The sequence below is a fragment of the Apteryx mantelli genome, chromosome 1, assembly GCF_036417845.1.
Source record: "Apteryx mantelli isolate bAptMan1 chromosome 1, bAptMan1.hap1, whole genome shotgun sequence".
NCBI lineage: Eukaryota > Metazoa > Chordata > Aves > Apterygiformes > Apterygidae > Apteryx > Apteryx mantelli.
In genome coordinates, this window is record NC_089978.1 from 57,384,316 (window position 1) to 58,407,181 (window position 1,022,866).

The 1,022,866-nt window shown below is 37.7% G+C and overlaps 4 protein-coding genes, 1 long non-coding RNA gene and 2 other non-coding genes across 13 annotated transcripts; 2 read left to right on the forward strand and 5 right to left on the reverse strand.

Moving 5' to 3' along the window:
- The first annotated feature begins 133,324 nt into the window (after positions 1 to 133,324).
- On the forward strand, positions 133,325 to 902,515 carry GPC6 (glypican 6). 2 transcript variants are annotated; one of them, XM_067293321.1, is made up of 9 exons: positions 133,325 to 133,646; positions 374,156 to 374,314; positions 567,723 to 568,114; positions 706,630 to 706,795; positions 833,890 to 834,020; positions 841,868 to 842,011; positions 891,669 to 891,805; positions 901,109 to 901,284; positions 901,738 to 902,515. In XM_067293321.1, exons 1-9 carry the CDS (start codon positions 133,325 to 133,327, stop codon positions 901,938 to 901,940), a joined length of 1,830 nt encoding a protein of 609 aa, XP_067149422.1. In that variant the 3' UTR covers positions 901,941 to 902,515. The 2 variants fall into 2 exon arrangements, with proteins under 2 accessions (XP_067149422.1, XP_013806791.1); XM_013951337.2 differs by lacking the exon at positions 133,325 to 133,646 and adding an exon at positions 316,527 to 316,602.
- On the reverse strand, positions 693,005 to 693,193 carry LOC136991182 (U2 spliceosomal RNA). Its single transcript, XR_010883226.1, has one exon. It is a non-coding gene; the product is annotated as a U2 spliceosomal RNA (small nuclear RNA).
- A 25,633-nt stretch (positions 902,516 to 928,148) lies between the features above and the next one.
- Positions 928,149 to 947,940, reverse strand: DCT (dopachrome tautomerase). Its single transcript, XM_013951287.2, has 8 exons — positions 947,640 to 947,940; positions 939,320 to 939,619; positions 936,936 to 937,036; positions 935,660 to 935,826; positions 933,918 to 934,097; positions 933,677 to 933,812; positions 931,061 to 931,262; positions 928,149 to 928,805 (listed from the first exon to the last, which is right to left on the reverse strand). Exons 1-8 carry the CDS (start codon positions 947,938 to 947,940, stop codon positions 928,624 to 928,626), a joined length of 1,569 nt encoding a protein of 522 aa, XP_013806741.2. The 3' UTR covers positions 928,149 to 928,623.
- Positions 947,941 to 948,917: 977 nt separating this feature from the next.
- On the reverse strand, positions 948,918 to 960,686 carry LOC106491654 (uncharacterized). Its single transcript, XR_010883154.1, has 3 exons — positions 960,557 to 960,686; positions 955,324 to 955,440; positions 948,918 to 950,781 (listed from the first exon to the last, which is right to left on the reverse strand). It is a non-coding gene; the product is annotated as an uncharacterized lncRNA (long non-coding RNA).
- A 2-nt stretch (positions 960,687 to 960,688) lies between these two features.
- TRNAF-GAA (transfer RNA phenylalanine (anticodon GAA)) lies at positions 960,689 to 960,761 on the reverse strand. The gene has a single exon. It is a non-coding gene; the product is annotated as a tRNA-Phe (tRNA).
- Positions 960,762 to 965,325: 4,564 nt separating this feature from the next.
- On the reverse strand, positions 965,326 to 978,605 carry TGDS (TDP-glucose 4,6-dehydratase). Its single transcript, XM_067293381.1, has 12 exons — positions 978,505 to 978,605; positions 977,214 to 977,280; positions 976,674 to 976,742; positions 975,072 to 975,162; positions 973,806 to 973,948; positions 972,136 to 972,234; positions 971,092 to 971,151; positions 970,170 to 970,213; positions 969,715 to 969,880; positions 969,137 to 969,195; positions 966,932 to 967,029; positions 965,326 to 966,523 (listed from the first exon to the last, which is right to left on the reverse strand). Exons 1-12 carry the CDS (start codon positions 978,579 to 978,581, stop codon positions 966,423 to 966,425), a joined length of 1,074 nt encoding a protein of 357 aa, XP_067149482.1. The 5' UTR covers positions 978,582 to 978,605; the 3' UTR covers positions 965,326 to 966,422.
- Positions 978,606 to 979,092: 487 nt separating this feature from the next.
- Positions 979,093 to 1,008,788, forward strand: GPR180 (G protein-coupled receptor 180). 6 transcript variants are annotated; one of them, XM_067293344.1, is made up of 9 exons: positions 979,093 to 979,322; positions 981,864 to 982,022; positions 985,216 to 985,410; positions 988,863 to 989,043; positions 989,241 to 989,290; positions 992,915 to 993,072; positions 999,636 to 999,861; positions 1,000,180 to 1,000,257; positions 1,008,406 to 1,008,788. In XM_067293344.1, exons 1-9 carry the CDS (start codon positions 979,187 to 979,189, stop codon positions 1,008,501 to 1,008,503), a joined length of 1,281 nt encoding a protein of 426 aa, XP_067149445.1. In that variant the 5' UTR covers positions 979,093 to 979,186; the 3' UTR covers positions 1,008,504 to 1,008,788. The 6 variants fall into 6 exon arrangements, with proteins under 6 accessions (XP_067149445.1, XP_067149459.1, XP_067149437.1 ...); XM_067293358.1 differs by having other exon boundaries at positions 999,636 to 999,827; XM_067293336.1 differs by lacking the exon at positions 1,008,406 to 1,008,788 and adding an exon at positions 1,001,903 to 1,005,240 and having other exon boundaries at positions 999,636 to 999,827.
- Positions 1,008,789 to 1,022,866: the final 14,078 nt, after the last annotated feature.

Below are 1,022,866 nucleotides of genomic sequence, written 5' to 3' on the forward strand. Positions count from 1 at the left end.
GGATATGGCTTGACTTTCAGATCCAGACAAAATTTGCATGTCTGGCAGTTGGAAATTGTATCTTTTACTTTATTTGGGAACTTGTAAATGTGAAATACCAGAGACAATATACCTGGTACCCCCTGAACCTGTTTTTTCCAGCTCACATTGAAGAGGAATAACATGCTGAGCTTCTGCAGTTGGGAGGACTTGGTCGATGCATTTCATCACTGCTGACAGCACACAGTGCTGGGCCAGGATCTCCTACTGTGCATGCCTAATTTAGGTGTCACATCTATTTCTCTCCAGGTTAGTCAGACAGCCCAAATCTATTGCTAGTCTCTTGAATTCAAGTCACATGAACATTTTTCTCAGAGGCAGTTTCTGGCTTCCCTGCTTTCCTCCGTGCCACCCACTCTCCTGCTTGTGTTGCTGGTGCAAGAGTACCAGCCGCATCAGGACCACTCAGTGAAATGGGTTGGGGTACTCCTGATGCAGAGGACTTCGGGGATCCAGTTCACCTTGCGTCTCTGCAAACAACAGCACTGGGAGAGCTGAGCAGGTGGCCACAGTGCTCATGGCAGTTCAGTCCCACGTTCAGTAGCAGGTGGGTGCAATGTTAGTTACAGCAAAACCTTTTAACAGCATAACCACACAGTGCAAAAAACTGCCTTCACAGTTGCACCTGTGCAAGGATTCATACATCAGCATCTAAAATATGACCATTAAAAAAATCAAAACAAAGTCTGATTTTATTTGTACCATTCAACTTAACATAGCAACACATATAATCCACACATAAAATACTATGACCGATCTTTTTTAGTCTCCTGGCAAAAGCATACTGCCCAATAAATATATTAGTATACTTTACCCTCAGCCATTTTCCCTTCTTTGTAGCCTAGAGCTATGTCTGTAGGGGACTGGTATTATATAGTAGGAGAAAGCACTTTCCTATTTACTTGTACAGTCTTTCATTTATTTCTACATGTAGCCAACACTTTTGTACTGGCTGTTAAAAATATTTTTCATGTCTGTTGCACATTCCTGCTTTTTGGCAGCCAGAAGTGTTTGTGAAATCCTTGTTGTTCACTTATTATTTTTAAAAGATCAGAAGTTTAGTTAAATAAAGCAAGATATTTGATACCAGTCCTTTGATAAAGGTAAAGAGCAACATGATTCTGAAGAATAAATGCTGCTTGCCATGTATATCTATATCTTTAGCAAGCTATAAAAAACACTGTATCTGTACTTTCAAAGCATCAGTAGGACTGATAATTAGTGCATGGGCGAGGTCCTTTTTTACATTTGTCATACTATTGAATTCCATGGATATAGATGAAAGCACAGCTTGGCTTTGTATTATCTACATGCAAAACTGAATTGATACATTTAATACAATAAGATTATTTTTAGATAGGTATCACAGCATTACAGATAATAACAATTTGTATTTCTCTGTTCTAAAATGGTTATATGTATACCATGACAAATAAAAACATAAAATTTATATTGTGAACTCTCACCTACATGACTCTTAGAGAAAGAAAGAAAAATTTATTTTTGTATTAAATATGCAACTTGGTGTAAAAATTTTCAGCATGTTAGTAATCCAAATAAATTTTGATGATGAATGGAAACATATGAAGGATAAGAGAAGAATACATCATTGTTCAAATTTGTTAGTAGATTTACATACTAATACTTAGTTAAAACAAATATTATGAAATAATGTCTTAATTTCCTTGATTTCCATCTTTTGCCCTGAAAATCCTATTTCTCTATAACAGTTTGTAAAACCACTAAGACCTAGCACACCTGCAGCCATTGGGACTTCTATGAGAAAGCTGAGGTATCCTCTTGATAGGCAAAAATGTTTCCATACTACATCAAATTAAGTTATGGTGTTCTATGAATAAAACACAAACAAGATCAGCTTTATGGAAGACTGTAAGTATCTATCAGATTTCAGATCCTAGGAGACACCACAAACATATGGATTAAAACAAATAATCTAAAATAAAAGTTGCTGTAGACCTATCTGGCACAGGGGAAAAGTCATCTGTTTTAACTTGTTCATCTAAACCTTAAATTCTGACTGATGGACCCTTTTCTGTATTCCAGACTCAGTCCAGTTGCTTAAACAGGTGACTAGTGCTATGCTCAAAATCTTGTTTATGGGCAAAGAGGAAACACACCTTATATATAAAACCAAATATGTGTTGTTAGTATAACTGAAATTCTAAGAGTCTAATTCAAAAATCCTTATTGCTCTATATCTAATTATTAAATAATATAGTTAGGACACTTCTAAAGTCTCAATAAGAGTAATAATACAATTAAAATTATAATACACACAGTTTCTAGCCCTTTTTCCTGGCTCACCCTTCCACTGCTCCGCTGGGTCTCAGCATCGGTAACTGCAGCCTGCTGGAGAGGGCATTTTGGTGAGCTGCCAGCCTCAGGATTCTGTCGTCAGGTGGAGTATGATGTTAGCGTTGCTGACTTCTTCTTCCTCAGTCCAGGATTCACTTTCGGTCATTTTTATATGTTTGCTAATATGCTTTACAACCTTTGCTCTTTCTTCATTGCTCTGCAGCTCCACACTACATTCGAATTTAGTATATATGGTGCTCTTTTTATGTATGTTAGATATTATGTCTTTGTCCTCTTTGTTATCCATGAAAACCAGTTTTGTCCAGCTCCAGGTCTGCATGTCTTTACTGACCATGGGTGAGTTGTTTACAGCAGTGGGCTCTCCAGGGCCAAGCCTGTGTCCCATCTCCTTACCATCCGAGGTCCATGCTGCAGTCCCTGTACCCACCTCTCAAGGCCTCTGCTGTCAGAGCAGGCCTGAGTTTCTATTTGCCTTACATCATTGTGGTATAGTCGTAAATATCTCATTCTACAGAGAATAACTGCTTGTTACTGCTACTTCTATGAAGCTATGGTTGTACCACAAAGATAAATGAAAATGAAGCAAATTTGCCACAGCCACCTGATCAATTAGAAAAATCGCTGTTACAGCTAAGCCAAGCAAAATAAAGCCACAGGCAGATCAAGAAAAGTTCAGACAGAACAAGCCAGACAAGCCTCAGTCCTGAGGCCTTGAAAACTCAGTGCAAAGCTTTTGGCCTGTTATTAGCAATGGCAATACCATATTCCAGGGCTACCTGGTTACACTAGGATCACCTGAGCTGCCTGCTCCCCTTCTGCCAGGGGTCTTTGCAGCACGTGTCCCATGTCGCTTCTGCCAGCTCTGGCTCCCTAATTCCTTCTGGCTTCTCTTTCTAGAAGAAAAATACCTTCTAACATATTTACCTCTTTTCATTGGCTGCACAGACAATTTAGATACTTTAGTAGGATCAGTCTGCTACATCACCTGAAATTTAGGCACAGTTAGTCAGTCTGGATCTTACTGCTTTATGCCTTCAAAATTGGTTTCACAAAAGATCATGTTATACAGTATACAACCCTAGACTATTATCTACTTAAATCAAATACAGATGAAAGAAATATGTCACCATATCTAACTCTGACATGAGTTAAATCTCACATTCTAACCTGAAAAGTGTGAATAGATGTTTGCATGCTTCTGCAACTCCTGATAGTGTGAAGAGTTCGGAAATTATCAGAATGAGGTGAGACTGTAGATGGGCAAATCATATGGTTTAAACCATTAGCAATTCCAATGTGCTTTTAGATATCCAGGGAAGGACTTTGTAGAAGTGTAAAATATTAACATAATTATTATTGATATTCCAAAGTTATTTTTCATTTTTCTCTTTTACCTTGGAGATTCTTAGAAATAGACATTAGCAAACACTAAGCCTGTCCAATTGCTTTTGTTTCACTGATTTACAGTAAGATATTTTATAACTTCCTATGAATTTTATGCATATCTGCACAATAACCCCATCTGAATATACTTCACAGGAAGTTGATGCAAATGCAAAAGATCATCTTTATTGGGAAGAACTGATTATAACTTCTGCTCAGGTCCCATTATCCTCAATTTTTTTCTTTGTTTTTCTCTCATCTCTCAAAAAGCATATGCCAGTAAAGGCTCTCTATATGTTATTACAAAGGCCTGAGGAAATAGATTAGCTGTTGGAATAAATAGATGCCCACTTCTTCCTCTCCTTTAAAATGTTATATTATTACTATAATCCTTTTCTTTCCTTAACTTGATTTTTGGTTTAGGTTATAAGTACTTCCTTAAAGCAGGACTGAATCTTTGGGGATTCACTAATTATTCTTATAGAAAATTCAGTTTTACTGTGCACACACTTAGTGGTCTGACCCTGAGGAGGAAGACGAGTCTTAGCTGGAGGACATGAGCCTCAGAGACAGGCTTTTTGGAAATCTTGGAGAAAAATTAACCGCCCCAAAGTGCTAAATAGGTAAGAAGAGACAGGTTTAATCAACTTTCATAGTTCATAATATTTGGGGAAATTGCTGTTTAGAACAAATAAGCTGTGAAGATGGAGAAATAACCTTTATAACCTATTGGGAAAAAAAGAGAAAGAAAAAAAAAAACACACAGAAAAACACACAGTAGCATGCAATATGCCAGAGATGAAGGGCCTCTTTACTAAAACTATGCAACTTATAGCCTTGAAGCTGAGGGAAAAGAGTTATGAGAGTTTTTATTTCTTTTTAATTTTTTTGTGAAAGCCATGGAGAAGCACCATTTTTTGTCAATAAAACATGTAAATCCATTAACCCTTCCTACCAGAACTGAAGCATGCAAGAGACTGAGTGAGCAGAGTGCAGCTAGAACAGAGTAGAAGACACTGTTGCAGGAGCAAGCAAAACTGAATGCATGCACAGACATGGCTAACTAAACATGGGGCCAGAGCAGAACTGAGTTCGGTGGAAAGACAGAATTCATTAAGTGAAAATAACTAATGGACACCCAACTCATGAAAGCAGCAAGTGAAAGCAACAAGGGGCAAACATGAGTAGGGAGAACAGCTAGCACTGATCATGCTAGCGAGAGAGGGCATGAACTCCTGGATGAGCAGTTCAGACAGTGACCACCCATGAGGGCTCCCTGCTCAGCAGGAAGACGGGCACTGTTTTAGCTGAAATTGGTAGGAGAGCCCTGTAAACTACCCCTTTCAGAGGTAATCCTTGGACTCCTTTGTTTGATGGATGGACTTTGCTGGGAGTTGGATCGATAAACTGTGAATAAGACATTACTGGCTGGAGAGACTAGTGGCTAGCTCCCTTAGTCACCACTCACTGCTGTTGGAGGAGAATTTAGTCAGGACTTTGCATGTTTACTTTGAAGAACAGCAACTTTGTCTTTTGAAGATTTCTCAGGTTTGCCAAACCGACAGGTTATTTACATTTTATTTCTACCTCAACCTTGTTAAAGTCCTATTTATGTGTAAACTATTTTATGTCACTTATTGCTTCCTAGCAGGGAAATATTGTTCACTGAGCACACAGACAGTATGATTGAATTTACCATTCTTCTGAGTGGGTTTTTAGACACACTTGTCTGTGAGTTTAATGAGGAGTACTAGAAATTGAATCTGGTCTTTGTTGCTTGGGATCTGTTTTTGGCACAAGAATTACATATTGCTTTAAGCAACATGAATGCTAAAATCAATTCCTCCTCTCTCACCACTAAATTTCATCTTTACTCCAGTTTTCTAAGTATCATCCTCAACTAGTTTCGGATTTTGATGACCAATGAAAGTCATATATGAGTTTCACAACTCCTGGTGTACAAATCACAGTTCAGTACTCACACAAAATGCTCTCTGATGTGTTTTTATAAGATGTTTTCCCTCCTTCCAGGAGTGATGGATCCCACACATACAAAGATAAAATACAGGTAATCCCAGGGATGTACTGTATCAAAAATGAAAATTTTCAGCCACCAGATACATGAAAGGAGGATGTACAAATGTTAACAACCCTATCAATAAGAAATGGAGAGCAAGAGAAAGCACGTCAGATCTTTTCATTCTCTTTTCAGCCCAAATTTTAAAATTAAGGTGAAGATAAGAAAAGTTACGAAAATAAACATATTATATGAAGCAAACTGTCATTTAGCTCTCCAAAATCTTTTGAATTTTTGAGAAAATTTGAGCAGGAAACCAAGGCTCCCCCAATAACAAATCTGCACAAGATATTTATGAAAAAGCTGTAAATCACACAAAAATCAGCTACTTCCATTTTTCTGGAAATGTTACTGGAAATTCACATGGTGTTATTTGGTGGTTTATAATCCCATAATTGGACCCATTTTCATGAACCTACTTGCTAATTTGAACAATGAATATTCCTGTTTCAAATTTAGATGGATTGTGTAAGAGTGAAGAAAATAAACCATGTCAAATTCTGTGGTTTATCAAGAAAAAGCAGATGAAATTTGTTTGTGTCTACTGAGATTTTCTTTTAATTTTTCAGTTAATTTAGCACCAAAACTTGAAGCCAAATTCACTGCTGCTCACTTGATGAAAGCAAAGCCAAAAAGAAAAAAGAGAAAAAAAAAGAGGGAGAACATGATGTTAGTCTTATAATTAGAAACCTGTGATGAAAGTCCTGGGAAATCTCATTGCTGTTCCCTAAATGGTTTGTGCATTTTATATGTGATTGTTCCTGGACTGACACAGTCCAGAGAGCAGACCATGAAATTTCAGACTGTCTGTGACTAAACCACATTGTGAGCTATGATGGGATAGCTGAAGCAGCTCATTATTATCTGCCTCTAAGAGAAGCTGTCCCCCGGAAGGTAGTGAGTTTGTCCCTGAGTTGCCTTTGCTTGCAACCTAGCAGTTTGCAGAAACACATTTGGATCTAAATTGCTGCAGCAAGGATAAACTCTTGTATCAGTACTGAAAAGGCAGCAATCTCCAGGAAATAACAGCCAGGACTGGCAGTACTTTCCCTGGTCCTAGCTGAAACTCACTGCTAATGGAAATCAAAATTCTGAGTGCTCAAATTCTAAGTACCGTTTTGGGCTGGAATCGGAAAACTGTTTTAACTTACATTAATATATATAAACATGTATATATATAAACAAACGTGCTAATATATCAGCTAAGGCTCACCAGCACCATCTTGCTTTTCTTTTTTTTCAGATGTGGAATTTCTTCTCTTTTAAATAACAACAGAATTTTGGATGAGCATCTTTCTATATTAAAAAAGTACAAAATACCACAGACTGAATTCTCAGGAAAGAAAGACTGCATAAGCATTCACTTTTCGCACTGTGCTCTCAGCTTCAAAAGAAATTTCCTAGCTTTCTCAAGCAATTGTCCAGATACCAATAGTCAATGAGAAACACTGATAACTCATGCACTGAAATATCTAGTTTCAAAGCACAGACATCATTTGACCCTGAAAAATCTGATTTCATTAATATCAGTTGTTCTTATTTTCCCAAGCTGAACGTAAACTACACTGGGCAAAAGTAGTAATTAGCATGTAAAACAACCTTACCATTAATGTTTACTAAATCACTACATAAATATAACTTCTGTCTAGTTCTCTGGCAATACAGGTAAAAGCACAGATGTGTAACCACTGACTAGTTCATCCCTGCAATCACATAATCTTTTTGGTGTCTCTCTCTTGTACATTTGCCTATCCCTCCTTTTGCATATTAATTTTATTTAGTATTTTGTGTATTTCTCAATTTTAGCACTTTATTTCAAATGAGGCTGTTGTTCTTTAGAGCTGATCTGTTTCTTTGTGTGTTTGTTCACGGCCTAATGAAGTAGAATCCCCTATTATTCAGGTCTGTAGACCCTCCTTCACTAATTACTTATAACTAACAAAATGATTAATATGAGGGAAAGCAAATCAAGACCTCAGGTACAGGATCTTATTGCTGGTAAGCAAATTCAGCTGTTGCTTCCAGAAGCATACTTTTCCTTTGGCATCTGCTGGTAATTTTAACAAACTTCAGACTGGAAATTAGAAGAATGTTCTTGATTCATAAAACGGTGAATTTCTTTGCTTTCCTGATGAGAATAGTGGGTAAAAAAATAAAAACTGAAACCCAAACTCCTTGCTTTTCAGATAGGCCTAGGTGAGTTTAGGAAAGTAATTATGTGAGTCCATTGCCTGAGCTAGTGGGTGACTATGTTTCATGAATCAAGAGATTTCCCCCAAACCTATGTTCTCAAGAGCTGTATCATCCCTGGCAGCTTCTAACTCCATGATGCAACATACATTTTGCAATTTCTATTCTTCTACAATACCTGTCACATATTTTATTTTATTACTCGTAAGTGGTAAAAAAACAAAAAGAAGTAGATATCAAACTCTGTGGCATAGATCAGGTGAGGCTGGGGAATTCCAATAAGTTCAGACACTTTTCAGTCTTGAAGGAAGACAGCATTTGTTTAACCACTTCTACATGGCCGCTAAGTAGGTTACACTGTGCTTATATCTGTCAAAAATATCTTTACAGGCAATAATGTTTGGTATTCCTATTTGTATATACTATCCTCTTCATCACAGTCCTCTCTTCTCTTTGCCCTCCTATTTATTAGGCTGATAAGACGTATATTATCAGAGAGCCTGCAGTCCAGAAGGAGTAATTTACCTGTATGGTATGCCAGCCTTTTCCAGGGACTCTAGCCTAATTATCACAGGAACTGGATAAGCCAAGGAACTGATACGGTGTTTATGAGATGTTTCAGTTCTAGGTTGTTTGTACAATTTTAACCAAATTAGTAACAGCATCATTACTTTATTTGCTAGACTTTTGCTGAACTATATTGAACAACACTGCAGTGCTAGGCATGTTGAAACTAGTATTTTGATTGGCAGTTTCAGCAAAGAGGCTGAGGTCTGGACAAGCAGAAGCTGAACTACACCAGCCTCTATCACTGATTATTCCATAATGGAGCTGAAGACAGTACTTTGACAGGGCAATGTCAGGAAGCCCACAGTGCTGCTGCGGGTGTTGTTTCTTCAGTGGCTAGATAAAAGTCATTAGACTCTTGCACTGTCGTTCTGACACATTTCACAAACCCTAAAATGGCTTATATAAAAGACCCATAAAGCTATCAAATGTTAAGGCAAAATTAAATCTAAATTTCATGAAGGTTAGTAATTATCATTTCTCAAACACTGCTAGCTGGTTTAAATAAAATGTTCTTGAGGATTTGTGATCTACAGTGCATTGTATTGAAATAGCTTTACATCAAAGTCTGACACTGGCTTTTTCACCAAATTACATCTTTGCTACATGATGTATGTGCACAGAGTGTCTCTCAAATTGTGAGGTTAAAAACAAAACTGTTGCTTGCTGACCTAGCTCTGCCCTTTATTTTTCTACCCTTCAGGGTGTATCATCTCATTTATTCCATACTACTACCAGAGCTTCAAATCAATGAGTCTCTGAATGAAATTGAAGTTTCCAAATCCAAGTATCCCATCTACATGTTGACCTACCCTTTATGACACAGCAAATATTTTACGAGATCTTATATTCTTTCTTTCATAGTAGGACTCAAATAACTTGAAGTGGAAAATCCATCGGCAATGTAAGCAATGGCCTGTTTCTTGCCAGAGAACATCTAGTAGATAAAACCTCCTGATAAGATGCCATCTTATTCCATCTAAGGGAAGGGCCTATCAGCAGTTCACTCTGTGATGCCATACAGGCGCATGCCTAGGTTTAGAAGAAGAAAAAGAGTTAACTGGAAAATTACTCCAATTAAGGGTCCAGAAGGCCACACAGAATATTATAGCAGATATTTTGTTCAAAGATTGAAAACAGTTGTGCCAATGACTTGCAACACCCTGTATTAGGACCTATTAATTTCAGGAAGTATGAAGTCACTGAAATCTTATGTGTGGGATCTAGGATTTTACTTAACTGGTTAAATTTTTATACATAAGCATGCAATACTTGGTGGTTCACCCCCTGGAAAGATTGAAAACATTTCATTTCTGCTTCCATGGGAAAGACCATATTTAATTGCATGTAGTCAGTACTCGGAATTTGTACCTTTTCTCCTGAACTGTTTTATATTTCATGTTCTAATTAAAACTTTGAAATTATTCGAAGGAGTCTCTCTACCTTCGTATAGTGATTTACATTTATGTTAGGACATTGTGAATAAGTGTCCGTTCCAGAATTTGAGAATATTCCCCTTCTCCCAGCTACAATTTAAAGTAAAAAAAAAAAACACCTTTATCCATTGCTTCCTTTGAAAATAAGTTTATAAATAACTTACAGTAATAGGATCAATGTCAAAAGTTTCTGGTTTTTAGGCCTATGTGCACTAAAACTTTCCAGATGTTATTATATCTAGACATCCTTAAAAGCACAGTGTGCAGCCCAGCTCATTCGGAACTTTCTCCCTATTCTATCACAAGTGTATAAAAACTATCCAATGTATATAAGCTTCCACCAGAGCACCTAAAGAATGAATGAATGAAAAGATCCAATGTATATAAGCTTCCACCAGAGCACCTAAAGAATGAATGAATGAAAAGATCCATAGTCACAAATAAGAAATGTCAAGCTAAATGATAGCTGGGGACTTCTTCTGACTTCTTTCTTTTTACTCAAAGAGAAAGAAAAGAAATACCACAGCACAAAATTCTTGCTAAAGTAAAGTTAAAAAGACTGTTAATTCTGGGCTCCTAGAATAAAAAGAAAGTATTTTCTCAGCCCCTAGGATTGAAGAAACCTTTCAATACAGAATAGTAATTTCAAAAAAAAAAAAAGAGAGAGGAAAAAATTTGGCAAGTGCTTTTAATGCTTCTGGATAATCTTTACATTCAAAAAAAGAAAATATCTACAAATGAAAGTGTATGTACCTCCAACTCCATGCAGTAGGAAATTTCTATGAACTTGAGCCTTTCACATTCACAAGCCAATCTCTGAGACTACACCAGAAGAGATCAGCATAGATCTAGACATTTTCCTAATGTGTTTTCTCCAGTCACTAAATCTTAATTTAAAAGATGTACTCTTAATTCAGCAGGAATTATCTAATGAATTTAAGAAACAAATCTGAGAGGTGCCAATATTCTACTATAAGCTTAAGGACTCACTTGTTGCACTTCGTAAGATGTTGACAGCTATAAATTCCCACATAAAGGAACAAATGATTTGCTCTGAATGACATTTCTTCTCCAAGACTGTACAGACAAAGTAGCATTATTCAAGATAAAATTATGTATTTTGTCATTAATTCCAGAAGCAACAGCAGTTTCTGCTTCCTTTGCTCATGAAGCTCTACCGTAGAGATACAAACCCTTGCCATCCATTCTCTCAAAGAAACATCTGCAAGAAAACAAACCTGACTAAATTGTATGAGGTTTTCATCCAAAAACTGAGTAGAATAATAAAGTCTATTAGCATCTTGGAGAGGGAGTGTGATTCACTGAACAAAAATTTTGAGCCATTGAATAAAAGCTTTGAGAAAGCAATTCAAAGGGGAAAGCCATAGCTCTTTTCTACTGAATATCAAGAAGACTGTTCTGGATTATTTTAGGACATGCATGCTCAAAGGAAGCAGACTGGTTCACAGAAAACTACCCCAAACTTTAAATTTTGAAACCCTTGAATGAATTTCTAGGCAAAGACAACAATATCTCCATAAATGTAAAACAAAGTAAGCCTGCAGACAGAAGAGGTAGAATTCATTTCACCAAAGCTCAGTCTTCTAAAAGAAAGGTGTTTTGTTCAAGCTTGTCATCCAGGTTCTCCCTCAGTCAGCTGTGAGAAATATGCAGTACATCTCATTTTAAGATAGCTTTCTATGACAGAGAAAATCAACTGCCTCTGGAGATGCATGTCTTCCTTGACTCACTGTAAAGAGAGTCTAGATGACTAAATTACTCTAGGTGCCAAAGTTTTTGAATAGCAAATAGTGAGATGCATCCCCACCCCAGATGTCCGGCAGGAATGAGAGAAGTAATGTCTTAATCATCTCTTTCCTTCAAGCAAAGGAATTAGAAATATAGTTATGATTATGAAAAACTTAGGAGAATGATTATTATCATGTAAGGAAATCAAGTTGATGTTAAAAAATTTGCTGCCTTTCCAGGGTCTAGGGACTAAGAATTTTTCATATTTGACAGCCAAGCACACCGCTTAAAGCAAAAGCACAGGCTTAGCTGAATCTATAAAAATAGGCATTTTTCTAATGTGTTTATCCCAACCAACCAATGCTGCAGCTAGATCAGCACTGCCACAAGAAAGAACTGGCAACAGGGTTTAAGACTGGTTATACTTATAGGGCCATGATTCAACCAGGCAAGGTCAAAATTGTCTTAGACAGCAGAAAGTATCATAACCTAGCCTTCCATCTAATAATTAGCATTGCTACAAACTCGATTTGACAGGAGCACTCATAAATTCCGCTTTCTGCTACTAGCTGTTAAACTTCAAAGACCACTAAGTCATTTCCAAGTGATATTGATGGAGATGGTCTGGACCTAAAAGGGAAAGTTGGTGCATTTCAGATCTTTGCTAATGAAATTAATGAACAAAGTCATCATATCTAATGGATTACATTACATTAACAATCCATTTCTAAAGGATTTATGAGTTCCTTGCTTATTTCAGATGGTATTTAAAACAGGTACATAAGACTGGCTAGCAATCTAAAGATCTGAACATCTACGATCCCAGTCTCTCTTTCTTTGCCTCTATTTACCAAAACACAATATAAGAAGCACCAAACGCACCACATACAACAAAACAATTGGCAAAAAGAAAAGGCTTTTGTTTGTAGAGCCCTCCTTGAAGGCAAGACCACAGAGTAGTGCTGCTTCAGGGTCTGACTCAATACCACAGATGAGCTATACATAGGCTAATAAGCCTGTTGCTACTACTGAAAACACTATTTGCCAGTGGCAAAACTAACAGTAAGTCTACATTACCACTAATTTGCTGGTTATTTTTCTTCATTCACTAGCTCAAGAACTCCAACAGTGTTGCTTCTAGGGAAATATCAATTGCTATGGAAAAGGCATGCAAATGTGTTATAATTCTAAGTATTTCTCTGACAGGATTATTAATATTTGCAATTCTTATGTGTCACTGAATATATGAAATATATTCTAAAATATAGAGACAAAGAAATGAACAGTAAAGAGGACTAAATAGCAATAAAAAATCTAACTGTAAGTGTAAGATCTTCAAGGGATTTCTAGTTTAATTGCTTGAGAGGAAGAACAGCTAATGTCTTGTCAACATGTAAACAACAATCTTCTTGCAAATACTGCTATACAAATATCCTCTAATAATACTCAAAAGGTAAATAAAATATTTATTTTTGTGGACCATGCTTTTGTCAACTATTATCTTTGCTGATGGAGGAGCCTTCTTAAAAAATACAAAAGTTAATGGCAGAAAGTTTTAACTCCATTGAACAATTCTTGTTTTGCTATGGCAGAGTAAAAGTGAGCAAAGTGTTTCTTGTAGTTGTTTGCATTAGCTTGTATTTTATCTCCCCAAAGTTTTTTTCTGAAAACAGTCAAGATCAGCTTGGATGACAAACATTATGTGAGTTTAAAATAACTCTCAGAAATAGCTTTTTACCAAAATGGCTTGTTTTAAGTCTAAATATAGGAAATCATAACTGCTAAAGAACACACTTGGGAATGTGTTTTCTTTCTTACCATAAAAGTTATCCTATCTCCAGGGAAATTTTTCTTTGTAACATGTATTAACAGCTGTTGACAAATGAAGCATTTATCCCTGGATGGTAGAAAACTTTAACTATGTTCACTTGTTTTCAGGTAAAATAAGAATTTCTGTTGAGTTCCCCAGTAGTTTAAACAACATGTGCTGTGCCTTTTTTCCATCTACTTGAATAATGGCTTTTAAAACCTTTGTAAATCCTTTTGTTTGGATTTCCTGCATGAAGTATTCTGATAAAAGCAAGCTGTGTTAGATAACATGATGAATCTTATAAATGCCCTCTATTTCTTGTAACCAAGATGTCTAGAGATTCCTCTAAACAGCAGGCTGAATGGAGATCACTGGTTTGATTGAAAGCATACTGGGGCAAAATGGACTACCTGGAAATGCATCACCAGTGACACTAGTGAAAAATTCTGCTGAAAGCACTTCTGTCCCTTGGGTGGCATCAATTTTTCCACCAGTGCTGGTCAGCATACTTCAGTACATTCATCCACAGTTCCGTGCTTCTTGGAAGAGCCAAGCCACCATATGGCATATTAAAGATCTTGCTTAATAAATCAAGCTAAGCAGACCTTTCCTTCAAGCTGTTTGTTTGTTTGCTTGCTTTATAACACAGTTTCCTGGTTGTTGCAAACATCTGGGTCTGACAATGAGGACACCGTACATTTTGCAAAGAGATTCTGATTCTCTGTTATCTGTGTCATTGACTTTCAGTGTTAGGAACTATATTTTTCTGCTGATATATATCTGTCTTTATAAGATCCTGAAAGATTAAAATGTAAAACAAGTTGTGGTATTGGCAAGCAATGAAGGTTTGTAGTGTTTGTTTGTTTTTCTTCCTTTTTGCTTTTTTTTTCTCTTTCAAGTGTCATTCAGAAGGCAAATTTGCATTCTGATTATAAAGTTAAAAGCAAGTGGCAAATTAAAAAGAAAAGGAGTATTAGACAGGATATACACTCAGACTTCCATCAAAAATAAACAGACATCATACTTAGGATTTCCAAGACAGCTGCCTTTTTATACAGCATCTGAAAAATCCATTTTTTAAATGACTTCCAATTTGTCATGTATTTAAATGATGTTATGCACCTGTTTCATAAAGACTAAGTAGCCTTTAGTGCAGTCATATCATGTTCATCTTATGCATAGAAATTAGGACCTTATAGATAGATTTCTTCTAAATATTGGTAACCTTTACTGCTACAAGTAAATATTTATTTGTTTGGGATTAAAAAAAACCCTCTATCATAGTATGATTGCCCAATGACCTATATGTGATTTTATGCTTTAGTAAAGATAAAAAACAAACAAACACAGTAACTCAAAATTGATTTTCAAATAATAATGAAAGAGAAAGGTCTTAGGTAGTCAGAGTTCATGGGTCTGGTACAAATGCCTGAAGAATGCACAGTGTCCCCATCTTAGAAGCTGTTATAGCTTGAAAATGAGGGTGATGAGGACACTCTCCTAGGTGAGAGATGCGAATTTGAAACTTCTTGGCCCGGAAAGGTAATGAACCTTGACTGACCACTTATTCTAACCTCTTCACTGTCACAGAAGAGTGAACAGGTCTGCCATCACCACAGTGTAGAAAGGATGTGCACAAAAGGCACCTATCATCTGTGGTTCGTGAGCCCAAGCACCTACAGCTCTCCAGGATAGCAGGATCTCTGATATATCTCTACCATTGCCCCTACCAGGCAGTTCCCTGCAGTGTGTGTGGGATTTGAGGTCTCCCTGTATATTGCACGGAGAAATTAGTTATTCAACAAAATCCGCTTTTTTAAATGTCAGGCCTTGTAGGGAACTTTGAAATCCTTAATTGACTATTTTACCCCCAGATTCAAGAGCTTGGTTTTATCTCTGACTCGTTACTTTCTATTATTCCTCATATCAGTTTCTTACTCTAATCAGATGCCATTTTCTTTCAGAGTTGCTTCAAAAACTAAACAACATATCGCAGCTGAAGCTCTCATTGATGCTCTAGCTTTTTTCTACTTTAAGAACTGTGATCTTCTCATCAGTATCTCTCTCTTGAGGTCTGACATGCTGCCACCAAAATTATCTTCTATTTTGTCAGTCTGAGCATGTTTCCCACCTTTCTGCAATCTGGTCACTGACTCCTCTAATATAATTTCACATTCATCCTCTTTAAAGCACTCCACTGCTCCACCTTCCCAGCTATCTCTCATTTTGTTTCTTTCTATTACCAGTAAAGAATCTTTCCGACTGAAACAGTCTACCATGCACTTTCTATCAAACAACCCTCTGTGCTTGCAAGAGCAAGCTGATAGTCATCTGCTATATGACCTTCTTCTTTGTCAAATTGCTCCCTCAACCCCACTTAGACTGTGAGAACTGTGCTCATTGCTAAGTACATTGTTATGGGTTTCCAGTGTCCATTATTTGTATTCATTGCAATGAATGTACCTAAATGTTGTATATAGCAGTACTGTAATGAACACATTTTTTGCATTTCTTGCCTCACTCCATGGTCACTGATATCAGTACATTTTTTCCCCCAGGGATTTAAATGCTTCAATGGGCTTTGAATTAGACTCCTATATTGAGCTTTCATGAACAGAGACTTTGTCTTTTGGGTATGACATTTGCACTTTATGTGCTTTTAAACATTGGGCATGTCACCAGTGTAATAGGTTTAGGTCATTTCAATAGGAGAGAAGGAAAATAAATGATTCTCTTCATATTTTGAATGAAACCCTGTTAAAGAAATGGCTGTACTTGCAGAAGGTTTGTAAGGGTCTTAAAATATGAAAAAGTGCTGTATGGTTGGTAAGAATGATTGATGATAAAATTTAAGATCAGACAAGTTAACAGCAGCCACTTTAGATGAGAACAATTTCTGTAATGGTTTAGCATCTTCTTGATATACCAGCCCAGTGCCGCTGAGTCTTGTCCACTGCTCATTGAATTGGTGGTATTATTTTAAGTGTTGGTACTGATGGTATTACTATAAGCACTACTGTTTGTTACCTTACACCATGAAAAAGAGAGGTGTTTGTGGAGCAAGATGAAAGGAGAGAAAACAGGAAGGGAAAAGAAGAGTTATTTAGTGAGAATATTAATAAATATTCAATAATTGAATAATCCATTTAATGAATAATTTTGTCATCACCATGACTTTTAGCTCTAACAATTTCTGCCTATATCATCTAAAATTGTCCACAAAATAGAGTTGTGCCTGTTACTTATTCCCAGCATTTGTCCTTCAATTTTTAATATTTACAAGCTATTTTAAAATGTATTTTGGGAAAAAGGTTTATCTTAATATTAGTTTTGTTTGTTTTCATACACACATTTTAACAAGGCTTGGATTGGCAGCTTGTAAACCTTTCTTCCTACAAACCTTTCTCCCTAGAATGAAAAATTTTATTTGATATTTTGTTGGAGTATAGTTTAAAGTAAGTTTCAAAGAAAACTGTACTTAACTTCAGAACACTTTAAGATCAAGCTTAAACATTAGGTCAGTACAGCAAGGCTGTTTATTGCTCTTTTACTACAGTAAACATTTATTTAAATTTAGTGTAACATAAAATTTCTCGTACTATGCATGCCCACACGCAATCTCTAGTGACTATGACTGTTTATCCAAGTCACTGTGATTTGCTTGTCCATTTATTTTCCATTATTTTGGAACACTGTAGTGGAACAGTTTTCTCGTAGAGAGATCTAGTTAACATTTTATGAGACAGACAAGCTTTTAGAATTCCTTTTGAGCTTTGCTAAATTGAACACGTGAAAATAAAGTTGTCAGGTGTAAGCAGTAGAGCATTTTGTGAGTCTGGCTTTGAGGATGAAATCACATAGTGCTGTCCTGGGAACAGTGATTTTAGTCACTGTGAAGTGCATCAATATTATTCAGTCTGATTGATCAAGGAAGTATTCATTTCATTTGGATCAAGCAAAGTCACCACCAAATGTCACTGCTTGATTACTCTGTACACGGTCAGGTGCATGCCATCTATCTAATCTAAGCCAATCTAATACACTTTTTCATTTTGTTATAAAGAGTAGACTGATTCCAGCAACTGAAAAGTAATAAGTGGATAATAAATAACTCAGTGGTTGTCAGGCTATATGAGCAGAAGAGAGTAAAATAATAAAAAAGAAAGACAAATTTTAAATCTTTCAAGTTACATGGAAGGAAGGACACATTTCAGGTGATTTTATTTGAAATAGTGTTGATATCAGAAAAATTAGATATACATTTTGCCAAACTGCTCACTCGGTTTTGGAAACAGATGGAATATTTTTATATTGTCAGACCCACTAGGTAAGAAATATTCTATAGTTTCTGGCTATTTGTAACAACTCTAATTCATTCTGTTATTTTAGTAGACAACTGTCAAGAGACCTAACATGTCATGTGATTCATTTTAGCATGTGAAGGGTAAATTTCTGAGCTCCTGGAACATTGAAACAAGATATAGATTAACTTGCTATGCAATTTTATTTTTTATAGACTTATTGGCAAGACTCTAGACTTATTGGCAAGAAAAATATGTATTCTGAGGTCTATCATGCTCTATCATGCTTCACAAGAAAGTCTAATTAAAGTCTAACAAGTTTAAAGTATGATGATGCCAGTGAGACTACACATGTTGCACCTGCACGTGCATTTTTCTGAACTTTTTAATTTTCAGAGTACCTAGTTTTAAGCTAAAAGGGTGGAAGGTAAATAAAATACTACTGTTTGCTACAAACTTATTCTGTCCTTAGCTGCATATGAAAGAGAGCACGATCCATGCTCTAAGCTTGCAATCAAAGAACTAAACTAGATCATGACCAGAGCCCTGTTCTGCAGAAAGAGAACAGCTCTACAGATCAATGTGAGATTTGAACCCCTACTTTCAGCCATCTACTGAAAGAGCAATAGTTGCACCATTTTATTGGATTATGCCATTTTTGCTTTTCTGCATCAGCAACAGATATTGCTACACAGTATATGGAAGAAGGAGCACAATCTCACTTCTTGCACCTCTTTAGGGTTCATCATGGATATTCACATACACAGACACTACTGTTCCCCAGCCAACGTTTTTCAGTTCTGCATTTGAAGACGGAGATTATAATATTGAAACATCTGGCAGGGTAATTGTTAAAATAGACTAATAGTGAATCCATTGTAGGCAAAATTCTACAGGAAAGTAATTATTCTGTTTTCAGAACAAGGTTGAACAGTAAGTAAATAAGGTATGGGACACACTTTGAACAACAGTGACAGTAAGATAAATTATCAAATGGTCATTGGTGTTTTGTGGAAAGTTTGTTGCTATTGTGGTTATACAATATTAGAATGACTCTGACAGCTAAGAGGAAATGCAAAGCAGGTTGAAACCTCTGTAGATACTTATCTACAGTGCCAGGATAAAAACCTTTGTAAAAATGAGATTCATAGCCTAATTCGTAGATTTTCTCTGAAAACACAGCCAGTGAAGAAAGATGAAGGGGTAATGGGCAAGTCAACTTTGATATATGATTGGAGAAGTCATTCAAGAAGCTTGAGGACATTACCCTGTCTCCCAAATTCTAGATTATTCCACATCATCTGCTGTTTCTGTTACTGAAGTCAAGCATAGTGCAGTTAGGAATGCAAGATTTAGTACAGAAGAAAATCCAGATCTAGAATGCAACTGATTCTCACCGAGTATCTTGGTCCTGCTACCGAGGCTGTTACATATTTTACAGTAGACAGTCATTGAATACAATACAGTTATAACCCAGAGGAAAAAAAATACATACCTCTATCTGCTATGCATGGTCAAGCCTAAGTGCAGTTTCCCAAATAATGTCATCATCTACTTCCTGAAGCTGAGGATTTGGGAATTTTTCATAGGATTTTGGATTTAAATTTAGATATTAAATTTCACTTGTAAATGCCTATATTTCACTTTAAGCACCTTTGTGAGCAGTAAATTTTCTGAATAACAAAATACTCCCTGTATGGTTGAGTTACTAACCTTTTAACCTCAGTATAGGTTTAGAAGAGAGCCAAATGATGATCAACAGGCAGTTTTAATTCTAAGAGTTCCTGTCTGCTTGAGTTCTTGGTTTTGTAACTTCAACATTCTTTTAACATAGTTTAAAATATGTATCTTTGAGTAGTAAATAAAATGGCTAGAATGAAAAAAAATTGCAAAGTGATTACAGAAACTAAATCCAAGAGGGACTTGTTTGATCATCCTTTTTATAAATAAAGTGGTTTTTTTTGTCTCTCCATCATATTATTAACTCTTTCACTAGATAAAAATATAAACCAGGAATTTTCCAGTCCCCTGCTATTGCAGGCAGTTTGTTAGCATGGTGGTTCAAGAGGAAATTTTCTAAAAATATTATTTCTTCACCAAGATTAAGGAAAGTGCATTCAATGAAGCAGAGAGATACAATGAACACTGGGAACAGAGAGAAGAAGGAAGGGATCTTTATATTATAAAAGTGCTTAAAATGAAAAAGTCTGGGAAATTTCTGATGCTCCATTATATTTATAGGTGAAATTAATAACATAAAAAACTTACATTTATAAAAGTATATATGAATAAATTCACATTTTCTTGTCTATAAAGGAAATTTAAGGTAAGAAAGGCTTATTTTTACTCCTCTGCTTGAATTGTAATATTGAGAAATGAGCTCCTCTGTTTCCGCTGTGAGCAGGATGATGTATCTCATACAGATTATCTTCCTCTTATTACAAAAACAAGTAAATAGTTGTAACTTAAAAAAAAAAAAAACAGCAAAAATAAGCAGGTTTGTATAGCCTATGCACAAATACCCTGAAATAATTAACTCTGCAAAAGCAAACCAGATAGAGACATTGTATAAAGATTGCCAATCTTTCCATATTTAACATTTCATTTAATTAAGACGAATACCTAAATGGCTTCTTGGACTATTTCAGTTTTCATGGCTTTCTGGTGTGATGTGACCATTGTTAGATATAGACCTTCTATTAAAGGACTTTTTCATCAGGTTTATCATTATGAATTTGCTGTGGGAACAGCTAGCACTACCAGTGAACAGCAAAAATGAGAATGATAGAGCTGATGATAGGTTTTACCCTTTATCAGCTTCACGCTAATATAATGCAAGACAGACTATTATTTGCATTTCTTCAAAAGTAAAAAGATGCTTCCTGTGGGATTACATCACTATTAGAGATTTCTTATTCCATTATGTTCGAGCCAACACAGTATTCAAAACAGGGATTGTGCAAACTTCATTTGTGATAATGAACTTAATGAGCAGCACTGAGAAATGTCTAAAGAGATGAATTATGATGACATAGTATTTGCCAGCTAGAGCTTTGTATTTTTTGTAACTTGTTTCATTAAAGACACACTAGATCTTTTGGCATGGAATTAAAAATGAAAATAGCAATGTGCATTTTAAACATCTGCCATGCTGGGCAATCACTGGAAGGGAAACAATCTCTAAAACAGATATAAGATGTAAAATTAGAACACTCATCCTTGGTCCTTATGAAAGGAGATGGTTATAGTGTTTTGTCATGTTTTATCTTGCCTAAGTAGTAAAATTCTATAGTTTTAGTGTGTATCACTGACAGGCAAAGGGAGGAGGGATTAATACACAAGACCTGTTTCATTAGGAAATGTAATCAGAATAAGTCTGTTTAGTATCAGAGGCAATGATTGAAAATGGTAGTACACTAGCCACAGTGAACAGCAACTAACTTGGTCAAATCATAGAAAAAACAAAGGAAAAGTCTTAAAAGGCCTACGGACTGGGTGTTGGATGGTATCCAGCAATCTTTATGGTTCCAAACCTGATGGAGATCATCTTCATTCATTAACTTCCATGTCTGAGAAATTTAGCATCTGAAAGGTGCAGTTCTGAAGAACTACTCTAAAAGAAACTTACACCAGTAAAGAAACACAACACAGCACAAACATAAAAATAAAACCAAAGACTTCCTAGGAAATAGCTTTGCCTGAATAAAAAATACATCACTTTTTGCCCTAAGGATTTCTGAGACTTCTGTATGAGACTAACAGTTATGACAGAAGAGACGCAGAAGACCCTTGGTCTTCAGAAGTAACGTTTAGGATCAAGGAGATACTCCTCAGAATATTATAATAAAAGGCACTAAACTCTTATGTGTAGATTCATACGAGTATCTGCAATTATGCAGATAATAGATGAGAAAAAAGACATAGAGAAAAACCATATTAATTCTGCTATGGACTACAGAAGTTTCTGTAATCTCTCTGGAAAATAATAAGGGATGTCAAGAACATGAGGGGAAATGAGGATAGGTATGCCCCATAATCTAGAATTCATACCGAAACTATCTTAAGTTCAAAATTTCAAAATATTTTTGCTTCTATTTTTCATAAATTGGAACATACTTTTTTTTCAAATCCATCAAATCTGTTTGGTTTGCTTACATACTTTTTTGTTTACCACATGTAACAGTCTTTCCTCTGTCATTTCTTTTTCTTTCTGGGTATTTGTCACCACACTTACAGTGTCCTCATCCTCTTATTCCCAGTTCCACCAGTTTACTCTACACACTTATAAGCACATCATCACATATTTACTCTGAGCGAAAGAGCCATCATGATTGTGCTGGTGGGCCTTGAGTATGTCAATAATTCATATTGCACAGCAAAGAGAATTTGAGAAATATATGTGATCTCTGTAAATCACCTTGAAAACTGATTATATCTAGAATCATAGAGATTGAAAGGAAGCACTAGATCTGGGACACAAAGGAAAGAAGACAAAGAAGACAAAGGAAAGAGTTCTAATAAGAAGGATAAATATTTATGGTTTTTCTTTTGTAAAAATGCTGATGCAATCTCATCTGGTATGATTTTTTTTCAATCACTCCTCATGGCCAATATTCTGCTACTACTAAAAGAAATCATCTAATAAAAAGATAGATAAATTAAAGGCAGTTTTGGACTGTATCATTCGCCTGGAAATGACCCAAAAGAGACTTTATTACTAGATTGGTACATCTTCATTTTCTCTATTTAAGTTAGATTTTCTCCCCAGGACTTGACAAGTCCATACATGATGAGTCAATGTTTTGTGTTTGATGCCATATGTTTCTGAAAACTATTTGTCTCTTTTCCTTCATTTTTAAATATGTTTAAGCAATCTGCTTTAGACAAATGGTCAATGTCATGTAGAATGCACTTGAAGAGAAAGAATGTTTCAGTTTCAGAAACTAGATGGAGTTTTGGAGTCTTGGTGAGCCATAGACAAGGTAGTCCTCTCCTACTGAAATATTGCAGAAGGCTGCAGGAGGTATTAGCTGGGAAAAACTCCCAAGGAACACAAGATATGAGTTGACAGAACTGTGACCTGTGTGAACTATAGTGAGATTCTAAAAGTGCCAGAAAGAATATGTGTTACTTCATAACACATAAAACTGACAATACTAATGGTAGTCTCAACAGGAAAGGCAAAGGCTGAACAGATATAGGAATGAAATGATGTGGGAGAATGGTTAAGCGAGAGAGGGCATGATCTCTTAGAAGTGAACAATCCTGCCTTCATGATGAAGGGAGGATCCCACGGCTATGTGAACTGTCCTTGAGCATTCCTAGACCATTACAGAAGGGGAAGACAAGTAATGGTAAACAAGTAAAGGAGGGGGCTGACAAGCCCCTCCACGTGAACAGCAACTTTGCACCAATCGTGTATTCGCTTTAGGCGCGTGAACAGACTGTAAACCAATCATACAGCTATTGCTAGCGCATGCTTATTGCTTGTCTATATATACTCTGTGTAAGCTCTAATAAAGGGAGAACAACCATACTCATATTGAGACTCATCGTTACTCTGGGTCCGTCCCCCCACTCCGACATCTGGTAGCAGAGGATGGTTTATTTCCGTGACTACCGACATCTGGTAGCAGAGGATGGTTTACTTCCGTGACTACCGACATCTGGTAGCAGAGGATGGTTGATTTCCGAGACTACCGATAAGAGGATGGTTGATTTCCGATGAGAGCTCCGAGCCTGCGGTAAGCAGCGAGAGGACAGGAGTGGGGATTGAACGGCTGAGAGGAGTGCTGGTTGTACGCCGCTAGCCAGTCAGACACTGAGGCCTCGGGGTCGCACCCCGCCTCTCAGGGAGCAGCATGGAAACTGATGCTGCCGCCACCTTGCTCGCCGGGATACTCTCTAAGAGAGGAATTGACGCCCCAGAAAAGCAGTTGCACCGATTGATTAAGCTAGGGCAAAGACGGGGACATTTCCCTGATACTCATATGCTATTTTCCATATCGGAATGGCGAGATTTCGGAGAGACAATGTGGCATAAGACCATCGAGGGTGGAGACAAGGACAAGAAGGAGGTTAAGGCGGTGCAAGCTCGACCGTCGGTCCCTCCGCCACCGCCCCCCCCGCAGCCCTTGCCTCCGTCCGCTCCTGAGGGAGCCGGCAGTGCGCCATGCCCAGGGCCCTCGTCGCCGCCCGTACCAGGGGAGGGCAGCACAGCCCCGCCAAGTTCATGGCGGGAGCCCCTGACGTTGTTATCTCCGGAGTCGTCAGGCACAGCCTCGCCTACCACCCCCATGGGGACAAAGCCGTCCACGGCTCAACTATTAAAAATGTTTGAGCAGCTGTCAGTAAAACTGGAAAAGCTGGAACTGAGGGACGGGAAAGTTGTTCGCGCACTTTGGAACACCGTACTAGAGACTTTAACGGCAATGAGCCGGTCTGTCAGGGAGGCACTGCAAAGGGTGCGGGAGAACTCCGAGGGGGAGGCATCGTCAGCGCCGTCACCCGCTGCGTCCCAGAAGGCGGAGGCTTCCCCAAAGCCGGCTGGTCCGAGCTCTGAGGCAAACGCGGAAGTGCACCCGGAGGAGGCTCAAAGAGGGGCGGTGGCCACGCCCCTCGCTGACCTCATAGACTCGGGCGGAAAGGAGGGCCGACCCCCTCCTAGTGCTCCTCCCCCGCCGCTGCCTAGCAACAGTCCCCTGCATCCACCGTTGCCGCTGTCTACGCCACCTCAGCGGCCGCCTCTACCCTCCTTCAACGAGACCACCCGCTCACGCCAGACTCCATCAGAGTACCCCCCACTGCTTTCGTCCAGCGAGTCTTCGGGGGACAACACGCCTGACACCAGAAATAAAGTACCGCCGTCACCAGAAGAAACCGTAAGAGCGCTACAGGAGCTATCGGAACGCCTGAAAAAAGTGGAGCGGCAGGCGCAAGAGAAAGAGGGAGGAGTACCTCCCTGCTTAATGAATCCCCTCGCCGGACTTCCAAGGGAGTCCTGCTGGAGTGGTATTATCAAGGACGCTATAATAGAAGAACAATGGAAGCCTGTTGCGGGGTCCGAGGGCCCCACAGCACTGGCATTCCCAGTGCTACAACAGAATGGTCAGGGGAAATGGGAACCACATGATTGGAAAATTTTACAACAAGCCGCCAAGGGTTGGGAGCCCTTGGAGCTGAGGCAAAAGGGGGGCACCCAATTTGGAACAATGGTACCAAAAAAAAAAAAAAGGAAAAAAAAAAAGGAAAAAAAGGCCTTGCCGCCAGACATCTTTTTGATATGTGGTGACAGGGCCTGGCAGGGAATTCCAAAAAACGTAATGGGTGGTCCATGTTATCTTGGCAAATTGACACTGCTGGCACCCGACAAAAATTGGTGGAGAAATATAACGGGGCGTAGGACTGCCACCCGTAGTAAACAGGCGGCCACAGGGCTCTCACCAAATTGTAATGATAAGGTTGCCCTACGCAGTCCTACTGAAAGAGTGTTTTTGTCCTTCTTGACATGCTATTCTGCAAAATAGGGCAGCAATTGATTTTTGTTATTAGCTTAAGGTCATGGTTGTGAGGATTTTGAAGGTATGTGCTGCATGAATTTGTCTGATCATGGTGAATCCATTCACAAACAATTGCAATGGTTGAAGGAGCACGCAAGTAAAATCCGTCAGAACCATGGGCCGTTAGACGAATGGCTAACTAACCTGTTTGGAAATCTACCATAGTGGCTAATAGGATTGCTTACTGAAGGCTTACGCATTCTACTAATCCTTGTAGTTGTATGTTTATGTTTATGTGTAGTATTAAGCTGTATTAAGAAAGCTCTGCTGAAAGTAGTGAACCAAGCCTGGATTGCTCATAAACAAGAAGGGGGAATTGTGGGAGAATGGTTAAGCGAGAGAGGGCATGATCTCTTAGAAGTGAGCAATCCTGCCTTCATGATGAAGGGAGGATCCCACGGCTATGTGAACTGTCCTTGAGCATTCCTAGACCATTACAGAAGGGGAAGACAAGTAGTGGTAAACAAGTAAAGGAGGGGGCTGACAAGCCCCTCCACGTGAACAGCACCAATCGTGTATTCGCTTTAGGCGCGTGAACAGACTGTAAACCAATCATACAGCTATTGCTAGCGCATGCTTATTGCTTGTCTATATATACTCTGTGTAAGCTCTAATAAAGGAAGAACGACCATACTCATATTGAGACTCATCGTTACTCCGGGTCCGTCCCCCCACTCCGACATCTGGTAGCAGAGGATGGTTTATTTCCATGACTACTGACATCTGGTAGCAGAGGATGGTTTACTTCCGTGACTACCGACAAAATGATATGGAAAGATTGCACTTTGATCCAAGGTTGAGATAGACTGGCAAATGTTCTTTGTAATTTGCATTATAAATACCTCTGTCCCTGTCACAGTGATAAAGGCCTTAAACTATAGTTTTTTAAGTTCTCTCATCCCCAAATTCTGGATACATCAAGAAGACACACACCATATTTACACTACTTGTAAGAGAGCTTTTCTGTGGTTCCTATGTCTTGGTGAATGCCCAAGCCATGTCCCAGCTGTGCATTAGGACAAGTCAGCGGTGTGCAATAGCCCTTTCCTGTACCCTCAGTTACACAAGAGTGGACCTTTGGAGCATGAGAGCCATCATGTTTCTTACAAGAGTATTGGTCTGGTTGTCTAGGACACCAGGCCCGGGAATGCATCGATAGCAAGCACAGAAACTAAAAACAAGGTGCGCTGCTGAAAAATCACAACATTTCTTTTTTTCAGGATTTCTACAGAGACTAGTAGAGTTTAGGGTCTGTTGTAAGACCAGGTGGGAGCTGGAGGTCTTCAGAACTCCAGACTTAATTAGCTTCAGAAAATTAATTACTTACTTAGTGTCAGAAAATAAACAAGGAATGGAAATAGCAGAATGTAGTCTAGTCTACAATGCAATCAACAACTGAGAGTCCAAGATTCTCTAGTTAATAATCAGATAGTATAGACAGACTTTGTCAAGAATTTCTTGTGGCATTTCTGCAGTGCAGATTTCTCTTGAGAAGGTCTCCTTGTTGCACGAAAGTGGAAAATATCCAGATGCTTTTTGTCAAGTAAGGAACCATTTCAAAGAGGACTCACTGTCATACCTATATCAGCAATTCTGCTGTAACATGATCACCTGAAAAAGAATAGTGTCCTAGTCCAAATTTGCCCTATTCAGTGAAGTGTATTAGTCATCATTTTTAACCTAATATTTATCAGCTGTTAACAAACAGAAACTGCCAAAACACTGCAGTTACTCTTTTACTCTCATATTTCCTGGGGTTTATAGTATTTATATAGAAAAAAATAGTAATCTCTCACCACTGCAGGAATCATGGAAGGAAATTTCTGCTTATGCCTAAATTATTTTAGATTAACATGTGACTCTCTTTTTTCCTTAAAAATAACCATGCTATTCCAAACACCATTGTACGGTAGTTAGTGATAAGCCCTCACTCTTTGGTAAAGACCATTATAATACTGCATTAGCAGAATACTATTTTAGCAATGTACACTGTGCTCAGGAACTGTTACTATAGTCTACCATGGGCTAAATAAATATTTCAGGCTATATACAACATGTTAACTCCCTAATCTACCTTCAAACCTGATATAGGAAAATGTTTACAGGAAAATATATTGCTCTGCAGCAATCCACAGAGCTGTTTCAAAAGACCTGTTGTCTGTTTTGATGCTGCACTGTGCTGCTAGGAGAGGTGAAAGAGGAAGATGAAAAACAAGCAAGTAGTTATAAATCATTTTTAATTGAGCCTAATCTTTGAAAATGGAATGTAATAAAGTTGCAAATGTAGAAAAATTTTAAATCATGTTTAAAAAACAAATAGGTGGTGAAAAAATTTAAAAGTGGAAAGTGGCAGTATAGTTTGATCTATTTTAAAAGCTTCTGTCAATACTCTTAACAAGTTAAGTGTTTGAAAGAACCTTACTGAGATGGTACAAGAAGCATCAAAACAGAAATTTATCCTTCAAATAACCATAATATCAGTCTTTTTATAAGAAGGGTCTTGCCCATCAAGACATATATTCTTATTTTTCTCTATGAATAGAGATCCTTCTAGCTGCTATACAACAGATAATCTGAGGTTTTTTAATATCATTAACACACATACAATATTTAGATAATCCTCACATGAGTTTTGCAGTAAACACTAATGAAGATGATTTTTTTTCATTCTTGGCTTTTGATGAAATAAAAATAATAATACTAATAAAAAAACCCCAACAATCTTACAAGTAAGTTGTTGCTTTCCAGCAATTCTCATCAACCCATTATTTGGCCCATGTAAGCGTATGAAAACTGAGCTACCCTGTCTTAGTATAATGCAATTCTGGGAAGTCATCCAAATCTGGGAATGTTGTTTTATGATCAGTATATCAAAACTGGACAGCTAACTCATCTAATACTTGACTAAGAAAAACATACAACCAAGGAGTTTGAAGCTGAGATTTTATACTTAATAAATACGATGCCTGATTCCTTACTAGGAGTGCCAGAGTTTGTACCCTTTGAAAAACTCTTTTCCATTTGCAGTTGTTCTATTAACAGGTAACAGAGTTCAAATACTAAGTCTTTTATGAAGCCAAGATTTCATCTATGCATATATTAAAGAGTGTGCAGACAGAACCACACCACAGCGTAGTGTTGTCTTCTGTTTAAAATCTGTCATAGCAAAGCTGCAATTAAATGTGGTCTCATTACTTGCAAAATCTTTACAGTCTAACACTCTTTTTGCTTCAGTGATTTACTAGTTTCCTCACCCTAAAATCTGAAGGTTATTTGAAAAGAAACAGACAGACAATTTGTCTTTACAGGAGGAGTAGATTAGGGAAACAGTTTAGAAAGGATGAACTCTGGAAGTAGCAGAGTTGAGTGTCTGAAACAATATTGAAAATTGCTTTCTAGTGCTGTTTACGTTCTCTGGCTTCAAGAACATGCGGTGTGGGATGATGAGTGTCAGCTAATAAACATGACAACTCCAAGAGGGAGTCATGAAGTGACAGCAAAAACACCTGGTAAGTACAGCAGGACCCAGAAATCCCAGAACTTCAAAATCATAGATTTGTAATGGCTGTGGAAGGCAGCAAGATATTAAATGTGCAGCCATTCCTTCACAGGTCTGTAGCAGGTTACTTGCCATGGGAAATAATAACTTACAATTCATTTTTTCTTGTAGTTGGGCTTTGTGCCTTTGTGATTTGGGGGCTTGTAGGATAGCCAGAACACAGTCACACATTTCAGGTTGCAATTACCATTTATGCAGCCTTTATCAATGAATCATCTTAAATAATATACTTAGTCTTAGATACAAGGCATATTGATTGTCAATAACACATCTGAAGTTCCTGTTCTCTTAAAAATCTTCTCTTTAACCTTTGCACTATTTCTTGCAGCAAAAAGGTTCAACAAAGATCATTATTGCATCAGATGGAAGAAAATACTCATTGTAATTCTCGGTGTAATTTTTCTCACTGTAGATCTTCCCAAATTCTGTTTAAAGACTGAAATGAGCCACATAGTCTTTACTATTTTTGCTGGAGATATTAAATCACAAGTGATTTAGAGTGAAAATCACAAGTCTTATATACCCTAACATTTTGGAATGATAGGAAAACGTATAATAAAAACACACACAAATAATCCATAGAAGAATAAAACCTCCAATAAAGATAAAATCTGAAGACTTTCTTTGGAGAAGTTTAATAATAGAAAAGAAAAGTACAAACAAGCTGGATGAACTAGTTTCAAAACATCCATCACTCTTTGTCTTGGTGTTTAAATTAAATTCCAATCAATTTCTGATTCATCTGCCCATCACATTCTGCACAGACATTTATAACCTAAGGCTAAACATGATGAAACCAATAATTTGTAGAACAACTTGCCTTGCCTTTAAGAAGGTAACATGCATATCAGAACCATAAAGAGGAATAGGGACAGGGTCAGAGGCAGACAGGAGAAAAGAGAGAGGAGGGCAAAAAAGTAGTGTACTTTGCTGTTCTTCAGGAATATTGTTTTTATATTTATATATATTAATTTCATCTGCAAGAAATAAATGCCTTTCAAAATATTGAAATGATGGACAGGTGATGAGAAACTGTTCCAGATGAAAAGGAGATGTTGACTAAAGAAGAAGAAAAAGAGGAGAGGGAGAGGGAGAGGGAGAGAGAAGGGAAGGGAAGGGAAGGGAAGGGAAGGGAAAAATCCTTTTCTGGATTCTGGGATTTCAAATCCTTTTCTGGGCCAGAACATTTATTACTTTCTAATTTCAATTCAATTCTGCACACAACGAGGTAGGTCTAATGAAGTCATTTCATGTACTATTTGAGACTATACAAGACACTCTGACCTCATTAGAGAGAAAAAAAACATGAATTAGACATCTGTATGGTGAATTACAAGGTTGAAGAAAACTGTGGCACATGCTATACAGCATAACACAGATGGAATATCATTTTAGGAATATAATTAAAACTGCAGATATTATGACAAAATGGGAATTTAAATATGTCAGTTAAAATTCCAAAGGGACAGAAAGAGGCTGAAACTGAAGAGTTTATTTGCAAATTAATTTTTGAATAGCTATCTAGACACTAAAAAGGGTGTGCAGGCATATATGATTTTGAATCCTGTGTTATGAATCATTGCATGTCCTGTTAAGCAAGGTGGTGTTGATGACTAACTGTATATAAATATATCTATATAATGTTTCTTGGTACAGACAGAGTAATAAAATACACATATTAGTAAAAATATAAGTTATTACGTGGAAGATATTAGTAAAGATAAATGACAATGGAAGAATTAAAATACAGAAGGAAAACATGACAAGGTATGTGTATATCAGGAATATACTGCAGAATGAAACGACAAGCAAGACAGCATGTGAACTGAATATGCTAATGGTAAATAATCCAAATAATGTCCACTTTACATCAACACTCTCTCTTCTCCAAACACTCATATGCACAATTTCGAGAGAAATTGAGAGAGGAGTTTCAAAGTTTTCTTCTGGAAAGAACTTCAAGATGGAATTAAAACAGACCAGACTCTCAATTTGTGTAAATCAGTCAAGGTTCCCAAAAATCAAAATAGTTTTGGTGATTAACAGTAGCTGAGGATCTGACCCACTATAGAAATTTCTGTATCATTTTGTTTTGCATTTCCTTGCAGTATGAAGAAGAAAGCATGGCAAGCAAATGAGTAGGAAAAAAATGTTGTATTACAAGTGATCCAGACTCCTGTTTTCTCCAGATGCTTTTCAAGAATGCAGAAGAAAAAGAATAGGAAGGGGGTTGTTAGCAATGAGGAAATAATTTACAAACAAAAGAACCAAAACTGCCGTTTCTATGCAACACTGCTGCAGAAGTTTGGCTTGGATACAAACTTCTGGATAATCTGAGATTGAACTGTAACTTCAAAAACACAAATAAACATCAAAGGATACTTGAGGCCATAGTGCTAATGGTGCTACCAGTCTCATTTATATTTGTCCTTTGAAAAACTTTAATGGGACTGAAGTTATTTTATAGTAAGAGAAGTGATTTAGGGAGTAGTTTCATAAGCAGCTGATCTTGCTAAAAATCACTACAAATATTTTTTTTTCTCTCTGAAAGCAGTCAGATTCAACGGAATAAACAGACTGTTCCCATGCCTTTCAAAGCTTTATAATAACTAGTACTAGCAGACAGAAGGAAATGTGGCTGCAGGCAGAAAAGAAGACAGGATCAATTTTCTCAGTGGCAGCACTGTCCTGGTTCATCACAAGCCAGTTGTGAAACAAAAACCATAGGACAAGTTGGGAGAACTATCTTCTGAAAGTGTTTAAATTCATTTATTGACTATGGAAGATGTTGGAATGTTGAGGTCAGAATGATCTAATTCAGGTTTTGCACGAATCTGAGCAAAATTTGGGTCTCAAGCTCAAAATCAAGGCCCAAAAAGCAAAATTCAGAAATGGATTGTATCTTTTCCCTTTTCTGTCCTGTTCATCTTCTCTTCCACCCCATGTTAGTGATCAACTTTGATAACAATTCTGACAGCATTCACAGCACTGCAAAAAGAAGGACTTAAGATATATCCTTCCCTTCAGTATTTCCTGTTAATTATATTGGTCTATATATTATAGCATTCTGGGTGCTGTGAATTGCAGTTCAGGGAATCGATTAAAAATACTGCTCATTTGCTCTTTCTACATATGAGAATGGGCTAAGGGTAGGAAAATTTAATTCAGTCTATTTTATGTTTCTAAGCTAGGTACAATCATATTTGAAAAGAATATGTTAGAGTGATTCATGATGATTCTGAAAAATCTAACTTAGATGCCTAGGTCCCCTAACTTTGGTTGTTGAGTGTCTGGGAGCCTAAGTACCTAATTTAGATTGCTCTGGTAGAGTGACCTGGGTAAACACCTCTCATAGACTAAAACTCAGAGATCATGAAGCTTATTAGAACCAAGAACCAAAAATGTGAATTTTGATAAAATGACTTGCTCACTTCTTCATGGTTAGAGAAGAGATTCTTTAATGTTACTTTGTTAGATACATCAGTGAGGGATGTGATGTGCCTTCACCAAAGGATTGCATCTTGTTCTCTTCCTGGCTCTAGAAGTTGTATTTTGGGATATACAGTTGTGCTGCTTCAATACATGGCACGTAAGGGATACTCTACTGATTTTGTTGCTCTACAGACTTCTAATCATGTCATCGCCTGAGATAACCTACATTTCTCCAGACGTGAGCACTTTTAAGAATGCACATCAGCAGCAAGAGAATTTTGAGGCAGACCAGGATATGTCTGAAGAGGAGAGAGCCTGTGTTGCTACCTAGGGCTGAACCCTCTACGTTTGATCTCAGTGCAGGCAGAATTAAATTGCCTGGATCTAGCCTGCTAGAATTCATCCATTTGATGCTGAAGCACTTGACAATTCAACATTCTTCTGCTGAAAGGGAGAGGGAGTCGCTCTGGACTACTTATAAAATCTTCAGCAATGTGTATGTAATCTAATTTGTATTATTTCTCTCTTGAGAAACTGGAGGAAAAAGAGTAGCTGATGCCATATTTTGGCCTGAGATTTCTGCAGCACCTTCTTTTCCTTACTTAACCAGTATAACAGAAAAGAAAATGAAATGAAAATCTTTTGTGTTTCCAAAAGATACTCCTTATACTGAAGATAGAGTAACAGAATCATATATGTTGGAAGAGACCTCCAGAGGTCTTCTAATCCAACTTCCTGAGCAAAGCAAGTCCAGTAGGTTGCTCAGGGCCATGTCTAGTTGATTTTTAAACATCTCCGAAGATGGAGATTCCACAACCTCTCTGGGCAACCTGTTACAGTGTTTGACCACCCTCATGGCATTCTTTTTCCTTATATAAGAGGACTTTATTTCCTTTCCTTATCATGTGTTCTAGGTTGTCCTAGTTACTTCTCGCTCTCCAGTGTGCACCTCTGAGAAGTTTGGGTTAGTCTTCCCTGCACCCTCCCATTAGGTAGTTGTAAGAAACATTAAGATCCCCCCTTAGCCTCTCTTCTCGAGGGTAAACAAGTCCTCATTCTTCAGCATTTTCTCACAGGGCATTTGGACCAGTCGCCTGAGTGTCTTGGTAGCCCTTTGCAGACCTCGTTCCAGTATGCCTTTCCTTATATCAACTCTATGAACAGAAAGTGGTGTGTATCATTGGCCCATTCTATGTGTGTACTGCAGTTATTTTTTTCTTAATCAAAGTAGAAAGAAAATCTTTGCTCCTTTCATTTACATCCTGGATTGTTTACCAGAGAGATACTCTGCTGTCCACTTTGTCTAACAGAACAGAGGTCACACTTGCTCAATTATTATAAGGTCAACAAATGTCATAGAAAACTCTTGCAACACTCACCTAGCAAAGTATTTTGAATAAATTGCAATGAATTAGCAACTTCTCTTCATTAGTTGACATGCTGTATATTTTTAATTCTTAAGCTGCTAGGTATGTGGGGTAGCATATGTTATTCTATACATACACATATGCACAACTTTAATTTGCATTTTCCTTTGTGTCCAGTGCAAGTAAGTTTGAAAAGCTCAGACTCCTTGGAGCCAGAGTTTAATGAAGGGGCTATAGCTTAGACTACTTTATTCATTAATTCTAAATTTAGTCCTGGTATTAAAGCTGAACACACGGCAGGAATGTTTTTTAAAAATATCACATCCTAACTCTCACAAAATAAATTATTTGTAATGGTCTCTTCAGAATACAAAACAGAGAACAACTGAAAAAAGCTCCTTTTTACAAGTCAGAATATATTTCAATGACTAGATTTCTTTAAATCAAGAATCTACTCCCATTTTGTGAGATTTCTGTATTGTGAATGCTTGGCATATTTCATGAGCACTATGAGGCTTCATAAACGTGTAAACGATTTCACAAGACAGCAACAGGCGTTATTCAAAGGAAGAAAACTCATAGGAAAAAAAGTTCAGCCAAAAAGATTCACCCATACAGATAGCAGAGTCATTTGTGGGATCATGATTTCAAATATCAAAACAGACAGTACGTCTAAAATGCTCTTTTATTTTAAATGGTAGATTGTTAATGAAAGGACAAAGATTGTATCAAGCTCAGGAGACCATGCTTAAATTTACTGTATCTCAATGTGTCTATAGAAACAATAAACTGATTAATTAATGAATTGAGAGGAAATGTTTTATAGTTCTTATTAAGGTCACAAGTTCTATAAAAATCCCACTAGGGATTCATGAGTGTTTTTTTTTTTTTTAAGAATATGATAAACTCATGTTAAAATGTAATCCTTACTTTGATAATTCAGGACTTGGCTTGCACAGAATATTGTATTTCCACTCTATTTGTTTTTCTGGGTTGGGTTCAGTTACTTAAACATAGGCACCTAATTTCTTTTGAGGTGCCACAGGTATCCAAGATATGTGTATAGGGCTGGCACCCAGGTTCCAAGACTTCATGTAGACTTTCACCTTCCTGGAACAGCAGCTGGACACCTGCTGTGGTACCTAAAAGCCCCTAAAATGGCACTAGATGTCGAGGTGACTGAAACCCATCTCCAGGCTTATTTCCACTTTCTTTCTCAAATCTTATATGTCTTCTCTGAATATATAAAGTAAATGAAATTGATTACCATAATTCATAGCAGTTTAAGTAATTCAGTAAATTGCATTAAAAGTGACTCAGATGTTTATTTTAACAAGTGCCAAGATGCTATAGGCTTCTAATTTAGTTACTTCAGTTAAAGAATCAAAAATAAATGCTACAAATTTGACTCCTGTGTTTCTATCTTCTGCACATCTATCTATTCACTTTTCTTTCTAGTATCTGTTCTTCCATGACAATTTAAGTGAACTACATATGTGCACGTGTGCGCACACGCACACACACACATACATCACTAAAGGAACAATCCTATCATATAGTCATCCTGTAGATTTTGTATAATTTTCCTATGCATTATATCCCAATTATCTTTGACTCAACATGCAGAAGGAAATTATGGTTTCCATAAAAGTTGTTCACTGCTGTTTTTTAAAACATATTGAGGCTTCAGACTCTCATATTTATATACTTTATTTTACTTCTGCTTTAAATTTTCTGTTAATGTTTTTATCTACTATCTATTCTGATCAATGTGTTACTGTCTCTAAAGTGATGCTTAAAATTTCTTCTGAATTTGCAAGTCTAGATGTTTATGTCTTGTTATTAACTGACTCTGCTTCTGTAATTGTTATCTGCATGAAAGTTAATAAAAAGAAACATTTTTTTTAAACCTTTAGTTTCCTTTCAGTGTAATTATACACTGTATCAGGCAATGAAGTAGCATCATCATCCCATGAGACTTTCATTGCAGTTCTGTATCTAACATGATCAACACGATCACTAGCTATAATGTAAACCTGTAAGTAGTGAGTATGAATTGAAAATTGTATTGATAATACTAAATACATCTTTATCATAACAGGAGAAGAGCTTCAAAGAATTCAGACAGCCATAGCAAGTCTAGGAGATTGATTTATATCTTAAGATTAGTGTGGGAGAGCGGGGTATCCTGTTTTACTCCTTAATAAGACAGAACACAAATGATGCATCAGCAAAATGAAATATTGGGGAAAAATAGTAATGCTGAAAACATTGTTTACAGACTATGAACAAAGAAGCTGCATCTTTCTACTTGGTCAAGCTTTGAATAATTAATAATGGCAGTATCTTTTTTTCCTATGTTATATTTTTCACTGGACAGAAACTTGAAGCATATACAGCCAAATAATAACTTCAGCATTGTATGCAAACAGAATATCATTTTAGTCTTTCTAGATGGCTAGGCTTGGATGCATCCCATCTAACTTTGGGCACATAATCAAGGTGCTGCCTCTTTAATTGATGACAGCTTTGCTCATGATCATAAATAAAGGGAGCACAAACCTGATGCTAATAGAAAATGTTAAAGCTTTCTTTAGCTCTTCACCAGTGGTCTGGATTGACAAGTGGAGCCCAAAACCCAAAACCCACAAGAATATGAATTATAAACAAGACTTGTCCAAGAGAGATTGAGAGAATTTAATTTCAAGGAAAGGAATTTAGAAAAAGAATATGAAACACAAAATCAAATGTAATAGAGGTTGTAATATTCACACTAGGGACCTGGCACAAAAGCTTGATAATTTTGGACATCACTGGACATCTCAATTCAACTTTTCTTCACAAAGATGTATCAAGATTATAGTTCATATAATAAAAACATACATCCTTGAATGTTCTACCTGCTCTTGAAGTCAAAATAAAAAATCTCTAATTCAGAGACAGAACTGGTATTTCATGAGACTGCAAAATGAAAAAAGCCATGATAATAAATGACAGAGTCATTTGGATACACAGCAGTTTCAAAGCAGTTATTCTCAGGCATAAGCCAGAAATCCCTCTGAGGAAAGCAGACCTTTCATTCTTTCTACCACCTGTTTCTTCATCTCAGATTTATAAAGGACAGATCATTAAGTAGAGAAAGAAGAGATTACATTGCAGCTACTCTGTAGAGATTACATTGCAGCTGCTCCCACTGGAGAATTACCTAAAGCTAGTTGCTCATTACTAAAGCCCAATTTTTAGTTTTTGAAGACCTTAGTAATTGAAGTCAATGACAACTCTGAATGCTCAGTGTAGTTGAATATTATGTTATTGAGTGGTGGTTTAGAACATATATTTAATTAAATGAATTTTGTGCACAATATATTATAACCATTAAAACTGATGATGACAAATATGGCTATGAATTCATTTAAATAATTAATATTCATATTGAAATGATCATTTTATATATCTAATTGCTGATAAAAAATGGCAAAAAAATCTAAATTAGACTGCTTCATTTATGAATTAAACTCTTTTGCCATTTTAGCTGTAGTTCTATTCTGGAGATTACATGGGATTTCAAGACTTTGGGGTTTTTGACAGATGTATTTGGGATACAGATGTTAAAAAATAAATAAAAGTATTTGAGATGACTAGCGTTTCATGCAAGGCTAATTTAATTTCATTTAATTATGTCTATTTTATTTTATTAATCAAACAAAATTTTCTCTATATTTGATTATTCTTTATTCTGGAGAAATTGCCCTCTTACTTCTGAGGGAAAACAAAAGTAAAGAAAGGTACTAGCACTTGGGAAGAAACTTGTAAAATCTGATAAAACAAATGAAGTATCTGGCTGTTATCACTGAAGTTCTTCCCCTTTCTGTTCCTAAAAATATTTATGTTTCTCAGAACTTTCTCTTTCTTGCACACTTACCTGCTCGCTCTTATTCTGCTTGGTTTTGCAGTGAAGTAATCTTCACTGAAAGTGAATTTCAGTAATTTTTGAAATCCTATATGTGGACTGGGTATTGCGAGACTTATTGTAGACTACAAACACTTATGTCAAAATCAGTTTTGTGGGAGGGACAAGAAGCTTTCCGTAGCTATCTTTTAAATACAGCATCTTCCCATTATTAGGATCTGTGCTGAGGCTCACTGAGCAAATAAGTGTTTCCTACCTGAATGCTGAAAACTTACAAAATAAATCTCTCCATAACTTAACATATTGCCCACACGAAGATCATAATTTTAAATTCAATTAATTCAAATTACTTCGAGGCTAATTTTTGTAAACAGATATTAGGCTGGACATTTCATTTAAACAGGCCTTTTTGAGAATTTGAGCTCTGATGACTAATTTTTGACTGGAGAGAGTGAAAAGAAATATTTATTTCTTCAAATGAACACAAGAAATTCATGTTGTATTGCTCTCCTTTGTCCATTGTAAGATCCTTATTCATCAGAGTTTATGCATGTGTACAGCTGTACATGCTGAGATTAGTTCTGTTGTTTGCAACATGATCTGACACTTACAGCACGTGACTTAAACACGAGTAAATATATGCAGAAACAAATCTTTTATGTATAAATTCATTTAAAAGTTTAATTCAAAAGTTTTCTTCCATAGAATTCTTCTACCTACAACTGTGTTCAAGAAATATATACACAGATGACTTGGAGGTTGCTGAAAAAGAGACAGGTCAATACAGAATGAGCAAGTTGATTCAATGATTAAAAAATGAATATATGCACTATGTTTTCCTGATGCATTTTCCCAGCTTTTATATTGCAAAATTTCAAGACATCTCATCATTCATTCCAATATTTTAGAACATTTTTACTGTATTACTGTACTCTCTTGTACATTTCAAACACTTTAATTATTGGTAGTGTTATACATTTTATAACAAGTGATGTTTGTTTAAATGAGTGATCTGAATTTGTAATCATAGTTCCCATTAGTTTTCTTACAAGATATTTTACTGAATCTATAGTAAGAGAATTATAATTTCATTACACATCTGTATTTTTTAAAGTCAAAAGCTTTAAAAATCTAAGACATTCAATACTAGGATCAATCAGATATTTTTAAGTTGGATGTCATATGTTTTCACATTATTATGGTTTCCGCGCAGGACCAACCAGATGAAAAGCAGAGGAAATGAGACAAAATATGTCAAATAACTTTGATAATTGGCTGAAGTAACAAGGAAATTATGAAAAATGTAAGACACTTTTAAAAGTAGGATGTATTTTAAATTGGTCCCTAATTTGCAATTCCATTTTCTAAAGAAGACATTTATAACTATCCAGATCTTGAGCTAAGAAATAAATTCAATAGACATCGTACAACTCTTCTTCAGCTAGGAAGCAAAGCTGATGTTAATATCCAAGTCAAAAAACAATATGTGCTTTAAAAAATTACAAAATATATTTGCAGAGGCCAACAAAAGTTACTAAATACCTTTATACAGAATAAAAGAATGTATTTTTATGCTCAATAAATATTTATTCTATCATTTATCATCTATTTCTATTTAATTATCATCATATTTCATCATTTTAATTGTATAGGCTATTACATGATTTATGCTATCATATTATTTAAACAGTTTAATTCCATATGAAAAATTAATGTTTTAGTCTCCATTCTTTTATAAAAACATTCCTTAAATAGTTTTAGAGAAAGGAAATATGTTCTCCCTCATAGGACTTTTTTTGCAAAAACAGTTCAGAGATACTGTTATTTGCATGAGGACAGTATGGCCACAGTGTTAGAATACTGAAGATATTTTAAGTGATGTTCAGCAAGACCAATAAAAGCAGATGTCTTAGCGCTGCAGATGTCCAAAGTCCTTCAGGATGAATCCTATCCAAAGAGTTGAACTCAGCTCTCTTAATCCATGAATGATGCTTTAAACAAATAGCCCTTTAATAAAAAGGAGGTATAACTGTTATTCTTGCTTTCTTGAACCATCTTATGTTAAGGGACTGGCGTTAACTGTCCCCCTCCAAAACAGAGTATGAAACTCCAAAAGGGAATTTTATATCTAGAGAATTTTACATCGTTCCTGCAGCCACAACATGTAGTCTCAGTCACTGAAGGGTAACTTCAGGCACTCCTGTGCCCTCAGAGTTTCCAGCTGGCTACCTTACACAGTTCTCTGATGATTTTTCTGAAGGCCTTTTTCCAACTTTTCCTAATATTTGTTCAAAAGGATCTCAATAGGCTTGAGAAATGGGCTGGTAGGATCTTCATGAAATTCATCAAAGGCAAATGCAAGTTCTGCAAGTGGAGTGGAATAACCCCATGCAACAGCCAAAATGGGACACCAACCGGGGAGAGAGCAGCAGGCCCAGGAGATCCTGTTGGACATGAGTCAGCAGTGTGCCTTTGTGATGATGAGGCTAACTGCAGACTAGATCAGGTTGCTCAGGGCCTTTACCAACCAAGTTTTGAAATTCTCCTGGGATACAGATTCCACAATCTCTCTTGACAATCTGTACCGGGGCTTACCTACTCTATGAAGAAATTTTTCCTTTTTGGAATTTCCTCTGTTGCAACTTGTGATCATTGCACCTTGTCCTTTCCCTGTGCATGACAGAAGAGTCTGGCTTCACCTTCTCTGCACCCTGTGTGCCCCAGCCACTTATCTAAGTGGCCACCGGCTGGATTTGCACCAGCATCTGTCTTGCACTGGGAAAGACGGAGGTGGACACAGCTCTCCAGATGTAGCCTCTAAGGTGCTGAATAAAGGGGAATAATCATTTCTCTTCACTTGCTGGTTGTGATTTTTCTAACGCAGGCCAGTCTGCAGGTAGCCTTCATCAATGCAAGAGCATAGTACTAACTCATGTTCGACTTTTTGTCCAACAGGACCTTCTAGATCATTTTCTGCAAAGCTGGTTTCTAGCCTGTAACCCCCCAGCTTGTGCTGTTGCATGGGGTTATTCCATCCCACATGCAAGACTTTGCATTTGTCTTTGTTGAACTTCAAGAGTTTCCTCTCAGCCCATTTCTCCTGGCTATTGACCTCCTTCTGAATAGCAGTCCTGTTCTCCCACACATCAACCACTTTCTCCCCCCCCGTCACACACAGTTTTTGCTATCATCTGCTAACTTGTTTAGGGTGCACTCTGTCCCACTGTCCAGGTCATAGAGATATGAAACAGCATTGGCCTTAGTATTGAACCTTCAGAGATGCCTCTCCTAACCAGCCACCAGCTGGACTTTATATTGCTGATCAGAGCTCTGAACTCAGTGGCCAAGCTAATTTTCTACTGCAATTATCCAGTCTATATCACTAATTTGATTATAAGGATACCACGGGAGCATGAGAGCATGTTGAACATTAAGCCACTTATCATAGAAAGCCACCAGGCTGGTGAGGCTGCCATGGTCTGAGTCCAAACTGACAGTGTGGAGACTTAATGGGCTCGGATGCCAGAGCACGTCTCGTCACAGATGTATGTAACATTAAGGAGGTAATGACATGTTAAGGTATGTAGTGACACAACGTCCCTGTCTGGGAGTGGGGAGGATGCTGGGGCCAGCATAGGGGTCCAAGGGCTGGTGCGCACCAGCCTGGGGCCAGCCATGGGTCCCCCTACCGTGAACCCTTAGGCACTGTGGCCACCTCCCTGGGGCCTCTGTTTCCAGGAGGATTTGACCCATAGCCTTCCCAGGGACAGAGGTGAGACTGTTGGCTTCCTTGCCTTTTTTTAAGATGTCTGCGATGTCTGCCTCTTTCCAGTCACCAGAAGACTCCCCCAGTTACCAGTTACTTTTGAAGATGATAGTTAGCAGCCTTGCAATGGCAGCCAGTTCCCTCAGCACCCTCAGATATATCCCATCCAGTCCCATGAACTTGCAAATGCAAATTCATTTTAATGGTCCCTAACTTGATCATCCTCCACTGTGAGCAATCACACTTAAAAATCTAATAACAGTATAGCTATGTCAGAACAAATCTTATTGTTTTGCAACATCATTTTTTGTGATTTATTCTGTGTCCTGTCTGCAACAATACCTGTTAGAAAGACAGAGCTATCACCAGAAAATTTGGAGTCTGCAATTCTACTTAAAGATCCTATGACTGGCAGTTAGGAAAACTGTGAACGTAAAAGCAGAACAAGGACAGCAAATATTTCTGGCTGAATAAGCAGTCTAGTCATTCAAATAGCTTACACTGAAGTAAAAAAGAAAATAGAAATTTGATTTGCAAGCTTATATTTCTGGTTCATAAGACCTAGTAACCGCAGAGGTCATATTTGAGTTATCCGGGGATGTGTATTAGAAGCCCTCAATGCCCTGTGTTGATTGCTGCTCTAATGTTATAAAATTCTCCTTTATTAAAACCTCCTAAAAGTTCAGAAACCATTTCAGATTCTGCAAGAACAAAGCACTCCCCAAAACTTCTTCCAAGTTAAAAACTAATAAAATAAAAAAGCCTGATTTCCCTCTCTTTTTCCTGTAGGGAATGGTAAAGGTGAAAGGAAAACCTCTCTTTTGTCTGTCTGATAGTATGTAATGAAGTCTTCTACAGTATGTTAGTCTTCATGAAAGCTTTCAAATTAGAGGCCTTTTCCCTTTATTCAGAAATGCCTTATGGAAAAGTGTGGAAAAGAAAACCCCTTTCCTCATCTTTCAAGATTAAACATGGGTTTGAACTAGAATTAAAAACGGAGGCATTTCATGACAATGAACGTCAGTAAATTCTTGATTTCAACATTCGACCCTGTGGTCTATCGATTTCAGAACAGCAGGCATTCCAGACACATTTTGTTTGATCTTCAGAGCTACTGCAAAAGCAAAAACAATGTTTCAGGAAATTCCACCTTTGTTCTGCGAATGAACCCTTCCAGGTAACTTAGGAAGACATGAACAGAACACAGCACAATTAAATTTTGTCCATTGTATGCCATGGCTATTAAAAAAAAAGAAAAAAAAATCTGATTGATAGGCAAAAAAGGCATTCTGGAGTGGAAAGATAGTCTTGTTATACAAGTTATTTTCTAATGGACTTTTAGGAAAAAAATATCAGTAACAATTGGAACATCTGCAGTTGTGTTAGCGACTTAGCATTAGGAAATTAGCATTTCCTTATTTCAAAGACCTCATTTCAAGGTCCTCATTTCAAAGACTTTCTCACCTCAAGAACAATACAAACCAACAGAAATGTCTATTTTACATTTTGGCTTTGGGAATACTTCAGAACAAGTATTCAAGGAGTTGTATTAAATTGTATTATACTTATGTAATTGTTTATTATATTTTATATAGAATCTGCAAAATGTATTAAAGGCAAATGAATTCTTACAAATCATATATAGCTCAGCAGTTTGTCAGCACTCTATTTATAGGGCTAATTTTTAATGAAGTGGCATTACATACATGCTGTATGCCTTCTAGCCATACACTTGATATTTAAAGCATTTACTTGTCCCGAGAATATTTGGCCTGATTGTGCATCTCAGTGTATTTCAGATATCAGAAAATTTAAGTCTCATAGTAACCCCACTGGTAGATTATGCATTGTGCATGTTTGTTAGCTTGGAAAATTACATGCTTTACTTCAGACTGATTGAAAAGATTGGACTTTGAAGGAAAATCAGTATTTAAGGGTTTAGTGCATCTCATAGCTTTCTGTGTGATATTTCCTAGCTTCAGACTGTTCTCTGTACACAGCCCTCTTTAAATCTGACACATTCTCCTCTGACACCTCTTGATACAGTTTTAAATCAGCAGCACACACTTATATGAACTGTTAGCTTTCTGATCAGTTTTAGAGATAAACCTGCATTGACTCGTCCACTTGTACTACTGGAATGTTTTTGCCCTGCAGTCTGCAATAGGTTAAAAAATCTAAGGACCTTACAAGTTGCCATATTTACTTCACGTATATCTCAGAACTTTTAAAAGGAGGAATAATTATCTAGTACTGAAGTCAAGAAATTGTTTCTCAGGACAACATTTAACGTTAACCCTTGTCTATTCTATAACCTGCAGATTCAGGCTCCCCTTGACCTATTCAAGGTCAAGGTAGAAGTTTCAATAAAACAAAATGCTCAGGTCCAAGTACACTTAGCAATGTTTTCAACTCCTGGTAGAGAGAAGTATCTAAGTGGCATGGAATAACAGGAACGTAAGTTAAAACAAAAGCATTAATATTTACCTGCAACATTGTAAAATAGATCATTCATGAGAGACATTGTTCAATGGTTTACCTCATTAATAAGGAAGAGGAAGTTAATCAGGTTTTTAAAATTTTGAGGCAAATTGCATCCCTAAATGGAACAGAATAGGTCCCAACTCCAGGATCCACTAAGCCAATGGGAATTACATCCCTAAATATGCTTAGTTTCTGGATGGAAGCATTTGGAAGCACTGTAACATGTAGACCTCTCTGAATAAAATTGTCTCCTCCATCAGTTAAGAGGCATTACCTTTCATCATATACAAGTTAATCTATGTCCTCAGACACATGGTTGTTGTGGTGCTAGTGGATATGTCACAAATCCAAAGCAGGATGATGAACAGGAACTAAATTGCAAGATAGACAACTCAGAAAATATTTTAGTTACATAGGCATTTGCATGCAAAGGCAGGAGGCAGCACTGGCTATGTACTGAACTCTTTCAAGTGTTAATTTAATGCTCCAGCATTCAATGCTATCCTGTAATTCTGCTAGCAGCAGAACCCCTTTGCAATGGAAAATATCTGTAATTGTACTGACCTGGATCATGAGAAAAATTTAGTCATTTTTCCAAAAGGTCTGATTCAGCAAAGCCTTGAATCACATGCATAACTGCAAATATTCACTGATTCCAATTCAAATAAAGAAGGGAGCTTGTTTTTCAAGTTTTCTCAAATCCAGCTTTTTCTTATTATAATACAACAAATTCCTTTTGAATAAAATTAATGCTATTCCCAGTCACAAAATATCAATCAGTTTACAACATGATAATTGAGCACAAGTTGGCTATATTTATAGATGCCTACTTGCAAAAGAAAGTAATGTGAAAAGGTTGGAGCTTCCTGAAAATGAGATTACCTAGAATGTATTGGGTTTTTTTGGCTACAGACCAAATTGACATAATTGGGTTTCTTTTTTCTTTTACCCTGTTTCATCTCTTTTTTGAACTCTGGATGAAGAGAGGATAAATGAGATTAAGAAGACAGGGAATAGAAAAGAGAAGGAAAGAAAAAAACAAAGAGGAAAAGACTTTGGAGTCTTTTCTTCTTCTTAAAAGACACTAATTACTGGTCAAAACTAAGAAAATAGAAAAAATAAACATCATCTTGATGCAAGAAGAAATTGAAAAAATAGAGTTTAACAGTAAGGTTCTTAATTTTGTTGTATGCAAAACCAAAATTTCACTGAATTATGTGGAATGAGAGCTCTACCTAGCTAATCTCAAGCCATATTTACTCTTATTGATTACTAATGTGAGTAGTTGCATCAGCATTAAGTGGATTATCCACAGCATGCATTATTCTCAGAGGCAAGTACTTATAAGTTCGGATTCTAGAATTTCAATTACAAATTCACTCATTGATGTGGCCTGCAGCCTCATTTTGGAAAGTACATTATGAACCAACTCTTAATTGTAATATTGGACATACAGACACTACAATAGCAGATGAACTAAAAATACAGTGGGGAGCAACAGTGTCAGTTCTGGATGAGACTGCCAAGTACTGTGATTAATAAACAGTGATGAGTATTTTCTCTCCCTGACACAACATATAGTGGAGGCAACTCATTGAAAATTCTCTATAGGATTTCTAAGATTCTCATCCCCAAGGAGTTTGAATTCTGAAGAATGTACAACAGATATACACTTTGCCATAAATCCTTTTTGCCTTGTCTGTTTCATTAAAACAGAAATAAAAACTCAATGAACTATATATATGGAGGCTAATGGGAAAAAGTCTCACCAGATACTTAAGTTCTTTATATCTTTATTACAGCATACTAGAAAGGTGAAATACTAAAGAATTATTCCCCAGTTCAAGGTCTAAACCAAGAAATCCTCTAAAATTTAACTGTTACACACTAAAAGGCAGTATATTTGAAAGCTCAAAACACTTATCTTATTTGACAAGTGCTATGGATAAACACCGATAAACACTGAAATACATTATTGTGCCATGATATGTAAGTTACTGTGTTTCTAAATTATTTATCTTCTTAAATCAAAGGCTGTCAATTTGAATTTCACCTCTGTGCATTATCAAACTACACTGTTTATATGTCAAACTCCCAACTGAACAAACACTAGAGAAGAAAATGGGAACTGTGTTTAATCTTAGTATAAACATTATGTCTGTTCGTATGCATTTTCACTTCTAATTCTTCACATTTGTGCCCTTTACAGGAAAAAAATTCAGCTCTGTTTCAGAATTTTCTGATATTTTTGGACAAAATGTCTCAATTTATTCAAATTAAAAATATTTTTTAAAAGGATCAGCTCTGAAATGTCTCTCCCACTTAAAGGCATCAAAATTCTGAAATCATCTCAGTTTTACTTTCTGACATTTTCTGTAATACAAATTTAATTCTATGATGAATCTTAATTTTTAATTTGAAAAATTACTTATCATAGGAGAAAAAAATTACAGATTAAAAAATCCTGATGACATAAAAGAATTATGGAGTCACTTTTTGGTTTGGAGGTTTATGAACAATTTGAGATTTTGACTTTTCTGTCCTTGATGTCAACCAGAAGAGTTTTGTGGTAACAGCAGTTGTCTGGTCAGAACAGAGATCTGAGCTGAATTAGAGGCTTAACTTTGAAAATGTGATTTATTCACCTAAACACAGATACCCAACTGATTCCAGCAAGTCTTGTACTTTCATACATCCCCATATTAGGTATTTCTGCAGGTAGCACACACCTACTCGGCATCAGGCTACAAAAACAGAAGCATAGAGCAATGTGAAACAGAGTTCTCATTATCTTGGGCATCTTGTAAAGGAATATTATTTACTGAAGAACCTGAAACTGAAGCTACTGCAAGCAAGGGGATTCCTTGGCCACCTGTGGGAATGTGGCAGGCTAGCAGCTTCGCAGAGAGTCACTCGAACACGACTGTTGGGGCTTGCTGAATCCAGCAGCTGTCAGATGCAGTTGCCGCAGCTCTGCGTCCCCAGCTCCAGCCAGTAGTGAGGCTGAGCACATCTTCCCAACAGGCACACATGGACACACACACACACACACACACACAAAACACACACATACATGGCTGGCCACCACAGACTGACACAGGCAGGAAACAGTGCCTTCACCACAGAATATAATTAAAAATATGATTTAATGAGAACATAGGATAAATTGAGTGCTCAAGCACAGGACTCAGTCAGACAAGTGTACTGACCAAGCAACCAGTTTACATTTTTATATTTTATCCCCTTTTCCCTCTGTTTTCCCAGATTTGTTCTTCCCCAATCTATGTTAATCCCTCCCTTTCCCTGCCTTTGGTCCTTTACCCAATCATCCCTAAACAGGTCTTGTACATTCTCACAATCCTCTTAAAACATCCCACAGTAAGTTTTAGACAGTCTGAAAATGCTCTTCCCCCTGCATTCTATAATGAGTCCTGTGCCCCTTTCAGCAAACCCCTTTCCTCTTTCTTTCCTTGGCTCATCTTGAGGGGTTTCACAGCAGGGCAATGGCTCATTGCTCTCCTTTGACAGCCCTGGGAGGAGAGGAGTCAGGGTGCTCCTTGCACCGGTGGGGTTCCTGGCACTCCTCAGCCTGTCATTGTTCCTCTGCTCCTCACCAGGCCTCAGTGGTTATGGTGATTTAGCCTTCAATTATCTAACATACCCTGAGCATTATTGTTCAAAATACTAAAAACTCAGCATTCGCTGGGTCACACGGGAAGCGGGGTGCTTACTGGGTGTGAGTAGCGTGCTTTGGAGGTTTGGGAGCAAGTAGACATGCACAGGCCTCTGCTTTACTGTGAGCTAGGGATTATTCCTGCAAAGAAATAGTTTGTTTTAAAGGGCTCAAAAAGGAAAAGAGTTGAAGCAAGGGACTCTGAACCAAATGGCTCAGGGAATGGGGATCACTCCCTGGGGCACCTCACAAAGGCAATGTGGACTGTCACAGCCATAGACTAGTACCACAGATCAGAAGGAGCCATTTAAATTCTCCTTGCCACAGGTCTCCATCTATAAAATGGCAATAATAACACTGCCCTGTCTTACAGGGTGGAAAAATGTATAATATCTGAGAGAGTATCAATAACGTGAGTATTATAACAAAAGGAGAAAGCATTTCTAATGGTGACCGTTGTTTCCTTATCCAGGCTGTAGAGGCTACTTAGGTCTTGTCAACTAAGTCATTCGAATTATTGTCTCCTTCTCCAGCTGCATATTTGGCTTCCATCTGAAGACCAGCACGGGACAGAGCACTCTCTGCACTGTTATCTCAACATACAGTTGGTATATGACTACTGACAATATCAAAGTATTTGGAACTGGGAAGCACTCCTAGCTCTGAGAATTTAGGATGTGCTCATCAGGAATGCAAAACTCTCTGTACACAGAGTAAGTAATCAAATGGCTCAGTCTCAAGATATTTTGAGGGGAGAGTGATATCAGTGGTAAGGCTGGGCTTCACTATTTACTATTTTCTTTTTCTGCTAGTAAAGGAGAAAGGAGAGCAAGCAAGATAATCTTTCTTTAAACCATTAGCTTTGAGACTTTCAAAGCCATGCTGAAAATTGTGGTGGTGTACTGTGAAGATATAGACTTATTTAAATGACTTGCATTTTGGCATGCTGAAAAAATTATTTCCCATCACAAAGATTAAACACCTTGATAGAGAATGACGGAGGACAAATATAACAAATTGCCTGGCAAAGCAGCATATCACGGAGTTCCTCTGCCCACAGTGGTTTACAACAGCACATCAGGAAAACAGGAAGCAAGCACCTGTTTGTATAAGCAGGACAAAAGAGTTTTCTTTAGATAATTAAATAATTAAATTAAGTAACAATAATTATGGCATTAGAAAAATACCATGTTAGCAGTATATAATTCACGCATATTACACTGACATTTATGAGAAGCAGCTGGTGCCCAGGTTAATATAGCATATGCCAACTTAGTGAGATAAAGTTTCTTCTTTGCACCTCATAGAAGTACTATGTAACATGACAGCTGAAAGCAACAAATGGAAATGGAATGGTCATAAAATTTCATGTGGAATTTTTCTATTTAAAAAGTCATGATTTATTGAAACAAACTTACTAAGAGAGTGTCACTGAATTTTCTGTGTAAAAAATAAATTTGTAATTGTCAAAGCTTTTATAGCTTTATAAAATCTATTTTCTGTTCTTCTGCAGAAGAAGACTTCTAATATTAAAATATAGATATATTTATAAAGCAAAGAACAAAAGTCAAAACTGAGGTGAAATGTTTTAGAAATTATTGCAGAAGAATATTTTGTTCAATCTTTATAGATGGTTTTCTTTCTTGGTTTTCATTAAAATGCTGTAAGGGTCCGGCAGGGGCGACGCCTGGACTCCCAGCAGGAACAGATACACAAACACAAGGCACACTAAGGTCGATGCTGAGCGTTTATTACCTCTGCGTCTGAGCGGGGGTTCCCCAGCGATTTCCCGATCGAGGCAATAAAGGAGCGGGAGAGTCCCTGGCACCGCTGAGCGTCGGTCCATGGCGAGGAATGGCGGGGGGGCACTGTACGTGGTTTTTGTGTGCTATACACATGCGCAGTGGGCACATTGAGCTCATCGCTAATCTGGAGTCAAAGCCCAGGTGCACACCACACTGGCATAGGCCCAGCTACATGGCTATGGGTCAGCATGCCCTGTTGATGCTCCTTTTCCCACGGAACGGTCTGGCTAGCTTCCATCGCCTATCTCCTCGACATTCTTCCGCGCTTTCCCATACAGATGCATTTCTCCTGTATTAAGTATTTCTTCCCAGCTCAGAAAGGAGTAATTCAGTTGCTGAAACACAGGCAGCTAAAGCCATCATAGATGTTCTAGTAGGTTTCAGATACTTTCATGGAGCTAGCAGGGCTGACGAAGGACCATGGCAGAGCAGGGGTGGCAGAAGGAATCCACGCAGGGCATCTCCAAGGCCCCTGATGGTCTAGGTTTAGGTAACTGAATCCTGTCTTTTGTGTCCTTGTTTCTTCAAGCTGGAATTATTCACTGATCATATGTCAACATACCTTCACATACAATTATGACAATTTTTGACTTTTGTTTCCTTCTTGCTAGAAACTGGGTGGAAAACTCCCCTCTCCTTATGTCAAATGCAAAATGAACACAGGAGTTTGCAAAAAGATGACTTACTGCTACTCTGGTTGCAAGAACAGTTGCAAGAACATTTCATCTGTTTGTTTGTTTTGAATAAATTTGCTTTATTGATCCCTGGTTTTGATGGGTGGAACTTGCAAATTGAAATTTTAATGTCTTGCTGTATTGTCATTTATAAAGTAACAATGCCAAACAGGAATTAAGGAGAAAAATATTACACAGAGAATGTATTTTATATATACATTATAAAGAAAGCAACAAAAAAAAAAACCTCTTCTGAAGAGGGTGCTGCCCTGATTTTGCTTTTCATGTCTATCCTTCATTCAATACTTTTAATACAGAATTTGAATGCATGAGGAAATCAGCTATTGGACCTTTCTTTGCTGCTTATAGGGAGGAAAAGTAGTAGAAATATTTGCACTGAATCAAATAAAAAAACAGTAGCTACCATTTTTGTGTTTAGCGATCAGTGTTGTGATTCTATAGTTCATAAACCTTATTTTCCTTATAAGTATCTGAAACTAAAATTTGGACATTTTAAAAAAACCTTGATTTTAGTCTTGCATTTATGCTTGCTGCTAATCAAGATTTCCTGGGACTAATCTTCATGTTTCAGCCATAGCAAAGTAGAACATAACATGAAAACAATATAAACTGTAGAAACTTCGTTTCAGTCTATCCTTAAAGCTACTTTGTTCCTAGCAGCACAAATTTTTAGATTTCATGTAAACCTAATTTAAATATATTCTTTCCTTCTTCTTGGAGATATATATATATATAAATAAATATATATATATATATATATATAGTCTCAAACATAAACACAGACACACATATGCTGCACCAATAAACATTTACAGACAGTACAATTAGAGTCACAACAGTATCTCCAGTGTATCTGGATTACTCAGGAGAGTAATGTAGTTGCAAAGTCCATCATTATAATGTCCTAGAGTTAAAGAAAGTCTAAATAGAACTGCCTGAGTATCTTACTTTGAGGTCTGAAAGGACTGTGTGGAGTGTAATCTAGATCCTGACATAGATAGCATCTCCCATTAAGCTACATTTGCTTGGGTATGTATACTTATGTTCTCACTGGTCTCTTTAAGCAGTTGACAAATGTACAAGAGAAAACCATGGACAAAATGGGAATAATTTGTTAATATCTTCTTTCTCACTCCTTGAAAAAAAATCCTAATTTTGTGAATGTGCATGCATTTTTTTCCTGAGCACTTTGAAGAGATCCAGTGAATTATGCACTAAAAAATTAACCACTCCCTCCAGTTTTATTTCATTCAAATTAATGATTACTCTGAACCAAAATCCCGGATCTGAATACTTTTATTCTGCACAGATTTGCAATTTGACTATATAGTTTTTAATCTCCATGATGGTCAGACCTATAGTGCTGTATCTCAGCTCTTTCCAAATCTGGACAAATGAGGACACAGTGCTGAAATTTGTAGCACCAACTATTTCTCTTTGCAAGCTTTAAAGTGGCAATATTTTCAGAGATCTCATTAGGTTTGAATTAACAATAAAAATAAACAAATATTTTCCAAAGAAATAGGCTTTGTTTCAAATATAGCTCCTTTCCCAGTCAGAAGCACATATTTTCAACCCTACTAGCATTTGTGGCAGGTGTTACATATTAATTCTAGCTTCATAATGAAAAATCTCGCCTGTGAACAATAAAAAGGTAAATGGATGACAACATGCATAGTTATGTTTGTAATGGCAAACAAATGCTCCTGAAAATGTATTTTAACTGAACTGACTTGTAGAAGGACTTGAAGGTCAGTTTGAGACAAGGGACTTTGTAAATGAAAGAAGTCACATTGTCCACAGAGTTGCTCTGTCATACAGAGTATTTGCTTTCAGAACTGACTCAAAGACACTTTCTTTCCAGCACAATGCATTCTTGATTTGTCAGGAATGTGACACACACTAATAAAAGTGGATACTGGTAAGTGTCTTCACACAGCAAGTTCTGCTGAGCAACCCGCAGAAGTGTCACTTTTTGTTAGGAGCTGCTACCCTGTCCTCTTGTGTGATTATGCGTGGACAACTATACTGGAGGATATCAGTTAGTGAAATTAATGCTTAAAGTGAAAGAAAACCCAAGATGGCTACATGACAGTGCCACAGTACATCTGCCTACCTTAAGACACGTTAGAAAATAAAGGTACAGCTCTCACTATTTCAGCTGGTTTCATTATATTATAATTGTTCTCGATGTGCTTGCAAATCATTTTAAACGGCTGTAGAAGGAATGTTTTACTTCAGTTTAATTTATGCAAACATGTCTAGCTTTACTATTCTCCTTTCCGTCTCCCTTACATTACTTGCATGTGTCTTCTTAACTTCCTCTTATGTCATGTTAAACAAGCATTTCTTCCACTGTTTGCCTTCCTTAACTTGGGTGTATGCTGGCTTGTGTAGTCTAATATGTGTTGGGACCCATAGGCACAATAAATAATAGATAACAACAGTTAGCAACAGAGTAAATATTGCAAAATAGAGGGATTAGTGAACCATCCTACATTTCCAGTGGCACTAACATTGTTCCACCTGTGTATTTTACATGACTCCTCTGGTGTTATTCGTTGTTGAAAGAAGGATCAGTCATTGGCACCAAACTTGCTGAGGCATCTGCTAGATCATATCTAAATTAGCATGCATGCTGTCTTTGGTAGGTAATGCCAGAGTGTTACTAGAGTTCCTGAACAAAGTAGCATTTGTCAGTAATAACTACACTGGGGAGTATCTAGGCAAGGTTGCGTCCTCCAGCATCTCTAATACAACAGCTGGATTCTGGAGGAGTGTGAGGGAGCCCACTGACTGCAGAAAGCGGCTTGGCTTGTGAGCTCTCCCCAAATTGCCGCTCCTACTGACCTCGCTGGAGACGAATGCTGAGCGAGAAGAACCCTTGGTTTGACCTGCGAAGGCATCTCTTGTGCACTCTTACGACAGGGCCAAACCCAAATTCCCCAGGTGGAGGGATCCCATTTCTCCAGTTCACCCTCTGTTTGGAAGGTTATAGGGGAAGGAAGAATGGAAAGACAGGCATTCAGAAGAGGTTTCTGTCGAAAACTGAGCACTCTACCACCAAGTAGAAGAGATTCTCAATATAAGAAGGAGCTTGACTTCACAGTCCAGTGCTCAAAACACTCCATCAGACTCTGCGGTCCTGGATTATGCTCCCTGTTTTACATTTTACATTAAAGAGTCACTGATTTAAAAACACTAATAGCAATATAAAGTACTGATTCACAGCTAATTTCCCTAGCCACTAGGGTGCTAAGTATTGCTTTAGGCTTTTAATTCTGAAGACGGACAATTAAGTAATCTGGGACTGTTGTTAAGTAATAATATAGATTCTTTAAGTTTTTAACTTGGGCCCTACATGGCTCAGTCCTACAGAGAGGATAATTTATGATAGTCATAATCTTTGTTATCATCATGCAATTCATTTTATTCCTCCTTAGCTCAGCGCTCATGATTATAACTTTTATAAAGTAATTTCAGTCAGTATTCTGCAGGACCTTAATTCACAAGGGCATACAGGGATCGGGAAGGGGATGTAATGTAGCACATGAAAAACTCCAGATATACTTGTCTTGATATTGCTTAGCTCACTTCCTTTTCTACTCACTTAGTCAAGATGTGAATTCTGCTGATTTTTTTTTTTCTCTTTGTGTCAGAGAAACCAGAAGGGAAGCTACCACACAGTGAACAACATATTTTCACCTATTGTTTCTCAGGTAATGAGTGAAGTTATGCGTATTTGGCATTTATTTATCTTGGTAGTTTGTTAGAGCTATATTTTCTGGAGCATATTATCTCCTTACACTCATGTAAATAAATCAGGGTTGGTGGGTATGGAAGTCTTTGGGAGAGACATAAAACCGTCTAAGAGTTGTTATCATCTGAACAGAGGTTATCATACAAATCTGAATTCTCTTGTAAAATAAATATGTAAAAATGGTGCAGATATAGAAGATGCTTCCTATAAAAGCTCTACATTGTGGAATTCAAAATATACAGCTTCCTGGATCCAGTTTTATTAACAGAAAGGTAATAGGAGATTTTCTGTTTCTGACACTATGGAAACACTACGCTATACTTCTTCCTACAGCAGTGCCTCCCAGCGACAGCCTTTTTTAATCACAAAACAACTTACCCTTCTAAAAATTTAAAGATTGCCTTGTGCAGTGTTGGCAGAATGGTTTTCATCTGCATACAACCTATTAAAAAACTAAACTAACCATGGAATGCTATTATTTTTGTATTTATATTATTTTTGTATTTTCCCATTCTGACAGTTTTCTTGCTTGTGTGTGAACATGTGTCATTTCATGAACCATTGACTGATATATTGCAGATCACCAGTAAACCAGAGATCGGCAGTTGAGAAACAGTCCCAGATCTGGCTGCTCCAAGAGCTTCTTTGATTAGTGCCTTCTACTCAGATGAAGCCTCATGAGTAACACTAGTTGCTGTAAGTTTTGGGGAGCTAATCTGTATTTTGCTAGAAACTGCCTGATAAAGCAAGGGTCCAAAATCAGCATCCTGTTACCATCCATCTTCACACATACACAAATGCACACACACATATGCACACAGATTTAACAATGTATTTTTCTTGAGGTTTAATGGAAGTGATTACATAACAAGGTGGCCTGATGGCAAGACGTTAAGGGTCTCTGTGAAGGTTCTAAGGGCTTGTGAGTTGTAAAAGGCATTTATATGGCTTAATACCTGATCCTGTGGTAAGTCCTGTTATAGAAATCTTTTTCTGCAGCCATGAAATTTGCGATTTTTCCCCATTGACTTCACTGTAAATCGTGTTGCAGCTTTATATTGTAGTAAACAGGGCTAGCAGAAAGACTGAAATTCGTGTAAATTCATAGAAGACTAAAAACTAATACTTATTTCATTCTGTACTCTTAATATATTATGAGATGGGGTTTTGCACTATTTTAACCAGTATGAGATAAATGACATGAGGAAAATATTCACTGCTAAAATCCCCCAAGGAACTCATTATAAAGATGAATTGATTACAATATTGAAAAAAAAGAATGAAAAATTAGCCTGAAAATAAAAGGGAATATCACATGGGTTTTGGCCTTATGTTGTAGGGTTTTTTTAATATGCCCTTGTTCCACTGCATTTTGACATTTTTGTTACTGGGCCATCATTGAAAATTTATTTATGATGCCAGAGAGGATTTGGAAGCCAGGAGAAAGGCTGAGAGAAGTGTAATAGCACTCAGAGAGTTGAACAGATATTTCAGAAAAAAATGAATTTTCTAGTTGCCCCCAGGAAAATTCTGGTTTGATAATTCTACAGATATGATCCTGAGTACAGACACAATGTTGAAATATAAGGCAAACACTGAGAAAGAAAAAGGAAATTCCTGAGTACCAAACTAATTCTCAGGTAATAAGAGTGAAGTATTTATAATTTTTTTTCCTGTTTAAAACCTTTGCCAGCTGTGACATAAGTCAGCAAACTACAGAATAAAATAGTTTTTTATTTTTCTTTAACTTAAATTAACTCTGAGAAAAATTCATGGGTGGAACTCATTTGCATCATTCATTTTATTTCTTTGGGAGGAAGCAAGTGCCTAGCATAGCTGAGCTTATTTTGAAGGTCAGCTTCTGAGAGATGGAGTTTGGTAGGGTACTAGCATGGTACATACACTCCAGCAGAGTAGTGAAGTGTTGTTCAGAGAAAAGATATGCCTTAGGACTGCAAGAAGCTCCCTGCCCCTTTCTCTTGCTCCCAACCCTTATACTGATTTTACATAAAGAGAGTCCGAAATTGCAGAAATGTAGGAGAGAAAATCAATCTTAGAATGCATCTATACGATCTTTGGAAGGCAAACATGACCTTCATCTGCCTTGCTCTGAACTGCTATCAGCTTACATAAGCCCAACCTATCCACACACTGTGATACTGTTGTTAATATAGTGATTTCTCAAGTTAAACCAATAGTGAATATTTATATTACTCAATCATTATGCTGTTACAGAATCAGCATTCACTCAACTTATGTAAAATAGTGAAAAGTATTTTGACTCAAAATTTTTTTTTTTTTCTTAACAGGAAGATTCATTTTGCAAATCAGGTATGGGATTTTTTCGCTTAAATTTAAAGGGTTTATTTTTTGCTAATAAAATTATATTTATTGTATCAAATTATAGCTACCTGGTTATAGATGAGGATTTTAGCCATGTCTAAGTGCTTTTTTTCTTTCTCTTTCCTACTAAAATTAATTTCCTATAATCACTAAGGAAAACAATGATAAATAAGACCAGTTCATACTAACACACTAAAAATGTATTCTGCTTAATTTAGAGGTGTATTATCTCTTATTCTATATCCAGGCATTGAAAGATCATTATGTTATTTACGTTGCGTCGGATTCAGTTGCCCAAACGTAGATCTCAAATTGCATTTGAGATGCGGTGGGGTATTCCTCCTGGTCTGCACATGCCTCTTTAAAAGAGCATTGGCTATCCATAGATAGCCCATCAACTAACCCTGTGAAGAGATCTGAAACACCCATGAGTGTCCAAAAAGGTACTTGGTGCCATGTGTGGGCACCTGAATCTTATCCCTAAGTTAGTATTCACATAAGTGCCCACATTCCCATTACAGTCGGATGAAAGCTGGTATCATTTTGACAGCTGCATCTCTCTGTAGACTTTATTGGCTACACATCAGTTGCTAAGACATTGATGAGTGGCACCGTCTGAGATGCCACAGGATGTTCCACTTACCTGTCACTGTTCCAGCAGGGCATGGGTCTTCCATAGGTCTTGTGTCAGATCTGCCAAGTGAGACATCAAGAGGCACCTTTGGGCGGGCACCTGAATCACGTCTAAAATCTCCCTCAGCTACAGTGTCATCTTGCGGATATCAGCTTACAAGCTGACACCTAAATGTAGGTACCTAAATCTGCATTGCAATTTGTCCACGTTGGTAATGGTCATGCTATCTTTATAAAGGATAATACATTTAATTTCCCTACAGTGCCTGGTGTTTGTGTTACTTTTTCTCAGTCATCAGCTAATAATACAATATGACTTGAAAACAAAGCCTCAGCTGACATTGAACAAAATAGGATAAAAGAAAAAAAAAGTATTAAAAAAGAAAAAATAGTCAAAATAGTTAATTGAAGTTTCTCTCTTGCAGAAGAAAATTGCCTTGTAAAGCAAAAACAATCTAAATTGAGATACTGTTGGTTACAGATCTGAGATTACAACAAGCATTAAAATTAGAGACCTTCTCAATTGCTTTGCATTAAACTCCATATTTGTAGCTCATGGCATTTCTGCTTAACAAAATCTTATATCTGTTGGATTAAAAGAAAAAATACCAGTTTCCTTTCTTATTAAAAAATCTTTTTCTCGAATACAAAATTTATCAATTCACATTTTAACTTTCTCATGTAATTGGGAGTAGATAGGAATCTATATTCTTTATTCATTCTGTTAGGCAATCACCACTTTATACGCACCACAAAAGTTTAAGTATAGTAAGTACCTGCAGCTGTTTTGCAGCAGATGGCTATAGTCAGTGGCTGATTTTTTTTTTACTATTATTTTTTAAGTGCATATCACTCAATTCAACAGCTCAATTAAAAAAATAAAAATAAAAACCCACTGACCATTTTAGAAGATATAATTTGTCTTTTTCCTCCCAGTGGCTTATAACTGCCATAGCTTCATCATTATAGCAATCACTATTTCCTCCGCTTGGTTAGGACTTTTGGGGGTTGGTATTTTTCAGTATTGACTCTTTCTTGATAGCTTTTGAATTAGAACTGCTTGTGCTCCCTGGAGACATTCTCTCCTCTGGAAGGACCTTCTGCTGATCAGCTTAAGACTTCTTTTCACAACTTCAAAAAAACTTACAAACAATTCAAAGCTGTTTGGAGTAGGGCTGGGACTCAGGAAGGTAATACTCATCTGAGATCTGCCGAAACACACTGCAATCTAAAAATTATCCACTTGGGCTGAAGTGCTAAAAATGAGACAAGTTAGTCTCAGCCACCTTAGACAACTTCTAGCCCATTCTTTTGAGGAGCGAAGAGGGACCCAGAGATGATCAAGGATTGCTCTTAAGAGGTTCTGTGGTCCTCTATTGATCAATAATGGCATTTAAAGCAGATCAGAAGAACAGTGTTGTCCTCATAATTATTTTTTCTTTTTTTTTCCACTGAAGTTAGATACAGAACTGCCTATAAAAGTGTATATGTATGAATATGTGCATTTATGCAAGTCATTAAGAATCTTCAGCTAAAAAATAAATACCTCCCAATCAAGTTCTACATAGGCAGAGCAAGAGGTGATCCTATGTTGCTTTTTATGGTTATATCTGGATTCAGTCCACTAGGATGCTGTCCACCTGTTGTGAACAAAGTGCGCACAGAAATGGGACGCTGGGCCTAAGGCCATGTGCACCTGCCAGGGCAGAGACCCTAAAGCTCTTGTAGGCCTCTCTCCACTGTCTATAAAGAAAGTCGTAATGAATAGTTTAAACTAGACACTTAACTTTCAGACAATTAATGTCAACAGAGCTCAGCCCTACCTAAGTCTTTTTGCTAGTCAGAAATACGCGGGTTTGTACTTCCTCCCCAGAGGAGTTACACAGAGGAAGAGAAACTGTCCCAGAATAAGAGCAGACATCATTTTGTTCAAATTCTGACACTATATGTGACAGAAAACATAGTGCATAGACAAAGCTGACCAAGTAACATAGTGAAAATTAAATAAATATAAGCAGAAGTTCCAGCTCACTGAAACAGAAGATAGTGGTAATCAGATGCCTGCTCAGCAAGATTTGACTTGTTGAAAAGAGTTCAGAGTCATACAGAGAAAGAATTTAAAAGAGAAAAAGAAGACATTTTACAAAGCTTTGTTGAGTTTCCTATGCATAAATACTGAACCGGGGAGAGTAAACTGGTTCCTGAGGAAGAAATGAATGCTCAAGGCTGTTTTCATTGTGCACAATGTCACAGCTTGACAGCTATTATATCTACTAATCAGGAGTTAAATGGGAAAAAGCCCTAGACAAAGATGAGCGCTTGTTTTTCTTGCTTAAGTAGAGAAAAGACTTTATTCATTTCTAGATTCCTAACAACCCTGATTTTTTTTTTATGCTAAAGCCATAGAAAAATGTCTTTTGCACTGCAGTTCCTTTACTGTTCTTTACACAGGTTTAGCAGGCTCTTTATGGAGATGGAAAACTGCTCAGGTCTGACACTTTGAATTTATGAAGCTTTGCTGAAGGTCAGTAATTTCTGCACTGCACTGAAGAAGGAACTGTTGGAGGGCTTTGCATTCAGGAGTTATATGAAGTACAGGAATGGATGAAGAACCACTTCTGCAAAGCTAAGCTCTGCCTCTGTAAATTTTAGGACCTTCATAAGACCAAAGTCAGTCTATCCCAAAGGGATATATTAGTAAAGTCTTCCTGGATCTCTGAATAATGTACAGTTACTGTTGTCTACATTCTAGAATAAGGCATTCTACAATAAATTGAGAATAATCTAAGAAGTGTCTAGAAGTATCTTAGAAATCACTCATACTTTGCAGGTTCATTGGCAAATATGTTATGCAGCCTCAGGTTTGCTCTTGCCAACCTTGCAAACTGTATTTTACCTTTCCCTTTTGCACTTTACAACTTCTTCTAATGGCATCTAAGCTAGTGTGAGTGTCATGGGAAAGGCCAATGAAGGAAACAACTCAAGATGAAAATGCTGTAGATGCTTTATTCTAGTCTGTAGCATACAGAAGTAAAGAGTCTGATAAATATGTAATTAAAAGTAGAAAAAAATCATAAAAGACAGAAGATCACAAGATCTATAAACTATACTGAATAAAATATCAGGTTAATTACTTGCTTCACCACCAGTTTTCCCATGCAGACTATTAAATAGAATAATATCTTGATAGCTGGGACTCAAGGTATCTTAATTCTATCTGTCTAGTTTCAACAACATCTTTTATAGTCATTTTAAAGTTGTTTGGAGAATTGAATTATTCTTATTCATCCCTCTCCTGCACAGCAGGTGGGCTAACCTAACATACAGAGAAATCAAGATCAAGACTCCATTACGAAAGTTGATGTACCATCATTAGGGAAGAGTTGCTGTACAAGGCTGTTGTACAATCACTTGGGAAAACTTGGCCCTGCTTTGAGTGTTTTTCGGACAAGATGACTTTCAGAGGTCCCTTCCAAGCAAAATTGTCCTATGATTCTGTGATTCTAAAGCCTGTTTTTCCTTTCAAGGAGTTTGTGGCTTAATTTAAGACAGTTCCTAGCAGCTCATCCTGAAAAGAAAGTAAGGATCAGAGGAAAACAAGAGAAACTACTAGACTCACCATAGCATGTGGCGGCCCTCACATATGAGTCACAAGAAATGGTTACAAGGAGAATGAGCTATAGGACTGATTTCTGCCACTGGAAAATTATGGCAGTAACTGTGCCCTGTACCTAATTCAGGGCTCACGTATAGCTGAAAGAAGTGCAGACTTCTGTGCAACATCTTTTGACAGGACTACTGAGAGCTGTCAGGCTTGTTATTTATGGCCAGCTGAAACACACTGATAAATCCATCTGAACACAGGACTACTGCTTCCAAAAGTGTAAATACCCTGTAGACATCAATGCACTGGCTGTCATTGCTACAGGTTTTTAGTATGTTATTTACAGTTGTGTGGGCTAGAAACTGAGCATGGTAAAGGGAGGTTTTCCTTTCTCTTCATACCTCCCTTTTGTCTTCTCTAATCAAAGCTAGACATATGATAAACTTTTCAGCCCCAAAAAGTAAGGCCTAAGCTTAGGTTTTAATCTCTCCTTGGTAATTCATAATGTGATGAATATAATAGAAATATTTTTTCTTTAAAGTACCTATCATAGTTATGCCATTCTAATGTAAAAGAAAATAGTTTACTATCTTGCATAACAGCACAAAACCACATTCAATATGCTTACATTGTATCTTCCCATCACTGTCTAGTTAGGAGCACATTCAATTATTTCGTTCTGTAGGAACAGACTGTTATTTGAATATGCTTCTCTGAAATTGCAATGGGTGCTTGAGTGATAACTGACTGGATGACCTACCTACACTCTGATAATGAACAGAATATAGAAACTAATACAGCACATTAAATTGAGGAAATAAATCTCTTTCTATTACTACTGTCTTCCACAACACTAATGGAAAGTTTATCTTTTTATGGCAGCTCAAATAAGAACTAGAAAGTGATGAAGCAGGCAGGATTAATTGAATGCCCAGGAAACATCACTGTTGCTGGTCTGCTTCCTCTCCCTTGCTCTCTTACACTTACCCTCCATGCATCCTCCGTTCTTATTGTGTATTTGTGGCAGATTGTTTGGGGGGATATTTTTTTGTTTGGTGATTTTAATTTTCTGCAAACCATAGGGGCCATTCTGTGTTGACTTTACATGTTTGTGCATAAAACTCAAAATCTCCACTTAGGCTGCTTGTGTGATCTGTAACTATGACAAATCAGTACTGTTAGACCAAAAAACTTGTTGCTAAAAAGAAAATGTTGCACTGGTGCTGTGTCCAGGACAAATGCGAGTCTCAGTCATTTCCCTTAACCACAGCTGCCTAAACTATATCTTCAAAATCAGTCACCACTTAAACAGAATACTGCTCATGAGTGCCTTAATATTCTTGGGTTTGCCCTGCATAAATAACACCTGATGTGTGTAAATACAAAAGTAACTCTTGGAAGAAAAATTCAACCTTCTCCTGTGAAGTTTAAAAGAAACAACTATATCTGATGTTGACAGTTTACCATCATATAAAAGCCTTCACAGTAATATGATTATTAATAAAAAACAAGAGTCACTGTAAATTGACATGGTTTTGTTTGAGAGTGAGTTTGGCTTTGATAATAAATTCTAACTTTAGAATAATTACAAAGGGGTCTTTTTTGTCATATTAAAATCTTTTGTTGTGGCGCATAGACTGTGGGGTTTAACATCCACAGTCAAAATAGAAGTTAATTACTACTCAGTACCTTTAGTTGCAAGCTATGGTTCAAATGCTTCAGGACAAGGTAAAGCAAATAACACTTGTCACCAATAATTATAGCCAGTTTTCACCACCCTGCCCTGAGGGGACTGAGCTGCTGCTTTCTTAAGGGGTCACAAAGGATGAATGAGTGAAAAGAAGATCACACTTCTAAAACATCTGAATAACACTTCAGTTTGAGAATTCTTGTTTTCTTTATCCTCAGATAGTTCTTGTTGTTCACCTTTAACACTATTTAGACCAAACAGGTCTCCGGAGTCTCCTTCTCTGGAGATATTCAAAACGCGCCTGGATGCAATCCTGTGCAACGTGCTCTAGGTGACCCTGCTTGAGCAGGGGGGTTGGACTAGATGATCTCCAGAGGTCCCTTCCAACCTCAGCGATTCTGTGATTCTGTGATTCTGTGAAACAGAATGTGTTTCTGTTCTTTCACTGTTAGTCACTCCAGGAAGTCTTTGTATCATTTACTTTTGCATACTGTATGATACACACAGGGTCACACATGGTCTGAGGTGAGGAGTGAGTTGGTGGTTGTGCTTTTTAATTTTTTTTTACAAATGCACAGAAAGGCCTACTCTCCACAACCTTGTAAGCAACATGTGTAAGAGAAAAATAAACAGAAAGCCACATAAAACTGAAATGATCAAAGGGAGATTGTGATTGCTTCAAATATTTACTGAAACCCTTTTTTCTCCTATGCAGCATGTGTGGAAAACATAAACAAGTAAATGAAAGAAGAAAATGTACATCAAGCTGTTTCTTAATTGAACTCTAATGGATCCCCTTTGAGACCCATCATAACAGAGAAATTCATATGTAGTCTGATTTGCATCTGTGCACAGAGCTGGCTCACAGGTGTTTACCTTTGCTATCTAGCAATAACAGCCAATTTTTAGGGCTGGCATGTGATCTAAATCCTCCTCTCATGTCTTCTAAGCAATATAGCCCAGAGGCTCAAAAATAAGCACGCTGCTAACGCTCAGTGAAACTGCATTTCCCTTAAATATTAGAACCCCTAAAGTACTATTTTTAACCTTTCCTCACAAACCTTCTACAAAGTATAAATGAGATGGATAGTTAGAGTAGAGGACTGACAGTATAAAAATAAGAAATGCCTCTGCTAAGTAGTCCCCACCATCACTACCATTTTTACCTGCTTTCTAGTGATTATAAATTGTCACCAATGGAAGTGAAATAAATAGTGTGGTTTCAAGACGGTTTTTAGTGAATTAAAATATACATCACAAAATTCCCATTTACAGTGCATTTGTAATTTTCATGCATACCTGGATGTGTGTGCATGTGCACACATGGTAATGGAAGTTGTTTTCTTAAATGGACTGATCTGGAAAATGTTTGGACTGTTCAGAGAGAAGAGATATTGCAAAGAGGTGGATAGAGCTTATACAGCCATTGAAGCTACTCTATGCCTGAAAAGAGGATTTTTGTTTAGAGTGCTGAGCTTCATTCTTGTATTGACCACAACCTGCATGAACTGTCTTGAATTACTGGCACCTTCCTATGAGGTGTTTCACTGACTTTACAGATTACTCAAGTAAATTACAGTATGCTCTAAACTGCTGTTGCGTGTAAAAGAATCCTAGCTTTTGGACTGATTAATGCTCATTTTCCTGGACCATTTCTTCCCAGAATTTTCATTGGCCCCTATTGATCAGCTGTATTCAGAAGAGGAGCTGCCAAGCAGTTCAGTCAGTGCTTGTTTTCCTCCTGACTGATCTCCAGGGACTAGTCTTCTGGAAGCCTGTCCGTAAATATTTGAGCAGCTAGTCTTCTACACTGCATACACTAGCATGTATGAGCATAAGAGGTGTTGCATGACGTATTAACAGATTCAGAATCAAAATATGCTGGGTTTTGTATGGGATCTTTTGTGTGCTTTTCTTCAAAGCTCAGCATCTAACTTTATTTTGAGATGGTTTAAGTACTTGAGATTTTTAAGTGTACAGTTAATACTTTGTTAGAAAGGAGCTCATTTCAGTCATTTTAATGATCCCTATAAACGTCTTCTTGACACAACTACAAGCAGAATATTCAGAAGAATTGCTATCCTCAAATTCATTTGATTGTGATGTAAATGTAGGACTGGATTTACAGTGATCTGGAGTTGTGGAGCTCATCACATTAAGAAAGATTATATATATATGGATGGATGTACATAATTTTGTATATATCTTATATGTATTTACTCCTGGTATTATCTCAGTTTCAGAGTGCTAGTCTAGCCTTCTAGTCCAAAAAAGAAAAGTCATGGAAGACTGTCCAGGGAGAAATGACCAAGGAAGAGTACACATGGGGTGGGGAGAAAAGGAATGACATGTGCAATCTGCCAATTTACCTTAACAGGCATTTCAGTTGTGTCATTTTGGGGAAGGTACAGGCAATCAGATGGTTACACATCAAGTGTGAAACATTCAACTGAATCAGTCTATTAAAACAATTGCCTTCAAATCAATTCATTTGAAAGGCAAATAATAATGTGTTTCAACTTCAATGGACAGTCAGCAATTGTATGTTTTCATATATGTCTGAAGAACAGAAGTACTGAATCCTGGGAATGATTTTCATTTAGATAAAAATTGAATACAGAAACTGAGATACAAGCCAGAATTTCTGGAAGAAAATAAGGTGACTGCGAAATTGTTTTTTTCTTTGGCATGGTTTCATCACAAATAAATGAAGGTGCTAACCCAAAACCTTGACAGTAATCAAAGCGCAATGTGTTTTAGATGCTACTGAGGATGTATTATAATGCCTCTGCCATTTCACTGTTTTAATAAAGACTATCGCATTCATTGTTTTCTAAGTGAGTAAATAGATTATATGAAAAGGCAACTTTCACATAAACAGATGTAACTAATTTAAAATGTACTGTGAACATGTTTTGGAGACCTAAAGGTACTTTGATTCTTCTCCATTTTCCTGACTTTTTGTATAGAGACAATTATGTGGAAGTTGCCAAGAACTGGACAAATATCAGATTAAAAGAAACAAGAAATCCTGGGAAAATAAAGGGATTTAAGATGGCAGTCTAGCTTGGCACTATGCCTTACTCCTCTTCTATCAGTTTCTACACCCTGTAAATTTCTGTACATCACTTAGCTGCGTGAGGCTCCTCAGCACCCCCAGCCAGGTAAAAAGCCCTTGGCAGGGCAGTGCATCAGGCCTGGGCAGACGACGAGGACAACAAGGGCTAGCATCGTTGGTGCTGTCCTACCTTTATCGGTACTGTCATGTCAAGGGCTTTGAAAGCAGAGCCCCTAGCGTATATACAGCATATGGCAGCAGAAAGTGCTTCTCTGCCAACATAGTTTCACTGTCTCTCTGAATGATAAAAACTAAGTTGACAAAGACTCTCCTCTATCAGCATAAATGTTCCTATGCAAGGGATTTTTCTGACATAACGGTGTCAGTACAGGGTGAGATTTTTTCACACCCTCAGCTATGAAAGCTCTACTGACAAAATCTTTGACTGTAATTTAGACTAAGGCTGCAAAGCTAAGAAATCAACATTAAAATCCCTAAGAACACTGTCTCCTTTGTGTCTGTGCTGAGGAAAAGCTGAGATGGCAAGAGCAGGATTTGTGAGCCACGGAAGAATAACATCGGGATGAGTTTGTTATGGGGCCGTAAAAGCAAGTGTTCACATCTCCCTTATTCAAGAATGATGCGAAGGAGTTTGGGGAGAACTAAGTAGTGTTTGGGGACTGTAGCCATATTAATGTGTGATACGGTTACCAAGATGCCACTGTCTCTATAGTAATATACTGGAAAGAAGTTTCTAGGAAATAGTCCATATAATAGAGGCTGTTTTCATTTCCTTTCAACAGGAAGCTACTGGGCCTGCTGCCATTGCTCTTAATCTAATGTCAGTGATGGTGCTCTGTAATATAAACTGAGCTTATTATGGATAATGTCATAAATTATAATGTTTCACACTTATTTTCTTTTCTCAGTTACTAGAAGTGTGCTACTCTAATGGGTACATAGCCATACAGGCAAATAATGTGCACTATATACCATGCATACGCATGCATGCATACATACCTCTAGTATATACTACAGTACTCTCTATATATTATATAGTATCTAATCTGTGCCTTGAGATGCACAGTTCTAGCTGACTGATTAGATTTATTTAGTGAAGCATGAAATCTGTTTGTACTAGAAAAGCCCTGATATTCCACTTCCTCTAATGACAGATTCTGAGGCCATTGGAAATTCGTTAAGATCTGGTCCACAAAGTCTGTGCATGTCACTTAGCGATACATTTGTTTGTCGCTACAGTTATACCATCATGCACTGATATACAGCCTTGTACTGGTATATTCAAGAGAGTAAAATTTCTTTATGAAAGCAAGGTCTGAGTTCAGGACAGCTTCTTCACAACTATTACACTTAATTTTAAATCTACTAAGTGTCCTTGGAAAAAATCTAGCAAAGTTCAGGAATTTTGCCCTCACTGTTTGCAATTACAGTTCATAATTAATAGTACTCTTCTAATACATTGCTTTCTTCATAGCATTCATTCCAATCTTTGATTGTCTCTAGTGTTTGCTTTTGAATTCAGGTGCCTCCTATTAACTATTTTTATTTATTTTATTTGACATAGCTGCTTTATCTGCAATCCATATACACTTTACTACTGCAACTAGGTAATTGAACTTATCATGAATTTGAACTTATCATGTGGCTTATAAGTTATAGAGTTTAATATTTTCTGGCTTGAATGTTTGTTTCCTTGAATGTTGTCTTCTAGACTGCGTATTTATTGCCAGAGTGTTTGTTATGTTCATTGCCATTCTGTTGTGTTTTCTGACACTACTGGTAGAGGTTCATTCAGATGCTGCTCTGGCTTCTGATTCTTGTTCATTAAAGTTCTCCTTACTTCATACAGTGTGCAGTTGTATGTAAATGTTGACAGCAGGAACCAGAACTCATTTTCACTAGCTCCGTTTGAATATCCCAGTCAAACCATATGATCAGGTCTTCTCTCCTCGCTTTCCTTCTGCCTGGTTACAGAGGGAAACACCTGTTTTCAAAAGTGGAAAAGGAAAGCTCTTTCTCCAGATTTTTCTGATACTTAGGGTACTGTTCTAGGAGGTGAAAGAAGAGTTTCAGGCTGAAGAGGAAACTGGACTCAGCCTCCTCTAAGGAAAGGTGTCATTCAAAAGGTAGGTACTTATAATCTTTGTAAAATATGTTTCAGACACTTATGTTTGTGATCTCCAGATCATGAATGGTGCTTCATAGACACCTCTGAATCCGGATCCTAAATCTGAGACAGCATTGAAACAAGCCTGTGCTCAGACAGATCTGTTTGCTAGGGGTGAGAGGTTCCTTCTTCAGCTCAAGAAGCTCTTACGCCACCCTTTGGAAGCTCCTTGCCTGTAGATGAGAGCCTATACACTGAACCTCTGCGGTCTGAGTCATCAAGTTAGTGACAGGTTCCTAATGCCTGGGTATCAGAAAAGTCTGGTCAGATGACTGAATCTCACCTTTGGCTGATAGAATATATTGTATAGTGTCATCTAATGAGGCTTAATAGTAGTATTAATCCAGTTAAATTAATAGATTATTGTCAAGATACTATTACCTTTCAAGGAAAATGTACAATATTGAAATACAGTATCTGGAAATGTTGGGTACAATTTTTATTTTACTGCAGCAACCATTCAATCTGTACATTGCCCTTACATTTTTTTTTCCTTTTGTATTCTTAGATTTAAAGACATGACTTATTTTCTTAGCTTTCATCTATCTTAATTTTAATTACTGTAGTTTAGCTAATATTACTTTTATTAATAATACATAACTATTTTAACAAAATGCTAATCAAAAATAATTATATTAGCAAAGACTCAGCACTCACACAGCTCAGATATTCTTCAGTGATGTATAGATGCCTGTCGCGGTCCGCGGGAGTGACGGGAATGAATCATACGCATTCACAGAATGCAGGTTCAATTCCATCTTTATTCAGCAATTTGCCCATTTTATAAGTACAAGTATTCGGCGCTCTGGCCCTTGATTGGTGGTTCATACAGATTATGTCACAGGTAGCCAATCATTGCACCGATCACGCACGCAGCGGTCATGCCTTGTACCTTGCTACTTGTTTAGCAAAGCTGTCTAGCCCTTAACCTTGGTTCCCACTGGCTTGTGCTAGCTTATCTGTACTTTCTCAGGATGTATCATTCCCAGCTGCACCAGTGTCCTTGGTAAAACTACTTCAAAGCACGTAGCAGTGGCTATAGCCTGAGGCCTAAGGCTTCAGCAAATTTAGCTACTAATGCTAAGCAGGTTGTGCTAAGCAATTAATCCTAAACAGTGTTAGTTCCATGCTCTATATCTCATATAGATTATTGTTCTGAAGCACCGCAAGGGCCCCAACAGATGCCTTCTTTTTATTAAGTTTATCAGTGATTTTTACATCAATCAAATTCAAGCTCACCAAGACTAACATTAGCTTGCTGTGGCCTGAATTCTAGCTAGTCTTGGCTAGTTGAGCTAGTCTTTTCAGAACCTGGGGATGGAAAGAATAGGGAAGGGCTCTCCTCAGATCAGAGGCTCCTGGTTTTTGAAGACTGTGGACACCACTGCTACTGGGCAGAGAGTACATATTACATATTGCTCATCCCCTGAACCAAAGTCAGACAGGAAGATCCAACTAAAGAGCTGCCCAGATGTGGAAATTCATAGGGTATTTGGACTGCACAGCATAGCACAAGCCATGGAGAGGCTGGGTCCCATGTAGCTCTGAAACTGGAGGCAGCATGCTCACATCATTATCATGCTGTGCCTGTACCTGCCGAGGGTTACAGTAACATGCTTGTGTTGCTTCCAAGGTCTAACGGAGCATAAATCTGCAATTGTAGTGCTGGACTGCACTGTGCAGCCATATTGCACCATTTAGAGCTAGCTCAGGTGTTTCTAACAGACTGATGTATTGCTTGTCATAAGCACGTCCTTAAAGCCCTAAGTGCCTGGACTGAAATCAATTCATCTGAGGTACTTGACACCTATATTGGCTACAATGACAATGTTATGCTATAGTGATTATGGTATTGCTGAAGGCAATTTCTTCTAGAAAGCAGAAATGGGAGTTCTGTGGATGGACATTGCTCTTCTTTCGTTCCCAGGGGAACAAGTGCTACATAAGGATGAATCTTCAAAATTAGGGGATGTCAGTGCAAGAGCAGTTTCATCACTGTGCAACAAGAATCTAAAAAGCAAAGCTCAGCTATTAGTTTCCCTATGACTAAAATCAGGCGCATTTTTGAATCCATTTGGGTAATTTATCCAGAATATGTAGATTGTCTCCTCTTTTTCACATGCCTACAGCTCTGAGACAATGTTATCCATTCTATCAATGTTTTCTATTTATCAAATTTTATAACTTTGTAAAACTTAGTTATCTACCTTGCCAGTTCTTGCCAGTTATAACCTCAGTATTTTAAGAGTATTTTTATTTGTTTCTTCTAATCACAGCTTTCTGGGTAGTATCCTTGTTCCCATCTCTATATATAAGACAGTCAGTATTTTCTTGAATTGCACCCATAAAATATGAAATAGTTCACTTTCACTGATCTCTCTCAAACAGCATTTCTCATTCATTACTTAATCAAATTTCATATTCAGTGTCCGGAGTCATTTGGGTTTTTTTATTTATTTTGCTCCTTGGTAACATAATGTTCTTGTTCCACTAGAATAAGAAGGATATTTCATATCTTTTAGCTCCAGTAACAGAAGCATCTACATCTTATCTGAGAATATGATACCAATTCTGTTTCAGGAATAGATTTTCATGGGTGTCATTTCAGATAATAAATAGTTAGCCACCCCTGAAACTTTTATAAAGTTCTGATTGTTTCTTACAATGCCTAAGTACCTCTTTTTTAAGTTAATGCTTTTTAGGCAACTGAATCTCTCTCATTATGTCTAACCATGGACAATTACAAAACGCCATTTGAGACACCATAAGGTATGTGAAACATTTGCACAGAGCTGGTGCACATAACAGAGGACCTATGGGAGACCTGTGCCAAAGACTCCTCTCTGGAGTGGCCACAAGAGGCCACACAGCATGCTCTAGGGTTAAAAAAAATGGCCCTAGACACTTTCAGGCACCTGAATCACTACCTAGATGAAGTTTGTCATACGTAAAGAATATTTGAATAACAACAGTTTCATAACAATATTTAAAACTTTCATTCTCACACAATCTCACCCATTCAAAAGCATCAGTGAAAGAAATTTTAAAGGCATTTTTTTATGTACCTAATACTTATTTTTCTTACTTTTTTTAAATCAAATATGTAGGCCATTTTGTAGAAGGATCTTGCATGAGTGTATGTATTAGTCACTTTATGGAAAAACACACACAGACTATTTCAGCCAAAAAAAAAAAAAAAAAGTACACTGCTGAAAGGACCCAGAATTGAGGTCCCTTTGAAAATGTAACCTTCAGAGATAAAAAACAATAGATCAAACTTAGTAACCGCTCAGGTCTGTGCAACTGTATTTCTGTAGAGACAACTGAGAATAAAGTCTTTCCTGTGAATAATAGTCAGAGGGTGATGTGATTCGTTATGGATTTAGTTATTATAATTATGTTTTTCCATCAATTACAAAGGAGCCTCCAGAACGAAGAAAATAGGTGGGGGTCTTTTTTGCCTATGCTGAAATAAAGGTACAGCTCTTTAGTTTCAACAAGAAGAAATCTCTTGCCACAATAAATTCAGTATTTGATCTTGTTGTTGCAATACTGCACTGATCTAGACTTATGAGTCGCTTAGCACTTCTGAAAGGAACAGCATTTATACCTGCAACAACCATCTGTAATTAAACTATTCAATGATCTCTATTATCTGCCTTACACAAAGGTTCAGGAGAGTAATTAACACCTTACTACAGCAAAAACAGTTATTAACTAACAGTTAAAATGAACACATGAAAACAATTGTAAATTAATGGGTTTGTAAATTAATAGGTTTGTAACGTGAAGAGATCAGCAAAGATTAGCAGCTATTTGAGAACTTACTGTAAAAACACTACAGCCTATTACGTTCCTAACTGCAAAGGGAAAATTTGTATATCTTGTGTTAGACAGATAAATAGTTCTGACCTAAAAATTTCAACACAGAGATGAACATAGGTTTGAATTTACCTTTTCATTTGCTACCACATCTTAGTTACTTTATTGTCTAATAGAGAGGATCAATTTTGATGTTTCTTATGCCTCTGAGTAGCCACATGGGATTTATAATCATTTTGAATCAACCTTCAGGTATAATTTTAAGTGTAATAAAGGAATCAGAGAGTTCAACTTCTGACCTGACATTTCTGATTTATGTTATAATGGCCAATTTTTCATGATTTTTTGGACAGAAGCATAGCAATTTTTATCTGAAGTAGGGATGAATATTGTTTTACTTCAAAGCTTTCACCTTTTACCAAAAAAACCCTCATTTTTTATATGGCGAAACAAAAAAGTATCTCTTTGGTGTTGTTCATTATTAAATACAGGTGGCTATCTGTTATGAGGGGGAGAAATTATCATCCAGTTTCCCCTTGGAGAAAACAAGCATTTAAAAATCTGTTTTTAAGCTGGAGATATTTTTTCCTTCAAATTTTTCTTCACTTTGGTGGGAGATTTCATAGAACTAGGGCCAAAAGAGACTTACTGGCCATTTCGACTGACGAAACTTACAGTTTCCTCCAGAAAGTGAATTCCAGTGTGCTGTTTTAGAGGATAGCTAGTCTTGCTCTAAGAATCCAGATGGCAGACGAGTCTATCCAAAGTGTAGAAAGGCACCGTGGAGCCTTTGGATCTTCCATTTTCCTCCCAGCTACCCACCTCACTCTTCCCACCATCACTGACCTGCAGCCCTTTATTCTTTGTAGAGACATCTAAGAGTTCAGACAAATTTGCTTCTAAGTGCCTTTCCTGCCCTTTGATGTTACCTTAAGTTATTGCCTCCTACAGAGATATGCTCCCTTGTTTTGACACCCATGCTGTTGAAAAAATGCCAAGGTTGCTGCCACAGCCCTCACCAACAGACTCTGCAGCCTCTCCTTTCTCCTTCCTTCTTTCTCCCTCTGTCCTAAGGGTTTGGCTGCCTGTGTTAAGGACAAGTGCTGATGTGCCACAGCTGTCTAGCCTTGCTTCAGACATCAGGGAGAACAGCTCAGTTGGGAGAAAGACCTGTCAGCCTTGTAGGCCTCTACTCCATTGCTCTGAAGGTGTGCTTATGTGCTGGCCCACAGCTCTGGCCTCTGCCTGAGCTATGTTGTAGGTATGCCCATGACCAGCCTTGCACCTTGCTGATCCCAGGCTGCTGACCTGACTTCTTGGCCTCACCTCAGACTGGCCTCGAGACTTGTACGGTGATTGCTGGACTCTTGGCTGATCTTGGTGACCATCACTGGTCGTGCTCTGCTCTTCTTGCTTGCATACTGTGGGACTGCACCCTCCCAACTTGGGGAGCTCACTGCTCTGTCCACCTTGCTGTCACTTTGGCTCTACTCAGGAGGAGTGGGAAACAGTGACATTGAGAGGAGAAGCCCTCCAGAGCTAAGCGGGAGCAACCACTGTTGCCGAGCTTCTTCAGGCAGTGTGAACCAGATTTGACCAGGACTCCTCTCCCTGAGGCAAGGTACTACTCAGCAGGCTTGATACAGGCGTAGCTGCAACATAGCACAGACAAAGAACAAGGGCATGGGCTTAAATGCAGCTCATGAGCAAAGAAATGGGGAGGCCCCAACAGTGTACCTGACAGGTAATTTATTCACTGTCCAAAACTGGGGTTCACCTTCTCTTGCCATAATGATTTACCAGAGCTGCAATTTTTTTTTTTTTTTTTTTTTTTTTTGTTAGCTTTTATTGAAGATCTTTGCTTGTTATCTCAGTTTGAGCTGAAGGAACCAATTATTCTTGATATGGTGTTGTCATCCACTGGCACACAAAAATCACTCCAAATTACAAGGTAAGTTTAAAAACAGCTCTGAATTCTTCTAATTTTCCTTTTGCCTTCAGTCTTCTAGTTTATGTATCCAAGCTTTTCTATCTAATCATGGAAGCTAAATATTTCATGTTTCTTTTCCGTATTTTAATTAGAAACTCATATTCTTAGGTAATGATACAGCAGCTGGGACATACCAAAAGAAAACATAATAATTTTGTGAGACCCAGTGACTTTGTGTGATGGTCTCCTGGACTGTCATCTGAATGAAAGCTGTTGATATAGTGAGTTAGGAAAATTCCTTTACTTGCCGTTACATAATGTTTGCCCATTTCCTCTCTCTTTATGTCATATTGCTAATATCATGAAAGAAAATCTGAGAAACCTTCCAAAATTTTCTTTGAAGTACTTGTCTCTCCTATGCACTGGTATTCAGCTTGAGCAGTAGTTAGTATAGCAAATGATCCCTTATGTCTCTGCAGTTCAATTTGAAGCCAAAATTAGTTGAGTAGCCTGCATTGATCTAGACCAGCTGATGATGTTGGTACAAGGGAAGTTATTTTTGCTTTCAACCTCGCACACATGGCAACAGCAGCTCTACCAGCCAATACAAATGTCTTGGAAAGGAGTATAAACTAGGCAGTTTTTACAACAAAAGTTGCCTTTAAAATGTCTTTCTGTAAGCACAAAAAGATACACACAGAAATGAGAGATGTTAAATAGCTTCTATTACATTTCTTTGAGTATACAATGTGTCAGTTTTACCTCCCTAGAGCAGTATAAAAAGAAAACATAAAACGGTTTTAAAATCCAAACACACACTGTAGATATAATTGCTAGACTTTGTGAATACTATTATTATCCATTATGAACATGTCATCCTGAACAAAGCTTTCCCTTCTTCTTTGTGTTTTTTACTTTATAGGTGTATATTTTACAAACATACAGTTTCATATTTTCCTAACTATATTTTTTTGAGCAAATAAGTAGTTAAACTTTTACTTGGTCATGAAGAACTAGGATAATTAATAGGGAAAATGGCATATCTTCAACAGCATCTTGTGAAGACTTCGTCTCTCATCCTAAAAATGCCGGAAGAAGGCAATAGGAACGTTGTTCACTCATATTTTATTTTTACCGGAAGCAGTAATCCATCATTCTGGACTGCTTTGAGAGAAGGGGGTTCAAATGTTAAAGGCACATAGGGGACTTAGAGGTCCACAGCAAGTCCACACAGAGCAGGGACAAGTTTCTAGAAAGCAGGGGAGTCTCCCTTTAGGATCAGTTGGTGCACCCCTGTTTTCTGTAATGCTTTTATGGCCTGTGGCTGCATGAACATTCTTCCATTTTCTCACCTCTGCATTTAGATCAAGGCTATATTTGTCTGGGTACTAGTTACTGGAATACCAGAAATTAAAGCCATATAGCTAGTCCCAAGGACCTATAATTGAGATTCTCTGCTGAAAGGGCATAAAAGTGTGCAGGAAAAAAAAACCCCAAAAAACAGTAACTGTAATCTTAAAAAAAAAAAAGATACATTTATCTTTGCATAATATAAGGATGTAAACTATCTGCCATAATTTAAAATAAAGTATTAAGGTGACTGTGTATTGTCTCCATGACTTTTGATCATTGCAGCTTCCTCCAGGCAATACTAAAGTTCCACACAGTGTTCCAGACTCTTGTATTTTCTGACTGGAAGGTTTTTTCTTTTTCTTTTTCTTTTTTTTTTCTTTTTTAGGATGAGAAATAGAAGTCTCCTAGCTGGCTATATATGTACCTTTTCCCAAGGTGCAAAAGATATTGCAGCAAAAGCAGGTTTGTCTTCTTTTTTAACCTTCTTGGGTTGTTCTTCTATTGGTCCAAAATAGCTGAATGCCAGGATTGCTTATGAAATAGTATCTTTTGTGTTTCTTTATATGAGAATGTTCCATTTTTCTAGAGGACTGCTTTATACTTATTGAGCAACTGTATTTATTTTTTGTTGAAACCACCCTAAAGGCAATGCAATACTAGTGTAGAAGAGCAATTGTGAAAGGACAAGCTTGTTTATTTCATATGATTATTGCAATTCTTGAACTTTTTTCCTTAATACAAGTAAAAAACAATGGTAAGACTCCAAATGACTGTCAGTGTGATTTAAATATGAGGTAGAAAGTTTCTATGTGACTTTTAAGAATATAATTTACATGACTAATATTCCTAGACTTCTTTGATCTCTTGAACTTATTTTTTTAACAAGGGAGGTTGACCTACTTTTTGTTATAATAAAAAGTTTAGGGATAACTTAATCATTTATTGTTACCTGTCAGTCATTAATGAATGACTTAGCTTATTTGCTTACAAATCAGTGGATGACAGGAGATACAAATTAACATCATTACTGTCTGTAAATACATGCTGAGTTGTACTGCATCCAGGGAGTATGTTACTTAAATATACTGGTCAAGACAAAATCTTTGAAAATGATTCTGGCTGCAGTTTGGATGTAATAAAATAAGAAGCAGCTGTCCCTTTTCAACAAGTTAACACTGAAGCTATATATTTCCAAAAAAACTTCATCTCTAAATTCATGTCTAAGCATCATATGATTTCAGTCTCTTTCCATTTTGCCCTAAAAATCCTGCTTATAGAAAAAGGATGGGAAAACAGAAAAAATAAATAACAACATACAGTAAAACATATGCACAGCAAATGCAATAATGCTTATAATTGCAAATAATCACCATTTGGATGGCTGTATTTTTTTTCAAATGGCAGTATTCATACTTCTATATTTCCTGACATACTATTTATATCAGATTAACAGGCCTGAACTTGACTAATTTGTTTTTTCCTTTACTTTCTTTTTTTTTTTCCTGTTTTTCAGGCATTTCTCTCTTAAATCTGTACACTTGTTTAAGATACCTGTTTCCAGATCTGGAATTTCCAGGGTCCTGTTATAGAAATGATCAAGTGTTTCTGACTTAAGACACTGAATCTCCAAGTTTTACTTTCCCTTCACATATGTCTCCAACCTCACATTGCTGTTATCTGTGGCCCACATGTTTTATACCACCTTCCCAAGAGAAAATGGAAGAGGACAGTCTATTGGCTTTGGCAGAGTGCTCTGCTAATGCAGTTAGACTGCTTCTGGTGTCTAAGGTAGTTCTTTGAATCTGTATTTTTTCCAGATACACAGGTATTTATAAAGCTAAAAAGGCTTTTGGTATTTGTTCTAATTTCTTTTGCAGGGGACTAATTCAGATTTACTTCAGGAAATTTATACCTGCACTCATGACTTTTCTTTCCTAGTGAGTATTTTCCTTCTTCTTCTCTCCAAGTTACTCCTGATAACCTTATAGCTAAGTTTACAGTCAGGGCAGCCCACATAGCCTTTCCACAACATTTTGCCAGGATGCTGGAAGATCTTTTGAATGTGAAGAAGTCTTGGAATTTCTGTGAATAAATTCCCTTAGCTCCTCAGTACAGCATCACTAATTCCCTTAGTTCATCAAAATCTGACCACTTGAAATCGAAAATATTTGTTACAGACCTACTTTCAGTTTAATTAATTTAAATTGAAGCAATTCATGATTCCAGATTATTTTCTATTAAGTCCTTACAAAAAATACAGATCAGGATAAACTTAGCACCATTTTTTGTTGATTCGTAATGACTTAGTAAAGAAATCTGTCAGCTGTCACCAGTCTGAATAGCAGAGGCTATTCAGTACTACTACCATTATTGCATTTGTTCTCCAGCACTGTATCTTGGAAGTTAAATAATTCCATAATGATACCATTCCCAGCTCACCATCTGTTGAACAATGATTGGTCTTTAAACAACTCTTACAGCAAAATTAATATTGAAGTCTTCTATGGTGATTATAAAATTACTGTTTCTTGAGACATCAGTTATACAGTTTCACAAATGTGTCTTCAGAAAGATGTGAGTGTAGGAAAACAGCCTAAAACCTTGAAGAAGATTGTAAACAAATTAAGGAGTAAAACAGGAATGTAAATTAGGATAGGCTGGTGAAAAGAGCTGAAAGATCCAGCCTAAAAAACAAGAAACTGAGTAGGAATAACTTGCCTCCAACACTTATACTTTATCCCAAAGCCCACTCACAAAAGAACTGGGAGTCACATTCTTATAAAAGGAAGTTGAAGACTCTAGCTTAAATATATTAGGAGGGAGAAGAGAGAAAGCCAGCCTCCTAAACTGGGTGAGAGGCATAGATGCATTTTAGGAAGTACCTGAACTTTAAGGGTGAGCTGAATTTATAGTTTCTTGCCCTAAGGTTTCTTTGGTAATGTTATGGTTAACATAATAATAATATCTTTGATTTTTAATCATAGTCAAGCACAGAGGAATCTCTGGGAGATCTGGAAAATAATGGTGATTGGATAAATATTGGATGGTGGCCACACACCTTGTGTGTGTGGCTGTTTCAACTACAAGTAGGATTCCAACAAGAGATTTACAGATAAAAGAAAAATAAATATTTAATAAAAGCATCAGTTGGAATGGGTGATAAAGAAGCATCCATATTTTCCAGAATTAAATCTTAGAAAATCAGAAATTCTTGCAACAAATTAATTATTATTTAAAAGGTGCATAAAACATGAGCCTGTATTTATTTCAGGAATCTACCTCTGTATCAGACGCAACATTCCTAACCTGCTGTGATAAAGCAATTACTTCAAGTTTTGAAAGAAGCCATAAGTGAAAATACTTAAGGATTCCATAGTCTGGTGGAGACATCTGGCTGGAAGACAGAAATTAGATCAATTTTATACCATTAAACAAAGCTACATTCAAGCCAAAAGTCTTAACAAAACATTTGAAGTGTCCTGTTGGTTGAAAATTGTTAAGATTGAAAGTATTTTTGTAGGGGGAAAAATGTTTGGAATGACACTGAAAGTTTAGGCTCTAAAAATATGTGAAAATATTCACATTTTGGAATTGTCTAAGTCATCTTAGTTTAGACAACAAAGCCATGAGACAAACTATTTAGTAGAATGTATTATTTTTTTCTTCAATTTTGATTTATCTTTCTTCTGTAACTAATTGGTTTTTTATTCATATTTGTTAAAAGCAGGAGACCAAATTCTATTCATAACGTAGGTGAAAATCCTCCTTAAATAATCAATGATTTTCATATCCTATAGGTAGGATACATCATTCTGGATGACCTCTCTCTTTGCATCAGTTATGAAGGTAACACGGACAATTAGCTTAAACTAAACACATTATTTTCAGAGGGCTACGGTTGAGTGAGATGGATTATACCCTTTCTGCTGAATTTGAAATTTGTAATTTTTTTCCTTTCACATTTTCAAACACATTTTCCAAAATACTTAAAACAATATATCTTGATTTCTTTCTTTCAAAGAAAATTAAGAATAAAATGGTTCCATCTATAAAAGGTAATTTTCAATTTAACCTGCTTATTAACCCTTACTTATTAAAAAATAAATTTCAAATTGTGTGGAGGCATTAAAAAAAAAAAAAAAGAAGAAGAAATAATCCCTGAAGAGCAAGCTTAATTTTCTTAACATAAAAAAGTGTTCATATGAGAAACTGAAAGATTTTCCTATCTTTATGGACAGAGAGATGAACCATTTTATCTGAACAGATGTATGGGAAAGATGAGATTAGCAGAAGTAACCTGTTATGGTTCCTCTTTACCTTCAGATTTTAAATCTTCTTCAGTCCTCTGCATAATATCAAAATTACACACTTTTAATATTCAATTTCCATGTATTTTTAACTTAATCCATTTTTTTTGCTATCATGAATGCCAAATAAAATAAATGTTACTATTTTTTTCCACTGAATTCTCTAACCTGTTTCCCTTCTGATGGTTGTAGTGACACTCAGTGATTGTGACAGGATTGTATTGGAGTCTTCAAACAGATTTTTTCCTTTGGGTAGTTACTTCTTCAAAAGTAAAATACCTAAATCTTTGCTTTCTAATTTAGTGATTAACATTAGGTTTTTAGATAGCAATTTTCTGAAAGATTAATTCAGAGTCCTGGAATTTTTTGTTTTCAGTCCATAATAATTTGTTCAGTCCTGCAGTTTTGGCCACTTTGAAGCAAAATTTGACTTGTTTGAGAATTACTCTCTCTTAAAGCAAAAAAAAAAAAAAAAGTGTGTATATAGATATATATAAAAAGTAAACATCATAACATTTGTAAAGTACTTGTTTAAAATTAATATTTGGTATGATATGCCAGCTCAGATGATATCAGTATATTATAAATATGGTTCTTTCTGATAACGAATCATTTAATGGACTTTCTCACTGGAAGTTTAGATCATCTATTTTTCTTCTGAGCTGCCTTTATCTAGACTTTGCTGGCACAGACAGCAAAGATGCTCAATTAGGTGTTCAGTTAGGGTCTCTCTGAACTTGCCACCTTGCTATCTTAACAAAACATATATGCTAGAATAATTTAAAAAAAACTATCTGAATTTTTTCATGCTGTTCATAATATTCATAGTACTAAGAGATCCTCACAAATACCTCAACAACTGTGAAAAAATCCCAGTTTTCAGAAATGGCTTTTTTGCACTGACGTTGAGGCAGTGGGCTTGATTTCTAAAGAGTGTTACAGACATCTAAAACATATTAACCAGTTCTGAAAATCTATGTCTTATTATAAACACAGCCTAACTCACCTCCTTTAAATTTAAACTTGTTCTTTAATCCTTTATTTTTTAAACTATGCAAGTATACTGAGGACTCTGTTATTGTAGGTGATTCAGATGCTACTGCCAGGCTGAAAAATACAAATAATTTAATATAAGATGACTTTTCAAAAGTAGCATTCATTTTTAGATTAAAAACAATTAGCTATTTTCATATATTGTAGAGGTAGCATGTTATAATTTCTGACCTTTTATAATAAAATTGTATTTTTCTGTTTATTGGGAAGCACAGAAAAAAAGAACAGTGGTAACATGCTTAGAGGCTAGCAAGTCAACATCTGGTTTAAATTAAAAACATAGTTTTTGGCCCCAACAATTTCTATTGTGAAACTGTATCTAATCACTCTGTATCAGCAGTGTGTTCCAGCATTTATATTTTCACTTTTCATGGCATCTAAATTTTGTGTACATCCTTTCACAACATAATTTTGTTTGTTTGCATTTCCCCAAAGTATGGAACAAATTAATAAAAGAAAACCCTTCCCTTAGATAACCTTTACATACAACAAAAGAGAAAGCAGAAAAAGAAGATGGAGATAAAAGTAAGGATGGTTTGGTAATATAAGCTCGCTTACATGATTAGCTGATCCTTTTGTATGAAAATGCAATTTCCTTTTGCCAATACAGGAGCAAATGGCATATGAGGGCTAATAGGGTTGAGTGAATTTCCCAGTGCACATTGATTCTTTTCTTCTTGAAATAATTTCCCCCTTTGATTTCCATACCTTTAAATGATATTCTCCAACAATGAAGAGCAGGCGCCTTTTTGTACCTAAAGAATGAATATGAACACTGATGACACAAACAACTCCATTACTCTCTATATAGAAATAGTACCTCACCGAATAAGAGGTGTGGTGGGATGCAGAGAAAAGCTTGACAGACACATAAAGACTGGCATCAGTTGAAGGTTTTGGGCAAGCTTCTTATGTGTTTTACTGAGTGCCAGCTTTTGTTAAATGGCAAGTCTTCAGGGAGCATTTCACCAGCACTAACAAAGTCCAAAGTCTCCTGTGTAATTGACTGAGAAAAAGACAGGCTCCTGCTTTGACTCAGCCTCTGAAGAACCTAACTTTATAGACTCTAAATTAGCAGCAGAGAAGCCTTTGTCTCTTTCCATTGACTATTAAAGACTCAAATGAAGATCAGCCTCTCTAAGCACAAATTAATCCTTAAGAAGACCTTTCTCTTAATTGAATCATGCCTCTCAATGATGTCACATTGCAGGACAGTTCTTCAATGGTTCCTTAATGTGGCCCTGTGTGATAGCTGGCTCTAGGGACTCAGCATGCGAAGGCAAAGGGAATAGTTAGCAAGCTGTACTACTGAAAAAAAAAAAAAGAAAAAAAAAAAAGAGGAAAGCCCAGGATATTTCTGAGAGGCAGGAGAACAACAGTGTTTCTTTGAACACAGGACTTAATTAGAAACACAGGAAATTTCTTGCTCTGAATTGTCAAGCCTTTCTGCAATTTTATTCCAGTTGTGGAAAGAGAAGTAGGACTGTGAGCACAGTTTTTTTCTAAACCAATCTTGCACTGAAGAAATACTCAGTTTCTATTTCCAATGGATCCAATGAAATATAAAGCAATTGCATAGACCTAATGTCAACATTTTCAAGGTGGCTGGTAATTTAAAGTTTTTCTTCAATAAAACATTACAATCCTTGGGCAGGGTGGGAGTAGGTTTTGTTTTATTACATCTCTGGAAAGTTTAAAAAGCTCTGTTTAGAAGGATATTTTCTTCTGAGAGAGCTGGAATCAGAAGCATTTCTGGTCAGTGATGTAGACATTTGGAAATTAACTGACCGTGCAATCAATTGCTCAGAGAGGTCAAAGTTGCTTTCAGCTGGAAGTCATTTCTCTCCAGCAGCACTCCATTCTGCATTCATATGAAAATACAGAGGTGAATGCTTGACGTCCATAAGCAGTCTCCTTAATCACCTGTGTCTCTGTGATACAAAAATTCTTATACATATTTTTCTCTATATGTATATCCTGTCAAGACACTTGCTAATGATTTACTTTCAGAAAATAATCATTCTACTAACTGCAAGGTCACTAGCATAGAATTGTCTGTAATTAGTTAATTAATGCTACTGCAAGTGAGCTTTAAAGTAACATATTCACCAAATCATCATGTCTCTGATTCACCAATCAAAATGTGCCATGGAACTGTATCATTATTGACAAAATGTGGAAAGTTTGGCGTGCCAAACAGATTTCCAGCCCTGCCAGGTTGTAGTCAAGTCTCCCATCAGATCATGCTATGGCTTCCAGCCAGCTCCTCTTGGAGGCAAAGCAAAATTCCAAGTATGCAGGCCCTGAGGATCCTGTTTCAGGCTTGTGGTTCTGTATCACCTGGGACTCCCAGCTACTCACAGGTGAACTTCTTTCTGGCTTGAAACAAAGCTGAATGCTGAAATCTTGAAGTTTTCTGATTTCTCTTTTCTGCTCAGCATTATTAACAAGCTGGTTTTGTGCCAAGAGAATAAACTCTCACAATGTAAGTTGCATTCATAACTATTTAAAAGATATTTTATATCAATTTTAACTCTTAATTGTAAAGAAGATTTATATACTATGAAATGATGCTTTATATACTTTTGATGTTAATTATCTCACAAAAGACTAAGTAAATCACACTTAAGTCTTAAAATGTGTAAGGGTTATAACTAATGATCCTAAAGCTTAATTACAATGATTTCAGTGCTGTGGGAGGTTTTTTTTATACCACACAGTTCTTTGTGCTCCTCAATACATTCCTGACTTGCTATAATAGGATGTTTGTATTTGCATCAATAGGAAGAGTGTTGTAGCAAACTAGAAAATTATGATTTTAAAATGACAGTTGTTGCTGGAATTCAAAAACAGATATCCTTTCCCAAACTGCTCTTCTAATTTTTTTCCTGGTTTATAGTTTGCTTTATTTTAGTCCTCCTCTAAGGATAAAATGATCATGATTAACTTATTAACTAAGATCAATCCATTGAAATTCAGCACAAAGACATTTTCTGAGTTTATTTATGGACACTGATTCTTTTATCTACTTCAAACATCTAATAACCATTCAGTCTGTAATTAATGACTTCCTTTTTTTCAAATACTATTTAATTTTAGACTATGAAAAGAAAAGAGTGGGCTAAATTTCCATTTCCCCAATATGGAAGGTATTCATTTAAATCTAGATATGTTTATGTTAGTGTGACGGGGGAAAAAAAAAAGACAAAATAGGGTTAGAAATTCAGTATGTAAAAAGGAGGGATATAATGTAATATTTGACTTCTTTGACATTATATCAGACATATCCAGAAATCAAAACAAGAGTTGTGACAATGACCATGTTAAATGTTGCAGTCTCCTATTTGCAAATTCATATGTTAATGTTCTTATTACAGAAATCACTTTATATCTAAATACTGAATATTTTTTACTATGTCTTTAACAAACTTTTTAAAAGAGTATAGAAAAAATTCTTTCTGGATTTCCTCTTTTCATAGCAGTCACAGGCTACTTTTTAAGAATTTATGAGCACAGAAAATAAAGATAATAAAAAATGAGCATAGCTCATTAGAAATGAATAAAAGATAAGCTAATGTAACAAACGGTAGAGTTTATAACATTGAAATAAGTACAAACTGAAATGGTTGTATACTGGAAACACATGGAAATCCCAAAGAGAAGTACTTGAATCATACTTTGTTCTCTATTGAATTACCTTTGATAATGGCATATATATTACCTTTGGCATTATTGTAGGGTATTCATTCTCATACAAATGAAGTCAGAATAATTAAGACTGTTACTGATGTGAAGATAAACCATCTGCAAATCTCATACACATCAAACAATGGTTTTCTTACAAGCAAAGGCACTAGTGGCATGAATGTAGCTGTTCACACCTGCTTTTAAGCCTTGCCTCATCCTGACACAGATATCAAAAACAGATCAAGTGAATTCATTCTAAAAGTGTCCAGCTTGGACTGAGACATCCAAAATTGGAAAGATATATCTCATCCTTTGTGACTTTGAAACTAGTACTGTTTAGGCTGTTCCTGCTGTTGAATATCTACCAACAAGAAAGCTTTTTTCAATGGCGAAATGTTTTCCCTGCATGGGTAGGATGCATCTCACTTACCTTAAGACAACTACAGTTGAACTAGTTTTCAATGCTTCCTTTAGAGTTAATAGAAATAAAAAGACATTTTAAATCAAACTCATTGTCTATGAAGACAGTTTGGAAAATGAGTCAAATGTAGACATCCTAATTCAGTTATCCTAATCTATATTGCTAATTCTAGATACAATGTTTTCAGTGACAACAAAACACCTCTATCTTTTTTGCCTCTTTCTCTCACTTCACAATTCTTATCCCTCAGTATATTATGAAGATACTTTGCAGCCCTATTAAAAGTAATTAAATACTGGTTTAAGTAGATAATCAATGTCTGTTAAGACAGATCACCTTACTAAAGAGAAATTTAATTTTAGCCATCTCCAAAAACTGGGGCATATTATGTAATAAAAACTCAGGGAGGTTCATCAAGGTCAGATTCTGAAAGAAATGTCTCAGATCAAGCAAGAGCAGAAGGAATGGCACAAAAACAGTCAAAGTACTGTAAAAGTAAAAATCACAGATGTAGGGATAACTTATCTCTCAACATAAGCAAAGCAGAACTGTTTTATGAATATCTTGCTTAACCTTAAATTACCTCCTGACTCTGCATTTAAATTAACTAGAAAGAAAGAACCTTTACTTCATTATCAAAAGTCAAAAGATATTTTTGACTGTTAAAGTTAAGGCCTTTAGTGAGGACTAATCGATTACTCCAATTGTCTGCTTAAATTACAAGTAGTTTCTTCTTTTTGAGTGATGGAGGCTCCAAATTTCCTTCTTTTTATGACTTTATATATACTTCTTTCATGATGCAAAATTCTTGGGATGTTTTGCCATCTCTGATGTACCTCTGATTGTACCTCTGATGTAAAGGTGCCTCCAGAATAAAACCTTCTAGTGAACCCTAATCTGTATTTGAAGAGCATACACCAAATGAGATGTTGGAATTGATCCATCTTCACAGTGAAACTGGACAAAATCTAAACTTTTCTTCTTTGCTTTCCATACATGTGGGCACTAATAATACTGCCAAGGGAGACCCTGGGCAGATCAAGGATGACTCTGGGGGCTAAGGTGGAAGTTATAGCTGCCCAGGTGGTATCCTCCTTAACGGTCAAAGGGAAAGACTTGGACAGGAGAAAGTCAACAACTGGCTGCAAAGCCAGGGTCACCGGCAGGTTTCTTTGGTTTCTATGACCACAGGACCCTCTTCAAAGGATGAGAATGTCTTTAGAGAGAAAAGACAAGATCCACTCAATGAAGGCAGTGGGCAAGGTCATCTTTGACAGCAGGATTGCTGACCTAGTGGGAAGGACTATGTTTGGTGGGGGGGTGGAGACCAAAACCCAAAGAGAAGTGGTGGAACAGGTATGAGGGGAAGTTCACTAGGGACAGTGCAATGGAGGAGACTCTCACACTTCCCTTGAGAGATCAGGGTGAGTGGGAACCCATCTCAAATGCCTGTAATCTATGAAATAAACAGTAGGAATTAGAAGTCTATACACAGCTGTTGAAATCTGATGTCACTGGGATCACAGAGACATGGCAGGATAGCTCCATTGCCTGGCATGCTGCAGTAAATGGATATGGGCCCTTTCAGGAAGATAGGCAGAAAAGACAAGGTGAATGTTGTACAGTATACAAAGGAACAGCTATGGAGCATGGATCTCTGCTATGGAGCAGGCCTGTTGAGAGCTTATGGTTCAGGATCAGAGAAGAGCCAAAAAGCAAGACACGATGGTGGGCATCTTGTACAGACCAGGCAAATCAAGAAGAAAAGGTGAGTAACATCTTCTTAAAACAACAGAAGAAAAGTGTCCAGTCACAGGCCCTGGTTCTCATGCAATATTTTAACACTCCCAGCATCTGATGGGAGGGCAACAGGGCAGGGCACAGGAATTCTAGATTTTTCTGGTGTGTGTGTCAAGGACGATCTTTGATGTGGGTGCTGGATGGGCTATCTAAAAGGGATAATCTGCAGGATCTGCTACCTACAAATGAGGAAGAGTTGTCTGGAGATGTGAGAGTCACTGGCAGCCTTGGCTGCAGTCACCATAAAATGAAGGAGTTTAAGATCCCAGGGAAAGTAAGGAAGTCAAGTAGCAGACTAAAGACCTTGGACTTCAGGAGAGCAGACTGGCTTGGTCAGAGAACTGGTAGGCAGCGGTAGCAAACGGAAGATGCCTTGAAGGGCAAAGGAGCCCAGGAGAGCTTGTCAGTCTTTAAGGACATCTTACTCAGAGCACAAGAAATGTTCATCCTCATTTGCAAGAAAAAAGAAAAGCATAGTAGGAATCCAGCTTGGCTGACTAGGGAGTTCCTCACTGCACTCAACTCAAAAAAAAAAAAAAAAAAAAAAAAAAAAAAAAAAAAAACAAAGAGGAGGGATGTGCTTTAGAGGCGGAAGATAAAAGCATCACCTCTCCCATTTTCTATACGTAATGGTGACAGTTATGCACAGAATTGGGTGAGCAAGTATGAGTGTAGATCAAAGAAATGGAGTACTTCCCATGTGTTCTTCTCATGTCTACAGTGTTGGGGTGCACATTCATGATTTAGCTCACAGCAAAATAATTTCTTTTGATTCAAAAAGCCATTACAGTTGTTCTTGTTGCACATTCAAAGCACACACACGTACCTCAGTGCGCAGATGCTCATTTCTGTCATGGTGAAATAAAGTCAGAAGTTACACATTTCAGTGCCATGTAGCTAGAGGTAGTGCTGACAAGGACACAACTTACAGGAAACATGACGTGGGTCGTGTCACTGCCAAGGTCCTTCAGCACTGTCTGGTGGCACATGCAGAAATGATTCTGGAAATTTCTACTGCTTTTGCTACTCTTCCATTGGACTTGAGGTTTTCAAAAGGCCAGAGAGATTTCAGTTTCCTCCACTGTTTTGACATTTTGAGTGAGACAAAGCCTTTTTTACACCTATCACAGGCATCTTCTCTGGGTCTATTTTTGGAACTGAATCATTACTGGGCATTCGGTACTGCCTAATTTTATTTCCTCAAATTCTGATCTGTGTACCTCAAAGCCTTCCAACTTCAACTTATTTAATTAGACAAGGCAGCAAATGAAGAAACAAAAGCAGGAGAGGTATCTCTGTGGTGCCACCTAGACACCATGTGAAACCCTCAAACCTGTAAACTTTTGCAGAGAATGAGCTAAGAAGTACGCAGGGGAAATGTGATAAATGAACACAACTTACATGGCCATTAGCCAAAAATGCTAAACAACTGACTGCTGCAGACTACCTGGAGACCAGTACTGGATAAAATTTAAAAAGATGAAGGCTATTTTTCTGAAGAGAAGAGATAGTATACATGACCAAAACATTTTAATTTGTATCTTTCCCACAGGTTTTGGTAAAGAGCTCCACAGCCTATGACACTCATAAATGAATCAAGGCAAAGTTATGCAAAAGTCACCTTTTTCCTCTCAGACTGTAGTATAATCAACATTCTCCCAGAAAACGGGTAAAAATTGTTTTAAAGCAGAGAGAGGTGAAAGAAAAGAGGCTCTTTGTACCTGGCTGCTGTACCTATAACTTATTTCTATAGGGAAATGTATCTTGCTTCTGTTTCTAGCTACTAACATCTTTTTTTAAATAGATTTCCATGATGAGAAGCTGTGTTAGCTGGTGAGCCCATTTCCTTTGAATCTCAGATACATCTGGGAAGTAAACTTTTCTTCCATAAGTTTAATGTTTGGAACATCAATATCTTAACTGAATCATATCAGATTCACAGAATGATGTGACCACACATGCACTAGAATACTAACAGCTCCTTTTCCTCCCTAATATCTCCCTAATTTCCCCCTTTATTTCTGTATATTTTAGGTTTGTTGTGACAAAACAGCTCTCTAGTTTTATAATGGAAGTATTTTTTTTAATAGGTGAAGGATGGGAGAGGCAGAAAAGGGACTCAATTTCTACAACGATCAGGCCTGCAGAATAATTTTTCATAAAGTTACCCAAAGGAAACACATTTTAGTATCACCTATGAGTAAAACCATGTTGAGCAATAGATGAGTGTGCTCTGTTGTCCCCCAAGTGAAGAAAATAAAGGTAGATGTCAATACATTAACTCTAACATGTCTCTATTTCAATGCATCCAGTGCCAACTGCACTCACTTGAACTTCCAAACATTAACTTCCTTCTGCTTCATTGCCACATGCCACCTAGTGACTTTCCACTGAATCACAGTTTAAAATGTATTAAGAATGACTGGAAATTACAGTCTCGGTTTTGAATGTTTAAGGATGTAAAACTGGCCATGGAAATAGCTAGAGGCACAACACAAAGCATGCCTTTACTTCTTTATTACACTATTGCAGACTTCCAAATACAGGCACACAAAACAAATCGCATGTATCTGAATTATCCAAATTGTGTCTTGCAGTATTTGTTCCCTGAAATTGAAATACTAAAAAAAGAGATCGGGTCATCGAGATGTTAAAATAAAAACAAAAATGAAAGACAATATGCTTGCTAAAATATCAAGCAATATATACAATTAATGTATAAAAATAGCATAATTTCCTTCTTCTGACCTAAACCTTTTCAACATTTTACTTAACCTTATTTATATTTGCATATTTTCAGCTTTTTAAACACTGTATTTTTATTAATTTGAGTTCTATTTTTTATATTTTGATTTTCTGACAGAATGCAGAAAGTGTTAGAGAGTTCCTCTTTTCTGAATGTGTACTATGGCCATATTACAGAAATATTGTGATATTTTGATTTTTGAACACGGTATCACATTTCTTACCCAGAATAGCTAGAATGTGATCTTTGTCTCACAGATCAGAGATCTGCAAAACATTGTTAACTGCTTTACCAGTAACAGCAGCCCTCAAAAACTCACTAATTGGTGTAAGCATAATAGCTTTAAAATCAAAACTTTTGTGCTTGAGTAGGCACTTCTCAGGAAAAAAAAGAGATGTGGTGGTCTCTGCGGATTCTTCCTGCTTAGGAAAAAACAAACAAAACAAAACTATGGGGTACTCATGATGCTTATCAAAATACTGCATCTGCTTTCTCTCAAGTGTGTTTTGATTGAACACTGTCTGAGAGGTTCTTCATTACATAGGCAGTCCAGGCATTAGACATGCAGCATGACTTTATGTAATGCAGATCAGAAAGCATTTGATGACAATTTAATATTTGAAATGTAATGAATAATTCACTGCACGGATCCAGAACATTATCCTCTAACTTGCCACATTAATAAAATTAAACTGTAAAGAAGTATCATCTCCAAACAAAACAGGATACCAGACCAAATCAAAATGACATTTATCATACAAGACTGTTAAAAGATCTTGTAAATGAATACTACAATGTATTCTCCTCTGCCGAAAGGCTACTGTGTGACTGGTAACATAATAATAATGCCATGTTTGCCTATAGTATTTTTTTACCTGATAACTCTTGACCTGTTTTCCCAGAAGAAACTTTCCCTAATCTGCATCTGGAGAAACTGAGGTCGAAAGAAGCAGGGGATCTGTTAAAGACTTATCTATTTACTTATTCACCTGCTACTGTGCAATATTTAAGATATCTGATGTCTTTCAATGAGCTTTAGAAATTCAAATCTGAAATATATTTTCCTGCTTTATGGAGTTTTTGAAGTTCATAACAGTGTGACTTAACAGTTTTAATGTTACAAGGTATTCCCTCGCCTGCAACTGAATGCTTACAGAGCTTTCCTGCTGCAAACGCTGAGGAGCAGTATCTATAATCCTAGCCTGCGTGAAGATCAAATGTAATGGCATTTGAGAATTTGATCACTTGGTCTGTTTGCACTGGACAGGACCTACCGAAATTTCTTTCTTGATAATATTTAAGTTCCTGCCTTCCTAATATATCAAGTCTGAGGCTGACAGACATCATTCAGACATTTAATTCTGAAAATTCCTCAAATAGGACATTTTTTCTCGAAAGAGATGTAGTGCTAATATTACATGAAACTAACCTGGATTGGCACTACAGATCTGGACTGGTGCTTTATCAGTGTTTGACAAAAGGCAGAGCAGGGGAAAGGGAATTTAGGGTAGTTTTATGGATTGACAGTAAACATTCAAATGCACTTTTTTTAATTCAGAAGCTAAATATTCTTCTACAACTCTGTTGATTCTACTTCAGCCTGTCATGCATATCAGCCTTGATATATGGGATGATGGGAGTGATTCATCCTTCCTAATGCTGTGCACTAGAGCTGACCTCAGTCTCTCTTGAGAGTTCCCAGACTCTGCTGAATTTATTGGTATAACCTACGGCTCATAACTAAAATTTTGAAATGCTTGTTTACTGCAGTTTAAATATATTATATATATGTATCTCAGTTAAGTGATATCTAAGAGGGTAATGCAGGCAGCATATACTGTGAGGCGATTCAGAGAATCTATCTTTGAAAGGCTAGCTATTCATCTGGTATTAAAAAACTGCTGTTTCACAGGGGAAGAAGGGAGCACGTAGTGTAATCTACCATCAACTGTCAGTGCTGTATTTTCCAGACAAGGACAACGGCAGTCAAATTTTGATGATAACCTATTCTGGGTAGAACAGCTTCCTTCAGCTTCTGTGCAGGAGTGTGGCAGTTTGGAGAAAATCTCTCAGGGCCCGAGAAAGTAACCAGGGTGTTAATACTCCTCCAGAAACCTCAGAGAGGAAGAGGAAGACACTTTTAGTTTTGATGACCAGCTACAGCGGGAGAGTAGGATCCTGATCTCCTTGAAGGATATTTGCCTAAAGACCAGAGCATTTTTCAGAATGGTAAAGAACTGTGGCAGGATGTCTTTTGCTTGGGATAGATTATTTTTTGCTCGTGACAGTAGCAATTTGCTCCCCTGAATCCACTGAGCATTCCCTGTGCATCATGTCTCACTTGTGCCCCCAAAGGGACAAATGGCAATCCCTGTGGTACTATTACATGTATGCTAAAGTTACTGAAGAGTCATCATCTTGGCCCAAGAGCTGAACTAGGTAGCAGACCTCCAGTGTTACAGATGGGTAGTAGATAAATAGCATGATTCAGGGCACCTGTAGTCTCTCCAAGTCCTAAAGTAGAATTGGTTGTTGAGCTGACGCCACAACATAAAAGGGGGTAGGGAGCCTGGGCCCCCCAGGTTAAACTCAAGCACTGGGCCCCTGATTATGCACACAACATAATTGTAGCTCAGTGTTAAACTGCTTCAACCAGTTTTTTCCAAGACTAAACCTGAGCAGGATGAGGGAGACAGTTAATTCCCAAAAGCATAAGGAAGAGACTATACCACGCTTGCTTTCTTCCACCAGCCACAGTCCTCCAACATGATTCAGAAAGACCCTGCAGTCTCAAACATATTTACAGACTCTAGCCCCACACCCAAGGCATGCAAAAGATCCCCTTAGCTTCATGCTGTAAAACACCTTTCTGGTGAGCTGCAACACAGCCCCACACTATTTCAGACACTCCTAATGGGAAAACAAAAAAACAAAATTCACACACATAAAATGATAATTCTGTTCTAAAGCTACAGGGACACCACATGCAGTTCAGAGATGGCCTCAGACAAAGTGTTTTGTTATGTGGATTTAGTCAATCTTCCCTAGATTATGTTATTCCTACGTAGTGTGTGTGTGAACCAGTGCACAGCAGTTGGCCTTGGGGCCAGGGACTGCTTTCAGGCCCTCTTATGGGGCAGCATAGACTGTATGAGTAGACTGTATGACTATATCTTATAGGACGGTTCAGTCTTCTCTTCTCTGTAACACTACTGTCTGGAGCACCTACAACCCACGATCATGCCCTAGTAGGAAAAGGGGTTTGTTTGAGCTGTTACAATTCACAGATAGAAGTGGAGGAGCCTAAACTGCTCTTTAATCTCTGGAAGGGTAAACCTGGCTGACTTAAAGTATTCTCGCGTGATGTCTAACGCAGAAAGGCAGTGCAAAGGGCCCGATAAACTCTGCCACTCACTGCATAAACAGGGTCAGAGAAGTGTGAAAAACGCATGTCCTAAAGATCTAAACTTTGTTCAAAGAGCAAACCTGGAGTTAAGGAATAATTCACTCTACCACTGACCTGCTATATATAACTTTTACAGGGAATGTTATCAGACTAAAGAGTATTAAATTAACTTCATCCAACCTGACTCTTGCTATTAATAATTAATGTTATATCACTACTGTGTATCATTCTACATACACATTAGTAATCTAATACTAAACAAAATCAATAGTATAAATCAGTTAAGAACTTTAAGTGAAATCAACATAACTCAGTCATGAGGTTTTCTTAAAATACAATAGTTTAATGCAGTTTAGCTGGAGGAAATTGAATAGTAAAAAAAAAAAGTGGAGAAACAGTTTATTAAGAACACATTTACAACCTAAGATGCTTACTATATCAAAATATAGCAGATTTCAAAGAGCAGACAAGGGCTCATGCAAATGAGCAAGTCACTGTGGTATAAAAACTTCACACACATCTGCTGATTTGTGATAACTGCCTGTATGCATGCTCTTAGTTTGTGGTAAGGTAATTTGAGTTAGCTGAGCCTTCTTTCATTAACTTCATACCCTGTGGGAACTTTTTGATGTGTTTAAGCTCTCAGACCAACACCTAACTTTCAAACTAATGCACAACATTGAAACAACCCAGCCAGATTGATATGAAAGCAGATTTGAAATCTAGATTTGGAAATTTGCAGGTCATTTTAAATTACACTGGTAGAAAGAAGACTTCACAGAATCATAGGGTTTTCTTTGTATTTGAAGGGCATAATCAAACCTTACTACTAAGTGAGACACCCAAAAGTTAGCAGTGGGGAGAAAGAAAAAAATTCAGATAAGTACGCTAAACATATTTTACCAAGCCAAGGGGTAGCTTAATAAAAGCAGCATTTTCTCTGTTCTGTTAAAACTGCTTCACCTTACGAAGCTGTTTTCAAGGACATATCAGCTCTTAATCATTGTCTGACTGATTGATACAGTCAGATCCCTTTCCTTCTGATCCTTTCATCACCTTTTGCTGAAAATGACTGAAAACAATAAAAAAATCAGGTTAAAAAAATAATCACCTAAAAATATTCTGAAACTTGGGAGTGAGGGGATATTTTTCCAGATGAACCCAAGACCCTTAGTTTTATTTCTATTAAATATTGTATAAATATTTCTATTTTTGGATACCCCTCAAAATAACATTTATTCCCTGTTCAATTTATCTCATTTTCAGAAACTAATTGCCTATTTTTGCAAGTTCTACTCCTTTTGTCTCATTTATGGAAGAATTAGAAATTGTCTCTTCTGAGTCCCATTGAAGTTTTTTAATCACAGTTCTGCTCTTCTGCACTTCATCATGCAACTAACTTTGAAAGGCTTGAAGGCAGAAATGTACTTAATGAGGGGAAATATCCCACTCTGAAGGATCAGATTAAGTGTGCAAGTATGTCTTTACTTTATGGATATGGGTGAGAGGGGTGGAGGGAGGGGTATTATTCTCACCTGATTATAGACATCCAAAATGTCATGTGATCATCATTTTTTATTGAAGATAAAGAGAAACAGAGTTTGAAAGAAAAAATTTTATCACCCTGAAATAGATATCTAAGACCAGATTAATCTGAAGGTACTTATTTACTTCCATCATCACCAAAAATAATTTAGTTCAGACTAGTTCAGACTTAGATATCTGACTTTTACACATCTAAACCATGTGAGAGATTCCCAGCTACACAGACAAATGATGCCATTAGAATTATGTAGTCTTACTGAATTGATTAATTTGGTGCTGCTGAGGATAATATGCGACCAAACAGGAATCACTCTCTTCTGTTATAATAAGCATACTCTAATGTACATGCTTACAGTACCCTTACTGCTCCATTGTTTTCATAACTTATTTAGACCAGTTGCCTAGTTATTTTTTAGTTTGATTTCTATAGCTTTCCCTTCTTGCGCCATGAATATCATAATGCAGTCTTTTTTTTCTACCAGATTATTACATCTGAAACAATTTTCTTTATATACCATCATCCCCTTTGCAACCCTCAATTAAAATACAATCTGTCTTCACATCATATTTGGAAAAGGTATTCTCTCTGCAATAATCTTAGCCTGGTATCTTTCAATTACCCAGTGAAATTTGGAAGATTTTTCCCATCATAGCTAAAATATTAAAAAACTTTTATTAGCACTAAGTTAACTATATTTTAAATACCTAATATTTTAATATTTTGTCTTATGATATCAAGTACTATTTTTCAAAGATAATAGTGCTTTGGAGTAATCTCTGTAGAATGCTTCTGTTGCTGTTCCTTTAAATAAAATGGACATCAACCAAATGAAAATATTTATGTGCAAGCAGGACCTCACAAAAATATGTTATATATGACTAGGAAAGGAAAAATGCACAGGGCTTGGAAGAATAACAGCAACAAGAGATATCACTATCAGAAATAAAATTAGATGTAGACAGGAACATCAAACAAGAATGTTGTATTATAAATAACCATGTCCCTAACTGAAACGATAAATCAGACTTTCCTTATCTTTAATCTCTCTCTTGAGCATTGCAGATGTAGCTTCAGCTGCCTAACTACAGCCCTGACTGGCATTTGATCCCTGGGACAGTCCACTTAGCCTTGAAGCAATGCATTCAGTCTCACATTAATCCATGCCCTGGACCAGACTTAGGCTTCATTTCTACTCTAAGCTATATCTCTTCCCAGGCTGCTTTTAAATGACTTCCCTGGTTCACCTCAAGGAAAATTTCAAGCCTATGCATTCTGCACGATTCCCTGGCAATTGTCATGCAGCCTGCGTAGTGCTCCCTGGCACAGGCCCATTAAGGCTTCAGTCTTGCCTCCAAGGTTCGCTCCTGCCTGCATTTCATCTCTCGCCTCCTACTTCAGCCCAACTATCTTTGCCAGTTCCATGAGCCTTGAAGGTCACTTGGTCAATAAAAAGATCAAAAGTGAATATTTTAAGACAAGTAAAAATCATGAAGTTTAAATGTTCAAAAAGGTAGCAGAAGAAAGCAATACAGTTGCAGTACTGGAAATTACTTCTCTTGCAAAAGTTTTGTCAGTTGATATAATATCGTTTATACTTAATAAATAAATGACTGACTTGCAGATTTTTTATGCATAACATCTCTAAGTTATGGCCTTTCCTATCCACCCACACAAGAAAACAAGCAAACAACTTGTTTCCATTTTCTTTATCTCTCACTTAGATTAATGATGTTCTCTTTTTTGCCTTGAAATTGCAAAATTGCCCTGGAAATATCAATTCAAAATTCTCTTGCAAAGATCATTTTTCTTTAGTGCTACTTGATCATGTTGCCTATCTCACTGAATCCCTTCTCTGACCACCCATTCTCTCTTGGCTCAGCTATAAACTATTTGTCTTTAAAAGAGTTAGATGTATACTCAACAATATATCGTGCTTCCTTGAATACCTACTCATCAATGTATTTTTGTGACCTAATGGAAACTTTTAAAGAGATTTCTGTTCATTTCTTAACTTTGTCTAGTTTTCAAACTGTCTGATTCCATAATTTCTTGTTACAATATTTAATTATTGTTGAAAACATCCAAAATCTGAAATCAATTTAAAAAATGAATAGCAAAAATAAAGTTGAATGGGAGGAGGAGAATTTAGAAGACAATAAATCTAAGAAAAAGTCAAATCCAGATATTTTAACTTGTATAGTGAACTATCTATTGTAAAAATGAACAACATCTGTATGAAAAGAACACAGGCTGCAGGACTCTCCGTACTAATGGCACCACAATTTCAATAGTAACATGACTATAAATAATCAGACTGAAAGTACACCAAAATAAATTAAAATACAAATATATAATTCTGATTTGTAAAGTTTCTAACTAGTGAACAACTATAAAGTAATAGACTAGAAATAGTGATAAGCAATAAATTAAGAATGAAGGATGTTAAAACTTAAAAGACAGGAAATCAAGATGAAAAAGGGATCAGAGATGTCTAGGCTTGTTAGATTTTAGTTTAAATTGATATATGTAATAGCCATAAGTTTAAAACAATAATTTTCCTCAGTGAAAACAAAATAGTCAGCAAAACATGACCATCCAGAGGCCAAAAGTATGTACTTTTCTCAGTCTCTCCTCTTTAGTGTCCTGGCTAATCTGAAACATTACAATGATGAATGAGTCAATAAGGGGTAATATAAAATCAAGGGTGGATGGAATATGTCTGAGCAGTAACAGCTTTTGAGGAGTGTTTTAAGCAGAAGTCATCTGAAGAGTGTGACGCATTGCAGGAAGAATTTGAGAAAAAAAGTAAAAAATAAGTGGCAGTATTCAGAATGTTAAAATCATGTGAAAGTTAAAATGTTAAAACAAGTTTCAAATATTATAGTATTGGAAGGTTGAAGGAAATAGAATATACAGCAGCACTTAAAATCTCTTAGTTTTGTCAAGCCAAGTAGTGCTAATGAGAAAAAAGCAAACCGTGATAGAAGCATACTTAAACTTTATGTATCAAGAAAGAAATCTTGCAGAAGAATTAGTATTTGATTTAGCATGTGCTATGAACTGTGGGGATTGCATTTAATTCCATTCCAAAGTCAAGTTAGCCATTTGCTTTCCTAAATAAAAATGTACCTGCATTGTGCATTTGTTCCAGGCAATAGGCAACAAAGAAGCACCTTCATTATTATTAATAACAAACACTTATTCAGTGATCAGTTTTCTGTAATTGTTACTAAAGCAACATAGTTGGAAAGACTGCCAGCAATTAAGGTGTTTCATCTTCAGTAGTTCTGAAATAAAAAGGTGAAGGAATAATACTTCCAGAGTCAAAGCTGCTGATAGAATGGAATGCCCCAGTTTTGAAACGTCATCTAAAAGTGTACTGCAAGAATTATTCCAGGAAACTAAGTGTCCATTAATAATACTTTAACAGCATATATGTGGACACTTGCTAAATATATAATTAAAATGAATCTTGTTGCCTGTTTTGTGGAGCAGATGATTTTGTGTTGAAAGACTGAAGATTATGCCAGTCAAAATAAAATGATTAGTCATCTGCCAGCTATATTCCTATCTTCTGCAAAAAGAGAGTTTTATTTTGATGCTGGTGTCAAGAACGGTGCTGCTACAAAGGATTTGGATAATTGCCCTAAAGTGGTTCCAAAAAAAGGGCTTTTCTGGTTGAAATATGTGCAAAAAAAACACACCACAAGTAGAAAAGTAATGTCTGTTCTGTAGTTCTGTTCTATTAGTGCAAAGTGTGGCATTGTTATTTGAGACAATAGACGTCAAGAATCTTTGAGTCAAACAAATTCCCAAGGCTACAAGTCAATTTAATCCCTTCATGGAAAAAGAGTACAAAGAAATAAAGAAATAACTGCACAAAGTTATCTGACGGGTGAACAGCAGTCAGCTCTTGAACTTGGGATTCTGACCTTATATGCTCTTGTCTGTGCCTTAACATCCATGACTAGTGAGTGCTCATTCAGTTCATGTCAGAAAAGTCAGGACAAGAGACTAATTCAGTTCTCTTACAAGCACTTTTGACAGTTGAATAGGTTTTACTCTAACAGAGACATTAAAATCAACTTGGAAAATTGAAAAAGAATGCTTTTGACTGTCATATAGACTGTTGTTCTCTGATGGCTCCAATTTTAATTTGCAAACATCCTTATGCAGACATTTAGTTTCTTTGCCATTTTATTTTGAAGATTTTGAAGATTAATCAACAAATGCATGTAACACCAGTTTTGTTTTTATGTGATTGTAGGTACCATCTTGGGCAAAACCAGACATATATTGTAAATGCTACAGAACAAAAGGGTAAGCACCTACTTAAAAACCAAAAAACAATTTCAGTGTGTCTGAATGAAGTTTTATAGACTCCACGTTTTGTTAATGTGATTATGAAATGAAATTCATATGAAATGAAATTAAGCTATGAATTGAAATTAACAGAAAAAGTTCATGGCAGCAATTTTGCTTACAAATAACCAGAAATCTTTTGGTTTTAGTTCTTGATTTTCATTAAAATACATGGCAGATTCTATCTACTCTATCTATAATTCCTCACCAATATTTCTTTAAACTATCCTTTGAAATCTTCAACAGTGAGATTCTTTAGTCCCCTCAATATTTAAATTTTTTATCAATTGACACATTTTCCAAATATTTAACCTAAATCTTCCCTTTCTGAAATTAAACCCCACATACACGTACAGCAAACATATGTGTACATACGTGTACAGCGAACATGGAAAATGTTTTTCTTCACATCTATCTACTGTTCAAAAATCCATATCTTACCATGTTTCCCACCACTCTTTCCTCAGTCCTGTTTTATAGATCTCTGAGCATTATCACTGCAACCTTCCAGACACTCTTTAGTTGGTGTGTATCCACCCCACTTTGCAGGTCAAAGCATTGCAGCCAAGACTTTACGAGGAGGAACTCTGCCAAGAAGGTCAAAAGGAGTACATCCTAAGTCTTTGAGACAGTACCGCTATTTATATAGCTTGGTATGATAATTACTTTTTTTGCAATTGCATGACATTGATCGCTCTTGTTTAGCTTCGATCCTGATCCTGCTTTGCACAATCGCTACCAAACCTGTCATTCTCACCTTATCTTTGTGTAGTGGTGCAGTAGTGAATTTGGTTGTAGAGAATTGCATCCTGTTTGGGTTGCTGTTTTTTTCCCAGATCATTCATCCGATTTATTAAGAGCATTTTGAATGTTAATCTTATCTAACAATGTGCTTGCAGTACCTCCCAGGTGATGAAGATTTTTTATTTTATTCCATCATCTGTTATCCATAGAGCATAGGATCCACTTGTTTCAAGGCATTAAAATTTAAACACTTTTATTGAGAACCTATTTTTCCAGGGTGAAATATTCAGAGAAGACTCTCAGTAGCAGCGAGAGAAATGATTTAGAAAGAACCTTTCTCAAGGGATGCAGGTGACTTATTTATTTCAACATGCAAAGAAGACAAACCAGCAAGCTCTGATTCATGGCCTTTGCTGTGACTGTTGGGTAGCCAGTGACATCCATCATCCTCTTCAGCTAGTTAATGGATCAGACCAGCTATCTGCACAAAGCATGTCTCTGTGAATTCTGACACCATGCATGACAAGCTACCCTATCGTATAGTATCATATGACAAATCATAATCAATAACTGGGTTATCAGCTGCCTTATGTCACTAATGTAGCTTTTTTGGAACACTGATCACATCAGCTTGTTCTCATTCATTATGTTTAGTTCTAGTAGTCATAGGGGTACTCTATTTTCCTCATCGGGACCATGGTGACCTAGGATTTTTCACCAGGCTTCCAAGATCCCAATCAGCACGTGTTAAAATCACACAATACGGTGAATTTATCAAGATAACCACTATAATTATGTTGATGAGATATGATTGAAACTACTCTTTAACTTCATAAGTGCAGGAAGGAAATAATAATGGTGGCATAGCACTCATGTAGAAGGACTGTTTAAAATCTCATATTTTATTAAATAGACTATATGCATTTTTTTTATCTAGTCGGATGCTTTTAGAGTATTTCGAACTTTTAGTGACTCTGAGATATTTAATTTAAGGATGTCATATAATGAACTAATGGATCATTGTGTTGATGTATGATCATTGTCAGTGCTAGATGGCATTTTTTTCAGAAATAATTAAATCATCAAGAAGTGACATTTTGGAGTGATCAAAATAATTTGAAATTTTAGTGAAGAGTTTAAACAAAAATGGCAAAAGATATTTGGAGAATCAGTTGTTTTGTCTTCAATATGAAAAATCATTCTCTCTGATATTTTTAAATTAAAATTTTTGATATGTTCTTTCATTTGGATATTTATCTGTATTAGAAACAGAAGGGGCTCAATAACTTGAAAATAAAACCAATAATTTCATATGACAAAAAGAAAGTTTTGACCTAAGTGAAATTTGTAGGGCTTTCATTTTTCAAAAAGAAATGGGAGGAGGAGTGTTAGTTTGACACACAAGAAGTGGATCTCACAACTCTTTGGTTTGCTCTTAAACCGAAAAAAATCTTTTTGGTCTATCCTATTCATATTAGATCATCTTTCATTATTTTATCAACTGGTTGTAATGTCATAGTGTTGAAATCAGAATATTTCATTTCACTTTTTTTAAATGCTGATATTTGTAAACTTAGTATTTTAGTAATTATTTATATACTTATGTTAATAGCACAGTGTCAGAAATTCTAAATAATATTTTAAATTGTACAGTTCGGTTCTAGAATCAAAGACTGAGCCAGATATGACTATGCCAGATATGACTATGAGATGATCCTTCATATTATTCTCTTCAGCTCTCCCAATAAATATTCAGCCACTGCAATTCCAGGATAAATGTCATTGTTAATCAAATAAATGTATAAGCAATTGTATTGGAATAAATTGAAAAAATATAATAAAATCAGCCCAGCGTGCAAACACTGAGGCACCTTTCCTGGCAAGTCTTATTTGATTATGGGCTGACTATTCAGCTCTGGACAGTGAAAAACAACAACCAATTCACCACAGTAGTAGTTAATTCCTTCTCATTAATTCCTTTCATTCCGTTTCCTCTGATTTGAGAACTTAACTGCCTGAACATCCAAGCAACTTTCTCTTCTCCTACTATTATTATTGCTAGAGCTGGAAGTACTCTTTCTGCTGACAAATGACAAGAATGCTTTTTCCTCGCTTAAGCTTGGTCCTGCCAGTGACCCAGACATGTAGGCTACATCCCAAGCATGAGACCTAGGAGTGTTTTCTAGGTCTTAGATCCAGCTACACACCACAGCTGTCTTCCGACTGTGCTTGGACAGGAGTTAAGCTCTGTCAGAGTCCCTGTTCCCTATCTCATGCCCTGATTGCCACTGGAGGACAATCTTTTGCAACTACGGTGCTAAAAAGAGACTTCAGTGTACTCTAATGGTTCTTTTGGAGGGACACCAGGAGTGCGAAATGAACTGTGGAGCTAGCCTACCAAACAGTTCAGAAGTAATCACAGGCTTCGGAGTTGGTGAATACATTCATTTGTGTATTTTAAGTTTCACCATTTCAAGACAGCATTTTGAAATTCTAGCCAAGTTCATCTTCATTTAATAGGTTTCAGATGTTTGTAAGATGACCATAGCATTTGTCTGGCGATACTAAAGAGACAAAGACTGTAAGAGCACTGGCCTGTACTACTGCTGTTGCTGAGAACTGAAAATGTACCAGCATTCATTTACAAGAACAGTTGTTTATGAAGATTTTAGGTGACAAGTCCTCACCCTAAGTGCTCATAAAGGCTTGGGCAAAAGCTTTCACTGTGACAGCACAGACTAAGACTCAACCTGAGACTACTAGAGCTACTGTATTATACTAATAGAGCCTAATAGAGCCTAATAGAGCTACTGTATTATAGATAGTAATATATGGCTATTCCCAAGAGGAGCAGTCAGTCATTTTGGAGACACACTGTACCAGTGTGCAGCAATAATTTATTCAGCTATTGTCTTCTCTGAATTAATATCCTGTTCTTTTGTGAGTTCTGCCGATACTGAGTGCTTTGGGTTTTTGTCAGAGAAAAGACAAAAGATCATTTACAGAGTTAACCAGTTGTGGAAATGACCATTGTGACATTGTGTAATTCATTACTGAATTCATATATTTCACTTCTCAGATTTGCAACAGCATCCTCCCTTGAAGCTACTATGAGCTATGCAAAAATTTGTAACTATCATAAGCAGATCTTGTTCTCATATAAAAGGCAGAACTGTCTTCCATTACGATTTCCTCCTGGAAATAGTCCCTGCAGGAAGATAGACATATGGTAAATGTGAAAAAGTTAATTGGCTATATATTGGCTGTAAAAGTTAATTAGCTGCATAGTGTTCCATATATTGGTATTTTAACAATTTACCTTCAGATATCAAAACTGGTCTTTTTGTTTCCTGGGTCTGTCACCTCAAACATTGGCTTTCAGCAAAGCTTGATCCAACAGACAGATCCTTCTGTCCAGAGACTGCGTGTATCTTACAGAGAAATAAGTTGTATATTCTTTTGTTAGTCATCACAGTGAAAATGAGAATTGCATCCTTGGAATTCTTGCCATCTGAATTTATGAGTGGCCAGTCAAAAGATAATCTAGCACAAATGTGTAAGTTTAGCCAAATCAGCTACCTGAATTGGTTCTTTGTCTGGTCACACAGTGCAAGGGCTCAGGAAAAGGGGTAGGAAGATAGTGCCAGACTTGATTTAGATGGGTTCAACCCGCCAAGAAACTGTGGTTTAATTCTTCCCATAGTTTTTTGCTATGATTAGTCTACTTTTCAACCTCATGTGCTCAAGCTTAAATTTGTCTCATATCATATAGGATTTAGGCTTTAAGCAAGCTCCAAAGCATGGTGTGTGAGGAATAAAGGGAACTTTGAGCTCACAACACCGCATAGTACATCAAGGACTTATTTGACATATAGAGACTCCTGGTTATGGTCATAGACAAACTGTCTATTTTTATATTTCTCATAGTGCCTACAGTAGCATACATGGCTAATTCCAGGAAGACAAATCAGCCAGACTTCATCAGAGGCCCAGCAGGGCAGACCAGAATTTTGAATTTTCAGGCAGCTGAAAATTCATATATTCAATATATTTTCATGCTCTGTCATGTTCCTTTTTTTTTGCTCCTACAGAGAGCTGCTTATGTAGAAAGATGTGGATTCTACTAAAGTTACCAGATACTTGAAAGCTGAAATACCTAACACTAGGCCTGTTATTGAGTTTGGGCACTAGCATACTCTGAAGTCTGAATTTTGCTAAAGGGCTTGCATTTCAAAGTTTGGTATTGCAGTGCTAAAAATCACATTGCTCTAATCCTGCTAACAAAAGGTGTTGAGATAGAACTCAAGAACTGCAACTCGATCATCTACAATGTTTATTTTTTCAGCTTATTCCTTCCTTTCTGTTATGGACTGCTCCAGCTACCTGTCTCCCAAGACAAACCCGCTATGGAAACGGCTAGAACCAAGCGTTGTGGAGGCAAGATGGTCTGTGTCACTTAGCTTTGGGGTCCTCTTTAATTATTATAATAATGTATTATAATAATATAATAATTACTTGTTCCTCTTCTAATTATTAGGTACTCTTGCTCTTACATAGTTTTACTATGACTTTTACAGAAATAGCTAGCAAAAACTGGACAGTCATGAGGAAGCCTGGTAAAACTAGATCTATGGAAAGGTTCTTTATATCTCTCTCTTTTGGGCAAAAGAAAAGCAGGAAGGAGGCTACCATTATTAAATCAAATTATTTTTGCTTTTACAGAGTTATTCATCCAAGAACTATACAGTGTTTATGGATTTCACTTACTCATGCAACTGCCTTGTGAGGATGTTTCATTTCTCCTGATGGTTAAGGGCTTAGAAGACAACTAGCTCATCAGTGGCAGAATATGTGACATCACCAAAGATGCACTCCCCAATGCCAGTTAGCACATTATTTCAGAAGGAAAAATACAAGATAGTACAAATTCTTAATTCTGACTGTAGTCTCAACTTTCATCAAAGTTGGAGATACACTTGCAATAAAATTTGCCATTTTCAACTGTTCTTCAACTTCACGTGTATGATTTCTGGTAATAATGATAGATGATTCTGTCATTGTTTTTCAGAAGTATATATACATATCATTCCATCCAAATCTGAACACTTGAAAACTTGGATTCTTTTACTTCTCATTAAATTTCTCACTTGTCCCATACCCATGAAAAATAAAGGACTACTAATAGTCCCATCTCTTCTCATCACTTCCTCTAGTCTGATTTATTTGGCTAGTAATTCCATGTTGAATACTTTTTCAGATTCTAATTCCCTCTTTCTATGCAGATTATTCCCAAAGAAACAGTAAATTTTCTAAAACATGCTAAATCTGGTTCTTTTTGAATATTTGAAATGATTTTCTTTGGATTTAATATACAGTTCCAACAAGCCTTTCAACCAGAAGTTACATAGCCCAGAATATCTGTTCCTCTCTACTGTTCCATTGACAAAACTAGAGTAATGTAAAATGATCTTGTGATGGTCAAACAAAGTGTTGACCTGTTTGTTCAACCTGCATTTATTTCTGACACAAAAACTATTTGAGCTGCTAGACTAGAAACAGCTGAGTGGAAAGGCAAATCTGGACCAGCTCCAGGAAAGATTTAGATTTCTTAAATCAGTAGAAGGTAAATTCTAAATGTCCAAGCGCAGAAGTGACAGTTGACTATCTCTGCCAGCATTTACAACTGGACACTTCATTGTATACCTCAAAGGGTTTTACTGTCAAGTCCATTTTTGAGCAGAGCAGCACTTAAGATCCCTGCAAGCCCGGTCCAGAAGGTGTGCTTTGAACAAATTTATTAAGAATAATTTATTTTCTTTTTAAAATACTGAGGATGAATTTATATGAATATACAACAGATGCAGGTGATCTAGATTCCTGTTTCTCCTCAGCCTAAGGAGCCTTAATTACACAACTTAGGGCTACCATTTCAGCATCAAGTTAGAAACAAGTTTCCCCTCTATGCAATGAGGCTGGGGCCATGTGTGTAAAATTGGAGGGGCCAGAAAACAAGAAAACCAAAGTGTCCATGGGGAGATGAGGATCTGATTTCTTTCAAGCTGGGTGGGGAACAGAATCCAGGATTTTTATTTTCTATTTTTATTTTACTTGGAATGCTTTACTAATTTGGTAAACAGGTTATGAAAAATGGAAAGCATGTGTCACTGCCACATCCTCCTGATCCTTCATCAGCTTATTAGAGTCTTTCACTGCATACCTGTAGATGTAGTTTCCAGGATTTGTATCCCAAGTGGTGAAGTTGTCTGTTTTTTCTATTAATTTCAGTTTCCTGAGAAAACAGAAATTCTAAAAGAACTGGGATTTTGAAAAGGATTCATGATTAGTATTTGCCATTGGCTACCTTTAGGCCTACCACTTCTTTGAATGTGTTTTTTTTTCGTTCTTTTTTGTAAGACTGGCTTTTCTTCTCCAGGCTTTATGAGGATTTCTCTTGAGTCCCACTCTGGCAGAGAGAAGAGCACAGGCCTTTTGTGCATGTATCTAGCATGTATCTCTGGGAATGGTAAGTTCAAGCAGTAACTCAGTAGTAATATGGTACCTGAAAGTATGACTAATATTCTTTCTGAAAAAAGAGAACTTCGCATTAGCCTGTCTCTCTCACTAATATATGTGTGAAAATCAGCAGGCTGCTGCAGGCACATCTGTCCCAATCTGCGAGATTTGGGATCTCTTCCTAGCGCATTCCAGCTGCACCCTGAGCTCAGCTCAGCTGTGCATGCTATCTGTCCCCTCCACGTCCTGTTTTTTACTGGAAGTAAGAGTTCCACTGCATTCAGGCGAGTCCCTGAATCACTAACACTAATCTGTTATTACAGAAGAATTAAACCTGTATTGTGCCCAGAGAGGACATCTGCCTCACTCTCCAGATATAGGCACAAAGTCTACCAACATCAAAGTTAGGACTTTTGTAAAAGTTAGGACTTTTACAAAATACTGATTAAAAAAAGAAAAAAAAATGAGCCCATATACCCTGCGAATGTATACAACACTGTATATAAACACAATTCCTAACTTTCCTCTGAGTATGGATTACCTACCGTACAGATCAGCAGAAGATTTTGTACTTCACTTTCTTGTGAATCACTCTTCTCACACTCCTACTTGGAGGAGTCTGCCAAGTGGTGAAAGCTGCCCATAATGTTTAGTTATACTATGTCTGCATGTGTCAACATTCTTCTGAAGAACTGGGGACTGCACTCTATCCTCTTGGTGACTGAACGTGAAAGATCTTGTGGGCTTGCCAAGTCAATCTCTCCTTCTTCAACACAAAGGAAAGCTGTATTTATTGAACCTGGATGAAGTACCTGGATATAGTTGTATGGATTTGTGACTGATGAAAGTTTTTGAATCCTCACAGTCCTTCCCAGACTTATCAATCTCTCTGCAGCTGGTATACGTTTACAGAGGTCAGTCGAGCCTCATTACCAAATCAGGCAGGCAAGGCAGGTAGCTTCAAGTCCAGCTAACAAGACAGCTACGAAGAATGACAAAGGCTGGTCAGTAAGAGATAGAAATGTAGATCAGAAATGTTGCCTGAAGAAGACAGAAGCTGTAGTAGGGGAGTTAATTAGTAGATTTTTGTATATTGTTTGTTTTCCCTGGACATATCTGAAACTAATGATGTTATGTACAATTGGACTAGTGCTTGGAGACTTTGAAATTGTTAGTTTCAGAAAGCTGCTAGTGGGCTCTGGAGGGCCCTAAAGGGCTGTTTTTTTGTTTGGCTCTGAGTATAATATAGCTATTGATCTTTGCTGGGTTTGCTTGTTATGGATAAGCGTGATCTTATTATAATCTGCAGAATGCTAGGTTCAGTTATCTTTGAAGAGTGGAAACTGATCTCTGCAGTTTAATATCCTTTGCTGTTTACACTTCTATATGTTGAGTGAATTGTATGATACTGCTACATATTATTTGAGTTATGGAGACTGTCTCAAGTCTTCTCTAGAGAAGGAAACTCCACAGCCTCTCTGGGCAACCTGCTCCAGTGCTCTGTTACTTGCATATTCTTACTTCTGAATATTTCTTAATTGCTTAAGTAACATTAGGTTGCAGCATTTTCTTTTGGACTCCTATTTGTTGGGTTTTAGTAGACAGTAGCTGAATGGTTAATAGCATAGATCTTCTGTTCCTAATGCTTACATTCCATCATTCATTCTAAAAAATGTATTTAGATGTAATTCCCTTCCTTACTGCTTGTTTACTCATCATCTCATCCAAAAGAGTTAGTCTTTCCTGAGACAAATGTAAATATAATGAAACTAAAAAAGTAGAATGCATATTAATGGATCCCTAGGAATTAAGTTTGTAAAACTACATATATTTTCCTAGTTTGATAAGATAGATAGCTTCACACTTAATGCAGGTGTCAACAATAATCCATGCAATAACGCTGCCTAAAAAAGGAGAAGGAAAGCATTTTGGAGTAAAGTGCTTATTTTCCTCATCAGATGCTTTAGGATGTTGACCTAAATTTAATAGAAGACATAGGTACATACAAGCAAAATACTTCAGTTCTTAATTTAAGCATCAAACCCTCCCATAGATTCTTGACCTTTCACACCAGTATGAATTGTGCCCCAGAGAGGTAGTCCAAAAAATGGGTTGAGCAGATCAGTCTTCAGTCTTCTTCAACTCCTCTTTGGAGCTTCTGCAAATTCTTCCACTTCATATCTGTGGCTTTCTTCCAGAGCTTTCTTCTGTAAAGACCAGTTCCTCCTGCCTCTCAGGAGAGTGACAGAAGCAAGAATCTCTGTGTGAGGTTGATGCAATAGCAGCCCCTCTCAACCCATTGTATTAGGCCCATATCATTGTGCACCAGAGTACCTGGGATTCATTCAAATGAGCAAGGAGTTTGATTAAAATACAAAGCTTGATTTGGTTGCATTGTGATTAGAGCACATGTCTGAGTAGTGACAATTTGGTTTTTCCAAGGAGATTGTATTAGATTTTACTGTGTAATGTCACAGGAAAACAAATCCCTCAGATATTGCAATCACAATAATCTGCTTGTGATCAGTCACAAATGCACAGCCACATTTGTCTTTGATAGCTTTCATAGACCTCTTTTTCATTACAACATGAAAACAAAATAACATTAACTTATTTGTTGTAATATCTGGCTTATTGGAATAGAAGGTCTAGGAACAGCCATTTATAGTTCAGGCTGTATGAAAGCTTGCTGAAAATACCCCTTCAAATACTGCATTCCAGGGAAAATGCTTCCTTTACCTCCCAAGATTAGATGTTTCAGGGTCTTTCCCCTTGCTAGTGCTCCAACATTTGGAGGATTTCAGCATCTGGTATAGAATTATCCTGTAAGACAGGATTTAGGCAGGAGTTTTCCCACCTAAATTCTTATTTAGCAGCAATTTTTACATGGGAGAATGCAGTATATAGTAGTACAGGAGATACATCAGTGTCACGTGTGGTAGGATATTGAATTTTGACTCAGTTGCTTCTCCCGTGATATTTTATGAAGAACTACTATTTTTTTCCTGTTTCTACTTACCTTACAATAGGTAAATCTTTTTATTACACAGTAATTTGCAGTCACTCTGTAATAGAAAGCGCATATTTAAATTTCCTGTTCAAGAAACTATATGGAAATAGGAATAAGATATAGAGGAAACAGTACCATGAAGCAACTTTGGAAGTTTCTTGAACAGGCTGGGTCTTTATTAAAACGCCTACTTCAGCCTGCTTTGATTGACAAATCTGGTTCTGACATAAGAATTTGGAGGCAGACATAAAACCTAGATTACTGGCCATTCAGACTTTCCAGTCTGGGAAAAAAAGGTGATTTTTAAGTTAATGTTTTCTTTTTTGTTGACACAAAATTTTTCATTCCCATATACAAAAACAACCCATCTATGATACGGTGACACTCCTCAATCCACCTAGCAGTACTTTATATTTTCCTTTTTAATGATATCATCAACTACTCTTGGGGACATGTTCAGTTCCTCCCCATTATTGTTGAACTCAGACATGCTGATTTGTAACATCAAGTAATTCTTCTTAGTTTGAAGATATTAAAGAACTCTTCAGAAGTGACTTATTTAATTGTAAGTAAACAACTATGAAAAACCCTTAGTTTGATTTGGGGGGAGATAGTCTGAGATATCCCCCCCCCCCATTTCAGGATGAAACAAATTGTGAAATATCAACACTTTGTGGCTGTCTAAATAAAACACTCTTATTCTAAAATAAGAATGTGCATATGCAGACTGCACAAAAAAACAAAAGAAAAACATGATTTCCATTCTCACTGGCAAAATAAGTCACTCTCAAGCTGAAATTGTTTATGTATTAGTTAGGGGTAAAATCAATGCAGAACTGTGAGTAGAAAAAAAAGTAGAATCTCAGAACCAATTTCTTTTCTACAGAGTTGAGGAAAATGGAAAACTGAAATAAGAGGTAGCTTATCACAGGCACAACTTGCTTTTAATTTTTTTTTTCTTTTACTGGGTTACACAACTCTTCCACTCAGTTTTAAACCTGCTGACCTCAGAGGTTTGCAGAATTATTACAGCAGATGTTTTAGACACGCTGTTTGAAGTTTCTTTTCGGACCACCACCAAGATGGTGTTTGAACACCATTATGGATCAAGTTGATACCTTTTCGAAGTTATTTGGGAAATAAACAGAAGGAAAACAAAGCTGGCAGATGTAAGACATGCAGCAACTTCATTGTTGGGATACCTGTTTATCCTTCCTTCTCTTTGTAGCCAAGTGAGAAATTCATTCTGCATGCTCATACAAAAATTAAAAAGGAAGTCCTATAGCACATCTGTAAGGCTACATAGCTAAGATGAACAGTACAAGATACAGCTTCATCCCCTTCTTTTTTCCCTTGTTTAAGGTTTTTAGTAGTCCATGGGGTGGGAACAACAGTTTTTCCAAAAACACACAACTGATAATGGAACTCAAAATGAAATTTGCCAGTAGTTGCAACAAACTGCTGTTCAAGTTTGGATAGCTTGCTGATTGATTGCTCACTGTATTACAGAACCTTTTTCGTGCTGATTTTCCTTTTTTTCCCCTCAACTCTTTCAAATCATGAGGCGATGTATTCCCTCCAGTATTTCATCTGCTTTTTTGGATAAATGGGGAATTTAAAATAGTTTAAATAATACATATGAGGGAGTAGGACAAGAAGTTCATTTCTGAAGGCCGATCTTGTGGTCATTTCAACTTTCGTTAACATTTCTTGATTTTGAGTTTTTGATCCTAATCTTTAAAGGAATGGTGTTTTGAAAATACTGATTCTGTGCTTTTTGAAGGGCAGTCTGCTCATGAGAAGTTCAACACTCAGCCACCAAAATCATGACTCTTCATAAAATTTAAACAGATATGCATAACAATTCATATTTGAGTAGATTATTATCTCTTAGTTTTTCTGAACTTCCAACTAAATGCAATACATGAATAAGCAAGCCTGACAAAGTTCTGTGAATATTTCCTACTATAGGAATAGTCACTTCCGTGAATATTCCCTGTTTGTTTTAAGCCAGGGAGTTAATGTAATATAGTTATTTTTTTCTTTTTTTTTTTTCTAGCAAGGAGGATATTGCTGCATACTGAACTCCAAATTCTGATGAATTCTAGCTCATCTGTAAATGTTTTTTTACTTTTTTTTCTTTTTTCTTTTTTAATTTATACAGCATACTATGCTCGTCCCTTTGGAAGACAAAGAACTTGCATTGATTTAAAATCAATTCTAAATGGGAGGAAAGTGAAGATTTAAGGTAATGTTAAGATTTATTTTCTAAATATAATGTTCCAGCACATTAGAAAAGAAAACAATAGACATTTTTCTTCATTTTTCTTTTTAATGTAGAGTCAGTGCTTTTAATTAGGATTTTTTTTTTTGCTTTTCTGGAGATAGACTCAGGATAATCATTTAGCTGAACTTTAATTTACAACTTGGTTATGTCCATTTTGCATATTTGAACACAATTTGCATAAACAACACAGTTACGCTTATCAACTTTTATCAAAAGATTATGAAGAGAAAATACTAATTAATCTAATCTACATGATGATGAAGTTAATTACTTGGGTTCAATTTCTATTGACTTTTTTTTCCCTTTTTTTACTGTAATAAATCATTATTGTTCTATGATTCACACCATACCCTTTTAGCACTGCATCTATCTATATATATTTGTTTGAAGTTTTCCATGATAAGACTCAGATCACTCAAAATGGATTATTACATGATTATGTTCCCTTGATATTAACTGATATCCTGCACCAGTTGAGCTGAAAATGAAATCTTGAATTCCTGAACATTCTCAGCACTACAAATAACTTTCTTTTTAGTCTAATTTTCTCACATGCATGTTCATAAACGGGGAATTTGTGGAATAGGATAACCCAACTGCTTTGTTTGCCTTTGAACGCTGAGTTCCTTTTTAAAAAACAAAAAACAAACCTTTGTGCCTCTGGATATTCATGTTTTCTTCTCCAAAAGGAAAATGTAAGACTATTTTAAAATTTGTGTGAGTGAAAAGCACTTGCTTAGTTGAGTGGTCTAGTGGGGTTCGACAGATTTAAATCCCTAGATGATTGGCAGGTACATTCTTAGCACTTGACATCACTGTAGTCAGTGAGCTGAAGGGTTTCACAGAGAGCAAAAACAAAGTTCATACCCTAAGAATTGCTTCTCCCAGTATCAGCAATAATAATCTAGAGTTTTATCCTTAGGTAACACATAAAAAAAAGACGTATAAATAGTTGTAAACTATCTATATATTAAAACAAACTTTTTGGGGGAGAGGTATGATGTGTCAATAAAATAATATGAAAGGGAAAAGCATTATACTTTGCTGTACTTTCCTATTGGCATCCAAATTGAAGGGAGGGCAGCAAGTACAGAATTTCTAAACATTGGCTATGTCTGGTTACTTGAGTTATCAACATAGGCATAAATTCATATAACTCAATTCTTCTGTTATCCAGCTTTTTCCATGTGGTACACAAAACTCATTGTCTTGCGGGCTTATAGAGGCTATCTCATCCCCTTTCTGGTATAACAGAACTACCAAGGGTGAATAAATAGTTTTTCCTGACTTTCTGCTATTGTTGTTTGTCATAGGTATGAAGCAATCATTATGTTTTATCCTAGTGTTGCGGTGGAACAGTTGCACAGGGGTAGCAGTGCGCTGCACCATTCGTGGTGCCACCGACTGCACCTCCCTTGGCATCAGGTTTCCTGCTTCTGCCCCCGAGGAGAAAAACCTCCTAATTCCATTACTTGTGGGTCAGACCCTGTGTACCATCTCTTGTACTGTATCCTTTGTGGTTACCTCAGCGGTCCTAGCCTGGCACCCGGGACTATGTGGGGATGCTGGCGCAGACAGATGGATCAGCTTTCCTAATGTCACCTGTAGGAACAATGTTTTCCTAAGGAGATGAAAAAGGGAGAAAGCTTAAAATGCCAAAGTGCATGGCTATCTTTTCTTTACTTTAGCATGAACTTATTTCTTTAGACAGAGGACTTGTTTGTTCAGACTAGTTCACGTGGTTTTGTGGGAAATTAAGGAGGAATCTATACAATCTTTGGCTTTTTTGCTGTCTTCAAATACATCAAATGCCTTTTGTTGTATGACTTTCTTTAAGTAACAGCTTACGCTTCCTGCTGTTTTCCTAAACTTTCTGTGGATTCACTCCAGTGGACTCACTCCATTTCAGTGTGCAGAGGCACGGCAGTTTAATCTAAGCTGGAGCTACAGAGATCCTGCTTTCTTCTACCTTCCTTCTTTCCCCTGCTCCTACATCTTTCCCAGCCTCCTCCTTTTCGCTGTCATTTTTTTGGAAGGATGGGTGGGGAAATTAGTTTTCAGCCAGCTCGGATCCCTGAATAGGTTTGCTGCATTATTTCAGAGACAGGTTCACAAAGAGGCTGGAAGGGATGGAAGAATGATTAGGTGTTGGCAATTATGTTGCAAATAAACTAGTTTTCTAGTTAATAGCTGTTTCACAAGGCATTGTGGAATAGCCCTGCGTATATCAAGAAACCATTCCCTTGTCTTCTCAGTAATACTTACTAATGATTTTTTCATTCAATTTAATGTTGAATTTGTTGAATGAAAACTTCTAAAATTACTTTGAGAATAAATATAGATTATTTTATTAGAATAAAGGTGGAACTTTATTTATAAGCAATGCCTTTTCATGCAGCAGATACGTTTTACTAGCTGTAAGTGTTGTGTGTTTGGACACACAATCTCTGAAATGTTATCTCAGCTTGCTTATTGCTCTGCCAGTGCTGTTTCTTGTTTTAAGTGCCTCTATGAAGTTTCAGCCTGGACTACATGAATAAGCTGCGGTACTTGAAGCCAAAACTTTCAGGAAAATATAAAGATGAAAACTATATTTTCAAATACTAATTGGACAGAATAAGATTCAGCTTCAATAGATTCATTTCTGCTAGTTTTTTAACCATAATTTTAGTTATGCTTTAATTGATTAGAAGTCTTAAATTTTGGTCCTTGCATACATTATGAGGTAAAATTCAAGAGCCAAATGAAAGAATTCTTTGGAGGGATTAGTTGGGTTTTTTCCCTTCCGCCCCCTTCCCTCCTCGCTAAACTACAATGCTTTAAAACTATAATGCTTTAAGGTAGTACTTTCTTTTCAGATAGAGCTTTGTCTTGTTTTGAGCCTTGAGCTTGCTCCCTGATGTGCTCACAGAGCAGCACATTAACCAAGGAAGGCCAGACCTTCAGTCTTTTCTCTAAAACTGTCTCTGACAATCCTGATGTTGTCAGACATTTCTGGGAACTTCTGAGCGGCCATGTCAGCTGGGGTGCAAAAGCTCTCAAGAATGCATATGCATTATGCTAACAAATTATGCTCTGCTTTTGAATGTGGACAGTATAGTCATGACTGCCCCTCAGCAGTAGTTACTAGGAAAATGGAGATGTGACTAAAGACTTTGAGATACTAAAGTTCCCAGGCACAGAACAGGAAAAATGTGGTCCGAGAGCTAGTAAGAATGCTTACAGTCCTTGAATGAGAGGCATGCTCAAAACTAATAAAGCAATAATGACAATGTTAATTTCATACTTTATATTGCCTTAATTTTCATTTCATTTATCTAAAAGAAGCAAAAAGAACAACAGAGAAAAGATCTGAAAATTTCACATTCAAATGAACTGTACAAAACTTGAGGACTGCTTAGGCCATAAGAATAAGGCATACATAGGCTTTTCAAAGGTGTCTAATAGATGTTCTTTTAAAATTGAAAGGCAAAATAAATACTGATCATGTTAAGAATATCTTCTAGACTTAAAAACAGAAGGTACCCATTAGTGTCTCATTTACCTATTCCAGTATGATAATTTCATACATGTGATATTAGACTTAAATAAACATTTGCATGCAAATTAGGCAGAAACCACAGAAAAGTTCTTTCCACGTCCTAAAATTCTACATTTCTTGCAACTTGGTATGTGCTGAGGCAGCTGGAAGTTTGGAAGCCACAGTGGACCTTGAACTTTGGAACAAATCATTGGATTGTTTGACTTACAGAGTTTGAGATGTTTTACTTGGTCTGATAAGATGATTTATTATAAATTAATAATATGTTTGCAATTATAAGCATGAAAAACATAACTCTGTGTTCCCAGACTTCTTACCTGTCCCTCTGAAAATCAAGTCCTTGGTATCACTTGCTATAGATTCTGTGTATTTTTACAGAATTTGCATTATGCAAGTAGGTCACTGCTAACCTCAAAGTTTCTGTGCTGTTTGAATGTTGTGTGAACGCTAAATGGAATTCCATTTGAAGATATGCAATCTGCTAAAGGGGTTTGGAGAAAATTATGAAATTATACTAGAGTACCGTGTCCTTTTTTTATCCTCTCTCTCCATTAGTGAAACAAACTTGAATGGTCAGTATGGTAAATCATCTGAATAAGCTAGTATAAAAATTTTGTTAATTAAACTAATTTATAACTTCACCTACTCATTTTTATCAAGGTCATCTAATATTTTTCCAGTGCTGTTTAATATTGTAGCTCCTCATCTATTAAATCAGCTCTGAGTTGTCAGTAAAAGGAAGTATTGCAGAGTAATCTGGTTATATCTTTTAAATCCTTCTAGCTTTTTAACTGAATCCACAATGTATTTTGTGTCAAAAAATGACAATCTTTACAAACTCACAATACAGTCAAGGATAACAAATTGCACAGATGTAAAGTAAATTGATTTGAAATATTGTTCTGTTACGCTAAGGATGAGTTACTGGTATTTCTCTCAAGGGTTTACCTCTGTATGCTGTCATTTGGTACTGATGTATTTTTACATTACATACTACCCAGTGAGTTGTTCTCTTCTCTGTTATCTTTTTATGGCTGACTGAAACATAGCAAGGGCTGCATTAAAATTTTATCATGTCAGACTAGTATAACTGATGGGCCAGATGAGTGAATAGTCTCTTTGTTTTTGTTGTTCTAGCCAAATGTTTGAACCTGAACTTGTAAGAAACAGGAAAAAAAGTCCCAGTCTCAAAGCACAGGGTCTGATCTCAAAAAGCAGAGAGTCTGAGGCTGACCTGCCAAACCAGATCATCTCCCCTCTGGAAAGAAAACAGAAGACTAGTATAGTATACAGACGACTAGTATAGAAGTATAATAAAGATGAGGCGTGGAAAGATGTACATCAAATTTTCTGATTTGGTGTTATTAATCACTGTAAAAAACTTTCCTATGAAGTTTTAATACATTGATTGTCATAATTCTCTTCAGCTACTGAATCTCAATAAAGCTATATTCCATGAGTTGATTAATCTGATAAAATCTGTTCTATGAAAGATTGATATTTGCTCTTTTTACCTATAATCTTTAACTCTGTAGATGTTAATATATTCAGACCTGATCAGTTATGGCAAGCTGAAACCACTCAGGTTGCAACAGGGACAGATGAACCTCTAGCAAGAAGGTTAGGGAGATGGGGCATCTTGTGGGGTTCCCCACATCGGGAGCATGCGCTCCTCGTTGGACCACACAGGGGAGAACAGGATAATGTGTCCAACAGAGCTTCAGATGTGAGAGAAATTATCCCCTCTCCCATTGGAAAGGCTATCATCTATCGTGTTTTTTCTTCTGCTTGGAATTTGGGTCACAAAAGGGGGCCTGGACCACTTGTGGGCTGTGTGTGAAATTCCAGTCTATGTAAATGACTTAATTTGTGCCTATATTAATTAGGATGCATCCGCTGGGTGTGTGTTTGCTCCCATATTGCCACCCAAAGTTTCCTGAACAGAAAGACAGGATGCACCTCCACCCTCTGCCAGCTCAGTAGCCCCCTTTTTCCTGCTCTTAAGTTGTTGGGTTGCCATCACTTCTTGTCCCAAAGCAAAGGCAAAGTTTGTCTGGCTCATTTTACATTTGGTTTGTGATGTTATGGAACCGGAGAAGAGCATCAGCGGGGAGCAGGGAGGACAAGGCGTGCTGGTGTCCTACGGAGTAGAAAGATGCTGAGAATAAACTGGGTGGAAGCAATGACAACTCCCTGAACTGGTTTGTTAATCTCTACTTTGAGGTAGAGCGAGTAATATAATTATATCCTCAGGCAGGATGGAAGAGAGAGACTTCAGAAAGATTTAAATATATGAAAAGCTTCATCTTGCAGGGTCTGTCCAAGCTCTCTCAAGTGCACACAATTTGATAAGAATATACAAAATTGCCTCTTCCAAAAGAAAATAGAAAATTGGACATCTCCCAGAATTAACCATGTTCTATCTCACAGGCAAAAGAATGAAAAAGGGGACATTAAAATGTATTTTGCATAACAATCACTTTGTATCATGATGGATTGAACAGGTACAAGGAAAACTTCTAGAACCTTCTGCCACATGCATCATGTTTACAGTCACTGGTGCTCATGCTTCCTTTCTGTGAACACATCAGAAGACCTCACTGCCACGTAGTAGATGTATTAGGGAGAGAGGGAGGGTGTACATTCAACTTGACAAATCACATATATATGATGAATTTAGTTTTCTGCATGTAAAGATGACTATTAGGCTGACTGACAGTTTCTGCCTCAGCTCAGTTATATGCAAATGAAATAGGATACACATTTAAACATCACCCCCGCCCCCCGGCTTAATCTCATAACTGCGTAAGAATCTAGTCTAGCAATCTTTGTATCAAATCTATAACTTCCGTTATATCATTCAAATATATTGTTCAGATATATACATATAACTGATTTAAAGATTTTCAGGTGAAAAGGAATTGACCACCTCCTATTGTAAGCTTCTAAGGATTAAACCCTCACAGGAAAAGAAAAATCTATGCCTTCCATTTTAAATTTCTCCAGCAACAGTTCCTTAGTATTGCACCTTGTAATGCCTTTGTCTCTTAGAACAATTTATCTGAAATCTTTTCCCCTATGGGTATAGGTAGACTGTAATCAAACGCTCTCTTAACTTTCTCTTGGGTAAACTGAAGAAATGGAGCTTCTTAAATTTATTATTATGAGAGGTCTTCCCCCCCTCCACCTTCTCTCCCAAACCTTTAATGATCCATAAGTTTCTTCTGATGGATAAATATCAAAACTGCAGACTGTAGTCCAGTGAGAGTTTCCCCAAAGCCATATACACAATACCATTTCCTTAGTCCTTCCTGATAATCCACCTGTTCTTCATCTAAGTCCTCTGACAGCCTATTGATTTATATTATACTGGGAGCTGATATTCAACCTGCTACTGCCCCAAATTCTAACTGTCTTCATATCTGAAAGCAGTACTCATTTCCTGGGTTTACTCCCAGAAATTTTACTCAAATACCGTGGAAAGGGAGTCATTTATTCCACATCTAATGAGCAAGTGCTGTGGCTTTCCTTTCCCCAGTATACGATCTGGAATATGAAATTCACCAAACAGAGCAGCCCTGTCCCCTTGGGTGCTCATGAGATGTTAAAACCATGAGATTTTAAAATCACACAATGCAGTGTGGTAGTTGAGCGAGCACATTGGATATTTAAGAATGAAAATCCACTGGTGGGAAGTCTGTCCTGGGAAGACGTATTGGTTTCCCCTGTTCTGCTTAAGGTCATTGTTCAAACGCAATCCTACTCATGAATATGAAAAAATCCCTATCAGGAAACCATCTAGCTCACTATTTTGGGATATCTCTTCATACCAGTGTCTTCAATACTCTGGCCTTGACTTCTGCAAGCTGACTGGGAACCAGGCTGTTATTTTACATGTCACTGCTGATAAGGTAAGAAAAGCAAATCTTTTCTTTAGCAAAGGAACTGACCAGGGAGCCATTTTCTCTATCTGGGAAGATTCAGTCCTGTATGGAAACCCAAACTGCTTTACCAAACGCTCTCTCAAGTCCTTCATAATTTCTTGTTGAGTACATGCATTTGCTGGGCTTTACTTCTGCCTTTTGTACAAGTACTTTGAGGAAGTTGTTGATAATAGCTGAAAATGGTGGAAGTTGCATTCAATAAGTAATGGAAGAAATAAATGCAGAAATCCTAACTGAATCCAAAGTCCTTTTAAAGCTCCAAAACATCTCCACCACCAGGTAAAATTTGGTAAGACTTGTTATCAGAGCTTCATTGTGTAAGACATGTTTTTAAATGACTGAATCAAGCACTGTAATAAATTACCCCACATGATCAGAAGACACAGAAGTTATTACCCGTGTTCTGTGGTAACACTGTGGTCTTGCAATTCTATTAAGGGCTATTCATTTTATTGAGAGGGGCCTTCAAACTTGCATTAACATATTTTGAGTATATTTCCATCTCTTTAAATGCATACAACCCTCACTCCCTCACCTTGGCCCCTTCTCCCCCCCAAATTAGGTCATTTTTCATATATATATATAAAAAAATGGGTGCAGGAGAGCAGATATAGCATAACAACTATATATTTTTTCTTTAAATGAAAGATAACAAATGATTTTCCTGGCAATAGGAGTGTTATTTTATGCTTTTGGAATCTTTTTCATTTTCTGTCCTCTGTTTTTCTCAGGGGCAACTTAGAAGAGCTTAGAATAATGGTGAAGGCAGAAAGAGTGATGTCACTATAATATTTACATACTTTATCTCCTGTATCAGAGAAATGGGATGTAATCTTTGAGATTTGTTCCCATGTTGGAATTCTAAATACTTTGGAAGATGGGATTTTCAAATTCAGTACATTAAGTCATCTCAGATAAGTAACAAATTTGAGATGATTAAATATTATGCAATTTTGTTGACTTCTTTAAATAGGTAAATATTTGTCAGTAAAACTCTCTCCTTCTCCAGCATCTGGAGAATTATGCTGTGACTCAAATGACATTATTCTACCTCCCACAGAATGTTTTTGCTTGGAGTACAGAGAGATTGAGATGATAAAAACATATTCTAGTAATGAATGTATTAAAGGAACTTTTTTATTGCAAGGATGCTGAATCGAGATTATCTACTTTAAGAAGTATTTCTTAAAGAAGATTATTTCCTTCACTGTTTTCTCTAAAACTCTATTAAAGAAAGGGATTTATTCCTCCTATTTAGCACTACTGTTGTGGAAGAAATATTCTTTGCCCCATTTTTCTCCTGTTTTGATCACTTTGCTGTGAATATTCATTCTATTTATTTTCAATTATAATATAAAAATAAATATCATTATTACTTTGTGAACACTTCATTCCATCAGCATTTTCTCTGGTGAGAAATGGTGTCTTGGGTGAATTGAAACCAGTTAGTTCTGTAAGGGTTTTTTCTTCCTAAAAAGAGCAGCTAGCTTTTTTTCTTTTTTCTCTTTAAGCTGATGTGGATGAAATTCATATAGTTGTGCTCTGTACTTTGTGCTTTGTGTCAGAGCAGTATTACTTGCATTCACGAAATATTGTATATGGGAAAATCAGAAAGGAGAAAACTCTGAGTTGAGAAAGGTAGCCCACAGGAGGGCTGTCAAGTCCACATATATTACATGCAGGTCCTCTCCTTCCCCAAGGTAACAGATAATGGGGGCTTTATAGGCTGAAAGAGTTTTCATTTTTATATTTTGTGGGAACGTTTGGCTGAAAATGGCTTCCCTCAGCAGGTAGTCACTAATATTCTGGATTTGCCCTTTCAGAGATCAAAATGTATTTAGTGGCTAAACAGATAAGGTAAAGCGGAAATATATGGGGTCACTGAATAGGTCACTAATGTTTTGTTAACAATCTTTTAAGCTGAGGTCACTGTCTTTCTACTGAGAGACGTTTTAAACATCTTCCTCCCCTGCTGAGCTTAAAAATTCCAGATCCATTAGAAAGTAAGTACCGTGTAAAATGCCCATGTGCTAGTACTTCCACCAGGACTTGCTCATTCCAGAACTTCTCACCTATCCCTAAATTAATACACCCATAAATATATCCATGGTACAGGTAGGATGGCTATTTTACATTTAGAGTGTATTTACAGTGATTACTGTCAGGTGGTGTAGAGTCTGATTAACACTGGTTACCTTTGCTAGCTGTATTTTTAATTGGGAACTCCAAGATAAATATAGAAACTTTGTAATAACTCTATGCAACAGATAAGTGTTATGACAAAATTTCATATATATTGAAGAAATGCAGGTGGGGATTAAAAGTCTATTGTTTCCCATCAAGACTTTAGACCATTATCTTGTTTACCTTTATCATAACCTGGCAGAACTGAATGGCCAGTTATTGATAAATGCTGCCAAGAAAAAAAACACTAGAGGAATTCCTCTCAGGTATTTTTCTTAAAACTTATTTTTATTTACTTGACAAATTTTTTCTATAAATATTTTTATGTTGACTACTGTGTGATTATTTGGTACACAAATCGTTTGTACACACTAATCTGAAGTTTCAATCATTCCTTGTTATCATTTCATAATCACAACCTTTCAGGTAACTACTAAATTAAAACATTTCTAGAAAGAGCTCTAATATTTTCACTTAGCAAAAGGATCACATGTTTGCTTTCCTTTCTAATTAATACATAGAATTCTTGTTATTTTGAATGGTTACAGTCTAACCTTTTTATAAACCCACAATCCAATTCACTTATGTCAAAGTCCTTAGGCCTAAGTTTTCTCATTTCTCCCCCTTATTTTTTGTAAAATCTTAAAAAAAAAAAATAAACACACACACACACATTAAACATGATAAATAAGATTTTCAGATACACCTCTGTTGTTTCTTTTTGCAGAAGTTACATACAACTGTCAAGGATTTGCAGGGAAATAAAAAGGGTATTTTGTCTTAACTTTGACTTCTTTATTAGCCATAAATTTAGTAATAAATTTCTCTGTGTAACTAATGCCTAAACTCAGGTCATAATCCAAAGTATACGTGTATCATATATAGAATATATGTTTCAAAACACTAAAACTGAAGCATCATTTTGAAGAAGTAAGCTTATAATTCAAATCTCCTTTCAAAGCAAGGAATGGCTTTTGATGGTCAGGGAACAGATCCAATATTTTCTTTGTGAATCTTTGACCAAATAGGATAAAGGATAAATAAATCTGCTATTCCATAAATTCATGATAAACTGCCATTCCCTTCCAAAAACAATTTATTGGTGATAAATTTAAGCTAGCAACTTGAGCATAAAATTCTTGAGGATGAACGTAGCTTCTATAGGCCCTTATATGCCTTATTTGCAGTATTAGTTTAATATCTTGTCTAATTATCTTTAAAATAATATCCTATTTTAATGTTCAACAACCATAAACTATCTCTGCAAGTGGTGATCAGACTTCTTTTTCATCTTTTCAGTACTCACTTCATATATACATTGAAAAATACGAAATAAATCATAGTTTTCAAATTCAGAAAACCTGTCACTTTTGTGCAAGCATGCTATGCAAGCACAGTATTTCTAGAAGCTTTGCACAGGTATGTCTGTGCTGAATTCAAGATGACTATGGAGCCAGTGAGTGAAAACTTTCTTTCCCACTGCAGCAGAAAATGTATACCTCATGGTAGTCGCACTGTCCTCTTTCACTCCATTATCACACTGTACTTCAAAATGCCAGTAAAACTTAATTACAACCTGACAAAAATGAGTGCCTCATATGATGCAAGATTGCATATGGGGTATAGAAATGTGCTCTTCAGCTCGCTATTTGCATGCGCCTTACATGTACCTTGCCTTAAGACTTAAATTGAGTCTCTTCTGCATTGCATCATCCTGCCTAATCCTTACACTTTTGCCAAAAGATGTGTATGGTTTAGTATTCAAGCCATGTTCAGACGTGTAGATGACAGATATGAAACAGTGAAGCTTGGAAGTGTTCTGACAAGATAAAAGTTTTTAGCTTGGATGCAGGTAACGTCCTTGAGTAGATACACAAAGGAACATTAGAACTTGGCCACGAGACCTTCGGGGACATTGCAAAGCTCTTGGGCTGTAGCACTGGGTTGGGTACTCAGGGCAGGTTTGTTCTTCCCTGCTAGAAACAAGGGCTACTTTTGGACAAGTTTACAATAGCAGTCTTAAGCAACCTAAAAGAGTGCCCAGACTCACTAGAAAGAGGATTGTTCAAATTCTAGCAATAGCATGGAATCTTTCTTTTCCTGTATTTTCTTCTTCATATATTTTATTCTTCTATGGTCTGATGAGATATCTGAGGGACATTGACCCATCCTGTATCTGCCAGTTGTTTCGCTTCTTCCTGTTTATTGCTTGCAATTTGTTTTTGTGTGTTATCAGTGACCCCAGCTGGTCTTCTAGCTATTTATCTGGAATTCTTCAATGGCAAGAGTCATGAAACACCAGGAAATCTAACCTGAAATCCAGAAAAAGAGACTGGGCACCTGGATAGACTGTGTGTGTCTACATGCCATCTATGACTAGATTGACTATGCAACATTTAGCATATGCATGCATTTAAACACACGCAATCTGCTCATGTCTAGTAATGTACAAGCAGGGATAGTATGTGTGAAGAAGTAAATTGCAATAGTTCAGACTAATAAGATTTTTTTTTCTTTTAACTCTCATGGGTTTGGAAGAGCTTTGCTTAGTGTTTTTGCAGTTAAAAATAAGCATATGATGTAGGAAAAGCCTCAACAGGCTGCTTCTGTAGTGCTAGTCCTTCCTTGGAGAAAAGGGAAACCAGATTTGCAAGAGGATCTGCACAGCCTATGTGCCAGGATACCAATGTTCACTTAAATTATTACAGTTATCTGTGGTTTCTAAGAAGATATCCAAAGGCACTCTAAGAATTCTAAGTTTTATCAGATGTATGTTTTGTAAATATTATTGTGACAGGATTTATACATGTTTTAGCTTGCAAATAAGCAGCAGGAAGCCATTTTAGCTAGGCAGTATAATGTGCTAATTAAAGAAACACAGAAAGAATATGAGCTAATACTTATTCTTGAGCTGAGAGGACCCCACTTACCACATATGCACAGAATGGCACCAGGAGCCAATTCAGATGTGCAGGAAGAGAAGAAAACAGGAGATGGCATTTCAGGGATAGACATCTCAGAGCTCCTGTTCTTGTAAGTAAGTCTAAGTTTCAGGACCCCCAAACTAGCTTCATTGTTCCATTTTGAAAAGCAGCAAGAAAGGAGTTGTTGCTGTTAACTGAATCATGCCTGTGTCTCCCACAGCTTTCCTAAGGATCCAAGAAGAGAAATGGAACTTCTGCACCAAGTTCATTTCAGAGATGATTTTTTTTTCTTGCTATAACTTTATTTCTCACTCCAAAATCAGCATATCACATGGAGGTCAGAGAATCATAGAATAATTTAGGTGAGAGAGGACCTCAGAAAGTCCTGCCACTGCTGAAAATAGCTATATTAAAATGTAGGAATTCCAAGTTTCTTGCTAGTAATCATGAAGAACAGTATGAAAAGACTTAAAAATGACCTTGTGCATATTCAGCAATCTTCGTATACAAAACTCCCATTGGAATTCACAGATAACAGAAAAAAAATCCTTTTATATTTCCTCTATTTATTCTAAAAGAATTGATATCCGACTTGATATTCTGACTGTGCAGAGAAACTTATCTTCAAAGATTTGAGGCTGAAAGTGCCTCCCCGGTCACAGTTTTCTGTGCTCGCTTTACTTCAGCCCCTTCTCTGTTCTAGGGGAGAACATACGCCTGCCATCTTTATGAAGAAGCCACCCCAAGACTTTATCAAATAATGAAAATGCTTTAGCCAATTATCTGCCGCTTGCCAGGTTAGGTAAACGGTCTTTCAAAGGTTGCCTGGAGGAAACTGGCCACCTGTCACACCGTGTTACATATGCCCATGAGGGCGTATGCCTGTATGGTTTCACCAGGGAAAAAAAATCATGCCGAAGGATCAGGTAGCCTGCTGGATCCTATACAAACACATACACCTTTATCTTTTGGTTCCCACAGTCTCGCTATTGTGATTTATCTGCTCTTAAACTGATTTATTTTTAAGAATAACAGTTTTGTAGTTGCTGCAGAGGAAACTGGAAAGAAGTACTTGCAGTGAAGAAAATGGCCTACTTTTCCTTCCTTTCTGCAAATGAATTTCTGTTCATTCCCACTCCTAACACTTTTTGATATCCTAACATTAAGATCCTGAATTTATAAAAAAAGAAAGGTAGTGACATGGTTATTTTAATGATAATTTTGCCTATAGAAAAAAAAAGTATCAAAGGAAGAGACACTGAAACATCTTGGTAAAGGGTTCATGTGGGGGTAATGGAAATAATCTGCAGAACTAAGAGGCATTTTCCCATCTGTGAGTTTGGAAATAAGAATGAAGCATCTGAGCTACTTACAAAATATTCATTTTATAATTAAAGTCAATTACTGTCTGAAGATTGGAGGGAGGCTGAATACAATGCCTAACTTTCACAGAAGAGTTAAAGGTAATGCTGGGAATTACATAGTGGTACTGAAGCCCAAGGCAGTACAGGAAAAGATAGCTGCCACTAAATTAGCCAGTGAGGAATTTAATAGAGACAGATCAATAACCACATCTGATTTTTCTGTATCAAAACTGTAAATCAACAGAATTCCTTAGACATTTATTATGGTTAAAAGAATACAGTCCTTTCTTTTGTAATAGCTACAAAATGTATCCTAAAGGATCTGGGGAAAGTATCTTATGGAAAACTTTTTTTTCCATAAACTTGGATTTGTAGTTTGCTGAACATGAATGTGAGGCTGTAGCAAAAAGGTATCTATCTGAACAATAGGAGAGAGGATATAGAAGAAGAGCGGTCCTGTGAGCTTTCCTTTCTTCAGGAGGACAGGTCTTTTTATTCAGTTAAACCAGTAGAATTTAGTATCCTGATGAAAACTGAGAGAATTCAGTAAAGAATTAAGAATTTTATACTGATTCTAATAAAATGGCAGTTATACCATTTCATGTATGTGAAGTTCACATGGATGTATATTACATTGAATCAAACTAGAAATTGTTTGCTAGGACCAAAAAAAAAAGAAGTTCTTCTCAAGTAATACCACTCAGTCATAAGTCAGGTGGACTTACTAGAAGGGAAGGAAGGGAGGGATTTTGTTTTCCTTTAAAGCAGAATATACTTTTAGAAGGATGACCACTGTATTTGACTGACCAGTGATCTTGCAAGCTATGATAATTCCTGTGAACTGCCCTGACTGTGGGAAGTCCAAAAAAGTCAGTTTTTGCCAGTCTTCATAACACTTGAAGAGTCTGGTTTGTAAACCAGAGGTTTAAATGAGGGATTTGCAAAGCATACAAGTTTATAGGAGGGGTCAGCACAGCTTTGTACTGGAGGTTTAAATTCACTGAATGCACTTTAGAAATTGGCATGTTTTTCCAGACCCAAAGAAATAAGCATGTTCCTTATATTTAGGTTATTTTTCTATTCTAGATACAAAAGAACAAAACCAAAGACTATAACATAACAAAAATGGCTATACTGGGTTTGAGCGAAGGGTAGATCTAGCAGGCTATTCTTTCTCTGACAGTGGCCCAAAGCAAGTGCCTACAGAAAAGGCAGAAAAAGGACAAGCCTATGGGCATACTCTCTCATCTGCCAGGGACTGGTGTCTCACATCACTCCTGAGCCAGAAGTTGGCTCCATGTATTTAGTAATCCTCAGCTGATTTCTTTTCCATTAACTTGTCTAGTCTCTCCTTGAACCCATATAAATCTGTACAGAACATCCATGGGGGGGGGGGGGGAAAGATCCATTCTTTCTTATTCTAGACAATATTCTGATTGTTAGCCAAGGCATTGCCCACCCTGCACCAAGAAGACAATGACATCTTTCTGTAAAAAGTACCAAGGAAATTAATGTTACAACTGTGCCAGGGGTGTATTTTCCTTTAATCCTCGTTAGAGCGTTCTTGCCTATTCTTACCTTGGAACTCGGCCTTTCTGTTCTTACAACCTTCTGTTAGATGTGTGTGTGCACAGCAGCGAATGCACCAACATAGTTTCCTCCTGTACTTCTCTGGCTAATATTCCTAAAAGATGGCTTGCTTCTGTAAAGAAGCCTAAAATACGCAAGAAAAACTGACAAGGTGAGCATGCCAAGAAAAGAAAAGAAAATCTACACACCAATAAAATCCCCAATATTATCATAATGCGTATTCCAAGTCAAGTCTAAGATGTCCCATATTTTTGCTGAATGTGTGAGCTTGTGTGTTTCATTAGGCTCCCATTCACTATGAAAATAGACCAGCAAATTACATCTTTTGTAAATGGAATCATTATAGCTGTAATTTACAAAATATATTAAGCCCTTTGATCTTTGTCAGAGAACATACCATGTACTTTTAGACACATTGCTTGGAAATTGTGATTTAAAAACTATAAGCCTTACATTCACAGCTTTAATGCATATTTTAGACTGTACTTTTCTACAAAAAATAACATTTATGTTTTGTCTGTTGTGTCATGTGGCTCACCTTTCAACTGAGCAGAAAAAATACAATAATGCAAAACAATAAGATAGGAATGCAAACTGTCATCAATGAATACCTTTCAACTTTTGCATTACTAAGGCCTATGATCTATATAACCTAGTCTTTTTAGCGATAATCTATAGCATATTGAATTTTTTCAGCTCTGTGTAATATTGCCATGATATTTGCCATAGTTTGATTTCTGATATATGTATGCATTTAAAAAAAAAGTTATATAATTTTTGTAATAAATATTAATCTATAGTCTAAATGTTCTTTGGGAATTAATATTTTTCTTTGACTTTTTCATCAAGTGCTTTTTTTTAATTGTTATTTTTGAATGATGGTAGGTGCAGGAAAACAAGGATAAAAAGATTCTTAGTAACTTTTAGGAATCTTTAAGGTAATCTTCTTGTACAGTTAAGAGTCAGAACAGACGTTGCATCTTATCTGTGGATTAACAGGGAGGAGCACAGTCATAAAAATATACATTTGAAAATGAACATGATTTTGTATATATTTGTTTTTAAGGAAGATGGCACTTGTTATCAAAAGGTCTAGCATAATGTCAAAATACTGCCTAAGCTGGATACCAGTCATCCAGAAGAAAAGCATCATATGAGAGAAAAAGAAGCAGTACATAATATTTAGAAGGTCTACTCCTGGTCTACTCCATGTAAAAGCTACATGAATGTAAAAATACTTGCATTTTGGAACTTTGCCAACATTTATTCAAGCTTTAAAAATGTGGAATTGAGCATAAGAACAGAATTTGCCTATATATGTATGCTGCTCTCTGGTTTCACTGATTTATTTAATGAAAATTTGTGATCTCAAAAATCATTTAATTTTCCCCTTTTTTTGGAACTGGCCTTTTCCAAAGAAAAACAACTTGTAGTCATTTTATTTAACAGCGAAGGCCACTATGGACCAATATTTTTATTAAAAATGGGCAGATTAAACTACACTAGCTTAAAAAAATAAATAATAGCAATAAATAAAATAAACCTGATTTTCTGTTAGGAACAACATCCGTGGATGATTTTTTGGAGTTGTCACCCCAAAGGAGCAATGGTTCTGTCCAGCCTTTGAGTACTGTTGCTGCAAAGCCCAGGCATTTCCACTTACCCATTCAGTTGCTATGATATTTGTAATTCAGAGTCATAAACTTCAAGAATTTTTTCACAAAAGGTTTCATAAAATGAACAGCTAAAATAAAATGCTGTTATTTGCCCAAAATAGCATAGCCTGCAGATTTCAAGATCAACCACTACTGCTTATAATTAATATGATATCGCTGTTTAACACTTATAAACCTTTTTTATGGGAGTCTAAGCCTCCTATATTATGCATAACTGAGCATATGGAATCTTAGATCATTTTTTTTACCTTCTGTCCCTGAAAATTTTCAGAGGAAAGAAAGCTAGTTGTGCTTGATTGTTTTGTAGATTTAGCAGGTCTGTTTTCTTGGCCATGAGTCCAAAACCTTTTCTAAGAGGACTTATCTAGCAGCTGTGTTGATAATTCTATTTTGAGTGCAACTTGAAGAGCAAGATGCCTTCTTCACACCTGTGTCTCTAGAGCTTACTTTTTGGAGGGAATTGGACTTTGCATTAATTTTGCAGGAAATGCCATATAGTACAAAGGAAAAAAAATGTTTCCCTTTCTGAGACAGAGTGATAAGAAAGATCAATTTGTCATGTGCAGAGGAAGTCTGGCTATACACACTCTGGACACAACATGAAAAACCAGCTACTAGGGATCATTTCATGCTGTCATGTGTGCCTTCACTGAACTGGTCTTTCAGAAGCTTTATTGAGATAAATTCATAACTCGAATTTATTCAAAGAATGTTATCCCATCACCATACGATTAATGATTCCTGGGGTTTTAAAACCCATGTCTTCTTGGGCCAGACACTACAGACCTTGAATAGAATATTTTCTTAATGTAATTTATTCAATTTGTACATAGAGTTTTACTGTAAAAGGAATGTATTCAGATTTCTCTGTTGATGCGATTGTGAGTAACCTAGATTGTGAGTAACTTGGCCCTCAAAATCAAGGATGGGTTTTGTACTCTAAAACATGCTTTGGAAACTGTTGTGGGGCTAGATATTCCCCTAAGACGAAGTCAGGATCCTGCCAGCCCATACGTGCAGAGCTGCAACTTCTGAAGCGCTTCAAGGCCTGGGAGGACAGATAGAGTCCAAGGGCACAGAAGCGATCCTCCTCCTGTAGAAATCAACTAAACCGTCAGAGACATGTTGCCAACAATAATTCTAATGGGCATCTAAGAATCTCACTGATTACAGCCTCAATTTACGAAACCTTTTTGCCAGAAATCCATTATGTGAAAGCTGCAAATCTAAGGAGCACATAGATTTAACAGTGAATCTGGACATCCACTTCTTTTTTTGTGAAGTTGAGTTGTAGAACATTCTGACATTTGCCAAAGCCTTATTGTCAAATTAGGTGACAGATGCTTTCGTCTTTCCAATCCCCTTAATACCCATGACTTTGATGAGGGTTTTCTGGTAACACCTGAAAATAAATCAGTGTATCTTTCAATGTAGCAATGTTTACTGTGTTTGTAAAGTGAAATTGCTCAAAAATCTGGAAAAAAAGGGCAACACTTCCTTGCACAACCTCAATTTCACTCCAACATACTATGCATTATACTGCTTAAAATTCATAATCATGTGGTTTTATGCTATGTCCTTGAGTCCCTCAGAGCTCAAGATGATGGCAGCTTGGCAAATACACAGCAATTCAATATTTATTTTTGTCCTTATTATTTACAGATTCCATAGCTCTGTTACTGCACACCATAAAACTGTCTTGGCCATGTGGGGCAGTGTTCTAGTGGTTGCAGAAATTAACGCTGGCTGCTGCTCTGCTCTGCATTGACAGTTTTATTATGATGTGGTGTGAATGATTACTTTCAATCCATTTGTTATAGAAGTATATGAAAGCAAAGGTTAAAAATCATTTGTCTTACACATTTTTGGCATAACTGTAGGAAAAAGTTTGCAAAAAATCAATCAGTAGAACTTGATATGAATGAACACCTCCTATTTGGAATAACTTGGGAAAAAAAAAAAAACACACTTGTAGTAAACTTGGCCTAATAGATGCATTGCAAAATCTTAATTCTCAGCAATCACATATGTTACTGCACAGAATGTGTTTAGTGGAGGGGGCTCTCCAGGAGGATAAATGATTGATTTTCAGTCTGGCTGTCAAGCAAGCAAAAATATTAAAATTAAATTGATTTTTTTAAGTGTTATTATTTCTTTCCACAGAAATGTAAAAGCAGCAAAAACATTCCTCAGTGATTAAAATGTTCCATCTAACTAAAATAAAATGTTTCATTTTGGTGCTTATGTAAGGCAAATGAATTGAATGAGTTGCTTCACAAAAATGATGGAGGAGAAGCCAGCCCTTTACCAAACACCTTAGAGGTTTGAGCAGTCACCCAATACGCAGGCAACTCAGAATCACTTCCATCTCTGCCTGAGAATGCTTTAACCTGTGAGACTTTAATCACCATGTCAAGGAGGAGGGAGGAGGACTTTACTCCACATTTTATATACATTAAATTGTTTCTAATTCAGCAACTGGTGGTCACTCATTCCTTCTTCGAAAATATCAAGTTAAAGAGGTATTTTCACTGGTTGCGAAGCACACGAGTTATGTGTTTTTTTATGAGATAGAACAGCTGCAACAGGATGGGTGTAGGGTGACCACCTCAAATAGCCTACCAGTGTAGAAAATGAAAAATGAGAGATTTTAGTTCATGTGCATCACTGGCCTGACGAAGGTGTCATGTTTCTACGGGAGTGCTACAGCCACTGGCTTAGAGAGCTTTCTGATTTGGGCTTTCTTTGGAGTTCTTCCACTTTGTACAAAAATTAATTTAATATGTACTGAGAACACACAATGATTCTCCTATGTGATGAGGATGGGAAATTAATTGAAGTGGTAGAAATATCTTTATTTTACATCTTTAAATGTAAGCATAAATTAGAGACACTGGGAGAATAAGGTGTTCCTTTAACATGTATGACTATGATGCAACCAGCGGTCTAGGCCATTTATGTCAGAGGCAAGATAGGGAGGGAAATAAACCTGTGTTTCCCATAGCTGCTTTCCCATACTACGTAAAAGTAAAACCATACTATCATCACCTTAGGTAAAAATACTATCATTTTTTGAGTTGAAAAAGGTATGAATTCAACTGGAATTTGTAAAAAATGTGGAGGTGAATAAGCACTTTTTTTTCTAGCAAATCTACAGTTTTCCAGAAAATAAATAAAATTTACTTAGATGCATTCCTGAATTAACCACAGAATCTCTTCCTATTTTATGATGATTTCTGCACTTCAAACAATTTTGCCCTGATTTTCTCATTTGCATCTCTGAGCTTGTGTCAAATAACTTTCCTGTGGGTTGAAGAAATGTTGAAGAAGATGATTGGATTGTGGGGGAGTCTGTCACGTTTGATACGTGGCAAGCTAATTCTCTACTTTGACCACAATGTAGAGGAAAGCTTGAGCAATCCAGAAGAAATGAGGTATGTGCAACATTTGTAACACCTCCTGGTCCTATCTTGGGGTGCACTGTGCACATCCCGATGTGTCAAAACTTTGTCATGTAGTAAAAATATGGATCTTGCCTAACTTTAGATTTAGATGGTGTCACGAATGCTTACTAACATTGTACTATTTGTAGTGGGCTGGTAGCACACAGAGTTCTCTATTTTGGGATTGTTCCATCCTGTCCACCATGGGATTAGGCTGGGCAACAGCCTTTGACACTATTACAATACCAATACATAAAAAAAAAAAAAAAAAAAAAAAAAAAAAAAAAAAAAAATCCTGGAGCTAGCAAGACTTGTGGTATAATGAAACCTTTCAAACTAGCAAATTGGTGGAGCTTTAAAGGGCTTGTGAGGAAGGAAATCTCTCTTTCCCTTCCTCACCACCTCCTTTGCTTTATTTGTCACTCTGACCTCCTGGGGGTCTGGCAACTGTCCCCTAGGGACATCTCACCTGAGCTTGTAGGGAAAGGTGATGCGATCCCTTTTTTCCAACTGTGTTGCGGGACTCTCTTCTAACAAAATCCACTACTCACCTACTCGTTGTCGGGCCCTGTTGGCCCTGCATGTGCAATACCTTTGCTAGGAAGAGGGAGGAAAAGGGGAGCACACACAACTTCTGCTTCCCTGCTGGGTACAGAACCAGCCAAAGAGCATCATCACCCACTTGCTGTGGAAAAGGGAGGAAAGAGTAAGAGATGACAATGTGGGAGAGGGAAAATGATAACAGAGGCTAGGAAAACACGCAGTGTCTGGTGGGGCCAGGCTGTGTACAGTGGTCCAGAGCCAAGAATAAATATTGCGGTCACTGTGACACTGCAGCAGTATTGGCACCTATTAATTCTGGTCTAATTTGAATGCATCTTGAATTATGATACCAGCATGGTATTGCTATATGGCCCCTCACCACTAAGTCAGCCTCTGAGCTGATGGTATTTTATCTCTTCTTTTGGCCCTCTTCACTTTATCCTGGGACTGGCATCTCTGTCTGTATACTTTTTACAAAATATCACACTTCTCTACAAATATCATAGCAAGCACTGCAATAAATTCTTTCAAACTGTAGCTTTGGATTTTACTATCAAATACTTCAGCACAGAATAATTTTCTTTCTCCCTTAGCAGAGACTGAATTCACCTTGCAGGAATTTTCTTCACTTGCCCATTCAGTTCTTTGCAGTTGCTCATTTGCTGGAGAGAATTTATGGTTTTGTCCCCTGTTCTCCTCTCGCAGGGTGGCACAAATTACTTGGGTCAAGGACTGCCTGCCTTGCTTCCTCCCCATTCTCCTCAGTCTGCTACCCTGGCACAGAAGCATCCTTCCCCCTCTCTCGTTCAGAGGATAGGCTTTTCCTCATCCTAGCTCTCCAGCTCGGGCATTCTGTGTGCAACAAATAATAATTAATGGGGAAAAAAAACTGTTTACGGAGCCACTCCAAACCTGACATTACCAAGAGCAATAGCACTGAAGAGTATCTTTTTTGACTTTTCGCTAGCGGGCAATTCGTAATTTGGGGGCTAGGAGCCGCTGGATTCGAGGTCAGGAGGAAGTTTTGGGAGGCGCGGGTGCTTTTCCTTCCTTCCGCCAGCAAACAGCAATCCACGCCAGGACTTGCTTTCTGCTCCCTTATTTCGGCGATGCAATGTGTAGCACGTTTCTGTGTGTGTGTGTGTGTGTGTGTGTGTGTGTGTGTGTGTGTGTGTGTCTCTCCGTGTGTGTGTGTCTCCGTGTGTGTGTGTCTCCGTGTGTGTGTGTGTCTCCCTCGCTGTGTCTGTCTCCCGGATTTCTCCCTGCCTGGATCAGGATGCTGCTCCGGCGCTGCGCGGAGCAGAGGTTTTCCCCTGGATCACCGTAAATACAGGCACACGCATCCAGTGCACCACACGCATGCATATGCACACACACACACACGCACACACACACACACACGAGCGCACAGGCACAGAGGCGCGCACGGAGCCGCTGTCCAGTCCATCCCCACGCCGGCTGCCTTTCCACCACCTCCACCGCGCGCAGGCGGCAGCAGCAGCTCCGCGGCGGATCGCGCTGCAGCCGCCTCGGCGCTCCGCTCCGCTCGCAGCAACGCGCCCGCGGTTTCAATCTGCACAACCTACAGCCAGATTTTTTTTTTTACCTTTTTCCCCCCCTCCTTTTTTTTTTTTCTTACTGAGGGGGGGCCGTTCCGTTTCGCCTCGGGGAAAGGCGCCGGGGGCGCCGAGGCTGCCGCCCTCCCGCCCGCGCATGTGTGCGTGTGCGCGCACCGCTCCCCGCGGCCTCGCAAAAGTTTGCCCGGGCGGCCGGGGGGCTCCCGCGCCGCCGCCCCCGCAGCCGGGGGACGCCGCGGCGGCGCGCCGGGCCATGCCGCCGGCGCGGGGGGCTGCGCGCCGGGGCCTGGCGGCGCAGCTGCCGCCGCTGTTGCTGCCGCTGCTGCTACCGCTGCTGCTGCCGCCGCCGCCCGCGGCCGCGGCCGCCGACGCCAAGGCGCGGAGCTGCGGCGAGGTGCGGCAGGCGTACAGCGCCAAGGGCTTCAGCCTGGCCAGCGTGCCCTACCAGGAGATCGCAGGTGAGTGAGGGGCCGCGGCGGTTGGGGGGGGATCCGCCGCAGGGCTGCGCGGGCTCTGCGCGGGCTCCCGCACCCCGCGGAAGTGGCGCCGGGGGCTGCCTCCTTGCGCGCGCGGCGCCGAAAGGCTCTGCTGGCCCGGCGGTGTGTGCGTGTAAATAAATGAATACAGAAGCAAGAAACTAAGGCATGGAGGGGGAAGCAGAAAAAAAAGGGGGGGGGGAGGTGAGCGAGCCTCGGCCGCGATTATTTTCGCCGTCGGAAACTTCTTGAGAGTTGCAGCCGGGTTGCTGGAGGCGGAAAGCGGTTCCGTAATGGCTCCTGCCGCCGCTCGCCGGTGTGTGCGGCCGCGGGGGGAATAACTCTGCCCTTTGCCAGCGGGCACAGGGCGCGAGGAGGCGGCTGGCTGGGGCCCCGCCGCCCCCGGGGCGCCCCACTCCCTCCCTCCGCCGCCCTCCGCCGCGGCGGGGCCGGAGCGGAGCGCGGCGCAGCGGGGCGCAGCGGGGCGCAGCGGAGCGGAGCGGGCGCCCCCGGGGCAGCCCGTCCCCGCGGGCACGGCCCGAGCGGGGCAGAGGCATCGGCTGCCGGGGAGCGGTGTGCTCCCCCACCCCCCGCCCGCCCCTCTCCGCAGCCGGGGAGAGCAGGCAGCCTCCCGCTTGCCTGTGCCTCCTGCTGAAACATGCTTACAACAGGTTTATCTCCCAGGCTGCCTGATAAAGCGCCCTTTTATTTATTTATTTATTTATTTTATTTTCCAGCTTTTCCCTCCAGCCTTATCCACATTGTGTCTTTGGGACTGAATGAATAAAAACGTGTCCAAGGCAGATAATCTTTAGCAATCAGAGAGCAGGACAAAAACAGAGAAATGATATGGGGAAAGCATGAGCTTGGGCTGCTCAAACTGGGCTGCTCGAGCCCTCAAGAAAGATCTCTGCTTTGCCGCTAACGCTTTGCCGTTAGGTTCTCCTGTTTGTACAGTGAATTAGATGCCCCTCAGTTTGCTTGCTTCCTTTTTAACGTTGGAAGCAGGAGATGTGGGTGAAATAAAGCTGCAGTTACTTACCGTGCAGTATTTAGCACTTTACATGAGGAATGACAAATGTGGAAAATCTCCGGGCAGCAAGGATGTAGTTCACAAAAATACTGGGAAGGTTGTTCCACGTTCCCAGTACATAACAGACCAGATTCTCTGCATGGCCACATTGCTTTCCTTGGACACATATATGTCTGACCCACTGACATGCTTTAGGACAAGGCAGGAGTGTAAAGGCCCCGTGCATGAAACTTCCACAGGCAACTATCCTTCTGGCTCACCGATTCTCTGGTCTTTCTGTGCTCTTTTTTTAATTTCTCCTCAAGTTGCTCATCAGTTACACGAAGTCTCTCTGGTGAGCCACAGACCCTTTTAATACACAGTCATGCTTTCTCTTGGCTTACTGTTATTCCAGCTGCTTTGAAATAGGTTGACAGGTTATACCCTATCCTAATAAAAAAAAAAAAAAAAATCCAGTGAATTTCAAACTTATAGTAACTTTGGGTAAACACTTGTTGCTTTCAGTTCACAAAGGAGTTTTATTGTCTTCTTTATTTTTTGAATATGCAGTGCAAAGTTGCCATGCACTTTTTAAGGAATCCTCATAGTTACTGGGAATTTGCAAGTTTCGGGTAACATATATCAGTACAGAAAGACTGACGGCAGTTATATTTAATATTTGTTAAATCCAAAATTATTCTTCAGCTTCCTCTTAAGATGCACTTCTCTACCGTGTTTGAGAAGAAATGATTTATGCAGACGAGTTATTTTTTCTGAGCTTCCTATTCAATGTTGTTGGTTTTCATTGTGAATTATCTGCCTTGTTGATGCATCAACTTTGAGCAGTTTGTGTGGATATACAGGGTACTCATTGGAAAAGTGTGATGCTCTTAAGGTGTGTTTCGCGATATGCTCTTTTTATGTGGTGCTGAGAGGTTCTGTAATAAGTGCTTGTGCAGCATGTGCTCTTGTTAATGGCAGGCTACCTATCTATTTGCAACCAGGTACAATGATGAAAGTGCTTAATTAAAGCAATCAACATACAGGTTCAGGTGAATTTTTTTCCACTCTGTCCTTTTTGATCGTACCGATCTGGTTAAGGAAGCAATTTATTACTGTTACAAAACAACTATAGTCTGTCAAAATGCTTCAGATATTAAAGATATCAGAGAGCTTTATTTAGATTCATATTTTTGAGCAAACATTGTGTTTTCCAAAGATCTTGCATCAATGACTTGATAATACAATGGAAAATAGTAATACACAGTATATACGCAGTATGGGTTATGTGTTTTGATTTAACAGTAGTCATACGTTCAGTGTCATTTATTTAAAAGCTGCTTTTCTAGCTTGGACTGTTGAAATGTGATAAACTGAAGTGGTCATGTGTATGTACTAGTGCAAAGAGTTGAGTAATCTGTTAAAAACAGAGGGGTTATGGACCCAGAGGGACCCCTCTGTTGAAATAAGTTGCAAAGCCAGACTTGTTTGATAACTATTTTTCTTCTGTTAGTAAAATTATTAGTACTTTCTTTAAAAGTTTGAATGGAAGAAGATAGAGGTTATGGATTTGTCAAGTTGTCTGTTTTTGCACTGTAATGCAAGGTTTTCATACAATATTTTGTGGCAACTGAAATGTGTTGAAGTTGGAAATAATATGATTATGATAGCTTATTTTTACTTTTATAACAGTGCTGAATTGTTCAATGCGGCTTGTGTAGCAGTTATTTGTAACTGGCCTTCTGCACTTACCGTGGTGTCCATTAGGGAATCGTGATCACTGAACTCGGGTGCTGTGACCTACTTCAGAGTACTGCACACACAGCTGGTTTCCAACATAGGTTGTCAAAGTAAAACCTCAGTGAAAGAACTTTGCCCGGGAATGCCTCGGGGGGCAGGGGGGAGATGAAAAATTGAAGTGTATGTAATATATTGCTGTGGACTTCCTTCTGTGCAAAACCTGCCTTGGTAACATGCAGGCTAGGTAGCAGTAGCTTGTGGCATACACTCGTGTGGTGTACAAGGCTATCCTTGTAAAATCTGTCCTCTCCTTGAACTCCCCCAAGTGTCCTGCATTTGAAGAAGTTACTGCGATACCGACGTATCAGTTTGCAAAAGTTGCAAACTGCATTAAAAATAAATAAACAGATAACGTATAATTGAAAGGATAGCTGAACTGTCAAAATTATGCTGCTGTGACCCAACACTGATGAGCGCTCAGTGGAGCTCCTAGGACGTTACAGAAAATGTTTCGCTGTGGGAAAATGTGTCACTTATTTGAAGAAGTCAATACAAAAGTGAAAAGTCACAGCGAATATCTCTTAGTGATACTTTTTTAACTCTAAGAGTGATCTCAACAGCTTTAAGCATCTTAGTGAAAGCAATGAAAATGAAACATCAAAGTTAAAGTTTAGAGCATGTCCTAGCCTCAAACAGTTCTGAATAAAAGTGAATGCCTGACTCTTCAAAAATGATGGATGTATCTGAGTTGTGCCTTTTCACTTTCAATTAGCTCTTTAGTTTTAGCAAAGATTTTCATTTCTATTCCCCTGTTTACCTGAAAAGTTAAATAGCAGCATTAAAATGTGCAGTATTTACCAGTGATGCTGAAAGGTGAAGGGTTGTTTCTGGAATAGATGCTGACTAACAGTGTATGTAAAAGAACGCTAGAAGCATTCTGGTGAAGCGTCCAACTGTAAAGATGTTGTATTAAGTTTGTTAAGTGTCTTAAGTTTGTGAGCTTTGTTCTCCTGTGCAGATGATGAACGAGGTGAGATTCAGGCAACATAGAGACACTACAGTGAAAGTAACTTAAATGAAAGCAGAAGCAAACTCTTCATTGTGAAGGTTAGGAGTCACCTGAAATTGTGCTTTGACAAGTGGGCTTCATACTGGCATAATACAGAGGTGTGGACTGAAGAGAGCAAACATAACACACTTGCTTTTAGCTTTAAAGTTGTAATAGTAATAATAAAAATAAACTGAATAGTCACTCACGTAACTGAGCTATTAGCCAATGTCAGATGATCCCAGCATGCTGTTTGTGAATATTTTGCTTTGCTTTAAATAGCACTAGGATAGACTGGCAGCAGAACAGTGAAAAATCCTCCTGGTCAAATCTGTATCAAAGCACTTTTTAATTAATTTCTTCTTTTACCATTTCTCTACTGATGTCACTGAGAATTGTGTGAACAAAGTGCCTGTAGAAGAGAAGACAAAAGGGCATTTGCAGAGATCTTTAGTTGTCTCAGGAGTATGGAATAGGAATAACTTTACTGAAATCAATGATGTAATCGATGCAAATTTATGAAATCTGAATTGAGCCATTAGAGATTAATTCATTCCTGAACTGAGTGATGAAAATGAAGATGGACATGGAATTTGATGTTATCTGTGCACTTTTCTGGTGTTAGCCCAGTGGCAGGAGTATCCTCTATATTGTATATAGCTGCTACTAATCTCTATCAGTGATTTCAGTAACTGTAGCATCAAGCGACTCCCTGGTCCCTCCCTTACAGCCTCCCTTGTTTTTCTGTTGCGGGTGCATGGTACATGCTAGTAAGCCTGTGCTAGGTTTTAGCTAGGAAAAAGTACAACTTTTCGTAAGATCTGGCTTTGCTGTCACTTTTGTGTGTACTTATTGGTATGTATGTCACTGGTTCCATTAAAGTGAATATGGCTTCTGTCTGTACATCTAAACCTACAGGTACTGTTTGTAAGACCAGGACCTTTGAGGAGAAATAATAACATGTTTTTTAAAGCTTATAAATAATTGATTTTTGACTGGGACTTCTAAATCTCAACATCTAGAGTTTCCCAACATGATTTTATAGTAGAGTATCTTGTAAAGAGGGCTTTAAAATAAAAATAGCAGTGCTTTAATAATTAGAGTAATTGTGAATTTCAGTGTATTGTCCTCTAATCATCCTTTTTCTTTCTGTTGACAGTTTGATTTATAATCAAAGAACATACCTAAAGCTATAATATTTTCTACTCTTCTAAGTGCTAATGTGTTAAACTGTTCTAATGCTATATTAGTACTTATTCCATCATATGGTATTGTGAAATACTCCTGAGATTAGGTGGTGTTCAGACACCAGAGAGGTCAAGCACTACATTAAAAGCTCAGGCCATTCTTTTTATATTACTGCAATAAAGAATATATTCATTTCATTTATGTTACCACTTGGCTCTCATAAAAGGTCAGTTTCAGCTGAATGTACAATTACTTGCAAATGGCAAATCTTATAACAAGTGATCAACAATAAAAGCTTTTCTGGGTAATTTGTCTTTAAAATTACCACCTGCCATTTCTTTTGAATGACTTGAAGATACTTGCAGCGATACTGCAAGATCTCTGTCTTATTCCACACGATATATGCTAGAAAACTATGCATACTAATCTTTCTTTCTGCTTAGTAAAGTAAAAATGTATAATTACATTAAAGTTTCCAGTTGAAATAACAAGCTTGGTGCTTAAAACTCCATTACAGTATCAAAGTATCAGCACTCACATTACTAGCAAAATGAAATTACATTTTCAGTGAACTATGACTTTATGCTACCCTTCATACCTGGTTAATGGGTGCTATCTCCCTGGGAAGGGAACCTTCATTCTGTGGTTTTGACTATTCATACTACCAGGCATAATTATTTTAGCAGTTTAAATATGTGTAAAAGAATTAACACTTCCCTACAAATTCCTAAGAACAGCATATAAAGGTTAGTGTTTAAAAGCAGAATAGTTATTATGCTAAACTGAGAGAATACATTACAAGATGCAGGAGGAATTCAAAATGTATTGCAGATTGCAGGAAAACATATGCCTGGTAAAATTCTTGACACTCAGTCCTTCTATATGCAAAAACAGCCTAAAATCTCCTGAAGCTAAGGCTTGCTTTCTTCACTGTTTATTGCTACAGAGCTCCTGTGCACATTCAGAAAATAAGCTCCCTTAAACTGAAGTTTTTTAGCTCTTGCTATAGGAGGCTATCACCAAGACCACCAGTAAGAGCTTCTTTCACTGACATGACCTTTCACTTGCAGCAAAGCGAAGCAATGGGACGTTATTTTGCTGAGTGGCTGCGAAATACTCTTACTTGGAAGAAACAGCACTGAAGGGCAATCGCTGCAGTTTAAGTGCAACAGAGGCCAGCATACTCCTGCTAACTACATGCAAAGCAGTAATTCAGCCCGTAGCATCGCACCGCGCAGAGCAAGGCTCCTGCGAGCAAAGTTGGGAGTTATTAATAGCACCTGGCCTGCGACTCGCTTTTCCGAAGCGTTGCCGGCGCGGCGGCTGTAGAAACGCCGTGTGCCCAGAAGGAGGCTCTACCGGGTAGCTCCAGGCCCGAGGTGGAATACCTCCAGCTACATTTTAGCCTAGTTATTGCGGAATTGATTTTCACGGCTCATGACAGAAGCTGTTTTCGGTCTGTGAAAAGGAAGTGGCGAGGGCTGATACTCCGAACACAAGCAGCAAATTGCAGTATGGCTTTCAGAGCCGGCGAGGTCTGTTACCTTAAGGTTCTAATGGCCTTTTAACAGTGTTTCCAGCTGAGCAGCAGATGTAAAGGATACCGAACACCGAGAGCTGTTTTTTCCTCCTGAAAGAAACATTTTTACAGCCACTGCGCTAACAATGGAGCCTCAGACCTGCTCGGTGACCTGGTGGGTTTAAAATAGCAGGACGAAGCGCCCGAAATAAATTGAAGTCTCGACTATTTTTAACAGGTACCTGATAGGGCTATTATGTTAAATTAGGTACGCCTGCAGAATAATACAGTCATATCGGTGGATATGTATGTGTGTAAAATCATGTTTTTTACCTGGAGTGGCCTCAAAGCCACATTCAAGGATTGAAAAAAAACAGACAAGCTGCACGTTACCAGGATAGTCATTTGTTAATCAGGTCGAAACTTTATTTTGTGGGCCCCATCTGAAAAACACATGGGCAAACACACATGAGCGCAAACATATGCACAGCAATAAAGTGGACAGAGCTCAGTTCATATATGTCAGAAAGATCAAAGGTTAAGTCAGCCATACTAATCCTACTGTTTGGGGAATCTAATTAGTTCAAACCTGATGCTTAGTGCGGCAGGTAATATATATCCTGCCCTCTAAGGCAGCAGTTCTGTTGCCAGAAACATTCCTCCCCAGTCACCGCAGCAGTAGCTTTTGCCATGAGTGTGCGGGTAGCCACAGATGTCTGGTAGTTTTGTCCACATCCCTCTGACGTACGTGTTGGGTTTCTAGTCTTGTGACTTCTCCTTTGGGAGCTTCTTGGAGACTGCTGAGGCTCTCATCTGGCTTTTGTCTGAGTTTCTTTTGGAAGGAAATCAGCACGCGGTGTGGGTTTGTTGCACATCCAGGTATCAGACTGTAATATGGGATAGTGGGAGGATGTACATGGCTGCTGCCATGGTTGTGAGAGCTGCGGAGGTACGTAGAAGTATCCTGCATCTGGCAAAATACAGTCTTTGAACACATCACTGCAGTTGTCATCTCTTACATCTGAGATTGGCTTTTGAAAGTATCCATTATGACCTTGGACCTTTCCGTTGAGAGCAGTAAGCAGTCATTAACACAGGAAACTACAACAGCTTTCTTAAACTGAGCTATTTTTTAGGAAATGAAGCATAGCATTAGGGAAAAGATCTTTAGGCTCAGTTATCCTAGCAAAAGTCTGATCATGTTGACTGATGCTCCTGGAAAGGGAGATCCCCATCAGAATCCTGTGTTCAGTTGCTCTAGGTTCTCCTTAGTTCAGGATACGGTTTTCTGTCTTCAGGAAATGTTTCTTTTTGAATTGTTTTTTTCTAAGTTACATTTTTCTGGTGATTCCAATCATGTGGTGGAGGTAACTTTTTGGGCAAAGCATTGGTATTTATGGTTGCAACATTTGAATCCAGAACAACCATTTTTCTTGTCCAGTAGATCCCAGATTTATCTTTTTGTTTGTTTGTTTGTTTTTGTTTTGGACAGTCTTTAGGAATGTAGCAATCTGTGGCTTTGGAGTCCAAGCAAGAATCCCAGAAATGCAGCTCTAGGTATAGGTAGTAAGACTAGGAGAAGGCTGACTTAGGGAATTAGGGAGATAATAGAGGGTAGAATGAATGGTAGGAGAAGGGTCTGTTACTAGAAGATAAATGAAATATGAGTGGGGATACTTCTTTCTCTCATTGTTTGAGTCACTTTGCATTCAGTATGTTAGGCATTAAGTCCTTTCTTGTAGGTTTAAACCCTGTCTAGGAACAAGGAAAAAGACCGTAAAAGTGCTTTCGTGCTGGTCAAAGTTCTGGATGAGTTGGGTGCAGAGAAGGAGGTAGGGAGAAGAATTGGTCCATTCCTTTTCTTTCATGCCCCACTTGGTCTTGTTCCATGCAGAGTCTCTAGGTTTCTCCTTTTTCTTATAATCTAGTAAAGCAGCTGTGACTCAGCCTGACTGATCATGCTCCAAAATGCAAAAAGTTCTAATCAAGATGTATTGGCATTTCTATTGTTAAACAGTTTTTTCAGAGCTTGTTGGTCTGCTAAGTGGGTAGTTTTCAATGATTCAAGCTTGGTGTGTAATATGTAATTGAAACAGGTCTCTTTGCAAAGAGGATAACGCAGCTTTTGCACAGTTCTGTCATAAGAATTATGCATAACTGTGCTCCATAACCTGAGAGAGCAGGCTGTGAGTTTCTAGGATATGCTTTCTTTAAACCTAAAAAGAAAAGTTATAAAGAGCTTGGATCCTGACTATCGTAGTGTGCTTTCATTTACACCTAACCCCATTGGATGGGAGTCTGCCATTAACTGAGGTAACCGTGTTCTCCATTCCAGCTTCTGGCTTTGTGTCCTCACTGCTTCCCTTGCATCAGGGCTAGCAATCTAACTCAGTGGCGCGGATCAGCAAGCTGATCTGATAGCTAACCACCAAAAAAAAAAATCCAGAAGTTACGCAGGAGAGTATGTAGGAACGTGTACCTGGGGGCATGTTGAGAAAGTGGGGCTCCAACTTTTGCTGGTGGCTTTCTGATAGGTGTCTTCAGATCACTGGGCAACTACAAGAGAAAGACTTTGTCCATCTTGTCTCACATGGCAGCAAAATGCAACGCGCAGTGTGCCAGGGCTGCAGTATCTTAGGGCATAATTGAGAAGAAACTACCAGCAGCTGATGAGTGTTCTTGGGTGCAATCTTCACTTTTGCATTTGACTTTCTACCTGCGTCACCAAGATTTGATGAGCTATACTATGAGAGTCACTTGTTCTCCAAAACTGAATGGTGGCATCTCCCTGGGATGAAGGATGATAGTGAGAGCCCATCACTAGCTTAGGGATGCTCTCGGCTTGTTATCATATTGATGTGTGGTAGTTAATGCGGTGAATTTAGTGGGTGTCTGCTTGTTTTTATTGCACATTGAAGTTTGGGGTTTATGAGGCAATGGCTTGTTAGACTGCAGGTGTGTGTACTGTTATTTATTTGTATTTTCATATTTAAAATCTTTTCTACACAAATTCAAAACTCTATGCAGTTTTGTCTTATAAAATAAAATTCCACATAGTACTGTTAAAACATAAATTGTTAAAAGCAGTGGCATATCTATTTTTGCATGTCATAAGTATCGAATCAGCAGTCAGCAGACTTCAGAAACTGTTGCAGAATTTTTAAATGTCTTTTATTTTGTGAGTGCCGTTGTTTTTAAATGTGTACCAGTCCCTAAAGCTTAACCAATGCAGTAAAAAATCAAAATAAAGGGATGATGTGCACCCAGTGTATAGTATCTGAACTTGAAGTGTCTTTTCCATCTTTTCTCTTAAACTGATAGCGTATTTCACAAAGAAAGATACTTTAAGTACAAACAGTGACTGTATCTTACTTAGATGCACAAAATTGATATAAACACAGAATATTAATATTTATTTCTCTAATACTAGCTTTTGGTTTTACAACTTCAACATCTCAGATGAAACTGTATATGAGCAATTTTGGATTCTTGGATGAAAAGAGCAATATATTGTTTTGTCCATCAGTATTATCTGCATTGTAGAGAAATACAAAAATACCTCTTGAACGGTTTCTGACTCAGGACATACTCTCTTTAACCAGTTAGAGCTGTGGCAATTTACGTTATTCTTATCTGGTCTAATGGTTACAGTATTCTTATCTGGTCTAAACTTTGCATAATATATATGTATCTAAAGCAGTATTGGAAATGTAAAAGAAAATGACAAAGTTGGCCCACATGAAAAACTTCCATAATAAAATCCTCTTTTCTCATTTGTAAAGCAGTCTATCCTCTGCTAGCGATACAGCTGCAAAAAAAAAGCAGGAAAGAAAGACCTTGCTAATCTAAGTTGCAAAGTAGGTTGTTGTGGCTCAACAGAGATTTAGGTGTTTCTGAACAGAAAATCAAAATCTAATTTAAAAATGAAGGTATTTAAAAGAACAGCACAAGGGAGCTTTATTTATTGGATTGGTGAAAAGCCAGGAGCAATATACTTTGACTGCTGCTGTTACAAGATAGTCTGTCATGCTGGCTATGAGCTAGCAATGAGCATTTGTTAATTGAATACCTGGAACATAACTAAAATACATTGATTAAATGCAAACACCTGTCTTTGCAATGCAGCATGGCTGATAAAGTGAAAGGACTCCCAGAAATGGTTTTCTGAGATTGAAAACTGAAACAGTGATTAGTTTGTTCTTAGAGCTGATCTTCAGAAGTCCAGTACCATTCTTTGAATGAGAACTCCAAAGCCTCTTTCTTCTTTAATTAATGAGACAGTAATTAAAAAACATGTATAAACTGACTGTAATCAGATTGGTTGTGGGGCACATAAGCACTTCGGTTATAATAATTCTATTAGTTAAAGACCCCCTGATTTCTACCTAACTCCATTGAATGCAGCTGATGGCAGAATTTGATTGAGAATTAATTGCATTTTTTTACAGAAAATAATCAGAAATAATTTTTACAGTAAATAATCAAAAGTGAAATTTAATTTTATGAAGCACTCAATAAATACAAAGAAAGGACAGTTCTTTCTACAAAGGGCTTATATTTTATATTTATGATAATATAGCCTCATGAGACTTACATGACTATAGTGTTATTTCATTACAAAATAGTGACGTACATATTGTTTAAGCATTTTTTTCTATTACATAAGTATCAAATGTAGTACAAGTAAATATGTTCCTTAATTTTTTAATTGTCCTTTTAAAGGACACCAGCTTCATATCCCACAGAGATTGCCACAATAATTGATGGATCCTTTGTGGAAGCATCTTTGTACCTTGTTAATTAGTAATTTAGAGTCTGAGTTTGCTTTTTAAAGCAGCTCCAGCTGGACACTGTAAATCATTGTCCAGAGCACAGTCTATGCTTAGTACAGAAACTAGCCAAACCGCAAATTCTTTACACCTTGTATACCAAAATCTGGTTGCTGGCAGATATTTAAACACATAAATAGAGATCATTGCTCAAGTGGAGCTTTTCCTTATCTGACAAATAGATTTAAATTGTTCCTCTCTACTGATTTGTGCACAAGAGACTAATGTCTTCTACTGAGAATAATGCACAGAAGTATTAGAATCTGTGGATCATAAGTAACCACAGTGTGTGGACATCCACCCATCCATGCATATATATATTCACATACATAAACACTTTACACTCAAATAGTCTGCTGAAATTGTATCATGTACCAGACAGCTTTTTTCCAAGATATAACACTTTGGTAACTTTTGGATTATAAGTGAGATATGATTCTCCTTTTAGTATTTAGACAGTTTTCCTTTGGTTGTTAATTTTTGCTCCTTCAAATATTCCAGAGCAATTTCCATTTTTGTGGTGGCGGGATGGGCGTTGACATTATCTTCATGCTTAATGGGCTTCTCAAGCTAAATCTGCTTGTGATAGAAGAAACTCTATAGAAATTGCCTATTCATTTTAGCTGAAACAATACCAACAAAATCAAACTCAAGATGAAAAAAATTATGGAGCTGAATAGCAGATCCATGCAGATGTTAGTCTGTAATGTTGAACAAATTAAATGTAGGTCTATAAACTGCAGTTAGGCTAAAGAATCATACATGTAGCTTTGGTATTGATTTATATACTTTTAGATTACCTTTTATAGTCCTTTCAACGTCATTATTACAGTTATTGTACAGCACAGACAATAAACCTTTCTAGAAAGACTAATGGAGTTGGCAAATTAGGATCATCATCACTTTAATGGCTGATACGTAAGTGCTCATCTTTTTCTTCCATTCTGTGGCTTGACTGATATTAGGGAGCTGATCAAACTGTTGAATGCAGCGACTGTTCAGATGAGTCATGCGGGAAGCACTGATACAGCAGAATAAAACTTCTCAAAACAGTACTGAGAGTTCCATATACCTTTGCATTAATTCAGTATAGAGATCCAGAGATCAAATTTTACATTAGTTTAAATCATTTCACATGAGATGTGCTATTCACATTTTTCAAGAGCCAGTGTGGATGTGCACAATAAGCGTTTTGGGAAGATGACAGTAATAGCTAGCAGCCACGTTTTGTGATTAATAGATATTTGTATCTATTAACATTGGATACTCTTGTATCAATATGAAAAACAAATTTATAAACATTACTGGTATTTATTCCACAAAATATGCATTTGCCTGATTTGTACATTTTTTTTTGTCTCTGGGATCTGCAAGCAAAGATATCTCCTAAGGTGTATTAGACATAGTAGGAACTTAACATTCAAACACATTTCTGTTTGAAAAAAACCTCCTGATCTAATTTTACAAGAGAGCTGCATGCATGTCTTTAAACAGTGAGAAATTCACTGCAACGGCAAGCTAAAGAATATATATTCTGAATAGCTTTTCAATTGCTTATGGAGGACTCTTCCCTTTAATTTCTAAACCATTCTTTTCTGTTCTTCCTAGAATGTTCCATTCTACATGGACAAATACATATTTCCATATTTCAAAAGAAGAAAACAGATAATTCAGTTTTTAACATTCCTCATGTTTGCTGGAATACTTAATGCTTCCTCAAAGGGTTAGGCCATTACCATATTCGCTGTTGTAACCCCTTATTTTAAGGTACCCTCCTGCCTTGCAGGATAAACGATTTTTGTTTAGGTGCATAGGCTACACAATATAACGCATGAGGAGAGTTAGTCAAAACCACCATCCAGGTGAGTAAGCCAGTAAACCAAGGGAAAAAAATCCTGCGAATGATGCTGTTGGTTGGGAGACTTGAATCCATACTTCTTACTCTTTGGGCGAGTATCTTCAAGGCTCTTCTGGAGGCATGTATACTATCTTTCCTTTTGAAGCAATTCCACTGTGCATGAATAATAGCATTTTCCTAGTGAAGATGTCTGTAGCTGCAGGTGTTTGTCAGCACGTAGCAGGATACTGTTTTGAAAGAGTTAATGCACTCTTTTAGGCTCTAGTCCAACAAATGCATAAATATTTTTATGCAAAGTAGCCACTGGAAAACAGGCTGAAAAGAGCATCCTGGGTCTAGAACCTCTTTGTGGAGTGAAAGCACTCAGCGCTGAGCTAGATAGTCTGCTCGCTCTGTTTCTGCCCAATAAATAATTACTGCATGTAAAGCAAAAGAGTTTCAATAGAAAAGACTGAGAGCAGCTTGCTGAAATTATTTTTATTTTCCATGGAGAACCTTTTCTATAATAAATCTATGTAAACATGAGGTAGCTGTGAAGTAGGCTAACATTGCTATTTGGTCCTGTTGCTTTTCTTAATAAAAAGCTTAATCAACTTGAAAATTGGTCAGCACAGAAAGTTTGTTCTGCTTTTCCCTTATTCCTCCCCTCCTGAGAAATGTTTAAACAATTTCTATTTTCTTCTTGTGCTGATAATGTTGTTTAAATTGTCGGTAATCAACTACTAGATTGCAAGCAGTCAGCAATGATCTAAAAGATAGTTGAGAAGTGTTTCAGTTTATGGGATGATCTTCCAAGGGATTTGATGGGAAACTCGATGCTTGGGTCATTTTATCCTTAGTTAAACAAAATACAATGAATTGCACATTGCTGTCACCTTCTTAGGATTTGTCAGTAGTGATAACAGGCCTTTTTTCTTAAACTACTTTAAAGAAACAAATCCCCAGCTTTAACTGTGAGGTTCTGTAGGGACCAGTTCCTAAAGTAGGTAGCTGCTGTCCAAAGGATAGTGGATTCGGAGGTGACCTAATCCCTTTTGATATATCAGTTTTGCTTAAAGGAAGCACACTTCCTCAGAAGATAGGTGTTGCCTGCTCCCGCTATGCGGAATCCTCAAAAACTGATGAAGAGTACATACAGGAGCCTAAGTAAAAAGATTTTCTGTTCTGCATAGGAATAAGTCATTTTTGAAAGTGGTAGGTATAACTACTACAAGTGCACATAAATACATAGCAGACATATGTCAAGAATAGTGTTAAAGGCATTGGTAAGCTTCAGGTAGTTCCAAAAAATGAGTTAATTTTTTCTCACACAAACACGTGCACTAAAAAGAGAAGGAACCACTTGGAAGCTGTTTTTGTTTTCCTGTTAGTGGGGGTAGGCAGCAGTGGGGTTTCCTCATAGACGCTGGCCAAAGGGTTTGATGTTCTTCATCCTATAATTATGTTTATTGAGAATAACACTACAAAAACAAATCTGCAGAGAATCGCTGACAGAAATCTCAGTGTTCTTCACTGAGGATGAACCCATTCCTCTCTTAAGTTGTTCCATGGTGTCGTGTCAGATAGGTCTTGAACATCTTGTGTGTTCTGTCTGTTTTCACTAGAAATTTTATTTGCTTTCTGAGCATAGATGCAAACTCTACAGTGGGAATAACAGCAGCTTTAATATTTTCTCATGGGGAAATCACTTGACTTCAGAAGCGCCTTAGAGGGTTGCAAAGGTATCACTGGCCAACAGGCACAAAATAATTTGATGTAAAACTGAGCTTTAAGTTGCTATTGGAAACCACCAGGATAATGAGTCAGTTTCAGAAGGAATAGGTTCATTATTTTTTAATTGGGCAGCTTTTCAAGAAATCCAAGGGCTGCTCATCAAAATGCAAGAGGTGTTCCAAATATCACAAAGTTTAAGGAAATTAAGTTCTAATGAATTTTACATATCTGACATGTGATGAATCTATCGCTTATACACTGCTGACCTTCACTAGTTAGCTTTCCTACCCCTTCTAATGTCTTCTCATGTGAAACACAATACAAACACCAATTTAAGCAGTATATGAACTGAACATATGAACTGAAAGTAAGTACATAAAATGAACCTTTAACATGACCAAAAACATTTTGGCAAGGTTATTTCAGGGAATAGTTAAGAAAAATGAATACTGCACTGCTTTCCTTTGTGATTAACACCATTATATTCTCATTTGGGATATTCATTTTCAGCAATTTTCAGAGAAGCTTTGTCACAACAAAATGAGAAGAGCAACAAATATGTTGCGACTACGAATATATTTGATTTTCAGAGAAAGCAGGATGCAGAGTGGGCTGAGAGGGGTGGGATATGTCTATATTGAAATTGATACAGAAATGTGATGTAGACAGATGTGGGAACTAAAGAAGCATTTCTCATGCAGTAACATAGATAACCATGACTGAGCAGATAGATATTTGGTGGAATGCAGATGGGTGAACATAAAAGGCTGAGATTAATTTTATTGCTTTCACTTCAGCTCTGAATTCCCCCCTTATTGCCATCAATCCAAAAATAAAGCTGGAATCAAACTTTCTTTAGGAAGAATTTTGTAGTCATTTGATAGAGGCTAATTTAATATGCATCTCAAAAATTAATGTAATGCAGTTTTCACATATCTTGGACTGTTTGTTGCTCAGTGACTAGTAATTCTATATCAGTCCTGTGTGATGTCTTTTGAAAGATGAGGGGGTCAGGTACATTGTTCAAATGAAAAGCATTATAGAGCAACATTATTATGCATTTTTTTTTATGATATATATTGGTATACACCAGCCATTCCAGTGGCTGGTACTTCAGACCTCTATTCCTACTCATTAGCTCATCCACCTTGAAGTTTTCTAGCATTTACGCACATAGATTCAGAACAGAGAGAAGACAGAATACAGTAACAAATAGCATCTAATAAGAACGTAGGATAGATTGATTGTGTTGATCAAGCACTGGGCTCAGTAATGGAATCACAGAGTCACAGAATCGCTGAGGTTGGAAGGGACCTCTGCAGATCATCTAGTCCAACACCCCTGATCAAGCAGGGTCACCTAGAGCACATTGCACAGGATTGCATCCAGGCGCGTTTTGAATATCTCCAGAGAAGGAGACTCCACAAGCTCTCTGGGCAACCTGTTCCAGTGCTCTGTCACCCTCACAGTGAAGAAGTTTTTCCTCATGTTCAGATGGAAGCGTCTGTGTTTCAGTTTGTGCCCATTGCCTCGCGTCCTGTCGCTGGGCACCACTGAAGAGTCTGGTCCCATCCTCTCGACACCCTCCCTTCAGATACTTGTACACGTTGATAAGATCCCCCCTCAGCCTTCTCTTCTCCAGGCTAAACAGGCCCAGCTCTCTCAGCCTTTCCTCATAAGAGAGATGCTCCAGTCCCCTAATCATCTTTGCAGCCCTTTGCTGGACTCTCTCCAGTAGTGCCACATCCCTCTTGTACTGGGGAGCCCAGAACTGGACGCAGTACTCCAGATGTGGCCTCACCAGGGCTGAGTAGAGGGGGAGAATCACCTCCCTCCACCTGCTGGCAACACTCTTCCTGATGCAGCCCAGGATACCGTTGGCCTTCTTGGCCACAAGGGCACATTGCTGCCTCCTGCTTAACTTGGTGTCCACCAGCACTCCCAGGTCCTTCTCCGCAGAGCTGCTTTCCAGCAGGTCAACCCCCAACCTGTCCTGGTGCATGGGGTTATTCCTCCCCAGGTGCAGGACCCTGCACTTGCCTTTGCACAGGCCTCCAACTAGACTCTGTGCTGCTGATCACAACCCTCCGAGCTCTGCCATTCAGCCAGTTCTCAGTCCACCTCACTGTCCACTCATCTAACCCACACTTCCTGAGCTTACCTATGAGGATGTTATGGGAGACAGTGTTGAAAGCCTTGCTGAAGTCTAGGTAGACAACATGCGCTGCTCTTCCCTCATCTACCCAGCCAGTCATTCCATCATAGAAGGCTATCGGATTGGTTAAGCATGATCTCCCCTTGCTGAATGCATGCTGACTACTCCTGATCACCTTCTTGTCCTCCACATGCTTGGAGATGGCCTCCAGGATGAGCTGCTCCATCCCGTTTCCAGGGATGGAGGTGAGACTGACTGGCCTGTATTTCCCTGGGTCCTCCTTCTTGCCCTTTTTGAAGACTGAAGTGACATTGGCTTTCTTCCAGTCTTCAGGCACCTCTCCTGTTCTCCATGACCTTTCAAAGATGATGGAGAGTGGCCTAGCAATGACATCTGCCAGCTCCCTCAGCACTCGTGGGTGCATCCCATCAGGGCCCATGGATTTGTGGGTGTCAAGTCTGCTTAAATGATCTCTAACCCAATCCTCCTCCACCAAGGGAAAGTCTTCCTTCCTCCAGACTTTCTCTCTTGCCTCCAGGATCTGGGGTTCCTGAGGGCTGGCCTGAGCAGGAAAGACTGAAGCAAAGAAGGCATTCAGTAACTCTGCCTTCTCTGCATCCTTCGTCACCAGGGCACCCACCCCATTCAGCAAAGGGCCCACATTTTCCCTAGTCTTCCTCTTGCTACTGATGTATTTGAAGAAGCCCTTCTTGTTGTCCTTGACATCCCTTGCCAGATCTAATTCCAAACGGGCCTTAGCCTTCCTTGTCATATCCCTGCATACTCTGACAACGTTCCTATATTCCTCCCAAGTGGCCTGTCCCCCTTTCCACTGTCTGTATACTTCCTTCTTCTGGTTAAGTTTTGCCAGGAGCTCCTTGCTCATCCATGCAGGTCTCCTGCCCCCTTTGCTTGACTTCTTACTCATAGGGGTGCACCGATCTTGAGCTTGGAGGAAGTGATGCTTGGATATTGGACAAGCTCTCTTGGACCCCTCTTCCTTCTAGGGCCCTAACCCATGGGATTCCTCCAAGTAGGTCCCTGAAGAGGCCAAAGTTTGCTCTCCTGAAGTCTAGGGTTGCGATCCTACTTATTGCCCTGCCTCCTCCTCGCAGGATCCTGAACTCCACCATCTCATGGTCCCTGCAGCCAAGGCTGCCCCCGACCTTCACATCTTCCACTAGTCCTTCTTTGTTTGTTAGTACGAAGTCCAGCAGCACACCTCTCCTTGTTGGCTCCTCCACCACCTGTGTCAAGAAGTTGTCACCAATGCTCTGCAGGAACCTCCTGGACTGTTTGTGCCTAGCTGTGCTGTCTTTCCAGCAGATATCGGGGTGGTTGAAGTCCCCCATGAGAACCAGGGCCTGGGATCGTGAGGCTACTTCCAGCTGTCTGTAGAAGGCCTCATCGACTTCCTCTTCCTGATCAGGTGGCCTGTAGTAAACACCCACAACAGTGTCACCCATGCTACCCTGCCCTTAATCTTTACCCTTAAGCTCTCGACTCGCTCTTCATCCACCTGTAGGCACAGCTCAATACATTCCAGTTGCTCTCTCACATAAAGAGCAACTCCACCACCTCGCTTTCCTGGCCTGTCTTTCCTAAAAAGCATGTAGCCATCCATGACAGCACTGCAGTCATGCGAGCTATCCCACCATGTCTCTGTAATGGCAATGAGATCGTGGCCCTGCGACCGCACACACATCTCTAGTTCTTCCTGTTTGTTCCCCATGCTGTGTGCATTGGTGTACAGGCATTTCAGAGAGGTGATCAAGCATGCAGGTTTCCCAGGAGGGGTAAAAGAGGATCCTCCATAGCCACATCCCATGCACACTTCCCCATCTGCATGCACCCACTGGAGGCATCCTGACTTGAGCCATGTTTTGCTGACTACCCTGTCTCTATAACTCCCCTCTTCCCCCATCTTTCCTAGTTTAAAGCCCTCCTTACCAGGCTGGGCAACCTGTTGGCAAAGACACGCGTGCTCCGCTTAGTGAGGTGGATTCCATCTCTCCCCATCAGTTGTCGATCTTCAAACAGGGTCCCATGGTCATAGAAACCAAAACCCTGTTGCCAACACCAGCAGCGCAGCCAGTTGTTAACTTGGAAAATCCGTCTGCTCCTCCCCCCATCCTTCCCTCTCACTGGCAGGATTGAGGAGGAAATGACCTGGGCTCCCAGACCCTTGACCACCATCCCCAGAGCTCTGAAATCCTGCTTGATGGTTTCCAATTTGCCCTTGGTATCATTAGTGCCCACATGGAAGAGCAGCAGCGGGTAATAGTCCGAAGCGTGGACAAGCCTTGGCAGTCTTTCCATGATGTCTCATACGCGAGCCCCAGGCAGGCAACAAACCTCTCTAGACATGAGGTCAGGTAGGCAGATAGGTGCCTCCATCCCCTGCAGCAGGGAGTCCCCCACAACAGTCACCTGCCGCTTCTTCTGGGTGTTCCCACAAGGCACAGGGTCTGTTGTCCGGGTTGCTTCCCTTGAAGCCATGCCCAAGTCCTTCTGAGCCTGGAGGGCACTATACCTGTTCCTTAATTGCAAGTCTTCAGGAGGAGTAAGAGCCTTTCTCCTCCTATGAGAAGTGACCAGTTTCCAGCCTTCTTCTACAGTGTTATGATGTACCGTTTTGCATGGCACAGAGCCCTCCGGCAACTCCATTGCTGTGGGGGGCTGGGACTCCTGGAGCTGTATGGTCTCTGAGAATACCCTGTGTATCTCTTGCTCATCTTCTTGGATGCTGTCGGACAAGCATACTGACCAACTGCCTGTTTCCATGTGACCCCTTTTTGTCCCATTTTCCCCTCTATTTTCCCATCCTTATTCTGTCTTAGTCACTCCCTTTCCCTGCCTTGGTCCTTTACTAAACCTGCCATAGTAAGTTTTCAACATCCTCACAGCCCCCTTAGCACATCTCCGAAAAAAATTGACACAATCCCAAAATATTCTTCCCTCTGCATCCCTTAATGAGTCCTATACCCCTGTAGACAATTGCCCTGTTTTATCTGCATGGCACTGTAGGGATAAAGTTTCTTTTCTTGGCTTATTTTGGTGAGTTTCATACTAGGTGCAACAATCTCACCAACTAATCATTCTCCTTGGATAGCCTTAGGAGTAGCTGATTCGGTATGCTCTAATTTCCATTGATTAGGTTACTAGAGTGCCTCTACCTGTCGTTATTCCCCGATCCTTGCCAGGCCTTTGTATTTAATTTGTGTAGCCTGTAGTAAGATAACCTGCCCATAAATATTCAGCAGCTTCACTCCACGCCACTTCTTTCAAGTTGCTCAGTCTTTTCCTAAAACGTCTTTCTTTTTCAAATTATCTTAGCATTCTGGTTCTCCATCTTCACTTTTATCTGCCAGTTAACACCAAAAGAAACACATTGAATGTCATCTTCTTGCATTCATGGTTTAGCCTCCTTTAGGTGCTTTTCTGTCAAGCTCTGTTGGGAATACTTTTCCACCTTGTCAGGCACAAGCTTGGTTTTATCTGTATTTCAGAAATCATCTCTGCCTCATGTGGTATGTCATTGCAGCTGTTCCTGACTGGGGATTGCTGGTTTTACCATGGCAAAGCTCCATTGCATTTTAGTAAGGCCAGGACTTCTTTCTTTGCCTAGAATTTTCTTTCCTGGGCTACTTTTGGGGGGAGATTTTAGTTATTTGCTCAATAAGTTAACCAGTATCTACTTCTACTATCTTTTGGGTTATGGGCAAGAGAAGGATAATCAACACTTTGTTCTTCTTAGCAAAAACACGAAGTGCAGAAGTTTGCATCTGCTGAGCTATGTGAAAGTAAGGGAACACCATCCAATAACAGCATAACTAAAGGTCATCTTTTATAACTTTAGCTTATGTGTTGCTTAGTAGTTTTGCTCAAATTTTTACAATAGCAGGGTCTTGTTTACAAACTCTGAATTTATGACCTCACTATAATTAGTCCCTGTGTTTTATTTTTGGACGGTAATGTTTAATACCAGTAAGTTCCCATTTCTTGTCAATGCACCAGAAAGTCCCTAGCCAGCCCTACATCCTCCCTTCGCAGTAGTGGTCGTAGAAGCTGCACGCTAAAATCTTCTTATGTCCAAGAGTCCCAGAGACAGCCTGTGCCTCTCAGTGAGCCCACAGGAAGGCAGCTCTACCAGCAGTCACAGGCAGCAGATGCCCCTTCTTAGTAGTCCCATCACTCTCTGCAAAAGGTGTCCTTGGCTATAATCAGCTTCCCTGGCTCTTCCATGTCTCCATTGCTCTGTCTAAAGCTCCAGTGCCAATAGAGACCACCCGCCAATGATGGGTTGTAGCCCAAGTGGGGATGTCCCATGTGAGCTGCAGCACAAGAGCTCCAGGTTGGCCACGCTGGCAAACATACATACGTAAGCGTCTTTCTGAACTTCACAGGATTTCAACCTGAAATCTTAAGAACTTCCTTAATGGCTCCTGTATAGAATAACTTTACTTACAACAAGTAGGATTTTTCTCCTTATGCAGTAATTTGACATTGTTTGGAGAATAATACTGCTTGGAGTAAAAGAGCATGTTGGAATCTGTCTCATTGTGCATAGGACATCAAAGAATATTTTAGGAATAAGTTTGTTATGTTTTTTCCCTCACATTTGAAGGAGAGAGAAGTATTAATGACAAGAAGAAATACATATATATTTATACACATCAGTCATTAGGACTTTGGAAAGAATATAGGCAAAAGGCAAAACAAGAAAAAAGCAGTTCCAAGACAGAGCTGGCAGTGATATGTTGAAAATACACAGTCTTTGCCATTCTCTATAGTCAGAAAAGTCAAAATCCACTTCAGAATATAATAAAAAAATGACATTATGCTAGACTGCAGCCTTACAAAATTGCTGTGAAAATAAGCTAGCTCCAAGCAAAATGCTACTCACCCACTTTTTACCATGCCGTTGACTTTAAGAAAAAAAGTATTATACTGTATTTGGGAGTGGAAAATTAAATTTATTCATTAGCATGGTAATTTTTAATGCCATTATTTCATAATTACTGCACCAACTTTGGAGCAGAGAAGTCTAGCATTGCCAATAGCTTTTTTGTCTTGTTGAATAACACTGAAAAATAATCAACATAATCAAATACAAATGTAAAAATTAATATGAAATCTGTAAAGCTTTTTTTTGTTATAAACATACTCATGAGCTTTGAAAAAAGCCTCATTTTTGTATTAAAAATTTGTGCAAATTCTCTCTTTCTCTTAAAAGAGAAAAGAAAATGAGTGCTGTTTTTGATCCAAAGCAGATGGTTTCAGATTGTGTGAAATAAGCTATTACTACTTAAAAGTGTGCAACACCAAAGGCAGATGCAACCTTAGTCTAAATTGGAGACCGTGCAAGTGCATAACATGTTGTAGAAGTATGTGGTACTACAGGGCTAACAGATCTGCTTACAGCTACTTTATCTTCCCTCCTGGCTTGCACATTGCCAACAGGCATAAACTTTATTTGTTAACATTTCTGATGTGTTAACAACTGCATTCTTGGTAACAGCAAATAAATCCAAATCTCAGGAGGGAACACCAGAACAGTGAAAAAGCATCTTTTAAAATGGTGTAAAGTAAATAAATAAAAAAAATCATGGTGGCATATTGTGATTATAGCCTGAACCTGAGTAATGTGAAAAGTATTGTGTCAGCAAAATTATTCCTATCCATTATTCTGGGATTAACGGTAAATCAGTACACCCCATCACCATGTTTCCCTGAGTCATTTGCCATTATAATCATGATATAAAAAATACTTGGTCAAGCTGCAGCTATTTTACTAATTCCAGGTAGATAAAGGATAGAGTGCTGCTTTTTGGCCTACTTTTGCTACTTATCTATAGAGAAAGGAAACAGTTTATTTAAAAATGAAAAATCCACTTACTCTTTGGAGAGAGTATAAATTCATAGCTGTTATTGGTTCAGATTCTGGGCACAAACAAACATATACACATACTGAACCAGAAACTGTGATCACTCTCTTGTATAAGAGCTATTACATATAGTTCAATTAATGAGTAGATACTAGGAAAACAGGTTTTAGTCTGAATAGAAACTGATCTGTAAAAAGAAAGGGAGGTCTGTGAATTGGACAGAGATGATATTTGAATTTGTGTTTATGGATGATGTTTGGGGCAAGAAGAGGAGGAGGGACCCAAAGAGAAAGATATTTGGAAGCTCTCTGAAAACTGGATCAAAAAGAAAGCAAATGGAAAAAAAAAAGGGGCAGGGAAGGAGAAGAAGAGGTATTCCATGATCAATGTACAACACACACAAAAGGAAACGGAGGTGAAGAAAGTTGCGTGGAGTAACTTTGCTTCAGTTGTGAGGCTTTAATTTATTTTTACTTGTTTTGCATATGAATTCTGTAGAGTTGTATTTGCTTTCAAAATCTCATCAGGCACAAGTGCTTGTTGGAATATTTCTGACAGTATTCCTAGTCTCTACAGTTCATAGTTGTGATTAGTTCCTTCAACAGATCTTTTATGCTGTTGCTTTGATTCTCAAAATTAATCACTCTCACTCAATCAAGCATGTTTTTCAAAGAAGAAATTGTTAAATGTAAGTTGTTCATAATCTCATAAAGAAAAGGCAATTTTAAATGTTTTGATTCCCAGCATAAGTTCCTGCTATGAAGAAAGCATGATCACCTGAGAAGGAATGAAGGCAAAGGATCACATTCCAAGATAATCTTTGTGTAAAGACAGGTTAGGGGATTTTTTGATAGCTTCCTAATATGTATAAAAAGATGTCAGTCAGTTACCAAACACTTGCAAAATTATGGAATTGATTTATTAAAGATAGAACCCTGTATCCCTATTTATGATGTGCATATATATATATATATTTATATGTATAGCTACAGATAGGTAGTTGAAGCAAAGCTGTTCATTTGTGTACATTTGTCAAGCAACATTTTTGCTATGCATCCTCCAGAGGAGGATCTCAGCATATGAAGTGCTGCGTGATACCAGCAAACAGAAAAACAAGCAAAAATGACAAGTGTTGTTTTACCTAGAAATGAAGGCTTGGAGCATAGGCAGTATTACAGTGCTTGGATTTCCAAATCCAAATCCTATAGTCCTCACAACAGGACTGTATTCAGACCTCCTGAATTGGACCTTAAAAGGACTTTATATGGAACTTAGATGCTATAATCTCAGAGAGCAGTTCAGGCAGCTTTTTCTCAAGAACCCCATCACCTCTGTAAAAACATAAACAAACAAAACATCAGACCAATTGTTTTCTCTGTTTTGAGGGCAAAAGTTCTTCAACTTTCTAACCATTAGGCTACTGAGTCAAAGGAGTGCTATTATCCTACCTATATTTATCATTTACCTTCAAAGAAGTGTTTGGCACTTCAAATCCCTGATGGATTTAGATGACTGCTTAACCAGGTTTATGTATGTTCTTGTGCCTTCTGTTTTGGCATATGGATATCTTGCATTTTCCTGTGGAAGTATATAGGTTTCTATAGTCTGTATGTTTTCTTTTTTATAGTATATAAAAAGAAAATGGTATATATATATATGTATTTTTTTATATATAATTCTTTATAGTCGGGATAGAATGGTAGACTTCTAATTAAGATCTTCTGACTCATTCTCTGGAATCATTCAGAAAATGCACCTAAATAACATTTTAGTATGAACTAGGAATGTGCTTTTGAAGTAAATCTCCCCATTGTGTCTACTTGCTGTGCTTGCATTCACATCACAGAGCAGTTTTGGAGAACACAGTGTGGACTTCTTTTGGATAACCAGAAGATGCACTCCAACCATTAACAGATACTCAAATCCACAGTTCCAGATTAGAGTAGGTCTGAAGCCTTTAATATGTGTAGTGTGGATATCAGGTCGTCATGATCAGTGTTTCAGCCTGAAGATTTGCTCCTATTTCACTCCACTCCTTGCTGATGTTAGGTACAGGCAGGGATTTTCTGGAAACTTTCTCTCTTTTAACTGCAGAGTGAATCTAGATCCTCAGTGTAGGCAGTCTGAATTACCCTGCTGCAGAAAGGTGCCTAAAGTTGAGTCACTGAAACATTCACATTAGCTGTCTAAAGTAGGTGATATAAATACAGTTCAGAGTGTTCCTATCATAAAATAGTGCTGTGTGTCACTTCTTATTTCAGTCCCCTTCAGCAAGTTATTGTCTGTGCTCATGTGGAGCCCACTGAACCATGCAGAGTGATACGCTGGATCAGGATCTTCCCAGATTTTTGCTAATCCAGTTCTCAACTGTTTTTTGTTTTAGAGAGATATTGATAATTTTACAAAAAACATGAATCCATAGAAAATAGGCAAAAAAAACCCTGTTTCTTTTGAGGCACACCCTTTCACTCTTGCATTCCTCTATTTCTAACCACTTGGCTAGAGTGAAGCAAATAATTTGATCTTCTCTTAGGACTATTAAATAAAACATCTAAATTATTACTGCTGTTAACTCCTGTTTACTAGCTTCTTCTCTCAAAAGCTATTACGTAAATCTTGATTCACTGTCAGTTTAGAGATTGTTTCTCCCTCCCAGAAAACATAAAGCTCTCAATTCATTCAAAGAATATTTTACCAGTACATGTTTCTCATGCCATGCCAGTGGTAAATCAAATACAGAATGGTACAAGCTTTAGTGATATATCCTTCTATAACTTACTGATTTTCATAAGCATTTGTAGTATATATTTCTATTTAAAGACATTCAAAAATACTATGTTAGTTCATATTTGGAACCAAAATAGAGAAGACTGTATACTAGTGTATTAGTAGAAACTTAGAATTGCAAAGACAAACATTAAAAATTTAGATCATTAAGATTGTTGCAGGAACCTCGGTTTAGCTCCCTTGCATGTATGAATTAAGATAATTTTAATAGTATAATCGTGTACCAGTCCTTCTGCTTGACCTTTTGTCAGTGATCTTTATATAATGCATTGTTTTCTTTTGTATTTGCTAGATATTATTCAAATTCTGAAGACAAGTCTGTAAAATATTTTCATAGCCTTTTCTATTGTATTTGAAAAATTTTAAAAAGCCTTTATCTTCATAATACTCTCTAACATACTGTAATCTTTCATTTACACATGAGAAAGAAACGCATTTTAAAAGTTTCAGATGCTCAGCTTATGGTGTAAGAGCAGATAGTACTGTTTATTTTAAGAACATTACTACCACTGGTTTCATCTTGGTCTCTGAGCAGATCTGCATGTCAGGCTCTATTGTGTCAGGTTTTGGACACCAGAAAACAATGTAAATTGGCACTCATTTGTGAAAGCTTGGTTGGGCTGCAGGAAACTGCAGCAAAAGGAATGGTACAATGCAGTTCCCAGTGGAAATGCTCTTGCTGTCATACTCATGAGATTATCCTTGCTCTAGCTGCAACTCCCCATTCCATTCACTAAACATTTTGCAAGCTCTCCAAAAGAGACTTTTGTCCTACAAACCAAATAATACCACGTCTTGGGCATTCCAAAAACAGTTTAGTGCTGTGCAGTTCATCATTGAGAGTCATACACACAAGGGATCCAAGATGAGGTTTTATTGTATGAATGTTTAATTTCCTAACTTTCATAATGTTCTTTAAACGGGACTGTCTATATATATGCTAAACTTACAGTGAAGGTGCCTGAATTTCGACTTTCTTATTGCCATGCACTCTTTCCTTATAAAATTCACCTCAGATTTGTCTGCCTATGGTCTTTGTTCTGCCCAAGTCACATCTTTGTTTGTTGAAAGAAGAGTCCTTAACAGACCCTTTGTATTGTGATTAATTTCCATGATACAAGATTTTTCAGTAGCTTAGTGAGAATTGCGTTAAAATGGACAATGGATGCAATGTCATTAATTGAAAAATATTAGTTCAGATGCATGCCAAGTATTCTGTGACTTTGTAAGCAGTTGATAAAATTGGGAGATTTGCTTCAAATAATACTGACTATGGCACCACTAGACACACTAGGCTACTCTTCCCTTAGGTAAGTTAGGAGGAGCCTTAAGGGAAAAAAATGATTTACAGCTTTGTTCTTCTGATCATCTGCATGGGACTGAGGTTCATACACACATGAATAGGTTTTTCAGAATTTGACTCACGGGTTCTCTTCTTTATGAAGCTTATTCTACCCTAAGACAGTTTTGTTACTGGGAGACAAACAACTAATGAGAAGACAGATTTTGAAAGTGGAGCAGACCTGTCAGTGGATAGACTGGAATGGTACAGTTTAAGAACTAGAAATTTTGGGTTATGCCCCAGGTCTTATAGAGAGGGAAAAAAGCAGTTTCTTCAGATCAAGTGGCAGCTGCTGAAATATTGCTGTAAGTGTATTGAAGCATCAGGTTCATATGGAACTCAGACTTAAACATTTCATGAAAATGAGAACAATTCTTCAAAGCTGAAGGCTAAAGCATTCATTTATTTCAAATGTTTCTCTTAGAATGATTTACTTACAGTAGACTAGACTCTTCATTTACTATTGAGTAGTTTCTTATTGTTTCTGTTTTGTTTTGGGAGTTACTTTGGATATTGTGCCAGAAGGCTCAGGACCTCCCTAAAAAGTCCATGAAACATAGAAGACTTGCTTATCTTCTCCTCCCTTGTTGATAAGGTTATAGTTATGATAGAATTACATACAATGAACAAGTGACAAGGTTTAGGAGACATACTGTAATTTATGCCCTTCATGCAATATATTTCACTTGGCACAAACCACTTCCATGTCATCAAATTACCACTTTACCCATTTCACATAGCTGCTGTGGGAAGTTTATTTCTTATTATTTTCAGCATTGTGAAGATTTTATATTCATAGGTCTTGGGCACATTTTTCATTACGCTGAAGTTTGCAACCTATAATGCAGTTTATGGTCCATGACCTTGTACCAGCCAGCTGTATGGTGTCAATAAGATGTCACTCATTGGCAACAAAAATGCTCCACCTTCTTCATAGTTTACCTGTCTCCACAGCAACCGACAGCTTAACTGAGTTTCCCAGAAGCAGATCTTTTGTGATGAAAATTTCAAGGCTTAATTCAAATTTTAACTATAAAATGTATGTACTGTGTACGTCTAATTCCATCTGTGCCTTCTCTGCAGTCTGAAGAAAATTCATCTTCACTTGCCTCATCTCCTGTCTTCTGACATAATTGTAGTAGCTGGTGCCACGGCAGATTTCAAGGAGCATAGGCAAAGAAAAAACATATTTCTCCTTTTTAACTTCCATCCTCCATCCCTGCAGTTACCTATAACTGAATATAGGCAGAGTCTGCATGATCATCCTGAAAAAGCAGGAATAAAATCAGCCAGAACTAAATGGTCTACTCCAAAATAAGCATATATAAGACATCATTCCAAGATATTACATGTTAAACATATTAATGTTTTCCCATTCCTTCTATTGCTTTCTCAAATTAAAAATTTCCTAATCTATTTAATCTCTCCAGAGATTAAGTACAGAAACTTTTCCATACTTTGATTCATAACTGTCTTCCTTCTCTATACTTTTCATAATTTTACCATCCTTTTGAAATTGTTGTGCACATGATGTGCACTGTAAGGTTATAGAGTAAATCATCTTATATTTTGGTTTTGTTTCCTATTATGTAATAATTCCTAACATTCTATTTTATTTTTAACTGCTACTGGGCTTCAAGAAAAATAATCAAAGGGTTTAAATTGACTATTAATACTAATGAAAGAGTTAGGAGTCCATGATTATTCATCCACTGTTAAGGTTGTCCCTTCTTGCCTTGCATATGCATTACTTGCAAGTATCAACTTTGAATTTCATCTGTCATTTTATTGCCAGGTCATTCAGTATGGTGTGATCCTTCACCTCTTCAAAGTATCCTTAATTCTTACTATTCTGATTTTATATCATCAGACTTTTTCTTTACAATTCATCCTGTTTTCCCAGACATTAAAAAAAAAGAAGTTAAATAGCACAAGAACCTTAGGAACATTGTTGGCAATTCTTCCTTCCTCTGTTATGAATACTGACCGTTCATTTCTAATGTACGTTTCCTATCTTCTAACCTGTCACTGATCTGTAAGAGAGTCTTCCCTTTCCTTCCATGATAGTTTTGTCTCATTAAGAGACCCTTTGAAGGACATTATCAGATGGTTTTTGGAAATTCAAATAATCTATGTAAATCAGTTGAATCTTAAACACACTTTGTTGACTTTTTATTATAATGCATTTATAAATTTTCTATTCATTTGATTCCTTAGACAAGCTTCTATTAATACATCTGATACAGAGGTTAGACTTCCTGTTCTGATGTTTCTTAAATCCTCTTGGGAGTTAAAAAAAAAAATTGGTGTCCCAATTGCAGCCTTCCTCTGGCTCAGATTCTGATTTAACTGACAAAACCATGTATGTTACTTGCTTTCCTATGTTCTTAATTAGTTTGGAGTACAGTAAAAGTGATAGGACAGAGACAACCAGAGATGCCTTAGGAATTAAGAAACTGTTATTTTCCAATCTGAGCATTATCAGAGGTCGAATACTGCAAAAACAAATTCTTCATTCAGAGTGATCATTGTTCAAAGAATACTTCAACTCATCCTGACCAGGAGTCCTAGAAAGGTATAAATAATGCAGCTCCTTCAAGAAAAAACAGAACTGTGCGCTAATTGCCATAATAAATAAATAGAAACACAGTTTTTAGTAGACCATTAGGACCTTATTGTGGTCATGTAGATGAACACAAAAGCAAAAAGCAAGTTGCTGTAGTGTGTTATCAGAGTATTCAAAGAAAAGACTCTTTCCTACAAAATGTACAAAAGAACATTAACTTCTTTTTTATGGCTGCTTATTTTATTTCAGACCAAAAAGGTTAAGACCTTGGAATGTTATTTTTACAAATCCGTGAAGATCAGAGGAAGTGCATTTTCAAGAGAGAACACTGTAAGGAGGTTTATTTGACTAGATAAGTATAACCAATATTTTCAAGCAAACATGTTTTTTGAAGCTGGGGACATTTACAGATAAGATATAGGATTACATTATTAATTCAGACAAGTATTTCTTAAAACTCGCATAGCATTCATTTTCAAAATAAATCCATGTAGTATTCTTCCTCTGAGTTAAGCATCAGAGCATTTATAACAGCACTGAGGCAGAGAAGTCTATTTTGAGATCTATGAGGACGACTGCATGGCTATCAGGACATAAATTTACCATTTCTGTTATTGGTCATCCAAAGTAGAGGGAAATAGAAATTATATATAATATATAAACTTTGTTTTAATTTTCCATATTTAAAGAATGGGCTTGCTTTCCTAGCAAGATAGATCTTTCCAAGCTCATAACTCTGAAAAATTGCACAGTAGTAGATTTATGGACCTTAGTGTGATAAGAGATAGGAAAGTGTAACTATGCTTACCTGGAGGTTTCCTTTATTTAGCGATAAAAGTTCTCAGATCAGAATACCCTAGAGATGCTGAGTACAAATACAGAGATTTATGTCGTTATGGTAAATCCTCATGCTCTGCAGTATTAGAAACCTTTTTTTTTCAGCACATATACTTGAAATAGTCTCTTTAACTTAGGGATGTAACGTTGAATTAACTTGGTTGTGAAAGTTTGCTGCTATGGATTGAAACTTACGGGAATGAGATGGTCTATCACTTCTTTGATTATTTCCTTCCAGTTGCAAGGAGAAATCAGTGCTAGTGTTAACAGACTTGGGCTCCTTGTAAGAAATGGGAGTTTCAACAGGTTACTCTGACTTAAGGTCACAAGGATGGGGAACTATATTGTTTAATCTTTTTATTGAAAAACCTTGGCGATATATGAGGACCATTAAATAGGCATGGAATATGATTATTTTTAGTGGGTGAAGTGTTGGTACTAGAGGAGGTATAAACTGTTAAACAAACTTACATCTGCTTTCTGTGTTCTCATTTTCCCTACCTCCAAGCCCACCACTCAATTGAGGCATTTTATTACAATGTCCAATTATGGTGTGTTTTCTGATATGGTTTATATATATGGTATTTTCCCCTGAACTTTCACCTTCTATCCTCACCCCATAATATAATATGTTAAGCTGTGGGTTTTGTTAGAGAATATTAGTCTATGCTTTCAGTGTAATTTTGTGACCACATTTGAAGTGCCAATAAAAATTTATGGCTCCCACAAGATGAGGACATAAAAGATGCAAAATTCAATCCTCTACCTCATAGTCTTTTAACCACAACATTTTCTGAATCAAGGACACTATCATTATGTGCTGTAAAACACAGTAGGTTTTCAACAGTGTTTCCCAAAGTAATTCTGACGGAGAGGACAGGCAAAATCTTTCCAACTGGTTATCATCTACAAGAGTAGTTTTTTAAAGTCCTGTATATGTTGTAAGAAAATAGGATAACTCAGTAAGATTTATCGTGGAGAAGGCTAGTTGAAGCGGTTTAGAATAGAGTTAGGGAACAAGACACTAATTAAGCATTGTGGCCTTTCGTAGAAGCAGTGTCAAGCTCATTCCTTAGCCCTCTCTTGTTTAGCAATTTAAATGTTAAATCCCAGATATTTATAGAACTCTGTGAGGTGGGTTTGGTGGTCCTCACATCCTTTTCCAAAGAACCAGCACTAAAAAAATCTCTTCCTTCCTCAAAACTGTGTTAATGCTCTCTCTTTTTGCTCTGGTGACAATCAGCTGAGCGTGCTCTCCCACTATCTCTTCCTGCCCTGGGAGGAAATCAGTCTCCAGATTTGTTTTCTGTGGCCATTGATATTAACTCTTCCCATGCAGTCTCTTCTTCCTCAGGCTTCTTTTCTGGCCACCAGTAGATGTAACCTTGAGCAGGATCAAACCAGCTCATTTCCGAGGAGATTTTCCTCAGCTTAGTCTTCAGCAACTGAGTCTTTAACATTTCTTTAACACTTCTTTTTTGTTTTAACCCTTCTGTCATACAGAAGTTTTCAGAATTCAAGTCTTCAAGTAGGCTCTCTACTGCTATACAATATGACAGAGTTTTTTCTTGGTTATCACCAGGAAACCAATGGAAAATGATTCTTCCTTTCCTAACTTTCGTTAAGCTGATTCTTAAAATATACCATTCTATAGAAATATAGTTGTTATTCTCTGGATGCCCTAGAAATAGTCTGTTGGGAGCCTGGGCACTCTGAAGTATTTCAGTACCTGTATTTAAAGATTTGCCATGTCTTTTCATCAGGAATGTCTTCTTATCCGTCAGGTCATCCAATCAGTGTTACCTATTTAAGAACTAAATAGCGTGTCTTTAAAACATTGATTTGCAATAACAGGACCTAAATACAGAAAGATACAACAACAGAATTAAGACTATACTTAATAATAGCAGTCCTCCTTGGCTGCTCCAGCCTCTCAGACAGGTTTCATCTCTCTTGCTTTTCTGTCACGACAGACTCTCTATTAATTTAAGCTTATCTGCAGACCCTTTTGCCCTTTTTAGTTTGCTCATCCTGAAGAGAATGTCTCAGAGTAAAAGCTAACGCTTTCTTCCTCTGCCGTCCCCAAGCTATTCACTTGTTCTGTAAGAAAGGCTCTTTCCATGTTTCTTTTCATTGAGTACTCCTTGTGGTGACTACCCATGGCACTGAGGAAGAGGTGAAGGGATTACTTTACTTTCTCCCCAAGGTTCTTGAAGTAATGCTTCAGTGACTGCTTACTTCAAAGCAGCAAATAGAGCAATGCCTAATGGAGATGTGTGTTTAATTCATATGAGAACGAATTAAGAAGACTCAGAAGGATTTGTCTGGGATCAACAGACTTTATACTATGTCTCTGCTTTACTGAAAAGTGAATTTTGTGCCCTTTCTTTCGTATAAGAAATATGATGACTCAGCAGGTATTTCGATCTTCAGGCATAATCTATATTTTTTATATAGCTTTATATATAGCTTTATATATATATAGCTTTAGTTTTTATTGTATCTTAGACAACAAAATATTAAAGCAATTCAAAAATTTCAGAAACTGGAAAAATACAAGAGTAATGTAATATCAAAAAAAGTCTGAATTACAAAAGATGGAAAGATTTGTGCAATGCCCATGAATGCAGAATCAATTTTTACTCTTAGTACACTGTCAGTGAAGTAGGTGTTATAATTGCTGTTTTTCATATCTTATTGCTGCATATGGATAAATCATTTTAGCCATTGGGAGCTTGCACATTCAGCCATAGTTTTGTTCCTGTATGTTGCTTGGGAGTGATTCAGTAAATGGGGTCATAAAAATTCATCCTCCTTTATCCCTGGCAACTGTAAGAATCTCTTCATAAACAGTAAGTCTGCAAGCACAAGAACCAGTTTTTCTGTATATGTGAAAGAGTCCCTGATCATTGATCCTGCCAATTTAATTCATATCATGATAAACAATTTAGGAAACCCAGCTTGAATCCCCCTGCTATATATTTAGTTTAACAGATGCTGGTACGGTTGAGATTATCATAGTAGATGCACAAGAACTGCATGACTGCTGTAAAGGTTTTGATTTCAGCCAATGGGTCTCTAAATGGGAATATTGCCAGACAAGCAGTATTAAAAAAACAAAACTTCTTTTCCCACCAACAAAAACTGTCTGGGAACATACATTTCTCACAGAATGGGAATGATGATATAATGGTAGTTTGTAAAACAAGTCAGGAAATAAAACATACCCTAGAGGTATGTTTAGATTTAGTTTTCCTTTGAGAACCACCAAGAGAATATACGTAATTTCAATAGTGTTTTTTGCCATTACTTGCTGTGAATAGATTGCATTCTCTCTTCTTCAAAATAGGAAACAAATTCTGTCCCTTCATATGCATGCGCAATTCCCAGAGAAAGGGATGACACTGTATAAAGTGGTTTCTTGAGAAGGTTTCCAGCCATTAAGAGACTTAGAAAGGAATGGTTGATGTACCATCACTGGTGACCTAATAGCTATACTTTCAGGATAGGGGTTTTCAAAAGCTCTTACTGAGGATCTTCATAAAACTCATGAGAACAACCAAAGATAATTCTGTGCTGTTTTGAAAATCTACCGTAAATATGCCCCCTGCTCCCCAATGCTATATGAGAATGCAAATTGAGCTGTGCTGTCCCCAAGAAAAGCCCCTGTGAACAGTATAGATATGCCCTTAATCCATCATGGGGGCATTTCTGTATTCTGTGAGCAGTACAAAATGGGAGTTGCCATAGCTTCCACGGACTGTTATAAAATTAAAAACAAGCAATTGAATTCACATGGAACAAACTCCATTTTCCTTTATGTAGTTCAGTTGTCTGCTTCTGTCTAATGATAAAAAATGTGTTATTCCTTCATGAGAACATATTACCACTGTAATTCCTTTAATTAAATGGTACTAGACATGTACCGTTATAGGATAAAAACATTCAAGGGGCACAACGACATTCCAAAGAGCCCAGGGCAAAAGTTAAAATTGTTGTCTTTCCTAAATTGGGATTTATAATTAGTGTTATCACACAAAGCTCCTTTTACCTTCTTAAAATATTGCAGTCTGTCTTTCTTGCTTCCTGAGCCTCATCTCCTGGACAGCCCTGGGGTGTATTTATGAAATATTTCTTTAAGTGTCCTTTTTTTTTTCCTGTTAAACTTCTCGGTATCCTTTTTCAAACTTGAAGCACAATCATCTCTATAGAGACAGTGGAATAGATAGTGGAATGGTCACTTGTGGTTGGATTTAGTAATAACTGTGAGGACAATGTGAGGTCCATTTATGAATTATAATAGCTTGAAAGGCAGTGTATATAATAGCTTGGGAAATACAGCAAATGTATTGCCCAAGTTCAAGAGCAATTGATTAAAATACTATCAAGAGAGAAATCTTATGAGACCACAGTAACTCTGAGTCAGTGCTTAAATTCTGTTTTCCTGACTGTTGGATCTAACTGTTGTGTCTCATTTTCTATACAGATCATAAAGGCTGTGTGAATGTGGTACAGTTTCTTCCAGCCTGATGAAACCTTGTGCCCTGATCAGTGACACTAGGTTTTGTTAAAATACAAATAATAAATGTACTGCACAATGAAAGGAACAATCTGTAACTGATTGCATAAATTGCATAGAGGTGGTACCACTTTCTGTGAAGGTCAGCTCATTCCTTTCATAACTAGACTGTGCATTCTGGTTATCTTTTAATTCCTTCTCATACTACCTGAAGTCTTTTATATCCTGTGTAATATATTGGGGTTAAAATATGAAATTAATAAGTATTTAAATATTTTATAAAAATAAGAGCTTTATATTATTCCTACCGTTTCTGTTAGGTGACATATATTGTCAATTCTTTCTAGATCTGAAGACAGTCTTACTGTTAGGATTGGACACATGGGCTCCAATGCTCAAATGGGGTCCATAAAATACAAAGGAGGCCCCCGGCAACTTGGTAAACTCATTGCTTCATCACAAGGGAGAAAGTACTGGCTGCTGACTGCCCATCAGCACCTTTCACCTTTTGTTCCTTTCTAAGTAATGGCAAATTGACCATGCAGTGAGTTAAGTACAGTATCTTACAGACCTCCATGTCTTTAAAAACCCTGGCTGCAGATTCCTCTTTCAAATGCCATTGGCAATGTCACTGCTTTTATATCTGTACTACCTCTGCAAGAATAAATATATATCATTTCAAGCCTTCTATATTTCTCATGACTGCTAATTTTGTTTCTTATAATGTTGTTATGTCATCTGTTTCTTGGGATGGCCTTTTCAGGGAAGTTGAAAATAAAGTTGCCTCTGCAGTCACGAGAGGAATTCAAGACCAAAACTAATAAAAATAAGATTTAGCTATTGCAGTGCTGAGCATTGCCACTGACTAATCTTTAAATGCCAAGTTTGGAAATCATGTGTTAGGCATCTCAACTCTTTATCTATTCATGAGACCAGTGTAGGCTACTTGGGTGAGAAGTGTGAGATAACGTAATTGCTGCATGACAAATAGGGAGAATAGGGAGACTATGAGGTTTCAGAACCTGCCTACAGAGTGATCTAGTACCTTATATTAACTTGTTGCTGAATAAATTTCATAAACAGTTATCACAGAAGGAACTGCAGCCTAGTTCTTCTCTCTCACCTGATGGCTCTGCCTTCTAAGTGACAAAATCAGGCTCTTTGCTTTTGCTTTCTCCTCTTGACTGAGGAAAGCTGTAGGGTGCTCTTTCCCAGCCAGAATAACCCACTGGTGAAGACACTTTCCAAGAAAGTTGGATGTCAGGGATAAAGCTTCAGATCTCCCCCTTCACAAACAAGTGCTGTAACCAGTAGACAACTGTATATAGGGGAACTGGAAACATCAGCTGGATTTTACTGGTGCTGTCTAAAAGTAAAGAGTGATCCTAGGTATATTTTTGGAAGTAGGGGCTTCCTGTTTTTAGGGAAGATTTTCGCCTTGTGGATGTCTGTAGAGATCTAGAGAGGGATAGCACTGGAAGTACGTTTGGCTTCTCTGTGCTAATTACTGTCTAGCTCCAGGCTTGTTTCAGCACTCTGACTTTAATCGGACCTCTCTCAGCCTGGTTTGAGTGTCTGTTCTGTGATACTATAGTACAGTGCTGATACCTGATTTCTTATAGCCTGATGCTTTGCATGATCTGTAGGGTAGCGGCAGAAAAATAAGGCTTGAATTGCAGTAGGCAAAGAAAGGATCTGAACCATCATCTCTTGGAAACAACCTGAGTATATGCTTGACCTGCTAAGTCAAGAGTTTGAAAATTTTTTTTATACTTCTCCAGCTGAGATGTGTCCTTGTACTGTATAGCAAACGTAAGTCTACTGAGAATATGCTAGCTTTTCTTAGTTATCTTCTGTAGCTTACACTGAGATAGTCTATTGTAGTCTTAACATTTGCAGGCTATAAGTTTAGAATAGGTTAAGCTATGTTAAGCTATTGAAAAGTACAGAATGGGAGCACTACATCTTAGATTTTAAAAGTGTTGGTAAACGCTCAGCTTTGGAGGTGCTTGTTGTGGTGGAGTGTGTCGTAATAGCCTCTAATGAATTCAGCTGTTCACAGAAGGTAGGCAGGTTACTGACCTAATTTCTGCATTCTGTTTTGAGTTATCTAAATGCTGACTTCTCAGTACTCCCAAACGTGGAGCAAAGCTGTGTATGTACTAAAGTAAAATTTTAGAAACCTAGGAAATTTTCAACTTAAAAAAAAAAAAGGTCTTTTTGCTAACTTGCATCTGCGTTCAGGTCTTCAGGACTGCATTCTTTAATTTAGGCACCTGTGCTTTTCCTGAGTCTATTTTAAATGCCCGATTTCCTTCTTTTCTTCTTTTTCTTTTTCTTCTTCCTTCTTTTTCTTTTTTTTCTCCATCTCACCCAGTGTGGATTAACCTTAAACTGTGCTTACAAATGAGTGGGTTAATACTCAGCCTGTGCTGTTAATGGCATTGCATTTACTGCTGAACTAGGAAGGAGAATAGCAACCTTAGTGTCTGGCTGTCTGTGATCTGGCAGCAAGTTTAATTGGACAGCAGCAGCTCCTTGAATTAACAAGTCCTACTGGCAGCATCCACCTGATTCCCAGCATGAACAGAGGGGATGCAAGGGAAAAGATATTTGATACTATGAGAGAGGAAAAAAAAAAGAGAGAAGTTGCTCCAAAAATGAATGAAAGCAAAGCTCATCTTTTTCACTTTTTTCTTTTTTTTAGAATTAACAGGTAGGGTTCAAACATCACTTATATTTCAGGAACTGCTAGCTGAGAAATACTTTTTAGATTTTGCAGTCTTCCAGCTGAGCGTTTTTCTATCTTGAGAAGTCTTGAAACAGAACAGTCTTATTTACAGTAAATACTGGCAGAATATTGGGCATATAATGAAGATTTACTACTCCTTTGAGTAACAGATGACTTGTCATACCACTTCCCCTTGTCAATTCCTGCATTTCAACGAAGGATCAGTCTGTGTACTTGGGGGTATTTTAAAGTATTTTTGAAACAGGCAGGCAGAAAAATGGCTGGAAAATAGGTAATTATGGTGGACCATTTCAAATTAATCATCAGAGAACTGTAAGAATGGTTTGGAGAGGGAATCCTTGTAAGAACCATTATATTGCTATTTGGGTCTGGAAAATAGGAAATAGAGCATGATTTTCAGCTTTACCACATGTATCTGAACAAAAGTTAGGTCATTCAACACAAATTTAGTTGGTTGTGATAGAAAAAGTTTGTGATGCTCACAGTCTTCCCTGTGTGTGCATGTGTGCACACGGATTTAATTCTACTTTAATAGGTAATCTTAAAAGCTTTCTGTCCTGAATCCTTGTGCCATAGTAGCTGATCAACTTCTTAATCCACCTACATACTTTCTGGCTGCAATATGGATTCTGTATTATTTTGCTTTTTATTTAATCTGTTTCTCCTTTTTTTGTTTTATTTTTCCCTCACCAGCCTGGTATCTCGTTAAAACAACAAAGTGCTAAGAGAACCAGAACTAAAGACACCCAGTTTCTTATGGATCTTTTTAATAATTGAATTACAGAGTTTTTCTTCTTTTATCTCTGAATATGCATATATTCTGGTAATGATATTCAGACTGCCACATTTGACAGCAGAAATGGGCTGATAAGATTGTTAGCATCCCACATGTTAATGCAGACTCCTGGTCTCTCTAGAATCCAGCTGCTGCTTCCTACAAAATTTATAAAAACTTAACTGTCTTTGAGATTTCTTTCTTCTCAGTCACATTTGGTTGAAACTGGGCTAGTTAGTTCAAAAATTACAAGGAGAGGGGACACAGACTGTGTGATTGCACAGCCTTGTTTCCATAGAAAACCAGGCTAAAAACAACCTGCTAAAAGCCAGGTTTATCTTGTGAAAATAAATCCTTTCCCAATCCTTTGCTATAGATCCATAGCATAGTTGAGGATACTCTGAAGCAATTACTTTCAGGAAAAATAGAATACCTAAGTGCAAATTTAGAAATGCCAAATACCCGTCTTCTCTTAGAAAGAAGATTTTTATCTGAGCAAGTAGATATGAGTCATTCAACTTCTGAGAGTCTTCCCTGCCCAAACCTTCCCATGCTGTGTGGGAGGGATGAGAGCTGAAATCTTGTTCCATGCATCTGTGGGGAGGAAAAGTGGATGAAGGAAGGCAGAAGAGGACTACAGAGAGGGAATATACTGTCTTTTCCTTACCTGCTGTTGAAGATTCAAATAGACTGCCTGCACTCTGCCTCTGTTCAAATCTTCTCTGCTCTACAGGTGTGCAGGGAACATTATGAAGCTAATTGGAAGCAAATTATGATAGAAATTGGAGGTATGAACTTGAGTTGCGTATTGCATCAAGAAGAACCCTTGCTTGTGAAATTTAATTCAGTACATGGTAAAATGAGTGAAAGAATATTTGGATAAAGCATAAAAGCACTATCAAAAAGCAGCATCCTGTAGAGAGAAATCATTCAGAAAACAGAAACATTTAAGAGTAGTCTAACCTGAAAAGAATATTGTATTGAAGACACTATCGAGTCATTTAATAACATGACTTGTCAGGGAAAAAAGAAAGAAACGATAAAATAGTGATAAAAATAAAACTTAATTAAAAAGCAGTCAGAATCTTTTCAGCAAGTGCGACTAAATAAATTAGCACATCTGGATAAAAACTTGCACAATGCAAAATTTGAAGAATTTTGGCTTGGCCAGCTTGTCGCAAACTTGCCCGAGTGTTTGCTACTTTGTTCTGTATTCTAAAATACTCAACACATATCACAAGAGAACATATTTCTGCTCTCGACTATTCATGAATGATAGTCTTTGGTCTTACGAACTGGTCACTCAAATCACTCAAAAATAAAATACATTATATAACTAGTACCTGTAAAAGAAGGTTATACATATACCAGTTTGTTACCTTCACAAATATGCACAAACTAAAGCCTTAGTCAATAGAAAGCATCTGTACATTTAAAAAAATCTAAATAACAAGGTGATTATATAGTAATATGTTTGGAAATGTAAAGCTAGGGAAATGAACTAATACATGTAACTGAAACTTCTGCTTAGTTCAGTGCAGTCATAGATAACCCCCCTTATTTATACTAGATGCACAGAATGCATTAAGTTGTCTAAAGCATCAAGTCTGAGGTAGTTGCCTTAGCTTCCTCCATAGTCAGTGGAGAGAAAAGGTTATCTCCAGAGGATGGTTCATCACGTTCTAAGGTAAGTGTGAGTGTCATAAAAGTGAAAAAAAATGAAAAGAAATAGTCTCATTCTGAAGAAAAGGAATTTCTTAAATTCTCGTAGATCTTAATCAGAGCATGACTTTCCCCATCAGAGCAGCACTTCAGACCCATGCTGATTTTTTTGTTGCAACATTTGCAGCATGTGACATAGAAGCATGTTAAGACATGTTTAGACAGTGGCATAGTAACTGCCCAGTGAGGACTTTTTTCCCCCTCTCTACAGCATTTTGCAGGTGGACCAAGGTTTAGACAAGATCTGAGAAGGATATTTTTTTCTCTGCACTTTATTCAGAGATATTTTGATTAGATCATTGAGTTCTAAAAACCTTTTCCCTCTATTATTATTTAATCAGGCTTAGTAGTAGCAAATATATTCAATGGAAGTTTTACCAGCTGAGGAGCAGACACTGACTGCAGATTCGCAGAGTAATGTATCTAAGATATGATGTTATGACAACTGCTATTTTTATTTCATTGATTGAGGATAGTAATAATGAGGTCAAAATCATACGTCTAAAACCAGTTCATTTAAGCCTGTAATGAGCAGTGTGATACGAAAGCTTTTGTTCATGTGTGGTAGTACAGACACATACTGTGCAGTAGGAAAAAGTATGGAAAAGCAAAACTTCTTAAAGAAGTACTTAATTTCTGAAGGCTACAGAAATATCAAAAAGATCACATTGTAATATCATGCTTTGAATTTGATAATCATTTTAATAACAGAAATTAAATTATGGATGATTTTGGAATTGTGATGTGGTAACCTGATACTGCAATGCTGTGTTTGCTTGTGGCTAGAAATTTGTTGCCATCATCACCTGAGGAGGGTATTTACATTGAAATACCCACTTCTGAAGTTTGTTGCTGTCACTGTTCTTGGGTCACAGATTACTCTGTGAATAGATGATCTTTGCATGGTCAGATTTCCACTCTGTGAAGACCTATGGAAATGTGAATCAGGAGAGTGATGCTAATCAGAGTTGCAGTCTAATCTGAGATTTTAGAAGTAGGAAATACAGCAAGAGGGACAGCTGAGAGAAAGGGACTTCCAGGACTTGGAGAACAAAGTCATGGAAACCAGCTCTGTGCAAAATTATTATATGCAGACTTTTACTCAGTTAGTTATCAGTGTTCTTACGCCATTTTTAATTATTTTCAAAGTTTATTATAGCATCATAGGCACTTACTAGTTTGTATCAACAAGTACGTTCACATAGACAAGTGTGTTCACATACTATGTCTATACATACATGACTTTTCAGGTAAATCAGTTGTCTTTTATAAGACTGTTTTCCTTTGATTTGCGGTTTCTAACAGGCTTGAAGACTAGCTATTGATATTACATTTTTAGACTGTAGTAGTATGTAGTAGAACCTCAGATGTGTGTTACTGTCTTAACAGTTTATCTTAACACAACAGTTCCTGTGCTACCTTGCTTCAAACTGCCAAATCTATGGGGTGGAAAACAAAACTTATCACAGCTAGAAAGAGTTGCAATTCAGCTTTATTGTATAAGCTAAAAACAAGATTTTTTTTGAAGACAAAGATATCAGTTCATGTTTTTTTTTCATTTTGTGTTTGTTCGTGCAATACAATAGCCACTTGAAAAATCTCGTCCATTAGTCTCAACAAAGTGATGCTTTCATTCACATCTTCCAAATCCTATGAACGACAAGACCATAAATTATTTTTATTTAGTTGACAGCAGTTTTTGTTTCTCGTTGTCTTAAAAGCAAACGCTGAACTTAGTCTTAATAATTATAATAAGAATGATTAAAAAAAAAAGTCTTGACATTTCTCCAAATCATAACACTGTTAATGGCATATCAGCCCACATTTATCTACAACTGAAGTGAGGTCATGTGTTCTAAAAGTCATATTATATTCTTTATTGCCTTCTCTTCCTCTTACTGTTTCTTTCTCTGTCTTCTAGGGAGGTCACAATCTCCCTATCCAACATTTTTTCCATCATGTGGATCCAAAATTATTCTTTCTCAGTTATATCTTTTTAAATTTCTTTTTTTGGAATGTCTGCCAGGTGGATATTTTTTGTATATAATATTTTTCTCTCAAGTGCCAATCATAGTGTGGAGATCAAATTAAAAAAATATATTTAAATTAATTGATGTTGATAAATGAAAAACAACAGTTTCCCTTGCCTGTTTTCTTCAGGTAATATGCTCAAATACAGGTTTTGTTAACTGTTTCAGCACTGTGATTTAAGACAATTGCATTAAGTTCCTTTCCTGAAACCTGCTTTTTACTTAAAAAAAGAAAAAAAACCCAACCCATTAAGTCAACACTACATTCACTGGACTTAAATTCTGAAAGATATCTCCTGAAAAGCGGTCTTCCTATGGAAGGACAGATTTTGTCATTGTTGTTTATGTTTCATTTGGCTCTCACTGATTTTGTTGGGACACGTTAAGTTGCTGCCTGAGAGAAGATTTCTGTCCTTAGAGAACATATTGGGTGCCACAGGCTCATTCTATTTATTTCAGACCTGATGAGGAGAAAGCCTCTTTTAACAGTTTCTGCTACTCTAACAACTTTATCTGAATCAAAGCTACCAATCTGAACTGCCACAGGAGGCAAGTGGCAGTCTTCCCCTCTCCTCAGGAGATGCTGGATGCAGGGCAGCAGAGAAGGAAGCAACCAGCACCATTTTCATAAAAAGCTATTAGACCAGTATAAGCCTTGCAGTTCTGGTGGTGTTTCTCTTTTTCCCATTGCCCTTTTTTGGGAAATCTTATTACTATGTTAAGTTCATTCTCATCTCTACGCTTGGATCTCCATGCCTGAAAAGGGAGAACTTTTCCAGCCACCTGCCCACCATGACCTGACAAGAGGCACAGGATGGGAATGGATGAAGGCTTCTGGGATATGTTGAAGGAGCAGAGGTACTCAGAAGGTTCATCAGCTTCCAAATGTCAGGCTTGCCTACTTTCTTCCTCTCTTAGCTACTTGATGCCAAGCTCTCCTTCTCTACCTGATTTGTTTGGTACTCCTCCTGATCTTCCACCTCTTTTCCCCTGTCTTCCCACTCCTTCTCCTGCCTCTTAGGTGTAGTTTCCATGAATAAGCTATCCCTATTGGTCCCATACATGTTCCTTTCTCCAGTTCATCAGGTCATTATCTTCTTTCCAACAGACTTTCCCTTCAAATATACATTTAATTCCAACTTGAAAGCCAAATCCCCAGGACCAATATTTGAATCCCACTCATAGTGTCTGGGAGCAGCAACATTTCTGACATACTAAGCAGCTGTGAAGACTTACTATGGGGGGATGCTGTTCTTAACTGCAGTAGCCTTGAACCAGGGCATATTCAGGTACTGGTGGATTTCTCGGAGCATTTAGTTGCTGAATTCAGTTCCACAGAATACGTAAGGACAGAAGTCCTCCAGAGGTTTGAGTTTTGTTCAGATTCAGTACTCTTTTTATGGAACTACAAAAGGCAACTTTGCATACGCATTTCAAATTGCTGCTCCAAAGTGTGAAGTGATGAGTTATCTAATAAAATTGTAGAATGAATTAATAAGACTTTGGCAAAGCAAAGCATTTCCTCCCTTTCCCTGTCTCATTTCAGTCTGGAATGCTTGACAGTTCTTGCATGCTTTTAAAAAAAATTCACGTCAACCAGATAACAAGTGAAAAAAAAAATCAGTTGAAAAGTTACTGACAAAACTCTAATTTACTGGAAGCAGGGAATATAATGTAGAATTTTGAGCAATACAACTGCTGAAATGTCCTGTCTCTTGTAAATAGCTTCAAGGTTTTGCTTTTATCAATGTCTCCAGAAATAATGAGAAATAGCACAGATTAATGACAGTGCCATTATCATAATGCTGATTATAATTGGATACACACTATGACAACTTCAAACTGCGTTTAGCTGTTCAGATTAGGATTACTGTAGGTTCAGAGTTTTTGAATTTTCCAAAGGTTTACCAGGGTAGATAGTTGCTTTCTGTGATAGAATTTTTTATATCTTTACTATGATTTAACAAGGGGAAATGACTCAAAAAATGCTCTTCCTTCATTCAGACTACTGTTACTTGATATTCTGTTTATGCACTTATAATAATGTCAGAGTAGTAGTACAAGAAATATCTTTTATATCTTACATTTTAAAGACTTTTGTAAAATCATCGCATGCCAAATTGCTCTAATAACACTTTGTGCAAGGCATAGCAAGACTATTACAAGGCTACTGTTAATGCATAGTCCACCTTTCAGCTCCTTTGAACTTGCTTTTAACATGAGGGTATGCATACAAATAGATACCAGAAGAATCTTTCTTGATTTCTAAGAATTTCTGGAGAGAGAGAGAGAGACAGGCGAACAGACAGGTGGCTGTAATGTTGCACAGTTTGTGCAGTTTGTGTTTGATAGTAACATAACCCTCCAGCACAGATCTGGGATATAATTTTTTAATGTATTCAGCATAATACACAGTAGATGCTGTTTAATGCACATGGAAATGCTTTTTATGTCTTTTTCCTTAGATGTTTTCTTACAGAGTTTTAATTTAGTTATTCATAATCCCCTGAGTTCATTAGAGACAAGCATATTTTCAACTACCATTAATCTCTACCAGTTTCTCTTTAAATTCTTGTGTTTTTCAGTACACAGTTCCTCCTCTTTTCTTTAACAGGGAAGTCCAAAAGACAACATAAATTTCGAGTCACATATAAAATCTAATACTGTACAATGCAATTAATTTTTACATAGAGACATCTCCATAAAAGTGATACTTCATATGAAGAAGTATAATAAACTGGTAATTCTTTAGTGAGAAGGTATCATGATTCTTATGCATAAACACTTTTAAGCAAATACAGTGTGCTTTGGAGTTTTTGTTATTAATAGTTTGTTATAATTTAGAGGAATATAGGGAATGTATATAGGGAGTAAGCAGAATTTTAATTGTTTGCTAAAGAGTGTAAGACTAGATTATGTCTCCTGAATCAGCATGTCCAATATCTGTCACAGGCAGAATGCCTTGCAACTGCTTTTGTAAGCATACTCAACTGTATTTTAAAAATAATTAACACGTTTGGCCTACCATTGCCCTATTGCATAATGTCATTGCTTTAATGGTGAAAGCAGGCCTTCTAATTTCTAACTGTTCATGCTAATGCATTTCTGTGTCTATGTTACTCTTCAACTTACAAAGGTCTTCTCCAGCCTTATGAAATTTTGGAGAGCAAAGATATCTCTTTTCAATTTTTGTTTTGCTAGACTAAACAAGCCTTATGGTTTTATCCTTTTTGCTTAGGTGAGGTTACCCCATTCACTCATGTGTTGTTCCCTTTTCACTTCATCATGCTTGAGTATTGGGCGAATGTATTCCAGACATGGAGCATTACACAGTAGCACAGACCCTTCTCTATCTTTTCTGAATTTCTGCTCCATATACTTGATTTTTTTTTTTGGCTTTGTCATCTAATGTTGTGGGCTGGATTTCATAATGTATAATCTGAGTCACCTAAAAAGCAAGCATCCAGTCTAAATCAGATGTTTAAATTGAGAGCAAAAGATAGGCATCTAATGTGTGTGAGTCATCCCACCTTAGACATCAATTTTAGTTTGATATGAATTATGAGCTAAAGATACTCTCCACTAGCTGCAAAGAAATCCTCAAGGAGTAGTTTAGACCAGACATCTAGCTTTTAAATGTCTGAGTAGGATTAGTTGAATCTGATAGTCTGTGGTCAATTGTACACAAAACTCTTTTCTTGCTACCACCTCTAACGAGGAGGGTTCCCTTGTGCAAGAACGTAATAGATACACTTACATGAAGTATATGGCAAAGCAAAAAGCTGTGCACAGAGCCAGAGGATCACTTCCTTTATCCTTGCATCTCTTTTACCTTTTCACAGAGCCATGTGACACGACCTAAGCTGGGATTAAGTATAGAAGTAATTGTCAGCCCACTTAAAGCATAAATTACTGCCAGATTCTGAAGAAGCCCAGTAGTGCTCTAATGAAATGACTTTTTCTGTCTTCTGTACTTCTGTTGTTTCCCTCCAAAATGAGACTTGGGATAAAGTGATGGATACAAACCAAACTGACAGCTTGCAAAGAACTACATGGGAGGATAGAAGACTGACTATATATATGGTCACAGCAAAACTGAGATATCAGAGTTCTTACCGTAAGAGTTGTGAAGACATATCAGAAACAAGTTGTATTATTAAAGTGAAGTGAAGGTTAGAAACCTTCTCGGTATGCACTTAAAAAAAAAGAATTTGTTAAAAAATCTGCACCTAGCACTTTTCAGTGGTTTTCATGTTTTTCAAAATTTTACCCAAACTCAGACTTAGTGATACCTCAGGTTGCAGAAACATTGCTGCAGTGAAAGCTTGATTTTTTTTGATGCTTTATACAGAATTTCCTATCTCAAATGTTAGCCTTTTTAAGTTAAATAATTGTTAGAGTCTTTAAAAAGATTCTTAACATAGGTAAGTATCAAATGAGTTACTGTCCATTTTTCTTCGCATTCTTGGAGAGCTCATTCTTGTCTTTATGAGCTTGGCAAGAAATTGCTTAACCATTGCCAGATGATTAACTAATTCCCCAGTTAATATCAGCATTTGATGGTTAAATGGATTTCTACATTGATAATCAGTTTTAACATGAAATGACCTTGCAGTTTTGGTACACAAAACACATGACATTATAAAGGATTGCAATTAAAAGAGAAGATATTTAAGAATTTTTGGGAAAGGAACAGTTTTCACCTTAATATTTGAAACATTCATTAGCTGTAGTAAACGTTTTCTGTTGAATATTTCCCAGTCATAAATATTCTTCCTAATATTTCAAGTGGGAAGACTTCACATACTTTATAAAACATAAAAACAGGAATAACAAATGGCAAAGTTGAAGCCAATGCCTACTTTTGTGGTGCAGCATCTCTTATTACAAATAAAATCTAAGAACACTTGCAGATTCGAATATAGAATATCATTATATTCTGTTGTTCAATGTGATCTACAGGTTATCCAAAGGTTGTACTCATAAAAACAATCACATCTTAAATATCGGTAAATCTTAGAGAAGTTCATGATAACATAACTTTAAAGAAAGAAATTATTAGAATTCCAGTTTTTTGGAAATGTTTTCCATCATTATATCTGTCATCAGTTTCCACTTAAAAGGGTCAAGTTATTTCTTGCATAGCAATCAAAAAAGTCAAATTTATCTTGTAGTAGCAAGAGATGATTATGTGCTGATATTTCTCGTTTTGCAGGAAATCCACATTAAAACTCACTGTTATCTGTATTATTCTGAGTTTCTGCAGGGTCACAAATACTTTGCACACTTTTCAAACAAAACATAGTTATGATTCTTGGATCTTTTATGCTCAAATGACTGCAAGAGACCAAGACACCAAAGCTTCGTGAGTATTCCCTGTCAAATGAGCTATGAAGACTGTTGATGAATGTAACCTTAGCCATCCACAGTAAAATCTACTAGCTTAATCCAGGGGCACTCAACCTTTTTAGCTGGGTGGGCAATCCTTGTTATAGGGCCCTTGTGACTTCACTTAAGGAGCACCCATTAAAGTGAACAACATTGGCAGAAACTGGAACAAAACAAAGTTGAAATGTCTGGAGAAGTCATGACGTCTACAAGCCACGCTAAATTTTCTGGTAAACCAAAGTTTGCTTAAATTCTTTTTAAGGAGATGGTGTGAATTTTAGTTTTTAGGTTTGATACCTGAGTAACTTCATTTTTACTGCCTTCACAAGTGCTTCCAGGTTTGCAGCTGCTTCTGCTGTCAGATTCTGCTGTCAGACTTTTTTACCTGATGTCTTTTGCTGCTCACTCAGCAAGTAGTTTGGCTACAGTGCAAAGAGCCATACTAGCCTTAGTAACTAGCACAGGGAAGATGCGGTGGCATGAGTTTCAGCATGTGCTATGAGACTGATGGAATCCATACTCATGAACTGCATTTGCCTGCCAATGCTGCCGTCAGGGCTGCCATTTCTTCACTGCGAAATGTTAGTGTTACCTAGACTAAAGCTAGTGTGAAAATTCCTGTCCTGATTAAAAGTGCAACTTGGTATGCTGTGTACAAAATGCTCTATTCCTGGTAATGGGTCATCGGCTTGTCTTTCATAATACTATAATGGGGAGAATCATATTACTGCATGGATAGTTGATATTCATAGGATATGATAATAAACTGTTCTCCAGCTTCTGTATCAGAAATGATTCATTTAACTTTTATGCAAGATTAGCATTTTTCTGTTGTAACTGACCTTTGCCATGTGCAGTTAAGTTGTGTCTGTACCTAGGCTTGGGGTATTTTTTTTTCTTTTTGATGTCTTAATCCATTTTATTCTTAGAAGAAAGAAGTGGTATATTTTATGCACTGGTGATTTTTTTTTATTATTCTTATTTTCATTTTAGACCATGACTTCAGTGTTTCTTATTCAATATTGTTGTTTCACAGAAATGTGAAAATAGTCATACTTTGAGTAGTTAACTACTCAGTCATCATTCATATTACACACAGTAAAAGAATTTGATTCAGATGACTCTGCTGTTTCTTTCTTAATCCATCTGAGCCCTTAGATGAAGCTAAAACCTCGATAGAAATATATTCTATCTCTTTTTAGAAAGAAGCATCTTTAAGTTCTGTTTGGACTTCTTTTTTTAAGAGAGAAGAATTTAAATATAACCGTGCCAAGAGAACATGCATTTGTTTGCTTAAAAGGCTAAAGTGGAGGGTATTTTGGATCATCTAAGTAGTTACTCTGGTAGAGAGTATTCTCAGAAAATCTGTTTGAGACAGTTAAAAACTAACAAAGATAAAGATGAATACTGTGCTGATATAGAAAAATACAGAGTTAAACTTATAAAGGAGATAGAAACTTCTGGGCACAGTAGAGTAAATGCACATAATACTTGTTTGTGCTTTGCTACCAATGGATGAGCAAGCAAATTACTGGAAACTATAATAGAATAGAATAAAAAATATAGAATAAATAGAATAAATAATACAGAGTTGGTGGATGCATGAAGAAATATAATGTAGTGGGATTCATTCAAAATTACTTTTGTGGGAAGAAGTTATGTCTCACAGCTTGCTAAAAGTTTTCTGAAAGAAGTAAGGGAGCATATAGACCAAGACTGATATAGTTATTATACTCTGCCTGGATTTTCAAAAAGTTTTCAGCAGAATTCCTGAACAAATCTTCAATAAGAAATTAAGCTTCTGTGGAATAAGAATGATCTTCCCGTAGATTAGTAACTGACTGAAGAATAAGAAACAAAGAATAGGCATGAAATGAAATAATAATAATGGTCAGTAGTGTTGGTCAGTATTGGAATAATGGAATTCCACAACTGTTCATCTTAGTATATTCATAAAGGTGAGGTGGATAGTGAGATATCAAAGTTTTCTAGTGATACTGATTTATTCATGGTGGTATACTCGAAAGTGAACTCAAATCTTAAGATACTGAGAAGGTAAACAATAAAACAGTGGACGAAATTCAGATTTGATAAGTCCAAAGACAGGCCTGCTGGGGATGGTCTCTAAACTGGCTGTTACAACTGTGAAAGTATATTTTGGAGTTAGATAGGTCTATAAAACATCAGAGAGGGATGACAGGTTTGATCAAAGTTATGGAATGATGTCTGTGCAAGGAGTCCTGAATAGACTAACACCTGAGTAAGAAAAAAGAAGTGACTAAAGGTGGATAGGGTAGAAGCATATAAAATCATGACTGACAGGCTGGAGAGGAGTACAAAATGATTATTCACTTTTTCTCATAAGTACCATGGATCATTGAATAAAATTATCAGGTAGCAGGTATAAAATCGAGCAAATGGAAATATTTTTCATAAAGGGCATAATGAAATCATGGAGTTCATTTACATAGGAGGGTCTGGAGACCAAAAGTATGCAGAGATTCAAAGAGTGACTGAGTTCCTGCAAGAGAATTCCCACAAGGACTGTCAAACAGTAAGACACAAATGTAGTTTACAAAGTCCTGAAAACACAGATTGCTGGAAATGTGGAGCAGGTGTTGCGGAAGTGTTATTGTGTGATTGTGCTGCATTTAGTAGATTTTTAATCATGGTTATATTCATTAGACTGTGTCAGACGCATGATACAGGGCTTGAAGGATCTTGGTTTAGCACCAGTATTGCTACTCATGTAATCTTATAGTCTAATCTAATTGCTTGTACTCCAGGCTTTTAAAAAGTGTCATAACCCTTGGGGTACCAGGTCAGACCCAGGGTGCCCCAATCATGTGTCGATGTGTCAAATGATGGTCAGTAGGGAGTTCTTAGAAAATGCTACAAGATCTGCGTACAGGTCATAACATACTAACATACAGCGATACTTCCACTGGTATGTACTCTATCGCGGGCAGTCTGCGACATGGGGACTTCCTGAACTGGGCCTTGTATCTTTGTTTATAATAGATGTTGTTGGATTATCTTACCTAGATGCATCTGATTGTTTTTGAACTCACACTTTTGGCTTCTGTAGTATCCTGTTGCAATGAATTTCAGTGTTGCCTACATGCTATGTGGAGAAGTATCTCCTTTTGCTTTTTGTGGGCAAATGACCTGATAGTTTCATTTAATGTCCCTCTACTCAAGTAGAGGGTGCTTAGTTCTTACCTTGGTGCTTAGTCCTTTCAGGAGTTTCACCATTTCTGTGATGTTATTGAATTTACATTTTCATTGTCCAGCTGAAATGTCTTTATCTAATCTCCTCTCAAACTGAAGCTGCTTCATACCTTTGCTTAACTTTGCCATCTCTATCTTTGCTTTACATTTTCTAGTTCTTCTGTACCTATTGAGAGGCTAACTTTAGACAGATTTTCAGATGGGGACATATTAGACAAATTCTTGCAACTATATTAATGAACAGAGAAGAGTTTCACAGTGCATACTGTGCAACTTGCAGACACGTCTATGAACTTCAATTCATGCATGTTCTTGCAGAGCGAAGTAACTAAGTGAAGATATTAAGCAAGTAAAAATGCAGAGATATGTTTCCCCAGCCTGTGCAGAGATGCACTAATATGTATACGCTACTGTCATGCTGAGCTTTGCATAAACAGTAACAAAAAGGAATGTAGGGGTAGAATACAAATAGCTTAACAGCCTTCATGAAATTAGGAGTATTGTCAAAAGTTATAAATCAGAAGTCCCAAATCACAAAATTGTATTAAAAATGACTTTAATGTTTGCAGTGGGTCTTAGCTTTTTTTTAAATTTTTCCTTGTTTTTTCCTTGTTTTTTTCCTTTGTAGTAAGAATGGTTCTTTTTCAGATTAAAGTTGAGATTGTAGAATAGATATGTGTAAATGGGCGTCTAAAGAAAATACTAAATAATGTAAGACTTCTGATAACACTGTATAAGCTCATATCACTGATCATATTTCACAATCTGTTTGAAGCATCAAACGTATTTTACATTTGCAGCCTGCAAACATTATGTAACAGAATAAAAACACTGGATACGAGTGGAAGTTTATGGTTTGCAAACAATGATGGATGACTGTTCTCTCATTCAATATCTTTTTAATTTGGATATTCATAATAATTTAGATAGTGAAAAGTTATTCAGTCACCTGAACAAAAAAAAAAAAAAAAAGAGGAAGACTGAATTTTGTCTTGTGAGACCATTGGCTCTAGAACTGGTTTCCTGATTGACATACAATGTTGCCTGTGTGTTTTGGCCCTCAAGTGTTGGAATGCTTTTTAGTTTCATTTTTATCTTTTGAGCAGGAATGAGATTCTGGTAAGTAAGGTGCATTGAAAAAAGTAGGCATTTTGATCTGCATAGATAACAGTGAATCATTGTAGCTTCTGCACTATTACAGAAAGAGTTAAAGATCTGTTTGGACCAATGTTCAGAGTTTTCTTAAAGGCTCCTTTTTTCCATATGTATAAAACTATAGTGATAAACAAAATCATTTTAATATGGGAAGAAAAGAAGCCAAGATAAGACTTAAATCAGTTATTTCATGGCACATCAGCATCAATTTATTTCCAACAAATTACTGAGAATATTTTTACATAGGCATAGCATACTTGCTAAAAATGTACACTAATTATATGCTAGGATGGATTTGTTACGGTCTTTTGCATAAATAATACTACTTATGCAAAATGTATGAATATATTACTGTAAAAATGATCTTTTTTTCTTTTACATTTAATTTACTGCATTTACTCAAACTGACTAGGTACTTTAAATGTGTAATTAAGTAGTATTTTTTTTAATGTATGTAATTTTAAGCAAAAAACCCTGGAATGATTCCCAATTACATCTATCCTCTTAGGTAAATGTGTTCTCATGCTGTTTTCTAAAGCATAAATTACAACCCTGATAAACCAGGATGGCTTCTTGAATTTTCAGAACATTGTAAACCTGGTATTATATGGCTGATAGTGCTTTAAACAATGTTAACTGCAAAATGTAAACCACTAAACTTCAGGAAATCTAATGTCAAGACTGATGTGCTGTGTTTATATCTTTGTCATATTTTTTATTCAATAATGTGAAAGTGAACTTCTCACAGATCGTACTGATTTCCAGGAATTTAGATTGCATTCTTTAAGAACCAATTACTGTGAGAGTATCAACCCTTTGCATTGGTCTATCCATTACTGGCCCTTGTACTTATTTTGCCTCAGACTCAATTTGGCCCGAACAACACAAAACAGATTTTAGAATATGTTTAAGAAGAAATTACCTTTTGGGGGGGAATTATATTACCTGGAGTGATACCAAGATGAAGAAACAACCTGCTCATACTTTTTCCCTTTTTTTCTCCTATTAGCTTTTACTGCTTCCTGATCTGTATGTTACAGTTTCAAAGGGGGGGGGGGGGGGGAGAAAAGCCTGTAACTGCAAATTATCATGTACTACAATAACAGTAAGATAATGATTAATGTTATTAGGTAGTAGACAGTGATGTCCCAAAGTCATTGTTTGTTTTCTGCAAGGTTGCAAACAAATATTTGCATTTCAAATATTTGTATTTCAAATAACTGGAGAGATATGACAAAGTTTCTTAATTTCAGTCACCTATGAATTCTGCTGGAGGAATCGAACCTCCAAAAAAATCTCTCATCTGAATTGTGCTTAAAAAATTAATTTAGGTCTTCTAATTTTTGTGATTTGCTTAAACCTCTTTTGCGGGTTTTACTTTTGTCCAACATATGCACCATGAAGAGCTATTACTTGTTCAAATGGACTTTGGACTTTGTGCACTGGTTTTCAAACAGACATGCTTGGCCAAATGATGCGCAAAAACGCAAGGCCAAGTTTGCATCTATTCAGCTACTTTGCTAAGGTTGGGATGGCTTCTACCTATAGAAGATGCTTGAAGCCCACTAGAGGGCTCACGAACTGCTTAAAGCCACTCAGTTTTTCTGTGCTGCCTCCTTGTTCTTTCCTGCAAGGCCCGAAAGTGGTCCTGGAAGGGACCTGCTGGCATCTGGAATATAAGTGTAGTGAGTATAAGTAGAGAGCTCCCAAACTGTTATGAGCTACTATCCTGTGTAGCATCCCAGTGTTTTAGTGTATGTACTAAGCCTTTGTAGTACTGCTGTATAAGTGGTGCTCCATAAGACCCGGATTCTGCACATACGTGTTATTTATATCAGGAGCAGTTCCTTTCTACTCTGGCTCCCACCACATGAGTGAAAATTAAATAAAGACTGGATTCCTCTTCCAACTAGGCACCTAAGTGCAAGTATGTACTCCTAAGTGTGAACTAGGTGTCCAGGCAGTGTGAGCCTAGGCAAACTACTGGAGTGCTATTCAGCCCACATTAAAGTTAACACATTGAATATAGTTCATTTGGCTATGTGCAGGGATCTAGCCCCATCTGAGATGCTGACCTGGGTTGCAGATGCTACTTCTGTGTTATATCTGCTGGCCCTGCTGGGGTAGTTTGGATATGCTGCAGGATCTCAGATGGTGCAAGACACCTGGAGTAGTTTTGCTGTTGGTGGTGGTGGTTTGTTTTTTCTTTAACACTGGTTTCACCTAAGGTAGTTTACAAATTTCTCAACTATTATGATGAGCAAAATATCCATCTCAGTATGTATACAGATTTTAGCTAGAGTCAAGTTAGTTTAGAACAATTGATATCTGCCCCCTGTTGCTTTTGATAGAGAATAAATAACATGCATGGATAATACATACATATTTCTGGTCTAGTTCATTCTTTGTATATTTATCAAAATATCAATTACTGCTGGTAGGTGAGAGGGCTAGAACTCCTTATTCCTCCTGTGTTAGACCCTCTTCCGCAAGGGCCAGGATGAAATTTAGCAGCTTAGTGAAGAGAGCTTCCAATTTCATTTATGATGACTATTCATAATACAGATGAGGGCAATGGGCTGATCAGGACTGACAGGATCCCAGTACCTTTATGTTGCGTACCAGTATAGTATGACTCTCTTGTGAAAGAGAGAGCTTCTCTTTTAATCAGGAAAAACCTACATATCCTTTAAATCATGTTATTTTAAAAACAGCAGTACCAGAACACATCAAGGTCATGAATAATCCTCTGCTGCTATCTGAAAAATTAAACAGGAGTGTTAGAAAACCTATGAATGTTGATAAGCATCTAAACCTTGATTTATATATGTCTCATACAGCAAGATATGAATATCAGTGAGACACAATGAAGGACCATTAGTTTGTTCCATTTGATACTAATTATACTGTTTTCATTTTTGAAACAATTTTAAAAAGTGACTGTAGTGTACTTACAAGGAAACACAGTCTATCTTTTTAAAATATCTTCTGAACAATTTCCACTGGAGGAAGAAAATGATTTCCAGGCCGTGATAAAGCATTTTGAAGCACATAACTCAAACTAGAACGAAGTCAGGGTAATCCTCTGTCCTTTACTATACGGCGGGTCAGATTAGAGGATCACAGAGATTATTACAGCTTTATAATCCATGATTAACATATTAATTTTTTAACTCTCTGCTTTGGTCCATTCTTTACATGGAAGCATGCCCTTGTTTGGAGCAGGTAAAGCTGAAGCAAGGGGTTAAAGTTAGGCAAATGTTCAAGTGCTTTGCAGATTGGAGTTTTGGTTCTGATATCCTGAGTTCTTTTTGGCTTTCAGAATGTTTGCAATGAAATGTCTTTTTTGACATTGCGGTCTTTAGGCTTTCCACTTTATCTAAAAAAAAAAAAAAAGAGAGAATAAAACCATTAAGGTAAGAATACATTTTCTTTGCCTGAAGAGACAATTATATTAGTTAAGAAATGCATTAAAGAAAGTTTTATATGAAATAATGTGCTTTTCCCTAAGCGTCAGTTTTCAAATAAATTTTACATGTTGATGAATGTACAGATGAAATACATATATCATCTGTAGAAACATTTTAAAAGTTCATTTTTGCTTGTGGAGATACATTAAGATAATGTAAATGATGGATAATTAGCATTATCAACATGAAGTCTGTACTTCAGTGTCTAAATTAAATCCGTGAACAGTTATAATACAACTAAATAATATATTTTACATTTCTAATAACCTATTAAAATTAAAAAAATCAATAAAACTGATGCTATATTAGTCATATTAATATCATTCTGATATACTTTAATTAATTAAACATCAACAGTAACTCTGAGCTTAAATATATCGACCCCTGAGGAATGTATCTTTGACAGTAACATGAAGTAGCTGACTTATCAAGTGCGACTAATTCTCCAAATATGTATTGGGGTCGTTACTTCCATTATAAAGTGCCTGGTGCTAACTTAAATCAATAAATTCATAGTAGTGTGATATAGCTTGAAAAATATTGAGGAAAGAAATAATAAATATATATGCCTATAATAAAAAAGGACTTCTATCTTTCTGTAGGAAAGATTCATCTTTCCATCTCTCCTCCCTGCTCCCTCTGGTACTGTAGTTTTGGTCTCTCTGAATGCTTCTATTACGTGTAGAGCTGCAAACATAATTCATGGACAATAGTATGATCAACAAATTTATTTTGATTTGCAAAGTTGCTGTCAAGTTTCCCCATATTGATTTGTTATTCATTTACCCAGTACTTCCAATAGCGTTTTCACATGCTGTTGTCATCAGTCTTCAAGAATCTGTGTTCGGTTCTCCTCCTGCTTTGGTTCTCCTCCAGTTTTCACCTGCCATTCTCAGCCCTGCCAATTTTGTACCCAGATGCTACCAGTTTTGCTGGTAGTATGGCTTTATCTATTCCGTTTCACTTGTTTGTTTGCACTTCACAATGTGCTCATTCTCTTTCTGTCTGACTTTGTAATTTCTGCCATTTTATAAATTCCCAGTTTCTTCTCATAGTTCTTTCTTTCCTCTCCATTGCTCTCCCTTGTAATAGTGGTTTCCTGCCATGTCTTTTCCTTCTCCCATATTCATTTCCCTTCTTCCCTTCTGTCTGTACTTCCACTTTCCACATTCGTTTTCCTGAAACCTCATTTTTCTCCTTGCTTGTTGCATAGTTTCTCCTCTGTGCGGCATTCTGGTCTCTGCATAATTATTAAATGTAAAGTGTTTTGCCCAAGACAGTTGTAACTAGTGACCAATAAAAAACAAACAGATGAACAAAAAGAGAATGACCAGAATCCATGTAAAACTGCTAGTGATTCCAGATGGCTGATGTGGAAAAACATCTTAGAAGACCATTAAGGCCCCACGGTAATGAATAGTTTTTGAGGACCTGTTTCTCCTTGTATGACCAAGTTTTGTTTTTTTGTAGGCAAGCTGTATAGCTGTCCATTGAGACCTTATTTGGGACTAGGTGCAGGCAGCAATGGGAAAGAGAAAGCTGTAAGAGCAGTAAGGGAGTTTGTCCTGGTTTCTGCCTGTCTCTGCCTTTTGGCAAAGTTGCACTTTCATGGTCTGGTGGTAATGTTGATTTGCGATCCTTAGTTAAGTGTACATTAGCTGTCCAAAAGTCTACAGCTCAGTAAGGGTTGCCAAGAGCCCTTTCAGCTCTTGAGTTCAGTTATTTTCATACCTCATACAGTACAGTACATGTAGAACACCAGAAAATGATGAATTCATTTCAGTGAATTTCATTTCATTTGAATTCATTCAAATGATGAATACTAACTTCAAATTATGAAAAACATATGCTGGTATGCTACCAAATATTCTAATGCTGCCCTGTTGAATCACACAGTAGCTAGAGGGAACAGTGCTGTTATAATAATTACAGAGTAGTACACCTAAAAGAAAATGGAATTGTGTTGTATGTCAAGTATTTGAGCTCTCAGCGTATGCCTTATAGGTGCTCCATATTAAATACAAATGTACCACATAATGGGGAATTGATTGAAGGATGTTGTCAGTGTCATTGTGAATGCTGTAGTAAGGCCATAAGATCTTGGAAGTCTGGGGTTGGGATTTAGCACCAGTTGTTGTCACCTAAATATAAGTGTCTGCAAAGGAACTTGATGTGTAAGGGTGGGATTGGATTCAGTTGCCTAAACGTAGGTGCCTGATGCTATTTGAGATGCCCTGGCCTATCTGAGGCATGCACACAGTGCTAATGAATATGACACAGGACCAGATGAATATTGGAGCAGTGGAGCCAGATGGGATATTCTGCTGCGTCTACAAGAACGTCAGGGCAGATTTCATTTCCTTAAATGGGTCTAGTGCCATTTGAGATGGCCTAGTGCATCCCCCTGGTGTGCAACTAATACTAACAAAGATTGCAAGTTCTTTCCATAGAGCCTGTGCTGTATGTCATCTCCGTGAATGTGTCATGGGTACCCTGCAGCTTCTCAAATGGCTTTGGATGCCTGTATTTAAGCAACCAATTCTACACTTAAGTCTTTGTTTACAATAGTGGGAACTTGTTCATATTTAGACACCTACCTGTAAGTATCTGAATCAAGAACAAAGCATATCCCATTTTCAGTACTGAATTCTATATCACTAAGAAAAACAGAATGCCATTTTGTCATCGTGAAGGACAACGTAATAGTGATATGGATGACATGGATCAACACAGTAGTAATATGTAAGTAAAAGGAGTTTAAGAAGAATATTCTTGTACAAGGGAGAAGTGATGAAGTTTGCAAGCGGAGGCTGTTTGATAAGTAGTAGATTCAGAGACAGAGTGGAAACCATGCTTAAGTGATTTTCTGTTTGCTTGTGCTTAATGCACAATGTGTCTTGCTTTTCCGTAATGCTTGTTCTCTGTTCCTGTGCTGTTCTGTAACATCACTAGTAGAAATGTACTGTCGGCGTTAGTATAGAGGGCAGAGTTAAAGTTAACCTTGTTAAATCTTCTTCCTTTGATTTTTTAGAGGTTTTGGGTACTTCAGTTTAAATTTTGATGGTAGTGGGTGACCCTGACTATGCATGAGTTGGAAACAAACATTTTTTATTGTCCCCATGAAGGAGACATTGATTCTTTCTGTCCACTGCCTGTATTTTTGGGGGATAGGAATCTTTGCTGGCCAGAATTAATCCTTTATCTGCTTTTTTTTTATTCTCTTATTTCTCTCTACTTATTGTTTAGCCCTCCATCCTCAGCTCTTCTGAGGTGAGAACTGGTGTGAGTAAACAGTATTTGAGGAGCTAAACAAGAGAGGAGGATGAGAACAGTGGGTACGTATCATTGGAAAGAATGGATGGGAAAAGGACCATCACATGCATATTCCACATACATTGCTCTGCTTTCCTCTGTACCTTTTTATACTTTCCTGTGTTGTGCTAGCAGTACTTCTATCTCTAAAAGTGCTTTCATTAGCAGAGGCAGTTATGAAGAGAGGGAAATTGTGAGTTCTTTCCTCTAATCACAGAACAACCAAGGAGCCTCACGTGAGGTACTAAAGCAGATGTTGAAATAAAAAAGGAATTACTGAAAAATAGTACTTGTAAAGGAGTTTATTAGTTGATGATGCAAACAGTCAGTCTCCTTCTTCATATTTGTAGTTCTTCTCTGCCAGAATTCTCACAAAGTAAAGGTCACTTCAAACCTTTATCACTGGTGGCTCTTAGAAATGCAATATTTTTGAAAACCCACATTCCAAAAAAGATCCAATTAAAGCAATAATAATCATACCAGATTTTCAAGAGCATAATAAGGAATATCCCTAATGTAAGTACTCTTGAACCCTGGCTCACAGCATGAGGAGGAGTCACAACACAGGCTGGCATAATGAGAAGAGTATGCCGTTGCTTAATCAGTATTCTTACCCGTGTGACAATGCAAAATAATTATTAATGATCTCTTCTCAAAGAGCTTTGAAGTCTTTTTAACTTTTTTTAAAAAAGTGCTATTTTTCAAAATGTGGATACCAGAATTCTTTTAACATTTTAGTAATGGTGTAAATAGGTCTTAGTACATCTGAAAATGGTATTTGCTTTCTTAACTCCAGCATCACACTTGAAATAGATGTTCAGCTGGTAATTTAAACTTACTTTGAAGTCCTTCTCAACTTCACAGAATTCCAAACAAATTCTTCCATCTTGTGAGTGTAATCTGCATTCCCTGTTTTGAGATGCAACCTTGAACTCAAACCAATGAAATGCATAGTGTTCTAATGATCCCACTTTACCAAGGGATGCAAGTTTTCTATATAGTTGATCTATTTCTTCATTTTTTTATGTCCTTAAAAATTTTTGATTATTTAAAAATATTTCCTCCACTGATTTTGTAACTTGTGAGCCCTTGTTCTCATCCAGCAAGTACTGGGATAATTCCTGATACTCCACTGTCACGAATACCTAGAAAAATATCAATTTTGAAGGAAAACAAATAAATTATATTAAAGTAGAAATAAACAGTATTTTAAAGTATTTTGTCAGCTGCATCCTTTTTAAACAAACAGAATTTCTGTGTTTTTGAGGCATTATTTAGGTACATTTCTTTAAAAATGTTACCTTATTTGTACATCTTTGCTATGCAAGTGTTTTCCATTTATGTAGAAAAATAAAGTATTAGGAAAAAATATAAGAAATCCAAATTTGTTTTCCATAATGAGTCTTTTACAATAAAACTTGGAATTTCTGATATTTGAGTATGTATACAGCACTGTTAGTACTTGAATGGTTTGCGTTTTTAGTCCTCTTCATTACTGCATTAAGTTATGTTGCTGAGAACAACAGTATGTTCATGTACTTGTGGAAAAAAGGATGAAGAGCTTCAAATCAGAGCGAAAAACCCTGTGAGAACAGCTATTGCATTTTTGCTGGTTTTGTCTTAAAATATGTATTTCGGATTACATTTTTCACTAGAGTAATTCAGCATCAGTAAATTAGCTATTTGTCTTATCTCTGGGAGTATAGAGAAAATGCCAGCTATCACCTGTATCCTTAATCTGGTATAAATGGCTAACTTACTGATGCTGAATTACTCTAGTGAAAAATGTAAGTGGCTGAGACCTTCGGCCACCTACTTCTCACACAAGCAGGAGTTTCCCATCAGTAGCCTTACAAGGTCATCTCTTTATAATTCTTCCTCATGTTGTGAACATAATTTTGCTCTTAATGCTAATGTTGAATCTTAAAAAGATTGTCTTCATCTTTTGTTACAAGAGTGTTAAGTAGAGTAATAAAATCTAGCGATGTGGTCATTGTTATATACTAAAGCATAAGTTGGACAACTCCATCCAGAAATGAAATTGGAAGCATTACCAAAGATGATGTTTTGTAAGTTAATATGGGTTTAATTATGTTTTATAAGCACTGATGAGAAAGAAGTGTACTTGTTACATACCATTTCATCCCGTTTAAGCACTGCACGTTCTTCTGTTTACTATACACCTTTCACAAGAAGCTGTCTAAAGACAAAAGTTTGAAATTAATTGTTGGTTTAAGTTATTGTTATGATTTAGTCTGTGTTTTGCCTTTAGAAAAGAGTTGTTCAGAGAATCCCTAGAATTCATAAGGGCAATACTGGGAAGCCTTTTGATGCAAGGATGGTCTCAGGACACTGTAATAATACAGTTTGCTCCTTTCCTTGCTTACCAACCTTGTATAAAGAAGAGGATCCGTTAAACTATTCCTTAATCTACTTGCTGGTCCTTTTGAATTGTGGCCCAGTGGGGGTAATTCCTGTACTTTCTGTCAACAAAGAACAAATTTTTTTTTAAATTTGATTTTATGAAGTGATGATATTTTTCTTATTTCATTTTCCTTTTGCTGCTGAAAAGCCTAGGTACATCAGCTGCTGCTTGGGAAATACCCCTGTATACATTCTACATTGTAAGGCTTGCACCAAGAGGTATAAAATCCTCAGTTAGATAACGTGTAGCTTTATAATGGGGATAAAAATCCACTGGGGATGAACAGTAAATCCAGTCTGTTTTTGACTTTTTATAGCTTGATAAGTAAGTCAGTTTTTTAATTCTCTGTTCACAAAATATTCTCAATGTATTAGGATTTATATAATGCTCCTACTTCACAAGTGCGCTACCTTTGCCAGAAGCTTGCCTTGTATTGGCTAGTATGTGACAGAGAACCAGGGATACAAAAAGAGTTCTTCGCACTTCAGATGTCCACACTGTAGACAAATAAGGGAGTAACTTTAGGTGTCATTTAACAGAAAGAAAGAAATATTTCTCAAGCACTATTAATTTGATTAGTATTAGGAGGAGATTTCTCATTCCTAGGATGCCTACTTCTCTCCAATGACTAGAAAAAGCACCTAGGTATCTTAGAGGTATATCTCTGTATCTTAGAGATCTTTGGTATAAACATTGGGTCAGATGAGTTCCCACTCAGAACATCTGTCATTTTACACTGATGAAAACACAACACTTCATTAATGCTAAATGATAATTTACATAAGTAGAAGCAAATATATATACATTGCCTACATTTTTTGGCATCATCTAAGAAGATCTTTTTCTTCTAATTAAAAATTATATTTAAATGAGTGCTTTTGAATATCAGTTTTGAATAAGATCTGCTTGTTTATGGGAGAGTTGATTTGAGTTGAGCAGAGTCTGCATTTAATGACAAAATAACGTAAGTCTGTAATATTTTAATTCCATGTAAGCCGAGTTTGGTAAAATATTTTCAATATGATTGGAATGCATATTTAAGGAGGAGACTGTTAAATGAAATAAAAATGTTTTAGTGACACAGAAGTACCATTTAGTAAATGATTCAATGTACTTAGGGAACTAAACTAAGATCCAAGCTGTTATTCAGGATATGTAAAGTCTTACAGGCTCCTCACTTTCAAATGTTTATATATTAAGTTAAATACAGTGTGAATGTAAACAAATCAGCAAAATTTATAGGGACTTGCACTTCTGAAAACGTAGAGCCATGTATCAAATATATTCTAATACAGTGGCATATTTAACTTTGAAATTGAAAAGCTATATCAGCAGATTGTGAATTTATTTCTAATCACTTTTCTTTTGTCAATGCTTTTTTTGTGAGAAGGGTGTGTATTTGATTTGGAATACTTCTAAATTAAAAAGTTTCAGTCAAGTGCAACTAATTAAATTCCATGCTACTATCTGATACTTACTGAAGGTAGTAATAATATTGTTCAAGCACTGACTATGAACTGAAACAACATGTATTAGGACAGCTGTTACTCAGATTGATAAGGCTACTGATGTACAGATAATAAGATACCAAAGAGGTCAGGTTTTTAAAGTAAGTTTAGATTGATACATATGTCCAAAAATTTGCAATTTCTTCCATGAACTGTGCAGTTTAAATTTGTGTTCTCTGTAGACAATTTACAGCAACAGCAATTGTAAAAATGTCTCCTGGGTAAGCATGAAATTAGGGTAAAGCCTCATGTATCTCAGTAATCAAATGCTATCTTCCACATGTTGAAATAATAAAGAATAATCAGAACTCTTACTGCAGGAAAAAATGCATAGCTTCTATGAGGCCTTCCTGGCTGTCTAGAATAAACAGGGTATGAATCAAAGGCCGGTGAGGTAATTAGAAGGATTCCCATATACCTTGGCAGATCTGGGTATGGCTTGCTGCCCCTTGACTCTTTAGAATTAACTCTCTATATTAGTTAAGATTTGTTCAGCTATAAGAGGAGAAGAGAAAGTAATAACATACCTTCCTGTGGCTTAGGACTTGCTTTAGTATTTGAATTTTACTGAGCTATTCATCTTTGTAGAGCTATTTTCAAGCCAAGCAAAATGGTAATACTGTGGCAGTGCCAAAAAAGACATTGGTTTTATTGTCAGAATGTGACATGTCCCCATTTTTGGAGAAAGGGAATGGTGAGTGGGTCTTCATCCTCTTCTTCCTTTGGACCTTCCTTGAATTTCTGGTTGGCAGCTGACTAGGTTCTGGGTTGGAAAGGTATGTAGGTATCTAGTTCAAACTTGAAGTTGATGGTTTGTGTTTGATATTGTCTTTTTAATAGAATCCCACATTGCTCCACTTAATCTCTGTAGTCCTGGAATACTGATCCTTATTGAAAACACTGCTCCTTGTTGAAATTTTCCTGACACTTATTGAAAATATCTAGATTGCTTTCTAGGGGAGCCTTAAGGATCTTTTCTGTACCAGAATCTGGAAATGTGGCCCTCTGAAGCCTATGGTACCCAAGGTAGACCAACACAAGTTGGTAGCAGCGTACAACATTGCATAGCTGCACGTAGTGATACTTAGCTTGACTCTAAAGCCTTCGTTAGTAGAGTTTTGTGCCCCGGCTGATAAACCTTACTTTATCAAAATCAGTCTCAGCCAGGCAGATTGCCGCAGTTGCAGTACTGAGATAATAAATCTGTGCTATGTCTGGTCCTGGACCTTGCATACCTGCTTAGGCAGTTGGCTTGCACTGGCCGTCATGCTTTCTTTGATATAGTACTGGTATCTAACAGTTAGCGACCTCCTCATTTGCAGCATGTGGGGCTTTTTTTATAGATTTTGCCTTTAATTCTGGTGAATACATGTTCTTCTAAGCCACTGTTGCTTTCATTAACAATTATATACTATAAAATGACCATTACATAAATTATAACAAAACAATCATTATTTAAAGTGTAACTAACATGTTTTAGCTTCCTGTAAACAGCACTAGCAGATAAAAATATTCTTATCTAGTTTTGTATACAGAGAGCAGAAGGACAGAAAGATTAAGTGATTTGTCCAAGATGACACTGCAGGTCTTTGACAGACCTTTATGTGGGACCAGTTACCCCAGGACCCAGTTAAAATGTCTCCCAGATGAGTCTTCTGTTTAACTGAAAGGCCAGAGAAAAGCTAACCAATTTGAAATCTCTTCTTTTAACCAGATATAAAACTAAGGTACAGCTCACTATTCCTTTACAGCAGATGAACTTTGAAACAGGCAATAACCTAATATTCAAAATCAGAAAGCTGTACAAGAGAACACTGATTATTAAACTTATGTTTATAGTAGAAGTGTGTGATTATGATACAATAAGAGGAAACCTATAGAGTAAATAATGGTCTCTAAAAGTGTGGTTTCATACGATCAATGTGACATTTTCTGTTGTTTGTAATAACTCTATTTTCCTCTGTTTTTGTGTGTTGCAAAAGAATAAATTTACTCACATTCCAGAGTATAGTATATGTAGTATATAGTATGTATGCATACAATCCATATGTTTCAGTAAAATGGATTACAAAGTAATAACTAAAGGATTAAAAACATTGTGGTGACTCTAAATTGTGAATAAAATAAAGATCTAGAAAGTAGAAGTTATAAAAACTGTGCATTTACTGCACTGATTAAGTTGCAAATTGAACAATTATTTTAGATTATGAAAAATACAATAGTTTTTTTCAGTGTTGTTTACATAGAAATCATTGTGGTACAATGTCTGTTAAAGAGAAAGATCCTTAAATCCTTAGTAAAAATAAAAATACTCAGCAACAAAACTGCATGAAATGGTCCATGGGAGTTGAATAAAAAGGCTGGTGCTCTCTTATGAAGGAGAAACTGATAAAGTATTAAATATATGTTTACTTTTAATTTTCTTTCTTGATTTTTCCGTTACTGAAAAAGTACAAATCATATTTTCTTTATGTGGTCAGGGCTAGTGAACGAAAAATGTACCTACTTAGGGATTATTCTGACCCCTTCCCTCACACACCCATAAATGACCACGCAGGGTTTTGTAGATTTAGCATCATTTTAGTCAGATATACTTCCTGATAATTGTTTGATATACAGTGCTCATTTTCTCACTTCTTTTCATTCGTTTAAAGGTTTCTAATGTGGATTTTGTTAATCTGTTGCCTAACAATAAATTGTCTTAAAGAAGGGGCAGCTGATCCCATGGATAAAAGCTTGTTGGTTTTATTAACAGCTGGATACTTCAGCCGCTTTGGATGAACGCTGCCTTAATTCTCAAGCCATTTTGCTGAAACGAATAGGCTCTCCTCCTGAAAGACGATGACAAATATGTTAGAAGGCAGACCTTGGCTCGGCCTGATAAGATGAAAACATATAATTTGTTTTATACTTATTGCTCCAATTCTCCAAATGTTTTGTGAAATAGCAATAAACCATACATCTTTTAGCAGATTTTACTGGTGCGCATATATGCTTTGCATGTAAATTCCCGCAAGTAGCTGCTGGTGGCGGGCAGTAAAATGGCTCTTATGGCCCCTCTTTTTCCACATGGGAAAGAGTTGCAGAATTAAGCTAGAGGAAACGTGCACATGCACTGGCAGGAGAGTGTCATCTGTCCCAATTATCTCCCACTTCTCCGGAGAGCCTGTGGTGTGGGGCTGCGGGCGCCAGGCCGGCGAGGTGCTGGCGCGAGGAAAAGGCTAGCGTTGCTTCCCTTCGGAGCAGCGCTGGTGTGTGAGCTTGGGCGGGGGACGGCTTGCTTTCCTCCCACGATCGCGCATGGGAAGGAGAGCTGCAGTATTCTTGACCCTGAGTAACAGGGGAAGAGAAGCCAGTCGGGTTGATGCAAATCTCCAAAGGGACTAGAAAATGGGCTTTAAGGCCTGGGGAGCAGCGCGTCTCCACCTAGCCTCTACCCCTGCAGAAGCCTCTAGTTTTGTGGCACTTTTGAAGACACGCGCACTTCTTTTTTGATATTGACTTAGCCTATATTGTACAAGTCTAGGCCTTCAGAAGGTTTTACGCCTTTTCCTGAAATTGCTCCGCTCCCGCATGCCAAAACCAGAGTGCCTGTAATTTACACCACTAATGTCTAAAAACCTGTCAGCGGGCCTCACGCCACGGGACTCCAGTCTCACCCCCAGCTGCCACTAAATTCGGGGAGCAGTTTTGCTGCAAATCCCCCATCTTTCTTCTTAGAAGAGAGGAAATGCACCTGGAATAGAAAAGCGTGTGGTTTATATTTGATATTGTCTTTAACAGTTTCGCTATTCTCAGACAAAGTCCTGTTTAAAGACAACATATCACAGTAATTAACAGGTGAGAGACGGCACAATTTATGTGCAGCTCCTGCTTAGTTTGTAAACATGTGGGGTAATATTGTGTTGAATAATAAACTTGGTACTGGTTTTATTTTTTTAAATTATGAGTTGAACATTTGTGATGACAGTGCTCTTGGTGTTTATCAGCAGAAAACCTGCTTTGATGCATCCAAGCCAGACATAAGGTTGGAGGGTTCACAGGATTATAAATGGGATAAAAACATTAAGCACTGCATTCTAAATTCAGAAATATTGTGTTATTGGTACCTATTAATTGGTATCCTAGAATTTGTTGTTCCAGCTAATTTGCAGTAGAAGCTGCTTTTCATAAACAAATATTCATATTGCAGCTCGCAAGCCTGTCAGGCAGCCGAGATCATTAAATCCTGGAAATGTAAGGCTAGAATTGACTTGAAGAGATCATCTAATTCATCACCTATCCTAAAGCAGGATCGAGTAGGACCATATGTGACAGATGTTGGTGTATGTTCTGTTCTTAAAGTCAGAAAGCTTTTCCTGAGATCAGACATAAGTCTTCTTTACTGCAAATTAAGGTAATCTCTTAGCCCCTGTGGCCACAAGGAACTATTGATCACTGTGCCTCCTCTGCCAGCTTCGGTGTACCCAAGTTTCTCTCCCCTTACTCCTTCCCACTGCCACTTCCTCTCCGCTGCACCTCCAGGACTCCGTCCAACTTTTCTTCATTAAGATAACATTTTGGGGTCTTTTAGGATCTTGCTTTGGGCTCTCTGATTTGTCTATATTCAAATTGACCCAAAATATTGACAGTGTTCCAGCTGCGAGGTAGAACAGGGTCAGTACTTTCTGTCTCGTGTATGATATTCATGTTAACAAGTTTGAAGCAATACTAATCTTTTCCTGCAGCAGTACCATATGCATTAGTGCATATTAATGCATATGCATTAGTGATTACTCACGTATGTATAGGGATCCACTATAAACTCCCAGACCCTTTCTGACATACCACTGACTATCCAGGCTGTTTTCCTTTGGGTTTCATATTTGACTCCCCTTTTTAATAGCATATGTAGCACTTCTATAGTGTAGATTTATTATTATCTTATTTCTGTGGATTTCTTTGGCTTTCCAGCATCACCTAGAATTATGTTTATCTTCACAATTGTTTAAAACCTCTCCCAGAGTAATACCATGCATAAGAACCCTTGTAAGCATAATCTCTTCTGTAGTGTAATGCAAATATTGTATGAAACTGGGCCCAGGACAGACTTCTGTAGGATTACATTTGCAGTGTCCCACAGGTTGTTAAAGAAATGTCAGCAGCTTTTTGAGTGTTGTTTTTCAACGGGTTTTGCCCTACCTGGGGCTCAACCCACATGCCCTATGTAGATGTAAAATTCATTTGAGGTGTTTTCCCCCCTGACCCCCAGCTGCTTCATGTCCATCAGGATGGGGAGCTCCCAGAAGGTCTGTGTCCTACCTATGGGCCTCGTGTCAGGAGACTTACCATCTGGATACACATCTCCATTATTCCCTGCGGCTTTCAGGTGTCATCATAGCCTATTCTACCTTATGTCCTATTCTACCTTTTGCTTGTGACACTATTTCAAAAACAGATTTCTGGTGTTATCAGACTTTTGACTTCTCACAGTGTCAAAATATACGTAAATACATAAAATATTCCTGTAGGCTCTTACAGGACCAGACCTAATTAAAGCCTTCCTTATTGGTTTGGGAAACACTCAAGAAATGAGCATATTTTCTTAAGTCCCCCAGAAGTGGATAGAGAAAGAAGCTTTCCCTCCTGTATGCCTTTTATTAACACCCATCAGTCAAGATTTTCCAAAGACACCGTTCTATTAATCTTTTAGAGTTATTTTCATCCAAAATGAAAAAGATTTGGTCTAGCAAGTGAAATACCTATTTTATTTTAATCTCAGCTATAAAGTGAAATCAGTATGCCCAAAACATGACAGTAACCTAACCTGAATATAATTAACAAGCAACGTTAGTATGTACACAGATGTCACACATATATGAAGGATTGGAATCATTGATATTCTTGTAGAAAATTCTCTTCTTCTGATCTTAATCTGTCTTTACCTTTATGTGCATCAAGTGCACATAAAGTCAAGATCAAGTGCATTCAAAAGAGATCCTTTCAAACTACATATAAGTCCTGTGTAAACACAGTCATCAAAGCTGATTGGGACAATTTTAGAAATAAAGCTGAGTGGGTCAGTTCTTGCTCTGAGAGAGGTGTAACTTCAATAAATGAGAACATTTATATTTGGCTTCTGGGAAGAGTCATTTGATTTGGTTGAGGCAGTTGTTGCTGATCTGACAGTTTCATATTTTAATATAAATTGAAACATTTCCAGTAATGGTATATATGTTGATATTAAACCTTTCACCAGAGGTAGTAGTCATATTGATATAAATACATTGCACAAGGATAGCAACACTTGGAAGTAGCCTATTTTATATTAATCAAAAATGGGTAGCTAGAAATAAGCAGAAAGCCCTTCTTGAGGATCATTTTACAAAATTATTTGAAATAATGGGAATCATTTGAACCCATTTTATCAATACGCTTCCAGAATATACACATTTATTTTAGTTTCCTTTGAAGATGATTGGCACAGGAATTTAGTCTTTATTATTGCATTGGCCTTATGCAGCAGAATAAAGCTTAAAAGTCTAAAAAAGCAAAAATTAGTTTGCTTACATCTTTATGTTTTCTCTTGCATTTTTGGGGTTGATAGTCATTGGTTAACCTCTGGTTTGTTTACTTCCTTCTCACTTGGCAATGTATATAAATCATATCTGGGATTAGAGAAACTATAGATTCTATAACTATAGATTGGATAGATACTGCTGAGACTTAGAAGTTGGATATGGATCCTTTTAAACATTTAAATAAATTCATATTATTGAAGCTGAGAAATCTTTGAGAAACTTTAGGATTTGCTATTTGTCTACAGAAATTTTTAACTTTCCAAATAATTTTCTTTCCCAGTTAAGAGTAAAACCTGGGTAAATTAAAAAACACAACAACAAAAAAACCTAAGTCCAAGAAAGAGCAGAACATCTGAAGGAAGTGTTTGCTACTTAGTATGTTTTAAACGATGACTGAATTTTGTTTGCAGATCTTTATAGTTTCTGCTGAAAAATGAATGTTTACAGTCATTTTGAAGCCTCTGTACAAATACATCAACACATCTAGGGTTGTAGTAAATTACTGAATTCTGAGGCCTTCTCTATAACATTCTGGGGAAGCCTTCATGAAAAAGAAAACAAAAAGAGGGAGAACAAATGTAGTTCAAAGAAGACCTTTTAGCCACAGTGGCAGACTCGAATCCTGATTTGAGCTTTGTGAATTGCGGTTGAAAAGTGTGCTTTATGATTGATGAAAATGGATTAATGCTGCTGTACCTAGAGGTATCCAAAAATCAGTCATGTTGTCTGTGGAGATATTGGACTGCACAGACAGACAATTGCTACAGGCAGCTGGGTAGATAGCCTTTGGGATGTGCTTTATTCTGATGGAGTTAAGCTGCCTCACAGGCTGTCTTGAAGTTGTTCGTTTTTTTCTCCCAGTCATTTATACTTTGACTTGCATTATTTATTTATTTATTTATTTATTTCCAGTGGACAGCAAAATCCTTGCAAAATATCTAAAGCTGTAAATAGATGAGGAAAAGAGTTAGCTCACATAATGCTTCCTAAAAAGAAAGAAAAAAAAAATCTCTATCATGGCCTTATAGAGCCCTTATTCTGGCAGTAGTTCCAAAATGAGTATTCAGTTTCACATGGAAAATAAAGCAGTCTTTTTGTAGCAAAAATACTTATGCATTTTAGGTATGGGTGCCTCAGCTATATGTTTTCATATGAGAGTATGCCCTCAAGATTATTTTTTTAACAAAGATATTTCAACTATGAAGTCTGCTTTCTGGTCTTTTAGTGTTGGTTTAGATTTCAGATGAAAGTTGAAGAAAAAAGTTTCTGTTGGCTGTAACAAGAACATGTCCGTGATGAATCTTTTAAGATATTAGCCTCTGGCAGGTAATGCAGTTGCCTGGAGGAAATTCTAAAAGCTTTTTAAAGTGCAGAATTATCAGTAGATGGCTTGCAGGATCCAAATTTCCCTTTTAAGCCTGACTCAGAAATGTACAATGTTCAGTCATTATGCACCAGAATATGTGTTAGCTTACCTTTAAAGTAAAGAAGTTATTTGGAATGAGTTAAGCAAAAAATTCAAACCGACAGCTAGGAACTTTGTAGAAGTGTTTGAAATACAGAGGTAAATCCAGAAGAATGAAGAAAGAGAGATCTTCTCATAGTACAAACAAACTTGAGTAGTTTGAAACTAAGTTTTCTACAGTGAGTTACAAATAATTGTAACAAAAATATCAAGAGTATTAAATTTTAAAACCATTACCAATACATTGGAAATTATGAGTTGATGAAAGTGACCTCCCTGTCTGTGGAGGATGAGGATTTTTCCTCAACAACTATCAGAATCGTTCAAAGCATGGATTTGCAGCTAATGGCAAACATCTGCTAGGTAAGCAACACAGCAAGACATGGAAATGTTTGGAATAAAACAAGTCAGGCAACCTAGTGCTGTAGGACATGGAAGAGACTAAGGTATTCTGCACCTTTATTGGCCTGGATCTTTACTGGCAAGGCTCGATCTCGGGTCTCCCAGGTCTCCAGGTATAGGAGCAAAGCCTTAGGAAGAAAGGTAGTATCCACAATAGATAAGGATCAAGTTAAGGACTACTTAGGCAAGCTGGACAGGCACAAATCCATGGAAGGGAGCTGGCTGCAGGCAGAGGCTGGAACTGGTACTGTTCACCATCTTCATCAATAGCTGGATGATGGAATGGAGTTTGGAGGTGACACTGAAGTGGCGGGAAGGCAGCTAACATAGTGGAGGGCAGCACAGCCAGAGCGGTTGCAGGTGCAATGGGAATGGGCCCACAGGAACATCATGCGGTTAAAGACAAAGTCCTGCAGCTGCATCAGAGTAACCCCATGCAGTAATACAGGCAGGACTCACTGCTGTGTTGCAGCTCTGCAGAAAAGGACCTGGGGTCTGGGTCAATAACAAGCTGTGCATGAATCTGCAGTGCATCTTTGCGACGCTGAAGGCTAAGTGCCTACTGGGCGACATTAGAAAGTGCATAGGCAGCAGGTGAAAGGGACTGATTATTCCCTCTGCTTGATATCCGTGGAACCACATCTGGAAAACTCTGTCCAATTTTGGGCCTCACAGTCAGAAATGCTGACAAACTGGAGAGTGTCCAGTGGAGGGCCACCAAGATTGTTAGGAGGCTAGAGAAGGTTGTATGAAGAGAGGCTGAGAGAAATGGTTTGTTCATCCTGGAGAAAAGGAGGAGGCTGAGGTGGATCTAATTGCAGTTTGCCGCTGCATCAAGGATGTTACAGAGAAAATGAAGTCAGGCTGTTCTCAGAAGTGCATAGTGAAAGGACAAGAGGCAACTGTCACAAATTGCGACACAGAGTATTTCAATTCAATATAAGGAAAAAATTATTCAGAATGAAGGTAGTTTATCATGAGAGATGGCTGCCCAGCGAGGTGTTGGAATCTACTTCCTTGGAGATTTTCAAAAGTCCACTAGTGTGAAGCCCTGAGCAATCTGATCTAACTTTGAAATTAACCTTGCCTTGAGCAGAAGGTTGGACTAAATCCCCTTCAGAGGGCTTGTCCGACCTAAATTGCTCTGTGATTCTGTGAAGGTAGCTAGCAGGAAGTCAGTAAAAAAAAGGCAGTTGAAAATATAAAGAGGGTTTTACTCTAACCTTTAACCTGCTTAGTGAGGACATAAAATGATTTACCACATGTAGGAAAAGAAAGTGAAGTTCATAATAAAACCAATAAATTATAAGAACAAACTAGTAGGACTGGTGAGTAAGATCTCACTGCAAATAAATCTAAGGGAAGAACATTTATAAGCATTGGCAGTTCCCTCTAGAAATTATATTAAAGGGAGAAGCACAAACCATCTCAATACTAGGAAGTAGCCCCCTTACTCAAGCCCCCCTCGAGTTCTTCATCGGCCTCAGACCCAGGAAAAAAATCCTACAGAAAGTGGAAAGCAGGTCAGGTTACCAAAAAAGCATTAAAAAAGTAGCACCAGTGTGAAGGGATGACAAAATTGGAACGGCCAAAACACAAAATTATGTATGGTGTAAAAAAAGACATAAAAGGAAACTATTGTATGTATAGAAAAAAGCCATTTTATAAACACATTAATAATAAAAGCAAGATCAAGAAAAGTGTTGGTATGCTACCAAATAGGGAAGGAAAGAAATTGAAAGATGATACTAAAACTGCAAAAATGCTTAATGTCTTTTCCAGTTTTCCTTAATAAGGCCTACTGTGATTAGTTAACACAACCAATATGCGTCAGAAAGGGCTAAGATCTCAGATTGGAATGATAAAAGAACTTCTGAGAGAGCACAGGGAGAAATTAGATATTTTTAAATGAGCTGTGTTTAATGAAGTTTATTTTACAGTATTTAAATAACTAGATGAAGCATTCTCAAGATCTGTTAGCAATTCTCTTTTGTGGAGAATGGAGGAAGTTTCAGAAAACTCAGAAAGAGCTGACTCAGTGCCTGTCTTTATGAAGGAGAGGAAGGAAGAGCTGGGGAATTATAGACCATCAGCATAATTTCAATTTCTTAGGAAAAAAAAAAAAAAGAACCCCTGGAACAAATAATCAAATCAAATGAACTGTAAGCACCTGCAGAATAGCAGAGAGATGAGAAATAGCCAAAATGAATTTGTCAAAGAGAAATTGTGTAATACCAGTCTCATATCCCTTTTTGACAGGATAACAGTTCTTGAGAAGAGGGTGAACCAGGAGATGTCATGTGTCTTGACAAGTAAAGCTTCTGACATTATTTCACATGACATTTTCATAAGAAAGCATGGACTAAATTAAACTACTATTATGTGAGTGCATAATTAGTTGGGAAACTGTGGAGAGTGTATTGTTCCCTGTCAAGGTGTAATGTGTTCTGTAGGAATCTGTCCTGGACCTTGTACTAATGAACATTTTCAGTAATGACATGGCCAATGGCCAGTCTAATTAAATTGCAGCCACACTAGGGTGGGAAGGGAGGAAGAGCTAAATTAGCAGGCAGGATTAGAACTCTTAAATTGATGAGTGAAAAAGCAAACAAAATGCAATTCTGTGATGACAAAGGCAAGTTCTTATTTTAGGTGAAAATAATTCCGTATACCATAATAATACCATACCAATACTATAATAATTCTGTAAGGAGAAAAATGATTAGATGAATGAATTAAACTCTGGATGCCTGTTTTGGTCCTTTACAGTCATTCATATTATTTCCATGATTGCAATGGTAATTCTTGATCTCTTTTTTTTTTTTTTTGAAAAGTGTTTCAGCTAATGTAAACAGGGTACTTTTAAAGTACGTGCTTTATTATGAAAATAAATATGTGCAAATTTCATACAGGAGTTCCAATATCCTAAACTTTGACCTCTTTATCAAGTCATTGTTAGTAAGAAAGGTAGAGCTTATACTTCTGAACTTTAGGAAAATATATTTTGTCTCTTTCCAAATCTTAGAATCCAGTAAATCTTCCTTCTGCATTCATAACTTCTTGATTTCCAAAAAATAATGTTTTACATGCTGCTCTGGAACAATGGTTCCCAGTTTGTAGTCCATAGTCGAAAGTTTAGACTACAATGTCGAAGTAATATTTTTGGTAATGAATCCACAAAATCATACAGCTTTTATGATGTTATATAGGTGTACTTATTGTAAACTTTATTATTTGTATTTTTATTAACATTGCCTTAATTTTTCCATTTCTACACAGATTTTTTTTTGACATTTCCTTTTTCTAATTTTTGTATTATAACCATCTTCACCATAGGTTAACAAAGTATATTGCCAAAGGATCTCCTATATAAAAGGAAAAAAGAGAGTAAAAATTGCATATTAAATTTATCTGGACTGAAGAAGTTGCATCAAATAAAATGATAGATTTTACTGGTGCTCTTAAGTGTTATTAAAGCTAAGCTTATCTGTTTCTAAAGAACTGGCTTTTCATACCGAGCAGTCTGAGCTCTTTCCTTGTGTCAGTCACTTACTCTGCTCCAAAATAGGAAGGAGCTAATGATAAATTTAGAAAAGAGTCTTTGGTTCATATTTTTAATTAAATAACACTGTGTTCTTTAGGAGAAAAAAAAAAAGACACTCAGATTCTAAAAGCTTTATTTCAGATGCAGCATTTGGCTCTAAATGCTCCAGATTCAAAGCTGAAAAAAGCTGAATAGAGAATTTTCATTTTATATTCCAGAGCATATGTACACTCAGATAGTTTGACATTTGTAAAGCTTTGAACAGGATACATAGTGGTCAGGAAGGTCAGGTTCACATTTAACTCAATAAGATTTTTTCCAGATTAATGACATCCAGGTTAGACTCTGGGGCCTCTATTTACCTCACCTAATTAATTTAGACATCTAGGTATCACCTCATTCCAGCTAGACTGGGTCATTGTCGCTAGCATTTCCTTAAAGGATTGGGCTTCAGCTACTTCATCTGGATGAGATCCAGTTCCTAATACAGTAACTCTTCAGTCAGCACTATTCATATATCATGTATTGTATACTTTGTTTTATAGATTATTTCACTATATCACATTGCATACAAGCTAAAATGAGTCTCAGGTCAATCTGAGATGAGGTTTCAAAGACAGAGCATAGAAACCAGGCAAAAACCACACACATACATATGTAAGAGTAGTAGTAATGCTCTAAAATAACAACTTAATCATTACAAATTCCTTTGGAATTTGTGTTAATAACATTAATCATGAGATACTCATTTGGGATTAATGTAGATGAAGTACTTAAAGGATTTCAGTGTTAATTGACCATTATTTTGAAATGCTATTGTGTGAATTTTGAACTTAGGAGCTTCACACACCGAAGAGGAATCATTTGTAAGGCATCTAAAACTACAAAAGTGCATTCTGTATAAGCATATGGAAATGTGATTTGGGTCTAGGGATGGTTCGGCATCCTGATTGCACAAACTGAAACTGCATGTAGCATCTTTTGTGGTTTGCTTTGGGACTTCATTGCGGTTGCTGAATGAAGTAGTTTAAACCTATTTAAATTAGTGAGTATCCATGCATAAAAAGTTGGAGCATTAGAACTACATTCCTCAGATTTTGGTTAAATTATCAAATACTGCCTTTTGGACTTTGCTTCTTTTTTAATAACTTTATCTTGAAACTGAGTTGCATAACTTCAGTATAGTTTTGAACCATCAAATCTGTGGTTTTGGTTCAGGACCAGCTTCTTTCATATTGAGTATCTGTCACTGGGCAGTAGATTCAAGTTGTTTCAAAGTCAAATGGAACAACTGTGGTAGTAGCTGCAACTCATTATATTTATTACATTTTTGTATTAAATTTGTATTTTTGTTTTTATATTATGTAATTATTATATTTATAGTTGCAGACTAGTTTCATATCTACCTCCTTGTTTTTATTATCTCTTTCTTAAAACTTTCTGAAATTGCCATCTTTTGGCCTGCCCAAATTTATGTGTTTTCAAATGTGTTTTCAAATTTTGTTTTCAAATGTGTTTTCAAATTTTGTTTTGGGAAGTCTTCAGTGAAATTTGAGGTCTTCCTGTGAAGTGGAACCTTCCACTCAGAGATTATCATTCGTCTTCCTGTCTTTTACAGTCTCTACGGAATTGAGAAATGTATACTTTCTTTTGAATTCCAACCATTTTTAAAAGAATGGGTAAAGATTGGTCTACGTTCTGAAGCAGAATACGGAATAAAGATAGCTAACCTGAGGCTGACTTGCATCTACCATGTGTTAACACGCAGGACTCTGTAGAGGTACTAGCTTGTGTCCCAAAATGTCTGTTAACTAAAACAGTTAAAATAGTTGCCCCTTCCAACAGAGATACTGGAAAGAGGTATGAATTTACAAGTACTGGCATTGCTGAGAAAAACAAAAAGATTCACATCTAAAATTCATGTCTGGCAAGAGATTAAAGGGATTGCTGGAGGGTGAAAGAGAGAGCAAACAGAAGATTATGCGTTATCTGTTTGCATGGTCTGAAAGGAGATCTACAATTGTGTATGTGTGAGCAGGGATATGGATGGAATGCTATGTTTTGGGGCTGAAGTAATAGAATCTTGTTTTTTTTAAGTTAAAAAGGCAGAAAGCAGACTAAAAAACATAATGCATTAGCATTATTTTGTTTTACAGTCTCTTAGATTTAATCATATTCTGTGTGATTAACAACTGAGAAGAAACCTGAGCAAAATTCAGCACTTGCCACCTTATAACTAAAAACAAAATAAGAAGCTGAAGATTATACAATTACAGGCATACCTCGTTTTATTGCACTTTGCTTTATTGCGCTTCACAGATACTGCGTTTTTTACAAATTGAAGGTTTGTGGCAACCCTGCGTCAAGCAAGTCTATCAGTCAGCACCATTTTTCCAACGGCATGTGCTCACTTCGTGTCTCTGTGTCACATTTTGGTAATTCTCGCAATATTGCAAACTTTTTCATTATTATTATATCTGTTATGGTGATCTGTGATCAGTGATCTTTGATATTACTGTTGTAATTGTTTTGGGGCACCATGAACCATGCCCATATAAGACGGCGAACTTAATCGATCAATGTTGTGTGTGTTCTGACTGCTCCACCGACCGGCTGGTCCCCCGTCTCTCTCCCTCTCCTCGGGCCTCCCTATTCTGAGACACAACAATATTGAAATTAGGGTAATTAATAACCCTACAATGGCCTCTAAGTGTTCAAGTGAAAGGAAGAGTCGCACGTCTCTCACTTGAAATCAAAAGCTAGAAATGATGATAGTGAGGAAGGCATGTTGAAAGCCGAGACAGGCCGAAAGCTCGGCCTCTTGTGCCAAGCAGTTAACCAAGTTGTGAATGCAAAGGAAAAGTTCTTGAAGGAAATTCAAAGTGCTGCTTCAGTGAACACAGGAATGATAAGAAAGCAAAACAGCCTTCTTGCTGATATGGAGAAAGTTTTAGTGGTCTGGACAGAAGATCCAACCAGCCACAACATTCCCTTAAGCCAAAGCCTAATCCAGAGCAAGGCCCTAGCTCTCTTCAATTCAGTGAAGGCTGAGAGAGGTGAGGAAGCTGCAGAAGAAAAGTCTGAAGCTAGCAGAGGTTGGTTCATGAGGTTTAAGGAAAGAAGCCGTCTCCATAGTGCAAGGTGAAGCAGCAAGTGCTGATGTAGAAGCTGCAGCAAGTTATGCAGAAGATCTAGATAAGAGAATTGATGAAGGTGACTACACTAAACAACAGATTTTCAATGTAGACGAAACAGCCTTATGCTGGAAGAAGATGCCATCTAGGACTTTCATAGCTAGAGAGGAGAAGTCAATGCCTGGCTTCAAAGCTTCAAAGGACAGGCTGACAGCAAGGGAACTAGAACTGACAGCAAGAGAACTAGAATTAGAAGTGGAGCCTGAGGATGTGACTGAATTGCTGCAATCTCATGATAAAACTTTAATGGATGAGGAGTTGCTTCTTAGGGATGAGCAAAGAAAGTGGTTTCTTGAGATGCGTGGTGAAGATGCTGTGCACATTGTTGAAATGACAACAAAGGATTTAGAATATTACACAAACTTAGTTGATAAAGCAGCGGCAGGGTTTGAGAGGGTTGACTCCAATTTTGAAAGAAGTTCTATTGTGGGTAAAATGCTCTCAAACAGCATCACATGCTACAGAGAAATCCTTCGTGAAAGGAAGAGTCAGTTGATGTGGCAAAATTCACTGCTGTCTTATCTTAAGAAATTGCCACAGACACCCCAACCTTCAGCAACCACCACCCTGATCAGTCAGCAGCCCTCAACATCGAGGCAAGACCCTCCATCAGCAAAAAGATTATGACTTGCTGAAGGCTCAGGTGATGGTTAGCAATTTTTATCAATAAAGTCTTTTTTAATTAAGGTATGTACCTTGGGTTTTTAGACATAATGCTATTGCACTTAATAGACTACAGTATAGTGTAAACATAACTTTTATATGCACTGGGAAACCAAAAAATTTGTGTGACTCGCTTTATTGCAATAATTGCTTTATTGTAATGGTCTGGAACTGAACCCACAATATCTCCGAGGTGTGCTTGTACTCAAGTTTTTCTCAGTTGTCAAAGTCCATAGGCAGAGCAGACTGAGCTGGAAATGTTTAATATGCCATCTTTACTAATTTAATAATATTTTGGCTTGCTAGAAAAGGGATCCCAGTGATGTTGCTTGGAAGAGAGTACTTAAAAGGAAGCATTCATATGCTGTAACTTTAAAATTACATGGAATGGGCTTGTCTTGTGAGAAGCAAAGTTAAAAAAAAAGCCTTTTCTTGATTAGACTGCATTTCATAAAGAACAACTTTTTACTGTCTACTCTTTATAAAGAACAACTTTTTTACTGTCTACTCATTTGAGTTAATTTATAAATATTCTTTGTAATGAATTGAATTTGAAACTTAAAGATGAAGTAATCAAAATGAAGCAATCCAGTATGCATATGTAATACACGTTCTGATAACTTAAGGCAGAATTTTTATAAGTTTCTAAGCAAACTTTAAGGGTGTTGTGAGTCACATAGGCTGGGAGTCACATTTGTCCTACCCTAGGTATTTGAGAGTTAGACATTTGACCCTAGCTTCTTTTTTTCCTCAATGGACAAAAAGTATATATATAAATTTATTGAAGGGTGACTAACTCAAGTTTAGATGTTTTCGACACCTCATTTGGGGCAGATATGGTATCAAAAAAAGGTTTTCTTCTGTTGAAGTAGGAGACTTTGAATGCTGAGCAATGCCTTGATTATTCACTAGAGGACGAAAATATTATTTAGGAAAGCAGAGAGCATTATTTATTGTTTTGCAGAAACCCTACTTTATTCATTTTGCTAAACTCCTTCTTTACCGTAACGCAGAGCAGTAAATGTTGCTGGTTAGACTCTATGAAGAAATGAAGCGGTAAATTGCATTATGTTTTGTATTATCTCTGTCTACTACTAAACAATGCTGCTTCAAATTGAGCTCATATGTACAACAGCTTTTGCTAGAAAAAACATCAGTTTTGATAAACTCATTCTGTAAATAGCAAGTCTTTTCCCTGACTTAATATCAGGTTACAGGGGCAGAGGATGAAAATCTTTGTTTCTTCCGCGTTCTTTGAATTTGCTGCACAGGATGGGAACGCCCAAGTTCACCAATTTTTGCAAGCTGAAAGGCAGTTGGTCTAGTCTAGCGACCAGGGAGGTCCTGCTCCTGCCTGGGAACAGGAAGGGAGGATGGTGTGGTCCAGCCGAACTGGGCTGACCACACTGAGTTGTGGCACCCCGTGGATGCAGTGTTTCATACGGGCCCCTCCAGAGCCCATATATATTTTGGCTAGCACATGCTCTGTGCTACACAGGCTGTAGCTATGGTCACGTGTCTGGAAAGGGGCTATAGCCCATGATCCTCAGCTACAGCAAAAGAGATACCTGACTCTAAAGGTCAAACCAGCTGAACTGAGAGAAGGAATTTAAAATGCATAGTTGGTGAATATTAAGTTACTATATACATATTTTGGTAAATTAAGTGGTCTGTCTTCACAAGAAGCTGTTCTACGTCTGTGTGGTAGCACGCACACAACGTGCATTTAATACCTATTAAGGCTACACCTTTGGTCTATTAGCTTCATGTCCCATCTGGAACACATTTATTTGTGCTGTAAAGAAACAAGATAGAATATCAGACTACTGAATAATTTCTCCAATCCCTGCAAAGGTGAAAGCAACTGTAAGACCATCCTGTGGAGTTATTCCTTTATCTATCTCTGAACAAGTCAGTCTCTTCTGGAGTTAAACTACAGTGGTCACAATGATGGCAGCAAAACTTGAAAAGGATCATGTAGTTGTCTAAGCAAATAAGTAAACAGAAGTAGGAAGAATGAAATTCCTGACTGGGATATACTGTTTAATGCACACTCTGTGCACAGAGAGTCTCAAGTTAGAACTGACTGATTCCAGTGATCACAGAGTTTCTTATTCATCACTACCACCCATTTAAAGATTATTACAGTTGAAATTAAAAACACTTTTGGGAGCAGAGAGGGATGAGTGAAACTGAAAACCCATATGTTTTTACTTTCCCCTGCCATGAGTGTCACTTTTTAGTGCCCCCCATGCTCTTTTTCTTCCATTAAATGAATCATTTCTAAAAATTTGCTACTTCTTTCACCTCTAAAAATGAAGATGCAGTGCTCTGTGTCTTTCAGCCCACATAAAAGTACATTGAAAGCTTTTTATAGACAAAATCCTCTTCAGCCTGTGGGAGTAGAGGAAGATGAGTATGAGATGAAAATAAAAGGTCTGTGTCATTGGTCTTCTAAGAATTTGAAGGAAACTTATTTTCAGCTGTCTTTTTGCATTGTGTTTCATTTCCAGGACTTCTTTATGCGTGGTTTAGAAAATTCTCTGCTTTAACTGTAAGGACTTTGAAGCTGACTTACTTCCTTATTGTTGGCAAATAGTCCAAAAATTCTGAGTAAGGAAGACTTTCTGAGCAAAGAGATTGGCCAGTTGTTATACAGATATTATTAGAAATCAAATACAGGAATTTGGTAATAAAATCCCCATAGCTAAATAGTGCTCAAGAAGTTCCAGTACGTGGGTAAAAAATCTTTACTGATGCAAAATAGTTTAACTATAAAACATCCTTATGCTCTGATAGCTGAAAAAATTCCCATTTTAGTGTAATGGCTTATATTGTTGAAAAACTCTGCTACAGATGATGGAAAAAAAGGAGCAGTAAATGTTTTTTATTATAAAATATGATTAACTTTTCACATGATTGGGCCATATGAAAGAGATGGAAGAGGAAAAGGTAATTTAAAAAATAATTAAAATTGATATTTGCAAAAGGTTTATTACCTTGATTTTTATTAAGGCTTTCTGCTAGCTGCTCTACTCCCTGCTGCTCCAGATCTTTCTTCTAAACATCAATCATAGATTTTAACAGTAATTCGCCTGTCACCAGGAATTTTAATTGTCAGTGTGATCATTTATTAAAAACTAGAGGTTGATCTGCCCTCTGCTGTGCAGCATGTATTTCCATAGATTCAAATTAAAGCAATTGTGCAAGCATGTGTTATACAATAGAAATAACACTGTAGAAAGAAAAGCTGCTGTGTATAGGCAATTGTCTAGTGCTAATAATGCTGAAGGTGTACATTTAAGCTTCATTTAAGTTTATTACTGAGGGCTGTGATACACGCTAACTTGGAGGTACTTCTTTTGTATCACTAGGGATGTTTAAAAAGTCTTTTCACTAAAGGAGTTTGGGACTTCTGCACTGAGATAAAGAGACTTTTAAGAACTGCACCTCAGCATAGCTCTGCTCTAGCTGGCAATGGAGCAGGAGCTTGGTATGGAGCTCCATGTCCCGCTCCCTTGGAGGAACAGGACACTCTGGGTTGAAAATGAAAACACATGGTGCTGTCTGGAAGGCCACATGGCCAAATTTACATAGATCCTGGGCAATATAGAGGTCACTGGCAGATTACCTTCTGGATACAGAAAGTGACCCAAATAGCCAAAAATCATGCTGTGATATTTCAGTGTTCTTTTTTTTTTTTGGGGGGGGGGGGGGTTGTCTTTAATGATAAAGGCTGAAACTGAATTACTTTTGCAGTGAGGAAGAAAAAGAAAACCCTGAAAGAATAGTAAATTAAGAACTACATTTCAGGAATTATGGCTCCTAGTCTTGTTCTTTAATCATGGGAAAATACTGTTTCTTCTTTTTGTATATGCATTAATATTTTAAAATCTAGTTTTGGTACCAGATCTACATACGGAAGGAAGTATAAGCTCGTAGTTGTTGACAACACAGGCCAGACACCTCCTTAACTTTTCTCTAGGCCCTTCATGAGGCACTTAAGGTAGAAATGTAGTTGCCCTAAGATCCCTCTATCATCAGAGGAGAGCTATCTGAATTGCCCTTAGGAAGAGTGTGGGCACGTGTGTATATCTCTCTTCATTGACTCTAAAGGGAACTTCAGGTCATTAAACTTCCAACTTAGATATCTCAGATATCTCAGATTTCAGAACTTTTGGACATGGAAGCCATGTTTGGGCCACTGGACTCTCTGTGGCCCTATATTAAAACCTGGTCTTCTCAGATATTCCCCACCTCTTTTGCCAAAGCAGTTCTCCTGTGTAACGGCATGTAAAATTCAGGGAGTGAGGAAGAAAGAATACAAGAGTAGGTAGGTGGAGAGGAATCTTATTTACTGATTTCAAGACTATACATGTTTATACTCAATGATGACTTAATGAAAACTGTATAAATAGTCCAAAGTGCAAGGTGTCACCTCGCCAACCTGTGAATTTGGCATTTAAATCCAGCCAAATAAAGGCTGAAATTGACTTTGAAGCTTTTTAGTCTACTGAGATTCCTGGGCTCTCTTTCACATTCTTACAGCAGTTTTACGCTGCTCTGATTCTGTTCAAATAAAATGGAATTTGACTAATGTAAAACTGCAGCACCACAAATATGATCCAACATAGTCATTGGAAGTCATACAAAAGAACTTATTCAAACAGGTTGCTTTTTATTAAGCAAGCAAATAAACAGACGTCATAATTTAGTGGCCAAGAATATCTTGTCTTTTAACACCAGTTTCTGCATCTGTGGATGATGTAGCTTTCTCCAGAAAATGGTTTCCTTTCATTGTGGACTTGGTGAAGGCCTTTCTGTGGTAGAAGTTGGATATTGGGTGTACAATATGAAAGAACAAGATCTCAGAAATACATATCCCAAGGAGAAATAATCTAGACCAGAATTTATTGTATCCCTACCTTGTAATGTCTGGAAGGAGGAAATTATGGTGACAACACGATGCTAAGGCAGAAATCTCTTTCAGATCTGTTAGAGTCCTCTAGGTATGGGAGAGAGGAGAAGCAGCAGCCAAGTCATCAGCTGGCACAGTTGGCAGTTGAGGTCTGCCAACAGGCTCATCACAAAGGAGCTCGGTGAGGAACTCCTTTCAGGGGTCTACTTGCATCAGAGATCTCCCACCTCCAGCAGAGAGAATTATCGAGACACTGTAATTTAGCTGCTGTGTGAAACAGAATAAAACTCGTTCCTCTGTCCTGCATTTAGCACATCTCAGCTCGCAGGATATTTTAACTGAGGAGTTAAAAACATTCTTTCAACAGAGATTTATGTTTGAATGGCAACATTGATACCCAAATAAAAAATACTACTGTGCAGCATGATGGCTGCAGTCTGAAGAATCCAGAATGAGTTCAAAGAGCTGATGCTGGAATTTTCTGTTTTCCTCTGGACACTAACCAGCTTTACATTTCCCCCTCTGCTGGCGGGCACTCTTTTCTTTTCTTTTTTTTTTTCTTTTATGCCTCATTAAGGTTTTCTTGTAATATTTACTGAAGCCACGTTCCCATATGTTTGGATGCCTGCCCCAAGTTCAGAATTTCACTTAGCACCAAAAATTAATCTAGTTCTGATCAGGGAAAATGTTTTATTGATGAAAGTGATAGTCGGGTAAATTTTAAAAGGTAGTGTTTATTAAACCATCTCCTTTTTAAAGGCAGTTTTAAAATTAAAAACAATGGATTATATGTAATCTATTTTACTGTTTGTATGGACCATTGCTTCAGTTAAAATTAAAAGGAAAAGCTATTAAACTAAGCAGTATTCTAAGTCATTTTTATGTGACTCCCAGCTCTTAATAAAAACATAGCTATTTGTGTAACTCAGTATAACGCTGGATAGCAATAAAATGTCTTCCTCATTGCAATCAATACCTATGAATAGCAAAGACCTGCCGCGTGCCATGGCCTTTCTCAACAGGCAGCCTCACTTGGTGGTGAGGAAAATTGCTATCACCTTGTATGAAACCATTTTAGCATCACCCTGAGCTTAATAGAGCAGTCTTTCATTGCCTGTTAACAAGCTGAGCTATTGCCAGAAAGTGTTTAAACTGACAAATGTTGTCAACACGCTTTCCTTGCAAAGACTTTTTTTGGTGTGTTTAGTGTGTTAACATTCATTTTAATTATGTCAAAACATATGTTGATTATTTTGTTTAAGAAACTGATCAGTCCATTAATTCAGGATACAGAAAAGTCTCTATGTAACAATAGCTGAATTTCAACACACTTGTGATAAGTTTTATCAAGCAAGTTCACAGTTAATTTCACCGTGATTTCAGGTGGAGCAGATATGAAAGTTATGTACCCTATTGTGTAGCCTGTCCTTTTCCTCAGTAGTCAGTCATTGTCTCTATGCAATCTCCAAGACATTGCTGTTAAGTGACAACCCACATACACCAAATGTGATGGAATGACAGTTGTTTTGTAAGGGCAAGATGTGCTGACATTCTACAGACATTTATAGTCATATATGTACTTGCAGCTGCATATGATGCATATTGAAATTAGCATGCATAAAATATGATAAATGAAGGTGCACGATGTTTAGAAGTTTTGTGTAAGGTGAACTTTCATGTGAAGAAATCCAAGGAAAGGGTCATTCCATTGGTCTGTAGTATGGGAAGGAAAAGTTGAAATCTAAAATATATAAACTCTCCAAATTTGCTAACAGGAGAAAAATGAAACATGAAGGCTTTTTTGGAACATACATCAATTTTATGATCTCAGCAGTGTAATAAAGGGAGTGTAATAAAGATGCATTATTTGTGCTGCAGTGACTTTCAAATTACACAAATGGTCAAGCTGGCTTTGACCATCTGCCCTTCCTTTTTTATAAGGCTTTCATGGGCAGTTAGAGACAGGAAGAGGAAATAGGGCATGCTGAGGAAGGAGATAGCTGGTGTATGCTGCTGTAGACAGGTTCCTTCCTGCTTTATATTATTGCAACCCCAGGATTTTCATAATTTGCATTAGAACCCCCTTCATCCCTAATGGCACAAAGCTATAGTGTAGTGTCGTATTTATTCAGTTGCCCACTTTGCTGAGTGCACTTCAAGTAGATATGATGGATGATGCATCTTATTTTTGGAGTGTCAGAGAACTACTAGCAGTTTTGCTTGTAAGTCTTACTGTTAGCATTTTACTTTTCAGTAGGCCTGAAAAAGAGAAGTCAGAGTTCTTATTTTATTTAGGAATTGTACTCATTTTATTCTCTTTTCCTTCCCAGTAGCCTGTAACCTCACCAGATTTCCTAGATTAATTATGACTGGAATGGATGTGACAAGGGGAAGGAAGGCAGAATTGTTAGCCTGAACCCTCTAATTTCTTCTAGTTTTCAGGAAGTAATTGTCAAATTCATTCTGTCTCTGACTTGAGCTGGAATGAACAATGATGAGGCTCATTAGATAAAATCTTTTATTTTCATGCAGCGGGGAAGTGACCAAAAAAAACCCCCTGATGTAAATTATGGCTCTTTCATTGAGAGATACTTTTCAGTTCCCCTTTCTAATGTAAGCTAAGTTATAGCCTTTCTGTGACATGTGGTTAATGTGTGGGAAAGAGTAATTTTTTAACAATAATTGTTTTTTCTTTATGCTCTAAGAAATGGCTGGAATACTGTAGTGATTAAAAAAAGAAGAAAGAGAACTAGTTAAATACCGTTCTTATGCCAGCTGTGCATTCAGATCCATATTTCTTACTGCTCTTCTCAAGATACACAGACCTAGAAAGAAGGCTTCAGAGCAAGAAAACAAGCTAAAACATAAAGAGATATAGAATCTCACAAAGAGGGGAATTGTCTTCCTTTCGTACTTGAAAAATCACATGGAGCCAAAAGGAGGACACAACACTGCTATACAGTCCCCTGAGAAACAGTTCTCCTCTATATCCCAAGGAAGGAAGATCGTGCATCGAAATCAGGCTCACGCTGCAGCAAGCCTCAGTGCAAGCACTGTATTAGTTGAGACAAGGGGAAAAGGAAAGGAGGGAGCAATCAAAAAGAAAAGATTGAGGAAACTCCCACTTCATTTAAAACACTTGCAGTTTGATAAGTTCCTGAAATTATGTTTGGAGACAACTCTGAAATTTCATTCGTTGTAAGTACAGATAGCACAATAAGATGCAGTTTTTTTCAAGAATCTAATCTCCATTTTGCCCTTTGTGTGTCTGTGAAATGGCAGTGAAGTGTTGTGGTGGTTAAAGTAGCAGTGAAAACCACACACTTCCAAAGAGATTGGATCTAGCAGGGTGGTATAAGAACAAGTGGCTACACTGCAGATCACAGAATCCCAGAATCACAGAATCGCTGAGGTTGGAAGGGACCTCTGGAGATCATCAAGTCCGACCCCCCTGATCAAGCAGGGTCACCTAGAGCACATTGCACAGGATTGTGTCCAGGTGGGTTTTGAATATCTCCAGAGAAGGAGACTCCACAAGCTCTCTGGGCAACCTGTTCCAGTGCTCTGTCACCCTCACAGTGAAGAAGTTTCTTCTCATGTTCAGATGGAACTGTCTGTGTTTCAATTTGTGCCCGTTGCCTCGCATCTTGTCGCTCGGCACCACTGAAGAGTCTGGCTCCATCCTCCCGACACCCTCCCTTCAGATACTTGTACACGTTGATAAGATCTCCTCTCAGCCTTCTCTTCTCCAGGCTAAACAGGCCCAGCTCTCTCAGCCTTTCCTCATAAGAGAGATGCTCCAGTCCCCTAATCATCTTTGCAGCCCTTTGCTGGACTCTCTCCAGTAGTGCCACATCCCTCTTGTACTGGGGAGCCCAGAACTGGACGCAGTACTCCAGATGTGGCCTCACCAGGGCTGAGTAGAGGGGGAGAATCACCTCCCTCGACCTGCTGGCAACACTCTCCCTAATGCACCCCAGGACACCATTGGCCTTCTTGGCCACAAGGGCACATTGCTGCCTCATGCTTAACTTGGTGTCCACCAGCACTCCCAGGTCCTTCTCCGCAGAGCTGCTTTCCAGCAGGTCAACCCCCAACCTGTACTGGTGCATGGGGTTGTTCCTCCCCAGGTGCAGGACCCTGCACTTGCCTTTGTTGAACTTCATGAGGTTCCTCTCCGCCCACCTCTCCAGCCTGTCCAGGTCTCTCTGAATGGCAGCACAGCCCTCTGGTGTATCAGCCACTCCTCCCGGTTTTGTATCGTCAGCAAACTTGCTGAGGGTGCACTCTGTCCCTTCATCCAGGTCATTGATGAAGAAGTTGAACAAGACTGGACCCAGGACTGACCCCTGGGGGACACCGCTAGCTACAGGCCTCCAACTAGATCAGTTGCTAAAGACCATATAGATGGAGAATGAGTAAATGCCCGAACATATACAGCATGGGAGATTATGGCATGGTTGAATGTACAGCCCTCTGGATCGGGCGACCAAGTATGTTCATTGCTGTTCCTGTATAATAGGCGTGTTCTTCTTTGTAAAATATTTGTTATATTGGGACCAAGGGTTTCCTGTTTCCCTGAGCTATGGGATTCAGCACAGTTGTGTTTGTGAAGACAGAACTGCATGAAAACACCAATAATTTATACTAGCTGTGCTTCTGGTATCGTAGAAATACCATAAGTTTTAGCCTGCTACACTCTGTGCAGCCCACGTCTGAGAAAAATTTGGGCACATGATTTAATTTCTAGTTCTTCTTCCTAGGTAGTGTTTGAAAAACCCTTTCTAAAATTACAAACTGATGTGGTTTTTGGAAGTGAAATGCACTGTTGTTAATTTATTTATAAACTCTTACCTGAGATACTTCACTTTGAATGTGTAAACGAAATGGCCCAAACCAAAAGATCAAGAATACTGTAGTGTCTAGAGCTACATCAGACAGATAGAATGTAAAAAGTCAGTATACTGCAGTTAGTTTGCATACCACTAACTGCACTGGTACGTGGACCAGTGTTTTTTGCCATCTGGTCCTAGCAGCTATTTAAAAAAAGAATAATGCAGAAAACGTTCAGATACATTTAGATACTCCATTAAATAGAGTTTGGAAACAGAAACATTTTTCTTCATAATCACATAGTTGTACTTCTCTTCCAAAATATGTTTATTGTAGTTTTTTATAAGTTCTCATTTGGGCTTACAATCATTTACACTTACCTTTAATTTTTGGATAAGATTTTCAGTGCTAATCAGAAGCATTTTCATATAAGATTACATTTGTTCTTGTAAAGGAAGGGCTGAAGAATGTGAATATCAGTGAAGATGTTTGCACATTGGCAGTTTGTTTTCTAAATTTTTGTGAGGTTCACATTAAGTCTCTGAAACTTTTCTCACCTTCTCTTACTGCAACAATGCATTAAAGCTTTTCCAGAACAGCAGGGGTGCTTTCTTAGCAATTGTATTGTGTTCATAAAATTATCATTAGATTTTATTTGTTCAAGGAGATTTCACATGAACTTTCTGAGATGTTGGCTGTAAAAGGAAAGGAATTGCTGGAAATCTGAGGATGTCCCTAGCAAAAGAATAATGTTAGGAAGTCGGAGTCCAGATCAAATTATCATGTCAAAAGTGTGAGGGAGGGGGAAAAACATAGGAGCTCTGCCTTCTGCTCCTTATTACAGGCTGCCATGCTAATTCTTTAAGAAAGCCTTGTTAAATAGCTTTTGGTTGCATGCAGGTGAAATTTCATCATTTAAAAAACAAACAAAATGCCTGTTGCAATTTAAAGTACTTTGTGGTCACTCTGTGGTTTATGTTGTTTTATGCATTAAGCTATAAGCAGCGTGGTTGGCTGGAGAAAGGGATATGCAAAAAGTACTATGATTTGGAAGCAGATAACTGAAAACTACAATGTACTACAATTTATTTCCCTGCTTCAGTCATTCAGTCTGTTTTGGAGAAATAATTTAACAGTGCAATTACAAGAAAATGTATGCACAATTTAATATTAACCAAGATAATGCTGAGGTCTGTTGGGAAGGAAGAGGATTTATTTTGGAATGTGTTTGTGAAAATATGACTTAATTAATAAATATCTCAGCACTGTGTTTGGAATTTGGTTTCCTATTCTAACTCTCAGTTTCACAGGGGCTGTGATAGCTAAGAGTCTCTCAGAAATGCTGATGTTAAGTTTTAGGATTTAAATCCAATTTTGAGGGAAGCTTTTACTGTGGGGAGTTGAATTAGGGCCTATAAAGTATATGATGACTCACCAAAAAGATGCAATAGCTTTTTTAAATAAGTTTCTCCATTTTCAAATACTTGACATTTTTGGAACCTTTATAAATGCAGTCTCTTTTTTAATTGCTCTCTGAATTCTTGCTGCTCAGTGCAAATCTTGAATATTTCTTTCTCTTTATCTGGAAATATTCAATGGAAACAGAAGCTATAACTCACGTAACTCGTAGATAAATGTCCAGGCTTCGGAAGATGTTAGGAGAGAAGTTTGTGGGCCAGCCTTACACTGACATTTTGAAATTACTGCTGCTATGAAGCATGCTGTCTTCTTTTTACTGTATGTCTAGAACTGAGGTTGCACTAATAAGCAATAAGAAAACCTCTGCTCCTTTCCTGTTCATTTTTATGTAAGGTTTGTGTTTCACTGTTGTCTCAAAACCAGTAGTTTTTTGTTCACAAGCAAATATTTGCCTTCCATGTACACTGCAGTTTAGCTATAATAATAGAAATATAAACAATTAATATGGGCATGATTTTGAGCAATATATGAAGTCCCTACTGGAACTATGTGGCCACTGGGAATGTGCTCCTGAATTTGTTGCCTAAAAACACTGTCAGAAATTCACATCAAGTATCTTCAAGGTTAGACATTTGAAGCATTTATAGCGTTGTGTGTTTGATGAGGTATTGCAGTAGTAGTCTATAAGTGATCATTATTTAAGCAGTATTGACAGTCACTGGTAAGTTATTGGTTTGTTTTTGCTGTTTCTGCTATAAAACTTTGGCTTCTGCAGACTTCTTAACACGAAGGTAAAAAATTCTGTATAAAAACTCAGCTATCATCTAAGGAGCTGCTTGTAAAGATATTAAGTGAGGGTTAAATTGTGTCTGATTTATAAAATATGAAAAGGCAGCTTTTCTGTGTTGCAAGATTCATTTTTCTAGGGATCTGCAGAAATGACTTCACAATAATATCAAAGAGTTTGCTAAACATGCCAACAAATATATAATCTTATTTCAAACACAAAAAATAGGAAGTTCTTTACCTTGGAGAACTGCTCAGTCCAAAGCCTATTGAACTCAAGGGGAGTCTTTTTACTGTGTCTTAACAAAAATGGACGTAGTCTTCATACCTTTTCAGCTTTCCTCCCTAAGTTTTCTGCTTTCCAGGCACAGATTGCCCCATACCTACTTTAAATGCACTGCATGTGTCTAAGTGCTTGTCTTACATGTTTATGAACAGATGCACATACTACATAACAAAATATGCTCCATGCCTTTCCTTCTGCTTGTCATCCACCCTTCTTTCATTCATGGTATCTTCCCAAATTGCCCGTTTTCTGGCATTTTCCAGGCAGATCACATTAGTTCTGACAGATGTGTTGCATCTGTGCTAGAGGTTGGTGTGTTGAATCCTTAGATTGAGCATGTTTTTTCAAATGTAGATGATGTCAGGAGAATAAGCCAAGCAGAACTACTAGATAGGTTCACTAAAGCCATGATCTTAGAAATCCAGTAAGCAGATCACTTTCCATCTGTCAAGAAACAGATCTAAAACTAACTCCTCAGGAATACTTTGGATTCCCCAGTACAAAGGTGAGTTTTACAGTCACTGAAACACACATCTTCATCCCTTGACCCTGTCATTACTAGCTCTGAGCTTATCCAGGTATTTTTGAAGAAGAGAATGTTCTCTTACTCTTCGGATATTCTGGAAAATGTGCTGTGAAGATAGAGCACTTGTTAGCATGTTGCAATACCCACTTACAAATCAGGCAAACAGTCCTGGCTGAAAAATCTTGGCAATCACCCCTAACTCAAATATCTGCTGAATGAAAAATGCAAATAATGTTTGCTACCATGCTGTCTATGTCGCATGTTGTAAGTGTTTATTAAAGAGTGATCAATAAGTGAAAGAAAAAAAATGTTTTGTTTTCTTACATCAAGATTAAAACTGAAAGGTCTCTCTATGACTGTATCACTTACATAGAAGATTATATTTTCTACATGCTATTTACTTCAGGTTGCTTTTAGGAAGGAGAACTGCTTCTTGGCTGGATTCTAAGTTTTATAGCTAATCTCATCTCCTTGTTTGAATATGAGTAGGGTTTTGGATAGACTTGCTTGTTCTCCTTCAGTTCTTTCTGATCTATTTATTCTGCCTTATTTAGGACTTAGTTTTACAGTTCCTCCAACTGAAAGGAACATTATATTAGGGAAGCAAATCTAACTTTAATGAGTCAGGTACCATCTCCTGGATTTGACAGTCAGCTCCTTGAGTGAACGAGGTGTAGATCTCCCCTTCTATCTGGTGACTTGGTCTCTATCTACTGAACACCCACTTACATTTTGTATCAATCTATGTATTAGGAATACACTTGACAAACATAAACATGGAGTAATGCATGTCTTGACTGTTACTAGACATAGTGGCAGCCAACCACTTTGAGAGGACAGTGGGTTTATAGTGATCAATCTCCACCGTACTTTTTCTAAATATATCACTTCTGCGTACAATCATGCCAGTAATGGATCTAAAAGCTATGGGATTCGTAAGACTGAGATGTACTGGGTCAGCACAATGTACTGAGCTTTCCATACTGCTTATGTGAATAACCTTAATTTGCTCTGAAGGTGCCACAATTGTTTAGACATGAAACACAGCTATAGTTTCACTTAAACAATGTATGAAAAATTCTCTGTGAGAAGACAGATAAGGTAGAATAATGCTAAATGACAGCACAAAGTACAGTAAGATTCACTTTAACAGGTGGAACAGACTATAGCATCTTTTGTTTCTACTGTCCCTTCTTTATCTTTGCCCTCTTCTCTGCTAGTGAAGTAAAATGAGAGTCTGTGTCATTGTGCAGCCGTGTATTTCCCATCCAGTGCCCACCTACTCAGTATTGTAGCTGAGTAAATTCTGCAATATGCTATTGTTTTTCCATGATTTAATATATGGGAAATGCTGCATTCTAGCCATTAAGTCATAACTTTCTAATTACTGAATTTACTGTTTATATTAATGGAATGGCTCTCAGATTAATATTCTTTTCAGTAGGGTGAAAGTTTTACCAGTACAGAGTGAGATTTTTATATACCCTCTGACTCTGAAAGTGAAAAATACTTTTAAATAAAGTTTTTGAGAAGTTGACCCTTACATTTTTTAGGATTTTTTTTGAACTTTCCATCTGGTTCCTATCTTTTAAAAAAAATTTGGTGGTCAAGAGCCTATAATTAATGTCCTTATTTATGATTCTGAATATTTAAAACCAGCAGATGTTTACTGATACTTATGTCTGATAGTAAGTCAAGAATATTACAGTACACTGTTTAGGTATATCAGAGAGAAAGTTTTTGGAACAAAAGTCTACTTTAAACTGATAGCAATTTTCCTTTATGTACTGTAGAATCGTGTGATATTAGTTCAGGTCCATGTTCCATAATTATTCTATAATTTATATGAGTGTTAGACCCGCATTATTTCTCCAGTGTTCTTTGACTTTGGGATAATTTTTTTCAACTAAAAAGGTCTTTATTCTATAGTGTGCTCTATGCCTGGCAGTTACCATCTCTTTCCCCGTATTCTGACCTTTCCCTGCCAATACTACCTCTAACTTAATTAAAACAATTTCTGAAAACAAATATCTGTGTTGTATGGTTCCAAACTTTTCTTCTCAAAAATTTGCCTCTTAAATGTTGAGATACTTGGAAGTGCTACGAAGCAAAATTGAAACCACCCACAAGGATAATCTCCTATCTGTCCTAAGGTAATACAGTAATGTGTGCATGATCCAGAAGATTAACTTGATTCTTTCTTCATTATGCAGTAATGTTAACTGGAACATCGATAACAGTTTTGTCTATAATGCAGGAGCCAGTATGGAACCCAGAAATTCTATCCAGAGAAGAATGCATTACAGAGCGCCAGTAACATCTGAAAGCAAATATTTGTTTTCCAGAATCACTATAAATAATTATTTAGTAACATCTTTGACCACAACCAGATTTTCAAAATGCAAATATTTTACCTTCTGTTTTGGGAAAAACATACTATCTTTTTCTCTCTCTCATTTTTTTTCCACTCAGAGTTTAATAACCATGCTGAGGTAGATCTTATTTTCTTTTGTTACTGTTCCATGTACAAGAGGTGGAATTTCCCTGGCACATTCTGACATAGCATAAGAATGTCGATTGGTGTAAGGAAGGCAGATTGCTTCAGAGATGTTGAATAGAAGATACAGAAATGCTATATCATAATATAAGAATACAAAAAAGTAATAATTAATATAAGGATTAAGAGTAGAGCAGTGATAACTAGTTAGATGGAGTTTTTAGATGAATGTGATGCTCTATTGTTACAGGGCTCAATTGATAAAATTGGTGTGAAAGCACCGTTCTGTAAAAATACTGTCCCAACAAACTATGCAGCATCATTTTCCAGATACCATAGTGACACAATTGTATTGCTAAACAGTCAAGAGACCAAAGAATGTCTAAGAATGATATTCCAGTGACATTGAAAAAGAGATGGATAGTCAGCAAGGTGACTCAAGAAAGATGAGCCTTCCGCAGGCATCTGGAGAATGGAAAAATCTTACAGGATCTTACAGAAGCACAGGAGCTAGATACATGTATAGATTTTTTGGAAGAATGTCTATTCTGTTTGAAGAGTTGGGTTATAAATGAAACTACAGTTTTCTCAAGAAATGCTCTCATGTACCTGCTCCTGAGTAGCAGGTGTGAACTTAATTTGGACTTGCTGAGGACACTGTGGTTAGTATCTGTTGGGACTGTAGTCAAAGATCATGTCTGACTACAAGTTTCAGAAAATACCCTTTGTCCTTTGCTATGCTCTTACAACCTAGGAAGCCAGAAAATGATTGAGCTACCTCAGAGCTACTTGGAAACACGATTGCTTCAAATTTATACGTAAAAAGAGCAAGGAAAGAATAACACTTCTGGTGAGCTGCGGGGGAAAGGCTCACAAAATTCTTAAAGTTAGTTTGAATTCTCATGAATGCGATCAGCTGCCCAAGTTCTTAAATTGCATATTTTAGTAAGCCAGTCAATCACATTGCAGCAGTGCTTTCAATCTGTACTTTTCATTTCATGCTCTAAGAAGTGGAGGAATGAAGTTGTACTTAAAGGAACACTATAAACGTTTTGATTGCCTTTAACAGGAGTGAAAGATTTTATGCTGTAGGCCTTTTCAGAGAGTTTTCTTAGGGACCTTTCCTCTCCCCAGTATTTGAGGGTTTTATGGATTGGTTACTAAAGCTAAAAAAATATCTGTTTCAGGACCATTTTGCCTTGTCTTCCACTTCTGTCAAATTGAAGTATGCAGTTTAGTAAAAGGAACTTCTGAGGTATGTGAGAAAGGACTTTAAGTCATGTTCAGTGTTCAGACTCTTTCCATCTCCAGTGTAAGGTGCATACAATTATTTTAATATCTTCATTTATTATGGAGAAGGGAGTTCACTGAAACTGTCACAAGTCATGCTGCATAATTCTGAAATACCAGGGGTGCCGTAAATGGACTGCCTGTATATGACTTTCAGACATTTTAAAGGGAAATCAGAAAAGCAAACCTGTGAGCAAGAACATTTCCCAAGAATCTCAAATCTTATATAATCTAATGAATCAAAAACTCACTTGCTTCCTTACTGGAAACTATTACAGGTTTCATATGTTTGCTTCCATAATATTTATATCCTAAATCATGGAATAATAAACTCCAAGTAAAAAGATAATGGATGTCCTCACTTCTCCAAATTAGAACTAAATACACAACAAGAAATAACAGATAAATATAAACAGAGTAGAAATATAAAAGAATCAGGAGAGCTTTTCAGTATGGAAGACAGTAGTACTTAATCTTTCTCATGTTTTTAAAGACATCGTAGTAAAGGAGAGTTTGGAGGAGTGAGAATACATCTGGCTGTTTATGTGGACCTCCTCACAAATACATAGAACCACCTCAAAAAGTAAAAAGGTTGAACATTTTGATGTGTGGACAGTAGAACTTAGGATCATAACATTAATGAATGGAAGATGATAGTCACAGTGAGAATATTACATGCAGGGCATGGGAATGAAGACAAATAGCTTATATTGGCTGTGACAGTGATAATAAAGACAAAGAGTGACATGGTCAATAAAATAGGATGGAAACATTTTCACCGTAGAATTATTCTAAGTGAATGAGCAGTTGAAACTGCATTAATAAAGGACGGAGAAAAGAGTGCTGTGGCAATGAAGACGCACGTTTGGAATCTGATGAGTGTATAGGCTGTATATTTAGATATGAAAGGCTGTGTCTGTAAGAAGTTGCCCTGAAAGAATCTGTAAGGTGGAAGTATATCCTGAATATAAGGAACTAGAAGTTACCACTTGAGACAATTCTCAGGTTTTGTATCTGAGGAGGATGATGGTATTATTCACAATCATATATTAAAAAAAAGAGTAAAGATGCCAGACAATAAAATTAAGAATTCTCCTTTAGCTATTATGATCTCGAGCTAATAGTTAAGAACTTTTTGAAATACATACAGAAATTTGGAGGGTGGATGAGAAAGATCTTCTGACATATTAATTCAAAGCAAAATTAGAGAAGAAAAAAAAGTAGTCTCAGAGGCTGAAAGATGAGTATCGTTCAAGGGAAAACTCATGTCAGGAGTATTTGAAAAATCTAGGAGGGTGAAAATAAAGTCTTCATTCTGCTTTTAGCTAAGAAAAGGCATAGGGAACCCTTTGGGAAAGCTGCGTCCTTGGAATACAAAGGACAGAAGTCAAGCTGAAGCAGAGGAACTCCAGACACAAAGTATAATTAGGAAAACAAATGAACCCAGAGATAACTGTAAGAGAATATGTAAGACAGTGGGGGTCATGGAATTTAGATGGTTGGTTCTGACTTGTTTCCATCTTATTTTTTATAAAATGGAAGTGACTGAGGGTTTGGACAGATACGCTCTGCCTAACGAAATTACCATATCCATCTTTTGTTCTACTTCCATTTTAACTTTATAAAGAGAGCTAGAAAATAGCTCATGCAAGTCTTAGCTTTCATTATACTAATCACATAGCTCCAGGGTCTAGAATACTATTAAAAACACTAAGATTAAAAAAAATATTGATGCATAGTAAGAGTATGAGAATATGAGGGTGATGATTGTGCTAGATCAGTCCAAAGGGCTATCTAGTAGCCCTGTATCTAAGAGTCACCACTATCAGATGCTGGGGAGTGTAACATCAAGGAAAACATACAAGGATACCCCAGACTACTTGCCCCAACTCCAGCAATTTATAGCCCTCGAGTCTTTTTACTTAATAGTTCTCAGTTTAATTTTCTTCTATGATTTAGGCAACATTGCATTTGACATTACAGTAAAGCTGATGATGGGATGTACCCTGACATAATCCTTTCAATCACTTAAAGATACCTACAGGTAGAAGCTAAAAGCTTGTAATCCTACCTTACCCCTGTTGTGACATAATTGCAAGAACTTTCTCTTACAGAAGCTGGACTCAGTCCATTTTCTTTTCATGATTTGTTTGTATAAAGTACTGTTTTTTACTTATTATGATTTGCCAAGAATGCAAAGGGCAGGAAGGATAACAAGAGTTCAAGGGGTGACAAAAGACGAAAATTTTGTTGTATCTTTGTTTTGTGAGAGGTGAGAAAATAAGGGATGTTTCTTTTTGGAAAAGATTCATCACATGTTCAGTTTTTTATAGCTTTATAGCTTTGAACTTTAATAACTGTGTGGTTTCACAGCTGAATACCTCTCAGATTTCAAGGATTTGGTCTGAGAATCAATGTGTTAGCGTGCCAGACTTTTAAACCTATTTACCAAATCTCAGGTCTTAGAATGATTTCATGAATGAAATTCTTAACCTGTTGCATGACATTTTTTGAAGGCAAATCATGTTGCTCCAGTCTTGAAATGCTTTTTTTTTTTTTTTAATTTATGGTATTTTGAATGTGTCATTGTAGCTTTGTTTTAGCCAATGGTTTTATTTTTGAGAAATCTGTTAAAACTTAAGCTATAGCATTTACCAGGAGTGAGTTCTTTTTCATTTTACTTAACGCAAAGCCAGTTTCTTCTTTAACCAATTGGCTTTCCAAAAATTGGCTTTCTACTATATGGTGTGTCTAATGTGCCTTCTAGTCACATGGCTCTTGAGTATCATGTAACATCAAATTCTGGCCTCTCTCTTATTTTGGTGCAGCTCATCTTTTTTTGTCACAGCAAAATTCAATGTTGTTCACTGAAAGTATTGTGTGGTGAAGTCTAGGAGGGGTGAAGAGTAATCTCTGCTTTTGGAAGTCCCCCCATCACCTTTGCTTATCAGTACCCCAAAGCCAGGATTTACTGACAGTCTGACTTGGTATCTTCAGCATTGCTTAGTATCTTCAACATTTTGTCAGTGAAAGTTGCAGTGGGCTAAACTAAAAAGATGTAACTCCATAAAATGCCTAATCCCTTTTGAGCAAAATGTGATACAGAAACAGCATTAATCTATGTCATTGACAGCAGATATGCCTGTATTTGGGTAAAGAATTTTGATATTGATGTTGTGTCCTGGCAGGTGGGCTAAATACACTCTGATTCTGCCCCAGAGTCCCTGGCTTGACAGGGTTTTAGAGATGCATTTTATCCATTTCTATTGCTAAAGATTGTCTTTGAGCTGCTCAGAGCAGGTGCTGCGGTGACTAGGTCTGTCTCTAGTCCTAGGTAAGAGCATTTCCTTCCTTCCTCTTTGCTTGTCCCTTCATTTCCTTTGAGTGGCAAGGGGCGCTGTTGGTGACTAAGTCATTTTCTTCTCTCTTACTATTTTAATGTTTTCTTGTTAAGCATTTTAATATATATGTATATATATTTCATACAGACCTAAATACACACATGACACTTGATATATTTATATAAACATATATAAATATAAAACACACACCCACACATAAAAGCAGTATATATATATATATAAAACAATATTTATATATAAAAATCCTGGCCTCAGGCTTCCTTCCCCTGCAGTGATCATCTAAAGATAAAATAGATAAAGTTTGGTATGCCATGTCATGATGAATATTTAACATTCAAGCTAATTTCTTTGGCTTGCTGTGTCATGTTTAGTCTATACACAGCAGTCTGGGCACAGGGAAGGAAACAGTGAGGTATATAGTAAAAAGATACCCTTATCCACCCATATTTACTATTAGTTTAATTCTTTTAAGGGACCTTCTAGGGATGAGAGCAATCAGTGAGACTGAATGAAGACTGTGCTAATTATAAACTGAAGGATAAGAAATAGGACTGAATGGAATCTCCTTTAGTACCATATGTTCAGAATACTGTAATGAGAATATAGGACTTGAAGAGTTGTTCTCCTTTTTCTGGAATTCTTGGAAAACACCTCAAATTCTTGCTCTTAAGTAGAAGTATTTGGTATAAATCTTTTAGAATTCATCTCACCATAATCATGGATATCATAAGTAGCGTTCTATTTCTTTCAATTCATTAATGAATTTTAACTTCTGAAGTACAAAAAAATCTTCTAAATAGTGAGTTTAGTTACTTCTGTAAATTTGCTGAAAAGTGTAAAATCATATTACTGAAGAATCACAGAAGTGTTGGAAATTACTTATATTTCTGTCTGCATCATAAAATGGGAATTTTACTGTGAGAAAATTGTCCATGTTCTTATTGTTTCTGTTTTAAATTATAAGATGTAGTTTAAATGTATAGCATACCGAGGATGAAGCATTTCCAGCACTGAGAAACTTTAAACAGGGCTCTACAAGAAGCCAGAATTCCATTAGGGCTGCAGTTGTAAAATCCATCAAGTACTAATAAGGAAAATGATCTAAAAAAAATGAAGAAGTATAGGTAAGGGGCAGGAGACAAAGCTTTGAAATTTTCTTTTGATGTAACGTTGTTGAATTCTAACTACCATTAATAAAACTGAGCAGTTATTCCATTTCTGTGTATTCATGAGTTGGTAAATATGTTAGCATATTTTTCCCAGGGCCATGTGAGAATAGCCATAATTTGAAAAGCATTTTCTGCATATCCTCTTACATGATTGTTACATTTATTTATTTTTTTCTGGACCAGTATCTGTAATAAATCAGAACTCAAATTGAAAAGTAAAATAATTCTGCATTGGAAATTGTTGGGATTTATATGCTCTAATAAAAAGAATAGAAAGGAGAACTTATTTTATTCCACTCTGGCTGTGCTGAAATAAATACCCACTGTTACTTTGCCTGTATATATTCAAGTTTTCTGAATGTTAAAAGAAAAAATGATTTTTCTTGGCAGTGCGATAAAGTTTAGTTCAGTGGTACGAGGTGCCATTTAGAAATGGAAAGTATTGGTGTGAAAGCACTGACTTCAGAGCCAAGGGTAATCAGATTTCTAACATGGCTTCAAAACATTACAGTACCTACAGTTTATTTTCTTGTTTGTGGTGCTTTTGAGATTACTTTAGGAACATTGTTAGACATGTGCTTAAATTTTATTTCTCATAATGCTGTTTTCTTTGCTGTCATGTTCAACACAATCTTAAAAACACTATGAAGATACGTGTGGTTATAGTACTTTTAATACTATTGTTGTGCATACACTGCGAAGCAGATGATATTTTCAGTAAGTTACTCATGAAAGATATGCTTTGCATCACCACTTGAAAGAATTAAGTATCTTGTTTGCTAGTCAGATCCTGCTAAAATCTTTTTTCACCCTTTTGTTACTGGTATAAGTGTCCAGTGGGATAAATTTAATCTCCTCAACCATATGTGTTATACAGCATAGATATGATAATATGTTTTTTTTTTACTTGTTCAAAGTAACTTTAATGAACTGATTTATTCTTTATATAATTCGTGATTTTGCGAGCATATGGTAGTTTAAGTCCTACCGCTTTCCAGTTTGCCTAGTTTTAAAATTAATGTCATCCTTTTGATCATCAAAAATCTGATTGTAATTTCAGGAGATATTTTGAAATGCTTTATTTCCTACCAGTGTTTTAAAAGAATTAGTATGAATTAATTTCATATCTTTTAAGTATTTTATGCAAATGACCAATAAGAGAAAGCAAACTTTATTGCTAATCTTGATATGCGGCTTTCAGCAGAAACAGCAATGATCTGTCTCATGTGGACAGCAAAAATACTGAAGGCTGTAACAAGGCTATTTAAGAAAGCAGCACTAACTGGGAGGTTTAACGAACTATGAGCTTATTTCTGTACTCTAAAGAAACTCTTACAAGACTTGGTCAGTACCTTAGTCAAGTCGTCCTTTGTAGTGAAGTCGGTTATGTTCCCTCCCACTGTGTGGATGAACCTGCGTCCAACGCCGTTTGCTCCCATGAGCTGTATTAGCCTAAAGACCCCTGCCAAAAGTGGTTCCTAATGTGCAGGATCTATTGCCTGCAGCAATAGCCTCACGTAGTCGTTATCGTTATCAAGCAAAACTGGCATACCCCTTCCGGCTCTTTTATTTGGAATGACAGGTTTGAAGCTCAGTGCCATCGTCCCTAATTAGGAGGCCTTGAAGATCTCAGCCTAGAGGATTTTCAGGCAAAAGGTTGCTCCATTACCAACATATTTCATCTCCAGTAAAAGTGTGCTTTAGTTGTCTAACTGCAGATACTTATTATAGAGACATACGCCTTTAGCTTTGGGCAAACACCATGAGTAGCATTTGTATTCAAGACAATAGGCACTCATCAGTGTAAATTCCTGCCTACTATGCAAGGCGAATCTTTCGATCTTTCAGAAAGAACTGGAAAATTGGATGGTATTTGCTAAAGTCTTTCAGCTGAGAAATGTCAATAAAGTAATCACGTTGAGACCAGTACATGCAATTGACTTGTTGGAGGGGCCACAGGGATGGTTACAGGTGCAGGAATGAATTGTGTGTATCTGTTGATTACATAGAACGAAGCTCAGAGATGAGAAATTGTACGCAGGCTCAGCATATCTGGGCTGTACTGCAGGATCTCATTCGATGTGGCAAGTAGGAATGGAAAAATAGGGATGCAGTTTTTCACACTTTTTATGTATTGTCTATGTAAATGCTTTGCCTTCAGCACACTACTAAATACATAAAGGCAACAATGGCGTGTGATTGCACTGTTACACTTGGTGCATGGTAACAAATGGGAATAAATGCATAACAGAATTTCTTAGTGAAACTCTCTCGCAGTCTGTCCCCCTACACACACCCTTTCTTTGCAGATTTTTGCAACTCTTCAGTATTTAATGTGTCTCTCTGCAGGTCGCTCCTCTTCATCCACATTACTTCCATAAGTAAATAGAAATAATTATCAGGGGTTTAAAATGATTATTGTTCATCTATTGCATGTGTTTGTTGTTAATCCATTAACTTAAAAAGATTAGTGTTTTATTTCTTTTTAAAATAAATCTGGAAAAAGCAATCTAATGAATATATGTAAGTCTCCTTTCCTCCTTGGACATTGCTATTTTGAATGCAACATTCTTCAAAGGTTATTCTTTTAATAATCCTATAAAAATGTCAGGATGTTTATAAAGTACAAAGGCAAATGCTGTACTCAGTGCAACACTGCAGTATTGTCAGAGTAAGCTGATAGTTTGTTAAAAGGCTGATTTTAATATAGGATGGAAGTAATCAAAATGTGGAAATTAGAAGATAATCCAAATGGAAATACAGGGAAAGGAAAAAAAGGGTTTAAGGGAACATGTAATATCGGTACCTCCTTCCTAGGAAAAGGTGGGAGTAGTATCATATGTGAGAAGGTGAAAACAGTGATTTGGGGTGTCCACTGCTGACTCGTCAAATATAGGTCTTCCTGATGTCAAATGAAGATTTGTGTTTTTACTGATTGATGTGTGTCATCTTTGCTGCTCCTGGAGTAGCAAGCAGCATGGAGGAATTTAACAATTTTTATTTGAGCTGCGGAGGGCACTTCAGAATAATCTGTCTTCTCTGTTTGCATACCTTCACACAGTTTTCAGTAAAGCATTTCTCAGTGAAGGTTCCTCATTCAGTGTCACAGAGGGGAGAAGCTGGTGATGCTACAAAAGCTGCTGGAACCTTTATAAAAAGTTTGCAAGGAGTTCCATAGCTTAATTTTATGTTGTGTGAGACATGTTACATCTGTTTTTTTTCTTTTCTTTTTTTTTTTTTGGTAGTATTATAAACTTGTTGGTTCACTTAGTGTATCACAAAAGCAAATGAGAAATCTATATGCACCTTCTCCATACCACTGAGGATTTAATAGACCTCTATTTTATCTCCTCTATCTCTCACCCAGGATGAAGCATCCTTGGCTGCTTGGTAGTTCCATGTACAGAAAACCTATAAAGAAGCGTAATACCTTAAGTGCAGTTTAATAAACCATAAATGAAAAAAATATGTATTTTAAGCCTCTAAATAGAAGGAGTTCTCTCAGGATTTCTAGAGTTCTCACAAGCATAAGCTGATTAAACTTATTTGAAGTTTACTCAATGATTGACCTTTTTGCTCATTTAGGAAGTGTATATATCTTTGAGTCTATCATTTATAATTCTTCTTAGAAATGAAATTTTTATAATAAGAAAAAGCAAATCTAGATGATTCAAATGTGAACTCTTTGGTGACTTGAAATTCCAGAAAAGCAGAGACCATTAGCTGTGCCCTTTGACACGCACAAATCCAAATAGGGCAGAACCATTTTACAGATGTTGAATTTTATTAACTGACATGATATGCTATTAACAATGAAACTTTCAAGCTTGATGTTAGTGACTGAGATGTTTATTACTTAGTTTAATTGTTCAAATGATATGCACTGTTTCACCAGTGTGAAGGAGAACATTGAAGTTTCAGTGAAGTTAATTATTTGTAAAAATTACCAGAAGATGTTTTTTGTTCATTCAGCTACTTAAGATCCCTAGCTCAGTGTTCACACAGCTTCTCACAGGCACATTCTCGATTTTTGGAAACTTTTTCTGAGTTTGTGTGAAAATATAGGTGGAAATCAACTATGAGACTAGTAGGACTGAAAAAATAGACATTATTGGCTTTTAAGTGGTTTTTTTTACAAGAGAGTGTAAAGCAGGATTAGAGAGATTACATTTCTTGACAGATGTCATACAGGATTTGCCATTTCCCAACTCCTAGCTCTATGTTGAATCTTCTAAAATAAATATTGCTTAATTCTCAGTTTGCAATTTTGATCTGGATTTCAAATGAGTTGTTGCCAACTCTTTGTATGTATAATCTTACAATTTTATGGATTCCGTAGAAACCCAAATTTTGGGAAGGTAAGAAGTGAAGTTAGTCATTCTGCAGTTGCTGTCTTGCTATAATTCCTTAGAAAAACACACTGTTCTTGGGTCAGCAGTAGAAGAAATAGCACTGACTCCCTTCCCCAGCTGTTTTTGAGAGCTTAGCCAGATCCACACCTTGTTTCAATGGTGCTTCCCTAATGCTGAGCAAGTGTTGCACACATGACTATGGGCAGAGCATTTGTTAAAAAACAGACAAACAAAAACCTGTACGTGTTGTGACTTGGAATATGGTAATGCTTATTTTGGGAATTAAATCACTCAAACAGGAGAGTCGGTTGCTGTCTGGATGGAAATGGGATCTTGTATTGCAGTGTCCTTCCAGTGGCATCTTCAGCAGGACGGGATGAGACTCCCCAAACCACTCTTCTGCTGTCCTGTGGTCCCACTTGATGGCTCCAGCACATGCATGGTCTGTTGTTATAAGTTATGTAGAAAATACCTCCTAACTGTCTTAAGTGTATACAAAAGACTGTCCTGCATGACCACTTCTGCCTCTGGGGGAACAGCTTCTACTGGCTATTTTCGTGTGTCTTATCTCTATATCAGTTCCACAGCAGGCACTGCCTGGAGGTCTCTGGAACTGTATGAAGTTCCCACCTGGAGAGCTCCTGTAACATTCAGGCAAATAATTAATTGTGAAGGTGGCTCAGAGCTCAGTCAGTCTCCTGGTTTTAAGCCCGTCCATTCTCTCAAGCCAGTCCATTACCTCATCTCTGTAGATGACTTGCTGGGGAGCTCCTGAACCACCCAAGGAGTTAATTACTTAAGTGCACAGGGTGTGCACGCAGGCACAGCCCTGATACCCACCTACATCGCAGTTGTAACTAATGGGCAAGCTTGAGTTTCCTACTTATAACTCGCTTCTGCCTTATGTTTCATAGCTCTTGCCACTCAAGAATAACAGAGGAGGTATCTCAGCTGGAAGGAATGTCTGAAAGGAACGAGCATCCACTTTCCTCTTCCCCAGAATCTATAACCTCCTGCACACTTTTACCTAACACCTGCAACCAAATTGTCCCTCCATCCTCAAACTCCAAATATTCTGCCTTCTTGTACTGGCTAATGTGACTGTTTCTACTGTTAGAAGCTGTAAAAAGTCAAAATATCTCCCCAAAATTCACAACATCCCTGCAAAAGTCTTGTTTTAGGACCCTGCGATATAAGGAAAAATTCTAGATACCTAATTATATTTTTCACTTGCATTATTGGAGATCTGTCTTCAGGTTCAAGGGATTAATTAGATAATGGCCTCCTGTTCTTTCTGCTAAATTATGGGAGTTTTTTCATTTATAGTAGGCCTGGGCCTAATGGATATAGAAAACCCTAAGTATGAGAAACAGCAGTGAAGTGCTTTACTGGTATTATGTTGCTAAGAGAATACCTCTTGTTTTGTCTTTTTTAAAGGAAAATTTGGATTAAAAAGCTCACAGCAGCTGAAAGCAATCTTTATTTTAATTGTACTGAATTTGATAAACACTTCAAATCTACTTTACATACAGAAAAAGAAACCACTTGTGAGTGGTATGATTGGTTATTTAGATACAGTTTTAGGTTTTGATTATTTGGAACAGGAAGTAGTGTTTGATTATGTAAGTCATGTGACAACATTGTACAATTATTTTTTAGCTCATTAACCAGAAAGCAAACAACTTTCTGAATCTTTTGAGTCATGCTAGTTAGTAAATGGTCAAATGGTGCTGTTTCTTTTTGCTAATTGAAAAGAACTAGCATATGACTGCTCACACGCGTACTTGTAAAATATATTTTCCATGAATTTTGATTGATGTAAAAATTAATCAAGATATTTATGAAAAACAGATGCAGAATAATAATGTTAATTCATTAAGAATTTTCAATAAGTTTTTCACTTACTAGTGTCAGAAAAAATGGTTAAAAGCAGAATTTTAATGGAGATGATATCTTTTGCTGAGTTACTGGTGACTATGTACAGGGGACTATTTAGCCATTCAGAGTGTCATTCAGAAAACCTCATAGTATATCTCTCTTACTAGTGAGAGCTGCAAATGACATAGTTCTTTGGTCAATCACCAGTCTATCTGGTTTGCTTTCATAAATTTAAAATTCCCCAAAAGAGCCCTGGAACAGTTAGACCTACTCTTCTATGTCCCTTGTTTTAGTTGTGATACTTCAGACATTAGACAAAGCTTCATTTCGAATCATCTACCTAGACTGAGAGCGTGACATCTAAAAGGAAATGTTGTCCTATCAAAATGCATATTTAAAAACATATCATTCAGTTTGCTAATGTCATTATTTTAAAATTAAATTATAGGGACAGTACTGTTTCAGAGGGTTCTTTTTTGCTTTGACTTTTATTAGCCCAGATAGATTGACACTTAGATTGCCATTATTAGACTTGAGCAATGTCAATAGATGTTTTTCTTCCACCTCTCCTCTTCCCTCCCCAAATAATAAAAAAAAGTTCAGTTTGGGGAAGTGTTGCACTTTATTTTGTCTTTGTCTGCCAGTCTTTCAGGAATGCACAAAATATCAAAGTAACTCCTTTAAAATTCTTGAGGTGATGGTACACTTTAGAATATATTCTTCCAGACAATTATCTCTCTACTGAAATTTGAGCTCCTTTTTTATTTGTGATTTTGTTTAAAACCTCAGAATTTCCATTTCATCGAGGATGCTACATAAAATGACAGTTCTTCAAATGGTAGATTGGTGACAAGATACCCCAGGTGGAATATTTAGTATCTCAGAAAATATTCTGCAGGCCTTCTACCCCTCTGGGAACAGTGGCTCCCATTTACTATACTGAGCTTCAGAAGCAGTTAGTTAGTAAAATGCCACAGCTGAATTATCCTCAAACATAAATACTGGTTACGTGCATGCCTTGCTGTCAACAATTTTACTTGACACAGTAACTTTTTGTTTTTATCTGAGCAAAACTTAAATTTAACATAACCTGAAAAGTTGACCCCTTCCTAATTGGCAGATATGCTTGGGAAATGCTATAGCTTGTATGCCAAAGACAGGACACAAAGACTGTAAATGAATGTGTATATAAATTGATACGAACTACCCAACATTTGCTAAGATTAAGAGTCTGTCTGTGATCTATTTAAACGATTAACTATATCTCTCAGTTTTTGCAAAGGCCTTTAAAGATTTGTCCTTTTTGTTTTTTTTGTTTTGTTTTGTGTGGGCAGGCTCTTTTTTTTTTTCTTTTAATAGATGTTTCCAGTCTTGTTGCTGTGTCACTAATCGGTTTTCTTGCTGAAACAGCATGATCTAAACATAAAACGTTCTGTACTTGAAACAAGGACTCTCACATATGGCTTGCTTTTGTTGGGAGCTTGCTCTCTTATATTTTCTTTAAATCTGAACAAAGCTATACTCTAATGGTCAAAAACATTTGAATTAGTGCAAAATGTATCCACTGGTGTATAGGGCTTTTTCCATGGTAGATTTTTGCTTATATACTTTTAATACTAATATGTAGTAGAGTCTTGTAGTGTAGCGATATTAAATCTTGGTGTGCTCAGTTACAGAACCACAAAAGTTCTATAAAAAATGTTTCTAAGGAGTCTCACATTTCATAAATTTTCTCATAACTTTTCATAAATAGGTCAAGCTCTTTGCGCACAGCCAGAACTCCTTGCATTCATTCGCTCCCCTACTCCTTCATGTTATTGGGACCCTCATGTGTCATCCTTCTGACTCTCCCAGTTTTCTCCTGCTGAAGTGCAGCATTTCTGCCTTTCCTGCCCCTCACCCCTGCTTTAGTGTCTTTGATGCTTCACCAAGGCTGGTGGTCCCACATGTGCATCCCTCCCCGCAGTGCTTTTACTTCTACCTCCACTTCTATTTCCACCCTCCCCATCTCTTTTCAGGGGCTTCCTCTGCTCCCATATGGGGATCTCTGTAAAACTGGAGCATGCCTCCTGATTTCTGCTTTCCTTGACAAAGATTCCCAAGTCTCCCGCTTCCAGAACAACTGAACGTCTCCTCATTCCCACCTCCCTAGTGAGAGTGGCTGAGTCAGAGGAGGCAAGAGGAGATGTAGGAGGTATTCAAGGGCTAAGGAAAACACATGCCTGGGCCCAGAGAGAATGGTCATAGGGTATGACGTCGGTCATAAAGTGAGCACTGGCATGGAAAGGTTGAGAACCACTGCTGTAGGTAAGTGCTTGTCACTATGGTGTTGTGAAAAGAGCTTCACTCTCCCAATATTTCCCTCAGCCATTTGTAACTATTTTAAAACACAGAACCTGATCAAGAGAATTCAGGCCATTGATACGTAGAAATTTTGGAGTTGTTGTAAGGCAAATAAAAGGGAGAGTAACCATTACATTAATATGTATGGCCAGTGAGTGAATGGCTGTCCATAATGAAAAGAGATTTTATGTGTCTGGCCTTGAGTAAAATTTCCTGCATATAGGGAAGTAATCTGGAGTTTTTCATCTCACTTTAGGGGAATAAAATTTTAAGTTCTCATTTTCTGTAATGTGACAATGAATACTTTTAAAAACTGTAATACTATTAAGCATTAATGGTCATTCTTTAAAATTCAAATCTCTCTCACATCAGAAATCATTCTTTCCTTTTTAAGTAAGAAAATATTATTTCTCAAGATGTCATATCAGAGAGTTCATCCTGGTATGCCAGTACCATCATTTATAGACTTGTTTTTTAAGTATTCTATTTCTCTTTCCCTGAATTTTTCCCAAAGTAATATCTGTCTTCAATTTCTTTTGTGTTCAAGTATATTAAATACTTCTCTGTGCCCAACATGGATATGTTTTGGGCTCCAGACCAAAGCCTGGATGCTTATATTTTATGGGATTTGCAAAAGTTTGGTGAGAAAAGTAATGGGAAAAGAGACTTGAAACAAAATTATGAGTCTGGGGCCCTTAGAGTATTTTTTGACCTGCCCTCAATGGTGGCTGAGCTTCCATATATAAGCTCTTAATACTTAATATAACCCGAAGTTCAATGAATGAAAACTCTGTCCAAATTTTATATAAGAAGTCTACTATATCAGAGCTTCTCAGACTTCTAGCACAGCCATCAGTGTTGTTTACAAGAGTGGACATATCAGCATTGCTGTTTTAGTTTAGATCAGGGTTATGGTTTTAAAGCCAATCCTAGTGATTCTTACTTACCACATGTTGGCTCACACTGCAAGCAGTCTTGGAGCACATAAACTAGATTTATTTTGGACAAAGCTAAACTGTAATACCTGAGAAGGGTACCTAATGCACTGCAGCTGCCAATAGGTGTTCTTTCTATGTGACCAGGTTATTACTAGTCTTAATTAAACTCCCTTCCAATTAATATAGCGTGGATGTTGCTCCTCAGCAACAACAATTTTGCCCTACAGATCTGCTGCTGTTAGTCTATGCTACTTGCAAAGGTAGTCATAGACAGAGAGTGCTCTGATCATCATCAGCAATCGTTCCTGACTCTGTTCTGGGCCATTCATTTGTGCAGGAGAAATGCCTCCAACACCCTCATCTCACGCTGATCAAATGCAGAAAAGTTCTAGTCCTAATAATAGGCTACCTTTTCCCAGTCTTGGAAGCGGGGCACTGGGGTTGACCCCAGAAAAATGGTTGGTCAGTGCCAACTGCAGATTTGAAACCGTCATTTTCTCCTCGCCATCCCAATCTCAATAAAACCTCATCACTCAGCAGTTCTCCTGGCAAAGTCTATGTCTGTGGGTGCTCTAAAACAAGGGTCAGTACCAGCACCGACCCACACATAGGCAGGACAACTCCTGGCCATCTTCTCTGATGAAGTTGGGTAAGGCTGTTTGAGTCTGTTCAGAGTCACAGGTACTGATGGATTTCTGAATGTGTAACAGGGGAGGGCTGGTGGGATCTCAGGAAACCTAGCAGCTGGAAGTGGGTTGCTGTCAGTGCAGACACAGGGATAAAAAATCTTGGGCACCCTTTTTCTGGATGTGGAGAGGGTGGGAACATCCTCAGATGTGTCTTTGAGCTTGCACTTGAGGTGTGCGTGCAGGCTGTCAGATCCTGTGTGGGCTGCACAATGTTCCTCACTGGAACAGGGCTGCCTAGTGGCAAGCACCAGCCCAGACCTAGGCTGCAAGAAAAGCTGCTGGTTTCCTGTTGCCAGACCACATTAACTATTTCCAAGGGAACATGCAACACTAAACTATAGGGCCAGGAGGAAATGTTGTGCACCAAGGAGCAGCACAGCTAGGTCTTTGCGAGGCTGTGCAGGTGGTTGCTACGCTTGGCAGCAGCTTGCTTCTGCAGTTGGGGAAACCCCTGCTTTAGGAGTCACTATTACAGTACCCTTCCTGATCCCATAGCAATACTTGGGTCCTACAGCTCTTAAAAGCTTTAAAATCTGCAAGATTTTAAGTTTGCTGTGTCTGGGAACTCTTTCCCTTTCAAAGCTGATTCAGCAAAAGCAAAAAAAGGGTTTTTTTTGAATGACTCCTCCTTTCTATCAGTTTCCCACTTTCATCCATTGAGAAGGGGAGACCAAGGCCTGCATTAGTGCCTTACTTTTATTTTTTGGACACGGTTTTCCTTAACGAATAGCACTTTTTTTTCTCTCTCTCTCTCTCTAAGCAAAGACATTAACAAGGCTCTGCTGTTGACGAGTTGTGTCGTCAGGTAAGGGAGTTACGGGAGGAGGTCAGTAGGCTGCGCAGCATCCAGGAAGCGGAGCAAGAGATAGACAGGGTATTTTCAGAGACTGTGCAGCTTCGGGAGTCCCAACCCCCCGCAGCAGTGGAGTTGCCAGAGGGCTCTGTGCCGTGTGAAACGGTACATCATAACATCATAGAAGAAGACTGGAAACTGGTCACTGCTCGTGGGAGGAGAAAGGCTCCTACTCCTCCTGAAGACCTGAAGCTGAAGAACAGGTTTAGTGCCCTCCAGGATGAGGAGGAGATGGGCATGGCTGCCAGGGAAGTACCTGGGACAACAGACCCTGTGCCCTGCCGGAACGCCTGGAAAAAGCAGCGGGTGATTGTTGTGGGGGACTCCCTGCTGCAGGGGACGGAGGCATCCATCTGCCGACCTGACCTCATGTCTAGAGAGGTTTGTGGCCTGCCAGGGGCTCGTGTGAGAGATGTCATGCAAAGACTGCCTAGGCTTGTCCATGCTTTGGACTATTACCCACTGCTGCTCTTTCATGTGGGCGCCAATGACACCAAGGGCAAACTGGAGACCATCAAGCAGGATTTCAGAGCTCTGGGGATGGTGGTCAAGGGTCTGGGAGCCCAGGTCATCTTCTCCTCAATCCTGCCAGTGTGGGGATGGATGAGAGGAGGAGGAGACGGACTTTCCAGGTTAACGACTGGCTGCGCCGCTGGTGTTGGCAACAGGGTTTTGGTTTCTACGACCATGGGACCCTGTTTGAAGATCGACAACTGCTGGGGAGAGATGGGATCCACCTCACGAGGCGGGGCACGCGTGTCTTTGCCAACAGGTTGGCCAACCTGGTAAGGAGGGCTTTAAACTAGGAAAGATGGGGGAAGGGGAGAGTTATAGTGACAGGGTAGTTGGCAAAAGACTGCTCAAGTCAGGATGCCTCCAGCAGGTGAAAGCAGCCAGGGAAGTGCGCATGGGATGTGGCTATGGAGGACCCTCTTTTACCCCTCCTGGGAAACCTGCATGCTCGATCACCTCTCTGAAATGCCTGTACACCAATGCACGCAGCATGGGGAACAAACAGGAAGAACTAGAGATGTGTGTGCGGTCGCAGGGCCATGATCTCATTGCCATTACAGAGACATGGTGGGATAGCTCGCATGACTGGAGTGCTGTCATGGATGGCTACATGCTTTTTAGGAAAGACAGGCCAGGAAAGCGAGGTGGTGGAGTTGCTCTTTATGTGAGAGAGCAACTGGAATGTATTGAGCTGTGCCTGGGGGTGGATGAAGAGCGAGTCGAGAGCTTAAGGGTAAGGATTAAGGGCAGGGTAGCATGGGTGACACTGTTGTGGGTGTTTACTACAGGCCACCTGATCAGGAAGAGGAAGTCGATGAGGCCTTCTACAGACAGCTGGAAGTAGCCTCACGATCCCAGGCCCTGGTTCTCATGGGGGACTTCAACCACCCCGATATCTGCTGGAAAGACAACACCACAGCTAGGCACAAACAGTCCTGGAGGTTCCTGAAGAGCATTGGTGACAACTTCTTGACACAGGTGGTGGAGGAGCCAACAAGGAGAGGTGTGCTGCTGGACCTCGTACTAACAAACAAAGAAGGACTAGTGGAAGATGTGAAGGTCGGGGGCAGCCTTGGCTGCAGGGACCATGAGATGGTGGAGTTGAGGATCCTGCGAGGAGGAGGCAGGGCGCCAAGTAGGATTGCAACCCTGGACTTCAGGAGAGCAAACTTTGGCCTCTTCAGGGACCTACTTGGAGGAATCCCATGGGTTAGGGCCCTAGAAGGAAGGGGTGCCCAAGAGAGCTGGTTAATATTCAGACATCACCTCCTCCAAGCTCAAGAGCGGTGCATCCCTATGAGTAGGAAGTCAAGCAAAGGAGGCAGGAGACCTGCATGGATGAGCAAGGAGCTCCTGACAAAACTCAACCAGAAGAAGGAAGTATACAGAAAGTGGAAAGGGGGACAGGCCACTTGGGAGGAATATAGGAACGTTGTCAGAATATGCGGGGATATGACGAGGAAGGCTAAGGCCCGTTTGGAATTAAATCTGTTGAGAGATGTCAAGGACAGCAAGAAGGGCTTCTTCAAATACATCAGTAGCAAGAGGAAGACTAGGGAAAATGTGGGCCCTTTGCTGAATGGGGTGGGTGCCCTGGTGACGAAGGATGCAGAGAAGGCAGAGTTACTGAATGCCTTCTTTGCTTCAGTCTTTCCTGCTCAGGCCAGCCCTCAGGAACCCCAGACCCTGGAGGCAAGAGAGAAAGTCTGGAGGAAGGAAGACTTTCCCTTGGTGGAGGAGGATTGGGTTAGAGATCATTTAAGCAGACTTGACACCCACAAATCCATGGGCCCTGATGGGATGCACCCACGAGTGCTGAGGGAGCTGGCAGATGTCATTGCTAGGCCACTCTCCATCATCTTTGAAAGGTCATGGAGAACAGGAGAGGTGCCTGAAGACTGGAAGAAAGCCAATGTCACTTCAGTCTTCAAAAAGGGCAAGAAGGAGGACCCAGGGAAATACAGGCCAGTCAGTCTCACCTCCATCCCTGGAAAGGTGATGGAGCAGCTCATCCTGGAGGCCATCTCCAAGCATGTGGAGGACAAGAAGGTGATCAGGAGTAGTCAGCATGGCTTCACCAAGGGGAAATCATGCCTAACCAATCTGATCGCCTTCTATGATGGAATGACTGGCTGGGTAGATGAGGGGAGAGCAGTAGATGTTGTCTACCTAGACTTCAGCAAGGCTTTTGACACTGTCTCCCATAACATCCTCATAGGTAAGCTCAGGAAGTGTGGGCTAGATGAGTGGACAGTGAGGTGGATTGAGAACTGGCTGAATGGCAGAGCTCGGAGGGTTGTGATCAGCAGCACAGAGTCTAGTTGGAGGCCTGTAGCTAGCGGTGTCCCCCAGGGGTCAGTACTGGGTCCAGTCTTGCTCAATTTATTCATCAATGACCTGGATGAAGGGACAGAGTGCACCCTCAGCAAGTTTGCTGATGATACAAAACTGGGAGGAGTGGCTGATACACCAGAGAGCTGTGCTGCCATTCAGAGAGACCTGGACAGGCTGGAGAGGTGGGCGGAGAGGAACCTCATGAAGTTCAACAAAGGCAAGTGCAGGGTCCTGCACCTGGGGAGGAATAACCCCATGCACCAGTACAGGTTGGGGGTTGACCTGCTGGAAAGCAGCTCTGCCGAGAAGGACCTGGCAGTGCTGGTGGACACCAAGTTAAGCAGGAGGCAGTAATGTGCCCTTGTGGCCAAGAAGGCCAATGGTATCCTGGGCTGCATCAGGAAGAGTGTTGCCAGCAGGTCGAGGGAGGTGATTCGCCCCCTCTACTCAGCCCTGGTGAGGCCACATCTGGAGTACTGTGTCCAGTTCTGGGCTCCCCAGTACAAGAGGGATGTGGCACTACTGGAGCAAGTCCAGTGAAGGGCTACAAAGATGATTAGGGGACTGGAGCATCTCTCTTATGAGGAAAGGCTGAGAGAGCTTGGCCTGGTTAGCCTGGAGAAGAGAAGGCTGAGAGGGGATCTTATCAACGTGTACAAGTATCTGAAGGGAGGGTGTCGAGAGGATGGAGCCAGACTCTTTTCAGTGGTGCCGAGCGACAGGACACGAGGCAACGGGCACAAACTGAAACACAGACGCTTCCATCTGAACATGAGGAAAAACTTCTTCACTGTGAGGGTGACAGAGCACTGGAACAGGTTGCCCAGAGAGCTTGTGGAGTCTCCTTCTCTGGAGATATTCAAAACCCACCTGGACACAATCCTGTGCAATGTGCTCTAGGTGACCCTGCTTGAGCAGGGGGGTCGGACTAGATGATCTCCAGAGGTCCCTTCCAACCTCAGCGATTCTGTGATTCTGTGATTCTGTGAAGGCTCACATTATATATACAAAATTTAAAATATAACTGATTAATCTATACAGTAACTTCTTAAAAGTCATGAAAATATCAAAACTGGGGCAAAACTCAGGGCTTTATATCCTGCCTATGCATATTTTGGTTAAGCTGTTCTCACTGACTAGCATCATGTGAATAATAATATTCAAATGAAACTGCGGCTGTTTTTCATAAAGAAATGGTAGAAAGTCTCGTCTGGATTGAACAGGCAGAACAAGAGAGAGAGAGAAGATTAAAACTGTATGAAGTAGAAATCCATATAGGATGGTAGGAATTGATCAGACACTTATTACTAGAAGCATAAACAAGAAAATGCCTCCCACAAGCACATCTATACTAGCAAATATACCAAAGCAAATATGTCAGCATATAGCACAGAGTAAACTTTTTTTTTTAATTGGTGGAAGGGCAGTTGTTCAGAATACAGATTATCTTAAAGTGCAATAAAGACATTTTTCCAAGGCTAATCTAATCTTGCATTGACAGCACAGTTGGATTATATTGCATAATGGAAGCACTGCAAAAACTCTGAAGCTGGCAACATCTCACAGCAGCTCTGGAATCATGTAATGTAACTTAACAATTAAATAATTAAAAAGCAACAGAACTGCATTTATATGGTGCCATATCCAAGATGTATTCCTACTGAGGAACTTTCTGTCTTAGGTGTAATGTTGCATTTTTGTTAGGACGTCTGTATCATGCTGAGCTGCATTGTGCAGACACACCAGCTTGGGTCAGCGTTAGCTCAGGATCCCTGTGATCTGCAGTGTGGTAGAAGGATGCTCTGTGGAGCCTCTGCTTGCACATAGGAGTGTTTCTCTGCCTCTTCAAGAGTTGTCTTTATTGAGTGTGCCACTGAGAAGTCTGTGTGATAATGACTGCCCTTGACTTTCGTGATTGCAACAAATTATTAGTTATCAATATTCTCAACAGTTAATTGCTGTTAAAAATCTTGGAGTCATCTAAATCTACATAGAAGTTTATTTTCTCTGCTCCAGCAGAACATTCATTGTTGGTGAGACACATTTGGGCAAGACCTCTTGAAGCTGAAAATTGCAGTATTTTTTTTTTAATAGGACAGTGTCTCGCTGGGAGACGTTAGCAACAGAAATACTGTCCTGGGAGAAATTTAAAAGGTAACTGTTGCTCTTCATGTTGATATTATGGTTTGCATTTGTCTTTTCCTCCAATTCAAATTTCTGTGTCTGTCATCACTCATAAAATGTACAGAATTAATCCTGTAAAGCAACAAATTGGTATGTGAACAGAGTTGGGTGTGCAGAGAGGCAGTCTGTTGTGCTAGGAGAGCTGTTCCTGAAGGACACACCAAATTGTGCATTGTGCTTGGATATAATTCTGCCATGACTAGACAGATGGATGACTATAAATGAAGTATCTTCCTATTCCCTCCGAGACATAGGCAGTAATGTCCTTCCTTAGATGTTCTGTCATGGCAGTGCACACAATTAGCTACAGAATATTAGTTACTCTGCTGGATGCAAATCAACATCTTTCTGTAAGTATAGCAAAGGCACAAACGTATCAAATGGTATCAAGATACCAGATTTTCACATATGCTCAGTTGGTGTTAGTGATTTGGTTGCTCACCAGCGGAGTCAGGGGAGAGAGTATAATGACTGGACAGTCTTATGTTTATTTGTAATCAACCACAATGTAACGTTTTCATCTCCTTGTCTATTTAAATACAAAAGAGCACATTTCACTTTGTAATGAACCATATACACTGATGTACAACTTTACTGAAATATCAATTTCTTCCAAAGCTTCTCATCCAGATGTAATAGCTTCACAGTGGAGACTGTTTGACATTGTGGTTAAACACCAGTACGGATCTAAGTCAGAAGTAGAATCTTCTTTTATGTCCTTTATATTGAGAAAAGAGAAATACATCCAGGTGTTTAATTTCCTACCTTAAACACAGCAGGTATTTCAACTTGGAGGATTTGCCTGAAATTCTTTGTGATGTTAGCTACACCAACAGGTGTCTACTTATCTCTTATGATCTTGCTGGATAGATTGCTTTAATTAAGCAATAGGTGAATTTGATTAAACACCTTGATCTGATGTGTGCATAAAAAGAAAGACCTGACCTCTGCCAAGGATCATCAATAGATCAAGGATCTGTCTTTTTTTTTTCTTTGACAGGAAGTCTCTTTAACTTGTTTCTCCTGCAAAATACGGGTTTGAATTGGACAGTTGCTGAGCAGTGAATGCCCAGTGGATGTCTGCCACCCCAGAGAATCAGGCTGTAAACTGGGACCTGTAACCCCAGACAGTGACATAATTTTGGAGGCACAGAAGGCCTTTTCCAGCTTCTGTAAAATACTTACCTTTCTCAGTCACTGTGCAAATGTAGCAATTCTGCTCATGCTGCCTTTGCTATGAGCTATGTTGTGGAAAGATCTGTATCATTCTTATGTTGCGTCAGTTCTGTCTTGAGCAGTCAGTCATCTGACATTTCTTAAACACTCAGAATAAAATTAATAACCCTCTGGAGGAGCCTCTACTGATTATACGGTAGCATGGGTTTGACCAGCTAGACTTAGGTGTCTAAAAGCTTGTTATATAAATTAGTGTACAGTAAGCTTACCCTGAAATAGAGCAAAATCTTCTAACAATTGCATTTTGTGCCTTCATGATCTACTTTCTGTTAGCATTTCACTCAGCTAGTTGTTTTAAAGTTTGGGCATATTTTATGGAAGGGCTAAGTCACCAGCAATTTTTAAATAACAATACAAATTCATAACTTTATTTTTTTACATATCCTGCATCCAGACAGTACCCATACTGGAAAACAGAGCTTCCCCTCATTACTCCCAGATAACAGTACTCCCAGATAACAGTACTCCCAGATAACAGTATGCTTTATTTTAAGCTTTGTCTTGATGTGTGATCAAGCACCACAAATTTGCATCCCAATCTCACAATTTATTACACGTTCAGCCCTTAGAGAAGGCAGACAATATTACAGTTAACAATCCACTTTCCTGCTTTCCTATTTCCCTAAGAAGTAGTTGACAGGTCTTCCTCATGGTCCCGTAAAAGTAGGAGAGAGAAAATATATGCATAGTATTTAATTTGAAAAGGCCTTTGAGAAAATTAGTCTTCAGAATCATATGCCAGGAATGATCTTGAGTGTTGGCCCAATATTTCTAGAAAGCTGGAGACCTCATCTCCTTATCTAAGTCACATAGAGAGCTTTTGCAGCAAGGTGAGCCAATTTTAAGACACTTCAGGGAGTCTGAGAGTGGATTAAGCAGTTCATGTAGATATCCCTAGTATCCTCTCATGTCACAGTTGGAAACATTTGATTGTGTTAGCTGTAGACTGCAGAGTGACTGTTTTCCAAGCATTTTTTTCTATCATGTACTACCAAGTCTCTTGGAGTTTTTATTTCTTTTTCTTTCCTCTCCTACCTTTCTTACCTTTGCTGCACACTTACATTCATCTTGGAAGAATTTACTGTTCTGCGAGCTGTTAAAAGAGAAGTAGCTGTGTCTTCTGGACTACAGTTGTTCCATTTAAAAATGAATTACTTGTTCTGCTTCTTGTTCTACAGTGTTTATGGTTGTCCAGTTGAGGAACTATTGAAGGTTAAGGTTTTAGCATTACCCCACATGAGCTCAAGCCTGTGACATTATTGTGCATCACAACACTGCAAAATTTCTAACCATCTGGTAAGTTCCTCTGAGATACCTAAATCAAAAGAGTTCTTGAAAGGGGATATAGGTTATCCTGCCCCAAACTTTTTTCAACATAGATAACATTGAAAGCAATTTAGCAACTTAAGCATTGCCATCATCTTGTTTTGGGTTTTCTTCTCTGGAAAACAAACCAACACAAAGCAAAAAAAAAAAAAACAAAAACCAAAAAAACCTAAAACCCAGCTTTTTATTGTAAAGGTCTGTTGCCTTCTCATGTCCTTTTTTATTCCTGTGCTGCCTTCTCTAGTACATTTGTCCAGCTCTAGAGAGGTCTCAAATGCAGAAAGGCTAAGATAGAAGCACTTGAAAGAGTTCTGTTCAGGTATGGACTTTCTCTGCTGATAACAGAATTGGTTCTCACTCCATCTGTGCAGAAATTATTGTTATAATGGCAAACCCAAATATTTTCTAATAGGATTAGAATTCTGTAAAGCTCTTCATTTCTGTAAGGATCCATTGGGTCTATCCATTCTGTACAGCCTCAATGTTCATTTTATGGGTGGGAAGTCAACTTTGAAACAATTTATGTTTATTTTCATTCAGTTTAAAGACTGTTAAATAGTCCCACACAGTTTGTAAATATATTACTTCTAGTGTAACTAGCATGCATTAATATATCTAGGTGTAGTAACCGGGCTAAAAGTAGTAAGTCGTCCTGTAATTCTTTGTTTAATTCTTTAAATGCATATAGGCTAGCGGTGGGTATACCAAGCTGAATTTATCAGTACTGCCTTTCATTCAGTTCTCTCACTTGACAGCAGCTTCATTCTCTTGCTTGGGCTTTGGTCAGCCCAAATTAACTACTTACATTGAAGCATGCAGTACAAGGATTTTACCAGATTTGCATAGTATTGGCTAATTTTTGGAGTAAGCCCTGTACCCCAGAGGTCTAACATATCTGGAGTGACTGCTAAGAACCCTGCTTCCCTATCTCCTGCCTCCTGTCTCTGCTTCTCTCTCTCTTTTTCTAATAGCCACTATTCACTGTGGCTGTGATTCAAAGAGAACTCTTCTTCTTCAGAAAAAAAAAAAAAAAGATTTTTTTTCAGTTGATACAGCCTTAACTCTCTTCCTTTGAGCTTCAGTATTTTATGAATAGAGTAGAATATATAGAAAGATTAGAGCATGTATTCCTCATACAATCTATTCAGGTATTATGGCAAGCTCAATTTCATATCCAGAGGGCTGACTTATACCTGGTTTATGAAATGTGATTTCTGAGCTTTTAAGTTCAAGCTATAGGTCACTTCCTTTAGCAAATTCTGAAAAAGTTTGCCCAACATTGCCTGTTTCATGGACTTTTTAGATTATGGCAAGCAGGCCACTGGTCACTTATCAGTTCATCTGATGATTTTGTACTGAAGCCTTTGATAGCTGCTAATCCAACAAAGGTTTAATATTTTCTTTAAAGTTAGCTCCTCATTTTGCAGAAACCACCAGGTGCTGCTTTGATCCTGTTTTGCACCTCTTGTCTTTTAGTCTTATTTAAAATTACTGTGTCCATTTTGGAGTTACATATGCATTCTCACATCTGTTCTTTTGTGATTCATCAGAAAAACCTGCTCGCAATTTTATCTTCTTAAAAATAAACTCCATATCCGACACCAGCATTTCCCACTCCTGATGTGATGTTAGCAAGTGATTAGAGTCCCGAGGATCCTTTGTGATCCTCAACAATGAGGCGCATTCTTTGTAAAATAAATAGGGTTGTGTCAAAGTAGTATTCCTGAAGCACGGTATGGAAAGGGAATGGGCTTTCATTCACAGATTCAGTTCTTTCACCTGGCTTCTTTGTTGCCTCCTGTCTCTGCTTCTCTCTCTCTTTTTCTAATCACTCTGCCTCAGAGATATGCAAGCCTTTGTAGAACGGGAGCTGGTGAAACACGTGCCTGTGTCTCGCATATACCTCTGTGATAGGCAGTGACCTCTGTTTATTCGGTGCTGGAACTCGTTTCAGCAATCTCTTTCCATAAAGTTGTTAAAAACAGAGCATTGGCAACAGCCTCAAGTGTCATGGTCGTTTAACCAAATCACAACTTAGCCAAGATAACTGGAAATGCTTTACACGGTTTGTAATGATAGTTTGCCCTCAACTTCTGCTTAGTCTTAGATGATGTTTGTTTTAAAGTAAGAGGGATGGTAGGGCAGAATATAGTGAAGAACTGCATTCAGAACTGTGTCAGACAAACATTGTTGCTGTTTTTATTTTGTTGTTTACACTTGCTAATTAACAACCATGAAGAAAAAGATAATTTCATAAGCCTATATGAAATTCTTGTTTTGTGGTGAATCACTTGCTGAAATAGAAGAAGGAGGAAGTGGAAGAGCACATCTGAGAAACTGTGTAAGAAAACTCACTTGCTGAGCAGAAATTCCTGGATCAGAAACATGATGGCTCTCAGCTGTCTACATAGAAAATGGAAATAGATACACACCTCCAGACAGTGACCCACCAAAGATCTAATTGCTGTCTGAAAAACAGTCTTCCTCCTTGTTGACAATGGTGGAAGTTGTCCTGACTACCCTTTTACTAACACTTCGCCCAGGTTGTACGACTCTCCCTTGATCCCCAGGTATAGATATAGCTGTTGAAGTGGAATGGTTTCCATAAATTTGAAGAGATACTGTATTTTAAAACAGATGAGTATATGAAAGATTCTGGTTACACTCTAGAACTAAAGACCTGCAAGCTCTATTTGCATATTAATTTTTTTATTTTGATCTGATGACAAAATACACCCATTTCCTCTTTATAACTGAACTTTTATCTTTGCTGCTAGAGTATTTGTTTTCTTTTGGCTGTGTTCCCCATATTTTTGTGGAAACCACTTAAATTAAGAAATTGTTTTAATCAGTTTGAGTATTGGAACAAAATAAAATGCAATGACTAAAATCTAAACTATGCAATAAAAATAGATTCTATCTTTAATAGATAGATAACATAGGGTATAAATTTATATAGAGTTAGGATAAAAATTCACAGCATGAATTTCTGTCTCCTAGTACCCAAATCTGGATAATTTGGGAATAGAAAGGAGACTGTAAGTCATATAAATCTTTTTATATCTGTGGGCAATATATAGGTCTTGAAAGTAAAACAAGAAAGGAAGCAATTTTCTGACTCTTAAGATACTTCTGGTATTTCAGAGCTTCTGCCAGCACTATGCTGGAATAAAACCAGTATCTTTTAAAATGAACTAAAGAGAATAGAGTAGGAGTTGTAAGGTTGAATCAGGTAGAAGAGCAGCGTGAATCTCTCTCAAACATCGCATGTGAGTATTTTGACTACTTATTTATTGGATGTTGGAAGATGGGACTTGTATATATGTGCTTACTTTCGCAGAAGCTGACCAGAAATTTCATCATTGCTAGAATCAGCAACACATTTCTCTGGAAAGTTTTAGGTCTGCAAACCAAATGAGAAATGATTTTTTTCAGAAAATTCCAACTGCTTCAATCTGTAATAGTTTCCTTTGAAATACCAATCTAATTCATCATAAAAAAAGAAAAAGGATATCCAGGCTTTTATCTTCTGCTGCTTTAAGAGAAGCAAAAGGTGAAGAATTTTAAATATCAGTTTCACATATTTTGTAAAGAAACATGAAACAAAAGCTTCTTTTTCAAATTCCCTTTTGTAACCGCTTCTCAGTTTTTCCCTATGTTTTTAGTCAGTTGTTCTGTTTCCATGGAGCTGTACAAATTAGTAGACGTCTGGGTGGTAAAACAGAAAAAAAAAGCACAAAACTAGGGTACGTATCTTATCTGACATTTTCATAAAGAAAACACTGCATTTTCTTTCTCTATCAGGAATGTAAAAGTGGGCACATTTTAAGTGTTTTGAAAGTTTCAGTTACTCTTCAAGCAGAAGTATCATTACTGGAGCACTTCAGCAGAGGTCTTTTCTCACTGTTGAATTGTAAGTGCTCAGCAGATTATGGCAGCTGCAACAGGATTTAGATTTCATCCCTTCTGTTGTTGAGAGCAAAATAATTCCCTTTCGGTGAAAATAGCATTAGCAATACTTCTGTAAATCTGTGCGGCTTTTATCCATCTTATTGTGCCTGAGGTCACTGTTTGTAACACAAGATTCTCTGTGTTGTCCAGGCATACTGTGGCATGATCAGTGTACTTGCAAAATGGTTCATCAATCAATCAATCACTCTCTGTATACCTCTAAAATGACTCATCAGTTAATCAGTCTGCTAATTTAACTGCTGCTTGCCCTTTGCTAGGTCGGTAAAGATGCCATTGTGGTCCCCATAAATTAAAAATAGTACTGTGCTAATGTAATAGCAGTTGCAATTAATTATTCATAAATTCTTATTTATGTGATTATTCTTCTGACTGTGATGTAAATGATATTTAAACTCTAGGCTCTATTTTAGGAAAACTTAATGGCAAAGAAAGATCTGCCATTTAAACTGAGGTGAATTGAATCTCTAAAGAATAAAAGGAGAAAATAAAAGGAACTGTGATCCACATCCTATTCTTTTCTTCAGGTCCATGGTCCATTACCTAGTGAAAAGGTTAATAATTTGCCTCTAGAATAACAAGCTTCAGATTGTTCTGCTTTAAAAATGCATTTGTTATCTTCTCAAGCGCTAGAAACTACCTAGACGGCTTTTATGTCCTTATAATCCTCAAATAATACTGAGAACTATACAATTCATCAAGCAAAAAGGTGGGAGTTTTACCCATTAAAAATAATATAGGACAAAAATAGCTGACTAGGGTTGACAAAATAACATTTGCTGTCCACGTACTTCTATACTTAGCAGTAATTTTCTGCTGATTCTTGTAGAAGTCTCTCTTGCAGGAGGGTAGGTGAGGGGGTTCTCCCTGCTACCTTCCACACATCGATACATAGAGAGAAATTTTGGATATTCTGCAAAGAGAGTTTTGGATATTTCATTGCAAACACATAAGTAAGGAAGAGACATATTACCTCTGTGCAGTTCTGGGGTTTGGGGTAAGTACCATCTGGCACTCCAGAAGGTACCAGGGTTATTCAGGGTGAAAAACTGTTCAGGATCCTTCAGCTCTGTGGAAAGTGCCGATCATTTCTTGAACAGCATTAAGATTTACTGCAGGGCTTGTTCCTTGACCCTCAGTGCCCAAGCTGTTGTACAGCTCTGTCTTCCATTTCTCTTCTTCTCTTTTTCATGCTATTCCTCAAGGAAAAATGCCAGAATTTCTACCTAAAAATGTTAGGTGACAGCCGCTCAAAGTGGTGCATTATACTTGTAGGCACTTCTTTGGTCTCCCTGGTTTCTGAAGAATCGTATCAGAAATCCTGGTGGGCAGAAAGCACAAAGTGCTTCAGAAGAATTGTTGACATGATAGAAGTAACACAGAAAAGTGGCCACGAGATACAGTAGCCCTAAAGGCAGCTGAACAAAGGAAGGCTGTGAAAGATTTCCAGCTGCCGGGAAAGCTCGTAGGAAGCCGCTGTAATGGGGGCAGCACAGTATCTACGCAATCTTCAGCTAACTTTTGCAGTGCTTTGGAAAGTGTTTTCTTAGGAAAGGGAGGGATTCGGCTTCTAAGGCAGGAGTGGGCTGCCTCTATTCATTATTCATCCTGAGGTGTTAGTGCTGTTCCACAGCCAGGAGCAGTGTTTCTCAGCATAAGCGAAGGAGGCCGTTGAAATCAAGGAGCAGTCAAGTACATTGTGTGTATTGCCCATGCCAGAAAATCAGGCTGCTGCTGTTACTACCCCCACATTTTCAGGATCTAGGACAGGGGGAGGGAGAGCCAGCTACAGGTACAAAAAAGAGGAGAGGCAGCACATCTCAGAAGCAGCAGCCACCTCGCCAGGCAGGTGCAGCAGGTGAAGCAAGTGTGATTGCCCAGGCGTCCCCCCACAATGTCCGTGGCCCCAACAAAGCGGCCGCACATTCTCTGGGTAAGGAAATTTAGTTTTAGTTTTGCCAACTCCGTTAAGGTGACTCTATCCTCAGCATTTTCACTATATTCAGATCAATGAAGACTATATAATTTGAACCCAAGCTACATGATTTTTCTAAAAGCTGGCAAATATTCTAACTGACATAAAAATAGAGAATCTCTTCTTGGCAGAATCACCAGACCTAGATGGGTAAATGATTTTTGGGAGGAATCTGCAAAATCATATTTATTTCTGCTGCTTTGGGATGTCATGGTAAATATATACTGTTTGTGAAAGAAAATGAGTAATATAACTATATGATCGAAGAATAGGTTTTATCTTTTTGATTAAAAACAATACTTCATTTGTTCTGCACTGCCCTGAAGTGCAATTGCAGGCACTTTACACAGTCTTTTTTGGATCAGAAGCACTGCATCCCTTCCCACCAGCAACATGGGAACTGTGGGGTTTGGCGTTTTTTTCCTTATAACTGTTAAAAAGGAGATGAACTCTTTTCCCCAGCTGCAACTAAAGGGGAAAAAATGAGGGATATAATGTAATTACCAGCACTGGAATCTCACCAGGATGCTGGACCTTATTTCCCTGAATTTCTCAAAAAAGTGCCATGGGACCCTCTATAATTATAAGCAGTCAGAACCACAGTTCCATATCTGACATGAAACACTGCCTCCAGCAACTCAGAGCATCAGACTGTTTGTTCAGCACTGACTCAAAAAGGCCATCTAATGAGTCACAGTCATGTTTTCTGTCTTCCTTTAATTTTGCTATTTACCTATAGCTTGCTGCAATATCTTAATAACCAACATCTGTACATTTCACAGCACTTCTCCACAGACAGCAAAATAAGATCAGACAGTGTGTATAATCCAGTCTATATTCCTTAACACTATTTCATAAGAAAAGTGTGTGAAAAAATGTAGAACAATGTTTTTCTTTGTTGATGTGATCTTAAGTGATAGAAAGTAAGATGATAGTAGTATTTTAACTGCAGGAAGTTTTTGAAACTTTCATGTATGATTGATGAGTGAGTGACAATGATAAACATGAATTCAATAGCAAAGAACTGGAAATTAGAAAAATTAGAAAGGAGTGTCCCATCATACTATCTTGGCTATAATATATTGTCACAGACTCTTTTGCAGCTCACTGAGAAAAGGTATATCCAAGCACCTGTTTATGTAACAGACCTAATCAAGATTTACCAAAGAAATATAGGGCAATCAAAAATTGCTTAACATGGAATTTGATTTTCCTCATAATGTTCAGAAAATTAAACCCCGTTTCTCCTGTGCAAAAAGGAGTCACTGGTATTTTCCATGAAGAAAACAATAAACCTATAAAAAAATACAAGTGAAAAAGGAAGTTGATTGAGCTTGCTCATATAAAATTATTTCTACAACATATATCCAGTAGTTGAAAAAGATAGAATAAATGGGTTGTGGTTTGTGTGCCAGTTTAATGAGATAAATAAGTTTGTAAAGTTCTTGATGTGAGGAGCCAAGGTGGAAGGAAGAATATGTGTGTGAGAATGTTTCCACCCCAAATTATGATCAGCTCTAGTATTTTAGTGTCAGAAAGGAGAATTTGTAATAAAATAGTGAATGTATATAAAATGCCTATATTCACATGCTACCTAATTAGAAAAAATCAAGTTCTGAGATAGAACATGTATTTATTTTTTAATTTATCCCATTCTCATTTATTTGTCGAGGATGTGGTAAAATCAATGATCTGCACAGATTAATGAAATAAACATCAGCATGCTGATTTCATCAACATGAAATCAAAATCAACAGCAGCACGGGTTAATGAAATCACTTTGGAAATTACTTGGATCACTTGGAAATGATGTCTGATTTCTCAGGTTGTTTCCAGTTGTAGAAATCATGCTTCTTACTCATTCCTTTTCTAAAATTCCTGTCATGATGTTAACTTTATCAAAGAGAAAAATCCTAACTAGTGGATAGCTGGGGAGAGGGAGGTGGGCTCAAAATACATTGCAGAAAATGTTTGTGTTATCACTGTTTGAAGGAAGATTGTGTGTAAGGAGGTGTCTTTGTTCAAATGAGGAAGCTGTAATGTTTTTAAACCTCAATTTCTTCTACCTCATCTGCCACTGACTTTAGTTTAAGCCTGGCTTATCTTTGCTTTAGAAAAAGGCAGTTCCTAAACAATGTGAGACAGTAGCATTACAAGGTTGTATAAGAAGCATTTGATACAACAGTCACCCCGCTGTTGGTAAACTGGTTTAAGTCAGATGATGTAAGAATATTATCACACCTCATAAGACGGTCAGAGGCTGGATGGTTGCCTTGAAGAATTCATTTGTTTGTTTTTTTTTGACAATCAGTGTGATGAGAGCCCTTGTGAAGTGATCTTGAAGCTCAGTGGGCATTGGGATGCTTAAAAACTGGCCCCATAATCTTTGACTTCAGCATTTAGGAGGCTCAGGTCCCAGCTTGGTTACACTGAGAACACCAGGAAGCCCTTCCTAGCTTTAAAGAAGCTTGTATGTGTGAAAATGGGACAGAATAAGGCTTATGTTTCATCTGAACATAAGTTATTTTAGACAGAAATTCATCAGTAGCAATCCAGGCAATTTCTCATCTGTTTGTATCAAGTAAATTTAGATTATATTCCTCTTTGTGGAGATGTCAAGTTGAAAGCAGGTCAAGACAGATGTATTCACAGATGTAATTCTCAGATTTTCAGATTTATGTAGATGGCCTCCTATGAGGGAGACCAAACTTTAACAAGCTAATAACAGATGAACAGGAAAGGTGGCATTCGACAGAAATGCAATTAGGTATTGTGCAAAAATTTTAATAATCCGGAAAAAAACTGTACACGATGTTACAGAGAGAGAAGTGCTTTGGTATTCTTACTTGAACTAAGGATTATTATTACTACTTTATTCCATTGCTCAACTTTTAAACAAACAAACTGTAACCCAGCTCTAGAGCATTACCGTTGTTATGCTCTAGGGAATGATTTAAGTAAAATAACAATGTATTAGTCTGGTAATTGTTAGTGAGATACTACTTCACTGGACAAGCAAAAGAAAAGGGCAAGTAATGAAAGGCATGCTTTTACTGGGAGGACCCACCTCCTCATTTAGTCAGTCAAGTGTTGTTATCCTTTTATTACCCTGTAATTTGAGGGCAAGTTCAGTGAGTAACTGTGGAGGCCATTAGGAGCTGTCATGGAGAATTTATTTGCCTTTGAATGGAAGGTGGAAGCAGTACAGCAGAGGCTATGCTCCTTCAAAGTGGATAATTCTCCTTTTGCAAGCTTTTTAATACTATGCTTATTGTTTCCTAGTATGTCTCCCTAGACTGTTCTTTGTTGCCTTTGCTGCTCTTGTCAGGAATAAAATTTATAGAAGTATGGCCCAGGAGAACCAATCTTGTTTTGTGTAGTGACTATACTAATAGTCTACAGTGAGTCTTACTGAAAACTTGCAGAAAACATAGTAAAAATCCACACCCCTGCAGAAACTAAAGGTCTGGTGACATTTTTTCTTCACTGCTATAAAATGCAAGTAGTTATGGGAAAATGCTCTCTTATAGTGATGTAACTCCAGAGCAAATCTCATCAAAGTTTGTAAAAGCAAATGCCACTGAAGTCAATTAAATTGTTACAGATATATCATAGTTTAACAGTACAAGCATCTGGCTTCCTGTGAAAGTAGTTGTTATTCTTGTGTTCCCTAAAGTGTATTAGACATCTTGAACACAAGAGAAAAATCTGGTCTTTGCTTTAAATAATGTATTATCTGAATTTTAAAAGACATACGAAGATATGCTAATTTACAGAAGAGAAATAGAGTGACAGCAATAAGTTCATCCAGTTGCTCATGTACGACACATTTATCTTGGAAGAGCCTGTACTACTTAAGAAGTAGAAGACGAACAGTTCTGCCCCATCCTCATTTAGCAATGAGAAACTGTATTAAAGACTGTGTTTTGGGGGTAAGGATGGGTGAGTAGGAGACTGTTCTTTAACAAACACCTTACTCTGTATATTAGACATGGAAGACATTTGTAAGTAAAGAAAGAATTTTCAAAATTCATGTCACTAATACTTTATGTAATTCAGGTACCCTGTGTATGTGCAGTGTTACAGGAGAGCTGTATCAGGAATGTATTTTATTTGTTCTCATTGAAATTAATCCTTGGGTTTTGAGCCGCTTTATAGCTATGTGATTTCCTTAACAGGGTTCCTCTTGCAAATGTCTCAGAGGGAGAAAATAAAAATATATATGCATAAATTAATCTGAAAATATCTGAAAATATCTTTTTCAGATACAAAATCAGGTAGTGAATTCTGAGTCATTAACTTCATGGTCATCTAGGGCTAAGTTTGAATTCTGTGTATTTCTCTTCCCCAGTTAAGGTTACTGTGGTTTCCTGTCAGTGTTCAAAATTTATGGGATCTCATTGCATTGATACCTTTTATTCAAGTACATAGAAATTTGACAGTTGCAGTGCATACATGTAGGCTGATTTATACCAACTGGTTTACCCATTCTTGTTAATAGTTTATCAAAAGGGGGATTTTTAAATGGGTATCTATGCATTCACTATTAACTTATTCTCTGAAATTAAAGCCTGTTTTGTCTTCTTGAAAAGTACAGCGTTCTTGAAATATTAGTGAGTGAATCAAAATTCTCTAAAAACTGTAGCTAAATTATGTTCAGTCATTCATCTGAAAAAATACTTAGTTATACAAATAATGCCTGTTCACAGAAATATTTCCTGAACAGTAATTATAGCATGAACTCTTAATAATGTTTATATATCAAATCTTCCAGTCCAGACAGAAGAACACAGTTCCAAGTACATTATTAATTGGTCAGCTGCATCCAATCAATTACAAAGATTCTGGCACTAATTATTATTTCCTCCTAGTAACTTTATTAAGAAAAAAATGATGAGCGTGAACTTTTCAGTTGGATATTTCCATGAGGCATGGACTGCTTCCTTGTATAAATACCTAGACATTGTTTAAAATATAGCTTTCAACCAGTGGATTTTAGGGCATGCATTTCCTTTCTGCTTTCCTTTCCTTCCTTCTTTAAGCTGCAGGATTTTAAACAGTTTCTAGAGGCACTGGCAGAGGTTTCTTGTGATGTTATTGATAGTTTAAAGGACAGTTATTGTATAGTACAGCCTAGGAGAGGAAAAAGACTGGAACAAAGTTGAAGATACTAGATATTTCAAAATCAATATTAATGCTTTCAGAAGGACAAGCAATGGTCATTCAATAACCACCAGTTCTTAGTAGAAAGGTGTTTTTAAAATTCTACCCTAAATTCCTGTAGCAAACTGATGTGAAAATGTAGCAATGTAGCTGTTAGCCTCTGTGTTTAGTACTGGTGAACAGCGGTTCCTCAGTGTGCAATGCCCCTTGCCTAGTGGTAAACGATTTAATCAATAACGGGAGAAGAAGAGAAAAACCTCTAACCATGCAGACAAGCAGTGTCTGACACTCCCAAGTCATCATGAGTTTGAGGTTACCTTTTGCCTACTCATTTATTCAGCAGAGGTGTAGGTGTAGGCTATGTTTACAACGCTAAATGCACCCGTCCCAAGTGCTGCCTGACTCCTCAGCCAACTGATGGGGTACTGGGCTGTGTGGTGTCCTTAGAGCTTTGTCTAGCATCAGTGCGATCCTAAAATATTGCTCTTACTTGTATGTGTTACATGGCAACTCTTTTGTTCCCCATCCAGTTGTTCCCCGGGGCACATCCAGTTGCTCATGTATTGCCCAGTGTGCTATGGCAGGAGGGTCCTAAAATCCCTGCTAGAGCCACAGAGTTGCCTTCATGATTCATATGTTTTTAAACAAAAGATGTTAATTGCTGAGTTGCTGGATTAATAGTGGGAATAATTCCTAAATATCAGAAAGTATGGACAGTTTCTCAATGAATGGTATCTAGTCATTTCTGAAAGTGTCGGAGTAGTAAAGGTGTAATGTTTGTTGCTGTCCTTACTAAAAATTCATAAGCAATTCAGTATTGGACTTAAAGTACTTGTATTCACTTTTATACTTTCTGGTTTGGATGCTACTCCAAGGACAGTACTTTACATGTACTCACTCCCATCTCATGTGATTAAGAGCACCAGGGAAATGACACTTCCTCAGTAACGATATGAGCAATGTTACTTCCAGCTGCCAGCTGAAGCTCATTTACCAGCTGCCACAATCATCACAAGCACCATTCCCCCACACCTGGCCCTGTCCTAAGCTGTGCAACCCTCTGCTCCTACCTGCAAGGTTTACAGAACTGCTGGCACACCAAACATACATTTACTTATTCAACTAGTTCCTGCTAGCTTCAGTGAAAAAGAAGTCTTTGGGTGTGTTGACACTGTCAAATAAATCAGCTGCTTCTTTGTGAAGTGGTGGATGTGTTAGTTAATTCCCAGGGCTCTCAGGTGAAGCAAACCAGAATGTTTCCCCCCTCCAAGGTGAACTCAGCAGCACTTCAGGAGATGCTTCCTTCTGAGGACAAACAGCCCTCAGACAGGACCACGCTGGGTTTGGTTCCTTCTGCCCTACACAGTCCTCTGCACTATCCCAACAGGCCTTGTAGTTTCAGAAACACCATATGCTCTGATGCCGTATCCTTCATTCCCTTAGCAGCATGCGATGCACACACACCAGGCTGCTCTGACAGATTGCGTGGCAGCCTTTCTATTATTCCAGGTATTAGAACTGAAACAACTTAAAAATAAAATGATTTTCTCTAATGGCCTCAAATACATCATGTGAGGTAATGGGGCTGGTCTGTGGGGCACCAAATTGCCGGTCCCACCTAGAGGGAGTGAATTCACTACATGGCCTGGGGCCCAGGAATGATTACCAGTATAGACATAGCTTGGGCTGTCCTTAGCTGGCAGATGTGACTAATCTGTCTGCTGCAGGATATTTACTTACACAGCTTAGGTGGGTTAGCAGAATGATATGAATAAGCATATCGTGTCAGAGATGGAATAATATCATTTTACAGTGGCTTCTTTTCTCCAGCTCTCCACATTCCCGGGTAGATGGCTGGTATCAGAAAGTGAGACGTCTTGTTAGATCTCCTTACCTCCTTTATACCAGCGTGCAGAAGTAGGACTTGCAATCAAGCCCTAAGAGAATAGCTACTTTGAAGTCATGCTCAAACATTATGCCTTTTAATTGCCTGATTTTCACAGAATGGGTTGCTCTTGCATGTCCACAGGGCATACCAGTGTCACTTTATGGTGCATCATTGCTTCGTAGTACACACAGAGAGAAAACCACTCATTAAAAAGATGAACAGTGCCTGCTTTTCAGTGCCTATTACTATCAAGACATGTCTGAAATACGCAATGCACATTCTTAATGGGTACTGACAAAGTACTTTTAAGCACATTGATGTTTTAATTGTATATTTAGACTAATGAACAAGATGTAACTGAAGATTAACCTTTTGAGTCTATTAAATCAGTGTGAAAGTCTCCCCCACTCCTGGATCGACTGTTTTCTTTCTTTGTATTTTTGATCCTTTCAGTGATACTTTAAGAAGAAGTGAGGTTCCAGCTCTCCTTGAAGCATCCCTGATCATATAGTGAAACAGTGGTAATTCAGCAGGGTAAAAAACCTGCATAGGAATAACATGCAGGACAGAACACACTTAGGATTATTGAAAGTATAATTTTGACCTCAGCAGTGACTTTGCAAAAATGGCACTGTAGAGTTACATATTTAACGTGTCTCCCAGATTTTTCACCTAAAACTCTCTCAGTTGGAGAATGAAATGGTGTTGCTCTTCCTGACCTGCCATCCCTTCTGACTCTGCCTCCAGCAGAGCTCTGTCTGGCATGAGCAACCTTAGCAGCAAGGGTGCTTCTGCTGATCCCCAGCCATACACGTGTAACCTTCTTCCATGGGATTTTCTTCTGCAGTGCCTGTAAACGCCCACTGAAAGGCTACGGCCATGAGTTCGCTGCATTTGATGGGTGGGCATGAGAACAGCGGAGGTTAGTCACACCTTGCATAGTGCTAGCAGGCACAGTGAACGTGTAGATTCAAGGGCAGCCTCAAGGTGATGCTGATGGCAACATGTGAAGTGAGCAATCTGTCTGGGATTGTTTCCTTCTGTCTAGGTTAGACTGAGGGCACAATCTGGTCTGTCCTGGCATGCCATCCATATGCACCCGTTTAGACGGTAAAGGAAACAAAGCTTTGATTACTTGACAGTAGAAAGAGGAAGAGGTGGATATATTCCTGTTCGATATAAAGTACTGGCTGCTGTAGCAGTCTGTGCAAGAGCTGAGTTTAAACATAATTTTCTTATCTAAACCCGGTTTGGGGAAAGACTATTCTAGCTCTCTGATTTCTTTCCCCTGTTATTGAATGCTCAACTGTTTCTGCTAGTTGCTGTATCCCACCTTCTGATACAGTTTACGCTTTTCCTGACTGCTACGTGCAGATGGTATTTATAATGCATATCATGATGTGACTTCTAGGCAAGATGTTCTACATCGTAGGATCTATTGCTGTAAAGACAGGATCCCCCACTGACAGAAAACAAGGTGGGAGACTCCCTAGATTAAAAGTGGTATTGGAGTTCAAGATGCCTGGAGATAATCCTTGAAAAGATTTGACTTAGTTTACTTACCTTTCTACTCTATTTGCTGTCGTAGTAGCAATTTTCAGCACACCTAGGTTTAAGGAAGTACTTGATGCTCCTAAGCTAGCAGGTTATTTGCCCTAGGCTTCCTTAATAATAGCTGTGAGAGACAGGCATTTCCAGCAGACAGATGAGCCATCTAAGGTCTTCATGCTTAGAATGTAAACATTAAATCTTGTATTTTCTTTGTGATAGTGCAGAAAAGAATAAAGATTGATTTAGAATAGGAATATTGTAAAATGTGTTTCCCGAATACTTTAATATTAAGACTCACGGTGCTACGTCTTCTGTATATGCTTGAATTCTCAGAGAGATGGGAATTTGAGTCTGTTGACCTAGCTATATCCCTCCAAATATTAGTAAAATAATTCATTATATATGAATAGCTACTTAAACAGTGGATGTTTTTATATTTAATGAGATAATAAAAATAATTGTATGCACAAACTCACATATATCCATATATGTGAAGTTCTTATCCAGTCTTTTTAGCAAAGTATAGGTACAATAGGAGCTTAAGTAGCATTGTATGCACTAGATGTTTGCAACTTATATTTTGTAATATTAGTGTTTATTTTCAAAAAAGGCTCCCCCATCCATGCATTAATGAACAGCTTTCCTTTATATAAATGTAGTAAGAAGAAGCTGTCTATGCCTGCTGGTAATGTCTGGGTTTGCAAGCTTTCCAGATTTTAGCTGAATGTTTTGTTTGTGACAGCTTGATCTCCTAGGTGGGCCATTCTGCACAGATTGTTTCTCTGCACCTGAAACTATCTTGTTTTTCTCATACTGATTTTCTGCTTAGCTTACCGTTGCTCTTCGAAATACATATAGTTCCCTAAGAGTGTCCAAAAGACTAGGAGTAGGGGCAAGGATCTGCTTTTTGGTTGATGCGCAGTTGATAGTTTCCATATGACTGGCATGTGTCCTTCTGGCACATTCATTGCTTCAATTAAACCCCATGTGAATGTTTAATATAACCTTCATCTAAAGCACTTCGTTAAAAAAATGTGATTTTCTTTATAAAGTGCTGAAAAGAAAAAGGCTTAATTCTGATCCCATTTGCCATTACACTCTTTAGATAAGTAAGAACCGAAATAAGCTATTCTAAAGAGAAAAGGGCCACAGTGAACATACAAATTTCATTGCAATAGAATCCTGTTGTAAACAATATCCCTGAAAAACTCGTTAATAAGTTAAAACTTGGAAAGCAAGACAATATGAAACTTGTACCTTTCAGTTTCTTGTATAAAGCATTTCTGAAAAATTGTTGAAATCTGAAGTTCCACTGAAGAGATCTTGTTTTGCATGCTAAAAAATCATATTATACACAACTACCTTTTAATTCCACAAAATATGCCTCCATTTCTTTTGAGCTTATACTCATTGTTTACTAATATGCTTATTTGCAAGTCTAGATAAATGTCCTAAATCAAAGTAGAAGTCTTATGCATTTTTTACTGATGCAAATGGTCATTTATTTTACCAGAAATTGATGTTTCCCATTCAATCTCCTAACTCGTACAAATCTATGTGAAGTTATTTACAGCCTTCCGTACTTCATTAACTGAAATGATCACCTGCAGACTTCAACCATTTAGTCAACTTTCTCTTCCCAAACACTAATAGATATACTTAACACATTGATATTGACTGTCTGTCTTTCAGAAGAGCACTCTTTTATCATTTTTCTGGAGTTACTATACCACAGGACTTTTAATTTTATGTTTTTCTTTAATGAGTAAGCCTGTCACCTGCTTGTGATTTTTAGGATTTTTTTTTCCCTGTTAGGCCATATTTTTTCTGCATCTTTTTTAAAAAGGAATGCTCTATTATTGACTGTAGTCTACGCTACTCTATATCCTGGCTGCTGCTAAGGAAAAAGCATTTGATTTTTGCCCCTTGCTGAATACGCGGACAAAAAAGATTTTCAAGGAAACAGGTCAACTAATCTGTGATATTTGCACAAGTCAAGAACTGTTTTGTTTGTTTGTTTGTTTTTTTAACCATAAATAAGGACTTAACCTTACTGTAAGGACTGCTCTAATTTGGCCCTATGTCCTGCTTCAGGGAACTATGGGCAATTGTCCTTTATGGTGCTGTTTCTCTCATATTCTTTCCATGATTTGTAGCTTTATGGCATAACTGAATGTAGAGTGAATATCCTTTTATCAGAACTACCTAGGTATCTCATTTGTGCTCAGTGATTTGCTGCACTTCGGATTCTCCCTAGAGGTTTGAATTTCTAAGGAGCTGTTCCTGAAAAATGTCTTTATGATGGTTGCTCCTCTCTGTGTTTAAGACTGACAGGAGAAAAAAAAAACACTGTGCTTGTTAACCATCTTTTTTTGTTTCTTTACTTGGCTTGAACTTACTATATTTTCCTGAATATATTTCAAAAATATGTATTTTGCCATTAGTTGCCTTTTATTGTTTGCCTTATTAAATACAGTGATGTGTAATGTCCATTTTCTATTCTTTGTGTTGCTCTTGATGAAGCCATATGTCTGTACACTTTTACTTTCTCCTCTCACCTCTGGGCTCATTAAGAATTTCAGTTTGTGCAAGAAAGTTGAAGGTGAAGGGGATAGGAAGAGAGGCCAGTTGTGTCACTGTTCAATAGCAATCTCCTCATTAAGGCAAGAGCAGAGTAGGGCAAAAGCAAATATAGTGGTTGCTGTTGTCATACTTTCATCTGTTTTGCAGGTGTCAGTTGATTTGGAAAATAATTTCCTCATATTGAAATTGTACCTTCTCTTACAATGGAATAATCACTAAATGTGTACACATTTTGTGATTATTAACCTGCTAACCATCACTCAAACACCAGAAGTTTGAAATTATTGGAAATTACATGTCCATTGCACATACATTATGAAACAAATTCACACGTGCTTAATTTTACTCCTCTGCTTTTGAGTTTCCATGTTTCTATTTAATGTGTCCTAGCTGGGATGGAAGAAGGAGAGAAACTGTATGGAAAATTTTCAACGGTTTTATGACTTAAGCTGTTACTTCGTTCTCTACCTCACCCCGGTACATTGCTGATATGATCTGAGCCATGGCATTTGCATTTATCAAATTGACGGGAATATCTTAGGTTGCACTAGTGGTTCTCAGTGCCTCTGGGACAGCGGTTTTAAAACCTGCCTGGGATTACACAGGAATCTCAGTTATGTGTATATGGAAGAGGCATTGGTTCAGACCTTTTTTACCAGCTCTGATTAAGTCTCTTTTGGGACTTGAACTAGTCACTCATGTGCAAGGTGTCATGTGCAAGCAACTTGTGCTCTTGTAGCAGGTCTTTTGGCAGAGCTCGTGCTGCCAGCGGCCTTTGTTCTGCTGTCGCAGAGATTGAAGCGTGCCCATAAATGTGACAAATGTCTCCCAGGCATCATTCCCCTGGCTTCAATAGAGTTACACAAGGGATGATTTTGGACATTTTCAGCAGTACTTTGTGATTTTAGTACCTGTATGCATACAGTTTGGAGCACGTATTTAATCTGCACAAGCAATTTGATAGCTGTCCCAGAAAGATAAGTCACCCTTTGTCAGAATTATTGCTCTGTATATTCCACAGTTAAGAGACTATTAAATCATTTACTCTAAAAGCTTAACATTCTCCAACTTTCAGACTTTGCTTTCTTCCAGGAAATATAATGTCTAGTCCAGCATAATGTAAATTTTTTCCTGTTGTTTTTTAATAAATCCTGGCAGAACTGAATAATTAATAATGCTGCAGTCATTTTAAGACCTAAGCCAAATGCAGTTTATTAGGCCAAAGACAAGAAATGCAAAAACTCTTTTGTTCCCCCCCTTGGAATGGTGCATTGCCAGGATACTTTTTAGCGCACGGCCTGATATCCGCCAGTCTTGTGACTGAAACCAATTACTGTGTCGAGCCCCCTGGATGTGAACAGCACCATGAATGAGCTAACAATTAAGTAATTAAGTGGGTGATGAGAGATCCCATACTTGAGCTCTCTCTCCTTGCCCTCTTCTAGCTGGCAATATAGATATACTCAATTATTCAATCACAGAAGCTTTTAAGCTAATTGGATCTGGACAAGGTCTGCTTTCTAAGTCTATGAGACAAAATCTCAGGTTCAGAACTCTTTTCTGAGGCCCTTTCTAAGTACTATTGAATGCCAGTGTCTCAACTCTAAAAATTAATGTCTGATGCATCTTGGTACGCCTTGGGGCTGCAGCCTGGCTTTAGGCACCTGGCAAATCTGGTTTGAACCATTTAAAGATGATGGGCAGTAAAACAAGGAAGTCCTACTCACCAGGACGTTATCCGTGAAATATTAGACATTTACAGGTCTTTCGAAGTAGCCTATATACTTCTGATGTCAGTCCTTTGGGGACTCCAATATTTGGCGTTTGGGCAAAGCTGACTCATTCTACATCTCACTTTTATGCAAGTCTGTTGGGCAGCCTGCAATGTTTGGCTTCCCTTGGAGCCGAAACCTGCTGTTAGAGAAGATCCCCTTCTTTATGACTAGCAATTTTAAATTTGTGAAAGTTCCAAGCACTCCTATTCATAATCATCTCATTCCCCCATGCACCTGTGTAGCAGATGCTTTTTCTTCTTTTTTTCCCCTCGGGAAAGTTTTAATAGAGGAGGAACAACAGTAGTTTTTGAGCAGTAGACTTTCCATAAGCAACCAACAGCATTTCCAGGATAGAAAAAGTCACTGTAGGTGTCTTCAGGCTTTCCAGACTTGTACAGTCACAGTGCCATAACATTTCTAAACTCAGATCCAAAAGAGATTATAACTCAGTTGAGAGAGTCCATTCTATAACAGTTGTTTCTCTGCATATCAGTATTATAGCCTTCAAAACACTGTGAGCTGGTTGAAAAAGATACGTGCTTCATCAAGATAAGGGTTGTGATGACGAGTGGCAAAAATTCAATTTTTATTTTGATTTTAGTGATTTTTCCTTTAAAAACTGTAAAGGAATGGTCCCAGAAACATGTCATTGAGATAGCACTTACTGCACCAGATGCTTAAAAGAAGGTAAAGCTGCTCGAGCAGAGGTAACTATTTCTTTACACATTAAGCAGTATCAATGCTAACTATTCATTAGGATTCTCTGGCACACTAGTACACTGTATGAGAACAGTTTATTTTGTATTCTGGGTTTAATTACCATGTTAGACCTTAGACCTCCCAGCGAACAAAAACTTCCTGCCATTCTGACAGCTTATTTGACAGCAACGATTGTTAACCTTGAAGGCACCCCAAATGGCATTTGAATAGTGTTATGGATTTATACCACGCATTGCAGTTTTGCTCACTCTCCATTAAACCAAACAAGACACCTCCAGAAGGTTGTATTGATTCTTGACCAAAGATTCTGGCTCTGCAGGATACCAGTCTATTCTTCAGAAAGGTCATGCTCTCTCAGAAATCTTTTTTGCTGAAAACACATTGCATTGCAGCCAAGAGCTGTGCAGACAACCACATAACCTAATTTTGATGAGGTTCACTATTCTTCTGCTCCTACTACATCTATAGTACAATATCTTTCGTGATATATATGCATACGTAATTTTTAAAATTCATATTTATCAGTCTAACAAGTTGCACCACCCACTCAGACTCTTCCTAATGTATCATATTCAGTAGAAAGTTAGTTTCTCATTCCCACAAAAAGATTTGATTTTGAATCCCATTTAATTGCTGTGTTAATTCTCCAAACACTTTTGATAGACTTTCTGCCTTCTTGTATTCAAGTAATAATGTTTCAAAAGATAGGTTCCTTTTTGGCTTTCTAGGCTATGCTTTCCAGTCAAGAAGATGGTCTCATGACTTGCACAGTATAGATAGGTTCTGCTATGGGTGTAGCAGAATGCCATTTTCTAAATGATTTTATTTCCCATTGCAGTAAACCACCCTAACTGAGACCTTCTGTCAAACCCAAATGAATATAATTTTCAGAAGAATGTAACCTTTTCTTGAATCATTTGACAGTTTAAGTCAGTGGTTCCAGTTCATTCATATATATACCCCTGAAGCTGATCTGCAGTTGCTGGAATATTATATAGAGGACTGGAATTAGTAATTGTTATAGGAACGTGATAGTCTGGTAAGCTCCAAATGATTGGTGAGAAATGGTCTGACTTTTGGGGGCGACTCTGAGAAAAAAAGCCAGTAACTCTGCATCATTGCTTAAAATAGGATCAGAGGACCGGTAGCAGCATCTAGTTGGATCTTCAAAATGGCTGCTGGCTCTTGGCTTTTGTGAGGGCTTTTCACCAGGCGTCATCAGCATTTGTAGTTATGATGCTATTTAAAATACTAAGTTAATGATTTGTAAAGCACTATATTTTGTTCACTGAAGTACTAACATTTTTCACCTACTAAGAAACAGTGGGACACAAGCTGGTCTGTGATTTTTTTTTCGGAAAATTGTGGGTGGCCCTTTGCTGAAACAGTATCTTGAAAAAGCTATTCTATGAATGGTGAGGCTTGCTTAATGTGGCATTTTATAGCCACAAAGGGCATATGCATTTGCAGTTTTCTTCTAGTAGTCAATACTAGACCTCTGGGACTTTTCAGTTGTGTTTATTGAGCTAAGTCCTAAAGTTTTGGTGTAAAGTAGCTATTTTGAACAAAGGCAATGAACAGAAGTCTGTGGGTGTTGACACACAGAAAATAAGCTATCCGCTAAGAAAAAAAGAAACAGAAAAGAAGTTCTCTAGAACATGTTCGGATTAGTTTTCTTTTTTTGATGTTACAGTCAAGAGAAAAACTTAAAAAAAAAATACTTCAACCCTGAATGCACTACTTCATGAAGCTTGACAGAACAGAAAGAAAGAAACTAGAAACCCTGTAGGATTATTTCTTTTCGGAAAAGGTTTTCTAAAGCAATTATATTTTGGAATGCAATCTTTATCTTTTGCATCTGTTAACTATTTAAATAAGTGTTCCGTTGCTTTGATGTTAATGACATCATTTCCCAATTTATAATAATCTGACATGATAAGTCTAGCAAATAATGCACTTTATTTACCCCAGCTCTGGACTCCTTTGTATGTAAAGTGGAGCAGTTGCTGATATAAAAAGAATAATCAAAACTACTAATTTGAACATCAGGCCTGAATTAAGGCTATTAAGTAAAACAATGACATTAGAGGGATGAACTATAATTTACTTTAAATTAAATTAAATTAAATGGAAAATACTGGCATTATTATAGTGTGAGAAATTAAACAGTTCTACCTCCTAGACATGTGTAAATACCAGTGAACTTTCCTAGTTGTTTTTTATCATTATTATTTTACGAAAAATGTGGTGCAACATACATTTAATTTTTGACTCACTGAGCCTAAGGGTTTCATAAAGCAAATTTATAAGCAACTATCTTCCAAATAAATAACAATATTGCAAAAATGCGTATACAGGAAAATAAGGAGTAGTAAGAGGTTATAAATTGTTTAAATAACATATTCCTAAAGGAAAATATAGTTGACTGTGTTCTTTTCCACATAGTGCTACTAATTACTGCCTACAGGTAATCATAGATTGTAAGAAAATCCACTAATTTGAAAAAAAAGTCTGGAATTATCAAGAAATTTTGAGATTTAAAAATGAAAAAAATTAAGAGGTAGATAAATTGGTCACTCTCTGTGTTTTGGTAAATTAAAGTCTTTTCTTCCAATTTTAACATTTCCAATTTTAGAATGTAGAATGTGAAACAAAATAAAATTATTAAATAATTTTCCAATTTGAAATCAGGTATTTTCTTCTGAAAATATCAGAATACATTCATAATTCCTCTGCCAACTCTATATTGTCTAACAAAGAATGGCAGACGTTTTTGCAAACACATTTCTCAGAACTCTTCAGAAATTCTTGACATTTTTCATATTTCTAAGAAATTTGTCAAGTTTAATATTTTGGGAGAAAAGCATTTAATTTTAAATTTATTAGGTGACTATTTATAAAAGAAAAATACTTCCATGGATAATTCTGAATGAGCTATTTTAGCATCCCTTTCCACATTCTCCCAGTGATAGTGCCAGGGTAGCCAGCCATTTCCTCATCAGTTCAGCATTAAGAAAAATGAATGCAACTGCTGCGCCAAAAGGACGGATCCTTCTGCCTCAGAATTTGGCCATGCTGCAACATACTGTTTAGGAGAGTTGGTAACAAAATACATGTAGATTGTCTCAAGACAGAGGGACCATTCAATTGCTATCGCAGCCCACTTCTGCCCTCCTGCTGCTTTTCCCACTGACATATTTGTTTGTTTGAGGCATCCAGTGGTTTATAAAATTCTTCTGGTCTCTCCTTGGCTTTTCACAGCTCTTTCCAGATACGCATGCAAACTAGTTTATACATTGAAAAGATGTGTGAGAGCTGCAAAATGATATTCATTCAGAAATATCCATATTCTCATGAATAAAATTTTCATGAATAAATAGTAATTTCAGAAAAAACTCTGTTGAGGAAATCCATGGTAGCACACACAAAGCTCACCCATTGCTTGGATGAATGGCAAGTTAGATTTAAGACACATGTACAGCTGTTTCTTCTGTTATCTTGATTCCAGTTTACATAATGAACCTATTTCCAATGTTGCAGAAACAGCTAACATCACTGCATTAAAAGGTGCAGGTGATACTTAACTGGAAAAACTGCATATATATCATAAGTTTTGTGGTTATAGTCCAAAAGTAGATAAAGGCAATTTTACTGAGCAGACTGACAGCAGTTCATCATTAATAAATGCTTTGCAGGGTTGAATCTAAATAAGCATATTTGCTCCTTGGTGTGACAAAGGTGATGATAATAAGTAAAACAAATACTGACTTATAATATTTAAGCCACCATGTACTGGATATTATAAATAATAGATATAATAGGTAAAATGTTATAAGAAATAAGCAATAAGTACTAAGTAAAGGAATAAGTGATGGCAATAAGTAATAGAAGCGTTCTCCAATAATATTTAGACATCTAAGTGTTGACTACTATACTTCAGTATATAAATTGCTTCTCAGAAGAAACTGTATAGTTCTGACCAATTAGAAATCAACATTCCTGTTCTGGGGAAAAAAAAAAAAAAGTGGCTCAAGCAGTATTATTTCATTTATTTTATTTATTGGTTTGTTTATTACTTACTCTTTTAAAGGAAGGAAAGAAAGGAATCAGGTCCGTTTTCTGTACTGTCCAAGCTCTTGTTTCTTGTGCGGGGTTTGTGGCTCCGTCTTTTCTGGATGAGCAGCTGGAGGCCACCTAGGATTCCCTGGGGCATCTCGAATGGCACCAGACACATACAGTTGGGCAAGTAAATTGAGCCCTTGTTCAATACTGTATATAAAAAAAAAAAGCCCTGAGATCTGTGAACCCTGACCTCAGAGCTGGTCTTGAGCTGCGGCCTCCTGAAGTCCCCTCCAACCTGAATCACCTTAGGATCCTATGAAAAGAAGTTAAACTTTGCTTTTGCTTTGGTTTCTGATTACAACTCTTTCTAGGGCAGAGATGCTCCTACTGATTTGGATATTAGTGTTGAGTTCAAATTCCTGAAGAGATTGTCCTTCAGCCCAACTGTCTTATTTTAGTACTCATGCTTATGCATAAGTTAAATCAGTTACTCTGAGATTATGCACGGATTTGACATCACTCTCATCCCCTCTGCTGGGAAACCGCAATGGAGGTTTTGTACTTTGCTGCCGAGATCAGAATTATACGTTACAATCCTTCCTTTAAAGTCAAAACACACCCAGGCACAATAGGAAATGAGAGGAGGACCGACTGGACAGCCGCTATGACTTTCCTCCCACGGCTACAGAAAGTTATCGCAGATGAGCACCTTGCTAACTCAATTTCTTTTAAGTGTCTAGAGAAAGATTGCAGCCAAACAGCTGAAAAACTACTTTGAACTAAACTACCATAACCTGAATTGAACTGTGTTGCCATCATGAAAAACTGGCCAGTGTGAGCCGTCAAATATAGTTGGATAATTAATCTTCACTTGATAAATAGTGCCCTTCTGCACATTTCTTTTCAGTCGAGCAATAATTTGGTCAATGTAAATCTGATATTTGCAAACACATACCTGAATTTTATAAAGCCTATAATTGACTTGTGCCTAAAGTGCAAATTATTTCTGTAAAATATTTCACCTCAAGTAACTAGAAATAATTGAGCCAATAAAAGCAGTAAGAATGCGGCAACTGTAAAAAACTTAGAGTAGTACATTTTGCAAGAAACCTGTTTGTAGGCAATAAAAAGTCAGCAGAAACAAAGGCAGTATACTTAAGTATTTACAGAGTAGAGATATTTCACAATGCTCATAATTTGTGATGTCAGTGATTCAACCAAGATGTGCAAGGAAAAGCTTTATAATTATATCCATGCAAAAGTCTTGGGAGACTGAAAGGATGAGCTTAGGTCATTTTAATGGCGTGGTTCCTGTCTGCATTGGTTCCTTCTCATCTTTATGGAAGAGTAGATTATGAAATAAATAATTGTCATCACCATTAAAAACAAATTTTAAAACAATGATATGGAAAATTATGATTAGATTTTGTTTGTTTTTATAAGAGAATGTCAAAAAAGAAAGTGAACTATAAATCAGTGGTTGTTCTCTGTAAATCTGAGATTATATACCTTGATAATATTCTCATACCTTGCGAATGCAATTTAAACTAGATATTTAAATAAATAGATTATTTAAATTCTTACTTTTGCAGTAATTTAGAGCTGTAGATTCATTTTAATTGACAAATTTTATAGGAAATTTATTAAATATTTATATTTTCATGATGATGCCAGAGTTGCCTTTCCAAAATTATACTGGTTTACTACTGCATGCTAGGAGTTTAAGATACGTATGCAATACAATCCTTATATAATTTTGCTTTATTTACTACTCTAGAAAATTGCATACTATGGTATAAGAGAGAGATATTTATTAAGAGATTCCTGCATACCTAGCAGCTTTTTATTAAATGTTGACAACTCTTATTCATATTTTTTTGTTTATCAGACACTTATTTTGAATACATTTTATATTTTATTCTAACTAGTAAGCTTCTCATTACATTAGTGATAAGGATCTTTAGGGAGTGGAAAAAAAGCCAATCTAAGCTGTGTCTTTTTTGTGTTTGTAATAATTAATTGTTAGTATAGTCCTGTTCTCATGTTCTTCTGTTTTTTTGTCATACAATTAAAAAATATATATATTTAAATAGAAAAATACTTTAGGAAAGGTGAACAGTTATAATATCTGGAGCTAAGCTAAACCTGTTTGGATGATTAAATAATTTTTTGTAACATGCAATTTTGAGATGAATGAAAGGATTCATGAATTTGGGCCAAACTTGGTGAACAGTTCTGGCTAAAACAGAAGCAAAATCTGAAACTGAAGATAGAGCTGTCCCCATGCGGCAGTGATAATTAAACAATGCTTGTTTATTTTTTCGCCAGTGTTAGAATAGTGATCCTTAATAACATTGAGCTGTTACAAAGAATGTTCAATTAGCAGATCTCAAAGCATCTAAAGAAGATTTAATTGCAATTATATTAATTCCACCCAAGACCTTTACAAATAATCAAGTTTTAAAAATCTGAAAATACAAAAGAAATCAGGGTTTGATTGGGAATTGTCTAATGAGACATTAGGTCTGCTTCCTGAGGGAAATTTCTGCCTGTGATGAATTTCATGCAGAGCTTTCTCGGAACTCTGAAAAGGAAGACAGTATTATGTCTTTTAAAAACTTATTTTATCAGTGTCTTTAGGCAAAGGCATATACATCGGAAGATCAGTGACCAGCCACTTAGTCTTTAAGGCACTGATCAGAAGTTACATATGTAAGTTAATTAACTGCCTGCTTTGCACTGCAGAACTTTAAGTCATTCTCGATTCTTCTCTGCTGGAGATAGTACATTATTTACTTATTATGTGTGTAAATATAAACCATCATTCTTAGTACTTATCAATTATACTTGTAAATATAAACCATCATTCAAGTTCTTAGCACTAACATGGGAGCATGGTCTGCTTCACTGTGTGGTCTGTCCTGTCATGTTGGCAGAGGCAAGAGAGCAAAGTGGCTCCAAGAGTATAATGCATAGAAAATATTGCTACAGGGTTGAAGAAACATGTAGTTTGTGTTCCACAGAGAAAATAATTTGATAGAAGAAACTGTATTTCTGCTTGAAATGTTGTTTCTAAACATCGTCCATCCAACTTCCATATACAGATAAAAACAATTGAGTCATCTCCTCTGGTGTCATATCCTGGACTTTTGGTCATTTGTGAAGACTAAGGCATAGCATCTAATATACAGATTGATAGGGTATTCTAGCAGTCTTCTTCTCCTTGTTGTACAAATAGGTACAGTATCACTAGCCTAATTACACTACAGCTTTAGTGCTCGTGTTGGAGAATGCTGACACTTATTCATCTCGCAGATCCACTGTATTTATTATCTTGAACCTTAATAGCTCTGCATACCAGCTATGTGCAAATTATTGAAAGATTTCAGGACTGGAGGAATAGGAAAAGAAATTCAAAGTTCTCACAAGAGAACAAAACTGTAACTATAATAAAGGATTCAAGGTACTAAAAGCAGTCAGATATGTCTTCAGTTTAGGCCAGTCAAGAGGAAGAAGTGAAACACCTCTCAATATATTATCTTTTTTTTAATGATACATACATAGCATTAATTAGTCAAATCACATGTTGTCTGTACTGCCATTTAGTACAGCCTGTTAAAGGGTTATGTCAAACACTGTGTGACCAAAGTGTCTTTCAGGCGAAAAGCAAGCTAGGCAGTAACGTGAGCCTCTTTCTTCTTGGGATAGTCTCAGCACAAGAATGGACTAAGTTGTAGCCAGGGATATATAGATGGTAGAAATACAGTACCATGGTATAATTTCCTTGCATTGTTACAAAATTTCAGACTCTGGGCCCTCCAAATTCAGGGACTAATTAAGTGGCTTTTGCTATTTGATTGAGAGTTTTCACATTAATTTATGAAATAAACTAATACATGGTGTGTATTTCTGTCCTTCTGCTTAGCTTAACCTGTGCACAAAATAAGAACATCCTTACAAAATGCTGATTGCATGATGACAAACATTTGAAAAAACACATTATGGCATAGACATTTGAACAGGAATGCTGGAAGGGAAGAGAGTAAAAGAGTAGCAAGAAGAAACTGCTGATAAGAGCTGAAAAGGGAAAAGTGGGGTTACATATATACAAATCCTGTAAATGAGTGCTGAGGAAAGAGTCTGAGGTTGGCATAAGGAGTCATGAAGACTAGTGAGTCTAAACAGTGAGGAGAGTGGAAATGGGTTGAAAAATATGAAAAGTGAACATTTGAACTGGCTTAGCAGGAAACTTATGAACTGGGAGAAGGTTACAGGTAATAGTTGCTGGGCACAGCAACACTTCAAAGGATAAGTAATAAAAATAATTAGACTTGGAGTATATGACCTTGAGGGTACCCTGACACCTAGAATAGAAGAGCCAGGTCCTGCATCTCAACATTTTTCTCCTGCAAACAGCTATCAGTGAAACTCTCTGCCAGAATATTTAATCCTGTTAAGTGCTAGTTTGCATAAAAGGGGAGTTTACTGCTTCTGTGTGTATTCAGGTCCGAGGGCTGCGTCCCTGCCAGTTATCCATATGAATTGCAGTATGATGCAGCATGGTATCATTTCTGTGTTTTGTGCACTTATATACGAGGAGTGCTATTAGGACTGCTATGGCATGTGCTGAAAACTGGCGGGAAGCAGGTTTGCTTCATGGGCAGGAACAGTGTGGAACAGGCAATCTCCTCACATTTCCAGGATCCCTGCCTCGCGCAGCAGATGAAATGGAGGATACTTATTTTTCAGTACTTTATTTGCCCTTTATTGTTCACTGTGTAACCCCCCGAGTGGCTTACTGAACACCATTCAAACTCTCTCCAAACAGTTAATTTCTTCATAGCCCCTCCTGCTTAATGCATCCCTATAGTTTCTGACTGATTCACAAATACTTGTGCAAGTATTTTCACAGCATGTCTGCGAGGAAATGTTCGTGGGAATGAACAGAAAAATCAAAGCCCAAGTATTACATGGCACCAGCTATTGTCTGGCTCCTTCCAGCGTGCCTGTTCAACGGTCATGATCTGTCCAACTTGAACATACATAGTCTTCAAACATGTGCCAAATGGATTGATTTCAGTAGAACTGATCCTATGTTTAAAATCAAAGCAAAGTACATCTTTTTGAAATTGCAGTTATAGGATGGAAAAGGGAAAAAAATTTCCACGAAACCAATTTTAGAAATGTTTTGTTTTTATTATAAAATGAATCAAATATATCAGTTCTTTATAACTGCCTTTCAAATTACACATTGACCTGATACTGATATTAATAATGAGAAATGAGCAGGGGAAAAAAATGGGTAGATGTGCCCTGTCAGTCAGTTCAGAAAAAGTGTCATGAAATGTTGAAGACGGAGACAATTGCATAAGAAATGGACATATATGTAATGAATGTATAGGAAACAGCATGGTGTGAACAGATAGGACATCAGAGATAGTTGGGTAGAGGAAGATCAGAACTGTATGTTTTTCAAACAAGCTCAGTAAATGTAGGGAAGGTGAATTACATTAACTGGACTCCTTTGCAATCCCAGATATTCCACGCAGCATTCCAGAATAAGGTCTTTGTTACAGTGGATCATTTGCCAAATAAAGGTCGTGAGAAACATTCAGTTTGCAGTTCATTTTTCTTTCTCTTTTACACCACTTAGAGGCTAACTTATTTTCTTCTCAAATTATTTTCCTGGTCTGTGTCTTTGAGTAAATCCCACAGTGCAGTATTCAGTGATTCAGTATAAATGTTTGAGGTAATGTCATGCCAGTTAGTTAATTTGTTTCTTCATTTCACTACAAATAATAAAAAAAACCCTGAAAATCAAGATCTAGATAGGAATACTTTCAATAATGGAAATTCTTGGAGTATTAATACCAACAATATTTTTTGTATATGTTGGACAACATTGGCAACATTCAAATAACCTAATTTGGTGTTGCATTTGTTTTTTCTTTGTAATAATATCGTGGTGGTTTTGTTTTAATATAACCAGTTTTTAGCAACCTCTGAAATGAGGTTTATGTGATCACAGAGCCTTCTCACTTCTTTCTCAGTCAGAAACCCATTGGCTAAATTTCACCCAAGTTTAAAGGAAAGGAGAAGTCTCACAGATGACAAATTCACAAACTTGGACAAAAATTAGTGGCAGAGTATAGGAAAGAAACCAAGATTGTTTTTTCATACAGTGTTCAAGAGAATTCTGTTTGGCAGCATCTGGCCTTGTCATTCTGCGATAGCCAAGGCACTGCTCATCCCTCCAGTAGACATGCAGAAGGAGGTGAGGGAGAAAAGGACTAATATTCTTTAGTTCCCCACTGCTCACAAGCAATGTGTTGGTTTTCTGTTGCTCATTTTCGGTTGCATTGCAGAATTGGAGCTGGTGCCTGGCTCTAAGGTTTATATGGAGCGCATGTGCCAGGTTGTTCAGCATATGATGAGCATAGAGCAGTCCCAACTGAAGAATACAGTTTGCAGAAGTTTATTAGTTTAGGAGCAGGCAGTTCAGGAAGATCAATAGGTTCCTGACCATTACATTGATTATGGAACCAGCAAAACACTATGCTCAAATATTATTTTTATTATCATCTGCCAATTTTAACAGCATCTCTGGACAGTTGACTTAAGGCCTCTTTAAAAATAATATATAGGTTACATTCTGCAGGTCTTCCACAGGTGTGCACAAATTGAAATCAATAGTAAGGGTAGAAATACATTTTCTATTTTCTCCAAGAAAAAAGGCTAATGAAGAAACGGACAAGACAATAAATGGCTTTGTTTCATAATGATATTTTATACGTAATGGAAACAGTTCAGTGCTTTTGAAAGAACAACCTTCATCCATGAATATATCCATAATTGTTCTGATAGCTAGTTCATAATATTTAATGTGCTGGAGAGGTAAGAAAACAAAGAAAAAGGTGCCTGTGCCTATGTTGATTAGTGGAGAAATACCTATTGTGCTGTTCATAAAGCACGCATTATTGGTGAAGGAGGTAGTTATATATTAGGGAGCTCATAGCCTGAAGACCTGGTATAGAACTGTCATTAAAGTAAATACCAAATGAGGTTCATTCAGCTTAGTTCATATGTGATGCTGATGACTGATTTTCAGAGTCAGGCTAGTAGAACATTTTTCTTCAGTCTTTAGTGCAATTATGTTACTGTTACAATATTCTTCATTTTTTTCCCTGCTATTATGGTTTTAATAGATTTTTTGAGTCTCTTTGTTGCTGATAAAGTTAGATTTAATTGGATCTTGAAATCTCAATATTGAAAATTTCACCTTTTTATTCTCTAGAAGGAAAACTGCTTTTTTGTGTTCCCACCTCCCTCAACTGGCTGACCTCAAAAGGATAATCAATGCTCTTGTGGTGGCAGCTATTTCAAAAAGAAAATGCCTGTGTGGTTTAAACTTAGTCATATAACTCATCAATGGAAATGCTTCATGAAGAAAAAATTAGCATAATATCTCTCTGTTATTTTAAGTGAGGTTAGAAGTCTGCATGCTTATATTGCAGTTTATAATGAGAATGCATTTTTCCTGTTATTTAAATGAACCACAGACATTGAACAAATAAAGTTTGCTTTTAATAGTTTTCATGAAAAAGCTATTGTTTTAAATAGTGCAGATCAGACTTGTCCATAACAGAAAGTTACTAGAGTCCAAACAGAAATAATTTCAGTCTGGTGAAAAAATAAGCAGTGCATGTGATGTAGTTAGCTCTGAAAAATTGTACACATCAGAATGGGAAAAAAAAAGATAGGCTGACTGGTTAATCTTACTGTATCATACTGGTACATACAGGGTGCTGAATATGTACTCACACATCTATATACTGAAAAGGTGACAGAATAAATTCTGTTGTTACATCCCTGCTTCATATATTATTGTGTTCTTATTAAGAGTCAGTCAGTGCTGACAGCTCTTCATACTAAGTATTGGAAGCAAGAGTTCTCAAACTGGTGCATCGTAATTAATTCATTGAAATAATATTGAAATAGTATTTTGATTTTTTACTTACTTGCCTTTGAAGAATACTTTTAAGTAAAGTTGGAGGTGTGTGGCTTGATGCATAGGAATTATGAAGCTAAGCCAGATCTAAAGGCAAAATCTACTGTAATGTCATCAAAATCAAAACATAATAGTTTATAATCCATGAAAGCTATGAGAATGGTGAATGATAGGGGAATGTGGGTGTGAACTGAAGACAAACTCTTCAAAGTGAATATAGATTATGGACTCATTTTCTGTAGGAAGTAAGAATGATCATACAAGAAAGTATTTTCACATACTGATGCAGAAGAATGCATTTTTGGTTTCACACTATTGACACTGACAAAAATAAAAGGAAGGAGATAAAAACAAAAAAGAAGGATGCCTATTTTTACATGGCTACTTTTACAGTAGCTCAAAGTAACTCATTAATTTTGTGTTCAGATAGTTGTATAGAAGTGGATCCCAGAATGATAGTAAGAAGAAGCCACGTAAATACACTGGGAGATGGTTCGTATCATGTAAGTTATATGCATAGTGCAAAAGATTATTAAAAGACTCTTAAACAGCTGTACATTTGCCAAAAGAAGCATGGCCTTTTCAGAAAGTATTTGGGTTTGCTCCCCAGCTGCTAAATCTCACAAGACTTGCCTTCATGTATATTTACACATTATATTTGAAGGTGTTTCAAATTACAAGAAGGTCATTAGTTTGAAAAGTAATTAGGGCAAAGAAGTTTAATCTTTTAATGCAAAAAGTTGCATCTGCATGATGAAATTTCAGAAGGCTTAATGTGAATAAAAATATTAACAACAAAAAGTCAATTCATTTTTTTAGTGATTGCATGTAAGTCAAACTTACAGAATATTTGCATTCCTTGTCCAAAAATATCTGTCAGATGATGAGAGAGGACACAGATGTTCAACATGATAGGTAAAGGGGAAAGCCTATATTAGCTTTTTTTTATTTGTGTGTTCCTTTATAGCTACCTCTACGTTTCTAAAGGTGTCTACCCCAGGAAGTCATCTGTATTCTCTGGCCAAGTGGTACAGAGCATCTTTGGGTCCACCCTCAGTGTGGCTAGCTCTGCCTGAGAGGGACTGTGTTCCTGGTTCGCAAGGACTGGTGCACTTGGACTGGTGTCCTTAGGCATGGTGCATGTGTGCAGTGTGTGTGTTTCTCAAAGTGCCTGAAGTAAAGCGAGGGCTGTATTGCAGCCCAGCAAAGTGATATTTTCTTAGCCTGATTCTTAGTGCTGTCTCGCATATCCTGGGAGGTGGCTGAGAGTGGCCAGAGCAACTGAACGTTCAAAGTCTGACGATATAATGTCGAAGCACAGTGTAGAGCAATGGACCCAAATCTATACTTTGTTAGAGAGCTGGCAGTCTCAGTTAAGTGTACTAAGAGATTTGTCTGTGTTTTTTGTCTTGGAGGGGGTTAGCTGGTTCACTATAAAAGACAGATAATGTATTTAGTGTGAAATACCACATGATGAGAAGCCAAAAGTAAATAGAGGAGTGAAGTTATTTGACTCTAGGAGATCCTTAAAGTGATTACAAAAATGACATCACCATTTACCACAAAGTTATGTTTTCACAGATGATTTGTTGTAAAGAGTTCTAGCACTTGAATCTGTATCTCCTCTCTCTGTCTGTCTTACCTGCTGCCTGTGGAAACTTTCACCACAGAATAGTGTATCTGAGAGGAAGTTTTTCCTTTATGAGGGCTTGTTTTTCCAAAGTGATAAATTCTTTGGGGGATCCAGCAAAACTTCAAAGGATATTTTTAACCCTCAATATATGACATGTCATTACAGATTATGCTAATCCTCAATACAGATTCAGTGAGCTATAGACCATTAATACAAAATGCTATTGGAAATTCAGGCTAGTGATTCATTTTAAACTCAGGATGTTTTATATAAAATAATTATTTGGGGGAATCACTGATTGAGATCGAGTGCGTGCTTTTGAAATATATGATCAATAAATTTAAAAAAACTGAAAGAAAATGTATTTCATAGTGCAAACTCAGTTTTACAGTTAAGGACCATGCAAGATCAAAAGATAGTCTGATTTTTTTAAGGGCTTTGATAAATTTATAGCCAACAATGATATCCAAAATTATTCTGGTTTCTGAAAGATTAATAGAAGTTTAATTTTCAGCTTAAGAGTAATGTTCCACATAAGACTATTTTAAATCATAGTCATGTGCATCCCTATTTTTATCATTACATTGAATTATTGAACCCGGTGATGCTAGGGTGCTGTCACTTGACAATATAAAGGTTGGATTCACTTGAGCAAAATACTGTTACCAAGAGCATCCACTGGTTTACAGCAGAAGCAGGGTACTTGAGCTTGGCATACAGATCCCAGTCAATAGCTGGTGGAATAAAGAGGAGCCTCCTGGTCCTGGCTCCTGTCAGCAGTATATCTCTTCACGCTTGATGCCTGCTTACATATTTTTATGAGAATCAGTGTCACTGCTACCTCTGAGAACAGCTGATAGGCAATAGGTGCTGAGCTATTTGCAGTGAGGAGAAAAGCTGCTGGGCTGTAGCACCGTTGCTGCCTAACTGTTATTAAGGAAATTGGACCAGTCATGGGGCCCATTCTGATCTGATGCTGGAGAAGATCAAGAATAATTTTACCAGCTTATGTAATTGCACTAACTTAAAACAGGGGCAAGTACATCTGAGGCTTCTTTTTTACTTTTCTTAACAGTATTCTTGATATGCCTAGGCATGGACATTTGTGATAGCAACGTGAATAATCTAAAAGGAGAGAGCATTTTTATATGCAGGGAAAAAAAATAGCATTGCAAGAATGGTACGAGTTTTCAAGCAGTTGTGTTTTGTTTTTCATAGCATAAGAAGGATCACTCATTGTTTCGATGTCAGATATTTTATTACTCTTATGCCTACACACCTTTACAATATCATCCTCTCCCTTTTAGGTAAATATTAAATATAATAGTAAAACAACATTTGAACACTTGAGAAAAAAAAATCAGTCAGTAAAATGATTATTCCTTTTTATGTATGTACAGTTTTTCAACAATATGAAATGAGGTTCTCCTGACCTAAGAATGGACATCATAGACAACTCAGTTTGAGACTACTCTTTAAGAACACTTTTTAAAATAAATGAGCACACATCACATTTTGTAGAAAAAACTTGCCAGTATGTTGAAATTATGTAAGTGCTTGTAGGAAGCAAAACCAATCATGAAGTCAGACCAGAGCTACAAAGAAAATTCACATCTTAATTAAAAATGATCCAAACACCCACTGTTAAGAGCTTTTGTCAAAGGGAGCTCTGTGGAAGTTAGTGTCCTTGACATATGAGTTATCTCTCTTTAACTAGAATGAAGTACAATTTGCCATTTTTCACTTGTCAGTACTTTTTTGATTTTTTAGCAGGCTAATAATTCTGAGAATTAACATAAGAACTTTTGAGATCAGATTTTATTTCCATTACTGAATCTTTCCATGACCCAGTCTGTTTCTCAGTCTCTAAAATGGAGTTGGGATTTACAAAACAGGAGTAATAAAAATAAATTGACTTTTTTAAGCCTAATAAGAATAAAATACATTTGAATATGTAATCAGTGTTTTGAAGATTTTCTTACATTGCAGTAATATGCTCAGTTTCCTCTGAATAACTTCTTCAATATAATTTTAATGTCTTATAGGTAATTTTGGACAATCTGGGACATGTAAACGCTGATTACACCTGAACTGTTTTGCGTAAATGATTTGTGTCAATAAATGCCTGGAAGATGGATACCACAGGGTATGTTTTCTTCAGTGGGTTTATCTTCTTGATCCAAAAAGCCAAACCCAAACAAAAAAACAGAAGACTTAATGGCTGTACTTTCATCCTTCTTCAGTGAGCCCAAAGTCTTGTTTACTTGGCATCCAACATCCATTGCACCTCAGCTGTCTTTCATGTTGAAGACTTCAGTGTGTCTTGCGTACCCTGATTTTCTTCAGAAGTCTTTGTTGTGTAGGTGGAGAGGGGGCCACGCTGTGCCCCACTAAATCAGGGGTCAGCATCTTGCAAAGTGCGCGTGTCCTGAGGTGAGACTCAGTGAGCTGATGAGTGTGAAGACGAGGGGTTTGTGTTACAATGCGAGATGCTCTTGCCATCCCGTCTGGATGCAACCAGGGTGAATGAGTTAATCTTATGTAGCATCTTCATGAAGACAAACAGGCCTATAATTTTCATGTCAGATGGCTAATAAAATTAAGCCCTTGGCTTCTGTTGTTCTTTACCCTATCAAAAGTTTCTGGCAGAGGTGAACATGTTCTTCTTGAAATGTTACTTTCCTTTGGCCACTGTAACTCTTTCCTTTGACATTTACGTCCTGTTCTTACAAGGATCCCATTCATCCTTCCTCCAGGACTGGGGGAAGGGAAAGGGAGACCCCATGGACTTCATTACCATAGGCCATTGAGGATGCTAAAAACGTGCAGTTCAAGGGGCAATCCAAAAAGTTAATGAAGGAAATGTCTTCAAGTGTTACTAACATCAGAACTGTCACCACTGAATCAGGAAATCTGTGTGCTGCAGATACTTAACGAGCAGCTGAGTATTTTGGAGAAGTCTCTCTCTATTTGCTTGCTTTATTCCTATACTTTCTTCAGTAACAACTCCCGTAAGCCTTTAGCACCACATTAGTGAAAATCTGCTTTCTTGTGAGATAGTAAGCAAGTATTAATGAGAAGACAGTTTAAAGGACTGTAATTTTACAGACTATGAGACAAATAGCGATTTTATTCTTACTATTGCATTTCAGCAAAGTATGTCTCTTCATGTCTTTTGATTTTAAATCAAGTGTGTCAGTTGTTATCTGAGAAATGCAGGACATAATTTAACTCAAAATATTAGGTAATATAAACATATATTTTATATACAATCAGTTATAAATTTAAGTAGCACTTGAAAATGAAATTTACAATAACAAAAATTTTGTGACAACAGTAGACCTATATTTTTTAAGGAATCCAGAAAGAAACAGCAAGATTTAAAAAAAAAAAAAAGGCAAAGTCCTCCTATATATCCATGAATTCTCAAGTATCCTGAGTGATTATTATTTTTCTATAACACCATGGGAACATTATGAGTGTTCAGTACATCTGAAAATCAGGTGTCGTACTGAAGACATAATTATTTTGGACTTTTGCAACAATGACCATGTACAGTTAAAATTTTACTGAAAAGTCCTTTTTTAATCTGTCAGAACTCTCTTGAGGAATTCTGGCAAAATCATTTTGTTTGAAGCTTTCAGTACTGGTTATGCATTTAGATATGTTTTTATGGCTGCAATTCCTCAACAAGAGCGTGCCAAAGCCAATGGGAAGGAATCTTTCTGTTGTTGTAAAAGGGCATAGTTTTTTTCATAAGCAGCATAGTTCTGGAAAGTGTTGCTTTTCCAGTGCTCCTATGATTTTTCAATTTCTTCATTTGAAATGAAAATAGTAACAGGAGCTTTAAGAAAGTAATCATAACAGTTTTCCTGTGTAAAGTATTTTGAAGTACTCTGGGTGTTAAATCACAGCATACGTGTAAAGTAATCCATATGATCATGGTACTAGCATTTTAAAATGATTTTGATAACAATTGACATTTCATGTATCCACAGAGAAGAACTATGGTCTTGCTCTTGGAATGCCAGTTGTTCAAGCATTGCAGTCATGGGAGTTGTGCAAAAAATGAGGAAAAAGAGAAAAACCTTAAGAATATAATTCTATTTCAGTACATGCAATGAAGATTTCTGAGAAGGTTCTTCACTAGAAACCAGAGAGTAGAATATGATGGCAACAGGCAACAAGATGAATAGATACAATTAACCACAGATCTGAGAGACAATAAAGTGAATGTAGATATATGGTTTCCAAAACATAACAGTAAACAGTGAGGACACTGTCAGCAGGAGTACATTCTCTGGAAAACATGAACTGATAATGATGGGAACTAACTTCGATTTAGTGCCTCACAAAATAAGCTGCTTCTTTGCTTTTAATATTAAGAATATATAGTTATAGCTCATTTTAAGTAATGTAGATGTTCAGATGAGTTAATATAATCATATTGAATCCTTGCCAAACTGTTAAATTATAGTGCTTTTAAAGTAGCCATTTATTTGTGCATTTAACAGAAAACATGAGTGTATAAAGGGTAACAGATTATAATGTAATGTAAATTTAATAAAGCATATTTATTTAGGAGAAAACATATTTATTTTTTAAAGAAAGAGAAACTGGCTCCTGAGAGTATAGTTACAAGTCGAGGTCAGAAAGACTCTTTTCAAGCAGCTCTGCCAATCCCGTTAACCGAGTTCCAGACGTCAATTCTTTGCTAGGAGAAGCTATATTTTTTTTTAATATCTGTTTTTGTTCCAATATCAAAACTATGCATTTGAAAATAAAGAGATACACTGTGAAAGAAAGATCTACTGAGTCAGTGGGACACAGAACAAAAACTGGCTATGCACTCTCTCCTATGCTGTCAAGTTTATCTGTCCTTGGAAGCAATTTATTATAGGCTGTCTTCATGTTTCCATTTTATTTTATTTTGAATAATATCATTTAAAGTCCATCCAGCTAGTTTTTCCTCTGACATTGGAGGACAAAAGATTAGATAATAATTTCATTCAGAGCTTGATATCATAAATTATCAGCCTTAGTAAGGTCAAATAAACCCCTTGTGCTCAGACTCAGCTTCTGCACCCTCCTCCAAGGGCTGCAACTCAGACCACTTTGGAGAGTGCCTGCCTGAAGAGTAGATGCCAAGTGTTAGTGTTTATGAAACTCTGTTTTTTTTTCCTTTTCTTTTTATGATTACTGAGATTATTAATCATTGCGTCTTCGTGGCACTGTGTCCAAATCTCACATCATGTGGGACCCTCTGCAGCTGTCTCCCTCCCCAGGTGGAACCACTCCACCTGGTCCTGGAGGAAGGACGTCCTGTTGGGTTGCAAAAGATCTCACAGAGCCACTGCATTAAAATGTAAGCCTCTCCTTTTCCCTTCCAAGTTTACTTTGGAGCAGTTGTCTCTGTCCTCAAACCCTAGTAGTTCTGATACATTAGGTGGTATTGCTGGTCATTTAATGATTTCAAGTTAGTGAGTAGGGTTCCTTCTTTTGTTCAAGAAACATTCATTCAAATGTTTATTCAACATTTGTTTTCTTTATGGATACTATACTAGAAAAGGGGCAGCACTGCAGGACACAATATCAGGTTATTACAATTGAATTAGGTTGAGGGAGACAAAGATACTTTGACAAAGACCAGCCAAATTTCATAATCTAGGAGAACATTTTATAAAATCTGTATGAATTTTGGCACTTATATTCTATTTGAAATATCTAGCTCTTCTTTAAATGTTGGCTAACACAGTTCGTATCTTTGCATTGCAAACTGAGGACACAATTTTTACAAAATGGCTCTCATGATAGTTATAATTTTAAATAACAATATTTGTTTCTTTTTGAAAAATCAGTAACTTTTCAAGGTGATCATACAACCAAAAGGGATTAGTTCCAACAGAGGACTATGAATGTGTTAGTTCAGCGTTTTGAGCTACAATCTATGCAGAAAGCATAGAACCAAACGAGTCATGTGAATCCTTACAATTTGGCGCTTTGCTATTGGATTCAAAACACATGAACAGTTGTGAGCTAGAGAAGAAAAGGGGATGAACAATTTTGTTTTGAAATTGTTATTCACAGAAAAAGTCTAAGAAAGCTTTTCGCTTTCTTAAAATCTATTGGGAGGCTTCAACTTGTTCTCTAGTAATATTCAATATATGTAATTTATTATCTATGTTTGCATAGTATTTAATAGCATGAACTAAGCATCAGGATACTATTTTAATTGGTGCTGATGCTCATTTACAAACACAGATGAAAAAAGGAGGCCCCCAAAATAGGCAGAAGACAAAAACTACCAGATGGACAAATTAGAGATGAGGTAAACAAGGAATAAATTAGTTAATACAAATACATATTGTTGGCAGTGGTTTCAGTACACTTTTGGGTTAGACAGTGATTTCAGATGAAAGTTTGCTTCTAATCTAGAAATGCAGTTAGTTGGGTTTTGGCAAGTCTGTGGGTTAGACCAGTGAATCTGGATGTATTTTTACTGCTCAAATACTGTGCATATATACTGTTTTTAAATTTCTGCTTTCTAAGTTCCTGTTGTTTTTCTAATTGTTTAAATGGTTCCCTTGCTAAAGTTTTGTATTTGCATTTAATTTACCACATGGCAGGGATTAGCAGTAAATAGAAGAAAGGTGCAGCTTGCCTGAGTATTGTGAAGGCAAAATGAAGTAGAAAATTAAAGATATTTATCTTCATTATTCTTTTTTAAATTTGTTATTAACAAATCCAAAATACAAAGAAAATAATAGATTATTATTCATACTCGTACAGCAATATATACTTTAATGGGAAGAAAAATAGCCTGCTTCAAGCATATCATGCTCTTTTCTTTCTTTTCTGGAATAAATGAGGTGCAACTGTTACATGGACATGTCTGTATATTCCAAACATTTGTTATATTATGCAGTATGCTTCCGTGGTAATCTGTACCACTTGATGCTAGTAGAGATGTCAGGAATCAAGTGTATAACCAATGAGAAGAAGGTGTGAACCTTCAAGGTCAAACTATTAATGGCATTAAATTAACCCACGCATTATGAATTTTTAAATATTAGTAAATCTCTAATATATTTTAAAGAAAAAAGGCTGAGATATCTTAGAAATGACATTCCTGAATATGTGGTACCTTGTTTTTATAGATGGATATGCTTTTTGCATGCACTGTGTTCTACTTAACTCTGAAATTTGTAGCTTTAATGCACATTTCCGTTTACATGCCACTTTGGTCAGCATAACAGGAAAGTCCTTGTGATGCCTTCAGTCTCCTGAGGAAGTCGGAGGGAGTTTTGCATTATGAGGGAGTCTCCAGGACATGAAACCAGGCCCCAAATCTCCTTTCTCTTGCTTGCTGATTTCTATTATTGACTGCAGCAGGGTGGAGAATGTGAGGGAGGACTTGGTTCTCCAGTAATCCCAGGAGAAACATTTTCCCTTGAGGATTGTAGACATGCGGATTAGAGAAGCTTTAAGCTCACTGGGGCCAGGTAGCTCTTCAACTCATCTCTGTCTCGCTAGGTTGAACTCTACAGAAATAGAGAAATTTTGACCGCTGATACAAATAATTAGAAAGTAGTCCCACCTCTTACTAGCAGCTGTAGTACTCCTTTCTCTGAAAAAGGGAATTAGCAATGCCTGTGCTTAAAATAGACTGCTTTTTTGTCAATTCTATGGCTCAGGCAGTGTACATTTTTGAGTGTTCAATGCATCAACTGTCCAGCTGCAAACTGCAAATATTTTTGGTCAAAACAACTATAGGAGTAACCCCTAAAAATTGGTTCAGCTATATTTTTGCTTCTTAATTCACCAAATATTCTATTTTTAAACATACTTTGCTAACCCCAGTTGTACTGTTCTATATTAATACTTTAAAAATACTCTGAATAAATTGTCAGTCATCCAAGAACACTGGACTATCAAGTGATCCTAATGGATTACTGTGTTTGCTATAGGTGTAATGAAGTGTATTTTACCTGAAAAGGTTTTAATTAGGAAACATCAGGGATTTGTAGAAAGACCAAACTATTAATCTGAAGATGGAAGTATAGCAAAACCAGATGAACACACCTCATCAACTAAAAACAAATTTGGTATAATGATAGAAAATGACGTAGTCTGCTTAATACATAAATTGCAAGATAATGAAATTAGAGGTCATCTGTTTGAATAACAGTGATTGTTTCTGGAAAAGAAACATGCTGCAACATGTAATTGAGTGGAACAGGGGTTATGATAAAAGCTGGTGAAACAATCTTAGTTGATGATCAGAAGCTAAAAAAACCGTACATGGTTGTGAAGAATATTTACAGAAAGATGGACATTAAATGTGACCAATATTGAGTAATAAACTGTTGTACTCACAATATAATATATTTTAAAAGTTTTGGTAATTATAATACACAGAGGTATTAAAAGAAGTGTTAAAAATTTTCATGTTCTGTAATTTATTTCGTATTCTTTTTAAACTTCTTTCAATCATAAAATACATAATGGAAATACAAACAAATTCCTACCAGAAGGAGTGTCTCAGTGACAAAAGTTACACTGAAAGTAACTGGCTTTAAAAAGGGAAAGACTAAATGTATAAATGATAGCAACAGTTAAAAATGCATCTGTTCTGTAAACTCTGTATTGTTTACTTATTTAATGAAAACTGTGTCTGTGAATATCCAAGTAGATCACAAAATAGTTACCATTATGTATAACTGGGAGAGTTCAAAAGATCAGAGATGAATTGTAACTTTATATGATCACAGCTTAATTTGTTCATCAACTTTGTTTTGTCTTTTCCGTACGTCTTGTAGTGGTTTCAGAAAACTTGTTTTTGGGGGTTTTTTTGGCCTCTGGCATAGGTCTTTAAATTGTAAAAACATATTTAACCTTTTACTTGCGCCCATCCTAGGTAAGACAAATGATTCAGCTGGTGGCCTGATCCAACATTTTGGGTCAGCCAGTTAGACTTAGAGAAATTCTGAGGCAGACCCAGATTTTAGACCAGCATTTCCTTTTTACACTTTCCTAATGTTCAGTGTCCAAATCAGATGTTCAACATCTTTACTTTATACTGTTAACATAAGCAGACTTGTATTCTATTTTGGAGGACAAAAGTAGATATAGCATCTATTGCTGTGGACTAACTATTGTCAGTATTCCCTAAATTTGGCAAATCAAAGACCCTTGATAGTCTCTCACCGAGTTCATGACAATTAGCATTTGATGTTTGCCTGCTGTTTGGTGTATCGCCAGCTAAAATCCAGATAAATGATAAAAAATATGCAATATACCTGAGATCACTAAGCATGCAAAACTGATTAACAGAATTCTATAAAATTGTAACTCATAAAGTAATACTGTAACTAAATTATATGCAGTAAGCAAATCCCTGAAAAGAAAAAAAAAAAATGCCTTGAAAGGCTCCAGTCTGATTGGTGGATCACCTTCTGCAAGTACATGTTGTTCTTCAGAAGAAAAAAATATGATGTGATATCAGAATTCAACCTGCATTCACAAATTTTCCCCCTGTTTTTAAAATGAGAAAGAAATATATATATTTTTTTATCTAAAATTAAGAAGTACGATCCACTAAATGAAACGTGGCATGTTTTGTGAACAAAATTGACCAATCAGGTAAAATATAAGCATGAAATTTAAAAACATTAGGAAGTGTTCTAATCCATGCAATTTGATTTCACAGTGATCACAGCAGCTATGCAACCATAATTGCATTAATATATTTGGATACAAAAATGCCACCTCAACTATTAATATTACTTTATAAAGAAGAATTTTTGCTTTGTAATGTTGTTACAAGACTGCTGATGCAATATGTTCTTTGAAAATAACTTCCTTCAATATTTTGTAAGCCTCAGTGATTCACATGCCAAATGGAGGTAATCTGTGTCCCATGACGTAGCATCAAATATCCTGTTTGTGCAATTTTTTAGGAAATAATCAAAAATATGTCTCTTGAATTGCTAAAAATTTTGCTTTCCTCAGTCAATTGAAGCCAATCTGACTTATTTAATTTATATAAATGACTAATGGAGAGAAAGGCAAGTTAAAAACCTTTTATATGTATGTGTAGTCTGAATACTGTGGCTAATATTTCATGACATGCTATGGTTAGAAATATCTGTTCTCTGTTTTTCAAACAGGAAATCTCATATGCAAAACTTCCACCCTTTGAAATCTGACAGATGTTTCTTGCTGTTGACTTTATTGGACCCAGAATATTGTCCCAGATTTCTGTTGGTTTAATTAGATATTCCTATTTCTAAACTGAAAACAAACACTGATCAAGAACCAAGTACATTCTTCATGATGGATAGGAAAATAAAAACTTGTTTTGTTACATACCCCTTAAAAAGTGCTGTCTTTTTTTTTTAGATTTGCAGAAATATTTAGAATGGAATCTATGTCCGCCCCAATTAATTAGAAAAATCAATACAGAATTGGTTCTAAATTTAATCCTCTCACTGTAGAAATAAAATGAATGTGTCAAACAGCTTCAATAGTGACATAAGTGCTATGAAAGTCAGTATGTATCATTAAGATCTCATTGCCCTCTCTGTGATTTTGAGCCAAGGTTGTTCAGATAACATTACAAAAATTATATGTCTTAGTCTTTCTTTTTCAAAGTTAATGCGTTAGAAGAGTTTTTCATGAGGTTAAAAAGCTTAAGTAGCTTTTTTATTTCCAAATATTTTAATAGTAATAGATTTCAGGACAGAGATTAGTATGAAGAACCATGTTTTACAGATAGATAAGAGGAGACATGAGTCCCAGGTATAATAATTTTCATTCCGCAGGCCTGTGTCAGTAGTAAAGTCCTGGTCTCTTTAATCTTAATGTAGTTGTCTTTCTAAGTCACACTAATAATATTAGGTGAAACCAACATTCAGTTCAAACTAATATCATAGCTATACTATTATCATTATCCTTGGTATTGATATATCCATAATATATATCATGTACGTATCTAAACTTTGGCAGACAGATGGGATTACCACCCAGCAGACAGTAGCCCAGTTCCACTTAGACGCCCTGGAGCATCTCAGATGGCCTCCAGCTGCCAGGCCAGAAAGTCACAGTGCTCACCCAGCACCTCTGTCGTATCTGTCAGTCCTCTGTGTCTCTCTTGGGTACTCGAGGGTGTCCCAAATGGCCCTACACACCTATATTTAGGTAGATGAATGAAACACTAAGGTTTGCAAGCTGGAGCTGAATTCCACTCAAGATGATACTAATTTGACATGCATTGCATTAGTCCTTACCAGTAGCAAATTTCTGGTCAAGCTTTCTGCATCACTCAGAGATAGAATTTTACATTGTTTTTTATATAACAAAAAGGCATCTCTTCCCACAGTGATATGCATCGTACAAGAACATAAGCAGATAAGGAAAAGGAATATTCTTGGGAACACTAATAAGAAAATTGTAAGGCAGCTAATCTATAGACAGTTTTAAAAGACACAGCTGCTTTGAAAAGGCCTGTTGGGGTGTGTGTGTGTGTGTATGTGTGTGTTACTGTACACAGAAAACACTTGAATTATTTTAGGCTGCCTATTTTAGGCCTATCAGGATTCTACCTGTTTTACATTACTTCACTCTGATGCACTTTGATTTTGAACATGAAGAATAATATAATTTCTATTTAGATGTTACTGCAACATCTAAGAGGGGGAGATGTTTAGCCTCAACATGGTGAAGTGGGAGGACTTTTGGTTCCTCCAGTCATCAATGGAGAGATCAAGAAATGCAAAAGAACATGGAAAACTGATTCGGAATATCCACATGTGGCTACTCTCTCTTTTTTATCTACTTAGGGAAATCAGATGCCTTACACAGTGATCCACTTCTCCTGAGTACCAAAGAAGGGGCCAACTAAGGTCGCAGCAAAAAATGCTAACGTATTTTGGCTAGGATATGAGATAAAGTAATATTTAAATTATGTGACATTTTCTAAAAATATGTATTTTTTCTTTCTTATGATAAATGTGTTTCTTAGTAAATGTTATAAGAACTCCTGGATGTAGCGAGCTGCTTCTGAAGTTAAGCACGTGTGTGTTTGTCCCTAATGCCTTCTGGACAGTGTTAATCAAATGAACTGATTTTTACTGCTGTTTTATTTTTTTCTCATCTCACTTATCTAAGATGTCTACTGCTCACTTATGCAGTCTAGCAGCTCTAGGCTACTGACATGTTAGAGTCACTACAGAAATGTAATAAAACATATGGGTCCACTGAAACTGTGTACTCTGAATAGTATTAGACAAATGGATTTTATACTAAAATTTTTTCAGATCAGCCAGAGGATATTTATTTCATTATCTTTACTCAGAAGTTATGTAAACAGAGGTATTCTTAACATCAGCTCCCTAAATTGTTCTATCCTTTTGTTTTCCATTTTTATTTATTTTGCTTTATCCTAGACAGTAATGAGATAAGCTTTTTTAAAAAAAAAAAAATCTGCCCCGTGAGATGGTGATTCTGTGTCTTCTCATCTTTAGAGAAAAATATTATCTTCTATTGCTTTAGATTTCCAATGTTAAAGTTTCTATTAGAAACAGAATTTGAGGTTAATGTTAAAGAAGACTAGGCATCATGAACTCTTCTGAAAATGTTGTGTCGTCTTAATCTTGTCCATGGCAATGAAGAGCTTAGCACAGGCTGCAAAATTTGACTAAGAAGCAGGTAGATGCTTCATAATGAACTGTGCTTAATCTTGTGCTGTTATGGCTAGATTTGAATACCAATGCGAGTTACATCTTGGACTGTAAACCCTGAGGGAATATTTCTTTCCTGCTCCATTCAATTCCATTTTCAACCATCTGGAACTATGTGCAAATTCATTTCCATTATGAGCTAAAATCTGACAGAAAACATTAACTCCTTTATGAGAAAAGTTTTGTATGCCATGAGCTGTACCTCAATTAGCCTTCTGCACGCCAGTCTCCTTGGTTAATTTGTTAGGTTTTTGTGTGCATAAATGCCAGCTGCCGGTAAGGTCTCATTCTCCAACATTGTGCACTGGTCAACCCGTTGTGCATGCCCAGCCTCTCCTAGCTATCAAACCTGACATAATTCAAGCCTTCAGATTCCTAGGATTGAATGAATCCTAGCCAGTATGTATGTTTATACATACTCTTCCTACCATTAAGTTAGTCTGTCTTCACAACAGTAATTGAAAACATATCCCAGAAATAGCAGCTAAAAGAGCATATAATCAAATATCAACATTTTTTTCTCAAACCAAAATATTCTCATGTCTTTAATTTTCTCCAAATACCCTCCCCATGTTTTCCCTTCATGGCAGTTTATGGAAGAGGACCAGTCAGAGAAAAGAGAAAGGAAGCAGAAAAAGTGTACATTCAAAGTCTTCATTTTTAAACAATCTGTGAATCTACCTATGGAAAACTTCACAGCAAATCCAAAGGTTATACAATATCAAACCAGATAATAATTAATATAACTGTTTACAGATATTACAGAAAGTCAGGAATTTATGGTCCATATGAGGTCATTTTAGAATGCAGCTCTAATTACAGAGTAGCTATCAATCAAGAAAAATAGATGAAACTGCACAGTTCTTTAAAGAATTTAAAGTTACATAGTATACATCAAAATAGAATACTGCTCGTCATTTGAATTGTTGTATCCATGTATGTAGTTATAGCAGAAAAATGGAGTTTCTGTTTACAAAAAGATTATATTTCCTCTTATTTCAGTGGGTAAAAAATAAAAAATAAATTGAAAGGCTCAAAAATCCTTCTAACTTTAAAATCTGTCACCTCTTTACATAACAATGAAGCCTCAGAACTTTTGATTATGCCTGCTGTAGACTGTGATTTAATGTTAAATACACTAAAATTTCAAAATTAGGAATGCAATGTGAGGGGAAAAAAGCACTGAAGTTTTAGTATAATATTAGTAGTGAAATGAAATTATTCAGAATGATGAGACAAGAGTGCAATGTGTGAAAATTGTGTGCAGTCTGGTAGTCAAAACTGTGAGTGTCCATGAACTTGTTTTTATCTTTTCTCTGATGTTTCTTGTTCAGGAACAGTTCTAAGATGCCTCAAGTGTTATCAAGTGTAACTCACAGTATGTGGGAGGATCACCAGTTAATTTTATTTCTTGAAGCAACAGCAAAAGGTATAAATGCTGTTAGACTACAGTTATTTCACCATCCTGAAAGAATATTGTAAATTTAAAAGTAGTTGCCAACAAGAGCAGACCAACTGTAGTCATAATGGTGTTTCGCTGGCAAGGGAAGGTGTAAGGGCAAAGGTGTCATCAGCTGCACAGACTTGTCGTCTACTTCAGTCTCCTGGATGTCAGCAGTAAAAATCTCTTTTGCAATGTCTCAGGCCTTTCACACTGTTCCGAGTATTCCAGATGATTTGAAAAGATATTTGAATTTCCACACTGTAACAGAGAGAGGTATTTTTAATGATGTCTTTTACTAGCATCTGTCTTACTGAGGCTATTTGTCTACTCACCTGAGCCTGGAGATACTCTATCACTCATGAGACTTTATTCTGAAGGCATGATTAGATAGCTTCTAAAAATGAAACATGTAAGTAGCATCATAAATGACTACTGTCTCTCAAGACAGTCTCATTTTGCCAGAGGAGTAAAATACTGCAACTGGAGGAATGCAGCCACTTTCTGATTTCAACTGGGAGGCCTTACAAATATAGGGAATAGGTAAATATTCTGTGCCCGGAGGGCACATAAATATGACTTAGTTATAATAAGCAACAAATCTCATTCCCTACACCTCAAAAATACTGCTTTTCTGAATAAAAATTCATATTGAGATAACAAGTGGTAAACAGCCTTTAGCACACTTAAGGATGGTACAATATCTTCTGGTTTTCAGTTTTCTGGGTGTTCTAACAGAGGCTTCTAAAATTGCATATTTGCTATCTCCTTGGTCAAAATTATAGGCTTTATGGACTGTAAGTCCTGATAAGCCTATTTATTCATTAAATATATTAATTTCTTTTCTCAAAATTGTCACTTAAGTAGCATTGTACTTTGTGAGTAATCGCTAGAGATTAAGGGCCATCCTGGCCATCACAAAATTATGAGTGACTTCAGTGTACGTAGGATTTACATCAAGTCACTAAGTCTTTCTTTCTGTCAGAAGAAAAGGGCAGATGCAGAAGGAATTCATGGAACGCTACTACGTATTATAAAATGTTGTTGCTAGCAAAACTGTAATCCCGTTGAATGCACAAGAGGGAAAAAACAGCCAAACATTACATTTCTTCTGCATTATCGCCCAAGAAAGTTTAAGTATGGAGGGTGGATTTTTTTTATCTTTTTATCTTTTTTTTATCTTAGAGGTTTTCTGTTTTCAGTGTTTTTTCTGAATGTATTCAGTACATTTTCAAGATTTGGGGGGTTATATTTAAGCCAAAGATTGCGATTAGTCTGTCTGTTGTACTTAGCACTTAAGAGCAAGTAATTTTATTGCCATTCAAATAGAATAGCATCAGAAGCAAGGTTATCATTCTGTAATATTCCTAGAAAATCTATGACCTAACAGAAATACTGACATTAAACTTACTGTAGCAGATAGATCATGAAAACCTGCAGGAAAGATTGTTCTACAGACAGTTTTAAGAAAATTTCTTACTGATAGAAAATATGGGTAAGGGTAAGAACCAACTCAGCCTTAAACAGCAATAATTAAATTCTATAAAAAGGTTATTTTTACAGTTGATATTGTACTTTAATGATTCATATAAAAATCTCAGTTTGGTTTCCAGGAATATGGCTGAAAACATGAAGAGCAGAATTGCAGCTTCCCTAAGATTTCTGTAGTTTTTGTCAGTTTCATAATAAAAGCCAAGGCTATGAGGTTGAACACTGCGCTCCCAGGAAACATCGTATTTTCTGTTTTTATTGTTAAAGTTGTGGTTAGATTTAATACTTTTGAACCTGAGAAATTAATAAATAGCGTGGCCTTGAAATGGTCTGTACAAAGTTCCCCATCTGCCCTGCCGGTGCCCCCGTTACCACTCTTCTAAGGTGCTGTCATCAATGCAAAGACTGATTATGGGACTGGTCCGTGAAACTTGAGGCAGTCAAAGCACCATCAAATGCACTTTTACTTACTCCCTCAAGGTTTAAACTTTTTATCCAGATGCACAAATCCAGTATTCTGACTCTGTGGTTCTTAATTACAATGCCAGGAGACCATTTAGTGGAGGAGACTTGCCTTCCTCATGTCTGGATCCTTCTACAGAAGTTCAGGCTTTATACTGCTTTTTACACAGCCACAGAATTAAATAGCCAGACTGGCTTCCTACACTGAAGACTCTTACAGATGGGTAGATCAAAGAAGAGCTATTCATGCATGAGGAGAACCCTCACAGGACAGTTAAAGATACCAAAAGGTTCTTTTTTGCTGGAAAAAAAAAATAGTGCAAATCTCATATAATTGCATAAGATGAAGCAATCTAAAATGAGAGAAGCTGGTTAATACATACAAGAGGCAAATTATTCAGGACACTATCCACTCACAGAAATGAGCTTGGCTATTTATCCAGTCAAACCAAATATCGTTTTTTTTAACCAATAGCCTCCAAACCATCTCATGAACAGAATCACTCGGCAATGTTTTGGATTGGCACCTATTCTATTTTCCTTACTTTTCTTGTATTATTCTGTACTGAGAAGCAAAAGATAACTATGGAATGGTTACTCTTCGAGACACTTAGCAAGCTGTTTTTTGCTCCTTTTTCTGCTATATTGAGCACTGTACTGATATATAAATAAAAATATAATCCTAGCAAAGCCAGAATGTAAGAAAATGGTAGAAGAACTTATCTCAAATAGACTGTCAAAATGTCCTTTTGGTCTGTAGATTTCAATACTAGATCTTCTTTCTCGTCTTCTTTCTCTGTTCTCTGACATTTAGCTGTTATATTCAATAGCTATCATTAGGACAAAGGTACTATTTCTGAAGAAGAATGAGACTCTTGCTTTCCTATCACCTTAAGATATGGCATTGGCATTATTTATACTTTTATCCAATAAAGAGAAGCTAGCTAGGAAGTGATTCATGTTCTGTCTTTTTAAAGAATGCAGAGGCATATACTCCATTCAAAGAAAAAAAAAAGATTTTTAGGCCTTTTTTTATGTCATGTCTATCCTGTTTATATCATTTTAATGGTTCCTTCAGTTTTTATGGAATGGAGGCTTTACTGACTAGTCAGCCTAAAATACAGTGGTAAATATTATATATGAGCTAAATAACTTGATTGTTATTTTGCCAACTGGGTGTCTGAAAAATATGAAACTCCCCATTGTCATCATCTAAAGAGAAAGCTCATTTAGTCTCTGAAGAAACTAGAGTAGCGCTGCTTTTTGGATTTGTTTGCATTTATCGCCAGAAGAGAATTTAAGAAGTATAAAGAATTCACATCTGGGGAGAAAAAGCAATATTCTAGGAAAAATACTTTGTACTTTGACTGGAAATAGTAGTTCATTTCTTCCATTCTATAAACAGTTTTTTTTGAACTGTCCCCTAGTAATATATAATAAACACTGGGTTGCAGAAGTGGAAATCAGTTCTTAGTTAGAATATATCCCCCACAGTATAGCAGTAATTAATGCTGACTGTTTGTATGTTGTACTTTCTAATCCAAAAACCACTCCTTAAATTGACAAGCTACTTGCAGAGAATAAGGAAATAAAAGAAGCTTCCAAATGCCCATCAACAAGCTTCAGCTCTAATCTGGGAACTGCCATTTTCTAGTGTTTGGCAGCTGTAGCTGCCTGTAGAACAGCAAAGCAAGTAAAAGATTTTCCACCTAACTAAGAGAAGGAGAAGGATATTTGCAGATGCAAGTTAGGTTCAATATATGCAAGAGAACATGTTTTGAAGTCTTTGAAAGTCTCACTGTAAGAATTCATAGTTGTAGTTTCGCAGCATGGGTGAAACTGAACATTTGACATCTATCTACAGAATCAGAAGAATACCTGGCAAATAGTTAGATTTGTAATACGTTGGGCCATTTGCCTTTTTAGGTATCTAAAATTTACATTATGAAGTTTTGTTATAAACAGTGAGGTTGACTGATCTTTTCTTTAAAGAAAACTGCAGTGATTATGTAGTTGTCTTATTCCAGGTGTCCATGGTTCTAAGGAAAACATTAAGTATTACAAAATAAAACCACAGCAGTTTGCAAGACAGCAAATGTGCAGAAGGCTTGAGTTGCTTTGTTGCAAATAAGGAGTATCAGTTAAGCTCATTTCATGATCCAGAACATGCCTTGTGCTGCAGAAGTAAGTACATTTCTGTTGCCTTCACAGTCATGTGCAAGAAAATCAGGAAGAGAGAAAAAGAGAAATGTCTAGAGTTCACATAAATCATTATAGTTCCTTTAAGAAATGAATCACAGCTTTCAAACTGCTGTGTTCTTCAAGGTCATATGTACAAATAATAGTCAAAGTCATGCTATAATCCCTCCCATATGAGGAAAAAGGCAAATTCCAGTCACTTGCTCCTTCAAGCATCAAGTAACATCTTCACTAAGCTTTAATAAATGGACAGAGGTCGGGTGCCATTAACCAGCCGCTTGTTACTTGCAAAGCCAAAGAAACAGAGCGACTGGGGGAATGTTGGCTGGGAATGCTTCATGCCTGGGATGAGGCAAAGCAAAAATCATTGACTAATCTGATTGATTAGTTATCAAAGAAGGTGGGGCCCAATCTTAGAACCTGTGAAGCTATTTTAAACCATTTCAGTTTTCCTTTTGGAGCAGTACAGAGTTTTGGAATGAACTGTGAAAGGCGCAAGGATGGAGATTTTGAAGATTCATACTAAGGGAAAGGTTCCTAGCTTCTTGTATCTTTTAAGGGTTTTGAGATAAGTCAAGGTGAAAAATTACTCTGTGTGTGTGCATGCGTGTGTGTGCATGTCTTGGCAACAGGCATATCTATATTAGCATTTTATATAGGATGAGGAGTATGCTTTTGGAGCAAATGTCCTGATCATCTCCCCTTTCAGGGTTTTCATTTTAATTGTGGAGCAATTTTGTAGTGCACAGTGCAAAGGGTTTTTGGATGAAGCTGGACCAGGTGGGTTTCTGCAAATCCCATGTGCACCACAAGAATGAGCTAGAGTGAGTCTGTAGTAAAAACTCCCCAAAGTTCAGCACAGCTGTTTTGTTCTGCAGATTCTCTCCTGTTGTGATGCACTGCTTGCTAATGTGAACATAACCCATAATGCAGAAACGGAAAGGAACCCAGGAACTGAATTTCTTTGTCCCTCACATATAGAAAGGGACACCATTCCCACCTTTTTCCACCATTTTGAGGTGGAAAGCTGCATCTTTTGGGGGAGTGAAGGTAACAAAGTGATGGTTCATTCCTAGTAACAGATTCTTCGTAGCTGAAACCAGATGAAGTATGTAGATGAAGTCTGCAAGTCAGAGTTCAAGCCAACACAGGAGCTTCAGAACATCTGCGCAGATGCTTAATTTTCTTCAAGGTTGTCATTGTATGTATGGGGATATGATTTATTTTCTTTTCAAATACTGACATTGTTAAATTAATGATCTGAGCAAACTTACCATAATATGTTCTTGTGTGTGTGTGTGTGTACACACACACACACACACACACACACGAACGCACACCAAATGGACTATAGTGTTTGTTTGTAAAGGCCTGTACTGTAATTGCCTTCCTTCAAATGGGTTCTCACAGAAATCTTGCTGAAGGAACTTTTGTTGGTACACTTTTGAAAAAAAATCAATCACTCTTAAACAGCTGTTTCTATGTAAAATACATTAATGCAGTTAATTAGTATTGACCTTTTCCAGTATTCATCATGCCATTGCTTTATTATCCTGAAAGTTCACTTTAAAGGAGGTATAGCTGGTCCTGCAGGGAGAGGCTGAAAGAAATCTCAGTTGGGTTTTATTTTTATGCTAATGTTAGAAAACAGTAAATGGTTTCTGCTGGGCAGCCTTAATTTGCAACATCATTAGAGATATATTTATTTCATGTTATTATAAATTTTATTAGATTATATTATTCATCAGGTGATTACTTGGGTAGAATATGAAAGTTCTTTGTACTGAAATTGCTTAACAGTCATGCTTTAGCCTATTTTTTTGCAGAAAAAACATCTTTATCCAAATAAGCAAAGTAATAACTATCCTTCAGATACCATCACAGTCCATTGCAGGTTTATAATCAGGAATAGTATTAAGGATCTTTGAATGATTCCTTGTTCAAAAGTCTTTGACTAGCTTGCATAAATGGTCATAAGATTATTGTTCTTGCTTGCTAGGTTTCCATGTTTCCTGTTGACACTTTTCTGGAGACCCACAGATCTCCAGAACGCACAGACTTCATCTGCTGCTTTATGAAGAAACTCCAACTAATAATAAATTTAATAAAAGAAGAGCTGGTGTAAATCATAGAACAAACCATTCTCAGTTGATCATTTTTATACTCTTCCTTTTAGTCTTTCCAGATGAAGAAGAGATAGCAGTCTCCTGAGATGTAGTTTCTGTATCTATCTGTACTATCCAAGTTACAAACCTAGGCGCAGAGAAACAGACTTCTAATCAGCATGGCTTCTTATCAACACATTATTTGCTTTCACAGTACCCTGCTATGATTCCTGCTGCATTTGAGGCTTACACCTTGCAAAATCCTACTCCAGATTTCTACAGTTCAGAATTTCTTCCCAGTTCCTGCCCCTATCCTGGTGTTAGTCTGGTGCTTCTTGCTTATCTAGATGATAGCACTACTAGATTTTCCAGTTTAGAAGTTACTACAGTATCTTTCAAAGGCAGATTTAGGTTGCAGTCACTCCAACTCAGCTACCATCTCTGCAGGATTAATACAAATGTTTGATCTTCGTCTATGTGATCATGTAATGAGCTAAATATGTTTACCTCATTTTCATGTTAGTATTAGTACATTTATTTGATAATCTCCAGGTTACCATAAAAATACATCTGTTTTTATAGATGTAAATGGAGACACTGAAATTTCCCCTCTGAAATTTTCAGACAGACTCAAAAAGCAAGATAAGGTGTGCTATTATTTGTTGTGTCAAGTTTTTAATTGTCCAGTCAAGTGCAGGAGACAACACTGTTCTGCCACATCAGTGACTTACATCTCTATAGCAGCAGGACAAACTTTCTTTGAAAGGTAGGACTATCTAACTCATCTTCTGAATAAGACAAAGAGGTAAATAAATATGGGAAATGGGAAGAAATGAATGTATATATAACTCCTAGAGAGCACCAAGAGAAATAGTGTATAAAACCCAATATGTTTCAAAAGGAGCATTGTCACTAAGGAACGCAACCTGGAGCGTCAGCCTTGCAGGGCAGCAGAATTCCTTGAGGTGTCTCGGGGAGCATCTGCAGTAGGTCAGCTGAACACTTTTACAGTTGTCTAGCTTCACAACAGTTTTTTTTTCAGGCTTGAAGTAACTTTGTCTAGTCTGAAACTTGGCATCACAGAAGCCAAGAATGGGACTTTCCCATTCAGAGATAGTAGCATTTAGGAAAGCTCTTTAGCATGAAAGTAATAGTCTACATGAACTCCCAAAGTCCCAAAGGTGCTTACAGTTGTGTGTACTTAAATATAGAAAGAAGACAGACCATTACTAAGTGTATTTTCAAAACTCAACCAGAGTGGGGCCTGACTTTGTTTGGAGTCTGTACGCATTGTTGTTTTGCTGTATAAAACCATTTCTGTCAAAACACATAACAATGAAAGGGGGCAATTTAGGCAGTGGGCATGTAAATACAAAGAGGTATTGAGATGCCTAAGTTCCCCTGAATTATTCTTCCGTGTCTGGTTTAGATTCCAGGAGTAGGCATCCAATAAAGCATAATTAAAGCTCCTAATCTGATTTTGCCACTGCTGTTGTTCTGCTACTGCCATTCATACTGTCAAAGGACAATTACTCTCATTAACCAAACAAAAGTACTGTTTAGGGGAATGCAAATTCAACAGATCTTGCTCAGCACTTGGCCTGTCGTAAAGGTAAGCAATCTTTGACTGTTTGCTAAAACTTTACACTTCCCATGGGCAAGAAGCAGTGAATTTTTAACCAGTGTCATGCTTCTTTCTATACCCGATGATTAATGTGCTGGTAAAAACTTTATGCATGCTTAATCATTCATGGCCAAACATATCTGATTCTGTGCTGCTAAAAGCTTCAGCATTTATAATTAAATGACATCAGCAAAAAGAAACCAGCTAAATCTGGAAGTGGATAGTTTGAAAGCTTAATGATAATGTTTACATCTTCCTCCATATTGCACCATGGCATTTAAGAGGAATTCTTGGTGTTTCTATCATGACAGAAGGAGGGGAGGGATAACAGCAACTCCTTCACAGTGTTTTCTTGGATAGGAAGAAAAAATGTGGGACAATACAAGAGGAGCATAAATATTTTTTACGATAATATATATTGTAAAGTACATATGAAGCCATGGGCATGAATTTTCAGCATGCTAGTTCCACTAAAATACTCAGAAGATGAGTAGGTCTGTGAAGGTGGAAGAGTGGTGCTGGGAACAGTCTTGGGATTCTGTTTTGTCTTCTCAGAACTGTCTTTTATTAGGGTGCTCAACAGAAATAAATGAGAGCAAAAGACACAAGACACTCCTGTCCCTTACCTGCCTCCCTTTCTAAGAGAAGGAAATTGAGTTCTAGTCTCCCAAATCATGAGAGAGGGCTTGGACCTCGTAACTACTGGATAAAAGATGAGACCTAATGCCTCCTTGTTGGGTTTTGTTTTTAATGGCAAAGGCGGGGTATTGCATAGACAGATGGGTATGCATGCTCTTGAGTCACACCTGAACGTGAGCTCAACTCAGAAATAACAGTTAGTGAATTCTGACTAGGTTTAGATTGAACTGTCATTTCTTATAGTGTAAATTCAAGAATATGGCCTCGTAATTTTTCATATTTTTTCCTTTCTATACCTTTCATGATTTCTCATGACTCATCCAATTCAGCGTATCTGAGATTAAAAACAAGTATTTTCTAAAACACATACATGCATATTTAAGGCAAATTAGCTGTGTAACAGATACAAATTGTTTTCCATGAGTATTTGGAAATATACTTTTTGTATTTTTATATAATCCCCCACATAAATAAATAAGTAAATAAATCCACTTTAAAATCTATTTTTGTTTAAATGGTCGTCTTTTTACTTTTTTTTTTTTTTTTTTGATGTTGGGAAGATGTTAAGCAGTAGTTAGAGAATAAATTACAAGATGAAATGCTTCCATTCTGAAATTTTTCTTGTAGTCCTCCAAAGCGGGTGGTTGGTGATAGAATAATGTAATAGATGGATCAGTGGCCTAATTTATTAATTCCCTGAAGCTTGAAAAAGATATCTGAGGGCAAAAGAACATGGAAGCTATCTGAAGCAGTGCAGTATTCAATTATTTATTTGCTTCTCTCCTTAAAGACTGCTTTAGTTCCAGATTTTCCCATTTCTGCTATATAATTAATGGGAAGTATAAAGCATAGCTCAGAGAACCTTGGCCGGATTTGAAAGTATGTGTGCATGTCATTTCTTTGGTTCATCATAGAGGCTACATATGTATTCATATTCAAGCCAGTTTCTGCATGTTTGTTCAGCAAATACATAACATGTTATGTGTTTCACTACATCCCAAAGGTGAAGACACCTATCTTGCTAGACTGAAAACTTCTGAAAAGTAGTTAAAAACAGCTGTATTTGTAAGTGCTTTTTAAGGCCTAACTTTTTTTTTTTTTCACTTACGTAGCACATAGGTAGACCTTGGGAACCTACATATTCCTCTTTATTTACTCACAGAATTCTACAACAGGAACAGAAAACTTCATTCTAAATTACAGAAGTGATGAGGGCATGTTCTTGGAAAGTAAAAGATTTAGGTGCATTCTCATGTTGAGGTGAATATTGAATCCAGACCTTCCATTTAAAGGGTAGACTGTAAGGAGAACCACTACTACCTTTTTCTGCTGTTTACTTGTTTGCTCCTGTTTCCTGGAAAAATTTTAAAAAGTCAACCGATTGCCTAATTTCATGCCTAAAATTATTGTTTCATCATTCAAGTCATTGAGGGGATTCCAAGTTGTTCATCCTGGTGTTTCATAAATCCCTAGATAAATTCCAGATTCCCATCCCTCTTCTGCTGTTGTTACTGGTTAGCTTAGCGTAACCAAGCATTCAATGCATGCCTGAGTCCTAGGCACTCTCAGTTCTCCACCAAGGAAATGCAGAAACAGGAACAGATAGCTACAAGCTCACACTGCCCGTGCTCTCAACCAGTTTGACATCAAACTTTTGACAGTAAAGGTTTCAAAAATCCAGAGTTAGTGAATATGTGCCAAAGTGTATTTAAATGTCAGCCTTCACATAGTTTAGGAGCTTAAGTTTCACTTTTTCATAGCCTGTGAAACTTTGGCTCCTAAATACACAGGGGCTATTGAATGAATCCCTTGACTTGTGCATCCATTCATTTCAGTAGATTGTATTTAGTTGTTTGATTAGAATAAGAGTAAGTCTGAGTGCCAAGCATGATTTTCAAAGTACAGCAAATATTGATTTTCTTTTTTAACGTGATGTTTTGAGACAGATAAATTTGATAAAGAATATTTAGAGCATTATAATTAGATTCCTTCTTCCTATCGTGTATTATTAGCCATAGTGAAGAAATGTGTTTGTATGTGTATATATGAAATTCTAATTGATTTGTATACTCAGAATTCTTCAACAAATATCAAAAAGTAAGTGATATGTGTGAATACAGGCTATCCTTTGTATTTGGATTTCTTACATGGTTTCTAGGTAAGTAGAATCCAGTAAAGATACCCTTTCACTGATGGTGAAATCTTCAGCTGCTGGAAATCGTCTGTTTCCAGCAGCTGAAGACTGGCCGCTCTTGTATGTATTGTTTTCCACCACAAATACTTAAAAATGTAGTCCATATTTTTTGCTCCTGTCTAGAAACCTCTGATATAAAAAATTGTGTCTAAGGAGAAATGCATTTGCTTTCAGTACAGTCCTCTTCCAGGTTTGTTAGACTGATCTGCATAACTGACAAGATTCTCTGTAGGAGACAAATGCTCCATTATAGTTTTAAGCAAGCATTACTCTTTTCCTAAAATTCAAACCCTGTATTACTGTCTGATGTGCTGATTTGAGTCTTTCAACTGGAGAAAAAAATGCAAAATCATACTATTAAGTGTGATAAATATAACGATGTATAGGATTCAGCTCTTGCAAGGATTCTGTACAGAGATTAGCAGAATTATTTTTTTCTCTCTGTCTGGAGCTCATTTAGCACTAGAAACCCCAAAGTAAATACAATTTGCCCTTGAACAGTAGTATAATTTAGGAATGTCAGGCCATTGCTTTAATTTGAAAACTACATGAGCTGTGTGGATAACAGGTTTCTTAATTTGCACACATTATGTAGACCTTTCATGTTGTTTTAATGTTTAGTTTACAGTCAGGTCATGATGTGTGATGCTGGAAACAGGGTGAATGAAAGCACAACCTTCCCCTCCCATTTGTGAGAGAGGTGGAGTCTCCTTCTCTGGAGATATTCAAAATGTGCCTGGATGCAATCCTGTGCAATGTGCTCTAGGTGACCCTGCTTGAGCAGGGGGGTTGGACTAGATGATCTCCAGAGGTCCCTTCCAACCTCAGCGATTCTGTGATTCTGTGAAAAAGTGGGGAGGAGGAGAAGTGTCTTAACAGCTGTCATTGCCAAAGATTATTTAAAAGCTGTAAAAGCCTTCATTTGCCTTCAGGAGTTGTGACATATGGTCAGAAACAGTTTGAAGATTTATTGTCATCTTTGTTGGATGAGATTCAAAGTGTTCTTTAACAAGGATCTTGTTCCTCATCATCCTTGGAAAAATCCTTCAGAAACTGTAAAGCATACAGAAAGCAGACAGAGAATAATGAGCTTTTTTTTTTTTTTAAGAAAGGCAGTAAGTAGAGTTGCGAGATGAAATAAAAGAAATATTCATGGTAAAAGTGCACTTTACTTTTTACTTGCAATCTAATTTTTTACATGATACTATTTCATCATGTTTATCAACAAAAAAATTTTCTTACCCAGTTAATTCAGATTTCAGTTGCAAACTGTGCACACTACACTTCACAGAATGATTCAGGAGCAATTTGGAGGCATGAAGCTCCTCAGTCTGATTACAGCTATCCATTTTGTCTGGACCTCCCCCACCCCATCCTTTAAAAAATAAGGTAATAAGTATAGTTATCAGATGTGGATTTCACGGTTTGAAGGCATGATGGGACCTTTCCACCCCTAAAAGCCCATCAAAACTTATGAGGTCAAGAAAGCGACAGGAAGGTACTGAATGACAGGCTGCTTGATCAACCAAAGTAAAAGGCTTTAGAAAATGGAAGACAATTGCCTGAGCACAGAAATGTTTAAAATCAAAACCAGCCCCACCTGTGTGTCTTAAAATGGTAAAGGACAAATCTTCTCTGACTTCATTTTCCAGGTTGAATCTACATGGAAAAATACTGCGCTTATTCTCCCTCCCACTGACTGCTGCACCCATGGGAATTAAGAATAAAGCCCATCTCTATGAGTATTGAAAGACACATTGATCTCAAAGTATAGGAGGTATCAGTGAGATACGGCAAAGGGCACCTTTTTTACCCCTCTCTAAATTTTGCATGTCAGACTGATTTAAGCTTCAGCCGAATAAAACCCTCCAATTTTAGCAGACTTGACAAGAATTTATTGTGTTCCAGTAAGAAAATAACACAGAAACATACTCTAATCATATATTTAAAGGTAGCTTCACAGTATAAAGTTATGGCGCTTGAACTATGGAATTATAGTTACTTTCAGATTCAATGTCCTTGGTTGTTTCCTGAATAACAATAATATATCACAAAGCTGGGAAATTAATCATCAACATACGTAAAACTTCTCACTATCTCTTAGCTGGGATGAGAGCAGGACTGACACAAGCAGAAGGAGGGCAGGCAGAGGCCACCACGTTAACCTTGGAAACCCTCCTCTGCCTCACTGTGGGAGGAAGGAGAAAGGCACGGGACAAATTTGGGAAAGTTTCATGAATGCAGCATGAACCTCTGAATCGCTACCACTATAGCCTGTTGTGAAGATGATCCAGCAGGAGCGAAAGGCGGAGAAGTCACCTAGATGCACCTTTTCCCAGGCTTCAGAGTACAAGAAACCAAGTAGAAGCACTAAGTGGAAGACAGACTTGGCCAGGGAGCTTTATCACTACCTTAGCTTTATTGCTGTTGCTGCTGTTGTCACTGAAATTTGTTCCTACTTTTGGGAGGAGGAAGAGTACCTGAAAACTCTTTGCACTGTCCTTTTCCACATTTTCATGTTGAATGAAAATTCTACCAATATTAGGTAAAAATAAAACCACTTGTTCCAGCACCTGTCTACCATCAGAAATGAAACAAAACTTTACCTTTGAACAGAAACTATTTCGACAAATCTACTGGAAGATTCTGGCTACATATACGGTAGCAAATTAAACCTATCCAGAACTGTTTTCCAACGAGGCCAGCAGACCTGATCTATCCTATTAAATGATATTTACCTCCAGAGCAATATGACTGCATGCAACATGCCCATAGGAACGGTGGCTGCTATATGCTACTCCAAGCTTCATTTTTGCCACACATGCCACTGCAGGGAGGAAAAACAGGCCGTAATTCCTCTTCTGAAGGGTTCTTTTTCTGAACTTTCTACCTGTTTATTCTTGATTCAGTTGCCACAGAGCTTCATTGTTCCTGACAGGAGCTTTGTTTTCCTGGCCAGCAAGACCTTCCTAAGACTCAGACTGTATTTTTGAGTTTTGATTTGCATAAATTTGCATAACCCCACCAGTACTAGGCCTCGCTTCCATACTTGCGTTATCACTGTGTTACGAACAACACAAATGTACGAAACAGAACTCCCAAAATTGCCTGAGCAGCTCTGAACACCACCTAGCCTGGTGCAAAATGCCCTTTTCTGATTTTTCCAGGGGTTCCAACTGGCAAGTGCTATTCCTAGCATGGGAGTTCCCTGCAGTCTGTGAGGCACGGGTGTTTAAAATAACTAATTGAAAAAGTAACCACCATGTTCTGTGACCCGAGAGAGGGTTTGTTCCTAGCTCCTAGCTCCAAGTCAAGATTCAAATGTGGAAATAAGGAAGGAAAGCATAAAAATGGAGATGTCCACTTCAGAGTAGAAAGGTAGCCAACCTTGATAAGGAGAAAAAAAAAATCCTTTTCTGCCTGCATCTGCATCTTGAATAAGCAAGATGAGCTAACTATCCAAGAATATAGTGAACCAGCCTTGGCCTTTTATGAGAGATGAATAAATTTAGGCCCATATATGGTGCCTTAGAAATTCCTGCAACAGGATATACTTCACAGTATTATTCATCATTTCTGAGATGCCTAACTAAGCTGTAACAATTTTCTGAATCACTTGAGATTTGCTCCTTATTAATGCTAATTTAAATCTTCTTGAAGAGTTGATAGCAAATCTGTCACAAGCAGAAAGTCTCCCTTTCTATATATTTTTTCAAGGAAATTTTATTCTGGGAAGTAAATATTAGTCATTTTGGTTTGATATTTCTGTGATTCACTGAGGTACTGCTCCTTGACATAAATTAACCTTGTTGATACAGTTATACAGCAACTCTCCTGTGGCCTTCCTACTCTTTTTTCAAATACCTGTTTTTATGACTGCAGACCCAAGGCATATATAAAAAGGTACTAATATATTGCTATGAACCTCAAATATACTGGTCCATCGATAGTTATTGTCTCATTAAGTACCCTGTAAAAAGGAGTTTTAAGTATGCACATTAAATGATAGCTAGGAGACCTACATAATGAATGTATAAGTTTATCCTAATCAAATGCTGTTTTCCAGATAGAATTTCTTGATCCCTGGGCTAAGGAGAGCTCAGTGGGGGGTTGATTACAGTGGTACTACTAGTGGGAAAAATAGTTGCTCTCCCTTACGGGAAAGTTTCTGTAGACTTCTAGGTCAAGATAATGAAGCAGTGTTTGGCAGTCTGGGAGACTGCAAATAACAGCTGCTTTTCTTAGAAGTTGGTGTAGATGATTTTGCTGAAATTTGTGAAACATCTGTGAAGTAGTTGCCATTGCTTCTGAGAATTCCAGTAACTAGGACAAATCAAATGTACTTTATCTAAGATATTACATTACAAATGTCAGAATGCATGAGAATAAATAACATTTAATGCAGGCAAAGGAAGAACCATCCCTTCTAAAAGAAATCAGTATATAATAACCACTAATATCAAGCCTATATTCAATTTAATGGGGGACAAAATTTTCAAAGAGCGTACAATGTTATAGGTGCATTCACTTGGCACTCCTAGAACAGGTGCTACAACTAATCTTGCCATTGGTGTGTCATAATACATATTTGGCCCTTGCATTTTTGGGTTTACCCAGTGAGCTGTAACTCTGTAGATACAGAGAAAAGTGGAACTTCTGTATTTGCACAAAAATAGACATTAATTTTACTTGTGTGTGTGTGTTTCAGTGTCCAATACATAGTGTGCACACTTCATAAGAAGATACCATTTCTATTTCCTGATGAGCAGAATAACAGAATCTCTGGATCTTTGTCTTTCACACCAGGGTAATAAGCAAGTTGGAGAAACCTAAATTATACGGATTACAGAATACTAGGACAATCAAGCTTTTGGTTTAGGCCTTAACTGCTATACAGCTGCATAGTATGCTAATGCTTGGTATGTAGTGGGCTACATACCAAGGTCAGGGAAGAATTTATCATTCTCTTACTCCTTTTTCTGTAGCAAAAGTGTATACTTACGTGGTCTCAGATGAGGAAGAAGCAAGCAGATCTGTGTTTGCTTTCTTAGATACTGATTAAAATCTGTGAGGCTGGGTTCTGAAATTATTTTGTGTGTTTTTTGTTGCAAAGGTTTGGCCATTGTGTCTAGTCTATTTTAGCTTCTGTTTAGGGGTAACTTAATGTATTACTCTCAGTGAATCATTTGTTTCCCTTTAAACACTGCCAAAATTTGAAGAATATTTTGTAATGTTAATGAAAAATACTGGTATGCAGTTTTCTATCCTCAGCAAAACTATGGCGTCTACACTGTGGATGAATAAATGTTCATGGCCTATAATGGGATTAGTGCACATGGATCTTTCTAGCATCTTTTATATCAGAGCTCTAGCCTTATCTCTAAGTAATATAAGAAGTCAGTAAAAGTGTGCAGGAAAACAGCATTATGTTCCTAATGTGCAAAAGTGTCAGTGAATGATCTTTCTTACTATTGGTTTCGTTCTGATAGAATCACCCATACCTTTCTCTCATTTTTTATTGCATCATTTTTCATTAAGAACTATTTCTGAGACTTAGCTCTCTAACTTACCCTTTCTAACTGTTACAGCTGGTTTGAGAAGTTTTAACTTTCTTTTGTCTAACTGAATGTTGCAAAATTTGGCCTTTGAGATGTATGTTTCTCTCTTGTATTTCTAATCCTAGGTTTTAGAGAGAAAAAGGCTGATCAAATGAACCCTTCACAGTTATAATGAAGGGCTGCTTTTCAAAAAAGTAGACATAATCTGAAATGAGTAAGAAGAGAAAAAAATCCAGTGGGAAATCTCATAAATACGGTACAAAATATTTGGTTCTAATCCCAGAATTCCTAACTGACCTTTAGGATTGTCATGAATATTCATTTTTGCTTCTGTTTTCCAATCAATAAAAAATTTATAAAACTAAAGACAACAAACAAAAGCCTCAGAGAGGATTTATTTGTCTAAGTGTACATTCATAGTAACATATTTTATACTGTGATGGACTCACGGTCAATGAAGTAACTGAATTTAGAGATAAGAATAAAACAGGAAAAGGTTTGGACTTTGATTTAGTGTTCTTGAAAGTTTTCCTAACACTTCCCCACACATTTCTGAGGGTTTCTTTTCTGCAAAGTGTAGACCATAGGTAATTTTGAAAAATGATATGGCTCTCTCATCATTGGATTTAAATGCTGATAAAGCCAGTGGTAACTCCACATTTGATAGTCTAGCTTACCAAAATTTGAAGATAACCCATGTATATTTTTCTCCTTGGTGCCCAGGAATAACTGTGATGAGCTTTGGAGATACTGAGTTTTGAAGCAAACCCATCTCCTTTCAAAAGTTTGAAAAAAAACCTGATGTGCAGGTCTCTACAGTATATGCAAGGTATGAGTAACCCTGTCAGATTTACTCTTTCAGCATTCAGCAGACTACTTAAGGAAAGAGATATTAATTCATTTTTAATGTTAGGAAAATACAGTCATTAAAAAGCAGATAACATAAAATGCCAGAAATGCTTTTAACATTACATGAAGTGCACTACTTGCCTAAATAGCTTGCTACTTTTGGAGATCTAGATATGCTGAGGTATTAAATATTAAAATAGAGGTTGCTTTTTAAAATGCAGTGTTTCTTATCAGAAAAACAGTTTGAACAAGCAATGCTGTTGTATAATGCATGATGTTGCTAATCAGAGAGTCTTGGAAAATCATTTTTTACACTGTAAGAATGATTAGTGTTTTGAATAAGAAAGATGCTTTCTCTGTTCGTGTTCTCATATATAACATATATAACAGTGCTGTCAAGCTGCATGTGATTATAAATTTACAATACATTCTCAGTCACATGAGGTCCATTCTGGGCTTTTATCGTATTTTTGTATATTTACTGTTTATCAACTCTGTTAGCGGATTATACATAACCTTGACTGGAAAGTGATACTCAAAGGGCAGTTATCAATGTTTCAGTGTTGGTTTAGATAAATATATTGGAGGGGTTCTGCAGGGTCTGCTCTATGTCTGGTATTATTTAATATTCACAGTATTGATTTGGATGAGATAATAAGAACTATGCTTATTAAATTTTCAGATGACACTAAGCTGGTCACTGTTGTACCTGCAACATTAAAAGATAATATTAGAATTCTAATGATTCTGTTACGTTGGAGAAATCACCGGGAAAAAATAGGAATTAATTCAGTAAATATAAATGAAAAATTTTACATTTGGGAGAAAATGCAGGTTAGATACAGGCTGAGGAATGATTGATTAGACAACATGTTAAAGAAAAAATTTCTATTTACAATACATTAGAAATTAAGCATAAGTCATAAATCACATGCTAATGCCAAAAAGCAAAGTATATAATGGGATAGATAAACAGGAGTATTATCTGAAAGATATGTAAAGATACTCAGATACAGGAGTATTTTGTCCAGATTTGGGCACAACTGAGAAAGAGCAATTGTAGATGGTCCAGCCAGAGTAATAAGAATAAGCAGAGGATATAAACTCTGAGGAAAAGTGGAAGAAACTGAAGTTTTGCAGTTAATAAAACATCTTAAACCATGTAAAAGGTAACTATTAAAGAAAAAAAGAAACAGGAAATACTGTGTTCTCCATGTTTACGGCAAAAGAAATGGGTGTTAGACATAATGACAAAAATGTCTAGCATTAAGGCTAGCGAAGCACTAGAATGGATTGTCTAGGGAGAATTCAAGAGCAGGTTAGATAAAAATCTTTCAATAATGGAAAGGACACTGAGGACTGGTAGATGACCTAGAGCTCTGTATTTTATTCTGAGAGAGATTTCCTTGGAGCAAACAGCAGTACTTGTCCAGCCCGGATGCCAATTTTAATCCTGCAAAAAACAGTAAACCAGGTTCTTGCTTCAGGATGGAGCTGGGATTGATTAGAGCTCCCAAACCTAAGAGCTCAGAAATGAATAATATTTTAACTTTGATCTAATTTTTTCATGGTATAAATTACTTTTTGGTGAGAAATAAATGGTGCTGCTGTGGAGGCTTTGGCATGTGACTGTATTTTTATTCAGGTGGACAGAGTAGCACACCTTTTACCTATGTGAGTGTTTCTTTTAAGCAAATCTCCAAGATACTGGAAAATTTTCAGACCAAAAAAGTAGGCATGGGAAGCAGATGGGAATAACATACTTGTTCTTGAGTGCTTAAGGCTATTTGTGAAGGTCTGTTTCATGTTTGGTTGGTTGGTTTGGTTTGTGTCTTGGTGATAGAATGCAACAGTATGGCTTAAGAGCAAGGCCGATAACGTTTTCACTCAACATTACAATTGAAGTAGTCACTATTTTGGGAAAGTGAGAGGCTTCACATTATGCCATATGATAACATGAAGCTGAACAACTTAAGAGGAAGGGACATCAGACTGGAAGGACCTAGATTCAGTTTTTGCCCTTGCCCCTGACTCTAAGCAAATCACTTCATCTCTTTCTTCCTTCCCCCTTGCTCCCATTTGCCTCATGTAAATGAATTCTTTGGCAAGGAGTGCAAGGAATGTTGCTCACTGTGTATTTAATAAAATGGCCACCGCTGTTCCACTGGGGACTTCAAGGCACTATTATCATTTAATAATAACAATATAAGATGAAAAAGGGAAGGTTGTAAATAAGGTTCATATGCACATCACACATCTAGTCTGGTCAGATGCATCAGGCATTGCAGTGGCAGATTAGTACCATTGTAGCCAGAATCTGCTTTGCTGCTTATTCCTTTTGAAATATTAATATTTGTCACTTACTCTGTTATTCACAGCAGCAACAATAAAAGGGATTGAGTAAAAATTTTCGTAATAGTCACTCCAGTAGTCTGCTTATATTCCTTGCATCATCTCCATCCTGCTGTCTTTCATCTCTCCAGTATTATAAAACTCCTTTTCAATATGTATTTTTATTAGGAGACATACTTAATGCTATAAATGTTAACATTTTGTATTGCACATTGTGTGTGATAGCTTGAAGAAGATAGATGTATTATCCCCACACCATGTGCATGCAGGCTTATATTAACTCTACCTCTTGCATGTATTTTTGTTCTCTTTGAGGCAGAAGTTGACTTTAAAGTCTACAATTCATATTAAATGTAAAGTTACCAGTAATCCATTCTTTGCAAGCACAGGAACTGAAATTTTTGACTACCCATGAAAAGAATTAGGTTCCCTGAAACAATTTTTGGGTAACAGAGTTCCCTCAGTGTCAAGTAGAAGAGATCTGAATTATTTCAGCAGACTAATGCCTCCAACCTAATCAGTTTTGCTGATTTAAGTGGCCTATGCTGCAGCCTAATGTGAATCACAGCCAGGATTGTCAGATTCGCCAACATGTAAGACTTTGTGGGAATCAGAAGTACTTTGGATTCCAGTGTGTCCTTTACCAGGACTTTACATGGAAAGCATTAGAGAGAGTGGTGAATGAAGTATTCAAGAAGAAAATCAATGCTTATAAAACTATATGAACCTTTTAGGAAAAAAGGTCTAGTTAGTTGGATCTGAAGTATAGCATAGTATAGATCTGAAGTAAATAAATAGACATCTCTTAGCTTTTTGCACATGTAGTTTTGGGGGAGCTTTCTCCCCTCCCCAAAGAATAAATTCTGACTTCATTGTTGCTTGTAAATTATTCATTCTGTCTTCATTTGTTTAAGAATAGAAATGAGGAATCTTGGTACACGTGGTGGTAGTGACTGGAAAGCCTGAGATCTTCCCTAATGCTTGGTCCAGTGTTTCCTACTGCTAGTACATCAGCACCTGGAGATCGAAAATCTTTTCTAGGCCTAGTTTCTCCTGCAGTCTTCTGTCTGCTCATGATTTCTCATGAAGAAGCTACAGAAGATAGAGAGGTTCTTATGAAGTGAGACTTAGGCTGACTTTTCTGAGTTAAATGAAAAAAGCAATGACTGAAGAAAGCCAGATTTGGCCACGCTTGAGACACTGAGCAGTAGCATTTTCCCTAAATAGGCCCATTGACTCTGAATTCAATAGAAATGTTTCAATGTGGTAATGAATCAACATAGATCATAACCAGACTTCAGAAACTGGCCAGATTTCTTAGCAGGAAATATATTTTTATAATATTGTAATGTTAGTTTTAAGCTTAGGATGCTACTGATGTGAGATTTTTGTAGAATAGACTCACAAAATGCTTTAGTGATTGATAGTTTTAATTATTCTAAAACATTTGAATACATTATTCTTTTTCAGAAAGGTTTTTCAATTACATTTCTCAAGATTAGTGTTTATGTGCTGTGATAGCCATGCACTATAGACTGTTTCAGCTTACTGCTTTTACATTCAGTTCAAATGTCGGTTGTTTGAACGGCCTTTTGTATCTTGTGGTCAATGCTTTAGACTCTAATTTAAGTAACTGAATGTTCAGTGTCCAGGCTTGAGCTCCCAGATTCCCTTTATAGTCAATGAAGAGACACAGATATTTCCAGAGAGCAGTTCATTTCATCCTAAAATAGGTATGTACTTGGGTGAAGCAAATTTCCCTGTAGTGAAGTCTATATTTCTCTGTCATTGTAGGCCTCCTAATACTCAAATTCACACATCTAATTTTTAGACATCTGAAAGTAGGGGAGATATTAATCTCATCTCATTAGGCAATCAGTCTTACAAATATGAAAATATTTCTTTAAAAGTATTATGGGAATTTCAGATGTATTGCTTGATAAATTTCATAAATGGTTGGCTGAATTACCAATGAGATCTGTTTATCACATATCCTGAACTGAGAGCAGCCTGCAATGTTCAACAGCTGAGAAACATTTTGATTTCCTGCTTTAAAGTATCTCAAGTCACTTATTCCCAAGATGATATTGTATGCCTGTGTTGGTGAAAATGATACAGATATTCTTCATAGCCAATTTCAGGAGGTGAGAAATTTATACTTTTGTTTCTTATCAACAAAGGAAGTAGCATTTGATTTTCTGCTGTCTTGCAGCTGGTAGTTATTTACACGTGTGCCAAGAACAAAACTTTAGCAAGTCAAAATAGTTGGATCTATGTAATTCAGATCTGTCAGATCTTGCATACTGGACAGGAGGTCCTTCTCTTCTCTTCTTTGACTCCTATCTCATGCTTCCTTATTACAGCACCTGTATATTTGCCCTACAGTGCTGCAGCCTCTCTGCTGCATGAATCCCTGTGCAAGAAGTGCTGCCAGCTTGCTCTGATCTGTTGACCAATTGCATGTGTGATATGGGGTCAGGAAACAAGTCAAATACTGACAATGTGGTACTGCTGGCAGGGCAGTAGCCTGGTCTTGCTCCAAAGGACCCGATTAGAAGGCATTTTCCCTTTCTAAAGCCTTGTGTGCAGTAATGTAGCTGTCAAGTGATAACATGTAATATAACATTATAACGTGTAATCTGAAGTCTTTGTAACAGTAGAGGAGAAAGCTGAGAAATATGAACATTTGTCTTTATTTCAGAGATGCAAATGGCAACAGAAGCAGCAATAGTCTTGTGACTCAGATCCAACTGATTTTTTGAGGTTTCATAGTGATACTGATATCAAGTAAAACGGAAACAAAATTCATTGATTCTCCAGTAAATAGCACATTCCATGTATCCTGGCATATGTAAGTATCTGTAGGTGGCTAAAAGAGGCAATGTGAGGTATGACAACTGAAGAGAAAAAAAAAAAAAAGAGGAAAGAGAAATGATTACCCCTTAATCCAAAGCAAAACTACTGCCTTATCACTAAGACCTGAAAACAAACTATGAGAAAGACAAATCAGTGAGGCCACTGCCTAACCCTTTCAGGGAATGGAATCTACCAACAAGAAGCTTCTCTTTTCCTGTATGTATTCGGATCAGAAAAAGAAATAAATGGGACATTCAAATAATGGAAGAATCTGCATATTCATCATTTCTACGGAAATGAAATTTGCTATGCGAACATGATCAGAGTTGCATTTCAGTAGCATTGATAAATGAATGTCAAAGCATACATTTTTAGGAGACAATCTGGTTACTTTGGCAACTCAAGCATTATTAGTCACTTCTGATAAGGCATCCTTCTTTCATTACCACCTGTGGCCTTTGTCACTGTTTCCTAGTAACATCAAATTGTTTTGATAGAAAGTAATTAACATATTTAATTGTAACAAGACTATACATAAATTTGATTGTTCTTTATTGTTTTTCTCAAGGTAGCATAACAGAATTGAACAGAAAGCATTGTTTCCTTTTCTTTTCTTTATTCCTAGCCAAACCTGAGAGAATTACACTAAATTACTGAGGCATCTATATACCCGAGCCCATTAAAATAATATAATTAGGTTTAAAGAATGCCAGTTAGGATTGCTGCTTTAGATCAGGGGATATGTGATTAACAAGAGGAAAAAATAGCCTTGAGTTATAATAAGATATAAATGACTACTATGAGAGTGTAGGGAAAGCTGCAACAATTTAGAGATACAGAATTTATTAAAACCCTTCAAAATATTGTTGTGAATGGTTTCTGTTGTGAATTTCCTTGATTTATTTAATCAATTTTAAAGTCCTGATAGTCCTAAGTCAGTTAAAACACTGACTTTCTAAAAGTTTTGTACAAGAAATGTTTTTAGGTTTTATCAAGATGATTACCCATGTTAAGAAACATACACATTCATATGTACATATGTATGTATGTGCTACATATAGTATTTTTCAGGATACAAGATGCTTTTCTTGCTGCTGCTGCTGCACTTAGCATGGCAAAGGAGGCAAGGCAGGGAAGTTGTATTCCTGGTGGCAGCAGCAACTCCCTGAATTCAATTACTGATTACTTTAATATATTATGGAATTGCAGAATGGTCGAAGTCAGGGTACTGTTGGCCTTTTTTGCCATAAGGGCACATTGCTAGCTCATGTTCAACTTTTTGTCCACCAGGACCCCCAGGTTGTTGTCCTCTGAAAACCTGCTCTCCAGCCGGTCAGCCCCTAGCCTATATTGGTGCATGGGTTTATTCTTCCCCAGGTGCAGGACTTCACACTTCCTTTTGTTGAACTTCTTGAGGTTCCCATTGGCCCATTTCTCCAGCCTGTCTAGGCCCCTCCAAATGGCAGCTCAGCCATCTGGTGCACCAACCCCTTCTCCCAGTTTTGTGTCATCTTTAAACTTTCTGAGCATGCATTTGGTCCCATCATCCAGGTCATTAATGAAGATGTTAAACAACATTGACCCCTGGGGGACACTGCTACTGACTGGCCTCCACCTGGACTTGATGCTGCTGATCACAACCCTCTGAGTCTGGCAGTTCAGCCAAGTTTCAGTCCAACTCACTGTCCACTTATCTAGCCCATACTTCATCAGTTTGTCTACAGGGATGTTATGGAAGACAGTGTCAATGCCCTTACAGAAGTAGACACAACATCCGCTGCTCTCCCCTCATCCACCAAGTTAGTAATTTCTTAAATCTATTGGGTTGTTCAGGAATAATTTCCCCTTTGTAAATCCATGCTGGCTACTCCCAATCATCTTCTTGTCCTTCATATTTTTGGAAATGGTATCCAGGATGAGTTGCTTCATCACCTTCCCCGGGGTTGCAGTGAGGCTGACTGGCCTGCAGTTCCCTGGATCCTCCTTCTTGCCCTTTTTGAAGATTGGAGTGACATTTCCTTTCTTCCAGTCCTCAAGAACCTCTCCCAATCACCATGACCTTTCAAAGATGATCAACAATGGCCTCGCAGTGATATTGGCCAGCTCCCTCAGCACTCGTGGGTGCATCCCGTCTGGTCTCATGGACCTCTGTATGTCCACTTTGTTTAAATGTGCCCTAACATGATTCTCCTCCACTGAGAGTAAGTCCTCCTTGCTGTCAACTTTCCCACAGGTCTCAGGGACCTGGTATTGCTGTAGGCCGGTCTTACCAGTATAGTCCAAGGCAAAACAGGCATTGAGTTCTGTGGCCTTTTCCGTGTCCTTTGTCACCAAGTCCCCTGTCCAGTTCAGCAGCCAGCCCACATTTCCCTTCATCTTCCTTTTGCTGCTGATATATATAATATCCTAACATAATGTCATAACATGATATAAGGCCTGATAAGAAAAGGAAGCCCTGAAAATCACTGAGGATAGCAGAAATGGGCATTTTTCTAGCTGTTAGATGCTTGAGCTATGCACACAGCACTTGCCATTCTGTGTCCTTGGAATGTGACCTCATGGGCATCATAGAGGGAGTTGCTAGCCATTTAGACCAATGTTGTTGTTGGAAGCTTAGTGGTTTTGGCACCTATTGTATAACGTATTTTCCAGGTACGGGTGCAGATGTGCAAAATGACAGAAATTGTAATGCCATATATTCTGACAGTTGGTATGTAAGTAAAAGTTACCAAAAGAATTTTAAATTTAAATAGGCATAATTCAATTTGAAATAAGGAAACAGCAACTGACTGTGAGTAAATGCATCATAGAACATTGCATATTATACTCATGAAAAACACAAAATAGAAAGTATGTTTGTGTTTATGAATCTGAGTTTGCCTTCCTGACTAATGCTACCAACGTGTTTGAGTGTTGACTGTATCAATCCCATTGAAATCCCATCTAAGAGCACAAGCAAAAAGCAATTTACAGAGAGGTGAGAGGAATATTTTTTCGACAGCTATAATTGAAGGCAGAGAATTAGAGAAAGTTTTCTGTTGCATTTCAGACAGATTTATTAAATATTTTCAGTTCTTCAATTTTTTAGACAGTGGGAACTTCTGAATATTTTGTCTTGCATAATAAAACACACTATTACAATGCTGTCAAAATATTTACTGTTTTATGATGTTGCATAAATCTCTTTTTTAACAGTCACACTTTTTTTTGTAGAAGTATAGTTACCAGAAAGTCCTGCATAATGTGATCATGACATTTTCTGATTGAGCCTCCTTTTTTATTAACCCTTCGTAATTTTATTTAGTTGCCTAGAAATGTAACAGTAAGTTCATATGGAAGACTTGTATTTGCTGAATGTTGATACTGATTACACTGGCTATTTTTGGTGATGCAATCTAGTTCTCAAAGATTGCAGCAGATTAGAAAACTTCACCTTTGGGTACTTCTTTGAATATTCTACGTAAACTTTGATCCTCTATGCAGTTCTCTGTAAGACAATGGGACAGGGTAGAGTAAGAGCTGTTATAGAAATTGCCACTGAGTAGCATTCATTGCTAAGTAGCATCCATTGTTTCATTTCCATGATGAAATAGTTTCCCGAAGCCAGATTATGAATTTTGATAATGTTTTACCACTTTTTCAGTTTAGCAATGCAAACAGAACTCTCCATATTCTTCGGAAGTAATAGAGGGAAGCAGATCATTTTATATTACAGTGTAGGAATGAAGTGATTGTTTTCCATTATCAGCTTTATTTCCTATTTGTGACAACTAGGAATATATTACCAGCAGCATTTATAAAATTCACTTATTTATTTAAAAAAAATCGTGTAACTAGATATTTCTTGTATTAGACTATTGTTGCAACTGAACTGTAAGGAAAGTTAATGTGAATTGGGTACAAATGTTTCACAGTCTTTGCAGAAAACAAAAACACTGCAATTTTAATTTTTTTTCAACAATCATTCCCTTCACAAACAGAATATAATATATAATTCTAGCCAAAATTTGCCCAAACTGAAAATGTTATAATATCAAATAAGTCATAACTTATTCAGAGCAACAAAGAAAAATATATGAATTTTCTGTTGCTCAATCTTGATTGTTTCCTTTAAGAAGAACATGATGTCTTCATGACCAGAGAAAAGGACAAAATTCATCAAATAAATTATTCATAAAAAATGATTGCCCATCTGTAGTGACATCATGGAGAATAATAGTCTCCTCTTACATTATGACTGTTCAGGCCAAATCTAATCCAAAAGTGCATTAATATTTGAATTTGATATTCTGAAGTAATTGAGTCATCATTAGGAAGTTTAATGGAAACAACAATTTAAGATCTTGATCTTGCTATCTTGTCCGTAGAAATAGGCTCTTGTGCTGCTCATACTAGGTTCTTCCCAGTCTCATTCACTAAACAAAAAATTGGGGAATACTCAGTAATGTTGAAGCTTTAATCAACATGGAAGCAAGTTTCTCACAGCAGCAGAATCCAAAATTACTGTGTCATTTTACACAGAAAAAATCTTTGGTTCAAATATCAATGAGATCATCAAAAGTCCTAACTGTTTGTACTGATATTGAATTTGTTCCTAGCAGTGTTGGGAATGATTCAGTCATAAGCTAGCATGTGTTCAACAAGACATTTTTGCTCAGTTTAGCTAGGAGTGACCACTATGATTCATCTCATCTAATTTCTAAACCATTTAAAAATTAGTCATTTTGTCTAAGTTGTCAATTAGGATATATTTGTAGATAAGGGAGATGGTCAAGAATTTCTGGAAGGCGGTTAAAATACTTATCTCCTTTAATTACAAAGAAAAGGCATTGATCCATGCACATGCATGTACACAGGTACATCTGATAGAAGAGAAACAAGGATGTGATCGCGTGTGAATTGGAGAAATGGATACATATCTTTCAGTAATGTCAGGATCACATTCATCTTACCCCATATAGATGTCTCTACATCAGATGAATCCCACCCTAATGTCACATATTATCTCCACTGACTGTAAAAGTAGCATAGCTTAGGTGTAGGCTAGCCCAAATATAGACATCTGCAATGTACAGAGATATAAAGTTAGATTAAGTAAATCCTACCTTCTTTGACTATGAAATTAAACTATATTTACAAGAAAGGCCGTTGAGTATGTTGTGGTGAAGTGAGTCAGAATTTTGATACTGAGTTTCTTGACTGCTAGTAGAAGGTCATTGATGTGAAATGGCAAGGGACTTTGATTTTTAAAAAGACATCTGTGATTATATTCTAGAGAAATACCTGTTATTTTGTAAGCAAAAAGGCCCCAAATTAATTTTAGCCTCATTCCTAATCCTTTTGCAACTCTTTCACTTTTGCATAATGTAGAAAATGAGTTTCTTCACTATCTGCTAAAACAGTGCAGCTATGAGGAAAGGAAAAAGAACTATAAACTGTATCTGAACTTGCATGTATATTTCTACCAGAATCCTGATCTGGAAACCACATAACCAGATCCAAATCCTAAATACAAATTATATGTACTATAACTATGCTCCCATATGGGATCTGTTGAAATTAAAAGGCTGGAGGCATAGTGCACTTTGGGGGATACAATTATGGATCAGGACTTATCATTTGAAGCAAAAATAAATTTGTCAAGCTTAAACCAACCAATCTGAAATTTCAAAAGATGCTTCACAGGGAATTCCTTCTCTTTAGACTGAGAGTTATTTGAAAAAAAAAAAAACATTTGTCCAGCAAATAAACTTGTGTGACAATAAATTTGGGTACACTTTTAATCTGGAAAATAAGTTACTTGAATAAAGTAGTAACTGCAGTGTGTTCCTTTCCAAGAGAAGAAGACATGGGGACAGAGTTGAATGTTTATGTGTGAGGGGGAGGATCTTATCAATATTCTGTAATTTAATTTTGTTCTCTGTAACCTGAACCTGTTTCTGGAATTATGTCAAGATAAATAATTCTTGTCTTTAGTCATTTGAAAATAATACTTTCTACAGATGTACAGAGAGCTGATTAACTTACCCTGTATGTCTGTGAGTCTTATTACTTTAAAGGGAGTTCATTCAAACGGCAGTGTGTATTGAAGTGGAGATTTGATTTAAAAGCTACATCTACTAACTGTATGGGGGTTTTGGCACTAAAAACATGCCATCAAAAGAATATTACATTTTGAAATTAATGTTGTTTTCCTGTAACTGGAGTATATTTATTCTATTAATATATTTATCCAAGTCAGCCTTGTTTTTCATTTTTGTTTGAAACTTATTTAACCAAATAAATGTATTTCAGAGACAGTATTTCCATGAAACAGATGAAGACTGTGATGATATCAGCATCACAAGAAAATAGCAGTATAGTTAATGCACCAATATCACCTTGAGATTGGGAAGTTGTATTCAGGGGTCAGCAGGATATTAGGAAACATGATCTATGACTACAACAGTTGTTTAGAAAGAGTGAGGACTATGGTAGGAAAACAGATATTCAGCTTTACCCTCCTGTGTGCCTGGGAGTTGATGTAGTGGAACAGAGTACTCTGCTGGGATCGAGGAGAGATGGCATGGCCATCATCAGTAAGATGAGATGCAGCTGACTCAAGAAATTCCTTTTGCAAATAAATCAGACTTCCAGGCAAATAATAGGGAAAAGAATTTTGCTAATGGCACAGCACTGCAAGAACACAATGCACTTGTCTCATCTGTGGGAATGGTCAAACTTGTTGATGGGCAGTAAGTTTGTTTATTCCTCCTGACTTATACGTAGGCATTAGCCAATTTAGATAGAGGCCTAGTAAATGAAGAAGAGCAATGAAACAAGAAAGGAAAAGGTAAATAAACTTATGTTTAGCACTGTATATGTTATGTTTTTACGACTTCTTGTTTAGGTTCTGCTTTGGTGTATTCCTGTATGTGGTTTTGAAAAACAGTTTAGAGGGAAATGCAGTCAGAAGTGCTAGAACATATGCAATTGAGCAGTGACTTATTTAAAAAAAAAACTGAATGCAGGTAAAATGGAGCCCAGGCAGAAGACCAGCACAGGGCTAAGTGCCTCTCTATTTTACTGCATTTTACTGTTTCCTTTCTAGGGAAGGAGCCAAAAGGAACTACCTCAAATTTAAGTCAGTAAAAAGTATTGATTAAAAACAAATAGTAATTGTGTATCATGTTGCTTAAATGTCCTGTTTCACAGTAAGGGAAGATGGCAACTGCAAAATGGCTGTTTAAAAAGTGACCTAAAAAGATCCAGGGGATTTCAGACCTCTTAGTTTGACTTCTCCATGGGAAAAATTGTTAGGAAAGAAAAGAACTAGTGAACATATATATAATTATGATAGAGAAAAAATCAATCTGCCTTATACAGAAGATCACAGAAATGGGATTTACAAAAGTGTTGCATAATATCCTTGGATTATCAAGAAAAACTTTGCTATGTCCTTTTCAGGTTTTTTCTTGGGGTAGTAATTTTTTAAAGCATAGGAGTCTAAGGCTAGGAATAAATGGTTGGTTTTTAGGAAGGAGGAAGGTTCCACTAAGGGTGAGGTAAAACTTGTGCTCTTTAACCTATCTCTGAATGACTTAAAAAGGAGGGGAGGGGGAATGAATGAGGGGACAAAATTGAAGTGATAAAGTTGTTGATCATACCAAATTACTCAGGGCAATGAAATGAAAACTGTGACGAGCTGAAGAAAGACCTGGTGTTACTAACTGGGTGGTAATGAGGCAGTTGGAATCCAGTGTTAATAAATACAAAGTATCATACACGGGGAAAAAGTAAGCCTTTATTTTGTACATATAGTTATGCATAATAATAAGTATGTGTGTGCACAATGATTACCTGTAAATTAGGTATTACTTTTCAGGAAAGAGATCTTAGAGTCATGAGGACAATTACTGAATCTCAGTCCTCAACAGCTGTCAAAAAGGCACATAAAACTTCAGGAATCTTTAAGAAAGGCCAATGAAAAAGAAACATCATTATGCTAATGTACAAATAGATGTTCTGCCCTTATATTGCATTCATTCATTGCATTCAGTTCTGCCCACCTCTAATCAAAAAAGATTAGAGGAACTTAGATTGTGCAAAGGTAATCAGAAAGGGATGATCTGAAATATGGACTTGTACGTATCCATTAGAAAGAATATTAAATAGATTAAAAGTGTTCAGCCTTTAAAAGAGATGATTGATTGAGGTCAAAGGAGATGCTGGAGATCTCCATAACATATGGAGGAAAATGGCCAGGTAACGATTAGTCACCATGTTTTATTGTACAAGGAAAACTGACTGGCATTCAATTAAATTGTCGGGCAGTGAATTTAAAAGAAACATGAGTAAGCGCTTTTCTCACATGACCCATAATTGAAGCATGGAGCTCACAGGATCTTGCTGTGGCCCCAGATGTACATATGTATTCAAGGAGCAATTGGATGAGTTATTAGCACAAATTCTGTTAACTGTAGCGAAGGAGTAGCAAACACAGTTATATACAGGTTATTCTTATCAGGTTATCCTTAAACTACCAGCTGCTAAAATTTGGAAGCATGTCTACAGAAAGTATCACTCCTCCATTTCCTTTTTCTTATACTTCTTTTCTAGGTATCCACAATTTTCTCTAACTGTTATAACACTGAATGAAAGAGGTTCAGGGACTGTAGGGTCTGGAGTTCAGGTAGCTCGTAGACTGGCTTCTGTTCACTTTTGGATCAGCACCTCCAGAGCAGGCTGGCTAAATCTGTGCTACATAATGCTTAGTGCTGAATTTCTTCTCAGCCCCGTGTGGTACTCTTGTGGCCCAAGCACACAATTCTTATTTTTGTGCTTTTTTTATTATTATTATTTTTTGTGCCTGAAACAATGTGAAGGTTGTGTTGCAGCCTATCACAACAGGTTTTTATGGTATGAAATGGATGGTAGGTGTTGCATGCCAGCAGGCGAGGGAAAGTGATTATTCCCTCTGCTGAACATTCATGAGTCCACATTGGGAATATTGCATCCAGGTTTCCAATATATAGACATTGTCACATGTTGACATGTCATCTACCAGGAACCCCAGGTCCTTTTCTGCAGAGCTGCTACAGTTGCATGTTGTTGTTCCATTCCAGATGCAGGACTTTGCATTTCTCTTTGCTGAATTTCATGAGGTTCATGATGGTCCATTTCTCTACTTGTCAAAGTCTTTTTGAATAGCAGCTCTGATCTCAAGCATATTAGCTATTCCCTCCCTCCCGCCCCCAAATTTGGTTTCATTCTTTAACTTCCTGGAGGTGGATGCTGAACTATCATTCACATCTCCGATAGAGATTTTAGCCATCATTAGTTGCAGGATCAACTGTTGAGAAATGGCACCCCCAAATGGGTAAGACTTTGAACCATTAAATTCCACCTTTTATTCCCAATTGTGTAGCCAGTTTTTCACCCACCCTGTAATTCGCCCACCCAGTCCATCTTTCCCCAATTTGGCTACAAGGTTGCTATAGAAAACTTTGTCAAAGACTCTACTAAAATCAAAATAAATGACTTCTACTGCTCCCTCCCTCCTCCCGCCCAGCCAGCATCCACAGAGGCTTTTAACTCCTCATAAAAAGCAATCAGGTTGGTCAAGTACAATTTGCCTTGGTAAATCTGTGATGACTGTTCACAGTCATCTCTTGTCCTTAATGTGCCTGGAAATGGATTCCATGGGGACTTGGTCCATAAGCGTCACAAGGCTTTCATATTTTTAAGTTAAACAAACCAAAGTGAAAAAACAAGGTAAAAGCCTTCTTCTAAAAAATTCTTCTTTGCCCTCCTGATCATCCTGGTAGCGCTGCTTCAAACTTATTCCAGTTTGCATTCATATATTTTGATCACTGATGGGTTTGGCATAGAGAATTCTAGATAAAGTTTAATATTGTTTCTTGCAGCGTTGCGGTAATTCTTCCCTTCATTTCTGCAAATACACATAACATTTGCATTTTGCAGCCTTTATTATGCTGGTGTCTTTCAGTTATCCTCTGCTCAACAAATAAACCTAGTTCTGTCACATCTTTTGCTACTCCCTTTCCACTTAGTAACATTGTTCCCTAACTGTGTGCCCTTTTTTTCTAATTCTATTATTCCTGAAGATGCAAGTATTCCTATATGATATTCTTATCCTCCAGCCTTGTGTCATGAACAAATTTCATTATTGTAGTTTTGCTCTTTGTGCCAAAATCACTAATGAAAAGATCCTTAAGGAACTCCGTAAGTAACTTCCTTCCAGTGAAATATATTGCTTTCTCCCCTTTAACCAGTATTCTCTCCACCTCAATTAGTGTACTAATAAATGTTAACATTTTTATATTAAGTAATAACTTTTCAAGTGTCATGATATGTAATGTTTAGGGAAATCTAGAGAATTATATCCATCTTCACATTTTCTGAGTAGTTCATTTTCTAGATATAAGGTCAGTCTGGCAACTATATTTGGTATACATTTAGTATATATTTAGTATATTTTTCTTCATCTTCATTCTTGAAGAAAGCTAGAAAAAAATAAAAATATTTTTGTGTGGCTTCCTTTGCACTTTAGGCAAAATGCTACCTTACAACATTTATATTCAAACAGTGTTTGGATCACTGAAGTGGAAGTAAAAGTAACAGTAACAGGGTTGTGGGATTCTTTTGTAATTGTGTGAAAAGAGCAGTCACCTCACTTTATGAACAGCAAGTTCTTAGGTCAGGGAGCATTCAGAGACAAGCCATAAAATAAAGAATAATATAGTGTGGATATCAGTAAAATAGTAGAATCAGCACTTCTTAGTCTATTTAACTGAAAAAGGATGAGGCCTGCCTTGGGAACTAATGCTTCTTAACAGTGTTTGGGCAGAGAGCCAAAAGGAAAATGCATTTCAGAAAGAGAAAGGAGGACTGGTAGTCTGTAGGATAGGTAATCATGGCAAGCCACCCTAAAGCAGATAAATCCAGGGTTTTAAATTGAGCGTGAATGAGACTTTCAAGTCATGTGGATGAAACTAGAAATGAGCAGTGTATTTATAAGATTTCCAGTGAAATAGAAGCTTGCAGTTTAGACTTAGTGACATGTCCAGCCTTGGATACACCATGTAGAGTTCACAAAATCTAGTTTTTCAGTTTTAGTGCTTCGTTTTATTGTGTATCTTGTTTATGTGAAATATAAAAGGAAATCTGTTCTAATAGCTTAAGTGTTAATGAAAGTTACTGCCCCTACATCCTTTTCTTCCTCAGATTGTTTTCAATTTTAATCCAGGAGTATAAGTGCTTTAATAACAAGCAGTAAACATATCTCCTTAGGCACATACTAGGTTTTTTTTTTTTTTTCAAAAGTAATCACATTTTCAAGTTCAGATGAGTATGAAGAAATGTTGGAACAGTAGTGTGTGCCCATGCTAATGAAAATCTTACTATAGTAACAGTAGGTACTCTTACCATGATCTGTAAACCGCAAAGGTAAGACCTGAAAACTGCTGACATTAGGAAGAGTGATAATTAAGGTACAGATAGTATTAGAATATCTTTTTCCTTTTAAGAAATACTTGACATTGCTTTTAGTTTGACTCCTGAATAGTGTTGGGAATTAAGTCAAATATTTATATTAATCTTGGTTCTGGCTTGTTAGTCTTTTTTAATATAATGTGTCTATTTCTTTATGGTTATACATATGTCTACTAGCAGCATACAGAAGAAGAAATCTAAGGGTATCAAGTCTAAATCTGTCCTTATATTATAAAGGAAATGTTAACAACCTGCTGAACATGTTAACTTTCATGCCTTTCTGTAAACTAACAACAGCAACAAATCTGTTGCTCATTTCTCTTCAAAATCAGAGTTTTAATGAGATTTCAGAAGTATATGATTTAGCTGTTTTGATCCAAAATATTGGATTAAATATTTACCACCATTAAATAACTATGCATTTGTTTAAGATCTGGGGAGTTTTAGGCATTCAATTTGTACTCTGTTATCTTAAAAACACAGAATTATAGTTTTCTTCAGTGGCAGTCATAGCAGTCCACAAATGACCAAACAAAAAGACTGAGCAAATATCTGGAAATTTTGAAGTCAGGCACAGAGTTCTCCATAAAGATTCTCATGTGAAAGCAGGGAATTACAATGGAAACTTTGCCCCTCTGGCTTTACTAAAAAGATACTGTATATTTTCTAGAGAAATATTTGGAAGGATTGAAATAATTTTTAAGCAGATTATCCCAGTGTTTTCTTTTATTTGTCTCATGGCTTATAAAGACTAACAAGACATGAACGGTGCTTTGTTTTGGGAAAACTATCAAAAAGCTGTTAATCCAGATCTTAAATAAAGGTTTTAAGGGAAAAATATACTTAGCTCTCCTGATTTATATCACAAGTAGGCAGTAACCTTTCTGCTGAGAGCAGCTCTTCTACCGGTTCATCTTTCACACTCTTCCTAAGTAAACCAGTAATGAAGTAATTGATTACAAATGATTGTATAAACATAGCTAAATCTTGAACTTTCATACCACCACTTCAGATGAGCTGTGTGTGTTGTGCTACTAGAACAATACTGAAAAAAGAACAGGGTGTAACAACCTTTTTTTCCCACATTTTATCTAAGAGCAGTATTAAAATGATTCATGTGGCTTAATTGCTATTATTTCTTTTTCTGCTTTTAAATTATTTTAAAGGATTTTCAGTAGACACAGGAATAGCATGCAAAACTACAGTTACGTGTAAAACGCAGAACAGGTTTTCACAGCACTCTTTGTATCTATGCACCTGTGGCATAGATGAATAAAATAACTGCTTCATAGAGATAGGAGATAAAATTCAAAGTACTGCCCATGAACAGCTGTTTAAACTGAAACTCTAATTTTTTTTAATTCTCTAAATATTTTCAAATCAGTGGCCTTTTTCTTATAGGATTGCTTATGTATTATAAACATACAGTTGCTGATGCAACACAAAACCCTGCACTCTATTCTCAAATATAAAAGAAACAGAGTTTTCATTGAAATGGGAACTTGAATCTAGATCTTCCCACTCATATGCTAACTTCTCAACTATAGAGTTGTGCTTCCTGAATCTATCTTACATAAGATATGCAACATATCTAGCATATATTAAGCTGTTCCACAGAAACTGAACTGTTTCAGTTGGAGAGACTCAGAGAGAACCAACCTTCAGCATTAAATACCCTGGCTGGAGTTCGTCTCACAGGGTTTTAGGCGCTAATGCACTATAAAAGATTTTAGTCTGAAGAAGGAACTTAGTTGATAGAAAGAGTTAGATGATGGAAAAAAAAGAGAAAAGCCCTAAAGCTAAATGACCTCATCCAAAGACAGTCATCTAAAATAGCTGTAATGAATTGCCCTTGTAGGTACTGACACTGACAACAGGTAAATGTAGGTAAGATATATCCAGCCAGTCTAGAATGGGTAATTTGAGTGCCAGAGAAATTTGGATCAAGGTCCCTCAGAGGTGCAGAGCTGAATTTGGCTCTCTTTCACCTGCAGTGGATGCTCAATCTGCTGAATTACAGCTCTTGCTGTTCTGAATTGTCTGCGCCCTGGGTAACAGATGGCTCTGAAAGCACCTCCTGCTTGAGTTGCTTAAGGAAGCAGAGGAAAACTTAGTTTGTGAGTCTGGCTGTAGCTAGAGGTATGCAAGAAGCCTGCCTGTTTGCTCCTGTCAATAGGTTTGCAGTCTGAGCATAGTCTAAAATGGAGACTTTGGCATTAGGGAAACACTCTTGTAATCATTTATGTGCTTGAGGAAGTCAGTGTTAGGCAATAATACTGTGGGTTTTGAGGATCTTAATTTTTGATGTATTTACCTGAAAATGGCAACTGAATGCTTAAGTCTCTTTTGGGAATTTGGTGTAAACAAAATAAATCTGTTCAAGCTCTTTCCTAAGTCAAGTGGGAATCTTTGTTTTGCATATTATTTCTGATGTGTTTTGGAGGAGTTTTTGTCATACATTTTGGAAGACCTTATTATCTTCCCAAAGGAAAATAATCAAAAGCCATGTGCTTCAGTCCCTAGGAAAAAAATACAGCTTTATTTTAAAGGAAGCTTTTCCAGAGTCTACAGTTATATTTTAAAATTTCTTTTAAAAAAGCAACAGAAACGCTCTTTGCTCTGGGCACTGAAGGCAACAGCTGTGTTTTAGCCATTGACTTTGTGTTAGTATTCTTCATATACTGTATATTTTTATGTATTTTATGTACTTTCCTTTATGTCCTGAGATATAAGCGTCTCTGGTCATGGCACAGGAAACCTAAGCACCTAATTTCAAATGGTGCATTTTAGGTGGTCAATTTGGGTTAGTCACCTGAAAATAGGAACACATCATCTTAACATTTATTATTGCCTCTCTTATTCTTTAGTCCTCCGTGCTTGTTCATGAAGAAGAAAAGTTGGGACCAATTCTTTAATAGAGATTCTCTGCCTTCACATTTACAGAATTTCATAGCAGCCTCATTAATGATCCATACCTTTTCTTTCGCTTTTCACGTAAAACTGCTTCACACTAAGTATTTGGAAAGCTAGCAGTTCCCCAGCTGATTCCAATCTCTGACATTAATTTTGGCATCCTCTGCCTTGTCCCCTGTGTCTATTTTCCTTGGCTACATTTTCTTCAGTCCTAGACTCTAGTAGCCAATAATAATAATAACAACAAAGTAATGTATGGGAGGGTGAATGATAAAGAGCAAAGCAGCACACAGAGAACTAATATCTAGTGGAGCAGTTCAGATGTCAATATTTGATGCCATTATCTTCTCTCTCAGATCATTAAACAGCTGATGGTACTGAAATGGAGCAGTGAACTGCTTTGGCAGCCTTGTGTGTATAACTATTATGCTTCCCTTCTTATGCTAACTATTTGTAGAAGGATTGGCTGGAGTTCTCACTTGCCTCAAGGAAAACTTCCTTTACCATTTCATAAACAGCTGCTGAATTATATGCCCAGTAATTTTTAAACTTTCTAGATGTTTCTGGGCTGAGTTGTTGTACTCAAAGCTCTGCAAGTGTACAGACACTTGAATAAAGCACATCTAAGCCCCTGCTTTTTCTATCTTTTCTTCTAGAGAAGAGAGTGAATGGGAAGCAACACATAGACGTGCTTCTTAAAGCATGTCTAGTATAACATTAATCTCAGAAATGTGAAACAACACTAAAGCAAAGTAGTACCAAGGTAACAAGAAAGGGCAAACTATGCCCAGTGAAAGTAATAGCCCTATGACTAATAGAAATTCAGACTGTAAAACTGTGATCTAATAAATAGAAGGGAAAATGTTTTAAAATATCATGGAATTAAAAAAGAAAATTGAGATATCTAATTTAAAGAAGTTTAGCTACCACTTGTGTTCCAGAAGGAAGTTTATCTAGTTAGAAGAGGTACTCTGAAAGCAGAATTATTGAAACAATTTAAGTAAAGTGCCAGTGCATTTTGGGGGTGGATGTGGATACATGAATAATTGGAAAGCAGTGCAGGGAGCGGTTTTAGGTGTGCAGCAAAGTTTTAGAATATTTTATACGTGTGTGAGGTGAAAGGAGTATAAGACTCCTGCCATATAAATGTGGGGTTGTCATATACATTTCTCAAACTATCAGTGGACTGCAAGTGTTAAAATTCTCCTGTATCCTTCCCATTTTAAGTGAATAAGATCGATTGCATCAAATTCTGTTTATCTCTCTCTTTCCCATAAGATGCTTCAAAAATACCAGCTGCTTTGTTTCTAAAAGATCTTTTATCTTTATGCAAGCCACAGGTGATGCAGTAAACATTCTTATAGACAAAATTACTTCCTAAGACTGCATTTGTAGGCTTATGACTCTACCAAACTGATGCTATGAGCAAGAGGAAATATAAAATTGATGAAACAAAACCACCAGATAAAATATAGAGTGGAAAAGAAAATTCTTTCAAAAATCAAAACAGCAACTAATATTCTAAAAGTACAGATCCTTATTTTACAGCTTTTGGGCTGAAGAGAGAAAGATCAGAAGAGCTGGGGAAAAAAAAAAGTTACTAGAAGGACCTTAAAAGGTTCATGTTCCCCATTTTGGTTCAATACCGAATCCTTTGCCTGTAACATTGCTGATCTAACCTTTTACTAAGGATGAACATTGCACAATTTCCACAGACAACCCACTCCTGAATTTAATCAGCATTCCTATTAGAACTTTAGTTTCTTAACTAAAACTTCCTTTTTAGAATGTAAAGCCATTTCTTCTTATCTTATACACCATGGATGCGGAGAATGGCTTATTTCCATTCTCTTTGTAACTGCTTGCTGCTTAATATTCGAGACTTTATACTCCTACTTCAGTTATTTTTCTTCTATGAAAAACAAACCCAGCTGTTTCTATAGGTCATGATTACTAGACATCTGGTTGCTCCCCTTTAGAATCTCTCCAATTGACCCATTTTTCTTTGAATAGCAAAGCCCAAAACCAGGCTCAGTAGGCAGCTAGGGCTTTGCCAATCCCAAAGGAGTATTTTAAGTGGCTTGCAAAAAAATTCCTCTTTATACATCTTAGTATGATAGCTGTTTTTCCAGTCACATGCGTTGGTAGCTCACTATCAGCTGAGAGTTCAACATATGGCTTAGATTTGCGCTTCACAGCTGCCACTCTGCCTGTTGTTCCCCATCTAGTATTTTTGCAATTGTTTATTCTACCTAACAGAAGAACTTTTCTTTTTTCCGTAATGAATTGCATCCTGTTTCATTCAGACCACATCTTCATTTTGTTAGTCCTGTTTTCTAAACCATTTTAAATTCGTTGTCTGTGAATATATTCTCTGTTCAGTCACACAGGTGTCAGTGATGTTTGTCAATGAAATATGAAGTGTTGAGGTGTTGCTGGATCTACGTCTGTTGATCATCATATATCCTTTCAGCCTTACTATGAAGTATTGATAACTACTCTCTGAGTACAATTTTTAAACCAGTTCTGAACGTGTCTTAGAATGGTTTTGTCTATAACATAATTGCTTGCATATAAAAATATCTTGTGAGGCAATGTCAAAAGTATTTTTTAAGTGAGGATCTCTTCTGTTACTCTGTTACTCATAATGCCCTCTTCTTCTTAGAGGGTAATTAAATTGGATTTGTTCTTGACAGATCTGTGTTGGCTGTTATTCATCTTCATGTTATCTTTTAAGTTTCCAAAATTGTTAATTTCTTCCAGTATTGTTTCAGGAGTTGAACTTAAGCTGAGTAGTTTGTATTTCCTTTCCTCTTCCTTTTCCCACTTTTTAAACATAAAGGCTGTGTATGACCTTTTTAAATCTTCTGAAATGTCAGCATGCTCTCTGGAAGATAACCACTAATGCTTCTGACATTGTTTCAGTCAGTATTTCATGTACTCTAAGGTGAATTTCAGGAGACTCAGCTGATTTGACAACATCTAATTAATCCAGATAATCCCTCGTCAGTTCTTTCCCTATTCTTATCTGATATCTTACCTATCTTTTAAAAATGTTAGCTACCTGATACCTACCTGGTAAATGCAGTACCATCCTCTGATTTTTCTAGTACTAGTTAGATAGGCTTGCGCTTAAGAAGGCAATACAGAGTAGTGCTGAATATTCTTGTAACTAACTTAAACCAGATTTGATCCTCTGCTTCCAGGTACTTTTCAGGGTCAGACAAAGCCTATCTATTTCCAACCAGCCATCAGAGAATTTTCTGCAAGGTAGCCAGAGACTTGCTTGTGGTCCCTGATATGAAGGATCTTTTCTTTTTTACTGAAATAAATTTCACCACAGAGTTAGATCTATGTCTCTAAAATGTCGTTAAAGATAGGGTTCAGGTTGCAATTCAGACACCTCATTTTAGGGGCTCCAGCACACAGCCTAAACATAAGAGCTCAGACCTTTCTGAGACATGCTATGATGTCCAGGATGTCCTTGTAACATGGGACCAGTATGACAGGGCCTTCATCTGCCACTTCAGGTCAGGCTTCAGCTACTCACACACAGGCATTTGGTGCCATTTGAAATGTCCTGGAATATTCTGCTTGGCCTTCAGCTGCCAATTCAGAAGGTTACAGGTCTCCCGTAGGCCTTTGTTCGTAACCAATAGCTCATGCAGATAACCCAGGTAAACCAGAGGGTCCCAGAGTGTCTCCAATGGGTCTAGGCACCTGGGTTCACGCAACTGCGTTCCCCCAGCCATTGACATACGTAGACCAGCAAGTTAGGTGTCTCATTTACAACTTAAATCCCACTCCAGATTTCAGGATAATAAAATTATTACTGATTTGAAATAATGCTGCTTCTCATGAAAAATATTTGCATGCTCTTCTCTTCAGAAACAGTTCCATGTAAGTATATACTTAATTCTTTTCCTTTATTCTTTAGTACCAGGGGAACGTAAATAAGAACACCCCTCCCCCATGCTGTTTCAAAGAGTTAATTTTCTTGCTTCTCTTTTGTAAACTGAAGTCATAATCCTCTATTTCTGACACCAGAACTGATTGCTGTGGAAATAATTGCAATGTTACCAAACCTGGTTAAGAGTTCAGGTGGAGAAGCAGCTGGAGGAACAAACAAATCCTTAGAAACAAAGATTCTATGTTTATGTAACTATTCTTGCTAATGAATACGGTGTTAAAGCGAAATTGTTTCTAAATATTTTTTTTCCCAAAGTTCTCCAAGATGTATGACTATTTTTTCAGCTAGCAGTAAAATTCTTTTTTTCCATGTTCCTGCGTGAATAGCTTTAATAATGGAAAAAGAGAGAAACAAAATAGAGAATACCTGTGTTTTTCACTCATGTATGATAAACCTGAAGCCCCCCCCACAAATCTGAAACAAAGTAAAACTAGATCACTTTAGTGGAAAATGGCAATAAATAAAAAGAAGATTTCTTTAACAGCATCCCATAAAGAACTGCTTACTTTAGGGTAAAGTGAGTAATGTTGCCCATTTATCATCATATGTAAATAATATTGACGAGTCTATCTTTTGTATGCTGAGAGCACCACTAAACATTCAGTCACAGAGGTTTACACTAAAACATTTTGACAGCTTGCAGACATTTTAACCCAGAGACAAGTATCTTTGTGTGACCACTAATGATTCTGATGTATGAAAAACCAGTGGCTGAGATGAAACAGTAAGAGAAGGAGACAAAGCTACTAAATTAAATGTAACTATCAGATACTTGAAAGCATTGCTGATAGGTTATACAGTAGGTGTACATCCTAATTGTTAAGCCCTAGTTCCAGACTCCTAAGTGCATATGATTTATTTGTACTTAAAAACTAAATCATGTTGATGTTCAGTACATTACTTCAGCTAAATGGATAAGTCAAGAGGAGATAAAGTCTGAGGTTTCGTTTGATCAGATGTGCTTAGCAAACAAATGTTAGAGAATTAAAGCTGACAGTAACAATCTTCAATGCTTGGCTGAGCTGGCTGTTCAGCTGTAATTAATGTATCATAGGTGGAATACAGTTTTAAATATGCTTTATTCTCCAACTCTAAAACGATATTATATTTATTATTTGAGAGGTAACTAGATTCAGCACCCCACCAAACACTAAAGAGGAGTCTCTTCCATACACAAAGGAATTTACATTTAAGACGAGTTAATTCGTTCCTGTTTCTTTGTTCATTGCAGTTGTCAGTATCTTTGCTCCACTGGACCTCTGTTATTGTCTCCCACTTCTGTAACTGCAGCGTTCCAGCTACAGGAGATGTTTTGCAGACATGCACAAAGTGCACATCCTGGGAATCAAAGGATACAAAGAAAAAGCAAAATTTGAAGGCAGGAAAAAGAGACAGAATCTAAAAAATATGGAAGAAGGCTGTTATGAAAAGTGTCTACTTCATCTGTGCAAATTCATATTCTGGACAAGACATCAAAGACAAACTTCCTGAAATCACAGAGCCCCTTAAGCCGTGGGAGACTCCCTCCCCCATGCTGGCCACACAGGAAGCAGCCGGCTGCATTTCTAGGATCTACCTGCAACAAGAAGTTTGTGTAGTAGCACCTAATTACTTTACCAGTACATGCTTAAGCTCAAATTGGCTTAAGATACCTCTCCAAGTTCAAGTATAAATTATAAGTGTGTAGATTTATGGAATAGGAATGAACTTATTGCTGGCCAATGAATAAGGGAAAAAGATAATTTCTAATACTCATGAAGCAATAGTGACCAATCCCTCTCCCTCAAACTTTATAACATCACCATAAAAACCTGTCTAATGATATCATGGCAAAAATTCTATTTCTTTCATGAAATCTGTGTGCAATTGAGTAATGAAATTACAACATAGAGCAAATTTCAGCCTTTCATTTTCAGGCTTTCATTTTCATTGCATTTTCAGTCAATGGATATAATAGTGCCATGTGTACAAATTGCCACAAGTTTATTAGGAATATTGTTTTGACTGTGGAACATTTTCATATGAAAAGTGTGAAAACCTGAGTCCATAGTAGAACTCTTATTTCTCACTTCCTGGGATAGAAAACTAACATGAAATTACTAGGTCAAACTTTAATACATATTAAATAAAACTAAATTAACTTACACAAATGAATTTTAAAAGAATTTTAAGTTGTACTCAAAACTCAAGCTTAAGAAATGCTTGGTTATTGCAGCCAGCTTGTTCACACACACTTTAATTATTACCTTGGGATCCTGTGGTGTGTTTTAATTTGCTTTTGCTAGCCCTGACAATCAACAGTGCCTTTTAAATTTGTGACTTTTAGCATTGCCAAGAGAACATTTATGATTAACTTTCCTATCACTGCTTTCATTCTGAACCTTCTATTAGCTTCTCTTTTTTTTTTCTTTCATTTAATTTTATCAAAGTCAATCTGAAACTGAAACAAAACAGCTCCTCAGTGTTACTTGGTGAGGAAATAAGGGTTGTGGCTACATTAGCAAGGAGTACAGTCCAGTAAGAGTAGATGTAGAGTGAACGTTTCACTGTAGAGTGAAATAGCTGATGCTGAGGACCTGATGTCTACATTATATGCATATCAGGGTGTTTATTTTATTCTAGTTCTGATGATTCTGTGGACTGTATCTCTGTTAGAAGCTGGAATACCTTAGATACAGTCCTGAAGTGCATCTTTATCTGAAGTTGAATTTGAAAACAAACTAGTACATGCATGCCCCTTGAAACTGGTCCATGATGTGAACCAAAACACAGTAAGTGCAGACATTGGAAAATTCACTTCAAAAGCTTATTCTTCATTCAAACCAAAGTGCTAAAATAGACACAGCCAAGGATTAAGTGCATAAGGGACCACTATGAAGCAAAAACAGCTGGGGAAAAAAATTCTCAAGACAAAACGTCCTATGATTCTTGATTAAACTGTAGGGACTTCAAAATAGCCTGCCAGTATTCAAAGCGTTATTCGAACTTGTGTAAAGGTACACAACATTACTTAAGAAACTTACTTAAGTTGGTATTTGGTGGATGGTGTTTTGTTCTGCCTTGGAGATACTGGCAGAGAGGTTTGCTAGGCACCACCTGAAGACCATCCTGCAAGATACTGTTATTAAGCAAACCAAGCAGCTAGAGAACTCTGAATCTCTCTGAATCTATTGAATCTCAATTTGAGATACTCAGCTTGAGATGTAAAGTGGCTTTGTGTTGTGCTTGAGACGAAAGAGGCACAATAAAGTGACAAGCATAAGAGTTTCCTCTCTACTGCCTTGTTCTTCTAGCAGTCTGCATTGTGGGTACTTTCTGAGCTGTAAACATCTTTCTGTTTGTAAACATCTCTTCTTGCATTTGTCTAATAACTTCTGAGCCCTGTTATAATTTTAGCATCCTAAGCATAATATGTGGTAATGATCAAATACAGAATATCTACTTTTTTAAGCCATGACCTGATTTGGTGCCTTCTTGGGACATAGGATAGGCCCAAGAATCTGTCGAATGAAACAGTTGGTGCCGATGACCTGATATCCTACAATACACATTTGAGAGGGTTTTACTTCAAACTAGCTGTAGTCTGGTTCCATGAATGCTCGTTAATGACTGGATCATGTTAGGTGAATATCTGGAGTGCATCTTTCAGTTTATTTTCATTTGAAAGGAATCTATTTCATGGGCTCTCAAGTTGCTCTACAATGTGAAACGAAGTGGATACTTGCTTCAAAAATGTTGTCCAGATCCAAACAAAACACTAATATGTATTCACATTGCTAATAAGAGTTCCCTAGTCTTCTCTTCGCTATTCATCATCTCATGGATCTCCTTCACATTTTCTCAAGAATCTCTTTTTCTAGAGCCCTAGTATATCTAATTCCACCTTGTATGAAAGTATTCCATATTTTTGATCATCCATGTTGCCTTCTCAAGTTTATTATCTCCTTGGGAACTGAACTACAAAATTCAGATTCTTCACTGCTAACAGAGCTCTCTGACCATGCTGTAGTGATGCAAAACAAGGTAATTCTTTCACCCAGCTGGTCAGTCCCTGAAACTGGTAGGCACTTTTCTTCCCTAGGCTGGCACACTGTCATTCTGGAGGAGAAAACGGCCTCATTCAAATGTAGAGCAAAGTGGAGGAGAAGTGGAAGGAGGCAGTTAGGAAACGGGAAATGTGCAGCGCTAAAGGAATTTAAAAAATTGGCAAGGGAAATTGGAGGAAAAGATAAGGGAGATGGGAAGGACAGAGCGGGGAGATCTGCAGTCACACAGGTTTCCTTCAGAATGTGGGAGAAAACTCAGTATTCGCCTGCAAATACCTACCAAAAAGACTGGCAAAATAGCATCCCTCTTGAACAACTGGTTCCATTAGGTTATGTCTACACTAATGTTTTGCTTTAGAGCAGTGCTGAAAGTCTGAGAAGGGTCCCCAAGTCACCCCCACTTACTTTATGTCAGAGAGCTGGCTCACAGAGCTGTTTCAGTGTTTTCAACAGAAGCCAAGAAAACCTCCAAAAAAATCCCCCAAAATTCCACTTCAGGTGCAAGCTAAATACACTCCAACCCTTTTTGGAGGCTTAAGGGTCCTAACCAATGACTGGTCCTTTGGATCAGTTAGTTCCTGCATGTCTGGTGGGAACATTCAGTCCAGGGGACTAGATTCCCCCCCTACTTTGAGAGGAAACTCCTCTTCAACATAAAATATCATTTCAGGGTTCTCAGCACCATCTGCTTTGATCTGCTGATCCTCTTCTGTTGCTTCAAATTACTTGCTAATGTATACATAGGCTTAGAAACTAACTGATAATTAGCCTGAATATCCAGTGCATCTAACATTTAGTGCAGGGCTCATTATGGTTTCACAAAGCATTTGTGACATTTGCTTTGCTTTGTTTTTATAAGGCGAAAAAGTGACTTTTAAGAGAGTGATAGACCCACGTAAACAGGGTCTGGAAAGGCTGGAAAGCCACGTGCTCAAATGTTAGGTAATGTCATCATTAAGATTGCAGAGGTACCAAGCAGTTCATAACTGCAAATCAAGTCAATTAGAGCAGATCTTTGGATGTATGATATGAATTAAGTGTCTGCTACTATTAAAAGTCAGGTTCTGTGTGCCTTAAGTGAAAAATAATAATAATAAAAAAAAGTAGTTGTGATGTAGATGGCTTTCCCTTCTTTTTAACTAAGTGGTTATTACTGATATCACTCCAGGGTTAGTTCACAAACACTTAGTGCAGCTTTCAAAGCAACACTGCTGTCAGGGGCGTGTGTATATTATGTATATTGTATTTGTGATACAGAAACATACATATGAGGCAGGGAGACCATGAGGTCTCCCTTCTTTATCGCTGATAATATATACCAAATTGCAATCAGAGCTGTTATGAATTATAGCCAAACTATTGCAAGAGTGAGAATTAGTCCCAAATAGAAACAAAAATAACCAAGCTGTACTAGCTTCTGCTGCTGTGATCCTCTGCCATCCAAATGGAGTGGCTGAAACTCTTAACATTGCTTCTGTATCTCCAAAAGTTTTGCTATTCGTCTATAGCACTGGCCACAGAACTTTTCAGCACTTCCTATGCCAAGCCTGTAGCTTCTGTTTCAGTAAAAACATACCTTTTAGACAGACCCGCAAACTTTGTCCATTGCCACCTTATTTAAAAATGTGACCTTGCTTCCATATGTATTTGTCTAATTTCATACTCTAGCTGGCACAGAGGATGAGGGAAAGAGAGAAATGGGCAAGGATCTGATACGCTCAGATTATTCTCTTATGTCCTGATAATTGTCTCCAGCATGAGTATTAATTGAATTGACAGCATAAGTCTTGTCAGTTCTCCAATCTATGTTTTGAGGCATAAAGATAATAATATGGAATACCTCTTAATGTTGCTTAGCAGTAAGATTAAATCTGTGTAGGTGAGTCAGTAGTCCATAACGTTGCTATTTGCTGTAATGTTCCCATGACTGACTGTGCCATACTGTACACAAATTGAAAATATACCCACCCAAAATCAGCTAAGCACCTTTTTGGCTCTAATATTTTTGGGATGGTAAAATACAATGCAACTTAGGCTTTAAAATGTCTTTTAATGCATATTTTAACTGTTATAGAGAGAACATGTGCCTTTTCAGAGACACTTCTAAAAGGCATTTTACTTAGAGCTATTTAATAGTCATACCAGTCATCATAATAAATATCTTTCTCTAATTTTGGTAGTTATGGAAAAGAAATATAAATCAAATTATTCTGAATACTGAAAGACTAGTAAATGACATCTAAATTTTTTTATGTGTAAGGAGATGCTTTCAAATATTCATGAAATTTCTGCCATTCCACTTTAATTTGCCATAGTAAATTGTCCCCTTTGTTATTTGTTTTTGGTTTGTGTAATAGTTACTTCTGCTCAGTTTTCCTATTCTGAGGAGGTTTTGCAGATGATATAAGTGCATCGATTTCTTTAATGACATATAAATTGAATTCCTTTCATAAAAAGATAACATTGCGGTAAACACACTGATGCTAAAATATCAGATTTCTTTTGAAGATATGATAATCTTAATGATCCTGTCATTATGAATTTTCAAATATAAGCTTAAAAAAAATCATTTTTTTTTTTGGACGAAGGGGTTCTTCCCATTTTAATCCACTACAAGAACAATTTCAACAATCAGTATTGAAAGGAAATCAAATTCATATAAAAATGTGCATTACTTACATTGATATAAAAATACATAACCCAGATGTTAGACTGTATTGTAATGAGATATTGTGAAAAGTCACCTCTAATAGGAAATACTTGGCAAGTCAAAAATTGTACAGATATTCTTGAAAAACTGCTTTCTTTTTTGTTTTGAAAGCTTTATTTGCAAAAAATCTAGTTAAAATCTTCTGTAACATGAAATATCCACTGCAGCCTGCTTTGTTAATGTACATACTTTTCTTTATATTTCTCTGTTCTTTACATTCTCTTCCCCATTTGGCTTTCACATAAATCTCAAGCCATGCCATCCCAGTTTTATCAGTGATGCCAGACCTAATGCCCAGCTGCTCTTCTGTCACTTTTGTCTTATATTTGCATGCCTCTACAGTGCACTAAATATGTTCCCAGTGAAAGACATCAAGTGCAGCCATCTGCCTATGCTAACACAACAGGAAAACTTCTCTTGTCTTCTTGTCACTTGAATCAAATCTCCTACCAAATCACTGCTTCTTTGCTTGTACAAAAAGTGAATTGAAAAGGAACAAAATATCCCCAAGCTATCTTCTCCTAAATATTTTCCAAGATGGTCCGATCTTGATCCAAAGGTATCATGTTCCCAGTATGGATTGCCCTCATGTTGCAAGGGTCTACAATGCCTCTTGAATAGCAACTTATCACTACTCAAAGTGCTTCTTTATTTCATATAATTCTGAATCAGCCTCACCTCTTAATCATCACAACAGTTGTATATGCAGAAGTTTACTAACAAGCCCTGATATAGGTGATGTGTACCATCCAAGCCACATCTTAGTTTGTACATTTTATTTTCCCACAGTCTCAAAATCAGTAACAGACAAAGAAGCAATACAAATAAAGCAAGTCATGTTCTACTAGCGTGTATATGGAAAAAAACTGTATTTATGTTTTAAAGCTTCAGTAGTTCTCTGGTAAAGTTAAGTGAAGTACTGTTACTACCTGAGACTGACAATGTAGAAAAGTAGGACATCAAGTTGGGCCCCTGTAGGTAGCTTTTCGGGAAGACAGTGGTACTCCAGAGCTTAGGAAGAGGACCTCATGAATATATGTGGACTTTTCAGAAAGAAGGCTATGGAGCATCTGAAAAAAGTGCATGTGGCAGGGAGGGAGAAAATTTAGATTTGAGGGAGCAGTAGGTGTATGTCTTGGAAAAATTTAAGAAGGAATTACATTGGCCTGTGTGTATAACTAGTGATGCTTCAGAGCAGTTTCAAAGGGGTATCCCTAACCAACCTGCCCACACCTGTGCTTGCAGCCTGTATCAGCAGGTACGCCTCAAACCACCACAGGCAGAAATACTTGTTTTGTTCCTCCTGACGACTCTATTTCATACCGTGTTCACAGTGTCCATCTACATCTTGCTGCTGTATCGGTGAGAAAAATTTGCTGCAGCTGATTAGTGTTGATGAATGCTCCTTCTCTGTAATACTTCGCTGCACAGCCTTATAACATCTCCATCGTGGTGGCACAAGTAATCTTTTTTTATTAAAGAAAGTAAAGGAAATTATGATTTGGGTTAAAGTCCCCCTTTTTATAATACATGTAAGATCTGAAATATACAGGGTTGTAACTTGTAATGTGGGCGCAAGGGGAATCTGGAAGTTTGATGATAACCAGTGTCTATAAGATCTAATCAATAACTAAAAGAATTTCTCAAGCTGTGGTCCAAATGGCCCAAAGGTAGCTGCAATTAGTCTAATATTTTTAATTGTGACTGTAATTTACATCTGATGAAAAGCTTCATTTTATTTTTTCTACTTTATTGATGGCATGTTTCAGAAGAGTGGTACCTAGGTATCACTTTAAAGGAGTATTGCAGGACAAACTTCCGGGAACAGTCTCATTCCTTGCCTCTTTCAGAGAAAGTTAATCTGCTTGACATACTGTGCAAAGAGATAAATCCTCTCATTAAGGAAATTAAACCCAATCAGTATGTTCCTAGTACTCTATATACCAATTCAGACTTCTCATATGTAATGTGTGTTAGGAACAAGATATCTGGGGAAGAGTTAACGATAAGTTATGACCTGGAAATGAAGTGATTCTTGTTTTTTAATATGTGCTCACATCTATGAGATATATAAAAATGAGCTGCATCATACAAACATCAGAATATTAATGTGACAAGACATCTGTATTTCCCCTTTTCTGTGGTAAAGAATGATGAATGAAAGATTCACAAGTGTCAAACCTAGCCCAGTGAAACTGTGTTGGATAAAATTCTGTCCAAACCTAAATGATTTTTATTTACATATTTCTGTCAAATATTTACTTCTGTAAAAGTAGAGATGTAGGTCAGCCAAAACTGTATACCAGATCTGACCTAAACTGAGAACAATTTATGCTGAGGAAACAAACATAAACAAAAATAAAAGCAAAAACACAGCAATAAAATGAATGAGGGAAGAAAAAGAATTTTTTTTTTGGCTACCAAATCCAAAAATCGAATGTTCCACAGCAGCATGAAATCTTTGATATAGCTGATATTCTCTGGACACTCAACAGATGAAATACTAGTGGTAAACTCTGAGTAACTTACTCCATTTAAGTGGAACAAAGACTGGTAGGGAACCTGCGCAGCCGAGTTTCCTGGTTAAAATGCTGCTAATGAGAAGGGATGAGTGGATGGTCTGGCCTTTAACGTTTTCATAACATGTTTTATTCTTAGGAAAAAAACTATTTCCTTCAGTAGTGTCACAATGAAGGTTCAAAGAAATAGGAAGGAGAGAAAGTGAAAGCAAATTCTTTAAGAGAAAAAAAAAACTTAAAGAAAGTGTTCCAAGGAATTTGCTGGAGTTGTCAATCAAGGGCTATAAAACAAACCAATCATCTGCACTAATTATTTTCCACTGCTTGAAAAATACACTATTTGGCAAAACCACCACATTGCAATAATGAAAGGTATTTCCAGCAACTTGGGAAATCGTTTCCGCTGTAAAAAGTTAAAAAATGATGGACCCATTTTTTCAGTAATAAACACTTCTTTTGTTCTATTTTAGCTGAATCCCTTTTTTAAATTTAAAGGCATTGAATCTTAATGAATGGACAAACCGAAAGCTTTAATCAATTTCTTTAAAGGTGAGTCCTATTTAGTAGTATGGAACTTGCATTTCACTTAGTCTGACAAAGCGCACTGAGGATTACAGCTGATGAGTTAAAGAGCAAATATCATTTGAATTTTGCCTTTTAAGATGAGGACTAAAATGCTAACAGTACCCCATGATGAGAAGATTCCCAGAAAGTTATGTATGAACTTCTGCTTTAATTACAGACTACATATATACATGTGCACACAGACCCACAGACATAGATGCTCAAACATATGTACTTATAAATACACACACACCCCACAGCATGCACATATATCTGTGACCGAAGAGGAAAATATAAAGAATTTAAATTACATCTAAGATGTCATCATCAGTGAAAGTTGAAGATTATAATAAAAATTAATGCAAAGGAAATACTATCTACAGTATACATGGAAGACTGGATATTCATGAAAGCAAAATTCCCATTGTTCAGAGGAGCACTTGTTCTTACTATTGATGGGAAGAGTTAGCCTACTGTGCTAATATATTGTCTTCAGCATCCTTGAGGATGTTAGCTGCATATATAAAAATTCTCATGGAAAAGGTTGTAAATATAGACAAAACAATTTTCTCTGAATTTCTGAAATCCCTGAAATCCATATGAGGCACACAAAATTGAAATGTGCTGTACAGTTCAAAGATGACTGAAAGTTTGAACACCATTAGCTCAATATCTGCCAAACTTCCCAGAAGCTCAAAATTTATCTTATGCTTTTAAATAGCACTGAGATAATGATACTCTGTAAATAGAATGAACTAGTCTTTTGTAATAGGAAATGAATTCCACAGAACATTATTGGTGTTAACTAAATTTTAAAAAGCTTAAAATACCATGCAAACTCTATTTATAGATCAGTTCACAGTATGTATGGCGTGCAGGTTGAAAACTAGATGAGAATTTACTGGCTATAAATCAGAATAATAAATCAATTTTTATCAGTGGAGAATAATCACATCAGAAGTCGTGAACAATCCATGCAGAAATGCATCTGAGCCTGTCTGCACACTTCTTATGGCTCCTCTTTGAGCTCTGCTACCCACAAGTGAAGAGTTTTTCAAAAACAGCAATAACAACTGCAAAAACAAACCCTTGCAACTTCATGGATCTCTGAAAAGCAGAGATCAGAGTAAAGACTTTCAACTGAACTTCAAGAGTGCTGTTACTATAGAAATGCTGAAAGCATGAGCGAAGCATATTAGACAAGTATTAACCATTCACAGATCCAACAGATAAATAAGGAACTGTATCTTCTCTTTGAGAAGGGCACTGATTCTGTGATATCATTTTAAAGACATCAGCACTGTTAGTGATACCTTTGAAAATGCTACTGCTTCTCTGTTTTAGCTGCTGCTTCCCTGCCATTTGTAAAATCCTATTTTGTTTTTTGTCTTTTTTTCTGTTTATAACTATTACTATGCCCTGTGCAACAAAAAAATTACTAGATTCTCTGGATTGATTACTTATATCCTTCAACATAATGAAAACAAGACAGTACAGTTGCATACTTGAATAAAAAGGAAATACCACATTGTGAGGACAATATTAAATATGAAAGTTCCCAGCGTCTGTTTCTTGGAGAAGAACACTATTTTATTCCCCAAGGTAATAAGGAGTGTTGCCTGGATGACATTTGCAGTAACGGGGTAAAATCCCACTTTGTTATATTGCCTAAAATACTTTGTTTTTCTCATCTCATGGAAAGACGTTTGATCTTTTCTTTGACTCAGACACATCTGGGAAACTATATTTTTCTGTTCTTAAATCTCTCAATCTTTTTTCCTCTTTTAACACATTGCATTTCTTGATTTGTTTATAAATAACAGGTGGTAGCTCTATCTCAATAACATAAGTACTTTGCAATTAATACAATTTCAGTCTTTCTCTGCCTGCTCCTCTTGTGGGACACAGAGACACCTGTAAAACTGGCATCTAAACTATCAGAGAAAAAACACATGCTGGGTGTCAGCATTAATCTGCTTCTGGCAATATTTGTATTCTCACCTAGCACAGAACCCCAAACCTACGAGGCATCACAAAGGAATGACAACTCACTATTTTTTTCTATAGCCTATCATTCTAAACTTATGCAGATCTTGTTTGAGAACGTCCACACTATTTCAGTAGATTTAATAATATGCTTGTGTCATTGCTGGATTGTGATTGGTGCTCAAAATTTATCAGAAACACCTTCTTCCTTCACCTTTCAAGCAAATCAGTAATCAGGACCAACACTCTATGTTACAAAATACCTTTGGCAGTATTTTAGCTCTTGGCAAGCAGAGGAGGAGGTTTAGAAGCTCATTGACAGCTATATGAAAATAGTTTCATAATGTGTGTATGGTTTTTAATTTTAAAGATATTGTTGCAGTAACCTTGATATTTCACAGGCTTTTTGGTGGCTGGTCCTGTAAATATTCAGGAGACAACTTTACAGTTGGTCATAAATTTCTAAACATTTTCTCAAAACAACACATTCCTCCAGCATTTTCCAGAAAGTGTGGCTATGAAGCTTCAACCTCACCACTCAAATAGAAGTTCTAATCTACTATACCAGGTATCTATTGGCATAAGTTAGAATAGGGCAATGTTGTAAAATAAGAACATTTAAGTTTTGGTCAAGTACCACGTGCAGAGTGCTCTGTACTGACCTGATTTATACATCAGGAAATGTTATCTTATTTATAAGTTTAGGTAGTATTGCCAGTGAGAAGCACCAATGAACTATGAGTTAGCATTTAACGTCATCATACTATTTTAAGCCAAAGCTTTAAAAAAAATCTTACAAGGGGCTAACTTTTCTGTTTCGATTACTGTGAATAGACATTTACAAGTTACTGTTAAATGAGATTAAGTTGTTAAACTTTGAGTAAGGAATGAGATATTTCATTAAATAATATGACTATGTACTGAGGTATAACAAAAATGTAAGGAATTTCAAATGGTTCACAAATGTTGCTTTAATTTCGCCTGTAAGTCTGTACTGCCCCTGTTGGACTCAGGGGCAAAGTACCATTGATTTTAATAGGAGCAAGCTTGCCTTAACATCTGTAATTGAAATGCAAGTTAATCAGAATCAATAAAAGAATATGAATAACAGATCTGCCTCTGGAACCATGTTGTACAAAGCAGAAGGACTTTTTGTATAGAAGAAATTAAGGCAAATATACAGATTTTTTTGTTGATATAAAAACAGGGCGGGGGGCGGTAACCTTTGAAACTAGAGACTGGAATATCATCAGGAGTTACAAGGAGAGCAAAGAGAAAGATATAACATTTAATTCAGAAGCCTAGTTCTAATAGATTACTTTAAAAACTTTGGTGGCAGATCATAGTGCTGATCTTTTATAAATGCACAATAAGAAAATTGTCTTAATTTTTTCCCTCCGAAGCAATTTGAGTTGTGAAGGTTAGATTCATATTGAAAACTGCATAAGTATTTTTACTGATATATTCTTTATTGGTGATTACAGAGCGTGTATATTTAAGGATGGTGGTATGGAAAGTACTGATCTGGCAGTAACTATTTTACAGTTTGGCATTGTCTATAGTTTATGCTTGTAGGTACTATTGCAAGTGCATAGTGTGTCAGACTTTTGTTACTGACCTGGGAGAGAGTACAGTTATATATCTGCCAAACAGATCTTGTAATCTGTAACTAAAAACATATGTTAAAAAGATATATGAGGGTCCAAGCCCAGCAATGTGAAAGTGGTGAATTACACTGTTCACAGTTAAAGCTTTTCCTTCTGCTTTTTAACAATGGATAAAATATCATAAGGTTAAACAGATACACTGTAGAATAAACATAAGAAATACTGCTGGAAACAAACTATCTTAACTACCAGCAAGAAAACCGTTTTAAATTATTTATATTGTGATGCTTATAACAGATGAGTGAATGCAAAAAAAATCTTTCATTTTTTGTATCTGTCTCAATATAGTTTCACACAAGTCTCAAGAGGGTTTGTTTACATTTCCATTGGATTAGTGTACTCTAACTGGCGTCTGCCTTAAAATTATTTCTTTGGGAGGAATGATTTCTTAATATTTTTCCCATGTGTCTTAATTTCCTTTCAGCATTTTCATTTATACAATTTATCCTATATTGTCAAAACAGTGAGTACATCCTTCAGGACCAAAATATAAACATGTCAATACAGCGCTATTTATTGCCACAAATGTATTTCCCTTACGGTGTTGTCTCTTCCTTTTTATCGCCAACAGAATAAATGAATAAATAGATCCCTTTGGCCTTCACCGTTTCTTTCTGTGCCCTTAGATTATGAGCCAGCCATGCACAACTGTGCTTTGGAAATGTCAACAGTTTACCATGGATAGAGCTTTCTGTTCTTCAGAGAATATCCAGGTTTGCATGTAAATACTGATGAACTGAAAAAGGAGCATATGTAGGTTTCTCCCAGCTGCCAGTTCTTTGCATTTGTAGTGCAAATTCACCCACATTCAGCTCCGACATTTGTAATGCCGTCTTCTCACAGTGCCAATATAAACAAATACATGAATGATCACCTAATTTCTGAGACAGAACAGAATCTCACAAAATGAATTTTCTGATCTCTTCTGAATTCTAAGTCTCTAGTCTTCTGCTAGGCTTGTATCAAGATTAACATATTTAATTTACAGGGATAAATGAACAAAAGGGAGAATATCGGCTAACTTTGAGGGTTGTTATGGAACTAGTTGTCAAAATTACAACAAAAATGTATCTTTTCTCTGTAGTCGCAGCGACAAAATTTAGTAGCTTTACTAGCTGATGGTCTAGCAGGATTCCCAAACCAGGAAGGTTTGGGAACTTCCAGCGCTGTAAGAAGTTTCCTAAGGGCCTGGTATGTAGGGAGATATTCTTCTCTCTCTTCTTGTAACTAGGAGAAGTTGCTTCTGTACGTGTCTATGTTGAGAGTGGTTGATAGGAGACAACTGTAACTGAGCTTGTATAGGCCTCTAAGCCGTGCTGAAGAGAATTCATATCCTTCTAAAGCAGTACATATTTAATGTGCGCAATATATATTTCTTTCGAAATATGTTTTGAGTAGAATGAATGTCCCTCATTATCTTCTTTTCATCTCTAAGAACAGTTTTTGCTTTTCTTGTTGATAACGTTTTCTGGATATTTGAAATTTGAAAATATTTGGGGGCATGTTTTTTACCTCCACTCCTTCCCTCCTTGTTTATCTAACTCTTCCTGCCAACAAAAGATTTTTAAGGTTTATGAGGAAAAAAAACAGTATTATAGCTTTTAAGAAAAAAAAGAAATATAATGCAGTAAATACTTTATTATAATACATTTAACTGCCTGAAGAAAATTATTCTGAAAATTACATAATTTTTATTAAATATATTATATATAATTTTAAATACTCATTTTGTACGCTATGAACTGGAAATATCTTAGTCATTTTAAATTTTTTGAAAATTATGTTTTGGACTAGCATTAGCCTGCACTTCGTGGCATTTCTGTCCTTGGCATAAATGTTTTCACATGAATCTTTGCACTTTGCTCAGCAGAGGTATAAATCCTGGCAGGTATAAGCAGTTTCTAGTTACGACTTTGATTACAGCAAAGTGAATATTCCTTTGTATGCACATGGCTGAGGATTATCTAGCCAGTAAATTGAAATCATATAGATCATTTACTATGTAGTGAATATGACACTTTATGTAGATAATACCTGAAAACTTATTTCCAAGTACTATACACTTTCTTTTTTTCTTCCAAGGACAGTACAGTAACAGAAAAACAATAAATTTTCAACATCAAAACAGATTTCTGAATATTTATAAGAGATGTACCACAGTGGGGAGGTAAAAACCCTGTAGACTATCACAGTAATAGAGCTCATTTTAGTCAAATGTACAAAAGTTGAAAAAGAATTGAAAGTGGTCAGATCTTCCTATTATTTAAATGTGTTACTTGGACTGAATTAAAGACTTGCTGATCCCAAGTGGATATACAAACTATTGGCTGTTTTTTGAGAGACAGAAAAAAATAGAGCACCTAGGGAGTCAGAAAAGCAGCTTTTCCAGAGTATGTAATAAGAAGCAAAATGCATATGGAAAATATTTTGTGCAAAAAAGGTATCACAAAGTCTCAGATCTTGAAATTGGGAAGAAAAAAAAAGATTTCCAGTGTGATAAGTCATGCCAATCATTTTGTCTGTAGTCTGTGCTACAGAATATAATTGAACAGAAGATACAGACCACAAAACTCTGTGTTTGCATTGAACATTACACAGAATCACAGAATCACAGAATGGTTGAGGTTGGAAGGGACCTCTGGGGATCATCTAGTCCAACCCCCCTGCTCAAGCAGGGTCACCTAGAGCACATTGTACAGGATCGCCTCCAGGCGGCTTTTGAATATCTCCAGAGAAGGAGACTCCACAACCTCTCGGGGCAACCTGTTCCAGTGCTCTGTCACCCTCACAGTGAAGAAGTTTCTTCTCATGTTCAGATGGAACTGTCTGTGTTTCAGTTTGTGCCCGTTGCCTCGCATCTTGTCGCTGGGCACCACTGAAAAGAGTCTGGCTCCATCCTCTTGACACCCTCCCTTCAGATACTTGTACACGTTAATAAGATCTCCACTGAACAAAAAGTCAGTGTAGTGAGAAGAAAAGACCCTTTTTGCTCATCAGTAGATGATGAAACTGGAAAGGATCTTAATTTATTTTGTGAGTGAAGCATCTGAGGTAAATTTGTCCCCTGAAGGCATGTAAGCAACATAATACACCCAGCATGTAAATCTTTGCATCTCAATAAAAAACTTTAGCATAGTTTGACTATGAAAACTCTTGTCTTCATTTTAATTTCTTAAAACTGTAAGGTTATGATAATGGAAGAACATTTTTACCTTGCAGCAGTATTTAAGTGCATTTTAAAATACTGTATGAAGAACTGCAATGTTTTAACCCACAGCTGTTGTGATGCTTTGTACAATATGGAATTACATTCATCTTGCCCAATTCAGGACCCATGCGATTGCCTTAGCTTTAATTTAACAGTTTGGTTACTTGGGTTTTTTTGTTCTTTTTTTTTTTTAAGTTTCTTTTTAAAACACAACTTTCATTAATCTTTAAAAAGTTTCAGCCTGCTGCCTTCAGATCATTGATAACTTTACATGACTGATAGCCCTTGAACCCAGTGAGACTGAATACTCAGTTCGTAAGACTAAAAGCATATATGCGTAGGACCGTGTGAATAAGGAGACCATAGGTATGAAGACCACATACATGCCGTGTATCTAAAGTTGTATGTGTTTGTTTTTATTATTGTGGTACCCTGACAAATAGCAATATAGTTATGTATACAACTTTAAGGAAGAGTAAAGTAAAAAGATCTGAATGAGATTGCTTAAGCAAATCCTAGAAGTCTAGGATTTTGCTACAGATTTCGTCCAGAAAAATAGCACCATGTTTTTGACTTTTCAGTGTTTCAAAAAAAAAAAAAAAAAAAAAAAGGCTAAACTTCTTATGAGTTATCTGCTAGCTCTACTTCAATGATTTCACTCTACTTTTTCACACTCCATATGTTTGATTTGTCACCCTTATGCAGCTATACAAGCTACTCACTGTTATCCTCTTTTGGACAAGTTTTGGCATGAAAAAATAAGCTAATCAACATAACCTCCTCAAAGTTGCTGTGGAAACAAGGGTTCTGTGAAAAAATATCAAAGTATTGTGATCACAGCAAAGCTGTACAACATTGCACAAAATCTTGAAGGCAGAAATGAATTAGGAGCCACAGTGTCTGGTATAGAGTGGACGTTCAGAAAGGACGGCTGCCACTGTCTGGAGGTCAGGAAGTATATTGGCTCTCAGTTTTCCAAGGACCATGTCCAAATTTGAAAGATGTGGAAGACTTGGAGATGTTGCATGGTTGGGAGCCTGGCTTAACTGGAAAACTCATTGTGACCGTACAGCTGAAAAAAGGCAGTATGGTTAGATATGTAGCCCCGGAGCATGAGCATAGTCAAGCTCATACCCTCATTGCTCTGCCTCTTCTGGAGCAGAAGCTGACTAGCGGATCGTACACTACATAGTGCCTGGCCGTGATTCTTCTGTGGTCCCAAAATAGGGTAATGCTCTGGTATAATGGGTGTGTTTAATCAGTTCAAAGCGTGTGAAATAATGTGAGGTTTTGTTCAGCCTAAAGGATTAGTATGTTTTGCTTGTATGTTTTACTTCAGTTGAGAGCTTATGAAAATTCAGCTAGCAAAGGCGTGGCTCCTTCTGGACAAATGTTACATTATATATACCCTCAATTATTAATATTCTTTGTCCTTCTCTTTCTTTAGTTTCCCTTTCTTTCAGTTCCCCTTCCCTTCACTCATGTCATAAGCATGAGGCCTCTGTTTGACAATTTAATTATAGTATCTGAAATCAAACTGAAACTGTCTAAGGATGGTGGTCCAATTCAGCAAAAAAGGGCTGGGTCACAGTTGGGTCTCAGTTATGCAAAGTTATGCACTGAATGAGAGGATAAGTAAGGAAAATATGATATGACAGGTCTGACTGAATTTTCTTCTGAGGTTTGTGGGTTCATTCAAACTTGGAGAAGGCAAACAAAGATCTCAGATGCCAAAACAAATCAAAACTGAAAATGATATTAGCTTAACTCTGTATGAAACAAAACAGGTGAGGTTTGTGCAGTTCAGAGTAGCAGATTTAAAGTGCAGAAATGATCATGCAATGCTATGGGGGGAGCATTTAATAAAGTAAAATGTAAGCATTCAAGAGGCAATGTGTTTGCACTGTATTTCTTTGAGCAGTCACACATTCACCTGTGTGGACGATGCTCACTATCTCATCTCTACCTTTCATCTAATTAATCTGTTCTGATGTTCTAATGATACAGTCCCTTGCAAAGGCAATTCTGTAACATTCAGAAAGCTGATTTGCTAATAAAATAACTGACAAGGTTTCACTTTGATTATTTTGTACCTTGAATGCGTCTTGTCAAGCAAGTCTTAGGCAGTGTCTTGACTCTAAATGATGCATCAAATGAGCATTAAATAACTGCTTGCCGATTCCCTTTTCAAAGTCTGTATCATTCACAAACCTGCAGCTTGACATGAAGTATGCAGTATCTACCTATAAAAATGCAGGCAGCTCAGTTCACACTCCTGTATTCTAGAATTCATTTCTGAGGGGGACAGTTTGGCTAAAGCTTTGAATCTTTTTTTTGATTTTTTGTCACTATCACATATGCCTAAATCCTATTATTATATAATCACCTGAGTTTTAAACTTTTCAACAGATTTTTTTTTTTTTTGTTAATAGTAATAGTTATAATAGCTTCAAATTATTATAGGAACTTAAACTTTCCATTACTGAGATTTGCAGTTTCTTGCATCTAAGGATTTCATGCTACCACAGTGAGTATGATGCTAGTGCAGTCATGCTAAATAGTTTGAGCCTCTCCTTGCCTTTCAGTTATTTTTTTCAGATTAGTATAAATACTCATAGAATTTCTGTTAGCTAGTTGATACTTTAACCTTTTCAATCCCTAGAACAAGTGCACTTAATTACACTACCTTTAACACTAAAATAAGACAATATTTTGACATATAAAAAATGGGCAATTCAGGAGGAGGATTGCCAACTGTATTCTAAGAACCAGAATCCTTTAAACAAGGATTTGAGTCCTGTGAGTATTATTTCAATCCTAGTCTTAAAACATAATATTCCATTGTACTTTAATTTTAACCCTTATAGAAACTCTTGCCTTAAATACCACTGGGAAGAAGAGATCAGTGCAGGGGCTTAATTTAATGTTTTCTTAGATGTCTTAGATTTCAGTACATAGAGGTTGTCTCAGCTAAATTTATCACCTGATTATGTATATATGTAAGTAGTTATTTAAGTGTGACCAGACATTTATGGATTATAAAAAGGAAAGGTTAAAGCAAGGACTTTTGATAATGCGATACATGAATTACTCTGGTTATTCATATCCCAAATAAAACTTTACCTAAAAGTCAGTAGGTTTCATTAATTTTAGATCCTACTTGGCCAGACCTAAGGAGAACAGAGTCTGGGATTCTTGCATGGAGTTCATGAACCTCTTGGAGGCTGCCTGTAGTTGGAAAAATAAGGAAAAGGGAAATTAAGAAAAGTTCTGTAATCTAAATCTTGGTTCTGTCAGCACTTACGGATGAGTAACTTTATGTATGTAAGCAATCCCATAGAGCTTATTGGAACTTCTGAGTGCAGAAATAATTGCAGAATTACATTTATTTTGAACTCTGTGGATGGCTTTTTGTATCTTAGGAAGCAATGCTAAGCTGGGCTAGGTAGTTGCTTTAAATTATGAGTTGTCAGATAATAGTAAATTATTAAAATGACAGCATGGAGCAGTCAAGATTCACAGCTTGTTTTTAATAGTTTTTTATGTAAACACAACATAGAATTTTATCATGAGACTATGCAGTACTAATTTTGGATAACAACTCCCTTAAGATTCAATTTTAGATTTAGATACTTCATTTATAACCATATTAAAGTTGACTAAACCTACTTAACCCTGCTGTGTCGTTTTTAGAAGACATGGAAGTGGAAGGAGATTGAAGGTATTCCCAAAGTGCTGTTAAAAGAACACAAGTAGTAATCTGATTCTCCCCAGAGGACGTTAATCTTTCAACAGTAGTATCAACTAAAACTGGCATTGATAATTCAATCACTCAAGAAGTAAATTTGCATTTGGCAGAAGATGGTTGGAAACATCAGCAACAAGTGCTCGAAACTGCTGCTGTGTGGAATGGACATAGAAAATAGCCAAAAAGTTTCAGAGAATATTCATTACACACAATATTCATTAAACAAATTGGACTCATGGACTGCTGATATGAACTCCACCAAATTAACTGCACTGCTCAGAAGTCACCTCAAAATACAGACATTTTATTCTCAGAGAGCAGTACACAAGGAAAAAAACTAAAGAAAATGCTTTTGAATTTTCTATTTAATGGAAGATGTATGGGGTTCATACTTCTTTTTTTATGCCTAGTTTTTAGTGCACTTAATAGCACCTGCACTATAATATTCCTCATTATAAACCTATAAATCTCTTTCAAAAACATAAAGCACTGTGAGAGCTATTAACTAATAATATAGTGTTTAGTGGGATCATGAATCCCTAATTTGTAATTTAGAAAAGTGCCAAGTCAGTGAATAGGTTATTTACTGGCAGGTGTATATATTTTTGAATATGTCTTTTTCATAAACTATTCTGATTTTGTTTTGTTGTTGACTAAGCCATAGCTTTTACAGATGATTTACTGCCTTATCTCATAAATACATCTCATAAATACATCTCATAAATAACAGACTAATCTTGATGCTTCTTCTGACAGAAGCAGCCAAAATTGACTCTGAATTTTGCAAGAACGGTTTCACAAGAAGAAAGTATTTTTTTTTCATGTTGTGCATCTGATTATATACGTAATGCTGTGCAAGTGTGCATCATTTGTACATACTGTTGTTTTTAACAGTAACTTTCCAGCCCAACAGTTTAAACCACCACCCTAAAGCCAAGTTCCTGGCAGCTAATCAGCTTCATCCTAGAAACAGCAATGTCCTTCAGCAACTACAGTTAATCCACAGTCCACCCTGCAGAGTGTATGGAGCTTATTCCTATATTGCAAGCTTTTGGCACAGGTGGTCTTCTCACAGCAGCTCCACCAGTTCTGGTTCATGCTTTATTACATCTCCTGGTATCTCCTCGTTGCCTGTAGAGTCAAAATAGGAAAGAGAGACTAAGCAGACTGACATTCAAGAAATATAACACAGTTGTGCTGTAACTTAAACAAAATCATACAGAAATAAAGTACAGTTGCTGTGACAGCCTATATAACTGTCAGTGGAAATCTTCCTTTAGGTGCTTTGTAGAGTTTACTGGATAATTTAGCCTTTTCTTTTTTAATTACAGACATATCTTGTATTTGCCAAGAAAAAAAAGGTATCTTAGAGTAAGATACCCGGAAAAGACTATTTAAAGTTATCTGTTTACACATATATTTTACTAGATGTATCCCTTGTCAACTATTTTTTATAACTTTACTTGTGATATATAAGGAAAATAAAATATATATGGCTTCCTTTTGATAGACAATAAAGACAGGGATAAGTAAAAGCATAATGTGAGTTTTATTAAGGCATTTTATATAAAAATTATTTTTAATGACAGTAAAAGTCAATACTATTGACTGAAAGAATCAGCATTGCTAGGATTTATAATGGGAGAAGCTTTAGGGGTACTGCTGAGGGCTATTATTTCCCTTTTTGCAAGTTCTCTGTGAAGGTGATAAAAGAAAAACGTTCTAGTCAGAGCTTTTGGGCTTGCACTGGCCCAACACAGCCCTGAAAGTACTTTAATGTATTAACTACTTCTGCAGTTGGGCCCAAAGTGGAACTATTTATTTAACTCATCCAGCAAAAAGCAAACAAAAATAAGTCAGAAAACATTACTGAATGCACATAATTAATTATGTCCATCTTGACCCAGCTCTTATCTTACAGATTTATTGTTGCTATTTTCAGAGACTTCTTTAGGTAACCACTATCATTCTCTCCATTAAAGACATAAATGATCACCACTTTTCTTCAGAAAGCCCTCTGACATTGTGAAAGTGCACTGTGCACTGCACAGGCCCCCACTGGTGAGGACCACACTTAACTCCACAGAGTAAAGCCTTATAGGAGGAGGGGAGAAGGAAGTGAGGAAAAGAAGACAAATTCACACTGTTTAACTGGAGGCACCTGGTGAACACCTTTGTGAAAAGAGATAGGCACTTCCACAGCTGATTTGGGACCTTTAAATTAGGTCTTAAGAATTGCTCAACTTAGGTGCCCAAGATAAAGATTAGGCAAAAATAAAAGGAAAAAGAGCAAGACCTGGAAGCATTATAGCTGCATCTACAATGCAGACAGGTCTACCACTTGCACATTCCTATACATTGGTTTTAGGGGTAAGGTAGGCAGTCAGTTGAGATTTGTACAGACATACCCTAAGATTGCTATGAATTTCCATGTAGCATTAACGTGATGCATCCTCCCGTGGCCCCATCCATGCAGAAGAGTTCAGAAGGTGCCAAGGAGTGCCTTGTTCTGCATAGTTTCTGAACCAATAGAGAAATGTATTCAGGATGCTTTTAATTTGGAGAGGTGCTTTTCTTATACTAAAGAGAATAAGCACAAACAACCTATGCTATGACATAGTCCTTGCTTACTTTCTTCCTGGCTCCATCTGCTATACACCCACAGAGAGTTTCCTCCATAAACCAAGGCTTCTCTTTAGATGAAATCTGCCCATATTATGTCAGCTGAACTGCACAAAGTAAATAGCACTAAGGAGTGCCTTGTCATCTTTATAGGAAATAGCCTATTCAGCTGTAATGAAGAAGAATTACCAAGCTTCTTCAAGGAAAATACAGTGCCCAGCATGTGATGTTCTTTCACTAAAAAAAAAAAAAAAAAAAAAAAAAGTAGTGAATTTTTTTCCCAAAAGTAAGGGCTGCAAGGTAACTGGAGGTCACTGCTGTGAGCAGCCAGTCTAAAGTTTAACTGGACTGCTCAAACATGCCAAAAGTGCATATTAATAATGTTGTAATAGTAGTAATATAGAATAGTAATTCTCTGAGAGACTGATAGCACCTTTCTGGCCTATTACTGTGTTCTTCCAGATTTAAATGCTTTCTATTAAGTCTGTAAAGTGCACAGGAGCCTCTTTTTTGCAATCAAAAACGTCCACTCAAGAGTATGGTTATGTAAGAGAAGACTTCAGATATAGATGAGGATTTCCTTTCAAGCTGATCTTGAATCATAAAGGTCAAATCTTTAACATTAAAACACTTGAAGGGCAAGAAACTCTGTTACATTCAGTTATTGATTTTGAAGACCCTGAGCCTTGCCAAGTACCACAAACCATAGCGGGCATTGACAAAAGGACAGTAATAAAAAGAGCTAAAAAACTTGTTCAATCTTTTTTGGTGGCTAAATCCAATACAAAAAGCTATGTAGGACTAACAATAGAATCAAATCTCAAACACTATAGGAAACAGTGAAAATCTGCAATTGTTGTTTGTGGGCTAAGCTACTATCTTCTGCTCTAAAGACCTTTCATTTTCCTTTTGGCAGCTATTCCTGTGGCTGGCTGATATTACGGAAGCATAGTTTCTGTTAATTAGAGTGAGCTAAAAGTTTTCAGAGCAAACAGAGTTCTGTTAGAAAATATTGACTTACAGAAATACGATATTGCAAGCAGGTTTTCCTGGTAGACTGGAGGACTGCCTAAGCTCCCAAGCTTCCCGCATCTGCAGTGCAAGGTGTTCCTGCCATGTGGCCTCCTTCAGATGAGGAGACCTTCAAGGGCAATGTCTTGCCGGCTCTGCCACTCTCTTTGAATCCTGTGTCCAGAGTCCTTTGGCTTCTGAAAGACTCTATTCTAATCAAAGGACTCAGGATCTAAGACACATATATACCTTTTTTTTAAAAAAAAAAAAAAGCTAAGGAATGAGCTCAAGCATTGGTCCCAAGATCATCTGAACTAATGGCTAGCTCCCACCTTGGCTCTATTTTTGACAGGTTCAGCTGCTTTGCTTCCAAATTCATTACTTACAGAGGGAGTTAATCCTAAGAAATGTGGGCCTCACCACATGGCACGGGATCAATTGCCATGCCCTTTTCATGCAGGAGTATAGGTGTAGCCTTTGGATGCACAGGAAAGTATGCAGAAGCCTGACAAATTGATCTGAGCCAGATGCTGTCAGCACTTCTGATCTCCTATCACAGAAAACATGGAAGCCTCAGAGGTTTTCAGAACTCCCAAGCTCTCCGTTGTAAAGTCAGAAAGCCTTGGGACTGCAACAGGAAAGAAACCACAAAGCCTTCAAGGCTTCCCAGCCTCTGCGGAAGAGCGATGGCCCTGTGTATGAACTGCCTTAGGTCCAAATACCTCTGGGCTTCTAGATGCACAGACCAGCTGCCCTTGAATCAAGGAAAGCCCTTGAATCCAGCTCGCCCTTAAGACTGGTAGACCTGGACACCCCAGCCTGTAGCCCTGGCTCTAGGAGATCTGACAGCTGACATTGAAACTGATATTCTGATAGCAGCAATGAACAGAGGATTTCAAGAACATCAGTCTTCATTGCTGAATCCTGAGATTTCTAAGGAAATACCATGTATTGAAAATGTTTCAGAATTTCCTGTTTATTAATCAGTTTGCCTCTCCATAGCGTTAATAATAGAATTACTAGTCTCACACTATTGTTAGCAATATCTAACGAGAAGATTTAAATTCATATTGATAACTAGAAGCCTTGTAATTTATAATATTCTTACTTATACTCTAACACATATTTTTTCAGTTCAGTAAAGCTATATTTTGTCACACAGTGAATGAAAACAGCCTAAAAGTAATTGAATAAAGTCAGTAGGAAAAATCCTGCATAAGAGAACTTTCCACTGACACATTGCTAGTGGAAATCTATACCCATACTCCTTCCTCCTGGTCAGCTGGTATGCCCTGTCACTGAAGGAAAAAGAGTCATTTTAGCAGTGTCAGTTTTGGTAGGAGTGGACAGAAAAAGGTCTGAATTCCTAAACCGCATGAAGTTTACTCTGGGTAATTACAATACTTTCTATTGTACACTTTTAGGAAATAAATAAATGATTATTTCTGTTGTTCTGATGCCTTCTTACCCCAAAAAACTGTCATTGGCAAAGAACAACTTGCAGAAGAAAGAGGGCAAGAAGATACCTACTGAGGTATCTTTCCCCACTGGCCCATTAGGAGGAGCACCTGGGGAAGCTTTCCCACTAACCCCTGGGTGGGGGGACGTGTTCACTTTGGGTGAATTTTGGTCTGGGAGGCTCTGGGTCACGCTTGGTCAATTTTGATGTGTGCAAAGAGACTCCACAAGCAGGATATAAACAATTTAAGAGCACAAAGCAATGATTTTCTGGTTATTACACAGTAGCTATCTAGGACTAATGAGCTATGAAGCTAAGCGCTAGTATGACTGCCAGATGGGATGAGACACCCAATGAGTTGCTGCTGGCCAGGCAGTCACCAGGCAGGTGGGGAATGGGCTGATCCTCTGTACTGCTGGGTTGCCACGTTCCAATTCACTATTTTTTTTTTTTTCCTTAGGGTTTTATACCTTCCCATGTCAGTATTCTTCCTCTGGAATCCTTTAACTGCTACAAGCCTGTCCATAGTTTTGCTTTCTGTATCTTGCATGGATTTAGCTTGGACTTGCTCACAATGTAGCAGCAATTTGCTCTGTAAGACTGAGCCAAGGTCACACAACCACGCTGCACCAAACTTGGCTCACAGAGCACAGAACCCCTGTGTGGAGGGTAACAGGCCGTTAACTTTTGCATGTCTTTGGGCTCTTGCATTCACTGGTTTCTCTATCTATTCTGCTTGTGGCCATATTTCTAACATGCTTCTTTGGGAAAAAGAAAGATTCTTTTTTTCCCTGTAAACTCAAGCACACACAAACTTGATGATGTTTTGGTTTTTGCCTTACAACTAGTGTCACGATAAGGTAAATATTTAAGGAGCTGGGAGTGGCATTTTGTTCATTACAATGTTTGGTTCCAAAAACAAATGAAAAGCCAAAGACCATGGTTTCTCACCCTACAACTTCATGTGTAGACCTTGAGCCAGTACAATAACAGGACTATGAGGTCTTTATAAATTGAAGCCTCCCTTTTTGTACCCTCGTGTACCTAAGCAAGTAAGGAAATGGGAAATTCAGAGACTCTGTTGTATGAGTAGGCTGAAGAGTATCTCAGAAAAGAGCTTATGTCAGTAGGACCAAAGTCTTATCAGTGAAGTAGCTGATACAACCTCTGACTTAAATCCAACCTGACATATATCTTAGTTGCCTTTATGAACTGTTTCTGCGACTGATGTTGTAGGAAAATGTGTTATTATCAATCAGAAGACAGGGGTGGTAGATTCATCTGTTCAGTGTTGGTGTAAAAAGTTTTCCTTGGACTGACTGAAGCCATATGAAGAACAGAAGAGCACTGTGGCTAAGGACTCTTAAACACATGTTGTTAAGTTTCATATTTTAGAAACATGGATTTTATACATGGCGATACAGTGATCAGCAAGTGTTCTGCACAGCTTTAAAATACGCTTTACATTGCAGTCAGATGGTATAACTGTAGGTCATGTAACTTTAACTTTTCCTGCCTGCATATCAGTGTAACCTGTGTTACTCTCAGAAGGATTTGTTTTTGTTTCGGCAGTAAAGCATACCCAACTAACCTTGGGAAACTAACTCTGCTCTGCCTTGCTGTGGTTGTGCTTGAGCTAAGTGGTGTAAATCTGTCTCTGGTATATCGTGAGCTGCAATCACATCTTTGGATTTCAGTGCTCTGTGAAGAATGTTGATTAAAGCCTTCATAATTGCATGGTTGTGTACAATGTCATCCTGCTATCTTAATAATAACATTGTTCAGGGAGCAGCTGAAATAGAAAAACTGCTTGCACCGTATTTCATAAACATGGTAAAGCAATGTGCTGCTTGTGCTCTCACACTGCTGTTATATAAGATATTTCTGCTATTACAGTGGGGGACATAATAAATAGCAAAAATCAATTTGGGGGAGGGGAAGTTGGCTGCCATTCCCAGGAGGGAGCATGCTTTGAAATCAGAAAATTACAGCCGTGAAGCCAGTGAGATGATGAAACTGTACAATGCTGAATCACAGCCATACGGCTTGCTTTCCGCAACGCACCGAGGAAAATGTCAGTAATGCACCCCCCGAGAGGTAACTAAAGATTCTTCTTGCAAACTGTGCTATCAAAAACCAATTGTCTGACTCCTTAGGCTTGGAAAATAAAATGAACCTTAGTGTTGGAGTGGTGGTACTTCTTCTGGTAGTTTAGTAAGGAAGACTCTAGGGACTTTATCTCTTTCTTTAGCAGCTGTGTGGTCCTAGTCTGAACAGGTTTGCCTTGGCCTCAGCTCTGTAACTTATTACTGAGGGCTTCCCAAGGACAGCAGGGTCAGGGCTTCTTGTAAATGAATGTTCCCTGTGGGACTCATAATGAAGAGACTGTTAACTAATTATTGGTCTGTTTGGAAGGCATTCATTTTTTAATTGACCTCAAAGCACTCAAGGAACAAAAGGAATCTGAGGAAAGATGATTTGGGTCCAGGACAAACAAATGAGTCCTTTTCCTTCATGGGGTAGTTGCACTGGTTTATTAGAGTCCAGCAGACATAAAAGTTTTTCAAGTTTATTATTCTGGTCATTTAAATTAGGAGATTTATTTCTGATGTCATGGTCTGTATGTTACAGACAGCTTTCCTCCCCTTGATTCAGTTATTGTATTCTGTGCAAACATTGCTCCCATCAGCGCTTGTTACGACAACATTACAATAGAATTAATTTAAATCATAATCTGTTTCCTTTTAGTTTAAGTGGGAAAGTTCAATTCTGCAACTTGCGTGTCAGGTGCAATTTTATAGAGGCTGCTTGCAGGGCTGTTATATCCCACAGAGAAGATAATTACAAAGTCAGAAGGAGCCTTAGGACTCTTCATTAGGGAACAGGTTTTGTCCAGCAAAATGATATTTTAATTTTCACTATTTGAATATTGGCTGAAATGATGAAACTCATCTTTCTAATTTAGTTTTAACTGCTAAATAAGTGAATGCAGAAAACATGATACTTCTTTTTTTTCTTTTTTAAGATAAAGGTGATTGTAAATCAGATTATTCTACAGCACTATTTTATCTTTGCTTGTATGAGTGACAGAAGGTTATATGTGTGTTGGAGGGAAATAGTGTTCCATAATAGAAACTTAATAATGCGATCATAAAAAGTTCTCCCATTTTAGACACTTAGTCCTGATTTCACAGGTAGAGTACTTAACACATTACCAGCTTTGAAAAGCAAGTGTTCAAAAACATAATCACCAGTACAGAAAGAGAACCAAATCACAAAGCAGTGGGCAAGGTTATAGCTGAATGAGTATTTTTTTTTCTCTCTCTCTTTCTATTCATCATATTTAAAAATAAAAAATACAGAAAGTATAGAAATAAGTTGGAAAATGTTAATCCAGAAATAGAACTGTGGCAGCTCCAGCCCCTTGTAATTCTGAGAGGTATGAAGTTCTGAAGACTGTAATAATTTACACTGTCTTCTCCACCAAGGGCTGCATATGAGCTGGTCTCATGTTCAGTCTTCAAAGCAGATCCATAAAGACAGATATGTGTATTTTTAAAGAACGTGGTTAATGAGGAAGCCCAAAATTGCAATCACATTAACCTGATTCGCAGGATGAAGGAGGTGAAGCTATCCTCTCTTCCTTTAAATTTTGTCAATGCTGACAGGGAGACCAAGTCTGAAAGCACACATTGCATTTACTCTTTGTATTTATTGACATGTGTTCATTTTGGCTTTATGAAGCAGTGTGGTGATCATATGTTTCCATTATCACCAGTCATACAATTAGTCCTACCATTTTGTAGGCAGAACAATAGAGGTAAAAGTTTTTTTTTACTGTTTTTTAATTTATAATTTGGATAGAAACTGTAAAAAATTGACTACCTCATAAAGAACTGTTCCTGAAATTTCTAAACTTGCAACATGACCCATAAGAATTCTGGCTGACGTAAAATATTTTCTGTGAACATGCTTCCAGTTGTAATACTGTAACCAATGCTTGCATCAGGCGTTCATGAGATTTGGTGGTGAAAAGGGTAGTGTTATATTCCGTAGGGTTTATTACACCTTCAAATTGTATCATCTGGAAATAGTTACTGTGCTCAAATCAGGTGTGGCGTTTTGATACACAGTAGAAGCGTTTATTCGGTTTGAGAGCTGTAAGCTGCAATTTTTCAAAAATCTCTAGTGAGTTTCTGTAGTGTTTTGTGGCGATGCCAAACTGCCGTATATCTGAATATAAAACAAGTGCTTTATAAATTTTTTTATTACACTTCAAAGCAACATGCTAGCACAATTACCAAACTCCACTGCAAAAGTTGCCAGTTTGGAACATGTGAAGACAGGTGTGAGATTACAGCTGTAATAAAAGTGAAATTGAGTACTGGGCAGCTGAATTTATAGCAGGCAATTGATTTGATTTATATAACACAGGCCGCAAAAGGAGAGACATGTAGGTCAGCATCTTCAGTTGGAAACAGTGGTTGGAGGAGTCGTGGTAAGCTGCAGGGAACTGCTGAGTTAATACGTGTTTCATCTGGCATAATGCTGGTGCAGCGTAACTGCAGTCTGTCGAGCTTGTCTGTGGAGACACCATTTGTGACAGGGAGAAACTAGTCAGTTATATCCAATGCCACTTGTGCCATAAAATCTTTGCTAAAATTAGCATAAGAATGTAGACCATATGGAGTTTCCCAAGGCAAGAATTGGTACTTTAGCTGTGAGCACATTTTCAGCCTGCAGAATACTTGAGGTGTGTGTATACACAAATCAGTGATTAAACTCCTTTTGGGGTAATAGAATAATATATTACAAAACTCAAATGGTAAATGATCCTGTTCAGGGAAACAGAGGAAGCACAATCAAACAGAGTTGCACAGTTATTTCCAACCCAAGCAGCCTGTGGTACGACTGATTTGCACAGAACAAGCAGAAAATCCAAAACAACAAAAAAAAAGCCCTTGATTAAAAAAGACAACTTTTGTTTTGAGAAAATAATGACCACTTTTATTTTCTGGGGAATGAATGATCTGGATGTAATAACATAAATTGGGGGATTAATAAACATAAACACAAAATGGTAATCACTGCTTTAAAAAAGGAAATTAAGATCAAGCATACAAAAAGGACCATTTGTATGAGGAAGTTTCCATTTGCCATTTCCAGGAAATCTGCCCAAATTTTTGGCCAAGTTGTGAGCCCTTGGGAACTGAAGCCACTCATGGCCAGTGGAAACATGCTTATGTGCCACAATTTCTAAAGTCCTCATCTTTGCTGAGCATACTTGAACTTCTTAGGCTGATCAGCCTACAAACACTCCATTGCCACAGAGCAGAGGAAAATACTTTTGCTTGATTTATACTCTGGCCTGAACCTCCAGAGCAGGAAACAGGAGGAGGAAAAATACGATCTTGAAGCAGAACATGAAGAGTAACACCATATTTTTGTTATTATTGCTTTCCTAACAAAATGCAGGGAGTCCATGGGGGGAAGAAAGGAGAACTAGAAATGTTGTTTTAAAAAGCTGATTATAGTTTAGTGAAGTGTTTGTGGTGAAGGTAGATGGTTAGTATAGATGATACTGGAAGATACATTGTTAGGAGAGGAAAGGGAAGAGGTGGTGTATTGTTGTGAGTAGTGAGTTGTGAGTATTTCTGATAATAACGAGTTTCACATTTCAGCAGTTAAGAGCGTAATGAATGTATAAGGATCCAGTGAATTAAAAAGAAGAAACTTAATGAAAGTACATATGTAGGTATATGAAATAAGTACAGTATAAATCTGAATGAGGTCATAGTTGCTAAGGTGCATTTTAAAATAAATTGGGAAGCAGGCTTTGTAGCAAAGAGAAAGTAAGACCATAAATAAATAAGGGAGGGTAAAATTAATAATGCTACACAAATGACTGCAGTACTGAATTCAATATTCTTTAATGTGTTGTAATACTCAGAATAACATAATGTCTTAAAAACCTACACCTGTGGCCATTATTCACTAAGCTTTAATGATTAGTGTTAGTTCAGTTGATAGTCTGGCAGTTCTGGAAAGCAAATAAAGCCAGAGAGAAAAGAAGAAAAAATAATGTGAAATGAACAGAGGAAATAAAAATGAATTTTATAAAAATTCATGACTCCAGCGCTAAAGGGAGTTATTGTTATACAAAGCATAAGCTACCGCTATGGCTGGAAATGAGAGAGCATGTCTCCCCAGTGCTTTCCACTGAGCAAAACCCGCTGAGTTTATCTAGGAAGTGGGTTACCAATGTATGGAGAGGGTATTTATGTTTTATTTAATCAAAACTATACAACTGCTTGTAATGGCGCTGTTTCAGTTTTCCTTGTCTTTCTGACCTATAATAAGAACTCAGGACATGACTGTTACTCCAGGAAGGTTTATTCAGGCTTAATATGTTACCCCCTTAATTGCATGCAGCCTGTTGAATAGTTTCAGTTTAATGTGACAGCAATGTAGAGGTCTCTTAAATACTCAGTTCCTGTAAGATTCATGAACATCTGCAGCAGGCACAGAAGAGAAATGCCAAACTGCCCCCTCCCAGAGAGGAAAGCAAGCATCGTTTTGCTGTTATCATTTATGTTTGATAGCAGCTGGCTGATCAGTCCTTACATGTGTTGTTTCTGGCTTAGATGCCTGATTTGGAGAATGGGAAGGGATTAAGGTGATAGTGTTGGGAGGGCTTAGCAGACGTGGGAGACAATCCCTACATTGTTTTGATGGTAATGCAGCGTCTCTTTTTCCGTGTTCATACAGTGTTTAATGCAATGGTGGTTTGGTATGTGGCTAGGAATTGTAGGTAGAACAGTAACTGATAATAATGAAATGATCCTTCCTCAAGACGTATAGCTGTGAGTTTTTTAAAAGTTTTGGGACTGCTAAAAGAAATCTCATGGCTTTACAGGTGAACTCTTGCAGAAAAACAAATTAAGTCTGGGCTGATGGGTCAGGCCTGAGGAGTGACTAAACTTCAAATCAAAAGACTTCATTCAAAAACTAGTATAAAAACTGGAATATGGTCAGGGCAGACTCATGTGCAAGATGATGTTTATTCTAAGCATGTGCAAACCTCTTTTTGATGCTGTTTTCAAGATGATGCAGCAGCTAAATGTATGACACCCCTGGGAAGTATAAACCTCAGGGCCTGATTCTCCTCAATACATAATATGAATGGTGAAAAGTAGCCTTAAAGTAGGTATAAACTGCATTTAAATCTTCTTTATGGCTCAGCAGTGGTACAAAGGAGCCTTGATATAAATGAGAATCAGGTCCCCAGTATTTATTTAACCCTTGGGCTTTGTATATCATTTTATTTGCACCTTTAAGAGATTTGCAGAGGGATTTTTAATCAGGATTTGGTGTACAGAAAGCTAAATGTTTTCATTGCCTTACAAGTAACTTTAATCATAGAGGCAGATGATTCTTTTTATTTCTCGAGGGCATGGTAGAATTTCCTGCCTTCGTACAAACTGACCTAAATGTTTCTGACACCCATAGTACAGTGTCAATTGGAAATTCACATTTCATGTAATAACAGACCATTTTAATTTCATGAGCTAAAGAATTGGTTTCCACTTGCAAATTGTACTGAAGAATGCAATATTGTCAGAAGAACTGGCACAGTGCTTCAAGAGATAAATCTATTGAATTAAATAAGAGGCTTTCATTACCTTTTACATTGCATTTCCGTATAACATAAGCATTAATTAAACTCTTCATTGCTTTCTCCCGTTCAGTGGAGCATTTGCCGTGTCTGACAAGAAATGTTGTCCACGAAAACATGTGGCACCCAAACACAATCATTAAAATTCACTTACTCAAGCAAAAGGGAAAAAAGGGTAGAAGGGGAGAGTGTTTTGGTGCATTTGGGCAAGCACTGAGACAGAAGGAAATAATCACATTTCAAACCACCTTTTCTGCCCAACAGAGTAGGACCATGTTACAGAAACATGTAATTTCTGTTTTTCAGGTTTTGACAGCAAGAAATCCCTGGTGGCTTGTAACTGCTCATGTCACTAGGTATCTCTCAAGGCATTTTGGCTACAAACAGAAAGCAAGCAATTGTCATAGAATTTTTACGTTTTCCCCTGTTTTTGAGAAAGGCTTCCTCAGTTTAAGAATTATGTTAAGTCTGAAATAGTTTTGCCTTCTGAAGTATCAAAAAGCCTCAGCAAAACATATCTCCCCACCTGTGTGAGGAATGCCCAGCTGTGGCAAAGTCATTGATACAGATTCAAAATGTTTCCAGTGAAATGGTCAAGCCTTAAAGAGCTCCTTGTACAGCACACATTTCATGATTGATGGGATATCATATATGCATATAAAGTTCATGGAAAACTCTGCCATACATCTATTTAAATTTAAATATTTCTAATGCATTTTCTCTTGTGATTCCAGGGGAACATTTGAGAATCTGCCCTCAGGAATATACATGTTGCACCTCAGAAATGGAGGACAAGTTAAGCCAGCAGAGCAAACTGGAGTTTGAAAACTTAGTGGAGGAGACAAGTCACTTTGTACGCACCACTTTTGTGTCCCGGCACAAGAAGTTTGACGGTAGGCTGGATATAATTTACTTGTTTTCAAGGTTATGGGATTTAAGTCAGTTATCCAAGATGAATTCCAATGTTCTTTTCCCTACAATTTGATATCACATTTGCAGTTGTCAGTTTGGCTAAGATAAGGGTTAACTTACAGCTGGTTCCCTTATCAGCCTTGTGAGTATTGCCTTTAATTACAATAACATCAAGAATCGGACTGTTAAGCACCTGCAGGCTTGGCTAATGTTGAGAAACAAGATTAGATATGCATAGAGAGGCTTATAATTTTTGTATCCTAATTTCAAATGCAAAATTTAGATTTGCAATTATGTTCACTGTTGCAAGATGAACTATGGATCTCCCATGATTTTTGTTATTGCAGACCTATTTTTTGTGGTCTGCAGCCTGTAGCCTTAAGGCTCTAGTTTTTTCCCGAATGATTTTCTTAAAATGTACAGAGTCTCTCAGAGGGTCTTGGTTGCAGTCAGGCCTCAGCTGCACTTGGGAGGGATGTTAATGCAAACCACGCAGGCAGTATTAAATACAAATCTTTTCTATGTCGGAAAAGTCGATAAAGGCAGTTTTTGTTTTTTATTTGTTTGTCATTACTCTGATCTCTTCTGGCCCTCAGCCTTTGTAAGATCTGGGAGAGGAGTCAAGGGTCCATTGCCACAATTTGCTAAAAACTTTTCTTTAATAATAAACATTAAGCAATTTTTATGTCTGTATCCATATTTGCAAGTCACAGTTTATGAAGTTCTTCTCATAAACTGCAGATTAGCAAACATTAAAAGAGCTTCAGAATGATTGGTCATGCCTTTAGCTAAGTATGAAATCTGTATTTATGTTGACTGCTTCCCTCTGTGCATTTTTGTGTCTGAATAAACGTGGACACTGGAAACCATCAAAAGCAACTGCAGGGCTTTTCTCTTTTTCTAGAAGGAAACCGAGATGATCCCTGGTGTTTGGTGAGCAATGCAGTTTACTGAAAATGCCGGCCTGATTTACCACAATGTTCAGAGGCTACCTTTCTAATTATTTGGCAACCTGATGCCTTTTGGTATTGCAATGAACTTGAGCATATGATGGCTTTTTCAGTAACCCAAAATTCTGTAAATCAAGGCTGTATGTCTTTATTGATGGTAGGGAACACCTCAAAGTTATTGACCTGTTTTAAACATTACATTCTGGGATTCTTATGGATCTGCTCTGCAGGAAGTCAGATTAAAAGACTAGGTGGTTTCTTCTGGCTTATCATTGATTTTTTAAGGGAATTTGCAATGCAAAGTCTCAGTATCATCACTGAGCAACTGAACTTTATGTCACAGTATTTTAATACCATTCTAAAATTTTTCAGAAGTTGTTCATTTATATGGAAAACTGCTTAGTCTTTCTAGGAGGGCAATAAGTTTATGGAAAAATATATCCATCTAATAGTCTGTGTCCTTCAGTATAAAAACAGTTAGATTTTCTTGCAATTTAAAATAGGATGGCAGCTTTTGGCATAAAAACAAATATTGAATTGTTAGATGGCTTCAATGTTATAATTCTTGGTATCATCTTTTTTGTTTTAATTTCGTACTTTGATCATACAAGGAAGTTCTGATACATGACTCTGCCATTTGTTGCTGGTATATCACACAGAATGAAACAAATACAGCCAGTTGTAATCATTTCATGGAAGTTTTTATACAAGACCTGTGTTTATCAAGAGCAGCATATCTAAGCAACAACAGCATATGTGATCATTTAAGTAATGTTGAGACAGAGTATATTATCATTGCTCCTGTGAGGAATTAATTTGAACTAGTGTTGGTGCCAGCCTCTTTGTTCATGCAGACATTTATATAACTTTGCAAACTTTTGCAAAATAATATGGAAGTTTTTGCAGCATTTGCTTTTTTTTTTTTTTTTTTGGTGTACCAGGGATGCCTTAGGATGATGCTAGTTTTGACAACATATGACACTCTAAGGGAACTCTCTGTTGAATTATGATCTGACCTTCATATGTCTTACCCTTGTTATCTTAGAGTATTTTGGATTTTCTATCATGTCCTTTCTGTCCCAAATCCATATACTTAAGCACAGATTGAAAGATTTTCTGATTGCTTTTCTGAGAGCTAATTTGAAGACTGTTTTCCCTTTTAGGATTTTACCTCAGATCCCATTTATGATCTAATCTTTTACCAGGGAACTCAATCTGCTGTAACTGAAAGATTGTCTCTTTAGCCTCAGGTCAAACACACACTCTATATACGTTTTTACATCATTTCTATATCTATTTTTTATGTTTCATTTTTACCAGAACTGCAGTTCCTTCCAAATTTCTGTAATAACTAACTTCTGTAATATCTATAAGCCAGAGAAGCTAAATATGAAATTCTTAACAGAGAACTTTTAAAACTATTAAGTGCTTTGGAACCAGCTACAATCAGAAAAAAAGAAAAGAAGTCTTTGTTTAAACTGGCAATCAGTTCTTGCCTGTTAAAGCCCCATACAATGTTCTTCATTAGTCCTCCGCATTTCTAAGGACTTGTCACTGTGATGGGAATAGTAATTGCTTCATTCTTCTAGGTTCATTTTTTCTAATTGTTTTATTAGCGTATATAATTGTTATATTAACATAGTATGTGGGGTTCAGCGATCACTCAGAGCCAAAGCTCTAACAATAGTATTTTTCACTGGGTTTCTGTATTCTAGCTGGTAAGTGTGAATTAGCATGAGTCACTACACAGCATAATACCAGCTGCCAAATGTTTCTTGAATGTTCTTGAACCTTATGCATGGATTTGTACATCTGTATTGCCGACACCTGCATACTTGCTGTTACGTTGCCATCTGGATGGTCATTTGCAGAAATGTGAGGTTTGGAATTTCAGTTTGGGGTGCATAAGGATCCAGTGAATCCTTTCCTGGGAATCTTGCCTAAAGAAGAAAGCCTCAAAACGGCAAAGATTATGTTAAATACAGTAGGTGATCAGTTTTGCTAGCAAAGAAGAGAGCACCTGTTTCAGCAATGGCACTTCCCAAAGCTAGAGGGGGAAAAAAAAAAGAGCCAATAGGCTTTTAATGAGCTTCCAATAGGCAGGAAAGTCACATGAAGCAAAGAGTTCCAGCAGGCCTGGATTCTTCTTTTACTGCAATGTTTAGGGCAGGACTAATCCAAATAAGCAGACGTGTAACAATCAGCTGTTTCCTGTTCCTAGCACTAGAAGAGCCATCATGTTCGAATTCTTGGACCCCCACTGCATACCTCAGAGCAGCTTAAAATATACTGTGCTCCCAGTGTAGTTGTAATAGTATCATCTTATTATCACCAATTCCCTTGCATGGTGGCTTTGCTGAGCAGCTGTTTCACAGACAAGCCAATTTCTTTTAAGTATTGCTCCATCAGCAGCTGAAACCAACCCTACCGGAAGGTTTTGTCATGAATGTTAATGAGCAGACAAATATCTGCTCAGTGGCATTTCCTCACTAATCCTTTGAATAACTATAGGCAAATTATAGAAAATAATTTTATTTTAGCTAAATTGATCTGATCCTGATTAAAGAGACACTGTCTCCTCATTCTCATTAAAAAAAAAAGAGGAGAGAAGTATTCTTGGTAGTAGTGTTAAAAATGAAAGAGTGTCTAAGAATAGCTGTCATGAGCTTGAACAGATATGGATAGCCTTCAGCAGAAAGTGTAAGCCACGATGCCATTTAAGGAAAATAACCTAAATAGGATAAGAACCAATCTGCAGCTTCATTGATCTATCTTACAGGGTCATCATTCCCTATGGTCCTTTTTTTACAGTCTTGGAGAAGCATGATCCATACCCATTAGTGCTGCTTGTATTTCTTACAAACATTACCAGCAGGAGCAGTGTAAATTATAGGGCAGGAAAGAAAGTTTCAGAGATAATCCCCTAAAACAATACCTGCAAGAAGAGCTAGCATCCCAGAAACCTTGTAGCACCTTTTCTTTTTCTTTCTTTTTTTTTTTTTTCACTATTTGTGGAAAAACTTGGAGGAAAACAGTGTTTATGCATCTTTTCTTGATATTGGAGTTGGCAAACATGCATTTAGGCCTTTCAACAAAATAAGAACTCTTTAACTGGATGAACCCTCATAGCCAGGTGTAAGTGTCTCAGAGTAGACTTTGCAGAAAAAGCATGGAAAATAACTGTGAGTAAAATAAGGGAGCTGCTTGAAGATGGAATATGCTGAATTTCAGTTGCTTGGCCACTGTAAGTCCTCTGCACTTTCTCCTGCCTTTGCTGCCCAACCTGCCAGCCCAGCTAAAGCCCCAGGTCTGGCAGCTGAGCATACACAGGCCTTCTTCATGCCTGGAGCATCACTGATGCCAGGGACTTCTGCACAGCAGCATGAGTGCAACGGCTCAGCAGGCCTCTTGCAAGCTGCTCACTTGCTGTTGTCATAGTCGGCAGGTGAAGAAGGACTTAGGGCAGGATATCTTTTTCATGCTTTGCTTACTTTGACTGGGCTAGGGTGTGATTTCTTTGCTTTGTTTCTGTGGTTTTTGGAGGCAGGGAATCAGAAGGCTCTGCCTTTTCCACATGGCTGTTTGGAAGGGAGGAGGCTTTTAAGGAGTGCAGGAGAGTCAAACAGATAGAGTACAGTCCATGATCCTTCTGCAACTACTCATATTATCCTTCTGCAACTACTCATATTATTCTAGTCCCATGACATCCGTGATGGAATATAGGCCCCACTCTATGAATGCTGTGATATCAGGTATTTTGCTTTTTACTTCTGCCCAAGGTGATAGTGTTTTGTTTGTTTGCTTTGCTTGGTTTTGTTTTACAGGATTTCAGTGTTACTTTGAACTGTGTTTCCCATCAAATACAAAATCCATTGCAGGACAGGTGGATTTTTAAGACTCAACTGTTAGGCTGTTTCAATGCTAGCAGGTCATAATTTCCATATAACTCCTCCACTGTTTTAACAGACTGCATAACTTCTCCACTTCCCAAAATACAGGCCTTACAGCAGTTATAAGCTGTAAAAAATGGTAACATCTGCTGGCTTGTAGTAGGTAACTGCTGCAAGCCTTTGCTGGACATCTGGTGCAAGTCTCTAAACTTTACAGAGATGCCTGATAAAAGGTCCCATTACATTGTATTTGAAATGAAACATTAATTTGAAAACAAAGTATTCTAGACTTGAACCAAATACCATCAGAGCTGATAATAGCCTACAAGGAATCTCTATCACATACAAGAGATTTAGGGTCTAATCCTGTGAGATGTGTATTGAGGTTACTGCTTATCATCATTTCAAATATCATGTGAAAATTTGTTTGCAAATTACTTCAAATCACAGTAAATAATAATAATAATAAAAAAAGTTGAACAGGAGAGGAGGTGCTGCAAGCCTATGAAACTTGGAAAGGAAGGGTTTGCTGCATAGTAAGAACAGTTTCCTGCCAGGGGTGCAAATTCACATCACCTGTCAAGTCTGGTACTGACATGCAGTAATGTAGGCGCTGGCTTCTTCTGCGCACTCCCTGCAGCTAGAGCTGTACTTCATGCATTCACAATGACTTGTTCTCGCTCCTCTCCCACAGCCTCATTTTCTAAGTGCAGCTGGCCAGTGGACCATGTAATCTCCTAACCAGCTGCATCAGGTTTATGAAGCTACAAAGTGAAGGACAAGCTGCTGCACTGTGCTGCAACAGGGGGACGTGACCCACTCCCGGATGGATGTCACTAGAAAGTGTGTTGTCCGGGTATAGACAAATCTGTGCCACATTTATGTGTACTCTGATACACACGGTCTCATGTGTTGAAACACATGGACTCTGAGAGGGCAGGAATCCAGTCTTTTTCTTATTAAACTGAGAGCAGAATTCCTCTTGCTGATTTTTAGTGTCCTCAGGTGTCCTGTAGGTTTTCTCTATAGTGCACAGAAAATTATAGGTGCAGATCATGCTTGTCTAAAATATACACGGCAAATAGGTCAGAAAAGTCTCTTTCTGAAGTGCTTATTTCTCTATATTGATTAGAGAGGGCACTGAGTTCAGATATAGATGTCTATACTGTGGACATGTACATTTGTTCAAATAAACTCCATCCTGAGGAACGTAATATAGCAGTGAAACATCTAAAATACTTTTGAGACTCTCTGTGCTTTATTTTCCTCCTTTAAAAAAGTCATTTTCTACTTTTTTCTATAGTGTTCTGGGGAAAAATACATTAAAAATATTGAGCCAACTAGGCACTATGGTGGTGAGTTATTTATTAAGTATCTTATATTGGTTGAAAAAAGGCTTTCCTGTTAAATTCAAATAACATTTAATCTTGACTTAAGCTCTGAATAATACACTTTTTTAACATCTTATGATGGAAATTATTTTCTCAATTTAATGTCCAAGCCTTAAAAATACTAACCCATAAATAAAATTACTGATTTCTGAATACTGAAGCTCCTGTGATTAAAGATGTTTCATATGCATGTGCAGAAGAATAGGATTAATAACGGATTCTGCCTCAACTCTATAATACTGATGAAAGATATCAGTATTCTGAAAATGTCATCAGAGTCTCTGTTACCCATCCCTGATTCTTACCCTGACAGTAGGTGCACACCTGACACACAGCAAGGACAAAACCATGTTGTAAGAATGAAAAATAGGGACTGGATATCAAAACCAAGCTTCAAAACAGTGGGATTCATATGTATTATCAGCACCTCGGATAATAGGAATGGTGGTCTTACCATGTCTTGTTTGTTGTCTTCAGCCCTCATTAAATGGCCAAAAATTGTTTCAGAAATGAATTTCTCAACTATATTACACAAGCATTATTGTCTTTTTGCTGCCCTCCCCTATTTAATTCTTTTACCTGTGTGTCCAAACAACGGGAAATTAAAAGCAAACTTTAAAATAGTATATCAAGAAATGGGTTCTGGAATATTTGAAAAATGATTAAGTGAATCATTATTCACTACTGTCCCTATATTTCTACATATATAAAAAAGACCATCACTTTTTAGAGTTTATTTGAAATTAAAGTTTCCTCCTTTTACCTCTGCCCTGTGGTCTTCCAGAAAAATAGGGAAATGGCTCCTTCTCTGAGAGGAGTGTCATAGATATGTCACTTTTAGTGTTAAGATGGTTGCTTTAGGGATGGGAAAGGACTGTGTGCCTGTGTGCCATAATTATTAAAGTCTACTTGTGTTATACTTTGTGATAAATGTGAAAATTGCATGTATAATTGAGAGCTACCAGATCTTCAGACATGCCTTATTAAGAAAGGTATGGCACAAGGGTATTGTTTCTGGATTCTTCCCCCTTGCTATACAAGTGCTTTAATTCTATACCGGTAGCTGACAGGTAAAAACACATGTCCCCTGCTTAAACTCCCGTAGTGCAATCTAGCTGCTTGTCTATTTAGGTACCAACGGAAAGGAGGAGCCGCCAGTCTCCGTCTGCATGTGCAGCCCCACTCATCAGCACTGGGACTGGGAGGGCTGACAAGTGGTGTGTGCGCAAGCTGGTTAGCCTAACACCATGCTTACACAACAACTGTTGCTTGGTGTGACACTACCGTAATCAAAGCAGTTCCTGCTGGCCAGGCTGCTACACATAAAATAAAAGCAGATTACCAAGGTATAAGCCCTACTGGTTTATCTGTGTGGCATTATTTAGTGTGCAATTGTATTTGTATTTTTGTGCAATTGCTCAGGTATCATTTCTGTAACCTTGTGTCTTAAAAAAAAAAAGAAGTACTACTCAGTAGGTCATGGCAGCTAAATTATTGAAATATTCCAGTATTTCTAAATATATTGGAATACTACATTTCACTGATTCTCCATAAAATGTTTTATGAATCCTTTTTCTGAATATTATTGATACAGTTTCAACTCTTCCACTTCTTGGGATATTTGATTAAATTGGGATCCTTGTTTTCAGCTTTCCTGTTTTCCAAGTTGTACTGAAATGTCTGTGCTTGGTGTAATTATTGTATATGCATCACTTGTTCGGTTTATTCTGGTGCATGTATACATTCATTTATAAGCTTTATTAGAAATAAATTCTTTCACTTTTTTTGCGGTTGTTACCCTATAGTTGTGCTTTATGCATTCATAATCATGCATATGCATATGCATTCATATCACTGTAGCATTAGTTAAATGTTTCAACAATGTGCAGGCCAGTAACCTGTCATTAATAGCAGTGATATACATAAGGGTAACAGATATCACAGGATGGGATTAGCTGGGAATGGGGTAAAAGACACAGAAGTAGGACCCGAAGTATTGTGCTGTGAACTGATCTGTTATGACTATAAACCTGTAAAGGACAGTAGAGATCTTAAAAGAGCAACCTTAAATGAGAAATTTGATGCAGATTTGTCGAGGATAGTCTTCGCATTAGTGGAAAGACAGTGAACACCATCACTACTGGAAGCGTGCTTTGAAGCTATGCTGAGAATTAAAAAAAAACAAAAAACAACATAAGCCCTGAAATAAAGCTTATCTAATAATAGCGTTTTGGTTAGCTTTACAAACCAATCTCAAACACTTTCTAGAAAGCAGTGGGAAGAGAATTGTTTTTTTGATATCTACTGTTCTACATATCTCTGCAACTTTCCTGGAATTCCTACAAGTAAAATGCATATGAATTTAGGTTCTCATTAAACATAAACTTAAATACCTAACAGAGTGAGCTTATGTCACCTACTTTGGTGCCTCAGGAAGTTTCAGTATTGGCCATGGGCCTGAAGAAGCTTCTAGACTTGTGTTTGCCATCAGGAGTGGATCCCCGAGTCTCAGACATCTCAGCATCATTTTTGGACTCTACCCAAACCCAGCCAGCTTGGATCCACTGCATAGTAGTGAGACTGAGCTACAGCTATGAAATTAGTCAGTTTTTTAGTGAGATGCATGAAGAGCCATCCTTTTCCAATTTGTAGTCTATATTTGAGATTCAGCTTCCTATTTTGATACCAAAACAAACATGGTCAGATATTTTAAAAAGCTGCTGTGCATTTGCAAATATGGCTACTCAACTTCTTAAAATTAAGCATGTGTTTATATGGATTTTGAGTCTTAAGTAAAGGCATCCAGGCTTGAGCATTCTGGCCAATGCACATCGGGGAAGGGTGTTTTTTATTTTTATTCACTCGAAACCTGAACTACTGAAAATTCCATGTTTGGTAAGGTTCATTGCATTGCCACATTCTACTTGGTGTAGTTTTGCCACTTCAACCCAGAGTCCAGCCATTCTTAGAGTTTATTTTTTTAGACTGTCCTTCTAGCAGTGTAATCAATGGGAAGGGTGACATTTAAAACAGAGGCAAGATACTGCTAAATCAATATCCTTAACTGCTCCACAGCTATGAAATGCATCCTGCACGCACCAGAGAGCACACATGGCCTTATTCTGTGCCAATGTGCTGCTTGAAATGCCATCTCTGAAAAATCTCACTGGCGTGACAGCAGTTTAGAGAGAGAGCGGAAGAAATGGAAAGCTGAGTGATGCTATTAGCAACTGTCAGAATGGGTTAATGAGGAATACACAACCTCACATATTCCTGTCTCTAGGATGTTTCTTTGAATCTTCTCAAAATGTCATTAATACGCTGATATTCCCTTAACCACTTTTCAGTGTTTGGCATAGCTATCATTTTATCAATACCAATTATTAAGATACTTTATAGATTCAGTTTCATTCTGTTGGTTTACTTAAAGAGATTATTTTGTTGTACTACAGTGGCTGTACACAGTGGTACAACTGTGTTGACAGTCGTGCTACTTAAATATCAGTCAATTTAAGTCTATGTCAGACACTTTAAACTGTGCAGAGATATATTTCTAAATTCCAAGAAGTGGACTGAAACAAACAAACTAGTATTCTGTGGGAGGTTATGCCCAAGCTGAAGTTATTTTAGTTTGGCATATTTTTCAGCAGTCCCACCACCAGTTCTCAAGCAAGCTGCCTGGTCACATACTTAAAGTTAGGGGTATAATAAAGTTCCTTGCTGGACTAGATTAACTGTGAGTTTATAACAGCTTCTTTGTTAAATAAAAGTGAGATGTAAAGTATCAGGTGATCATTGAGTAAATTCATATGGGGCTTCTACTGCTCTTATACTGGAAATTACATAGCAACAGACTTTTTCTGCAGCTTGTACTCATGGTGTCCCAGTCCTTGAATATCTGCCTGCCTATCTATTTGTCTTCATTATTTGGTTAGTTCTAGTGTCATGCAGTCTATGTATAGATGTGATCATAGGACTAGGACCTTATTAAATCTGGCATACCCTTGTATAAATACTTCTTTTCATGCCTAACAAAATATCATGAAAACAGGAGACACTTTGGAAAGTAAATGAGAAACAAGACAAAATTTTCAAATGGATCTATAATAATGCTCCTTGTGGAAGGAAGATATTTTTAGCTACTTTAGCAGAGGAATCTGTGTGTACCTGATCTTAATTTTACAGAGTTCTTGAAAAGAAAAAACATTAGTATTGGTTCAAAGTAATAACTGATCAGTCCTAACAGCAAAGCCAGAGAGAGAATATTTTTCATGCCAAAATAATATCATGCTTAACTGTTCACTGGGTAGCCTAAAGGCCTAGGGTTTTTTTTGGATTTCTGGCATCTTACATTTCTACACTCTCTTCCTTAATGTGACTGTTTTTTTGTAGTGCTTTCTTCCATATGTGGTGAAATCCGTGACACTATATAAGACGAGAAAAAGCCCTGTTCAGTTCATCGTAGCCCATGGATAAGCCTGTGCTGGGACCTAACATACGCAGGCTTATCGCTAGACCTCTGCATGGGGATCAACTGCATTTTCAGCTGTTGCATATAATAAAATGCAGCAACCGACAGCAGTGGCATACCCACCACTTTTAAGGAAACACTCTGAAACCAAACTCCTTACCCTTACCTTCACCTCTTAAATGCTCTACTTACACATCAGTAGGTTGCTCATTAGGAGTTCATCGCGGCTGTAGTGGTGTGCCTGGGAGGAAAAATTTTTATTCAGCTGTTTCTAAAGAAATGCACTGAAGAAGAGTGACATGGAAGAGAAAGGGAAGATTAGAAGTGGGACAGGGACAGATAAGAACTGACTGTACTTTTGTGCTGGCCTTAGTCCCGTAAAAGGATGGAGAAGCATTGAAAGCCAGTGACCCGTGGAGGGCCAGCTGAGCAAGGGTATCTCTCTTGGAAGTCCTCAGGGGCTTATTGCTATTGCAGTCAATGGATTCATACATCAAGGACTGTGAGATCTGCTAAAATGTCTAAAAATATGAGTAAGGAAAGAAGGTTATTACCTGCGGGTTGTTTACAAGCAGATATGTAGTTATTATGAAATGCATAAATCTGCCCTCCTTCTGGCACCTGCTTTTCCTGTTGAACCCAAAGGAGAATTCGGAGAGCAAGAACTATCTGTAATGAAGCTTTCAAACATACAGCTTGAGAGGAAACAATTGTAGCATAGCATAAAAACAATAGCCATGTTTCCTGCTTTGACTAAAATCTCTAAATGTCTTAATCTCTTTATTTTGCTTTTCAAATGTTCATTTTTGCAAATTACTTAAATAGAAAACATATTACTATCCAGACTGAAAATGCCCTTATCAATACGATATATACATTTATTTTTCTTATTACTTGAGGCATATCCAGGAAAGCTATAATCTGTATCCGAGGTAGGACTGGTAGTGATATGACAGGCTTTTATATGTAATCTTTGGAATGCAAACAAATATAGCATTGGGGAAAAAAAGCACAGACCCAGTGGGCTGATTTGACCTGGCATCTATAGGGAAAGATTTATGTATCACTAATTCAGTGCTATAGGCCTGCAAAAAAAAAGGTATCCCTGAACTTTCTATTGATAGTTCTCAACCTGAGACTCCAATGGTAATATCGTTCATGAGTTTGTGCAATACTATTCATATGCATGTGAAATTAAAAAGTTAAAACTGTGACCACATGTTATTTATGGTTTGTTGCTTGCTCAGTATTTTTGCTTGTGACTTATAGACAAGGTTTCTTGATTTTTGTTTTTTTAAAAGAAGGAGATGAACTTCAATCTTGTATTTTAGGTGTTTTACCACTACTGGACATACTGGTAGCAAGATAATTTTTTGATGGCTACATTAGGGAAGGGTGCAGAGATAAAAGGGCAAAACAAAGCATCTTGTTCAACAAGAGTTTTTTTAGATCAAAATATTAAAAGAACACAATCCCAATAAAAAAGGAGGAATTTAATTGACTTCTGCTTACAAAGATTTAAAGGATTTTGTCAGAAGTTACTGTTGTTTGAATGTCACCTTGGTTTTCCTGATAATCTCATATACAGGACCCCAGTGTTCTTAGTTGTGGGTTTTCTTCTTTCTGTGTTTTCCAAAATCTCCTTCTGCTCCTAATGTTTAAGCTAGTTATGGTTAAACTCATATTTTTCAAGATTTTTAGATGTAATAGTTTAGAATCAATCACAAGGTCACCTTACTTTGATGTTCCTGCATACCATCAGCCAACTTTAAAGGAACTAAAATATTTTAGCTTGTTAAATACGCAAAAACTTCTATAGTTTCTTCTGACAAAAGAAAGGGGAGGAAGGGACACGGAGAGAGAGAGAGGTGAAAATTCAGCAATCAGGCCATGTAGTGTGGCAAGCAGCTCTTGGAGATAAGGACAAAATACTGTCAAGATAGTGACAAAATTAGGAGGAGGAAATTTTGAAAAGAAAGTAGTCGATAACCCAGTGCTTGAATGTGCTTAGCATGTCTGCTTATGTTTAGCTGCAACATAAAAATGTCAAAGTACCAATGCGGATTTCCAACTCTTAGTAAAGGGCCAGGCCCTGCTCCCACTAGTGCCTTTCCGCTTAGACTATTAAAAAGTCTTTATAAGACTACCCAGCAAAACTGCACACTATCAAATTTGCTAACAGACCATCTATGAACAAGTGTGGCAAGTTTTGCAACAGCTAAAAGGTTACTTCTCAGCTTTTGTTTGCAAAACATGTGTGAGCTAATGGAGTATCACATTTATATAGTGCTGGGGCATTGACCTGAAGTCTCTTCAGGAAATAGATCTAGGTTTTACCTAGCTGTGCTGTGCTTTACAGTGGAAACAGCCCACATTTTCTATAAGATGATAGTGTTATTTGTTCATTAAATATCAAAAGTGGATGACAACTTTTCTTTCCTTAAATCTTTATCATCTATACAGTACTGTGTTCTGTTCCTTCTTGGAAAGAAGTTATCTTCCCAAATTAAAGTCTCAATTCTTTCATTTGCCAGCTTAATTACTGAGTAAACTAGGGCAGCTCAAAGTTTACTATAAAGATCATGGTTTGTCTGGCTAGGAGAAAGTATTTCGTTTTGCTTCCACAGAGTTCAGTGATATTTGGGAGGAAATTTGGGGAATGATTTAGAAATAATCCAAGTACTTGTGCAGTCATATGGAGAAGAGCACCTTTAAGCCAGCCTGTCTTGTGAAAGCCAGATTCTGTAATTACAGGCACAGATAATTAACACAGAGAACTTTTTCTGATAATGGAGTCAATCAATCATGTTTTAACTGTTGACCATAGAATATGCTTATGGATTGTCAAGCTTATCCTGTTAATGATGACATCTCTTGTTGTATAGGATATGAGGAAAGGCTGAAAAAAGATTTAACAATGAAAATTTAGTAGATAAATGAGTATGGCCCCCTACCCCATCCACTACCAAAAAAGACAATTATGAATTGCATCTTAATTCTCAGAATGACAGGGCTCATTTTCTTGTCTTCATCTGCTGCTCTTTCTGCTTCTTCAAACATTTCTGAAATTGGACTCAAGACAATGCTAAATTTAAGAAAATTTGTAGTCAGATTTTGCATAGTACACTCACATTGTTCCTTTTAATGAAAAACATAATTCTCTCTAGCCACAAGGAAGGACTTTATGCATATTACTCACAGAGGGATGAATATGCAGAGGATCATTATATCTGACTTAAGGACATGAAAATCATAGATTTAAACGGGAATTTAAATCATGTAGCCCCAAACCTTTCAACCATAAGGATGCTATCTCAGGCATTCTTTTGAGTAGCTTATCAAACCCGGGTATGGAAAGCTCTTCTCTGTGTGAAAGAGTCTCAGGTATCTTTTGTTTTTCACCCTATGTATTTTTATTTTACTTTTTATGTTTTCGCCTAAACATTTTGAATAATCTAACTCAAGAGTGGCTAATTGAAATCTTGCAGCTTCTCTAGGAACTAAATAAGTATTCTTATAATGTTCTTATGCCTGTGAAGACAATGAAGAAACTGAGGCACATAGAAGTAATTTGACTTTTCTGAGTTCTCACAATTTGGGAGCAACAGAACTGTGAAAGGAACAAGGCTCAGACTCTTAAATATAGACTTATATATTATAGACTTATAGACTCTTAAATATACCCTCACCTTTCTTGATGTTAATGCCATAAAGTATTTGGACTAAGTTACAGTTTTTCTTAGCTGTCATTTATCCAAGCCTTCTCTGTAAGCAATAATTCTTTTAATTTTCTCTCATAAATTAATGTCCCTTTTTGCTCTGTTTTTGTAAATACCTTTCAGCTGAGTTTTTTAGTGCAGAAGTGTCCAGACCTGTACATAGCATTCAGTGAGTGTTTCATGTTGCAACAGAAGAAGCTTTTGTTGTAGAATGGGAGAGTTTTTTGCCTTATGAAAATGAAATTGATTTTTTTCCTTGCTACAATACTGTGTTACAGACTCACATTACATATATTACCCTCAGGTCATTTCCCCCCAGGTATTTGAAGCTTTTCCTAGTTACCTTACAGGCATTCACTTGCATTTTTTTAGATAGAACATACTTCAGTACTTGCTGCCAATTTTTATTTTCAGTCACTACAGGCTTTTTGTCTTATCTCTATATTAGTAGTTGCAGCACCTCCCATTTTGGAATCATCTACAAATTTAATTTATGTGCTGTTTACTCCTTTTTCCAGGTGATTAATAGATGATTCATCTGAAAAGAACACCCATCCTTTATCTGACACAAGCTCTTTGGGATATACTACTAACATAACTAATTAGACTGCTGAAATTCTGCCATAACCTCCTCTCATCATTGATCTTCCAAAACAACAGTGCTCTCTTTGTATCAAATTTCTGCTGTGCAGCTTCATGCTAGTTTCACACAGCTAAAGCGGATCATTGAACCCCAGTTATTTATCAAACAAAGCAAGCCTTTTGCTTCAGATCTGTTACCAAATTGCACTAAACTTGTGGCCTTCTTAGCTTTAGCGCTCATAAAAACATTTAAGGTTTGTTGGCACTAAAACTGTGTTTGCAAGTGCCATTACTGAATTGGCCACTCAGTCTTCTGTATCTCACTGGGTGTTATGCTGGTTAGTATACCTCTGAAACATTTGATTACTGCTCATCCTTGATTTGCTCAGGTTTTCTCCAAAATTAACAAATTGTTGCAGTAGGCCTGGCTGGGTTTTGATTTTAGCTAATAAATTCTGTCCAAGGCAGCATTCTCTGGTGACCTAGCTATAAATCACGAATATTAAACTTCAGTGTATTTTGCAGCACTTGATAGCAGTTAAGCAGAACCTGCTGACTATAGGCACTGTATGTAAGGACTTCAAAGATAGTTTCTCTATTACAAATTTTGTTTCAGTTGCCAGATACTCTATATTTACCATATTCCCACACAGAACTGGAAAACCAGTGTTATCCTCGTGTCATACCTAACCGTAAACAGCTGTTATGCTCAGTGATACCTGCTTATTCCTCCTCTTAAGAATATGTCTTATTCCTGAAAGCAGCAAGATACTGCCTTTTAGACTGGAGACAGATTGTATGCTGCTTTGTTCTGGCCTGTGCATGATTTCCAAGAGCAGGCTTTGCTCATAGCTTTCAGAAGAGGAAGAAGGGGATTGCTTAACAACGTATGCACTTAGTAAAGTGCAAATTCATTTTGTGGCAGCTTCTACCTTTTACTCTCTTTTTTCCTCCTCTTTAGCTATGCCATGCTATTTGTTCTCCAGGAAAGTGTTCTGATATCACAGGTACTCGAAGGTGTCAGCTGTTGCTAAATAATGGTGTTTGAATGATAAGTATACTCTCTGATAGAATGATTTAACTAGTACACTCTGTGTTTATTTATAATATAAATAGTTGTGACTGAATGCCCAGAATGTCTGCAGAATGTCTGTCTTTGTAAAAGCAAAAAAAAATAATATATATATATATATATATACAGGTAAAATATAATAGGACATGTTATACTAGCCATGTTGTCTTCCCAGAACCACAAATGAGAGCAGAACTGAAAGCACACACGTGTGTAGTGTAATCCTGTGGTTAGAAATACTGAGGAAGAAGAAATACAAACAGGAAGAAAGAGGCAGAAAAAGAGATGTATTTTAAGTCTTCAGCTGATGACAAGATGATAGGAAATTTGTTTTCAAATACTACAAATACACTTAAGTGTCCATGCCTTCAGCTGACAGCATATGATACATGTAATTAATTTGATGGCTGGCGTAGCACCTGCTTGTATAGTACTTAGCTGTGAGCTATCCAGTCTTAAGTCTCTGTTCTCAGAGGACTGATGGGAATCAGGATGTCATCTAGAGCCTTTTCTCTTGAAATATCTGTTCAGAGAATGACAAACTAAATGTTTTTATATTCGTTATACAGCTATTGCTTGAAGGTAGCTTTATTAGTGAAATGATTCATTTATGCTTTGCCCTTACTGTTCAGTAAGTGATCTGTTTGTCTTTGCCTCTGGAAGACAGAAGTGCAGGTCTTATAAAGTAGTACTACCACAGTTTCAAAACATGATATTTTAAATGGAAACAATGAAACCTGATACTTGAAAACTCTATGTGTGAAAGATATTATTAGGGATGATGGTATTAACAAAAATATTAACAGTAATTACTGTTAATCTACCTTAATATAACCTGGAAATGTATGTCTAAAATGTAGGTATATTGTGCATGCCTGTATGCCTTATACACTTGTAAACATGAATAGATTTTATCATTTATCCACCAGAGTTTATGGTAAGGAATGCTCTTAATCAGGTGCCTCATAATTTTTAGAGCATTTGAGTAACTGAAAACAATGTTTAGAGCATTTGAGTAACTCTGAAAACACTCAGTAATTTCAAGTGAATTTGTTTTAGTTTTAAGGTTTAATTTTAGAAATAAAAGACAGACCCAAAGAAAGAGATACAAAGGAATTTAGGAATTTAATTTTTCTATTATTGCTTGTTAATTTGTAAGTACATCCTACACAGTCTACTGCCATCTCTACAAACAGTCTTGTGAAAAACTAAGTACTGATCTATGGTGTCCTGGAGTGCAGCAGGTGCTGGCTTTGTCATTTTAACATCAGTTCGGGGTTCAACAGCCTTGCAGGACTGATACTGTCAGTTTGCAGGTGTTGGAATTAAAAGACTGTGAGACCAGATGCATTCAGGCACTGTGAGTGCTCACGGCAGGCATTCAAGGGCAAATCATGCTTGAACAACCTGATTGCCTTTACAACAAAATGACTGGCTATGTGGATGAGAGAAGAGCATAGGAGGTAATATACCTTGACTTTGTAAGGCTTTTGACACCGTCTCCCACAGCGTTCTCGTTTGGAAGCTGAGGAGATCTGGGCTGGATAATCTGGCTGTTATATGAGTATAAAATTGTCTAGACCGCCAGGCTCAAAGGATAGTGATCAATGGCTTGACGCCCAGCGGGCAGCCACTAAAGAGAGGATATCCAGTACACTAGAGATCAGTACTGGTGGACATATTGTTCACCATCTTCATCGGTGACCTGGATGGTGACACAGCAAAATTTTTGTGTGACACAGAGCTCAGGAAAGTGGCTGACACAAAGAACAGCAGAACTTCCAGAGGCTTATCAAGGCAAACCTTGATAAACTTGAGGACTGAGTCAACAGGAACCTCATGAAGCTCAGTAAGGAAAAGGCAAAACTTCTGGACCTAGGGCTGACAAGCCACATGCAGGCTGGAAAGCAACTGCCTAAGAGGTAGCCCTGCTGAAGGGACCACAGGTCCTGGTAGATGCCAGGCTGGATATGAACAGTGTGCATTTTGCCTTATTATGGCAAACCCAGGTACTGGGCTGTATTAGGAGCATAGCTAGTAGAGAGAAGTTATTCTTCTCCTCTGCTTGGTGCTGGTGGGGCTGCACCTAGAATGCTGCATCCAGTTTTAGGCTCCCATTTCGAAAGGGATGTGGAGAAACTGGAGAGGGTCCAGCAGAGGGTTACGAAATGGTCACTTGTTATATGAAGAAAACTTGAGAGGATTTGGTTTGTTTAGAATGGCAAAGAGGAGGAAAAGGAGAGCACCAATAGCTGCTTACAGTTCCTTAAAGGATATCTAGTTCCAAAGATAAGAGAACCAAACTCTTTTCAGTAGAGACAGAAAATATAACAAGGGACAATGGCCACAAATTGCAGCTTGAGAGCTTCAAGAAAAAAGAAACGTCTCTAGAAAGTAGTGCAGCATGGGTGCAGGTTGTCCAGGCAATCCCCATCCGTGGAGGTTTTCATGACATGGCTGGACAAGGCTCCAGCTGGCCCTGCTTTGAGGGGGGGGTTGGAGTAAATGACCTTCAGTTGTCCCTTCCAACCAACATTTGTAAGGTTCTCTGATTTGTCCCATGGCAACATCTGGAGTAGTCGGAACACAGAACATTCAGGAATCTTAAACAGGAGCCACAAGCAAATGGTATACGTATCAAAAAACAAGCAAGATATTCTTAAGCAGGTATGTGGTAGAGCTGCAAATGGATCCAGAAAATTCCCCAAAGAAGTTAGCGTTGTACAGAAAGCTGGGTTGAATTTTCCCTTTCTTTTCTGTGCTCTAACTTCAATGCTTTGTGCACATTTAACCTTTCTGTTGTTGCTTTCCTCAGGCTTAATAATTTCATTGATTCAGAGTGTTTTCCTCCCTGCCTTTGGCAATAAAAATCTCTTTGTGAACTTGTTCAGTTCTGAATTATGTTCCAGTGTCAATGTGTCTATACTTTTTTGCACCAGCATTTCAAACATTGGCTTCTCTTTTTTTATGAATTAAGATATTTATGTTAGTTGCCATTGATCAGGTTCCTGCTGATCTGCCTTGTTCTCTACGTAGGACCAAAATATTAAAGCTTAGTCCCTCTTCTGATAGTAGGCTATTTCCATTTAGCTTAGTTCCTTAGTATTCTTCACCTTTTGGCATATCTCTCCTCTCCCCTCTCCTCCTTCCTCTCTTCTCCCCTCTTCTCTCCATTTTGTGGACGAGGATGTCAGCCAAAATGTGGATGACTTCGTCTGAGCAAATTGTCTCAACTCCCTTGATAGTCACTGGAAAGAAATAGGAACTCTCAGGGTACAATGTATTTCCTACTTTAAAGTAGGTTAGATGAATACATCTTACATGTGGCTTTTCTCTACTGACTAGACCAGAAATGAAGAGTAACCCTCTCAGCTGTAAGTTACATGTGTCTAAAGTTAGGTTAGATGGTATTACCGTAATTCAGTGTGATCACAACCAGAAAGAACTATGTTGCATCTATCTCACAATATTAGGAGGTATTCCTTCATCATGTTTTACAAAGGACTTGACATTCCTTCCCTGTTCGTTTTCCTCTACCTAAATTTTCCGTGTTGACTTTTGTGTTTCTCCATATTTCTAAGCTTTCTATTTATGAACATAGTGTATAGAGACATTGCCCTGCTTCTTTTTGTGCAGCATATTGTGTGTGCATGTGTCAAAAGGTTTCGTGTACTGAAATCACTCTTCACACTCATTCATTAAAAGGATTAAAGGATCACAGTATTGGGCACCTCACTGTTTAAATCTGTAAACTCAGATTTCGCCCACCAGGAACAGAGCAGATTAAATACCTTTTTCTATTTATTTCCTTCCCATCTTCTACGTTTCAGTTAACTTGTTGGCCTCTGCTATGTTGAACACCATTAATGCTCCCCAGTCTGAGAAATATCATAATGTTACTGGCTGGTACAAAATGCTTCTGCTGTGTTTTAAGTATAGCAATATATAGCCAATGAGATTTTAATGGCTCTTTATCACAGCTGGACTGTAGTAATAAATGCATCAAGTCTTCAAACACATACATTCTCCTTATATATGACTGAGGACATCAAAGAATCCAAATTCAAGAAAAATATAATTCAAATATTTTGACTTACAATAAAGTAGCCAATATTTTCAGTTTCCTTGAAGTTCAACTTGGCTCACTTCAGATTTTAATGCACCAGAAAATCAATATTAGGATAATTTATAGACATAGCAATACACCTCCAAATTTTTGATTTCCAGATATTCATGAAGTCTCTGGGGACTCTTTCAAGATGAGCTCTTCCAATCACATGCAATAATAAAGCCATCTGCTTTGGAGGTGTAAGGTCATCAGACAGCAGATTTCCTGCTCTTTCAGGATTCATTTAAAACTATGATTTAGAAGAGGAAAGGTTGAGCTAAAATGCAGCTTTATCTGTAAATTCTGTGACCATCTTTTTTTCTCCTGTTTTCACCTGTTGATAATCATTCTTGTAGCACAAGGTATAGCCCATGCGTATGTGAGCATAAACACATGTATATTACTAAGTAGCATTAAAAAAATATGGACACATTTGTCTTTCACTTCTGTAGTATTGATGAGGTAAATTTGAAGCCATTCTCGGCCTGTAAGTTTTTGTGTGTTTCAGATCACTGAAATTACAATCACTTTCAGTGACAATATAAGCAGAGTAAACAAAAAGCAGCAACTTCTGGCTCTCTTCACACTGCATTCTTTAAAACAGTTTAATAAAAGCAGTTTTTTCTACCTATATGAATTTCTTGTGAGCAGCACAGTCAGAGACAATCGCAAGTCAGAGGCAATACAAGACAATCTCCAATAACAAAAATTCTCATCTTTTTTAGTACATAGTAATAGCTTTACCTCTGAGACAACATTTTTGGTGTTCTATTCCTGCTTATCTCACTGAGACCTTAGGTCTAAAGGGTCTGATGTTATTAAGCCTGCCACTAGTCTCCCTATTTTGCATTTGGTTGTTTGGGAGAAATATTTGACCGTTTGAATGTGATGGGAGAAAGGGGGAGAACAAACAGTTACCAGTGGGTAACTTCATGCTCTATACTGCTGTTCTAGCATAGTGTTGGATCAGTCATACTGGAAACTTTATCCCTGAGCCAAACGATCTGTTGTTTATGGCCAGCCCCCCTCAAGAACAATTTGGTCACATCCACATTTGCACTTGGGGTGATTCATGTTTTGATACCAACCCACAGGCCATTTCATCCGTTGGCTTTGCTTGCACAGGTGCACATGCCACACATAAGATGTCTGTTCCACACACTGGATGACTACATCCGTTTCCTCCATAGACTTTCATGTAGGTTTGCTCTTTGTTTTATTAACCTTAGGGTGGCATTGCTTAGGGCTGTGCTGAAACCTTCTGCACAGAGGTGTGCTGCTGTATCCTTGGGGGTAGTCAGATGGATTCATGCAGCCATGACTCACTATGGTGTGGGGCTAGCTCAAAATCCACAAGACTCCACATTTACTCTCAAGCATCTATGTGCCACCATTTGGCCCTGGGAGAGTGAAGAATTTTTTAAGGTTCTTCGGGAATTAATAACATGTTCAACAATAAAACGGCTCTCTAGCATTGTGCTTCGATTGAATGTGGTCAAGGGCATGTACCGACTGAAGAGAAATGCAGTGTGAGTGTGTGTGGGTGTGCAAGGCGTACTAGGACAGTGTTGAACAATGGTGCCATTTGGTGGGACAGGGAGCAGACCCAGTCCCATCCATAATCTGTCTCAGATTATGAGGGTCTCTCATTTGGGATCCCAGGAGCAATCTAGCATGTGTGTAGTGTGAAGGAGGGGACAACAGGACCATGGGTGGTGAAAGAAGGGGAAAACACTGAACAAGCTGATACATCAATGAATTTTGGCCTTGATATTGGGTAGCAGCATTCTTCTAGGCAGGTAAACCTAATTCTTGTCCTGCATTTCAGCCTTTTCAACCTTTCATACAGTCCCCATCTACAGCATGCATACATGAATGAGTGTCCATATCGCTTTTGCCTTGTAGTGTTGTCTAGATGAAACATTTCTGATACACTGTGATTTTTTTTTCAGTACAATCATTCATGTAAAATCCACAGAATAAGCCAGAATAATGCTGTTTTAACTTTCCTGCTTTCAGTAGAAAGTGATACCCCCAAGCAGCAGTGGTGGCAACCGGTGCAGAGTGAAAATGTTATTGTTGTGTTTCCTCCAGTCCCTCTGTCTAGGAAAGCTTCCTAGCTAGTTATAAAGTGCTGCACTGTGGAAGCAGCAGGACAATGCTGCACAAGCTTTTTTTTCCAGAACAAGCATTGAATATTTTGAGCAAATTAAATGGTGCTGAAGCTCACACTATAATAGGCAAAGTGATAATTGAGTATTTATAACAAAGATGTTCTAACTTGAGTTAATAGAGATGTTGTTCCTTAGCACTGCTTAAATAGCTGGATACTTTAAATGACTAACACCCCAGTTTGAAGCCCATTTTCCCTTCCCTTTCTGCCTATCATATATTGTTGTTGTAGGTAGTTTTAGTAGAGGTTATTATTTAGCCACAGCGAGGTGTTCCTTTGCAGCACACACAAGCAGAGGTTTGAGCATATTTTTGCAAATGGTACTTTTGTATTTTTCTATTTTACACTTGAAAAGCAGAATAAAAACTTCCTTGACCCTGGTCTCTTCAGGTACTCTTAGTACTTACTAGTTTGTTTTCAATAAATAAAAACTTAATTGAAAATAAATCACTTCATTGTTCCTGCTTTCAACCAAAATATATTTCCAGCATATACACTATGGGTGAAAAAGAGTTTGGTCCTTTCAATGCCAAAAATTTGTTATTAGATAGACAGACTAGACTTTATTGTGATCATATTCCAATAACATCTCGCTATGGTCAGTCTTAAACTGTTTTACATGTCATCATGGCATCACATGTGATTGCTCTCCTTCAAGAAGACTGATACGCTGATGAAGAATGAATTAGTGTTATAAGGAATCAAAGATAATATGTTTACATATATGTATATCTGTTGTTTATTCCCTTTTGATATTGGAGTTAGAGGAGTTTATTGATTATATTTCTTCCATTTGCCAGCTGTCACATAACCTTTTTTTGTCAAACTAAAATTAATGAAGAGGGTGCTATTTTAGCCCATTTGAACCTCAGAATCCTTCCTTTGTATCTAAAAATTATTATGAATACACTGGAATTATATTATTTGGCCTTACACCAAAATTCTTGTTTATTATGCAAATGTGGATTTAGGAACAATACATGCTAATTACATTGTCTGGTTCTCTGTTATGTTTTCTGTTCTTCTGAATGTTTCTCAAAGTTAATCAAATATGGTTAAATTATTTTGTTGAGAAAAAGGCTTATGTGGCTTTGCTTTGTTCTTTCAGACTCTCAGAGTGGTATTTCACCTCTAGATTGCACACATCTAATTGCAAGGGTGGGATCCAGTGGCCTAGATGTATTTGCAATTTGAGATGCTTCAAAGAACAAAAGAGGCTTGGCACAGGACTGACAGATAAGATACAGTGTCTGTGGGAGATCTCCTGGAGCGGCAGCTGAAAGCCAGAAGGACCCATCTTCCAGTGCTCAAAATAGTACTAGATCCTTACATTTCAGCAACTTAGTCACATGCTGAATATCTGCTAATGAGCAACACTTGCTCCTAAATGCCCCTAGTGCCATGTGAAATCACAGGATCACAGAACAGTTTGGGTTGGAAGGGACCTCTGGAGATCATCTGGTCTCACACTCCACAACCTCTGCAGGCAAACTTTTCCAGTGCTGAGTCACCCTCACAGTAAAGAAGCGTTTTCTTATGTTCAGACAGAACTTCCTGTGTTTCAGTTTGTGCCCGTTGCCTCTCCTCCTGTCACTGGGCACCACTGAGAAGAGTCTGGCCCTGACTTCTTTACAGCCTCCCATCAGGTATTTACAAAAATCAACAAGATCTCCCTCTTCTCTTTTCCAGGCTAAACAGTTCCAGCTCTCTCAGTCACTCCTGGTATGAGATATGTTCCAGTCACTTGATCGTCTTTGTGGCCCTTCGCTGGAATCACTCCAGCAGGTCTATGTCTTTCTTGCATGGGGGAGCCCAGAACTGGACTCAGCACTCCAGATGTGGCTGCGCCAGGGTTGAGTAGAGGGGAAGGATCAACTCTTTCGACCTGCCAGCAGCGCTGATCCTCATGTTGCCCTTCTTTGCCCTGAGGACACATTGCTGGCCGATGTTCAACTTTTTGTCCACCAGGACCCCCAGGTTGTTGTCCTTCTCTGCAAAGCTGCTCTCCAGCTGGTCAGCCCCCAGCCTGTACTGGTGCAAGGAGTTATTTCTCCCCAGATGCAGGACTTTGGACTTCCCTTTGTTGAACTTCATGAGATTCCTCTCTGCCCATTTCTCCAGCTTGCGAAGATCCCTCTAAATAGCAGCGCAACCATCTGGTGCATCAGTCACTCCTCCCAGTTTTGTGTCATCTGTGAATTTGCTGAGTGTGCATTTGGTCCCATCATCGAGGTCATTAATGAAGATCTGAAAAAGTATTGGCCCAGTATCAACCCCTGGGGGACACTGCTAGTGACTGTCCTTCAGCTGGACTTTGTGCTGCTGATCACAACCCTTTGAGCCCATCAGTTCAGCAAGTTTTCAGTCCAGCTCACTGTCTGTTTATCTAGTCCATATTTCATCAGCTGGTCTGTGAGGATATTATGGGAGATGGTGTCAAAAGCCTTATCAAAGTCAAAGCAAGCAATATCCACTGCTCTCCCCTCATCCTCCAAGCCAGTCATCTCATCATAGAAGGCTCTCAGGTTGTTTAAGCACAATTTCCCCTTTGTAAATCCATGCTGACTACTCCTGATCACTTCCCTGTCCTGCATGTGTCTGGAAATAGTATCCAGGATTAACTGCTTCATCACCTTCCCAGGGATCGAGGTGAAGCTAATGGGCTTGTAGTTCCTCGGATCCTCCTTCTTGCCCTTTTTAAAGGGTGAGATTTGCTTTCTTCCAGTCCTCAAGAACCTCTCCTGATCGCCATGACCTTTCAAAGATGATTGAGAGTGGCTTTGCAACAACATCAGCCAGCTCCCTCAGCACTTATGGGTGCATCCCATCAGGGCCCATGGACGTGTGTATGTTCAGTTTGCTTAAGTGATCCCTATACTGCTTGTCCTCCACCAAGGGAAAGTCTTCCTTGCTCCAGGCTTCCCCGCTGGTCTCAGGGTCTTGGGATTCCTGAAGGCCAGTCTTACCAGTAAACACTGAGGCAAAGCATTCAGTACCTCTGCTTTTTTGGTTTCCTTTGTCATCAGGGCCTCTGCCCCATTTGCCAATGAGTCCACATTTTCTTTAGCCTTCCTTTTGCTGCTGATGTACTTGTAGAAGCTCTTCTTGTTGCCTTTCACATCCCTTGCCAGCTAAAACTCCAAGCAGGCTTTAGGCTCTCTTAACCCCATCCCTGCATGCTAGGACAGTGAAATGCCCTAGGTTATCCTGCCCGGCCTTCAGCTGCCCCTCCAAAAGAGCATGGTTCACTCAGAAGTCCTGTGCTGGACATGGCAGCTCTGTGAGGACATCTTGGGTACCCTAAAACACCTTAAATGGCACCAGACACTTGTAGGTGTGTAACTGAACTGAGCCATCAGCTTTTTCAAACATAGAATAAGCCTAAGTCAAGAAGATGTGGACTGGCAACCTAGGAAACCTGGTTTTCTTTAAGAGAAATGGAAAAGGCAGGGTTTCTCTGATCAAATGGCAACAGAGAAGACATAGCAGTTAAAACACAGTACAAGAGTCTGTGAGGTTTGTCAAGTCACTTTACCAACGTGTGGCAGACACAGCACCATAGAAGTTGATTGACGTTTATATTTTGAATTGATGAGCATGAGAGGTGTGATAGTTTAGCTGTAGTCTGCAGAATAATTACACGAATAGTCAAGCAATGAGAATGTTACAGCGAATAAAAGCTGGAGTTGTCTGGGTTATGGTCAAGGGTTAGGACAGTTAGGGAGATTTGGCCTTCTGTTATATTGTGAAAGATGGCGAGGGAAAAATTAGAAACCACTTTTAAATATACAGAGAATAAAGTATGATCTCAAACTCACAAGCCTTAGAGGTCAAGAGGATATATTGCTCAGAGTAATAAGCAATAGTAATAAGGCAGAGGGAAAGTAATGAGAGGACAATATTTTTTTCCTTTCAATAAAAAAAAGCAAAAAAAAGAAATCCTCTTGGGAAGGTGGGGTTGCTCATCAGTAGGAAGCTAATTCGTGTTTGATTAGTGATGACATTTTTTTCTTTTGGAGACATTTCTTGAAGCAATGTTTATTTTCCTACTCTTATTTCAAAGAATGCATTTTCACTGAGGTAAAAGTCAGAATCTGCATATAAATGGAAATCCTTCAACACAATCACTGGAAAATTTCATTTTCTTGTGCAAGGATAATATTATTATATACACTTCTTAATACTGAAAGAAGTGTAAAACAGGATATTTTATTTAAATGTAAATTTTGAAAAATGAATGCAATGATGTCTCTGAGTTCATTCAGCATCAAAATGCTGGTATTGGGTAACACAAATAAACACCTGAACAAGCTATACTTCAGCTTCTCTCCTTTTATATTTTCTTTTTTAGTATAGAATTTGCTCTAAGAGCAGTGTCACTCAAGAGAGAAGTGATTTGTGGCATGTAGGGCATATGTCTGTTACTCTGTAATTTGCTTCTGTTTTGTGTTCTTATTAAAGCAAGGTAGTATAAAAGCATGTTAACATCCAGAGAGGTTAAGGAGAGAGAATTAGAGAAAAGAAAGCAAGAACTTTCACTGTCCTTCTCACATAAGCTATTTATGAAGCAAAAGGAGTGCTGGTGTGGCTGCCAGTGTGGTGCAAGGACTCTGCTTGTCTTAATCCCAGTTTCCCTCCAGTTAAATTTTACTACGTTCATTCCCTGTTCTAGACATCTGCTATTGGATATCAGCTGTTGGAGATGATATACTGAGCTAAACAAACCTTTTTTTGTTTTTCCTTGTGTTTCTATTTAAACAAAGAACTGCTCTGTCTTCTTGAATCCAAAAAGGATTTGCCCAGGAGCAGTGATGTGGTAATGTCCTTCTCTCTTTCTTCTTTTCTTCTGCCATAAAAAAGCAGATTCAGTAACAGTTTCTGGCTTCATGAAATTAAAGTAAGGTACTATTTTCAGGACTCTCTCTTCTCAGTTATGCTACACACTCTGTTTGACTTTCATAAGCTTGGCAGTTTCTATTTACTGTTTTTAAAATGAGGATAATATTTTGTAACAGTATTAAGCTCCTGATACGCTCTTGGCTAAAGAAGAGTGCTAAGCATTGCTGATATCTTGTGGCTGGCTTTTGTGATTCAGAAAACATACTTTTTGGTCACAGCTGAGAACAGAGTTGCTAAAATGTGACGTGTTTCATCTGTAAATAGTAATTAAACATCTGTGGATAATTGTATGTGAACAGGCTAGCACTGAAAATGAAAAATAGAATACTGTCTATTAAAACATGGACTGCAGCAATACAAAATTATAAAATTCATCACTGTTGTGAAATAACAATAACAAAAAGCAGCTGCCTTTCAGAGGGATCATTATAGCATTCTCACTTTCCGTATTTTGCAATGACCTATGACAGTCCACTCTCTTTAACGCTCCATCTATCTGCAGCACTGGAATCCATCATGTATCCAGAATGACTAAGGCAAATCCTTTTAATGTAAAACTAATGCATCACTATGTAAATCTCCCATCTCTGCAAGTAGAAACAGATATTATTTGGAAAACAGAGCCTTCGATAGATAGCTTTGAGAGCCTTAGAGTCTGCAAGTGTTCTCTGGTCCTTCCTTACTCTTAGAGTAGGGTGGGCAGCAGCTGGCTCCATTAGGTGTCTGAGATGGTCCATTCTCTAGAGAATCCTTATGCAAGAAAGATGAATAAGTGTCTCATTGGACCACAGAGGGAGGTTTTACAAAACCAGAAAAATAAACAGACAGAATGCCTGACAAGATGAATATTGTATGACAAACATTCATCTTTCTACAGGCAGTCTTTTGGAGAACTACAGTATTATATGGTTCCTTTTTTTTTCTTTTCTTCCTTTAAGAAATCTAAACCAATATCTGGGCCAAATAACAAATGAGTACATTTGAATAGCAGTTTTAAAGAATGAGGTAGTCTTGGCATATTACATTCCTCAAAAGCCTATTAGAACACAAAGAAAGAGCAGAAGTTAACCAGTATGAAAAAGCAGAACAGAACAAACAGGAAAAAAAAAAAAAAGCAGTGAAAATCATGTAAATTGACATTAATGGATCTGAGTTTCAGCAGTCTTTTTGCTGAGAACTCCAGTGCAATATTTTTATAGTCAGCAGGATTCTTTCCACTGGCTGCAGTGAGCTTTGATTCACTTCTTGTCATATGGGTGTGAAGAGACAATATTAAGAAAATCTATGTTTAGAAAGGGACCACTCATCTTAAATCCACAGATTTTACTTTCAGAGTATTAGGATAACACAGATTAACCTTTTAGCCAATTGTTAACTGCTCACAGCTTCCATGTTATCAGAAGTTCTGCAACTTATTCTTGAAAAACTCCAAGCTTTGTAAACTCTACCTAGTGAGCTCCTCTTTCCCTATTATAAATTACCAGCTCTAGTATTATTGCAAATCCAAATAAACTCCCTGGTGATTACAGATTGCAGTCACAAATCCAAAAGGTACAACACAATATACTTTTATTATCTAAATTAATTATTTCAGTTCTGGGCAACTCAATAGTAAGAATTGAACCACCAGCTGGCTAATATGTACAGTCAAAACATTTAGCAGCAGGTTTTTACATTACTAACAGCAAGAATCCATTTCACAGAAGACAACTGAGAAAAATGATTCTCATTTTAAGAGTCCTTAAGGCTAAAGTGCTTTATCCTCCTTAAATGTTCTGACTAACTAGCTCCACATGATGTCATCAAGATTAATTTTATGAAGGTAGTTTCTACTGCAGAAATACAGTAGAAATGTATACAAGTTATGGAAAGTGGATGAGACAAAGCAGAACAATTCGTGTAACACAAAGCTGTCCAATTTCATAAGCAGGCCTCAGAAGTCTTGCTTTAGAGTGTGAGGGAATGTCCTTTTTCCAATTGCTAGCATTACGATTGCCATTGCTAATATTATGTTCTCCTCCCATAAGTGTCTAGTGTCATTTGAGAAACACCCAAAATATCCAAAACATCTCAACCAGACTAGCAGATAAGACTTTTTAGAGCCATTGATAAGTCTCCTCGGTTTTGTGGTATTGTTTTTCATGAGAACTCTAATCCAGTTTTGTGTCAATCAACAGGAATTTCTCCATTAATTGCAATGGAAAGATATCACGCAGGACATTTTGGAGACCCACTCGTGTGACAGTTGGAGGCCAGGCAGATTACAGTAATGCATCTCAAGTGACACTAAATGCCTGTGTCTAAGCGCTTGAACTGAGCGCTTGCAATCTAGCCAATATAGTCAGTGGAAGCTGGCATTTCTTCAGCTAACTGGTAGGATAAGCTGAATAACTCTCTGGATCCACTGAGCTCATTCCATTGCCTGAACATAGTTGTCTAAACACACACATAAGCATTAGATAATTAGCTAGTTGCCTATGTCAAATTCTACATGAGTTAACATGCATTATCAAGATACTGGCACAAACCTGGCAGAAATGCCTCTGGGACCTATGGAAGTCCTATGCCTAACTGGGTCAGCAACCTGGAGGTGAGGTCATATATCCTGTCATCTCAATAGCATTAGATTCCTGGTTTTTAGCAACTAAATTGAGACCCATCAACTTCCCAGATCTCACCTGAATATAACAGGCTTTCCCATTTCCCAGTAGGTATCTCAGATAAGTTAGAATGTCTTGAATTAGACACAATATTAGACACTTGCTCTGTAGGCACCTGTGTTTAGATTTCTGTTGTCTGAAGCTGCAGTCTGAAGCTGATGCTTGATCTGGGCACTGAGAGATGTATTTGGTCACCTAACCTGGGAACTTAGTGCAGGACTTGATGCTCCACAGAATTCAACATAGTCAATGAGGAAAGAAAGATCTTCCAAAGGGAATTTCAGAACAGGAGCTTTAAACAGGTGTTTTGTCTCTCCATGTCATACAGGTAACCTAAAGCCAGGATGAGCAGAATTCAGTTATCTGTTTGGGCCATTTGAGATTCCCTGGTTTATCTGCCACTTCATTATGGGACTGGCAGATTTAACCCTAGATTCACTGGAAACCCAGAGCCTTCTGGCATGGCAGCTGGAAGCCAGGCACAATATTTTGAGGCATCTCAAGGTGCTCTAAACGCTGTGTCCAAGCATCTGAATTGTAACCCTCTTTCTCTTGTATGGGCAAATTTTATTGTGCGCAAAGAGACTGCAGAGCAGGATAAGCTCAAGAGTACAGAGCAATTATTTATTGGCTAATACACATATTATACACAAAGAGAGCTAAGACTAGTGAGCTACTAGGCTAAACATTAGTATGATCGCCATCTGCGATGAGACACCCAGTAAGTCTCTGCTGGCCAAGCAATCAACAGTCAGGTGGGGAAAAGGCTAACCCTTGATGTTGTTGGGTTTTGTCTCCTGTTCTCTGTTTTTTTTTCCTTTGCATTTTATACTTTTCCATGTCAGTATTTTTCTCTTTGAATCCTTGAGCTGCTAACAAATTGCTAAACAATTGCACACATCTGTGTTTTTATTTTCTTTATATTGCATGCTTTAGATGACAGACTTTCTCACACCTTCACAATCATTTTCTCCGTAAAATTGAGCCAGGGCCACACAGCTGTGCTGCACCAAACCGGACGTTGACCCACAGAGAGCAGACCACCCGGGCTGAGCATTAGAGAACTGAGCACAAGGTGTCCTTGCATTCTTCCAGAGAGATAGCGGGAGGCCAGGAAGGACACCACACTGCCTGAAATACTGCTGAGTTTGGGCAACTAAATCCTCCACAGGTCAATATTTCTCCAAATGCCAGCTCCGTAATAAATATAGTCCCAGTGAAGTCAGTGGAATTTTATCCAGCCTAAACCAAATTGAAAGTCTGTCAAATTGTGTCTAGGAATGCTAATTTAATAGCACATTAGTAAATTAATTGTGCAGTAGTGCCTAATGAAAATAGTTGAAGAATGAATGAAAGAAGATTTTTTGGAAGAACAGTACATATGTTTTAAAACTAAGAAATGTCACAGTGAGAAATAACCATGGAAAAGAAAATTGAGATATTTCTGAGGCACACAGACACACAGACATCTGGAATAATATATTAGAAGCACTGTATTTTCAATATATTACTTGCGTTTCAGATAACCCACATTCCTCTAACTGTCTGTGAAATATCTATTCAGACATTTTCCCATATAGGAGAGAACCATGCTTTGTCCACTGAAAGAAACAGCTGGAAGGATTCTGCCAAATGCCAGCATATCGGATTACATTCATGCTAGAAATAGCAAGAGCTAATATATTATCTCTTCACTTTTGATAAACTTCCCCTTGTATTACCTGCATATAAGCATAATTTTAATTTTCACCAAATTAAAAGTTTTCCCACAAGTAACCCACTGGCTATGAAATTATGATAAGTAAGTACATGTTGTATCGCTTTCTAACAGAATATTACAGAACTCTTTCAGAATGGAAATTATTGATTAAAATATTATTCTGGCGTATTTCTTTAACTCTTTGATGACCTTTTTTGTTTCCCTTCATCACAGGGAGAGCACATTTTTCTGCTCCATTCTTCTATGGACATGAATAGAAATCTCATATTTTACTGTGGTAGAAATTATTTGTAATATCTTCATAATGGTGATGATATTATAATGTTTCAAATATTTTTATCAGTAGATCTAGAATACTTTATGAAGACATCCAAATAACTTTTAGAGTTAGGGAATGGAGAATACTTAAAGATTTTTCAATTTTCTCGGGGTTGAAAAGATCTAGGAGAGAATGCAGCTGTGTTTGTTTCTTAAGCATGAGCTTTTATCTCACTGGAGTTAATGTGATATAGAAAGGTCATTAAAGTTAAAGAAATGCTTCCATGCTTTAAAGAAGAAAAATATAACTCTGGTCTTGTCCTGTCTTATCCTATTTAAATTTCTGATCTTCCTTTTATTTGAAAGTTGCTCATACAAATCAAAATGGGTAAGTAAGTGAAGGATATATCACCTGAATGCACAATATGTTTTCAGTAATTTTCAATGAACCTGAGAAATGGTAACTTTAGAATGAAACCTTCAATTCACATGAAACATTTTGTGGGGAATTTGGACATGTTTAAACATTTCAAGTGTCATTTTAGAGAAATGCCAAAGCAAAAAATAATCTTTAAATAAAAAAAAAAAATTTTGCCTTGTTTGAATTTTTTTTTCCAAGTGAACTCATCTAAGTTGCCTGAAATTCACCAAATGCTTTGGTTTAGGTAAAGCCTATATTTTTTCATAAAAGAAAGCTTAAACCAATGATTATAGCTTGCCTGTTTTCAGATAAGAGTATCAAGTAAGCACATGCTGAATTATTTTGCTGACTTGAATGGTCAGTGTCTCTAAGTGTCTAAGATATTGAATCTCAAGATCAGTTTTAAAGATATTTGGGCAATAAGACATCCTGAAGTAAATTCAAAGTTTCACTGGGAAAGAAAAAAGTGAAAATACAAGTGTTGTCATTTAATGTAAAATATTTCCAAAAATTGAAATAGCAGGCTGATGAACAATAGAACAAGTTGCTGCAGAAAAGCATAGTAGAAAGAAGTTCAAAGCAAGAGAATCAGAGTAATGGTATTAGTAATTTATTCTATCATCTGATATAGTTTATTTGGTATGACTTCCAATTACAGATAAATGAGCCATCAGAAATCCTGTTTTGAAAGAAAGAAAAAAAAAGTGAAGTATAATTCTAACAGCAAAAATGATAGTGTCAAATATAAGGAAATCTATTTATATGAAAATTAATATGGATATTGAAATAATGTAATGTAAATTCATCTTTTGGATATACCATCAGTAATAATATAGAAATAATTAAAGGTAATTACCTCTTCCAACAAAGATCATACTTAAGGAATTGTTTTCAGTTGTTTTGGGTAAGGCAACATCTTGCTTGATGTTTGAAAGAAACATGTGGAAGGACACCCTTCCTCCCCCAAAACCGGAATGAACCATGTTATTCTTTCAAAGTGAACTTACAGCCTTTAGCAGAGTGATAGATCAGAGCCATTATTACCTTTAACTACACCCACTGTTGCATGCAAAATTTCTTTATAGGCAAAAAAGGAACACACCTTTGCACAGAGCCAAGAATCTGTCTGCCTAGTTTAAATCTTACCAGTCCAGCCAAGAACTATTCTTAGGCCAGACCTAAGGATTACAGAAACGAACACAATCACAGAAAAAAGTCCCAATAAAAACACAATTAAAACTGTCATGCACACACTCCCACACTTTCTCTGCTCCACCGGGTCCTAACACCATCAGCACTAGTCTTCCTCAAGAAGATGGTGGTGAAGGGGGGTTACGGCAAGTTCTCAGCATCCCAGTTCTTTGCGAGCAGAAGGCCATCATTGATGGGGGGGGAGGGAGGGTTCTTCCTCCTTGCTCCTAGGTCTGCTTTGGATTATTTTTCTAAGTTTACTAACAAATCTGGTTACCTACATTCGTTTCCAAAGCAAAGTTAATACCTGAGGTTCTACATGTGTATGCTTGGTCTCTGCTCTGTTGCTCCTAAACCAAACCCAGCTTTACCCAGCTACCAGGACTGCATTTCTTTAGTGACCAGTAATTGACCGCTGGTGATGCGTAGCCCTGGGGCTTCTGGTACATCAGCACTTTCACAGACTTGTTCAACAGCCATAGATAGTTCATTCTGCACCATTTTTATTTTAGAGCCATAGACAGTTCGTGCTAGACAGAGTAACTGCTTGCTGTTACTATCCATTAGTTACATTTATTTATTTATATATATATATATATACACACACACACACATATATGTATAGATCAAAATAACTGTAACTGTTGATGTTACACCGCAGCATCTTACAAAGATGAGCAAAAGCTGGAACAAGTTAAGTTATGGCAACCTGGTTGTTAGACAACTGCTGTTAGAGGTAAACAAGCCAAAACAAGGTCCAGGCCAGGATGGCAACACCATATTGGCTGGAGCACAATGCTACAGCACAATGACTTTGCTATATGAAGAACCTTTATTTGTAATTGTAAGCTTACCTCAACCAATGCCCGCCTTGCAGATAAGCAAGGTAACAGACTGGTCCAATTTTGACTCCTCTGAGGAAGAATTTCTCTTACTTCTGTGTTTTTGGTATCAGTACAGTCAGGGGGGAAAGTAAAGAAAAAATATTTCACAGACAGAAATGTCAAATTAGCCAATGCTAAAGAGAGAACTAAGAGCAAATGTTGGAAAAATAGTTTTAGAGGAATACAGAAGTCTGTTTTCAAAGAAGGTCTTTACTGGATCAAGGTGGTGACATGAGAGCATGGAGTGCGATTCTCTAAGGAAGATTTGAAGCAGTATGTGAGTGTTTTGCCCATCATGTCTGGTAGAGTGGCCCACATCTCAGCTTATAGTAATATTGAAGGTTTATGGTATGGCTTCTCTCTCCTTAATGTCACTGGGCGCAAGTGTGTTACATTATGACTGTGTCTTTATCCCTGTCATATGACACTATCTGGCACAACAGCAAAATGCTGACACATCTTCATACAGAAAGTAAAATAAATAAATACATTTTGAGGTAGGGAAAGCAAAATGAAAATGGACAGGCTACCTTCTAAAAATGGTGCACAAGCTCATAGAGAAAAGATATTTTTTCTCTAAAGGCCAATTCAGTTTAAGACAAAATAGGCAAAGATCTGTGCTAGTTCAGAGAGCAAATGCTGGTTCTTTTCCTATTACCTAGCTTAAGTTTTTCATTATTTAGGTTCATCTTTAAAGAGTCTCACTTTTGGATGAAAGGAAAGCATGGATTTCATATTGAAGAAAATTTCACAGACATACAAATTTTACAAAGAGCAAATCCCTTAAGCTCTTTGAAAGGGTCATAGTACCTTAAGCCCCAGGAAGTTTAAGCTTTCTAATAGTTTTGACCTTTCAGTTGTATTTCTCCAGAATGTTATCCCAATGTAATTTGTTTTAGGAAGTATAAAGGAAAAAATCATGAGGTTCAAGAAAGTTCAGTGGTGCTTTAGTGTTGGTGATTTGTGTAACTGCCTAATAATTGAAGAATAATTGAGTGTTGTAGGTAAATCAGTATTTACTATCTGTCAGGGCTTTATGACAATCTGTGGAACAACTGCTGATTTTAAGTAGTGCTATCTGTCTCTTAATTTTGGGAGAGTAAAGTTCACAAGTTCTAAACCAAAATAGTCATGAACTAATAAATAACTATATAAAGGGGAACCCCTCCTTCCCACAAATAAAGCTCTGTTGTAATCACAGAACAATATGTCTTAAAGTAGATTCCCTTTAAATACTTTGTGAAGTTGTTGTGGGATTGTTATTATCGTAAATAATGTTAAATAAATTAATGAGTGATTTATTTTCTAATAGAGCAATAAATCTATGTGAAAAGCTGCTGCCTGACATTGCTGAAGTAGCCTGTTACGTCATTTGAGAAAGAGCAGTAAAATTTCTGAAGAATTTTCAAAGGCTTTGTATGAAGTCTTTGCCGACTATAGGCACCTATTTTAGAATAAAATCCCTACGTCCCAACAACAAACTGAAAGATATTTTGTGAGATAACTTTAAATATAAAATGCCTTAATCTCAATGACTGAAATCTTTTGCCAAGTGTTTGGTTTTGAAAGTATTATGTGACTGTGAAAGTATGTAAAAAATTACTGTAAGAGATGCAAAACTCGACATTGTAAAAAGCATTTAGTGCATAGATGGGAGGATGTAATCATCTAATGATCTTTCAGTACTTTAAAGACAGACCTTGAGTTTCGTCAGAATTTTTTATTTAGTCAAGCAACTTAAGAAAATGTAGTTGCGTGGCCATGCATTTTACTAGTATTTCATTTTACCACAAAGAAAATGTGTTAGCACTATTTTGTTATAAATTGCCATTTGGTACTGTTGTTCTTTTTTTTTTAATATAGCTGAGATCTTTGTCCCTTTAATTTGAGTGAAATAGCTATAACTGTATCAGAACAAGCAGAGTCAGATACTGAACTAGGTCCCTTCCATCCCACTGCAAAATACAACTATAAAACTATTCTCTTTCATCTAGTGATTTAAATTCCTGTGCGAAAAGTTCTATGGAAGTAAGAAGTAGTTGTAGTTCTACAGAAGTACCAATCAGGTACATTAAACTTTGAATGGCATGCAGCAAAAATGCTTTTCAGTGTGTCTTTCAATTTCTGCCAATTTGCATTAGAAAAGTGTCTAAGTAGTTAACATATTTAAATAAGAGCTTTGAAGAGGCTTTATATTCTACATAAAAGATAGGTATTCAACAGTGTTTACTGATTTTTTTGAAGCTTTGAGTGTTAAAGAGTATTTTTCAAGAAGAAAATATATTCCTTTGCATACACGTGTGAGGTTTGTTTTTTTTAATGTAGACACTCTCTATGCTATCTTAAATGCTTGAGTTTGAGTTGATAATTTACAGAGACAATCAAACAGTATAAAAGTAATTTTAAAAAGTCTGTGCAATTAAGCTTCTCAGATACAGCTTCAGTAGGGTTTGGGGTTTTATTTGTAGCTGTGTTTATTCATGGAAATGCTGCTGAGAAACCCCAAGTTTTATAGATTTTAAAATTAAGTTCTAATTCTTCTGAAAACTTGTTGAAAGAATATTTCTGAGACACCAACTTAAATTTCAAAAAGATAATTAGTAGCACTCCTCAAATGTATTCCAGGTATCTGTGTTACAGGATCCACTTCAAATCTAAATGCTGTTTTGAAGAAAAACTTGCACACCACTGTCACCGAAATCGGGAGAAAAACTCCTTAACACCAAGGTAGCATTAAGAAGCAGGCATTCTCTTTATTATGGCGCCGGGTACACGGGGGATAGCTCCACCCAACGTGCATACCATATTTTGCATTAGCCAAAGTTTATATTGCTCTATCATATACATATGCATTAAATTTTCAGGAATGATTATACATATTCATTCTATTTCCTAGAACTAATTACTACATTTACATAATCATTACGCATGCGGTCTGAGTCTCTAGGGGTCTTCTGTGGGGGTCTCTGGTGGTCTCTGGTGGTCCCTAGTGGTGTCAGAAGAGGTGTCACTCAGCGTCTTGCCATGAGCTTTGCTCTACTTTTCCATACATGGTCTCAACTTGGCTTGCTTCCTTGTTTGAGAAAAGCTGTCTTGGTCCTAATCTTGGCTCCAACTGGCTTCTGCTGGTTTATCTGTACTTTCTCAGGATGTATCAGTCCCAGTTGCACCTGTGTCCTTCGGTATGTTTGTCTGAGACTCCTTCTTGTCCAAGCTGGTAACAGTTCCCCCATTCCCCTCCCCTTTGAGACTCTTTCTTGTCTGGGGCCTTTTGGTAACACCACGAGTAGATGATACACATGTTTGCTTGTATCCTGTTGACCCCATTTTGATGGGACATTAACTTCCATTAGGCAGTTCAGTTGTATTTCACCTGATATGTCAGCCAGAGTCTATAGTAAAGACTCAAGGCTTTATAAAGCGCTCAGATAATGTAGCCAAGATTTGCTGGCAGATCAAGACCAAGTGTTTGCTCTGAAGCACATTGCAGAATGGTTTTAGTGTAAATAAAGTTGTGCAGGGAAGCATGAAATTGAGAGAGTTCTTGACGCCTCTGGGAATGGAGGGAGCTAGTGCTTCTGCTACGTTTGACACTCTTGGTTTGGTGATTTGTCTTAAGAATGGGGTGAAATGGGATAAGAAATCAAGAAGTGCCCATTATGCAGACCCTTTAACTTCTTAGAAGGTTATAATATTGGGGAGCCAGTAAAATGCATGGCCAAGGGAGAAACCATTCTAGCAAGAAAAGGTTATGGTGATGTGAAGTGAGTGTGTTGAATACCTTACTGCATTTTGAGTTTTAGCTCTACGTTTTTTTCTTTTTTTTTTTAATAGATTAACTGACATTACCAGCAAAAAGCTTCACTATATCAGTGCTGCCTTGCTTTATTTTTTTGAGGCAGTTCAAAAGTAATACTTATAAATTGTTTCACGGAACTTTGAATGGGTTCCTTGCCCACTAGGCATGTCATTTCAGCTCAGTCAAAGCATTCAAGAAAATTAATTAACCCCTTTTTTTCTGAAAGAAGTGATTTCAGAGTGTCTGAACAAAATGCATCTGTGTTGAGTGATATATAGGTAGAAGATGGGTGGGGTGAAACTTGGAGACAGCTCATCCAACTGTAGATTTGATTTCAATAGATGATTACATTGAAGTCCTAACATTTCATTCAGAATAGAAAACCAATGACTGTAGATCAATTAATACATAGCAAAGGGATTTTGAGGCTCTGTTTCTTGCATTTTAATAAACTGAGCTTATATTCTTGAAATAGTCTCATCTGAAAGTAAGACTGAGAGCATATTAATCTCTTTGTTCATCTTCTATAGGAACTTTCTTTTTGGAACCTTTTGCTTCTCAGCATTCAGCAGAATTTTTTCTTTTTTTTAAACTCAGACATCTATGTTTGTAGAAGGCTTAATTAAGGCTTAATGTTTGTAGAAGGCTTAATTAAGGTTCCAATATGTAGGCATCCAGTGCCATTTGAAACGCCACAGGACACTGCTCTTGACCTCCAGCTGTCACTGTGTCTAGCAGTATTTGAGATGTTTAGAAGACCCAGGACACCTTTGTTTAGGCAACTGAATTGACACCAAAGTTACTTTATTCTCTTGGAGAAGGATTCAGCTGCTTTAACATAGCTGCTTAAGTGCTATTCAAAGCGTAGGGTGCTACAGGGTATCTCAAAAGGCGCTGGAAGCTTACGTCTAGGCAACAGTATTCTTTGGGTGGGACTCAGTTTCAGACTAAGATGCTTAAATTTAGGTGTATACAATATAGGTGCTTATAAGTAAATTGAGGATCTACATCCCTATTATAGCCAATGGAGATCTAGTTGATAGACAGTGGAGTCTAATGGGATATTTACTGGTCTTAATTTAAATGTCCATGCTTGACATATCAGAAGCCAGTAGACACTGTTTAGGTAATTGAGCCAAGATCAGCAATTAGCTCTCAAGGACGCCCCAAAGGTGCTGGCCAAGGACACCTTTTTGTTGCCCGCATGTAGAATCATAGAATCACAGAATCGCTGAGATTGGAAGGAACCTCTGGAGATCATCTAGTCCAACGCCCCTGCTCAAGCAGGGTCACCTAGAGCACATTGCACAGGATTGCATCCAGGCAGGTTTTGAATAACTCCAGAGAAGGAGACTCCACAACCTCTCTGGGCAACCTGCTCCAGTGCTCTGTCACCCTCACAGTGAAGAAGTTTTTCCTCATGTTCAGATGGAAGTGTCTGTGTTTCAGTTTGTGCCCGTTGCCTCGCGTCCTGTTGCTGGGCACCACTGAAAAGAGTCTGGCTCCATCCTCTTGACACCCTCCCTTCAGATACTTGTACACATTGATAAGATCCCCCCTCAGCCTTCTCTTCTCCAGGCTGGACAGGCCAAGCTCTCTCAGTCTTTCCTCATAAGAGAGATGCTCCAGTCCCCTAATCATCTTTGTATCCCTTCACTGGACTTGCTCCAGTAGTGCCACATCCCTCTTGTACTGGGCAGCCCAGAACTGGACGCAGTACTCCAGATGTGGCCTCACCAGGACTGAGTAGAGGGGGAGAATCACCTCCCTCGACCTGCTGGCAACACTCTTCCTGATGCAGCCCAGGATACCATTGGCCTTCTTGGCCACAAAGGCACATTGCTGCCTCCTGCTTAACTTGGTGTCCACCAGCACTCCCAGGTCCTTCTCCGCAGAGCTGCTTTCCAGCAGGTCAACCCCCAGCCTGTACTGGTGCATGGGGTTATTCCTCCCCAGGTGCAGGACCCTGCACTTCCCTTTGTTGAATTTCATGAGGTTCCTCTCTGCCCACCTCTCCAGCCTGTCCAGGTCTCTCTGAACGGCAGCACAGCCCTCTGGTATATCGGCCTCTCCTCCCAGTTTTGTATCGTTGGCAAACTTGCTGGGGGTGCACTCTGTCCCTTCATCCAGGTCATTGATGAAGAAGTTGAACAAGACTGGACCCAGTACTGACCCCTGGGGGACACCGCTAGCTACAGGCCTCCAACTAGACTCTGCACCGCTGATCACAACCCTCCGAGCTCTGCCATTCAGCCAGGTCTCAATCCACCTCACTGTCCACTCATCTAGCCCACACTTCCTGAGCTTACCTATGAGGATGTTATGGGAGACAGTGTTGAAAGCCTTGCTGAAGTCTAGGTAGACAACATGCGCTGCTCTTCCCTCATCTACCCAGCCAGTCATTCCATCATAGAAGGCTATCGGATTGGTTAAGCATGATCTCCCCTTGCTGAATGCATGCTGACTACTCCTGATCACCTTCTTGTCCTCCACATGCTTGGAGATGGCCTCCAGGATGAGCTGCTCCATCACCTTTCCAGGGATGGAGGTGAGGCTGACTGGCCTGTAGTTCCCTGGGTCCTCCTTCTTGCCCTTTTTGAAGACTGGGGTGACATTGGCTTTCTTCCAGTCTTCAGGCACCTCTCCTGTTCTCCATGACCTTTCAAAGATGATGCAGAGTGGCTTAGCAATGACATCCGCCAGCTCCCTCAGCACTCGTGGGTGCATCCCATCAGGGCCCATGGATTTGTGGGTGTCAAGTCTGCTTAAATGATCTCTAACCCACTCCTCCTCCACCAAGGGAAAGTCTTCCTTCCTCCAGACTTTCTCTCTTGCCTCCAGGGTCTGGGGTTCCTGAGGGCTGGCCTGAGCAGGAAAGACTGAAGCAAAGAAGGCATTCAGTAACTCTGCCTTCTCTGCATCCTTTGTCACCAGGGCACCCACCCCATTCAGCAATGGGCCCACATTTTCCCTAGTCTTCCTCTTGCTACTGATGTATTTGAAGAAGCCCTTCTTGCTGTCCTTGACATCTCTCGACAGATTTAATTCCAAACGGGCCTTAGCCTTCCTCGTCGCATCCCTGCATACTCTGACAACGTTCCTATAGTCCTCCCAAGTGGCCTGTCCCCCTTTCCACTTTCTGTATACTTCCTTCTTCTGGTTGAGTTTTGCCAGGAGCTCCTTGCTCATCCATGCAGGTCTCCTACCTCCTTTGCTTGACTTCCTACTCATAGGGATGCACTGCTCTTGAGCCTGGAGGAGGTGATGTTTGAATATTAACCAGCCCTCTTGAACACCCCTTCCTTCTAGGGCCCTAACCCATGGGATTCCTCCAAGCAGGTCCCTGAAGAGGCCAAAGTTTGCTCTCCTGAAGTCCAGGGTTGCGATCCTACTCAGTGCCCTGCCTCCTCCTCGCAGGATCCTGAACTCCACCATCTCATGGTCCCTGCAGCCAAGGCTGCCCCCGACCTTCACATCTTCCACTAGTCCTTCTTTGTTTGTTAGTACGAGGTCCAGCAGCACACCTCTCCTTGTTGGCTCCTCCACCACCTGTGTCAAGAAGTTGTCACCAATGCTCTGCAGGAACCTCCAGGACTGTTTGTGCCTAGCTGTGGTGTTGTCTTTCCAGCAGATATCGGGGTGGTTGAAGTCCCCCATGAGAACCAGGGCCTGGGATCGTGAGGCTACTTCCAGCTGTCTGTAGAAGGCCTCATCGACTTCCTCTTCCTGATCAGGTGGCCTGTAGTAAACACCCACAACAGTGTCACCCATGCTACCCTGCCCTTAATCCTTACCCTTAAGCTCTCGACTCGCTCTTCATCCACCCCCAGGCACACCTCAATACATTCCAGTTGCTCTCTCACATAAAGAGCAACTCCACCACCTCGCTTTCCTGGCCTGTCTTTCCTAAAAAGCATGTAGCCATCCATGACAGCACTCCAGTCATGTGAGCTATCCCACCATGTCTCTGTAATGGCAATGAGATCATGGCCCTGCGACCGCACACACATCTCTAGTTCTTCCTGTTTGTTCCCCAAGCTGCGTGCATTGGTGTACAGGCATTTCAGAGAGGAGATCAAGCATGCAGGTTTCCCAGGAGGGGTACAAGAGGGTCCTCCATAGCCACATCCCATGCGCACTTCCCTGGCTGCATTCACCTGCTGGAGGCATATAGGTGCTTAGGGGCTACTTGAGCCACTGTGGTGTATCAAACATCTTTCCAGGGCTGGCAGGTATGACACAAACTTATGACACTTCTGGAGTAGCAACTGAAGGGCAGGCAGGATACCATAGAGAATTTCAAAAGGCACTAGACACTTATGTTCGGGCAACTGAATTAGGATTTGAATCCCCACTGATGATAGTGGGAGCCTATGCATATAAATTAATGTAGGTATCCTTGCCTGAGAGTTGAATCTCATCCTTCGTGTCTGGCTTATTGGAGCTTCACTAATATGCCTTAATGTATTTGTCTGGTGCCATTTGAGATGCCTGTGCTATTCTGCCTGTCTTCTAGCTGCCAGCCCAGAAGAGCATTAATCTCGTAGATACTAAGTCACATCTGCCAGGATCAGGCCAATATCTCAGACAAAGTAGGCAATGCCAAATGGCCCTGGACACTTGTGGTTAGGCAACTGAGTGAAGTCCTTAGTATATATAAGTAAGTCACTCAAGTGATAACATTTCAGGAGCTTCAGTACCTGAAAGTGACCCTGAATTGAGGTGTAATGACAAATGATTTATGAGTATGACTTCTGAGCTTTTGGAAACAGAAGAAAAAAATCCAAAAGGTTACTGAAATTGCTATGTCTCTGATAATTCAATCATACACAACTGTAAATTAAAAAAATATATATATGTTTTTAAAATTATCCTTTCAACAAATTAGTTAAGTCAGCTATCCACTAAGTAAGATTTAGTGGAAATTTTCACAATGAAAAGAAATAGGCATACCGTTTAATATATGTAATTGTTTACTCTGAGCCCAAGAGTTTATGTGATCTGAGAAACAATCAAATTGAAACATTAAGGACTCAAAAGGAAAGCAGCTGTTATTTATCACAGAAATGTTACTATTTTAAAAGATGAGTGATAATCTAGAATACTTGAGGAGGATACTTCTCACCTCAAGGTGGGGAACAGAAGGACACGTAATTGTTTTTCCACCACCTGAGGTGTGGAATGCCACCAGCTTCATGTGGGCTCTATTTGCTTTACCATGCTCAGTCAAATTACTTAAGCAAAGACTTGAATCTCCTCAAGGAACATATGTGAAATGGACTGTGACCTTCTTACTAAGGATTGAATCTAAAGAGCCTTGTTTATCGAGAAACATACTTTTCTCTATAGTTTTATGGAGAAAGGGAAAAAAATTGTGCCTGTATCACAGAATCACAGAATCACAGAAGGGTTGAGGTTGGAAGGGACCTCTGGAGATCATCTAGTCCAACCCCCCTGCTCAAGCAGGGTCACCTAGAGCACGTTGCACAGGATTGCGTCCAGGCAGGTTTTGAATATCTCCAGAGAAGGAGACTCCACAAGCTCTCTGGGCAACCTGTGCCAGTGCTCTGTCACCCTCACAGTGAAGAAGTTTTTCCTCATGTTCAGATGGAAGTGTCTGTGTTTCAGTTTGTGCCCATTGCCTCGCGTCCTGTTGCTGGGCACCACTGAAAAGAGTCTGGCTCCATCCTCTTGACACCCTCCCTTCAGATACTTGTATACACTGATAAGATCCCCCCTCAGCCTTCTCTTCTCCAGGCTGGACAGGCCCAGCTCTCTCAGTCTTTCCTCATAAGAGAGATGCTCCAGTCCCCTGTGCTAAATGTTGATGTGAATGCATATGTTTATAGCTAGCATGCTGCTTTTTCATGTGTTTCTTGTGATATAATTTAGCCCTTATAATAGTGTAATCAGTGGTCTGGTGTCAACTAACTGAGAATAACTTTCTTTTTAGCTACTTATAGAGGATAAACAAATTTTTAAGGAGGTATGTTAAGGAGTTAAGGAGGCTTTAAAAATTAAAGTATAGATAGAGTCTTTGTGAACAGAGAGAAAAAAAATCACATAATGATATGCAGAAGAGTAGTTTAGAGTATGAGGACATTGCTCTGTTATGGTTCAGAGGTCTCCTATTTCTTTTATTTTGCAAATATTTGCTACCATTAAGAACTCCAGGCAATGCTGCCAAGTCTTGGACCATGAATTTTATGCTAGGACACTGTTTTCTTTTTTTTTTACTTTGTGTAGTTCTTGAGCACAATCTGTTAAGCCCCAGTAACACAGACAGTCCTGTCCTATCACTAATCCCTGCTGCTGTTTGGAAGAGTCTATGATTTCATTACATTCTAGCATATAACTCCTAGAATGCTATTATACCCCATCCATTACTCATCATTTCAAATTGCTGCCTGTTTCACTGCCATTAACCTGGCACTAAGTGCCAGAGTCTCTTGCCTTTGCTATATTCATGGGCCTTGATTGATTTGCTAAGTGTTTTCCATAATCCCTTGTCTCTGTAGGCTTCGTTTCTTTGAGTCTGCTGTGTTCTTATGTACTGACTCTGTAGGAGCAATTTGGACTTTTTACCCTTGTGTCTGTCACTAGGTCTGACACTTGGCACTTACCAAGGGTTCAAAAGAAATACCAAATATTGGTTCATAACTGCAACTTTCTCCGTAATATAGATAGGATGCAGTTATACATAAGTGCTTATATATGATTTCAATCTGTGACTTACTGACATTCATAACCAATGGTAGACTGGAACAAAAAATGATCTGGTTTACAAACTAAACTTTAGTGTTTAGATAGAAGGAGGTGCCTCCAAGCTTTAAGATGCCAGTTTTATAATTAGACAACTCACATTTTCCTTTACAGATAGGAAGTTTTGAATGTAGAAATGAGGAAAAAGAAAAGCTTTATTTGACTACAGAGGGACTGAAATAAATCCACAGTTCTTGGCTCTGATCTGATCATTTTCTTTTTTTTTTCTGTTTTGTTTTGCTTTGTTTCTTTCCTCTAAATTGGCTCCATTTAATACTGAATTAATGTGCTGTCTCTCCCTTGGTCCTAATTTCTGCATCAGAAATTCTGCTTCTAATGCCACACATTACTGTGTTTCCAAACTGCTGCTGTTCTGGGTGATGTGATTTGATACCATGTGTGAAGGACTTAGATCAAAGCAGAATTTTAGTGATACAAAGCTGGGAAACTGAATCCAATGAGATTTGTAGGTTTATCTGTATATATTTACTTATAGGTAAATAATTATACTTTGATGCACATTCATTGATAACCTTCATTCTTAAGTGGAAATTTAGAAAAACATGCCTAGGCAACTTTGCAGTATGCACATTTTGTGCTTTTTCTTTTCTGTACTGTTTAGGGTCAGCCAGATATCTATGACAGCAGTATTATTGACTGGAGATTGCTGTTACATTGCTATGGAAATACTATGATTCCTCTGGCTGTTAGCTTTCTATTCCATGGATACTCGAGGAGTATAAACTTTGATTATCCTTCACCTTAAAGATCTCTTTTGTAGTAAGGAATGACTAAAGGAAAGCGTGTGCGAGCACCATGGAATTTCTAAAGCTTCTGACCCTCTCCGGCAAGTTTAGCTCTGTGATGCTACAACATAGATGTAACTAAAGGGGGACCGGGTAGCCCCTTGCGAGCGCTGTGTAGCCTCGTCGTTTCATAACTCACCTACAGTTGAACGCAACAGGTCCTACAATTATAGTTTGTGGAGATATTTATTGTAAGATGCAATGAACTTCAAAATGTCGTCTCTAATCTTTTGCAGTTGTTCTGCTTGGCTTTGTTTTGCTTTGCTTTGAATGGTATTTTTTTAAAGCGATGCATCCTGAATTGCTTGCAAGGTAGGGAGACACAGATGGTGGTGAACCGATCTTGTTAGAGTTTGTTAAAATAAAATGACAGATGTACCTTAGAAATTGAATACAGGTGCTGCAGAGAGAAAGTTATTACTTTGTATCTGAATTTGTCTGGAGACAGCTGGTGCTGCATGGTTTTTTTTGCTTTTTTTGATAATAGGGATTCAGGCATTTTACTTGTTCTCATATGAAATGTCATTTTCAGAACATAGTTAAATAGTTCTAAAGATGACTACCAACTGTAATAAATAAGGAACTCTCATTTTCAGAGTTTCCAAGCATTCTCAGCTCCCAGTAATTTTCCGCACAGTTTCTCGAATGGAGGCCCTCAATCAAAAAAATAAAATGGAAGCATTTTGTTTCAAACATTTTTCTGTATTTGCACCTGAGCCCAAGCTAATTCATTTAAATGTAGTTAGGTATAATGCCTATATATTTTGCAAAGGAGATGATTTTAAGTTCATCAAAATACCCCAAATTAGAAACTGTTGTGTTTAGTTTAGTTATGTCAATCAGTAAAGCAATCTGAGAGACAGGGGAAGCTGGCAGTTTCTCAAAAAGGGGGAATGTTAATAAAGGAGTGGTAGCAAGATCATTCTGCTGTATGGAAGTGACAGAAATGGGTAAGTGTATGCCCATGAAATGTTCAGGGGTAGTTGGCAGTGCATCACAGGAAAAAATGGAATGAGCAATATCTTTATTCAGTCCATAACTTTTACTGTCCAGTGTAATAATGTTTTTTAGTTTCCAGGCTCATCTGTTGAAGGTGTTTTATAGGTCTCACTTGTGGCTTAGGACAGAGAGAATGATGATAGAGAAGCTGCTCTGTGAAAAATGTTTTTCTCTGACAACTGGATGTTTCTGTCCCCTGCCAATTGGCTGTTCATTTTGAGATGCAGCGTTTATTTGATTTCAACTGCACGGCTTCTAAAGGGCATGCTGTGCAGTGACTCAAAGGTGGTACAGCCTGGGACAAGCATCTGTAGGGTACGCAGCTTTCGGTGACTCAGTTGTCCAAGCAATTAACTATGGTAACTTAAGACATGAATTGAAGTTATATGCTGGTTACTCTGGAATGGTCTCATTTCACTGATGAATGTTAATTTGAGGGAATTTAACATTCATCAGTGAAAAAAACACTTCCTTTGATGGTCTTAGGTGAGGTTAGAAGATTCTTTGGAGGCTGGGAAAAAGGGGGATGCCAGGATTTTTTTTTCCAAGACACCATTTTCTTTTCTGTGTAAATTGCAACAGTTTAATGACTTTGGTGGTGGTGGTGGTGGTGGTGGTATAGATTTCAGAGCAAGATGATATGTAACACTAAAAATGCTTGGTTAAACAAGACTGGAGGGGTCAGTTGTTGAATAAGGATAAATGGATTCACGTATAATTCATGTCTATTCTAAGGGGTTTTTTTTGCTGGAGCACTGAATGGAGGTCATTTTTTACATTATGAAGATAGTATTCTTCTCAAAGTGAAAGCACACTTATGTTTGAGAACCTAATTGTACATCACTGTTTCTTTGATTAGTCTGAGCAGTTATTGCTCCTGTGTGTGGATAGTGGTCTGAGAGAGGGTTACAGGCATTCAGCTGGGTGTTGAATCTGAGACATTTTCAAACATGCTAATAATGGTGAATGAAGACTCCATGACCCATACTCAACTTGAGGCACCTTAAAATGAAGGAGTCTTAAAATCATCAGCCCTCTTTGAAACATAGCAGTTTGGTCATAACTCATTTGCCGAAGTTTCTTTAGAAATAAATATATAGTAATGTAGCGTGAAATTCTTGTTTCATGGTTTAAATTCACTTACATATTACCCTTTAGTGGAAATCAACATCACTTATGTTAAAAATTGAGATACCCTTTGTGTTTGAGTGAAGTGCGAAAAGGATTTTAAATAAGTAGAAAACATTTAATCCAGTGTACTTCAGTATCCCTGATAATGATGTTGGCAGCTCTAGGCAAAATCATGTTTTGTGGACAATGCTGTGAGTCACTGGGTATTTTGATTAATAACTGGAATAAGTAGAGCTCTTTGAGGTCCCTGTAATGTAATGCCCATATTCGTAAAGGTCCCAGGAATTATCTTTGTTTTTCTATCTAAATCATATGTCAGTGGTACGGAGAAGCAAACTTCAGGATAGTAAGAGGCTTATCAGGTGGTTAAGAGTTTTTAAGTTCACAGTGTTGTATTGGTAGTATCCAAAGTGTGTATTTGTTAGGCATAAATATATGGCTTGTGATTTCTTCTTACTATTTAATTAAACAGTATTTTTTCATCCTGATTCATATTTTTCATGCTGTGGATAATATTTTCAAGTAGAACTATAGACAAAAGTCTGCCTTTAGACCTGTCACATTAGTCTCTCTAAATATTGTTGATTAGTTCTGCTTTTTGAAGTGATAGCATAAAATCCGCTTCCTGGAAGGAAAATAAATGAAAGGAGTGAAACAGATGAAACCATGATTTTTTTTTTCTTCAGTAGTTTCACATTATACTTAGTATGTGTCTGAATTACGTTTTTATTAGCAGCAGCTGATGACTTGCTCTGCTTCACACTTGCTCATGTTTCCCAGTGGTCACAATTGTTTTCAAGGATCTAAGGGAACCAGTAAGTCAGTACCAAAAACGTGAGAAGTAGTTTGATTATTAAAAAAACTAAAAACTCACAATTGAACCTTAAAATGACCAAAATTAATATTTCAGTATGACAAATCTATTTTAGTACAGGTGTTGGAAAGGAAAAGAGCCACTGAATGTTCAAAAGTAAACGAATGAATGGCAAGTTGCAAGGAGAGTTCTCAGAGGTTACAGTCAGATGTGTACTCAGTTACTAGTAACTAGGAAACTTCAAGCTCTAGGATTTCTGTAAATGATTAAAGCAATGATAAAGGGCTGATATAGGCCTTTGAAATGATAATGATGATAATCCTTTAAGTGAGGCACATAAATGACTAGGGAAGAGAAAGGACTGCATAAAAAGTATCTTGCATTTTTTGAATCTGTTCACTGCATTCTTATATAAGTCTGTGAAGGGTGGGCAAAACTCTCAGCAGTTGAATTGAAGGTCAACAGCACAGGTTTGCTTTTCTCTGGAGCGCATTCTTGTCCCCAGAAAACTTTGCTAATTGTACTGGTATAATACCTCTCCCCCATCCTTCTTATACTATTCTAGTGCGAGAGTGGGTTTTACTTGGTTTCACATAGCATTCTCATCTCATGAACTATATCAAAAAAGGGATTCCTATACTGGAATACAATTGTCCGTAGTGCTGAGATTACGCTGGTATAATTGTACTGATTTATACCCATATCTTGTTTTATATACGTGTAACTTTCCTAGCTAGGTAAGTCCCTCAAGTTCCTTGAGCACTCCTGAGAGTGTGACGTTAGGGCTTCCGAGAAGGCTAATCCATATGGCTTGATCCAAAGGCCTCTGGAGTTACTGGAAGCCCATTGACTGCAGTGGAGTTTTTTCATCTGGACTTGCATGCAGTTATGAGCATCTGTCTAATGAAATCAGACGAATCAGTTATCGATCATTTTTGCAAGTATAATGCCTGTTGGCATACTCAGCTTCATTTTAAGGAAACACTGCTTTTGTAGAGAGACATGAGAAAGCCAAATATGCTTACTCAAGTATTGGCAAGGGGGAAATGATCTTGAATGTTGTTCTTTTCCATCTTTAACTTGGCAAGAATCATTCATAATCTATTGCTCTGCCTTTCTAGAATATTATACAATGACCATAATGCCAAAATGCTGTTTGAATATAGTTCCAAACCTTGTCTGTTGGCAAATCTTACTTCCGTGGAATTCCAAGATTACTTTGGAGGAAAATATATGCTTGCGCATACTTCTCAAAGTGTGCAGGTTTTCTGTGTGTTTTGGGAATTTTTGTTCTGTTCTTGTTTTTTTTACCTTTCTCTTCCTTTGCTCTGTTATGCAGAGACAGATTTATTTTTATTTTATTTATTTTATTTTATTTTAATTTAATTTATTTAATTTTATTTTATTTTTTGCCACTTCATATTTCATTACTTGTGACAGAGTGTTCCTTGGGAGACTCTGCATCATTCCAGGTAATTTCATCAGTGTCAAAATGGATGTTAGCCAGTGGCCTTGACACTGCAAGTTAATCCTTTATGAAAGATTTAAACAGACAACAATAAGGCATAGGGTGGTATCTTTAGACTAGACCATGGAGAACTCAAACTTCAAAAGCATACAACATTGTCTTTAATATTTCTGAACTTACCTTGAAGGTTTTACATTTGCAACAAGACAGATAATTTGAAAAATCAAAGCAGCAGTGGTAATTTCCAACAAGTTGTCAAATTTACATTTCAGAATCTCTTTTTCTCTTCTTGTTCTGATGTAATAAAATGCCATAATGTCTGACAGTCATCCACACATAAGTTTCTATGAAATAAGACCATAAACTTTAAAGTGCTTTTAGCTCCTGCTAGTACTGTATAGTAATCATTCAAATACAGTATTTTATTTGTACAGTAAAAATGTTAACTTTAGTATAGGGACTATGGCAATACTGAAAACCATTTTGAGTCTTTAAAATATTTAAGCTGAGTAATATTTAGCAACATTTAAGTTTACCTAATTAGTACAGGGCATAAAAAGACTACTACAGCTGAGAGGCTCATGATTTGTATTGTTGGCATTTTGAGTTGTTTTCCCAGTCTGTAATAAGAATTAGAATAAAATGAGGCTTATTATATAACATTTCAGAACATGTTCAGTCATAATCTGATTTTTTTGCATGTGCTGATAACTGTCTGAATAAACAAATAAACAAATGAGTGATCTCAAGTTGTATAATACTATCAGAGAATTTCTCCTACACGTAAATAATTGTTCCATTTATAATGTTGTTTTTCATTATGTTTTCCACATGCTATTAATGCTATTAAAGTAAATGATCTGTATGCATGAATGAGGAATCATGCAAGCTGATCTGGTTACAGGCTGAAAATTCACTCTTTTATAGAAATTCACTGTAATAGGCTAGTTTGCCTCTTTTTAGGGATCAGTGAAAAAGGAGAATGCAGCCCTATCTGATTAACAGGTGCAGATGCAGAAAAGTTCAGGTAGGTCTGTTACACGATAAAATTATGTTTAAAGAAAAAGGCAGGTGTTTGGCCTCCAGACTAGATTCTGTTTTGCACAACTTAACATTATATCAAGGACTATGTTACATTTTAAAATAATAATTGTTATCTAACAAATAACAGAAAAGCAATCAAAACAAGCACAATATGTTACCAACACAACTGATTTTTGGGGAGACCTCAGAAGCTGAGACAGGACAGTGTCTGACTAGGAACTTGTATCATCTCCTGTATCTGCTTTTTTGCATTCTGTTTTGACAACCTGATATATTTATTTATAATGAAATTTCTTTTTATCAGATTTGATTATGAGCCCAACTTTATTTTAGGGTCCCTATTTTTGAAACGTTAATAATTCTCCATCTGTTACAACTATTAATGTTACATACGCTGGTTACCATGGAAAATTTGCTTACCTTGTGGCTAGGCCTACAGAACTGTGCGTGCCCATTCTTTTTCTGAACTGATCTCTTCTTTGCCTGCATTACCCGTATCACATCTGAAAGAATGCTTATATTTGGATCTTGGGTTTGGTTATTTATCCAGTAATTCTGTAGTCACCTGTTACACATATGTGTACAGTTATGATGTACTTGTATTATTCTTTTGTTAACAATCTTTAGACTAATTGTATTGCAGTCCTAAGTGTAGTGATGTCCAATGATCATCACCTCTTAAAAAAAAAAAAAAAAACCTTCTTTTTGTTTTTGGTGGACATGAACACAGTAGAAGAACTTTAAAACCTACCACATCTGTGTCAAAAAGCAAAAAATACTTCTAGTTAGTCCTTCCAACAACAGGACTCATACCAGAGTTGTGTAAGAACAGTGTCCAGAACAGGACGCTGGAGACTGAAACCCACGTGGCCCAAATAAGCAGAAAGCTGGATGAGACAAAAGATAGTCACAAATCCTCTTTCCTCCTTGGAATTATTTAATTTCTGATGCAGGCAGAGGCATATTACTTGCTAACATGTAATGCGCATCCCTTTCTAGGCTTTTAGGATTTTTTTTACTAATGAAATACATCTCAGTTAAATCCATCTCTCTGCAGGAGGGGGCATAACAATACCAAGCATATATTAAAATCATTAACAGATAATTAAAAATAAGGAAAATAAAAACTGAAACATTCCAGTATTGCTGACCACATGCAAACCATAAATGATTGTATATTCCAAAGAAAAATTCCATTTCTGTCAAAAAAACCGCTATCAGACATTTTATCTCTCCACTCCTCTAATTTCCTGATTTTTTCTCTTTTTTTTTTGTGCATCTCTTATATTGGATTCTTAAGATTTCATTAGTGTGGGTTATTCATTTGACATACGTGTGAAAATAGTGGTACTCTCCTCTTTCAGCTGTTGGAATTACATAATAGATTTACAGTTTGCATATATATTGTAATGATATCAGAAAAAAAGATGCACCAAAACACATTGAATTTAGAAGGAACAGGAACAGGCTTTCTGCTTGTTTTTAACCTCTCTAAGGCCATACAGGTTTCCATAGCAAACATGGAAGCGCTTCCTTACATTTTCAAACACAAACTCGGGGCGGAGGAGGACTTGAAAAGAGAGATTAATCTGCCAAGCCTTTAGACATCCAAAGCTTAGTTGTGTAAGTCTCAGCTAGTTTCCTAGCTTCTTGTAAAGTCAGCAGAGATTAGGATTCCAGAGAGTAATTAATCTTACTCTTAGATGACTTTCTCTAGAATGAGATCAAATTCCTTTCAGAGGTGTCGATTTCCTTTCATTGACTATGGAGAGAGCCTAGGATGACAAGCTCAGGCTTAAACACCTGATTTGGAGAAGCCTAAATCAGACCTAACTATCTGTCCCGTATTTTTAATAAGGTTAGAAGGCACTGTTAAACTGTTTAGTCTGAATTTCTGTATATCGCATTTCACCCAATTATACCTTGCAGAATCTGCAACTTCAGCTAAAGCTCAGCTTCAGGTCAGCTTCAGCTCATCTTTTGCTGAGGTTGTTATCATAATATACCAGTGTGAATCCCACAAACCTTACAGGAACATGCACCTCTGCTAGAAAGTGGGTGGGTGAACTCTCAGCCTTCTGTTTTTTCCCCTCTCTGGTGTCCAGCTACAGCAAAACCTCTGCCTCCTGTGAAAGTGAGCCAAGTTTTCTGATTGTAAATGATTAATGCAGAGAATAATTCTATTCCAACTAAGATCCTTTTTCATTCTAATTGAACATCTTGCCTGTATGTTGCCCTGTTCCAGACGTCAAATAAATGACGCAAATTTATTGCTCTGCTTCAAACTGAGTTTTTTGTTATTTCACATACACAAGGGAGGATAGGACCACTGTTCCCTCCCAAGCAATAATTTTCTGTATCCTCTCATAACACCATTTCTGGGCATTAGGTGTGGAAAAAAGTCCCTTTGAAAGCTATGCTTTCACATTTCTTTTTTGAGAAATTGGTGTTTGCTATATCTTAAGTTTCATTTTCCCACCTCCAAAATATTGCCATACTGAGATTCGGTTAATATGAAATGTAGCAGCTTAAATCCTCTCTGGTTCCAGTCTGTCTCATTATGTTACACCTGTGGAGAGAAAAAAAAGAAAAAGAAAAATCACTTTACTAACTTTCTGTAAAATTCCTGATAGACTTTAAAGTGTCTTTTTTCACTTACAAATGATTCCATAATAGTGGTCCAATATACAGTGACTCTCTGACTATCTTTTATTATATGTTTCTAGTTCTACAGCCAGGTGTGTATCAGACTGGTATTTGAAATGTCCTCATTATCAGCTTGGAACGCTGGGTTCAGTCTTCAGCGGCTCTTCCCCTGACTATAGAGTTATCCTATGATCCAAATGCAGCAAACTGGCGCTATCCTGTCTTTCAAGTCCACTTTTAAGGAACACAGGTTTGCAGAAGATTTTTAATGAGTTTCCAGGCTGTGAAATACTCTGTCTACTGTGAAGAGAGCCCTTGATGTCTGTGACTCAAAACATCTAGGAATTAATTAATGATGTAATAATTAGCATTTACTAGAGAAAATTACATGACGTGTTTTGGGTTGCTTCTTAAATATGCTCAATTTCAGTAAATCATTGGCTTTGCCTGGCTCCTGAGATGAGGGAGATTCAGGAAAGTTGACTAGTTGTCTCAGATTATTGCCCCAAAATGTAGGATTACTTACAATATACAGCAATTAAAATACATCTTGAAATATTTCTTAGCTAGAGGATTGACAGACGTCCTATGTCTGAAAGTTATCAGTTTTTTCTGATCATTCATCTTGTTTTCATACTGATCTGCAAGTGTTTCCCATCAAACTAACTTCAGCCAGCTTCAGACTCCACAAACCAGAATTTCAGCACCAGCATGCCTAAGGGATGTGTGCTGGTTGCAGACATCTAGGCGGATCTCAAACAATACACTCTTACTTTGTATAACTGGGATTTACATCCTCTTATTTATCCTCCTCCTCTTCTGGCTTGCTCACCTTTCATGGAGCAGCTTAATCTTTCCCAGCCTAATCAACAAATCACTATCATGTGTATACACAAGAATACAGTGGTGGTTACAACCCTTTCACCCCTGGTTGCTATCCCACTCAATAAATATCAGTAACTAAACACACTTGGAGCCTCAGGGTTCACCAGAGGTCAAAATTCTGCCAAACTGAACACTGCAGATGGTATTTTATGCGTGTTGCAGGACACAGAGGGGAAACATTTAATGAAAGAAATCCCCTCCTCTTCAGCCTTTGCCATACCTCAATGTGTAGTTATTGGGGGGTTTTCTTCCTCCTTCCCTTTTCCTCAAGCTCCAGTCTGTTTATTCTAGCAGAAAAAAAGAAGTACAATAGCTGCTAGGTGGTATCGTTAGCCGCCTGTGCCATGGTACCAGCGAAGATTTCCCGTGGCGTTTGGGAGGAGAGGGCTCTCGGCTTGGGCAGCAGTGCACCCTTCCCACCCAGCCATGACTTAGGCACCAGTGGGATGGTTAAATGTATGGCTATGGAGAAGACACAAGGGTCTGTGTGTGAGAAAAGGAGAAATAAAGAAGTCTGGATCTGCCAGGCCTGAGTACTCAGAAGAGAAGTCCAAGAAGTCCAAACAGCTCCATATATGACAGAATACCAAGTATGTCGAAGCAGAGGAAGGTGTGGGGGGAAGCAAATAAAGTACAAATTCAGGTGAGACTAGTAGGTAGCTGGCTGTCAGCTGGCTTCACTAGTTCCTATCTAGCAGGAATACATGCACCTGGTAGAAGCAGGAAGTTTGATCTTTTCTTTGAGAAAGCTGCTGCTTGTTTATACTAATCAGTGTACTTTGACTTTCTTTCTAGCTTCAACCTTTTGCTGTTCACATTAATATTCATTCAAAAGACATTATGCCTCATAATCATTCATTAATGTGAATGACAATACTAAAGTATTCTTTTAAAAAATACTTCCAGATGATTCAGTGAGATTTGATTATCACAGCTAGTCAATATAAATATGCAGGCTAAATGTGTGTTTAGGTGTGCATATACTTTCTACTATATATGTGGGGGTTTTGTGTAAATATAAAAATACTTTTTTAAAAAACTGTAGTAGGAGAACATCACTGAGTTTTCCAAATCAAATGTTTAGAAATAGGAAATGTCAAAAATAAGGTTGTCTGCACATGTGAATGATAATACAGTCTTCAGTTTTGTGATCACAAACTTCTTTTAATAGAAGCCTTGCCTTAGTGCCTGCTTCTCTGAAGCTGCATTGAGAGAAAATACTTCCTGTAGGATGCCTGATTCATTTGTTCCAGGTTTGAAGATGTGTAACAACTGAGATTGGACTGATGAAGGTGAAACAGGATGATACCATCGTTAATGCAGCCATGTTAGAAGTAGTATCTTTCATTAGATCAACTGATAAGTGGAAAAATGAGATCAGTTTTCAGGAGCATATTCCCTTTTTCCATTCTCAAACAGAAGTGGCAGATTTCAAAGCTGAGTACCAGTTGGGAACAATTGCTCAGATATCTATATCAGTTATACCATCTCTTAGGAGAAAGTAGCCTACAGAGCAGAAAGCAAGGAGAGTAAAAAGTGAGAGACGTGATAAACTAAGTAACTCCTATGGGAAAGCTGTAAAGCATGGTAAAGTCTGGAGGGAAGAGAAAGAAAATTCCTGGAACACACACCTGAATTTCAGAAATTTATTTTTCATTCAGTGTATAAAATACCCTTGTGGTAACTATGTTTCCTACTTTCTAGATACATCATGAAAAACTGGGGTCAGATTTGCAGAATAACTGGGTTTTCAATTGTAAATAAAATCAATTAGGACTGCTCTGAACTAGGACAATGTTGTATGCTATGAAGAAATCAGGTCTCTAGTGATCCAAACTAACCCAAATTAGTGGGCACCTCAATATCACTGTGATTAATTTTTCGAACTGAAAAATGAGAGTAATTAAATCACTTAAATCTCAGGAATTTGTGTTTGTCAAGCATTCATTTACTGTAGCAAAAACACCATGGAAACAGTGCTGAAGAAAATAATTTTAGATTCAACGCAAGGTTTGAATAATGTGTGCTAAAGAAGGTAGGGGGTCAAACACTGAATAAGGAAAACAAAAGAAAACCTTGAATAATAATCCATTTGCTAAATGCAACCAAAAGCTTTGGGGAAGAAATATAATGAGACTCATAACTAAAATATTATGATGGAAGTGTCAAAGAGGCCATAAAGTTGCATATGCATAGGCAGTATTTCTGACTAACTCCTGAGTGAGTACGTAACCATACCATCCTGCTCACAAAGGGGTGTGCGTACTTCAGATCAATAAAATGCTGCATATTTTTAGCTTATTAGAAAATGATCTACAACATGATCAGCTATAATCAAGTTGATAATGAATCAGGGTCATCAGCATTTTTTGGACCAATGTCACAAATTGCTGCAGCTTCAGACAGTGGTGTAACAAGTAGCAGGAGTAAACTGTTCATCCCTCTGTGTTCCAGCTGCTATGGATACTGTGACATGGGAATCCAAAGCATAAAAAGACCAAGGTCCTTTGGAGTTCTGTTACAATTTCTTTAAAGAAATGTACCTTACTGATTAGGGACATTTCTGCCCATTTAACACTGACTAATCTGGTCCTCTATTTTTATATACCTGCACACTTTTTTCTTCCTCTGTCACAACCCCTAGTTCTCACTTTTCTGCAGAATATTCAGGCTTTTCTGCAGAATATTCAGGCAGTGGTCTCATTTTTAGCTTTATGCCAGGGAAGGGTGTTTTGAGAGCATAGCCTCCTTGATTGTTCAACTTATTATGCTTGGTGCTGCAGTTGAGGAGACAAGATGAGGAGACAGCCCTGGAGACATCAGTAGTTATAGATGAGACCATGCACAGTGTGGACAAACATCAGATAATTTAGCTTCTGGATTCTAACAAGTCCTTTGTGTGGTTTGTGCAATATGAGATTATTAATGGGTTTATAATTTGACCAAAACTGAACAGATTTTCACTGACAGAGAGGGAGTGGGATTCAAGTCCAAATTCAAGCCATCTGAATCTAGGTGACAAATTGTAGGTGTCTATGTATAAGCTTTTCAATTAAGTATTTCAAAAATGTTATTGGTTTGTTCTAGCTTTTGTTTTAATTAATTTAGCTCTCAGAAATGGGTGAACTATCTTGCTGGAGTGTTCTAAAAAAGCATGAAGAAAACTACTCAGGGTCAGTTCCTGCCTGAATTAATGAATTTTACATAATTATAATAAATGAACCAAACACAACAGGAGAGCCTTGGACAAGCTTAACTGTAGGCAATTTTTCCCACTTGCTCCTATCATATATGCCCATTTAGCTATTACTTTCATCCTCTACTCTCCATTCTCTCTTCTTGCCATTTTATTTTAGATTAATAGGTGAGATCCTCAGAGCAGGGACTTTGTCCTCATGTATTCATGGCCTAACAGAGTGGAACTCAAATCATGGTTTGTTTTTTTTTATGTATCTCAGTGTGATCCATGAAATATTTATTGCTAATGCAAGTCTTTTTTTTCAGTTCAAGGCATAGCACTGTATTTAGTCAGGAAGGAAATTACAATTTTTACATGACAGTAATGACAGCAAATCAACACCTATTTGGTTCTGATGTCCTTGCTCTCAGCATGGCATCCTCTGTCATAGGGGAGAGAAGGGGGCTGTAGTAGTAGCATCTGAAAACACATAAGCTAAATTTGGTGCTGCTGATGAGTTAGATCCCACAGTTTAATTCCAAGTTGAGGTGTCTTGCATTCCTGTAAGCAAAAGTTTTATTGCTACAGAATAATTTTGCTACGGCATTGGTTATACTGCTGGTTAGGCTTTTGTGTTCTGAAACTATGTATGAAGGGCCATAGCATAATTTAGATTGGAAGGGACCTCCAGAAGTCTTTGAGCCCAATCCCTGTTCGAAGCAGAACCAGTTAGAGCAGGTTGCTCTGCCTTGTCCAGTTGAGTTTTGAATATGTCTAAGGATAGAGACTCAACTTCTCTGCACAACCTGTCCAGTATTTGACAATACCTCACCTCATGGTGAAAAGTCTTTCCTTCTCTGATCAAAATTTCCCATTTTACAACTTCTTTCTATTTCTGTCTCTGATATCCACCCAAAGCCTTCTTTTCTTAAGGCTGAACAAACCACCCAGCTTGCTCAGCCTCTCTTTGCATGTTACATGCTTCAGCCTCCTGATCATCATGGGGGGCCCTCCACTGGATTTGCCCCAGTAAGTCTGTGTCATTCTTGTAGTGGGGAGCCCAAAACTGGACATGGTGCCCCAGATGTGGTCTCACAAGTGTCAAACAAAGGAAAAGAATCACTTCCCTCAGCCTTCAGGCTATATGTTTTCTAATATGGTCCAATATACCTTTGACCTTCTTTGCTGCAAGGGCACACTGCTCTCGTGTTCAACTTTTTGTCCACCAGGAACCCCAGTTCCCTTTCTGCAAAGCTGCTTTCTAGCCAATCAGTCCCCAGCCTTTATTGGTGCACGAGTTATTCCATCCCAGATGCAGGACTTCGTATTTGTTTTTGTTGAACTTCAGAAAGCTCCTGTCAGTTCACTTCTGTGGCATGTCAAAAAGGGGTGGCACTGTTTTCCAGTGCATAACTGACCAGTTAAGCTAAAAGGATACTGTGGGAGACCATGCTGAAGTGCTTGCTAAAGTCAAGGTAAACAACATCCACTGCTCTCCCCTTGTCCACATGGAAAGGCATCTCATCATGGAAGGTAGTTGGGTTGTTCAGACACAGTTTACCCTTGGTAATCACATACTGTCTGTTCGCAATCCCTTTCTTGTCCTTCTTGTACTTGAAAATGGTTTCCATAACCTTTCCAGGTACTGAATGAGGTTGACCAGCCTGTAGTTTCCCGGATCCTCTTCATCTTTCTTGAAGTTAAGTATGGCGTTTCAACTTGTATTCCTTCTAGGTAGTGTGTCCCACTTCCACCTTCTCTATATTTCCTTTTTGCATTTGAACTTCTTCAGGAATTCCCTGTACACCCATGCTGGCATTCTGCCATGCTTGCTTGACTTTCTGCACACTGGAATAGACAGTTCTTGTGCTGTGAGGAGGTTGTCCCTGAAGATCAACCTGTGCCTCTTTGTCTAGGATACTGTCAAGCAGACCTCTGAGCAAGCCAAATTATTCTGAAGTCCAGTGTTGTAATTATTTGTCTTGGTTGCTTCTCCCAGGCTTTTAAACCCCACAGTCTCATGGTTACTGCAGTCAAGACTGCCCTTGACCCCCACATCTCCTACCAGTTCTTCTTTGTTTGTGAGTAGCAAGTCCAGTAGACCATCTCCCCCAGTCAGCTGATCCATCATCTGTGTCAAGCAGATGTCATCAGCACTCTTCAGGAATGTCCTGGATTTATTTACTGTGCCCAGCTATGTTGCCCTTCCAGCATACATGCGGGTTGTTAAGTACCACTTTCCTCCAGTTTTCTAACGAAAGCTTCCATCTACTTCCTCTTCTCAGTTAGGTGGTTTGTAGCAGAAGCATACCACAATGTGACCTGCACTGGCATCTCCTCTGACCCTTACGTCCAAGCTCATCACCTGTCCCAAGGCCAAGCTCCATGCATTCAATGATCTCCTTAGCACAAAATGCAACCTGGCCTCTTCACCTTCCCAGCCAGCCATGCAAGCTCTCCCAACACATCTCAGTAATTCTAATGAGATAATTTCAAGAGTAATTCCTATAAATAACACAAAGTTTTTTAGATGTCTTTTGTAACTCAGTGGCTATGAGGATAGCCATCAAATGCAATCATTCCCATTCTGAAATCCTTTAATGAAAAGGTTATAATACTCTAGGGAGTAAGCAGATGTTTTGGAAAGCTACAGAGTAATGAGGACCTCAGTTCAAGAATATAGGCTTAAAGATTTGAGCTTTCTTAAGAGCAACAATGCACTTAATGGTAATTGAAAGCCTCTTTCTAAATAAATAAAAATTCAGTCTCCACATTTACTTAAAAAATTCTCTAATGACTTAGCATATTACTAATGGGGCTGGAGATTCTAACTATAGGTATGGGACTTCTGAGGTGTTATAAAACACCAGCAAGGAAATTAACAGATATGTCATATTTCATTGTGTTAATCCTGCTTGAACCCCTGGTAGACTAATTTCTCACTCTAAAGCCCTGATCTTTGTCTCCTAATTATACATTATATTAGAATGTTTCTGTTACTATTTTATAAGTTTTGGAACACTGCACATTTTATTTTACATGATATTTGGCACTATCCAATCACTCTGTGCAATCTTTATTTCCTTTTGAATCGTAGAAACTGTGTCTCTCTCCCCTTAATGGAGAAGATCAATATAGGTTCATTAGCATTTTGTTTGGGCTGTTTCATTTTGTCTGGAAACATGGGAGGAGGAAGTAGTATTTCCATTAAGTCTCTTCCCACTCCCTTTGAATCCAATTTGTATTTGTTTTACTATAACTAAGCAGGGGATTTTAAATGTGTTTATTTATACTCCGTCCTATACTCCCTATGCCCCCTATATGTTGAACTGGAAGTGGCAATACAGTCAGACAGAAATTAATTCAGAAAACTATTAAATACATTAAGTTGTCTAAAGTAATTTTCAAATCTGTCATATTTGAGTTGCCTTTTCTTCAGTGATACACTTCTGATTCAAAGAATGTTATAAAAAAGTAAGTAACAGAAATGATATACCTGGAGCTTAGGTATATTTCCATCAGCTTAGGAAAGAAGTTTCACAAATCCCAAAAGTCACTGCAACTGTAAGGCAGGAGAGTTGTCTCAAATAAGGAGCAGAAATATGCTGCTAACAGCTGGCAGTGTAAATCTGAGTAAAAAGTAGTAGTAACTAGTTACAGTACCTGTCTATCTACTAAGGTGTCATAGCCAAGGTGACAACATAAAATATCCAATCTAGCCTTTATGTCTTAGTTTTGACAATGTCTTAGTTTTGAGTACACCTCAAGACCTCAACTGAAATGCAGATATACATATATAAAGCTATACCTTATGCCTATACAAGCCATTAGTTAGATAAAACCACTTCAGCCTTCAGTACACTAGGCAGCATGCTAGAGGTAGGAAACTGTGCAATGTCTAGAAGTGCAGCAAAGACAGAAGATTATGTAGATGAGATGTGCAAGATTTGAGCAAGTGCAACAAATCTTGCCTTTTGGAAGAGGAGATAAAAAAATTCCTTGCCTAAAGAGGGGGAAAAATTCCATCCAGACCCCAAATTAGCAATCACTGTGGTCTCGAGTAACTGTTTATATAAAGTGTTAAGCATCCTAATTGAGATCAGCCAGCAAGATGGTTTTAAAAAGCTATTCTTTGCTCAATTGTTTGTGACAGCAATCCACTATTTCCAAAAGGAGTGTGGGGACAGCCTCATGGTTCCCTCTCTGTATGCAGCACTAGGAGTAGATGGTAGCAAGATGTTCCTGAATGTTTTACTGGAATGGGATTTGCATGCATATATTAGATCTGCACATATATTCTTATCCTCACATGATGCACTCCAGTTAGTGTACCAACGTGTTCTACTGTATGAAGTTAGTCGTGTTTGGGACCATGATTACTCAGTATGAGAGCGAATTTTAGAGAAGAAGAGATTGCTGCTCCAGATTTAAAAGTATGAGTTCAGGGAACTTAGTGGTGGAGCATGTGTTTAAGCAAGAAGGCTACAAATGTGATCTAATACAGCTCTTCGCGACCTTTACAAACTAAATATGATTTGACAGCAGTGTGAAGGTTTTAGGGTGGGGATGGAGGTTTTGTGTTCCAGTTACTTTCCTGAAATTTTTCACCTTTTCATTTCAAAAGTCTGAAATTAGGTAAAGCTGGTGAGGCTTAAGGAAGGTTCCAAACCCCAAATATTTACTGCTATGGTCTCTGAATCCAGGTGTAAATGTGCTCGTGTATCTTGGCTTATCTGGGCTTTGGCAATGTTTGGGACTAACTCAGTGCATCCTCCTATGTGTATTCTGGCAACACTGGGTGCTGGCCAGCCATATGTTTCTTTATTAATTTTGGCAAGGCTAGCATTGCTTCAGTACACATTCCACAACACGTTCACAATGTAGAACCTTGTGTTGTCCCAGTGCTGTTGCTGATGGCATGACTTTGAAATCCTAAGGGTAAAGGAACAGTTTAAAATAATTGAAACTATTATTTTAGTTTTAAATGTTGCAAGTAAGCAGGGGAAAAATGTCACATATAAAAAATTCCATATTTCTGTAGGATATGAGAGCTCAAAAGCAAAGTTTTGGTTTTGCCTTTGTACATGAAACAGGTGATGAGTAAGTGCAGCTAGACCTTTGGATGCTAGACCTTGGGTGTCTGAGCCAGTTTTGGATAATATTAGTAAATTTCCTAGGTTTTAAGAGAAATTTGATTAAGTTATTCATTTTTGTTTCTAATAAAACTAAAACTCTTACTCTGCATAAACACCATTCAAAGGGAAATAGGTTTCTGTTCATGCATTTTTGTTAACTGGTTGGAATCAACTGTTCACAAAAAATAATGTTAATAAAATAAAAAAAAGTTTCATGGTTTAACAACTCAAAAAGGCATTTGGACAGTGCAGACAGATCAAAATTAAATTTTTGATTGATGAAAGGCTGGTATATCTGATTCAGAATGACTCTCCGTGAAATAATAGTTTTGATCCTTTTTGGTAAAATAATGATTGTTTATGAAAGCAAACCATATATCAGAGTGTGGATGAACATAATAGTAGACTTGAAAGTTCTTGCAGATTTCTACTTTCACTGAACAATGCCTCATAAAAACAAATTCAGATTGGCTGTGGGAACTGTGGTTTATGGTTTCTTGGTCTCTAGATGTTCATAAAAAGTGTTTTAAGAGAGCACTTTATTTTAGAGGCTGTTTCATTCTTAGCATTCTTCTCGTTCTCTTTGCAAGGTAATTTTTATTTAAATGAGAACTGTCCATTTTATTTTATTATACATGCAGTTAAGAAAAAGGTAGCATTTTAATGTTGTATGACAAATAATGCTACTGAAAAGCTGAACGTATACTTGAAAAGACAATAAAAACCTAGATACTCAAGCATAATCATTTTACCTATTGTCTTATTTTTTACTGGTCTGTGAAGAAACCCGCAGTTCATCTCAAAGCACTGTGGAGCAGTAAGGAACATTTCAGAAATTATTCTTTTCTACAGATTCCTACTCTTTGGCAATAATTAGATAACATTAATGTAAACATTTTCATGGCCATTGTAGTCACCTCCCTCTCTCTAACTCAAGTTACAGACTTTATAAGTAACAATCAATCTGATTAGTAGCATGACCACTATGGTTAAGAGTAGACCATAGAGAGAAATTTGTTGAAAAAACATATTCAGTTAGATGTTTTAGTATCTATAGCAGTGAATATTTAAAGAATTGTTGTGAAACTCCAGAAAAAAATCTACAGTACATTTTTTTTAATATTCGTTGTTTTTTTCTTCAATCAACACAAAACATCTGCTTTTAATTTATGAATAATACGATGGAAGGAAATTCACTCAGAAATCATCTTTTCAGGTCGATCCAAATTCTTTGATTCACAGAATGGTTTGGAGAGGAAAAGCTACTTAACATTTGTCTGTGCAAATTAATGCAAGTCATCTATTCTAGTGTGGTCAGATAAAATCCAGTTTCCATATATGCCTCATTAAACCAAGAGGAACATTATAACTGTAGTTTCAGAAGTATGTAAATAAATGTCAAAGCAAAAACATACATCCATTCAGAGGGGAAGAATATGAGTCCATCATTCATGAGAAATATCTGGGACAAGAATATTATATTAATTTTCCTTCTTCAGAATTTTGCATGAGACTTCCAGTTACAATTTCCTGTATTTTTATTAAAGTTCTTGCTGTTAAATAAATGTTGGCTTAAGCCCTTTAAGTTGGGGTAAGAACGAGAGGGTCATTGGATCTTTCATTTTAGGTGCAAGAGCTAGAGGCATACTGTTGTCTTGCTATACTTCTTCCAGTGCATAAGCCCACATCTTGTAGTTGATCATTTTTGTTTTTCAAGAAATATCGATGACATGAAATAATGAGAAATTCATTCAGCGATGCATACTAGACTGGATAAATATTTACGGAGAAAAGCTCTGGAACTACAGCTGGCTCAGTGCTTTCTTATTACACTTGAATTTTGATTTGTGTTATGAAGCAATTTTTGCCACTGAGCATTGAAAATGAGGATGCACAGAAAAATATTTGCTAAGATATATGTATGTTTTCAATGTAGTGTTGAAAGCAAAGAGAGGGTAAAACCAGTTCTCCGTGGCTGGATAGCACTGAGCAATCTGCATGGGCTATTAATTTAAAAGACAGTCATGACCCTGAAAGAGAAATGTACACTAACAAATAAGTCATCGTGGGTTCACTTCTCACTGAAAGTATATAAGAAAAGGAGAAAGCATAAAACCTGTTAGCGTAAGCCAAATGGAGTTCATCAACATCAAGAAAGACTCCACAGAATTTTGTGCCTTTAAAGGGTGGAAAGTCAAGGCATAGGTGAAATTTGCTTACTTGTGACATCGTAGATATTTTTTGGTAAACTAAATGAGAGCTGTACTGTGTTAATTGTGTTGAATGTGTATCTATTGTGTAGCTTGTGAAGATCAAAATATCCCATGATCAGGTTTCTCACAAATAATTAAAGACTGTTGTTGAATTGCCTCATTTCTAGATGTGAAGCAATTTATAAAGGAGTTTACTAAGTGAAGAATGCCCTTGACGTTTTCTTTCTCCTTGATGCTGTCCTTTCAACACTACTGTTGACATTCTTTCACATTTAGTTTACACCCTGCAATGATTTTGTAATTCTGTGAGAAATTAACAGAGAATAACAGATCCCCCCTCTAGTTTCATTCATAATTGTGTTTCCATTGGTGATGATAATCATTATTTGTATGAAGGAAGTTTATCTTGTTTCCTGCCCAGAAATACACTCCAGTTAAATGATGGAAGCCCAGTGGGATAAGCGAGTCTCATTCTCAAATGTTTATATTAATCCAGACAGGTAAATTTGCTTAACTGCAGAGAGACATCCAAATCTTTAAGTTAAGAAGACTTTGGACCTTTCTTTAATTAACAATAACCTTAAAAGTCTTTACCTTTAAAAATGGATTAAAGATAATGCACCACTATACTCAGTAGGACAGATTCTATTCATGAAAAAAGTAACTCAGAGCAAAAATGGGGGTGGTATATAATCAAATTTTGTTTAGATGATCTAGTAGTATTTAACATTTAACTTTCACAGTTTAATTGGAAGATCTGGGATAGGACAAGGCAACTTTATTTACTGAGGTTTGTCTGAATGGCAATACTATTCTTTGTTTTAGATTGTGTACATAATTATATAAGGGCTGACCTATGAATGTTTTTTGGTATGTTTGTTTGTTTTTTTACCTCCCTCTATTCAACTTTGACTATGGTTTCACCTTACTGAACACCAATCTTTGGAAGTCATAATTTTGTCTTCCAAACCTCAGCAGACATCATTTTCTGTTAAACATCATGTGTCTTTTTTTTTTTCCCAAAGCTGTCTTAGCCATATGAGTTTCTGGCCTTCTGAGGGCAGTGAAATACCTCATTTATTTATAGAGTAACTATTTTTAACAAGAAGCCCTGATATCTTCATATATGTGCTGTATAGATCATGGAAACAAAAGTAATTTTTTCTTCATTACTTCTCTGCAGTCCAGAAAAAAAAATCTAAGATAAACAAAACAAGAAACAAGTCTAAATAAGCGATGAAAATAAAATTTAAGTGCATTGGTACCTCATTATTATAATGCCTAGTAACCTCATTAGTGATTGAAAGAGAAAATGATGAATCAAAATTCTTAAAAAGCAAAGCCCTCCTGAAAATAAAATAATTTTCAAAGAAAAAAAAAACAATTTTCTGTGCTTGACATCTCATTTCTGTTCCCACTTATATAATATTTGGAAGCTATCACCATCCATTGGGAAAAGCTACTTGTTAGATATTGCTCTGCATATTGAACTTTACAGTTAAGTGCCATCTTTAGAAGGTAAAGATTCAGAATATACTTCTAAGGAATGTATGCTCATCAGTAATTACATCTTCCCTATCTGTAAATATTTTTTTTTAAGTTTAAAAGAATAGTCGTTAGCAGACCATTTATTGAAGATTTTATTTTCTATCAGTTTATGTATGGAAATCTTTACACGATAGAACATATGTACATTTTTCAAGTATATGAAAAAATACCATACTTCAAGCTAAGTTCTCAGAACTACTTCTGTTTTTGAATGTAACATATAGATCTAACAGTAGCATATGAAAAGAAATACAATAAAATTCTATGTTATTTCTGTTCAGTTTTCTTTATTTCTCAATACAAAAATGCATCAATGACAAGATGTGTTTTTCTCCAGTCACCCCCAAAAATATAGAAAATAATGCTCCTTTAGCATCATTTTCAAAAGAAGACAAGTTATTTGGAAGATCTATTGAGTATTTTTTTGAGATCTACCTTCCGGAAAGGTTCTGAGGCTATTCTAGGGTATTGAGGGTATTCTAGACACATGAAAGAGCTACAAAATACAGCGCTAAGCGTCTAAAGGAAACTCTCAGTGGCAGTGACCAGAAAGCCTTCTTTCAACTGCCTCCCTAGTCTGAAAATGTTTCACCTCCATAATTTGATGAGAGCCTTGAAGGAGTGTAGAGGTATAGCTTTATAGGTCCAGACCTGCTTCATATCTACCCAGATGTGCTCCACGAATGCTGTGCACTTCTACGTGTGATGCAGAAGTGAAATGTTTTTCACAGACTCCATATCCCTTGAACCTTTAGAAATTCTCAAAATTTGTCTCAAAAACAGTGATATGGTTGGCAATGTATTAAGTGTAGCACCTTTTTGTATAACATAGTGATGGTTACCCAGGAAGAAGAAATTAATTCATTGCTCTGTTAGAGGGAGTGCAGTACTGAAGAGAAAAAAAGCTGGTGAGAATGTAGGCTTGTCTTCATGGTAACTTTTCACTTCTTCTGATAAAGTACTTTAATTGTTTAAAATAAATTTTCAAGTGTTGTTAAGCCAAAGAAAGAATATAAAAGGAAACATGAATCCGTGACCTAGAAATTAAGCAATGCCACTATAAGAACGGATTTTTAGTGGTCCCTGCTGTAAGCATTAACTTTTGTACTTTACATAAAGCAGTCACAGGAGAAAATATAGAAAGGAATAACCTTTTCTGACTCATTTAAAAAAAAAAAGAAAGATCTGCTGTGAAATATCTGTCAAAGACATATTTGTAGGCTGGTGATTGCGAGGGAACAAGCTGTTTTGCCTAAAGCCCAGAGGATGGTATCTGAGTCCCATATGAGAAAGGGATGAGAGAGGATTGCAGACATGCACATTTGCACAGTGTTTCCTACTGGTTAGCTCTAGACAGGTTTATTGTCAGCATGGTTTGGGTTCACTTGGCTCTTAATACCACAGTATCAGAAATTAAAGCTCCTAAAATTGTATCCCACCCCTCTTTGGGAATTAAACACCATAGCAGCTAATTTATAGGTACCAAAAACTTTTGTTAGACTGTCAGTTCAACACTGCTTGATTTTCAGATAACTAATATCATCTAGAGCAGGCTTCATGTCTAAAAAGTTATGTCTACAGATGGTAAAATTGCTTGTTTAATTTTCTTTTGTGGAAGGAGCTGCTGGGTCTCCAAAAATCTAGAGATCAGAGGGTAACAAAAAAATCAAGAAAATAAAAAAATTAAGAAAGAAATAGTGGAACTGGACAGTCAGATTTAGCAGAATGCTGCAGTCAAATTTCATCGCTATGTAGATCCCCTCTACAAATACTGCTACACAGACAATGATTTGGTGTGGTACAACTGTCAAAGGTGCCATCATTTCTTTGAAGAAACAAAGTCACTTTTTAATTAGGCAAAGTGATAAGAGTACAGCAAAATAGGTCTGTTTAGTGCCATTGAAAATGACCATTGGAAAAACAGAGCAATAATACTGGGGGAAAAATATAAAATGAGATAGATGTAAAGTACCTGAAATGCTGCCCAGTTCTTTAAAAAATAGAAGTCAGATAGGGTGTCTATGGAGTATTGGCCCAAATTCCATAAGATATCAGACTGATATGTCAGTTGTGTTTTGACCAGATTAATTGCAGCCTAATGACTGTATTTAGTTATTTACATTTGTTTTGAATCTGATCATCATCTAATCCATTCTCTGTAGTACCTCTCAATTCACCAGGTAGGAAAAATATCTATTTATTTCCCTGAATGTGAGGTATTTCTATACTTGTCTTGCTCTGGTGTTTTTATCTGTGACATTTGAAAACTGATGAGGAACGCTTCGACTTTGCTGTCAAAGTGCCATTCCACCTTTATCTGTTCAGCAGGAAAGACTGAGGTTGCTGTGGCCTGTGGCTTCCTTCATGGGAGGAGAAGGTATTACAGCAATGGGAGGATTTTCAGGGTGAAGATTAATTTGGCAAACGAAAAGCACAGATGCAGAGCACTGACAAATTATTACCAAGCAGTGGTAAAGTAACAGGAGTCTATCGCTCCTTATAAAAAGGTAGTTTGTTTTAAAAAGCAACAAAATTTTTTATTTAACAAGATCTTGATTAAAAGTTAGGTGACTGGTAGGTTACAATAGTGTTGTGTTATACAACAAGGTATGTGTTTCTGACTCAATGTCGTTCAATAGCTTTTACTAACCTCAAAGAAAATTAAAAAGAATAAAAATTGAGGTAATACGAGAAAAGGAGAAAAAGCATAACCAGGGACTGGTCAGTTACCTTGGATGACTGAAAACTGCAATTTAATCTGAATGGTATGTGCTGTAGTACAGCCAGCTATAAGTGATATTTCTTGAAATAAACACTGCATGTTGCACCAGTTAGGTGTATCCTCAAGTGCAATGACACTGAAAAGGTCCTGGGGGTCAGGGTAGATAATCAACTGAACATGAGCTCCCAGTGTGGGGCTACAGAAAACAAACAGAGTGCAATTATTGGGAATGATTTCCAGTAACCAGGAAAATAAGTGGGACTAGAGAAAAAGTATTACTTAGTATGCAGCATCAGTGACATTGCTACTGAAATACTACAGTCAGCTCTGGTGATGATATTTTAAAAGCTGTTGTTGGGTTACTAGAGGACTAAAAGAATGGTTAAATTTGGATTAATCTCTCATATTGTGAGTTTAAAGTAGTTCTATATTTAGTTTAACAAGTAAAAAGCTAAAAGTGGCTCATTAAAAAGCTCCAGATGAAGAAATGACTTCTGACAGTAACCAACAGAAGAAGTAAAAATAATCTGTGCATGGAAACTGACACTATAAAAAAATCAGACTAGATTAAGGCGCTATATTTTTCTATGTAGTCACTGGGAAAATGTGTTCAGGTGTATGGCAGCTGCTCCATCAATATAAATGTACAATTCGAACTAGCATGTTTCTCTCAAACATATATGATAACCCTAAAAGAATTTAAGGTGTTGGTTCCTGAATTGTTGCATGACTTTTTATAGTCTGTGTTATGAAAAGAAGACAAGACCACTGTAAGACTTCCTTTGGCCTTTAAATCTAATCTGCTGTGAAGAGGCTACTGAAAAAAGAGACTCACTGAAATTGAAACTGACACTGGAGTCTAAACTTCATGAAATAAAGTGAATGAAATCTTGGTCCGCTGGAGAAGATAAACATTCCCCTGTATTCACTGATTTCATCACATATTCCTAAGCTTTTAAAATATAGTCCATATGTCATTCAAAATGCCTGTGAAGACTTTTTTTGCCGATTTTCAGAGTATAGGGGTCATAAGAATGGCATCTAATTAAATCAGTTTCTAGATGTGCCTTTATTACTTGTATTCATTAGAAGAAATACTTTTGTTGCCAGTGGACAGCAACATTTATTTTATTTTAGCTTTTTCCCCTAATTTGTTTTACTGATAGTTTCATACTTGTAGGGAAATACCATCACCCAAAATAGTAAATGTTAGATGTATTTTGTTATTAAGTCGAATTAGAGCATTTCTTGTTTAATATTTCTTAGAAAGATGAATTTGGATACTGGAAGTTTTTGTCAGGAAGCCCAGGCTGCCTGGTTAACTTCCACTTCTCAGATGTTTTTTCTGCGGTGTCTAAACATGGTTTATCTAGGAACAATAATCAGATGTTTTATAGTTATGTTGCTCGTGATCTATCCAAGTTGAAATGATGCTGTGAATTAACAGTATTAGTTTTTATCTGAAAACAAAGGAAAGGGCTGTAATGTTTATTCTGATATTTTTCATATATAACTGAACTACATGAATATTTAAAACATTATATTAGTCTTATGAAGATGAGCTATAGCTCTTCCTATCATAGTAGTATCATAAGTTCTGATGGAAACCAGGAAAGAGAGTCCCATTTTATGTTAATTAAAAATCACCTTGACAAATGAATAAATCCCTTTATAAATTTTCTAGAAGTCATTTACAAGTAATTAATGACAGTGTTATTTGAGAAGACCTAAATTATGCTCAAGAAAACATACAAGTGTTATTTACTGTTTTAAAGCATAGTATGAACTAGGAATTTTCTGCTAGTGACACAGCTTTCCAAAACTTCTTTGGTATGACCAAATGAAAACCAGTGGGATGTTTTTGCCAATAATCTTTTTAAAATGTTGTTAATTCATAGATATTTTCATTTCTGTGGACTTTTATCGTATTTAAGGACAGAACTGAATATTCAGGACCATCCTAAAGATCATCCTATTTGGATGACCACACTTTAAAAGAACAATTAAAACCATCATTTGTTTCCTCTAACAGGAATTACATTCTGTGTCGCTTGTTCACTTTCCACAAGCCCACAATCCACAAGATTGAAAAATCGATTAAGAGTCACATGTGAGTGAACCCACTAGCCTTTAATGTGAAAGCGCAATCATCAGTCATTTCTCTATCCCTTCTTTGTTCTAGTTTTCCTTACAGAGCAGGAATGAGTGCTGCAGGAGTATTTTTATACACAGCATTACCTGTTTCAGTGACTGAACTTGTTAAAGTGGATACTGTTGCACGAAAGCTGTGCAGTCCAACCGTTTTGCAGTTTTGCAGCTTTGCACATTCATGGTAATGTATCTCCATCCTAGCTTAATTATATGGGTGATAATCCAACACATTTTTATAAAGCCTAATTAATTTTAGTTACCCTTATGTTTTAAAATACACTGAGAATTAGTCTTTTGTTGTTCTGTAGATGCAGTACACGTTTCTTTATAAGCAAGACAGGATTTGATATCATAAAAATTTTGTAAGTCTAACTCATACACGTGTAATATCAATAAAGAAGTTGAATGAAGAAAATAGAGGTAAAGCTTGTGGGAGATAGCATAATTAAGGAACAGCTTTAATGTGTCAGAGCAGAGGTCCACCTTGCCCAGTAGTGGTCAACTGCGTATTTAAAAAAGAATATGAGTAGTCTTATATTCTTTTAGGTCAAGCCTTTAGAATATCTGTGATTGTTTTCCAATAATCCCGTGATCCATAATCAGGTCCTTCCTGAGCCAGGGGTGGTCTCTCTATGTTTAAATAGCCCTTGATGGATTTTCATTTCCATGAATAAGGCCTGGTTTTGGCCCTGTGTAAATACCATCTACACCTTTCATGATAGGAAGATAAGATGAGGGAAATGGGATATAAAGAAGAAAATGAACAACAATTAATGCAAATGAAGGAGAGGGATTTGCCAAGTGCATGAAGCAGAATTCAGAAGAAAAATATTAATCATATTTTTGCTGTATTTATATAGCACTTCTGTTTCTACTGAGCACTAATGAGCTTTCAAAGTAAACTAAATGAATAAATACAAAACCGAAATATAACAATTTATTGTATTGGAACTGACACGTGGCTCTTCCAGCAGCGCATGTCATCAGTACAAAAGGATTGACAGGAGCTGAACTGGATTAACACACTGAACTGAAACTGAGTGGATTTTTAGTTACCAAAGGATAAATTCTTGCATTTGTCTATGGTACAAAATTTGCAGCCTTTGAATGAAAACATTGAGGCTAGTTTTACTAACCAAGCTTGGCCATGACTTGGACTGTATTCCACCACTGAAATACAGTGTCCCCTGCATCACCGTTCGGATAGAGCTTTCTGCATCCAACAGGTGTTTTATCAAAAGGCAAGAGCGGCCGCAGCAGGTCAGCATAAAGGCCCAGAGTGTGTCTCTGACAGCTGCCAGTAATGGAGGATTGTAAGAGCAGGGCAGATAGTGATCAGTTGCTACTTCCTTGAGGTTTTTCACCGGCCACGTAAAATAGCAGTGCCGCAGAGCAACACACTGCATTTCCACATATTTTAAGCTTGTGCTTTCCGATATAAGAAACCGCAGGTATCACTTCAGCTGTTTTCTTGAGCAGTAGGAATGCTGACGGCAGCTGTACGACGAAACCCGATATAACCATTGTGGATTCCCTGTATTTGGTGAAACGCTAGCTGCTGGTATGCAGGGACTCCTCATTTCTATTTATTTTTAATTTGAACTATTTTTGTAAGTGGGCTAGGCTGTACACCGAGTGATTTTCCCCCCACAGCTTCTGGTGACGAATGCCAGCTGTCAACAGCAAGCGCAGTGATATGAGAACCATACAATGATTTTCAAGACAAGGTCAAATGACAGGTAGTTAAATAATGTAGAAAGGATAATTTTCTGAACTAGCAAAAATCTCAGGTTGGCTGAGTGTTTTTCACAAAATTTACAATCGGCAGATGGCAATACAGAGGTCAAGCTCCCAGATGGAATATATCATGTGCCTGAAAAAATAATTTGTGTATAAATGATACTCTACGAAAACTAATTTTTGCTATTGAGATACCTACCTGACCTACTATTAACACTCTTTAAATTGTTGTCTGAATTTCATTATGATGTAGTACTTGAAGTTATATGTTGCAACTATAATCATATTTATTTTATTATACACACATGTTTAAAGGGCTAATGATTCTGAAAGCCTGAAGTTTGCGTTTTCTGTGCTTCCTAAATGGCTGCATATCCTTAAAAAGTGTCTTACAACAGGAACATGACAGAAATCACATTTTTGAAAATTTGTGCCTGGACAGTCTAGAGCCTTTTCTGGCATATTTCTTTTTTCGCTTATATCAGACTTCCTATGTTTCATAGTGCCTCTTGAGAGCCGTTCCTTTACCTTCTTCAAAAAGCTACATTTAACTGACACAAAATTAGCGAAGTGTTTTATGGTACTTCTAAACCTTAATTTGAATCTTTCTTAAACAAGATGTTCTTTAAATTTCTTTAAATTTAGATCATTCCAGATATTTATTATGAAAAAGCTCAAATGCATTCAGTAGTTACCTTCTAACTACCTTTTTAAAACAAAAAACAAATGAATATGTTTTTCTGATGTGGGTCTTTTACGTACATTGAAAAAATGTAGTAAAACAATAGTCTAAAATCAGATTGTAACCAAAGAACTCACAGTGAGCTGTCACAGATGTAATAATATAATGCCAATGGAAGGGTTTTTTTGATGGAAATGTCAAACACAATTGTATTAATATGAAGTTAGCTCCCTATGACAATATAAGTACTATTTTGTTGTCAGTTGAGAGCTTAAAAGATTCCTTTTCCTTTTATATATTATATTTTAGTGAAGGAAAATAAAATATCAATCAAAATCTATGCTAAAATCATTTTAAAGGTTTTAAGGAACTAGGCAATGTAGGAAAATTTTCAGATAAGGCTGCCATAATATCCGGGGATTAAAAGCAGTGAAACAACCCTCAGGAATTTCTTGCCTTCCATGAATTCTCAGCTGATGATGAGCTGATAGCAAAGTGAAATATTTCTTCCCAGTGAACTGAAGGTGTAATATTGACTTCTGAAGGTGCAAAGATAACTTTATTAGACTGAATTTGTTCTGAATTTGCTTTCTAGTTTTAAAGAGACAATCTTCCTTTTAGTTCATGGAATGCTAGTACACAAAACTTCACACATTGTATCATAGTTTTAGCAAACTTACTTCTTAAAATTTCTTTTCAATTATTATGGGCATTCTCCAAAATTAGAGATGCATTTATGAGTCAGTGAAACTCCACTGATTTTAAAGATCACAAAATTGTCTTTGATCATAATGACTCAGAAGACAGTTCTGAAGATAGTATTTACAGCTCCCCCACTGACTGTTCTGAAAATAACCCCAGGACCTTGGTTTTGAAGAGGAAGTTGGTATGCAATATGAAAAAGGGAGGGGGGGCTTTTCCTCAGTTCCCAAGAAAATGTTGCTGCATTCTTACTTTCAACAGTCACTTTGTGCTAGTCCCATTTCTTAATTGAGCCAGAAAAGTCTAAATAAACTGTAGCATTCCTATCCAACAGACCAAGAAAAACCATTAATGACAACTTGAAGATTACAAAAATTATTGGCTCCAGAAGTCAAGTGTTTGTCCAGCTCTGTGACAATCCTGAAGAAACCTGTTGCTAAAATGGCATTATACTCCTATTCTGCAAAACTTTTTGCAGTACCACTATCATTTGCTATAATTTGTTCAAATGCAATTATTATTTTCATTTTTATATCGGTGAAATAAGAAGAGCAAGATACTAATCTCACCGAAATAATTAAGTTGTCCTACTGTATACACCAGCAGAAGTGTATAGGGTGTCACCAAGTGCTCATATGCTGTTGCTGGCATTTGAAGATGACCTCCAGTAGGTTAGCATATGATATTTTTATGAGCATTTTTAGCTGGAAGCGTGGAAAAAAATTAATATATGTCCCTCTCTGGCATAGCTGAGAAGGTTTTGGACTTGAATTGTTTGCTTATCTGTTTTTTATCCACACTTTTATGGTCTTTGAAGTTGTTCCACAATACTTACTTGCTGACATTTCAAATCTCCTAACAGTGCAATAATCATTTAATATTGGACATGCATTTCCATAGCTACCATCATGAATGAAAGCTGACATTTGAAGGATTTGGTTATTATCATTGGCTGGAAATTAAGGAAAAAAATGAAAACCACAGCTGTTATTATGAGAAGAAGATCTATCCTCTAGCAAAAAGCTTCAGTTACATGTTATTTCCCTCAGCATGTTTTACATTTCATGATGCAAAATTGCTAGCCAATACAACTTGTGTATTACTGATAAATCTAAGCTGGTAAGTGGAAACTGAGAAGTGAACAAAGGGGTTCAGATTGTGTATTCTGTATCTTGAGTTTCTGAATGGAAGGTAGTTTTTAACAACTGAATTTCCTACACTGTGATGTAAAATATGCTCAGATTGCATTTTAACTTGTATTAGATGAAAGGGTTCTTTATTTTTTTATCAGAGTCCTACGTCTTCAGATCTGTTCTCCTACTGAACTTGGCAATGGCTTTTGAAACAGAGGACTGGAGACCATGATGCAGTTGTTATATCAGAAGTGAATTCAATTACTGTGTGGGGTTTCTCCCCCCGACCTTTTACAGTTTTTGGTGAACCTAGTGCTCCTGAAAGCTTAACTGATAGTCCTAAAGAATGAAGTCTTCTATTTAACTGCAGAATAGTTGTAACATAGAAGCAACAGAACAGGTGGCACACAGAGATTGAAATGTCTTTAAATAATGGAAGCATGACTTTCTCTCCATTACAGTAGCTGCTAGGAGCAGTGAGAGAAAGCAGTAAGGAGGAGTGTTTGACAGCAACAGCATATTGTGCTTAGTGTTGCTAAGTATAATTACAGCCTGATGCAATGCATGCTTTTAAGAGTTGTTAGCTTTTGTAAAGCTTTCTTGTATAGAAAAGTGACTATGGGGACACTTATCAGCAATTTTACGGATTATGTTTTATTTGAGGAGTGCTTCGGTATCAGATTGTCATAGACGTTTAATCAAGAAACTCAGTGGGGAAAGATCAAGGAAAGATTGTGATCTAACACGTCAGGGAACTCTTCCAAACCCGCTGTCTTAAAAGTAAACATTAAATGTGGTTAAAGCTTTTCTGTTGCTCCAAAGCAGATTCTCTAATTTTGCCAATAGTGTAAAATGTAATGTAGATGTGGTATTATTGCATGGAACCATGGTTCTCCTGACACCCTTATCCTCCACTTTTGTCTATTCCACCAGAATTATATATTGGCCTATAGTCATTTTATGTGATTCACTCTGTGAAAATATTACATTTATATAATTTTGTGTTATAACAATTTATAACATTTTCTGTTTATCCATAAACATTACTATTTTTACACTGGATTAAACCTGATTAGAAGACAAGCCAATAGAAGTATTGTTGTACAATACTGAGGCTTTATTTGCCAAACATAACTCTAGACACTTCAATGTTGTGTCAAACTATGAGCACATTTGACCCTGTAGTTAACGCAGAGCAACACAAAATTCTGTAGGATTCATCCCCCCAACTCGATCATCTATTTTGTAATGCAAGCACTGTGAAGGCAAGCACCAGTTTTTCTCTATTGACTGAAAATGAAGCCTACATGATATCTTTGGGTCACTATTGCCAGTTATAGACCAAATATAATTAGCAGAGGCTAATCTGACCTTGTGGCATTAATCACAGTGCAACAATAGTTTAGTGGTTTCTTTGAAACTTGAGTCTCACATAGAAATGAAGTTTCTGTGAAAAGAGTGATTGTTATCAGTATAAGCATATCCATATATGAGCTCTTTAGTTAGTATATGTAGAACAGCATTCTACAATTCTGTTTCTAAAGGTAACTTAACTTTAGAGAAGATTTATATCCTGTCATTTGTGATAGTATTCATGTTTTAGTTCCACTGAGATTCTTTTCGGGTGTTTGGGTGGGTTTTTCAGTGGGGCTCTGGCTTTGTTTTACTTTCTCACAGAACTTCACATTTATTTTGGATGCAAAGGTTCAATATTGTGCAATATCACAGCAGCAGGAGCCTTCTGAATAAGCATTCTGAGATTTTATGTCTTGCAAAAAGTGAGAGCAAGAAAAATACGTTGTAATTGCATGTTGAGTTTCGTAGTTATTGTGAACTTCCAGCATGTTTGAAGAACATAAAATGGAAGTTGTGACTGCCTTCCCCACAATGAATGTATGAAGAGCTATGCAGTGTCCTATCTTATCAGTTCAGAAATAGATGTCAGGACAAACAGCTGTAAAATTAGATAACTGCTAAAAAAGGCTGCTTAAAAAGGCTAAGGGTAACCAAAATAAAAGTAGTAGTTTCACATTAGAAATGTCATGTGAATCATCAGCAGACAGGTGAAAAGAGATGGGTTTCTAGATTTTCTTATTCAAAAAAATATTTTGCAAAATGAAATGAAGTAAGGAAAAGACTTTTATGGTGTTCGTTTCTTCAGTCCATTTGGAAACCAAATCACGGTACCGTTCTGTAGTCTTGCAAAGTGGCAAAGATGAAGGAGCACAGTGGTATCATACAGAAGGAGAATGTTCTGTTCACTAGTACACTAAAATATGTTCGGAAGATTGTCAGAAAAAAAGACATTGGCCCTCAAGATAAACATTCTTTCCTTTTACCAGTTTCAAAATATGGCTCGAAATATGCTGGGGTTATGCTGATTTACAGGATAGAGGGTTTCAGGAACAGCAGTTCTGCCACAGTGATGTTTCAGCTGTCAGAAATGTTTGCACTGTGTGGTGGAAGGGATGTGGTCAAGGCTGCATAGAAATGTAATGATTAGGATCACAGTCTTTGTATTTTCCACTGAAGGAGCAAGTGTGCAGTCAAGCTAGAGTTTCCATCTTCATTTCCTTCTGTGGCAGAATCCTGAAGAAAATGTGACTAAAATTTTACATTATCTTTCACTCTATGAATGCCATCTGGGTTGTAGGAGATAGCATGGGAGGAATTGTATATAATTTGTGTTGGATATAGTTCTATATTTTGGGGTAGTCTATAGAGGAGGCAAGAAGGGATTCAAGGAAGAAGTCTCAACTCATTTCATACAAAAAGTTCTGTATTCAGTTTGCTTCTGAAGAAGAAAAAAGTTTGTATCTGCTCATGTACCTTTCGCTACAGTTAGTGGTTAAACATGCTAAAACTGTAACGTGCATGAGCTCACCTCTGACTGAATGCATTCTGTTCTGCAAGCTGCCTTCATATCCTTTACAGTCACATTTTGTCTATGCTTTTAGTATTCTCAGTTGAGCATGGAGAACATCTACATACAAAGATATCCTTAAAATGGATAATGTTCTCTTCTATTTTTATTTCTTTAAAACATTCTAAATATAAATACGTAAAAATTAGGAATAAAAAGGGACAAGGAGAAGAGAAATGGAGCTAAAAATACTTTAGTGGCAATGAAGATATTCAGTCAGCAAAGCAGAAGTTATACTTCTTTTTATACGTCACATTGACTCTTCGGGGAATATTCAGATGCTATAGTGACCATAATGATGGGCATTAGTATAAGAATATGAATATAAGTGAGTAAGGAACTATGGAATAACCTATGAGCAATTTTCAGGGGTGATAAGGAGGTAAGAGAAAAAGAGGAGAAAAACCTGTTTCTGTCAGTTAGGGAAATCCTGCTTGGAGTATTGTACCTGTTCTAGGAACCAGAGGAAAGATGCAGAGAAATAAGTTTTGTTCTCTTTGTCAGCATCCATTTGTAAATATGTTATTATGCAGTCCTTATATTACAGTTGATGGCGATATCCAAGTTATTAAAGAGTGTAACCATCAGAGAAATTTTCAGAGCCCAGGAGCTTACTGGTAAAAAAGTTAGAAGAAGCTCTTAGGACACACATCTATGACATGATAGAGGCAAAATGTATAAGGAAAGCATATAATCATAAGGATTCAAAATAAATTAATTACTATCACATATGTAAATTATATCTTCATGTGATTTTTATATGATCATATAGATTGGAATAAGTGAGATCCACTTAATGTTAAATGTTGGTTTGAAGGAATGTACTGATCTTAAATTGAGTCACTGCACCTGGTGCATTTGCACTTCACAAAGCAGCATTTTTAAGAAAAAATGCAAACTTTATCTAGGCCACTGTCAGGAAGTGATGAATGAGGTCAGCGGTGGCGTAACCCCAATTCTTATCCCTTGGGTGCTATTGGCTCCCCTGAAAGCATTTGCTAGCTGGTTTCAAAATATGCAAGATTTTCTATTGAATATCTGTGGAATCACAGCTTTTATTTAGTTTCTGAAGTATTTTGTCAATCAGGAGGGAACAGTGTATGCAGCAGAGTACTGTTTTCAACAGGCTATATAGTGCTATCCATCATAAATAGAGGTAGAAAGAGTTATTTGCTGAAGTATGAATTTGTACAGGTTCACAACTTCACCTATCAACTTTAAAAGCTAGCATTTGCATTAGAGTAAATCAGAAAGGCAACATTTGAATAACTGATTAAGCAGTCTGCTATACCACCTCTCACAACCTTTTGAAATACCACCTTTATGCTGGAATCAATGGAGTTATGGTAAAAATAACACAGAGTAACTGATATCGTTAATTTGCTGTAACATTACCCAATGTACATTTTTCTCGGCACTGTAAAGTAGGAATTAACTGGCCTGTTTTCTATTTGACTTGTGAATCCCCTTTTGTACCATATATATGCAAAGACATAAATAGACTATAGACTAAGTCCAAACTAAGGGTGAGTTTGCAGTTTGGCAATAATAAAATCAGAGTTTAAACAGAACAGATATGTGAGATTTCAGGACCTTAGATCTTGAATATAATGGTCCTTTGATGGTTTGATTTCAGATAAGTATAATTCTCTCATTGAAATGCGTGTTAATCTGCAGAACCGGAATGGTGGGTTCTCTGGCAAGTCCTATGCAGTCTGTTGTATTTCATGTTCATACAAATCACTTCCCCATAACATTTTAAAAAATGATCAATGGTATATATAAAGATAAGGGGAATATGTGACATCATAGATCTATGTTTTCATATAGAAAATAAATCTAAACTCTTGTGTTATTCAACTTTGTGTTTACTAATGAATACCAAAGCTTGATAACTGTGCCCTGCTGTTAGGAATGCTTTTATCTTTGCCAAAACCATAGCTTTACAAGAAGAATACAAGTCAGATGATAAAAATTTAATACATTCATTATAATGGCCTTTTTTTCCCCTCCTACTACATAGAAATCCAGCATCTGATAATAGTACTTAGACACAGAGGAAGAGGGAGAGAAAATGTAGTTTCACTGCACTAACCATTAGCAGCAGTTTTTAAATCAGCAGCAGCAGAAAGATGATGGTATACTTTAATTTCTTCCATGACTATGATCACGTAAGTTTACAGTGAAATCAATATTGCTGATAAAATGGTGATAATTTGCTTAAAGTTTTTAAAAAGGACCTATCCAAACCGTCCTCATTCCAAATAAGCAAAACCAAAACAGTACAGACAAAACGCAATCAAACAAAATATGGAAGCCAATAATGCTCCCCACAAAATAAGGATTTATTTTTAACAAGCTGCAAAAAGGCAACGGTAAACTGCTCTAAAGTTATACTGAAAAGGCACAGAGTGTCTTAGTCCACACCTCCTTGTGCTGTAAAATTTTTGCTTTGTAGAAAAGAATGAAAAAATAAGTAGGAGGAGAAAGAAGGCAGAGAAGGCTGATTAGATGCCTGGGCTAAGTACTATGTTTCTGAAGCCCTTCTGGCTGCTCCTGCTCAATGACATGCACTCTCCACCCAGATCACAGCTGATCTTTGGCAACTAACAAAATCAAATATTTGTGTGTAATTAAGGGTGCATATTGCTTTGTGTTTGGTACACTGCTGTTGGCTCATAAATAAAACATGCCACAAGCTACTATTTACAGGGGAAGAGAAGTCTTTAAAAAGGAACTTAATGGGAAAACGTATGAATCACATTTTATTCTTATGTACTTTTTCTTTTTCTTAGAGGAACTTGTTCTGTGAGATAATTTAACTCAAAATTAAAGGCAATGGGTTAGCATACTGAAAAAGTGCTGGTGAGTTTTTGTGTATCTGTCTGTGTGCAATTTGACCTCATAAATTTAAAAACTAAGTGACTTAAAGCAGTCACTTCTTCCAGTTCCTGCCACTTTGCCCTCACTCCAACTTGCATATGCCAGCATCCAAAATATTCTTCACATTTATTTCCATGTTCTCTTCAATTATGTGCAACTGTGAGCCTATATTTTCTCTTCCTGACCAAGAACAGCAGCAGACAGAAAGTGTGAAGTGTGTTGGTACGCAACAACTGGCTGACGAGGATACTCTTCAGACCGTCACTGCTCGCAATGAAGACGTAGTAATGTCAGCCTGCGCCATCGAGGGGCAGTTCAGTATCCTGAGAAGAAGGAGGTTTTGAGGTTTATGTAGGTTTTGAGGATTCTGTACAGGGCTGAGAACTGCTGTATCAAGAGGCCTAAACAGGAGAAGGAAGACACTTGGAGAATGACAATGCAAGTCCTTTTAGGTAGACACAGGTTGGCTCGAACCCCAGCACTAACTCCGCAACAGCATTTGCCTTACAGACAATGCAGAGTAGCAGGAATCTTTTCAGTGACAGAGAAATAGGAAAAAGCAAGTCTCCTGTGGTATCCCTGATATGTGGTATCCCTGAAATAGCTCTGAAATCCGCCTCTACTTTGATGGTTTAAATTGGCCGAGCTGGCTCAAGTCGAGCTGCTATTAGTACTATTAGTAGCAAGAGGCAGGCAATGGAGAGTGCTGGCCCATTCTGGCCCCCAGTAGAGGATTAGTCTGAGTGCAGTTTTGGTTTTTTTTTTAACATCAAATTCATTTATTTTAAATTCTTTCACCCTGACCTCAGTGCCAAAATGTTGATTTCACTGGTCCTTCTTTTGCTAATCATCTCTTCTTTTATTGCAGAATCATTAAGAAGTTCATTTTCCTGACTCACTTCCTCTCTGTAACATATTTAGCACCTGTTTTGCTTTGTAAGAGTTTCTGTAGTGCATCACATCATAGAGTAATAGGCAAAGAATAACAACTGCTGCATTTAGACAATGCACTCAAGTAGAGGGCAGAAGCAGCAAATATCTGAGCATAAATGAAGGTTAAACAGATGTGAAGTGTGGAAAGAATCAATTTAACCACTTTTACATTGAGAGAGGAAAAGAAGCACTCTTGTTAATACAAAGTCTGTTTGACAGTCATTGTTAATGGTAATAAGATGTATTTTTAGAAGAGTAGCACATATGAATCTAATGATAAATAGATCCACATAACACAAGGTGCTGCACAAACACAGGGTAGGAAGATAACGCAGCATCATTGACCCTATAATCGAAGAGTAACATAAAATATAACAGATAAGTGTAGTTGTTTAAAGAAGCAGCAATATGGTCAGCATCACAGGCAGCAGTCATAGTTCATCAACTGATACTAATGGTCAAGGTTTTTTTATCATGTCAGAATGATTTTTTTTGAATGGATTTGAAATGAGAGATTGTTTATCAAATGGTTGGAGAGAAGAAGAAAACATAAAGATGTATACTGAAATTCTTACAGGAGGACAAAGAGGGTTAGGTGAAGGTAAGTCAACTAAATGAGGAATGCCAGTTTTGACATAGTGCAGTTTATTATATCAGTGCAATGAATCAGTCAGTAGAAAATATAATGGGCAGAAGATAATAAAATCAAGAATCCACACTATTTTTTTTTCATATGCTTTGACAATAATGATGAGAAAACAGGAATGGACAACTTACTATTCGGTAGCTGAATTTTTTGCATGCAAAACTACACAGTTCAGTACTGACCGTCATTTTGAATAACTGTCACTTTTCTGCCTGTGGGCGTACTAGAGACTAGCACTTTGCAAAATGGAGTTTGGAAACTGGTCTTTACACTTCAAATCTTAAAAAAATGAAAAGCTAATATATTAATGGTATAGGTCAGTGCATGCTGTCAAGATTTGTAACAACCAGTACCATTTACAGATGTCTTGCTTCTGTCCTTGCATTGCTCTTTGCTATCACTCATACTCCTTATTGCCTGAAATATCAGAAAAACAAACATAGTAGAAAGCTCAGACTTTTGGCCACTGTTGAATGACTGAGTTATATTTGACTAGTAAGCAAGTTGAGCTCTAGCAGGGTATTCCTGCAGGATCCAAGAAAGATAAAAATTAATGTCCCTCTTGAAATAGAGTGGTACAGATGGTTCTATGTTATAGCTATCTTCAAACACCAAATGTCAAACTACTCTGAAACCAAGAAAAGACACTGCAAAAGTTTAAATATAATCTGCTCATGGAATACGTCAGATTACTAAATGTTTCCTGAAACTTTTACAACCCTTGTTGTTGAAATCACGCAAATAGTATACTGATGGAAATAATATGCCAAGAGCCTGAAGAATATTAGCATATATAAACAAATCCTCTCATCACAGAATCACAGAATCACAGAATGGTTGAGGTTGGAAGGGACCTCTGGAGATCATCTAGTCCAACACCCCTGCTCAAGCAGGGTCACCTAGAGCACGTTGCACAGGATTGCGTCCAGGCAGGTTTTGAATATCTCCAGAGAAGGAGACTCCACAACCTCTCTGGGCAACCTGTGCCAGTGCTCTGTCACCCTCACAGTGAAGAAGTTTTTCCTCATGTTCAGATGGAAGTGTCTGTGTTTCAGTTTGTGCCCGTTGCCTCGCGTCCTGTTGCTGGGCACCACTGAAAAGAGTCTGGCTCCATCCTCTTGACACCCTCCCTTCAGATACTTGTATACACTGATAAGATTCCCCCCTCAGCCTTCTCTTCTCCAGGCTGGACAGGCCAAGCTCTCTCAGTCTTTCCTCATAAGAGAGATGCTCCAGTCCCCTAATCATCTTTGTAGCCCTTCGCTGGACTTGCTCCAGTAGTGCCACATCCCTCTTGTACTGGGCAGCCCAGAACTGGACGCAGGACTCCAGATGTGGCCTCACCAGGGCTGAGGAGAGGGGGAGAATCACCTCGCTCCACCTGCTGGCAACACTCTTCCTGATGCAGCCCAGGATACCATTGGCCTTCTTGGCCACAAGGGCACATTGCTGCCTCATGCTTAACTTGGTGTCCACCAGCACTCCCAGGTCCTTCTCCGCAGAGCTGCTTTCCAGCAGGTCAACCCCCAGCCTGCACTGGTGCATGGGTTTATTCCTCCCCAGGTGCAGGACCCTGCACTTGCCTTTGTTGATCTTCATGAGGTTCCTCTCTGCCCACCTCTCCAGCCTGTCCAGGTCTCTCTGAATGGCAGCACAGCCCTCTGGTGTATCGGCCTCTCCTCCCAGTTTTGTATCGTTGGCAAACTTGCTGAGGGTGCACTCTGTCCCTTCATCCAGGTCATTGATGAAGAAGTTGAACAAGACTGGACCTAGTACTGACCCCTGGGGGACACCGCTAGCTACAGGCCTCCAACTAGACTCTGTGCCACTGATCACACCTCTCTGAGCTCTGCCATTCAGCCAGTTCTCAATCCACCTCACTGTCCACTCATCTAGCCCACACTTCCTGAGCTTACCTATGAGGATGTTATGGGAGACAGTGTCAAAAGCCTTGCTGAAGTCTAGGTAGACAACATGCGCTGCTCTTCCCTCATCTACCCAGCCAGTCATTCCATCATAGAAGGCTATCGGATTGGTTAAGCATGATCTCCCCTTGCTGAATGCATGCTGACTACCCCTGGTCACCTTCTTTTCCTCCACATGCTTAGAGATGGCATCATGTTCCAACATATTTGACTGTGATACAGGGTTGTGCTGGACAGTTGCTGAAGTAGACTAACTTGGCAAAAAAATGCTAGTTTTTGAAAGTATCTTCCATACTATGTTTATCCTTAACACTTGGAAACTCACAGAGGTGTTGGAAAAAATACATTTAAAATTTTATTTAGGTTAACTGAAAGGCTCTTTATTTGAAACAGAGAATAAATTAGTGCTGACTAATCAGTTATGACCTATGTATTTGGTATATGATTATTTTATATATGTAATCCTGTATTGTTTTATAATCTGTATCTTTAAATTGGTTAATTCAATTGATTGTATTGGATTAGTCTTTATTCTTCAACCATCTGATCCAATGCCCATAAAAGTGTAGAATGAGGCACTAAAAGAAAACAGGTTTGTTCCCCTAGGATTCAATTTATTTAAGCAGCATCTAACAAATGAAATTGGGCTTGTGCTTATTGCTTAAGGGAAAAAAAGTGCTTTGAAATTAAAAAAAAGTGAAGGTTTAATTTATGTCTTATTTGACCTCTTTGTTACAAAGGAGTTTAAAGATCCCTAACAATTCAAAGATTTCTTGACTTCATAGAGATATTGGAAACTGCTACTCTTCAGCAGTTTCATGAATTTTTCATGTTAAGTGATCACTGTGATAGCCTTTTCAGATGAGAAGTCCCCACTCTTTACATAACTATTTATCTAGTCTATATATCTGCCAACCATTCTATTCATTATGATCAGAGGCACCCTAGAACTTGAACTTCTGTTCTATTTTAAAGTAAGCTGTCATGCAGGTAATTTTATATTTGTCTTTTAATTCTTCCTATCTAATGCAACTGTTTCCCTGGCATAAGAATTCTGCCCAGGGTAACTAGGGAAACCTTGAAAACAGATTGTGCTGGCTAAAGACAATTATAAATCTATTAATTTATTTTACTTAAAAGAAGACCGACTTCAGGCTACAAATTATATTCATTCCTAGCAAAGGTGTGAAGAAAGAGCAGAAAGGTTTCTTATTGCAGAGGAATGGCTGCGTAAAGGAAGTCTAGCTTCACTGCAGCTAGTGGTAGATGAGAGGAAGGAGGAAAAGCAATTCTGGCAGCTTTATTCAGTGAGTTCCAATAGTGAATCATACGTTCCCTCACAAGCCATTTGGAAACATAAGAAATCCTGCCCTGATGTCTTCATAAAGCTGTAAAATGAAAACCAAATGAAAAGCTGGTCAACTTTCTGATGAAGTCACATTGAGAACCTTCTTCATATGGCTTATGGCATACCCACATGCCTCAGAGCCAGCGCATGATGAGTAGTATGCTAGTGGGAATTGACAAGGTGTGAGCCATCCTATATCACGCTGACCTGGAGAAGAGCTAGACTAGGCATTACAGACAGGCCTATACTGCTAAATAAAAGGGGACCACTTTTTGTCTCTGAGAGCAAGAGACATGGACTGCCTAACAGCTATACTGCTTAGGACTTTCCTACCTCCCACGTCATGTCTGACTTGCAAAAATCTGTTTGGAGCAATCCAAAATGGAATCAGAACTAACAACCAGGAGACCACCTCGTGTGTGATGCTTAGACTTGCCTGACCCTTTAGTTTTTTACTTAAACCTAGCCTCAAGGGCCTCTTTACGCAGCCCCTGCTGGCTCATCTTCCCAGGCTTACCCAGAATGTCCTCTTCCTCCCAGTGTAGTCTCTCTGCCAGTCACCTCATGCCACAGTGGACGTCCGTACCTTGCATGCCCTTCTACAGCTGCAGTTTGATTGCTCCTACCGCAATGGTTTCCACGCGAATAATGCAGAGTTCTTTGTAAAACCTAGAAAAGACATCATCAGATTAGAAAAACTAACTGTTTTTTAACCTATTAACTCTTTCCCATCTCTAAACTTGTAGTTACAAGTCCTGGTAGATAATGTTTCAGTTTCAATAAACTCAAATAAGTTATATCAGTCCCAAGAGCAGACGGTATCTGTTCCGCTGTTTGTCAACAATTTGAAAACCATAATTCTTCTTTTTGCAAAGTTGTATTTATCTAAGGCATAATATCTTGCAATGAAAATAAAGACCACTCAATAAGAAAACAAACCAGCGAAGCAGACCTGCTTATTTTATTTAAGGGAAAGAAAAAAGAAACTTGATCATTAAAAGGCAAAGTGAAATTTCTGCAGCAAAGTCTGACACTGGGAGTGTATGTATGCTTACTGTGAACTACCCTTTTCTTTGAAAATACTGTAAATTGTACAAAATTGCATATGTTACATAGTTCTTCTCAGTGGAAAATTAGTATTAATAACCTTTACTGAGTTGCATGTATTCAATCATATTCTATATGAGCATATTTTTATTCACTATAATAGTTATTTTCCTACATATATATAAAAATTTGATCTACACTATTTCAATATCTGACTGTGATATGTGTACTACAAGATAAATCTTGCAGACCATGTCTTCTCCCTTTTCTACACCTACAAGTTTCTGTTCTCCTTTGCTGAGAATGGGGACCTATATGAGCACCCTGCTTTGCCTCGCAAAAGTTTCTCAATCATCAATGGCAAAAATATTGCAGTAAAGAGTCAGGGACAAATCAAGTGTTTTCATCAGGGAGAAATCTAGTTGCGTGGATAAGTCTGCAAAAAGACCTTCTACAACTTCCATAGCAGCATTAGCCTTATTTTCTTACCTGCAGCTACATGGATATGGATAAAGGTTCCTTCCATCCCTATTAAATCCCTTCCTTGACTACAAGAGAGGAACCCCTAAGCTTTAAAGGTGGAGCATCTACATTCATCTTTACTCTTTCTTATTGCTGGCATGTACTCATTATAGCAGTGATTGTACTATGCTTGGAACAGCATGATGAATACCATATTACAGTATGCAGTGCAACATGAGCACTAATTATTTTTCTTGTATACAGGTAACATAGCTGTTCTTGAACTCTGCTTTGTAACTTGCAACATAAACGTTATGAGGCACCTGATTAATCTGTGGGGTTTAGAGCCTCTCCTACATGCAGCTTTGTAGCCTCCAGCCACGCTGAAAGCCCACTGAATTTGGCTGGATGAAACTTGGGTGGGGATAGTCACTCAGGAGACCGGCCAGCACTCTTCCTGCATATAAGGTGATAGTGAGGCACTGAGCGCTGGGTATGACTAGAGGCAGCCAGTTCTCAGAGTCTTCATCTACTACAGAGTTTCATGAGGATATCTGCAACTTAAGGCTTTAGAGGACCCTCTACATTACTCTTATGGGCACAGCAGCCAATTTGTATTGGGCCAGTAAATGAGAAAGCTGCCAACAATTCTCTCTTATCCCCACCCCTTTATTTTCCAGTGCTGAACTCATGTGTACCAGTAACACCTCTTACCCACCAAATCTGGGAAAGCACAGTTGTTCGCTTGCTTTTGTGTCTTCACAGAACTCAGTGAAAATATATTGAATGTTTTTAGGCACACATAATAATGAGTATATGTAGAAATTAATTAGATGATCTTTCTGAATAAGATACTAGCAGATTAAAATGTAATTATGAAGTCAAATATAATTTTCAGTATATAGATCAAATTTTAATTGCTAGACTAATTACAGAAAGACAAGAGACCTTTGAAATGATTTGATTGAACAATTTATCAAATGTAGGGTTTGTATGATTCCTCTACCTCTCCCCGCTCCTTGGCAAGTCATACTAGTCTTCACATAGTCATGTAATAAAAGCTTTTTATTTAGTCATTTAGAAATTTAAGTCCTTGGATAAGACCAATGAACCATTGCATTAATATGCTAACTGGTACTTTAAGGGGTCTAGAAATGATTAAAGCCTTAAAATATTTATTACTGTTTTGCTTTCAGCCAATGTGGGAAGTGAGCACACTGTCTAAATTTAAAGATTTGTTTGTGAAAAGATTCTAAAATAGAAAGGACTTTTAACAGTATTAAGGAAAATATTTCTAATTTGGATATTTCAGCCACTTGAATGTTTTTAACTGATATAAGAAACTCCCTGTTGGGCATAACTTCATTCGTTTGGGATATTTTTGCTAATTAAGTCAACTAAAAGGTGAGACAGTGTCATTCAGCACTATTCAGTCCTCAGACTATAAAAAAATACAGAATCTTAAGGAATGGCAAGGTCTATTCTAATGACAGACTATTCCATCACTTCAGAAATGACCATCTGCAGGGCTCTGCTCTGCTACAACACGTGAACATCATAGAATATCAACAGGAAGCATGCAGAAAGGTTTACAGTTTAATTACAGAGATAAGTTTGAACATGAAGTAATTTACAAGTAAACAAAAAGTAGCTGCCATATGAAAATCAGGATTAAATTGAGTTTAGGATTTCTTAAATGTGAAAGTCTGATTTCTCAATTTGATTTTTATTTCCTGGTATTATATTTTCAGTAATCTGTGATTTAACAGTATGTTTTCTAAAGCAGGAAGTAACTATTTAAAATATGCACTATAGGATTCATTTTTATTAAAAGGTATACTCTAAGGACAACTAATCTGGTTACATAAAACTCTCCCCACAAACTCACGTACTTTCTGAACCTGTTTGATATAGTACACATAATATACAATGAGTCTGTTGCAGCTCTTTCTGAATCTGAATCTACAGTGGGAGAGGGAGTCGTCTTTTTTTGGAGTGAGAAACAGGTGTGGTGATTTCCAGATTACAAAGAGGCAAATACAAGAGACAGATGTTGACTATGATAAGGAGATGCTGATGTATATATGATTAATGTATCACTATGTATGGTTTGGGACAGTTCCGTATGACCTCTTTACTCAGATTAAAAGCATGTGCTCTAAATAATGGTAGGCTTTTAATTTAATCAGCATTTGCCTTTATACTGCCAGGACTCAAGTGGAAATGTCATGGGCATTTAGGTTGATGAGACCTTGCAGCTACTATGTCATTCATGTTAAGGACAGTAAATGACTATATATTTGATCTTTGCTGTTATATCCAGTTACACTGTGGATTGAAAAATTATAGAAGCTGTAGAAAGTTGTCAATATGTGCTTTACTAATACAGATCAAATCCTGTTTTGTGGATATCCACTTCACTGTGATTCTTGAATGGTATCATTTGTTATTCACATAGAGTAATAGTCCACCCTACTTTCATGAGACTAAATTTAAACTTACATGAAATATATTGTTTAGCATAAAATACTGATCCTCAGTGAAGCCATATATTAGAGGTTTGACATCACAATACCATATTGTTCATAAAGTCGGCAGAATTTCCATGCCTTGAACACGTGCAAATTAAAGCCTTGAATGTTATTGAAATAGAACATAGAAATACAAGATAAACCCTTTCCATCAGACTGCACCTTACCACAAGATGCCTATAAGAGCAAGCTGTCTACAAATACATTTTGATTTTCTTTTCCATTTTGGGATGATCCAAAATTTATTTCAATAAATAGGAAAAGTCCCATCAGCCTTGTTGTATGTTCTGTGGGTTGTATCATGTGATACTGATGCATAATGAAAGCCATAAAACTACCTTTTCGAGACCAAATTTACTGACAGCTCTGTGATGTTCTGGTGGACTGCAGCTATGTATGCACCTCTATAAAAATGCTTTTAAAGCCTAAATTTAGGCATTTGCAGCCTGGCAATGAATTGCTGCCCTGGGCTAGATAGAGGTGTCTAAATGTAGGTGCAAAAATTTGAAGTAGGTGTCTAAGTTCCATCGTAGACAATGGAAATCTAAGGTCAATTCAGTTGCCTAAACATAAGATCCACATACTACATGCTCTAATAGCAATCTTCATGCCAGATAGCTCTCCATGAGTTTTTTTAATAGATCTTATGATATCTGCTAGTCCTGTGTCAAGTTTTTGGGTACCACAGGGCCTGTCATATGGCATTGGAAGCCTATATATTGCCTTTATAATCAAAGGAGTGACTCATCTGCTTGAAAATGGGATAAATTATCCTCTGGAGATGGTTCTAAAATCAATGGCAAGAGATGGGCAATCTAGATAAAAAACATACACCGCAGGCCTATATAAAATTAGGTAAGGTGAAGTCTACCCTTTTCATTCTATTTCTCTGTCTCAAACATTTTCAGAACAGTAGTCAATATGCCACTGACCTAATCACTTGTTTTCCACCAAAATTTATAGGAAATGATATTAATCTTGAAAGAATTTAATTGAGCTTAAGTGAAATCTATTTTGCAATGGAAGATTTTCTAATCCCTATTGAATTCCTTTGATAAATTAAAGAAAATGTGTTTATTCAAATCTCTTTCAGTTTGCAACTGCTCTGTGTGGGCTTGTATTTGTAACCCTGATGCAGCTAAATACTTTAAGAAATACTTCAATCATGATGTATTGGTCTGAAATTCCAATAAGAGAAAAAAGTCAAAGGAATTGTGTAGTTGGACCCAGGATAGAGCTACTAATACAAACAGAATGAACACAAAAAAGAGGAGGGGACAAATAAGTTTTCTGGTGAAACATAGTATTTTCAGAGCTAAGAACAGAGGGGAGGATTTCCCTTGCCTTTCCCCAAATAAAAATACCTCTTCATTTGGTAAAATATGCATTTTTAGCACTAAATCTATTTTTCAAAGATACATTCTCCTGGAAATCTTCTGGTATTCTTTTCCTCTTGAGATGATACACAAAGTTACTGTGGGTAAAGGGACTGTCCAATGACTCTATATCCAGTAAATTAAACTAAATGGTTTTACTATGGAGATATCTGAATAGATTTAATAAAGCTTACAAAAGAGACTAGAAAAATATGCTAGAAATAAGTGAAACCCTTAAACAGAGTTATAATGAAGCTCATGCAGGCCTTAATTATGCAATCCTTCGGTGAATATTTCCAAGCTAAATACCACTACAGTCATTTTATTGAATGTAATGACATTGAGAAGAAAAATCTCTTTAATAAAATATAAAAGCGTGACTTTATGAATTTCAATTCATTTCTACTTGTCAAAAATATTTTATGTTACTTATTCTGAGAAAACAGTCTTCCTAATTGCTCTGAGGTATAGACTTTCCAGTAGTTTTTGAGAGCACAGACCTCTCTGTAAATCTGCTTGTACAGCTTGCTCAGTTCAAATTAAATAAGAAATTGTGTGATATAGAGAAAACTTCAGTGGTATTGTCAAAGTAAAATAGACCAGATGCAAGTTAGGTATAGATCCACTGTAAATTCCTTAAAATATTCTTTAAAAAGACAAAAAATTCTATATAAGTCAGTATCAGCAGTTTGAATGGTAGGTATTCTTTTTAAAAAGTCTCATTACAGCATCTTTTGTTTCTTATTCTTTACAAAGTTTAGCCTTTGATTTAATGAGGGTCATTTCACAGTTTCCTCCTTCCTGTGCTTTTACGTTGTGATAGGCATGAGCATCAGTATGTCTCCTAGTGAGAAAAAGTGAGTATATGCATGAATAAGAGATAGGTCAGGCTTAGTGTAATAGTGGCTGGCTTGTGTGTATTGTATGTGTATAGGCATAGAGTGCATACATACGTGTATGCGTATCATGCCTGTAAACGAAGAAAATGAAGAGCAAAGCACAGAAAAAGTCATTCTCTTTCCCCTCACTCAAACTAGGCCCTTTCCCTCCTACTGTGGCACCTTCCCATCTGACCCTTTTCCATCCATCTGAATCTAAGCTTTCTACAGTTATACCATATTTATACCAGTTGATAGTTTCCTGAATAGAGGAATCCTTTTTTCTCCCTTTTGGATAATTTTCTTCAAACAGATTCTGACTCACAGCAATGTATATTTTCTAGCTGAAGAACTTCAGTTTGCAAATGTGTTCTCTCAGCCATTTCTAAAATTAAATAAATAGGGCAGGAATAAAAGAATAGGACTATAATGTACAAATTCTGACTTTAAGGCCATAGAAAGACTTGATGAACATAGACTATCTGTTGCTTCTTTTCAATGTAATGAGCTATTTCACTACAGTTATCAATATGCTTACTTATGCCATACAATTAAGTTTGGTGGAGGGAACTACAAAATAGGATTGACTAAACTAGCTTCAGAACTGGAAGCAATGTATCCTTGCTGGTAGAGATCCAAATCTGAACTCATCAAAACTGTTTCTAGGTACCAAAGTTAATTAGGTCCACATTAATGAATTTAAACTGCTTTGGGGGGTGGGTTTTTTTGTTTTGGTTTGGTTTTGGGGTTTTTTTTTTGGCTGGGTGCTGCACCAAGTTTACGTAAGCTGTCTCCTTTAGGGATAGTTTTCATGCTTCTATGCTATGCTCCATTGAAAAATATAGATATGCCAAAGAAAACTATAAATTGGGTGCTCAAAAGCCTATGTCACAAATTAGTATATCACTGTGTGATGAAATATTGCTTTAAGAAGTGTAACAGGGCTCTCTCTGTTCATTGAATAAGACCTGAAATGTTTTTGTCTGGTTTATACAATTCTCTAGAATAATATTGAGGTGTATAAAAGCATATGTGCACAGCTTATGAGTGAATTCATGTAACTAAACACAGTTATCTAAAATATAGACGTTCTCATGAGTTCATCATACTTGGTTCTACTTTTAATCAATGGAGAACAGTAGAGCTTCTAGAGTGTGACTCACTGCATCCTAAAAGAGACATCTAAATGTGACTATAGCATTAAAGTGCCTGTTTCTTCACATCAGCTATAGAGGGAGCCTATAGTGACTAGCATAAACTTCTGCATTGTAGATATCTCAGGCCAGAAATCCCATGCTAAATGATAAAATAAATTCTCTTGCAGCATATGTTATAAAGATCTGAATTTCCCTGGAAAGAGTATGATAATGAATAATCAATGTAAGCATTAAAAATGACTAATCAGCTCTAGAATGGTTACATCCCTACTGTGTATTCATCAAAGTGCTTATGAAAATTATATATTTTTAAAAAAATTTCTAAATATATACACTATGTTTTCTTTAAATCCTAATAAGAATTTTCAAAGCAAAATGACTGTAGGATGTTATATCAAATGTATTACTTTCAAACAATTCCAGTGGTTCATCTGAGTTGTATATGAGTTTCTGTAGTACTTACAATGCTATTATTAATACAAAAAAATGAAAAGCAATAATAGAAAAGAAAATAAGAGGACTTGTTATTCAGCTGTGTTGTAATGGACTGTGCAATTTTTCTATTTACCTACTAAGCAACTGGACCCACAGAAGGCTTCTCTATTAGTGAAAAGAGATTCCTGTCTATTCTGAAATGAGCTACCACTAAGTCATTTCCTAGTATTGAAGTACTTGAACAAGGGGCTCATCTTCATGAATAATGGCACATTTTTGTCAGAAGAGATTAAGGAAGATTCTTCCCAAATTACCTGATAGTATTTGTAGCTATGCTTTGGTCATTTTTCTACTATGCAGAATTATCTGGCTTGAAAGTATTGTTCCAAAGGAAAAAAAAAAGGAGTTCTACAGCCTCGGTGCCAAGCACATGTCTCTGGTCCTAAATACCATGGGCTTATATGTATACATACATACATACATACATATATAAATGTGTGTGTGTGTGTGTGTGTGTGTGTGTGTGTGTGTGTGTATACCTTTATAAATAGATATATAGTCCTGTAAAAATGTTGCTGCCTAAGGGTAGTAAAGTGCTAGGCAGCCACTGGGTGGGGAGTGTTTGAAGATACTGGTTATGCCAAATGATAGCAGTCATCTACCTTAACAGAGGTCTAAAAGTTTAATCTAAATTTGAGCTACTGACTGTAAGTTTTAACGTACACATCTCTAAAAGCCTTCCACCTCTTGGGCCATGATTTTAGGATAAAATTCATTGCCCTTTAGAACTATCTATTTGTCTTCAGAGGCTGCAAGGACACCTTAGGTTGCTAGCTCAGATTAAAATGGCATAGATGTCCCCAAATGCTGGAAATAGGTTCCCCACGGTGTAACTTAGGTGCCTACGGGCCATTGGAATCAGTCTAGTCCTGACTCACTGTCGGATATATGTATCACTTCTCTAAAACTAAGCTGGGCTACTACAAAAGTTATGCCAAGAGCAAAGGGATCAGAACTCGTAGCAATAAGGGTTATAAATTAGCCGGAACAGGGCATGGGCTACGCTTTGAAACTGTTGTTTATCAGAAAGTTTTATTCTGCCTTATGATGCAGGCTTTGTTCTTTCTTTTTCCTGTCCTGTGCCCTCTTCAAGCTTAAAATGATCTTCCTACCTCTTGCCAAGACCTACATTTCTTTTGCTGTGCTGAGTATAGTTATTATCATTCCCTGGCATCCTTTTCTATGGAGGACAACTGCATTGCTATGCAGTATACAGTCCAGTAGTTATTATGTACTCTTGAATTTAAAAATCTCAATAACTTATATTGCTGTCTGTTGTCAAAATTTTTCAGTAGATGAAGTATAAATGGAAATTTAAACATGGCTCAGCACATTGATGAAATCATTAACAGTGAAAATATAAACAGACTGTCTTTCAGCAAATGCAATCCTCAGGGGGCTGAATTAAAACTGTGATGTGTTGTCATATATTGCAAATAATTCATGCATAAAAGGGAAAGATGATAATATTGACAAATAAAAGAAGCATTTGGAATAAATGATAACTGAAGTGATCTTCATATTTGATGTCAAATATTCTATCAAACTCTTTTATTTTAATCCTCTTTTTTTCGTAAGGCCTGTAGACCAGACTGGTGCTGCAAGCTGGGAGCATTGTCTTTAAAAAAAATTCTTCCATTGTAACTGGTAATGTAATAAACATAGTGACAGATATTATCTCTTACTCCTGGCCAATCTCAAGATTTAATATTTATATTGCATAGTGCCCAAGCAATGGGCATGTCAGGTCAGTGAATCTTTAGCAGAAATCAATATCTACTTAAGTATACAGTGGTAAATATAAAGAGGTTACATATAAATAAACTGAGTACTAGAATAATGTGGTTGCTAGTTGCCATTTTTGTAGACAGAGCTGATACTGTTGCTATATATACAATTGTCTAAAGCTTTCTGTTACAATCCACATTTTTAGCAGATTCAGTAGCTGTGAGAATTCAAACGTTTGTCTGCTTTCTGCTAAAGGCAGATATTAGTATTTTTAAAGTTTTATTCAACCTCAGTTATAGCACTTTATAAACATCAAGTTCTTGAATTTGTAGTATTATTCTCCTTATAAGAACACTGGATTTTTTTTTCATTTTATATAGCAGCATAATCCAATAAGCGGGAAAATACTGTGTTAGACATATTTATCAAAATATATGCAGTTTATTATGCACTATCCTACTGAAATACCTAGATTTGCACTCTTGTTTTCATAATAGAGCAAATGTCAAAATGTCATTGTGCATAAAGGTGTAGCATCTGTATGTTTTGTGGTATTTTTTGGATTCCTTCATGAAGGTTTGTATAGTAACCTCATTAAGACATTGAAAGCAATGGGAAGGCCAACTGAGAAACTTTGTAGCCGGAGTCAAACCTATATAAGCAGGAACACTTACCCACATTCTTTACCTGACTACTTTTCTTAAATACTCTTAAAATTTTTGCTTCTCTTACTAAAACTATTCTTAACCCCTGCCTTGCCCCCTCTCTTCAAATGGTTGTTTAGTACGTATATTCCACAGCCTTACTTAGATTTCCTTGATTTATCAGGCTCTATCCTTGCAGCTTAAAAGGGTGACTTAAGTGCCATGCTGCATTGCTTCTACAACTCACAGCTTTGGCAAACTTCTCATATTATTCTACTATAGGGTTTTCATTATTTATTGTAGCTAATATATCACTGCATAAGGTTACAGTAATAGACATACACAAATAGGAAGATCTTTTAGCCTGGCAAGAGGTGGAAATATTGAAAGAAGTATAGCTTGCTCTTTACTGCTCCACAGAAACTCCTATAACTGTCATACATGGTAGCATCTGAAGTGTATGAAAACAGTTTGTCCAGATATGTTATCAAAGCGCATTGCTGATATTGTAGGTGAAAAGGGAGGGAAAATCACAGTGAAATCTTAGAAATGCTTTTTTTTTTTTCAGAAATACAAAATCAGCTTATTAATCTAAGGATATTTGTGGTCAACCTTGGAAAGAGAAAGAAATTAATGAATATCAACTTATTCTGTAAACTGAAATGTCCCAGAAATAAATACTTTCTTGTGGATAGCTCTCATTCTTTTAACATGAATGGGGAAACAGCTAATTCTGTGGCACAGAGATGCCTTTTCTGCCTAAATGGCCAATATATTGTGTCGTTCTTTTCATTAACTCTTACTATTATTCAGAAAGACTGCTTGCATAAGGCATAGAACATCCGGTAACCTATTTTCCAAGCTTTTTTTGTGTGTGTGTGTGTGTGTGATATCCTGCCTGATTTCAATAGTCGTAATCAATACGGACTTTATTTTAGGAAGTGAAGGAGAAATCAGACAAATAGATTATATTCTTACACCAACCACAAGCATGCTAGACTAAAATATGTAGTGGTTTATGGAGCACTAAATCGAAACCATCTTGGTTAAAATACAATCAAATGACCGTGCACAGGCATGCTTCATTTTAGCTCATTTCCAGCCTGTGAGCAAAAATTGGGGGTATCAGTCCTCCTCTCTGTTTGATTATTCTATTATCGGAAGAATGGGGAGTGCCAGAAACATACATGTTGATTTAGTGTTGCACTGATGAAACCATTCTGTTTGCGTGATGTGTCATTTTTCATCACTTTCTTATCAAGGTGTTTCAGCTGCACCCAAAACAGGTCTTGTAATTGCTTCAGTTGCTTGTGGCAAAGTTATGTCAATGCCAGTCACTAAATAGCTTTTGACTGCTTCTTGTTGGATCAGTTAGAAAAGAAAGCTAGTGTGGCGTGGACTTCTACACAGTGATGGGGTCTTAATTCTGATTGTAAAGAAGGCTTTCTACCAAAGAATGTGGCTGCTAGTAAATATATTAAATAAAATATTGCATAAATATAGTAAGTATAATATTGCATTAAAAAGACCTATAAAGCCATGAGGGGATCATGTGGTACTTTCATAAAGTATAAAGTAGAAATCTAAAGGCAAACCCTGCTATTCTTATTAGCGAAAGCTCCTGAATTTTAGCAAAGGGTATGTCCCCTGCTGAGACTCAATGAATGCACAGAGGTAGAGAAAATACCTGTTTGGGCACTGTCCACAACCTTTCTTGCATTTTGTTAGCCGTGCTGAAATGAGATTGCGGTGAGTTAGGGGAAAACCGTGTTTCAGTGGTAATTAGTAGTTACTGGAATGTGGAAGTTTCTTCCTCCTGCTGAGCAGACAGCTGCTGAAACAGATTCAGGAAGATACCACGATTTTTCCTGATGCCTGTTAGGTACTGGGAGCAAGGATTTCAGATTCTTGTATCAGCCCTATAAGATTTTAATGCCATATTTCAAAACAGAAATGGAATGGGTCTGAAAGCATAATGTACCATGTGTCAGACAAATCAGTGCATTATAATATTTCTCCTCAAAATAATTGTGCTAGCTGTTAAACTTATTACAACTACAGGGTCCTATGTGCACATGTAAAACATAGAAGAGGGAGGCACAACTGGTTATTTTGCTATGTTACAAATTCAGAAGAAAAAGGTTGCCCATCAGCACAATTTTCTAATTGCATTTTTGAGTGTAGTAATGTCAGAAAACCAACTGGAACATACTTCTAGAAATAACTTCTACCACTCTGAGCTTTTCATAATTATGACATTCACAAACTGCTGTAGCTCAGGCACAAACATGCTCAGATTCGAGTGGTTATGTTTAGGAACAAAGAAGCTCTGACAGAGCAGGAGTTGGGATCTCAAGCTGCCTTGTACACATGTATTGGAGCAGATAGGAGAAATTTTGGGGGAAAAGACAAAGGAAGGGGCAAAGGCAGACTGGGATCCATAGGATGGAATATTTGCCTTTACTTTGAAGATACTTTGGAAATACCTTGGGTGCCCTGAAATCAGAATAGCTTTCAAGACGGAAAGAGAAACAGATTTATTGGTGTGACCACCATTGGTATGACCACTTCATATCAATCACTGACATTTGCCTTTAACCAGCCAGACATCAGCCTTTCTAAATCATGGTTTCAGCAGACCTTAGGAATGAAAGCTCCTAAATCTTTGTTTCCAAACCTGAGGATTGTGAAAGATGAGTCACTGAGTTTCCAGGCTGATTGGAAGATAAGAATTATAAACAGATATTCATAGAATTCCTATTAGCATAGGATTTCTATGTGGCTTTGCACCCTTGCTTGAACAGGATCAGCCTCCTACGTGACTGGACCTGCAGAGCTTCCTGAGTTCCTCTCTTCCACGGGAAGGAACCCATCTGTGCCTTCATGTCCACTGAGAGATACTACATTTACAGAATAGCTCTGGTGTCCATATAACTGCTATGAACATTGCAACTGATTAAAGCAGTATGACTCACTGATACATGCAAGTGAAATCACTGCTAATATTCAAAGAAGACTATAAACTGCCTTCTATTACACACAGAGTGGACAACACAGTCTAGCAGAAGTGATATTTCTGAGTTCTGTTGCATTCTCTGGGGCTGAAATCACTACAGTCTTTCAGTTTTCCAGAATCTGGTCTTCAACTCAAAAATAATGTCTCCTATACACACACACACATGCACACATGGAGCTGGAATACAGTCTACCTCCTACTGCTTGCATCTCTCCATTGCTGAAGGAGGTGATTGAGAATATACTGTATCTACTCGAACAGGCTGTATAATCCATCCTTTGACCTGGATGAAGGGACAGAGTGCACCCTCAGCAAGTTTGCTGACGATACAAAACTGGGAGGAGTGGCCGATACACCAGAGGGCTGTGCTGCCATTCAGAGAGACCTGGACAGGCTGGAGAGGTGGGCGGAGAGGAACCTCATGAAGTTCAACAAAGGCAAGTGCAGGGTCCTGCACCTGGGGAGGAATAACCCCATGCACCAGTGCAGGCTGGGGGTTGACCTGCTGGAAAGCAGCTCTGCAGAGAAGGACCTGGGAGTGCTGGTGGACACCAAGTTAAGCAGGAGGCAGCAATGTGCCCTTGTGGCCAAGAAGGCCAATGGTATCCTGGGGTGCATCAGGAAGAGTGTTGCCAGCAGGTCGAGGGAGGTGATTCTCCCCCTCTACTCAGCCCTGGTGAGGCCACATCTGGAGTACTGCGTCCAGTTCTGGGCTGCCCAGTACAAGAGGGATGTGGCACTACTGGAGCAAGTCCAGCGAAGGGCTACAGAGATGATTAGGGGACTGGAGCATCTCTCTTATGAGGAAAGACTGAGAGAGCTTGGCCTGTTTAGCCTGGAGAAGAGAAGGCTGAGGGGGGATCTTATCAGTGTATACAAGTATCTGAAGGGAGGGTGTCAAGAGGATGGAGCCAGACTCTTTTCAGTGGTGCCCAGCAACAGGACGCGAGGCAACGGGCACAAACTGAAACACAGACACTTCCATCTGAACATGAGGAAAAACTTCTTCACTGTGAGGGTGACAGAGCACTGGCACAGGTTGCCCAGAGAGCTTGTGGAGTCTCCTTCTCTGGAGATATTCAAAACCTGCCTGGACGCAATCCTGTGCAACGTGCTCTAGGTGACCCTGCTTGAGCAGGGGGGTTGGACTAGATGATCTCCAGAGGTCCCTTCCAACCTCAACCATTCTGTGATTCTGTGATTCTTTCATGGTGGGCAGAAGAACTAACTAGTGGTGCTGCCTGGGGGAGAATAATCCCTTTTACACAGATTTTCTTTCACTCAAGTAAGGATCACTAAAGATACAAAAGGTAAATTCTTCAAGATACAGTACCTGTGAGAAGATGGCAGCGCACTCGGTTCATCCATGCCCTCTGTCAAAATGACTACATTGCATTGTGTATCTGTAACCAGCAGAGTTCTGCTGCACAGAGAGGACAAATGATCTGATTTCAGTTTCATGACCACACCAGATGCACTCTTCTGGATTTCTCAAAACAAATTAAGCATTTTCCAGAATCTGCTAGCTTTTCTGCCACTTCTTCTACTGTCCGTGTGAGTTGTTGCAAATTATTATTGCATACATACTATACTATCCCCTGAAGTAAAATCAGTAGAGCCACTGAAGGTACTAATATCAAGATTCTGATGGTATTCAAGATCCCTGAACAAGGATCCACTTTTGTGATCTTTAGAAACAAGGGAAACTTTCCAACTTCTCCACATTAGAACAACATTAGAAATAAAGTTGATGTACAATGTAGTGACCATTAACTACTTCGGTGATATATTTTCACCAAGTTTACGTGAAAAAGCCTAGAGAGGGCTAGAAAAGGCCTAGAGTTTCTGTTGGTAATTTATCAGAAAATTAATTTTTACTTCAAGCACAGGAAGACATTTTAAAAACCTTTCAAACTTTTTTTAATTGTTATGAATGATAGTTTTGTTATTTCATTCCAGATACGTGGTTTTAGAAAGGATATTCTTCAGGTTTTAACTGAATGGAAACAAGTATTTCAGGCCTTCTCCTTTGGCAGGATTTCATTTCTCCTTGTTCATTTGTCATTTCTTCTTAAGTCTTCAAAATAAGTCTGTCAGTTCTGATCCATGAGATGCATACAGAAACAAAGCAAGCTATGTCTTAGTTGAATCAAAGCAATACAGTATTTCTTTTTTAGTTTTCAAAGTTTTAGTTAAATAAGTATATTCCTGTAGTCCAAGAGTTTCATGATGACCCCACTGTTCATATTTTAGAGCATTTAACTTCCCATACATTAATAATCTTACTATGTTTCACTGACTTCCAGATTTTTTTTGTGTATGCTCTATTTTCTTATGATTGCCTTTGATGTTTTTAATATTCATTTACATCCAGTTAATTGCATTGATTTTTGTGTCACCATTTATGCCAATAAATTTAGAAGAATGCATTTTCAGTTCTTTGCCTGAATAAACTCTTGTTTCTGGTGGTTTTCAATGTTTCCTGTACTTTGATATACATAAATGTGTGCATGCTCCAAGATATTTATAAAGTTGCTGGAGATTCCAAGAGAGAACGGGGGATGTAAATATCTCTTTCTAATTCTGTATCTGTTTCTAAGTTAAAAAAGCTGTCAGGACAATTTAATTAAGCTTGCATTTTGTCTCTTAGATACATTTCACTGTGCAGTATCAATAGTTTACACACAGGCAGAGAAAACATTTCAACATTTCAAAAATGTTGAAAACTATTTCATTTTAGTTACCCATCTTTTACTTAATGTGCACTGCTCTGTTGCTCGGAATGGTTGGCGTGTATTTCTATAGCAGATGCCTGAATTCCTCTTTCCTCTTCATAGTTACTCCACAGTTCTATCTTCTCATTATAATGCTTCCAAGAGGGAAGCATTTAGAAAGGTGTAAAAACACTGACTGCTATGGACATTGATGTATCTTGAGTAACCTTAACTGAAAGAATACAGCCTTGTTAGAAGTGAAATATTAACACAGATATATGAGAGATAAATGTCAAATATTATTGTAACTATATTTATGGTTCCATATATTTTAAAAGAGAAAGAGTTAATTTTGAGATACTGTTTCTATGTCTTTAAATTCCATATAGGGAATTTAGGTTGCCTAGAGAGGTTGTGGAGTCTCCTTCTCTGGAGATATTCAAAACCCGCCTGGATGCAATCCTGTGCAATATGCTCTAGGTGACCCTGCTTGAGCAGGGGGCTTGGACTAGATGATCTCCAGAGGTCCCTTCCAACCTCAGCAATTCTGTGATTCTGTGATATGAGACAATCTTATAATTGCTATAAACAGCAAGTCAATTACAGTTAAATATATATATGTATGTAATGTATATACTAATAAAGTCTTCAGGAGAACTTTACGCCAATTTAATTATGATTAATTATGATTTAATTATGATTGGAAGCATTCATTACATCCTTCCTTCAAGCTAGACAGGAGTAATGAGAGGAGTCTGCCATGCCAGTGCTGTGGATTTATGCTGCCATCACAAAGGTTGCACCTCCACTGTCAATTTGAATCATTCCCTTTTTCATTCCAGAAACCTGTTCTCCCTGATTGTTCACATGTTATGCATGCAAAATCACTCCCTAGAAACCCTTTTGGAGTGGGATAACCGTGTCCTTCTGCAGTTCAGACTCAGGAGCGCTTCTGTGCAGAGGCTGGTCCAACGATTGCTCCAACAGGCAGGGAGGTTGCCCTATCTTTCGGCAGGCAGCGCATGCTTTCAGCTTCTTGCCACAGAAGCAAAAATTTGACAGGCTTCAAGGAAGCCATTTATCTTGTCCATTTCATACAGATATATTAATTTGTAAAGAACTGTAAAAGTGTTGCTACAATGTCTCATGCGCTAAAATGAAAGTGACCTCTGTGGAGCTCTGGACGAGAACCGGTGTCACATGGCAAGAGAAATGCTGTGTGCTGAGACTGGTGTCCTGGGTGTCTTGAAGAGGCTTGTGGAATACTTATTGCATCCAGGTTACATAGAGCCTGAAGGTGCATCCAGACTCACCTATAAAGAGCAGGATGGGCTTGGCTCATTCTGGACTCAATTAGTTAGAGTCATTCCCTAGAGCATATCACAAGGGCCAGATAGCCAAAATGTAATTACAGATAGACAGAATGATAAATTCTGGTTTTGAAAATCTTAAAATGTGGCCTCGTTTCAGTCACCAAGAAAGGGGGACTAGTTCTTTCTCTCTTAGTGAGAGTGAGGTGTCAGTTTTACAAATGTCTGTAAGGGTCAAAATAATGTAAGGCACTGGGCAAACTACCTTCTTAGGGGACTGCCAGTTATTTTCTTTCTTGCCTGTGACTAGGCTGCTAATAGTGCTCATTTACTTATCAAAGGTAACAGTGGAAGTTATAGCAAACTCATCAACTTAATTTATGATGACATGTTCACTTTATCTATGTAAGCTGGACCAGAAATGTTCCCTCTCCCCCCGAAATCTAGAGATAAAATCATCACTCTGAAAATGAAAACATCGGACTCGTTATTGGATGCAGAATGTTTTTTTATTGGCAACAGCTTAAAAAGTCAAATAAAAATATATCCTCCTTTGTTGCTATGTCAAACTAAAATAAGAGGTTAAATGACTCTTAGCAGACTATTAGTATCATTCTTTAAAAGACACTGCTAAGTATCAACACTGTTTATTGGCTCTTAGTAACCCAAAGATCTTTTAACTTTTTAGTATTAACAGTGGAAAATCATCATATAGAAACCTTGGAAACCAGAGTGACGACAATGAGGGAAAGAACAGTGCACAGACTGCTCCTTTATAGGGTGCCGAGGACAGTAGCTGCCTATCGCTGAATGCTGAAGCAATGTTATTTTCATCTGTCATTTTTGGGGGGTTTATCCATCTGTTAATGCACTTATACTCAGCTTAGTGTCCTGACTGAAATGACTTATTTGTTGCCGTTCTTCAAATGTCACTAGACAAAGCATGACCTCAGAAAATAAACCATCTTCTTAGCTGACTAATCACAATACTTTTTTTTCCTATTTTATAAATTTTTAAATCTTTCCTTTTTATTTCAAAAAAGATTTTTGTGATACAAGTTTGCAGTATTTAAAATATATGCACCTAGTGTTTTTTTTTCTCTCAGAACAGATTAGTAAAACTTATTTCAGTACAAGTCAAATAGTTAAAATGCAAATGAAGTATAAAATTATGAAAAAGATGAATGTTTTACTACAGAGTATCAGCACAGTGTCTGGAGAAAAACAAAATAAAACATTCTCTCATTTCATGTTTAAAGAACTTTAATAGATTGAAGCGGTTGATAAAGAGAAACTTGATGGCATAATCCATTTTCACTTTTAAGAAGACTCTGATGAAGTCCTTCACGAGTGGCTATTAACAGTGGAGTGTCAAGGACAAGATTCTGAAGCAAGTTCAGTGATGCCTGACTAGTAATGTAGAAAAAAATCCCCACATTTGAAGATGATACAAAATTATCTGGGTAATTCCAGGAAAAAAAAAAGATAGAACCTCCGAGAAATCCAGCCAGGCTAACAAAATGGGATCATGTTTTCAGATAAGTTCACTGTTGAGAAATGCTAGGAAATCTGCTTAAAGAATATGTGAGCTGATTAGCCTGCTCCAAGTTAATTGTATAGATTCAGGAGAATGAGGAGACAAAAAAGGCTTAATAATTTCTGTGAGGAAATCAGAGAGAATAACATAAAGGGCAAGAGCTGTTAAAAGCTGCGAGTAAAATGTGCGAATGAATAAGGATTCTTACTTGAGACATACATATAATAGAAAGGATTAAAACACTACAAAAGGAAGGGAGAGGAAGAATTGATAAAGACAGGCAGAATGTAGAAAGTTGGTTGGACACTGTGAACAAGATGCAATGACCTATCCTATTTAGAAGCTGCAGTCAATAAAATAGGAACATTTGGTACAGGAAAAAGTAAAGCTTATTCTAGCATATAAGCTACATAACTACATTTTCTTTCAAGTTCTCCCAAGGAATTTGATTTACAACTGTAAAAATGTGTTCAAAAACTCGCAGAAATCATCACATCAGAACTGGTTTACCTAAACTCTTCTCTCTGTCTCTTTTGGTAGCCAGTGCAGGAACTGAGGCAATAAAACCAAGTAGGCAGACAGAATTGCAGACATTTGTTGCATGCCACAGAGAAAAGTCCAGAATCCAATAGGTTGACATATATTTTTTCATAAATTTCTAAAAGCATGATACATATACATGCTTCAACTTAAAAGAAAGAATTCTATTTATAGAACGATGCAAAGAAAAAAAAGAATGATTTAATAAATTACATTTATTAAATAATTTACTCATTATAAATAATACGAGTGTTTAAACATGAAATAACCTTCCTAGTATGTATTCACTGAAATTGCACATGAACTGAAAATCTGTTTTTACATGAGTGGGAAATTGATAAGACTTTCTGCTTCACAATTATGTTTTTTATGACTATGGATTTACCATACTATTTTCCTCTTCTTCTGTTTTTCTCTTTTCATTTCCACAGTGGAGGAAAGGCTTGGACACATGACCTGCACATGTGGAATGTGGCAATCCTTTTCCTCATTATTTTAATTGTACTCAAAAAGAAAGCACCAAATTACGGTTGTTGGTTCTTTGAATAATTCCTGGCTTTTGGCTATCACTTCAAGGAAAACTTAATGTAAAGTGTATACAAGAACACAAGTAGGTGTATAAATATATAAAATCCATTATGAGGAGGTTTTCATAAGTCCATGTGTGACTCTATATGCATTGACTTATTTTTAAGTTTCCACAGGGACTTTCTCCTTCATCTTCTTCCTCTTCCTCTTCTTCTTCTTCTTCTTCTTCTTCTTCTTCTTCTTCTTCTTCTTCATCATCATCATCATCATCATCATCATCATCATCATAAAAGTTAGAGGGCCAAATCTCTAATTTTGCTTTTTCCCCCTACTTCAGTCTTGCCTGAGTTGTCCTGAGTTATTATTTCTGTTTTAGGAAGATGTTGCCAGTCTGTGGTTAGTAAAGGACAAAAAGCTTTATTTTTAAAGGTTCAGCTAAGGAGTTAGGTAAAAGTTGGTCTTTTCTTCCTGATGAGCAGAAAAAAAGTTTATAGCCATAAATGTCTTGGTCAAGTTATATTATGGCTTTTGGTTACCTTTTCTTTTAACATCTAATTATGAAAATCATTGCCACAATACCCTCATTCTTGCCATTGCCTTTCTCATTAGTCAAAACGTTATTACCTGTGGCAGCATTTGCACCCTGTGCTGGTGCCCGGAGTGTACTGCGCACGAGTACAGAGCCAGCAGCCAGAGCATGCACATCCACCCCACAGGTAGGACAGTGCCTACTGCAGGGCAGCAACCTTGATTTCCTTTGGGAGGGAAAACCCTTGAAAAACAGCAGTTTTGTGTACAAGCATGTGCAGCAAGACTGTGGACCAAATATAAACATGAGGGAAATTTTTACTTGAAAGAAACCCTTCCTATACCTTCTTTTAACCCCTAAAAATGCATTTCAGGGAGCAGACTCTAGCTATGAACTATAGTGCAATAGGTGATAATAATGCATCAGGGAAATTACAAAGTTTACTATTTATAATGTAATCTGATTGAAACAGAGCCTGTACTTTCTAGGTATGTATGCATAGTGCCCATCACTGTGCTGAGATTTCTGAATGAACACTCTGATAATGCAGAGGGACATGCAAAAGATACATTTTACATATAGAAATAGTCATTTTTAAAGATTACATATCGTAATGTCTCTCCAGACAGACTAGCTTTACTTAGGAAACATTAACTTTGCATTGTTTCACTGTGTTTTAGGAACTGTAAAACTGGATACAGGCTGAGAATTTCAGAAGAGTCTGAAGGACATGCGCATTCTATTAATTTTAATGAAAGATGTGTTTAATTTTGCGCGGTGTGGCTTTAAGTCAGTCTTTATAGACAGAAGGAATGTAAAGTGATATGGTTTCTGGAGATTTACATGTTTTGTTCTTTACATTCAGTTTGTAGAAATAACAGAAGACTTCATATCTCACTGCTTTATATTCAGCAAATTTACTTAATTCACACTCTCTGGGCGTTCTATTTGCTCCTCACTACAAGGCACAAAGTGGAGGAAAAGTAAGAAGAAGGTGGTAGAAAGACTACTGCAACCATCAAGAAGTTATAGGTATCACAGGCCAGATCCACACTAGAAGCAAAAGTGTTTATGGAGAGAGAAAGAAAATTTGTAGATAAAACTATGCAATATTTCTGTCAAGGGAAAAAATATGCTCAAGAATTGGTAGTTAAATTGGCATAAAATTGCTTTTATCACCATGGGCTTGTCTGAACCAAACTGGTGAGAGCTCAAACTGACAGGAACAGGTTGTCTTGCTGCTAGATGTGGAATATTTTCAGGTAAATCTGAACTAACAAATCAGTTTCTCATATAAACTCAGTAAAAAATTCCTTGGTGTTCCCTCCTTTTAGACATCAGAAGAGCTAAATATAATCAGAGTGGTTCACCAAATGTGGGAGAATGAGTTTTCATTATTGTTGTATATTATGATTCTCTTCAAAACTGGACAGAGTTTATTTTTCAAAAAAGAGAGATAATCTCTCATGCTTAGGTGACCCTATTTATTAAGTGTTTCAGTGTAATATTCTGAGTAGGTCAGTATGGTAATGATCTTGTTTACATTAAAATATATTCATACCTACTATATATTTTCAGGCTTTATACTCGAAACAGACTTGTTTGTGAATGACATTACCAGAATTGTATCTCATCAACAATTAAAAACCAAATACCTACCTTTTAAGAATTTATCTGTCAGATAGATAAATATTAATTTACTGAGTCCATCTGCTGCGTTTCAGTCTACAAAACACCACAATTAAAATTTGACTTAGATTCATTACACACAATTATTTTTCTTAATTCTGTAGTGCTTTCTTGAAATATTTTATTGAAGTAAAATAGGGCAAGTTTAGGAAAAAAGTTTTCTTGTTGTTCTTATTGAAATTTATATTCAAAACTGTTAATCTTATACAGTTAATATTCTAATAACTGAGGCTGAGATAATTTTGTATGTGAAAATGTATTCAAAACCGTGCAGCGGTATGCTGCTAGGCTTAAGGTAAAAGAGTTTCTGAACATTCAGTAATGAGACTGTAATCCAGGAAAATTATTCATTTTTAAGCACAGGTTCTTTAATATAGCTTTATAACCTTCTTAATATGGTGAGTGTACTTGAAAGGACAAAAATCATTATTTCCCAGAGATATAAATGTTTCTCTCACTGAGATTGGGAAAACTTTGAGTAATTGGGGATTAATGGAATATATGGGAAAGTAATAAACTGGTCTTTTATGCACAGCTTAACTTGCAGAATATGTTTATTAACTAGGTGGAATACTTTGTGGAAAGGACATATTTTAACAGCTTAGAAGTTTATATTAGCAGAGACCAAGAGCTTGAAACACAGTATTCATGAATATCCTGATTCAGTAAAATATTCCCACTGAGGAAAGCATATGCAAAGGTAACGTAAAGCTGACTCTGAAGTCCCGTTAGAAATAATCTAAATGGAAGCATATGAATAACTTCTTCCCCATTTTAGAGAAACACCTACACCTCTGCTTTAAACTCATATGCAATGAAGTTCTTTCCCAAATGGGAAATCAACCAAATAGGAAATGTGAGCCATCATGTGCCTAAACCAAGGACTTTGTCCATATAAACACCATTGTGTATGGATTTATAAATACATTTATTTTGCTGCTGTGTTTAAGGGACCAAAATCATGCACGGAAATGAATCAACATTCAACAATGTGTAAACCTTTCAGATGTTAACCTTCAATGTTGTAGCATTAAACTAAGTTCCAAACAATCTTATGGTATAAAAGGCCGTATCATGATTTAAGGAATGTTTCTCTTTTCCTTGACTAAACTTGTTCCATTTCCTTTTTCAATGCTTATACTTGCCAAATGTTTAGTGTTCAGTTAGGTAATCCTACAAAAAAGGAGTTAACATCTTATGAATTCTGGAAGAACATTTGCCTTTCATAAATTTTTATATGCACAAATACTTGTACTATTGCATTCCCAGATGAGTAGCTGTCCTGACTGTAAAATAATGACAGCCGTGAAAAAACATTGATAGATAAATAAATAATTATGGAAAAAGTAATCCGTGGTTAAATCAAATATAACAATTTTTCTTAGCCCAGCTCTGAATATTCCTAAATAAATAAATGGTTGAAAGGTGAAAGCTGTGCTTATCAAGATGGCAGGTTTAAAACGTGACATTTTCTATATCTGTAGCATGCCCACTGCCTTTCGATTCTGAACTTTGGATTGATTACCCCTCTGTATCTGAGTCAGTAAGAAGTGGCTTTGGGATGCTTCTAGGTCCATTCCTCCTTTATCAGTTCAACTCTGATTTGAATTTGACTGTGCATTATTTTGAAATGAGCAATCAGGACTTTAAGTATAATCATGGACATAGTAAAAGGTGATTGTTAACATTTAATAGAGTTTATTTAGTATCTCTGAAGCGCCACTAAAAAATCTTCTAAAAGTTGACCTACCCAGCATAATATTAGCACTATAAAACTAATAAATAAAAACAAAAATTAACTTATGATTGTAGAGAGCTGAGCAAATAATTTCTTTAGAGCCTCTGGAGGTGGAGAAATGACAGATAGATAGGTAGTGAGGTATATGCACACACATACATGCACATAGACAATATACGCATACACATACACATCCATGAATTTTGCTAGGCATTCATCTGTGCATTTCACTGTGGCAGTTTGTGCATGGCTCTCACATCTTCTCTAAGTGTCAGGATATTTTGAAGAAATGAACTCTATGGAGGCCACAGAAGTATGAGTATTCCCCATAAAAGCACAAGCTTTTAAGTTATTCTATTCTTGACAAATTGCACCTTACAATTTTTATTGAGACTTACATACAAAAGGGGCTGTAAGCTTGCCATACACAGATCTGTGACTGATGGTACTAGAGAAATAAAATGCTAAGAAAGCAGGTCAGCAATGCTTGAAGCTGAAAATAAAAATAATCCACAATTTATTATTTCTTCACAGATTTTGGCCTTTTAATATATTTAGGGTCTTGACTCATCATATTTGAAAATTTTCAGTTGGTTGTATTCTACCTGCAAGAGCCTCATTACTGTGTGAACGGGAAAAATACAAAACAAAACAAAACAAAACAAAATCCCTGGAGTCCCATCTTTTAATATATCCATTTATCCGAAAGGGGACGGGAGCCTATGATCTCAAATCTGTTTCCAAATTTTTTTCAGGGTGAGGAGCAATAAAATCATTGGTATCGGATATTTAACTAAGTAACCTTTTCAAATAATAAATCCTGAGGATAGGATAGCCACAGTATATAAAAGAAATAATAAGATCTGATCCAGACCATTACCTGCAAGTATTATAAATGCTAGTGATGGTGCACAGGCAGATCCCATTTATTTTCAAGTAAATGGCTTGGTTTCACCTGTCTTTATTATGTTTTCCACATATGTGAGACTATCATAGAAAGCATAAATTGATTTGGAGAGTCTGATTAATGTTGTGGGTTGATTTATTGGCTTTACTTATGTCTCTGCCTTTTTCATTTCACTCTTTGTCTTCATTCAGCCCATATTTATTTGTTTCTCACAAAAGTTCTAATTTGGGTTCTAGCTTCTTCCCGTATCTCTTTTTCATTGAGCCGTCAGATTTAGCCATAAGGCCATTTGGACTAAGTGAAGTCAATAGCTATCAAAAAGCCACCATCTTTTATGAAAAATGGAAAGCTAAGAGCCTGATTCTTGTCAGCACTACCAATATGCCAGTATTTTCCAGGCTGTGCCCAAACTATAAAGTTAGCATGAGTCCAAGCTCTTGGAGGTCTTTAAGCAGGATTCATTTCACTTCACATCAGGTATCTACTTTTGACCTAGTCACTGGCTATGTCTGTATTGTTTAATAAAACACAGCTGTGGAGCGGGCTTGAGAACTGGACTACTGATGTCCTTACTGCATGTTTCCTTGTATGATTTTGGCCCATGTCACCTAGTGCTTTCTTTGCAAGACCCCAAAATTGTCTGTGGAGCACACCTTGGGTGCCCTTCCCAGTATGGAATACAGAAGGGACTGCACAAGGCTTGGCTGTCTTTAATCTACACAGTTCCTGAGCAGTATTGCTACGCTAGTAATACCCCATATACACTGATGCTGTCTTCTGACACATGCAAAACAAACCCTCAATTTCATGCTATAAAAATACTACTCTAGTGGGCTGTACCGCAGTGTTACATCAAACATTCTGAAATGAAGAAAACTACAAATAATAGTAATATACCATGACCAGCAAGGTAACAAGGGGATTCAAAGGAAACCAGCAGCTAAGTACCAGGCAGTGTGAATGCAACCAACCTGTGCACTTGGCATGAGGGCCAGAGAATGCCCCATGACCCTGTTCAGGTTAGCAGTGTAGATACAGTCTCTTTATTGCCGATGGGGAAAAAATAGGCACTTCTTAAGTGGAATTAGTCTCAATCTACTGTAAAAATATAGTTCAGGTTAGCTGAACTGTGCTCTAGCAGAGCCTATTAGGTGAGATGAATCCCACCTTGAGTGTCTGTGAAGACTTCAGGAAGTCAATGAAGAATATTCATTCTAGGAAAGTATTTTGTGTTCACCTCAGACTGTGGTGATCTGTGTCATTGGATCAAGCTCCAGTTCTTTTTGCATTCACTTTTGTGTGTGTGGGTTTTTTTTTTTTTTTTTTTTTTTGTTAGGGGGTGGAGGGTGTTGTTTGTTTGGTTTTTGGAGTTTTTTTTACAATGGTAGCTGAATAGCCATTGCGTATTAGGAGATTTGTGCCAGTTCTGGAAGTGTTCCTTCAGAAAGCACATTATGTACTGGGAGTCCGCTGATAATTTTTCTGTTTCTGTGTTTGTTCAGGAGAAGAGAATTTGTCCTTGCTTGAAAACAAGAAATTCAAAAAGCAAATTTCAAGTTCCACCCTCACAGGTGTTGAATCTTATCTTATTGGAACAAACACAGATAAACCCCTACAGTGTGATCTCATGTTCAATAAACAGCTTAGTTATTAAGGTTAAACAGTGCTCCTGAGAGATATGCTAATGTCCACCTTATTTTTGACAAACGTGGTTTGAGCAGTTTTGCAGTCTGAAGGGACACTGGGCTGGAATGGCTCATGTGGGGCTGATTAACTATTGGAACTAGCACTTGAAAATAATAGCATATTTTGAGAAATTATTTTTAAAAAGGTTTATGAACACAGTATAAAAAATCCTTCAAAGTAAGCACAAATTGTTGAAAATTAACTGAATTTTATCAACTAAAATATCTTGTGTTTGTTTCTTAATCCAAATAAATACTGAAAAATGTACAGTTTCATTAGAAGTGGTTCTTTGCAAGGACTGCATTTCCAACCAAGGAAAAAGTCTTTTTTTCCTCTAGAATTGAAAATGTAACACAGTTAAACACTTGCATAACTGCAAGATATGAATTGAATTAACAGTTAATGTAGTTTAAATAATACATTGATTTAAAATTGAAAAGTTTTAAATACTGAATCTGTTGTAAAAAGTAAGTGGCTTCCTAATGCTTCTGTTATGTCAGTGGTGGCATCTAAATCTAGAGCAAAGCTACTGCAGCAGGTAAAATATAAGTATTTAAAAGCCTTCTAAATAACCTTATAATTTGTTTCACTATAGAAAACATAGCAACACTGTAACATATATTCAGAATTTTAATACCTAAGTAGTATTCCCTTGTACAGTAAATCTTTCTTTTAAATACTTTGACTTAAGTGAATGGTATGGCAGTTTTCGAATGATTAACATAACGTGTCAGTCTTCTGGCCAGAAGAAATGACAGTATAAATCACTTTAGAGAAAACAAATCTTCAATTTTGTAAAGAGTGGCTGTAAGTTGAAAAGTGACTTTATAAAAACAGTATGAAAGGTTCAGCAGTGCTACTGTGTTCCAGTTTTTCTAGACAATTGGGTCTTTTTGCATATAAATAGAGGTGGTTTTATAACTGTCAGACCTGCAGAGTAGCTCTGGACTCTGGTCATCCAGCTGAATTCTCATCCTGTCACACATCTGTTGCCAAAAGAAGGCAGAGTGGTTGCACGAGTTTCACCAAAGACGTGATACTGAAGACAAGTGTTGTACAGGCATCATTTAGCCTGAAAATTTTCTCCCACTGGGAAGACGGATGTGATGAAAACTATCACGTTTGGTTTGTCAGATCACATGGAAAAGTATGTATCAGGTAATTTTCATTTGTAAACTTGCAGTTTTGCTACAGAATGAGAAAACCCAATAGCAGTGAGCAAGAAAAAGACATTTTTGAAAAGTTCGTTTTGAGGCTAGAAACTCTGTGCAAGATTTGTGTGCCCAGAAACTATGATAAAAATTTGAATGCTTAGACCTAGGAACTTAATGAAGCTCGTTCTCAGTTGATATAAATCAAAGTAACTCTGTTGAACTCAGTAAGGTCACAAGCGTAAACATGCGATTATGCTGTTTTTCAGTTGATGATCAGCCTTAAGTATTCATTCATTGCAAAGTGCATTTTGACCTGAAGAATCAAGCAGAGACATTAATTCATTTGTTGTGATGATTGTATCATCAGACTGAGGATGCGAGAATGAACTGTAGCAGCCCTGTATCCTCATCTCGAAGTGACAGTGGCATCACGCTTAGGGGAGCAAGCATCCAATACACGCTCTGCATGGCTTTGGAACTGTTACAGCAATACAGCTGTAAATATTATAAATCATAGATCCTTCAGGTTATAATTCCATACAAAACTACAAAAAGGATTGGTCAGATAACTTGAATATTGTAAATCCTGGTGTTCTGTCTTTTTATCTGCTCTCATTGAGTGTATTGGTGTTACATATATGCCTGGGTATCTCACAGAGTTCAACCTGTTCAGGTTAGTTCTGTAGATCTCACCCTCTCATTCATTCTGTGAAGGCATGACATTGCAGTTGTGGAAATAAGAGAATATTTGCTGGGAGCAGAATTTTACTGTTCTGATTGTCAGGGTGAAATTTATAGCATGTATTTATTTCCAAAGCACTTGACTTGACTATATGAATATAACTAAGTAAATTAAAAGATATACTGAAGCAGCTTCTCTGTAAGTGATGTTTAACAGAAGTAATCAAAACAAAGTAAGTAAAGTGAGAATGATCCCAGTACAGATTTATATTTTGCTTATCTGAGGTTTCTTCATAAACCCATCAAAGTAATTTCTTTCTCCTCCTAGTGGAATGAAAACTGTAGATACATCTTTTTTACTCTTTATATGCAAACCACCATCGTCTCAGCACACATATTTTAGTCTTTTCTAGCAGCAATCAAAAAAGGACAAAGATGTGTGTGTACGTATGTATATTTGTGAATATAGGTGTAAAAGCAGTGATTGTGTGAATGCAGTTTCTTTTTTTAACATGAAAATCAGAGACACAGTGAATAAGATTAGACAGAAAATGCATAAGAATAGGCAGTGTTATATATTTTATGTTAGGGACAAAAATACCTATGCGCCCTTCCCTAAAATTAAAAAAAAGTCAGAATTCTTTTGTAAAATGCCATCATCATACACAAATGTAGAGAAAGCAGAATTTCTACTCCCTGTTGGAAATTTTTATTATGTTTTCATAATAAAGTCAACTGCTTTAATTTGGAATTTTTACAAGATAATTAGTAAATATTATTATGTACTAATGTATATATATTTACTATTAATGATCATTAGGAGAAATAAGAGTCCTCAATACTTAGAGTTTCCATTAAGTAGAACACTGAAGAAATTCAGAAGGGAGGAATAAAAAAGCATTTTTACTAAAATCTAAATAATTTCCTTTTCTTGCTCTGTAGACTGGCTTTGTAGGAATTCAAAATGTTCATCACTATCATCTGATATTTTATTTAATGCATGAGAGTTAAAAATATATTAAAAATATATATATATATACACCTATATCCCTGATGTACCAAAGTAAAAGAGGAGGACAACTAAAACAACCGTTTGCATGTTTGTGCTGTTCACAGGTTGTGTCCTGGTTGTGCTTGCAAACTCTGAATTTATCTAATTATCATTGATACCTATCAGTTATTTTCTGGAGAGTGGTATATGACAATCTATAGATCCTCTGGCATTTCACTTTAGAGCCTGACTAATCCTTGAGAAAGCCCTCTTAGCTGCCTAGATTATCCTTACGCTTGTTTCTGACAGTTCCAGAGGAATCAAAGTTTTACTGCAGACTTTGTCTGAGAGTTTGAAGTGATTTAATTACAACTGCCCAGACCATTTATCATTTTGAAGTTAAGAGCTGAGGCTTTAAACTTTATTTCATGTAGGAAGTGAAGAAGATAGGAGAGGTCTGTTTTATTGTTCTTGGGTCAATGGTTGTGCTGGAGAGATGACCTGTCACTTTTTTATGCTTGATGGATTTTCCCTACTGATGGAAGCTCCTGTCTACATAATTGGTGTTGCTGTAGTATAGTGGAGAGATGATGTAAGAACAATCAGATGATACAGGTCATCATCTACCAAGAATGGGATAGATTTGTGTAACCAGCGTAGAGAACATTATTCGTTCATTTATGAAATCTTCTTATTAATAAGCAGGAGTTTTCTTAAACTGTGGATCAAGTTAACCAGTTGTGGACATGTTTTTTAAAAGAAAGGTAACAATTCTACAATGAAATTTGTTTCCTCCATTTTTCCTTTGCACATTGCTCACAGTATGTATACCATTCTTTTCCTGATAACCTGATTTTTCATGAGAGCTTTTGTTAAATTAATTTAATCCTTGAACAATGGGGAGGAAGGGAGGGGAGAAAAAGCCTTTAAAGTGAAAAGTATGGTTTCTTCTTCCCTGAAGAAGTTAATAACTCTGATCTCACAAATTATTTATTTATGATGCTTAGCTCTGCATTGTAGCAAGCCATCCATTTTATTGGTACGCCTTTTAAGAATGCTTAAGAAGAGCTACAAAATATTTGCAGAAGGAGTACACAGGTTTCAAAATAGCAGATTAATGTTGTATACCTTTGGGTTGGGATGCTGAAAAGGACACCTGCGTGGTAAGAGCAGCTAGCTACTTCAGCATAGTAGCCATGTTTCCTCCCTGTTTATTCTACCAAAGGAGAACTCTCATGTAGGCAAAACTCATAAGAAACACTTGTAGAAGAGCTTAATGAAATAAATCAGTCAATAGCACTAATTGCAATTTAAAAGAATGAACAGATGGTCTTTATGTGGCTGAAAGTATCAGGATGAAATTTAGCACATGTGTTTGTTAAAACAGCTCTGCTCCAAAAAACCACACCTGTTTACTTTTCTAATAACAAAAGTATTATTAATACAGTTTTTACTTACAATTATCTTTGCAGTTAAAGTACACTGCAATCTTTTAGTCCCTTTTGTACCCAGACAGATAATCGGCTTTAAACTACTTAATATTATTCATATAAGTGTTTTTCCCCTGGGTACAATAATTGTTAATCATGACATCAAAACAGCAAGGTGATCTTTCCAGTTTCCTTAATCCTATTTACACCATATGGAAAACATGGTCCAACTAGAAATAGAACAAATATTTTGTCTTCACAGCTGGAAATCAGAGTTTTCAGCAAGCAATAACCAATCAAATTAAAGCACTCACTGGAACGTATTGGTAGTAGATCTCCAAACTGCTTATCTTTCTAAAAGCACTGGAACTGGAATGTATCTACAACTTCACCAAACCGTTCTTACGTTGCCTAAAACAGCTGCCCGCATTAAATATTTCTCCCTAACTCAGCAAAGTCATGGGAGTGGGACTGTGGCAAAAGGGCTCATGCTGTGTCATAGATTGTCACCATCTCACTGTCCCTTCCTAGTCAGTCACTGAAAAGTGTCCATCAAAAAAATATTTGCTGTGGTGACAGATCAAACTCATACTTGCAGTTCAGTGGGAAACAAGACCCAATTCCAAGGTTTCCTAAGCTCGGCTTGGGTTTCAGAAACCTAAAAGGTGCGACTGCAACGTGACTTTACTTGAATTCTGAGAAAACAGTGTGCCTTGCACGTTCAGATTGCCTAGTTCATTGAACAAGTCTACTAAAGTGAAAAAAAACCCTGTAAAACACCAATATCTAAGCATATAATTGCAAAGTTTGGAACACAATTGTAAAAGAGGAGAATAAAAAAGCCCAAACTTCTATGAGTTCATACCCATTGAAGTTCTTCCTTTGTTGCTTTAACATTTCTGATTACTTTGAGGGAACTGGCACCCAGTATTTTCTTTCCGAACTTGTTCAGGATCGAACCTCCTCTTCTATCTTTTGCCTTTTCAGAAATTTCTTCTAGTTCATCTTTATTCTATATTTCAATCAGAATTTATCATTACTAGAACATACCTTTTAAATAAGTAGAATTCAAAATTTTCCCCAACTCTGTTCTTGGTATTGATCTTTAAAAGGAAAAATACGAATGTATCATTCCCCTCTGACTTGGGGAACTTCCCTGAATTTATCTTTAATCGTATTACTTAATTAGCCTGTTTTTCCATGCTATGTGGTGCTTATACTACTCACTACATTTTCTATACCAGAATGACAATTTATAAATCATACATCTCCATGAATACTGTCTGTACATACATCATAATAAAATTAAATACTAGACACTAGCTCTTCAGATGGAAACAAGATCTCCCAGGCATAGAGATAACCAATTAGGCATGAGAGCATGCTTTCCATTTCCTTTCCTTCTTCCATCCCTTTTACTTGTTTTAGAGCTCCTGCCACATACAGTGTCTTTTAGTCCAGGTCATGTGACTGGATTTTTTTGGTATGCCTCCATTTGGCATAAACTACTCTGCCTTTTGGTAATATTCAATAAAAAAAGAAATACAAATGTAATATAGGGTAGTAATTGAGCTAAGGTGTATTTCTGCAGATGCCCATTTAGTCATTTTTTGACTTAAGTGTCATAAATTAAAGAATTATTATCTATTATCTGGAGTCTACTGTTTGACTTGATAATGATGAAGATTCATTAATCATTTGTAAGCTTTTTTTATGGTATGTCATAATTTTTAATAAAATACACTAAATTAAGCACAATACTTTTTAAAAGAAAAAGATGGTGATATACAGCTATTACTTTAGCCTTTAAATTTGTAATAGATTGAGTGCTGCAGAAAAACAACTGACACCAGTTCAGCATTCATAAAGATTCTCTGATTTGGGAATCTTTAAAGACACAGTTTGGACCAAAGCCAAAAATACCGTTATTATGATCCAAAACTCAATAGATAGCTGATAGTCTAAGTGTTAGGATTTGTACATAGATTTACACTAAGGACAATAGCCTACGCTGGCCTGGTAGTTGGCAATGATGAAAGGGAATGGTACTGAGGGAAAACAATACCTGGTAAACTGCAAGAAGCCTGTGAAAGAAAAATAGTAATGTTGCTAATAGACCTGATTGCTACTGAAAGTTCTTAAAGAATCTCTGGGTCTCTAAGGTTTTATATACTTGACTTATCAGCATTATCTTTAAACTCAATAATTCAATTGGTAGGATTGGTAGAATAAATAGTGATGTTCCAACATTTTCATGCACAGACTAGCTTTTTACTACAAAGACTATGGACCACACATCTATAGTCATTTTATCATATTTATGATTGCATAACAACTGTATGAAAATTTAAGTTAGTGGTTATATGAAAAAGTAATATTAAACTGGCATTCATATATTTTTAACTGCAATTTAACACTGAGAAATGAGAGAACAAAACCACTGTCTACGGGATACCCTGTAGACTAATTTTTTGAGAATCTAACAATGAATCATTATACACCTGTTCCAGGCAACTGGGATGAATTCTTGGTCCTAGTCTGAGCTTTTATATACATTGCAGTGAATAAAAGAAACTGAAATCCTAATATAAATGATTTTTGTTACATCATGTATATTATAAAAAAACTTAGGAAAACACAGTACTTTCCAGCTACTGAAAATTCTTCACCCAGAAAATATTTAAAGCTAACTTAAAATCAGATCAGTAACAGTTAACACAGTAAAACTTCATCGTTTCTTGAATACTTGGTCCCATTTCAGGTAAACAGTTCAGAAATCAGGTCAGAATCAAATTGAAAATACATGTCATGCCCTCGAGCCAAGTAGCAAGTTCACTATATCATTTACAAAACCTCATTAAGTTACTTACAAACCACGGGTGGCAAGTTACAGGGAAAAAAAGCTAGACTAGAACAAAAGTAATTAGAAGATAATTTAGCCCCACATATGCCCCACAGAGCTTAGCAGTTGGAGATCAGCCCACACTGTGACTGAATTTCATTTAATCTTCCTTATCTTGCTTTGCAAACTAGAGAGTGCCAAAAATATACCTTGTTATAAGCTATAATAGACATCAGACTACATTTCACCCCATTGAAAAGAAATTCTTATCGTGTGCTAAATCTTATTATCCATATGGTTGTCATTTAGGCCACAGCTACCTCACTTATCTTTTATTGTTCCTTAATTTTATCCATAAATAACAGAATTTCAGAAAACCTAATTCTTGCCATCTATCACTATATGTAACGAGCATTAAATTAACTAAAGAAAGCCATAGCTTTACACAGATGGCCAAGTGCTGTCTGATAATGGCTCATATGATGTCTTTCATCACCACCTTCCATCAATATGTATTGCTGCTAAAGTAAAAATATATATTCCTCTTGTCATTGCAATTCTCTCATCTTTCTGGCATGAAACCTGGTTCTAATGCCCAGATCGGCTTCTTCTTACTCTTCACCACAGCTCCAGCTCTACAAGGCACTTAAGCATGGGATAAAGTTAAGATGTAAATATTGTGCAACTCTGGGATTCCATGTGGGCTAGAGGCAAAATATATTCCAAATTAGAAGCTTTTCTTTGAGGCAGTTTAGATCATAATGTTAAAAATGCTCTCAGTATTTTGCTGAATCAGAGCAGCTAGGAAGAAGTTCAGAGGATGAAGAAGTGATTGACTTCATCTTCTAAATTTAATACAGTATCATTCTATTCTTTGCACCACTCTTAGTGATGGCTTACAAGAATTCTTGATAGATAGATAACCCATTCAGTCAATTACGTAGTTACCACCTCATCACTCTTTGTTGCACTTATGACTCTCATTTTAGAAAAAAAGAATTTTGTATTATCAGTCTCTTTAAATGCTTTTAGAAGTGCTCAAAAGATGTTCTTCAGCAAGTTCCCATGGGAGTAACTTGTGCTTTATGTATTATTGCCATGGTAACTTTAGAGAATAGGAACAGGATTGAATGCTGTGTTATATCCATCTTAATTTAGGACTTTTTTTTTCCCCCCAGGATCAGTTTAATTTAACAAAATATTTAATGGCCTGTAGAATAAAGATTGAAAAGGCAAATGTCCTTTAATATAATACTGCACTGAAGTCCTTTTTCACACTTCATTACTTTTTACCATCGAATCAAATATCAGTGATCTTTTTATTATTGTTATTTTTAGCAAAGCAGCAACTGAAATATGTTGTAAGTTGCTGTGACAGAACTAGAATACAGTCATGTGAAAATACAGTCAAGTGAAATTTATCGTGAATCACTTGGAAACTTGCTCCCTGACATTTCTCTGCATTTTTCCTGATTAATAAAAGTGCAAGTCATGGACAGAGGCAACGTTTTTCAAGTGACTCCAAGCAGCTGATTGGTTTTAGATATCCTCAGATGACATCCTAGGGAGCTTTTTTTCTTTTGTTTGCTACTTTTAAAATCGTAGTGTTCTTTGCTATCTGCTTCCTCAGCCTACACTTTCTGTAAGTATATTTTTTAATTTTTGTTCTCTCTATTCTTCTTGAACTATCAAATGTACTTTGACTGACTACATTATTTTTTATAAACTTTTGGTTCCTGATTCTGTAAATCTTTACTTAAAAATATATAAGACTCAGTGGAACTCCCTATTCAGCTAGTATTGTTACTTAGCATTATTGCATAAGTAATATAATTCTCTCCAGGGTCAGGCTTTTTATTGGTTCTTTCCATACTTATATCCTTTGGCCAAGTATGTATTCGTTTATAAGTAGATTACCTAAGAAGTACTGAGATAATGAAGGGCCTGTAAAAAATGATGTTATGAAAATGAAAACCACGGGAGGTACTACTGTTAGGAGTATTGGCATGCTAGCAAGAGAAGTTTATTAAAGATTAGGTTTTATTTCTCTGTTTGTGTGCATGTCCTAAATGTTAAGAAATGCTATGTAAGCCACTGTACAGCTTCATCACAAAGCTGTCAGGGTGCAAAAGTACGCTTTGCAGATCTTGAAATATACTGCATGGAAGACATTTTTACAAAATATCAATAGAAAATATACTTCAGGGAACGATTGTGTGTGTAGAGGCAGAATTACATTATAGTCATCTCCATTAAGGTGTCAGCACTCTCCGATTGATTCCATGAAGTCATTTCCTGTTTGCAGAGGAGGGACTAGCTATCGGTGATATAATGGAAACAATCGCATTTAATTATACCGAATGCTAACTTGCCAGCAATTTAATGACAACCGCTGTATCTCAAGCACATCTGTAGAATATCTGCATGTTTACTTCATGATGGTGGCCCTGTTGCACTGGAAAGTATTGGGATTTTTGTATAAGGTAACTTTTCATCTTGAATTTCTAATTAACTTAGACTAGAAATTTTCAAGAATAAAAAAGATGACAATCGAAGCAATGTTTCTACAGAACTTTTCAGAACAAATGTGTCCACTGAACACTTTCTGATTTGCCTAAATTGAGTGTGCATGGGGAGCCTGACTTGAATTTATTGATTTGTGTGTGTGTTGCGGGGGGGGGTGGGGGGGGGTGTCTGTCCTTGAAATGTTCCTACACATTTCTCGCCCGCTTCTGATTTGAGCACATGTTTAAAGTCCATGGAGGAAACTATGTGCAGTAGATTTCTTTCCTCATCTGAAGCAGTGAAACCCTGAGTTAGGATTTTGTAACAAGTGGTCTCTGTAAGTGATGCCTTCATATGTAAAGATGCCTTTGGCTCCCCTCAGCTCCCTTCTTCGCGCAGCCACCTCTGACTTCTTACGCCTGCTCCCCCTGTTTGCTCAGCCTGGTGCCGAGAAGGGAGCAATAGCAAGCCTTGGGCATATTTGTGCCCGCTTCATGCCCTTTATTCTGTTTCCTTTTCACACTGTATGTGGGATTAAAAAGAAGGCTAGAAAACTATTTCCTGGGGAAAATGATCCCTCATGAGTAATTTTGAGCTAGGTCATTGAAAGGTGAGTGATTGCATCTCTACTTTATAACTGTGATTTCAAAAAAAAAGAGAGAGACAATCAAAATAGTTGGTTATCAATGAAGATGCCAAAATCATATATTGTGTATATATTGTGAAACCCTCTGTCATGCTCTTCAAATACTTCTTTAAATTTTTTTTATACTTTGCAGTTGCCAGAACCCTGGTAATTGGTTACTGCCTGGAAAGAAGGTGACAATGACTCACTACAACATTTATAGATACCTTGAAATCCTTTTGGGTTTCAGAGTCCTCAGTAGGAAACCAGCATATCTCTTTAGGCAGTTTCCTGGTAAAATAAAGTTTAAGAATGCCCAGATGGAGAGAACTACTATTCTGTTTCTAATAGGCTTTAGAATGAGGTAAACTTTGGCAAATCAGCTCAGTTCTTGCTTTTTTTCCCCCTCAAAGCTTTAGAAAGGATCTCTAAAGCATCCCTGCCCCAGTCATGGAGCTAAGCAGGACCCATAAGGTTTGGACTGTAACAAAATCAAAATACTAATAACAAACACTTCATAAGAATCTCAAAGGCTGTGATAATTTTTCCTAAATCTTTGTGAATAATTTTGACTGCATATTCAGAAATAATGTCTGTATTCATTGAAACAAAACCTCAACATTAGACTGAATTTATCTCGTAGGTCATATTTTGTCCTTTTAAGCATAATGTTTGATGATAAACTAGCTGTTTTGACGTTTGAAATTTGCTTTGTGGCTCAAGTGGAAAGAGAGCTATGTACTGAGAATCTAAGCTAAATTCCCTCAGTTTTGTAAAACAACTCTTGTGTGTCTCGAGGTTTTTATGGGAGATTAGGAATCATTGTTAAGTAATAATTGTTAAATATTAATCAAGGTGGCATTAAACAAAACATAGAATCACATTTTGTTTTAACTTAATGCAAGCTAACTACTCACGTTCTCCTGAAGATCACACCTTTGTAATCATTTAATTTGACATAATCTTTTCCTTTCAGAAATACTGCCTCACTCTTTTCTTTCAAAATATGTTATCTCAGAAGAGGTTTCCCATCTCTTTTATCTTAATCTAGCATTTAGGATGCGTGCTGAAAAGTAGGAGACCTGGGTTCTGCTACCTGTTTATTCTATGGGGATTTAATTTTTTATTTCCCAGATCTGAGGTAAGCTTGTCTTGAAACTGGGTCCTTGTATGACCAGAAATGTAAGACTCATGGGACCACAAAGTGAACTCTAAGGAAGCCTGACCTAATAGCACTGTGAACAAGTACCAAGATCATATTTCACCCTGTGATTCTTTATAGAAAAGAGTAAATTACCCTGGGAATAGGTGTCAGAACATCGCACGGCCTTCCTCCATGGGACCTTCTCATTCCCATAGTTTATCTTTTTTCTGCATGGGAAAAATAGTATCATCACAGAATTTATTGTAATATATAGAGAGACAAATCTTAGCCAGCACATTACCGCACATCTTTGAGAAAATTAGGTAAGATCTCCAAACTCATTTCCACAGCCACCCTAAACTTCAGTTGTAGAAAGTCCTGATGAGCCCTGCATAGTAGCATGCTGTTACAGAGAAAAACTCTGGGGAGTTTAAAAGTTAAAATCTAAGCAGCTGCTGAATGTGTGAGAAACGTAATTTTTCAAAACTGTGTAATTTTGATTGAATTTGGGCAGTTCTAGACTGAGAGTGCTGTAAATCACTCACTGGCACAGAGGCTATGCAGATGATGCTCCATACTCTGCTTGCACTCAGTTGTGGGAGTGGGATCAGTCTCAAGCTTCAACTTTTTCTCTTAACTTTTGAAGTGATTTCTGCACTTTGATTTTTGTGTTCTAAATCAGTTTTTGGCATCATTCTTCCCTGCAGTACAATGACTGTCTGACAACTCTCTTTAAGGTTCATTTACTATCATTTGCACCAGTAAAACTAGGGCACAAATCCTCCTTTACAGTGTGACTTCATTGTAGATTGTGATGGTGCTGCTGCTGTTGCTGCCAATAGCAATGCTTTCCTTCTGAAGGTGACAAAATGCCTTGAAGATACTAATGAATTAGGAGTCTCAACACTCCTGCCAGATAATTAGGTAATGTTATCCTGTATTACAGATGGAAAAAATTCAGGTGCACAGAGGACTAATGATTTTCTCCAATGTGCATAATATTTTGATGCATAATGATTTATATGGCAAGAGTTAAACAAGGGCTTCTGTATAGCAGAAATTCACTCATATCATAAAACAATATTACAGATTTTCAGAGTGAGAATGCTTGCTTTTTGATTTTCCACTCACCCACAGCAAATTCTAGTGTTTTTCAAGATGGGGTTTTGAACTGTCCAAAAGTGAAGCCTACTTCCATAATTCTCCTGGGGTCTAACTTAAAGAAAATAGTTTATCTCTAAGTAAATAATGTAGGTAGCATCTCCATTCTTGTAGTTTTTCAAGACTAAAGCCTTTGAGCAACCTCATCTGACCTCAGAGCTGACCCTGCTTTGAGCAGGAGGACTAGAGACCTCCTGAGATCCTTTCCGACCTGAATTTTCCTATGATCCTATATTTTTGTGCTGTTTCCTGCTAGGAACTCCTTGCCTGTGACAATTGCAAGCATGCATCATTAGCATATTGCATGTAGGAATTGATTATTCAAAGTAAGATTCATGCAGATTAAATTCTATTTATTGTAATAAAATGTCATACTAGAACTTCTTATCATTAAAGGAATGATGGCACCTTGTAGAACCTCTTCTGCATTAAATAAACAGATGATGCAATTATAATTAAAATGCTACCCAACAGAAACAGATGATAGTCATGGAAGGTGGAACCAGAGTATACAAAAAGTAAATGGCTCAGAAAGCAGTCTGGGTGCCCTTAGTACACATTTTGAAATTGATTAAAATATTCTACAAATCTGAAATCAAACTATCATCTATTGCTTACATAATAATTGTCTGTAAAATAGATTTTTTTTATGCGAAGTTACAAGAATTCATGAATAACATTCATACAAAGAGTGTAAATGAATTTACAAAGAGTATGCATTTATCATTAACTTGCATCATCCAAATCCTAGAAGCCTAGGGACCGCAGCCTACATACCATATCTTTTCTGCATATTAATGTATTAATTGGCACAGAGTGTATGGAAGCTTGTTTATTTAATGAAGTTCATGATGGTCTCTGTGGGTGAATTCACATTAAAATATCATGAAGAGCTCCTAATCCTTTTTTTTTCCCCTTTAATTCCTGAAACTTATATGAATTAATTCTTGATTATTTTCAAGAATATTCAAATTTAAGGCAGAGGTAATCTGTAGTCAGGGATATGCAGGGAACCCCTGAAATCAGGGTTGTGCTCTCTGCCTCAGGCTCACTTGCACTGTGTAAATAGGGAACAAAGAAGAAACTACCATGAAGCTCTGTGGAGTCTGGGAAGAGCAGAATGCTGCCCTTTGTATCTGAAAGATCCTTTCACCTTGTAGGAAAGCAAGCTTAAAGGTGGACTGTCTGAGGGTGAGTAACTAGATCCAGGCTCTTTTTTAAGGTCCTTTCGCAGACAGGAAGACAAAGACCTAATGGCCCCATTTGAATGTGCAGTTCACAGTGCAAAAGCTAGTCTGCCAATCTAGTGAGAAAATTCTGCCAGTGAAGGCTGCTACAGAAATCAGTACAAAGAGACTGCAAGCCAGAAAGCAAGCATAAAGGAAAAGTTACAGAAACAAAAATGCTGTACCAGGACAGGCATTTGTTGCCAGCTGCTGTAGCACCTGTAAAACTCAATCCAGTGGTTGAACCCACTTAATGGTGACTATGGATAGGCAGTGTCAGGAAATGTCTTGTTCAGTGAATGACAGTAAACCACAGCTTCTAAAAGGTGTTAAAGGAAAAAAATGTCTGACTAAGATACTTTAACAAAGCATCTTCTATCCTCAGTTGTCCAAGTAAAATCAAAGAGCACGATCTGATTTTGTTTTCACCAAAGACTATATATTTGGCGGAGATAAAAGAACATAAGAGAATGCAAAGCAATAGCCTTTGATTTCACTTATATGAAATATTTATAACTTGCATTTGGTTTCTGCTTTCTCCTCATGTTGAAAGCATACAACTTAATACTTATGTGGGAAGCATACGTTTGTCATCCTGTGAAAGAAGCACAACAGCACTCTGAAACCTGACCTCCCGACTGTTGTCTGGCTACCTATGTAGTGTGTCCCACAATAGCTCCAATTAAGGAAAGATGTCTGGAGTAGTCTGCATGTTATGTCTATTTGTTTATTATAGTACTGGCATGACTGTAAATGCAGTGAGCACAGTCCAGCTAATGGCCATACAGGTATGGCCAGCAGGAAGCCCTTTTTCCCCAAAGGCAGACGTTTGGGTACAGATTAGGTCCCCCGATTAACGTGTGGTCAATGGCAGAGGAGATCCAGTAATACTGTGATTGCTTGGCTTGAATATCCTGTTTATTAGCTATTCTCCGAGTACATCTGGACAATATAGACATTAGTCCTACTAAGAGTATGTCATGTTTAACACTTGGCATGCTTTCAGGGTTGGATCCAACAAGCTTAAAACCGTGGCAGCAGCTAGCAAGATGCCTGTGCTGGGGCTTCCAGTACTGATAACAACAGTGGACTGGAACCAGTATCAGTGAAGACGGACAACTTTAAATAAATGGTCCTAAAGCAAATGTGACCTTGCTGCTACACAGCAGGAGTTCCCAAAATGTTTCTTTTGTTATTCTTTTAATAATATCTTCGCGTATGATCTATTTATAAGTGACAGTATACAGAATGGGCAAGTGGCATACATTTCCCTCCCTCCACACAAATGCCACCAGCTATGTTGGGGAAAAGACTAGCCCTCAGCAGAAAGGGGCCAGTAAGGCAGAAGCGATAACCAAATGGCAGTTGTCCATTTGACTTAAAAACTTTTCCAATAGGCTTTGTTGGTGCCTACAAAGAGAGAAAGAGAGCAGGAGTAAGGAAAGGAGAAGGGTTCTGTGATCATCGTGGATCATGAGTGCAGTCCGGAGCCGGGGCTGAATTTATGTGAGGTTCACAGTTCTGTAAGTGTGAAAACATGCACGATGTGGGTGAAGTAGGGGACATTTTGGCATGAGTTTAAAACCAGCCACAATTCACGTGGGGATGTCAGTAAAGCTAACTACTCACATCCTCCCAAAGATCACACCTTTGTAATCGTTTAATTTGACATAATCTTTTCCTTTCAAAAATGGCTGCCTCACTTTGTTCTGCTTTCCCCAATTTACCTCTTCTGCATTCCCCTGTGCATTGGTGAGATGGGTCAGACTGGGTGTCCCTTATTCCCAGTTCCTTCAGAAGCAGCACCCTTGAAACAGATGATGTAGCAGGGTTTAGTTCCTGAGAGCAATTACGGGGTTTGAATATGCAGTCTGAGGAGTGTCCTGAGCCCTGGTTGTTTGATAGGTCTTCTGGGAGCAGACAGGCTCTGACTGAAAGCTCCAGCTCTCAGACCCTAATCTTGGAGGGTATCTGGCCTCCACCCCAGTCTCGGTGGTTAGAGAATTTTGACAAGATAGCCAGGATTTTAAAAGTCCCTTCATGAGTTGGATGGAAAGGTTTTGCAAGCCACACATAGAGATTCAATGGTAGAGTGTGTGATTTTTTATTTACTTTTTCTGTAACAGCCAGCACTTTTCAATATAGATCAATACATTTCAATTAACTACAGAGGCTTAAAATAACCAGACTTAAAATCTGTAGAGCAGCTTTTAGCGCTTTCCTTTGCCATTTTTTATTAAAAAAAAAAAAAAGTTAGTGAAAGTGAGGTAGAAAGAAGGACGATATTAGTATCATGCAGCTAGATTAAAAAAATTTAGATATGGGTTCTTTTAGTATTTTTAATTGGTATACTTTTGATTTAATAAGACACAGTTCAGTCCCTGTAGAACAACAGCATACAACAAGCAAGCATATTCTTTGCAAACTGTTGGACTTGGTGTATGATTTTCTGTTCTCTATTTGGACTTAACTTGGGGTCAAACTACACATGGGCTAAGCTGATACTTCATAAACAATACTGTCAGACTTGTGCTATATCAAATAGAGCGATAGGGAAGTTTTATCAGGAAAGTTGTGTGTGTGTGTGTGTGTGTGTGTGTGTTGCTACAAAAAGATTTCTGGAGAAAGAGGAAATAAGCAATAACCCAAGCCAGACACTTACTGAGACCTAAACTGAAATCTTTTCCTCTCTGGTTATCAGGAGCTTGTATTTATATTCTCCTGTATCTTGGACCTACCCCTGACTTTATGGGCATTCTTATACATGACCCTCTCATTCTTCTTTTGGACATATCTATTAATTATGAAGTATTTCTTAAAACTGCTCCTTTTAGCTGAGCCTGCTGCTTTTTATAAGATTTCCCTAATCGCATGGATCTGTCTCTCCAGAAGCTTTCAAAGGACATAGGTTTCAACATTAGGAAGAAAAAGAACCTTTGGTGAAAAAAATGTGTTTTTTGTTATTTTCTTTTCTATAGGATAGTAAACCTTTCTTTATCAAGATCTGCCCTCAGTGGGACCTTTGTTGCTGGATATTCCATTTGAAATAGAATGGCAGAAGCTTAAATAATCTGAAGCAAAACTATCCCACACGTTTCGATCCCCTTTATCCTCTCTTGCATGTATTTCAAAGTTCATTTAAGATTACCATATATCTAAGTAAACTTTGCAATATAGACGACTGGGTCAGATCCTGATCCCTTCCGAGTTCTCATTACGGTCCTGTAAATTCAATGGGATACTTTGTCTTAAATGATTGGGGGGAAGAAAAAGAAAAAAGCAAGCAGAGAACAATTTGGCAACGTGCAAGAAATGCATTGTGCTAGTGAAACTTCTCATATTAGCTGGCATAATTGACATCAACAAGTGTCACATCCTTTCTGTTCTAAAGACAGGGTGGAGGAGGGAAATAAAGGTGATGTGATGTCACCTCCTACCCCCACCTGAAATCTATACATTTTACTTTGCATATTTTAGCTGGCTGGCTGTATCTGTTCATTTTTAGTGTTATTGTGCAGTTACAGTAACATTGGTTTTAATCTTTAATAACCCACAGTTAACTGAATCACCAGTCTGAGTTCTAATGCTACTTAATTTTCTTCAAAAATATACATACTGATATGTTGTTTCTAATACCCGCTAATATGTTGTTTCCAAGGTGCTTCAATTTGCCATGTTGTGAAAACAACCTCTGCCTCCCGTTTCAAAAAAACTCACATAAACGCACTGCCTCCAATGTGTGGGTAGATGGGCAGTGACCAAGCCAGACTATACATCAAGTTTGTGTCTCAGGAACTTTACCCCTAATAATTTTTACTGTCAACTTTTAATAGCAAAGAAGAAAGTACAGTAGAGTGTTTTAACACACTTCAGAACACTTTATTAAATAGCATAGCGGTATGCCATTGTAAATTGAGGTCAGGAGGAAGGGTAGCAGTACTTTACAGGCTTAGCAACTTGATACTACGGTATAGCACTGGGATAAGAGTCTCTTCTCTAAGACTGCTTGCAGCTGACAGTGCTATCAACAACTCCGGCTCATTAAGACAACAATAACAATAACAGGGTGAAAAAAAAGTAAGTATCAGAGATATATGTAAACCCAGTGATTTTGTTTATCTCGAGAAAAAAGACAACCAAAAGGGACCCTTGGGGTACCTGAGGGAAGAAACTCTAATGCTAATTGACATGATTTAAAAAGATGGCTCTGGTATTGCCAACAGTCTCATTTAGTCATTAGCTGCCCGATGCTGAGGCAATGAAATGAGTTGTTATAATTTTAGCAGATGGATAACAAAATATGCCTCAGTGTATGTATGTATATGCCGGCAGGTAGGTTAAAAAATGCAAAGAGGGCTTTCTAATAAATAAATAAATTTTGTATTTCTTTTTATGAAATACCAATCCTTAATGCTATTTGTCTGCTGAATGTGCGTCATTATATTTTGTGCAAATATGTAGTAATAATCTGTCATGAAGCCATAGAAAAACAGCAAAATCAAACAAAACTATCTGCATCTCCTTAATTTCACCATTTCTCAAATTAAAAGACTTACATTTTTACATAAAAATAAATATTTGTTAGAGGGGAAAGTGTTTTTTCCTCCCCATGCTGTATGCTTGCTTTGCAGAAAACGGCCTTACATTAAAGAACCCCAGGGTTCACCTGGAGGTTGCCAAAGCTGAAAGAATTAAAAAGTAGCTGCATTAAGATCCATTGGAGATGTAATTGGCTATCTTGCCTCAAAGGCTTGCTGCAATACTGCCCGTGTATCTGTTCCCTGAGCACACTTTTTAGTCTAAGAGTATCCTGGCAGTATCGTGTATTTCCACCAAATGATATGACAAGACCCTGTAATGTGCTATACCTGCAGTATGTCCCACTAATAGCTCTGACCAGCATCTTTGCTAAATTATATGTGGCTCAAACCGAGTGCAGAAAAAAAAAAGGGCAATACCTGTAGAAAAGAACCTGTTTCCAGACCTTTCTACTGCCCAGAAAAGCTCTCTGTGCCTGTCACATAAAATTGTTATGCTCTCTTGACTTTCCTCTCTCTTAAACTTGCTATAAACTTTCCCTTTTCCAGTAAGTTTGCTATAACTCAAAATGCCTATGCTTTTGAGAATAGGCATTGAGAGGAAAGAAAGCCTTTATTTTGAAGAGTCCTCTTTAGAGTGAACCCTGCTCACCTAGCAGTGGCATGCTGAAAGTAGCAGACACTTACTTTCCATTAAATAAGAGAGTTGGGAACTAGGAAAAGGTTTTTCTTCTTTGCAAGAGCTGCTCTTGGTCCATGTGACCCTTCTGCTGCATGCTTTGCATGAAATATATCTGCCACCTTCTTTTTCCCTGTCTCCTCTCTCTTTTCCAGTGGTTATCGACACAGTCCCATGCTCCTTTGTCAGGAAATGGGACAAATGCAGGTCCCATTACCCCTGGTCTCCTGCCACCCCAAAAGAGAACACTTTGTTATGCTTTATTTGTTTATTTGCCAAAAATGTTTATGCTTGGAAATCAAAGCTCAGTCTTGATAGCAGGATTGGTTCAGAGAAGATGCCCCAAAAGCCCCAAAGATAAGGTATTCTAACATGATGTGGAGGTTTGAGTCCCTGCTTTGAGTCAAGCAAGATATGAGCAAGAATCTGATTCCCACATCCTACAGGAGTAGAAGTGACTAGGTCACAGTCTCTGTGAATGTCCCTGTTTCTAAATTATTTAAATGTAAGTCTTTGAAAGGTCCATTTCAAAAATGTAAAAAAATCATTAAAAGCAGCAAAAAAAGGTTGCTGTTTGAAATTAAACATGTAACGCTGAGAGGTTATTTGTGCTTAAACTGCTGTGGAGGGAACAAGGTAAAATAGTAAAGATAAGCATTTGAAAAATCCCTATTTTGTTTAGTTGGTATCTGCCAGGTGTTCTAGCAAATTTTATAGAATTAATGCCCTTTCCGTGACATTACTGGACATTATCCCTAGATGTTATAAATGGGCCTTAGAAAATGACACTGCCAGGGATGGATTAAGAGAATTAACTTGCATAAGTCCTCAAATCTCTGACCTCTACTTTGATTCACCTCTCAGGAGTGCCACGATCTGCTAGGAGAAAGATGGAAGTGATAGCCTTTCCAGAGCAGAGGAGATGAGTGCTCCTGTATGTAGAAGGACTTTTGAGTAGTTGGATTGAATGCGGGTCAGTTCATTCACAATTTACAGCTGTCTACTGCTAGAACAATTTGCATAGGGGAGATTTTTATAAGGCTTGTTAAAACAAGCGCAACAGAATCATTGTCAGACAGGAGACTATGCAATGAGAATATTAACAACTCAGCAATCTGTCATTTGCTGTCTTTTTTTTTAAATAATATTTTCATGTATGATCTATTTATAAGTGACAGTATACAGAATGGGCAAGTGGCATATATTTCCCTCCTTACACACAAATGCCACCAGCTAAGTTGGGGAAAAGACTAGCCCTTAGCAAAAAGGGGCCAATAAGGCAGAAGCAGTAACCAAATGGCAGTTGACCACTTGACTTAAAAACTTTTCCAATAGGCTTTGTTGGTGCCTACAAAGAGAGAAAGAGAGCAGGAGTAAGGAAAGGAGAAGGGTTCTGTGATCATCGTGGATCATGAGTGCAGTCCGGAGCCGGGGCTGAATTTATGTGAGGTTCACAGTTCTGTAAGTGTGAAAACATGCACGATGTGGGTGAAGTAGGGGACATTTTGGCATGAGTTTAAAACCAGCCACAATTCACGTGGGGATGTCAGTAAAACATTTTTACCCTCTGATTTTAGTCTATTTTCTGAAGATGGCCTATGTGCCACGGAGAGCTGCAAACAATTAAATATATGCTTTCTGACATTTGAACCATGCAACGCTGTGCCTGATAAGGGAAACCTGTCTGAAACCACAGAGATCTGTGAAGATTTTTCTATTGGCTCTTGCATAGGGTTATAATGAATTACAATTTTATTCACTATTGAGAATTGATTGAGCTACAACTTGGACCTAAGCAGTTCTGATATTTGTAATTGTATATCATGACCACAGCTGAATTTAGACTCCAGGAAACAGTTTCTGGGTTTGAGAACAGAAATCTGTGCTGCTGAGGGGAAATGCATGTTCCCAGGCAAGGGAAGCCCTTGGTGGCGCTGCGAGCTATGTGATGAGCATGCTCGATGGCTCCTGAGCCTATCTACCTTGCTGTACAGCTCTTATGCGGTAAAACATGATTGCTTTGGTGAGCCCATTATTTTATTTTTCTAATCAGAACAGAGCAATCTCCACATGCTAGTGCCATCACTGCTCACCTGCACCATGACTGATGTTTCCAGTCCTAACCTCTGACTTATGAAATGCCTTTCTGTATCTGAGTAGCTGCACACAATTCTAAGCCTATCAAGTAACGTGTTATGAATTGCCACAATACAGAAACAATGCTGTTTCTACAAGCAGAATACTTCCCACAACCAAAGAAAGTTCTAAACTTCTCATTCAAAAGTAAACCATGGCTGCACAGAAACAATGACTACTAGTAGCTTTCTTTCACTTTATAGTTAGACCCAGAGATCACTTGATGATCACTTGGTGAAAAAGGAAGTACATGTGACCACATTGACTTGTAACCACAAACTGTTTACTGCAGTTTTTAGCTCTCTGGTGTGGGCTACACCCTTCTGGTACCCCATAAAGTATCAGGTGTGTCACCAAGTAACAGACTGTTCTGCACTGCTTAGCAGTTTGGACTTTTCCTGATTGCACTTTGGGATTTCAATATGATATACAAGCGTGGAGAATGAGTCACTCATTCACTTTTGAAAAGTGCTCTCCTCCAATATAGCCACCTTAATGAAATGCCAGATTCACCGATCCTATTGTTCTTAGTGAGTTAGGTGATTGTATGAGAATATGATCTTCTATAAACACCTGTCTAAATTACCTTCCTGTACTTTGTGTGGCATTACCTCTGATGAAAAAGGCAAAGGAGTGTTTTAGAGGCTTTTTTTTTTTAATCATAAAACTGCTTAATTGGGAAAGAATTTTCAGCTCATGCTTATGTTATTCTTTATTCAGTAAAGCCTGTCAGAGCATACTCATATGCTAGATGATAACTTGAATAAGAAAATTACCCTAAGATAGGACCTTAGGAAACAGGTTTTTTGTGACTGCCAATAAAGAAGAGAAATTCTTCTTTGATAATGAGGCATATATTAGCCATTACTAAGAAGACATCAGTGTTTAGTCTAATTTAGTCCTCAAAGTCTCCAGTAATTCATTTTTTAGCATTAACATTTGTATATTTGTATATAATGCTTTGAAAGTATGTGCTATATGGACAAGCAGTTATGATTCTGCCTTGAAAGTTCAAAATCTATCTGGATTCTAACAGATAAGGGAGATAGATAGTGATACAATGCACTCAAGGATTTTTTCTTTTTTTCATTGTAGAGTTACATTTATTTAAACAAACTTCAAAGATCTGTAACGTACCTTCTAAAATGATATGTCTTAGAGTACACAAGATTATTAATTTAATTGAAATCTTACAGTGAAAATATAGGACTCCTTCTGAAAGAAGTCTAGTTATGACAATGACCTACCCCTTAAATTACAGCTATTTCTTAGCTATTATTATTTCAGCTAACTCTATTTGTACAGTGACTAGAACAGTTGGGGCTTCTACTCTGTGGGGCTTTAAGCACTGCAATAAAATAACGTAATTAATAATAATTATAGAAGATGCATGCTTCTTAAGCACAGTGCAGCAATCACACAACATATGACAAGGAGACTTCCAGTGGTAAAACAGTAGGCAAACAAATGGGGCAACAGTCTTGTTTTAATGTACTACATTACGAGATGAGAAAGATAAGCGAGAGTGCAAGTAGATAAACAATCCAATACTCCAGTGGGATGTTGTGCATCAGAGACAGACTACGGTGCAGATTCTTTGAGATAAGAGTAGTCTGATTGTATTTCTTGACTCTCATCAGAAAACAAAGAGCAGCATATTTAAGCATGTGGATTGACATGCTGAAGTTTAGGAGCTGGGTTGACTGTCAGCAATAAATGGGCAAGGTAGAAATATGAAGGGAGGGAGAATATGACACTCACACAAAAGTTCTCTGACCCACATGTATTAAAACAGCAGAAAGTTTGACCCTATAGTGCAAATAACCACAGACCAACTACACAATTTTATTATGGTGTGTATAACTAAACTCTGTAATTATTACCTGAACTAGTTATTAAAATTTTAAAGTATTTTAGTTAAATAATGAATTGCAATACCATCTATGAGATGTATTTTAAAAAAATCTGCCGATTATACCTTGTTAGACCTTTGAGTTTTTATCTGAAATTTCTGCTAATCAGATAGAACTACAGGCTGTTCTTAATGGTTAGAGAGTGAAATGAAGAGCAAAGTGACAAAAAAAGTGATGACATTTCTTCACATTTTCCTTGCTATTTCCTCCATAAGAGGAAATTTGTGACCATTAGCTTTTAGAGTGGCCTGCATATCTTTTTACAATGTCCTCATATACATAGGACCTGATACTTATTGCCAGTAGGACATTGAAGATTATTCTCACATAAAAGGTTAATCACGTGCTTAAGTGTTTGCAAGAAGAAGCTATTAAAATGTGCACTGTATGCTCTAAAGAGTGAGGCAGACCTCAAAGAAAAAATGAGAGAGAAAAATTCCATTCTTTGGCATGTGCTGCTTATCCTGGCTATTTGTTAGCCTTCAACTCACACAGCCAAAGGCTGGAGTAACATCAAACAAAAGGAGAGAAAACTGCATTCTCATTACTTGGAATATTACATATGAAAGCTTATAAAACAGTCAAGAAGTAATCAGGACCAACATCTCAGTGGTAATAAAAGTGTTGACTCTTCAGAGCTGAATGCCTTTTACTGTCAGTGATAGCAGAAACAGGATACTGAATTACCTGCAATCGCTGTAAGTTTGGAGAACACATTTGAACAGTTGCTGTGCATCAGCTAATCTTCTCTAACACGCTTGCCTTCAGACGCTATTTTCAGCCCAACAGAATAAAGTAGTCACACTGTCCATTCTCACCTGGAACTAGCAATTCCTCCATCTTAATTTCCCTTCTAAAATATTTTTAGAATCTCCAAATTCACCTAGCAAAATATCCTTCATACTCTGTTTTGAAAATTCTTTTCCTACTTAAAGTACAGAGAGAAATTCAAAACCACATGCATAAGCATGAGCCACAAAAGCTGGGCATGGATTGTCTTTATTTCCAGTAGCTATAGTAGGATTTTATGTAATTATATAGGTATAGCAGGATTTTATGTAATTATAAAAATTTTCATGGCTGCTATCATGATTGAAGATCGTGATTGAAGACTAGATCTTCCCTCCTTCATTTCCATCCTTGGAAATTTCCACCCTCTCTTTTGAGGAAAGCCAGGATAGCAGAACACCATAGTGTGTCAGGCTAAAACGGTTGATTTCTTTGTTCCTATGAAAGATTTATCTCTCTTCGTACACTGTAGGCAACACATTTTAGCCTTGGTTTGTTTTCTGAACACCTCTGTGTCCTACTTTTATTTATTTATTCACTTTTAAGCCAGTCATAGCTTAGTTTGGAAAAATAATTCGTAAGACTCTCTCCACATCCATATGTGTCTCAGGAAGTTGAGCACATTAATTGGTTTATTTAATGAAATATCTGTGTAACACTGTGCAAGACTTTCAAAACACTTCCCTGTGAATCTGCATTTTCCAGACTCCGTTTGCCAGACCTGTCTGCTTTCCCTTGAGGTGCACTGCCGGAGCCACCACAAACACCAGATCCCAACCCTGAGTGTGCACTCCAGTCAGGAGATGAACAGGGCAACGCCGCAGGTTCTTGGCATAAAATGCCTACGTTCAGTGCAATCAGTGGGGATCTTTAGACTGAATTTGCAGGCCCCATCATGCTAATATACTGTAGGACACTGAACAGGAGTAGAGCCAGCACACTTGTTATGCAGAGAGCAGAAGTCCCCAGTACAAGGGGGAGTGCCATATACGCTGTGAAAGCAGGAATGGGCTCAGGCAGTCAAATGTTTTGGCACAACTGTTACCACACAGCTGAACAGCTACTTGTACTTCACTTTCAAATACTAAGACCCTAGTCTGTGTATTTATCTCCCACCACTGAAACCTCCTTTGCCCTTTCATTAAACATGCAAAAAAAGAAATACAAATTCTTAAATGGTTGAAAATGCAAAATGTTCTGTAAGTCTTATGATTGCAATGACCTCTAGAGTTTCAATTAAAAAAAAAATCCTTTTTGTTGTACAGTTTTTTTAAGTGGAAACGCAGATGGTCATTACTGTCGTTCTGGAGGAGAATTTTGTTGAGAAAGTCTGGAACTTTCACTGCTGGAGTTTTGTCTTGTTTCCTTAAAGATAAAATAAATCAAACACATGCAGAAGTGAGTGGAACAGACAGTCGAAACAGAAAATGCAGCATCAGTTACTAGGGCTGAATTGTGCAGCATCGCCTCTGAAAAAAGTCAGGTATTACGCACAATCTAATCAGCTGGTCTGACACTCAGAAAACTTGTGGCAGTGTCAAGCTGTTTAAGATATTATCATTAGCTGCCTTTCTAGGGATAAGCTTATTGAAATCGAACAGAAATAGATTGTTTTGAGCTGGTAAGACAAGCAGACTTGCAATGAAATGGATTAGAAGTAGTAATCCGTTAAACACGTCTGTTTTGACATTCCCTATTAACAAAGTACGAGCACTGATAGTGTAGCTGAGGTAGCTAAAAAAGAGGTATTGCCACCATTAGTAAGACACAGTAACTAATATTTTGAGCGGTTCTTTAGGTCAGTTTGTTCACTGCACTGTTTTTCATGTAGATATAAAACATGTTAGGGGCTTTGGTGAGGCTGTGTGACATTAAAGATTTGAAGAGAAGGAACACAAGGGAGATAAAAAGGACATCTGAAAGAAAGTGATGTCAGGAACATAAATGTCACATTTCAAGTAAACCTTGGGATGTGACTGAAGTCAGTGAAGGTGCTGATATCCTCTGCCTGCCTATTCAGGCTTGGCCTGATTAGGCCATTTCTAAGGATCAGGATGAGGCATGATGGAATTTGGTGGTGGAGGGAAGAAAGAGAGGAGACAAAATTCCAGGAAATGGTACAGTCAGTGGGTAATTCTCATTCTACGACTGTGGGACTATGGATACATAGCTTCCATAGTCACTAGGCTATAAAAATAGAAAATTTTGCTTTGAAATATGCTGGTTTCATGTTGTAATTTTTGACTGACTTTATAAAACACTTTATGCAAGTAGATGAGTTAGATTTTTGTTACCTTGGACACCTAAAATAATTTTCTACAATAAAAAGTACAGTCATTAGTTCTTCACTGTGACTTTCTCTACAGTTTCATTAGAATAAAGTCAGACTAGAAACCATTTCCTTCATAGTCTTTGAAAGGTCTGTGGGGAAGAATCCATCCAAACACAAGATAAAACTACTTGACAAAAAGTAATCTTAAGTTTAGCATTAAATAGGGTAATGTCAAATTAACAATACCCTGGGATGATGGCAGGCTATAGATGTTGACCTTGAGACGGAAAAGTCCAGCAATAGGAGAATGTTGAATGACAATAGAAAGGGGCAATGATGCCCAGAAGAGTACTTTGTTTGCACTAAGAGGCATCTAGACACCTCTGGAGGAAGGCTGATCTTTTCTACCTTGTTGCATTGACTGGTGAAGAAGCCAGGAAAAAATATCACCGTTAGAATTGCCTACAGAAAAGAGGCAGGACGTTCCCCTCAGAGAAGGTGAGAGAAGCCCCCATGCCCACTGGAGACAGAGGTACACTGCTGGAAAAAGTCTTTAGATATTTCGTATGATATCATTTCACATGATATTCCTCACTGGAGCCCTGAGTGAACAGGTCAGTGTTTGCTACCATGCCTGAACAGAGAAGTTGCTAAAATGTAGAAAAAGGACCCATTACTAACTCCGGGCGGGGGGGGGGGGGAATTGGGAGAGGTATAAAGAAACCATCAGATGGAGAACTGCAATTGTAGCATAGAAGAAGCAGGTTAATTGCTATTCCCATCCAACTAAGAGGCAATGAGGGGGACTGAAACTGAGCATCAACATCCTTGATTTTTCTTTAATTATTATGGCATTTTGAATTCTTGTTTCTATTACTTGTAAATGTTTTATGAAATGTGCCTTAGGTATGTATTATATTCCTAGCCATTATGTTAGTACATTTTGTATTAAAAAAAAAAGTCAGTGATTTCCAGACAGAAGGTATCATGGCCTTATTTATAACCTCTTAAGAATAAGAGTCTGCTGGGATTAAACCTGGCTTTTACCTCTTCCCCCAAACAGACCCCTATGCCTGTGTTATCTTTCCAACCCCAGTTGATCAAACTCCTCTGTATGGAAACCTAAGACTCACTTAGGAATATACTTGATCTTTTTGCTGTCCTTGGTACTGTCTCTCCAACTGCAAGCTGTATTAAATTCCCATGTGAAAATCAATAATGATAAAGGAAGCATGCAAAAGTATATTATCCAAGTTTCAATCCACTGAAGTGCCCTGTTTTTCTGCCTCTCTGTACATTGCTGCCTTAAATGTCAACAACTTGAAGTCTCCTGTCATTAAAGTATTTTACTCCTTCCTTTTTCCGCAGACAAATGAGATCTGTGAAAAAAAGACATGAGATCTCCAAGCAGAGATTTCTTCATGGCAAGGCCCAAGAAATCGTTCTGCTAGCAATGATAAATAGGGGTTCCAAAGTGTTAAAAGAGAATGAATTGATAAGATTTTGATGAAGAAAATTATCATCTTTATTCAAAAAATTAAAAGTCTGAGAGTCCCTAGAGTTGAAAGTTAAGGAGGTCAGGTCACAAAGAAGTAAAAGCAGTAAAATAAAAAATAATCCCAAGTTTTCCAGTTACTGATTAATGGATGAAATAATTGAATCCCTGTCTCTCTGCAGATTTTATTGCCCTAGTAAACAGACAGAAAGAGATTTGGGGAAAAAATGTAAAAATAAGTAAGAGCTTATTCCTATTCCTAGAAGAGCCACTGGAAAGTCTGTCAATTCCACATCCAGTGGTGGATATGGAATGTATAATTAATTTGCTCTTTTGCTTGGAAGTGATCATCTTGTTTTGTGACAGCCTTGATCAGAACAAACCATCAGACCTCTCCACTGCTGCCTACCCTGAATGATTAACACTCAGAGTTATAATAAAGCAAAAAAATCATTCAACGTGTGTTTTTTATAGCTGCAGCTAAGAACACTATCCCCAGCTTATTTCTTCTGTCATATTAAAGGGTATACTTTTGTATTTTTTGTGTCTCATAATGTGTTGGATGATGTGACAACTTAATACTGATGTTTTGCACATACCATGATACAGGATTATTCTATACTGGTATCTTTTGTATCCTTTATCTCTGTAATTCATTAAACTAGTTTTCAGATCTTAACAATTTTTTTTCTTTATTTTCCTATAAAATGGTTTCCACAGAACCATAACAACCATAACACATAATTTCCTCTGTATTGTCAATTTCAAACACTTTGCAGAGGTAACAAAGACTTATACTGGCTTCTTGTTCAATGTTAAAAATAGAAAGTAATGGAAAATGAACCTCAATATTTTTAATATTTCTTCTGTTTCTTGGAAACTTTGGTACTGTGCATGATTAGTGTTAAGCATGTTTCCAAAATCCCTTTACATTTCAATGTAAACGCGTAGTTACTCCCAGCTAATGTTATGCCTCTTTGTTTGTTTCTTTTTTTTTCTTTTTGAATGGTATTTTCTTCATTTTGACTTTATATCAGGAAAAACACAGCATTGTCCCAGACTGAAGTAATATAAACATTTAGAAAAAAGGTCCAGCTAAGAATATTAAAATTATATATAAAATGTAAGTATAAATATAATGTTCTAAATAAACCATACAGTGAAAACATTAATTGATATTTTTTTTCAAAATTTGTGTCCCTGACTAAAGCAATTCAAATAAATTTTGTAGTTCATGTATATATGTGCCAGTAATTTATGAACACCATGTATTTGTGCTTATGAAATTATTCCTAGCTTGGAGTTAACTTTATCAGGCCTGCGTTGTTTTGCTTCAGTTGAACATCTAGACCAGTGTGTACCTTCTTCTGTGTATTTCTCTGCATAATGTATGTGTAAGAACGAAATTAATAATATCTAGAACCCCGTTATCCATTTTTATGATTATGCTTCCTATACATTTTCTTTAACATAACACATTTTTTTCAGAATTTCAGTTAAACATTAAAATACTTTAATTATAAAAGAGCTTCAGTATAAAAAGTAGTGAACCATTTGGCACTGAAATAAAACAAGGCAAATAAATGTGTATTTAATGGAAACTGACTCCCAATAGAATCAATCCATATTGTTTCATTAATTCAATGAAGTATTAAGTGTTAAAAATGTAACTGATTTTGAAAGCTATCTCAAAATAGAAGGATTATATAAGAAATGGTGACATCAGTGTTTCAGATTTTATTTAATGTGTTTAATTTCCAGCGCCCAAAATCATTTAATTGAATTCATCTCAGCTACCCACACATACAAATTCAGTATTGGCTAAAGTGCTTCCTGGATCAGACCATTGTTTGGATTGAATTACATATCCAAATATTTGCCTTTTTTTTGCCAATCTGTTTTCCCATTTCATACCCAGATATAACCCTGGAAAACAGACTTTATTTACAGGCTTATTGCCATTTTTGTTCTTCCACATAAAGTATTATTTACCTAAGTTTAAAATATTTACATTTTTAATTGAATTATACCATATAATGTGGCTTCCTGGAACTGCAGGCAAAAAATAAAATTGTAATGCTCAAAGTTAAGATGACAAACATCAGGGTACCCATATGATTAGGCTTTATGTTTGCTCTTGAAGAGGAATAATGGTAATTCTGTTTTCTAACCTGTCTGTGAGTCACTGCTGTGACTATCAGTAGGGAGCTTGTCTAATTATTATCTGAATTGAAATGAGGTTTGGGTTTGCATTATACAGTTTGTGCAATTTCACTGTGCTACCATCATAAAATAGATGTGCTATTTCTAGTAATTAGTTTTAATCAGATGTTTATTCCCTAAACCACATATACCTGCTTCTTAAAATAAAGCATTCCAGTTGCTGCAAGACAGAATTTGGTTATCTTTTACTTGTTTACTTGTTATCATCACTTTGATTTTTGCAAATATTTGTGAATCAATGGATTCCTTTTTTTACAGGGTGTTTCCTATAGGACTTGAGTGCAAATCTTCTTATGATTCAGATCTTTTACAAATTATCACATTATAATAAGCATAAAGAATTGACTAATGTTCATTTGCAGTGTAGTCATCTTACATTCTATTAGACATGTATTAAAAATCTCACTTGGCACTCTTTGAGAAAATCAAGGCTGTAAGGTCACAGATTTCATGTTAAACGAACCTCACATTAGTCACAAAAGAGATGGGCTGTATCTGTGCAAGGTCTTGTTTTTTGTTTTTTGTTTTTTTTAAGGAGACCATCCACTAATATACAATAGTTGCATCTTAAAACGTCATTTTTGCAGTGATGTCTTATGGCTAATGTGTAGAAACTTGAGTTTGCTTCACCTAACTGATATTCTGTGAATGGCCTGACTTGCTGTGCTGAGGAATCCATAATCCAGGGGTTTCTTCATTCTGAGTCTTGAAGCTGTGAGAAAGTACCCATCAGTTTTGAAAAGGAATTTTAGATCATTGTTTCTCTTTTCTCAGGACCTGCAATAGTAAGTATAGGTTCCTCTCAACACTGTCAAGGACCATGACTTATAAGACCACTTACGGACTTGTTTGCAGTGACACAGTTATTGAAGTAATGTCACAGCATAACTGGGTACTGGATACTACTACTGAAGTTTGTGAATTAATGATCAAGTCAATTCAGCAAGTTGTAGTACATTTACTTGAGACTGGTCTTAATGTTAGAGATGGAATGGGTCCAGGAGTTGTTTTGTGCATATTAGATGTGGTCAAGAACTTTCTGACAACATTTTGGGTTTTTTTTTTTATTTTTGATGGAAAAGCCAATTAATTGAAACAGAATCTCATTACAGGTTTGTGCCAGTTTAACAAAGCTTTTGCTGGCAAAGCCTTATCAGCCCCATAATAGAATTCCTGGTCAAAACAAAAATAATGAGAACTAAAGTAAATGTGTAGGGTTGTGGTCTCCTGCATGAGAGGAGAGTACTGTGATGAGCAAGTTATTAACCTTTTGGATTAGTCTTTTTCAGGTTCTCCTGCTGGAGCTATTCCGCTTTGTGTGACATTACGTATTAATTGTTGCAACACTATCAGCAATGTCCCAAGTAACTGCCCTACCTACTGAATTTATCCTTAATAATTTCATCCAAAGCAGAAGTTCGTCAAAAAGAGGCAGACATAATGAATAAGATGAAAATCCAGTAAGACTTCACCAAACAGAGCATCAGTGAATAGGGCAACAAAAACAGACATAAAGCAACCATAGCCAAAAGGCCTCAGTATAATTCAGAGCATGTTGAAGGCTGGACATTATATGTCCTCCAATCATTAGAGCAGTGATGGCTGTAGGACCGAAGCAGAAAATTTATCTTCTTCTGAGTGGAGATAGTACTATATGACACCTGATATATCAAAGAACTAAACTCAACTTAATATTGTTGTCCTGGGCACTATTCAGACAAGTAAGGATCCTGGGCACTATTCCAGCTAGTAAGGATCCCAGGCACAATTCCAATAGCCCTTAGTGGTGACTCCACCATTGAGGATTTCGGGCACATATTATGCTTCCAGCTTTACTTTCCTTCCTTCCTTGATATTTTGGGGCATTTTTGTTGCCAATCTCTGATCAAGATTTTTACTCTGTTCTCATGCAATCAAATACAAGAGAACTTGAATTTCTGGGAACTATGGCTTGAGGTAATCCACTAAGTGGGTTTAGCAGAATGACTGCAGGATCCTGGCTGAGCTGCTTCCCTGGATAATGACTATAGATAAGGTGTCATAATAACAGCTGCCAACAAGCAGAGTGCGAAAGATTTTTTTGAAGTCACCATTACTCGACAACCTCTGTTCCCCTTACGTATCAGACGGGTGTTTGATGTGCCTTCTGTTGCCCTCCCACCTGGCAATACCACTGCTTTGGGCACCATACATGCCTGCTGCTGCTTGTAAGATGATTCATGCAGTTCAGCAAAACATATGCTGCAGCTGTGGAAAATGAATAAAAGTGACATCAGTATGCTGGCTATATAAGATGTACTTTAAACTAGTGTCTTTTCAGTTCTGAAGGAAACTATTTTCCTTTGCATTTGGAATTGGTGTTGGCAGGAGCTTGGAAGTGACTGTTCTTTGATAGCTTTTGCCTGTAATTGGCCTTTGCTATCCTGACATAGTTGATCTCGGTGGAAATAATTAATCTTTCACCCACTCAGGATATTGACTGGATAGATTGTGCTTAGAGAGATCAGCTAGAATTGTTCTGAGTCACCAGAAAATTGGCATGGGGAGAGGTGGGATGAGAAAGGATAGGGGTCCTATCCTTCATGAATATAAGAACATGTGGTGAAGGAAAATAGTACATTTCTTTGCTTTCCTTACAGAGTAGCTGAACAAAGTGTATTCTACATAGCAATCTAAATGTTAGATTACTGATTGAGATCTAATAGATGTGGAAAAAATATTATTTACAGTATTTAGAAAGTAGGTATCTAAAACAGAAAGGAGAAACATGATCCTGCTTCTTTAAAATTTGCAAAATAATTACCTAAAAGTAGGTCCCCTGTAAGATGATTTTTGAAAAAAAATATACAAAACCTGTTATAGCTCCAGTAACATATTATCTTGCTGTCTCTTCTCTCTGCATTTAAATTCCATCATTTCAAGTCTTTTAAATGGTATAATTCAAGAAATCCTGTATTCAGAGAATGCATAATGTGCATGAGGATATACATTTTGACAGTGCAATAAGCAAAATTGATTCAGCCAATTCTTCACAAAAAGCAAGTGCAGGACGAAAAGTCTCTCAAGTTTTGTTTCTTGTGCTCCTGTGTTCAGTTCTCAAGCGGGGGAAAGCCATTTGTGGATGTGGGAATTATTGTTTTGGACCCCCCTCACAACTCCTCAGAAGCTTTGAGAAGCCAGAGCAGCCTGAGAAGAGAAACAATGTTTCTTAAATTCGTGCACCTTTTGCTACTGCTGCGTCCCAGCAATCAGGTTACCTGCCCTCTCAAGGGACTCGCAGCGAGTAGCAGATCTTTTGCACTGCCTGAAAGTCCTAGGGAGGGGCTGGAAATCAGAGCTTCTCTCCTTTATCCTGGGTGGATGGGGATACACTGCACTGTTTAACTCTTCATAGGCATACCCCCATACGGATTCAAATTCAAGAGAGAAAATTCAGGAGATTGGTTTAGGAAGTATACATGATAGAAAAGTAATTGATTTAGTTCTTCTTTGTAGATGCTGCACTGTTCAGTTTTACTAGAGGCTGATGATGATCCTAAATTGTGACTTTTTCATTTTGAAACATTTTGAGTTTTCTTTTCCGAATGATGTTTATTTAATATTTCTTTTAATTTTGAAAAAGCTGAAAATTTGTTCTTGCTTTCAATGTGAAATGTCATTTTTTTCACTTGATCAAAAAATAAAAAAATCAGTCCAAATAGAGCAAAAGACACAAATATTGTCACGCTCCACTCACAAAATATTTATTGAATCATACAAAAATAGTACAACATACTTCTGAATGTGTTAATCTTTGTATTTGCATGCACACAGCTCCACAGCTTAAGTGCGTGTAAAATATTGTTATAAGGAATAGATAATTTTCTCTTTTGCTTTCCTCACTCAAATTTCATAATCTTGCTAGCTGTACTAATGCTAACAAATTACTAGACACTGATAGGGTTTGGTGGGGGGAGGAATTTGATTCACAGATCTCAGAAAACTACACATTTAAAATTTTATTTTATACAATTAAAAATTTGCTTCTAGTGGAAAGCCTAAATGATCCTGTTGGCTTTACTCTTTCAATTAGGCAAGTATGGAACATGTGTAAGCATAGCTGCCTAGTGGATCCATGTATTTTATACTTGCAAGCCTTACAAACATGTTCATAATGTAATAGATGATCATAAAATAACAGATAATCATGAAAAATCGACTAAAGCTGTCTTCCCACCTGATAAAAGAAAAGACGGTGGTATACAGATTTCAGTTGTTTGGATATACAGCATTTTCTTCTTTTTCTACTTTCCAAAGTTCTGATTGATATAGATTTTTTAAAAGACATTTGAACTCTGTCCTTTAACAAAGAAAAGAAGATCTGCTCAGAGTTCACAATTCAGCCAGGGTATCCAGGGTTCAGATGAAGCTCATGAAAGTGAAAGTTTACCTCAGCCATTTCTTTAGGTTTTAGCGATACAGTTTCTTTATCTTTTTGTCTAAGCTTCCTTGGAGATCTTGTTAAAGTTTCACAATTTGCTCCTTCATCCCTGCTGAGGTTTATTGTTTCTCCATGCATTTAAAAAATAAGGTTTAGAAACTTTGGGATTTGGGATTTCTCTAGGGTATAAATTAAACAATGCTCATTTCTTTCCAAAATTTTCTCAATGGACTTCCAACAACTTGTTGCTATTGCAATTTCATGTCTTCCTTTACTTTAAAAAGCCAAAGTTTCAGGTTTATAGTTGCAGACTATTAAGGTAAAGAATGTGTTGGAAGGTGAAAGTTAGAAACAAGATAAGCCCAATGGCCATGTCAAAAATGTTAAATCTCCTTCATAAAACTAATCTTTTGCTATTCTTGCCTGAAGCAATATACTGTGATCTCATTGTGTTTTATAAGCTAAGAAAGGTCAAGCCAGCCTCCTCCATCTCCGGATGAAAGAAATCCAAAGAACTCGTCTGTGCTTATGATGATGCTGATTAAGTTAGTGTAGAGACAAACAAGATCTAGCTAGAACAGTTTGAATTTACTTTCCACAGCTGTTTATTGCTGCTTGTCTAGCTAATCATTACAGCCCCCACAGCTGAGGCCCAATAACAGCTTGTGGGAGTCCTCCCACTCTGTTTCAGTGTAAATTAGCTGTATTAATTTAAGTCACTACTGAAGATGGTTCAGGCTAACCCAAACGGTGACTTATTATTGCAGCTCAGTATGGGATGCTAATGAACAACTAATACTAAGATCTAATGCTACTATCGCTATCTTTGAGTATTCTATGGTCCTCTAAGCTACACCTCTACTGAAAGGAGATGGCAGAAGGAAGTCCTAGAGCACCTCAGGCTGTTTCAGTTGATATGATTCTCCTTTCTGAGAGCTTTGGCCCTTTAAAGCCCCACAGTGAAGACTTTCTGTCTAATTAATGGTGTTAAATTCCAGAGCTGTTTGAATAGTTTCCTATTTTTATTTTTGTGTTAAAAAATTTCCATTAGTACAAAAATATTAGGAAAAATAAGTGTTATCATTTTACCGTTAAAAAAAGTTCTTGCATTTGTTTGTCCCTCTTTGTTTTTTGTTTATTTCCCTCTTTCTCTTCCCCATGCAGAGTGCTCTTCCTGCCACCTCTCACTGTACAGGAGGGGAATAAAATCAAATGAAAGGGAAAACGTTTTTCAAATCAAAATAAAACTTCTTAGCTCATATTAAATTGGACTGATTTTTTTGCATCTGTGCAAATGAAAAAGAATGTTTAATAAAAAGTTTGGAAAATATCTAACTTTGTACAAATAGGGAATATTATTTAATATTTCTGATCCCCATTACTATATACTGGTGATGAATGCTGTTAGATGTACCCTTCATGATCAAAGATATCTATGTTGCTAAATAAAAGAGAGACAGGAAATAAGCTTGAGTAGTCAGCCCTTGTTCATCCACACCATTTATTTTTTAAGTCAGTCTTTTGATCTGCTTTGGAGCTCTCTAGCTAGCTCTCTCTGATAGCCCTAAGCATTGTGGACACAAGCCTCATAAGCGAGAACTGATCTCTTTCTCTCTTCTTTTTGAACAGTGATATTTTAAGATAAATTAACTGACAAAACTTATGTAATCGCTTTATTAGACTATTTGGGCATCTGATTATTAAAGTTCATCTGTGGCCTGTCGTGCAATTTCTAATCATCTTTTTCCTGAAATTTAAGTTTTCCTACATGTAACTGTCATCAATTCCTCTAAGAGATAAGTTTATATTGAAATGATATTTAAAATGATCTCAGCATTCACTTATATGTGATTTTAAGTCCTCTGTTATCTCAATTATATGACAGTAAGCTCAGAAAAGTCCTTATTAACACCATTAATTAGACAAAAATATCCTGTGTATAGTTTGACATTCTTGATAATCTTTAGATCTTTGTAACAAATCTTCAAAATCAGCGTATTTCCATAAAACATGTGACTTGAGTAATTATGCAGTTTACGAAGGACAGCGGTTCATCTGAAAATGCGTAACTGGGTCTACTGATGAAACCTGCATATCTACTTTTCTTTATCCATTGCACATAAGCGTTCATGAAAAGTCATCATGCTCTAAACAGCAAAAACAATATTAATGCTGTTTGTAGTCACAGTAAAGAAAAAATCTGACCTCTTCAGCTTCAAATCAAAAACACTTTAGCATATTATTTGAACTTTAAGTCAAGGCAAGATCTAAAAAATATGCTGTATCACAAATGGAAGTTAGGGGCTTGAGGTGGTAATTTGGGGGTGGAATGTTACAATTCTGTTTTGTAAAAGATGAGATTAACACAAAGATCATAATGGTTTCTTTGGCTTGAAATCTATGAACTTTCAGACACTCCTTGCCTCTGCATATGAATTTCTTTTTTGCAAAGAACATAAAGGGGGAGTTGAAGTGTTTGCTTTGATAATTTGTATCGAATCAAGGAGAGATGACTGTTTCTTAACTCGCAGATGACTAAGTATATATAACCTTTTTAGTAATATTATTGCTTATTATTTATTATTAGAGCCTCTGGCAATCTGGGGACTGAATTGCTGCCAGCACTGTCTTTCCACTGGCCATTGCTGAGTGACACGCAGTATTCCCTCCTGGGCTATGTTTGCTGCTGCTCGCTGTGCCAGGACACTGGAACAAGATATAAGATCTCTTTCCTTTATATGATCTCAAAGAGCTCTACAACAAGACCATTGGAGAGATTCTTAATTCCAGTTATAATTACTGAATTGCAATTTTGGAATTAGTGAATGCTGTATATATATATATATGCATGTGTGTGTGTGTGTGTGTGTGTGTGTATACAAATATACTAAATACATGTGACTGACAAACAGCATTAATGTCAGGAAATGAAAGTTTTGTAATAGGTGCTGTCCTTTCTCCAACACAAATTTAAAATTAGCTATCAACAGTGACATCCAATTAACACTGCCATTTGATTAACACTGTAGTCTAGAGATTGGTTGCAACTAAAATTGCTGTGGGTTTTTCAATTCATCTTTATTTCTCAGAGTGGCAAGGGCCTGCGAAGTTCTGTGGATAATTTTGTTACTTTAGTTAGGAATGCTAATGAACAGCAGCTCAGTGATCTGTTTGTGTGGAAAGAGATCACACTAATTATGATTCATAAATATTATCCTCCGGTTGTGCTATTTTAGGGCAACACTCAATCTAGGTAATTATGGTCCACTGCCTGTGTTGCAAACAGACACTGTATAAATCCTGCAGCTGAGCCAGGCTTGACAGGTTGAGAATAATGTGCCGGTCCTCAAAAAGGATTTATACTCAAGATCCATTTGGTAGGTGTGTTTTCCAGTTTTTCATTTCTCAGTAACTGACAACAAACTAAACTAGTTGGTTATTCCCCTCTGATGCCGTTCTGGTGATAGGATGATACATTATCTGTGATTAATTTAGAGTCACTTGTATGTTATTACTGGGCAGTTTCGACAGCCTTACTTTAAATATTGATTTATTATAAAATTTACAAAAGAGAGGAATGCCAAATACAACGATGCATAGGAAGTTGCTGTTGTTTGCTTTCTTGTGGTTGACAACCCCCCCCCCCCACCAGGACAAGCCGCCCCGTATATCGAATCCCATAGCCTTACCCCTCCTAGTGAACAGTCTTTTTATTTCCTCTGTCTTTCATTTATGACGGATTTAAATTCAGTTAAAGAAAAAAAACCCTCTCAGTAGTGTATTAACAAGAGTCTGTCCCAGAAACATAATGTACCAGTCCCTTGTTACTGCGTGTATTCTGGTTTTACAAGGCCTTGCAGTCTCAAGGGCTGAGAGATCAAGGAGTGTTTTGCTTTGTTATCCATTCAAACAAAAGTCCTTTACTGTGAGCATAACTAAGGAAGAACATAATGCCGTTTGACAAAATGCATGCACGTTAAGTTCATATTCTAGATATGTAATGTTCTTTTTTCCTGGGAAAATATATGGTATTAAATTCAATTTGCTTTTCGAAAAGTGCAATTTCCATTGAAAGCTATTGCATTATTACAGCTGAGAAAAGGTATATTGGTGGTATATCAGAACTTATGGTTGGAACACATAGAAGTTAATCTGATGGGAATGAAAACAGTGAAAATTGTAGTGGAGAATCCAAGTTTTTTCCCCATCAAAACACCTTTTTGGATAGTACCTTATACTTGGAAACAGCAGACAAACAGTTTGGAAGGTTTTATGAGGGCTAAGGATAACAGCCTCAAATAGATGGAAAAATACTGAATCAGTTCTAGCAAGTAAATCTTCCTATCTGTTAACTGTGATAAATGACTGTTTTAACAGTTGTTTACTCTTCCCCGACATCCTCAAAACTGATTTGTGGTGAAAATGAAACTAATTCACATCGCTGTCTTACTACTGAAATTATCAAACTGTACAATATGCTAATCATTTTGCAAAAAGAATTCTCCCTTGGGAAATTAGCTAAAATATGTTTACTTAGTTATTCAATTTCATTTGAATAATGAAATTGTTTGCATGAAGCCAAAGCATAACAAAAATACCCTCATAACCTTATATGAAAAAAATGAGCAATTTAACTGAAGATTAAACAAATATGCTGCTGAAAATGTTAAAAAGAATGAGGTCATTTTCTCTTTTTGGATGGCAAACTCCCATGTGGGACACAGAAAAAGAACACAAAAATGAGCTATTTTTTTCCTCATCAGAAATTAAGCTGAATGTATTAGTACTTGTATTCTACTGTTTTGCTAATGTGTATAAAACTAGCTATATTCCATACAGGACTATACACAGTCTCACACAAACAGCAGATAAATATGCAGCTGTATATACAAGATGAAACAAGAATACAGTATCCAAAGCAATCCTGCAAACCCTGAGAGAATAGAGATGCATTTAATGTGATCTGTAGAGCTGACATGTTCAGCAGGGAAAGTGATACATTCTCAGCAAAGAATGCAGTATGCACAAAAATATCCTTCTCACATTGGCGATATCCAAGATTGTTTTTGAAGAATCTCAGCTTTGCCCACCCTTGGCCGAACTGAAGGTGTCAGCTACTCAACCAAGATTTGCCTTGGTGAGAAGGACTGCTGCCTGTTACAACAGGTCCCTCTGTCAGCAGCTAGTTGCAGGAAGGGGTGGTAAAAGAGTTTAAAATAAAATTTTGTGATTATGGCTCTCATGCATAGAGTAAATGTAGTTGTTTCCTAGGTGAGAACCTGCCCTCTGCTTTGACAAACATGTACCTCCAGAGTAATCAAGGCTGTACCTTGTATCTGTGCGGTACAAAGCAAGCATGAATCAGAGTATTCTCTTTCTTTAAAAATATTATGATGCATATTCTTGTGCTATAATGATATGTAAGGGCATGCATTACTCACATATTGCTGTTCATTATGTATGATATCAGTTCCAAAACTCTGATCCTGCCACCATTTACCATCTAACATGGTGATAACGTGAAGCATCACACCTAGATATTGATAACAATATGTAACATTTTCAAAGTGCTTCACTTAGGCTATAACTATTTTAGAAGAACTTTCTAGAAAGAATCCTCCTCCTCTTTTGTTGATGTGGTGAAGCCTGGGTTCTTTCCATGCAATTTAGTCATCTAATCAAAGTGTCTATCAGCATACATATTTACCCTAGATTGCCACAGAGTCAATGGCAAGAAAGAGATGATCTTCTAGAGATTCAGAATTTAAATTTCAATAGATCGTTAAAAAATTGTATTATACCACGAGTCTTCATTTATATTCCTAAAAGGAAGCAATGTGAACCTGGTACTAGTATACACCAATCTACTTTGAAGTCCCATACTTATGTCACCTGCAATAAGTGAAATAATCTGCAGGGATTAACCAAAGGGATTCTTATTTAGAATCACAGTTAATATGAGATTTGAAGACGCAAGCATATTTCTATATCCTGCAAATTATACTGTAGAAATAGAATTAAACTCTCTAATTAATTTAGATGTTTAATCAGTCAAATAATATATGGTAGCCTTGAACAAACAGAATCACTAACAGAGAGGTCAGCAAAAAAGTGTATGTCAATATTGTGGAAAAAGGATGAAACTGTCAAAGAAATTGTATTTTATGCTGAAGGGAGGTTCATGGAATTCGCTAAGGAATGAGGAACCTGGTTGTTGATTTACATCACAAACCTGATTTTTTTAAATTGGTATTTGTTACACAGACAATTTACCTTTGGCTTTTTTCACAGCCTGCTTCTGACGGTTAGATGGCTGGGCTAAGAGATTTGCACAGGCACAGAAAAGGAAGCTGAGGGCTACAATAGCAATGACAAAAACAGCATAAAAAAACTAAGCAGGGAATTCCATTATAGCATTAGATTATATTAATGACGTTTTATTGCTGTTTCACAATTTTTTTTTCTTAGTTATTCCTTCTCTTTTTCATCCTAAAGGGAAGCATGGGGTTCCATGTCTTTTTTTTTTTATTTTTTATTTTTTAGTGTAACAGAAAAAACAGAAAGGGAAATGTCAACATTTAAAAGGAAGACAGGAATGACAGAAAGGTTAAGGAGTACCTTATCTTCAGCATGGCTCCAGCAGTCAAGGCACTCATGGGTTAACAGATTTACCCAGGGTATGTAAGTGGAAGTCCATCTGACAGCTCTGTAATGAAATGACACGCAATATTCTATGACTGCCCTCAATTACCCTATGCAAAGCAAGAATTAATTACTAGCATTGAAAAAGTTCACCTTTGTCCCTCATTTCAGGCTCTCATTTATACTGAGTGTTTCTCAGGCGATATTAATAGAGGTCCAGAGTACTTGATAGCTGCTTTTTTTTTCCTTTTTTTTCCCTTGTAATGGGGCTGATCCTTTTACATGATAACTGTAGTCTAATCAATCAATGGTGGGAGTAAACATTAAGTTATATACAGAGCATTTTAAAAGTGCTGAACCCACCCATGTACTGTTTGGCACTTTGTTGTCCAGAACTGTAGTACATAGGATGGTTAATTTGATCCATTTGTTTTGCAACAAAAACTGCCACCACCAAGTTATTTTAATGTAATGCCATAAATCAACTTGAAGGCTGCATAAAAAAACAAATAAGCCAAATAAAAACAACCTGGAGATTCATCACATATTTTGTCTGTTTTTCCTTACTGAATCAAGAGATGTATTTCTAAAAGAAAAACAATTCTAGATCATCATTATCATAGGCTCCCTCTGATTCCCAAGTTGCTAATATATCCTTGTATTGGTAGAATGAACCAGTTGCTTGCATGTGCTTTAAAAATACATCATCTGTGTATATTTAGTGCAAGTCTAAATGTAAATGCAGAGCCAGAACCAGCAATTTAAACAGAAATTACTCAAAAAGAATTAAATTCTTAGAATAATTATAATTCCCCCATGTCATTATTTACTTTGTAGTAAGGTTGATCCTTTATTCAGGTCTAATTTAACAGGTAGAAGTGATGCTGTAGTAATAAAGGAAAGTGTAGTGATATAGGAGAATGAACACTAGCATCTTTATCCATTTGGTTCTAGACATTTTGTTGGAAATAAAAAAGACTTTTACTGTCTAAAGGCTTAGGAGATGTCTATCAAGGCAATTATGGATGATACTGAGATGCACTAAGATTTCTTGCATACACTGGTAAACCATTCGAGTGAGTACTAAGGCTGAAGACAAGTGCATGGAGAGGAAAAGTGGTGGATCAGAAATCAATTCCAGGGACTTAGTAAATCTGAAAATTTCCACTCCTTAGTGTCAACTGGGGAGAGCTGGTAGTGAACCGCTAGTGAAGTGAGAGCAGCTTCCTAAATCAGTTGTTCAAATTAGCCTGCTTGACTCTGCTGTGAAAGACACTGTAAATACTCCTTTACTCAGGAAAGAGTGGGAGGAAGTTTCAAAAACTCCTTCTCTCATCTTTTAGCAAAAGGAGGCCTCTCATCTCCGTAGACATCTATAATGTGTTGTCAGTATCTGAAGTGGTCAGTCAGACTTCTTCAATCAGAAGAATAGGCACCCCTGCAGTGCCACGTCCCTCATTTCTAAGGTAGAGATCTGGAATAGACCTATTTAATTGCTCCCTAGAAGTTCCTGCTCCTCACTACCAACAGAAAAAAAGGGGCTCCAGGAAACTAATTCCGTTGTAGGTGTCTACAGAGATCTAAAGTTGCATAAGACAAATCCCATCTCCAGTAAATGTTTTGCGAATGCTTCAGTCCCTCTTGGTGCAAAGTCAAACTGGTTATTTTGAGTGATAACTGAAGATTTAGGAAGTTGATCTGAACCATTTGCAGTAGTTAAAGGATCTCAGCTGAAAGTTGTTTAAAATAAGCTGTTTGACTTTGCGCTGAAGAGGACTAGAATATATCACGCACCAGCTGTAATCAAGAAATGCTTCAGAAAGCATCTCCCATCTAGAAAGCAGTACTTGAGTGCAACAGAGTGGATGGACATCCATGTCAGTTTGGCATATTAACTAGCATATTGTGAATGAGTTCAAGATAGACAGCCAAGTCACCTAATCATGTAGAAGTATTCTTAATTGCTTTGTAAATAAAATGTAGCAACACAGGTGCTTAGGCAACACATATTCAGGCACTAGTCACAATAAAGACTCTTTGAAGACTAGCTTCATTTGAGATACTGTATTTTGTGTCGTTTAGCATTTTTTAATTTGGTGTTAGCAAAAGATACCATAAAAGTTTTTGAAATTTTGTCTTTTCACATAACTCAAGAGATTTTCCTCAAAATCCATCCTCTTCACACTTTCTTACTTTCCAACTTAAATTACTTTTTTCAGGGAATTTTTCTGCTGAAAAGGAGATATTCTTTAGAAGAGTTGAAGTATATAAGAGCAATGGATTATAGAAGATAGGCAACAACTCTGGAGTTGAGGTTGCATTTTCATGGAAAGGAGGATTAAAATCCTTCTCTTTCACACATTTATAATTGAAGTAAGGTTTTAACTTAAACTGCAGCTTTCACAGAAACATGGTTCAGCTGAGGAGAGACAAACTCACAGTCTGTGCACTTTTTTTTTTTCTCCTCTTGTTTTCTACCCATTATTATGAAGGTAAATAGAGAAAATATATACCTGATATTGTGGGAATTGATTCTTTGAGCTGTGATCTTTGAAGAAGGTGATTTGCACCGCACTGACCACCTTCACAACTAGAGAAACTAGAAACTTTGCTGTTTTGTAACATTTTTAATGGAAGCACAGACTCAGAAAAATAAAAAAGATTAGCAGAAAGAACTTAAATCCTGAGATTGTCTGTGCTTGTGACTGAATATCCCCAACACAGTAAATTGAAGTTCTGTGTAAGAAAATCATAGGCCTATTTTTTTGTTCCTGATTTACTTTATTTAATAGAGAAAAGTTGTAATAGTGCAGCACTGGGCTAGGTGAGATAACCATGCTGACACACAGGCTGATGAAAGGATATAGTCTAAAACAGCACTAGCAGAAAGACTTCTGACAGGAAAATAGAACAGGTACCAGCAGATTATCATGTAAGAACGCTGATGCTGAATGAGGGGAAAACATAATGCTTTTCCTCTGGACAATACATAACGTTAAGATTTTTGGTAATTCTTAGAGTGGGGTGAGAGAAAGGAGTAAAAGGAGAGCAACTATATATATTCACAGAAACACACGGCTTCATGTGGCTCTTCACAGGCTGGGATATGTAACTCAGTGGGAAGCCTTTCAATTCTTCTCACCCCATTAAGGAATCCAGCAATGCTGAGATTTGCATAGACTTTCACAGAAAATCTGACAACATTAATATCTACATTATTCCTTTTCAGTGATTGTGTATACCATTAGAATAGTAGGAGGTTTTGCAGAATTCTAATGAATGGGAAATACCTGTTGGCAGATTTTTAGTTGTGACTTCATTGTGGTCTTCATGATCAGGAAAAAATTTGAAGCCTGATCCTTAAACTGTAAGCAATAAATATTGCTCACCGCCCTTCAGGATGATGCCAAGGTGAGACTTCAGTGAGGAATTAAATATACCATTAGAACATTGATAATATCTGACTATATTTCACCAGTAAATGAATGTGTTTCTATCTACAAAACTGGTAGAAATAGGACTTGTTGAGAGAATAGATTTGTTTACCATTGTTTTTCAGGAATCTTTATATGCAGTGAAACATCCCTAATGAATGTCCAATCTCAACATAAAACAGTTAAATGAGTAAAAGCTCAGAGCAGTAAATTGTGGGCTACATTGATTTTCTGACCTGCATACACAGTAAATTTTTCACATTGAGGCTACCCGCAAAGTCTTTTGTTTTCCACTTCTTAGATTTCAGTTTGAAATAATTGAGAGGAAGCTTTCAGAATCTCCTTTCGGTGACATCTTTTGGAGGTGACCTTTGACTTGGAAGGGACAGTTAAAACAGCTCTTCAAATATCACAAAACTGCATTATTTTCAGGGAACGTTAGCTGTCTGATTTAGAAGCTAAGATGATGGAATACAGTATTAAAAGCAAAATTAATCAGAAGTAATTAATTGTCCAGAAAATCAATAATTCCTTAATTCCTTGGATGAGGATTGAGGAAGAAATTAAAAATGCAAGTTTTTAGCTTTAGCTTTGACTGCCAAGCCTCTGTCTTCATCTTTCTGTTTCTTATTTCTTGACAGAGGTGCATCCATTGCTGTTTTAGTATTTTGAGCTCAGATTCTTTTTTGATGCTAATAATTTTAAAATCCTGCCATCTACCTTCTTACTGAAAAGTCAGGATCCCTTCAGAAAATACACTTGCATAGAGTGTTTGTCATTGACACAATGGTTCTGTACAGGCAGGCTTTGGTCAGGACACAGAGAAGATTGAAGCAAAGATAAAAATGGATGTCAAGGCAGAAAGCAAAATGTTGTATTAATGTTTAATTTTTTAAAAGAGACAATTTACATTCCTTCCAAGGTAGCAGTAGTGTTTCGGGGGGTTGGGGGAGGGATGGAGGGAATAATGCAAATATTGTGGATAAAAGGGAGTTAAAAAAAAGATTAAAGGGATTTCATCCTCTAAAGACATGTAAGTTTTGTGTTTGGTCTTGATACAGCAAATAACCACTCTCATTTCTCCTATTTCAGTTTGACTTTTGGGAAACTAGGCTGCAGTTTGTATCACTGACATAAGGTGTGAGTTGTAGCAAAATTACATGTCTTCATTATTTTTCAGTCTTTACTTTTTATTTTTTAGTCTTTTTATTGTAGGAAATTAGACTTCAGGAAATTATGAGGGAGGTGAGACAGGAAAAAATAGAACAGTGAATGCTTCATCTCCATGAGAAAACTCTTTCTTGCTCTGAAAGACTAGTGATTATTCAGACTCACAGCATATTTCCCACGCACAAACGCCGTAATTTGGTGGGAGAAGACACTTATGGTTGGCTGGTAAACAAATTCTTTCGAGTACAGATTATAAACACAATTTGTGGCTCCACTGCCAAAAGGTAGGCTGCTATCATGGAGTACTATCACATATTAGATGCAAAATGTGAAACTGAGCTAAAGACAAGGCACTGTTATTTTATTCTGAACTAAATTAAGTGAGAGCTTTAAGTGCCTAATAATTAAAAAGAACAGTAGCTCTATTAGGAATTCACAGTAAGTTAGCAAGGGATGAGATGTGAGTATTCCCATGGCAAGGGGAAAAAAAAACAACTTCTTTTCTTTAGAAGACAGGACTAGACCATAATGAAGATGATTTTACTATTGCTTTTTTTTCGTTAGTCAGGCTAAACCTACCCTGATGCTGATAGCATAGAACTTCAAGTTGTGGTTAATACCACATAATAGTTCCCACTATGCAAGTAAAATTTTCCACCAAAGTAAAATGAAAAATACCTCTTGCAGCTATACAAACGTTTACTGAAAGAATTCATCTTGTCACGTCATGGCCACATCCTAAGACAGGGACAAAAGCTTGAGGCCTGGAACGCAGTCCCCAACCTCCAATAAATAGCAATTTCAACACCAGCTAACAGGATTGCCCCTTCTCTTTACCACTTTCAGCTCTGATGGAAGACTCCTATAGACCCTAGCTGCCTGGCTGCATTTGCAATTAGCTGTGTTTTAGTTTTCAGATCTATTCATGGCTAGCTTATACTAGTTTTTGTGCCATTACAGACCTTTAGCTTAAATAGTTCTTTTCCATCCTGCTCTAAAAAGTTATTGAGAGCCAGAAAACTGTGAATATGTTACCTTTTACATACATATATATATGTATATAATATTTATATATAGTGTGAAACACACACAAAAAAAAGCATTTGAAAGTAGTGAACTACTTTTATATTTGAGATATCAATGATTTAAAACCTCCGCAGTACTGACATGTTTGCATGTGAATCACACCTAGGAATTAATCTGCAGCTAGGAATTAACTGTTAGGTAGTGAAACAGGTTATGCGGGAAATAATATTGACGGTACTTGGTGTCCATGGGTGGCACTTCAAAATTAGCTACTGTACAAAAACACAGTATTACTTCTGTCCTCTTCTGTCTTCAGACTCTTAAACACCTCTGACCTATTTGGACTAAGTCCAGCTAAAATATTTGCAATTTGCCAAATCAGCTTCCTGCTGTGGTACATTGTTAGGAAGTATTGAAAGGTACTTTCAAGTTTGTAAACATCAACAGATCATATAAAATGATTCTTCTATTACAGAAGTCTTTATGAAAACCAAAGCATTCATTTAAATCTTTGAATAGGTATGGTGATGGGGCAGAGAGTGCAAGCATCTGGACAGTCCTGTTAAGCAGGAAAGAAATCCTATAGATTATATTGTTAAATGTAAAAGTCACTAGTTTTTAATTTTTCATTAAAAATTGTCTCAAACCCTATGCTGAAAGTGATGTTGCAGGAATACAGATGAGCAGACAAAATAAACCCATTAAAGCCATTGCAAATGAGAACAAAGAGAAAATCTACAGTTTGGCAGCAGAATTCTGAAATACAAAACCATTCTTAATCCCTGCAGTGAAATTGCCACTGTGTGCTACATGTAGAGAGGGGCTCAAAGGCATAGGAAGCTCTGTAAGTTTGATAGAAATGATTCTAACACTCACGAAGAAAACATCTATGCCTTTTGAACACTTTCATGATATTTTTTGCACTAGTCCTTTTTTAAACTAATGGAAACAGTATACAGGAAACTACAAGAAATAAGGAGAGCAAACCAAAGGGATTTTCTGTGATTTTCACCCCGTGGTGAAAGTGTATTAGGCCACCATCCTATGCCTACTCATAAAGGGTATGAATTTTCACAGCCCTCAGATGCAAAGTCTTGATTTTGTTATCTCAAGCTGCTGTACAGTATGTTTTTTTGAGCAAGATCCAATAAAAGACCTAAGTATGATTTGGACAGAATTTAAGCACTTGCATGCAAAATTGCAATTATGATTTGCATGATTTTTCCTGCCCAGTACTTGGAGAAATGGAGCTCCCTTCACATGCATCTTGCTTTCTGGCCTTAAACTTTTGCACTTCTACCCCACCCTGAACAGCACAGTGTCCTAGACCAAGTTGGAACCACAAAACATAGGTCCTCCTCTACCCCAATCCCGCAAAATTCCTTCCAGTGGTTGTTCCTTGAGCATCCCTAACACAACCTGCAGGATGGGATTCCCTACAAGATGCAATGGTGATTTCTGCTTCCTTTCATGATATGGGAGGCAGAAGAGATGGCCTGTGCCATTGCAGTGCTCTCTTCTGTAGATGTTTGTGGTTAAAACACTCTTCCAGAAGACCTAGCTTACATATCCACTTTGGTATATATGGGTACAGCTCTGTATTAATCAACTCTCAAGGACAGCAACAGTATCACTAGAGATGTTTCTTCTGTTGAAGTTGTGTGGCTGCATAAAAAGAGCCAGAGAGAGAGCCTATGTAAGGAGCCTCAGCCCAAGAAAGCACTGAAATTTCAGTCACACTTCAGTCCCTCAAAATTTTCTACAGTGGGACTCACTTACCTTGATATACGCTGCTCATGTAATTTTTTGTGCTGTGAGATATCCCACCTGGTCTCCAGAATTCCTGTGCTCTGTCTGTCAGACTTTGTTCAGATGTCCTCTGTGTCTCAAATGATGGATGAATCCTGCTCCTGGTGTTTTCCATTGATTAATTTCACAATGAGTTTGGTCACATTGACCCTTGGCTATATAGCATTTTGCATCACATTTTCCCAAGGTGCCACTTCTCCCACCACAGACAGATGGATTCTGGATTCCACTACTAACCCTTACTGGGTCCAGCCCATGGATCTGGAAATCCTCCATTCAGTTCAGCAAATAAAAAAGAGAAAAAATAGTTTTTCCGTAGTCAATAGGCATAAAGAACAAAAGTACCAATTATTATCAATTCAGCTACATCTGGAATTTTAAAAAATATTTTTGAGAAAGGGTAGCTGCTCCTACATGATAAGTTACACTTAAAATAAGTTGCACTTGAGCCTGAAGAGCTGTCATCCTTTTTAGAATAAAACACTAGAAATAAACCTACTTTGTATTGGAAGGAATCTGACAACAGTGTAACCAAAGGTAGTACTTCACACCCTTTTTCGTCTTTCAAAAATGCTTTGCTATGATAAACATACAGGAAATACTCTTGAATTTGGATACAATCCTAAAGGCTAATATCTCAATCTGTTGTGTTTTTGCCTATTCACTAGGATGTGAAAACATACCACTGAAATACATTTCTTCTTCTCTTGTTTGCTTTACTGGAACAGAATATGAAAATTTTTGTTGACTTGGAGACGTTCTGCTGATTCCTTAGATTTTCAAGGCAGAGTTAGCTCAGTATTACTTTTGGGTGTAGATCAAACTAGCTTTGGAGCTGAAAGTTTTTTTCATCTTGACAATGAAAAACCACTTAAAGCGATGGCATTAAAAGGAAATGCTTGCAGGTAAGCCACCTTCCTTTTGTCTTTAAGTAGGTTACCTCTTCAAAGTTCATTTCACTGGGTTTATCCTCACCCTTAAATGTAATTTTTAAGGAGATGAATAGGAGATGAAAAGGCAGACTGCAAAAGGCCAGTGCCAAGCACTTTCTGTTGCCATGCTCTCCTTTAAAATAGTTATTTTGAACCTTGAAAATGAAGAAGCATTATTCTATATCTTTGCCTTTCAATATCTATAAGTATTTTCCAGTGTTGCCACGCATATTTCAAGAAAAAATACTTAATAATTGTTTGAATACTCTGGGGAAGACAAACACAATGACATCCAAGACTGAACCCATTAAATTCATGTACTTACAATGTGATATCACGTAACATTAACATTAATATAATAGAAACGGACATTACTCTTGCACCTCATATCACTTCTTGTCTGTACAAAGCATCTTGCCTGCACAAACTTCTGTATAAACTTGCCTGTACAAACCCAGCCATCAGGAGAGCATTCAAATTGGAGGAAGTGTCGCCTTAAAACATCAGCTCGCAACCAAAACCTTTCTTGGTGATAAGTGAGATACCTTTCCTCACTCACAAATATGAATCAAACAGCTTTACCAATATTTCTTATTAAAGAAGAAAACTCTATGGATAAAAGGGGTAACAAGAACAGCTGTTAAAGTAGAACTATAACAGTTTTTCAGTCTTTTCCTCTGAGCTAGCTGGTTGCATTCCCTTTCTTGTTGCAGCCTTCAACCTTCAGTTTAAAATTTTGGTTAGCAAAGCTCAGTTTAACCTGAATAGACCTTTTGGTATGACCTGTTTTTCTAGGCCTTCCCCTCCCTCAAGTAGCAGCTCACACTTGCTCTGCTCCTCCTGCCATGAGTTTTCCTTTAGGTGCCTTATGCTGCTCCTTACTCCTTTCCTTAGTCTGCCAGCTGCGCCTTGTGCTAATTCTGTCTCTCTCTTCTAGCTTTTGCAGCAAACTCTGGCAGCTTTGTTAACGCTTTTTGTTACGGCAGCTCTTTTAAGAATATGTGCATCATAGAAAATTAGACACCGTTTCTCAGGTAACAGGAAACTTCAGCAACCTCTATCTCACTCCACCTTCCTTGACATGGTTAAACAAAGTTTCCTTCTATTTCTCTCTAAATTTCTCACTCTGGTGTTGAAAACTGATGTCTTAGAGTAGGTTGACCACCCACCTCAGACATGTGTTAATTGACGTAGGTACTACATGAAGGTAATTGCAAATTTTCTCTTCTTTTCTCTAATGGCAAAGAACAACAATATATGACTATCTTATCATCCCTTTAGAGAGGCAAGTGTCTCTCTAACTTTGTAAAAGAAGGCATGTAACATGACCATATCTTAGGTCTTTTTCATTGATCTCCCTCTCTCCACCAGAAGCCAAGAGAATGTCCTCCTCTTCTGAGGCTCTTGTCATCTGGGGCACTCCTGAGAGAAGGGAGTGTGTGTGTGTGTGTGTGTGTGTGTGTGTGTGTGTGTGTGTCTGGAGGAGGGGTTTATCCAATGTCTTAATCATCAGGCTTACAGAAATTTCATCTAACTTGCTACTCCAGCAGCAGTGAGGGTTCCTAATCTGTGCAATATTGGTTCAGATCTTCTGTAAGTGCATCTGAAAGGAGAAAGAAGACTTGGGGTTGATGCATTTTGAGATCTATATGAAATGGGAGATCATCTTAAAAACAATACAAAGAAATTCAGTTTCTGAGTAGGAAATCTGCAAGAAAGAAATCCATAGAATATAGATATCTTTTTGAATAACTAGTGTAGTGTGTTCAATAAATGCAGTCCACAGATCACTTGAAAAATAATACTTTATTCCTTACAAAATCCCTTTGACATCAAAGCTAGTAGCTGTTGCGACTGCTCTGTAGTCATGTTGACTAAGGGAAACACAGGTTGGCAACAAGTTTGGGAAAAGAAAGGAAGGGAACACAGTTCATAAATATATGTTATTAAATGATTATCCACTGTTTTTTGGGTTTTTTTTGAAAGGCTATAATTTTTGTATTTCATTTGATTTGTAGCACAGGTTTACAGAGGTGTTGTAAATAACTAAGGTATAACTGGTGGAAGGAAATATTTTGGCTTGATTGATTAAATTAATAATATAAAAATATTAGGGGTCTACTCAGGTTCCTAATAGACCTCATGTTTCTGAGTCCCAACTACTTCTTGAGCCTTAGCACAGACTTTAAGGGAACGAGAAAGGACCTTCCCTGACCTAGAACAGTTTTAGACAGTATCAGTAGACACTCATGGCAGTCTTCAATCCCAGATTGTAGGCACCTTCATTTTAAGTGTTTAAACATAGGTATCTACATGCAATATTGGTATCTGTGGTCCCATTTCAGTTAGGGGAGTTCTGGGGACTGATTCAATTGCCCTTCTTCAGCATTTAGGCCTATTTGAGAGGTGCCTTAGGGTATCCACAGACTGGCAAATATGACACAATAACTACAGCTATGCATAAAGCAGTAGCTATGACCCATGCCCTGTGCAGTGCCGAGGCCAAATAGAATACCTAAGAGTATTCTGCATTCGCTGCAGGGTATTCAATACGCACTGACTGTAGGGGAGTTTGGACGCCTAGCTCAGATATAAAAACCTACAGGAAGGTTCCTTGTTCTGAGAGCCGAATTCTGTTCTTGTGTAGCTCTCAAGTTTTTATAGGGAAAATGACCTAGTAACAGAAGTTATTATGCTTGACTGATGGGGAATTCTGGGCTGCAGAGCTGCTTATAAGGAGCCCTGGGAGCCAATGCTAAATTGGAAGAGCTAATGTGGGGATAGGAAAAGGATTCTTGCAAGACCGCATGAGAATTGCAGTATTCCTCTGATCTGACTGGATGAACAATACTAGAAGAGTGGGTAATTCTCTTCACAAAAATGAGATGGTGGAAAGGACCTGTGTAACAAATCACATCTTTAGATTTTACAAACTTTACAAATACTTTGGGAACATTTTACCATTACGATTATTGAAGATATTTCTTGGGTGTAGTTGATTTTAAAATGACACTGGCAAGAGGAAACGTAATTTCCTTTTGGTGTTATACCTATGCATTGTGTTCTGACTTAGAGTAGTGACTAGATAATCTGAGATGCTCTGTGGTTCACAGTCGTGCATCCTTAAAATAGGAGCAGATAAATAGGAACAGAGAAAATGAAGTGATTCCCAATACAAGTCTAGAACACTCTCTATGGGTGGTTGTGCCTACAGATAGAGCTTTAGGAGGAGCACATTTATGCTGCAAGAATTCTGCGAAACATGAGGTAACCAAACATGTGGAATCAAAATTAATCAGTGTCATGAACTACTTGAAGTATAGAAGAACTAAAGAAAATCAATATTGTTGAGTTCCTTGTAATGTACTTTGTTATTTTATCATTTTATAATATTGTACTCTTATTGTGGATTATATTTTTAAGAAAATATTTTATCCTTATCATTTTATCCTTAAATCTTATCTCAAAGCAGACGTTGAGTGATTTAACACAACATGACATTCTATTCCTGCAATCGCTGTAATCCTTAGAAATAAATCAACATTCTGTTACTCATGGTAAAAGAAGAGAGCATCTCTGAATACACTGCCATGTGAGATCATTTCAGGGTAACTTGGTTAGATGATATTCTGTCAAGTTTGGCTGTTGTTCTGCTTTTGATATGGGCACAGATGTGCCATTGGAGATCCTTTTGTGCTGCCTCTTTCATAGGATGCTAGTATAAATAGCTAGAAGGAGAAGGAGGTCTTAGTGTCCATTTTCTCTCTTACATATGTGTATTTATTTCAGCAGTATTTACATTTAAAAAAGAGGTAGAGACTTCTTTTTTCTTGGTAATTTTACTGGTTTCCCTTATTCAGGAAGTCTTGCAATTGGTGACCTGAAGAAAACTGGAATTATCAAAAACAATGCATGCTGAGTGAGTTCAGGTACACTGTGAACCTGCACTGAAAAGGTTTTCATGGAGTAATATTTAGGGCTATATAAAGATGTGTGATAATTTATATATAAATAGATTCTTTTTAAGAAAGAGGTTAGCTTTCAAGAATTTGGGGGAAGATGTATAATGCAAATTATTCTTTGTTGACCGCTGAATAAGCTCAAAAATGAAATTATAAAAAACATGTACATTTGGAAAGACATATTTCCATAAAAGACATGGGCATTTGTTGTTTAAACAATGGGCATCAGTTTCAAAACATTGACAAAAGTAAAAGTTCAGAGGCTTTTTTTGCCTATATGTTTTCCAGAAGTGAGATGAAGATATTTTATTACTGGTGAAATTTGTAGTGAATGGGATTTCATTTGCTGTGAAGCTTTAAGATCATCCTTTCTTTATAATATATGATAATGTTTAATAGGTGTCTTCTGGATATGGTGCCTACTTCAAAAACAAAGCTCTCAAATAAAGCTATTTTTTTTATGGCAGTGTATTTTCCAAGACGCTTCTGTGTTTAGGGATGTCAGTTGTGTCTCTGTAAAATAATATTCTGTGCATATAGAACATACATCAGAAGGCATGGTACAGAAGAGCTGCTATGCCAGCAGCAGTCCTGTATTCCTTCAAGAATAAAAAAGCAATATCCAGACTAACGGACACATTTTTCTCACTGGAAGACATAACCTTTTCTAGTCTCACTTTAATAACATTTGCCCAGTCATTTTAACCTCTTCCTATACAAGAGAGAGAGCTAAAAAATTTTACATAATTAAAATAACTTTTTTTGATCGCTTACTGCACAGCTATTATGTGTCTCAGCCACTAGGAAAAGCCTTTTTTCCCTGCTCTCTGTCTCTTCTCAGAGCCATCTTCATGTTTCAAAATGGCAGTGATTAAGGATTTAGGAAATGCTGCATCCCTTTTGGGCCTGTAAGTGGGCCCACTTTTGGGGCCAGAAGTGCAGTTCTTAGTGTAAGTGTTAAGCGCCTTAGAGCAGGCAATAAGCAAGTTTTGCTGTTTGATGATCACTGAGGGAAAATGATGGCCTCCCTCAAGGATTTTCTCTCCAGCAAAGGAGGAGAGCAGGATCCAGTTCCAGAAAGCAAAGACTGACTCAGCAGCCCTGCTGTTGGCAGGAAAGCTTAACTGTTACCTGGGTCTCAAGTGAAACACACCAGCAAAGCATGTTCGCTCAGGCGCTTTCCTCTCCATGTAATAGGAATGAGAAAGTCTGTGAAGTGTCTAATGTAATAACTGTAATAACCATTCAAAAGTTTAATACATATTTTAAAGGAAATACTGAAGAATTTGAGTGAGTAGCCCAAGTCAGGTACTGAAGTGGGAACAGGGGAGTTTTCTCAGGTAATGTCCGGGTCAGAAGCCAGCCCTGCCCATCAGCTGCCTTCTGGCACCACTTCTCGGAGAATTGCTGCAATTCCTACAAAGCACTTGCTGTTACTTGCTGCTGCTATTCTGTATTTCAATTCTTTATATCAATTTCTGGCTAGCAAGTAGCAGAGAGACATTAATCTTTCCGAAGACTGATCTAATACTTCATTGGAAACGATATAATTTGTGCTAAGGATCAATAACCCAGTTTAGACAGATGATCCCTGTAGTTGGGTCTGCAATTAGACTCCATTGCTCACCCCTTAAGCTTTACAGTTTCTTTCAGCTTCATAGTGATGCTGTAAGAACATATTAATGAAAACCAGGGGCATAACTCTATCCTATATTGATACTTCTAAATCAGAAGGCAGGACTAATAACAATACATATTTAAGAGCTAAGAGTTACTGTTCTACTTGTATTTAAAATGGAATGTGTGTGAGATTAGTTGCCAGTTCCAACTTTGAAGCGGAGATAGAAGTGCAGATTTTATCCTGACCATGAGCTACTTGCAACAGAGTACTTAGTGGGGTTGAAAAATTCTCACAGGGCAATGATATTAATTTGGAAAAATGACATATTTTTGAACAGATTCAGTCAGGAAAGGTAGCAATAAGATAGGCAGAGAAGAATGTTTAACACAGTCCAAAGAAAAGGCTAAGAAATCTGAGAAAGAGATTTTCAGATGGAGGTGGTGACCAGATAAAGAGGCCTGGGCCTGTAAGCAAAGAGATTTCCTTTGCTTTGTGAACCTTACTGTGTTTGGAGAAGCAGGACTTCTGCATTTTTTGGTAAATAAACAGAACTGTTGAAAGAAGCACTCATCATTATTTGTTTCTTTTACTAACAGAAACAATCACCCCCATCTCTGAGTACCCCTTTATTAAAAACAAAAGTGCTAAATAAGTGCTTTCAGCTTGTGGTTTCTGAGTGGGAGTAAAATGAAAAAATCAGATCTCTTCCAAGACAGGGTTGTTATTTCCCCACAATATCTTCAACTAGCACTTCAGAAAATATTGTACTACAAGCACTCTATTTTTTTCCTCCTTGAAATTTGAGCTCTGTCCATTATTATTTTTGTACACATCTAATTCCGAGGAGGACAGCCTAAATTCCTAATCGCCTGTTCAATTTGCCATTCCTTATTGCATAAATAGCATGCAGTGTTTCCCAATGTGTAGCCAGAATGGTCTCTCTGAACATGACAGGAATGAATACTTACTCAGGGTACTAATCTCAATGACTGTGCAGCAGACCTTATTTCCTTCCCTCCTTCAAAGCTATGAAGCTTGGAATCACTATTAAGGATAAGAGGTTTGAGCTTTAAATCCTTTAAAGTAAGGTCAAACAACCAACACCTTGTAAAACCAAGATTAAACAACAAGTGATAATGTTTAATCCAATTCTGTTAGATTTCACATCGGGAGAAACACATAAGCTATTTAAATCTTGTACCCCAGTTTGCCCAAGGTCCAAATTTTTTACTTTCCCAAACATAGTTGCTTTCACAAGCATTATTAAAAACATTAAAGCTAAATTATATGCCTATGTAATACTTAACACTTGGTTTCTTGGAATATACTTTATAACTTCTGTCACTATAATAGCTAAGCATCTCATGTATTTGTTTGTTCTGTTGCTAAGCCTTTCAAAGCCTCTCTGAGACACTGATGTCTGATTACCCTCAGTTTTCTGATGAGGAATTAAAGCATAAAGTTATGTATGGATCTTTTGCAAGCAGACGTTATCTCACTCTGCTGAACCTGCAAACAGCTACTTCAGTGGGCTCTTTAAATGAAGTTAATGCGCTTTGCTTCTGCAGAGTCTGCTAAACCAGAATGTACGCAGACATCACTTGACTCTGCTTGCAATAGATTATGTGGTTGTGTCTTAAGTCAAATAGTTACAACTGCAAATGAAATCTGAGACAAAGCTAGGATTTCAGCCTTGAGTGCCTAAATTTGAGGCTACCATGTGAACAACTAACATATAATTTTTCTCTGGTGCTACTTAAAATGAGACAGAGGTACTTATTTCAGAAATTATGCTAACACTGCCTATTCTGTAGCAGTCCTTTAGAACTGAGGAGTGGAAATATCATATGCTACATCTAGCATACCTATATGTGATGAAGGCACGAATCATGGCTTTTTCATGGTCAATACAAGTTGTAGACACAACTTGCACAGAAACTTCCCTTTTCTAACAAGTTATTGTGAATCCACTCATTTTTATTCTATATAATACCAAATCACCATCTTCTCCAAAGACAATGACCGGAAGGTAATTGAAATAACATGGAATTCCAGAATAAAAGGCCTTTCCATTGTTACAGCTTTCTGGCTTATCTGCTTCTCAGACAAAATCACTACTCATTACCATTTCCTTAAATTTTAAACCACCGTTCCTTACATGGACTGCCTAAGTGCTTTTGCTTTTAACCACACAGAATCAGAGTTCCGGGCTTTTTGGCTTCTCATGATAGTACGTCAGAGATACTTAATAATGACAAATAGGTACCTCTAACAAGCATCACAAAGCTTAATGTGATTATAAATGGAAGAAATGTATATAGTTTTAGACATATTTTGCGCTAAGCTTAAACTTTGTGCTCTAAACCAAAAAAAAACCTCCAAAAACTTAGAATTCAGGAACTAATCTATGTCTCTATTCCTTCCTGTTCATTGCTATTCTGTCTACATTTTGCTTCTTAGTAGCTTTCGGTTTTGGATGTATGTCTTTGGAAGAACCAGCTGTTACATCACAATTGCTCTTGATTTCTCCTAGGGTGTCACACTGTTGTAAAATCCTAATTGCATGTTTTTCACAGTTCCTGAAGCTAAATAATGAATTTTCCTACTGCAACTTCTTTGTATCTTTCTTCCTTGCTGTGGTAACTTAACATCTTCCAACAAAAATGTACTAGAAATATAAAAATTTAGTTGCATACCTAAAAAATGTAAAAGGCTGTTTTCTTGGCTGAGCTCCAATTACCAGTTGGAACACATTAGCTATGCTTGCAGAGAACATCTTTTGGTTTAGTTTCATTTCAAAGGAATCTAGTCATGCAGTCCAAGACCTCTCTGCAATGTAAAAGAAAGCATGGTAAGTGCTCCAGAATTGCATGCCTGATCCAATCTACAACAGCTAATGTAGATTTGCCTCTGAAATGTAAAGAATAGTGTCCCCAGGCAGACACAAACTTCCTCTTTGTGGAACTCTGCTAAGCTATAACAAGTAATAATGATTTTGGGTGGATGGAAAAGTAAGTGAGATCCCCAGGTCACCTACCAGGTCTGGATGAGGTCACTTGAGCATGCCATGCCATACTTTCAGGGTTATGTCAAAGGCTGGTTCAGGTAATACTGTAGAGTGAAAAAGGGAGGGTGTTTATCTGCAAAAGTGATTTGAAAGAGGTGACAGTGATGCAGCCTTATTGAAAAACTAATCGGGACTAATTCAGAATATTGTTTTGAAATATTAAATTTTCTAAAATATGTTTTGTCTCACTTATATCCCTGTGACCTACAAAAAGAGTGTGTTGGGGCAGTTGTAAATTATTTTATGTATAAACAAAATATGTGAAATATGTTTTGTAAAATAAGGACAATTAATTGTCAGGCTAAATGAAAACCATGTTAACAATATAAGTATTGAGTTAGAAAACTGTCTCTGTTGTATTCCATATCTCTCTTTTTGTCCTAGACAAAGATTTTTTTTTTTTAATTGAGGTGAATAATTAGTGGAATATAAAAAATATTCTAATAGTATCTGTTATAATTTAATGAGTTAAAAAAAAATCCACTATTTGTTCTTTTCTGCTAAGGGACATTTGTCTTTTATTAATTCAAGGAAAGATAATCAGACTGTAAAATAGTCTTTTGTGTGTGTGCAAGCTTCTACTATTTCCAATATTTCAAAATTGTCAATATATTCATGACTGGGAATAAGTTTTTTCAGTGATGTATAATGGAACATTTATGTATAAAAGTTTCATGTAGATAACTTCTGTCATGAAATGACTTTTGGTCATTTTCAATGTCAGTCAGAAGAGCGTAGGTCTTCCTTTTTTACAGCATGAGCTTTCTTCTTAAAAGTCTTTTTTAGCTTTCTTGCCCTGTTGCTTTTATTGGAAATTTATTGCAGAAACTCACTATTCTGTTTATTAAAAATCCTCTAATTCCTAGACAAGCCTTATTAATGGCTATTTTTTCTTACATCTACTTTATCCTCCATCTTAAATAGCTCTCTTTTCTCCCTGTCTTTTCTCCTCACCATCATATGTACTAGAGTAATCATAGCTGGCCCCAACCCAGCCTTCACAATATTAGGTTAAGCACAAGAAGCTCTTTCAGTGTCCTGTGGTATGCTGGGTTCTCTGTTCTTTTGATTATTCTAATGGTCACATTAAAATGTCTGATGAGTCCCTTGGTGATATCCTTAATTTGCTTCTTTTCAAAATGCTGAGGAGACCACCATAAGTAACTGGAATCCATTCATTGCACGTTCCTTCCAATGGTCCTCCTTGCCTGTCCTTATTTTAAGAGAAAAACGTATTCCCCAGTTGCCAAATAACCCCTAAACATTTTTATGTCTTTCATAACCTGTGGTTACAATCAAATGAACATCAGGAGGCAGCTATGACTCACCAGCTTCGTGCAGCCTGCTGGGGCTCTTAGCTTTTTGCCATCAAACCAGTAATTACTAGAGTGGTTGACCCAAATGTAACTCCACTACGTTAAGTTCCACCTTATTTTAAGCTAGCCCCAGCACATCACTTGCTTGCCAGTTTGTTTCACAAGTCTCTGTCACCTACTCTGCTTTTCCAGCTACAGGTACACAAGCAAAGTCCCAAATCTAATAGTAACCTCAAAGTAAGAAGTAATGCTGCTCTCTCAGGGTGGAATGGCTCATGTTGCAAGTCAGCCAAACCAGTTAGCACATGCCTACCTGCCTTCCTCACCTCCCAAAGTCTGCAATTTGTCCTGTTACCTCTAGATATATTTACCAGGAACGTCATTGCCAGAATCAAACACCCATGGTAATAGCATAAAAACAATGTGCAGAACTGCCAGAGTTGCTTTTTTCCCCTTACAGAAGGGAATGCCTCAGAAGCTCCCATAGTTGGAAACAGTTTATAAAGTGCTTTAAGATCTTTGGATGAAGGACAATAAATAATTGCAAACTATTCTATGTTTTCTTTGGGCTAGCATAATGCATGATAATATGCTTATTTAGGAGGCAGCAGAAAAATTTCTGTAGAATATGCAGGCTAAATATTTTATAAATACTCTAGGACTGATATAGATAAGAAATGACTGTGTGTGGACAAAAATACTGTTTTAATAGCCTAATATTCTTTTCTGTTCTATTAACAGCATGAAGCTCCAAAACCCTCTTAAAGGGGAAAATTTGGGAACACTTGTCCCCTTAGCATCAGTTCAAGTTTTGTCTGAGAAATCTGGATAGATCGGGCAATTAAAAAGGCTGAAGGATCTAACTGGCAGCTATCTTGCTATTTCTTCTACGGAAAGCGAACACTCCGAGTGCAATTCACCTGACCATGTACGCTATAGACATCTTTATCTGTGCTAGTCACTCTAAGTATTATTATACTCAATAAAGAGAAATAGGCACTTCAGGGTGCAATTTATGCAGCCTTAATGTGCACTCCACATTTGGTCAAATGAACTGTATTCTAAAAGCACTATTTCTATTCACGGGCTGAAAAGGGACCCTACTGTGACCAATTTGAATACAGTTGTCAGCACTGACAGCGTCCAAAATTGGGTGAGATGAATCCAAGCTTTTAAATAATTAAGTCACGAATCAAATGGGTCAGAGGGCATTGCATATCTAAGCCTACTCTCAAACTCACTCTTTACCTTGCAGTATAAATATAGGCTTGAGATAATGGATACTATATTACCTGTGCTTCTGTGGTAGGCATTGTGACAAAAAAAAGGGAAAACAGCATTTTCAGACCAGTCAGAGAGCAACCACGTGTTTAATGAGCTGTATAGAGCTGGCACAAATATCCACCTTTGTATCTTGTCGGTGAACTGGCACACACATAGGCTTTTACCCATGCTCACCTTCCTCCTGCATAGCACAGTTTACCCTAGCTGAACATTTCTGACTATGGAGGAATCCTAGTACCAAAGAAAAGTTTTTTTAACTGGATTTAGCATTTTTTTACATTTGTTTACAAGGTAGTCAATGTAACCTGGATTCTTCACAACTATAATACAGAGCAGCTTAGCAAATTGCTCCTCCCCATCACACTCATTAGGAATTTCTCCAGAGACAATTTAGAAGTTATGTATTAGGCAAATAAACGTTTAGAACCAGAAAGGAAAAGAGAATCATAAGAGGTTAAGAACTCAATAAAAATGTAACATTCAGTCACTGAGTATAAATATTTAAAGTACCGTCAATAATGATGAATGAAGAAAAATGGCTATCATGAAATAATGGATCAGTCAGAATTTCTGACTGCATATTTGTAGAAACAAACATTTTCTTGTGAACTAGGCACATTTCTGGAGTGGAATGCATTTTTGAATTTTTGGCCTAAACAGTGAGAAGAAGAATATACTGCATGTTGTTCCCCAGCAGTGGGTTTAACAGTCAATATTTTTAACATTATTTTTATTGAGGCATGGATAGATTTACAGTTAAAGTTTACAAGTATGTATCTAAGTAATAATAATCTAAACAGTTGGCTACAAAAAGTAATTATTTTTATTTTTAACACTCATAGATCTATTACTTTCTGAGTTTTTATGAGAAGGATCTAGAAATATTCTACCTGATTGACGCATGGTTCCCTATTTTATGCACATTTAATAAAGATTGCCATGGTTAAGTCTAATAGTGTGTATAAAAATGTATAACACTGACTTTAAAAATTACATGTATACCACATTTGTACACAAACATAAATGAGACTAACATAGAAGGTATATAGTATAGTCATGGTTATCAGTAGATTACTATCTGATTTCCCCAAAGTTTTAGAGTCACATGATCTTCTACCACTGGCTTCTTTAATGGTGCAGGTGATATGTCAGAAGTCATGCAGAGAGTGAAATGAAAAAGAATTGACTACTTTGATTTCTTTGACTCACTTTACACAGTGGACCTCTTCCTCAGCTGTTTTGGGATTTTGTTTTGCTTGGTTTTGTTTTCCTGTGGAAAGGTTCACATACTTATTAAAAACTAAGCATTATTCCTCTTACTTCATGGTGGTCTTCTTATGTCGGACACTTGTAATCTTTCTTTCAAGATTCCAGATCTCTGCCTCCAAAACAAGTGTGAATGATTTGCTGGCTACAATTTGAAATACAGTAAAAATTTGCATTTTATTTTCTTCATGCTTTTCCATTTCCTTATGTCTGTGCATGCCTTGCACTTTGAAAAATTTTAGCAAACTTTTATGGAAAAGAAAAGTGTGTGCTATACAGAAATATTTTGATGTTTGCAAGTGATCATCCCAGTCATACAAGCATTTAAGCACGTGTTTGACAAGAATTGTCAACTAAAATATGTGTAACTCCTCACCACAGACTCTCACAAACAGATACTGTCTTTAGAGCTGGAACAGCTTTATAATAAGCAGGAACTGGTAACAGTATTGTGTTAGTTTTGTGCTCAGTCACAAGTTGCTAACGCAATCCAAACTTTTAAAATATTATTCAAAGTATGCATTGTTATGTATATTTCATTAATGATCAAATGTGAAAAAACAGTAAAATTGCTAAGGAAACTCCTCATTGTGAGTGTCTGGATGAATGTATCCACGTATGTTTGGTTTTGTTTTTTGTTGTTGCTGTTGTTTTTTAATCTCCTGCAATATCCAGTATCTCCTCCTCCTTCCCAAACTTCTCCTCAGGGTGCATGATAGATGCTCTCCCACATCACATCAGTAAGACTCACCTCAGGAATTTAAAAGCATATCATTAGCAGTTTCCTGAAATAGTGCATAAAAAATAAAATAAAATTAATTTCAGCTGTCAAGGTCAATGTTTTATTGGACAAGGTAGGAAAGAAAAGGAAATACTTTTCTGGACCCTTTGACTTCTTTCACAGAACCATATTTCAGTTTATAACAGTGCAAGCATTCACACAGTTTATTATCTGAGCTTTTTAAACCTGTGTTTAAAATCTTTTTGGATCCTGTAATTACTTGTTATCATAACAAAACATTGTCATTTTGTAGTCCAGTCTAGGATAGACATATCATTTGGGGGCAGCTGTGTTTTTGTCCTAAATTATGTGTTTAGTGGTTTAAGAAATCTGTATTTGGTTCTGCTTTGGTTATTTGAACAGCCCAAGTTTTATCTTTGCCTTATCACAAAGATGTGAGCCTAAGGTGCTATGTTCCTTAAGCATAAGTTCACCAACAGTGTGGTTTTTGTTTTATCAGAACTTTCTCCAGCATTTGCTTAAATGCCTGTGGCCAAACCAAAAACGGGTGTCAGAATATTGTGCTAACAAGAAGCATTGCCAAATGATAAAATATTAATTCTTTTACTTTGCATGCAGATATGAGAGAAGAAGCAATTACTCCTGCTTTGTTTCATACATGAGTAAAATTATGGCATTACTCATTCCATTTGCAGACTGAATGTAAAAAATAACATCCACATCATACAGTCAGAGATTTCATTTTAAAGTAAACCTTACCAATGTTAGATATATTAAAGCAATAAACCAAGAGATTAAACTTTCATAAACAGTAAGAGCTCATTGTTTTGTAAATGGGTGTATAATAACATCTTTGGAGCTCAAATGAAACCATAAAACTGAGTGGGCACTTTAGTCTTTCAGCAAACTTTTGATTTATCTTTTTAATCACTTGTTAGCATTTTTATGGCAATTAAACATTGAAAATGGGCTCCAGTCTTCTTGCTGCATTACTCTTCCCTTACTGAACTGCTGTCATTTCTTTACAATGACAGGCAATTTAGAGGTGCAAAAAACAATCAAAGTGCATGTGGATCCTGTTGTTACAGGTGTTTGTTATTAATGAATAAAAGTGATGGCTGTTGTTGGAATGTGAGATTTATCTTTGTTTGTGTGCATGTGAAGCAGGGAGTGGATGGGATACAATGCACCTGCATAGATTTGAAAAGGTGATATTAAAAATTACAAGTTGACATGACCAGTCAACAGTCACAGAAAGGTCTTAACTAGTGTTTATATCCATTTTGTGTAAATAACATGAAGGTTACTGTTAGGAAAAGGTTAACTAGATTGGTGGAAGTCTGTGATTTTAAAACTTGCAGTAGCTGCAAATAAAAAAGAGTATATTACAACAGGTGTCATGGTCCATCCATTACAGGCACCTGCTAACATAATGGATGATAAATACTGCAACGATTCTAAAAGAATTAAACATTCTTTGTAAAATTGCCTGCACATGTAACAGCCATTGAAACCAGTAGCAATGCTTAAGACTGGGAAGCAGTTTCTGAAAATCCCCAATTACTGTGAAGTTCTCCAGCTGTGTCTTATGACCAAAAGCCTTTTGCTTTGAGAGAGAGAGAGAGAGAAATGGTTTGTGGCTAACAAAAATACTGTTCCCCCACCCCCCAATCATGTTATTGCTTGAGGGCTAACAGGAATAGAGAATGCTAAGAACATATATTGTCATTGAACAAATTTCTTGACTCAAACTGCCATTTTTTACATAGCCACTTCTGAAAGTAGAACAGCACCCTAGAGAAAACTGTTCCCAGGAAAAAAAATAACAGCAGCAGAATTTCATTTCTCATTTCCCATTTCAATCCAGCTGCTTGGAAATATTATCCATCCCTATGTGCCCAGTCTTGAATGAGGGAAAAGTTTTAAACTGGAAATGTTTCAATGCTTATAAAATTAAGCAGTCTTACATATTTTCAAATGTTAAATGTCCTCAGTGTCTTTTTGTTTTTTTTTCTTTGCTTTTAATTTCAAACATATCTTTTAGCATTTATTGAATTTCATATTCATGTATTTTAAATGCATTATTTTAGTCTATCACATAAATTACTATCTGCATCTGTTATGCTTTCTTTCTGTCAAATATAATCAGCACAGCTTTGCAAATAGGCCTGACTGAAAAAAATAAATCAAAGAATTAACATCTAGATACAATGGAAGAAGACAGTAAATACCCAAATAGCATAATCTTGCCATTTTAAATGATTTTCCATCTACAACTCATATCAGTCTGTCTGTGTGTTGCTAGGATATCTTTACTGTTTGGTATTCATTTAAATCCTTTTAGTAGCATGTTGTTTGTGTAAAACGGAATGAATAAAGGACAGTTTCGGGGCTGAGTGTGAGATTTTTTGCTTTCATTTGTTTAAACTACTGACACTATTTGGATGTAGCTTTTGTGGTGTAATTGTTTTTAGTTCTGCTGACATTGTGGTGGGTTAGCAATGCAGATAATAACAGATGACAGTTCCTTTTGTGGAAGTTAAGAACTAGCTGATTAATTGTTATTATGTTACACTCTAGAGGAAACCTTGTAATTAAACCACAAAAAATACATTAACATAATGTTAAGGGTCTGGCTTAATCCCACAAAAGCAAGAAAATTCAAAGTTAATGATGAAGAGCATGATATTACATGTTTTAGGCCAAGTGCTGTTCTTTGGAAAAGAGCTTAGTCTGACTATTGTGTTTGTTTCTGTATGTGATTAGAGCAGCTGAATTTAAATCAAATTAAGTCTTTGATTTTTCTTTGTTCGTGCTTGCAGATCAGGCTTTAAAGAAAGATTAGTAAATCCTCAGCTCATAGTTGTATTTGGAGCTAGATTTGATGTTAGATTTCATGCTTGCTCTTCATTCCAGGTACCTAGTTCTGGATTTAAATCAGAGGATGAGCTCCTCAGTAATTCTTTTATTTGCAAGTATATTTCCTGATAGCCTATCAGACTAGTATTAGTACATTTATGTGGCAGATTTTGATATACAGTAAAATGCTATTTCTTTATTCCTGAAATTCAGAAGAAGAGGCACCTGGTTTAATTGAAAGAGTGCTTTTCTAGGAGCTAAAATCTTCTGAGTTTTAATATCCACTCTATTTTCCATACAATTTTAAATAATTTCCCTGATCACACTTCCCTTTCTTGCTTTGTGTGCCTTTGTGTGTCTTTTGTATCTCACCTGTATATACTGACTGAAGATTTCAAACAGTGTAGAAAATTCTAGGAAGACATACTGTTGAGATGAAATGTGCTGCTAAAATTTATGTAGTTAAGTGTTTCAGGTAAGTCAGTGATTAGTCTGACGAGACGATCAAAGTGACTCGCTTCCCCCTTTGCCCTTCCTCCATCCCAATCCTCCACCCTGCGAGAGTTTCAGCATCTGACGGCTGCCGTGGCTGTTAGTTGCTGTACCCTTCTCCGGGGTAGCTGATTGGGAGCTTTGATATTCCTAAAAGGTCTTGATTTTTCATAGTCCCCTTTTGCGTGAACAATTTGGGTAACACAGGCCTTAATTCTCTATTCTCTAGCCTATATGATACTGTGGCAATTTCGTAGCCTGCTTTGCATCTCTCAAGGGTAGAAAATTAGACATAGGCTGATGGAGTTGGCAGTGAAGTGGCAAAGACAGATGTTTATCCAGAAAATTCACATCCTTTGTCAAAAAAAGTTTAACTCCTTAGACATGGGCATCCTTTTACTTCATATACCTGAAGGTTACTTTCACATATATTTACAGCCAAATAGTTTCCAAAGCTTAGTACTGAAACCAGAGATAGAAACACATAAGTGCCCAAGTTCCTAAGGAGATCACAAGATGCATGAGTAGTGAGGTATTTCTCTGGCATGTTTAAAAATATGTACAATAAAATCAGTTTCAAGAGCTTCTTACTACAGAGGACAGTAATGGGGTATATTAAAACTTTATGAAAACAGAAATAGTTTCTGAAATATTAAGAACTCATTCAATTATGAAATTTAAACAATGTAAAAGAACTCCAGAGATATAATTGCAGTTCTAGAAATAGACTTGTTTGTGAGCTGTCACAGTTCAAACATTCAAAATGAGAATATATTTTTCATATAGTTCTAAGGCTTTAAAAACAATACAGAATTATTTATTTTCCAGTTTCCAGGTTTCAGACTTAGTCCAATACACATTTTAGATGCAAACTCCATCACATCTTTACAACTGAGTTATTGTGCAAACATCTCAACCACAGAATTTTAAATATGATATAGTCGTCCTTGTTTTGGGAAGCTGAAAGACTATAACTCTATCTGCAATGGGTTTGTTATTTCGAACTCTCACCTCTATAAATATGAAGCAGACAAGTTCTGTAGAAGAGAGACCATTTTCAACATTTGTGAACAAAAAAAAATTTTAATTTCTAGAGCATACTGCTTTTCAGTGTGTCCTGAGCATAAAATGTGCATGTGACTACCTCTGAGCCTTCCCGACTCCTTTCTCTGTGCACTTCTGAAGTGTTTCATCTCCTTTCTGTCTCTCTCTCCCTCTGTCGAGAGGAGTCCAGCTGCTAGCATCTGTACCACAAACAGCCTTCAGCCTCCTGGCTAACCTGTGACAGCACCGTAGCTTTGCATGCAATTGGTGCACTTACAGTTTAGTGTCTGTTTTAGAAAGGCCTTTTAATTATTTTTATCTTTCTCCTAAATGGAGATGAGACATTTCTACTCACTAGTTTCAATAATATTTCTCCTCTACAACAGTCTAGTTATAATTATTTAATTTTTCGTCTTAAGCTACAGAGCTAGTTTGGTACTTCTGAATAGGTGCAAGCTACAACCTTACATGTTGCAGGAGTTTGTGTCTAACTTTATTTGTTTAGAACCCTATTTGGCATATGTGAAACAAAACCTGTCATTTAAAGAAATCTTCTTTCAGCAGTGCTAGGAGCCATATCCCTGTGTTTCTGGATAGATGACTTAAATGCTTGATTTGTAAACACTTTTGGATAGTTGTGCTTGATAAGCACATTAAACCTGTCCCTCATGAGCTACAAATACCTTAACTTACAGCTACAGTATATATTCCACAGCTGGCTGTCATGATGCTCCATGATCAAATGGAAGTTTAAAATTCAAAGCATTCAAGATGCTTATCACTATTGTCAGTGTTACGCTTTCCTGCAAATGGTGAGAAAAACCTTTCCACCATCCAAACACCCCCCACCTACCGTGCACTTTTGGCAAAGTTGTCAGCTCCGTGCTGAATGAGCACCTCACTGTTTTTACGGAAGCCAGACCCTCGCCAAACTCTGCCTGTTGGGACCCACTTAATTTGAAATAGTTGGAGCACTGCACAGAAGCCAGACGCAGAAGGACACAAAAACTACATTGGCAAATGATCTGTCAAGTGACCCATGAACAAAATCGAGATTGAGTTGCCCTTTGAAATAAACCTATTTGAATTTTATTATCTCTCGAGCACCTTGTGTCTCTAATCTTGTGAAAGGTTAGTATTCCATCCATCAGGGCGAGATTAGAGCTCTAGCTGATGTCTGTGCTTGATGATAACTGAATGCAGCAGTTGGGGCTGGAGGAAGGAGATTCATTACCATCAGCCGTTCAAAGAAAGATTGGGTAAACAGACACTCAGGGAAGCAGGTTCGCAATATAGACCACATATATTCCAGGTCAGGATAGCAGAAATCAAAGGACCAGAATGTCAGCAAAGATTTAAACCTTTTAACAATAATCCAAGTAAGGCAATGTTATCTTAGGCTCATCCTTTTTTTTTTTTTCGTGTTGCAGATTAGCAGACCCAAGTGGCTGCTGCCTGCCCGGCTGAAACGCCAGTCACTGCCTGTGTCTATTTATCAAGAAAAAGCTAAGACTAAAGGAATAAATGAGGGGGGGGGGAAAAAAAACCTCCAGCACTCATGATCAGATTGATGTCCACCTGATACAATTGTATGCATACACAGAAGTGAAGAATTCAGATTCTGTGATGTTAAAAAATAATGTTCTATTTTTATTAATTCACAAGTTCTCCCTCTCCTACCTCAGGTAAAAATCATTTCTCATGTTATGTCCTTTTTAAAACATACCTGGCACTTTGAAAAAAAGCTTTACTGAACAGGCATCCTTTTTTTTTTATGTCCTTGTTTGCCTGAACTTTCTAAATTTTGTATTATGCTCTGAATTATATATGTGATTAAGTTATTAACAGTGGTGACCTTGCTTCTAATTTTACAAACAGGGTCATGATTAAATTTTTCATTGTTCTGTAGCAATATCAGCTCTAACCCTACTCATTGCTTCAAGAATATAGGAGTAATTCAAAGGATTAAAATGTATATATATTTTTCTAATCCTTTAGTTCCTCCTGATGGGTCTGGATTTGTGCCTCTGGCTTTTCCATCCATCCAAAGCAGCCCATGTATTTATGGTCTCACGTTTGGCTTTGAAGGATAACGAGCAGCCCTTCGGAGCTGATGGCAGTGTATCAACCAGCAGCGAAATAACATGAGACTGAAAATTTTATTTGCTGTCAAACTTCATAACATCACAAAGGAAAAAATTGAGGGTAGGTCTGAGGTTTTCCAGAGGCAGACGTATTTTATAACAGCCGAAATGGTTGTGTGCAAAGTAGGAACCAGTTTAGCTCTTAGGTAGTAGCACCAGCTTAGTCACAAAATTTTTAAAAAATGTAAGACACAATGCCAGAATAAATTGCATTTTACAATAGATTGTACTGATGCTCAGCATGTAGGAAATCATGATTTTCAGCTATATCAGGCTAGATCAGAGCCTGTTGGTGGATTGTACAAGCTTTTATGGCGCCTTCTCAGAATCAGCAAAGATATATAGAAGACGCCAATTTTAAAGAAAAAATAGGTAGCAACAACAACAACAAAATCTAAGGTGCTATGAAATATTTCAGTTCAAATCTCGATTCCAGAGACAAAAGCAACTGGTTCTTCGTACTCAACAGAAATGCTTTTCAGTACCCTCTGCAGTTCCTCTTCTGCTACTTAACTAATTTTTGCTGTAATAAGGAACTAACAAATGAACTATACATAGGTATGTAACATTAATTAAGCTGCTTCATGACTAAGTATGTATTAGGCTGAACAGTACCTATTGGAATTAGCTTGACATTAAACATAAAAATTGAAATTGAAATGTACTATATGTACACATTATGGGCAGGTCTGAGTGAACATGTGTTCTGTACAAGAGAGGAACGTGTGACTCATAAAATAATGCTTTTTCAGTGTAAGTGGAGAATATTTCCTAGATTCTGGGTTGAATGAGGAATATAATTTAGTGCCAAACTCTAATATTAAAAATACCTAATGGGAACACATTTTTAATTATATGGTTTGTAAATGTAGAGGCACTTAAAGTATAAGGCTATCTAGACTACATAAAATTATAATGTACTGATGATGTTTCTTATTATGCAAAAGGAACAGTGTAATTAGTGTCACCTACCATGTAACATACCTAATTTTTGCATTTTTCAAAAGTTAGCAGTGTTTTAGTGTGAGTCCAAATGTCTTTCAACAATTATTTTGATTCTCATTCAAGGAAGTCTGTTGTCTCAATTAAATCCAGAAGGTGTGTTCTTTCTTGTGTCCTTTTCAAAGAAATCTCTCTCCCTGCTAGCTGTAGTGAGATATCTTTACCTTATGGTGCCATATGTTGAATAATTCTCCCAGTTGACTAAGCATATATACATTTGGAAAACATAAATAAAGATGACCAAAACTTAAAATAATCTCTTATAGTAAGTTTACCCTTTACTTCCCTATCTCACCATACTGTTGAAGACTTTAGACTCTCGCAGTAGTGGAAGCCCTAAAAACATCATATCAAGCAATAAAACTCATGCTTGTTGCTTATATGTATATTAAAAATATTACACATGACCTCAGGCCTGGAGGTCTGGAAATCCAAAGTGACTACTGTGCAAAAAAAAGTCATACAGAAATCCAGAAATAGGATTCAGGTCTCCCAGTTCCTATTTAACTGCACCACTTCTCTTCAACACAGGACCACAGCGAGAAGTCAAAGCTACTGTTTGTTTGGTTAGAGAATCCCCAGCTTCTGGGTTCACTGAAATGTTTTTGTCATCACGTCCAAAAGATTCAGCACCTAATCAGCAGAACAGCATAGAAGCACAAAATCTTTGATATCACTACATGACGCATATCCATTAAGATGGAAACATCACATGCAATACAGCAGCTAATTAATGGGAACAAGAAATAAATTTGTCCTAGCAGTTTTGAGGCCGCTCCTGTGTAGTTCAATTGAAGAGAAAGTAGATTATACTGTTTTAAATCTAATGTAGCCCTAAATATATGCTAATCTTGCTAGGATAGTTTTCCAGTTCATTGTATCATATCTAACTTCTAAGTTTCCTTATGACTGGAAAACTCTCCCCGTAGACACAGTTTTAGGAAGGAAAAAAAAATTGCTGTCAAGATAGTTGGTCAGATAAAACTCAGTCAGGCAGCAGCCCAATCCAGTGAACTGGAGTCTGCAGATGAAGATTTGTGTTGACATTAAAGCTATTCAATTACAAACTTTGTTTTCTAACCCCTGAGCTTTGAAACATCCAGGTAGGAAAGATTATTGACTTCACAATTTTCCACCAGAGTGTGAATGCAGAGCCAGGATTTAAAAGTGAGACTGTTTTCTTCAAACATCATAGATCTCTTTATACAATTATAGCTTGTTTGAAGTTAACTGTGTTATTCCTAAGGTTCACCATGATTTTATATATTACCTTGTTTTAAGTCACTGATTCCTCACATTAGATCTCTAGGACCACTGTTTTTTCATAAAATTCATTCTATTACCTTAGGAAAAAAATTCCTATAACAAACTGAAAACAGACGTTGACTTCTTGATATTTAAGTTAAATATTTTTGATGTTACAATAGGAAAATAAAGTTGGTTGCTACAATGAAATTTGACAGTGTAGCTCAATTTATAAGCAAGAAATTCAATGATACCTCTGTATTACAGTAGCAAATAGTACTGATATTTGTTGGGAAAGCTCAGTAACCAAAAAGCTAAGAGACAACCAGGGAACCACCCTGGATTTAATACTGCCTGGTCTTAGGGGGACATGGGGTTCCTTTGAGTGTGGGTATGGGGAAATGGGATATGCTCAAGAATAAGTAAATTATCTTGGAGGTATTTTTATCTTTTCTGTCAGCAGTGTTAAACCATAACAGAAATTATTATTTGCATTCAGAGGTCTCTGGAAAAACCATTAACATGACTTCATTTCCTTTTGAACTAACGACTTATATACAAAATTGATTTTATGTATATAATAATTTCAGTAGGAAGCTAAACTTTAAACTGCTTTTACAGCAGGTTTCTATTGGTTAGTTCAAATAGAAGTCTCTTCAGTTACTGCAATGTGGTCTGTAGCAAGTCTCACATGTTAAAGTTTTTTTGACGTAGAATACTGATTTTTTTTTATAAATACTAAAATGAACTTGTTTCAAAGAGATAGAAAGGTGAAATGAGATGGGAAGGAGAACCACAATAGATTTACAGCAGTTACATAAAATAAATGTAACTGCGAAAGTATTTCTTAACTCTCTGCACTTGCAAGTCTGACTTGAAAGTAGCTGCAATTCTCATTTTAAGCAAGTAATGACGTGCCTCAGCCTGAGCTGTTGGATACCTGTCTTTCCTCAGTGGCATGCAGGAACTGCACTTCCTACTGGGTACTTTGCCCTAATAGATGCGATTCAGTAGCTGCTTTCAGAAAATACCCCCTTCTAGCTGGTGAACTGAGACACTAGAGCATGTGGCTGTAATATGAATTTCAGCCTCCTCAGCCAAATAGGGCCCAAGCCCAGGTTTTCTCCTTCCTCAATGACAGCTCTTCACAGCAGTCTATTATGTTTAAAACAGGAGGAAGATACAATAAAGACACTATTTTAAAAGAAAAGATGAAGCCCTCCGCAGTGCTCATACATGCCTAATTCCAGACTGAGATTTCTGCCTCTGAATCCCCATTCCAAAGTGTTGTGGTTGTCAGGCGGCAGTAAATCCCCTAATTGTAAAAGACAGAGAACATTTCAGTGTTCTCTGCTGGCCATTTAGAGCCTCCTTCCACACTAATGAATCCTGCTCTTAGTCAATTAATGCTGTCTATTCAGTGGATAGGCATCAAGGCATCCAACTTGGTGCTACATTTCTTCCCAACAGCACATTGCCTGACTTCTGAACGCTGCAGTTCTATCAATTGCAAACACCTCTCCTGGTTTGCAGCCTGCTTGTCAAAAAAGTGCCTACTTTTTCTTCTTCCTCAGATCCAGAGTATAAAAGTTATTCTGGCTTAAATCAGTTTTATCTAGCTTTCATCAACGTGAATTATCATTTATTTTCCCCCATGTCTTCTGGTCCACCTACACCTCCCAGTATTAAGATACCACAAACTTTTGGTAAGTCTAAAAGATCTGTTGTAGATTATAGGCATGGCAAAGGATTTTCATACAAAATGTTAGATGGTAAATCTCCTTAACTATTGAAGTGGATATTTAATAGCCTCTAGTGGTGCATAGGGAAAAACAGAACAGGATCTATATTTTAAAACAATTGTTGCAGTGAGTCTTGTAGCTTATATATTGTTAATATCATTTTCATGAAAGCTTTAAATGCTTTTCAGAAGAAAATGTGGTGACTCCTGAATTTTTCATGAGGCATTATGCATTTTTATGAACATATGATGTAAAATTCATCATTCCGAAATTCACAGATATCCATGAAATGCTACATGTCTGTCTTTGGTCATAGATATTCATGACAGTAGTACTGCTGAAAGCATTTAAATGTCCATTCATAAATATTCTAGAATGTGGCCTTCTGATGCCGTGTAACATTTTGCTTATGTTTTAATAGTACTTCACTTAGGGATTTTCCACTTGATAATGAAAGTAGAAGCTTCAGGGACGGTTATTAGTGTATATATAAATTATGTGAAAAGCTATCTCATTGCTTTGTTTTTATTCCTAGTGTTTTCTTTCTTGACTATTACTGTAAGTCCAATGAATTCTATGAGGGGATCTTGGGAATTTCAGGTTCCATATTTATTATGGAGGATATACCATCATTATAAATAAAAGTACCAAGTGCAACATAATATGAATTAAGATTTTATAGAGTAGTAAAGATTTCTAAAAGTATATTTAATAATTTTCAAGTAAAAATTGATGTATTTCACCTAATTGCAGGATTGTCTGCATAGAACCAGTTGCAGGATGAAGTCTCCTTTTTAGATGTTAAAGTACTAATAAATTAACTTTGGTGGAGAAGAAACAAGACAATAATTTTAGCATTCAAAGCCTGCACCTGCATCTTCTGAAGTTGTTGAGAATGTTCTCATTGACTTCACTGTTGCAGGATAGTCTTATAGACCTTTAGGGATATATGTAATGAGCTTTGAATAGGTGACAGACCCTTTAATGGCATATTAATGTTCATTTGTACAACATCTTCACTGTATATTAATGTTAGATAAATGTCTTAAATTCTTTTTCAGAGTAGGTTCATGTTGTGATAATGGTATCTGATGTTATAATGGTGCTGTAAATACTAGTCTAGTTCTTTTCCACATCCCATATTGCATGGATCTTACCTGACCTGTCTAGCACAGCCCAGGATAGATGTGTTTCGGTTTCCTCCTCTTCCTACTGTCCTTCTTCTTAGGGCTGAGCGGTCTTGTTTGCATTGTCTGTGGGCGAGGATGGAGTCATAGTGATCTCCTCCGTCCCTGGGGTCTTTCTCCTTCCCCACAACCACCTGGCTGGAGCTCCCAGCTGTGTCAGTGGACACTTGGCAGGGAGTAGACTGAGTAAAGGGTTGTGCTGTGGGAAGAAGTCATGCACTTTGCATGGGGAGGGAAGGGAGGAGGTCACTGTGAGTTACCTTCTCTAATAAAGTAGTCAGAGAAATGCCTCAGTAGTCTGAGAAGTAGAGGAGTTAAAGAGGGAAGAGAAACCCTAATCTTCACTCATAATCTCTGAGACTTCACTGACTTCTAAAAGATTAATAACATCTGAAAGAAATAATAATCTCAGAATACTTACAGGTATAGGACATCCTGGAAAGCTATCAACATCTATTAAGAGACAAATCATTTCACTAATAGGTGATTTTATCCAAGACATATCGTAGAGGATTTGAATCACTTATTCTGAAAGTTTTAGTAATAGAACATTTATTTAATTATCTTACGTATTTTTCTTAGATTTAAATGTGATGTTTATATATTCAAAATAAGCTTAAAAAAAGGTAAATTTTTAAGAGACCTTGTCAGCCCATAGCCTCTGTTATTCCTAATGGGAGCTGAAATTTTTTCCCAGTTGTGACTGTTGAGTCTTTCTAAAGGTCAAAGCTGTAAGGGAAGGTTGAAATTAGATACTCAAAATCACTAAAGAATAATACTGATGGACTGGCCTCATGCATACAATTTGTGCACAGATGAATATAAATACAAATATAATGTCAAAAATAGAAAAAAATCTTATCTACTGTAAATAGTCTCCTTACAGCAGGTATTTTTTCAATTGGAAGTTAAATTGAGTGTTAGGGGTTTTTTGTAAGATTAGTTACTGTTAGAAAAGAGTCTCTGGAAACCTAAAATGAACAGGTGGAATATGTAAATGAAAAAACAGAGACTCCACATGGATTAATTTCACTTGAGTTTCTATGAGACAGTACTTCACAACTTCCAGTAATTGATACCATTGTGGAGTCTCTTAAAAAAGCATTTTAAAGAGTCCTATTGAAAAATGAAGAGTTTGCTGAAACTGGATTTTTTCATGAACTACTTCATGAGTAAATAAACTAACCAAGGGCTGTGGAAAAAAAAAGAAGATAAGACTGCCGTTGATGTATACGTCATGAATGTGAGTGTCTGTACCTAGTGACTTGATTTTGCCCAAAAGGTAGTCAGTTTACATGAATTCTAATATCCTTCATATTATCAGCCTAATAATAAGGACTGAGAAGTTTGAAGATGTCTAATGAATTTAGGCACCTAAATTCCACTAAATTCTACACAGGGTGAGTATGCACCTCTTCACAGTAGATGGGAGATCACTTGAATTTACGTATGTTACTCTCCAGAGTTGTTTGAAAATTAGCACCCACAAGCAGGAAGGCAAGGCTATAATGGAGAACTGCATGCATGTTTTGGGTGGTGTCAGTCAATGAAGGATGAAATCAGTATGCTATCCTGAGCAGAGTTTTCCATAAGTGCTGATGAAAAATCCCACGTATATATCTGTCCAGAACCTCTGAAGAGCTTTGTGTAACTCTGCTGTATTCTCTCAGGTAGCAGTTAGACTGCGTGTCACATGTACTAGATGCACCAAAATACAACCACCTCAGGTTCTACTAAAAAAGAAAACTGAACAAAATATATGGTAAATGAATGAAATAGTCTTTTAGTCTTTCTTGGCCTAAAGCCTTTGCATATCTGTTTGTTTTAGGGAATCAGACGACAACTATTTCCAGCTTTGTATTTTGCCTTACAGTCAAATGTTGGTTTTGCTTAAATTACAGACAGAAAAGAAAACGAAGGGAACTTAGCAGGCTGGGAAAGATCATAAAACATCCGCTCGAACATAATACAAATTTGTTTACCTAATAATTGTCTCTAGACAGTAGTTATTACATTGTGTCAAAAGCAGTTACTACGTCATGTCATGCTGTAATTTTATCCCCAGTCCTGAGCCACTGACATGTGGTGACAACTAGTTGTCTCTTTGGAATTAGGTTAGCTCTCAAGTTGAATTAAATTGTGACACTAGACTACCTATGTTAAAGTAGAGTGAGAAAGTCAGCGTTCAGTTGAGAAGGTAGTGTGAGAGCTAACAAGACCCTGTTTTTAATCTGAGAGCAATACCTACCATTCATTAAAAGCCTCTAAGCAACACATATCATTTCACTATGTAAATGTGTTGTCTTATGATAGACAAAATGTTTAATAACAATTCAGACCTCATCTACAGAGACCTGCTATTATGAATCTGATGTCCTAAATTTACAACTAATGTTTAAAATTTGAAAACTATCTGAAGTGATATGCATTGACTGTGAACACACCATTTAAGCCTATATTGAGCATGTAATGGTTTCAAATAGTAGTATTCTCTCCCTCTTTTCAGTTATATGTATTGTAACTCACGGTGTGCCTTAGACCCTATCCTTTTGAACTATCTCATAAGCACAACTAAACTGACTTGCTGATGACCCTCTGGCTAATAAATGAAAGCTATATAAAAATGTGTGTGCAGCATAAGACATACCCAGGACATATTCGGTCATACAAATGAATCACCATTTAAAATTGCAAAAAAATATTTCCGGCGTTAACATTGCTCAAGACAGCCTATTTTGGCTGCAAAACTTTTCACAAGATATACATTTTAAAACACTGCACAGTTCTGTCTCATATAGATTCTCCTCTCCCACCCTAGTACTCGAGTGCCTTCCAGAAGCACATTAAGCAACATGACTAATATCTGTCTCATTTTCATTCTTCTACTTAGAGCTGAAATATTACATTATTTTTCAAAAGGTACCTGCAAATGGATGAAATATCATCTTTGCAATGGACATAAAGTCTTTAAATTACTATGAAGACTATGGAAAAATTCAACCTTTGCAGAAGGAAGTACAGTTTCTCTTGATGTGACTGGACAAGTGCCCAACTACGCCAGGACACAGTCTCTGTATATGAGCAGTGCAAAGCAGGCTACCTTCTTGATGTATGTAGTTTTCCTGACCGAAAAAGCAAGTGATCTTTCACAGCAGCATTCATTTTGCTGAACAGGACTTCATTAAGATTTTTTTCTGACTAATTAATACAACATGAGAGATCTTTTTCTCTTTGAAACTGAAACAGCTGTCCAATTTTGTAGTTGTTGCTGCTTTATTAACCTAATCCTACATAGGGTTACTGATGCAGATAGCTAACTGTCTTAAAGTAACTGTCTTTTGTATCAAAGCATGCAGAAGAATAGAGGTCTAACTTTTTAATGACATAATAACTTACTCTAAGCAATAGCTTTCAAAGACTAGAGACCTAGGAGAAAACTAAAAATTAACTGCTATTCAGAAGATGCTAATTTTCCCACAGCTTATCATATGTCTGGTGTCATATTCGGGCTAACATGACATATAAGCTTTTGGAGTTACTGGTAATGTTTATATTGCAGTATATTTAAAGATTGCAACCAGCCCAGGACACATTGTTCTAGATGCTGTACAAGCATAGAATAAATGACTATTCCAGCCTAACAAGTTTGGCTGATTTCCAACAGACTGACTATGAGATTGCTAAATAATACCCCTACATAAAGAAATAATAGGCTAAGAATCTCAGACCAGAGGCGCTGTCAGCCGACTCTCTTTGTGACTGATTTATACAATGGCATACTCTTTTAAGATAAATAGTGGGATTCCCAGTGTGGCTATAGATTGGGAGGAGCTACCATTTGATTTGCTTACAGCAACCTTTTGATACACAGAAGCTCATGTCAGAGAACTGAGGCGCCTGGATTCAGTAGTTTTATGGTTGCTTTTCACAGTTGTCATTCAATTGCACTGGGTCCTAGTGCCAGACCTCAATCCTAAAACAAGTCATCTGTCATCCTTTTGCCTTATAGACTCTGTGAATACAGAGCCAGATGTATTCAACCATACAGCCAGTGTACGTTACTTCTTAGAAGAAGAAATGCTGAATGTATAAAGTAATAATCAGGATGATTCAGACATCAAGGATCCCACCCTGTCAGAATTAGAGTTGAAAAACTGTTTTGTTTTCCTCTAAAACTGCTTTGTCAGAATGCATGGATAATTTGAAAAAACAACAGAAAAGCCCTGCACACTGTATGTTGTGGACCTCAAGTTATTCTTCTTGCCGGTGGAGAGGAACAAGTGTTTGTTTTTTGTTTTTTTGTTTTTTCCTACATGATCTATTTGGCAAAAGCATATTATTTCCCAAACTGAATTTATGCGCTCTGAAGAGCTGTAGTTTTAATGACAGTTTAGACATTGATACATTTATTAGAATATATTTTCCCTTTAATAAGTGCTTTGATGTACTAAGTATATTCTCAGTGTTGTGTGTGTGCATTGTCATTATAACCCCTTTGCAGTTATCCATGACATCAAAGGCGGCAGCTCTGCACAATTCCTGCCAAACAGGAAAGGCTCTACTCCTGCTGACTCCTTCCAGCCTGGTACACAGTTTAGTGTACTCTGCTTTTCATTGATCACAGCTGCAAGCCCTCAAATTTAGTGACTATTTTTTCTTTTGGATTCTTAATTCCCATCCTGTCTTCAGCATTACAATGGTTCTCCATTTTCAGGAATCTCCATAGCCATGTAATGGCTCCGTGTTGTAAGGGTATTCGCATTGTAGTAGTAGCCATGATTTTAAGTCAGGGTGTCCATGCAGTTAGCATATAAAATTGCGTCCTTGGGCAATGACCATATATTTAGAATCCGGTGTCTTGGAGTTGGCTGTGTGATGACTTCTGCATCAGCGTGACTCATTTAATAGCAATAAGTATGTGTCTCTGCTAATGGCATTGCCATCTCTGCCTTACTGCCTGCAGTGCCCCATTTACAGGCCACAGCAATCATCAAACTCTTTTTCCAAAGGAGATTTAAGGAGGTTGATTGTAGTGAGGGACCTGATGACAAGTGGACATTATAGCAAGATGTTACCTTCTAAAATCTGAGGGAGCTCTGCCTGCTTTATCAGACATGTTTAAAGAATGACTGTACATGTTCAGTGAATTTCTAGGGAAAACCTAAATGTCATATGACAGTTAAAGGATCTTAACAGAAGAGATAGTGGCACATTTCCACTGTCCTAAGAAAGATTTCAGAGATCTCTGCTGTGGTTGGTATCCCATGGGCCCAGTTTCCAAAAAGAATAAAGTCCATATGCCAAAACTTAAAAATAGGTTATGATTTGGGCCTGAGTAAATAAGAAGCACAGAAGCAGTTAAGTTTGACATGAATTTGAAGAAATATAAGGTATACTGTTCCAATGCCAATGACTTGCACAAATGGAAATAAGCAGGCTGGCTATGACACAACTGGTGGTGATTCTGGTGCAGTCCTTCAGTATAATATCAAATTATTGAAAATGCTAGCATTTTCTTGGTATTACCTAGACAAGTAATATTTTTAAAGGCGATTCTGCACATGTGCATTCATCTCTCTTTCAAATTTTCTTCAAGAATATTTGAAAATAAGTTATCAATCAATCAGACTTGTTTCTGTGGTATTCTTCTACATTATAAGACCAGCTATTCTGACATCACTGCAGTTCCAGTTATATCATCATATTAATGACCTCACATTTAGCATACAAGATTTAGTACACAAGCTGTGGAGGATTTTGCAAGTGGCTGGGATTGCTATGTTCAAATAATAAGTGAAGAAGTGGAACTATTTTCAATGAAGTTCTTTTAAATGCATATTTAATGTTTAGCATTATAGATGTTATATTTTTCTGCCTTGTTGGGGAATCCAGGATATACACTATTTTTCTTTACCTCTAAATAAAGCTATTTCCTATTCAAATAATTGAATTTTACTAGTGAAGTGTAGTGACAACAAGATATTAGATCAAATTTTACTAATGGTTCTATAGGAATGCAATTGAAAAAACCCTTTATTAACACCTGCTTATTTTCTCTGCAGAATTTTTCCGAGAACTTCTGGAGAATGCTGAAAAATCCCTAAATGACATGTTTGTACGGACGTATGGAATGCTGTACATGCAGAACTCAGAAGTGTTCCAGGATCTCTTTGCGGAACTGAAACGATATTATACAGGAGGCAACGTGAACTTGGAGGAAATGCTAAATGATTTCTGGGCTCGACTACTGGAGCGGATGTTCCAGCTCATAAACCCCCAGTATCATTTCACTGAGGACTACTTGGAGTGTGTAAGCAAGTACACAGACCAGCTGAAACCATTTGGAGATGTACCGAGGAAGCTGAAGGTTCAAGTGACTAGAGCTTTCATTGCTGCACGGACCTTTGTTCAGGGGCTGACTGTAGGCAGAGAGGTTGCAAACAGAGTATCCAAGGTAATCTAAAATTAGGGTATTTTAAGCTTGAATTTGTTTCAAATGTATTTATTAGACATTTGAATTCTGATTATGCACTGCTTTTTACTTTTTTTTTTTATGTGTACTGATATACCTATCCTAAGTTTATAAACAGGGGCAACAGTTGTTTTTAATTCTTTTGGAGAGATTAAGGCAATACTGACTGGAAATCATTTCCCCTTGCTTAGGACACAACGAAATATCAATATACATCCCAATTCTGTCACGGTAGTGGTTGTCATTAGTAATGCAAAAAAGGTTACATATATAAAAGATGATGATTATGATCAGAATTTAAATGTTTCGAGTAAATTTATGCAGTTATTTGTTAGGGCAGCACAGCCTGTACAGTATTCATTCATCATGCAACTGGGTGATGGATTTTGTTAGGAATGTCTAGTCAAGCTTTGATGAGGAAATAGACCACTAGTGACACCTCTGGAGCCTGAGCTTTCCCAAAGGACAGTTTGACTCACATTTATTTGTTTTAATTATTTATCTATGCAAATATTTATGGTGATTGTAATCCTCGAGGGCTTCACACAATTAAAGCTGCATAAGAAAAAAAAACACACACACAAAAATAACCCATCTGGGTACCTGAAATGTGCCTGAATGACTTCTTCTTATGCAATGCTTCAAACTCAGCTATATTTCTCTGAATTGCTGTTCGAACAAGATAGTTGTTCTGTGATCTGGTTATTTCACAGGCCTAATTTGTAGTGTATTTGGAACTTATCTATATTCTGAATTCTGAAGTGCTTAAGTGAGGTTCTCTACGAGATGCTTAAATACTTTCTTCTGGTCTATAATTGCTTGGGTGATTTTGGACTTGCCACTTACAGTACATTCCTACATTTGCAAACTAAGCCATTCCTCTTCATCAGAAGGACTGGCTCTTTTGTTTCTTTTAAAACACAGCCAGAGGGCAAGGTGGAGGTAGAGCTGATTGATATATTGTACAGGAGATTGCAATTCAAGCACTCAAACAAGACAAGGAAAACCTGGCTACTAAACTTTTCCTACCAGGTATGATGTATTATTTTGCAATTAAAAATTCAGAAGCTGTGGAGCCAGAGAGGTAGCTAACAAACAAGAGCCTAATTTTGTGCCTGGGGCATTTGTATGGCAGGAAAGGGTCATTTTGCACTTCAGCGTTGGTGATCAAAAAACATGATCTGGTTATTCAGTTAGAATTAAGGTCTCTTCCTCCCAAGTGCCTTCCTGCGCTATGGCACTGGCGTTCCCTGTATTTCTGGCACTGTTGATTCTTGCATTCCTTTCTGAGCAGCGGCATGGCATCAGCAAGAAATCCCAGCCCATCTAGCCTGGTTGGTGGACGATATGGATGTTTAGCCTCTGAGTGTGTGGAGCACGTATACCTGCTTCCCCAGATTTCCTGCGAAGGGCTTTGGTGTCTCCCTTGGTCATGCTACAAGTGCAAGCGTTCAGCTCTAAAGTCAATAACTTGTCAGTAGGCACTAAGTCTTGCTGCAAAAGCTGGATCTGGTTGTAGGGATTAGGCTATGTAATTCATGTAATAGATGTTTATGTGTGAAACCCAAACAGATTAAGGTATGAATTGTCTGCTGAGATGATGCTTTTTCTTTGCATGTACATAAATGCACCGAAAGTGCAGGTGTCTTACCTTTCACATACCCAGGAGCCTGCTGGTTTTGGGGACATGAGCCCTTTGAAAAATAAATCCTTATCAGTAGATAACTAAATGGTCATATAATCCTACAATGACAACTACTAGTTCTGTAATCCTAAACTGAGCCTTTTTATAGTGTCACTTGAAGATCGTAACAATAGCTCATTTTAAATTTTAGTGCTTCTGTTTTTTTTTAACTTGAAAGCAGTCTTTTAAAAACTTTTAAGAGTGCCTGGTAGTTCGAGTGGTTGCAAGATACTGTACAGGTTTTTTGCTTTAAATATAGATAAATATATTTTGAAGTAATAAATTCCTGATGTTTAGATTTTTCTAGTATTCATACCAGCTTCTTAGGTTTCTGGTTATTTATAACTTTGGTGAAATCCAACCGTTTTTATGACCTCCTAGAATATTGTTTGATTTGATAAAAGTTTCTTCCAAGTATCACAGGAAAGGGCTATGATGAAAACAAAGGAGTGCTTCACATGCATTGATCTCTGAAATTCCTTCACATCTGATGGTGTGTATCATGTTGGCAGGAGTCCTGGTATGCTTTCTCAGTTTTTTTCCATAAAATAAGTCTGTGTAGATGATGCATTATACATTTTAAACCTTTTAGATACATTTCTCTGTATGCTGCTGCTTATACTTATCAATACAGCTAATCACAGAATTTATATTTAGGGATTTGTTACACAAAAAATCAGTATATGTGCATGTAAAAATGCACTAGAAGTGTATTATTAACTCAGAAACAAAGGAATAACTAGAACTAGCTTGTCTGTGCATCTTTAATTGAACTCTCATGTTTATATTATGATAAAAAGTTGCACATTTCTACATGTCCTTTACCCAATTCAGCGAGCAAGACAGACTATGCTACCTCAGTAAGGTGCTAATTCAAACTGTCTTTTAAAGAGACTGTTAGGACTTTGTCTGTGAGCCTCTCCATGAATGTTATCATTGTACCTTTTGAGTTCTTCATAAACAGTAAGTCATATATCTTTGAAACATGTATAGGAGGTAAAGTATAGGTGTAATAAGAAGTGACTGATAGACTACTATTTAGATACTAAATTTGGGACTCCTACAATCTGTTTTTTCAAAATTCTTGAGCTTCACTGATTTGGTTGTAGAGTGTTTTTGTAAATTAAGCTCCAATGTTCAGGCATCTCTGAAATAAAGAACATGTAGTCAGTGACTCCCCCGCTGAAAAAACAATGGCGTGAATGGCTTGCCTAGTACAGTATTATCTGTGAAATCAGTGGAAAAATGTATTTTTTTATGGTAACGTTCCGTTACGCTAATCATAAGATCCCTGGTTTCTCTTTCTGAAATACCCTTCCTCTACTAAACCCCTGAGCTTCTGGCACAAGTGAAGGAAGGGTTTTCCAGAGAAGTGCCCTTCCCTTCGTAGTCCTGATTCTTCACCAGAACAGGCCTATCCTATGCAATGAATGAGATCATCATAAAACTGAAGAGCTTACTTCCAACATTTTGTTAAGAATTAATGTCATTCAAGTTGAGACTTACAAGGCTCACTCTAGTTGGCTAGGTATCTAGTGCACTTTAAGATGTCCTATGATATCCAGGGCATCACACAGGGCTGGTTCACGCAGGAGTTTATGGCACACTTGCTTTCTTCTGGAGCTGGGTATTCAGGCCAAGTACTCTAGTGAATTTCAAACAGTACCTATTAAATTAAAGCAATTCCAATGATCCCAAAGGCTGAGATTCCATTGCAGATTGTGGACACCTAAAATTAGCAGTGAGAGCACGTCAAGAGTAAGACAGCCAAATTTGGGGTGTTCACATATGAGGCAGGAGTCAGATCTTCACTGACTATAAAGAAGGGTTGTCAATGCAGTCTGTGGAGGCTAGCTTCTCATATGCAAGGCTTCCAATTTAGTAGTCCATGTACAGACATCTAGTAGCATTTTAGATGCCCTAAGGCACTCCCACATGACTTTCTGTTTTGTTTCAGAAAGGGTCCTACCTCAGTCCTATGTCATATCTGCCAGGCCCATATGGTTGTTTCCAGTAACACAGTGACTACAGCACTAGCTCTAAGTGTCTACTTCTGTGAGAGTGGAGTACTTCTGTAAAGTCTGTTGACTGTATTGATTACTTTTCTGTTGAGTATATTGAATGTTCAGATGCCTAGCTCACATGTAGATGCTTGCCTTTAGACATCTAAATGTTGGCATCCACATCCAGGGCTGAGTCCCACTAAAGTCATAGAAGAATCCTTTTATTGATAGTGTTTGAGTACTTGACTTTTCAAACTTAATAATTTTCTTCTAGCTTGTTTGTATAAGTATGTAAAGTATCAACACATACAAGCTAAATGGAGTAATATTTATAGAAAGCTGAGTGCCTCATCACATCCAAGCACTGTGCCTATGTTGACATGTTCATTTTATGCATTGTGTAAAATATAAAGCAAATGTACATGTTCATTTTACAGATATATATGTGACTATGTATAAGTAATCATACTTTTTTTTTTCGTTTGAATACTTCCCAATTGAAATCTAGCCTTAGCAATGAAAAACTTTTCCTTTCTAATTAAGTTACCTGACTAGAGAAATTTGACAATGATATTAACAAGAATGAAACAAGACTAATGGAAGAAAAGTTTGAATAGATTCCCACACTGCAGAGAGCTCAATGCATTTTCATTTCTAGAATCTTTTCTTCTGCACTCTTTAGGTGCACACTAGCATGAAATTAGAACTCTGATTCTAAAAAAATATATATGAAGGAGAAAGCCATGCAATTAGCATGTTTTAGGGCCCAGTGATGCTCTATTAGACCACATCTAGAATACTGCATCCAGTTCTGGGCCACTCTATACAAGTAAGATGTTGACAAACTGCAATGAGTCCCAGAGAGGGCCACCAGGATGGTCGGGGCTGGAACACTTTCCCTGTGAGGAGACACTGAGGGACCAGGCTTGTTCAGCCTGGAGAAGGGATGGCTTCAGGGGGATGTAACAGAAGCCCCCAGTACCTATGCAGGGGATCATCGAGCAGACAGAGCCAGGCTCTTCACAGTGGGACATGACGGGAGAAAAATAGACGATGGGCTTGAGTTGAAACATGAGAGGTTCAAGCTAGATATAAGGAGACACTTTTCACTGTAAGGACAGTCAAGCAGTGGAACAGGTTGCCCAGAGAGGCTGCACAGGCTCTGTCCTTGGAGGTTTTCAAGACCCAGCAGGACAGAGCCCTGAGCAACCTAGTCTGACCTCAGAGGTGACCTTGCTTTGAGCGGCAGGTTTGACTAGAGACCCCTGAGGTCCCTTCCAAGCTGAATTATTCTATGACCCTGTTAAAATGTTCATGAAGTGAACATTTTTACTCAAATGTAGAATATGCTTTGATGGCAAGACTGACTTATTATTAAAATATCTGTGGATATATTCATATCCACAGCAAATGGTAAACAACTGCTGGTTTTAGAGACTGTGTCATATGCAGCTTAGTGAGGCGGATGCAAAGAACCCTAAATGACCCCAAATATGCAAAATTAATAATAGCCTATGGAAAAGATGTGATTACTCTGATATCCAAGTTTTCATGGTTGTATCACAAATGCATATTTTTATGTTGGTGTATCTACTATAGAACATGACAGTGCTCTATAGTATAAAGAGCTTTTCTTTAAATTTCATTTAGAACAGACTGCAACCGTTCTTTAAAGTTAGCACATAATTTTACCACCAAGAAAACAGACAGGTGAATATTTTTTTCTTCCTGTTTTGAAAGTCATCTAGACTCAGTATGGATTTCATTTTCATAGTACTCTAATATCAAAAGATTCTGCAATAGGAACAACACCTCTGTGTAAGCCAAGACAAATGAAAAGAAAAAAAAAGAGAGAGAAAATGAAAAGAAACTTGGTGCAGTAGGGATACATGCTTTCTGAAGATCTCTCTTCAGAGAGGGTGTAATATTGGGACTGGCTGAAAACTATGCAAAAAGTTAGTGTGTTCATCACAAAGGAGCCTTTTTTTCGCATGAAGTACAACACGCTTAAAATAGGTAACACTTATGTCAAAAGTGTTCCACTTATATTAATATTTTGCTATTTGTTTACGTGAGTGAGGTTATAATTTAGATAGCTCCCCTTTAGATAAATATTTTAGCTTTTTTTAGGAATTGTCCTTTTCTGTAATTTTGTGTAATGTTTTATTTCTGTCATGCAAACAGACATGGTTGCATGGCATCTATCTGAAGTTGTGCAGTTTTAGTTGAATGGAATTTTTATAATCTCATAGTCCAGTTGCACTTTTTTTAAAATCTTTTTTATTTCTTTTACTAATGCATTAAAAATTTGACAGTCTGTGTTTGTTAAGGGCTTATTACATCTCCACTCAATACAGTATATTTCCACTGGCTTGAGTAGACTCCAGCTCACTAACCTCTATATATGTTCTGTAAAGTTATTTATGCATATGAACAAAAAGTAATGAGAATATTTTTTAAAGTGAGAAAAATGTAACTTATTTATTCATAAATTTATAACATAAGAACTGCCATTTTGAGCACACCAAAGGTCAGTTTAGTAGATTTCTACCTCACTGTCTGGTAGTTTATGGGTCAGTATGAGAGCAGAGCTTCTCCCCCAGTATACATTCTTAAGCTATTTTATGGACTTCAAGTTTATGGACTTTCTGAGCTACAGGCTCAGAAGTAATTGGTAGAATTTTCCACCAGCCTGTTTTTCTAGTAATTTTGTCAGATCCTAAAAACTTGTAGAATAGACTTTTCTGCTTTGTTACCATTTTAGGTAAAAAAAAGTGCTATTTTTCCCATAAAAATATAGCATATTTAAAATATTTAAAAGTCAATGTTTTTAAATTTAATTTTGTTTTTCTCAGCTTTTTCCCTGAGGATAAAAAAACTTCCTGACCAGCTGTGAATTAGTATATAACATTAAACCAAAGAAACTACTGAAAATATCGTTGAAGTTCCTGCCACCTCTGATTCCCAACAATGTGATAGAAATGGCATATGCATATTTCTCAAGTTCATCTCTCGCTATGGCTGAGCTCTGCAGACTTTCCAAGTAAACAACATTAAATAATTCTCACTGACTCCTAACAAAACATTCCCAGTGATCATGATGCTCTCTTTCACCTCTCACGTCTTGATGGAAAATATAAACAGGAAAAAATATGGGGAGGATAAAGCAATTCAAATTAAGTGATTAATTAAGGAAGGATCTTGATGACTTTCCACAGACTTATGATTCCTGGAATACTTTCCTCAGTATAACTGAATTACAGCAATTATAAAGCTTGTTGTACAAGAGAAATTTTTTGTTAAGTAAGGGAGAGCTCTGGAACAAACACAGCATGTAAAAAAAAAAAAGTAGCATCCAAGAAAAGATCCAGAAAAAACAAGGGTCATTTAAAGGTCTAAATCCCTAACTGGATGCAAATTTGTCAAAAATAAACTGTTAGTTGGTACACACAGTACATCTTTCATAACAGAGAGTTATCCCATCAGGAAGTTGCATTCCACTGAAACAGAACTTTTGCTGAAAGTATTTTATTTTCCTATATTTTTAATTGAAAACTATAGAAAACTGGAAAAAAAATACCGCAGACTGTTATGTTTTGTGAGCTTGACTTCACAGGGATGACTTGTGCTGATCTGGTATTTCAACCTAGGTAAATTCACATTAGGAATATATGAGTTGAGCAAAAAAATAAATAATAGAGTATGATTAGTCTGTTCTATCCAAAAATACTGTCATTATGGAGCTGTCACTACTCCAGTGCTCCTCAGAGCTCCAGTTTTATTCCAAGGAAGACAGTTATACTTTCACTGGTTTTTGCACTGAATCTGGCTCCCTGGAAACACCAACTGAGTGCAGATTTCCTCTATTGGCATAGCTCTGGGGTATTAGTTAGCATTTGCTGGTTTTGCTTTTTTGTAAGTTTTTCTGAATTCAGCGGCTTTCTTCCTGATATATACTGGGATAAGTACAAGGAAAATTGTTCTTACTTTGAATTTGCCTTTTACGCTTGCAAATTTATGCTACCAGATACCAAAATAGTTTTTATACAAGAAGGAAAGTGGTGGTGAAGCTTAGCTCAGAGGTATTATTAGGAGCAGTTAGTGATTTTGTTATTGGCATAAACATCAAAGATGTATGATACAGCAACTAAGCACTTATTTCATTAATACATTTAAATATTAATTATGATTCTTTGCAAAATAAAAAAGGCTGTTACAATACTCTTCTCAGTACCTGACATTGGCCTCTTGATTCTGCTTTTGCTTAAAACCAATTAAAAACATCCTTCTCCTGAATATTATAAAATTATGTTGATACCAGACTTCTTATTAAGAATCTGGTGATATATGGACAAAGTGAGACAAATTCAGTAACACAATTATAAGGTTAAACCCAAGATTAGTAGTGAAAAGTAGCCTCTAGTAATTGCCCATGATTACTTCTACTCACAGAAAGCTAGGTCACTGCTTTTTGAATACACTGAATCAATATTCTCACAAACTCTGCTTTTCATGGTTTATAAATAAACATTTGACAATTTGTGAGAGCTATAAATAAAGGTCAATATTGAATGTCACGCTGATTCAGAATGTAATTACTGCAGGGAGGGGGGACAAATATGACATGCTGATAAGTCAGGTAATTAAGAGCCAAAACGAATAGTTCTTTAATGCTGGAAAATGTGATTTGCAGGGTGAGACAGATAAAGAGCTATGTGTACTGTGTATTTTAACTGCATGGGCCAAAAAGATTTGACTTGATAAAGTCACTGAGCGAAAGCAGAACTAAAAAGGACTATAGTTTTCACTTACTTTAATTTTTAGTTCAAACTGTTAGTTTAAGAGCAGCCCAGCTGAGCAAGCATAGCTTTTATGATTGCTTCTGTGTTTATTATTTTAAGGTTTTTTTGGTCATTCGTTCTTTGGGTTTTAATTGAGTTAATACATCTTTCCAAGAGCTGGATCATAGCATTGTGTGAATGGGCTGCATTTTTCTTCCTCTTGTAGTTGTTTGGCATTTCCCAGGCAGGGGTTGTAGGGACTGTCCAGCCAGGGATTCTTCAGTGTGCAGAGCCTTCTGTGGCATAAACAGTATCTGCAAAGTGAATGGTGTCTGCCCTGGGGTACTTTGTGATAAAGTTATGGTTCTCTAGCTCTACAGACAATCTTTCCTCTTTTCATGGAAAGAAAAGGGACATAAATCAGTATAGTTCATATGCAGATATTTCACAGGAAAATGAAAGAGCATAAATTAGATCCTTTTAGATGTCCCAGACTTACTGAAGGTTCACTGATCTTTTTACCACTTTATGTGCAGTGGAACATCAGATATTCTGGAAGGACAGCTCCGGAGAAAAGGCCAAAGAGGAAACAGTGACTCCAACAGCTGCTTGGTAGAGGGTCTAAATCATTAGATTACTTTCAAAAGGAAAATGGCAGTAGGATATTTGCAAAAGCTGTGTCATAGCTATTAGAATTGTCACATATAATCCAGCCTGGCCTCTCTGTATCTTGGGTCTTTACAATTCATTCAGCTAGCTTTGCACTGAGTTTAATAATCTGAGTTTAACTGAGGCATACTGTCCAGAAAGACGTTCAGTCTTGCTTACCTTAAGTAGGTCTTCCAACCTGACATATTACTAAGTATGGACTAGTTCACATCTCAACATTTTCAGTAGTCCTATCTTTCAGATGGATTATTTGTATCATTCATAAGCAAAGAAAGACCTTCAGCTTGATACACTGATTACACTCTTCCTGCTCAGTCTGTGCTTTATTTTATGCCTATGGCACAGAAAATGCCATTCAGTTCATTTATACCTGAAACATCTAAATATGTATTAAGAACCAAAATGAAACTATTTTAACAGTGTCATTAGATACTATCCTGACACATTATAAAAATAATTATTCAAATCAAAGCTCTCTGTAGGATTTCCAGGAAGCACACTTCACACACAACCCTTCAAAGTTTTCATAGCAATTACATTTCTCAGCTAGAAAAGATGTGGACATGGCACTTGCAGAAGTTAAAGGTGAAATGTAGAACTTCTTCAGTGGAAATCCTAGAACAAAGCACAGAGCCTTAATACATGTCATGATACACAGCCAAGTCATGATAAAAATAATGGTGAAGAACCAAAGCTCACCCAGGAATTTGTGTTCTTCTTGCTGACATTGCTAGATTTAGACCTTCTCTGTAATTAGTCCTAGGGCAGATTTTACAGTTTTGCTATTTTAGCACAGGAGAGTGAAAGAAAATTCAGAAGAAGCAAATGGAGATATGAAGGAGATTAAAAAGTCTGGAGGTTAAGCAAGGAGATCTATATCATCTTGCAACATGCTGACTTTTTAGAATGACTGCAGTTACAGATTGTCTTCATCCTGTTTTGAAGGCAGCCTGTGGAAGCATTTTTTTCCAAACATGATTTGATAAAAGCAATTCATCTATTCTCATATGAGCCAGCAGGTTTCTACAGAAAACATTATTCAAGGAAATATCTGATTTACCTAAAACTTATCAAGAATATTAATTGGAATTTAAATGCATATCTATTTAAGGTATTATAGTTAGCAAAGTCATCAGCAACACACTGAAAAAATCAGATCTCTTTGAGACTTTAACATAATGAAATCGACTATGTTGATCTCAGTTATTCAGTGGTCAATGAAAGTTGGCTGCATTGTTCTCTTAAGTATCGCATCTAAAATGTATATCTCAACAAAAGGAAGATTATATGAATATAGGAATTTATTCTAAAATGGAGCATTCAGTTATCAGGAAATGAACAGTTCTGGTTATCTATAAAATTTTAAACTTTTCCCCCAGCATCTGTTTCTTCTAGGAGTCTTTTATACTGCAAACTTGCTAAGTTTTTTACATAATCTCTTCTGAAGAGAACATGTCACTCTTGTTCAGTTCCCATGTCTAAGGCTATCATGCTCTTTCTTCTTCCTGTTCTTCTTCTTCTTTTCCTCCTTTTTTCTGGTTTTGAAAGTTCTCATGAAGAATTCACTCCTTGAGTAAAAATAAAATGTAGCATATAGAATGGTGAAAAAGAGGTAGAGCTTTGGTCAAGATTGGAAAGTTTTAGGTAATCTCAGCTATACACATCTGTCACCATTACATGGCCAAGAGTAGAGGCTATTTCAAGAGAGGATTTTAAAACAAGAAATGGCTGCCTGGCCTTCCTAAGAGCTTGCCATCCTTTGACACCTTAATCTAAGCAGGCCTAGGACCCATAATTTCCATTTCCTCTGAGCGCTGAGTAAGCACTCTATGTGTTGAGTTATTATGCCACAAAACAAGTGAGCACATATGGATCTGAGTACTTGGTCTTCTTTGTTTGTGGAATGCAATAACCGACCGACTTTAGACTCTGGCATCTCAGCTGCCTGACTGCAAACCACGAAAAGCTTCAAGCAGAGTCTTCTTTTAGCTCTGTAGTCTCCATTGGTGATGCAAGAGGGAATTAAGTTGGAGCAAGTCTAACCTAACTTTCACTCATATAGACTCCCCTTTCAGTGCACAGGAAATCAAATCAGTATTAGATGACATACTTCTCATTGTGAATTCCACACCCAAAACTGGTAGCCTTTTTCCATGTTTTCCATAGTTTTCACTGTCAGATTGTCTATGTTCTTTTTCGGAGCTGACCAGAAGGCATTTTATACTTGCCTATTTCCCAGTAGAAGACGGAACTATTTAGAGTCATTTATGCCTCTAATTTTTTCCGGATTCATCTATGATAATTTTGGGGGGGCTTTACCTGAAGGTACTAACATTAGAGTGCTAGTCAATTCATTGTTTGTTTGTAACATCAATTTAATTTTGTCAGAAGGGCACCACACTACTTACTGGTTTGTGCAAAGGATAGCCTGAGCTAGAAAAGCAGTCTTCATCCAATCTGTGTCTTAGTTTTGAATTTACACTGGTTTTCTTTAGATAACTGGTGGCTAGTTTAACTGTTAGTTTGGGATCCAAGACAGAGACAGCTCCAGGCACACTGCTGCATTTAGTCCTGGAGATCTTAAGGTAAATTTCAAGGGAGTAACCTACCACCACATAGAGTGTAGGCAGACAAAGTCAAAGGATGTTTGGAAGGCTTCTGGCAACCTATCCATCATGTATAACATGTACTTTGTCCTTCATCATCACACATCTGTTCTTAAAGAACAGTTCACATCTGTTTTTAAAGAAAAAGATATAGAAAGTGGACCACAAGACAAAATTCTATCCCAGTTCTCCAAACTGAAGTTCTTTTGAGAGTCCTCAGGCTATTTCCTGGCCAAAAGTACTAGATTAAGGAAATTCAGTGCAACTGTTTTTTTGTTATACTATTCATTGTGTCTAAACATTTGGCATTTAAAAGTAAGACAGTATGTACCAACTGGAAATGAATGCAATTCAACTTTTCATTTAAATTCAAATTAAAATTTTGGGTGAAAAATGCTTGCAGATTCATTTATGCTATCTGTAAACCCTTAAGTCTCCAAAGCTAACAGAGAAAGCTTTACTGTTGCTTCGATTTTATTTTAGAGTCTTCTATATAGAGTTACAAGAAAATAAAATAAGTGACGAAAAAGTGAACAAGTAATTAATATGATAAAATGTATTAATAATATAAAAAATGTGAGGGAGAAGAGGTAAACGTTAAACCAGAAATGGCTCAAATGTGTTATTTTCTGTCTGACCCCAAGCAATGCATCTTAGACCCCTATCTTATTTTCAGTTTAATTCCCTAGGAGTGATTCTGAGAGAAATGTCTTCCAGAGTTAGCCTAGTACTGAAGCTGTGAGAATATACATATGGCTGTATAATGCATATTTTTATATATAAAGATTGATTCTCTATTTACAGTCCAATCTCTGTCTCCCTCTGCCTTCTCCCACTTTCTCTCCTGAATCAGTGGAAAGTTCCCCAGCCCTTGACTTCAATCTGAACTTGATTACGGTCTGATTGCTCAGATCTGTATAAAATCAGACACTAAACAGTTTATTAAAGCAAAGACTTTTACAGCGAGCCTAAAGAACTTACTGAAGGAAACATACTGCTGAGGAAATTTGAGTGAAATAGCAGAGATTTTCAGCCAAGAAATGACCATTTAAAGTCATAAGAATACCACTACTAGTTAACATAGGTAAAATTTATATAGGCTGTCAATATTTCTAGTCAAGGGCCCATAAAATCATCATCAGTAAAATTTTCCCCACACAGTTTAGTTTAAACACACTGCAGAAGTTTAATACCTTTCTGAAGCATATAATATCATCTGCCACCAGAGATATGTCCCTAAGGGCAATCCCTGTGTCCTGTGGCAATTAATTACAAACAGAAAACAGGAGAGTTTACATACATGAAGAGGAACAAAAAAATCTGCCGCTCCAGCCTACTTGATCAGTTCTTGCTTACTCCCAGTAGTGAGCAAACTGACTACCAGGGTTTATTTACTATTTAAGGATTGTTAGAGGTACAACAAAGGCACTGAAAAGGATGTCTATGAGCATGTATTGACATGCATCATCCACCTTTTCTTCTCAGTTATTTATTTGTAAAAAAGTTTATTTCTCCATGAGTTAAAGTGTTCTGTGAGCCAACTTTTGAACAATAGCTGTAGAATGACAACACAAAACATTATTCAAAAGAAGTGCTGTCAGAAGAGAAAGCTCTGCTAGAGACTGAACTTTTTAAAGTTTTGAACATTTCTCTTTTATCATCCCATCCACAGAGATTCAGTGCTACAAGGACATTCCCTTAGGCAATATCAATACAGTGTGGAGGTTTATGAGCCAAGATACACATCAGAAAGAATTTTAATAAGCCTTGACAGATATATTGCATTAATAGTGCTGATGTAGTGAGGTAGGACCTGCGCAGTGGGGTGTGTAAAGCACTAATATATTCTTATTGTTGGCTAAGATAGGACATAGAACAGACTGTCACTTGGTGGAAGAAAGAAATGTATTAACAAAATGTACTGAATTATTTTCTGTTCTCATGATCAAAATTCTTTTCCTGTGGAAAAAATGTTGCTCCCTAGTAGGAAGAGTATGTCTATATCAAGGAAAGATTAGAGATCCATAAAGTGAATAAGCTTACTGCTTATTCAACTGGTGATCCAGGTCTACATTTTTTTCTCTTGTCCTCTCTGCATACAGGTGCATCTGCACACATGCACAGATTCACAGAGCATTGTGGTAGCAACTAAAAAAGTGTGAGAAATCACCTTTTTCTATGTGAGAGGTGAATCCGACTGTCTTCATATGCACAGATTAATAGTGGTCAAGGTCCGGTTACCTGTGTTTATGCTCAGATATATCTCAGCATAAAAATGGAAAGAGAGGAAAAAAGTATACACAATATTATATACACACAATGTGACTGCAGGTAATAGTGTACAGATTTTGCTATCCAAGCTCATAATGACTATGTGTTGTTACCGTCTAATGGCTATTTCTTGGTCTACATGAAACAGTGATGTGTACATAGATCATAGAAAATACTCTTAGGTCCAATATCTTTGAGGGCAATCTTATTACAGAGGAAAACATTCAGTCAACAGGGACACAGAATTATTTAAGGTTTTCTGTACTATGTAGATTTAACTTCTGTAGCTGTGGTTTTGTCTTTTCCAGTCAAGGCTAAAGCGCTGCTGAGAGTCCCTTGTCCTTCTCTATTTTTTTAATCTGAAGAAAGAACTCAAGTCTGCTCTGCTGTCAAGCTGACATCCTTTGCATTCTTAAAAACAATGAGAATATAAAAATGCATTCTGATGGAGCCATTTTCCCCTATTATGATTTTACCTGCATGTATTAGCAACATGTTCCAAAAAGCCTCAGAAGTAAAATGTTACCTAAATGCTCTAAGATATTCAAACATAATGCTATACTTAACATGAAAGTGGCAAATGGGCAGGTGCGCAGAGAATAATGGAAGTTTTGGCAGATGAAAATGCTCAGAAATGTGTTTATTAGCAAGAAAAATTACAGGTTTATAGTGCAGAGAATATTAAATGGATTGAGAAATTGCTAAGAAGCAGAATGCTTGATGTGGAAAGATAGTAGAGGAAAGATATTCCTGGAAACTAAGATCATGAGTAATATTTAATAACAAGAAATTCATGTTGTCTAGGTAATTTACCACTTATCTGAGGTAATTCAGTTAAAATTAGGGTGACTTGATCCTCCTTCTATAATTTCTGGAGAAGAACAGGCACCTCCAGGGGGAATTCACATCTTGGGTAGGTTGAATCATGTGCTGGAGCTGACTGTTTTTCAGGAGCAACAGAAGGAACCAATAGTGGCCATTCAGTACATGGACCATATTAAAAATACTCCAAGGTAAAACTGCCTGAACTACAGATAATGTGGACAGGAACTTAATGAAACTTTCTTTACACACAAAAAAGGGAATTAACCAAGCCATTCTTGCAAACATTTATAATTGAAAGTGTTACGTTCTTTTCCTTCCTTCTCACTCAACTGCAAAAAATATATCCATTAATTCTATTCTGAATATTTATTTTTTAATTAATTTCTATTTCATATATTTAAATGACTTTTTAAATTAACATTTAGTTGCCATGATTAGGAGGCTAGAGGACTCTGAATAAAATAGAAACAGGAAATCTGGTTTAAATTGAAAAGGCATAGAAATAAAAATAAATTAAAAAGCTGGTCTCTTAGAAATATGAAGATCCTGACTCTCAGTGTTAGCTCTCCCTTTCCTGCATCACAAAGTAGTTCCTGTCGTTAAAGGTATAGTGATGTAAAACTTGCATCAAGGAAGACAAGAATGATTATGTTTGGAGTGGAACAAAGCCATTTTAAGTGTATGTTATTAGAGAAGTCAAGAATAGTGATGATATACTTCTTAAAAGCCCAAATGGTTACCTTTTGCCTAACCAAATTTTTTACCACATTTATTTGTAGTAGTTATTTCTTACTAAAAAGTCTGATTAGACTCACAGTTATAGTTTCTTATGGTATAATCTGTAGTCATCCTGGTATACAAACTCAGTAATAAGAAGTTAACTTTACAGATGATGGATAAAGATTAAAATAAGAATCACCTTTAATTTCCTTAAGATATATGTAGGATGTATTACTTCATAATTCATTTTTTTTAAAGTCACACTATAAAAAGTGGGACTTATGTTGAATTGAAATGGAAAATGTTCTTTTTAATCTGTGCTCCGTGTGTGTAGATTATTGTTTATTAGAATATGGAAACCTTGTAAATTAAAGAACAGGTGAAATGACAAAAGAGGAAAGAAACTCTGTGCTTTTGTAGAGTTCAGTTGCTATGCACGCTTATAACAGTATTACAATTTGATTTTCTTAGCAATCATTAGGGAAAAGTACCATTATAACATAACTAAAAATGTAATAGGTAGGAAACTCACAGCTGTTGGTTAGTATCTTGTGAGACAAGCAATGCCTGATTATAGAAATCTCAGCCTGCTTGTTTAAATTTCTGTCAGCATTAATATTATTGATTTACTGTTTTTCCAAGATAGGAATCTATATCCCAATGCAACCAATTTTGCTGTGATTGCTTTCAAAGGTATAGTGGCATTTCCTGATTTTCTGGCATGAGGTAAAGATGAGGGGTTTTGAGCAGTTGCCTAAAATGAAATGATGGTCAAAGAGCATTAAGGGGGAAAAATCTGAGAATCTCAGTTCTCTATCCCTTTACTGTGAGTAAAATGGATCAGAAACAGACATTGGCAGGTATCAACTATAGGACATCCAAGAACCGCTACTGTCAATATTCATACATTAGGGTTTACAGCTGCAGAATGTGAAAACAGGAGTAATTTCAAGAGAAAATAAAGCTGAGCTGTTTGTAAAAGGTTTCTTCACTCAGTGTCAGATCATTTAATGTAAATATTGACACTAAAAAAATACCTGCAGAAAAATGTGTTACTTGAATATCAATACCATTCTGACATAGTATTTTGCAGTGCTTTAATGGTTATATTCGATTTAGCCAGGTAGATCTGCCTTTGAGCATTATTAATTTGGAAGGGGAAAGGTTTTTTTTTTTTTACTTTGGGACCATAATTTTCATTATTTTTTTTCTTTTAAGTTGATAGATAGCTGGGTTTTGCTTTTTGGTACAGAGCGTGAAATGAACACGGGAAAGGAGTTACTGCCTCAGTAAATATGAACGACTATTTTCAGGATGTGCCTGAGCATTTTAATGGGTCTTAAAGCATGTGGTTTAGCTAATGAGAGAATTGACTTCAGATTATTCCATAAATTATATGTTCTGGTGTAGTCAGAAAGGTATAAACTGATTTACTGTGAGAGAAATCTCTTCTGCCTCAGGAAGCTGTGGAAATGGTAGGCCGCATAATTTGAGCACACATTTCACTAAATTCAAAGGGGAATTTTAGTTGAAACTAATAGCCAGCATTAGCCTGGCCATGCTACAAAAGGGGGAAGAACTGCTTGATCATTCAGTCTGCTCTCTGCACCCCTTATCAGTCACCCACCTTCATGATGTGCTGTTCTTAAGAGTACTTACTCAAGTGTTATCAGCCTGATTTTATATATGTCCAGTAATAGTGTTTCCACCATGTACTTGAGGGACTATAACTCTACATTTTAATAGTCCAATTGACTCTGATTTTGTGTCAAAAATTACTTCCTGAGCCAGAGATTAATTAAGCAAATTGAAAGTTTTCTTACCTCTGTTTCCATAACAGGAAAAAAATGTATTCTTGTTTCTCTTATGCATGTCACACAGGTTTTAGTGTATATTCTTCATCAGAGGAAAAAACGTCTCAGAAGCCTTAACTAAAAAGTTAAAAATTTTGGATGAAAGCTGACATTTACTGACTTACTTATTTTCATAGAGATTTATGCAGAATTACACTTCTCTGAACATGGAGGCCCCTTGAGTTAGCTCAGCTAATCTGGCTCATTAAGCAAAAGAGTGTTACTTTCTTGAACAGAATTTCAGATGATCCCAACTTTAGTTATCTAACCAAGGTAGCTGAGGTTTGGAATGTATTGGCTACAGGTTTCTTCAATAAGCAATGAAAAGAGATAAGTATCTCTAGAAGGCAATTCCTATTTTCAGCTGCATGAGGTGACCTCAGGATGTTGCTGTCTTTCTTCACTGAATATAGTGGAGAGACTACATCTTAGGAAGAATACATTCTTGATTAGATTCCTTGGTTAAACACATGAAGTTAGGATAGGGAAAAAATCCAGCCTGTTAATATTTATATACAGTAGTGGATTTTGTAACTAGTAAGTTAAAGATGGTTGGGATTTTATCATAGATTCTCACAAATGTAAGCTTCTTCTGCTTAATTAACTAACTTAAATACAATTGTTAATGACATTTTATTCAGGATTTCTTAATTAGTCATTGTGGATATAATTTCTGAAAGAGAGTACGCAAAGACAATGATTTTCTGTAGAAATCATCTGCTTTAAAGGCACCAAATGTACAATCTTAATGCAGTTCAACATTCTGATTTACTAGCAGAGCTGACTGAATAATAAAAATTAGATCATGAAATATTTTTGGGTTGACCAATCTCACTTCACTGGAAGAAGTGTTGCTTCGAGATCCTCAGAGCTTTGTAAATTGCAAAGGAGTAATAGTTAATCTTGGTATTTAGGAGGAACTTGCTGCTAGCTGGTCAGCAGCTGAAAAACTTTGTTTTCCAATAAAGGACCCAAACAGATGGCTAACTAGTCAGACATAAAATTGTCCAGTTAAAATATACAATCTGTGGTAAACAATAACTCAGTGGTAAACATTGTTCCTTAAATTCTGTTCTAAAATACTTTTGAATAACGAAGGCATCAACAGAAATGGAAATTGATCAGCATTAAAAAAAATCCTGAACCTCATAACCTGTACAATTTACAATGATATTTCATCAGATATACTGATTAGAGTCGTGACATAGATTGCTTATATGGTTCTAGCCATAAAACTTGTAAAGAATTATATTTTCTAGTTTTATCATGGTCTGCATCTCACATTCTCCATGTTCCTCCCCTACATTGTACTCAGTAAAATCAAACCTTAATTAATTGCTGCTTTTTTTAGGAAAAGCTTGTTGACTCAAATAACCAAATTTAGGTGGCTTAGTGACTAGGAGTACAGTCACTACCAAATCAGCAAGATACAAACATATAAATCACGTATTTCAATGTCGTAGCTGGAGCAATGGCTGCAGGAAATTCATGAACTGGATCAAGTCCAAGCCATGGCTGATCTTGTGATCACTTGTTGATCACCAGCTCTTGGATTTTATTCATTTTTGTACCTCTGACTTTAGGTGTGTTTGTGGTTAGCATTCTGCAATTAGTTCAGAGGTCTCTGTAGCACTTACATTAAGAGCATAGCATTAGCATGAGTGTGTAGCATCCTGGGAATACAATTCATATCTGTGCAACTTATGAATTTAAATTGCTAAAAAGGCTTTTAAAACACAATTTTAAAGAGTTATATAGGGAGTTATGTAAGTACATAAAAGGATACATAACTTTGTTTAGCATAAAAAATCATGACCACCAGGGACTAGTAAGATGACTAAGGTGAGAATAAGGTACCTACTGAAATTGATTTTTGTGAGAGACTACCTAGTGTCACATATAAGTCACAGTATGTGCTTTGCCTAACTCAATTTTCTCAAAGTAAAAGTAATATGTTAATCTTGGGCTCTGTTATTTTAACTTGTCTGTGCTTGAGACAGTTTTCTCCCATATATATATGTTGTATCAGTGCTTGTAGACTGTCCCCTTGGGTGCTATGCACGACACCTCTGCTCTTAATGGGCGGCCCTGCATTACCTACAGCAAATCAGCATCTCTCTGGCAGAGTCAAGTGCCTGAAACCACAATGTCATCTGTTTCTTCTATTGTTCGCATCTCTGATTTTGGCTTGGGCATTTGGCACTGATATGACACTCTCAAAAACAATGCCCTTCATGCAGATGAGACATCCTTGGCAGGGCAATACAATCTACCTACCTAAACCCAGCGTTGTCTGGCAGCTGTGTCCTGGAAAACTGGCATATTACCTTGCAAGGGGCGCGTTGCCATCCATAGACAATCAGGAGCCTCGGCAGCAAAACGATCACAAATGAATATCAGCTGCTAATGCTCAAGAACTGATTCCAAGTCGTTGGGGCTGGCTAGAAGCATGAAGTCTTTATTCTCTTTACTGCTAAATACAGAAGTCTCTATTGCACATAGCCGGCTCTCTTCTTTCACATAAGTAAAAGTCTAAATTGAAGAGTAATCCTCCATTCAGTATTTACAGATATCTGTGCTGCTTTGTGAAAGATGGAGGTATGCAGGTTTCAGAAGCTTTTTGTATTGAAAAATCAGAAAATGTGGTAAACAAGTCAGCTTTGATGTCTCATCTTACCCATGCTGCTGAGAAGCAGTCTGTGATCAGTAGTGAAATAGACTATTACAAGGGTTAATAAGTAAATGTTTCAGACCTCTGCATTTTCAGAATAAAAGATGGTAAATAAATGGGTGACCTAAGTCTTGCCCTTTAGTAACAGGTGCAGACCATGCCTTCTTAATCAAGAAATCAAATAATGCAATAAATAACACAATAAAAAGCATATTTCAAGCAAACAGCTACCATTTTAAAATGTGGTTTTGATCAGAATAGTATGTCTGAAGCCATTTTGAATTCTTTTTTCTTCCCAGATTTATTTATTTATCATACTTACCTCCTTTAAATATATATATATTTTTTTAACTGGAACTTTGAATTAGTAAACCTGAAAGTTAAATTGGTTCAATATGGCTCCTATGAAGATTCAGTGGACCAAGGACCCCATGTAGTTCTATAATGTCTCCAGTTGGGTAGGACATTTGTAATGAAGACTGGGATATTGCACTCAACAGTTCTGGAGACAGAGAAGCGAGAATGAAATTCAGTTCATTCTCCCATAATTCTGGGGAGTTTGCAGTGCTGAGAGTGAAAAATACTGATCTTGGACTTTTGTTACCAGACAAATATGACACTGAATGCATGTAGCTGGCTGGAGTGTTAATAACATGATGACATTTCTGCATATTTTATTTTCAGATTAGAAATGAAATTTGATTTATCTCACAGTTTTTAGGACAATTTTATTTGACCTTTTCTAAATACTACCACCATTAAGCAGTGGATTTATCCCTGGGCAGCTGACAAATACTCTTTTCCCTGTAACATTGTATTTGCTAGGAACTGTGAAAAGCAAAGTTGGTTTTAAAATATTGGCTTCATACATTTAGTTATATTAAGAAATTTGAGTCAGCCTTGTTCAGCAGGCTAACAAACCATCCCCCAGCATTTCTCCCCGCATTGCTGGAACATCTTAACTGCCTCTCTTTCACTTTACCCAGGTACTTTTTGCTGATCTGCTCTGACTGCATGGCTAAATCAAAGAGGACAGGAGACTAATCCCTGGCCTCAAGGTTAAGCAGCACAGACGAGCTGACATTTGCATCCTTCCTCCACTCAGTAGAGAAAACATGCCTTTCATATTCATGCCCAGACTAAATTCTTTTTTTCTAAGTAGGATGAATAAGCTTGCATCTGAAAAAAAAGGAAAAAAAAAAGGAAATGCTATGTGCCTGTCTTCAGCACCTCTTCCTCCTCCTTTCACAGGAGAGTGTTTCAGCATGGTCACTGTGTCAAGTTTCGGCTGGGCTTTGCATTGTGATTACCAGAAGAGCGGTGATAGATAGTAAGCTGTCTGCCAAGGGGGCTGCGAAAGCTCGCAGCAGGACCAGCAAGTGCACAAGAACCCCCTGCGGAAGGACAAATCCAAAGCGAGGTTTTCATCCGGCCTCTCCTAGGATTTCTGGAACAGAGTCCCTTGAGCCACAAATTTCTAACAGACACATCACAAACAGGGTGAAATCTTTGGGTGCTCTGGCCAGTGACAAATTTACAAAAGGGGACAGATTATAATGTCAGCGCTATGTTCACAGCCCATTCTGAGGTTATGCGAATTCTGGCTTAAACAACGTAAGACAGGTATTTTCAAAAGTAACTGGAACATCAGTAGACAGAGGTGTCTAAATTTATGCCCCTTTGTTTTACAAATTTGGCCCATATTACTAATCCTACGTGGTGAAGTCAGCATCAGCATTAGGAGTCACTATTTGCCAAGTTGTCCAGGCCTCTATTTTAGGGAGTAGATAGGGTGCTAATGACAGGGAGGGGACTGTGCAGCTGAGATGATGTGGGAGTGATATACTGTGGGGTTACTTATTCCACAGGCTAATGGCAGTAATGGGAAGGTCACACTTTCTCTTCTCCCATCATAATAAATCCAGGCCTGTCAGGGCCACAGAGCCGCTCCTTGAAGAGAGATGTCATGTCTATGAACAGCCCAGGAAATGTTTTAAACCGGGTTACAGTTTGCACTGATAGCATTTTCCAAACTGTCTTCACACAGAGAGGATTATAGATGTCATTTATTTTACCTTTCAAAGGGAAAGTTGAGATTCTCCGTATGTTTCTTGATCTGCTGTGTGGATGGGATTGCTGTTAGCATGAGTTTTCAAGACCTCTAAGGCTGACTAACGATACATAAAATAATAATATAGGAGAACATCCTGTTCAGAACAAAGAAACTATAAAATGATCTAGATGCAGCTGCATCTCAGAATTGCTTCATACATTGACTGTTAAATGTCTTGCAAATACTGTTGACTCCTCTTGAATGCAGTTCTTGTTAACTGTACACTAATCCTATTTGTATGTGGTGGTTATGTAACATTTTTTATAAGATTTTTTCCCTAGCAAATTGGACTTGTATACAAGAGATCTTGATGATATTATGATTCATAGGAGGAACCAATATATTACACACAGAGAGGCATGACAATTAATGCAAAATAGTATTATGAATCTCAGGTGGATGTCCAAGACTTTCAAATAGCTTAGAAGAAACAGAAAAATCTCTTAATAAACTTTTTATCTGAATATAAACCTAAAAAGCATATTTTATTGGCCTATCTGATGAGCACTCTGTGTGTTTGGTATTTGCTGTTTTGTTACTGTTTGTAACATGTCTGAGTGTGTTGACTTTGTACATTAATTCTGACTCCACCAAATACCTAAGAACATACTCAGCTTTAAATTTGCGGCACTAATTCAAAACTGAGAACATCCACTTAAATCCTTTGCTAAATCAGGGTCATGAGCTCCACAGATAAAATGTAGTATGTATATCGAATTTACAAAAATGTCTTTCTCTTCATTAAAGTGACTAAAATTTGTTAATGCTTTCACAAAGTGATTTTGGAGTGCTGTAGCTCTATTCAGCAGAGAACATCAGTGATTAACCACAGACTTCTTCCTGCTACGTTTATGTATTATTTCTACAGCCAGTGACACAGCTTCTAGCACACCAATACAGGCTGACATCCTTATCAGAATTAATGTTAAAATAATTATTGCCCAGAGAATACCATCATGCTCATTCTCATAGCAGCATTAGTAGGGATTAAAGGTAAAATGTAGGTCTATCTAGGTTATTTTAAAAGAAAAAGAAGATTGCTAAGGGTATTTTTTTTCCTATTTTAAATACAAGTAATGGTTCTTTTTGAGACTAATATGTTCTACAATTGGGACTAATATGTTTCAATATTCAATGTTAATCAGTTTCAATAAACTAATTGAAAAAAGATGGCTGAATTATGTAGACTGATGTTTTGGTAAAATTAAATGATCTTAATTTTTGAAAAGCCTGAATCTCTCTAATGCAAGTTGTTACTCCTTCATTGCAATCACTAAATTAAGATTCACTTTTGCATATCACATAGATGTCATTAAGGCTAAGAGTTTTAAAAGCAGCTAGAGATTTTGGGAGTTCACTTTGAGACACGCTACAGAAGTGGGAATTTCTAAATTCTAGAACTATTGAGTGGTTTCTAAAAAATATGGGCTCTGAAATGCTGGGCTCTGAAAAGTCATTTGGGCACCTGGATACACTAATTACTTTTCAAAATCTTGGCTAATGTTAGAAAGCAGACACCTCAGAAATTGCCCTCAATTACTTGCTTGAGTTAGAGGTAATTTTTCCAGAATAGATAAATCTTCCTTCAGGAAACTCTAGGCCTTATAGCTAGACTACTGATCTATATTTATTTTAATAGCCTTTGTGAGCGGACCTGCCTGATGGTTTTGGGAACTATCATCTTTTTTTCCTTATTTTGAAAGCATTTATATGTTTACATATAACAGTCTCATGTCGGAGTGGGAGACGGACCCAGAGTAACGATGAGTCTCAATATGAGTATGGTCGTTCTCCCTTTATTAGAGCTTACACAGAGTATATATAGACAAGCAATAAGCATGCGCTAGCAATAGCTGTATGATTGGTTTACAGTCTGTTCACGCGCCTAAAGCGAATACACGATTGGTGCAAAGTTGCTGTTCACGTGGAGGGGCTTGTCAGCCCCCTCCTTTACTTGTTTACCACTACTTGCCTTCCCCTTCTGTAATGGTCTAGGAATGCTCAAGGACAGTTCACATAGCCGCGGGATCCTCCCTTCATCATGAAGGCAGGATTGCTCACTTCTAAGAGATCATGCCCCTTTTCACTTAACCATTCTTCCACAGTCTCACAACTTGGTTTTTTCTAGAGCTGTTTGGCAGGAGGAGCAATAGAAGTGTGTTTTGAGAACCAGCAGCTTGGTGATTAGAGAGGGAAGATCTGAGAATAAAGCTTTGTTTTTACAGATTTTCCTTTCTGGCTTGTTCTTCTCCTTCTTTTAGCAAATACTGTATAAAAGGCAGTTTAATCATGGTTCTTACATGCATATATGGGGAACAGTACCCACAGTATGGTGATATAAGAAGCTTGCTTTTAATTGACAAAGATACATGACTAGCTGGAAGCTGAAACTAGGCAAATTCAGGCTGTATTCAGTACACATCTTTTTAATTGTGAAGGTAATCATCTCTAGAAACAACTATTCAAAGATTAGGATGGCCTCTGTAACACTTGAAATTTTAACAATTAAATTGGGTGTTTTTCAAAAACCTCTGCTCTATTTTTGACCTAGTTATTTGACTTGGAGTAAGAATTTGCTCCAAGAAGACTTATTGGCGGTGTTTTGCTAGTCTTTAGACTAGCTGACTTTAATGGCCTCCTCTGTATTTAAAATCCTGTCAATAAAAAGGGCGAGAACTGCACAAAACTGCTTTAATAAGGTTATGTGGAAATTTAGCCTTATCACACTTTCTTGCTAAATATTATGGCTTCATCTTGAGCACCCAGATAAAACAGCACAGAACAGATTCAGTGAGGGAGACTCGTCTTGGAGTTTATCGTCTTTTGCTCTTGTGCTCAAGGGAACTGAAAGAGCCTCCAGAATAATTTAGCAGTGTGATTTGTAGAAGCTGTGTGCCCTATTTGAGCTACATGATGTTATTATTAATGATAATAATATAATAATCATATTAGTCCGTAATGCTATAATATGCCCTCTGTTCTAGTCTCCAGATGCCATGTACTGGGTGCTGTTCAAACACTGATTTCCCTTTCCCTCACTGTATGTGTTGAGGGACAAACCTCCCTCTGTTTTGTCCATATCTCCTACTTGACCCACCAGCTACACTAGGAGATACCAAGTCCCTGCGAAGCAAAGCCTATGCCTTGTGTTGTTTCTAATTTAGGGAGATTGTTTCCCATCCAGGTTAAATGGATTTTATCAGCTGTGTACGGGGTCCATAAAAGAGAAAATCCCTTCACAGTGCTTTTAATTTCATAATGTAAAATAGGTCCTTAGATCATGGAGGGCACAGTCTCCAGGACTGCATCTCTGGGGTAGGCCTAATGATAAGATATAGGGCCTTCCTGTTTACCTAAGAGGAGCTGTAGAGCTGTACCGCAGAGTAGAACCTGGATTAATGCAGCAAAATACACTATTAGGAGTTTCAAAGAATATGCAAATTTGGAGAATAGGATTTAGGAAAGCGTACAATTCAGAATGTAAAGCATGCCAAGTATGCCTCTGTATTCACAAAGAATTCATTGTAAAAATATATACTTTTTGAGTTTGATATGACCATTGCTTGAATTAAAAACTAGAAAAACTTTTCTTCCTCTTTCGGTTCAGCTCAGCCTTTCTACACTTTTAACAGTTTAATTTCAAACATGAGATGTCTTTATTCAGATTCCTCTCACCTTCAACAGGACTAGTTCATAACCTCTCTTTGGAAAAAAATCACCTCGGCACTTAAAAGAAACTGTGTTATTTAATGAGATACAGCTATTTCTTGATTAGTGAATCGGTTCTTGCAATGTTAGGTAGACAAACTGCATGTTGGACTTGAAAAGATAAAATGGTTTAGGGGATGAATAGGGCTAGAAAAACATCTCCATACTGTGCAGATTAGTTTAAAAGATATCTTAAATATACATTTACCATTGGTGACAATGCAAGCATGGGTATTTGACTCAGGGGAACAATTTGTTGTTTATGAATGTCAGCCTATACAAATAATTTGAATGTCATTAATGACACTAAGGTTTAAACAAGCAGCAACTCAAATTTATGCCCAGAAGCCCTTATGAGCATTTAAATAACTGACATCATCCTCAATACTTCAAAAAATCAGGTCACTTTTTTCAGCAGCAATAATAATACAGGAGATTTGAACAAGGCATTCATTATTAAAAATCTTGGCTAGGATATTAAAATTACTTATGTAGATGGCATTTTCAACACATCTGAATACTGATGCAATGTAATCCGTACAGTATAGTATGATCTTATATCATGTTGAACCTCTTGTTGCATTTGCTTCTGAGTGGGAGGAATTTAAAATTTTCGATCTTTGCTTATCCTTATTAGTCCAAAAAGTATATCATAGTAAATGATGAACATATTTGGATTGTTTGCTGAGAAGCAGCAGGATGTTTTTCATGTTGAAAGAAAGAGCAAAGGAGAGACAAGAATCTGTGGAGACTGTAGACACTGAATTATCATATATTTGGAAATACTCAATAATCACTTGTGTGCAGGCTTCTAAAGCCTTTGTGAATGCTCTAGATGCAATGCAAAACAGCATCTTTAGTTCTCTGCTCATTATAAAAGGGAATAAAGGGATCAAATTGTTGAAAAACGTGCAGTTGGCTTCAAGACAATTACTCCTTTACCCATTTAAAAGCTAATATTTTTGAAATGTCATTAAATATTAGCCAAAGAAGAATTCAGCTGTTTCTCACAGGCTCTTTCTTCCATAATCCAAAGAGAAGCAAGATAAGAAAAAGTCAAATAGGTAACTATGTTTAAGTAACCAGGTACTGTAGTTTCAGAAATATTCTTATTTTATATATATTTATTTTTTTCCATGTTTCTAAGTTTGAAAAATAATTCTGCTGAAGGAAATGCTAATGCAGGGTACATTGCTAAGTGAGAGAAGAGGCACAGGTTAATTTGAGGGAAATCCCTTCCTCCATCCAGCTCTTTGTGATAAAGTTTACAATTCTGGCCTCTGCAGTTCACAGGGCCTCAGGTTTTCTCGGGCTGGTTACAAGCTATGGAGGCTCATGATTGCCAGTAGCACCTCAGAAACAGGATCACAATGTGCTGTTATCATGTCTGCTGCAGGAAAAAGGAAATAGTATCAGATGACCCTCAGAGCTGCAATATTTAATTGTACTGTTCCTTACTGAGATGCAGGCAAATTTCTTTATATATCTTTGGGATCTTTCGCTCCCAAACTTTCTCTGAACAGGAGCTTTAGTACAGAAGCATTAGTTTGGCCTCATTATCCTAATATGAGGCTCTACTTGTGTTCTTATATTTGAAGAAAGGTTCAGCTCTGGGCTGTGGCACTAATGCATCCCAAGTAGTCTGGGAGGCAAAAAGCAGCAGATTCTCCAGGTTGTAGCAACCATTAGTAACTGTCATTTTTCAGCTCAGACCTGAATAGTTTTCTGGCTCCATATGGCTTATTTTTAACCATTTGGGTTTGGGCACTATTCTTGATCACCAAGTTGTTGGTTAGTTCTGAGGAGTGGTGTGGGAACCAAGCCTTTGCACAGTGGCTCTGATGTCAACTAGGATGCAGTAAAATTGGTTCCTAGTCAAGACAGGAGCCTGACTATGCCCATCCACTCCTTCTCCTGCAGAGAGCAAGGCCTTATGTTTGAGCAGTAGTCTCAGACTGGAGAAGGTACAATTAGCAATCACCTTCCAAGAATGGAAAGGATCAAAAGCACCCTTGTAGCCAGGCTCTCATCTCAGTTGGGAAATGACAAAGAAGAGCTGAGACTTTTTGACCGTTGTATGTGTCAGAGCTCAATGTTGTTGGCAGGCTTGCCTTGGTGGCTCCAGATATTTCAAAACAGCGATTTAAAAGCATAGCAATCAAACCATGCGCACGCTTAGGATTTAAGCCCAGGTGATAGTGTGTCTGTGGCCCACTGTCAGTGTATTCTACAGTGACAAATATAACACTATATATGGTGTTATACGTCTATATAAATAGAGTTATCCCTACTATAACATAATAATAGTCAGATAGCCTTTTATTATCAAGCAGGACCTTTCTCCCATCCATAATTATTTTCTTATTTTCTTGCTACCTACCTGCCATCCTTCATGGTTTTTTTTTCATCTCGTGTGAGTTCTTTCTGGCATTGCATCCTCTAAGTGTTCCCTTTCCTTTACCCTTCTCACCAGCCATATTCCCATCCTTATCTCCACCTCAATTTTTTACCAGTGTTGTTCATCTGTTCTTTACTCCGCCATTCTGTGTTCTTCTCTCTTGGTCCTGAGTGCAAACCCTCTGTTTGCGACCGAAGAGTACTTCAAAGAGTAGCTTTCATACTGCCAGTAGGCTTTCTCATAGTTATTTTTCAAATGTAACGTCCTTTGACCCTGGGGTTATTCCATATTCTTGGAGTGCTTCCTTGCCCATGTTTCTGGTTCCTTTCTGTTATAACACTGCCCCTCTTCAGTTAACATTCTCCACCATCTCTCTGCTCTTTTCTTTCTATCTCGCAATTAATCATTAGTTCCTTTATCCGAATAGATATCAGCAAGGCCTGTGGGCAAGTGGAACATCTTAACTTCAGTAACACATTCTTCCTCTGATTTCTGTTCTTCCACTGTGTGTACCATTGGCATCATCCTTAAATCAATGCTCCCACATTCATTTTGCAAGCTATGAATAGTATTCTTTTTCTATTGTCTATGTATACTTTTACTATTAGAAGTTTGATTATTTTAATCCATTTCCTGTGGACTTTTCAAGTATTACCTTGCCATAAAGTGCTGGATTCAGCTCTTACTTTCAAACACCAGCAATCAGAGTTCAAAATAGTATTACTTTTCTGTGCTGCACATGTATTCTCCTCATGCTGTACAGATTAGCAAGGTGTTTGTAAAGTAATTTGAAGTAATTGCTATTATCCATATATTGTGGACCTCACTTCTTTGATTAACATACGGTCATTTGGCAACAGCTTCTCTTTCCAAAAGACTCTTCCCCTTTTTCTAGTTCAAACCTCATCTGAAATATGCTTTTTACTGCTTTTCTGATTCTAATTAGTTTTACTGTCCTCACTGATCATTTTGTACAAGTGTTTTGAGAGGGACTAACTGTTAGCAGTTGTCCTGTGTTGACAATGACTGTGCTATTTGCATGTTACTTTCTAGTGCTCTTTCTAAGATTAACAAAACTGAAGCTACTACATTTCACTCAGAAGAATAGAGAAGACAATATTTTAAACTTCAAGATAAAACTGTTTTTACAGTAGCAGTGTATTTTTGGTCTCACTTTGTCATTTTCTGTCTTTCTTCACTGGGAGAAAAGACAAGTAACGTAGTATTGCCATCCTGTTATTCCTTCCTCCTAGAAAAAATCTATTTCTATTGTAGGTTACTAGTGTTAACATTGTTTGTCCCACTTTATCTCGATTAGAGTAGTGGGAGGAAATCATGTGCCCTGGGTAGCTACTGTGTATATAGCCTCTTTCTCTATTGCACTAGTGAGTGGGTCGCGCCTGAAGTTATGATATGCTTTTTCTCTGTTTGAAGGTCAATGGGACTGCCTGATTATTAGATAATGTCTTTGTCCACTGACCTTATACACTTCAAAATCCCCTTTCTCAGAAGGAAAGAAAATCAAGAGAAAATTGAATCTGCCTGTCTTTTTTTATCTATCTTTTTGATGAAGAACAGTAAATTATTACAGCAAAATTCTGCCACTCTTAGTTAAATTACAAGTGCTGCTTTTGTACAGGGATGGCAGAATCTGAAGCATTAACTGCAGAAAGAGAAATATTTCAGGGTTATTATGTCTACGTTAAAATGGACCTTTTAATAAGTAATAATAGATACACAAAGAAGTCATGAAAGGACATTTCCCAGGTATAAAACTAGAAGCCAAAACAGTCATAGTTAACACTTGAGGATCTTACTTGCTAGAAATTATGAATATTAGCCAACCTTAAAAATATCTGTCACTTAAATATGAGAGCAAGGATGATTTTCTGTCCAATAAAAGACAAGAAAGCAGAAAATTGTTTGTCCTCCTCTATTTAGAGTTGCTTTGAACTTTGAAAATGTTTTGTGTAATTTGACCAAGAAACATATCAGGTGGCACTGGAGATATCCTCAAAAATTAACTGGTTATTACATGCAACTTACCAACATTAGGAATGGTGCATTAAACATTTATATATATTTAAATATACCTAATTAAATACTTGTATTAATACTTTGCTCTTTTAATGATATGTTTCTGTATGTAATAATTTAACAAGCCATTAAAATAAGTTTTTCTTTATTCATCTAAATTAAACTATTCTATTTCATTATTCTGTATCAGTGAATTATTCCTTCAAAAACAGTTATAAAGTAATGTTGCAAAAGTAAGGAAATACCTGTAAAAAATATAACTAAACTGAAAATAAAAGTTGAGGCACCAATTTTCCAACTCTGATATCTAGAGTTAGGAGGAACCTAAAAAATTCTTACGAATCAAAAAAAACATGGTTTGGTTTTCAGAAGTACTGAAAACTTGTCACCACAGATGATCATAGGAGCTGACAGGGCCGAGCACGGTCAATGGTCATCAAGACTGGTTGCACTCAGGGAATCGCACAATGAAATCCATCTGAGGTGCTCTTTTTCTCTTTCTGTGGAAGTGATTGCAAGAAGGGGAACACAAGGGGCAAGGAGGGAGTGGGGCACAGCCAGATCTTCCTTCCCTGGGGGTTCACATTCAGACATGGCAATTTGACAAAGGGAGAGTTATAGTGCCAGGGTAGTTGGCAAAAGACAGCTCAAGTCGGGACGCCTCCAGCAGGTGAATGCAGCCAGGGAAGTGCGCATGGGATGTGGCTATGGAGGACCCTCTTTTACCCCTCCTGGGAAACCTGCATGCTTGATCACCTCTCTGAAATGCCTCTACACCAATGCACGCAGCATGGGGAACAAACAGGAAGAACTAGAGATCTGTGTGCGGTCGCAGGGCCACGATCTCATTGCCATTACAGAGACATGGTGGGATAGCTCGCATGACTGGAGTGCTGTCATGGATGGCTATGTGCTTTTTAGGAAAGACAGGCCAGGAAAGCGAGGTGGTGGAGTTGCTCTTTATGTGAGAGAGCAACTGGAATGTATCGAGGTGTGCCTACAGGTGGATGAAGAGCGAGTCGAGAGCTTATGGGTAAGGCTTAAAGGGCAGGCTAGCATGGGTGACACTGTTGTGGGTGTTTACTACAGGTCACCTGATCAGAAAGAGGAAGTCGATGAGGCCTTCTACAGACAGCTGGAAGTAGCCTCACGATCCCAGGCCCTGGTTCTCATGGGGGACTTCAACCACCCTGATATCTGCTGGAAAGACAGCACAGCTAGGCACAAACAGTCCTGGAGGTTCCTGCAGAGCATTGGTGACAACTTCTTGACACAGGTGGTGGAGGAGCCAACAAGGAGAGGTGTGCTGCTGGACCTCGTACTAACAAACAAAGAAGGACTGGTGGAAGATGTGAAGGTTGGGGGCAGCCTCGGCTGCAGTGACCATGAGATGGTGGAGTTCAGGATCCTGCGAGGAGGAGGCAGGGCACTAAGTAGGATCGCAACCCTGGACTTCAGGAGAGCAAACTTTGGCCTCTTCAGGGACCTACTTGGAGGAATCCCATGGGTTAGGGCCCTGGAAGGAAGGGGTGCCCAAGAGAGCTGGTTAATATTCAAACATCACTTCCTGCAGGCTCAAGAGCGGTGCATCCCTATGAGTAGGAAGTCAAGCAAAGGAGGCAGGAGACCTGCATGGATGAGCAAGGAGCTCCTGGCAAAACTCAACCAGAAGAAGGAAGTCTACAGAAAGTGGAAAGGGGGACAGGCCACTTGGGAGGAATATAGGAACGTTGTCAGAATATGCGGGGATATGACGAGGAAGGCTAAGGCCCGTTTGGAATTAAATCTGTCGAGAGATGTCAAGGACGGCAAGAAGGGCTTCTTCAAATACATCAGTAGCAAGAGGAAGACTAGGGAAAATGTGGGCCCTTTGCTGAATGGGGTGGGTGCCCTGGTGACAAAGGATGCAGAGAAGGCAGAGTTACTGAATGCCTTCTTTGCTTCAGTCTTTCCTGCTCAGGCCAGCCCTCAGGAACCCCAGACCTGGAGGCAAGAGAGAAAGTCTGGAGGAAGGAAGACTTTCCCTTGGTGGAGGAGGATTGGGTTAGAGATCATTTAAGCAGACTTGACACCCACAAATCCATGGGCCCTGATGGGATGCACCCACGAGTGCTGAGGGAGCTGGCGGATGTCATTGCTAAGCCACTCTGCATCATCTTTGAAAGGTCCTGGAGAACAGGAGAGGTGCCTGAAGAGCGGAAGAAAGCCAATGTCACCCCAGTCTTCAAAAAGGGCAAGAAGGAGGACCCAGGGAACTACAGGCCAGTCAGCCTCACCTCCATCCCTGGAAAGGTGATGGAGCAGCTCATCCTGGAGGCCATCTCCAAGCATGTGGAGGACAAGAAAGTGATCAGGAGTAGTCAGCATGCATTCACCAAGGGGAAATCATGCTTAACCAATCTGATAGCCTTCTATGATGGAATGACTGGCTGGGTAGATGAGGGGAGAGCAGTGGATGTTGTCTACCTAGACTTCAGCAAGGCTTTCGACAGTGTCTCCCATAACATCCTCATAGACAAGCTCAGGAAGTGTGGGTTAGATGAGGGGACAGTGAGGTGGATTGAGAACTGGCTGAATGGCAGAGCTCGGAGGGTTGTGATCAGTGGCACAGAGTCTAGTTGGAGGCCTGTAGCTAGTGGTGTCCCCCAGGGGTCAGTCCTGGGTCCAGTCTTGTTCAACTTCTTCATCAGTGACCTGGATGAAGGCACAGAGTGCACCCTCAGCAAGTTTGCTGACGATACAAAACTGGGAGGAGTGGCCGATACACCAGAGGGCTGTGCTGCCATTCAGAGAGACCTGGACAGGCTGGAGAGGTGGGCAGAGAGGAACCTCATGAAGTTCAACAAAGGCAAGTGCAGGGTCCTGCACCTGGGGAGGAATAACCCCATGCACCAGTACAGGTTGGGGGTTGACCTGCTGGAAAGCAGCTCTGCGGAGAAGGACCTGGGAGTGCTGGTGGACACCAAGTTAAGCATGAGGCAGCAATGTGCCCTTGTGGCCAAGAAGGCCAATGGTATCCTGGGGTGCATCAGGAAGAGTGTTGCCAGCAGGTGGAGGGAGGTGATTCTCCCCCTCTACTCAGCCCTGGTGAGGCCACATCTGGAGTACTGTGTCCAGTTCTGGGCTCCCCAGTACAAGAGGGATGTGGCACTACTGGAGAGAGTCCAGCGAAGGGCCGCAAAGATGATTAGGGGACTGGAGCATCTCTCTTATGGGGAAAGGCTGAGAGAGCTGGGCCTGTTTAGCCTGGAGAAGAGAAGGCTGAGAGGAGATCTTATCAACGTGTACAAGTATCTGAAGGGAGGGTGTCGAGAGGATGGGACCAGACTCTTTTCAGTGGTGCCCAGCGACAGGACGCGAGGCAACGGGCACAAACTGAAACACAGACGCTTCCATCTGAACATGAGGAAAAACTTCTTCACTGTGAGGGTGACAGAGCACTGGAACAGGTTGCCCAGAGAGGTGGTGGAGTCTCCTTCTCTGGAGATATTCAAAACGCGCCTGGATGCAATCCTGTGCAACGTGCTCTAGGTGACCCTGCTTGAGCAGGGGGGTTGGACTAGATGATCTCCAGAGGTCCCTTCCAACCTCAGCGATTCTGTGTGATTCTGTGATTCTGTGACTATGGGAAATTCCCAGGTAGCTGTGATGTCCACAAGTGATAAGCATCACTCCAGACAGTTACTTTTTAAGATAAGTTTATTGTCACTCATATTTCCATTTACTGAACATTTGAAACTTCTGTAATCTGGAGGGGGGAAATCTCACAAACTTTTGAAGAATTTTGTGCAGTTTTTAGCTGAAATAATGTGTTGATTGGATTCTGTGTTATGACATCTGGAATACTGCCCCCAGCTGTATTGGAAACCAGTGTTCATGTGGCATCAAAATTAAGCAAAACAAGCTCACTAATTTACATATTTTGCATATTTATAACAACACCATTTTCCTGTATCAGTGAAAATGTGGGTGCAGGTCCACTACAGATGCAAATCAGCCCAGCTCCATTAATTTTGAAGGATGTAATGTGATTTACACCAGCTGAGATTCTGGTCTGCTGTATCTAGCAGGGGTTTACACTGAACCACATGAAGCCAGGAAAGGTGATGTGTCAAATTCACAGAACTGTCCTGAATCTTCTCTTGAATAGCTTCTGTACAACAAAAGTAATTTCAAATCTATGGAACTTTAAAACCAAAAGAGTTGGGATAAAGTATAGGCAGCAGCAGAACCATGAAAACAGCCTGCAAATTATTTCTAGCAGAGAGATTGGGATTGAGATGTCCACATAATGAGAAAAAGCAGCCACAGTACCTGAAGTTACGCTGCTGTGGGCACCGCACAGGTGGAAGAGTACATCCAAGATACATTTCTGCTGGAGCGTGATTTTTTGATCTACTTTTGAGCTTCCCCTGCAGCTGGAGAATCTCCCTCAGTTTTAATGAAAATAAAACACAGCTGGGAAAGAACATCATCTCCTGGAAAACAATGAATTCTTCACCCTTCATGGAATAACGTAAATAAAGAAAATCCACACTAGGGTATCAAAGATTACGCAATGGAGTCAGTGACGGACAGAAATAAAGGAGGGGGGCTATAGCTAAAAACACAAGCTCGGGGAAACATGGCCTCAGGGGATATTTTTCTGAGAAATAAGCTGTGTAATTTCCAGGGGGTGGTGAGGTGCATGACTGCAGCTAGTGACTGTGAAGGCCCATGTTATTCTGATGAGCTGCTAAAGGCAGGTTACACTCGCAGCATTTGAGAAGGGATTCAAGCCTGGTACCAATAATGGCCTTCAAGTGCAGTGAGAGAGAGCAGTGTTCTCCAGCGGCTCCCTTCCCTTCTTGAAAGGATAATTTTCTCTGTAGCACTCAAGGCCCAGATCTGGCTACGTTCCTGTGTTACCTGGCTTTCTTTACAGGACTTGCCAGCTGCTCATTTAGGCCAAATTAAAACCTTCTTCGTGCTATTAGAGTTGCAAATAAACTGATATCACAGCACTGCTTGGTAAATCTTTAGTACTGTTAACAGAGCTACACGAACTATGTTGACATTGCTAAATGAAAAGGTGGGCCAGAACAGGCCCCCAGAACAGTGTAGTACCTAGCTTGTGTCTGCGTTCTCAAACTAACCCCATCGGGAGGAAATCTGTCATGCAGACGCTACTTGGGGCAGTCCAAACCAGACCTAGGGAGAGAGCTAGCAATGCAATAGATTGGCAATCTGGAGTCTACAGCTCAGGATCCTGCCCTGTCACTCCTCTCCTTGAATTTATGCATACTCATAATGCTCTGTGTGTGCATGTGTGTATGTGAGTGTGTATATATATATGTGTATATATGTGTATATATGTGCGTGGGTATATATATACACACATACATACACATGCACATATATATGTGTGTGTGTTTAAATGTATACACATACACCTGCATATATGTATGCTGGTAACCATATCAATAATCTTAAAGGATGCTGCTGCATGCATTTTCTTATACATATATGTGTGTTTGCGAATATGTGTGCAAGTATATAAATATGCCTTGTGTACAAACATGCACGTGTGTGTCCATTAATAAGATTAGTTATATGGTTACCAACAGTAGAACTGTGTTGTGTACTGTGTTACTGTCATAGCTGTTTGATATGATAATAGATTTAAATATTGTTTTTATAGGAGAACTTCATTAACTTTAAAATCTCACTTACGTCTGAAAGCACGTTTGTTGTTTCAAGGCATATATAAAGTTACTGTTTCTGCAAGGAATTAGAGATTGAACTATTTGATCTGTTGCTCTGTTTATTTAATGTGTTTGACAGCATTTCACATGTGGTGAGTTTCCCCATCCAGTCAGTATCATCTGTAGTTGTAGAGAACTTGTTGAAAACAAAGAGAAAGATCATTCTCAAAGGGAAAATTTTGTTGGCTTTCTTTCTTTACAACCTGTCCAGGATCCAGGAATATTTTTAAACATGGCTCGAAATGTAAGCGTGAAGCAACTGAGGAAAATTATGTTATTCATATGCTTTAAAAAATAGCATTTTTGTAAAGTACTTCACTAGATCAGGCCCACCGCCAGGGCAATTCACGGGCAGATGTAGTCCTTGAAACTACTTTTAACTCATCTTGCGAAACTGATTCAATTTTAATTTGATAATCTGTCTTTAATGGTGCTTATTGTACAGTCAGTGCTAGTTAATAGGGATATTCACTTCATTGCCAGGAAGCGGTTTCATGTAAGGTATTTAATGGATATTTCAGACCTCATGCCAGATATTACGGATAGCTGAGAATTTATTATTACCTTCATATATGCAATACTACCTTGAATAATATCTTCGAAATTTAAAGAAATGTTATATTATTTTTCAAATATATGAAGATATCACAGATGAAAACAGGGCTATCATTACAGATTTAACAATGCAGTTTACATTTCCTCCATTTTTACAGCTGAAAATGAGCATGGTTCTGCAATTATATCTTCTGATCCTTATTAAGGGGTGGAAGGGGATATTTACATTTTACTATCATGAAGAACTAAAAGTAAGCTTCAGGAAATACTTGCCTTTGCAAGAGATGACCTTTGGTCTATGCTAGAAAGAAACTGAAGCTTTGGTCCTCCAAGGATGGACTGTCTTTTATAAATGGATCTGTCTCCATACAGCTGTGTTTGAGACCTGTTTTGAACACTGTAAAGATTAAAAATACAGAGTAAAGGAGGCAAATGATTCTGAGAAGAAAATGGACTGAGGTTTATTTTTTCTTGAAACACTGAGATCTGGCTCCACTCTGTACCCTTCCAAGAGAACCTTTATTATACTCTCAGGAGTGGCGGTTTTACTGTCAACTTCCCACGCTCTATTCTTCAGCAACATTTCTCATTAGTTTCCATCTGCCTTTTTTATTTTTAATTGCCCCTTTAACGGAAGACTGCCAACACTTTCTAGCCATGTTTAAAATTGGCAGGTCAAGAAAATAGATTTTTTTTTATTCCTAATTCTCTCTGTCCTATTGAATTTTTGGCCCAGTTCAAGCAAAATCTTTCTTGCATGATGGAATATTACTCTGTTACTTGCAAGTGGAACAACTGCAGTTTGTCAACCAATTAGTTGCAAGCAATTTGTTCAGTAAGACTGTGGGAGGAATGACCATGAAGTGAATGAGTTGGGTGGAAGAAACAGTGGCTGTAATGAGAACGGCCTATGAATTACTTCATCGTGAACAAAAAGGCTTCTGTTAATCCGTGCAGAGAAAAGAGCAAAGCAGTCTGTTTGCAAAAGCTGTTTCCTAAATGGTTTATTTGCTTTTTTTTGAGATGTAGTTCAGATCTCAGGGACTGTTTGACCTCTTGGCTTTAGTTAATGTCTCTCTTTTTATCTCCATTATTTAAATAATTGACAAGTCTCAAGAGTTCAGGATAGTTAGGAAGGGGGTTGAATTGCTGCTTGGTTTCAGTTTGGCTACAAAATAATAAAAAAATGTGATGCTTCATTAGCTACATAGCAGTTAAAGTACTGTCAGACAAAATAAGAACTTAGTGTTGTGTGATCGACTTATATAATAAAACAAAGGGAAAATAGGAAATACATATTTTATTAATTTGTTATTTAAATGCCACTTCTTAAAAGGCTGTTTGCTTCAGTGGGTCCAAAATATAATTTACAAGTTATGTTCATTTTATTGCATTAGGCTGCCTAGAGCAATAACACCTAACAGCTGAAGTAAAATGTGTTGTCAAGCAAATAGTGAAAGAGGGAATTAAAGGGAACACCTGTGTCTTGTTATTAGAAATCATATCCATGCTGGACTTGTAATAGCCTAAATAATACAAATTTAGCTAGAAGTAACAAAGCAGATGGAAACATCTGCATGTTGTATGTGGTGACAGTTATTGGATGGTAGAATATTTGTCCCTGGTTTTCCTCTCAGTAAACGTTATTTGCGTAGTAGTTTTCATCCTTTGTGTCTTTAACCCTTTTAAAACTTTTATGTCTGATGAAGATAGCATTGTTTATGTTAGCAGATTTGTACAGTGAGACAGTATTGTCCTGATGTAAATACACAGGTACAGATGGGAGTCATGTAAAGGTCCAGGACAGAAATACAGTGAATATACTGATTGGCATAAGTGGAAAAGAAAACATTAAAACTGCCTTAAATGTACCATTTTCTCAGTAAGTGAAAAACTCGGAGAAAGGGTGTTGCAATGCCAGAGCTGTCGAGACAAGCAACGGCACATCAAATGCAGCCACATCACTGTGTTCAGGAAATGAATTCAAAGCTTTTGAACATTAGTGTGAGGGAATTTAGCACTCCCTAACTTTAGGTATCTACAGTGAAGGTAGGCGGCGTGCGGGCAAGCTCTCCTGTTGTAGGCAGTACGGTCGAAGGAAATGGGAAGCAGTTCAGTTGGTCAGATGTCAGGATCTATTTTTGTGTGAGCTGAATAGCTCCACAGCCTCCATGAGCTGTATTGACTAGATCCTCCCCTGGCTGTGGTGAGAACTGAGGCACTAGGCTCCCTTGCGGACACTCACACTGCCAGGCACCTCAAGCCGAGGGTCTGAACCCACAACTGAATCCCACTCTTGTAGTTCACTCATACTCAGAGACCATTCCTAATATGACAGCATCTGCACTGCATCAGTCATCCTAACTCTCTCTTAGCTTTTGGGAGCACTCTGGTAGATGCTGCCTGACCGTGGTGGGAAAAGATTGTTTTCTGCTAGAGTCACAAGTGTTTTACGTAATGTTTTCTCTGACCATGATTTCCTTGGAGAAAGGAAAGAAACCCAACAGCAACAATAAAAACAGATGATATGCAATATATGAAACATGCAGGATCTTAAAATTAAATACTGTATATGGCTCTTTATAAGATGAATTTGAGCAACGTTTCTGCAAAGGAGAATTCTTAAAAAGTGTCCCCTCTTTAAAAAATGAAGGAAGCCAGCACAGTAAATCACTTAAATTTGAATTTTCTATTTCATGCTTCAGAAAAGTAGTTTTAAATATATTTCTTTTTTTCAGCTGAAAAGTGTCTTCTATTCTTTGTCAACAACTGAGATAGTTGTACGTTGTACACGTTAGGCCAGAATAGCTCTAAGATACTACAATGGCAGATGCTAAACAAAACCTTGAGGTAGATGAATTTGAGAATATTGGACATGGGATCATGAAAAAAAGTTACTTCTGGAGTTCTTATTGACATGTATTATGCCTTTTGAGACATGAAAATGTTCTAAGAGGGTGTTTGGAATGTGACAAATTGACTTGTTGCCTGTACAAACAAGTGATGCTTCTAAACTGATATTTTGCTTCACACTGGGGTTTACCTCTAATGCTTCCAAACAAAATATTACCGAATGCACATGACAAATTGTGGATTTTTTTTTTCTGATATGAAAAAAGTCTTCCTCAGACAGTCTATGCAATCCATGTATGACCTGATGCTGCTGAATTCATTTTTTGTAGCTTTTTGACATAGGTATAATGGCTTTAGACATTACTGCTGTTTGCATAAATGTAGGATCCTTTTTAAAATTCTCCTGATATAGTTGTTTCAATGATTTCTTACAAATGATACAGAGGTCACATTTTGTTGAACTTGGTAGTTCTGAGTTGCTTTCTGGGGATGGCTACCAGCGGGCACATTCACTGTTAAGAGATTCTTTAGATGCAAGATATGTTGCTGTATTGCAGAAACAGTAATTTATTTTACTCTAAGATTGTCCTTCATTCTACTGAATTTATTAATGAGGAAGCAAAAATCTTACATCTTCTATTCTTCCTCCAGCTTTTGAGATTGTTATATAATAAAAAGGAAACATTCTGTTAATGAAATAACATTCCTTATTGTATTCTTCACCAACCTCTAGGATTCAATGCTGTTTTGTATTGCCAAACTCTTCCTATATTCATTATTTAACATTCAACAAAAATTCAAATGAAGCAGGTCATTTGGGTGGTAGATCCGAAGGCAGAGAATATGGATTACCTATGGAATTTCTTTTTATATCAAATCTTTATGTGCTTTACCACTAAATTTTCAGAAACACTTCACAGTGTTCTCTCTTTTCTGAAGATACCTTGCAGACCAGCTTTCTTTAACATAAAATGAATATGTTGTATTCTCACCTATTTATCTTCTTCCTCATTTGGAAGGTAGCCATGGTTCTGTTCCATCTTTAGGCTCAGAGACCATGTCTCCATTTTCAAATCTTCCTTTCTTTGCATTTCCAAGATACTAAATACCTTCCTAGAGCTCTTTTACTCTCTGCTGATATATCACCCATATATGACAGTGACTGTTACCATCTTGCTGTGTGTCATAATGCCACCCAGTATACGTCATTGACAGATATTGCTTTTTAGGCTATGTGCACTGTTTTTTAAATCCTTGGTGGAAACCAACCTGGTGAAACTGTGGAAGGCAGGAACACTATAGAAAAGGAAAAAGAGTGATGAAAAAGGATAGTAGTGTTCTCTAATTCAGTGAAGCTTATGTTAAAAAGGAGAACTTAGTGCTTTCTATGTTTCAGACCATTTTCATATGAGAGAACCCAGGCTTCATACCTCACCTGCTGCCCCAGTGTCTCCAGTGATGACACTGCCCAGTTTTTCCTTTTATAGAAACTTGGGTTTTCCTCTAGATCCTGAGCCATTGACTGCATTTGGGCTATGCTCACTTAAGCCAGTAATAACCTATCTTTCCATTTCAGTTAGGGTGTAACACTTCTTTAAGGACTTCAGTCTTCTAAAGCTTCATGACACGTTGAACAGCCCACAGTAGCTCTTGTCCTGGGTGCTGGTATGGCATTTTTTATTCAGGGAAGGCCTCCAAGTTGTTTCTTATGAAGTCACAATAAAACCTAAAACTCTTTCCTCATCTTCCGCCTGAAGATGTCATGTTCCTTTGTCTTAAGAAAAGCCCAGGATAGACTGCTATTAGTTATCCACTTTCTTGCTGCCTCAGCCTTATTTGTTGTCCCTTATTTGTTCTTGTTCATGTATTTTTAGCCTCATAGAAAAAAAGACACAAAGCGTGGCCCACCTAAGCCCCAGAAGTTCCAAAAACAAGACGAATGCACAAAACCCATCAATGCATTGCCCAAATATGAAATTTTAAAAGCTCTTGAATAAAAATGAGCCTGATTTTGGAGGATCGACTCATGATTTCTGAATGCTCTTACTTGGCAAGGCAGCAGTGGAAGCACCTGCAGTGGCATGAATGCCTTCTGTGGAGTTAGCATCCTGCCAGCTTTTCCCCAAGTGCTAGTAGAGACGCATCCTGCAAATGCTCCTTGGGGATTCCTGCTAGGTAAGTGTCAATGTATTTCATTTTGCAGGTGAGTCCCAGAGCAAATTATACTAATAAGGATTCCCAGAATGGGTATTTGGGAAGAACAGCATTAGAGCATAATGATGGATATTGTGGTGGATATGTTAATACTTAATTAACTAACCTACTTATAGGCATCTCTATAGCACTCATTACCAGAGCAGCTGTGATCTGATTATATCAGCAATATGAACTTTATCAAATCATTAACTTATGGCATTAGCAGTTTGGGAAGAGAATCATAACAAAATATGGCTGGCATTGCTGTTATTATAATGCATGGCATAACACAGTGGCAACTGATAATTAACCATGCAATTAATCCTTATTAAGGTTAATACCCGTACATTCGTCAGCCATGGAGCATTTTTGTTTTAAATAACATGTTTAGGACATGATATTCTGGATGAAATATAGTCTCTTGCGAGGAAGTTTTAAAACTATGAGCAGTCTTACATTCTTCTGGAAACAAAGTACAATGCAGGTGTTACAATGTACTTTGTGACATAGTTCCATGCTGTAGATAAAATAACAAGGCCCCTGTTTGACAATGCCACATGGAATAGGTGCCAAAAAAATATGTGCTTAGTGGTCTGTGAAAGAACTCACATAAGCCAGGTGGGACTCTTGCATTCTTGAAAACTAAAACATGTCCAACATTGCTATAATTTAGAAAATCTGGAAAGATGAGAATTGAAAAAAAACAAAAAACATTTCTTTTTATTCTCTGTCAGCCACTGTGAAAAACTTATATTTTCCTGTGCTGATTGATAACTTGCTGCATTGACACATTAGAATTGTGATGAATACCTGTGTACATCAGATCTTGGGGACAGTGTTAATGTTAGGAAGGGCTGAAGTCTGGATTGAATGTGTTTTCAAAATCGCTTGTGTAGTTATTCAAGGATATTTTTTTCTCATTCAGTGGAACTGAATGGCCTCATTTAGGGTTACAGATTGAGTCAGCTTTCTTTTAACATTCCTTAAGTGAAATGTACTGCTTTTGAAAGGGTGTTAGACTGACAGCAGTAGAAGCTGAAGTCATTTGTTTATCCACAAAACAGGTTCTGTGAAATCAGTGTCACAATGCTTTTGCTAACATATATATCCAGTATTTATTTTTTTTTTAACTTGGAAGGCAAGTTGTTTAAAGTGAGCAGAGTTTTTCAGCCTCATGACCCATAAACTGCTGGTCATTCAACTGCAATCTGCACCAGTCTGCACCTGTATTTTTCCTTCTGAAACAAATGAGACTGATTCATTGAACTGAGACCATCAACTCATTTTATGTATGCCCCCGAACAAGCTTTGTTCAGAAATGACATGAGGAGAAAGAGAACACTGTGAAGGTAAAAGTTGCAGTATTCTCTATCAGTCTCCTTCAGCAGATCCAATATTTTTCACGTTGCCCTGTTGGTAACCTTTCTAAAAGAAGAATCTGAAAATTATGACAATGATTGTTAGCATATTCCCAGTCTACATCCATGTTCCCCTCTTTTTCATTTTGTCTTTAATATCTAGACTTAATCCTGAAAGAGACTGCCTTTCTTGCCGTTGCTTCCCAAATAATATTAATTTGAAAGCACATTAAGGCAAAAATTCCCAGTCACTCAACAGGAATGGAGGTATAAAATCCCAGTAACTACATTCCCTCTTCCCAGCACTGTGTTCCCCCAGTAAAATGGGGGAGGAAAGAAGGGAAAGAATAGGACAGCCCACTGTTTCTCTTAGAAAACTACACTAACATTAATCCCAAAGGCACTGGGGCACCTGAGCTCCCCAGAGGGAGCTTGTGATAAAAGTGTAGGTGCCTGCACCTACTCAGGCTTTTATCTCATGCTCCGAACCACCAAGTTTGTGGGTGAAGAAAAAACACTTCTTTTCCTTACATGCATAAGGAAGGTAGCAGAACATTCCTGACCATATTTTGCCAATGTCTTACTGAAAAGAAGGCTTCTTTAGGTACCTGAGATAAACAGAGCTTGTTTTGTAGGTGGATGTAGAAAAATATTGCTGTTTTTTATTACCCCATTTGATTTTCTGCTTGTCTGTTAAGATTTCAGATTTTTGCAGTTATATTTGTTGCTTTCAGTGAGTATTTTATGAATGCACTTCAGTTTAAACGAACCAAATGAACTCACTACTCAGTGCACATTGCGTTGTTTGCAATGACACTGGCAAGTTTTTGAGACTGGTTGATTTAAACATGTATTTTAAAGAAAGTCTTAATGGCCCTGATCCAATAAGATGTTAATAAGAAACTAATGTTAAGAGCCAATGTAGACTTACTGATTTCAATAAGATAATGCAAATGATTTAATGTTTTCTGATTTGGGACTAGAGTGGATTACTACTATGACATTATCCATTGGACTGAGATACATTCTCCATATTTACATTAATTTTCAGAATAAGGATTACCTTTGTTGAATGTGTTTGTGGAAAATGAACAGCAATTCTACATGCCTGTGCAAACACTGTCTGCATGAATCTCAGTGAGAACATATTATACTGGTATTAATAGACATTTTGCTTGCATAGAATATTTTATAAGAATCGAAAAAAGATCACAAATGCCACCCCCCAAATTGGATTTGTGTTTTTTGTTCAAAGTGTGCAAAGAAGTGATTTTGCTGTTTCTTCCCCTAAAGTAAAAGCTGAGACTGCAGCCTTTCTCTATGCTACTAAAACCTGCCATCTCTGTTCATGTGAGGTAGGTGATTAAATCCATGAAATGTGAGGAAAACTATTTAAGAAGGGAGAAGGGAGGTAGATAATCTGAAAAGCAGTTTCTTAGTTCTGTTCAGCTGCCATAAACCTGAAGAGAAAGAATACCAATAATTAGGCAGAATTTTTCTCTATTTACACCAGTGAAACTGAGACTGCATCTCCTGAGAATTCGTTCTTAGTTAAAGACACAGAAAGTCATCTTTCAGCATCACTCGGGACAGAGGGCTGGATTCTTCCAGAGTGTCCAATTCAGCCTCAGTCCAGAGAATATTTTGTGCATAGTCTTGTTGCCCTCAGGCAGATTAAACAGGTCCTTTAAGTTGAGAGGCTTAATACAGCATTAAGTAATTTATTGGTTTAAGTCAACATGGAAGATGTCTGAAGAACTCTTGAACACATAATAGGAAAGAAATATTTGCAGCCCTCTTGCCTCCCATGTATGTTCATCAAAAGGTGTCTCTAAGATTCTTAAGGGACATTCTTGGAAAAGTAGGAGTCCTAAGTCTGAGTGTTGATTGAGTGTCTTGCATGGAAGCTCCATGCTTTCATACTGATCAGCTTCAAATTCGATTTACTCTAAAACTGTATTAGGAAGAATGTTGACCTGATAAAACCACAACAACTGATTGGTTTATTTGCAGTCTCTACTCCAAAGAAGAAGTGAGATGAATCATCTTAGAGTATAAATGACAGCTGAAAGGGTGGGTTCTCTTGAAAGATGCCAAGATACAAGGAACATTGTGCACCCTTACATTGCAGCAAGGCTTGTGGGTTTGTTTTCCTTCTAGCACTTGCATTTCTGTTGTTAGTTTGCCATCCTTCCCAGGTGCCACTGCAGAAACAAGCAGTTTGTGGGTGAAGAAAGAAGGAGAAGTTATCATCAGAGCAATGGCACAGTACTCCAAAAATATGGAATGAAATAAATGGCAAAAGCTTATCTTTGTTCAAATGCCAAATTCTAGCTAAAGAAATCAACTGCAGCTTGAAAAGGGTCCTGCCAGAATTGCTTTGCAATCAAATCGGAATTCAGACTTTGTCTGGGAGGCCCTGTGATTTTATTGCCACTCATGTGCATCCCAAGTAAGCCACCAGTGTCTAAACATTTCATATACTGGGCAATTTGTCAGATTCTAAAGATGACACCATAATTCCCATAACATATTTTTATGTTGAGCAATGTTTTCTGCAGCTTATTCAGTTCCACGTGTTCTGCATACAAATAAGTTCCACCATGAAATGCTTTGGTGCAGTGCTTTTCACCTTATTTGTAAATAACTTCAGAACAATAGAGACAGGTGGGGGTGGGTGAGGGAAAGGGCTGCTATTTTCAGTAACTAGTGTATGAAAAATACAACAGTCTCCTGGGTTTCTTCAGGCAAACCTATTTGCTTTCATGTTCAGTGAATACCAGTTTTGAAGGCAGAATGGAGGATCCCAAATAGTAGATGGGAGTGGACAGCCCCTTAAAACTGTGTCGGAAATGTTTTCCTGTACTGGGCAGGAATGGATGTGTCTTAACCATGGTAGCAGTGCTTCATGTATTCAGTCCTTTGATTGGTTCTGAAGCGTTCATTCAGATAGTTCAGTGCTCATGTGAATGGAGTACAATTAGAGCACATTTCAATGTCCATTGCAGACATCTTTGGTTTTGTTACAGTTCTTTTATTTCTGAAATAAGGAACTGCATTTTAGAAATAAAAGGAGAGTTGCATGGACATGTCTGAACATTTCCAGCAACTTACCCTTCCACCTTTGGGCACAGCACTTGTAGGACTTAACACACACCTTTTTCCTCAATCCTTTCCGTAGAGTAAAAGCTGTAATTTTTTCAGGTCATAGAAAAAAATTGAAAAAAGATTATTCTTTGGATTGTGGGAATACTTTTGTTCAAGACTACAGCAAAACTGTAGGTAGAAATACGTTCTGCTGAAGGTTAGAAGAAATGCTCTCTGGAATTGAATTAATTCATATTTTTCTAAACAAAATTGTCTTCTTGTATTCTAGTATCAGAAACTGTGAGGAGTGTTAGTTGCCAGAAACATATAAATCTATATAAAGTGTTGCAGTATTATTTTGTGGTTTTAAAAAATGGAACTTCCAAGTTTGGTTATATATTTGGTATGAAACAGCTGGAAGTCATATTAAAACCTTTTACATTATCTCAAAAAATTACAGAACATTTGGAAACAAGTCTGCTCACAACTCTGCAGATGTAATTATAAGAGAATCAGAGTACTTGCAGAAAAACACACAATGCAAAACAGAAAAATGTAAGATTAATCTTGTTTCCATATGAGAGGGTTAAAAAGTGCTGAAGTTCAGCTGAGTTTAAATATTCCATTTGTGTTAACTTCTATATTTTAACCAAAAAAGCCTTTAAGGACTGCAGTTTAGCAAATTGTAAATAAGTTTATTCAGGATGAGAATTATTGTAGTGCATGTTACTATGGAGATCACTTGAGAAAAAAGGTATAAAATTACAGCTTTCTTTCAGGAATTGAACAAATGGTTATGAAAACCTTTACAGGAATTTGTGCAATTGCAATATTTAAAAGAACAAAGTAATAGAAAGCATGGATCTACTTATTTACAGAATTCCACAAAGTAAGGAGATCTGAATGACTGAGTAATGTTTTTGGTGACAGGAGAAAGTGGACATCTTATATCTGCCTACTTAAAACTGATGAAAGCTGTTGTGTGTCCTCAGCAGTGGAATAAGCAAGAAGAATTCATAGAGAGGGGTTTGCCAATCCAAGTAACTTTTACGGGAAATTGTATCTAGGGTTGTTTTCAAAACTGATTTAATTGCTGGATATTTCTGACTGTTATGTGGACCCTGAAATAGTATTATAGAAAGAAAAACCCAGTTCAGAGGGGTCAGAAGTAGGCAAGGTTTTTTTTTTTTTTAAGGGGTGTTCTAAGGCTTAATCTATTCAAATTCAGTGTCATAAGAGGCTGTAAGAGGCAAATTGTTGTGTCATTTTATGTTTTAGTTTTCCCTCGTCTTGATAAAAGTATCCTTAGAAAACACTGGAGTATGGAAACCAATGAGTAGTATAAAGAAGTGATACACATCTGAAATTAACACATACCATTCTGATATACACATTTCTGAGAAGGGAATTTGGAGGAAAAATAAAAGTAAAAAAGAAGAGTGAGAAGAAATTATAAAATCACGCAAGGGTGAAAATAAAGAAAGTAAAGCAAGAGGAAAATAAAACATGAAGTTTTACTGAAGGACATCTAAAATCTTAACTCTTCATTTCCAGAATGGTCATTTCTAGTCTTCATGTGATTTTGATCCTTTTTCACTGGACTTTCTCTGTGCCAGTTCTCTTTCATGGCTCTTCAAATATTTCAGAGATGGGTCTCTTCATTTTTTTTATTCCCTTTTCTTCACATTTGTCATCTCCTTTCTGAAGAAAAAAGGTGGCCCCTAAGGGTATTTCTTCACTTGTTTTTCAGTATTCTGCTAATGAAAGAATGGTTTCTTAGAAGTTCTGATATTCAAATCAAATTGTTTCAGTGCCTAGTTTTCTACCACATTTCCATCATACTTTCATCCTGGGTGTTTTCTGGGGTCTAATTTTCTACCATTCCCAGTAATAACGTTGCATTTTCTATTCAGGCTAGGTTAAGGCTGTGATCTTTCCAGTCTTCCCAGTCATCTTGCTAATTTTAAAGAGGAATTAGGATAAGAGCCCCAACCTTCTTTCTCCAGGAGCCACATACTGAAAAAGTTCAAACCTGTTCACTGGTAAGGGCATAGTCAAGCACCATGAACACAGCCTGCATACCACAGTTAGATAGGGGAAACATTGCTCCAGAAGCATTTCAAAAGCCAGAAATTCTTATGTCATCCTACCCCAATGCTGCAACAGGGGCTAGTGTTGAGTAGGTCAGCTCTTTGGGTCTCAGTATGACCAGCCCCAGCACCATCGGAAGCCCTCAGTTCATCACTGGTATTCCTCCCGCAGGTATGAGTACAGTTTCCCCACCAGCACACAGCATAATCAGGGCATGGGAACTGCATTTGAAGTGCTTTGGTGACAAGGAAAGAAGAACACACATATAAAGCTTTGTATTTTGGCCAAAGTTTTGTCAGTTTACGATACGTCTTGGCCACACAGAAATTCAGCTTAGCTGAATTAACCTTTAGTCAGAACAAGACATAGAGCTTTGTGTTTGCTAGGGATGAAGTGTGTACACACACACATTACACAAACACAGAGTGACAGTGACTCAGGTGAGGCAGCAACCTGATATAATTCTTTGTTTTAAGAGCCATTTATTTTGCATTATATTCAACTTTCCTCTAGTCTTAACTGGAAACAAGTTTAGTTTAAGCCAGAAGATACCCATTTATGTATTTTGGTCACTAAATTTATCCATCTAGCTTCTTTATTTTTAAATCGTAAACTGAAGTAGTGCAACTTTCTTGTGAGGACAAAATGGTAGTCAAGGTCAGAATGAATTCTAAGGCACTTGAGAGAGAAATAACAAAATCTAGGTATTAAAAACATAGAAAGGGAAATTCAGCATAGATGAGTATGAGGTACTTTGCATTCAAAGGAGAGATGAAAGCATTGTGAATTTAAATTAGTGTAATGACCTACAGAAGCTTCAGCAAGGTCTCTGTAATTATTCAGCCCTAGCAACCATAAGGTGTTCAGATTTTGTTTTATTTAGAGTTCAAGTTAAGCCTGAGCACTAGTAGAAGTCATTTCATCCCTTCTCCTAGAGGAAGCATTGAAAAGAACTTTCTTTGTCTGAGCAGTGCCTGCTGCAGTGCTCCACGTTGCGGTGCTGGAAAATAGAGTTGATACATTTTTTCCCCTTTTCTTTTTTCCTCTTTCTCCTTCTCCTTCTCCTTTTCCTTCTCCTTCTCTTTCTCCTTCTCTATCTCTATCGCTATCGCTATCTCTATCTCTCTTTCTTTCTCTTTGTTTTTCACCGTTTCCCCTTCCCCTCTCCCCTTCCCCTTCGTTTCCTTACTAAAGAGCTCTGCTCAGTTCTCATTGTTTATTTATTTCTTCTAGCGTGCTTCTTGCCCCCTTTCTTTCACCAAGCATGAAAACTTGAACTCTTAAGGAATCTGAAGCTGGATAACAAGAAAGGCCATTCACTCACAACTTCAACAGTCTGTTAAAGTCATGTTAAGAGTCTTGCATTTTTTTCACAAGCCTCTTGATGCTCTGAAGCCTAGTTTACAAAGTTTAAATGGATATGGTTGGAAATACTGAAAATCAGACTTTCGAAATATTTCAAAGAGGATGATTCATTGTTTCTTAAGGTCCATCTTTGAAAAAATAGATTTTTTTTAAATTAAGCCAAATTAATCAGACTGTTATGAAAACATATTTATACTTTCTTTCCTCTAAGGCTAAAAAAATGCAAATACATCTAGCATTGAAACTTAAAAACTTCTCAACTGGGAAGAAGTTTAGAACTTAGATCTGCTTCTTTCCCAAGTAGATTGTATCCCTGGATAACCAATCTGTGATTAGCAACCTTAAGGGGCACAGTGCTCAGATTAGCACATTAAGCCTGTTTGGAAATGACATCTATACTATTTGTACATGCGATTAAGTTCTGAATTAGTTGTAATCTCTCAGGAAAAAAAGATTTAAATGTCACTGTGGACAGTTCAGTGAAGACATCTGTTCAGTGCACACCTGCAGCCAAAGGGAAAATGTTATATGCCTTTTATTTCGGTGGATGCTTTGCATGAGAGAGAATGACAGGAGCAGGCCCAGGGTGCTGAACGCCTGTTTGAAATGTCTCATCATTAGCCCCAGTAAGAGAGCGGATATGAGACTAGGTGACCCATTGTTTCGTCCCAGTATGACAATTTCTGTGTTCCCATGATGAAAGGAACAAAATCTTATATGCAAAAAAGAACAAAGAGATCTGTAGATAATAGCCAATTAGTGGATCAAAGGCTAATTAGGTAAGTTCTAAAATAAAGTTTTGAAGGTGATACAGGCAGCTAAGCAGGGAATTGTCAAAGGAGAGGATAATGATACTGTATACTGCTCAGGAAAGGGCAGCCAAAGAACTCAATGATGCCTCAAATGGTAAGGAAAAGAAATACTTTAAAATAAATGTACCAAAAAGAAATTCCTAAAATGAATTATTCTGGAAATCACTGGTGGAATGACTGGCCACCAGACAAAACAGTTAATGAGACTGATGTATTCTATTTTCAAACAGATCATGTTCTATTGTTTGTTTCTTATATTTTATACACACACACACACACACACACACACAGAGTCACATATACAGCTTTCTGGTAGTTATTTTGAAGTATATTACTAGAGACTGAGTTTGCTTCTGAATTTATAGATAGCTTGCAGTTTGGTTTATTCAGCTTTTACAGCATCTTACTTGTTTAATGACAATTTATTTATTGAGGTGCATGGATTTTGAAAGAGGGGAAAAGAAAGACGGATGATTATACTGTGTGCATATGCAAATATTAAGCTGATATAAAAGTCGTTTAAAAGCAAATAATACATAAATCAATCAGGAAACTGTAGAAAGAACTCCTATATGTATGCATTGCCTTCCTTTATCTGCATGCTTCCACCTTCTCCCAACAAACACTGGGATGCTTTCTTTGGGAGAACCGCTCCTTCCGCGGACTTCTAACAACCATTCTCCCACTCTGTCGAGAGTAAGCACTTGTGAGGATGCACAGTCAGCCAGATCGGGGAGCAGATCCATCTGCAAATGGAGCTTTTGTATCTTTTCTCCAGGATCACTTCTCAGGCAGAGTAGCTCTGTGATCATGCAGTCACACGAGTAATGGTGCAAGCATGAAGGGCATGACGGGAATCTGCCACCAAGGCAGGACTGGTGTTTTTTGCTTGGGTGTGGATTGTCTTTAGCAGATCATAAAATGTCACCTTTATGCGTTCTTCTTCACTGGTCTCCCAAATTTACAAATTGGTTTCTTCTGCATTCTCTGATTCCTCTTTCCTATGTGCAGCCAGTATTTGGGTTTTCAGACAGTAATCCACCTTCTAAGAAGCAAATAACAGAATATATAATATTTGTGAGTTATTATAGTCTGGCTCCAAAAGTCACCATGTGAATAAATGTCCTCCCTGGTTCAGTGCTAAGTATAAACAACCATACCATATGTTAGCTTAAATGCTAACATACCTCAGCTCTCCACCAAACGAATAGCCAGAGATGCCAGATGAGCTGAATTACATTCAAACATGCTGAATGTTTCCTTCACTGAGTATTTTCTTTTAAAAAGTGTGAACATTTTAAAAGTTTGCAAAATTGGGTTTGTGAATTATATTTTTGTTGCTTTTTGTGTGTTAAAACACTACTAAGTTCACTCCTTATTAATGAGGATGTTACATCGTACAGTTTATTAAATCACCATTCTTTTTAGGCAAGGAAGAGATTTAATATCGTGACACCGTGGTCACCAAGGACACAGTGTTGTCAAATTGTTGCCCTCTGCATCTTGTCTAAAGATCCTTGTGACTTTTTTAAAAATAGTGGCTACAGTACAACATATTGATGGAGTGTTCCTACACAGTGATTTTCATATTCGAACAAAAAAAAAAACTTTTCTGCATCAAGGAAAATATACTAAGCTTTGTGCTCAGCAAATTTCCCATGCTCAGAAATATACCTATCACAGACACTATCCTTATCATGACTCAAAATACCCAACTTCTGATCACTAAGAGCAGACTTTGTCTTATTTTGCTGTAATAATCTGGAAGTTATGCATTTAGTAGGCTATGGCACCTCCAAAGGCAATTCGATTAATCCTGAAATAGGTGTCTAACAGAGAGAGGTGGAAAAGAATTGCCCCCTGGGACCATGTGTCTCTTAGAGGGCTTAAGTTAGGTGAGATGAAACACATTTCTCACAGTTAACTGCATCTTTTCATGTAAAATGTTTTTCTGTTGTCAACTGGAAATAGTAAAAATAGGCTATATTTGGAAAACAGAGAGAAACTGTACTTTTTGACAGTGAATTAAAATATATTAACTAGGGACAGGGCAATACGAATAATGCTGTACTTTCCTTATTTTTTAAGAATGTTGCCACATTTTTTACACTTTAATTATACTGTGTGTTGCATTTATTGTATATTTGTCTTGATGTGCACTACACAGATTTCCTAGAGTGACTTTATATTCTTTTAAGGGAAACAGATGATGCACATTATCTAATTAACTAACATCCCTGTCATTTTTTGCCCCATATCGTCTGAGCTTTCTATGTCTAGAAAGCAAATAATGTCATATCAGTACTTGAAAACTGATGGGGTTTTGCTCTGGTTAACAGTTGTGAAGGTTCTGCTTTTTAAATTGGAAAGCTGTAGTTTGTACTGTATATATGTCTTTAGACAACAATCATGATCGTGACTGTTTCTTTTTCTTTTTCCATTTCATTTTTTGTTATGTTTTACACAGTGTCTGTTTTGGGGTTGCTTTCCTGAATTCTTGATCCCCAGTAGTGTAACTCATGAGAAAATTCTCTGCTGAATGTCATACCAACACAGGGATCCTTTCCCTAGGCTTTGATCCAACAAATGCTCATGCACAGGACAAGTACATATTCAGGTGTACATTCAGGTGATATATTCCGGTGTATATGAGCAAAGTTATTCACGTAAGATAAAGCCTAAAGGTATTTCATGCTTTGCAAATGTGGGAAGCACCCTAACATATATATTTCAAGCTACTTAATATGTAATATAACTCCTCCATGTGTTCAGATGATTCTAGCCTCATCCAGCGAGGCTACGAATTATTTACCCTCCCGTCTCAGAATTACAGCAACTCTGTAGAACATGTTATCAAGACCCTGACCACTACACAACATTTAAAAGTGCATTTGTGTTCTTTGGAAGGTGACAGAACAATACACACCAAGGATGTATCATAAGGGGTGCCATTATCCTGTGAAATAAGTTGGGTGTTACTGAATTCCAGTGATTTTATGGAGCATTGCAACAGTTCAGAATAGTACTTTTTCCTTCTAGAAAATTATTTTTTTCTTTATAAGTACACCATTGATGTTCTTTCCACTGCTGTCCTCTTTTCTGGACTACCTATAATTACTCCACTCTTTTTTTTATGGACTGATTGCAACTATTATTGGGATGCTTTCATCTTCAAAAGCTGTTTCTAATTTTCTTAGATAAATGTTTAGACCTCCTACCTTTATATGCAACATTCGAGAAAAATAAGGAAAGTGTCAACTCTTCTTCTAAGAGCAGAGTTCTTTTCCAAAACTTTGGGTTAATCAACCTCACTAGAAAACATCCAGAAAAGATTGTGTTTCAGCAGAAACACAAACCCTGAAACCAAACTCAGCATTTAAGAAGCTCAAGAAATAAGAAAAACCTGAGGAATAAGAGACATTACTTCCCTTTAGGTCGTTGGATGCTGACTGAAATTTTAGAGTATAATACTATGCTAAGTTTATGTAGCAAAAAAATAGCTTTTATAATGGTTAAAGGGGTAACGGTTTCCTCAGTCCTTTATGGTAAAAAAAAAAAAAAAAAAAAGGTGATCTCAAGAATATAATTACTTTTGATCATTTTTTTAAATAGGACCAGAAAGCCTGTCCTGAAACAGTGTTAATGGAAAAAAAAAAGAATAGTATGCTGTTTGAGACAGAAGGCTATTTAACTGAATGAGGGGGGGAAAAATAAGGCAATTTTTTAACATAGCTCTTCACACTGGAGGAAAATCAATGATGTGGCTGAGGTCAGTACTGAGTATCACACAGGCTAATGATCTGGATAAGGAAATGACCAATGAGTCAGATGTTTATTAATAACAGCACTGTAGGTTGTTTTAGTTAATTAACATGGCTGGACAATTAAAAAACAAAGCAGATTTAGACACCTCTGTCTCTGAGCAGCATGATGCCTATAAAATTCAGTCAAACTGAATATGATGCTCATGGGCAAAAATAACTGAAACTTTATATCTGAAAGATGAAAAGTCCTGAGAGCAAGATGGAGAGAATGGCTCATCTCAAGGAAATGTTTTCTTGTGGGAGTTTTGTTACTGAACATTATTTGCACAGTTTGTGACAGTTTAGCTAAAAGCCCCATAGAGGATCCTTTCAAATAAGAAAAAAAGTCCAGAAAGCAATAAAGTAATGGTGATGACATTATGAATCTTGTCTTAATGATTATGAATCTTTGCTTAATCTTGTCTTACATCTTTGATCCTCTAGCTTTAAGGTAAATGTTGCTGGGATTGAAACTGCTGTCTTACAAAGACGTGTATAAAATACATAGGATGATCCAGGAATATCTCGCCTATTGAAGAGCTAGTATACAGTGGAAAAAAAAACCATAATTAAGGCAGTCAGAGCTATGGAGAATGAAATTTAAAAAAATCAATCTTATTTGTGTTATTTCGGTGATGGGGGCAGTTGCGCTACCATCCTTTGGTAAGCTTGGCTAGGAAGAATAGGACACGCTGAGGGCCACAGAAGGAGACAGTGATAGTTTGCACCAGATTTATGCTGTGCTCATTGGTTTGGGCTGTTTTGATTTCTGGGAGATCAAGCACTTATGCATGAGACACCTCATGATACTTGTTTCCATGGTGGGAAAGAAGAATCAAGTTAAATAAAAAGTATGTTCTGTTTTTATGTATGACTTGATGTCTGTTAGCATTTGCAGTTAGAGAAGCCAAAGCAAAGAGGTAGTAAAATCTTAAGCTTCAGGGAGATAGTCCTTCATCGTCAGGTCAGGAAGGAATTTCCCCCCCCCATAAAGAATCTTGCCTTGGGTGCGTTATGCATATTTTGCCTTGCTCCTGAGCGTGAAGTGTGTGACTGTTGCCAGTAGCGGGCAGGGCACTGTGATAAACCAGTTGTCTGATCCAGTCTGACAAATGCTGTGTTTCTGGGTTTAATTTATTCAGGTTTAAAGTTTGCTTATGAAGTTGATAGGGGCATAGCAACTAGCTATGCAATATCGTTTAACTTGTCCTGGAGAAACAGTTATAGTTTCAGAACACACAACCCCTAATTAGGGTAAATTACTCCTGATGGAATAAGCAATCTGTGAAAAGGGAGAAGAAAAAGTGAGTTTAATTTCTAGTGCCACAGGGAGGTCTTGACTATTCAAATACTGTCTTTAAATCTTAGGAGCTTATGCTTTGAAGTGGTAGCTAATAGAACTGGGCAGGAAATAAGCCTGATTAGCATTTTGTTAGTAACTCTGAGCACAAAAGGCATATATAGCATTATAGCCGAGACTTGTGATCTTCATCGAAACTTGACATTTGTTTAAGAAAAAAAGTAATTTGAATCCATTAAAGTGAGATTAAATAAATTAGGATATTCATTCTGTTGCGCATTGCTTATCACTTTCTCATTTTAAAAAATATGTTTGGAGATCTTCAGCTCTGACTAAGGGGAAAGGGTTAACATTGATTTAGATGGCTTATGACACATGCTATTTGCTAGTTAATATTAATTCATATCACAACAATCTCTGCTGCACTTTAATACAGCAAATCAATCAGCAATATCTATAACAAAAAGGCTGGGAGAGATGTATTAGATTTATCCCAAACAATTTACATCTTTAACCTTAAGGTCTTATTCTGCAGGAGTGATTTGAATTCTTTTCAATGCATGAGGCTGTGGTTATGATTTTTTTGCCCTACACAATAATTCAATATAAAGCTTGGATGGGCCACATAACTCTCTTTCTTTGGATGCTCTTGGTATCTCTACAGAGAGTAATTGTAAATGGATTTGGGAAGGAAAAGAGGTTTTCTTGTTGTTGATTTGGCTTTTGGATTGTTGTTGTTGTTGTTCAATATCTCTTAGTTCAATTTTGGGCAGAACACAGAAGACAATAAGGAAAGACTTGCAACAGTGAAGAGAAACAATGTTTGCCCACGAATACAAAACAGAATGATCCCTGCAAAACCTATAATCAGTATATCCAAAGATGTATAAGCTTTTCTGGGCGCACACCCCTGAGTTGTAGCCACAGATTTCCAGACATTTGGTCAAAGGGGAGAGAGGTGAGGAGCCAAACCTTACTTTAACAGGATATTTAATAGATTGCAATTACTGACTGTCCTTTAAAGAAAAAAGAGAAGAGCAGTGTGTGAGAGAGGCAGAAAGCAACATAAGTAAAAACCCAGAGGTAGAAAAGTACTAAGGTATTCCTTCCATCATTTGGGGGGCTTTTTTTTTCCTTACTGCTTTAAAGTTTTCCTGGTGATTTTGCTGTCACATGAGTTTTACTCCTATTTGTTTTCAGAAGGCTGAGCACCATTAACTGAATCGCCTCGGTGTCCCCAGTCTCCCTCCCTGGCTGCCCACGGACCAGGCGCTTCTGTCTGGAAGAGGCTGCTGAAGTCAGCATGCAGAAAGAAGTCAGTCATTTCGCTCAGAGTCAGGCAGCTACTCACTGATCACAATAGACACATTTTCCTCTTTAATGTGGATTTCTTTTGTTTTATATTTGTCTTTCAGTTTTAGGTGTATACTAACACATGAACTTCTCCAGGAATTTCTTTCCTGATGCTTGCTATGGCTCAGGTGTGCAGTATGCTGACTCTGTTCATAGCCCTCCGTACTCCAGAGACAGCCTTGTTTAACCTAATCCTCCCATGCTAAAAAATGAGCTTTCCTTGCCAGATGTTCAAATCATTGACTTGAAACACTTAGAGAACTTCAGAAATGCTTCCCCCCCCCACCAAGTATTAGCATTCCTTTTATTTAAAATTAGTGCCAGGTGGTTTGTAAAAACACTGACTCCTTCTGTTTCAAGTCATTAATTATTCAAGTTCCATCCATTTATTTTATCTTTCAGTCTAAAGGAGCTCTGATTCCTCAGTGAGGTAAGGGACCACAGAAACACAGGACTATTGATATAAGACCCGTAGTTTTCAGTACGCAGAATTGCATTCAGTTCAGATAGGTGGGTGCCACTGTGCTACCTTCTTCCTCCTAACAGATCCATGTATTCAGAAAACTCTTCAACACTCAGTGAGTTAACTGCTGACATTTGCCTTCTTGCAGTTCAGTTTTCTTCAGCTTCGAGGAAATGATATTCAGTAAACACATATCTGGGAACCTGAATGCGTGCGGTATATGACTTATGCCCTAGGGCCAATGAAATTTTGGCCTGAGTTCTATAAGGATGTTTTTTAACAGTCTTATCAGTCTAAATTATCAGTCTAAATAAGGATTTGCTCTACTTTTGTATCTCCTTATTTAAAAGCTCAATATAGAGCTGGAAAGCCAAAAAGACTGAAGCATTTTGACTTTGTTGTGCTCTAGAAGATCAGACCTCCAGACATAGACTAAAAACTGTCTTCTCAGATGCCTGGTTTAAGATTTAACCCAACGTATTGCTGCCTTGCTGAAAAAAACATGCATATTTGCCAATATCAGAACAGTTTCACCTAGTACTTTAAGTAGGGTGTCTGTATGCAGACTCTAAAAGTTCAAGGGTTATATTACTTTCTGAAGAGGAAAATAATCTCAGTTTTTTATAATGGATATCATCAAATCATGTGTTGTTTATTATGAAACAAAACAGCAAAGCCTGTATTCTCTCCTTCTCTGTCTCAACTGCACAGCTCATGAAGGGAAACAAATTTCTCCTTCTGACATTTCCCCCTTATCACCATATTTTGGAAAATATTTTTCCTAAGACTATTGCATGATAATAAAAAGAAAGTCATGCCATGACTGCAAGCAGACAAAGCTGACCCCAAATCTTCAAGAATGCAAAAAGTGCTATATTGCAGAATACCTATCATCTAACTTGAGACTAAAAGCTACCCTGGATAAGATGATAGGCACCAACTGTACCAGAGGAGAAGTGAGGATAGAGAGAGCATCTAGGGATTTTAGCCCCTCCATTAACATTGCTCATCGCACAGATTCTCTTTCCCTGCCCCTACTCCAGAGGGATGTACCACAGACCTTGGGCAGGCTAATTCACAGTGTTCCTTCCTGCAGCTCCTTATACCCTAGGGCATGGAAAATTATATCTGTTTCAGGAGAACATATATTCTATTTACTTTTTCGGGAAGATATCTGTTACCATATCCTACCCATAGAGGAAGAATCGTCCCTCAGAAAAGAAAGCATGCAGACTTAAGTTCAGCTTTAAACTGTGGTATTTAAACCCTGCGCTGGTGATAGTCACTCTGTCAGTGATTTTCTCAATAATTGTAAATGCCCAACCATCAGGATCCCTGTTTGGGGCTATTTGTAGACCCCTTGGACCAAGAATGCTGAAATTCTCTTGTACCTGTCATAACTCATAGTTATTCTTTTCAGATCAGATGTTCTCCGGGGTCAGAGCAGAGCAAATTGAAAAGAAATTTTTTTTTTCCTAGTTCTTTAGCAAACTAGGAGTCTGGATTTGTTTCTGAGCTTGACCTTTCAGAAAAAGGAATTGACTGTCCTCATTAGTGATTGTAGGATTTTCTTAACTGACATGGATCAGCCAGGTCAAAAGGTGAGAGATACAGAGGCCTACAGAACACAAATGAGAATCAAATATCATCATAGGCTGCTTTTCTCCATTCTCTTGCCTTGAATGCAGAAATCAGTCAGGAGAGAGTCTCTACTGTGCATAGAGCTGCCAAATTCTGAGGCTATGCCCTCTTTATTAAACCAAGCATGGGAAATATGAGAAAGCAGGGAATCCAGAATCACTTTAGTTGCTGTCTCGTTTTGCCAGCTCAGATGCGGTAGTGTCACCTAATATATGCCTTAAATAGTTCAGTTATTCTATTATATGTTTGGATAGTCCATCACATTTTCAGATAAGTGAATTGTGATTATTCTTCCCATATGTCAAAGTCAAAATATCTTTTCTCATGTATTGTAAATACACCTTAGGATAGTGGCTACCCTGTAAATTGTCAGTGTGGGCTATTTGGGTAGGGTAAAGTAAAAGCGAGTGGAAGCCTGCATTGTGCAGTGAAGCGTGGAGCAGAGACTGACAAGCTGGCTGCATCCAAGTGAGCTCTAGAGCCAGGAGCAGCGCAAGGTACCAGAACCCCACCTGAAAGCATTGCCCTACGGAAAGCAGAGTTCATTTGGGAGGAAAATTAGGGACACACTGCTGTCTGTGTTTGTTTCAGAGCCTGATAGATATCATTTTCCATATATATAAAATATACAAAGGGTATCTCTTTTTACTTTGCTAGTCATTAATTTGTTGGCGCCTCTATGTCCAGTTCCAGAATGGGTGAAGTTGATTCTCCATAATATTCTTATTATCATAGCTCTGATGAAAGATTGGAGAGAGTTTTTCTATTCCGTTTGTCTCTCTTGGTGTTAATAAAGTACATCTTTTCCTCACTCTCACTGCATCTCAGACATTCAGTAAGCAGCAATAAGAATAGAGAGAGAAAGAAGACAGCCCTAAAGGCATTGATCATTTCCTTCACAGATGCCTATGGACAGATGAGCTTCTTCCTGGTGATCTGGCAGATCTAATTACAGCAGAGTACAGTGAAAAAAAACACAGAAGATACTAGTTCGATTTGGAAAAAAGCTAGAATTACAGAAATATCCCTACCACCCTCTCACACACACAAAAAAAAAAAAAAGAAAAAGAAAAAAAGTATAACACAAAACCAGTAGGATTCCCATACCAAAAAGTCATCCCTTTGATCTTTCAGTGGATATGAGGAGGTGGTAAACAAAATCCAGTGAATCAAAGTGAGAAGCAGATTTCAAAGAAATACAGCAGAGCACCCTCATAGCTGCTGTCAGTAAACTATAACATTACTTTCATGAGAATCTGTTTATGAAACATTTTATTCTTATAAAAGTTCACGCAAGTTTGTATAGTACTGAATAAGTGATATACCTAAACAGCAAAGCAATACAAAGAATAAATAGCAATAATTCTGCTATATGAATGGTGATGGAGGAGCATTCCTCAAAGGCTGCTATTATTTGGAGGTTTCTTTCATTTATAAGCCTTAACTCATGGATAAAGAAATAGAGTGTGCAATATCTAATATTATTTTCAATTTTTAAGTTAGAATATTCCATTTAAATTTCCTAAAGGACATTTCTTTCCTTTCTGGATTCATGTTCTTTTCTGTGTTCACCTCCTCCTATGTACTTTCTAGTCCATCAGACATTTTTACTTCCTTCTTGACAATGTTTTCTATAATCTCCCTGAATTTTCTTCTTCTTCTTCATTGTTTTCCGCAAATGATCCCATCTTTGTACTCTACTTCCAATTTTAATGATCAGTTATTTCCCTTCCCTTGCTTACACACATCTACTGACTTTTTTAGGAAGATATCTATTACACATCTACTGAGAAGATGTTACTTTTGATAGAGGTGTAGTATTCAGACCATTTAACTTCCTAACCAATTGTACCACAAATCCTAGAGAAGCACAGACCTTTTTTTTTCCCTCACGTGTGGGAATACTAGCATTCTGTCCAATATTAGTCCTAGCATATATCTGATGATCATATTGGAAGCATCTAACTGATCATTGATCCATCAATTGATCCACTGATCATATCAGTGCTGGCTTATATGCATCCAGTAAAGGTCACGTACCATCTGACAAGTTCCTCTGGCTGTGACAAAAAAGGAAAAACCTTTCTCTTCCTCCCTGCCAAGCCAGCACTGATATGATCACTGAACAAACTGGTAAGACACAAATGAAATCATTTCAGTGCCTTTAAAACTACCCACAAATGCTTCAAAGTGACAAAAAAATTTAGATCAGCGTTTTTCTCACTTTCACAATTTAACCCAAAGTAAAGCAACATTTATGAGTAGGAGAAGAGTGACTGTCATGTTGGAGCTACAAAATTAGTAGACAGCAAAGAGTTTGCACTTACTTCTGAAGATTTCCTTCACAATTAAGAACTGAAATGTATTTCACTTAGGAAACAAATCTGATTCTGAAAACCCTTGTGGTCATATATGCTGCCTACCGGGCATATAAAGAAGAGGTGTTTTCAGGCTGATCACTTTATTAAGTCATGAGGGCATAACAGTAAATGAACATTTAATTCATTCTTATATTTGCTTATTTCACCCAGCTACATTTCTTGATGTGATGTACGAGAAGAGGCTGAGAGAACTGTGCCAGTTCAGCCTTAAGAAGAGAGGGCTTCACGGGGATCTTAGCTACCTAATGGGAGAGGGTGGGATGGAGCTGGGCTCTTCACAAGGGTGCACAGTAGGACAAGAGCCAACAAACACAAGTTGCAGCGTGGGAAATTCCAATTAGATGTTAGGGGAAAAAAAGTACAGTGAGGGAGGTTAAACACTGGAAGATTGCGCAGGGAGGCTCTGCAATCTCCATCCTTGTAAACATTCAAAATTTGATGGGAAGCCTGCTATGGCTGGCCCTGCTCTGAGCAGGCAGTTGGACCAGGTGACCTCTGGAGACTCTTTTCAACCTAAATTATCTTATGGGTCTGTGGCTGGATGAAATATAATCATATTACCCGGAAGAAATGTGCACTGTGACTTGGAAAGCTGTGACCTGGAAATTCAAGCGATAGTTAGAAAACAGGTATTATATATGGAGTTTGTATGTACTCCCTTTTGAATCAGTAGAAGAATGGCCTATGTGACCAGAGACAGATTTACAGATCCTGATTTTGAGAAAAAAAAGAAAAACAACAGTAATAAAACAAAAGATGGCTATAATTTTTCAAGCAATAGCTGGATAAAATATGCACTCAGAATAAAAAAAGTTACCTCGATCGAGTAATAATACCCTCAGTCTGTGACATTATGGTTGTATCTTCAAGAACTTTTCAGTTCTCTGGGCAATATTTTATAGCTATCAGCTACATTTTTGGCACAGTTTGTTCAACATGAGATACTCGAAGTAGTTGGAGTTCAGAAATATCACTATATTAGTTAGGGGGATGTGGAACTATGCTAATTTGGGTTTAATTTAGAGGTGCTCTTGTAAACTGGATAGGTCACATATGGCTGGTCTGTGATAATCTTCAGACCACTGCAATTATTCTTTCTGTAAATAAACAACCACTCAATACACTATGATGAAATCGTACAGTTTATGTACTAACTCTTTTAAAACTTTAACTTAAGTATTTAGTTTAGAGAAAAAGTGAGGGTTGGTAGCTTGCCAGCAAAACCAGGAGTCACTGAGCATGCTCAGTACCTTTGCAAATCAGTCACAAAAGATCTGGTGCAATACATGGCAGACACTGTTAGCTGGATTTCTCTAGAGCTGTAATGGCAATTTTATGTAGTCCCTGTCGTATGATTCACAGGAGAGTGAGAATACTGATAGCTACTCTGCCTTTCATGTGAAAGTGAACGGAGCTTAAAAACTGGCATTAGGTATTTTTTGTGTCTCTGAGTATTGCCTATTTTAAAACTGTGTCTGAGGTAGCTGAGGAGTTTTATTCTTGTAATGTCAGAAGTATTTTGCTTTAACTCTTTGCTGACATCTCTCTCTGAGACTCAAAATCTACTTGCAGTGGTCCAGCTTTGACAGGAGCTGATCCCAGTGTGTTATGCTTGGCCCCACACAGGTTGGACTGGCTCTGCATCTTTACTGAGCAAACGGGCTCAGCAACCAAACTTGCAAGTCCTTCCTCTCATCCCACTGTGTCATTCTTCTCATCCTAAAATAGATGGTTCAAATAGAAAAGCAGTGCCACACAGTTGCCTTGGCCTTTCCATTGACTATAAAGTGATCCTAAAATGACTATAGAGTGACTATAAGTGAACCTAAGTCCACATATAGACATGTACACTGCAGACATCAAAAATGAGGAGCAATGGTCTGGCACTCAAAGAAAATAAATAGCTAAATGACTAATCAACACTAGAAACAACAGTTAAATATTACTATGTCAAGTAGCCTATTTTGCTTCATAAAGCAAATCAAAAAAGGGTTGGAGGGAGAGGACAGAGGTGGGGGAGAGTGGAATTAAAACTAAGGAAGTAAACAGTAAAAAGTGATATATATCACAGACTCCACAGGCCACATACATAGACAGGAATAAAAAATAAAGTAGAAGAACACCCAGCTTAGATTTATATCTTGCAATCCAAGGAAATACAAGCAGACTGTAGAGCTGCTCGGTACAAATCTTCTTAACTGTCTCATACGTTTTAATCATATCTTGTTTTGGAAAACGTTATGTCTCACATCCAAATAAAACAAACATGTTTTTTTAATTAGCTACACTGACTTTAATTGAATGAGAACAAGAAGACAGCAAAATGGCTGCAGAAATGAATCAGTCCAGCATAGCTTTCACTGCAAGTTGCCACTGGTGTGCTTCAGTCCAAATGCAGCCTGAAACTGAGCAGCAGCTGCCCCAAATGACATGTTTTTGGTCTTCAGCACATAAAGCCCTGCAACAATCACCACATTTCAGGCAGCCACAGAGAAGAAACAGTTTCAAATGAATTGGTGCAAATCATTATAATTTTCATGTAAAGCAGACACAAGCAAAAGTGACCTTCTGCTTTCCATTGCACTTTGGCTGTGGTGCTGGGAGTGTGCACTTCTGAGTGCCCATACCCTGAACTGAAACCAAAAAACACTCCTCGAACACCTAGTCCTTAAATATCCTTTCATTTCAGTGAGACTCCTTTTTCTGAAATGTTCTCTATGCATTGTACATCGTCAGTACTATTTTTGTTTAGGCACATCAGGAATCATCCCACAGTGATTAAAAATCATTATTCCATTAACTTTCATGCCTAAAAAGAATTAATGACTCCATGAATCATAATTAAGGCTTCTACTTCTTTTGGCAAGCAGAAAGCCAGACATTCAACAGACCTTCTTGTTATCTATTTTGGCTGTTCTAATGCTTCATTTTTCATCTTGTTCTCATGCTAACTGAGATCTCCACGCTTTTCCTTCATGTTTCTTTGCTGTGCTTGGCTGTAAAATTGTTGAGTAGCAGAGCAAAACTGATGAAGGAGAAGCTGGCTATAGGGTTGAACCAGGTACCTTTCGGTATTTTTCTAGTATTTTCTTGGAAAACGTTTATTGGGAAAGTTAGAAACAAAAGGTGAAGATTTTTTTTTATTATTTAATGGAAGGTTGGAAAATCTTTATTATATTTTGACTAATGACAAAAATCATAATTTATCTCACTGTTGCCTTGCTGTTTCTCCCCACTAGTCACCAGTTTATCAAATACATTTGTTAACAAGGTCATAGTTATGCCCAAAGAAGAGAAGTGCTGCCACTTGCATATGAACAGATAGTCAATAATCATAAAGCAGTCTTCAAGTTTATTGACTTAAAATATTCTCAGTTATAATTTCATTCATCTACATGAATTAGATGAATCATCATCTGATTATCATTCACCTTTCTTGAAAAACTTCCTTTAAAATAATTTCAGGAAAATTAGCTATGGTTGGATGTGGTGACATGTCTGGAAGTTCAGAAAACAATGCATGTGCATTCTATTAATTAAAAAAAAATGAAAGTTTTTGTTGTTGTTGTTGTCATTGACAACTGAGACAATATTTCCTTTCTAAAAGGCATTAGCATATTCGGAGAAGGAGTCAGTGTAATTTAACAATTCAGGGAAGTGGATAATGAATATTAACATGTAAAATGACTTGATTTGCCAAAAATCAGAAATACTTGAGAAACTAACTAATGTAACTGCCCAGTTTCCATACAGCTAAGCCCTGTAATGATGTTTTCTTCTTGAAACTTGACTCTTCTTTCATCTTCAGTTACTGCTCTGCTTATATTCTGCATCTTCTTCAATTTTCTGGTGATCCCAAAGATCTTAGCATTCTTTATTCTGGTAATACAACACTTAGCATAATGAAGGCCAAGATCTGTAGTTGGTTGTAAACAGTAGTGCCGTGCTTCTAAAATAATGATAATAGAAACCACAGTGACTGAAATGAAAAGATCTCCTATGTGACGAAGGCATCAAGCAGATACATATTACAGATCAAGCAGTTGAGATTCTTGCATTTTTTGAATTGCAATATAGTTTTTTTTAAGCAAAAAATTATTATGCACATGTATATATAAGTAAAACTATGATTATATAATATTTATAGAAAATAGTCATAATAAGACCCTGGTGATGCCAATGGCAGAGACAGAGTTTCTTCCCTGAAGCATTTTCCCTTGTGACAGGCTGGAATCACTTTTTCTTCTCAAAGTAACAATAAGAAGGTAACCACCTTCTTTTTACATTTTTGCCCAGCACAGCAGACCAAGCTCAGCAGCCTGGCAAAGGTATGCTGCTACCATCTCTTTGTGTTTTTGAATGTCTATTTCTTTCTCTTTTTGTTTCTGTCTGGAAGTTTCATGACTGCTACTTTTCATTTTATGATTTCTGAAAAGTGGCATATTTCTATACAGGAAAATTATTTTTATAGAAAGCTTTTAATTTTTTTCATTTTTCAGATGTACTTATTAATGACAACAGAATTCAGATGTGACTGTATATCTGAACAGAATGATCCATTTGCATAGAAACAAATATTAAGATTTTTACTTTTCTGAACCAATTTATACCATGCATAAATTTTAATTTTGGAGGAAAATACGGTTTAAGACACTAAGAAGAGTTTTATTTGATACATTATCATTTTTTTCATCTGAAAATGGAAGTCAATGTTTCAGTACCTCCTACTGAAAACTGGGAAAGCTGGATTTTAAAATTACACGAATAGCTTTGTTTATATTTGTCAGTATCTAAATGAGACTGTTTTGAAGGTAGTCATGCCTTCCTTGGATCATTGGTCAACTTTGTCTCTCTGCTAGCAAATAAGAATACCCCCTATACCATAGCTCTTCAGATCTAAAACACTTTTTTTCCAAACTAGCAACAGAAAGCATCCTGTGAGGATAGCTCCTTCTGCTGAAGAAGGGATTGCAGGTTAGCAGGATCTCATCTGTTCTGCTATTACAAATCCTATTTTCACATTTGTTCTGGAGAAGGGGACTGCTGAAAGAACTGCTTGTTAAACAGCTATCCTTTTTCATTGTTGTTTTATTTGGTGGGGATGCAGGCTTTCTTTCCGCAGTGCTCTAAGATGTGAATACAAATTATTTGTGTTCTTTTTCCCACATGCCCAGTGAATCCACAGTAACAAACTCACTTTGTCTAGTCAACTAGGAATTTACAGGCCTACCTTTGTAGCACCACAGTGAGAACTGTCCATGTCCTTGGCGATGTTCAAAGATGTCCATAATTCTTAAATTCCAGTTGAAGGTTTCTACAGGGGCATTCAAAGCCTCATCCATGATTCTTAGCTCCTGAGTGAAAAAACACATAAAAGAATTTAATTCACTTACCATCTGACAATACTTGTATTGGTATGGCAAGCTAAACAAGTGCTGCCAAAATGTAGAAGAGATCGAACCACTCCAGTGTCTACGTGGAGGTATGGTCTGGTCACAATATGATTTCCCAGGATGTTTGGGTTTTGTCCTGTACCCATTTATCATTGACATCTATTATCATTTTGGAGGCAAGCTGCCACAAGGTTTGGCATCTTCATCCCTCTTCTTGCTCTTCCCAGACTTATAAAAAATGTTTGTAGGGCTCTTCAATGAAAATTCAGTGCCAAAAGTTTCTGTAGACTTAACGAGGAAATCTAAATTCAAACAGAGAAAGGAAACAATAATTTATTATGTCCAGTGTGGAAGTTAGGTGTTAGCATACTTGAATATATTGTTTATCACCAAACATTACAACTGAGAGAATTTTTTTTCAGCAGTAACTTGAATAAATATTAAGAGCAATAGGTTACACTTTCTTTCCTGTGGGGACAGAAAAATCTTGTAAAGAACCTACCATATGTATCCCTACAAGCTGTTATTCAGAAGGGAACAATACACTCTAAATTCTTTGGAAGATATAACAATGCCACAAAATAAAAATGAATAGTAGGACACTGAAAGATTCTGTCCCCCTCCCCCCCAACAAGGCTTTTTTCCCTCCCCCTGTAAACCAGAACACTTTATAAGTTTCATCACAGTAGCTTTCAGCAAAGATGATTTCTTGCCCAAAGGCACAGGAAGATTAACCAAGTAGATCCAACTGCTCAACCAATAACTCATCTGAAAAAGAGTGTAAAGAGCAAATTGTAAGCTTCACAAATGCAATCAGTTTATCAAGGTCAGATAAGGACAAGAGCCTGAATGGATATGATTCAGGATAAAAATTGAATAGATACTGATACTATATGATTAGAACAAAAATGAGGCCACCTGCTGAATCACAGGGGTGAAATATCACATTCTGCAAAAATGCACTGTCACTAGAGCATACACAGCCTGAAATCCCTGCTGATGTTGAGAAATTAGCTTTGTAGTCAACAAATTTATCACTGGTTTCCTTTTACAAATGTACAGTGAAATTACTGGTAAGATTAGAAGGAAATTCACAATGCATAAATGAAGAGCTTTTATTAGAATTTTCTATTGTGCCAGAGAAATGTGCAGTAAGCCTCTGCCAATGATCTCTGGGATAATCATCATTAGTGATGGGGCAAGATGGCATCTGCTGGGAAGCTGGCACCTGACAGGTGAAATATGGGTATCTTCTATATAATTGAGGGCAATATTTTAATGGAAAAACACTGCATAAATAAAATAAAGTCAGCAAACTGAATCACAGTACAATGGGATATCTTGAAAGTGTAAAACAACAGGTAAGAAGAGGACTATTCTCTACACAATGTGAGAGAAAGAAGAAAGTCAGAGGGAAATGGTTCATCACAGAATGAAACCTGAGAAGAAAGAACATTTCATGGCAAATGTGCCATTCAGTAGTGAAAGAAGCGACAAACAGGCCAAGGCAAGTCAAAGAATTGCTGGTCTTTGCAAATCTTATCAGGGGAAATCAACCACTACATTTTTGTTGTCACTTCTTTCTTTATAATTCATGAGAACAGATGGCTTAGTATTCCCTAAATAAAGGTCCTTATACTTAGGTAATATGTTCACTGAGGAGTTGATTGGCCCTCAGTGTAGATGCAAATGGGCACTTGCAAGGTTGCTTTGCTGTGGTGCTGTGTTCATTTATGTGAGTCAATAGGATTTCAGGGGTCAAACTCACATTTTTTAGCTTCCCCAAAAGATGAGCCATCTTTATGAATCCTTCCTTGAGAGGCTTTTTTGTCTTTCTGTTCATGTGATCATGTGATTGTAGAGAGACTACTAGAGAGGCGTCAACATTTCAGTCAACATTGTCTTCCTTCCACCTGGGTGGATTACCACCAGCGTTCCCATGACAGTCCCATGTTTTGGTGTAGTGAAAGCCCTAGTAAATATTAGCTGATACCTGAGGTCCCTTGTTAGGAGAATTGAGACTTTGACTCCATTGAGATTACTGTGATAGAAACCTCCCTCTCTTCAGTCGAGTGTCCTGGTTAAAGCTTACAGGATTTTTAGAAAGTAGAGGAGGTACTTGTGAGCCAGTGCCTCTAATCATTTCACATTAAGAATGGCCGCTCATATTTGGACAAAAAGTGTTCATCTTAAGACTGTTTTAAAATAATCTAGTATGTTCTTACTACTTAATGTTGCAAACCATTAGTCACTCTTGATACCAATGTAAACAAATAGGCATTGGGTGTGGTCAGCATTTTTGTATTGTATATCATATGATATTCAGTCTTTTGGAAACATTAGTAGGAACTGTATGGTTAAGTTTTCTGTTATAAAGTTGATCTTGATGTTTGATGTGCTCTCAGTCTCTCTGAAAAAGAACATTTTGCTGAAACCACTCTCAAATGCTCTTTAGCCAGAAAGGCTTGTGTGAGTGCGTACATACACGCTGTACGTACGGTACAGTAAGACTGAGATCAGTCCCAGGATAGTTTAGCAAAGTGCTGTAGAGATCAGAAGAATAGAATGAAAATATTTTCTTTCCACTATCATTCGGTTCGTATGCTTGGTTTCATTTCCCTGTCTCAGTAAGATCTGGGCCATTAGAAAGTACTCCTGTTTTCATTTACATATCAGCTACAGAACATTTGACAGTTCTTTATTCACAATGAAACACCCCAACCTTGCAAATACAGTATAAAACTATCTGAAATCCACAGTTATTCTGTTACTCTTGCATGACGAAAATGACAGTGCGCCAATCTGTTGATGCAGTCCACTGTAGTTCTTAGCAGTGATCCCTCCAGCTGTGCCCTTCTTCAGACATAGTCCTGGAGGGTTTTTTTGTATGATTTTTTTTGTAAGATATTTTTACCCAAACTTGTTGCCCAAGTAGAAAACCATAGTTACATAACCACATGGTGCATTTGTTTGGGTGAAGCTTCTGTTGCTCTTATTCTGCTAATGGGTAAAATAGTACACACTGCCACAAGTGACAGGAGTACACCGAATACGAATAAAGAAACAAACTTAGAGTCCACCTATTTAATTTTGAAAACATGCTTCAAATGGCATTGTGTTTTTAGTGTACCCAGATATTTTTACAACTTTTGCTTTGTCTATTTAGAAAGCATTAAAGGATAATAAATGTCAGTCAATTAGTTTATTGTTAATAAAAAGTAACCAGGACTGGAACACGTAGAAAGGAGATTTGGAGACACAGAAGAAAAAATCTTAAACTTGGATTATATTGCTGCAAGCAAAAAAAACTGAATTGAGCTTAAAATGTCCAGAAATAGATTTAGACCTTTGGATTCAAAGAAGTAAGAAACAGTGAAAAAACAAACAATGTTTTAAAAGTTTTCCAAAAGGTGCTGAAATAGTGCTGTTAATTATTTGCTGTATCAGAGAAATATGGGATATGGAAAGAATCTCAACAGTGACTATTATTGAACCATGGAACATTCCATGGCACCTTTTCCGAGTTGGGCTTGGTAGGCAGCCCGTCCGCCCAAGTCAAATTTGGTGCGCGTCATCTGGGGACCAGATCCCATGTCCCAACTATCCAGGCTCAACCACAAGGGAGCCGGGCAAGAGCAAAATTCAGCGGTACAGAAGACAGAGCAAGCCCCATGTCGTCTGTGTGAAGAATTTTACTGTTGCCTTCCGAAGAAGGACTTTGTATATACAAAGTCACAATATATAAGCCAATCAAAAAATTAAACATCCTTACCTTTACTTGTAAAGATGTGGAGTATATCCACCAAGGACAGGAGCACCCTTTGTGAAAAGAGTCTCGCTGTCCTCTTCAAGCAGCTAGTAAAGAGTGCAAGGTCGGCAAGGAAACTCTCATTGCCTTTATACCACTTCCCTCTAGCGCCGATCGGGAATCCCAAGAACTCCACCTCTCCAGCATTAGTCATCTCCTTCACTTGTTCTTCCAGATGTTGGTACTTCCAGACTTTCTCCGCCGCAGCGTCACCTAAAGATGACAACCCACTTTTGTAGCGAACAGTTACATCCACTACTTTCGCCTGGTACTCTTTAACTACAACCAAATCCAGCTTAGAGAGTTCATTGTTGTTATCCCTGAGGTTCGGTTCGATATATACCAACCACCCCAGTCTCTTAGCCTCTTCAGGGGTGGTTGGTATATATCGAACTGAACCTCAGGGTGACTACAATACACATTACATACAGTGACTACAATAAACATTACTGAAACAGTCCTACAATTAAAGGAGAAAGAATTTATCCTGAAGAGAACACTGGAAAAAAGAAATCTTTTATGGAGTTTAAAATCCAAAAATGAAGATTCTCTGGATCTTTACCAAAAGATACAGTCATAATGAGAACTCTTAACATTAAAGATTATATTGTTCAGTCAGAGGTCTGCTGGTATGTCCCAGCTACATTTTGATAGCCTTGATAGTCTAGTGCTATGAACAAAATAGGAGAAGCATATTTTGCCATAACAAGTAAAAAGAATTTGTGACCTTAGAAAAATATTACTTTGTAAAAAGCAGTGAATCTTTGAACAGCTTCCCATCCACGCAGACTGACCCTTCAGCAGAACCAGTAATGGGAACACAGAAGCATAGCCCTTCACTTACAATGGTCTGGATTTTTTTTACGGATGGCCTGGGCAATGGTCTGGGGTTTTTTTTACAGATGCAGAATCTGTATCAGGCAGGGATAAAAGCAGGACGGATATGGCAGTTTCAGTAAAGCACAAAAGTTGATGTTTTGTGCAATGGACTGGTGCTGCTATAGTGGTAATCAGGTGTCAGACTTGTGCTGTGCTGGCAAAATCATTGCAGTCTTGTACCAAAATGGTATATAAGGAAAAATAACTTATGAAACAGATTCTAAGTGCATATGAAATTTGCAGGCACTGCAAGGGGTACTGCATAGACAGAGAAATCAGAAAAGCAGGCTTGGGTGAATTTTGTAGCAACCAGCTCATCAGACTTAAAAAAAAAAAAAAAAAAAGTGAGTAATATTAGCATAAGACAATTGTTGTGATGAATTCTCCTAATTTTTTTTAAACATTTTAGAATTGAAGCATTTTTCATGTGCCTGACATGAGAGAGTTTTCTGCCCCATAGTCTTAGATGTAATATCCTTATATGGTGGGGGAGAGGCAGGTGAAAAATATTGGGAAAGGTGAGTGGAGAGGTGAGCCAAGGGTACAGAAACAGCTAGTGTAACTATTAAGACCTATGCTTAATCTGGTGAAACAAAATAATAATTCTAATAATGAAAAGGAGAATTAAAAGATTCCTTGATCCTTATTCCCACAGACAGTACAGTCAGAGCCAACCTCATGGAAGAGCATAAAAGAGGAGAGAACAATGTCTTGAAGCTGGATTTTCACAGATCTTTGTGATAGGATTCCAACCTTAATTTGTGCATATAATTGTTCTGTACCCATGTACCCCTCTAAGCCAATTGAAGCTCTTTCCAGGGTTTGTTTCATCTTCTCTCAAGGTAGATCAAATAAATTAACTAGAAAGAGAGCCTAAGGTAACACTCTCAGACTTAGATGTCTAATTTTAGAGCAGATGAACCACACCTTATGCTGCTAGTGAAGCTAGATCATAGCATACATGCTTTGCAATTGCTGTGTTGAGCTATTTGCCAATTCTTTCTTGTAACCTCTAATCCCACTCTAATGAAACAGCCCTCGTGAGAATGATTTTTCTGAGCTGAATTACACTACAAGGAACTTAATTTTACCCTCTTCTGTCTTTCAGTCACTTTCAACACCTCCATCTTCTTCTTCTTGAAATCTTGCATTCCTTGCTTCTAGGGCTCTACTCTTTTCTGATTCTCTGCTTCTTTATTACCGTTCCAATACACTCACTCTAACTGAAGCCCCTCTACGGTCTGTCCTGGTCCCTTCCACTATGCTGTACTCTGGGGTAATCTCATCTAAAAACAATCTAATTTACTTTTTTTTTTTTTTACTGGAAGGATATGTAACTTATTATCAATACCAGCTCTGTTTCCCTCTGCTCAAACTAAAACCTTGTTTCTCTGATGCGTGCATGCTGCCAGCTCTCAAATTTACCTGTAAAATAATTCTGCATTATCTTTTTCTGCATCATTTTGAACAGCAGCACCATCTTTCCTCTTACTAGGTCTTACATGAATTGCAGATATTAGTCTCCATTTGGAACTTCTTCCAGATTACACCTAAGTGTTGTAGGTTCATTCCATAAAATATATCATATATACTACCTTTTTCTGCATTCACACACTTTTAGCCAGGCTCCCAGCATCACGTGTCTCAATTACTATCCTATACTTTTCGGGCCTTAACAAATGCAATCTTGCTTCACTGTTTCTGGAATCCTGTAAAGATTGTTCTTCTAACCTGTTTTTAAACTTCTCTTTGCAGTCCTCCACTGGATCCCATTTTTTATCAAAATAAACATAAGATTGCTGCTACCTTCACAGCTTATCCCCTCCTCTCATCAGGTCACTTCTAACATCCAGCTGCCTTATAACCAGCCTCCAAAGTTTTCGTGCCCCTGCTTCTTATTAAGAGCGTCTTGTAGTAAACCTCATTCATATCCCTGCTGAAATGTTGCCCACAAAATAACAGCAAAGTTGACATCATCTGTGCTGTTGATGTGCTACATATGTCTATTTTCTATTATGCTTTTCAGTTTTGGCTCACTCCTTGTGGACAACTGCTTCTCTCCATTCTCTCTTGTATTATGCTCAGCCTATTATCTCTTTTTGTTTCTGTTTGTTTTCTCACAGTCTTTTACAATAGGGTCTCGAGTTATATCTAGAGCTCATGGTGGTAATACTAATTAAGAGAAATAAAAATAAGAGACAACTGCTGGCTTTGATGAAATATAAATAGAGGCACTGTCAACAAAGTGGGGCTTTTCTCAGGAAATACTAGAAACTATTTTTTATTTATTTTTACATACCAGGTTACAGTGATATACTTTTTGATGACTGAAATATATTTAAGCAACATTGCAATATTGCAGTTTAATTTTTCTCAACTAGTGGATCTGGTGAAAAGTTTTACTACCGATAAAATTAATGCAAAATCGACTGCATACAGATCCATAATCTTGATATTGAACATTCAAGGTTAGAAACGATCATCTTTTCCTTGTGAACATGGGATTTCCATGAACATCACAGTTTTTCATATGCTTCATGGTTTCTGAATGGGCACTGTCCACTCAGGCTGGCTGACAATAGATTCACAGTTTTATTTTACAAGGGTCAACTTACTGTTTTATATTATTAGCAACTTTAAACTTATAGGAGGTTTCTGGGTGCACTAATATGTACTGCAGCACAAAAAACTCCTTCAGTCAAGAAAAGTGTTATTTCTGAATCACCATTCTCCAATAACAGAACCCAGCAACCATGCTTATTAAATCAAAACTTTAGAAAAGAAAGCATAAAACCAATATGCCATATAGATGAGAAATATGTTTCTCAAAATTTGAATTGTTCAAATGTGAAAATCAGTGCAAGCTGTACAATCACTCTTATATTGCGCTTATGAAGGGATTTTCATAACAATGTGATCTGACAAATTGCATGTTTCATTTCTCCAGGGTAAGAGTACTGGCTAATTTAGAATCATTTATAGACAATGAACATATAAACTTAAGAAACTTATATTATCTACCCCACAAGGAAGAGATGTGTAACTGAAGCTGCTTTACAGGGATGGATTAGTCCATCACAATATTTTCTTTTCACACCTCAAATTTTGGACAAGAAAATGCCAAACTAATTTGAATTCTTGGCACATAAGCCAGTGGGACTTAGGCACCCAGATCATAGTTTGAACAATTCTTTGAATTGACAAACTATTTCTCTCTGCATCTAATTTAAAACCATAATTCAACTTTTAAATGTTTTTCGAGTTTGAGTTAAGTAGATTCCTGCAGAGGACATCTCCTTGCTATATCAGCTATTGATTAGAATTCCTTCTTTCCCACTGCTCCTTTTTCACATAAATTATGAATATGCATGAAAAGCCACTTTGCATTGGAGTAAAATTGTCAAAGGACAAAGTTCAGATGGCTTTAAAGGAAGGCAAAATAATCTGATTATTATATTTTACAAACTGGCTATGAACAGTAACTCTGGTAGAAGCAGACAGCAAAATCTAACAGGCTATGAAGGCAGGCAGTTCTCCAAATCTAAAAAAAAGTAACTGATTTAGTCATGCTCTAAATAAAAATCTTACAAATTATTTTAAGCATTTATGTTAATAAGCCTCTTTTTATATGCTATATTTATGCTATAACCTTGTTTACAGTAAGTCATATCTCATAGTCAGAATGTTGTGGTGTCTAATTCAATATATTAGAAAACCAGATGTCAATGAAATAACTCTTGTCAGCTCCTTACTGCACTGGTTAGTAACTACAGCTGAATTCTCTGCCACAATCGTTTTGTTTGCCCATTTGACGATTTCTTTGCACTTACCCCTCTCTGATAATTGAGGTTTCTTTCCAAAAAGCGTGCAGTTGTGTTCTCTGGGAAGAAATGATCAGTTTAAAACTCATATACTAAAAACTAAAGTTCTGCATTGGTAATATATATCTTTCGTATGATTCTATACTGCAATTTTTGAAGGTATTTAATCATTACAAGCACTTTATAGCAATTGCAGTTACTCATCCGTCTAAGTTTTCATAATAAGCAGCAACAAAATGCAGGGAAAAACAGCATATGTATCATAAAGACTATGTTTTTCACAAACACCCTAGTCTAGTGCACCCATTTCCTCCTTTGCCTTCCCAATTCCATGTCTCCAGTCTCCCCAGCTGCAAGCTAGTCCAGAAGAGACGCTGCAGCTGAGAGCAGTCCCTGTCAGGGAATTGGGAAGATGGCTCGAGCCGCCTCACCTGCCTTCTGGAAGATCAGTCCCTAGCCCTCTTTTCTTTTGCAAACCAGAGAGCTGAGAGGACCACCTTTCTGCTCCCTTAACAGCCCATCAGCTCTGCAGGGACGGGGAAAGCTTTAAGTAAGTGCATCATGGCATAAGGAGGAAATGGGGAGAGCAGATTGTGAATTGTGAATTGCAGGGACAGCAGTTTTGCCCCCTTGGTGCATAAAGGATTTAAGAGGCTTCAGACACTCTGTGTTTTTCTGCTGCTGTGGGCCTGTGAAACAACAGTAATATGATCTGTCATATTGAAGGGGACCTTCAGTGATACATTAACCTATTATGAATATTAACAAGCAAATGTGTTGAGAGGAATATTCCAAGCAAATATAAAAATAGAGACCTAGCTTTTGATGCAGGATGTTTGCTTTAAAGAAGCTTCAGATTTAATTATTTCCAATACCTTGATAGAAGACAGGAAATCACAAAACACAAATCACAAAACATTGACTTTGGTGTGTTTTGCGTGTTAAGTTTGCCTGAGGCTTATGCCTGGGTTTTTTAAAGATGTATGGAAGTGTTAAACCACAGACCAGTAAAAGCAGTGAAAAATAAACTCTAAAGAAAGTATGTGCTCTGTCTTTTCCTTTCCCAATGAGAAAGGTGTTTTAAATTGAACTGTCCAGACTTGTCTTCTGCAGTTCTTGCCATAACAACTGTTAATAGTACCTAATATTCAAGGGGCATTCCTATGCTTTGTGGATAGGTCGAGTAGTCTTAAGTTTAGGTTGCACATATTTTATAGAACAGATGTTATAAGAAAGAAAAGGATAGCTAAACCCAAAGAACAAAAATCCAGTTTTAATCCAAACTATGTTGTTCTTATGAATCCCTCTTAGAGTTATATTTTTTCTTCTTTATAAGGAAAACTTTTAATGCAAAATATGTCTGTTTTCTTCAGCTACTTTAAACTGATTAGCTAAAACAAAACAAAACTATGATAAGATGCAGAAGAGAACCCTAGAAGTTAGAATCACCTAAAATCTTATCTTACCACACTGTACTTGGACTTTTATTATTATTTATTTAATTGCTTGCATGGAAATTGCAAATGTATCTGAAAATTATTCACAGACTTACTATATAATGGAAAAGTAGCTTTCTATTTTTTGAGCTAGGTATAAATAGAAGGAGCCTACTGTAATGTTTGTACAAGCTATCTTGCACAGGGGTCAAGCAATCATGGGAGGTGAAACCTTTTTAAGGAAGAATTATCACAGTCGCTATACATTCCATAAGAATAAGGGCAGCTGTCCCTTTCTGACATTGCCCTGCTGAGTGACAGAATATTAGGTGATCCTGAAATGCTTTGACTATTAAATTCCACAATCTCCTTCTTACAGGTCACTGAAAACCCTTTGAGATGTTTTGTTATATTTCAACCACAGATAAATGAAGCAGAAAATGGCTGTGTTAGAGACCTGTCAATTAAAGAAAAAAAAATGTGCTTCCCTTTTTCTGTCCTTGTTTTGACAGATTTATTTTAGTTTCTCCAATAGAGATTTTTTTTTCAGAATTTCAGACATTGGAATGCCACAAAGGAAAAGCTTACATGTGGAAATGAAATCCTCTGTTTTGAACAAGGGACTAGGATTTCTGTTCAGCATGAGCATGTGAGATTTGTTAAAATATTTTTTCAGTCCTCTCAGTGGTGGTGTTTTGCTTCTAAATTTTGTTGCCCAATGCATTAACTAGTAAGGTACATGTGCTCTGTGAGCTGCTTTGGATCTTTGATGTGCAAGTAAGTGTTTTAAAAAATGTGCATTGAGTCAACATCTATCTATTGTCTATCTTATTAGCATATGCACCATACTAACCTACAATCCGCACATGAATTGTAAAAAAAAAAAAAGTTATATAGAAGGTGAAAAATACTCCTTTCTTTGACATTCTTTCCCATTTTCTGTGTCACTAATTTATAACTCATTAGAAACTATTTTTGGTAAAAACAAACAAAAACACAGATATTGTTAGTGTACCTTTTTTATTCATATCTCTGTAGATGACCCAGTCCCACAAGTAGTTCACAGTTCATTATTATATGAAAATTTTATAGAAAAGCCCTAAGCTCATGCACATAATGATTGGGGTTGGAATACAGCCTCCTTCCTGATTTTGAGCACATTTGAATATGATCTATGTAGATATGTCTTTATGCTGCTAAGTCCCACAAGATTGACTGGTTTACTGGTTCCCTCTAGAGCGAAGAGGATTTTTCTATCCCAAGGTCATTGCTGCTTCCCATATCTAAAGCAGAACATACCTGAAAGGACTTCTTCTAATTCACCTTCTTGCTAGACAACACTAAAGTCACAAAGCACATGGGAAAGCAATTTCTTTTCTCTCAAAGTAAAGCCTGGGGAATACTAAAAACAGCTACTGAAAGGTCACGTTTTCCCTACTTTCCCATTTTCTCTCCTTTCTATGGAGTGTCCCATGAGCAACCAGTGCACCTGAACTCTATCTGCCAGGAGAGTGTAGCATTTGTCTTGATGAAGCAAGAAGTATTCCTTTCCATGGCTGATCATGTGTGTTTTCACATATATGTTTGAAGATACTTTCACATATGAAGAATTTAAAGATAAAAGTCCAACCTGAGAAGCTCCACTGAGAACATGAAGTATAAGTCACAAATTTTAGTCTGTGTTCAAGAAACAGAAACTAACTAAAAGCAAGAATGGCATACATAGTTTTCTCCGTTTTCTTTCAAAAACCAGAATGGCAGAAAGAAACTAGGTTTCTTGTAGCAGCCAACTGTGTCTTTCTCCTCGCTTCAGTCCATTCCTATCCCACAAAGGTTATGCGAGTCCATTATCTATACATATTCTGTATTAGGAAATGTGTATTCCACATGTTTTTCTGTCAAAGAGTGTGGAAATCATTTAATAATACTGCCTAGAGCTTTCCATTTACATTTTCATTGCACCTGGGAAAGCTGCTAAGTGAAAGAACGTTGACTTTCTGAGATAAAAATAAACCTATAGTGCTTTAATTTTTTGGCAAAGAACCAGCATTTCATAATTTCATCCTTTTGGATTGTTATGGGCTATAATTCAACTTTAATGATCTGATTCACTGAAATGATAAAATCTCAGCTTCACTTCATCTTTTTTGCTTTTTAATAGCCAAATTTATTGGCTCACACACAGGCTTTGCATCTGCAGTTCAGACTGCAGGTCAAATTGCTAAAATCATGGTACGTGTTCACTACCTGGGCAAAGTGAACATATAGATTTCTGTATCTGAATTAACAAAAGACCTGTGATCCTATTTCTAGTGACATAGCAGGGTTCATGATTTGTTCATTTGCATAAGATGACCATATGGTCATCTGCTAGGTTTTTTTGTTTGCTTACTTTTTATGCACTGCCAACTGTACATTCAGCACAGAAGTAGGCAGGTTTATCAGAATCAAAATGGGCAGTCTGGGAGTGGTGTTCAAGCATCAGATAAAAGAGGTGAGGAAGGTGGAGAACCTAATTCATTTAATATTATAGCCTGCATTATGCTTGTTTAGCAAATGTGATAGAAATAATGGAAATGCATAATATTGCAATCAGATAGAAAGACCGGTTAAGAGGAAGGCACAGAATTAACCTGTTTTGTCCTCAAATTTGAGAGGGAAAGTGTAGTTCTCAAGAATTTACTTCCTTCAGCTTGACTCTTTTTTTTTTCTTTCCATCAAATTTTATGGTTGTAAAAGTAAAGCACTGACACTGTTCACAGAAACACAGACCATTGGGGTAGGAAGGCACCTCTGGAGATTGACTAGTCCAATGCCATTGCTCAAAGCAAGGTCACCTACAGGTTGTTCAGAGCTGTGTCCAGCTGGGTTTTGAATATCCCCAAGGACAGAGACATCACAGTCTCTCTGCAACATGTTCCAGTGTTTGACCACTCTCGCTGGAAAAACTTTTTCTTATGCTTTAGTGGAATTTCCTGTATTTCAATTTGTGCCCATTGACTCTTGTCTTGCTGCTGGGCACCACTGAGAAGAGGCTGGCTCCATCTTCTTTACTTCCTCCCTTCAGGTATTTTTACATGTTGATAAGATCCCTCCCTGAACTTTCTCTTCTCCAGGCTGAACAACCCCAGGTCCCTCAGCCTCTCCTTGTATGAGAGATGAGAGATACTCACCAGCTAGTTCAGCTTGAAAGTCACTAGCATTCATACACACATGCAGGCTTAGAATAGACAGTGCACTCACACAAAACATAGTTAGAAATAGGAACTTAAAAGAATAAAGGATGTACTGCGGTGATGAAGTGCAGGGATCAGTCAGACAAGCATACTGACAAGTCCATGCTCGCAGTGGAACTGACCCCTTTCTCTTAATTTTCTCTACTTGTTCCTCCCTTTCCCCACTTTTGGTCCTTCCCTTAAAATCCCCACAATAAATTTCACACATTCCCACAATTCTCTTAGAATAACTGATAATAAGCTTTACACAATCCCCAAATCCTCTTTCTTATGTCCCAAAATTGTCTCTCCCATGGCATCCCATAGTGGTATCCCATGGCATCCTGTACCGTTTTGGGCAACAGCCCCCTTTGATTTGCATGGCATTCTGGAGAGACGTTTTCTTTCCTTGACTCATCTTTGTGGGGTGTGCACCTGGGAGAGTGGTCTAATCATTCTCCTTTGATGGGCATAAGAGTATCCAGGTCGTCATGCAGGTCCATTTTCACTATGTTGCTTCTTACAGTAACCCTCAACAGGTCTTTGTTTTTATTTTGGCTTTTAGTCAGATGAATAGTACAAACAGCCTCTTCTCATGCTAAATGGCATTTGCATGTTGGTCTTCTTTCACCACAAATAGTCTTTGAATCCCCATTTTAAACATTTTAAACATCATTTAAACATCCCCATTTTAAACATCACCTCTTTTGCTGATGCAGTTCCTTCCTGCCACCAGCAACTCATCTCACAGGCAAAGCTACTGTGCAGAAAGAACAACAAATTTCTCTACTTTTGCATTGGAGAGAATAGTTAGCAATGCATTGTACTTCCAACTCTGCCCATAGCCTATCTCACCATATGTAGTTGATAGCATGATTCCAGCTTGGAGGAATCCAAGCTCCATTCCCACTCTGTCCTTCCTCCTGTATCTTGCAGAAGAAATAGGAAAGTGAAAATCCCTTAACAATACTGGTATGTGAACATCGTCTTGGTAGTGACAAGAACTGAGAAAATTATTTTATGGCTATGGCTACCCACAAAAGCAGGAGATCACTATTGTGAAGCCACCCCATCCCCCAAACATGTCACTTAAACAGTCCGGCTGGATAATCTGAGAGTGAGACAAAATGTGATATGAGAAGCCAGCAACATGTTTACAGTGCAGAAATGCTCTGTCATGTATTGTAGACTAATTAGACAAAAATGTATTTGGGTGGTTTCTGCCTGGTCCAGATCAATTTTATACTGCCCTAGTGATTCAGCAATGCACAGACTTGATGTTAATGTGCATGGAACCGTAACCTCAGCTTCATCAGTGACTATCCTGCCTCTCTTCAGTGGGAAAGCCAGCTTTCTTGGAGCTTGAATCATCACCTATACTAGATACTTCTCATTAAGCTTATCACCTTGTTCCATCCATCTATGATTTTTTCATATGAGATGAAGATATTCTTCTGTACTATGCTGCAGACTAATACATCATGTATCAGGAGACCAGAACCCACTTGGATTCACAGAATGGATCGCCAAGGGAAAAAAGCAATGAAAGAAAAGGCTTAATGTAAAATTTTGTAATCATATAGTCAATACAGAGAGGGCCCATGTTGCTTTTCTTGTTTTAATGAAGCACTCCACTCACTTGCAATTTCTGTTTCACTGTATCCTGTCACAAAAATTGTTAGAAACAAGGGATTTGGGGTTTTTTACCCTTGACTTGTAAGTAACCTTTTGCTATTGCCGAAGGCTGTCTGCCAGAGTAAGGATTGTGCGCTGTTGAATGTGAGCAACCTTCAGGTAGCAAACTTCAGGTAGCTCTCTTTTTCTGGAACTAGTGGCAATCTTGTAGTCAGCCCTTGCATTTTCAAAATTAGCAAACATTTTGAGAGCTACAGAGGCAGAAACAACTTGTATATCTAATGTTTGCCCTTCATTTGGTGGTATTTTATTTTTAGCAGGCTGTTCTTTTCGCCTTTTAGAAATAGAATTTCAACACAGAAGTCATAAAAACACTCCATTTGACAGGTACAGACACCTGTGCACTTACACATGCACACACACGCGCACTTACAGACTGCACACGCAGCATATAATTTTGTCAGTTAAAATTTGGAACAGGAAAGAACACCAGTGGGGATGTCTCTCAATAATTAGCTATTATTGAACACAGCATCAGGCTTTGCCATTGCTTGCTTATGAATAATTGTCATCTACTTTACAAGTGTGAGTTCTCCAATAATTTCTTCTGTGTTTTTGTGCACACCCTGTCTTTAAAACAGGGGAAAAACAGTCTTTCTGGGGATCCATTTAACAAATTCATATTTCAGGAACGAGTGTTTTGACAGGTTCAATTTCCATTTCAAATTCAAAGTCAGCTTCATTCTTATTAAATAAGTATTGACTTTCTGCAAAGAAAGTCTAATCAGAATGCCCCCGACAAGGAAAAGGAAATTGAGTGTAGAAGAGAGGCTATGTGAACAAAGATTGGATATTCAGTGTCTCATCTTTTTCTGAAGAGGATATGCTTTTAGGAACTTTAACCTAGATCCTGATGTCCAAGAACCTGTTGTCTTTTTAATAAAGTCTGTGCAAATAAATGTTAACATTTTTGACAATTTTCTAGCTATCTAGTTTTTTTTGGTGTAGACATAGTTCACACTGTAGTGACTACTATAATTGTTGAAGCTTACAAATATTTTTATTAGATTTAAGGGCAAGATTTTTCCAGGAGCTTGGCATGCATAAGACCTGGAAGATACTGGATATTATAGCTTTATACAGGATGAAGATTTAGGGAATTCACAGAGTTCAGAACAAGAAGGGGCTGCTATGATCAGGAGGTTGGACATGGATTTGAGCCACTCTAGAACGCATGTATTGTGATGGGACAAGGTCCTAATCTAGCTGACCTAACTTGAAGCTGGCCCTGCTTTGAGTGCCAGATGACTTCCAGAGATCCCTTCCAAACTAATTTTTTCTTTGATACAATGATAATCAGTGAAAAGAAATGTAGAGCACAGAACACAACAGCTTCCAAGTTCTTTGATCCAGTAGCACACCTGGTCTGCCTCCTGGCTCCGGATCAATAAATTCTGGACATACTTCACTCCTTCCTCCATTTCCTCCCAGTTTCTATTTGCAAAGACCTGGTGAAAGCAGTAGCATGATCCAACAAGTTCCAGCTTGTCAGGAGAACAGAATTAAAAGGTTTGTTTAGTAGAATCGGATCAACAGGTGACTGTTGCCTTAATGTACTATCTGTTCAGTTTTTCTGTCTAACAAATATGGTAAATTACCTTCCCAGTGGCTATGGCTATATGGTGTTTGTAATCATGATCAGCAGCAAGGAAGTTAAAAGACCAGAAAAATGCAAACTGTCACCCCCACTACCACAGGGCTTTATGAATGGACTGTTATGAATGTTGTTAGCTTTCCAGCTACAAGACATTTTAAATGATGGATGAACAAAAGCATCATCTGTGCAAACACTGGGATGTTTGAACCCAGAGGAAGGCTCAATAATTAGTCATGCAGAATATTAGTAACACCCTTTGGTCATATTCCAAGTTCCTCCTGGATTACAATGCAATGTCACAAATCATCAGCTGCTGTGACTGGTATTTTCACAGAGGAAAGGCTTCCTGGTGGTAGTACTAACCCTTGGAATAATATTTAACTCTGCTTCTTCCCTGAAAATGGATACTATGGATATACTAATGGATATACTAATGGATATACTAATAACTAACCTGTTTTTCAGCAAACAGGTTTTTTTGCTTACATTTCTGGAAAAGGAAAGGTGGTTTTTTTCCCCCCTTTCCTTTCTAATCCCATCATCCCTACAGAACTAAGTCAGTTCAGGATTAGAAAACTGGATTGTTTTCTACTCTTTATATTGTCAGCATAACTATGAACAGAGTTAAATATGCAGAGCCCTCTCTGTTATACCTTCAAATGAAGTACCGAAATGCACTTTCCCAACCCTAATGTGGGCTACTTGGAGGGAGATAAATGAGGGCAGAATTTAAAAGCAATGTTTTGTCCTTCCCAGTTGTGCCTGAAGGAAGCATTTGCCCAGTGGAAAGGTTTTCAGATGATGTTGTGCATGGAAGAAGCAGCATAGTTTAGTTTTCAGAGTCCGGGAAGGTTTATAGAACAGGCACATAGATAAAAATGACCTTTCAGACTGTAAGCTAAGCAAATTTGATCTGGAAAGCATTGGGGTATAACAGATGTGGAAGTCTATGCTACCATTTTTTACAAAGGGACTTTTAAAGTAGGACTGCACTTTAAATAATTCAGTCTCAAATAGTTTTGGGCTGTAGAGAGAGTATGGAGATTGAGATTATGTAAAAAGCAGTGGAAAAAAATAATATGCCTTTCTTTCCAGCTTTAATGTTCTCTAGCAACTAGCAGATCTCACATTTATTGTTATTGACAGCAAAGGCCCATATGGCATTAAAGATACCAACACAGTACTGTAAATTACTCAAAGAAAAATCCTATTCACCTAACATTCTACCTTTAAAATGGCTCATTGTGCACTTAGCATCACTTCAAGATAAAAAAAGGCAGTTTGGGCAGACAGGTTTAAAATGGAACTCAGTCAAGCACACTTTCCTGGATAAATCAGGCTAACTTTAGTACACTCAGAGCTGAAAACTTCTGTGATGAAATATTGGCTCTGTATGGCAAGACATGCTGACTGTGACTTCAGTTGTCTGCTTTAAAACACAAGCCTCCTGCAGAAAAAAGATTATTTAGTTAGCTAAACAAAGTGCTTGTTGAAAATCCAAAGAAATCATTTGTGTGATAAATAAGATTGCTTATTACCAAGCTAGGATGATTATAGCTATTTTATGAAATTTTAATTACATTATGTGGCTGCTCAAATATTGGTTTTGAACATTAACCAAGTTACTTGGGAAGCATTTCATGGAATAAAAATGAAATGGCTTATTTACTTATCCCAATGTATTAAAAACAAAATTCAGCAGGGAAATCATGAAAAAGCCACCAGGGAGAAAGTACTGCCTAAGAGTGTTCACAGTCAATAGAAATCTAAAACACATTTTCACTTGAATGATTTACCAGAGCTGACTCGGTAGTATCTCCATGCTTCAGACAACACAGGATAGTTAAAATGCTATGTGTATAATTTTAGACGTAAGTTTATAGCCTGAAGCCTTCAGATGTTTTACGTGTTTAGGAAACCATAAAATATTCTCATGTTACTAGATAAACAAGATATCTACCAATTTTGTTATTCAAAACATAAAACTATTCATAGTTTCTGAAAAATCAATAAAAATTCTTGGTCAGAAAGAGAGGGGAACGACAGTTTGCACAGAGGAAAAGCAAATGCAGGTCTGCATTAACTAGGCAGATACAGATTGACACTGAACTGATGTGACAGGTCCCATGTTTTGCCATTGCATATGTTTCCTGTCTCAGTGATTTATTTCCTGTGGTAAATTACACAGGACAGAGATGTCACCAGAAATCTGCTGCATTATTTCATTTTATGTTTTTATTAGCCTTCGGAAGCATTCCAGATTTGTGTTAACATTGCCGTCTGCAATAGCGATTCCAGTGGGCTAGTTATGCCTAGAACTTTACTACGTACAGATTGGCATTGATGGCAGCAAAAGCCTTCTGATGGTGCTTCGCCATTTATGTCCATGAGCTCACAGCTGTACTCCACAGAGCTCTTTAAATTGAGATGGAGGCGAACATCTCTTCTGTACTGCATGGTGAAAGAAAGCATTAGGAACTGGCGCTGCTCTTCCCTTATCCACAAATGCAATGATGTGGCAAAAAGAACCCTTTTGCTGTCCTTTTCCCCTGACAGAATCCACAGAAAGGCCAAACCAGCTTCCACTCAGAGAGCCCAGCACCAATGTTTATTGGTTTCTTCAGGCCTAGAAGGAAGAGGGAAAGACAAAAATGATGCCGCAGATACTGTTCGGCATTTCAGTCCAGTTGCGTGGAAAAAACATGCTACACATCTTGAAGACTGGTGCAGTGGTATGCGTGCTCTGCACTCAGCAGGAGCTCCAAAAGCGGTTGCTTTTCCTAGTTAACCTCACACGACACCCTCAGACATCCTTCTCCAGCTAAGGGCTCCATTTAGAAGCTCTCCAATGTGATATTGTTGATACTAAAGAGATGGGATAATGAAAAGTACAGTCAGGGAATATAGCTAGTCATTTTATGGTTTTATTTTGATTTTAAATTGAAAAAGTGTTGCATTTTAATTGAAAATCAGATCAAATCCTTTCTACTGTTCAAGCTAGTGGTATTCAGGATTGAACATTTGTATCATCACACATCCAAAGTATGAATATAGTCTAAAAAAGCAATGTGGATAATGTGTGTATGAATCTCTGAAGACACAAATTCATCTTGCATCTAACTTACACAAACATTTTGTCACAGTCTCACACTGTCTTTGCAATCACAAGTATTAATCCTTCTTAAGCAACCTTACCTAACCTTAGCTTCAGAGAAAAAGAAAATCTGTTTTTGTGCTCATCTGTGTAAGTCTGTCTCCTTATTGGAATTTTAACTCCAAAAAAGAAAGTGTAGCATCAGTAAAATCCAGTAAAAGTTTTCTTGCTTTTTCTGGGGTTTTCGGTCTAGGCTGTTTACTGTGGGTATGTAGAGCAAGCTCCTCATACTTACCTGAGTTATTAGCATCACAAATTTTGATTTCAAGAACAGAAAAAGTTTTGAGGATTTGTGTGTGTGTGTGTTCTTCAGTACTTCAGCTACCTGTTTAGCCAAAATGAGACATGGTAAATCTATAAGGGAACACAGTAAAATAAATTTGCTGAAGACTGCTGAGGGATATGCAGTATTCCATAACTCCAGAAGACACCATTAGAGATAGTGCTTGATATCCTGCTTGTTCTGTTGTGTTTCACCTGGGTATGTCTTAAATTAGCTTTGAATAGTGGAATATATAGAGGAAAAGAGACTTTCAAAGAAAACTCAGTCTTCAGTGCATGGGCCACATCTTTTACTCTTTTTATAGTTCAACTGAGTAAGAATAATAGTATTTTATACTAATATAATTATATAATAATTATTATTTTATAATACCTTTCATCCTAAAGAATCTCATGAAAATTAAAACTCTCCACTATCTAAGGAACTGGGAGATATTTTGGTGAAGGATACCAGAAAGTAGTTGGACAAGAAATAGTTTTCTTCTCACATTAAGTATTTAAAAAGCTGTTTCTCCAGTCTTTTCCTCCTGTTAGGTTAGTGACCAGTACACTCATCTGAATGTGAAAGGCTCTACTTGATTCAGATTATTTGTGCTTAGCCTCAGTCCTCCTCATTCCAAACAATATTCCTAACCAAAAGCCTATTTACTACTCTGATAGGAAATCTGCAGCCTCTCCTGTTGGATCTGTTCCACCTTGGATAAGTAATTAATCCAGCCCTTGAAAAGACTCTTGAACTTTAGCTTCCAGCATCCCAGAATAGGGCTCTAGCCACTGAATTGCCCTCTCTTATGCTTTCTCTGCACTGCTGAATATTTAATTGTACATATCAACAAGAAAAAAACTCAGTAAAAGAGAGACTGTCAAGAGTGATTGGAGTAGGTGGAATCTCCCCTTCTATTGCTCTTATTTTGATAAGAAATCTAATCTTTGACTTGGAAATATTCTTACTGAAACTGGTTGACTAGTTAAAGCAAGAGATATTGATTTTGATGATTCAGCATTTCCTAATAGAAAAACTGTTATACTGGAAAAATTCCCAGTTTCCCAACCAGCTGCATACTAGCACATCCATCTGTTCTTTTAAAAAGTTCCATGTAGGGGAGAACAAACCTTGGTTTTCTTCCAAGGAAACCTCACGAAGTGTCTGGAACTTCATTTATCTACTTTGAAAGGACAAAATTGCTCAATTGACTTCACTTAGATTTAAAACCATCATACCCTCGAATCTAGGTTTTCCAAATTTGTAGACTATGCTGCTAAATTATGTCCTTCAGGATGTTGCTTATATTTTATTTTCTGAATAATGGGCATGAATAAAATTAACCAAAAAAATGAGGAAAAGATAAAACCACAGGATTATATATTTAAAATAAATGTGTGCAAATTAATAGGTACTCAGTTTACCAGAGTATTTTGAATATTTCCTATCCCTCTGTTATTTATTGATATATTCTTCACTATACAACTGAATATTCTGCAAACTCAGTATGATCAGCACATTCTCTTAGTGGATATATTAAAGAAGAGAATATATTTTAAAGAAAATAAAAAGGCAAGAGAAAAGTTTCTCTGATGCTTAGAGAGCTCTGGGAGGTTATGAAGGGAATATATTATAAATTAGAAATAATCACCACATGTTTAAATGAAGCTGGAAACGGCTTTTTCAAAGAAGTGATTTGGAGCTATGTGAGGAGAAAGAATATGTGCTACCATGACCTGAAATGAAATTAAAATTGAAGGAGCTATAGTAACATTCAGACCTAGGAAAGGTCAAATTTTTAGCAGCTCTTTTGGCTGTGCTTAGAGGTTTGGAAGCCAGTATAGTTGCACTCATGTAAACTGGTGTGAAATGGAATCACGTTACGTGGAATGTGAAAGCATTACAGAATCAATCCGAAAACAGAGCAGGACCCCTACCCTCCCTAATTTAAAGGCTGGTCTTTGTTCTTCCTCTAAATACTTTCACTATGGATCCACCTTATCCTTCTCTTCCCTTCACCTGGGACATTCCCTATGTTTCACTTCCCTTCACCAGAGCCCTGCGCACTGCACATTCTCTGTTTGCATTTGCAGAATAGCATGACTTTCTTTCGTTGTTCTGATATTTAAACCACAGATGACCTTTCTATGTCACCTTCAAATTCTACCACTTGTACTAGCGAAACTTATCATTGACATCTTTCCTTGCAACATTTGCTGCCTTTTGTTTTCTCTTGAGTCTAGTGCAATTGTTTACTGTTTGCTTTGCCTCCTTCTGGATTTTCAGTAAGTTTTCCAAACATTCCCAAACAACTCAGAAAGTCCTAAGTCCCATTGAAATTCAATGTAAGGTAAGCAGTTCAGTATGTGTTAATGTGTTTTATAAATGGTATTCCCTTTTAAGATATTTTCAAATAGTGCCCTGTCTGTGAGATGGAAGAGCTGTGAATCCACGTAGTGACTTACTTCCTAGGCTAAATTTGTATCATTAAGCTAATAATAGATGATGATGCAACAATAAAAGCCAGGGCAGAGTTTCAAACAGTTTTAATCCCTATATTGTAAAGCCACATGAGTTGCTAATCTGAAATAGAGCTTCAGCTCAGAGAAGATTGTTTTCGACACATTCTTCTCTGGGATTTTCTGTCAGCTGCTTTGGGCATCCTAACATCCCACTGATATGACAAATCTGGGCATGTCTCTTTCTCCCCCCTGTTTCATGTTTAGAGGGTCTCAGATACCTAAATCAACATTTTGAATTCTGGTCCCAGAGTCAACACATCTCAGTTTTCCAAAGTGACACTCAAATCACTTTTTTCTCCTATGAAGAAGTCACATTTCCATCTTTAAGTTGCTTGCATATTCTGAAGTATCTATTATCTGCTTCAACATCTCCTCCAGGCTGCCTTTCAAGCAGAAGAATCGTTGTATTTGCCTGAACCAATTTTTCAACAGAACATGCTCTTAAATCATTCCCAATTATTCTGTGAAACTTTGTTGATGAAAAGAAACATTGATGTAATATGCCTAAAAGATTTGACTTTGAGAGACTTTAGCTAAATTGAAAGGCTTCAAGGAGTGAAAGAGGTAGCATCTAAGAAAAAAGAGAGACAGAAAGGTAGATCCAGATTAAAGTAGATGCTGTCTTATTTACTAATTCTGTTCCAAATTTTAAGTGTTTCTTGATGATAACTATATATTTGTCTTTTATAAAAGGACAAGATGTGGTGCTCTGGTTTGAAAGGTTAGGATAATTCTTATATTCCCGAATAGAATAGCACACTTAAAGGGGACAAAAATTTCAAAGCTGGAATTCAGCTTTGTAGAGCTGAATTTTGAAACTAAATACCATACATGGTGCATGTATCCAGCAGAGGATTAAAGTTTAAAGTTATCTGTTCATTGGCTGGATTCCATCAAATTAAAGCCTTAAATGTTCATTCTGATGTAAATCAGAACCAAAATGGAAGAAATGCTAAACTATATGAGATCTCAGGGTAAAATAGCTTCTCTTCTATTTGCTAACCGTGATCCAAATTTTAATCATTTCTTCATGGTAATAATAATTTGTTCTGTGCAGTAATTTGCAGTGGAGAATATAAGAGCTCATTAAAAACATATAAAATTAAGTATCATAAATACAAGTTGTACCAGTTGTAGTAGACTTGGTCCTGTAGCTAGACGAGATGGATATTTATCAGAAATAATGGTGCTTAACAGCTTATAAGACTTTATAAGAGGTTCAGTTTATAAAAAGTGAAATTATTATTTTTTAGTCATAAATCTATCGGATTCAGGACAGTTTAAAAAAAAGAAAACTGCATTGCTGAACCCACAAAGGGTTTCACTGTATCTCTACTGGAATTTAGATAGGCAAGAAGTGGTTACCTAAACTAAAATTTGACCAGATGTGGGGATCCTTAGAAAAACTAATGGGGAATTTACAATGCACTAAAAGGGTCTGAACAAAAATTTTAGAAAATCCATAAGTAGAAAAATTACACTGAGATTTTACTTTTACTATTTTCCTCTGCTTTTGTGAGGAAATTTGAAGAATGTCATCTGGAAGTCATTGCATTTGTTCACTTTGTCTAAACAAGAGGTAGGAGGAAATGAAAATAAAATGATCACTGATGATACAGCAGAAAAAAAAAAAAGACCATTGTGCCTAATCTCATTTTAAACAGTCAAATTTGGTCTTGCTAGCTAGCTGGAGTCTTGCCAGCTATTAGACAACCTCTTTTCAAGAAAATGGGCAAAAAAGTTGAACAAAATGGGTTTAATAGCTTTTTAAGTTACCCTAAGCTTCTACCTACCTTTCAAATTTTCCATCATGGTGTGTTGTTATGGTTTCGAATATGAAGAGGCTGCACTTGTTGCCTTTTCCATTTTCTTCATGAGCTAATGAAAGATGAAGCAGCTACCATCTCAATAAATTGTATTTATTGGAGTACCGTATATTTTTCCAACAGCTCTACTTTGCTGGCTCTTCAGCACGGTAGTCATTCTCCCCCTATAAGAGAAAGAGAAAATACTCTGCTTGCTCATGCAAACAAAAAAGTGACTTGCTTCATTTAAATTCTGGAGGTAGGATGGGTTGGATCCATTTGTATATTAGTCAGAAAGAGCAAACAGCACTGATGATTAAGTGTACATTTCCCTTTTACCCAGGTAATTTGTCGCCCTTGTAGTAGTTAGATTTTTAAACCAGCATCACTTTCTGATCCTCAAGAACAACAAGAACGCATGTCACTTTAAATGTCTCTTATATTACATCATTTTGTTGAAAGGATACCTATTTTTCGTATAAGAATGGTGGTTTTTTTGAAATCGTGGCTTTTTTTAAGAGGAGCTCTTTTATTACACATGCATTTGCTTTTGATATACACTGTCATTCACTATATCTCTGTTGGAAGCAGTTGGTTTAATAACTTTATTTTTATTTTCTGAAGAAAGCATCTTATCAAACTGGAGAAAGCAAAGCCCTTGAAAGAGTTGCTTAGCTTTCTGCAGCACATCATAGAAGGAAAATGCCAGACCATCTATCACTCCTATCAACTCTCCTGGATAAAAGCGTTGCGGGCATTCAATCCTTAGCAGAATCACTTTGGTAGATACTGAATGGAGCTGTTGATATTACTTTTTCTGGGAAGTTCAGTCTGATCACATAATACAGGGAGGCAGAAGGTCAGCTCACATGTGGCAGTCTCTAGCATTTCAATTTTCTTTATTGTGATTCCGTTTAAATAGCATGCTTAATTCCAGACTCCTTGTTATTTCAGTTTGAACTGGGTTCTGTGTTGTAACTTGTAGGGTCTTTTACTGCCAATAAGAATATATTCCAGGTAAATTTGAAGCAAGAAGCAATACACTAAGGTATTGGTTGCAAAGTTACAGACAAAACTAGAATTATAAGGATCTTGGCTTATAGAGTAACAACTTGCTTACATCTTCTTCCAAATAAGATTTATTATGAAGATATCAGGACAGTTTTTTTATGAGACTAGAATTTCTACAGAAATATAATGTTTCAGCAGATTTTCCTTACAGTAAGGGCTTTCTTAGTTTTGGTTCCCTACCTTCCCATTTTTTCTGTGGTATGCTCTTTAATTTTTCTTCTATCATAACTTCACTCATTCTTATAGCTCTCTTCAGGGATGTGTTCAGTATTTATAGCTATATTTCTTATTGTGTGTTAAATTTAAATGTATTTTCTATAAATTCCCAAACTCTGTACAGATTGGTTCAGTTTATTCACATCCTTGTCTGGACAGTCTGCTTACTCTTTGCAGGTGTTATGTTTAAATGGATACTGAAGAAATAAAAATATATGAACAGGCTTTCAAAGGTGCTGAGCAGCCAAAGTTTCTATTGCCTTCAACAGGATCTTCTTTGTGCAGCATCTTCAAAGAATATATAAATAGGTTCTAATTGAAGAAGCATGTTTTAGTAAAAAACATTTAAAATTTTGAGACTGTACTGATGTGGCATCTGAGTGTTAAGGTATTCAGATAAGTGACTTCTGTACTTTGAGAGGGTGGATGAAGCAATAAATGTCTTCTGCAAGTATGATAAATGCTAGAAATGGAATGGCATTTTATTTATGTGAACTTGGAAGCTGGATGGGTTTTTACAGTGTATATGTGGAAAAAGGTAGTGTTATTGATAGACCTACTCTTGACTTTTTTGTTGTTCTTGTTGCTTCTCTCCATTTTGTGGCAGCCCTTGACAACCAAAATTGGTTTTATTTCATTCATCCTTCATATCAGAGAAATAAAATAGCAAGTACTGTCATGTCCAAGACAGGTTTATCTATGTGATATCACTTCTCTTTCATTTTGATCTGTCATTTTGTTTTGATTCCACACTCATCTTCACTCCCAGTGAAGAGAGAGACATAATGCAATAGTTCTGCTGAGTGAATGCAGGAAACCGAGTTTTGTCATCAGTTATGCCCCATCTAGCTTGAATGATGAACCATTCTTAAAAACACAGTTTGAACTACATTTTAAAATATATATATTTTAAATGTGCTTCGTGTCCAGTTTGCTTGCTTAAATACTACCCATTCATGGGTTTTGACTTTGATTTCAGTCTACTCGTGTCAGGTGAATTGTTGAAGTTGTTGCCTATTGCTGAAGTTGGATGAATTATTACTTCTTTCCTGATATCTATGGCTATATCTTTCTTATAGCTATGGACTTAAGGCTGAATATTGAGAAAAGAAGAACAGCTAAATGTGCGTGTGCATATGTGTGTGTGTGAGAGAGAGCGAGAGATGGAAAACCTGATCTGCTAGAAACTACACCTGTCTGATTGCATGATATGAATTAACTGTTTCAGCTGAATTCCTCATCAGTGGAGACCTTTTTCTCATGTGATTGTCACTGTGATCATCAGTATTGTTCATAGTAACCTTTGCAGAGAATTCAGTGAGAACAAGTGAGGATTTGACACTATTTAGAAACAGGCTTAGATATGGATTTTGTCATTTGTTCATACTGCATATGTTTGTAGATTCAGATTCAAAGTGACTGTTTTCTCTTTTTTATTTATTAATGTGGAGGCATATAAAATGATACAAATCATCAGGTATATTCTCAAAATTCAGACCATATTAGGATCAGTAGTCATTAATAATCAATCTCTGTATTAGTGCAAATCATTATTCTATATATAACATGAATATAATTTGTGGCTTAATATATTATATTATTTTATAATATTGTCATATCAGGTAGCGTGTATTACCAAGAAAAAAATTAACATGATTCATCACATGTGGCTTGAAGTTATCCAAAGTTACAGTAATATTGGTGGAGAATAACATACAGTAGGAAGGTTCTTTGCAACAGGTTGTGTTTTGTTAATTTTTTTCAACAAAGTTGAATCTTCTGCTTAATAATCATGTGGGCATGTATATATATATTTCACTTTACATTCAAGTGAAGCCATGGATTATTTTTCTACTCCTGTGCTACAGAATCATTTGATTTCTGGAGGAAAGACAGGGACAGAAACAGACAGATGTTTTAGGCAATTTAAACAGAAAAGGGTAACATTTATTTCCTGCTGTATGAGAACATAATTAGAGAAATCATAGTAAATGATTAAGCAAAACTTTGGGATCAGTGGTGTTGCACATATTTAAGTCTTTTGGTTAAAAAAAAGCACAGTGATTAAATAAAATACTGATGATAGCTTTATTGTCATTAGACAACTCATCTTGGGATTTTTGCTGATGGGTCAATCCTTTTTAGCTCTACAAGTGCATTACCTAAGTCACTTAAATTACATTTTACCTTCCAAAGGCAAAAGAATGGATACACAATCTAAACATTAGTCAAGTAGACAGAACAGCTGTCTGCCTGTTTGCTTTTAAAATTACTTCATGAGGTCCACTGTGGTAATATGTAATGGGTAGCAGATAGAGTATTATTTATGAAACAAAGCAACTTTTTCTCACCTGATGACCGGTATTATTCATTACGCTTTGTTTTAAAATGTCTGGATGGAATAGTATTGCTATTCACTTACTGTATCAATTGGCTTTCAGTTTTAAACAAGACTAAGAGAATTATATTGGCAATCAGTTCTCTCTTTTTGCCTTTTAAATAATAATATTTTCATTGTTGCTATTTTTATGAATTGCAATGCAAATGTTTCTTTGAGGGTTTTTTTTTTTGCATTTTTGGAAAATGCTGTTAACATTTTTGTTTAATTTATTATCACGTTTACTTTAGAAAACACATCAGAGATATTTTTCTATCACGCCTGAACTACAGTGATACATTTCCTACAGTGATACATTTACTACATTACAATAATTACTATTTCTGCCAGGGTTTTTTTTTAACAGTTTTCTTTAGAGTGTGACAAGGACTTCCACATGCATGCTGTTAAAAAAGGGAGGAAAAGCCATCTAGACGAGTCCCATTGTGGTAGTCATCTTTAATATGCTGGAGAGTTTGTCGGCAATGCAGAGCTATGCATTAAACCTGAATTTGTTAAAAACACTTGGAAAGAAATGGAAGCACTTTAATTATCAAAGCCTAATTTCTGCAAGTACCAGGTGTGAGAAATACCATGTGATGAAAAACATGTTCCGTATTTCCAAATGTCATGAGCTCCCCTGATACGAAGTTCAAGTAATATCGTCCGTGGCTGATGACAGAAATCCATACAGGAAATTTTGCAGTTTCGATTATCTGGATGTTTTGAGAACATGCAAAGAATTACAGAAATAGTATATATGTATACAAACCCACACACTCCGTGTGTGTGTGTGCGTGTGTGTGCGCACGCGCGCATTTAGTGTTTTGATCTGATGAATTTTATGTTTAGAAAGATACGTGTTTGCTTTTGGATCATCTCCCTTAAACAGATGGTATCTTTGTGATTGTTGTGACACTTCATTGTTGCTGCTGGCTGATGACTCACGGAAGGAAAATCCCAGCACGCTCAGTATGAGAAAATAAGGCTGTTTGGTGTTCTTTGCTACATCTAATTTTCTAACAGAATTTCGACAGATGTGACAATTTTGCTGAAATGTTGTCAAAACAATAGCAACAAGTTGACAAATCAAATCTGGCTCATTTTCAGTCCCCTGGTATTATACCGGTTCATCTGCAATAACAAGGGAATTTATATCAATGTCATCCTTGACAACTTGATCATTTTAGATGGCACATTATCAATTTTTTGTCCTTCCCTTTGCCTCTATGCTATTCTCTTGAGCATTTTTTTACAAGTAATTATTAGCAAAGATAAAATAGTAGGCCCTGATTCTCAGCTGGTAAGAAAAATAAGGGAATTATAAGCACAGAAAATTTCAATTTGAGGTCAAAATATGAGGGTAACTGAGCTTTAGTAAAGAATTGCCCTATTTTGTACTACTTGTTAAAGTCAAACAGGGAGTAGGAAGACCAAAAACACTCAACACTCATAACAGTGGAGTCTCACATTTGAAAATGCCAACCAGTAATGCAGTATGGCTATGGCATGGTGAATACGCTTTGTGTGAGCTGTTGTTTTGCTTGTTGCCATTAAATGTTCCTATACAAAGATATTCTTGTGGCTCCATTAGGAGAATGTTTTATGAAACTTTTTCCTTTCTTTGCTGAAGAGAACTGATTTTTGACCAAGATTTTGTTGAGCTGACATAAAGAAATGGAAGAGAGAGAGGCCAAAAGGATGGATTGGCCTCTTTGAAGTGCTAGAGACTAAGTGTAAAAATCCCTGCTGTGTCTGAGTTTGAACCCTGAAACACCAAGATCTCACTGCTGATGGCCTCAAATAAAAGACCTGCAATAGATTCAACACTTATACAGTCAATTTCTCTGCTTTATGGCTAGCTTTATTTTCTAAGCTAGCTCTATAGTTCTGTTTTACATGGGTGATTAAATAGTTATTAGTCAGAGACAGAGAAACTTGCTTCAAAAGCTGATGGTTATGCCGAAGAGGGATTTGAACATTAGTCTTTCAGATGCTGACTCTCTGCCTATCAGGGAACTTTTCAGTATTTTAGAGGCTCAGCTACTCTGTGCTATATCATGCAGCTGCTGAATTCTCTGAATCATGTTCAGAGTGAGTTCTAGAGTCATAGATGCATGGTGGGAACATGCAAGTTCACAACTGTTAGCATGTTTAAATGACTAAAAGGATATAAATTAATCAAAACTTCTCATATAAGTACTGTCAATTAATCAACAAGGCATTTCAAAGCAGGAAGCTTTATCCTTATATTGGAAAGAGAACAGCACTTTTTTTTTAATTTCTTTTTTTTCTATGCATACATTCTTCTTTTAAGATATCAATGCGCAATTTGTGCATTGTAGGTAAAATAATCCAAACACAAGCCTGAAGACTGATGTATCATCTGGATTCTTTGCCCAATGCAATTTACTTTTTAAAACTAATGCATTTACAACAATATTTTGCAAATTAGTTAATTTAGTGAGTATTTATATGGATTCATACTGGTAGGCTATAAAATATTCTGTGGTCAATCCAGGTCTCAGTGCATAAACCTCAAGATCAGAAGGGACACTAACTGGTGTATTTGTTGTCAGACTGTAGAGGGGTTAGGGGCTAAATGACCATTCCTATCTCACAACCCTAACAGTAGCCTGATTTTCAGGGTATTCACCATTTTGCAATAATAAAAAGTGAATGCAAAATTTAAGAGAAAACAGAAAATAAAGTTGACAAATCTGAATGAGGCAAAAAAGTGTGCTATGGAGAGAGTCATGTGAATGTTAAATGGCTGTGTTCTACCTTCAGATGATATAAAGTGGGAATGTAAGAAACCCTGCACAGATAGAAAAATTGACCTCCCACATCAAGAATGAAAAAGACTGTGAAACTGTTTAATATGGTGCATACTTTCTGTAAACAAATAAAAAACTAGTCCTCACAGCTGACAATTTATTACTTTGTAAAATAACTGTTTTATATACAAAACACTAATTAGGAATTAAAATGAATCAGCTATTTATCATACTGGGTAAGATGTGAGAAATATTGTTTAGAATGGTCTGACACCTCTAAATGTCATTACAGTGTACCATTTTCTGTATAACATCTTCTGATTGACAGCAGTCAATGAGACCATGCTTCTGTTGTGTGATGACAGTCAGACAGGGGTAGAATAATGACAAAAAAAGTGGGAAAAAAGGATTATATGGATTAAATTAGGAAAAAGTAGTCTTCAGAAACATTTGTTTTGACCCAAAATGAGACTTTTAACTCAACATATTCAGCTGCCTTCCCTCCCTTTTCAGTGTTAATTTTGAAAATGTAATTTGAAACAAGTCAGGTATACAGATTAAAATAGACCCAAATGAAACAGGCTTTTATTTTTTAAAAAATCTATATATATTGAGACAAAGAGCAAGTTTGGGTTAAAATTAGATCCTGAATTCAAGTCAAATGAGACCTTTACCCACAGTCACAGTTACAACTGGCACTGTGTGCAGCATTATTACTCCTGTCTCCAAAATGCTTCCAAAAGCTGAAGAGAAGAAGCAGCCAGCATTAGTGTCTTGTGCTGTTTGTGCTGTTGTTCATCATCAGCTTTGTGGACAATCTAGAAGCAGCCTGGTGCTAGTGAAGATGCTCAAATGTAGTTTGGGCCTTGAGTAAAATTTTCAAAAGTGTTCCAGTGACTTGAAGCTTAATCTATCAAAATTCAATGGGCTTCAGGCTTCTAAATTACTTTGAGCTGGAACAGTTAAGCACCTGACTTGCTTTGTAGATTTTCTCACTGGGTACTTTTGAACATTTTCTTCCTTTTTGTTCCTCACCCGCTTTGTTCACATAGATAACATCACGGGCAAGCCATTAACAGTAATCTAATAGGAGCTGTAATGAGGGTACATCTTCATAAAAGTTCAAGGACTAGAACTTCAGCCTTTGCAAAGAAACAATTTGTTCATTTCAATCAATTGTTTGCACTCAGCTGAGAATACTGCTGTGTTGGTTCTGCAAAAATGCCTAAAAAAATGCCAGACTTAACGGTTTATACATGTATTGTTTATACGTGCAAACTATAGATTGTTACTGCGTTTGTCAAAAACTTCATCTCAGGAGCAACGGGTTTTATGTTCTTCTGAAAAAATAAAGCAGCTTAGGAAGAAAAGCACTTCTGCTCTGTATGGCAAAAAATCACTTCTTTTTCTTCTAACTTTGACATGACTTAGAGCAGTACTCCTTCTCCCCTTCCTATCCTGGCGCAGAAGATCGCTCTTTTCTAGCTCTCTAGATCCTTCCTACTTTGGAGCATAGCAGACTTTCTCTAAGTATAGATTATCTGACTGTGGGTAAATGGGAACAGTGGGTCTGTTTTTCTATTATGAGGCATCCAAGAAATTAATTATATTTGTGCAATATAGTACAAGCATTTATTTTCCTACTTTTTTTTCAAATGATCTTTTCACAAAAAAATTTCAAAATCCAGTAATTTGCAAAGAGTCTCCCAGTCGCATAATGTAACAATGATTTGCACTATGCTTTATGGTGCTTTGCATGAAAGAAAGCATTTAAAAACAAATAGTATTGTATTGTATCTAGCAGGTGGGTCCTGGGTAGAGATAGTCAGGATGGGAATTTATACATTTGCACAGCTGAAATCCACAGCATGCATTCCATAGTGCTCTGATTTTGCTGATGCAGTGGTCAAAGCAATGGACTGTGGCTTTTGGAAAAGTTTAATTGTTATTAAAAAAAGGGAAAGAGTTGTGTAAATTGCTCCAACCCACAGAACCTGCTGCTCTGTCTTCATGAAGCCCAGAGGAAAGTCTGTGTTGTTTTTCCTCTAGGAAAAAATAAATACTTTATTTTTTACCAGCATTCTCTAAAGATCTGCAGGAAGGGGTCAGGCTTTGTGTATCAATTTTCTTTCTTTTTCTTTTTTAACACAAGCAAGAACAAAAATCAATTTCGAAAGCTTTATGTTTTCCTCAGAAACCTGCAGTTACTGTCTATACTTAGAGTTTGGGCATTTTGAATGACATTATTTTTACCCCGTCTTATAGCTTACTCATGATCATAATCGTTAAATTGCAAGGTGACATGATATAGCAGAAGATAACATGAAAATAGAGAGCTAAGGCAAATATCATGATCTTCTGAATTTCATTTATATCAGAAGGAAAAATCTTCCTAACAGAGATGATGCTCTGAGACCAGCTCAAGATTCTCTTTCCCTCCATGGAAGAGGTGGGAGGAGGGGGGAGGAGGAAAGTGGATGGATCATGACCTCTCCTCCTCTGGGTGCTGACTAAGTGAAATTAGAAGTCTTCCCTTGTTGGCTGATTCTTGAAGTGACTATGATTGTGCAGAACAAAACGAAATAGGTCAGAGCAATGGTGACATTGAAGGTGAGACTTTGACTCTTGATTGACCTTCGGGCCCCACCACAGCATAAGGCTCAGGCCTGATCTTGAATAGTTCTCCGGTCTTTTGCCATATACCTAAAACACAAGGTTGGCCTGCAAAGATAACATTTACATTAATAGACATGCTAAAGGGACACATTTGCCAAAATCAGGGGCTATGAACTTATCTGCCTTTTTCTAGTTCTGTACTAATCTGTATTTATGTAGTCAGTGCAGGCAAATCTTTTGAGACATGCAGACTCATTTGCAGGAAAGCCACGTCAGCAGCACCCTGTGATTAGTAATGTTCCATCTCAAATCAAAAGATTTTAAAGAAATACAGACTGAGATATGTTAAAAACAAATATACAAAATGCAGTTTGTACTTACTGAGAACTTAAAATAAAGCAGGATTTCAGCACAGAATGCTAGTTATTACTGGACTGGTTTATTATTATTGTTATTGTTATTTTTCCAACACATATGCTAGGCACCTCTAAGTCTTCATGATGAATCATAAACCCTGACCTGTAAAACTTAAAAACTAATTTTAGCTAGTGATGCTAGCTAGCTAGCTAAGATGGAAAGAATGAAGTGGAAATAGGTAGGCTGCAGCAGAACACTAGGGGAGGTAAGGGAAAGAAGGATACAGCAGAATGCATTTTTTTCCAAAGCCCTAGCTTCGTACCAGAAGTCCTTAAAAACAGGACTGAAGTAGGGATATCTGCCTTTAGTCAATCTAGGTTTCTGGACATTAGCCCACTTAGAAGATCTAAAAATGGATGTATCCCAGTTCTAAATGCCTTTCATTGCTTATATTGTACTTCTATGTAAATGAGCTGTGGACATATCTTTGACGGCAGTACAGATGTACAGTACCTTCCAAAAGGCTATTTAGTTTAGATGGTAATGCTGCACTGCTGCAGGTTCCAGAGTTAGTTAAATTATCTGCTAGCACGAGAGTCTCTATTATATTCTTCATTATTTACTTCAAGCAATCAGCATACGCTAAGAAAAGTAGAATTGCAAGTTCTATGGATTAACAAGTCATAGGAAAAGATGCAGCCATTTGAAATACACTGTTCATAAAGACATATCTGTGAAGAACTAAAATTAAATTGCTTTAAAGACAGTTACTAAATTCCTCTCTCCATGAGGAAGCTTAGTCTGGTTATAACCAGTTATGAGTTTTAGATCCAGTAAAGATCAAGTGAACAATTCTTTATATATCCCTCTAGATTGACCTCACTAAACACCATGAACCTTTGCAATGGTCTGCGTGCTCTCCTAAGCATGATGCAAATTTCATCATGCATTGTATCTCTCCTCTCCTGTTCTATTATTTCTTTCACCATCAAAATACCTGTTTACTTTTCAGTTCTGTATTAAGCTGGCTTCTGTTTGATTTTAAAATATAATAAAAATATCCTTGTTCCTTTCTCTAAAAATAGAAAGAAGGAAGTAGTAATTCAAAAGCATATGAGGAAATTAGTCTTACTGGGAAGTCGAGTAGACTTGAGTATGCCAAACTTAAGGTTTGTTTTATTCTACTTGTGCCCAGAAAGGGCTAGAATGATTATTCTCAGTCAATAATGACCTTGTTTGAGTGACCTGTAAGACAAACTGCTGGGTTATTCAGAGCACCAGATTTCCATCTCTTTGCTTTTTTTTTTTTTTTTAAACACTTCACAGCAAAAAGTGACTAAAAGCTGCCCATAAACCTCTCAGCACAATAGAGCCATAAAATCTGGAAACCTTCAGACGATACCAAATCAGAGGAAATAGCTCATGCGGCAACCCCCTAGTAGCACTTGTATTTCCCCGTGAGGACAAACAGTAAGCAGAACATGATATGGCCCTGAAATCCTGGAAAAGGGTACGTGCCATGTGTAGAAGCAGACACTGCTGGCAATCACCCACCGGTGCTTGGAGCTGCCACTCTTTGCCACCCGTGTAAGGTAGACCCCTACAAGGCCCACCATGGGGGGATGCTCTCTTGCTACCTGGAGCTCACAGAGGCTCCACAGCCTGCTCGTTACTGGGAATTTCATGCGAGGAATGCGTAAGTGCAAAACATAGCCTCAGGACCATACCAACCAGCTGGATATCTCTAAGTCCAGTATGAACAGCAGGTCCCCACTAAAGCTCTCAATGGGTGTCAGGTTTTGAGAAGAAGCCATTTTCCTCTTCTGTGCTTGAGAGTGGCCCAGAAGGTCAAACAAACCCCCTCAACCTCGGGGTGCAGTGCTTCAGTATTTGCTTTTCTTGCTGGGGCCACACCCTTCTGGGGACCTGTAAGGGTCTAGGAAAGCCCTCGTTTTTCTCCTAATGTCTTGGGAGGTTATGAACTGAGAAAGAAAACTACTTGATGGTAGGTGAACATGATTTCAGTAGAACTGACTGCACATCAAATTAGACTCAAGGTAAGGGAGCCAGGACCTTGCCTTTTGTTGTTGTGACTGGTGAAAGCACGTGCCTGCTTTTGGAATGATGAAAGCAGTTGGTTTTGAAAATGACGTTTCAAAAGGACTATGGAGGAACAAAGTATGGGGACAAATTTATTTTTAATTTGAAATTAATATAAATATAAGAAAGTATTGGGGAAAAAACACATACTCTAAGATAAAATTTCTGACCTTTCACATCTGGAAGCTCTTTTAAAGGGACACACTAACTTAGCTAGGATAATTGGTAAAAATGCTTTGAAAGTTTTTTGTCAAAATGCCTCATCCATATACAAGTAATATGCTCCATTAGACAGTGTCACCTGACCTTGTTATGTCTTATTCATTCCTAATTAGAAGGGAGGCATCCAGATGTGAAAGGTCATTACACTTTTTTCTGTGACACCTATCATAGCTTATCTGTGTCACCTAGATTTTTATTAGAAATGCGCTGAACAAGCCGAGTTCTCTGTGCCATATTTTTTTTGCTGTGTTCAAGGACCCGCAGGTAAAAAGAAAATTTTGTCTGCCCAGATGGTTATTGCCACATTTAGTTTTTAACTTCCACAGCACCTCATCGTACTAATTGGTTCACACTCTGATGCCACCTTACAGAGATGTTGCTTTTGATAATAACACCATTAATAGCAATTCCTCTGTATGCTGGAAGACATGGGAAGGAAATAAACATTTTAGGGACTTTACTAGCAAAGGTCAACATTTTAAACACTAATTCATATGAAGTACTTCTTGAGTGTATCCGTATTTCAGAAGTAAAAGGTTTTTTCCCCCCCTTTTTCCTATTATAGCTGTTTGGAAAGTCATTTCATACATCCTAACTGAAATTACTCAGAAGAAAAAAACAATACATTGACAAAAAGGCTCCTCATACAAAAAGATCAATTCAGCTGTAAACAAGAGCATTTATGTAAAAAAAATCCCTTAATGATGTATTTCAAGGTATGTGAAATGTATAGTAGCCATCATATTTTTCATTTTCAATTCTGGAAGGTGACTCCTGATATCCTATTTGGTCTGGATAGTTTCTTATTTGGCAACTCATACCATCAAAATCAATTGCACCACTTGCTGAAAAAGGCACCATTCCACACAAAACCAGGATAACAGAATCTGGCTCAGAATTGAAACTGTCAAAACTGATTGATTGTATTTTTTTCTCAAACTCACTTGAATACCAAAAAATCTGGGGCCTTTTCAAAGTCCTGAAAAATATGTGTATAATGGCTTCGTCACTCTCCCATAGTGACATGTGTAAGGGGTATTGTTTGTTGGTTTGGAAGGAAAGAGGTGTGATCCAAAACATATACTTGTGCATGAGCACCAATACACATAGCAAGTCAGCAAATTACTTATCCATTATTAATATAAGGATCTTATATTAGCTATGTACTAGGAATAGATTCTTCTCTATCCCTGAAAAAAAAAAAAAGATAGATTCTATTGGTCTGTAAAGATTGGCATGTATCCATCTATTTGTCTCAAAATAATATGTGATCTGTGAGTAAGTTTTAAGGCAATTTTCAAACACATCTGTTAAATTTTCATAGAGCTTCAATATATGATGAAAGAACATTACAGATTAATCATCATCATAATACAGCAGAGAAATTTGACTGAAGCACTCCAACTTTTGTTGTAATAAAGTTTATGTGTTATATGTATCTTACACATGTATGGTAACAGAAGTCTCAATGGGACTGAGCATATTTCATTCAGATGGCACGCTCAGAGTTTCTATCCCTAATAGTTTAGCAAGCTGTACTGAGTATAGCACAAATTATAACATTTCCCTGTTTGGAACTCAGTCAAATCTGAACATATTTTCCCAAGGATAGCCAGAATTTTTTTTCTAATCCATTCCCAATTTCAGATATTTTCTACAAATGATGAAAGTCTGCTAGAGACTGCTCTGAGGTTTTTTAAAAGCCAGAGATATGTTTATAATGTCAAGGGTTAGGGAACCTGAACAGGAGGCCATTTGACTGCATGTTATAAAAGATTTGTCTTTTATCAGATGCTACAAGATGCAAGATGGTTCAGTCTTTTTTCTTTTTCTTTTTTTTTACAAAGTGCTTAAATCATTCACTTTTCCTATTAATTTATCAGCATGTCTTCTCAGATGCTCAACAAAGGTATCGGGTAAATGACATATATACCAGGAAAGAGGTTCAGCGGCTGTTGCCTAGCCCAAAGACGGTGGTGGCATGAGATGACTCAGGCCATAAGGGCTAAACTCTCTTCCACCCCAAAACAGGCTGGCCTTAGCAAAGGTACCTGTTGGAATGAGTTTGTCCCTCAGACAGTGCTCAGGTATTTTCTGGTAAAGCAGTAGGTGATACAAGCCACAGCCATGCTTTCCACACAGCAACCGTGTAAACAGTTAAAGAGCACGGGCAATTTTGTGCCAGCAGCCCAGCCCAGCCCTGGCTGGGCTTAGGTTACAATATACGCTGTAAGGCTCTGTCTGGAGCCGTCCCTTGGGATGTGCCAGGATAATGTGCTCCGGAGACCTTGATCCCAGGCATGCAGACTGAAGATGTGTGGGAAAGCCCCTTTCCAACCTCCATGCCCAGGTTTCTTTGGAAGCTGGAAGTGTTGCTGGATCCAGTGATAGAGATGTTAAGAGCAAAAACGTGTTGTATTAATGGTCAAAGACTGAATCAAAGAAAAAGTTCTTTTAGATTTTTTCAAAAAGATGTACAGTGCAACAGAGTGCATTTTGTGTGTCAGTAACTAAATGAACCCACGTACATTAAAACTGAGGAAAAAAGGCAATGTAGATTGTAAGGTTATTATTTTAAAATAAGACCAGATGTTATGGCAAGGCAGAGACTCTCTCTGGTATTGTAAATAACTTCTCCATGAATTCTTAGCTTAATGCCTGTGACTTGGAAGATCAATAATTTCTTACCCCATAAAGTTAAATTTTAAAACATAAATGTTTCAGCTATGCATTTTATTGTTAATAATGGGCATTGTGCACCTAGATTCATTATCTTTGATATCATATATCTCAGCTGTGTATAAGACCCTGTGTTTGTTCATTATTTGCTGTCTCCAGGTCTAACCGTCAAGAAACACTGGACACAAAGACTTAAATGCAATTTAGGCTGGATGAAGCTAAGTCATCAGTGGGTGATTTAAGTGAATGGAAGATACATTAATAATTTCAAATTAGTTCTTCAAAAAATGAAAATTGTTAGGAATGTTGTGCTATGTAGTCAGTCTATGAGAAATTATATTCATAAATGTGAAAGTTATATCTTTCTCTGATCCCTCACTATTACATTAGTCTAATTTCTGAGTTTGACGATTTTTTCACATTTCACACTGTTTATTTTAAACTACTTATTTATTTTTAACAAAACCTATTTAAGAAATCTCTCAGATATTTGGAGAACTTCTGTATAAATTTTAAGTTATGGGGTATAGAAGCTTCAGGGTTTTTTAAATTCATTTTCAAACATCAGTTGGATTTTCCAAGGACATCAAAATGTTGATCAATCTGACTGAAGTTTTACTTTGTATTTCCCAGTCCCCTGGGTTTTGGGAAATAAAAAAAAAAAGAAAGAAAACATGACTTGATTTTTTATATTATATACTGGGGCCAGAAATACCTTTATGTATGGATACTGTCATAGCTCTTCTGGGGTAGCTGTTGTGTTATAACCACGTGCCAGTTGTTCGTGCGTCAGATGTGTCAGAAGTTTGTTATTATATTATATTGCTGTAATACTAAGAAAAACTAACACAAAAATGAGAAGGTGGAGAGAAAATTAGTCTCATTCACTTGCTTGTAGATTGTGAGATAATTGATGAAAAAAAAACCCTACTTTTTTGCTGCAGGGTTTTCTTGTGATATGAATCTGTTTGGTCTAAAGTGAATGCCCAGACGGAGTCACCATAGAAATGGAAAAAGAGGCTAACTCACAGTAAACCATAAAGTGAAAGAACATAGGGGCAAGATAGAATGAAATCAGCATTGTTCCCAGATGTATAGCAGCTTGGATTCACTTAAAAGAGAAAATTTTAGTTCCCCTTCTGTCCTACCTCCATTCATCTTCACTTAAAAGAAAATTATGTTAGTGTTAGAACTGGCACGTAGTCAAAATACTTGATCCAGAAGTACCAGGAAAGTGAGTTCCCTGTGTTGGTAAATATGTGACTTGAGGAGCCAAAGGAAATAATTTCTTTTAAAACAAGTTTAACAGCCTGTAAATTACTGTGTTTTGTATAAAATGTAAGTATATTTCATCCTAGACTGGAAGGCAGGGACATAAGCACTCACTTGCTGGTTTTCCCACAAAATCATTCCAGGAATCTTTCACCTTATCAGTAGCATTATTGTAACAACAGGGAGGGACCAAGCATGACAAATGATATGTGCTTTAAAGTCTGCTAACTTTGCATAGACCATATTTTTTTATAGATATGGAGACCTTTAGTTATCCAGAATCAGCAGTATAATTTGTATTCCTTCCTTTCTCAGATTCCTTGCTTTTAGAAAATACCTGTATTACTTGGATTTTCCATGGGTAGAAGAGTGAGCAGGCCTTATTGCCCAAGGAAAATGGGAAGATATAGAAGTATGCAAGGCAAGATTTTCTTTGTCAGTCTTGATGAATTAGTCTTCTGATTCGATGGATTTTGCTTCTGGATCTTAAAATAACCTCGTGGAAAGCTCACTCTAGAACTTGTACATAATCCCATTTCTCATTTTTCTGTCTTTTCAGAAGCAAGGTCTACAATGGTTGAAATGTTGACAGTTAGTTTTCTATAGGTGGGACTAGTACTATAAAGTATTTGGTAAGGCTGGGAAAGAAAGCATTTCATGTTATGAGTCTGTGGGGCCTTTTCTTTATTAATCACTGTTGTTGATTTAAATGGTCATATTTTAATTCAAGCTCTAAAAGAAGACAAATTTCACAGTTTGCTCTGCAACTCCTAGTCAAGTGACCTAAAAGTGCTATTTTAATGCTTCCTGATCCTGTCTCACAGAATCTCTCCCAACTGGAAATAAAATATTGATTGAAATGCATTATACGAGACTTAATATGTTCAGCTGCTCTGCAAACTAACTTTGAAAACAATAGTATATGACATACTACACTATCTCAAGTTTGAGATTTAGCCAAGCTTGTGCTTATGTACACAAGGTGGCTAAGTCATTGTCTAATACCTGGCATAGCTGCAGATGGAGGACATTAGAGCCTTCTTGGCAAACAGCTGAGCAAAACGAATATAGAAATTATTAAAAGAGTGTTGATTGGAAACAACTTGGCAAGCATTTCACTCACCTCATTTTCATTTCTGGTTACAAGCCGTACAGTAGTTACAGCAACCATAGGTTTTTGTCCGTGTTAAAATGTAAAGAGATGAGAAGAGGGGGGTGAATTCTCCCATCATTGCCCAAATGCTGTTTCAGCTCTCTTTGAAATTAAAATTAAAGGAGTTCTAGGGTAAATAGGTCATTGGCATTCAGTGGCATTTTTATTCCATGAGACCTTGATTATTATTACTGACCATAATGAGATCAAGAGACTATATCTTGATGGCAGTCACCCACACTGGTTCCATGTTTGTTCAGAGGCTTGAGTTCAATGAAGTTTGGCTACTGATTCACAAAGACTTTGCCAGGATACATCAATTTTTCTCTTCTCCCAAGTATAACCATTCTATTACCATGTTGGAAGCAAGGAGCGGACCCATTTTAGTGGTGGTGGGCCAAAGCTTCCTGTTGTCCATCCACAGAAAATAGAAGGACACTTCATGTCACTTTGTCCAAGCATTAGAACATTAAAATATAAAGAATAATTACCTTAGATACAGATAATTTGGGGCAGATTTCCCATGCTATTTCACTCTTCTTTTTACATGTGAAACTATGCCTTGACATTGACAAGTTGCCATTGCTTGACAAAATCTTTTGCTATCACCAGATTTTGAAAATATGAGCTTTTGAGCTGATACGTTGCAAACTGAAATATTTACATTTTCATTTAGCATTTTGCCTTCTTAACTTCTTGATGTTTTGCTTCAAAGATTTGCCCAGTATTTCTATGTGATGGTAGATGCTATGAAACCTGGGGCCAAGATGCTAAGGAACAATGATTGCTGATGTGCTGTATGGCTGATTAATCCTAGTTATGGTCTCATCATACCAGTTTTGATTTAGGATCTCATTTAATATTAATTTGAATTAATTTACTCTTCAGTTTATACATAGTTTAAGTAATAAGTGGGCCTCATTTTTCTTTATATGTCTAAATTAGAACATACACATTTATCTATGCAAAAAAAAAAATTATTGTAAATGAATTTTCTGTGGAAATCTATGAGCAAGTATTAAAAGCAGAATTATGATCCTAAAGAGGCTGTGGCAATCTTAATTAATTTTATTGACTGAAACCGATTATTCTTTACTGGAAGCCATGCTGTGTAATTCCAGTGTTTGCTATTGATATAGAGCCTACTTCACTATTTCAAAAGAGAAAAAAATCTTTAAGATATTATCAAAATATTCTTTATGGAACTGGAGAACTGTCTGTGTGAATGTGATACCTACCATTTTGTTAAATAACTTGAGGCCTCCAGGACTAAAAACCGTAAATTGTTACAGTTTGAAAAAAAGAGCCAGGGCCATATGACCAAGGACAGTAATCTCCCATATCTCATGCAGATCCACCCATAACAGCAGTGGCAACACACCCTCTAGGGTGGGTTTCATTCTCTGCTGCTCAAAGCAGCTTTTCCTCAGCGCTTGCAACCTACCGCAGTTTTAACCCCAAGTGAGCTTCCATGTAGGAGACTGCCTGATAGCCAACAGGACTGATTGAACCACAGACATCAAAAACTAACAATTTGGGTCACTGCCATTTGGTATAAGACACACTGAGGCAAGGATTACTATCAACTACTGTCATCTGTTGAGCAGCAAAACCAGTGGTTTACACAAATGTTTGCAGTTCCAGTGATGAAGGTGTGATTGGATGTAATTTAACAGAGATCTGATCAGCCTTGTTGTCCCTGGGTAGTGTGAATTCAATCTTTTGCTATTCAAATACTAATTAAAAAAAGTCTTCTGCTGATTCTAGTGATAATAATTTCACTATATCTCTTTTCTTTACAGGGCTGAATGTCTTAACATTTAATTACTCTTAACAAGAGCTTTATGAGCAGAATAGAAAATTTCATGTACTGTAACAGCGTTAGCATATTAAATGTAATTGTCAGGTGGCCCTCTTAGGATTACTATTCCTGATTGAAGCCTATTCGGCTTTTCCTTCATTGTCATTTAGACTTCATTAAGTATAGAAATTCATTGCTTTTACTTCTTTCCACAATAGACTTGCAGTCGAAGTTGTGTAAGTAGGTGATTCATTTTGGTGGATCGATAGAAATTTGATCTGATTGCATTCTGATTTGGAATGGCCTAAAAGACAAGTTAGATTTGTCAAAGTCAAAATAACCATGGAAATAGTTGTTCTTTGTAGAAGTAAATAATTTAGAAACTATTCTCATTTTTTGAAGATGTTCACATTCATAGAAATTTGCCCTGAAGATACTTGAGTTTAATATTACATCAAATTCCTCATTAACCTGCTTGTGCTTGGGAAAGGCAAGCCTGATTAATACAGCAAACTTTTTAAAAGTAATTCTTAAGGCCGTAACGCATGAACAAAGTTCATATTCTACAGCATCAAGGCTCCTGTTCCTAAGTGAACGTATTTCAGCCTTCCAGAAGTGGTGTAGTAGTGAATTTCACTGCTTCTGTGGTTAAAATAGCACAAATAAGATGAGAAAATGTTTTCTTAAAGATGACAGGTAATATTCCCCAGGCTGTAGTACTGTCAATAAGCTTCTGAAACTTAGAAGAAGTGAACAAAACATTGACGGCATTGAACTTTATCACAAGAGGTTGCCTTTCAGTTGCTCTGCTACTAATTAGGATTAACATCTAAATGTTATTTTGCATTGTTTTAATTGACAGTTTACTAAAATTAGGACAAAAGCAGGTGATGTTGCCATGAATAGCTGCTCTGATATTATTTTTCCTGCTCTCATTTGCTTTGTCAAAGAACAAGGTATAGGTTCCCTTGACCCTCTGAGACATGTACAGCAGCTTGCATTTTCAGGTGGTACAGCGCATGTTGGATTAGAGCAATGAAATATGCCCATCTATCTTAAATCAGATTCAGTTTGCACAGTTCATGATGATCCTTAAGGAAGCAATGAATGTTTTGCTTTCAGGAGATCTCAGCTTTGGAGCACTAGGTCATGTTTGTATCAGGGAACTATTCATATGGGGCAGTGATAATGTATCAGCCTGCAAAAGCATTGCATGCGTGAACAAAAGGTCTTGGCTTCTGTGTCAAAAACAGAAAGTCAAAGACAGTGCAACCCATAGTATAACTTGATAATAATAAAGCTTCCTTTTTTCCCTCAACCTTAAGGATTTGTTATTTAAATTCATTTTACTTGGTACTATTTTAAAGAAGACTTTTGATTTGACAATTCTCTGTGAAATCATCATTTGTTTCTTTTCACTGCAGAGAAGAAATATATTATTTTTCACCCAAATGTATATAATTGATTGTGCAGGGGCACAGGCCAATTTTTCTTGTCTTTCTAAGATGTGTCAGCTTGACTAGACATGACAAAGACCTTGACTGATAAAACAGGTTACCTTAATTATATGTCCATATATTATTATTATTATTATTATTATTCAGTCATTTTTCTTGCCATCAAAACATCACAGAGCTGTTTCCCTCTGTATTCCCTGGCATCTGTGGCTCCAGTGTGTGCACTAATAAGCACTAGCTGGGCCTCTCCCAACAAGCCTTGGTAGAGGGGAGGAGTGGCTAGACCAGAAGAGACCATTATAATACTATAGCCAATTCTGTTATTACATAAGCGTTTTTCTAAATTATCTCAGAAATGGAGTTAACATTTTGTTAGTGAAATTTGTAGAGATCAAAGCCTGCGACAAAGGCTGAGAAGTAACAGGGAAAAGAGACATTGAAAGCTTGGAGAAAAAATTCCTTTTCTAAAGGTACCTAAGGAAAATGAAGACTCACATATCCAAAGGAAGCACAGAAATATAATTCCCAGGTTATACATTGAAATTAGAGTTACTTAATGAATAACAGAAACTTAAAAAGTAATATTTTTAAAAGACAAGCAAACAAATAGGCATGAGCTAACTAGCCATGTTAGACAGAAACATCTAACATGTAGAGGTAAATTTCAGGTGGAAAGAAGAGCAAATAATTCATAATTGTCTAAAGAACATAATAAACAGACAGAAAAATATAATTCAGAAAAGGAAAATGTACTCTTCCCATTAATTTAACCTTCATATCTGGCTTTGCACTAGCCTTCAAACCTGATAATGAAAACTTTTCTGAGGGAGAGGGGGAAGGATGGAAGGGATTTGCACTCAAAAGGAAAATTCTAGATTCTGAAGGATATGAACTAGATGATCCAAGGTTTTTTTTGTCTTTAAGAGTTTTTATGCAAAAATATAGATTTTTAATAGAATATACCAAACATATTCAGTAAGTTATAATTTGGCCAGACTGTAGTATAAAACAACTATCTATCAATATAATTTCTACTTTATTGGAAAGGTTAATCTTTAGTTCCTTTTATTTTATTTTACAGATTTTGTCAAAACTATGCACAAGGTCCAAAGCAGGAGAGATTCATTTCACCATCCCAGAATTCTTTGCTTTTTTTTTCCAACAAATTGAGTTGTAAGTCATTTTCAAGTAGTTTCTCCGATAAGCTTAGGCAAGTGTAATTTCATGCAGTGCAATTCAGACTTACATTCCTGCTGTGAAAGAGAACTCATCAGTCTGTCTTCTGGACAGAACGGCAAAACCCTTCAGAATTACTTAGTGTCAGTTATATTTTCTTCGCAGTGCAACATAACTCTTCCCTGAGAATGGAATGTACCTAGTGCTTGTTTCCATTTACAGTCAAGAACAACCAATATAATTTCATCAAAGCTTTTATACATATTTAGGGAATGACGTCCTTATGCATAGCTCCGTATTAATACCACAGAGAGTGAAATGCTCTGTCTTGCCAGAGAATGGAAGCAACAGGGCAAGTTTCTTCATACTGTTCTTGCAGATTGGCATGGGTTACAGGCTGGTTCAGTCTCCACTTTGTGGCTTTGCAGTTTAGCTTGCCAGCAAGAACACCAGTTAATGCAAAACACGATGGTGGTGGTGGTGTGATGGGCTAAGCTCTCTGACTCGTCTCCTTGTCTTGTGCTGGCCACCAAACAGCCATCAGATGGTATGAATAGAAGCCAAGATCCTGCGGTGAACTCTGCATGGAAAGAATACGTTGCAAGATTGTGGCCATAATATAGCCATTATGAATCTGCCTTCAGCTTGGAGACTGAAAATGAAATAGTTTTTATTTCTTTGTCCAAACCCAAGACATCAGGACTGCTTGTGAGAAGATTTTATTTGTTTCTTTTAAATCAAATACGCATGAGAAAAAGAGGAGATTGGTCACTTGATTAGTCTTTTAAATGGTCAATCTTTGGGGAATTTTGGCAAGCTGCTTCTCCTATTTTGTGGTTAAGAAATACCACTATTTTGTAACACTTAAAAAGACAGAATTCTTTCCACATCCTTTTCACATTACTGCCTTATTTTTGATTAGTTTAGTAATCCTCGTTTCATTCAATTGTTTCATCTTTAATCCATAATCCTCATTTTAAGAGGAAGGGCCATAATGTTGTAAAACTTCAAGGTAGAAGAATGGAGTAAGAAATGGTGGCAGAGGCTTTTTGTTTATTGTTTTAACATTATTTTGATCACCATAAGACATATAAAGTAGACTTTTGTAAAGCAATAAACATGTATTTGAAGATTAATTGCTTTTTGGCCTATATCCTCATAAGAACATGAAAATACCAAACTTTTGAGAAAAAGTTGTTTCAGTTTTAGGAAAGACAGTTATTGCCATGGATCAATCATCCTGATTTTTTTCTCCAACTTTTAATAACACTGGAGTGTGTGTTGAATAAGTTACCATAGATCTTTCCTGTGGAATGCAGGGGAATTTCAGTTTATGAAAATTACATTAATAGAAGACAATTACCTATTCAAAAATGAGTTTTTTGAAGTTAATAAAATTGATTAAATGGTTTAATTGGATGAGTCATTCTCAAGAAGAAGTAAATTCCACAAATATTAGGAACAAAAATGTAAGAAAAGTAAAGAGACAAGGCGAACATAGATAAGGCAGGAGATGTTAGGGCACCAGAGGATGGATTCCAGATATGAAGAAGACTGCTATTTCTAACGAATTTGTTGTCCATGCCCAGGAAAACATTTTTATACTTTTGGACAAGTTGTTTAAAAAATAAAAACTCTGTCCATTATTTAAGGCAAGTTCTAAACACGTTTGCTTATTTCCTAACCCATTTTCCACTGCCCCATGGGCCTACTGCTACCTTAAAACATGATAAGCACTAATTTCCCCTTCCTCATCCACCCTCAGAAAAACTCCATATATATGTAAGAGAGATGTGAAGACAAGGCCTGGTCACAACAAGGAAATACTTGCCTAATGAGCACTAAAAGGTTTCAGTTCTGCTACTAGCCCGGAAGAGGACTTTTCATGGAGATCTTCCTTGTGTTGGACTGGGATGGACAAGAGGAAAAGGTTCTTTAATATGGACAAAGACAGATGAAAGAGATTCTAGACAAAAAAAGCTAAATGTGTTAGTCTCGTGCACACACTGCAGCCAGACTTCTCCACTGCTACAACTATGTAACAGTTCAATTCTCTGCAAAGTGTCTTTTACTTCTTGTTCCATTATTTCATTGATCACACACATCCTGTATATGCAATTACTTCTTTTGATGCTTTTTTTGTCTCCTTTTTGAGGGAATTATCATGAAATATCATTCATGCCATCACAAATTGTCATATCACTCTCAAAAACATTTTGTCTCTGTGCATTGAAGTATCTTCTATTATATTGCAGTGCATTGCATTGTAAAAACATAAAACCCTTCAAAGTGTTTGACTGTTAAAGTGGTATTTGTCCATTGTACAGGACATGGTACACTTACAGCATAAAACAGAAGTAGTCAGACTGAAGTGCTCTTCCTCTTTCTCTAACTTTATGCAATACTTCTACTGAATGTTTTACCAGCTGTCTAGAGTTGTTTTCTTTTATTATTCTTTGTTGTAGCTGTCTTGCTCCTCTAAAAATAGTCCTATTTTAAAATTCTCAGAAAGTATTAAATTTCTTTTTCAATAGATAAAAGTGGCTTGCATTGCTACTGGAAAATGTACAACCAAATTATTTTTATCTAGTTAGTTCTTTTTTTTTTTTCTAATAGAAACCTCAAGATAGAGTCTAAACTCCAAATTAGATTCTTAATTTTAATGAGCAGACAGCCTGTACCATGCAAGTTGATTGGACTTGTTAGGTGTTTGGTAGTTCTGAAATTACCCAAAGACTCAACTTTGATGCAGTTTCTTTTTTTAAAAAAAACTTGGCCCACACATCTAGCTGAATTTTTACATAAATTAGGGGTTGTAATTTCATGGATAGCTTGTAATATATCATCTGTTTCTCTTAACGCCCACCTTGTGCTCATCATTTTACAAATGATAATAAAAAACCCACAAAATTTGGCATGAAGTATAAGGAAAAACAAATTTAAATTAAATAACTCTGGAGGGAAACTGTTATTGTGCCAGAGAATTCAGAGATCGAGCCTGTTAAATGAGATCAACTAAATATATACAGTAGCACTCTACAGACAAAGCTTAAAATTTGCAAATCCTTTTTCTGAGCTTTGAAATATAAGTGTATTTCACTTCAACAAAGAGATGTGCCTTTTTATCTTCTTTATGAGGTGTCATCCACATAGTCCATTATAAATAAAGAATTGTGCCATGTGGGTTCAAAATTCCTTTTCTTTTCCTACATATGACATCTTTATTTCTGAAATCTAAAGCAAAAAAGTCAAGATATGAACCAAAAGTAGCAATCAGTACAAACAAAAAAGGAGAGGTTGTTAGAACATATGTGAGAACAGACATCTTCGTGCCCTTAAGAAACAATAGGACTGTTTTGTCCAGTACTGAGGGTATGTTAGGAACTACTTTTGACTCATAAGAGACTTCTCCTTTGGTTATTTGCTTTCAGAACACTTTTTTCTGTAGTGGCCTATTTAATAGCTTAGGTCAATTTTCCACTGAAGGTGGCAGATTGGCCCTTGAGGCCGGGTGGTGTTTTTATGTTGCATTCATATCGCCAGGATTTCAGTCCTAGAAACTGTTTCTTGCTTCTGGTGTTTTTTTATCTTCTGTGAGTATGGGGACTTCATGTTACACCGGTAGCATGCAAATACTACCCACATTGTGGATATCTTCAGAAAACTGTGTCCTCGTTTGTTATAATGGTTTCTGTTCTATCAGGGATGGGTATAAGATGTGACCTTTGGTGTACATAGTATAACTGTTAGTTTATTGGCTTAGAAGACATTGTTACTTGGGAATCTAATACTTCTCACCCATAAAAGGATTAGGTAGGGTAACTATTTGATGTTTTTCCCCACCTAATTAATCTATTCTTATAGAGCTGAAATTTCCTAACAGAAGAATTAATATATGTTTAGAAAAGCTCTGTTTGACATGAAGTCTCATTTGGGAAAAAAAATCTGTTTGATAAAATTAAAGTTGAATGTTATGTAAGGTGCACAGATTTTTCTAATATATTCATCCACTTTTCACAGAGTTAGAATATGCATCACTATGGAATAATAGACTCTGGTACCTATCAGTGGTAGTAGAAACGCACTTACATGAGAAAATAATAATGATTCATAAGGAACTGCAGTAACACATTTTACACAAATGGCCCTCCCATAAGTTTTTTGCCTCTTATTGAATAGCAGTCAGTAACTGCAAGATATGGCTGGCTTCATGAAAAATTCTAGGAAGACTTGATTCATTGTTGTGACTTTATTAATAAGAAATCATGAACTTGAATTAACTGACCAATTTAGATAAGACCATCTGCTGTCTAATAAGATGTGACTGTAATTTGAATAGCAGTTTTGTAATAAGTGTATTATGGGATGAAAGACAAGCAGATATTAGCTTTGTCTCATTAGCTTCTGGAAAGAAAGGTAGTAAGTTTGCCAGTATGGAACGTGGAACGGTTTTTCTTTAACTGTCAGCTGATTCTGTGTACAAATAGACCTCCCTGTTTGTATCCTCCTTAGCATTATAATAGGAAGGTGTCATAAAAAGAGAAAGGAATACAATGTGCCATTATCTTCTGGTCACACATCACTGGAGATAAATATATTTTGTTCTTGGGACTGTTTTGATTCTCCTTCGTACTACTGCATGCCCTGATTGCTGTGATGATGAAATGGCAGGCCCTATCTTATGAACATTATCTCAGTGTTATTTGCTTTATTTAGTTGCCCTCTCAGGGCTAATACAAGGAGCCAATGTCAGCTAAGTACTGAGAGTGCTGGAAAATAGTCCTTTTATGTTTAGCGTTAAGGAAATGGAGAAAGTACATGTAATGCTGACGTGACAGCTCAAACTCTTGCAACAGCTTTCAGTTTTGTATATGGATATTAAATAATACTGTAGAGTGGATTAAGCCTTACTACAAACCGTCATGCTTTTATTAAAACTCATAGGGCTGAATTTTATGGAAGCCTTGTCCAGTTAAGTAACAAGGATAAATCTTTTCTTTGGCCGTACAGAATCAGGCATTAATCTGTATGCATAAAATATAAGACAGAAATAAGTGCAGATCTGTGTGCCAGTGACTTTTCTAAAAACACATGTAGGATGAAGAATGTTGTGTAATTTGCCCTGGCTTCTGTCTGAGCAGTTCTCTCCTCTTATGTCTGGTGTCATTGAATAGAGGAAAGGAAAACAGATGGTTAACAAGGACTATACTACCACAAATTAGAAGAAAGATCCCATCAAAAGTGTAAATTATGTTGGATGATACACAGGCTTTCAAAACTTGTCTTTGTGCCCCTAGAACCCTCTCATTTGGAGTATTCAGTAGATCCTGGCCAGCTGGGGTCCTATTTCCTTAGTTTTGCAACTCATTTACGTTTAGAAAATGGAAGAAACAATGAATATTAGGAAACTCCACAAAATGAAATAGTAATTTGAGTTTTACAGTTAATATGACTTTGGCTTGTGTGTGGTACTGCAGGTGTTTAGATATTATCATGGCAGTGCATATTGGGGTGTTCATGGCTAAGCATTATTAGAAATACCTCTGAATACCGCTGGGCTCTCAATGTTCTTAGTCAGTGCTATTCCTTAAGTGAATTTGTATTTCCAAACTGCCTGAAACAGTAGCACAATATATTACGAAATAAAATTGTTAAGAAAAAGCTCATAAAAGCCTAAGTGCACTAGACATTACGCTTCTTTTCACTTCTTTTAACTGAGTTCCTCACCATGCCTATTATGATGTGAAAAAATTACATCAACTGGAGTATGCTTCCATGTTACTTGTCCTATAAATACAGGAATATGAAACAGCAAACCCTAGCAAGCTGCTAAAATCTTCCTTTATCTCTGCTCTGTTTATGCAATCTTTACAGTCTAATGAGCGCTCACTGAACTTCGGGGGCTCTTCCTGCTCTGAAAACTCAGGGACCCTTTAGGTAAAGGGCCAGCCAAGGGTGGAAAACAATACAGCACATTGCCAAAAGCAACCCAGACAGGTCTGGCACCAGGAACAAAGTGGACTGTTATTTAAAGAACAGGCCCTCCATGGGCCTCAGGCTGACATGAAGGTAAGGGTGCACTGAACTCCCAAGGCCAGGATGTTTCTAAGCCTCCAGGAAAGTAAAAGAATCTGCAACTGATTCTTTTAATAAAAAGATCCAGTTATTGTACTGACTTTTTTGGAGAGGCAAGATAATGAGTTTTCTGTGCAACTTAATGAAGTATCACCAGGAAGGAAATTGCATAATACAAAATCTTCAGACAGGTTTGAAAGAGCATGTTTTATATTTCCAGAACAGTAAAGATTCATTGTGGATTCTCATTTCTTTAACCAACCCTGAAGTTAAAATGCTGTTTCTCCATAAATCCCAGTTTATCAGTCTGGTCAGAGAACTGTTTTATGTTTGCATTCCTGCAGTTTTAAAGCTGTAAAATAGTATCTTCAAGATTTTCTGAAGCAATTCATTTTTTAGAAAATCTGTAAAGACATGTAAGGAACAGGAAACCTTTTCTGTTTGTAGGAATACAAAGTCTCAGCTAGCAAATACAATCCAGGAAAAATAAAAATGCATTGCAGGCTTAGGTCACCAGCTTCCAGAAGATCAGGAGGTTCTTTACACATGATAAAAAAGATATACAACAACAGCAGGCCCCAAAACTTACAGATATTTTTGTAACGTTTTAGTCATGTTTGATTTGTTGTATTTCTATCTTTGTGTGTTGTTTTTTCTAACATGTTTTTGTATTTATGATTGAGATCAAAATATAGCATTTACTTCCAAGGAATATGCAAGGCTTAAAGGAAAAGGAAATTGCTTTTCAGCAAAGTCTCAGATAAGTTAAACATATAACAATTTTCATTATGTTGTGGAAAACCCTCTTTAGAGAAGGATCATTACACCTTTTAGAATTGAAGATGATGGTTTGTATGTGTGAATTCTCCTGAATACAATTTATTTCAGAGAACAGACATTGAAATCTTTGGGAGAGAAAAAAAAAAGTTTTAACGACTGAAAAGACTTTCCAGGCTTCCATTTTAAAGCTAAGGTTAGTCAAGGTTAATTCAGGGTGTCAAGAAAGTGTGACTGTGACAAGATTTAGTGACGATGTAAGGGCAAATTAATGCAAGATCAGTTGGCTCACTATTGATTCTTATCATGGGATCCTGCTGAAATGAAGTCATTATTTAATTAGACTTTTACTTACACTATAAATGGTTCCCAGAATAGACTGCACTTGGATTTGATGTCTGCGGCTCTATCTTCACTTTTCTTTTGAGTTCATAAGTGAATAGAAAGCGAGAATAAGCACTCAAGAAAAATTTCATTTGTTGTACTTCACATGCTGTCATTTTCTCACAAAAAGAAAGTAAGCAAATATGTTTTCATCCTTCCATTCAGAATAGTCTGTGATCTCAAATAACTCTGAATGTAGGAAACATGCCTTGAAATCTCTGTGAAGATTTTCAGATCAAAATTTCTCTAAATTTGATTCAAACAAATCAATGTTTGAATGGTTTTCCAGCTCCTTTTGAGTTGTTTGAAAAAAAAAATTGTTTCCGCTGTCTCTAAAAATCTGAGGTCTTAGAATTCTAAAGTTACTGTTCATACTAAAACAAATAACAACTGGGACTACAGGTATAACAATAAGAGTGTTGCAATAGAAATCTATCAGGAATGTTCAGTTCTAAGCATCTTTCACATCAAACCTTCTTTCACTGAATACTCAAAATTATATTGTTTCCCTTTTGCATCCTTGATTCTCCTCATTCTGAATCAGATTTATTTGACAGAGTTAAGACTAATAAAAGAAATCATTAATTCAGGTCACTATTCGTATTTAATTTGAGAGGACAAGTTAGTGTTGTCTTGTGGACCAATCCCCACATTTTGTCAAATGACACAGATTTTGAAGGCTCAAAAATGAAGAAAATGCAGCTGGTTGTCATTATAATTTTATTGTCTGAAAAATAATATGTAAAAATGGGCAGAACTCCCATTTTAAATGCAGGATTATTTTTGTTCCTTCAGAACATGGAAGTATCTAATTCTTTGCTTTTGTAGCACATAGTAAAGTGCAAACCCAGTCTTACTCAGGATATGAATATTAAATAAATAATAATCTTATTGAGGGAAAAATCACAATTCAGTGAAACTGAAATTTTATAAAAAGTTAATGAGAAATTTTGGTTATAATTAAACTAAATAAAGGCAGAAGAATGAACCTTTTGATTTTGCATAAGACGCATGAGTGAAACCAATCTCCAGACTTTAATCTCTACATCCTCCTGTCCCACTGTACTTATGAAACCATATAATTCACAAAATGCCAAAGATAATAAATGTAGTGCTTGAAACAGACAACAGCTTTCTGCAAGACAATATACTGGACTCAGACAGGGATAGCCAAGTATAACTTAGTCCATGGTGTGGACCAAACTTTTGGTATAGATACTCTTCTCATGCAAATGTTGTTCTCATTTAAATACTTTTCATAGGACAGGGACATAAAAAGTCAGTGTTAGATGAGTAAGTAATGTGATTGCTTCCTGTAATTCTAACAATAGCAATGTCTAGTAGCCATTTCCTAATCAGACATTCAAAAATAAACAAATAAAATGCAGTGCGTAAGGGTTTTGCTTGCTAGTTTAGAACCATGTAATTAGCCATTAAATGATAATATAGTAAGATCATTATGTTAAAAATGGATAATTAAAGAAATTTCTTGTATACCTATGTTTGTAAGTATAATAGTATTACAATTTGATAACAATTTTCAACTACTAGAGATGGAATATGTATATTTAAAAAGAAGAGATAATATATAAAGCGTTTTGTTAGTGCTTTTCCTCTGAAAAAAGAAATCCAGATATAGCGAAATTATTTCTGGTTCAGGTTGTCTTTCAGTGCCCTTTACAATTGTAGGTTTGTATTATTTATTTCTTTTGAACTGCTTTCTGTGCTTCATGATCTTGGTCTTGGCTCAATATGTTTTTCTTTGTTAAGGTGTGTATGTGTATATATATATATATATATATATATATATATATAGCTATTCCTTATCAAAATCAGTGCCAAATGGTTCTTTTTTTCCCCCTAATCTCTAGCAGCAGCAACATCACTGATCTCACCATTTCATAAGCATGTTCATGCAGTCAGTCAGAAGCTGGGTGGCTACTACAGGAAATGGGAACATGGATTGCAAAAGGCTGCCGGGGGTAGCTGGGTAGGAACCCCTCTCTAGGAGTCATTTTGCACAAGAAAGTATTTCTGCAGCATTATTTTGTGCTTCACTATTGAAATAATATGTGCCAGACCTGTCTGCAGGTTTTATACATGAAGTTATAGCTAATGTACAGAGGAACTGAAGGATCAGCTCTGGTATTTTGGCACATAGCAAAGTGTAGATCTGGGCCACTTTATGTTTCCTAGTCTTATTACTAAAAACTGGCCTTCCTATATAAAAAAAAGAAAAGGAAAAAGAAACTGCCATCTTCATTGCTACAAATTCTGTTCTCCTTGAAAACCTAGATGTTACACATGGAGAAATGGAACAAAGTTTGGGGGAAATATATTTTTGAAGTATGAAGATAGTCAAGAACCCACTGTCAGAGACAGCAGAGAATAATACAAGAAAAGTGAGGGCAAATATATACAGTGTCCTTTTCTCAGTATATTGACACTAAAACAACTCCAACCTTTTATAAGGGAAAAAATATTTTTGTGTGTTTTATAATAACTTCTTGACTATTCTAACTAAAATCTGATGTAAGTAATATATCTACTTAAACCTAAGATTGATTGTACCTTATTTGTTTCTCTCCATGATCTATAAAAGTATTCCAAATAACTAAATCAGATGTAGATGTCTATGTTGTAGATTTCTAAACTTAGGTGAGATTAACCCCACATCTACAGCTCAAAGCTAGTGGTAAGGAACAGGCTGCAGACAGCCGGTTCACCTGCTGTGAAACAGAGGGCTATTACCCACAGCGGGGTATGGCCAGTAGATATATAGACCCAACAGAACCACTACTCAGACCACATCACTTATGAAAGATGCATCAAGGGCTCAACAATTTCATGTTATTTTTGTGACCCAAGCACTGATCCCGTAATGAGCCCGGTGTAAATTTCTGTGGCAGACAATGCATCTTCTGTTTGTGACATTTTACTGGGCATTGTGTGTTGTGTTCCTTCAAAAATGGAGCAAGAGGGTAGGAAGTTGCCTGTTTGCTTTGTTCTAGCTGCTCTATTCCAAGTCCATGTGTGAAAGGGCAGAGGCTGCCCAAAAGCATCTGAGCAGGCTCAGGGCAAAAGGCTTCAAGGGCTGGGGGAACAGAAAGAAGGGAACCACTCAACAAAGGCAAGGAGGGATACTGAAAAGAGCAAGTGGATGAAATGAGGGAAAGGTTTCCTAGGGACTAGTTGCAAGCCAGAAGTAATTTAAAAGCTGCTGGAAGGAGTCTGAAGGAAAGCTTAGCCTATCAACTGATGGCAGCTATTCCTTAACTGACCTCTTTATTCTGGAAGCTTTGCTAGTATGGAAAACTTCGCAGTACAAGTATTGTTTTGTAAGCTCAAAAACTGTTGCATTCACTTCTATTTTCCTTTAGCTATTTCTTTTTTAATTTCACTTTTTTAAGGTCGCAGAGATGGTGGAACAGTGTCCATCAGACAAAACTTTTGACAAATCTTGGCTTATTTTGTTCTGTTAGTCTGTGAACTGTTCATCGTGCAGTTTGGTGGGACAGTGGACTCTGGTACTCAGTAGTGGTGGTGAAATTAGACCTAAAATAAGCAATGACAGTGAAAACTATATCTTTTTCCTGTGAATCGGAAAACTGTCTTTTAATGAGACAGAAACAAACTGCATGTACCCGGTTGAAATTGACCTCAATTATTAATTTTTAGGCCATCCATCAAATGGCATTTTACTGACATGTGAAATCAGCAGGTTATCCCAGTCTGCTCCCTAGGGCAGAGATACCCATGCTACAGAATCCAGTCACTGTTAGCTTTAATGGGCTGTTATGTTTAAAGTAGAGATGTATATTTAAACATATGTTTAGAGATGTATGTTTAAATGTAGAGATTCTGAAAGTCAGGTAGGCATAACAAAATTTACTCTTTCTTATGCTTCGGGAAACAATCTTTTAAATTCAGGAAATAATGTTCAAGAGACCTTGCAGAGCTTTGAACCTCACTGCACTCGTCAATGTGAATAAGAATTTGAACCTTGGTAGTTGTTGGTGCAGCATCTCTTCTATTCACTACTTTGTTATTTAAGAAAGAAAAAAAGTTACCATCTCCCCTCCTTTGTTAGAAGTTTTTCAGCAGCTTTGTAAGGCATTGGTCTGCAAGAGCTCATGTTCTACTGGTATGTTTTTTTTCTAGAAATACAGTCAGAAACAAGATACTCTTTGCCACCTGGACTGACACAGTGAAATTGTGCTTTCTTACAATGGTTTGTGCTACCTGGCCTAAAGTTGTCAGATTCAGACTCTGTTCCAGTGTCTGCCTATAACGACAGAGGAGACTATCGTGTTTGTGGTATTTTTTTGTACCTACAGGAAAATTTAGCCTCCCTCTCAAAGGTTTACAGTACTGCTAACGTTACAGTGATATACCCATTGTCTTCTTCGTTGAAGGTGAATGATATTCCTGGTGAGGAAATCTCTCCTGACTTGTGAAATACCTTTATGTGTTGGACATCACTGAGACTTGCTTTAACTTTAAAAGGTTTGGAATGAGGTGGTGGTAGTGTAGCTGACAGTTTATCCATAATGGAGATGGTAATGATGAGACATCTTTCAGCAGGCTTTATAAATAAATACCTGGCATTGAGAGTGCCTTTATGGTTTAAGTATGTTTATCCTTGTGGTTCTGGAACCCAGACCACTAGGTAGATTATACTGCTTTATATAAATTGTATTCCAGCATGTTTTATAAATCAAGTGGCTTAATCAGATAAAGACAAATGACAATGAAGTAACTTAAATATAAATTTACTGCTATTTAGCCATTATACAGTGCTGCATTTTAATTTTACTGGATTTTCTGAGTTAGCTGGCTGTACATTCAGTCATTTGCCACTTAGAGATATAGGGCCAAATTCTTATCCAGTCCAGTTTGTGCACTCCTTTCTCATTCAACAAGAATGGGGGATTTGCCATCTAGCAAGGACTGACATTTTATTTAACAGGCTATAGAACATCTTTCACTGTGTCAAAGGAGAATTTGACATATTGGGGAAGATCTGCAAAAATCCCTGCCCTGATTTGATTGTGGGTGCAGCAGGGCTGGTTCAGTCCTCAGCTTAGTTAAATCTGTTCTAATTTACTTTGGAGTGTGAAAGTCTGTTAGGAAAAGTGACACCAGCAGGGGCAAGGACCCATCTGGCTACCACAGTTGACTACCACAGCCTTCCCCATACTCTCTGTATCCCTGACCTAAGGTGTCAGGAGTTCCCCGTGAGGAGTGAAGCTCCAGTGGCTGTGTCAGCCCTGTGAAGTGCATATGCTCGGTGGGGCATATGGAGCTGTGGTCTTTGCTTGCCTGCACCAGAAGATCTGTGGGAGCACGGTGAATGCAGACGCCGTCTAAAAGAAACCAGACCACACTGGGTGGTTACACGTGCAGATATCACATCCTGGCATGCAGCCATCATGTGGCCATGGTTCCTGTAAGCACTGTAATATCAGGTTGATGCATGGAGTGGATGGAGAAAGCTGTTACTCCTTCCCCCAGCACACCAAATCCATTTAATATAAAATCTTCAAGCTGAGGATGTATCAGATGTTAATCAGTAAGAACAGACGATGCACTTGATCTTAGGCAAAGGTTGGGAAGTGTGCATCTGGGACAGGGGCTCCAGCCTATACTGCAGAGCGCTTCCGTCCTGGTGAGGATACAGAATCAGTGTTTTGAAGGGCTGTTGACAGATCTAAGCCATAACACGTAAATGAGTGATTTCTGTTCTTGACAAAGTGGGAACTGTAAATCAAGGAAATTACAGTAGTCTGTAGTGATAATAGAAATGATTATCTTTAAAATGATGATGGCAAAATGTCTGAGCAAAAGAAAATAATTTCAGGCTATATTTTTTCACAGTTCAATTTCTACTCTTAATTTTCACATTTATAAATCTGTTGCCATTTATAAATCTGTTGCCTAGTCAGTCTAACACAGAATATATTTTCTTGCTCAATTTTGGATAAAGACACAAAATTTAAAGAACAGCTTACCTGCTGAGAATTTATGAGGAGCAAAATATTAAAGGAATGTTTTCATACAAGTTGTAGTTTCTACTTCCATTTTGCTCATCAACCTAAACTTCATGGTAGATTAAATTGAGATTTAATATTAAATTTCACCTTAGTCTATCTCTATATAAAAGGAAAAGGGAAATCTGATTGTCAGATATATTTTTGTAGTGTAGGTTTTGATCTGTTTTCTGCAACTGTGAACAAATAACCAATTTAAACTCAAAGAGTTTTCCCTCAATGGGTACTTGCTTATTTCAAACCATTGCTACAATGTCCTTACTTTCCATTATAATGTTTTCTAAAAATGATAATATCTGAGCTATAATTTTTAATGCTAGGTATAATAAAGATATTTTGCTAGTGCAGTTCACCCCTTTGTTAACTATCAAGGCACAAGACTGCATATAATTTTACTATATTCACACGAGTTTAGTTTTTATATGTTTATGTGCACATGAATGTGAAAGAGGGAGAAATTTGAATCTTTAACACAGGACTACATTTTTGCTAAAATCCAACAAAACATTCTCAGGAAAATTATATATTTGAGTTCATATATTGATAGATAGATAGATAGATAGATACTCATTCATGCTAATACTCTGGACCATGTTTTTTTCTTTAGTAGACAAATCATGGACAAAATACTGAGAAGTATCCCTGTGTTCTTATTGTAGAGACATTCATTCCCCTAAACTATTCTTCAGTTAATCCCCTTTGTACAACTTTTATAGTCACTTGGAAGTAGGACAAGCAGACACTTCTGAGGACCTTTCTGTTGCTAAATTTTGTATCCATAGGGAAGGAGTTATCAGGTGGGAATTTACTAAAAAATGTGATGGGGAGAAGATGCAAATTTGCTTTCTACTATGCAGTTCCAACAGCTGCAAGTGCAATGCTCAGCAGAAACGTGGGCACACTTCCCATAAACAGGTCATTCCAGACCATAGCCATCATCCCAAGGTGCACTTGAGCATCTGTTAAATATTTTATATATAGTATTTATATTTACAAGTAGCTTTGTGAAAGTTTAACAAGAGGATTTCAAAGACCATAAAAGAGGAAATTTTAACATGGAGCTGTAAGGTGACCCCACATGATTTGGGCCCACGTAATGGAGTGGGCATTTATGGATCCTATAAATAGATGGTGAGCTATTTATAAGTCATCTCTCTGTTTGCATACTACCCTGAATATATTACTCAGACATTATGTGTCATAATGAATTGTCTACACTTGAGTATTAGAAACTAGCAATGTATCTGCCTAGATCCTTACTGAGGATACATTAAAACTCTGATACCCTTCTGTATTTTAGAAGTCAGCAAAATAGTTTAAGACATTCATCTTTGATCTCGATACTTACATATGATCCACGTAGGATTCGTTTTGCTGTCCTGTCTATTGTGTTCCATCTTGTGCTTCATTCATATCATTAAATACAGCAGAAACAGAAGCAAAGTCTTTAGCATTATATTCTGTTGTGTCCTAGATGACCAACATCTTGTTTTCTACCGGGCTGGAGCAAATAGCCAATCTTTAAAGTAAGCTTTGCAGTCATTGCTGAAGTGATGACTATATTTTTGCTCCCATCTTGTTCTGACAAAGTGTGGTCAGCTTACGGCTAACAATCAGATTTAATGTTTCATTTCAAAACACAGCATTTTTTTGTGATTTGGCCTTCCAAAGTTCATGCAGAAAGACCAAGAATACAGGCATCTGGAAAAATTGTTTTCTTTCTATGCAGATTCCTTTGTTTTTCCAAACTGTTTTTCCAATTGCCAAATTCCAAATGCCAAATTGCCATTTTACCCTTTTTGAACCACATTCATTGTGGGGATATGATGAAGCTTATCAAGTAGTCAAAGCAATCTACTTTGGAGTTGCCTACTTCACTATCTCTACAGTTACATTACTCTCTCTAGTAGAGTATCATCCTTTTAGTCTTAGTCCACACAGTCCCTATCCTTTAGTGCCTACTGTTATGCAGCCCAAACAATTCATCAGTCCTGTGGAAGGCATCAGTAAGGAACTGCATATTCTTATTTGCTGTGTCTGGGAGATTGCCATGGTCAGCAAACTTCAGACAGCAATCACCTTACTATAAACTTTAAAGTGCCTTTTTCCATCAGAACTCCTTCCGTGTCTCTTAGAGCAGCATGGAGCTGGAACCTGTAGGGTCACTCTGTTGTCGCTTGTCACACTGAATCATTGCATAACTTGTCACTGACAAAGACTGCCAACAGTTTCTTCATTTATTTGTTTTTCAGCAGGGCCAGTGCTAGCGTGTTCTTGCTGTCACCCAGCAACCCAAAACAGCCCACAGCCCACCATACCATTCTGAGCTGCATGTCTTTTGTAAGTCAAAACAGACTTCGCTTTGGTACTTGTGAGTACTTATGAGTGATCAGAATGAATTCGCTGCTTTCTCTGTGTTTGAGGAAACTGATTTGCATCTCAGGTGCTTTTCTGTTTTGCCCTGTTAAACATAGATAGGCAGTCAGCAAGACTTTACTCTGAGGTATGCATTCTGCATGTCAGGTTCCTTGGATGTTGTAATTAGGGCTGACTGTCCATTCTTCAGGTCATTTTCTTTTCCAGAGACTGCTGCACAGCATGTCTAACTGCTTGATTTGATCATTACCTCCTGCTGTGTCAGCTATTCTCTTTTTTCTGTTTTTCTCAACTCTTTCTCAGAAACTTCTCTCTTGCTTAACTGGGAGTTTGGTTTCCAGATTCTGAAGGACCTTCTCCTCTATTTCTGATTGTTATCTGGGTAATATTTGACCTACTTCTCTGCACTGTCTTTGTTTTTCCTCCCAGTGAGCACACAACCTTGATTATGCACAGCCTGGACTGGCACTTTTTCTTCACTATCCTTTCTTAATGCCTCTTTCAACTCAGCTCTTCTCCTGACTGTTCTGCAAGGCAACTACACATCATTGCTCAGTAGTATCCTTCTGCTTTTCTAGTTGGAAGGAAAAGATAGATTCATCTTGCTTCACCGTAAGCACAGACATGAAGATATTTATGTATGGCCTAGTCACTCGCTTTATGGCACCTCGAGATAGTAATAAGCATCTATTTTAACTGACTGTTTTAGGCTGAGATGAATCTATATTGGCTAGACTCCAATAAAGGAAGCTTAGATCAGATTTAGATATCCCTGTCTAATCAAGCAAATCCTACTGAAAATCTCTTCTAAAATTCTGGACTTTATGGGTTTCATTTTGCTCCCCACCATACTTGAAGTAGCCAGTTTCAGGGGGGTTTATAACCGTCTTGCTTACAGTCATGTCAAAACCTATTTTGTGTTGTCTCCTTTGCCAGCATGGAGACCCTGTGGATTTATGTCTCTTCTCTGTTGGTCCTCTGGACTTGTGAGAGGCATCTGATACTCTTCCTGAACTATCTAATTGTTCAGTCAGTGAAGCCACTTTCAGTGTTCCCAGTGCTGTCTTGCAGTGCAGATTGATGCAGTTCTCAGAAATGGTTTCTTATGTTGTATGCGTGCAACTTCAATAGACACTGAACTTCCAATGAACATTTGGAATAATGCTGTCATGAACAGGTCTAGGCCACAGAATGGGAACATCAGCCACTCAGTGTAGTGTCTGTCTTGGAGCACTCTCCATGTCTCAATGCTTCATTTTGGCTGCTGATCATAGAACTAATATCTTCCTCCCATGTTCAGGAAGCAGCAAAGCCCAATTGCAAATCAAGAACTGCAGTACTAATATGATTCCTACTGGCATTAAAAAAGAGAGGTTTGGTTCATTTTTTCAGACATTTTCTGTTTAAAGATTCATGCATGTTCAAATTTGTACTATCTAATTATCCATGTGTGAACATTCTCCTAAAATTTTAAAAGCAGTTTATGTTACTGGTCTCAATCAATCTGCCTTACATAATTCTATTTTAAACCCTGGCAATCTAGCCCATGCTACCTTATTAAACTCAGACCTTATCTGGATGAGGCCATAGACATTTCTACAAGAGGCTGGAAGAAATGAGCACGTTCCCTTTTAAGTGAGATGCAGTGGCTGCTCCCTGGGAAGAAAGCATAGGAGCTACTTTTTATTAAGACAGTGTCTTAAAGTTTATGTTTCAGAAGAGATGGTGAGATTTTAAAAGCCTAACAGCTGTGAGATTCCTCCCTTACTTCTGTGTAACAGAAAACTTCTCATCTCCTGGGAGTGGTAGGAAGAAATTATCTCAAAGATTTTTCACCTTATCTTTGTCCTTGCAATGCTGAAAGATAACAAATGGAATCCATACCCCAAATTCCATTTAATGTGGGCTGGCTTTAACAGCAGATGAGAAAGATAAATATTTTTTTTAGAAATTTTGAAGGGCAGATTTTTCAGCTCAGCAATATCTCATGGGATGTAAATCTCCCCATTCTGCAGTATTTTCACAGTTTGCACTATTTTCAGTGTAAGAAAAACCTGCTTTAATCACACTTATAATCAAATGGCATTTTTTCAACCCAGTTTATATGAAATTGATTATTTCCCTGACATATAAAATGTGATTTGTGAAGGACAATTTTTATACTTACATCTGGGCATTCAAACGTTTTAGTTTGTAAAAAAGATGTATTATAAAAAAAATGCTTTAAAGCATCAAAGTGATTCGAGAAATAATAAAAATCTGTATATGAAATATCCGTGTGACTGCAGCATTTCAAATGATTTTCTAAATCTGGATTTTCTGCATTCAAATAATCTGATAAGCAGTTTCCCTGTATCCCTAAAAATAGGAGAAGTTAGATATTCTTTTTCTTTGGAAAAGATGTTCAGGCTTACCCAAATGAACATCTGAACATTTTGTCCTTGTGTTTTCTGCACTTCTATGGAGCAATTGTGGACTTCCACAATTCACCTCTCCAACAATAATTTACTATTTGATGTGCAACTTCCTGAGGTAATCATTTACAGATTTGCAGTCCTTATTTTCCTATAAGCTGTTTCAGAATTACATGTGATGGTAACTGAAGCAAATCACAGATCAGAGTGATACTCATAAGCAACTTTGAAAAATTTGTCTGGTGCATATGTTTCAGTGTTTTATCCTTCTAAATACCTTTAAAATTTGCTTCGTGATATTTCAGTTTTTCTTCTGTAAAATGGAGGAGCAATATTTGTTCACCTTCCTGGACTAAACAAGTATGTAAATGTAAATATAGACAGACTGAAATGACCAAATAAGTATGAAAAATGCCTTGAATTTTAGTAAGTGTTAGAAAGAAATACAGTTATCCTATTCCTCAGTTTTACAGAATCGTAGATAATGTGAAAGAATGTCTGAGTTAGACAAGAAAAATGGCTAAAAGCTCCTTTTCTTGAGAAAACAGTAACATGGTTCCTTTGAGTTGCCATGGGGTATGTGCTTAGTGCTGCACAACGTCTGATAGTAAATATATTTCTTTTTTACATTTAGAAGGCTTTTCTAGGGTTCAAATATTTCCTTAAAATTATGTCTAGTAGTATAATGAGCATATTCAACTATCAATGATATATTTTCCAGAAGAATATTTTAGTGGATATGAAGAGACTAGAATTAAATTTAGTACACCTTATCCTATCGTATTCTTGAGATACGCCATCCCAGAATTGCTTGCATCTTGCATCTGTTTAACTGACTGTAGCATTCTACTTTTATTTTAGTGTAATTCAGGCACAAAGACAGTAATGCAAAGGCCTTCTAGCTTTCAGTCATCTGGGATGCTATGAATTGTTAAAAAGATAACTATTTATTTTTATCTGTAGGAAGTTGGTGTTAGACTAGCCTTTTGGTTGATATAAGCAACTATTTCAAGTTGACCTTCTACAATATAAATTCCCAACTGAGTATGGCTGATGCAGTATTTTTGTTTGTGTGTCAGATAGTGCTATAACAGCAGTGAACTGAGATCTCAGCGTTTAAGAGTCAGACTGAAACCATGAGAAGTATTTCTGTAAAGCTTTAAATACCTTATGAATATTTCTGTGTAGTTCTAATAATATATATACAGACATACTTTCAGCTGAAGGCTGTTGGAACGAACTATGGCTTGACATCTAGATTATTAAATGAAATCAGCAGTAGCACAGTGCCCATGAAAATAGCCAAAATATGGACAAGGAGAAAAATGGATGATTTGGATCCAGCAGTGAGCAAATATAATTTGAAGAAAAGAAACAGAGAAAGGAAGAAAAACATCATTACCAGCTAAGCTTTACCTGTTTTCCCCAGTAATAAAAAAAAAGAAAATCATTAGGGAGTAATTGTATCCTGCCAAGAAGATAGCATCATAGTATCAAAGATACATGATTTAAAGTAGTAAGTGATTCAACTAAAGTTTAGTCTTTGGACTGAAGTTAATTAAACATGAAAGGGGGAAAAAGAAAAGACCTGTGGCTCTTAGGACAGGTGATTTTAAAGTTTGTGGCAACCCTACACATCCTAAAAAGTGTACTTCATGATACATTTCATTCAGATCCCAGTTACATCACTGTAAATATTTCAGTGAAGTTACAATGGGTTTTAAATCATTTTATCAGATCAGAAATTAATCTTTTGCTTGTAGGAGAAGGTTTCCTCAATTCTGGCAGGTGGAATACAATAATCAGCAATTCTTAAATTAATTTAAAAGTTTTTCTTTGCCCTTCTCTTCTGAGGTTCACAAGCATGAAATTCTAACCCTGATGCCCCAGTTTATTTTACTATAATTTTGGATGGGAAATACTAGAACTAGACTGTGGAGCTGTCCACAGATAGATACATTAATTTTTTGGAGGAAGAATATGGGAGAACTACTATTAGTGGACTATGCATTTGCTTTGCATTTCCTTTAGAATTAGTTGAGAATTGCCAATACATACAAGATCAGGCTCTGACCTTGCCACATACATAAGCAGGTATATTATATTATTATTGCTCAAGCCCTAGTTGAAACTCTTGAGATAATTAAGTTATAAACAAAACTATACTTGAGCAACTAAACCCATTTTTCCTTTCAGATTAGTAAATTGGAGACAGACTAGGGAAAGATCCAAAAAGTGACATAGGAGTGTCAGTGCCTGAGCTGCTCAGACAGCACACCCTGTCAGTGCAGGACACACAACATCACCGTGTTGAGTAGGGAGAAGGATGGTTTAACCCACACAGAAGTGCTAAACAGGGGGATTCATTTTAAAACCCATTCCAATTAGGATCCACCTGCTTGGGATCGAAGGAATATGCCTCACCCTCTTGGGAAAATCCCACTTGTATGAAACAAATAATCTATTATCTATTTCTGAACCACAAATGAGAATAAAAGTAGAAGTTTCCACTTTCTATCCAGTAGTGTGGTTGTTAGCTCGTGAGGAATAGAGTACAATCCTCTTCTGCTTCCCAGAATATAGGTTGTTTTACTGTAGGGGTGTTTTAAGGAGTGTCCTAGTTCCTGGGCCAGCTGGCTAGAAATGGACTGGTTCCACCCTGCAATTTTCCCCCAGGTCTTTATGCTACGGGGCAGCTCCATGTGATCCACAATGAGAGATGTCATCTGGACAGTTCCTTGGGTCCATAGGAAGTGCTGGAAGGAGTCGTGTCCCCTGGTGTCATCTCCAGGATGGCACTCAGTTTTCATTCCTTCTGCTCATACTTGACAGATTTTATTGTATATCAGGAAAATGAGAGGATCTGGACCTAAGTACTGCTTTAGACCCAGAGTTTAGGTACATTCAATATTACTTTGGAAGAACACCATTACTTTATTACCAGACAACATACACCAGCTGTTTTGGTAAGAAATCTCCTGTAAATACTAACAGAGAAACTGAATGTCAGTGTGTTTGACCCTCTGAAAGATGACCAGTTGTTTAACCAGTTTTTTTTTTTTTTTTTTTTTAATCAGAAGAAAGATTTGAGTCTATGTAGCTGACAGAGCCCAGGCTTTTGATTATAAAAACAGGTCAAGTACATAATAAAGCAGAGCCCTTGCAAATGTGATGGTACGAGAGAGTACAATTTCATGGCTTTTACCCAAGAAAGTTCTCTCCTCAATTATTTATATTTGCAAGTTCACCATTGCAAAGTCTGTCTTCTGGATGAAATAATATTCCTTCTAGAATTTCTATGGGGGAAAACAAATGTTCAGTAATGAAGCCCTTAAAAATCTTGCTTTTAAATTTTTCGCGTGTATGCAAAAACATGCATTTAGATAAAGCTGAAGCTGTCAGAAAATGTTACAAAATGCAGTAAAGTAACATGTCCTGCAGCTACTAGGCTCAGTCAAAGCTCAGAAGGGCACTTCTCTGATGTGCTGCAATCTGTGTATGCTTACAATAAAATGAAGATGTCCTGGTTGGTCAGGGAGACAACATGATTTAATTGATGACTCTTTTATAGCTATTTCCCCAGTTATGTCATTCAGTGTGATGTGATTGATTTATAATATATGATTTACATAAGGACTAGTTATTTCTAAACTTTGAAGTCCATGCAAATTTTTCTGCTTTGATTAGCATAGGGCCAATTATAAAGTATTTTAAAAGACAAAAAAAGCCAAAACCAAATAATACCCAGCCCTATTTACCCATAAATCTTACTTAGAACAAAACTGATGAAGCTCCTGAGCTGAGGAGCAGCTCTCCTCAGCAAATGCAGGTTTTAAATGCTTCTGAATGGAAGTCTTTTGACTGGTCTACAGAAAAGTATTATTACCTGAGAGAGATCCTGGGTATAGGAATTTTTTTTTTTTTTTTTGAAAATGGAATGAGAAATGGGCTTTGAAATACATTTCATAGAATTTGCCAGCAGCAAGAAGTAGCAAGCAAATTATATATGGTTGAAAAGCAACTGTCTATGATAATCTCAAGATTTCACATGTTCATAGCTTTCTGAAATACTCACACTCTACGCTGAATTTTTTTATGTTTGTTCTTTTACTAGGACTTTTAATGTTAAAGCAAAATGTGATAATTTTTTGCCTGACAGATACTCGAGCTGTTGTTAAGGGAGGAAAAAGGCCTGACTGTATTCTCTGGAAAAAAAAAGTTACAGGAGGAAGCTGAGAATTGAAACTTGGCTCCTTACTGAAGGCTAGATTCACAGAGGCACTTTGTTGTAACACAACACTTAACTTTTAGTCCTCAGACCTCCAAAGTAGCTGAGTTATTTTCTAGCTTCCCTTTTGCCATAGGAAGAGTTGGGCATGTAAAGGTACATCAGTACTGGTAAAAAACAGGGATTTGGACCAAGCTTGAGAATTGGACCCATCAAGTGCTCAGGTTACAGCTGAGTTGTTAATCCACCACCGGGATCCATTTTGGACCTCTCCAACTGGCTCTCTCCAGAGCAATGCCCAGGCACTGTTTGGAGGGTACTTCACTACAGGGACTGCCTCCAGTAGGCTGCATGAAGATATCTGTCCTATTTTGGCCCCCTCCTTTCCTTCCATCACTAACCCAAGCAGGCTTTGCACTAGAAAACGTAACCTCCTGTCTCACATCAAAACATGCAACGTTAAATTTAGTGTCCTGCTACTCCTGTTGTCTCCAGTACTGCCTCATATTATTTCAGACACTTTGAGCTGAAAAATAACCTTTACAAAAAAATAATAATTATGTCTTTAAGCTACTCAGGCACCACGTGGGGACCAGAGGAGATATAGGGGCAAACATTGTGTAGTGTGGGACATGGTCAGCTTGGACCAGAAGTGGCTAGCCCTAGGCGTAGTAAATGCAAGCCAGTATCTGCTACTTGGCCTCAGAGATAGCAATTGATCCATGCTTGCATTTTATTTCAACAACACAGGAACTTCTGAGACACACATCTGCAACATCCAGCATGTTCAGTAGGGAGCTGCTTGTGTTGGTCTCCATCAGAGGCTGAAGACAGCCTGTCTGTAGAAGTTTTCTACATCTACTTTCTGCTTGGAATCACAGCATGGCCTTTTATCTTAAAAACAGCATTACTTCTCTCAGAGCAGAAGCAAGGGACATTCCTTTCTTCTAAAATGCTGTTGATCATGCCACTGTTTTGTACGGTAGGTAGTAAACTATTCAGACAAGGTATGAGAAACCCAGGTTCAGTTCATTCTTTTTGAGCAGAAAGAATTTATCCTGACTACTTGGAACTGGACTGTTCCTGGGAGTACTCTTGTTAAAGCTGTTCTGCCAGGCAATGAAAAGATTTCAAGATTCACTGGGCCAGTGTAAATAAATATTCTGTTTCACCGTTAGGGTCCTGTCCTAACAAGTGAAAGATATCGTTTGAACCTCCGGCAGAGAAAGAACTGATAGCTAGCTCCCTCTCAGCTTAAACTTGTGGTGAAAGGATAAGGAAATAACATTTACCCAAGGAACTTCACGTGTTTATGATATATGATTGATATAAATATAATATAAAACTAGGGACTGTCTTTTCTAGCTCTTTTTCTAGCTATGTTTCCGAAAAAGAGAAATTGCCAGGAAGCTTTTGTGCAAGGTCAGGATCCTATAGATATGTATTGTCTCAGCACAAGTGAGGCCGGAGAGGACACGGATGGGAGAACATGTGGATTCCAGATGACCTTAGGGGTAAATCAGGTGCTGACAACTTTGCGTTGAAAAGACTTTTGAGCCTAGGAAGAAGCAGACTTCTAAGCACGAAGGAAACTTTACTGACAACCCTCAATGCCCAAAGATAGAAGTATCTCTCTCTGGCTTTAAGCAGTTACTTTGAAATTATTTTGAACATTGCACCGCTAACCATAAGTATCTACATTTGGCTTACATCCCACTTCTGGTGCCTATTTCTTTTTGTAAAAATGGGCCTGCTCTAGGTTTGGAGGTATAAAGATAAAAAAGTTGGATAAGTGACTCAAAAAAGTGGTTCTGAGCAGTGAAACTAATGAAGTCTCTTTTTGCCTGGATATGTACCTTCTATTTGGGTTTTCTGATATTTAATAAGAAGAAAATTCCAACTGGTGCTTTTTTAACTGCTGGGACATTCATAACATTTTTCTTCCACATGAATTCTTCGGTATCTGTGAAGAACTGACCTCATGCTCCAATCTTTTCCTCAATAAAAGCAGTAATAAAGCCTGTCTCTTTTTCTTCTCCCAACTGTCTATTTCCAAAAAACTTGTAGGACCTTAATGTACTAAGATCTGAACTCCTCAGTCAAATTTGATTGAAATTGGCCAACAGGTTCAAAAGCTATTAGGAAAGGACAGATAAATATACCATCACACACAGCATCAGTGTTGTGCGAGTTTAGTGGGTTTCCCCAGGAAGCCAAGTTAAAAATCACCTCTGAACATATGCAGAAGCATCAGTTATAACTCTTAACAGCCACGTTCATGTAAAAAGGTCGATCGTAAAGAATATATGCTGCATAGTATTCTAAAATCAGTGATTTAACATCAAAAAGAGGAAAAGAAATCCCAAAGAAAAAGGAAAGAAACACCATTTCAGTACAATTCTGATAATAAAAAACATATCAGAAACTGTTATAGTGTAAAGTCAGATGCATGCTTTCACCTTTTCTTTTAGCACAAATTACCATTAACATAGAAAAACTGTTTTAATCCTTTCAAATTCATATTAAAAGTGTTGCATTTATTCATGAACCAACAGAATGAATAAAAGGAATGCCATTACTTTGCGCTCTTCTCTCCAGAAATTCTGAAATCACCAAGGAACCTGAAACCTTTCTGTCATTGCTCTGTATTGTCACTGTGGCGTGGGAAACTCATGCTCTACTCCACTATGACAAGAGAATACTGCAAGTAGTACCTAACGTGTGCTTAGCACTTTTAATCCAAGATAGAGTTTCTGGCCTGGGAAATGTGCGTTACAATAGTAAATTAGATTTTAAAGGTCTGAGATCGAACAATTAAATAGGGAATGAAAGGATGAGGGAAATAACATTTACCTAAGGAGCTTCACACGCTTATCAAATGTGACCAATTCATGCAGTCTAAATTTAGATACAGAAACTCGAGTGGATGCCCTCCAGAAGATAATTTATTCTGTCTTTCAATATATAGGATAAAGGAGCCTCCCAAGAGAGGACCTATTTCTCTCCTTTGAATACGGAAGGAACATTGCTGAATAGATGCCTAGCTTTTTAATGACTGAAAAGGGGTGAGATGAAGAATCCTATCACTAGAAATAATGGAGGATCCTTGTTAAAAAAACCTTTCCCTAAACTCCATGCTCTCTCTGCAGGAAATCCATACCCTTCTAGTGCAAACTGTATTATATACCACTCTAAATTTATGTATACACACTACTTTCTTCTGTCAGATATGCCCAGTATTAATGACTTTGACCGGAAGCCTCCTAAACTCATTGAGTGTCTTGCCATTGACTCTGATGGCTGTTTTAAGTTCACCATGCACAGCCATGTTGTGTCATACTGCTGTGTATATTGAAATGCATCAGGCTGTTGTCTATGAAGTGCTTTTTGTCACTTGAGATATTGAAAGACAAAATCACACAAAACCCCCTGTCTGTTCTATTTATAAAGTTGTCTTAGAAGATAGAATGGTATTTTTGACTGAAAACAGAATGATATCCCTTTGTCACGGTGCAGTTCTGAATAATTTTACAGAAATGATCAGGATTATCCTGGATTTACTGTGCTTTAATAAAGAGGAGGATCTGATCCAGTGACAATGTGACTGGCAGCTCTAATATGAGTAAGAAGAGCATGGTTCTCATCAGGATCCTCCACATTAGGATCAGTCAGTTACTGTCCAACTTATTTTTGGGGTATGTTCCAAAAGACTTTGTGTGGGAGGGCTGCAGTGGAAAACACTGCCATCAGTACAGGAGTGTTGATTTTTGCATTCCTGAAAATCACTGTTGGCTGTGCTAAATGAAGATAGTTGGTAGGAATCGATTAGTCTCACAGGAGGGTGTTATTAAGGGTTGAGCTCTTTTCACAAATTGCCTCTTCTGCATTTATTGCTTGAGAAGCATAACCTCACCTACCCCGACATTCACAGGGCAGGAGATTGATATACTCCTTTTTCTTTTTCTTTCCTCCCCCTTAAACTCTGCAGGTCAGTCCCACCCCAGGGTGCATCCGGGCGCTAATGAAGATGTTGTACTGCCCTTACTGCAGAGGACTTCCCACTGTGAAACCTTGCAACAACTATTGCCTCAATGTAATGAAGGGCTGCCTAGCAAATCAGGCTGATTTGGATACTGAGTGGAATCTGTTCATAGGTAAGAAGAGTTTAAATATTAGTGGAAGGAAATGCTGGTAATAGCAAATGTCTGCAGAGTTTTGTGAGGTTAGAAGATACTGTTGGTCAATATTTATCAAAAAACAGCTGCAGATGATTCTCACTTCTTAATAGACCTTCCTGGCTTGCAGTAAGAAATGACTATTCCATCCCAGAGCCATTCTTACAAAATATGTAATAGTAATGGTGTGGTGTTAAGGCTTCTGAGCTGAATTATTACATGATACATGAAATGTGGTGAGGAAGCTTTGGTTGAGGATATGATAACAAGCTTAACATGGGAGAAATAGTGTGTATTAGAACTGAAAACTAGGCTCTTGCAAGCTGAAAAGATAATAACACTGTTTAGCTTCCAGTCAACAAACTGCAACTGCTGCTTTTCTTAATTTTGATACTATCTAAGTACCAAAGTACTAAGCAAAGGGCTTAAAAAGTTACATACATGGCAAATTATTAACTCTCTTTTGTGGTTTAAAATATGGTAGTGTTTCCCTTTCAGTATAGAAAGTATCAGACATGCAATCAATATGTTAGAATGGAGTATAGAAAATGTGTATTTAAGGAAAATTGCTGTTACAGTTTTATTCACATAATTTTTCACTACAGTGAACTAATAAAAAAGAGAAAGAAATCTCCTTAAACAGCCATTCATATGTCCTGGAGCAAAAGTACTTCCAAAAGAGTAACATTTAACAAGAAATAAGAGCTTCAAGTTGCTTTTGATCATATACAATACAAGGGTAGGATGCAGAATTAGACAAGGCTAATGATAATACAGAAAGAACAGAAGCAGCTAGTCATTAATGAGCATCATCACTATACAAAGCTCAAACTGGATTTTTGGAAAACAGAAGCAGCTGGAAAACAAGAGATAAAACTGTGTTTATTATAACTAAAGGAAGGAAATTCTTGTTTCTACTTTTGGAAGGATGATATAGGGGCAATCTCATTTTGCTTACTTTCAAAATCCCACCAACCAATGTGACTTTGAAAGCTTGACTCTGACTCACTCATTCATTTTCACTTTCCTCAGCACAGAGGTGGTGCAAGATGGTAGGGAGAAGAAAATAGGATGAAAAATGAATCGGAGTAAGCAAAATGAAAAACAGTATTGAGTGTTTTATAAAAATAGCACAAATAATCAACAGTAACGAGCATGCATTCTCAGTTCCTTGTACTGTTTAAAGAAGCCACCAGGAGAAGCAGTGCTGTATGGGGGGGGGATACCCGTGGGATTATTAGTGTGAAAGGAAAAGAGTAGGCTGGAGCAGTTGCTCCATAAGAAAGCTGAGTAGGAGCAGATGGGAACGCAATGCCTACCTGCTGAAGACTTTGGGTAAACTATTTCCCCTTTGACATTAAAGAGTAACCAGGAGTGGAACTGTAAGCAATTATGAACAAGAAAGTAATGTAGGCTTTTGGAAATGCTTTTTAATTAATTTAAACAGCACAGTTTTTATTAAGGTAAGCACCTGTTCAAATGAAAAGCTGGAAGTTAATATTTCAGGTCTTAAGAGAAGATTTCCTTTTCTGGTGCTTTGAATTCAGTGAGAGTGCTGGGCAGGGAGTAGTTATGTGTTCACAAGTGTGAAAGTGTTTATAGATTCAGGCTTTTAGCATCTTTGATGCAAAGCCCTTGTCTTCATCAGTCTTGCACATTTTGGTTGTTCCTGCTCTCATAAAAGAAAAACTGTATGAAAAGTTGCACATGATGTTAAAAGATGGTACTACTCTAGTATTAAACACCATGCAATACAGTGTGCTTCCTTAAAGGAAAGCAGACTGCTGTGCAATTATCCCTTCAGGTAGGTGATGACAAGGCAGTATAAAGTACAAATACATCAAGAGGTATCTTCTTTCTTCTACATATACACCTTTCCCTGTACAACTTGATAGGGAAGGAGTAAAGATGGAGAGAGAGCCTTTCCTATGTTTGGAAAAGGTATTCTGTTTTATCCCGTTTTGTGAGGCTTCTGACAGCTTTGCTGAAGATGAGGGTCCTTAGTACTTCCTCTATGTACGATTGAAATGCAGCAAGTTGTCTCTGTCTCTGACAGCTGTCAGAGGCTTTCTAATAAAACATGCAATTCCCTTAGTACTAAACACAACAAAACTTCTACTCACTGAATTAAAACGAATGGCAACATTTTACAGCACCACTGAACTATGAAAGATTGGAAAATATGCATGAGCAGTTTTTATTCCTGTTCCAACGTTAGGAACCATGCACCAGGAAAAGAAAATAATTTTGTGCACTAACAGCCTCTGCATAGGCAGGATTCCCAAATGTTAGTGCATATTCATACACAACAAGACAGTGTTGCTTAGCTTATAATCTGTGTATTGCAAGGTCTTTTTGGCAAAAGTTTGTACTGAAAGAAAACTCTCAGATGCGTTTGTCACTAAGAAAATATTGTAGCTTGGTATGTATGTTCTGGTGTTGTTCTGTAGCTACTTTAATTGTTCAGCAGTACCCAAAATCTACAAGAGGAAGGTAAATGGGCCTCTGACAACAGGATATGTTACATATTCCACCTAGTTTATAAATACAAAACTTGGGACTGAAATCACATTTATATAGTACTAATAAATCTTGCATCCACTTTAAAAGCTAGGGAGAGTGGGACAGCTTCCCCTAAACATCTGGTGCTTCCAAGGTTTTATAGACTGTGAAAATTGGTAAGAGGTGAAACAGCTGCAGCAGCATGACACATGGTTTATTATATTTTTCCTGTTTGTGTCACCTTAAGGTCTGTGTCCTTTTTGTGTAACATTTCATTACAGGCTTTTTGTATTTTGTTGCTTTTGTCGTGGCACAATAAAAGCCAAATGTATCACATAATCTTCAAGCAGAATTCCTATGAAACTCAGAATTTTGCCTGAGAAAGGGTTTAGCAAGGAAAGGAAGACCTAGCCCTTACTAACTATATGGCATAATAATAAACATAATAAATTTATTGAAAAGTAATAATTAAATGCTTCTTCCAGATATCTATGTAATAGGTTCAAGAGGTATTTAGAAGTAAATGAGCCACACTAGCTTTGAAAATATCCATTTTGACAAAGCTTCCTTCTGATGTTTTGCCTTTAGTTATAGCTCACATTCTCCTTTGCACTGGTCTCAGGAAAAATTAGAAAGTGAAAGATGAAAAGAATGAGTAGAAAAACTGTACTTCTGGAGAAAAAGATTACCTCAGAGGAGAATCTGACTAATTCTGTGGAACAGGGAAAAGAGAATTTTCCCTATGTCCTATAGCCCAAAGGATATAGTCCAAATTATGCTTCTCTCCATGGAGCTACACCAATTAACAATGATGAAGGTTTACCCAAGGATCCCAGTGTTCATTCTGTCATGAAAACACAGAAGAGACAGAGAGGAAGCTGTTCCCAGTTGCACAGACTGAAAACCTAACTATCTAGGGGAATTGTGTTAAATTTTAGCAACACTGTTACTTTTCTTTCTCTAGCTACCCTGCATTTCACGCTCTGTTTCTGTCTTGTGAATCTTCCACTTTTCTTGATGCTAGCTTCCCCTAATATTGATCAGTTAATTCCCATCAGCCCCTCTTTTTCTCAAGCAGGAATGACAGCCAAGGAGCATGCTCTCCTTAGTGGGCACCACGCTTTCCCTTGCTGTTCTCATTAAGCTTCAGAACTAACACCTGCAGAGATATGATTTACATGCAAGATTGTGCATGTCATTCCAGTCATTGTACTTGTTTATCCGCAGGCTCATGAAGGCAAAGTGGCCACAAATTATTTCATATCTGCAGAACCTTTTTCACAGTCGGCTGTGGGTTTAATTTTTTTTCTTCTCTCTCTTTAGATAAAAATGTAGCCGATACTAAATATGATTACATCGAGGAAGAAGGTGGGCTAAATATGATAGCACTTGCATAAACAATATGAGAGGGTAAATCTAGATAGTAGCTGTAATCACAACAATGATTGTACATGGGCTTATTTTGTAGCCATCCAAAGTAGATCATAAATGCTCTGTTGCTGTATTTAGTGATAAAATGTGCACTAGTGTAGTGCCTGTGCAAATCACTATTGCTTTGCTGCAACCCATGGAAGTCTGCCATTGCGCTAGTGTGTATCCATACCCACCCTCTTGCTCGGTCTGGACAGCATGTGGCTTTGCTAGCAGTGTATTCAACATCTGACTAGTTCTCTAGTGTAACAAGGCAGATCAGCATATGATTTGCTCAGACTTTATTCATAGCTGGCAAAGGTGGTATCCAGGCTCAGAGAGCCTGAGCCGCCTCTTGCTCCCAGTGCCCTGCTGTATGTCAGCCACAGGAGAAAATCTTATCTGCAACATTTCAACAAAAGTTTCTCCTGCCAGTCTTAAAGTTATTTCACTTGCTGTCAGTGCAGCAGTTCTGAACTACTAATAAACTTTCTTGTTGCTGTGTTTTAAGAATCTCTCTTGTTTCTTCGCATCAGCATGACTCAGGCACTTACCTTAGGAAACCTCTTGAAACAGAGCATATGCAATCTCAGTTATAGCAACTCAATCACTTTAAGTAAGAGTCCCCATCAAAATCTTGACTGCTTATTCCTAATGAAAGCTTTAGCATGTTGAAAATATGCAATCAGTTTGATTTATTGCTTATAAAAGCCTTCAGGACTATGTAATTTCTCTGTTCCATGCGTAAGCACAAGGATAAATATTTTCCTTTTTAAGCTTCAAGAGACCACCCAAATCTTTTTTTACTGGTTTGTTAACAGAATAACTGTGCTTTTCAAGCCCCATTTTCTTGTTCATTAAAGAAAATCAGTCTATAATTGTAACAGGATAAAGAAAATTGTAAAGGATTACTATGTGTACTGCTACTGTAAATAAGCAGAGCCATACCTATATAAGCAGCTGCATACTGGTTCACAAATGTAGGAAACCTCAGAAGTGTACCAAGGTAGGTAAAGGAAACCTATTCAGAAGTTTGGGTTGTTTTCCCCTTCTTTCCCTGCAGCATGTGATATCTGTTGCTTATACCCCTTTGCATTATAGACTAGAGGTTGTCCATCTCTTGTAGCTATCAGTAGACAAGTCTTTCTCCTGCTTGATCATGCTAAGAGTGAAAAGCGGGGATTTTAACAACCTTGGTTGCACTTGAATTTCTTGCCTCGCCACCTTCCTCCTTAAATCATTATATGAAAGTATGCTGTGATATTATATGTTAGCTTCTCTCAAGGACTCCAGGAGAAAAAATAAGTGATATTATCTGCTCCATGGATAGGTATTGCAGAAGGTTCCTGCAGTCCTGGAGTGCCATTACTCCACACTCAGATTTTCCAGCGGAAATGGATGCATTTTGGTTTGATGGGCATAGAATGGTACTTGAGTATGAACACTAAAATTTCATAACGTGCATCTTGTGTTCATATGAAACTCGTAGCATTCATGGGTAAGGCAGCCTAAAAGTCAAAACGTATAAAGCCTTATTTTCAGTTAGGGTCGACTTAACAAAAGCTTAATTGTCCTTACTTGCATTTCTTCCCAAATGAAATGCATCATGGCACCTTTAGTGAAAATGGTTTCACATTGCCACCCATCAGAATGAGAATAGGGAAAATGTTAAGCTAAGGCTAATCACCTTTTCTACCCATTTCTTAGAGAAACCTTAGTGCCTCCAGAGTCTGGAGAACTAATATTTTCTTTAAGTCTCTTGTCTGTATAGACTATAAAAGCTATTATTATACACAGATCAGTATTCCCTTAGTCAAAGTGGCAGAGTTTGGTGGATGGCTCTAAGGGTTCTGGAGCCCAATCCTAATTATAAATGAAACAATGGAATCTGTATTTTAGAATTATTTTTTCCAAACTTATCTTATGTTTCCCAAAAGTCAGGGAGAATGGGTAGAATAACCTGTTGTGTGTTACCACTGCAAATTTAGTTGCTCAGAAGTTAAGAACGACCAGATTTAAAGTTACTGACATAAATCTAATGTTCTTTATGGAAAGAAAAAAAAAAAAAAACCTTTAGTGTACTTCAGGCCCACTAGTTTCCACAATGTATAGGCAGCCTATCCTAAGGAATTTACATTTTGATTAAAAAGCAAGACTTAATATCATAATACATTTATGATAGTTCAGGATATCCACAGAAAATATGTAGTTACACCAGTGAATGCAACTTGATGATGCCTAATTAAAAGACTGCAGTATTACCATTTTTAAATTCTCTACCAAGTAGTAAGTTCTGTGATCCCATATTTTTCTTTTACTTCCAGAACTAATGGAATCACTGCTTATACCTTGAATATGACACCAAGACCTGATAGCTACAGGTTAGTCAGAACATGTAGGAGCACCCCTGAAACAGAGGGAATGTCACCATTCAGTGAGCAAAATAATGATGTGGAGAAGAGAGAACCACATTTGTGTTTTTCCCTACTGTTTTTTTCCCCTCACAACCTGGGCATGTTTGCACAGTTAATTCCTCAGATGGTGATTGATTGGTTCAACCTGAGGGAAGCTATCCAAAGTTGTGTGACTGCCAGCAGCATGCAAACACCAGTACTTGCCTGCTCCTTAAACTTTGCTTACTTACTCCTCTGACTCTCCAAGCCTCCCCCAGGGCAATACAGTTTCGTGCAAGCAGCTTGGAGTCCAAGGCCCTGTATATTTGCTTTAGGATGTGTCACTGAAGAAGGAGGTTCATGCCTCTGAGACTGTGAGGGTCTTCTGCTCCCGTAACTGACTCTGGAGGGTTGGGATTTGTCTAGCCTAATCTTGCTGTTTGCCGATATTGTTGGATGCTCTTTCCCAGGAGGATGCCTGCATAGAAAGATGTTAATGGGATCACTCAGGATGACGCTGAAAAATTGCAAACCCCAAAGAGGGGCTATGGATTTATAAAGATGCAGATACTTAGTTGAATGATATCAGCAAGCTTTTCTTGGACTCCTGAACTTTGGAATAGCTTGTGGAAATGAATTATGCCAGTTAATTACACTGTCTTTGTTAAGGACAGAATGATGTTAGTATATGTGTGAAACAAGTCAGTCACTGTCAGGTAATGTGACGGTTGTGAATACAGGATCAAATTTGGGTACTCCAGAATTCTGTCTATACCATTCCTACACAATATTCCTGAATCGTGTGATTTCTGCATTGATGGGAAGAAGAACCCCAAAGCTGGAAGAGGAACATACTTGGTGTTTTCACTGCACCTAGCACAACAGAGCCCTAACTTGACTGCAGCATTTAGGTGCTGTAGCACTAGTGTGTAGCAATAGTATCGTTTGAAAATAACAGTGCAGATCAGAAATGTAGATACAGATAGATAGATATAGATAGATAGATAGTTTGAAAGATTTTTATAATTAAACCATCAAACACAAATGATGACTTTTTAGTTCCATTTCCTTTCCAGATCTTTTAATTCCTTCGTATCATTTTACACCAAAGTGAAATGACTGGTTAGTGCACATTAGCTCAGGTTGGAGGTTGCACAGAATAGCCAATTTCTCTGTGTTTAGATTCAAGGGAAGTACTGGGGAAGCTGTTTTGACACTGCCCTTCAAAATGCTGTGAGTAAAGACAGTTGTGTTACATGAGCCATCTTTAGAAACAAGAGAATATGTTCATTATTTATTACTCAAATACTGTGTGATTCAAGCATTATTATACTGTACTTTTCCATGTCAATAACTATGCTCTCAAGGGAATTTATGCTTCCAGGAGTGCAATAAACAGTAATGGTCATTTTGTTCTAGGCTACTATGTATATTAACACCTCAAAAGCGTTTTCTCTTCAGTGAAGGAATCAATCTCTTAATGATGCTTGTGTAAAGCTACATATCTGTTTACCTGTTAGGGCATCCCTCAGGCACCTCACTGATCTCCCATTTCACAGGTCACGGACCAGCTGGAAAGTGCTGTGGGTCTTACCTGGTCTGGTTTCCCTTCTGGTTTCCAGGGTTTGGGGCATCTGGTCTCTCTGACATACAAAATGATGTGAATGGAGCGCACACCTGGATGCCAGCACTTGGCAGAGCTGCTTCATTCATCATTTACATATGGCTGAGTTACCTGAAAGAACCACTTCAATGCATTTGCTTTTTCAAGGATTACAAAGTCAACTGATGAACGTGTGGCTCCCCGCTCCTTTCTACAGTGGTAAAATATTGGGAGAGAGGGGATGGGGGGAAAAAAAAAACTTTTAAAAAGATTTCCCAAATACAGAATGCCTTAAGCTGAAAATAAATGCAACAGCAGATTCCTATAAAGCAATATTATCCAATAATATATAAGCTCCTAATATATTATAATCTTTTTCTGTTCCTCTGAATGGATGACTTGCAGGGCAAAATGAAGACTCATAGTCCTGACTATAAACTGCTTGATGATAGCATATACAAGTATAATTTAGGGTTGCATTAAAATGAAGAATTGAGAAATTGTCTGCTTTTTCTAGCTGGAGTTAGCCAGACTAAAATGCCATATCCGAACTGCAGCTGATACCCATCTCATATATAAACATATCTGTTTAAATAGCCAGTTTGTAAACCTCACTCCTTCCCTTCTCGTAGTCTGTGTTTTGTGTAACAAGTTTTTATTGCTGTTTGACAAGTAAAGAATTTAGAGAGAACTATGGTTTCAAGTATCCTTTCAGGGAAAGGATATTACTACTATTTCTTGAAGGATGGTGCTTTGGGTCATTTTTTTCTTTAACAGAAATATATAAAAATAGGTCACATTAAAAGTTTAGTTATCCCCTAGAGTAAAATGTGCATTGTTTCAAACAACATAAAGAGATTTATTTCAAATCTTACAAGCAGGAGAGGGTAAATATTCATTGAATTAGTTTGAACTTGCCACTTTGGTTGTATTTATTGAGGAAAGGTTGTATTACGCTGGGAAGCTTGAAAATTATATTTTCTCTGTAAGCATATCTTCATTTACATCAACATTTGGCTGGCTCTGTATTGGTAAACTTCATACGATCTGAATTTTATGTTTTGCAAATACTCCTATTTTTAAGGGAAAACATACTGATGCAATAGCTTGACTTTTGCTCACAGGAATACTGAATATTGCAATATTTGTCTTTGTATCCATTTCTCTGCATTTTATTTCTGCTTGGGTTCAGCTGAGTTTGAGACTGCATAGCTGGGAAAATCTTTTTTGAACTGCACCACTGTTTCATACTTCTAAAATGTTTTGTCTTGGAATCTGCATATATGGGTAGAAATTATTTTCCGTCTATTTTAGAAAATTGAATGAATATGAATCGGTTTTCTCACATTGAAAACAAAATTTGAAACTATGTGATAATATTTCAGAAGATTGGTTTGTTCTGACAGATTGATTCATCAACTATTTCAGATTCTCTAAGCTTAGTATTAAAAACAAATGTTAAATTCTGTTCTCCAGTAGATGTAGCAGATAGATGCATATAACTCTGACGAAATTTTTTCCATAGCAAGAAACCTGTCTACCTTACCACTATCAAAAACTCAGGTATATTTGAAAAGAATTTACCGAGGTTTTATACCATATCAATAAAAGGTGATAGGTGCAAATCCATGACATCAATGAAGAAAAGGAAAATTGCTGTTAACTTGCATTTTATCAGAATTTTGAGTCATTGCTTTTACCTGATAATGGTTAGTCTGTTTATGATAATATATCAGAGAATATGATAATAACTTAGAGAGTTTTTAAAAATCTTGTCCCATGTCCTTAACAGGAAACTGGGCATGTTTCTTTTTGGAATATGCAAACAAAGTAGTGCTGGCAACCAACCTTAATGTTTCTTTACAAAGAAATCCAAATGCTGTACATGCATAATATAGGGGGTTGTATGTAATCTGACAGTTTGCATTGAGACATTTGGGGTTGTGGGTTTTTTTAGTATCATTTCCTTATGCTTTTGTATTTCTTGAATTTCACTGCAAGTTTCAGTTTAAGGTTGCTCAAAGAATGAAGACTCAACCCAAAATTCAGTAAAAGAATCCAAACATGAAGACAAACTCAGTCTAAATCACTACACTTGCTTCACTATTTAACTGCTTGTGCAGGTCTTTTTTGAGTCACACATAAATGACCCCATATTGCCAAAAGCTCCAAACCTTATTAGCAATTTGGCAAAACTAATTCAAATATTAAATTTTATATAGACATTATACTAAGTACATATATTCTTTAATATAAACAAAATCTTTTTTTTTTTCTCCATATACATAAATGCACCAGAGCAAAGCTTACACTTAGTCCACATGCTGGGTTCAGAAAGAATTTTGTAAGAATAAGCTAATAGAAAATTGTTAAGTGTGCTGACTGAGCCATAAATTTCTCATGTCTTGGTGAAGAGTCTATAATAAAGATCCCTACATTGTATCCCATATCAGTGCTAGATAGTGGAGCAAAAACTTTCAACTGTCAGAGAGATCAGAATTTTAGTAAAACAAAAGATTCAGGAAATAAGCATTTTTTTCTGGGATTCTACTAGTTCTCTTCTTGCAATATGTGTCTACGCTCCATTTCTTGCAAAGAATTTTCTTTTTTCCTATTGAAAAAAAAAATGGTTTTTTTTTCTTCCTCTCTCTTTGTCTTACTGACAAAAGTCTTATCCTCTCTATAGTCAAGAGAACTAGATTGCCCAAGAGTGGAGTGAGAGAACTGATATGGCCAAGAGTCAATGACTACTTCTGCAACAGAGAAATTTAAATACATTTTGATGGTGCGCATAAGAGCTTAAACAGACTGGAGAAAAAGGGTTTTCTCTTTTCACAATAATTATTTTCACCACTCTTGGTACTTACTAAAAAATTACCATAGCACCTAGGCAGCTAAGGCAGGTAAGCAAAAGACATAATCAAGTCACTAAAATGTAAAGGTAATATGAAAATCTCAGTTCTTACATTTCATATTTCTCTGTGTTACTCAGTTACCTGCCCTGTAATATAACATTTGATACCCCTTAATGTCATTTATATTGCAAGTTAACTTATGGGAGTCTAAACTCCCATGACATGCATTTTTCATTTAGCCACCAAAAGTGAATACTGAACTTTCCATGTCCGTAGTAACTCACCGTTGTAATATCACACTTCAATTTGTGGTAGCAGTAAAGAGCCTTCCTATCTGTCTTGTCTTGTTAACTCTTAAAATACAGATAACTGTGTAGGAAAAACTAGCAGCTTGAAAAATACAGAATGAAATTTTGATTCCACTGGATATTTGTTACTGATCTCAAATGAGAATGAGTTTTTTCAGCCAGTCTATGCAGCTCACTGTAATGTTGTGAAGTGAGGTGAAGGTCAGTCTTCACTTTCAGTGTGAAGGTTACAACAGTATCCTGCACTTAGCTCAGCTCTTGGATGAGTTGAAAACCATCTCCAAGCCAAATGATGTACCGTAGTGAATGGACACGGCCAAAAAAGGCAAGAAGTTATCCTGAGCATGAGCTGATAAAACACAGAGCACTCACAAGTATTTAACTTGAATTTCATAGATGGAATGATACAGAAAATCTTCCAGTAGATTTCACCTTTCTAATAAAACATGTAGGATCATAGCCACTGGCATCTAGCTATACTTCAGCATCCTTATTTTAATACATTGGTTAAAGGAAGCTGATAAACAGGATATAGCCTGTCCGTACTACGGGAAAGTAAGTGTGACAGTTCTGGCACATATACATACAGTTTGTGATTTATGTTTCATTTACACACTGAAAAGAGATTTATGTATTTCTTATGACAAACTAAAAATGAATCCATGGATATTTTGCTAGTTGAAACTTTGCTGATATCTGCAGTGCTGGAAGCATACTTTAAATCAGGTTCTCCTTTCTGTACCCCACATACTCTTTGATTAACTTTTTAGAACAGGAAATAGTTGTGTTCCCTTGCTACCTTATCCTGAGAGAGTTTCTGTCATGAAAACCTCTCTGGGGGAGGCATGAGAGATGGCTGGTCCAAGCTATGCTGATAGCTAAAAACGTATTTTACTAATATGGAAATCTTCTATTGCAGATATTAATAACTGACATCCTCCTTTTAGCAAGTTGACTACACTTGGATAAATCACTTCTAAAATATTAGTTTTGAGTCACTTCGTAATATCTAGTTTGACTGTCTTCTCCATATACGATTAATACATTCTTACAGCATCTTTCAACCTTTTATTGATATAAGTGCGTATTGTATTTGGTTTGTTCAAATGAAGCTGCCAGAGAAAGAAAATAAAACCTAGTTGTCTTCCTGATGTGTTTTGGAGTGTGTATATAGATTTAATAAATTAAAAAAATTACAAGGATGCACAACTATGGTAATAATATCTGCTGTCACCTTTTTAAGAAGCCTCTTTGGCATTTCAGTTGTGATCAAACCTTTTTTTTATAGAAGTTTAACAGTAGCTTGATAAATTACTCGTGTTGAAATTGGGAGAGAAAGCACAGCAGAACTTTAGCCGATGCAAATCATTTACTAATGGAAATATGTCAATGAACTATACATGAAGATCTGATTCCACTGATATTTAATGTATCTCTAAAGAAAAATTCCAGAATGAATTATTTTGGTCAAGTCATTTGTTTACTGACAAATAAAGAAAGTAAATACTTATTTTTCTTGTTGTGAAAGCACCTTCGAGGTCTCCATCCCACTCCCATTCAGTTCAGGAAGAAAAAAAGTCTCTTAATTCTAAAATTTGGGGAAGTTTTTCACTCCCGCTTACGAAAAGGATTTTGATAGTTTGTCTATCTAATTATATGGGCCATGAAGTCAAAAGCAGAGGCACACTAGTTTTAGCTAATTAGCCTATATCTGTGTATTTGTGCATAGTCTGTGAATCACCATTTTTAATCTATTACTATAAATGTTTGTGTGGGACTGCGTAAAGTCCATTAGGTAGTGTAAATGTAGTCTTGTTTAGGGTTTCAAGTCTGATTCACCTTTATTTGAAATTTAGTAATATTAAATCAAGTCAGGATATAATTTGCATCCAGTTACTTCTGTTTCTCCCTGCCTTATTGCTGCTGTTCAAGGCGAACTGGCTACTAGACCTCTAGTCAGCTCCTCCTTACAAGAAAAGAAACCACCAGGTAAATATAACTTGCACTTTTTGACGAATAAGTAGTCTAAGAGCAGAACGACAGGTTACAAATAGCTTTTTCTGAAGTACATGACAATGAATTATAATTTTCATCTTGTTCTCATCTCAGGCTCATCTCATTTGGAACCGTTATAGGCCCAAATTGCATAAAGTCTTGTGACTACAGTACAGTATGAATGGCAAGAATGCAACCCTTTCCACTAATGGCAGTATACATCGTTTCGTTGTTGTTGTTTTTTTCTTTTTTAATTGTACTCACCTCTAGGATTTTCAGTATTCCATACAAATATGCAAAGCATGTTGCACATACGAGTCTTGTATCATAGCTTAATCAATGCCATAGGAAATGCATTTCTACTTGCCACAATTCTTCACTTATTTTTCTAAAAGCATTCTATTTTATTGTAGTTTTCACCTCTGTGGCTTTCTAAAACAAGTGATTAATGTGAAGGACATTACATTTGTTAGGGATGAAAATAAACAGCATTTATGTAGAAGGATAGCATCTCTCTTTTTTTATTCTAAACTTGGTGACAAAATCCATGTATCATCAGAAGTCCTTTGTCTTCAAACTTTAAAACATAAATTTTTATGTATAAAACTACGTGTAGTTTGAGAGATCTTTATTCTGGGAATGCCATATGAAGTAAATAGTTCTTTCTTAAAGAAAATAGCTGAAATAAAGAAAATTTCTTTTTAAAGAAAAGGCTGAAATACAGCCTTCATGTATTTCATCTAATGTTTTAGCACTCCAGCTCAGTTTATTTTCAGCTATAACCATTATATCTTTTATTGAAAAAGGTTCCTCTTCAAGATTTCTGCATATATGCTCTAAGCTGTTGTAAGAGAGGTAGAAGACACGCAGATCTCAGATATACTGTGTTTCAGGAGATTTTTTTTTTTGAGAGGAGGAGGATAGATTTTTCCAAAAGTTCTTTCACTGCAGGTCAGAGTAGAGCTTAGGATACGCTGCAAGGCATTCAGGAATTGAAGTATTATTTCAAATGCTGAAGATCTCTAAGGTAAACATGAAAAAATAATTAGCTTTTCATTTGCTCCTAGTCCAAATTGCTTTTGAATGCTTCTAGAAATATACTCTTTAAAATAGCAAGTAAAATTGGCATTGAATTAGTAGTGCACTGTATGTGCACTTGACAGGCACCACACAGGCAAGCATGGGACTCCGGATGGTGCAGCCCATAGAAGAGGGGTTTGCTCTGGGGTGCTCCCCAAGAGTTAATGAACCCTGTTGCACCACGGCTGGAGCCACCACGCTGTGGGGTTGCTGTAGCCTGGTGGCACACCATGCAATGGCCCCATAATTGACAAGTCCAGACAAAGGAGAAGTGGCACCGCAGACCCACGCCGTAGACATCTCCATGCCGTGGAGCCATTCCCCACAGAACCACCTGCTAATGGGCGCGTTGTTACCAACCAAGCAGTGTTGGGACTGAGCACAAGGTAACCTGCTGATGCGCAGGCTGGTATTGACCAGAGCCCTGCGGCCTTGGTATGGCTGTGGGCTGGTATTGTTCTGCCTGGGTGTAAAAGGGAGGAAGCCACATACTCTTGTGTGGACTTGGACCCAGCTGCCCAGGGACCCACCCGTCAGCAGGGACGCCCCTGATGTCAACGGCGTGGTGAGGAGAAACCGTGAGGAGAAACTGGGGAAAATTAGTCTGGAAGGGTGGCCCATAAGGGGCGAGAGCGGTCGCTTTACCATGACCCCATTGCTTGAGATCCCAGGGAAAACTATACTGGAGGGGTGAACCGTAAAGGGCAAGAGCAGTCGTTGTACCATGCGCCTGTGATTGAAATGTAGAGCTCTGATATGTATATATATTTTCAGTTCTGTTGTATTTCTAGCTTTATTATACTTTTAACTCTGTTATAACCTCTTAGCTCTAATAAATTCTCACATTTGACAAATGATATCTTGATTTCAGTGCAATCCTGGAATCCAAAAGAATCTTGGATGCCCCTCTAGTGGTGTGTCACAGAACTCTATGCTTTTCATTACTTTATACCAAAATTCTGTTGAAATTAATAGAATAAATAGCTATTATATTGGCATAGAACTCTATGTGGAAGAGTTGGGATTCAAGGCAGATGAGTTAGTTATGAAATCTCATTATTTTCAATGGAAATCGGGCACCTATTGTATTTTCTTCATTTCAGTCTGAATTCCATAACTATTTGTTTGTAAAGAGTTTCAGTTATCTATCACATTCCATTCATTTAGGCAGATGCAGATAAGCTAGCCAATCCCTTTTGTTTGACTTGTTTTTGTTTAGTAGATGGTTTTCTGGCAAAAAAGGATATAAAACAAGCTCATCAAGTCCAAACTTGATGTATTGTAGCTGACCTCTTTAGAGACAGAACTTGAGATGTTAGGTAATATATGTGAAAGGTAAGAGAAAGGGCTACAATTGCTCTATTCAGTGTTATATGCACAGATTAATTTTATTTATTGTTCTTATTTATTGACTGAAAGCACTGAAGAGTATGAGAGGTGAGGGAGTTTGAAAGAGTATGTTAGGAGGCTTTTTAAGAAGGAAAATTTAAGAACATTAAAATATTCTTATATTAAAAAGCCATATTTAAGCAAAGGCGTTAAACTGCTGTTTGAAGAATGGCAGCTGCAGGGTTTCTGTTTGTTTGTTTTGGAGGATGGAGGAAATGCCTTCATAGACTTTAGAGAAGTGCCAAGAATATGATTGGGCACCATCCAAATCAAAAAAATTTTTTGCAATACTACTATTTGATAGAAATAGTGATTCAATACTCTGCAAATGTATGTGTCACCTTTCAGTGAATTAAATAAACAGAGAGATAAAACCCAGGTCTTTGATAATCACAGTATTTTCTTTACTTGACCTTAGGCCAGCAGAATAGCAGGTGTCTTCCTGCTTTCCTAACATATAAACTGCAAAATTTTCACATCATTCATGGAGTTAATGCGAATGATCACTGACCCAGATGGAGCACCTGCATTAAGCAAATCTGAATGTAAATAGGTCCTTGGCAAATGCAGACTTAAGTCCTACTTGATTCCACTTTCACTCATGGGCATTGCTGAAATTTCTGGGCACGTATCTTATCGGTATTTGTGCTAAATTAAGACACACTATTTTCTAATTATTGCAGTAAATTGTGGGGCAAATCGCTATTGTTTGGGGCACATAGGAGCATTGTGATGACCTACAGATGCCTTCCCACTATTTCAACAATTAAGTTTAAATCTCATCATTAAATGAAGGATTATCTGCTTAGTGAAGCAGCACCTTTTGTTACCAGTGCGTGTCTATTCCCAAAACAGCATGCTAGAGTACAGGGAGTTTGTATGTACTGGAAATTCAGGTCACACTGAAAAAGCACTATTGCTGAATGAGCAGTAAAACATGGATGTTGATAAGATGCTTTGCAACATCTTTATACTGCAGTGTGTACAGTACTCTGTCTTCTAATTTCTTTGTGTTAATTTTCCTAGTTTATAGCCAAAAAAATCTAGATTCTGGGTTTAAAAGCTTTGGTTTTGCCCACAACAGCACAAAGGTGGCTAGACTCACTCAGGGATTCCCAGGGGTCCCTTTTTGACATTCAGGAGTTTAGAGCAATGAAAACCTGAGATACTTGGTACTTACTTGACACTCTGTGGTCATTGAGCTTTGTCTTGAACACAGCAATATAGAGTTTCTCCAAATTCTAATAATACACTTCCATTAATGGTAGGCAAGCAGCTTCAGAGCAATACCCCAAAACTAAGAACTGATCTCCCTCCTTTTCCTCAGAGGAGAAAAAGAGAGCTTGAAAGCTTCCTCCTGTGGGTCCTTCAGTATGAAGGAGCCAGGATCTGCTGCTGCTTTTACTAGTCTCATTTGGGAGGGGAAACTGGGCCCAGTGCCATGTTTTCTCCTAAGCATATGATCTGGCACAGAGTGGGAAGGTGTGATAGAAAACACCTCTAGCCCTATGAAGTTGGTACCCAAGCAAGCTATATTTGCAAATCTCTGTACGGCCATGATTTCACTTTTGGCACCATTTGTGCTTAATCTGATTATGGCAGCCCTCACACAGCAGCCAGCTGTGTGTTCATACCGCTATATCATCATCAGTTCTCTGATGCTGTGATCATGCAGACAAACAAACAGCAGTGCCAACACAGTGCAGGGAAAGAAATCATGGTGGGAATAAGCCACAGGGGTTTATAAAAGACATGTGGGGAGAAGAGAGAGAGCCTGTTATGCCAGCGATGTGGTAGAAATAGTAGTCAAACTGTGATTTAAGAGATTAGTTTGATGTGACAGTGAGATTAAGCTGTGGGTAGCTGTCCTTGTACAGGTCAGTCCCATTTCTGCCCTCACCACGTGCATCTGCCACTTCTATTTCCAGCAGCAGTGGTGCTCTCTGAACCTGCAGAGATTGTGAGACCAGACCAGTAGAAAACTAACCCTACCACAATACCGTGATAAGCTTTCTGCTGGTTCAGCTACCTGAATTGTCTCATATGCCACAATGTCATTTTATAGACCAAGGACATGGCATGGGATGAGGACTTCTGTCTTAATAGGACTTCTGTCTTAATTTAGGTGGATTTAGCAGTAATATCAAACTTCGGCCTTGAGGTGAAGTTTCTTGAGAAGGGTGAGCCAGTCTAAGAGCTGGAAGCTACCAAAAGTGGTAGACTAATTCCTAGCCATGTGCTCCTTCTGCTTCCCTTCTCCTGACTTTTTTTTTCCAAGCTGAATCAGCTTACCTACCTGGTAGAAAACTAACTCTGCAGGGGAAAAAATGTTTTAAATTCTCAGCCAGTTTAGTGTGCTGCATTAGCTCAGGAAGTAGCTGTCCCAAGCAGAAATGCAAATCATAACTTTACATGAGATTTACATAGGCTGAACCCACTGTTGCTGAAAAAGGAAGTCTTGTCACTTATCCTTTCTCCATCACTGTGCCCTCTTATGGCTACATATTTGCACCAATTCCTTTGCATTCCCTTTGATGCTGCTCAGAAGAGTTGTGAACAGGATCGTTAGCCAACCATGAAATAATCCCCCTCCCCGCAATCTTTTTCTTTTTTTAACTGGGTTTGTTTTCTGGTCGATTACTGAGTTGTCTTGGCATATTGTCAAATCAGATCATAGGCCGATGTATGCTAGAACCATTGCAAAATAAGCTGTGGGTGCTTGTAACCAGGAGCAAGGATGAGATGTGTGAGAGAATTGGATCCCCCACTCTCCTTTTGGTGGCAGTGAACTACTAGACTGTCACAAGCTCTTACATGCCACTCCACCCTAAAAGTCTACTTTGAATTCTTCATTAGAGTTACATGTCACATAGTGCTGCAAAAACATGCATCTCCGTAAAGAAAAGAAGCTCTCAATTGCTTTATATGCTTACCAAATAGATCAGTTGATTATTCTAGTTTTAATGTTTGCAAGTTAACTCCTCATTCGCAGACTCCCTTATGCAATGGTGGACGTTAGTTATGTATAATTTTCAATTTTTCTTTTGCACTTGTGCCATTGTCCTGTTTCTTGCCCTAGTGTAAAGAAATTGTGACTTTGCTTTATCTTAATTTTCAACTATTCTTCTAAAACACATCTCACAGTACCATACTGGTAGATGTGCTGTGCATGTCATCATCCTATACTCAATATACCAAAATGTTTTATAGACTTACCTATGTTTATAAACTGAAAATAATGAAGAACTAAGTGGGGAAAGGAGCAATAAAAATGGCAAAAAAGGAGAAAAGCATGTTTTCTGATGTGATGAGATGTAGAAAAGCTGTTAGAGATGGCAACAGTTCTGTTTAAGAAGGCTCCTGCACCAATAATGGTAACAAAATGACAAAAGAGAGAGAAGAAGATAGTAGCAGACAGAAGGAGGGGGAAATATGAAGCACAGACAAAGTTTGGGTGGTAACTTGCAGTAAATCTGTCAGAATATTACAGGAGGTAAGCTTTGGTTTAGATTCTGAAGTTAATGCCGTTTTTAACAGATTTATGTTTCCTTTTATCCATCAGGAAAGAGGAAGTAGTTGTGAACAGAACACTTCACAGAGCCCTGAGAAAGGCAGTTTCAGCCCCATCTTGGAACCATATTGAGGATCTCCTCTTTCCATGTGTTTTTGAAATGTTTTAGTCAGGAAATCAGAACAACAGGCAACAATAAGAGGTTTGGGTAATCAACACCGACAGTAGAAATGAGGGAAGGCATTGCTAAAGAAGCTGAAAACTATGATCAAATTCAGAAAAAAGTTACAATTTAGGAAGAAGAGGTCTTCTCTGTCTGGGTTATGAGTATTTCTGATAATGAAACGTCATAGTTGTGCTTTAAATAACTGGATTGCTCTTTTTTATATTAGTGAGAACTAGAATACAATGAGAAGGGTTTGTGCATAAGGAAATACTACTTTTGATGAAACTTAAACAGAGAAAGTAAAATATAATTTCATGTCAAAACAAACAAGGTCCGCTCCAAAGTCACCAGTGTTTAGAAGAGTTATCTCTTCAGAGATGGGGAAGGGGGGAATGAGGATTTCCCCTGTTCTGTAAGAATGACCTAGACAATATTGGGATTATGCAGTGAATCTTCAAAGACCGTGGTTTCATCCTGATCTGGAATAGGAACATTTTTAACACTTTAAGGTATCATTGAGCTATATGTTGTCATTAAAAGCCTTCTGTATGTTGCTACAGCCTTTTAAATCACCGTAATATCACATTACATTAGCTATAAAGAGCTTCCCAAATAGATATTTTAGTTAACAGAGTGTTCTATGTTGTCTTCTAAATAAACATGAGGTTTTCTGTTACCAGAATGTTCAACACTAGCACAATTCTGAGATAAGCGTGAGCATATGAGGAGGACTGTAATTACAGCAATTATGGAAAAGTAATTTACTGGTTGTATAAACTGAACAGCTTTGAAAGAGAGTGGATCAACCATAAAAAGAAGTTCAATATTGAAAATAAATACTTTGGGATCTGTGAAATGGTTGTTATGTGGATAAGCAAACTATAAACATTTTGCCTAAAGTGCATGTATTTTCATTTTGGAGACCCTTATAAATATAAGTTTATGTTTTTATAAAAAGATTTAGAGATGTTGAAATTACACAGAGATATGCAGACTTGTCATTTCCCATCTGGTATGTACACAGGGCTTACTAAAGAAACAAATAAAAACAAATAAATATAATTGAATTTACATGTCTTTGGGGAAAAAGAACAAAACTGAAACCCTTACATTTTGAATCAAGTAAAAAAATCATATATTTAAATGGAAAGTAATATGGAATGATTTCAAAATATGAAATGGAGAGTTTTGTTATCTAGAGAAATATTTGATCCAAACCCTTCTCCTAAAACGTGGATGCACCTTCTATTACATTTGGATGGCTTAGAAAACAAATCCACATGTAAACAGTTAAGTTTTAGCCCACTAATATTCAACCTGAAATTTTCAGTGTTTGGTCAATAGACCACCACAAGTTCGTCAGCTGTTTATAAAACTCCACAAAATGTGATTAAGGAAAGCAAGTTTGTGTATATCTCATATGAAATTTCTAAAGAGGTTTTCACCTTCACCACACGGAGTAGAATATATAAATTTAAGGAGAACATAAATAGGAGAAGGAGGAAAACTATGTTCTAGTTGAGATTTTAATCAAATCAGGCCCATTTTTGCAGTGACTATATTTAAAGCTAAGGTGATACTGCAGATAGCTGTGCTCTGCAGCACACCCCAACATCTTGCTCTCCTGAGCAGAGGGCACTGTTCATCTCTGTGCCTGCATCCTTCCCATGAAAATCTGAAATTAGGGAGTAGGGCTTCCCCCTCAATTTTGCCTCAGATGAGATTGGGACATGGCCTGGGTGAACTCCCAGAGCTTGAGAGACACTTCTGTGTTTTGTGTTTAAACAAAGCATAAGTGGTGAGAACGGCAGTGTTTAGATCTTGCTTATAAATCAAGCCAGGGCAGCCCAAAACCTAGCATAATTCACTGGATAATAATAATAAGGTTCCTTTGATCTAAAGCCTGAAAATGGATGGTCTGATTGTCAGTTGCCTATAACCTACATATTCCAATTTTACACTGGTCTCTGATTAATAGCATCAATTACGAGCACCAGCCATACTCTGCAGTCAAACTAAACCTCATGGCAATTGAGTGTTCCATTGCTTTGTACTAAGTCACAGCATTTAATCGCATTATCACAATACTAAACCATTATAAGCAAATCAAGAGCAAATAATGAAACCTGAATAACTATTTACAGTCATTCAAGCTTTGGGGACTGTTACATAAGAAACTGTCACTTACACTTTGCAGGGAGAAAATTAAGATTTCTGTCTATGAGTTAAATGCTATTGAAAACGAAAGGGCTGGGCCAAAACTGTTATAGAAAATAAACTGCTTTAAAACAACCCTGCTGCTGTAAATGCTTCTTTTTATATGAAGTTTTTGACTTAAATGGATTGCAGTTCCTCTTGGCTGTATGAAGAAAGGTATCCTGAAATGGTTTAAAAAGCTCTTGTATTCCACCTTTAAAGCTTTGGTGTATTAACTTGGCAGAAAATGGCTTATAAGAAAACCTTACTTACATGAATGACAAAGCTGAAGAGTTCTGTATGCTGTGGAAAGAATACATCACTTTGTCGGTGGGAAAGAACACAGGTACCAGTGGGGGCTCGTAAAATGAATAAAGGGTTTTGCAAAGGGATGAAATACTGTAACCCTTGGTCTTGTATTTTGTAGCATGTCCAGAATTCATTCATTTCATAAAATTATTTTTAAAATCAGTGAAGCTGAGCAAAAGGAATATAACAAAAGAGATACCTATTTGGATAGTTACCTACTTTATTAACAATTTTTGTTCAGTACATCTGGTTTCTTAATTGCATCTTTCGGGAGCAGTCCTGTAGAACTGAGTAGGTGTGGAAATAACAAGGCTATGTAGAAATGCAGCAGATATTCATATACAATGCTGCAAGATCCTATTAAATGTAATCTGCAGTATAAAGTATATAGTTGCTGGTTTTTAACTACCTAATGAAATTCTATACCATGGAAGTTATAAATGAGTTTTTAAAATATATGGGATGGCTCAAAGCACTTATGATTATTTTATAGCAGAAATTCTTGTCTTGTCTTAAATATATATTTGTCTTCTTTAGACTTTCTGCTCTAAAGCAACTTCATTTAAATAAAAACAAGTCTCCCACAAAATGGTGTTGTAATTAAACAAAAATATAATTAAAATAAAAATATACTGCAGGAGGATAACCTCACTCTATACTACAAATGATCTTGTGTTTTCAATACAACACAAAAGCATAGAACAAATCTACTTTAATATTCCACAATTTTATTATTCCTTTAAGAATACCCTGCTCAAATATTATTGAAAAACACTAAACCTTTTCCAGATTTCTCGGCTTCAGTGGGCCAAAGATATCCATAACAAAATAGAGCTTGAATTCCATTTGAGGAACCTTTAGAAAAACTCATTGTCTGCAGCCTCTTCTAACTTTGACCGTGTTTTTATTAACAGATTTCTGTGATGGAGAATGAATGAAAGGATTGCTGTGTGTTGCTCTTGAATAGTATGCTCTTGCATGAAATTCTGATGTATTTTAAGTCAAGTGAAAAATAAGACACAAGTTCTCGCAACGGAGAATTAGAAAGTGTGTTATTTCAATTTTCTGTTTCTTCTCTGAGCAGGAGATTCATTCTGTAAAACTTTATTAAAAGAACCTTTAAAATAAAGATAATTTTCATGTTTAACTTGTCGTAAAAATTGCAACGAGTGAGTAATATAGCAATGTAGCACTTTTTAATTCAACTTTATCCAAAAAATGATTCAGAGTTAGTCTGGGGTGACTAAACAAAAAATTCATTTATAGGACAAATTGTAAGGAGTAAATTGAGGCTGGATCTTATGAGGCATGAATGAGGGGGAAAAAATCAGATGAGATTTAGAAAGGTATGAAGTTGATGAGATAGAGAAATCCAGAATGCTGTTGTAAATGCTAGAAGGTGTAGATGAGATCATGTTCTAAATGCTGTTGTAAAGTGAGAGAAATAGTCTGGTTTGGATAATGGGAGAAAAACAACAGAAACTGAAAGCAAGCCTTTTGGTTTAGTGCTGAACAACCTGTCACCAAGCTGAACAGTTCCTAGAAAAGCAGCTGTGATTCTGAAGGTCACAATTCATCTGAGATAAAGGAATTCGCTCCTTTATTTGGACTTAACTCTGTTTATTTCCATCTTCTGTTGGCAGATCAGGTTACTTCCACTCTTTCTCCTGGTCAGAATTTGTCAAAACAGAGCAAGAAGCCCGCTACTTTCTTTACACATGGGAAAGACTATCAAACAGATATTCATTTGTTTCTCTGTGACACAGATGAGCAATAATACATCTACCAAGAAGTCTTGCTGGGGGTCTTTTTCCCTTCATGTATCTCTGTTATCGTGGGCTGCAGAGTACGGCCCTGAGAGAGCCAGTTAGTCAAAACAGAGCAAGTTTATAAAGAGCAGTCTTGACCTGATCTTGAAATACATTCAAAGGTGGCATCACTGTTTCGTGATACTCATAATCTTTGTTTTCTTTGTTCATCTTGGCACTTTGCGCATCTTGTGCATCTGACCAATACTCTGGTCTGGTACATGGGAAAAGCAGAGAGGAGGTCAGTGATCAGAGTCTGTGTCTATGTGACAGGGAGGGCAAATCACACCTGTGTCCCACAGTCCCAGGCCTCTGAGCATTTAGCCTGGGAGACAGGTCAGAGCACACCACAGCTTCCCTCATGCCTGGATTTTCTCCCCATGGAAACTGGGGTGAGGAGGGGACAGTGATGCATGCTCAGGTTTCATCCCATCACAAAATTAGCAACTGAGTCTCATACACAGAGCTCAGAGACAGAAAGTGTTTCCAGTCCAACAATGTAGACATAGCCAAAATGAAGATAGAGGATAAGACACGTAAAAATTTCAAAATGGGGGTGAGATCAAGGCATATACAAAATGTGTAGATAGTCCTAAGAAATACAAAGTCCATCTACATACTGAAAAGGGAGTAGAATAAAGATCTGAGGAGACTGACACCCAAGTGATGCAGTAAAGAGGCAAATTAGAGGGACAACAGCATCTCTAAACTGTTTGGACTGCAAGCACAGTAGGGCAAGGATTGTGCCCTTTAATGGATTTATGAATTATCTTGCCTACTGTAGAATTATCTGCTTCTGAAACAAAATCATTACAGAAATGGATAACAAGAATATCAGCAGTTACAAGATGATTAAAACAGTCTAGTGTCATATCAACAACCGACGAAATGTCTTTCTTTCTAAAGTGTCAAGGCAGCAGATAGGAATCTGCTTTTTCCCCCCACTCATGGTAGGGGAAAAAGAGATTTCTCATACATTTCAGAACTGATCAAGTTCATAAGAGTCAGTGAGCAGTTTTCTCAAGGGCTTATATCTCTCTAATGGAATTTTACTGAAGATTGATTGCACTACCTTAATAATTAGAAGTCTTAATAAGCAGTTTACCTTTGATAAATAGTATTGTTAAAAACTACTGTACTCTTGTTGTAAGCTAATAAGGTTGAAGTGTCAAGTTTTAGAATGCATTTTAATCTTGGTGTTACATGATACTTAAAGGTAATTAATAATCCAGAAATAATCACCAACAGAAAACTCCAACTCCTCATTGTTTAAGAAATTCTATATAGCATATAGATGAGGTATCTGTATAATGAAAAAAATTATCAAGTGTTTCTATGAAGACTTAGCTTTCATGAGTGGCACGTTCTGTCTTAAGTCATTTTTTGCAGTCTTTATTATTTTACAGTACCTAAAAGAGTATTAGGTATTTAACAATTTGGATTTGCCTTCTGAAGAAAGGAAAAGAGAATTTCACTCATTTTGAATCAGGGTGGGGAAACAATCTAAGCAGTGAAACTGGAAATAGTGACCAAGGGCTCCACGTAGAAACTTCTCTGGAGGACCAGCTTGCACTGAGATCCAGAGGTAACTGTGCTGAGGTGAACTGGCATGCTCACACATCCCAGGACTGTGGTCTTATGGATTACATCCACATCCGTGATGTAGCTGAGCTGTTGAAATCCAGTGTGTTGTGAAGCCCCATTGCTGATGTCCAGACTATGTTACAGGCATTTTCTGCTTCTCTATAAAGCGATGTATCTGCCTTTCTTAGAAGGACTCTGGGCCGTCTTCTCTGTCCAGCACTGATCGTGCAACATGACTGGAAAAGCAAACAGATGGAGGCTGCTCAAGGTACTGGGAAAGTCTACATACTCCCTGAATGTGTTTAAGGGGATATGTGAACTCTTTCACAAGAACTACCCCAGTTATCCAAAAGCCAGACCTGAAAACACTCCTGCAGCAAGTAATGTGGAGAGGAGGTGATTTTGTCCTTGGTCCTGGTCTTGGGTTTGCTTCTGTACACCTTCATAAGTGCAGACAGATAAGTAACAGTTACACTGAAACAAGCCTACCAAAAGTCAAAAACTTTGGGGATAAAATTGGAACCCAGTAACTGGACTCCTACGAGTGTGCCTGTTCCTTAACTGACTGTAGACTTCATTGTCTACTGCTGGAAAATACTAATTTTTGGACATGCTTCCACTTGAAATGCATAATGTAGGTATCAAAAGTTTTTGAAAGTGCAGAAGAAAATATTTATCATCCTGTAGCAGTGCTAAATAAAAGCAGCCCCTCTCCTCATAAGAACACCAGGATTCTTGTGCAATTCATAAAGTAGGTAGTCACCTTTTGCAGAAATACAATATGTCTTAAATAATAAGCAAGTTATGAAAGAATACATAGCAGGATAATTAAATGTATTAATTCCCCTTGCTATCCCAAAGGGATTGATTATGACTCTTAAGTGGGCAAATTTCTTTTACTTTATTTAAAAGCAGATGTAGTATAATCAATGTTAAATTTCCTGATTAACCATAAAAAGCTCTGTTTGAATAAGTGATCTCTGGCATTTTAGTAGGTTTTGATATAACTACAGTGTGTGAGTAGAGTTTATTAATACCATAGGACTGGAAACATAGCATGATATCAGTAAATTGGTTCCTGTTTTGTATAAATGTTAATATCCTGTGTAGATGACCTTGCACCTCATTTCACATATATTTTTAGCTCAAGGCAGCAAGTGAAATTTAAAGCATAACTACAAATAACAGTGTGGCAAAATTTGATCTGTGAGGAATCAAAATAGAATTTTCTCTCATTAAAAATATGGATAAATAATTACACATTTTAAAAGCTAAACTGTGTAACAAAGATAAGGTACTGAACATAAAAAGAAGTAGACAGCATTACAGTTTCACTAAATATGTGCATAGCATAACCAAGGCAAAGAGTTCACTAAATCTTTGGGATTTATGGGCAACTAAGGCAACTCACTTTGCAGGTGGAGGGTCACATAAAAGCAGTTTCAGTAACAACATTTTATTTTAAAAGCTTGCTAAATTTTTTTCTTTAATGCTGTTGCTGTGATATACTCTGTGTGGCATGAGTAAAATATATAATAGTGCATGTTGCTATAAAAGTTGTTTTGCCACTTGTTTGGGATGACCTGCATAACTCACAAGTGGCGTGCTGGCAATAAAACCTTTATAGCACTCTACACTATTACTGATTCTAACCGTATGCTGATACATACACTTATGTATATCATAAAGCACAGGCTGTGCTTTAGCATACCACTTAATAAGACAAGTGTCAATATAACAACAATAGGGACAAACTTAACCAACACAAAATTTGTAAACTTTCATATAACAGCATGAAGCAGACTGAAAATGTAGCTGAAAACAAATAGCTGCGATCAGTCTGGTCCTTGCCTGAATGGGGATTGTCAGCTAGACTGTCCTAAGAAACATTTTATCTGCACTTGCTTCTCTTACCAAGCCCTTCATTCCATATGCTGTTGTAGGTAGGTTGCTTATTTTAAAATAAACAATTTCAAATGTTAGTAGTCCCATTTCCATTGTCATGGCAAAATTGATCCCATGAAGATCAGAGAGCATAACTGCTGCTCTAAAGCTAGGCTTATGGGACTACTGAAGAGCAAGGACCTTTGATTCTCCAACCCTTCCAAAGAAGGGACTGCAGGAAGAAGACCCACCTTCCTCAGAAAGCGAATCAGGGGGTTGGCAGAGCACAAACTATGCCATCTCTCCAGCGTAGTACTCCACAACCTCATTAAATAATACAGTCAATTGAGAGTTTGATGGAGAATTCATGCAGCATAAACCGCATTTGCTTTATTTTTTTATCAAGATACGTTAGTTGATCATAACTGACATCTTTTGTGGTACACGCAAGCTTCCATGAAACTGTACAAGTATCTGTTCTGATACAGACCCTCACCTCAGATTTGGGAACCTGAACTTAATCCATCATCTGTAAGAGACACTTAACTTGGTTGTTTTGTTATTTCTTTCTCCTTAGTTGTGAAAAGTGGCATAACATTTCAGGACCACCGCAATATGGAGTGAGGAAATTTCTGAAATCATTAAAAGTTTTACATAATGAGAAAATCATTCTCCATCTCTCCCTAGTAATCTCTTCTGAAACTTCCCCAAGAGGAATTGGTTAGTGAAGGTGGAGTTCTCACAGTGAGGGATTTCCTTGCCAGTAGCATGATGATAAATGTTCATGTAAGCAGATGCATCTAAAATTAAAGGTAGATACGTGAAGGAAAAAAAACATTTCTGAAGCATTTAAAATGTTTTGTTTCAACACCTGTGTGTTTATACCATAAAGCATGTCTTAGGTTGCGGCGTGCTCTCACTTGTTATTCAGTACCTGCATAGCGAGACAGACAATCAGAGGAATGCAGCAGTGACAATGTGCTTCATCAAGGTTATCAAGAAAAGTTATGAAAAGGGAACATGACTAGATTAATAGTGCATCCATTAACACACCACAGTTTCAAAGACGCTGTGGCCTTTATCTTGTACAAATATTGGTAGAGGAGCATATATCTTTAATAAAGGGAAAAAATAAACAGCAAATTTGGAAACTTGGAAAGCAGCAGCAATGTAGACTAGAGCTAGGGTCTGTTCTTGCTTATTCCATCTCCTGATTTAAATCTATGATTATGTTAATGATCTTTGCTGTCCTACTATTCAGGTTTTAGTTATTTAAACCATGAGATTTCAAGACCAGCATGGTTTCTAAATAGACTGTGCCCAACCTTGCCCCAAACTCAGTTTTGGCCACTTCAGCAAATATGTTATAACTAATGTTTATGTACTAACAGAGGTGTGTTTCTCAAGAAAATTCAAACAGAAATGAACTGACAAAGTCGGTCTTCTAACTTTATGTTCTTGTGCAAACCTGTAGTGCAGTCTTGATCTATGGCATATCTGATCTTCAGTGGGACTTCGCAAAAAGGGGTTTAATGGAAAATACAGATGTCTTATCAGAAGTGAAGGATTGCCCTATTTCCTAATTGTTGTTGAATCATAAACAATATTATAACCTAGTGCAGGTGATTTGAGATTTTGATTTCAAACCACTAAAGCAAATATTTTTTTAAATAAATGTGATGCTAGAGTGCCTCCTCTTCCACATTTCCAACCTGATATCTTTCCATGTAACTTTAGGTACATACCTGATGAGTCTGTTTTAGGTCATAGCCTTCCTAAATGTTCTGTGTAATCAGTGGAGACAGATGGGTATCTCTGAAAGTTAACTCAAATCTTAGGGAATCACCCACCGAAGGTGTCTATGTCTCTCCAGTTTTTCTATACTATTGAAATCTTTTCATTTAAACTAAACAAAGTAGATCTCTAGAGTAGAACATACAGGACCTTATGAGGTCTCTTTATCCCTTTTGCATACTTTGCTAAAACTGAGAAAAAAAAATTACAGACACTGAACTGGATTGCACAAACAAACCACTCATCTGCTTTAATCAAACATAATCATAGTTTTTATTTGCTTTAAATTTTCCTATAAGTGCAATAAAATAAAAGTAGGTATGCAGTGGAGCACATTTATAATACTAGTCTGGATGACAAGTGGGCTGTAAAAAACATAATTGTTTTCAAAGTACTGAACCAGATTAGCAGGGATTAACACGTTTGTTTGAAAATCCATGGCAGGAAGCACTCTAAGTGCTTGGCACATCATCCCTTATTACACTGTTTATTTTTTCAGCACTACAAAATAAGTAGTGCATAAAAATAAAAACATTTCATTATGTGTTTCGGTGTCCCACAAAAGGCAACTTACTAAATAAAATGAGAAGGTCATTGTCTGCAATCCTGAAAATACAACAGTGACAGGACCAATGGTTCACCGTCCAAACTCTTTAACCAGCACACAATGGAATGTTGTTATAGTCGAACGTTAGACAATTTGCTTTCACCTTTGTTCTTTTTTTTTGGAAAAATAAGCAATTAAAAGCAAAAAATGTAAAAGAGAGCAAGTTTCAAAATGAGAAATAAGAGTTGGTGGCTGTCAGAATGTGGGTTATTTATACCATTTGAATTTTGCCACCTTTTTTGATCTTTTTTTTTTTTCCAAAGGAATGTCTCTTGCAGTTCACAGGGGAGGTAGTAGCCAAGGAAAGAATGAGAGCCTAGAAGTCAGTATGGCCAGTGACTGTCTGAAGAAGCCCTACCTCATTTGCTTCTAGCAATAGAAAACCAAGTAACTAATCTAGAGGAAAGAAACTCTTCAAGCAGGTGTGCTAGAAGTATTACTGTTGCAGCAGGTTCACTAACAGATTTTTATGAGTCAAAACTGTTCTGAGAGGACTTAAGCAGCGAAGTCCAAACACAGTAAATTTGCATTCATGTGATGGCAGTAATTTGCATGCAGTGCAGTTGTTATGTCCACGCTAATAATCCCCAGCCAAAAAGCATGACTTGATGCTGAATGAATGTAGATTTCTAACATCCAGACCCAAACTGATCTCACAGTCCTGGATAAAGAGGCACCAAATGTCAAGAAGCAGTAACACCAAATGAAAATTTAAGGATATGTTCTAGTTTGGTCCCTTTACAGACATTTGTTTCTATCCCAATAACTTTAGCCAGATATGTCCTGTGCAATGTACCAGAATATCAGATCAAGCTTATCATTTAAAAAAGATTCAGCACACATGGTCTTGTGATTAATATAGATTTTTATCCCAAGTTTCACTAGGGTCTTTCTTTCCAGTCAGCTCTGGACACTCCCTGAAATTTTTCATTCATGTGCAAGTGACAGTTTCCCCATTGTCCTGCCCAGAAATCATGCAAACCAGCTTTTTTACAGGTTGGCAGATTGTGTCCTCAGTCCTGGGTACTTATTCTGATATGTCCAGGGTTTTACAGCAGAAATAATGAACATGCATAAATTCAACTCCCATTGCTAGACACTAAGATGTTGCATGTTTTCAAAAAACAAGAAGACCAATTCACAGAAGAAAACTGATGTCTATTAAGTAAAAAACCACCAAATATCAATCAGGAAGCCCAGAGCTAGAAGTCACTGGAGGCTGAAAGATTATTCTGAAAATATTCTAATACTTACAAATACAGTGCATAAAACAGGCTTGCCCTATCCACTGACTTTCCTGTTAGCTCCCCAAGGTCAGACACAGGATGCTGGTCTGATTTGGTTTGAACATCTTATATTCCTCATATTTGACAGAAATGTATCATGTCTGGACACATACCTGGCAGTCAGGTGATTCTGAATTATAACCCTTCATTAAGTGCTAAGCCCATATGTTGCCCCAGGAAGACTTTCTCTCCATTTCTCCAGCTGTGAAATGTAATGTGTAATCTGATATTAGAGATAAAATGATTGGTCACAAGCTTCCAGGTCCTTAAGTGATGAACTGAAAAGCTTATAAAAGACTGAATTATAATTTTACAAAAATACTGAACTGCTTCCTCAGGGAATGTCCTGAACAAAATCCATCATGCACATTAGATAAAACAGGACTCCTTTGGGAAAAATAATATGTGAGCATGACATTAAAGGTGATCATACCACATGTGCACAGGGGGTAGCAGTAGATTTAAAGTTTTATGTGTAATCTAAATTATGAAATTTCCTAATTTTAAAGTTCTTACCTCTGCAGCCTTAATGCTTTATAATGTAGTTCTATGTAAGTATAAAATAAATACAGAGAATACATGACTTTGGAGAGCTGCAGAGAGATTTTAGAAGCAATGCACATAAATGTGTGTAAATACCCTGTGAATACTCTGCAGGGAGGAGAATTGCTTTTTTTTTCAGGCGAGGTAGTGCAGGTCAGTACACCTGAGTACACCATCAGAGTTGATGGTATGCTTTCATTTATGCTTTTCAAACATTTCTTTGAAAGCTAGAAATATGTCTTATTTCCTGCAGATGCTTGACACTACCTCCAGAATAAGTTAGGAAGAACAAAACTAAATGATGCTATAAGCAAAAAATGACTCATACTGGCCTGTTTTCTGTGGTGCTATCAATAAATGACAGACAGAAAAGTGGGAAGGAAGGAGTGTTAATCATAAAGGAGAAGCACTGAGAAGCGATAAGCACAAATGCAGTTGGAAGGGATCACAAAAAGAAAGGCAGAAGGATTTGTTGCAGTGAAGTAGAAACTCTTTGATGCAGTGTGAGAGGGGCTGGGTCCTTTGGATGCTGTTGGTTTCCTACATACAGAGTAGACCTGAGCAGTAAACATGAGTATACTTCTAGAAAGGTCATAAAGGTGGCTCTTATATTTAAAACTAAGCTGGTTTTAACAGAAAAAAATGCTTTTGTTCCATTCCACCTCTAACAAAATGGGTTGTTAGATCAGACTGCTGCTTTCCTCAAAGGCAGTCTCTCCCACTCATTTGTCTTCATTCCTTTGAAAAGATGTAAAATCCACTTTCCAATACTGCCAGTGTTGCATATCCCCTTATAGCTCTGCTCAGCTTCCATTTACTATCCTTTCCAGGATGGTCACTTTCTCATATTATTTTTTCTTTCTTTTATATTTTGCTTGAAAATGTTCTGTAACTGTCTCCTCTTGTCCCTTTCATATTAGTGAAATAAATAAAACAATTTTTGAATAAATTTCTCAAAGGGACCAGTGAATTATGGAACCACTCTCCTACAATCTCTAGCAAGCATGAAGTTCATATTTACTTTCATAGTCAAAGAAATTAAGAGCATCATCCAAGTTAAGCTCTTGGGATGTAAGGAAAAACTGAAGAGAAAAAAGCTCTTCAGTGGAAAATTTCTCCTATCCCCTCTCTATCTGTAAAATATTGAAGGAGTCTAGGTGGCAAACTTGGAATAGGTTTCTAACATTTAGCTGCTTAAAGACAAGCATAGAGATAGAATCTGTATCTTAATCAAGGTGGGTCCAAAGAAAACCTCCTTCAGTTGCAAATACCCATGTAATGGTGACAAAAATTAAAGGATACTTTTGTTAATATGCATTAACCAACTTCACTTCAGGCCAGAGAACAAAATTTTACTCTTTATAGGAGGCTAATGCTTCTAAGCTTTCTAAAAGCCAATAGCGTTGTTTAACTTAGAGAAGTGATCCATACATGAGTGCATTCCTGAAGCCAAATTGCAGCAAGGACTGTGCACATTGTTTTGAAGTGCCAAGTAATCATAAATGTTTTCCAATTAATGGGAAATCAGGAGTACAGGCAACATCAAAAATCTATATTAACAAACTGTTGAAAACTAAATCAAAGCTAAGCAACATCTGGAGTTGCATGACAGTCAAGAAACACTTGCTAGGGACATCAGACCAACATGGAGGGGTTTGTCGAAAAGTGTGGTTAGAAGTGAAATAAGGGGCTGTAATGTTCAGGAGGTTCCTGGTAACATGGTACCAGCTTATAACACTACAAATTATGATAATTTTTTTCCAGTCGGAAAAAACTGTAGCATAGTGGATTGGACTAAAGGGAATTGAGCTGTTAGGTTACTACAATTAACATTGTCTGTCTTTGGCAATACTCCTCCCATACCTGATTCATTTTCTTTAGTTCTAGTACACATTTATCCTTTTGCCTGTAGATTAGCCTCTTTTGAAAGGTATGCTGTCAGCGTTCCGTGGAGTCTTCCTGATAGAGCCTTTCATTTAATGTTGAAATGCCAATTTTAATTAAAAAGAAGGGGGTTCTTGGATCCAGTGTTGCAAATTCTTAAGGTGTTGTCAGTCTGAACCTGAACTTTTAATTTCCTTTATTGTTCTCAAGATTTAGGAGTCTGAAGTGTATTTATTTTACTTTTAAAGCCCTAAAAATTATGTCAGATGTATTAAAAAAGAGCTATCCCTTAAGCAATCTTACAATTCCTTTAAAAACTGTGGTTTTCATTTATAGGACTCATAGTTTAATATTAATTGACTATTTAAATAAATGAGAAAGAAATATATTTATTACTAATTTCTGATGTCCCTTAGGTACTTTCTCTTCTACATTTCTTTTTTTTTTCCTTTTAAAAGCTGTCCTGTTCTAAGACAAATTAATAGGTACCAGACTAATTTACTAATTTACTAATTAGTTTAAGTAGTTAGGACAGTGTATCTGCAGTCCAGTCTGCAGCCTCAGCAAATGGGAGGAAGTCTATAGGGCAGAATATAAATTTGATATATATGCATTGAATGTATATCATTTCATGTCTATGCAATAACCATGGTTTTAAAGAAACACATCTTCAAGAAATTTGGAAAATTATATAATGTTTTATGAAACAAGACAACAAAATGTTTGGGCTTTTTTTTTTTTTTGTCATGTGCACTAACTATTTACTCTTTCATATGATTTTCATTAAAGTCAGGAAAAAAGATGCACAATAACTCTCATTTAAAAATATGGTGTTTTCATCTTTGATGCTGTATTGGTATAGCCAGTGAAAGTAAAAAGTAGAGAACCCAGCAGTAGAATAGGTAAAGAGCTAATGATCAGATTTGGCCTGGCAACATTAAAACACATGTTTTGTTTGAACAATTGAGTAATCCCACTCTGATTTAGTCGAAGATTTTGCATATGAATTACTGGAGACAAAGTTCCATCAAAAGATTATTTCTATTATCAGTTATAATCATTTGACTCTCCTTTCTCTTTCCCTTTCCCTTTCCCTTTCCCTTTCCCTTTCCCTTTCTATTTCCATTTCCATTTCCATTTCCATTTCCCTCCTCCTCTTCCTCTTCCTCTTTCTTTTGCAATATTCTTAGGAAAAGCAAATAATTCAAGAAGCTAAAGAGGTCTAAGCAGCAGAAAAGATTAAATCAGTTCAGACACAATAAACTAGCATACGCTTGCCAAAGATAAAGCATTTGGATGGATGTTTTCTTTATTTCAGTGGGAACTAAAGAACCCAGAAAACAAACTAAGGCCTTTGTCCTGTGGGAAGTCTTTTAGAAAACAAGTTATATCTAGCTTATTTTGCTTGATTCAGGGTTAGTGAAATCATATAAATCCATCCTTCATGAAAGTTTCAACATTACTGTGGCAGTTACCAATGATCCTGCTCTGTAAATAAAGCAAAGCTCACTGCCATCCCGTTGCAATGGATCCCAGATGATCAGTTGTTGGAAATGAGGCTATTATCACTCAGTCAATGAAATGTGTTTGCTTGTGATGGACAACTCTGTTGGCTGCAACCTAGTTGCACAGTTTTCCCAGGTCTTACTTGTGTTAGATTGGTAGATTGTGTTCCTCCTCCACACTGTGAATTATCTACTGTCTTCTTGCACAAGCTCAGAATTTTAGCCCTTTAGAAGATATGCAAAATGAATGAAACAAATAACAGACACATCACAAAAATAATTAGAAAAGTTTTTCATCTTAAGTATATTAATAAAATGTTGGAAATATGTCTACATTTTTCTTCTCTGTAGGCAAACAAATGAGAGGAAAAGGAAAACTTCTGTAAGTGACATATAGCAATACTATGTATGAAGCTGCTTGTCCGTTCAAGTTTTTACTGAGGGAAAATTCCTTCCTCCTCTGAATCAGGCAATTGTTTTAAATTTGGGCTTAAAAAGGCCATATCTGGGATACAGTGTTTATTTAATGGTCTGATTCTGTTTCTCCTGCATGTCAGCTAAGGAGGTATCCTCCTATTTCTAATCCAAACTCCATACTAGTAAATGAGTACTAGTGCATTTTAATCTTCTCATTACAAAATATCAATGCAGTACAACCACTGCACAACAGAAAAACAGCAGGAATAAAGGGGTATTGCCTGTTGGAAATCATGTTATTTCAGAGCAGAGATTTTAAAAGTGTGGCATGCTCTTACTGTAAAAACACTGGAAAATTTTCTCCTTTCCATTGGGTAATAATAGAGCAATCTGAATCTAAACTAATTTGTTCTTTAAAAAAAAAAAATCAAAGAAGTAAATACAATATTTCCATGACAGCTTCTGTAAAGGTAGATATAGCACTTTGGTACGTATTGCTAAATTGCCTTGAAAATTCAAGAAGAGGACTCTACATTCAAGCTTAATTATACCGAAAGCAGTGTTAATGACACCAGAGTAATCTTGAACAGAACACTCACAAAAAATGGAGGTGTTCTTCTGGGACCATCTATGGTGTTAATAAGGGCTTTATCAAATCAAGAGATCTTATTAAAGAGTTGTGCTGTATATATCTTAATGACAGACCATTTAAGAGCTTATCAGGATCCCAAATGAGAATGGTAATTACCTTAATGGGATGCTGATTCTTTCCAGACATAGGACAGTAACCGTTGGAAGTAATGTCTTTGTCTTTTGTAATTTTTTGACTTGCCATAATAAAATAAGAAATGCAAATCCTGTTACTATAAAAACAAAAATAATCACTCCTTTAAAGTTTAATCATTGTAGAACCCCATTAAAATATTTTAACTAAACTACTATTTGCCTTTTTTAATAAGTCTGGGTTGCATTTAAATAGAATTTATTGGATGGGTTATACTGCTAATTTGGTAGACCAAGGCTGTTGCTTCTGTGCCTGGAATTTAAATCTTTGTATTTCTCGTAGGAGGATCTTCGGTAGCACTCAAGAAAATTCCAATTATATCCCAGGAGTCTATTTTTTCCAATCATGTATAATATATCTAGTAAAATTTAGACTATTTCAGAAAATGGCAACTAAATCTGTGCCAGAAAGATACTATAAATATGTTTGCAGAAAAGTTCTGAGAAGAAAAAACAGGGAATATGACTGTCTTTCTGTGCAGATATCTGTGTTTAAACAGTCTTTTACTAACTACCATGCTTCTGGGCTCATCAAGCAACTGTTCTCTTGATCAAATCGTTCATCTGTTTCAGTGATGTGATCCAATAATGAGAATTAATATAAATAAATAAATAAATAAATAAGCCTCTTCCTTTATTCCTCTGAATGGGAGAAAGAAACTGTGTTTATAAACCACAGCTACTAAAGACTAGACCTTGCTGGCTGTGGGTGATATGACTGCCACTTCAAGAAAAGCACTCGCAAAAGTTTCCTGCAAAAGGTATATTTAAATATGAAAATAGGTGAGGTTGAGTTGACTGATTTACTCGCAGTTTTGACTGGAGCTGTGTCGCTGTCTGTTAGGCAATCTCACACTATTAAAATAGGTTAGGAGTTATCTCGGGCCATAGCATCACTGCTAAATAAAAGAAGGCTTACCTGTCCACTGCTCAAAAGTAGCTGTCCTCACAGCAGATGGGCCGTCTCCACAGGACATAGTATTTGGCTCTGGACCCCATTTGATGTCCCACTGGCCTTAGATTGTAATATGTGTGACTGATATGATCTAAGGACTCAGTAAAAATACTGTGATAGTTTTATAGCATGGAACATGATTGCTTTGTGTGTCCAGAGACATGTCAACAGGGCATGTGGGGATGTTTGAGGGTGTAAAGCTTGCTGGAGGAGTGTTATATGGAGGAAGCCAAACCTGGTGCAGTTTTGTACCTAACTATTGCCTTTTGGAAGGGATGGCAGAGTGAAATGCCCTTTAGCAGGGCTCCAACAGTGTTTTGGAGAGCTTGTTGGAGCAATCCAAAACAGACAGGAAAGTAACATAACAATTAAATAGTGTGGGTGATCAAATGGTACAGATAGCATTGCTGTGTGCCTTGTTCTTAACAAGAGACATAGTCAGTTCTCAACAAGAGCTGCACATGGCTACACCAGAAATACTATGGCAGCTGTCATACAGGAGGAGAGAAGGAGAATGTTTTTTAAAATGCATTTTGCTAGTGCAGTCCCTCCCTCTGATTTATTGCAGTCTTCACAACATTCATGCAGCTTTTAAAAAATCAGGTAACAGGACCATCTTCTGCAATACCATGAGTGTGCTTGGGATAAATGAGGAAAATATTACAAATTTTGTTGTGATATTAAACATGCAGTAACTTTGCTAAGACCATTTTTATCCAAAATATCTTTGCATTTAACCTTTAATTCAGAAAAGATGCTGATTTTTCCTCATTTCTGAAGGTCTGAAAAGTAGGGAAACAGACACTAGTGGATGGCACCTTGTGGTGTGAAGCTTGGTGTTTTGCATTAAATTATCTTCAGCATCTGCTGGAAGATGTTAGATTTGTTTAGTAGTATGTAATTTATTGACTGGAGAAGACCAAAAAAAGTTGGAAATTGTGTCTTGTACAGAAAACTAGTTTCCTTTATATAATCCTGCATGACTGTACAAGTGAGGAGAAACGCCAGTATTTCTGAGACTGCCAAAAATCCTGCTCTTAAAATATTTGCTATAGGGCTATGTAGTTACTAACTGAAGGACATGTAAGGTGAAGATGCAGCAACATTTTAACAGACCTCAAAAATACCACGTTTTAGTTCAAACCAAACATTCATAATCAAGCAGTTCGTGATTTTTGCCCATGTCCATGAAGCTATTGACCTGTGATGTGGTTTTCATTAGAGGATCATTTCATCCTCAAAATTTCATGTAGTCATTACTGATTAGAGTATGAAATCAAATGTGATAATCAGAAGAAAGAGCTGCCCATGTGCACTTGTTTCTGATCTACGTCTTGACCAGCTGATGTGAACTGATAGTGCAGGAGGCTGTTGTCACCTAATCCCAGTATCATCTGTTTCTGCAGAGAGTCACTGAATTTCTAAGAGAAACAAAGATGCAACTTCTTTGGCATGGAAATGTTCAAAGTTATAAAGGAAAGTGCCACTTCCTCAGGATAGTGTTGCCTGTGCGTTGTTGGTCTTGTGGGGCATACTCAGGGTTAGTTCTTACTGCAACTGCATGAGTTGCCGCTCTTTGGCCCCAGGAAATAAGAGTTGAAATGACAGAAGGATGTGTAGTTCCCAGCTTCTTCAGCTGCTCCTTTACACAGCTAGTGCCCTGCTTTCCTCTTCACTCAGCCTTTTTCCTCAGGATGTTCTGTGGATCAGCCACTTTTTTATCAGCTTCTCATTTGACTTCACCAGCTCTACTGTTTTTTTTTTTTTCTGGAGTCACTCTGCATTTATTCTAATGTAATGCAGAAACACTTTGGTGTGACAGATTTTCCTGCAGTCTCTTTTTAGTTAAACCATGTGTCTATTGATAACGAGGAAAAGATAGCTGTTATCTGAGTTTGCGGGGTTTGGTTGGTTGGTTTGTGTGTTTGTTTTTCTGATGGAGCAGGCATCTGTATATTGATGTATTTACAGCTTTGCCCTGCTCAAGGTACAGTCAGTGGTGCAGGCAAGATCACAGGCTGGATTTTTGCATTCCGATAACCTACTGAGCTAAACACCTAATACTTATCTGGAGACTAACAGTATTTCAGATATGCAAAACTGAAAGTACTAAAGGCTGTGCTGGAAGTTTCGTACTCTCTGGTTCCTGCACACTCCCTGACTGACAGACGAATGACAGAATGACTCATCTGTAACTGGTATGCCTTACCTCACGCCATAAGCATGGTGCATCATTTCATGATCTTTGCACATCTCGCCTTCTCGCAATCTCTTGTTAAAGCCAAAGGTTTCAAATATACACAGGTTTGGATCAGTCTCTTTCATGACTATCAGATGGGAATACTATTCTTCAGGTATCTACTAGTTTTTGCCAATATTTGTACCATTTTCTAAGTGTGCAAAAGTAATTAAATGAATGGATAGTTACCAGTAAAATGCCCCCAGTTTGTTCAGAGCCATGGGGCTGTGCATTATAATAAATACATGAAGAGTCTTTCAAATCTCCCTCGTCTGGCATCAGGTGTACAAGAGAAAATCATTCTGATACTGAGCTAGGGCTAATCAAGTCAAAAGATAAGTTAACCACAAACAGGACATGATAAAATTCTAGCTGGAATACCTTACTCTTCGGAAGCTCTACATTCAGTGCTTGATTGGGTGTAATTGTACAATTTCCAGCCAGAATAGTTGTTTCTTCATCCTCCATGGATTTTTGCATGATTTTTGACCATAGCTGTCTAAGTGATATTTTTGTTTGGTGAAGGCCACCTCCATTTCACCCCCATTGATGTCACGTGATATCAGCAATAACATTTTTTAACAAAGTGGCTAAATTAGAAAGATTCTAAAAGATGTAAAAGAAAACCTTATCATGCTGACCCGTAAAGTGTTTGATTCTTCATCTTTATTTTGACCTATTGTACGAACTGCTAGTGCTTTCCTGGAGTATATTTTTTGCATATTTGCAGTGGAAGATACAATTACAAAGCAATTTTGTTCTTAGGCGGTAGGAAGATGTATAAGCAGAAGCCGATGACAGCTGAAGGTTTTTCATGCAGTTCTGTAATTTGCTAATTAAAAAAGATCATTCTAGCAAACAGAACAGCCTCTTGAGATGTTGCTTAATGAACATTTCAGTGACTGGATACCTTTAAACTCTGGTCAAGATTGCTACAGTTCATGAGACTGCATTCAAAAAGACTGCATATTACAGTACACAAATTAGTTTTAGCTTTCATCAAAGAATTTTGAACTGTTTAGCATATTTATACCTCTTGTATTTACATTTGCTGAATTAATTGAATTTGTAACAATTGTAAGCCTGTGCAGATCTCTTTAACTCTGTGTATTGATTGTTACGCTACATCAGTTTTACTTCATTAATAATAGAGTGTTTTGATAACAGTGCCTCCATACAGACGCTGGTTTTCATTCTTTCAGGAATCATCTGGTTTGGGAGTTATATCCAGGACTCTTTGCAGTGTGACATGTAAAATACTGACTGGCTGAAGCTTAATAAAACCAGCTCTCTGTGAGTGCAGCCTGTGGCTTTGGGAAGATGCCTTGCAGAAAACTCCTGTTGTTAAAAAAAGCCTCCTCAGGATTACTCACAAAGATGACTAAACTTTCTTGATGATCTTGACAGATTCTTCTGTCTCTTGGAGGCGAATGAAGAACAATACACTGCCCAAATTAAAAACATAATGATTCAAAGCCTGTGGCCATTAATAAGCCAAAGCAGTTGTTCTGCTCTTCTGGGATGCAGTCTGGGGCTTAACAGCTAATTACTGATCCTGCTCAACTACCAGAAAGAGCAGGGGATTTCTGTTTGTTCATATTATAGAATCACTATTTAGGACACAATCATCTTTAACATTAAAGAGTTAAGGATTTTAATTTATCATGGGCTGGTAGTTGTTGCCATGGTGGAGCCTCCCCATATGCTCTGTCCTAGCAACAGGCTCTGTAGAATGGTGCATATAGAAAACCTCAAGTGAAACAATTATGGTGTGATTTACACTTCATCAATGGGCTTAAAAAAAACAGGCTTATTAGGTGCAATATATGTAGAGCTTTGTCAGATCAGAAGTGACTAAAGATGATTGTTATGGAAATAATATGATACTAATGTAGCTGTTCTTTCTTTTATTGTCAGGATAATTGAAATACTTTAAAGAAAAAGTAGTCTCGTGGGTATGGATGCAATGTTCTGATTTTAACACTCTGTTATGCTTCATCTTGTCTCTCTTTTTCCTTCCTCCCCCCCCCACCCCAAGCTCCTTATGTCAGTGCCTGGAAGGACTGATACAAACTTAGTGTTATGGTTATTCAGTCAGGAAAATAACACTTTCAAGATAATTTCCATTAATATTCATTTCTTTATTAATTTTTATTATCAAGATTGGCATATTCCTGCAGTTCTTTGGTAATGTTTCTTCTTACTCACAGACATTTTGTAATTGAGGACCACATTCACAGAAATATTTAGGCACCTAACAGTCAGTTCCACCAAAGCACTCAGGCACCAATAAATTAGGATTCTCAGTGTTTTTCACTTGAGCATATGGATCTTAAGATGCACAAAGGACTTAAATGCAATGAGTACCATTTTGTCAAATTTTCAGGCATCTGGCTCCCAGAGGAAAATCCACGGTGCCACCACCTATGCAGGGTGTAAAGAGAAAGACACCTAGGAATGTGTTACTCAGCAGCCAGCATGCTGAAGCCAGTACAAGCCTTAGCTAGATATCTAAATTGCATATGAGAGATTCCTGTCTTTATACATAGTGCTTCAAATCTCAATACTACATCAGATTTGAGCTTCTTCCTGCCTTAAGTTTAAATGGACCACCAATTTCAGTTGGATATGGGCATCTCAGTAGCTTCTTCAGGATCTAGGCCTAATTTAAGGACTGTTGTTTTATACTATATGTTTTCCTAGGTGTAAAGTGCTGGCAGTATGAAAACTATTTGCCTTTACAGTTTGGCTTTGACTCTAGTATGGAACTAATGTTTTGGAGTCTACATTTGTGCTGCTTTTCTTTTTTTTTTGTTTTCCTGTCATATCACATTAAGTCACACTCTTTTAGTTTATTCTACTTTTATTTTTCTGTATTCACATATTCTACCTTAATCCCAAGGGTTTAATATTTACAAAAGAATTGTTGATGCTAGCTTTGAAAAAGCAAACTTTGGTATAAAGCTTTCCCATTTCCTTCAGTTTCACATATGCTTTTAATTAATAACTGTTTTTAACATGATACATTTCACCAGAGTTAGAGACTAAACAGGAAAAGCATTAATTAAAACGGTATGAAGTATAAATATTTTAAATGTCCCTTCTAAAATAAAAAAGCCCGAAACAATAAAGAAAGATATTCACTGGAAATTTTTGTAGTGCCTGCCATATGAAGCTGTGCCCACTTTAATAAAACCTGCATGAAAACCCCAGGAAACTGAGTACGTGAAGCAATAAGCAGCACTAACTATGGAGTTCTTAAAATATGCTTGCACTGTTGAAATGTGGTGCTACCTTTTGTTTCTAGTCTTATAGATTACATGTTATCTGGGGCAGCAGTCCCTTATTGAGTGGGATATTATGCTTTTTACTCATGGATAAAACTGTTTGAATTTGAGGCTGAACTGAAAGGGGAAAGGAACTGCCAGTATGAGTGCACGTTAGAAATACAAAGACCCTGATTTTCCAGGGCCTTCCATCTAGGGCGAACATCGACATGTGGACAAAGTTGCAATCCAATTTGCATCATTTTACAGTCTTTCACACTTGTTTTATATGGCTGCACAAGTGCAGATTGATGGATAGTCAGACCCGTTCTTTACATGATCGCTTGAGTAATAAATGAACCCAGACAAACCAATAAATCTGGCTTGTATTTTGACGCCTCACCTCAGTAGACTCTTGTGTGGGACTAGACCTGTGTTCCCTGTGCTGCCTCAAAGCTTCTCTTCAAGGTCTTGGAGCCTTTACAGGCCAGGCAGCCTCCCATGGCCTTGGCTGATAGATCCTCCTCTCTTTTGCCAGAAGTCTCCTTATGGCACATTTGTTCCTTCTGTGAGTCATTTTTTAGTTCCCTGCTCTCTCGCTTTGTCTTGCTGCCCTGTTTGGAAAGTTTGCATTTTTACCTTTCTGCTCCCTTTTACAGAGAAGGTAGAGAAAAAAGTTGCTTTTCTACCTTTAACTAGCCTCCTGAGCACACCTCCTATGTAGGCATGGTGGTCATTAAGGTTAATGACTCTTCATTGTGCCTAATCTGGTGAGTGGTACAGAGCTTTTAAGAAAATTACAAAATTCCCTATCCACAAATTGAAATAAAAAAACACAGACTTTTCACAATAATTTTATACAGTTGACTGGATCTCATAAATTGTACACTGGCAGAATCCCAAATCATCAAAGCAAAGAAATCTGAAAGTATTTCTCTGAGATAAAAGGATACAAACTCTTTCTGCACTTCAGTTCTCCAAGAAATTTTGGGTCCCTGGCCATTTTTAACATATTCCCCTGCTGTTTCTAAACTTTACATCTGCAAAATTTCAAAAAATTGTATATATATTGGATGGTGAGGGTAAAAAGGTGGGGTTGACAGAGCATGGCTAGATTGTTTCCCTTTTGTGTGAGGGTGCTGAGTATAATTATGTACAGTGAGCTTGGATTTAGCATGGGTGAAGCAGGAGACTGAAAATTGCCTCTGAGATTCCGGTTAAACTTAGAAGGTCTTGAGGAAATATGCTGAGAAGCACTTGTCAGTCTCACAACATCTGCAGTGAAGATGCCTGAACAGAAGGGCAAATTACTATATCTTCTGGGAGTGTGAATATATCACAGAGTAGCCAAAGACTAGTGTTAAGAAATGTCTAATAAAATTCAATCTAAATTCATGTAATCCATGAATCATCACAACTGGAGTTACTTAGGTCAGGATCAGCCTTCAATGCACTGAAGAACAGTTTACTATCTTTGACCTGAAATTAAGATTATGTGCCAGTGGTCTAAGTCAAACCAAAAGAAGTCTTTAGTGAGCAGTGTCTGAAGATAAATAATTTGGATTCTGCTTAGAATTTGGCAGCTTTGAAAAATCATACCCATTTGGAGCAATATAAAAGACCTGCTATTTGTGCTTTAAAAAGTTCAGGAGGGAAAACTGCAGGCACTGCAAGACAAGTCAGAGCAATTGCCTACAGTCATCAGAGGTGTAGTTTTGGGGGGATCCTTGCCCTAGCTGCTGCTCTGGGGAAATACGCCAAGAGAAGAGAATGGGCTAAAACCTCTCCCTAGCATGCTGCGAGGAAGGCAGCTTCTGCCCAATCTGTGCCAGTCCTTGCGTGGGCCAGCTCTACTCAGTGCCACCGCATGCTGGGACTGCAATGTGCAGCCTTAACTCCAGTGCAGGAGATGCACAGACCTACTGGAGGGCCATGAAGGTGAATAAGGGCTTGGAGCACCTCTCATACAAGGAGAGGCTGATAGAGCTGGGACCGTTCAGCCTGGAGAAGAGAAGGCTCAGGGGGATCTTATCAGTGTGTATAAATACCTGGTGTGGGGGAGTAAAGAAGATGGGGCCACATTCTTCTCAGTGGGGCCCAGTGAAGGGCAAGAGGCAAAAGGCAATGGGTGCAAACAGAATACAGGAAATTCCATTTAAACATTAAAAAATACTTGTTTATGGTGGAGATGATCAAACACTGGAATAGGTTGTCCAGAGAGGTTGCGAAGTCTCCGTCCTCGGAGATATTCAAAACCTGCCTGGACACAGCCCTGAGCAACCTGCTGTAGATGAGCCTGCTCTGAGCGGTGGCGTTGGACCGGGCGATATCACCCGGTCCCTTCCCACCTCAGCTGTTCTGTGTGATTCAAAGTACCTGGGGAGCACACTGCACTTCAAGTGCATGTCCTCTGCCGGGGGGACCCAGCCTTCTCCCTCTGTTGCACTAGGGATAGGCTTCAATCTGAGGAAGGAACAAGCATGCCGCAGCAAGGAAAGAAAGATGGTGGGAATAGAGATGCATATTCAGGTGCTGCAAGTGGAGCAGTTTGAACTAAAGGAGCAAGGCATGCAGGCAGGCACTGGGTCTGAAAAAGCACTGACTTGCTCTTTCCTAGTGAAAGGCAGTTCCTCCTCAATCTGCAAATATTTCATGCTAGGAAGAAAGCAGAGACACAGGATATACTATTTTTCTCTTTCTACTCCAGATCTCTGCTTCAGAAGAGAAATACTACATGTGCAGATGTTCCGCACAAATACATATATTTTTCAAGTTGTAAAAAGCAAACACATTTTTGCTCCAGGAAGCAGTTAATGGTGAAATCTTTAAGAAACTGCTTCTTAGGGAGATAAATGGCACAGCAGGCTCCAGAAAAATCCTAAAAGGATAATTCAGCAATAAGCATTCTGGGAAAAAAGAGTTGTTTAATTTTTAAATTGCTATCACAATCTTTTCTAACAAAAAAAGCTTTCAGATTTTCAAGCCTTTTAAATAAATCTTTCCTGCTTCTTAACTGTATGTGTTGGAAGTTCTTGAGAGAGTTTTCGAATATTCCTTTTAGGTTTACCTGTTCACTCATAGAAATCTAAGTGATGGGACTCTGAAACCTTTATTCAAGTGAGCTGTCTGTGATCTGTTCTGGTATCACCAGAACTATCTGTGTGTCAAAGACAATGCACTAAGGAAAGACTTTGCAGAATAGGACCTCATGAGACCCATAAAAAGAAATCCTCTCAGAAGGCTACACAGACAACTTCTAGATAATCTATTTTATTGAAATACTCTTGATTTGGCATAGCCGTGATAATCCCACCTTTTGAAACAAAAACACTGACAAGATTTTATATGTCACAGGAAAATTATTTTAGGGATAGTTCAGTGCTATTGCAGCTATTCCAGAGTATGACCCTCTTTTTCAGTTCAGGCCACTGTTTACAAAGATATAGCTATCTATAAGACATAGGATCCAATGTTATTTCTGAGAACTGATTATTATTTACAAAGTAATTGAACTGTGGCAAACTGCTTACAGAGTGAGTAAACTGAGAAGACAGAAGCATCTAATCCACTCACTTTCTAACCACATCCTGATTTTCCAGTGCGCTTTTTAAATGTTAGTGTTGGTCCTCCAATTCATTTGCCAGCAACATGAGCTTTCTTCATTCACCTCTCCCACAGTTACCTTCTTTGTGGTCTGTCCCTCGCTTCTTGCTGCAAAGGAAATGTGGCCCCCAATGAGGCTTTTTGTACCGGGGCAGAACTGCATATGACAGCAGGCTAAAAAAACCCTATTCATAAATATTTGTTGCTGTCATGAAATAATTTGAACATCATCTTTCCTAAAAATCATGAGTAAAATCTAGCAGTACTGAATGAATGGAATTTATCCCATTGACTTCAGCAGTGCCAAGACTGTAGCCCAGATATTCTGCTATCCACTGGTAAAATTCATTACACCCAGGTAGCCACAATTATTTAAATCCATAAAAATGAGGCATTGACTATTTAGCCAACAGGAGAATATGAAGGAAATAGCAACAACATGATAAAAATAACTTAATGTTACATATATATATTTGTTGGAATACCAGACTTTAAGCAACAGTGTTTTAGATCATTTTCATATTTTGTTTTGTTTTTTGTTTGTTTGGGTTTGGAGGGTAGGTGTCAAAATATCCTGACTTCTGGTGCTTTGATTTGTTCATGCATTTGATTATGCAGGTGTAAATACAGAATACCATTTCAACAATGGATCATATGGTGCCATAAAACAAAAAAAGTACCTAGTTTATATTAAGGTATCTTTTTATACAGTATGTTGAGTCAGATTAATATTACCATAATTAATTGATTTCAGGGTGGTCTGTGGATTCTGAATTGCTTTACTGAAAACAAGAAACTTGTTTTGCTCTGTTAGCTCTGACTAAGCGGAGCAAAGGCAAAAATAAATTTGCTCAAAAAAGAACCTTCTCATTTAATAACAAGTAATGGTTTCCCCTCTATACTCCCCAGCAGTAGGGAAAGTATACTTCTAAGTGGGTACAGTAGTCTATTCTTAGTATAAATAACAGTGAAATCACCTAGGAAATGAATCACCATTCTCAATGTATTTTTAAGAGCTACCCTGCCCCACCACAGTACACCATGCTCAATTACCTTTTTGTTTCACAGTTTCTTTTATTATCAGCTTGTGCATCCAGTTTGAGATGCTTAACCATCTCTATACTCAGAAAGGATGTTTCATTTATAGCATTTTTACTCACTGTAAGTAGACAGTTGCACTGATCTGGCATTTGAATTTGGTCAAATGATGCTGAATAATAAATATGGCAATTAATCAGAGGCTTCCTTGGTAAACAAGGAAAATTTGGATAATCAATCTTCAAATGTTATACCTTGCCTTGCAGTTTTGCACTTTTGATTAACAAATTCACTGCAAACTACTGTAGTGTCTAGCAAATCTGTATTTCCAAAGCTATCCAGCAAAACTGGGAAAAAATCTGAAAGATCCAGATTCATTTACATAAATTTAATATCAGTTGAGACACCTGAACTAGGAGCTAAGAGTCTTTCTCGACTATGAGCCACACCTAGACATAGCTGTGTTTCTATGCTGGCTGTGGAAGGCAACTGTATTCCTAAATTCGGTAGGTTCCTACAAACAAGCTAAAATTCACTCTATAAACTTATGCTGTGAATTTTGTCTTGAATTACATTTTCAACTCCTAACTGGTCTCTGAGTTTCAGAAAGTCACTTTGAAAATCAAAAACCTGGAAATTGACCCCTGTTTTGATCTACAGCCCTCTCCTTCTTCTCCAAGTCTGGAGAGGTACCTTTGTTAAGGTCAGAGGTAGCTTTGTTAAGTTAGACTCTGTAACCCAAATTTCCACAACTAACACATCTGTTCTGGGTTCTAGTTCTTACTTGGAAATGATCTAAACTAATAAAAATATTTATCAAAAAATATTATCTTGATGTGGAAATCCATTACGAAGTGACTTGGGGGATGGTCATAATCTTATAGAAGTGTGATATTTCTATTTTAACTTAACAACAGCCTTGTTTGAACTTCAACCATATACTACAAGATTTAGCCTGAATTTAATGTGTTAATTCAAATTATGCTGGCTTTTTTATTTACCCCTGCCTATAAAATGTTTATGAAATAAAAAATTTATAAATATTCAGTTACTCAACTGGAGACCACACTCTGCATTTTCTAATCTGCTCATTACTCTAATTCAAACTGATACCAGATTTCCATTCTAGCAGTTCAGTCAGATTCAAATGAAAATTCAAATTACTGACTTAAGATTTATCATCTTTATCATTCTTTGCTGTAATTAAAAGTACCAAGGTAATAAATGATTCTTGTGTCAGGCAGGTGTGATGTAAGGTTTTGTGAGTACTTTGTGATTTTACTGAAATTTGGTTGAATCTGTGACAGTAAATAATGGCCTTCACTGAAGAGTATTCCAAAGGTTCTGGTAATGAGGATTTACAAGTAGTCCAAAAATCAGGATTTTAGCTCTGTCTTCTCCTTTAACTTATTTCCCATGTTAATTTTGCAATTTTATGCCTCTATTTTCCATGCCCCACATTTTTCTTTCTTGACATGTGAACTATTGCACTTTTCTCATAAACTCTCTTTTGGGGTTGGCTTCTACCACTAATCTTTGCTCTGACATTCATGTGTTGTAGTTTAGGAAAGGACATTTGAAATAAGAAACTAATGCAAAAGAGAGACACTAAACAACAGTACTTCTGCTATTTTATTTGCTCGGAAAACAATACATCCAAAAGCTGACTTTTGACTTTTATTGCTTCAAGCTGTGTCATTAAGCACTGCAGTTTACTATTATGATTCATTGTTACCTGCCTAACCTAAAATAGAAACCTCTTGAATCTGAATTTATACTTCTGCTTAATGCCAGATATGTCAATAAAAATAAAAATATTAATATTTGGTAATATTCAAAGTCATGATTATGCAGAGTTTCTATCAGCTGTTCCTTTATTTTCAGTATTAGAATTAGGTGGACAATGTTTCTCATGGGCAGCTAAATACTCTGAAGTATTTTAAAATGCCTCCCATTTTACACTGGAATAAGTTTCAGATTTCTTTTACACCATGAAAAATGTAAGAAGGAATGTAAGGAATGACACAGAGAAGGAGAGAGGAAGAATCCAAAATAATCTGATAGGTAAGGGAGCTAAACCTGGATTTACCAATCAGAGGGACTGTCAGAGAGAACTGCTGATGGTCAGGACATTAGCTGTGTTTTGCTCTGACTTGGGAGCAAAATAAAAAGTGCCCTCGAGCTAAGAAATTGAGTGGATAAATTTGGTCATAAATAAATAAAATAATAAATTTGATTCTTCCCAGGATTTTTTTTTTTTTGGTGGAGCCAAATTTTGTGATGAAGTAAAAAATCCAAAAGAGTTTGATTAACAATGTCATTTTGAATGACTGATGGCTACTTTTGCTGTAAGATAAATAGCCAATAAACAGTATTCAGTTCATGTTAATAGAGATCAGAAGTCACTGGTACTTCATAGATACTGAGCACTTTTGCTAAACATAGCAGTATCAGTTCAGCTCATCCACTGCAAGTTGGCAAGACAGCTGGGAGGCTTCCCAGCAGCAGCAGAAGAGGATTAAAGAGCTTGATGGTGTGAGGAGAGAAGATGACTGACAACAATCCATGAAAAATACAATATCTATGTTGCAAAAGGCTATCCCATACCATATTTTCCATTTCCAGCTCCCATATCTTGTAACAATTTCTCTTGACTGAATAATGTCTGATTCTCCGGTTAAGACTTAATGGGGCAAGTATGAAACTATCAGCGCATTGACCTTCGGACCAGGAAACCACCATACGTATACACTAAGGCAGCTGGAAGTACTTTCTTATTTGCAGTCCATATGTGTGCCCTGGCTACATCCTAAATCCACACAAAGGAAACCTGGTCTCAAAGCCATGTTGCAACACCCACTGCAAATGACAGAAAAGGGAATCTGTTTCATGTGTTAGACATAGAAAGCTGGCACTCAAATGATGTGAATGTGCCCTTGGAAATTCAACATTTTCTGCTAAGTGGTGGTTTTCATCAGCCTCCCTCACAATGTATTTACCTTAATTTCTCTTCAGCTCTCCCTGAGAGTCTTCTCATTGGACTCCTATTCACTCTTCTTTCTATCACTTCGCACCCTCTCTGCCTCTGAAGTCCACTTTTGCACTCTCCTCACACAACAGTGTTTTTAAAAGAAATGAATAACATTATTTTTCCTTTCAAAATACTACATTCTGCTAGAGGACTCTATGATTTACCCCTTCTTGTTCTCACCAACATTTTCTTTATGAAGTCTGTTTAGAGTGTAGTGGCCATGGAGCCTGGCTTGTCATTTTTTTCAATGTTTTCTTTGCATAGTATAGTGCTGAAATCCACTGGAGTTCAAATGACTGCCATGATATTATTATTAATAAAAAAAAGTTAAGTTTTTCACTAGAATTTCATTCTCTGTTTCTCTTTCCTTTTTTTTTATTACTCACAGTCCCCACATTTTCCCTCCTGTTTCTTCTTAGCTATGTTTTTAATTTCTCTTTAGGAGTTTTCAAATCAAAAGATTTTTGTGTAAGAGTAGAATGGTCAGAAGCCTGATGCTTAAATAGGTTTGAAATTAGCAGAACGCACTCCTAGTCCTGTGTCATTGAACATAGGTAGAAGAGACCTGCTTGCTTCAAAAAAAAAAGAGATAAATTAAGGAACATTTTGGGGGTATCTTGAAAACAATGAGGTTGCCTAAGAAAATCTGTCTTCAAAATAAAAGACAGATGTATCAATATGAGGAATTAATATGTCAGTCTATACGTCAACACCTGTCTAAGACAAGAGGAGGTACTAGCCATGGAAAAAATAGACAGTTTTATCACATAACTCTCAAATGTTTCGGTGACCGAGCACATTTCAGCCAAATCTCAAAGAAACAACTGCATCTGTAGCTCATTCACTGATTTAGAAATCTGATAAATTCTAATCAAAATTTGATGTAGGTGGAGCTTTTTCTTCAAGTCGCAAGCAAATTAAGGACTATTCAGTAAGTAAATAACAATTCAAGGCATTTTTTAAAAATCCTAAACCAAAATCTAAACCTAATTCATGTTTGAAAAGGTATAGAAAATTCCATCTGTTCCCATTTTAACCATTTGCTTTGGTGTGAGCTGTGTTGTTAAAACAGTATTATTTTTATGTATTTGGGATGAAGCACAAAACAAAATTGTTTGCATGTGGTGCAGTTAGATGCGCATGAGGAAGTGAGATATGTGAGCTACTGCATTTCAGAATGGACTGCTGCCCTGTTCTGAAAGAAAAAAGAGATGCCATGATAGCCATGATGGTCTAGTAATATAAGAGTAAATATAGGATCTTGATGTCAGAATTAGCTAGTATCAGTGTTACAGTTCTTAAATATTTCGGATACTCACATTCCCTGATGACATGCTTCTGTTAACAGGTTCAGGTGCATCACTGGTCGTCATCTCAGTTCTCAATGATATGCCTGTCTCATCACGTTTCTGAATAGCTGAAATCACAGCATAATATTTGCGCCCTCTATTTAGAGTAATATTTACTACAAGTAATTCCTAAAAGTACTGTTTTTCAAAATAAGATCTATTAAAAGTATGTGCTAAATGAGTTTTAGGATTTTTTTTATTTTTAAGTATTTATGACTTTCTACATTTTTCCTTATTTAATTAAAATGTTGTATAAGTTTCATATATATATATATATATATATGCATAAGCACTCACTTAACTTAGTGTCTTATTCCTGTAAGATTCCTTGCTGTGGTATTATCAGATCAGGGTCAGCCCTCAGCAGTATTTGGATGGAAAAATGAATCCGTTGACCAATTTCAGCTAAATTCAGCAGACAGGTGAAGGTGGGAAAAGAAGAGGGAACAAGACTGAGGATGTGGAATAGAGCAGCAAGATAGTGGGGGAAAATGCCACAAAGTAACCGATAGATAAACTAGACCTCATTAGTTCTGTTCTCATTAAACAACTGTTGATAGCTGATATTCTGCACTAGTATATTGCTGTTGAGTTAAATAGTTACACAAGAAACTGCTTTTTTATTTGGAATTATATACTGAATTAATGAATTGCAAATTGTAAACCAATACAGCTTCAATAAATATCATTATGAGAAGCACTGGGTTTACCTACACAAATGTTCAAAGCAAAATTATTCTGTGACTACAATAAGATTTAGAGCACAATTATGCTACCTACAATATAAGTACTTAAGGAGAAGCTTACCATATGTTTAAAATTATCTGTAGTTGCATTTATGATCTGTGATAACAGTGCATGTATTTTCTGGATTGCAGCACTTTAGAGGTTTTCCATTTTATTTTTATAGTGTTAGTGTACAATTCACCTCCAGCAATTTATAGTAAGGCTTTAAAAATTCAAATAATAAAGTAAAGGATTTCTTTCCATGGCTGAGGGTAGTAATTTAACTTTACATTAAAATGGTGACTCGTTCACTACAAAGAAGTCAAAAATAGCTATTAGTGACAAGTTTAATAAACTGTATTTGCACTTCAGTGCAATGCCTAATTCCAAGTTGTGAATCCTGTTCTAGGATTAGCATTAATGTTATTAAAACACCAGGGAAGTTAAGGTAGCACTCATGTACCATATGAGACTTTATTTTCTTGTCTGAAATCAACAGAAAAATAAGGCATTGGTAATCTGAGGTCTCTAAAAGTGCTTTCCCCTAATCACTTGGGCCTTTGCGTAGTCTGTTAAGATTCTTGTTCTTTATTCTCTGGTAACTCTGCACAGAAGTAGCAAGTCAAGGAATGTTTCTGTATGAATGAAATTGCTTGCAAACAGTTGTACTTCACAAAAAGATACCTATAGCCAAAGAGAAAAATCATCTATCTGTGTAGATTTAATAAGTTGTGATTGTATTAAGAATTTCCATCGGTACAGTGTGAGACACCCTACCCCACTCTGCAAGCACCGCACCCCATCACGTTTATGTGCATGCAGTGGTATGCCCAAGGGTTTGTTTCATTGAAACTCCATCAGTAGTTGCCATGATCACTTACTTGGCTGTTGGTTGCAACAGACCACAGGAGCCATTAAGTTCGAGAAGCTTCAATATGAGTGAATGCAACTCAAAAAAGTAAATTACGCTATACAAACCCAACCACTTAGTATTCAGAAATGAAGTGTTAAATCACAGTAAGTGATTTTAAAAAATGATCATGCCCATGAGTGTCAGCCAGGGCAAATCCAGTATGGAAGAATGGATCATTGAGATGTAATGTTGTCAGACATTGGTATTACTAATTAGCCAATCTGCAACCATTTGTATTTGTTGACATTTTGGGGTCCAGTTCCAGAGTACACAGAGAGGCACTGGTGACAATGTCATCAGAGATGTTAGTACCATCCTGTGGTATAACAGAAAGGAATTATCCTTTATAACCATTTGGTCTAAGAGGTAGATCATTATGTTTGAACTAATCATTTGTCTTTACGGTCAATGGAGATAAATAGAAAGCTTCAAAGGATTGTTAAATTTTTCTTCAGACAGAGGTCTGAGACAGGTCAGGTGAATGCCTTACAGGGGGCACTTATTTCTCTCTATCAATTATGAAAGAAATTTGAGTTGTTTAGGTCACTTCTAATGTCCAACATTTAAAGATCTAAAAGGACTGAGAGAAATCCTACTTAGAAGTCTTGTCAAGTTACCAAGCCTGTAGCAATATCATGTTTCTCCTTGGCCAGATCTCTGAGTCAGACTCAAGGATTACAGTCTGTTGGCCAAAGCAATACAGAAACAGATGTTTCTCCTACTCTGGAATCCTACACTTATGAAAAGTGAGATTCAGCTCACCCTAACTGTAGGTGTCTACAGGTAAGCCAGGTGTCTAAGCTGCCGTATAGTCAAAGAAAATCTAGTCAGCACAGGCAACGGAGTCTAGAGGCCTGTTCAGTTGACCAAAAGTTGATGTCTGCTTTAGGGAGCTCTATACAACTCTTTAGACTTAATTGTACTTGGCTAGGAGAGGGGTTGAGGTGCTCAAAAATAGGTTTCTAGTGCTATATGAAATAACCTAGCATATCCTATGCCCTAGCAGCATCCTCCAGCTGTCTGTCCTATAAGATCTGTGTCATATCTACAAATCCAATGTGAAAGTTTTGAATGCACAAGGGCATTCAACATGGTGCTAGATCCCTTTAGTCAGTTGAATCCCACCTGAGATCTCTTTTGAAGGCAGTGGGTGCTTAGTCACATTCAGATGCCTATATCATAGACATGCACATGTCTAAATCCCACCTAAGGAGTCCAAGTGTATGCCTTAAAGGCAGGTCAAGCTAACAATGCAACGAAAGATACTGTCAACACCAAGAAGTTTTAGTGAAATCCAGTATTTTAAGATATTTCCCTGTGGTTACCAGTATCAGCCCTGTACTGCCTAGTTAGCATCTGCTCAGTTTATAGCTATTCAGGAAGTATTCTGATCATTGGAAAGTAGGAATATACAATATCTTGAAATTATAAAGCCATTAGATTCTAAAGTTGTAATATTTTTTACATATAGAAAAATACTACATTGCTTTGTATTGACAAGAGTTGGATTTTTAAATAATATTTCTTTTTCTGTCTTTCATTAATATACTGCTAGACTGAAAATGTCACCCTCGCTTCTGAGGGAAGAGAGGGAAAAAGATATTCTCAATAAAATTTTTGAAGTCTCTCTAAAATTTTCATTTTTTTTCTGTTAAGTACCTGTCCGATAAAGAATATGTCATGAGGTGGTGTGGTAAGAAACTTTTACTCTTGTTGAGATGAGTTTACAGTGTGAATCTGAGTTGCCCCTCAGGAACTGTGCAGCTATTGATAAGCTCATAATAATGTAACTAGTTATCCATGTTATATGCATATAGATATTGTGTAAGTATGAACATTGAACAGGCATACATGTAGGTCTAGTTGTATACTTACACACACACCTTAATGTTCAGAGGAGGAGGTTTTAATTCTTGTGCAGACAGCCAGGGGTTCTTTTTTCTGTAAAATAAATAGATCTGTATAAAATAAGAGTGAATTATTTTGTCATTACTAATGAATAAGATAAAAAGACATCACTGTCCAGCCATGGAGTGTTCTCTCTTCTCTGCTTTTTGCCATCATTGAAATTCAGTTCAGCATCCAGCTGGAAACTTTTCCCCAGAGTCTATGATTAGGCCATACAGGATTCTACCAAAGTGTTATTTAAATTCTCTGTTTCAACTTTATTATGTGATATCAGACAACTTTGGAAATCTTTAACATCCAGTTTAACATTTCCTAATTGTTCTCTGTGAGTTTGAGCACTTTTGAAGTTCTCTCCACAGAAATTCCTCAGATATCCCAAGTGCCAGATTAACACACGTATTGATGGAAGTCTTCACCTGCCATAACATTTAATAGTGCCCCATCAAAATCGGAATGTATATAGGGACATTTCAGAGACTATAAATCTCTGTGCCCTTAGGATACCATACTCACTTAATGTATCTTTGAGTATCACTGTCATGTCCCTTTTCTGTCACAACTACCTCATTGATTCTGTGACCCTACAGCATCTTCATGGGTTTGCATGAGGGTAGCTTTTTGCTGCTGTTGTTGAAACTACACTAAATATAAAATATTGATGTTCTGGGTTTGTGAAACTTTTTTATTGCACTTCCGTCACATATAACAAACTCTGCTGTCACCTTAAAGTCTGGATGACTTTAATTAAATAAATTTCGTTAGAGTACTTGCCCATTCCATCCCCAACAATAAATCCTGAAGTACAGAGAGGTTTGTTAGTTCTCTGATGAACAAATACCATTTTATATAAATATAATCATGAAGTATTGAAAAAAAAATTAGCTTCATTCTCAATTCTTTGTGAGGCAGAGTAATTATAGCCATTTTAGGGTTCTGAAAACAAGGTCCTGTCATGTTCTGAAAACCAGGTTAAGTCATGTTAAATTTCTGCTGCTTCCATGGATTAAGATCTCTGTTAATGTAGATATTATCACATGCGTAATTCTACTGATGTGTATAAATACTTTCTGAACCAGGGTCCTCAGCTGGTTGACTGAATAAATTTAACGCTTTCAAAATCAGGTCCAAAATGAGTTGTTCCCCAAAATAAGTGTTAAAATAGGAAGGAGCTCCCAGGAGCCCTGCCTTAATAAGCTCTGCAAAGTTGCTCTTATCATTTTCCAAGATCTAAACAGTAAATTTTATTTGAGGGTCAGCTTTTCTGCTCATCTGCACTTTTCTTCCCCAGAGAATTTGAAAGCTCAGATATACCTCCGCCTCCCTCCTCCACTGAAATTAAGAGAAGGTTTGGTGTTAGCTTCAGGGGGACTTGGCCTTTGCTTTGCAGCATCCAGATTTAGATCCGCTGTCAGTATTTGAAACATGACTCTTTTTTCCCTCATTGATGATCCCCTTTTTTCCCAGTGCTGATTGCAGACTGCTTTAGTGACATTTCATTACAGAGTTGGAAGGACATCTCCTCCAAGAGGTTTTTCTTTGTGTGTTTATGCTCCAGAATCACTGAGTAGACAGTGTAAAGATAAAGCAGCAGGAAGTAGCTGAAAGCTAGCTTGAACTGGATATCACTGAAAGACACGTCTCCCCTTGGCCAAGCAGTAAATTTACACAAACATCTTTGTTCCATGTACAAGAAAGTTGTTAAAATTTTAATCTGGCACTGATAATGAAAAACAAGATTTCCTGAAGGAAAACCTGAACGCATTAGCGTAAAAAATATGTAAAAGAGATGCTGCAAACTGGAGCTGTCCGCCTGCTCTCAAAAGCAGGCAAAAATGTTTGGACAGCCATGCTAGGTAAAGAGTCTGCAGCAGCAGCTGCTTTTATGGCTCCTACTACTGCCATTAGTAGAAGATGAGTTTCTTTGAGAAGTCATTATGTAAAACTTGCCTCATATCAGTTTTCTACTCTTTCTTCAGCCAAATGTAGCGCTGGCAACTTTTCTATTTGTACTTTTTTTTTTTTTCCTGCTAAGACAATCAGCTGTGTGAAAAGATCATCTGCTCCTGTTTTACCTGAATTTGTTGTCCCAGACACAAAAAAATTATTTACATGGTCAGAAACAAAAAATTGATCTTTCAGAAATCCCCTGGTTGATATATTCCAAGCCGAAAGCTGCCTGGTCACATCTTATTCCAGATGTTACAGAAAATAGGTGTATAGGCACAGCACAGCAGAGAAGATTTGTGCAATATGTCACAAATTACCAAAAAGACTTAACATTTCATTAAAGGATATTCTTTGACCTTTTTGATTTCATTAAAATATTTTAAATGTCGTCTTTAGAAGGCTTTCATAAGAAAGTAAACTCAGATATTTTATTTCCTTTTTATGCATGTATGTTAATATTTTCCAAAGTTCCTGGGTTTTGTAGATTTGTAGAGCCTGCAAAAAGTCACTAAGACCCATTTGCCTCATGACATTGAGACATACGTGGAAATCCAGCATGCACACTCCAAAAAGGATGGCTGTCTATCCTTTTTAGACACCCTTGACTTTATTTACATCTAACCATATCATTACACTTTAAATTACCTAAAGTATCAGTAACACTCAGTAGAACCCCAGACCGTCAAGCAAATCTAGCCTTCTTTCAGTTCTTCCCTGGTTACAAATGTCTAGGAAAGCAGAAATGCAACATGCTTTGCAACATGCTGGAAGGTCGGGCTGTCTCATATCCAGTAGTGGCATAAATCCATCTGCTGCTGGTCTTCAGGCAAGTATTTTACATGACATTAAGCAGCAGGTACTGTAGCTAGTACATATAATCCAATCCAATTTGGACTGTAAAACAAAAGAAAGATTTAACTGAGTTAAATTCACTTACAAACTGAAACAAATTAATCTATTTTCTGAGATACCTGTAACAATATGAGACACAGAAATTGTCTTAAAAGATACTAGCTCAGAACAGGATCTGGACTTATCTCATTAAGTAAGAGCCTGTATGTTGATCTTCCAGGTACAGACATGATCCTCCAAGAAAATGTGAGTCATACATCCAGATCTAAAGATGATCTTATATAACAGCATTGAGGAACACTGTTTGTAGGGAATGTAGCATGTTCATTTAAAAATGATATGGTAATTTGTTAACACCAACAATAAAGGTTTTGAAATACTGACGAGTTAAATTTATTTTTACCATTTTCTTTTTTTTTTTTTTAAGAAAAAAACGACAACATGAACATAACTGTAAAGTTACAAACATGTTGGGGCCCTGCCTGCAGTCCATTTCCGTGGCAACACCTGCACTGCGTTAAGGGTTTGGGCTCTGGCAGTCTGGCACACTTTTCCTGTTTAAAATTACAGGGATGTTTCATTATCTACAAGACTACATATATAACTGTGCAATCCTAATATATTTTGGCTAGGTTACCAGTGCCAGTCATTATCTGTGTTAGCTGGCCCAGATGTGCAGACACCTATAAGCCCTTTCACTTAGGAATCAACAGCTAATTTTTAAAAAGTGTCTAAAAACTGCATCTTCAAAACAAAGCAGCATGTAACTGTGAAAGGGACCTTGTCATACACAAAACAGTCTCCTCTTTTTTCTTTTTTTCTTTTTTTCTCCCTAACTGATCTATTTCTAATTCAGGGAAGTCCAACTTCCTTCTTAAAAGAAGCCTTGCTCACAGCGTCTTCTCTTTCCCCGGTCCTTGCCAATCAACTCCCAATGACAGCTCTTGGGCAATTCCCTTCCTTCCTGTGACACTGTAGTAAATTTAGGCTTAGCATCTTCTAATAGCATCGAGAACAGTGAATTGTTTTGAATGAGATGAAAGTAAGTATAGAATTTTCCCAACTAAAAAAAAAAAGCTTTATATTGTTCCTTAAAAAAAAGAATACCATTGGTTTGACTTTCTTTAACAAACAATATGTTTGTTAAAACAAGCTATATGTTCCTTTAACAAACAATATGATCTAAGGCATTCATCCTGGAAAGTCCTGAAGAGATAAACTGGAAGATTTATGACATTTATAAAAAAAATGTCAATTCTATATGTTTATAGAGAATACTAAAGGAAGTCCAGACATCCAAGACTGGATATTTTTTACTTTTTCAAATGACGTAAGTGAGTTTAATAGTTTATGAAACTATTCTTGCAATTTTAGCAAATGAAATATACACTATATTTCTGGGTCTTAATACGATCTTATTTTTATGGACAAAAAGTGAGACTACTGAAGTCAGTGAAGCATCACAAAAGGAAAGCTAGTACAGATGAAATCAGTTTAGTTTTGCTCACCAGTTCTCCACGTACACCTTATAATCAGTTCATGCTAAATTGCATCAGTAATCCCCATGAGATAACAATTTAAATTTAAGAAAAGAAAGCTTCAGATGAGAAAATCTGGAAATGTTTAATGACTCCATATGTCTGAATGAAAGAATAAAGGTTCATATCAAGCAATTTAACTTAACTGAGTTGACTTGCTGATGAAGCACTCTGAGTGAAATACCTCTTTCTACAACTGTGATTGAAAGTGCTTTCCCTAAACACAGCATATACTGGTAGCTACTGTGCACTGTGTTGGCCCCTTTCCAAGCATCTAATATTTACATTCAAGGCTTTTTCTTGGTCATGGTAGAGAAATTACTCTAAATTTTATGGGTCAGTATCTAAATTGTATACACACAGAATCTGACTTTCTTGGAGCAACTATTTTTACAGACATATGGAAGAAATTGGCTTAATTTTGGTAATTAAGCCATTCATTTTTCAAATGTGGTTACTGCCCATCAGCGCAAATTACCTTCGATTGGGAACATTTACATAATACATTTTTTTTACCAGGAAAATCCATTACAAGAAACATCTTGGTCAGTAGGTTATTTGGGGTATGAAGATCAACATCAAAATGTTAATTTACATTAATGAAATAAAATTTAGTTAATATAACCAGTAAAACAATAGACTAGTAATGTACATATGGGTAACAACTCCAGTCTGAATCCAGTTGCAGCAAATTGAGTGATTATTTTGTAAATGTAAGATGATTTGAAAATTGTCCACTGAAGCTGAAGTAATCATTAAGAAAGAGTGTGTTCTGAGAATTGATATGTTACTAGATCGTTCGAGATTGATATCCACAGTGAAAATATCTCTTAAAAACTACAGTATTGTAGTTTTAGGCTTCAGGTGATGCTAAACTTCTGCAGGTCCTTAATAAAGCTTTCCAGTAGTGAACAGAATTTTGGAACACAAACTTAATGCAGATAAAAAGGTGCGAGTCTTACCTAAGGACTTCTCAGATCATGCCAGGCGAAATGCCCTAATAAATGATGCAAACAGTGGAACTGCTCCAGCATCACTCACAGGCACTGGGAACCTCTCCATTCAATTCAGCGGGTGTTGGATCAAGCTCATTTGTAATTTGGGAGGAATACAGTAGCAATGTCAAATCAGTCAAGACAGTTAACAAGTCTTAAGAAAGCCAGTCAGGCCCCTGGGCCGATAAGTGAAAATTCAAAAACAAACAAAAAAGCCATTGAACTGTAGATCTGATTTCTGATCTCAGAGAGCATTACTCTCATGTGAAAAATTTATTTCATTCACACCTCACAATACTTAGAAATTTATGCTTTATTAAGGAAGCTACGTGGGATATATAATCCTTCCAACAGAGACATTTCAGAGTTTCATTCATTTTCTTCTTCCCGAAATGACATATAAGGTGAGATGCTTGACCTCACCCTTTTGCTCTTTTCTTGTCTAGAATATTAGATGCTAAACAGCGTCAAGTTGCCTTTGTTCCTGCATGATTAGGTATTACAATTTAAGTTAAGATACTCAGAGGTTATGACACATTATTGGGAAGATTAAGATATAGCAGTATAAATGAATAACACACTATTAGTATAGTTTAGTTTTACTCCATTTTTGGACCAAAACTATATAAATAATAATATTTTGGCAGAGCCAGAATAGTTACAGTAATTTAATTAACAATCATTGTGTTACAATTGTCCTTGTGAGGAGGGATACATAGCAAATTTAGAATTTTCCTTCCATTTTTTCCCTTCCATGAAAGGCAGAATGGTATTATAGCATTACAACTTCTTTCTTGTAGCTAATCAATTCTATGAAAATTTATTGAGCTATTGTAGTAAAAGGCCAAAGGTAAGAAAAAAAACCATAAAGTAATGAAACTAATAATATTAACAAAGTATTAAAGTAATCAATTATTAAAGGGACATAAAGGTTAACTGCCCATGAAATGAACATACTAATTCAATGTTATTTGATGATGAGCTCAGAGTTTATTTCTAAATTTGGTTGAGTAGCTCAGGAGAAAAGCTATTGAATCTTATTTGTGTTTCATTAAAAAATACCCACCTACCGTTTATCAGATTTATGGTAAGCATATATTCTGGTGACTCTAACAGCATTCTACATTTGGCAGGACAGAAGTATATCCATATTACTACCTTAAGATCTGAATTTCTTCCTTCTCTCTTTGACACACAAATGGCCCAAGTCAATTTTGCTCCTAGCTGCATTCCTAACTTTGTGTGAGATGGATCCTGGCCCAAGTTTCAAAAGCTTTGAACATCAGCACCTGGGAACTGTTTTCAGAGACAGCCAAGCACCTTCCTTGCAACAATGAATATTTCACTATTCACCCAAGTTAATATCTGTTTAGGATGAGAATGCCAAAATGATTTGGTTGTTAGGAGTTAGCCAATTGCTTTATACAACTAGCAGTTTTGGTTTATTTTCACTTGAGATGTTGTTATCTCAGCTTTGTTAAGATTGGTTCAGAGCTGTAATGGCAATACATAACAAATTCGGAAAGCAGAAATTTTAAAATAGCCTTGCCAGATTAATGAAATATTGAAAGATATGGACAACCCTGCTGTCTTGTCTTTGTTTTCGTAGGTTTAGAGGATCATTCGGGTTGGAAGGGACTTCTGGAGGTCTCTAGTCCAACCTCCTGCTCAAAGCAGGGTCAGCTATGAGATGAGACCAGCTTGCTCAGAACATTATCGAACGTATTCCTGTCTCTCAAAATATACTTTGGCTATGAATTCCCCCTTTTAAAATCAAATATGTATTATAAAAATAAATGTGTTACAGATTAATGAAGGAAAATAAGGCATGCATTTATATGCAGCTAGCACACATACAAACAGATGCATGGATCTATTATACATATATTCTAAATCTATGCAGAAGCAATTCATGGTTTTAAGTCTTATCAGTAGTTCAGCTGCTCTCATCCTGGAGTCTGTCCTACTGCCTGTTCTTGGGAGTAGGTGAACACCAGATTTTACCATTGATTGATCTCTTGTAAGGACTAGGTATGGTGCTGCCTGGAGGAAAACAGTTGAGCGTAGCGACTTAATGACCCATAGCAGATGAAAGGAAGCTAAAAGGCAGGAAGCAGCTGCTAAGTGGAGTTTGAAAGGTAACAGTCATTCCTGACCAAGGAAAAGTTTTACATTCTCTGCCTTCTGTGTTATCTGTGGTTATTTAGCTGAGAACTTAAGAAAATTAAGATTCCCTGCATCTGTTTTCCCCAAAGCTCTGTGGTGCTGTGTTTTTTGATAGCTTGCATCCAATCTTTTCTGTCTCAAAAGTGAGATAAATACTGCCAAGATTGGTGTTTAAAGAGGGCCCAGGTGACTAGTGTACCTTTGCTGTATAATAAACTAAATGATTACTTTGGCTTGCCCGTGGTTTTCTTAGGTACCTGAGAAATAGAAAAGGAATGAGGACTTGTGTCTCGGGGCTGAGCAGAGAGAATATGCCACAGATTAGTGATAACTCTGAGAGGCCCATAATTGCAAATGGAGTTACTTTCTGTGTATTGCCCACAAACAGAAACACACTGCTGCTTTCATTTGCTATTTCATTACACGCCGTACAGCAGAGGTGCACTCTCCTGATGGCCCTGGGTCCAGCAGCATGATTGTTTTGATTGTTTTTGTCTCAGCCTGTATCTCACTAAATAGCACAACTTTCCAGCTTGTAACAGCTTTCCTGTTTCTAGTCTCTTTGTCTCTCCTCCTGAAGGAGGCAGTTATCTTCTCCCTCAAGAGATGTCAAGACAATATTTCTTTTTCCTTTCTCTTCCCTTCTCCCTCTGTTCTTATTGAGGGGAACTGGACCTGGAAACCATTTCATGTCTTGGCTCATTCAACTCCATGCTTCTTGATTTGTGAGCATTTTCTCACTGGGGTCTGGCAGTAAGAGACATTTGACCAGCTGAGGAGATGATGCCCATTCCCAGTTTACGATAGTGGGAGATCAGCACTGGGTCCTTGCTCTCCAAACTTTTTAAGGTCCTAACCTAAAGGAGATCTTGTAAGTTCTCTCCTACAGGCACACAGGGTGAGAGCAAGGTGAATGCTTCTCTTCCTTTGCAAGCCGACAGAAGTCCTTCCAACATTACTTTCTCATGATTTAGCTACATAAGATTTTTAAGAGCAGCAGTAGACCCACTGGATCCAGAAAAATAATCACCTCAGTACTTTTCATCATCAGTTGCATTTCCAGCACTAAAGTTTGTACATCTGATTTTCCCATTATTCCTGTTTCTCCAGCAGAAGCAGGTGGGTTGCACAGCCACAGGCATTGAGCATCTTCTGGCTTTAAGTGTCTTCATGTACTCACATATGAGTAGGCAATGCATCCTGATGAATGGGATTCAACAACAGCAACAGAAAGATTAATATTTCCTCCCATTTCACACTGCCACATCTTACTGCAGTGATCATTAATCCATATGCAGTATCAAGGAGGGCACACAGGCAAGTTTTGAATGGGTGGAGTTGGGACCTGCAGTTTCCTAGGTGAGACACCTGTGAAAGAAAAGCAGTGAGTCTCAACAGGCTCCAAAATCAGCAAAAGCAGAAAAGCAAGTTAGTGCCAATACAATGGATCCTTTGAAAGGCAGCATCTCTCAGCCCCTCACTTAAAGTCATATTGAATCTCTAATACAATCTGGCATATGACCTCTGACAGTTTGTCAGCCATTGGTCTTCTTGAGTTAGCTGGGGAAGCTGCAGACTTTCTCCAGTAGGGCTTTTTTTTTCTTTTTCTTAAGTACAAATGAAAGCTTTTTCATTTGAAGTTTGGGGGATTCTATAAAAAGCCTGAAATTCATTTCTCTCCACAGGTTTTGACTTATTTGGTCAAAAAGTTCTTGAATGGCAAGTGAATGCTCGATCAAAATGAAGACATTTTTATTGTCATTGAAATGTCTCAGAGGGAGAAAAATAAAACTTGTCTACATCTCTTCTAACAGTTTGTTTAATTCTTACAGAATATTTAAACCTTCCATTTTTTTCCTATGAAGTATGAAATAGGCCTTTTGTAGGCATTTCAGAAATAAGCACACAAAGTTTTCTACTAAATTTCCAGTGGATAAAAAGTTTACTTGCTATTACAGTGGAGAATAACTGTAAAATCTAAACTGAAAGCTATTTCACAATGATCAGCAAATGTTTGTTTACATTTCATGGAAGGATTTTTTAAATCAAAGAAATGAGCGAGGAAAATGTCTAATGAAGTTCCCTCCACAGAACAAAATGAATACAGAGTGATGGCTTTTAGGAATCAGAGGCAAAGGTCATTAACTTTGGAGGTCAGTCATGGTATATTTCCCAGATATTTCACAAAAAGAGACTCACTCTGTGAGAAAACACATTGGCATAGGCACTGTAGCTGCACAATATGAAAGTACTTAGCTCTGAGATGGTGCATGACATCCTTTTGGTAACATTTATCTGACTGCGTGGCTGCACAATCATTTTGATTTCTACCCCAGACCAGAAACTAGAACAATAGCCCAAGAGGAGGAGTTCAGCCTTTTGTCCCATCTGCTGTTTGAACTATAGATCTATTTCTCCATCCCTTGCCTTGGACCTGAACAAAAGCTAGCACAGAGATGGATACATCTCCTTAGACTTCAGCCATCTAAAAATTGAGTATCTACTCTAAGGTTACCTAGGATGCCTTCACAGTCAGTGGAGAAAGACAGATGTCTCAGACTGCTGAGATGAATCATCCTCTGGAAATGTCTGTGTCTTTACTTCTTTATTGTCTGTTGAGAAAGCTTAAATGACTCTCTTGTGCTAGACACAGCTTTTAGAAAATGAAATTTAATCTTACCATAATGAATAAACAGTTAATATACACAGCTCTGATTAGACAGCTATTATAACCAGGATTTTTTTTTTTTGGTATTGCAGTATCAGATTGCCCTGAAAAATCTTGCTTAATATCATTGGCAGTTGGAGCCAGGGGAGGCTTATACGATGGTATGCTCTGTATTTTCCCATAATAAGAAGAGTTCATACCTGCCAATATTCTAAAGAAGAAAATGATAGGAATCAAAGTATCCATAAAACCATCTGTGTAAGTGCTGTCAATCTAGTCTATACTGTACATGTGCACATCTGCTTTGCCTGTAAGTCCCAAATGAGACTATTCTTCATGTGGGTTTGTATACTATCTACACTGAATTCAAAGCATCCAGAATGTGTTTGATTTGCTGCACACAGAACACAGAGTTACTTTGTGCATAGATAGTGACTGCTTTTTTTAGATTCCTGGGTGACCAGAAACCCTGTGTGCTGTACAGTAAGAAATCTGGTAGGCTGCTGCTGAAAGCCGTTGGATGGTACATTACTGCTAAATGCAATGAAAGTGACAGCAAAGGGGAAGATAAATTTCCATCATCAAAGAGAGAACTGTTTGAGTAAAAACACTGTGAAGAGCAACTACTTTGTTGTAGTAGGGTATTGAAAAAAGATCAGATCTGTTCTGAATGTATATACAGTCTGGGAACAGCTGCAAGGAGTGGTATTCACCTGCGACACATGAAGAACAGGGATACTGAACCTTGATGGGTTTTCATGCATTCAGGTGCAATAAATACATAGCATGAGCCAAGAGGTATAAAAAGACTTTTAGCAAAATCTGAGTAAAGCTTAGATGCCAGCTAGGCACAGAAGATGAAATCTACACATATTTTGTGTTTTTGCAAAAGAAATACTTCCTGTTAAGGCCAGCATATCGAAGCCAAATCAAGTTAATTCCATAACACTGCATAAAATGCATACTGCCTAAGTCAGTACATGATTTCCTTTCTCAGATATGCTGATTTCAATAGCTACCACCAATTCAATATAGTTAATCCCGGGAGTGATGGTTTGCTCTAAAACAATTACTCTAAACTGTAACTGGTGGTCACTGCTGGGATGCACCAGCTGACTGCACCCATCCAAGGCTTTTCATATCACTAAGATGAGAAAGCATATTAAATGTGGAAGCAAAGAAACACTCATGAAGTGCAGTTCACTGTGCTAGCCTGCTATCCACTCGCCCAACAAGTCACCTGAAGTAGGTTAGAAACACAAAGCAGATGGCATGGGAAGTTACAATGCAGTGGACCTCTGCACTCAACAGATGGCATCAACAGGATGCAAGAAAATCGTTAGTGGCCCTTGCGGCCTCAGGAGCACAACAGGAAGGGTTTCAGAGACAACTACTGGAGTTCACCTCACCACGGCAATAGCCAGCACATGTCATGGCATTTCTGAATCAGCTGAACAGCTTTCAGAGATGAGCTCTGTATACATTCATCCCTTGTTTGAACTAAACCTTTAAGAACAAATGTCCATGTTCGTGCAGAAAGTTGGATCCGGATCCAAATTTACAGCTTAAGATGATCTTCACAAGCTGTTCCCATGTCTTTTTGCAGCTTACTACAAATGGTATGCCAGCCTTCCTAGCTGTGGAATAAAATGTTTCCACATAATTCCTATTTGGGTTTTGGCAAGATCTTAATTCATTCCTATTTTTCTACAGTCATCCTTAACTCTAAATGCAATAGCCACTATTTCATTTGTGACAGCTACTTTTTGTCATATCCCTTACTCTTGATAAAAAGAAAGGTAAAGGGGGTCACAGCATTGAAGAGTCAGTTTGGTATGTTGTCACTAATGTTATATTCACATAGAGGCATCCCCAGAATGTGCTGGGTAGTTCATAGGCCAATATTTCTTAACTGGTTTTGAGTGAAGAACCAGTTAATCTTTCCTGAAAACATATTCTAAGAATGTCTCACTGTTATTTGTGGGAGGGAAAAAGGGAAAGGGGAGATAATAAATTTAACTAAATGCAAATTATTTTACAGAAACATGGTGGTACTGTTCTAATTAAAAAGATTTTAATTGCAAGTATTGATAATAAGAAAAATAATTAGCAGTGGAATTATGCCTGAGGATAGACACCCACAGCAGCCAGAAGTTATCTCCTGACTATATCAGCTTACAGGATAAGACTTAGGCTAGACTTTGGATGTTCAGCTATTATTTTAATTTCTCCCTTTTTGTTTCCTTGCTTGTTTGTGGAGTGTAAGGTTTTAAAGCAACCATGTTTGCGGTCATACCATATGACGTCTACTGATGTCATATGATATGCGGATTGAGAGGATAAAGTTATAGTCCATGCCTCAGTAAACATAAGATCTACATCCTAGTTGAGCAGCAGCCAGGTGGGTAATGAGGCTCTGTGTGCTTGCTAAATATTTTGAAATAACCTTTTGGGTGCATTATTGTTTGCATAACACATTCCTTAAATGATTTCTCATAGATATAAACTCAGAGCTTCTCCCATCTAAAACTAGTTCAGTAGGACGTGTGGGTGCTCTCTGTAGTTACCACTATTTAAGTGTCTGTGATTGGAAGGTCCTGGCATATATGCAGAAGACAAGTGTAAACATTTTGAAGAGAGAGCAAAAAATGTATGAACTGTATATGTATAACTGGTTTGTTTAGGAGCTGAATGAAAAATATGAAATATTATTTTTATTCCATAGTGCTTTTAATTAAAGTTCACCATTGCAAGGCTTCATGTTGGTGAGAATAGAAAATTAGATCATTTTATCTCATACCTGACCAAGAGGTCAAATGTATCATTATGTGATAAAAGAATTTTAAAAATGACTGGACTAGCCAGTCCAGAGTGAAAGCAAAAGGATTTTAGGGATAGTTAGATAACTTGCACTATATATGTATGTGTCTCCACTGAGTTAAAGAGGGAGCACAGAATGACAAGCTTGGATGTAGATGTCTACCATACCTCCCAAGTCAGGTAAAATGAAGCCCAACCCAAACTCCATTTTTCATAAATATTTCTTAAATAAATTACTGCTTGACGCTCTTTCATTCCATTAAAGTTTTACTCTAGCACAGAATAGAAATAAAATGGTCTCTTTTTTTAACTTTATACAAACATAGATGATCCATAATATGGAGGATAGCATAAAACCAAGACCCAGAGCTGCAGTCAGTAGACCACTGCTAGAAGGAACAACAGACTAGGAGAAGCAAAGAATGGTAACTATAGCAAGGACTAAGAGTAAAGAGCAAAGAAGTATGGTTGGAAGACTTGTACTGGTACAAAGAGGCAGAACTGAAAGAAAGAAGCAGCAACTAATGAAGGCTAAGCAGAAAATAGGAACTATTTCTCACAAAAGATGTGTATAACTATAAAATGATGTTTTTCACCAAATTGGATGACTGAAGTGTGGGAACATCAGTGTGTGTTTTTGTCAAATACACTGAGGGCCAGATGTTTCCCACCTAATTAGAGGCTCCTGAGTAAAGATCATAATTGCCTTGGTTCTCTGCAAAGCAAACCCAGAGAGAGATGATCTGGGTGAGCCCTGTGTGAAGTCTAGGAGTCATGAATCCATTTTTTGAAGTCTCTGTCTCTCTTGATCACTAGTTTCAGGAAGATAATGTTTGGTGTGGCATGAACCTAGGCCTTTCTGTTTTTCTCATATCTGTTAATTACTAACCCTCATGCTGCCACTGTTTGTGATTAAATGCTTGGTGGGTTTTTAATAATATGTAGTAAGGGTCTATAAAGTTGTCATCCACACACTCTAGAAAAAAAACTGAAGTATCCTAATCAGAGATGCAATAGATGAAAGAACAGAAGGTTTCATGGACATCTGTGAATGTGGGGTGTCCTCAATCCTTCCATGACATTGGGAGTACCACTCCAGGCACTACAATAACATTTAATATTAAGGCACTTGAGACCTGCAAGTCAGGTAGTTAACAGTGGTCAGGTATGTAAATGAGAAAGTACAGTGGTCATATTCCTCTTTATAACTATTCATGCATGGGTCTTATTTTCCTCTGGAGTTCATTCTAAAATGCAACATGCATCAACAGGTTTATCATTTTTACGACAGTTGCCTTGACAAAAATATGGCTGGGATTAGAATAATATGGCCATGGTGCCAGAACAGTGAGAACAGTAATAATGATAGCCTCACTATTTATTAGGATCATCATTTTATTCTCAATGTTACATCAAACAGTATAATTTATTGCAGTTATGTGACCTGGCTATGAGTGATTATACAAATACATATTTTATATAGTTCAGGGGTTTTACATATTCATGCTTTTCAGATGAAAATATATTATGTACCAACAAGAAGAAGGTCTTAGATTCAAAACAAAGCAAAATTTCTTCTAATTGGCAGCTGTCCATTTAAGAACCAAGAAGGGTATGAGAAATGCATGCAAATGTGACACCTGCCTGTTAATACTAGGATTTCTATGAATCATCTATTAAAGTATCATTTTATTATAGCTTTCTGCATCCTGATCCTGAACTATACAAATTTACACTTAATAAGAGGTGCATGTAACTTTAAAATGTATCTAGCTGCTTAAGATATCAAATAACCTCACAAGTAATGCATCTCAAACAATCTCTGATTTCAGAATAAAAAGAACCTGTGTTCATTTACCATTTAAATGGGTTTTAATGCACCAAGCTTTGAGGGTATTTCTTAGAGCTTTGGGACTTCCTTCCTACAATGAAAAATAGCAATCGTATTAAAACTCTCTGCAATACTCACTGATATTACTCATATAAGTGAGAAGCAAGCTTTTTCACTTGATCAAGCATTTACAAGATCAAAGTGCCTGAACTGCAAAATACTTTAATATATTATACATTTTCATTTTATCTTTGAAAGAAGTTGATTCTGGAAGACCAGATTTTTACAAATTCATTTTCCATTTAAAAAACAACAAATTTAAAAACAGTTAATAGGCTTTGCAGAGCCTTTATAGCAATTTATTGTGTGATTATATTTTATAAGGAAGAATAAGGTACACGATGACCTCAGTCATAATTCATGTTAATGCAGTACATATTTTAATCTCCTCAAAGACATGAAACATTAGATTGCTTAGATCAAACAATTCTGGCATCCAAAGGGCAGATTATAAATATTTTTGAAAGCTATTAATAGTCTAATTATATCTGACACAAATGTATCAATATAGTGTAAGTAATGTTTGAAAGGCTGCTGCAACACAGTTTTAAATTAAAAGTAAACTACTAAAGTTATTCATGCTAAGCAGGCCTCCAAGTAAATATTAAGCTTAAATCAGAGCTAATGTTTTATATATATGTGACTGCTGAATTCCATTTTATGAATTTCACACTTACATCTGTCACTCTGGCAAAGCATGTGTATTTCTTTTCTAAGAAAATTGTTAGCCTTTTTTTTTTTCTTTTTTTTCCTGAGGATACAATGATGAACTTCCTGCAGCTTTGCTGCAGGCATTATTTTCAGGCATACTCACCCTGCTTTAACCTGACAGTGCTCTCATTGCTGGTAACAATAAAGCCTTCACTGCAGCAGAGCCATGCTAGTCCTGAGCACTTTTAAAATATCACCCAAGAGCTGTTTTCTGGTGAAAAAGAAAAGGAGCAGGCTCTGAGTGGCAGGTTAAAAAGGAACCAGCTATTTTTGTAGGTGGTGCAGGTAAAACGTAGAGTTGTGTTCAATTCACCTGAAATCCTTCACAAAGCTCTACACTGGGTTTGGTAATGAGGAGAAGCATATGTGGCTTATACATTAATTAGTCAACACCTTTCTCAATTACACCGATTTCATACACTCTTCTGGACCGACATGCGTGCAGGTTACATCAGTTTGCAGTATCTGGTTTTGACCACATTGGAAAATGTGCCTTTTCCCAGATGCAGCCCGCAGCACCGTCCTCCCGCGCTGCACCACCCTGCTGGCAGCCCGAAAGCCTGCGGCACGGAGGGTGGCCTGGATTTTGATGCTCCACCGAAATTTTCTTTCTTTACATCCATAGCCAATGAAAGGCATTTTAATATGTCTTATATTATATACAAAGTTGAACCCAAGTACTTACACTGATAATCAAGTTTCTAATAGCAGTTCTTTGCAGCAGGGTTTTCCATCACAACTGTCTTTTATGTGGAATTGCTGACAAATGTTTTACTGGTGAGAGTGTTCCTTGACAAGTTACTAAACACTGAGAAGGAAATAATCACGCTAGCAATTTAGAAAGAAAAAAATGATAGTTGTATTAATTGATATCTCTTTGGCTCTTAACACTGAAAGATATTTACAATTGCAATCTACATCAGGCCTTCTGTTCTTTAACTTTCAGTAATTTACTGATTTAGTTTAGAATAATATCAAAAGTATTATGAGATGTAGAGCAGTATTGTTTGAGATTAAAAGGAAAATTGGCAAACACAATAATCTGGGGAAAATGATATTCCACAATGTTTTCTCATTAAAGAAGTAGGTTAGGAGGTTTTTTTAGTTGTAAGATTAACATGTGGAAAGTATACACTAGTCCCTAAGCATTGATATCCACAAAAACTGATCTCTGTAGATTTGGAGTCAGCGTCCTTATTTCCGTGTTAATCACATAAACACAAATATCAGAAAATCAAGAAACACAGAGGTAGCATTCTATCATAAACCTTTATATGTGCTTATTACAGTCTACTGAAAACATCTGTGTTCAAAACTAAGTAGGCTGTCCCCATAGAGAAAAGCAGTACACCCTTCTCCTTCTTTTTTAGGACAGCACTAACAAGATGTTCGTTCTAATTACTGCTCTTCAGGTGATAGAAGTCACAAAAGGAAAAATATATTCCTCCTCCAAAGATTTATAGAGAAGTATACTAGTACCTTTCCACAAATCAAACTTTTCAGAGCTTTGTTTTTTTTCCTGCAAAATCACAACAACAGTATTTTGCCTCAAGCAAAATTCACAGGAAAAATTCACAGGTTAAGATGTTTACAGTCTCAGGTTTCTAACAAATAAGGGAGACAAGTGGGCGGCTTGGGATGCATTATGGTCTGATGCCTGGGACTCAGGAGAACAGACCACGATGGGTACAGAGCTGAACTCTGAGCTGGTTCCAGCTCAGAAGCCAAATGAAAGCTCAAAGTGCTGTCTTGGAGCTAAAATGAGTTGTTTTTCAACAGACTGAGTTCTTCTCTCAAATCCAAATGTTCTTGTGGCTTTTGGGAACATTACCATTTTTTCTTTTGTATTAAATTGTGGACCAAAAAAAAATTGACAAAGTACACCAATAACACACATGCTAATCACAAATGTGAGGGTAACTTCTGTACACCTCAGCGTTCTTCTTTTCATATATCTGTCCTACGGGCTGAAGGGTGGATCTGACTCGTAGATGCCGACTTTTCTGGCTTTGGATTCAATGTCACAGACACCTCCAGTCCTGGTCAAGAGTAGAATTTTCTGATTGTTGTAAAACACACACAAGTTTCATTTAAACCTCAGGAGCTAGGACTGTGTCCCTGTTCCCAGCTGTAAATTTACACTGTGGTTGTGCAGGTCAGGAGGAAAACCCTTTTTCCCTTTCTGCTGCCCAGCTCTCAGTGACAGAAAAGGCACTCCCACGACAGGAAAGGTGCTACCCATGACATAGCTGATTCCTCAGTCTTGGGGATCCAAGACCGTGGGATGTGCCACAGGACATCCTACCCTGTGGCTATTATTTGCTTCGGTGACAAGTCACAGATCACTGTATCCAGGAGCTAGCCCCTTCCCTTTTTTATTTTATTGCTTCGGCAACCTCTGGGTCTTCCTTGCACAATGTCAGTAATAGTTTTATCTGTTCTTACAGAACTTTTATAAATATTTGATATGAGTGCTAAGAAGCAGTCCCTGAGTGAGTTCATTGAAAGAATTTGATGACGAACAATAACCATTTCAATTTACAATGACATTTTGAGACCTATCACTTAGCCAGTTCTTAATTGTTTTAAAATACGCCTGCAGAGTTTTAAAATAATTTTGCTTTGTTAATTAAAATGCCATGTAATATCAAGTCAAATGCCTTCCCTAAGTCTAATTCAACGCTTTTACCATATCCAATGAACTTATGACTCATAAAGAAAATATATTAATTTGATCTCCATAAACCTGCACTGACTGACAACAGGTACAGTTCCATCTTTTAGCTTTTTCATTACTAGTCCTGTAGCACCCAGACCATTATTTTGCCTGACTATTTCTCAAACTAACGTATCTTCATGATGCATTTCCTCTTATTTATATACTGCTTAATTTTAAGCAGCAGTGTCAATTATTCCCCTCCTTCTCTACTTCAATCCCTCTTTATTATCCTGTTTTATAGCCCTATTTATTTTACGTTCTTAGTTAAAATGTTTTAATTTCTTAATAAAATCTATATTTAAAGTATCTGTAAGATTAGACAAAATACATTGTAGCATCACATATTTTAAATGTTGATTGTGAAGACTACATGTGTTTTCTAGTTACAGGTAGGAAAAGCAAAATTTTGCAACTTTTCATATCAATTATGATCCTAGAATATATATACGTTATGGCTGCTCTTTAAAAAGACGCAGCTGGTCTGAAAAATTCTAAAACAATTCTTTACTGTAGAGAAATGAAATTATATAATGAATTACAAAATCTTTTGCAGTGGAGGAAGCTAAAGTATATGGACTGTTAGTAGTGCAACAAAAAGCTGTTCATTACCAACAAGTACAGTTTTGAAATAAACATCTGGACTCACCAATGCCATCATGTCTTGTGTCCTCATTTTAGTTTTAAAAAGTTACAACTATCCAAATAAGCCATCTCCAACTTCCAAATCTAACTTATGATGTGCCGTCTTTCCATTCTTGGCCAGAGATCGTAACTGAACATTTTCCTTGAAGCACCTGCATTTTAAATCTGGAGATTAATATACTGTATAAAGAATTAAAAAAATGCATAGGGATATGAACTCACATCTATGTTTAATTTATAGCTATCATTAGCAGTAATAGGAGCTTGATTTTCACACTGAAAATAGAACAAACCATGTGCTTTCAGTTCTGACTGGTGTGTAAATAGAAAATAACAAATTATCCTAGCATAGTAGATAATGAATATCATCAAGAATGGAAAAAAACCTCTCTCTTACATCCTAGTTAATTTTACACTTAAACCAGTAGAGTGATTGCTCTACTGTTTTGGTGTTTAATTTTAGTGTTACCAAATCTAGACTGAAAACATCTGGTGTACAGCAACACAAACCTTTTAATTTTAGAGCTGCCTGTGGGTATACTGAAATGATAGAAGATACTGTGCTTCCCAACCACCTAAATATTGTCAAATAAATGAAAGTTTCATAGCAAAAGTGAGGTTCAGCATTTCATAAAGTGACTGCTCTATCACTGTCATCCCCAGATGACTTACATGCACCAACTTTGACATTACACATTTTTAAAAACAGGCAGGTCAGAATTTGTTGTAGCACTTCTAAGGAAAAAAAAAATCTTGTTTGAGAGGCAGCATAAGAAATTTCGGGGGATTTTACAATGTAGTGCATGAAAACTCAAGTCTGTAATGGAAAAGTATCTTTAATCTTATTTATAAAATGATTGTCAGTGACAATCTGTAGCTAAACAGATGAGAAGGGGTGTAGCATTTTAGAAGGCTCCTTAGAAGACAGGTGTACAAAGGGCTTCCAGAAATACTCGTTCAAAGCAGCTATTTGAACAGTAGTGAAAAGATCATTTTGCAGGTGTGAACTTAACAAAAGGTATAACATTTTCTTAGATATAGAAAAATAATAACAACAAATTTTTGTAGATTGCCTATGTTCACTTCTACTAAAGCATAACCAAGTTATCTTTTAGGAATTTAAATAAATACAAATAAAAAGAGTATTAAGAGATATACAATTAATCTGATTGATAGACATTGATATTTATTTCAACACACCAAGGCTAGGCAAAGCAGTTTCTCTCCATTTTGCATAAAGAATTACTGTGCTTTCTCACGCCTTAGTCATTAACAGCATATTCATTTAAAGCCATCGGCTTTAATGCCTATATTCTGAAACTGAGTCTTTCCGCCTAAATTTAGACACCTAAGTGGAGAGGCTAATCACTCAAGGCACACCTCCAGCGCTTTCAAAGGACAGTTCGGACCGCAGCTGGGCTGATTCATTCCCTGGAGTACCTGCTTCTCCGCACCAATAATGTCAGTGGCCTCAGTCGACTACCCTCCTAAATGAATCCTGGTCTGAACCCCAGCCCACTGAAATCAATGGAAAGACAGATGACTGCTCGCCTCTCTGAACACTTTTTATCTGCGAGTGATTTACTGATAGCACATCCTGCCCTAGCTCCTTCCGTCAGGGCTGGAGCAGGCGTGGGATGCTGCTCAGGGGATGGCAACCCGCTGAGCTGCTTCCTGCTGTGCCAGGATGCCCCGGGGCTGCAGCGGTGCGCTGCTCCATGAGGAGGGACTCTGACTGACTCTCTGGTGTTGGAAAAGGAATTAAAAAATCTGTCTGGAGATGAGAAGAGAGGATACAAACGGAGGACAAGGTGGAAATGAGGATATTGATAATTTCACTGCATCATCTTGTTCTCAGTTGTATGACTATTAATACTTAGTGTCAGCTGGTCATTTTAGCTGAATTTCTATGGATTTGCTTGTAAATAGCTACTGTGGTTGCATATCGTATAGACATAACTTTGACAATGTCTAAGGAGTTCTGTAAAGAAGGGACTTCAGTGGCACAGTCCTAATAGCATTGAGCAAATTAGAAATCTTTGGCTAATCAGTAGATATCCTCTTGTGAGCACCTTGCTACATTGGGTTAATCAGAAAACAGCTGGCAATGGTGGGGGGGGGGAAGAGGGATTTGTAGGGAGTGGGAGCTTGCAGATTCCATATAATGCTTTATTATCTTTCTCTAATCTTTTAGCCTTAATTGCCATTTTAGGAAGTCTAACACAACTTGATGATATGCATGCTTTCAGTGTCATACCCCTCAGAGTGGTAGGAATTGGGTTTGCTTGGGTAAGCATGTTTAATCCTTTGGGTATACCTGTGAACTGTTCAATTTAATTGGATTACACCAGGGGTTGTGACTGGGTGTGAGGAGGGTCCTCTTCACAGGCCCTTGATTGCTTCATATTGTGTTCATCCTGTTTTACTTCAGCTTGGTGGGTTATAAAATGTGAAAGACTGCATGTCTTAAGACTTAGTAAAATGCTGAGTTTGCAAGTAGGGCAGGATGTGCTGATTCCTGACTTCTGGAGGAAGATAGTCAAGGAGAAATGTGGATATGTATGGTATCTACAAATTAATTGAAGTATCCTGCAGGGGTATGTTTTTTTTGAGCTTATGAACTAAGTTACTCCATTGTCTGGTGTTTAGAACAAGTATTTCATAGCAAGGATATCTGGAAAAGATGAGCAGAGAAAAAATAAGATCAAAAGCATCTGGAGTTAGAGCTAGCAGGAGAGGACAGAGTAAGAGAAAGAGGGAAGACACTGAGGAAAGAAGAGCTTAATAGATGCCAAGCCACACACAGAAACTTTCAACCACCTGTCAATTTTATAAGAAGCTGGCGGTAGAGATCCTTAGGGAAAGAAATCTGAGGAGGTAAAGAATTAAAGCCCCCTAGAAACAACCACAAGTGAATATCATAAGAAACATTATGTTGATGTTGAAATGGTGCAAAAAAAGGTATACAAAGTGGGTTTTTCCAATCTCACTCCCATGCAATTTAAGAGATTTAAATGTTTTCCCACATGCGAAAACAGCTGCACAGAATCAGCCACTGGGAACATGAATGCAGGGAGATGACACACATTGTGGTGTGGGCAGATAATACATCCCAATCTGGGGAGCAGGAGTTCAAGGAGGAAGTCACACATGCATCGTATTTCTTTCTTCCCTCTCCACTTCCCAATGCTAGCCTGACACAAACGCAACCTCTAGGAGATTACTGCACGAATAGCCATAAGTTGTCCCTCCATTGCTATTGCAACAGTTACTAAAGAGGAGTGAAGACTACACAGTTGTGTTTGAGAAGACACCCCCCCCCCAATATTTCACATTGCAGGAGTGGATTGGTTTGGGGAATGAAGAGGTTACAGGATTTTCATGTATGATCCTTGTTTTCTTAGCATCAGTACAATGTTATTGAAAAGTAGAGTCTGTAATGAAGCTTCAGGCAGATAGATTATGTGGATGGTTTTGAAGTTACCACATTGTTACCTGTTACATTAAAGCTGGTGTCCGTGGGACAGAAGGCAGTCTGACCATTTACTTCAGGATCTGTGGGTCTTGGTGGCAAGTAAGCAATTTGAAGAAAAATGCAGTAGTATAATTTTCTAAGCAATAAGTCAGCTAATGACCTAAAAATAGAAATCTGAGCACATAGTTGTGAATACAGTGAAGATATGAAACCATAAAATCTTGGGTCTGTTTAAATGCTTTCTGGTCCTCAGGATTGTTATAGGTAGAAGAACAAACATCTCAGTAACTTAAATGCATAACAGTAGGAAGGAGCTGAATAGCAAGAGGAAGGAGAGTGTGCTTGCGAAAACATCTATTGTAAAGAGAAAATTGCTTAAAAGAGGAGACAGAAGCAAATGCGAAGACGAAACAATGGTTTCTGCTGCAAACTGTAGCCACGCAGAAGTTTTCATAACAATATCAAGTAGAATAATTTGGGTCTACCTACTCTTAGAATACAAGTGACTGCCGCTTGAAAAATCATTACCCTGGAGCTATACAATATCCCAGTACATTCCCAAACGATTTCAATTTTGACCTGTGCAGGGCAATTACAGTGACATCGTCGCCATGATGAAGACTGTGAGATGAATGCAGAAAAAAAGACGTGTGATACAATTAGCTCAAAAAGTGATCAGATGGGTGCTGTGAAAGTCTACAAAGAATTGGTATAAAAGCCTGAGATAAATTAGAAAGTAAAAGGAGGAGGGGAGAAGAAGAATTTTATGCAGGAATGATTTTTTTTTTAATAAAATAAAGATTTTGAATAACAGTTTAAGACTTAAAAAACAGAGAAATTTTAAACAGAAGATGGGGCTATATTCTTTTTCTTAAGAAAAGTATAGAAGTTGTTTATATCTGAAGATGTGACAATAGAGGTCATTTATCATCTTTTGAAATGGGAACTAGACCAAAAGAAAAAAAGGAAAAATAGTAATTTGTTACCTTCTGATTGAGAAGAGGAGCAGCAAATAGCAGTTGTAAGCACAAAATTATATGAGAAGAGAATATAATCTAAAGCACATTGTTAAAGTTCAGAATCAGTAAATGTAGTCTCATTACATAAAAAAAGTAAATCAAGAGATGTATTAGTTTTGTGGTTAAAGAACAGCATTATACCATATATCCAGTAGGGAAAAAGAAAGAATTTAGAAAAAAAAAATCAATCTTTGGCTAGGTCTGTGTGTCGTAAATATAAAGGGATTGCAGATGTGAGTAGGGCTCTTTACAGTTGTGTTCATAACCTAATTAGGGTGGTAATTAGGACACAGGTAAAACCACAAAAGGAAAAAAAAAGGATGTTAAATTTCTATGACTGAGTTTTAGAAGAATGTAAGAAAGCACAGGATGAAATCAAGTAGGATAAATCAATAGAGATAAAGGACACAGAGGGAAATGGAAAACATTCAAAGATAAATTAATGTATGCCCAAGGGTTATGCTTGCAATCTAGCTAAAAATACACCAGAAATAAAAAAGGCAAATGTTGACGAACAAAGAAGCACAAAATTGAAAATATACACTCTAGCTATGCCCAAGACACTATGTAAAATGAATACAGCTGAAAAACAAAAGGTCAAAGATGAAGGTAATAGTGCATTTAACAAATAGCAAGGGTAAGTTTTCAATTAAAAATAAACTATTTCTCAAAGAAGAAAAGAAAATATTCTTGGATGTGGACGTAATCAGAAGAAGATATAGACCAAAATGATTACAGGGAGTGAGATATTAAGTTCAAGATGCTGAAAGAATTAGGAAAAATAGTTGAAGATATTTTGGAATCAGAGCAGAAAATGTTGTGCTGTCAAACTGCAACTCTGATATTTACTACTTACAATACTTCATCAACATATTGCAAGGGACTATATGGAAATCCTAAAATTAGTTCTAAAATCCTCTTATATAATTCAGCCATTTAAACAGCTGATTCATGGGTGCTTTTATAGATACTGAGCACAGTATTAGGAGATTGAACTCCTGTTATCATTGATTTCTGTCCTGGGTTTGGATCCAACACCTTAGAAATATAGTGATAAATAATTACAATCAAATAAGCCAAATCCTCAGAGATACATTGAGTACATGCTGTGTATGTAGCTCTAACTAACATCCGGAGAAGCTGTAGAAGCTCAATATCTCCTGAAGTTTCAGGCTAGCAGATGGAGAAAATCTTTAGAAAAATTAAAATGAAACTTCAAAAAAAAAAAAGCGTTAAGAGAAAACAGTGTCAGATTTGCCAGAAGTGTGCTGAAGTTCAAAATGGTAAATCAGTTACCTCTCTGCATAGTCTCTTGGTACCGGCAACAAGCCCGGCCAAAACACACCCTGCCTAGTTACAGCTTTCACTGGGGCCGCTTAAGATCTGCCTTGCCCTGGGAGCCACATTTCTTCTTCCACTGAGGACAGAGGGAGCATCTGTGCGGGTCAGACTAAAAAGGATCGCAGCTGAGGCACTTAACTGAGGTGCCTGGAGTTGTGGGAGGGTAAATCAAGTCTGAATATAGTTTATTACTGTAGTTACAAAAACAACTGCTTGCTATACATGAAAATGAAACAAGAAAATCGAATGACTAACTGCCTGAACTAAGCTGATAAATGCACTACAATACTGTAGGTAGGATGGATCCACTGAGATAGCTGGCTGAAAATGAGTAGTTGATAATCATTTTACACCAGTAGGTGTTACCTGCTACAGCCCATAAACTGTCTTTCTGTAATTTTCCCAAGTATACGACCCTTTCTTTTTTGCCAACTAAGGAAGAAAATATCTTTGCTTGTCAGAAATTCTGTTCATCCTTGATAAAAAATAATTAAAACAGCTAAAATATAGGGCAAGAGAGCTTCATGTTCCAGGAGGCAAGTGTTCAGAAATCTCTTTAGCTGAAGAAAGAAGTAGAGTGAATGAAGTTCATATTTCTAGTTTTATCTGATCCTCTCTGTCCTTGCACCTTTTCCTGCCCTTTCTGGTTAATGAGTCAAAGTTTCAGAGCTGAAGAGAAATCTGAATTAAGCTTATAAAATGATGTAATGAAACTTAGAAATAAGTAAAGAGGAGATGGAGGGTACTTAGGAAATCCTTTCAAAATGACAAAAGAATCCAAAAGAGGGGTTCATCTCATGCAACCTTAAGAGCAGTGCTGAGATCCAGGATCAGACACCTTAACTGAGATGTCTGCGGTATAGATGTCTACACATACGTGCCTGAATTGGGAGGTGAATCCCACTTGTGATATCTGCATCTGAAGTAACCATCCTTGTATCCCTAAACAGACAAAAAGGGACAGTTTTAATCCACATTGAAATAGATTCATCTTGCTGTTTTATATGTTTACTTTAGGGTGAGATGTACTCTGCCTTTGAAGTGCCTGCTTCTGTTTATAGACTATAATGGAGGCAAAGGATGTCAAAATAAATCTGCATTTTGTCAGAGGTATTCCAACCTAACTGCATGTAAAATGAACTATCCAGGCCAATTCCTACCAGCAGGGCAAGTATTCAGACACTGACTGGGCACAATGGGAGTGTCCCATAAGAAAAATATCCACCGGGTTTCACCTACTCATCTCTATGGCCACATCATATTTTTCCCTTTATTGTAAGATTTGTATTATCCACTGTAACCTTAATATTTGTCTCAAAATTTGACATAACTGAAAATATAAAACATGCAGTTTAAAAATTCATACTTTACTCTCCCCAAAGTACCATTTATGCTTTGGAGACTTGGATTCTTTTTTTAAAGATAGATATGGTGAAGGTCAGAAAAAAGACAGGTATTTGTGAGGTAAAATTAGTAGGGAGTGTGTGTATTATTTCTCTTGAACAGTGTATGCCATTATGAACTGTAATAACAGTAAATATTTGACTTCTTTAGTGGTGTGAAGACACATCTAATGACCTAAACAATTAACGTTCGCCTTTTCTTTGTGCTGCTATGATCAGAGAAGAGCTGGTTAGCAAGTATTGCTCGCAGTCACAGGAAGCAGCGATCAGAAGCTTACTGTATCTGCATGACTATGTGATCCATCAGTGCAGTGAAAAAGAAAACTACATCCTAGGACGCATCAGCAGAAATATTTTCAGTAAAAAAATAAATAAAAGTGATGCTGTAAAAGGCAGTCTGTAGGCAGGAAAAAGAAGGCTTAGAAAAATGAAGGCTGGAAGAAATATAATTGTAGTCTGTATCTCAGAAATAAGCAAAAAGAAAGAAAAGAGCAATTTAAATTCAGCTAAAGGATGGTAGCACAAGAATTTTTTTTTTTTTCCAGTTAGAGAATGGCATTGCAAAATTAGAGCGCTGAGATTCTGGAATAGCTTTCTTTTCAAGTAGTGAGGGCAAAATTAATTGATTTTAAGGTGCAGCCCGATTATTTTATGAAAAGCTTTATATCATAAGAGTCTTGAAATAGTGAATCTCAATGACCCACATCTCTTCCAGTCCTTTGCTGTTCATTGTCTGGAGAAGTTTTTTGAAACAACTATATTAAACTTCCAAAATTGCTTTTATTCCCTTTTCTCCTCCAGAATGATAAACAAAGAATAATTCTGAAGCACAATGACTATAGTAAATTTGGAATTAACTAAGCTACTTTATATCTATTATCTCAGACACTAATAGCCGTTTAACTCAGGTAGCATAGCTCAGAATGGTGGAAAAACCCACTCATGAAAGAAAATAAAATAAAATATTTTGTCAGTTAGCAGCCACTTGGCTCCTTGCAGCTGTAGTCTGCCACTCATTTAAAATGCATTTAGGTATGTCTGCAAGGACTGCAGGTCACTAAAGGTAAAAGACCAAAGGAAATTCCTTTCCAGCCAGTGTGTGAGTAAAGTCCACTTCCAGGCAGCCAATGCATAAATAGGATGGAGCAAGATGCTCCTTCAGATAGTCAGCCCAGTCACATCTCTTCATTGATTCCCAGCTCAAAGTAGGGATGGAAACCAGCTTCTTTTATCTTCTGAAGGGTGCAATTTGTCTCCAGTGGTTCTAAACAACTTTATTTTGTGCATTCAATCTATTTACAGCAGTAGCAATAGCAAGCACAAGGTGAAGCAATTTAGATTCTCTTCTGTGGAAGATGAAATTACCTGCTCCTCACTGCGGATACAGACACTTTGACACTACTCCTTAAGCTCTCCAATAAAGTGTCCTCACCCTTCGGTGACTCCTCCCTGTCTTTCTAAAGGGGGCTGGTGAAGGATATCATTTATAAGCATTTCTAATGGGCATCACACTGTTTTTAAGAAGACATTCGGAGGAACAGAAATCATTAGGGCCTCTCTGTGAGCAAAAACAAACTGTCAGCCAAACTGAACTAGTTCCACAGATGCTTTTTTTCCCCATGTTTTTTCTGTTTTCTGTATTTTTATAGAGCAAAATGAAAAAATACTTTGCAAAGTCAAAATGGTTATATAGCTCTTCACCCCCTTGTTCTGGAGCATTGAATTAAAGTGAGGTGGGAATTTCCTATCAAGCCTGGCTTCTGTCTAAGGACTTCATTAATATGCCTCAGATAAAGCTTACTGCCTCTTCCTTAGAAAAGAGCATTGTAGCACCAACAGAAAAAGTATTCCTGCCAAATTCAAAAACAGGACAATAAGATCATCACTCTGACTGCAGTGAATGCAGCAGTCTCAGAGAGTTCCCTGAGAGTCTCTTCTGCCTGATAAGCACTCACAAGAAATATCTTTAAAAAACAACTACATAAAATCTCTCTGAATTAAATTCTCCTAGTCACTTTTCCAGGATTAATACTTCTTTCTGCTCTGGGGTGCTATATATCTTCACAGCTTCTGAAAATGTGTGCTGCAAGGAATGAGAGATACTGGAATTTGCACCCTGGCACTCTTCCAGAGATGCTGGTACACCCTTTGAAGAGTACAAAGACTCACTGAAGCTGCAGGCAAAAGAATCAGTCCATCTCTATTCAGTGAGAGAATCTAGAGCAGATGTTCCCTTTGATTTTGCTACTTTTTCATGATCAGCATAAAGATTACGTATTAGGAAGGGATCATTCATTCCTTTGTTGACAGCTGGCAGAACAAGGCTGTGATTCTCTGAAAAATCAATCACATTGGCATTTCTTAATTTTGGGTTTTCCCTGAATCTCCTTCTCTCTGACAAACAATTCCAGAAGCCTGAAATCATCAGGACTGGCTAATGCTTGTAGAAGTCTTTTCTTTGCACGGATGCATCAGTTCCAAGGGGCATATTTTCTACTCCAAAGAAAATTTATAATGAACCCACAACAAAGCAAAAGCCTGCTATACATCTCATGGATAAGTGCAATGGAAGTGTTTCTTGAAATATTAGAAAAATAAGATAAGCCTGCAAAAAGATATTTGCTAAGGTTACAGATTTGTAGTACAAAGGAAAATAACGTCATGCAGCACATTTTAGATCTCAGGTCCCTCAAAAATCTATAAGGAGATCAGTATTCTGTACAGAAATACCTAAAATTCATCGTTAGAGCATTAGATTCCCAAAGCTTCATGTTTTACTGGATATGTGTTTGTGATAGATACTCTTGCTTCTACTGTAGTAAAAAGCATTTCAATTCAGAATAGTCTTCATTGCACTTAAACTTTTCCCTTCAAATGTAAGTGGTGTTTCTGAAATGCTTTCTCAGCATCTTATGTAGGACTCGTCAGTCACTGATTGTACCTTTGGAAACCTAATTTTGAATAAACTGGTGGAACAGTTCATTAATGTTTTCACAGCATTTCAGTACCCAGAAGAATCTGGCAGAAAACAGGCAGCAGATAGTATGAGACAAATTAGACACAAGAACAAGTTTCCTAACATAAAAGCTCAAGAACTCCACTCAGGAACTAAGCTGGATCCCTGGCCCAATTAAATGCTGTATCAAATTCAGAGTTAACATCCTCAGAATTGTTGATGCAGGGTTTGATAAAAGGGTTTGATGCAACACGATGTAACCTTTAAGATTCTTTTCAAATGTGTGTGGTAAATAATTTAGTTTGTCTTTGGTTCCTGTACTCCTGGGCTTGGCAGTAATGCTCATTGATAGTCAGAGAGCACCAGGTTATATTCTGCTCTCTCTGGATCTATTCAAATATAACCTTTTCATCCCTAACTGTATTATAAAGTAAGGACCTCCTGTCATATACTCCTCTTCAAGACCATTTTAAGCATTTGTCAAATACTGAACAGTGTATTTTAGAGATGTCTTAGTGGCCCTTGGGCAGCCTTACTGTACAGATTATGTGAGAAGAGAGGAATGCAGACCACCTGCTATGGAGCCGGGGTCCAGGAAGGTCCCTTTAGAGGCTCCATACCAGTAATGACTTGCTCCTCTAGAAGCCAGAGATTTTATGTAGACCTTCTCAGGCTACCCCTGTGCTAGTCAAACACTGCCCAGGTACAGAAATGTCATCATCTATACTAGCAAATCCAGCACATTTTGATCTATGATAACTAGCACTCTCCCAGACAATTCCCTGGCATGGTTTGGCAGATAAGTTGCAGAAAGTCTTCCCAGTTGCGTTTGTGTGCAACCACAGAGTAAATCTAGACACAGGCTGTTCCGTTCCCAGTGCCCAGTTATGTATAGATGCGGTTTCAACATCTTGACAGCTGAATCCTTGGCAAGGATATCACATTTTCAGTACTTCTATCTCCTCAATATTCAGCCAGGACACCAGGAGTTTGGGATAAATAGGTGCTTCCAGGTACCTGCTGCACAACCTGGAACCCTGGCTTGAGATACAAATCTCCTAATTCTTCAGAAAAGCTTCTCCCCTAGCGATGACCACTGCAGTATTCAGTTCCAGAGGAATAGGCATGAGTATGAGCAGTGCCTGGAAGTCAGAGCAACTTCCCACTCTAATTCATTCAGGTGGAAAATCAGAGGGTCATGTCCCTGCACAACAATTTCTTTTTCAAAATTTTATTTCCTTAGGAAATTTCAAAGATTAAAATCAGAAGAAAGACTGCTAAAATACCGTATGGAATGAAAATTTGTGAAAAGGTTAAATGGAGTTTTAAGAAAAACTATATTCTCTTGTTAATCTTATACCTGAAGAATATTTCTATCATAGGTTTTTTTGAGAAAAAATATGATATTTTAACCATATACATATGGTATGTATGCAGGGTGGATAAACATCCCATAAACCCAGCCTTATGTTTTAGCATCAGCTGGTCACAGGTAAGGGCCTGGGATACCTGAGATAATGGACATCCAAATAACTGAACTGGCTTGAGACAAAGACAGCTGATAACCAGCATAGCTGGCAGATCCAATAAGCCAGGTAGACCCAGGCTGGCAGAGTCTCCGTTCGGTTGTCTCTACCCCAACTACCCGCTCTAGCAATGTATATTAGCTCAGGCACGGCACCAGACCAAGCTGGCTCTGTACATTATTTCCATTCTGCCTCTTCATAATAATCCCTGGGAACAGGAGTGCTGTTGGAAAACAGTGCAGAGACGTGGAGAAAGAAAGCTGTGAAATCATGCGGTTCCAGCCAAACTCTTCAACTCCTCTCTGGCCAGCCATGCCAGACGTGGACTAGCTCCATGCAGCCATTTGGTTGACTCTGCATGGTGCAGGGAGGCCAAGTGCTATTAGTTTAGGCTCTGTGAAAGTGCCTGACTGCTTTTGGACCAACTTGACCCTGGAAACTGTAGAGTTACCTTCACAAAGCCCTGTGCATTAGCCTATGAGCCCTGCCTGACTCAGCCTGGCTCTGCATGGAGCCAGCTCAGTGTCCCTGCATCTGCAGTTCAGCTAAACCACAACTTGTAAACCACCCACAAATAATTGAGAGTTGACTTGGTGGAATTCATTTCATCCATGTAAAGTCTCATTAATCTGCAATTTCTAGGCAGGAAACTGGTGGGGTGGGGAAGGACATTTTACTGAACTGAATCCAAATGAAACATTTAGAAAGTCATTACATTAAATTACAGGAATAATACATGAAGCGGGATGGTTTGGGAAATTAAACAAGCCTCTGTTCTCATCATCTGTGGTATGAATTGTATCCGGTCATTTTCCGTGCGGCTTCTCTGGTCGGGATAAGTGGAATGAGTTGAAGAAGCTTACTTCAAGGACTGGAACAAAGCAGACTCCTTATCACAGCTGTTAAACCAAAAATAATCCAATCAAATGCTGCCACTCATTTTACAACAGAGGTCTAGAAAAATTCTTGAATCACCAGCCTTCTCACACAATCACTCAGTTATGTCATTTTGTTATCCTGAGTTTTCCTGTGTGTATGAAAATACTCATTCAGTCTTCAATTATCTGATTATTCATTCTCAGTAGTGTATTTAAGTGCTATGCAATGCCCTTTGTCTTAAAACAGGGAGCATATATGCATTTCATAGTACCTATTGGCAAGCTCTACTTGACGTGGCATAAGTAGCCAATTGGTTTTTAAGAGGTGGTGGTTGGGCAACTGTTCTCAAAAACACTCAATAAATAGCAATGTAATTCCTGTTTCCATAGTAATATGGCACCAAAATAACAAAATTATCTAACATGTCAGGCAATAGACCTCAAAGAGAACAGAAGAGAACTTCTGGGATGCTGAGATGTAAAAAAGAATTGCCTGGAAAGTCAAAGTTGCTAATTTTAAATAAGAAGAAAATGCTTAGGTTTGCTGATCCTTCATGAGAAGTAGCTCAGTTGCTAAAAACATATCTGACATTTCATAGGTGCTTGGTCTGTTTATTCACTTTAAAAGGGGACAAATATGTTATTTAAACTTTAGAAGTTCCAAGTGGCTACACTTTAGTGCCCTAAAGAAAGTCTGGAGAAAGCTAAACAAAAAGATACATTCCTTTTCTCATTGTGCCATTCTGCTTAAAAACATCTGTCCTGAGAAGAAATGATAAAGTTGCAAAAAGCATTCAATGGCATTAAATTTCTGGACAGTATCAATTCTAACAACAGGGCCGCAGTTGTTTTTTTCCCCATGCTACCAAGGTGTTCTCCTATGAAGGTGCCAACAAAAAAAGAGAAAAAAAAAATCTAACTATAGTTTTGCCAGTACGTGTGGTATAACTTTGAAAAGCAGCCTCCAAAGTTTCTTTTGGAGATATCTGTAGGACATGGATTGTTTATGTTAAAGTAAATCCAATCCAGAAGAGGTCACTTAAAAATAAATTACTTATTTTGTTCCAATATCTCTATTTCCAGTGAAGTCAATGGTCACGCTCCTTCCTTGGCAGCAGATAATATAATAGTATTTATAAGGAAGTAGATATTTTAGAAATAGCTATAGCAATAACAACAGAATCAGTGATACCTGTCTTGATATCTCCAAATGGATGAAACCTCCTGCTGTGAGTTATTTGTGGGGCACACGTTTTTCCTCTCTTTCCCAAAGGAAGTCTGCTGGCATAAGGCTTGAGTGCTAATGAATTCCTGCAATGCCCATAACTGGTATAGCAGATGCAAAACCCCTTCCGAATCAAACATTTGGCTACAGGAAGAGAAGGAAGAAGCATCTGTTTTTTGGCAAATGAAGCACTGCTCAGCATTTCAGTGAATGAGGAAAAAAAAACAACTGTGAAATGCTAGCCTAAAGTACACTTTCATATTTGGTATAAATGTATAAAAGATGTACCTATTTTAATGTGATATTGAAGAAGCAACTCCATGTCACCTAAGAAATACAAGTCAAAGCAATTGTGAAAATTGTCTTTCTCATACATGCTAACGTTAAAAAGCAAAGCTTTGGGTTTCTTTGTACAAGACATCAGTATGATGAAGCTTTGTGTTTAGATAGTGCTGATATTGGCTGGGAACTTTTCTGTGGACACATACAAAATTAGTTGAAGAGATTATAGGAAAAAACTATTTTGATGCATTGGCCAATTATTTTTCTGTTTGAATATGGCATCCAGGAAGGGTCATTTTCTAACCTAGCAGTTCCTCTAGCAAAGGTGTCCTGCCTTTCATATGAGCAATAGGAAATGTATCATTAACGTAAAGCTCTTAACACCTTTTCACTAGCTAGCAATACTGTTACTGATATCCCAGTGATTTGGATGAACAGAACACCATGCTACCCTGAATTACTACAAATTCAGTTCTGACAATTCACTTTACTAACATATGACACTTTACAACATGATTCTTGCCAGTGTGTGGTTTTTCTTGATCAGAAAAAATGTCAGTGCCTGAAAGGAGGCATATGAAGTTATGCGAGCATCTTGAAGAGCTCTCTGATTTGCATTATGAGAAAGGATTTGAAGAAGAAAGCTGTATTTGCAGCATTAGTATTTGTTTTATAAGAACTTTTACCTACTTCTTAAATACTTTTCCTAAACCCTTATTAAATTCAGTTGCTGTTATTCTTTCCAAATTCCTTTGGTGTCTCAAATTCCTACTGCTTCAAACAGAAAACTGAATTATTCTCAGTTCAGACTGGATATTAATTTTGTCATTTACTATCCATTTCTAAAGATGCTGCTTGTAACAGGTCATCCTTTGTAATTTATTTTGTAAAGGAAGTGATTTAATTTAATATTCTGTGAATTCTTGATACTGACTTTCAATTGAACTGAAACTATAACAGAAGACAGTGGAAACTTGGAGGAAATGGGGGGAATGTATTTTTCTTCCTTGTTTCAAAGGCACCTTTGTATTCATTATAAATTATTTTCTGTTTCAGTCTGATTTTCATTTCTTATTCTTCTGTATTTAGGTTTACCTGTATTTTGGGACTACTATTTAGGAAAAATAGGCAGACAAAACTACTTCATAACTCAAGGTGAACCTGCAGACTGCACTTTTCTGCTCGAGCCAGCAACTGACTTTTCTGATTTCTTGAAATCTTTGGTCTGATCGTATAGTTGCTTCTCAGCAATAGTCAAATATATTTTTGTTTTCTGGCTTGAAGTACACTTGTCTGAAGAACCAACTTCTGACAGGCTGATACAAAGGCTCCTGAAATTATATATATCACACAGCCCTTCTACAGAGGTGTCGTCCCAGGTCCAGTTGATACTCCAGCTCATAAAGTGACAGAGGCCTGCTCTCACATCCTATTGTCACAGGATAGTATACAGTATATATAATTGGTTTTATACAGTGTGGAGATAAGAGGGAAGTTTAGAAGTACCCCACGCTTTTTAAACAAAACATGGCTGCCTCCCCACTATTTTGGCAGGTTGTCCAAAGCCCATCTGCAACCTGACAGCTCCATGGCCCTTGTCCTTCTCAGCACCTCAGCCCCAGATCCCCCATCCACACATTTCCTTCACTTTTCCTCACCTTCTCCAGACCAGGAAACCAACTTTCTTTCCATTTCCCCTCTCTGCTCCTACCTCCATTTCCTCCCTGTATGCCACAGGTGATTCCCACGTTCCCCAGCACTGCACTGTGCACTCGCCAGCACTCAGCCAAGACGGTAGGAACAGACACCACTGGTACCCGCCAGTGCTAACACCTTAACTCCACTGATAGCCAGTGAGGTTTGCAGGCTGTGCACATGATGCTGTCACTGGAAATTTGCAGTTTCCTAGTGCTCAGCCTGCAGGCTCTGTAGTCTATAAATTCCTCTTCTCCCAGTTCAAAAGACCAACTGAAATTTCACAGGGCAAATGGTGTCTTCAGTCTCCCAGTAATACAGGGCCACAGTCCCTGAAGGTTTCTTCACTGCCTGACTGAGATTTATTTCACATCCTATTATTCTAGGTATCTGCTGTGTAGATATCAGCGGCAGTTTCCCTGTATTTCCCTATATTCATGGAAGAAGAATATATACTTCTAGGCTGTGATTTATCATATCCTAACATGAGATCTAAAACAGACCAGATGAGCTGGTGGTCCTGTGTAGCCAGGGTGCCTTTAATAATCATCACAACATGCACATTCAAATATATATATACCTGGGACCATTGGCTCTAGCACAGGACAGTTCTGCTCCACCTACTAATCACCTTGAAGTTGTAACTGTTCAAACTTTTTTCTTATGAGCTAAAAGGAAAGGGGAGATGATGCAGATAGACATCTACCACTATCTGGTGTCTTTATTTTATTCCTCTGAAAGGGGCAGTTACAAGATTCTGTTGCTTTAATGAAGGCCAAATCTTTTCGGTTTGGTTTGTTTGCTGGTAATACTACCTGCCCTAGAAAACCCATGTCTAGCTGCCCTAATTTTGGCTTCTTCAAAATATATAGCAGAGAGCAAGAGCTGCAGTGTACTATTCTACCACACAAAATAAGGATTTGATTATATCTCTGCCCACTATCTTGGCTATAGTTTTGCCGATACTACAAAAGATGTTTCCTGCTCCTGAATAATATACATCAATGTTGCTTTTGCAGCATCTTTGCAACTCTATTCTAATTGACTATTCTGTGTAATTTGGAATTGTCCATAACATATATAATATAAAATACTTTTTCATGTTTTTCATTCATTTTTTTCAACAGTAAAAACTTGTGAGTGAGTACATACAAAAGTTCAAGGGCTCACAGTATTACAGTGCAGAAGAAGGGAACTGAAAAATGGCATTTCATTAGTTAATTAATTCGGTCAGTGATTTTATGCTTAAAATGTCTATAAATTCTTTGAGGTTGTTCCAGATATGCAACTAAGCCACAATTCTTCATTCCTTCATCCTTGTTCACTTGCAATGTATTCTTATTTTATGAAATAGAGATCAAATATGACTATAATAGTCAGGGTAGTTTAAAACTGAGCTGTGGACATCCAGAACTGAGATCATATCTGTGTATAACCTGAGAGGTCAGCTACCCCTATGTACATGTTGTTGATTAGCTGTAACTGAGTACCCATAACACCCACTGGTCAGTAGATTATTTTAGCAAAGTAATCAAAAAAAGGCTCTAGCCTCTTGCTCTTTTTTTTCTTAAATAAACAGAACTCCAAAAACTAAATATATGAAAACTAAATGAACCAAACTAAGTAGTTTACACAACTATGCCAAGGAAATAATCAGCAGGTTATTTGATTTCCCTCTAGGTAGTGTACATATATGCACATGTAGTGTTCTTATCATTTCTTCTCCTTCTGTCTCATGTTGAATGCTAACTATGAAATGAAGGACTGCAGAATAGTGTTGCTCTTTCACCACAGTTTGTAATGTTTGCAGAACCAAGTTTTTTAAATTTTTAGGGAAAAAGAAAATCACAAAGAGGGTGGTCAAACACTGAAGCAGGTTGCACAGAGAAGCTGTTGATTCTCCATTCTTGGAGGTATTCAGAACTCAAATGGACAATCTAGTCTACCTTTGAAGATGGATCTATCTTCGAAGTGAGCCCTGGTGACCTCAAGAGGTCCCTTCAAACCTAAATTATTCTATGATTCTATGATCATCCTCATCAGGACTAACTGGTTATATCCAATACATATAGCTTGTGCTTCAAGCAGTTTCTCGGGATTGTCGGTTCACTAAAGTTCTCCCATTTGAGGTCAGGTCAGGTTCTTCTGTATGATTCTTAAAGTTATCAGGGTTTTTTAATATAAACCGTGGCCTCTAAAGTAGAGTGAAATTAATGATGAGATACTACTGAAAGACACCTGAAAAATCCCTGATCTTTCCTGCTCCCTTGTGTAGTTCCTTCAGGTCTGTAACTTTCAGGCTTTTGTACCCTTAAATCTTATTGTAAAGAGTGGGATTAATCAAATTAAATATGGGTTATTACCTTATCTAAACTGGTCACCTTAGGCTTCTTTTGTAATAACATTGGGGTGTAGGTCATCTCATCCTGGTAGAGATGGCTGAAATAGGTCAGATGAATTGTGCTTTCAAAGTGACTGTTTCTGTCCACTGACAATAAAGGGAGCTTGGAGTAGTTGATTAGCTCAGCTGTAACATCTATACCATAGGTGTCTAAAGTTAGGTGAGATGGATTCCATCTAAGATAGTGTTGGTTAATGTCTAGAGTCATGTGGCTTGTGAAAATATGAATTCCGTGGACTTTTCCAAGCCTCTGTTGCTTAGTTTTCTATAATTGCAGGAAAATCTTCAGTCAGAGGCCATGGCAAATTACATCCAAGAGCATTTTGCTGAAAAAATCTCTCATTCTTTCCCCTGGGATAGAATGAGTGTTGCCTGTTTTAGTGGAAGATCTTGATTTAGAGGTGCTGAAGAAAAAACACACTACTAAAGAATACCATCAGGGTGGCAAGATGACTTTTTATATTTAAAGGAAAAGGATTCTGCACTTTGCATTCCAGACTTCTGATTAAACTTGTTAGCATGAAGTTTGAAAAGGACTCTGATTTTTGACTCTCTGATTTTATTGACTAGGGCTGCTATCTGGTTGGAAATGCAAGATGTCCAGGTATGGCTTGCCTGCTTAGCAGGCAGACAGAGATTTGCAAGAGTCCTTAGAGAATCTTAATGTGACAGAGAAAGATTTAGAAACTGTTTTCCAAAATGGTGCTGTCCCTGGCTTGTCTTTGATTGCACCATCAGACACCTCCACTGTCTTTTCCACTGTCAGCTTTAGAAATTTGTTGTCACTTCTGTAAATGTAAATACAGTCAAATCCCTGCTTGCAGGAAGATGGGAGTGTAGCCCAAGGTCTTACCATCTTTTGGGGAGGTGGAAAGATATTCCATTCATCAGCAGAGCTTTGCTACTTCATTTTTTCTTTGCTTTCCTGTTAGAAGATATCATTACGTCCAGCTTCTACCTCTTATTCTTTCCATACTGCCAGGATGGAAGCTGTGCAAATGCTTCATTATATAGTGAAAATCATATGCAATTTTCCTGGCTTCACATTTCTTTATATAACTGAAAATCAAGCCCAGATTAATCCAAAGGAATGAATCTTCCTTTTCAATAAAGATTTAGGCTGGAAGTCATGTGGAGCCCTACAGCACAGATTCTGAAACAAACAGAACTTGTTCCTTTCACTTGGCTCAAAATTAAAAGAGAAATTTGTGGGATGCCTCTGTTTAGGAATGCAGAATGAATCAAAACTGCAGTCTAACTTATAGGAAACTGAATCCACTGAGTATTAGAAAGCTCTAATAGTCCTGCCTCTTCCTTTCAACTGTGCACCAGTTTTATGATTTTACTAATAAACATATAAACAGCAGAAAAGAAATATTTCATTTAGAATTTTCAATGCAAAGTAAGTTTCCATTTACGTCACTTCCTAATTTTTTGTTTCACTTCTATTCTCTCTCTGTTGTGACAATAACAGCAGTAGCATTAATACATAATTAGATGGGTAAGAATGTGCCCTGAGTCAATAGATCGTAATAGCTCCTTTGGAGCCATAGTAAAGTATCTCCTATAGTAAATACGTGGTTATGGACTTGTTAAAACAGACATTAGTTACTCAGTAGTCCATTATGGCTCCTTATAGTCTACACTTTGAGTAGATCTATATTTAGAGTCATATTGATCAGTAATTAAGAGATAGCATGGTGGCAAAATGGAAATATATCATAAACAATCTTAAATAAGTAATTTATAGAAACATTAAGAACATCAGGAACTGGCAAATGTCTTTTGCACTATTTTTGCTTTCATGTAGAAACCAACAATTTTAATAAAATTATAACTGATATTAAAATACCCCCTTCTGTAGGCTAAGAAGCTTACTTCATCCAGAATTAATTTTTAAAACAAAGCTATTAAACCTAAGAAGAAGTAAGGCAAATCACCACCATCTATATAGGCTTCAGCTACTTATTGCAAAGATGAACTTTATCAGGATGAAAGTAAGCACAGGTAAAAGGAATTCAGCCACTTTTAATTTGAGCTGTCTGGAGCTTTCCCACTTCTCGTTAGCCTATGACACCATACAGGTGAGTTTATCCACTTTTCTATTTACCACTGAACTTTATATTCATTGAAATACAATTTTAAAGACCAATTAATTACAAACCATTAAAAATCTCTATTAGAAAATACCTAGAAAAGATGTTCAGGCACAATAATCTTTTATATTCTTCAAAGCACCATAGTAGTACTAATCCCTTATGATTTTCACATGGTACTCAAGATATTGGAACATGATTAAATGTAAATCCAGAATTAACAGCTATTCCTCACTTGGCTTACATTTAACTCCACAAGGGGTCTGCAATATTATTACTTGTGTTGCATCTAATGGAATTGTTTAATTCACAATAAATCTTGCAAATGTAAAGATTTAGTTACCATGCTTGTACTCACTGAGCAAAAGAAGAATGTTCTGCTGTGAGTCTATTCTTTTAATTGTTCCAATCTCTGTATTAACATTAATTAGCAAATTCATCTTTCAGTCTCTCCCACATGGGACACATCCAGTCAGGGTTTGGTCGGTAGGGAATTTAATTAATTTATCAGCAAATTGTATTTTTCATTACATGTTCTTGCTTTGGTTTTTATCTTTTTGAAATTTTGATGTGGTTTAGAAAATTACAGGGTTTTATTCAGCTACAATTCTTTAATGCAGAGGTTGTTGATGGAATGATATTGAATAGAAATACTTTGTTTAAAAAGGTTATCAAAAGAGAAGCTCTCTCTGTCTCATTGGCCATCTGTAAGCAGGTACTTTTGTTAGCTGGAACTTTTTCTTGTGTAGGCTTGTGTTCTGGTGGGAATACCACTTTACAGTAGACCTGCCAATAGCTGGATGTAGAAATGCCTGAAATTTATGGCTTAAGTACAAAGGGTATCACTGTGTGAGAATTCAATTTAACGAAGCTAATCTCAAATGCAATTAATGTTCACATTCTTTATGTGCCCCTATGGTAGTCTGTTTGCCCAAGGAATATATTGGAAGTGATACATTTAATTAAACTTCTTGAAACACTTGGGCAATGATATCATTTAGGCTATAAGGCATCACTTATGGAAAGTGGAAAGAGGAACAACATGATCATTACATTCGTTCCACACTACTTTACGGTTAATGGAGGGCATGTGCGACCCTGTGGAGAGTTCATGTCAAAGGCTGCTCAGAAAGGGAAGTTTCCTCACATTCTACCAAGCTGCCAAATAAAAATCAGAAATGTTTTGATCTTGTATCGACTTTGATCTAGCCACGGTAATGTAGTTGCTGTATGTACTGTGCGAAAAGAGGCAAATGAGCAAGAAAATACATTAAACTGTTCATGGGATAAAAATGTCATTTGCTATATTTCATTGGGGATTATTACTTTGCTAATAGAAATCATTTTTCTGCCTATTTAGCATCCGTTCTTTACAACTTTTTAACCATGTGTTGTAACTTTAATTAAAGAGATATCTTCTTCCCTGCTGCCAGGGCATGTTCCATTTGGTGTTAAAATGCATGCTGTTACAGAAAAGATAACCTGAATTCTCAAAGAAACTTTATTTTTACATTTTTCTTGTGCTTTTTGGTACAGCCAAACTCTGCTGTTCTTATGCTGTGTTGATTCCTCTCAAGACTGATATTCTAAGATAAACCATACAATGAGTGAAGTGATTGTTAGTGTTTTTCTTTAACAGCACTGTTTTCACAGTGTTCTCCAAAGAGCTCAGCACTAGAAGTGTTATCAGTGCAGAGCTGCCTGGTGACTGAGTATAAATTCCCCTTCTGTGCTTTATATGCAACTGGGAATTCAGGAAGGTAGTCAATGAGAGTTTAAATTCCTGTAGCCTGGGTTTTGGCTCCCACTGTTTAATAACAGCTCATTGCAGGAGAAAGTGAAGGTCAAAATATACTTGTAGACAGGTCTCAGTACAGCAAGAAAGGAGTCAAGAAATTGATTTAGTTGTTTGCATGGACTTTATAGCTTCTGAATTATTTCAGATAAATGTAAAAGTTTATACGACTACCCAGCTAGGGACTCTGGGAGGTATTGGGTGAGGTAACTAAGAAAGTTTGCTCTTTCAGAGCCTACAAACCCTAATATAAACTCAATTCATGTATCAAAGTCATCTTTACAACCAAAAGTGGTCCTGAAATAACTTTAAAAAAAAAAAGTCCAAAACAGGAATGATGAGATTCCTGAGCACAATTCCAAGGCTAGTAGTAAATTCTGCAATGCTACCAATATTCCCAGACATGCTTGTTCTTTCAGAGAAGGAAAACATAAGAATTGTGATATGTTGGTTATACAACAGAGTAGACTATGTGCTTTTCAAAGACTGATAAAGATACAGTCCCAAAATACTAACCATTAGATGTACTCACGTCAGTAAGAATCACAAAAAAGCTTTGTCTCCTGAGTAAACTTAATCATCTCCACCATTTGTTTTATATATGTGTGTGTATGTATCTTGTTCCAAGAAATATAGCAAACATTAGACATATTAAATAGAAAAAAAAACTGTGTATATTATATATCAGGAAAAAACAGAGTAAACAATGACAGATTTTCGCTAGTGTGCTCTAGAGTCAACTTTTATAATAAACATGGGAATCTTTTCACATAGCAACAGGGATGAACAAACAATACCTAAGTAGTGCTGAACATGTGGTGCTTTCATGTCTCTTCAAATCTGTCCAGGCTCAGCTGGAGGATGGGGTAGATGCATCTTGAATAATATGAATGCTTTGTCTTCTTTTGCTGCTGTACCTACACTGTTTCCATGTTACAGAATACCATGGAGAGCTTGTTGTGTTTTAGAAATGCCATATTTTGGCTGAATTTAAACACAGGTTACTGACAGGGGCATATTTTCATCTGGAAGGAAATAAACAGAGAGAAAATTTTTGTCTTTGAAAAAGTCTCCTAATACTTAATTTAAAAAAAATAAGGAAAGGGGATTAAAGAGACAATAACGAATGAGAATGTATGTGCTAATTGCAACCCAGCACGAGTCCATGCATCTAACCAGGTGTGAGTGTGCCAGTCTTCCATCAATCCACAGGGCTTCACTGACAATAATGTTATAAGGTATCCTACAGTCCCATCAGTTATCCTGTCTGTTCATCGTGCAGGGATGTTGAATGCTGAATTCAAATTAAAGATTTTAAACATCCCAGTAGGAACTTGCTGAAATTACTTTCACAGCATTTTGGTCTTAAATATTATTTTCATTTATGCAAAGTCCTGAAAATTTGCAAAGCATAAAATGCAGTTAGTCAGATTTACCATTCCTTCTTTTTCAAGGAGTCAGAGCACAGGTATCTTTAAATCACCTTTGGACCTTCTTAATTGCATTTTCTAGCCCAAGTACAATTCAGAGTTATTCAATATTCTTAAACATTTCACCAATCTGGTGTGATTTCAGCAGGAATAGAACACAGGCAATTATCTCTCACTGACTTGAAAAGGATTTTTCATTTAATGCAGGGTCTACAGAGGGAGAGGGGTAGTACCATTATCTGCTACTGTAGCGCCCTGGTGGAGCTGCTTAAATCCACTTGTTCAACCTTCCTTGTAACTGGAATGGTCTAAGAAGGCTACGTTACACAAAAGAACCAAGCCTGAAAAGTTATATTTTTTTCTTTTTTCTTAATTAAACACAGATGCATTTCACTGCCTCTTACAAAAAACAATATTGTTCACTTATTGCAGACTGGTAATGAAGCTTAGCCTTCGCTTCCATGGTGAAACGTAGAAGCATAATTATACTGCCATTGTTAGAAGAACATAACTCATCAAGCAGGAGAAATTCAGAAATTACTCAGAAATAAGAGCACCCATGCGAAGAAATGTATTGGTAAAATTATCCTAGTAAATATTGTCATGATGACAAGTCATCCTATCATGGAGACTGCAATCTTAGTTTCAGGATAGTAACCTGATAATTTAGAGACAAGTTTGAATCAAACCCTACGATCTGAGTACACAGTCTGGCTGAGACCAACATCTGAATATTGCATTTGGTGATGGTTTCCACTTGGAGAGTGGAACATCATGAATAAAAGTAATGACCAGTTCTTATAAAAAAAAGTGACAAATTGCTATTATATAGAGTTAAATTATACTGGTAGATAAACTATAGAAACATGAGTTTGTAGTCTGACCTTTCTGTAGCTGCATGTTTGAAAAAGGTGGATAAATGCTCAATTTAAGTAAATAAATATAGTAATGTAAAATATTTGAATCTGAGGACCTTGAGCAGTAAATCAGAGTCTCAGATAATCATATTTTGTCTGATACTGCTGAGTATCATATAGTCATTACATGAACATTACATGAACATGAATGTTAGCTCTCTTTTTTGAATAATACATAGGATAGTAAGATTCACATGTGTATTCAAACAATTTTTTTAAAAAAATTCAATTTCACTTTCTTCTTTTATGACAAATTTGGAATAGACCCTCTAATCCAAACCTACGTAGCACTTTTTAAACACATATGAGTATCAAAACTCTTCATCATTGCTATTGTTAGTCTAACACTAGTTGTAGAAATATTAATAAAAATGGTTGCCATCTGCCTCTTTGATCAATCAGTTCAAAGCACAGGACCTCTCTCATCTTGGCTGTCATGCACATCCCCTCAGTTCCTTCTCCCTGCACAAGGAAGGTGACCCCGTCCTGTGCTTTAATATTTCCTACACTCCTGGGTGCTCTCAAACCAACTGAGGGAGTGAATTGGAGAACAGGAGATGTGTCCTGAAATCTGACCCAGCTCCCTGATGTTTAAATCTAGGGTCTGTTAGTCTAAATGGTCTAGCTATGCTCATGGCTCTGGTAGGCTCAGGAGACAGAGGGGTTGCATGGCATTGAAACCTGTATAAATCAAAATCATTTTGAACAGAAAACTACTGTAACAGTTGAGAAAGTGGAATAGCACACACCTGGTGAATATCACTCCTGTAAGATCATTTAAATTTACTGTGATCAATACATGGAGGAGGTGAACCTGCATATCTTATTTTCATTAGACCCAGATAATTATATCTTTTATTCTTCTCCAGTGCTGTCTCCATCTGAAATGTTGCAGGTGAGATGAGACAAGCTCTTTGGACAAAAGAAAGCTTAAGGTGAAACATAAAGTAGCATATCGTTTGCAAAACAATTCCATCGCATCCCGAGTCTTATTTTAGAACTGGAGAAAATAGGGCTGTCATATACCATAAGAAGTTTTTTAGTCTAATTGTCTGTGTCCCAGCTGTCTCTGTATTAATACATTCACTGAGATCCATCAGAGCATTCAAGCTAACAATCCCTAGATTTAAACATCAGAAAGAATCAAATGTAGTTGTGTTTTTGTCACATTCATATCCCTTCACATTCAAGGATGACCAAAAAAATTAAGATTGATGTTTTCCAATGTCACATGAGAGATCCTCTGAAAATATCTGAGTGATAACCATGCATTTCCTTAACAAGTCTGTCACCTTCCTCTTATGAACCTGGAGAACAGAACATCTTTTCACAATATAAACAGTTGGTGTTGAGTTCTGCCATACAACAGAAAGTGTTTTGGTCAGTGTGTAGTTAAATAAAACATGAACAGTGTAAAATATGAAACCACACTTAAGGTGTGGTGTAGTTTATCAAGCTTGTAATTCACTGCACATGAAAACATAGAACTTTAGATGGGAGCTGCAGCTACTCACATAAAATTGTCCTAAGGTCTATAATGTCATCAAGATAGATACAAAAAATAATCACACTGGTGTCCCTATATGTTGCATGCTAAAGCAGGTACTTGTTCAGAAGCCCATATGTAATGATTCACATCTACAACTGTAACACTGGCTAATGTTAAATACTGTTTAAAGATCTATCTTATCTATCTCAAAAAACTCAAGTAAGGCTAAATATGCCAAAGAAAAGGGCAAAGAGGATGAACAAAGATACAGAAATTCTTCCATACTAAGAATGATTATATGGACCAGGATTCTTCAGCTTAGAATAGATATATCTCCAGGGAGAAGTTGTAGTGATCTGTAAGACCCCAGGAAGCAAGGAAAATGTGCATAGAGTATTTATTTCCTGTCTGTCATAATACCTGAAGTGAAAAATATCAGAGAAAATCAACAGGTAGCAGACAGCAAAAGAAGGAAGTGTTTTTCCTCACATGGCATAATTAAACTGCAGATCTCATTGTCAAATGGTATTGTGGTTACCAGAAAATTTTACATAGGTTTAGAAAGCAGTTAAGCAAAACACATGCAAGAAAAAATCAGGTAAGGACTTTCAAATACGAAAATACTCCTCTGGCAGTTTGGGGCTTAGTGGGTGTTTCAGTATGTGCCTGACTTGTTCTTACATGCTTTCCTAAGCATCTGCTACTAGACACTGTTAGAGAGTAGTGAGTTATGCGAACCTTTGGTCTGACCCAATACAGCCATTTGCAACTCCTGAAACTACCTTAAGCATACATAAAACTTAAACCACCTACTTATTTATTTAATGCTACATAAATCAGTGTAGCAATTTTATGTGTTGTATATAGCAATAAATAGTATTTCTGTATTAGCTTTCACTTGCATGATACTTAGCACCTCTCTTCCCTTATATCCCATCCTGTTTTCTATTTCTATATTATTTGAATATATGTGGCTGTTTCCATTAATAATAGTGGGAAACAACCATGTAAATCCTCAGGTACATGTATAGAAGAATAGACCCCGCAGCCTATTATTGTGGAGACCAATATGGCATTACCAAACTGTGAAGTAAGCCTATAAAATATTAATTACAGATTGATTTAGTCTGGCTGGAATTCAGCATTAATGGTTTCACTTAGTGTTATCTAGTTTTTCAAAATTATGGAAGAAGGAGAGTGTAGGGGAAGTCATAAATGGAGTTGTGGAATACACTCTAACTCTATGTAGCCTTCATTTTTGTAACCTCCAGGAATGAAAGTCTTTCTTTTTAAATATTCTTATTGGAATGAGAAAATTGGATTAAATAGGATTTTTTTTTCTTTTCTGCTTATTTGGCAATGCCTTTATACACAAGTAAAGACCACACTCTCATTGTAAGTATAAATTTAAATGCTTTAGACAGAATCTGGGCTGAGAAGTGGAGAAAGATGTTAAATAAAGAGTTATAAATCTCACATTATTAAATTCATATGTCACTTCCTTTTATAGATCTTGTTCTTTGTTATTTTAGTTCATCATTTTTACTACATATCTAAAGGGCTTGGTTTTCTTTCTCATACAGGAAACATTATTTCTTTTGTCGTTGCAGAAGTAAAATGCTATAAGAAAACATGTGATTTAAGACCAATGGAAAAAGCATTAGTGCCTTTCTCCATTCCCCAGCAGAAGTCAATGTATTGTTTTTAATTCTTTGCCAAGGTCAAAAATATTGATTTTGTTATAAACATTTATTATAAAACATTTACATGGAAGGGAAATTTGATGAGGAGTTTGTGGATCCAAATTATCTCTAGCATTCCTATAGGTAAGCAAGATGTATAACGTGAGTAAAGAATCTGTCTGAGCACATTTTTTAAAATACTCGCATTTCATCTGCCATTTAACATGACATTTGCAAGGAAAATTTGAAAGAGAAGGTATCCAAAGTAGCCAAACATTAGAACTCACATTAGAACGTGAGTTTTCTCCTTGAAGGAAAAATACCTTTTCCTTACATAAAGGTTCAGTTTAGCCAGTCTATCTATGATGTTTATGGGACACCCAGCTTTGAATTATATGAATACCATAAAAATCAAAGGTGTTGTCTTGCATTCCCCTATAATGATTGTCAATCTTCTCTAAACCTAACAGTTATTTTCCAGTCAAATATGAAGTAACTGGTCATTTAGTCAGGTAGCTTCAATATGAATTGGGTGGGTAGACTGGGGCCCTCAAAATGTGTATATTTTATTTGATAATTTAAGAGACAGGAAAAAAAAGATTTTCAAAAAACAATTTTAAAAAGTTGTTAAGTAGGCATCCTCTGCTTCTGTTTTGCCATTAGAAAGAATATTTGAAAAAACCTTTTAAGCCCTTATCTGGAAAGCAATATATGAAAGTAATATTGTTTTAACATATGTGAATTTATAGAGTGTTCATTCTAAAATGTCTTTTTTGTTGTTCTTGTTTTTTAGAGCATAGAAAAATTACTATGGAATGAAACCATATATAGTTATATGCAATAATTATACACATTTTAAAATCTTATTCTTTGATTAGTTTTTATTATGAACTTTCCATTATGAGAAACAAAGGGCAGCTTAAAAGAAATTAGACAATTAATGAGTAGTACTCAGTGTTATTATTTATTTTTGGTTTTTGCTTATCTTGCTCTTATAAAATGCACACTGTTATGCTGCTGAACATTGGCAGTGAAAGGATTTTTTTTAAAGGCTTTTGATAATTATACTGCAAGCTAAGCAAAATAACAATATATGTTTTCATGATTTTGACTAGCAGTTTTTAATCTCACAGAACAAACAGAGACTAGAGGATAAAGAACATTTTGCTCTACTCATTTTTTTTCATCTTTTACAAATTATCTAAGATTGTCTGGCACACAACCCAGGATCAAAAACAAAGTAAAAGTAGTCCTCTGTGGTTAATTGTGGTATATGGATAGCAATCTCTTATGCCTATTGCACACATATATTATCTAGAATTGAAATGCTGGTTCTCTTGAAATCAACAGGAGTTTAGCTGTTCATTTCAGCAGAGGCAAATTTCATTCTGGGAGTATATCTGCAATTGCAGCTGCTGTTTTGTGATGTAAATGTGCAGCACGTTAGAGTGCTCTCTCCTGAAAACTTTGTTTTTCTCTTCTTGCTTTACTGTTTCTCACAGTCAAAAGCAACACCATCCAAATCTCTCTTCAGAATTGTTTTCCTGGTTTTCAGAATTTAACAAATTCTATCCAAGCTATCGTACTCCTTATTTTCTTTGTACCCAGTATTACTAGTCTCCCTTCACACAATCTAGCCAGAATTATTACAAGAACTTTTGCCTCTTCATCTCCAGTCATGCAGGACAGCCCTTCGCTTTACCTTGTTTATAGCTTGTTTCAGATATTGGTTCAAAACTTATCTCTTCTACTGAGTCTAGTTTTCTTGCTGTTCTCCCATTGTGCTACTTGTCATTTTGACATTTAATAGGAAATCCTCTATGCCAGACGAAGTGACACTATTTCTTACTATTAACTCATCATGAATTCTTGACATAAAGTTGGCCTGTCCTTTCCATAATGTGCTAACTCTAGTAAGAAGTTCTCGCTAGCTCCTTTTCATAAAAAAAGAATCTTTTAAAGAGTTTTTTTTCAAAGTGAAAGAGTCAAAAACATTTGCATGCAAATATTTCAGTAGAAAACCATGACTGCATGCTTATATATATTAGTATTTTTGCTTATGAGTGAGTATACAGAGAGGAAGTAGAGCACCAAGCAGTTCAAATAAGTAAATGCAGAATAGCTTCAAACAGCGTCATTTTTTCTCTAGTGCAGGCAGATTTCTTCAGTTGGATAGACCAGCTTTTTTCAAATTTGCCTCTTTTTTATAGAGAACTAGCTACTCCATTCATCCTTCAAAAACTTCTTTCATAACACAATGTTTAGTTTAGACTTTGATTTAAATTATCAGAGAAACCAGTAGAATATCTCACTATTTATTTTCTTGCATTCCAACTAAAATAAAACAAGTTTTCGACCCCGCTGTTACATACATACGTACACACAAATGTCACTAGTTCCCATCATGTCACCCAATATATATCTACATTTGCAAGATCCCTCTCTGAAGTCGATATTGTGAGTCTCTAGTTTCTTGGCATTGACACTAAGATTAACAACAGGCTTTATTCCAGCAGTGATGGCCTGAGAGAGCTTGTAAAGCTTTTTTTAATGACACAAAAATCCATATTTTGCAAAGAAATTGCCCTGTCTTTAAAAGTTTTATGCTCTCCTAGCTTGTAAAAGTCTGAGGAATGTTAGTGCAATGCTTTCAAATAATCGGCATGAAATGAATCATAGATTCAAAACATTGCAAACATTATTTTTTTTGCATTTATAAAGCAAAGTTAAAATGCTTGAAGGCTGCTTTTTATCAACAAAGCTTTTTTTTTAATTGTGAAATAACAACATAATAACATAATAATAATTTAGTTGTGAAATATCAACATAATAACATATGACCACTATTTTAAAGGTTAGAATCTGAGGTTAGAAAAATGCTTGTGTGAGACTAAAGGATGACTTGCAGCCAGATTAAACTGTGGTCTCAGCTGTTTAATATGTGTATGGTCTCCAGTAAATTGTCAACAGCATGTCTGAATCAAAATCTGAAATGTCTACAAAACCTGAAATGTCTACAAAACATGCTTTCAAAACCTGAACTGGGTCATGGTATATATTGAACAAATATGCAAAGAAAACTGGCATTATGTGTTCTGCCAGCTCATTAGATCTCTCAGAAAATACACACATAACATTGGTTCACTGATTTTAGGAGTTACAGTAGTAATTAAAGTCTGGTAGATTTCTTTTCCCCATGAAGGAGAAAAAGAACTTAAATAGCCCACAGGAGTTAAAAAAACTGGTATCAACTAAAAGTAAGTTTAAAAAGATTTAAAAAAGAGTTCAGTCAACTTCTAATACTATAATACAATACTCAAAATACTCCATTTGAAAAGGCTCTTTCCATGTGCTTTTTTTTGTGTAGAAGGGATAAGTTTTGAACTAATATCTGAAACAAGCTATAAACAAGGTAAAGCGAAGGGCTGTTCTGCATGACTGGAGATGAAGAGGCGAAAGTTCTTGTAATAATTCTTTTTCTGTGCTGAAATAAGAATATGGTTGGAAGCATTTTTGTTTAAAAGAACAATGTTCAATGCTGAACTTCCATGACTTTTTCTGTATTGAGGACAGGAGCAGAGAAAGAATCCAGTGGCCAGTTTCAGATATGGCACAAAATCAAAAGTTAGAAATTAGAGTTTTTCAACTCTAAAACTCTTATAAAATGTGTTTTTATCAACAGGAGCACATTCTTTCCCTGAATGAGCTCATGCGTCTCTTGGACTTCTGCAGAGTCAGTTTCAGGAAAATCCAAATTTAAGAAGCATTTGAGTTGATGATGGAATAAATACTGATTTAATTTGTAGTGATGATTTCTCACTATGTGCCCTACTTTCACAGGCATCTCTCTGATGGTGCATTCTGAAAATTATCCGGGCCTTTAGGGGGATGTCTGGTTCGAATTGCACAGGGAAAAGAGAAAATGAATTACCCTTAGGGTACCTCCTCAAATTAGAACCAGCAAAGAGATACACTTACTGTTTATAAATAAAAGAAATAGATGTTTGATCGTTTATTAACTTAGGCTATTTTCGTTGAAATATCAGGAGCTTAAAAACTTGCTTGTAAACCTCTGTCATTCATTGATAGAAGTAGTATCTGTACAGTCGCACACCAGTTTGAAAGATCTTTTAATGAAGAAAATGAATGAAAGGTCATCATCTCTTGATGCAGAGACTAAGGAAGAGAAGGATAAAGTCCCTTTGAATTTATATTTATTGTCTTTATTCGTGTATAAACAACATTTGGCTGCACAGTGTTTTCTTCTTGAATGATTTCCCTAGTTAAGTACAGTTATCATAGAACAATAATTATTTTTTGGGTTGTCTGTGTGTAACTCACCTCAATATGTAGAGTTAAATCCTACAGTTTTGAATGCCCACTTTGAAGTTAATAGAATGATTTTATGGACATAAGTTAGGGAATAATATGATCCATTCTGTTTCATATTCTGCCTTTTTAGGGGATAGCAACTTTACCAGACCATCTGTTTTCTATAAAATTTTTATATGTACATATAAAAAAGAGAGAAATCTAGAGAGAGGGAGTGAGAGAGAAATAGGACACCTACAGGAATAGAAAGAGAGTATATGAGGACAACTTAAAAATGCAATATGTTTTTAAAATCTTGTATTTACCATAAATACAGATCAAAAGTCATGTCTGAATTTTGATTTTGGAAAGGCAGCCTTTGAACAGGGTTTTAGATATGGACATATGCTAAAGGAAGTTCAAGTTTGTGACTACCTTCTTGAGAAAGGAGAAGAATCTCAGCAGTAATACTGGTCTGTTGTACATGTAAAAGAAATGTTAGGGAGCAAATCAACATAATAATATTTTTAAGAAAATTCTCAGTCTCCATGGCTGCTGAAAATAATTATTTAATTAAAGAGAGTTCAAAAGCAAGACTACCAGCACTCAGTCAGTGATGAAGTTGAACTCTACTCATCATAGCTTGCGCCTAAATTTGGGGTATTGATGTAACTCCTAGTGTAAATAATTACACTCCCTACCTGGTCAACGAAGAAAGGCATGTGCCTCTCAAGGAGAGAAAAAGGAAGGAGAGAGTATTAAATCTGAAGTTACCCCAGAGGCTGTAGCTCTGCCGCAGAAGCAGTTGTTTTCTCTGAGACTCTTCCTGTAGTTTATTTGAAGAAGGAACTAATGTGATGGAAGGAGCAGGACCTTTATTATTTTCAAACTGGGGCTCACCTGACAATCTACACAACAAACTAGACTATAAGTAAAGATGTGATTTAATGGGAAAAATCAAGAGGGCAGCTGACTTCATGCTCACTGCTGCCCTGCTGAGCAGCCCATTCTCACAGTGCTCTTGCTTTGCTCCTCTGTAGATAACTTTTAGCTTGAAAATACATAACGCTCAGTTTATTTGTACAGTCAGACCGTTGCATGAGTGCTAAATGATGATCACTAAAATAAAAGGAAAATAGCTCCAAGCAGTCACTGGTGTCAGTGTTTTTCTAATGTATGCACTGATTTAGCCTAGCTTCGAACTTAGGTAATTCAGTTTAGTGCGTAAGTTTAAGCATGATAAATTAAAGCCAAACAGAAAAACATCGATGAGATGAGGGGAACTGGAAGACGTCTCAGGGCTTTGGCCCCAAGCAGGGGCTTGCATGGAGGCAGCATGCATCAGCTATCAGTACAGGGCCAGCAGAGGCTCTCGCTAGCCCCGGCAGGCGGGTGGGCAATCGGCCCTGGGGTGCTGCAACGCCCCAGCACCTGCCGAGCTCTGAGTCACAACCACTCTTAGGAAACACGGAGAGGTGCCTTTGGACTACTCAGGCTGAGGAGGGTCAAAAGCTGAGGTCCGAGGGTGAGAAATGCTGAGCCATTCCCACACACGAAGAAAGGGCCGGGAGCCCTTTGTCTACACTCTCATAACCTGGAAGAAAATATCTATTTATTTAGTATTACTGACTTTTAAGTGCAAATCGAAGTAATCTCATATAACCTAAAGATCAATTTGCATTTGTGATAGTGACACAGATCTCCTTTTGACTTCCTTCCCATTGTACATGGGTCACAAATTCAGCTCCTGCTCTGGTCGTCTTCTGTTCACAGTTAATGATGTGCCTAGTTGGAAAAGTGTTGCCGTGCGGTCATCTGATTTATTTTGATCAGAGTCTGCACCTCGTATCTTCAATCAGAGTGAAAGTGCTTGTCCAGATGCTGTGTTTGTTAATCTGTAGGGATAATGCACATGCAGTTCATCCATGCCTGAAGCTATTCTTTATGGGTCTTTTCAGGGCCCTAAATTGCTTATCATAGGCAGAATTGATACATTACATTTTGTCCCTGTCTTCTATAAAATTGTGGGATCATTTCTGGAATTCTTCCAATACAGCAGACTTGTAACTAGTTTTAAATCAAGGTCATATTGCATAGTTAGGGTTCTGATATTTTACTATCACATAAAACAACCACCGCATTCCCTCCACAGCCTTGGTTGTGGACAAATGCAGGCCCATCCGTCCAAGGTTCTGCATGCACTGATACACACCACAGCTCAGCCACGAGGGCTATCATTGTTCAATTCACCACTTATATTACAGTATTTTTTCGCTGAAAACCCACTGAAGTGAAAAGAATGCAGACCTCTCATACTGAAATCCTCTGTGAGCAGGAGAAGTTAGGTGAGGATGTCCTCTCACTTCCCTGCCAATGCACCTCATGCACGATCCTGATTAACATCCATAAGGATGGGAAGAGTGGATTAATTTTTCTACCTATTCAGACATGGGATTCTCAGAGTTGTGCTGTTGTGTGAAAACATCCATCAGAGTGTTCCAGCTGGTCTGCTCCCAACTAGACCTACTCACAAAAGTGCTGACAAAAAGTGCTTCTGTGGAAAATGCTAGTTTGTCAGAACAAAACCATTTAATCAGGTGTTTCACATCGTTCCAGCTGCGTTTGAAAGCTTGTGGAGTAGAGCAAGCATTTAAAAGCTTGTGGGATAGATCCTCAGCCCTGCCATGCAGACTGCCATGGAGACCATTGCACTCCTGCATGGCCTGCACCATGCGTGGGACTGGGCAGACCAGGATCTCCCGGCTCTGAGCGGGTGGTCATGAGGCATTATGGCTTCTCCATCCTGAGGCAAGAGATACTCCGGCACCCGGCTGGAGAGATTTCCAGCTGCCCCATCTTTTCGTGTGGCAAGTCCCTGGAACTGCAGCAGGTAATTGCTCTGTTTTCCAAATTGTGAAGCAGAAACCATTAAATACTTTGTCTCCTTATTTTCTGTAGCATTTCCCCCATTCTGTGGGTAGTAACTGTAAATTATGATGGTACACAAAAAAAAAAATCTGATATGTAAATGCATTGCAAAATGCTAGAATTTTCGAGCGATGGGAACACTGACTTTTGCCCGTTTCTCTGCCCATCTCCTTTTCTGGACTCGTGCACTGGTCAGTTTTAAGCAGTACAGATGATCAGGTCCTGCAGGTGCACAGTATATGCCAATAACATTTCATGTACATAACACTCTCCTGTGCTGTACTTAAGCCTCAAAGCCATCCAGTCTCTAGTATAAATTTTGCAGTGGAAAGGAAGGTAAAATTTCAGTAAGTTTCCATTGTTAAATGGAACCAAGCCAAACTCTAAGCACCAAAACAAAATTACCATGTGGCTTTTTGAGCCCATATTTTTACAGGGCTGGAGATTTCTGCTAAAATTCATAAATGTACTATAGCTACTGAGTATATAGTATTAGTGTATATATATATATATATATATATTAGTATATAGTTTAGTATATCATAACTAGGTATGAGCAGCTAGCAACTGCTGTTTGCAGCCAGATGTACAACCGTGTGTCTAAAAGGCTGATTTACTTACAGGTTCAATGATGAGATTTACATGCATGCTGGTGGATATGCATGTGTGTGTGTGTGCACGTATGCCCACGCTCATGCGCACATAAAGCAGAGCCCTACACAAGCAGAATAAATGTGTATCTACATCCAAATGAGTGAACCTCCAGCGTTCTCTACAGAATTAGTTTGTATAATGAGTCAAATCTTTAAAAATCTATAAGATAAAAATAGATGGAAGTAAAAAAGACTCATGTCTCACTAAAGTCGATGTAAAGAAGGAATTATTTTATCATTCACTTTTCAACATAAAGTAATAGATGAACTTTGCAATTAAAATTCTTTGATCATTTTTTAAATAAATAAATAAATAAAATTTTTAAATACAAAATGACAGCTGGAGGAAAGATTTCATGAAATGCACTGGTAATAGTGCATTAGGGGCAGCATGAAGCACAGAATATGAAAAGCATTCAAATGCAGGAGTTAATTTTTTTTAAAAAAAAGCTGTCACAAGAACATTGGTGGATTGTTACTTGGGTGAAGCCCTCCATTTTGCAGTCCTGCAGAATTCACCAGCTCTGACTGGAGAGTTGGCTTGCTTAACAGCTGCAAGACATTTATCCCCAGAACAAAGCCCTTCTCCATCCCTAGGTATGTTCCGATCCCTAGTCTGATGCATGCGTTTTCCAGCAGACTCCTGGCTCCTCTACTGGTAATGTAACAATCATGGAATTATTTTTTTTTCTGGAGGTGAAGCTGATGTGAGGCACTTTGGGTGGCCCTCCCTCTCTTGGATGTACTTTTCTTTTGGCTTATCTGTAATAGAGAAAGATTTGTCATCCGTATGCCTTGGAGTGTGTTGTACAGTTGCCTTCTACTGAAAGTCTGAGGGGTGGAAGACACCTCTCTGTTCTGACAATTTGATAGGAATACAAACACATTAACACAGAAATTCAATAGCCTTGGATATATGATCTTTTGTCCTTCTCCACTATCTGGAATAAAAGAAGTGTCTATTTAATCTCTTGCTTCAAACTCAGTTAAATTTTTGGTAAATAAAATATCTTTCTGGTGACTGATTCCAAGTTGTATATGAGATTACGCTATTTGGGGGAAAATGGGACATGAAGGCAACTGCTATGTTAGTTTTCTGGCATAATAAAATGCATTGTAATGCTTCTAGTGATATTTGGGATTTTTTTTCAATCAGCTATGTGTAATGCAAGAGGAAAAAAAAGAAGCGTCATGAGAGACGTTTTTCTTTCCCCTAAACTGTGTTTACACAGTCTGCTACTTACTGCAGGAAACACGTAGTAATAGGCAGGGTGCTGTACATTTCAAATTGTCTTGTCATTATCTTATTTCCTGTGCCTTCAAGCAGTGTTTGGATAAGATGGGATTGGCAATGTTCATAATATTGTCCATTTTTTGAGAGGAGGCAAAGAAACACAATGCATGCAAAGATCGATGTTTATTTATTGATGACTCATCTAAGAGCTCACAGAGAATGTAAGTGAGCAGTTGATACAAACTGACTAGCTAAGTGTGAAATAACTAAGCTGAATGTGAACAAGTACACTTTATCTGATCATGAAGAACCTTCATCTGAAGGAACACAGTGCAATCTGTTTCTAAGTGAATCCATAAAACTACTAATCAAAGACAATGATGCCCTAATGGTAGAGATAGACAAATAATTTCGTAATGACAGTATTTATCTGAGAGACCAGATTTTTTTAAGCAACTTGAAGCTCTACAAGGCAATTCTACCAAACCTTTTCTGTGGCCCATTTTTTGCCATGGATTCACGTCTTTCTAATAGGCTTTGGCTACAGTTTACCATGGCAGTCCCCTATTTCAACTTGAGCAAAAGAGCCTCTTTCTGATATGCTGCTTTCACTCCATCTTTCTTGGAATATTTGGGAATATTTTCCTGGAAATATTTTTCCCTGCAGTGTGCACATCTCATTTTAGAGCTGCTGTTGCTGTTATGGAGGAGGTCTGGTTCCTCTTCACAGTGGCCACCACCCTCCACCACCACCTTCCTTCTGGTGTGTGACCACACTCTGGGCTGGGCAGGTACAGTTGGCCAGTCTTCTGCCACCGCTTTCTCGTTTCTAGACTGTCTGGTAGAAGTTATCTCCTCCATGCATACAGTCTTAGTCTGCTTTTTCATTAGTCTATGAAAATTTCCAGGCTGTATCATGTGTCCAGGAAAACAGAAGAACAGGAGACCATTCCTGAGAAGTACTAACACTCTTTTGTCCCTTGTCGTTCCTTCAAAGAGCTATCCATAAGCAGACAATAATATCGTGAGTGCAATCATTATTCACTACAATCTGAAGAACAGATTTTATAAACATATGTGGATTTTCAGTTCTACTAAAACATTTATACTAGAGGAAAATGCAAGTATTAATTACAGTCAAAGTTTGGCATGTAGTTTTGTAACTGGCCACTCAGTTCACAGTAAATGGATTTTCAGTCCTTGATTAGATGATCTAGCCTCCCCATAGGAAAAAGAGAGGCCTAACAGAGGTATGGAAATGTTTGATATTCTTTCCTTGTCAGAGCATCTTTCATTTCAAATTAGTGAGATTCCTTCTTATTAAAGGAAGGAGAAAAATAGGAACTGTCCTTTTACATATTGTCTTCTTACATCTAAGTGATTGATGCTTTAGTGAATTTTTTCCATGTCATATTCCTGTCAAATAATTGCCGGTTGGCATGTGTGAGAAGGCTGAACAAACTCATCTGGAACACAGATACAATAATTTGTTCATGAATAAAACTCCTCCGCAGATATTTGTGTAAACTAACACCAAGCATGCAAATATTTGCAGAAAAATAAACAAATAAAAAATGTTAAGCAATATGTTCAGAGGGAAGAATGAGCTGAATTTAATGACTGTTATGTTTCTGTATATGTAGAAAGAGAAAAACTTTTGAAATAGTTGAAATAAATGTTTCTATTGCCTGGTTTGTTCTGCTCTCCCTATGAGTGCACATCACCAAAGGGACAGACTGGTTCCAGTTCCATCTATGTGACTAACCTTTGAAAGACCGCATCATGTAACTTGATTTTCTAAATCAGACTTTCTTTTGTAAGAAAATAGAGAGATCATCTATATGTTTTAGGGGAAAGGGTGTTGTTAGGCTGATATAAGTGCTATCAAAGCCTTTTGGTACTTTTTTCTTCATGGAAGAGGAACATAACATTAGTAAGTTAAACATCATTATTTATATTATTAACCGTTATCATTCTGTATAGAGCTTGGCAGAAACTGTGAGGACATAAAATGTGTCTTAAATTTTCCTCTTACTGACACGTAACCTGCCTGACAACTCTTAGGTGGCCCTCTTTAGTTACTGAATGTCAGCAATGCTAACTGCCTTTGAAGCTTCCCCTTCTAGCAGATCTGGTATCCAGTGCAGCACACCAATATCAGATGATGTTGTCCTAACACTTTCCTTGAAAAATACATGACAACTGTAAGCAGCACTTTAGGAAAATAGGCATCACTGAATCAATTTTTAGAATAGAGTTTGTTGGGGGGGGGGGTGTCTGCCTCTCCCCTTTAGTTCTCTTTTGAAAACATGAAAATTAATTTCCTCCATAGATGCTGTCCTGTTCCATTTAACAAACATTGAATTTCTCCCGGGAGTTTTGAGTGGAGCCAAAATTGGCATGGCTTGTTTTGTTTAATAGGAACAAAAGTATCAACTTAATTACCACCTAGTCCTGTCATGCCAAAACATGCTTATTTCTGTACCAGCACTGTCCACAGATGTCAGTACAGCATTGGGAATAACAGTTGTTCATTTGCCTCCATGCACTCAGCCAAGAGGAAACAAAAATGGTTCCTTTCTGTGAAACTTGAGAGTAGGGAATGAGCAACCTCCAAACCCATCAAATTATTCAGAAGATTTTTTGTGACTTTAGTAGGCCTTGGATCATGTCCCAGTTGCTTGGCAAATATAAATGTTGTTGACACCATTATTGTTTTAATTAAAATGTATAACACTTAAAGTTGATATTTTTGGTTTTATGTTTTTACATTCAGAAAATCTGAAATCAGAATTACTTTTGATAGCAATAAACACTGAATCCAAAACATAGGACAGAGCCTATCATTTGTTCTCCCTTCCTATGCTAGTGGATCCATGTCCTGTTCTTGCTTATGCCAGTATGGATCCGGAACAATTGCAAGGAAATCAGTGTTAGTATTCCAGATTGATTCCCAGGTTTGTTAAAGCAGAATTTCACCAACATGTATTGTGCTAGTAGGCAGAGGAGCAGGATTAAGTGGGTGTATGCAAAGCTTAGTAATTGCAAGCAAACTGGCACCAAGTGTAGGTCATTGGCACAGGAGAGAGAACAGATGGTAGGTGAGGTGGGACAGAAGCATAGAGAGGCTGGACTGCAGAGACAAGAGCCTCACGATCTTGGGGCCATCGCTGCAGGGGGGTTGTTGAATAGGGATAATTTCAGCAACGCACTAGCACCTACATCTTTAACTGCATTGGATGGTTGGGGTCTCCCATTGTAGGGCTCCAGAGCTGACTACGTCTCTCCACGTAGCATAAAGGGAATGTGGGAGGATTGTTTCACCAAGTGCTCAGAACTGTAGGCACAAGTTAAGACTCCAAGTTACAGCAAATTGATCCCAAAACATCCCATATCTCTGTTTCCCTTGTCTGTTTTTAATAATATCCATCAGTCTTATAGGGAAATATAATTAATTCATATTCATAAATCTCTCTGATATTCTTGGATGAAACTGGAGCTGATTGGATGATTTTTCTCCTGGAAAATGCTCATTTCAGAAAATCAAAATTTTTTGAGGGAAAATTAATATGATGGTTCCCTGGCTGCTGGCCTGGAAGCCTCGCCAACAAGCAGTCAGCCAGCAATCTTTCTGGTAATTCCTGTGAAAAAATGTTCCATTTTTAAATTTTTCATGCTTAGTTAAAACATTTTTTTCCTGCTGTGAAAGTTTTAGTGGGAACAGATTTTTATTTTGTGGCCAACACAGTCTGTGGTGTTATTAATATTTATGATGATTACAATATATCAGGCAAGTGGCCTTCTGTGATGAACTTTTTTTTTTTACATTTTTTTCATTATTTTTACCTTCTTTAGACCAGACAAACATTTTTACTTTTGACCTCCCAGTTGTTTTAAAAAACAGAACACTGATAATTTAAAAAAGTCAAGGAACTCCAGTGTAGGATTTTATAACATTGCCCCTTTCCTATTGATTATTTTTGTTTCATCTCAATAATATAGTTAGTGTAGCTAGTCAAACATACAGAGCTTGCTCTTTCCTTCCAAGAGAAATGTCAAAATAATAAATAGATTACTCACACCAGCTGTATTGATTTGTGACAGCCTTGATGTATGCAATCATTTGGGAATGCAGGTGTGCCGTTGGAGTAACAGCGTAAGTATTCAAGTGTTTATCTGGAAAAAAAACCCTACTATATTCAAATCCTATTTTTATTTGCTGCATTGAGCTTCACTGGGAGAAAATGCTGTTAGGCATCTAAAAATTCTCTGCATAGTGGGAGGCTTTTAAAAGCAATGAGATATCTGCAGTACATTTCCATATTAATCAATAAGATGAAAGACAAAAATCAATTTTGTCTGTGCAACTGTATGCGACACCTCCCTAAGAGCCATAACATAGGGATAGATTCATGCTAGCAAAGCTAGCCATAGGTTGATTATTTATAGCAAGGAAAGAAATAAAGTCAGCTTAGTGACAAAGTAGTAGGAAAGATGTTACTCTCACGATGTCTATTCAAAAATCTGGCTTTGGTACCTGGGAAATGTATATTTCAAATCTTAATAATAATTGTAGTTTCCCACATGAAACAAGGCCAAAATTTTCTTTGGTTCAGAACAAAAGGTTGAACTTGTCAAAATAACTAAGGAACATCCAGCTACTCTTGGATAGCCATGGCTTCATGAAGTAATTTGCCACATAGTCATGGGATTAGCATGGGATTATTATACTAAGAAATGAATAAAACGTGATCGTCCAGTTTCATTTGCTGCATCCTTGTTCTTTTGCTAGAATAGACAATGAACTTTAACACCTAGGCATCCTCCCCATGTCACCCGAGGTTGGTCCGCTGGCTACATGCTTGCTGATGCTGCCCAGGACACAGTTTGCATTCATCACTGCCAGGGCACACTGCTGGCTCATGTTGAACCAGCTGTCCACCAGGGCCCCTGGGGCCTTTCCAGTAAAGCCATTCTCCAGCCAGTCAGGCCCTAGCCTGTGCTGCTGCTTGGGACGACTCCATTCCACATGCAGGACCTTGCATTCAGTCATCTAACTCATCATTCATTAGTCTTCCTGTCTACCTCAGTGAGCTTTGGATCAAGTCCTGTAGAGAACATTGTTGATAAGACTGCAAAGTAACTTGTGTTGATACATGATAATGTATTTGGTTGGCTACACCTAGAGGAAAAAATGGCAGCATGAGGAAAAGATACAATGACATTCGAAGGAAGATGCAAATTACACTGTTAAGATAAGATTTGTTTGGATATATTCGATGCTAAAAAGGGAATACTTGAACTTACTATGTTAAGTTGGAAAGCTAATGTTGAAATTGAGGATATCAAAAATGGTCTCCATATTCAGACTGGTTAGAAAAATCATTGATAATCTTGATAAGGATGCACTGCATCCAGTAGTAGAGAGAGGCTATGGAATAGACAAATGCAGTATTCAAGGAAAAGGAAAAGTAGAATAAGGACCAATGTCTTTCCATAAGTCAGTAAATTGTCAATAAAAATGGCAAAGTTCAAAGCAGGGTTTTTACAAAGGAAGACTTTTTTGTCATAGATAACACCATACTTATCACAAGAAAGTTTATGTATAGACTACACACTGCTAATGGGTAAAGTTATTCTTGAAGTAACCAAACATTCCTTTGAAAAAAATTGCTTATTAAAGTGAAACACATATCACTTCTCAAGAAGAGATAATAGCTCATTAATTATGTTTTCAAAAGAGAACCATAAATTCTGTTGAAGTTGGAAAAAAAAATCTACAGCACAAAATTTAGAAACATAAGAAATAAAGCAAAACCAGTGCAGACAGCATAATCACAGTAAATTCTGAATGTGAGTAGATGCTTGAGAAAATGTGTGTCAGGAGTGACATGGGAAATATGAATTATAAATCAATTGTGATGAAGAAGATAAGGACATCAGATGCATCGAGTGAATCAAGCCAATTTTCTGAGTTAGAAATGTGGACCAAAAAAGGGCCTCTGCCAAACAATGCTAACGAGATCCCACTATAAAAGATTAATCAGTTCTAGACATCATACTAGCAGTGAGCTCCTTTACTGGAAATAAAGAGAAAAGCAAAGTACCAGAGGAAATTATTTATGAGAACAGTAAAAGAATGAGCACAGAAAGCATGACCTAACACAAACTAAAGAAGGGTATGATAGATGTCTACAAATATCTGAGGGATGTAAATACCAAAAAAAGAATAAAACTGTTTAGGATGTTATGAGATAGCTTATTAGGAATAATCAGGTGAAATTAAGCAGCAGAAAAATTACACTACATAACTGAAAAAATATTCTAAGAGCAATGTATAATAAACAATGAAATAGTTTTATAAGAAAGGTGGGAAAAACATCGTCTGAGCTATTTTAAAATTGGACTGGACATCACTGGGGAATGTATACTGCAAGTAGTGATTCTACATTGGGAGTGGAATGACTGAAAAGATCTTTGAGGTTCTAATTTCTATGACTCGCCTAAGATAATACAAACAGTATATTCAGGAGTATTTTACTAAGGAAAGGATACATTAAATAAGAAGTTTTAGACTGTATTTTGCTATTTTCAACCATGTGAGCATATCTCATCAAAGAAGTGTCAGAAAGATAGATTTTTTTCAGTGTTCCAAACTCTACATATCTTTAAAGAATTATTCACACTTGTATATGTTACTACAAATTTTAAAAATGGATTATAGCAGACAGTACACCATCATGTATCTATCACGGGTTTTTTTAATTAACAATGGGATGCTGATGTGCTAAAAACTTACTCCTGATGGGACTATTTAAATATCTCTTGGCTTAAGAAAGAAGCAACAAGACAGAGATTATATGAATGTACTGTGTTTCATTCATTCTTTCATGTCAAATATTCAGACAGAATTCTCAATGACTGACAACATTTTCTGAAATTCTAGTTCAGAAAAACATCTTGCATTCAGCTCCCATAGAGTAATGGAAGAATAATAATCACAGACAAGAATTACTATTTTACCTAGTCTTTGCTACTTTCTTTAGTGTTTGCATACTCAAACAATTATAAGACACAATTCGACTCCTAATAACAGTGCACTAAATTATGTAGATTGCTCAAAGCTAAAGAAAGAAGCAAAAGCATTTTTACTATGGTCATTTTTTCAGTCCTTGGAAGAAAAATGTATTTTATGAGAAATACTCAAACAATTCTAGTTGAACCTGCAGTTTACCCTACAAAATTCATTTAGTTGCTATCAGCTACAAGATGACAACTGTCTGTCAATATCTTTTTCATACATATATTGTACATGATATTAAACTGATTTCTTGTGCTGCTCTACATAAAAGAGAAGGTTAGGGACAAATCCTGCAGGAGTAATAGAAAATAATCCACTCTTACAGAATTGGGTAGAAAACAAGTTAGCTCACTGAAACTATTGACAATCCTTTTTTGCTTTTTTGAGGGAGGGGTAAGTGATGTAGCTGTGAATCAAAATGACCACATAGCTGTTCAGAAATAGCAAAACCAGTATAATTCTTAAATCTGCCTGTTCTCATAACTGAAATTAAACCTAGAAAATAAAAGGTTAGATCTGATATCTACACCTATTTATCTCTTTTTAAAGTTTGCTTTATTAATTAATTAGTAATTCAGTTGGCAGGGAGAATTTTGGATCTCTGTCTCTCCTGCAAGAACTCTTGATGTACTTTTCATTATATCATTGTTTACTAACCAGCTTTCAGGCATCAGCCCTGTGAGTGTAAGCCAGAAACCTGTACTCAGCCCTTCGTAACTGTATACCTTAAATGCTAAGATAGAAACCCATCTCTTTCATTCCTTGCAGCCAGGTGAATAATTAAGTATTCCATAGAAACAGCCTTGAAAGAACTATCAGGCACCTAACCACAGCAGAGGTGGTTATGGTGTTATTCCAGCAGGTAGGAGTTTGAGCCTCCACAAACCACTGAAAAAAAATGAAATCAAGTCTCTCGCATCTTGGTAAGTTTTACTGCTTAAAGGCACCTTCAGAAATGCATTCTCTCACTACTGCTTTAAAGAAGCTCTATGCTCTAGGAACAGTTACTAAAACAATCTTAGAGGGGCAGAGAGGGTCCCTGTCAGACTTGCTCATAGCTAGGCACCACATGCAAGATCCAGGATATGCCTTTTCTGTGTAGAACTAGGAATACTTTTGGCCCTCCATTTCCACATAAGCCATAATCTGTTCCAGATCTGTAGGATGAGCTGTTATCTTAGAGAACATTGGCAATGGGCAACACCAAAGTCTGACCCTGCACAAACTTCAGAACATTTTTAAATGCTTTCTAAAGCTGAATAACACTTCACAGCAATGGAAATAGCAGCATTACATTAACTCAACATGATAACATGGATAGTCAGATTCACAGGTTTTTAGTTGGAGAGCCAACATGCTGTTGGCACCCCTGTCCTGTTCCAGGGCTGTCTCCAGGACTTTAGGAGCACATTATCAAGCAAGAACATTAACATGGACACTTAGGTGGAAAGCTTAATGTGTGAATCTGATTCCCATTTACATTTCAGGGTTTTAAGTAATGGATATTGCTAATGGTTGCCAAATCTAGTGAACCTGAAGACCCAGGAGGATTCCTCTCTTCTAGATCAGCTAGATGTGAGGCTGTTGCTTTTCCCCATTTTCAGGTCCAGATAGTAGTGAGGCTTTGCACATGCATGCATACACGGTACAAGCATGGCTGACCTCCTGAGTTAACAGAGAGCAGTACCTTCACCAGCACCCACATAAGTGCAAACAGCACTCACACAAACATGAACACAGACAGCTCGATGCTGTTCTTCATCCATGGCTCATCAGGACTGACATTTGCTAGAGGAATATACACATACCCCTTGATTCACATGTACACGCACATCTGTGGGTCCCTTGAACCTGAGACCAGATATTAAGCCCGTTCAGGCTCCAAATCCACACCCTGGACCCTTTACCCAGTTTCCCGCTCAGATCTTGGGTCTTTCCAGATTCTGGTCTCCTACTACTCGCCAGCTAGTCCAGCTTGAAGTTCACTAGCAGAACATATATACAAGCCCCCCCCCCACACACACACACACAGAATAGGCAGCATACTCGCATTACAATTCTCAACCAGAAAATGGTTGGGAATAGAATGTAATAAGAAAATAGAGCAGACTGCAGTGATCGAGTGGCAAACAAGTGTGCTGACCAGCAGTACTTCCTCATGACCAGCCCTTTTATCTCACTTCCTCTCCATTTTCCGATACTTTTTCTTCCCCAGCCCACTTTGATCCATCCCTTTCTCCACCCTTGTCTTCTCCTGTATAAACAACGCACCCCCATTGCTTTTTTCCCCCACTGATCCCTCTTTTGCTACATCTTCATCCAAATTTGGTATTGCTGAAATAGTTACCTGGGTAATATTGACCTTACATGATGTTACTGATAGGGCTGCTGTTGGCCTTGCAAAACCTTACTCCCCAAAAGGCCGCCCCATACTGCCCTCCAGTTACCTGTGATTCTCAGCTCTCTCTCACATTACCCCCCCCCCTTAACCATCAATGAAATCCAGCCATTTCTCACAGCACTAACTGCGACTTTTGTTCAGCTTCCCACTCTATTATTATTTTGCTTCCAGGAAAATCTCATGCCATGTCCAGCAGTTTCCCTTGTTTTGTTCAGTTAGCTAAACCTCAGGCCAGGATCCAGTCATCTACCTATATACCTTAGCAGATAATCTTAACAGAATATTGATACATGAATATTCAGACAAAGAATATTGAGATCACCTTTACACAGATGCAAAGTACCAAAAAAAAAGGAGCAGAATGTAGGGGGAAGACTGAGAATTACAATAATATTATGCCAATACTTATGTAGAGATTAATGATATTCAGAGAGGGAATCTGTCATTTTAGCCACATCAAAATAGAACCATACAATGTTCTCATACGAGTAATAATGTGAAAAGGGGACTGTGGACCCTAAGGAAAACAGTAGTTTTGGCATCCCTGGTGTGACTTATTCTTGTTTTCTGAGAAAAGAGTTCTTAGCAACTCATTAAACAAGAGGTGGAGTTTTACTTTCCTCTTCTCCTTGAATTTTATTAGTAAATCATAATCTGGCAGTAAAAGGTTTTGGCAGAGTATTACAGGGATGTATTTTTGTCGTTATTATATTTTTTAAAAGTCAATATGTACTATAATTCAGCTTTCAATTTTATTTTTTGTTTTGTTTCATTACTTTAACATTTAACACTGTGAAGATTTTGTAGCCATTATTTATATTTAGTGTCGTAATGGAAAATTCACTGAGTTTTATCTACATGACATAGTAAATACAACCCAAGCTCCCACCTCCTCCTGCCCTTGGTCAGAAGGATGGGAAGCCACCTCAAGAGCATTTCCTTGCAACCCAGTATATTTACAGTTATATTCATTTCCAAAGCTGCCATTGCTACTCTCAAGGTCATGTTCCACTGCAATAAGTTACTCAGTCTGTTTACAACCGATTCTTCTCTCTTCTCCTGTAATTTTAACATATAAAATCCTTTGAAGCTTTCCAAATAAAATTTGTCCTTACCTTCTTTCACAAGGTACTCATATATGAAAAAGCCCTTCGCATTTCTTCACAGCTAATTGTTAGAACCAGGTAAATAAGTCTAGAAATAATAGAAACCTCCTCCTAGGAAATCTAAGATAAGATCTTCCTCTCTTCTTGCCCCCGAAACAAAATATACTTTGAGATTTTGTCAAGGGCATGCATTCTCAGTAATTTACTGTTCTTCATCTCCCTGAAGAAACAATGTTTTAAGAGCATTCATCCACAGACACTTCTCTGGAATTCCCTGGGGAAAACTAAGCCACTTGTGGGATCTCACCAATAATTTAAAAGTAGAAGATCAACAGAGATGTGCACAAAAAGACAAAATGATGTCACAGCCAAACTAACACAGACCAAAAAATACTTTCCCTTATAAGCTCCCTGAGTCTTTAAGGGAGCAAGAGGCAAAGTACTGAAAAGAAAACTTCCTCCTCTTATATCCTCCTGATAGTAGAAAGGTGGCAAGAAAAAGGGGCTATTGGTTGTTTTAACTTTGTGTTTCATTCTGGTTTGGATTTCTTTTTTAGTTGTCATGTGTCTCATAAACCAGTGTCCTTGTCCCTGCTCCCTTTGTTTCAACACAGGATTTAATAGCAAGCTTTCTGGAAACCTACCCTGAAGGAAATGTAACATGAACAAGAAGGTATCACTTTTTGTGTAAAGATAACTGAAAGACAACGGCTTGATGTAGTTCATAGGAAATATAGGCAGACTTTTGTCTACTTATATTATTATTCTATCCATTTTTTCACTTGGAGACCTTCAGAGTTCACAAAACATTAACATATCTGGAAATTCACACGTCCTTCTGAATTTTTAAATTAAACTAATTAACTTATCATCATGATCAGCTTTGTCATGTTCTCATTAAAACAGCAGCTATAAAAAATTTTTTTAAAGTTTTCTGTGAAGTAAACCAAAACAAAGTAAATTTCTTCAGGATTTCTTTTATATTTTGCTTAGACTGAAACAGTGTCCTTCTAAGAGCCACAAGCAAAAGCCCATGGCATTTCTTTGGGTGGGCAAGAGAATACTACATAAGTTCCCCAGAGTTTCTGTGCTCAGCCAGCAGCAACATTTTGTGGCAAGTCTCTCCTTGGAAATATACCCTGCCATTCTAGTAGACTTGGTTTTACCTGCACCAGGAAGGTCCCTACTCCTGTTTTCAGCAGTATGCACCCAATGCTACTGTCCAAAAGTTGTAGTCCTAACTGCAACTCTAGCGTGCCTTGTGCTCTGCACCGTCTCAGGACTGCTTTGCAAGCCCATGTGTTCTAGCTTCAGGAACAGCTGATAAAGTAGTGAGCAACCAATCACATTTTTGTTCCCAAGTTGCTAACAAACCCATGATGCAAGAATCACTTAAACTGAGTTCTTGATCTGCTCATCCATCAGCTAGATGGAAGCTATTTGCGAAGTTCTGTTGTGAAAAAGAAGAAACATACTTAGCCTTAGGAAAGCAGATTTCAAAAAGCACATAAGAAGTAAAATTAAAGAACATGCATATTTGAATAAGTCAGTGCAAATTTGTTAACAACATAAAAAGCAGGTGGTCAATTAATGGCTACCAATCATTAGTTTTTTTATAGCACAGACAATAACTAAGCTGTCTGTATCTACTGTCTGAGCTGACTGAGAAATTATTAAACCCACACAGAGTTCCCCTGAACTGGACTCTCTGTGAATTTAAGGGTCTGTTCTTAAGAATTAAGATTTCAAAACTGAGACTCATGAATCTTCTTGATTTCATTTTGAAATCTTTCCAGCTGCTCCTGTAATAATATTCATAATGTTTTTAGGAGAAACAAAAAAGTTAGGACAACAAAGCATTGTGCATACTGTTATATGATTATAGATTTGAAGGGTTTATGCCTGGGAGGGACCATTACATCATTTTGACTGACCTCTCATAAATCTCAGACCGTTGCATTTCACCTGATTTCTACTATATTCAACCTAATAGCTTTTATTTCATTAAATTGTATAGGTTATCTTGTGTTTACATATTGCGTGTGTTCATATAGAATTGTGCAAGTGAATAACAAGGGTCTGGGCTAGAGTGTGGGTTGGGGTTAGCAACTAAGAGGGTGCAAGTTAATAAGCTGAAGGAATATTTTCCAAGGGAGAAATTCAGCTTAAGAGGACACACTGCTTTTTTTGAAGGGATCAATTTTATGGGTAGGAAATTCAGCCCGAATTTCTGTCTGAGAGCTAACTTAAAAATTCAGTAGATAGAGGCCAGTTAACTAGAGTAGTGATTATGCTTCCCAAGAGGCCTGCACACTGTCAATATTATTGTCATAATTGTATTATGATTGCTTTGCTCTTCAGGCTTCTTTAGGTCTGTCAGAGACATTCTGGATAGGTTTGACTTAATATTAGGGACCCTGTGATGGTGAGGGGAAGGGTAAAGGGAAGAGTTCAGTCAGACAGAGGCTGGCAAGGTAAGCAAATCATTTTGGAGTTTATCGGAATAGCACTTGCTCATCCTCTCCTGCCTGGCCGACCCTGTACTCCTACCAGGAGTTAGGAGTAATCTAGCAGGCCAGCCACCACTAGATTAACCATGGCCCCACTCACCCACTTGAAACCAGAGAAGATAATAGAAGTTCTCAAACAACGTCAGTTTCAACTTTGCACCGGAGCTCATCTAAACCATGCCATCACCCAAGTTTTCTAGTCTTTACCCCCGAACTAAGCCCTAAAATGAAGTTTATCTGAAAGCCTACCCACATGTGCCAGCCTCAGAACTAATGCTGCAGCAGGAACTTGTTTTACCTGAGCTCTTCAAACCCCTCATCTCTCATCCCAGTGTTTATCCCATTTATCAGTCTTTGCTTCTTCAATAGGTCCCTGTATCAGTCCCTGCTTTAACACCATCCCAGTCTCACATTCCAGCTCCAAAACAAAAATAAAGGTGTTGCTATAACCTTCACCTCAGTGAAGGTGTGGATAGCTTTCAAATTAAACTTTCTTCTTAACCAATTGGTGCCCATGGTTACCCTACAGCACTAAATAAAAGATTGCAGGGCTCCAAGGTCAAGTGATGTTGTTGTCTCACATCCGTACTGCTTCAGGCTGGCTTCTATGCAGATTTGGGTTGTGAATAGCTACGTGGAATGGCCCAGAGTCATTCCAAGCCAGAGAAGGAGGTAACAATTTAGGAATACAGATAACAGGGGATCCATTGCTTGATTTTGCTCTCTGCTCCTCTTTTCTTTTTTTCCTTCTCCTTCTTTTTCTTAGCATATAGCTATAGCCCATGTGACTGAACCATAACTTGCCTCTCACCCTAACTTGAACCCAAGCTCTTGAACCTACCATTAGACCTGTACCAGAACCATATCAAACAAGGAGGTTCAACATAGCAATAAGCTCACAGAGACTTTTGCCAGCCAGGAATTACCCACATTTCTCACTCTCTGCCCACTTCCACTACAAAATCTCAGGCTACTCTTAAAGCAAAGGCTAAGGCTATGAACAGGGTTAAAGTTCAGAAGATAGAAGCTGATGAACTAAAAGATGTTTTCTTCTAGCGATACAAACTAAGACAAGAACAGATCTTAGTTTGTATCTCCTACTATTATTAATTTTGAAGCTGAAGACACTTTGCTCAAGGTAAGGCTACTCTTACAGTTAAAGACGTGGTTCTTGTTCAGTCACAAATGATGCACTCTTCTCTTCTGCCATTTAGCTGAAATTCCACTATAACATCACTCCAAGATTTATGCCAAAACTAGCCCCCCTACCAGTAGTAGTTTCAAACCAGCATCTGTTCTCATCCTAGATCTCCAGCTCCCCTCTCGTACTAGCATTTGCCTATTTACCCACCTCTGTTTCTACAAACATAGTCCCTTATCCCAACCATGTACTTGATTGAGTTCAGCAGTGGACTTGTTCCACCTCCTTGTTCTAAAACTAGAGTGAGCTGGTGCAAAGAGATACCTATCCTTAGCTTAAGCTGTAAGCTACTCCTGTAGAAAAAACAAGATAAATAAAGCCGACTGGTTTCTGCATTAAGTAACCCTAATCTTAACCCTAATCCTGAACTAAGACTAAGCCACCTAAACCAAGGCACTGAAACGTGCATTAGAATATTTTCTAACACTGGTTCCAGCAGTTAGGATTTAGGTTTATCACATGACTCACAAAGTGCACAGACATGTATATTTTATGCAAGTCATTCTGAACTTGTGAAGAAGAAAATACTTTGTACCAGACCACAACATCAAATTCTCTTTGCATGTGGAAAAATTGCTAAAATACCATGGGAATCTTTAAGTGTATGTGTGTGCATGTGTGTATCTGTGTGTGTATGAAAACTGCTTTGGTTTCTCTATCAAAGTCAGGTGCTGTTTTCACTGGGTTTCCCACTGGATATGGTTTAATCTAAAGAGATTTTTAAACAATGCCAGCCCAAATGGCACTTTTGTTAGAAATTGAATGCCTGCTGTCTCATCATTTCTCACAGTTAGCAACAAGTGCTTTATGCCCCACTCCAAATAACTGGAAAACCACTCTTTCCAACCTAAAAGTACTGTGAAATATTAGATCTGAATTTTCAAAGGTGCTTAGGTACCAAATGCCAAGTGATTTCAATTTCAGTGGGATTTTTAGGCACGTATTGATTGTATCTAAAATGTGAACATGTCCTAACACTCAGGTCCGACTGTGCCTGGAAGCCCATGGCTCAATTGTCTCTTCTTTCCATACGTCCACACAGCCAAGTTTCTGTGGGAAGGAAGGATGCAGGCTAGAGAGGAGGCCCGGGACTGCCCAGCCAAGAGCACAGCTAACACTATCATCAGGGCTGTGGGATGCTTCACATCTTCTGGAGAGAGCTGCCGTGGGTCTGGTACTTTCCAAAGCAAAACACCAGTGGGGTCTGTTTTGGAAGGCACTCTGGTTAATACCAGAGTATTTGGAGTCTAAGACTGAGGGATAAAGAAAGCATGTGAAAATTTTTGTTTGTTGTGTTAAAATTGCAGATTTATTCTGTTTAAAGCTAATTAGATGCTGGAAATTTAAAATGCTAACTCATAATAGACCAGGATCAAATGCAATGTTCAAAGGTATAGTATAATTGAAGTTTATGACATGGCTTTTGCCACAAAAATTGTGATGAATCTGTGTCTGTGCATAGACGATGTATGAACATCTTTTATGATGTATGAAAAAAACTTTCTATTGATATTAATTTATTTTCAGTTGCTTAGTTTTTACTTGTTAGTGAACACCTAGATAAAATTATTTTGGAGCCGTGCACCAATGTAAATTAGGCAAAAAATTGTTTTTAAATTCCAAAACATACAAAAAATATATCTTTCTGCATACAACTTTCAACCACATTTTCAAAACATAACAAGGCAAACATGGTTTATACCTATGTGCTGTGGCAGAAATCCAATATTCGTTTGCTGTTCATATTGCAAGAAAATGAGATCATTAAGGTCAAAAAGAACAGCTGCTTTAATTATAACATCCTGATTTATCATAGCAAAGTTTTCATCATCTCACACAAACTCTAAGAACATACCTCCTGGGATTATTTCTATCAACCTGCTTTTTCTCAGGAAGAAGATTATATGAGTACACTCCAGAGCACTGGCTGTTTGAGTGTTGCGATGCTGTGTAGAAATAATTTTACCCCAAGCTCAATAATGCTGTGGCAGCTATTATTAATCTAACTTGTACAATCTTGAGTCCTTTTTTGTGCTGGCAGTGGTAGGGGAAGATATTTTCAACAGTCAGGAAGCAGCACTGCAGAGACAGGTTTCGCTGCGCACCCGTCTCTGCAGTGCTGCTGCCACACATCCACGCTCCCTGCCCCGAAGCGGTTGGCATCCATGTCCCCAGCTGGGGAAGCTGGTTGGTATGAGGCACCTGGAGGTATCTCTCCTTAAGGGAATGGCTGCTTTGTGTTTTAACAGATGCTATGCTTCTGGTAGCAGAGAGATTAGAGGGACCATTCAACATTGAATCAGTCATGGATCCTATTGATGTCAAGATTTCTGAAGCCATCATGAACATGCAAGAAAACAGCATGCAGGTGTCAGCAAAGGTACTGTGTGAGTCGCTCCTTCTCTCTTTCTGAGTGTCACAAACAGGGGGAAAAACGTCTCTTTCAGTTTTCTATCCAGGCTTTAAGCAAGATTGGCTAGACCACTAGAACTTGTATTTGTTTGTTCAGCAGTTCACCAGGTTGTCTTTGAATCCTTTCTCTAGTTAAATAAGCACAGAAGTTTTCAAACAGAAGTGTCAGAGAGAAAAGTACTGTTTAGTAAATTGCAAATTAATAGCTGCAAGTGGTTTAAGAAAACAGAGACCGCTGAAAATTGCTGGTAGCCCTGTAAGCAATATCCTGCAGAGTATATTTGATAACTTCTGCTTCTGTCTCATCTGTGATTCTCTATATTAACATCCAAACACATTTTGATCTGTCTAGGTCAGACTGCAGTACAACGTGTTTGAGGCGAACACATGAAATGTTCCACTTAACCTCCTTTAATAGCCACTCAAGGGAAATATCATTACATTGGACAGCCTCTGATTACCAGACCTTGGTTTGATGGAGTTTTGTCTGGATTCTGACATGAAAATAAACAGAGTTAATGATACTATCTTCCTTCTTTCCATTTTTAACATGTGTGTATACACAGATCACCACCATCTCCAAACTCCATATTAATAAGGCCCTTTGAATTCAGTAGCAGGTGCTGTTGAGCCAGTAGTTAACAATTAATGTCTTTTCCTTAATATTCATCAGTGCACTGCGGTTCAGAATCTGAAGTCAATGGTTTGCCAGGTTCTCTGTCTTAAGAGTTTCCATCTCCCATCGATCTCCCAGTAGTCAGTTAGACGCTGGCTGGACTGCTATCTGAGTCAGTTAATTTCCATTGCTTGGAAGGAAACGGCTGTAGATGGGAAAAACATGGGGATAAAAGACAGGAGGCTGAGGTTAATATTCTTCCTGCCAGCCCAAAATTAGATGCTCTTTATGGGCCCAGTGCTGCAGGATGCTAAGGATTTCCATCAAGAGGCTCTTTGCTTTCAACCTACATGAAGTTACTCAGGTTTTAAAAGCAGTCTACATCCTGCAAGATGAGGCTCTGCTCTGGCAGAAGCAGTCAAGGAGCTTATCAACCAAATTCTCTCAAATACTTTGGAGGCTAGTTTAGCAAATTCAGCTCTTACCTCAAAAAAGAAACAAAAAATATTTTCACTAAAAACTCACCCAAGGCTCAGGTGTATTTCATTTTCCTTTTTACTTGCTTCATTCTCACAGTTTTTCCACTAGACAGGAAACTGCATTTCCTGCCAGAATCCAATGACATCACCTTGGCATAAGCTCATCTCACTACTCATTTGCAATAGAGCAGACTATTTGTCCTATCCCTGAGAAATATTTTATTTGCTCTAAAGGTTAATAAATCACAGAAATTCCATCTGCACTTCAAAATTTTTCTTCTAAGAGAAATCTTAGCCAATATTTTTTTTTAATCTTGAGAAACAGAAACCAAACTATAGCAGTGAAATTTATTTTACTATATTTTCATAGATAACAGAACTATCTATGCATGGGGACTTTTGTATTTTATATGTAGACCATTTTTCTCCTGAAAAGTGATTTCCTTATTTTCCCAGGTTATATCCATCTTTTTCAAGTCTTAACTCATGAAAGTGCTTTAATGTTAAAAAAGTATAAGAAGGCAAAGTCTTTGAGTTCAGTGCTGTGATATTCTATGTCATATCAGATCTATAAATATGATACATGAGCAGACTTTGAAACAATTATCTGCAGTCTAATTTTTTCCCCTTATACATACTTGACTGCTTAGATAGAGCTTCAGTTACCTTGCCAGATGTAATGGGGTGCATGGAATGCAATTGCAGACCTAATCTAGGAAAAGATCCACACTTGTCATTTATTCTGAGACTCCAGTCAGAAAGCTTCAGGCAGGATGCTAAAATCACACCATTTTCTTTTTCTTCAGACAATTTTGCATTTTGCATTTGACTTTACCCTGCTGAAAACATGGTAACTAGGAACCGCAACCATTTTTCCACAAGTCAGTCACATGGGAAAATGACAGTGCACTGATAATGTCGTGGCTACAGCAGCTGCACACACACAAATGATACTTCACCGCTGACATGCAGCTACCTCCACTAGAATATCTGGCTGATGTCTGGCATGAGTCTCTACACTACTCTCAATAGAATTTAGGGCCATTTAGCTACTGTTGTATGTTGTTGTTCCTCTCTTAAAATGAATGGAACAAATAACCATGGAACAAATAACAACGAACAGTTTCTTTATCAAGGACCTCTCAACAATTCCATGTTCTTTGCCAGCAGAAGACCTGGAGATCATTTAATTCAAAACCCATCCCTCTTCTGTTTCGAATATTTCTATAAAATTGCCCTATTCCAGAGGTCATTACCATTAAATTGCACTACCAGTTTGTGTTTATGTTGCAAGGTGATGTTTTGTATTATACCAACTGCAATTATATATTGAAATCTATCTGAGAAAAATATATATTTGTTTGGCATAACACAGTTATTGTACGTTACTGTTCATATGGAGGCAAAATTAAGTGAGTAATGATGTATGATTTTCAACATAACAAGTAGAAAAAAGTAAGTAAGAATGCATGTTTTTATGTGAATGATGAGGTCTTCAATTTTAGACATCAGCAGAAAAATATATCATGAACTTCCTAAGTCCTCATTTTTATGGTTTCTTTCCATTCTTAACTTGATGCAGTACTGAAGATTTTGTCCAATTTCTTTTTTCTATAAACACTCACTCCTATTCAGCACTATTCTTCTGAGAAATAGTCGTCATGGTTATGGCTATACTGATAAATAAAAGAGGGACAAGTAGCAGTGCCTGACCTTGAGGCCAAGTGGCACAGACTGATTCATGCCTATGCTGCTGAGAGCTACCTTCTCTGGAGCTGTTTCATTCTGGAACAAGCTAGTTAGGGCAGTCCAAGGAAAAGCCAATGAATTAACAATTAATCAGTGTGGACAGTCAGGGCTTATTGCTCAGGTTCACGCCTTGTCTTTCATTTCTTTAATAGAGGCAAACCCTCTATCTTCCACTCTTGATGGGTGCACATTAATATCATTGAGACAGAGAATTATAGAGATGCCACATGTACCTCTTCTGTCTTTGTACTTCCAACCAAGGACACACAGGCTCAGCCATATCCCAGTTCCAGTCACTCCATAAAATGGAGCATCTCTGTTCCATCAGCTCTCAGTCATCAACTTTTATTGTTTGTATGCTAATAGGAGTTGATTCTTTTAACAAAGTTCACATTAACTAGGTACTGGCATTATGCTAAGATCCTCTGATTCATCTTGAAGCTGGAATCCTTTTTTTTTTTGGTATTGCTCTGCAATCTGTATTCAGCACCAGGCTGTTTAAAATGTCTGACCACAAACATCTAGGCTGCAAATACTGCTCATCTTGTGAGGCTGTCACGTCCATGAATGACAACCATATGAGGTCCTTATTTTGCCTCAAGGAGAGTCACATTCCTGACAGCTGCAATATCTGCAAATGCTTTTCAGAAAGGAGCAGTGATCTAGCAAGTCACACCACAAGGCCTTTCTGCTAGAGGAATATACATGCCCTGAATCAGAGCCTGGTTTCCCTCCTCCAAAAAAAGAACGGGCTGAAGATCATCAAAATCAGCTTCTGTACGTTCATCATCTAACATCTGCAGCCATTCTGACAGAGTGCCTTCTGCAAACCAAAGCCACAAAGAGTGCAAAAATAGCCAGTCTGGTCTGTTTGAGATGCCAAGCAACACTTCTGCACTTTCTAAGAGTAGGCTTTGTGATATAGGTCCACCCAAACTTCAGTGGTGTTGCCTGAGGGCTGCCTCTGGTAGCAGTCAGGTTGCCGGAGACTTACCCTGGGTTTCCCCTGATAGTGTCTGAGACATGTTAACATCTGCATTATTGAAATAATGCTCTTTGCCATTTGTCAGTGACACTCTTTGATATTTGAACATTACAGTGCCATAGTACAGCTCCAAGTAATAACATGCTCAGCAACAGCCTGGTTATTTCTCAGGTAACAGCATTATATTCTGTATATCATTTGTACTCAAGATTTAGTCATAGCAGATATACACCTCAAACTCCTTCTCACAGACGTAATTCAGGGAGTCATATTCAGAGGGTCAAAACATATCCATTTAATAACATTTTTAATAGCTTTATCCTGGTCAAAACAAACTGGGATCTGAACCTTCAAAATCTTCCCATAAAGCTGTCAGTACCATTACCTTGATTCTGTATTTCCTGCTTCAAGTCAAAGAGTAAATCCTACATCTGTTCCATTTTAACAATACAAATGTTTAGTAAATGACATCTGCAGAGATTACTTGTTCACAGGGAGTGAAGGAAAACTCACAAAATAGCAGAAAAGATGCTATAACATCCATTTTTCTTCAAAATGGATAAAATTCACAATCTGATTACATCAGCATAATTTTCTCTTCATTGCTGCCCCAAATACAACACGTTGGACTATCTTCTGCATTTTAAACAGGCTGGTTCTACATCAACATGTTTGGCTGCTCTAAGTGTCATTTGGCCACCATGCCAAGATTTCTGCTCCTTCATAAAGGCTATCCCCAGAGCCGAGTCTCCCATTAGTGGATCTTAAATCTTCTTTTATCCAAGCTGATGGATGTCCAATTTAACCTGTAGATATGTGTTCCTTTCTTGGCAATTACCTCAGCTAAAAGAATGAATGAGCTCCATGACATAGCAGACTACCTATGCATTATTTATAAGAAGGAAATCTTCATAAAACTACGTCCAAGTTTCTTCTTAAAATAGCCCCAGAGTTTCATTTTAACAAACCTCTTCATTTATCTGTGTTCTTCCCAGAGCCCTGTGCAGGAAAAATATAATGGCGCTTTTCAGGAAAAAATCAATACTATTTTAGCTGAAGATGCGAGTCAATGGAGCAGAGTCATATAGAGATACTCAACAGGAAACGCTGTGCACAAGCACATGTTGAAATAACAGCATGGCTCAAGACTTCAAAGAGGATAAATTCTTTCTGCTGGGCTTCAAAACACTGAGTTCTTCTGGGAAAAGAACTCTTTTTTTTCCACAATAAGACCAGTTCATACTATTAGAGCCTCTATTTAGCCAGCTCTCTGCATTGGCTATGTTGACTTGATCTCATGGCTTGGTTCACATCCCTAAACAACAGAGAAGTCTAGTGTCATTTGAAACACTCAGGGATATTGCATCTGAGTTTTAATTGCCAGTTCAACAAGGAATTGGTCTTCCAGAGGTCCTCTGTTAAGGCAGTCTTAGCAGATATCTCAGATACCCTAGGACACCACGAATGAATATAGCTGCGGATGAGTGGGCAACCAGAGTTTTTGATCTCCGTTGCCTGAAATGGGAGCTTAGATATTTAGCTTAAATATAGACACCTACATGTACACACCTAAATTTAGGTTTCTTAATTTCAAACAGAATACCTTCTCTAAATTCAGATGAGATGAATTGCACACATTACATATAAAGTGCTCCTTTTTTTTTTAAAGAGAGTAGATTTATGCTGCCAATTCACAGCATGTATAATGAGAAACCTAAATATTTTCCTGAAATTGGTAGGTATCTCTGAATATCTTTTTGAAGAAAATATTTCATGTGCTTTTTCTTAGGAAGCACTTGTTAATTTCAGGTTGTCAGCTTTACATTTTGTATTCTGTCAGTTAACACCTGGGTGCAAATTAGAAATTGTCTCTTTTGCACTGAAAATATAGTTATGGAATATCATATCCTTACTGCATTTCTGCTAGCTCACTTAAAAAGTAAATGATTTCTTCTCCCTGATGTAAAAATGGCCATTTAGATTCCACTTCTATTATTGTCTGGTTGCGTGTAATTGTTGTAAGTAATTTTATTCATACAACCCTTATGCTACAAGTAACAACATAGTCTATGCTAAGTTTTTTCAGTATGCAACAAGAAAAGTAAAATATAAATTATTCAGACAGAGTTTCCCCACATGGTCATAAAAGTAGCCTAACTGTCACATACACTGTGAAATTTAAGGGGAGGATTTCGGGGTCCTCATTTTCCTTTACCATGAGATTCAGGTCCCATATTTTGAATAATTGCAGCTTGTGTTTGTAAGCAGATACCTGAATGCTTAAATAACTAAAGGAGATTTCATAGATATATAAATAAACTTATGTTTTCTGCTCATAAATGATCTTCAATCAAAAGAAATGAGTAAATTATTGTAAGTGCAATTGATGCCCCCATGACATATATTTGGCCCTTAACAATGTACAGTATTACTCATAATCATGTATACATTCTGAATATTAATTTTGGCCTAATTTCCTGAAAAATTCAGAACTTTTCAAACTAGAATCATCTTTCCTAGTTGATTAAATTAATTTATTGTCCAATTATCTTCACGATTAAGGAGGTTAGAAGCTATTCAGAAAATCTTACAGATAGTTTCAAAACAGACCAAGCAACGTTTCACGCATAAATTAAAAATCCCAATGGCCATACAACAGCTGACTTGCTGGACTTTGAGCCAAAACAGACATGATGACTGGACATAAATTTAGCATGGGTCAGTTTCTTTCAGCAAATTTTGAATCATTTGGGGCCTCTAAATTAACATCAGGAAACCTAGCCAAGAGCTAATTGTAATGAATCCTGAAAGCAACAAAAGTCATGATATCCATACCTACTTCAAGAGAGAACCACTCAAGGCAGAATATTGTCTAAAAGTGAAACATGAGCCTCGGGGATCACTGGCTCACAACATAGCTACGATCTTATTTGCCATACAAAAAAGGAGGACTCTGGTCGTACCAATAAGGCACAGCATTTGCACCACCACAAAATTCATTTGGGCAAATAATCTGTGTCTAGAATTAGAGTTTAGTAAAAAATATCTTACAGGAAATGCTGAATTTTTTTTTTTCCTTCTCAAAGGAGGCAAAATGTTGAAACAGGCAAAATATAATGCTCACAAAAAAAGAAAGATGATTCCAGAACTGAAAAAGTTGCTATGAAAGCAAACAGCATGACCCTACTTCATCAGAGCACTTAAAAAATTTAATTGTGTGAATATTCTACCTCCCTTCAACAGAGCAACTTCTATAAGAGCTTCTCTGAGATTTATATTTGATATCCAGTAGTCTAATGTGTCCTCTGAGTCCTTTAGTATGCACAATATATATGCTGCTGAAACTTTTTTCCAAACAGGAGTATATGAAAAATTTCATAACTCTGAACATTATTTTTTTTATACCTAGGAAACAAACACACTAGCAGAAAATAACTCTCACTATTGCCCTCTCAATATGCCTCAGCCCTCATCTAGAGGAAGGCCTGCTAGGGAATAAGGAGGTAATTCAGTTATAAGACTATTTCATCATTGACCTTTTCTCTGAGACTACAAACAAGATTATCAGGTGGGGATAGCTGTGGATAGGGATTATGAATGAGCTATGATTCTGGATAAATACCACTTTTAACAAAATCTGAAACAATTATCAACTGAGTCTTGCCACAAAGGACTTTCTTTTGTTCTTTTCTCTTCCTGAGCAGATCACAATTAACATGCTTTCAGGTGTTAACTTCTTAGAACAATCACCTTCCTGAACTGATTTAAGTGTTTTTACAGTCCCTGTATGGTATTATACTTACACTGAGCAATTAATAATGCTTAGTTATTAATCTGAGTTTTAATGCAGAGAGGGTGCTCAATTTACTATTATCAAACTGCCAATCAAAGCTAAAGTTTCAAATATGTGAAAGAGAAAATACCTCTGTAAAATATCAGCTTCTCTTATTCTGAGATTGTCATGCAACCTACAATGTTTCTTTCAGGTTTTCCAAGGATGTGGCCAGCCTAAACCAGCACCTGCACTGAGATCTTCTCGTTCTGTCCCTGAGAACTTCAATACCCGGTTTAGACCTTATAATCCAGAGGAGAGACCTACAACTGCTGCTGGCACAAGTTTGGATAGGCTGGTAAGGTAAAACATGTGCCATTTCTGAATTAGCAGAAATGGCTTAATAATAGGATAGAAAAGTGGTAATCTCCTAATAAAGGTTTTTTAATAATTTCATAATCACTCTATATAGTTTCTATGCCAAGTGTTCCACTGTTCAGTGAATCTTTCTTTCCCCATTGGAAATAGTACAGAATTGCATTCTAGGGGAGCAATATGACTCAGGTTTTATGTATTAGAAATATTAGAAGATAATAAGCTCCTTCCTGAAGGCCAAAAACCAGATGATCCAAGACAAGTACTTTGCAGTATGAATGCTCTTTGAAAAGCTATCTGCATCAGATATTTTAAAAGTATTAAATTAATTTTTAGCAGCCAGTTCTTTAACATATACACTTGTAAAGGTATATTCATTTATTCCACTTTTTTACTTAACTGTAAAGTTAACTGCTTTGTTTCCATCAGTCTCAAAAATTGACTTTTATCAGCCAGAACTTCAGTGATCATTAATCTTGCTTTATTTATTCAAACATTTCAAAAACGAGACTTTAACATAAGATTGTTTTTTCTACAACCCATCATTGGATTGACGTCTCAGACTTCACTGTTCCTGCTATTTATACATTTGTAGAATTCTAGTGGGCTAATTATTATAGCTGTTAATATTGTCTCAGCAATTATCTTGAGGTAAAGTCAATAGGAAAAATTAAAGAGTTATAAAGCATCTGAATCAAAACAAACCTTATCACATAACTTCAGCTTGCCAAGCGTGTTGCTGAATGCCTGGGCACCGTCGCTCCTGTTGCTGGTGCAGACTTTCAGCTCATCTCAGAGACCAGACAGTCGTGCTGAGGGCTGTAGCAAGAGGAGCACCAGGCTGAGAGCAGCCACCGCCAGCCAGGGAGCCAAGGTTTTGGGGAGCTGTGCTCCTGCTGGGTGCGCCACCTGCACCTCAGCCTTCCCTTATGCTTGCCAGCCGTGCATGCGTGGCTTTCCATGCTGGGTTCAGCGGACCAGCTCTTGTGTCCTAGAATTGGCCAACGTGAAGTAAAGCATCGCTGAAGCCAGTAGGTTTTGGTCATGCTCTGGACAAACTTAAAGGTTCCAAGCAGAGGAAATGGGAGGAAGAGCATGAAAAGGAAGGTTGGTAGCATAGTACAGCTTGGTTTACTACTATGAAGTAAAAGCAGTTAAAGCATTTTTGCAATGAAAAAGAGAGATTTAAGAGGCATTCCATATTCACATAAGAAGAATACTTCCAAACACATTAATATCTTTTTTAAATTACAAACTTCCAAAATACTGATCACCCTGAGTAGAGCAGAGATTTGTCATATGCTGTTGGCCTTTAAAGGCTGTAATTAATGAAAATTTCCAGTGCAGATATTCCTTTATAAATCATAATAGCTTAAAGGCTTTCAAAAGGGAATTTGTCCCCATATGATTTAACTAGGTTTGTTCACCCATTATTTCAGAAAAAACAAAGAGCTTAGCTTTGCTGCTGCTACTTTAAAAAGTTTTGCAGCCAAATACCTATTTATTTTTCTTGCAGGTGATATTTAATTTAGAAACTATTCATTGCTTGTTAGCAATGAGTAGTGGTTTCAGATCCATTTCCAAATGGCAGCGATGCGCGTGTTATCTCCTTTTGGGTTAAGACCAACAGTCCCCAAAGTTAGAGATGGCCGCTGACCTCAGCTGGAGCGAGGAAAGGCTGCTTATGTGGATTAGAGCAGAAGGCATCATTTCAGAGCTGTAATCCCTGAGCAGTGCTTGGGAAAGGTCACTGCCTGCATCTCTTACCAGCCCGGGTAATTTTATCCAGAAAGATATAAATGCTGCACTCTTTCCTCGCAGGAGCACAACTCATCATCCCGCCTACATGAGACCCATTGCACTTAATGTGCTGAATCATTCCTTCAATCACATATCTCTCTTCATTAACTATAGACAGAGCCTGGAGGACCAGCTTCACTTAGATCCTCCTAACCCTTGCATTGTTAAGAGGACTTAAGAAGAATCCCACTCAAAGCAGTTTTCTAGTTTGCGCACTGATCATTTTCTATTGCTTGCTAAACATAAGCATACAATATTAGTATTTTGACAGTAACACCAAGCCATCAAAGCTCCTTTCGATTTTTATAGATACAAAATATATGTATAAGGAGTTATTATTACCTACTTTTATGTTACAGGAACTTTTCCTTGTGAGACAGTTGACTATTCAGTATTACATTAATGCCTTTAGAAGTCTGTTTTGGCGATTTTTTTCATAAAACACTGTCAAACCACTTAACTTTAAACTGTGATAGCAAAGTCCAAACATGAACCTATGTAAATCTTAAAAGGTGAAGTGACAATTCTGCTTTCATCTGGTTTTGACAGCATGTCCTCAGAACAGACCAAGTTATAGAAAATACTCCTTCTGCATCTCAATCTTATACAAACACTAGCCAAATTTTTCAGTCCTCAACTGCCCATTTATAAGTCTAATTCAACTGAGCATATTTTATCAGGTATGTTGCACAAATCAGCTCTTATAAGAAGCCTACACTGAAATCACCCAGTGATGAACCCTTCTGAAAATGTGCTCCTTCATCCTTGGCTGAACCTGTTTGATTAATCCAACTACTGCATTCCAACAAGAAAAGGTGTTTTCTTGTATTATTATCATAGCTGGGACCAATAAGGCTTAATAAACAAGGAATAAATCAAAATAATTGTGTGAAATGTGAAAAAAAAAAAGAAATATCCCAGAACAGAAGTGGTATAACTGGCTTAAAATGCATTAGATATATTTAGGAAGTCATTTAGAGCTTGAGAGAGTTGTCTAAGAATGGGTGTAAAGTACCTTTTGAGACACCCCAGAGTATCTGAAACACAGGATCAGCAGACATGGCACAGTATTGGAAGAGACCAATATTCTTCTGGAGCAGCAGCTGGGAGCCAAGTAGAATATGCTGCAGCATCTCAAACAGTACAAGACACCTATGTTCAGGCAGCTAAATCAAGTCTTTGCAGCACAGAGCCTAAAAGTTAGGCTCCTTCTAAAGTCAATGGAGAGAGACACACACCTTTGGAGAGTGATTCACCCCACCTGTTGTAGACCACTCTCACAGATTGGGAAATGGAAGGCTCAGCTGAGTTATTCACGTCTAGACACACAATACTGTTTCAGATACCCAGGGGTTTCTAAGACATCTGACTGAGCTGGCAGGACAGCCCTTCGAGATGCCCATGTCCTCTGGGGCTGGTGGTTGAAGGCCAGATAAGATACCCTAGAGGAGAATATATGGCATTTCTGTTCCATTACCATGGCCACCTAATGCTATTTGAGATGTCTATGCTATTCAAGATGTCCAAATGTTACTGGCAAACTTACAGGTGACTGAAGTCTCCTGCTGGCTGAAGGCAAGCCAGAATACCTCAGAGCTGCTAAAATTACAGTATATGCTTATATTTAGGTAACTGGATTCCACTGTTTCTCTACTGTGTTTCTCTCACAGAAGCCAAAACTAGGACTCTTCTGATTAAATATAGAAATCTATAGTATAGATACCCATAACTAGGTATCTAGACCTTCTAGTCTGGAGGACTATCTCAGTACAATCTGTAGTTTTATTGTTAATGGAGAGAAACAGAGAGTTTCATTCACTTGTCTAAACATCAGTTTAGACAGCTAAATTGAGATCAAGTACTTTTAAAGCATGATTTATCTCATCCTAAAGCACACGTTTAAACATCTCAGAGATATCATTCCCTATCCCTCTACTACAGAGGTGCCAAAAGTGACAGCCTTAGACTAGGCAACAAACAATTGCATCTGAAGTAAGACAAATACTGTTAGAAATTATATAATTTTAATTACTGATCTCAGTTGTTTCTGCAGAGTATGGTCTAAGATTTCTCATATACAATCAACTGCTTATAAAGACTCGTTATCTTCTCTGTAGTTGCCTGTTTGGTATAACCTGTTTCGTTTTGTTTTGTTTTGTTTTTCTATTCCCTGAATCTCTTTCCCTCTTGCTTCCCAGAGGACTATCTGGAGGACAATGCAACATGGTGTAAGCTTTGGTATTCTTATTCTTCACCTTCATTCCCATTTGTCTTTGTACAATGCTGGGCAAGACACTTTTTAAGTTTCATCTTCACCTTCTTTACTTTGTGTGTCTGTAGGTTAAAATGCGAGCAGTTCTTTCTATAATTTTACACTCTAGCTCATTTAATTTTGACTAGTGCTTAGAGTGGCTAGTTCTTTCCTGTATGCCTGCTTCAGGGATGGTTCTTCACCCCCAGGAAGGAGTGTGTTCCTCCAGTGAGCTCAAAGCCAACTTAGGTGTCCACATGGTCTCAGACTCCCCCCTTACACATGCATGGCAGTGGGGACACTCTGCAGTGGCATTCAAGTCTGTGGCCTATCCCTTAAGACAGCACTGGAGCAATGGAAAACTCTCCAGCCTTCCTGAGCTCCCTCCCTAAAGTTGTCCCTGCCTCACTGTCTGATCTTGGGCAAACCACTTAGCTTCTTTGTGAAAGTTTGACAAAGCAGATTCCCTTATACTTTGCAACTTCAGAGAGCTGCTAAGTTTTGTGAATTTTAGGTGCTTATTGGGTTTCAAACAGAAGGCTTCCTTGGCAGGGAGTTCAGCAGAATCCAAGGGGAAGGCGGGTATGCAGCACCATGCAGACACACATCCTCTCACTTGTGAAGTACCTCAGAGCTGTCCACTTGGACTATTATATCCTGCTCCTTGGCAGGACTAATTAGTCTACAGAGAGCACCATGCTGATATAGCCATAGTACTTCCTATATTTGAGTTATCTCAGGTAGCTCTGCATCCAGTGCATCATTGTACTGTGCGATGCTGCTTGGATTCAGCTGGAATTTCTTCTGAGAACCTATTGCAGCCCGGCCCCAGCTGGACGTGTAGAAAATAAATTCCACATTCTGTTTCAGGAGAACGTGGGAGCTTTCTTCATTTTCCGCAAGGGAGCTGATGCACTATTAAACATATAATATATAACGCACATGCATCCTATGGAGATAGGCAACTGAGAAATGGACCATGGCATTTGGGGAGTGATTCACATTCAAGTATAGTATAGTGGCTGCATAGATAAGTGGATGAGCACACACCCAGTCTGAAAAAGAAACCCTTTCATGCTCCTTACTCTAGAGAGGGGGATATACTGTGTCACACTTTGTAGGGAAGTGTTCTTTTATCTTCCCTCCTGCTTTCTTTAAAATAAAGTCTCAATTTTCGTAAGCAAAATTCCCTGAAACATTTACTTTAGGAAAATAGTGGGGTGCATTTTAAGTGTGCATTCGTTCATTTTTTTTTAACATTTTTAGATTTGATTGTGTGATGATTTTTGTTACAACAAAAAATGCTAGCAGTAACCTGAGAATTCTGTTATGAACAATTTCTTCCCAGTTTTTCCAAAATTACAGGAAGCAGAAAACATAACCCAAGAAATGAATCTGCTTTGCATTTTACCCATAAAAGGCTAAAATTAACAGGACAATATACTTTGAAGACACTGATCTGAATTACTCAGGAAATCCTCTGGGGCACTCTGAAAGTGGATTTTATGTTTCAGTTTTGTTTGAATCCTGAGATAGGATGGTTATTCTCAATATTTTATTTCTCAAGGGACCCTAGAATAGAATCCTGTAGGTATAAATCTTGGAGAGTTTAAAAGTAAAAGCTAAACTCTCTAATACTGCAGGACAGATATGAATTTTTCAAACACCTTTTGCATATACAGCCCATAGGAAAAGATACAAACAACGAGCATGTAAAAGACTTTATAGCTCAAGAAGCATCAGTCACATTTTTAAGAGTTAAGATAACAGGTTCATGCAGGTGTTTTGGAAGCCCACTGACTTCCCACAGGCTTCCCTCACAACCCTTAGATGCCATGCTGTTAGAGGTGTCGTTTTTCCTTGTGCCATGTCAATCAGCAGATAACTGCTGTCAAACCTAAGGTGTGTAGCTTCTCCAAATTAAGATTCTGTGTGATTCTGTTTCTTATTAGCTGTCTGGATATAATATGCAAAAGAATAAATATATTTTACGACATCTGTAGTGGTCATTTGGTGTCAGATTTAGAATTTGCTTAGTTCTCCTAAAGTAGATGTTTGCTCAGTGTCTGGTTTTGTTTATTCTCAGTTCCTGTGTCACAGCAATATCTAAGTAAGTTTAAGTTGGTGCTATCACTTTTTCCCTCATGGTTAATACCAGTTTCAGGTGGCAAAGGCAGATGAATGATAGTAGCTGTCAGAATCCTCCCGGGAGACCTGCCAGAGTTCTTTTCTTAAAAACTGATATTATTCCATAGCCTAGCTGAATGGTTCTGCATGCTGCTATATCTGATGCAGTGCATTTCTAATGTGTGTGAGGCAGTTACTAAGAAAGTACGTTATAACAGTGGTTGCCTCCAACTTTAGGCAGAATAGGCCTGCCTGCTGTTCAGACCCTGTTTAGTATGAGCAAGAGAAAAATGTCTTCCAACAAAATAAGGAAAGATAGTTCTCTACCTTAATTAGTCATCCAAGAAAAATGCAGTCTTGATTTTCATGCAGTGTCTGCCATGCCTGAATAATGATGTATTGCCTGACTCCCTCAATGAACACAATGCTTGCTTGAGCATCTTCTAAATATGTACTTGTTACTGCTAGCTGAACTTCCTTTAAGTGATGGGTGTGAAGACCCACTGGGAGTCACCATCTCGTCTCCAGGAATGTCTTAGAGGCATAAACAGTATTATGTAAACCTGTTACCAAGATGGGAAATACAAAACCTGCAGGCTGAATCCACTCCTGATTACTAGACTTGCCTGCACACAGTACAAGGAAGAAATGGCAGTCATGGGTCTTCGGTTTTCATACACTGAGGCATTATGTGATTCCTGAGCTTGGTTATTAAAATAAAGAAAAACAGGATAACAAGCTAAAGGTTGCACAGCTGTGACATATCAAGCCAGAATAACTTGAGATGGGGTTTATTTGCCCTAGCTTTAAACATCTTTAATGTTTGCTATCAAAGTCTGAGTTATCACCTTGTTACTTCATTAATTAGTGGAGAAAATTAGGCACCTCCAAACCTTGCTTTAAGATACCTATTTGGAGATGACAAGAATCTGAATTATCCTCTGAACTACGTATTTCTCCTCACTGAGTATGAAGAAAATCTAGTTGATTAGCTCAGACATCCAATTTGTAGATGTCTAAATATATTTTTTTAATGTTGGTCTTTGGAGTTAGCCTCCATGAATTCAGAGCAAAGAAAAGGAGAATTTGGTCTTTAAAACATATTGATAGACAGGCAACTTCTAATCATCCTCATTGTTGTAGTATCGTCAGGTACCGAGAAGGATCACTCATCTCCAATAAAAACAGTTTATTCCAGAGGCTGCACAAGTTTTATTCAATGGTAATTCCCCCTTGTAAATCTGAATTAAAATCCAGTTCCTTCCACTTGATGTTTCAGGCTCCGTTCAATAAAGAGTAGGTTTTCTTTTTCCAGTATACAGAAAGTTTTTATTATCAGCCTCTGGAAGATGAATCTAAGCAGGAAATACATCAACACAGCTCTTCCAACTGAGATATAGATCACGTTTCATTTCATGTGTCTGCATGAATTTGTATAGCAGAAAGAGTGAATTCTTAATGTTCTTGCTAATGCTAAAGACAGACGGTGACTCTATAGCCATCCTCTGCACTTTAACATTTTGGCACGATATTAAGAAAAGAAATATCATTTAAAAACTGCTAGAAGGGCTTGTGTCCTCACTTATAGTGCATAAGCTATGCCCATTTATATGCTTCCAAGTAACATAACTGGAGCTACTAGACTGACTACCTGCCTGAAAGCTGTTACACTGTTATGAATTCTTGCATTGTTAATTTGACTACAAGCAACAGGTTCTAAAAGCAATACTATTCAGTTTCCAGAAGTAAATGGATTCTGCAACCATTCATTTACCACTAGAGAAGAATTAGAGGGTCCATTTTTGCAAGTGACTACAGACCATAAAATATCTTTTCAGCAGCAAGTTAGTTGTGCATGAGTGTAGGTGCCAAGAGAGAAATTAAAGCTTTGGTGATTTTGGAATTAATTACAAATAGAGATTCTCATTCTCCAAAGCAAAATATGTGTTAAACTGTATGGGCGATTAGTTCTCTCCAGCCTTTTGAAGCTATTTTCATTTTGATAGGCTGCAGCACACAGATATATTGTGAACTTATAACAGGAGTGTGTAATACCAGACTCACCTTATAACAAATAGTAGGTTACAGCAGACTAAAAACTGATTTCCCAAGCCAAACATCTAATACATTTTTTTAGTTGTAATAGACAGAAATTGACACTTTATGGACTTTTATGAGTATTACTAGTGGTTAGAGGGGAGGTAAAGTACAGGGTCTAAAAAGATTTACCTTCATACAAATACTGACCCTTTTGTGAACTTTTCTTAGTCAAAAATCAAATATTTTACATTAGAGAAGATTGCTCATGTTTCCTTCCTACTTTCTTCTCCCATCCCCCAATCATATCAGCATATCAGTCCAGGTTGTAGGCACAGCAGTACAAGATGTTTGTATAGTGTTGCTGCCTATGAACAATAAAGCTTAAGTAACTAGTTATAGATATTCATTTATGGCTGAAGGCACAGACCTGTAATCATACTGGAGTAGGGGGAAAGAAAGGATTCATCCCATTTAATTTTATCCATCTAGGATAACCTTAGACTAGGACGAGTCTAAGCTTATGCAGCTGTTAGCAGACCCAGCAGCACTTTTTCAATCCTAGGTATGGGTGCAGGCCCTAGCAGCATGCAGTTCCACACTGGGGCAAAATGCATAGCCCTCATATCACCACAGCAGGTACCCTAGTCTCTGTGGAAAGTAGGAGAATACCTGCAACATGCTGCAGCAGGTCTTGCTGTGGATGCTGAGGAGGACCAGCATGCACCGCAACAGAGAAGTCCAGCTACAGGAGTAGGAGTTAGTTGAACAGGCTCCTTCAACAGTCACTCAAGAAAACAGCCATTTTCAGAGTGTAATTCCTACTGCCCAATGTAGATATCCACCACAGATCAAACAAATACCCCTCTGGAAGTGCCAGTGCTTCTCTGTCAACTGTGAAGAACCTGAGGTTTGATCAAATGCTTAGCTTACAGAGGGCTAGAGCTGAATCCCCTACTGAGTAGTCAATACCTGACTTCTCCATAGATAGCCCAGCAGAGGTGAAGATGATGCAGGCTATTAGAATTTAGGACTTGGGTCTACAGTTCGCTAGGGACTGAGTATATGCTTGCAGGTTCACCATTGTCCTGGTGGCTTTGCACAGTCCCTTCCAGTGGCAGCAATGCTAAATGATCATCACATACATGTATTTTAACTGTTTTTCTTGGGGTTTACTTCTTCTGTGCTAAATATATGTCATGTACATGTCATTTCTGGTACATACAAAGTAGAATTTGTTGCATCTAAATTCAGTGTAGCAGTAGAGTACCCAGGGTAGCAGTAGAGGGATAGTCAGGTTAGTCAATGGAGGGCAGGATTCAATTGCTGAAACACAGGCACCTAGTGCTATGGGAGATGCCCTGAGCTATCCAAGGCATCTGCAAGGAGCCCAGAGATGTGGTAAAGGACATACAGATGTTCTTCAGTCTTCTGGATACTCCAGAAGACTCCAAAATGGCATTCATTTATGTCTTTTGTTAGATTTACAGAGCTACTGATCTGATCCTAAATTAGGCAAAAGTTAGACATTGGCAAGCTGAATAATTCTCTAGACTCCCTTGACTAAGAGCTCAATTTGGCCGTCCACACAGAGGCATCTGGGACCGTTTGAGATGCCCAGGGATACCTGAGACATCCACATGGAGCTCTCAGGTATGGTGCAAGACCTATGGGAGACCTGCACTGGCATACAGAAGACAGGCAAGGCCTCCAAAGGCACTGGACACCCATGTGTAGGCAACCAATTCCCACACCAGGTCTCCACAGACTGTGGTGGGGCTTTCACACATAGACACTCACACTGAGTTCTTTTAAATTCAGGCAAGAGTAACTCCTACTGCCACAGTCTGATGGAACTGCCATTGCCATTCATTTGCATGGGAGCAAAACTGAGTCTCTGATATACAACCAGCTTTTAACAGTCTCTGGGATAATTGCATTCACTTTCAAGTGCTAGGAATTTTGCTTTCTTATTATATATTTGGACAGCATAAACACTATGAAGGAACCCAGATGAAAATGCACTAGAATGAAAGTTGGGGTTTTTTTCTCTTTAAATATTCAAGCCTATAAAAATCTCCAATACATAATAGTGATTGTGTTACCTAAGTAACGGCTACAGCCACTAAAGTAAAAAGCTGATTGCTTGAAGTGTATTGTCTTTTTTAATATAGTGCACCTACAGTGTTTGAGTAGTCTGTGGAGGTATTACTCACCTTTGTAAGCTCATATATTAGAAGTATGGTATATATGCAGAAATAACATGAGTTTGAGAACCACATTCCTTTTGCTGAAAAGAGCAGCAATCACTTATGAAAAAAAGATTCACTGTATAATAAATGAAGCTGAAAGAAACTTCCTTTTTTCATGATCTCAGTATGAATGTTAATGGGCTTGAAAATCAGACAACATTTATAATCTTGGAAATAATATGTAAATAAAATAGCCTTTCACTCCTCTTTGTGCTTTCAGATGAAATCCAGCTGACCAGATGTAGGTATCTGACCCAAGAGCTAGCCAGATTATGTACACTTTACCATCAACTGAGAGAAATAGGCATTTTTAGGGCACAGTTGACCTGAGCTATTTTAAGGATCTGTATTAGACCATTCTCAGATACTATTTTACAGAGTTCATGATCTACAAACATGGGTAGACTGTGACGTTACCATTGTACATCTTGACATTAATGATAGTTATATTGTTTTGGTAATGAAGGGCCACCCTGTAGTAGGCACTAAACACACATTAAAAGGATGTTCCTGTCTTAAAGATCTTAATGAGATCTTCGTTTTGGGTGTTTTTTTCTTCTGAAGTAGAAGATGCAGGACTCCCAGCCATCACTTAGTCTCTCTACATGATTTTCTGATCATTCATTTGCGCTATGGGAATGGAATGAGCCAGAAAATCAATCATCAGTTGTTTCTGTAAAGCATGATTTTCCTGGTGTCCGAGTTAAAAAAGTCTGAACTGGTAACTTCAGTTTGTCTCACGGCAGAAAAAGAAGTTAACATAGTCACCCCATGTCATTTATACTCAGACGACATCTGAGCTTTCATCGCCACATGCAGAGTAAGGGAGAAGCAGTTTTGACTCCAGGGTCCAGTACTTCTGAATACTCTACTCTTTGTAGAGTACAGAGCACTTCCTCCAGCAGTCAGTGCTACTGAGTGATGGGACTGTGAAACCGTGGCTATTTTTATCTACACCCCACCACTGCCAGAAAATTATGCCCACTCTGTTGGGAAAAAAAAAGAGGACAGCTCCTGGCTCAGTCTCCCCTTACTGTCACACAGGCTACTCACATCCTAGCACAGCTCCTTATTCCCAGGCCAGCCAGTGTTCACCCCAGTAAAGACCTTTGTTGTTAGATGAAAAACAGTGAACTCAACTCCTCTCTGTCTGTAGAGAGAGGCCCAGTTTCATCATGCTTTTCATCAAGTCACCCCTTGCTTGATAAAAGTCAGGGTGGCAAAACTGAGTCCCTTAAAAATCTCTTTTATCATGAAATCAGCCAGATATAGACAGATAGGAGAGGGATTGATTGGAGAAAAAATACTGCCTGTGAAATGTGCAGCAGCTCACTCATAAATGTGACCAGCTGGAAATTAACTTGGTAATGTCCTGGGACAAAACCCCTGGAATTCTAAAGCTAGATGTGGAAGCACTTTTTTAAAAATCCTATTTCCCACAGGTTATAATACTGATTTATTTCTGTGCTAAAATGTGAAATAACACGGCTGGCAAACACTCCTTCAGAAATCTAGAAAATAGTTAATGATATATAGGGACATATTCTTCAATGCCATTTGTTCCTTAATGTCTCCCCATGGCAAAGGCACCATAATCATTCCAAGGCCACTCATCCCCATGCTGAAACACTCTCTTGCCTCGCTCAGCCATTCCCTTTCTCAAAGAAATATCGGGGATTAAAAGGGCATCATTATAAGAAAGAGGATTTGACCAGGATATTTGTGTCTTATAACACCTACAAATTTAAGTCTCATCTTCTTGACTAAATGACCAAGGCTGTCTTCTCATTCCAGGCTACGAACCATACTCTGTTAGTACTCAGTGGATGCTAAGGGCATGAGCAAGTTGCTGCACTTTCTACTCTGACAACTGCCCCTGCACCCTCGTATTAGCCATTCTAGTAGCTCTGCACAGTCATGTTCTTAGCACGAAGCAAATACAAGTGAACATACCATTATTTTGGGGAGGGCTCAGCTGCTGCATGTTGTCCGTACAGTCCATGTGTCTCACTGAGTTTAGACACACACCTACATTTTTTTTTTCCATTTGAAGCACGAGATTGTCTGAAACTCAGTAAATCCTAATTTGTTTTGTACTCATTCAAGTAGCCATGCCCTAAATCAAGCATGAATGTACTGTCATTTTTCAGTACTAATAGTGACAAATAACAGGATTAACAACACTAAAGTTCTCTCCAGGATTTATTGAGCTTCTGAATCTAATGTTATCTTGTTCTGAGACCTTAGTCTACTGGCTGTTGGCTTGCTGTTTTCTAACAAAGAAAACAATACTCATGCTGTAGTCTGGGCTAACGACAAACTTTCAACAAGGCTGAGCCATCATTTGCACAATTCACCTTTTAATTTTGTTGGATTAAATTGCATAGTGAGGGGAAATTTGCCCTGGTAAGAACATGCCTGTGAATGCCTCATTCTCGCTGCACTGGTGCAAGTTGCCATAATAACTTATAAGGATAAGTTAATCAAGCCTTTCCTCTTATCAGAAACCAGATGGAGCAGAGAACCCCAACTATGGATCTTTAGACAGCTGTTAAAAGTCAGGTCCAAGTTCAACTAGATGTAAATAGGGAAAGGGTCTGTCAGACAGAAATCAAGGCCAGATATGTTGGTATAAATGAATTACAGGAGAAAATGGGGAGACAAGGCAGAGCAAGGAGTGTTTAAAATTTTTATTGCTATATGTTTTTCTGATTCAGAAATATATTTATTTTAAAAAGATTCTGATATTCCATATAGTTTGTTCCACTACTTATATGACTAGCATGCATATTTGCTTAGTCAAAGCAATTTTTCTGCTCTACTCAGTCTTATGTGGTCAACCCCATCTAAGAAAATCAAATTGTCCTACTTCTCTTTTGTATTCCATCACTTGTAAAGTTTAGAAACCTACACTCACTTTCTTTTACAGTATCTGTCTATTCCTGGATGGTGATATGTGAAGAAGAAAGTAGACTTGAATTTCTAGGAGCACACACACTGGGAGAAAGCCGCTATTCTGAACTGCAAATTCGGGGGTAGGGGGAGCAAATGATGAGGTTTGGCAAGACTGTCTATGGATACAGAAGGAAAGCCTAGAGGCACTTTTTGCCAGCGTGACCATCAGCTACTAGCCTTTGTGGTGCATGTCATATATGACAGCCTGAGCTAACTTCGCTCTTCATCAGTAGAAGAAGTGCTAATCCGGAAAGGATCCACAGGAATCCCATGAGTCTGAATTTCAACAAGCTAATCAGAGTGCCCAAGGTTACCTTGGCTTGTGAAGGTACTAAGCAGCCATCTAGTTTCCATGAAGAGCACTCATCTGCACACTTGTCTTTTGGTATTTTGCCAGATTTTCCTAAGTAGAAAAATAAAATGAGATAAAATTGCTAAAGCCACCTTGAAAGGAAGTGTAAACACTGCATAGATTTGGATTGCATACTACATCAGTTAAAGGGCTGGAAGCCATCTGTAGGATGATGTGAGAAGTTATATCATCTAAAAGAAATGAACCCAAACAGCATATCGATATAAAAGGCAGATAAGTAAGCCAGTTCACATAAAATAAGAACTGACTCAACCCTTTCTCCCAAACCTAATCAAATTCAAACATTTTTGTGGTTTGAAAAAAATCATGTAGTCTCTGGGGCTTTTTTCTGATTTATTTAGTCCTTCTTAGGGTTTCTGGGAAGATGAAGGATCTATTATGCTAAGAACTATACAAACACATAGGTCTTGTACCAGAAACTTGAGTCAGGAATGAATTCAGATCTTGACCATTCCGGCCCTTGGCCATCAAATCATATTTGCTATCAAAAGGAGGCAGTAGATATGAATTTAAGACAGATAGTTCTACTATGTTTCTTCTTTCTCTGGTTTTGGTCAGGACTAGAAACAGAAATAAGCAAATGAAACACAGTAAGCTGCTGACCCAGTCTGCCATTACAGGTTGAAGTTCAGATTGCAGTTGTATTTTGCAGATTTCAAAGGTTCAGAAAAGAAAAGTACCCCAGTCTGGGGTGGTTCTGAACCACATTCAGAAGTGGAGCTTTAAAAAAAAAAAAAAAAAAAAAATTCACAGCTGGGTTTCCTCAGTGTTTGGTGGACAGCACTGCAGAAGCTGGAACACATTTGTGGGTCTGCATATTCCAGGCGAAAGAATCCTTGAGAACATCACCTCCTGGCTAGGGATGAACTTGAAGAAGGATTGTTCAGACTGATAGCAGTCTACCAATTGCTGCAGGTTTTTTCACCTTTTTAGTTCTTCTGTATTTCTGCTACTGGAATAACAGCTTTCAGCTTATCCACTCACATATCGTACAGCAAATCTTGAAGATGTTAGAGTCACAATGGTAAAGCTCTCCTAGACTTTAATGATGTAACCCTGTGGTCTCCCCCATTTTTTTCTCTTTATATGTCTTTTGACACAGCTTTGCCTTCCACTTGATCCTGCAATGGCATTCTCACCCTGTGCTTCTTCCGTCACAGGCTGCCGTTATGCATAAAATGGCTGAGTTATAAATTCAGTTTCATAAGCAGTTGTACCATAGAATAAAATACAATGGGCAAAGTGTCTGTAAGAAACAAAACTTGTTTGGATATAAGTGCCTTTGATCAGCAAATGTGGCAAGGACATGAGGAAAATAAATCAGCCTATCTTAAAACAGGGCATACTTTAAAGTCATTCCCAGTGTGAAAGTATTCTCTTTGCACAGCTGAAGCATAAATGATGTAGGATCAATGTTAGATGTTGGCTAGGCTGTGCTAAGAAGGAGTCTGTAGAAACTGTGCTAACTCATCACCACCAATAAGTTTACTTGCTGTATGCCTCAAGACAGAGGAATTGAAAGTGCATGTAAAACCAGCTGATGAAGAAATTAAACAGTGCAAAATGCAAGGGAGAAGATAGGAAATGTAATGGCTGGTATAGGCTGGTTCAACTGGTTGTTTGAATTAAAATGTTTATATATGCTGCCTCGGGAAGGAAAAGCTCTCATTCCCTTCAACACAGTTTATAAAGTTTTGCTCCAGTAATGAAAAATGGAAATGAGCCTCTCTAATGAATAATAGCAATTACCTCTCTGCTGGGGCAAGGCAACTCTGAATCCTGTCATATTCCCCCAAGAAAAAAAGCACTGTTGTGTTGCTATTCACTACACATCTTGAGAGATTCAGCAACATATTTTTATCATTGTTTCTCTGAAGTATGAGGGTGCTTATCTGCCAGCCCACAGCACTTCTGGATTTTACACTGTTAGTAGCCTCTGACTTCACTGGGGTGTTTGCACAGGGAGATCTCTGTGTATGAGCAGCTGGTTGACAGATAGAATTAGATTGATTTCTTACACTGTTACAAGGCAGTAATTTATCTGTGGATTACGAATCTGGTTAAAATAAAATACAAGTTGTTTCCTACTTATGAAGCTTAGTTGATTTGTGAGAAAGGAAACTGGTGCAAATCATATTTTAAACTAAAACATTTTTTCCTATGCCACCTGTCATGAAATGAAAGAAAATTAAAGTTAGTGTTTCCTTGTTAGTACAACTTCATCTAGATTTCCTGGTTATTATTACACAGATGACAGAAGTGGTGTGCCAAGGTGAAAGGACTAGTATTAAGATTAAATCCATCTGCATTCAGTCCACTACAGAGAGGAAAAGCTGCAAGAATTTCATTTTATTTTATGGGTACATATTCTCACACACACAACATTTACATTCAAGGTGGCTCAAATGCATTTTCATTCAATACCATACTAAAAAATTGAGGAATTTTACTGTTAAATTCTACTTGAACTGGACAAAACGTGAAATAGTATGGATAAATAGCATTCATTTCAATGGAGTTTCTCTAGCTGGAGTAGCTCAAAAGTTCTTCTATCATCTCTTGACTTTTTTTTTTTTGAAAAAGAGCATATTTAATGTCCTCATTGCAAAATTAAGTTAATGTCTACCTATATTAATTAAAACTGAAAGTTGATACCTGGGATATCACTACTGAGGGTGTAATACAAGCTCTTCATTGGTGATGCACTTTAGCTATGCTAGAGCATTATTTTTATACAAGATGTTATGTTAAACCAAAGGCACTCAGAGCATCTGGGATGTCTTTATCTGAATTTTTTCATGTGATTGATAGAATATATATTTATTTTTATGTTTATATCATTTGTGTATATCACATATACATATAGCTGAGTTTGTCAGACTTGCAGACTCAAAACTTTGCTGCCTAAATAAATGGTCTCATTATCAGAGATGTATTAAGTACCCAAGAAAGAAAATTTTGAACATGTCACATATCTGTACTGCCATTCACTGGCAGACAACCTCTACAATTAACTGTTTAAAATGATCAGAGCCTGTTTTCTCTCTTTCTTTTGACAGTGATAAACTCTCTGCATCATAAACAGTCCTAGCCATAAATCTCACTTAAGGCCAAAGCTGTGTATCATCTTGTTGTCAGTATTCAACTACACCATCCTGCACTGGTGGCCTCCGAGCTCTAATCCCAGGATTCATAGGCACTCATAAAAATTGCATCAGGAGCTTTTGTCTCGACACACCAGGATGAACCTCATTTCTGAAGGCAAGGCAGGCTTCATCCTTCAGGCTGCGTGTTCCCAAGTGGTTGCTGGTGGAGGTGCCCTCCGAGGGGCGGTGGTGTGCCTGTGGCCACCAGCTAATCGAGATGCTTATAACCACTGAGGAGCAAACAAGAAATAGAAGAGTCATTTCCCTCAAGAGTTTGCACAGTTCTCTGTGCTGTGAAACGGAGAGAGCTGAAAAGAAAGGAAGGGGCTGGCTAATTTCCAGTTTATTTCCATAGTACCTTATTGAAATGAAAATATGCCTAAATGCTGCACAGTGCAGAAGAGGAACAGACCCCTGAGGCTTTCATCTGAGGAAGGCAGAATCTTTGTAGGACAAGACTTCATCCTGTGGCTGCTGTTTTATCCCTGTGGGTCTGCTTGTTATTACTGCCCATGAGTAACCTAGTGGCAAGCTGCCATCTCTGTCAGGTCTCTTTTTTTTTTTTCCCCTTCCCTTATGCAAGTCTTTAATGCTTTCTGATCACTCAGGGAGATACTGCTGCTCTTTCCTCTCCACTTTTGAACTTTGCAATTAGTAATGTGTCATGGGTCAGCTCTGTGCTCTGCAGTGACACAGGCAAGAGAGTGAGAAGGCCACTGGGAGTGGCATGCCTCTGCCACCCAGCACTGTGCTGCACTGTGGGAAGCTGCTAGCTTGGGTCCTGCAGGCAATATGGCTATTTAAGCACAGTTCTGCACCTCCTGACCTGCCTCTCCGCATGACTAACTGGATCAAGTGAAATGGCGCTGCCATCCAGCCCCCAGGTCCGTAACTAACTTGGCTGGGGGTAGCTTGAGGATTTCTGCGTGCCATGGTGGAGCTGTGCCCCTTGTCCCCTCCTTCCCACATTCATTCCTCCCCAAATAGCACAGGGCTTTCTGTGTCAGTTCCTTCTCTTATTTATAGCTTTTGTAATTCATCTGTCTTAGAGGTACATATTTCACACTATTGAAGCTGCTTATTAGCGGGCAGTTCTGCACCCAAATCTGTAGTGTCCAGAACTTGGTTTTGAGGCATTCGGTTTGGTGTGCAAGATGGGAATGATCTTACATAACTTCTGCAGCCTAAAACTTAAGGATGGAACCTAAATTGGTCACCTAGGCCAGTGTTTAGCCAGTGGAGGGAGGAGGCCATCTACCCACGTGTTTTAGATAGCTTTCTCAGGATGGATTAAACAGATCTCAAGAAAATATTATAGTGGGAATGTAGACAACAAGACTAGGCTAAATTTTAAATGCTTAGGTAACTAGAGTTAGGGGAGGTGAATGCTCCTTGGAGTGAATAGTAGTAGTGTAAGCAACAAAATATTGGTTCTGTAAATGCCTTAGTCCTTTAAATAGTACCTTTAGTAGTAATATGGCTATGGCTATGTTACTATATTAATCCCACTTGGGACTGTTTTCTGGCACTGTGGCCAGGTGCTTCAGCTTGTCCTGGTGTGGGCAGCACCAACAGACTAGCTGTGTCTGTAGTCTAGAAATTGCTGCATCACTGGAAATCACTATTAAAAAAGTATGCCAATAGTATGATGACATTTATGCAATAAAGTTACTTTCATAGTCAGAATATGCAGAACTTTTGGTTCAAGGACAACCTTGTAGGAAATGCAAAAATATTGTGCAGGTCACTATAAAAAACACAAGAATGATGCCATGAAGGCATCAGTTTACAGATGACAACACAGAACATCTCTGCCTGCTTTTATTTTTCATGGAGGCAATCAATTCAGTTGCCAAATATAACCGAGTAACACATCTCTGTTATTTGAAGTGACAACGTTCAATGTCTTGCTTAAAAATCTTCCTCTATACAGCACTGAAAAAGCCTATATTAAAGGCATTAAGAAAAAAGAAGAGTTTTAAAGATATATAGACACCTAATGTTCCTTAATTTCCAAAAGGAGAATCTGGCCAGCTAGCTGGCTGACTGATCTTAGCAAACAGAGGGAGTCTCCATCAAATGGATATGTTTCTATGCAAATCTGCTCCTCTATATACCCATCTACTTCTATGGCACCCTGTGCCTAGAAGTTGTAGGTCTCGCAGCATCCAGTGTTTTTATTGATAGAATTCAGTGTCAGACTTGTGGGTAGGACAAAGACTGATTGAATGCTAAATAATTTATAGAATAGGGCAGACCAAGAGAGTGATCTAAATCACTTACGATTTCAGACCATTCAGATAAAATGGTCATGTATCTGGGAACAATGACTACAGACCAGATCTACAAAATGTGAGACTACCCTGCAAAAGAAAGACTAACAGGAACTAAGGAGAGAAGGGGGAAAAGCAAGGCAGAGACTTCCAGATGCTGTGGCAAGCAAGGCTAGCCATCTGATACAGATGCAATGGTGAGGAGGCCTAGGGACTTATTTCTTTGTCTGAATTTGGAACTGAAGGGTACATTTATGCCGCTGAGTAAAAGAGGGCCTGGAAGTGAGATCAAGAACTGGACCATTGACTGTTCACACTACTTACACTTATCTCACTCCCTATCACAGTTTTGACCAGTGCCAACACCTACTCTTCAAGACAAGCGCATGATTTGAAGGATACTGTGAATCAAGGACCATTCCCAAAAGCCAGTGGTGGGACACAAAGCCACCCAACTTTTGATACACTCAGCTGAGCATAGTCCTCCAACATATTATATCATCCAATATATTATAGCATCTGCTATCCCAATATCACCCTCAGAAAACTTTGCCTAGCTACCTGGCACAGCCCAGGGTGTGTAACACGAGTCATGGAAAACCCTGGGCCAAGTGCTGTGTTGACTGGATATTGCCAGATCTTGGTGTCAAGTCCAAGCTCTTGAGATCATAGAATGAAGCATGTAGTTTTTGCATGCAGATTTTAACAAGTATGTTGAAAAATCAGAACAGTATGAACTATGTACAAAGGCTGAAGTAATCAGAAAAGAAAATAAAGAGGTAATTTGGTTTTGGTGTGTAAGTGCCTCCAAATGGCCTCCAAAAGTCCAAATACTAAAGAACTCTTTAATCTAAAAAAGAAAGAAAGAGTAAGTGCCTGTGGCTGAAAGGTGAAGTCAGGAAAATGCACAGTTGAAATAAGGCATTTGGTTTAACAGTGAGGATAACTAACCACAGGGGCAAACTCCAACAGGGTCTAGTGGGTTCTCCCTCTCTCATTTTCTGGTCATTTTCCATCTTAAGTCAAATGCAGGGGTAATGGGGGTAGTTCCTTTCACAAGAGCTTAGACTAGGTTCCCTCTGTACCCAGCATCAAAGAATCTGTGATTGTTAATTCAGAAGATAAAGAGTTAAATGTTTTGGGTTTTGCCAGCAGAAGGGATAAGACTTGAAATAGATCTTGATAAGAAGTTCACTGCTTATATATTAGCACAGCACATCCCAAAGCAATGTGTAATGTGTTCTTGGCATAGCATACAGCTTAGTAAGCAGTGAAGCAGTGGCTATATTCTGTGCTTGCTCCATTTTCCAAATGAATTCAATAGGTCATTCCAGGTACAGTGTTTTACAGAAACCCAGTCTTGTGATGACAAAGGTATGTGGTAAGGTTTTATTGGAGTGAAGAGATTGCGTTTTTCTTTTCAGGCATAGACAGAAAAATTATCTGAGGCCATAATTGCATGCTAGACATTCAGGACGTTCTTAGGATCTTATAACACATCTAAATGGTCCACCTGCCACTTCCCAGAGTGTGGCTGCATTCTTTCAATCTGTATGCTGACATAGCATTTGATAGTACTCACACCTTCTCTTCCCAGACCACCCAAATTATCTCAGGTGATCTATAGATACAGCTGCAAACAACTAATCCTCCTCCAGCTTTCTAGCTCACAGAGGTACTCAGTTAGCTAGTCCATTGGCCCAGCCTGAACCAATGTGACAGATACGTAAAGTTTCATCAACACACTGAATGCCTGTGCCATTTACAGACTGCTCCCAGTTCCATTTTTAGCTCTCTCAGTCATTCCTTTATTGTACCTCTAACAGTATTCAGTCAGAGCTGGAAATAATCCCTAAACTAGAAATAAAGTGCTTGACTTTCATGTATGAAAGGAGGGCTGCTAATTAGGTAAAAATCTCACACCATTTTATTTATATTGAAAGCAAAGTTGATTCTGAAACCACTGAAAAGCAATAACCACACAACTTTATGATTTCACTGTTAAAGAGATGTTTTTCATACTTTATTTAAGGCCTAATTTTTATAAACCATCTGCAATGTTGTGGGCATATAGGAATGCCAGCTAATTGCAGGGAAATCAGATGCTATCTGAAAGAGTCAGCTACTCTGTGGTCACCAAGACTTGGTTCCAACAAAGGATGCAGGTACTTACAAGTTATGTTGCACAACACTTACTTTTACGCATCTGGATCCACTGTTTAGTCCAAACAGTGCAGTTAAATGGGCTGATGTAGCAAGCCAAACAGCTAAAAAATATGAGTCAAATTATCTATGTGCTGACTAGGTGGTGAAAGTGCATGACAGGTAATAGAAAATGTAAGCATTGGAGTACAACCAAGCCTCTCTTATTTTTGGAGCCAAGTGGCCTTCTGAGGGGAGAAATATACATCTTTCAGACCGAGCGGGGCTCACTGTTTCCACTCTAAATGCAAGTGCCACCTTGCCATAGTGACCACCCACCTTTTATAAACTAACTGTGGTTCAATCACTGCTTTGCAGAGTGGGACACATACTCACTGTGCCCACATTTCTAGCTGGCTAGGTTTAGGTAGCTCCATCTTCAGCATGCAGGATTTTAGGGCGGCCTTCCAGGGGCACCTAACTTTCTTTACTGAATTGTGTACTGCAATCAAGGCACTTCAATCCAGGTGTCTCACTTGCCTTTTGGAGTCAGGCAACTACTAAGTTTTGTGATGTTCATTGGTAACAGCAATGCAGCCACCCTGATACCCATCCAGATGCCTTTATAAGTTCCTTTTTGGGTAACCGTGCCTCTGTTTAACCAGGCCTCAAATTATTTGTGGACAGCTCTACTAAACAGCTGTTAGAAGATAGATTAAAATCTTACTGAAGATTATTCTCCCTCAGACCCCAGTTCCAGGATCATGTTCCCCTTTTTTGTTCACCCGTTAGCCAGATATAGGTGTAGGACACACAAGTCTGCTGTGGTGTTGTACTATATCTCACAGCTTATTTTGGCTGTCAGTAGCCTCCTTTCACACATACCCTGTACAAAGTCGGATTTCCGCTGTATGAAGTCTTGAACAGCCTGGATGATGAGGTAAATTTCTCCCAATTACAGCATGTTGTAACACCTTGGAACCATCCAAAGCCTTCTTTTGATTTTTAAGGGCTTTTGAAGCTATTTTGCTTATTTGGAGCCTGAAAGGTAGACACTGTCTCAAGACACTTCTCTTCCGGCAATGCTTAAAATTCCTTGTCCCAAAAGGAAGAACAAGCATTTTCTTTTCCCCTCAGGGCAACATGCAAAACTTTTATTTATATATACATCAGTTTAAATCTCAGGTTCAAATAGTATGACCTAGTTGGAAAACCTGCCAGCTCCCAGATGGTCTTTGTCTTCTGCTGTATACTTATCTCTTGGAAGACTACCCTGGGTCAGGGGATGCCTGCAATTGCCCATATTTCTTTCCTATGTTCAAAGCAATCATTTTAAAGCTGCACTGTCTTTCTCACAAGCCCTCGTCTGGGTCTTGTCTAGGTCATATATTACTACTCAGTAGGAAAACTGCAGAGTCTTGCTAGATTGACTATAAAATATCTGCAGGTTGCTGCAGGTTTTTAATTTGTCACACAGTGCTAGATGAAAATCCTTACAGCTAAATATGAATGAAGACTCAGGGTTTATATAGTGGCCATCCAGGAAGAGAAGGTCATCATAACTCTATGCTCTGATGAGAAAATGAGGGCTAAAGGAGTGTAATTAAGAATTTCCTCTCTAAGAAATACAATAGCCTTAGTAAGCTCTGTATTTGAACAGTCTAGGGTAGTGATGGCAACCACTGAGACTTATGCCATGTTTGCTGCTGACAGGTATTTGAGTTGGTCCCAATAGTAATGAGACTCAGTGTTCTTTTAAAATAAATTTGTCACGAGCCACCAAAAAAGGGTCACTATTACTGGTTTAGGGAAAGGGAATGGCTTGAAAATCTTTATCTTTGGAAATTCAAGAGGGATGATATACTCTTCTTTTTGAGGATTTATTACAAGAAACAAATACACTGGCTAGTGACTTTACTGTGCAAATCACTAAGCAACATATCTTATAAAATGAAGGCCCATCACATTTGAAACATGCACGGAAAACCAGGGCAGAGCTACTAATTCCCAGTCTGGATGGCTGCATGTTTCAGAAGAGCCGGGAGGACTTCTGCCCAGCTGTGGTCTGACTGCCTCAGTGCAGGCACAGTGGAAGGTTTCTGGGGACTCCTATCTGGGCAGCTCCTCAGAAGCCATGGCACTAAGGCCTCTGCTCAGGCACACCAATTTTTTCCACCAGACAGATTTCTTCCAGTTACCCCTCGCCTTGCCCCAACACTCTTCTTACACATCCAGACAGTCTCAGATATCTCATGGAAGAATAAATATTGCAGATTTCGGCTGGATTTATTTTTTAGTAGTTGTTCCCACCAGCTGTGTTTGCTGTACGATCTGCTGGCTGCAACCACTGCCCTGCTGAGCTCTCCGCCCAGCATCTGCCCCCCAGGGTTTCAGTTCTGTTAAAATGGGATCATTAACAACAGGATTTTCATATAAGCTTTGCAACAAAAGAGAGACATCCTGAGCAGCGTCTTTTTCCTTCTTAGTAAAAATAAACTAGTTACAAACTCTAAACCCTTCTAACAGTGTCTCTTTCACCCTACCCATCAATGCAGAAAGCAGCAGTATATTAAGGTTCATTTGGCTTGGTCTGGCTGCCCATATTTTTCCAAACACATGGGCACCAGCTCCATTCCTACCCCTAAAAACCTCAGTTGCCTCTAAGGCATTATCATACCTTGTCTATTCTATCTAGTCTAGTTAGAAGTCTACAGATCCATTAGTAGTTCTCAGGGAGCTCTTTGTATCCCTGCAATAAGTGCTGCTAGCCAGTCCCTTCAATCTTTCAAGGCTTCAAACAAATAGCTTACACAGGCAATAGAAAATAGTCAACTTTTCATGTTTAAAAAACACCCAGGTGGCACAATTCTCCAGAAGGCAGAAACCCAAACACATGAAATTCATTTCATTCATGGACTGAGTTGAAAAATAGAGACAGAGTTAAACTGTTTTTTCTTTTCAGATTTAATTTCTAGGGGGCAAAAAGACAAGATGACAGATCCCAACATTATTACTCCCAAAAGACAATCAAAGAAATCTAAAACATGTTATAACATTCCATGTGAGGGCGCAGAGCCTCTGCACAGACCTTCCATACCACATTTTTCATCATCACAGTGGCCACATACAGATATAGAAAGTATAAGTACCATTCAAACATGATAGTCTTTTATAAAGAAATCAAATAACTGGACTGCTTTGGGAAAAAACATTACTTCTTAGTGCATTTATGGGTTTACATTTCAAATTACCAAATGCTCATGGTAAAACGTGAATTCATTAAGTATGACATATTAACAGAGTTCACTGATAAACTGCCTTAGGAGATCAGTGAACAAAATCATCACAATCACATAGAAAGCTGTTGGTGAGATCTTCATGCCAAACAGCTTTGAATGTCTTCAACACTAATTCGTGACTGATAACAGTGAGAATATCTTCCTGGCTACAGAATTCAGACACTCTCAGAAGTGTAGGTGACAATGAAGATACACCCTTGCCAAGAGCAAATCTTTTCAGAGAGAAGCCAGACAGTTTTTACTGCATGTTAAAAACCATGCTTCATTTTTAGGTTTTTATGTCTATGAAAAAAATGAAGTTAGGTGGCATATGACCATGCTGGCGACAGAAAAAAAGTTCTCTCCTCATTCTGTGTTTATTCCTCCTCCATTCTTGTTCATTAACATGAGAATGTCAGGAGGTACGAGAGAGATGGGTATCCTTAATGGGTATCCAGCTTTTCTGTCATTGCAAGCATGCTCATGTACTAGATCTCCCTTTTGTCAGAATCCCTGACAGTTGCTAGCCAAAAATTTTCTGAGACTTAGCTTTCATCTCTTACATTTCCACACCGTAGTAAGTATGCTTGTATCAAATTTCAGCAGCTTGGGGTAGCATAATGTCAAGTAATACTTTTTCCTTTAATTTTCCTATCCCCCTTCTAGGTTTCTCACACTGAAAGTGAGGTCTTTTCTCTAAAAGGGTACAATTGAACTATATCCTTCTCACCTGTCCCCATTACCCATCCTATCCTATCTCCTTATCCCCAAGAAGAGAGAAGAGTAGAGCCCATTTTACATTTCAGACACTAAGAACATTGAATCACTGCTTGAGATTCAGATTGATCACTAAGTAATTCCTTTACTAGGTCAGGGAGTTTGGTTCGCAGCTCTTGACCTCCAAGGTCCACATTTTCAGATAGATATACGTGGTTTTGGTAGTATCTATTTACAAATATGCACTTGTGTCTGCTGGCACTTGTGGCCCACCCATATTTGACAAGACCAGGAACCAGTTTTGTATTTAAAAGGGTCCGTATAAAGAGACTGAGCAATCAATAAACAGACTCTTTTAAACTTTCCCTCATGGTAAATGAAAAGCCTGTAAAACTCTAAAAGATATTGGAGCAAAGCTGAATCCCTGGACACTATGCATATATTAACCTCTGTGAAGACTTTGATCAAATGCTTAAATGTCACCAGCCTCTTTTCTGTTTCTTCTGGGTCATATAACATCATACACAACATGAGAATTGACCTTTATTGTTTGTAGGCATGCCTGAGGATATTTACATCATCCGGACAGCGCAGAGATGCTGTTCTCTGTTCCTTAAAAGATCTAAGTAACTCACAGTGGATGGAAAGCAGAATCACAGATTCATAGAATAATTTAGATTAGAAGGAATTTCTGAAGGTCATCTGGTTCCCCCCTGCTTTCCCACCCTCATCCTGTTCAAAGCAGGGCTAACTTCAAAGCTGGATCTCTGTTAAAGTTACATCAGACTGCTCAGGGCCTTGTCTCAGTCAAGTTTTGAATATGTCCAAGGATGGAGATACCACAACTTGTCTTGACAATCTGTTCTGATGCTTGATCACCTTCATTGTGCAAAAAGTTTTCCTTATACATACTTGGAATTCCCCTTATTGCCAGTTGTGTCCAGTGTCTCTCATCCTTTTGCTGTGGACCTTCAAGAAGAGTCTGGCTCCATCTTCTTTTTAAGTTCCCATCAGATAGTTGAAGGCAGCAATAAGATCCCCTCTTTGCCTTCTCCTGTCTGAACAACACAGCTCTTCTCTGCCCATATGCCACGTGCTCCAAGCCCCGACCATATTGTAAGGAGAAGCAGCTAGAGGTTTGTGTAGGAATCCCTTCCTCCTTCCTAAGCCAGTGAAAACAGCAGTAAACAGATGGATTGTTCCTAGGGCAGAGATCCCATTTGTTTGGACATGTGAAATAGAGCACAAATTCCCCAAGAATCATTGTCCTGCATCAGTCTCCCAGTGCTCAGTGTAGTGCTCAGAGCAAGACGTCATTTCCAGCCATTCAATCAAAATCAGCCCATGCCTTAACAGGGGACAGCATGGCAACAGCATATACAGGGATACAAGCAAAAGCAAAAAGCAGTCTCCTCAGCTTTACACAGAAGCAAGTGCTTTGATAACAACGTATGCACTGTGAGAGCACTTTTATCAGTGGCACACATGCTGGCTGTTGGGAGTACCAGCTGGTAATCTCTGCAAGCGTTTTTTTTTCAGATTGTGAATGGGAGCTCTACAGTTTGATTATTCTGTTAATTTTTCAGAAGTGGGGTTGTCTAGCTGTGGACCTGTCAGTAGGAGGCACGAGCAAGAAATGTCAAATTTTGCTCAAGAGACATCAGAGCCAGAACGCTTTTCTAATGCACTGTCAGGTCAATTAACGTATGCATCCCTGGTGATTTCCCCACTGCTGAGAGCTCTGAGGAAAATCAAATGGGACAGAATAGCTAGTTCCTCCAGTGCAGAATTCAAAACATTCTTGCCCTGGCCACTCAGTAGGTCCTGTGGGGTCCCAAAGTGTGCCCTCACTGCTTGTGAATGGATATCCCATTCACGTTGTTTCCTCCTTAAAATAAGAGGAATGTGAACCTCTCTTCACTTCATGCTATTCATACGTCACTACAGGCCTTGTTCTCCCCTGCCAAGCAGGCACTGCTGGGAAAGATTCCCCAGGGAAAAAAGCACAGGCACACCCATGTGCAGAGCAAAACGCATACAGAGATAACGCAAGTCAAAGACCTCTGATTACTGCACAGGTAAGCGACTTTCCTCTTAGCACACCGCATGATTGGGTCCTAATTGAGCATCACATTCCTCCTGGATGCAAAAGCAAACCATTTTGGACAAATGAGTCAAAGAGCCAAAATAAAAATCAGTCAGATAGCTCAAGCACGCCTGACAGAGCTATTTAAAGGATTCTAACCATTAGCTATCACTTCAATGCTATCACTTTTCATACTGACATGAAAGGTGGCAGAGGAGCTATTTTCTCAGTCTCTTGCTTCCTCACAAAAGGAGACAACATCAGACACAAAGTATTCAGCAAGCTGTTAGCTGTCTTTGTCACCATCACATCTTCATCTGCCTCTAACTTTGTGTTAGGTTTGGGGGTGGTGAGGGTACATGTCTGAACAGCCAAATATTATTTTTAAGACTTCCAGACAATAGCCTGGATATGAAATAAATGTGTCTACATATGATTACACTGATGATTATGCTGCTTTTTAACGTCTGAGCCCATAAAGATTTTGCTGACATCATCAAAAGACTTAGACCCAGGTATTTAAGTGTATGTGTTACATCTTTTCAATGTTTGGGTTTTATGATACATTTGCCAATAAAGTTGTGATCTGCATAGGTATTGTTCCTTTGCTATTATCAAAAAAAAAAAAAAAAAAGCAGTGTTTTTTCACAGACTGATAGTGTCCAATGTAGCTTGATGCTTAATTCTGCAAAAGTCAAAGAGCAGTCTGAGGTTGGTTTAAAATTAAACCAATCCTCAGTATATCTTCTTATCTGAGTCCTTCATTACACAAACCAAAAAAAAAAAAAAAAGGTCTTCACAGTAGAGCCTTTCTTCTTAACTAAAAAGAGGACAAATAGCAAGTCTTAAAAACAAATCACTTCTCATATTTGACTCTTGGCTGAAACTCCTCCTTTTCTGAGGTTATGTCCTCTCTTTCCCAATTTATATCGTTTCTTTTCCTCTCAAACAACGAGATATTGAAGTCTTCTGTTATGAAAAGTAAATGCTTATATTTTGTTTTAATTTAACTCATCAATACAGTTCAATAGAAACACCGGTGATACAGATGGGAATGACAGTTTAAGGCCGTGTGCATCTTTCTCTTCATTAGGACATGATCCAGTGTCGATAGCAATCTTCCCACTGCTCTCAGTGAATTTTGGATCAGGTCTTTTAGGGCTAGATCCAAAAAGGATGGCTGCACTGCCATACTGAGTGAGCCCTGAGCTGAATCCAAAACTGTGAGTCAGGCACTTAACACTACTTATATCATATCTGGGGACAGTTATATGTTTCATTTTGAGAGGCAAAACAAATTCCAGAACTTAAAACAACAGTCTGCAGACTTGGTCTTGGAAACGTATAAAGTAGTGCTGTTTGTAGTGTTTTCAATAAAGTATTTCTAAGAAAGCAAAGTAACCCAAAAGAAAGTTTGAAAATTAACAGTGACTTGTTGGCCAAAAAAAGATTTGGACGCCACTGGCCTAAAGGTAGACAACCAATGCTTAGAACAAGCTAATGTTTTAGATCCTGACTTTGTCCACATCTTAGGCAACTTATTCATCATTACCAGGAAGAACCTCCACATACAGCTTGGATCATGTAGCTACATATAGCTACCACATAGCTATCACCTTGGACCACTGAGCAGAGATCATCCTCCAAAACAGATATGATGTGTTACAGAGCTCATCATCAGGGACACCTGGGTTTCATTCCTTCCCCTGGTTTAGGGACACTAAAACTCAAACCTCCCACCTTCCTGCAAAGGGCCCCGTCCACCTGCTGTCGTCTGAACTGGCATGAGAACATCCTCCTGCTGAATTCGGGCAGCAGGCAGGAAAGACTTCAAAATGTGTCAGGGCAAAGTGTGGAAGTGTTAGTGAGTCTGACTCTGAAGCGTAGTGATTAGAAATCTCACCAGCCCCGGGGTGCTGGTTAGCATGCCACTCTCTTGGTTTTCCCTCTGTTTTAACCTACCACTATAAGTTGGTTCCAGTCTCTTTTCCAACAGTTTTCTTTGTATTTTAAGTAAAAATTACTGGCTAGAGTGTGTAGACAATCCTTAGGGGCAGATTACACATACTTTACTTGACATACTTACATACTTTATACATACATACCCACATACTTATGTACTTCACACATACTTTACTACCTCTTTCATATGCAATATGAAAAAATACAGTAAAGCAAGACAGACGACTGTGGATGCTGGGCAGAGTTTCGTCAAAGAGTGTCAGAGGCAACATGAACCCCGAAACAGAAAGTTGCTATCTCTGAACGAAGTCAGTTCGTTCACTGAAAGGAAAAGAGAAAGCCATTTTTCCTGGTCAGTCTCACCTCAGGGTATCTGGGCAACTCTTCTTCTTCTTCTCCTCCACTGAAGGTTTACTTCTGTCTTTTGCTTCCCTGTCCCTAGGTAAAGAACCTTTCCATCTCCCATGGCAAGCTTTGCTTTGCCCATCAACACAGCAATCTTTTACCTTTTCTCCGTGGAACAAAGATTGCTTCTGTGGTGTAATTAAGCTATGTTGAAAATGACCTATGAAATTTCTTTTGTTTCACTTGGAGGGAAGCTAAAATATGTTAAGTGTATCATCAGTGTTGTCTATTCCACTAAAACTAATGATAGGTAGAGAAGATCAGAAGTGTAACATAAAAATGATATCTTTCATTTTTGACAAACTGTAACTTTATGATACCTATCCTTTTGCAATGCATTCGGTTTTGGGCAAAGTTAAGGTCATTTAGACTATTATTGATTCTGCTGTTATGGCATCGCTTATAAGGATTAACAGCATTTAACCCTCCATAAGGAGTCTTGAACTATAACTGGCTTTTTGTAATAAGGATGGCCTACTGTTTATAGCTGTGACACCAGATGTGTGGTCTCTTCCATGGCTGCTTCTAATCACACAGTAACTTCTCTGATTCTCATGCTGCTTGGAAAAGTTATTTCACTGAAGAAAATGAAGCTACATTGGTATTAAAAATATATATACCAACCATCTCTCTTTTTGTCTATATACTTAAATCTCTTCAGATAGGTTTGACTGTCTTTTAAAGAGTGATGTTAGCTGAGTTTAGGATCACACTGATCAAACTAGCAAACTCTGTGCCAGGTAAACAGGAGATACAGAATAAGTATTAATACAAGACACATTGCTTCTTTACTAGAGCCCAGAATTAGGCTAATAACACCATACAGAGCTTTTTCAGCAAGTGGCCTTATTTTTCAGAAGGTCTGAGGACCCAGCCTTTTCCAGTGATTTCATGGGAAGTATCTGTCCACTTCTCTAAATCACATCACTAATTCAACTGCCTGAATATGGACCTAACAGTCTTAGATACCCACTTACAACAATTCTGGACATAATGTTCACAAACCAAACTTTATATAGAGCAGATAATTTAGAACTTAATATTAAGTCCACTGAAGTCAATGGGAAAATTTCTATTCAGTTTGTCAGGTCTTGGATGAGAGTCACAACACAGATTTTATAAGCGTTCAGAGTATAAAGTCACAGCTTAGAACCAGCCCTGGTCTAAATGTGAACCCCCAATAAACATACAAAAACATTAAGCATATTCAGTTCACAGATTTTTTCCTGCTATTAACCCTTTCAAATTAAAATACATCAGCATAAATTTTCATCCAATTTCCCCTTAAGTAAGCATGATTTTTTACCATTAACAATTTTCAGCTCTGTGAATTCCATGGCTGCAATGGGATATGACTCTCCTAAATGTGTCCGTGTGTAGTCCATATCCAGCCTGTAGAACATCTCTCCCTAGCTGCTGGAAGACAAACACCTCCAGAAGCTGTTCATCACTGTCAGATAAGCATCTGAGCTAGGTAGGTTCAATTCTTCTTTGAGCTACAAAGGGATGTTTAGATGTTTAGCTTTTAGTCAGCATCTAATTTTTTCTCAGTGCATTTGGCTATATATAGACACCTAGTGTCATTTAAAATGACGTAGATTATCAGAGACATCTACACGGGGCTATCACATGCGATAGTAGATATGTGTCACAGCAGTGCTTTGGCATGGTGGCAGGCGTATACCCTTCTGGCTGAGAGGCCAGGTAGGGATCTCCAGGGCATCTCCAACAACACTTGATGCCTACGTTTGAGCAACTGGGTCATGTCTGTCAAGTTAGGCAAGGGTGCTTCCACAGCTAGTAGAAATGACAGCCTGGCTTATAAGGGTACAACAATACCACTAAATAAATGAGGACTGGGGTGTGATCTACAAACTGCACCATGTTCACACTGTGTAAGAGTAGTTTCCCCTGAAGCTGACTGATTGCATTCTCAGTACGCAACACTGGCTTTTGGGTCTTCTGTCAGTCTCACATTGTGTTGCTGTAGTCTCAGAAAGTACAGTTTATGTGTGTGAATCTTCAGTTCAAACAATTTGAAATAATGTGTGAACTATGATGCAGTGTGGTATTTTTTGTATCATGAAACTGAGCACGTGTCATATTGCCCTTGAAGAGGCATACGGTAGTGCAAGAGAAGGCAAAGGATGCCAGAGTAGCATCAGAGAGCTCTGTAGGGCAGAGGGTGTCTCCAGCGTGCAGCACTGCCTTCAGGGAATATTCCCTGAATAAATTCTCCCCCAAGTCACCAGGACATTGCAATGGAGAAAGTGGTTGGAGTGGTGCAAAGCAGAGCCAGGGAACACACTAACAGTTTAGCAGTGTGAACCGTTCAAGAGTCCGTGCTTGTGCCTCTTCTCTCTTTTATTTAGCAGTATAGATATACCTTCAGGGTCTGGTGGATAGTATTATCACTGATAGGGTTAAAAATGTATGTCTTTACATACTTACATTTATAATATTTCAGAGGTATTATAAGAAAAACATAAAGTAGAGTGTGCTTGAAATTTTAATATTATTTTGTTTTAGAATAACTATGTCCAGCATGGACACAAGGACTTGGTCTTCCTGGAACTTCTCATGTCACCCCCCTTATCACACCACACAAAGCATTGCATTCAAAAGCATTCCTAACTGAAAATGTGAGACCAGTATATTCACTAATAGAACATATATCCCAATGAGGGTGGATGGTCTGTGGCTAACGTGTGTGCCCACAAAACTTAGAGTCAGTAAGAATTAGGCATTCAGTACTGTCTAAAACTTGTTCCTGACTACAATAAAGCTATCCAAATCGGTACTGTGGTACACTATTACTTTAAATTTTAGTGGCTTTCCTGTTGTGTTGGGAGTGAGAGGGCTCTGGGGAAGCATATGATCAGGACATTGATTTAATATCAGTTCTGATTTAAGTTTCTTGCAACAAAGTAGGTTATGCTGACTCGCAGCCTGTGTATGCATGTGTTGTTGTCTGGATTCTAGAGAAATAAAACAACAGTTCTTCAGAAAGACATTAACACATTTGTTTTGACTTCTGGGTATATGGGGGAAAACTTAATGCCTTACCTTTGTTGTTACCTTTACAATTTTAAACATAGAAAATCATATGAAAAGTAATTAATGTATGATGTGTTTAGACATCAACTCAAAAGAGGCTTCACAAATATTGCCACTAGTAGAAGAGCCATATTTTTACACGGCCTTGCTGTTCATAAACAAGTTTTCTTTTTACAAGAGGACACAGTGATTGTTTTATGAAAATTGTGCTGCAAGCTCCCTTCAGCAAATACAATTATTTGTGGACTTCACAGAATCATTACTTCTGCATGTCAAGTGTCTCATCCATGAATGTCTAAAGGACTTAGGTCCATGTTGTAAGTACTCTGCATGTGTCAAGAGGAAGTATCTCCTAGATTTTCTAGGATGCTCCAGCTCCAAAGTACAGGTAATTTTGTCTTCAGTAGTACTTTATCTTTGCCAAGGAGAAAACATAGAAATCATCTGTCTGTTGAGAGAAAGTAGGTTAGTTTGCTGTTCCTAAGGATGATGACAACCAGGGCTGCTTGCTCTCAATACTTTAGAGACAAAATTCTGTTTGTAATGAAAGTAAAGTTGGTCAGAGCTGCAGTGAAGACTGCCACTCACCAGCATGTTTGAGCGAGAACAGCTCTTGGTATTTGAAAGAATTTAATGTGAGGAGGAGTCCTTTTAGCACACTGTGAACTTAGTTTGCACCAAACAATTTTGTTATTCATTGCATAGGAATACACGTATCCATTGTAAATTGGTCAAAAGGAAATTTTAACTCTATTCCTATGAGGCATCTCTCTCTTTCTATAGTAAAATCACTGAGTTTATTTCCAAATTGCTTCTTGGGTCCACTTGATTTGTCCCTGTGCACTGTTTGCCCTCTCCCGATTATTCTAATGTCTTGGTCCTCTTTCCAGTAAGAATAATTTGTAGATTTTTGAAGCTGTGTTATGCTTAGGGGTTTCGGTCAGCCTGTTTTTCCAGGATTTTTAGGTGCTTTCTACATACAGAATTCTTTCTGAACTTCAGGGTAAAATGAGATCCTACCAGTGACATCTGCCTGTTATCAGATTTTGAAGGAAAAATTAAATCAGCCACAATCAGTCCCTAGAATCTGAATCCAACCTAGGCAGCCTTAGGGAATCTGACTTGTTAGGGCTTTAAAAAAACTGGAAGTATAAAGGTTTCATTTGGCTTTGGTTTTAAATTAAGATGTTTTTCAGAAAGTTATTCCAAAGCAGACACCGTGAAAACCGTGGTGTTTTGGAAAGCTGGTTAACAGAAATATCACCATGATTACATTGCTCTGAAATTCATGTTCTGCTGATTTTTCGTGAATATAGTGTGTTCTTCCAATGGACTGAGAGGACTGAGAGGAGAAGAGATGCTTTTAAAATGAATTTTGTGCACCAAGATTGTGTGCACAGTTTAAAAGTGGGAATTCATGTGCCTGTATCTTCAAGTGGTATTCAAGGGCACCTTGATTTAAACTGTAACCAGGGCCCTAGTGTATAGCCACAGGGTTATTTCTGTTCTTTGGGGAGAAAATCAGGCTGTCAGTGCACATGTCCTTCATGACAGAATATCTGTCTAGAGAGAGGAAAGCAGATGTATGTATAAGTCTAAAAATCCCAAATATAGCCTCTAATAGGTGTTACAATTATTTTCAGGAAGAAGTGATAAGATGCAGTTTAAATCCATGGGGCACATTGTTCCAATGAATGTGTAGTGTATTTATTAGGGTACTCATAGGATTTATAGCTGTTCTAAAGAAGTACATCTGCTCTATGACTACAGGCTACATTAGTTTCTAGGGTAAGTTTTTTGAAACTTTTTTTAACATGCTTTAACCTCTTGCATACTGACTTGATATATCAAGAAGTAAGTTTCCCCACTCAATTCTCACTGGCAATGTCTAGATTACAGCTTCCAGCTGCTTCCGAATCCTCAGGCTGGGGTAATTGCTCTAGCTAAAATAGACAAATAATGCTGAGTGTTTCTAATATTAGCTTTATTTCATTTGTGATGCTATCTTTCGTGAAGCTATATCCTTTCCTTTTTTATTTTTTTCAGCCTATAAAAAAGTCCAGTTTTTGCTTTTATGCCCAAAAGCATATGCAAAAATGCACAGCTTCAGATTGTGCTAAGATTGAAGCACACACCACCCCAAAAAATGTGTAATTCCTGATTTCTGGGAAAGGAAGTCTGGATATAAAGAATACATGGGAATCACAGCTCTCCAAAAGTATCTGATTTAGATGACGAAGGATTGCAGGACACACCATGGCATGCACCAGCAGTTAAGTGTAAGGTTGTGTATGTATATATGTAGAATGATGTGCTGGTCCTGATAAATAATATGCTTAAAGAATAGCCCAAGAAAAGCCTATGTCTACCCTACGCATTTGGCTTAGCACAATACTCAGTGCTTCGACCCAACAAATCCCCTGCCACATAGCTGTACTCATGTTTGTACACTGGCAGTCACATAGCTTGGAGGTGTCAAGGATGAGTCTCTTAAACCACCTCCCATCTTTATGTGATTGCGTGAGCAATCTGCTCCCCCATTCAATATCAAGTAGGGTATTAGGCTAACATGTTTAATCTGTTTAACATCACCTGGGAACAGAGAAGCCCACTCACACAGATGGGTACAAGTGTTTGTTAGGAGGCAGCGACCGCTGGCTGATGGACAGTTCATGGAAGCGGTTCTTCTGTTCCTCATCCCGGAGGGACGACATTCAGTGTTGCCATTCAGCCTGCTGACTAAGGGAGACGAGTGTCAAATGAATAAGCAAGCATCACGGTGTTTTGTTTAGGATTCAAATCTCAATTAGGATTCTCTACATTTCATGATTCCTGTTCTTCCTTGTGGCAATCTTGTTACACAACAGCAAGATGTTAACAGTGAAGAATAAAAGGCATACTAACAAGTATAATTTCCCTCGTCCTTTTTTTTAAAAAAAAAACACCGTATTTGCTTCACGTTCTTTCTTCCATTGTGCAGAGGCATTAAATAACAGAAGAAATGATGCTAGGCTATTTTTTTCTACAGAGCTCTAGAATTTTTCAAGCAAACCCTCACTCAGTATTTATGCTAACTGTACATTTGCTCCCCTTCCTCCTCACATGCCAGGTCCACTCTAGGAACCTGTTGTTCTTGTATGCAAAGATGTAATAGCAGTGGAGAGCAGTAGAATGGTTTGTCTGAAATTCCTTCTCTCTCTCTCTCTTTTTTTTAATCCCAAGCATTATCTCACTCATTTTTAAAGATTTCTGTTCTACATTCTTTTTTCCAAATTCCCTGTGTCTACTGTTATTGGCTGTGATAGACAGATGAAGTATGATAGCCTGAGACACATTTGACAGCATATGTCTTTGGCCTGCATAAATTACTGTCAGGGAATTTTCAGGGAAGTATTGAAGTAAATTTGCAGTGACCAAAAAAAGAGTTATAAATTATAGCATAATCATTGCTACTGAACAATTTGATGAGTAAAACAATTAATTCAGTTTATAGTTTAGGTGGGTCCTCATAATTTTGCTTTATAGTTTAACTTCTAAAACTGCTCTGAGACCTTCAGAGGAAGAGATTTTAGAAGGGGCATTTCCCCACCTTGCCAAAAATCACATTTCTTTTGCATAGACACCGTGTCTTTCCTCTCACAGATAATTCAGAGATCACAGTTTCTCGTCTTGCCTCACATACCCAAATCAATCCCTGTGTGGGAGTATCTAGGCATCCTTTCATCATGTGCCCATATCTTCCTGGTCCTTCTCTACTTCATCTCACCTTATCCCCTGAAATATTCCAATTAATAGATAAGAAATGAAACAGTTCATGAAGCTCAGTGTCCTTATGGGATGCTCCTGAAAATATACTTCAGGCTGTGGCCTGTATTTTATACATACAGTATCAATGGTAGCTTCAACTCAGAAGAGCTCCTGACCAGAAAATATCACTGTTTTTATAGCTAAAATAGACAGATAATGCTGAGTGTTTCTAATATTAGCTTTATTTCATTTGTGACACTATCTTTTGTGAGGCTATAGTTTTTCCTTTTTTAGTTTTTTCACCTTATAAAAAAGTCTAGTTTTTGTATTTATGCCCAAAACTGCAAATTCTCAGGATTTTCATCACATGCCTTGCAAAATTAAGTGTTTTTTTTTTTTTTTCTCAAAACATGCTGTCTTCACTGTTATGGTAAAAGAAATTCTACTTTCCAGCCCTTATGACTGCTTATTACAAAAAACCCAAAACCACAAGTTCTAAAGCTTCAATATTTAGGAGGCAAATAAGCGGCAGCATTTGCTGCTCTTTAAATATTATTATTTTTACGATAGACTCTTGATTGTGGGAACCTAGCTTGCTATTTTTGAGTGCCTGGGGTGGTCCCTGGTGAATCTTTGCTGGCATGCAGTGGCATGCCAAGGCAGGCAATGCGTTTTGAAAAACAGATAAATAAGCAGTGTGCCGTTGCTTCAGTCCTGAGGGTGCTAGCGCAGGGGCTAGGCTGCTTTTAAGCTGCCTGTGTGCAAGGAGCAAGCATCGATCTCCTGTGCAGCTCCTCTGTAAGGAGGGGTGGGAGGTTGCCTGCCCTCCTGCAGCCAGCTCTGCAGTCAATGCAGCTCGGCAATACCCATCTGTGCTCACAGGCAGCTGCGAAGAACAGGCAAGAAGGGATTGCTCCTGCCTCGAGTGCAGGGCAGGGGGATGAGACATGAATATTTTACTCTTCTTCACAAAGTGACTCCCTAATTAGCCATTGCAGCTTGATGGTTTTGGCTCATGTGACTTTACTGTCCTCACTCCTGGTGCCCTCATCAGCTTGCGTCAGCAGATGCTTCTGCATCGTCTTCAGGCACCCAAATGGGGCATTTTGCATTAGCCTGAAAGGTAAGGAAGGTTACAGGTGCCTCTTGCCACGCATGTCTCTACCAGGTGGCAGGCTCGATGCCGCTGCTGTCACTGAACAGCACGCGCAGGGGTGTCAGCCAGAGCTATGATCCCCTTCCCCAGGCCTTCGGGAGCAGCAGCCCAACTTCCCACAGCTCTTCCCACCTCTGTGGCACTTCCCATCCCATCTGGGCCTGGTTTGGTGCTTGTCCTTCGTTTTTGAGAGACAAAATCAGCATACTTGCGACGGCAGCCTGCGAAGTCTGCCCAAGAGCCACAGTAAATACTCCAGCAGTAACACTAAGTCTAGTTGTGTGCTGTATTTACCTGCTTCATTTAAACATAGCTTGAACATAGCTATGCTATATTGCAGTGACTGTTAGGCAGACATATCCTTGGAGGAGGGGGGGAGGCCTATTACTTAAAGCAATGCTCAAGGAGGCAAAACAGACTTTTAGTTTAAAAGAAGAACCTAGAGATGTAGGACTACTTCTTTGCTTCTCCCATGAGTCCTTGGACAATTTCAAGTAATTTTCTCTGCATATACTTATTTTTCATATATATATGTATGTATGTGTGTATATATATATATGTATATAATAGGGTAATAGGGTTATTCTTTTCTCCTCACCCTTTTTCTATTTGGAATGAAAACTCTTTGGGACAGACACTTTCTCATTAATCACAGCATGCCTCAAGTGCTTGCTTATGTGTCCATTCTTTTCCATATAAAATTCCTCCGTCGGTGTTTGTTCTTTAAATTCTCCAGATTAGATTCTGCAAATTATCTTGCAGAGTGTATTGAATTCACGACAGAGATGAGCAGTGCACCTTGAATTCATATTGCTCACAGATTCACAAGTCTCAGACTCCAGATTACAGATATAAGCATGTCCTAGGCAATTAGTTTCAAAGCGAACTCAGAACTAGAAGGGGACTATGTCCTGATTCAGAATCAGATTCAACAGCGATCTTGAAAGAATATCTAAATTCATGAGATTGCATCCCGCCATGGCAGAAAACAGGAAATCAATTAGTTTCATTATATTTTTGGTGGTGTTGGTTAAGATCTTATGAGAACACCTCACTATTTTGCCACACTTCAAACTGGACTTGTGTTTTATCCCTGATTTAGAGTAAGCCTCAAACACTAGCTGTAGCTGCACCGACACCCAACCACTGTGTTTCTTGCTACCTCTGGCTGAGTCCCTGGCAGCCCTGAAGAAGCTGCACGCAGTTGTTCATTAGGATCCAGTAATTGGAGTACTTAACCCTATCATGAAAGGACAACAGAGTGCAACTCCACATCAGCGAAGGATAACCCTCCCTCCCCTCAGTAGGAAGGCAATGAAAGTCATTAGTATATTGACATAGTGGATTTCCAGTAAAAGTCTCTCTCTGAGTCAGACTGTTTTCCTGATAAGACCTTTTCCTGCTGAGCCTACTGGACATCATACTGTCCTTTCCAAAAAAAACCCTTTCAAAAACCTTTCTCCCTCTGCAAATGTTGTTACTGTTCTAATTCTAAATCTTTTGTGATTTTTATTTTGGAATTAGATGTTTTTGCAAACGACATTTGTGTGTGAAATATCATCAATTTGTTGTATACTCTGATCTCTGAAGCATCCCTGAAAATGAAATTGTGCAGCTTCCTTGGGGAATCTGGAAAGAAAATTTGGCAAAAAATAAATATAGAACTCCATGTCAGCAAAGTCAGTTCATGCAGTGTCACAAAGCCTCCACGTTAATTTTTAATTCCTTCTTGACCATATATATTCATCACTTGTAGTAATGCAGACTTGTATATTTGGATTAAAATAATCCAGAACACAGAATGCAAATATCCAGGCCATTGAAATCAAGCTCTAGTTTCAGTTAAGCTGAATGACTGACACTCAGAACCACTAGGGGAGAAGAACCTACAAAACATTAGTTCTGGATGAAATGAAAACATAATATTGGAAGAAGCATGGGTCTGCATGCTATGGCAGCAAGTTTTGTTTTGTTTGATAAAACTTTGTTACAGGTTATGATGCATGTATACAGAGAAATGCATTTCACCACATATAATTTCTTATTCTTCACAACCGCCTTGCCTTGTGCTAGGCCTGATGTTTCTGACATTCAGGCCAAGACAAAACTGCCCTTAAGACCAAGGAGTTTGCATTGCTCTGTTAATGCCACGATCAGAACTGGACAATAATGCCAAGCCTTTCTCCTTCTGGCTAGCTAGCACATAGACTGCAGTTTCTGCTACCCAGATGGTCTCCTGGCCTGCCTGTCTGGCACTCTACTTGCCTTTCTTGCTTTCCCGTGGTCCTTTCTTTTTTTTGCATCCTTCATCTCCCCTCTTGCAGCCAGCTGCTCCCTTCGGTGCTGTTTGGTGAACCTCCCCCTGCCCCTACTGCCAGGCCACCGCTTCTCCATGCTCCCAAGTGCCACCTCTCCTCCTGCCCTCCAGCTGCCTCCCCCAGCTTTTGAACCATCAGCCTGACTTCACACTTTTTTCCCCCCTTTTTTTTCCCTTTTTTTATGCGGAGGGGAGACTGACACCTACTGACAAACCTGACAAACTTCACCCAAAGAGAAGTAAAAATAGTCAGTATGTGCCCAACTCACAAGAGCTTCTCTGGGAGATTCTTAAAACAAACCTATGCCAATGAGGAGGACTCCTCGTCCTCTCACACAGCTCATTCTCCAAATTCAGAAGAAACACAGATTTAGGTTGCTCACTTCACAAGAAGTGTTCTGAAGCTATGGAAAGTTCCCAAATGGGGCAGCTGGCAAGATGTGGGAAATCCTGCTGCTGCAATGTAGTGAAAAGGAAATTTGTATGTTCTTCTCTTATGGGACTGCATATGGGAAAAAGAGAGAACAGATTTCAAATAACCCTAAAATTAGGGTTTAATGGGCTGAGTAAAATGTTGAGATCTGATTAACTAATTAATTAATCACTTTGCAGCATGAGAATGGCACTTATGGAAGGGCAGGTGCTTTTGTACCTAAAACCCATCAAAAAAGAGGTATACAGGCTCTGAAAAAAAGGGGGATGAGAAAAGATCCCTGAAACCCATAGGGAAGACTGTTGTTTTTGATATTGTTTGGAAGGCATCTCGTATTTTGTGATGGTGTACAGTAATTTCAAAATCTTAAGAAGGATCATTTATAAAAACTCTCACTTACGTACTCTAGGCTTACATATCTCTTTACTTTCTGTCTTTTTGGTCACCCTCAGACAGCCTTTCCTCCACAGTTCTACCTACTTTGGGTAAACAGCTGGATGTCCTGCCAGAGGCTGAGGGAGGGGAAGGTCAGAAGCACAGACGTTGCTGTCCAGGTAGCTGTCATCGTCTTTCTGAATCCTGAGTTATTTCAAGGCATTGAGTGTCCACTGAGAACTTCTTCAGGCTGGCAGGCAATGGAGCTATGTCAAGAAGTAGCCACTAGAAGAAATGAAGTTAAATGCAAGGCTACTTCAAGTATGAAGTACAATTATCCTTTTTGCTCTATTATAAAAGGACATATTCCAGTTCTCGCTTCCCACACACACATCTAGGAATTGTGTGCTTCTCTCAGCTGTTGGGAGACTTGAAGCACCTGTCTGTGCTAACACACACAGCTCTCCATAAACCCTTGAATTTTCAGAGAAAAAAATGCCTTTTCACTTCTGGCACTGGATGAACATTTCCAGGACAAATGAAACTCTGTATAAGCTTGAAATACTCTATCACTAATTGTTTACATTAGATATTAATATTTTTGCTTTCTTTTGGGAAAGATGAAGGATTGTTCACAAAGAATCAGTGCTTAACCGCTAAGTCTTGACATAGAAAAGCCTCCGGCATTTTATGTTTAAGATTCCAGCATGTTGCTGAAGCTACTTTTATACTTATCTGCAATAAAAAGCTGATTCCTATGAGTGCTTTGGATTTGCTTGATTCAGATTTATGGCACAGCTTTTTAACACTGCTCCCAGGTATTACAGGAAAGGGGAAAGGTGCTTCAAGTTCCTGCAGATTTTTGTTTCTGGGGGCTGACTTTTACAGCAGCTTCCACGTTTGAAAAGCAATGTTTTTGCTTACTGTGGAGCCATGTGCAGTGAGCTTGGCCTGACAGAGCTACTTAAGGAGGCAGACTGGTTGTGCAAATCAAGCCAAGAGGAAGAGCTAGGGTTAATGGGCACGTTTCTGTAACAGAGTAGAAGTTTCGTCCAGGCTGCTTGATCATTTGAAAGACTCCTCCCTCGCCTCTCTCCTCAGTCAAAATGAATGTTGAACACGGAAAGAGTTTGGTGTCTGGCTCTACTTGCCTGTAAGCAATAATGTCCATGTTAAAAAAAAAAAAAAAGACATTGACCCCATTTGATGATGTGAGGCAGTGTTAAGCTCTCTCCTGATCTGTGGAGATTGCTGGAGGTAGGGTCTCCAAATGAGGGTTAAGACACAAAAAGGTGGCACTCCGGTAAGCCACAGGCTCCCTTTGCTCATACTGGTTTTGAGCCATCAGCTGCGAGAGGTGACAGCCCAGCCCCGTACACAGGCACTGTCACGTGCCCTAGAGCTGGCTGGCACATGGTGCTGTGGCACAAGCGTTGTCAGACCACAGATGTCAAGGAGACTTCTGCAAGTGCATGCCAGCGTTAGAGCAGACCTGTCAATTATTTTGCTAAAAAAACATGCAACAGACAGCCCCTATTGCTCTAAAACGCCTGTTTCAGACCAAAACTGAATGAAGTAAAATGCAGCTAGGCCATTCAAGACAGCAAACTGGGTAGACACATAGGACTCACAACCTGTGGGAAACTTGCCCAGGTAGCTGCACGTCAGGCATGCACCTTGGGCATATCAAATGCCACCAGAAACCGAAGTGGGCAACTGAGTCGACATGCTGATGATCATGAATTATACTGAGAAAGCAGATACATAAGTGTAGGAGTATTAGGATGACAGCTGAATCCACACTAGCTGTCTGAAGATATGTATCTTTAAGTCTGAGAATTCAGCAGGGCCATGGTAATTCTTTACTTACTGTTATTAAAGGCCTTAACTTTTTCTTGTCAAAGATGTGAATAGGTCTTAGAGATAATGAGAGCAAAAGTCCATTCATTTCATTTTAAAATACTCTGGTGAGAAACATCTTGCTTTGGAATGTCGCCGAGCTCATTTGTTTTATTTTACAAATTACCCAAGTGCCCATTTGTGCTTTATAACTGGGATTCGACGTTAGTTCTTGATTAGAAGAGCTGTCACCTGCTTTTCTATGCAGAAACATGAATCATGATAAGGGAGTTATTGGAAGAGCTCTGGACTGTTTTAAGTTGCAAAGTCAAATTTTAGAAAAAGAGAAGAAGAAAAACAGAAAGCATTTGTTGCGCAAGAAGGCCCGGGTGATATTCTCAGAACTTATATGTACTGAGAAAGTATCAATAACCGTAAAATTTCACAGCCCTCTTTTTAGAACCGCAGCCTTAACATTTTGTAGGGAAATAAAGCTTTGGTTAACCTTGGCACTGGCAGACCTCATTAAAATAACAGCCTGTCACTTTCGAGTTTAAAATAACAGGGTTGTCAGTTTTATATTCAGCAGAACAATCTACAGTTTTGTTCTCCGGGAAATAATTCGTATGTACATATGGGGCCGGCAGGAGCGAAAAGGCTGATCAACACTGCCATCTCGAGGCCTGCGCAGCTCCCAGGCACGCTCCCAACAGCTGTGACAGCGTGAAATCCCCTGGCCTGTGATGCAGAATCCTTGTAGAATCAGTGCCATATACACTTAACTTTTTAAAAGGCTGAAAAATAATCCATGATTTATTCATAGTTCAGCAACTACTTGGCATTTAAATTTATTTTGTGAGAAAGTATGGAAAGAAAGATAAAATGTACGAAAAAAAAAATCTTCCTATAGAGCAAATAAAGGTCTGCTTCGCTTGTTCCAAATCAGAGCAGGTCCTTTTAAATGAGGTAGCTAATGTGCATTTAAATTTTGGGTACCTAATGAGGCATTCTAAACAAAAATAAGTGTCCGTGCTCCTTGTATCTAGCCAGTGGAGAAATGTAGGTGCCTAAAAACCTTCCGGAAAGAAAGATCCTCTTTGACTAAATTCAGGCACGACTTTGAAGGAGCTGAGTTCAGTTGCTTACACATAAGTGTCTACTGCCTCTGAGACGTCTATACAGAGCTGGCGGATATGACAAAGGACATACAGGGGCATGTGACTTTCTGGAAGGGCAAGCCCTAAAACTTGGGGGTGCAAGTTAACTGCTTTTCATTAAGCCCAGTTTACAAAGAAAACTGTGTCTATTAAAATATCCAGCTGCCCTATACTATTCTGCTTGTGGCATATTATTCTCGTATCGACTGTGGCACCCACATGTAACAGACACATCAACACAGTAAACAGTTAGGTACAGTATATGCTCTTTAAGCCTGCTGACCTAGTAGTTTTAAACAAATTGCTGGCCATTAGTCTTAGAATGCTTTCAGATTAAATCTCTAATGAACATAAATACTGATCGATGTATGAAGAAGGTCCTGAGCAGTTTTCTGCTGGTATGGCATAATATAAATCAGGTCATAACGATCTGTTTGTTCGTACTGCATTACCGTGTAAATGACGAAGGGTACGTTCTTCACTAGCCCACACACAGCCCAAGTGGTCAGGCTCCATATCTATAAATCTGTTACCGAGCTGCCCACTATCAGATAACTTCTACATCATTTTAAATAAGGACTGCCAGTGTGCAGGGCGTGTGGCTCCATGTGTGTTAGACACGTCTTGGGGAGAGCAAGCAGCAGGCAGTAGAAAACTGATTTTTCACCTGGAAATAATGTAGCATAAAGAAGTGGCATCAGTTAAACATTGCTTGTGAATTAAAGGCTAGAGGAGTATTTGACTAAAGGAACTACACATATACAAATCTAGCTGGTGATGGCTACCTTTTGGTCTTTTCTCTATGACAAAACCCAGCACCTCTTTCTGCTTGCTCAATGTTGCAAATCTGTTTGTGTGATACACCAGCGAAATACAGTTCACATACAGGCCTGGAGTTCCTGAAATGACAGTGCCTCATCACAAACATCCACCTAAAACATCTGAGCATCTACACTGCCACATACCCACCCACCGCACTTCGTCCAGAGTGACACCCCAGTACCTCAGGGAGTAGCAAGAAACATTTGTAGATGCTTCCAGGGCATAAAGACTTAACTCTTATCAGGATTTTGCATCAAGATGTTTCTGAGCATCCCTGGAGAGAAGATATCGACAGAAAGGCAAGCTGAATATCCTGCTTACATTCAGACAGAAAATCTCCCCAAACTTGCAGAATAAACAAAAAGTGTTGATGCAAAAATGTCAGGGAGAAGAAGAAAAGACAGTTCATAATACCATTTCTTCTTAACACAAGCCAGATTCAATACTATTTTATTACATTTATTGCACTGAACCAGGGTCAGTTTTGGACACATTCCAGCATCTTTGAACACTATTTTAGAACCTATGACTATCTGTGAGAGCAGGGATTATATTGGTGTGGATGTCAAAACTAGATAGGATTGTGAGATGGACTTGAGGCCAGGGGATGAAGGAGGAGATAAGGGAATTTACTTTAAATAATTATTTCAGGTCCTTTCAGGGCCACCTTTAAAATTTGCTTTTGGCTCCGCATTGCTTCTGGGGGCATATTGTCCCTCTGCTGAAAAGGCAAGTTTCCATAGGAAATTAAACTAAATAAGATTTCAAGGCAATTGGCTGCCCACTTCAGAATGAACTGTCTTTTTTGTGCCTTTCCTACCTTATAAAATTTGCCATTTCATTTCAATTCTGCATGTTTTTTTCAGTGTTTTTCTTAATTATCCTGGTGAGTCTTCAATTTATCCAGGCCTCCCAAATCCCTACAAGGGATTCTAGGATTTGATTCCTGCTAAAATGATGGTCTTCCTTTTTAGTTCACTTTCTTTCTCTTGCTTGAATGCAAGGTGAGTAAAGAAGTCAGAAAAGTTGGTCAACTTTATTTATATTTTAAAACTGAGCCCATGCTGGTAGGATTAGAATTGAGCTCATGGGGTATGTTCTAAAGTCTGCTGAGGAATTACATGACATAAGTGACAACTCCCTGCCCCCTTAAGAAATCAGTGGCAGAAATAAGAAATGAAGTGGATTTCTCAATGTAGGCCATGTAACTATAGTGCTTCCATCACTCTGGATATGAATTTCCCTGTAGAAATGATGCAAATGTTAAATTTTTCTCACCTACTCAGTTACACCTTCCTTCTGTCAGCAATTATAGAGGAAGGGTAGACTAGCAATTTTAATCTCTATTTATCCCACAAATTAAAAATGTAACTCTTTGAATGGTACTTTGTATATTCCTTTTCTTATGAGAGATAAAGTATTGCAAGGCAGAACAGATTTAGTACCTTCAAAGTAACGCCTGAGGGACTCGTTCAAAGCACAGCCTGGGCTACTTCAGGAAGATAGCTGGGGAGAGTCAAGCTAACTACAGCCAAAGAGATCTGGTTGTCTTAATCTGAGTAAATCTATGCTAGGAAAAGTGGAAACGAAATACGTAAAACATCAAAATTGCATAGGTCTTTTGTTTAAATGTTTCCACAGAACTCTAACCTAGCTTTAAAGTTAATCTTTAATTCAAAGAATAGAAAATACCAAGGAATCATTTACAAGGCCACAGGTCACTAGGGGGGATACAGTAGTTTGACTTCATAAATCACAAGCAAGCAATGTTAACTGAAACCTTAGTGGCTTTTATCTCATTTTCAAGGGATTGTACATCTGTTATGTATTTTTTAAATGCTGACGATGATCAAAACGATATACTGTGGAACATGCATAACTGTGGGGACTAATAAAAGACTTTCTGTGGCTATGCTTGAGGTGATCCCAGAATTGAAGCCATTGAAAACCACAAGCTAAAGTGTTACGTATCATGGTATCATGGCAGGCATTATGTCATCCAATTCTATTCTGCATTTAAAGTTGTATTAAAAATATTTAAAAGACATTCCCTGCCTGAATGTTAATAGTACATAAGTGAGCATGACCATCAGCCTACTCCCCTGAAAGACGGCTGAAATTGGCTGAAAGATGAGCTGAATCAATGGGTATGCACTCATAACTCTTCTGTCAAGTCCATCAGAAATGACACCGAATTTCTAGAAAACCAGAGTCAAGGCGAGGTTCAAGGAACCGTTGAGGTAGGTGCGTAAGGTCTACTACCAAAAGCTGAGAGGGTTAACAGAAGTCCAGTAATGGAGAAGGAAAGAACAAGACTTTGCAGGCTGAGTCTACAAATCATTTAGAACTCATTAATGAAATAAAGCAGTAGAGGGAGAAGGGAATAGACATGAAGGGAAAATACATGAGGTGGATAAAAAATGCTAAAAATGCGCCTGAATTGGAGGCAACTAGAGAGATCTGCACATGGTAACCACTCTCTCAGCTGTAGTTATTGCTGTTGCTGCTTTGTGTGAGTCATGTAAATGTTTCCCCACTTCAGTCTACAAAATGGGAATGACAACTCATGGGGGTGTTTGAGAGATTTAATTAGCTATCATTTGACAAGGATCATGACCTTATTGCTTTACCAGAAGTACTTCTATAACTCAGAAAAATTTTTATTGTTAGGAAATTTAATGATTTGTTGTCTATATGCAGCACACACATAAAGTATGTGAACATCATTTAATATCTTCGTAAGTGACTGTGGAATGGGAGTCCTCATTTTAGTTTTCAGAGAGAATTTCTGGTGAGCATGTGCAGCCTGTGAGCTGTGAGAACCTCTCTAGATTCTTTCACTGGATTCTATGAAAATACAAGGTTTGTACTCCGAATTACAGCCTTTACAAGGACTGAGGGGAAAAAATCACTTTGCGATGCGTGTTGACTCACTTGTGGTTCAAAACAAAAGTCTGCAGTCCTAGAGCACCAGCTCTAATTTAATTACTGTAAAAATATGAATATAACTATTAACATCTGAGTTTCGAATAGCTTAAAACAACTTCCAGACAGCAACGAAGTTGCTGCTCTGAAAACTAATTGCTTGCCACTGATATCAGTCAGATTACTCATGTAAATACTTATCCAGGCATAGCAAATAAATGAGAAAATCTGTCCTGTTGGCTCTCATGTTCCCCGAGCTTATTTGTATAGACCCTCCTTCCTACAAACTCTTTTCCCCACACTTTTAGTAGCTTGTGTAGGACTTCTTCATCTGCTTTACTACAGTGTGAGCTAGCAGGAGTTTACATACCTATCAGTGAACACCTGGCAGTTTAACTGAGTTGCTTGTGTTGATTAGCTATACCACTAGCAACCCTCGGCTTTTCACTCTTAGCCTAAGCTGAAGGGGGGAATAGGAGGATCTCTTGTCTGCCCACTGCCCAAAGACCCTGTTCCCATATCCCCAAAGACACCAGAAAAGGCAGATATCCTAATACCATGCCCACTGCTGCTGAAGGCTTGCCTAATATCTGTAAACTGGAATTTAATTTTTGGCTTGACAGAGCGCCCCTATTGAGATTTTAAAGGTTTGCAAATGCTGCTAGTATCTGTGATATGGAAACCAAGCAACTGGGGCTTGGCAAGGGGCGTGGAGGAGATTTATTAGATTTCTATCATGGCAAGAAACACTGTCAACAACTCATGTAGCCAAGTACTGTCCAACTTATTTTTCACAGAAATGCGCATGGTGCTTCTTGAAATAACATCCTTGGATGTTTCCATCTCCTGGCATATAAAGTGACATTCCACAGAGCTTAAGCACTGCAAAGCAGTGTAGGCCATTTACTTGGAGAGCTATCATGTCTTCAGAACAAAAGATAAAAGAGATAAATAGCCAAGTACAATATTGTACCTCAACAACCTAAAAGCCAATCTTAAAACTGAATGGAACAATGGAGAGCTTTTATTTCTTGTTTTTTAAAGAATAAAGCCCTGTGATTTCCTTTGAAAGCTATTCAGCAAGCTCCACTAAATCCATTACAACTTAATGTGAAATGCATCTGTTTCCATAAGAACGACAGTGGCAACATTCATCCTTTGTAGTCTGTCCTTTGTTGTGTTTTCTATCTATTCTTGTAGATTTTTCCACTCTAGTAAAACAAAAGCAAAACAAAAACTGATAACATTTTAGCCAGAGCATTTATTAAGTTGGTGCTGGAAATTCAGTTTGCTCCTGCTTGCTGCCTAATACATGCCAGATTAATTTATTGTTCAAGGAAGAGTATATAACTTAAAGAAATTGTTCCAATTCTGGCCCACCATTTCTTGAAAGTGAAGTCTGTATCTAACTACAGATATTTATCTACATCTAACAGCAAAGATGGATATAGTCTGTGTATGCATGCATATACACAAGGTTCTCACTGTTACTGAGTTCCAAATGTATTGCAATGTATTCAGCCCATGTATCTTAAATTAATTCAACATCATTTTGGCACTGCATCATTTTTTAGAACCTGCACATGTAGATCTAAATATAATATTTATGTAAGACATGACCAGGTTGGTGGGCAAGATATTTTATCTGATGAACACTGTTTAACTGAATTGACATTCAGCAGACTACCAGGCATATTAATTCTTTGAAAGATATATATTTAGAAAAATGCAGACAAATGGAGAATAGAAAGAACAAGATGTAACACACTCTTTTTATTAATGTCTTGCCTGTGGAACAGTGCATTGAAGGTGACTTTGATTATTTGCAATCTCTGCACCCAAATGCACTGTGACTTGCTCGTAAGTACATGAATTTAAGTTTTGGCACCTCCAGTCCCTTTAACCTTCACCATCATTTATTACAGAATTAAACAGTCTGTTATTCAAAATGATAGTTATTGTGGCTGGTGTCTTTAACCTGTTTTCCCTCTCATTGTCTCTTAATCAGGTAACAGACATTAAAGAAAAACTAAAGCTCTCTAAAAAGTTCTGGTCAACATTACCCTACACAATCTGCAAAGATGAACGCATGACAGCTGGTTTGTCAAACGAGGAGGACTGCTGGAACGGCCACACCAAGGCAAGGTGAGGTGGACCCCTCTCCACTGCACTCAGTCCAAATCCCCATCAGGTCCGAAGCAATAATGAGACGGAGGGTATTTTACAAAACTGTTTATAAGAGTGAAATGGAAATGGGGAGAACAAGTAATAGTCCACATGCAGCTTGTAGCTGAGATTACTTATTGTTAAGGTGCCATTAAAGCTGGAGTGTGAGTCACCATAAATGTGCACAGCGTGTCAGCATGTGAACACAGAAAATTTTCACTGGTTCAACTCCAAAGGGATAATTTATACTGAGATTTCAAAAAGCTCTTTAGCTCCATTTAGCATCCCTGTGTCGGGACTGACAGATTGTGAGGCAATTGCACTCTTGGGATATCATACTGGGATGAAACACGAATTGGAATTTCAGCTCTATTTACTATTGGCTAGCAAAGCTTACAGCTATTTGCTGGGGAAAAAAAAGAAAGAAAGAAAAAAAGCCCATACAGAATAAACGTAACCCTTCTACTCATCTTGTGTAGAAGGCCTGATCTGAGGTTACTTCATCAGAGAAACTATGGTTGTCTGCCCTTCTTGTGACAATTTTTCTGTGAGTTTTAAATCTGAAGTTTGCTTGGCTCCGGTTGTGACAGGGCTGGTGCTGTCGGATGAGCAGGTGTCTCAAGAGGACCAATATGGATTCATCAGCTGATGGAGGAGAGGATCTGGTTATCACTGTTAAGAAAGGGATGGGGGGAGTGGCTCAAGGACCGTGATGAGGGCAGTTAAGTTTCATATCTGCAGCAGTGGCCTGTGTTTTTGGGGAGACAGGAAGAGTTGTGGATTTGAGTGTTCAGTGAGCCCTGATTCTTGACAGCAGTGATACTTTCCATCACTCAGTGCCTAGAATCTTTATTTTTCTGTTACCTGATAAAATAAACAGAGCCAGAGCAATAAAAAAAAAAAAGAGAGACAAGAAGATAAAATGTACAAACTCCGTGAAAATGAGACAACATAGGAAAAAACTCACTAACCTTTTAAATGTTGTTTTGCGTGGATGGATGAGTGGATGGATGGACAGATAGATAGATGGCACCCACCCCCGCCACCCAATCAGTTTTATAAGTAAAAGTTTACGGGGAGTTTTCTGCACTTTATGGGGATATGTGCGATGAGTGTAAATCCTTTCTCAGTGCCTTACTACACAATGCTCAAAAGAATTCATTTTATAGTCCAGAGCAAAGGGCTCTTTGGGTTGCTGGTAGTCCATTGAACCCACTTTGAGAAGCACAGGAATAAATCTGCCCAAAAGCACAGGTACTCCTACAGGTCACTGCTCAGTTCCCAAGTCACAGCTCCAGCGACAGCCCCTGGGGACTTGGAGGAAGAAACAAATGGGAACGTCAAACTATTACAGTATTCATCACAAAGGAATAGGGTGAAGAGAGAAATAAAAAAGTGTTTTCATCTTCCTCTGTAATATTTGTTCTTGTAGGTGGGCTTTGTGAGTTATGACCCCGGGCAGGAGTGCCATCGTAGTTAAACGGAGTTGTGAGGCCTCACAGCTGGTTACCATGTGTCACATCAGGATGCGCACACTAATAAGAGATAATGCTGCTCTTTTTACAAAAGAACAGTCAAACAGATCTGCTGAAATCCCCCTTGGTTTCTGTAACCAATGCTAGTATTTGTGCCACATCTGGCCAATGCTATTTGGCCGTCTTTTGCTTCTGTACTTAAGGGTTCGGTACAGGTTCTAAGATTGCTGGAAGTTATGTAGGTGTATTTTAAGCATGTAGGTTTTCATCTTCCTTTTGTGATATTTATCTTATGAGAAGCCTGATTATTTTGGTGATGCCTTCTGAAATTAATGTTCTGGAGCTGCTGAGAAAATCTATCCTCTAGTGATAACGTTCTTGATTAATTTAACACATTTAAGACATTTCACTGGAGGTGGAACCACAACTTCACAGTATCAGGTGAAAATAGTTCATGTTCAGCCAATGTTACTCTGTCCAGTTTCTATTTCATCTACATTCACAAAGGAAATGTAGAATCATAGTCTTAATAATATAATTCAATAAATGCTTCAGGTAGAGGGAACAGTAATATATTAGAGAGAAACCATAGCCATGCTATGGGCTATATGTAAAACAAAGCTAAAATTTTTACTCCAAGAATCACTGAGAATGTAATTAACTGTATATGCAAAATCACCTCTTGACTGGTGAACAGGGACGTTTCTCTTTACTACAGCATACAGAAAAAGCATAAATGTTCCCTTGACCATACAGATTAGCATCTGGTATCAAACACCTAGTTAGCAAGAACAAGGATGGCAGAATCTGACCACTGTGCATACACCTGTTTGTGTTCACTGTGTCACCCATCATAAGTACCCACTTTATTCTGTGATGTATGAAGAGTTGCATTTTGCATTCTAGAGAGTATGACAAAAGCTCGTGATAGAAAAAAGAAGCTTAGCCACCTCATCTTTTTCCTAGACTTGTGGTCACCTGTGGTTGTTGCAATCTCTAAGTATTACTCTGCTACCATGATTAGTTTACAGCCACCAGTGGGGGCTAAATGAAAGTCGCCAATGAGCAGATAATCATGGGGTAACAGAGTGATCCACTTGGCATTCCAGAAGGAGACACTTGGCATGTTGCTGATATTGTACGAAAAAGGTTTTTAATCAGGTCAGCTCAGGTAGAAACTAAGTGGTGTGGAGATTGAAAAACAGTTATTAGATGGTTGAATCTCCTTTTTGAAAAATCCATATCAAAAAAATTAATAATAGCTACTTCAGACAAAGTGCCTTTCAGAAAGATGCCCAGCAGGACTTCCCATCATATCTGTATTCATAAAAGTATGAGAACATAATTTTATGTTTAAAGAATGAATGTCTTCTGCAAGACAGACAGTAACAGATTTTTCTAAGATATTTAGAATCTAAAACTATCATTAATACCAATCTTTCAAAATTTAACTCTTTTCCTATATGCAAATAAATTCTTAGCAACAGCTGATTACTTCTTCATTAGTAGATATTTTCCAGAAATTAAGGAATTTTCCAAGGAATTAAGGAATTCAGGCTTTCAAATGAGTTAGGTCAAATCCCAGGTATTAGCCCTTGAATAAACAAAGTGACTGTTACTGAAGTGAGAACTGTAACCAAATCTACAACCATTCTGATGCCTGGAAGAAGAACCCTGAATTATTTCAATCGACTCAGACAACTAGTTTCAAAAAACCCATCTGAGAGGTGGTGCTTATGTCTTAGCCACCATGAGTATGAATATATTAATATGTTTTAGCTCTGAAAGTCTGCAAACTATGGAAGATATTAGGGCTGTGTTCTGTTCAGTGAGGAACTTACCACTCCTCTGGGTATAATAAAGAATAAATAGAATTATGTGTGGAACAGACAGTAATTAGAATCATAAAAAGAAAACACAGAGAAAAGTAAGAAAAAAAAGGTAAAAAGGAACAACATAATTTTCAACGTCTAGTACAAAACTACAAGATGATTCACCAATACAAACACAGGACAGTCTCAGCTAGCCTGAAATTTTCTTCCTTTCCTGCCACAGGTAGATGAACACCTACTGCCCCAGTCAAGGGCCCTTAATTATTGGTGATATTCTGATGGGAAGAAAGAATCGCTAGAGCATTGCCTGCCTGTGGAAAGGGACTCATTGCTGACCAGCAAGGCTTGCAATGAGAATGAGTTGAATGTGCTTTACCTGGAGATAGACAGAGGCAAACATTTAGCACCACTTATGAAAGCCTGAAAAAACCTACCTTCCAGCAAGCGTGAAAACTGCCTGCTCACAATTGATGCCTATAGTCTATTTTTGCAGCTTCCTCCTTCCAATGAGTTGACAGATGAACCTTTCCCTCCCTCTCTTTCTGTCTCCTCTAACTTTGCTCCAACATGAAGAAAAAATTATTAAAAAAATTACTGAAAACATCCTATGATATATATCCTATGCTCCTGAGCAAACCGAATCAGATGAGGTGATCTCGTTAGCCAAGCAAGCCGATTTTCCAGTGCCCTTATCTTTCCAGGCCCGATACGACTGCTTACCACCAGCCCAGCCTGCATAAGAGTGTGCTATATATTGTACTGTACTGCCTAAGGTTCTGGACACCTGGAAAAACTCCATTACTGCCTAGGTGGGATGCTCCAATCATACTGTATGCAGTTGCTGCAGTGGCAAAATATGGAGAATGCTGCCCTTTATGTCAGATGTCATTTAAAAAAAGAAGATTACTCCTTTTTTATTTTTAACAGGTATAGCTTTTATATAAATGACCTGAAAGATTCAACAGTCATTTTCAGACTTGAAAAGGAAGCAGACATCCTGGAACATTAGCTGGGTATTTAAAAAAAAAAGGGGGGGGGGGCTTTAAATACGCTTTGTGGAGCTTGGCCGTGATGTGCCAAAAGACATTTTTGTTGTGTCTGCTGAGACAAGCAAGAACTGTGGAAAAGCTAAGAGGAACAGAAAACATTAATATTTTAGAAAACAATGTAAATTACACTAAACTACTGACAGCTGAGCAAGGAGCAAAGAGCAGAAAACAAACAGTAATGTCCAGCTTCTCTATGCTCAGAGGGTTAAGATAGACAAAGAACAGACACTGATTCAGGATAGCACTTCTCTTTTTTCAGTTATAATGGGCATACAGTTCTTGTAATGGCCAGGCATACAAAGAGATTGCTAACGAGAGCAGAAGCAGCAGCAAAGCTTAAAATTCACAGGGGTGCCTCCACCTACAGAACTGCAGCAAAAGCAGCTGTGTTCAACCACTTTGCCCAGCCAGCAACAAATCTGCCATCAGAAAGTGGTCCCAAGACATGGCTTCCAGTTCTGTGTGCCTTAACCCTACCCCCACACACATCAAAATGCTTTTGTCAGAACATGTGCGTGGCTGCCTCGCAGAGGCTGTCACTCAAGAAACACCTTCGGCTGTGTGCTCCCCTGTCTATACCAGTCCTTTAAAGAAAGGAAAGCAATTCAAATATATTTGTATTCAACATAGGCTTTTCTGCTTCTTTTTTTTTTTTTCTCCTGCGGAAAGAGGTGAACTAGTTCAATAATGAGGGCAGAATTCAGCTTCAAATTCAGACATGTAAGTTCAGGCATTTAAATATAGGTGCCTGGGGGTGAGCTAGCAGACAATGAATCTACTCATTGTAGACAATGTGTTGCCCAGGCACTGGTGTCATTTGAGACTGCCTGGGATACCTGCAACAGGCATGATAGAGGACACTGCCTCCCTTCTGGACCAGAGGCTTGGCAAGACCTGCTAGAGCATCTCAAAAATCACCGGAGTTAAGGTGCCTGAACAGAGCACCAGTATCCATTCAGTATAGTCAATAAGGCAGATTTCAATTGCCCAGTCACATATACCTACCACTATGTGAGATGCTCTGAATATTCAAGACACCTTCACAGAACTGGCAGGTATTTCACCAGACCTGAGATATTCAGACCCTACCAGAGTGGCAGCAGGACACCAAGTAGCATAGCCCACTGCAGAACACAAGACTCAATTCAGTTGCCTAAAGAATAATTGCATCTGATATAATTTCAGATGTCCTAGACATCCAAGACCATTGCACCAAGCTTGTAGATATGAAGCAGGACCTATGGAGAATCCACACCTTTCTGGACTGGTAACTAGAGTCTAGGATGAATAACTTAAAGCATCTCAAAAAGCACCAGATGTTTATGTTTGTGCAACTAAATCCCAGCAGATGGAACTAATAAAGTAATCATCTGGCCAAAGGCAGGTGTGAGCCCAACAGCTATCTATCCTCCACTGGCATGATTTGCTGCTGACTAGTATTGACAATATCTTCACTCACAAGAGCAGGAGTCTGCTCATATGCAGGCACCTGCATTTAGACATACAAGTTTTGGCATCAACAGAAACCTAAAGCTGAATCCCACCCTAACTCTCTCAATTCTTTGGTCAGCTGCTATAAATGCCAAAGCGCTCATTTGCCTGGGAACTTAAGCATTCACCAACATTTAGGTGCTCATAAGGTAACAGGTTATTTGACCCTGTGTGGCCAACTTACACACCTAGATGAGGTGCACTGGACCGTTCTCCTGAAAGGTGAACTGCTCTCTTTGTCACCTGGAGAGTACACCTAGGGGCTAGCAGTACTGGTAGGCTCCCATCCTTCACTCACCAAGCTAAACACCTGAAATAAAGGCGCATTGGTGCCTAAATTAGGTGTCTAAATTACTCATGGTGGATCACACTGGTATATGTGCTTAATGTAAAAAGTTCTCTGAGTCACACTAATTTGATATTAAAATGCCTAAAATTTGATGAATTTGCTTAAAGCTTGATGAACTGATCAGTATGATGCTCCCTATAGAATTATGTTAACACCCCTCTAACCTAAAAACAGATTTAAGCAGCAAACCCCAGCTTTAGATGCCTAATTTGATAATTAGACATGGAACAGTCAAATCCTGTTTATGCTGAAACCAATTGTTTCACCACACCTTATATTTCCTCTCTTTGGAAGAAATTTTTTTCTTACAGATTTATTTTAATGAAGCTGTTGATTCTGTATTCTCAACACTTTGTATAAATCCACCTCTGATTTGACAAGAAGTTGCAAAATCTCTCCTTTGTGTATAATTTATTATACTTTTTAATTTTAAAGCAATTATATCAAAACAAGCTAAAATGGTAAGACCTTCCATGCTAGGAGTGCTTTGGGTATCACCACATCTTGAAGGGGGGAATGACCAACTGACTGAATCTCTACAACTCGATGGACTGTCCCATTTAAACTTAAATGGTCTCCATATGGACATCAGATCCACACTGCTCGCAGTGCAGAATTTGAGCTTCCATAAAAAGCACACACCAGAACACTCTCTAACTGCATTGTGTCCAAAATAACTCATGTTTTCTCCATATAAAAAGCTTACGAAGTCAGTACATTCTCCTTTTATTATTGACGATAAGACAAGATGAAATCAAACATAAATCAGTCAAAGAAAGCCTGTGAACTGCAGTTCAGAGGTAGCCATAGCTACTCAGGGATGGTTTGGAATAAAGAGCCGCTAACACATCACAAAGAAAGAAGGAAAGCAATCCACACAAACACTCAGGGATTTCAAATCACTTTTAGCTACTAATAGCTATGGCCATTGTCATGGACAAGATACTGGGCAAGATGGACTGAGTCAGCAGGGCAATTCTTACATTCTTCCTTTTTTTAATCAACTGCACCTTGAAATCACTGATTTACTTCCAGGCTGAGCAATTTATCTACAGCAGCCATTTCATTTGTAGAGACCTGTGACAGATGGAGGTGCCGTTCCTTTGTAGCCCTGAGCTTCCCTGTGTGCCAAGGTCTCCATCCTGCTGCCTCCAGGCAGCTCTGCAGAATTATTTCCAATTTCTATCTGTGGTGATTCATAACACTGTTGTCTGCAGTTCTCTGTACTATGGGAGGTAGCTCTGTATCCTCACCGTAGTTAAGACTGTACCACAGGAATCTGGATGGGATCCCTACAGCATTGTTATTGCTTCTTATGCTACTAGCAAAACATCAGGAAATGCAATTTGAGGCCGGGTATTTTTGGCAGCCTTGTTTCATTCTTGTATGTTCCCACTTCCCCGGGATTATTCTCTTGTAAGCTTTCAAAGGCCACTGATGACAAATGAGTCTCATCTTGCAAAGCAAGTACCTATTATGATGTGACTAAACCCTTCTCTGGCTCAGCAAAGCAGTCATCATTTTGTGAACCTCCAGGAGCAATACAAAACTTATTTTCCCTTAACCATGGCTTCAGCAGAGAAAATGCTTTCTTCTCTCTTACTTTCACATTTATTTTTAAGGAATATATTTACTTCCAGACCAATAGGAACAAAACACTTCACCAGAACCAAATTTGAATATTGACAGAGGTTTGGGTTGGCACCAGTGAGAGTGAAGTATAATACTTCTAAAACTATATTTGGCACCAGATATCATGAAAGTTTGCCATTAGTAGGCTAGACTGTGCTATCATTACTTGCTGAGCATTTACCCACATGAGAAGTTCTCAAACATCAGTAGGATAGCCTGTTTGTAAACTAATTACCAAATAGATCACATCCTGATAATGAACAAGAACAAGGGATAGATCTGCCCCAAATCCCTTGCAATCTAAATGAGACAAAAAAAGCAGATGAATAAAGACAGACAAGTGAGTACAAGAAACAGTGATACAATATTTTCTCAGGATTACCATGCCAGTGCAGAGAAATAATATCAGCACTTCATCAGCCTAGCAGCTGTAGAAAGCACAGATAATTTTTAACAGAGATTCAAAGCAGGAAAAGCGGTAGCTTTGCAGATGCTTATAAGGAGAGTTCCCTGAGTACAGGCAGCATCAGGGGCAAAGCGTGCATATTTAACAAAAGATGAAGACTGTCACCATAGGTTGACCAGAGGCAGGGGCTGGTTTTTGTACTAGTTATATCTGCAAAAGCACACTGGATGACTGTGAGCCACATAAGATTGCATTTGTCAAGGTCAGAGAAGAGAGTGCTGCAGTAATCAAGAAATGATAAGCTAAGAGCCTGAATAAGAATTTCAGATGTGTGGATGGATAGGACTGTCATATCTTAAATATGTTATGCACACTGCATATATGAGATGCAAGCTTAGCCCTCTTGTGTTTAGGAATGAGGACAAATAAGGAATAAGGAACAAATAAAAGATAGTGCTGGAGTTTTGTAAACTCACAACCCTGTTTATGCGCCTGAATGTCGGGCAGATTGGAGATGTTCATGGTGGTCCAAAAAGGGATGCAAAGAAGAACTGGAGAAAAAATGAATTAAATGTCTCCTTTAAACAACGGGAGAGCCATAAGGTCTTCTGAACTATCTCAAAACAAATATGTAACAAAGGAGTACATAATTTTTAAGCAAAAGAGGTAAAAACAGAACAAAAACATTAGCTTAATAATTTAGTGTACAACCAGTTATATCAGCACAGGATCTGAACATGCAGAGACTTACTGTTAGCTAGCGAGTCTCATGCTTAGGTTACAGAGTCGGTGCACTTGCTAGGTAGGCTGTGGAGAGCTAGGAGGCTGGATAGTTTAAATTCTTTCTGGTTTCCCTGCAGCCAGGCTACTAAAAAGAGCCATTAGAGTCTGTAAAATTAAAAACATATTTTTAACATGTCTTCACTGGAGCTATTTAAGAACTGGGTAATTGTTATCACTGTCAAATTGCTTAGCACAACATTTACTGTACAGTCTTTATCTCTGAAATGTACTGTATTTTCGACTAATCATTCATTCTGCTATCTAGATACTTGCCTGAGATTATGAATGATGGCTTGACTAACCAGATCAACAATCCAGAAGTAGATGTGGACATCACAAGGCCAGATACCTTCATTCGACAGCAAATCATGGCCTTACGTGTCATGACTAACAAACTGAAGAATGCATATAATGGAAATGATGTCAACTTCCAGGATACAAGTAAGAAACTGTTAGCTGTCATTAAACAAGCTTATGTTTGAAATAAATTTATAAATATATCTACCAGTTCTATTAGAAAGGCTTTCCTTGGTCTTTGTGCTCTATGCTGTTGACAACATAAAAAAAGTCTTTTTGTGTCCCATGACATTCCAGTTATATTCGTTTCTTTTGTATCTCTTGCTTATCAGCAAACCAAACGCATGCACAGTGATTTACATAGTGCTGGGAGTCCACCCTTTTTTCAGAAAGACTAAATCACAGTGACTTTCATTTGGTTGCTTTATTGAATAAAGTGAATGTTGGCACCATAAACACCTTCCAGTTCCCAAAGTGTATGTTGCCCCTGGGACATACAGCCTGGTGTTGGTTCCTTCCTAAGGACAGGAATAGAGAAAAGACAGCAATGTTTTAATACGGGGTCCTCATGCTGTTTTTCTCACTTTCTTGTGCCAGGTGATGAAACCAGCGGCTCAGGAAGTGGAAGTGGCTGTACAGATGACATCTGTCCCACCGAGTTTGATTTTGTCACAACTGAAGCTCCGCCTGTCGACTCGGACAGGAGGGAGGTGGAGGCCTCAGCCACCCAGCCTAGTCGATCACTGCCTACGTTGCTTGTCATCTTCATCATCCTCGTACTGCAGAGACAGTGGAGATAATCCTGGATCTGATTGGAGAAACTGTGTTTTAGCTACAAAAACAGCCAACTTTCTTCTTTTCTTATACTCTTGGACAATGGACCATGCCACAAATACTTACAGTTTTCTATGAGAAGAGAGCAGTACTGCAACCTGCTTCCCTTTTTGTTTTCCCAAAGAGTACCAGGTGCCAGACTGAACTGCTTCCTGTTTTTTCCAGATATCTCTGAAGACAATATCCACTCTTGAGATAATTCTTTCTCAAATCTTTATTACAGGAGACTTTCTGAGCTTCATTTCCTTTTATGCTGCAGAAGTAAAAGGATCTTACAGTGTATGTTTTTCTTAACAAAAAAAGAGGGAGAAAGAAACCAGAAAATGAGTTTCTTTCTGAATTAGGCCTGACTTAAGGCTGCTGCATTTCAACAGAAAATAAACAAAAATAAAAAGACAAAAAAGAACAAAAAATGCAACCATTCTTCACTGGCAGCCAAGTTTCCTTTAGGAACTTCTGTACAATGATTTAGGTCATCAGAATGATCGTTGCTATTGTAAGAAAGTCTGGATTTTTTTCCAATACAAAGAGTATGTCTCAACGGTGAATGTCTTGAACTCCATCTGCCAACCACATCAAATTGGTATGAAGGTAAAGAAGCCGAAAAATAAGTTTATCTTTTAGTATTATAGTAACTCCACTAGCTTCAGAATATCATGTTGCAGTTGTTTAGAATTTAAATCTTAATCCCCAGTAAAAAAAAAAGAGTAGTAGCACGATCTCGCCTAGCTTCTTTTAGTATTTATCCATGTTATATAATTGGCACAGATTTCCACTTAGCTTCCCATCAACAATGGTGGTGATGCTAAACAACTCTCTTGACAAATCTCTCCTCAAGGGTTCGGACAGAAAATAATCTCTTGTGATATAATCTCTTTCCTTTTGTCACTATTCTGACATCAATTAGAATTTTCTGCTACTATGTTCATTACCCTACCAAGATGGCAATTCTCTAATGGACTAACAACAACGACTGGATCAATACTGTGTTTCACATTTAACTACATCTTTCATATTACTTAATTTCAGTATCACAAGGATTTCTTCTACAAAAATTCAAAACCAACAGATATGTAGTACTGACATGGAGATTTCTTTCACTTTTTTAGTCTTAGTATGATCATCTATTTTTATATATATAAATATATATAAATCACAGATTTTAACTTCTTAATTACAAGCTCAGGGTTGACGCTTCTTTGCAAGAAAAAAAAATGTTTGGTCAACCAGCTCTTCTTTTTTTGTGCTGCTCTGAAAAGTAACCCTTTAATGACTGGTGAGCACAAAAATGAAAGAAGAGAATTTTTTGCATATCCAATTGTCCATTTCTTAACAGGTTTGCAGAGTGGGGGAGAAAACCTCTCGCATATCTGTGTATTTGTGTGGGCATGTGAGTTTACGTGATAGGCCTAGAGAAGGACACAGAGTCTATTTGTGATGGCAACTGTACTCTCAGATTGTCCAAGGATACATTGCTTTAATAATCATTGCCTAAATGAGTATGGTCCAGAGTTTCCCTGATTTGCATTTGGTTGTAAGACCTGAGAACAGACACTATTTTAAATCCTGGACAAATGAGTGTCAGCAATTAGTTAGACAGCAAAACTGTCCCTCTTCCGCCAGCCACAGTCAAAGGGCTTCTGTGACAATTCCATGTGGTATTGAAATGATTTGCTAGAAGTTTATTTCCTGATTCTTATGGGAATTCTGGAATTGGTATAGACAACACACGAAAACACTGTAAAGCCAACTGATCACATTACAATTTAACAACAGAGCAGGTAGATCACATCCACTGCAATCTCTTTTTCCTTTCAAATTATAATTAGCTATCAATTTAGGCATTAAATTAAAGTAGAAAACACAGAGCACATTAGGATAAAGTATACTTAACCACTTTTACCAAAAAGTATTTACAAACTGTCAACATATTATGTCTAATAGTAAACAACATAGGTTTTGAGCCGCCTGTATTCCATTCTTTTTTTCCCCGTTTGTTGGTTTACTTCAAAGTAGAATGATCTATTATTCTTTTTGGCCCGGCCTTGTGTACGGGAGTTGCAGGCTAGAGGTTCAGGTCATACTTTTCATACGTAGGCCTTAGCCTGCTGTTGTAATGGTTCACTCGAGAGCAGCTTTCATGATTCAGCATTTCATGTCTCCAGGCAGCTAAACAGTAGTGTTTAGGCCAATTCTCACGAGTGCTCTTGGCTGGCCCTGGTACAACAGGTACCAGGCAGAGGATCTTTTCTTTGAATTTTTTTCCAGAGCCGCATATGCTATTTGCTGTAAGGAGAGCCCTTTAAACTCTCTCCTAGTCCATCTCTTGTTATCCGTGTACACACACCTTATTTTCACTATTCCACTTCAGCAACCTTGTTGCGGGACAGGTTGTGTCACAGTGTTTTTTCCCATTAGGCATTTATTCATTGGTAACTGATACTATTTCCACCTGCTTCTTCTGGTGCTGCAAGCTTACTGACAGGTAATGAAATCCAAACCCTCCAAGGCAGGTCCCCTGTTGTACCTGCTCCGCACTGGTTAAGCAGAAGGGAACAGCTCATGACTCCCACCGTCTTTGAACTAGTCTTGGCCTAGGTTAAGGTGATCTGATGACTGTTCTCAGCTGGTGCAACCGAAGCAGATGCCCAGTGTGCTCTCAGCTATTTGTAGATGCCCATGGGCAAAGAGTAAGAGGTTGCCTAAGAAAAAGAAGGCTTCTGAAGGCCCTTCTCACTTGGGGGGATGTCCTAGCAAGGAGCTTGCAGGAGGGGCCCTGCTCTGCTTGAACTGGAACTTAAAAACTGTCGGTGAAACAACAAACCGAACTAACCTCTGCTGAAATGTGATTGTCTCTTGGGAGTGCTGTCAGAAATTCGTGTCTTCCATATTATTTCTCTCCTTATTTTCCTACTATATTATTTGTCTCCTTATTTTCCTACTATGCACAGTGATGTTTTGTCAGGAGATGGAGATCCCTTTGCATGAGGTAGTAAGCATACATTTCTTTAATAGTACTTAAAGGTTGAATACTCTCTTCACACATTGCATTTTTCAAAGATTAACAGAGCTATTAAATCTGTAGAGCAAATGAAATCGGGAATGAAAGAAAGAAAAGAAAGAACATTTGTGTTCATAAATGCGAGAAGCTACATCATTTCCAGTGCTTCTATTTGCACCTCCTTTAGATCTAATAACTCTTCTTCTAAGGTAACTTATATGTGTGCCACAGTTTAAATATTTCTCTTCTGTTAATGGCTGATAAAATAAGAGATGAAAAAGAAGACAATTACTTGTTCAGAAAAGAGAGCATAAACTCTAAGGCAGAGTCCTTGGATTACATAACCCCTTTATGCTGTGCAATATGCTATGTGTGAAGTTCTTACTGTTTTATGCTCTTTTAAAGTGAAGAGTCTTTAAAAAAATTAGGTGCAATGAATAACGCAATCAGTGCTGTAGGATCCTATGAGGTTTATCATTTTACCTTTAACTAAGTTTATTTTGCCTTATCCACAAGTTATCCACAAGTGTCCAATATATTGCAGTTTTTTCTACTGATGGCTCAGTACAACCTGTGGTAACCACAGTACAGACTACCTGAACTCTGGTTGCATCTTAAGCATCTTAGTGATTTCCGAGAAGACAAACAGAAAGAAGCTGAAAGAGAGGGTAGAGTGTGGGCAGAGTGTGTCTGCTACAGGGGAACAACAGAAGAACTTGCATGGGGTTCTAGTAAAAACTGATATATCCCAGTCGCTTCAGACACACACGTGGCAACCATCACAAAGCTCTGCCCCCATAAGGCTTCTGAAATCTGAGTCTCAGTGATAAAAATCGTCGTAGCTCTGTGTGATTTTTAGGAGGGATCACTCCAGCTGTACATTCCCACAGCTGTGTGAACCAGTTTCATCTGCTTCCATGCAATATGGCTGAGTTAGAGCTGTTCTTGGAAAGTGGCATACACATGCAGAGTCTCAACAAGCAGCAGTAGTCTTCAGTTTAATAACTGACCCTAAATCATCATCAAATGTAACTATACCTATTCACTGACACTTTTTTATTGTTTTAACATGAAAAATAAATTACAGCATTGTTGTGAGTTTTTTTTTTTTTTTAATTTACTTCCGAAGATAATCCATTAAAACTGAATACAGAAAATTGTAGAATGATTCTACTGGGAAAATCAGGTTCCTACAGATTTCATTACAGAAACAAATGCCTGGACAGACTTCAGATACTAAGAAGAAATCCACATTTCAAAAACTACAAAGCTGGTATTTATTATGTTCACCAACAAATTTTCAAACCTGCTGGATGAGGATGAATAGCATCAACAACAATAGACAGAATATCACATAGAATTGCAAAATCCCTAATTTCAAAGGCAAATTGAAAAGGCAAAGGCTAAGGCTTAGCTATAGGGTTGAGAATATGTTGTCAAAATGCAATAGACAGCAATGCATACTTCCAAGGAAATTAGAGAAGGCAATGCACTGAATGGAGTAATGTTTCTGTTCCAGCTATTCACACAGACTGTGATGATTGTATTAACATGTGTAATTATGCCCCTTTTTTGAAAAAAAAAAACAATGATAAAGATTGTAGCAGCATGGTAATGGGGTAAATAAAAGATAAACAATACACTATTAACCATTTTCTCATTATTAAACAGCAGGAGACCTAATCGAGAACTTTGAAATCGATTTTAAAATAAATTTTTAGCAATAGGAAGGAGAGATGATCTTGGAGTAATTCAGTCAGAACATTTTTAACGATCTGTCCTATTCAAATGTTCTGACCAATATATCTAAACAGTCACTAGAGGATAATTCGCCAGTGTGAAGTGAATTGTTCACTTATTGTACTTACTACTTTTTCTACTAAACTGACTACATAGCTTACAATTCTGACTGTGCATTGCATATGACTGTATAACAACCTTGTGCTTTGCACCTATGTGGATCCCATCCCCATTGAAGTAAAGGAGAGCTTTGTCATTAACTTCAATGCAACAATGATTTTGATTATAGTCGTGCAGAGAACGATAAGCTCTTTCCTCTGGAAGTTGTTCATATTTGATTTCTTTCTGATTCTGAGTGAAAATAAAGCAGCAACATTCTCCATAAGAAAGATGACATTACTGCAAGTAATGTCACCTGCAAATTTCCAAACTGTACTACAAAGCAGTCGCAGTCGTCCTGACTGGCTTCCCCAAAGCTGTGGACTCTGGGCTGCCCAGAAGTTGAAGCAAGTCACATTGGTTTGTCAGTGGCTGAAAGTCTACTGGCTAAAGTCCATTGAAGTCAAACCATTTCAAAAAAATGGATCAGCTCTCATTTCAGCTTATTTCTAATCATGTTGCATTGATATTTACAGTCTAATATGCATGAAGGGCTTTTGTCTCATGATACACTGGATATGATTTTTCTTCTTGTGTATCCTCCTTTATTCTGGCAGCAGGAAATCCATAAGCCTTTATGCTTTAAGCAATAGGCATCATCCAGTGATGTAGTTTGTTTAGCATACTAAAACCAGCTACATTACCAAAGGAAGTTGTCCTTTTGCTTGGGAAGGATGAGGGAAAGGGAGTATCTGTTCATCACTAACAAAAAAGAAGTATATAATATCATCTATTCTCTCAGATATAGTATCATCTGTCAGTATCTCTGGAGACCTTTGAAAGCAAAATTTCCATGGAAGACAAATCTATATCCTCTAAATTAGTAATCAGTACGATTTCCATTCTTGAAAAAATAGTGAAGTGTACTTAAGCATGAGGCAGCAATGTGCCCTTGTGGCCAAGAAGGCCAATGGTATCCTGGGGTGCATGAGGAAGAGTGTTGCCAGCAGGTCGAGGGAGGTGATTCTCCCCCTCTACTCAGCCCTGGTGAGGCCACATCTGAAGTGCTTGTCCAGTTCTGGGCTCCCCAGTACAAGAGGGATGTGGCACTACTGGAGGAAGTCCAGCGAAGGGCTACAAAGATGATCAGGGGACCGGAACATCTCTCTTATGAGGAAAGGCTGAGAGAGCTGGGCCTGTTTAGCCTGGAGAAGAGAAGGCTGAGGGGGGATCTTATCAACGTGTACAAGTATCTGAAGGGAGGGTGTTGAGAGGATGGGACCAGACTCTTTTCAGCGGTGCCAAGCTAAAGGACGCAAGGCAACGGGCACAAACTGAAACACAGGAAGTTCCATCTGAACACGAGGAAATAGTTTTTCACTGTGAGGGTGACAGAGCACTGGAACAGGTTGCCCAGAGAGGTTGTGGAGTCTCCTTCTCCGGAGATATTCAAAACCTGCCTGGACACAATCCTTGGAAATGTGTTCTAGGTGACCCTTCTTGAGCAGGGGGGTTGGACTAGTTGATCTCCAGAGGTCCCTTCCAACCTCAGCGATTCTGTGATTCTGTGATTCTGTACAGCTTTTAGTTCTGAGTGGCAGGGAAGATGGAAGGAAATCTTCCTTCTGTAAAATTAAAGGCTAGTCATTTAGACAGTTATGCTGCTTCACTCGTGGAGCTTCCTTTATACCTCTTCTGAGCTTTGCTGAGCTCCCACTCAGATCCTCTGAAACCAAGATCCTTCTGGGAGTGTGAATACTGTCTGCAGACAGTAGTGTTTGTTCTTCCAAGATGGTTAGAGAGACAACTGAGCAATGAGCAAGAGAAGCAATGATTTCCTAGGGAAACCTAGCAGATTTATGATGATAACAGATTTACAATGAATGGGATTGCAAAATACCTGATGGACAGCTAGTGCTCCTCACTGCTCTCCAGGTCTTCCATCTTATCTATTGTCCTTGTTATTTTTTTTTTGTGTAATCTAGTTATACCCATCCACTCATGCATATAGCAAAGACCCAAATACTGCTTCACAAGTCAGTGATATTTTGTAGTCTGCTGCAAGGTCTCTCTCTCTTCTTCTTTCCCAGGTGCTTTGTTTGATTCTGTATCTTTCAACACATGAGAAAGAACTTACTATACGAAACAGAACTCTCAGAATGCATCAATAGTCCTTATTCTTAAAAATATGCATTATTTAAACACAAAATCCCATCATCTTTCTTAAAGAATGACTCATCTCCACTGTGCATCTAGTGGGTTTTCTTGTTAAGCCTGAAGAGGTCGTTCACATGGGCTAGGGGAAAACACAAGTTCCCATTGTTGAACCAAGGTTTAGCAGAGAATCGAGCCTTCCATGTTCCACTAAACACCCCAAGCAGCACATTCTAGGTGAACAGTGGTGTTTCTTCCCTCTCCTGCTCTCACTCTTCACCTCAAAGTACCATCCTGGGTCTGAAAAATCTTTCAAAATGAATGTTTCATCAAAGCTAGTGCATTCCAGCAAAAAGATCCTTTTTGACAATTGATGTTTTCTGATGGTAAACATTTCTGACTAAAACTTCCTATCTGCCTCTGCTCCTCCCACATGCCACACATCCTGTCTGTCTTTGAGTCACCCATGTCCCCATGACCATGCTCTTCTCTAGGCTGAACAGTCTTTTCAGTCACTTCAAGCTGACTAGACTTTCTGTCTCCCTTCCCAAGAGCTCTATGTCTGTGGAAACCCACACCATGCTTCTTTTTTCAGAGGATATAACAACAAAGAGATTTGATCCACTTATTTTTGTTTTGTCAGGCTTTATCAGGCCCTACCTTTAGCCTTTATTCTCTATTCTAAACATATACTTCTTTGTGTATATTCTTGACCGTCTGTCGTAAATCATGCTGACTGTTCTTCAATCTAATGCATTATTAGAGCTCAGAGACTACATTTTGACTCACTCATTCCATGGTGTCAAAATTTTGTTTCTTCCTTGTGGCTACAGCATACGGTTTGAGTTTTATTATTTTCTGTTGTGCTGATAAATCAGCAAAGCCAATGGCAAAGAATTTTGTGAGGCATTTTGAGAATTTGTGAGGGATTTTGAGGGATTTTGAGAATTTTCTATAGTAAGATTAACTCATCAGATAATAACATCAGTAAACATTTCATATCAGTTCTTGTTTTGGTTGTTTTGAGGTTTGGGGTTGGATTTTTTTTCCTTTTATTTTGACATTCTGGTCTTCATTTCATTTACTTTCACATTACCTATGCATATACTACATTGTATGCATGCAGTGTAATTATAGATGAACTGTTTCAGTCTTTAGATAAAGCAGACAAATTTTAATAGTCAGCTGATCTTAGTCTGCTCATATGAGCTACTGAGTGATGAACACTCTTAAAAATCTGTCCAAAGAGAAGTTTGAGAAGTTCAGATCTTAGCTTTATGCTATTAGTTGAGTTTGAGGCTGCAAGAATATTTTCTAAATAATGTGTGCATATGTGCACATACTGGGAGAGAAGGGATCACTTTCACCTTCAAAGCACTCTGAAGCTTCTTTCCAACTTTTGTCTAATCTGAACACAAATATACAAATGAAGACTTTGCATTCTGATGTTTAGGGATATCAGACTGCATAAAGTGATGGACATTTATATACAGACTTCTCCCAGATTACTTTGTTTTGTTGGTAAGCAATATCACTTAATATTCACTAGCAGCTTTGTTGCATTTAGCAAATTCAAAGAAAGTGTGTTGCTTAAGGAGGTCAGATGTCTTGATCTGGGTATCAACTGACATTTATGTTTGCTTGTTAAACTTTTACGACTCTAGACATATGAACATTGCTTGAAAGCATGCAAATTGTTAGCTGCAGTTTTGATGCTGTATTTCTATATTAGTATTTAACATAGGTAAATGTGAATTGATAGGGGAGATGTTTGGTTGCAAGTCAAGGTTAGATCAGAAATAACAGAAATAGGGTTGGGTTGAAAAAATCTTATTAAACCTGCTGTTCTAGAGAACCAGTTTTAACATTCCAGCCTATTCTGAGACAAAGAAGACAACAGGTCTTGTTTATAGATCATATCTGAAACTAAATGATACAGCTTCAGTTTTGGGAGAATTCCAATCAAAATAAAAATTAAAAAAATAGTCTCCCATCTCTAAATACTCTATTTAGCAGTGTATAGCAGTGTATATAGGCATAGCAGTGTAGCAAGGCAGAGTCTGAACTTTTAAGGAAAAGATTCTTTATGGCTTTATAACTTCAGAAAAGTAATGTACCGTGGAGAGAAATAGAAAAATATATAAAATTGTTTTGATACATTCCTGAAATAGGTTTCACAGATCCCAATATTTTTTGTGTAAAATGCCTTAAATCACTTTCTGTAGGGCTAATGCAATTGAATTTGTTTCTGTATATAGCCTTTTATAATAATTACTTTGGATGCAACGCTAAACTTTCCTTTCCACTGCAATTATACACAGCCTTATGATTCCTAACTACAATAGATGGACTATGGAAGCTCTGCTTTGTTAGCTGTAAATGCACTTTCAGTCCAGCTTACGCTTAGAGCTTGGAAGTGAGAAGAGGTGATGGTGCCGAAAGCACTGAGACCTACCTGACAGGCCATCCCTAAGTTCTCTCAGGCTTGAAATCCTCTCCTGCTGACTCCTTAACCTTTCACCCCATTTGTCTTCATGAAAACCAACTGTGTCTTAGGGCCTAGAGTCATCCCACCTAGCACTAGACACGTCAGTGAGCACCTTGCTCAGCAGGGAGGTCTTCCTCAGTCTCTGTAGGTACTCAGAAGAAATAGGCACTGCCAAATCTGGACTGCCCTCGGGAAGGGGCCTATTTTTCTTCCTTACGCAGACAGCCTGGGATGACAAGGCCTGTAATCTAGGCACCTCACTTAAGTGCCTGTAGTTAGATGCCAGTGGTGAGACTGGGGGATCCAGGCTTAGCCCAGACTCTTTCCTGTCCTGCTCCTTGTCAACACAGTGGCATTTCGTCTTCATGCCATTGCTGTAGTGAGGAGTCAAGAGGGAGTGTGGGAAAGTCATGGTATAATGACTCCTTCGTTTCTTGGCCAAATCAGCCCTGACGTAATTAGATGTACAGCTCAATCTGTGCTGGTTGTTATGAATTTTGTGTAATGCTGTTAGGTCTACAGTCTTTATAAGACATCTGAATCTGTCAACTTTCCTAGCTGTGAATGTGAAACACATCTGCCTTCAACCCCGTATGCACGAGGGGATGGGGCTCAAAACGATCTCTTCTGAAACCCCAGATGCCTTTCACAGGCTGGTGAAAGCAGTGCACAGGGCTCAGGCCAGCTCAGAGAGTTAGCAAAGAGTAAGGTACCAACACTGAAGGACAGAAAGGAGATTAATATAGTGCCTCAAGAGTGAGAACTGCGATAAAGATACCCTTCAGGTTTAACCATTAATGCACTTAGTCATTGTCAAACTCAGCCCTTTCTGCTTCAATGAAAGGAAAATACATATTTTCTAAGAGGTCAGTAGAGAAAGAAGGCTAATATTCACTAGATAATACTGACAAACCTCTAATACACCTCATTCAAAATAGCTGATTGTTATGACATAAAATCACTTCAAAAACCTGAAAATAACTAAGTGCAACTTCCTCTGTACCTCCTGCCATCTCTTGGGACTCCATAATGAGGAAATCCTTTTTCTTTCCCCTACCCTACTGTTTAGGGGTTGGGACTTAACATGCAGCAGAGACCAGAAGTCTGAGCTGTAAAACATTCTGCTTCCGACTTTCTAAGTCTCCTGCTCCCACGCTATTTTCCTTTTCGTATTTCTGAGAATGGCACACGTGTGTAGTATATGTGAGCATGCACATCTCTCCCTATACACACATTTATTTACACATACACACGCACAGATGTCTACATATGTACAGCCACAAGCCAGTAAATTTCAAGTGCATGCACTATATAAGGATCGTTGTATTGGAAGGACTCCATTTACTACAATACTTGACACAGCCCTGAACAGCAGAATCCCAGGTTGGGACTTCTGCTTTAGAGATGATTATAACTTGGGTCTCTATAAATGTTATTGCAATTTTCTGAAATAACTGTGGGAAAGGGTGAGTCTTCAGATATTATTTGGCAATATCTGCTAATGCTACTAAGGAAAATATAAAAAAAGAGGACTATACAGATAAAAACAGCAACCTGGATGGTATCTCGTTCTTAGAATTTTGGGGCTTTGCTGTTATGAATTTGGTTATTTCTTGCTCTTGATCTGAACATGAAAAAAACCTTTAAAAGCTCACCAAGTCTTTCAGGACCCCTGCCTCCTTCCCACTTTCAGGCTACCATAATTACTAAATGATGACTTTTCTATATTTATGAAAATATATCCTTCAGAAGTGAAGAGGGTAAAATACTGATCAGAACTCTCATCCTGTTTTTGTTTTTTTAAGATGAAATTCATAATACACAGGAGAGTGTGTCTCATTTCTAACAGCATCATTTGGCACCCCTTAACTGAATTACAGATTTATAATCATACTGCCACTGTCCATCATCCAAGAACTACACGACGCAACAATACACAATGGATTACCTCTGCAGCTACTGGATCTTTTTCATCACATTCTTCCCCAACACTTTGCTCCACGGAGTTTTGATTAGTAGAAATGCATTCAGAATCCCCTGTGGATAGAAAGAAGGGAAGTTTTTGACATTTTCAAGACAATCTCAGATGGTTCTGTTTGGCCCATTGCTTTTCCATTTACCCATGAGTCTTTACTAAGTCCAGGGCACAACAGTCAATGTGGTTTTCACAGAGCAGTGTTCAGTAATGTAAATAACATTTCTTCCCTCAAGGCTTAGATGGAATTCTGTGTTACTTAAGCTTGCTTCTTCCATGATTTGTCATGTCAAGGATATTAAAGATGATATTTGGAAATCATAGAACAGCCAGACTATAAACTGCTGTGTTCCTGTCCATTAGTAAGAAAAGTTTGACTGCAGGGATATTTTTTTGGAAGGGTTGTATTAACAGTCATTTACATATATATATATATATATATATATATGTATTTGTAGTGCTGCACCTGCTTCTTTCATGTACCTTGAAATTACTACCAGATAATGAATGACCTCCTATTAAACTCATATTTTGTAACTGCATCTCCCTAAAATATAGGCATTAGAAGATCTTGCTGCTCTACCGAGGTAATTTTGCCTGGTACAATATTGTGTTACTAGACAAAGGCATTTGATAAAGGCCATACATTTTATTTTCTAAATCAATACTTTCTTTTGCTGCCTATTGAAAAAAAAAACTTTTTAGTGCTTACAACACATTTGAGAGTTAGAGTAGGATTATAATATTCAGCAACAGACTGAGACAATAACTAGCATTCTTAAAGATTAATTTTATTTGCCTTACCTTTTGCCTGCAAACGTTATCCACATAATGCTTTTCAGACAGATTGTACCTTGTTAGTTTCCCTGCTTCATTGTATACATATATTAATGAATACGCATTTTCATTGACAACAGTGTAAGGCAAGTTATTTCTCTCATAGTGTTATTCTACTGTTTATTAATCTGCATATTTTAAATTTGCAATGGCTTGTTGTAAAGTCTAATTGATTGTCACTATTACTAGCCAAAGCTTTGCTTTTGTTAAGACAGCATTACATAAAATTCTGATCATTACATGGAAGTTTAATTCTGATTATTAGACATTAAGGATATTCTTCTCAAAATCAAAGAAAACTCTGTGACTGTCAGTTTATCTCCACAAAAACACTTTGTTAAAAATATCAGAAAACACATTGTTTCCAGTTGTCTTTACTGTGAGAAACAGAGAGACTTTCCTCAGTTGAACAAGAAGATTTATTAGACTATGTATTAATCTTGCCATAATTGGACTGGTAAAGCATTAAAAAATAGAATCCTTGATTAACTAAGTTTCCATAGCAATATCTCACCTAAAAAGATCTGATTGCTCGTCAGGAAAGTCACACAAAGTCATATGCAGACCATCTACTATAGGTATCCAGTTGCAGCTACTACTGTGGCATACAGTGTCAAGAGAGCAATGAGCAAGTCAAATTATCTACTACCTAATGCCATGAGATCTTGACTGCCTATACACTCATCAGACAGATATAAGGAAACATATTCTGTCCACCTGCTGTAGGAACATAAATTACATATTGCGCCAACTTCTCTCTGTTGACAGTACAGAGAAGCCTTGGTATGGCCTCACAGTATAATAAGTGTTGTGAATGATTCATAACAATCTCCAGCTTAGAAACCTTTACAGACATGCACAATGCCATATTAGATGGTCTGTACGTAGTCCATTAATACTGAATTAAGTATTGAAGATATGTGATCAGTAGTAGTCATTTTTGGTGAGGTAACTATCCCCATGATTTATGGATAACGACTCTGTAATATGACTTCTCCTTTCAACCCAAAGTTTAAAAGTGTGACAGTAACATGGACAACATAATTTCAGCTGTGTGAGGACTATGCAATGGAGGATCAGAAATGCCTTCCCCAACGTCTCTGGCCCTCCTTCCATTGAAGCTAGTGAGAGTTTGCCATTGACTCCAGTATGAGGAGAAGCATATCCAACAAGTTTGATACTAACCATTTAAATTTTGCGCTTGTAGCCTCAGTGTCTACCTATCAAACAACACTGATGACACTTACTTTATTAGTTCATAATTACAATAGTAATAAAGTGTGGGGCAATCTTTTACACTGTTGCTAATATAATCAGTACTGTATGTATATATACTTGACACCTCAGTGAAGACTTTGACATGCCTTATTCATTCTAGTTATTTTTATGGTAATGGTTTTGTTAGATTGCTTTACCATATAAAGAATAAAACTATAACTGCTCTGACTTAAAATTGTCCAATTCATTTTTATCCAAGGTGTGTTAAACAAATCTATCCTTGTTCATCAGTTCTTCTCATTTAGCCTTATCACCCTTCACGCACACCATGAAGGCAATGTACATTGGTGGTTTGAAAACAGGGATTTGGTATTCTCTGATGGACTACAATAAATATCTGAAGTAAGTACATACTTTGTGTCTTGTGGTTTCTTAGCTGTAAAATGAAATGTGCTCTCTACAGGCCAGCAATGTTAATCCCATGATTGCCAGCTACTGTCACAAGGTAAGATGAATCTAAAATAATTCATGAGGAGTTCATTCTACATCATTCCTTTTCAGTTATATTTATGTGTAAAGGATGTTCCTCTAAAATCTATCAGAGAGCTGAACAACCTTGTGGAAGTGTCAAAAGTCATGACAACTGAGGATGAAATTTCAGGCAATACTTATTTATTCAATTATTCTCTTCCAAAAGATGAGAGCTCTCTGGGACTACATGTAAAATAGTTTTTTAAATGACACTCACAATTGTAATTTTCACTTGCTTGTTAATTCTGAGTCAGCTAAATTGAGAGCTCATGTAATGGTGGCATGTTATTCCATCTGTTGAATAATCATAAACACCATCTTTCTACACAAGAGTATCTATGATATAGGAAGTCTTAGAATGTAAATCAATCTTGTTCCTTAAGAAATGGGGGATTTGGCCCAAAGAGGGGTTTGTTTCTTCATTTTAATTTATTTGACCCTTTCTAATTACTGCAATGGACTCTAAGATCTAATACTAAGTCTTTAAACTATAGATACAGCCACCTTAAAATTGTCCTGTTGATTCGTCTCTAAGTTTAAGGGCTTTGTTCAGTTGCCTACATATTGGTGTCTGGTGCCATCTGATATGTGTCACATCTGCACAGTGCCATCAGATGTAACACAGGACCTACAGAAGACCTGCACACTTCTGGGTTGGCAGCTGGACGTTAGGCAGGATGGTTTCGAGAATCTTACATGCAACTAAGATGCCTATGGCAAGGCAGCAGAATCAGTTTCCTAAATTTGGGTGAGTTGAATCCCACTCTTACCCGGTACACACCTGGATTTAGGTGAACTGAACCTCATGATGGGATGGGATATAGTTGTCTAAATAGAGGCATGTAGTGCCATTTTGGATACTGTAGGGCTCAATTCAGTTGCCTGCTGAACGTGTTGTACATCATATGTTTACACCCTGTAGTTCCACACATTCATCCAGGATTTTTAAGGTATTTCAAAAGGCACTAGACACCTTTGGGGGGCTCATTTAATCAAGGCTTCTGTTGTGCTCCCAATGTCTGTACGTAGCTGGCAGATCTGCTGCAGAGCAGTGGGAAACCCATGTCTTCCTGGGACAGGGGCTGGAGACAGTACCTGGCACTACCAGCCTTCTCAAAGGGCATATATTGCCCAACTATGGGTACCCACACTGTGCATCTAAGATAGATAAAGTGAACTACCCTGTGGGGGTCTGTCATTGACTTTAGAGAGACAGTAATAGTGAAAGAATCATTTGAGCTGGATTGCAAATGCACTCACTTGGTTAGACCTGATCCTTGTGCTCCCCATTCTAGGCATGAACCTGAGTTTTCAAACAAAAAAAAGAGCATTTTTTCAGTTTTCATGCTCTGAAAATTCCAGGTTCTAATAATTTTGCAGTATTCTTTGTTTTATTAAAGCAAGGCAAACCTTTCTGTGCATGATTCATGCTCTACAAGGAGGAAAAAACAATTGTTTATTGGAGAACAGCTTAGTAGAAGCATCAGTTTAAAATCCTGCTGCTTGCCTGAAGAGACATTAACTGCAATAGTGGAAAGATTCTTCTGTGAATCATGGAAAATTTGAGAATCAATAACTCCTATTAATTATTATTCTTTTTTGCACCTTGCACAAGGTTCTATTAATTAACAATGCCTTGCTTTAAATCCTGCTGGAACAGAATGAAAATGTGAATTGCTAGAGATTTGATTCAGTTAAGTGTCCAAAATGTAGCTGCCTATTCTAACACTCCTGAACCTCTTTAGTCTAGAAATACTATGAAGACAATTTTCTCTGCCAGATTTCTGTTATTCATTTCATGATTGTATGAAAGATTGCAAGTCTGTTATGATATTTTTGACTCATCATCATGCAAATAAAATTCAAGGAGAATGAAATGTGAGAAAGCATTTCAAAAAACTGAAAACAGAATTAGCTAACTGTTTGAAAACAACAGATGTTTTTAATTGAATGGAGAATAAAGGTTCTGGTCTGCTCTTTACCTCTTAGAGATGATACTTGAAAACCAGCTTTTACCACTGAAATGATATCAATATACTAAATCCTGGGGATTTTACTAAATTTATTAGCATGCTATTGTTTTAATACAGATATGATATTACACTCAATAGTATACCTCCAAAATGCACATCCATTCACTTGAATGTATGGGTAGTACAGAACGATTTCTGAAATGAAGGCAAACGTTAATAAATCCAGTTCTGTTCTCACTTGTCCAGGAGAAACTGTGGCTTAACAAGACATTTTCTGATGCATTGTTAAGCTCAGACATACCAGAGAGCTATCAGATAAGGCTGCCAAGCTGATATAAAAATGAACAGGTGTCAAGTGTTTGCAGTATGATGCGAACTCCAAAAAAATTCCATTGGAATTTGGGTCTGCATGAAGAATGATATTGTATTATATTCAGGGAGTTAGGAGCCCACTTTTATACAGCTACACCTCATCCGTCATGTTCACTTCTGAGTTCAGCTTCACCCGGATGAGACTGGTACACAGGGCTGGGCAGCACACACAGGCACAGCACTCTGGGGATGGGGCTATGAGAAATGATTTAAAATATGAGGAGCTTGAAGAAGGAACTAGCTCACTGAAGCAATCTAGCTTTGATGTTTGTAATTACCACAAATAAATTGTTTGATGAGACAGTGAGTATAAGAGAGAGGGGAGAGGGAAAAGGAAAAAGTCCAGAAGTCGTGCAGTAATAGAATTAAGAGGAAGATTTGGAGCTATCAAGAAAATGTCCTTAAAGTGAAACAGATTGACATGCCAAGTTCTTTTGGTTATGTTTTTGGGGGATGAAATTTCTCTTCCTTGGCTTTTTTCTTGGTTAATGGTTTTCTTCAGTTATCTATTTATTCATTTTTGGCACAAAAATTAACAAATACAAATCAATAAAATTAATACAAATATAGAAACTCCTCACAAACTCTTCATTAGATATTAAAAACTTTCACCTTTTAACTATAACCTTGACTAGTCTAAAAACAACAGAGAATACATACAAATGGTTAACATGCAGGACAATTGTTTGTACTGCATATTTTACAGTGTTTTCTAAAAATACAGTTTGTCTTACTTCTCAGTCTGCCTTCTCCCACTGTAGATGTGAAGAAGTCAGAAGAGAAGATATTGTAAAATATTAATAAATAAGCTAGAAGAGAGTGAAACAGATACATTTGTAAAGCAAGACAGGGAGAACAAAAAGGGAAAAGGCAAGCAATGTGGAAGAGGAGGGAGGCTGGAGGGGGAACTGACAGAGATGAAATCGTTGGGCACCTCCCAACAGAAAACATACAGCTGTGACAATCCTGCACTGCCATGGGAACACACTGGAAACTGACAGGCTTTTTTCTTTCCCCGACTGCTGTGGTGCACAGAAGACTGTTTCCCCATTCAGTAATTGTTGGTGTACATACAGCTACAGTACCCTGAAATGTTGAAATGTTCCAGGGCCTCTCCCTAAGACGATTTCAAGTATCCTTAGCCACGCAACAACCACAATAAAAAATTGAGAGATTCCTATTCTAGTGAAAGCTGCTCTGCTACATACTCCTTGAAATGTGGGAAGAAACAAGCCTGTCGTTCCCTGTCTGCAAACTGAATTTATGGTAGCTTGTCAGACAATATTCCAAGCAGTTTTTTGTTGTTGTTGTTTAATAGATTTCCATTCCCATTGATTTTGCTCTGTAAAACTTGCCCTTATTTTGCTGCTATATGAAATAAACTGTGGAATATTAGAGAAAAGGAGAGGGAGCAAGTTTGTGTGATGCTGTTAGAGATGTACTTTCTAGATAGGAACTGTACTGATATCAAATGACTGACAGCAACTGAGGCAAAAATGAGCATGAGACAGGCTGTTTTGACTGATTGACTGAAAGTTAGCAGATTCATCTGTCTGAATAACACAAGTAAGTATACATCAAAAAAAAGCATGAATAGTCAGTCCCAAGACCAGGCTAAGAAGTGGTATATACAGGCAAGACTAAAATGAAAGGTACCATTTTTTTTCCTCCCAGGAAGCTGCTTTTCAGTTTTAAATAGAAATATACCTTTACTCTTTCTGTTCTTCTATCCTAGCCCAGCCACCAGGGTACACTTCCTTCTTACCAGCAGACAGACATGGTGCAAATGAACACTGAGCTCTGTCATCTCCTTCTCCCTGTGCCATGTCCCTGCTCAGATTTTTTTTAGCTAGGATGTTGTACTTAAAAACAATGATGAATTCTACATTTTAAAAAAATCCATTCATTGTTTTTGCAAAATCATGACATTTACCCTAAGATTATGCATAGAAAGAGGTGGAGGGAAAGGAAAAGGGGGTGGGGAAGAATGTATCTGGCCTGGATAAAAGGATGATTTTTCCTTCTGTTAAAAATCCAGCTTTCTCTTTTCTGAGGAATGATTGTGCTTTGCCTTCACACAGTGTATTTTTCAAAGCTCTGAGGTGAATTCTGAATCCACAGGGTTGGGCGCACAGAGAGGGGGTACACAACCACAAAAGAAGCAGGCTTACCACACCTCATCTAAGCTCCTGTCTCCAAGATTGGGGAGGAGGGGATGGATGCAGCTGGTTTGGGATGCAACACGAATCTGAACAGTCTTAGAGCTGTCCTAAATGAAGCCATTTGTTCATACCTCTGCCAGACACCTATGCCAAGGAGACCTGCGAGAGCATAGCATGCCGAGCAAGAGTGCCAGCCACTGATGCAGGTCCTAAGGACTGTAAGTATATTTATTTGATGTGTATGGGCTGGGCACACCAGACCTCCTGATGATCTCGCCATGCGCAGCCAACCAGAGCCAACACAGAAGGAAACAGCTCTTTGGCCAGGTCCCCCAAGGCCTGAGTGGTCACCAACCATGGGGTAGCAGGACACAGAAACATGAAGGAAAGTGGAAGAACGTGCTGTTAAAAGCCCCACAAGCATCTGAAATTATCTGGTTAAAGTGTAAAACAAACCAACTGAAGAAGGTTTAATAAGCACTTCAGGCTGTATCTGAAATCAGTGGCAGCGAGCCCAAAGGAAGCCAGTCATCAGCCTTATTCCTGACAACAGCAGCTTCTGAACATTTAATGTGTTGAATAGTTTTTCAGTAAACTCAAGCAGAGGAGCCAATTGTGAAAATGTGTTACAGGTATTCGAGCAATAACATTGCCACATAAAAATGAAGCTGCTGAAAGATGCTTTCAAGCAAAAGACACCAAAAAACAGTGAAACCTCAGAAAACTTTCTTCTGAGGCTGAAATGAAAAAATCTGCTAAAAGACCAGAGGGACCAAACACTCGGAGACATCACATGGGAAACAAGCCTGGAAGCAGCCTGGGGCACAGCAACAAAATCACCAAGTGAAGGAAGCTGCAAGAGGGACTTTATGGCCCCATTACTCAAGATTTGAGTGCCTGACTCCCAGGCATCTATTCTAATGCAACTCATCATAACCAAAACAGACAGACAAGCACAGAAAATCAGGAACCGAAGGAGACCCACCACATGCAGAATCCACAGTGCTGAATAAGGAGCTATTTAAGCTACACTGTGAGAAAACCTGAGGGCAGAGATAAGGATTTAAAACACTAGACCTGAGCTGCAGATAAAGTGCCTGTCTCAATGCAGCCCCTCCTCTCTTAGAAGTGCTGCCAAGGGCAATGACTGCAGTAAGGCAGTGCTTTCCATCCTGCCCGTGGAAGCTGCTCCAGTGTTCAATGGTTTGCCAATAGGCCAGAGACAGCAAGGTATTGAAAGGAGGAGAGCAGAACAGAGAGGGATCATATGCAGTGGAAGACATCTCACCACTCATTCCCTCTCTACTGAATAGTTTGGTGTGTCCAATACTAGGTGTTCTTTGAGCTAACTCTTTAATCCAGGTCTCTCACTTTCATCATGCCATTTATCAGCTTAGTTTGCTGTCTGCAAATCCCATCTGTCCATGCACAAGCGTGACCAGGCCCTTTGAAGAAGGAACACATGGTGATGGTAACATCACCATGAGTGCAGATAGGATCAGTGAATAAGATCAGCCCAGGCAAAGTGAACCAGACCTGCAGACACTACAGTTAGGTGCATAACTGGAGCCATATTAAGTGGTAGGTCGACGGTCACATCTTCTTCTCAGGCTTCTTCCTTGGAGGGCTCTCAGGCTAGTATCTGAGCATGATTTTGGATTGATACTATGCAGTGGAAAGTGCACAGGCTTAACTTGAAATGCTTGAAATGCAGTGTAGGGGTAGTTTTTGATGTCCATGAACTTTCAGGTGGATGCTCCCTCATGAGAAGGGATGGCATTCTGATGTTCTTCTTCCTGGGCAAGCGTAAGCCACGAAATTGTTATATAAAAAGATGAACAACATCATTGTTACCATCTCTTCTGGCCACCCAGACCTGCAAAGACAAATTTTAGAAAGGAGTTCTGGTTAATGAATATCTCCCCATAGCTCTGTCTCAGCTTCAGGAACTCTGAAGTGGAGCAGCATCGCAGATACAACCTTGTTCTTAACCTGACACTCACCAGGCAAATGTGTGGAGGGGCACTTAACAGGCTTCATTCACTGTATAAAGAGCCAAAGGGCATATTTTAGGGTAACTAGATTCCTTCCCAGTTGCCATCAGCCTGAATGCCAGGTCAAATTTAACTGATAGTCTTTGAAGCATAGTCACACAACTTCTGTCCCAAAAGCAAAGTAGCATAAAGTCAACAGAAGCAGAAAGTCAGGAATGGCATTGCAATTTCAGTTCTTACAATAACAGTTATGAAATGTGGTTGCTCTATGTTGCTTCTTCTATATCAGGGACAGAATCAGAACAGATTCATTTTCATTCAGCTAAACAGCCAGTAATGAGGCTGAATTCAATTCAACATACAGGTTCTCACTAATTCTTTCAGAGAATTTTCCTGATAATCATTTGCACAAAAACATAGGCCATGATTGACAGAGATGAGGTGGCCACTGCCAGCATACTACAGAGTTGAAAAATCAGGCACCTGACCCACTGGCTGATTCAGAAAGCCAACATTAGCTGCCCACAGCTCCTGTACAGTCAATTGAGAGAGCAATTAACAAGTGACTAGAGAAAATTAAACTCCTCAGAAGGATTATCCACAAAAAAGCCCTACACGCAGAGCTGGAAGCTGCAAAGGTCTAGTTAATAAAAAGGCAGAGAAAGGGATGTTTTTGAGCACGTCTCCCTCTCCAGAGCTTAAACATCTCATATGGAGCTGTATATTATATGCTCCTGTGCCACTCAGAGCCTTTTGTTAGGAGGAGGCATCAATTCAACAGGAATAATTTTAAAGGGGGGGATGGTGATGCTTACACCCATCTCAGCTTGAAGTAATTCATGGCTGCCCTTCCCATCTGCTGGCAAAGTGTCTTGAGTAGAAAGCTACCACAGAGGTTGGATGTGTTGGTCCTTCACCCTTCCTCATTGTGCTGGGTGATTATTCAGTTATGAAGGCGAGAGGGAAAAAGCGACAGGCAAAGGTGGTCCCAGGGCTCCAGTGCCCCCGTCATGGATGAACACTGCTCTCATTGCCCCTTTTGCTGTCTGTGCTGAGCTCAGCATCGCCTGGCCAGGATGAGGCTGGGGAGGTGACCCGACCACTGCATCCCTACCCAGACCAGCTCCAGGAGCCGAGGTCAAGCTTTGGATCAACTTTCAGGACTAAAATCCCAGAGCCTCCAGGGTTTTGTGGAGATTGGGGATCATGTGTTTTCAGGATTATTTTCCTCATTTTAGAAGTCTGTAGGAGCCTTTGCAGTCTTTGCCTCCAATTATGTGACAAAGTAGTCCTTCTTCACCTCCCCCCACCAGCTATAATAGCTGCAGTACAATTTATGCAACAATAGATTGTAGATATTTTTAATACCTGCATCAGACAATAAAAAATGTGCTTTTTTTGTAGTTTGGGATGGATGGAACATTAAAACCTGTAAAAACAACCTTTAAAATCAAAATCTTTGTATTTGCATATGCTCAACTTTTTTTGGTTTTTTTTGTTTTTTTTAAAAGAATTTCATATAAAGTTTACCTGCACTTGTTCCTTTCACCGAGGACACAAACTTTCCTTAGTTGCTATGCCAAGACTGTACTTTCAAAAAAGTGAGAAAATCAGCTTTTGAGTGTCAACCAGGTAATTTTCAGGTAAGCCACGAGAGGGCAGGTTGCATTCTCCATACAGCCTGCTTAAGCCATATTTTCACAAGTAACTAATACTAGCCACAGCTTTAATGCTATCGTTATTAAACTAAGGCCAAGAAAGTGGAAAGAGCAAAATATGGATCTTTACCCTGGGATTTTTTAATGTGTATCATATTAATCTAATGCACTAATTGGTTTTCTTCAGGAAAGGAAAACACCTTTTCAGGAATTATACTCAATTTACAAGTGAGAACTGCACAACTCTCCCTTGTTTTACTCATCCATCTCTAGGCAAAATCAGTTCTAACAAGTTAGCTGGCTACACTACATCTTTTGTTTTTTTCCCCTGTCTCTTTGTCCTTCCTCTCCCCCGGTCCTACTGTCATCTGCCCATAATCAGGGCTGCTTTCAAACAAGTGCTTGGAGTAATAGTAGCTACACCTCCAAGGCGGTAAAGCTAGTCAGGTATACACTATGCCCTGGGACCCCAAGGAAAAATCTCACTTAGCCTTGGATGTAACAGCTCAGCCAGCCTCCTAAACCTTGGCATTCATGTCACATATAGAACAAAAAATGGCAATCTTGATCCAACAGCTTCTTGCTAAAGCAGAATTTGTCACAAACTGGTGCATTTGAAGTTTGATAGTCTTGTAGTGCTAGCAAGTGTCTGACATTTCCTCCCCGAGAGGGGCATGTGGAGACCTCAGAACTGGTTGAGAACTGAGACTGATCTGGCACATGCCCAAGTCAGTTCTCTGGAGGCCTCTGGTGATATCCTCAGCACCACATGAAGCTGGTCCCCACACAGTAAAAAGTCAGGGTAACCTATCTGAGAGCTAAGGTAACAGACAGGGGAGTGGCTGTACAAAAAGTGCTCCAGCCCCTGGCATCTTGGCTGTGAGCCAGAGAGGCACATAGTTGCTTGCATCCCACTTGGCCCTTAAGTCTGGAACAGAGCTTTTTTTGTCCCATCACATTTAAAGAAAGATCCAAGGAAATGGCTTTATGAGGGAATGGGTTGAAACACCTACCGCAGGGAATGCACTGGTGTTTGTGCACTCTTCTCCTAGCACCCAGCTTAGAGCACTCTTCACTCAGCCCACTGTCCTCTTGAGTCCCATTTGGCATCCCATGCACTGTCCCTGCCCCCACAAGCTCTAACACAGTGCTTTGCTTTCTAGAGCAGCAATGAGCCTCAGCCCCTCTGTAAACACTTGTCCTCAGCGTTTTCCATTAGCATTCCCTTCCTCACACTGGCTTTTCTGTATCTTATGCTTCAGGCATACCCAAGTGGCACAATGCAGTACCATGCTGGAGAAACCTGAGCTAGCTGTGAGGAGTAACGCCCACAGAGGGCATGGCCATGCTGTCCCAAAGGCCATGTAGCCTTCTTATGGTGCTGTGAGGCTTTACTTGCTCAGCAGTATGGATTTCAGTGCCACAGCCAGCTTATCAGTGTTGCCCGAAGGGAATTCAGTTCCGCACCATACTGCAAAGTGTAAGCTTTTTCTCAGGCACCTAAAACTCATCTATGCACTGAGTGCGGAGCCAGGCTGCATAACATAGATATTTTGGAATCTTAATGCATAGGTAGGCATACAGATGTTGGTAGGATATGTGAAATTTGGTATGAAATCAACCATTACTTAATCCCCCATCAATGCTCCAGTAAAGAAAAACAGTGGTGAGAAATTCTGGTAAGAGATATAAAAATTAATTCTAAAACTAGGCAGTATCCATGGACTTATAGGTGAATCTGAGGCAATCTTAGTCCAGCACTGAACTTGGTTTGAAGGGAGGTTGTATCAAATGTTAAGTGATAAAACAGAAAAGCAGTAAACAGATCACCAAAAACTTGGTATTCTTACCCTGGATTTCCAAAAAAACTAGAATCATGTGATCACTCTGTGTGCATGTTGGTCCTATCCTAATAACATGTTAATTTATCAGCCATTTTCAATCACATTTTATAGAAAGGTAAAGATTTTATGTGTTACGAAAACATATGGCTAAATGAAAGTCCGAATCTGATTCTTCTACCGAAGCTGCTGTGTGAGTGTACATGACTGGATATGAGGGAAGTCACCCAGGAGTTCAACCTTGAGACAAAGATCCATAGAAAATCCTGTTTTATTGGTCCTGCTGCTCATCAGACAGCTTGCTGCCACAGGCACTGTGGACGCTGGATGCCTTGCCCAGTCCCAAAGTGAAATCTAACCACAAATAAGGGCAGTGTCATCTTAAGGTCCTCAGGGCCCACATTCCAGCCAGATACTTTATTTAACGAGAGACCTACAGACAATGCACAGCGGTGTGACATGAAGGCCATACTGCCCAGGCTGTGGAGACACGCTCTGCAGATGCATAGCCAGCCCCACTCCTCCGCCCAAAACATGCGGCCAGATGGGACTCTGCGCGGTACCTGCAGCAGGTCAGGCTTGCAGTGCATGTTACCATGATGCCCATCGCCTTTGGGGCCCTCCAATGGCCCTGCATAACTGCACTGCTACCCCAAGAGAGAGGGAGACAAAGAGAAAGAAGAGGAAAAAAAAGAAAAAGAAAACAGCTCAAAATAGAGCCTACTGGTAATCTTGGTGACCTGATGTATACTGCAAGTATTTTACTTAATGTTTTTAGCATACATGTAAAACATTGTTCTGCTAATGCAACAAGGGCTATGTGAGTATATGTGAAGATCTACAAGATCTTCTTCCTAGTCCACATGGCTAGTATTAAGTAGACCTAGAAGAAATACCATAGAAATCTTTACTAAGTGGAATTTTATTCAAGCAGACTCTTTCTAAGACCAAAGCCATTACAGTTTATAAAAATGATGAATCTGAGCATTTCATTAATAAAACACATGCAATGAACCTGACACAATCTATTCAGGACTTCATTTGCTGTGTAAAAATCTTGTTTTGAGGTAACATAGGACAGCCACACAAATATGGTGTAAATTATGTTTAAATGGCATTTATAATGGAATATTTAAGACAGAGGTCTAGGGAGTGCCATATCCAAACCTGCTCCCCTGTTTGCAGACCTGAGTAATACAAGATATCTCAGCCTTGTTACCTTGAGTCCTGGGTCCCAAACTTTGGGAATTATTTAGATAGATTCTAGATTCTTTTCTGCAAGGAGTCTTTTCAACACTCATATTTTCCTAAACCACTAACGCATGGTTATCCATATCACCAAATCTAAAGCAGTAGCTACCCAAGCTTAGTAGGAAATTAGGGCCGCCAGATGGATTGGTTAGTAAAGGAATCCTATGAGAAAATAATTAGAACAAATTTTTCTTAGCCAAGCTTTTAACTAACTTTTGGGTGTGCAAAATAGTTTGTCCTTTTATACTATGAATGGATATAGATACAGTCAATAATGGATGTGATTATTATACAGCTTGGGAAGAGCCACAGCTTGAATACCAGGCAGACACTGAAGGTAACTGCTTTATACTGTGACCAACATTTGCCCTAAACAGTGGAGAAATCTTTTCTGAAAAGATATCTCTGTTTTCCTGCCTACTTCCTATGTGACACCTGCTCTTTCCTCATACACACACTAGCTCCTACTTCTCTGCTACCTGGAACATTTCCCATCACCAAAAAGCTTGTTCTTTTCTCTGAATTTAGTACCACTTTATCTATTTCTGAGCCTCCCTCTTCTTTCCATACATACCACAAAACTGTGCAGCAGAGCCAAAAGAGAGAAGGACAAGCACCATGTTCAGCTTCTGCCACAGGTCCTTAACACAGATATAAAACAGAAATGTATATTTAGCTGTAAGGGAACTCCTGCTCTTAATCAAACTACAGGGAAATCTGAGTTGGGAGTTTTACCTAGTGTTAGCATTAGCTTGATCAGAAATAACATATGGAACTGATCATGCTTCTGAAATTACCTAACCAGAGTTTTCTTAGAGTATTCTGTCAAGCTAAACTCTCTTCTTCCCTCTTATTTCATCAAACTTCATGAAACATTGGGAACCATAAAAAAAGTCTGCATCATTTATTCAGAATATTGATTGATAACTGTAAAATGATCTGCTATTCAAATATACATGTAGAGCTAATGACATTCTGCATATCTCAGAGCTGTTAAATGAAATCAAAAACACATTGAGCTGAAAAATCATCTTGCTTATTGATGATTCAAGTTGTTTTTCTTCTTGTTAGGATTCTGAGCTGTCTTGATCTAAATCTATAGAGAATATGTATCACACACTCCAGATAATCTTTGGAAATGAGAAAACTTTGGCCTGTCTTGGGCATTACACGTAGGTACCCAGAGACTTTATCTATTACAATTCACGAGATAGTGGGAAAAACTGAATGAGAGCAATATACCTAGCTGCCAAAGGAGCGTGTGATAAGTGGGTAGCTAAACACCCAGCTAAGATCTGAATAAACTAGTCAAGGTCACCTCCTACAAGAATAACCAAGAAAACAAAGCCAAGGCACTAGGGCTCTTCCATGTACTTTTTGGGGCTGAAGCTCACATTCATCAGTGGTTCAAAACCTTTTCTCTGTCTTCTGTGTTGAAAAAATACAAGCAGCAGAACTAGCAGGACCAGAGCTATAAGTGCTCCTCCAAGTGCGGCTCCAACCGTGATAGCCCAGGCTTCAGTTTCTTCAAGTGAACCTGGAAATATAGAAAATCTGAAGTAAGGACTGCCCATAATTTTATTTCTCAAATCACATGGGAGAAAGCAATATCACAGAGTCTGATAATCATTACTACTTGCAGGGCTAAGACATCCATTGGCCACAAGGACCACCATGTAACCAACACACATAACAGAGCCAGAGACATTTTCTGTCAGAGAAGTCTGCAGCTGAACTTAAACTTCGACATTTCACACAAATGAAACAGTTGAGAATGAGAAGAATGAACAGTAACAAGACAAAGAGACTATTCTCTTATTTAATTTGGCCAAAGTTATGAATGATTTAAGTAACTCTTTCCTTGATGACATCTTAGCATAGTGGTTTCCAAGCTAATTTGGTCCAGGGAAAACCTTCAAATTTTCCTATAGGCCACAATGCAACGTATTGCCAAACTTTTAACTGAAAACACTACTTATTATGGTTCTGCTGACCAGCTATGCATGCATCATATCCTCTGATCTTGAACCACTGTTGGGGAACTACTGTCTTCTTATATAATATTGTTCATTTCTACTGTATAAATAAGTCCATCCCAGTTCCACTTGGATTAATTATTTTATTTTATTTTTTTAATTAATGCTTTCAGAAGATTTGGGCAAGAAATTCCTGCTGTCCTGTTCTGAAAAATGCTACAGATACTGAGATGTCAGTTATAAAGTCTGACTCAAACAACATTCAGGAAAAACTCTCAGAGAAGCTTAAGGTATTCTCAATATCTTGAAGCTATTTAAACATAAGGGCTTAAATCCAGAGGGCTCAGGGAGATGTCACACATTGACTACAGAAGTGACTAAAAGTTGTGTGCCCCAATCTGCAGTGTCTCTCAACAGGAATGCCCAAATTCAGTACGAAGCCAAAATGATTTATTCACTATTCTTCCAGCTCTCAGATGAGAGCCAGCAATGTTATGTGTGTTAATCCCCAGTTAGGTGGTTACATAGAGTAGAATTATCAAGTTATATATTTAGAAGAAAGAGAAGGGTTATAACATAAAAACTTCATTTTTTGAACATTGACCATCCAAACGGGGAATAGAAATGCTGCTTCACAGTGAGCTAATAATTTACTTAGGTTGCAGTCAAGAACCAGCACAATCACAAGCTGTCTTTGCTACTGCCAGTAGTGGTAAGTGGTGCCCAAGGGGCAGCAGCATTTCTGAAGAAGAAGAGGGTACAGTGGTCCAGAGGGAGGAAAACTGAAATTTATTAACAGGTGAAGTTGAAATGTTCAGAGGAAACTCTGGGGACATCCCTGAGAAAAGCACTATATAGGCAGCTAGCATGCCTCAGGTCAGGGCTCGCCCGTATGAATGCAGCCTGTGAAGGAAGGACAGGGGATTTCAGTCTTTGGCAGTCTGTAGACCTTTAAGCAGTTTCCGCAGATTAGAACCAGAGATACAAGGTAAACACTTAGAAGAATTTTTTGGCCAAGTAGATTAGATAAGCACCTACAGCCTCTCAATGGACTACTTAGATGGAGAAAGAAACTGCTCACATTTAATTTTTGGTTAAGTAAATGAAGGATGTCTTTCATGCATTTCTTCCACTTGTGCCTTTTATAAATGATTGTAACTTGTGTTGCAAATTTTGAATTTTGTACAGAAATACTGGGTTTTTTGCTTTTTGTATTGATCTGGTTTGTGTCAAAGTTGATTTCAAAAGAACAGACAAACCCCGAGGCAAAACACAGTTATGAGGAAATCTTTAAAACTGGGGGTTTATAACACAAAGCACCCAAATACATTCCTCCAGAGTATCCAAAGCTTAACAGAGTGCATCTCTAATGAGTTTTATGGCACAGCATAATGTGCGAAACAAGTATTTTCTAATGACCAGCATTAGCCAGACAAGCTTCCTGGCAGAGAGCCTGACCTCTGACAGATTAAAGGATGCTGTAACAGGCATAAACAGTGTTGGGAACAGGAGCCAAAATCAGAGACTCCTCAGTCCCAAAGGAGCATGCTCATCAATGTCAGAGCAGTTTAAGTCAGTGTATTTCGCTGCAAAGCAGGAGCAAACTCTGGGCACGCTTGTAGTCACCTCAACTTACCTGGTGAATTTTAACTACCTGGGCTACAACAGGATATCAGATGCATGTGATTGCTGGTGACCAGGAGAATAGACTCATGCTTTTGTAAATGGTGCCTTATTTTCCAAATTCCTGTGTCATTGAAAACTTGAGCTGTCACATCATTTGGCCTGGAAGTACCTCCATATCTCCAAAACATACCTGGCAGGTCAATGGCATAGGTGTAGCCAAGCTGCTCTGCAGTGAGGAAGAGTTGGTCATTGGTCACAGGAGGGAAAAAAGGGACCATGTTGTACAATCTGTTGTGACCGATCGGGGCCAGCTCCTCAGGCCAGGCATTGTCAGGAGGGCTAAATCGTTTCATCCATTCATCAAAGATGGCGTCAGTAAAGGAGTGAAGAACCTGCAAATTCAATCAAAGGCATGCATATTTATTAAATTCTCTCTCGAGAAAATTGCACAGTTGGTCTATGCAGATGCTGAGCATGAAGCACGAGCATGTGGAGGTTGGGGAGACACCAGTAACCTAAGAGCTGTACTGGCACACTGCAATCTCCCCTCGATAAGCACAACAGTTATGTCATCAGAGGACAGTGTGGGACTCAAGCTGCAACTCAGAGACTATCTCAGCTTGGTCCCCACATCCCTCTTATCTCCCCAGGGATAGTGAAATTTTGCCTGCCCTTGCCTGGGCAGGGCACATGTCCTGAAGGACCTGTTGGGGCTGCCCCACTGCTCCACCATGCAGAGTTGAGACCTGGGGACAGCTACTCACTTTCACTTCAGGGGGAAGCAGCTTTTTAAAGAGAGAGAGGGGCAGAAAGAGAGAGAAGAGAGAGAAGGAAGAGGGTAATATAATTTAGGTGGGATTTACAGAACAGGAAACCAGCAAAACTTATGAGAATGGACAGAATTAAACTACTGTCTAGGATATTTTACTATATACTTTCTTGCTCTTTTACTGTTGTTCAGTGTGAACTCTTTCTCCAGATCGTCATTTTGTAAAAGTCAGCTTTTTACCCTTGTTACAAGTTACTCCGAGTAGCCAGTGCACTGAAAAGTCAGGGCATTTATTCAGGTTACTTTCCACACTTTCTCTTGAAAACCCTAACCCAGGAATTTAGGCTCAGATGAATGCAATGTGAATTGCTAAATAGCTTCGATTAACCTCGGCTTCATTTAGAGACCTGTGGGTGAAAACTGGCTCTAATGTCCAAGCACTTCTTCAGGGAAGCAATGCTTAGATTAGTCACTGGAGGGAGCTCAAGACACTCGCAAGAAGAAACAACGCTTTAATGCACGAGTGGCAGCCGGGAAAGGGCGTTTTAAGAGGGAAAGAAGCTTCACAGAAGTATTGTAGAATATGCCTAATACTGTGGTTGTGTTCAAAGGCATTAAGTGCTTTACAGGTGCAGAAAGGCACAAAATCTTTGCTCCAAAGCATATGCTGGAAGCTCACAGCATGTCCACAGTGTGAAGGGATGTGGATCATTTGAATGCTGTTGTCCGAATAGTTATGACATGTTTGCAGTATCAGGCAGAAGGGAAATCCTTTGCTTTTCCTCTCTGTATATATTTAAACTTGATATCATAATATCCCTCAGCTGGAAATTAATGGGTAGGTTCTTACTCTCAGGTAAGGGTCCACCGAGCTCATTCAGGTTAATCTGCCTCTCGTACGTATTTTATTCTCGCCTCTGAACATGTCTGGAAAATTGCAGCAAATTGGAGTCTTCACAGTCATTTTATAGCATTCCACCAGCACCACAACTCTTGTTACCCACAGATTTGATCAAGTCCTTCCCAGTAAGTTTATAGGTCTATAAAACTCTAGTTCAAGAAAGTTGTTTCCAAGTTGAGTTCAGACAACTATTATATATGTCCGGGGCTCTTCAAACTCATTTCTGGTGTACTTTTGTTTTTTACTGACCATCCTGGAAAAAATTAGTCCTGAAAATGTCTTAGGGCAAATAATCCTGTGTGTAAAAATAGAAAGGACAGTGAAATAAAGATGTCATTGTGTAAGAAAGGAATTAATGTAGGAATTCAAGAATTATGAAGGAAATAACTGGAGAACCGCTATATAAGTAGTCAGGCTAATTTATCAAATTATCATTTTCAACAGAAAATTACAAAATTGCAACACTAAAGTAAAGAAATAAATGAATTCTATTAGAATTTTTCTATATAATCATTGTGGTTTAATCTAACAAAGAAGAAAAAAACTGGCATGAATTTATTAGGCAGATGAATTGTGTAGCAGAGTCAGCTGCTGGCTTTTTATTTGCACGTTGCTGTTTGTGCTGTTCATTGCAGTGTGATTCTGTACTAACACACCAGCAAAATCCCATTATTTCTATTCCCCAAGAAACCCTGAAATTAGATGTGCTTCCTCTTAGACTGTACCTTAGAGAGAAGGTTTTTTTTTTAAAAAAAGAAAAAAACTAGTCAGTCTACTGTCCAAAAATAATTAACCTAATATTCAGTTTTTCTTGTTGCTGTAAAATTGTCTGGTATAAGCCATGAAATTTAAATCCTACCTGATGAGAGGATTCTGGGCAATGTGACTTGGAATAGTACTCTTCTCCCTAGAAACCGATTTTTTGTTGTACAAATCATCCTGAGATTTCTTCCTTCTTTATTTGACCATTATGCAGACGTGGCAGTGTTCAAGCAAAGAGAAGAGAGTTCTCATTTTGTATGTAAAGCACCCATTTTAGGGGATTCGCTTTACTTCTTCCATTCTGCAAATCCCTGGTGAGATAGCTGCCTTTGAATCACAGCCAGTTACACTCGCATTGGGGAAAAAAGACATACCACAAAGATGGGATCATTGGCGGCCGCGTGAGGGAGAGCACTGGTCCCGTTCAGGAAAGAGTGAGCCAAATTGTGAAGGCTCAGCATTGACGAGTTCAAGGTACCATCTGCTTTATTGAACCCTTCCAGCGCATTCCTGTGGACAGATAAAAAAAACGTTAAGCAACCACGTCTTGTTCACAAACACACGAATGGTAAATAAACATGACGTAGCTGGCTGCAGAGGAGCCAAAGGACAAACCTGAAACTGAAACTGGAATTCCGAAAAAACGGCGGGCTGTCAAACTCCTGCAGGGAAAGGCAGTTCCTGACGTCCTCCAAGGTAGGCAGCTGCCGGCTGGAGCTCCTCGGCGGCCCCCTCCGCAGCGGCCCTTCGTCTGTCCCATTGCACAGCGTGACCAGGCGGTTGTAATCATCCAAACTGAGTGGAAAATGGAAAAAGGCACAAGCTAGGATAGGGCGATTATGCCTGTTTGCCTTTTTCTCCCCCCACAGTGAAAGAGAGGCCTCAGCCGCGTGAGAGGGCAGAGTTTACGGCCAGGCTCACCGTGGGAAATCTCTGTTTGCCTCCAGGGGCCTGGAAGCTAAAGTTACTGCAGAGCTGCCATCATGCCCCGATACTCAGCAGCTCATTCAGAGCAAGAGTCGTTAGGCTCGTCCTCAGCAGAGAGGACATTTCAGAAATAGCAAGCAAAGCTCCATGCGGGCCCTCTCCCATCTCACCATTCTGGAAGAGCAGTTTTTGGCAGACAACCCAAAACAGTTGAAACATTTGGTCCTGAGTAAGGACTAGCTTTTTAACTTTTAGCAAAGAGAAAAAAACATGGAAGTCCCACTGTGGGGTGGGCTAAAGAAATGCAAGGAATGATAGAAAATAGGTTTTCACTCTTCATTCCTCATCCTTATTAGCAGAAAAGTGGCTGCATCCTCTTTTTCAGGGCCTGGAGGATAAAAAGTCCTGCAGTTGCAGCAGTTGTCTACTAGCTAATGAGAGGGAGTCCTTTATATCAGGGAGATAAAGAGGGAAGGAGAAAAACAATGTAACAGTTGTAAAAAAAAAAAATTCTGTAAGTGGTATTCATTATAAAATGAAATGGCATTTTCCTAAACTGCTGGGGTAAGAAAAGTCCTTCTGTTTAACCTTGCAAGACAAGAGTCCAGTCACTTCAGTTTTCAAGAAAAAACAAAACCCTATTTATCTTAGAGAAAAAGTAGGGACAAAATATAAAGCTAACTGGTGCCTAAGGCCAGTATTTCAAGTAGCTCTTTAGGTTCCCAGAGAAACAGACTCTTTTCTGAAGAGCCCTGAACTTTCAGTACCTCCTTCTGACCTCATACTGGCCCCAACCTCATAGAAGAATATTATATGAGTATTATAACCAACAGCATCATATGTCATAAGGGCCCAATCCTGCACATGAATCCACCATCAACACCCTGCATTTACCCAAATTGCTATATACCTACAGATAGCTGGTAGCAAGATAGTGACTACTTTTTTTTTTTTTTTAACTTTGTTATCTATGTGAAAACTCAGCCACTTTGAAGTCAACCTCGAAACTGCATTAAATATATCAGATTTAAGATCTCATGCAATGCAAGGAAACAGATTTTTCAGCCTACCTGCAACTTGTTCCAAAATCAGCTGTGTATTACAGAGAACCAGCATGCTGACATTTCTCCTTTAAAAAGATACTTGCAAATGTGGCAAACTCTTAAAACTTTTGTCAGACTCAAATTGGCTGAATCAACTAAAATCCTGTACTGAAAGAATCATCCTAAAAACATACTTCCATAATATCAGTGGTAAAACTTACATAGCACAATCTACATACTAACACATCTTGAGTCCCAGTTTTAAAAAAGCAGTCTTGGCTCTTTTCCTATCATTTACTCCCACTGCGAGAGCAGTCTGAGCTGCCAATAGTAAATGAAAAAACAAGATTTGGTCAGTATGCAAGTTTGTCCTAGGCATTCTCTTACCTGCTACAAACTATTTGCCAGAGGGAGAATTTGGAGTCCGGGCTGATTAGGCTTGGGTCATCTGTCCGGGATGCTCCGAAGAGCTGATCCGTGCACACATCACACTCATTTCTACCTGTGGCAAAATCCCAGTAGGGCAACGCGAAGGACTCATTGCCAATCAGTCGCTACAATGGAAAGAAATGCGTTAGTAGGGAATCACCTTTAAAGGAAAGAGAAAAAAAGCAGTTCCCCAAAATTGTTTTAGTAGATATTCTGTATCCTGCTTTTCATTTGAAAATGAACAACACTAACTTCATAATGCCGCTCCAACTCTTTTCAAAATATTGTTGCTTTAAGTCAGTCCTAAGAAAAATATTGTCTCTAGTTACTGTACTGTTAGATTGCCAAGTTAAGCAATTTTTTTGGCCAAGTTAAGCTTTCTACCAACTCACTAACCAAATAGGAGAGCAGAAGAACAGATGAATCAAGCCTTTAAACAAGAGATTTTATGAGTGAAGTAAGTGGGCAATGGGTAAAATTGTATATGTGGTTTGCTTTCACTCCAGAAAAGGTAACCCTGGGGAAAAATCTGATTTTTTTTTAATAGAAGAATACAGTGTATTTGCTTGTTAGATAGGATTTCATGCATGCAAGATCCTGCAACTATTTTGATACCAACCATTTTCAAGGTTAAACTGCAGTAATGCTGCTAATGTAGAAGTAATACAAATGTGAATGCTTAGCCAACTGAGTGTCTGGCACATTAACATACATTGCTTAAAAAGTCTATACCTAAATATATGAATGTATTAAATGACATTGTAAAAGGCCATAATATTTGGAGTTGCTTTCCCTAAGCTGGTGTCTTCAAAATCAACAGGCAATATCTGTCACCAAGTTTTGCCTTTAATTGTTGCTTTGATTTTATTAATAAAGAGTGTTACTTCACATCTTCTGCTCTTTGCTGAGAATATATAGGAAAATCTCCATGATAACCTTCATGTAATTGTTCAGAGTGAAGCCCCTAACGTGGGATCTGGTGTATCTTCATCTGACTGTTAACTCCATTTAAGTTCTTGTTCCTCTTGAAAATGTTCACAGTCATCTTAAAACTGCTCAGCACCTTGAAAAAACTAAATTAATTTTAAATGAAAAAGGACCAGTGAGCAAATACACTTGAGAGTAGGTTGTGTAAGAATCTATCCTAGGAAATAGCTTATCCTTGGCTAGCTGGACACAGATGTATAGCAAAAGAGAGAAGCTACATGAAAAATAAAAAGGGTGTTTTGCTAACCTGTAAATCTCTTTCCAGCAACAGCAAATGGTACCTATGCCAAGTAACAAAGGCAGGTCCTTGATGTGAGAAATCGACAGCTGTGAAAGGGCGGCCAGGTCCTACAAAGGGAAGGTATAATGAGCACTTCAGTACCAAATGAAGCTAGAGAGAAAGTGACCACTTTCTTCTATAGCCTGTATTTGAGTCAAATAAAAACCTCCAGCTCTGCGTCTTTGGAAAAAGCACAGATCAGAAGCCAGAATACTTACACAGGATTAGTGAAGCAAAGTCCTCTTTGGATATTAATTTCAGCTTTTCTCAAAACTTCACATTCCAAAAGGTTTAATATTGTGAAGACTTCTTCTCATTTTAATGTTTAAGAAACAGTCTTATTGTCTAAAATCTCAGCTCCTCTCTAATGTGTACCACATTGTCTCATTTTTGTGCTCAGCAGCAAGACTTACACATTCTGTTCTGTTCTGTTCTGTTCTGATCTGTTCTGTTCTATTCTATTCTATTCTACTCTAATCTGTTAAGAGAACCTTAACATTTTCCATAACCTGCCAACAGTAATTCAACATGTCCAACATGCCGCCTTTTTTTTTTTAAACTGGGCTGGTTATTTCTCTTCAGGCTTGTGCCAGCCCCCACTACAGAAGCTCCTGAAGGAACCAGCTAAAATGATGAGGGTTCTCTGCAGTGTTTTGCAAGGAGGTGAAGTATGAATCTGCAAAGAGAAATTTGGTGGGTTTTGCTGCTAAGCATTTCAGATCACTACACTTCTCACGATTGTTTCCCTTCCTGGCCCTCAAAAGTTCAGCAGAAGAGCTGCCCCCACATTTTAGGAAATCCTTGAAGAAAAGGGGGTGCATTGTTTTCAAAATGTGTAATGACAAGCTATTTTTTCCTTCATTTAGCCAACCAATTACTAGTGGGCACTGACACCACCTTTTTCCCTCTTTTCAGATAAATTCCTATCTTAGAAAAAACAAGCTACTTGATGTAACATAGCTTAGCCCTAAGTGGAAAAAAAAACAAAAAACACAAAGCCATATGTAATGTCTTAATGCATGCTTTGTTCATAAATACTGTTTTGCCAAACAGATTTGTAATGGTTAGCCATGTTGTTAGAATTAAATCTCATGCTAGATTTCAGACAAAATACAGATTTTGTCTTTTTAGCAATCCAGCAAAATATGAGGTTTCTCCTGAGGTTCACAAATAAACCTAGTCTTATTTTCTTACATGACTAGATATTGATTCTGTAGTGTCCAACATGCTACAACAGCTGTAATCTTTCAAAAAATAAAAAATAAAGAGAGAGACATGCCAAAAAGCTGCTTCCACAGGAAGAGATCCTCAGGCAGGAGCCATTTGATCCTGCTCGGATGTTTCTCTGAATACAAAGGAGCTTCACAGCATTTGAGTGATGGCATTGGAGTCAAGCAACTCTCTCTAAAAGATAGGTTTTGATTGACATCTATCTGACATAAAAGATGTTTCTGAAGATGAAAATGGATCCAGCAAGTTTTAAAAGTATAAAAGTATGTTTTAAGCTGCAAAAATTTTCATAAAGGATGCATAATAGACAGATTTGGAAGATTTTCTAATTAATCTTGTATTTTCTATTCAAAACTAATCTCTTTCTCTTCTTGCTCAAGTCATCACAAAGATATGAGAATTTGAATATACTGATCTCTACAAAGACTGGGCTGCTCTATTGGCTGACTGTTCATCTCACTCAGATGGATAGACTTGAATGCTAAGCCCCACAGCTTGGATGTAGGACTGCTGGGTAAAAAAGCCATACTGCTGCCTTCTTCTTTGAGAGCTGGGCTCTGTGAGATGGGGCGGGCATAGATACTTCATTCCAGAAGAACAATGACAACTAAGAATCCTGATTTGGGAGAGGAAGCATGGAGTTAGATGACCAAACCTCCCACCTGGTTAGGTTTTAAAAGCTGACTATGGCTGGCCAGGTGAATCCCATCCTTAGTGACTTGCTGAAAGCCACAAATGGAGACTCAAGGTCAACCAGGCAGAGAGACTCCAGTCTCTGAAGTCTCTGGATGCTACCTTCATCAGTGCAGAACCCTTTTCCCCACTGTTGCTGCATCTACCTTGTAGTCTGTATTAGGAAAGTCTTTTTGAGGTGAATCACTGGCCACATGTCAGCTCACCCAACAGAGTAATCTTGGAGCACATGAACCGCCCTCCCATCAGATGGAAGATGCACCCAGGAATGCAGCATCAACTCTTTTACTCTACAGATCTGTTCCTACTGGGCCTCACTGGTTGCTAAAGTAACACAGCCCTGTTAAGCATACTTAGCTTTGTTCAACATTTATACTTTTCACCCTTTTCTTTACATGAAGGACCTCTTGGATAAGAAAAGCACTAACCTAATAGTGTGTCTCTGACTGAGTAGTAATGAAGCCAAACAAAGTAGTTATAGATACTACAGTTTACAATTTGTGGTTCATTTCCAGTGGGACCAAGCAGACTCATCCAGTGTTGAGTTGCAATTACATAGTCTGGATGAATGGTAGTCTTTGCACGGTGTAACGCATCAAAGAACTGCTCTCTCTCCTCTGCAGTCAAGGAATGGATGTTCTTCCTGAGAACTGGTTGCTTCCTCTCATTGCAGTCAGGGCCAGTCCAGCCGAACTTGCAGTCACCACAGTTATAGCCAGCAAAGTTTCCTGAATTAAGAGGGAGAAAGCATCCAGGAAATTATGAATCAAGGAAAACTAACACTGAAATGCAGAAAAATTAAGAATTAGCGTTCCTTTTCTCCCCAGAGATTTCAGTTCCTGGAAGGGACAGCAGCTGAGTGGACTGGCAGCTTTGCAATTGCTTAACTAGAAGGATGGCTCACTTCCCAGAACCTCAACAGGGCCAAGAATCACAATCAGCTGATTGGGGAGGGAAAACACTAGATAATAGGCTTGATGCCTGAAGGTGCTGAGAACGCTGCAAAGGATTTGCAGCATGAGGATGAGGATTCTCACAGAACAGAGGGTTAAGCACTTCAGGTTAAGCACGTGATTAACTGCTTTGCTTGATTGGCTCTCAAGTACTCCCAGCCTTCCAGGATCAAACCCCAAAATTGGTCTGCTCATGTGGATCTTTAAACACAGTAAAAAATCCACAAACAAAACAAAACAGTGCACTTAAGGACAAAAACCTATGAAAAACTAAAGTCTATTAACAGCATTTCTGAGACCCAACAAAATCTAGGACAAGCACCAGGGGTGCTGCTGGTCACACTTTAAGCATTCTTAAATGGTGCTGAAATAACAGTCTGAGAAACAGTACAATACCATAATTCCCTGTTGGCATTTTTTCTGAGACAAGTAATCAGGTCTGCTCTAGGCTATTAACTCAGATTCTCTAATGTGGTGGAAGAGCCCCGGAATACAGAGCTTGCTTTAAGCACAGACACCATGGCCTCTTGACTACAGTGGCAGACTGCCAAAAATAGCAGAAAGACCCTGCTGGAGCATAGTAAGCTTTCTTTGACTTTGCTGGAGGAGATGGAGAACAACTGTTCTGGCAATGCACATCTACCTCATGCCTGGACACAGGCAGGCTGCTGGTGTAGGAGGTGTGTAAGACAGTGGGCATTGCCACAATGGGGAGGAGGGAGAAAGGAGACAGCCAGGGCTCCTCTGGGATCTCCACTCAGTTCTGCAAAAGCTGCACTGAAACTTTCTAATTCCACACCCCTCCCAAATACACACACTCAATCCACAATGACCATGCCAACTGCCTTCCAAAAAGTCACAAAATCTCACTTTCCCCCCCACATTTCAGTGCTGCCAGTCCCAGGACAGGCTAATGTGCAGATGGGAAGTGGCTTATGAAGTGTTCCTGGATGGGTAGGCTGCAGTGTTGAGTATAGAAGTGTTAACACTAAAATAAGATTTCAGATCAGCAGAGGCTACAGAGCTACAGCTTATCAACAATTTCAAAGACCCCCAAGGTTATAAGGGGTGTTGCCACACAGGTTATATAGCTTATGGCTAGCTCCAGGATAAGGACTGCTGAGCTGTAAGCATTTGTGACAAACTCCTGTGAGATCTACCAACGGGATATGAGAACTCTTAACTTCAGGTTTGAAGAGCTTATGAGGCTATGGGATCAATAGATTTACATGCTTTCATGAAGCTTAAGACCAGTAATAGGGTTATGGACCACAGGGGTGAAAACTTAACCTGGGTTTTGCAAAGCCTGATGGCACACAATGAGGGTGGTTGCCAGGCAAACAGATTATGTTTCATCCTGATGGAGGCAGGAGTGGCTGGGTTAGGCTAGGACTGAAGACACCAGAAGCTAGGGGTCTGCACTGGTTTAGGGGGATGATGACTTATTCCAGAAAAAGCAAATAGTTTATAGCTTTATGAAAGGAAGTAGGAGTGCATAGATATGTTATGATGGTGAGGGCAGGGATTAAGATGGGGGAAAGCAGCATGGCAGGTTGATTTTATCCTTATGTCCTGCAAGTCCCATGGGAAGAGCATGACTGCTGATTTGAGTTTGGGTGTACTCCACTGTCTATATTCTTGCTCATTCTTGACAATTCAGCCTAGCTGTTAGTCTGTCACATACTCCAACCTGCACTGACCATACGACAAATCTTCAGGAATTCCCTACAGCATTGCCTAATTAGGCCATGTATATTGCATGAGCAATTTCAGCACATGATTCATGAACTTCTGAAATTAACTTATGTCCCTTCCCACCCAAAGGTGCATTTCAATTCTTTTTAAGAGAGGATTGGCCAACCAGGAGTTAACCATGAAAAGATTCTGTCAACAACCTTTTGTGAGACGGGAGATCACCCTTACAGTAATTCTAATAACCCATTTACTTGCAGCATTGGATAAGCATCACATTGAAACATAGCACTAACAGCTATAGCACCAAAATTAATGCAGGACCAGGTTTGTCCTGTCTGGTCTTGGTACCACAGTGATAGTGATAAGACTCTACAAGTCACTTTTTGAGGCTCTGATGACACCTATTTCTCTCTCAATGAGGGCTCTTCTCAATTGTCTTCTGAGATCACTTTATCAGACAACATCCATATCTTAGGTATACTATATGTCTCCTCAGGCTATGACAAGCAATTTGCAAAGGCCTGAAATGGTGAGTCATCTTGGGAAACAAGCTTTTCTCCATGAGCATGGCCTCTGGAGCAAGGTGGACCTGTGACTACATGCCTGCTTTCCTTGGGCAGGTGCTAATCATATCCAAGTGAAGCTCTGTGGGTTTTCTCCCTTAGCAGTCTAATCTATCAAGTAACCAAAGAGGTCCATTCTTTCCACCACTCCACCAGATACTTTTCAGTGGGACATGAGCTCTGACTGAGCAAGAAAGAGAACTGGAGTCAAGGAAGAGACCGGCCATCAGGAGGACCCAATCTCTTGGCAAAGTGGTATTTCACACTGCAGTATTTCTGCTAATTGGGTTGGAAATTTTTGTAACATCCTCTGGTCAACTCGGCAAGGTTCTATTATCAAAAACACACACAAAAACACTTCATGAGATGAAAGTCATTTTTGTCATTTTTTTTCCATATATCACAGCACTGTTGCTATACAGAAGCCTAAAGGCAGAGAAGCTGATGGAGGCCTGTGGTATTTCCCAGATTGCAAGTAAGAAGGTTTGCAGAAGGCAGATCCAGGTTTTTATGTTCTAGCTAAGGCACTTTTCAGCAGTTGTTTCGTCTTCCTAAAGCGTTATACCAGCCCATTGGTCTGGCAATGATGCGTTGCTGTTTTCAGAAAGTTCTTTTACTACTTTGTGGAATTCCCACATAGTAGCACTGTGAAATGTATGTCCCAGTCTCTTACAACTTAACTTCAGTGTCTGCTACTCTGGTGACACTGTACCTCAATGGTATGAGGGCATCAGGAGAAGCAGTCTTGCATTATCAGGATATAGTGCTCAGCTGACATTTACAGCAAGACAGAGACCCTCTCAAGGTTTTATGAACACTGGGACCATAGAAACAATGAAGGATTCGTGTCTTCGCATTTTTCTGCCCTAAATGACTAACATGTAGCAATTCAGTGCACTACCTCTCTGAGGCTATGCAAGGGACTACCTAGGTTCTCACACTTCTTGCAGTTCCTAGAGAATACAGTGCAGAAGCTCACACTGGCACACAGATGGGAGATAATGTTACAGCTGGGGTCCAGATCCTCTCTGTGTATAGACACAGCTTGTTCCACTGTTTCTAGGAATGATCATTGCACTGATGCTGGGCAAAAAAAAAAAATCATCTGGGGTTTCTTCCCCACTAACCCATTTGTCTGGAGATGGTATCACACCCCTCAGGAGCTCTCTTCTTCTACATCTCTCCTCACCACCATTAATGGTGCTCTTTCCCAATAAAGTTGAATGAATTTGACTGTGTCTGTAGACTCTATGGCCATACTAGTTCTCTCCTTGGGTCAGTCCATGGACAGGACACTGAGAAAATGACACTTCTTATGACATGACACTTCTTATTTGTTCATACACTTCAATGGCATATGGTAACACCAGTTGGCACACAGTGCTTTGATTCCTTCTCAACCCCAGTGATTGTCTGAGCTCATAGACAGACTTTTCTACCTCTGAGCAAAGCCATAGTACGTGGTTGGTCTTCAGACACCGAGGGTAACACAAATCAATAACTCTGTCTACTCAGTGTTGACAGTTTAGTTACTTTCTTCAGTAAAAGTAAACCCATCTAACCCTCACCCTCTTCTGTCTTGTTTTCTTGTACCAACACGAAATCTGTCTTGCCTCTTCCTTTCATGGAGAACAGCTAATACACATCATTTATCAACTGGGAATAAAGGACTTTTTTTCAGGGTTCTTCAGCCACTGCATTAACACAAGGGTTACACTAGATTTGAACCACCAGTGTAAAGCAGTATCCCAAAGAAGGGATCCGGATTCTTGCCATATGAATCCAATGGCTAGTTTTCCTGCAGTAGGGTCACTGGGCTCTGCTTTTGGACCTAGTTTTAGGCTGTAGTGAGGGCTGGATTTGAAACAGTTATAATTTAGTATATTCTACAGCCATGTTGCCCTACAACAAGTAAATGAAGTGTATTTTATAACTATTTCATAAGCTCACTTTTGCCTAATGAAAGGACAATCATGTCAGCTGCTAGGCTTAACTGGCAACATACTTACAGCCAAATGATAGAATTTAAATCTTCTCTTTGCAACCGGATCATATATTTTATGGAAGTGTGAAAAGATATTTATTTCAATTTTTTTTTCCTAAAAACTTCCATAGACAACAAATGGAATTAGTTCAGAAGTGTTTTAATACTGAATTCTTCCAAATGGAATTTAATTATCCTACTGAAATATTGCTTTTTGCTAATTAGCTACAAGCACCAATTTCCAGGGTCTACTAGATTAATGCATTTTGTCTAATTCAAAACATACAGCTTCTTGAAATACAAATGACCATCTTCCCTTCACAGAGTATAAGACTGTCATGGAACTGTCAACAGTTCAATTCAATTTAAGAAATTTATATAAACTGAATTAATATTAGGAGTATCTAAATGCATCACAGAATACATACAATGGATTCAAAACTGGTATTAAACAAGTACTAATAGCTCTTTGCTACATCGCAGCTACACTCATGCCATAATCACAGCTCTTTCTAGAGACTGTATTTTTGCTGCCGTCGGCACATTGAGTGAACCATGTGCAGTAAGCAGTATCCTGATAACAGCCTTACAATTGTCTTCTGGATAATGGTTCTTTGTATAAAAATTGGGGAGAGGAGCTGGATCTTTCTGTTTTAATCTCTTCTGTTGTATTTGTGCCAATTAACGAAAAATTAATGTACCTTATCTGCTAAAGCCTAGAAACGGATGAGAAATGCTTTTTTTTTTTTCTTTTCCATGGAAAAATAAATGAATTTCAGAAAACTATCAAAACAATCTGGTCTCACAATAACCAGTTATCAGCGTTTTTTGGGTTTGGGGTTTCTTTCAGAAATGCTCAGCACCCAGACCTGGATGGATATGATTTTAAAGAATTGTTTCTTTAGTGAACAGCTACAGCAGATGGCCAAATTTTCAGAGGTCCTTTTATCTGGAGCTTTTAATTTTTTAGTAGAAATCTCAAACGGAGTCATTTATTGAGAGATCTCTAGAATTGTCTTTTGGAAAATACTGGTCCCTGTTCCTCACAGCTCCTCCAATGAGCCTACTGTGCAACCATGAACTATGTGATACAGTTAAATGGCACTGTCTAACCAAATATAATCAAACACATGGCACTTGGAATTCCCATAGCTATCTTTTACACTATATCTAAAGTGTAAATTAAACAGTGCCAGGATGGCACTGGAGCACAACCATCTATATCATTAAACTGTTAAAGAGCCTTGACATGGGCTGGATTTCGCACAGACCAGGAATGATTTCAAATAAGTGGTTTGCCTGTCACACTCATTTAGAAAACAAGAAACTTTAGTAGTACAGATGTGCACTGTTCCATGCTCCTTTGAATGGGCATATTTAATTTACTACCTTAGATACCACAGGCTGAGAAGCCTAATAACCACCACACATAATACCTTTTAAAACTCTGGTGCACAGGCAGCCAACTAGTGTATAACACAGAGAGAAAAAAAAAATACACTAGTAGACACAGACTCAATCACCAGTATTACAAAAACATCAAATCTAGTTCAATTCCCATGCTGTCATAAACTTCTTAGTGTTCTCCTAGAAAAGTCTTTGCATTGCATTATCAAGCTGATCACATCAGAACAGAGCCCAGAAAACTTTTCTTAAAATTACCATTAAGGCTTACACCTTAATGTTTTATCACTGCTGTACTTACAGAACAAGGAATCTAGAGATCTCTCAATAAATGACTCCATTTGAGCTTTCTGCTAAAAATTTAATAGCTTGAGATAAAAGGACCTCTGAAAATTTGGCCATCTGTGATAGCTGTTCAGTAAAGAAGACTTGTAAATCATATCCATTCAGGTCTGGGTGCTGAGCAATGGAGAAGGAGGAATACAACAAGCAAAATAAAAACAACAGAGTAGAAATGCAAAGAGAGAAACCACATTTAAAGAACTGAGGAAAACGGACAGCCCCGAAGGAAAAAAGGAGAATGAAACTACATTACATTCGAGTCACATAACGTAGGACCCAGTCCTGCAAATATCAAATACTGGTGCTTATCTCTAGTTGGACAAGCAATTTAAATTAATGTCTGCCTATGGGTATGACAACAGTGCTCCCCAATTTACTCTCGGATTCTGATCCCCTAATTATTCAGACTGCATAAATGTTAGGGTATTCCCATATGCTTTAGTGCTCTTCTGAATCGGGGTCTGTGCCATATGTGATACCTACATTTAGTTTTGGAGGTATTTAAGAACACTTAAAAGGAAATAAAAACTATATTTACTATTTTCTGTAAAGTGTCTTAAAATATAAAGAACTACCACATGAACATTTTAAATCTAGGCAAAGAATGAAATAGAAACATATTTATACTCTGAAATCTTCTATTATTTTAGATGAGCCTCAATAATACCATCTATCCATTTAGGTCATCTGCCACTACCTCTCTGCTTTCAGTTGATAACAACATTGCAAAACTTAACTATATGGCCTGAAATTTTCTGCTGTGTGTCTTCCTCAGACTGATTTGGGTTTTGTGATAATGAGAGGCGAGGTAAATTTCAGACAAAACAGGTGAGCTACTTCTGACAATCAGACTGAAAGAAAGTGCACTACTTTTCCCATGTTAGAAAATTCAAACAACTTTGTTTCCAACAAGACATCCCAGGCTGCATTTGAAATCTATTCAGCAGGTGACTTTTGTGCTACAGCCATACCTTTTGCCTGGCGTTCCCAATACTGTCCCTTGGCAGCCCTGTGAAGCACTCAGGGTGCTGGTTCCAGGGTCATTTTAACCTCTTTAAATGAGGGTCCTGCCTTTTACCCTGCCCTGCCCTTGCCTTCCTATTCCTTCCCTCATGCCAGCACTAGTGAACTGGTCTCACTAAAATCCAGTCCTTCTGGCCAGGTTAGCCTTCAGGCAAATCAGTTCCCTGGTCCTATTTGCTTCCCAACACACCACACGCAGGCCCACATAAAGGCAAGAGTGGGACTGAGCAGCTGGAGATGGGGAGGAAAAGGGAGCATTGCCCTTCTGGTGGTAATGTGGACCTGTTTGGAATTAAAGTGAGGTGTAGTCTCAGTTAACAACCCTGGAAAACACCCCGGCTGGACATCAACACATTTTCCACGCAGGGATATACCATTCTGCAAAGTACCACTCCAGCAGGAATAAACATGAACAATGCAAACTGATCCAGGTTCACAGCACCAGGTTTAGCAGTCACAGAAGAACCAGGTTTGAACACAGCACTGAAATATCCAAAATCCTCTGGAAAAAGGTGTTGCGGGAGCTACAGGGAGAACTCTAGGGGAATGGAGTGAAAACCCAAAAGAAAGAACATGCTTTTTTAACCCTGTTACTCTGAAAGCCAGTACCTGCTTTACTCCATACAAGGAATATCCTGGCTTGGTCATAAACTTGATCGAATCCTTAGGAAACTGATAATATTCATAGCCTTCCTGATGCCTTACCCCATCAGGGACCTTTCCAGCCTTTGGCCCTGCCTAGAGCAGATCTGTCCATCCCCTCACCGCCAGCATCCCCTCTCACCTGTGCACTGACAACTCTGACTGAAGAACTTGAGGGGCCATCGCTCCCGGTCATCCACATTTCGAAGGGTGTAGGGGCCACTCCAGGGCTGAGCATCCGCGTGCACTCCCTGACACCGCCCTTTGCCCTGCAGGATCCCACACACGTTGTCTGGCTCCAGCCCCCACGCCGGGCAGCATCGCTTCAACCGAAGAGCCTCCACCGTCATACAGACACGGGGAAACTGTGCCTCCACCCCAGGGGAACAAGAGTAGCTCAAATAGCCCAGCAAGGCCCCAAAGAGCCACCCATGAGAGCCCATTGCTCCTGGGTGCAGGCTCTCCCTCTCTGCGGGACTTCAGCGAGTGGAGCGCAGAGATTTTCTCAGCAGGACAACCTGACTGCCTGGCCTCGCAGCCGCTCCATGCCCCAGCCAAGTGGAATAATTCCCCTCACTGCTGAGGATGCTGGTATTCGGCGTTTGCTTAATCCTGGTCTCTAATTGCCTTGAATGTGGTTCAAAAGACAGGAGTTTTGGCTCTGTGGTGCCTGCCTAAAAGCCCCGGCTTTGAGTGAGGGTTTATATAGAGGTTGGGAGAAGCCCTCATTAGAGGGATTAACGCTGCACAAATCCTCGTGTTTTGCACATGACATCAACAGCAGAAAAGACGCCAGTGTGAGAGCAAGTTCTGAGGGCTCTGGCAGCTTGTCAAGAGGGTGAATGCCTTGGTTTTATTTCTACAGGTCGTGTCTGTCCGTCATGTGCTTTGAGAAATTGATGATCTCATTTTAGCTGAGGTGGCTAGAGAAACAGATTTATTCTTTTAATCCAAACCCTGAAAACAGATGATAGATAGAAAGGAAACCCCTTCTTTTTTCAGTTCATTCACTGCAAGAAAGTACTTTTCACCAAAGAAGCAGCAGGAGAAATGAACTAGCAGTGCAGAGGATATAGGAGCATCATTAACAAAAATTAATAAACCTAACAGTAACAGCTTGGGATGGAGACTCCATCCACTAACGGCAGAATTCCAGTGCTTATACTGTAGTATTTAAGTGGTAAGTGGAGACGGATTCCTTTTTTAATAATATTTTTGCATACACAATTAATTATTTAATAGTTTTTAAAAGATGAGTGGTATTTGTCTGCTTGATAATCCCTTTCCCCACCATTACTCCAGAGATTGTTATGGGGATGGTCTGATTGCTAGCCTTTCCGAACTGTCACAGCTGAGCATTTATTACCCACCTGGCAGGAGACAGTCTGTAAGATCAATACACACACACCAGACACACAGACGAGCGGCTTTATTCAGAGCATCTACAAAATGACTTTAAAAAGCTGCTAGCATGCAGCAATTCTTGCCCACAATGCAATTCTTATGTGCTAGAGGGATAAAATGAATAAATCAAAATAAACTAGTGATAAGTCATGAAAGGAATATGAAGCAATACTCTTAGTTCACCTCTACCACGTAGAATAAAAACTTGCATCTCCCAGTATTTCACTGAAGTCTTTCTCTATCTCCCACTCTCTCTCTTTCTCTCTCCAGTGTTTAGGCAGTTTTGTAAATAGATATAATAAAAAACAGCTGTGCTTATAGCAGTGGTTGTGTCTATACTATTCAATATTTTCATGGATGTTCAACCACATCATTCTAGAAGTCTGTTATCTATGCAACAGATATTACCATCACACAGCTAAGGACTTCATCCATGCTGCAGACACTATAATCAGCACTTTCAGGCTTTCAAATCATTATGTCAAAAATCTGTTATTTGCCAGACACATTCAAATGTGTTTCTACTCCATCTATGGAAACACAAAGCCAATTAGCAAAACCATGTAATCTAAAATACATTTCAACTCATCTCTCTTAGGATCCAATTTACCTGGAACTGACTTTTGTCTGCTGCTCTCCTTTACACAATATGTGAAAAAGACAGAAAGCAAGCCTAGTGCTTGGAAAAACATGTTGAAGAAACTCTGAAATTATAAATGGGGGCACTAGCTCAATACCAATCTGAGCAACACAGCTTCCCTGTAATACTACAGCTCCCCTGAAAACACATCTCTGACATGGGAAAGATCAGTACATGTAGAAAGGCGAGACATTGTCTTGAAGTGGTTACCAACACACCATCTTAGAGCAATTAAAATGATCACTTTACACATATTTACTGGCATGTCCAAAAAAGAATCAGAAAAAAATTATGGAGTACAGCTGGCTGACTGAATCCCTAAATTGAGGTGTCTACCTGTAAAATGCGTGTCTGAGCAGCCATTATAATCAAAGCTGCCTCAATCCAGAGACCCATACAAAGGTGGCTAGTGCCATTTGAGATCCCATATGAGGCAGAAAGAGTGAGCACAGAGAAAGGCGAGGTACTGAGAAAGACAAGGCAAGGTAAGGCAAGGAAAGTGTTTCTAATGTAGTGCAAGAGGAAGGGGAAATGATTAATTTTCAGAGAAGCTAGATAAGAAAGTGGAGAAAAGGAATAGTAGATAGACATATGAAGATTACTTAGTTAACAGGGGAAAGAAAACAATAACAAGTAGAACAGTGTAAGACAAATACTTTTTCTTGTTTTTACTCCCATCACAACTACATAATTTTACAAAACTGGGAACATGCTATGGCATGCAGTACTGGTATAGATATAGCATTAGTCTCTAGTCTTCAGCAGCACATCCAAATTTCAGGTGCCCAGGGAGCTCAGGAGGTGCTCCATGGTCTATGCTTTCTCACATGTGCATGTGTCTAGCGCTGGAATAGCCTCATTTCTTTTGTCCTTGTTCAGAGACAATTCAAACTGACTTGCATTAGCCAATCTGCTCCTGCACAGCTAGGTATGTAGGTATTTTCCGCCATCAGTGTTCACATGTAATCCTCAGTTAAATGTATTTAACCATAAACACCACATTTGCATATACTTTTTGTAGAAAAACACTTCTTTGTCATCTTACAGTGATGTATCGTTGTCAGTGGCAATCAGCTCAGTCATCCACAAATAGATACCTAGTGCTTTTTGAGATGTCCTAGGATTTCTGAGACATGCTTTCCTCCTTTTCCATTCCTCCTCCCAGCTGGGCTGAGCAAGATCATTAAACCTGTGTTTCACATGTTGCACTTCAGGCAGGGAAGTAATTCCACTGGGCGTGCTTAAAGAAAAGAATTACATAAGCAATCGGTTACATCAAGACTTCAGTCACTGGTTGCTCCTCCTCAAACCCCAGCATCTTTATTCTTATGTCTTTTGTATCTTTCCTTCCTTTTTCTGCATTTTTCTTTCCATCTGAGGCACAATCTCTCCTATCTTTTTTTTTCCCAGCTCTTCAGAATTTGAACAGTATTAGAGCTGCAGGCATTTGGGCTGCCTGGCCTGAGATTTAACTAACAGAACAGGACATGGAAAACTGCTGGACATGACATGACGAATTGCTGGATGGGGCAGAAAACAGGGTAAGAAGCTGACACATTTACAAATAGCACCATGAGGAGTGGTTGGATTTCACAGGTGGTAGAGGAGGAGTTACATGAGAACAGCCAAACTCTGCAGATAATTGGAGGGGAGCACTGGGGACATTTAGAGGAGTACAATCTTGCAAGGCCAGCAGCACCCTGGTGACCATAACAGCAATACCATATAAGGCTGAGATTGCCCAGTTAATGGTATCAGAAATACCAAATTTAGGTATAGATGTAACAAAATTGGGACCGCTGGCAAAAAAAGTGTTTAGGGGTGGGTTGTTTCTTTAGGAGGAGACAGGAGTGGAGAAAGGGTGGAAAAAGAAGGGCAAAGAAATGGAAAATGGGATAGGAAGGTGTGCAGTTAGCGTGAGGGGTGCCAGCCAGCCCTGCACTTGGTCATCACGGCTGGAGCAGGACAACAAACCAAACCCCTTGTCCTCACCATACAGTGAGGGTCTACGTCCACGGGTGGGAGGAAGGAGACAGGTGCAGGACGGGTGATCTCCCCACCCGGCAAGGGAGCACTGGGCAGACAGATCAATCATCCTGGTGTCCCCATGTTGGTGCCTGCTCCAGGCTGGCCTGCATTAGCAGCTACCCACAGCTGCCTAACTCACAGCATGAAAGACACCAAATAAAACTACAAAAAGACAGCTGTCTTTTAATTAGGCATTTGGGAAAATGGCAGGCACTGTCTATTACTTAGCCTTGCTGTCCAAATGTTACCACAGCTTCTCCTCAGTTATTGCAGTTAAATAAAGGAGCCATTATTATAGCTGTGCAGTATCAGTATTATCCTGATTTTTCAAATAGCATGCTGAATGACTTTTTATTTAATATGTGATTTTACCAGCTTTTCAAAATGAGTACTGCCATGTGTTTCCACTGTTGCTAAGAACTGTTGGTCTAGAGTCATCAAAGAACTTTTCAAACAACTAATTTCAGCATAAGAGTAGTGGCTAAAGTCCCATTGATTCAAATTTTGACCATATTGTTTTTTCAAGAGCTTTGAGCTGCTGGGGTCAAGTTGAAATCATATTTAATTTGTTAGTTAAAATATTCAGGCTTTATATCGAAGTACAGGAACCCAGTATTTCAGCTACCTTGTAGCCTGGATTCATGCCCAGATTCACCCTTAATATCAAACTATTCAACCTATCATCAAAGGGCAGCAAATAAATATATCAACATGGACATATATTCATCTTTGGAATTAATACATTCACATAATTTTTTTGGCAAGATAGGGAATAAAGAAGCAGAATACTCAAAGGTACAGGCAAAAAAAAAATCACTAAACACAGTTCACGCGAGTAATACAGAATTCCTGAGCAGTAAGTAGGCAGTAGTGCATTTTTTTCCCTAAAAGACGGTATTGTTTCTCAGGTTCCTTCTACTGTACTCAAGGACAGATTAGCACCAAGACAGAGATTTAGCCTTCGTAATTTTTGAAAAAATTCTGGGAAAAATGAAACATTCTGCACATGAATTTATGTGGAAATCAATATATCGATAGAAAGAATAAACCACTTGATGATTCATAATGATCATTCTGGAGATGACAAGAAGAAAGATAATTCCACATGGAAAAATGCAGAAAGGGAAAGGGTAAAGGTCAAAGTGTAAAGAAAAGAGACAGGAAAAGCAACAAGCATGTATGTGCTCCATAGGCAGAAGAAAAAGATTTTTCAAACACAAAGAGGAAACAGAAAAGAAAGACATCATATGATAAGAAGTAAACTCAGTCAAGTCTGTCCATGGTATCTAAAGCTCAGCACCTAAAACTGATGAACACTTTTGGAAATCTTGGTCACTGTTAACATTTTTCTTTTCTTTTCTTGTAAAGCAAGAGAATATTACACATCTGATTCTTTGCTCTGCCAAACCACCTTTACATTAGTTTAGGGGTATTTACACTGTCATAAATCTCATTTAAGAAAGCAGAGATTCTACTTCCGGGGAGCAAAATTTCAAGTCTGGACAAAAAGGGCTTACTAGTTGGCAAGAAACTAGTTATTATATTTTTCATTACTCCAAAAATCATGCCACATAGCTTTTTCTTATGCATGACATGAAACTTGCCATAATCAGAATGTTTTAAACGGAAATGAACCCATGCTAATCTTTATCCAAAGCTTACAGTGACTCCCCCTTTTTGCTAGTATTTTAAGTGATAGATAAATATTTCGGTTGATGATTTTGACTGCTTTGATTTTATGTGCTTTGGATTTCACAGAGTAAGCAACATGATCTAAGGCATACTTTTCCAATACTGCCACCAAGTATATATTATTGGGTTATTTCTGAAACTCTCACTGAGAAATGTCTGAAAAAAAACCTATACAGGATGGGAGTCAATTCAAGACTAAGATAGCTTAATTACATTTACCATATATATGCATCTACCTAGCAGCTAGGTGTCTAAGTTCCCATAACAGCCAATAGACATCTAATCAGTGTAGTGAATGGATCCTAAAGAGTGATATCCTCATAACAGGACATAAATTTCCTAGGAGTTTCAGGAAAACTAGAACATGCTAGATGGGCAAGTGGAAGAAAGAGAGCTGGTAAGTGCCCAGCTGAGGTAAAGTCTGAAACTATGGACTGTGAACATTATTAGACATCAGAGAATCCACACACAAGTGAGCCATTTTAAGTGACCTGACCAAAAAAAAAAAAGAAAACAAAAAACCTTGCATCTCCTAAATACAAAGCCAGGCAGTGAACACAAATCAATGGGAAGATAGGTTTCCTTACATCTGCTGCTCTTGTTCTTATTTGACTGTTTTTTATTTGATTTTATTGTAAGGTAACCAAGTGCAACCAGATCTACTAAAAAACATACAAGTAATTAAATCTGGGAAAAAAAAACAGCAGTTAGAGAAACAACTTTGTTCTCTTCGGTTTACACCTCAGAGCAGTACATCTCAGAAAAACAGTTTCTCCAATCTTCCAAATTTTTTAAATATTTCAAAATTACAATACGGGATGACATAGGAAGGAAAAAGAGTAATTGCCACTCTGTGTCCTCCTGTGTCCTCCTATCACCAATGTAGGTTTCTTTACCCTTGCAAGATTATTTTTTCATTTCTAGTGAGTCTTATGATAATTCTTCAACCTTTTACATCCCTGTATTTAGGCCTGTCGATTTCTATTTCTGTGTTGGAGGTACTTTCCTTCTTACTTTCTTACTTACTTAATTGCTCATCTCCGTTCTCTCCTGCCTTTCTTAAGTGTAGACCTCCTGGACTCTTTCCTCCATACTTTTCTTTTCCCTCTCATCCCCTTTTGCTTTTCCCTTCTCATACACATACACATACACATACACGTGCACAGGCTCTTATTCACCTGTGTCCTCTCTCTTCCTTCCTCCAACACAAATCCAACACTGCCCTTTCATAACCTTACTCTTCATCTCACTGTCCTGTGACTGGGAGAACGAGTACAAAGTTTGGCCATGCCGAGCAGCTCTGGAGATCTCATGATCCTGTCCTTACACAAAGTGCCTCTTGAGATGAACAGTCTCATCAGCTCCTGCCCTCTCACATTTACGTTATTTATCCAGGGCCTTTTTAATTTGCTGACGTCCTTTCCTTTAGAAGTCTCACTGAAAACCAACATACTTGTTATAACATTGTTAGAACAGAAGAGTAATTCAGAGAAGAGTCATCTAATCGGGCCTCACAGGCAATATACGACAAGATCGCAGCCAGGAATTCAACATGAGTTAAAGACAGTTTCACAGTCTTGGGTGAGTTTCCTTTTCTCAGCAGCCACAAGGCTGCTGTGCTTGTATCCCACCAGTCTGGACTCTGTTTACTCAAGCTCTCCTTGTTTTGTGAATTCCACTCATCAGTCTTTCCCCGGCCTTATCAGCAGACATCCTAGTCACCCTAGAGGGTGAATTTTATCTCATCTAACATTAGATATCTACTGATTATAGACAATCTACATCTAACTGGTCACCCTAGGCTTCCTTTATAGGCTCCTCACTCAATGGAGAGAAATAGATGTTTTTAGGGTGCAATTCCCTTGACCTGTTTTCTATCCCTAAATTAGGAGGGGATGAATTGCATCAAAGAAAGGCCCAACCGCCTCCATTTATTTATTGTAAGGGGAGCCTAGGGTGCTTGTTCAGTGATACTCAATATACCTTAGAGGACTACATTTAGACAGATGAATCCAGTCTGGATTCCTCATTGAAATGGGCCTTTTGCCCCAAGTGAACTTACCTCTCACAAGTCAGGAGCTGACCATAATAGGAAAGTCCCACTGCTTGAAAACATCCACTTCCAAAGTTCCAAATCTGATGACGCTTTGCTTCTCTCCTCTCCAACGATACATGCTAGCTGAAGCACACAATATATACAATTTGTTTAAAAAGGTCCTAAAATCCTACACGGCTTTAGTACAGCAGATATCTGTGCCAACTCTGCTAGAAATTTTCACAGCCTTAAATAAACATTATTTAGAAACTGCTGACACATTTTTATATTTTTAAGTCAGGCACTGCCTTAGTGTAGTTCTATTCATTTTTTGTCCGAGATAATTTATGAACATTTTCATTTCCTTTGCAAAATTTCTCTTCTGTTTTATTACCTTGTTTGACACCTCTGAGAAACCGCTTCAGAGATCATGAAGCAGTATCATCATTCTACTAATGAGATTCAGTACCATGTCGTTTTTCATCTAAATAGACACACTTTTTCCAATGTCTACCATCCATAGGAACACGAGTGAAAGCTCAAGCTACTTACAGTTTAGATAAGTACAGTGCTGATTGGCAGGGGAAACCATCCTGAGTAAGCAACATCACTTATCTCAGCATCTTCAGCTGACAATGTGCAAATACTGTCAAAGAGATCTACTGCCAGAGAGCCTGACTATACCTGTCTGCGCACCAGAGCTGTAGTGCCACATGTCTAAAGGCTGTCCAAAGACTTTGTTATCTCTAGTTACTTCATCATCTTCTAACCTGGACTGACTATAAAGGCAGGCAAAGAATATAAGGTACCACAGGTACCTTATATATATTAACCATAGGTATCTGGAAGGTAGAGAGCTAAATCTCAATTACCCTGTGGTTCCTAAATAGTCAGTGAAGAGAAACAAGCACCTCCGCAGGATGACTCATCCCATTCTCAGACACGCATCTCGGAGAGGTCAGATGACATCTCTCTGTCCCAATTTCTCTCCCTTGACCTTACAGCGAGGCCGGGGTGACTAGTTCAGTCTTAGTCAGACACTGACCTATTAAATGTCTAAAGTTAAGTGAGATGAATCCTACTCTAAATGACTACGGTAGAAGACTACCCAATTTCTATACAGCAGATTCATATTGGTTGACAAAATGTGAAGTGAAATGTAAGCTATTTTAATATTCTGGTTTTGGCACATGTGGACCTTTACAGATGTTGTGCAAAAACTGTAAAAAGCCTGCAGTCTGGCTAACACACAGGCTCCCTTCATGACCCATCTTTCAGCATATAGTCAGAAATGCGTAAGCCAAAGACCAGCATGAGAGGGGTATGACAGAGGCCCTCATCTCTACGATTCAGCAGTGCAAGAAATTGTCCGAATCACAGCAAAAGAAATATGAAGCCTTCAACCAGATCTGGATCTGTGCCACATAAAAAATAATTTGAAAGACAGTGGAAACATAGTATTTGAAATAATATCAGAAATCTTTAATGCCCTGATCTTACATTAGTCCTTCCAGAGACAGTTCCAGAAGATATAATTCTCTCACTTTTTATTCAAGATACCAAAACTAGTATTTATCCTGACAGAAAATATAAAATGAAACAAAAGATATTCATCCCTCATGTCATGTGGGCTAAATCCCAAGAACATTGTCGGTCCAAGTAATGAACGCTCCCTTGCTTTAAGCAAGTAGACAAACACACAGCCAAACAAAAAATATACTGTTCCCCTGAGGACCCCAAGAAATAAAGATAACGTTGATAAGCATAGCAAGACTGAAGGTAAAGATTCATTTAACTGTACAAAATCTGCCTTGTGAACTATCCCAGATTACATGTACCATGAATTCTACATTACTACAAAAGCACAAAGCAGGAGCCTTGTGATACATTGCTAGCGAAAAGAAAAAAGAAAAAAAAAAAAAAGAAACCCCCAAACACCTCAGGACCTGGATCAGAAAGAGCTGCTTTACAGCTCTTTCTTTACAGTTTGAGACAAACTCAAATGGAATAAATCTCTCCTAACTTCCTCTCTCATGGAAAAAAAATTAAAGACTTCAATGTAGAGGGACAGATCCTGGAAATGCATAATTAGCTGAAAACTTTGGTTTTCTTTTTAAATAGATTTCTTTCCCAGAAAGTTAAAAAACATAATTCTAGTTCTTCTATGGGACCAGAAACCAGATGGCTAATAACTAAGAGTTGTTATTAAAAATTTTTAAAAGTAATAATAATCATGAGTCCTGACTTATGATTGTGAAATCCCTTGTACTGATCATACTGCATATCTAACAGAATTTTAACGGGTGTCTGAAAAAGGTGCAGAGGTCAAAGTCAGAAAAGTTTTAGTTAAGAGACAGAAACAAATCTTTTCTAACAGACAAACTCAATTTTCAGTGCAAAAAGAAGGAATTTTTACTACATGTAAAAATGAGTAAAATTTATTCACAGCTGAGAAGCAGACAGGACAATAACAAACATCCGGTGCAGAAACTGTCTGGAGGGACAAGGAGGGGTATTTTTAAATTGGGTAGATATGGAAGTCTGGGGACATGAAGGAGGAGAAGAAACATCTGGCCTGAGCAATATCTGAACTTGCCAAAGCCCTCAAAAAACCTATGCAATATGCCCGGCACAATAAGTTGGTTCAGCCACTGTTACAAATACCACACAGAAGGTATTTCAAAGTAATGCCTTAAGCTTCTTCATCATGTGTCATACCTTGTTGTTGCGAGTTGTTGTGCTTCCGACTGCAGCAGAGCTAGTGTGTGTGATACACCTCTCCCGGAGCTGCTGCTGCAGTTTTCATTCACTTAAAACAGTGACTCAGTAGCCAAAGATGGTCATGGAAAAAAACATATCAGCCAAATCTACCAGATTTTGAATGTTTGATTAAGACTGAAACATTATAAACCATGACTTTCCTCTGAATCCCTGTGAGGCATCAGCTTCAGTATTTGATGCTCATTTTAAAAATACTTGCAACCATATCTGTGGTGACAAAGAAGTTTCCCAGATGCACAGAAGGAACCTGATGATTAAAAAATAAAGGCTCAGTGAGGCAGACATGAAAGTAGCCTGGATTTGCTTCCTAGCAGGGGGTTCATCCTGGAAAAACAAGCTAATAGAAAAATAAATGGAAATAGAGATGTTCACTGGCAAGAAGAAACCTGGAAAGCAGCAATGCCAACAAAACGATGGTGTAAAGCAGATAAAGCAGAATGAAAAATGTCTGAATGTGGTGGGACATAAAAGCAATAAAGCAACAACACTTGGGGTTATTTTCCCAAAGCCTGCCAAATCACATGAGAAACCTGCATCAAGCCTGCAAAATCAAACAGACAGAAGTTAAAAAATACCAGAATTAAGGTTATCTCTGCAATACTTAATTTCATCCTCTTCTTCCACATAAGACCTGAGGCCTTATTCAGCACATGCTCTCCAAATCCCATACTGAGCAAAAATTAGATTTTCTTGTCAGTGTCCCCATGGCTATTGCCCTTAGTATTTCAGTGTTTCGCAGAAAATTGTGTTTTACTTCACACAAACTCTGAGAAGATAATTGGTATTACTATCCTTTTTTTAAAAATAGAAATTTTATACAAAATTATAGTGTGTAACTGTCATATATCTGTGCACCTGGGAGCCCACACTGAAAATAAGACCCCACGAGTGGGAAAGAGCTGCCCACACCTTTGCTGGTGCTTCAGGGAACTCTGTGGCAGACCAGACCTAAATTTCCAATGTAGCACTGACAGGGTATGTCTATACTGGTACATAAAAGCAGGCCTGGGACCAAGTCCTGGCACCCTGGCCAACCGGCCTGCGACTGCACTGTACAGGGCTAGTCCCTCAAGAGCAAATGTAACTCAGAAAAAGTTACTTATGGGGTGCAAAATAGAGCTAGAGCACAAGCTAACAGTTAGGCAGAATGGACAATTGGGGTCTTACTTAGCAGTATAGAAATGGCCAAAAAGAAAACAATTTTTCTCTTTTTTGCCTCTTTGATTACACATCCAGTACAAATGAATATCTGCCTAGTTCTTTCCCATCCTACCATTAAAATCCTTGCTGAATAAATAAGTTCTTTGGAAAAAAAAATGTATTTCTTGCATTACACTCTTAAGAGTACAGATAAGGCTGCACAAGTAATCTTGATTTTAACATTTCCTTCTATCTATGAGTGCTTGACTGGGCAGTCTTAATATGCTTTTGAAGGCTTAAAAATTTGGGGGGAAAAATGGTAATACCGTTACACAGTTATACTGTCCCTCACCTGTCTTACTAGTAGGGTACTAGTTACTACTTACTAGTTACTACTAGTTACTACTTACTAGTCTAAGTAACAATTCTGCCATTTGTATTAATCGGATATTCACCAGCAGTAAGTGCTCCTCAGATAAGCAATTCAGCAGCAATTCTTGATGTGATGCTGTGATAAGAAAGCGAAACCGTTTCATGACTAGCTTAAAGCTTACTGAGTGGAAGTAAGGAGATGATTTACTTCTATGCTTTGCACTGGTGACACCAATACTGGAAGGCGTTTTCCTGCATATTGTTCGGGTGTCAGTACATTGAAAAGGCTACAAAAAAATTGTCTGAAAGCAGGAAAAAGGGTCATGAAGTGAGAGATATAAAGATTTTGATTTCTTTGGTGTATCAAAACAACAGCAGGGTGATGATTTGATTTCCAGGCCTTCATGAGGAGCAAATGTCAGGTACTGAAGAGATCTTTATCCTAGCAGTGAAAAAGGTTAACGGCAATAATAGCTAGAATTTAACAGACAGATTCAAATTAAAATAAGGAATATATTTGGAACAGTTGCAACAAATTACCAAGAGAATTAGTGAATTTTCTGTCTCTTAATGTCTTCAGATCACAAAGAGATGCCCTCCGTAAAGATACACTTCAGAAAAATCCAAGTTACTGGTCCCAGCATGAAAGTAAAGAAAGGGGCAGGGGGGTTATCTGAGTTGTAAAGACAAGATTACATTCACTACTAGGCTTTTCTGGCCTTAAAGGCTATCCTTTAACCTTTGCATGAAACAGAAGTAGGTTCAACTATGTGTTGACATCTGAGCAACAGTGAGATTCAGGAAATTTGATCGCAACAGGAGATTTTGGAGAGGAGTCTCTGCCTCTTTCCTTCCCCTCGGTGAGGGTTTCTCCTCCTTTGTGCTCCTGCCCTTCACGCCGTCCAGCTCCTTCTCTGCTTATTTTCGCTTTCTTACTCCTAGCGCCCGTGCCCTCGTCTGTACTTACAGGGAGGAGGGAAAGCAGCGGCGTCCCGGGAGCGGCGGAAAAGGGTTTCGCGGCCCGCCGGCAGCGGGGCCGGGGCCGGGGCCGGCCCGCGTCGCGGGTGACGGAGAAAGAAAGGAAAAAAAAAGCTGCGTCTGCCGAAACCCGGGATCGAACCAGGGACCTTTAGATCTTCAGTCTAACGCTCTCCCAACTGAGCTATTTCGGCTCGTTTTCATTTTTTTTGTGAAGTCTCGTCACAAAGCCATTTTTGCCCATAAATCATTTAGTCAATAATCGAATGCGATCATTTCTCTCCTGTGCTGTACGATCAATTCCACGATTAAGTACGTGAAAGCGCGCTCGGGCCACTCAGGGGCTGGTTCCCCTCTGCCAGAGCACATCGACATTACAGCATAGAGAAAACGTTTTCACTGCTAAGCTCAGCATGCTCTCAGAAGGCCCAACAGCATATTTTTGAGCACACCTTATTTTTAGAGTAATACCACATGCAAATAATAAAAAAAAAAGCGAGAATTTAAATAAGAAAGTAGCTGTTAGCTCCATTACCTAATTCAAGGAATACCACAAACTAATTGATTTCAGGTCTTTTCAATTAAGATTCAGCCTTACTGCAAAGGTAAATACAGCGTTAACACAAAACTATATGCATCACATAAACTACATACATTTAGTATCAGTATAAAGGTCTTTCTGTTAAAGTTCCCTGTACTGTTTGGGGGATAACAAGAACTAAATTATTCTCTGGGATTCAAAAGCATTACATCAGGAGTATTTTAGCTTCAGAGTTTTTGATGACTCTATTTTGAAGTCTGACAAATTCTGTACATCAGTTCTGGCACCCTGAAACATGAATAGAAAAAGCACCCGACCTCCATTCTCATTTTTCAAAGGGCTCATTCAGCAACAGGTGTTCCACACCAGAAGTCCCACAAGCATGTATAAATCACAAAGTCTAACTAAGCATATTTATAAGAAAATTCAGTTTATTTCCACACTGTCAATTAGGTATTTATTGCAGCAGGCAGTCATTTCACTTCTGTAACTACAAGTCTGAAAATCCAGGATGCACAAGAGCATGTGTGTGGTCTTGCTAATGGATCTGTTGTTTGCAGTCGTTTATTTGCACTTCTTAGCACAGCAGAATGCGCTACCTGTGAGAGTTTTTCCTATTTGTGTTCCCTGTGTGCTCTGTGGGGAGAAATGCTGCTTCGCACGGTTGTCCACTGCTTCTCCATCTTGCTAAGTCTAGTAAGGCCAAACACAGCTCTGTGTCTTCCTTGGTAACAGCGGAATTGAACATATTGCTCCTTTTCGCAATACAGAAGAAGAAGTCTTTTCCCAAGCTAGCCCTAAAAGTATATGGTGACGTACATCACCAAATTTCCTTTTACTTTTGAGCAAAAAGTGTTTTTTCTCAAGTTGTCCAGCTTCTGGAAAGTCCTTTGTGACCAGCATTCTCCAGGAGCTGCACTTTGCAGATCCGGACATGAGACACACTTCCAGAAGCAGAAAGACAGATGATTGGGTCAGCAGTTCCTTCCCTAGCAATTGAAAACAAAGTTTCAGTTAGGGAGAGTTTTTTTTAAAAAACACCATAATAGAAAGGAGTGGCAATAATAATATACTAATACAAAAATCTCATATTCTCATGATTTTCCATTGCCACTGGCAATGACTGTTTTGCTCAGAAATGATGAATGTAATCCCTTAATGAGCATGTCTCATACTGATGCAGCTAACATAATCTTGTGATCTTTGGCACAGAAAAACTCCAAAAGTGTGATTACATGCATGCAAGTTAAAACACTATTGACATTAGAGTTTCCATACCCATTACCACAAAAACCAAAGCTATTATAGATGAATAGGTTGTTTCTGATTTTTATTACTTTCAGAAACATTTGTTTTTGCCAGGGGAGACAACAGAAATAAAAACTAATAATAGTAATGCAAAAAAAATCAACAAGAAAAGGATGATTCAGAGATGGATACAGTATGTTTAATTAAAAGAAGCCTCTTTCCTCCCCAGCAAAATTTAATCTTTTGTACAAGAATCCCAATAACTGAAAAGTAGAAATATATTAGCATTTCATGGCTATTTAAAGAGAGCATCAGAATAAAGTTTTAGCAAAATGGAACACTCTCAGTACAGATGAAACTATTTACAGTTTTATTTTAATGGGGAACTGAATTTGTGGTATTTTATACCCCTTAGAATAGAACCAGTGGTAAAAAAACAGTTTTCCACCCCCAGTCTTCCCACTCCATCCTAGTAAAGAAGAGGGTGGGCCAAGAAAAGCTATTTGCTAGTCTGTCATATTACAACAACATAAAGCAGACTCAACCAAAACTGGGATCCCATCACGCTAAGCAGCATACAAATAAAAATACACAGATCCCAAGATTCAAGATTAAAGTCAAACGAGAGAAAGCAAGTTTTATCTCCCGTATGCAGACTGGAACCTGATATATATACAAAGGCTCAAAAGGCCTCAATTCACAAGGAAGGTTGGCTGTAGAAGTTACTGCCTCAGCTTTCTGCTTCACCCTTCTTTCAAATTCTCTTTTACGTGCTGCTTTTGCAAGGGATCTGCCGGATTGCAGTTTAGCATACAAAGATAATGCAGCAGCATTTTTTCCCAATACGTTAGGTTCAAATCTGTGGGATTTCAGGAGGTGATTCCTGAAGACCTGATCCATCCCCCAACACTAATCCCCAAAAGAGATGGACCTAGGAATGACTATGGCCACCCCCAAATAATTTCCCAAGTGCGAGCTTCTTGTCTGTGAAAGAACCTGGATAGAAACCCAAGTTCCTCAGGTCCCACTTTTTCAATCAGAGGCCAGCCTTTCCCCTTAAGAAGCCTTCACCAATTTCAGTGACATACATATTTATTCACTTCATTAATTTTCTTATTGGTGTAAATTCAATTTGTTCTGTAACCCAAACCTTGAGAAAAGTGAGCCAAAGATTGCCTTGCTCACTGTATTTTATATCACTATCTTTGTGTTCTGCACAAATGTTCTTACCTTTCCTGAATAAAAAAGAGAAATAAAGCAAAAATTGTTACACTTCACGTTAGCAATTCACCAGTTCATCCTTTGTCTGTCTCTTTCTACAGCAGAAGCCAGAAGGCTAATAGCAAAACAAGCTATTTTATTTAACAGTAAAAAGACTTTTCCCTGAAAAAGCAGTTTCTCCCAGAGCATTCACCTGCTAAGGCAACCTGATCTACAGTATCTAAGTAGCTCAAAGCAAAAGCCTTCTGCATAAAAGAAATGGGGGGGGGGGGGGGGGGGGAGGAGAGAGATAAGTAGGAACACCAAGGCAAGATCTCAAAAACTTGGAAGGACTAAATCTTCAAAAACATTTATGTAAACTAGAATACTTGCCATTAAAAATTAATAGATCCTCTTGAAAAATCCACTTTTTGTAATAATACTGCTTGTTTAGACAGTTGCAGAAATGTCATTAAAGACTATCTTCATCTTCTAAAAATTCAGAATACTTTCTAAAGATCTGTTCAATAAACCAATCAGACTACACCTTTCCTCTGATTTGGTAACACTTTATCACAAGCTAATTGATTTTTTATTTTTCCGAAAGACTCTGGTATTCTAAAGGAGAAAGATGCTTCTTATATCCAGTCTTTTCGTATGAACAGAGGTGAAAGAGCTCTACTTTTACTGCATCTCACCTAGTGCAGCTGCCATAGTAAGCCTAAGCATAGCTAAAAATGCATCTTTGCAGCTATTTCTGGTATAGATTTGTAAAATGCAAAATTATCAGGATAGATATTTCTCTGTCTGAAGAAAATGTGGATATTAAGAACATACTTGAACATTACCAGCAATTTTTAGTCTGTTTAACAATGAGTTTTAAATGATTCAGTGGTACAAGCTTAGCCTTAGCATCCAGTATGCAAAATATTCTAATAGAATGTAACATATAGGTGTCTTTCAATTTCTGCCCTTCGCAAATAAAGGCTTTGGCTACCAAACCAAGTACAAGAAACCCCCAAAATACAAGCGTATTGCAATTCTAGTAAAGAATAGTATTATCATTCCACATTGTCACAGAAAAATTATCTTCAACAGTATGTTCCTAGACTTCATAATACGTATTTGTTGCACAGGTAAGTCTAGAAGCTTACTATTTAAAATTCTTCTTTTAAGGTGAATCTTACCAAGCAAGAGTGACATTTTATCAGCAGTGCCACAGAGGCGCAATGAAATTGGAGGTATTATGGGTCCAAAAGCAGCATTACCTGTAAGCTAGATCGATCAGGTGGTATTAAGTTTTAGTGTCCAGTTGCTATTGTAATGCTAGCAGGGGCAAAGTTAAGGCATTCTTCCTACATCTAGGGTGTGGAGGGAAAGATTACTGCGAATATCTGTTTTGAGAGTTAACTGTAATTTTTCCTGAGAGACTTGAGAATTTGCAGCAGTGTCAATATAATAATCAAGAGACAACCTTAGAAGCCAGCAAAGTTTGAGTACATGGTAGCTTTTTAGCCCCATGGAAGCAATGGGTCTTAAACTCACGCCACAGAAACAAAGCACTGGAGATTGTACAAAGTACAAAAGCTACAGTGATTAAAGAATGGAGCAGTCTTCCCTACTTATCTATGTCACCTCAAAGTCAAAGTAGTGAAGATGCTTTTCTTCAGGACAGGGGAAGAGTTAACTAATACAAAAACACCATCGCCTACTTTTTCAGCTCATATGTACAGGCCTAGCTTAATTAATTCATTGAGAAGAGCCAGGCAAACAAAAAACACAGTAACTTTTATTAATAAATCAACTTTGAAAAAGAATCTCATTGACACATTTACAGAACTGAAGTTTCCTCACAAAATTTTACATGAAAACTCAAATATTGTTTCATCATTAAAAAATATGTGACAGAAGACTTGTGAAACACTGCATTGAATAAGGTGTGCCAACCCACAATTCACTAAAGAGTGGGGAAAAAATAAAAACAAAAAAAACACTGTTTAAGCTTTTCTCCATACATGATCCTCATATCAAAGGAAGATGCATCACCTGAATGCTGTGTTACAGTATTTCAAGCTTGTTACAGTTAAAGAGATAAGGAAGAAGGAAATTAACAGAGTCCATAGTACAGTAAACAGATGACATCTAAATCAGACACTGAAGTTAAAAAAAAAAAAACTTCCAAAAAATTCAATGATAACATCTGCTCCCTCCCCCCCCCTTTTTTTTGGGGGGGGGGGAGAAGGCAAGGGGGGAGAAGGGAGAGACATTTAAAGTTAGAGTAGATAATAGTCTTTTAACAGTCATCTACAGAAAGTAATACTGCTCCAACACAGAAAAGGATTGTGAAGCATCTGGGATTGATATCTAGCTTTTAGCAATTGAGTTATATTCTTCAGCTTCTTTTCCCCTTCATTAAAAATAAAGCAGAACTCTTCACTGTGACAGAAGAAATATATTACACTGCAAAAACAGACTAATACAGATAAAAGATTTCAGAACTAATAAAAATTTTCATTGGAAGTCCTAATAGTCGTAATCACAATATTCTTATTCTAAATGAATAAGGCAGGTTTGACATCAGCTATATAAGTTTACAGCATTATAAAAATTCTTCATCTTGTAGAATTCTTTAAAAAAAGAAAATTAATACCTAATGAGGATATAATATTGCACCAAGAGCTGAAATTAACAGGTTAAACGTATAAAGTGCTGAAAGCCCTTCCAAAGTCATGCGGTATTGTAGTTCTCTACTCATAATGGTTCACATATCTTGAGTACCTAAAAAGTTCAGTGTGGTCACTTGATTGCAGACTTCAAAGAAAAGACTGTGTGAGGTAGAATAAATTCCTTCAGGTCCTCTTCCACCTTATGGAACATTAAGCTGTGCAAACGGCTCTGTCACAGGAAAGGGCTCCAAAGCTTTCTCTGCGTTCTTCCAGTTGTGAAAGTTTTCTTTGTACCATTCAACTAGTACAAAGAGAATGTTGGTGAATCAAATTGAACAGAGGTAACAGCGGGGAAAGTCAAAGATTCCACAGGTATTGCAAGAGTAACAACAGAATAATAATTCTTTATACAAAATGTTATTCAGTCAGATCCCAAATATCTACCTTCTTCTTTACAGAGTCCTAATCCAAGACTTATTCTAGAATTAAAAAGAGAAGTTAGTTCTAATACCTGATGCTATTGTACTGTGATTAATTTTTTTTAAACAAACTGGTAAATTCACTATTTAAAGAAGAGCCCATTTTACGCAAAATTAAAATCATAAGTTCATTCTCCTTAGCTTCTCTTTAAGTTATATACCCATTTTCCCCCTCTCCCTTTTCATCCTCCCATCACATCCAATTCAATTAGTATAAAAGGTAGTCATACTTGTTTTCTTTATTCCTTCTTTCCAAGGCACTTTAGGTCTCCATCCTAAGTTGTGCATTTTTTCTGAATTCATTGGGTATCTCAGGTCATTGGTGGGTCTGACAATGTATGAAATGCACAGGCAAAACAGTTTGCTTAGATTGCTTTATTAACTAGAAACACAGCACTTCACATTGTCTTCAAGCCATCATATTACATATGCTTCAATTTTGAAGATTCCCATAACATGAACAGATTATATTGCTTTCACAAAATCTATTATTGTAGCTGCACACAACTGCCACAATTCAGTTTGAGCAGTCTACTTGGAAGTGACTAGAATAAATATGAATTAATGCCTTCTTGGCAAAATCCAATCTCTGCCAACATAATTGTGCTAATCAGTACATGTGCAGTTCCTCAGGCAGTTGTTACACAAGCCAGTGTTTTCCAGTATCAGTGTTTCCATTTTTCATCCTAGAAGCCTACAGACATTCACACCCTTCAGATTTGAAATTATATATAGACTTCCAAAGCATTGTCATTGTAGTGCCTCATTAGCTGGATAAACTTAGTAATACTGAATACGTAGAATCCAAAGCTGCAAGAGTTAACGCTGAAAAAGATTCCCTACATTTAAGTATTGCACACTTTTCTACTGCCGCAATCTGACAGTTAGGCAGTCTAGTCTAGCATTCCCACAGTACTGGCACTAAAATACTGAATAGTTAAGTTATATGTACAGAGAGAAGCAAACCATTTATCTGAGGTATTTAAAAATGTTAAACTCAGAAGCAAAAACCGGACTAATTTTTCCATGGCAAGTAACCTCTATGCCCTTTAGGTGTTGTATTATTAATTCTTTAAGTAACTGGTAACAAGGAATCTTAAAAATCCTTTATAAAAGCCTCAAAATTGTTTCTTAAAAGACACATCCTATGTGGTTAGTTTTCCCAAGTGCATTTATGTTTATTTGGAAGATTAGAGGCAGCGTTCATATTCTTATCAAGACCACCACGTTTTATTTGAGGGTTTGTTTTCTTAAGAAAATGTTCTTTTTCCCTCCAGTAAATTACAAATGAGGACAGGGCCTAATACACATCAAGAAACGTTTCAGTCTGAATTACAGTGAGACCTACTGAATGCTCATATATGAGCCAAATGCAATTTGTTCACAAAGTTCCTGTGATATATTCAAACCAGATTCTGGAAAATGCTTTCTTTTTCAAAAAAAAAAAGTACATTTAAAGTCACTGTCAAGATATAAATCCCAAGCTAATAGAAGATATCAATCCAAATATGAACAGAAGGTAAACAACTAAAGCAGTACTACTTCCTTTAGTCAACAAGCTTCCTAAAAAGGTGATTCAAAACATTAACTCCTGATGAAACCAACACAGCCACAGGTAAGAATTCTAAAGCCCAAAATACTACTTAACTGCAATGAGTAGATATCTTATATCCGATCGCTTTAGAGCAATAGAGAGATGCAAAGCAAGCAGAGACTCATTGTTGCTGCAGAGAAGAAATGCAAATAGAGGAACAGAGCCAAACCAAGCCTGAAACTAAGGACAAAAAAGTATCCAGCAAAAAGCATATTTATAAAAGTTATCTATTTTTGTTGTTGCATTAACTTTGGCACCTCAAAGTTTACATTTGAGATAGATTACTATCTTAAGCTGAAATTACTAAAATTAACTACGCTATGTAGGTGCCTATTTCTCTCTGTGGAAAGTGAGTCTTATAAAGCATACACAAATCTGAACTAGCTCCATTAACTTCAAAATACTAAAGCTAGATGAGAAACGGTGGGATTCATCTCAAAGTGATGCAGAATACAACAAAGTACTGAAAAAACTGTCATTAAGAAAAGCTTTAGCTACTGTGCAAAAACTATCCCTTTCCTAGGGCAGACTTCATTACTGAGAAGTCTGAACAAAGTTTGAGGACAGTCAGCCTTTGGAGGTCAGCAGTACATATTCCCCTTAAATACAAAACTCTGACCTAAAGATCCAAATAGAGTTCATATTTTTCTATAAAGTGTTCTGTACAGTTCATAGATGTAAAATCCATAAAAAGAAGTTACGAATGCAAAACAGCTCTTACTCCTTCGAGAGTTTTCCCCTTCTGCAGAGCGGAAACTCTTTCACAGAAGAGTTATATCGAGCAAGAGACTCAGAAGCCTTCAGAATAAAACTATCCTGCGTATGCTTTGCTATTTCTTACCTGTCTTTGACATAATCCATCCAGTGCTCCATTTCAGATTCTGAGCTGGTCTTCTTTATCTGTTAGGGGGAGAGGGAGGGAGAACCCACATATCTTACACTGCCTTTTTATATACATTTAAAAATTAGATTTGTTATCAATATTTAACTCTGTCAAGGGAAGTTGTCTTTTGCCTAAACTGAGTTGTCAAACTGCTAAAATTATCAAAACTATTTAGAACAATTCCAATATTTTTCTGCCTCATCCAAGCTCTTAAACATTTATAACTTAAAGTTTAATAGTGCCACATTCTCAAACAAAAACTAAGATAGACAGCATGAAAAGTCAAACAGTATTCACTCATTATACCCCTTACACCCTGTTCAGGAGAGCTGATGCAGTAATACAATGCATGATAGCCTGTACTGCATTTACATACTATAGCTGCCACAGAAAGGGTAGCACATCACTAAGACTTTCAAAACTGACCTTTCCCACCTCAAGCACTTAACTATCTCACAGTGCTACAAAAGGTTTACAGTACAACTCTTCACACGTACACTGACTGCTAAGAAAAAGTATAACAACTGTTTACTCACTAAATGGATTAACTCCTTAGCAAGTTGGGCAATGGACATCTCAAAATTAGTTCCAATGTTATAAATTTCACCTGGCTTCCCCTCCTTCAGGACAGTAAGGAATGCTTCTACCACATCAGTCGCATAAAGGAAATTCCTTCTTTGAAGTCCAGAACCATGAATACAGCTTAAAAAAAAAAAAACAAGAAAAGGCAGAAGATGCTTATTAATCTTTTAACAGCAAAACTGCTTAAAATGAAAACTATTAAATTGAATGCTTCTATTTAAAGTTACATGAAGGTGTCTTAAATTAAATAGCTTACTTGCATACAATCTTTAAACTCTTTTGGAAAAAAAAAATTACTAAAGCAAGTCATAACATAGTTAAGAAATTGTTTTCCAAGCCATACTACCTAATTATGACACAGTTTCTGTAGCACAAATACCACACAAAGAAAAAAAAGCAAGTTACATACCATTTTCTGTTCTGTTGCAACAAAGAGATAAACTTTGGAATAACCTAAACAGTTAAACAAGAAACCTGTTACTCCAACTTATTTTAGAAGCTGTTATTCCACAAGGAATATGATGCTTCACCAGTAAGTATCATCAAGCATTTTAATAATCTTTAGTATTTTACGTTTTTTTAAAAAGTCTAGTCAAAGGATGCATCATGCCTAGAAATTGCAAGTATTCTTTTTTCCTGGTGTAAGCAGAGTATTTTGTACACTATAGTTGCTTTTTCTTAAGTTCAAGACAGGAAATAAAGTCACTATAACAATTCTACAGAATACAAACAAGCTTAATATTAAATATGCAGCAGAAGAGCTAGTTTGTTTAAGAGTACAAGCCCCTGCAAGATAAGTATGGATAAATGCAAAAAAAACACATGTCATTTTGCTGCACTTCTCCCCATATTTGACTGCTATAGGTTCATTTTATCTATCGGCCTTACAGGTTGGAACACCAGCTTTTATACCTGATATATTGCTCTCTCCCAGTTTACCTTTTAAAATGATGCTTATCTCAGTTATTTAACATCCCCAATGACAGCACATAAAATGTGAATTAACATAATTAGGGGGGGGGAAGTGGGGAGAGACATTGCTAGACATGACAGTTAAATTCCAGAACAGTTACTGTGGCAACAGTCTTGTAGATATCTGAAAAGCTCTAACTTATACATGTGTTCTGGATGTCAATAAAGCATCGATCATGTTGATGCATTAGCATGAGACCAAAACATACAGGCACAGTTAAGCACCGTCTAACGCACTTGCAAGACAATACTTTTTTGAAGAATTAGTTCATTCTTACAAAGAAAAAAAAAAAAAAATCACTCTAAACCCCCGATTTATACTGTACCGAAGCTCAGAGTAAAGCATGCATTTAACTTACTTTTTCTGGATATTGGTGTGGTCCATAAACATTACTGCTCCGCGTGATAACAACTGGAAACTTAAAGAACATTAAACATGCATGTGATTACATAAGAAATCAAGTATTTATGAGTAAAAATCTGTAGCTTCCTGCAGATTAATAACATATGTAGCGCCCAGTCAAAAATCTGAAGTCCGTTACGCACATTAATAAATTAAGCTATATAAGTTTCTGTCACATACACATGGGTCTCTAGTCTTCTCAGCTTGTCATGTAACATTAGCGACAAATGTTCCTAATTTCCCAGTCTTGTTAGGGATCAACCACAGAACATTACATACCTACACATACATACATGTGTGTGTATATATAGAGAGGGGGGGGAGGGGGGGGGAGAGAGGGGGGGAGAGAGGGGGGGAGAGTTGTGTGTATATATATGTGTGTGTATGCATATGGTTGACTAGAGACTTGCTTACTATTTCTTATTCCAGGTAAAGTCTTCAGAGTTACTAACACCATATTCAAGTCAACTTTGTGTCAAAAGCAACTTTGCAGAAGGACATTTAAAAACCAAGGGGAAAAAAAAAAAAAAACTAAAGCATTAAAATTAAATACTTCTACTTAAACAGACCTGAATAATATTTATCAGTTTAATTTTTTCTTTCCTTTTCTCTTTTTTTAGTTTCACTATAATCCAATCCTTAATGCAACTAGAATTTTGCATATTTTACTTCTATATAAACAGATTTCCTTCATGCTTAACCCAGTTTTTCAAATTGCTAATGTTCTTTTAAACATTTTATCAAAGAGAACATTTTAGACATTACAGTTCACATTTTTAAGAATGTTTGAAAATACTTGACCTTTTCCCACCCCCTTGCGCTATCTCCACAAATAAGAGTGATGGACATCCACTGATCCAACCAAACTACAAAACCAGCAACCAGGAAAGAGGTGGCACCGTGTTATCTTTACCGATTTTTCTTTTATACCCCCTTAATGCATATAGTATGGATGCTGTTAAGTATGGGATTTAGAGTTTTGAAGCTTGCATTAACTTACTTGGTACCTTTCCCAATAAGATTGAACAAAACATTCTGCAGCTGCTTTTGAGGAGGCATAGGGATTTGTTGGACGTTTTGGTGAAGATTCGTCAAATTCCTACAACCAAAAGAAAAAAAACTTTGCATAATTTCTTTTGACCAGATAGTCTTAGAAAGTTACAAAACTTCACATTAAAAGTACAGCTGCAACTGAAATGGACATCCACAAACATCTAAGAACAACAGTCTGAGAAAGTCACCGTTCCACTTAAAGCAGAGGATTAACACAAGATGGTCTAGTTATCAAGCACTAGAAGTGGCCAGAATATCAGTGGTAGTATTTTTATACTTCTATCAGAATACCTCATAGTAGCAGGTCCTCAGCTTTTATCTTAAAAAATAATCAGCATCACCACAAAGAGGTGCAATCCTCTTCAAAATCACATTGCCACTGAGCACCACGGCTAGAAAATTGAGCTTTCAGTTCCAAATAAAATGGATTCTTTCTCCCTTGTCTATAAACTTTGTTTCTCTAGAAAAACGCAGAATTTCAATGCACAGCCCTCTAAAGTAAAGCTTCAACAATTCTGTCCTGTCCCCAAACAGATAGCCTTGTGGCTATCCTGACACACCTCAACCATTTTAGTCACTCTTCACTTGTAAAAGGACACAATATTGGACCAAAGGAAGGAGGGACTTTGCACCAGCTGAGATGCAACTCAATAATCACCTAAACATGGGAACAAAACACTCACAGTTCTTGTCTGACCTTTGTCTCTGAAATTAATTGACCAAGATTTTTTGACTTTTTATTGAAAAGTCTCTTTAAGACCAGCTGATTTGCAAAGAGAATAAGTCCAGACAAATGAGAGGGATCTTTCCAAGGCCCAGAGGCAGAAAAAGTTCACTTAAAGTTATCTTGGCCAAACCACTGGTCTACACACAGGAAAACAATATCCTAGGTGTCTAAAGCCTATAGATTTAAGTTGTGCTGAAGGAGCTGATAAAGACATTGAAACAATAAGAAAGCGCATAACTCTTCTGAAATATATTAATGTTTTCACAGATTATGGCACAAGGCACTTTTGTCATTATTTATGCCTTTAAAAGGACAACCATGTGTAATCTTTTTACTGAACTAAGCTTTCCTTTCCTGAATTAAGGTCAGTCATAAATGGACAAGAATCAAAAGATTTTCACAGAACAATAAAACATCTGCATACCTCTTCCACTAATGCAGGAATCCTTTCCTGTATGATATATCAGTATCTACAATTCTGTTAATATTTCAGCTCGAGCATAAAACCAGTTCCCTGCATGTCAAGTTCACAGTCAAGATAGAGCAAAAAAAGAACAAGCTATGTGCATTACTGAAGTCACACAAATGCTCTAAAGTAAAATTTGTATAATACATTCCTCTGATACTACCTCTTAGATATAGTCACATGTCATTAACAACCCTAATCTCACAGTAACATGCATTCAATTTAAAACATGCTATGAAAAACCTTAAGGACAGTTTTGATACTCATCTTTCTACAAACAACCTATGCTTGTTTACAAGTTCAAGCACTGTCCAGATTAATTCAGAGGTCATATATTTACAGAGGAAAATTACTTGTTTTATGTATGATTTTCAATACCAAATCCAGCAAAGCTAGAAAAACTCTCATGCACTTTCAAACTCACCTCATCAATGCTACCTCCATATACTTCATCTGTACTGACATAGACAAACTTCTCCACATTGGCTTCATATGCAGCAGCAACCAACACATTAGTGCCATAAACATTCACATAGGTGAACTCCAGGGCATGCCAAAATGAAAGATCTACAAAAAAAAAAACAAAAAACCAAAATTACGATTAAATTAGGCAACAGAATGAAGGAAAAAAAATAATGTTCAAGCAAGATACAACCAACCATTAAAATAAGATATGGTTTCCTATTAAATCATAAGAGGCAGCAACACAGACACAAGACTGTTGGTGGTACTTTATCACTAATTATTTGATTGACAGATTGCAAGGTCATCATTAAATGAAGAACTCTTAGTTTTCTACACCTACTTAAAGACAAAATATTTGGTCCTAAAAAGAGGCCACAACCAGGAGCAAAAGTTTGCTGTCTACAGACATTTGCATTAAAGTTATCTAATGCTGTTTCAAATCAACTTTAAGTGGCAGAATAACTTTCCTCCAGGAAGGGCCAACCTCAGTAAGAAAAGCATCATTCAAACACAGTTGTAATACGCAGTAATATGTATCTGTTACTGTTAATAAACTAGTAACTGTTTTAATTCTTAGAATTATGCCACTGATATAATGACTCTGTGCACATCAATTTTGCCAATTTTGAGAAGTAAAGTATTTTCCTGGAAAATACTTCAAGGACTTCTTTTCATGATGAAAGGAATATCATAGGGATATTTCTCATTAACAGCTTTACTGAATAGTGGTAATCTATAATAGGCATTTTTTAGGTATAATTAATTTTATCTCTTCCTAGAATCTTGACACCTCCCTCTTAGCTTCTACGCTGTAGTTTTTTCTTCATGGTTGGATCCAGTCAAGTAAAAACTAAAAAGATTACATATGAACTCTTTTTTTCAATTGTCTTCTTATCTCCTCTATTACAGTGTCAATTGCATGTGTGTATCTAGACAAAATTTAAAGCGTAATGTAAAAAATTAATATTATCATTTATGGGGGGTCAAAAAGGATAATAGTTGGATGAAGCACTTAAAGCTGTAAACCTCTTAAAAGTTAAAAATGCCATGAGACCTTGAATCATATAGCTGATACAATTGGTACAAGGATATTAGTTGGTACAAGGATACAGTTGATTCTGTATCCTTGTTTTGTATGAAGGGGAAAAGGATGAAAAGTATCAATAGAGTATTTCAAACAAATGCATCTCATGAACATAATAACAAAACATGTGGCAATGCTCACCTACATGTGTTTGGGCTGCAAAATGAAGGACTATATCAATTTTCTCAGTTTCAAAAAGCTCTTTTATAAAATGAGGTTCACAAATGTCCCCCTAAACAGGAAAAAAAATTATTAATAAAATTGTTGATAACAAAATAGTAAGCTTTAATTTGTAACAAGTGTCACATAATACAAACCATTACAAAGGAAGCAAAGGAAAGAGTTCTGCAGTAAGAGTAGGTTTCCAAAACCAAAACATGTATTCTATATCTGACCCACAGTATTATTCAGCTTTTTCTTTAGTGGCAATAACAGAAAATAAAACTGTCCAACCAAAACACAAAATTATGTCCTGGAAGAGCAAATAAGATATTCGCATCCAAATTTTTAAATAAAATAATATCTATAAATAAGTAAAAGAAAGCATATAAGTAAGGCTCCCAATTGAATTTTGGGCAATAGCCTCAATCATATTTACTTCATTTCAGGATTTGCATTATTATTTAACATTAGAAACAAGATCATCCCCAAAACACGCACAGAATTGTAGCATGCACCTTGAATACTGAAGTTGTAATGACAATTTCCTACACCAAATAAAGAAGTTACTGGAGTCTGGCTGGCAGACAGTGACACCTAGTGGCATTATAGAAGGTGAAGTGGTTCTCTCTTTCAACAGAGCAGACAAGTGTCTTAAAATTTTTTATTATTATTATTATTAAAACAACTGATATATTTGGAAAAAAAGGTCAAGTGTTTGACATTCGAGCCATTCTTTGGTTTGAAACAGAAGCAGCAGCAGCTTTGAAAGCTAAATACAAGCTGAGAAGAAGTTTTTGATATTTATCAATTGGCTTAGCTTAAAGAAAAGCTATTTGGGACCTGAGAAGAAGGGATGTTACAGGGAGGGGGAGGATTACTCACGTATTTTCAAAAACAAGGCAATTAACTAGAAATAGTTCCAACGCACCAACATTTTGAGAAGTTCTCAAGCAACAATTCTAAACAACAGCCTCTAAGAAGCACTGTATGTCAAAAATGGGAAGAAGTTAAACTGATTTACCTATTTCTCAGCCCTGAACAGAACTGAAATGCTCCAGCAAATACTTCAGGCCCATAAATTGCTTTTAAACTGATAGAATTATTAATCATTATTATCACTATTCATGCTACTAGGTTTCTCGTAAACTCTTGCAGGCTGAATCTCAGTTTTCCATTTATTTAACTGAAATTCAAATCTGATCTTACTTTTTTGGATATGTTCCTCTTTCTTTAAAGAAATAGCTTTCAATAAAATTGTATAAATCAATAATTTTCTTCTAAAAATATTCTTAGATGTAGACTTTGGCTTGTACCACATGAAAGCTGATCTCCACATACACAGTTGGTGAAATATGCAGGAATATTTTTATTAATAAATTGAGTATACAGATGAAGAAAATGCTGGTAGGTCCATCTGAGTGCCACACACAATGACAATGAATTACTAGAAGTAATCTCAACTGTATCATAAAGGGAAGTAGTGGCTTCCGTTTTGGGGAGCTATGGAGACCACATTACCTTTATACTAAGATATGAAACTCTGCCCAAACTTAAGTTTTCTAGAAGAGAAGGCTTTATCACCTGGATAAATTTATAGTTTTCCTTCTTGGAGACAGTTTCAAGATTCTTCAAGCTTGCACAGTAGTCGAGCTAAAGAGAAATACCCACAAAATATCATCAAATAGTCTTCATTGAAGTGAATAAGCAAGCTCAGATCCAACTTAATTAAGCTTGTATTTCAAGTAAGTTTGAAAATAATGTAAAACCTTCTTTCAGAAGAAAAGCTACTTTGCAAGAAAACATGATGAAACTTTAAAAAAGCAAAAGTTTGAAAGATATCAGCTTCAAAAATTCTTAACAGCTAAACAGAAGCTTAGAACTTCAAAAGCCTCCTTCTATTTTTTTCCAGTAACAGTAGTACATAATTATGTACTACTACATGTGAGCATAGCATTATAAGCATGATCAGCAGGTGAGTTACTGTTTTTGCATAAGAAAAAACAAACAAACAGTAATTTAATACAAAAAAAAAAAACAGGAAAAAAAATCAGCATGACAGTTTAAGTTAAAAACCATTAAAAACAAAGTTTTCTTTAGCAAGGAAGGCAAAAACTCACTTACCTTATCCAGATTTACAATCAGATAGTTTGGATAGTTTTTTACAAGAGACACAACTACATGTGAAGCACTGAGGATAGAAGAAAAACACACATTTTACAACTATATACTTCATTTTAAAGTAACAAAAAAATAAGAAATAACTTTAATAATATCAGATGGGCTGGCTTGAGTGGGAAGAGAAGTTTGCACTCAAAAATGGAGAAACTGGAATTCACCAAAAAAAAGAATACATTTTAAAATATGTTAACATTGATCATGCCCATAATCACATACTGCTAAGGAACTAAAAACTGGAGAAGTTAATGCTACCACAAAAGAAAGCAGCACTCACAACCATCTCAAGAACAAACCTGTTATGTGTTATATCCAATTCTCTTTCTAAAACACTCTTAGGCTCTTAAGTTTATACAAATAACAAAACAGTCAACTCTCCTTACTTGCAATACCGACTCTCAACAATCTACTCTCCATCACTACTCCTAGGTGTGAGAAGTAAGGACTGAAATGCATCTCTTTGGTACACAGCCCTGTGTACAAGAGGCTCCCTCACATACCATGCCTCTCCCAAATGGATATCCAGCTTCCTATACTGCTGTTGTGCAAGCAGATTAAAACTACTTCCTGGCCTGACTTCCCCTCATTTACCAATTTATTTGCAGAGTAAATGAGAACAGAAGAACCTTCCCCGATTTTGTTTGTTTTTGTTTTTGCAGATGCTATGCGAGAGCTCAGGTTTGGCAGGGTTTATTCCCCTCCCCAGCGCCCCAAGTTAGGGGCTGCACACCAAAACCTAGTCCTCTCAGGGGTCCAGCCTCCGAGCATACCGACGGGCTCAGACTTAAGACTACACCTTAACGCCTGTCCTACAGCACCGGGGAGCAGAGCAGAGAAGCGGCAAGCGGCCCAAAGCACAGCCACCCCGCGTTCAGGCTGAGCGACAGCTGGTGACTGGGGCCAGGCTGACACCCCCCGCCCCACCGTCAGCGCCGGGAGGCCCCCGCTCACCCCGCAGCACTGATCGCCCCAAACTCCGCGACGCGAGCAGGCCCTGCACAGACACGGCCGCGTCCCGGCGGGCTGCGCACAGGCAAACCCAACCCGGCGGCGAGGCAGCGCCGCCAGCAGCCGGCCCGGGGCACCGCCGGGGAGGCGGCGCGGCCGTTAACCGGGCGGGCGCCGGCCCCGCTTCGCCGTTAGGAAGCGCAACCCCTCCGGGCCCGCCGCCACGTCCCACCCCCCGCCCCCAAGGAGGAGACCCGCGGCCCGGGGTCCCCGCTGGCCCCCGGCTCACATGAACCCCGCGCCGCCCGTCACCAGCAGCCGCTTCTCAAAGACCGGCGGCGCCGCGGGCGCCGGGGCCTCCGACATCGTCCGCGCTTTACGGCAGCCCCCGCTGACTTGGCGGGCCGGCTCCCTACCGCGCATGCGCGCCGCCACGCCGCCGCCTTAGCTTTGCCCTCACATTTCACGGGGAAGGTCATAGTGATTGCGAGAGCCCAAGTGAGGGGGGAGGAGAAAAAAAAAGTCCTTCCCCTCCCCACACGCGCCTAAACAACCGAGCCCGCTGTCCCTGCGGCGAGCTCCAGCGACTGCTGCGTGGCACAGGCGAGGGCGCACAGGGCGGACCTGTCATGGCTCTAGCTCCCCCCTGCCCCGTTCCGGGCGACCGTGGCGTTTTTACGACGCTGGGTCAACTTACGGCCGAGCACAGCGACGGACACGTCGTAGCAGCAGCGAAACGGAGCCGTGTGGCAGAGGAAACGGCAGGAAAGGGGGCGGGGCAGGTGCTAGTTTGCTTTGGCCCCGCCCTCTTTCGCGGCAAGTGCTCGCGCGCGGCTCCCATTGGTTCTCTGTCGGCTCCCCTCCCCCCCGCTCGCCTGCCCCGCGCCCGGTTGTAACGGCTGTGTGTGGAGGGGGGATCACGTGACGGCGCGGCGGGGGGGCAGCGGCCGACGCCGCCGCCGGGGCCGAGGATGAGGTGGCGGTTCCTGTGGCTCCTGTGCGCCACTGGCTGGTGGGGCGCCGAGGGCAAGACGCTGCGGGGCGGCTTCGCCAGCGCCGCCGCCCGGCTGGAGCCCTGGCGGCCCGTGGCGCGCTTCCAATTCCACGGTAGGTGCCCGGAGGCGGCGGCGGCGCCGTCCCTGTCCGCCGTCCTGAAACGGCGGCGGGGGCGGGGAGACCGTTACGCCGCGTCAAAGCCGTTAGGGCGGTGGGTGTGACGCGAGCCGGGGGGGAGGGGGTCGCAACGGCCAGAGGCGGGAGGCGCCGGCGAGGGGCGCTCGCAGGCGGCGGGAGCCGTCTCCTAGCCCGCCCGCGGCCGGGACGTGCAGCGGGCTCGATCCGCTGCCCGGGAGGCGAAGGCGCTTTGGGCAGCGCCGGGAGGGGCGATGGGCAGCTCAGCCGGGAGCTGGCGCTCACCTCAGCCGCTCTCCTCCTCATAGGTGGGGCTGCACCCAGGCAGTGCAAGCAAAAGTTTATAGGCCCCCGTGGTATATAAGCACTGCTGTCTATTAAAGACGGGGAAAAAAAGTACTGTTGTGGCTACTCAGCACTGTGTTTTCCTTCGTGTCCCATAAACTGACTTGCGGAAACTGTCTGGGAGAGCAGATTGTAACTTTTACATGTATCTTGTATTTACTAATGGAATTACTCGGTTATTAACCAAATGAAATAACAGAAGTGACAATGGTGTTTAACACTAAACGTGTTTTGTTTTTGCTTTTTTCCATGCTGTCGTGCATCAGGATGTAAATTCTCACCTAGTTGCCCCGTAGCTTTTCTCTCCTGTGTTATTAACGGTTTGTTAATAATAATCCCTAATTATTAAGAAGCCAAACAATGGGACAGAGCCCTGTTAGAACAGACATTGCAGAAATACACATTGGAGAAGACTGTCCTTGCTATATAAGCTTTACTTTGCAAAAAGAGACAGCATGCAAGTATAGTGAGTGCTGTATGCAACAGTGCTGCATTGATCAGCATGCTGTTCCTATATGGTCAGCATTTCAGTAGCTTTTAACTGTTTTCTTTTTCGGTTAGCTTCAGGGCAGAAAAGTTTTGCAGAAGGCTTTGAAAGACAACTGTGCTGGTAGTGCTGCAGATGTATACGAGCTTCCTCCCAGCCTGGAGGAGTAGTGTGAGAGGAAAACAAAAATGTTTGCATGAAAAAAATCTAATTGGGTGAAGGAAAAGGTAACGTAAACCAAGAGGAGGTGGAATATGACTACTGTCATCTCTCACTCAGCACTGAGATTGGGTGGGGATAGCTTGTGGAGTGACTTGAAAGCAAAGTTAATTATTGGTGTCCTAGAGGATAACTGCAGAAATACTCTAAATAGATCTGAGGACAACAAAATGCATTACTTAAAGCTGAGAAAAAAACTTCAAGATTTAAGATGGGTGTTTTAGGTGTTCAGATATATTTTATTATACAAGTATGTTAATGCTGCATACTTCCTGAGAAATATTCCTCCTTGTGCATGCACACATACAGTTATACATATTCTGGGTCTCAGTGAAAGCCTTATGATCTTTTTATAGAACCTGCTGATAATTTTTCAGAATATTTTTTTCATTAGAAACTTAGGTGATCTGTACTCCATATAATGCTTTACAGAGATCACCTTTTTTGAGGTTTTGTTGTAGGACTACTATCTTGCAACTGGCTCTGAATAGACAAACTTTTCCTGACAAAGACTTATTTGAAACTGGTAGTAGTCTATTTACTAACATCCACCTTGTGCCTAGGTTAGGTGGGAAAGGAGATTATTCTCACAGTTTAAAACACATAAAAATTGGTTTAAGTTTGAATAAATTTGAATTCTTGTAGTATTGATTGATTTTTCTCCAGTGTGTACTTCTATTTCTGTCAAGCCCTATCTTTTAATTTAGAGTAGTGTTATATTAAAGTGCATGGCAATATGGAATGAAAGGGTATATCACAATGTGTTTGGGGACCATTGAATTACCCAGATGATAAATTGTGTTAAATGAGCTTGTTCTAAAGAGATAAAATGTTTCTCCATATCAAGATGAAGTATGTAGGTAGTCTGAACAGGTTAGAGAACATTTTGAAGTTTAGTTTTCTTTGTAAATCTGTTGGTATCTATTTGTCTTCTGTCATCTCTAGGCAAGTATTTTAGTTCTAGTCTGAACATAACATGAAGATCCGTTTACTCAAGTTCTTCTGGTATTAGACTCAAGAGCTAGGCTATGATGCTCATAATCATGCTATAAAAGTCACAAAATAATAGACTTTGAATCAGTTACTGGGACTGATTGTGGCACTGTCCTTACTGGAACAGGTAAAATTTTGGGGTGGGAGAAGGGAAGAGAAGATGATTTGGAAGTCTGTAGGGGAAAAAAAAAGTGGGGTAGAGAAAGGCTGTTTGAAGTAGAGGAGGTTAATGACATCATGGTGAAAATTTAAGTACCATCATAAAAAACTGTGTATGCACTATTGTGTTACTGAGGCATGTAGAAATTGTTTATGAAAGATAGTACAGACTTTTATGGAAAGCAGTGGTAAAAGTTTTAGAAATAAAGTGAAGCTGTAGTTCTATTACTTGTTTAAAAAAATGAGTTGCTTTTTGTTGCTTGTATAACTGGCATCAAGGCAAGAACAGTTTATTTTGTTTTTTAAATATCAAGGCGACCATGCTGTTCTGTGTGTCAGAATCAACAACGTAGCAGTAGCTGTGACAAAAGAAGCTAGACTTCACCTGTTTAAAGCACAGGAATGGCAGAAGCTGCAGAACAGTATCCAACAACACAGCTGTACAGAGAAATTCTCTAAAGCTCAGCTGACAAGTGAGTTACTACTTCTTTCCCCTTATGAATTGTTATCTATGTATTTAGAACGCTGGTGTTTCAGTGAATTTGGACTTTGCATCGACTTAAGTGAAAGCAGGACTTCAATCTTCTAGAATTAAAAAAGATTATGAGGAAATATAATTGCTTTGCTTTCATCGCTTCAGAGGACTTTGTCTGCAAGTTATAATTTAGTATACTGCTGGAAAATGAACAATCCGTGACAAATGGTGGAAGACTTTAATGCAAACAGCCAAACTTCATGGCAGGTTCTAGCCTCATGTTCTCATTTGTACAGAACTCAAAGATAGATATTTGGCTGGACTTTTCATTTACTCATTCAGTACAGAGACTTTTTATCTCCCCTTGGAATAAAATTCATTTTTTTCCCTAAAGTTTTTTTGTAAAAAGATTATGTTGAGTATGTGAAAGAATTTACAAATAATACCATCATAAAGTGAAATTAAAGTAATTACAACGTGTAAATGTTTGGAGTGGGCAGAGGTACACTTTGAATTGTGACTCTTATTTCAGTAGCAAAAAAAATAAAGGCAAACTGCTGGAGCCTGCTGCAGATATCTCTAAACTTCTGAAGTGAGTGCTTGTAAGGTGGGAGCATTTAATCCAAGTGTGCAGTAAAAGGGAAACTTTCCACCTGAAAATGTTTTTCTCTGTTTTTTTTCACAACCTCATAATCATTAGTTCCTTTTTTTCACTTATGTCTGTAGGGTATTTGTGAAAATTAATTTGTCTGAGTTATGCTGCCTTATTTTACATTTGCTTTTATTATCGTTTAATGTTCTTTCACCCTTTAATTTTGTAATTTGGTATTCGTCTTTGAATCTCCCATTCAAATGCTTTTAATTGCAACAGTATAGAATATGTAGGCTGTCTTGCTCTCTTTTTTTTTAATAGAGAAACATCTCTCCTGTTCTTCAATTCTGTGTAAAATGTCATTTTTCAAAGACAAGAAAACAAAAATAGAAGTATATTTTCACTGTCATGGTAGCACAAACCTGTCAACTCTTTGATGTACAAAACATACTAGAGCCTTTAAAAATTCAATATGAAAGATGTGCTAGTCAGGAAAATGCTTAATTTGAGTGTCTATCTAGATGTAGAAGGTAGAACAGTGAAACACTGAAGCTTTCAGTTATGTAACCAAAAAATAAACATGCTAAAATAACCTATTTGCACCATTTATTCATCATAATATTGCAAGACCTACTTAAAGTATACATTTACCTGTAAGAAATTTAAATTAATATTAGAAACATCATTCAATGCTATCTTAAGTGCGTACAGCTTCTTTTTTGAATATATTTCCACTGTGCTGCCAGAATGCCTAGAGTAACTTACTGATCTCCTGGAATGTTGTCATAATGAAATCTTAAAAAGATGTCACTTTTAAGGATGTAGTTCCCTGTTACACTTGATCTGAGCTAAACATGAAGTGCTGCTCAAATCACTAGCAGTTGGTCCTCCCCTCCTGTCTGTCCCAGCAATATACTCACTGTTTTCCACTGTGTTTAGGAATCCTATGACCACAGGGCGAGCCGGATCTGCTTGCTGATCTGTTGGAATATCAATTACATTTTTATTTTATCTTACTTCATTCCCTGTGAGTTAGCTTGCAGTTTGATGGAAAACTTAACAAACTCACTCTGTGATCCCTGATCCTGATGGAAATAAGGCATTCTCAGAGCTCAGCTGAGAGTGCAGGTGGAGAGTAGAGCCACCCCTTTCAGCTGCAGTTTCCCTTTCTCTTGGATTAAGCATTATATGAGATCCTTAATCTGTATTTTAAAAAGCTTCCTTTTTGTACCAAACTGTATCACTTCGTATTTTTGATTGATAAGATATGTAGCTCCAACAAGACAAGTTGCCTTTATTAGAATGTTTTTCTCTGGTTCATGTATTCCCCAGTTTGTACTTCTATGACAAATGCTGCAGAGAGACACATGATATGTTTCTCCCTGGATCCAACTGTTGATCAGTACAAGCCTTCAAAGAAGGGAAAATAACTCCTTAAAGTTTAAACAAGTTTATTTAAATGACATAAGCTTTTTTCACAGGTAGGCTTGAAGTTAGAAATTAGTTCTGAATTTTGTCTACAGAATACTTCGGGATAATGAGTTTGCAAAGGGTTGTTTTGTGTGCATGTTTGCAGCTTTTTCATATGGAAGCTCCTTGCATGAAAGACAAATAGCTTGTTTTGTAGAAATTTTATGAACTTTTTCCTCATCCTTAGCCATTGTCATCTTAACCTATTTTAGTGAGTTCATCTACAGTCTGTTAATTATTTTGTCATTTTTTCTACAGAGGAGGGCTTTTGTTTGTGGTTGAGCTGATGAACACTAGAGTTCAGTAATCAGTGCAACAGCACTTGTGACTCTTGCAGTTTAACACGCACACAAAGAGCCACAGATTTCATTTGCAGCAAATGTTTATTTCAGAGTGTGTAGTGATGAACAGTTGCCTTAAGAATCATGGTAAGATCGGTGACCAGATGAAGCTTTCCAGTTTCTTATGTAGTTGGTCTTAAATGTTATCTGATTTGAAACATACAATTTTATTAGACAATGGTATCAGCCCTTAGCTGTCAAATGAAAATCAACCTATTACTGTTTGGGGAAGATACTGTAAAATATGCTAAGTTGAATCTTTAAAGCATGCACGCTATTTTTTACTGTTTTCTCATGTCGCTGTTCCTGTTCTGTGCTCAAAGTATCTTTGAAAATTGAGTAGAATAAATTTCACAAAGGTATTTTTATATTTTATATTTATTTTTATATTGCATAAGTATCTGTTGGTTAATATAGAATAGCTATTCTGCTGGATACTGTACAAGAGGGTGGAAGTGTGCTAAAGACAGTAGATGCTGTATGAACTTACTGGCTTCTGGCAGAATGGAGCCATTGCAAGCAAACCCAAAAGCTGAAAGGTAGAATCCTGTATATCTCCTCACCAGCCCTCGACTGTACCTAGCTGAAACCAAAGATGAGGATGGAGTGCTGGGTCTTTAGTGTTGTGGCTGCCTTTCAAAGCAAAGACTGTTTTTCACTGTATGGTGTTTATAACATACAAGTGATGATGTGAATTTAAATTTTGTCTTCATTCAAAGATGAATTCTATAAAAAAAGATTAATCAAGTGCTTACTCCACTTTTTTGTTTGTTTCTTTTCTTCCAAAGTGACTGTGAACCACACAGAGCAAAATCTGACAGTGTCCCAGATTCCTTATCCAGAAACATGGTATGTGTTTTATGTAGACAAGTTTACCTGCGAGGAGAATTATTCTGAATCCGAGGATATTCAGTTTGAAATGGTCTTACTAAACCCAGATGCAGAAGGGAATCCATTAGATCACTTTAGCGCAGGGGAATCTGGTAAGATTTTTTTTCTTAAAATTAGATTTATAAGTTAAGGATCTGATCGCCCAAACAAATCAATACTTACTGTGCTTGGAAAAGTGTGGAACTGGGGAATGGACAACAGTTTCTTACATTTCAGTTTCTACTTTTTCAAAGAAGAGTGAATTTTAATGAATTTTCTAATGTTACAGATAAATCCTTCTCTTTCTCTAGACTGACTGTCCAAAACTTCTCTAATTAGCAAAATAGGTGCACAAGGAGGTACAATATTTACACCTTTGCTGATAAGTATTTTACCCTTTGAAATTGTAAGCTTTCACTTCAATGTGAATTTAATTCCTAAATTTAATGAATTTGTTTATTTAATTCTTTAAATTCCTTAACTGTTTAAACTTTGATTCAGTGCAGTATGAATTCACACACAACATAAACTTTTTCCCAATACAGTTCCAGTTCAGTGTTTAGATCTTTCCAAATAACTTGGTCAGAGGCTGCAGGTTGGAGTGAGGCATTTGTCAATCATGGTTATTATTTAAGAAATGCAAATTTGAATCTGTAAACCTGTGAAGGAAAACTTCTAGAGGTGACTCAAGATCACAGCCAAGGAAGTGCGTACAAAAAACTATATGGTTTGGACAATCCAAACCCACCAGCATATGCATCATTGCAATATTTAGCTTCACTCGTCAGCATGTGACTAACTTAGGACTGTGTTAAGGGAAGAGCTCAGCAGGCTTAGTCTGCCTACATACACAGATCTAGCCTAATTACTATGCAAAGAATCAATTGCTCTGCTGTCATTCTTGGTCTCAAGAGGATATAGAGGGAACAAAAACAGCTTCCTCTTTGAAGGGAAGAAAATCTTCACACTGAAATATTTAGTGGAATCTGTAAGAAAGTGCAATGTAAATCATCCAGTTTTTCAGGTTTATGTGACCTGTCTCTTTAACTTATTAATTGTGCTTGTTAATCTGAAAACATAGTTTACGGTTTTTATTTGGTGAATTTTACATCCAGAAGTGAATTCTAGGTTAAGTCAGTTATTTCCGAAAAGCAGCAGTAGCATTTCTCTGCTAAATCAAGAGGCAAATGCACTATAAGACATTATATGGCCCTTAAAGTAGTATACAGACTTTCTAGTGAGACACCTCAGTTCTGTATAAATTTTGTAGTAAGACTTGAGGACTCTGAAGTAGAACTCAGAAAAGCTAGCGTGTGTGGTGAGAAGTGTAAATGTGTTGGATGCAGCTATTTAGAGCTAAAAAGTAGGAAATGGGATGAGCCTTACATCTCATCTCTTCCGTGGTTGCGGAGTAATGCATCTGTTCATTCAGAATGAAAACCTGCAACTCTGCTCTGAATCCTGAAGTTAAATGTCTATGTCTACTTTCATAGAACTGAGGAGGATTTCTTCTCTTTTTTTTGATGGCATCTTTAGGAGATAATTTTTGTCCTTTTTTCATAGAGTGTACAGTTTAGAATATTAGAACACCAAAGAAAAGATCCAGCTTCTTCTTCTTCTTTTTTTTTTTTTTTTTTCCTCACTGAGGAGACTTAAAACTACATAGTTACAGATGGTTCTAGTTAGGTCTCCCTTTAGCTGTTAAAGCTGTGCCCCTGACACAGGAGATCTCAAAATTAAATGGACTACAAGGAAAGTACAGTAAAGAGCTTGAGACTCTAACCTTGTGATTAGGATGTTTCCCTCAAGAGAGGAGGCCTGGGTTCCCATCCCTAACAAGTAATCTTTTGTCATTTTATAAGATAACTCTTTTATGTAAGACCAATGGAATCTAGAATTTCTAGTGGCAGCTGACCAGGTAGGCAGCATTTTGATCTTTGAAAATCTTTGAAGTTAGGTACTCTAAGGTACCTGTGTTTTATTTTCTCTGTCGAGTTTGGGTTACTTAAAAGTCAGAAAACTTACTAAAGACAGATTGAAGATCACTGCTGTTTTTTTATATTTGTATTTCAGTTCAGGTTTCTCTTAAATCCTTTTGGTCTCAAACCATTCAGCTACAATCTGTCTTTGGCTGCAGGGTGCTTTCTGTCCTGAATATTTTACTATTTATTAAAAGCTAGTTGATTTTCCAGGTGTTCCCACTCTTCATGATGAGAAATATCCTGCTCTACAAAATCCTTTCCAACTTCTGCTTCTTTTGGAGCACAAAGATACAGAGTGAAAGGAAAAATAAGAGATTTGATCTGAAATACATGTTTTTCTTTTGTCAATCATAAGTTGTGTTTTTTTGTAGGTGTTCAGGAGAAACAGAGTGGCTCTGACATTTTTGTTTTTAATGAGTCTTTAAAAGCTTTATGCTCTTGTTCTCCATTTCATTGTATATATGTTCAAGCTGGCTAACTTTAGCTGTAGAAGTTATGGTACTGGGGAATATTCAGAATTCATCCAACTCCAATGTTTTTCTTCAGCTGAGATATTGAAATGTGTATAATTGCTCTGTTTCTGATCTCTGGTTAGAGCTGGTTGGAAATTTTTTAACAGAATTATTTTGCTGGAGCAAAAAAAACATTGGTCAGAATCTGATTTTTGTGGAAAACCATTTGGTTTCAAGGAAGGCTGAAGAAGAAAAACATAGAAGTTTTCTGTGCGAAACTTCTGTTTACCCATTTTTGCTTTTAACACCCAGGCTTCTTGACCCTCTGGGAACTCATATGATGGGTTCCAAAGCTTGCAGGTGCTAGAAAAGGCTTCCAGGATCCAGATCTTTAGGGAAGCATCTTACCAGTCAACTGCTAAACTGAAAACCACAGTACTCTTGTTTTGCAGATGATATCAAAATCTTTGGGCCTCTTTTCAGATTGGAGCAAAAAAAGCCCACTCTATGAAATTATAACTGTTCTCTTTGCTACTTTTCTTTCGATTTCTCTATCTACTATCTACTTCTTAGACTAACCATACTTTTCTTTTACATGGAGGAAGAGTGACACCCAGTGGTTAAATAGATTCTATGGAAGTATGTTCAGGGTTACTGTCATTTCAGATTGTGCCTTTAAAAATTGAAACAAAAAACAAACTCAGAATGAATCATTTATTAAAGGTGTTTCTGACTGATCAAATGGGCTACAATTATTTTCTGCTTATTAAGAAACTATGCCACTTTATACTATTTCAGTAATTGCTACAAAGCTATTATATTCTGAACAGAATATCTCTTACACTCAGAAAATGTGTTGTTCAGTAAAAAATACTTTGTCAGATCAAATTATAATCAGCTGCCTGAAAAATTAACTGACTTTTTTTTGTTTTTGGATAAAATAAGCTAGGATTTAATCATTTTATATGTCCTATCACTTTTGGGTGATTATTGCTTAATATTGCTTATAATGTTTTAGTTGTGCACTGCTGGTAACAATTTGTGTGTGTGTGTGTGTATATATATATATATATATATATATATAAAAAGCTAAGCTGTATTTCTTTTCTTTTTTTTTTTTTCCCCCTACAGGATTACATGAATTCTTTTTCCTGCTTGTCCTAGCATACTTCTTAACTGCTTGCATATATGCGCAGTCCCTATGGCAAACAATTAAGAAACGTGGACCTATGCATACTGTATTAAAGGTGCTGTCAGTTGCATTACTGTTGCAGGCTGGTTCAGCTTTTGCCAACTACTTGCATTTCTCAAGGTATCTTTACTTACGTTTGCTTTCAATTATAATATTTGAAGGTGTCGTAAAGATCAGTACATGATCTTTCCTGTAGTGGTTGTGACAAAACATGGGGCTGACTTTTTAGAACTACATCATTGCCTAAGCATACTTCTGAGAGAGAGTATAAATTTAAGACTGACTCACTTAAATATCATCTCCTATTCTTTTATCAGTTATTCTAAAGATGGAATAGGAGCACCTTTTATGGGAAGTCTGGCAGAATGTGAGTATGCTTGTCCATCATTTTTTATGCGTTCCTATGTATTAGTCTGTATAGTGCATTATCTAATGCTGTTGTTGGACCAAATTATGATATTGGACCATACCACTAGATTTTTTATATGAAATAACTAAAAGTTGCTTTTCTGAAAAACAAGTTTTATTCAGGATGTATACAATAGATACTATATATAAAGAGTTAGGTGATTATGATTTAGTTTAGGACTTTTTAAAGGATTTTATTGTCTTAAGACTCCATCCTACAAACCCTTAAATACTGTCACATTAGTAAATGTTTCAACATGTTAAAGAATTTTGCTGAGTTTGCATGATCTTTTTAGGAAATTTTATCACATTTTATACCATCTCAATAGCAAACTTAAAATTTATTGTAATGAGAAAGGAAGTGGTTTGCAGCACAAGTGCTATGACTAGAACATGCAAAAAATGCTTTTGTCCAGATTTGATGTTAACAAAGCATTTTTCTCAACTTTGTATAGGTATTCTGAGCTTTTATTGGAACTGAATTTCTACAACATCCCATCCCAAAATGCTCTTGCTAGATTCTTTAGTGTCTAACATTGCTTTGGTTTCTCTGAAGTTCACTATTGAAGCATAGAGGGGTTCCTTCCAAGCTAATATATTACCTTTTGATTGGCCTGAAGTACCCCAAGAAAGTAGTACTGTGATAGTGAGATAGTATTGGAGAGTAACAACCTATACAGAAAAATATTTTCCTTCATAGAGTCCATTTAAAAACTTGCAGTTGGAATTAACAGCCTCTTGATGGCACTTGGCACCACAATAATTGATACTCTTTCTTGTTTTGAACATTTGAATTAGCAAATCCTTGCAGTCTCTTCAGCAACTGTTATTAAACTTTCCTTCTGGTCTTCTGAAATGATATTTAAATGGAGGATATGGATGTGCTTATAACTCCTCCCCAGTGAGAAACCCAGTGTTAACTGTAACGCACCCTGAAATATCTGCATCTTAGATTTTATGTGTATGTATTATAGTAAAGACCACAGTTTTATTTTCTTAAAGCAAAAGTAAATAGGAATAAAACAATATTTCTCAAATTAATAGCTACATTTAAGAGATTCAACTAAGAGAGTTTTCCTTTCCTACTGTTTTTAAAATTCATAGTTCTCAAAAGAGTAAGAGAGCTGAAGGAATAGAAATGTGGAAAGCTTCAGTTTCAGTTACAGTTCTGAAGAATGGATAGTAGGAAGTATAGTTTGGAGATTGAAGGTGCTACCATTTTTCCCATATTAGAAGTGAAATCCTAGTTAAAAGTCAGTGGTAAAAATTCCCATTAACTTCAGTGGGGCCAGAATTTATTTCTAGAAACCTGTTCAGATATTATCCCAAGCAATTATTTTTCCCCAGCATCATTTGTCTTTTACCATGTATAAAGACCTGACCCTAAAGCTAATTAATCACCTAAATTTGCATAATCACCTAAGATTGCATAATCACCTGAATAGTTCTGGCACTCGAAAGTAACACAAGTAATTGACAGTCCGTTAACTTTTGACAAAATCAAAACCAGAAAAGTCAAAGAATATTATTATGGCTGATGAACATACAGAAAAAGATGGTTTGTGGTGAGATCAGACAAGTTTCTTACCAGTTCAGTTGTGCATGGCTTTATACTAGCCCTGACTACAGTGGGATGGACATTTTGGAATTCCTCTCAATGGTAAAGACCCTTCTTAGTTTCAGACAAGGTGTATGAGGCATCAAAGTTAAAAGCCTGTATTGAACCTTTCTCTTGCACCATTTTATCTGGAAATCCACTTGAACTGTTGCTACACTGAAGCACAGTAATATCTACATCCAAGATGTGATTGAGAGACAATATCTGGCTATAGCTTTTACATAGGGAAGAGGTTACCTTCAGGAGTGACAAACTATAAAATAGGTGAATGCTCTCTAGAACATCCAGATTTGATCAGTCTTTTCCATAACTTGAATTTGTGACACTGATCTGGCATGCCAAAAGCTCAGGTAATAATTTTTTCTACAGAGTATTATGCCTCCAAAGCTGGCATTGTAAAATAGTTTCAAGATCGTTTTGTCCAAGACCAATGGCAGTTCATATTATTAAAGAATGAGCAAGTTTGTGTTTACTAAAAGTTCCTGAGGGTTTTTAAGTAGCAAAAGTGCCTGAATATTTATTAGGAACATATAAACATATAAACCAGAAAAGGGCCAAATATATCCCAGGAATAATGGTTTGAAATCTGTTTTACGTCCATATTTTGCTAATATTGCTGAGCTTCAAGGAAATATTGTAGCTGATCTTCATTTGACACATATCGCATGTATGCTTACTGATCTTTGAACAGTGGCAACATTCTCTATAAAGTTTTCAGTAAATGTGGAAGTATATTTATTTTTTGTAATACAATACAAGGTTTGGGGGTTTTTTTGGTTGGTTGGTTTTTTACAGTATAAAAATACATTTGTGATGTAGAAATAATTGTTTTTTGTATCTGGTATGTAAGTGAAATGACAAATATGTAAAAAAAAAAATTACTTGAACTAAAATATTGAACAAGTGAATAAAAAAGCATTGTTCTATGTAATGCTCATCTCTCATTTCTGAACTAAGTTTGCAATTTACATGCTATAAGAACAGATCTTTTAAACTGCTGGTACATCTCTGCTACACCAATACAATGGGCCAGTTTTCTCTCTGGGTGATAGTTTGCTTTAGAGAAGGTAAGTTTGTGATTGAAACTTACTGAATAATTCCTAAAGCTGGTGCTTGGACTTGAAAGTAACCTAGAGTTCTTTTTAATGGCAGTAGTACTTCAGCAAGGCTAATGAGTAAAGTCTTGAATACATTCTAACTTGATGGTTGTTGTTTTGTTTTTTTTAATCAGATACAGCTTCAAACACAGGTTTGAAACACTGATTAAAAGTGTAACTTTATAGTGTATATATTATTTGTTTTCAAACAGAGCAAAAAATGGACACAGCAAAATGAGGAAAAAGGTGTTTATATTTAATGAACTGAAGTACAGGCAGATTGTTGCTGCAAATGAAGTTGTATTAGGGTTAGTCATTAGCTTTTTCCCTTTATGTATCTGAGAGTGGAATTTGTCCTTAATGTGCTTTCTATTGCAAGCTGCTTTATCATTAAGACAAAATACAGACAATTTAAAGTACAGTGCAACTATCTGATTTTTGAGCAAGAAAGTTTTGCTGGAACAAAGGAGTTAATTTCATCATGTTTCATATTAGTAGAATGAAGTAAACAGTGTGGTTAATATACGTAATATGATTTTAGTCCATTAGATCTGTTAATGCAGTCTGGACTCCTGAGCCCAGACTTCTCTGGTACAACAAGAGTGGAATTTGGAAGGATGCAGCGCTCTGCCCATGTCATTGCAGAACTAAAGCATAAGTAGAGGAAAGCTGATAGTGATCTATCTGATCATTGAAAACAGATTGAAATAGCCACATTTTGTGACAAAGCAACCTCAGCTAGTCGAAGTGTATTGTCAAAGCAAATGTCCATCTTTCATTTGTGGGTATATAGAATATTTCTTTTTGCTGTAGAAACTCTGTATTACTTTTTTGTTGTGATTATTTATTTTCCTTTTGTTTCCAATAGTGTGTGACATAGTCTCTCAGATACAAATGCTGTATTTATTGTTGAGTCTGTGTATGGGTTGGACAATAGGCAGAATGAAGAAATCTTATAGCAGACCTCTTCAATGGGATTCCACTCCAACATCTACTGGCATTGCCGTAGCAGTTGTTGTTACACAGGTTTGTATTTTATATTCATGTTTATGGTGAAATATACAGCTGCTATTAAGTATGACAGAACTGTGAACCAACTAATTTCAATATTTTATGAGGGAGGGAGTATCAAGACTGGAAAAAAAACCCACAGCATAATGTGCACCCGGTATTTCTAATAGTTAACAACGCCTCTTCTTTACTTTAACAATTTAAGATGTAGCTCCACAGTATGTTTTTGTTCAGCAGCAAAACCACTTAAAAAGTTCCCACAGTTTTCCAAACTCTTGGTTGTGCCAATTGTTTGTAGCATTAAACTGTAAAACAAATCAGTGAAATGATCTAGATTCCCCCCTGCCCCCCCCAAAAAAAAAGAGGAGGAGGAGATTTTAGCACAATTATTTTACTGATTTGGCTTATAATGTCATGTTATAATGTTGTAATTAGTATAACCGAGGGGTTTTGTTGTGCGGGGTGAATGTAGAGCTTGGGAGGAAAGCCAAGAATTTCTAACAGCAGCTTTCCTGTCACCAAAAAGAATTGAAACTATACCCTCAGTGTTCTCCTCCATAGAACCACTCAAATAGGATAGTTAGTAGTCTTTTCAGTCAATATAAGGGAATTCTTGAAAGGTTGATGTGCAGGATTGGTCTTGCAAATATACAAATGGTCTGACATATAATTTCATTCAAATATTTTTCATTAATGTAAGTTAGAAAGTAAACCAGTAACTTAAAAGTAAATTGTAATAGAGATCATCCAACCCTGGTAGTGCCTTTTGTAAACAAATTTTTTAAAATCACGGCATAAAGACAAGAGAATCTGAAAGTCATTGAGAATGAGGAGAGCAGGGAGAAACTGGAGACAATAATGAGGAAGAGATTACATTTTGTAATATTTGAGTAGTATCTGTAATTAGTGCGGCTTCCAAACTAAACAAGTGGACTACTAGAACATTAAAAGTAGCTGGGAGCTGACAGCATTCTTGCTAATTAAGAACATAAACCAAGGGCTATTAAGGTCAACAGGACTGTTGAAATTTCAGGGTAGGTTCATTACACCTTAATCTGACACCCATCTAGCAGCAGAAATTTTACATGCTGGTAGTAAAGAAGACTTCTAAAGCAAGTACTTAATTTTATTTGTGTCTCTCCACTTGTACGTGCATATGGATGTGTTGGTGCTCTGTCGCTTGAGACTGGAAAGTTTTTGTTATTGTTGTTTTCTTTTCAATATACATAGAAAAGACACTCAGTATCAGCTAGATCTTTTTTGTTGTTACCCACGTAGTAAAAATTAGGACAAACACCATACATATATGTTGCTTTTCCCAGCACTGGTCCATTATGCATCTGCATTGGCTATTTCAGCACCACTGGAGTGTTGGCACAAAGTCAGCCATCAGGCAGGCACATCTCTACTAAATTTCCCTTCCTGGTACCATTGAGAATGTCGGAGGTGGCAAGAGTCTTGTAGGAACAAATACAGGTACTAGAATATGTCTTTGCCAGGGTGGTTCTGCACCCCATCGCAGTGCCTTCTGTCTCCAGCAAGGGTTTCCTGGCACCAGGAATATCCTACCCCCTCTAGAGAAGGTGTCTTCCATCTCATGGCCCAGTACCTACGATATATATCTTTTCCCAGATTTCTTCTCTTTATTATAGAATGCAGTTCCTGAGCTCAGGGGAGCAGAACCCAGACCACATCACCTCTATCAAAGGTGCTGAGCTTAAGGCTTCATTCTCTGGATTACTCCATTGTTCATTGGTCTGTCTAGATTGACATGGGTTTTGGACCTGCTGTAACAGGGCAATCAATGAGCACTTTTATTTATGAAAACCTAGAATAACCTTCTATCTGTCCTACCCTTTTGCAGGGATTCTGAAGGGTAAGCTAGCTTCCGTACCAGAGGCTGGACAGACTTATATGGATAATCAGAAATGCTGTAAGGAGTTGCTATAGAGGGTAATAGAACCCACATGCATTCCCCTAAAGCAGAAAATTGAGATTAAGCTATGTTAGTTTTACTGATGTTCTACACTACCTGCTCTCTTCTTGGGTCCGTTAGTAATAATAAAACCTATTTTGGAGATGGCTGAAGCAATTTGGAAGTCTCTGGGATCATGTCATTTCATAGTCAGGAAAACTGATAGCAAATTCCAAGTGTCCAAGGACATAGAGTAGCTATATAGAAGTCCATACAGCTTGGAGCTCTCCTGTTGCTCATTACAGCTGAATCAAAAAAGAGGTCTGCCCATTTAGACAAGAGGGAAGTCAAGCAACTGGACAGCCTAGGAAAGCTTGTTATTCTTCAAGTTAACTGCAGTTTTAACTGGCAAACTCTTCCAACCCTGTTTGCCTGCTACTAGTTTAAATTACTCTGCAAACTCTCAGCTTTTTTTTTTTCCCTCTTCGTACTGATGCTGTGAATTCTATTCTTTCATTCTTTCAGAAACACAAGCAATTTCCTGGGATGTGTTTACAGGTTGCCATCAGTGTAGGGTGGATGTAGCCTACAAGTCAGCAAATCTTTTGTGGTCACCATGGCTACAAGAGCTTACATCTCAAAGGAGGGACAGGTCTTCCATTCAGCATCTCCCTTTGCCTTAACTTGTTCTTTTCTTCAACCTCAGAGCAAAGGATTCTCAGGCCACTGTCTGTTCATTAAAGATTCTGCTCAGTGCTGCTGAGACACAAGACTTGTTCAAAACTTTTTATTGATGGCCTAGGCCTCTCTCATCACGTAGACCTGAGTCATGTCACCTTTCTGGGCTGATTGGAGAGGTTGCAGTGATTCCAGAAGAAAAGCCGATAGCTTTGATGCTGATGAAAATGCACGTTGTCTCTTATTGCATTAGAACTTGTGCATCAAAGAGGCTCTTAGATGCACCCCAAAGATATGCTCAGAATGAGTGTATGCTTTTCCTTTTCTCTACCTCTGACCCCAGATCTAAAACATTTTTTACTGTCTTGGTGCTGCATAACATCAGATACCAAAGTACTAAAGGCAGTTAGAAGCAGCTAGTTAATCCACTTCACCTTTCTGCCATTTCCTTTCCCCCTTCCCCTTGTCTCTTTCAGTGATCTGTCCCATGAGAACCTGCTTTGACTGGAGATTGGTATGTTATCTTGGAGTGCCATAAAGTCAGTGTTGGCATGGCAAGGGGAAGGAAGGACTATACCATGATTGTTTCCTCAGGATAGGAGAGAAGTGTCTGGTACTTCACTGTGTGGTTGTGGAGGATAAACTTGTATATCTGGAACATCAAGATGATGTCCATAGCAAACATTCATGTAGCAGTTTAAGAGGGAGACCAGTACTGGTCAGTGGTTGATGTCCACTGAAAACCAAGATAGATAAGATGTGCACAGGTGATGTCAGACATTTTGAACAGTGCATTATGTAAACAAGGAGATGGCCGTTCTCCTTTACTTTTTCAAGAAGAAATTGTGACTTTTATGTTGGGTATAACTAGTGCGAGTCACCTTTTCAGTTGTGCACCTACCCAGCTCATCCAATTTTTTTGTAGACAATCTGAGCAGAGTTGTTCTTCTGGATAATTAGGATATTCACCCTGATTTCTTCTCCAAGCTCTTTCCAGAGCTGCAACGTAGATCTGCTCAATGCCAACAAAAAATGTCTGATTTCTGCTTGAACGAGTTGGTGTTTGGGTGGTTTTTTCAGCTTGTTCCTGATATCACAGCCAAGTGAGCTGATGTATGCCTTTCTCTGGTCAAGGTAAGGGGTGTCAGGGCTTATTGACCTTAATATCTGTGGCACAGACAAAGAAATTTGGGCTTCAGGATCATCTTTGTCTATGAAAACACTTCCTTCATTGAGACCAGATCTCATATTCCGTTGCAATCTAGAAAAGCTCCCTATTACAAATGCTATATATTTCTCTTTTTCAGAATACTGCTTTTCTCCAGTGAGCGTGGTTCCAGCTTTTATAGTAAGAGGAATGGCACATGTTCACCTGGGCCAGGTTTCCAGCTTAGTGCACAAATGGGTCCATCTCTGCCATCTGCTTATTTTGGAATAGCATAGTGAAATTGAAGGAAGCTGGACTTCTTTGATCTTACATTGCTGTCACTACACACACTCTTTGATCAACTGATTTCTGTGTTGTTTACATGGTTTATATTCTTTAAAGGGCCAGTCCAGAGCATACCCTGCTGTTAGAGACTATTTTCCCACTAGGACCTGGACTTTATTCCAGTGGTTCCTTTACTCCAGCTCTTTGTCATCTTCTCGTGAAAATGTTTTCCTTCGTTGCTGTCACTTTTGGTAGTAGGTTAAGGAAAATGCAAGCCCTCATGAGCTCTGCCCGTTAAGTTTGAGGTGTGCCTGGGATCCACCTAAAATTTCTTCATGAAGTAGTATTAGAATTCCATCTCCATCAGTTTCCCATATTTTTTCCCCAATTACCTGCTTGTGTCAAAAAGATTCTATGCAGGGTGGGGTTTTTTTTTGGGGGGGGGGAGGGTGTTGTTTGTTTGTTTGTTTGTTGAAATTTTCTCAGACAGCATACATCCAGTCCAGGGTAGTTAAAGAGTTTGGCTATCCCCACACATAAATGCCAAAAAGGATGATGCTCTGTCAAACTACAGTGATTCTGTAACTGATGGAACCCTCATTTCTTTCCTGGGCAAGTTCTGCCTGAACCAAAATAACTTCTGCAATGGAAATTCATCAGTTTCACACCAAAACTAATGCTTTTATCCATGCGTTCACCAAATGCTGTGCTGTCTCTTAGGGTTTCAGGAGCCATTTAGTTTTATTTCAGTCTTACTCCTTGATAGGATTCTCTGTCAAGTAACTTGATCATTTGGAGGTGTTTGTTTGAAGTTGCCCACAAATAGAATTTTATGGTGGGATCATTTAAAGAACGTCAGTCAGATCATTTACTAACAATCAGCAGTGTTCAAGGTGTGTGTGCTTAACATTTGTCCCCCTCCCATCTTTCCTTTTTCCATCCCAGTAGCTGGGAAGCAACTGAAATAGCAGCAGTCACGCTTGCTGTGTCATGGCCTGCATAGGGGAAGTGAAGAGTGAGAGAGTGCTCTTTAAGGATATTTTAAGAGAAAACTAACCAGTCTGAACTGATGAGACTCTAGGAGACCCATCATTGGAATGCACAGGTGGATTACACATTTAAAAGAAAAAGTTAATATCAGTAACCTTTCTGTCTTTATGTAGTTAATGTAGTTGGAGAGCCTTTGAATGTGTTCAGAAAGGAATCTGACTAACTTAGATCTCTAAACTGAGGCAAGCAACATCTCCTTCCTAAGGCCTTCAGAGCTACCTCAGTTATAAATCACACTTGACTACCTTCCTTCAGAAAGCCTGCTTCATTAGACACCTGAAACCTAAATGCAAGTTAAATATGTACAGTAGATGAACTAGATTGCACTGTATTTTCAAGTCTTAAAATGCTACTCAGCTGCTACATGATGCTGGAAGAGTCTAAACTTTTCTGGGCATTCTAGTTTGTAACTTTAACATTCCCTAAGTCCCAAAAAGATATTCTTCAGCAAGACCCAATTTTCATGCACTGTACAAGTAGGCACCTGAAAATTCAGAAACTAGGCATTCCTTTGTCTGTTTTTTCTTAGAGACTCTATTGATATCCTTTCTCACAGTACTCCCACAAAATTGGATTCTGTAGCAAATGGATACAGTGCTGGTTTTTATGAGAGCTAAGGAGGATTACTGCCTTTCATGCAGTAATCTGTTGGCTAGAGCATTTCTCCAGATGTTGGAATAGCATTTGGAACCTGTGATGTTCCCTTTCCCAGTCCCTAGGAGGTTTCTGAGCCAGCTGCTTGCAGAGTCAGGCTCGCTCACACTTTCTGACCTAGCTGATTTTGAATTCTTTTCTTCACAATGGCACAGCTTCAGTAGAAGGGGTGGAGAGTGGCCCACCCAGGAACAGCCTATAGCCTGGCAGTTAGGGCACTCTCCAAGGAGGTGGGAGATGCGAGTTGGATATCCTTTAGGCAAAGGAGGGAATTGTGGGAGATCCAAGTTCAACCTGGGTGAATGCTTGAGCCTTTAGGCTATTGTATAAAAGGGGCAGCAGCACCACCCTCTTACTTCCCCATATTTAAAAAAGAAAAGTGAATCCTGTTAGGGTTTTGAAAGAAAAGGCGTAGTCTCCTGCCTTTGAAACAAGCTTTACAGGTTGTGGATCCCAAGCGGAGAGAGACACCTCCCCATAGCTCTGTAGGATCGTTTTAGTGGGCTTCCTGTTGAGTAGGCTGACTGTTTAACTAGATGATTATTTTGGATCTTGTGCTACAATGCTACATTCCTTCTATCCAAATTAGACAAAACTTTAAATTGTCAAACTTTGTAAAAGTTAAGGAATGCAGGAGACAAACTCTGTTCCTGCCAGTTGCACTTGGAGTAATAGGTAGTGCCAAAAAGCAGTTCAGGCTAGTTTTTTGTGTAGTGTGATGGTCTCCAACAAGCAGAGCAGAGCCTGGCCAATTGTGCTGATAATTTAATCTGTGATGCAAAGATTAATTGAGGTTTAGTGTAATCTTATTTACTCTAAATGTGCTTTGCTATTGTTGTTCTTTTCCAGAGCTTTTTATTAATTTGGGAGCAGTTTGAAGATACTAATCACCACAGCTACCATTCACACCATGGCTTAGCAAGTGGACTGCTTATTGGCCTCAGAGTTTGCCTAGCTTTGTCACTGGCTGCTGGTCTTTACCAGATCATCACAGTAGAGAGAAGCACACTGAAAAGGGAGTTCTATATCACCTTCGCCAAAGTATGGGTTACATCAGAGACTGATCCCTTTTGCTGTAAATATAATTGTGGCATGCAGTTGACTGAAACACTAAACTATTTTACTCCATAAGAAAGTTAATGTTTAAATGTCTTATTTGATTAAATTGCACCCTATTATCTTACTCTGAGTAGTCATTTTAATATGACAAGGAGTACAGAGCTTTTTTTAAAAGAAATCCCACCTTTCATTGTGTGGTTTTCATTCTGTTGATTGAAAAGTAAACAGTGGATTCATAAAATAGACAGAAATTTAAATACAGTTCTTCTAACTGTCATCTCTTTCTTCTAAGCTGGCATATAATCATTTTCTAACTTACACTTTTCTCTTTCAGGCCTGCATTCTCTGGTTTTTGTGCCACCCATGTCTTGCAACCATTTCTGTAATATTCAGAGAATATCAAAGAGAAAAGGTATGTACAGGCAAGATAAAAGAGATGAAATTTGAATAGTAGTTGCTCTTCATGTTCAATGTTTGTTAGCAAACTCATGCTCTTAGGCTGTTAATCTTATGACCCCAAATCAACTTGAAAAGTCTTAGTCACACAACTCTCATTGATGCTAATGTGAATCAGATTTTACAAAGGCATACAGAGTTTGAATCATATAAGTGTAATCCTTTCTAGGTTAAAGGAGGGGGGATTGTTAAGTTAAAGGAAAATGTGAAGGGGGTGGTGGTGTTTTATTGTTTGCTTGTTTGGTTTTTAATTAAAAACACCTTGGGGATTCTTTTGACAAAGCTAGTAGAAAGATAAATCAGTGGATTCTTTTTTGCTTGCTTTTTAGTCTTCATCATTTAAAAGCTTTATGCAGCTAAATAGGTCAGGGAACCTGTAGCTGAACTGTATTCTTTAGATGAAGAGATCTGTCCAAGTATGCAATTCGGTTTGTAAACTCTAAACAGTGAAAAACAAAGGTGGACTTACTGGGTTTCTCAGTTGCTTAACATACTGGGAACTAGGGAACTAGTATGTGGAGCCTTCTATGTTCAGATAAAGTGCGCTACTATTCTCAGGTGGTTGACTACCTCATTCCAGGGTAGAGCTTGCATCTTTTTTCATAGTTAATACCATCTGTGCATTTGTGTGCAAATATTTTCTGAAATTGAGCATTTATTTATATGGAGGATATACACAGAGAAAAAGCATTGCACTAAAATACATAAAAATCAAATACTATATTTGATTTTAAGAGGAGGAACCTAAAAAAGAATCCTCTGAGCCTATACATCAAGTTATTTTTTGTTGTTGCTGGATGAAAACCTCATCATTTGGGGAGAGGAGGGGGTGTTCTCTCAATCTCTTGAGGTAGAATCAGTAAATGAAATTGTTTCTTTTTTGCAATAATTTGAGCTCAGTGTAGGAAGATCATATTTGCCCTGTATTTGCATTTGGGGTAGGTTTAACTATTGTTTGCAGCTGCAGTTCCTAAATTACAAAAATTCAGCTGTGTTTCCTTCTTTAAATGCACTTCAACATAATTAAGAAATGTGTGATCAATAAATACCATATTTGTTTAAGAAAAACATGTATTTTAAAAGGCTGTACATAAACTTGGACTTTCACTTACTCACAAACAGCAGTAACCTTTATGGGTTTGATAAATGTTGCCTTACCCATCTTTTCCAGATGAAGAAACTTCCGCTGAAAAGAGAGCTAGCTAAGTGAGGCTGATAAATAACTATCATCATAACTCCATGACTGTGCTAGTGCAAAGTGGGTTCAGGCATTTTTTCTGTTTGTTGTAAGAACAGAATGTCTAAATATCACCTCTGCTTGTGGAACTGCATGGGTGGCGAATTGCAAGTCTGAAATTCCCCAGAACAGAGACAGCCAGAAGGGTTATGTGACTTGCCTGGGGCTATCTACTGATTTAAAAAACCCCAGGTGTGAGAGTCTGAATCCTGGACTTGTGACTCATGTTCAAATCTTTTGTAACTATAGCAGTATTAAAAGGTTTAAAGCTTCAAGCACTTGCACAGTATGCTGATTAAAAAAAAAAAAATCTGTTTGGGGATTTTTCACTTATTTTCTCCCTTTCTCCCTTTTTTGTGTTTAGATTATTACTATAGGTGTTATCCTCTGTCAGTGCATCTCCATGGTTATCCTCTACAGACTTTTTCTGTCTCATAGTCTATATTGGGAAGTATCTTCACTGTCATCAGTGACATTGCCACTAACAGTATCCTCTGGACATAAAAATCGACATCACTTCTGAGGTGTTTAGGAAGAATATGTTATGTAATAAATGTGCAATAATGACCTAAATATACAGATATTTTTGTCACAGGTGCGATACATTGGTTTCAGTGGAAAACTGAATGATAATATGAGAGCTCTTCACTGACCTTCACTCTGACAAGGTCCCTAGATTAATCAGTTAAAGTGTTGTGGAGTGGAAGAATCCGAAATCTAAATACTTTTATGAAGATTGTTTATGTGTAGCATGTGGTGCTGTGCTACATGACAGACTGACTCTTTTCTCTCCCATTAACAGCCATGCAAAAATCCTTACTTTATATCAATACTAGGTTTGAAGGTCTTACAAAATGCAGTTCTTAAAATGACTACAAGCTCAAACAAGTCAGAAAGAGGCCAGTTGTGAAATTGGTGTGATGCATAATGATGAATACAGATTCTTTTTATTTTCATACTTTAGAGAAAATGCATTTTATGTATAAGTATAAAAGGGGAAACAAAAGAGGGAGAGTCCTCTGGGAAACCTGTATGAAATGTTTACAATGAACTGCAGGAAACTTTCCTGTATTATTGGTGTAAAACAAAAGGTTTTTTTGCCACTAATGTTCATATTGGTTAAAGTTTTAAGGAGAATAGCAATAGGGCTTATATTTGCCTTTTTTGAAATGAAGGTGACTGAAAGTACTAGTAATGAACGTCTAAACAATATCTGCAGCTTAGAAGACATAGAAACATAAAGGTAATTAAAACAGCAGGCTCACATTTTCCAAAAAAAAAAAAAAGTGGGGGGGGAGCAAAGAAAATGGAATGGGTGATGTGGTACTAGAATTTTAATCCTGATATAATTCATTTCTCTTACATTGAGGATTCAATCATAATTAAGCCATATACACAGATTAATTTAACAGAAGCATTTCAAATAAATGTTGGTTTCAGTCATCAACTACCCATGAATTCCTGCCCAAGGATACTTAATCAGGATTAAATTTTCTATGAATAATTGAAAAACAAAATACTCACTGGATTTGTTATAATCCATGTTGGCACTGGGTTCTAAGTAGTTGCCATCTTCCATCCATTGTAATAAAGCCATAGTACTTTTTGATGCCCTAGCATTCAGAAAGCCAGTGTAAATATATACTTTATTGAAGTGCCTATTTATTGAGTATGATTAAATCATGCTGACATTTTTTTCCTTTATAATAAGAACATTCTTATTACCTCTGTGATTGAAATCTTTTTGTCTGGATTTAGTAATTTGTTAAATTTTAGACCTGTTATCATACATGTGTTTCTTCACAAACATTGTTTTTATTTGCTAGTAAATGAATGTTCATTTCTCCATAATAGTCTGTATTTAATTGTGTTTCTTTGAAAATGTGAAGACACAAATAGCCCTAGCATTTCTATTCATGTTTGTCTGAGTTGTGAACGTAGTTTAAACATAAGTCTCTCCCATTTTCGTTTAGAGGCAAAACTAGACATTTGCCTTTGACTAAGGCCAAATGGCAACATGACAAAGTTGCTCATTAAATCATCTCCTTTCTTATTGTTTGTAATTCAGATCAAGAATGGCAGGTTGAGGCTAGAAAAGATGAGATACTATGATTTCACACAATCTTCAGAATGATTAAAAGATTAATTATTACATTCCTCTGATAACCACACAAAAATATTATTGGTTAAAACTTCAGTCTTTATTTCCCTGCTTATCTCTCTACTTTTCATCTTCTCAAGAAAAGAGCATCCTGTTTTTGATAAGCCTCCAATAATGCAGTAGGAGAGTTCTGTCTGTCCTCATGTATAAGACATGAAATTCACACATCAAATGTAGAATAATTTTCTGATAGAGACAACAACTGTTTTATAGTTTATGATCTGTTATGATAAAAGTTTTAATTCTATGCAGAAAAACTGCATTTGACCTTTCAGAATAGGCACTCAATTTATTTATTACTCCAGAAATATTTTCTTATTTCCTGTAGTTCCTCTGACTCTAGTCTGTCAGTATTAAGGTAAATGGTATCTTAATTTCCTATTGTAAATGTATCCTACAACAACTCATAACATGAATTCAGAATTCATAGTTTATCTGAGTATAAATATAAAGCGTAAGATGTTGTCTCTTAATCTTTTCCAGATTGCTGCATAAGTCAAGAGGTAACATTATCCTCCTAGTTTGGCATCAAATCCAATGCTTTGAAAATTTATTTTTCCTATTAGTGTAACCCTTAGCGATTAAGTATCGTTTTTCTCATGGTAAGCTGTACCAAGGACGTGCATCTCTGCTCAGGTCTCTTAGCATTCTTTCATAACCAACATTCACCAATTTTATGTTATTAAATCATTAATACATGCTGTAGCTAATAGGTCCATCTGACTATAATAATATTCAGGATGTCAGTTAATGCAGCACATGATATTGTTCGGGGGGAGGTGAGGGGAGAATCTTCAAATCTGACTTATTTACAATACTTCATACTTACCTGTGCTCTAGCTTGAAGCTTACTGTCTCTGGATCATGTCTGAAGAATTGTTTGAATACGTGAAAGCCTCTCTCTTCTAACTTGCATTTTCCGTGAGACCAACTGATACTACCTTGTTTTTTTTCATGCATATTCGCCCAGTAACCTGTTTTTTCAATTTGGTTTCATAGCCTCATCTTGGAAGGACAGCTTCCAGCCTTCTTTCAGTTGTCTTTGATCAGTGCATTCTGGCTGGAAAACTTTTTCTCTCTCTTGTTCTAAGATTTGCTTTGTGAAAAAAAGGGAGGATGTCAGAGTTGAATCTACTTCTTCTGTCACAAACTGCAGCTCTTGTAAAAATCAGAGCAACTCATGATGAGCCCTAACACAGTTACACACCAGGTGACAGCAGTGGACGCAAACACTCCTTTAGTATGCCCATGGTCCCAGTGTCTAAATAGGACAGAAAAGCCAACACGAATGGTTTTGTGCCAGCTGAAAGCTGCCATGTACCCAAGGAATTCTCAGTGGGAGAGCTATAGGCACAGTCCAGACTCCCTGCCATCTAGCCGCTGCAAAGAGTGAAATATGTTCCCTGTAAATGCAACGGGACCAGCTGCTAACCATGCTGAACAGAACTAATTAGTTGAGGTTGAATGGCAACATTTTATGTTAGTTGTTGTGCATTGCCTGGTTATGTTTTAAATAAAGTTGCAGTTACAGAGTATACTAATTCTATTGTCTGTGAGTTTCAGTGTTTGGAGAAGATAACTATATATTGACAGGATGGCAAACTGAAGTCATTTGTGCTCTGAAGGAATCTGCTTCTGTGTGTGTGAGAGGACATTTCCTTGCCAGTCATCATCTTTTCTGCTGGCACAGGTGCCAGTAGCATCAATTGTGATTTATTGGTGAGGGTGGGGGAGAATCCCTGTTCAGGAGGAATGAGAGTGAGATCACCAATTCAGTCTACAAGACCCCCCACAGGCTGTAAGGAGTAGTAATTTTCCATTGCTACCAACCTGGACTTGACTGGACCCAGTGATGTAGAGGCTGGAACAGTTGTAGAACTCATCACAAGTCTCCTAAGCTATTCGCTCCCATCCGTATGTGTATTGTACTTTTATTTAACAGTGTTCCAGGTAGGAAAATGAGTTTTTACAATTAGATATATGTAAATGGAAGTGGAAAGGCTTGCCTGGAAAAATATCAAGTTTCTAATACATATTACTATACTAAGACCTCCCACACAAGACAAACATTTATAGTCAGATTTAATGAATATTCCTTTCTGTGTTCTGTGCCAATGGAAAGCCATGGAAGTATCAAAATCTTTTTGTTTGCATGTCAATCCTGTACAGAACTTGAAGAATATTTTATTTGATTTGGTTCTAGTTTATTCTGCACAATGTTATGCAGCTAGTTGATGGTTTTTAGAGATTATAATAAATATTGATTGGGCTGGCTAAAATTGACAATATGGCATACCTTTTAACTCTTACTTTGTGACTGCAGTGTGCAAAGAACAGGTGATCCTTGCAAATGTAAAATATTAAAAGAGAAAGTATCAAAATGTTTGGGTTTTTTTTAAGAATCGTTCTTTTCTAACCACACTAGTGTAACTAGACAGTGATTTTTCTAGTGAACACCATGTCCTGATTCTAATTTTTCTTAAACCATTTTTTCCTAAATCATCTTCTTGTCTTACAGAATTCCATCTCTCCCACCACTCTCTCTATCTGCTCCCCTCCTTTCTCACACATATGATCTTGAGTGTTATGGGTGTCATTTCTCTCTGTATCTCTCCATCTGTTCCCACGATCAACACTCACAGTCCAGCCCCTACTTTGCATCTAGTATGCGTTTTCTCTTTATCCTTGGTCTGTTTTGATTTCACGCTTTTCCTGTCTCTCCTTTGCCCTCTCTACCATGCCTTTAGTCTCTCTAACCATCAGAGACCTGAGGGTGTGGTTTGACATTGTAGCTAATTTGGTCTAACAGCTGCCAAAGAAAGAGTGTCCTCATGTCCCTCGGCTGCATGCTGCTATTGCTTCCCATGTACTGACATTGGCTGTCACCTAGCAGTTACAGTGAGATGGAGTCTCAAGGAATTAAACTGGTAGAAAGCTCAGCCTTAAAAAACAGAAGAGGAAAAATCACTTTAGTTCTCAGTTGTTTTAGCTCCCTGAACCAGGTCATCAGGATTTGACGAATACTAGTGGCACTGCTGGGGATGGGGCAGAAAAGGCATGGTGAAGTGGGGCAAAATCCCCTTTAGAAAGGCAGCTGTAAGGTCAGTCTTCTACAAACAATAGTCTTATAACTCCTATATCTCTGTCTTCTGTATGTCCTCTACTAGATTTTGCATGCTAAGAATCGGACTTGTCCTTTCCTTAAAAGGAAATTTTCATGAGTACCATCAGATTTTTTTTTTATTATTCAACAAAGAGAAACTTGTGGTGCAGCTTTAAAGTATTTTAACATGAACATGGTCAGTTATGCCTTTGCAACCTTTCAAAAGGAGCCAGGAGGTGTCGTGAGCAGATTCCATCTTGAAAGAATAATCTTGAGGGAACAAAAGACAAGCAACATGAAAGCAGCCATGACTTGAGTAGTTGCCGGTCTCTTCAACATTGTGGTAGAAGGCAACCAAAAAGATCACACAGCTTTTCACAAGGTCTTCCTGTTTGTAGAGAGAGACTTAATCTGAACAACTGCAACCCAGAGAGCAGTGGTTTCCAGCAGTGGGTACCACTGAAGGCTACTTTTATCTACCATTTTGTTTATGTGCTGGGATTTATGTCTTCATGAGGATGTGACAGAGTAATAAGGATCTTTCTCACCTTGTGATCAAATACTGAAGAGGTTGTCTGAGCTGGCTAGTAAGTTTAGGCTTTTTAATGCTGCTGCAAAACAAGTTGACTGAGGAAGGCTGCAAATAAGCAATCTCCGGAATCTGTCCTTTTCCTGAGGTAGTAGTTAGATCTAAAAGAATGTATGCATACATTTTAAGAGGACGTGCTTTTTGCCTAGTTTCTGACCATGTGAGCCTTTTTTAAAACAGTGGAATTATTTTCAAATCAAATTTTATAAAATGAACATTAGAGTTGTTAAGAAGAGATCAAAATTTACGTAAGGCTTCTATTTAACCTATTATCTATGAAAATTTACTTCAGGCTGAAACTTGTTTTCCAAAGTTTACAGCATACAAAACAAATGGTTTTTAAGATTTCCTTACTTATGAGTACCTTAAATTGTGTTTTTTAAAAGGGGAAAGAAAAAAAATCTTGGAACCTTACCAGTTTAATTTGCATTTTGGCTCTGATGTAACTCAAAATAGATTAGATTAAAAAAGGAAATTTGGCAAGTGATTACTCAATTACATGATTTTACTGCTTTGGTATTTTGAAAATAAAAATGAACAGATCTGTTTTACTTTGAAAAGTGCCTGGTGCACGTGTGCTGTAACCACTTTTCAGAAACCATATGGAAGGTTTTCTGCAATGCATATGGCAGTGCTACCCAGAGCTCAAATATGTATTCCTGTGACAGACTACACTAGGATCCAGTAGGGTCGGTGATTATAATGCATACATTCACATAATACTGCATTAAAGTAATGCAGAGGACTGGGTTTGGTTTATAAAACACAAGAAGTTCACAGTGACAAGGATGCATTGCTCCTTTTACATAGACAGGAGATAAAAATTGCTTGGAACTAGTTCTGGGCCAGAAAGTTAGAATGAATTTGGGGAGGATAAAATTTCTATAGCATCTATATTGTGCAGGAGATAAAGATGAGTAATGCCAAGAAATACCTTAAAATATTTCATAATCTAGAGCTGTGGGTATTTTTCTTGCTCTGTGCCTTTGTCCTTATTTCTTGATTCCCATGCAGTTAAGTCTCCAGTGCTTCCCTGGCAGACGCTCATTTCTGGCCTTTATGCCAAGGGAAGGAAGCCTCTACTGACTACTGGAAGACCAAGCAGGTGGTGATAGGGCTTCTAGAAAAAGTGAGGAGTGCCTGCTACCTAGTTAGAGCAAAATTCTCATTGCAGCGGGGCAAGCATTCTGCTCGTGCAGCAGGGAGCTCCTACTTCTAAATTAGTCCCTCAGACTATTTTAAGAGTTAACGTGGCATGTGGGGCTGTGAGTTGTCCTCTGCACAGTTTGGTTCCATCCCAATGCCTCTCACGGGGTAACTGTTTTCAGCTACTACATACCTGATTGTTGGCAGACCTATTTCTGAGAAAAATGTGAGATGTACCTCATTGCTCCAAAATAAAGCTCTTCTCAAGAATGTCTTTATTTCCATCATTTCTTCACTTTTCTCCTGCTTAAATGTCAAGTGATAGCCTTCATGAATCTCTGTTACCATGACTTTGTGTATGACGTCATTGGTGGATGAGGATCATGCTGCTTCTCCTCAAGAATTGAATATGTTTGATTTTTCCCTCTTTCCTACTTGTGTGGGAACAAGTGAGAAGCTCAAGCTCTGATCTCTAGCCCACCAATGAAGTAATCTGTGTCAGTCCTCTGTCAATGGTCCAAGTCATTCTGGGACTTATGAGTAGACAAAATACAAAACAACAGGAGAGGAGCTAAAACTATGATAAACCTGATATATTTATACAAGTGGGGAATTTCAGTGTGCTTACTAGATAAGGTGACCACCTGCCAAGGAAAAAAGGGAGTTTTCTACCACTGAGTTTATATTATATATAGACAATTAGTTCCAATTTTTTTTTATCTCTGAGTTCTGTTAGAAGACCAAAATGTGCAGCAGTATGTTTATATGGATCACACTGTTGTGGGCAACTTTGTCATGTCATGCGATGACATGTTTCTTTGCTGGGGATAGTGGAAAGCAGACAATCTCTCGTGTTCTGGAAATGAAAATAGGATGGGGGGGGGGGAATGGAAATTACTTCCTGGGCGCCATATCCCCATAGAATTGTTGCAATTTATTTATTATTTAAAGTCTAGATTTTGCAGCTAAATCTTTAATTAAAAGTTGTATAAAGTCATCTTTTCTTCCCTATTGAGTATGTGGCTATCCCAAGCACATCCCAGGCTTCTCCCTTACTGCTTATGCATCTCACCCCTTGATCATTTCTGTGGCATGTGCTACCCATTACAGAAAGGAAATTCTAGCAGTGTCTAAGTATTTTGGAAGCTTATTTAGGTTAATTTCTCTTTCCCCATTTCATTACATGTGGCTGTATCTGTACAGGGCTCGTGAGGAGGCAGATCTACCCATCTCCTCAGTACCTGGGGTGATAACTTCAGCTTTGCTTCACGCGCCCCTGAACAGAGATGGGTTGCATGTCCGTGCGCGCTGCTCCGGAGATGCGTCCTATCGCTGCGGGCCTCTGCGCCGTGCGCAGGAGGGCTGCGCGGGGTCTCCCGCTTTCCCGGGGTGCGGGACTTGCTTCCCGGGCGGTGAGAAAGTCGACGGGGAAGGCAAGTTGCGAAGGACGAGGAAACCTCCCGGGGGCACCTCGAGGGCTGCCTGGTTTGCCTCCCCTCTTCAAACGATGCCCGTTGGAGGCCGCGCTGGCTCCGAGACGCCGGCAAGCGGCCGAGGCGGGCTCGCCGGGCACCCGCGCTGCGCGGGGCGGCGCGGAGGGGCCGCGGGGGCCCGGCCGCAGCCGCGCTGCCGACCGGCGGAGGAGACGCCACTAGGGGGCTCGTTCAGCCGCTCTGCGCCGCCGGGGCCGTGAATTGCCGCTTGCAAGCGCGTGCGAGTTGCAGTGCTCAAGGCGGGCACGGGGCGAGGAGGCGCAGCGCGCTCCAGCCCGCGTCCCGGCGCTGCCAGCGGGCTCCGGTCTCCCCCCCGGGCCGTCCGCGGCCCTTTCTCGTTTTAATCGCAACGCTGTTAAAGTAGCCTCGGAGGTGGGGCCCTTCCCCGGGACCTGCTCCCCAAAACGGCTGCTCTCGGCGTGCGAGCGCGGGGCAGGCTGCGAGCAAGTGCAGCCCTCGGCGGCGTCCGCACGGCGCTCCGGTAGCTCCCAGGTTTTCGAGGGAGAAGCGGAAACCACCTGGGGCGGGGGGAGAGCGGGGAGCGCGTTTTGCCTCGCATCGGTTAATGCGGTGAAAAGGAGAGGTAAGAAGAGGCCAAAGTTGGGATGTGCTGCTACCGCGAGAGCGGTAATTAGAGGGGGGTTCGGTTTCCCAAATCAGAGGCGAGAGACGTTACTTTTACGGCTCCGTTCAGCTGAACCGCCCCCGGGACGTACAAGAAGGGTGGGACTGGCTCCCTCCACCTGTGCCACTGAGCCTTGGGTGGCCGCTCAGAGCAGGCTGTACCCACTCCGGGTGAACGTCCTTTCTTGTTGTGTTTTTCCCCACTCTGCAATTGCTTTAATACACCTGTCCCGCTGTTTTACATGCTTGGGAAAATCCAGAGCACAGTTTGCATCGAGCCCCAGCGAGCGAAATGAGAGGGATGGAGCTGGAGAACTTTAGGAAGAAAAGTGTGAAATAAAATGAGTCTTTAGAAAAAATCCTGAATGTCTGAACGTGTGTGTGTGTGTGTGTGTGTGTGTGTTTTCCTGCCAAAGCAGGATGTCAAATACTGTCCTTTTCCCCTCTTTTTTAAAGCACGCTAAAAGGAAAATTCTTCACAGAATCTTAAAGAACTTTTTGACACAACAGCTGCAAAATCTATTTTCTAAACAAAGATTTATACATATTTATATGAGCTTAATCCAGATTTTTTTTAATAAATCATTCTCAGAACTGCAGAGGTAAACTATATGTAAATACCTCAAGTAATAGGCTTGTAGTGCAAATCACATCATTTTATCTTCAATTTTGCATTCGTTTTTCTGGCTTAAAGGTGCATCAGAGATATGCATTTTAGCATATTCAGAACACGGGGCGTGAAATTAAATGTTTGACAGAGTGAGAAAAATATACAGACTTTGGAGATGCCTTAAAAATAGTAATTTATGCAGATCTAGAGGAGTGAAATCATTTGCAATGGAGTGACCCTCTCTCCAGGAATTTTTTGCTCAGTGTTCTTCTCTAATCTCCTGCTGTATCTTCATTTTTCATTGAACTAGCCAGTTTTCTGCGAAGCAGTCTTGTAGATAAGGGAAGTGCTAAAAGAAGAAGAAAGAAGAAGCTCAGTGGGTCCGTTTCCATTGCACTTTTACCCAAGGCAATGGGCAGAATTTAACGGATTCCTTCCAACATATGTTTTTGCCAGATAAGTAAACAGTGTGTGTCGGAAATGAAAAAGCATTTGCAATTTAATGACATTACAGCTCTCAGCTTAGGCTGGCGTGCTGCGAGGCGAAAAGCAGAAAGAGAGAGGAGAGTAGAAAGAGAAAAAGAACAAAGTTCATCTTCCCTTTTGTGCATTTTTATCAAGGAAAATATTACTTCTTTCCCTCTCTTGTTCTCTTTTCTTTTTCTCTTTGCTTTTTTGTCTCACTCATTTACATTTTTTCTTTTCTCTCCTTTTCTCTCCTCTGTTCACTTTTACCTTTTTCTTCCACTGCCACTGACTCATTTCCTTTTACCATCCCCCCCCATTGTGTCGCCTTATTCATCTATTTGGGCCATTCAGTTTTTACCTATAAGAAGCTGTTTATCCAACAATGTATCTTTTTTTTTTTCCCCGCGGTGTTGTACTCCTAGTGCTATAGCTCACAGTCAACAGGATTGTTGGAGGGATTATAACGTTTCATTTCAAAGCGCTACAAATCTGCTCTCCTTCCCCCGGTGCCGGCTCCGCCGCTCCGCCCGGTCCTCGCCGTTTCCTCCCGGCTCCGGGCCGGGCTCCCTTGCGGGGGGGCCGCGCTCCGGGCCCCGCGGCGGCGGCGGCGGCGGCAGCTCGGCTCCCTCCGCGCGGCCGCTCCGCGGGCAGCGGGTCCCCCCGCGGCGGGCCGGGGCCGGGGCCGGGGCCGCTGCGCCGGGGCGCCCGCGGCGGCCGGACGGGGCGGCCGCCCGCTCCCGCTCCCACTTCCGCGCCCGCGCCCGCAGAGGCGCGGCTCCGCCGTCGGATGCGGCGCTGCCCGGGAAAGGCGTCTTGAGCTAATGCCCCAGATTTCCCCGCTAATTAGATTTCGAGAACAGGACACCAAAGTCGCTTGCTCCCACCCTAAGGTTACCCTGGAGGTTGGGTGTAATTGAAAATACCTCCAGTGAGTGGCAAGTCCTATCATATAGGCACACATCTGAAAAGATGTTTAAAGAAAAATGTACTTGTCTAAAGACTTGTGCTTTTTTTTTTTTTTTTTTTTTTTTTTTTACCATGAAATTACATCTTCCACATCTTCTAGATCCTGTACTTGGTAAGTAAAAAGGAAAATCTGTTTGGACATAAGGAGGTAAAGTAGCTAGAGGTGGTAATTTAATCAACCGAGGATATATTTCAATGTTTTTTCTGGTCTTCTAGGCATTAGCACTTTAAATTCATTATGTCTGTTTGACAGATATATGCAGCCTTAAGGATCTAAAAATGAAATCCAAGAAGTATAGCCTGCTAGAGGACATATATTGAAGTTAAGAGATTAAAACGGTCTAACCATTGCAAACAGAATGGAACATCTCACATTTCTTATTCCTTATAAGCATGACTATTTTGCAGATGTTAAATATGGTCTGCTCTAATTATTAACGAGGGGAGGGGGGACATGCTCAAGAGCCGAGGCTTTCTAACTTTTATATTGATGAAGTGGATATTAGAAAGACAATATTAGCTCCTGTGCCGTCTCAGGCTGGGGAAGTTTTACATGGGGGATTTTCTCTATCAATAATTTAATAAGGAGGGTGCAGCAGCAGCAGCAGCAGCAGCGGTGGCCTCTCTTACATGCTTAAAGACTCAAGGATCGTGCACAAATTTCCTATAAGGCAAATAACAAAAGAGCCAAATGAGAAAAGCGGGTCTTTTTTCCATCTAACTGGGACACCGAGGACTCTGTGTCATTACAGTAATTTAGCAATGTTAATGATCTGTAATATTAATACATCATACTTGAAAACGGGGAAGAGTTGTCATAATTAAATGCATTAAGCCACAATTAAAAAGTCATCTAAGCAGTTGTAAAGATACCGCGACGATAAGGCTGTTCATTACACTGCAAACCTCTGCTCGTGGAAGTTCCTCCCTCCTAGGTCTGGTTGCAGCAACCCTTGCTCCAGCGCAGACGTGTCAAAACAGCAGCCACACATGAAGGCAGCGGCAGACGCACATGGCACGGCCTTATCGCCCTCCCCATCACCAGCTGCACTGCAATGCGTGCTAAATGGAGGGGAACTGAATTAGGGATCCCTTTTTTAAAATATCTGTCTTAATTCTGCAGAGGGAAAAAACGGACAATTCAGTAGAAGACACATGTGTCCGAATAGACTCTCACAAGCTGAGGACCATCTTTTCAAACAGCATTTCCAGCCACGTTGAAATGTACCTTGGGGTATTTTGCTCAAAAACAGAGCTGGCGTCATGTTTAAGCATAAGCCCAGGTTGCCTATCACCCGCTGGCTGATAAACTCTTAATTCCCCTCCCTGCCTGGTTGGCTTCTGAGCCACAGATGCGCTGGGCCGAGGTCAGAGCCAGCGCTGAGCCGGGTTGCGGGCCCCACAGCAGATGCCTGCAGCCTGGCTCGTCCCGCCCTCGTCCCCGACCTTCTGCAGAAGAGCCAACGCCAAAGCCAAAAAGCACCCCCAGCTCCTGGGGGTGACCGTCTGGGTCACTGGGAAGGGGTGGCCTGAGCCCCCAAGCCATGGGCCTGAGTCTCTGACCTGTGGGGCTGAACCCCTAAGCCAGGGAGCTGAGTCTCCAAGCAGTGGGGCCGAGGCCCTGAGCCATGGGACTGAATCCCCAAGCCATGGGGCTGAGTCCCTGTCTTGTGGGGCTGAGTCCTTTAGCCACGGGACTAAATTTCTGAGCAATAGGGCTGAGTCTCCAGCCTCGGGAATTGAATCCCTGAGCTGTGGGGCTGAGTTCCCAAGCAGTGGAGCTGTGTACCCCACCTGTGGGATTGAGTCCCTAACCTGTGGGCCGAGTCCCCAAGCAGTGAGACTGGGTCCCTGACCTGTGGGGCTGACACTGCCCATGCTCTGCCATGCACAGTCTGCTTCCCACCAAACCAACACCTCCCCAACAGCTTTTTTTGCAAAACCCTGCAGCTATCTGTGAATAAAAGAAGGGTTTGGGACATGGTCAGAAGCACTCCAGTGGTGTGGGCTGTAAAGCCCAGCCCTCACACTGCCCATGCCCAGCACCCTGCTGGGGAAGCAGCCCCACAGATTTCCTAGTGTAACTTCTCCCCAGCCTGGTTCTGTCAACATGATTTAGCTTTAAAATAATCTATTACAAAAATGTTGAAGCACTACCGGATCACCATGTCCTTTCTTAGGGACTGATATCCAGAGAGTTTCTTTTTCCGTCCCTGGCAGATTTTTCATCCCATGGGCATGCACAGTGAGTGGTTTTTAGGCTGGTTTCCTAATAGAGTAAGGGTTATGCTATCACACAGTATCTTTATATAGGACTCTGCAGTGGTCCCCTTCTGAAAACTGCTTATCTCTTTGGCTAAGTTCAGTTAAATCTGGCTGAGAGAAAATGCAGCCTTTTATCATGAAAATGGATGGCTGGGCACAGGAGAAAGACCCAGTCTGCTTCCTCTGATGACAGTGACTTCAGCACGAGATAGATCCTATGAACTGGGCACAGGAATTATGAGTGTCCCAACGCAAAGAAAAGTTTTAGGCAAATCTTGAACTTTATTCCCCCAGATAAGCCCTATTCCCAACCATAAGCCACAGCCCCATACAGGGGTACCTTGCTTACCTGTTTGGAGCCTGCTTAGCTGTTTGGAGAGCTACAGCATGTGGACATTGTCACCTATCAAGCAGAGGTTCCAGAGAAGAGCATTGTGCATTTGGGTCACACCTCAACTGCCTATGCCTTTCCCACTCAGGCTGATGACAATAATGATTGTGATTGCTAGCAACAATAACAACACAAATAAATGGGATAGAAACAGTGACAAATAAATGGATAGGAGCAAAACCAAAAACAAAACAAAAAAACAAAGTAAAAGAGTAAGAACAGCACAATTAGTTTAATCTTCCGATATGATATTTAGGTAATGCACATGGTTTTGTATTTTATTTTGTATTGCTGTTGTATTCAAATGTATCCTAAAAAATACTGTCTGGATGAAGAGTTTATAGCTGGATAATGGTATTTACACCAACAAAATAATGAAACCCATATACGCATGTACCTATCCACATATAAAAAGTCCTACATTCATACATAGTGCATGTGTGTTTCTTTGGAGGTTCCTGTTTTCCATGGAAATGTTGCTTCTCTGAGTAACAGCATGAGAATAAGAGCCTGCTACCATAAGTTTCAGCATTGAGACAGTCTTAGTTTGTATTTGTTAAAAATATACAGGTATAAAGCTGATAGATCCTGCAGAACCACCAGTGTGTAAGTTGTGATAAACCATGGGGAGCAAGTAAAATTAAAATTCAAAATGATGGAATATTTGCTTATATGGGTGTGGATTTCTTAAAGGGTTGGAGGGAGCTTTGTCTCCCCTTCCCCTCTAGCATCCAGCCGTGCTGTACGTATTCCCAAACTATGTGATTCAATCATAGCTGCGTGACTACATAGCCTTCCATTCAGATCAGAGCTGAAACTGTTCCACTTATGCATTTGTCCATCTAAAGAATCTCACACATCCTTATCCTTAGCTTTCTGTCTCATTGTTTTCAAGAATTTGCCTAAATCCCATGCTTGATCCCAGGGTTTATATTCAAACAGTTTGATGGCAAACAGCCTTGGACTTGAGAGTACACTTAGGTCCATGGTCAGAATACCTTGAACCTGTGCAAACTAAACCTAACTTAAATTGTGAAGGACCTGTTATCCTTGGTAATGGGGCTGGACCTTTCATGTCTGTGGACCACGAGATGGAATACCGCATCTCAAAACCTCCTTTATGGTCCACTTGTGCTGAACATGCTACAAGCACAGAAGAGGAAAATATGCCCCACAGAGCTAATGTGGATTCCTGGAGAAAACCTGTCCCAAGCATGAAATTTTAGAAGATATCTTTCATGGATCTTCCCTGGAATTAAAATCTGAAAGCACTGAGCTCTTGGGCCTGAGGCAAATCACTTAGCAGATCTGCTCTGAAGTGGAATATCTAAAATCTGAAGGCCCGTTGACTGAGTTATCCTATAGATGAATCTACATTGGAGTCTGGAGCACCAACAGTTACTTAACCTTACTCCAGCTGCAGGGCTGGAGGCCTGTAGCCTCTGAGCAAAAGTCAAGGTGAACCACCAAAGGGCCAAGCTATTAGATTTCAGGATTACTGGTTCCAGGCAATGTGAGGAAAGGTTATGAGGAAATATGAGGGGAAAAAAAAGTGATGGCACCAATATGACTCCAGTCACATAAGAGCTTCCAGACTCGCAGCCATGGAGTTAGGATTCCCAAGCCTTTGGTGTCCCACTTCTAACTGAGGTTACAACAGCTCTAACTCAAGTATTACCTGTTTGTGCTGCAGGGAGCCCAGAAAACCCACAAAGCCTGTCTGAAGCCAGGCTCTTATGTAGACTGGGCTTCAGAGTCAGGGGCTCTAGGGTGATGTCTCAGGGTCAATAGTCACAGTTTGGGTGGTGGAAATGTCTCATAGACCCATTCTGGGAGCTTCCAGAGACGCCTGCTGACACTGCCATTGCAGAAGACCCTTGAAAGAAAGGTGGTTATCTCATCAACTGCAAGATCCAAGGTATATATTTTATTCGGAAACATTACACGTTGATATTTTAAAAGCAACTTCATTTTCTAGAAATGTATGAACTGTGGGAAAATATTTTTGACCGAAATGAAGTGTGTATATAGATAAACATAAAATAAATTGTGTATGCATGTATATGTGTGTGTATGCATCTTAAGTCTTGAGAAATTAAAACTGTGCTCTTCAGCTAACTCTGCTGTGCATGCAGACTGAGAAACGTTCCTGGGACTGGAGAGTGAACAATCCTAGTGTGTGATACAAGACAACAGATAATCCAACACGCAGACAGGATGAGGAAAGGGTAACATCATCATGCATATCAGAACAAGTAGGCATCCAGCCCACCAGCTGCCTTGCTTTTGTTGAGTATTCTGCAGGCACAATCAGAGAGGTGAACTTTAAGGAGAGATTAGGAAGAGGACACTGTACAACTGACCTCATAGGAAGCTCCTGCCATGCAGAATTGGTACTGAAAGCTTGAGATGCTTGAAGGGAAAGCTGAATCAATGAGCCATAAAGATAATATCAAAAAAAAAAAAGGCCTCACAAAAGCCAAAAAAGAAAGGAACACTGAAGAGCATGTCAATCACTGAAGAGCTGAGGTGTCAAAGGAAGCTGAGAATTTGAGGAGGATGAGAACAATCCATGGACCATAACGGCTACCCAGAAAGTGAAAGAATTGGAAGGGAAAAAACACTAGAGAGCAACCATAGGTGACATGGTCAAGGAAGGAGTTTGGGTGGAATATATTCTGGAACCAAGAGGACATGTTTAATGAGGTGGGATATTAGCTCATCTCGCAACTGCAGCCAGTATTAGTTTGCTACTAGATGTTTAGCTGTGTCAGAACTTTGTGGCGTGTTCCCAAGTGACAGGCATATTTGTCAGAAATATAGTAATACCTTGCTCTGAGGCTATAATTTCTACTCCTCAGTTGATCATAAATAAGTATTTTAGTAGACGATTAACTCCCCTCCTTTCATTTTATAGAAAGATAGCACAGGAGAGAATTAATGTTTTCTTTTAAGTGTGGGTCTGGAGGCTGACAAAAACTTAATCTCTCCTATGAGAGCAACACCTATAAAACCAATGCCTCATAAAGAGTACCCTTTTCCTAAAAGTTTGCAACCTTGTACGTGAATCCTTCAAAAGTAAGCGATCTTTTCGTGGTCACAAGTTAGAGATGAAATATTCTGCTCATTTGGAGGGAGAAAGCCCTAGGGTTTTTTTTTTTTTTTATAAAAATTGCTATTGAAAATTTCAGAGCAGTAAATATGAGAAACTGTAAATGTGTCTTCAGCAATTGTTTTGATGAGTAATCTTTAAGTAATGTGTCCTAGCCGGTCATCCAGAAGCTAAGTTTATCATTAGCTCCTGTCAGAAAAAGACCATTCTCAAGCATATTTATGATATGTAAATTAAATACTAAATTTTGCTGTAATCCGCTATCCTCTTCAACTTTTCACTTTGTTAAACAGAAAAGAACTTTTACATGAATTTAAGACATGTTCGTCTAAGTGATCCAGGTGAAATTTCAAGAGGGAGCATGTTTTCATAAGGTTTTATGACCCTCTGAAGAGTATTTGGAGCCCAGAAACTAATTAATTTATTGCAAAGTAACAACGAAAAGAAAATATTGAGTAAAAGCCTGGTCCCAGGGAAATCCATGGTAGCTATGTCATTCTGTTTAGTGTGATCTGGATTCCCCTTGGTATCTTTTATCTGTGACCAGCATAATCCTAATGCATTTGCTTTCTCACTGCTTGTAAGTTTGGGACTTTTTCTATTTAAATTGCTGAGATTATTTTCAGAATACAGTAAAATACTAATGTTAATATTACATTTTTTAATAGAAGAATAGGGATGCAAAAATATCCTTTGACTTGTGTGGATATACATGAATGGGTGTTGTTTATACCAAATATTTCAGTAAATATTGGCCAGCAATACTGGTTCCTGGGCTATTTGAATGTTGTATGGATAATTGTTAAAATTAGCTGATGAGAAGCAAGAGCAAATACTATTTATACTGTATGCAGAATATTCAGGACATATAAACAAATTTCAAGCATACCTTTATTCTTCACTAATTACAGTAACATGGTCAAGAAAGGCTGGTCAAGAAATGACCAGAGTCCAAACGCCAGTTGGACTTGGGCAATTACAGCAGGCTTTAATGAAATGCCATTGCCCAGCTTCCAAAGACATGCATTCAAGAAAGGGCTCAGCAATACATGAAAGTCAGGGGGTAAATCTGGAGATGGCGTCCACATGGCTGACTTTGGTATTTGTGTTCTCCAAGCACTGTACCAGAGCACGCTGGATACCTACATGGGGTTTGCGAAGAAAACATGGAAGGAAAGGATATGTCTAAAGTCCGTCTCCTATAGTTGTCCCTCGGCTGTAGTTAGGCACCTCTTTGAAGCTGAGCTTCAGAGCTTGAAATCACCTACTTCCCCCAGATCTTAGGTTTCTACTGGAGTTCTGCATACTGAATATGTCTGTATTTTATCCCATAAGCATCTCATGCGAGATATGTAAGTAAACCACCATGGAGCAGAACCCCAAGACCCCCCTTCCCCAGCCACAGGTGTGCCTTAAACTCTTAGTTTTTCCACCTTCTCTATCTATAAATCTCGGCGGCTGCCCACATAGTGCTCTGGCTTCCGTGGGAAGCGCGAGAATAGCACTCACCCGGACTGCTCCACGGCCGGGGGGAAATCCTTTCTCGACAAGGCACAGGCTAGGTAAGGCTAGGACCTAGAGACCCACCTCCCGGACAAGAGCTATTCTGCCTGGCAGGAGCACACTGGGTGTCGTCGGGTTTGCCTGATTTGGGGTCCCAGGGGGCTCTTAGGCAGGAGAGGGGGCTTGGCACTGCGGCCGGCTCCGCTATCGTGCCTGAGGGACAGGTCCGCTGGGAACCTCAGCGGGTCCCCGGTGTCACGGCTAGGCTTCAGCGGAGTTTTTCTGACCCTCTCCCCGGTTTTAGGCTCCCGCGCCGACTTTAGCTGCTTACATCGTCTGCTGAACGGCTCCCGAGGGCCGGAAAAACGCGGTGAGGAGCGGCGGGCAGCCCGGAGCGGCGGCGTGCCCCAGGCTCCCCCTCAGAAACCTCCCGGGGGCACAGACTTGATGCAGAAGGATGTGTACCCCGGGCAAACTCCGCAGTTTACCCCAGTCTCTGGGCTTATTGCATGGGATTTCCTCAGCAGGTGTGAAAAGGACAGAGGAGAAATTCTCACTCAAGGGTTTCCTGGATTTCGCCTAACATGAGCCGGCTGACCAGCATCTATGCTTTATTATTCTTAAATGTTTGGACATGCAAAGAAACAGGATCGGCGCTCACGATTAACTACCGAAATATGTTGAAAATGCAGTGTCACTTGTCTTTAGAAGGGCTTGGTTTTTTCTGCGGTGCTAATTGACTTCTGTTCAGGCTGATTCCCCGTAAAACATGAACAGATTTAATGGTTCTTACTCCCGAACTGTATGCTGTAGAGACAATTCGGGTTATTAAGACGCATTAATGAACAGTTAACAGACACCCTTCTTTCCGGATAGGTAAGCTCTTCTCCAGTCCGAAATAGATCAACAGCGTCTACTGAAATGAACGTCTCCTCTACTTCGGATCAGCATTTACTGACCACATTTGGGGGGAAAAAAAAAAAGTAAAATTGGAGAATTGCGGAAAGATTGTCCTGTACAGCCCAAGTAAGTCCTTCTCCAGCGTCATATGGGAGAAACACGGAGTGTAGCATCTAAACAAAGAAGCGGTGACTAATTTGGTCTCTGACTCTGCTGATGAGAGAATAGCTCCTAACAAATGCACTGAGCCGGCTTCAGCCCCAGAGCAAAAGAGGGCGAGTCAAATTCCTCGAGTCAAAGTCTGGGATGTGCTAGAAAGCCACCTCGTTTTTAAGGCCAGGAGTATGAATTCATATTGTAAAGCACCTGAATGAGAGCTGGGTTAGATAACGTCGTTTCACTGGCTCCATCCTCTGCTCCCGCCTCTCTCCCCTCCACCCCTTCCCCCAAAAAAAGACTTATAAGAATTTACTCCAGCCTTCCTTTACTTTCTATCATCTGGTACGTCTCATATTTCATTTCTGGCAGCCAAAGAAATCTTAATAAAAAGAACGTGTAGAAGCATTTCCAGGGGAATAATTTGATCAGGAATCATTGCCGGTTTTGGAATTAGTCCTAAAAGTTATTAAAAGTTGAACAATCCCAGCACATACTCTCCTCTTCTAGGGATCCCTTTTTCTGCATTTTAATGGTCTTTTTCTCTCTGTTTCCCCCCGCTGCTGTGCGTGGATACCATTGATAGGAGTGCCTAAGTGGGGGTGTTGTTGTTCCACTTTCCCCAAGCTGTTTGATGGTATTTAAGCAGGCTGCTGCCATGTTGCCCGATCAGCAGCAGCCACCGGCTCCGTCCCTTTTATCTCGTTATCGCGGGCGCCCACCGCTCCTGCGAGCAGGCGGGAACCTCCGCTGCCGGCGGGGAGCTGCAGCCCCACGGGCGGGCTGCGCCTGCCGGGGTGCCCCCCTGCACACACACACGCAAAACCCGGGAAAAAAAAAAGGAAAATAGAGGGGGGAGATGCCTGCAAACGCGGGGCCGCCCGCTCCTTCCGACGGGCGCCGCAGCCGGGCCCGACACGACGCTTGCGCGCTGGGCGCTGCCCCAAGGCCGGGCAGGCCCTGCTCCCCCCAGGCTGCCACTGCGTGGGTCTTGGTGAGGGGAAGCTCTTCCCAGGCCCAAGCCTGTGCGCAAGGCCCTTGCCGTTTGCCGTCTTTTTTTCTTTTTTTTTTTTTTTCACAAACGCCTTCAGGATTTCCAACCTTCAGCCGTCGATGGCTAATTACTTTTTGTTGTAGTTGGGAGGGGGGAAAAAAAGGGAAATGCTGGATTCAAATTGACATTCCAGTAATATATTTCCGTGAGAAGAGTTTTAAGATGTCCTCTGTAATTTCCCATAAGAAATCTGGTTATACTGGTTGATTTCAATAGGAGAATTCTCTGCCTGCAGGCACAGGATGAGTAATATGCCGTATGTTTCATACTCCTCTGCTAATATGATAATAAATGCATTCAAAAAAAGCAACGAGGTGTTTACAATTAGTACCTCCGCTTCTCTGGCTTGCCTAAATTTCCCAGTATCAGGAATCGAAGCGGGTATCTTAGAGGAGTGAATCAGCTACACAGGCAGGAGTAGCCAGCCGGCTGCCCCGGCCCCCTCGCTCCGAGAGGAAGGTGTGACTGACAGCCGAGGCAAGCTGCCTCTCAAATTCTTGAAGTCAGCAGGCAGCACGGCCAGAAAGGGAAAGGAGCAGAGCGGGGAAGGAGAAATTAGAAAATTGCAATCGATCGCTCTCTTCTGCGCAGCACAACCGCCCGCTTCCCCCTCGGAAGTGTCGTCTTCTTTCCAAGTAGGAAAGAGTTTGCAGGAGCCCTGATAACAGCCGCCAGCGAGCAGATAAAGCGACAACAGGTCGTGCACTCGGCCGCTAATCGCCTTGGTTTTACTGCTCCTTGGCGCGGCAGCGGCTGCCTCTGCGCGTCTCCCCGCGGAGCCAGCTCC

What these genes read in the sequence shown, in the direction of transcription:
- GPC6 (XM_067293321.1), top strand. Translation starts at nt 133,325, where the DNA reads ATGTGTGCGTGTGCGCGCACCGCTCCCCGCGGCCTCGCAAAAGTTTGC. An exon ending in CCGGCACAAGAAGTTTGACG is followed by an intron (nt 374,315 to 567,722) that starts GTAGGCTGGATA and finishes TTTTCTCTGCAG; the next exon opens with AATTTTTCCGAGAACTTCTG. An exon ending in TGAGTGGAATCTGTTCATAG is followed by an intron (nt 706,796 to 833,889) that starts GTAAGAAGAGTT and finishes GTGTTTTAACAG; the next exon opens with ATGCTATGCTTCTGGTAGCA.
- DCT (XM_013951287.2), bottom strand. Translation starts at nt 947,940, where the DNA reads ATGGGCTCTCATGGGTGGCTCTTTGGGGCCTTGCTGGGCTATTTGAGC. An exon ending in TCAGAGTTGTCAGTGCACAG is followed by an intron (nt 939,620 to 947,639) that starts GTGAGAGGGGAT and finishes CTCTTAATTCAG; the next exon opens with GAAACTTTGCTGGCTATAAC. An exon ending in CTATGCCATTGACCTGCCAG is followed by an intron (nt 928,806 to 931,060) that starts GTATGTTTTGGA and finishes CTATATTTCCAG; the next exon opens with GTTCACTTGAAGAAACTGAA.
- TGDS (XM_067293381.1), bottom strand. Translation starts at nt 978,581, where the DNA reads ATGTCGGAGGCCCCGGCGCCCGCGGCGCCGCCGGTCTTTGAGAAGCGG. An exon ending in CTAAGGAGTTAATCCATTTA is followed by an intron (nt 969,196 to 969,714) that starts GTGAGTAAACAG and finishes TCCCCCTAACAG; the next exon opens with ATAAAGAAGACCAGCTCAGA. An exon ending in ATGGATTATGTCAAAGACAG is followed by an intron (nt 967,030 to 969,136) that starts GTAAGAAATAGC and finishes ATACATTGTCAG; the next exon opens with ACCCACCAATGACCTGAGAT.
- GPR180 (XM_067293336.1), top strand. Translation starts at nt 979,187, where the DNA reads ATGAGGTGGCGGTTCCTGTGGCTCCTGTGCGCCACTGGCTGGTGGGGC. An exon ending in CTCTAAAGCTCAGCTGACAA is followed by an intron (nt 982,023 to 985,215) that starts GTGAGTTACTAC and finishes TTTCTTCCAAAG; the next exon opens with TGACTGTGAACCACACAGAG. An exon ending in GAGAATATCAAAGAGAAAAG is followed by an intron (nt 1,000,258 to 1,001,902) that starts GTATGTACAGGC and finishes TTTTGTGTTTAG; the next exon opens with ATTATTACTATAGGTGTTAT.